This window comes from Thamnophis sirtalis, unplaced genomic scaffold (assembly GCF_051295495.1).
Source record: "Thamnophis sirtalis isolate CommonGarterSnake01/CBP01778 unplaced genomic scaffold, rThaSir2_p1.2 scaffold_3, whole genome shotgun sequence".
NCBI lineage: Eukaryota > Metazoa > Chordata > Lepidosauria > Squamata > Natricidae > Thamnophis > Thamnophis sirtalis.
Genome location: NW_028261383.1, coordinates 105557551 through 106530678, shown reverse-complemented (window position 1 = coordinate 106530678; position 973128 = coordinate 105557551). Strand labels below are relative to the sequence as shown.

The window sequence follows — 973128 nt, the reverse complement described above, 5'->3', positions numbered from 1 at the left end:
TTGCTGATTTAACACCATGTGAAAAGCTAGCTTCCTCATTTTCCAATTCTCTGTTCTGCAGTTCTTTTATGTGTGAGAATAGCAGCCCTGGGGAGAGACCAAAGAGCCTATCTGAGCCAGCATCCTGTTTCTCACCATGGCTATCCAGATGTGTCCAGATGTGTCCATATGGACAGCAGAGCATGGCAATCACAATTCCTTTTTTTTCTGGTCTAACACATATAGGCATCCTGGAATTTATCGAGACTGCACTTTGCCTTAACTTAAAGGATTCGTTCATTACAGAAAAGGATTCCCTTTTAAAGATCATGTGCCAGGGGCTATTGAAGTGCAGAGACATCAGACAGGTAGTCCTCAATTTATAACCACACAATTGAGACCAGAATTTCTGTCACTAAAGAAGGTGGCTGTTAAATGAGTCGTGCCCAATTTGCTATGAATGGAGTCCTTACGTGAATCAGGTGGTTGTTGAACAAATCCAGCTTTTCCCATGCTGAGTCACCATGCCCCTGCCATTCTTCTACCTGATTCCAAGATACTCTCCAGAATCCAATGGTGACACTAGACTAGTTGCCAGTAAATTGATCTCTTCAGCTAATCAATGTTTATTATATCCACAAAAATATTTATACCTTACCCCCCAACCCCCAAACAACATTATTTTGGTGGCTTACTCTAACACTTTCATGGCTGACAAGGAAAAGACCATTTCAGCAGTTCATTTCCTTCTTTCTTTTAAGCTCCTTACCTTCAAGCAAATATTTTTTTACCATTTCTTTCTTTTTCCCCTTCTAATCTTAAGGGAACTGGCAGAACATTCCCAGCCTCAAGATCTATTCAACATACTAACAAAGTTTAGGATGCTAAATTGAAGAAATCCATCTTCAAATTTCAATTAATTCTTCCAACCAGAGGTGGGTTGCCAAATTTTTTACTACCAGTTCGGGTACGTTGCTGCGCAGGATGTTTCTGCGCATCCGCAGAAGCATCTGGGCGGGTGGACCACCACTACTACTGGTTCAGCTGATGCATGCCAAACTGGCAGCAACCACTTCTGGGTGACTTTGGTCTAGTCAAAAGTGCCATGGTGGCACAGTGGTTAGCAATAGCAATAGCAGTTAAACTTATATACCGCTTCATAAGGCTTTCAGCACTCTCTAAGCGGTTTACAGAGTCAGCATATTGCCCCCACAGTCTGGGTCCTCATTTTACCCACCCCAGAAGGATGGAAGGCTGAGTCAACCTTGAGCCGGTGAGAATAGAATGCAGTTCTGCAGGCTAACTCACTGCTCACTCCATGAGTTTGATTCTGAGCGACTCAAGGTTGACTCAGCCTTCCATCCTTCCAAGGTCAGTAAAATGAGGACCCAAATTATTGGAAGTAATATGCTGACTCTGTAAACTGTTTACAGAGGGCTGTAAAGCATGAGATGTGGCACATAGGTCTAAGTGCTATTGGCATTACTTCTCTATTCAACCTAGCTTATACAAGATAGTTATGGGTACAAAACATGAATAACTACATATTGTATTTTGCTTTGGTTTCTGGCTAATCTAATTACCTATGAAGTTGCTCTAACAATAGTTCAAAGATGTGGAGATGTTTTGCACCTGTGACTTGTCAGGCTATTTCTTAATGCACATCTAGCATTTTCTAAAAAAGCACTAAACCTGAGTCCGGAATTAGCCTGCATGACAGATTATCACTGCACAGGAGGAGCATATGGTGAAGCGGCAGAGAGGAACTGATAACAAGCTAGCTTTGTCCTTGATGAGTGCTGAAAGGAAATGGTACCAGTGCCATGGCCATCAGCACCTAGAAATAGCCCATGGATTCGGCAAAACAGCACTCCCTCCAGATCTATAGGCAATTTAGCTATAAAATCCTGCATAATTTTGGGATAATATTACTGCTGTTGTAGAATTATCAGCCAAAGCAGTGATTTATTTTCAGTTTTCTAAGGCACAGTTAATGTCACGGTCCTTTCAGTAGTGACACCAAGGCTGTGGAATATTTTTCACCAAGTAACTTTTTGGTCACACTTTTTTTAGCTTTCCCAGAGAAGCAACTCCTGGATTTTTTTGAGGGTGTGTGTGATTTTTATGTTCTACCAAGAGGATTTAAAAAAAAAATAGTATGTGCTATATATTAGGAAAAATAGTGCAACAATAGGAGTTGTTTGATGGCAAAAGAGACTGTCTTGGGCACTGGTAGACCTTTGTTATAATTTTAAAATAGCCTATGGATGCTACGGGACTCAATTTTTTTTTTTGCATTGGCAATTCATTAGACACTAGACAACTTTAGTGATACTTTCAAGTTTACGAATATCAGATTCCAATTTTCATCAGTTTCAGTTTGTATCACCAATGATCTGAGGTGACAGGAGCTATAATAAAACAACATGTGATTGTTCATTCCTTTAGGGATATGATATTTTTATTCAATTGACATTTGGATTGAATTTTGTTTCTGCTGCTGCTACTAATAGATAGAATGTGCTTGGTTTTTGCTTTCAACTCTTTTGTAAATGATTTTGGTTTTATTATCTACACAAACTCTATGGCCAAGATATACAAAAAAGGAACACCACTCAGACCCATAGTCAGCTCCATAGGCTCACCTCTACAGAATCTTGCCAAATTCCTCGCCAAACAACTCCAACCCTACACAGAATCCATCACCTTACACGTACAAAACTCACTCCACTTCATAGAAACAATAAAGAAACAAAACCTACAACCCAGCGACCTACTTGTGAGCTTTGATGTCATATCTCTCTTCACCCAAGTTTCTATAAAAGAAGCCTTGACAGCTATCCAGAACAAACAACCCCCCCCCCCCGAAACACATCCTGGACCTGACAAACCACTGCCTAACCCACACATACTTCATTCATAATGGACAAAGATACAAACAGACAGAAGGAGCACCCATGGGATCACCCCTCTCACCCGTCATCATAAACTTATACATGGAACATTTTGAAACTAACGCCTTAGATAAATCTGAACACAAACCCAAATTCCCACAAACCCCATTTTTAAAGCTAACTTGTAAATTCCTTGGGGGAGGGGTTATAGCAAATTTGTGGAATATACTATAAAATCAATCCATATCACAACTTTTGCATAGATTGTAATGCTGACAGGAAACCAAATTCTATTCTAGAACTAAATTAGGTAATGGTAAAAAAAAATTCAACCAAAACATCCTTCAAATGAAATAAGAATAAATTAAAAAGACAAAAAAAATGCCTGGTCAGTGGGCTTTCTATTGGACACAGTAGAAGAGAAGAGAAAGAACTGGAGAAAATCACAAAAAGAAATACTTGCAAATATAGGTGGTAGACAAAGCAAAGTTTTTACTAATAGTAATTTGCATGCAATTCCAAAACATGGGGAACATCTCTTGAACATCATCAGGACTGACAAAATCACCGTCAGTCAATTTTAAAAGTCTGCTTTACTTCAAACAGCTTACACCTTGCAATGGTACCTTTATCTCTATGAAACAACAAGAACTGTGAGCACTGAGGATGCTACCTAATTTGGGTAATCAAACATTTCAATGAAAACAACTAAGCTCAAAGAGCACCAGATAGGACGCTCACAATGACATCTGCCAATTTCAGGTTCTTGGGTGGGACTTAATTGGTGGATGAAAATGTCAAACCCAGGCTAAAGGTCTCGCTGCCTGTGTGCCCAACCCAGGGGTGGGTTCCTGCCAGTTCTAACCTCTTCTATAGAAGAGGTTCCACAAATCTACCGTGCTGTTTAGAACTGGTTCCAGCTCCCTCCCCCGCCTGTTCGCACCACGCTTGCCCTGTCTGCCGCTCACTGATTGGCTGGCTCACCAATTGCCCCGCCTGCCTCTAAGAGTCCTATCTAAACCTTAAAGTCTTAAAGCTGTCAAGTTTGAACATCTCCGGGGGGTGGTGGTGGTTCTAAAGGGTTAGGGGTGCAAGAGTTTTGTAACTTGACAGCTTTAAGACTTGCGTGCTTCAAATTCCAGAGTTTCTGAGCCAACATTTTGGTTGCTAAGCAAGAGCGTTGTTAAGTGAGTTTCACCACATTTTACAAGTTGGCCATGCCCACCCAGTTACATGACTGCCAAGCCACACCCACATGGCTGGCAAGCCAATCCCACCCAGTAATATGGCCAGCAAGCCACTCCCACAAAGCAGGCCACACCTACAGAAGAAATTCTAAAAAAATTTGAAACCCACCAGTGGCCCAACCTAAATAATAATAAATGATAATCAACAATTTGTTATTTAAAGCCTCATTGAGAGATTGTACATTGGGCCACAGCCAACAATACAATATTTGGTGATGACAAGTATTACGTCCCTACATTGTGTGTGTGTGTGTGGGGGGGGAACAGGAAAATAAAATTCATAGGCACAGGATTGAATAGATCTAGATCTTGGAAGCAGCAGCAATCTACATAAGAAGTCAGTTGACCATGAACAAGCACTGTGATGCAGCAGCTAAAAAAATCCAATTTAATCTTAAACTGGCATTAATAGAAAATCTACATCTAGATTATAGGAGGCAATCATTCCATTATTCGGTGTCCCAGTTGGGCTTCACTTTACTGTTTCCAGTTTGGGGTCCAGTACTTGAGAAGAAATCCTGAGGTGGGTTTAAATGAGAGCTAAAGGGCTTGAGAAATTGAGCATTTTTACCTTGCCAAAGAGAAGATTGAGGGGAGGTAGAAGAGGATGTGTTTGTTCTCTGTTGAAACCAATGGCAAGATAAGGGTGATTGAATGGAAATTAAAGTAGATTTGAGTTTCCACTGCCACAGCAAAGGGATTTGGGATGGTGGATTTCTTACTGCCCCCATATGTCTCTTTTTGCACCAGGAAAATACAGTTTGCAGCATTCTCTGAACTCTGGCCTATTATCCTAAGAATCACAAATTGTAGCCTGGGAAACCATAGAAATCAAAACAAATAGGGGAAGAATTGAATCGGTTTTTTTTTTTAAACACTAAACTTCTTCAAATGCATTTGATAGTGATGGGAGTCTTTGCTTTGTTGCTTTGTTTTATTTTTCTTACAGGCAGTCAGGCACACAAAAGACAACTTTTGCCAGGGGTTTTGGGCAAGATCATGCTATGTTTGGTAAACAAACAGTTCTAAATTACAGTAAACAATTTTACTTTTAAACATGTGCTTAAATGCTCACCAGAGAATTCATGTATGTACATGGTTTCTTGGTAACTATATTGGGAAAGCATTGGGAATCACATTTCTTTATTCCTTACATCATTTTAACTGTCTCTTTTCCATTACAAACATCAAGGATGGGAGAAATAAGTAGCTCGGCAGAATGATGGCACGTATGAAATGAAATAGTTGATTAGAATTTCAATACATCAGGATCAAAATAGAGTAGCAAATTATTATAGCAAAACAGTGGAAAAAATATGTTTAAGTGGGAAAAAATATGGGCACAACACTTCTTTAGTGCAATTTATCTGCTTTAGGTAAAGCAGATTTAGGTAAAGCTCATCCAGTTTGATGTAGTAATTAGGGAATTGGCCTAGAAATCAGGAGACTATGAGTTCCAGTTCTGCCTTAGGCCAATCCCTTTCTTTCAGACCAACCCACCTCACAGGGTTGTTTTGTGGGGAAAGTAGGAGGGGAAAAGAGTATTAGGAATGTTTACCATCTTGAGTTACCTATAAAGTAATAAATGAAATGTAATAAATTAAATAAATTAAATAAATTAAATAAATTAAATAAATAATAAATAATAAATAATAAATAATAAATAATAAATAATAAATAATAAATAATAAATAATAAATAATGAATAATGAATAATGAATAATGAATAATGAATAATGAATAATGAATAATGAATAATGAATAATGAATAATGAATAATGAATAATGAATAATGAATAATGAATAATGAATAATGAATAATAAATAATACATAATACATAATACATACATACATACATACATACATACATACATACCAGTGGTGGGTTTCAAAAATTGTTCGAACCTACTCTGTGGGTGTGGCCTCGTTTGTGGGAGTGGCTTGCTGCCCATGTGACCAGATGGGAGTGGCTTGCTGCCCATGTGACCGGATATGAAGATGCCAACGACACTTGTCAGAACCACTTTAAATTACCTCACACACAGCACTAGCATGCATAAGAATATGATGTAAACTTGTTTTTTAAAAGGGATCTTTGGTTTGCGTTAAAACAACTTCAACACACGCACTGTTCTGATTGCACCACAAACACAGTAGTCATCCTTACCTTTCACAGAGGCACTGAGTTTTATATATATGAGCATGATAGTGTAGAATAATCATATCCAAGGACCAGTAGTGGGTTTCAAAAATTTTTGTAACCTCTTCTGTAGGTGTGGCCTGCTTTCCGGGTCCACAGGTGGAACCTCTTCTAACCGGTTCGGTAGATTTCACGAACCGGTTCTACCGAATAGGTGCGAACTGGTAGGAACCCACCTCTGATACATACATACATACATAGGTGACCTTAAACCAGTCACTGTCTGCCCTAGAAAGAGGCAATAGTAAACCACTTCTGAAAAACCCGCCCAAGAAAACTACATTTAGCCAATCAGTTGCTTAAATGGTCCAACTTCCCTGCGGAGAAGGGACATAAGAGTGTCTCAATGAAACCATGATGTGACTATAACAAGGTAAATAATGACAGATCCCCCAACAGATCATCTTGCCATTGCTCCAACAAGTACGATTTTATCTGGCAGGTGACCACCGCTTAGTTGGGCCTGAGATTATTTGGGATGGGCCCATGGTAGCCATTTGGCCTGCTTCCGAGGTCAAACTCATGGATGGCACATTTAAATCCCTCAGCATGGAGAACTCTACTGCCCGCCCTGAAATGGCCTCCAGTAGCTCAGGCAGAGAAGTTGCCATATAGCAAGGAGGGAGGCTTGTATGGTAGCAACAATCCCAACTGACCTAGTGATCCCAACTTTAGTGATGGGGTCTCACAACCAGAAATTTGGGGAGCAAGGCCCCTGAAAAATCAAACAGACTCTCAGATCACCAATGCCAGCCACCTCTCCATTGACAATTCTTGAAATAAATAATCCATCCATCATTTAAGATTTGTCTGAACTTCTTAATCATTTAAGACTAAAGGATGATATTCCTTTTACCTGCACTGAATTAGAAGAAAAATGTAAGCCTCATTTTTGGTGCTGATACACACTAGCATGCTTCAGGTTTAGCTTATCAGATCTGGACACCAAATATCACAGATTCCCAGGTAAATTTCCAGAAATGTCCAATGATTGTCAAAGTATTGTTTTATAAGATGGGTTATATCCTCAAAGCTACTAAGAAGGATTTTTTTTTCTTTAAAAAAAAAGAGCAGATCAATTCTTTCAGCAAAAAGACAACAATCAGATGCCAAAATTGAATGTCAGGCTAATATTGCAATGTGTTACTACTTTGTTCACCCCTTAGCTTTCATGAATATTTGGAAATGTGGTTTTCTTAGGATAGCAATACTATCTGGGCAACTAGTTTTAAAAAGAAGAGCAGAATTTAATTTGCAGTGAAGCATCAGAGGTTGAGAAAAAAAGGGGGAACTCTCTTTTGTCTATTGCAAACTCTCTGCACGAGCTGAATCAGTTCTTTGGACCACAGCCAATGTTTAGGGAGACTTTGACCATGTTCATGATCTCCAAGAATAGACATATGTCACTATTTTACACAGGAAGTTTCTTTATAGGAAGTGAGAACAAAATAAAGAGCAAAATGGGAAGAACTATGTCAAACTTGTGATCCATTGAAAAATTCTGGATGCAACAAAGCTACCCAGACTTGATACTATTAAGAGACATGAATTTTACAAATAAAGGTAAACTTTATCTCTCTATTGCTGTCTTCTTGGGAAAATGTTTCTTGTATGTGAAACATATTACAGATATTATTATTTGTTTGCTTTTGGCTTAGCATCATGTGAAAGATCCTGTCAAGGAAGGAAATCACTTTTAAATAGTTTACAAATAATGTGAAATATTGGATGGGTTTGCTCATCACACTAATCCCAAAACAAACAAATCATGTTGTAATTTAAGTGCAATTTATGAACTCAGTTTTCTCTTCTCTCATCCATTGGCACTGTAGCACCCTAAAAATGAAATCATGCTTTCAATGTATTCCCAAATGAACTATAAAAACCAGCAAGTCCTACCTTTCTCTACTGTTTCTAGCACTTCCTTGTTTGTCCTTCTCTATCCCCAGACTAGGTGAGCTTCCATCAAGTTCATATTGAATAAGGTTTTGCTAATAATACAGTGTAAAGCAGAATCTACCTGTTTACTTAGTGGTAGCAATTTATCTTCCTTTTGTTTAATTTCAGTGTTATAGCATTCTGAAGTCTGCAGAATCTCATGATTTGGCAAGAGAAGTAAGAATTAGAGCCAAATGAGGCTCCAGTCCTGCCAGAACAAAGGTTCGTGAACCAATTCTTAATCAGAATCGTACTAGTCAGGATAAGGATAAAGAGAAAACCAGTCTAAAACAAGTGTTATTAAACTAAATGGTGATAGTTAATGCCACTTTTCTTTGTGGGTCCATTGCATGCTCACAAAATGTGCTTTTGAGTATTTTAGGGCTGTGAACAAGATTTCAAGGTGTGCAGGCAGAAGGAAACATGCAGATGAAAAGAGAAGAAGAGAATGAGAGTACAGTAAATCAGCTGAAGTGATACAAAGCTTGTTTCAATGTTTTTCTATTTTCTTTTAATAGTTGAAATTATAGCCCAGAGGGGCCTCTGACTTAATGCATAATAAAGTCAAAGAATTAACTTCAGCCAAGTCCATTTGACAAATTCGCAAGATATTAAAGTCCAAATTGAATGGAGGAAACATCATAAAAGCCATAAATACCTGGGTTATACCTGTGATTCGATACTTTCCAGGAATAATTGACTGGACCCAGATGGGGTTGGACAATTTGGACAGAAAAACAAGGAAGCTTATGACAATGAATCATGCTTTGCACCCTAAAAGTGATCTTGACCGATTATATCTACCAAGAGCAGAGGGTGGTCGAGGACTCCTACAAGTAAAACAGACTGCGGAAGAAGAAAAACACAGCTTGAATGATTATATCCAAAAAATTGAAGAACCAATGATTAAGGAAGTAAATAAAGGAGGCCTTTTAAAGACAAGTAAGTCAAAAGCTGAATATAAGAAAGAGGTAATTGAGAAGCGAGCTGAAAATTAGAAAAACAAAGCTATGCATAGCCAATACTTGAAAAGTATTGAAGGCAAAGCTGACCAAAAGCTAACTTGGAACTGGTTAAGATCAGGAGCACTGAAAAAAGAAACAGAAGGCTTTTTTTTGGCAGCTCAAGAACAAGCCTTAGCCACAAACTACATGAAGGCAAAAATTCAACATGTTACCACCAACAGCAAATGTTGCCTCTGTAATGAGAAAGACGAGACAGTCGACTACTTCATCAGTGGGTGCAGCAAACTTTCACAAACTAACTACCTACAACGCCATGACCGTGTTGCTAAGATCATTCACTGGAAATTGTGCCAAAAGTTTGGATTTGAGTACAGCAAAAAACACTGGGACCATCGGGTTGAGAAGGTTTTTGAGAATGAGAAGGTTCATTTATTTATTTAAAGAAAGTCAAGAGCTTGTGGGACTTCAGAATCCAGAGTGACAGGCACTTGGCCCACAATACACCTGACATAACAATAGTTGAAAAGAAAAAAGTATGGTTCATTTACATTGCAATACTTGGAGATGCACGAATTGAAGATAAACAACAAGAAAAAAAATCACAAAGTACCGGGACTTGCAAATTGAAGTTGAGCAACTGTAGAAAAAGAAATTGTGTGTTGTCCTGATTGTAATTGGAGCCCTTGGAGCAATACCCAAAGGGCTACCTCGCTATTTGGAAAATTTAAATTTATCAGACTTGAACATTCTGATTCTACCAAAAAACCACCCTACTTGGAACAGCTTATATCCTTAGACGTTACCTTAACAGTTCCTAGGTCCTTGGTTAGGACTCGAGCTGTTGAGCTACCAACCAGCCCCAAAGACTGTGAATCTCACCAAAGATTAGCCACATAATAATAATAATAATAATAATAATAATAATAATAATAATAACAACAACAACAACAACAACAACAACAACAACAACAACAACTCCGCCGTTGCCGGTCCCAAGCCCGGATAAGAAAGGAGGAGGGTTGGGGTCAGGTTGGCAACTGGCCCGATAAAAAAAACCCGCCAACCCATACAATATGGTGAAAGAAATGAATAAAAATTTTATACTGCATCGGTCGTCGCGCGGGTTAACAAGGGTCGTGGCGGATGTTGGGGTCCCTGGACATCCGTCGACAAGTGGGCTACAAGTGGACCAGCCAACAAAATGACAAAAATATAGTGCAGATGAAAACCGTGCCATAATGGCCTGTTACTACAACTCAGAGCCAGAAAAAAGAGGTTATTTAAAGCGAATGTATGAATTATGGAAAGAACAATATCCAGATTCAAATGTTAGTGAACAACGACTAGCAGATCAAAGGCAATTTATTATACGGAATAAAGTGTTTAGTGAAGTTGAACTTGAGGAAATTCAGGCAAATTGCAAAACCAAAAAAACAATATCACAAGCAGAAATAACTGATATTCAAGACACAACTAAAGACATTATAGTAGAACTCCCAGAAGAAGCTCTCGGGGAGGAAATAACACCACCACCACTAGAACCAGTTATCACTGAACCAACTGATGAACTAACTCAAAAACAAAAAGAATTGAAGGATAAGATCATGGAGCATTTTCTGCTTAATGAGGAAAGGCAACGTTTACCATCACTAAAAACTGTGCCTAAGAAAATTTTGGCCCCTATCATGAAAATGGTTAATGCAGTGTTTTCAACAATTGAATCGGGATCCATCTTGGAAACGAACCAGTTAATGTACAGCGCAGCTGTAATAATCACTAATGAACTAGGCATTAAAATCAAAGTACCTAGTCACACAACAGAAAAAGCATCAAAGCCAAAGTGGAAAATCCGATTAGAACAAAAAGTCAAAAAATTAAGGGCAGATGCTAGTAACTTAAAGAACATGCATGAGCAACGACTTAAAAACAACAAAACCATAGATCGGCTAATCAGAAGATATAGATTGGATACAAGAAACATCAAGGAAGCTATAGAGATTGTAAAACAGCGGATAACAGCAACAGCTAGAAAAATTGAAAGATATGAGGCACAAATCATCCAATATAAACACAATCAGCAATTTCGATCAGACCAACAGCGTTTTTATCAAAGTCTTAATGTGAATGGTGACACCAAAAGTGAAAAACCAGAAAAGCAGGCCACACTTGAATTCTGGAAAGAATTGTGGGAAAATGCAAAGGACCCAAATAAGGAAGCAAAGTGGATACATGACTTTGAGAAAAGCATTGGCAACAAACAAATGCAAGTATTAGAGATAACAACTGAGATGGTCAAAAATCGAGTAAAAAAGGTAAAGAATTGGACATCACCTAGAAAGGACCAATTACATGGTTTCTGGCTCAAATATCTGACCAGTTTACATGCAATATTGGCCAGGCAACTGAATGAAATTTTACAAAAGGGCCAAATTGATGAATGGTTGACAACTGGAAAAATATACTTGATTCAGAAAGATGCAACTAAAGGAACAACATCTGAAAACTACAGACCAATAACATGCTTGCCAACAATCTTCAAATTACTCACAGGCATTATTGCAGATAACACGATGGATTATTTGGAAACAAACAACATCTTGCCAGTAGAACAAAAAGGCAACAAAAGAAGGAGCAGGGGCACAAAAGATCAGCTCCTAATTGATAAAATGATATTAGAAAATTGTAAGAACAGAAAAACCAACTTGAATATGGTCTGGATTGATTACAAAAAGACATTTGATTCACTGCCACATAATTGGATCATAAAATGCTTAGAAACAACTGGCATTAGCAAAAATATTACATCCTTTACTGAAAAGGCGATGAAACAATGGAGAATTGAGTTGGCAGTAGGGAATGAGATTTACGGAATGGTTAATATCAAGCGAGGAATTTTCCAGGGTGATTCACTTTCACCTCTTCTCTTCATCATTGCAATGATCCCACTATCAGTAATCTTTAAAAAAATGAAATTAGGCTATCAAACAGCCAAAGAAGCTGAAAAGATTTCGCATTTACTATATATGGCTGATTTGAAACTCTATGGAAAGTCAGAAATAGAAATCCAATCATTGACAAACACAGTCCGAGTATTCAGCACCGATATTTCAATACAGTTTGGCATGGAAAAATGCACCACTGTATCCATAAAAAGGGGCGAAATCACTGCATGTGAGGGAATTGAAATGCCCAATGGCCAACTAATTAAATGCAATGAAAATGAAGCCTACAAATACTTAGGCATTCTGCAGTTGGATAACATCAAGCATGGAGAAGTAAAAACTATTGTCAGGCGCGAGTACACCAACAGAGTTAGGAAAATTTTGAAATCTAAATTGAATGGTGGAAATACAATCAAGGCCATAATACCTGGGCAATACCAGTTATAAGATACACAGCTGGTATAGTTAACTGGACACAAGCTGATTTGGACATTTTGGACCGAAAAACCAGGAAACTAATGACAATGCACTACAGTTTACATCCACGTGGTGATATTGATAGACTATATCTGCCCCGAAAATCAGGTGGCAGAGGATTATTACAAGTGAAGCAAACAGTTGAAGAAGAAAAACATGGACTGGCTGATTATTTAAAAGAAAGTCAAGAACATCTATTAATCGAAGTAAAGAACAAAAATCTACTGAAGGCCCAACAGACGAAACAAGAATACAGAAAATATGTGATAAAATCAAGAATGGAGAGTTGGCAGAACAAAGCACTGCATGGCCAATTTCTGAAAAAATAAAAGATAAAGTGGACAGTGAACAAACTTGGTTATGGTTAACAACAGGTACATTAAAGAAAGAAACAGAGTCACTAATTCTGGCTGCGCAAGAACAAGCTATCCGCACAAATGCCATTAAGGCCAAAATCGAAAAATCCTCTGATGATACCAAATGCAGACTTTGCAAAGAAGCTGATGAAACTGTTGATCACATACTCAGCTGCTGTAAAAAAAATCACGCAGACTGATTATAAATTGCGGCACAATTCAATAGCACAAATGATCCATTGGAATTTGTGCAAAAATTATAATATTAAAACAGCAACAAACTGGTGGGAACATAAGCCTGAAAAAGTCACTGAAAATCAGATGGTCAAGATCTTGTGGGATTTCCGTATACAAATGGACAAAATACTGGCGCATAATACACCAGACATCACACTGGTTGAGAAAAATAAGGTCACAATCATAGACATCGCAATACCAGGTGATAGCAGGGTCGCCGAGAAGGAACATGAAAAAATCGCAAAATACCAAGACTTAAAAATCGAAATTCAATAACTATGGCACAAACCAGCAGTGGTAATTCCAGTGGTAATTGGCACACTGGGTGCTATTCCAAAAGCACTGGAATTACATTTAAAACAGTTAAAAATTGACAAAATCAAAATCAAAACAGTTAAAAATTGACAAAATCACCATCAGTCAAATGCAAAAAGCTGCACTGCTTGGATCTGCACGCATATTACGAAAATACGTTACGACGTCCTAGGCCCCTGGGTGGGGCCCGACTAGTAACCAATGCCAAGTCCGGCGAAACAACTGGCCGCTGTGATACAATTGTATAATAATTAACAACAACAACAACAACAACAACAACAATGGGTCACAAGGCAGATGAGTAACATCTTCAGCTCAAAATAATAAGAGGAAGTTCTATGTTACACAAGCAGAAACTGTCTCTGTAAAAGAGGAAATTATACTATCATGCAAAACACTTCCTAAAACTATGATGGGGAAAGGTTGTTGAAACTCCTAGTTTTTTTCACATTCCAAGCACTGTTTTTCTTTCAGATTTACTTGCATGAATGCATCTACAAGGGTCTTTTTCTGCTTAGAAAAAATGTATATACTGCCTTGAGTAGCAAAGTTCCCCTCCCCAAACATACATACTTCATTACACCTTGCCCAAAATGGGCTTCATTTTGTTTATTTGTTTAAAATATTTATATAGCCACCCATCTTATGCACTATAACCCTTATAGGGTTACAAACAATAATAAAAGTAATTTTAAAGAAGTTGGCTTGGAGATTTTATTTATTTATTTGAGTTATAGTCTGCCTATCATTCAGGCCAAATGTCTAGAACTTTCTCCTCCTAACAACAAGCCTGTGAGGTAGAATGAATTGAGAGTGTGTGACTGGCCCAAAGTTACCCAGTGAATGATTGTGGACAGGACAAGAACCAGAGTGTTGTGACTCCTAGTCCAACGCCATAACTGTTTCCGTGTCAACTACATAGTTGTGTTCTTGGGTTGAGAAGTTGTAGTAACCATTTAATCATTACAGTGCACCTGCCTAGATTGCCCTTTAAAAGCATTTGGATTCAGAAATCCAGATGGCCTTTTACTTATTTACTTTTTACTTATTTACTATTTCACACAGTTTTAGGGCCAAGTGATCAGGTGAACTCTGTTGCCCATTGGGCCTTTCTGCCTGGTTTTTGGTGTTGTTGATGGTTTTTTTAAAAAAAATCATGGGCATCATGGTTTATATGCAGATGTTGTAGTTATTGTTTTAATCTTGTACTGCCATTGTTATGACATGGGTGAACATACAATTTTTTAAATGAATATGAAGAGAAGAGTACTACAAAGAATATTTACAGTGAAGAAATGTTCCATCTACTTGAGAATGACTTAAGAGTGCTTCAAATTGACCTAACATACCACATGTATTCTTTGGAACACATTCTAAATAAACAACATAAGTTTGTTCTAATTCTATCACTTGGGTCACATTCATTAATGTAAGACTGTTGACATCTTCTGATCAAAATTCAGCCACACACTACCTGAAAGGCTTCAAAATTTACATGGTAGGTTTTTTTTTTAACCAGGCCACATTTTGCCAATGAGATCAGTTTATAAGGGCCGATACAAACAACTTATATAGTTAAATATAAAACTAAAGACCAAATATTGAAATAATGATTGTATTGAAAATGGTTATTTAAAATGAAGAAGAAAGGCTTACGCATAATTCTGTTAAGGGCTGTAGGAAAATTAGATCTGATTCAAATTGCAACCTTTATATTATAACTCACGTGTCTTTTCTATCTTGCTGAGAGAAACTGAGGCAGGAAGAAAACAAGAGAGAGAAAAAGTCTTGTAAGGGTTTTTCACTATTTCCCTTCATTTCACCTTTGACAGAGTTCATCATAGTTTATATAAGAATCCTTGGTCATTACTCTTCAGAGACAAACCACTTCAGATTTTGAAAATTAGCATTTGGCATACAGATTTATTAAATTTGGATAAAGAAGGTTCTTATCATTCTCCACCCCTGCAACTTATTTAATTATCAAAATCTTTAAATGTATTTGCAAGTTTTCTGGCATTTGCTTGCAAGTATATTTTTAAAAGGGATTATATCACCACTTCCCCTCCTTGTGCCAAGATTCATCTTTCCCTGATGGGCCTCTTCAAGATGCTGGAAAGGCCTGCTTATTTTCGTCTTCTTCATGCTTGCACATAGGAGAAGGCAAAAAGTTTGTCTTCAAACTCAATAGAAGACTAATTGTTCTTCTACTGGAACTGAAGATAAATACGTAAGGGAAAATATTGGCTAAGCCCTGTCTTCTCCTAGCTGTCAATTCCAAATCATATACCTTATGGGGGGCCCTCTATATGAGGACATAAAAGACTGGGCTTCACAGGGCTCAATCAATCCTGTCTTATGAATAAAAGACAAAAATAATATTTCATGTATATGTTTGATAAGTTAAACGTGACATTCTACCTCTCATTATTGTGAGGAATTACAATTAGAGCATGCAATATATAGACAATGGGCATGCAGTATGTGGACACTCTGGTTCTTGCCCTGTTTTCATTTGTAAGTGGTATGTAAGCTGGTCAGTGTTACAATGGAAAACAGCTTCCTTGACAAGTTATATTGCTCCAGGGATGAGAGACATGGAAGACAAATATCTGAATGGTTTATGATATTCAGGGTGAAAACAATGCAGGGCAATGTATAACCACATGTTTCTCCCTAACACAGATAAATACCATTTCCAACAGTAGAAATTACCAAGACCAGGGGATCCCCATGGCTGATGCCAGTAATATACATGAAGAAAATAAAGATTCCCTGGTCACGAATGCCATATAAGTCCCGTAACATTTTCCTTAAATGGTCAAGCATTCAGCAGAGTAGCCTTGAAAGTCTTCTTGTGGCAAAACAAGAAGCAATTTATCTATGACAACTTACTAACCATAGGCATGTATTAAATGTGGAACATGTGTAAGCTTCTGTGAATCAAAGTCCATATTCAGAAATCTCTGAAAAAGAGAATAGTAATTCACCAAAGCTTGTGTGATTCCATTTGCAAAGGGTTGCTGTCATAACTGCCCAGCATCTGTGCAACTGCAGCACAGTGATGGAAAGGCTGAATCAAGGATTAACTCAGTAGATAACAATGTAGAATTTTTGACTCCACTGCAGGACAGGATGGAGGGTTCTCTCACACATTCCATTTATCCCTTATTTCCTTCCAGCTGGCTACGAGAGTCAGGAACTGGTATGAGGCCAGGTTTTCAGTCAAAAAAATGTCCAACAAGCTAGAGTTATTCTTTGTCCCAGATTTATCAAATCCTCCTACCTTTATCAGATGAATCCCAATGAGATGTTACAGACCAACAGGAAGGATGCCTTCATTCTAACAGTGCCAGATCTGTGAAAATATTTATACATTTTGGGTCTCTTCCAGATTAAAAAGTCAATTTGCTCAGTGTTCATAGAACTACCAATTCTGAGATGCAGGAATCTGGAGAATTACTAGGTGGCAGCAAATATTTAGCATTCTGTACCTCTTTGCTGCCATCTGTTGGTTATTCAGAAATGCAACCTACCCTTCCCTTCCCTCAAAGACTGTTCTAAAAGTATATTTTAAGATATAATTCAAACTGGTTTTCATGTTGCAGTTGACCATATTTTGCTGAATTAAGATTGTCATAAACCACTTTTCACTGGGTTCACAAAACACAATGGTTTATAATGGCTGGAATCATTTAGTTCACCTATCAGAACTAAAGCTATTAGGGATTGATAAGATAGGTAAGGCAGACCTATATATCTGACCTGCTTGGTTGTTTCCACAGATTCAGTGCTATTTTTGGCCAAGTAATTAATTGTAGAAACAAGATTCTGGGCATTTGAATGAATTCACCGAAAACTTTGGCAAAAAAAACACCAGGTAACTTCTCTATTGCAAGTGCTTAAAAAGTAAATTACATTCTATTATTGGACTGATTCACTGCAATGAAGTCTTTAGTAGTTTGTTGTCCATAGGGTCATTTTGCTGAAGTGAATCTCCTTATCTACATATGGGGTGCTGCCCTTTACTCTCTCAGACAGCAGGAAAGAAAGTTGAAAAGAAAATCCAATGAAGCAAGAAATGGGACAAAGGAGTTCATATTTAGTTAAGAGAGTTCATAAGGATCTCAGCAATGGCAGCTTGAGTCACACACATTTTTGTCAAGAAAAATCTCCTGATGGGGCAATGCTATATGCTATGCTGCAGCGTAAGCTGCTGGTTTCCCTGCTGCTCCCTCGCGATTCTTAAATCAACTTCAGAACTCCCAATCCAGATCACAGTGGGTGGGCAATGGAGCTGGCCTGGTTCTCAGTCCAGATTATGGCCACCACACAACCTGATGGTCATTCCCCTGCTACTTGCCTTTTCCTCCATTCAGAGAAGTCTGTTTCCTGTGCTGCCTCCTGTGCAGATTGCAATGTCAATATCTGCCTTTTCGTTTTAGAGATTGTTCCCTTCTCATTAGTCTCTTGCCTTTCCTATGCTTTCCCAGATGTTTGCACATGTGGATGTCTCCATTTCTTGCTCCCCCTTTGGTCTCATTATCTCCCAACACAGATCTTTTTTTTTCTTTCTTTTTTTATGGTATTCTGATGCTATAATAATCAAAGCAAGGAACAGTTTTTTTTTCTTCCTTTTTCCTATATTCCCTTGGCAGCCCATGGAAATTTTGTAGCAAGGAAGATCTAATACTTCAAACTTTAAAGAAAGAATGTAGCAACAATCCTATATTGGAACTTAAAGGGGTTATATAAAGTGAAGGGAAGCTTTAAAATATCATGGGTAGTGGGTGGAATGCAAAGGAAAGATGCTTTCTTCAACCTGAAAGAGGGCCCATGGGAGATGTAGGGATTGAATGGGCCATGAACTACTAGGATTAAAGTTGGTTCACTGACTTAATAAGCCAATTATTAGGAAAACAGTCACTGCTCATCAGAAAAGCTGACGGCAGCATGGAGAGGTGCCAGAGAGTTCAGCCCATTCAATCTACACCTAATATTAAAAATGGAGCGAAGTGCTGGAGATCATCTGGTCTGAAGGCCTTAAGGTTGCTTGGATTGCAAACAACAGCTTTGAATCCAAGGAAAATACAGAAGCAGAGAGCATATGCAATGGGCTGCAAGTGGGAAGAAGACAAGGTTATTCGTGTCTGTACACATTGAGTGGCCTGTATGGGCAATGGACCAAGTAAGCTCTCGGGCGAAGTAGAAGATAATTGTTTCGAAGTTAAAAAGAAAAGAATGATCTTCAAAAGCTCTGCCCATATCCTTTTGGACAACAGAGATTTGGAACTTTGTTTGCATTGCTTGCGCAATCTGGTCGTTCCTTTTGACTCTGCTTCTAGGTGTCTCCATGCAAGTAACAACCACTAATGCATCAAGAGCCATGGTGGTGCAGTGGTTAGAGTGCAGTACTGCAGGCTACTTCTACTGATCACCAGCTGCCAGCAGTTTGTCAGATCGAATCTCACTAGGCTCAAGGTTGACTCCGCCTTCCACCCTTCCAAGGTGGGTAAAATGAGGACCCAGATTGTTTGGGGCAATATGTTGACTCTGTAAACTGCTTAGAGAAGGCTGTAAAGCACTGTGAAGTGGTATATAAGTGCTATTGCTATTGCTAATAAAGTCAGGACCATAAGGAGTCCAATGGCAGACATGTTGCTCTTCGCTCTCTTTCTTTCTCCCCCTCTCCCTTTTTCCCTCTTTTTCTCCTTTCTCTCCATCTCTTTCTCTCTCTCTCTGCCAAACAAAATCATTCTTGCCATAACACTAGGAGTATTGTAAATATTTTATAAAAAGAAAAAGGTACAAAAGAAAGCTTGAATTACGAGTTCCCAAGTGATAAATGGCACCTACAGCCACCAGGTTCTCCTCCTTCCTTTATATATTTCCAGCTTCCACTGCAGGACACACATGCTCTGAAGTACATCATGCTCTGCTGAAACCCCTTTTGCGTCAATAAGGATTTCATGCCCTTTCAAATTGTTAACATCTCTGTAAATACCTTGAAGGGTGCCACAATTCAAAATTGTTTCCATGCCTGGAACGTAGAACAACATAACCAGTACAGAGATTTTATCCAGAGCAATTCCAGATAATTTTTAAACTGTCTGGTTATATGACATAATAACAACTTTTTATTGGAAGTTCCAATAAAAACATCATTCATAGCCATCTTATGTCCTTCTTCTACTATTTGAGTCTCTCTCTCTTTTTTGGTCAACACCATACATTTGTTAAAGAGGGAAATACGCATTTTGCAAAATGTCTTTGGATTGTAATTTTAATAGGGCTTCTCTTTTTGGAAGCACACTCACAGACACACACAAACACTCACTCAAAGACACACAGACATACCATAACCTTCTATGTACTAGGCATTCATGCAACAACTGTCTGTTTCATATATTCACAATCTGTACATGACCACAATATCATAATTTATAATTCAGGATAAGAAGGTCTGCTGGCATTTATAAATCCTTGAACATCTGAGTGTTTCTTTGGATATGGAATCCAAAGATTGTGGGAGCTTATCAATGTGAAATTTAAGTATGGCTGCTGTTGTATGAATTTGGCTACATTTTCCTTGACTGCTATTATGTTATTTTTAACTTTTTTTTGTTGGAAGGGGAGTTATTTTATTTTGTTTCTATTGGTTTATACTGTTATATTTGGAACCCAGGGTTGCAGCTGGAAAGATAAATATAAATTGACACAATGAATAAATGAATACATAAATAATAAACTGATCATCCTACTGAATCTATCATGTAGTTTCTTCTGCCACATACCTACAAATCTTTGTGTCAATCACTTTCAGCAACTAAAGTTAGGACAGCTATATTTTCTCTTAAAAAAACAATTTTATTTGTTTTTGAACAAGGACAAACAAACATATAAATAAAAACCCCATCTTCCATTACAAATTGTAGAAAGTGTGTCAGTTGGTTACAGTATTTCCATGCATTTCTTCCATAATCACCTCCTGCTTTTCATATCAAATCACATATTTTAAATTCACCTATATTCATGTATATCATAATTATTATATCTTGACCTTAATTTGACTATAATTGTTTTTACTTCCTTTTATATATAATATTCAAAATCTAGAATAAGATTATATGATAACATTCCATTAAATCATCCTAAAATCATCCAATCACAATACACCTTTATAACATATTCTATATAAAGCTTTTAAACCTCCTCTCATAATCTCCATGTGTTGTTTATATAAAATTTCATATTATCAAACTAATATATCTATATGTATTGTTATCATTATTAATCATTATTTAACTATAATTATTGTCGCTTCATTTTATACATACTACTAGTAAACTAAATTTAGCTTAATTTTTATTATACATTTTCATTGCATCAACCTGTATCCCTCCAGCAATAGTATGGTCTTATACAGGGCTGGGTTTCAACCGGTTCGCACCGGTCCCTGCGATCCGGTTGGTCGCCGAACCCGGAAGTAAGTAACTTCCGGGAACGGCGAAGCCCCCCCCCGCGCCCGCGCGCGCCCGCACACCCGCGCCCGCTCCTTACCCGGTTTTTTTGAATTTCGCGCTTTCCACGCATGCGCAGAACGCCTGCGTGATCCTCCAGGAGCAGCTGGAGCATCGCGCAGATGCTAATACGCATGCGCGCGCCATGTGCGTGCACACGCGCGCTGCGTGCGTGCGCGAGGACGCCGCGTGCGTGCGTGCGCGAGGACGCCGCGTGCGTGTGCAAGGACGCCGCGTGCGTGCGTGACGACGCCGTGTGCATGCGCGAGGACGCCGCCGGCCTCGTTCCAACCGATCCGGTTGGAACGGGGCGAGAAACCCACCCCTGGTCTTATATCTCTTGCCATTTGTAACATTGATGTTCTAGTTACTTTCTTAATAAATCTTGTATAAACCTCCCTTGACAACATGCTGTTCCTTTCGTAACTCACAAAAGTTTGAAACCCAACATCTGCTCTTTCCATCAGCTTATCTTTGGTTATCGCTAGTGCTTCTATCAAGATTTCTCTCCTTATCGCCGTCACTTTTCCCCTCTTTTCTTCTTCTGTGCTTTGAAGTCTGGGGTAGAGTTCCAATCCATCCATCTCCCCTTTCCATATTCCGCTCTTGTCATTACCAATCATGCTCACTTTGTTGTCAGTATCCACAGTTTTCTTATTTCTTTGCTCATTTTTCTTCTGTCTTTTGAACTCTATCCTTCACTTTCTTCATTTGGTAAACATCATCAGTTTCTCCATCAGATTTTTCTGTTTTGTATTCCATATTCTCCAATCTCTTTTCAATTATCTCTGACACAACTTATAGATTTTGAATTTCAAACATAATCATTTGCAATGTTACAGTTTCTTTTTTCTGCTCAGCCATTCTTTCAATTTTGCAGACACTGCCACTATAGGGTTCAAGGCTATTTTAATAAACTTCAAACAGGTTCATTTATTATCCTTCAAGTCTAAATGTTGTCTTCCCTCCAATAGCTAGTGATAGAACTTCCAAAAGGCACCTGTCCAAACAACTTGTGCTCTTCCTACTATAACTGATAGTAAACAAACTGAAAGAACATTGAATCTCAAATGATCAAAGAGAAAGAAGAAAAAACAATATATCCAGCCTCCAGCCTCTAAGTGGCAGTTTAACTGCTTTTCCTCCTGTTGTTACAACCCTCTTTATAATCCTTCTTATTTTCTTCTTTATATTCCAAGCTTAAGAAAGAAAAAAACCCTTAAATGGAAATCAAAAACAATCCAATCAATCAAATCAAGCATTATAAATAAAAGAAGAATTTTAATCCATAGGCATAAGCAAAAGTGAAAAAAGAAGAAAGAATTAATCCATTCAGTTTAAAAAATAGGGAGCCCCTGCAAAAACTCCATCCGTGAAAAAAAGAAAAAATTACAAATTGGATAACACACTAAGTTCAATGCAGATCAATTTCGCTGCCTACAGTCTTTGGTCTTCAATCTTAACTTAATTTTTTTTCTTCGGTAGTCTCTTCCTCTAATAATAAAATTGCCTCACCAATTCGACACACTTTCTCTTTCTACTTTCTTCCTGTTCCGGAGCTGTTCCAACTTCAGCAGCTTCATTAGCTGCGTTTCTGTCATCGGAAAAAAAGGCTGTTCCTGGATCTTTCAGGGATTTTGCGGTGTCCCTGAGATCAGCAGGAGGTGCCCTTCTCAATCACCATCTCTGTGGGATGGTTTAGGTCCAAATGGACCATCCAGTGGCAGGAATTCGACTGTGATCTCGGAACCCCAAGATTGCACGTTGTGCTGTCACGACGTCAGCTCTCTTCAGGCAGGACAGCGATATTTTCAAGTGACCTCAGGGAAATGGCAAATTCTAAGCCATCCACTCCAAAATTTCTTGCTAAGTTCCAATGTTGGAATATTCTCCATAAGTGCAGGAATTGTTACACAGAATGAAAATTTTTCCTGACTGCTACTAGAATTCCTTGTCCCCATCCCTTCAGGTTACTTAACTTTCCTAAAGTAGTCTGCCACCTATTTATGAAAAAGTAATATTATTGAAGACATGACATCAGAACAAAAACCTTTCGGTTAACAACTCTTTAAACATTATTGTCAGAAAACCCAGTCTGTCGTCAATCTGTACTTGGGCAGTACAACCTTCTTGACCTGTCTTACATTTATGTCAACTAAAACAAGAGCAGGTATTATCTTCTGAAGCTTGATTATCAGCTAATTTGTATGACTTGTTTTTAAATCTATTGAAACCAGTGCAAAATATCACAGCTTAGTAGTAGCAATGTGTATTGCAGATTTATCAGCATCTCCAGTTTAAAGATCAAATGAAAAATGGTTGGAATGAGTTTTTGCTTAAATATCTCAATTCTTCCACTCTGTTGCAGCAGAAATTAACATTGCAATAGATTAAATCTGATGTTGCCATGTGTGTGCCAGTTGATGTGGCTGTGGCTGTGGGTGCCTGTGTGCACACATCTTCAGCACAACAGTCTGGTCTAGTGTAAACCAGTTTCTTCTAATGTGAGGGCACTACACTAGAAATCAGGAGACTGTTAATTCTAGACTCCCAGTAGACATGAAAGCCAGCCAGGGATCTTTGGGGCAATCATGCTTTTCAGCTTAACCCACCTCATAGGGTTGCTGTTGGGAAAATCAGAAAAGAATATTAGGCATTGTTGTGGCCCAACAGCGGCTGGCTGAGCTGTTTCTGGAATCTGACAGTGATGAACACTAGGGGACTGCCCTGGAGGCTGAGGAAGACTCTGGGTGGGTGTTCGGAGAGGCCTATTGGCCACCAGATGGCATCTAAGTTAGGGAGCAGTGAGGAAGAACAGAGGGAGGCTGTCCCTGACTTACATATGCATAGGGCTGAGAGGAAGAGGGAGCAGCTTTGGAAAAAGGCTCACAGAAGGAAATAGGAACAGGTGGCTACTGATTGGCTCCTCCCAGAGAGCTTATAGATGGGGTGACAGGAGGGGAATTTTGCAGAAAACAACAGTTTATTAATCCAGGCGTAGTGAAAGATTGGGAGAATTTCGTGAGTTCAAGCCTTGTTTTCATAGAGATAATTTTCTGGGCTCCTAGCCAAGGGGTTGCTTATCTCCCTCCTTAGTTGTGGCAGACATCCAAATCTGCGTCAGTGTATATTAGAGAATTGGGACAGAGCAGGCATGCTCATTACATTGAGTTATTTATAAACCAATAAAGGTGTGAAATAAATGAATGAAATAAATAAACAAAACAGATGTGTGTTCGGATGGTTAGATGAACAAATAATTAGATTTACTATAAGGCATCTTCCATTTTTTTTAAAAAAGTTGAATTTGTTGTATCAGACAAGTTTTGTGAGTTTTACTTCCTTTTTCCTTTTGCTCCAGGCATTTACTAAATCTCACACCCTTTCTATGTCCTATAAAAGTAAGAGTGTTAAGTTAGTCATGGGAATGCTTGGACAGTGCTCCAACTGGAACAATCCACAGCCACCATGCGCAAATGTGACAGCAATCTGCGTAAGGCAAGCACAAGGTAGGGGGAGAGACTTCCATAGAAGGAATGGAATGTTTACCAGACAGAAGTGAAGAAAAACAGATCCACAAATAAATAAATAATAATAATACAGAAAAAGGAACAGCTAAAAGGCTTTTTTTGTTCAAAGTCTGCCAAATCAGCATCCATTTTGAGGAAGCATACAATGCATAACAAAATATCTCTCCCTGTTCATATATCTCAAGTATCGACTGAATCATCCATATAAAGCCATATGCTGGACTATCTTTAAAGTATCAGATTTGGGCTAAGCCATGATTTCATTGAGTAAGCCGCAAGTTATGATCATGCCAATTCCTAACACAATGGTGGGAACCACATAACAAACTCGGCAAAACTAAACAGATTACTTTATGTCTCACTTAGCACAGTGGTGAATCCAACTGCAGAACACAAAACAGACCTAAATGCTAATAATCAGAAAATAAATCGAAGAGACCAAAGTTCTGTCACATAGTTTATGCTTTGCATGTAAAAAGATCACATTCAGTCTTTAACATCCACCAACTCCTGCAGACAGAGTAGATTACATTGAAGTCATGAGAAAAAGAAGGTGTTATGAAGGAAAGACAGACTTTGATTCTTTGTTGATTTTCCTCCAATGAAAACTCAGCAAGGACAATTCAATGACTTCCTTCCATTAAAATCTCATATGCTGCACAGAGCCAGCAAAAGTGGAGTACAGAAATTCAAACAAATTGAATTTTCATCTGAAGAGTGACGTTAAGAATCTTCTGTATTTCTAGCTACCATCTAGTGGCCATTGAAAGTTTGTAGGCAGAACTAACAGCCCTTGTGATATATAAATTGTTGGTAGGTCTTCTAAGAGATATCCAGTTAGAATACCTAGTGGTGCTCAACCATGCCAAAACTTTCATATGGTATTAAGAAGATACGATACTGTTCATTTTGCAAACATTCTTCTTTCCCCTTTAAAATAGAATTACACATTTTGCTGTAATCAAATTTGCTACATGTGAATTGTAAGTAACATCCTGGATTGTACATTCACTGTGCTCAACATTTGGGCAAGAAGTAGCAGTTTAAAAATCCAATATTAGTGTCATTGAGAAGGCTACTTTTATTGTCAGCAGAAGCATACTTGTGCTCTCCCCCCACCTCGGTTAGTGAAAATTGCTTTAAGATTTTAAGGGTGTTAACAGCTATTCAACTAAATAATAATGCTCAGCATACAAACTCTCTCAGATGGTCAAAATAGTGACAGAAATCTGCCAATATATGACACTTGGAGCGACTGGCATTCACAGATCTTCTGGAAAGTGTATACGGTTGTGCATTTAGAAACAGAAGGAAATATTAGATTGGAAGAAAACAAGGATCTGTGTTTATTGCTGAAGCCTTTTCTTCCTCCCACATTCTCTTTTGCCTAGTGTCAATTCTTAGTCATAACTTAAAACATAAGCATGCCCTCCTTTTTTCCCCCCTTTGCAATTCACAATTTAAAACATACCTACGCCCTCTTTCTGTTGCTGATGGAGTTGTCATCCATTTCATTTCTTGTAGCTTGATATTGTTCTATATTGTGGGTTTTTTTGGGGTGTTTGATAGTATCTTTTAAAATGATTTAACATACAGTTCTTGTAGTAGTGCCCCTTTTGCATTTTGATTTGATTTAATCCATTTGTGTAAGTCATATTGCTGCCCAATCTTCCACTAACTACTGTGAAAGCAAAAAAAAAAAAAAGATTGTTCCAAAACCCAGCGATATTTGCCTTTGACTACTATTGTAGAGTTGTAGTGTTGTACTGTTTTATATACTTCTCCTTCCAAAGTCCACACTTCTCTCAATTTTCTCTAAAACATTGCACTGAAAGAAGCAGTATGTGGATAGAAGAAAAAAGAGAACAGGAACAGAATCAAAACAGTGAACCACAAATGTATGACAAGTTGATAAAACTTCATCATGAAACACTCTGCTGCCATTTTACAAAAGGTACCCCCAAATTTCCTTGGTTTAAAAGAATTATCATCATTTAATATTATTACATGATGAAAATCCAAATTTCCCTTTGTAAGAATGCCAGTGTCACTGTACCAACTATTGTGCTAGTAATTTATAGGCAGAGATTTAGAAATCAGAACTTCAGAATAATGTTTAAGTCTGTAGGCATCACCCATGAATTCATCACATTAGCTAGAAGAAAAATATTTACAATATGTTGAAGACAATGGACATCTCAGTTCAACCTAGCTCACAAGCTTATGGTGAAAGTAAGATAAATAACTCCTTGTAAGTCAAACTGAGTTTCCAAGAAAAGGTAGGACATGAAGCTAACACTTTTAATTATTAAAATCTGTAGAGATTCTCAGTCATTCAGGTCATGGTTGTCCAAAAGGTGCTTTTTCAGGAGGCAGCTGTTTTTTTCTTTGAAGATGTTTTGCTTCTCATCCAAGAAACTTCTTCAACTCTGACTGGATGGTGGGGAATGAAAGGATTTATATACCTTGCAGACAGCTGGTCATTTGCATTGTTTTTTAGAAAGTTGTTAAGGCCACTTGGAGGTTTATCTGTGTCCTCAAGGTCACCTGAGTAGTGCAAATGGGAGTGGAACCTTCTTGGCTGCAAGATATTTTCTGAAAAAAAACAACAACTGAAAAATCCAATCATCTCTCACTGGATTTCCCACCATCCTGTTAGTGCTGAAGAAGCTTCTTGGATGAGAAGCAAAATGTCTTCAAAACAAAAACAGTTGCTTCCTGAAAAAGCACCTTAGGGACAACCATGACCTGGATCAGAGGTGTCAAAGTTGTGGCATCACATTGTCATCCCATGACGTATGGTGACTTTTCCCCCTTCGCTAAAACAGTGGCATGGCCACTGCGTGACGCATCTGGCCAGTGGGCCGCGAGTTTGACACTCCTGACTTGGTTGCCTGAAAATCTCCATAGACTTTTAGCTATGCACTTTGGGATGAACACCCTTTGAATGGTGCAGGAGTATGAATGGATTTCCAGAAAAAATTGTAGATTACAGGAACCATTTGCATTTCAGTTTGAGATGCAGACAACACAGACTCATCCCCCACAGCCTGCGCCTGTGCTCAATAGTGAAGAGACACAGGGCAGAAAACATCCTGCAGTCAAGAAGGCTCCACCTCCATTTGCATTACTCAGCTGACCCTGATAAACTCCCAAGTGGTCTTATCGACTTTCTAAAAGAATGCAAATGACCAGCTGACTGCAAGGAATATAAATCCTTCCATTCCCCAGCATCCAGTCAGAGCTGAAGAAGCTTCTTGGATGAGAAGTGAAATGTCTTCAAAGAAACAAGGAAGTCTAGTTGCCTCCTGAAAAAGCACCTTTTAATTATTGCATGTATTATAATTATTGCATGTATTGTAATTATTACATGTAATGAAATTTAATTTCATTAGAAGCATGTCTACGGAGTGCATAACTGAAGAAGCTGAACCTTTTAAATATCTCCTTGAACAGATCCTTCCCAGCCCAAGACTGACCTGAAGGGTTTTTGCATATGAACTGAGCAAAGTTCTTTCCATTTATGTAGCCTGAAATAACTTGAACTGAGAGTACAATTTTATTTGAAAGCTCAAATGAAAAACAGAACTGAGTATATTTTCAAATAGCAAAACAGATCAATAACTGAAGTTAGTAAATGAATCTTTATGTACCACAATGTTCATAAACATAAGAGAGGCAAAACCAGACAACATATGGTTCTCATTGAATTTTCTCCTTCCTGCCTCCACATTTTAACATCACAACACTCACCCACTGGGAATAACATCAGCCCCTGTTGTTTTATCATCAGGAAATGCTGAGAGTTAAAGTTATGGAGGGGAGAGAAAAAGTCCCACCACCCATGGTTACTTGGTTTTCTTTAAAAAAATACTTCATAATATTTACCTCTGTTTATCTAGAGGAATTGTGTAAATGATTGACACAGCATATTTTCTAGTTCTGGATACCTCACACTATTTCAGACTGGTTTCATCTAGTCCATCATTGTTTTACTATCTTTGATTGCTGCATTTTTGGAGTATTGTATAATACTGAATCAGCAGACTACCAATTATACGCACTCAAAAATTCTTAAAGAGAAATCCCGAGTAGTAGAAGAAAATCTTAAATCCATAAGCAATGGTCCACAAATTCATTTTCTGGTGTGACCTGAGTCCTAATCAAATTTTATAATCAGTAGCAAAAATGAGTGTCAAGTGGACATCTGCTAAATTTTACTTCAATAAATGCTGCATTAGTAGGAAAAAAAGGAAATTTAGGTGTACAGTATGTATAAGAGCCAAGGTGGCGCAGTGGTTAAATGCAGCACTGCAGGCTGACTGCTAGATCAGCAGTTCAGCGGTTCAAATCTCACCGGCTCAGGGTTGACTCAGCCTTCCATCCTTCCGAGGTGGGTAAAATGAGGACCCGGATTGTTGTTGGGGGCAATATGCTGACTCTGTAAACCGCTTAGAGAGGCCTGAAAGGTCTATGAAGCGGTATATAAGTCTACTGTTATTGCTATTGCTATTGCTATTGCTATTTCACAGAAAGACACGCTTAGAATTCTGCAGTATGATAAAAATAAACTAGAAACCTGTTCTACTCCAAATTGCCAATTTCTACGCTGGAGAATTGTTATGAAACTTCCTCACCATTAGGACCAAAGATTGTGGATGATGGGATATGTAGTATTTATACCTTTATATTGGTCAAAACTAAAAAAAAATACATACGTGGAGAATATATAATTCATTGGTAAAGAAAGAAAGTTTTTTTTAACTCCTTTAAGAAAAATCTACATAAAAGCATTATTGCTTGCTATGTCCCATATTATGCATTACAGTAAGCAACGTATGGCTCCTTTGGCACATGTTTTAGAAAAATAGTCCATAAATCAGTATGGTTTTTCAAATAAGAATCATAGCAGTGATAATTATTGATGTTTATGGGCTAGGGAGTAGAGGATACTATCCAATTGAGATATAATTGTTCTCATGTGTTTAATAGATATTCCATATCTATAAGAAACAAACAAACCATATGTCAGATTAACCTTAACGTTGTCTTGAAATGTTGCCATCTACAAATATATTCATATAGGGACTGGTTAAAGTTCTTCTTATCTTTTTGGTGTGCCTCTTTTGTGTATATGCCAATCTTAATGAGGTCTATCTACTTGTTTTGGGCCAGTCTCTTCAGGACCAAATCAGAAGCTATCATTCATGTATGAATACCCCAGTGTTAAAAAAAAAGAGTTTTGCATTAAAAAAAAAACACAATTAAGAGTTTAGTTTCTTACCTTTAGTGACTAGTTCATTATCATCATCACTTGCATTGTTACAATATATTTATCTGCTGTAGGTCTATCAGCAGGCAAAATATAATTTGTACTTAAGGTAGAGACAAATGCTGACTAGGGGTGCCAGTTTTGAGCTATCAAAATAAAAACCCAGTGATCACAAAATAGATACAGAAACGATTGCATCTTTCCTGCCATCTAATAATTGTTCAAATATTTGCAGCTCAACTAGCTATTTTTTGTATGCCCACGTAGCCTCAAGCTGACGCCGATGTAACCTCACTCTCTCACAGAATTATGCTCTGCACTTTTAAATAAATCTACTGCTCACCAGACATGATAGCCTTAATGTGGAATTATTTAAATTGACAGAAAAATATTACACAATATTCTTGGTAAAAGAAATTGCATTCAAAATAATAAAATAATATCCAATAAGAATCATATGAGATATATGTGTTAAATCGTGGTTTATTTGAATTATTACTTCTTGCAAAAGCCACAATGGCTAGTTTCACATAATCCAGTAAACCAAAATTAAAACAAATATATATTGTGATTTGTCATGATATGTGAATCAAGTCATTTGTGATTTGTATTTGTAATATTAAACTCCCAAATTTGTGTAAATTTCAAGTGTTAAGTGTATGCTGTTAGATTTCTATTAATAAACTTTCTCTTAGTAATGATTAGAACAGCAATAATCCTATATGTATTCCCCTGAATAAAGCAAGAGAAAACAATTGATCTCTAGTTTTGAGAGCTTAGGGCAAAAAATAGATTTATGAAACTAGAGTCAGATTAAGGACTCTAGTACAATTAAAATCACTTAGTCTTTCCAAAAAAGAGACTGCTGACCTATTGTTTTTGTCACAGTGAGAGCAAAAGCAGATGATGTTGCCATGTATTAATTCCACGCTCATAGAACATAGAATAATAGGATTGAAAGGGACCTAGTCCAACACATAGACCATTTCAGACCAATAACAGTAGTTGTCCAGTCTCTTTTTGAAAGCCTGCAGTGATGGAACATCCACAACTTCTGAAGGCAAGCTAGGTTGGTTGCTCTCATCATTATGGAATTTTCTCCTTAGCTCTAGGTTGCTTCTCTTCTTCAAATGAATGAATGAAAGAATAATGAATGAATGAATAAACAAACAAGCAAACACACACAAAAATCCCAATAAAGCCTTGTGCATTGAGTGACTGGAAAAACATTGAATGGAGAAAATCAGAAGGCTCAGTGAAATTAAAACATGTTTTCATTGGCTTTGAAAACAGCAAACTTCTTACTTATAAGGAAAAAACTATAACAGTTGTGCTATTACAACATTGCTTATAAATGAGATGCTCAAGATATAGAAAGGGAGCAGGTAGGTAAGTTTTTGTTTTTTAAAAAAGCTGCTTGTTATGCCTGCATGCAAGTGTATCATGATACTTTAACTATGTATAAAAGCAGTTTAATGTTGTATACATCTTAAATACAAACAACATGCATAAAAATATATTGATCCAGAAAGACCTGCCCACAAGAAAGAAAGCAATTAAACAATTAAAATGAATATATTGCTGAGAGTATTGTACTTATTTCAAACAATTCCAATAAAATTGGGGAAAAATACTTTGAGGAACTTAATAAAACAGTATTAAAATATATTTGGCAGGGAAAAAAAGCAAGAATTAGCTTTAAAATGTTGCAGAATTTAAGGAATAGAGGAAGCTTTGGACTACCTAACTGGGAATTGTACTACCAGGCAGTAAATTTTTTTTGTTACACAATAGAATTAGACAAATGGCAGAAATTATGGTACAGGAATTATAAGCTAACAATGTTAACTGCATATAAAGAAAATTTATATAAGATGTTTCATAGATGGCATTTTGAACCAACGAGGTTCATATAGCAATAGCAATAGTTAGGCTTATATACCGCTTCATAGGGCTTTCAGCCCTCTCTAAGCGGTTTACAGAGTCAGCATATTGCCCCCAACAACAATCTGGGTCCTCATTTTACCCACCTCGGAAGGATGGAAGGCTGAGTCAACCTTGAGCCTGGTGGGATTTGAACAGCCAAACTGCTGAACTGCAGTGCTGCATTTAACCACTGCGCCACCTCGGCTCTTGTGATGTACATATGTAGAAGCAAAAAAATATTGGACAAAAATACAAAGGTGGTTGGAAAAGATGATAAAACAGCATATTGACTTAAAACCAGAAATATTTTTGTTGGGGATTTTGCTTGAAACCTATAGTAAAAGGAATGTATATTTAATCATATAATATACTAACTGCAGCTAGAATTGTATTTCCACAAAACTGGAAGAGTAAAGAGATCCATACTGATGAGAATGCGATTAGGAAAATATTAGAACCTGCAGAAATGAATAGAGATTAACTCTGGATATACAGGAGAAAGCACAAATTGAATATTATATGACATGGGAACTATTTTATGGATGGTTAATAACAAAAACAGAAGTCAGAAATAAATGGAGATCAGTGAAATATAGAAAATATGTTAAGACAGAGATGTAAACAATATGATGTTTCTTACAAATATGACTGAAAACTATTGTGTTTAATGTTACTATTATATCCTTATTAGAAGATATGTTAAGAGGGAGAAATGAATAGGTTTATTATGATTATTATGATTATGATTATGATTATGATTATTATTATTATTATTGTTTTAAGATTAGAGAATTAATATCAATGTAATGAATACTGTAAATTCTGATTGCACAGATATATTTGTACCAGACGCTACACTGTTTAATGGAAGATGAAATGTTCAAATTAGAAAGAAAGAAAGAAAATAAGAAAGCAATTGATCATTGCTTTCCTTTCCCGAAACATCCAGAAAGGTCAGGGTGGATAGCAGCAGAGCAATTGTCCATTGGGAAGATGTGGTTTTCTAACTTTTTTGACTGCCAAAATATCTCAATTGGGACAGGATTTTCTTCTACCATCTTAGAGCCAAGCAACATGACCACATGATAATACCAGCTTAAATGGCAAATGCAGATATTCTCCCCAAATGCAGAACTAAACAAGTTAGAGAGTGAATAGACTTTGTAACCAAGTCTGTATATTTAATTGCAAACTCAGAAAGGACAACTGGTTTATTCGTTGTGGGATCAGAAAATGAGATTTCTTATAGGAACTGCATGTCTTTTCTTCTGAACTTCTTTAGATAAGCCTTCTTCTGAAGCTGAGTTAGCAATTGTGCTGCCAAGAATTCCAGCAGAAGGGCCAAAGGTCATGAAATTGTAGCTTACAAAAATGCATATTTTTCTCCATTCATTTGGGAACAGTGCCAAGGGTAAAAAGCAATCAAACCAATTAAATTCTGTCTAGGAACCATCAACACTTGCGCAACATTATGACATGACACCTTTCTGTATCCACAATTAAAGACTAGATTTTAATTTCATTTAAAGTGTTATCTTGGACTACGTTTTGGATTGTTAAAAACTGGGAAATTTATTCAGACATTGGTGCGATCATTTTATCTGTCAGATTTTCTAGATTTTAGAAATTTCCTTGGAAAATCAGCAAGCTAGTCAACGTAGCCTTCTCCTTGACAAGGCAAATTCTTATTTAAAAGATATTTTTCAGTGTCTTGCCTTATTAACAATCCAGACTTAGTCATGATTTCCTTGACCAGGGCTTAATAAACAAATTGTTCAATGCGCTATACCATAAAACATGAATTATAAACCATAATAGCTAGCTTCCTGCAACGTGTTAAGCCACAAACGAGCCACATTATGCCTGAATGTTTTGTGAAGCTTTTATAAATAAATAAATAAATAAATAGAAATAGAAATAGAAATAATAGAAATAAAATAGAAATAAAAATCATATTATTCACTTGTCTCTGTTATAACTGGTTATTACTAACAGGTTCATTTAATTTAAAAAAAATCTTATTGAGCAATTCTGATGTATTAAGTTCCAATCCAGGATGCAATTATTACTTGACAAATCATTGGCCCTTATTTTAAGTAGACATTAAGCATTCTTCATTAAATAGGCTACAGAAGAAATTTATTTTTCTTTGAATTTTGAAGAAATTCAAAAAATACTCCCCAGAAAATATCTTTGAGGGAGAAGGTTGGTTCAGAAATGTGAAAGATATAAGCGAACAAACAATTTCTGAAGATATCTGTCACAGTTCTCTTACAGATGAATACTTAATGATAGTTAAATAGATGTATTCTACAGATAGGGTAAAACAATACACATATATATGTGTGTATAAGTTTTTTTTTACTTCTATTCATCTTATACACTCAGGCAAATTTAGCATACTCCAGATGCCTTCCAATAAGCATCATCATTTGATGAGGCCTAGAAAGTATCACTTCACAGTTTTAGCACTTCTGTCATAATCTCACATAAGATTCTTGTGGCTTGCATTTGGCTCTTCTTCTAGGCCTTGGGTGAGGGGTGGTTCCTATGCATTTTATTACTTTTGCATGGTGTATTTTCCTCCAGATGTATGGGTTTTAAATTGTAATTTAGGATTGGTATTATTGTTTATTAAATTTATTATAAATAAATAAACATTGGGCAATGACAGTGTGTGGCAGCAGCCAAAAATACTAATACAATCCTTGGTTGTGTAAACAGAGGCATAGAATCAAAATCATATGAAGTATTAGTACCACTTTATAAAATCTTAGTAACATCGCACCTGAAAGTCTGCATCCAGTTTTGGTCACCAATTACAAAAAAGATGAGATTTTGGAAAAACTAAGATGATTAAATGCCTGTAGACTAAAACATATGAAGAAGGGTTGCAGGAACTGGGTATGGCTAGTCTAGAGCAGAGGTGGGTTGCTCCTGGTTTGGACTGGTTCGGGAGAACCGATAGTGGTAATTGGGTGTGGGTCACCAAACCGGTAGTGATGGCTGGCTGGCCACGCCCCCCAACCGGCTCACTCTGACACTCGCCCTGCCTTGTCTTCACCATATGCATCCATACAACTGCTTCTTAGTGCCTACACACAGGTAAGCAACATGGGCTGCTCAGGGAACCCTGAGGCTTCGCAACCTCCACCTCCTAAGTGGGATTGTGCCTCCCCATCTCTTTGATGCACGGAGGCAGGAAGTAGCAATTTCATTTGCTGCAAGCTCGGGGACAGGGGGCAGCGAGCAGCCAAGTGAGCATGCCAGGATTTGCTGGCTGCCTCTAATCTGCAGTTTACTCATGAGCAAGTTTACTCATGAGCAGGGTGTTCGGCAGCCAGCAGATTGCTGGCTTGCTCACCTGGCTGCTGCCCCCCCCCCCCCCGGAGCTCATAGGCAGCAAACAAAACCACACACTCTTTGGATCCTCCAGTTCTCCTGTGTTCAGCTCAGCGCAGCTCGTGTTGCTGCTTTCTTTGGCCTTTTTAAAAAGTTTTACAGCATGTTTTATTTCCCGTCTCCAATCTGAAACATGAATTTGTCAAGCCACACTCACAAAATAAGCCACATCCACAGAACTGGTAGTAAACATTTTTGAAACCCACCCCTTAAGGGATTAAGGGTGATAGGATAGCAGTAATCCAGAATTTGAGGGGCTGCCACAAAGAAAAGGGGGTCAACTTATTTTCCAAAGCACCAGATAGCAGGGCAAGAAACAGTGGATGAAAACTAATTGAGGACGGAAGCAACCTGGAATTAAGGAGAAACTTCCAAACAGTGAGAACAATTAAACAGTGAAATAGTTTGCTTTGAGAAGTTGTGGATGCTTCATCACTGGAAATTTTTAAGAAGAGATTGGACAGGCACTTGTATGAAATGTGAAATGGTACAGGGTCCCCTGCTTGAGCAGGGGTTGGACTAGAAGAACTCAAAAGTCCCTTCCAGCTCTATTCTGATTGATTAATTATGCAGTTAAAAGTTTTGTGGCTTTTTTCAAGCTTATATTTTTCTCAGGATTTGGTATCTGCTTATAATTACAACCAGGCTGCTTTATGTGGATAGGTCTTTTTTTTTAAGCAGAACTTTGAATGGATAGAGCCCATATTGATATAAGTACTAAACAGCTGCAAAGATTCACAGCAAACTCCAAGTTCCTGCTGCCATCAAGTTTCCATTTACATTTGGGCCACCTAAATATGGCACTCTTAGTTTTATACATACCTAGGCAAAATAGAGTTGAGATGGATGTAATGTAAGAGGCCCCTCAAATGTGGCCTTAATGTCCCACAGGTTGTATGATCTTCTCTACTGGAAAAGTAAAGTATAACTGCAATATTTCTGGATTGTCTTTACATTTGCAAACACTGAAAAAACCCAATTATCTGTGCTATAGCAATAGCAGTTAGCAGTTAGACTTATATACCGCTTCATAGGACTTTCAGCCCTCTCTAAGCGGTTCACAGAGTCAGCATATTGCCCCCAACAACAATCCGGGTCCTCATTTTACCCACCTCCGAAGGATGGAAGGCTGAGTCAACCCTGAGCCGGTGAGATTTGAACAGCCGAACTGCAGAACTGCAGTCAGCTGAAATAGCCTGCAGTGCTGCATTTAACCACTGCACCACCTCGGCGCAGTGACAGATGACAGATAATTGATGATAGGCTCCAGAAAATAATTTGGAACTCTGTATCAAGGCTTAATTTTCTTGCAGAATCCACCATTCATGGCAATCAGGCAGCCTGACTTCTCAAGGAAAGAAAAAAAGCATTTAGGTTGTATTCCTAACCCTCTTAGTAAAGATTAGAACTGCATAGGACAGTATTACCAAGTTAGCAATGTGTTTTGTTTCTATGGTGCAGCCGTCATGAATCTGGTATTTCATGAATCTGAGTGCAGATATGAGTTTATGAACTCTAGCCAACATTCTATTTTGATAGGTGATTTTTAAAAAAAATAAAATGTACCCCTACAATTTAAGTACACATGCTGGGATGGCAGGCCATAGTACTATCAACAAGGTCTGTCTAACTTGTGTTTTTGGTTCCTATAAAAAGTAGAATGTAGCTGAGATATGCTATATAAGAAAAGGAGTGGTTTAGACTGGTAATTAACTTGTAGCATAACTAGAGGGATACGGTGATCTCTGTACTCCCTCTGCTGGTTTCTTTAATACATGTTTCTGTATTATTTCTTGTCCTTTCCACGTTTCTTTGATGAAACTCACGGTAGCTTTGCTAGTGTCCCCAAGGAAAATTTCATCTAGTCAGAAAATGGAATTCATCCTGTTTAACTTAGTGATAGGTTTTACCAGCGGTGGGTTCTGGCAGCTGCTCAGAGGTGGGTTCCTACCGGTTCGGCTGAGCAGGTAGTAACTCGGCCTGCCACGCCCACAAACCGGTTCTCTCAGCAGTGCTGTAGGGGCCTCCATCTTGTTTTTTTTAGTATTGCACATGGATGCATAGTGCGCATCGCTTAGCAAACTGGCAGTAATAACAGCAGGCGTGGGTTCCAGCTGCTTCTACTGCCAGATTGCTTAGGGATGTGCTGTGCGCATGCAAAAGCTTCTGCACATGCACAGAAGCAAAAAAGAAGATCTCTGCACCTATGGCACCACCGAGAGAACCAGTTGGGGCAGGTTCAGTTACTACCTACTCGGCCGAACCAGTCGGAACTGGTAGGAACCCATCTGTGGGCTTAACCATTTATTGTCAGAGACTAACAGTTGCTTACTTGCCTCCAGAAGTTGTGGCTGCTACAACACTGGAGGATTTAAGAAGAGATTGGACAACGATTTGTCTGAAATGGTATAGGGTTTCCTGCTTGAGCAGGGGGTTGGACTAGAAGACCTCTAAGGTCCCTTCAAACTCTGTAATTCTGTTAATATTTTGTTAGATATGGTAGATGCCGAGTGATACACAGCAAACACCTCATTTGTGGATTTCCAACCCTTTATCCCAGTTACATAAATTTTAAGACATTCCTTCCATTAATAGAATTGTATCAGTCAACAATCATTTTATCATTGGTTATGGGTGGGAATGATGAAATTAACATCGTACCATTGTGATGTAGCTGTCTCCATTTTGTATTGCATGTCAAGAGATGACAAAAATGTACAGTACGTTAGAGTCAAAGCTTGCATTGTGACACTCAATCATTTGGGAAAAATTGTTGGATTCTGCGGATGTCTCTTTTTCAGGGCCCCATGTTGTTCCCATAGGCAGACTAAATAAATATAATGTGTAGTTCAATTCCTTATTTAGAAGAAAACCTACCTGACAGGATTAAAAACAAAAGTAAGGATAAATGGTTGAAAACCCTAGAAAGTCAAGGTAGTAGAACAGATTCACCAGTCTGCTATCTAATAAATAAGTGCCTGACAACTGGCTATGGTTATTACGACATACATATCTTGGTTAATATTGTGAGTCTCTGAGTCTAAATACCTGGTTGTCAAGCATTGCTAATGGCTAAAATATCATATGTTCAAAACTGCAGTACAAAACTCCCGTCTCTTATTTTACTCTTTTTTCCAAATTTGTAGGAAACTTTTATTAATGCATAACTGTGTGAAAAATATTTCAAATCCAAATACATCAGTACTGTTTCCAAAACAGGACACTTCCAAAATAAATGATGCAATATCCCAGTCTGATATTATTAGACATGCCCATTATATATATATATGTGTGTGTGTGTGTGTGTGTGTGTGTGTGTGTGTGTGTGTGTTGCAATTGTGCTGATAAATAAATAAATTATATATATGTTTTCTGAGACCTACATATATATACTACTCCTGGAAACACCAAACCTGAAGTAGTCAGCAGCAGCCTGAAGATGACGAATGTGACTTCGTCGAAACGTCGCCAAGACATCTCCAATTCTACATACATACATATATATATATATATATATATATATATATATATATATATATATATATATATATATATATATATATATATATATATATATATATATATATATATATATATGTTTTTATTTGTGCTGATAAATAAATAAATAAAGGAAGACTAGTATAGATCTATTTCAAGCTATTTAGCTCTCATCAGCTAGCCATATCCTTACTGGGATTCGAACCTGTGCTCTATTGCCTCCCAGGCAGGGAGTTAACCATTTGAGCTACAGAGAACGACTCCTTTTATCAGCCAGCCAGGGTGGGAGGTATATACTTAGAGTCACAACCCCTGGTATGCCCAAGTGTGGGAGGAAGGTCACACTTCCACTCTCTGTCATTAGGCTCGTCACAAGAGTCCATCCAGACAGAAACCCAATATTTTTACTGTTGCCTTTGTTATATTTGTGTTTTTATTTGTGCTGATAAATAAATAAATAAAGGAAGACTAGTATAGATCTATTTCAAGCTATTTAGCTCTCATCAGCTAGCTATTTAGCTCATCATCAAGCTATTTAGCTCTCATCAGCTATATATATACAGGGTTAATACAGATCTGTTTCATTTAATTCAAATATCTAAGTGATGACATGAATTGTTTTTTAAGTTTCAGTTTCAGCATTCAAATAACACATTGTAAATACCATTCATGGGAGATTTTATGTACAATTCATTTTTCTGGTCTATAATAATTCAAACATACTTCAGCCTCTTGTGTCCCTGCCTACAAAAGAATGCACTCGAAGCTAATTTGCTTTTTTTTCCTCCTACATATCAATAAGCTAAACATTTTCTTTTAAGACTCCCTTATTTGTCTCTATTGTCTTTATCATGGTGTCCTCCTTTTTGAGGCAGCGTTGACTCTTGGTGATTGCCTGAACAAGTCCCTATAGTTTTCTTGGCAAGTTTTTCAGAAGTGGTTTGCCATTGCTTCCTTCCTAGGTCTGAAAGAGAGTGACTGGCGCATGGTGACCCAGCTCACTTTATGCTAATTTGTGCCTATATTTGCCACTCCAATACAGGTTGTCCCTGACTTACGACAGTTCATTTACTGACTGTTTGAAGTTACAATGGCATTGAAAAAAGATTCCCTCAGAATCTCTCTAGTAATACAAAGGGGGGGGGGGGAGACATTCCTCTCTACTTCTTTTGGCTCTTCAGGCAAGAAGAAAAATGAATGTATATATCTGTACACGATGGACATTCAGATATTTCTACCACTCCCACCTCTCCCTATGCAAAGCATATCTTTCTTCCTTCAGCACTCTTGCTCATAGTAACCTTGTGAATATATATCTATATCTATATCTATATCTATATCTATATCTATATCTATATCTATATCTATATCTATATCTATATCTATATCTATATCTATATCTATATCTATATCTATAATCTATATCTATATGTCTATATCTATATGTCTATATCTGTCTGTCTGTCTGTCTGTCTGTCTGTCTGTCTGTCTGTCTGTCTGTCTGTCTGTCTGTCTGTCTATCTATCTATCTATCTATCTATCTATCTATCTATCTATCTATCTATCTATCTATCTATCTATCTATCTATCTATCATCTATCTATCTATCTAGTATGCCCAAATATGGGAGGAAGCTTACTGCTTCCTTTCTCTGTCTATCGGCTCGTCACAAGAGACCATCCAGACAGAAATCCAATATTTTTACTGTTGCCTTTGTTACATTTGTGTTGTATTTGTGCTGATAAATAAATAAAGGGAGACTAGTATAGATCTATTTCAAGCTATTTAGCTCTCATCAGCTAGCCATACCCTTACTGGGATTCGATCCTGGGCTGTATTACATATTAGGCAGATGTGTTAACCACTAAGCCACAAGGTTCTTCTCCTTTATCAGCTGAGCCAGGGAAATAGGTATGTATTTAGTGTCACAACCCTTGGTATGCCCAAATATGAGAGGAAGCTTACTGCTTCCTTTCTCTGTCTATCGGCTCGTCACAAGAGACGATCCAGACAGAAACCCACATCTGCCTAATATGTAATACAGCCCAGGTTCGAATCCCAGTAAGGGAAGGGCTAGCTGATGAGAGCTAAATAGCATATATATATATATATATATATATATATATATATATATATATATATATATATATATATATATGTGTGTGTGTGTGTGTGTGTGTGTGTGTGTGTGTGTGTGTGTGTGTGTGTGTGTGTGTGTGTGTGTGTGTGTGTGTGTGTGTGTGTGTGTGTGTGTGTGTGTGTGTGTACATACACACACACATACATACATATACACAAACACACACACACATACATACATGTACAACATAACAGGTATTGGTACAGACATGGATATTTTCGCATGTGATTAGTACAAATAGATGGATAAAAATAAGTATAACATGCCTGGAAATTTTTCTGCTTCCCTGCAATGTTATTTTGGGGATGGGAAGGTAGTGGAAAACACTTGACTGTGCTGATCACATTTGGAGGGAGGCTGTCACTTTGGACATTTCTAATTGTGGCAATAACAAAAGCATCTCTCCCACTGGGCTTTTTTGAGCCAGACCTGTCAAAGTTTAGCAACCTGTTCTCATTAAATACGTCTGCATGCAAATAAATGACTTCAACCCACTTGTATTCTGGGCCCAGGAAATAGCATTTGCACTCCATTCTTCTTAGTCCTGGGCTTCAGAATAGCATGTCCCCCAGCTGCAGCTCTACACGTAAACATAATCTCATCCAGTTGTTGAATCAGCACAGAGAAATTGTCAATGCTTTCAACTTCAAGAGTATTCTGTCAATATTTGAGCTAATCCAATTTCTGTGAAATCTTGGATAATTCTTGTATGTTGGTAATAGGATGGAGATCAAGAGGTACTTCCCCAAGCCCCCTCCTGAAGAATTCTCTCCAAAACTGAACCATTCCTTTAAAGTCAAATCAGGAGCAGTTTTTTTCAATTAGATGGATTTTATCAAGAGGCTTCACAAAGCCATTTACTCATGCTTTTGTCTTTTTCTTTCCATTTTATTTTTGCAAAGCCTCCTGGGAAGAAATGGGCTATATGTTACAAGTTTGGGAAGGAAATGTTTGGTTGGGCTTCTCTGGAGGTTATTAAACTAGTAAAAAAACCAAACACTGGCATTTTTCCTTATCATCATAGGCTGAAATCTATTTGAGCAAATCTATTTGTCTTCTATCCCATTTTGGATTGGTTTCTTTCAGATATGTCTATTCACTCAAATATATTCAATGAAATGGCTCATTATGTCAATCCCATGACATTAGAACACATTGTTCATTGTTTAACATTCGTGGTTAGCATATTCCAATATAAGGATAATAAAATAAAATAACTATTTTTAAACTAATGGGTTTACTTGGAGATTATAAAGCTATGATGTAACACCAGAATTATTTGAAAGATTGACATCTAGAATATGTGCTCCCTAAAAAGATTTCCACTTTTCTCCTCCCCCTCCTCTTCTTGTTCTTGTTCTTCTTGTTCTTGTTCTTCTTTTTTAAAATTAGGATAGTTTAAACAGTTATTTCATTTTTACCTGGACTGCTTTAGCAGAATTCTTTTTCAGGACCGGGAAGCCTTTTTGAAGGAATGCTGACTGCATATAAGTTATGTACATATTTTAAGTTGAAAGATTTTTCTTTGAAAGTTCCATAAACCATATCTATTTAGGCTAGTGAACCAAGATTAGATAAGTGCTTAACGTAAAAGGCATTGGATGAGATATTTGGAATCAACTTGTAATTTTTTTCATTTAAACTAAAAGATCAGCAAGTTTTGAATCTTATATCTGGAAGGGAACAGCTAGTCATTAAGTCCAAATCTTTGCATAGCATAAGAAACCAAACTGAACCATCTCTTTCCACCCACTACTTGAACATGTCTCGTAAATGTAAGCACACTACCCTATGAATAATCAATCATGACCTTCAAATGAGGGAGTGCTTCAACTTGCTCTGCTTCACTGTTTCTCCAGTACCCAAGATTAAGCGAGTACTGTCAGAAGAATCAATATTCAGTCTTCCACAAAAGTTTAGGTGGTCAATGAAAACAACATTGCTTGTCAAAGCTTTTAATGAATGTAGCAGAAAAAGTAAGCAATGAGCTAGTAGCGTTGGGGAGAAGAGAACACGTCTTCCTCTGTACTCTCTAAAGGTTTTCTGTTTTCTGAAAAATCTCACTTTAATAAAGTTATGATGAGTACAGGACCCAGGTTGATTTTTCATATCCCATTCAATACTCCAATTTCACGAAGACCCATTATTGAACAGCATTTTAATGCAGATTTTAATTTGATTATTTATCAATTTAATTATCAGGGCATCCATCCCACACTTGCTAAGGAAAATGCCATTGGGTATTTTCTCAAACAGAATATAGAATAACAGGATTGGGACCTTGGGCATCTTCTAGTCCAACCTGCTGCTCAAGCAAGAGGCCCTATACAATTGCAGACAAATGGTTGTCCAATCTCTTCATATCCAGTGAAGGAGTACCCACGAGTTCTGGAGGCAAGCTGTTCCACTCATTAATTGTCCTCACTGTCAAGAGATTTTTCCTTAATTATAAATTGGATATCTCTTTAAAAAAATAAAAAAAAATCAAATCAAAGTTAAAATATAATATGTCCAATATACTTAGAAACATAAAATGAGATATGTTTTGTCTGGCAAGACTTCTTAACAAATCCATGCCACCCTGTGGCAATTACATCTTTTTCAAGGTGCTTAGATGTATTCTCAAAGAGAATCAGCCTAGGAACTGACCTCAGAATGACTGGTCTATAAATAAATCCTTGGATTCTCTCCACTTCACTACCCCTTTTTTTGAAGATAAGGATAATATTTGTGTTCCTTCTATCATTTGGTATTTTACCTAGTCTCCAGGATTTCTCAAGAGATAATGTGTATTGACTGGTCCAGGTTCCTTTAGTATCCTAGGAAGTAATTCATCTAATTCCTTAATTGTGTTTCTGTTACTGGCTTCAATCCTATCATGTTATCTACCCCCCCCTCCGTCAAGTGCCTAATAGAAGTGGTAACTGCTCTTCCAAGAGAATGAGTAAAGATAAGACTTGCATGTCATTATTTTTCTGCTAATTTTACTACCTATTAGCATTCTGCTATCTGTGCTTTGCAGCCAGTTGTCTGGTGGCTGATAAATATGTACCACAGCACTGCTTTCGTTTCTCCCACTATTTTTATGTATATATTCTTTTCCAGATTCTTGATAAAATTCTGAGTCACTTCACTTTAAATATACAAATTTTAATGAGTGAAAAGCGATCTTGTCTTCATAACTCATGATATCACTCTAATGCCGTCACATCAGTATGGAATAAGTCTTAAGTACAAAGTGAGAAGTACTTAATGTTACCAGCCTTGTTTCTAGATTTGTAGCAACATGCTCTCTTTCTGGAATGCCTAGTGTTTCATTTCCTATTATATTAAAAGGGCTGTAAATTTAAATTGCTTTCTATTGATTAATTTTGATAATCCATTTCTGCTTAACCCATTGATCACAATTTGTATCATGAAAGTTTTCAGAAGAATGTTTGCAATTCTGCTACTGGTTTAATTTTATTTCTTGAGAAGATGTAGATATTCTTCCCAGACAATGTATTGAACCAGGATCTATTGAAGGGATTTAACTGCCTAAGGGATAAAATAAATATGATAAGATCCTTCAGAAAAATAAAAATGGTTAACAAGCAGCCATTTCTGGCAGTAAAATGAAAGTAATGATGAGGGCAACAGGTTGCAGTTGGTAACTGTACAAGTAAGCATCTTGGTATTTTTTCACTGAAAAATAAAAACAGATTCATTCTCTCAAATGATAAGAAGAATCTGAGATGCAATCTCCTATTTTATGTCATTTGTTGCTTTATCACAAATAACTTTATTTTGGTCTTGCTGACTTGTACTATTTGGACAACCGGAGACAAAAGGATTTATGGCAATACACAAAGAAGGGGCAGAGAATAGAAGGGTGATTTTCCAATATATTATATCGCAACGGAATTTAATATGCATCTTTTGAACTAGTTCCTTTTGACAGCCCCCCACCCCAAATGGATTTATTGAAAGTAGTAAACCATAATCCATATCTATGGCTTGGGCCATATGCCCACATTTGCCTTAAATCGAAATGATTTTCATGTATAGCCCAATTGCACTGGAATGGTATATAAATTTGTATAAATAAATAAACTGTACTTGAGAGACCGCCTCCTGCCAATTACTTCCCTGCGACCAATTAGATCGCATAGATTAGGCCTCCTCCGAGTTCCATCTGCCAGTCAGTGCCGACTGGCAACTACACGGAGGAGAGCCTTTTCAGTAATAGCTCCGACCCTTTGGAACGATCTCCCCATGGAGATTCGTACCCTCACCACCGTCCAGACCTTCCGCACAGCCCTTAAGACCTGGCTAGCCCGTCAGGCATGGGGATAAAGCTAATTTGTCCCCACCCGAATGATGAATGAATGTTGCTTACTATTTTACTTCTATGTATTGTTTGTGTCTATTGTCTGTACCCTCCCTTCCTTATTTTATGTAAGCCGCCCTGAGTCCCCTCAGGGAAAAGGGCGGCCTATAAATACTAATAAAATCAAAAATCAAAATCAAATCAAATATATAAAGAGACCAATCAATTTTAAAAAAAGATATTAACGAAAGGCTTCTTTCTGCCCAGTGATGTTATAGCTCAGATTGTGTGATACTTGTGATTCACCTGTATGACAACAGAAATTAATGTGAAATCTTATGTCAGGTAATAAAGTGATCAATTTTCAGGAGCCATTGTATCTCTGAAATTAGCCCAAGAGATGGCTAATAGGTTCAAAAATGTCTGGAAATGACATAGAAATGTGTCCAACTGACAGGGGGGAAAAGCAACACAAGACAAAGTACGATTATCCGTAACCCAACAATTTACTTAAATTTATTACATCACAATAGGACAACCCAGTAAAATACACAAAATTCATACTAATCCACATTGCCAATGTACAATTTTATAGGGTTCTTTGTTTATATTACTTTTAAAAAGTAGGGTACTGCATTCCCCATACAATAGCTGAGACGTACTACTGTCATTTTGACAGCTTAGAGAGATCTAATTAACACTTTTTAAACTAACTTCATAGATCTTTTGGCACTTAAAAACACAGACAAAGAAATCAGGTTCCATATAATCAATTGAAACACAACACAGCATAAACTATCTAATGGCAGCAAGCAAATAAAGTGTCTATTATTTCTTCTAAATCTTCTAATCCAAATATATATTGAGGGAAGGCGGCCAATATTACTCCACTGTGGTTAATTCTTGTTCAGTTTGGAAATTCTGTATACATTTTTGGAATTATTTCACAAAATGTTGATGGCTCTTTAATGTTGTTATTATTTTGGGTCATCTCAAATATATTACTTTGCTAACAGAAGACAATGAATTGTATAGATTGTATCTTTTTTCTGTTACTATCTTAATATTGTATTTTTCATTTCCTATTTAGGAGTATACATTCATTAGCAGCCTTTCAACTAAGATCTGCCTATTCTGGCTGAATTATGCTCTGCAACAGAGGCAGTTGCTTTTTGGGTAAGAGACGCCATGCATAAGAATAAATCATTAAGGAAAGGATGCCTTGTGCCAAAGTCTTATTCAAAGAAAAGAACGTTGCTGCATTTCTTTTTGCAAACTTTTGGTCTCTGCAGACTATGGTGCATTTCTGGGTTATAAATTCCAGCTGCTTCCAGATCACATATTGTGCTCCAAATAACAAACCCCACTCCCGTTGCAGCCTTTGACTCCCCTGCCAGCCGCTGAACTCTATTATTTCAATCACTTTTTGGCAAAGTAACTAGTGATTGTTTTATTTTACACTGATTGCAGGCTGTGTAGTACCGTTTACTCTGAAAGGCAACCATTGTATCAGTTATTTTCCACCTGCCTAAAATTATCCTGAGAATCCATTAGGAAATCTGAGCAAGTTATTGTGGCTTTCAAAAGACTGCAGTAGAATAAAGATTCTAAGATTCTTAAGACTTCTGAATTGTGAATGTTTGAAGCATGATAAGAAAACAAACATTTGTCCTTAGTAGAAGAGACACCAATATTTTGCTATTTCAAAAGCAAATGTACTAAACCAAATGAATATGGCTACAGTCTACTTATCCCAAATTTAAGATTTCTGCTAGGATTTCAAGATCTCATTGGAATGTGAAGAGGTGTCCCTCCTACTCTTCCTTTTTCCAGCCCTTCTGAAAATTATGGTGCTGAAGTACAACTTTCTTACATGTCTCCTTCTGTTAACATTCTCCTTTCCAAAAGCCCTTTTGTAAAGACTTGAAAAATGTTGAGAAGTAAATGAGTCAGCTTTTGTATCATGGTTCTCTTATGTGGTAAGTGTAACACGCACTATATTGGTATCAATAACTTCCCATGTCATAAAAAGGAATCCAGCAACAGGTGGAGACAGGGCTGATGGAAAGACTTCTACATGCTGGCAGTCAGAAGTTGTTTTAGGCAATTGCCATACATGGCTCAATTTACATCTGGAAGGGGAGGGAAATTCCTTTACAATTTGCAAAATTGCAGCCACCTCAATATATGCAGGAGTCAGTTGCAAAGAGCTGATATTCAGATAATAACACCTGAATATCACACTCTTGGATTAAGTAAAATATATCTGTGTAAATACTTTTAAAATGGATTGTCATGTTCGGGTAAGGCAGTGTTTCAGTGCATTCTTTGCCGTTCTGCTTTGCAACTAGAAGCCAAAAAACTAAATCCTCTGAAATGGCAAATGGAAAGCTCATCACCACAGGAAATTACCTTTTTATCCTTTCTTTGCTTGAGGATGCATGCAAGATGCTCTGGGTGTTGAGATATAGAGAGACTAGTTCAGAGGCTGAAGGACAAGGAAGTATGTGCCAAGGGATTGGATAATTCCCTCTGTTATTCATTATGAGTTTCACAAAATGTCCTTTCAGTTTGTTAGTCTAAACAAATTTATAAAGAATATGTTCCTCAACTTTACCATGTATGAGTGATTGTGCTAGATCCCCAACATAGGATAAATGTAATTGCTTGCCAATCAATCATATACAGAAGACAAAATACATTACTATTACCATTGCATTAATGTGTGCATAAAAACATCTGTGCATAAGGCCCAAGCTAGAACAGTGTTATCACAGTGTGTGTGTGTGTGTGTGTGTTGTGTGTCTGTCTGTGTGTGCACATGTGCTTGGCAATGGTATCAAGCCAATCACAACAGTGACAAATATAGCTTTCATTATCATGAGCGAAGGCTATTAACTGAGCAATCCTGGGCACAAATGATCATAGAATGTATCGCTCCTACTATGTATATATATCCAGACCATTTCAACACCTGTTTCATTAATTCTGTGGCAAACAGTTTGAATTCCTTTCACATCTGGCCACTGTGCAAAGCTTATCAACTATACTCTTTTTTTTTTAATCCCTGTGTTTAGGTTTGGAATATTTTTTCCATTTTTTTTACCAACTGTAAAAAAAAAATCCATAGTAAAAATAACTCATATATGATACATATACCCAGAATGGTCAGATTTTATATAATAAAAGATGAAAATAGTCACTTTTTCATAATAAAAATAACTTTTTTTTGCTTATTTTACAATATACTTAATATTCTCTTCTTCACTTAAAAGTAAATAGGTCCTGTGTTGGAAAGCAGATTTGATACAAAGGGCAAAGAGGCTGATCATAAGCTTATAAACACTTTGCACAGCCACACTCCACATGTCTCTCTAGCTCTTCTGTAAAGGAAGAGCCATCCACACACTGGAAGCCGTATTTCCGCCTTTTGCTGCGGAGAACAACACAACACTGATTGTTCCCACAAGTGCCATGACATTCCACACGAGGTACCTTCACCATGGAGACACAAGAGATGGAATCTTGTTGTTTCCGAATGAATTCACGAATAATCTCTCCTTGACAGACATTTTCTGTGAAAACAAAAGCATGGCTCAAGTTCATATTTTAAGATAATCTTTTATAATCTCTTTGATAAAAAAATCTGAAGATCAAGAGTAAAAACACGGATTCATGCCACATGATTTAAAAATATTGGCAGAATAAACTGCTATAAATGATCCTTTTCCTGGATATTTTGGTGTTAAATTACTATTAGAGAGGTACAATGTAATATTGGTGAATAATATAGTCTACGTTTGTAGAATTGCAGCATGACACGTATTTTTTGAGATGATCAGGAAGCATTCGTCTGTCTGTCTGTCTCCATTCTTCCTCTCCCTCTCTCTCTCTCTCCTACCTACTGTACCTACCTACCTATCTACCTATTATCTATCTATCTATCTATCTATCTATCTATCTATCTATCTATCTATCTATCTATCTATCTATCTATCTATCTATCTATCATCTATCTATCTATCTATCTATCTATCTATCATCTATCTATCTATCTATCTATCTATCTATCTATCTATCTATCTATCTATCTATCTATCTTCCATGTATTAATGTCTCTCTGCCTGCCTGTCTATCATCCATCCGTCCGTCCATCCATCCATCCATCCATCCATCCATCCATCCATCCAGTTTCAAGGCCAACTGACTCAAAGACTCTGAGCAGCTTAGAAATGAAAAAAACAACAACAAAAGCAGTAGTTATAAAAAAAATAACAGCCACCTACGTAAAAGAATGATACATAAAACTTGACTAATGAGGACTTTGAAACTACACTGTCACAAGGTCTGGGATAACAACCACATTTGTAGTGATCTCTGGAAACTTATTTGAGTAAGAGCTATGAAGCTATAGGGGACAGATGCTGAAAGAGATAAGATGACACTGTTTAGCATGTAAAGATTCTAATAAAGCTGTGACAGTAAATATGGAGACAGTGACATATTGGAAGTCAATTCACATACCAATACCAAAGAAAGGAGACTTAACAGAGTATGCAAACTATTGTATAGTATTCTTAATTTCGCACACTAGCAGAATAACCTAATAGAGCCCTACATGGAATGCCTTTGTCTGAAATGGCATAGGGTTTTGTACCTGAACAAGGAGTTAGACTAGAAGATTTCTAAGCTCTCTTCCAACTCTGCTATTCTGTTATTCTGGAGACAAAAATACCAGATGTTCAAACCGAATTTGGACAGAGGAACACAAAGCATTACACACAAACCTTGAGCCTGGTGAGACTCGAACTGCCAAACTGCTGGCAGCCTGCAGGCAACAGAAGTAGCCTGCAGTACTGCACTCAAATCACCACGGCTCAAGATTTATTGTTTAGCCATATGTATCCCAATACTGTCAGGTAAAAGGAAGGCAGGTCACATATGTAAGACAATATATAAATGTATGGTACACAAATAGGAATTTTCTTTGAAATGGAAAGACATCTGCAGAGCTTCTGCATTGCTTTGTAAATGGGTAAAGGGGACAGAGCAGATCATGCTATCACATATTATAAATACACCAACCTCTATCACAACGCTCTCCACTGTAGCTTGGATCACATTCGCAGTAGGGTTCCCCTTGTGCAGAGATCTTACACTGTCCGTGGTTACATTTTAAAAATCTGCACGAGCTGGAGGAATCATTTTTTCGATCACAGTGCATACCTGCATAACCTTCTATACACCTGCATGTATAAGCAGAGTTGGTGGCAATGCACTTTCCATGAAGGCACCTTATAGAAAAAAGGGAAAAAAATATCTGTTGGATTTCACATTGTATCATCCCACATTTGTCACACATTCTTTTTTATCTAAAAGGAACATTACACTGAACAAAACTTACTTGTTGCCAAGGCAGGGATCGTTAAGTTCTTGATCACACAGTGAACCTGTCCAGCCTGGATGGCACTCACAGACCACACTTGTCTTTTCAAGAGAGCGGCAAATTCCATGCTTACAGATGTTACAGGATTTGCAACCAGGAAGGACTCCTACTGACTGATGTGGTAGTTCTTTGAAATCCTGCAGCTCATTATTAATTCGGACATCATGAATGCACCCATGAAAGCCACTTGGTGTCCTCTCTGTCCCCTGCCTCAATGAAGACAGACCTGTAGATGTGGGAATTCCTGCAAAGGAAGTTACAAAATGCTTTGTGCATTATTTGAGTAACTCTATTATATTCCACTTGAAAATAACGACATAGTGGCACAAAATTAGATAAACATATTGCAGCAGTATATCAATGAACAATATACTGCATACATATTGGGTTGATATTTGTCTTTTATGACATCATTTACTACACTTTCATTTTGCACATAGCACATCAAAATGTTTGCTGAAAAAAGCAATCATTTGCACAGATTTCGAAATACATACAAGTATATTAATATACTTGTAGCTCAGGGATGAACCGAGGTGTCCTTGGTGGTCTCTGAACTGGCTTGTTTTCTTGCAGACATTTCATTTCCCTGAGTAGGTAACGTCATCATAACTATTAAGAAGTGCTGTTTGCTGTCAGTTTATATTCTGGTGTATTGCCTGTCTGTCTGGGTGGTGGCGGTCTTAGAGATTATTTGGTTTACTGATGGCTCTTTGGCAGTTTTTTGATTGGGATATTGCTTACTTGATTGTCTGAGGTTAACCATGGCATTAGTCTATGCTGATCTGGGTGCTAATTACTGGTGGAGGGGTGCTTGAGTCTTTTTCTCTTTTGGGCTGGTTGATTGTCTCTTTTACTTAGTCTACAAATGTTGTTAATGTCTATGCATCTATTGATGACTGATTTGGCAGAGAGTCAGGCTTCTAGAAATTCCCTGGCATTTTTGGACGTGGCCCAGTCTAGGATTGTCACATTTCCCCAAAAGAAACTATGGTTAAATCTGTCTAAGTGTTGTGAAATTAAAGAATTTTTGTCATGTCTTCTGACTGCCAGTTGATTTTCATGGATGTGTTGTCAGTCTTCTGCCTGTTTGTCCTACATGGTTGTTGTTGCAATTCTTACATTGTATGTTGAAGATGACTCCTGTTTTTTCTTCAACATACAATGTAACATACAATTCCTTACTAGCACTGATGATGTTACCTAGTTAGGGTAATGAAACGTCTGCAAGAAAACAAGCAACCTCAAAGAGCACCAAGGACCCCTCAAATGTATAAATTTAAAATAACAATAATAACACCAACATAATAGGTGAGGGATACCATTGCTTTTCAGGCAAAAAGATTGGAATCTTTTGCAATTATTTCATAGTACAACAAATTGTCTTTTATTGTATAGTTGTGGAGATCTTAAGATTATTATTTAGCCTGACCTTCAGCTGAAACTCTGCAGAAATTAGAACTCACCTCCAATGTAGAGTGGAGTGTCTTGACCAACCACGGGTTGCTTCTGCAGTTTGCCAAGGCTTTTGGGAATGCCTTTATCTACTACCAAATTCAAGGTCTGGTTCAACACCACCAGCTCCACACTATGGAACTGACCGTCATTTACTGTCTCCACACTTTCAGAAAAAAAAAACCAAGGGAAGGGTATTAGAAGCTATGATAAACAGCTTTTGCAATTATCTGATCTCCATAAGAAAAATAGAAATGTAAGATATTTCATATATGCAGTTAGAATAAAAGAATTAAAAAAAGGTAAGAGGAACTGCAATCATCATAAATGTGAATCAGTTAGCAAACGCCTGGATTTTTAATCACATGACCATGGGGATGCTGCAATGGACGTAAGTATGAAAAACGGTCATAAGTTCCTTTTTTCAGTGCTGTTGTAACTTCGAACAGTCACTAAGCAAACTGTTGTAAGTTGAGGGCTACCAGTATTTTAAAGATCTTTGAGAAAGTCTAGGCCTTTATTAACATTAAAATGGACAATTATTAGATTTTGTTTTCAGAAAACAATAGTTCCAATGAAACTTTTAGCAATGTAAAGTCTCTTATCCTTCCTTCCCACTTAACTCAATACCTTTCATTTTTAATTGGTAGGGAAATTGGAAGACAGAACAGGCTCACTCTTCCAAAAAGTTTTGACGACTCAGTTTATTGAATGTATTAAATTCTGAAGATGAAACTGGTTTGCATGTCCACCAAAGAACCTTCTGAAAAGGCCCGAGCTCAACTTCCTGCCTCAGGGATAAAGGGAAGATGCCCTTTATTGCACCAAATGAAGAAAGGTGCTTACTTTAAGGAAAACCCTTTTCAATTATTTCTGTCCAGACAGAAACTGTCCTGACAGGGGTAACTGTTTTGAAGGGCACTTACTTAATAAAGAATCCTAAGAGCATGCTTCAGGTGAGGGTCAGTCTCTCAGGAAATTAAACATTGATTCTTATTTGAATAAGAAAATTAGGTAAAGGTAAAGGTTCCTCTCATACATATGTGCTAGTCGTTCCCAACTTTAGGGGGCGGTGCTGATCTCGGTTTCAAAGCTGAAGAGCCAGCACTGTCCGAAGATGTCTCCGTGGCCATGTGGCCGGCATGACTAAACACCGAAGGCACACGGAACACTATTATCTTCCCCCCAAAGGTGGTTCCTGTTTTTCTACTTGCATTTTTACATGTTTTTGAATTGCTAGGTTGGCAAGTAGCTGGGACAAGTAACGGGAGCTCACTCCATTACACGGAGCTAGGGATTTGAACCGCCAAACTGCTGACCTTCCTGATCTACAAGGTCAGCATCTTTACCACAGAACCTCCATGTCTCCTTATCAGTAAGTTAAACACATGTTTATATCTCTGTGATTTCAACACATGTAACTGTATCATTGGCTGGCTTATGCATCGGTGTTTTCTAGGTGTGTTGCTTCAAGAGAAGCCTGGAATTCTGCATTTTGTTAATCAGCAACTGCTGTCCCCTCAAAAACACAACCCCTGAATTCAGGGATGGGATTTCTTTTCAAGAAGATAAATGCTCATTCATTTCATCTTAGAAGGTCTTGTTTGATGCTGTTGTGGAGGGGATCTACAACGATCAGAGACAGTCAGAGACAGTGGCTTGGCGAGAGATTAATGGAAGAAAACCACAGACACTGAACAGCACACCACAGTTGAGCCAGCAACGCAGCAAGGCTGTGATTTTGGTAAAGGAAAAGGCTATATTCTACAGCAAGGAGATTGTGTTAAAATTGGAGCTGACTCAAGTCTCCTTCAAAAACAATGCCACAGATGAAAACATTCATCTGTCAAGGCTTAATTACAAAATGTGACAATGAACCAGATAAGCACATTATTTGAAACACAGGATAATTTCTTAGCATTCCTCCCCAGCGGCAATATCATTATAGATAAAAGTTTCAGTAGTAGTTACAGATTGTTACAGCTTTATATATAAGAGATAAATATACAAGCATGGGAGAGTACAGCTAGAGAAAGGTGCAGTCTGATGCTTCATTTCTAGATGGCAGTAGAGCATCACAAAAATATAATTTTTAGACAGAAAAAGTGAAACAAAACTGTGCTGCTTGCATATTACCCAACATATTATGCACACTCACTTCAAATCAGAATGTAAACAAATAACAGAAGACTAGAAGTTAGATCAGGATAATCCACCACCCAAATTAAAGCTTTCGAAGAAGACAGCAGAATGAGTCTGATCCCTACAATTGGCAAAGTAACACCTGAATTAATTGTATATGATCTAGGATTGCAAACATACCTAACGCTCCTTTGAAAGTTATTTTGGTAAGAAATAGCAATAAGGGGATGTGCGTGTGAGAGAAAAAGAAAAATTAAAATGGGAATTGGATTGGTTCCAATTTTTGTGTTTGGATTCAAAAAGCCAAAGCTTGTCTTAACAACTGTTTGCCAACCAATTAGAAACAGTTCTCTAGTTTTCACTTTGGGCTAAATTCCAATAAACCTATTAAAATGCTGTATACTAAGTAGAATCTGCCTTGTTTAGAATCATTCCTCTGGAATTCACAATATATACTTTTTCAAACTTATTGAAATATAAACACTTTTCAAGATAGCCAGCTGCATTTCATTTGACACTTCCAGGAAAATAAAATAGCCATATTCCATCTATATTCAAAGGGAGGAAAAACGCTCATAAAAACCAAATGACAATTTATGAAAAATGGCTGTCAGCAACACTTATCAAAGACAGGACAAGAAAATACAATGCAGGTCCTATACTAAGCCACTTTGATAACCTTCACCCAGTTCTCAGAAAGAAATCAAATTAAATGGTAAATCATAATTACGATTCATGAAACTGGTATTGAGAGAACAGAACTGACTATTCAGGATAATAATAGAACAATAATAGTATTACTTATCATTGTATTATCATTATGGCTTTATTCACTCATTTTCTTATTCTTAAATTATTCTTACTTTTGTGGGTTAATTCTCCTAATAACCTCTTAATAACATATTTTCATAATAATAATATTATTAAAATGCATTCTAAAAAGACATTGTAAAAAGATCCAAGAGCAAACAATGGAAATATTTTGTCAGATAGTCTTTGTTATTCAATACAATACAATACAATAGCAGAGTTGGAAGGGACCTTGGAAGTCTTCTAGTCCAAACCCCTGCCTAGGCAGGAAACCCTATACCGTTTCAGACAAATGGCTATTCAACATCTTCTTAAAGACTTCCAGTGTTGGGGCATTCACAACTTCTGGAGGCAAGCTGTTCCACTGATTAATTGTTCTAACTATCAGGAAATTTCTCCTCAGTTCTAAGTTGCTTCTCTCCTTTGGTTTCCACCCATTGCTTCTTGGAGAATAGTTGGACTCCCTCTTCTTTGTGGCAACCCCTGAGATATTGGAACACTGATATTATGTCTCCCCTCGTCCTATTCGTATTATTTATTTCCTTTCAACAACAACAAACCTTTGTTATGCCTTTGGGTCTGAAAACACTACAGAGAAGTACATAGAACTAAAATTACTATCAGGATTAAAAAATGGGTAAAAAATGCAATAAGATTACAAAACAAAATCAGCATAAGAGAAATAATACTGATGCAAATAACACAAGTGACAATAACTAAAATTAGTGCTAATCTTCAGTCATCATAAGGGGACAAATAAAATAATTAGATGTGAAAAATTGGGCAACATGAAAAGCTACATCAGAGTCCTGTTTGGTTAGAAGAAGTGATAGATAAGCATTGTACCAGGCATTTTAAAAAATGGGATAAACAATGAAGATAGACATAGACATTATCTTGTCTCTTGTCACTTAGGGCTTAATGTGATAACATTAATCCCTAGGTGGACACAGACAAGATAATGAATAATATATAATGAAGATATGAATAATGAATAGTAAGGCTCTAATAGTAATGGATCTAATCCAACAAGTGGCAACTGAGGAGATGTACAACTAAAAAGAGCCAAAGTGTGTTCTATTTCAGAAGCTGAAGAATCACTGGAAAGTTTGGAATTGACAAGACAGCTTACACTGATGTTCCATTGTATCCAGTCTTAAAAAAACAAGCATCACTAGAATAATGTAATTTATGTGCTAAAACAGCACATTCAAGCTTGTTTTGTGCTTCATGAAATGATTTTGTTTTGTCTAAAACTAGTTTTGTTTCCTTTTTTTTAAAGCGGTGCTTCTGTTATCCTCAATAAAAGCAAGAGGGCTGCAGAGAGGTTTATGTTTCAAAAACAGAATCTAGGGAAGGCAGTTTGGATGGTTATTCTGAACAAACAAAATCAGGTTGATCTTTGTCCCAATATCTCTCTTACACTAAGTCTTGACTATGATTTAGACTGCAGGTTCACTCAGCTGCTTACCATTAAATACTACAAAACCAAAAGAAAAAAAGGAAGGAAGGAAGGACCAAAGTTTTTTGTTTGTTTACAAACTACCTAATATAAAATATCTAAGATTTTACATTCAGGATAGAAAAAAAGTACGAGCAACAAAACTAGGTCCTGTGTTTATGTTGTACTGATTAAAAATAATAGTTGTAAAACACATATTTAAAAGTCCATGCTGGGTTCAGAAAGGTATGTATCACCTTTATTCTTCTAAAAAGATTTGCAATGGTTTCAGTTTGCGTGCAGTTGCTCTATTCACAACGCCTAGAATGGAAGGTAATTAAAAATGTTCCAGCCTTGTGTAAAAGAGAGAAAACAAAACTGCTTAGCTGAAACTGAAAGCTGAACACTCTGAAAAAAAATATCCTGCTGTCTCTTTAGAAACCAGATAGCTAGCCAGGAAATTAAATTGCTTCCACTTTATTAGTTGGGTTTCAACATGTACTCATAAATTTAAAATTTCTATTCCAACTGTAAGAAATCAGGGGAAGTAAAAAGATTATCCATTTTTCTGGATATTTAGTGAGCAAAGTATATAGCAGAATAATAGAAATAATGATAACTATCAGTCCAATTTTATTGCTAGGCAGTTACACTCAACAGTCAGGTTTAGAAATAATGAAGTCTGCGGAAGTATTCCTTAAGCAATTGGAGAAAGAAAATAGAATGACTTACTTAATCCTAATCAAATATTTCCATATCCAAGCTATGCATTTCCATAGGAAAATGGTACAATGATGAATATATTAAATGGTATTTGCTGCATACATACTCTGTAGATCTCTAGAAAACTGGATCCTTCTAGCTTTGAGTTATAAGAGGAAGTTCTTGAATGACAGTTATACCAAAGATTAGGACTAGCACTAGGATCTAGGATCAATAATCCATCCCGACTTCAAGATAGGAAATAACAATCTTTTAAAGAATTATAGATTTAAGTAGTAAGAAACCTATTCTTTAATTAATAGTAGTTATGGTCATTGCACATCACATGGCAAACCCAGCTTTTTCCATCTCCAGTTAATTGAATCACCTCAATGTACCAATATCGTACAATCAAGTTTGAGTTTGATGGCCTGCAGGTTGATCCATCCTTCCATCCTTCTGAGGTTGGTACAGTAAGGATCCAGATTGTTCGAAGCAATATGCTGACATTGTAAACTACTCAGACAATGATGTAAAGATGTATGGAGTGGTATATACTGGTAGGTTTAAGTGGTGTCGCTATAGCTATTTGGGATAATAAGGTCAAGTCATTTCATATCCATTTTTAGACTTCCTAGTCACTTCAAAAGTAATTGATGAATGTCATTGCCTTTTTCAGTTAAAACAATTCTTAAAATGAAATATGTGGTAGCTTGAAGAAAGCTTGGTTCTTGTAAAGACAAAATTAGAGGAAGTTTTTTTTTTTAAAAAAAAACTTTTTACTCCATGTGGCTACACGGTGGGGTAGCGGAGAAAAAAAAAACCTAGCAGACAGGTAACTATAAAGTTCTCTTTTTTTGCAGAATCCTTTAAAGACTTCCTTTGTCTTGAAAAGCAGCAATCAATTTTGTTTGCCATTCGGATGACATACCTAGTGGGTTAATTAAGTCCCAACCAATTCTGTAATATGTGGAGATAAAGCTAATTCCTTCTGGGCTAATTGTTTGGGTTAGCATTTTGTACATGTGAATCTGTCTATGTCTCAGTTAAGAGTATAACAAAAAAAAAAGCGGCTTTTGACAGTTCCCTAGAGAAATTGTAACATGCCAGCATTGGATATGTTCAAAAGAGGCTGTCAGGATCACACAATTCGAATTCCTGATTTAGTTGTGTGGGAATGATAACTAATTAACTTGCTTTTTGTCTTGCTTTAAATATCTATCATTCAGTTAGGCTTGAAGTATTGCGTGTAATACAATTCTTAAAATTGCAAATCTTACACTCAAGCTTTCTAATATTGACCATAGACAAGGTCTTCCGGGAAATGGCAAAAGGTATTATTAAGTGCCTAAATTATATTATCTTAAATCGACAATGGATACTATTTTTCTTTTTAAAAAACTGGAGATTGTAAAGTTACATTTAAAATGTTTAACGTTCTAATAACAGTGAAGAACAAAACTATCCAGTGGGGAAAAGAAGCCCTTTCCTGCAAATGTCAGATATAATGAAAATTGTAATCCTTGCTTTTCTTACAAAGCAGAAAACTACAGGAGTATAAAATATAGTCTTCAGACATGAATAGTTAGCAGACTAAAAATGAAGTAAAAAAAGTTCTGACAGACCTGAAAAGTTCTGACAGACCAAGAAAGATGTTAACACACACATACATACACACACACACACACACATATATACACACACAGAGTTGTGGTAAAGTTTCCAATTTTAAAATTAAAAAATTCTGATGTGACAGTCCTGATTTGACTAAAGGATTTTTAGAGCTATTTTTCCACTCTTTTGAAGTCAGTGATAGAAGACAATATCTTCCATAATGTCTGACAAAAATATGAACTGACTTCCACCTGACATACCTAAATATTCAGGAAAACATTAATGCAAACTTTGATCTTTCTATTCTAGGACAGAAGGCTGAAAAAATCTGATTAAACTTGAAAAAAAAACCTCTCCCTCATATTCATTTATAAATTCAGCACAGGTTTAACAAAAATGAAAGAATATGAGCCTGTGAGGGATTCTTTTTCATTGTAGATATCATATAATTGTAATATATTTTCTATATATGTATATATTGGAGGGCAATAGCAGTGAAGAAATCCAGAAGTGGTTCATTTTGATTTTCTAAGCAAGAGACCAGAATAAACTATCTGACTAAGTAAGAATTACAAGAGAGACAAAATGGGGAAAGAGGACTGTTTGAGATTAGAGCAACAGACATTAAATTGAAATATGAAAATTCATGAGGGAGGGAGGGAGGGAGAGAGGAAGGAAGGAATGAAGGAATGAATGAATGAATGAATTAGTGTCTGGAATTATCTGCCAGGCTTTAATATTATAGTGAGAAGTAGATAAATATATTTTCTAGAATTTCTGGAACTTGCTAATGATTTGGCAAAATTTCTGTTTCATATGTAGGTTTTGTTTTTGGTTTTTTTTGCTTTTTGTTATGTGTAGTTTTAATTTGTATTGATTTAATAAGATGATGTATACGCTAATGCTTAGTGTGCAGGAATCAAGATAATAATACCCGAGATTTGGAGGAGGGGTAAGAAACCAAGGTCTGCCACATATTTTGGATTGCAACTCCTATTAGTCCTAATTAATATAGTTAACTTTTTTTTGACCCAAAAGCTGCCATTGTTCAATTGATGGCTTCTAGATAAAAGCAAAACAAAAAAAGTGTAATCAAAAGAATAAAACACATAACAGTAAGCATCATGGTGAATCTCATCAGCAACAAACTGATGGTAGTGGATCTGGGTACTTGAGAGACCGCCTCCTGCCAATTACCTCCTCACGACCGATTAGATCACACAGATTAGGCCTCCTCCGAGTTCCATCTGCCAGCCAGTGCCGACTGGCAACTACGCGGAGGAGAGCCTTTTCAGTAGTAGCTCCGACCCTTTGGAACGACCTCCCCGTGGAGATTCGTACCTTCACCACCCTCCAGACCTTCCGCACAGCCCTTACGGTCTGGCTATCCCGCCAGGCCTGGGGTTAAAGATTAGGATCTGTCCCCACCCGAATGATGAATGAATGTTGCTTCTATTTTTTAATTATGTATTGTCTGTATATGTCATTATGTGTATCCCCTCCCTATAGGTTGTAAGCCGCCCTGAGTCCCCTCAGGGAAAAGGGCGGCCAATAAATAAAAGCAATCCAATCCAATCCAATCCAACAAACATATGCACCCAACAAGGGTCTTCAATTATTCTAACCCATAGCTTGGTCTCCAGAACCTTATTCCAGAGGGCATGCTCTGTCATAGAGAAAGCATGTTTCTGGGGTCCTATGTATGACACTGATACATCAAAGCAATCCAGAATGTGCCAACCGTGTTACACGTAGGGCTTTATGTATCATAACCACCACCTTGAATTGCATCTTCATTGAATGTGCAGTGCTTGCAACTCATGAAACAATCACATTACTGCTTGTGCAGCTGCATTCTGGACATTTGAAAACTTTGAATGATTTTCAAGGGTAGCTCCACAGCAAAGTCTTTGCAGGAATTGACACATGAGTTGACCAGGACATAAGTGCTTATCTAAATCTAGGAAGTACAACTGGCACACCAGATGGAATTTCACAATGACCTTCCTGACCACATCTGCTGTATGCTTATCAAACACAAGCTGTGAATCTTGGAAGACACAGAGATGGCACTTCCCCATTCAATAGGGAACTTGGATGAAATCTCATCCAAGGTTAGCGATGGAACACATTCCTTTGGGTTCACTTAAATGGTGGGCCCATTTAAAGGCCTAACATTCACCGCCAACTGGTCTTGGTAAGACTTGGTAAATCAGAGAGTTTCCTTCCATCCAGACCCAAATAGCCTACAGATACTGAGATACCATCTCAGCAATCTCAGTTGCCTGACCTGGTACTGAAAAATGTGACTGAATATTATCAGCATACTGATGATACCAGACCTCAAATAGTGAATGATTTTATTTGGCAATTTCATGTAGATGTTGAACAGTGAACAATGAGAATGTCAAGGCCTGCCATATTCCACAAAAGAGGGACCTAGGGAGTGAGGCATTATGGAAGATAAAGTTAAAAACATCAAGAATTACTAGGTTATTTAGTGCTACCTTAGATGTATTTATATTTCTAGACCGGTGTCTCCTAACATCTCAGTCTGTTTCCAATAGTGGGACCAGCTTAGCAGAAGTGGGATTTTTAACTTACTTTGGGAAGGTGCATTAAAGGTGCATCTTATGACAGTTGCCAGTCCCAAATTCTTTGTTTTCCAACAGCACAGTTATAACCCATACTGTTTGTTTGACTAAGAGCCAAGGTGGCGCAGTGGTTAAAATGCAGCACTGCAGGCTACTGCTAGATCAGCAGGTCAGCGGTTCAAATCTCACCGGCTCAGGGTTGACTCAGCCTTCCATCCTTCCGAGGTGGGTAAAATGAGGACCCAGATTGTTGGGGGCAATATGCTGACTCTCTGTAAACCGCTTAGAGAGGCCTGGAAGGCCTATGAAGCGGTATATAAGTCTACTGCTATTGCTATTGCTATATTGCTATTGATGCCACTTTAGAGATACTTCTAAGAAAAAGAAATGTTGATTTACCAAATAGAAAGAAAATGGAATTGGACCTGTTCCCATTCTGAATCCCACTCACTAAATAGATCTAATCCACTTAAGGAGCTCCCTGTCTCCGGTCTGCCAACATTATTTGGCTGCAGTTTTTTCTCCCTGAGCACAATTTTCCCCCTTTTGAGGTTGATGCTAATCCTCATTCTGCTATAGTCCTTAAACTAATAAAAGATTAGAATGACATTTCCAAAAGGGCATCACATTAGCAGCAGCTTTCACCATTTCCACAGATCACATGGTGGAACACACCATTAGTGAACAGGCCATTAATCTTATGATAATGAAGGGTACAGGAATAATGGGGAGTCTGAATCTTAGTGCCACAGGTAACTTTGTCAGACAGGAGAAGCTGCATATAATGCTGTGATATCTAAAACAGCCCCTTGTCACTACAGCATTCTACAAGCAACAAAAGAGAACAAGCACCCACTCTGATCAGTCACTGTGTGTGTTGTCTGCAACTAATGAGCCTTCTCCTATGCTCTAATTAGTGGCATAAAACTGCTTTAACAACTCTGCCTATGCTATAATGTGGAATCAATTAGGATTAGCTGCAAAATAAAGAGTCTGTTTTTGTGGCTTTCCCACCAGGCTATAATCACTAGTGAAAGTAACCAACAAAACCCCCTGACGATGGTTAGACATACTTCCTGAGACCTAATGACAGCTCTTTCAGTTCCACTATAGAGTTTGCTGAAGACAATGTACTGCCTAATTAGTCAATACACCATCTAGTGTAGAAAACAGCCTCCTGAATTTGATTCTATTCTCTTGCAAACTCCATACAGTTCTAAAAGAAACAGATGGCAGTGCCAAACTGAGCTAATTATCCATCCTCCTGATTTCTCGTGTATTAACACTTTTCTCATGAAAGTCTGAGACTCTATAAGCAGTTTCCGGTTTCTCCCTACTTATCCTTTTAAATATTGCTATGTAGGGCAAGGGCACCTTTTAAAAAGAAGATATTTGTGCAGGCTTCTCTAGGGTATCCTAAATTGCCAGAACTTTGGATACAAAAAAGGCCAACCGGATTGGTTTGTTATCTTTCAGAGTGTCTTCATTGATTTTATGGGGTACTTTCAAATCAGATTATTATTCTGCTGTCTCCTGCTACATTCATGAAATGATTTGGGAAGGCTCTTGTCATCTTATATTCGTAGCCCAACAAAATTGTCTTGCACTTTTTGACTTTTTTCTTAGCATTTATAAAACTATGTTAAAGTGGGAAAACCAGAGTAATTGCAGGAGGCCTCTGTGGGTTAGGCACTGCTAGAAACTGTCCATCAAAATGTGTCCCTCGTGTGGCTGAGAATTTGCTGCATACTTGAGTTTCCTATAGCAAATGATTGTAAAAAGTTGGATATGACATACAGTTTTTATGATTTGCTTTTCACTGCTGATCCCTTCTCTCCTTCTATGACTGCTGTATGATATGTTATATATTTTTACTGCGGGATGAGACACTCTGGGTTTATTTTAGAGCCATAGACAGTACAGTGTGCATTTGTACCAATAGAGTTGGATATACTTATTTAAAAAAAAAACAGAAATGAAACAAACTACACACTAGTCTGAACTGGGCTTTTCTCCATTAACCTATTACAAAGAGGTTGGAGAATGTACATAACTCATTCACATGTGTATAAGCGAACAATCAATTTGAAAGAGGTTGGAGAATGTGCATAACTCGTTCACATGTGTATAGGAGAACAATCAATTTGTTTTGGTGAGTAGGAATGACCTGCACCAAGTCTTCTTCAAGAAAATATTTTTAATTATACCAAGTAATAACTTTGATACTTTTTTTTTTAAAAAAAGCATTAATTCTGGATGTAACTTGGCTTCTTTTACTACAATGTGCTCCATAGCCATCTTCGGCAGCGCACATGCTGTTTATGACAGTAGCAGCAGGCAATCTGGGGAAGAAGCCAGGTGGTAAATTCATGATTTATCAACTGTCTTGTGGCCCTAAAGGAAACACAATTCAGCTACACAATAAAAAGAAATACTAGACAATGTGATGCACAATTAAGGGTGTCATAATCATCTCCGGTTTTAAAAACGACTGACATGAACTAGTCTATTTCTCCACAGGAAATAGATTTGGATTAACTATTTGGAATAATTTCCTATAAGAACTGCCAACGGGGAGGAGGAGTGTTTGGTTGTCTCATTGTGTTATGTCTCCCTTTACTGGAGGCTGTCAAACAAACACTGGAAATGTATTTGTCCAAAGTGCTTTAACAGATCATACATCAAGTGGTGAATTGGGTTAGATGACTTCTGAGATTTTTTTTTTCAATTCTCTGATTCTTGGATTCTGTGAATTCAACTGAAAACAATTAGTTTCTAAAACTTTGTTTGAAAATGATGATGAAGAATCAAAATGTGTCCTTAGAACAAAACTGAGCTTATACAGTAATACGAGATTGGTGAAACAATTAAATGAAAGTTATTTATTTTATTTATTTTTCACTTTGATTACTGAAGATGGCATGGTGGATGGGGATTGTTTCTCTTGCTAACTTTTTACACTTCCTCTTGCTCTAGAATCTAGTAAAAGCAGATTTCCAAAGCATAAAATATATAGTCTAAAATGGTAAGTTATATTAATTTTATTAATATAATGTTGGTGGTGTTACTTTTTGACTAATCCTAAATAAGTCAGACTTACCTGTATATAGTTGTAGGTGGAGCATTCACTGTGTCATAGATAAGTCTCACATGCCCTTGATACAATTCTAAAGCCAGGGGATCATTGTCTCCTTTGTATAATAAGATGCCATTGTCTTTATCAGTTGCTACCTTTAAACAGAATAAAAGGAAAATTAATAATGATATAGAAGCAAGAAAATATGTACATTCCTCCATAGTTTTTAAGGTTAACTAACATTAATTCCAAATTTATCCCATTGTTATTTAGCAATGAGGATTGGTCTATGGCTTCCCAAAGAAATATTCTCTGTATACCACAAATATTAGGATGTAAGTTACAATTACTGTGATGCCAATTCTAACTTTTAAAGTTTCCCTTAAGTGCTCACATTAATAAATGGAATACTGACATTCCTTAGTCATGTCAGAAAGATCGTTGGAATACTGCATTATGGAGTGATGCTTCTCTCAGAAAAATACCCTCAATTCAGTTTTGAAGATTGTTAGGAGCTTGACATGTTGAGTGACTGCAGTGCAGCAGAGGCTACACTAGAAATTCTGACTTTGCTTGTTCTTAGTTTTATGATTCATCTTTTCCACCTCACTAGCTTGTGCACTAGCTAGCTGAGCTGTTGTAAAAGATGTAACTCAGATATAGTTTTCCAACACGTCTCTGGTAACTAAATAATCCCTAGTGTTACTTGTGAAAGAACTTTCTTCCCCAACTATAAGAGATTTAGAGGCAACCTAATACCTTTCTAGAGACTTTATTGACACATAGTTTCCTTATAAAAACAGCCGCCTTACTGAAAGAATTTAAAAATTGTATAGTTTATATAGTCTTCCCAAGATTTCAGAAATGGTTTGCCCTTGCTTGCTTCCTAGCGCTGAGAGAAGAGGACTGGCCCAATGTCATCCAGCTTGGGAGCCTAAGGTGAGTCTAGAACTCACTGTTTTCTGGTTTACAGCCTGATAACCATTACACCAACTGGCTCCAAGAAAGGTATTAGTAATATTTAAATAGGGTTGAGAATTCAGCAAAAAAGAAGTGATTTTTAGAAATCTTTGACACTCAATGCCATAAGGTTGAAGACACAAAATGAGAAGACTATGTCATCCATGTCTGTATAACATCAAATTTAGGAGGAATTTAACATGCCTTTCAGAGATGTTCCCATAGGATGGGTGCATTCAATTTTGAGAAGGTTGTATATATAGGAGTGAGAGAGACTGAAGGATATGAATATGACAAGTGTTGTACATGTTTTGAAAATGATGCACAAGAAATGGTTTGAGTTTGCAAGAAAACAAAACTTCTATGCTATTTTTTAATTTTCTGTGTGATCTTAAGTATAGATGCTTTTACTTTGAGGAATAAACATCCCCACTCCTTGCCCAAGCTTTATGTGGCAAAGCAAAATCCATACTCACAAAGTGGGTAAAGCGAGGATTTATATTTTATGGGGACTCTCAAGGGTTAAATCATATAGAAGAACTATTCTGCTAAATCTCTACAAAACAGAAGGCCACCATTTTGGTCCTTAATAAACCCTAAATTCCCTTCTTCCCCACAAAAGAGCTTTTCTTTTTTATTCTATTTATTCTATCCATACGAAGGACCACTAGAGTGTAAAAAGATGCTGGCATGATTCACATGACTCTAGACTACACCTTGTCCCTCCATGTTTTAAGAGTGCAAGTAACTAATTATATTAAACACACTTATTGTGTTTAAGCATTTGGATAATCTTTAAGCTTTTTTGTATAAGCCACTTACAGCCTTGTAGTTACACCCACATGCTTTTAAAGAAAGGCCTTGAAATTAAACTCAGTACTTCTACCAACAATAAATACTAGTTCCAATTATATCTGTCCTCTATATATTATGGCTATTTCAAAATAGCAAAATAATACTTATTTTATAAAATAAAATAGTTTTAATTTACAAAATTTTTCACAAAATAAGTAATATGCATGCTATATAAATGTTATAAAAATCATATTGAAAAGAAATTTTTTCCAAGCTTGTAAGCTGAAATTTATTTATTAGCTTTCCTTTCATTAGGAAAGACTTCTGAATACTGTTTCAAGAGATGCTTACTTAAAACTATTTTTTATAAGAGTGGCAATTAACTACCAGATGGAGAAGCAATGTTTTAACTGGAAAATAAGCTTTGAGAACACCATCTGTGTGAAATTCATGTAGTAAACAAGTCTGGCTTTCATATTATCATCCAAAATACATTTTTGTCAGAATTCTTTTCTGAAATAAATGTAAAATGTGAGCTATGTAAACTGTGTCCTGAGCTCATAACTCATGTGACATATTTTACTGTTTTATACATGCAGAACTAAAGAAAAGTGAAAGGAAAGGTCTTTTAAAAAAGCAAAATAAGATTGTGTGTCTTCTTCCTGAATTTTAGAGAAAAGTCTGTGATGAGGCAAAAAATAGATCTCTTACACGAAGAGTTGTAAAGGCTGCATTGCAAAATGGAAAAGATTGATTTAATAAGCTTCTAAAAATATCAGTTATTACAGGTGATTTCTCATTTTTTCCCAGCAAAGTGAAGTATGTAACTGTCCTTTGATCAAGGAATGTGTGTGTAGCTTTGAGTAGCATATCAGAGGCTGTAATTCTAAAAGTAGAACAATAAATAACTTAATCTTATGCAATTGATATGGTTATTTCCAACATATTTAATAATGTTATCTTTTGGCTACATTACAAAATATAATTCTGGAGTATTTAGGATTTGGGGGACTGTGTGTAACCCTAAGACTTTAGGTTGCATACATCTTTCTTATTAATTAATTAATTTATTTATTTGGGTTGCACACCGGGAATGAATGCAATGCTTTCATTGACCTTTGCATAATCTGTTCGCAATAACTGGGTTGATAAAGGTTTAAAAAATTATCTGAATAACTTACTTGAAGTGAGATATTTGCTTGAGGACGGATTTTGGCTGGTGGAAGCTCAACGTAGGAATCCTTCCCAACAAAATTGACGGTAATGAGCTTCTCACACTTCTGGCCAGCAAAACCTGCCAGGCAACGACAGACGGGTTCCTGCTGCACAACAATACATTGTGCTCCATTTTGGCATTCATAATAATCACAAGGACTGGTTTGGAGGAGAACCATGGGTGGTGGATTTTCACAGAAGAGTCCACTTAAAAAATAGAAAATGGTCAATGTTAATTTGAGGCGCACAAGCATTAAACAAAGTTTAATAGTATGTGCTTTATATAAATATCTTTTGCTGCTGTAGCATATCTCAAGTTGACAAATATTGGTCCAAACATTAACATTTCCAATAAACATTTCAATATTTTAGGGTAGTCTAAGAATATCTGCATATGGAATAGCTATATCACAATAGACACTACCTGATTTTGAAGTAAACATTTTGTACTAATGAAGAAATGTTCTAGGGAAAAATTATGTTTATTAATTTATTCAATTTATTTAGCCACCCATCTCAAACAATTGATTCTATGTGGTGAGAATCATATTGTGGCAATAATGCATTCATTTTATATGAAAGCACAAAAATAATAAAAAATGTATTAGGAAATTTTACATATTAATAACTTCTTATATACTAACAATCCTCCAATTTTCCTGTTTCTTGCAGTGGAAAGCTTTCCATTTGCTTATGTCTTGACCAAACCAGAAAGGACAAAAATTGGTCTTCAAAAATAATGGTTACATTAAACAATGAGTTTTGATTATTTGACTGTGAAACATTTAATTAAGATACAGTAGTCTCCATTTCTCTTCCAGATGTAATGTAACTCTTCAAACCAGCCAAACTGCCATTATTCCCACTCTATCTGGAGGGCATCAGATAAAGTAAGTTTGAATGAATGTGAGCTTTATAGGAAAAAAACAAAACAAAATTAAGTCTATGTTTCAAAACTAAACTATGTATTAAAAAATTCTTTAAAAATAAGACAGTACTGAAATAAGGTAAAATAAAAGCCTATGTGGAATATTTTATTTTTTCAATGAAAACATGCAGTTTTGTCTTATCAGTGTTTCTTAAACATGGGCTATGTGGTTACCACGCCTGTGTACTTTAGAAATATAACTCATTTTTAATTTGTTCTTTTTTGACTTTCCTATATCCATATTTTTCAAAAACTGATCAGACAATGTGAAACAGGAATCTGACACTTTTTCTCTCCCAGTAACATCTGGATTTTTTTTGTCAGTATTAACAATACTGTGCTGACAATGTTGATATTCAAGAAAAAATAGCTACAAGAAGAAGTCTGAGTTAGACTAGAAATGTTGCATGGGATGAGAGGGTCTTAAACAGTCAGTGTTGCCATCATTCCCTACATTATATTTTCAAGAGAAAAAAAGTTCTTATTTTAACTTTCAATAAAGGTATAGTATATGCATGCGTCCACTATGTTTGTATGTGTACCAGGCTGTTGAGGACTCCTGTTCTAGAGGAAACTTTATAATAATAGTTACACTTTTTCAATCTTTTTTCTGCCTTAATGCCTTATCACTTCTTTGAATTGCTTTTCCAAGTCATTCCAAGTAGTCACTGGTAGGCCAGTGGTGGATACTACAATAAAAATACACTATTGCTGGATGAAATATGTGCAAAGAGCAACTGTATTCAGTTATAAACAGATGACCTGAGTGTTTTTAGTGTAACTAATATTCTGTGCTGCTACACTCATCCAATTTTCAAATCCTCCAAATGGAACATATTAATCAGGCAATGGTAAAGTTGAAAAGAGAAAGCCTAGGTTTGTTAACAAAAGCTTTCCAAAACTAGCCAATCAATGTGCGCAGCATAATGAACAAATCATTACAGGTAGTCCTCAATTTACAATAAGTTACATAGCAACTGTTCAAAATTATGGAAGACTCCTCAGTACTTATGACTTAGAGTCAAAGTTCTGATGGCCATTTGAGGCACATAGAAACTGGCCTGCATTTACAGTTGTTTGCAATGTCCCACAATCATGTGATCATGATTTATGTTTTTTTTATGGAAAACTAGCCCATTGCAGATTGTAGGTTTGCTTAATAATACTGCACTCGCTTAATGACCATGGATTTTCTTAACAGCTGATGCAAAAAAAGTCATAAAATTGGGTCAGTCATGCGATGATCCACTTTAATGACCGGTACAATTTACGACCATAATTCCAGGCTAAGTTATCAATACAGCCTATAACTTATTCTGATCATTTGGAATAATTACAATTTTAGAATGATTAACACAATCAATGTCACACCATTTCATTTAAAAGATACAAAGCATATGTGTTTCCCGGTGAGGCATTTCATTGTGAAAAGAAAATAGGAGTGTAAACCAACTACCGGCATCAGCAACCGGGAGAAAGCAGTGTAGTAATCTAGTTATGAGGCAATACCATCATGGATAATTATGGCCAGATCTAAGTATCCTATTATATTTAATAGTGTCTCCATACTATATTATGAAACTACACTGTTGCTAATGCTGACATGCAAAATATAATCGCAACTACCAAGTTTCAAAGCTGAAGGCTTTAATCTGAAACCAGATCCACTGCAAAAGTAAATCAAATGAACAAAAGACTCCATACATTCAGTCCTATAGTATAGGCAAAGGTAGTTAAAGACAATTTGGAATAAATCCCAAGAACCCTATTACCAATTCTAGCATGTTCAATGCTCTCACAGATTGATATACTATTTTCTTCAGATCCTTCGTAAAAGCAAAATTCAAAACTATTTTTCAACACTTCTTACCTTTTGCAACTGATCTATCGTCTCTCGTATAAAACACAGTTTAACACTTTTTGAAATGCATTAGCATATTTCTTCATCTATTTCAAGTTAGTCTACATAAATGTGCTCCAAATGGTGCCCAAGACAGTTACTGCATGGAGTTCCAACGTAAAGTATAACTAATCTCACTAAGGCCTATTCCTGCCCAGGTTTTCGACAGTCAGTTTTTCAAAGCTTTATTAGCGCCAGCTTTTTAATTCATCCAGATTCTTGGAATGGAAACAATTTACAGTTTTTGATAAGAGAACTTCTGTAGTATGTAGCAAGACAACAAGTTACATTTAATGTACTGATCAAGCATTAGCTACATAAAGTGAGATCTAGAATATATGTTCTGAAAATGTAGGGCAATCTGACTCTGATTCCAAAGCTTAATACCATTAATAAAAATGCTTTTGTTTTTTAAGCAGTGACCTAATGGGTACTGCAACCTTCTCTAACTTGGTGACTACTGGATATCTTGGACTTTAACTTCTCCAGTTATGGGAAATCATCAAGTTGGGAAAAGGTAAGACAGTAAAATGCTAGAATTTTTTTTTCTACCCAGTTTGTATAGCTTGTTATATCTGCTGGAATTTATGGTGGTCAACATAGACTAATCACCTAGTTTCTTGTTAGCTAATAGAGTTCTTTGCATAAGGAGTATGCAGGAAGCAAACAGAAAACAAAGGTCAGGTTTAAGCGATCTACTCGGTTTATTTTAATATACCACTGAAAATCCTTCATTTTAAATCTTGTTACATTTTGCATCTTTATATCTATATTAAATATAACAACAAACTTGCTATTTGGTTTGTCCAACCAGGAAACGTCATTACGTACCAATCAATAGGCCTGCAATTGATTTACTATTATAATACATGCTCCTTTGAGAGCATTTTTTTCTTTTTCTCAAGCCAAAAAGGTGATTAAAATTAAAACTGAGTAAGTACTTGTTTCCCAGATGATTATAATAACCCAATCCTGAACATGTAAATTTTTTTTGGTATTTTTAATGTTAATTATTCCCTTAGATACTATATAAAGAATTGTGATTTGAACATTTATAGAGCAACTCAAAGAAACTGCTATGGATAATAACGGCCCTAGCTATGTTTTAATAACCCCACATTTCCCTTCATCAAGTCAGTCTGTGCTGTCTTATCATGATGGAGAAGGAGGTATTCCTGATGGAATGCATGAAGAACATTGAAAATGTATGCCAGGAGTATATATTCCCAGTAAAATTGATCAAAACAAAAGGTCATTCCAGCTGCCCAGTTAAAGAAAGCAGGCATCTATATTAGAGATATAAATCTGTATATAAGAAGACGCCAGAGGTGGACGATCATCTTAATGATAATGGCAAAGACATAAATTCATATTAAATGGCAGAAGCAATGGTAAGCCACCCCTGTAAGACAACCACATGGACAGAAACTATAAAATGTCTAATGACTTTTGTTGAACAATGAAGGAATAAGATCTCTGTTTGAAGGTATGAAATGCAAGGTTAACAATAAATAGAAGTATACTCTCTGGGGAAAAATAATGCTAAAGTTAACTAAATATATATTGTAGAATGAAAATAAGGCCGTTAGTTATATTAGATGAAATATTTGAGACGGTAAATATTATTTGAAGATGCAGAGGTTAAAACAATTGTAACCAAACGACATGCTGCATGTGATGATGGTTTTTTTTTCTTTTTTGTCTCCCCCCCTTTTTTTTAAACCCTAGGTTATTGTGGTGTTTATTAAATATACAACAGAGAGATACGGGATGTATAAACGTAGTAGGGATGCACCTGTGATGAAATGACATATTGTATGTGATGATGGGGGGGGTGTCTTTTTTTTCTTTCCTTTTTTCCCCTCTCCTTTTCCCATTTTTTTTTCTATTGTTATGTGATGTTGTCTATGTAATAAAAAATAAAATTATAAAAAAAATGTCTAATGACATAGTCCTGAATGAGAGGGTCCCTCAAGTCAGATGGCACTCAACATGCTACCAAGGAGAGCTGAGGATCTTTCAGAGTACTAATGGTGTTTATAACAAGTCTTGATTAAAGCTTTTAGGAGATGCTGATATTGATGTTGATGATGTTATCATACATGAAAAGAAAATCTGGAGCCACAAAAACAGAATTGCAATGGGAGCACTAACCCATAAGAAACCTGAACATAGGAAAGACTAAAACAGTGAAATATGAAATGAAATGACTACAAATTTACATCTTAGGCATCAGTGATGGACTGGAATTACACACTTTCAGAAGATCACACTGTTTATTATTCAGGAGATGAAAAAAAAGGAGCAGCATTATTAGGAATTGTAACTTAGGACGGCTATACCAAGAATAGTACTTGGCTACAGTACAATCAATGATAGAATAATATTAATTAAACTTTGCAGACAATTCTTTAATATGGTTATCATCTAGGTTTGTGCTCCAGCCATTGATACAGAAGAAAAGAGCTTGCTAGGAAATTACTAATAATTAATTAAATTATTAGTAAGTGGGAGAACAACTTATCAATTTCTACCACTCCACTGATTTCTTCATAGTTGTCTTTAAGCAACCAAATGGATACCTGTATGCATAAACATTACTAGATGGAGTACACAGAAAACAAATTTGCTATATTATTGCTTCAAGAGGGAAAGGCTCTCAGTTATGCATCAGGACAGGAATAGCCAGGTGCTAACAGTGGAAAAGATCACACACTGCTCATTTACAAATTCCAAGTTTAACTAAAGCAGCAGAAGAAAGTCAACTAGTTTCTATGACATAATACCGACCACATAGCCACTGGTTTTATGGAGATCATTATGAATCACTTTGAAGTTCTAAACTCATTAATAGAGAACTGGAGCTACCATGAAATGTACTTAAAGAATTTGTGAAGGGGGCATTTGAAACATGATTGTTAAAAATCACCCAAAAAAGAAAGCAAATTCACTGCGAGAATAAATTACAGAAATTGTCAAGAGAAGAGAAGTGAAGCCACTAAAAACAAAAATTTCAGGAAGAAACCTAATGAAGAATTTCAGAGAGATATTACAAGAGTCAAGAAGCAGTAGAACAATAACTGCAAAGACCCTAATGATGGGAACAGGCATGGAAAAACAAGGAAAGGTTTTAAAAAGATCTCTGAACTCAGAAGGCTCCATTCTCAAATTGGTATGCCAAATGGATAGATTCAGAAGTAACAGATTCACACTACATCAAATAAAGATGGAAGGAACTTACTGAAAAAGTATGATGATGAAATGTCAACATCCAAATTATTTTAGAAGATGCTCTAAGACGATGTCCCCAATTTACAATAATTTATAGTACTTACAGAAATTGAATTCACATCAGCACTCCCATTATTACTAAATTGGAAAGTTTTAAGAACTGAAGGAATATCCACAGAAATATGGCAACAGAAGAAGAGTCCGTAAGGGTTAACCAAACTGTGTAAGAAAATCTGGGCAACAACATAGTGCCCAATAGATTGGTACAGGTCAAGGTATATTTCAATATCAAAAAAAAAGAAAAAAGAGAATTTCAGAGTGCAAACTATTGTGTTATATCCATAATTTCACAAATTAGCAAACTAATGCTTAGGATCCTCCAGCCTAATGCCCTACATGGGATAGGATTGTCAGATGTTAAAGTGGATTTTACAAAAAGCTGAGGAATACAAGACATTGCATTAATGCAATTAGATAATTAAGAAAAAAAATTCAAAATTGAAGTCAGTATGTGCTTTATTGATTACATAAAGATCTTTGATTATGTTGATTCTGTCAAGCTATGGAATGTGCTTAGAAATATGAGAATCTTAAAAGATCTCATTGTTTATGTGAGAAACATATATTCAGGTCAGGAAGCCATAGTATAGGTTCGTGATGGCGAACCTATGGCACATGTGACAGAGCCCTCTCTGCTGGCATGCCCACTGTTGCCCCAGGTCAGATCTCTGTGGCATTTCTTTCATGAGCTTCTTTTCGCTGCAAACAATGAAACAGAAGCTCACAAAAGAAAAAGATCTTACCTCTTGACTCGCTGCCAATGTTGGGATGCCCCTCCTTCGGGTCTCTGCTGCACATGCCCGAGCATGCCCACATTTGTGCGTACACACATCTTTCAGTTTGGGCATGTGCGCACATGCAGCTTGGGCACTCGGCGGTAAACGTTTCACCATCATTGGTATAGACAGACCATGGAAAAACAGACTGGCTTCATGTTAGCAAAAGTAAGGCAATGGTATATATTCTGCCTTTATTTATTCATCCTATATGTTGAATATATATTAAAGAAAGCAAGGTAAAAAAAATGTGAGAATGGTTTTAAAATTGGAGGAAGAAACACAAATAACCTGTGGTATGCTGACAACTTTTTCTGATAGCTAAAAACGCTAAGGATCTCCAAGCCATAGTAAAAAAAAAAGCCAAGAAACAAAATGAAAAAAATGAGATTAAAATGAAATATAAAGAGCAAACTAATAACAATAGGTACAACAATCAAACTTAGTATTGACAATGAAGATATCAAACTGATAGCTACTGTCTGCCTTTTAAAAGTCAACTATTAACAAGTAGCCAAGAAATATGCTACAGCCCAGCATTTGTTAAAACAGCTATAAAAGCCTTGGAAAAGATATTCAGATACTGGGATTTATGTATACCCATAAAAATTATTATAGTGCAAACCGTGGTATTACCGGTGAAGGCCTATGAAAGTCAAAGTTGGACTTTGAAGAAATAGGGTAGGAAAAATCCTGATAAATTTAAAATCTGGTGTTGGAGAAGATGCCTGAGAATATCAGATAAGTCAAGAAAACAACTAGAAATATCATCAAAATGATGAATGCAGAATTTTCACTTGGGTCAAGGCTGACCCATGACCAGGCTCAAATTATCCTATTTTGGACATATTAAACAAGTCCTAACTCTCTGGAAAAAGATCCAAATTCTGGGAAAGGTGGAAAGAGAAGAGAATAAACTACTGCAAGATGGATGGACTCATCCGCTTCAAGGTGCTACTAGTCACCCATAAAGCCCTTCATGGTAGTGGATCTGCGTACTTGAGAGACCGCCTTCTGCCAATTACCTCCCTGCGACCAATTAGATCTCACAGATTGGGCCTCCTCCGAATTCCATCTGCCAGCCAGTGCCGGCTGGCAACTACAAGGAGGAGAGCCTTTTCAGTAGTAGCTCCGACCCTTTGGAACGAGCTCCCCGTGGAGATTCGTACTCTCACCACCGTCCAGGCCTTCCGCATAGCCCTTAAGACCTGGCTAGCCCGTCAGGCCTGGGGACAAAGATAACTGCCCCTCCCAAATGATGAATGAATGTTGCTCATTATTTTTACTCTATGTGTGTCTACGTTACTGTTTGTATTCCCCTCCCCTGATTTTATGTAAGCCGCCCTGAGTCCCCTCAGGGAAAAGGGCGGCCTATAAATGTTAATAAACTAAAACTAAACTAACTAAACTAAACTTATCTTTGTTCTCTCCTTTCCAAACATTTATTCTATCTGTCTCTGCGTATGCATGTGTTTAATGAACTCTTTCTGAAATTCAAGAAATCCTAGAAACTCATTTACAGTAGTGATAGTGATGAGTGCAATTTTGGAAGAGTCGAAAGATCATTTTAAGGACAATTCTTCATGGAGCAAATATATCTATGTGACCACTCATAGTCAACATGTCATCAATCAATCAGTAACCATGATGATGATATTAATCTTATCCAATGTGAAGGTAGTTTTACTTTACTTAGGTTTTATTTACAAATATCATAAAAATTTGTTAGAGGCACTTTTTGTACTTTCAACAAAAAGAATTTCAATGTGACATCTGTTGCCAGCTTGACTGGAAAGCTTATAGCTAGACTTGTGTTATAGACTATGGAATGTTCTATGTTTACTTAAATGATTGCTGCTCAGATTCCTTATTGCTCAATATCACAATGGGAAAAGTTTTGAAATAGCTCCACAAGAAAAAATAAAATATCATGAGAGTTCAGCATGTATAATGTATGGTGGGCTTTTTTTTTTTGCCAGTGACATCTATTATTGAAACAGTGGATTGCTAAAGAAAAAGGAATGGTTTCTAGGATTTCTTGAATTTCAGAAAGAGTTCATTAAACACATGCATACGCAGAGACAGATAGAATAAATGTTTGGAAAGGAGAGAACAAAGATAATAATTATTTGAAAAAGTGTCTAGATTAATAAAATAAATATTCCTAGGTTGTCTGCACAGTAGCTATCTATAACAAATGACTGTACCACTGATCTGGGAACCATAAACGGAGATCTACTAAAGCGTGATTTAAGTGAAAATATAGTAATATTTTTGCATGACAGTTCTATAAACTTCGCTCCCATTTCCTTGATCTTCATTTTTCTTTCAGCCCGGGAAATTTCCACATTGAGGATTCTCCAAGTTAGAAGGAACATGAGATGTAAGATAACAAATGCATTAGTTTGCTTTGAGCGCAGGCAAAGGGAAATTCAGACTACTTCCCCCCTGAAGTATAAGAGGGAAGGAAAGGAAAATGTGGTCAGACTTGTGTGGATCTGTTACTGTAGCCCTTCTTACTAAAATAGAGTACTAGTCTTCTTGTGGAATCTGCTTCCTGATCTATAGGGCTGACAGACATATATTGGGCAATATACCGTATTTTCACCCATATAACCCGCCCACGCAAATAACCCGCACACGCATATAACCCGCGGGTTTTCCGGATCGTGTAAAATATTTCCCGTATACCCCGCCCACGCATATAACCCGCCCACGCATATAACCCGCGACGAGTAAAAGAGAAGGGAAACAGCTGAGATGGGGGGGAAGAAACGGAGAAAGAAGCCTGCGCAAGCTGGGGAAGAGGAAAGGAACGGAGGAGAAGGAAACAGCTGAGATCGGGGTGGGGGAAGAAACGGAGAAAGAAGCCTGCGCAAGCTGGGGAAGAGGAAAGGAAAGGAGGAGAAGGAAACAGCTGAGATCGGGGTGGGGGAAGAAACGGAGAAAGAAGCCTGCGCAAGCTGGGGAAGAGGAAAGGAACGGAGGAGAAGGAAACAGCTGAGATCGGGGTGGGGGAAGAAATGGAGAAAGAAGCCTGCGCAAGCTGGGGAAGAGGAAAGGAACGGAGGAGAAGGAAACAGCTGAGATCGGGGTGGGGGAAGAAACGGAGAAAGAAGCCTGTGCAAGCCTCCGATCGTGTAAAATATTTTCCGTATACCCCGCCCACGCATATAACCCGCAGGGGGGTGCTGTGCATGCAAAAAACGCATATAACCCGCGGGTTATATGGGTGAAAATACGGTACATACCTCTCTGCTTATATGACTTGAGTGGAAAATGGGGGGAAACCAGGTTAATCATGATAATCTAATGCCAAGCTTTGTTCGGTCCACAGTTGTAGTTGTACCTATGAGCATAAGTCTTATGACAAAATATGTGTCATAATGTTACTGTATAAGGTCCAGGCTTTTAGAGATAGTAGCAACGATTCATGCAAGTATGTAATAGCAGGAGTGTGCATCACATCACAATACACTAGCTCTGTGTCCTATGGATGCCCACATCTATAAGCATTATACCTATAGAAATATACCTCTATAACTATCTCTATCTCTATATACATATAGCAATAGCGCTTAAACTTATATACTGCTTCACAGTGTTTTACAGCCTTCTCTAAGCGGTTTACAGAGTCAGCAGTCAGAGTCCCAGAGTCCCAACAATCTGGGACCTCAATTTACTGATCTCAGAAACATGGAAGGCTGAGAACACACACACACACACACACACACACACACACACACACACACACACACACACAGACTATACATAAGGTTAGAAGAAGCAATAGAGGTTTAAAGTGGGACAGATAACTAATATACTGGTGTGAACCTGAAGCTTTTTGCAGAAGATTCCATAAATTTAGAATAAATTATTACTCATGGCCAATAGACAAGAGGCTGTCATATTATTTATTGTTCCCATAACTATATTTCTTAAAAGAACAAGGAATAGCATCAATGCAGTCTACACTTGTGGCTATGGCACTAGTTTTCACTCTTGAACAGACTGACCTCTGTAGTATATCAAAAAATATGGAAACAGCAATGAGGAAATAAAAATAAACAATAATTTAAAACAGATGAACACTGTAACACGTGAGCAAACAAGGTCTGGCTATTTCTTACTAAAAATGTAACACAGAAATATCCCAGCAGAGATTACTCTGTAGTTTTTTTTTAACTAAACTAACTACCAATGATTTCAGATAATAAATACTCTGTTTCCATTCCCATGCCAACCAATCTCTTTCTTTCATTAACATCGCTACACTCTTTTACAAATGAGTTATAATTGATTTTATACATAGAGATGCCATAGAACTCAACTCTGTGCTACAAGAGGGGACAATCTGCCAGTAAAATTCAGAAGGCCAGCTTTAGGAAAATATAATTATTAGAAACATTTTATTAGTGGCATTTTAATTTTTGGTTTAAACACCAATGCCTAAAAAGTAATTAATTGCTTATTAATCACTATCTATTACTTTCCCAAGACATTTCATAACTGCATAACTAAGCTTATCCTATGATATCCTCAATGTAGCTTTTCCCTAAGCTAACTGAAGCTGAAAAACTGCAATTTGTCTAAAGGGGGACAACCTATTTGCCAAAGAACCTGGGGCAAGGACAAAAGTAATGGATGGAAACTAATCAAGGAGACAACCAACCTAGAAATAAGGAGAAATTTCCTGACAGTGAGAACAATTAATCAGTGGAACGACTTGAATTAAAAAGTTGTGGATGCTCCATCAATGAAGACTTTTAAGAAGAGATTGGACAACCATTTGTCTAGGATCTCCTCCTTGAGCAGGAGATTGGCCTAGAAGACCTCCAAGGTCACTTCCAGCTCTGTTATTCTGTTAAAGTATCCAGTGAGAAGATGCCTGTCCTGGTATATGAATTTAAATATTTTCTCGTGAATTAATATGTTAATTTGCATTTCTATTTAAGTATTTATTTATTTATTTATTTATTTATTTATTTCAATTGCAGAAGGTTTCTATGTGAATTTGGAGTCAAAGAACAAAATAGAAATGAAGCAATTTCAAAGCTTACTGAATATAAAATAATAAATACTGTACACAGGCTGAAGAGATATCAATATTCAAGCTATTTTTTTAGAATTTATAAAATTCTAAAAAAAAATTCTAAATTCTATTAAGCCTTGCTTTTTAAAAATAATAATGCCATATTTGGGCTATATTTCAGTTCTGTAGATTAAATCTAAACTAGTCTGCTCTGTTGCTTTTGTGACTGATGTATTTTGGGAGGATCATATTTCATTTCTGCATTTCTAACTCAAGAATGGCGGCAGACTATCCTAAAAACAAATGTTTACCATGCCAAAGTCCTGCTTTTGAAACATATTATGTTCCTGCTACAAGGAAACTTTGTTCTTTAAACTTCTGTTACTGGCAGATTATTTTTTAAGAATGGCACATTTTCCAGGAACAAAACAATATGCCACCAGCAAGCAGAAATTTTTAGGAACATTGGCAAGTCTCACAAATATATCTATTTTTTTTCCTTTGCAATCAGAATAAAGTCAAGAGAAAATAGAAAGAAAAAACGGAGTAGGCATGATCAATAAAGAAGTACTCATATATTTGTAGCTCAGTGTTGAAATCAGGGGTCCTAGGTTGTTTTCTTGCAGACGTTTCACGCCCCAAACTAGGTAACATCATCGGTGCTAGTGACTAGCACAAATGATATTACCTAGCTTGGTAATGAAATGTCTGTAAGAAAACAACCAAGCTGCACCAGGGACCCTTCAGAATAGACATAACAGATGAAAACTCTAGTTCTTTTCTTGTATTTTATAATTATCAAAACTTTAAAATAGTCTTATAATATTTTAAGAAACAACATTTGTTCTTCAAAATCATGTATGCTAAATACCCTAATGTGTACGAAGTTTGTCGTAAAGAACAAATGAATAGAAAAAAATCTAATAAAACATGGATTCAATTATTAAGACAAAGGTCCAAAATGCTTCTATATCTTTTTAGATATTGTAATTTTTGTTTTGCTTGCTTGCTTCCAGATGCTATTGCTCTCTTGCTGTGTGAATCTGTTCCAAATACAGAGAATACCTTCCTGAAGAAAAGCAATAACCAGGCAACGCACTTCCTGAGGCAATGATTAATGAATCCATTTGGCGGAATAGTTTATCTTTGACATTCAGGGAGATTTTCCACATAGTGAGCCGATTGGCAGCTGTCAGAGTTAAACTTCAGAGTGTTAAGTAATACCACGGTGATTGTATATATCAAAAGCAAAATATCATTATGACAACCAGACTCTCATCCAGGCTAATGAGGCAAAATCTCTCATATTGCTTATAAATTCAGCTTAAAGGTTGGAAATCTTTTCAATCTCTTAAAAGTAGTCAGCATAGAAGACACAACGACTGTTTGGAAATAAGCATATTTGAATGGTGAGTTTGATGGGCTATCCTCATCGATCGATCAATCAATCAATAGAATATCTGAAATATATATTTCTGACCTGTAGCACAAGAGGCTGAGTATATATAGGACTGATTAGAAATCCTATGATAATTATGTCCTTCCTCATCACTTTAACTTAAAAAAACATTGAATAAAGTATGCTAGGGGCTTCCAGGGGATGTAAAATAAAATGAAGATGGCTCTGTAAAAGTGGAGCTAAAAACCTCAGCAAGACCAAGGAATTAAAGTTTTTTTTTAAAAAAAAAACCATATAAAGAGAGGATGAGATATCACCCATATGTACTCTGGATGGCTGTTCCTCACAAGGATTTTTCAGCACAGTGATCTCCTGTGGGTTTAAACGCTGAGAGACAAATTGGCCAATTTTTTGCAAACATGGCAGAGACTTTTATAGGACAACTAAGTTCCCAAACTTCACTTTCTAACACTCTCAGAAATTATCTAAAGCTATTAGAGACATTTGGCATTTCAGTCTTGAAAAATCTTCATTGAGTGAGTTTATCTTTAACTCTGAAGAAAAGAAAAATTACAAGCTGAAGATCTTAAAGAATTAGAAATAAATGGCAAAAAGCCAAATAAGATATTGATCTCAAAAGTTGTAAATGAATTAAGGATCAAAATAAATTTGGAAAATTGATGTTTATTATTAGAATTAATTATTTGCTTTTTGTGGGAAACAAATTTATTTTGGTTATCCTGGCAACTGCAATTCATAAAAAAAAGATAATTGATAATTTTAGAAAATGGACACTAGAGGAGATTAAAGATTCTAAGCAGAAGAAAGAAATTAAACAGTATATAAAACTGATGTCAGTTAATACTGGGATTAATGAGCCATGGTTAGAGTGCAGTACTGCAGGTTACTTCTGCTGCCTGCTGCCTGCCTGCAATTTGGCAGTTCGAATCTCACCAGGCTTGAGGTTGACTCAACCTTCTGAGGTGGATAAAATGACCCAGATTGTTGGGTGCAATATGCTGACTCTGTAAACTACTTAGAGACGGCTGTCAAGCACTCAAATCAGTATATAAGTCTTAGTGCTATTGCTATTGCTATTACAGAATGACACAAACATTGAAACATTGGGAATATTAAAGGAGAATCTTTGAAGAATGGAGCAAGGTTAGCAACCAGAATGTTTTTTCAGTAATGATGTCTGTTTCTATGGACAGACTATGTTTAAAACAATGAAATGAAATGAATGACAAATATGTAACAATTTTTATTGATAATGTAAAGTATAAAATATGGAAATAAAAATGAAATGCAAGAAAATTATTTAGAAAAGAATGCTTTGCTGGATATACAAACTAAACCAGCTAAAGTTTTAAAAATTAAAAGGGAAATACAAATTATAAATCAAGATGACCTTATTGGATCTACAAAGGATGCTTGTTAAAGCCTAGGAAAAAAATCTGTGTAATGGAATAAAGAATTAAAAATAGATCAAATCCTACAGCAATATTGAATTAAAGATTAAGACTGTTATAAATAAAAGGAAGAAAAGATATAAATTCGAACAAGATTAAAATAAAACATTTTTTGCAATGTTCAAAAAAGCGAACCCTTTACGGACCTTTTGCTGGATTGAAAAGTGGATATTTTATGGATTTATTTATAAATAAGGGATAGGATATGGGATGAAGATATATCTATTTAATCTTATATGGATGAAGTGTTATTAAATATGTTTTTATTTGTTGTAATTAAAGTTCTTAAAATACTGATTTTTCTTATAATTTCTTTTGTTTATTATATGTTTTCTCCATTTCTTTTTTTTTTATTGTTAGACTTATATACCGCTTCATAGGGCTTTCAGCCCTCTCTAAGCAGTTTACAGAGTCAGCATATCGCCCCCACAATCTGGGTCCTCATTTTACCCACCTCGGAAGGATGGAAGGCTGAGTCAACCCTGAGCCGGTGAGATTTGAACCGCTGAACTGCTGAACTAGCAGTTAGCTGAAGTGGCCTGCAGTACTGCACTCTACCCACTGCGCCACCTCGGCTCATTTCTTAGTTTCCACACTCTTCTCTTTCTCTAAATTCATTGTGTTTTTACTATTACAATTAAAATTCTTAATAAAATTATATGTATATTAAAAAAAACATTTAACTACAACATACTCTATATAGTGTCAGGGCACGTATGGGCTTGGTAAATTTGAAGCATGAAAAAGAAATAAAATTATCATGGTTTAATAAATTCCTCTGCATATTACATATGAATGGGACCAAGGATGGGATCAGTACACGTACATCTGGCATTTGAAAAACAAAACTAGAGGGAAACTATATAGAAAGTAACCATCTGTTTGCAGTTGTTTCCTGAGGGGTAATCTTATGAATCTGCTGCAACAACAATATGAACAAAAAGCCTTATGGCATTAAAAAAAACCTAAGCCACACAGGACTTGTTTGCTTGCACCTATTTATAGCGATGTTTGTACACATTTTAAACATATTTTCAGCATAATAAAACAATACTCAATGATTAGCATTACACCTAAAAATGTGATGGCTGTCTGAATTTGAAAATTAAATATTTTCTGAATATTATTTACATAGCAAAATCTTCAAAAGCATGATTTAACCTTACATTTGTTTCTTTGCAGGATGATAGATTATAGTGGGTGTGAGAGATTCCTGAGAAATAAACTGCAACCTCACACCCTCAAATACCCCAGAATATGCATACACGCATACACGCAAGTGCACACAAACACAATTTTCAACCCTGTCCCTTCTCTGTCAGTAATGGCTTCTGATACTCTTTTAGCAGAAAGATCAGGATGGCACCCAATCTTTTAGAAGTTGCCTATTTCTTATAGAGTATTATGGATGTAGAGAGCACTTTCCAGTGGTGGGTTCCGGATCCCATTCCAACACACACATCTAGCGTGTGCATGCCTCTTAGCGCCTCCGCGAGCCTCTGTGATGCTGAGGTGCTCAGCGAAACATCTCGCAGGTGCTGTACACACCATGCACATGCACGGAAGTGCCGAAGACTTAAACGACTGGTAAGGAGCTCTGGCAGGCGGGTGCGCCCTCCGGAGCACAGTACTGGGACGGTATCCGGTGCTCTGAGCAGGCTCCGGTATGCCTGTACCGGGGCATACCGCCTGCAACCCACCACTGGCACCTTCCTAAAATGAGAATGCAAGTCTATATCTCAGGACAAAGGAGACAAAAGAAGAAAAAAAGTTGAGGTAGAGATATAAAATGGAAGAATGTACCACTTCAATAATATCTAACTATATTTCACCATCTAAATTTATTTGTGTTATATTGTGTTATAGGAAACTCAGTCATTGTTTTGGCTTAGCATACTTATTTTAATCTGTAACTCTTATCAGAAAACTAAATAATTCCATAATGAATCAGAAAAGCATTAAAAACTACACACCACAGTATGCCTTTCAAAATGCACAGTATAGCCTTGTGTTTTAAAACTTCCAGTTAGATCTGCTAAGAATTAGGATACCTTAATTTGTTTAATTGCTTATTTTGTCCCTGACCTTTTCAAGGGTCTACAAGAATAAAATAAGAAATATATCTGAAAAAAAAAACATCTCAGAAAATGATGAACTGTTAGAGACTGTCTAACCTCAAAGGGCTGCTGAAGGATGAAATCACCCTGAAGGATCATACTATGGTTTCATAAATACCTCAGAGTAGATCAAGACATTATTCTTACCTAAATCCTTGAGGACAAATGCAGGTGTATCCATTTACAGCATCTACACACATGGCACCATGGCGGCATTTGTGTCCCCTGCAGTCATCATCATCTGTTTCACAGTGCTTTCCACTGTAGCCTGGTAAGCATTCACACCTGCAATCAGACCATTAAGGATTCCATTAATACAAAGTTGCATACTAGATTGCATCTACAAAACCTTCCTACAGTATGCATGTATATGAAACAGATATCCAACCCAAAATAAAATGGCACGCTAAGTCTTCCACATCAGAGATGAAGTGCATTAACTGTTTTTTTGTTTTGTTTTCCTAATGAAAGGAAAATGCTTTCTAGTTTATGTCCAACTAGAAAGGTTTGAAAGATGGTTGATAACGTACAGAGTGGTGTCTCTCAGTCTTGTCAATTTGATATTTGGACTTCAACACCCAGAATTCCCCTGCCAGCACGTGCTCTTGGCTGAAATTTGGTTTTTAAAGTTACAGGCTAGACAGAGCAGATCTCTCTGGAAAAGTGGGCAATCTCTCAAAATCTTCAACGTGTTTTGGAATAGCCTGAATGTACAGCATAAGCCACATTTCAAGCCTCCCTGGAAAATAAAGAACATATTCAGACCAGTGCAAAAGAAATAGAGTTCATATAGTTAATATTTAACATATTTGGAAAAGGCGCTTCCATATACTTTTGGGCTGTAGTTATAACCTTTTTTCTTAAGAGTAAAAGATTGGAATAGAAAATGAAACAGAATTGCATCAAAGTTAAGTAGTAGTAGAGTTTATCTAATAAGATTATTGTGCAGCAGAGATGCAAATCAGTGGTGGGATTCAATTTTTTTTCCACTACCAGTGGGTGTGGCTTGGTGGGATGGCATGGCTTGGTGGGCATAGCTTGGTGGGCGTGGCAGGGAAGGATACTGTAAAATCTTCATTCCCACCGCACTCCAGGGGAAGGATACTGTAAAATACCAATTCCCTCCCGATCAGCTGGGACACAGGAGGCAGAGAATAGATTGGGGCGAGGCCAGTCAGAAGTGGTATTTATCAGTTCTCTGAACTACTCAAAATTTCTGCTACCAGTTCTCCAGAACTGGTCAGAATCTGCTGAATATAACCTCTGATACAAATGATTACATTTCATCAACCTGAGTGCATTATGTACATAGAAAACAACCTATAGAACCAGTTCAAGTATTACTAAAATCTAAATGGTTAAAAATGTGTGTGTGTGCATCTGAATAGACATTTTATTTAATGTATACTAGAGATACATCAAAATTCAGAGCTGACATTAGAATAAAACTCTCCAATAATCAATGCAAGACATTTTTATTTAATATAATGATATAAATGTATCCTAAAGTTAGCAAAAATTTAGTACAAATTTCTGGGTATAATAATAATTGAAAGGGTTTTTTTTATAGTTTTATAAAAGTCTTGCAAAAAAACCTTACATTTTAAAATCTCGAGACATCAGACACCAGACATTAATTTAGAGGGAAGTCAGTTTGAGAGATCAGGAACTATATGGGGAAAAAATCCTCAAAAATGTGAAGAGTCTATTTTAATGGAAGAAAAACTAATTGTACAATTGTACAATTTAGTTGATCTGAATGGAACCTAGTGATTCGAATAATAAAGAATTTAAATGGATATTGTTCCTGAAGACTAAACTGATATACAGATCTAAAAGTAGATATTATGATATCAGGAAAGATCTAGGCTGCCTAAATTGCATTACAGGTATTCCTTGACATGACCATAATTGAGTCCAAAATTTCAGTTGTTAAGTGAGATGTTTGTTAAGTGAATTTTGCCCCATTTTATGATCTTTCTTGCCACAATTAAGTGAATTACTGCAAGATAAATTAGTAACTTGTTTGTTAAGTTAATCTGGCTTCCCCTTTGACTTTGCTTGTCAGAAAGTTGCAAAAGATGATCACGTGACACTGGGACACAGCTACGGTCATAAGTATAAACCAGTTGCCAAGCATCTGAATTTTGATCAAATGATCATGGGGATGCTTCAAAGATTACAATTAAAAACGGTCATAAGTCACTTTTTCAGTGCTGTTGTAACTTTGGATTGTCACTAAATTAACTGTTGTATCTTGAGGACTACCTATACTGTAAACACAAACAAGAGGAAAGCAGAATTGGAAACAAACTATAAATCCAGGCAGGACATCACTAAGTTTAAAGGTAATTATTTACATTTTCTGAAGTTTGATATGAACAAATTTCCCTTCTACTGGGGATTTCTTTAAATAAATCACTAAAGGTAGATTTCAATTTCTTAGACAAATAAAATTTATTGTTCTACCATAATACTAAACCTATTTTTATTTCCTTATTCACTACTTTGTGACTTAAGCCCAATTAGTTTTGAAGGCATTCAGCTGAATAGGCATTCAAACCTTTGTCAATATTGCAGCTAAATTTTATTGAGGAAATCAAGTGTTCGCTTGCCTTTCAATCTAAAAGCGTCATGATCTCTGATAAGATCATTCATGATTGGTCTTCTCACTGCTATAATTCATGCACACTGGATTCTTTGCCAATCTACAAATATTCAGATCATCTCAGTTTGCATGAAATCTGTTCAAACTGAATTCCTGAATAATTGCTTCAACTGATATAGTAGTTGCCGCTATTCTATACAACATTTCATTCAGTTTCAGTTATTCCTCTATGAATTGAAAAAAGGGGGAGGTTGTCTCTTATTAAATCCAAAGATTACTGTTTTGTAAAAGTTTTGAAAAGCATAGCAACCAATTCTAGCGATGTTTCAGCCACCCTGGCAAGGAAATGGTGTTCATAATAATTTGCTACGAGAGGAAATAGCGACATTTAATCCTCTTGCTTTATTGATCCCTGTTGGCCCAAATAAAGTGATGTAATAACAAATGATACACGCATCGTTACTCAAGGCTGCCATGGATCACATTTTTGACATATATTGGTTATTGTCATAACAATATAACCACTACTTTTCTTGGACGACAGCATTAAATCAATGCTTTAACTTTTGTCAGTAATTCCATGCTACAGAATAATAAAGTTTATTTATAACTGTGCTCTAACATATCGGGCAGTTGGAACAACAGCTTCCTTCCGTGGAGAGATATATTAAATTAATGTATCTCTCTCTCTCACTGGAAGATTTCAATTGTATGGAAAAAAGTTAGTTACATTACTGAGATTCTTAAATGTTAGAGCAATAGGGAATTGTGTTAAATACTACCCCTGGTTACCTTCATTTCAGACTACTTATATTGGTTTTGGCTTCAGGTTTGTGATCCTTCAAAAAACCTCAGACCAATCAGAAAACAGTGTTACTGCAGTCAATATTTAAATTATTCCAAATACTATTTTCTTCTCTTTTTTATTTTTCATTCCAGAATTTATGTGCTCCCTCCTCCTCCAATCATTGCTGATCATGAATTTTCAGATTAATTTCCTCCCTGGAAGTTATAAATTCAGAAAGTAGCATTTCTTCCAAAGGAATAAACTGTAATGAGAGGCAGCTGATTTCATCAGGTACATAGACTAATATAGGATTTAAACTGGAAGGTCCACTTAGCTTTATAAAAACTTTATTGCTTAATTAAGATGGAGGATTTTATTAACGCTAATTCTAATATACTCTAACAGTTGCTTTATGGAATCCCCAAATTTATTAACATGGGGCATCTTTTGTATCAAACCCAAATATCAAATCAAAGAAATTAAAGGCATAAAATAAAAAAGAAAAGAAAATGTAGCTAATCTAATCTACATTAGCACCTTTTATTACACCTCTATAAACTATCCTTGTTTCCATTATTTTTGTATACCAAGTCATATAATGTCTTTTGTTCCTAATTTTTTCATCTCTTTATTCTTGAGGAATTTCTTAACTCTGTCCAACCACAACTTTGTCCTTCCCATTTCTTCATTCAAATATTTGTTTTGTGCTTTTGATTCTCATTCTCTCTACATCTGGGGCATCAAACTCGATTTCATTGAGGGCCACATCAGGGTTGTGTTTGACCTTGAGTGACTGGGGTGGGTGAATGTTTGAATGTTGTTTGAATGTTAAAGGGGGACTCAGGGCGGCTCACAACTCAAACCAGGGAAGGGGGATACAGACAAATTAACAACAACATAAAACAATACATAATTTAAAAACACGCAACAATCATACCATTCGAGATAGGGGCAACGGTTCTTTAGCCCCAGGCCTGTCGGAACAGCCAGGTTTTAAGGGCTTTGCGGAAGGCCTGGAAGGTGGTGAGGGTGCGAATCTCCACGGGGAGTTCGTTCCAGAGGGTCGGAGCAGCCACAGAGAAGGCTCTCCTCCGGGTAGTCGCCAGTCGACACTGGCCGGCGGATGGAATTCGGAGGAGGCCTAATCTGTGGGATCTAATTGGTCTGGTGGAGGTGGGTGTGGCCAGTTCGACATCATTCGTGTCAGTGGTGCCTATGGTGGCCTGAGTGTTCTGCCAGCAGAAACAGGCTCGCAAGCTCCATTTTTGGATGTGACTGCTTTGTGCAACCCTCTGCCAGCGAAAATGGAGCACACAGGCCTCTCAAGTCTGTTTTCACTGGCAGAGGCACCAATGGTTGGTCCTGTTTCCAGGGCAGCCCTGTGGGCCATATCTAAGCATCATGGGCTGGATCCGGCCTCCAGGCCTTGACTTTGATACCCCTGCTCTACATGATCAGATGTCATCAAGAAGCTTCTTTCATAATTGGTCAGTGATTTCTGAGACTAAGCAAAAATCAATGGCTGTTTCTGTTCTTCCTTAGAAAAGCTCATTTCCAACAATACTTTAGCTAATTCAACTATTTATTTGTTTCACTTTAGGAATAAAGTGTGGCTTCATCCTATTTCTTTTGATTGGAAGCAAATCAAAAGCCATAATAGATGCATTTTGGTTTCAGTAACAAATCATAAGAATAAATTGGCATAAATGAAAACACTTTGGCAACTTAATAGGGATACAAAAGGAGACCCCAAATTCGGCATCCTTTGGGCAATGGTAATGTCACCAGTTGATCCATTTACCACAGGAGTGTTTCAGTGTTTCTGACATGGAAGTATAGTATAAGAAAAACATCTCCTTCATTTCTTGTAACTGGTATTAAACTGAAATATAAGGAATCACACCTATTATTTGAACAACAAATTCAATAGCTATATTTGATGATGTACAATTAATGAAGGGATATGCAGTTCACTTTTCCACAGACTTGCTGAATTACAGTGTGCAATGGGGAGAGATAATATGTTTATTAGTTTAGTCTGAAATAAGAGGTCATTGGTGCGCTTTCTGAATTTGGTTGTTTGCTTGCATAGAAAACACCGAAATGTGGCAATTAGTTAATAAAGTAACTCATTAGGATTGTGGATTTATATACAATATTTTAACATATCAATAGTACATACTTACTTATATTCTCTATCAAGAGAAATACATTTGGATTCATGTTTGCAAGGGTTTAGTTCAGGCACGCAATGGTTGATTACTTCATCACAGAGTTCTCCTGAAATAAAATTAAGAGAGCTTTTAATATAAATTTAGTAGAAATTTAGTTGCCTGAATTATAATTAGAACTGAGGAATGAAAAAATGCTTATGAAGAAACTATTGAGGACAATGATATTACAATCCCTTTTTAAAAAAGAAGTTAATGGCATACCCATGATTAAAACTTTTATTGTGGTTTAGGATTAGTCAATGCTGCAAAAATAAATAAATACAGAGACATTGTACAAATAATGGATTGTATATGAAACATGTTGTAATACTAGAAGATTTGAGGTCTTTATGAATGTCATGAATATTAATGTTGTCCTAAAACAAAATAATTAAATAATTGTATATCATCAGGAACACATTTAGAAAGGCCTGTTTAACCCAAAACGAATGCACTTATCTTTGTTCCAAAGAGGGCAAAACCAGGAAATGTTTGCTAGAGGATGTTATAAATTGAGTGCCAAACTGTATCCAGAATTTTATCTTTGCCTTGTTAGTTTGATTGTAACTTAGTGTTACAGGGCTTGTCTTTAAAAAACCAAACCCTTACAAGGTGAGTGTATATGTAATGTTTGACTTTCAGTGAACAAAAGCCATCTCCAATTATTACAGAAACTAGCCCAGTTGGACTATACAAAAATTTCAATCAATATATGAGAATAACAATACAGATCCTACCCTCAATCTTTGTGATTCCCAGTTTCAGTCTTATATAAGCACTGGAGATATAAGTAAGGACCTGGAGAATTTATCTGAAGAATTCGGATTGATACTGTCCATTAGCAATACTGATACAGTGGTTCATTTATTGAAAACCACACTTTCATGGGAAAATGAGTTTGATGATGTGGATAATAGTCATGGAACATGTGTTATCTTTCAATGTACCCTATTTCCCCCCTACTGAGATAATTTGCATTATCTCAGTAGAGCAACCCCAATTTCGCAGTAGAATATCACATGGACACACATTCACACTTGTAGCTTGTATTCCGTCTTGTAAATGTTGCAAAGAAAACAATCAATTCATTTATCATTATTCAGAATAACACCTGCAGTATCAAAAGGCTTTGAACCATGTGTTGATTTTTTAAAAAATCCTACAATAATATAAAAATATGATTCAAAACCTTGATGCTAAGCAGATTTAAGGAACTAAGGAGGCACAGTGGTTAGAATGCAGTACTACAGGCTAATTCTGCCCACTGCCAGGAATTTGATCCTGACCACTCAAGGTTGATTCAGCTTTCCATCCATTTGAGAGGTTGGTAAAACAAGGACCCAGATTGTTCAGGCCAATACACTGACATTATAAACCCATCTAGAAAGTGTTGTAAAGCACTATGAAGTGATATATAATCTAAGTGTTATTGCTATATAACACTACATGAAGCATTTGTTTAAGGAACTAATAATTGTCTACATCCAAAAGAGTCCATCAGGACTGCATTTTTAAATAAAATGTTCTCAAGTATAGGAAACAGTGCAGCTAATTTTTGTTAAACCTTTTCAAAACCTTATTTTGTATTTCTAGTTTCTAATAATGAAGAAATGATTCACAATGATCAAAGCTACAATCTTCTGAATAATACTGTTATGATAAAATTCCTTTCATGTAATATCCTGGCTTTTTTAAAACTAATCTCTTACATTTCCTGAAGAATTTCAGCTGCATTGTAAGGTGTCATATCTAATGATTCCTGCACAGAGATTCCAAAATGCATTTGTTTGATATTTCATTTCAGTTACAATCTTGCACATGTGTGCGCACACATGTGCACACCCATATTAATAGCATCTCTTAATGGCCAAAATTACACTGTAAAATATGTTATCAGAATTTTTATTGTGTTAATTATTACCTTAGTAATAAATTAACCCCTCCAATTTACCAATTTCCAGCACCAAAATCAAGTAACAACACTTTTATTATTGCTGATTACCACTACCACTACAGTCTCAAAGTTAATTATCAATTGTAAAATATTCCCCCCAAAACTTCACCAGAAACACATGGAGTTCCTTCATAAATTATTTATGGATGCAATTTCTCTAGTATAGAAACAGTGTTAACAAATGGCCCAATGAGTATCCAAGAAGCATAGAACTGTTTGTTGCTACAATATGACCCCCAGCTACTTTCAGTTTAGTTGATAGCTTGTTGCTGAAGGCATCCCAAAGTGTTAGGTCTATCATGTATCAACCTGGGATTTTCTTATAAAGCAAAGAAAAAAAAAGTTTGAGCAGTAATGAAACTGGTATCAGTCCAGTGGATGCCTGTTCCATTTATGCAAATGTAAAGAAAGAACTTCATTTAAAAAAAAAAATAGGGACTCAGTCAAAATGGAACATTGTGGACATGGGGCTTAATAATTGTTAATTATTTCTGACAACTGAAAAAAAAATGCTGACATTTTAGATATTTTCATCAATGTATACAAATGCTAATACAAATTTTTGAAGATGTACCTTTTAGGCATATTCTGTCAAAATGTAACATAAATCACCCAATAATGGCCTTAAAATGATGCATTGTATTTTTTAATGTCCAGAATTTACATACACACCCACACACTCTAGCTAGATTCATAGACAAGCACACAATATACACACAAGTTACATATATTTACATGTACATATTTACATATTACATATGTATATAGACAAAAAACACAAGGCACATACATATACATATACATATACATATACATACACATACACACACACACACACATATATATAAACATATATACCATGTATATGTGTATGTGTGAGTTTGCTTGTTCTTTAAAATCAAGCTAGCACAATGAGGAAAAGCATCATGGCATTCATTTTCAAGTATATATTACATATACATTAAGTCAAATAACAGGATGAGATCGTGAATTTTTGTTTTTTGATGTGTTGCAATTTAAATATCACCTTCAAAAAAGGTGATATGTGTGGCTATTCTGATGTTTAGATACAGGAACCACAGCTTTAAGTGCTTCCACTCTAGGGTATAATACTTTCTTTACAAATTAATAAACCTATAATAACTGAATGCACTAAGTTAGATAGTTAAGACTATAGGAAGGTAAAGAATAAAGAATCAGAACGACTGATATATAATCCTCAACAGAAGCCACATTGCTGTAACTTTCATATGGGTTTAAAATGAAATCTAAAAATTTTTAGATTTCACATCCATTGGACACCTGTAAGAGTATCTTCAGGAAATAATTGATAGGGTCAGCTAATTACTGGAGATGTAATGCTTAAAACTAACATTGTTTCATATGATATGGCCAAATGCTATTATAGCCATAGTTTCATGTATTCATTTAGTTAATGAAGACTATATTGTGCAAGCTTGTATTTTCTTGAATTATTTACTGATTTCAATTTGAAATAGATAGTGTATGTTATGATAGAAAAATAACAATCTTACAAGAATGGAAGAATATACATTTTCTATTAATTTAGAAAACTTACAAATAATTTACAAATATTTCTTATAAATAATTTAATGTCAAGCTTTTGAAATTTGGAGTGTGTATATGAGTTTGTGTTTCATTTTTCATGTTTACATAATGTTAATAAACTTAAAGTTTGGGATTATATATATTTAAAGCAATGCTAGTTTTTTTTTTTATTACTGTATGATCTTTGTCTTGCACGCAAATTGAGATACTTTTTCTTTTTGAAATTAACTATATTTTATATTGGTCAAACTTACATTGTTTATTGTAAGTTATATTGGTGAATAGGATAAGCAAGGCCTCCTCAACCTGTTAACATTGAGATGCAGCTGACTTTGGGCCACCCCCTCTTTCACAGCCTTAGGAAGAAGGCAAATCCACTTCTTAATTTCTCAAAATATTGTAATTTGTTCTGATTTGATTTACAGGGAGGCATATGCAACAAATATCCCTGATTTATTCAGAGGATTAGGATAACTTCTTAATTTAAGAGACATTTCACTTTAACAGACATCCCACTGTCTTATGAGCCTGTTAAACAAAACTATTACTTTTAATGAAATATGACCCAGATAAGTCAGACACTATAATTATCCATGTTACACTCAAGGGCTAGTGGATACAACTACATTTTAAAGGCACTCTGATTGCATTACTGCCTTTCTTGGGGTATGTAGTTTGTCCCAAGTTCAGTAAAACATTTTTAGCAAAAGCTTGAATGCAACTTGGTATATTCACAACTTGTTAAAGATTGAGTTTGTTCAATCCAGGTTCCTATTAAATTTATTCAAGTGTTCTGGTCTGTGTCCAGTATAGGAGTCCTTAAAGTGGGAGCTAATACAGTAGATGGATCAGTATCTTCAAATTTTCACCATTTTTCAAAAATGGGAGAAATTAGCTGAAGGAAAAAGCCACATTACTAGTTTCTTCTCTCACACATTGATTATAACAGGGTATGACTCAGTCGAAAAGAATATAGGCAAGTATTTTGTATGAAACTACAGATTGAGAACCATCTAATTCTTGCTGATATCTATTTAAGCAATCAGGTCACCAGGCTTAACCCTGCGTACATCTCAATCAAATTACTATGCCAAAATTGTGAACAGCTCTGACATCTGCACTCTGTAATGCCTTACAAACTGTTGTTTTTGAAAGGGAAAACTCCAGAAAACCCCATAAAGTGAGGAGATTGTCATTGTAAATCAAGAGCAATTTATCATTGTAAATTAGGAGCAATTGAAATAGGAGGCTGCATACTACTTTATATTCATTATACCATGAAGTTAACACAAAGGTATTGTGCTTTTATTATAGGTACTTGTCAACTTACAACTAAAGTTATGATGGATTTCCCTGAGGGTACTTATGACCTGGATTTGAAGCTGTGACAGTCGGTCCCCCACTATAATCATATGACCACATTTTTGGCTCTTGGCAACTGGACTGTATGGTCATTCGCAAACCACAAACACACAATGACTTTTATGACTTTTTGCTGATAACCAGTGAACTGGAATTTCTAGCTAGGACTCTTTTTGTGATGTTACGACAACAGATCAAATAGTTACATGCATACAAGATTCAAAAAAGTATTGAATTGAGAAAGCAGTTTAGAATTATGCCTTTTTTTAAGGATATGCATCTTTTTTGAAATGGAGTGGAATGTCATTTCAGTGCCAATGGAATAACAAAATAGATATTTTATGAAAAAGAAGTGTGCTACATCATGCTTACTATATTTAGTTCATTCACTGCCCTTTTCAACTGTCCTTTGATTGTTCAAAAAGAAATATATTATGAGGTTTAATATGAGAACATTATACCTTGTGCTCTTTTAAGTAAACAGTTGTAGTCTTTTCCAAATATGTTTGTGATTATGATAAAGCAGACTTTATTTTATGGTTTTCCCAATTATTTTGAAACCAATGTAAACCTTTGTAGTTTTTTCTGGTTTTCAGTGAAACTGTGCCCATGAAAACCACTGGTTTACATAGTGACCATTGCAAAAAAGATCATAAAAGTGGATTGTGATGAGCAAGCTCTATTATGGTTATAACTCAAGCACTATCTATAGCTCAATATTCATGCTATATTGACTCCTTCGATCTCAATTGCCTTTTAGCTTGTTAGAGTGCTATTGTTCTAACCTAGGCTTCCCAAGAGCATGAAGCAGACTCCTTGTCCTGAGAAAAACCCCTTTAATTAATTTACTGTGAATTCTGCTCATTCACATCCAGCAAAGTCTTTCGAGGGAGGATTTACAGTCACAGATCCTATCTGGCTTGGAAAGCTGATAGGCCGATATCTGCAAAACTTGGCAAGGAGTCTCGGAGAGTCACGAACCAATTAGGTGAATTAATTTTATCTTGCAAACTTCCCTCCCTTTTTGCTCCTCTTTTATTTCTTCTGGGAGGGGCCATTCAACATCCATATGTGGCCTTGCTCCCAAGTCGACCCCTGTTCTTTAGCTGTTCCCTTTATCTGGTAACTTTGCACATATACACACTGGGAACAGGCTCCAGCTGGCCATCTGCCTCACTGATGTCTGACTCATAAGGCAGCTGGTAACTAGCATATGGCTCTGGCCCCCTCTCTGCCTCCAACACGGAGCCTCATCAGAGCCTTCCCCAGACTGCAGGAATGGCCCATGTTCCTCCCCAACTTCCTCACTCTCCGAATCTGCTGCCAGATCTGCTGGCCACTGGCAAGCCACAACTGCTATACTGTCTAACAATATTGACAAATTTTGATATATAGCTGGAAAAATGTGTAGGATTTTACTATGAACTAAGTAACTATATTGTTATATTTAGTTCATTTCCCTTTTAAATACTATTTTATCAATCTTCTTTAATTAAGTTAATTCTGTTATATTATGAAAGACTGCTCACTGACTAAAATAAAGTTATTTGTCTTTGAAATTACTGATGGAATGGATGTGGTGATTCACAAAATCACAATTTGCCTTTTGGTGAAGATGTCTCCATCCCTTCCTATGTCATAGAACATTCTGCTTACCTTTTTCCTTTTTTAAAAAAAAAATGGAACACATTTTATAACAGGATATCATGTTGTGATAGTTAAATTTACAAATACATTTGGGTCCTGAAAATATTTATGAAAAGATAAATGATATTAGATGCTGATTCTTTGGTAGAATACAGCTTCCACTTAAAAAAAAAAGACAGGTTAGAAGAATCATTAAATCATTAAAAAAATCAAATGAAAATCAATGTCAGGTAGAGCACATGGTGTTGCAGGTGATGAGGGAAAGATCTATTGCACGGGTGTCAAACCTGCCATGTCACATTGCCGACACGTGACGTATCATGATGTTTTTCCCCTTTGCAAATCTGGGGTGAGCGTGGCCTGCATGTGACGCATCCAGCCGACGGGATGCCAGTTTGACATCCCTGATCTATTGGATATATAGTTGTCTGCAAACACCATAGGACCTACTTCTCAATAGCTAAATCCTTCCTGCCCCTTAACTCAATGAGGAAGAAGCAATATTGTGCATTTAATTACCAAACACTAGAACACTAGAACACTTCATAAATAGTATGTATTCTGTTATGATAATTCCATTGTGGAAAGCATAATAATTAAGTGAAATCAAATACATGCAAATATTTTCTAGTCTGCTGGGCTGGCTTTTGTTTTGTAGCCATTAGAGGCCACAATGAATCAGGATTAACATATGTTCCTAGCAGATAATCCTACATGGGTTAAAGGCCTGGAGACCCTCCCATGTTTCACTTGTCAAAGAACAATGCATTTCTCACTAAGGAAAAATTGCTTTCTAAAAGTCTCTTCTGCCAAAAACACTTCCAGGCATATAAGTTATTTCAGGAATCAAAGATAGCCACAAAGAAAAGAACAGGTACACAATTATTACAGATTAAAGATTAATGCCAGTATAACCACTCACTTGATAAAAACAAAACAAAACAAAACAAAAAAATGAATTTAGTTGGCATCATTTTTGAGGAGCCATGCACTATAAATAGTAAAAGTCCTTCTTGTGTCAAAAACATACCTTGATATTTTAACAGGTTTTTATTTAATAACTAGGATAAACTTTTGACAATATCAAAAAGGAAGTATTTTTTCCAGTGTGTGTGTGTGTGTGTGTGTGTGTGTGTGTGTATGTGTGTATGTGTGTGTATGTGTGTATATATATATATGTGTGTGTGTGTGTGTGTGTGTGTGTGTGTGTGTATATATATATATATATATATATATATATATATATATAAATATAAATATAAATATAAATATAAATAAATATAAATATAAATATAATGTTTACATTTTTATTTTATCTACTCTAAGGTCACTCTTCCATGAAATGTTAGTCAAACTATTCTCCAAAGCACCTGAGGGCAGAACAAGAAGCAATGGGTGGAAACTAATCAAGGAGAGAAGCAACTTAGAACTGAGCAGAAACTTCCTGACAGTTAGAACAATTAATCAGTGGAACAGCTTGCCTCCAGAAGTTGTGAATGCCCCAACACTGAAAGTTTTTAAGAAGATGTTGGATAGCCATTTGTCTGAAATGGTATAGGGTTTCCTGCCTAGGCAGGGGGTTGGACTATAAGACCTCCAAGGTCCCTTCCAACTCTGCTACTGTATTGTTAGATACAGTTTAGGTTCTGTCTATCAAACACATACACTCCAGCAGAAATTAATAAACATCCAAGTGGATGTTATAATTGGTATAACTTAAATTGGTATCTGTATTAGTTGGGGCAGTATTTCTCATATGCTATCAGTTTTATTCCATTGGATATTTATTCTTTCCAAGAAAGAAGATTTAATAGAGTGCACAATATAATTTTACAAATTAGCTAGCAAAATAATTTATAGGGTCATCCAATACAGATTAGAGCCTTGTATGGAAAAGGAGATGGCAGGTGTTTATGCTGGTTTTAGAAAAGGTCAAAGCAAAAGATATTACTGCTGATGCATGTTGGATAACTGAGAAAATCATATAAACCCCAAAAGAAAATAGATACTTTATTGATTATAGAAAAGTTATAAATTGAATTAGGAATGTTCTTAGGAGAATGGAAACTGCAAGGGTCATCCATATGCTTGTTCAACAAAGAATCTCTCCGCAAAGAGATTCTGAAACAGTGATCTCCAGTGGATCTGAGAATTTTGAGAGGGGGGAAGGGGAATCATTTTGCCTAAACCATGTTTTGATGTCTCCAAATTGGACACTGGGTGTCCAATTCCTCTTTTAACAACTTATAAGGAAGGTGCTTATTATTAAACAAATCTACAGGACAATATTTCATGGGATTAAATATCAAGAAAGGTAACAAAGGGATTTTAAAGGACTTATCCGGTCAAGGTTTATGTATATATTGTGTTTACTGATAGCTATTATTGTGGTGTTTTCTTTTAACCAGGATTAAATGATAAGGCTTTAAAGATCAATATATAAGTGGAGAAAGATTTGATGCTTCATTTTTTAGAGAAAATGATAAATTGGAATACACATGTTTTCTCAAATAGATTCAACCTATTCTTTTCCATGCCTACCTCCATTTCCACCACTTTAATTTAGTCACTCTGATTTAGGGAAATTTTCTTTTATTGACAATACATTCTGTATCTTATGTCTAAAATTCTAAAAAAAGGCGCCTCATGTGGTTTACAATGCAGTTAAAGTCTATAAAGCAAGATTAAACAAAATTATGAATCAAAAAGTAAAAGAAGCCAAAGAAGTCAGAAATACAGAATATTAATATGAATGATTTGCCCTGCCATGTTTCAGTCATAAAATCAGTTCAACACAGCATTGAAAAGAACTTGGATTTCAATAAGATCAGTTAAACTCAAGTAGTTCCTGAGGATTTTATGACTCATATTGGAGAGAAATTTGATTTTAACATATGTTTAGGACAATATTTTACGCTTAATATATACAAAGGTGATTAAAGAAAGAATGTTCAAGGTTGCCAGGCTGCAAAATATGAACACAAGATCTAATTTCAAAGATTGCTTTACTAAAATGATAAAGTTTGGAATAAAGTGTAATTCTAAAAGGTAATAGACCTATAGTATCCTGACACTTGAAAAAAAAACAGGGAAGAAGTCCAGAAGGTATCTGCATGGTGCTCAAGAAACAACTTACATCTAAATACTAGTAAGACAAAGGAGATGGTGCTAGATTTCTGGAAGCACAAAGAGGAACCTGCCCCACTGTATATCAAGGGGAACTGTATGGAGAGGGTTTCCTCTTTTAAATTCTTGGGAGTGCTTATTAGTCAAGATCTCACCTGGAAAAAACAAAATGTCTCTGGTTATTGGAAAGGCCCAACAGAGACTTCATTTCCTTAGAGTCCTGAGAAAAAATCAGGTGGAACAACGGCTGATGATCTCTTTCTATCGGTCCACCATAGAAAGTGTCCTCACATATTGTATTACAATATGGTATGCTGGTTTAACAGCTGTGGACAGGAAGGCACTACAGAGAGTGATCAATTCAGCACAAGAAACCATTGGTTGCCCTCTGACACCACTGGATGACATCGCCAGATCTCGCTGCTTTAGCAGAGTACGGAAGATACTCAGAGATGATTCACACCCTGGTCAGTGTCTCTTTACACTTCTACCATCAGGCAGAAGACATCAAAGTATAGCAGCCAAACAAACAGGTTTAAAGATAGTTTCTATCCTTGAGCTGTGAGACTTTTAAATACAACCACAATTACTCCATGCACACGCTAGTTTTTTTCTTTTTCTTTCTTTTTTCGTTTCTGTTATCATTTTTCTCCAGTAAGATTAAAACCTATTTCGTTGTATTTAAGTACAATGACAATAAAGATTATATGTATACTTATACAGGAAGATAAATTATTCATTTTTGTAGACTGAATATTCATTTTTGTAGTAGAATAGCCCTGACTACATAAGGGCTATTTTTTAAAGGCGTGTGCTGCTTATAATTATTTTGTGGTATCCAAGATTGTTTTTGAAGAACTACTTGTGTAATTTGCCGTATTTTTCTAAGAAACATGTTTTTATTGATTATTAGATTACTCATTGAAAATTCAGCATTAAACCATTAAACAATACTTTATGTCTTATCCTTATTTAGATTTAACCATTTCTTTTAGGATAATCATTTTCTAAAATTTAGAATTTTTGGAAGCAATAAAACAATATATCTAATAAAATATATTTGGCTTAAGACAAATAATCAATACAGTAAAACAAAGAAAAAAAAAGAAAGAAAACAATACCTTATTTATTTAGTAAAATAAGCCTGCACCTTATTTTTACCTATTAAGAAAGAGCAATGACAAACATTTAAAAGCAAATATACCTTTTTTGTTCATTTCAAATTTAATTAATTTGTTAATTAATACACACTATTCATATATAAAGGATCACATTGGCTCAGAGTCTCAATTTCTAAACTCTGGGGTCAGGTTCAACCATTACAAAAAATTCTGGCAAAAATATGGCTATTTCCAGCAGTTCATTTTCAATCAGGATGGTTTTCTAAGCCAACTATTTACATAAGCATCCCAAAAGAGCCCAACAAAACATTTTAAGTTTGAGAAATTTTAGATTTTCTTACCAGCTCACTCAAACATGACACTGATTGAATCCCATGTTACGTAGCTTATAAGGGACCTTTCTCTAAGTGTCCAGAGCTCAGAGAGTAACATGGCCAGTTCACATTTTCATATTTAAAAGAACATAGAAATTTTTTCATCACGGTACTATGATTTTAACAGCTTATGATTTGGGGGCTTATATTCTTAAATTGTTGGATGAACGCAATTACGGTTTCTAAAATCATTGAGACGTGTTGAGAAAAATGAGGAGACTTCTTCAAACTTCGGAGATTTTGCATTGTGTGAATTAGGGCATGACTGCTAAAAATATTATGTGTCAGAGTAAAGGTGAAAACTAAGCAGCTGTCATTTAAGCACAGGCATATACTTCATTATTTTCTACATTGCTCTTTGTTTTCTTCTTAGGAACATTTGAACAAAATGCTTTGATGTTCCCTGTAGTTTTCAAATGCATATGGATGTTAATGTGCAGGCAATAAAATGAATAAATGCAGAGTTGCTTGCTGTAATAACTGACATGTACAGATAGATAAGATTACTTATTGAAAATCAACATTTTTGAACAGGAAACACTTTGCCAGTATTATTATATGTGAAATAGGAACCTCTATTCCCCCATCCTTAGAATAAGTGGCATCACTTCAAGGTGCGAATTTAGAACATACAAGACAAAAGAGCACCGCTGAAGGAAACTAAAGGCCCAATAAATCCTGCATAAATGCATACAGTATGTTCGTTACTATGATCAATGATCCACTCAAATCTTAAAATGGCCTAAAACAGAAGAAAAGAAGCAATTACATCCCCAGATCTTTTTCAGTATCTGCCTCTATTTGTGTTGTTGGATTAGTACAGCATAGTTACAGTGGAAATTATTGCGGTACATAAATGAAGACAGTTATGGAAACATTACAACTTATAAAAATAGGTCTATAAATATGTATGTATGTATTTATATATGCATACACATTCATATGCATGGATATGGAGCAAGCTCCATGTTTTCTATTGCTCTTATATGCTACCAACAATCTCAGGGGTCCCAGAATGCTGAGAGTGAACTACAGTAAGGCGAGAAAACTTTCAGAAGATTGCAATGATGGCAAAGCTCTAAGGCAAAGTACCCACACTTTAATGCTTTGTAGTGAAGACCATATCTCTTAAGAAATAACTAACATACCAACATTTGAGATACAGAAGTGTTCTGTCCCCCCTTCTCCGCTCGTTAACAGACGACAGGCAGACAAACGTAAAAGGAACTCACTTTATCAGTTCTCAGCTCAGACTGGCTGCGAGCCCAAAAATAAACATAAATAAAGTCTCTGACGAGATAACAGAATACCAAACAAAACTCTTACAAAGCAATGCACTTCTCCAAGTGCCCCCTTGAATCAGGGTTACAGAAAGCAAATCACTTCTCCAAGTGTCTTTCAAATAAACCACAACCGATGATCAATGAGCGTTGAATGAACGTTGACTCCTGCAACCAGGGCGTGGCACCATCTGTCCTTTTATCACCAGAAGATGCCACTAACGAGCCCCAGCTGCATTGTTAATCTTGCATCCCGAAAAGACTCACAGGAGACTTCTGCTGAGTCACAACACAGAAGTATATATATATGTATGTATGTGTGTGTGTGTGTGTGTGTGTGTGTGTGTATATGTATATATGTATATATGTATATATGTATATATGTATATATGTATATATGTATATATGTATATATGTATATATGTATATATGTATATATGTATATATGTATATATGTATATATGTATATATGTATATATGTATATATGTATATATGTATATATGTATATATGTATATATGTATATATGTATATATGTATATATGTATATATGTATATATGTATATATGTATATATGTATATATGTATATATGTATATATGTATATATGTATATATGTATATATGTATATATGTATATATGTATATATTTATTTATTTCTGGATACTTTTTTTATATCAGTGTTACAGGTCAAATGTGCATAGCACTAAGACAAGAAAATTCTCTGCCAATAAATATCATAAATATTTTCTAAATATCTGAAACCAACCATTTTTAAAAAGCGTAATCTCCAACTTTTTTTTTTTGCTAGGATAAGAATCCTCTCTTTTCTATGCTACATTGATGTCCAATCCATTTTTTCTCAATTACCCTTGGTGGAAAATATTTCTAAATTGTTTCCTTTGCTGATGCACTTTTGACATTATTTGTTGCACCTGTTTAGGTGGGGAACCACACTCCAAAAGCTTGCTGTAAGTGAAGAATAATTAAAACTATATGAATTAATGTAATGATTCTCCATGTGGTTTGCTCCCTGAAGAAAGATCCAAGCACTTCAGATTATGTCATTCTTATAAAGTCGGTCCACCTCCCCCCGCCCCAGAATAGTAGTCAAGCAAGTCCTCCTAGCATGAAAAAAGATCAGTTAAGATACACAAGACTCCATGTGTCATCTGGAGATGTTGTTTTTTTTCTAAAATCTTTCAACGTGATATGCTGACCTGTATAGTTGGGTAGGCAAAGGCAAGCGTAATTGTTTATCCCATCCATACAAGTTGAGTTGTTTTCACAATCGTTATCTTCACAATCATCTGGATTCAGTTCACATTTCTTCCCTTCAAATCCAGTAGGGCAGGAACAGCTTTTAACATAGGAATAAAGGAGATGTTTGATTATTTAATTGCTTATTTTGTATCCTATGACTATCACTAAGTATTGTATCTTCTGTTTCTTAATGAATGTAGTTTTAGGTACACTGAGAGCACATGCACCAAAGACAAATTCCTTGTGTGTCCAATTATACTTGGCCAATAAGAATTCTATTCTATTCTATTCTATTTCATTTCATTCCATTCCATTCTATATGAAATATGAACATTAACTGGGATTTTGGGCTAAAATGACTTAGAAACAGGAACTGCATATGCAAACACATATGCAAACAAGAGGGGAAGTCTCTTAAAATCAAGGGGTACTAAATTAGAAAGTTTATGCATATTCTAACTTCAGCATATAGGCAAAAGTTTCTCAGACTGAGATAATACTTCATAATTTAATATTTACATTTTATCACAGAAAATAAATCTGAGGAGCAGGACTGTAAAAAAAGGGATAAGAAGATACCATTTAAAGAAGAATAGTGGATCATTTAATTAAGACACATAGCTACATCTGGGATTGCCCAGATCTTTTCAATTCTGCCATATGATGCAGTTTAGCAATTCAATGGGCAGATGACAAGTCCGGATGCATACAGATGGCAGATCAGCTTCAGTGAATTTTGTAGTTTGTTCCAGATTCATGCTTCACAATTCTGGCAGCACACATAATTGCAGATATATTCAATTGTTTTTTTCTGGATACCCAATAAGAAGGCCAATTTATGCCTTAGCAGTAAATCTTTCCTGGATTATGTAACTTTAGGCATCAAGGTTATTTGTATGTGTTCTATTATATTTTATTGTTCTGTTACACATAGCCACACAGACACAGATGCATGCATGCGTGTGTGCGCACGCGCACGCACACAAACAGACACAAAATATCCGTAGTGTTTAGAAGTAAACATGTATGCAGTAGAAATAGCAGGAGTAGGGTTTTTTTTCTGAGTCAAAACTAAATTGGAGAATACAGCTAAAGTGTGACAAGCATGACTTGATCCAAGCCATATTCATAAATCTTAACAATCTGGCATTATTTATATAATAATGTCAGTTGTACTGAACTTTACTGATGAACTTAAAGGTAATAAATATTCTGATGATAATTACTTCTGAAAATACCAATTTCCCTGTTATAATTTTATTTTGAAAACATACTGCAAAATGAAGAAGAAATACAATACCATAAATGTAACCATGAAATATTGTAAGGCCTGGGTGGAAAACTATGTTTTAGTCCCTGTTGTACCATAACAAGAAAGGAATTTGCTTTGACTTCAGTCACCATTTCTTCCATAATATGGGATCCAACCCAGAAAAAAGAAATTAGTTATTGGCAGGTTCTGCAAAAGGTACTTGTACATACTTGTAGAGAAGGACTATGTGGAAGAGGACATATTTTAGGCCTAAGCTATATGTTAATATATATACTTGTATGTATACTGCATTGTGTATAATAAAATCCAATAAAATCTCCCAATAAAATCCACTGATATCTCCTTCCAAGGGGCACTTGATCTGGCAACCATTTGGAGTAGTCTTTGAGGTTTACCTGGTGGTCTCTTTGCCACAGCACAAACAGGACAATTAGCAATGTGTGTGCGTGTGTGTGTGTGTGTGTGTGTTTGTGTATGTTAGTATGTATGTATGTATGTATGTATGTATGTATGTATGTGTATGTATGTATGTATGTATGTATGCATACTGCATTGACCTTAGAAGACAATAAATAGTTAGTGAAACTGCTTCAACAGGGACATGTATAGGATTTTCAAGAGACATTGCCTATTTTTTGTGCAGCTCTTTCCAATTTACACAATAGCTTCAAATGCTGTTCCAAGAAAAGCATATTACAACAATACAATTCTCAGGTTTTAGCACAAAAGACAGGTCCTTTTTCCCCAGGTGGGGATGTTCCATGTTTATGAGCTGAAACTCAAAAAAGACTATTGTAGCCACTATTATATGGCTGTTCAACATTAGTGATGGGTTAGGGAAACTTCTCCCACTGAAAATGTATGACTTTATTTCTTTGTGTTCATGTTTGGGTGGTTTTTTTGGTCAAATTTCCCATCTTCATTCTTCATTTTATTTTTTCTGTTATTTTGTTTTTAATGCATTTTTATTTGTAACTACCTTGGGAGTCAGAAATCTTAGCTATTTAAATAACAACATAATACTTAAGAGAAAATTGGAACCTTATCTGTCAACTCCTAAAGTCAAGCCCCCAGCAACAGCAAAAGTCCTGCCTTCTCCATGTTTAGTTAGGATTGTTATTTCACATTTGCTACTTCACTGGTTTGGAGGCCTGGGAGATGTGCAGTCCCAGTTTCACAGAAAAGGAAAGAGAGAACATAATCAAAAATGAAAATTGGTAAGGTGAGAATCTGTGATTCCCAGCCTAGAGAGGTTATTATGCTATTATGAATCAACTACCTATGCAGGCTGCCTTGTATCCATTGATTCAAGTAGAAAATTTGAAGAACTATACATTTTAAACTTTGTATCCCAAACATAGTTACTTTTTTTTAGAGTGAAATGGCCAATGATTCATTGGTGAGGGTTCATTATTATCAGTAAATAAAGGTACTAATCTACCTGGAAGTGCATCTTCTGCCAATGAAGGGTTGACTTAGAAATCTTTGCTTTTTGAACCCTGCTTTGAGGCCTGGTAGTTTGACAGACTTTGCTATAGTCTTTACTATAGCAAGTGATCAGATGCCTAGAGATCATGAATGTAGACTCTTTAGGGATTCTACTATCAATGTAGGTGTTAATCTCTTGCTCTAGTTCTAAAACCAATCAGTGACACATATGAACTGAAACAATCTAGAGGTGGAGCTCAAAGGAGGGATTTTCTGATTCTCATTCTACTAAAAAATATTTTGTAAACAAGAAGCAAATGGCAGAAATCTTCAAGGTTGGGAAATAAGCATCCATGTAGCCACTGATTCAAATAGGAGGAAGGAAGAAGATCCATGTTTTGGAACTAAAGGGAAGGATTCCTAAATGTTGTGAAGTGAGAACTTTTAGGTATGGCTTCCTAATTCTCTGCAGTAAATCAACTTACCTAACCTTCTTGAGTCTACTTGGGAATATGGAACAGGAAACGTCTAATCATTATACGTGGGAGGCCTCGCATTTATATCCCAACATATGAGGAGATTCAATCACAATCAATAATCCCCCCTCATTACCAGTCTGCAAAAGATTCTGAAGTCATTGTGGAAGCAACTGCAACAGTTGCAATCCTCCCATACGAAGTATTTCCTTTCCTCATCAGTATGGGAATCTGACCAAATTTACTGCCTTCCTCACTCAATATGAATTGTACATCTTCCTAAGATCAAATTACTTCCTTATCAAGTGAACCACCATGGGATTTATAATTAGCTTAATGACTGAATGATGTGTAAAATGAACAACCCAGCACAATTCATATCTAGCTGGTGCAACTGGAACATTTCATGGTACACCTGAGAACTAACTTTAAAGATCTTGTCAAGCAAGTGAGTTGAGACTGTGAAAACCATTGCCTATGACAGGTGAAGCATTTAGAGAGGAAATATATTGATGAGATGGCTATTAGCTCAGGATATGAGCTAGAATGAAAGAGGCAGAACTGACTTCCAGATGAAATAGAGGACACAGTCATTTATCAAGGTGCCTAATTAACTTTGACAGCATTAATCCAGGTCTGCTTGAACATCAACAGAAAAGTAAAGAAATTGCAGCAGAATGTGAGAATATGTTAGTGGGAAGGGTAGACCTCATTATTCTCCTTCATTCCCTCTATCTCCACACAGACTTTCTCTAACCCTGAATATCAGAAAAAGGAAACGCATCATATATAAAACATCTTCCAACAAAATGGATATCATTGCTTGATCAAAAAGTGTCTGACCACTCAATCCAATATAGCACAGCCAGCAGAAGCTCTGAAGAGGATTCTTCACTGCCATACATCAAAAACATCTCAGAAATCACCAACAGATTATAACCACATGGCATCACCATATCAGACAATTAAATTTCTCCAAAACATCCTAAGTAAACCAAAAGACCCAGCAGCTTCAGAAGAAGAAGAAGAAAGCAAATAGTGTAGGAATTGCAATGTATGCACTGTAGGGCAAACTGCTGGAAAACTAGCAGAACCCATCCATGAACACCAATAGAAGACATGATGAAAGCTGCTTAATTTTACAATACATGGACAGAATTAATAATAGTGTCAACTGGGAAACTGTGGGCACCATAAACCAAGTCAAGTACAAAAGAACTAGAGAATTTTTGGAAGCCCAACACTCAGACAAATTGGCCATCAACAGGCACATAGAGATAAACATACCATTCAAAAGAGACAATTAAAAAGCCAAAAAGGAAATCAAAAGACCAAATACCTTCTCACCAGCAATAACACCCAGATAAGCAGGGATTAACCTCAAGATTAACATTAAACCAACAATCAAGAAGCAAACAATACTCCAGAAAAGAAAGTACTAGCTCAGATTTACTTGCTAAAAGTAAACAATTTCCCAATCAAGGAACCACCAATAACATTCCCACTAACATTGACCAGGTAAGCTACTAGAATAAAAAAAAATGTGAGCAAACCCCACTCCCTACTAGCACTGATGCTTGGTAATGAATCATCAACCGGAAACAATCATGTTCAAAGAGCACTAAGGATCTCACAGACTTTTCATTTTTGTTCAGTGATTATTCGGTTTTATTCTTGGGATCAAGAATAAAAAATATTACTTACTGATTGGTAATACAGAGTTAGCAGCTTAAAGCAATTTATCACAAAATGTACAAGTTACATTCCCTTTCTCCTTTCAAGCCTGTACTCCTAACATTTTTGTTAAGGTGGTGGTTTCCTATCTCCATTCTATGAATATTACCACAGAACCATGCAATCCTTAAATGTCACTACACTCAGCCCTTCATTTCTTAACTCTTAGAATGGTTGTGGAAGGCATGGATTTTTACCAAATTGGATCTCAGAGAGCTCTATAGTCCATTTTTCATGAATAAGGAACATTAATAATTAACTGCTTTTGACTCTCACTATGGGAATTCTGAATATATGGTAATGTTGTTCAAGTTGGTGTGCAATCTCTTGGTCTTTCAAAGATTTATGAATAATATTTTACATGACTTTTGGACAAGATTTTGAAGGTCTATTTAGATGAGTTGCTGATTTATTTAATGGATCCTACACAGCTCAGTTTTGCCAAATCGCCTAAAATTTAAAGCTGGCTCACTTTTGCAAGGTTAAGATAGAGAAAGATTTCTTTGATTTTCTTTTATGAGACTATTGGGACTCTATCAGCTAAGATAGGATTCATTATCTCTTGGAGTCATGCCCCCCCTCTACAGTATTTTGCCTATGGTTACCATAAATTAATTCTTAATCTTACTGCACTTTTTTCACCTAAACCTCAATGTTTCCTTTTGTGAACATGCATTCACTTCTCAAGCCAATCTGATTTGTCCCTGGGAACTGTGTTTCTCCAATCCATATCAGACTTTGAGCACAAACTCCTGGAACTGAAGGGATCAAACAAACATCTGAATAATGACCGAACCAAAATCTTCAAACTACCAATGTCCCTGAACTCAAGTAAGCCTCCTAAAGCTTTCTTAGGCTTTTGCATATGTCAGCTCATGAATTATCTTAACCAGCACTTATATTTTTAGATGGGAACTAGAAAGTAATTAACCCCAAAGTTGATTTATGCAGACCTCTGCTTTAATGTGTATTCTTATTATAAGAAGAAAATCTAACCCATTTATTGAAATAAAATGATTAACATTTGACTTCATTACTGATCATCATTTATTATAAGATTATATAAGACTGCTCTTCATATTAGGCAGAACCTTATATTCTGTCTCCAGTGCTGTTAAAATAAACTTGGCCAAAGTAGTGTGTTCTTCACTTCTGTTGGGTAATGGAGAATTTTCTCCTTCATAAAAAAATGAAGGAAGTAAATTCTCTGAATAATCAATATAACTGAATTAAAAGAGTAACAACAACTGCAAAATAAAAACAAGCAACTGTATGGAAGTTACTCCTGATACATCAGGCACATTTGATTATCTCTTATTTAGCTGACAAGGCAATCCACGTCTCACCTTAGCAAAAGGAACAAGTCATTCCTTCCTCCACCTTTTTTTAGAATAAGTTCAATGAGGTGGATAGCTGTGCAGCAGAACAAATCAGTGCTTTACTAAAGCATATTTTATTAAAGTGCCATAAAATGATGTGATAGGATTATACAGAAGAGCTGCTTGCACTATTCATCTTATAGTGATTGCTCATAAGCCATAATATTGGAAGGAATGGGGATATAACTTTAGAAAGGATGAAGGAAAACAAACTGCTTGAATCAATTCTGCTTAAAGGGCACTCAATCTGTATGAAATATTTTCTTTGCCTGTCAGCTATCTCATTAGAACCAATAAAATATGTCTTCTGTCTGACCTGGTGGTGATTCAAGAGATCACAAGAGGCAGATAGAGAAGTGAAGAAGAGCTGGCACAGCATCTTTTTTGCCAAGAAAAAAGTAAGAGGATAAAAGAACTCTAATTAAATAAAGTGATCCATTAATCATGTCTTCCATTTCCATTACAAAATCGTCTTTTTCAGGGGCTTATAAATCAGCCATAAAATTGTGTTTTACACAACAACATGGCATACAAGGTCTCTGTTTAGGAGGACAGATTATTTCGTTCAGTTTAGAAGACAAATGGGCTGACCCAGTTGGTTATTTTTATTTTCTGCTTCTGTGTGCCACCTGCCTGAACACATATAGGCAGACAATTAACAGTTTACCATTAAAAACATCGGCTATGAAGGACTGCTATTCTTCACACAATATGTGTTTTCACTGCAAATTTTCATTGTATTGATTTTAATTGCAAGCAATGACAGTACTTGTGACCAGAATTTCCGTTAAGCAATGCTAAATGTACAGTGCAATGCTATGTGATTACTGATGATAATCCTAGGATGCCTTGTTGCCATCATCAAGTTAGGAACCCAGGTTGTTAAGCAAAGGTCTCCTTGCAACTTTCTGCCAGGTATCAAGAAGCAAAGTCACTGAAGAAGCCAGCAGGAAGTTGCAAGTCCCAGCCTTGCAAGCAGGTTTGTGGGCAGGTAAGTGGCTGCTACCGTTGTGTGAAAATACAAAGGGGGCTGGTTGGTGTGTCAGCATGAGTAGGGTGGGCCTTGGAGGTGGCTGCTGCAGGGTGTTAGAGGGTGAAGGAAGCCGTCAGAGTGGTTGCACAGGTGCAGCAGGATTTGGGAATTGATGTTGCTTGATGGTATGCAAGGGTTGACATGACAATGTGAATGTGGTTGGGCTTGGGGTGGCTACTTAGGATGCTGGCAAGCCACAACAAAAGCCTGAGGATAGCTGCTGGTGTATGCGAGGGTGTGTATAGAGGTACAGTGCATATGTGACAGGGCTGAAGGTGACCACTGCAGGATATGGGAGTCTTACCAGAACAACTTCCAAACTTCCCTGTTGGCTTCCTCAATGACTGTTTTTGGAAAGCCAGCAGGGAAGGTCGTAAATGGCAATCATATGATTGTGAGACATGGCAACCACTGTAAGTGCAAGCTGGTTGCCAAGCACTTTGATCATGATTACAGGACTTTGTGGGAATGCTGGGATAGCTTAACCTGTAATTCACAGTGCCATTATAACTTTGAATGATCACTGAATGAATGATCATTAACTGAGTAACTACCTGTGTTGAACTCATCAATTCACCGAAAATTGTCCTTGGCGTTCTCTTTATTTCTCAGAGAATTCAACACATATTTAGATATTGTATATATATTCTTTTTTATGTGTTATGGATTCAGAGGTCCAAAGAGCTAGAGACTTGAAAAAAATCTGCAAAAAGTACATGAATTCTCTAATGTATTTTCATTATGGGATTGGAATTTCATAAAATGCAAAACATATTTGCTTATGTTATTTGCTTATGTACCAAGGCTTCAATAAGCAAATGTGATCAATTGAAAGGTAGATTCCCAGGCATAATGGTGTGACCCAAAATATGGAAAAACAGGGTCAAGATGTTTGGAGTTTCTGAAGATGAAAATATCTTTGGTCTTGGAGAATCATTACGATAAATGAGTTATACATTTGAAGCCACCTATACTGAATTCACCAATTCAACAAAAAACTAATAAAATTATGCCCCTCCTTCCTCCCCAATTGTGATAAAAATACAGATAGATTAAATATATTATAGATAGATAGATAGATAGATAGATAGATAGATAGATAGATAGATAGATGGATGGATGGATGGATGGATGGATGGATGGATGGATGGATGGATGGATGGATGGATGGATGGATGGATGAAAGAAACAAAAGGGAGGGAGGGAGGAAGGAAGGAAGTGGACAACAGACAGGCAAATAAATATTCTGTATATGCCTATTAGTATTATTGAACTTGGCCAAATCTATTTGGAGATTCATGTAGCTTCGCAACTTAACTATGCTCCTTTGTATTTGATCAATATCAATGCTATCACCTAAAAGACCATTTGGTCCTGCCTGTACAGTACGATAACAAATTTATATTTCTGTTTCACTCAGAAATTGCTGAGGTCAACAATCCTGTCTTATACAAGACAATAAGCTCTTGAAGAGTCAGAACTGAACCTTAGGGCACGATACTTCTCAGGATCACTTTATCTTAACTTTTTCCTACTTACACTTCACCATCTAAGTTGTTCTATTGGTTACTATCAAGTTAGAAAGAGTTTAGACTTTTATGTCTTCCTCTGCCCTTTAAATAAAAATAACATCATCAAATCAAGTCAAAATCTATATCTGGCAAAGTTTGTCTCCAAAACTTCCCGATCATTTGTCCTTTATGTCTGGCAGTTTGCTTTTGGACAGCATCACCTACAGGGTAGCAGCCACCGATAATAGTATTGTTTCATTCCTCCAGAGCATTGTCAAATTGATTCATTGGAATTTCTGAATAGGAGTGGTTACTTTTAACACAGAGAGGAACTCCTCCTCCCTTTCTCTTACTTCTATTCCTTTGAACAAATCATATCCTTCAGGTGCTCTGTTCTAATCATGGGTTTCAAAACACCAAGTGTCTATTATACATATGAAATCAAAATTTCCTTCCTATTGTAAGAGTTTTAGCACTTCTTGTTTGTTACCCATATTCTGAGCATTATTATGTAGACATTGCGAGCTAAGAATTTTATGAAGTAAAAAAAAAGTTAGGTAAGATAATAGGCCCCATAATTATTCCATTTCTTTCTGCAGTAATCATTCTTATCTAAGGTCAAAGAAAGGCATACTGTTTAAGGCTTCCACCTGATCCCATGCCTTTTACTGACACTGTTGTGGCAGCATGTTACAACAACAAATATGAAAAGCAGTATTACCTGCTGTTTGGACCATTTATGCAAGCTAAGCACAGCATGAACAGGAAGGATATCAGAATGGAGTTCCAGTCAAAACAGAGTGAATTTCCTGGTTTATGTCACCACTCTGCTATTATTTAGAAGATAATTTTTCTTGTCTGTGACTACAGAATCCTTCAAGTTAAATCACTTGGCATTTCATCTGGGAGAATGCTTTGGCTTACATTTATAAAAGCAAAGATTTGACAAGTTTGGCAGCTGAGCATGTGTATTAATATGTTTCACTGGGAGAGAGAAAGATATATAGACAAATATAATTTCTTTCACAGGCCATAACAACAGAACATTCCGAAGACGGTTTTCCTATAACATTTCATGCACATCAATGTTACTTATGGATTATCCCCCAAGATTTGATTAATTTTGAAGCACAATGGAAAAAGAAATGAACTACATGAGAAATAGAACACCAGAATTCTTTGTAATTGGATGTTGAGAATAAGACCACCCGTTGGCCCATACTGATATCGAGAGACAGAAAATATTCCTTCCAATCTCTGTTTGCCTAGCTGTTTAGCTGTTTATTTATATATGAAAAACTTCTTTCTTACAGGATCAACCACAAGATTATGTATTTCTGACTCAGGCCATCAACCTAGGATTTCTTATCTTCCTGGCTTGAAGCTTAAAATGAACTTAAAATGAATACCAAACTATGAGTTTGATATCAATACCAAAAATGTCAAATTTGAAGCTGCTTGTGGAGACTTTGGATCAAAGACAGCATGCATTTATTTTTGTCTATATAGCTTTCGGAAAAAGGCAAATTTATTTATTTATTTATAAAATTTATTGTCTTACCACAAGATAACTCTAGGCGAATGGAGAAAAATAAAGTTATTACTACTTGACCTTGTCTTTTCTAAATAGACAAGGGATATAGAAAATAGCCTGGATAATGGTGAAGTAATGTGAAAATATAGTAGGAAATATGGTGGAAGGGAGAAACCTAGATATTTCAGGAAAAGGTAAGCAGATCAATGAGTATCCTCAGTTATTTTCTGGTTGAAGCATGAACAAATAAGTCAAAGTGATAGCAATGGTGGACCTGCAATGCCAGATCCATTAGTGATAAAACACTGATTATTCTGGATGAACACATTGATTTTTCACGTACAATGGACAGATAACCACCAATGGAGAAATCTCTGGAAGAGTGAAGGACTGGTCAAATTGGCCTGAGATAGGAGTCTAATGAATCTGGATATCTCAGCAATAACTTGCCAATAAGAGGGCGCCTTTTAAAAACGAGTCCACTCTCACAGCCTTGTCTATGAGGTAATTAGAGGAGTTTCTTCTGCAATGCTCCCCTTTTTGAGTTTTGAAGTGTGTGTGTGTGTGTGTATGGTAATCTCAGTGATTAACTACAAATTTAAAATAGAGATACTAAAACCATAAAATAGCTATGACAGCAAATAGGTAAAATAACTAGAATAAATATTAACAGTTAAAGCCCTATACAATGCAATGATTTTTTTTAAAAAAGCTAATAAAATAGTTAGGCCTAATCAATTGAAGTTTCTTTATTAGATCCCAAGTATGCATTACTGTGGTCACCCTGGGAGATTACCAGTTCATGGACCATAGTTTCAAGATCATTATATTCCAGAAAGGGTAAAGTTGGCAAATCAACAAAAGGTGTTCCTTAATCATTACTTCAATCTAGGAAACCAAAGAGATATTTGTAACCAAAAGTCTTCTTCGTGGAGGATGAAATCCCATTCAGAATGGCTGATCTATCATCTCCTTTGAATTATAGACCCTTATAATAAGCTTCTTTGCCGTTTCTGGATTCAATTTCAATTTTTCTCTCATTTATCCTATTACTGTTTGCAGACAGGCATTCAGAGGAGCCACACCGGTTCCTGAAAAATAAATCTTGATGTCATCAGCTTACTGATAGAACACAACTCCAAAACTTCTGATCCCCTTCAGTGGTTCCTTGTAGATAATTAAAGTGTTGGAGATTGAATAATGGAACCATTACAAAACTATGTCTTTCTTCCAAGGCAATGATATCAAAGGAAGCTGAGAGGTCAAAAAGAACCAACAGGCTGTGCTCTCTCTGTCAATCCCAACACAGAAGTAATACATTCACCTAATCAAGGCAATCTTAATTATGCAGCCTAATTGAAGTCATTTTAAAATTGTCAAAATAATTTGCTTCCTGCAGGTCTGCCTGCAGTTGAAAAGCACTATCAGCTACCTGTCTAACCATGGCAGTTACAGACTGGCTCATAATCACCCATCTTTGAGGGATCCAGGCAGGCTTCTTATGAAGAGTACTAACAACTGATACCCTTAAACAAGGATATGTTCTGCTATTTCTTAGAGTGAGATTGTAATGGGCTGTAAAAATAATCTTGAGGAACAGAGAGAGACTCAAATCCAAGACAATGTTGAGCAAAAGAAATTTTAAGTTGAGAAGCAAGCTGAGAAAGTGTTTCAGGCAGGCTTGACCCTGTCTAGTTTTCTGAAAGATAATGGAGGAGTGCATTCAGACTTGCAAGATTCTGTTACCATAACTTCATAAAAAATGTAGTATTGGCATTCTTAACCTTGGTTTCCTAGTCTGGTCTACTTTGAAGGACAAAGATGTAAGATGTGAATTATAGCATCTTTAATATTCTACTGGCTAGAACCTATGAGCCACCTTTGAGAAATATCCAGTGGTGGACCATATTGTCCCAAGAATCTGTCCACATCCACAGATATCACATATTGAAATGTATCCTCTTTAATTGTACAAGGAGTCAGTAGATATACTCATAGTTGGCTTTTCATCAAAGGTGACATCAGGAGTGGTCATCAGAAGTATTTACCTCAAAAACCTCACATAAAATGTTACAACAATCCTCTGAGGATTTTGTGAAATAATTCTGGGACGAGGAGACAGGAGTACAAGTTAGACTGCTCACAACCCTGCATGACCTGGGGCCAGGATATATGACAAACTGTGTTTTTCCAAGTTACATCTACTTGGGCACCAGAGTGGAAAGTCTGGGTATATTATAGGTCATATCTATTAAGGTGATTCCATCCTTTTGGAACATCACTCCCCTGGAAATAAGGTTGATCTCCTCCTTGATACATTTTGGGAACACTATGAAGATATGATTTTGTCAGTGGGCTTGGGGATCCTAGGATGTTTTGGAGCTGATCAAGTGGCTTGTAAAATTGCATTTGTCACTGCCATGATATGTGTGTGTGTGTGTGTGTGTGCGCGCGCGCGTTTGTGTGTTGTGTGTGTGTGTGTGCGCGTACATTCTGAGGCTTTTATATTGTTGATTTTTAATGTGTTTGCTGCCTGAAGTCATCACGTATGAGTTAGGTGGCCCTATAAATCTATTTAATAAACAAATACATAAATTTAAAATAATTCTGTATGCGTTGAGTTTGTTGGTGCAATAAAAGCAGAGGAAAAAGCTGCAGTCTTGACTCGCATACAGCATAAGCCTGCACACATACTTAATGCTGTGCCTGATCAATTCAAGTCAGGACCTGCAGTTCTTTCATGTATTATAGGATCATCTTTGAAGTATGTTGAAAAACCAATTTAGAAAAACCTTGCCAGCCCTTCTATTCCAGATATAAAACTGAAATTGACAGAATCATTTGCAGAACCAGCCCAAACACTTCTGAGACCTCTTAGAATCCAACTGGATTCTTTGGGGCAAGCTACCCTAAAAATGCCACTTTAAACAATTACAATGAAACCAGTGAATGGTTTGAACTTGGAAGTTGTAGGGATTTAATAAGAGAAGTGGCAATAGATAAAACATATATTAACAGTTTAATATAGCACCTGTCTGAAAATCTTTCAAATCATTGCTTTGTGCTCAGAAAAGATTTGACTTACAACCTCTTGTAAAGAACTGCTACATTGCACTCTCATATGCTCCAGAGCACATCATTAGAATCAAAATGGGATGGCTGCATGCACACAATCCAACCAACATTGACCCAAATATAATTCTTTGTTTCAGATGAAGGTCTTGGTAAAGACAAAGCGAAATACTTTTAAGTCCTCAGGTTTTAAACAGGAAAGATGTAAGTGCATGTATAGCTTTCTCATTCAAAGCGGTTGGGCCAATGATTTACTTTGCCAATCTAGACCATGCTTTAGTTTAATTTCTCTGGCATGGTTTTGTACAGTAGCTTTTTATGCATCGAAGTAATGAAAACAAGTTGCTTTATCCATTGCTTTGATTTTAACCATGCTTAGTTATTGGTTACCTGAATCCATCTTGATTTGTGTCAGTAGGATGGCAAGTTCCCCCATTCTGGCATGGATTCTGAATGCAAGCATGAATAGGTGTGCTGCAATCTCGACCCTATCAGTAAAAATTAAACAGAAAACATTAGTCATTTTCTATCACTGACAGGAAAGTTCACTCTGTTTTCCTAACCTGGCCTTCATGGGCACAAAGAATATATCCTTCAGCATCAGATCATCTGTTCTTATTCAGTGAAACTATTTTTTTTCCTTATAAAAGCAGTGCAAGACAGCAAGAAGATAATAAATACATGAGTACTTGGAACTGCATGGTGAAAGACATTTTATCATCCAGTTTTTGAATATGTGGTCCATATTATGTCCTTGTAAAGTATTCAATAAAAACAATAAACATTTATATGAAAAGAGACATACAGCCACTTGCTGAGTCTTAGGCTGTTGAGTTAATCAACCCCTCAGCAAAGTATCATCAGTTAGAAAAATTGCCTCTTCAAAGTATGTTTGTAAAAAAAAACGTGCAGCACTGGCTTTTACTTTATTGTTGAGTTAAATCATCAGCATCCTTTTCCAAAGACAGTATTATTTCTTTCTAACAGAGATATCAGGATGAGCTTCTCTGCTTATAGAACATATTGTTTGCAGACTGATTCTTTGCATGTAATAGAGGAAGAGATTCTGCTAGTCAATGCTTGGAAATAGAAGTCATATTAAATGTGGTATGAAACTGCTATAAAGATGTAAAATAAAATGAAACCATTGTCTTTTATAATATTCAAATCCATTCAGGTAAAGCTTTGGTTGTTCATGTTTTTACAATTCAGACAAATACTTAAAAAATTTCCAGAAGTTTTTTTCCCTGAACAATTTAATGTATATTAAAATACAACTTTATCCATGTTAGGGTCCCCTTTAGCTAAATTGGCTTTACTCAAAAAGGACTATGCATACTATGGTATTTACAAAATAAAATTGTAGCTAAAGGTGCAAGCATGTTTACATCTCCTACTATATTTTCTTTACTTTCTTTAGCATAGAGTCCTGCTAAATTATATACTTTATTTTATAATCAATAAAGGTACATAAAAACAAGGACTATTCTTTATGAATTCTCCAATAAGCATTGTCATTGCTAAGAAGTCAATGTCTATATATCTAAAGAGCATCCTGGTTAGAGAAGACTATTTATTTATTTATTTATTTATCTAATTCATGCCCTGCCTTACATAGGTTGGTATGTTCAAGAACTCAAGGCAACATATATAACATCTCTCTTCCCATTTTCCCCACAAGAATAACTTGCTTAATAAAGTTTGATTAAGAAAGAGTGAATGATCCAAAGATAGGATAGGATAGAATAGAATAGAGTAGAATTCTTTATTGGCCAAATGTGATTAGACACACAAGTAATTTGTCTTTGGTGCATATGGTGTCAGTGTACATAAAACGAAACAATGGAAAAAGAAAAAAAATACATTCACCAAGAATCATAAGATACAACACTTAATAAGATTACTAATAAGCAATCAAATCATACTACAAACACACAGAACAATATGAATTGTAAAAATACAAGCAACATGGTTATAGCCATAAGTGGGAAGAGATATGTAATAGGAAGGATGAGAAGAATAACAGTAATTCAGTCTTAGTAAATAATTTGACAGTGTTGTAGGAATTTGTTGTTTAGCAGAGTGATAGCATTTAGGGAAAAACTGTCCTTGTGTCTACTTGTTCTGGTGTGCAGTGCCCTATAGCGTCATTTTGAGGGTAGAAGTTGAAACAATTTATGTCCCGGATGTGAGGGGTCTGTAGATATTTTCATAGCCCTCTTTTTGACTGTGCAGTATACAGGAATCAATGGAAGAAGGTTGGTAGTGATTGTTTTTTCTGCAGTTTTAAATTATCCGTTGAATTCTTTGTCTGCCTTGTTTGGTTGCAGAGCCAAACCAGACAGTTAAAGAGGTGCAGATGACAGACTCAATAATTCCTCTGTAGAACTGAATCAGCAGCTCTTTAGACAGTTTGAGCTTTCAGAGTTGGCACAGAAAGAACATTCTTTATTGTGTTTTTTTAATGAAATTTTTGATGTTAAGTGTCCATTTCAAGTCTTGAGATACAATAGAACCTAGAAACTTGAAGGTATTTACTGTTGATACTGGGTTGTATAGTAATGTAAGAGGTGGTACTATAGGAGGGTTTGTCCTAAAATCTACTACCATTTCTACTGTTTTGAGTGTGTTTAGTTCAAGATTGTTCTGATAGCACCACAAGGCTAGTTCAACCTCCCATCGATATGCAGATTTGTTGTCTTGAATGAGACCAATCACTGTTGTATCATCTGCAAACTTCAGTACTACTTAACAGAGGGATCTTTTGAGATGATGACATTGGTGTAAAGAGAGAAGTGGGGAGACCACGCAGTTCTGGGGGCTCCTGTGCTAATGGTACAGGTATCTGATGTGATTTTGCCTAGCTTCACCTGTAGCCTCCTGTCTGTTAGGAAGCTTATGATACATTAACAAGTGTGGTCGGGTACAGTTAGCTGATTTAGTTTCGTTAGAAGAATATCTATTTAGTTAGAAGAATAAGATACCTAGTCAGCAACCATTGGTGGGAACAGACTAGGATCAGGTTTCTCCCATACCAGCTCAGGCATAACAATATTCTCTAAGATATATGAAAAAAGTCAAATGAATGATTTCTAATTGAAGAGAGGATGTCCAGTTAAGGAATGGGATTGAAAGATGGAAAGTAAAAATATATATAAAGAGAGGGCATGGAGAACTGAGATATTTTAGTATCTCAGTGCACACTTGAAAATTATTTGGAAAAAGTAATTTGGATCTCACGCAAAAACAGTACTTCTTTGCTATTTTCAAAAATAGCCACACTATTTTCAGGCTTCCCAATGAGCCTGGGGGGAAAATGGTGGCGAGGAAGAAGTACAGCTTTAATAATTACATTAATTTTAAGAGTGGACTTCCTACGCACGTCTTCCAAATGTTTTTGAATCATGAACATTCCTGGCTTTATTTCCTTAGTTTTTTCTCCCTCAAGCAAATTTAAAAATTCCACCTCAAACCAATAGTTTGGTCCAGCAGTCTCCAATCTCCCAGTGGATGGGGTGGACGGGAGAAGGGAACTGGCCTATGCAAGCTGTGGGGTGGGGTGTATGTGTGGGGCTTGGGGATATCTAGTTTAGTCTACTAAAAAGAATCAGTCTGCAAATAACAAAAATTTCCTTCCTACTGAAAAAGGAAATGTTTTTGTTTTCATGTTCCACAGTTAATACATCTCTTAACTTAACTGAGTAAAGGTATATCTCAATTCTAAAGCATTCTTTTCTTACAGTTTTAAAAAGCCATTTCTGAAAAATCAGTTAATTATGGGAAATATGACATTGGAGAAAAATCAAAGAGAAAAGTGATTTTCACTATAATTTAGAAGAATTTGCATATATGTTTTTGGATATATGTTCTTTCATAATTTTTTGGGATTGTATACTTTTGAAGTTATTTTCATGTCTATGACATTTCTAATAAATAAAATCCTTACAAATGTGCAAGGGCATAAGTTATTTTAATACAGGAAGAGCGCTCGATTTCATAAAGTCTCTAGCCTCTATTTCCTAATGCTTCCAGATTTCAAGTCAAAGAGAAAATTGTCTAATCCACATTTTAATCGGCTTTCAATAAGGTTACCAAAAGTATATTCATGTAGGTTTAATGTAAATGGATGGATCAAACATTTTTAAAATCATTGCTACCATGGTGCAAGAATACTATATATATTTGCTATGTACTGCTGCTTTCTACCACTGGATCTCTATTTAAGGTTTTATGACTTTATCCAGCATATCCTATTGAATTATGTCATCTCTCTGGTTTTAATCATATCATTTCCTTTGTAGTAATGCATGTGACTGAAAACCTGCTGTGATTATCAAATTGTATGTTTCAGAAAAAGATAGAATTGCCTTGCCATTGAATATTCAATAAAACCCAGTCTTGCCCAGTCATACTTGAATTAAGGGTCCCACAACCTATTGATATAGCTGTGAACTTTTCCATAGAAAGTTTACTCCATATCTACATCAAACAAGGAATAACAATGCTGAGTGGGTATGTTTGAGATAATTTATCAAGGTAATAGATTCCAGATGAACAGCCATGTTTGAAGCTGACTGGTGAGAAGGAAGAAAGGCATTGTTAGCAAATTAGCATGATATTTTAGTGGGGAACAGCTTAGTATAAAAAGAATGCTCTTTTCATAACATTCACATCTGAACTTGTCAAAAGTCACTTTTGTTCAATAATGTAGCACAATTGTAGAGATATTTTTCAGATATTGAAGAAAGCTTACTTAGCTTCATACAATGTTCCTTGTATTTGTACTCCTGGGTTTTGAAGCTGTTTTTTTTCTTCTACTTTTCCAGCCCTTGTGATCTGTAAGCATTTCACTTCTCAATTTTATACTGTCTTCAAGCATACATTATACAAATGTAACATGCACAGACATAGGAATTACTTGTTCTGCTTTGTAAAAATCTCTACACACTTCAGAAAAAATAAGTGTTTGAGATGCAGGACCACAAATAATATCTGTGCTGCTCAAACAATACTCATTTCTCTTTAGTGCAATCTTCTCCTATGTATTATGTGATTATTGGGGACAATATGCTAACTCTGTAAACTGCTTAGAGAGGGCTGTAAACCACTAGGAAGAGGTATATAAGTCAGTGGTGGGATTCAGCTAGTTCACATCACTTCGGGAGAACCGGTTGTTAACTTTCTGAGCAGTTTGGTGAATTGGTTGCTGGAAGAAATCATTAGAGCAGAGAACTGGTTGTTAAATTATTTGAATCCTACCACTGGTTTAAGTGGTATTGCTATTGCTATTCAATACTGAATTCCATCTATTATCAGTTACCCTACCTTGTAACCAAATGGACAAGTACATCGGTAAAAATCCACGGGATCGTTGTTGCAAGTCCCATTATTTTTACAGGGAGTAGATAGGCAAGGGTTACATTTGGACACAATGCTGATGTCAACAGCTCCTGCAATAAAACAAGAATACATCTGAAAAAGTTTGACAACAATTTAAAACATTTTCAAGTGATCGCCTCATATACAAGTACATAACTCAGAGTCTTTGGTGCATGGTCCATATAAACACGTGCATAGAAATACATTAAAAAAATAAGAAATATTCTCTTGGAAGTTTAAGTGCTGCTACTATATTATGTATCAGTGACCTTAGTGCACTTCAAGTACAAACGCTGTGCTGGAACAAAGCTAACTTGTAAAAAATACTATCTTAAGAAGGATTCATTTCATCAGGCTATAAAAGCAAAATGAATGAAAGAAAGAAATGTCAGCCCTTTGAGGTAGCCTGGGTCACGAAAGACTAGAAACCCCACACTTTTCTGTTTTAAGAAAATGCTAAGGGTTAAGGTCATGTCTTACAAATAATTGCCACATTTCTTTCAAGGCCATCCCTCTACTATCTTTAGGAGCATTCTGTCAAGGTAAAAATTATTTTATCTCACAATGGGGAAAGGGGAACTATGTATATCACCATTTGCTCCTGTAATGACAGAATGACTGAATGTGTAATAGATAAACTAAAAGTTAGTCAAGCAGAGAAAATAAATCCCACACATTTCAAACATAACCACTATTGAACTTGAATGGTAAACTTTATTCACTTTGAATACATTTTTAAATCCACAATTTAAAAAAAAATTGATATAAGTTTGAGGTAAATTTCAGTAAAATACTGAGTTGAAGATATATGCTTGTCATTATCCATCACACCCAAATCTTTTCTTATGGATCAGCTGGATCCTTAATATAATTGTCACATGGGTGGCTCTGTTATGATCAGTGGGGAAGAAAATGGAACATCACAAATACTGGAAATATCCCTTAATACTGTATACAGAGAAACACTAGATTTAAAGGCAACGGAAATGCAAAATTAAAAGAAAGCATCATGTATATATCACAGTAATGTTTTTGGAAACAGAATTTTTAGGCAAAAGAGAAGTGAGCAGCTTCTGTTTAGTTTCAAGATTATGAAAGCAAATTAGGATTGACTCATGGCATGCTTTCATAACCAAGTTTTAATTCTTTGTCTTCCTCAAATTTCAATTCTTTACACTCAAAAGTAAAGCCTTTCTTAGGCTGTCTCCAATGTGTCTATGTTTTTTCCCCATTAGACGTAAAGCAATTGCCATCTTAGACATTTTTTTTTAAATCTATTTTTCTGGTATAGGGTACTATATTGGAATTTCATGATGATCTCCTCTCTAAGTGCAGAGGACCAAGAATTATACCTACCTTTGCATTGGAAATGCTGAGTTGGTGTTGTTAGCAAAAGCCTGTCTGTCATGTCATCTGGACTACTACATCGTGCAATGCCAGGCTCTTTGTAACCTGCCTTTACCCACTCTGAAAGCCAGCGCAGGCTGCAGTCGCAGTGTAAAGGGTTTGTACCGAGTGCCCTAAATTGGGTTTTAAAAAAAGAGATGGAAAAAGATATTTGCCCAATTACATCACTCCTTTCTTTATGCTGGTACAATTAGAAGAAAATTCCTTGATTTATAAATCCAGTTTTTAATACCAGTTGTTGGTCTCTGATATCTGCCAACATCTGCCAGTATTTACAGTGCCATTCTTTTTGTACCTATAGTTGTGCAAGAATAGGTGCATATACTCATCTTAATGCATGGGTATTGAAGAGGATCAGGATTATCTAAAAACGTAATTGAAGTTGGAAGTAGATAGCTACAGAATAAGGAGACCAGGCACAAGGAGGGAAGATTTTTTTTAAAGCAATCCTCAATATAGTTTCACCACTCATGGCACAAGACCTGGAACAAGATTTTTGTGCAGCTCCAGATAAAAGATGGTTAAATTTGATTTGAATGTAAGTAATGTAGAATCCCTATCTATTCCTGTAACTTTACAAACTTATCAAGCTTCTTGTCTCAAAAGCTCCAGGCAACTCTGGATCAGTATCCCATTTAATTTCTGATTGGAAGCCATTATACCTTACATAAAAAGCAAATGGTTATTTTCCCTTTGGTGAAAAGACAAATGTGTGTGTGGTGGTCTTATCATTGATTACAAAATGCAAGTAAGGATAATAAAAAAAATGATTACACACCAGAATTCTGATAATATTAATATTAGCATTATTAAAAAATTAATGTTTTTAAAGAACAAGTGTGTAATATAATGATTAGAAATATTTTTATTTATAGTGCAATATTATATAGTATTGTATTGTCCTTCTACTAAGAAATAAACCACGGTGTCACAGTGGTTAGCATGTAGTATTGCAGGCTACTTCAGCTGATCACCAACTGCCAGTAGTTTGGCAGATCGAATCTCACCAGGCTCAAGGTTGACTCCGCTTCCATCCTTCTGAGATCAGTAAAATGAGAACTCAGATTGTTGGGGGCAATAGGCTGCCTCTGTAAACCGCTTAGAGAGGGCTGTAAAGCACTGTGAAGCAGTATATAAATCTAAGTGTTATTGCTGCTATTGCTAAACACAATTGAACAATGGATGTTACTCACAAAATAATATGGAAATTCAGCTTTACAACAGGAACTTTTCAGAAGTTTCATTAAATTCAGTAGGGTTTATTTCCAGATAAATGAGTATGGAACCAAAGCATTAATACATTAAGACTTTTTATCAAGTAAATCAATCTTATCTCTATGAACTTCTTAAGATCATTGAGTTTATTCCAGCAGGTGTTGAGTACCATTGTAAAGTAATTTTTACTGTACTGAATGAGACCTGATAAAACTCAAGATTTATATCAAGACTGAGTCACAGAATTAATTGGGTGCCTTTGGCTGGGAGAAATTGAATAATCAGACCTAACTCATTGATTTGTATTTATGAGTATAAAATGATCCTTAAGAATTTTAAAAGAAAGATGTAATATAATGAAATAAGTACTAGGTATTGTATTGGATGGATTGACATATTGAACATGATGGTTTTTATGTTCCTCATTGACTCTTTAAAAAAGTTTCTAACAATAGGTAATGGTTGCAAATTTTTAGAGAAGTTAAAATATTTAAGAAATGTCCATTTAAATGGCTTTTGAACATATTTTCTAAGTCCATTTTTGTAAAGATTCTGTTTTAATATAATGTTAAAGAGTTCAGAAACCCTTAAAGTTCAAGAATAATTTTTTTGGATAATGGTCTAAAGGTTAGGTGAGACTGATTTTGACATTAAGTTTTTACTTAAAGCTTAGAAATTGTTCCTGTGGAGAAGAAAATATTAGTTGGATTCGGTCTCTAGAGAGAAAGAAATTTATTTACAAAAAGAATGATCAAAAGATAATTCTGGAGTTTGACTTTTTTTTTTACAGATAACATAAATATGTTTTAAAAAAGGAGTCGATATTAAAAATGATTTACTGAGGAAAAAAAGCAGATGGAATACTGATGGATAAAATTATAAACTAAAGTTGTTGATATAAAACCACAGACATGACTGATTAAACAAGCTTGCTCTAGACAAACTCATGCTGAGAGTTCATGAGTTGAATTACTGGCAAGAGTTCATACATTAAAATTAAATAAGAAGAACAAAGTTTCCTTAAATGGACCCAGTTTATATCTTCTCTATATTTTCACACAGATAAAGATTATTTGGATTGACTCATGCTCATGTACTTACAACATACAAGTCTATATGCTTAAATTAGTTCTAGTTTACTATACAAATTTGTTTGAACAGCTGTTTTGGACCAATAAAGATCCAATTGATAAACAATATGTTACACTAATAATCTAGTCTTCAAACATCCCCCAAAATATGGAAAGCATCAAATAAAAATAGGAATATCAGTTCCATCATTTTAATTTCATGTCCTTCCTCCCATTGCTAGCAGATGTTTTTGATTGACTGCGTGATTGCATTGTCTGCTTTGCTCTTTCACTTGTTTTAAATATATAGATTTAAATGTCATTGTTAACCAACAAGAGAATGACATTTATTGGGGTGGGGGTGTGTGGCACACAAAACTGATAATAAATTATATTTATTTTCATAGGTTCTCCCAAAGATGTCATTGGAAAGAAAAAAAGCCTAGACTTTTACCATGGATGTTACATAACACAAAGTAACATTTTAAAGGTAAGAAAGCAACCTTAAAAATAGTTGAGTAATAAAATAAAATAAATAATTGAGGAGGAAATGGAAATGAGTCATAACACAAAAAAATAATGAAGGGCAAGCCATTATTGCTTCAACACAATAATTATGCTTAGTTATTGAATGCATCTTGTACTTGTTGCAAGCTTTTTAAAATAGAATCCTAAGATGTAATTTAAAATATGTAAATATTGTTGTTGCTGGCCACTGCACACTATCTAGAGGTTGATAATGACTACAATGTTACAAATATTGTCTACATCAAAAGCTTTAATCAAAGCACACCATGATTTTGAATCCTAAATTTCAAATTGCACACTATCTGGAGGTTGATAATGACTACAATGTTACAAATATTGTCTACATCCAAAAGCTTTAATCAAAGCACACCATGATTTTGAATTCTAAATTGCAAATAAAATTGTCTAATTTAGTTCAATATTGGCATACACATATTTTTATTTTACTAATTGTTATTGCAGAATGTTAGAAGATGTTGAGGAAATTTAATTCATGTTCATCTAAGTTTATAAATTCCATGGAAGTGTTGGAGTTTTCTCCTGATCAAGAAAATTGACAGCTATAACATATCTAAAATTTGGATAGAATATATTAAATATATGGCCAGGGCTCAATGTTATTACTATATATTGAAATACAATGTAAAAGATATTTTAAAATGAACTAAATTTAAAGGACACAGATTAGGAAAAGGTAGGATGAAGTTGAGTTTATGGATCACAATCAGTCAGGTGGTGGCCTTTCAGCTCCAGTGGGCCTTGGAGGAAGCCAGCTATCTTGACTCATTCCAGTCCGGCTTCAGACCTGGCTACAGCACAGAAACCGCTTTGGTCGCATTGACCGATGACCTCTGGAGAGCCAGGGATCGAGGCCACGCCTCCATCCTGGTTCTCCTTGACCTCTCAGTGGCTTTCGATACCATCGACCATGGTATCCTTCTGCGACGACTGCGAGAGGTGGGGGTGGGAGGCACTGTTTTGCAGTGGTTCTCCTCTTACCTCTCGGACAGGTCGCAGTCGGTGTTAGCTGGGGGGCAGAGATTGAACCCTAGGCCCCTAACATATGGGGTGCCGCAGGGTTCGGTCCTGTCTCCTCTACTTTTCAACATCTACATGAAACCGCTGGGCGAGATCATTCGGCGGCACGGGATAAAATACCACCAGTATGCAGATGATACCCAGCTGTATCTGTCCGCCCCGTGCCAACTCAATGAAGTGGTGGACGTGATGAACCAGGGACTTGAAGCTGTTAGGGACTGGATGAGGGCTAACAAACTCGTGCTCAACCCGGATAAGACCGAGTGGCTGTTGTGTTTCCCTCCCACCAATTTGGCAAATATTCCATCTCTCAGGCTGGGGGGGGGGCAAACGTTATACCCCTCAGACAGGGTCCGCAACTTGGGAGTCCTCCTGGATCCACAGCTGACTTTCGAACACCATTTGTCAGCTGTGACCAGGGGGGCATTTGCCCAGGTTCGCCTGGTGCACCAGTTGCGCCCCTACCTGAACTGGGAGGCTCTCACAACAGTCACTCGTGCCCTTGTGACCTCTAGGCTGGAGTACTGCAATGTGCTCTACATGGGGCTGCCCTTGAGGAGTATTCGGCGACTTCAGCTAGTCCAGAATGCAGCTGCACGAGTGATTGTGGGTGCACCTCGCTTCACCCACGTAACACCTATTCTCCGCGAGCTGCGCTGGCTACCTGTCGATCTCCGGATACGCTTCAAGGTGCTACTTGCCACCTATAATGGTAGTGGATCTGGGTACTTGAGAGACGGCCTCCTGCCGATCACCTCCACACGACCCATTAGATCTCATCGTTTAGGCCTCCTCCGAGTTCCATCCGCTGGCCAATGCCGACTGGCCACCACGCGGAGGAGAGCCTTCTCAGTGGTAGCCCCGACCCAATGGAATGATCTCCCCGTGGAGCTTCGTACCCTCACCACCCTCCAGACCTTCCGCACAGCCCTTAGAATCTGGTTATCCCGTCAGGCCTGGGGCTAAAGACTGTAACCCGCCCGAATGGTATGAATGTTGAGTTTTAATCATGTACTGTCTTATATGTAAAAGTCTGTCTCCCCCTTCCTTTTGATTGTGAGCCGCCCTGAGTCCCCCCAGGGAAAAGGGCGGCATACAAATAAACAATCTCAATCTCTCAATATCAATCTTCAACCCCAAACTTTTTTTTAAGGATTGTAGTGTTTTTCAAACATAAATAAATACATTTGAACTGGGGGCACTTTGCCTAATTGATTGTTTCCATCTTGTAGGGTTCCAATTGATGTAGTCATCAGTATGTAAATATTACATATTAAATATCACATACTATTTTCAAAGATAAGTGGTAATAAGATAATATTCATTTCTAAGGAGATATAATATGTACTTAGCATGTCAACAAAACAATTCTAAAGCCATACATAATTTCAACCCTTATTTGTCAATTTATTCTATAAACAATATATGTGATTGCTGTTGGCAGCCAAAATAATTAATGGGCCCAGAATTTATTATTTCAGAAGAAAATACCATACTTTTACATTTACTGTATGCCGTGATGCAGAACAAATGAAGAAGGATGAATGACTGTCAAGTGGCATATTAGTGGCCGAGGTTACAGAAACCTTGTGAAAATTGGGGAGGGGGGATCTCATAAGACTAGTTCTCTTTGTTCCTGGCTTCTCTATTGGATAATTCTTTCTTTGCAGAACATTTTCGTGTATAGCTAGTAATTGCTATTGTAAGAAAAAATATTATAAACATAAAGGTAAAGTTACCTTTACCTTATTGTAATAATTATAATGAAAATTATTATATAATCCATAAATGGAGCAGTGGGCTTATTCAATAGGATTGTCCTCAAAATCCTATTTAGGGGTATATATATGTAATCAATCACATTTATTTAAGTGAATGTGAAAAATTATGTTTATTTTTAGTAGAATTTAAACTAACTGGAAATCATTTTGACTTTAATAATGTGATCAAACATGATCTTTAATAAAGCATTATCATGTTGTTTATTAGTAAGTATCATACTGCACAAATAATTTATATCTTCATTTGGAAAAATAGATACTATCTGAGCAATGAACACAAGTTTAAAAAAGAATGAAATATTTAGAAATTTAAACATGTACTTTAATTCCTTTCTATGATCACTATGGGGTTAAAAGGGAATAGATATAATATAGGCCAACACTAATTTCTTGTTCGGCTTATGTTATTTGGAAAACTATTTCAGAATGCCATTCTTCCCAAAATACCCTGATACAGCAAATGGGAAATATAGAAATTTAAATGGGGTGTGAAGAAACTATAATATAACATGGTTCATAAAGCATAATCATGATGGTATCTTTCCAGCAACTATATGTCCCTACGTGGCTTTTAACTTGTCCTTTTTTTCTATTTTCTTTCCCCACCCCTAGCAATGGCAATTCTATTCTGTTTGGAGTGAAGAAGTGGAGATTGATCCTATTTAAATAGGGAAAAATATTCTGGACAGCTAAGGACCAATAGTGCTACTACTAGGCAAATTAAGAACTAATAGCATAAGCCGACTTGATCATTTATCCATATATTTTTCACCATTTAAGTTAAAAAAAGTTTTACATATTTTGCTGAAAATTTGCTTTAGAGTCTAACTTTGATATAAGTAGACTTAACAAATGATCTATTTTCTCTTTGACAATTAAGGTTTCAAAAAGTAAGGGTTTTTTCCCACATTTGCTTAGAAAATAGAATTTATCTAAATAAAATACATATCATGATAATTGTGTCATTCAGGCAGGTAGCTATTCAAATCTCCCATAGCAATCTCCCATTTGTACAGAGTTAATAATATCTTGAGGATAACAATACTTACAGGTGGGAAAGTGACACAAGATCAATAAAAGACCCTTGAGGGACACTGGATATATCATTGCCATGAAGCGTTCTAGGAAAAACAAAAGTAATATTATCTTCAAATACTGTTACCATACAAAAAGAGTTTAAGTTAGGTTTAAAAACCTATTGACTAAATAACAAGCAATATAGTTCATGTTCTCCACTATTTTGTCCAAGAAAGATTTTAAAAGGAAGCATTGTATCGCATCGCAATGCTACCAAAGTGCTTCTAACATAAGTGCAATGTGAAGCAATCAGATGCGATGCAACCGTGGTGGTTCTGGGTTGAAAGGATTAGCTGGTAGTATCACCATTGCCTGGGAATGGCCATCTGGGAGTTCTTTTCATGTCCCTGGAAGGAGCTGGAGTGAAAGACAAGAGCTTACCCTCCCCACCCCATGGTAGCATTTGGGTTTCGAACAGAGGCTTGTTAACCTCCAACCCAGCATCATAACCATGAAAGCCACCGTGCTCCTAACATTGCATAAAAATGGAAATAAAGGAAACGGTAGTATTCCTCTTTGATATATTTCTTTAATAAGAAAGTGTAAGTGTTTTTATTTATTTATAGCTTTTTAATTTGAGTCAATGTTAATGGAAATGGTTTGCCATTACCTTGTCCTAGGGAGAGTGAGGTCACTGAACTAGTTTCATGCCTAAAGTAGGATTAGAACATACGGATACACCAATTCTATCCTAGTACCTTAATCAATAGACCAAATTGGCTCCCTTAATAAAGAGTGCCAGTGACTTTCTCAAAGAAAAACAATGAACATAATTGAATCTGAATAAGCAATTTAAAATAATTAGACATGGCAACAATTATCTTGGGAATGTTGTGACAACATTCTGGAAAGTTATTCAATCCTTGATCTAGACAAATATAAAATATTCATTTTTTTCTTTTGTTTTTTTTCTGAAACAAATGTAATAGAGAAAATTATTAGTGGCAGCATTTTGCCAATATCTACTACTCTTTCTAATAAATACAGTGCTACATTGATCAGACATTACCAAATATATTGAAATCATGTTTTCCAGAATATTTATTCAGCCAATTATCACCATGCTAAGTAGAATCTGCCCAGTTGGTGCAAAGCCCAGCTTTAGCACCTGAAAATGATACTAATAAATATTATAGTAAAAATTACAAAGCTCATTGCTTTTTGACCATATCCTTTCCTATGTGCTTATGTGATTTTGGCTCTCTAAAAGAGATTCATTTTTAAAATTTGTATGTATTGTGTCCGTATAACTGCTGGATTCAACAAAAATGGTTCCTGAGGGTTTAGAATATAAACAATACAAAACACTTTCTTACTAATATTGTATTAGCTTCCTAACTGTTGAACTGTAAGTACGCTTTGTAATTTTTATGAAATTCTAAAATAAATAGTAAAATCCTTGAAAAACTTAACTTGGAAACTGAGCTTGAACTGCTGCAAAGGGAACCCAAAAATAATCTGCAAAATACTCTCACACAGCGAATCACAGAATTTGAGTTTAACAGGGACATAGAAGCAATTTCATCATTTTTATAATTATGATTGTTTTATATGTGTTTTCTGGTAGTTCTATATCTTTTGGTATATGGTTGGAACCCCCCCTCCCCCTAATCTTTGCATGGAAAAAAATTGCCTTAAAACATGGTGTGTAAAGATAGAGAAATTAAGACTTTGAGTTACTGAAACAAGGCATATGTTATGACACCGATTATTATGTTTGGTAGCCAGAAACATATTCTGACTTATAGGATAATTTTCCTATTTAATAGCAATAGGGAAAATTTCCCAGGAAGAAAAGCAATTAGAGAAGGGGCTCATGCATAAAAGAGATCTGTTAACTGCACATCAAACCTAGACAGATTTCAAGCTATGTGTCCTTTCAAAAAAAAAGGTGCAAAAAGTTGGATACACTTTTGCTGATTATTTCTAACTGAGGTTCTCTTGGGACTTCTGATAATAAATAAATGACAGTAACAGATTGCATGCTGTCGCTTGGAAACACTTCCTCTCCCAGGAGAATTGATTTTTAATAACAACGTAGATGACATGTGGCAAGGGTTGTCGCTGACACTAGAATTTTGTAGACCATAATAAATCAAATGAAACTGGAGACTTCCAAATACACACAGCCCAGAAAGAGAGATTCTCATTCATGCGTCATTTAACTTTTGCACAGAAATATAAGAGTGGCATGTTATTTTCTCTGAGCAAACACCTATTTCAATATATTATTAAGTAGATCTAAATAAATAGAGGTAGCAAATGTTTTTTTTTAAAACGGATGTTCAGCATTATGTTTTTGCCTATAATGATGAAGCAAACATAGACTTCATCCTAAGTAATGCTTATGATTTTGCATAAAAAGTAATTATAAATGAGTCACTTGAAAGAATTATTAAATATCATTACATTCAATATTCCCCCCCCCAAAAAAAAACATTTGACTAAATGTTCACTAGAGTCACATTTGATTATAGAAAAAAACAAAAGTTCAAAAAATGGGAGAAGTATAAAATGAAATGGAAGAGATCAAACTTCTCCCAAAGGCTTGGATATGATTAAATTCACACAGAATCCCAATTAGAATTTTAGCTCAAAGTATGGAATGAATACACTAAATCCAAGAATATGTTGAAGTGATTAATGAGCAAGTTACAATCCAGAAGTCTTCCTTCAAAAATATGTCTTAGTCAAATAAGTTAGGCTATATTTAACAGCAGCCTTTAAAAAAAAAAGAATTCCAAAAGGAAAAATCATCTTAAGGCATTCAATCATTCACAAAATGTTAACATCTGAACTCACATTTATAGGCTACTTTACATCTTGATACAAATAGAAAAGTGCAAATGACTAGAAATGGCTGCAATGCAGAGAATCAAGGGAAAGCACCTACTCATTAGAAATTTTGCTGTCACTTTTTAAAATTTAACTCCAGAACAGTGAATGAGTAATACTTACAACACTCGGAGAGATTTAAGGCCATTAAATGCATGAACTGGAATACAGCGTAACCTGTTGTAGCTTAGGATCCTAGGGGAATAAAAGACCACCGTTTATATTACTTTGCAACAAGTAACTGGAGCAGGAGCAGAGTAGAATACATTAACATATAAAAAACTGAATACTTGTTCCTTAATGTAACTTATATATAATAAGTTATATATTTATAATAAATAATAATTAGAAGCCATGTCAGAATCACTGGGTACTTACAGTGTAGAAAGCTGTGTCATATTACTGAAGGTATAATTGGCCAACATGCTGATACTATTGTTGCTCAAGTCACTGAAAAAAATATACATAATATTCATTAATGCAATGAAAGAGGAACTTTTTCTTAAATTCAGAGCAATACCAAAAATCATAAACAAGTTACTTCAAAGCAAACTATCAACTAATATTATTCTTGCGGATTATAATTACTTATTTTTAAAAAATACTACTTAAGACTTACCGATTACACTAAGGCAAGCAGCTTTCAGGATAATTCATAAAAACACAAATAAAATCAGAAAGATTTTAAAAGAAAAAAAAATTAAAAAGGGAGTTTGAAATATAATAAATATCAAGCCATTTTACAATTTAGAACCAACAAGGCATAAAACCAGAAACAATTGTGGACAAGAAGCTAAAGCTGTGAGAAGTGGATACCTCCAAACTTTTCCATGGAAGGCACTAAACAATAGAAATGCTTCTTATGCTTGTAAGTAGATGATCTCTGTGGCTCATTGTACAAACTACTTGTATTTAAAGTAAACTTCTATTAATTAAGTTTGCAATAAATTCCCTCTTGTATATTGTTTATAGAAAGACACAAAAAGAATTACATGAAGGAAATGCTCTGTCTTTAGCTGGCGCACTGACTTGGGCTTGGTAGGATAACATCCCAGTTATAAAATAATAAAATGCTACCTTATAAAACATTTTAAATTAATGAGATAAATTAATATTAAACTCCTGTTTAATGACATTCATGAAATAATTTAAAGAATTTTCTTATTTTTGTAAAATTTAAACCTAAGCTGAAATTTAAGGTAAAGTAATATATACACAACACTGAACACTAGAAATAAGCAAGATCTAGCAATGATTGTTTCTACCAAAATTGAGGTATTATGCTTGCTTTCTACTTATATGTAATAAATAGAAGATTGGTACAAAAAATTGAACTGCACTCAATAATCTCAAAGTAGTAATTTACTGATTATCTCTATTAAAAGTGTGTGTGTCTTCGGGTCTGTGTATACTGCATTTCCATAAAAATATTAATATTAATATATTATTATTGCTGACATGAAATGCTGATATACTTACATTAATGTTAAGTGTCGGAACATAGAAAGTTCCTTTGGCACAGCAGATAAATGATTTCCTTCCAGGTATCTGAAAATAAGTTATATTTAATAAACTGTTAAGAATATTCATTGCTCTTTTTACACAAAGAAAAACAAAACAATCTGAATTACTAAGCTGACTTCAAACAGTTCAGAAAGATTTAATATGAATTAAATCAATAAAATGTGTAGGTGAAAAAAAGTAGACTATGCATTTAAGGGGTTAGATTAGGGTCTTCAGCCAAAGAAGTTCACAAGATCCCTTTGGGCCAATCTCCATAATTGTACACAACCTATACTTTTGTTGAAACAAATTGCAGTTTGATAGCAGAATGAATTATTGAATAGATGATAGGTTCCCAAGCTTTATGTGGTGGGGTAGAATTAAAGAAGCAAAAACTATACAGATTTCTTCAATACTTGGAAACTAATAGTCTTATTAATAGTGAGTTAATTAAGGTGGAGTCTTTTTAAATATATTAAGATGGGTTTTTTTCTCAGATTTTCCCCCCACCTGAACTGTCTTGCTATTTATACTCAACTCAACTCAACTCTTCATTACAATTAAAGATCAGCATAGCTAATTATGATATAAACTGTTCACTGACTTGCCTGATATTTCTTCCATTCCCATCCCAGGGTTGCCTCAACTTCATTCACAGATTCTCCTTCACTGTATATTGATATAAAGGCTGGACAATCTGTTGGGGGTGCTTTGATTTGGAATATGGAGCTGAATTTGATCTCCTTGCTTCCAATTATATGGTTCTTCCTATGGCCTTTTGTTAGAACTGATCACTAAACAAATTTGTTTCTCATGATTTCTCCCCATCATCTTATTCAGTGAGAATATTAAGAAGCAAAATGGAGCGTTGCAACCAGAGGTGGGTTCCTACCAGTTCGCACCTATTCGGTAGAACCTGTTCGTCAAATCTACCGAACCGGTTAGAAGAGGTTCCACCAGTGGACAAGGAAAGCAGGCCACACCTACAGAAGAGGTTCCAAATTTTTTTTGAAACCCACCACTGGTTGCAACACAAAAGAAATACAGAAATACAAAAATGTGTATGTACACACACAAACTCTCTCTCACACACACACACACACTCACACACACACACGAGAGAGATGGGGGAGAGGGAGGGAGAGAGCGAAAGGGAGAAGGAGAGGGAGGGAGAGAGAGAGAGAGGGAGAGGGAGAGATATGAACACATTAGATACTTCTTTTCCAAAGCAGGGACTTTAGACCAAATATCTTCTTGAATTTAAGAAAGACAAAACAATTAGCATCAATTTGAATTCACATTGATACAGTTTTGTGTCAGATTGATGGCATGGTCTCCTGACCCTCCTTCTGCCTGTTTTCTAAATGTATAGACTCATAGGAAAATTCTGGTGTCCTTTTGTATTGTTCTTTGTTTTAGAGAGCAGACTGTGAAGATCAGATACATCTTTTACAAAACAATTGGGAGAAAAAAAATCTTCACTCCAATAGTTCTCCCAGAGATCATATTAACAAAGAGACTGGGGAGGGGAACTCACACATGTCCTTGCTGTAAGGTTGTGCTTAATTAAAGCTACTAAAAAGAACTCCAAATGCTAATTGACCTCATTAGAATTATTCTTGCCCTCTGACTGCAAATTGCTCAGGCAAGCAATATTTCAATAACACATCAGAAGCTGACTCGGTCTAGCTGCACTAATCCATACAACCATTTACTTTAACTGCTTAGTGAAAACATAAAATGAATATGCAGCATCTGATATAACAGAGGCAGCATTATTTAAGATGTAAATGCTAAGTCAGAGCTTACCCAGGCTGTGTATTTATTCCACAAAATAAATTATCATAAAAGGTTCCCTCAAGGCTTACGGAGGAAAAGACAATTTACATTTTCATGTGACTATTCACCAGATCAACAATGTTGAATCCTCACCCTCTAACATATTTGAGAAAGGCCAAAACATGCACTTAACTATTCCACAGTTAAGCTTGTTCATGTCGATCTACTGCCTCTTCAGTCACATTTTAAAATTTGAATATGGCTTCTTTTCCTTTCATAACCACAATTAGTAATTATGGAAGCAAGAAATGATGCTTATGAGCCTCCAGGATTTGGCTCTGTGATAGCATTTCTGAGCCAATGCCCTGATTCGAAAGTTATGATCTAACTGTTAGTTATGCCAGAATGCATACTGGAAAGTACATTAATGCATATCCCATTAAGAGCACTATAATTCAGAATTGCATCCAGATATACTTTCCAACATCCCCTAATTTACTGCATGGAACTGAGAATGTTTCATTAAAAGAAAGCAGCATAGAAAAGTAGAATATAATATCTTGGGAAGTTAGGATAGGATAGAATAATAGAGTTGGAAGGACCTAAGAAGTCTTCTACTCCAACCCCCTGCTCAGGCAGGAAACTCTATACCATTTCAACAAATGATTGTTCAATCTCTTCTTTAAAAGTTCCAGTGTTGGAGCATTCACAATTTTTGGAGGCAAGGTCCCACTGATTAATTGTTCTAACTGTCAGGAAATTTCTACTTAGTTCTAGGTTGCTTCTGTTCTTGATTAGTTTCCATCCATTGCTTCTTGGCTGGCCTGCCCTGATGCTTTGGAGAATAGCTTTATTCCCTCTTCTTTGTGGCAGCCCCTGAGATATTGGAACACTGCTATCATGTCACCCCGTCCTTCTTTTCATTAAACTAGACATACCCAATTCCAGCAATCATTCTTTACGTGTTTTAGCTTCCAGTCTCTTAATAATCTTTGTTGCTCTTTGCATTCTTTCTAGAGTCTCTACATCTTATTTTTACATAATGGCAGCCAAAACTTGATGCAGTATTCCAAGAGCGGCCTTACTAAGGCATTATAAAGTTAACACTTTATTAACACTTCATGTGATCTTGATTCTATCCTGCTGTTAATGCAGCCTAGAACTGTGTTGCCTTTTTTGGCAGCTGTATCACAAATAAGTAAGTAAATATGCTTTTTCAAATGCAACTGTTTTACCAGGTGTCTGCTGGCTCATATTTTGAAAGTTTGATTTGATTATTATTGTTTTATTTCTTTTATTTTTCTTTAAATTGACTGATACCTACATTTCATGGTTAGAGGACATCTAGAGAAGGTTTTTTACTTTTAGAGGTATCTATAAAGCTTTAAAAAATGAATAGCTTATCAGGTTAAAGTAACAATGTATCTTTTTTACCTGGTAAAACAGTTGCATATTTACTTACTTATTTGTAAGACTTTTATATTACTTTGGTTCACTTTTATATTACTTTGGTTCACTTTTATATTACTTTGGTTCAAGAGGGTCCTAAGCACTGTCTAGTATTATTTATCGTTAAAGAGATTTATCTTTAAACTTTGACCAGTGCTGAATGAGTGGTACTTAGAACAATCTTCAAACTTCTATCTGTTGCAGCATCCTGTTGTCACATGATCTCCATTCATAACCATCTTTGCAGGCTTCATGTAAGCAAAGTCAATGCTGGAAAGCCAGCAGGACGTCGCAAATGACAACCATGTGACATAGCTTATCAATTGCTGCTGTTAATCAAGGACTACTTGTAGTGTGAAGGTATTGTATATAAACACACATTGCTCCCATCATTTAATAAGCAAGTCAAATAATAACAACAAAATCAGTCTTAGTTTGGGAGTCTAATTGTAGATTATTAATTTATATTAATTTAGACTAATATAGCAATAATTGGAGTAAAATGACAAATACTAATGGAATTGAAATGTTGAACAGTCAAACAATGAAGAACCATCAGGATGTAGCCTACAAATGTCTGGGCATTTTATAGTTGGATAATATTAAGCATGGACAAGTTAAAATCTGATTAGTAAAGAATACATTCAAAGAGTGAAAAAATTGCTAAATGGTGGAAACACCATCAAAACTATCCATATGTGGGCTATATAACTGGTACAAGCCAGTGCTGGAATTATTAATTGGACACATGTTGAACTGAACAATTTGGATCAAACACAAGAAAACTCTTGACTACTCACTCATGATTATTCATTACATTCCCATAGTGATATTGAAAAAGTATACTTGCCCCGCAGTAATTGAGGAAAAGGTTTTAAAAGTATGTATTGGCTGATTATGTAAAAGACAGCCAAGAATAAGCATCGATGCAAATTAAAAATTGGAACTTACTGAATATAAAGGAAACAAAGCATGAATATTGAAATAATGTAATAAAAACATGAATAGAATGCTGGCAAGGAAAAGTATTACATGGTCAATTTCTAGAAAAGATTGAAGGGAAATGGAGAAAGAAAAATGGCTTGGCTTATAACTGGAACATTAAAAAAAGAAACCAATTTTGATGCTCAAGAAAAACCTACTTAAACTAATGCAATCGAAGTCAGAATTGAAAAAATCATCAAATGATTCAAAGTGCAGGTTGTGCAAAGAAAAGGAAAAATAAATTACAGATCATATACTCAGATCTACAAGCACATCACACAAATTGGTCATAAACAACAACATAATACAGCCACCAAAATGATATACTGAAATATCTGTCAAAATTATCATGTGGCAGTAATGAAAAATCAATGGGAACATACAGTAGAACTGAAAAAGTAGTTGAAAATGAGCAAGTTAAAATACAATACAAATACAAATAAGTGTTGGCTTATAAACCACCAGATTTAACTATGGTTGAAAAGACAAAATTATGGATAATACATAAACTGGCTGTGGTGGACCCTGTGGTTATTGGCACGCTGGATACCATATCAAAAAAATCTTGGATGGCACTTAGAAAATCTGCATAGAGACAAAATTCTCAGTCAACAGCAAAGCTCTCTAATTAAAAAAAGAAGAGGAACTGAAACAAAGAATAACTAAGTATCTAGAACAGTGCAAAAAGAACAGAATAATGTTGCTTGACAACTAGACACAAGAACCGTTTTTCCCCTAACACCATCACTCTGCTAAACAAAATTCCCTCACCACTGTCAAACTATTCACTAAGGCTGCATTACTATTACTATTACTCTTCTCATTGTTCCTATCACCCATCTCCTCCCACTTATGACTGTAGGACTGTAACTTTGTTGCTTGTATACTTGCGATTTATATTGATATTGGTTGTTTACTGATTGCTTATTTGTACCCTATGACCATCATTAAGTGTTGTACCTTATGATTCTGGATGAATGTATATTGTCTTTTTATGTACACTGATATGCACCAAATATGCACCAAAGACAAATTCCTTGTATATCCAATCACACTTGGCCAATAAAGAATTCTATTCTAATGTCACAAGTATCTTGGGGTTATGGTAACAACCAGGACAACCTGGAATGTTGTAATTTAGTGATGTCACATTAAAGCATGCTTGATGATTGCAATTACTTAGCATTTCCTTTCCCAATGACCTTTGTAATTCAAGGATTACTTGTAAAAATTTAATGCAACAATTCAATATTGGACTACTGCAAAGTAAGCCACAAAGTATATTCACATCATTATCTAGTTACTAAGTGAGATGTTATTGCATTATGTGCATAAAACAATGGTGCAATGAATCCTGAATCCCTCATAATTCTGCTGAAGAATTAGTCTTGGTGCTAGTAGTCACTTGGCTTAGGAATCTGAATGGTTGGAAGTTATGGAACCAAATGGAAAGAAATTATAGTAGGAAGTAATCATGTTGTTAAAAATAAACAGTACTTTAAAACATGGAGATAAAATCTGGAGGGAACACTGTGTGAAGTGTGGATGATAAACAGGTACTAAAGTATTCTCAGGGGTCTGTTTTGTGGAAATTATATTTTTTTGTACATATTGAATTGATATTTGGGTAGAATGATGAATGTCAGTTGTTCCAGAATCAAGTTTCATAATTAGCTCATTTTAATTATGTTCTCCGTATCACTCTCTACCTCAGCTGGATTATATACTGAGCTATAAAGCCTAGAATAACAAACTGTGAGAAGATAATAGAGTAAGGAGTTACATAATAGAAGCTAATGAGAATAAGAAAAATCCTTCTTTGCCAGAGGAAAAGATAGGAAAGCTGACCTTTCCTGAAAATTTCTGAACTTTTAATGTGAAGAATGTTTTAAAGACATTACATTTAGAACAGATATGGAAAAATATCAATTTCTAAATAGCGTTAACTGATGAAAGAGAACTAAATTATTTCTGAATTTTCTTTTGCAGCACTATCCTATCTAAAACACTACATTTTGACCAATTTTATGATTCTTGCGATAGTGATTGCATGTTTATTAGACTGTGAATAGCAGCTTCAAGGATTGGCAAGTGACATAGAATTATGCAAGTAAACAGTGTGAGGAACAGGTGGATGGATATCTTTTTTGAAAATGGAAAACAAGTAAAACTGACATACCAATGAGCTGTGAACTTTTCATAAAATGGATAAATAGGTTTATTTGGAATAGTTTTCTTCCCAGACATTTATATCAAATATGGTTTTCTGGACCTTTAGTTTCTTTAATCCTCTCCTTTCTCTCTCACAGCATACCATTTTGGTAACTATCTGGTCATCGAGGTAGATTGAATTTGAAAAGAATTAAGTCAAGGAAACTAAATCTGGAATTACAGAGTATTTCCTGGTATTTGTACCAAGATTTGAGAGACTTACTTGCAAAAATAATAACTAAGTTTAAATCAGCAAATTCACCATCATTTCTATGGGGGGGGGGGGAAGGGAGGGAGAGGGAGACTTTATAATTACCAAGAAAATTATTCTAATTCCATTAGTATCACAATTCCTTGAAGTAGCTTTTTAAATCTTATTTTATTAATGGTCACTGAAAATGTGAACATGCTATTAGGCAGAATAAAGGAACAAATGCCAGGGATTTCTAATAAAATATGGGTAAACAAATGTGTGAATTCCACAGGAGCCGTATAGTAAGCATTAAATTAATTAAGATGTAATGCTGTTTGACTCTTAACTTCTGAGTTCTTTAGACTCTATATAACTCTAAGAAACAAGAAATAACTAACAACAAAAACAAATTAGGAGGTTCGAATATCATTATTCTAGATATGAAAATTGTGAGTTTCTTCCTCCAAAGGGTGGTGGGGGGGACTTATATGAATGATATATCCTTTGAGAAAATACTGAACTGGAAGATTTTCATCTATAGTGTCTTAAACAAATTGTGTTTTTGTTTAAATGAATCCCGGTTTATCTGGGATTAAGCTTTCTTATTACATTGCTTGGCTCTTTGCAGTGTTAAAGGGGAAATTCTCTCAATTTCAAATTACCAGATAGCATATAAAGAGTAAATATTACCAGGCAACAGAGGTTTTAAAAATCTACAAGCTGACTCTCCATTAAACATTCCACTTCATAATTAACACTTTAATCAGCAGCAATTATGGAATATAACAACAATGTCAGTTAGTATTCAATTTCATAGTGATTTGTAAGCATTTCAATTTTCTCATTTAAATGTGCCAAATCTAACTATTAGGATACAATAAAGATCTGGAGAACATGCTGCTGAATAAAAATTAGGGCAAAAATAATAACTATTTTTCTTTATGTGCACTGTGGCAAAATAGAAACACTGTCTGCTTTTTCTATTTCATTATGCGAAACAACTGAAGTTATTGGAATATATATTTGGTTGCAAAAAGTGTTCTGAATGCAAATCAAAAATTATATTTCTTTTTCAAGAAGCAATGAGGTTTTTTTAATTATACAGATTCTCTGAAAATTGTCACTATACATGTCAATAATGCCAGCTGTATGATTTCTCATTGGTGAAGCATCATATTGTATAGTACAGAAGATCAGTCATACAATAATACTTCAAAGCCATGGAAAAGTATTTATAAATATATTTTGGTTAGATAATATCAAATTGGATTATATTTTTGATGATTACACAAAGACTATGTTTTGTACATCTGTCCTTAATAATAATTTGTAGCAAATTATTATTAAGAATTCTAAAGATATTCTCATACATTCTTTCATCTACTTTATCTGTTTATATCTTCCTCTTTTTGTATTGTCTGATTCATCCTTTATTTGAATGAAATGCCCAAAGAATGTGAATAGCTTTTAGATCTTAACATTATCTAGTTTTAATGAGAATATAAGCCATTCCAGCTTCATTTTATTATGTTGTAAGCACCACCAGGTCATTCTTTTTTATGTATATGATTTTATTAGGGATTCTGATAACAATAAAAACCTAATATAAAGTGAATTTTAAAAAAAGAGAATAGAAAGAATGAAAAGTGCCAGAAACAAGAAAAAGAAAGAATAGAAGAAAGAAAGAAATAAAAATCTATATATATGTGCTAACCTTTATTACAACATATATAGACAAATTTAGTAACTCTTAATAACTTATAAGGTTACTAATAGTTTCTTCATATCATATCTATCAATTATCTAGAAACAAATCCATGAAACATCCATTTTTCAGTGTTGGTATCATCAAAAATTTGTACAAGGTTTTCAAAACTTTGCAAAAAAACCACAATCAAATAAATCAACTTTATATTCCTTCCTTTTACTTCAAGCAGTCTTAATCATTTAAATATTGTAGGATTTGAATTTTCTTCTTTAACCCATTACAGACTTATTCAAGTCCTTCTTATAGATCCAATAAAACATTTTCCAAGTCATTCTTTTAGTTTGCATTTGTATTTCATCTTTAATTTTTAAATTGTCAGGTTTTTTTTTTTTGCATATTCAACAAAACATCATTTCCCATGTCATTCTCTTGGCCTGTCACTTGTAATTCCACTTTCAGTATTTTCTCTGTTTTGTCAGACAAAATTTGCTCCACATCTCTCATTTGCTCATTAACATAGAGTCAGACAGACATCATTACTGACACTGTTGATATTTCTGGCTCTATTCTTCAAATATTTTCTTTAATATTTCCAGTGTTATGATATTTTATGTCATTTATATGACCAATACTAAATGACACAGACATAGGCTTGCACTTTTTTCCTTCTTCTTAGAATCTGTAGTTCCCTCTACTATCCAGTTTCTAAAATTACAAAGTTACTTATCTTTGTTATAACTTACACTAGTCAATATAGCCAAAATAAATCTGATTCCCACAAGAACCTATTTAATTTTAAGGTTATTTCTGAAGTGCAAAAATCAATATTGCAAATTTATATGGACTCCTAAACCACTTATAACTTTCTTAGATAAAAATCTTTAGCTTTTTGCTGTTCCTTTCACATTGTTTAAATTCTTAAGCTTAAAATGGTTTTTTCTTTTGATCAGAGTTGAAGCTAAACTCATTCAGTGACTTTCAAACTTATCATTATGAAGGTCTTTAATAGCTTTAAGATGGTTAATAGGCAATTTCTGAAAGTGATTAGAAACTGGAAGAATAAGAATTCGAATTAAAAATTGGAAACTTTGTGTCCTTTAAAATGTTAGGCCACAGTGGTGTACAAGATGGTTTACACATTCATCTCCTGATGCCCAAACCCAGACAGAACCACTGTTTTGTGGGCTTGTCATGAGGAACAGCCTTGTGAAACACAAATGGCTAATTTATTATCCTCTCCTTAACTGGGGAGGTTCCAGAAAGAGGTCTACTAACCAGTTCTTCGGTATTTGCTTTGGTCATTGGCTCTCCTGTTGTGGCGGCATCTTCAGTTTGCCATGCCTTCCCTGGAAGGCCACTATAAAATATTGTATTATCTCTTTTCTTTAACTTATTTATCTTACTGTCTTTATTTTTAAAAAAAGACTTTCCAGACCCTTATGAAGATCAGTAGTGCAATTTGTTCCAGTTGGGAGCAACATTCCAAACTGTATTATTAATCTATTTGCACTAGATAGAGTTAAAGTTTGTAATCAATGTTTCCTTTATAATAACTGAATTAAGAGGATCTGCCATATTGTGAATATGCCAAGTACGACAATTCAAGTTGTATTCAAATGCTTTAAATATTAAATTTATTTTTTAAAAATAAACTACAATAAACTACTTTAATCTTAAGTATTGTTTCATTCCTATTTTTATCAGTTACCATTAAGTCATCCCAGCCCTCCATGAATAAAAGTATGGTTAACTACTATGATCTATTTTTAAACTTTCCAAATATTTCTGATTAGCCACTGCTAGAAAAAGTTAAAAAAGTACTTTACTGCTGCAACGTAGAAAACAGGAGTTAAAAACATCTGGCAGTGGAACAGAGGTGGTATTCAGCAGGTTCTGACCAGTTCTGGAGAACTGGTATCAGAAATGTTGAGTTGTTCGGAGAACTGGTAAATATCATCTCTGACTGGCACCGCCCAATCTATTCTCTGCCTCTCAAGTGCCAGCTGATCGGGAGGGAATGGGGATTTTGCAGTAACCTTCCCTGAAGGGAGGGAATGGAGCAGAGGTGGGTTTCTACCGGTTTGGACCGATTTTCACGAACTGGCAGTGCTGCCTTCAAACAGAGAGTGAACTGGTTTTCTGTTTTTATAAAAGTGGGCCCGCTCGCCCCTGGATTGTACTTATTTTTATTCCTGCTTCCGAAGCTTAGCTGATCTGGGGTGGCAGCTTGAATTGCTGCTCCTCAGCTGTTTTCCTTTTTTTCTGACTGATTTTCATTCATTTGTGCATGTGTGGATACCATGGGTCTGGCCTGCATGCTCAGCAAACCAGTAGTAAACCAGTTAGGAATTCACCACTGTAATGGAGATTTTACAGTATCCTTCTCCTGGAGTGGGATGGGAATGGAGATTTTACATTATCCTTCCCCTGCCACCAAGCCACGTCACACCCACCAAACCACGCCCACAGAACCGGTAGTAAAAAAAATGAATCCCACCACTGCAGTGGACAGACGATAAACAAAAAATATATCTATGGAATTAGCAGCCAGGAGAAATAAAAGGAATAAATTAGAGATTAGTAGCAATAGCAATAGCAATAGCAGTAGACTTATATACCGCTTCATAGGCCTAAGCGGTTTACAGAGAGTCAGCATATTGCCCCCAACAATCTGGGTCCTCATTTTACCCACCTCGGAAGGATGGAAGGCTGAGTCAACCCTGAGCCGGTGAGATTTGAACCGCTGACCTGCTGATCTAGCAGTAGCCTGCAGTGCTGCATTTAACCACTGCGCCACCTTGGCTCTTATGTAATGTGGTGGTGCAGTTGGAGAGGCTGAGGGTTGAGAAATTATTGTACAATGTGAATGCAAATGGACAAAACTCCATCAAAACAAAAGGAAATGCTAATAGAAATGGCTTTGCAGGCTGTAAAATAAATATATGGCATAGGAGAGTAGAAAAAAGATACTAATATACAACATTTTTTTTTAAATTAATGGGTTGGTGACAAATCTAGTTTACTACTGAATTAATCAAAATATAAAAGTGAACCTCACAGTCCTTTCTACAGAGAATCTCTGCCATGGACAAATCATTGATATAACCAGTTGCTGGCTCCAGTGCTATATTTAAAAAATGTTGTGACAGTTCACATATTTATCTGCATTTCATCAAGTAATCTATAGGTGTATGTGAACCAGGAATTGATTATCTGTATCCAAGGTTGAGAGATAAGCATTTTTAATTCACAATTAAAAAAAGAAACATAGGAATGTGGCTAATGATGCTTAACATATTGCAATCTTTTTGGAAGAGGTGGCACACTATATGCATATCATAAATATAACACTTTGACATAAAGGTAGAATATCTTTGTCTTAAGATGTAAACTGAATCACTAACAGGATCAATATTTTGGGATAGATATGAAGTGCTCAAAGGAAAGAAAAATATAACTTCCTTAGCACACTATTGTACTGTGCTGTACTGTACTTAATACTGTACTGTTGATACAGTAATTCCAGCATATGGGTTAACTATGGTGTAGTTCATGCTAGTCTAGAAACTGATAAGACATCAAGGAACTGGGCAATAATTACTGGTACTATATAGCATCAGCTGATGGTTACAATATGCCTAATCAGCAACTGGTTTCTAGGGTGTATCATAAGCTGACATGGTGGGTCTTATCAATGCATGGAAAGTTTCTTTGTGCTCTCTAACCACAAATAACCAAAGAGTATTTTATGTCAAAAATCTGACAAAGCCTGAATCCAGAGGATGTTTAGTTTTAAGTTTTCCAGGGCCAAGTACCTGAAGCCCAGCATGCAGAAAATATTCAGCATGCAAAATGTATTGATTTGTTATCTGAAGGGCTGGATTTCCTATTTGGCTAATAAAAAAACCCTTGCTCTTCAATTGCAAGATGGAACCTTACATTATAACTCTGAGAATTACCCACAATAGATCTAGATGTATCAGAGATTCTCAAATATTCCTGTTTCACAGAGTCCTCAACATATCATTATTTTTTTCATGGCACCCCTAGAAGTTCCCAAATTGTATGATGTGTTGCAAATTCACTAACAATTTTGTTTATTAGTAAAATATGCTATGGTGCCCCTGTGAGTTCTATGTAGCATACCAGGTAACACACGGTTGTAGTCTTTCACAAGAGATTGCATTTCAAATCATGAATCCCTGATAATTATATTCACTTATAAACTCAACCAATGACCCCAAGGAAGAAGTAAATTAACATTTTTAGGATATAATTCAAGGTACAAGATATAAGATATAAAGATACAAATATAGTGAATGGGTCTTCTATACTGACTAATAGCAATAGCAATAGCAGTTAGACTTATATACCGCTTCATAGGGCTTTCAGTCCTCTCTAAGCGGTTTACAGAGTCAGCATATTGCCAACAACAATGCGGGTTCTCATTTTACCCACCTTGGAAGGATGGAAGGCTGAGTCAACCCTGAGCCAGTGAGATTTGAACAACCAAACTGCAGAACTGCAGTCAGCTGAAGTAGCCTGCAGTGCTGCATTTAACCACTGCGCCACCTCGGCTACTAATGGCACAGAAATTTATTTTCAATTGCTTATTACTGAAAGATGAGCAATATATTCAGCATTTTTCTATGCTGAAATTCTTTTCCCTTGAGAAAATTGGGAATGAAATTTTCCATATATCTGTATATCCATTTCAGGAAAACAACTCAAGAAGCTTGGGAAATTTTAAAAAATGAGATTACAAAAGCCCAGTCTAGCACAATACCAATGAAGAAGAAAAGTAACAGCTCCCTAAAGAAACCAGCATGGCTGCATAAAGAACTCTCTGACAAATTGAAAGACAAAAAAGATAAGCATAAAAAGTGGAAAGGGGGAGGCATAACTAAGACAGAATATCAGCAAATAGCCCGAGCATGTAAAGATGAAGTGAGGAAAGCTAAGGCTCACAATGAAGAAAGGCTTGCCATAAAAGTAAAAATTAATAAAAAATGCTTCTTCCAACTACAGATCTATCAGCCTGACTTCAATACCAGGAAAGATTCTAGAAAAGATAACCAAGCAACGAATTAGTGAACACCTAGAAGCAAACAAAGTAATAGCCAAAAGCCAACATGGGTTTGTCAAAAACAGATCATGCCAGACTAATCTTATTGCATTCTTTGATAATGTGACAAAATTAGTGGACCAGAGGAATGCCATCGATATAGTTTACTTAGACTTCAGTAAGGCATTTGATAAGGTAGACCATAACCTACTACTAGATAAAGTAGAAAAATGTGGGTTAGACAGCATTGGATGGATTTACCAGATGGATTTGTAACGGCTGACCAACCACACTCAACGTGTAGTCCCTAATGGAACTGCATCTTCATGGAGGGAAGTATGCAGTGGAGTACCCCAAGGCTCTGTTTTGGGCCCAGTACTCTTCAACATCTTCATCAATGTTTTGGATGAGGGAATAAATGGGGAACTCATCAAATTTGCAGATTACACCAAGCTGGCAGGAATAGCCAACACTCCAGAAGATAGGCTAAAGATACAGAAAGAACTTGACAAACTTGAACATAGGGCACTATCTAATAAAATGAAACCCAATGGTGAAAAGGTAAGGTTCTACATTTAGACAGCAAAAATGAAATGCACAGGTACAATATAGGTGGTACCTTGCTCAACAGTAGTAACTGTGAAAGGGATCTTGGAGTCCTAGTGGACAACCATTTAAATATGAGCCAGCAGGGTAAATCAGCTGCCAAAAAAGCCAACACAGTTCTAGGCTGCATAAACAGAGGGCTAGAATCAAGATCACATGAAATGTTAATACCACTTAATAATGCCTTGGTAAGGCCACACTTGGATTACTGCATTCAGTTTTGGTCACCACGATGTAGAAAAGATGTGGAGACTCTAGAAAGAGTGCAGAGAAGAGCAACAAAGATGATTAGGGGACTGGAGACTAAAACATATGAAGAACGGTTGCAGGAACTGGGTATGTCTAGTTTAATAGAAAGAAGGACTAGGGGAGACATGATAGCAGTGTTCCAATATCTCAGGGGTTGCCACAAAGAAGAGGGAGTCAAACTATTTTCCAAGGCACCTGAGGGTAGAACAAGAAGCAATGGGTGGAAACTAATCAAGGAGAGAAGCAACTTAGAACTGAGAAGAAATTTCCTGACAGTTAGAACAATTAATCAGTGGAACAGCTTGCCTTCAGAAGTTGTGAATGCCCCAACACTGGAAGTCTTTAAGAAGATGTTGGATAGCCATTTGTCTGAAACAGTATAGGGTTTTCTGCCTTGGCAGGGGGTTGGACTAGAAGACCTCCAAGGTCCCTTCCAACTCTGCTATTGTGTTGTATTGTATTATAGTGTAATGTTATTTAGGACCTCTTACAGTAAAATATTTCCTTTTATTTGGATATTTTGGAACTCTCAATAGTTCTAATTTTCTAAATTCCTGTTAGATGTATGGCAGGTTTTGTTTTCAATTAAAATGAAATCTATAAATGTGGATGATTATGGTTTAATAAAAAGCATTTTAGCTGAACTTTTTAATCACACAACGTATGTAATTTTCCCATTGAAAATTGGAATTCATAAATATAAGGTCCCATAACATTAATTAAAATGCTACTAAAGAAATCTTTCCTTTTATTACTAGAATTTTACCAGACAACAGAACAAATCAGTTAGGGAGAAAAATACATAAGATGCACAAGGAAATCTCAAGTATCATTCTCTGAGCATCTCAAGGGTTACTATGACAAATAAGATATCAGAATTGTATATTGTATATAAGACAGTAAATATTATTTGTGGAATGAAGCACAAATAACACACACAGCCCTTCATTTTGCCCTTGTTGGCAAGATTTGGTTTGAGTATTACTTGGCAATCATAACTATGTTTAGAACATGTACACAAATGACACATGATACAAATGATACTTGGATGCATTATTCTGGACAGAGAAGCCTTTAAAGAAAGCTTCCAGAAACATCACTGAAGTTGGAGCATCTCAGTCACATCAGTACTTGCATTATCTTTGGACATATCCTGTATCCACTTAAAATATTAGTATGACAACTAACTCATGCTGCAAAATGAAACACATAGCTATGAATCATGTCAACTTAATACTGCTTTCCTGAAAGCCACTCTTTGATAACTGCAACAAATACAAAAAATAGTTACATCTGATTATACAGAATCAAAAATATACAAATGTCAATTTCAACAGTATTAATTGCTACACCATTTTGAATCTGGAGAATCAAAAATTCCATCACTTCTCATGACTCCTAAATGTAGGCTGTTTCCAGAAATTATCAAAAGGACAATTATATTACAAGGAAATTATTATGTGATCATGGTGATTTCTAGTGCCAAGCAAAGGCCACTTGACAGCACCAAGAAAAATAGCCAAAAGTTAGTTTCTTAATAAATTAATCATTGTGGTATTGAAACAGAAGTGTTCCAATGCAGAAATAAATACTGAGTGTTATATGTAATATATGCATGAATCAATGAAACAAATCGTGTGTCAAGAAACAAGTTTGAATGTATTGGTTCTATGCACAACTTTTGCCATGAAGAAAAAGAAAATGGACCTGAAATTTACAGTAGGGTTCTGATTTTGGGACTCTATCTTTAGGAATCATCCAGTGCTACTCATGGAACAGGCTCAACAACCTGTAAGTTCAGTGCTCCCAAATCATCTCTAGCAAATCCTACAACCAATCAATCACTAATTACAATCCCAGGGCCATGTGAACTTGTCATTTCACTATGGTTCATTTGTAAATAGACACCATCAGATATACTCTTATATCTGATTGAGCAAATAAGTAAAGCAAGAGAACATCAATGCTCAGAGTAATAGCAACAAAAAGCCAGCACTAAAATTTATTTACAAATTAAAGGTTCAGTGGATGACAGAGAACAAAACAACACCAGATGTTAAAATCACCCACTCTTTGACTCTTTTAGGAATATCAGAATAGACCTGAGAAAAGGTATGGGGAGGATAGGATCTAAGTTATATTCTGAAGACTATGTGTTGCTCCATGAATATTTAACTGCACTTGTCCCCCTGAATTAACTATTGAAGAATATTATAATATTGCTTCATTTTCTTAACAACATTCATTGACATCAGGATATGATAGTTTTCAACATTTAGGTTCCAAAGAGAACAACAACAGGAACAACAAACTACTGTGAAACACACTACTGGTTTTGGACTTTTGTTTATATACACTCCAAAAATGATGATCAAACCAAAGCAATTGTTTTCCTCACTAGCAGATTCCCTTATTATTGAAATATTCTAGTATCAATTAGCCACAGATTACAATCTATTACCTTTTCATGTTTACACATTCACATTTATTTAATCAGAAATACTGCTTTTCACATTTCTTTTGGTTTTTGGCTTATCATTAAGATAGCCACATTCATTCATCATGCTTGGGAGCAATCTAAAATACTACTTATAGGAAGATTGGAGCAGAGATAAATATGTAATTGAGAAATAAGGTTACTTGTAAATTTAAGATGGAGGTGGAGGGATGTACCAGAGAGCTTTAGTAGGCTTTAAAAGATCTTGAGCATTGATACATAGTTTTTTAAACAGGAAAAACATTTACCAAAATCTGTGAAGACCAAAGTTACCAAGGAGAATAAAATATGAAGAAGCAAACTGACAATTATAAATGAATTACAATTAGTTTAATTGGGCATTCTTTGCATTTAGCATTTTGGTAATTTACCAAAGGAACATTTTATTAAGTGGTCTTAAAATACAATAATGAATTGACATAAGGACCTTCCATATCACTGCTTTTGTACATTATTTTTTTCTTGAGGAAACATTTCAGATTATTATAAGGCATTTTGTTCCTGTCTACCAATTAAACTAATATGGGAAATCCAATTTCTTCAATGGAGAAAGGAATAGTGGTGCTGTTTCATTTTTTCTTTTATTTTACTAATGAGAAGAAAAACTAATTTGAGATGGCTGCTGTAGCTCTGATAGTCCTTGGAATGAAATTAAAGAGGCATCTCCCACAAAACGCACAGACACAAACACACACAGCCAGACACACACACACATTCAAAAATTATATAGACTATAGATGAAATACCATTCAATATACACACATTCCACTGTGAAAATCAATTACAGTTACATATGATGAATATCAGAGCCACATTTTCAAAAGTTTCTAATGTTTTATACTACAAGTACATGATAAAGATAGATGTGACAAATTCCAACTCTTGTTGTCATCTTTACATAGAGCTTAGAAAAAATCCAAACATATAACTACATATTACCATTTAGCTAATATAAAGTTGGTGCTGGGGCAAACAGCATTCGCCAGCAACAAATTTGTCCTATTTACATGTCTTTGTTTCCATTAATGGGTTGCAGAGTTAATGAAACCCAGGTGTGACAGCCCAATCAAATGTATTTTGTATTTTCTTTGTATATAAAATAACATTAGAAACAAATGAGAAGCTATCCCTTCCTGTTGCACATAAATTCAGTTTAATCTGGTTAATATCTATTATATCAGCCCCCTTTAACTATTCCATGAAAGTAAAAAGTGTCATTGCTTTGCATATATATTTTGCATTCATAGTGGTCTTCCTAGATTGCAACCAAATAATCCATCCTTCAGTGAATGAAAGGAACGGAGAATTGTAAAGCCTGGTGAATCAAATCAAAGCCGAATCTACTCCAGCTTTCTGTTCCAACCAGATGCCAGTGGAAAACCCACATGAGTTTATTCTCACTCATCTTTTTAGTTGATAGTTATAAATGTTCTGTCATTATTCCTTAGACACAGACACATAACCCACACACAAATACTATAGTAACCTTCAAGAGCCTTATCAACCTTATAATCCTTTTTCAAATCTATTCCTGTTGTCACCATTGTCACATATGGTTGTAAATCCGAAAGTCAACTCTTCACAGTGTGAATAGCATTTCTGAACAAGCATTTGCTTTGTTAGATGGCCATGTAGTTTAATCTTTCGAAAGAAAAAAAATATTCATGTCTTGTCTTCTATAACAGTGGTCCCCAACCTTTTTATCGCCGCGGACCAGTCAGCCTTTGATAATTTTACCGTGGCCCGCTGAGCGCGTGCAGGGGTGGGGGGGCGTTGTTCGCGACGACACATTGATTGTTTATATATCAGATTGTTTTGATTAAACAACTTTTATTTTATTGTATTTAAACATGCCTTACAAAATAAAATACAATTACATAAATATAAAGTGCTTTAATATGCCCCCCCCCACCCGGACAGACTTATGTTCCTCAAAGACCATCCTGAACCCTCAACCCGGACCAACCTTTCTGCCCGCCCTCCCCCTCCCCACCACATTCGGTGGGCAAAGAACAGAGCGCGCGCGCGCGAATGCCGTGGAGAGAGAGAAAATAAATATATATATAAATATATAACTGTTTGGGAGTAAAAGCGGGGAGGCGCACCCGGCGGGGGGGGGGAGGAGGAGGAAGGAGGGTGGGAAGGAAGCTGGCAAGCGAAGAACAGAAAGTAATTAGCAAGGATTAAAACGACCTGCCGGAAAAAGGAGAGGGGAAAAAAAAACCACCAGATCTGACGGCTAGTGCAGCCTCCACCGGAGGGGCTGCAGAAACACACACCGCCAGTCCTGTCCTTCCTTTCCAACCAGTCTCTCTCCGCGCGCGCATACACACACACACACACACCACACAAACACACACCCGCCGGCAGATATGCACGCACACACACTTTTTTTTTTTGCAATTGGCAGAACTACGGTTTTCTTTCTTTTTTTAAAAAATAATTAAATGGAGGTGGGGGGTGTGTGGAGAGAAAGGGAGAGAAGCAGACACATAAAACCGAGCCGCACTCGCGAACCACAGCATGCATCTGGGTGACAAAATTGCAGGGAGAAAGCAGGAAAAGCCGAGGAGAGAGCAAAAAAAGAAAAGAGCCAGACCAAGCGCGGCAGGGCGGGAAGGAAGGCGATGATGATTGGGGGAGGTTTGAAAAAGCAGATCCAAGCGCAAAAGTTACTGAGTCATTTCAGCGGCGGCCGGAACAGTTTTCTTGACTCCCTCCCTCTCTCACTCTCTCTCTCCTCTCTCACTCTCTCACTCTCTCTTTCCCTGGCGATGGATCGGTGCGGGGGGGGGGGAGAGAGAAGGGAGGAGACGGCGAGGGAGGGAGGGAGAGAGAGCCGAGGGTGGGACCAAAGGGGGGGGAAAGAGAAATGCATTTAAGAGGAGCGGATTTAAAAGAGCGATCATGGCCCCCGGCCGCTGCGCGGCCCGGTGCCAGGTACTCCACGGCCCGGCACCGGTCCGCGGACCGGGGGTTGGGGACCACTGTTCTATAATGTTCTTTTCTCCATGAATTTAATCTTTTCCCCCCTAAGCTAAAAAGCCAGCCACTTTTATCAAATGAGGGTTAATTTTACCTATTAATCTTTTTAATTTGTCCTTTTGTGCATTTTCACTATTTTACCGTATTGTAATCTGAACTACAAACAGTATTTTTACTATGATCCTATTGTAGATATTTTTAAACTGCTTGTGATTGTATTATCACTGACATATATAATAAAAGTGTTCTGGAGATACTCACTGTGTTTGGTTAACATTGGTTTTGGGGGTTGGGATATTTTTTTTCCTATTAAATCCCCCTTCCAATTTTATGACTTATTTTTTTGAACTATATAAATTAGAACTTTGTAGGAGTTGCTACCATTTTCCTACTAAGGTGCAGAGGTGCAGAGGCAATAAAAAAGTATTAAGGCAACAGAATATCTATATGTTAACCTAAGGCATTGCTTCAGGCCCTGACTTAGTCCTGATATATTTTTCATTTGGTTCAGAATGGTGAGTCTCAGTAATTGGATTTGAAAGAAAAGCAATCTTTTGTAAACTAGTAATTGAAACTGATCACTTCTCACTTAATTCTTCTTATGTACAATTTTACAATTTGTGACAATATGACTTACAGTTCAGTCACATCTTTGGGGACCCCTTTTGGAAGGAACCTCAACCCTTTATTACTGCAGCGAACTACAGAGTCCACACAGGTGCATTGGTCGGGACAACGGGGAGAGAAATGACAGCTGTTTTCAGTGTTGCCTACAAAAAAAAGTGGACAAAGTACATGGAATTAATGTTAAATATAGATGGGATAAAATTGAGAAAGTTCATTTCTAACACAATAGCTTCCGTCATATAAATCTAGTACAACCACTATCTGCAAATCATCATTATCAGGCTACATTATTCGATTTCACTTTTTAGTAATTGGTTTGACTTCATATATGATATTCCTAGCTTGTCCTTTGTTTTAGACCATTTTAATTCCAGTGTCAGTACTGATAATATGTATTTAGTTATAAACATTTTAATTTGGAGTAAATGTAGATGGTTTGTCTGTGTGCTTATTGTTTTCAGGTCAAAAAGATTTTTTTTCTTTTGTTCAATTGTGTCTGATTCTCAGAGACTAAAGGCAGGACTAGAACTCACAGTTTCTTGGTTTCTAGCTTGTTCCCTTAATTACTACAACAAACTGGCTCTCTATATGAAAATACAATTAACTAAATTTTCCAACCATAAGAACTCTGCTTCATAAACCAGCATAAACTCTTTGTATTGCTATTTTATTTATATTATTTCTAAGGATGATTGATTTACCTCATAAGGTAAATCAGCAGTTAGCTTTCCACAAGCCTCCCAAAATTGCATCCACTGAATTCCTCTAAATTTTGTATTTAAAGAAAACCACAATATTTTTAAATTAGATCTTTAAAATCTTTAAAAATAAAATCTTTTGTGTTTCTGCATGAGATCAATTTTGGATTTGGGTCATTTTAATTTTGAATATTTACTTACTTGCATTCATGAAAGCATAGGCACAAATGCTGTCATCCTACAACTGACAGCAAAATACTATAATTGACTATGTTGGGAAAAAAATACTGTATTTAAGCTGACCAAAGACAAAATGCATTTATGATGGATCATTACTTGCTGCTGTAATTTACTGACTAATGTACAGATCTGAATTATTTTAAAACATTTGCCCTGTTTATCCTTTAAAAAAAATCTCTGAAAAAAATCCATCTGTTTCCTGACATGGTGAACAATTTATTCAACACGCCAGAGTTTCAATATTAATACAATGCATTCCTTAATTTTTTAAATCATGAGTCTTGTTGTTTTTAACAAGCATAATGAGCATCAAGCAACAAGATCAGCTATGCTTTCACCAAGAACTGGAGATCCACGTGAATGTGCATAAAAATACCTAATAGCTGAAACATGGGTGTTCATTTGTACAAACCAGATTTTATAAAACAAATTAAACCTCACAGTTGGAGAGCAAGAGAGTTCCTGCTATGAAAGTAAGCCTTTCAGTTAAGACTATTAAGTCATGGCTTTCTTCCAAAATTAGCATGTGGGTTCACAAAGCACTAGATACAGGCAAATGCTGGTATCTGAACATGCCTAGAAAATTTTTGCAGAATAATCTTTAAATGCAGTCAATTAAAAAAAAACCTTAATGTTTCACAATCTAGAGAATTATCTACCTGTCATTTGGTGCTTATTCTCAAAATCATTTTCATTGTTTCAACTGAACAGAACTGGCAATGTTATAAGGTCATTGGCTTCAGTTTTGAGCAATGACTTCAATGCTTGACTGGGTCTAATAAAATGAACAGACTATTGTCCTTTATTATGCCATTAGAACAGTAATTAAAATAAACAATGGCCAAATAATACTGCAGAAACAAAGTCTGTGTTTTGTACTCTTATGTGCAGGAGTTTGGAATGTTGATTCCATTTTTTTTTTCATTTCAAAAATGTTAAGGTTTTTCATTAGAAGATGAAGCTAGATTAACTCTCACTTCATGACCAAGCTGGAAGGCTACAGGCATGATGAAATCTGTACAAAAGTACAGTAAGCAAGAGAAAAAGAATTAGTATAGGTTCTAACTAAACTATGTCAGAAAATGTAAAGAACAATGCAACATCCAACAGATTGGAAGAGATTGTCCTAATACCAATTCCAAAGAAAGGTTTAAAATAATGTGAATACTACTGTACAAAAACATTAATATCAAAATAATGTTTAGGCTAATCCAATGTAAATTAGAATCCCTACATAGAAAGATACTAGTAAAAGAAGCTGAAGAACAAGAGATATTATTGGCTGTGCACACTGGATGTATGAAAAAAGAGCACCAAAATGAGTAAGATAAATTGATATAATCAGTGATTATACAAAGACCTCCAATTGTGTCAATCATGTCAACATTAATCAATTTTGAGCACATGTATTTAAAACCTACAGTAGCTCTTTAGTAAAGTCTAAATTTCTGGGAAATATATAAAGAAAAAGAGATGAATAATGAAGTGGGTAGATTCAATTATAGCAATAAGGGATGCAATACTGGAAGACCTAAAAAGCCCTATTTGGGGAAAGGTCATACTAGAAAAGATTTCTCAATATTGTCGCTTAGAGTATCTTGAAGGGACAAATCAATTAATCATTCTGGCTATTCCCCAAGAATGAGATTTGAATGCAAGCCAATGATTAATATAATTCCCCAAATTCTTAGTGTTTCTGATAATGTCAAGTAGAGAACTCACTTAAATCCCCGCTTCCTACTATACTTTCCTGAGGATAAGCAAAGGAGAACCTTGCTGGGACCTAGAGGAGAAAACAATTTATTTTAACCTTTATGTGGAGAAAAGCTTCATCTCTGAATATATTCATTCATATTTGGCTGAAATATCATACTTATACTACTGAAAAATCCAATATGATCTCATTATCATGTTCTAGAAATGTGCTTACCATCACATGTGAAATCCTGTGTAGCAACATCTTGAATTGGAATCTCCTTTAAGAAGAAAGGTTTCTGGCAACGTGGATTTCCACTGACAATCCTTCTCTTCCTTAACCATTTCCCCAACCATGCTAAGTGGCAGTTGCAGTTAAATGGATTAGATAGCAAATTACTAGATGAAAAATGAGGAAAAAATGCAGTCAGCTATTGAAGAAATCAAGACATAGATTTTTCAAAAGCTAATTGACATTCAAGTAGGAAACTTCTGGTAATAAATTAATTTTACAATGGTAGCTGCATGCCTAACAGGGTTTTTTGTTTTGTCAAAAACAAGAGATAAAAAATATGTGCTTGGCTAACAAATTCTGTTATCATTAGGTTTCTTATCATGTATTAGGTCAATCTGTAATATATTTTAATATGGAAATAGTTAGCTGTTGCTAAATAATCCTGTAAACAGAAGCTCTTGCTTTATGTTTCTGCTTCTGCATCATATGAAGACAGTCTGAGCAGTTTCAGAAGCTCCAAAGAATACAAGTTAATCTGATATGTGAATGTTAATGCCATATCTTTTTTTAACCATTTTATTTTTCAATAACCACAAGTGTCTCTTTATGACAAGCAACAATAGTCCAGAGTGGATTAGAAATCGATGCCCTTCAGGTGTTGCTAAATTACAATTTTGAACTGTCACAAGAACAGGATCAATGGAGAGGAATGCTGATAGCTGTAATTCAGCAACATCAGGAAAGTCATAGATTCCTTACTTCTAGTTCAGTCTTATAAATTACCCAACCAGCTTTTTGGAAGGAAAGAAGAAGGAAGGAAGGAAGGAAGGAAGGAAGGAAGGAAGGAAGGAAGAAAGAAAGGAAGAAAGGAAGAAAGGAAGGGCTGCTAGTAACATTTTTAAAATAATGTGCAGTTCAGTTTGGTTTTTTGGAAATGCATACAGTTTCTGAAATATGAACTAAAAGGAGCTGAGGCATATAACATGATATATTTTAGTCAATTTGTTCCATAGCCTCAAACAGATAACTTCAGTTAAAATAATAGCTTAAGATGAGTTGGGAATTTGGGCTGCATATAAATAAATAGTTATTGAAATTTATTGATATTAAGGCAAAGCTAAACCTGTTTTCAGAGCAAAATTATTGATGTTTGTGCTACTGGAATACCTAATAGCCAATATGATTTAAAGGAACAGAGAATAATGCATTTTATTGTGCAAAACTCAAAGATGTAGCATGACTGAAAAATATCTTGCTGTATCTAAGCATGTAGATCAAATGTTTCTCTCATAATAGTCATGGAAATATCACGGGAAGTAAAGAAATGAAGTTTTCTGAAAAGTAGCTAATTAATTGTAATTATGTTTGAGGGGAAAGGAAACCTCTCCCTCCCAAAACAGAGGTTAACTATTACAATCCAGCTGGGATGTCAAGTCCTTGGTATAAATGACATTTATATCTGTGATTAAATTTGAAAAAAGAAACCTAACATTATTCATGTCCACACTACAATTTTCAGTGACTCTTCATATGTATGGTACAAAGCACACAAACACATTTGCATATGGTTTGACATGAACAAAATGCCATGGAGATCTCAAAACCAAACCATCCCTATCCACTTTATTCTAACCAAACCAGGAAAAAAAGATTAAAGGTGTACATTTTGCCTTCTGCAATTGTCATTGTTGGGATTGTAATTACATAGCTATTTTTAATGATTGTGGCACAGGATACAAGGTCTGTCTAAAACCCAAATGAAAGGAGTAAGTTTAAAAGTCTAGAAGGGCAGGGAAAATAAATACAGGTTTTGCCAAGTTAAAAATTGGAAAGAAATGTGAGAATACTTAAGTGGCAATTAAAGTAAAGAATGATAAGGCATACAAATAGAACACTTCAAAGACTCTTAATACACACAGAAAAAGTAAATGAGAACAAAAGCCATTGGATCTGTGGTAGAGAGATTAGTAAAAGGCCTGAAGGATCTGAGTCATGAAATTAAAATTCAAATGATGCTTGTAATGGAACATTTATACTATTGCTGTGAGCCAGGAAAACTGATTTGTCCCATAAAACAATTTGGCTCAATCTATCAAGGATCAGGCCTCAGTGAATATCCCTTTTTTCAGCCACACCAAGGACCAAATGCAAAGCTCTTACAATAGGCTACAATACACTAGCCACTAGTATAAGCATCTGCTGGATTGTAACAGTAATTACAATTATATTTGTTAGGAGAAAGCATGGTGATGATCATAGGTTACTTGAGGGACCATTTCACCCCACTGGGTGACCCATAGCACTTGTGCCAGCAGAGGAGGCATGCTACAGGACCCATCAATTGTCATCCTGATTATTCCAGCTGGTGGGGTTCAGGAGTAGGGCCTTCTCTGTTGTTCCTCCTGCCCTCTGGAACATCTTGTTATCTGATGTGAGGTTTGCCCCAACCTTCCTATTTTTTCATAAGGGCCTAAAGATGTGGCTGTGCCAGTTGGCTTGGAGCCCCAGTGGGGGAACAGCACAATGGATGTGGTTGATTGAGTAATAATGATCCCACCTCCTCCACTTTTCCATGTGTCCTTGGTTTTAATATATTTTTATGTTTTAACTATATATGTAACTATGAGTGCCCCCCCCCCAGAGCTATCCTATAGTAAGATGGGAAGTCAAATAAAATAATAAACCAAACCAAACAAACCAGAACAAAATAAAACAAATACACTGTTGGATATATTTGAAAAAGAAACCTTCACAAATAGAAATGAGGGCATTTGTTCATACTTTATAAACCAGGATCCTTAATCTTAATTCCAAGAGACTATCCACCCCCCAAATGCAACAGCTGTAATAATTAATAATACCTGAACTATGAAGCCTTCACCATCTCATCCAGTTTAAACATTGCCTCTTTTAGGATACCTTTTAAAACATTTTTTTTCAAATGTCCCAAAGGTGCTTTTTCACCTTTGACCTGGATTACTGAGAATATCCATTGACAGAGTTTTTCAAACTTGACAACTTTAAGATGTCTGGACTTCAATTCCCAGAATTCATGCTGGCTAGGGATTTCTGAGAGTTGAAGGCCACACATCTCAAAGTTGCCAAGTGTGAGAAACACTGCTTCTCACAGTGCTTTAAAGATCTCTTCTCCGTATAGGCCTCGTAGCTGCAACACGAGAACAAGAATACTAATTTCCAGTTAAAATCTCCCTTTACTTTGAAAATTATTAAGGTGACATGCATGAAGCTCTGGAATGTTCTCCAGGATCATTCCATTTTTTTGGGAAGGGGAGGTTTCACATAATTAAGTGAAAGCAGTGACAAAGTAAATGCAAGATCTTAAGTGACAACAGATGACTTACATTGTAGATAAAGAAACAAGAGTATTGAAGGCTCCTGGAGTTATTGTAGTAATGCGATTGTCATACAGAGAGAGTAACCTTACTGAGCTCAGTCCTGTAAATGTGTCATTGTTTACACAATTGATCATGTTGCTCCTGAGCATCCTGAAACGATTCAAACATAAAAATAGACTTACTGAATTGATGTTGGAGAGGGAGCATGGAAAAACACACAAAGGGAATTATTATTATTATTTTTAAACAACGCAATCAAAAGAAGCATGGGCTGCTTAAGAATTGGCCAGTGTATCCAGAGCTCCTGGAAAAAGTAAAATAAGTTGACTTGGTTGACTTGTAAATGTGCAGGGGACTTCTACTTTCACTCAAATATAAAGTAGGATTCAGGAATAATTAAATTGAGAGTAATCAATACATGAATCCTTCCATTAAGTTTATCTCAACCTATCCTACATAGTTTAATGAGTCTGCAGAAGAAAATATTTCATGTGCACTATTGCATATGAATTCTGACTGGAACTGTAAGTTCCCATTTTCTCTCTGTGACGAGATGATCATCAAGGGATTGAAAACAACAAAAGTTGTCTACCTAGAATCCAGCTCACATATTAAAAAGAAAAAAAATCCTTTCTTAGTGATTTTCTTAATAGCAATATGGAAGTGATCATCCACTGCTGTCTTGTGGAATGTATGTTCACTTCCCAATCTATCCTACAGTCCTGTGATTTCTGGTGATCTCTTTTCCAAGTAAATAGAACTAAGTTTGATTTGCTTTCCAACATCAGCAAGTTTAGCTAGACGCTCCCAATTCATATATGGACATGAACTATTCTTAATATACAATCTTCATGTTAATGATATGCTTTATGTTTGGTTTTGTTGGTTTTTACTTTATTTTTTCTCCCCTTTTTTGTTGGCTACTGAAAATCACAGTGTCTGATGAGCAATCAGTTAATTAATCAATCCAAGCTAATTTATATTGAATGCATTGAGCAATTGATCCAGAGCTTTAAAAATACTTTTGAAGAAAGGACACTCTGGAAACAAATAGAGGTAGTTTCATTTTTGCTAATAGGTGATATCCAAGACTGTCAGAAATTCATCCTAGGAAATAATTACAACAGCTTTAATAACCCATTCAACTGATTTGGGGAAATTGATGATATGTAATAATGTCATCTCTATTCCCAATCATTTTCCTGACATCACGTCTATTGTTCTACATTCACAACAGGCTTTTGTCTCCTCCACAACTAAAAGAGCAAACAGACTTTATACATACAGCATCTTGAGTCCTGTGAGACCTCTAAACATTCGTCCGTGCACAGATTCCAGCTGATTCCCTGTCAACATCAGTTCCTGCACTCCTGCTGCCCCATCAAAAGTGCCTTCACGGATCTCTTTGATCTTGTTATTACTTAAATTTCTGTAAGAGGAAACAGATTCACAGGCAGCATTATTGAACACATGTTTTGTGTAAGATAAATGCAAGCATGTTTGCACTGGCAACAAAGGGGTGAACAATAGCTGAAACAAAGCTAAAAGAATGGAATCAATTTAATTTCCAGGACTATGCTGAAATCTGAATTGCAATATTTCACTTTCCTTCCAACAGTAAAGAGGCTTCTGTGATCTAGTTCTTCTTTCTCAGGGAAAGTTTTTTTTCTTTTGAGGATTTCTTTCCAATTTCTCTTGGTGGTATTTTTGAACCTCTTTTCCTGATTGAATAGCTACTGAATTTCTGCTAGGGTTAGTTACACAATTTTCTATCATTCTGCAGTTCCATGTCTGCCAACACTTCTTAATCTGAAAAGCCCCATGGGGTGAAGTGTCTTTATAAGGTCTTCTCTATGATTTAATTGAAGGGTAGAAAACAAAGCAAGGCCACACTTTGTTGAAGAAAAGATTGTAGAAGGAACAAGATGAGACATTTGGGTTGTTTAGACAGCATATTACTTCCACACATTTTGTTTGTAAGAAGGTTATATTCTACTTAAGAGAATTTCTCTGAATTTTTTTCTTTGAAAAGTACATGGTCGCTCATAAAATTGGAAAAGAATTGGTAAACCAGGAGGAAAAAAAACACTGCTGCTAAAACCGAAAAGTTGTTTGCTTTTTGGTATGGCAGTCGTATTTTCTGCTTCAAAATTGTTATTCATGTTGAATTCATGCCACACTTCTGAATACTTCATTTTTAAAAGAATAATAATCACATTACTGCCCATTCTTCCAGTGATTTCTAGCATATCACTTTCAGAACAAATGCAACATGTGGCATCACTGTGCCAGCAAAGCATCCAACTTGTTCTCATTTAAATTTCTTTAGGACATCTGCTTTTATTTTAAAATGCTATATATTTGTACCAGGAAACCAGAAATTTGATTGCAGATAGGAAACCCATAAAATCCATTAACATTTTAAACCCTAATTTTATCTGCTATTCTGTAAATGATATTTAGGATCCTTTTATTATATTTGTTTCATTTTTTGCATTCCCAGAACATTCTATTCCATTTAATAGGCTTCAAAGAAATTAGTTTGCATTACTTCATTTATCAATTACTTCATTTATGAAGTAATTCTACTCAAGAGGACATTATGTTATCATGATTAAAGGAGAGATTTACCCTGTTTAAAGATGAGTAGGCTACATCACTTACTGTGCTAATAGTTATGGACAACTAATTTATATTATTGTTTATATTTAAATCCAATGGTGTTTTTAATTTTTTTTGTTATATTGTAGACATTATGACTACCAATGCAGAAGACTCAATGGGCTAGAAATTTGATGAATTAAATAAATACATTTTCATAGCAATATTTTAAAACATTATTATTATTATTTTACAGTTAAAACAATGCACTAGAACTGGGGTGTCAAACTCGAAGCCCGTGGGGTGTTTAGATCTGGCCCCTGAGGCCACCCTGGAAACAGTGGCCCTGTGGAAGAACTGGCCTACAGTGCCTGTGCCAGCAAACATGGAGCTTGAGAGGGTCGCGTCGCAAAGGGTTGCAGGAGGCTGTCACAGACAGAAATGGAACTTGGGAGCCCGTTTTCATTGGCAGAGCACTTGGACCACCACAGGAGTTTACCCTAGCCCCCCCGAGGTCAAACACAATCCTGATGCAGACCTCAATTAAATTGAGTTGGACAGCCCTGCACTGTTCATTGTAATACAGGTAGTTCTTGACTTACAACCACAATTGAGCCCAACATTTCTGTTGCTAAGTGAGACATTTTTTAAGTACATTTCAGCCCATTTTATGACTTTTCTTGCCACGGTTGTTAAGTGAATCACTACAGTTGTTAAGTTAGTAACTCAACTGTTAAGTGAATCTGGCTTCTCCATTGACTTTGCTTGTCAGAAGATCGCAAAAGATGATTGCATGACCCCAGGACAGTGCAACCGTCATACATGTCAGTCACTTGTCAAGCATCCAAATATAAATCACATGACCATGGGGATGCTATGCTACAACGGTCATAAGTGTGTGAAAAATGGTCATAGCTCACTTTTTTCACTGCTGTTGTAACTTTGAATAGACACGAAGCAAACTGTTGTAAATAGGGGACTACCTATAGTCAGCACTGGGCAAAACTAATTTGGAAGACTGAGGTGAGGCTTGTATGAGGAACTGGTAATCTATTTTATGTTTTCTGAACAGCTGAGGCAGCCTGAATGTATAGCTTGTGACCCATCACCTTTCTTGTTGTCTGAATGGAATACAATAAAGCAGCAGTAACAATAAAGCACAAAACCACCCATAATCATGTGAGCTCTTTTAAAATGACTTCATGATTTTCATTGGTAACTGTATCAGATTTGCCTTTATGTTTAATGTCAGCAACAGCTCAGGAAAAAATCATTTGATACTGAACTATTATCCAATGAACAATGAACATAAGCATCTCTTTCTGAATCCTAAGAATATGAGAGTTGCTTTTACAATTAAGGTTACTAACCCAAAGGTTATGTTTGTCTTAGCCTTTTGAAAATACGAACAGGTTCTCTGAATCACTTTCAGAGAAAGAGATGTATGCAAGTATATAGTGTGAATTGTCACATTTACCTTAAAGGAAGATGATTCTGAATTTAAAACAACCAGTCACTACATGCAAAGCAAAATGTAGACACACACAGATACACACACACAGATACACACACACACACACACACACACACACACGCTAATCAGCTTCTATTACTAAGAGAGAAAAAGTCTTCCTTTCAGATTAAATCTGAAAGCTGGGAAATCTATTGACTGTCTAACTTCAAAATTACATCAAAATTCTTGCAACTTTGCCTCTGCAGACTACAAGGTCATTTTCTGCAAAGCTGCAAAATAAGCTGCAAAATTTATTTGCCTCTAAAAACAAACAAGAAAACAAACAACAGTTCCCAACCCCTCCTGACTTTATAACCACCTGGATTGAAAACAATCTCTCATTAGTAGACTAATCCATTTTTGTGAAGTTTTCCTTGGAAACCTTTAATCTCCTGTCTGCCAATACACTCCCCTTCAAATGCCGTTCTGTGCATTCTGTGTACTCATCTGAGGGACATTTGCAATGTTTTACCCAAGAACATATCAAACAGAAGAACACTTATCTATTGGGGTCAATTTTCCTGCCCAGTTCTCCTGATCCTGCAAGAAACCTGCCTCCAACATATAGACATATTCCATTAGAAGGAACTGTCTGAATCCGAGCCCATCTCAAGGTTTCCTTTTGACATTCTCAGACCAGTGGTGGGATTCAGCCAGTTTTCACCACTTCGGGACAACCAGTTGCTAACTTTCTGAGCAGTTTGGTGAACTGGTTGTTGGAAGAAATCATTAGGGCAGAGAACCAGTTGTTAAATTATTTGAATCCCACCACTGTCTCAGACTGTAAGACTCATGCAAAAATTTATAAATCAATCATATAAGTGTAATTGATGCCATACTGAACTGAAACTAGATCTGGGTAAACTAGAATGTCAAAAACTAATAGCAGACTGAATCTAGTAGTAATGAACCCAAAATAGATTAGTGTATTTGATGACTGCAGTAGTCTGTTATTCTTTTACTGAGAGCCTTCAATTGAGTGGCTTCGGCGTACATAGCTTAACGAGAAAACTTTCCTCCAAGCAACCACGAATAGTTTTATATCAATATATCAGTTTCAGTGTGGGTAATGTGATAATGTGCAAACTTTTAATTGGTCCTAATTGTCAATTTGTCAATATTTTGTCATCTGGAAGATTTTTGTCCCTAAGTTCATGAAATATTTCTCATATGCTAGCAGTACATTGGGAGTTCAGTAGTCCTAACTATGTGTAATTCACATTCATTATGGGCAAGTATTTAATGGCTTTTCAGTATTCATGATGAGTTATCATGTAAATTTGTCCTGAGGGACTTCTTAAAGGAGACACAATTGACCCTGAAATCAATTGTGTCAATGAATCCTTTGGTGATGCTTAAACGTCACTTATTGACCGAACAGACAAAGGCTCCAAATGAATGCTGCCTGCCAATGTATACTTAATAGTAGCATATCAAATATATTTTAAGGTGTCTTATTAGGGTGACTTGTCTCCTTTGTGTTTAATTTTCACAAACACTGGTAAGTTCATATGTTGCCATAGTAAAAAAATGAAAGGCTAATTTCATCTTAGGAACAACATTAGCATCCGTAAAACAGAGAAGTCTGTGATGGCACACATCTAACATGGCACTTCGCTCTCTGGAAATCTGAAAAAAATATGTTTCATCTCTGCTAACTGTAACAAGACAGAGGTGGGTGAATTGGCAATGCCAGCAAGCACAACTCTAACTCTCGTATAGGCAAAAAACATGAGGTAAAACCTAGGACAATCAATCTGGTAGGTGTTCTTCATCAACTACCTGCCTTGATTTTGCCTTCTAATGCCACTCAGAGTAGGACAAACATGGAAGAGCTAGCTTCATCCTGCATAAGCAGCCTTCATGCATATGGTATAAGAAGAGCTGCCAATACTTGGATGAAAGTGTTCTTTCAGGCACACACCTTCTCCTGCAGAGAAATGCATACAAGGGATGAACCATCCAGGAGCTGTCTATGGAATAGGTGAAATGTACTGTAGATTGATAAACTCTGGGCCTTATTTGGCATCTGTGCTTCTATAGATGATGTCAGCCTTTCCCTTTCTTAGACATTGATTCCTACTGTTATCTAGTTCACCAAGGCAAGTATGGAATGGAATTGGTTTCTGGACCACGTCCAGTTCCCCATTCTTTACCCACAAAATATTTAATTTTTTTACTAAAGTTTTATACCGTTTTATTTCCAAAGGATTTATGAAAGTCTTTGAAATCAGAATATTAAAATAACTCAGGAAACTTATATGATCAATCATATACAAAAATATATCAGACAAATTTAAATACATATCCAATGAGAAAATATTAACCCAAAAATGTCTTTCCCAAAAATTATATTTTTAATATATTTCTAGATGTTAGGAGTCTAGCATCATTCAGATCTCCAGTGAGAGGCAGAACGAAAAGATGGATTCTATATTTTAGACCAATTAAAGCTTAAACGTAGTCATCAGAGCAGGGGTGGGTTCCAGCAGTCACTACTGCCGGTTCGCTCATGGTCACGCCAAATGCGCTTGATGTGTGCCAAGCGTGCATGCACAGTGCAATAAAAAAATTTCTGCACATGCACAGAGACAAAAAACAAGATGGTGATGCCTACAATGGCGGTTTGGGGGCATGGCAGGCCTGGGTCGCTGCCAGTTCCAGCGACCCAGGCCACAAACCACTACCGGTTCGGCCGAACAGGTCCAAACCGGTAGGAATCCACCACTGCTTCAAAGGCTGCACCATGTAGAGCAGGGGCCCCCAATCCCTGGGTTGCAGCCTGTTCGGAACTGAGCCATGCAAACGGTGAGTGAACATGCATGCACAGCTCTATTTGTGACAAATGCTTGTTCTTGAAGCTCCATTTGCACGAGAGGCACCCATGCATCTACTGCTCACAAATAAGAGTTGCATGTGCTCATGAGCATGCCTGCCACTCACACAGAAACATCCTGTTTCCCTCACCACCACCAATCCATCAAACGGGAAAGAATGGGGACTACTGATATACAGTGTATTGCCACAACCTTGCTGGAAGGTACAGAAAAAGTAAAGTTTTCCTCTTTTCAGTTGTATCTGAGTCTAGGGACAGTGATCATTTTTATTTCTGACCCCAAAATGCCAGTTTTGTGTGAAGATATTTCTAGGGCCATGTGTCCCACATGACTATACCCCCAAGTGCACAGAACACTGTTACCTTCCCACAGAAGTGATACCTATTTATCTTACTCACATGTGCATTGTTTTGAACTGCTAGCTTGGCAGGAGCTGAGGCAAGTAACAGGAGCTCACTCTGTTGTGGGGTGCTCAGGTCTTGCACCTGAACTGTCAGCTTTCCATTTGACCAGCTCAGAGTCTTTAAATGCTGAGCCACCACATCCCCAGGATAAACAGCATAGAAGGTACAAAAGCAAGAATAATTATGGACAGGAGCTTTTTCTCCAGGAAGGGCCACAATTGATTCACTAAGTTGGGTGAAACCTTTTATAGCCATGGCCTTCATAATAGTAGCTACAAGTATAGGAGAATCTCTAAGTCACAAACCTGCTGTTTTGGGGAAGGACTATTCCATCTGGGGTATCACTGAAATAGAGTGCCAAATAATTTCTGGAGAAACATAAACTCAATCTCATTGGGATTCAACTTCAACCTGTTACCGTGTCTCCCTGAAAATAAGCACTTGGCCTTACTTTTGGGGAAGTCTTATTATTTTTGAGGTGCAGGAGGTGGCAAACATGGTCACCTCATGGCTGCTGCTATGTTGCAATATTTTTGGGTAGGGCTTATTTTCAGGGGAGGGCTTATTTTAGTGCATGTGCTCAAAAGCCTGATTGGGCTTATTATCTGAGGAGGTCTTATTTTCAGGGAAACAAGGGATATTTCATCCGGATCAGTAGATATGGAGTCAGAACATCCCTCAGAAGACTTTCCTAGCCTGGTGTAGTAATGTTCATCTGAGTATCATTCATGTTTAGTATCATTAGTGTAATAAGGGGATGTTTTCTTAAACTAGTGGATGAACTCACCCAATGGCTTTATGTAAATTTTAAACAACAGACAGGAAAGAAAAGGAACCAGCAACAACATTCCAGACCAGAGTGGTCAATGGGTGATCCTTACTACATACCCTACTGATTGAAAGTGCATACTTAGTTAAGAGCAAACACCTTTGCCAGCATCCCAAGAATATATCGCAATTAATAGTTTGGATGCTGCTAAGAGATGAGACAAGAGGAGACACATTCCCCTCCTTCAAGTCCAGTTGCTGGTCATCCAACAGTGTGACTAATGTGATTTCTGTCTGAATAAAAAGTATCCACATCTGCTTTCTTTAGGGCACAATGCAAGTGAAAGTGTACCTTCACTATTTAACCTTCTTCCAAAAGTAAGACTGGTGATTAGGTGGTATTTATCTAAAATGACTAAATCCAAGTTCTTGAGGAGAGAATATGGCACTGTCACTTTTAATATACCTAAAATAGACAAACTATGAAGATTGTCTTCTGCTACCCCATCAGTCTTCCGAAGATGCTCTCTATACTCAAAGTTATCTTTGGAGGGGAGGTATTTTCAACCTAGCAACAGCTTATCATTTTTAGTTTGGAAATGTGTTCTTGTGTGACACGTGTAAATACACATACAAATGTTCTTTTGTAAATAAAATACAATTTTTCAGGGTATTTTTTTTGCTTTAAATTAAATGTAATTTAAAATTACATCAAAGTTTAACATTTTTGAGTTAATAGATAGGATACAGATGCCCATAGTGATGTTTCTGTCTACAAGATAACTTCGGTGGCTTCAACTTTAGCTACTGAACTTGAGACACAAATCTATTCTTTTTTTTTTTTAAAAAAAACCCTCCAGTTATCTCTGTTTTGGTACCATGAGCATGATCTTATTGATATATGGAAAATAATATTTCTTTCAGTATTATAGTATTACACTGTTAGCACTATTTTAGAATGAAAGTTGTATGAGGGCTTTATGTTGCGGTAACGTGTATGGAGCTTTTTTCAATTATTTCTGTATTTTTAATTTTTAGAAAATTCTAAACTGCTTCCTAAGGATTCCATGGCAGTATATATTTAATTATAGAAATATATACAATACAATCAGGGGGGAAAAACCCCAACCCGGAGAGTCAAAACAATTCTTATTATATTCATACATACATACTTACATATGTACATCATTTCCCTTTTGGGATAAGCAACATTATGAAAAGAACATAGAAGAAATAATAAATTATAAACCAAAACCAAGAGGGATAAAATAAGAAAAGGAAAGGAAACATCTGGCTTATGCTAGTATGCTAGATGGAATGCTGTTTTGCAAGGCTAGGAAAGTATGGAAAACATAGGGAATGGTGGAAATTATCAATTATATACTGCTTCTTTGTTCTTCAAACTTCTCACCTATCACTTTCTAAAAATCACATCAACTCTTTTCAACCACAACTTTAATTCTTCCCTTTCTTCCTCTTGACCTTTTCCTTCATACATTTGTTTTGTGATTCACTTCCCATTTCTTCTTTCTGTGAACAAACCACCTGAACATACCCTTCCTACTTGCGATCACTTTTGTATCCACATTCATTCAGCACCCATTTATTTTTTTACCCACATATTTCTTGCTCAATCATTCACTTAACTTAATTCCCATGGCATCTAACTAACTCTGATGTTTCTGCTGCAATATCCAATTCAAACTTCCATAGCATGAGCAAAATTTTAATATGCAACCACTTTTGCTTCTTTTGACATTTGTTCCTTATAATTGACCACAAAGTCTATACCTTACCTTTATCACAATTTTTGCATGCCTAAATAATTTCTCTGTCCAGTTTGCCATATTTAGTAAACATTTTACTACTAAGGTACAGATGTAGAAATTGTAACTGCTTGCACCATTTTCTCTGGAAAACAATCATACTGTGATCTCTCTCTACCTCCCTCCTGCCTCTCTCTTGCACTTTTCATGGCATCTATCTAATATTTGCTAAAATAATTTGGGTTCTCAGCCTTCAATAGGGTATTCCTTGCATACAAAGTAACATGTACCTGGGTGTACTTATATAGGCAACCCACTTGTATTGCCACCATAAGCATTCTACACTGATCCATAAATGTATGAAAGAACCAAATGGCCATCTGACATTCTTTCTCTTTTCTTTAGCTTCACAGATACACCTGCTATTTTGTTTTCTTTCCTTCATGTTGATCATTCATTTCAATAGTCAAAAAACCATTTCATAGTCTTTAACCATTTACTCCTCTTATGTTCCAAGTAGCTATCTTACAGATGCAATTGTTGTCAACAAGTGAGCCCACAAATATGACTTTTGTCACCCATCAGGTATTTTGTCAATGAAGACTTTTACACAACACAAAGTAATATTCTTTTGGTCCTTTTGGAAATGAATAAAATTGGATTGAACACAGTAATATAGAGATGATATAGATTGGACACCAGCTTAGTCATATTGGTACCATATGTTGCATTCCTTAAAGAATGATAAATAAAGGACCTTTCAGTTTTGACACGTTTTGATTGATATACCACAAATGCAATCATTTTCATCTCAAACAGACTCATGCTAATCTAACCAGGAATTTGAAAACATGTAGAGTAATGAAACCCCATGACCTTTTATAAAAATAAATCAACCTGAATTCTTGAAGTTGTGCCCTCTACAATCACCAAATATTTCTCAATTTTTCCCTATATGTATGGAGCCTTTATCCCTATCTAGGAAAGGCTTATCTGTAGAGGTCCAATACTTGAAATCCATTATAAAATATGGATTATATATAAATAAATAACAGATTCACTTGGCGTTATAATTATTTCTTTCTCAAGTGAAGTGAACAACTTTTTGTTTGTGCATGACTTTTCATCCTCTGTTCATTGTGTGCTGAAAGCAACTAGACTTCAATGCTTGACTTGCATTTTTGATTAATTTTATGCTATTTCTAAGTTTTTATTTATAAGCTTGTCTGAGCACCATGACTGAAGAGAAGCTAACAATATTCCTAAATAAATAGTTCAATCAATTCCTAGTTGTTCTATTTGTATGGATTAGAAACCTCATCACTTTTTCATATATACAAGAAAGCAAAAATAAATTCAGTACATAGAACGATTTATTCAAAATATGTGTTCTACCTCCTTTGGGCCTTCAATTCCATTTCATATAAAATGGGAAGAAAATGTTGTAAATATAAAACTGATTTGTTATTGTTCAGAAAATGTAAAGAAGAAGCAAATCTGGCTTTAATACAATAGTACTAAGTATAGGATAGACTTTTAAAAATAGGATTAAATAGTATGCAAATTAAGTAGGAAATAAATAATTTCAATTATTTCAAAACATATTCTGTCATATTCTATGACAAACATATTTTTGTCATAGACTATGACAAATCTGATTCAGACAAAATTTATGATCAACACACATACCCTTAGTTCTTGCTGTTGCAGTTATTTATCTATTTACTTCAATGTAATATGTACCTGAATTTGACATGTACTCTTACATTCTCATCTTTTAAGAATTGAATAGAATATTTACAGATTCATAAAAGTTAAAGTTAAAAAAGCAAAAGAGAACATGTGTTGCATTTAGTTATTAAAAATAGCATTACTTTGTTCAACTATCCCTGCTCCTTGAAAATTGTCATCCTGAAAAGGTACCACAAAGTACTGAGCTACTAAAATCTTTTAAGAAATAAATTAATGAAATGAATCTTAATTATCCAATATATTTCCATTATTTAAAAGATTAAAAGCATAGATATGCATTCTACTTGATTCAGTTTAGTGAAATATGCAAAATAATGGAACATTGCTTTGTAAAACCTGTAATTCCATGTTCCGTATTCTTAAATTAACAATTTACATGAGCCATTGAGAATGTTTCATTACTTTGCAGATTTCACTAAATGGAATCAGATATAACAATGAGATTAGAATTTAGATAAGGGATCCAAACTAGCCTTGAAATTCAGGCCTTGTGTAGCCTGAAATTAATACTAAATACCAGATATTTAGCTATTTGTGGACACAGACCAAAAGTTGCACCAATTCATAAATATACCAGCAATATGGTTTCCTCTAAATTTAACATTGGGCAGCAGACATAGGTAATTCAATATTATTACACTATAAATTCATTTCAGATGTAAATGCAAACTAATAGACATAAGACATTAACCATTTTCTTGTGGATCTAAGTTATATCCTTAAAATGTCCACCAGATTTTGTGGAATAATATTTATTACAGGGGTACATATCTACTAGGCTACCATGAAGAGGTCTGTTAAAAGATGTCAACACCAACCATTAAGTGTTTTCCTACTCTGAAACACTGTGAATATGAGATTATGGCACATGTCATATTGCTTGGATTTGTCCTGACAAAACTGAAATAGCAGCTAAAAGAACAATAGCTAGTTAATAAGAAACCTTATACAATACTACCTTATATCAGCCTGTTCCAAAACTAACACAGTATACTGTATCCATAAAATAACCAATGCTTTCTAAAGCATAGTGGTTAGGTTAAAAAAACATAAAATGTTTTGATATGGGACTTATTTTCAGTTAAATATACATAAACATGCAGTCTGAATATTTCATATTTCAGCCAGCAGCATTCTATTAACAAATAAAAGAAATGACTTACATTTTTCGTAGACTAGGGAGCTTCTTGAATATTCCAGTAGCTTCCAGAATTGAAATATCATTATCGTGTAGACGACTTTTGAAAAATAAAAATAAAAAAATTGAAACATCTTTGGTCCCAGATGCCTCAGCACCTACACATATATTCATTGCAGAATATTGCAAAAAGGAAAGCTATATAGTTGTGATTGTGTTGAAGTAAATCAGAGAAACACAGGTTCCAATTCCCTCAATCATGAAGTTACTAATCCAGATTACAGGTTTGAGATTTTATAATACTTTCATCATATTATCCGTCCATGTATTAATCAATTTAACATCAATTTAGATTTTCAAGATTGGATAGGTTCTGTCAGTAAAAATTGTCCATTGATGTATTTGATAACATCTGGCTGGAGCCACAAAATAATTATAATTTTTATAGTGAAGCATTTTATATTTTTTCTTACAAAAATGTTACACTTACAGATCTGTGGTATATTCTGGAAGGTGGCTTGGAAGCCTAGTAAGCTTTTGGTTGGAACAGTCCACAAATGTTCCTTCACAGCGGCATTTCTCAGGACAGATGAGGTCCATAAAACACTCCCCACTGAATCTACTTCTGTAGTCCTCTGAACCTAAAAAAATGAAACATTTATAGGTAAAGATACTCATTGCAAAATACTAATAAGAGTAATATCCCAAAATGCAATTGAAAAGAACACTTCCATTTATTCTGGAACCTCACAAGAATGAATTCCTGTGATATTCCCTGCATTAATGCTCTGAAACAATCAGAAAAAGACACTTTTATGTGAATCTACAGGGAGGAGATCTGTCTTTTTCCAAAGAGACAATTTTGAAAAAAAAATGTGATATCATTATCTACTGGCAAATAATACAGTGGAATGAAGGTAGGCTAATGTCAGTCACATTAGCATAGCATAGAAGATCAGAGAGTCTGCTTTAGGAGTATAAATATTTTAACAACCTAAGAATATGTAACTGAAACTAACTGAGTTCAAGAAATTCTACTTTCTTTAAAATAGGTCACTGTATAGTTAGTAAGAACTATAACTTAGCCTGCTCTTACACTACAACTGTCATGTAAATTGTATTTGCTTAATGAAATGCTTTTCAGTTCCTTTTTCCAACCTTTTCAATGAATAAGAGCTGTAAATGGGATACTAGAGCTTATGGTTGCCAAATTATTAATGGGTATGCAATCAAAAGTTTGTCCCAACAGATGCAATCAAGGAAATACTTGCATAGTTACTTCAATGTTTATTAGATGAATTATCTTTTTGCTGAACATCCAGCAACTCTACTAAATCTTAGTTTTTCTAACTTTTTCAATAACTTCATAAATTAATTGCAGTTCCAATAAGTTAACTATAAATGCCAAATACATTTATCACAAAACACTTTTTAAAAAGGAATATGAAAAAAATGAGAAAATATAAACTAATCAATAAAAGGATACCAAAAATATTTTCAGTAGAATTTTGCTCAAGTTAATATTAGCAATAATCACTTTTGTACATACTAAACAAATTTTTTTACACACATTCCTGTAACAAAATGCCTGTGCAGAACTCTTCTTATAAATAAAATGCATTAAATGCATTTTTAAAAAGGCTGCAAATCAACAGAGGATATACGTATAATTGGGACAGGGGTGGGTTTTATTTTTTTTTACTACTGGTTCAGTGGGTGTGGCTAGATGGGGGCATGTGATTGAGTGGGTGTAACCAACTTGATTGCACACACAAACACTCAGTCACATGACTCTCCCAACCCACACCCACCGAAGCGGTGGTGAAAAGTTTTTTTTGGGGGGGGGGGGGGGGCTCCAGGCCGGGACTCTTTGCTCTCTTTTTTTGGGAGGGGGATCCCCAGAGTGCCTTTATTTTGTTCCATGTGCTCCCTCACAGGCAGCTTCTCTTTCTGGCCAACAAGCAGAGAGCAAAATTGCTACCTGGGCTCCCTTCCCTCAGTCTCTGCATCGCTACCTGCCAGCAACTCGACTCCATGCAGAGCAGGCTGCAGAGGGTGCCAAAAGCCAAGTTGATCAGGGTGACTGCTCCAAGAAAGCCAGCACTCTGAAGAGGTCCATGCAAGGCTCCGCCAGCTGCAAAGTGCAGCATGAGGGGCAGAAGTCCCCGAACCCAGTGGGGCAATGTAGGTCCAGCAGCAGCAAGGTCCAACCACCTGGGATCATGGTGGGGATGGGGTGGTGGGCATTGTGCATGGGGGTCCAATGGCAGGTCTGATCCTAGGCAGCTAGGCACTGCTGCTGCTGGACCTGCATTGCCCTGGGTTTGAGGGCTTCTGCCCCTCAAGCCATGCTTTGCAGCCGGTGGAGCCCTGCACCAATCTCTTCAGGGTGCTGGCTTTTGGTACCCTCTCCGCTCTGCGTAGTTGCTGGTGGGAAGCGATGCAGAGACTGAGGGAAGGGGGCCCAGGTAGTAATCTTGTTCTCTGCATGGGGTGGCCAGACCATGATATGCGCATCTTACCAGAGACTGGCAGCTCTGGATCTTGCGGCTTTTTCTGGATTTTCTTTTTCAAGGTTGTTCTGGAGGGGCAAGAAGAAGGCCAGTATTCTCCCCTTCCCTGTATGCCTACAGCCTTTGAGCCTGCAGAAATTCCCAGCACATGCACAACGCAATTAACAACTTGCCCTTGTGAGAAGATTTTCTTTACTATGTAAGTGCCTAGAACTGCTCTAAGGCTGCAGGAGCCCAGGGAGAGGGGAAATGCTGCTCATCTTCCCCCTCCTAAAACAATCTTGGAGACTTTCAAGCTTGTCTGGAGAGGAATTTTTTAAAAGAAAACCCTGAAAAAGCCACAAGATCCGGAGCTACCAGAGACACATGGGCCCAGGAGGAAGGCAGCCTTTTCTGAAGCATCCCCCTTCCCTCTTTGGATTGCCCTGCAGTGGGGTCTTTGCAGAACAGGGTGGGCACATGTGCAGCATCCCGGGGATGTCCACTTACCCTACCAGAGCACCGCCACCCCTCTCAGCTCCAATGCAGTAACTGCTTTTCTACCAAGGGCCACAGGGCTGGATTCCAATGTCGGAAGGCAAGAGGGTGTGGGGGACTACTAGGAAGGCCACGTGGAAGGCAGGGAAGGAGGGCAGGGCTGCGGGGAAGGGAGCAAGCAGCGTCCATACTTCCTTGCCTTCCACATGGCCTTCCACTTGCCTGCCTTCGCAAGTTGGCCATGGGGACACCGGGAAGGCCACGCGGAAGGCAAGGAAGCATGGCAGGGCCACAGGCCATGGGGAAGGGGGCAGGGGAAGCTAGCTAAGCTGTGACTCACAGGCTTACCTGGCAGACAGATCAGGGACTCAGTGCTTCAGGCAACAAGTTGCAGAGCAGAGACTGGACGGGGGGGGGCACATACACAGTACTAAAAATGTTTCTGTGCAGAAGCAAGAAATAATATGGTGGTGCCTACAGCACCGCCCACAGAACTGGTATGGTCATGTGTCTGCCAGAATTACTACCTATTCGACCAAACCATATCGTACCGGTAGGAACCCACCTCTGAATTGGGAGAACCCAGTTATGGAAATACATATTTCATAGATGGACTGTAACTAAAGGACTGAACTTGATATTCAGATAAAGTTAAAATTTTCTTATTGAAAAGTTATCAATAGAAAACTTGTTTCATAGATAATATATTTAGAACAAAAACATTAAATGTAATATACACTATTTTTCTAAGTATTTCATATATATATGATAAAAAATTCCTCTCTATAAATACAGTTTCCTGTTCTCCTGCCTCAGTGTTGTTGTACAGTCTTATTGTTAAATATTGTTTATTTTAAGTGGGAAACCCAGTGCTGAAATCCTGAAAGTACATCCATCGTTTTAGAAACATAATTAATAAAGAAGATATTTATTTATTTAATCGATTTGTTAAATTTATTTCCACTTGTCTCACCATGAAGGTACTCTAGGCAGCTTAAAACAATAAAAATGAAGAAATGAAAAGAGTATGAATAAAAGATAATATAGCAATAAAATAAACAATGAAAAAGAACACAATGAGAAATACAACTATATGATTACAAAAAAAAAGATGATTGGTACAGAGCGAAGGGGGATTACTGTATATGATATTGTGATTCCAGGCCTGTTTTCTTTTACTCTAAAGAGACAAAATAATTTTTAAAAATATGCCATTTAGGATATGGCATTTTCTTCTTCATGCTTGGTTGAAGTGAAATAGCAATAAAAGGAATCAGAAATGTTTTCTTATTAGCTACAAATATATACATACATACACATTAAAAATTTAAATGTGAATCATCAAGAGGATTGTACAATGTGATCAACATACATACCATTATCAAGTACTCTAAGTTACCCATCAGCCTACAAAATATCAGCAATCAGTTGCCAACAGAAAGAAATTTATTATTTAACCTGAGCCTCGAGATCACTTGGACAGGTGGCAGTTCTATCATGATATTCCCATTAGGGAAACTAACGTGAAAGCCAGCCATCTGGCTGCAGTTATTTGTGTCCATCCATCTCTACTTACTTTATCTTACTTTATCAGACATGCTCCCCCTGGCTTTAAATAGATAAGTTGCAGAGCAAGAGATGTAACACTAAGGTTGGCGTTTAATTATTTTTCCATTACAAAATAAAGATGGGAGAATATGGGCCTACAGTAGAAACCTGTTGAATAGCATTGAAAGCTATGGAATAGTGTTAGTTGTACTTTAAGAATGAAAAAACCTTAGAAAGGATCTTTTTAAAAAACACAAAAAATATAAGAACTACAAAATCAGTGTTAAAGTTCATATTGGTACATATCTTACATTATGTAAAAGCCATGGCGGCAGAGATGGGTTGCTGCTGGTTCGGCTGGGATCGGGTGAACTGGTAGTAGCGGTGGCGGGAGGCTCTGTCCACCTACCTGGATGCTTCTGTGCATGCGCAGAAGTGTCGCACATGCGTGTGACCCCCTCCCCCAAACCGGTAGTAAAAAAATTGGCAACCTCTGCGTGGTGGCACAGTGGTTAGAATGCAGTATCGTAAGTCAGCCAGGAATTCAATCCTGACTGGCTCAAGGTTGATGTGGCCTTCCATCCCTCTAAAGTTGGTAAAAGGAGGACCCAGATTGTTGGGATCAGTATGCTGACTCTGTAAACCTCTTCGAGAGGGCTGTTAAGCATTATGAAGTGCTGCATAATCTAAGTGCTATTGCTATTGCTATTATTTACTTCTGTATTAGCTGTTATTATTATTTTAGTCAAAATGCGTACTATGAAAACAATTCAGTTCAATTGAGAAAAAGTTATGTTCTGAAACTCAGTAAATTGGATTTAATTATTTTATTGTAATATTGTAATATACAAAGACTATTGTAATTGACTTATTACAATTACTTTTGGGGCAGGGGAATATTTTGTTTTTCATGGGGGAAAAGCTGAGAGCATGTTCAAGAAAAGCAGCTTCTTAATTCACTTTTCAGAGAGAAATGTTAAACATAAGAGATAAGCTAAGAACTGAATTATTGACAAAAAGTCACAGCAAAGTTAAATCCACTTTATTTTTTACAGCCAGAAGTAAGTATAGGACTACCAAATGACAAATTACTATGGTATAATTGGATTTCTTCAACCCCTGGGACATTGATGATATGCAATATACAGTACTATCATATTGTTGGAACAATTTTGTATATATTCCACAGTATATCAAAAATCTACAGATCAATAGAAAACAGGTACCAATTATACACACTAGAAGACTTGATCTATATTTCAAGAAATCCAGGATTCCTTGAATATGTTACAAAGGTTCAGGACAACAGTTCAGAAGTGGGACTTGCCTTGCTGTTCAGTTTCCTGTGTAAGATTTGAACTCAAGGACATTGGTTGATGGTTGGAAGTTTCCTGAATGATGTCAATTAATTGATGTCCTTGATGTGGAGCAATCAAAATAGAGATTACATAAATCCTAGCAACAAATTAATCAACATCTCCCAGAAAATCTCTAATCATCATTCAATCCTCAATCACCACACCAAATTTAATATAGATTACAAATACTGCAAGGGAATTCCCATTTTTGAGCCATGGAAGTGAGGAATCCTTGTTGGGCTGTAAGGTGAAATATCTGCAAAAAAAAATTTATAACTTGATTTCCTGAGTACTGGAGAACCCAATTACTAATTATGTAAAGCCAGATCACCTGTTCATCTTCTAACCTTCTCCCATGTTACATATCTACAGACAAGTGTGTATATTTAAAATATGATTTTATTTTGTTGTTAGCAATGGCATCGTCATTACAGGTGGTAAATGGGAAGTATGCCCTATGTTATAAAATTTTAGTAAGATTTTGTGTTGGCTCCATTATAGATGCACAGTTTATTTGGAAGATAACAGGATAGAGATAGTACCTTCAGAAGGCAAGCATTATAGAGATGAATAAGATATTTAGATGGTTACATGCATATTACAGTGAATTTTGTAACATCTATTTATTTAAGAGCTGTGATGGTGCAGTAGTAAGAATGCAGTACTGCAGGCTACTTCTGTTCACTGCCAACTGCCAGCAGTTCAATTTTCACTGGTTCAAGGTTGACTCAGCCTTCCATCCTTCCGAGGTTGGTAAAATGAGGCCCCAGACTGCTGGGGCAATATATCGATTCTGTAAACCGCTTAGAGAGAACTGTAAAGCACTGTGAAGTGGTATATAAGTCTAAGTGCTAGTGCTTCTATTATTATACTATCCAAACAGAAAGTATGGAACAACATCAAAAGTGCATTTTCATTCTTGGCCAAGAAAACAGTAGTTTTCATAGTTCTACTTACTAACTATAGTTCTTTGTATTTAGAAGGAATTATACAGTAATTTAATGTAATTTTCTGCAACACAATGACTTTTCTTAAAGCACATGGTTGTTTAAACACATATAATACTGCCCTAGAATTATTTAATAATGAGAACCATCCTGCACAATATCACATTATTGTGCCCAACTTACAATTTAAAGTAATAAATCTGACATCATGAAACCATCACTGAAGCTGGAACATAATCTAATATCTTTAGATACTCAGTTTGTACATTTAGAAGAAATAATGCCACAGTTATTTCACATGCAAGCTATTTTGAAGAGCGCTATCTGAATGCTTGACTGATCTGTGGACTTATTGTGAGATCTGTTTCAAGCTAGAAAATTGTATGAAATATTATGAAACTGTATGGTTGCAGTTCTCTTTACCATATCTCTTGTTATTATTTTTTTCTTCTTTCACAATGTGGTCATCTCTCACCTTTTGATGCTTCTGAAAACAGAAGAAGTGTTCCAGCATGCCATGCTGCAGGAAAGCATGGAGCCTTCCATGGTGCTTGACAGAACCATGTTCAATTTGTATTGTTCTACCACATGGTTAGATCAAGCACAAAGGAAAATCCCATTAACAGGCAGAGTCAGTGTTAAGCAGCCGCCAAAGAGAGAAGAGCGTTGAGAGGAAGTAGCATGGAGAAGCACAAGCTGGAGATTTCATTGTGAGCTGCTGTCCACTTCTCCCATGCATAAAGGAGCTGAGGTTCAAGAAGTCAAATTTAGTGCTACAAAGGCAAAAATAAATTTGTATCGTACAGTAAGTGTAAAAGAACAACTACTGGACACCTCTGGAGATTAGACTATTACAAATTATATTGAAAGGCTTACAGCTGACAGTTAATGATGAAGAATAAGTGCAGCTTGTAAATATGATCCGTAAAATCATTAAGCAGATTACGGTGCATATCGAGTTTTTATAGAACAGTGTTATTCTTTTAAGTGAGATTTTTGCTTTTTGCAATGCTTGGAAAACAACTTTCCTCTAATACAATCAAGGCATTTAAAATAAAGGCATAATCAGCATGTGGTAATGCTTATTCCTCTCTATCCCCATTTAAACATTTCAGCTTTTTTATAGGAACAAATACATTAGGAGTAGTTTGAAAATAGTTAAAATAGGCAGGTCTGTATGCTACCTATTTGACTGTTATAATTACAAGCTCTATGTGCTACTTCAGGGGTCTCCAAGCTTAGAAACTTCAAGACTTGTGAACTTCAACTGCTAGAATTTTCCAGCCAGCATTATTGGCTAAGTAATTCTGGGAGTTGAAGTCCACAAGTCTTAAAAATTGCAAAGTTTGGAGACCCCTGCTCTCTAGATTTAGACAGGAGTCTGCATATTCTGTTCTCTGGATTTAACAACGACATCGTCAATAAGGACAATAAAGTTCCTGTTGATTCATATTTCATTGCTATTAAAAAAATAATAATGTTGTGGTGCCTCCTCCAAACATTTGCTTTGATTTACACTGTAGCGTTAACACGGAGACTTCCACAATTAGACTGTTCTGGAATCTAATGACTGTATCCAAACACCATGGTGAAAAAGTAACATTTATTGCAGAATTACATCTCTTACTCCCTCCCAAGCTGTAACTTAAATAAGTAGTGTGTTCAATTTAGAGAAATCTCTTATTAGAAGCAGTATCAGGAAACCGTAAGAACTGTTATCTAAAGAAAGACCCAATTAATATATGTGAATTTGAACATTAGTGCTGTTTGTTTTCACTTAGAGTGTTGTAGATGGCAGAAGCTTTCTACATAAGCATGTAAAGCAAACTAAGAATGCATGCATTTGACACAAGAGCCTAACAGAGAAATATTGTAAAGCCGGTTAACTGCATGTGAACTGTAACTCTGAAACTCTAACCTATTTTCCTTATGTTGAAAAGGATCCCAAGGTGGGTGTATATTACAGGTTTTAAATTATCTTATTAGTTATTAAACCGAAAGGGTTGGTGACTGTAGCTCCTTAAAAGCAATGACAATTTAATTAGTATAAAACCAATATAATTTTTCAGAATACATATTTCCCAGACTTAAGAAATCCTGATTTTACAATGTCCCCCTCCCCCCAAAAACATAACAATATAAGACAAATGTATGTTTGGAATAAATTGCTAATTGTGTATTTTTTAAAAAAAAAACTATTATGTTTATTTATTAATTAACAGTGTTCCAAGGAGAAGGATTTATCTTTTACTGAATTTTGCATGGTAATTTTGCAAGTTTGAAAAGCTTGTAGGGAAAGAGAAAAGCACATGTGAATGTGAGTGTGTCTATGTGTGTATGGCTGCTCATGTCTCATATGAGCAGCTCGGCTGCTAACAATTAAAAACAGAATAAAAACATAGTAAAAACAAGTGTAAAAAAACCCAAGAATATATAAAATAACATAACAACAAAGAATCTCAGCATAGTTGATACCAAACAAATGGGTTCAGTCATACTATCAAGGTCTTGATGCAAAGTCAAGTTTTCAATGCTTTGTGAAGGTTAAATTTTGAGTAGAATTTGTTATACCAGAGGCTTGTTTCTTACTGTCACCTTCAATTATAGAAGAAGTTTTTATTCTGTGAAGAAGTCTGTAATAGCCTGTGTATTTGACACATTGGATCTGTAGCCTATGGTATTTGAAAATAGTAATCACCACTCTTTGAGCAAATGCTCTGAATTCAACTGGAGATGCAATATGCTGTAAAGACCTGCTCTATTTTATAAAAATATTGATGATAGTAAATTTCATAAAAGTATAATTCAAAATATAAGCATTCTCAGATTTATATCACTACTGTCTACACTGTGAATTATTGTAAAGTAGCATCTGACAAATAGATTGTTGGCAGATACATATCAGATTGTCCTTTTTCCATTGGTTGCTACATTAGTGGTGTGTTTGATAATTAAATGGAACAAGTAAACAAAAGCTGAAATACTCAGGACATAGATTTAGAACTTCAAATGAGAAATAAGTTCCTATTTTTAAAAGAAGAGAAAGGAAAGCTTCAATGACTCTGAACTTCCTTTCATAAAGCAGACAAATCACAGAAATGGACTAATCAATCATTAACCGAATGAAACAGAAAGAAAGGAAGTGAAGGAAGAAACAGTTTTCTGAAAGGCTGAAAAATCTTTATAATATTTGTGGCATCACTGTGCACCAATCAAGAAATACTTAAAATTCTATTCCAATGTGAAGTTATTGTTGGACAAGTAAACTTGCTAGATTTCTTTTGCTGATTTCTAAGGAAACAAAACTATATGGTAGATACCTTAATAAAAAGGTACCAAACACACAGGCTTGCTGAGATAATTTGGTGGTATAATAGTATTGCCATCTTGCATTAAATGATTGGCTACTATTGGACAAGTACAGTTGATGGAGAAGACGTCCATATCTTTTTATGACTCCTGTTGAAAATTGTAGAATTCTTTCCTTAACTTGAAAGTACAGACATTCAATTGAAATTCAACAGGAACATTATAGCTCCTATAAATTGCTCAAGCATAGAGACTGAAATCCATCCTACAAAACTTAATAATTTGGAGATAAAGGCAAATGAGGACAGTTTCCAACACGGCATCAGGCAATATGATCATTTCACTTCACACCGGCTGCATGTTGAAATGAGTAAATCATTAAATGTATAATCTTAAGATACTCTCGCCTGGCTAACTTCTTTCCCCAAAAATCTGCATAAACTAAAACTTTGATAACATTAATGCAATATGACGGCTAATGTATTATGTGTTTGTGTACATTTAACATTTGTGGAAGTTATGCATGAATTCTGAAAGAACAACACAGACAATTTAACCTCAAAAGTAAATTTTGGCTTGCCAATTAATGTTGGTTAGGGCAGTGTGCTCCCAGCATCAACATTTTTTTTTGCAACCAATTATGTCTGTTAAGGAGAAAACAACACTTTTCATCATAAATTATGCAAAGCTAAAATATGCTCATCTAACAAAACAGCAACATATCAGAAAATTGAATTAGCGTTTTCCCTTACCCAATTTACACTTTTACTCATCCAAATCATGAACAGCAAGGATATAAATCAGTTATTTTAAAAATTAAATTCAAAAGAGCTTTTGTTTAAAATAATGTATAGCTTCTAAACATTTACAATTTTGTTGTCAGATATTATGGTTATCTAAAGAAATGGAATGAATTCAGTATCACTAAAAGGCTTCTCTCAGCTCCAGTTGAGCTTGATATTGAAATTTTAATTTCTTTTCAATCCCGGAACTGAGAGTAGCACAAGCAAATGAATTTACAATAAATCAGCTGATTAAGATTTTTCTCAGAATACTGATTTTAGATTTAAATTTACAGAAAAACATGAATATATTCCTGTTAGTCTCTATAAAGTAAAATGTATTTCAAAGCAAAGTTTAGCAACCCACTTAGTTCCTTGGTAAATAGGTAGGAAAGCAGGATAGAATTAAAATAGTAGCAATAAGGATACAAATAGTACAATATAATATTGATGATAAAATGTTTATGTACAGACTTCACTTAAATGCAATATCCCATCAGTTTGTGCTACAGTACTTTTACCTCCTTTCCTTCCTTACAGTTTTCTATTCCATCCCCAACTACTCCCAATACTTGAAAATATCAGAACAGTTTTTGATGACACGAGTTTATAGACAAAAAAGGGAATTATCTCTCTATTAATTTGCTGCTTGAAATCTTTCTAATACTATTGAAACTGAGACTGAATATTCTAAGGGATCTTGTAGGGGCATATACAGAAATACTAGGTTTTGCCTGTCCTTAGGTTTGTATATCATCAGAAACTAAAAGTGTGCTTTTGGAAGAATGGTCCTAATTTTATTGGAGAGTTCCTAGCAACTATCACTGGAGACCAAAGAAACTTCTGTGTCCAAAAATATTTATCACCAACTTTAAATGGTATATCAATTATAGCCTTTTTGAATATTGACAATCTAGTTTAAGAATGAAAGTGAATATACATCTCCCAGGATAATGCTGTAGGATCCAATCTGGGTCAGTCACTGGGATCAGAGGTTTTGTCTTCCAAGCTTTCAGACTTGTGCTGGGGCACATCTTCAGGGAACTTCTCTCTAACAGTGCTCTTCTGTATGGTATTTATATAGTGCCTTTTGTATGTGGTTTTTTAGATGCTGATTGGTGAGTGTTGATGGCTGGCTTTTAAATCATTGGCTGTCATCTGAAACTTCTGGTCCTGGTAACCGACCCAGATTGGATCCTGCACAATTTAGTTTACTTATGGGAACTTTATCCTTAGATGAATGTTATTCAATCAATGTGCAATTACAGTTCCGCTTCATTGAGAAGCTGCAGCTGGGTTCAAAATGTAAAAGCCATGTAGCTGAGTAGATTATCTGGCCACAGAGATGTTATCACTCTCTTGAAGGAACTCCTCAGGCTACCAACTGATCTGGTTCTAGATTTTTCTTGTAAAGTATAAGGTTTTAAAACAATTCAGACCATGGTAGCTACTGTATGGTGATATGATATACAGTATGTCAGTAATTTCTTGGGAGATGTTTTCCTTGGACTGGCACATTCCCTTCTGCAAATCAAGAGGCCCCAACTATTAGCAATATTGCTGAATGAATGTTGTATTAATTGATTTTTTTTTCGTTTTGATTGTCCCTTTCCATATTCTTGGTAATATAAGTTCATACCTCTTGAATTTGTTATTTTATTGTTCTATTTTACAGTTTGCAAATTACTTAATGATTTGCAAATATAAATCTTTTTTGAGAATAATCTTAACGTATGACAGTCCATATCAGAGAAGATATATTATTAGTTAACATAGCTGATAGTGAAAATTAATTTGAAAAAAAATCCAGGTATATTTTTGCAAGTCTATCAATATATCAGGCTCAGGCTCACAACTCTTTATATATACATACATATACACATATATACATATATACATACGTATGTATGTATATATAAAGAGTTGTGAGTTTGACAAATTGATTCACTTGCAATACACACACAAACACGTAATAAAAAAGCGCAGAAAATAATTATTATTGATTATTTATTCATGCATATTCTAAAGTCCATTCCTAAAGTTCATTCTCATAATGTTGAGAAAAATCCTATGAAAAGGCAGAAGTCAGTACATAATTCCCTGTATGTTTCTTTTCAGTGCATGGGAAGCAGGTACAATGATCCTCAGTTGGATCAAAGATCTTTTCACCAACAGATTACCACTATAAACAATCCCACATGAACACTGCAACCACAGCTCTAATTTCCTGACTTATAATATATTGATAAAGGGCAATTTATGAATTATTGAGGAGAAATAGCACACAACTAATGTTCTTTTATGTAGTGACAATTTTGTCAGGAAATTTTATTGTCAGGAATGCAACACATCACAGTCCCCCCTTTTTAGGATGAAAAAAGCGACTATATTATTTAGTATTTAAGTACGTCAAGATTATACATTAATGATAGTATTTTTTTTTCTACTTAGTCCCATTGATGAATTTTCAACATCTAAAATTCAATCAATATTTTAAATTTTCTTGAACTAATATATTGGTTCACCACTAAAATTATAAATCACATATTTGACAGGACCTTAGAATATGAACAAGCCAAAATTTATAAGGAAGCAAAGTTGGATAAAACTATATTTCAGTTATAGGAACCTGGATACGATTAATATTTTGAGTCCATATAAAATGATCACACAACACAAACATTACAGTTATATACTTCTTGTTACTTGGTTACTTGTCTTTGGTTTTCTCCCCTTGTATATCCTTCACATCCTCTCAGATTTACATTAAAATATCTCCCTTGAAAGCAGATTGGTGGTGGGAGGGCGGGACATAAGGATTTTACCAATCTTATCCATTGTCAGCTTCTAGTGGAAGCACTCCAATGGATCAAACTCACAATATTTTAATCTCTCTCTCTCTTTTTCTCCCTTCCTTCTTCCTTCTCTCCCTTCTGTGTGTGTGTGTGTGTGTGTGTGTGTGTGTGTGTGTGTGTGTGTGTGTGTGTGTTTAAATATTGCATCATCTCATTCAGTTACTTTGGCAATAATAAAATTAATAGATTAAAAGTTAAGGTCAATCATACTATTTTACTGTAGTTTATCGTGTTATGGAATGGAATTATCAGACAACTGATAGAAGTATTTTTTAAACTGTCATTTTCTTCCTACACATCAAAAGAACAAAACCAGATATGTTAGTCTTTTGTTTTTCTTCTTTTTTTTCCAGACTAAAATTACATTTTAATGTATATTTCCCAATTTTAATTTATTGTTGTGATTTACTTTTATTATACTGTGAATGTTGTGAGTTCCCATTTCATCTTATATTTTTAAAATGCACACTATCACAATAATCTCCTCAGCTCTCCAAAGAGTCATATTGATCGTTGTTCAAAGTCACCCTTTGAGTGATTCATAGAAAAGCATCCCTGACTATGCTTTTATGGACAGAAGATTGAAAAAAAAAGAACTAAAAAATTCAGGTAAAACATATCTGAATTATTTTACTATTTTTTTGGGGGGTGGGGGTGGGGAGGAATTGGATACCCAGGATCTTGTACATCACCTTTCTTTGAAAGCAGCATCCAAGGCTGCATTCTTTTAAAAGAGAAACCTAGTTTTAACCAAATAGCCAAATAAACCAAAATGAAAGCTAGAGGTTTTTCTCTCGTTTAATGCACAAAGTAACTAGATTTTCTGAAGGACTAATCCAATTTCTCAAATTTAATTTTGGAAAGATGCTACATAATATCCATTATACCAAACACTGTCCCACAGATTGGATTAGTAGGCTCCCTGGACCTGCTTATTTCTGAACTCAAAGTGCAGCACAGCCTGGATAAATGAATTACCTGAGCAACGGAACTTCTTGCTCTTGATCTGGCTGATTCGTTTGTTGGCAAGACGACGCGGACTGCTGCACCGAGCTCCGCTGGTTTCTATTGGATTATCCTGCAGGTAATCAGCCAGCCACTTCAAATGGCAGTCGCACACAAATGGATTTTGAGCTAAATGCCTGCAAGAGGGATGGGATGTTTAACCAGAAATGACCTGTGACACTGTACTCCATCATTGTTTTTACAAATACACAACTGAAGAGCAGAGTAATTGAATCAGCTTCCAATACACCGGGTCTGGCAGAAGCTGGATGGAGTTAAGACTTGTGTGGGGAATATTCTGTGAGCCCTCTCTCTTTTTTTTTTTTTTTAGCTTGTTAAGTCAGCAGCAAGCCTTCTCCAGAAGGAAACACAAATTAATATAACAAAGTCGCTTTTTAAAGGGCATAGACCTATTGTCTACAAAAGCTGGTCATGATATATTGCAGTCAATTAATCTTTTTAGAAGGAACACATTTAAACTATTTTTTGGGTCACAAAATTAACACTTTCTAGAGATTGTCTTGTAAACTAGTATACCTCAGGGCACTAGGGAAAGATGTAGAAGAATCAAAGGTTTCTATCAACAAAAAATAAATAATTTTAATGTATTTCATCTCTGGATGAACTAAATCTTCAACAAATAAGGATATTGTTACTTTTGTTAGTATTATTTCATTGTTCGTTCCAGATCAAATTTCTGAATTATTTATCAATATCTTTTGAATCTATATTTTTTATATATAAACAAAACTATTTTAAGGTCATTGTTAGTTAATTGCAGGAACTCTGGAAGTGTTAGAAGAGCTAATATGGGCACTTTATAATTATTATTTTTTAAAAAATATACAATTTATAAAATTAAAATGAGAATAATTTAATGGAAAATTGTTTAAAAGTTTTATGTCTTAATTACACTGAAAATATAAATTAAGGTATTTACATATAGGGTATAGTCTGTTCTTTAAGGTAGATTTGGACAGGAAAGAAGTAGTTTATATCTACTTTATTTACTACAATAGAATTTTGAAATTCTGCCAGCATTTCCCCTTCTCTTTGTTTTATAATAAAGAGAGTTAAGTGGGACAATTCTCAATTCTTTCTCTTGCTTTCTATTTTTCCCAGGCTAAATTTATGTTTTACTAATGGTTTCACTACATAACTCCTGTGCCAGAGATATGAATTTGCCCATTATTATTCTGCTTTAGTTTACTTTATTATTTCCAAATGTGGAAAATGTCATATAATTTAAAGATGTGAAAAAGATTTTGAATTATAGACCAAATAGGAGGAATATATCACCATACAGCAAACTATAGATTTGCCATGTGTGAGATATATATATATATATATATATATATATATATATATATATATATATGGTAGCTTTTGATTAAAAAACTAACTATAAACATTTAACAATTATTTCCATTCCTCAACATGAACTTTATAATCTCCACGCTGGGGTATTTAATTATGGGGTGGAAAGACGCAATGCTATAACCCATGAGTTATTATAATAAGCTCGTACGCATACAATGGCTCATTACTTAGGCCAGGTATCATTTTGAAGAAGTTTCAAATGACACCCACTGATGCAACTATTTTGTGGGAAGGTGTTGCAAGCCTGGATGGCTTTGGATACCAATTAACAGAAGGTATCACATAAAATTTCAACAATTTAAATTGGTAAGAAGAAGAGTGGAAAGATGCAAATAATTCTAATGACCTAACCTAGCTAGATTCTTCCAGTAATATTTTACCAAAACATTCTGATGGAGCCAAGCAGCCTAGGGGTTCCCCCCCCCATTGTTTAAAAAATTTCAAACTCTTTCTGTGAATCCAAGAAACTGTCAAGAGCTGGTGCATATATCATGTAAAAATTAAACAATGTTGATCTTCTCTTAATCCTTGCATCTTGATACTATCCTTTAGGTATAAGCCGTAATGAAAATCAATATGTATCAAAATGAAAAAATAACATTTTAAGAGCTACATAATCAAAAAAAAGTATGATAATATGGTAATATAACTTGAGAAGAATATTGAAATGAAATTAGATTATCTCTGAGAAACACCATTTTTATTAGCAAATGATTCTGAGTAGTTTACTTGCACAAAGACATTGAAGAAAAAATACTAAAGAGATATAATCTAAGAGCTAATCTAAGACACAAGGAACTTGGAAATTCACTTTTGAGATGATGTGACTAGCAGGGACAAGTAATCAAGGAGAAAATGTTTGATAAGATGTAACTAATCTGGGTGTGCCTATTGCTCATTTAAGTATACTGCATAGTTATTACAATTCTCTGTGAAACTGGAATGTACTACACCTACAGCAGTATAATGCAATTAAATCTAATTAATTCAATCTACTGCAGAATCTATTTCTGTTAGTGTAATGTGGATGATGAGTCTCCTTACCACTGAATTCACTTTTGCCATGTGATATCAACATTATTGATACAAAAGAATATTTGTAGCTCAGGTCTGAAGCGTGGCGTTCTTGGTGCTCCCTGAGCTTTGTTGCTTTATTGCAGATGTTTCATTATCAAACTAGGTAACAATATTGCTAAAGGGGAGCGAAGTTTGTTTTCTGTATATACTAATGGCTTCCTTGATAGTATTGGTGTTCTTGGGGTTTCCTTGATTAGAGTGCTGTTTACTGTTAACTTGTTTGTCTGAATTGGTAATTCCTTGATTGGGTTATTTGGTTCTTGATAGTTGGTCTAGAGTTAACCTCTGCTCATCTGGGTGTTAATTGCTCATGGGGAAGTGTTTTAGTGTGTTTCCTTTTGATTATCTTTAAAAGATGATCTGTCTCTAACAACCAAGCTAAGAGAACACCAAGGACCTCACAGAACATTATCTCTATAACAAATTACTCAATTAAAGAGATTTGGGGAAGCATGCAGGAAAAACATAGGAGGAATGTTGGATTATGCCTAAATGGGAAGATGTTATTCAGTATTTTTATGCAGCTGATACAACATTGATACAACACAGAAAACTTGCTTTAGAATACTAGTTTATCAGTATCCTAGAGCAAAATAATACAGCTTAGAAAAAGCAGCACAGCAATAACATGAAGCAGATTTGTGATCATTGACAAATCCAAAAGAGAAGCAAAAATTTAATTTCATATGATGTTGTATTTTTTTAAAAAAAGCCAGGGAAAGCAAGTTTCTTGAATTCTTCCCATTCCTTTACAACCAACAGCCATAGTAGGCATTTGTATTTTCTTTTCTGTAACAACTAAAGTGAGAAATCTGTGTGGTTTGTAGTATGTGTGTATTAAGAAGTCCAGAGCAGGCAGTGTAAGGGTTATGTGACCAAGTCTGGGGGAAGGAGAAGTGTCCAAGTATGAAGCAGCCAGCAGAATTTTCAGTTGCTGCCCAACTGCCTCCCCTACATCTTCAATATTCCATTGGGTTGGAAAAAATACCAGTGGAACTCTTTTTTTTTGGATTGGGCTTCTTGGCAACTGCCAAAACATAAATCTATAAACCTGTGCTTAAGTTCTCTGATTGTCTTAAATCAAGAATGAAAGTAGCATAGAACATGATCTCTTTGTTTTTGAATTAAATAAAGAATGTAGAACCAAATGCAGAATTTGAAATAATGCCAGAAATTCTGCTTTTATTATCTTATCAGTAGTTTAATCTCTTTTTGTTATGTCATCTACCTAATTTTCTATTGTTTAGTCTTCCATAACTTGATTGTGTGTGTGTTTGTGTGTGTGTGTGTGTGTGTGTGTGTGTGTAATGGAATTATTTAAATGTTTGGTTTCTTCTTCTACTACATCAATCTATTATGTCTCAAAGTTAGCAGTTTGGGCAGGATCAAAGGTTAAGATAAGACTTTCATTTTTGGAACCATATATAGGATGCACTGCCTGGGGAAGATGGAAGAATACAGATATAATATTATTCGATACTCACAACGTTTGAATTGATTGAAGAGGAGCAAAAAGACCTTTGCTGATAGTCTGCAGTTTATTATCATAGAGAGATAACAAATTAAGATTATGCAGATCTTGAAATGTGTTTACTCTCAGGCAATTGATCTTATTTGCATTGAGGAGCCTGTAAACAAAGAAAATATTGTTTTTCAATACATACAATCTTGAAAACAAGATTTAAAGATTAGTCTTGGACAAAATGCTATACATAATATGGAATTAAAACCTTCAGTACTGCTATTTATTGATCAGATTATTAATTCATTGGTTTTCAGCATTCCATTTTTTTTCCAAAATGACTTACAAGTTAAACATATGTAACAATATTATGAACATAATAATAAACCCCCTTAAGAATAATGTTATTTATAATATGCAGTCACAGGTAAAATAGGAACTACTTTGATGTACTTAGAAAAAAAGTGCCACAATCTAAAGTCTGCCATTGAAAAACTGTTATCTTATGTTTCCATCCATTTCCCTATTCATGGTTGTAAAACATGTATTTGAAAACAAAATTTAAACTACACCTAGTATTGTATGAATACATTAATCTTGTTATATATCACATTCCCAAATCCTCAAGGGCATAACAGATTTGGTGATATGTGCAACTAGTATAAGGCTAAACTACTGTGGTAAGCACAGTATATACCAAAAAGTGATTGCACAGTTCATAGCAGAAGTAATTAAAGCACAAATCTCTAAGTTCAGATCAAAGTTCTTTAGAGATAGGCATTACTGGCCAGAGCATCCATAATGTACTTTGTCAAGAACACCTGGTCTACAAATCACCCAATTTTGAAGACAATGTCATACCATCTACAGCTGTTATTATCAGATCAAATTTTTCTATTACGGGCATCCATATCAGCAATTTTAAAAAAACCAATATTGAGCTAGGTAACTTCACCTTATTTCTTATATAGCTAAATATCAAAGTACCAAAGGATGGTCATGTCTCCAAACTGGGCATGAACTAAATGGCAAAGATATAAACAATCAGCTCCACAATCAGCCTCACTGTTTATTTACCAAGTAAAAAAGGTTCTCACAGAAGCTTTTCTAAAAAGTGAATAGAAAGTATTATTTACTTGATACAGATCCTTTGTACATTGATGGTAGTATATATATAATGCTTCCTATATTTCTTACTATAGCAGCTCTTTGAGGTGAGTTGGATTGAGTAAGTGATGCAATATCAGCCAGCCAACTTTTGTGCCTAAGAGAGGACTGGAACTCAATCAACAATCCTGCCCAATGATTTCCACCATTACAATGAAATGTCTCTCAAATGTACATTTGGTTCTGAAATCTCAAATATTCTCACTTTTAGAACCAATTTTATAATGATAGCACTTGGACTTATATACCACTTCATAATGTTTTACTGTTTTTCTAACTAGAGAGTCAGCATATTGCCCCCAACAATTTGGATCCTCATTTTACTGATCTTGGAAGAATGAAAGTTAATCGTGAGCCAGTGAGGATCGAACCCCTGCAATACTGAATTTTTAGTCACCATGGCTCAAAACATTTGTCATTAAAAAAACAAAAACAAATCCTGCTACAACTTTCTCAAGAAATATATTCTTCAGTTAAACCTTTTTCAAGACATGCCAAAGAAATAGATGAGATAATCAGCAGCCTTTCTGCATATAATTATATTCCTGGGTGATTGATTAATGTGACTATTACTTCATCTTTGCACTTCAGAAAAATGGGATAATTGAAAATATCATTAATTGATAATTAGTTCCCTAATGTAAATGATAAAAATGTGATCTGAAGGATAAAGAAACTATATTGCTATAGTTACAGTTCACTTCATTACATTCAAAGACCAGAAGAGATCCAGGATACATCTATGTTGAAAATCTATGGAGAGTCTCAGTCATTCAGGTCATAGTTGTCTCAAAGGTGCTTTTTCAAGAGACAACTGGATTTTCTGGTTTTTCTTTGACAACATTTTGCTTCTCATCCAAAAAGCTTCTTGAGAGAGCTGAAAGAAGCTTCATGGATGAGAAGCAAAATGTCTTCAAAGAAAAAACAGAAAGTCCAGGTGCCTCTTGAAAAAGCACCTTTGGGGCAATCATGTTGAACCATATTATAAACTTTAAAACTATATTAAATATAATAAGACCTACAATTACAATGAGATATAAAATTTAAGACAGAATTATAAGGCATTTATAGAGTGAGACTTTGTAGAATATAGCATCTAAGGAGTAAAGTCTACTGTAACCCCCCCCCCCCTTTAAATGTACAAAGCAAAGGCAAGATATGCATCAAATAAATAATACTGTCCACTTTTTGGAGAAGTTATTGTGAGAATCTTGTTTATTGTATTTCTACAGCATTTGCCCTCACTAACACTTCTAATCTAACATGACAAACAGTTTAAAAATAGCAGGACTAGTATCCAATGGGTACTAGATTAATCATTGCTTGGCCATAAACTCAGCCTATCCTACCTCACTGGATATTATGAGAATTACTAAGTAAGTATATATGTTGTGTTTTTGAAGGAAATGTAAAAAATGTTTAATAAAATAAACAAGCAAACTACTGAGATTAGGTATGATTTTCTTAAAAAATGATGACTTTATGTAAATGAATTCTTAAAAGAAATACATTTATAGTCCTATTTTGTGACAATAATCTTATATAATAATAGTTCTTACGCTTACTATTTTCCAACATTTGCTAATGTATTTACACTGAAAGCCCACCGTCAGGCTGAAAAATCAGTCATGCTAAAGGGTAAATGATTTCCAGTTTCTCCATCATTTTCTCATAAAAATTAGGTCAAACTAAATTTCACAGTTAGATATCTAAGTACATCATTTGGGATAAACGTCTGTGGTAGAAACAAAAATATATCAGTGTACATCTTGTTGGTTGCATTCAATGGAAAACACTACAAAGTATTTTCAAAAACATAAAGCAGCAAAGGTATATGAGGACAATCTTCAGCTAAGTCAAAATGCTTACAGGCAATTAAAAGTTATACTGGATTTGGAAAAATATATTCGATTTATCTTTACGTAAGTTTGTATTACAGTCAACACTGATTCTGTCACTTGGCAGCTTGTGAAAGCTACAATAAAGTGTAAAAATTGCAAGCAATATATAGTTGAAAGCACCAAAGGTATTTTTATCACACTAATGGAGAATAGTAATTCCTTCTCCTTTTTGTCACAATTACTTTGAGATTTTTAATGGGAAATAGTATTTAAAGGTTTTAAATAAATAAATTCCAGTTTAGAGATAAATATCTGAACAAGGTTTGACAGTAGCTGTCATGGAGTACGTACCATCATGACTAATGCAATTTACTATCATTAAGCACTATAACAGCAGTAATTATTGTACAGCGCTCAGTGTTTTAATATTACCAACTAAAAGGAAGAAAAAAAAACTATATAGGAGTACTCTGAAAAATAACTATTAAAACTATATCAATTTATTTCAAAAATAATTTGAAAAGTTTTCTGATGATGTACTACCACAGAATATATGTGTATAAATTAACATTCTTGGTAATATTCTATCATCTCCGCTATTCTTGTTCTTTACTTAAGAAATATAATTTTTGCTAGTTAACACCGCATTAGATTCAATTTTTTTTTGAAATGTTGAAAAAATTGTAAAGTAACTTCTTTATATTTTCTTTCTTTTCTTTTTTCTCCTACACTTCGGGCTCTTTCTTGACTTTCTTGACTTATTTGCTTATTCTTTACTTACTTCTTTCTGTTACTTTTTATTTTTCTTGTATAAAGTTTAATATCTTTAAAAAAAAACCTACTACTCTCTTGGAACCCTGGTTAGAAGCACTGTATTTTCCTATACCACATATTGGTTTCTCTGATGGTCTTCGGACAAAGAGAGGATATGAGAATACCCAAGCTGTACTCCATAAAATTGTTTCTCACAAGAAAACTGCAAAGTAGTGGACTATGAAGGGCGGAAGAGTGAGGGGAATAGAGAATTGCCACTTTTCCTCCAACTGAAAAACAGAGCTTTTCCAAAGGACACTAAATTTGTACTTCCTTTGCTAATCACTTTTGAAACTTGCCTCTTTACTGATTTAAAGAAGTTAGAGAACTTTTGAAATGACAAGACTGAAAATACCAGGTGAGTGTCTTTAATCCATAATATGAGAAAATGAAACTGCATCTTTAAAAGATTTAAGAATTAAAAAAAAACATTAAAAAGTAAGATAAGGTTTTGGCTACAGAAAGTTTTAAACATATTAAGGGTTCCAAAAAGATTGGAATATTGGATTGTGAATAGTGAGATTTTGAAATTAATTTTAAAGAATAAATGTACTTTTATGGGAAACAAAAACTGTTTTTAATATTGCAGACACAAGCCAAGTAATTTATAATGGCAGTCAGAAATATTTCAAAAGGACTGCACCAAGATTTTGAATCAATAATGGCAGCTATGTTGTGTCTTCATGGGAACAGTCTGTTCACAGAAGAGAATGTTATGGAAAAAGATTTGCAACAAAACCTAACAGAGATCAATATGAATGAGAGTTTCAACAATAATTTTTCATCCGATATTTTTTTAAAATTGGATGTTTTAAAATTAAGAAGTAAATAAAAAATGACAATGCCAGCCAGCAGTTGGATTTTGTCTGTGTGTGTATGTACTAGCTTTATAAAAGAGGTTGTTTAAAGGACTAAAGACATTTGAAATAAAGATCAACAATCATCTGAATGGATTAAAGCAAATAATATTCTTTACATAAAAAGAAGGAACACAAAATTGGTTTAGTTGATCAGGAGTACAGTGGAACATATTACTATTTTGGGTGGTTCTTTTTGGATTGGCTGATATTTGGACTGGAAAAATGCTGCGTATTGGATTTGCTTATGGTTAACATGGTGTTTAAGTCTTTTTCTGCACAATTTCTTTATGTAAGTGTGACAGTAGGTAAACTGCCCTTTTACTCAAAGCAAGGATTTTTTTATGAGTTTGTTCTCTTCATCATTTAAATTCCAGACTTTTGTTTTATATTAGGATATTGAAATTACTTTATTCCGACTAAATGTGAATTTGCTTACAGTTAAGCGTTGAGATACGACATGTTTATTTGAATTGGACATGTTATTTGGGGTGGTTCTCTTTGAATTTTCTGACATCTATAATGGGAACATGTTGTATCTTGGGTTTGCTTACAGTTAATATGGTGTTAAAGCTTTTGGTCCTATAATTACTTTATATATTTTAATCTGACAGCATTTAAAGTAGCTTTGTATCTAATTGACTTTCTAAACGATCTAATTGTCTTTCTAAAGGATATTTGTGAATTTGCTTTTTTTTAAAGGAGAAATTGTCCTTTTAACAATACTTGTTAAAGTATTTTTGTCCACACTAGGATATCGGGACCATTTTATGCTTTCTAAATCGACTTAGCTCTTAGCTCACAGCTAAGAGTTCAGATGTAGAATGCTTTTATATATGTTAAATAATGTTAGTATCTTAGATATCTGTTTGGACATTTGGTGACACCTGGATTAGAGAAGATTTGATTTGCCTATAGATAAGAGTTGAGTTATGGGATGGAGAGTTTTATATCTGTGAATCAAGAGGAGGGGAAGAGAGTGTGAAATTTTAATTAGTAAATCAGAAAAAAAAGTCTTTCTTTCAGATAGATACTTTCTGAGTTATACCTAAATTTTGTTTTTAGTCTGTTGATTTTATTGCATTCTTTATTTATATTCATTCTTTTTCAAATTTGTCCTTCAATTTTTTCCCAGAGAAGTTCTTATCATATTAATAAGGTATGCTCCAGAGCCTTTTGCAAGCAAATGGAATTAATTAACCTCTGGAGATCCATTGCATCAGCATTGAGGAATAGTTGCTACAAGCATAAGTCTTTTAAAAATGGTCTGATTACACGGGAATGGTAAAATCTTGAACTATCAAGACTGACATCCTCTTTCCGAGTAGAGGAAAGAAAATCCAAATATTAACCAGCTGCATGCAATGGTGTGATAACAAATTGATTTTGTTTCATGATTGTCAAAAGTGGCCATTAACTGTCAGTTGCTCCACTATGATAGACTTAATATGGAAATTGGTTTTACAGAACCTCATTCTGGAAGTTTTCAAATCAAACAGGAATCTAGACTACATAACCTGATTAATGGGTTACCTATTTTTCCATTAGAAAAACATCTAAAACAGATGATTTAAAACATTTTGCTGGATGTGTGCAGCAATAAATAGCATCTTAGAGCAAATATTTCATTTTGAGATCACAGATGAAAAATTCATATTTTCTTCCCTTAATGATATACAAAACCACTAAAATTAGCAAACTGGTAAAATTTTATAAAATTTTACAAAACTCCAAATTATTGCAAGCCAAGCTATTTTCATTGTATTGATAGGGCTAGTCCTATATTTCAATGTTGTCCATTTTTGATAAATGAAACTAAATATTTTCAAGATGCTCATGTCTGACATATTTACAAGGCTTCCCAATTCAAGATACATTTACCATTAAATATTGATTTTCAGACATAGATCATCAATTAATATAAAATCTGGTGTCACAGTTTTAATATAAATTATACTCCTATTCATATTATGTTTGTGTGTCAGTCAGTCACGTGAGCAGTGCTCACTTTTTCTTCTTCTGCCTATCATTGTAAACTGCCAATGAATCCAACAGGGAATAAGAACATAATGTACTTCAATATGTCTGTTACATTAACTATGTATCTCATAATGTTCATTTTGAAGCAAGACAAATAGATTCAAAATCACATGACAACAAAAATGTTATCTTGGACAACTATGACAAATTGGTAGGTTACTTTTTATGTAAAAGATTCAGCATGTTTTCTCTACTAGGGGAAATAAATTTATTCATGCTCTTTGGTGAAAAATGAATTCGGAGCAGATATATATGGGTTATAACAGCTGCATAAAATTATTTTGTTATTCATAGACAAAATATATTGGGGATTTAACTTGTATTTATTATAGTTAAATGGAGGAGTCTCTTTCTTTTTTTTTTTCTTTTCTTTTTTTCCAGAAGAACATCTTTTGTTAGAAGGCAAGGTAGGACCTAGACAAGGGCCTTTTCTGCTGTGGCACCAGTGGTGGGATATGACCGGTATGCCCAGGTCCTGGCGTAACGGTGCCTTCTGGGAGCACCAGGTACTGTTCTGGTACAGTGCTCTGGACAGCCCACCTGCGGCCCATCCTCCTTTCATGTATTTGTGCTGATCAGAGCTTCATACCATTGAGCTATTAAAATGTATCTTAACAATGTGAACAAGTCCAATTACACTACTTTACAATAATTATTCAAAAAAAGAGTAGTACTAAAAGAAACTAAAAGTTAGAATAGACATTCTTAGCATAAGTTAAACGAGGTGAGATGGAAAGAAGGTTCTCCAGTAATAATATACAGCCACCTTCCAATCCTACTCCAGAGCAAGCATAGATTCACTCCAAGGTTAACATCAGATCAGTAAATATGACATTTCATAGTTTGATGGCTTCACACACCAGTCTTCTCAACGAACAATAAACATATTAGTGGAGTTTCAGTGTGCAAGGTCATTTTTTAGCATTTGTATACTCTGTTTTGAAATAAAATAAACTTGGATAATACTCACAATAACTGCAAAGATACAAGCCCATCCAAAAGGCCCTTGGGAATCTCTGTGATCTTATTTCCATAAAGTACTCTGAAAAAAAAAGAAAGGACAAAATAAACAGCATTCTCAAATTTAATGCTTTTGAAGAATTGACTCTTTAGACACAAGCTCACCTCGCCACCTAAAAGTAGTATACTTCAGCAATGTAAGCAATATTAAAATAAAACTTTCAAATAAATAAGACATTATTCAAGCCTTCTGAGTTGAAAATATTATTCATAATTTACTGAGGTTTTTATGCTTCTTTTATAGTATTGCATGATAGCAATAGCAATAGCACTTAGACTTATATACCACTTTACAGTGTTTTACAGCCCTTTCTAAGTGATTTACAGAGTCATGATATACTGTATTTAAAAGTTTGAATGTGATTCAAAAAGGTCAAAATTTGTTACAGAATTGTCATGAAATTTCCAGTGAATGGAAAATAATGCATTCATTATTACAGGCTAATGGGATTGTGTTTGCTCAGGATCACCATTTGGTTTATCAACTAGATTACGTGGGACTGCTGCAAATCTCATTGATGTATCCCATCTTACTTGTCTTCAACTGTCCATCAGAGGAAATTAGGTACAGATACAGATTAATAGAGTTGGAAGGAACCTTGTGGTTATCTAGTCCAACTCCCTGACCAAACAGACCCTACACAATTTCTGACAGATGGCAGTCCTGTCTCTTCTTGAAATCTTCCACTGATAAAGTTCCCACAACTTCTGAAGGCAAGCTGTTCAATCGGTTGATTGCTCTCAAGGTAAAGTTGTGTCAGTTCATAATATATAATATAATATAAAACTGAAGGAATGCTTGCAAAGCTAGAGTATCACTTACTGTTTGGGGTTATTAAAAAAGGCACACCCTTAAAATCTGAAACCCAAAGGAATGCACACATACCACCTTCCCCTATTTTGAATCAGCACTGAAAGGAACATCTTTTCATAATTGTACCATTTCATAATAAGCAGCAGAATTATGTTTCTGTTTCATGGAGTGCCAATCCGTGGTCTGTTTATTCAGACATAATCCCAATAACTTCAGTTGGGTTTAAAATTGTGCTATTTTAGAATAGTTCCACTTTTGCCAAAACAAATATTAGGATTAAAAATTCAAGTAAAGTATAAACACTTTTGAGATACTTTCTTTTGACATTAAGAACCCAGGATGTGTCTTGTTGAAATAACATTTCCTAGCCAAGAAAGGATTGCTTGTCTTCTTTTGCATTGCACATATTTACCAGTGCACAACTAATTGGCTGGCAAAGCTATGTACTCCCCAGAACATTTAATGCATCCGAATCACAGAACAATGATTAGTGTTTGCCTGCTGTTCCATATACTGTATATGTTGACATATTTATGCATCATACCAGTTAATAGAACCTAAAATTCATCAGTTTTTCCAGATAACTTAATTTTCTTATTTGGAGGCATTTACAAATACCTTATTTAAAAGTTGGATTAGCATATCCTCAAACCATCTATTCAGGCTTTTAAAGACCCATAAATGTTATCCAAGGAAATGCAGAGGACAGTAGTAAAAGCTTGACAGGGCTGCACATTCTGAAGCTAAGCAAAAGCCTATAGGGGAATGTTGGATATTTTTAAAGTCCAATAACAAACATTATATTTATAGGATAGAAAACATGAAACAAAATCCAGCCTAGTCATTCAAGGTAACAATGATTACCGCAATAGGATATCATTACAGTTATTCAACAGCATCTAATATTCCCTCATTCATTCAGTGATAATGTAAATGGGAAAGAAACATCAAATACTAATAATTTGGGCCAACCTATTCTAGGTTTTAAAAATTGGCCAAAAGAGAACTGTTCTATAGGGTAACCAATATTTTACCTTTACACGAACAGGCTAAAATAAGGCAGAGTAGAAACTTGACCTGAAATGCTGAGATAAAATGGGTTTGCTGAGTGAAATTTCCACTAGTATTCAGTGTTTCGACCATTTACATCTTTAGGAATTGTATTACTTTAGGAATTGAAGTTGATAGGCTTCAAGATCTGTCTTCAGTGATCACAAGATTATGCAAAACAAATTTAATCATCAAGGCACAAAGAAATACCCAGTTAGATATTTTTTTCAATATAAATCTCTTGGGACTTAATGCCCTAGTTGCATCTATCTGAGCTTCCTATAAGAGTATCAATTATACTACAGAAAGTACCAATTTTCTTGGATGGTTGAGGCATATGGATAATTAGAATAATGGTCTGGAAACTAGCAATCTGCTGTAAAGGTAACTGTTCTCCAGTCTATTCTATTCTGGCAGGGCTACCAATAAGTATTGTTGTTATATGCTATTATAGTAAAATTAACTGAGATTTGAAAAGCAAATATGTCTTGTGGAGAAAAAGAAATTTGGTTATGTAATTGTGACAATTCAAGGTACTGTATTAAATATCAAGTATGTTTGAGATAAAATAAAATTTTAAATGGCTAACCACTAAAATGACATTTTTTCAAACTACAATGAGCCATGGTGGTGCAGTGGTTAGAGTGCAGTACTGCAGACTATTTCTGCTGATCACCAGCTTCCAGCAGTTTGGCAGATCAAATCTCATCAGGCTCAAAGTTGATTCAGCCTTCCATCCTTCCGAGGTGGGTAAAATGAGGACCCAGATTGTTGGGGGCAATTGGCTGACTCTGTAAACTGCTTAGAGAGGGCTGGAAAGCACTCTGAAGTGGTACACAAGTCTAAGTGCTATTGCTATTTCAGGAAAAACTCCAAAGATTTTAATAAGACATGCACACACAAGTGCATGTAAAGAAAAAAAAACTGAGTGAGACACAAATTTAATTTTGAAAGCTAAGCTCACTAACATTTTATTCTATTCTTTCTATTATCAGTTGAGTCCCTGAGAAGTTTAACAAAAAGCTTTTGAGTTTTACCACGACTGAAACATAATTTAAAAGATTGCTTTCTTACTTAATCTGCAGTCTCTCTAGCTTTCAATTCCAAATGAAATCTCAGAATATAATATCATTAGGCAATGCTCACATAGCACTTTTTCATATTAGAAACGGTGGACTTCCATGTGTAAAGAAAAATAAATAAATTCAGCCTCTGTTACTATTCTGCAATAACATAGAAGCTCATAAACACTATTAAAATATTAAATAGAATATTTATTCCTCCACTCCCACTTCTTAAAATTAAGAAGGAAAAACAGAAGCTTATTTCATGAAAAAGAAAGCTTTTTAAAAAGTTAACAGTACTAGACCCTAGCCTGGAATTAATTCACATATGCACATGCAATCTGAGGGTTGAGTTTAGGAATAAGTTTATCACATAATTTATTTTTTGACACATTAACTAAAAATGATTACACTCTTCCAGAAGAGCTTAATCTCGAGCCAAAGCATCATAACATGACTTATTGGATGCAATTCAGATATGCTACCAGGTGCTTTTATTTACTTCGGCATACAAGGAAGCCTCACTGCTAAATTGTAAAATTATGCCTTAAGATTCAAAATGTAAAAAATGGAAATGCTCTATTCATTAGAGAGGAACTATGAAAATGCAAATGAAAGGGAAAACATTCAAATGCAAATGTGGTAATCTCTAGCATACATAATAGGATTTTACAACATCAAGGTCCTTATGTTGGCTTTTCATAGACAGATGCATTGGCATAAATATTTAGGATTGGAGTGCCAATGTACTGAGTTCTAGGATTGTTGCCATATTATAATATTGTATTTATTTACAAGAAAAGTTTTGTGGCATTTAAATTAAATGTTTTTTCCCAAATAACCATAGACTAAATCTTATAATCTATTTTTTTTGCTTTCACTTGAATACATAGCAGTAGTTTAATGTTTAGAAGCTATCTTCTAAACTTCCTTTTGTTACTTGTCCAACTACTGATAATAGAACAATTACACTATGTTATAAAAAAGAAAATTGTATTACTTTACATCATCATATTACACACTATCTTTCAATAGTGTATAATAGTATAACACAAAACATAAGGATTTATAATATAAAACAATAATTTTAAAGAAATTCTTAAAAAATGAGCAAAATAAAATAGCTAGGATTCCACAGCAGAGAGAGGAAATTTTCCATTTGTTTTCAAAAGACACATAAAAAGAATATAAATAAACTAAAAAACAAAGAAGAAAAATTTTTGACACCTCTTATTTACTCCTTGCAAAGAGAAGAGTTCCATAGAAGATAGAAATTGAATAAGATCTTGTTGGATAATCTTAAAATAATAATGGACTTAAAGTTTCTTAAATAATTCATAACTGATTTTGAAATTATACTTACTACTAATTCAAGCTCAATAAATATCTTTTCTAGGTTCAGTTTGTTCGTGATCTATGGCCATTGTGGAAAGGATGACTTAGTTATAATAATCCATGCATTGAATCAGAATCAGAATTGAGCTGAAAGGAACTTGGAGGTCTTTTAGTCCAGCCCCCTGCTCAAGAAGGAAACCTATATCATTTCAGACAATTGACTGTCTCTACATCAAGTTTGGATTTCTGCAATTCACTGCATGTGGGTTTTCTACCAAGGAGTTGTGGCTAGGGCAACACGCTGCAGCTTTTTCTGAAGCAGGTAACCTTTTGCAAACAACTTACAGTCTATTCTGAAGCAGCTGCCAATTTGTGATAGAGTCAGATTCAGTGTACAAGGCTTAAATCTCAATATCTCAAAGAGTGCTTTCCTTTTAAATAAGATTGCACCAGCTAAAGAATTTCCTGCTTACCTATTCAAACTGGTTCTGTTTTAAAGATGAATTAATTTGATACAATTAAATCTTAGTTTTTAAACTTTTTATGATTTAAGTATTTTATTAGTTTAAGACTGTCTTAATTTGAATTATTTATTTTTTAATCAATACACTAAAACTGTCATTGTCATAATCTTTCACTGAACAAAACACTGCATCACAGAAGAATAATTTATTAAACCAAACTATTTCAAATAGTAATAATAGTCAAAATGTGGCCAAAATCTGGGTCCTATGACTCTCGTGGAATTGAAATTGAGCAAATGTTATAAAACATTTTTTATCATAAAATTATAATACTTTATGGCAGAATGCAACATGTCATAAAATATTTGTGTGCTTATTTTTGATTGCTCAACATGGCTATTTCAAGACAGCTACTATCTGAAGATACCCTAACTTTTCCAGTGAAGGCAGTACATTAGAAGTTCTGTGATGGCTGAAGATATTGGGGCATCTGGTAAGGAAATAGAGCCAAGGTGGCACATTGGTTAAATGCAGCACTGCAGGCTACTGCTAGATCAGCAGTTCAGTGGTTCAAATCTCACCGGCTCAGGGTTGACTCAGCCTTCCATCCTTCCGAGGTGGGTAAAATGAGGACCCAGATTGTTGGGGGCAATATGCTGACTCTCTGTAAACCGCTTAGAGAGGCCTGAAAGGCCTATGAAGCGGTATATAAGTCTACTTCTATTGCTAATAAATATCTTTGAAGAGATGACCAATAGGGTGAGAGTTGTCTAGCTGCTTATCATAACTTAACTGTTTATGTTTTCCATGCTTTTGCTTTATTTTTTTAAAACTGAAAAGTGAATTCAACATAACAAACAAACAAACAACAAATAAATACCTTGAATCTTCTCTGATATTTGCTTATGACCTTTTAAAACTAGCCTAATTATAATGCTATTTATTATGTGTAGCTAAAATATTGTTTTAAGATCCAATATTTTCTGATTGTGGTTCCATCAGAAATTATTTATTGTTAGGGCATACTGCAGCCCAATCACCTTTTTGAGAAAGCAATAATACATAGAGTGTTTTTGATGAATTAAGCATATAATTAGCAAACTATATCTCAGTTTATACCCCCCCCCAAAAAAATGAGGATTTAAGTTCCATTCAGTAACGTGCAGTAGGTTGCTGTATGTTTGGTTGTCCCTAATAATATGATCTTCAATATTCAGGCAGATAAAAATACAGACTGTGCCTGATGTTACAGTGGCCTAATAATTAACCTTCATACTGTGTTCATCTATAAAAGGAATCTAGATTTGCACAAACAATGGCACCTTCAGCTCAGATCAATTTCAATTAAACAAAGGTTAGATCTTCCTACAAGGAGAAAACTACACAAGGAAAATGAAAGCATAACAGACCAATATTTAATCCACTTATTTTTAAGAGTTTTAAAAAATCTCCCCTTGAAGGTTATTCTGTACTTACAGAGAGGTGAGTAATTTCAATCCATGAAAAGCATCTGGTGCAATATCTGATATCTGATTTTTGCTGATATCACTGCAAGAAGATATAGGAGAAGACAAGACACAGATTTTTTTTAAAAAACGCCTATTTTCTGAAAACTATTTATGCTTTTAAAAAAAAACTCTGGCACCCACTTTAGCTCTACTTAAATTGTTGTGTCTGATTGTTGATTATGTTGTTGACTGAAAGGATAATGAATTGCAGAAGGTAGTCTGGGCTCCCTTCAATGAGGCAACAATTCTTACTGAGGTAAAACGCATTTCCCTCAAAAATACTTTTTTTTTTTTGCTTCACTAGGTACAGGCCTAGTGAATAGAAGTAACATAATCACTTTCTGAAGATAGCACCACCTTACAAAAAGCCATACAATTTAGCCAACTTTTTTGTGTGGTTCTCTATTACCATTTTATGCATAAGCAATATATTTTACTGTATCAAAACATCTGAAGTCAAGCTGTATAGCTATGTATTAGCACTTATAACACCTATGGCTATTCCAATCTGAATTTCAGTCTCACATTTTTCCTCCCTTTCTAACCTAATATTATTGTTGCGGTCTCCACTTGTATTATACTGTGGACAGAAGCCCCAGCATCTCTGATCAGTCTGAGCTTCTCCTTTGGGATTTAAATTATTGAACTTTATCTCTGCTTTATAAGGAAAAGTCTTACAAGAAAGTGTTACTGTGCTGAAGGCAAAGAAAAAAAAAGAAAGAAACAGCCCTGGTTGCCTTCCACGGTTTAATTACTCAGTGTGAACTTAATAAGAACACTGAGCATCTCAAACTGATTCTCAAGGATAGCAGAATTTCTTTGATGCTGGATGTGCACAACAATATATATTGAACTTATAATAAGCAAAGTCATCTGTAAAGAATTGGGATTCTCCAAGTAAAAATTTCACACTTTGGAAGTTTGGAGAAAAGGACAGTACAAACTCAATGGTGCTTTCATTCACAGTCTTAGCAAATCTGTGGTAACAGAGTTGCAAGATATTATAAAAATAAATTTGCTTACATATACCAACAGAACATTTAATGATATGTCCAGTGCCCAGACTGGTCCAGATTTTTTTTGTATCTTCCATTCCTGAGGGCTGAGTATGAGAGCAAGACCCTTGAGTCTATCTAGCTTACCACGTTCTCTCTCGAAATCTTGGATCTTTTGAGACACATAGCCGTGGAAATGGTGAATAATTTTTTGCATAATGTAATGGAGACAGTGTATGTTCATTCTTAGACAATCACTCACTGGATTCAGAAGATTATGCCAATTACTGCTCAGCTTTAAATGTGCCTTTTTGTGACAAAATGCATAATATAAGGTGGCGCAGTGGTTAAATGCAGCACTGCAGGCTACTGCTAGATCAGCAGTCCAGCGGTTCAAATCTCACTGGCTCAGGGTTGACTCAGCCTTCTATCCTTCCGAGGTGGGTAAAATGAGGACCCAGATTGTTGGGGGCAATATGCTGACTCTCTGTAAACCGCTTAGAGAGGGCTGAAAGCCCTATGAAGCGGTATATAAGTCTACTGCTATTGCTATAATAAATCTATACAACTATACCTATTTTTGAAATGCACTAATTATTTCTATTTTTTTTCCACAACTGGCTTGTGTTATGGAAATCAGCTATAATTACCATAATAGGTGACCTGCAGCAGAGAGGCAGAGGCACTTGAATCAAGATTCTGCTCAAATTGTGAGTAGCTTTTATCTTCACCAACTTCCTTTGAGTGTTGCAGTGACCTGAGAATTAGGGAATTCTGATGCAATGGTTCTCTCTTAATTTTTGGAACAACTGCTGCTTTATTCCCAATATTGTTCACATGAAGTCACTGGGAAAGGTGTAAATACTTAGGCAGTAATACACTGGTGACGCTCAGCTTGACATGATATGCATGTTCTAAACCAGTGTTTAGCTACAGTAATGATTCATATGAGAGAAAATAAATCTAAACAAGATGGAGAGTTGGAAATTCAGGACATAAGAACTGAGTTTGTTCTCAGATGGGCTGCATTCCTTTAGGAAAAACAGTGACAGGAAGGAATGCCTATTACCAGCTCCATAAATAATGGCAGTTGTACTCTTTTATGAGACAGTTTTTCAATGTTGTTTAAGTGGATGTCCTGTATAAAATGTATGGATTAACATGTTGTCCCATGTATTCTGCCACCATATTCATTAAAGTAACTCATTTTCAAAGAAGTGACTGTGGTTTCTTCATTTAAAAAAATAAAGGATATCTCTACAATTTCTTGAATATTTTTCATGACCATGGGCTATATATTTTAGTTCCCAAATCAAATTTCAGTAGACCTGTAACAGCACTTTCATGCTTTGCTCTTTTTACGAAACTCCCTTTTTACTACCAATGTAATGTAAATTTAGAGCAATTATACTGAACTTGTTAAGTGTTTTCAACACCCACATTGACATAAATATTAAAAAGATTAGTATTTTTTTTAATTGAACTTATTTCATATCAAACTAAAGAAGAATACTACTATTGCAAGCAAACTGCACTTAAGATGATTTTTCTTTCCAAGAACAAGAAACTTACTTAAGTGACTTTAAATAAATAAATAAATACTACTTAAAACAATTTGTGGATGGTAAAGAAAGGATAGAGAAGTTGATTCTAGTGGTTTATTTGTCATGGAGTATTAGATACACTGCCTCCATAGCACTAAGAAGGCATCTCTATCTTAAATCCTGCTGGGGTAATTTATAAGCTTAAATACAAATACATTAAGTGGGTTTAATTTTTGCATGAGCAATTTTCCTTCACTTTTTGTCACGTTTGTTCTACTGTTTCCTACTAAGCATCTCTCAAAGAGTGAACTTTTGAAAATACAAGTGACACTGTCAACACACACTACTTCCCCAAGCTTGCTTCACGAGATAGAAGAAAATTGGGACAAATTTGAATAAATGCAGGCATTAAGGGGAGATCAGGAAGAGAAATCAGCCCATTTTTAATTACCTAGGAAATCAGCTTTCCTCCAGAAAGTAAAAACTACAGGAATATGTCCAAGGTGTCACATTCAAGAATTACACACACAATTTTGTATAAATATGAAACTCTGGACACCTGGTGGCAAAATTAGAACTTTGCCTACATGGCTGCCTCAAAGAATGGTAAAATATACTGAAAATATTAAGCATACCAAGACATTTAACTTACTTACATTCTTTTAAGTTTCTTGTATTGAGAGAAGGCTCCAGGAGGAATGGCTTTTATGGAATTTTGCTCTAAACGGCTGAAAATAAAATAAAAAGCATAATTGTCAAAATTGCAAAGATATATGAACAATCTTTGGTATTTCATTTTTATTATTTATATAATATATAAATAACACATCTACACATACACATACACACAGACACATACACATAAATTATATAAAGATAAATCTTTTGAAAATCATATATAAGCAAAACAGGCAAAAGTAAAAGAATAACAAAATATGGATTTAATATTATTAATAGCAGAATGAGGAATATTATAATAAGAAACAGGAGTATAATGTGTGGTAATTTGTACCATATGCTTTCTATAAATGGCAATAGTGGTATAATAGATTTTCTCAGCAAAATCCAAGGAAATGTTGTCTCTTTCTAGAGCAGATCTAAAATGAGCAATGAGTATATCAGAGGAACACAGGAAGCAAAGGTCCTGTTGCACAAAGATATTTTCACTTGTTCAGCATTACAGTTCAGATAGAAGGTTAAATAGAATTTTAGATATTTACTATATTGGACTATACGATCCCAAGGTCCTTTCAGGCCTTAAATTCTATGATTCTATCATCATTATAAAATTGAAAAGGATAGTCTTTAATATATTCCATAATACTTGTAAACAACTTGAAATAGTTTTTTTAAACAGTGAATGTACTATTGTGCATTGAAGTCTATTGTAGAGTTCTGAAAGATCACAGTTCTGTGATCTGTTTTGATATACTAAGAATCACTTTTTTTTTAACCTTTGGGAGTTTTATTTTTAAGACTTCAACAACTGTTCAGGTCAAATGACAAGAACAATTTCCTTCACTTGCTCTAATAAAATTGAAAATACTGCAGACAACACAGAGCGGCTTGACAGATTCAGAGATATTCTGAACATGATATAAGAGCAAGTCCCTTTATATTCTGGCTTTATTATTGTCTTTTAAATAACTTTTGCTATCCAGAACAGTCTTTCAACAAAGCAATAAAAAAAGCAAGAAAGCAAGAAAAAAGATGTACTGAAAGCGAATAAATGATCTTATAGCAATAAAAATCCCAATATATCCTGTACAAGTCTATTTCAAGATTCACCATTTTTTGTTATGTCTCTATGAGTACTAGAACTCTACATCAAAACAATAAGACAGTATTGTATGTGTTTATGTGTATATATGTGTAGAGGCACAGAAACGAATTCTGTCTTAAAGCCAGGCTATTAATTGTTAGTCACAGAACTGCATGTAATATACTATATGTTATTAATATGTGCATGTAATTTATATAGGAAAAATAATATAGATGGTTGACATAGAAGGTTACATAGTCATATAGAAGAAAAATATATTTCGATATACAAATAAATACATGTATGTTATAGTGTATTTAAATATGAAATTATGTTCCTTTTGGTGAACTATTCCCCAGCAAAGAGCTGGTGGTTTTAAATTTTAAACAACTTATTTAATTTCACAGAGAAGCTACTCATGAAACCACATTAACTGATAACTGCCATATCAGTGTGTGTGTGTGTGTGTGTGTGTGTGTGTGTGTGTGTGTGTGTATTTCGATTCCCAGTAAGGGTATGGCTAGCTGATGAGAGCTAAATAGCTTGAAATAGATCTATACTAGTCTCCCTTTATTTATTTATCAGCACAAATGCAACAAACAAACAAACAAACAAACAAACAAATAAATAAATAAATAAATAAATAAATAAATAAATATCATGAATGAATACAAAAATAAGTGAATATAAAGAATAAAAATTGACTTCTGGAACAATCTATATCTGATATATGAGTTTGTTTGACCAGAGATATGAAGGGTACTTTTAAAAATGATTCAGGAAATAATGTATTATATCCAAGATATGTATAAATCACCAATATCTATCAATAATTTTTTATATTTTAATAAGTTCATATTTGTATGGAATATAATTGCTTTCTAGAAGTGGTAGTTGATTTACAACAGTATCAACAGTAGAAACCTTCAAATTTCTAGGTTCTATTATAACTCAAGACCTAAAATGGACACCTAACATCAAAAACATCATCAAAAAAGCACAACAAATATATGTTCTTTTTGTGCCAACTCAGGAAGCTCAAACTGCCCAAGGAGCTGCTGATACAGTTCTACAGAGATTCTGTCATTTGCACCTCCATAACTGTCTGGTTTGTTTCTTCAACCCAATAAGACAGGGACAGACTTCAGACAATAATCAGATCTGCAGAAAAAACACCTGCTATCAAACTGCCTTCCATTGAGGACCTGTATACTGCATGAGTTAAAGAGGGCTGTGAAAATATTTACAGACCCATCACATCCTGGACATAAATTGTTTCAACTCCTACCCTGAAAACAACGCTATAGAGCACTGCACACCAAGACAACTAGACACAAGATCAGTTTTCCCCCCAAATGCCATCACTCTGCTAAACAAATAATTCCCTCACCATTGTGAGGGACCATTCACTAAGACTGCATTACTATTACTATTAGTCTTCACATCATTCATATCGTCCCACTTATGACTGCAGGATTGTAACTTTGTTGCTTGTATCCTTACTTATATTGATATTGATTGTTTCCTGATTGCTTATTTGTACCCTGTGTTTATCATTAAGTGCTGGACCTAATGATTCTTGATGAATGTATCTTTTCTTTTTATGTACACTGAGAGTATATGCACCAAAGGCAAATTCCTTGTGTGTCCAATCACACTCGAACAATAAAGAATTCTATTTTATTCTAAATAATTTACTTAATACTAGTATCAAGACTTTTCTTCTCAATGTTTAAATATTTATCAAATAACAAATAACTTGGCTTCTTACCACACTTTTATTAACTGTAAAGATATTTTGTTAATTGATTAATAATAGATGGTTGCTCAGTCAATGTTCACTAAGCTGTAAAACAAAATCAGTCTGTTGGTAGGTTGATGATGTACAGGAGCAGTAAATCCTTTCCCTGAACAACTGAATGTGTTCAGTATTCATGAATGTTGATTGTGATAGAAAAGAAAATATCTAGACTGAGGTATAGAGAATGTTTTCTTCTGAGGACCTTTTAACTTTTATTACTCAGAGGATGACATGCCTGACTGGCTGACTAGAACTTTCAGAAGCATTTTCTTTTACGTTTTGCTTAGACTTGAAAACAAGGATTGGATAAGTTCATACTTTTATCATGCTACACTGTCTAAACTGAAAAGTTATGCTTCATAATTGCATTTTATGTCTTGGTATGGTGTGTGAGCCTACCTTTTTTCACTGCAGGATTTCCAAAAGAATAAATTTAAGATTTTGTTAAAGCAGGGATCCTAAACATAGACTGTCTAGCAGTCTCACCCAAAAAGGGTGTTAAGAAAGTAGTTAGTAACGGTAATATTCTAGAGCCCTTGTATGGCTTTGTTGAATAATTTTTGGATTTGTAATTGGATAAACAGGGCAAGGCAGAAGTGAATTATATGTATAATCATATAGTACGGATGAATAAAATAATTTGCTTGTGCTTGTAAGAAGAGGGATAAGGAGTTTTTTTTTAAAAAAAAATACCTTTTAATTTTTTGGTTCTTTGTTCTTTTCTTTTCCTTTGCATTTTGTATTACCTTTTTAATATTTTTTATTCTTACTTCTAAGTTTAGTTGGCCTTATTGTTTGTGTTGCAAAAAATTTGCAAAACTTTTCACTAAAGTATTTTTTTAAATGACTGAGTTTCTGTTATATTTATACCAGAAAGATGTGCTGAGAATCATCATGAATGCCTACCCTTGAGTTCTACTATATTTGTCTAAAGTTGATAGGAATGTGTGAGGCCACAAAAAAGAAGGCAGAAGAAAAAATGTCTACTAATTTTTGAGGAATCTCTCCCTTCTTGATTGGAGATGATGGATCTTGAGAGCAAAAGACATGATGGAATCACTGGGAGCTTTCCATGGTGCTGCTTTGTCTTGTGAGGTTAATGCAGAAGAATCAAGTTGCAACTTCTTTTGGAACGTTCAAAAGTTATATTACCTGTCTATGTGTATGTATTTATATGTGTACACATTCATGAAATAGAGGTACACACTTATACTTGGCATTTCTTAATATTTTCATAAACTAAAAAGTCACTAAGCACTAATAAGGAGCTAATTAACACCACAAAAACAATAATTTTAAAAAAACCAGAGAACAGATATTTCCACTGTGGAAAAGAACAATCAAAACACATTTCTCTATGCAATCGCCTTCAGTAGATAACTGCTAGTTAGGATAATATCACTTAATATCACAGAGCCGAGGTGGCGCAGTAGTTAGGGTGCAGTACTGCAGGCCACTTCAGCTGACTGTTATCTGCAGTTCAGCGGTTCTAATCTCACCGGCTCAAGGTTGACTCAGCCTTCCATCCTTCCGAGGTGGGTGAAATGAGGACCCAGACTGTGGGGGCGATATGCTGACTCTGTAAACCACTTAGAGAGGGCTGAAAGCCCTATGAAGCGGTATATAAGTCTAACTGCTACTGCTATTGCTATTTTTTCTGGAAATAAGGCTAAATACCGAGGCAAAAAATATAAAAGTATCAAACAAAAATACACATTATGCTACATTCTTGCCAATCAAATCAGAGATACTATCCATAGGATATGAACAACTGATTCTGACAATACTTATCAAACACTGCTCTTTCAAAGAAGACATTTAACTAGTAGATTTTAAATTAACTATAAAGCAAAAATAACAAACATATCTTTTCATGTAGCTTAGTTACTTCCATATGTTGCTATACATTATAAGGAAGTTATCCTTTAGATACTGAAAAAATCAAAATACCAATAATCAATTATACCAAATGCAAACAGTATAACGTATGAAAGCAGCAATAGCTATATCTTTTTAAATGTGCCCATTGAAATAACTGGTTATAGACCTAGGGATTTCTGTTTTGAGATGTTATTCCAAATGAGAAGCAGTGCAATCACTAAAGCTTTCTATCTGGTGCCTCAGTAGACAATCCACTTTATATAAATTAATATTTTGATAATAACAAATATTGGGGGGAACCATTCTATATTCAATTTAATGTGATTGTTTGATTTCTTATTACAATGGTTAATAAGGTGGCGCAGTGGTTAAATGCAGCACTGCAGGCTACTGCTAGATCAGCAGGTCAGCGGTTCAAATCTCACCGGCTCAGGGTTGACTCAGCCTTCCATCCTTCCGAGGTGGGTAAAATGAGGACCCAGATTGTTGGGGGCAATATGCTGACTCTCTGTAAACCGCTTAGAGAGGCCTGAAAGGCCTATGAAGCGGTATATAAGTCTACTGCTATTGCTATTGCTATTTTAAAAGGACAAAATAGTTTGGAGTTAAATTGTCAACACTTCAATTTTACAAAAAAAAAATGTTTTTGACAAAGGCGTCCAAATTTTTGTGTCCTAAGAACACCTGTACTTCTATAATCTGTTAATTTGTAGGGAAAAAAAAGAGCAAAAATAAAGAATAAATGAACAAATTTCTAAACACAGAGGAAATAAAATAAAATGAAGGTTCTTTAGGGATCCCTGCTGCCAATAGTTTTTTCTGAACTTATTATCTTTGAGGAAAGTAGTGCATACGTTTGTGAATGATATTTAGGGTGGAAAGCTTTAAGAACTCTAGAACAACCTCTTTAACCTAAGTAAAAGGTTAATCAAATGGCAAAATAAGTGATAGAATAGCCTGCACAAGAGAATGGTCATTTAAAGAAAGAGAAGAAGCAGGATATAAATGGCTCCCCACAAATGCTTTACTTAATTGACGGTCTACTGTATCGATTTTTCTTTTCTTTCATTTAATTCATCAGTTCATTTCATTTAACATTTAGTTCACTTATATTTCAGGTTGCAATCTTCTATCTCCTTAATAGCCATCGGAGCTTTGGTCAATTGAGTCTTCTGCAATGGCAAATCAAGGAATTAAATTTAGGTCAAGTACCTGGAAACCTGTGATTTACTAACATGTTGAGCCAATTTCTATCATTGTTTTCTCTAATAAGTCATTCTGAATTTAATCCTTAAAAATAAGCATTATAATTGCTTTTGGGTCAACCCTAAACATTAATTAAATCACTGATTTTATTTATCAGTAAGTGATCACATATATTTATTTAACATTTTAGCATGTCAATTTGCCAAGTTTGAAAACTCACTATATAGCTAGTCACAAGAGAGATATATGAATGAATACCTGCTTTCAACTCTATATGCGACTAAATCAAAGAAACAGAATTTGACATGCATTATTCCATATTATTATAAAAGCATGCTGTGCAGTAGATGAATATAATCCAAAAAACAACTGTCTTATGTTCCAGAGAAAAACCCACAAATCTCTATTACCTTTAACATAAAAAGAATAATGAGAGGCACTGAAGTCCATATGTTTTAAGAAATGAAACACAGACACAGACACACACACAGACACAGACACACACACACACAATACAGATATTTCAATTAATTGTATTTATTTTGACAGATCCATCTCTTTGTTTTGCCTTTCTCTCAAAAAGCAGGATAATCTTGGTCGCAACGGTGTTATACTTATCACTATAGAAAAAAATCAAGAACATGAAAAGCAAGCTGAACCTAAATTCAAAGTTATATTCTTATATTCACTAATCCATGAAAATAAAATTGGGTGAAAACACTAAAGATGTATGAATTTAACTGAATTTTTAGTATTTTCACCCAAGTTCATTTTCATGGATTAGGGAATATAAGAATATAACATTGAATTTAGGTTAGATCTTCAGCTTGCTTTTCATGTTCTTGATTTTCTCTATAGTAGTAACTATGTTCCATGTAACTTCATGCATGTTGCAGGTAAATGCATGTAAATTCATTCTGAGTGTTAAAACTATTATATTTTGTTTTTTGTTTAATATCAATGCAGTTAAGCAAATAGCATAATTAGTTTCTGGATAGCAAACATTCACACAAATTTTTAACAGCTCTTTGAAACTAGCAACTGATTAAAAAAAGTACTAAAATCACTCTGAATGTTTAAATTATGAATGCTAATAATTTAACTTAGCAACTGATGTGTTATTTGTATTTCAAAGCAACATTTTTGAATAGGAAAGGAGCAGATTGTTCTTGTATGGGAATGACAGTTCTACCAAGCAACTTTTGCTGCTTTTATATGATAATGCTTGAAGACTAGAATGTAGAAAAAATACATATTAGGAATTAAATGAAAATGAAAATGTTCTCTTATTCTACTCTAAAATTTCAGCACAAAATCTTTATTTGCTTTAAAAATAAACCCTAAGTGATTGACTACAATACTGTGTAAACATTAAAGGCAGATGATAGCAAAAAGATGATTTATTAAGTTTGTTGATTTATTAAACTGGTTTATTACTGAGGGTCTTTTTTAAAATTTATGTTGACTCTATGTAGCATTAAAAGTAATATTTAAAATGAAGTATAACCTCTTGGAAATGGATACTGCCTCTACTATATAGCCTTCAAGAACATGGTGTACATGACATTTCTCTCTTGGACTGAATTACACTATCAGAGAAAAGGAAACAAAAGAAGGAGTTCCTAACTATTTTTGTAAGAGAACAATTTAAATTAAGAAAAATTTACAGGACTTTTTGCAAAATGTTGCTGATTCACAAATAGTATAAAAACATAAATACCAACTTAATAGAACATCTGGAAAAATCTACATAAATATTGCTTAACTTTGTCCTGTATCTGAATATGTGGGCATTCCCCCAGTAAGATTATGGTCTCCAGATACCTATATTGTTTATTTCATAAGGAAGCTGATGGTTTACTTCTGAAGTATTCTTGGATATTATAAATGTTGCTGAAGACTGATTTTTTTTCTTTCTTTCTTGCAAGCTTCACATTTTTATTTTGACTATTTTAATGGAAACAGGTTAAATTGGAAGCTAGCAGTATTTGGGAGGGTAGGGTTGGACTACCCTGAACTTTACATTGGGGCACTAGAATTGAGATACTTACATTTCCACAATATTTTCTGGTAGGTTGCCTGGAAGTTCAGTTAAGCCCTTTCCTCGACAGTCCACAATATTGTTACTGCAAGTGCAAGCAGATGGGCAATTGACAGAATTGGCATTGCAGGATGGTGGTTCAGCATGTGAACCTGAAATGGAAAAGAAATCAAAATTTGAAATGTAGTGGGCTTTTTTTTAACACTAAAAATGATTAGCCTGAGTGGTGTTATTGGTAGTCCTACTGATCATCACCTTTAAATGTTATGAAAAGCTATCAAAGAGAGAAGCCTGCCTTGCAAATTTATTGTCATTTAAATATTGTATGCCATTTTATGTAAATGAATTAATTACAGTTTTAAGTCCAAGCTTTATTTTATTTTCTTTCCTGCTGCTTCCTTCAATGTATTTTTTCCAGACATGCTCCTGAAGCCAATCTGGAGAAGCCTCAGTGTAGAGAAAGGAGGAAAGTATTCCACAAGTGATATGGTTCCATTATCAGAGATACTGTATATCAGTTGATACAATAGTTAGCAATGCAACCAAACAAAATCTTAAATGCATGTCTACCTCGAGAACACAGGAACCATTCTACATATTTTTAAGATTAATTTTAATAATCATCTTAGACTCCAGATTCTATTCTTCAAAATATCTTCATGTCTGTTGAGGACTGCATTGTGTATTTTAAGAAAGGAACAAAGTACTGTTTTTTAATTGATTCTGCCATAAAATTCTACTGCTGTTTGTTAATTAAAAAACCCTAAACAAATTAATCTAATATGAAAAACCAACAGTTTAACTTTTATAAAAAAATGAATTCTGAAAGCCTTTTGAAAAGTCAGTAAGGAGACCAGTTTCTTCAATTCAATAGGAAGTTTCCAAAACCAAGGCTGACATTGAAAAATCTTGATTCCAAGCTGTTCCTAGTCAGTCTCCAGATGTTTTCAAGTGATATGGAAGAGACTAATACATCAAGCATTTGATTAAATAATCTGGATCCTAGAAAAACAATGTGAAATTTATACTTCATCTGGAAATGAATTAGAATCCAATGTGGCCTATATCAATTGAAATTTGCAGACTAGATCTAAAGGCAGCCTCACATAGACAAACCTGGGGGAAGCATCAGTGTCTTAAAGTCATTTTAAGCCATGGCTTATGACTGTATCTCCTGAATTAACGCTTCCCCTTTTTCCTAGAAATACTATTCAGAAATATGAAGGTCATTAGAATATTGATAACATTAAGTTCCAAATTATTTTTTAAAATATAATCTCTTTTATTCCCTTTGTTTCAATTAGAATGTTTATATATCCCATTTCTTCATGTATGTTTAACTTTTATAAACACTATCTAAAACAATCACATTTCTAAGTAAAACACAACTATACATAACATACACCAGTCAACATATTAAATTTAAAGAAAGGATACTCTTTCTTGTAGGGTTTGCTTATCTAGTTGTTTGTTTAAAGCATTTATTTATTTATTGCTGGATAATACTTTTTTTATTGAGAAGGGTATAGTTTTATGCACAGTGCTTGAAAGTTTTCTTTTTAATTACTAAGGCAATACTGATTTACAAAACAAGCATTCATTAAACATCTCTCCCACACAAAACAGTCATTCCCCAAAAACATTGTGAATATATTATTGGAAGATAATATCATTAACAGATATCCCTGAAAAATTCTTTGAAAAAAAGCAATAATAGGTCAGATTAGAAAATATATTTCTATGTATATATGTGGTTATGAAAGCCATCAACTGAAATATAGCCTCAATTCCCTAAAGATGAAAAACCTGAAACTCTACAACCTTGCCTGATATATCAAGAGTGTATTTGTCTCTGGATAAAAGAAAAGAGAATTATTGGGATCTTTTTACTGTATGTTTCTGAAATGTCAGATTTTCCATTGAGAATTCATGGCCTTGACACTTGAGATATTGTTAGCAAAAGTGTGATTGAAAAAAGTTGTCATCTCTCTTTTGATCTTTCAACATGACTTAGGATGTATTGGAAAAGAAATGAATGCAGGCACAGAAGAATAAGCAATTCTGTTCCATCAGTTATTAAAAAAGGTTTGTTTATCAAGAACGCTATAAGAAGAGCACCACTACAGAGAAGTTCTATGATCATGTATGGGTTTTTGCACTTCCTAGAAATATCAGAATCCTATACACCAGTTTGTGTACTTTATATACATTCCGTAAGCAGCATGAAATTATTCACATTTGCATAGTAAGCTAGTCCTGAACTTTAGTATGATTTCAAAATCAGTTTAAAATAAAGATCGCAATTGTGTTGTGCAGGGATTATATTCTCCTTTCTTTTGTCACAATATGTATCCACTATGCATTAAATTGAATACCAGAACTTTACATACATTTCCTAATTTATTCCATTTGTATTCAAGTCAGACATAAAGCTCAGAAGGCATTCTCTTGAGAAATGTGATTATATTATTTGGTAATTAGCCTTTTACATTAATATCATCTGAACATTTGGGGAAAAAAACCCTAAGTATAAAATCATTAACACAGTCCAACAGTTCAGAAAGCCTAGGAACAAATCACAGTAATTTAAAATATTATTGCTCTATTTAACTGAGGCATGACTGAATTGGAATTGGCACAAAGTGACATTTAAAAGGACCAACATTACAGTAGTTTATTACAAGTTAATGTGAAGACTAGTACAAAATGAGAGAAGAATGTGAAATAATGGGGTATTACCTGTACAGACGTATTCTTTTTTCTGAACATCAGCTACATTGAACCCTCTCAGGTGAACAGGTGCCATGCAGAAGGTGAATTGTCCAACCGATCGCCTCTGGCGCAGCCAATCTGAAAGCCATGCCAGGTGACAATCGCAGTATAAATAATTGGAATGAAGCCGCCTACAAATGGATAGAGCAAAAGGAAGGTCAGGCTTGCATTCCTCCTTATCGAAAAGGAGACAATACCATTAAGAGCCTTTCAAAAAATATGCACTGCTTTTGTGAATCAAAGAAACTGACGATAGAACAACTGGAACTTGTATGGCACATAAGTAAGTTCATCATGACTGAACTCTGATAACAGGAGCTTTACTTTTGCTTCCTTGTTTAAAAAAATGGGTAAGGAAAGTTAGCAAAAAGATGACATTCTTAAAAGGTGACAAGATATTTTTTGTGTGCTGAAAACAGAAGTGAAGACAAACATTTGAATTCTTCCTTTGTCTCACACTCTACCCAATCCTTTGATTTTTTTCTCAGAGGCCTGGGAACTTTTGAATCATTACGGGAAGTGTGCAAAGAGCTGCACAAAATTATCAAAAATACCCTTGCTTATTTGTTGTTACTCACAGGACCCTAACTATATGCCATCCAGATTAAATCTTTCCCTTTTCTATGCATAATATTAAAAAGGTACAAGGATGGGTACAGGAACTGGGTATGTCTAGTTTAATGAAAAGAAGGACTAGGGGAGACATGATATATCAGGGGTTGCCACAAAGAAGAGGGAGTCAAACTATTCTTCAAAGGACTGAGGGCAGAACAAGAAGCAATGGGTGGAAACTAATCAAGGAGAGAAACAACTCAGAACTGAGAAGAAATTTCCTGACAGTTAGAACAATTAATCAGTGTAACAGCTTGCCTCCAGAAGTTGTGAATGCCCCAACACTGGAAGTCTTTAAGAAGACGTTGGATAGCCATTTATCTGATATGGTATAGGGTTTCCTGCCTAGGCAGGGGGTTGGACTAGAAGACCTCCAAGGTCCCTTCGAACTCTGCTATTGTATTGTATTGGGCCTCATGTTTTAACAACTTCTTACTTACAGAATATAAATGACATTTTGATATTGTAGCCCTTTTGTCTTGTAAAATTGCACTCAGTTTGTCACATTGTCTATAAAAAAGTTCTGTTAAAAAAAACAAAGTAGCTTGAAAGTGCAAATAAACTATCAAATATTTCATTTCTACTCTATGAGTCATGACAAGCAGGCATTAAAAGCACAGTTCCCATGACAATGCTGCCATTTCTTTTGGACAGGGTTAAACAAAGCCATCATTCTGACAGACTAACATTACATAGATCGCTGACAAACATAAAGTGCTGTAAAACATAGCCCGATCCATCCACAAAATAAATTAATCATTTCAAAGATCTTTATGCCAGGCCACTGCTGTTGAGTTCAGCAGCGGTGCCTAAACTGACAGTCTCTAGATTTGTATGTTTGCTGATGGCCTGCAGGCATATATTTTTTTCCTGGGAAGCTTCCAAAATTTATGTCCTTGCTAGGCTCAATAAAGTCTGAGGTCCTGACTGGCAAGGCAAAGTATGTCAGCTAGCTAGCTGTAAAAAAAAAATGAAGTTAGATTTTTCTTTATCTTTTCACTGTCATCTAACAGTTATCCATAATATTAAGCTCAAATAGTAGTACCACTACAGCACACCCACTATAAAAATCCTATATATCTGTTTATGAAAGACAAGACAAGCTCTGGAGAGAATGGGAAAAGACTAGTCCCTGAGATTCACATTCAAACTTAGTGGTTTTTTTTAAAAAAAAATAAAAATATTTAGCAGCTACTGAGCCAATTAACAGTACAAACTATGCATATTTACTGTAATTGATCTGCTTTAAATAATGGATTTATTACTCAGACCAGAGTTATTATACTTGTCAGTAATGAACACTGAATGCATTTATCTGGCAGTTCTCTAGTTATATAAAACTAGTATGATTTTTATTTAATTTTTTTAGCATTTTTCTTTCTCTATGCTCAGTACCCAGGCTGCATTCTTGGTTTTAAGCCATATCATTTCTGTTGGAATTCTGCAACATATTGAGTGCATTTAGAAAGTTTCCCTTGAGACCAACCAGTGGAAAACAATCTGTAAAGCTTTAACTATCTTGTAGAAATATAAAACTATAATAAGGAGCAACTGGAAAAGACTTCTCCAATATATGTGTACTAGAATTGTTTGGGTTTCTTTTAATCATCAGACGAGGACATTATAATATTTCTGCAGTCATTCATTACGGCAAATACAACAGGGAAGTCAATATTAATAAAATGAGACAAAATGAATGAAGGTTAATAAATTCTATAAATATAGCTTTCTCATGGAAATGAAAGCAGATCAATGCACAGCAATTCTTATTAGTTCTAAATGAGGATATTTAAACAAACCCATAAAACAAAACAACAACAAAATAAATTAGAAAAGCCATAGAATAATAGATTAATCATAGCAAGACACATGTATTGTGTTGCAATGTTATTATACAGTTTTCTTTAATTTCAAATGAGCTTGAAATTAAATAAAGTATTGTATCTTCCAGCCCAGCCATAATGATGTATTTCTTAAAACATGAAAGATTGAAATTGATGGTAAAATGTGACATTAAATGGAAATATTATTAGCCACATCTTTTTTGTTTGTTTGTTTTGGTTTTGGTCTGATGAACACTATAGACTGCAACAAAATAGATGAAACCTAAAATGAAAAATCTAACCTTTTTATTATCATTCAGGTCTTACAATTTTCATTAAGAGAAAGATTGCTAAGAAGCTTCATAAATTATTTGACAGCATACATGTATTCAAAGAGCCCTTTTAAAATGAATGTGACTGTATTTATAGCAAACAAAAGATGAATGAATATAGTTTGTAATTTCTAAAGGTGTATATTTAGTTACAGCCTAAATTAAATTTCTAGAATATCCCTTTGTGTCAGCATTCAAGTTTCATAAAATGTAATTGTTAACATTCAATATAAAAATTCTCTTTGAAATCCCATTAATGGTTTCCCTCTCTGTTTTCTCCTTTAATTACAGTAAAAGGGAATTAGTCAATATAAGTCTCCAGGGAACGACATACAAGGCTACCTTTTAAATTAAACTAAAAGGAAAATGGCAGAAGACCTTATCAGCTTATCACATTTACTGATCGATTTGAAACAGCCAAGATAAAGCTTAGAATATTTTTATGAAAATTCACCAAAATATAAACACCTTTTAATTAATAAAAACTCATATGATGCCCAAACCTGTACTTCTATTTCTTGAAATGTTTCTCCTTTGTAAAAAAAAAAAAAAAGTTTATTTTTTTATTTGGAGTGGAAGGGTGTTTTAGAACTTAATTTATTTCTGTAAGAAGGGTAGCGTAAACAGTGCTATTATCTCTGCTTCTCTTTTTGACAAAACTCAGTGAGAACAGCTCTCTCTAGGCAGCTTTCCTGTAAGATTTAATTCAAATAGGGATATCCATGGACCCTGAAGATCATTGACTCATTGGGTACTGCAGTATATGATCTCTTCCTCCCTCTCTTTCTCTCCCCTCTCTTTCTCCCTCCATCCCCCTCTCTCCATCTCTCTGTATCTCCCCCACCCCGCAGATTAAAAAAAAATCACATCATCTATGTGAATTTCACCAAACTAGACTTTTACCCTCTCTTAGAAGAAAAATGAAACACTGAATGATTGGGAAACAAAAAGCCCGAAGAATGTTTCTGCATGGCAGTAATTACTTCATGTACTGTCTAAAACCAAATTAAAGTCGGAGATATTATGGAAAATAAGAGCCATGATATCTCATTGATAGTACTAATGCTACGATATCTATAAGAAGATTCCACCTGCACAATTTGTAATGCTCTAAACTGGAAAGACCATTAGAAATAAAAGGGGAGGATATTCTTGCAATTTTTTCACTTAAGAGACAGGCTACAAAAAGCAGCCCCTTATTGATATTAGTGGACTGACATGTATTCTGACAGATACTATTTAACTTCAAGCTTCATAAATCTGTAATAGAAGAATTCATTATTAAATGTGTGAAGAGAAATAGTCTAAAACAAGAGTTGCTGTTAATATGTAACGGAACCACAGAGGAGATCTCAACACTGTTAAAATTAAATGGTACCAATATTTAATTCCAAATATAATTTACAAGCAATAAAAATGAAAGGCATTCAAATATGAATCGTGAATGTATTCAAGGGAATAAGAAAATAGCTTTCCCCTTGAGGCACTCTTGGCCTCTTTTACTTTATGTACTGGTATGTTCAAACAATGTTGGCAACCTTCAAAGCAGCTATGCTGTATCTTTGAAGGAGAAGATACTTAGAACAAAAGGTTCAGAGGTGCTTGTTGTTTCACAAAGCACTGCTCCAAATAGTTTGTGCAGACCTAGTTATTCTCAGCTGTGTGTTCACATTTGTGTTAAGTTGTAAAATTCACTCTATATGGCTAAAAAGAATATCTGGGAGGTGCATCTGGTGCATGAGAGGTAAAGAAAGATTTAGCGTTTCTGAGTGACAATAGGTCAGCATTTCTTTGGTTAGGATGAATTCTAATTTATTTTCCTAGACAATCATATTAAGCCATAATGTGATTTCTTTGTTTTGTGCTTAATGCTATTGATAAAGCAGCCCCCAATTTGGTACATTTCAAATAAACCATGTGTTATTGTGAACTGTGGACCGAGCCAATGCAACCACATAAACAAAATAAAAAGAAATACAGATTTAAGTGTTGATTTAGCTATGTATTTTTACCATAGTCCTCATACTTCATCATCAACATTGCAATAATATTTATATTGCAGCTATTTATAATTTATTTTTTTACTGTTTTTCTAGCATCTTCAAGTCAGTGTTGACACCTGGTAACTGCCTGGACTTTCAGATTTTAAATTTTTTTTGCCACTGCCTGTTTCCTAGATGGAAAGGGAGGGATTGGCCCTAGGTGATACAGTTTATTGTATAATTAAAGCAGGACTAGAACTCCTGGCCTTCTAGTTTCTAGCCAGATGCTTTAACCACTACATCAAAGTGGGTGTTCATATTATAGCTGGCTACATATTTATTTATTTGTTTATTTATTATTAAAATTTATATGCCGCCTAATCCCGAAGGACTCCAGGCGGCTTACAAAAGAAGGAAGAGAAGAAAAAAAATAAGAAAAAGACAGTTTAAAATCACAACACATGCATTCGTTCTAATCAGGGCTGGACCTCAACAATGAGGTCAACAGCCCCAGGCCTGCTGGAACAGCCAGGTTTTAATAGCTTTCCTGAAGGCCATGAGAGTGGGTAAGGTCCGGATTTCTGGGGGTAGCTGATTCCAAAGGATCGGAGCAGCCACAGAGAAGGCTCTCCTCCGGGGGCCCGCCAGCCGACACTGTCTGGCTGATGGCATCTGAAGAAGGCCCAATCTGTGGGATCTTACCGGCTGCTGGGAGGTATGTGGCAGTAGGCGGTCTCGCATATAAAGATTGTAAAGGGAGTTGAAAATAATGCAATGCTTCTGAGCATTGAAAACCCTGTGTTTGGGTTTTAGATTCTGAGTAGAGTTCCACTCAGGGAATACTTCATCCAGCAAGACCAGAGGGAAGGCAGAAAATTCCACCAGTCCTTACTTTACAGCTATTTGATGGTTTGAGAGTCTCCATATCGTACGTGGGCTGAAAAGATCCATGCAACCATTAGATACCAGCAAAAAGCTAGCCTTTGTGGTGATTAGATGGTTGTGCAGACTTTTGAAGCCAAGATGTAGTCCTATTTTTTAGAACAGTGGTGGTGGAAGACCTGAAGGAGGAAAAGGATGCAGAATAATTGTTGTTACCCCTTCTGCTCCTTTTTACAAACCTATCCTCTAATATTTTTCCACATGGCTTCTTCCAAACAACAGTTCATCAACTGTTGAAAATACTGGCCTTGTACAAAGCAAGTCCTCCACATTTTGACATGATGGTCTTGGCTTCTCTGGAAAAACAAAAATGTTGAGTAACATCTACCTACAATGGTAGATCCAGTTTTCTTCCACTAATCACTCCCATCTCTAGTTAGGTTTCTCCATGCAATCTATGCTTTAAAAAGGGGTAACAAAAGAACAGCATTTTTCTCTGACGCAGCTATTACATTGCCTTTGTTTTAATCAATGAATCAAGACACAAAGACCGCTGTACCCATATATGTCAGTCGAAGCTGTGAGTGATTCATGATTCAGTACTTACAAGGTTCTGATCTTTGGCATATGGTTGAAGCTGGTGAGAGGGATGCGTGAGATGTTGTTGTTATTGAGGGTACTATAAAGAAAGGAAAACAAACACAGATGGCATCAGTTGCAATATTAAGACAGTGCTATTTATGGAACCAGCCTTAATCTGTTAAAAGAAAGCAACATATGAACAACTGAAGCAGATTTAGAAAGGCATTTATCTTGTAAATAACAATAACTACATACAGATACATGCAAACAAAAAAGCTCAGAGTATCTCAAGCACAACACACAATGACTAACTTTTGATTAAAATAAAGTACTCTTCATTTGAGTGACTGTAATGCATGTAATGTAAATATAATATACTACCAATAACAAAAGTGAATTGTAAAGAAAGAAAACAGAATCAGTATATGTTCTGTTTCTAAACTCTATATACTAAGCCTATGACCAAAGGAGATGTAACTTTGGAATCTTCTCCATCCCCACCTCTGTACTGAATTGTCAGTCATAAACTAATTATTTGCTTTCCTTTATTGGGTCTGTATCTCTTGAATATCAGTGGCTGAGGAACACAAGTAGGAGGGGTGAGGATTTGCTAGTGGACTTCTCCAAGGCACTTGGTTAACCACTGTGGATAGTACTCTGTATAAAGATCTTTAACTGAATAAACAACACTCTTTTTATGTTCTTACTATACTAAGGACTACTGTAATAACAAATCAGAGAGAGATCAAGTGGAGTAGGCTAATAATTGAAGATAAACATTATAATTAAGATACAAATCATGTAGTTATCCTTGTGTAAAGGCTAAAAGACATTCTTTTGTGTTTCCAATTAGAAGTCTAGCCTCATATGAATTGCATTGCATTGCCAACAAATGTTTAATTTGTAATCCTGTAATCATTTTTTTCCAACAGTGACCAAAAGAAACAAACGTATGAGTATCCAAGATATAATATTTAGAGGCAGACTGCATCTGACTAGAAGAGTCTGTTTGAAAGTGCACTTCAACAGTATTCTGGGAGAATGTAATGTAAGTGGAACAATTAAGTGTAGTCTTCATATTTAGGAAAGCAATAAAGGAAAACGTTTAAGATAAACCATCAATTGAACAATTGTTCTGTGTTAAACATCAGATTATTTAATTAAAATATCTTTATTAACAAGAGATTTTCACTCCAATTACATTTATATAATAAATTTCCTGATAGTTGTAATGTATTCTTTGAATATCATTTTTCCTTTATTGGCTTTTGCGCAACCACATATAAATGAGTGTGAAAATATCCAAAAATGGGCATCAAAATAGAAAAGTTCCTGTTTTAATTCAATCACCTATAGAAGATTAGTAAAACCAAAGCCACCCACCTGGTATAGATTATTTAATGTTATAAGCCATCATCAATAATTTTTCATTAATAATCCTTATTTATAACTCATATACAAGAAATCAGAGAGGTTACAAGTACACACTTTAGCATTGCCAGTTAAGTAAGAGGGTTGGAAAAATATGGGAGAAGTAGAATATTTCATAGTGTTCATAATTCAATGTAAGGAAGCTTAGTATATTAATGATTCTTTGGATGTATTTTCTTGTCAATACAGATATCTTTATTTTACCAGATAATACTACTAGCAATTGCAGGTGATCTCAAAATAGCTAATAATATTGAAGATATTACCTAAATATCTGCAAGAAGACAACCAAACTCAATCAGCACTAAGAAACATTAGGGCCTTTATAAAATAAATATTATAAGGCGTTTTAAAATTGAAAGTGTTCAATAGAAACAAGAATAAGAAAATTTCAGGAGGGGAATAGAAGTTTTGAGCACTTATGAAAGATAATCTATAACAAAATTACATAAAGATTTATGAGTGCTAAACAGAACCATAATAACTGTAAGAGAATATTCATAAACTTGTATAAAACAAAGGATCCAGAGCAAGGTGAAATTCACCTTAATAAATTACTGAACCTCCATTGTTAAAGATGCCTAGAGTAAGCTTTTGAATAAATTTGAGTCAATAAAACAATAACTTTGTATTTATATTTTTATTGTATAATAGTCTGCTATTATAAAGCAAGTGCTATAAATACAACCAAGGAAGAAATTATTATTTTTATTTAAAATAGATCTTTGAAAGATTACACCTGAACAAACAATTAGGTTCCCACTTATCCTAAAAAAATAATAATACTAAATCAGTAAAAGTTGTTAAACTTCCTGGCCCTGATGTGTGGTATAAGACAGAAGTCAGTATGTGAGGTATTGCCCCAGTATTATTGGAGATCTTTTATGGTGCCCTTTAATGGTGCTCTTTCCATGAGACTTATACAGTATAACTCTGTTGTTTGCCACCCAGAGTTGTTTGTAATGAGATGGCAGCTATATAAATGTGCTAAATAAATAAATAACTGTAATTGGAAGACTGGTAACCGTACTACTGATTTTTTTGTTTGTTTTATCTCAAAACTTTCACAAACCCATGTGGCTCATATTTAGTCATCTCCTGATTGGATTATTGCAAGGCACTCTACATGGAACTGCTCTTGAAAACCTTTTGGCACCCCAAACTTGTCCATGCACATAATTCTGGGTACCTCACCATTTGCCTGAATAACAATACTATAATTCAGGCAAATGGTGAGGTACCCAGAACCTGCAACATACCCAGACCTGCAACATACCGTCAAGGATATCTGCCTGTCTCACTTGAGTAGACAAGAGCTATATTCCAAATCCATTTTCTTCAATGCTGTCATCTGATAGGACCTTGGAGGCATGCCTTCTCTCTAGTTCCACCAAACTTTTATAAAACCTTCCACTTGAGAGTCAAATTATAGTGATGAGGATCTGATTCTTACTTCAAGCATTGGGATAGGATAGGAGTTGAATCAGAAGATTAAGAGGTTGATTGGTGTGGCACCTTGTGGGATAGGTTATTTATTATTATACAATTGTATCACAGCGGCCAGTTGTTTCGCCGGATTTAGCATTGGTTACTAGTCGGGCCCCACCCAGGGGCCTAGGATTATTATTATTATTATTATTATTATTATTATTATTATTATTATTATTATTAATGTTATTGTTGTTGTTGTTATTGTTGTTGTCTTTATTGAGTGTTATGACTCACCCAGGATTGCAATGTGAAAGCTATATAATTTTTTAAAATATTATTTTTTAAAAAACCCATCCTTGGTCATTAACCCATAATTCTTCTAAGGCCATTTCAGTTATCTTCATAATCACTCCCATTTCCCTTATCTATTGTCATTCCATTCTTCTACTTCTTCCTAGTCATGTCAAGCATGATTTCCTATGCTTCTCTCAACTTTGCCAAAACTAATAAAAATATTACATCTTGGTGAGCAAATGACTAACAGTGAAAGATTGAAAGACAAGTATATTTACATAAAGTTGCCAGTGAAAACATCAGGACTGATTCCCAGGGAGTGAATAAACTGTCAAAATTGCACCACTAAATATAATTAAAAGGAACATGACAATTCCATTTCTCTTAGATGGATAAAGCAACACAAACAAGTCTAAGCCATCCAGGGGTAATATAGTTGAGTGTTACAGCTTTCTACCATAATTATAAACATGTTATGACATATTATAGTCTTTGAGAATTATTCCATGTCATGGTCAAAAATTAAATTTTTCAGCAGCAATATCAAGGAATCAAGATAAGATTATTTTCTTTGCCTATATTAAACTATGTGAGAATTGACAATAATCATACAAGATTGATATTGTGTTGAAAGAAGTTTACAATGACTTTGTAGTATCATACAAAGGTCTGTTAATAATGATTTCATATGGTTCTAATTTATGATGCAAATAGCTCTATTTCCTCTTGAAGGAATGATATGTTCAAAGCTTTTACTCAAAGGAAATGTCTCTGAATCAATAAAATATGTACAATTTACTCTTCATATACCAGTTTTGAACAGAAAGATATTTTATAACTCCTTCCTATCCAAGGAGTTGGGTAAGAGTTAAAGAAAGACTTGTTTCATGAATATAACAGAATCAAATTTTCTGTTGCATTTTATTTCTGAAGCCGATTACCCCAAACAACTAATCAAATTGACAAATGATATGGTAGATTAAATTTTTGATTAGTGCTTGTTCAGCACTAATGAGCATCTACCATAATTACCAAAGAGCTGTTATCCATTCAAGCCCCTGGATAATAAGCACTAGGACTGTATATGGCATTTGGCTCTACTACAACCATCAGCAACATTTTAATCTGTAAAGGAATACAAGCACTGGCAGAACAGAAATAATACACAGTCTATGCATCTTTATTTACTTTCGAATAAGTCATTTGTAAATGTGAGAGGGTGTGTGCACTCACTTATTACCTGTCATATTTAGAAATAAGTCTAATGCAAGCTCTTCTCTGAGGAAAAAGAAGTGATAGAACGTATTTGTTTTAGTTAGGTGAAAGGGAACATTTATGTATCATTTGTTAAAAGCTAAATAATTGGTTCAAATATGCTTGTGTTAATACAAGCTTTGTGTTTTGCTTAGAACACCAAAAAACAAACTTATCATATATTCAAGCTTAAGCAGTTTAAGATAATTTACTTTAATATGACCATATTATTTGTGTGTTCATAGATTTGACACTTTTTAAGTTTCTCTGCAGGTCTATTACCACTGACAGTGGCCAAAGAAGGAACCAATTTTTTCTCTCCTCTATATATTAAAGATACCTGAACACTTTTATTTGACAATTCACCCATTGTTTATAATATAAAAGAGTGAATGATTTAAAACAAGTTCTACTACCTACGAATCATCTTACAAGATAAATAAATCCGCAATCAATGTAACTTGATTATATTATAATTTAATTCCTTAATATGATAGGAAACTGATGATTTCACTGCTTTATCTAGTTGTAAGATTTTATTTCCTAATTATATCACAAACAGAATTTGGAGTCACACATGTGTATCTATCTATCTATCTATCTATCTATCTATCTATCTATCTATCTATCTATCTATCTCTCTCTATCTATCTATCTATCTATCTATCTATCTCTATATCTATATCTATCTATCTATCTATCTATCTATCTATCTATCTATCTATCTATCTATCTATCTATCTATCTATCTATCTATCTATCTAATTCTTTGAGATTTTGAGAACATCCTTGCTAAATTATTTCAAAGTTGTAAAATATATTATTTTATCATTCATTCCTATTAATGATGAATTTTTAAAACAAATTGCCTTCAGTTTTGATTTGATAACTATAAAATATTGGATTAAATCTGCCTTTCTAAATACATTTGGAATACAGACTGCTTCTGTATAGTTATTATAAAAACTTCAAAGCCATGCTTGTGAAGTCACAACAAACTCACTTATTACTTTTATCTCAATATTGTCATATTTCTTGAAAAACTGAACCTGAATTTAACTCCCACCCAAAAGAGTAAATAACAGTTATAAACAATGACATCCACTGCAATGTCCAGCTTTTATGTCAACTTGTGCTGAAAACCATTCCAGCTGATGTCCTTGCCCATCTATTAGATTGTAAGTATTTGTATGCATGCATGTACATTCACATATATACCTTCCAGAAATAGTCTTTGGAGATTCTCAATCATCTAGATTATGGTTGTTACAAAGGTTGTTACAAAGATGCTTTTTTTAAAAAGGTAACTCAACTTTCTTCACTTGCCTCCAGACGTTCTAAATATTTCAACACTGGAAATTTTTAAGAAGAGATTGGATAGCCATTTGTCTGAGATGGTACAGGGTTTCCTGCTTAAGCAGGTGGTTGGACTAGAAGACCTCCAAGGTCCCTTCCAATTCTGTTATTCCATTCTTGGTTGTTGTTGTTTTTTGCTTTGAAAATGTTTCACTTCTTATCCAAGAAGCTTCTTTTCAGAGGGAAAAAAACCCCAAGAAAGTCCAAAGGTCTTTTGGAAAAAGCACCTTTGGGAATTCCAGAAATACATTCCAAGGACAAAATTGACAGAAAGATAAAAAGCATGAGAGAGTTATTATTAGGAGCCTGAATTAATGAACAAAGGACTCCTCATTGAATGGTCATAATCTATCTTGTTGATCCAGCATGAGTTGGTAAATAACTATTTTTCAATGTCCACTCTAGAGATAAAAGAGAATGACCCCAGGTGGCTTCTGTATCTATGGGAGGTCTAGAACTAGGACATCATATAAATTTAATAAATAAAATATATATTTCCCTCACTCCTATTTTAACTATTTCCAATACTGGTTAACATTGTCTTTTTTTCCACACAAACAAAAAACCATGGAATACATGCTCCGATTCCCATCTCTCCTTCCAAGAAAAGAAGGAAGAAAAAAACCTGAAGAAAAATATATGCTGGTGATTGGGATAACTAAGAGAGAAAGAGGGAAGGGAGGAAACAAAATGGGAAAGAGAGTGAGCAAAAAATTAGAGAAGGGCAAGGGGAGAGGAACAGCAACAGATATGGAAGGTAAGAAAAGAAGAACAAAGTTCTCTTCAAATGTTACAGAAACAATGTATTTAACCAGGCTAATGTTCAAAGATATCCAGCAATATTGCAACACTGATGTCTGATGTCACATATTTTTCTTTGTCATTTCTTTCTTTGCAATATTTTCTTAAACTGTATCACTGAATAGGAAGTAACCTGTTCCCGTGATGATTCAGATAATTGTTTAGGGAAATGTTTTACTCTCAGTTCAAATTGTGATTTTACAACTTTGTATTGATGTTATTTTTGTCAGTTTATTTATTTATGTTATGCACACATAATGAACAAAACTATGTATAATCTTTTTCCAAAAACAAAGTGTTTTATTCCATGATTTCACCTATTACCAAAACAAGGTTGTCATTTTAGTTAGTGGAATTTGATATTAGAAACAGTAGCAATTTTTTGTATACTTCAACCAAGATAGTAATGTCGAAAAAAACAAAAGAAGTCAGGAGAACAAAATGTAAAAAAAGACCTAATCATGTGCAAAGACAAAGCTGGGAATCTAAGATGGGAATATCCAAAATATGACATAAAATTTAGGAACCAACAGACTACAGAAATGGGAAGAAATTGAAAAAAGGGAATTATCTTATTTTTACTAGTTATTATTTCATAATTCCCAAAGGAACAGACACCAAATTATATCCCAAACTGCTTAGTTGATGCCTTTTAGCTGAATTTTAATTAATTTGACATTTTAATTTAGTAGTAAAGTAGTAAATTTAATTTAGTAGTAAAGTAGCAATAGCAGGATTTTTTATCTCAACTTGTTATACCAAGTTGACAGACTATTAGTGCTCGTCTTAAATAATATTAGTATTAAAATGAATTTAAGTGTAACTTAAACCCAAAATAAAAACATTAACTTACTTTTATTGCAGTTTAACACGGTCTATCTTTCCCCAAGTTGCAACATTTTTGTTTGTAAAAATATTGCCATAATAATAACAATGATAAAAAAACCTTATCACCCATTTAGAATTAGACGAGAAAGAGGGGGAAAAAGTTGTGAAAAAAGATTCATATAGTAAGATTATTTTATAGAAAAAAACAATAATTTCAATATTTTGATAGTTTTCATTAAGATCCAAATGACTAAATGATTTTATATACAGAACTAGAACACGTTACAACAACGGTCCAAGTTTCTTTACTTGGGTCTTAAATTCATAGATTTAATGATACACATTCTTTTGAGATCATGGCACTTACTTTTTTTGGGAATATATTGCATTCATATAATAGTCATGGTAATAAAACTGCTATTAGTTGCATCCTTATAAGCAACATGCATTTCTCACATAATGTCTTCAATGAAAATGGTTCAAGCACAGCAATATTTTTCCCCACAAATATTTCACTATCAATGTCTCACATGTTTTCTTTTTATATATAACAGTATTTGTTACACTTCTTTGTTGACATAGAGGCTTTCCACTGATATATCTAATAACTTGGGTGAATTACAGTTTTATCATAATCCTTGCATTAAAAGATAGACAACACAGTAGTTCAAGTGTAATTTCTTTTTTAAATAATGCAAGTATAAACCTATATTTGATTGAGTACATGTTTTGGATCTTAATTTAATACCCTCGTAACAGGATTGAATACACGATTTTCTTTCTTGTCAGATTTTTGAGAAAAATTCAAAAATACACAAAAGGTACCTGCTTCTTTTAGATAAACATTTTCAAAGCTTCAACCAAAATAGCAATTGCTTGCTGATGATGTATGTTCTTTGATCCTTTGAGTACAATGGAAATTCCATTAAGAACAAGCTAAGTTTCCCATACAATCTGAGTGTCTTAATTTTTGAGTGTGTAAAAATACAAAAGGGTAGAGCGAGGCATGTAGACATTTTATTAACTTTTCTTTTAATAAATGAAAGTAGATTGAGAGTCATAAAACCATCTTGAAAATAGAGGTCTTCGAAGTTATAATCTTTTCAATCATAAAACTATGTGAAATTCTGTCTACCAATATTTAATGGCATCCCTTGAGAGAAACAATACGTACAATTTTACTAATTATGAAATCCTGTACAAATAAGGTTATAGTTCATCTTATGAGTCCACCTAAGTAGCACAGACTTAAAACCTAGAATGTATCTATTATCATTACTTGAAGAACGTGTATTTCCAGCCAATTAATTTTTAATGTAATCAAATTAATTGAAATTTAGAACATATTCTTTATTTCTTCAGTGCAACTTTTTTGCATCTGAAGCCCATGCCAGTATAGGAATAACAAACGTAGATCCACTAGATGTTTCAAATGCAATCTGACAGACAGGGATTGGAATTGAATATCAGGAAAGCCTAATTGAGACTACAGAATTTAAATTGTTTTAAATTCAAAAAAAGTAATTTGTAGAAGAAGAAACAATCAATCTCCTGCTGTAGAAAGCTGTCAAAGTACACTTACCTTTGACTTTTCTTAAAGTAATAGGAATTGAGGGTAATGCACAGTTATTACAGCCCAGAGTTGCTGGGATTCACCAGGGTAAAAATTTAATAAAATAAAATAAAAAGTTATTGAATAAGAAATCGAAATGGTTAAGCTATGCAAAACATATTAGTTTCTATGCAGGCTGTTAAAAGACACATTTTATAATTTTAGAAAGATCAAAACACTCATAAAATATATTTTAAGCATACTAGCTCTACCACTAATTTTCTAACCCTGCTGATAGGAAGTTGTGGAAACAAGTTGGTTCATTTTTGGCAAAAGAAAGCAAAAATGGTTTGAAGACCTATTCAGAGATCTTTTGACCACAGCAGTGAAGATATTTTCCTTCTTCCAAAGCTAGTATTGTTCTAGCTCCTATCTTAATCAAGTGTCGCATTGCGGCATATAATATACTCCTAATTTTATCTTTATAATTTGAACATGACCACTAGGGGTCTTGAATGGCAGGGAATGAAGATCTAAAGCATACGTAGTCGCTATTTAATATAATGTGAAGTCATGGAAATTACTTTTCAATCCTGTTTTTTGCTTATTACAACTATGAGAAGAAATATACTCAAGAGAGGTGCTGCAAGATGCCAGGAAACATCTAGCTCTCATTTACTTTTGCAAAGGAAGAAAGGAAATGATCTTGTTGCCCCCATAACCAAATATTTTAGAAATGACGTTTACTTCTCCAAATCCTTGCCATTTGTTAACATGAAAGGAAGAGTGAATATAATTCATACACCAGCATTTGATGCTTTTAGATTCAAAGGAGCTAAAAATGTAGATGTAGCTAGTGAGTCTCTATAAAAAAAGCTAATGATTTTAAGATAACAATATTTGCATTAAAAATATTTTTAGAAATCAAATTGACATGAGTGTCTGGAATGCATGCAAACTTCACAAATTGGTAACTAATGGTGAGTAAAACATTCCAAACATTAAAGGAGTTAACTCAAACCTATCTATATTCTCATCATTTCAGATCATTCTGCAGATTATTATTTATATAGTCTCAAAACAGTGATTCATTTAAGAAGGAAAATTATTTTCATTCCCATCACCATATATGCAGTATATCTAAAAGATTGTTCTATACCTCCAGAACAAAACATCATAAAGCTTCTTGCAAAAACTGAACCAATCAAATTACTTGAACTCAACATGGCATCTGAACATGGATCCCACATAGTCAACCTTACTCACAGTAGATTACTTTGACCCTCTTAAGAACAATAGTTTTATAATAGATTATCAAATCTACTAATACATAAAAAAAAATGTTAAAGTCAAAATGTAGTTCAGTTCTTTTCCAAAAAATGTAGTTGTTGAATTAGCTGCCTTAAGTTTTCAACCCTGGTAGAAGAAAGACTTTTCCAGATTTTTATTTTGCAATAGTTAGTCTACATTCTTAACCACTAAACAATATATCACAAAACTAAAAAAATGGAAATATAAATGTTGAATACTTACTGTGTTCCATTTGTGTTACGTTCCCAAAAAAGATTTAGAGAAAAGCATAAATAAATTAGAGTTAATCTAACAATACTGCTCCCTCTCTAGTAATACTCCAAAAACATGAAAATAAGCTAAATATGATTTATCATGGATTTGATAAACATAGTTGGTTTGGCTTTAGAATACACATTTTTAATGGCTATAATATCACTAAAGGAAGTCTGTCCCATAAACTCAAATCAAAACTGATAAGTGCCTCACCTGAGTGCTAGCAATGCCAATGCAGGAAGAGGTGGCAAGAGATGGATCTTAAGATAACACAAACCCACCTGAATTACACCAAGACGCAAATAGGCAGCTTCCGCAGTTGGTGAAGAGATAAAATAAGCTCCCCTCCTCTAACCCCGCCCAGCAGGCTGGCAAACTCATTTTGGTTTGGCAGAAGCTGAGTGGTCTTCAAAGATGGTGTCATAGGGACCGCATTGCGGCAGTACATGCTCTACCGCATGGCCAAATGCAAATATGAAACTGATTAATGCAAGTACTTTACCAAAAATGATGAAAAGCGGACCTGGTGAATAATACCATGCACACCCTAAGAGACTAGAGGGCAGGAATACCTCCAGTTGGGAACTCTAAAACATGGCGGGATAATCTTCTCTATGAAAGGTCTTTCACTGTAGTCTTGTTTCTATTTGCTTAAACACTGAATCTATATATTTTATTAATATCCCAATTAGTTTTTGAAGACAAACAAATCATCTAGATTTTTAACTTGAGTAAAGTAAAAGTGTTAAATTCTTATTATAAGTAAAACTTCAGGGCAAAATCTGAATTAAGCAATAGGCAACCTACAGAAGATAGTATTCTATGATATAAATTAATGAATGAATATGAATATGATCAGAGAAATCAGTGGCCATTTTTTGAAATATGTCCACATTCTCTAGATATTTTATTATTATCATTATTAACAATGGTGGCCTTTCCCATTTTTATTGAAATTTGGGTCATTTCATTATTAATAAAGAAAACCTCATGAGGAAGGTCTGGATTTTTGATGGGATAAGAAAATAAGATTTTCATAAAAGAATTTGGACACCCCAACATAGATGGCTGGTACTGCAGTGTATTTTTCCCTAGACACCTAAAGTTCATCTCATAATATTTCATGCAAACTACACTGTACTGCAAATTTTACAAAATATAAGAATGAAAATAATTGCCATTATACTGAGGGCACTTTACCTGACAATGTTTTTAGTTCCCAGTAGCCTAAAAATTTCACTATATCCACTATATTTCTTTACACATTGAAAAATGAATTTTTAAAAGCTTCATGGCATTTTGAAAATAGTAGCACATGTGGCTGCTGATTAAGGGTCCAACCATTAGCTCAGAAGAAGCAGACTGCCTCACTAAGGGTCAATAAATTCAATTACTTAATGTACTATTGTAGTTTAACACTTCAAATATTTAGATTTTATTGATGCATCAAAATGCATTATAAATGCTTAAATGTAATCTATATTTATTTTTTAAAATGAATGATTAATGTTTATTGGAATGGTCAAATCTCAAATCACTATACATTGACATTGTGCTCACCATCAATAAAACTGTTATATTTTGCATTGAGGGTATCTGATTGCCACAATTTACAATTTTACAATGACAATTTAGGGAAGTAGAGGAAAACATTCTATGGATAGAAATTAAAAACTAGAAATAATTCCTAACAATTTGAGGCACTTTAAAGTACATCCATACTATTATTTGTTCCATGAAAAACAGAATTTGACATATTTACCCAACTTTTTCAGTTTCTTTTTAAAGTCTTAGATTAGATTTTTTTTTTTAAATGAGAAATATGACTACCTGATCTTTAGATGAGATGCTTTGGTAAAATATGACAAAACGTTTCAGATACCTGAAACAATGCTATATAAAAGGAGTAAAAACATTGTCTCTGTCTTTCTACAATATGGGATATTGAATAATACATAAAAAATGCAGGAATGCTGTTTCCAATTAAATGCTAGAGAAAATAACATAAAAGGTGGAATGGGTTATTTAGGCATTGCAATCCGACCCTTGCCTAAATAACCTATTCCACTTTTATGGTTCTACACATAGTGTGTTTTGTCTCATTGTTTGCTGAACCTACACATGGAGTCACGTGTACATTGGTACCAGAATTTTATCAAAAGGCTCATCAGTATAATTTTGAAATGATAATAAAAAATTTTGAATGACAGTGCATACTAAATCATTCATAACATCCACTAATCAAGAAAGTTAGGGATATTTTTTTGTTGGGAGGGGTGAAGAGCAACTACCATTAGGGCCTTTGGGGATTTTTCAGATACATTAATTAAGTCTAAATTAAGCCAGCCCGTCATATCTTTTTCACTGCTGGTAGACAATATAAAATCTATCACCTTGATAGTATCTTGCAGCTGTTTTTTTTTTTTTTTTTGCTGCTTTATTACAGCATGTGCAATAGTCAGGAAATAATTTATGTAAGGAAATTCTGGTAGACAAAATAGGATCTTACTAAATAAAACATAATTCTTGGATATTTAAAAGTGTATGGGTCCTTTTACATCAGATTTCTATGTATATTTAGAGAAGCTCTTTCTTCTAAACTGATCTTCCGACATTGTGGTTTCTAATATGTCTAATCTGATTCCAAAAAAGGAAATTGAAGCTGCTAGCTGGATGTTTTTTCCAGCACATTGCTCCTTTACTACAATGATCTACAATAGGACAGGGACTGATAAGGAAAATTAGTGGGCATGTTGATGCTGCTTTCTCCTGGAACATCTCCAGATAGTTAGTGAGTTTTTTTTTTTAAAGAACTATCCATCTTTATACAAATCTCTTGGAACACGTCTTCAAAACAATCTGCCAAAACAGGTGTGACTTCTGATCTGCTTCCAAGTGGAAAAAAAATAGACTGGGAATTAGGAAAACTGATTTTTCTTAATGTGTCCTGATTTTAAATGAAACAAATCACTACTGCCACTGTAATTTATTTCCACTTCAACCATGTGAAAATTCAATATACCAAACTTAATAAAATGAATTAATTCTACATAAAATAATGCCAATTATGCATTCATGTTTCAAACATATTCCTTATTATATATGTGCTAAATATGAATTATAGCTAAACAGATTTTTTTTAAAAACAACCCCTGTATCCCATATCAATTCCAGGCAGGCTCTAAAGCCTTATATAAACAGAGAATAAGTTCTTCATTAAATATTCTGCTTTCATAGTGACAGTTATGAATGCAACTCACACAATCCACATTTAATTCTAATTGCCTAAACTGATGATACTTGTTGGCAAAATAGAATAGCAAATCACACCCTTTTGCCATTCACTGATATTCATTAAGCAATGACACTTCATTTATTTAGAATTATGTCATGATTTGAAACACCACATCTAATTAGATACAAATAAATACATAACTCACAAAACAACAGGTTGTTAAGTAAAATAATTTCAAGTCCTATTCTTGGTAATGAAGAATACAATTTTAATTAACAAATAGAAGTAACATATATTATGCCTTACAATTCAACTTACAGGTGTAAAAGTAATCTGAAAGATTGCTGTGCCAGTACTATTTCTACAAAGGAATGTCAAAGGTCACAAAATAAGAAATGGTACTTCTTAAAGAGGAACAAGCGGAGGAAATATATTACCATCTGTCACGCCAAGTCATTTCCCCTTTCTTAATTTTAATTTTAGAGTAGGGGATACTTCATGACTATCAACTAAATTTCATGTGCAGGACCTAAGGTATAAAATAAGCTATTCATGGGAACAGAACAATGCATACGTCCCTATGGATTTTCATATTGGTAACAAAATATACAAAATATGACGCTTTTCTAAGCTGCTAGCCAAAATACAGCCCAATTCAAAGAAAGGGTGTAATCACATTTTCCCCTAAATATGGCTTTTAACATATGATAATCATCCTCATTTAAATTTAATTTCCTAGGAAAGGATCAAGGGAAATCTTATTAAGGCATTATCTGGAACTGCCATAAACATGCCAATTCTCCATATTTATTCCAAATGTATTTTTTTTCAATGAAGGCAGTCCACGGAATTCCACCCATTAGGTAAGTATCCATAACTGATAAAGGCTCAGCTAATTGTATATGTATTCCAGATTCCAACTGGACTCCCAACAGTGAGAATTCAAAGAGATTTAATAATTAAAAGGAATAATTTGAGATGTGTGCGCTTTAGTGTACAAAGACGTCCACAAACACAAATAGCAAGATTCTGACTTTATTACAGGAGAAATTCCTCCTCCCATGACCTCTTTCCTGCCTCACATATTGGATAGAGCATTGCGTTCTAGACAGTGTCAGAATCTCACCATAGCAGTATAATAAAGCAAAAGGGGCTGCTACTGAAAAGAATAGTATCCTTCTATACACGCACTTGTGCGTTGAATAAATTAAAATTATTTTGTTTAATTTCACATTTTTAAATTAAAAAATTAAATTAAAATATGCAAGATTTGAATCTCTTTCCCTACTTTGGGGGCTACTGATTACTGACATCTCTATGCTCTACTTCTTCACCTGTCCCCAAAAATAGTTTGCATAAAATAATCCTAATAAAATGGGTTACAGCTTGATTTTAGTTCAGTTCCATTCCTTGGAGTATTATTAAGCTTTATTTTCTATATACTTTCTGCTTCATGAAGGAAGACACAACAGTAACAATATAAACCAGAATTATATAATGTATGAAGCAAAGACAACAAATCTATATCCGAATAATTTATGAGAAGAAGGTTAATGAATAATATAAGTTAGAAACATCGCTAAGAGAACTACTTAATTTTAGTCCAGTGCTTGATAATGGCAAATAACAGTTCCCTGAAAAAAATTGGAAATCCATATATAGATTCTATATTAATAATAAAATGGATGTTTGTCAAATATAAATGAAAGATGCAGACTGTGAAATTACTTTTTCGCCATAAATCCTAAATATTGGGGGGAAAGTATTTCATTGGTATTATGAGTGTATATTTAATAAAAGGGAAATCTTATAACTCAAATTATAGGAAGGTGATCTATCTTACACAAAGTTGTTATGTGAATTATTTATAGAGCTTAACAATCGACTTCCATAATTTTCTGATCACTGTTATCAATGGACAGTATTACATGAATGAAGAAAACATTTAGTAAGTAAAACCTCATATGTTTTCCCAGACAATTTAAGGGCAAGTAATTGAGCATTATTTAAGCAGAAATTAGGCGGCTATACATATACGCGGTGAAAGTTTTTTTGTGACCATCTTCAGGTTTTCATTTGTTTTCTCTTTTTGCCTTTTTAAGACTAATGAGTGACATTTTGTGAGCATTTTAAAACTTATCTTTCTCAAATTCTGTAATTAAATCAATTCAACATGCAAATGTCATTTTATTAAAACCAACTTTTTTAATGATATTTATTTTATTTATGCTCTTTTTATTGAGATTATTTTAATTACTGATTGGGAATTTTCAAAGTTTGATATAAGATGGGCTGCTATATAAACATTTTACATACACACAGACACACAGCGTATTTATACATATGCATATTTCCAAAGTATTACCTGTGCTTTAGAAATCAAAATCAAACCATACATTTTTATCAAGTTTTCAAACACTGAAATGATTTAAAGGAAAAATATCAAAAGAATTCAAAATTTTGTCGGTAATGAAATACATTTTTACATTAAATTTCTTGCAATTAAAAATAAAAGTATTCCCAATTAAATAGCCAAAATAAATAAATGAAACTAAAGCAGAAGAGCTGGATGGATTTTTCAACAATAGGTTAATTTATTTATGTACAAATACTAATATTTAATAAACACTGGCTGCTCTACCAGTATTAAATGCAAAAGGATTAGCATTTATTTGCTGTGCCCTCCACCAAATAAATAAATAAGACAACACATCCCTAATTCAAACTGAGGTTGTCAGCAGGTGGCAGCACTTATCTGGCTTTGTCTAGACTCAGGAGCTTAGTAAAGTCAGGCCTAGTTTTCCACTCAAAGGGAGACCGCCAAGGAATACCACAGCGTTACCCATACTGGATATGAAACCATGCCAAAAAGAAGCAAAGGCAAAGCACTTCCATATTACTGCCATGGAACTGCATGGTTGTATCTATGTTGTCATCAACAATTGATCTCAAATTGGGAAAGTCTTGCCTTTTACTTACAGTAAATAGCAACACATTATATGCCCGCCCTTGTTTCCAAAACTCATTCCCACTTTTTTCTATCAGATTCAATGGCAGAAGAAAGGAAATGGACATGACTTTCAGATAAGGGAAAGTAGAATAAATTCGTCATAAACACTTCCCGATGTTAATAGGGCACCGGTTTAAATGTGACCAATATAAAGCCAGTTTGCAAGCTAATATTACACATATCTAACATCGGCACTTTTAGGTAACTACAATGTCCATCACGTCTCTTACCTTGGTAAGGCCTAATTTCATTTACTCCTTGCTCTACTTGAAACAGCATATGTTTTAAAAGGCAAAAAAGTTTTGAAAACATTTGTTGGCATGCATAGTAAAGTTTTGTATCTTCAGAATATAACTGTTTGAGATCCTAATTCAACATATCAGAAAAGGAAAAATTTATCCCTGACATCTTAAAGCCTCTATTTTTTGCCAATTACACGCAGTACCTTTCAGCATCAAACACCTTTGGTTCATTAAAAATAATTAAGAACATGTTAGCATCAAGCCCAAACAATGTTTGCTCAAATAGCCCTTCTACAGAAAACATCTCTATCTTGTTTTTTTTTTTTTGTAATGCATTATTCCTTTTGTAAAAAGATTTTCGAAATTAAAATGTTGAACAAGCCTTTCACAAAATAGTCTTAATTTAAAACTTAGGTTTGTGACAATTCGACCTATTGCAAATAAACTATTTGAAAACACAAAGCCTCTAATTTAAACTACAGATGTTTTAACAGAGGCATGAAGTTGGTAATATGCTCATAGTGTTCACAATAGGATGTTCTCCTAGCTATTGTGCTGCACTTCTGTGCCTTTTCTATGTTGGACAATTATGCTCTCTCCTAAGTCAACTGTAAACTGCCTCCAATATTGTGCCAGTCAAACCTGTTAGCCATCCTTTGCTAAGGTTTTAGGTTTTAATGTAAAAAACACCAGGTCCTACAGAATCATTACATCCCATCTGTTCAACATAAAAAGCAGCATAGCTTTATGCTCCTTAGGACCATAAGAACCAAATCTTCTTTTATGGTTTAATTAACAATAACCTCAAACCAGTGGGTGACAAATTTATGTTTGCTGGCTGTGCACTTTAGCCAGAAGGCGAAGCGGGGGGGGGGAGGAATAATGAGGGTGACCCAGAGGAAAAAAAACACAAAAATAAAAGCATTGCAACGCATGCACACACAAACATGCATGGCTGTGCGTGTGCATGCAGGCGCACACACGTCTGCACACCCAGAGACAAGGAGAAAGTCAACTCACAGAATCTCCAAGTCACGGAGGGCTCGGAAAGCTCCATCTTCAATGCAGCTGATCTGATTGTTGTCCAGTTGCCTGCAGGAAGGAAGGAGGGAAGGAAAAGGATGAAGGCTTGCCTGGTAGCCACGCTGCCTTGGAGCACCATGTCCTCAGCTTCCCTGTCACCAAGGTGTCCCTCCACCCCTCTGCAGTCTTTGCTTGTCACCGGGCGAAAGCTTGCTGGTAGCCTGCCACGCTGCTCTGTCTCTTCTCACTGACTCTCTAAAAGAGCTGCATACTACAGCACACTGAAGCCTGTCAGGTCTCAGTAAATATTAATTGTGCTTCCCCCCCCCCCTCTAAGGCAGAAGGGAATAATTTCATTACATTAGGACATCCAATCCATTATGAGCTTTTACCGTCATGTCACTGAAACAATTTCATTAAGCTAAAGGCCTGTAAATCATTGGAGGTCACTGTGCTGCCCCCGTGACCTCCCAGAATGCTGCTTTTCTCCTTTTACTGGAAGTTGTAGTTCTCCATCCTAAGAGTACTAAATCTCAAGCCTTTATCTGCCCAGGAGGTCCCAGGGTGCACAGGGAATATACCCATTCCAAATTAGCCTCGGCTAATCTAATTGTATAGTCTTTTTATTATTACAAGCATCAAATGTCTGTGGTGGTTCAATGTTCGCTTGCATTGTTGCTGGCCCCATCTGGAAGGCCTCACTATTGACACATTTCTAACCAGCATGAGCAGGAAAGATCTAATCATCAAATCAAATGTCAGGGTAGACACACTTGGAGCTAATCAGTTACTTTGGATATAATGGAATAGACCGGTTCAAATATAAGCAAGACCAAATAAGGGAAGAAAGGAGAGCTCTCAAATCACTCCTTTCAGAATCAGACCAGGTATTTTTTTTTTTTTTGTACACAAAAGAACTCAGCGATTGGCCCTAGATTTACACCAAGCCCAGCTATTTCTGATCACAGATGTGTATTGCCCATTGAAGAATAATTAATTATTATACAGACTTTTCATGAATTGCTTTGGGACATATTTGGCTGAAAAAATAATCTTATTGAGAAGTAGCATATTTTTAAAACATTGCATTTTATTTCTATAGCCATTTTTATTGCTTTAATCTGCTTATGCCTATTTTCTTGTATGATTTATGGCATCAAAACACGATACCCCTCCCTCCCTTGGGAAATAAATGCATAAATATATTCCCAGTTACACACTTCAGGTACTGCTGAAGTTAAAAGTGCTAAATATGCTGTTTTTATAATCAGACATGCAATAAAATGTTGCAGTATGGAGTGTGGTTGCTCAAGATTGTGCCAATGATGCAATTTTTCTACGCATAGTTTTGACGATTTCTTCATGGATGCTGTCATTTTGGCTATATAAGAATTGATGCATGGAGAATGACTTCCATCCTTAGTATACTGTATGTGATTATAGTGCCGCTGGAATACTTTGAACTCATTGAAGTCAAAAAGCTTGAATAATTAGATCTTATTACCCAAATTAACTGTTTTGTATAAAATAAGGTTCTAATAACGTAAACCAGATCATAGATGATGCAAGTTGAAAAACCTAGAGTTAATTATTAAACAGTTGTAAGCTTTATATCAGAATACACCGAGTTTTCAAAATAATAGAATAGAATATGCTTAAATTTCATTCAAATCAGATCATACCATTTTTAGAAAGCACAGGCCTCTTAATGGGTTGTGAGTTAAAGACAGGTAAAAATACTTAAGAACACCTAAAAGTGACCTTTTATACATCCTTAGGAATTCTAACAAAATCAAACAACTGTTGAAGGGACAATATTGGGGGATCAGATAGTTAGAGAGATAAATTTAGACAGCTTTTAAAATACCCAAACGTTACTGCCTGCAATGGAATTCCTATCATATTTCAAATCCTGGTCAAATCATTATTTCCATTTTTCCACCTTTGATGATAAAGTTTTTGGGAATATACTATTGAGAATTAAATGAGAATAATATGACTCAGTGATGTCTGTTAATTAAATAACCTTCCTTAGACAGGAATTTTGATTTTTTTTAAACTTATATTTGTAACACAGTTTTAATCTTGCCATTGCTTGGAGCCCACTATTCACCATGTATTCACTGATAGCTCTTCTCAGCCTCATGAAGTTAAACACTTAATAACTCATGACTGATTTCACAATCCTCCTCATACAATAAAGGCAATTTAGCAATATACCTGGGAGAGTGCGAGAGCTTCTGAAATACAAAAGCAAAACCTTGGCACTTTAGTTCTGCCTGCACCTGAGCTGCTTTTGTTTTGGGGGCTGTTTTTGTTGTTTTCTTGATAAGCAATTGCTGCTCAGTGCTCATACGTTTAATAATACGGGCACGCTTTATACTTACAATATTATATCAGAATGCAATGCAGAAGAGTAGAATGTATATTTTAACATGAGGGAATGCCATAAGTTACAAGCATAATGCATAGATTTGGGAAAGCTTTTATTTACACACACCATTTTTCTACTTTATATGAAGGCACTGGACTGTATTGTGGGAGTATAATTTTTAAAATAACCAGATTATTCACACTTTCATAGTTTAACAATCATAGAAAGAAAACAAGGTGCCTAGGTAAACAAACAAATTGTTCTTCCAAACTGTGCCTATCATCAAATAAAAAGAAATGGATTTATGACCCTAAAATATCATGAGGATCTTTGGATCATTCCCACTCCCGGAATCTATGAAGACAAATATTGCAGAACTGGTTCCATAGGATTACTTTTCCTCCATTGAAAATTAACAATAATATCACTAGACTGAAATAAACATAATACAGTTACACAAGAAAATATGAATGTACAGTAATGTACCCAGATCTATATATGATAATGTCAGAAATGGTGTAGGGTCTGTTTAAGTCAGGGAATTGGACTAGATGACCTACAAGGTCCCTTCCAACTCTTGTTAATCTGTACCTCTCCACAACAACTACATCCAGATAATTATTTCTGAAGACAGGCAAAATGCTCAAAACAATAATAAATAATTTCAACAATGTACATAAGAGGAAAAATATTTATAGGAAGAATGATTTTATAATATTGGAGTATGTAACTGACAACAATATTCTTCATTACAGGAAAAAAAATCTCAATTTATTTTTAAGATTGAAGACTAAGAGATTACAAGATGATCTTGACTTTTGACATAATGTATATAAGGCTATTTAGTTAAACCTGATATTTAGCTGAACAAAAGTTCAACCCACCCAGCCGAATATATAGCTTGCGCTGGAGGATCTGTAATAGAGTATTCTCCCAGGAGAATGCTTAATGAAATTTAAGGCATGCAAGTTTAGAATTTAAGGCATACAAGTTTAGTTTTCAAATGCATTTGAAGCAAAAAAAAAAACCTACCCATACACCAGCTATTCTAAGACTATTTAAAAAAATACATGTATGATGCCATGCAGAGTTAAGTTTTTACTTTTGACTTAAGCACAGTTCTTTAAGGATATTTGTGTCACTTTGGATTCAGCTCTGAAGCTATCCTTTGTTGAGATGACAGAAGAGAAAAGAATTGCATAATTTTCTTTTTAGTGTGAGAGACCAGAAAATTGTATATATATTTTTTGAAGCACAGTAGAATTTTTGGCATTTTGTTTCCATACTGATAGAAGACTTGCCTCAACTTCCTGTAATAGTCCATTGCTTGCTCCACCCACCATACTAATACTTTTGCATTGCTCTCTAGATATTGAGATTAGTGTCCACAAAAAGAATCCACTTTCTGAAAGTCTAGGGAGTAGAAATTGAAATCCCTGCCATGCAGGGAAAATGTGAAAGGGCAGTTTGCTCAAGGACAGGAAACTAGGTTCAGCTCTTTTTCAACACAAAGGGCACAAACAACAGAGGGAAATCATTTTCTGTATGCCCTGCTTTTAAACAGATCATTTAAGCTGATTGCATTTTTCATCCAGTTCTTTTTATCTGTTCTTCATAAGAGCAGGTTCATATTATGAAAAAGAAAATGCTGGACTAAGTGGATCCCTGCTCTGAACAGCAGATATATTTCAACATTCTTCAATGATAGTTAGCTTGAAGCTGAATCACAAACAGCTGGAGATGCTCTGAGTGTTTTCTCCTTTGTTTTGCTTTATTCCATGGGTATCAAACCGGTGGCATCATGTTGCAGTCACATGATGTATCGTGACATTTTCCCCTTCAGAGCTGAGGTGGGCGTGGCCTGCATCTGACCTACGGGCCACCAGTTTGATATCCTTGCAGTTTATTCTGTTCTCATTGACTCATTCAGGATTCATCATCCTGGAGTAGTTAAACAGTGATGTAACCAAAGAATAGCTTCCAAAATGGAGTAGTATGTGCAAAAGGTCAGAATAATGGGCACAAGATTGGGATAGAAGAAGGGAGAAGGAAATTCTTTCACATCTATTTCATTCTGCTCCTTATTTTCCTTTCCAGGTTTCCTAGTACAGAGGAAACAGGTAGTAACAGAGAGAATGACAGAGACAATTAGAATTGGATAGAAAGAGGAAGAGCTGGGCTTTAGTGATAAAAAAATTCTGCTTTCTAGGAAAGTGATGTCAGATTCCTGGTCTCTTGATGTAAAGATGAGACATTGGAAAGCTGTCACCAGTCCATGGATGGACTAATATCGTACTAGCCCCATGCTTTATCAGGGTAATCATGACATCCCTTTTTAATCTTTGAAATTAGAAATAAAAATATCCGTATGTTTCCATGACTTGAGGGACAAAGGTAATGCTCGATTGCCATCAATCCTTTAGCAACTTTTGAAATTACTATCTTTAGATTCACATTATTGCAAATCAGATGCTTGGCAACTGCAGCATACCACAGTGATGGGATCATCATTTCTGATCTCCTCAGTCAACAAGCAAAATCAATGGGAAAGCTAGCAGAAGTTACAAGTTATGGTCACGTGATGTCGCCCTTGTCAACTCATAAAGCATTTGAGTTGGATTTCTTTTGAAACTTGAACTTAATTAGGGAATCTTTCGGAAACCTGGCAGCCCTTAACCTGCAATGGTTCGTTTACTGATTGCAGCTGGAACTGATAAACTGCTGTTGTAAGTAAGATGTAGTCACATTATCCCCCCCTTTGCAACTATGTTGCCTAGCAATGGAGTCACTAGTCCAATTGGTAAAGCTGTATTACCTCATTTTCCAATATGGGGTGTCATAACCTGTCAGCAATGATCCACTATGATCATCACACTGTATGCAAAATAATTCATAGCTATAAATCTGACACTTCAAATAATAATTTCCAATAAAGAGTGAGTGAGGGCATGTTAATTTCTCCATATTATCTGTCATTTATCTCAAGGTGATCATTGCTGAAAAAAAAGTGGTAGACTTGTTGAGTTAAAATTCACTAAAATATTTAATATTTAATAACGTTCATGAGAAATTAATCAAAGACCAAAGCTTTTTACAATATTATTAAAAGTATCAATGCAAGAATCTTTAGATCACATGCAACTAGTTATTCTTTGTAGTTATTCATACTCTCACTTTTTCATACAAATTCTCCCTTCCTTTCTCTCCCCCCAACCACAAATATGTTTGTATGCATATATTACTTTCTCAGCACTTGAAATAATAAATCTGATGCTTTCACAATAATAAATTTTAAAATTATTTAAACCGTAAAAAGACAGCTATTGTTACAACAGACTAAATCTGACTAAATTTTTTAACTCTTGTTAAAAAATGTTACAGATGAATTCAGTGACGTGCGGTGAGGTTTATGGCTGGTGAGGCAGCAATTTTTTTTAGACTTGTGGACTTCAACTCCCAGAATTCTACAGCCAGGCATGCTCAGTTCCGATTTAAAGTGACAGCATTTGTTTTTCTCCTTTGCTAAATAAGTTTCCTTCTTCCTTTTTCTTCTCCCTTCCCCTCCTTCCCCCTCTCTCAAACACACACACAAACGCACACACACACGAAGTTGCACCAGGAGGATGAAGTTTTAATTCCTCCCCCTCCCTCCGACCCACACGTACCTTTTCCAGCTGTTTCAGAGAGAATTTCAACTCTGCTTTTGCTGTTTTGAATGTTGTTATTCTTTTAATTACGTGCTATGTTATATGTTACTGTATGTATCCCCCTCCCATATAAGTTGTTAGCCGCCCTGAGTCCCCTCAGGGAAAAGGGCGGCCTATAAATAAACTTATTCTATTCTATTCTATTCTGTCATCATGAAAAGAAAAAAAACGTAAAAAGAAAAAGGCAAGAGCTGAGGTCAGGCTGGGGCTAGTTGCTGTCAGTGTCACCGTGGATAACTCTGCTTAACTGTTTAAAAAAGTCTCTAAAAAAGCACCCTCTACAGGAGGAGGCAGGAGAACGACGTGCCTCATCTACGTCAGGAATTTTTTGGCTTTTAACCCTTGCTTAACTCTGCTCAAGTGATCATAAAAAGGCAGACTAGATGAGGCATGACGTTCTCCTGCTACTTCCTGTAGAGGATGCTTTTTAAGAGACTTTTTTAAACAATTAAGCACTAAGCAGAGTCATCCGTGGTGACTCTGGCAGCAACTAGCTCAGCCTGACCTCAGCTCTTGCCTTTTTCCTTTTACATTATTTTTTCTTTTCACGATGACAGTGGTGAGGCTCTGCCTCCCCTGTCCCTGCAGATGATATATCTTATGTCATTAAAACTTTGAAGAAAGAAAATCTACCAGGAAGAACACAACAAAATTGAGGAGCAAAATCCCTTATGTTTGGAAATATAAACTTAAAAAAGAAGCCAAAACAAATAACACATCCAATATTTCTCAGTATTATTAATACTACCATCTTTTAAAAAACAATAACCTGTATGTCTTATCATTTATTTATTATTTTTATTATTTTCAAGAATTAGTGTGTGTGTGGTACACTGAGAAGGCTTTTTGGTGCTCAGATAATAAATAATAATAGGAGAAAGGACTTAAAATATTGATATTACTAATGCCAAGAATTGCATCAACAGTTGGCATAAATAGCCGTAATTGAAGGTGTGAAGTAGTGAGTTACCACTAATGATAATATTGATATGCCACCAGCTAATCTCTAAGTAAAACAGGTTAAATCATTCTGGTTCTGACAAATATATAGAAAAAAAAACAAAAACAGTTTCTTCCAAAATATGAAAATTATTTTATGGGAAGCTAATGTATCCTGAATATGTGTCAATACACTGCATGTGCTTGCCAATTGGTAGGATGTGGGATTGCAAGATAATGACTAAATTAGACATCTTATTTGTACAGAATAGCATGTTTATGCTTGGAATAAAATGAATTTTGCATAAGCATAAATCTTGACTACATTTGCCAGACTGGTCAAAATGTGCCAAACAATGTTCATAACTTTAGGAGTGTATGTATTTAATACTTAAGAGTATTAAATTAATTAAGGAAAGCAAAATATAGTCTGTGTAATTTAGAGGAAAAGGAAGTATCTAGTAGGATTGAATGAAGGTAAACGGATCCAGTCACAAAATGGTGAAATATTGGTGTGTACTTTGCAAAAGAATATTCATCAAATTCTTCTGTTACACTTTTACCTGCTTCTCATAAATAATATTAATCAAAATAGTTGAATTATTGATCTTTGTTCAGTTTAAATGCAAGAGTCTGGCACTACCAAATTTTACTGCTGAAATTTGGATAACCACTAGACATCTAGTGAATAAACATTAGCTGTGGGGAAAATTTGCTGTTATCCCTTTGCTCTCATCCACATTTTTGTAATGCATATATAGTAATCCAAGTAATATTGGATATGTTTGTTCAGATTGTTCACTTCACAAGAGTTTCATGTCTGACTGAAGCACCAACAAAGCTTAGGGAATCACTGATGCCTTCATTTCTGGTAAAAAAAACAGCAACAACAATAATAAAAAGCAACAATGGATGTTTGGGTGGCTCAGTGGTGGGTTTCAAATTTTTTTAGAACCTATTCTATAGGTGTGGCCTGTTTTGTGGGAGTAGCTTGGCAGTCAGGTGACTGAGTGGGAGTGGCTTGGCAGTTATATGATGAGGTGGGAGTAGCTTGGCAGCAGCTTGACTATGTGACTGGGTGGGAGTGGCCAAATCGATGTCACTGAATTCTTTGCCCCAAAGAATGACCTACAAAAAGAAGATATAAAAAAGGAAATTTATTATTTTGTGTACTTACTACTTAAATAAAAATAAAATAAGTACACAAAACAATAAAACAGCTACTTACAGAGGAAATATGGCTGTCCTTGCCGGTCTTCAACATTACTGACCACCTTACAAACACACTTCCAGCCCCTCTGCCTCTTCGCTCTTCCTGGATTCACTCAAAGTTTTAAAAACTCACAGCCTGTGCACAGCACACACTCTTCCAGCCCCTCTGCCTCTTCGCTCTTCCTGGATTCACTCAGACATCTTTAAAACTCACAGCCTGTGCACAGACAAGAGGTTTTTAAAACCAACAGCACAGCCTGTGCACAACACACACACTTCCAGCCCCTCTGCCTCTTCCATCTTCCTGGATTCATTCAGACGTTTTTAAAACTCACACCCTGTGCACATGCAACACTCTTCCACTCTTTTAAAAGCATCTGAGTGAATCCAGGAAGAGGGAAGAGGCAGAGGGACTGGAAGTGTGTGTGCTGTGCACAGGCTGTGAGTTTTTAAAACATCTTGTGTGTACACTAGCTGTGAATTTTAAAAACGTCTGAGTGAATCTAGGAAGAGGGAAGAAGCAGCGGGGCTGGAAGAATGTGTGCTATGCACAGGCTGTGGGTTTTAAAAATGTCTGAGTGAATCCAGTAAAAGGGAAGAGGCAGAGAAGCTGGAAGAGTGTGTTCCTATAGTATCTTCCAGCCCTTCTGCCTCTTCCCCAACATCCTTCCCCCCACAGCCACTCACCAGTTTTTTCTTCTGGTTCTTCTTCTGAGAACTTTTCAGCAGCATGGTGCGGATAGGCGGGACAAGTGAAAGAGCGAACGAGGGAAGTGAGCATTCTGGTACTGGGCCTCCTGACCAATGGGTACAGGAAGGAATGCTAAATTTCACCATCCGGTATGGCCGTACTGATCCGTACCAGTTGAAACCCATCCCTGGGGTGGCTCAATAAGAAGACATTGCCTCCTAGCCTGTGAGAACATTTCTTACTCAGTGAGCAGAATAGCAGACACAGGGGCCCACACACAGTTCCTATCTCCACCATTGCAGAGATACCCTTTTCGAATTTGCACAAAGGTGTCATATTAGTTACTAGTAGCCCCAATATTCCTAATGCTGTTTACCCATTCATCCATCAAACTAACAATGAACTTTTAAAAAAAGTTTGCCTTTCTAAAAACATGTCCCATTAAAAAAAGGCATGAATTAAAAACAGTAAAAATAATTTGAGTACTGTCTTGCCGAATCCATATAAAGAATTAAAATTTAAATCTGAAGTCCTAAGAGAGAAAAAGAGTATTTGCTTGGTGCCAAAAAAAATAGCAAAGTATTTTCTGTGGATTTGTGGATTCTTTCCCCTTAAGCATTTATTTCCAGTCTAATGAAAGTGAATAAAATTTAAATCTCAGTTCTTACATATTAACAACTGAACAAACTAGATTTCACCTAATTTTAATATTGAAGTTAATTAGTTTTTCACAAAGTCTTATGTTTCAGCAGTGTACAGAATTCCAACTTGTTGTCTTGTTCTGATTGAACAAATTTTTCTATGACCGCAAGTTAGGTAGTAGCTAAATAAAACTATCAAGTTCAAAAATGAAGAGTAGAATGTTTGTGCATGAGCATAGAGAGGCAGGAAAATCCTCAGATGCTCAAATGTTATTATTAAACTTTGAAACTTTGAAATAAGAATTTCTGTAAAACATTACAGAAAAACAATAATGACAAAGGACAATATCCTAGATGAGCTTTGAATCCAAATTTTACTAAGCATGTGGGGCTTACTGCTAAATAAAAAAAGCTATATATAGAACTATAACAAGCATATACTTATATGTTGTGACTCAGCAGATGTCTGCTGTAAGTTTTTTCGGGATCAAGATTCATTATGCAGCTGGGGCGGGTTGGAGGCACGTTTGGAGATAAAAGGACGGATGCTGCCATGCCCTAGTTGCTGGAGTCAACATCGTTCCTTCGTGTGTTCCTTGTTTGGTACAACATTGCTTGATTATTAATCGTGATTTATGCCTGTTACACTTGGATATGTGCTTTGGTGTTTCATGTAAACCTGATCCGTAAAGACTGTGGAAGAAGTGCAGTGCTTGTAAGAGTTTTTGTTTTTGTATTCTTGTCGGAGACTTGTATTTATGTTATTTCTGGGCTCGAAGCCAGTTTGAACTGAGAACTGATAAAGAAAGACTTCCTTTTAAGTTACCTGCCTGAGTTTGTTAACGAGCCGTGAAGGGGGGGGGGGGACAGAACACTTATATATATTAAAACATCCTCATTTTCTCTTCTTTTTCATTCTATCATTTCTTCCAAAAATTTCCCAAATCTTTCAGGACTGGATCTTGAAAGTTACAGAAGCTGGAGAATCCATCCCAATAGTGAATATTCTATATCTCAGCAATTGTATTTACCTCTTAAATTAGGGGAAGGGAGAAAAGGTATATTGTGGTATTATCACCAAAGAGAGGTTGCTATAAATTAACATATCCTTGGTTTGAATTTTGCCTCTATAAAGTATTCACGAGATAGATTTAATAAAATCATTCCCTTTCAGGCACCTTCTCTCATCTCTCAGTATGGTAATGTTCCCTACGGGATTTTTGTGTGCACAACATAATATATCAGAAATACTTTAAACATTCTAAAATGCAATATAAACCTTAAATGTTAATTTTATTGAACAGAGGAATTCATAATTAGTTTGCCACAAAAATTCCTCAGTCTTTCCCTGTTCTCACAGTCTTTATAGATTTTAAATGCAGTTTAATTTTAATTATTATTTTGGATTTAAAGAGCTTTATTAATAAATATTACGTGGTACTACTCTATAGATAAAACTATTTGACCTATACCCATTGCTGTTCCTGTTTCTTAAAAACCAGGGGCTCTTATTTCAAGAGTTATCTCTTGTCAGAATGGAAGGTAAAAATTGAGCTGTTAAGAAATATATAAATACAGTAAAAGTAGGTATTGCAGCATTAGCATCACTGATTTCAAAGAACAAATAATTTTCCAGGCTTAATAAATATATTTTAAGGAGAAAATAATCAATGGATTAGTGTTTGATTAATTGTTTAAAGTGTATATTAATTTTTGATTGTCATATTTTGATTCAGAAATGCTAACCATTTAAATAACAGTGGTGTACACTGTAATAGAATTTCAAATATTGAGGATTGCCTATTTATAAGCAACACTCAGTGAATCAAAGCGAATTGCAGACAAAAGCAGTTATTTAGCCACTACAATGTTTAAAGCTACTTGATACTGAACAAATATTTTTTTTTATACCAGTAATTATACATATAGTTGAAATTTAGGCTTTCTAGCACTAATACCTTATTGATTAACTCACTTTCAGAGAGCAAGGCTAGCCTTTTCCCTCCTACCTCATAGGTCATTTTCTTGGTAGCCTTGAAAGGCAATTAATTTGGGTTAATAACAATTCTCTCTAGCTTAAGGACTGCTAGTTCTTGCCTTAGCAACTTTATCCCTTATCTCTACTAACTTCAGAATTTTAACATGTGATAGTACCATGCTAATTTCTTGCACTGATGTATAAACTAATAATTTTATTTTCATTTCTAAGAGATTAAATACTTCTAAGAAATTAAATAAAGACATATTGCTAGATCTTTTAACCAATAAGATGTTTTCCACAAAGCTGTGGAGTAAGGATTTATGAAGCTTTATGTTACCATAAGCTTTATGTTACTCTATAAAAATCATACCAGAATTCAAATGCAATATTTTAAAACAAGGCTTCCCGATTCAGTTGATTTGTCTTTGCTTCTTCTTGTTCCACATATTTAAAAACATTGTGACATACAGAAATTACAAAAGTATCACTTTTTACCTTCATTGAGATAAAATAGTAGGTAAGATGTAGAATCTATATTAGTTGTGCTCCCTTGTGAAAATGTCCTCTTGGAAGCAAAAGTAAAAGAAAGACATAGCTACTGTTTTCTCAGCATGAAAGAAAAAACTATTTATATCTATGGATTGCTGCATTTTTTCAGAACTATTTTTCACACTATTTTTATTTATTCTCCCTTCAGGAATCTAGGTATAGTAACTTCAGTCAAGTAATTATATTATGAATAAGAACTAAGAAGAGAAACTAAACTGAATGACAAAGAGATAAATAGCTAAATTATAGCAGAAATATGAAAAAGGACTCATTAAAAAAAACCTTCAGAAAATTAAGATTAATAGAGCCAATGAATCTTCATCTCTTCCAGGTTAGCCAAGATACCCTGATAACTTGTTCTTTCAATTTCTGTCTTCTAGATTCTGGTTTGTATCCCCACATCAGCAGCAGAAGGAAGAAGTATTGGCTTTCCCTGCTAAAATTGCTCCTTTAAATCCAAAATCTTCACCCAAACAGTTTCATGTTAATTAAAGTAAAAACAAGCTGTTTTTAATTGCATTGTTGTGCCACAGGTGTCACCCCCAGTCAGAACTGTAGTTTTCCATGGCAGAGCTTAGGAGAAATAAAATCCCTGCATTAAACTGCTAGATTCACAGAAGGATTGGCTCTTTCATCTTTAAAATCTATGGGAAAGAAGGGATTTCATTAAGTACAGATGGTTACTTTCTATGTGTCCTAAAGGACTCCGGAAAAGTGGAAGCACGTGCATACTGTTTTCATGGAACTTTGCCCCAGATTGCAAGCTCAGCAGTTATGAGGAAATATTTGCAAGAATAGTAAGATGTGTGTATATTTAAATGTGAGGATCCTAACACATGGATATATGAGGAGTTCTTGGTGCTCTCTGAGCTTGGTTGGTTTTTTTGCAGACATTTCATTACCCAAACTAGGTAACATCATTGCTGGTTACACCTAATTTTGAGTAGTGAAACATCTGCAAGAAAACAACCAAGCTCAGACAGCATTAAGGACCCCTCATTTCAACCCGGGGCTGCACTATTCCCCTGTATTGGTACATACATATATTTTTTTAGTGCAAGAGTGATTTGGAATGTGAAAAAAACCTTCTTTGGAAGAATAGTTCCATATTAGTATTGAGAAAATGAATTTAAATGTTATAGTGATCTTACATTTGAAACTTTCATTCTCTATTCTTTCTTCCTCCATCCCCCAAACTTTTGATTTCTGGATTTTTTACACTGTCCTAATTTTATTGTGTTTAATATCTAATGTAATGAACATAACATGGCTATCATGGCACATAGCAATTGGTGAAAAATGAATATTTCCCTAGTCATCCTTACTTTATTTGTTGTTTTCCACTTCTAGAGAGGGGAGGAAAAAAAGAAGGGAAAAAAGACAAGATAATTTATTTGGAGAATATTCAGCAGGGCTTTTCTGAAAGTGATGTGAAGGTTTACCCACATTTTCGCCTTAGGGAGACAATTCAACAAGTTATAAATCCATTGCTGTCTATTTCCTCCCTTGTCCTGTTCTCCCTGTCTATAAATATTTAGATCTTCCGATCACTGGGATTAAGAACACAATCTTTACTTACAAAATGGCCTTTTTGCACAGCTCTGTCTATCACAAACTCACACAAACATATTCACAATAACAAGAGTGTTTTAAGAAATCAAGCTCAGTCATTGCTTAAACTGTAATAATACCCACTAACACTTTGAAATACATTTTTAAATTGGATGTCATGCTCCAAAATGTATATTATTACATGAGCTAAGTTTTAGAGAAAGTATTTCCAGTAGAGGAGAATATATGCCTCACGGGATTGAATTGTGAGTTCTTTGGTGGTGTCTAAGTTTCATTACCTGACTAGATAAGATCTTCCATGCTAGGGAATCTGGGGTTTGGGCCATTTATATACAGTAGCTTTCTCTCTATATAATATACTAACCAATCTCAATGCTTCTTCCCTCATTTCTGTCAGTCCATCCAGTCATAATTTTCTGCTACACAGCTACAAGCTTTGCAGCATCCTTTTTATCAATTTCTTGGAACATAAACTCTCAGTTCCATTGGACTAATTATCCCAGGTCGTGGGTTGGAATGGAATGGCCTGTGAATAACAACAGTCCTCAATAATGGCTTGTTTATCTGTGCAAATCCTAAATTGAGAATTAAATATCTGCATGAGTATATTGAGAGCACTGAGCTTTCTCCCAGAAATGAGTGCTGATCAAAGAAATAAAGAGAAAAGAAGTATCCAACTAACTATACAACTTTGATAGATTTTGGGGGTGGCTAGAGGTAGCTAATTTAGAGTAGTAGATGAAAGTATCAGTCTAGAATCTGGAGACCAGGATATGCACTCCTGTCTTAGGCACAAAGCCATCTGGATGACCTTGAGCCTGTTAGTCTCAGTTGCAGAAAAAAGGCAATGGCAGGCCAAAAATATTTCCAAGAAAACAGCAAGACTGACTTCAAGGCAAGTGCATTGGCACACACACACACAGACAGAGTGCATTAAAACTTTAGAGGACGGAACAGAAATCTGGGTTAAGTAAAGCAATAAAACACCTAACCTTGGCACAGGTCAGAAGTAAGATTTCCTTCCCTTAGGATACTTGAAAGCTCCACAGAGGTCAGTCAATCAATAAGATTAGCCCAAGCAATAGCAGTAGACTTATATACCGCTTCATAGGCCTTTCAGGCCTCTCTAAGCGGTTTACAGAGAGTCAGCATATTGCCCCCAACAATCTGGGTCCTCATTTTACCCACCTCGGAAGGATGGAAGGCTGAGTCAACCCTGAGCCGGTGAGATTTGAACCGCTGACCTGCTGATCTAGCAGTAGCCTGCAGTGCTGCATTTAACCACTGCGCCACCTTGGCTCAAGGGACAAGATGTAGGCTACCATACAAAACGTCATGCAGGATGAAGCCAACAATCTTCATGACACAATCCTCCATCCACTGTACACAGCTTTTTGCCTTAATAGGTATACAGAGTCTACTGAATCCTCTAAATTATTGATGGTGTTGTTGTTAGTTGTAAAGTCATGTCCTACCCATTGCGACAACATTCTTCCAGGCCTTCTTGTCCTCTACTATCCTCTGGAGTCCATTTAAGCTCACACCTACTGCTTCAGTGACTCCATCCAGCCACCTCATTCTCTGTTGTCCCCTTCTTCTTTTGCCCTCAATCTTTCCCAGCAATAGGCTGTTCTCCAGTGAGTTCTTCCTTCTCATTAGGTGGCCAAAGTATTTGAGTTTCATCTTCAGGATCTGGCATTCTAAAGAGCAGTCAGGGTTGATCTCCTCTAGGACTGACCAGTTGGATCACCTTGCAGTCCAAGGAACTCTAAATTAGTGGTCCCCAACCTTTTGTGCACCAGGGATCGATTCTGTGGACTGGAGCAGGCATGGTTTCATATGCTGTCTGCATCCCGTGGATGGGGCTTTGCTTATTAGAGCAGCCTGGTTGCTGGCATGCCATGGACCAGTGCCAGTCCACTGACAGGTTGGGGACCCCTGCTCTAAATGATATCATCATCTAGTCTCACGACTGCAAGCACCTTAAACAACAGGCACAATATCAGGGTTGGCATTGTTAACATGAAGCTGTTTTTCAGTTGCACTGTCTCCGATATAATTTTTTCCCAATGTATTTCTTTATTAAATTTATATGCCATCCATCTCATTATCAAGTGATAGCCACTCTGGATTATCAAAGTATGTCTCCATAAGGCAGATTTAACTTTTATCTTATTCTAAATTTGAAGTGATTTCATACCAATAAAATTTGAGAAAGCAGCTCAGGTGATCCATATGACAAGGAAAACTGTAAATTTAAAAATTAATGTCCTTGATGACAATTCATCTTGCTTCTGTAAGCAAAATATTTCATTACTCAGTACTTTCTTTTTAAATGAATCTAAGGCAATGTGCCAAGTAGTTAAGAACTTTCAGTTACTACAAATGGAATACTGTTAAGCTAATATTGATAAATACTTGCATTAGCCACCTGAAAATCTTAACAATTCTATACAATTTTAAATACACCATTACATTTCATTATTAATTCAAAGAAAGAGGAAGCCATATGTAATACAAATATTAATAGTTTGTTTGTTTATTGGATTTCTATGTCCCTCATGTCACTAATTCAGTGATTCTGGAGAGTTTACACTATAATAAAAGTTAAAAAGTATAAAAAAATTACAATAGAATAAAAAGTTAAAAATTAAAATTAAAAACATAGATGATAGGCAGCCTGAGAGTTAGAATCTTCTCTATCCTGTCAATCACCTTTAATGTACTGGACCCCTATCAAGGCTCCAGGCCAAGCAGCAGAGCCAAGTTTTTAGGTTCTTCTGGAAGGCCAAAAGTGTGGGGCAGATTTCATCTTTGACAGATAGTTACACCTCCCCCAATTGAAAGCAGCAAAAGTGAACTTCTGTAAGTGATTTTTTTAAATTAACTGGCTTCCCAAATACAGCGGTACCTTGATACTTAGCTGCTTTGAAACACATTGAATTATTTACTTGATGCATTTTGATGTGAAAATTTTATCCCAGTACTCATCATTTGTTTGGTACTCAAGGCAAAAGCTAGAACTTGTCAGCTGCCTTGTGACTCATTACGTTATTCTTTATGGGAAAAATCTGTTTGGTATTCATTGCGTGTCCTGGAACCAATTAACAATGAGTACTGAGGTACCACTGTACAGAACCTGCATGGATAGAAATGACTCAACCTTCAAGCATGGCAACGATACTCGTCCTCACAATCCATCCATCTCCATTAGTTATAGTCATTATTTCTGAAGCCAATATCTAATTATGGCTATAAATGCAACTCAAACTCTTTTTTAAAATGTAACAGATCATATCGTGGAGCACTGGGGAACTGCCAGAGGACTGGAAAAGAGTTGATGTGGTTCCCATCTTCAAAAATGGGAAAAAATAGATCCAGGAAACTACAGTTTCAGTTTTCAGTTTCAGTTTATTGGTATTAGTATGCCGCCCACTCCCAGAGGACTATCAGACCTATCAGCCTGACCTCAATACCAGGAAAGATTCTGGAAAAGATAATCAAGCAATGAATTAGCGAACACCTAGAAGTAAACAAAGTAACAGCCGAAAGCCAACATGGGTTTGTCAAAAACAGATCATGCCAGACTAACCTTATTGCATTCTTTGATAAAGTGACAAAATTAGTGGACCAGAGGAATGCCATCAATATAGTTTACTTGCACTTCAGTAAGGCATTTGATAAGGTAGACCATAACTACTTCTAGATAAAGTAGAAGAATGTGGGTTGGACAGCATCACCACCAGATGGATTCGTAACTGGCTGACCAACCACACTCAACATGTAGTCCTCAATGGGACTGCATCTACATGGAGGGAAGTATGCAGTGGAGTACCCCAAGGCTCTGTTTTAGGCCCAGTACTCTTCAACATCTTCATCAATGATTTGGAAGCGGGAATAAATGGGGAACTCATCAAATTTGTAGATGACACCAAGCTGGCAGGAATAGTCAACACTCCAGAAGATAGGCTTAAGATACAGAGGGATTTTGACAAACTTGAACATTGGACACTATCTAATAAAATGAAATTCAATGGTGAAAAGAGTAAGGTTCTACATTTAGGCAAGAAAATAGAAATGCACAGGTACAGTATTGGTGGTACCTTGCTCAATAGTAGTAACTGTGAGAGGGATCTTGGAGTCCTAGTAGACAACCATTTAAATATGAGCCAGCAGTGTGCAGCAGCTGCCAAAAAAGCCAACACAGTTCTAGGCTACATAAACAGAGGGATAGAATCAAGATCACATGAAGTTAATACCACTTTATAATGTCTTGATAAAGCCACACTTGGAATACTGCATTCAGTTTTGGTCACCACAATGTAGAAAAGATGTGGAGACTCTAGAAAGAGTGCAGAGAAGAGCAACAAAGATGATTAGGGGACTGGAGACTAAAACATATGAAGAAAGGTTGCAGGAACTGGGTATGTCTAGTTTAATGAAAAGAAGAACTAGGGGAGACATGATAGCAGTGTTCCAATATCTCAGGGGTTGCCACAAAGAAGAGGGAGTTAAACTATTCTCCAAGGCACCTGAGTATAGAACAAGAAGCAACGAGTGGAAACTAATCAAGGAGAGAAGCAACTTAGAACTGAGGAGAAATTTCCTGACAATTAGAACAATTAACCAGTGCAACAGCTTGCCTCCAGAAGTTCTGTTTGCCCCAACACTGGAAGTCTTTAAGAAGATGCTGGATATTGTCTGAAATGGTATAGGGTTTCCTGCCTAGCAGGGGGTTGAACTAGAAGACCTCGAAGGTCCCTTCCAGCTCTGCTATTGTATTGTATATCCAACTTTGTTGTTTTTTTCTTACAATTCATCATTTCTAAACATGTTTTATGCATTTAGCTGCCTATATGCATGTAGCTGCCTACATGATTGCCTACTCAATTACGTACTGCCTTCCTACATGACTGAGTAGCCTATTTTTTTAATAGAAAAATATGTATCTGGATATTGCATTAAAAACATAAGAAAATGGAGAGGGAAATAATTGTGTCTGTATATTTGTGTGCAGGGAAGATAGGGTTAATTAGTTACAATGTTTAGCTTCTATCAAATAAAGGCCAATTTCTAATGAAAGGAAGTTCTGTAATTGGCTCTCCTGATATTACTAAAGTTTTCCCCAACTTCTTAAACTTGCTTTAGGTTCACTTATTCAATGATGCAAAGTGTGTCTCCCAAATAGGTAATGATACAAAGGAAAAAGTCTACAGATAGTTTTGTTTTACTGATAAGATCTTGGCTTCATAAAAATGGACCAGCAGAAAAAAGTATCAAAAGTCTACCAGCTTAGGCATTTTTTCCATGAGGCAATCCTCTCTTTAAACACGAACTTAAAACATTGAGTTTTGAGATACAAAAATATCCTGGCAGATTTATGGGAGATAACATTCCATCATATATATAGTTTATTTTTTTGACTGTGGGGTCTCAAGACTAACTTCTTTTCTTCTTTGCAATAGAAGTGTTCTTCTGCATTAAATCAAAGATCATGCAGGCAATACTTATTATCTCTGTGAAGAATCATATGTATATGACTCTAGGAGAAGACGTTTACCAGAAACCAAGCACTGGATAATTCTTTCACACCTATTCCTCAGAAATGTATACAAACACAAATACATATCTTATCTAATCTCAATACCCCCCATCTCTTTTTATCTCTAAAATTAGTAGAAATAATACATGATTCTTTTCATCCAGAGTTTTGATAGTTTTATTAACTCCAGTCCTAAAGCCTTGAAAGGTGGAATTCTCTTCAGTCCAATTAAAGTAATGAATTCCATATTTTATCTGTGTGCTACATGAAGAAATACCTTTTCATCTGATATCACATTGTTTATATTTTACAATTATATTCACCTTTCTCTAACAACTGAAGGTGGTATATATGATTCTCTCCAATTTTCACCTTACAACACTTTGTGAAGTAGGGTAGGCTGAGCAATAGGGATTATTCCAGAAACATCCAGTGAACTTTATAAACTGAGTAAAAGTTGAAGCAGTTTTAATTCAAAACTTTAACACTATGCTATACTTGCTCCCATCATTACATTTCATTGGATAAATGGGATTCAAGCATGAAGTTATTAAGAGAAGCCTTTTACCATTTTTTTACTTTATGCATCTTCATCTACCATCGTCCCTATTCACATATTTTAAGAAATGATTTTATGTGATTTCAATGAGATATTACAAAAGGACTCCAATAATAATAATAAAATTTTAAGATTTTATATGATGTGGCGGGGGGGGGTATTTTTGGGAATTAGAAGAGACCTTGCTTCTGTAAGTACTGCTAGTGTACATTTACTGATTCCCCAATTTTAATACCTGTGTCTGCTAAATCAAACCATATAATTTTTGATAGTAAATTAGAAAGTAGTACTTTTCCAGTTCAAAATAATTCTCTGCCAAGTTGAAATGGGGAACATAGATCTGCTGACTGCTTATCGTATCTTTGTTTACTGTTGTGACTCAGCAGACGTCTTCTGTGAGTCTTTTCAGGATGCAAGATTAATTATCCAGCTGGGGCTTGTTAGGAGCATATTCTGGGGATAAAAGGATGGATGGTGCCACGCCCTAGTTGCAGGAGTCAACGTTCTTTGGTTCGTTCAACATTGATTGATCATCAGTCGTAGTTCATGTAAGATATACTTGGAGAAGTGCTTTGTTTTATGTAACCCTGATTCAAGGATACACTTGGAGAAGTGCATTGCGTTGTAAGAGTTTTTGTTTAGTATTCTGTTATCTCGTCAGAGACTGTATTTATGTTATTTTTGGGCTCGCAGCCAGTCTGAGCCGAGAACTGATAAAGAGAGTTCCTTTTAAGTTGTTTGCCTGTTGTCTGTTTAACGAGCGGAGAAGGGGGGACAGAACAGTTTACCATGTTGGTTTTGACATGGTGCAAATACATATGCACAGGAATACTGAGGTGCATTCACTTATCCTGTGTTAGCTTTGACAGATGTTTTTTACATATTTCTTATTGCTAGAATGGAAAAAATCAATAGTTAAATTACTATTCTTACCATACATTGATCAAAAATATATCACAAAATAAAAATATTGCTAAAATAAGTCATCTCTATAGGAAACGGGATGCTGAACCAATATTGCTGAGAAGCCTGTCTTTGCCATTTGAACAGTTCAAACTGGCATATATCTTCAACATCCTGCTAAATGATTTTAATGGCCTTTCATGATTGGTTCAGTCTCTGATAAAATTATATGTGTTGTGCTGTTTTGGCCAAGACACTACATCTTGATCCTTCCTTTGCAGTCCCCAGAGAACAGAGTAACTCACTACAAAAGGTTTGCATTAAGTGTAATGAAACAGATGACAAAATCAATAAAGTAGGATCTATGGGGCTATCATAAAAATGATGTAAACCTAGAGTTCACAATGGTTATAGAGCTATTTAAAATTGTAATTAAAACCAGCACAATTTTTTTTTCCAGGATAAAAGCTTCTCTGACAGCCCCAAATATATGCTACAGGAAATCTTCAACAAATATATTCAAAGTTAGCATGAAGTCAGCATAAATTAGTCAAGGGTAACCTCTACATATACACATTTCTATTTAAAGGAAGTTAAAAGTGAAATTGTTGACTTTACATTGGTTTCTTGAATTATACCGCCCTCAGTTTAACAATGTCACACAGGAAAGGATACTGAGCATCCGGTCCAGTCCAAATTAATGTCATCATTCATTTGAATCAACTGCTATCAGGGAGCTTTTGTTTAATATCAGTGGCAATCAATTCTGCTAATGATTTATTGTTAGCTATTCAAAGAATTTTCAAAACTAGGAGGTACTGAGCTAAGATTCATTAGTGTGGGAAAGTTGGGGACAACTAAAACAAAACAGCATGAGAAGGATCTCCTAGACCTTATGGAAATAGACTTTTACAGCATATCCTATCCATGTCAGAATTTATGACAGTGTTTTCTGCTGCTGCTGCTTTTTTGGTTCTGTTTTGTTGTTGTTAACTAGTTTTGGTGCCAAACTTGCAAGATACTGTTAATATAACCTTACAATAAAGTAGAATTAGCTCATCTGGTTGTGTTTTCTGTCTGGTCAATCTCATAAAATGGACAAAATCTTCCAGTCTCAAAGTACTTCTTTCAACCCGCACCTTTATTAGCCCCCAAAACTAGGGAGAATCTTCTTTGAACCTCTTGCCCTGCCCAAATTCCTGCTGCTGGTCAAATTGCCTTTCATTTGACTGATCCCTTAGTTGTGTCTTGCTCAGTTTCCAAGGTCATTCCCACATAACCATTGCAGCATACAATAGAACCTCTGGTCACGAACGCTTCTGACCACGACCAAATCAGGTTCCGACCAAAAAATTCACATTTTTTTGTGGCTGATTTCCCCTTCCATGCCATTTTTTTTGTAAGTGCCAAATTTCCAAAATTAGTTTTGGTTTGCGACCAAAATTATAGAAAGAATTATGGTTGTAATCAGAGGTTCTACTGTACATACAGCTGATTAAAAAGAATGTTAACATTTTCTATTGTTAATTTCTATTGTTATCCACTACAATAGATCTTCTTAGAATGTAACACTATTATTACAAGTTATCTTAATAAACATATTCTAAGAGAAATATGTTTAAATTACCTTTTTTCAAATCACCTTACTATTCAAAATTATTTCCTATCAGTCTCAGAACTATAACTTTATCTTCTGACTGTTTGCTTATAATATGGGTGAGAATAATCAGTGTGATTGATTGCCCCCAAACAGGCGTGAGGAATAAGATATCTTGGATGTGCATCACTGGTCCAGACAGCAAATTCCTTATCTAGGAAGGCTGGGCACCAATCACAGCAACCAGAAGGACATGGATGTAAATATGAAAGAGGACCCTCAAGTTTACCAAGCCAATAAACAATAAGGCAACTCATACACCCAGCTTTGAAATAAGGAAATTAAGGAAACCTAACATGCTTCTTTGCTAGCAAGCACTATGGTTAATCAGAAGAGAGGGAGAGATAGATGGGGAGATATAAAAAAGGGAGGGAAGCAGAGAAAGGGGAAACATGCATTAATTACCAGGCAAACTACTCAAAGCATGGTAGAGCATCACTCTTCAGAAGTATGCTTGCTTCAATTTGAGATACGCACAGAAAAGTAATACATAAATAATAAATGGGAAGATATTGACAATGTAGGCAAGGACATTGCTGGATGTTCAGTGTGATAATCAAATAGTCCATAAAGCAAAAGGAGAGAGATGTAGGCAGAATAAACTGCATCAACCATGAATAATATACACATGTACATTTCGGTACCATCTTGGTTTGAGACAAGAGGTGCAATTTAAGACAAAGTGGCCACTCCTGCAGCACTGTGCTGAACAAAGTAACTTCCAATGGTTAGAACCAAGATAATATGTTGAAGGCAGGCATTTCAGGACAAGAGGCATGAGATAGAGACCCTATGTAGGATGAGGCATATTAGTGTCCGAGGGGTTGAATGGTAGGACCACAGCACCACCTCCTGGACAGGGTTTGGCAAGAAGGAACTGAATTTCAGCAAACATTGTCCCTAAGGTCCAATCCTGCCACATAGTCTGATATCACTGTCAAAATAATAATAGTTATGAATAAGTATTATTGAAAGTAACTACAGGACCTTCCTGGATAACTAGAAGGACACACTTTCCCAATCATTTTCTAATAAAGATCATGCAATCAAAGCTACCCAAGTAGTCTTAATTTGATATCCCAGTTATAAGTCAACCTGAAAAGGGATTTTTTTAAACGATGCATATAATAGCTAACATTTATTTGCATTCTTATAAGATCTAGATGCTAAAAATAATTCCTAGGACAAACAAAGATTCACTATACTTTCCCCAACCATTATAATCTAAATAATAATCACATTGCCAACTAAAGCTGTTTCTGTCCTGTACTCATAATGGCTTGATTTTAAGATGCGTTAAGAAAAAAATGTCTCCTTGACAGCAGCTTATAAGGAATAGGTAGTCTTCAACTTACAACCACAATTGAGCCAAGAATTTCTGTTGCTAAAGGAGACATTTTTAAGTGAATTTTGCCCCATTCCATGACCTTTCCTGGCACAGTTGTTAAGTGAATCACTGCAGTTAAGTTAGTAACATGGTGGGAAGTGACTCTGGCTTCCCCATTGACTTTTCATGTCTGAAAGTAGCAAAGATGATCAGCTGGGACACTGCAACCATCATAAATATGAGTCAGTTGCCAAGCATCTGAATTTTGCTCATATGATCATGGAGATGTTGGAATGGTTGTAAGTGTGAAAAGCAGTCATGCAAAGCCACTTTTTTCATTGCTGCTGTAACTTTGAACAGTCACTAAATGAACTATAAGTTAAGAGCTACCTGTATTCAGGCTAGACAGCAGGCTACTACATCTAACATTGGAAAAATACCAGCTGTTGTGACCTCCAATCTTTCTTTCCAGGAATGTAATTATCAATTACACTCCTTCCTGTGGACACATGTACTCACAAAGTTACATGTATAGATATAAAATTAAATCATCAAAATATACATGCATACACATAACAATCATATTCAAAATAATATTTTCACCTGTTGAATGGACCACCCTTATCATCAAGAGAGGGAAATTAGTAAACAAGGAAGGAATCAAGGTAGCAAAATGCCATATGGAAATAACATCAAGATTCTGGATGAAGAACATCACTGCACATATCTGGGCATTCATGTTGACAACATCAAGCACACTGAAGTCAAGAAGAAGGTTGGAAGTGAACACATCAAGAGAGTGAAGAAGATCTTAAAGTCCAAACTCAGTGGAAGCAATACCATCAAGGTAATTAACACCTGGGAAATTCCAGTCATTAGATTCACAGCTGGAACTGTGGATTGGATTCAAGCTGTGTTAAAAGCCAGGAAAATGACATTGACAAACTATCTACCAAGGAGAATAGGTGGACATGGAATACTACAAGTACACCAGACTTGTATTTTATACTGCTATTCTAGGTTTATATTTTCCAGATTTCTAATTTTAATTTCTTATTGTTGTATTTGTATAGCCTGAGGAAGCCTTGTAACATATGGTCTCTCAGACAAAATTGTTTGTATATGTACTTTTATTAATTATTCTGGCATTGTCAATTGTTTTAAATATTTGAATATCAATTCTGTTATGTTATACTGGTGCTACTTACCTATATAGGTAAATAATACATCATGAAATATTACTGAATACCAGAGAGGCCAAACTGGCAACAAGAAATACCAAATAAATAAAAGAAACATGGCCAGGCAAAATATTACACAAAAATAACCAGTACAAAAAAAAAATAGCAGACAAAGCAGATAATAATAATACTAGGCAGTCACTAAGAGTTGGAAAGTTGAAAAAAGAGACAGAGGGGATAACTTTGGCTGCATAAGACCAAGTCTTAAGAACAAATGTAAACATACAAAGCCAAAATTGAGAAGACAGCAATGGACAGTAAATGTAATCTCTGTCAAGAAGCTGAAGAAACAGTGGACCACCTAGTTAGCTGCTGCAAGATGATCATGCAGACTAACTACATACAACTGTATGACTAAGTAGCAACATTGGACTATCTGCAAGAAATACATTTGCCTGCAAACAAGGACCACAACATGGATAAAGTGTTAGAAAATGAAGAAGCTAAAGTGCTCTGGTACTTTAGAATTTAAACAGACAACAAGCATCTGCTACATAACACCCCATATTTAACAATTATTGATAAAAAGACAAAAAAGTCTGGATGGTGGACATGACAGGCCCTGGTGATAGCAGAATAGAAGAGAAAGAACTGTAGGAAAATAACCAAATACAAAGATCTGCAAACAGAAGTTGAATGATTGTGGCAAAGTAAAACAAACATACAGTAATGTCAATAGTTATAGATGCCTTGAGTGCAACCCAAAAACATCTGGAGCAGCATTTGAACACATTGACGTCACATTGACATTGACAAAATCACCATCAGTCAATTCCAACTGACAGCATTACTTTGAAAACTTTCTTCCTGAAACAATATCTTTAATGCCAAAAACAACACCTGCCAATCCCAGGTTCTTGGAAAGGACTCAATTGGTGGACAAAAATGCCAAATCCAGTTTAAACATGTGGCTGAGCATGTGACCAACCATAAAAATAATAATAAAAATTCTTTCTTCCTGGTCAGCTGGATTCTAATCTCTTCTGGAGTTACTTTTGCTCCTAATCCTGTAAGACTGAAATGCCATAACATTTGCCCTGTGAACAGATGGTTGCTGGTTTAAAACCTGGTAAAACAATTTCTTTCTCTACATGTGTTTTAACTGCTGTTTGTATTTTGCCTCAGCTTAAAAAAATCCAGCAGTGCGCCGTTTCCTTATTTTTCTAGTCATTGAACTAAAATGTTTTCCTGCTCAGCAGGGTGAAATCCAGATTGGATAAAACTTTTTTTATTCAGGTGACTAATGACTGGACAAATGATGAAGCAATGCACTATTGGAAGGATTTAAAAAATAAAAAACCCCAAGGACAAATAGGTAACTCGAAGAAACAAACACAATGACAATAATTTAGAAAACCATTATTCTGCTAAGTTTTGAAGTAGCCAGCTCAATTTTACCAACCAATGTTGTAACCATTATGCTATTTTAGTACTGCTGGTAAACATCTCTGTATAAGACATTATAAACCACAGTAATCATTGAATCAATTGAAGGAGTGTTCCTGCAAAATAGTCAATGAACTGCTGAGATTAGTTTGTCACAAAAGAAATTTCAACAGCCTGTACAGACAGCAGCATTCAAAGATCCCAGCAGAAAAACACACCTGGAGATCTCATTTGCAGGGGGATGAGGTGAATGTACAGCTATATCATCCATTTCTGCTCTCCAAAAAGGATGTTAGGTTGATGACTAACATCATCAGTGTGGGGAAGTGGGCAGTGGGGAAGAGCTTAAGGTAAAGAAGATCTTTCCACAAATAATATGTAAATTGCTTAGAATGACCACCATTATTTCATTTCCCTTCCACTTCAAAATACTTTAGTGATTGTTGCAGAATGGAGATGCAATAGTTTTTTGTCAATTCATTGCAAAGGAAATAGAGGCAAAAAAATAAGCTATTCATCACTGGCTCTATTGCCATCACTGGCTCCATTGCCCCAATGAGCCTTAATCCATGCATGATCTGTTTTTGTTCCATTTCTCTCATTTGCACTTCAAATGTCATTCTGATGTTACCTGGTTCTCACTAAAACAAAAGGGAGATATTAGTTCTGAGAGAGAAAGCAGATCTCCAGAGCAAAACTGTTAATCAGCCAGGTGTGCCTTAATTCCAAAGATTAAATCCATTTGGTATCTGGTGGAAACTATTTAGCTGTTCTTCTACTATTCTCTCAAACTGCCATATAAAGTACAACTTTGTCACACAGATCATTCATATAATCAAATCACCAACTCCATGAAATGTGGAATAGTGGCTATGCAAATGCACTACTACATATTGGGGGCAACCCAGACAAGTAATGTCTGTCATGGCAGAAATGGAATTCTTGAAACACTTCTGACTGTATCAATCAGCATAGATGTAGACATTTTCAAGGAAAAGAGACCTAGAATAATCAAACTTCTTGCCTGGAAATGAGATTGCTAGGCAGCAGGATCTCTGTAATGTACTAACCAGTTAAGTGGGACAACATGAACTCAAAAGTGACAGATGGTTAGTCAGATAATCTCTTTTGTAAGATGGAATTTATGTTAGTTATCAAGAGACAAAATATGGAAGAATACAGAGAACTTCATTTAACTTGGGATCATCCATGTTTGAGCAAAAAGTTAGTTTAGAACTTTTTATTAAGTAATCAATATATGGATAGTAATCAACTTAATTGTAAAGTCATGTCAAAATGATCTATTTGTTTGCAAACATGACATAATGAAAGGAAGTTACTCCATTTTAAACCTGAACAATTGTGTGAGAAATGGGTACAAAACAGCTTGGAATACGTGAGAAAGGAGACCAAGCAATCAATAGTAAAATTGCCTATTCTTATACATTGTGCTATAAAAGACAACTATCTGAAAATAATGCTCCAGAGAACAGAATAAAAAAAATGTCCCCACTCTCCTGAAATACTTGGGCCTTTCCATTTCTCTATCTCCCAGAAGGCTTGGCCTTTCTCTCCAATAAATGCTCTACTTAGTTTTTCTTTCTGTGAAGTTGCTGACAAGTGCACCCAGCTGACAGAAGGCACAGATATTGTAAACAGCTAGCCAACACAATATTTTCCAAAGATAGAAAGAGCGTCAGAATACCATAAGAGCTGTAAGAGCTCATCTCACAATGTTTCTGAGGCTTATTCTATCCTTTGGAAACATCATGGGGGCTGGCACTCATCTTGTGATGTTCTAAGACTCTTTCTACTTTAGAAACAATGTGAGGGCTAGTAACTTGTCTTGTGGTTTTTCTGAAGGAAGAACTTCAGAACATCAAAAGACCAGTGCCATTAATTATGAAAGGTGCCAAGGGTCATTGAATATGAGGATGATATGATGATGGCTGACTGCCACAACATGATGGTGGCCCTGAACACCAGCTGTGCAGCAGTAAAGTAGCAAAATGTTTCTAAATTTCTTTTCCTTGGGAATAATAGGTCTTGGCATTCTGGCCCAAGGTCATCCATTTGGATTTGTGAATAAGATGAGACTAGAATTCATAATCTGCCAGATACTAGCTTTATCAACTAAAGAAGATGGAACTGGACTCAATTGGTACTGTCTACTATATTATAATTTTCAGATATACACCCAAACCCTGAAATATATACCTATATTTTAAATAAATGAGAATTCTGTAGAGCATTAGCCATCAATCTTTGAATGGAACTTACCCACCCAATACCAAAAGGGCAAGCTGTCAAGCTGCTCTAATGGAGGGTTCTCTGTTTCACATAAAAATGTATTTTCATCTATTAGCCTGGATTGGAATTTTTGAACCTTATTGTCAACCTTTTCAAATCTAACCTATCTGCACAAAAATGTCTTTGAAAACTTATAATGTATGTTTCATGGAAAACTCATAATGTAAAATCATATGGTTGTGAAATAACACTGCTGAGCCAACCCATCATAGCTAAAGTTCAAACATAGCAACAAATTCTAAACCAAGGTGTCCACTATTATCTGGATGATATGAAGTTCTGCAGCAGAGAAGTTAATTAAATTAAGACGTATTCAAAACTCCCTAACTTTTGTAGGTATCTCTCTGATACGTGTCAGGTTCTGTCCTCTGAGAGAGCTGCCCTGCTTAGGAAATATAATTTCACCCCCCAAAAAAGGAAAAAAGGAAAAGAATAAGCAGGAGAGATGAAACAGAGGGAATAAAAAATGCTTTGATGAAAAAACAACAATCCCCAAATCATCTAGCACAAATAACATATTTTTTGTTATATACAGTATGTATGTGTATGTTTGTGTGTGCATCCCCACAGTCATTCCTTTATCTATGGATAATAAAGAAATCATATAAAAATTAGAAAACAGTAGACAACCCTGTGCCCTGTACAAAGGATCATCCTTTAAAAGAAAGGTAGTGCAGTCTGATGTGATCAGAAGGAACATAAAATTTAAGATGACTATACTTTTTTATCCCAACGCTGGACAGTCCGATGATCATCTACCATCAAGATTATATTTCCTTAGCAGAAAAAATAATTGCAGTGGCAAACAAATTTCAATAATAAGTCAAGATGTAGAAGATGACCAGGCTCAGCCCGGGGAGGAGTCAAATGTCATGAGTCCTTGCGCACTCTCAGGTGATCTAAGTTCAGCCCACCTTGAATACCTACGTAAATCACACTTATTTCCCTTGACTGTTAGTAGCTCAGATTTTTGTAGAGAACTTACACTTGCAATAAATCTTTATACTCATTTGAACTGTGTGCATATCCTGATTTTGCCGGCACTTGACATTATTTATTTACCTAAACAGATAAACAGAATTATCATGGGTGGGTAAAACATAAACAAAAGGAAGCAGGAGTGACTTCTAACTTCTTGACTATGGGGATGTTGCAACAGCCATGATTTTGTAAAAACAACAACAACACTGGTTTAAATCTCAAGGAAATTTCAAAATTCATGACAATAGCATATAACAAAAAAAACAACCACCTTTCTAATTCTGAGATGGATTCTGAAAATGTACATAGTGAGAGTGATTATAAAATTTGGGATAATTAGAGTTTGAATTTCTTTAAGAACACATCCTTCTTTCAAAGTGAAGCTAAAACATTAAATGTAACTCTAACACTGCGCATATTTACTGGCATTGAAAAAGATGAATCACTTGGATGTGTAATTCAGTTTTTATTAGTTCAACAATACAGCCAAATAAGGAAACAAAATATCCCTTAAAACTGTGAGTTGGTCTTCATTTTAAAGAAATTATTTTGAAGCTACTCCATATTGTCCCTCTACTTTGCATAAAATGCAAACAGAAGGAATGCTGCAAACGTGGAATGTTGCTAAAACTAGAAAAGGAAATTGTGAGGTTATGTTTTATTCCCTAACAATACTATACTGTATTGTACTTTTTCCCAATCACTGGAAAATTATAGTGCATAATGTGCATTTGATATGCCAACTTTCTTCCTTACATAAAGTCTGAAATGTTTAATTCATTCCACTTAGGGACAGTATTCCATTTTAAATGTGTTTATATGAACACGTAGGAAATTTAATCAAGAATTTTCAATCATGGTCCAGAAGAATTTAAGGAGTGGTGGAAATTAGTTAATTTTATGTAGCCACTGGAATTTTGTCACAGAATTAATTTTGTTACATTTTTTAAAAAAAATGTTGCATGCTGTATTTTGTTCAGTCTTTGAAATCTTTTGGTCTGCTTCATTAATATATCTGAAAGAACTATTAAATCTAGTCATGCAACATTTAGTCATATGGATTATATTTACTTGCAGAAACTGTTCTCCTGAGCTAGAGTGACACTGTTTTGGCTTGATTCCATTACAAATATTGGACTCTAGCATGAAACAAGTATGAAACGTAAGATAAACCAGTTCAAGGCTTTCCTTGAAAAAAAATGAATATTGCTAATAATGATATGCTAGCAACAATGTATGACCTAATGAACCTTCTTTGTAATCTACAAACATTAGTTTAATATAGAGATTAATCAAAGAAACGAATAGACAGAGTTGAAAGATGCAGCAGCAGAACAGGTCAGAAGTTAGAGGAAGAGTGGATATTATAAACATGGCTTTATGTTACAATCCAATTTATACCAAACATTTAAATCTGTATATCTGTGTATTCCTCTTGGTTGCTTCATCCTAGAATGCTATTAGAAAATATTTTACAATAAGTATAAAATAACAAATACGTTTACATTTTCCATTTTGAATGTTATGAATAGGAGAAGCAGTTTGGTAGTGATTAAAGTGCTGACTGAGAAATAGGAAGAGTGTGAGTTCTAGTCCCAGTTTATGCATGAAAACTGGCCAGGTGTCTTTGGGCCACTTGTTCTCTCTCAGTCCAATCCACCTCACAGTTGTTGTGGAGAAAATAGAAGACAGGGATTGCTCCCTTAAGTTATTTATGAAATAATAAGTGTGGAATAATAATCTAATCAATGAATAGATAATTTGGGACAATATCTGAGTAAGAATTATAAAGTTTAAATATAACAAAGAAAGAGCTTAAGAGTATAAATCAGGTAATGAAACAAGGCACAAATTATGAACTAAGAAATGTCTATACCATTAGGTAAAATTTTGTTTAATTTCTATTAGATGCTGCCAGGATGAAATAATGTGGAAAGTCCCGAGATCGGACCTCCAGTAGGATAAGTTAATTGTTCAAGGATGGCAAGTAGGGCTTTTAAGTGATCCCGGATGACTGGCAAATCCTACAGCCAGAAAGGGAAAACAATTTCCTCTGCTGAACATTCCAAAGCAATCTTTTAAGTGGTGTTTTATAGATTACGCTCATTATTGCATTGCATAACTTTAATTGCAATACAGAGGCCAAAATGCAAAGGCCAGATTTCTGGCCACTACCAGTAACAGGTATTAAAATATAAATATAAATGAAAAACTCTACCTCCTCCCAGTAATTTAATCCATAAATTAAAATACATATTCCGGTTCATTCCTCTCTGGGGTGGCCCAAGATGTATTCCATACAGTTACCCTAATTAGGCCAACGGAAGTGCAACATTGTTTTTTTAATTAGAAAATCACTTGGGAAATTGCCTGCAACATAAAGCGTACAAATGTGCAGGGCTCAATCCATCAGTGTCAATTATTTCCCTGCTGTATTTTTTGCTATTCGAGCTCAGCTGCAGACAGGCCAAAGGCCACAAGTGCTGAAGCCAATCTAAGCTAGAAAATAGGTGAAGGAGACAGATAATAGGTTGAATTTAAGTCAGTCTGTATCTTCATCATGAAGCTGTAATACTTTTATAATAAGTAATGCAACATGGATCCGAAACAATTAATTCAGTGGACAGCAGAATTTCCTTATGTGTTGTTTAACAGCTGCAAACTGTTCTTGGACCCAAGATATTGCATTACTGTACAATTTCTCTTTTCATCCCGAGCACAGACTGACAACCTCCCCAATATGACATAGGCACAGTGTAGTTTGGCAACAATAGAAATGGGGACATGAAAGCAGCACAGAATGTTGTGTGCAGCAGACAACAGCAGCTGAGGCTCTCCCAACAGCCTGAACTTGGCAACATAATTTTAATAATATATTCCCAAAATTTAGCTACCAAATTTTCAAAGAAGTCAATGAGAGTCAAAGGACCATCTACTGTGAATAATATACTAGTACGAACTCCAAATTACATTTAAAAACCTAAGTGTAAAAATGTAAAAATCCCCACAAAGTCTCAGAACTGAATCCATACTTTTCTATCATGGCCACATTTGCATGCACATTTGCATATATATATTCAGACCCTTAATCTCATCTTAGTTTTTGTTGTGCTATTGCCTTCCTTTATCTGGTATGGTTCATGGACCAGTGGCATGCTTTGTCTATCAGCAAACAGCAAGCTATAATTCATTCCTACTTTTTGCTACTGTAATAATTTACTTTGGATTTATTTCAATTTTTGTCAACAGATGTTAGTTTCTTAAGAAGCCGTCACAATGTGCTTGGATGTACAAAAGCAATTTCCATGAAATGGTGACAGTGTTGGCCCAGAAAGCAGGAGAGTGTGACTTCTAGGCCTCTCTTAGGCATGAAAGCTGGTTGGGCAATTTTTGGACCAGTTATCCTTTCTCAGCCTGACCCACCTCAAAGGTTTTTGTTGTGGGGAAAATAGGAAGAAGAAATATTAGGTATTTTTGCCACCCCGAGTTACATCTAAAATGGGTGAGATAAAGTAATAATATAATACAACACAGAATATAAAATACTGATCATGATACTAAATGCTTTTGTGACTATAATAAGCTTTGAACATTAGCATGATACTAGATAAGTCTACATAGAATCAGAAATTTGATTAAAAATTGAAATTGATCCAGTAATTAAGGGGGAAAAATAATACAAAACTAGTCATTCAGACTATTCATCTGAAGCTTTTTCAATGTCTTCAGTACAATTTCAGGAAGTAACTTTCATCTACCAATACATTTGATGATGTTTTTGATTAAATCTCTACTATCCCCCCGCCCTTTGAATTCATTTAAACCTTTCGCCTGCTCATGAATACCGGTTGCTTTTTTTTCTTTCCTAAAAATGAGATTTGGTTTTCCCTAATCAAAAATAAGAAGAATAATTTTAAATAGCTATTTAAAGTTTAAGGGATTTTCATCAAGGCCTTTTACTCTAGTTCTAAGTAGTTCTAAGTAGAGAGCACTACTTAGAACTAGAGTAAAAGGCCTTGATGAAAATCCATCCAGCTCTCTCTGTAAAATGGTACTTCGGTGAACACATATAATTTTTTTTCCTTATGGAAAGAACAGCCTTTTTCAATATCTAACCTTCCCAAAATACTTCAGAACAGGTATTTCCAAGTGAAACTAATTGTTTGCTGATTGATTCTCTTTTCCCCAGGTGACTCTTTCCTCCCTCACTTCTGAAGTACAACTGAAACTAAGCAGTAGGGTTGTGCAGTGATCTGAATTTGAAAAGTCAAATGTGATTTTGAGTGTGAATGAGCACATATAGCATCTGCCAGAACCACTAAAGACCAAATGCTTTTTCCTGGGGCTCCACTTCAGCTGCAGAGGGTGGCTACACCCACCCAAGAAAAGATGAAGCTGGACAGATTGATATGAGCATTAACATCAGGTATGTAAGAAATGTAAAGAAGAATATTTATTCTCCTTCTTCAATTATTCCCTGTATAGTAACCATATGCACCAATTATTTTAGAGTTGCAACATAAAGATGCTTTTTCCAAATACTATTTTTTTAAAAGTATTTCCTACACTTTGTTTCCTCTTGTGAAGACTGATTCAATTATCTTTGTTCTATTCTTAACCTAACTGTATATGTTAATTATATCTTACTGCTAAATTTAAAGCAGGACATCTTGTGAAATCAAAATTAATGAATCCAAATTAATAGAAATGAGCACATTCACATATGTAATGGTAGTTAGCCACATAAAAAAGAAATACAACCTCAGAAAATGAATAGAGAAAAATAATTAAATGCTTGGCTCCCTTAAGGTGTGGTAGCTTTGCAATTAAAAGCATGAGGCTGAATTCTCCAGGTTAAACTTCTGTCCAATGACTCGTGAATATTGTCTGGGAAGTTTTCTTTTTCAGTTTCATCTCTATGTTTAAAATAAAATATATTGGTGCACTGGATAAGATTCCTGAAAAACTACTGATAAAATACATTACAACAGCTTTATAGTCCTGGTGGAAAGAACTACATGCAAATTGCTCTAATATTAACAGAACAAAACGTTAGTTGAACAATACAAAATTCAATTGTGATGAATGTGTAATCAGTGGTGGGTTCTGGATCCTGTCGCAACCTTACCACCCACGACGCTCCAGCTGCTTGGCGGCGTGTTGTGCAGGTGCCATATGCTTCTGTGTGCATGCACAATGGCCAGGTTGGGTCAAATACAGGTAAGGAAGGCAGGTGGGTGGTGGGCCCTCTGGAGCACTGTACTGGAAAAGTACTGGTGCTCACAGCAGGCACTGGTTCCCCCTACCGGGGCATACCAGCTGTAACCCCCACTGTGTGTAATTTGTAAAGCTTCCGCAGTCTCCACTATAGGGGGCCTAGATTTCCTTACGTATCACAGAATGTAATACCCACTACATCTTTCTTAAACTACAGAAAGAGACTTGTTGCTTGCATTGAAAATCTTTGAAGATGTGTCCACTGAGTTATATATTCACTAGAGTTATTAATAATTTGTCTTGTTTCAGTGACCATTGAAAGTTATGACAGCACAGAATGAGAGATATTTATAACCAGTTCTTAAAATTCCAGGCATCCCAGGTTCCCTGCAGTCACGTGATTGTGATCTGGGTGCTTGGCAACTTGCTTACATTATGATAGTTGCAGTGTCCTATGGTCATGAGATTGTCATTTGCAACCTTCTTTGCCTGCTTCCCACAAGCAAAATCAACGGGGAAGTGGTGGAAAAGCTTGCAAGTTGCTCTGCTAAATCACTCATAGCCTCCCCTACCCAGCAGCAAATGCACACGCACATGGTCTCTCTCTCACACACACAACCCTACTGCACACATGCTGCACTTTGTGGTACACCCAGGCATCTCCCCCCACCTGGCACCAGCCACTTACCTGCCAGCCAGCTGGCCTATTTACAAGCCACCTAGAATTTGCTTAATTACCTGCAATCATTCCATAACAATAGCAAAGGGAAGTGCTACAATTGCCATTGCTAAATAATGAAGTCATGCCATTTACAACTGCATTGGTAGCAAATGAAAATTTTGATCCCAACTCCTGTTGTTAATCAAGGACTACCTGTATAGTACAAAGCTAATTAATCAATTTCTTCCAAGTTCTCTTCAACAGACTTTGAAGACTGCAATAGAGAAAATAATATATAGAAAGAATATACATATATTTAACCAAGATGTGAATGGATGTCAAAGGTGAACATCTATTTCTAAGCAAGGAAACTATTTCTGTATAACACAAAGATGCATAACTTGTCCTGAAATACACTAAATACATAAAATAGCATATGAAAAGATTTTAGCTTCAGCTCAAATTCTATAGATAGACAATACTTACAAATTCTTTACATCAGTAATTCCTCGAAAAGCCTTCCTAGGGATGCCTTGAATCTGGTTTTCACTTAAGTCCCTAAAAATAAGAAACAAAAAAACAAATATTATGAACTCATTGAAAGTGACTGAATTTAATACAAAATATTGGCATAAAGGTGTGTTCATAACTGCAAATACCCGTGACATGAAGAGGAAGAATAATGAAAATGTTAACATACGTTTAAGAGGTTATGCACTGAAATGGTAGCTTTGCAGAACTTTATATTTTCAGAAACGACAAAAAAAAACCTTGTTGGGACTGTTAACACAGAAGATACTACTATGTACCAACTACTATTACATAAATTACTATTATTTATGCATTTTAAAATAAATACTGCACCAAATAATTCTGAAATGTTTTAAATGTACTTCTTAAAGTCTGAATTTTTAACAGTTCATTTCTTTATTATCTGAAATGTGGCAATAAATACCTAACACTGAAAATAAGAAAGAAAATAAGTAACTAAAATATAGTAGAATAAAAGAAGGAGTGATACTATTAGTATATAGATTTCAATGCAATCTCTACATATTAGTTCATAACCACTTCAGGTAGTTGCTAATAACACCATAAATGCATACTGCAGATTTATTAAAACAAGCAATTACATAAAAAATATCATACTTTATTCCATCTTTGTTGTATATTAAAGAAATAACTAAGGATCATATTTTCTTCTTCTTTTTGCTGTTTTAGCTTTTGTTATATCTATAGGAAAAAATCTCCATGAAGCTACATATTTTTACGGCATCTTTTTCAGAAGTTCTTCATTTGGTGAACTCCATTACAGAATAAAAATATAATGGAAAGTTATATTGTGGTTTGGCTGTTGTGAACTTTCAAATCAGAATGTGAACCTGACAAAATATTTCTCACCCTTACCTCCATGCAATTAATATTGTCTATGGCACAATCAATACATTCACAAATATTTAGTGTCTAATACCCATGAACAGAAGATTAAAAAGAATGTCAGTAAGTCCTAAAGTGATTAAGGATTAGTATTATATGTTCTTTCATTTAAAAATATAATATGCTTCATATTATTTTCTCTATTCTTTGTGGAATGCCATAGTCACAAGCAATAGCTTAGAAAAGCACAAAATAAGTATTCAAATATATGACAAAATGAAGAAAATTGCTTCACTATTATTAACAAGCATTGGAAATGCTCACTTTTATAAAATTGTGGAAAATCAAGGACAATACATTCTACCCAAACTTAATATGCTTTTTTAGAGATGTATACAATGTTCAGACATTCCAGATAAGTAGCATTCATTAGAATGCACTCTGAGGAATTTCTCCCCCCTTTGAAAGTGAATTCTCTATTGTGCCATGAACCTCAATCAAATTGATTTTATTGAATAATAAGCATTTTGGCTCTGAATGAGAGCACCACACAGAAAACCCACACTGACATGTTAGGTCATCTGGGTCACCAAGAGCTTTCTTCTGTTTTCCATCAGGCTGATGGTCCATTCAGCTCCCACCCCAAATGTCCTTGTCAAACTAATTCAATTTATACTAGTCATCTAGTCTACACCAATTCCTTTTGGTAGCTGTAATTGTTTTCTCAGACAGAGAGACAGGCACACAAATGGTACACATAACAATGCTTTATTGTTTTCAAAATGAGGTTTCCAAACATATGTAAGTACTTCAGGACTTCCCCTAGTTGTGAAATATTCATAGGGAAGATATTTTAACTTTCTGCTCATGTTCATCATTGGTAACACTAGAATATTAAATACTGCATGATAGGCCTTTGATCTCACTGATTCTGATCACTATCACGATCTACTGAAAGCAATGCAAAGTAGCAAAAAGTTAAGTATTACAAAAATAATGTCTGAAACATTAAAGGCTAATAACAATCAAAGTAAGCAGCAAAAGGGAACAGTTGGACTTGAAACAGGAAGACACACATCCCTCCAAAAATTAAAATTATAACTATTATTTAAATAAGTTCCTTATTGCTTCAAGTAGAGTAGAAGGGCAAAGTTTTAGAGATTCTAGCATACACTTATTATTGTCTCTCATGGATGCATTCCATCTTCCTATTTGCAAGAAAATAAACTTTTTCAATAATAAATTAATAAATCTGATTGCAATTTGTATTAGCTTTATCTTTTGTTGAAATACTGTTGTCAGATTAACAGTGAAGCCACTCCAAATCTTCAACATTTATTTCATATTTTTTTTCTCATATTCTGATAACCTGACAGTTTCAATGAGGTATTTCAACAGTATGTATTTATATCTGGCAGGTAATTCAATACAAGCTGATGATTATAAAGGATGTTGATTTTTACATGATGTTTGAAATAACTGCAAAACACATTATGGAGTGGTTTTATAAAACAAGGCAAGGTGTGTTTTGCCCATACAAATGTTTTTTGTTGTAGCTATACCAGTGCTATCACCTCTCAAAAAGGTCCATTAGGAAACTGCGTGCAATATTTATTTATGATTAAGAAGTTGTGATGATTGTGAGTTCAAACTTAAATATTCACCAATATGCAGGACACTGTATAGAAGCCACGTATTAAAACAAAATGAAAATAGATATAAGTACTGTAAAAGATGCACTAAGAATAATTTAACCTGTTTCATGATAGGAAACATCTATGCACAAAGTAGAAACTAGAAAGATTACCATATTAGTTCTATATTGGGCACAATTCTAACACCAACAAAAAATTATTTAAATACATTCACACTGTGACCTATTGCAAGCAGACTTTCTCTTTTATAGAAAACAGCCATCAGTCAATTATTCCCACTTTGATCTTTTTAATACAACATCAGAGGATTTTGTAAAATTTGCATAAAAGCTAACCATGAATTGGGGCCATTTACAGTGTTCTGTCCTGTCAAGGATCTTGAACCTGGGGAAGATAATTTTCCTCCTTTTTTGTGTGATGGGGAATGGGTGAAAGGAAGTTAAGATTATTACCATATTAGTGGCAAAACATCTCTTTATTTATTTATGGAAATCTGGGAGGGAATCTTCAGTGAATGGGAAGATTTTCAATGTTATTTTAAGTTTGAACAACAGTTCTATTAAAGGTACAGATTCCAGCCATTCTAACATTCACTGACTTAATAATTATGGCTAAATTTTCAGAGCTACGACTTCTGAACAATTGAATTCTCAATCTTGCTGGAGTCATTTGTGGATATGCTAAACATATAAACATCTTCTAAATCTGATTACACTACAGACTTTTAAAAAGACCAATTTCTGACACCGTAAATGTAAATTTCCTAGTCGTCTATCAACATACAGATTTCACTTAATGAACATCAGCTGGGTTAGCTCGCCATGATTAGTATAATATGGGAATTGTGGAGTTTATTTTATTTTATTTTTTCATATGGAACATACTATAAGTTGAACGGAACACCATTATTTTTTTGAAAATTTAGGAAATGTTGCCGTCTTTACAAAAAAAAGCAGAAAGTGATCTACTGCATTCCTAACTACGGTAAATAAATCTAAAATAAAATCTTCACTTTTCAATATTAGTAGTCCAATATTGTAACCTAATAATGTTAAAATATAAATGTTCTTGTACATTTAGAAGCTATTCCCATTGCAAATGACTCCATACACACATACAAACATTTTCTGTCAACTGTGAACTTTTTTGGCTTCTCTGTAACTTTATCATGACAAATAATTACATCACAAAATGCACAGATTGTATTACCCGTCTAAGTCTTCCCATTGCAACTGCTCTGTATAATATGAGGCAATCTACTAAAATGTCCATTCCATTGATATGAGTCCATTTCATAAAATATATTGAAGAACCGAAAATTAAACTGTTCATACATCAGAAATATTACGATTTCTTCAAAGCACAGCACTAAGATTATGAAAGCATGGAATCTCCCCTTTCCTTCCTAATTTGTTTCCTTGTTTACATATATTTTAATAGCTCATATTATTATCATCAGAAAAGCAAAATTATTTCCTTTTACTCCATGTAAAAAAAAAAGTATCACAATCTGCAATATTTTTTTCATTACTCGACTGTCATAAACACTAATAGTTTTACCTTTATAACTATGCAATACAGCAGCTGGAATAGGTCATGGAAATTATTTATGGCAACTATTCTCTTTATGCCCTGCATTCAACCTAAGGCAAGCTAATTAAAATCTAATCAGATCCTCCCAATTAGAATCTTGATATAATCTCATTCATTATCAGCAAAATGGATTCTACTTAACATATTTCTTTTTTGTAAGACAGGGGATTAACACCTGGAAATGCAAAAGAACTAGCCTATTTAATAGTGGTGAAGAAACAATAATCTACTAAAATAAAAAAATGAAATACCTTACTTGATAAGAAAAAGCAAGTCTTGATGGATATTTGGCCCTACTGCATACCACAAAGATTGTATAGTGTGATTAGATTCCGAATTTTCACTTACTGGCTGTCCCAAAAAAAGTGTGGGTGTGTTCTTGCCATTTAAAAGCATTAAAGTATCTCTTGACATTTCAAGGTTTATTCTTGCAGAAGACAAGGGCAAAACTCTGATTAATCAGCAAATGCCTTGGCTCAGCGCTCTGCAAGAATATTTATTTACATAACAGCACTTCCAAAAATTAACTAGACTCTCTTCTGAGTAGCTATCAAACATGTTATTGGATTGCAGATTGACAATGTCAGTTCACCCAATCAAATTAAGTATTAAAAAAGAAGAAACTGAGAGTTGGTAAGAGAAATGGAGACTTCACAGGGTGGTTGGGCTTATTTAAAAGTATTCATATTTAAAAGTTTACATGTTTCAATTAGTGTTTACTTACTACAAAGTAAGTATATAGTAAATTTACTCCTGTATACAGGAGAAAAATAATTCCTAAAGAAGTAATTGTTCTCACCTCTAGAAAGATTAAATTGTACCTCTAAAATTAATCTATTTGAAACCTTTTCTGAATGTCAAAGAGTTACTTACAAAGAATTAGCATTCCTAGGTAATATATCTTTTGTGAAAACTCATGTATAACATTCTTGGTTAAAGAGGAAACACTTTTTGAAATCTTGGAATATTAACCATAGAAGGAAGAAGTTTCTGGTAGGTCCTTAAGGGATATGCTGTACTTAATAAGTCTCAAAAGGAGGCAGTGACTGGCCATCATGCCTGGACATGGAAAGCAAGCAAGGTCAAGATATGATCAATCGTGTGAACTTAATTCATGTAAAAAAAGGGCAGGGTTTCAATAGCAAGAATGTGCTTTCCATCTTGAAATTTTTGATCTTCATGCCACACCATGAGCAGGCAGTATAAAATTGAAGTTTATATTTATGTAGATTGGAACGGAAGTTTGAATAATACAAGGCACATTAGATAATACATATCTATAAATTCAGGTTATGGTTAATCATGGTTTTGACCAATGTTAATCAGCTGGGATTTGCAATTAACAAGAGACCATTATGAGAAATAAAGGTTTGAAATGGTTTGTAAACTATGATTGAACTTTTATTTGCTTGATGTCTAAATTAACAAATCATAAATATGGTTTGTACGACAAATTTACATAAAATTTGTTTAACCAAGGTAGAGACAAATTTCTGAGCTTTAACAACACACTGAACCACAAAATAACTAAATTACATAATATGTAATTGGCAGGTTTGTGGTTGAGTTATATAAACCCAGTCAACAATTCTTTTTTAGGATTAGTATCATGATTTACAGTTTTACATAAGGACTTAATCTCTTGCACTGCATTAAAACATAATGTGGTTTGCTTGTTTTTGGCCTAACATTTTGTACAAATGCAACCATTGTGGTACATGCATTTGTGATTCATTTCATCTTTTTTCAATAAAGCACATCTGAATAAATCACATCTTAATGCAAGTATGATGTGGGCCAAAAGTTCTTCTCTAGATTATTATTTTTTTAATTGTTGTTTCTGGATCAACCAGAATGTACTTTTCAAACAATTCAGACAATTATTCCATTCTCTGGATTCTGGGATAAAAAAGAACAATTATCTGATGACAATTCCTAGCGTTTAGGAATAAAGTTGCTGAGATAGGAACCATCAAAAAGAGAGGCTTTTTATCGTCATATCCCAGTGGGCTCCTTTGATCTTGAAAAGAGTGGCAAATTATCTTTGCCTTGGAAGAGTGGGAAAGAACATAGACCAATCATTATAACAGCTTTAACTGCTGTATTTTGCACTAGATACTATAGACAATTTTTGTTTTAGTGACTGTTTTATACAGCAACCATTCACAGTTGTGACAATGATAAAAAATAACTTTCTAACTAATCTTTTCAGGTACATAAATGAAAGGAAAAGTGGAATAAAATCATAAGTCCTATAAGGTGCAAGTCTTGACAGCAAGATCTGCCTATCTGTATTCCCATCATTATGGAAAAAGAAGAGAACCAAAATCATATATGGCTGCAGTGAGTCTTGCATTCATTTCATGTGAATCTTCCACTCAAATTGCCATTGCTTTGTTCCATTATCTGAACCAAGTTGAAGGCTACAGTAGATGGACTAGGAAATTGAGATGACAAAGCAGCTAGTGGGTGGCAGAAAATCCCAGAACTCACAGTCATCATAGCAGTCCTGACCCAAAACCTGGCAGCCATTTCTGAAAAAACATAACAGCTTCTGTTCTTCTCTGCTGCTGAGTATCCATCTCATTGCCTGATTAAAATGATAGGAAGCCAAATACATTAACGGCCTTTCTCATTCAATGTGAACCATAGTATATTTGTGACTTGAAAAGTTTCCCAATCACCAAATCTGCGTAGAATTTATAATTGGAGTAACTAAAAAGGGAACAAGTGGGCAGCATCATTTCCAATGGGGGAAAAATGGACAAGTAATTTTATAACAAGTCATTAGGTTAACTTTAATGTCCAAATCAAGAAAGTGACTGCTAACCATGAAACCCATCATTTGCAGCATAATTAATGCTTAGTGTGGGAGTATGTTGCTGACATGGGCTGGGATGAAAGAAGCTAAAATGACAACTTTGAAGTGTATTAATTCTGAGTATTGTTAAGAGACCTCATATAATTTATTTTCATGAAACCAAGTCAGCTTGGTTATCAAAGGAAGAATGGAGGAGCAAGGGGCATCTTTGAGGATGGGAACTGAGTAAAAAAAAACAAGCAATATGGCAGCCATGAACATATTACTGAAACTCTGTGCTTTTGCTCATGCATGTAACTTCAATGTATGTACAAAGACACAGGGCTTTCATCACATAATTCCAACCACTATTTTGACTTTTTGACCCCTATACTCTACACAGCCTGCTGAGAACAGACAGGAAGAGAAGGCATCACTATTGTCTTTCATTTAATTCTCTCCCCCTTCCTCCACTACCATTGCACACAGACACACAGAGACACACTTCAGGAAATTCAGGAATTGTCCTCAAGATACACATGAACAAAAGGGGAAAAGGATTAAGTGGCTTATAGTTTCAGTCAGACTAGGAGGGAAGAGAAAAGAGAAAATTGGGAAATTGTACTTGGACTAAAGTTGGTAAGTTTGTTTGTCAAGTTTGTTTAGAGAGAATGATTAAATTAATACATTTCAATGGTCTTCCAGGGTTTAAAGAGAATACAAAATATGCACTAACTTGGAAGAATTAAAGGAAAAAAACCCATAGAATTTAAACTCTAGAACATACTGGTAGATCTTGATATACATTTTAGGTTTCAAGAAGCAATTATCTATAGTACACATTCATTCTTCTTTAAGTTTACTGAATCATGTCTGTGGGTCTTTTGTCAACAAGTTAAATCCTGAATAAGATATTAAAATTCTTGATAATCAAGATTACAAGCATGTCAGACTGATACCAATTTCATATCATTCTGATCAAGCCACTACAATAATCAGAATGGTGGCATTGGTGTTGAAAACTACAATCAATATCTACAAGGGAAACTTTCATAAATAAACAATAAAAAATAGCACTACATTAACCCCCAAAATTAAAGCGATAGAAAGAGGATGGGTTTCATTTAGTTTCAACTGTTGTGTGAACCTAGCCATTAGGATTTATAAGCTATGGTTATGATTTCAGATATTTTGCAAATGTAGTAAGTTTAACACAGCATGAAAACATAAACATTAATTTAATAAATTTCAATAAAGCTTAAATTAAATATGATTCTTTATGATTGGTTTTGAAATGAAATTTACAATCTGCATAAACACTGGTACCATATCACTGATCATCTAGTATTTATTCTTGTAGCAATAGATCCAAATCCAGGTTCCTTTTCAACAATAAAAACATTGCTAAAATTGCTTACTTTTTAAAATACTCATTAAATATTTTATTTAAACAATAAACAAATATTAGAGTAGTGTTTCACTGTATTGTGTGATGATTAAAGTATTGAACTAGACAGACCCATGTTCAAACCTACCCATCAAGTTCATTAAGTGATTTTGGGTCACTCTCTCAGCGCAACATACCTCACCTGATTGATTGATTTAATTTGCGTAGCCGGCCATCTTACATTTGTGGCTCATAGAGTTGCTGTTTGAAAAATTGGAGTAGGAAGCATACATAATGCTGCCTTGATCTCTTGAAGGCAAGCAAGATGTAAATTAATCAAATAAATAAATATGTTTGTATTTTTAACACAAAAATGCTAAATCTAAATAAGAGGTGCACACTAAAGTTAAGAATACATTACTAAAAATTAATCAGGCACACAGGACATTAAAAAAAATATCTGGAATTTGTGAACAAAATATAGTGTACCTATTAGTGGTGGGATTCAGAAATTTATACTATAGGCATAGCTTGGTGGGCGTGACATGGCTTGGTGAGCCTAGCTTGGTGGGCTTAGCAGAGGAAGGATACTATAAAATGTCCATTCCCACACCACTCCAGGGGAAGGATACTGTAAAATCCCTATTTCCTTCCAATCAGCTGGGACTCGAGAGGCAGAGAATAGATGGTGGTGGGGCCAGTCAGAGGTGGTATTTACCAGTTCTTCAAATTACTCACAATTTCTGCTACCAGTTCTGGTGTCTATGTTAAACTAGATCATGGGTCAAAGTTTAGAGTTAGTTGTATATAAGTTTTTCAACTATCTTCCTCCCATAGAACATTAATAAGAAACACACTCTTGGGAAAATGACTTTCGATGTTCTTACAAGGATAAAGAACCTCAGCATATCATTTTCCTCAGGGCAAGACTTATTTTAAACTTTTCAGATAATTGATGTCAACATTTAGGAATAAATAATGAAAAAAAGTGTCAAAGGCATAGAACAGAAAACAGGTATAACTGAACAAGTAAACCCATGCATAAAAGCCTTCTGTGACAGTGAACTCCTGCAGAACTCCACTGCATTCATCTTTGAAATGCACAAATAAAATTTCCAAGCACATACTTAATGTTCAAATGGCAAGATATATTGATCCGCTTCTCATCTCCAAGTATCTTAAGTTTACCCAGAAGACTATTTTATTTAATTAAGTGGATATATATATATATATATATATATATATATATATATATATATATATATATATATATATATATATATATATATATATATATATATATATATATATATATATATATATATATATATATATATATATCCCTCTATTGATCATAAGAGTCAAGCATACATCAGCTTCATTTAATGGACCTCCACTTAGGAGAGTGGTTGGCTCTAAATCAAGGTAAATGAAAGCAAGTACTCCTCTGGGATGGCAGACTCAGCCAAATCTATAACATTTTACAGTTTTTTTTAAAAAAAAACTTTTAAACTAGAAAGCATATGGAAATTAGATAGGAAAATGTTCTCTCCTTGCACGTTTCAATTAAGAATGTCAATACCTTAATTAAATTGCTCAATCTAATGAGATTTATACCAATGAATGTGTTTTATACTTATAATAGCTTTTTTGGCTGCTGTTCAGAATGCCGAATGAATTATGAGAACTGGGATTAAAAAGTAGAAATTGACATTTTGAACCAAAGCCAGCAATCCTTCAAGATTCATTTTTCCATTTCATTCATGTGATTTTGAAGAATTAATGAACCTTGTAATAACTTTGTGTTTTTAAAAGTCAGTTTATTTTCCAGTTCATCTGTATTATCTATTTCTCCACTAAAGTAGCACTATTACTAGAAGGTATAATAACAGGCATGTTTCTTTTTATGTCCTGTATTTTTTTCTTTTTGCAGATTTATTTCCTAATGAACAATAAACTTCACTATTTGAAACTTTCCTTTCAGACTATCGCTATTCAAGTCTTAAAAAGAAAGTAAGAATTTATTAAAGGGGAAAAACTACTTTAAAACATTTTAAACAATCTTTTTTATTTTCTTTATATTCTTACAGAGTTCTCAGATCCTTATGGTAAGAATATACTTTCCCTTACAAAGAAAGTAACACCATATTTTTTAAAGATTCATTCTCAGTAAAAAGAGAAATTACCTACAGTATTATTATCTTCCTCATTACAATGCTTACTCTTGTTACATTGTCAAGAATATTTTAATCAAAAGTCTGCATTAGAATATAATTTCATATTTTATATGCTGATTAGTCCCTTATCTTGTTATTGTCAACAATGTAAAATAATCATTGTAAAAAGAAAATTAAGAATGGCTGTTATCCATATGCTCCAGATTGTTAACATTAATTTTACTCTTTATTGTCCCAGTCTATATTCATATGATGAAATACGTTTTGTGCCATTAAAAATGGGTGGGGAAAGGAAATAGCAAAAGAGGAGAGAGCTTTATTTTTTTCAAAAAAGGGACAGATTGATGAAAATTTATTTTTCTGCCTTACATTTTTGCTACCTCTCACTCCTCAAAATACCCCCTGTGATTTTAACCCCCTATGTTAATCTCGTTACAGGACATGAGCTTCTGATGAAGGGGGTCAACCTGTCAGGCCTGGAAGCCATCTTTTACATTGAGCCTTCAGGCCTGCCACAATTAATGCTGTGGGAAAATAGGCAAGGGGGATTACATAGAGTATGGGAGATATAGTCTAAATAATGTTCCTTTCTCAGAGAGTCAAGGACATGCTGTACCTTGAGTGGTATGACTGGGAGGCATCTCCAGTTTGGACGATGCCTGATTGGACCATATGATGAACATGTGGGTGCTGGGCAGGGATTTGAACTTTCATTTGGGTGGCGAAAACCTGGAAGCTTTCAGATTCGGGTTTTCCCAGATGTGCTAATATGACATGTCTAATAAAATGGAACTTTAAGGGAACTCAACCCTCAGAGTCTTCTTTTGTTAGAGGTGTTACTTGGAACCTTGACATTTTGATAAAGACTTGTATTATTTAGTTGTAATTCAGTCATTATTTATTGTTCTGGCTTTATTAAATGACAAACTCCCCATCGTAGGCTTAGGTTCCAATGTCACTCTAGTGGAAATGAAACCATGTATAGCAATGCAGGGCCATGGCAATGTAAGGCAATGAAAGATGCCATAGCTAGGTATTGAACTACCTGCATGGTAATCTATTTCCTGCATTCCATTAAACAAACTGGAATATTTGTTTCCTGCTGTTTCACAAATGAGAAAGTAATGGGAATATGTTCACTTTATCATCTTAATTATGGTAATTCACAATACATATTTCATAGAGGACAATACAGATGAAGAAAGTCTCCAAAAAGGATAATTCATAGTTGAATAGTTCAGGACTATTCAATTTTTTTTGACATACTGTAATCCATAAATTTATAGAGCCATGCTGTTGGCTATGGTGCTGCGAAGCTTCCAATATGATAAGAGATAGAAAGTGCAATCGTACCCTACTTTGTTAATAATAAGAAACAAGCCTTTCTGAAGGAGAACAGGGTACTTAATCCCTACTCTGACTGTCAGGCTGAAAGAAATGTCAAACAGACCAAAGAGGAATCAGAAGTGTATTCCTAATGCCAGAGTGAACTGTCCTACTATGACTAGACAAGCATTCTGTAATGGGATCAATAACAGAATTGTTGGCGGTAACCATTGTGGAGATGAACTTGGAACTGAAGAAGCCACAACTGGAGGTCTCTTTTTCTCCATGCCATGATGAGATTTTGGAAGAATCATAGAAGACTTTGAGTTAAGAATACTATCATGTATTTTTATAATTTGGCACTGCTTTGGCAGCAGGTTATTTGTACTTTACATCTTTTTCTGACCACGTTCAGCAAAATTGGCAGCACTAGGAAAATACAGGCCAATTGCCTGTTTACCAAAAACTTTCACATTGTTAACTGGTGTAATAGCTGAGACAGTCCAGCAGCATCTAGTTGAAAAACAAGCTCTTTCCACTTGTGCAGAAAGGAAACTGCTCAAACAGCAGCAGAACAAAAGATCAACTCCTAAATGATAAGATGATTTTGGAAAATTACAAAAGAAAGAAGACCAATTTGAAAGAAGTTAGGATATATTACAAGGATTCGACTCCCTGCCATATAATTAAATGGATAAACAAGTGCTCAGAAATAACACGAGTCAACAAAAACATCAGTAGCTTTGTGGAAAATCAATGATGCAAAGACGAGTTGCTGGTCAACAATGATAGAATGGAGGGATTAATATCTAGAGAGAATTCTTTCAAAGAGACTCACTAGTATCACTACTGTTTCTCATTGCACTGATCTTTCTGTCAACAATACTAGACAAGTCATCCCATGGTCATCAAACATGAAAAACAACTACCAGGCTACCCCACCTTCTTTATATGGATGATCTGAAGCTGTGTGGAAAATGCCATCAGAAATATAACTGCAACTCAACACTGTGTGTATAATTATATAGGTAAGATATTGCAATCGTTTGACTAAAAAAAAAAGTGCCACTCTCACCTTCGGTGGGGAAAACTACTGAAAACTGAAGGAATCAAAATGTCCTATGGAAATAACATCAAGAAACTAGATCAAGAAGATCATTACAAACACCTGATGTCCTTTCAGGCTGACAACATCAAGCAACTGAAGTCAAAACGATTAGAAATGAATACATCATGAGAATGAAAAAGATTGAAAAGTCCAAACTCAATGGAAACACCATCAAGGCAACTATAACACATGGATAATTCCAGTCATTAGATATATAGCTGGAATAGCGAACACGAATTAAACTGAACTAAAAAAAACTCAGGAGAGAAAGACCAGAAAAATAATGACAATGTATTAATGTCCTTCATCGATGTGATGATGCTGATAGACTCTACTTACTAAGGAAAATAGGTGGGTTGGAATGTTGCATGTACACCAGATATTGAAGAAAAAAACCCAGTGGACTACCTAGTCAGCTACTGCAACAAGATCACACAGACTGACTACAAACAATGTAAATCAAAAAAGCTACAATGGAATACAGTATCTGAAAAAAAGTAGAGGTAGTCCTCAACCTATAACCATTGAGTCCAGAATTTAAGTTGGTGAGAAGGTGGTTAAGTGAATTTTGTCTCATTTTATGACTTTTCTTGCCACATTTGTTAAGTGAATCAGTGCTGCTGTTAAATTAGTCACAAAGTTGTTCAGAAAGTCAGAATTTGATTTTCCGCATTGACTTTGCTTGTCAGATGATTGCAAAAGATGATCACATGACCTTGGGATGCTGCCGACCATCATAAATACGAATCAACTGTCAAATATATCCAAATGAAAGTAATGTGACCTTGGGGATGCTGCAATGGTCATAGGTGTTTCAAAATGGTCAAAAGTCACTTTTTCCAGTGCCGTTGTAACTTTGAACAGCCTCTGAATGAATTCCAAGCAAGCATTGGTGGGAATATAAATTTGAAACCCTGACAATAGAAAATGAAGAACCTAAAATGTGCTGGATCGTTAGAAGTCAAAATGGAAAGGCACCTGCCACATAACACTCCATACTTAATAACCATCAATAAGAAAGAGAAAAAAAAGGTCTAAATTCATTATGGTGAACCTATGGCATGCAGAGCCCTCTCTGCAAGCATGTGAGCTATCGTCCCAGCTCTGCTCCACGATGCATGCATGCACACTTCATGCCAAACAACTGGTTTTTGAGTCTCTGCTGTGCATGTGTGGGGAGCGGCACGCATGCGGGAAATGTGCATGCATGCCCAGGGGGGTGGGAGCATGTGCATGGGTTGTGCATGCATGCACATAGAGTGCACATGGGGGAGCACACATGCAAATGTGGGACATGGGGGTGTCACGTGTGCATTGTATTATGGGTGTGTGCATGCACATCATGCTTTTGCGCATGTATGTGCAGTTTCGGCTAGCCATCACTAGTCTAGATCGTGAACAAGACAGCACCTGGATACAGCAAAGCAGAAGAGAAAGAACTGGAGAAAATCACAAAATAAAAGTTGTGCAAACAGAGAGTAGTAGGTGCCTACCTCCTAAGAGAAAAAAGGAACCACCATAATCTGTTACTTCCCACTCCATCAAACCAGGAAGCCACATCACAAGGATCCCATAATAATCAACCAGTTTTTTAAAAAAAAGATATTTGTGCCCAATTATTTACATCCCAATGATCTATAACCCTCCATATTATTCAGATTCATTGCAAAAAATAGTTAATGTGAAAAAGTTCTCAGCCATGCAATAGCTTTTTGCAGGAAAGTAATTCTTAGCTTATAATTATTGTATTGTTGAAGAATGAACAAAAATATTCTTGCACGAATGCTCCATCAAAATAAAGTTTCCCATTTTTCTGCATATCTCTGAATTGTGTTTCCATAAAGGGCATTTAATGATCCGGCTCTGATTATATTTTAGTTTTATAAAAATAAGCCTGCATGCACATTGATATCCCTTCTCAGTCATGCATATGAAGAAGCAATTATAAGCATCTACTTTTGAGCTATGCACAGTCCATCTTCAATCCAAATAGAGAAGACTACATTTTACTCTAGAAGCAATTAATAAATCAGTGTATATATTTTATCTCAGATTTGTTTGAACTATAAATGTATGGGTTGAAGCTGTTGAGGCAAGAGCCAGCAGTTCTCAGACTAGAGATGGCCATTATATAAACATACAAATATCTTTGGTTTCAAGGCCACCAACCACTGTAAATGATTGTTTAATTTAAAAGGGCAGAAGAACATTCAAATATAAGTGCTTGAGAATAAACAAACTCTCTGACATCTTTACACTGCAAGGGGCAATCTACTATTATATGTGGCTTTAACTGCAGTAAAAATTCCAATCTTCCCAAGCTGTTTTTGAGATAAGATTTAACCAAGTCAAGGTGAAATATTATGCTAAGCTGTGAAATGTCAAGAGACCCTTGACTCATTCCTGAGCTCATTGCAGGAATCATGAGAACAGATTCCTATTGATAAAGAGAAGAAACCCACCATCTAATGAGCAAGGATTAAAATAATGGATACTGAATTGCTAGAAACTCCAATAGTGGTTCTCCCAGTTGCCAATATCTTACTTCAGAATTTGAACTGAATAGCAACCTACTATAGGTGCATCAGTCTAGAATATGAATCACCTAGCTGTTCTAACCTAGGCTTCCCAAAAGCACGAAGCCGACTCCTTGTCCTGATAAAACCCCTTTTATTTAGGTTAAAGGGAATTTCTCTCCAGCAAAGTCCCAGCCAACAGTCTTTCAAGAGATTTTACAACTACAAACCTTTATCAGGCTTGGAGAGCTGCCAGGCAGATATCTTCCAAATGCCACTCTGCAGAAGACAATACTTGGCAAGAAGTCAGAAACAGATCTTCACTCTAATGAATTGAACTAATTGTCTCCTGCAAACTCCCCTCCCCTTTCGTTCCTCTTTATTCCCTATGGGAGGGGCCATTCACTGTCTACCTGTGGGTTTACTCCCAAGTCAACCCTTGTTCCTTAGCTGTTACCTTCTCCTGGCAGCTTTGCGCATGCACACACTGGGAATAGACTGCAACTGTTCTTCTGCCCTGACTCTAAAGGCAGCTGATAACTGTCAGACAGCCCTGGCCCCATTTCTGCCTCTAATGTAGAGCACTCGTCAGAGCCCATCCCAGACTCCAAGACTGGCTCATGTTCCTCTCCAACCTCCTCTCTGTCCAAATCTGCTGCCAGATCCGCTGACCGCTGGTGGGCCACAACACTAGCTAAGGAGATATGACATCATGAACCATAATAGATCTCCAACTGGGATGGCCCCTGATAACCATGATGTTCAATTACATCTGCTGCAGGGATCATATTTTGAATATATTCTTCTTTACCAGACGGTGATGACTGTGTAGCTTATCTTCTTTGTTTAATGCAACTGTACATCTTTATTATATCAGATTACATCCCTCCTTACCAAACTTGCATAGAACTTAATATCTGTGAGATGTATGTCAGATGTACCATCCCACAGATTAGGCCTCCTCCGAATTCCATCCGCCGGCCAATGTCGCCTGGCGACTACTCGGAGGAGAGCCTTCTCTGTGGCTGCTCCAACCCTCTGGAACGAACTCCCCATGGAGATTCGAACCCTCACCACCCTCCAGGCCTTCCGCAAAGCCCTTAAAACCTGGCTGTTCCGACAGGCCTGGGGCTAAAGAACTGCTGCCCCCGTCTCGAATTGGTATGACTGTTGTGTTTTTAATTTTGCATTGTTTTTTATGTCGTATTAAATTCTGTTTGTATCCCCTTCCCTGTTGAGCTGTGAGCCACCCTGAGTCCCCTTCGGGGGAAAAGGGCAGCATATAAATAAAATCAACATAACATAACATAACATCTCCAGTCTCCGAATGGTTTCTTTCACTATGCAGAAGAGGAAGGTTTCTATATGTTATCATATTGTCCATACCTTTCTGCTGCTGAATGTAAATAAAAAAGTTCAAGTTTGAATAATCAAAAAGCTAGTTTTGTGTATGGTTAAGACATCAGGCTATAAATCAAGAGAATTCTAGTGCTGCCCTAGGCATGAAGCCAGTTGGGTGACTTGGCCAATCACTTTTTCTCAGCCCTACAAAGGAGCCAATGGCAAAATGCTTCTGAAAAATTTGCCAAAAACCTGCAGGGACTTATCCAGGCATTCTCTGAAAATTAGACATGATTGAATGGGAAGAGGAAGGAAAGGAAGAGGAGGAGGGGAATAATCAAAGGCTAGCTCCTGGGGTCTTCCGCAATGTTATTTTCAGTGACTCTGGAAAGTTCTAGGAAGGATGGATGGATGAATGGATGGATGGATGGATTGATGATAGATAATTGTAACCAAGTCCTCTGTTCTTTTATCTCTTAATTTATATCCATGTTTCCTTTTATACTATTGAGCCAATCAACTGTTTTTGACATTTGCTGATGTTTAACAAGCAAATATCAAACTATATTTTTGATAGCTGAATTGAGTGTAGTGTACAGTAAGCATTTTCTGATCAGAGATTGACCGGGAGGGGGCTAAATGCAAATTAAACTGGAAATTGCTCACTATAATTTTCCAGCACAGTAAAATGGGCAACAACAGCCCTTCTGATTTTGAATAAACTGAATTTGAACATTTTGAATTCCATAGATTTAAATAATATTATGTTTTTTACTATATACAGTATCCCTTATAGAAAAAATTAATATTTGGTTGCATCTTAAGTTTCTATAAGAAAACTCTGTCCATAAAAAAGATACTCCCAAAGTAGCTGGAAGAGTACAAAATGTTTTTATTGCATTTTCTTTTGGGAAGACTCCCCACACCATTTGGAACCCAATTCAGGGGCTGAAAATGAAGGGTTCCTGAACATAGAATAGAAAGGGGACTGAAAATTGGTGAGTCCTCCATCTTTTCTTGCATTAACCCAAACTTCCACTGATCAAAATGATATTCTGTGGTCCTCCAATCCATCACTTGTTCATGTATGAACTGAATGTGCATAGTAAATACAAAATAAAAAAGTTAACTAGAAAGTTAAATTAAGAAGTTAAGTTAAGAAAGCTTGGAAAGCTTGAAAATGCACATTTCATGTTCCCAGGAAATCAGGCTGAGACATTTACTTAATAATTTTTGAAACGGAAGATATTGAGAGTTTAGACAAAATGCAGATTACAAAGCACTCAATTCGCAAATAATAAAAACATACTACGTGTGAACGAAATGTGCTATTTCAAAAGGCAACTGAACTTTCTTAGGGATTTTTTTCCTTCAAAACCTGTTATCCAAGTTTTTCAAAAAAACATTTCTCTTGTTATCCAAGAAGCTTCTTCAGTTCTGAAAAAAACAAAACAAGAAAGTCCAGTTGCCTTTTCAAAAGGCATCTTTGGGACAGCCATGACCTGGATGAGGGAGAATCTCCATAGACATACTAGGTGTGATTACATTGACATACAATTAACTATTCTTATCTAACTAAGAAATGAATAATGACAGTGGTGGGATTCAGCCAGTTCGCACCACTTCGGGAGAACCAGTTGTTAACTGTCTGCACAATTTGGTGAACTGGTTGTTGGAAGAAATCATTAGGGCAGAGAACCAGTTGTTAAATTATTTGAATCCCAACACTGAATAAAGGTAACTAATCCTAGTACCATAATAATAAAAAATTAGACAAGTTTGAACATACCTTGTTTTCTGAGATATTTATTAATTAGATAAATAAGAATTTAAATGCTGACACTGTCATTATCAGATATTACATTTATAAGCTAGATTTTATTTTTAAAAGGTTCAACATGACATCATAAGCTATGGTGCTTCACCATGTTCAGGTGCAGATCCAGGACAAAAGCTTTTTGGAAGTGTTTTTTGATCCCATAATGTCTCTCTGCTACCACTTTCTGCCAATCATATTTTTCAACTGTTGAATGATATAAAATATACTGGGGTGGTTCGACAAGATAGTTCTTTTTAGGAAGGAGGTTCAGAATACAATCATTGATACATGCCATTTTGAGGTCATGTTTTGTATGCATCTGCAGGAAAATGTTAAGGCTTCTTACTTAAACCCTACAATTTGATTCCCCCACTCTTAAAATGAAGTCTGGTTTTCATTTCCTTCCATGATTGAATTCTCTCATAACACTCTGGCAAAAGGAAATTGTGTATGCCATTCTTCTATAGACCCAAAGCAGGGTGATTGAATTATACACACACACACACGCACACGGTATGGATTGCTCAGACTTGAAATACATTGTATTTTAAATCTATCTTCACAGACCACTATATTGCGTGCATTTGACTTACATGACAGAAAATGAAATGCTGAAATTCAGCAAATCTGACCCTGTTCCATGAAGAAAGACAAAAAAGGACACTTAAAACTTTTGTGTTAAGCATGATGGTTTGATAAAGTTTATGTTACTTTTCATCATTCAGGTAGGCCAACGTTATATTCTCCGAAGAAAACTAAATCAAAAATAAGATCTTGGCCTCACAGGATCTTGGCTTCTGCAGAGGAGATTAATCCTACTCAGAGATTGTTTAAGGCATCTACAGTATTTCTAGAAAGAAACACAGATAGTCCTCGACTTATGACAATTGAGCCCAAAATTTCTGTTAAGTGAGACATTTTTAAGTGACATTTTTACACAATTTTATGACCTTTCTTACCACAGTTATCAAGTGAATCACTGCAGTTGATAAGTTAGTAACTTGGTTGTTAAGTGAATCTGGCTTCCCTAATCACTTTATTTGTCAGAAGTTCCCAAAAGAGGATCACATGACAATGGACACACTTTCCCCAATTTGCAGGTATGTTGGGATTGAAATTCCTCCAAAGTATGGCCTTTAACTGGAAATTGGAGTTTAGTGAAGGATTCAATGTCTTCTGCAATTAATAGGATATGCTACTTTTCTGCTTTTTTCTTTATTTTCTTTGATGGGAAACTGTCAGGCATGAGAGACCAGGGCCACACTTTTCAATTGCAATTAAACTGATTTATTGTTCATGCCTATGCACAGGAATCTTCTCAATCAATAGTCCACTAAGAGTTCATGGAATTTAAGAAGGGTTGGACTTAAGATTGCTTGTGGAAACCTAGCAACTCCAAACTGATTCCTTTTTTGACTCCTCTCCAGGGCTCTGCCACTCCTTCTTTTACAAAAAACATTGAAGTTGAAAATATATAGGAAATGTACACTCCATTTGGCCTAAAACTATTTCTTGCCTCCATTCCTGGTACTTGTGGTACTCCTTTCCATCCTTTTCATATGAATCAAGGGGACAAGGCTGTGTTTTTGATTAAGTACATAGTAAATTAATAAATATTAAAAGCGGGAAACAAAGATTGCAGAAGCTTCGGTAGTTACTGACAACTAGTTAGGAGCTGTTATGATTAACACTGAGGTTTTTTTTTCTTTCACATTCATCAATCTTTTTGTACTAAAAGTGCTGTTTCATCTCATTTTGTTGAAACAACTGATACAAATATTGTTATGCACCATCCTTGCACAGCATGGAACAGGAAATGTTCTATGATCTGGAGGTATGCATCATTTGCTGCACGCTGGGTAAGAAACCTCAACGGCTGCCCTTCATTATCTCTAATGGAATTTCAAGGTCAATGGCCAGTCATAAATGTCCACTTTAAATAAAGTATTAGATATTCCCTGTTCACTGCCTTTTTATCCTGGTTTCTAGGGAGACTAGGAAAAGGACCCCCCCCCTTTTTAAAAAAATCACCACACATTTCAGAACTGAACCAAAAATAAATAAACAAAACTTATCCACTAAGATAAGTTCATTTTACATCAAGCAATAGAATAAATTCTTGGCACAAAATTTCAAGGGCATAATACATTCATAATACAATCCCATCTAATGTAATAAAAATGCACATGCGCACATGTGTGCACGTTACACACAAACACACACACACACACACACATCCCTAATTTGATTTTTCAAGCCTGATTTTGCCTTCCATTTCAACAAACCAGTCACTAGACAAATAAAATTATCAGGGATTAGGGGCACAGACCACTTAAAAAGAGACAACTTTTTATCTAGAAAATATATTTGTCCTATTACTCTCTTCAAGCCCTGCACAAACAACATCCATACATACATGTTTTCTGGTACACCTAGGATGTGCAGCAATTTCATGGGAAAAAGAAGCTGTAGACTTTACCCATTATTCACCTAGACATCTACAATAGGGCTCATTATTACACCCAGTAATAATAGCAGTGAGTAACATTGATCTTGATTAAGATCTCTGAAATGTTAACCTCCCACTGCCAATTCCAAAGTATCTAAAAGAACTAGGAGGGGCGAGAAGATTCTGCCTTCTCTTGACAGAGAGACTGCTCTCTCTCCCTCCCTCTTTCTTCCCCCCCCCTCTCTCCATTGTTATACTAAAAGGGAAAAAAGCTCTCCTTATTGCAATGAGCAATTAGCATCAGAAAAACTGCAATATTGATCAGGATTTTTTTCAGAAGAAAAGATTCTTTAACCAGTTAATTCCCTAACAAGCTGTTGAAAGCACCGACTCCTTTCCCCAAGTTCTCTTTCTAAACCCAGCTGTAGAAACAATTTATATTGGGCTGCGGGGAGAATCAGCAATTGCCCAGATTGAATCCCAAAAGGTGGTTTTTTTTATTTTTTCAAAAGGCAACTGGACTCTCTTTGTTTTTTTCCTTGAAGACGTTTCACTTCTCATCCAATAAATTTCTTCAGTTCAGGAAAAAAGCACTTTTGAGTCAACCATGGAACCATGGAAGGACTCATTAGAGATGAGCCTAATGGTGGGAATGATTGAGGGCAAAAGAAGAAGGGAGTGGCAGAGAATGAAGTGGCTGGATGGAGTCACCAAAGCAGTAGGCATGAGCTTAAATGGACTCCAGAGGGTGATAGGAAGACCTGGAGGAACGTTGTCCATGGGGTTGTGATGGGTCGGAAACGACTTCAACAACAACAACGACCTGGATGAATAAGAATCTGCATAGACAGCCCAGATTGAAGGCATCAGAAGGTTGTATTAGGCCTCTCCTGTCCAAGCTCTTCCATGTGTGCTTGACTTGAATATGTTCTGTCTTTTCAGCAATATAGGTTCATGGCATACAATTAAGAAATCTCCTTTAGCAGCATGTTCAGAATCATGTTTATAGTCCAGCATGAAAAGTAGCCCTGTATTAATTGATGACCACTGACTGAGATCCATGTCTCCTACCTATGCAGCGACTGATCATTTCTGAATGAAATGATCAGTGAAAGCAACTCAAGGAGCTGTCACCACTTCCTCATGCTACTTTAGCTACTTTAAGTGCAGCTGCCAATCTAATAACTGGCAGCTTCCCTTGGTGGCACAACCCTATTCTAACTGAAAAAGCCCTTCATTTACAAGCATCTTGTTCCTTGTGTCATATTCCGGAGTTTCATTTACAAACATACAGAAAACTATTTAATAATAATTTACCCTGTCACACAATCTGAGAATTCTCTTTTCTTTCAGAGATAAGAGAACCACTGCTTAATGCTATGCTTTAGATATTAGATATTTACGTACCCTTCAAGCTTTGCCTGATACAGAGTGTATTAAGACCTAAATGAGTTTACAAATTAAACAAGAGTCCTTAAGTATTTATTAGCAATATCACCTACATTTGGTGAAGGACAGGAGCTTTATTTGTAGAGCTTATTTGTAGAGTTTTTTTACTTGGTCTACCTATTTTTTCCTTTCCGTTTTGTATGGATCTGTATATATTTTTTTCTTCCTAATGTTGCACTTTTGTGTATATTTAGTTTGCTAAAAATGTATTCCAATAATTAGAGGAACATCCTCAGTGTACTGTAATCATAGATAAATTGATATCTTCATTTAGGAATTCACTCCCATTATCTTCAGCTGGCATGGTCAAAGACAAACAGTTACAGGATTCATAATTCAAATCATCTTACCTGTGCCATCATTTACAGGCTCATAATAGCATATTTTTATGCTTTACTTTGGAGTATGTCTCCAGTAAAAATCACTGTGAATAATAAAAAGTCATTGTTTCTCTTTACGTAGAGAATAGGAAATAGCTTTTGATGTTTGGAGACATCATTCTAGCACAGGAGTGTCAAACTCATATTGTAAGACTGGCATCATGTGATGTATCGGGACTTTTTTCCCCTTGGCTAAACTGGGTGTGGGAGTGGGTATGGCCAGCATCCGGCCCATGGGCCGAGAGTTTGACAGCCCTGTTCTACCATATCTCAATTATTTCACTACTGCTAATGGAATGAAAATAAAGATCCTTTGGTCAACAATCAATAACACCTATGAGCTATTATTTGACTTTATCTTGATGCTCTATCACAAATAAAGTATGCTGTATTTGCATGCTAGTGAGAGATAGATGATAGATAGATGATAGATAGATAGATAGATAGATAGACAGACAGACAGACAGACAGACAGACAGACAGACGTGGGATTCACTTAGGTTTACCACCGGTTTGCAACTGTGAGCGTGGTGCTACTGGTTCAGGCAAACTGGTCTGAACTGGCTGAATACCACCTCTGTAGATAGATGATATATAGATATAGAATTAAAGTGGAAAGAAAAATGAAGGCAAAGAAAAATAATTTAACAATATATATTAGAGAGAGAAAAAACAAAAAAAATTATATGAATAGTATAAGGAAGGGGAAAATGTGACCATTTTACTCCCCAGATGAGAATCCATTGTATTAAAAAATTTCCATTATCATTAAATATGTATTTGGTCCTTCCCTCTTTGCTAAACAGTAGCTGTTCCAGTGTCCTATATGAATTCAGCATGGCCTAATGAACTTATTGTACTTTCCCTCCAGTATGGTCCTAATTCAGGCTGTGGATTTACTTTAAGATCAAATAAAGATGAAGAGATTTGAACTCCAGCAAAGAGCTACATTTTTAAATTAACCTTTAGCACCCACGTGGCTGTCATTTAGAAGCCAAAAATAAAAAAAAATTAAACCACAGTACACATGGGAAATCACAAAATTAACCTTGCATCTCCTGGGGAAAGCCATTTCTGAGAAAAATATAGGTCGATTCCCATTCATGAAATGTTAATGGAGGGCCTCAATTCCCTCACCTTAACACACCCAGTGAAGCTGAAACACAGTTTGCTCGTGAATAAAATGAATGAGATCATGCAAGTAAGACAAAATTAGAAAATAAAGCCCTTTTATTGTGAGTATATGACTATTCCTGTGATGGGAATCTTTGGAGCCAATTGAAATCTTCAACATATTCCCTTATCTGTTGCCACAAACAAACAAACAAACATTGGAATTCCATATAAGCAGAGTAGGTTACATGGCTGCAAATGTAGTAAATTCACCCTGAGTAATTTCCCACAATAGTAAACAAGATGTATACCCTTTGAAGCATTCATTTAACATTTGCTGGCTTTCACTCTGTTACAATATTTGGGTAGCAACTTAACTGCTTTAAAATGACAGGTTGTTCTGTACAATTATAGTAATTAGTAAAGCAAAATTAACGTACTTAGAGACATCTAAAATTCCCCCAAGTTAAGTAAATACAAAGTGTAATTACTGAAATGGCTATGTCAGTCCAGAACATAGCATTTTATATTTGTGTTAGTAGTTTGGCTGATTAAAGACTAGGGAAGAAAAGCAAAGTGGTAGGGTATTAGCAAATGTTTGACAATTATTCTTGCTTCAAAAGGCAACAAAAGGTTTTGTATACCAGTAGTCAGAAGATAACATTAGGAACACCATTTCAACTTAAACCTAAAACTTTTTTTTTATCTAAAGGAGTTTTAAATCAAAGTGATGCAGCATTTACACATGTCATTTCAACATGGAATGGAAGGAGGTAGCTAAGCAATAAAGTGATAGGTAAAATAAAAAGACACCCAGTCTCTGCGGCAGCTCCTCAAATAAAACACATTTTTTTGAGATGGTGTTTAATTGGGGTCTGCTGCTACTACAATTGTGTGGCCCAGTGAAAAAAGATATCTGTTGCCCAAGCAGAGAGCTGACCAAAAAGCATATTTGGTTGCTGTATTAACTAACTTTTGGAACTGAACAGAACAAAAGCCAATTGGAGATTTCCACCTTGAAATATATATTTCAATTCCCATATTTTTTTTTGTTCAAAAGAAAGAAGAGCATTGTCTAAGCTTCAAATTGTTGTTTAACCAGGCATTCTAGGAACACTGCAATTGGGGGGGGGTTGCATTTGATAGCAGTATGAGATAATAGATATATAGCCAAATAGTCAAGCTATTATTTGTCATATTAAGGAGGAGGAGGAGGAGGAGGAAGAGGAGGAGGAGGAGGGGTTAAAATAAAGTTACTTTATAAAAAATATTGTAATGTATCCATGGTTTCCAAATTAAGTCATTCCTGCAGAAATATTTTTGCTGCTTCCCTTTTAATTGAAGGAAATTAAAACAGAGTTCAATAAAATAAATTGAATTTATTTAATAAATTTAATAAATTGAAATAAAATCTATATATAAAGTTAGATCATTTTAAACTGAAAGAATACAAAGAAAATCTTAAATAGTTATTGCTATGCCTTAAGTATATTAACAGGGAATTAAATGAGTAAAGATTTCCAGAATTAAATATCAGGTTCTAAAGCAAATCAGCTTTCAGATATACCGCCATAATTTCATTCTGAAAGCAGCTTAGATTCTAAGTGACATTTTTTTTATTCCAAATTTATTTACAGCAACAATTCCAACAGATTTACAGTTTATTGAGCATCATTAAATAGGCAAAATAAATCATATTTACTTGTTATATTTACATTTTGTCTTTTCTCAAATCAAAGAACTTGGAAAACATGTATAAAATGTCAGGCAAGGATGTGGACAAATTCAATCCATCCATAAACATAAACTCGCAACTTATATTAATTTTTGCAATCGGACTACGTCAACACAAATATATATTAAAATTATGCAAACAACCGTTCATTCAATAGCGGGATAGAATGACAGCAAAGGCTTTTTACATTAATTGGATCAATATGCAGTTTTCAGCTACTTTTCTAAGGTTATTACAAATGGCACGATCTCTTCATCTATCATTATCTTCTGGAACTTATAAATGGCATCCTTTGTCTTCTCTTATTATTAATTTGCTTTTAGAATCACTCGACTTATTAGAAAAGCAAGAGATATCTTGGGCATAACAGTGAGTGAAATTGAAGACAAACTATTGTTATATGCTGTATATGTATTAGGGTTTTTTTAAAGGCTCTTTTAAATGGCTTGTTTGTTTTGTCTTTTTCTTCGTTTGTTCGTTTTTTTAAAAACATTTTTGGAGTTTTGTATTTTTTTTAATAAAATAAAACCTGAACCAAAAATAGCAGTGGGTAGTTGAGTTGATTTAGGGACCTTTTTTCACTTAGTAATGGCAAATGATCTAAAGAAATAAACAAACAATAGCAAAAAATCATCTGGAAACAGTGAAGTAGTTCTGTGGATTTTTATAGACAAGAATGTTTTGAAGCATTTAAACTAGATCGTAAAATATCTATTGCTTAGTCAAGGTCAGGAAGAAAAGTGAAAGGAAAACAATTGTTGGATATATGGAATAGCCTGCTTTTCAATAAAGAAAAGTAGTATTCAACCTAGGCCCATTGACATACAACATACTTAAAAATGGATTTTCATATACATATGAACATATGTATGATAATATAAAGGAAGAAAAAAATAAACAAAAGAAAAGCTAAAAATGCAAGAAAAAAGACAGTCAATGAAAAATAGAAGAGAAGAAAAGTGGTTTCCATTATAAATCTATTATAAATCCTCTATTCGCTAAGCTACTATTCCCTAAAATTACTTCAAGATTCTATTCTACATTGTCTATATATAATCTATGTTGTCTAATCACTAAAATTATAAACTAGCTGTCCCAGAAGAAGAGGCTTGTTATTGAGAAAGAATAAGAAATTCCAACAGGCAAGACCTTTTCTGTTGTGAAACACTTTACCACTAGAGAACTGCTCCCAAGCTTTTGGCCTTTCTGAATGGTATCCAAACTTGACTTTGTGGGTTGGCCTGGAGTGCCAAGGGACAGTGATTACCATCAAAAGGGCAGGCTAAAAAGACCTCAGGCAAAAATGACCACATCCTTGTGTCTTGATTCAGTATAGTTTTATAATCATAATCTGTGTGGTTTAAATGTTTTAGTGTTTTAATTACATTATACTTATTTTGTAATTTATAAACCACCCAGAGTCACCTTAGAGGAGAGATGAATGGCATGAAAAATTGAATAAATAAATAAATGAAAGAATAAATCCTTCATTCATTTTTCTCTGTTTAACAAAAGAAAATCCATGGTGTTTTTAATCAGCAATACATATTACCTATATTTTTTTTCTAAACAAAAGGCCATTTTTAGTGAGTCCCATAACCTTTTCTCAGATTATGGGGTTTCTGGTTTTTTTTTCTCTAGTGTTTTCCCACAAGTAAAGGGGCAATCATTTTTGGAAAACCTGAATTTAAGGGGAAAAAAACCAACAACCCCAAGGGCATAGGTACAAAATAGACACTACCTGGCTCAACAATAATAACTGTTGAGGGATCTAGATGTCTTAGTAGGCCACTACTTCAGTATGAGTCAGTAATGTGCTACAGCTGCCAAAACTCCAATGCAGTCCCAGGCTTCATCAAAAGACAGATAGCATCAAGATCATGAGAAGTGATAGTACTGCTTTATACTGGACTACTCAGATCACATTTGGAATATTGCATCCAGTTCTGGTCATCAGAGTACCAAAAAGATGATGGGATCCTAGAAAGAGTGGAGAGAAGAACCTCAAAGATGATAAAGGGTCTGGAAGCTAAATCATATGATAAACGGTTAAGGAAACTAGGTACATCCAGTCTAATGAAAAGAAGGATTAGGAGTGACATGACAATGTCTTCTCATACTCAAGGAGCTGACATAGACAAGAGTAGCTTGACTTACTCTCCAAACACCTGAGGACAGCACAAGAAACAATGGGTTGAAATTTGTTAAGGAAAGATGCAACCTGGAACTAAGGAGAAATTTTCTGACACTGAGAATAATTAATCAATAGAACAGCTCACCTGCCAGAGTTGTGGGTTCTCCATCACTGGAGGTTTTCAAAAAAAGACTGAACAATCATTTGTCTATGATAGTATAAGGTATCCTGCCTTGGGGGGGGGGGTTATACTGCAAATCCTCTAAGGTTCCTTCCAGCCTTATGATTTTATGATTCTTGGGTCAACTATTGATCCACTGGTTGCAATAGGAATTAACTGACAAGTTTGTCACCAAAATTGATGTCCTAGGCTGAGATAGAGTGAGTGACTCAAAGTCACTCAGCTGACTTTTCTACCTATGGTGGGACTGGGACTCAAAATCTCCTGGTTTTCTAGACACGTGCTTTAACCACTAGACTAGATTGGCTCTTTCTGAAATATTAATACAGGTTGATATTTTTAGCTGATAAAATATTCTAGCTAAAAGTTTCATCTGAATTTTTTAAACAATTTTTTTGTAATAATTCTTTTGTAATTTCATTCAGCTTTTGTACTATTTAACTTCCCCCCAAAAAACCCTATTTCATATAGTATTTGAATTATTGCAAACTATAATTTATATATTTTCTTTTCTCTGTATTCATTTTCTACTTACTTTTACTGATGAAATGAACCCCATTTAGTATGTTTTGCCTTGCATGGTTATGAGGAAACATGGTTATGGGGAAACAGTATGGTACAGTTATTAAACATTCATTCGACTATAGCTATTATTATATCCTTTTTATGTAAAATATTCTAAATTTAGGAAAAATTTATATTATGGCATTTACATCATCCTGAAATAACCCAATAGTATTACATCTTTATATTCTATTCTATATAGAATTATTTATCTTTTATAACAAAGCTTTTAAACATCCTCTCCATAGTCCTCACTTAGAATTTACAGGTGAAACTTGAAAAATTAGAATATCATGCAAAAGTTCATTTATTTCAGTAATGCAACTTAAAAGATGAAACTAATATATGAGATAGACTCATTATATGCAAAGCAAGATAGTTTAAGCCATGATTTGCCATAATTGTGATGATTATGGCTTACAGCTCATGAAAACCCCAAATCCACAATCTCAGAAAATTAGAATATTGTGAAAAGGTGCAATATTCTAGGCTCAAAGTGTTCCACTCTAATCAGCTAATTGAGCCATAACACCTGCAAAGGGTTCCTGAGTCTTTAAATGGTCTCTCAGTCTGCTTCAATAGAAATCGCAATCATGGGAAAGACTGCTTTTCCTGACAGTTGTGCAGAAAACCATCATTGACACCCTCCATAAGGAGGGAAAGCCTCAAAAGGTAATTGCAAAAGAAGTTGGATGTTCCCAAAGTGCTGTATCAAAACACATTAATAGAAAGTTATGTGGAAGAGGAAAATGTGGAAGAAAAAGGTGCACAAGCATCACGGATGACAGCAGGCTGGAGAGGATTGTCGGGAAAAAGCCATTCAAAAGTGTTGGGGACTTTCACAAGGAGTGGACTGAGGCTGGAGTCAGTGTATCAAGAGCCACCACACATAGACGGATCCTAGACATGGGCTTCAAATGTCGTATTCCTCTTGTCAAGCCGCTCCTGAACAACAAACAACATCAGAAGTGACTTACCTGGGCTAAAGAAAAACAGACCTGATCTGTTGCTCAGTGGTCCAAAGTCCTCTTTTCTGATGAGAGCAACTGTTGCATCTCATTTGGAAACCAAGGACCCAGAGTATGGAGGAAGAATGGAGAGACACACACTGCAAGATGCTTGAAGTCCAATGTGAAGTTTCCACAGTCTATGTAGATTTGGGGAGCCATGTCATCTGCTGGTGTTGGTCCACTGTACTTCATTAAGTCCAGGATCAACGCAGACGTTTACCAGGAGATTTTGGAGCACTTCATGCTTCCTTCCACAGACGAGCTTTATGGGAATGCTGACTTCATTTTCCAGCAGGACTTGTCACCTGCCCACATTGCCAAAAGCACCAAAACCTGGTTCAATGACCGTGGGATTACTGCACTTGATTGGCCAGCAAACTCGCCTGACCTGAACCCCATAGAGAATCTATGGGGCATTGCCAAGAGAAAGATGAGAGACATGAGACCGAACAATGCAGAAGAGCTGAAGGCTGCTTTGAAGCATCCTGGTCTTCCATAACACCTCAGCAGTGCCACAGGCTGATAGCTTCCATGCTATGCTGCATTGAGGCAGTAATTGCTGCAAAAGGGGCCCAAACCAAGTACTGAGTACATATGCATGCTTATACTTTTCAGAGGTCCGATATTGTTCTATGTACAATCCTTGTTTTATTGATTGCATGTAATATTCTAATTTTCTGAGATTTGGGGTTTTCATGAGCTGTAAGCCATAATCATCAAAATTATGACAAATCATGGCTTGAACTACCTTGCTTTGCATGTAAAGAGTCTATCTCATATATTAGTTTCACCTTTTAAGTTGCATTACTGAAATAAATGAACTTTTGCACAATATTCTAATTTTTTGAGTTTCACCTGTAGAATACATGCTATAGCAATTTACAGAGCTTTGCAAAAACATTTAGCAATATAAGTCTAACTGCTATTGCTATTTATTCTGTTTTATGCACATTAGGAGGGGAAAAAGAACAAGCTGAATATATTCAGTTTTCTAAATATAAGTTTAATTGGAGTAGGAATAGTTGAAGTATAGTGATTCCTATGTCTATCAAGGTTTGGAAACAGTTCAGCAAACACATTGCATAAGTTGTGTGTTAAAAATAAAATGTACTTCTCCATATTTGATCTAAGTGATCAAATAATCACACTATGAAAACTAAAATTATATATAAAATAACTTACATTTTAAACATGCCAGAACCACAACAAAAACACAGCAATAAAGGAATAGAAGAAAGAGAAATTGTATTTACTTTACTGATAAAGCTTAAGATAGGAAAATCCAAAAACATGCAGAATTGGAGCCAGAAAGCTCATTCAAGGCAGATAACTTCTAAATTTAGAACACCAATTTAAAAAACCCAGAAGAAACCCAGAAAGCTTTTCCATATTAACTTAAATTGTTTGACCTTCCAGTTTATTGTCTACACTGAATTGACAGCAGCTTTCCAAGATTTCAGAGGAAGGTTGGCTAAAGTGTCACATTATTCTACTAGTACTTGCAAGTAAAGAGTTTTGAAGTTCAAGCATGAGCATGTATGGATATAGAATTTCCCAGGATATACTGTATATTAACCTTATATTAAGTTTACAACCACATAAGGCAGTAACAAAGTTATTTCAAGACTTCTTTTTCATGTCTCTGTACACCTTTATTTGAAAATAATCAGGGCTATAATAAATGCTATAATGAAAGTGTTAGAGTGTGCAGAGATGGACAAATTTACAAAAGAAATAAAAGAAAAGAAGAAAACAGAATATTATATGGTATGGAATGAGTGGTACAAATGGCTAGAGGACAGGCTAGAGGACAGGTGTAAAGCTTAAGGAAAGATTAAATGAAGAAGACACAGGAGTGAGAAATTAACAATGTATAAGTAGAGATGAACAAACATATAAATGGAAAGAATGTTTGTAAATTAAGGTCTGTATGTAATAGCTTCATATGTATGGACAAAGAGAAACTGAAATAAGGGAGAGAAGGGCATTTACAATGGATATATACTGAGGTAGAAATGTTGTACAGAAAGAAATTGCAAGAAAGAAAGAAAGAAAAAGAAAGAAAGAAAGAAAGAAAGAAAGAAAGAAAGAAAGAAAGAAAGAAAATAATCATTGCAGTTATTTGGAAATAGGCAACCATTTTTATAGCAGAACTCTTTTCTAACATCTACACAGTTCAGGTTTTGTAGAACATATATTTTCTTTTAAAAATAATAAACCCGAACCTACCAACTATGGAGGTATGCCATAATTTATTCTCTCTTCTAATCCACAGTTCTTTTTACAGAAATATTACAGCAATTAGTTTGCCATAGCCCTCTAACATCTAAGCATCTTTAACAACTAACTTCAATATTTCTGTGCAATGACCTGGATTTTAAAATATTTACAAAACTTTTATCTAGTTTATGCAGGAGATCAAAAAAGTGAAGATGGTGCTCATGGCAAGAGAATCAAAGCCCCACCATTTTTGTATATGTGTCAGCTTCACATATACACAAAAATCCAGAGATGTTTTGAGCCTGATTTTGCAGATACTGAGCTTTTCAGCAAATGTTAACAGATGAGTTTTGATCAGAACAGAAATCCTACATTTTATTTCCAAGTTCTCTATCATTACATTCTTTTTAATAGGGTTTTTGCTAGTTTACACACTCTCTTTCCGTTCTGTATCTTTGTTTGAGAACATAAGTCGGGATACGATAGAAATAAATTTGATGGGGGAAGTGACTATGTAACTCTGAAGTAAATGCTAGCTAAAATACATATTAAAAATATTCATTTTAATCTGCTTGAAAGTAATTAACTAGTACTAAAGGAATGCTAATATTCTAAGAAGCTGTTGACTAAGGAATAATTTTAATCAAGGTAATATATCCTCAAGGCAAATTTTACCTATCAATTTGTATAATGAATAACTCATCTGACTATTTCCCTTTGCCCTAAAAGCTACGTGGGCTATAGTAAATCTCACATGTAACTTTAGGTCCATTTGGAAGAAATGTCTACTGCGAGAAATTATAGTAGCAAACATAATTTATAATATTAAACAAATTTGTTATGATTTTTATTGCCGTTCTTTTAAATAGTCTTTACTATAATCTTTGGTAAATCATTCAAGCCTTCCTATACTTTAGCAGACTCATTCAGTAAAGTGCTTTAAAATTGATGATTTTAGTTGTGCTAAATGTAAGTGCCACTATATATCATTAATTATAGTGCTAAAGTTATAAAACTCTGTACGACAAAAGTGCTATTACAATAAGCAAAATGGAATCATGCCTTTCCCATGAGTACAGTATATGAGTATATGAATTATTATGTTTCCAATGATTAAGATGCCTTTTAGGTAGGTAGGTAGGTAGGTAGGTAGGTAGGTAGGTAGGTAGGTAGGTAGATAGATAGATAGATAGATAGATAGATAGATAGATAGATAGACCTATATATCTATCTCTATCTCTATCTCTATCTCTATCTCTATCTCTATCTCTATCTCTATCTCTAATCTATTTATCCATCCATCCATCCATCCATCCATCCATCCATCCATCCATCCATCCATCTATCTATCTATCTATCTATCTATCTATCTATCTGGTTACCAACATTTTGGCTTTTATCTGATGCAAGAGGCAAACTAATATTTAATTTAAAAGCTGTATTTAACCAAACATGACTCTCTTAATTAACATTGGTTCCAATGTAAACATATTTATCCATATGTACAAAGCATAATTTATTATATGATGATAAACTAAACTACCTAATGGTACAACATTTTTAAAAAAGACATCACATCGTGATTTGATTTGGTATCCAGTAAGGCATGCCCTCCCTACCATAGCAGAGAACAAAAATGTTATAAAAGCAAATCTCCATAGTCCTGGCAATCAGAGGTGGATCGCTCCTGGAAGGAAGAGCTAACGTCATGACGATACGGACGTGCGGTTTCAATGCTCTGAGACCACAGCCGATACTTTTGCTGCTGGGTGGTCCAATCGGGCCTAAACTGTTCCGAAGAGATGGTGAACAGGAAGAATATATCTTGCTGACCTCAGGGACATTGCAAAGTCCCTGATCGATGCAAGAGAAGTTCTTAAATCTGGGTGACAAAAAATCCAGCCAAGACTGATGAAGTCAGGGCGGCTCCAAAACAGAAGGATACTGAAAGAGAAAGTGTTTCCAGCTGGTGAGGAACTTTTGCTGTTTTAAAAAGAGACTGCCTATAAAAAACTTAAGAATCAAGCGGTGGAATTAAATTGGGAATGGTTTTGGACAGTGGTTATCTTACTTTTTAAATGCTATCTTCATGGATGGAATTTATGCAAGCCTTTTAAAACAAATGGATTAAGTTTTCTTCTACTTTTTCTTTTATTATTCTCTGTAACTTTTTATGATCTAAAAATTTCCTCTTTAATTACTGTGGGTGTTCTACTAACCCATTTAAAAATTGGACTCTTTTTTCTAACTTGAAATACAAAAAAGATACAAAAAGAAATAAGGAAATTTGCAACAATAACACTGCTACTTGGAGGTTGGAAGGTTTGTGTATTGGAAACGGAACACTTTTTTCTTCTTCACTGATTGTTTTGGTTTGGCACTACAAGGTCTCACTGCTTGGTTATAGAGAGTGATAAGAAGGGAAGCATACAGATGTTCCTTTGAAGTATATCTTTAACCAGAGAAAAGTGAAAACAACATGTTTTTCTGAATCTATGTTTAATTTTATTAACCTTCCAAGCTAGAGCAGCTGTGTTTGTTAGCTGGAGAGAATGGCACAATTTCAAAAGCAAACAGAAATTGTAAGCTTGCAAAAGATATTTTCAGAAATACAGAAATTATCAAATACATATGCAAGAATAGGGAAGAAGCTGGAAGACTTAGAGCCAAGGTGGCGCAGTGGTTAAAATGCAGCACTGCAGGCTACTGCTAGATCAGCAGGTCAGCGGTTCAAATCTCACCGGCTCAGGGTTGACTCAGCCTTCCATCCTTCCGAGGTGGGTAAAATGAGGACCCAGATTGTTGGGGGCAATATGCTGACTCTCTGTAAACCGCTTAGAGAGGCCTGGAAGGCCTATGAAGCGGTATATAAGTCTACTGCTATTGCTATATAACAGCAAAATATGATGAAGTTGAGGATGCTTATCAAATGGAAAACGTGGTGGTTAAAATCCAAAAAATTAAAGTGGAAAATGAATATAAAGAGATTAAATTTGCTGATATTTATGGTGATTGGTTTGTCTCTGAAAATGGAAAGAGTGGAATACTGAAAGAGGAATTAAATGGAGGGGAAATTTATCCTAGAGGGCAAGATACAGAAGAAGAAAAAAACCAAAGAATCTATGGATTTAAAGAGATAAATTTTATTAGCAATAGCATTGATAACACTACTGACAATCAAAGATAAGTTGACTAAGGAAACAGAAGAAGGGCATCAAGATTGCATGAGAGATCTTATAAGCAAGGAGTTGCTAAGAGGAGTCCATACATAGTTGATCAAGGAGATGATTAGAGGACTGGCACCACAAATGGCAGAAGATATGAGATTGTTTTGTTATTGGAAAGATACAGTTGATAGATGGAAGAATCTAATTTAAAACTAGTTAAACATAGTGAAATTTATTGACAATAGATATAGTTTAAATAAATAATTGATAATGTTACTAATGTATACAATGTGTAGTGTTATGATGAGTATAATTGGATATGAATATTGAATGGTACCCATGTAAGGAAGATTAGAAATCCCCTTGGATTATATATATAAAAAAAGAACCAAGTTAGTTACAGTTAAAGTTTTGATTATTGGGGGAAAATGTTATGATACAGGATATAGTTAAATAAAGGAGAGATAAGAATAACAACATATATATAGATATGGTTATAACATAAGGGAACTGGGTGTAAATTTTAAACAGTGATTTGGAAAGGAGGATTAGAAAACTTTGTTATTAAATATTATGGATGTTTAGCTAGAATAGAACATAAAGATTTAGTGTTAGTGGAGGATTTTAGAAGTAGTAATTGAAAGGCCAGTATGTGGTTATGTATTAAATTTTTGTATATTTTATGATGAAGGACGCTTAAACAATTATAGTGAAATGAAAATGGAGATATGATGATGGTGACATGTATAAATATTTGAGTTAAAATGCTTGAGTTAATATGAATTATGTTTGTTGACTGTGGAAGAGTTGCACGAAAGTCTTTTTGTAACAAACTGATACACTTTCTACAGCATGTAAAGAAGGATGTTGTGTTCATTTTAAATTAAAAATAAAAAAAATATTTAAAAAAGAGGTGGATCGCTCCTGGTTCAGCCCAGTTCAGCCGAACTGGTAATGGTGGTGGTGGTGGTAGGCTCCGCCCCCCAATGCCTCTGTGCATGCCCAGAAGCATTGTGCACGCATGAGCTCATATGTGAGCATGAGTGAACCAGTAATAAACTGGTTAGCAACCACTACTGGAAATCCTGTGTTATAAAAAACAATGAATTTCACAAAGATGATTATGGGATGGAGACTAAAACACATGAAGAATGGTTGCAGGAATTGGGTATGTCTAGTTTAATTAAAAGAAGGATTAGAAGTGATATGATAGCAGCGTTCCAATATCTAAGGGGTTGCCACAAAGAAGAGGGAGTCAAGCTATTGTTCAAAGCACCTGAGGGTAGGACAAGAAGCAATGGATGGAAACTAATCAAGAAGAGAAGTAACCTAGAACTAAGGAGAAATTTCCTGACAGTTAGAACCATTAATCAGAAATTAACTTGCTTCCAGATGTTGGAGGTACTCCAACACTGGAGGTTTTAAAGAAGAGATTGGGCAAGTAATTGTCTGAAATGGTGTAGGGTTTCCTGCTTCAGTAGTGGTTTGGACTAGAAGACTTCCAAGGTTCCTCCCAACTCTATTATGCTATTATTCTGGTGGAAAATGATACATCAATAGAAAAACAATAGAAAATTATATCAAACTCTTGTTAAATCTACCTAACTTTAGATTTTAGGTATGAAAAAGCAACAATTTGAGATTAGAATTTTGCAGTCTTAAAAAATTATGTAGAGGAAAAAAATTGAAGAGGACCCAAGCTTGCTGCTACACAACTCCACACAAGGGAATGGCTATAGTATGGAGTAGCTAAACCATCAAGGCTATCCAAAAATTTGAGGAAGAAAAAGAATTGCTACTTTAACAAACAACAGAGGTGCTATACTCATGTGAGGTGTCACACAGTCCTTCCACATAATTTCTAGAGCATAGACTTCACTAATGAAGATTATTAACAATGGATCTATCCGTAATGAAATACGCTTTAAAATACACAATTCAGAAAGTTCAGAAAGAGAAGAGCTACGAGCAAGTAAGTGAGCTGTTTTGAGGAAGTAAGAGAAAGATTACAGTTTGTAAACTGATATTGTCAAAACGGAACCCTTTTGTAAAAGTGTGTCAATATTTTTGCATATTTGTGTGTGAGGGAGTTTATGTGTATTTATGTTTAAAACATACCGTATGTTACAGAAGTATATAAATAGGGACATAAAACAATGTGGATTTTTTCTTTATTTATAACATGTTAATCCACACAGACATCTACTCAGGTTATGCTTCTCTTACAGAAATAAAATATTTTCATATAGCGAAATTCTGATATAACATTTGCCATTTTCAAAGTATTAGTAACACCTTTTATTTATGAATATTAAATGTTACTTAGGAAGGTTTAATTAGGTGAGAAGGGATTTTGTGGATAATTGTTCCCATTTTTCTCTTATATTTTCTATTGGTATTTCTAGAAGAGATTATAAACTAATTTATGAATCACAGTCTAAAAGGTGTGATGTATTCGCAAGAAAGCCCATATATTTAATGTAGCCATCAAAATATGCTGTAGTTGTTGTAATGTCTTTGTGCACATTCATTAAAAATAGATGAAATACTATTTGAAGCTATGATAATTGATCATAGATGAATTCCTGGATTTACTACAGTATGTTAATCATGCTTCACCACTGCAAACAATGAATATGTTATTGTAAATATCAATATGTTCATGCCCCTGTATTATAATTAGAAATTTATCACTATGTATCTATGACTGAAATATCACTTTGTAGTGGTATTTACAGAAGTTTGGTCTTTTGTTATGCTCATATGGTAGCCATGCCATTCAATAAAATCTATAGTTGAATTAAGGGAAATATGACATGCCATGGAACCATTATTGATGATTTCTTAACTCAAACCCATACTTTTCTAGGACTGAGTGGATATTGCATAAACCCAGAGGAAAAATAGAAATTTTTTAAAGGATATGTCTACTTTTATAACTATAATGGCAAGTCGTGGTCTCCCATTATAGGATAACCTGTACTTCTATGCTCCACAAAGCACCATTTTGGCTACAACAGAGCACCCTCTAATTTTCATTAATTCAATTGGAGATTGTGAGTTATTTATGGCATATATTTGTGGGAATGAAGATGAAAAAACAATACACCTGAGAGCCACTTAAGGCAGGCCAGGGAGATAAAAAGAGCTGATCAGGGAAATTTTAAACTACAGAACCCACACTAATGTGAAGAATTAATTAGACAATGGGTAGGGATAGTGATTCTAAGTCTTTTAAAATATATATTTAGTATTCCATTGTGCTAGAAAGAATCAACAAAAAATTGAAAGTAATGGAAACATCAACAAGACATATGTTTATGGATATTCTCAGTCATCCAGGTCATGGTTGTCTCAAAGGTGCTTTTTTTTTGAAAGGCAACTAGATTTCGTTTTTTCTTGAAGATGTTTCACTTCTCATCCAAGAGACTTCTTCAGTTCTGACTGAATGGTGGAGGATAGAAGAATTTCATCCTGAACATCTTCTCTCAACAAGAGAGCAGCAGAGGGGGAGGAATATGATACCTAGTCATTACTTTTAAAGCCCTACATGGTATTGGACTTGGCTACCTGAGAGACAACCTCCTGCCGTTCACCTTCCAACGACCAATAAGATCACACAGGTTGGGCCTCCTCCGAGTGCTGTCGACCGGACAATGCCGGCTGGCGGCTCCCCAAAGGTGGGCCTTCTCTGTAGCTGCACCGGCCTTGTGGAACCAGCTACCCGCAGAGATCCGGACCCTCACCACTCTCCTGGCCTTCCGTAAAGCGATCAAGACCTGGCTGTTCCGGCAGGCCTGGGGCTGTTGATTAATTTCCAGCCCCACCTGATGGAATGGATGTTGCATTAATTTTAACATTGTATCTTTTATATATTTCAAATGTTTTTTACTTTGTTGTGAGCCGCCCAGAGTCCCTAGGGAGTGGGCGGCATACAAATCTTATTAAAGTAAAGTAAAGTAAACTATCTCTCCTTTACAACACAATCCTTTCCACTTTTCCAGAAAGCTTCACATCCATTTGAACTATTCAGGTGACCCTGAGGGCACAGATAAGCAAAACATCTTCAAGGAAAAAACAAAGTCCAGTTGCTTTTGAAAAAGCATCTTTGGAACAACAAGACAAAGACTTTAACATATCTATTGCACAAAGCATCTTTACCAAAATCAAATTTTCCCCAACATTTTAAAATGCAAGAGAAACATTGGTGTCTTTATCTGTAATTTACAAAAGTTTTTTAATATTAATACATATTAATAAAACAATGAACGTTTATAACTATAGTGGCAACTTGTGGTCCCCCATTACAGGATAATTCTCACCTGAATTGAAATTCTATGTGCTCTACAATTGTTTTGTTTTTTTAAATACACTTTGCTACATTGAGAGTGATTTTACTGACTATATATAGCCATCTAAAAGACATACCAATAAGCTGACAGTTTGAACTACCTGGCTAGATGACTCACATTTTTTCCTGTCTATATTAGTAGACCAGTTATAAAATGGAAGTAATCCATTTTGCTAGATGAGAGCATTTGCGGTAGAAACAAGTCCTATCATCTCATTCAGAGCATAAATAGCTTCTGAGCTGATACTCTGTTTGAAATGATTCATTTGTAAAATACCGGTGCCAGTATTTAAGTCTTTGACAAGTCATGCACTGTGACTTGAATTTTTACCCTCAATTCAAAGTTCTATGAGAGCTAATTGTGGTTACTCAAGGATCAGGGAAAGGCTCTCCATAAATGCTCTTTATATAATTGCTTTACGTCCTGCAAAAGAGAGCTTTGATGAGCTGTTGTTCAAACACAGCCTCAAGCATCCAAACTGATGAGCAAAATATGAAAATCCCATACTTCAAAATGAATATCTATAATAAAAGTCTATGACAGTTAAGGGGGGGGGGAAACCCTCACTCCGTAATTATACTCAACCAACAGATTTCATTAACTGAGCAAATGAATCAGCCATAGGGTTGCAATTGTCCTTTTGGCAAAACTCTATATTTAGTCAGAGGTATAAACACACTGAGGCTTTTTTCCCACAATGAAATTCCAACTACTGAGCAATCAGAACCTTTTACTACAGCACTAACACAATGAAAAAACACTGACATTTCTCAAAGGAACGAACAAAGAAAAATGTGTTGTGATTTCAAGAACTAAATGTATCTTGTCTGCCTTACTTTCAGAGTGACACAGACAATGGTAAAAAAAAAAAGTCTGAAAGCTTTAAAAGATTGCAAGGCAAAATCTTCTCCTGATGTGCCCAGCTTTTATTCTACACTTAATCTCTTTATAATGAACTTAATCCCATTAGTTGCAAAGAACAGCTAAATGTCAAAGTAATTGAATAAGAGCCTTACTTTTTATCATTATTTAATTATATCACTAGGCTCTCGGAACAGCAACATGCCAATTGGCTGGTATCATGCTTAAAACTGTAACTCAACTTCTGTATGATGCTACAAATCCAATACACATCAGCACAACATCAGAACAATATAAATGAATTGCTATTTCCTGAAGATCATCAAACAGTGTAGATTCTTGAATTACAGGTGCATCCCTCAACTACAATATCAGATATTGCACTATGCTTCCACTATAGTTGTTTAGCACTCACACTCTGCTGAACGTTCACTTTTGATTTGGTTTACGCAGTATTGTCTTAGCAGGTATAGTTGCTGTGTGTTATTAGCGAAAGGACTTGACTGGGAATCACCCTGAGGTCACCCTGAATTTTCTGGATGATGTTGGACCAATCATTCTTTCTCAGTTCAACCATCTTCACAGAGTTGCTTTCGAGAGAAAAATGGCAGGATGTTGGGATCTCTATGCCACCTTGCCCTCTTGAAGGTAATGTGAGATCTAAACTTAACCAATACATTTAAAAGTTAAAACATTAATACTCCAGACATACCATAGCAAGAGTATGGATAGCAACTACAGTGGCATGAAGAGATGCAGAGAGTTCCAGGTTTCTGCTGCTGTCAAGAAATTATCTGGAATTTTGCAACTCGACCTAATGTAAGATAACAGCTCAAAGTACATCTCTGTGTTATTTACCCCCCACCCAAATGATAGCAGATAGAATCTAGGAAGACAGTTGAATTGAATGCTAAATAAAAATACATCCTCTATAAAGTAGGGCTCTTCTTTCCAGTTGCAATGCAACACATTACCCCTCTCCTTCCCAAGGCTTATTACGTCACGTGTGCTCAAAGGGAACTTTGCAATCTTAAACCTTTTAAGGAATGACTGTGAGGAATTTTAAATGTTAAGCATGCATGAGACAAACACCTGGAAAAGAAAGGGAAAGAGTTCATATGCAAAATGCATGATCCAGCTAGGTGAATGCAAATTTCCTTCCTTGGTTTTTTTTTTTTTTTTTGTGGAGCAACAGTGACATCCAGGGGAAAAAGTGTATGCTCACAGGTGCTGACATTCCACTGACATCTGTGTTATCCAGCTGGACTGAAAAGAAACTTTGCTGCACATGCTGACTCCTTTTTGGTTTTCATCTATATCTCATATTGTAATAGAAAAGGCTTCTTTCTATGTCTTACAATGTGTTGTCTCTGTTTGAACAAGCCACATCCATATAATGAGGCTGCTTTTCCACATATCAGCCATGTGTAACCCAGCAAATCCCCTGTTCCACAGTGCTAATTAAAATCTAGAGATTCAAAGAAGCAGGAACCATATTGTTATACTACAAAAGCAGGGATATCTTACTTTCTGTCCTTTAAGCGGTGTGGTCCATTGATTATATTTCTTTCCACCTTTCTCATTAAAAAGTGTCTGGATTTGAATATAAAGTTTAAAGACCGAACAGAGTACATTGCAAATACTATGATTTTCTGATGGGGAAAAATATTATTGTAACTCACCACTTTTGATTTCTAAAATATTTGAAATTGCCTGCTTCATGTTTACAGAATGATCATACTATACTCATTATTTTTGTGCCATTAGTGTACATGAGAAAAATGTTTAAAAGCTTTTCTTAGATATAGTGGTGAATCACACAGACCAAAACTCTGGGCCACAAAACTCCAGATCATCACTAATTGGCAGCAATGATTTAGTAGTACCTGCATTTCTTCATTAGAGTTTAGCAGTTGCCTGGATTTAGGCTTAAACACTGTAGGTTCAGAACTAGGATACAACACATTATTTAAAATTTGGAAGGTTTCAAAGTGTCATTTGAAAAGGGGAAAAAAAAGATTGCTAATTAATCTAATTCTGTATTTGTAAAGTCTGATCACTCCAGTATCTCATAATGCATGATTCTAATACAGAAAGTTAGTCCCCCCTTTAGTTTCAGCTAAAATGTGGAAATAAATTGGGATGGCAAAGTAGATTGCAAAACTTGAATGATCAATTTGCATATCTTTTTTCCACATATCAGTCATAACAATATTACCCTTAGTAGATAACTGAAGATAATAATCTCTTGTTCAATTAAATTCCCATCCAGGATATTACCCAATGCAGTGGGTAACATCTCATGAGATGTTGAATAGCATATATCGTAAATTAGTCTCCCAAAGTTTTGACACATGTTAATTGGACCATTCATGGACCTTATCCTGGGATGCATGACAAGACCAAATCATAAGTAATATTTTGGTACTGGAAAAATGAAGAAGTAGCCTTAACTTAATAAGATCTTCTCTTCACTCTATGGTGGGCTTTCTGCCATAATTTTTAAAAATACTACCACTGCACTGTTGGGGATAAACGTCCAGTTTTACTCATCTCATAAAGAACTCTGCTGTATATCAAGCTTGATAGAAAAGTACCTTAATAAATTTATCATTCTTGTGGGAACATGGAATGCAAAAAAAAAAAAAAAGAGGGAAAGAAAAAGATTGCTCTCTATAGTCTACTGAACAATATGTCCTTGCTAAAGATTCACTTAATGCATTAAATTATTCTATATTTTTTAAAAAATATATATGTGAGGATTTTACTTTATTCCTTTTGTTCAATTTTGTACACCAATAATACACTAATTTTGGACACTAATAGTTTTAAATTGCCTGTGCAAGAGTTTTTCTTCTTTTAGTCCTTCTATTCTTGGTGCCTTCAGAATAAATTATATTATTACATAATTTAGTAGTAGTAATAGTAACTAATTAGTAGTATCAGTAGTATTACTGCTAAATTACATTGATAAGCACTTGCAGATACTGCAGATACTGAAAGCAGACTTTTAATGAAATTCTATGTTTTGATTTTGTTGATACTCTTTGTTACTAATATAATCCATGAGTTATGACCACAATGGTGCCCAGGTTAAACAGTTGTTAAGTGAATTTTGCCTCATTTTACAATCTTTGTTGTCAAAGTTGTTAAGTGAATCACTTCAGCTGTTAAGTGAACCTGGATTTTCCATTGGCTTTGTTTTTTATGGTTTTAAATAAAAGAGTAATTGTTATTTCAATTTAAATGGTTGGGGAACCATTTTCCTTAAGTAGGGAAAAGTAAGATAAAATTTGAAGAGGGAGGGAGGGAGGAAGGAAGGAAGGAAGGAAGGAAGGATGGATTTAATACATGTTGTAAAAGAAGCATTTAGGCAGAAAGACTGGAATAGGTTCTGCAACCTGGTGCCACTGGATGAGTCGGGTCTACATCACTAGAATTCTCAGTGAGTATGAACAATGTTTACAAGTGAATTCTGGGAATTGTATTCCTATCCCATTCTCTTTCTAAGGACACTCTGAAGGATGTTCCTGTAGGAAGTTTCCCAGAATAAAAACTGGGAGGAAGAGATGACTTGCTTCAACATCTGACAATGAAAAGAGCAAGAGGAAGGCTGACTTTGAGGTTCTAATTATCCGACTCATTTTTGCCCAGTCTTTGAGCTTTGAAATATTTCCTTGAAATAATTTCCTCCTCTACTTTCTTTAAAAAAACCACATTTTCTTCAACAGTGAGAATGTGTTCAGTTTATTTATGAAGTATAAAATCATTATGCATAGCCAAGTGTATAATATTCTAAGTAGATTCAATTTTTCTCATAATCCAAAGGAAAAAAAATAGCTTTTTGCAAATCGGAAAGGATCTGGTACAGCCTCACCTGACAAAGTAATTTTACTAAGATTAACATTTGAAATTGCATCTGATGAATTGAACTGTAGTTCATGAAAAGTTATACCTCTTACTAAAATTTGTTTATCAGAAAAGGCACTACTAGATTCCTGAATTTTGCTATCATGAATTAACACAGCTTTCCTCCTACAAAGTCTAGTTTTTTGTTCGTTAATAAGGATGTACCTCCCCAGATCAAAAATTAATTCTGCAACACTGATGCAACAGAATTCTGTTTTAATTGTCATTGAACAGACTTCCTGAAATATAACACTTTTGAGAAATAAAAGCATTCATCACAAGTAAAAAGCTGTGACAATGTTCACTTTGCTTGTCTTTTTTTAATTTATATTAGCTTTTTAGACAGAGAGATTGTTTAAGTTATATAGACTATTGAATACAAAGATGGAAAAGACCCAAATTTTTATATGAATCAGATTCTGATTTATTTCTAGTTAAATAATAAAAAGAGCTTCATTTTTTCTGTATGATTTTAAGTATTACAGCTGTAATAACTCTTATTACAGACTCTTTAGATGTTTACATTTTTAGCTGATTATTGGCACTGCAGGCACATCTGGTACCATTTCTCTTAACTTGCCTTATTATTTCTTTCAGCACGCTCCCCTAGTGAGCAACTTAAGGATCTCTAAAGCTTCATTTATCCTTAATCTCACCATCATTTTACATGTGTCACACTTAGATAACTTTTTGAAAAACACCTAAAAGGCCAGAGTGTTGTCCTTTTTCTCTTCCTTTCAGTCTAGGTTGAAAGATGCTGATTTTACATTTTTGCAGAATTGTCTTATGTTCCAACTGCAAACCTTTGCTTTGTTATGACATTCAAATTGGCCTCATTAACCATTTCAAACATGTAGATAATCCACATTCATTCTTATTAAGTTAACCTTTTCTTAGTTTTCCTCAGCTGAAAAACCTATTGTTTCAAATCTAGTGAAATCACAAGAACATTTTGCTTACTGTAATGAATCTAGAGATATAATCAAAACACTAATATGTTATTAATTCACTGAGATATTTACCAGTTGATCAAAATTTTCCTTCCCTTACCTCACCGTGTGCCATTTAAAATTATACATAATGTCAACGGGATTTTGATGAGTACCTGTCTATTTTGCTTGAACTATGGATGCTTATATCTGGATTTGTGAAACCCAAATTCCAAATATTATACTGTCAAATAACTTTTTCTCATGCATATTTATGGGATTATTGTTAAGAGAAAATATAACTTTAAAATTTGGAAAGAGAAAGAACAAAATCCTAATTATAATAACGAGAACACAAACGTTAGAATATGACTTTGCAGTGTTTGTTCTCAATAGTTTGCCTGAATTCAAAGGGCTGAGATAAAGAACTGAAATCTGAAGCACTGGAGGGAAAGAAAACTAGGCCTAGGACAAAACAAACCTTCACTGTAACATTCAGAATGACAAAGGATTTACTAAAGGAGGATGTTTGAGAATATAGCTACATCTATTGTTTGCTATTCATTCTTAAAACAGGATGAAAAAAGTCCTGTGCAGACCTAATTTAAAGAAGAGAATTAGTTGATTCACAGTGGCAGATCAGGAAAAGTTCCTGGTTAAAAGTGACTTTTATGTATATAACGAATATAGACATAGAGATAGAGATGCTATAGATGGTTTTAAGGGATGCCCAGAGACCTATCCTTATAGATTACAGTTTTTTCTATGTAAAATAAAGTATTTGAAATAAATTCTATAAATCCAGAGCATGCATTCAAATAGTCTTTCACAGCAAATGTTAGTCTTAGCAGTCTAATATAATATCTGGAATCCATTTTGAACATGTTCAAATAGGATGATATCATGAGCATCTTAAAATGTTCAACATATGGTAACAGTTTTCTACATTCCTCACCCAGGGTGCATGAAACTTTATGGAATCTTGATAATTTCAGTAAAGGAACTAAAGAAAGATTTAAAACGTAGATTAAGAAACTTTCGAAAATGAGCATCCATTAACTTTGGATTTATTTCCCCTCAAAGATCATTAAAGAAATGCACTAAAGATGTAGTAAAAATTTATACCTAAAAATGTTTTGAAGATAACATGCTGTTGGGTAAAAATATAGATCACGGTCCTATAATTAATCATTATAATGACAATCCTCTTTAAGCAGGCAATTAAATGGAAAAATTGGCATAAAGATTGTGTGAATGGATGCAACTAGTAAAGCGGCTGTTCCAAGTCCTTTGAGTACTTTTTCATGTTGAGGAAAATCATTTATTTGGAATAATTGGAGTGCTGCCTTCGCTCTCTACCAGTTCTCTTGAGCATCTTGAGAAATAACTCATCTTCACTTCTTTAGTACTTGGGTTGTGAGATCAGTTTATCTCATTTCTTTTACAATTCTGACACCATTTATTATAGCCCAGATGCTCTTAGCAAATTGGAGAGAAAAGTAATGCATAAAGTTCAGAGTTTTTCTCCTATCAAGTGTTTGTCATCTCTTGACACCTTTCTGATAATGTCATTGATGATTATCTGATATATTCCACATCCAATTTCAAACATCATATTCTTTTATTCCCATTTTTGGGGCTCTCAGACATAATCTCATCATTGGATACGTCTCCCTACTTAGAAATACAACATGTAGTTTAATCTTCATCTTTGGAAAGTGGGCTCTTCTTAGGTCAGGCAGTTGGGTGTATCTGGAATTTAATGGGAGATTCATTTAAACAACTCTTGACTTAACAATAGATACCGGGAGGGGGGGAACTTAACATGAAAAAACTACTGTATTTTTTGGAGTATAAGATGCACCTTTTTTCCTCAAAAAAGAGGCTGAAAATCTGGGTGCAGCATTTTTTGCCTCCCGAAACCCCAGCCCCTTCACCAAAATGGCAGTGCAGAGCCTGTAGAAGACTTTCAGAGAACTCCTGGGGGCTGAGGAGGGCAGAACTGAGTGAAAAACTGGCTTTTTTTGCTCAATTTTGCCACCCAGCCCCCAGGAGTACTCTATAAGCCTCCTAAAGGCTATGCATGCAATTTGTTTGACAAAAAACCACCTGTTTTCATGAAAAACAGGCCATTTTTTGCTCATTTGGGGGGGCACCCCTCAAGAGCACGCTGCAAGCTCCCTAAAGGCTACCTTCTTTTGGGGGGGAATGACCCATTTTCATGAAAAATGGGCTGGTTTTGGGAGGTTTGCAAAGTGCAAAAACTTTTTTTTAAATTTGCCTCTTCAAAACCTAGGTGCGTCTTATACTCCGGAGCATCTTATACTCTGAAAAATATGGTAATTATCTGCCTGAGATGTAAGTAAAACCATCTGCAACATTTCACCTCATAGTTTTAGAGAAATACTTTGCATTCCTTATCAGCTGATAAGGCATGAAAAATAATCTGCTAAATTAATTCTTGAGTAGTAACTTTTTCAACAATCCCAGATTATAAAAATAAGAGCCACAAGTTTCACATCCTCAATAGATTTTTCCATAGTATTATCTCATTCCAAAAATACTATGTATCCAAATATAGAGGGTGCATATCTGAATTGGTTTAGATTTCCTAACTGCAACCACTTTCATGTTTTTGTTAGAAATTTACCAGCTAGCATAGTTAAGAGGTTACTCAGTTCAGCAGGTTGCACATTCAAGAAGATCTGGAACAGGGTGTTCTGATTGGGATATGGGGGGGGGGGAATGCAGTAGAACCTCATAATTTTCAGCTGGAAGAGATAAGGTGTTACCTCCCCAACCCTATATGAATTTTCAAATGCTCCAGTTTGTTTCACTGGGACAAAAAGAATGTATATAGTAATCTGAGGAGACTTGATGAGAAATGGAAACAGAAGATCTATAGCAATCCTCAAGTCATTTCAGAGCTTCCACAGATAACAATTTCCAGGGATACTGGCAGCGGTAAAATGATCTCTTCACCCCGCATGGAGAAGCCATAAATTCCATCATTCCTCTTTCTCTTACTCTAATAATATAAATATTGTTAAGAATCCAGTGTACTTTTCCTGCACAGCACATCTATTTTAGCAGCTTTTACAATTGTTTGGCTAAGGGTTTCTACCTTCTGCATGTAATATGCAGTTTTGTGGCCAACATATGTACATTAGAGCCTTTATAAACATATGGTAGTAAGATACTGTATTTGTTCCAGCCAGTGAATTTTAAGAAAAAGTACTAATTCCTCACTCAGCTACACACATTCCAGAAATAAATGACATTGTGTTTTTCTATCTCCTACTTCAGACATTTCATCCAAATTATCAGAGACAATGTTGTATGTAACCTGATAGGTTTATAGTAACTCATGCTAAAGAATGAAAGTATAATTAAACAATTATTCCTATAAAACTGCCATATCTTTCTTAAGACAATGGACTTATCTGAAAGGGATCAGGAATGCAGAAAATGTAAATAAGCATCAATCATCAGACAGTGGGGCTAGAAGTAAGAGGAAATATAGACCATGAAATATTTCATAGTTACCATTAGTTACCATTTCTGTTTGTTCAATAAGTGGTCAATTATTGCAATTATCATTTGCTACGACACTAGGACCCTATAACCAGAAAAGTTCTATAGGGAAGAATTCCCCAACCTTTCTAGGTTGGTAGCCCGGAGGGGAGAGCAGGTGCCTTCACCCATGCATGCAAATGGGGCGACGAGGGTGTGCATCACACTCGCAGAGATAGTACCACCCATGTAAATGGGGTCATGCATGCATGTGCAATGCTCTTGGTGACCTAGCGCCCATGTGGTGCTCACAATGACATTAGTGCGAATGGTGAAGTGTGTGCATGTGCACACATGCACCCACTGGCCAGTGGCAAATAAGCCATGGCCCGGTAGTGGGCCATGGTTCACAGGTTGGGAACCCCTGATATAGGGCATTCAAACAATTTTAACCAAACTGATATCGAAGATAACTTCTTAGTATAATCATAAAAATAGATGTGTGCATTTCTTCACTTTTAGAAAGGTATCATTATGTGTGCCTTTTGAAAAGCAAGAAACTGTTTAACCATTTAGTAACGTTGGGCAAACATATTGTATTGCTGTTTTCAGTGATTTTCCAGGAGTAGATTAAAATTACAAGGGGGCAGATTACAATAATGATAATCTCATAATATTTTTGGATGCACATGGATAAACAAGTAAAGGATCCTTAGAATTTTGCTCCATTAAAAGGATAGTTTAATTTTTCATTAATTCGAGTTATTACATATGTCAGTTACAGTAGATTATCTCCTGTCCTTATACATTTTAACTAGAATGAAGATTTATCAAGCTGGAAAAAAGAAACAAATAATCAATTCTCCAGTTGAATCTGCTATATTAAGTATGCTAATACATAAGGACTGCAACAAGGTTAGATCTAGGATTTTTCCCTAAAGAAAGCAAACAATGAAAAATATATATGTCAAGGTTTATCCAATGAGAAGGAAAGAAGAAAAAAAAATCATATCATAGACATCTTCTACTTAGAACAAACAATCCAAGCAAGTTTACCAAAGTATACAAATTTTACACTGGTACTTCTATGATATTGTTGTACTTGCTATGAAATGGAATAGCAACCATTAGATTGATATAACAGTGCAGAAATTGACAAACTGAGAGCTGGCCCAGAAAAGCCTCTGGAATCAGTCTTAGTTTCCAAATAGTTACCAAACTTGTCATAGGAATAAAAATGAAAAATGACAATTTTGTTAGCCTGCAAAGCAGATAAAACTATAAATATTGGCTCTCTAGGCACTCAACATCTTCTTCAGGACTTGGATTACCTAACAAAAGACTCATCTATAGGGCTGAGCAATGCTTTGAAGCATGTAAGAATGAATTATGTACAGCACAGATGAACATAATGCTCCAGGGTTTAAATTCTAGACTTTTTCGTCTGATCTTTCAAAGTGATTTAATATTGGCTATTTTATGAACTTATGTTGATATCACGATTCTTTCTAACCTGAAACTGCTGGTTCCTACCTTGCCAGCTTCATTCTATACAAAATAAGCATCTTGAAAATAAAGCTACCATGTTTTCCCCAAAATACGACATGCCCAGATAATAAGGCCATGCCACATTTTTCTGGTGGGCAAAAATATAAGTCCTCCCCCGCAAATAAGCCCCTAGACAACCCCCCACCTCCAGCCAGGCAGAGCGCCACTCACCAACCTAGCGGCATCCCAAAGGTGCAAAGCCGCGGGAACCAGGGGGGAGGCAAAGGTGATCGCATTGCTTGGCGCCTTCAGGATACCGCTAGGTTGGTGAGCAGCGCTTGCCCAGCTGAAGAGGGGGGGGGTGCCGAGTGGCTGCTCTCTTGAGAGCAGGCTCCAAAAGAGCCAGGCAGAGCCTCGGGAGCTGTCAATTGTGCTCTGCATGGCTGGAGAAGGGGGTTGCATGAGCGGCTGTTCCGCTCTTGCTCACACACCCCACGATGCCCTGGCCCAGGTCTTCCCTGCAGAGGCAGGGCACCTCCGCTGCTGCCGCCGCCACCACTGCCATCAAAGCCTGGCTTTTTTTGACAGCTTCCAAACTGAGTCTTATGGCAGTGGCCGCTCTGGGCATATGCTCTATGGTTGTATGCTCTGCTGGCAGCTGGCCCACAACCATAGAGCATATGCCCAGAGCAGCCACTGCCAGAAAACTCGATTTGGAAGCCGCCGAAAAAGCCATGCTGGGATGCAGCAGTGGCAGTGGCGGCAGCAGAGGTGTTCTGGCTCTGCGGGGAGAGCTGGGCCAGGGCATCGTGAGGCTGGGAGGGGCGCGAGTGGGAGCAGAACAGCTGCTTGTGCACCCCCCCTCTCCAGCCATGCAGAGCGCCATTCACTGGCATTTTGAAGGCGCTAAGCTTCGGGAGCCGGGCAGCGGCGAACAGGCGCTCACATGGCTTGGCGATACCCTTAGGTTAGTGAATGGCACTGTGCCCGGCTGGAAAGGGGGTTTGCCGGGTGGCTGCTTGTGAGGGTGGTCGCTTCACAGCTATTGTGTTGCGCTGCTGTGACAGCACAACACAGCCATTCGCACATGAGGCTGTACCCGGCTCTTTGGGAGCCTGCTCGCAAGAGAGGCAAAACAACGAACCCTCCCGTCATAATAAGGCTCAAGCCATATTTTGTAGGTAAAAAGAAAACAAGACCCTATCTTATTTTCGGGGAAACACGGTATTAACTATATTTAATATTAATTTAAATAAAAACAGATCAAAATAAAACTTACCATTTGCCCTCACCCCATACCTTAGTGAATTAATTAAATTGTTTGAATTAATACACATCATAAGAGCCACGGTGGCTCAGTGGTTAGAACTGCAGGCTCCTTCTGCTGACTGCTGACTGCTGACTGCTTGCAATTTGGCAGTTCAAATCCCAACAGGGTTGAGGTTGACTCAGCATTTAATCTTTCTGAGGTTGGGTAAAATGAGGACCCAAATTGTTGGGGCCAATAGGCTGACTCTGTAAACTGCTTAGAGAGGGCTATAAAGCACTGTGTATAAGTATAAGTGCTATTGCTATTTCTATCATTGAGTTAGGACTTAGCTAACGAGATTTCAGGCAAATATATAGTCTGAATTCCCTGATTCTATACAAAATCACCTGAGTGCAGTGGGGTTGGGAAACAAATTTCCTGCATCTACGCTGCAGCAGACAATGACATGTGTTTGGGGGGTCTGCACGTTGCATTTTCAGCCTCCAAATGCTTGATGTTTTGGTGCCCAAAACGGCTACCCAGAACAGCTGTTACCCTTTCCCGGCTTTGCCTGCTTTAGTCACTGGAGCTCCCTCTGAGGATCAGCTGTGCTTTTGAAGCTGTTTTTCAGCCCAAATATGAGCCACACAATGATGTATTTGTATCAATTCTACTACCAGTTCACTCGTGTACATACGCAGAAGCGTCCAGGTGGATGGGCGAACCTGCTGCCACTACCGGTTCCACCAAACCAGGCCAAACTAGGAGCAACCCACCACTGGAACTAAGCGATCTTCCGTGCTTTGCCTACTTTTCTAATTGCTGCTTTGTCTGACAATCAGATGTGATTTAGAAGCACAGCCCACACCATCTCCAACTCAAAACCAGCAAGCAAACTAACGTGCTGAAGCTTGTGCCCCACTATCCCTAATCTCAAAACCAGTGGGCAAACTAATGTGCTGAAGCTGACCAGACTAAGTAATGACCAGATGAATACCTGGTAGACAGATTTTTTTCCTCCTATTTTCCTCCCCAAAAATGAAGGTGTGTCTTTCTTATACTCCAGGGCGTTTTATACTCCGAAAAATATGGTAACTTGTTATCCTTTCTGCTAAAGAGAGTCATATTTAAATAGAAATCTATACTATTGATGGAAACCATACTAAGTTGACTGATTCTCTGAGTTCCCTCCATAGTTGTATTATGTCTAGAAATGCACAATTAACACCTCAATGCCTACTAAGAGGTTCTTCACACACTTCTAGACTCTGTTTACTACCAACCACATCACCAAAGAAGTATCCCTTACAGTTTGAGGAACTCTAATCTACAGAGGTATTCCTTCAGTGAACCTGTTTGGAACTGCTTGGGACCACTTTTTTTTTAAAGCAATACTGTGAAGATCTTCCCACAATTTTAATTAAGAAATAATAGTCTCACCATCTGGATACAACAATACAACCATACCAAGGGGCTATTAAAAATGCAGGACAAGATCTTTTCGTAATTTGGATTCAACCTAGGTTTATTGATCACATTTTTATGAAGGGGCCTTGGTGACGTCTGAACTTAGTTGTTTTTTTTAAGACATTTTATTACCCAAAGTAGATAACATCAACAGTTTGGGTAATGAAACATCTGCAAAAAAACAATAACCAAGCTCAGAGCAATAGCAGTAGACTTATATACCGCTTCATAGGCCTTTCAGGCCTCTCTAAGCGGTTTACAGAGAGTCAGCATATTGCCCCCAACAATCTGGGTCCTCATTTTACCCACCTCGGAAGGATGGAAGGCTGAGTCAACCCTGAGCCGGTGAGATTTGAACCGCTGACCTGCTGATCTAGCAGTAGCCTGCAGTGCTGCATTTAACCACTGCGCCACCTTGGCTCAGAGAGCATCCAGGACCTCTCATTTCAACCATGAGCTACGAATATTCTCTTTTATTGGTATCACATTTTTACTTTGCTTTAATATTTTCATACTGCAATAGTTAAATATACAGTATGAATGCATCAGAAAACTTTTCAAAAGCATATCTAGACTGTGAAATCATTGTTGAGGCAGCTTTCTTTTCTTCAAATCAATGTTTTCCCATTTAATCAATCTTCGTTTCCATTTTTTTACATTATTTATTCTCCCAAAGCCTACCATCTATCACTGTAATCCATATAGAATGCAAATACTGAAAAATTAAACAAACAAGTAGTGAAGTGATGGTGAAATATCACATTAGTGGTAAATTATTCAAGCCTATCGTTAGAAGTAGAATACTGTTGAAGCTAATTTCAACAGATCAGCAAGCAGAGTTTTAAATCAGTGTTTTTACAAACTTGGCAACTTTTAAGATGCGTAGACTTCAACTCCTAGAAATCCCCAGCCAACATATTTTAAATGAATCAAAGAAATGGATGTTCATCAATTATGTTGCCCTCTGCTGGTATACACCGGAATATATTTTTTTAAATCACAATATGTAAATATGTTGCATTAACTGTTACACACACACACACACACACACACAAACACACACTCACACACAAGACTCCAATGGAAATGATAATGTAGAGTATGATATGACACTAACTCTCCATTTACCAAAGAGTGGATCAAAGTCTTCAAAGTTAACTGCAGGTGTTATACTTAAAAAAGACACATTGCTTTTCCATATATCAACAGTCTTTCTGATAAATGCAGTTCGTCCTCGGCTTACAACAGTTCATTTAGTGACTGTTCAAAGTTACAACAGTACTGAAAAAAGTGACCTATGATCATTTTTCACACATTACGACCATTGTGGCATCCCCATGATCATGTGGTCAAAATTCAGACATTTGGCAACTGACTCAGCTGTAGCGTCCTGGCATCATACAATTCCTTTTTGCGACCTTCTGAGAAGCAAAGTCAATGGGGAAGTCAGATTCACTTAACAGCTGTGTCACTAACTTAAGTCCAGTGATTCACTTAACAAATGTGGCAAAAAAAGTCGTAAAATGGGACAAAACTCACTTAAATGTTTTGCTTAGCAACAGAAAGTTTGCGTGCAATTGTGCTCATAAGTTGAGAACTACCTGCAAAAGCTTTTACCTTATGCAGGATTTTTCAGATCCTTCTCCATGAACGTAATAGAAAGTTCAGGATTGGATTAAAATCTGCTCTGTGTATTTTACTACAAGGTGTCTTCTGTGGTTATTTTTTCCCCAGAGCTGAATTCAGAAATATCCACTTCTATTAAACATTTCCATGAAACTATAGTCACCTCTTGGTGCAGGGTTAAGTTAGCATCATCAACATGTTGACAATACTCAGCTGCACTCTGTTCTGGCTGCCCAAGTAGTGCTATTGAGGGGATTTCCCTATGCCTGCAGACTGCATGGACTCAGATTCAATTCAACCTTGATAAGATTAAGTGCCTGGGGTTCCTAGGATCCATAACTTGCGTTTTTCTATCATTGATTCTGAATGGGGTAATAATCTGAGAGATCTCTTCTACTTACTGTTCCTACATAAAGAGCAAGTGGCAGCCATGACTTAGATGGCCTTTGCATAATTGCATCTTTTGCATTCATTGTGCCAGTTCCTACATTGGAAAGCAGTGCTCACAGTAACACACGCCTTAGTCACTTTTGGCTGGACTACTGCAATGTGCTTTACATCAATGGTCCGCAGCCTTTGAGACTTGGCGGCCTGGGTGGGTGGGTGGGAGGAGGGGAAACGGGCAGCACAAGTGGCAGGCCGGCACACATGTACGTGTGCCACAGCTCAACTTGCATGAGCGGCAAGCAGGTGTACATATGCATGCAGCTCAACTTGCACAAACTAATCTGTGTGCACATGCATGCTGATCCACCAGTCATGTAACGCAGTTCCAAATAGGCCACAGCATGGACCTGGTCCCAGGTACTGGCCATAGCCCCGGGGGTTGGGGGCCTCTGCTTTACATGCAGTTCTCCTTGAAGTGTGTTTGAAAACCTTAGCTGTATCACCATTGATTCATGTGTTGCACTGGCTCACAACAGTCTTCCGGATTTAATTCAAGATGCCGACTGTCATCTTTAAAGACCTCATAGCCAGATTACTTATGATACTGTTTTTCTCAATAGTTTCTGCTTATTTCACCATATCATAATGAAAGTGCTCCAGTCTCATAGATGAAACAAAGCAACATAGTAGATCCTCAGAAGCATGCCTTCTCTGTCATGAGTGTCCTTTTGTGGAACAGCCTAGGTGGTTGGACCCAAATGTACTTGAACTGTTGTAAGCCTATATAGTATCTTATTAAACTGTGATATTTCCTGATAATTTTTAACTGAGATTATGCCTAGTAAGAAAAGTTGTGGTTTCATTTCACATTTAAATTCCCCAAAAATCTGCATTGTATGCACTATGTATGTCTTTCCAGAAATGAGTGTGTGTGGATTACATGTCCACCTCATATCTGTTTCATGACATTTCAAACTTCTATTACTGTTTGATTTATCTTAGATGTTATTCATGGGGGTTGTATATATTTTCTGCCAATTATTCCAGATATGGCACTTTCTGTGCCAGAAGCTTTAGTCATATCTAGGCTTCAAACATTTGTTGACTCCCATATCATGCCTTCTTTTCCATGGCAGATTGCTGGATGACTAAACTCAGAATGCCTGCACAAAATGCAGTACTTTTGTGCAGCCCGTAGAAAATTATCTTGATAATGTTTAGTAATATAACAAATGAAAAAATAATTGCTTCATTTTGATTATTTAAACACTATTAATTACTAGTTGCAATATGCACAGAAATATAGCCTGGATTTCCCCCCACAAATGCACATTCAAAATAACAAGTTCCCACAGCGTATATTTGCAATGAGACTTAGATGTGTGTTATCATGTCTCATGAGATGTTTGTTATCCTATTATGTTATCATAGCAAAATGGACATATTAATCTGCTTAAATGCTATGTGATCCTTTCTGTCTCAAAGAAGTTTTGGCTTTATTCTCAACTAGAAATGAAGAAATGAAGTAAAAATGAAGTAGGCTAGAAATACCTGCACATAATATTGGCTCATAAAATATTCTCTTTTTTTAATCTCTTCAATTTAGTGACAGATTTCTTTTGAGAAGTCACATGAAAGGGGCAGGTATAACAAGAAAACTGACAGATGCTACCATCAAGATAGGTAATTCTACTGCAGTGTTAGTACTTACATTTTTATAATTATGACTGAAATGTAGAGATCAGATATCAGTTCTTCATTATATCTCAATATTCTGAGATTCTCACCTGGGACTTTCATTGTACAATAGCAATCTCTGATTAAGGATTAGTGTAGAGAGATTTAAATTAGATGCAATAAAGCACCCTGTATAATTCTTTTAAAAATTATTGTTTTTTCTGCCCATTATATATAATTTTTCTTTTATTATATCATTATGCCCCAAGTTTTTAAAACATAAACAAGCAGGAACAAAATTTCAAAATACCAACCATTTGAATCTCTTTAATCCAAGCAAAAGATTAGAAGAGCACATCAGAGCCCCTGTAACCTATCATTTTCCCAAAAGTATATGCTTTGTATACCTAAGAACATTTCTATCACTTTGTACTTAAGTGACAAAATCCTTGCTATATTTCTCAAGGCAGCCCAGGCAAGTAATCTAATTATAGGTACTAAACAAGATAAGAAATATCAACAGTTTGGGTAATGAAACATCTGCAAAAAAACAATAACCAAGCTCAGAGCAATAGCAGTAGACTTATATACCGCTTCATAGGCCTTTCAGGCCTCTCTAAGCGGTTTACAGAGAGTCAGCATATTGCCCCCAACAATCTGGGTCCTCATTTTACCCACCTCGGAAGGATGGAAGGCTGAGTCAACCCTGAGCCGGTGAGATTTGAACCGCTGACCTGCTGATCTAGCAGTAGCCTGCAGTGCTGCATTTAACCACTGCGCCACCTTGGCTCAGAGAGCATCCAGGACCTCTCATTTCAACCATGAGCTACGAATATTCTCTTTTATTGGTATCACATTTTTACTTTGCTTTAATATTTTCATACTGCAATAGTTAAATATACAGTATGAATGCATCAGAAAACTTTTCAAAAGCATATCTAGACTGTGAAATCATTGTTGAGGCAGCTTTCTTTTCTTCAAATCAATGTTTTCCCATTTAATCAATCTTCGTTTCCATTTTTTTACATTATTTATTCTCCCAAAGCCTACCATCTATCACTGTAATCCATATAGAATGCAAATACTGAAAAATTAAACAAACAAGTAGTGAAGTGATGGTGAAATATCACATTAGTGGTAAATTATTCAAGCCTATCGTTAGAAGTAGAATACTGTTGAAGCTAATTTCAACAGATCAGCAAGCAGAGTTTTAAATCAGTGTTTTTACAAACTTGGCAACTTTTAAGATGCGTAGACTTCAACTCCTAGAAATCCCCAGCCAACATATTTTAAATGAATCAAAGAAATGGATGTTCATCAATTATGTTGCCCTCTGCTGGTATACACCGGAATATATTTTTTTAAATCACAATATGTAAATATGTTGCATTAACTGTTACACACACACACACACACACACACAAACACACACTCACACACAAGACTCCAATGGAAATGATAATGTAGAGTATGATATGACACTAACTCTCCATTTACCAAAGAGTGGATCAAAGTCTTCAAAGTTAACTGCAGGTGTTATACTTAAAAAAGACACATTGCTTTTCCATATATCAACAGTCTTTCTGATAAATGCAGTTCGTCCTCGGCTTACAACAGTTCATTTAGTGACTGTTCAAAGTTACAACAGTACTGAAAAAAGTGACCTATGATCATTTTTCACACATTACGACCATTGTGGCATCCCCATGATCATGTGGTCAAAATTCAGACATTTGGCAACTGACTCAGCTGTAGCGTCCTGGCATCATACAATTCCTTTTTGCGACCTTCTGAGAAGCAAAGTCAATGGGGAAGTCAGATTCACTTAACAGCTGTGTCACTAACTTAAGTCCAGTGATTCACTTAACAAATGTGGCAAAAAAAGTCGTAAAATGGGACAAAACTCACTTAAATGTTTTGCTTAGCAACAGAAAGTTTGCGTGCAATTGTGCTCATAAGTTGAGAACTACCTGCAAAAGCTTTTACCTTATGCAGGATTTTTCAGATCCTTCTCCATGAACGTAATAGAAAGTTCAGGATTGGATTAAAATCTGCTCTGTGTATTTTACTACAAGGTGTCTTCTGTGGTTATTTTTTCCCCAGAGCTGAATTCAGAAATATCCACTTCTATTAAACATTTCCATGAAACTATAGTCACCTCTTGGTGCAGGGTTAAGTTAGCATCATCAACATGTTGACAATACTCAGCTGCACTCTGTTCTGGCTGCCCAAGTAGTGCTATTGAGGGGATTTCCCTATGCCTGCAGACTGCATGGACTCAGATTCAATTCAACCTTGATAAGATTAAGTGCCTGGGGTTCCTAGGATCCATAACTTGCGTTTTTCTATCATTGATTCTGAATGGGGTAATAATCTGAGAGATCTCTTCTACTTACTGTTCCTACATAAAGAGCAAGTGGCAGCCATGACTTAGATGGCCTTTGCATAATTGCATCTTTTGCATTCATTGTGCCAGTTCCTACATTGGAAAGCAGTGCTCACAGTAACACACGCCTTAGTCACTTTTGGCTGGACTACTGCAATGTGCTTTACATCAATGGTCCGCAGCCTTTGAGACTTGGCGGCCTGGGTGGGTGGGTGGGAGGAGGGGAAACGGGCAGCACAAGTGGCAGGCCGGCACACATGTACGTGTGCCACAGCTCAACTTGCATGAGCGGCAAGCAGGTGTACATATGCATGCAGCTCAACTTGCACAAACTAATCTGTGTGCACATGCATGCTGATCCACCAGTCATGTAACGCAGTTCCAAATAGGCCACAGCATGGACCTGGTCCCAGGTACTGGCCATAGCCCCGGGGGTTGGGGGCCTCTGCTTTACATGCAGTTCTCCTTGAAGTGTGTTTGAAAACCTTAGCTGTATCACCATTGATTCATGTGTTGCACTGGCTCACAACAGTCTTCCGGATTTAATTCAAGATGCCGACTGTCATCTTTAAAGACCTCATAGCCAGATTACTTATGATACTGTTTTTCTCAATAGTTTCTGCTTATTTCACCATATCATAATGAAAGTGCTCCAGTCTCATAGATGAAACAAAGCAACATAGTAGATCCTCAGAAGCATGCCTTCTCTGTCATGAGTGTCCTTTTGTGGAACAGCCTAGGTGGTTGGACCCAAATGTACTTGAACTGTTGTAAGCCTATATAGTATCTTATTAAACTGTGATATTTCCTGATAATTTTTAACTGAGATTATGCCTAGTAAGAAAAGTTGTGGTTTCATTTCACATTTAAATTCCCCAAAAATCTGCATTGTATGCACTATGTATGTCTTTCCAGAAATGAGTGTGTGTGGATTACATGTCCACCTCATATCTGTTTCATGACATTTCAAACTTCTATTACTGTTTGATTTATCTTAGATGTTATTCATGGGGGTTGTATATATTTTCTGCCAATTATTCCAGATATGGCACTTTCTGTGCCAGAAGCTTTAGTCATATCTAGGCTTCAAACATTTGTTGACTCCCATATCATGCCTTCTTTTCCATGGCAGATTGCTGGATGACTAAACTCAGAATGCCTGCACAAAATGCAGTACTTTTGTGCAGCCCGTAGAAAATTATCTTGATAATGTTTAGTAATATAACAAATGAAAAAATAATTGCTTCATTTTGATTATTTAAACACTATTAATTACTAGTTGCAATATGCACAGAAATATAGCCTGGATTTCCCCCCACAAATGCACATTCAAAATAACAAGTTCCCACAGCGTATATTTGCAATGAGACTTAGATGTGTGTTATCATGTCTCATGAGATGTTTGTTATCCTATTATGTTATCATAGCAAAATGGACATATTAATCTGCTTAAATGCTATGTGATCCTTTCTGTCTCAAAGAAGTTTTGGCTTTATTCTCAACTAGAAATGAAGAAATGAAGTAAAAATGAAGTAGGCTAGAAATACCTGCACATAATATTGGCTCATAAAATATTCTCTTTTTTTAATCTCTTCAATTTAGTGACAGATTTCTTTTGAGAAGTCACATGAAAGGGGCAGGTATAACAAGAAAACTGACAGATGCTACCATCAAGATAGGTAATTCTACTGCAGTGTTAGTACTTACATTTTTATAATTATGACTGAAATGTAGAGATCAGATATCAGTTCTTCATTATATCTCAATATTCTGAGATTCTCACCTGGGACTTTCATTGTACAATAGCAATCTCTGATTAAGGATTAGTGTAGAGAGATTTAAATTAGATGCAATAAAGCACCCTGTATAATTCTTTTAAAAATTATTGTTTTTTCTGCCCATTATATATAATTTTTCTTTTATTATATCATTATGCCCCAAGTTTTTAAAACATAAACAAGCAGGAACAAAATTTCAAAATACCAACCATTTGAATCTCTTTAATCCAAGCAAAAGATTAGAAGAGCACATCAGAGCCCCTGTAACCTATCATTTTCCCAAAAGTATATGCTTTGTATACCTAAGAACATTTCTATCACTTTGTACTTAAGTGACAAAATCCTTGCTATATTTCTCAAGGCAGCCCAGGCAAGTAATCTAATTATAGGTACTAAACAAGATAAGAAATAATTATCATAATTAAATTATATAGAAAACAGTCAAAGATTTAAATCCCCTGTGTTTCATTATTAGGCTGCAGATGATAGATTCATTCCAGAACACATGACGAAAAATATCATCCCAAAACAGGATATGAAATTTGGTCCCAGTGGATTATTTTCTGCTAAGTAAATTTATCATCTAATCTTTTAAATGTCTTCCTCATAGCCTTCCAAGAGTTTTCTATGTTCTTTAAACCCTTCCTGTACATAGCACTGTCTTTTGGGCCAAACATTATCAGAGCACTGATAAAGGATGAACCCAACTGAAAATAAAGAAGAAGGGCCAATGTGGGAATTGAAAAGTCACAGCTGTAATCAAGATGTTAATTAAGACAATATGTGTAGACTGTCCCAAGGGGAATAGATACAAAAAAACAAGTAGAAGAGGGCAAATTTTTGTGATGACAGAAGTATTATTAGCAACTGTTTTAGAACAGCTGAGTTGGATTAGAGCAATAAACTCTATTAACCAAGCACCATTAAAAGAGCCATTTTGCTGGTAAAATATGCAATATGTGCCATTTTTTATAAGTACCATATTTTTGGTTTACAAAGCATCACAGAGTTGTATCCAATATTACCATTGGTTCATTAGTAATTTTTTCCTGAACTGGGGGTAGGAACATAATCACACTTTTGGTTTCATAGAAGACTTGTCTCCTATAGTTTGGTTTGCATTACATGCTAAAAAAAAAGAAAAGCATTCCCAGTAAAGATGTGTTGAAGATTGTAATTTAATAATAAATTCAATATTAGTTAATTGATCCTATAATTCCTTTTAGACTGGCAACCATAGAAGTAAATCAGCCAAGTTGAGACTGCCCTCATGGACTGTATTCATCTATGCTTAGAGAAAACAATTACAAGAGAATGTCTACCTTGAATTGGAAAGTTATGGTTCTGAATTGGAAAGTTCTGGTTATAGGCCAGTCTCAAATATTCTATCCTTGGGCAAAATGATAGGGAAACTTAAGAAAAGCCCTTCTGATACCACTTAGTTTTTAACGTCGTCCAGAATTCCAACAAGAAGGAAAGTGCTTTCCAACTTAAGCATTCACCCAAATTCTAGAAAATGTGGGATTGTAAATAATTTGTTCCCTGGTAAAAGTTGGAGCAGATGGTTCTGTTGATATCCAGGTGTTAAGCCATAAAATATTTTATAGGTCAACGCTATTTCCTTAAATTGGAAGCAGATATCAATAACCAGTGCAAGGTTTGCAGAATCAATGTTAAGGGTTGCTGAGAGTTAGGAAGCATGTGGGCTTCCACATTCTGGGCTAGTTGCAGCTTCCAAGCGTTCTTTGGGACAAATCCATGTAAAGCATGTTGCAATTGTTTAGTTAAGCAACAATAAAGGCATAAGTAATCCCAATCAATTGTTTCTGCTACAGATACAGCATTGGTTGGGATTACGATTACCACACCACCAGAGCTGACCTTAGACTCTTCTGACCTCAGCTTCATTTCCTGATCAAGCGCAACAGAGGTGGGTTCCTACTCGTTCGGACTGGTTCGGCCAAACTGGTAGTGGTATAATGGCCTGGGTTGCTGGAACTGGCAGCGACTCAGGCCTGCCACTCCCCTGAACAGGTTCCCTGGTTGCCACTGTCACCATCTTGTTTTTGAATTCTGCACAGACACAGAACAATTTTAATTGAATGCACATGCACATGAAGCGTGCAAAAATTGTGCACACAAATGAATCAACAGCAAAGAATCCACACTTGAAGCGCAATCTATGAAGGGCTTCAAATCTAATAGCTACAATAGTTCTTCATGAAACTGTTAGACTCCTTGACATCCTTGAAATACAATTATAAATAAAAATATAAATCACATTTCCCACATTTGTCAAGTAACTAACCCAGATAAAAAAATCATGCAGGGCTATTGATACTAGATATAATACTAGAATAATGGGGAAGGATTAGATATGGCTTAATAGATTTCTGTGGCGGTTCCTATTTGCTTCCTTCCTTTCTGTAAAATGGCCAATATCCTTATGCATTGTGTTCCAGAGTGTGTATAACAAACAGACCCACTCTCTAAAACAGGAGGAATTCTTTCTGTAGAATGCTCTAATTCATTCTTAAAAATTATATGATATTACTATACTGTGAACAGAACCTTTGCCTGGCATTTTTTTTAAGCAGAAAGAAAACTAGCACACAAAACCAAGAAAAAAAACTACAACTGCCAACCTTTTTTTAAAGAACTGATGTGGCAGTTTATAAAACAGCTGAGATCTGTGGGGTTACCTTTAAACACGGCTTCTCCCTTTCTGGTGTCTAACCTCTGGGTAGCCTTCCTAGGATTTCTCTTTTTGCTTTGTACTTTTTTAATCTGACACTCTCAAAATTATAATTGGTGTGCTTTTTAGCCAGGGAGGGCACTGTGAATATTAAATTTAAGGGAACAATTCTCAAGGGTATGTGTCTTGTTGCTTCAGCTGGAATTCTTTTAATTCAAGTGTTTGTAACTGAAAGTTTTCCTAAAGCAGAACCTCTGCGGGATCTTTTATAGGATATAACTCAGAGGTTCAGAAGAGCTGGGCAGGACAGTTTCTTTTTATGGGAAATCTGTGTGGTCTTGCACAAGCTTATATTCCCTCTCCTTCATCCTTCACAATAGCTTAATCTTTGGGGATTTGAACAAACACTATTAACATATATTTCTAAATTTGTCCCAGCTGCATTTCCCAATTTACTTGTAGAAGAACTCATATATTTTCTGTTAGAGATTTACCCAGATTAAGAGATCATGATACAGAACCTCTCACTTAGTTTAGCTGACCGTGTCCTAGATCACCCCATATTAAAAAAAAAAAAAACCAATTCCTTCTGACCTTGATTTGATCTGACTCCATCTTACTTTAATACTGGCATTTCAAACAGTTACATCTCTAGAACATCAATGGATGGCCAGTTGGTGCCTAAGGACAGGTTCAAAAGCACCATAAATTTGGAATCCTTATTCAGCCCCAAAGAGTTAAGTCCAGCTACCCCATGAATTCCATTAATTTTTATCTAGCGCCAATTTGTCTTGACTGTTAGTAGATAAGATTCTTGTGTATAAATAGCATGTAATAAACTTTAAGTGCTTTGAACCAAACTACTGTTCCTGGTTGCTTGCGCCTGACAGGATGGGCAATATATTATAATACCTAGTAATGGTTCTTCTTCATAATGTCAACCAATGGTCTTCTGTAGTTAAATCTAAACCTTTAGTTGGAGCAAAAGATCAGTTGCTACTCACATGTCTAAGAAATGATCACATCAGTTAGTTATAGTTTTAGTTGTCTTTTTTGGGGGGGGGGGGTAAATTTGTTTTACATGTTTAAAAAAATAAATATTTCTGGATTACTTTCCTAACAAAAAGGTACATGTAAGTTTTTTAAAACAAATATTTCCTCTCTTCCTACCATCTCCCATGTGTAATTTAAAACCAGAAACTGGCAACAATTTGTTCTTATTTAGTTAAATATAAGTTACCTTTGGGTTCTGTCCAATGAAGATCAAAGATAGTGAATCTATCAAGTTCAATTTTGTTCAATTACACATTTTTTTCTCTCTTAAAGTTCAATCCACTCTATTGCTGGAATAATTCATAATTAAAAAAAATATTGCTTGAACTCCACCATTCTTTCTTTAATGCACTTTATCATTTATACATAGACACACACACACACAATACACACGTTGCATTTTCATACATTCATACTTTTCAAGAATCCTTGAATGAATGTCATTTTTCTTTCAATATGTTTGCCCAGATATACAATACATTCATGAATACTTTGGGGGGAGGGGTTTCACAAGGAGCATCATAACATCAGAACACTCAGAGAAGTGCAGATAAAGGACAAAGTTATATTTTATTTTGAAATCCCACAATTGTACAACCATGTTAGAATATGAACCCAATGAATTTATTTCTCTATCCCCATAGCTAATAAATAATAGTCTAACAAAGGTTGGTATGGCAGGAAAACACAATGTCATGGTTTAGATTCAACTGAAAGCATAAAGTTTGTGAACAAAGCTATAATTTATAAAAAAACCAATTATCTGTGGATGATACACAGATCCATCAATTTTACATTCCTATTATGGAAAGGAGAATGAGACAACTACATACAATCCACAAGGAATTAATATGTGCATATCTGCAAGGCTTATCTAAAGAATTGTTAGGAAAGGAAATCAAATCAGCTATATACAAACCTCAAGGAACCAAATAAATCTGATTTGTAAAATAACTGTATGAGGAGTATGTTTGTTGTCTTATCAGTTGTGGGAAATGGATACCAGCTGTTAGAGGATAAGCTGGGATTTAGGAAGACTACACTTAGAACAAAATACATTGCACACCACTGAGACACTAACCATTGCAACTTCACTTGGGAACATGTTTCGTTCCTCTTATGCAACACAAGATTATACTATATTATTTATGTTCTGTGATTATTTATATAAAGCTGCTATGTTCAATGAGTCTTATATTGGGCTCAGCAAAATTTATCATCAATGACCTAACAGAAATCTTAATTAATGACACAATTCTGTAAAAAAGCCTATCCTCTAAATGAAATCTACAGAGTACTATTCAGTATATCTTAGGAAATCTTAACTTTTTTGAAATATAGATGTAAACATCCCATCTTTATTTATCATATATTCTCCAAGTGGCTTACAATTTTTTTAAAAAAACTAATACAGCAATAATTGCAGGCAAGCAAGAGGGAGACCACTGAATAGAACCAGTGTTTAGCACCATTAACATACGTTTTAAAACTACGGTAACAATGATACCTAGCCAAGGAATTCGAAGGCCCATCTGCCACTATTTCCAGCTTCTGATCTTTGACTAGTTTGAAGTTCTTCAAATGATGAAATGGTTCATGTGGGTAGCAACAGCCCGTCAGAACAAATCACAGCCTTTCTAATAGGGATGTGGAATTTTTTTTCAAACTAAGGGCCACAATTGGCCTCAGAGTAGCACACCAAGTGGGACATTTATCCAAGCAGGCAAAAGCACAATTTGATTTAATATAATTATAATTACTTAAATAAAGTTAATAGACCAAATTTCTGTGTGTTTTAAAATTTTATCTTTTAATTACTTTAAGAGTTACAATATAGTGACAGATTTTGGAAAAGATCAGAGGGCTCCATCCAAGGCTTTTATGGTTGGATGGAGTGTAATTCCTGAATCTAGAATTGTCTGTTTAATTCCTGAATCTCAAATTATGCATCAGTATTATATATCCAAAATTAACCTATTTGCTCATTACAATATATTGAGTGCTCATGATATCAATGTTCCAGTGCCAACTCTTTCCCAGATATGCTTTTATCTATCTATCTATCTATCTATCTATCTATCTATCTATCTATCTATCTATCTATCTATCTATCATCTACCTACCTACCTACCTACCTACCTACCTACCTACCTACCTACCTACATACATACATACATACATACATACACACACACACACACATTTATATGGCTGTCCATTTCAGAAAAAGAGATTTGGGGTGTCTTCTGTTGAGTTATCCTCACATAGATCAGATCATATACAATAAGTCTCCATCCCAGCACGTATTTTTGTTCTATGTGTGAAGGATGTGTATGTCACATCAGCCTGAAGAAAAACTGAGGCACCCTCAGATTTCCTAATGGGTTTTGCAGAGGCTCAGAAACTAGGAGTTATATTCCTGTTTTCAAACACTTCACAAGTCAACATATCTGATACATTTTATGTCCTTCTATATAGACTCAGAAGTAGAATAGAGGAACTGCCACAATTGTAGTCCAAGATAGCCGCCCCTGTTTTAGCTGCATGGACCGGCGGTGGTGGTGGAAAGGGATGGATTTCTTTGCTCAACCTAATCAAGTACATGTGCAAATGAAGCTTCATGTGCTCACCCACGCTTGTGTGACCCAGTTCCCAATGGACTGCAGTTTGTAGCCCAGAGGTTGGGGATTCTGATCTAACAGTCTCTTTTATAAAGGCTACATTGTTATAATAAGAAAGAAAGGTATAAAGCAAATTAATACTGTAAATATTTGATGAGTATTATATTTTTCTATTCTAGCAAGTATTGGGGTAGTCAATAACATTTAAAAATGGAACATAAAAAATTAAAAATCTGGTTATGCCTCAGGGAATCACTGAAGTTCTGAATGGCTCATTGTTAATGCATGCTGTCCTCTTATACTTTAATTGTGATTTTTTTAACATTTTAAATAATAATTGCTTTTTACATATTAGCTGTTTTATAATTGTATTGTACACTGTCCAGAGTACTTTTTTCATGAGATGGGTAGACACCAACTGAATAAATAGCACTGTGTGTCATTACAGACCAAAGTCTTCCAAGTACCAAAGACTCCTAGCAGTTCCTCAACTTAAAAACCATACAGCAGGGGTATCAAACTCCTGTCATCATGTTGTGACATGATATCACAACTTTTTCCCGTTTGCTAAAATCAGAGGTGGGTTTGGCCAGCACGTGATGCATCCGGCATGCGGGCTGTGAGTTTGACACCCCTGCCATAGAGAATAAGGTGAGACTTATTTATTATTCTAAGACTCTAAGCAAGTTGTTAATGTAGGTTAAGAACCAATGTACTGCGTTGTGGTTTCCCAGCAAGACCTTCTGGGATGATACTGTAAAGACTGTGAGAGATTATGGAGAGGTTGGAAAAGAAAGAAAACACAGATGCTGACCATTGTGAGAGGGTGGAAAAAACAGTTGACAACTTCCCTCATTAAGAACAATTTAACCAGGTGGAGAAAAATCAGGGAAGAAGAGTTTCTAAGTATGCAAGAGAGATTCTACCTTAATTAACTCAGATAAAGTGGCTGAGAAATTCTTGCTATGGTTTCCAAGATTCTGAATTTACTTCAGACTAGCATTAAAGAAACTATAAACCTTTCTAGCTCTTGCTTGCTTGGTCTTGCCCAACTCTGTGAGTTTTAAAAACTAAAACACAAATCCTGTCATCTCAAGTAATGAAGAAAGGCACCACATTCAATGCTATTAAAAACTGTTAAGAAATTTGGAAGGCCTAGCAGACCTGTGATGGTTTCTCATGCAGTTTCTAGTACAGAACATTCACTAAAGTGGTCAAATGTATATTAGAATATGGGAAATTATATAATTGTCATATATAATTATGCTTTTTTCTGATTTTTAAAAAATGTTTTTTAAAAAAATCGCTAATTACTGTAGATAAATCTGTCATTCCAAGAAATCAAGGAAGCATTTATTATAATTATTAACTGGAACTTGGCTTTTGGACATTCGAAACCATCTTCTAGTTTTCTATAGATCCCAGGAATGGAAAAAGGAAGGAAGATAAAATAGAGAAATAATCCACAGTCTCCTAAAGAAATTAACTCTAGGTTGCTACAGTAATATGAGTCCTTTTGGACATTACCCATTGAGGTGATGGGCTTCATTTTTAAACAGATGATTTAATGTGAATTCTTGAACTGAGCAGCAACCCAATTAGTGCCCTAAATTACCCCCTCTCTGCCCCAAAATATATTATAAATATAAAATGATTGTGATGCTTTTTGATCCCCTGTGCTGATATAAACATTATGCAGTCTTGTCTTTAATGTGCTGCACAAAATATTCCAAATTTTCGCAGGGCCATTATTATTGCAGCCATGCATGCAGCACTAAGATGCAAAGCTAACTGACATCAGGGAATGACAGCACTGACCAGGAGATGTTGATATTAGTGGCAGCTTATCCAGGGTGTGAATGCCAGTCCCTTAATATTACAGATTTATTTAGCAGCTTTTATATAAAGGCTAGAGTGTGGCCTATTTAATCTTGATAGTTACAGTGTCTGATTTCTTATGACATTTTAAGATCTTGTAAAACAATTCGAAAACAGGATCATATTTGGTACCTTAAAATATTATATTAGAATAGGAATTAAAACAAATGAAATATGATGAAAAGAGTAGAATAATTAATGCAATAAGACAGACTGTTCCTATACAGCTGTCCTTCATTCTCGCCCAAATGTTTTCTATTAACTTGTAATAGGAAGCCTCTGATCTATAGTATCAGAGCACTGTATTCCCACATGCAGAGGACAAGCAATGTAATACTCCTAAAGAGAGCAAGGGGAGTACTGTGATTCTCTCTACAGTAGGAAGGAGGGCTCGGGGCTAGATTTACTTCTGGTCTTCTACACTTTGGGGGACATCAGCCTTTGAACTTCTTCAAGGTCCATTAAGACAAAATAAAATCAATCTGAGAAATGGGAAACAATTGGTGTGGGGGGACGACTGAAAATAACCCCATCTTGATTCTCTTTGGTATAAGACGGGACAGAAGGGAACTCTGGCAGGCTTTCAAAATTCTATTATGATATCCTACAACAATACAGTAGCATTTTTTAAATCCTTGCAACATGTTTTTCTTCATCTGGCTTATCTTGAAGGGCTGGGTTTCATAGGATATCACAACGTAATACTATTTTTTTTTCAACCTCCAGCCTCATTTTTTATACATGTTAAAGTACTGAGAGATCTTGAGTTCCTGGAAGTTCTCCAGCTTATAAATTCATTTGTAATAAATTTAAAACATTTCAAAATGAATTCAACTTGTGAAGTAATAATTGACTGGTTTTTTCAGTCAGAATTGAAGTATAGCCTCATTACTATGTATGCATGCAGGGACGTGCAGTCAGGGGAGGCAGGGGAGGCAGGGCCTCACCACTGTCATTATGAAAAGAAAAAAAAATTAAAAGGAAAAAGGCTGAGGTAGTTGCTGCCAGAGTCACAGTGGATGACTCTGCTTAGCGCTTAACTGTTTAAAAAAGTGCCCTCTGCAGGAGGAGGCGAGAGAACCACGTGCCTCATTTAGTCTATCTTTATGATCACTTGAGCAGAGTTAAGCAAGGGTTAAAAGCCGAAAAATTCCTTATGTAGATGAGGCACGTGGTTCTCTCGCCTCCTCCTGCAGAGGGCATTTTTAAAGAGGCTTTTTTTAAACAGTTAAGCAGAGTCATCCACTGGGGACTCTGGCAGCAAAAGCTGCCCTATGTCTGCCAGCGGCGGGGCTTCGGTGGGGCTTTCGGAAAACCATGCCGGGGCTTTGGGGGAGGGGGCCCAGTGCGGCTTTCCAAAAGCCCCACCAACGCCCTGCCATGCCAGGGCTTTAGGGCTTCGGTGGGGCTTTCGGAAAGCCGCGCTGGGGCTTCAGGGCTTCGCTGGGGCTTTCGGAAAGCCACGCCGGGGCTAAGCCCCCTCGAAGCCCCGGCACGGCTTTCCGAAAACCCCGCCGAAGCCCCACCACTGGCAGCCATAGGGCAGCTTTTGCCCGCTTGCCTCACTAGCCATAAACCTCACTGCACGTCACTGCATGCATGAATATGTCAAATTATATGTATTGTATCTAAGGTTCTTAAAATGACAAAATTAATTGAGGCACTTTATAACAGGTCTCAGAAATATGAATATTGTGTATATTTCAATTTTTACCAAATTTCCATGTCGCCTTCCCCCAAAGTTGACTTGAACATTTTTCAAATATGTTGTAATTCTCAGTATGATTTGGAAATCCTTCCAAGTTCTTGAAATGCGTTATAAGATACATGTTACATATCTTCAGAATTTTTTGAAGGAACGGTTCAAGCTTCCTAAGCTAATTGTTACAATGAACTTTAACTTTTGGAGGACATATTCTTGGACATTTAATGTATTGAAAAAGAAGCAGAATCACTACCTAGTCTTGAGAAGCACAGATAGAAAAGGATGCAGCATTGGGCACTTGGTTTGGGACTTTATAATAATCATTACAACCTAGAAACTATTTTTGCTAATCTCTTACTTTTCTTTTGTCTGCTCTGATTCTACTTGCAATTCTCAAATAGCCAACAGAGATTAAAATTCTGGTCAAAGAAATGTGCAACTCTTCCAAAAAGGTATGAAAGGACCTATAATGCTTGCCCACCCCAAAACAGACACAAACTGAGCTACATGATATATGCAATACAATGCAGTGTGCCATGTGCAGTACATTGGGGAAACAAAACAACCACTTCATAAATGCATGGAACAACATATGAGAACAAACCCATCAGACTAGATCAAGCAGTCCATCTGCATTTAAAAGACAAATACCACTTTTTTTAAAAAAACAGCAATGTCTACAGAGAGAATTGTTGGTTCAAAAGAGGGTTCAAAGAGGCCATCTAGGTCAAAATTGAACAGCCCTTTCTCAACAGGGGGTGGGATACGACATCATATATCTCCAGTCTACAACCCAGTCCTTTCAACAGTTCCAAAAAGGCTCCACACCAATTTCCACCACTCAGGTGACCCTGATGACACAGATAAATCTCCATGTGACTTTATCGACTCCCTAAAAGAATGCAAATGAGCAGCTATCTGCAAGGAGTATAAATCCTTCCATTCCCCACCATCCAGTCAGAGTTGAAGAAGCTTCTTGGATGAAAAGAGAAATGTCTTCAAAGAGAAACCAGAAAGTCCAGTTGCCTCTTGAAAAAGGACCTTTGGGACAACCATGACTTGGATGACTGAGAATCTCCACAGATCTATAAGGTTGAAAGGATGAATTCAAAAACCAACAGAGTAACATTATTGCAAAAATCAGAAACCAATTAGAATCCTAAGCCTCCTTACTTCATAACTTATGGAATCCAACCTTATTTGACATATCCTTATGTATAATGTTTTGGGAGATCCCTTAGGGAAGGGAAAGTCAAGTTAGAAGGCTGAACAAATATGTAATTGTTCTACTCTGTTGATATGGTAATATAATCTATGACATTAGCAACCAATTTTAAAATCCTTTTATCAAACCTCTCAAAAAACAAAAAATTGAAGGGAGAGAAGAGAGAAGCAAGGATTTAAAGTAACCATTATACTCCTTGTACAGGTTATGACACTGCAGACCACGAATCATATATTTCAAAATTCTTTTCCATATAATGTCTTCAAGGATTCATATACAACCTTACAAATATGTGTGGCAAATAATTCATTAGAAAATGTAAACCATTTTATCACACAGCAAATAATTATTTTGGAGGCTGAATAATTGACAAACCTCCATTTTTTTCATTAGTGCAAATTAAACTAGGTTGACAATAGTTATTTTAACTTAAACTAAGATCAAAATCCTTATCTTTTGATTATTCACCTGGTTAACAAGTATGAATTAATCTACACTTGATAAACGTCTGCATCATATGTATCATAAATGGAGTGCAAGAATCAGATGGTCATTAGCTATATATATATATATATATATATATATATATATATATATATATATATATATATATATATATATATATATATATATATATATACATACATACATACATACATACACACACACACACACAGATAGATATAGATATAGATATAGATATAGATATAGATATAGATATAGATATAGATATAGATATAGATATAGATATAGATATAGATATAGATATAGATATAGATATAGATATAGAAAAACTGACTCTTACCTGCCATCTATTGGTTGTCCCTATTTTTGCAACCCATATAGTAGCTATTCAAAGGATCTAGCCAAACTTTATTTGCTTAGTTTTTAATTTATACAAGAAAGAAAGGTTTAGGGAATGGGAAAAAAGCAACTTTGCTAATTCCAATTCTCCACAGCAACTGTTTAAGGATTTTGGGAGGGATGTTGATGTTAGTAGTGGCTGTGATGTTTGTTTCTTGTGGAGGTTGTTTTTTTTTTGGAAGGGAGGTACACAGATGTCTCAGTCAATGAAAGAGTGGTAGCTACAGTAGCTGTGTTCTTTAAAAAAAATAAGAGCAGAGAAGTTTATAATAAGAAGTATGAAAAGCTATTGAATGTGGTAATAAATACAAAATTTAGGTCTACATCCTAAAGATCTTTGACCACAATTGAGCTTATGTCTGGATAAAGAGGAATACGTTTGCATTTGATTTTGAGATTGTCCTTTGTAATAGATCTAGTTACACACTTGCAAAGTCTTTATCTTTTAGAAAAACAAGTGGACACTGCAAGCAATCTTAACTTCCCACCCATGCCTAATTTAATTTAATTTAATTTAATTATTTCTTACTTTAAATGAAACTTTCAACAGCTTGCATGCAGGTCTTGTTTATATTACAATGAATGTAGGGTTACTTATAGATAAAACAGAACTGTCAATAGTTTGTTATGGAAGGAATAAGAAACTAGTGGCTCCCTAGATAGTTTTAAATCAAGTCCCCATCAACTCTTACCATTAGCTACGTTAGCTGGTATTGGAGGGATTTGTAATTCAGAAGTGCTTGGAAAGCCACCAGTCTCCAAAACTTGAGTTCATGTTTATTTCTGAGTTTGTGAGGTAAGTTGGGCTGGGAGAGAATGCCTGGCCAGAATCAGCCATAAGCCTCCATGGGGTTATATTTGAATAGGGAATGTTCTAAATCTTACTCTAAGGCAAGGGTGTCAAACTGGCACCCTGTAAGCAGGATGCAACATATACAGACCACACCCATCCCAGCTCTGTGAAGGGAAAAAGTTCAAAATGTCACGTGACACCATGAGTTTGACACCTGTGCTCTAAGGCTATAACCACTGGCAGTCATCTTAAGAACACTGTGCTTCACAATTTCCCAAGTTTTCTGGTTTTGGCATATAATCAAAAGAACATGAAAATATTTTATTTCTTATATAACAAATTCTCAAAGGTTCACAGATTGATTTGCTTTATTGGATTTTCAAAGTCACTATGAACAGTATTCGGTTTATAGGATAAACTAACAGAATCCATTTTCCTCTTGTAAATAACTTTAAAAGTAGATTACCAATAATATTTTGATCTAAAATTTAAAACAGTACAGCTTAATTCAAGTTTTGAGCAGTTTCTGTAAATGTTCTTACTGCATGAAATGAGAAGAGAAACAGGTTAACCTGAAATAAATATTGTTTTCTGTTTTTTTCTTCAGAAAATGAGCCATTTAAAAACTTGTGATAGAATTCAGCAATTATGGATAATTCTATACTATAATTTGTGAATAAAAAAATAATTGTTCAAATAAAAAGGACATGGATGGGACCAGGAATTTCATGATGAAAAAAATACTTTGACCAACATTGAAAAATCTGCATCACTGTTTGCAAAGTTCTTGCTATTCAATACAGAGATTGTAGCTGCATACATACAACTATCTAAAACATGTGATCCCTTTTCCGAAGTAAATAAAAAAAACACCTCTCATTCATTAAAAAAAAAAACAAGCAACATGCATTAAAAACAGCCAAATATGTCAGGACTCAAAAGATACAATTATAAATATCTCCCATGTTTTAATTAATTAATCAATTATCCTCTGTATTTGTGTCAACTGAAAAGATGTCTCAATTCTTATTTGTTTGTTTACTTATATATTTATTTATGTATTTACTTACTTATGTCCTGCCTTTGTTATTTTTACAAATAATTCAAGGCGCTGAATATATCCAATATACCTTCCTCTATTTTCCCCATGACAACAATCCATAAGGTGTACCAAGCTGAAAGAGAGTGAATGGCCCAAGGAAAAAATAGAAATAGTTATAAAATTTGTGGGTGGTAAAGACAGTCTTAAAGAATTGTGTATTTTTCCCTTTCATTTGCAGGCAGTCACTCTTCAAACAGAAACAACTTGCTCTAACACAGGGTTATTGCCTAAAAATGTTTCTTTAAAAGCAATTATTTTCACTCATGTGAAAATATACTGATTTTAATCAACACTTTTCTTTACAATTAAGGAGATATGATATTTTTAACTGGACAGCATCCCAGTAGTTAGAAAAATGTGCATAATGTGTTTGACAGTTGCTTTATTTACAGTAATTCAATAACCCTCCATTAGCTTGTGACCCACGCAGTCACTTAGACAATGAGGTAGGTGGTATCTAAATTTAATAAATAAACAAATTAAATAATAAATTTAATCTATTTTCCACCATAACAAGATCTGCAAGAATTCACCCTTCTAGTAAAGTTTGAAATCAATACTCTCTACATGAGAAATTCTTGTACTATGCAACAAGAATAATAATCCTAAAATGGTAAACAATACAGAACAGAATACTCTATTGACCAAGTGTGAATGGAAACACAAGGAATTTGTTTCCGGTGCTTAAGCTCTCAGTGTACATACAAACATCTGTGATAAATAATAAATCCTAAGATATAATCATAAATGATATGATAGAAACAACAAAGGGATAAATCATAAGATACCAACAGGAGAAGATAATAGGAAATATGAGAAGGATAATAGCAAAACAACCCTATTATATTGGTAAATATCCTTAGGCATAAAAGGCAGTGCTGTGAGAATTATGTGTTCAGTAGAGTGATGGCATGAGTCTTTATGTCTAGTTGTTTTAGCATGCAATGCTCTATAGTGGCTTCATCAGGGGAGAAGTTGCAACAATTTATGTCCAGGATGTGAAGGGTCTGCAGCAATGGTGGGTTTCAAAAAATTTTAGAACCTCTTTTGTAGGTGTGGTCTGCTTTGTGGGAGTAGCTTGCCAGCCATGTGACCGGGTGGGAGTGGCTTGCTAGTCATGTGACTGGGTGAGCATGCCAACTTGTAAAATGTGGTGAAACTCACTTAATAACGCTCTTGCTTAGCAACCAAAATGTTGGCTCAGAAACTCTGGCATTTGAAACACGCAAGTCTTAAAGCTGTCAAGTTACAATACCTTTGCACCCCTAACCCTTTAGAAAAAAACCTCCAGGGGTGTTCAAACTTGACAGCTTTAAGACTTGTGGACTTCAACTCCCAGAATTTCTCCTCCAGTCATGTTGGCTCAGGAACTCTGGCATTGAAGTGTGCAAGTCTTAAAGCTGTCAAGTTACAAGACCCTTGCATCCCTAACCATTTAGAAAAAAAAAACCAGAGGTGTTCAAACTTGACAGCTTTAAGACTTGTGGACTTCAACTCCCAGAATTCCTTCTCTTGCTCTTCATCTTGATGATGTGCAGATGGGTGGGGAGGGAGCTGGAACCAGTTCTAAATGCACTGTAGATTTGTGGAACCCACCCCTGGTCTGTAGATATAATTTCAGCCCTCTTTCTGGCTCCTGCAGTATACATGTCCTTAATGGAACACAAGCTGGTTGCAGTTGTGTTTTCTGCAGTCCTAACTATCAGTTGAAGTCTGTATATATCCTGTTTGGTTGCTGTGCCAAATCAAACAGTTATTGAAATACAAATGGCAGACTCAATAATTCCTCTGTCGAACTATATCAGCAGCTCCTTGGGCAGTCTAAGCTTTCTGAGTTGACACAGGAAGAACATTCTTTGTGTTATCTTTTTTGATGATGGCTCTAATGTTAGGTGTCTATTTTAAGTCCAGGATTCCATTGAATAAAAGAAAATAATATAACAGCAATCAAACAATCATCTGCCTATCCCAGGTCATTGGGAAGGACTTGATACATAGCCAAATTCAGTCTAAACATCTGATTAACCGTATGAGCAGCCATAATAACTAAGAGAAGAGCAATGGTGGGTTTGAGAGATAGTTATCCCTTTATACTCACCATCTCACAAAATTCACTCCAAATCTTACTCCCCACTTTGAAATCTTGCTTTGGGCTTGTCCAGGAACGATTTTTGAGAACACTCCTGCTTTGTCTGCAGAAGCCTAATCAATTTTTAAAACAATGATGCTCCTTTCCTTTTAAACCAGTGGTGGGATTTAACCAGTTTGCACCACTTTGGGAGAACACGTTGTAAACTTTCTGAGCAATTTGGTGAACTGGTTGTTGGAAGAAATCATTAGGGCAGAGAACCGGTTGTTAAATTATTTGAATCCCACCACAGTTTTAAACTGCTTGCAACACACGTATAAGGCCACTGTGTCAATCTTCACTTGATATGGTAAAGTTACAAGACTTCATTGTTACTAAATAAAACAATTGTCATAATACTTTTAACCTGCATGTTTCAAATAGACATACCTTTTTTTAAAAAATTAATACAAGCATGTTACGACCTTTATGGAAAAAGTCTAACTCATAATGACAAACATAATACATAGCATCAACTACCTCTAGCCAGCAGGTGGCTCCATATTACACAACCTAGATTAACCATCCATATTAGGAACAATTCTTTTGGAGAAAATCAGCAAAGATCTTTATTTATTTATTTATTTTTATTTATTTATTTATTTAAGTGACAAACCAAGTCTGTTAAAGAGGTTGAAGTAAATTTTTCACCAAGCATATTGTAATGTCCCTTACTCTTCTGGTAAGTCTCTTGTGTTTATATATATAGAAATGTACTGTTAAAAGAAAGTCTCACACAGTTCAAAGTACACATTGATATAGATGATATAGTATAAACAATGAAATGATTGGGTTTTTTTCCTAAATATATCTTTTCATATAGAAACATGGAGTGTGGGCGTTAACCAAGTAATAAAATCTAAAACTACACATAGGAAAAAAACTACAGAGTCATAGATTCTTAAATGCTATCTTTATATTTCAGATATGAAGGTACTCATATAAATGACATTAATAACCAGTATGGTATAGTGACTAAAGTGCAAGGCCTTTTGAAGACTCAAATAATTATTTGAATTACTCCCACACTGCTTCCTACATCAATGTGCTATTTTCTAGGAATCTAAAATACAGAAATAACGTATTCTCATTTTAGAATTCAAATCATATAAAGAAACAGACCAATATGTCTGTTTTTCCATCTCCAGGAGATGGAGTTTGGTAGTAAATCAAGATTTGGAGTTGTCTTAGAATTGGGAAGTCCTGGATTAAAATTAAATTTAGCTATAGAAGTTCATCTAGCTATTATTGGTACAATAATTTCTTAGCTAAATTGTTCTACTATACGTCCAGGATAGCAATAACATTTTTGACTTTTACACCACTTTATAGCCCTGTCTAAGTGGTTTACAGAGTGAGCATATTGTCCCCAACAATTTGGGTCATCATTTTACCCACCTAGGAAGGATAGAAGACTGAGTCAACCTTGAGCCTGGTAAGATTTGAACTGCCAAATTGCAGGCAGCCGACAGTTAGCAGAAGTAGCCTGCAGTACTGCACTCTAACCACTGCGCCACCATGGCTCAGTCTTCTATAGGAAATACAAGATAATAATCCTGTATTCAATCAATCAATCAATCAAAACATGAGAGCTGCTTGCTTGATGACAGAATGGCTATGAGCAAAATTGTGAGAGTCCCAATTGATTGCCCTGCAGCCCCCATAAAGAGAAGAAATGAGAGAAACCATTCAATTCATGGAAATATTCATTGGGAATGAACACTTCCTTGATTTACAATAATTCTTTTTATGACCATTAGAAGTTACAATGGCCTGGAAAATGTGACTTATGGCAGTTTTTTTTTACACTTATAACTATTTTACCATACCCATGGTCATGTGATCAAAATTCAGATGCTTGGCAACTGGTTCATATTTATGATGGTTGCAGGTCCCAGGGTCATGTGATCACCTTTTGTGACTTTCTGACTAGCAAAGTCAATGGGGAAGAGTTTATTCATTTAATAACCATGTTACTAACTTAAGAACTGAACTGATTAACTTAACAACTGTGACAAGAAAGGTCATAAAATGGGGCAAAACCTGCTTGACAAATGTCTCGCTTAGCAACAGAAATTTGTGGTTTTAAGTCGAGAACTATCTGTACTTGTAACATATTATTATTACTATAACTATTATTGATCTTAAAAAGTTAATTTTTTTATACCTGTTCACTCCATCAAACTCTAGATTGTAATTGTATAAAAAGGAACAATTTATACAATTAAAATATAAAAGTTATTTTATTTATCTCCCTATTCGAAATGGTAGGATCACTTTATGAAATATAGAATGTTACTAAGTTATGAATTTGTGTAATGTACAAATTTATACAAAATAGATTCAAAATGCTTAGAACAGATCTGCTGAGGTGAAAATAATTGTTTCAATGTAACTATGATTTAATAATATATCAGATCATAAAAATACTATTGATAGTGGAAAAGCAAGGTTCCTATGTCCTGAGGTAGGTATGTATATGTCATTCTACTTAATATATCTAGAAACAGGTTTTCAGGTAATAATTAAAGGCAAAAATGTAGTGTTAGCTGCGTAACTATGAAGAGTAGTTTTTCACATTTGCCTCTTTACTTAAGGCACAAGAAATACCAATCTAAGATTGTTTGTTTATTGTTTGTTTATTGGATTTATATGCCGCCCTTCTCCCAAAGGACTCAGGGTGCTGTACAACATAAAAATACACATATTACAAAAGTTAAAAAGGAAATTAAATAAAGTATCCAAAAACAAACCCAATTAATATTAACAATAAAAATTTAAAAATTAGATTAAAATTAACAATTAAATTAATCATTTATTTTATTTTGTTCAGGCCAGGCCGGCTTGCTGGAAAAGTCAACTTTTTAGGGTGTGTCAGAAGGACCGGAGGTCGGGAATTATGTGAAGCTCTGTGGGCAGTTCATTCCAGAGGAAAGGCGCTCCCACAGAGAAGGCTCTCCCCTTGGGGTGTCACTAGCCGACACTGTCTGGCCGACAGCACTCTGAGGAGGCCAACTCTATGGGATCACACTGGATGGTGGGAGGCTACTGGTAGCAGTAGGTTGTCTCGCAGGTACCCTGGGCCTAAGCTTTAAAGGTCACAATTAGTACCTTGAATCGCACCCGGAAAACAACCGGCAACCAGTGCAGGCCATGAGCAGCTTATTTTAAATATAACCAGAATTACCACAATATAGAAATTATCTTTTAAATATTAAGTCACCTGCCATCCTGTTCGGAGAACATTCCAAAGGCCAACCAGATTCACAATAGTATTCTCATACTAACATTGACATCTTAGAATATTTATATCCTATTTGTATGCTATTGATAAAATACTGGCATATTTCACTTCCCTGGTATTGGGAGGTATTTTTAAACCTATCAACAGATCAAATCTCAACAATGCATTCCTATGTTTCTTACTCAGAAATAAAAGTTCCTGAATGATTCCTGAATTACTAATATTCCTGAATATTAGTAATTTCACATTTGCTTATATAACCCTTATTTTAGGAATCTGAAAGAATCTTGATTCATGTGTCCCAAACTTATTTGAAAGTTGGTTTTGATACTTTCTCTTGTTGGTCCACCAAATAGTTTCTAAAATATTTGTAATCAAAGAAACAACTTACAAGTGAAACTGTTATAAAGAGAAAATAAATCTAAAATAGCTAAAGAAAACAATAAAGCAAATTGTGTTCCATCACTAGCATAAAAAGCATATCCTTGTAGAGTTCTAGGAAGGAAAATCAATGCATTTAAGTATTTGTTGTTGGTTTTTTTTAAGTCCTGCTATTAATCAATTACTCTGCCCAAGTAGATGTTAATTCTCAAAACTGCTTCTGTAACAAGGTCCTTCAAAGGGTACTCTCTTGGCAATAGTTAAGAGAAGATGACTTTAATGGACTCTTAGAGATGTGTGTGCACATTCAGTTTTTTAACACTTTGGCACCAATCCACTTACCACAAACGCTTCAAAATTGGCAGCCAGGGATAACTGAAAATAATGCAGATGGACAGTTAAGGGCACGGCTGTCTTAAACACCTTAATGATACACAAGAGAATCAAGCTATATGATACGACTAAGATTTTCATTTGTAGCACAGACAAAGGAAAAAAACAGCTTCCCAAAGAAGAGGATGTCTCCAGCACTTTTCTATATTTAACATTTATTTAAAGTTACCAATTGGTTCTTAAGTGTCTCATACCATGCTGAAATATTCAGAAGAAATTGAGACCACTATAGTCTCCTTTGTAAAAAAAACCATTAGAATTTAAGGTACAGCTAGTTAGGTAGATTCACTTTCTAGATTCCATTGAATTTGACAGCCAATAAATAAATAAAAAATTAAAGTTGCACATCTTCTTTTTTTTAAAAAAAAATTCTGGAAAACATCTCGTCTTGTTCTTCACACTCTTCCCCCCAATATATTATGAGCTGGTTTCCATAGTACTTAAGATCTGCATAGTCTTATTACAAAGGTTCTCAGTTAACCAGATTTCAGCTCAGCATCTTCCACGTTATCTCATTATGTACTTGGAAAATGAACCACCAATCTGTGAAAAAGTATTTTGTCAGACTTTGAGTTTCTGAATTTTCACTAATCTAGGACTCTGAATATTATCAATCTTCATAAACACCCTACTGTTATATAAAGAGAGTGATCCTTCCCGAATAGATACTTACTTGAACTGGGAAGTCATAGCTATCATGTCTTTTGCACTTATTTCCTACAATTGCTCTACAATGGGCTAACTTTGAAAGCCTGGAAAATCTAACTGGCACATGAGGAGGCTTGTATATTAACAAATCATAGTGTCTGCAATTATGTAACACCTAATTCACAGTTGTATACATTGATTGCCAGGAGACTTCTGGGTTTAATCTAAGGAGCACTGTAGGGCTTGTTGACAAGATTATAAAGGTTAGATGAAAAATAATGCATTCAGCATTGTAACATGAAAAGGAAAATTTTAATAAATGAAATCTAATCCTTGTTAGGCATTATTCTGTTATTTGTATTTATGTCTACAAATCATCAGTGTCCGGAATATTATGTGGAAATAAGCCTATCACCTTTACAGCCCAAGAAACTAAGGAAGATAGCTTCTGAGACATTTGGCACACCAATATTTGCTTTATGAGCCATTTGCTCTTATCCGACCATTCCCCTTTTTGGGGTTCTTTTCCCTGTCTCCCAGACACATTTCCAAATACCATTACCATCTCCCAGAAAACTAAATTCATGAATTTTCATGGGAAAGCCCAAATTTTCAATTATTTTCAATAAAGAGCAGAGGTGACGCAGAGTTAGAGTGCAGTAGTATAACCACTGCAGACTACTTCAGCTGACAGCTAGCTGCAGTTCGGCAGTTCAAATCTCACCGGTTCAAGGTTGAGCCTTGCATCCTTCCAAGGTGGGTAAAATGAGGATCCAGGTTGTTGGGGAAAATATGCTGACTCTGTAAACCACTTAGAGAAGGCTGTAAAGCACTGTAGAGCGGTATATAAGCCTAAGTGCTATTGTTATAGTGCTATTGCTATGTTCAATAAATTTGTGGTGATATCCATGGATTAATACTTCATTTCTTGGTCAAGATGAGCCATGATTTCTTGGCTATGACAATATTGTGAAGAAATTCCTTATCTTCATTCTCATAGTATGCAACGATAGCTGACAAATTTAAAATATTAAAGCTTTCATCTCTGTCATCACCACCTGAAAAATCCAATCTTGAAAAAACATTCAAATATTGGAGTACATAAATAATGACCTAATGTTCAAGTGAAATAACAAGCTTGATATCAGTTTCTTTTCTGATTCTCCTTAATCTACTCAAACTTTCTCATGTGAAATTTGGCAGTTGTGTCATGGTTCAGCCAATTCATTTTGAACATACAAATGAACAAATTTCTTAAGATTTTTTTTTTTGGCTCAGCGACACACAGTACTCATGTCAACATAGTCATTACCATAAACCATCCATATTCAGCAGTGAATTTCAAGTGAAGGAAACTGTCAGCAGTTAAAAATTCAATAAAAAAATATTGCTTAGAACACACTGACAAGTTCTTAAGTGCAAGATTCCATTTCATGAATGATAGCAATGCAACCTTTTCTTACAATAAATTCCCACCAACTGAAGTGAAAGAACAGATGCTTCTAGCACATCATTACTACCATCCATTGATGATTTGTAGTCTGGAAGCATTTCTTTTCATTAAAGCTTCATATTTACAGGTATGCCTTCTCCATGTAAAAAACTTCACCCTATTGCCATCCTTCAGGTGAATAGGTCAAGCAAAAAGAGGGACTGTAATTCAGTTGTAGCCCTCATGTTGTGGAATTACTTCCCTCTGGAAATTAGATTGCTGAATATATTGTTAAATTTCCAGAAATTATAAAAGACTGAGCTGTTCCAAAGGCCTATGAAGAATAAATGGCTACTTTTGCACTTTTGCTTTGAATATTGATATTTTTATCACATACACCTCTGGGAGCTGTTTTGATGTCTGGCAATATAAAACCTCAGTAAATAAAGAAACAACACCAAAGTTAGTCTTGTCTTTAGTCTATTGGATCTTTTCATTGCCCATCAGCATTTTGTTTTTGAGCAGTATATTAATAAACACAAAGTACAGGGTGATTTTATGTTAAATTTTGATGTAAGTTTTGTTATACTAGTTTAGCTATAATGAAAGTCTATGGAACAGTGTACAGTATATAGAAAGAAACAAGTGATAATTAACCTATAGACTGAAACCAGCATAACAAGGGTCAGGTGGCAAAACTGGAATGAACAATGACAATTTCTTTTCCTGAAGCTGTCATCTTGACAAAATCAATTATCAGTATTAGCCTCAAGTCTTATACTTCTTCCCAAAAATTAATTAAAAAAGAAAACTATCAATGTGGAAAAATAGAGAACATCAATAGGTAAATTTAGATTATTTTGCCTGATAAACAAAAAGACATACTGAGCTCTCTTCTCATTTCCACTATCATAAAAACCCAACAATGAAAACCCATCAAGTTGATATCTTGCAGAACAAATCGTATTCCTACACCCACATGTTGATGGGTACATTTATTTCATTCAGCTTGAAATAAACGTACCTATCAATGGGATGAGGTAAATCAAAATCACTCACCAGGCCTCAACTTCTTGATATAGTATTTACACTCATCTTTCTCTTTCTCCCCCTCTCTTGCTAAGGTTGGGTATAGCTATCTGATTATATTAAAATAATCTCTGTTGGAAGGAGTTACCAACATGTAAACATGCTTGGAATTCTAACTATATACACTGTCTGGATTTGCAAATGAATCACTGTGGATATTTGTTTCCAAAATCGTCACATAAATTTCCCAGTTCTTTGTTAATTTCTAGTAAGTGTGCTAAGATATTTGCCTACTGGCAGGATGCTTCCTTCTTGCATTTAAGATAGACTCTGATAATGTGCTTGCAGTAAAAAATAAATATGAAATGTTTTCCTTAAAAGTACAATAGGTCCATAACAAATACAGATAACTGTTATTGTAGGATGATTACAATTCATTTTCTACTAGATTTTTCAAATTCTGAAAATAGAGTGAAAAATTGATCTAAAGATTTCAAAGAATTTAATATTGCCTTAAGCATAATCTGCACACAATGAAGGTTCATCTTAATATCCTGATGGGCTACCTAGGAATAATTTCCTCTTCTGTGTATATGTACAAATGTGAAACATAAAGAGGAGACAGAAATAAGTTAAAAAAAATCTTGATGGTGGAAATTATGGACAACTCTAAGAAAATACTTTTAATTGCAATTTATGCTCCTAACGATAAACAAGATGAATTTTATAGAAAACTACATAGGAAAATAATTGATTTGGACTATGCTGACATTTGTATGGTGGGAGATATTAATGGAATTGTAGATCAGAACATGGACTATAAAACACACACAAAAAAACAAATCTAAATAGAAAACCACTCCCAAAATTCTTTTTTAAAATGACAGATGAAATAAATCTAAAAGATGTCTGGAGAGAAAGAAATCCCACCCCCCAAAAAAAACCTTTTATTCAAATAAACATTTATCATGTTCCAGAATCGACATGAGAAGGGGTACAACGGAATTGACTTGTAATGTACAGGAAATTGAGATTGAAAAAAGTACCTGGGCAGATCATAATCCAATTACAATTAAATGGAAAGGACAAGGAAAAGATCTAGATGGACATTAAATAACACTATATTAAAAGAGACGGATTTTGTACAGAAAATGGAAAAAGAACTGGCTTTCTTCTTCAAAGAAAATAGAAAAGAGGATACATTGATTCATAACCTCACCCAGCTATGACCCAACTGACTTTTTCCAACAATCAATTGGCTGTCTAGAATAAACCAAAATCCAACATGTTTAAATTTAACACCCCTGGAATTATGAAACAAATTGTTGGAATTATTTCTGAAGGAGCATGCAATATCACTAGCTTCTAAAGACATAAACAGCTTAACTTTTAAGAATTAAAAACTTTCTCAAAAAGATGGGACTAATGGATGGACAATTAGAAAGGATGAGGGAACATTGTTTTTGCATATGTTAATTGTGGCAAGACAATTATGTGCACAAAAATTGTATGATTTTGAAATACCTACAATGTAGAAATAGTTAGTGAAGAAATAACAGACTCTGCAAAATTGTCTTTCCACTCATTGTTTCTTGTTTTACCCTCAGGTGCTTTGGAGAATAGTTTGACTCCTTCTTCTTTGTGGCAATCCCTGAGATATTGGAACACTGCTATCATGTCTCCCCTAGTCCTTCTTTTCATTAAACTAGACATACCCAGTTCCTGCAACCGTTCTTCATGTGTTTTAGCTCCAGCCCCCATATCATCTTTGTTGCTCTTCTCTGCACTCTTTCTAAAGTCTCCACATCTTTTTTTACATCGTGGAGTAAAAAAAACTGAATGCAGTATTCCAAGTTTTATAAAGTGGTATTAACACTTCACGTGATCTTGATTCTATCTCTCTGTTTATGCAACCTAGAACTGTGTTGGCTTTTTTGGCAGCTGCTGCACACTGCTGGCTCATATTTAAATGGTTGTCCACTAAGATTCCAAGATCCCTCTCACAGTTACTACTATTGAGCAAGGTACCACATATACTGTACCTGTGCGTTTTGTTTTTCTTGCCTAAATGTAGAGCCTAACTTTTTTCACCATTGAATTTCACTCATCTTTCTTTCTCTTTTCTTTCTTATTTTTTCATCTGTTCACTTTTTTCTTTATTTTCCTAAATTGTCTAGAAAATGATTCCAGAAATATACCGGCAACACTTTCTTCTGGTAAATTAAAAATATTGTGCTGCATTTCTCTAGTTCCTGGTGATGCCACAAATCAATTGAACAAAATCATCCAGGCTTTGCATTCCTCTAGAAATTCCTTTGAAATTTCATTTTATCTCAAGGGATTTCATCTGGAAAGGTGCTTAATCTAAATAAACTATAGCTAATTAATTCCCAGATAGGAATTCCTCTCCACCCACTAACTCTTGGCTCAAAGTAAACCCAGAAACCCTCCAGCAATTTGCTGCCTTCTCCAGATACTTCTAAAAGTCTGCACCGAGAACTGAAAGGCACAAAGTAAATCATCTAGAAACCAGGTTGAGCCAATTGTGGAGAGACCCAGATTGTTCTGTTTTGAAGTTAAGCTAGTGAATTATAAATTTCACAAGTCAACATCTGGCACATTTCAAGGGGAAGAAAAGATGGTTGTTGGTATTATGATTAAATAATTACTATTCAGCTATGAGGGAATAGAGAAAAAGATACATAAATTCTCACCTTTAAAGCATTGTTAATGTTGATCTTTCATATTGTTAAATCATCAACAAAATCAGTCAAATTTTCTGTCTCAACTTGGAATCAGTTGTGAACAATAATATCAACATTACAGAAAGCATTTACCCTGCTAGTTGTTTTATTTCCCATTCTCAAATATGGACAGCAGACTTTGGATTTTTTTCTAGCCAAAGGGAAGCAGAGACAGACAATCCTATGGCCTTCGGAGAATACACAATGAATCTAAATTAATCAGAAAAAATACGATTCCATAAAATTATTTGTCTAGACAAAACACAACTGTTTCAATGCATGTTTCCTTTAGTTGCGATATGTGTGTACATAATGTGTGTCATATCATATCATATAATTGCTTCTAATTGCTAAGATCTTAGCATATCAAAGTGCATTCTCAGTTTATGAAAATGAATGGGCTAACAACCAGTTCAATAAATATAAAACAAACTTCTTTATTTTCTTGGCGGTGGTACATGAAATATATAACATATAAATTCTGCCAAAAATTGTGCTAGACATTATCTAGCACTAGTATGTCATGCAAAGCTGAAATGAACAGAGCAAGAGGATGGAAGAAGATCAAACTGGGATGGGAATGATCAGATGCCCAACCGCTACACTATTTCTGTGTTACATCAATAGAAAGACTGGGAATTAATTGAGTAATATAAAATAAGTAGAATTGTAATAGCAAATAAAAAGAGATAGGAGTAAAAATAAAGAAAACCCCACCCCTTAGAATTCTTCCTCCAAGTGCTGACTCTCAAGAAAATCAGGAACAATGGGCTTCTCAATTACAACTTGTCTTCTTTAGAACAATAGAAATCCCAGAGGTTATAGCACTACCTATCCTGTTAAGGGGAATGCAGTGGCTCAGTGGCTAAGACACTGAGCTTGTCGATCAGAAAGGTCGGCAGTTTGGCGGTTTAGAGTTAAAAGTTTTAAAAGGCCATTAAAATCCAGATCTTTCAGAGAGACTTTGGGAGAGGAGCCCTAATTTGTCTTTTCTGGGAAATGTAGTGCCTACTGAATTTTGGAACTGTTAGTTTTGTACTATGTGAGGTTTTTAGTCCTGTTACTGTATATCACACAACTTTAATGACATAAAACACTCAATAAATAAGAAAAAAATGAAATCACATTCATTATGGGCCTATCCATTTGCCCAAAAGCATTACATGACAATGGAACTAAACTTTGGAATGTATTACCAAATTTTGAATTCATAATCTCAGCATTCTCTCTCCTATCTAGCACCAATCACTCTCAGGCAAACTTTAACTCAACAGAACATTGTACTCTCTTCCATTAATTTTTCGGGAAAAGTTAAATATAAATGTAAATCACTAAATTGATAATCTTTGTAAATCCTGTGGTGATAACATCTGCCATGCAAGATTGAAACATGATTGATCTTAAATTTAACTAAAGCAGATCTTTTGTCTTTTAATTCACTTAGGAGGCAATCCTAAATTTTATCGCCACAAAATAAATCTCCTTAAATACTTTATTACATGTGTGGAGATATGCATAAAGTTGTACTTTTATCCATGGAAATGTCTTATTGTCTGGATATTCTCACCCTTGCTTACTTAGGAAGGATTCACATTACAGGTATACCAATTTCATCTTACATCTCCTACCTATAGCTAGGGCTTCATTTTAATGACTTACTCCGGCTAATTACATAATTAACTTCTTTCAAGGCAGGCAATGTTACAAAATTTCTAGTGTCAGATCAAAAAGTCCAGTGAAATTTGACCACTACCCTTAGCTACTTGCAATACTTTTCAAGCATCACATAACAGTGCTCTTTTCAGAGTGGACTGTGAAGAAATGAACACACTGAGCCTTATTCCACCAGGGTACAGAGCTTTCCCTTCTTTTTTTTCTAAAAAAAAAAAGATACTATGCACAAACCTTTTCATGTGGTCTGAACAGGGAGACACTCACTACCAAAAGCATTGCAAAGCTTCATGTCTCATTACACTTAAAGTTGCTCACCTGAGATCAGAAGGCTCAACTGACTTGGGACACCCCAGGAACCCATTTCTGCAGTCTTCAGCCAAATGAGAATGTAAACATGAGGGTAAACCTGTAAGCATTCACTTGTGGGAGGCAACGTAGCAACGTACAGGAGCTCAGCGTCATGGCACAAAAGCACACATAGATTAACTGGAGTTTTGACACATTTCCCAATAGAGTCATGCTTCTCAACTGTTCCACTCGAAAAAGACTTCAGCTTGAAACTATTCCCGTAACTGTGGTTTAGGGAGCAATATTCAGTTAGCTGTGGTAGACATGACCACAATGTTGATCATTGTGGCATCTGTTCAGGAAGGGAAGCCTTAACTGGACAACCATATTAGTACTCCAGAGGCTAGCTCTCTTCCATTCAACATGCCCTGATATTTTGCCTGATTCTTTGAGCTTATTCGTTTTCCACAGAGAAATAAACTGCCAAATGCGTTCCACATTTCATGCAGTTACAACTACTGTAAATGCACTTAAAAATGTATTCCATTTGACTGCTAATCATTTTTCTCTTGCTGGAATTTTCGTTAATTTCTCCTCTCTGCAGCCCTCTGTCACCACTCACATTATTCTGAAGGATCCTCTAATCCCCTGGAGAAGGAAAAATGGAGAAAATTGTCTCTGATGGAAGCAGAATGGAAGTAGTTCAGTAGACCAGTGCTTCCAGCAGCAAAGAGATGTCAATGGATATTAATCAACTAATAAAAACATTAGACAGACATGCACAAACAAGAAAAGTAATGGTGAATATCAACATTATTTTTTATAAAGTATTTATGAAAGAAACAGATTTCAAACCAACTTTCTATGAATGTGCATTGAAAAAATGGCATGTTGATAAAATAATTAAACTTGTGATCTACACATTATCTTAATTCAGGGAAAAATTCATTTAATTTTGATTTACTAAAGCAGAATGAAGAATGAGACATATTGAAGGATATTTATGAACAATGAAATTAATCTTAAAAGTGTCAGCCATTATAGATAGACTGCATTCAGTTGTTAACAAAAAGTAATGAGTTTTATTGGAAAGGCTAAGAAAGATCTGAAAGTTGATTTAAAGGCTATAAGAACAATATGGAAAAAAGATGTTACATTGGATATACATGAGAAACATACATATGAGAAAAAAATATACAGACAGCGAACAAAAAATGGCCCATTTTTTGTGAAAACTGGGCCTTTTTTGTCGAAAAAAAATGTATGCATAGCCTTATGGAGGCTTATAGAGTGCTGCTGGGGGCTGGGGGGGATGGCCCATTTTTTGTGCATTTCTGCCCTCCCAGCCCCCAGAAGCTCTCTGTAAGCCTCCATAAGGGTATGCACGGCCATTTTGGTAAAGGGGCAGGAATTCGGAAGGCAAAAAATAATGCTGTATTCGGTGTATAAGACACACCCAGATTTTCAGCCTGTTTTTGAGGAAAAAAGGTTTGTCTCATACTCCAAAAAATATGGTATATTGGATTAAGAGATTGTTGTACTTTAAAAGAAGGCAATACTTTGCTAAAATTGTACTTGTGATGAAGGTGGAGGTCACTTTTCTATTTTATGTCTTTTTATATTTATATTTCTTTTCTTTGTTTTTGCTATGTTCTTATTTTTCTTTCTTTTCTATTTTTCTCTTTATATAAATCTCTTTTTCTGCACATTCTATTTTTTATCCTTTCATTTTTGTAGTTTGTGTTATCTTTTTATCTTTTGTTTATCTTTTTAATAAAAATATTATTTTTAAATTAAACAGAAGAAAGAAGAATGATAACAATTTATTAAATTTGGACATACCCCACTGTCAGCCAACCTGGGCTGTAATAATAGGGAGGTACTTAAAGAATAAAGCATGAAGCAGACAAGAAACAGAGAAATTCTAGAAATCAAAAATTTCTTATTGGTGTTATTAATGCACTGTTAGGAAGAGGAAGAAATCATGGCAAATAGACCAAGATTAACAAATAATATAAGAATACTGACATTAATCAGGGAGTGGGTAAATGCATTAAACATGTGATATAAAATTAAATTTGTAAGAGGAGTCATAGTGGACTTTAGTTTGAGGCAAAAATTAGCATATTTTGGACCTTGACAAAATTAGGCTTAGCACAATGAATTATTGGATTGAGTAAAAGCAAATATGTTATCACTCACTAAGAATGGTGAATGTGCCAAGTATTTTCACTCATTTGAATTAAACCTCAGAGGTAATACATCTGGGGAAAAAATCATGAAAATTTTCTCTGTATATATAGAACATTTATTTCCTTATTACTACAGACATACATATTCATAGATTGGTATTTTGAAAATATAACAATATACCTTATCTAATTCATAGGCTTCACATGCTTGACTAAAATTTATATCATTTCCACTCCAATGGTCATTGTGACTGGAAATCATGAGAAATGAAGTCTAATACACCTGGAAGATTAAGGAGTACCAGGGTACAGGAATCTATTTCAGTTTTCAGATGGTGAAGGCACACTGCACATTGCTCTAAAGCGAATCCAACTGACGAGTACAGATAGTCCTCCAATTTACAACCAGTTGATTAATAACTGTTCAAAGTTAGGACTTGAAAAATGTTATTTACTATTCTGCCTTGAAGTTATAATTTCTGCAGTCATTTGATCATATTTCAGGATTACCTACATAGAGTTGCAGCATTCTGTGGTCATGGGATCACATTTTGTGACTTTCCCCCCCATTTTATGGAAAAAACATTCTTTACGACCATGTCATTTGGTTAATCGATAATGTGAGTTGCTTAACTATTTTAGTGATTTGTTTAATCACTGCCATTAAAAATGGATGTGAAATCAAATCAGGTCATGTAAATCATAATGACCTTATGCTAAATTCCAGGCTCAATTGTGAGAGTCAACCAAAGACTACCTGTAGATGCAAGAAGAAAAATATCAAGGAGATAATTTTGGCAGATTGGTTAAAGAGTAGCAGCTTGGAAGGAGCGGTAAACTTACTTGTAAAGAAAACTATCTTCTGTAGTATTGTTCGGAATTTGTACTGACATTATCTAGAATAATAAGAATCAAAAAACAAACAAGCAGACAGATGGACAATTAAACTAATGCACTGCTTGAGGTTTAAGACAAGCACAGATGTACCAAAGTTCTGATTTTTTATTACCATAGACCTGGGGTGTCAAACTCACATTATCACAGTGTCATCACATGATGTATTGTGACTTTTTTCCCCTTTGCTAAACCAGGTGTGGGTGTGGTCAACGCATAACGATCTGGCCCTCGGGCTGCAAGTTTGACACTCCTCCCATAGACTGACATGGCTTTCTTCCTACAATGTCCAGAATCTTACAAAAACTTGAAATGGTAACCAAATCATTGGCAAGCTTCTTATATTCAACTACATTAACAAGAAGCTGTTCAAAACAATTAGACTTACTTTCAGATAATGGTGCCCCCAAAGCAGAAAATATTTAAACTGTGTAAGCTTTCTGCTTGTTACCGATTGACTTTATCCCAAAGCTGATGCTAGATACAGTACAAATGATGCTAATTCTCTGAACGGCCCTTGTTTGTATTGCTAATAAAAGATTATTTGCTTCTGCAAAACACATGTTCAGAACACTGGAGAAACTGTTTGTCAGGCAGGAGAAAGGAGAGTAGAGTTTTATTTTATGTGAGCTTTAACTATAACAATAATTTAAGATAAACCCTTCATTTCCAGAAATAAGTCTAATCTAAGATGAAAAACGAAGAGAAACATTAGGATTCCTAATCATGTGCTTATAGAATCTAGCTATGAAAGACAACAAAACAAAATTAATATAGGAGTGCTGTCCACAGTTAATCTGATTTTTTGAAAACAAAACAGATCATTTAGAACAGAACAGGGCCCTTCCATATTTTTAGAATTAATGGTTCTTTTTCTCTCTACGAAGTATACTTAAACCTTTAAAAGCCATCAACTATCTTCTATCCAAATATGAAGTTAATTACATTAGGTAATTTGTTGAAAGAAACTGGTAAAATAATATAATTCCTCTAAGTAAATTGGAAAGCTTTTGAAGTTTGCCTTATTTCTTAGCCAACATTTAGAAATGACTCTTGCTGATTTATGTTAGTTTAAAGATATGCTCTTAAAAGCTATTCTTATCTTAACAAAATAGATAAAGCTTTAAACCAAGTGCTGTTTTTGCTAAAAACAGTTTCAAATCCATCCTCCAGAAATGACCAATATTCAAGCACTTAGCATTTATTTCTTTATCCCCCCCACCCTTGCTATAGTTTTCAAAGTGTACCATTTCTGGAAACACTGCAATTCCAACCTAATGGACAGAGAAGAAGGGCCCAGTCCTTCAGATATCCTGCTCCAATCAAGTAATGTAATTTAAACTACTGGTTGTTAAATAGCTAATAGCACTAGCACTTAGTCTTACACACTGTTTCACAGAGCTTCAAAGCCCTTTCTAAGCCTTTTACAGAGTCAGCATATTGCTTCCAACAATCTGGGTCCTCATTTTACCCACCTTGGAAGAATGGAAGGCTGAGTCAACCTTGAGCCATGGATAATCAAACTGCAAGGAGCTGGCGGTCAGCAGAAGTAGCCTGCACGACTGCATTCTAACCACTGCACTTATATAACAATATATAACATAAGAAGCTGTATTGTCAATATAGCTTTTTTTGGTAACTTCAATACTAAAAGGGGGGAAGAGGGAAAGAAAGGTACTAGAAAGGAACAAAAAAGGCTGGTAATGTACACAATTGTTCTCAGCCTTTGACGACCATTCATGAATAATGACTGGCTCAGAATGTAAATATTTCTAACACCTTATACATCCATTATGGATGTTACACTGACTGCAAATTGACTTCTGGGTGCAACCAAAAAAGGGGAGGGCTGGTTGTCAAATGAGATATAGTAAATGCTGAGGGTCCCAACCCCTAGGAATAACATGATCAGGGCGAGTTTTCTCTGTGGCACCCCCTCCCCTATCCTCTGAAACAGTGAGCCCCCAAGAGATTGGGATAGCCCCACCCTTACTGCTATTCCAAAAGGAAACCAAGACATGAACTCTTCTGTAAGGCATTTGGAGATAAATTTTTAATTCATTTTTTTTAAAAAATAATTATTCAACTCTTCTTTAGTGCTGGGTTTCAGTGGTGGGTTTCAATTTATTTTACTACCAGTTTGCTCATGTGCACACACATGTGCAGAAGCGTCCAAGCGGGTGGGCAGGACGCTTCTGCGCATATGCGTCACACAAGCAAACTGGTAGTAAAATAAATTGAAAATTAAAATAAATTGAAACCCACTACTGAAACCCAGCACTAAAGAAGAGTTGAATAATTATTATTTTTTAAATTGAATTAAAAATTTATCTCCAAATTTGTCAGGAACATAATTATATAATAATTTTAATTAAATGCTAATAATAGCATAATATCCAGCAATAACTGCACTAGCTATATTTATTCATATAAATATTTACTTACATTATCAAAAGACGTATACAAAAATGAAATAATAATTTAAATTGCCTAAATGTAGCCCAGAACAAGGAAAATAAACCACACAACTCAGGGAGACAACAACATCCTTTCCCAGAGCCTACTGAAAATGCCAGCTTTCTATTGCTTTCCTGAAGCACAAAAAGGATTTGGGCCATATCTATATTTAAGATCAAGGTTCCACCAATTTCATTAGCTCTTATTAACCACATATGGTATTTGTAAATATTATCACAGCTATATTCTTAATAGCCTTGGACATACATGGCATATCATTTTTCCAGGTGCTATACATGATTCAGCCTTTTGCAATCTTGATTAATCTTGGAAATTAAGCAGAGTTGGTCCCGTTGACATTTAAAAGATGCATTATCTGAAAATTCCAGAGTTATTAGGTAATTTTGAGAATTTCTAGATGGGAGGGAGGAAGGAAACCGGATCAATAGCAACAAGCATGGACATAGTCATTGGGATCTTGACTTGAGACCATCTTAACTCTCACATATTCAGGCTTATTGTATGGATATATCGGATGAATACTCCAGATAAATGGATATACTGGATGGATTTACCACATCTGAGTTAGAAAAATCCAGAAAATCAATAAATGGCTTTATAAAAGATACAAAAACACTTAATAATCTTGTTAAGATAAATTGACATATGGTGGTTATCTCAACCACTTTTGCAGCTTGAATATGAATGATAGCACTATTTACAGCAGCTGCATCCTTTAGAAGGTTGACAAGGTTACTTCAAATACTGTGCTAATGATGCACACATATATACACATCTACACAGATGTTAAACTAGTGCTCCCAGCAGAATGATTTTTACATATGCACAAACACTTGCAGACAATTCAAGAATTCTCTAAAGCAGCTCTGGGAGCCTTGCAGAGGATATAATCTCTGTATAGTTTATGCTTAAATTATTAGAAGGATGGCTTTCTCATATACATCCCTGCCAGGACGAGAAGAATTCTTTTTCTCTGTTTGCAGAATTGAGAAAGATTTACAGTCATTCATGAAAGTTCTCTGTGTTATATCAGAGAGAAAGATAAAGCAAGACAATTTAACCTAGGTTATAAATGATAGATGTTATACAAAGTTATTTTAATTATACAATTATATTGCTATAAAGTATAAAATAAGAGGGGGGAGGTTAGGCCCAATAGGCCAATCACAGTATGTTTTATTAATCCCACAGTTACATGGGAACCACCATGAGGAGGCAAAGAAGACAGAAAATAGCACCAAAGGATCAAACATTTCCTAAAGGGCCAGCTCAGTGAGAAGAATAAGATCCTTGCCATCAACATCTATATCCTACCGGTCATCAGATATCCTGTCAGTATAGTAAGCTGGGCGAAGAAGAAAGTGAGGCTGCCCATGCAAAGTGAGGCTCCTCACACAGAAGTTTCCACCCCAAGTCCAACACCTAGAGACTGAACACCTGCCAGAAAGTGGGCAAGTGGGGGCATGGGGTTAGTGAGTATCGATAGCTGTGGTTGCTGATACTGAAAAAAATTATCAGTGGCTTGAAAAGACAGGATTAAAAGACAGCACCGAGGCACTAATCATAATAGCACAAGAATAGTACTGAGCACAAGCATAATGCTGGTCTACTGAGCACTAAGCAAAGTCCATAGAAGCTGGTCTACTACACCTGTAGCACCTGAGGCGCAAACTACGCAAAAAAGTCATGTGTTGGAGACACATGAAGATGCAAGCAGGAAGAGCATACACTGAACAGGACAACCAAGTTGCTGGCATTGTAATCAGAAACATCTACACAATCTTGATCTCCCAACTCCAGCTGGGAGATTCCATAGCAAGCAGGGGACAATAACAGAGTTAAGATCTTGTGGAACTTCCAGATCCAGACAGACAGGCAAATACTGGCCAATATCATGGTATCAGGTATGGATCAGAAGTCAGTGATGGTGTAATATGTACCAATGCCACGAGTTAGCAACATCAGGAAGAAAGGGTATGGAGATGCCTGGGAAATTGAATATATAAAATCCGGTTTTGGGAGGACTCCAGATACTTCTATTCTCAGTTTTACAGAGGACTTAAAATTCTGCTTTAGGATCTACTTCTCATCATGGTCCTGTGAATTAATTTCTAGGCTAGGAAGAAACGGTCATTATTCTTCACAAGTATTTTTATCTATGTCCAGGTTCAGAAGATAAACTTCAAAGGCAGGCAAGATCTCCACTGACTCTTTAGTTTTAATCCGAACATTTAAAGGCAGAAATGAACTGCAGATCCTTTACTGTGGAATTAAGTCGGACTGGCCTTTCCAAGCCAAAAGAAGTTTTATATTTTTTTGTGAACTGCCAAGTATTGCCTCCCCGAAAACCACACACACTTCAACATAATAAGCAGCCCCTGCACAACATCTTTTCTTTGAGACTGAATTACACACCTCACCCACTGGCAGGGTGGTCCATTTGCAAAAATGCTGAAGTCTTTTTGGCAGTGCAGTCAGTGTGGTTGAATGCCTGGTGTGTAGATAAATATTAGGAATTCAACAGCAACTCAAACCTCGAATAGCCAGAAGCTGAAAAATTTGGCTGAAAAATGAGCAAAGATAAACAAACAACCTTCCTTGCTTTCTGCTAAACATTTGTGCAGTTTCCCCACCCATACCACTGTCCGTATCTCAGTGCAGATTCATCCCCAAAAAATGTCTTATCTTAACACAAAGAGTAGATTTAGTCTAATAGCAAGAAAATCTGTATGAGACTTCCAGAGACACAGCACAAGGATCAGTTGCTTATCGGTGCTGAACCCGTTCATTAATAATTCCTGAGAGTTATGAATTTGAAATCATAAGAAGTCAAGCTAATAGAATCAGGAGAAAATTGACATCTGATAGTAAAGGTTTTCACAATAATATTTTCCTTTTTTTAAAAAACCAAGTAAAAGATAATGTTACTTGTCAGAACAAAAGTCTATCAACATTATGGCATCTTCCTCCCCCCTCCCAAAATAACTCTTCTCTGCCAATTGATATTTTATCCAATTAAGGAGATTCCATTAAAATGGCAGAACTAATACAACCAGTTCTCTGTGAAATTGTCAACTCTTTTGAGTAATCTTAAACCATAGCTATTTTCTAGAAAATGAGGCACAAGTAGTTTTCTTTGGCCAAACATTTCACAGATATTGAGTTTTACAGATATTGCCATATATTAATTGCACAATGACCACTGAAAAGGTAACTCTTCTGAATGGATTCACAGATATTGCTGTATACATTTTATTCAAAGCCATCTGACACAAAGACTGACTTGAAATAGAATAACACCATGCAAACCCACACAAAATCCATTTCAGTGCTTAAAACAGTAAAAATGTTCTTGAGCTGAGCTTGACTCATGGTAACCGCTCTAGCAATATTCTAGAATGAAACAGAAAAGATTGATATTTTTTTTGTACATCAAAATCTAGTTATCATTTTTTAAAAAATATTTGCAAGCAATCCCCAATCTAAAAATTAATTGGTTTTGTTCAATTTTCAAGAGTAGCCCAGATCAAATGTGCATTATATAAATTTAGTGAGACTGAATTCAAGCACCTATAGAATGGAAGTGTAATAATACAGGGGATAGTTTTATTTCCCCAAAATGTTATTAGCAAGTTATCTGAGGGGTTGGGAAATGGATTGGGGAGGGAGGGAACCAATACTCAACTTCTGTGCCATTTCCATAACTTTTTTTTCTGTGCTCCACAACCTGCTGAACTAAGGTTAATTGCAATAGAATAGAACAAACCAAAACAAAATGGAACCAAGGTGTTAAATAGTCTCTTTAGAAGACTAAACTCACTAAACATAGGACACTTATTAATTTGAAGACACATAATTAAAAAAATAAACACAAATGCTGTCTTTGATTTTTATGCCAGGGAAAGCTTATTAAACAGCCATCTTAGCATTATCCTGACTAGCAGAGTTTGGTACTAGCTAAGATATCAATTATGTCACACAAGGATTTGAGTTTAGCATACTTCCTTTTATTATTTTAAAAATTTACTTGGATGGCATCGATCCAGGAGAAAAGTCCTCAGCTGTCTCATCCTAGGGCTAAGAAATTGCAGGATCCAAACAAAACAACAGCAACAACAGTGTACAGAATGTCCTGCTCGTATTGTTGCTTCATTCAAACATTATTTATTAGAATCATATTACAGTAAAAAAAAAACAACAACCTCCATGCAATGTTTATGTGTGAATAAACAGGAACTCTGATCTGGAAAATATGCTAGACAACAATTTACATTGCTTTAGTTGTGAGAATAGCTTTTGCATTACATAATATACTTAAATATACATGCCCATAATCATCTTTGAATATTACATAGATAGCTGGGGTTTTCTAATGAACCATTGCAAAGTGCAAAGATTACCATTGCAAAATTGGGTATGAAAAATTGTCTATTTAGTAAAGAAGAACAAAATTACAATAATCAAAATAATTAGATTGCAAGTTGCTGAGATTAGATTTAACATTTTTGGGTGATACATTATCCTTAAATTAACAATGATAGTGCTGTTATAAAATTGCTAGGGCTATTTGAATATTTTTACAATTTGAACAAATATATTTTATAATAGGTCTATGCCAAGAAGCAGAGTCATTCTGAACAAATCACCACTGAGTTGTACTTGATCTCTTGCATTATTTTCATAATTTGCTATGACTTCTATGTCTTTTTGTGTTCCTAAATAACATGATAAATTATTTATCATGTTACATATGCAAGCTATCTTTTTTTCAGTGATCCAAGGCTTGAGTTTAATGAAAGTCTACAATTTTCAATTGGTACAGAAGAAGACTGTTACATAGCTAATTTTACCATTGTAATTACCTTCTATCTTTATTGGTTTTTAGTTTATTTTTGCCTACAATTCAAGATTTTTGGTAAATTCTCTCCAATAGTCAAAATACACATGTTATTGTTTCTAGTGAATTATTCCATAAACTATCATGTATAAATAATAGAAGCAAAAATGGAAAATTGGACCATCTTCTGACTTGTAAAAACTGCCATAATTCATTTATATTTGGGGTGGTAGCTTTATAATGTTAATGGCTCCCAATATGCTCTTCATACGAGACTGGAGTGATAAAAATAATCCAATTTTTTTAATGGAACATAAAAATGTCCTTTTAGTATCAAGTATTAATCTCTCAATTGGAATAAATAAAACATACACAATTAGACTACAAGTTACTGCTTCCCAGTTGTCATGCAAGCCTCATATGTAGTGATTGATTATAAATTTCCCCACTTATTAAGAAGAACTCATTTAACCTTCTTTTTTAGCCATTCTTACAATTAATTAGTATTGTTAAGGTCAATGTGGTTGTTGTTGTTGTAAGTACATGCAGAACATCTGTTACTATTCAGCATGCATGGTGGTAATTTTTACAAAGGCCATGATTTAAAACATTTCTATCATGTCTTGTTTAAAACCAATTAGGTTTCTACAGAAATGATTTTTTTTAAAGAAAAGCTTGGCAAGAGATTGAAGGGAGGTTTAAGTTTTAAATTGGGGGGGGGGACGTCTCCATTAAATTTTATTGTTGAAAAGGGAGCGTGAAAACAGAAGTAATTTAAGCAAAAGTAAACATCACAAAATTACTTAATTGGTTTGTATTGTGTCACAAAAGAATACACAAAGACTTTCCATTTCTCAATAAGCCAAGGGCTGATAAAATTAAATGTGAAGCACAAAAGGTTAAAGCTGTTCGCTTGCAATTAAATGCAGAGTAAGCAAATTGCATAGCTAAACTTATCACTATTCCTCTGTATTAAGGTTCTTGTAGTTAGAAGTCTTAAAACCTTCTAGTTGGAAATGCGTCTGTCTCTTGTGTTCTTACTGTTTTAGTGGTGAAATCTGTTCCTTTTAATAAAAGCAATTATGAAAAATCCTCCTTGAATGTAGGGGCCTGTGATAACTACCACCAAATCATAATTATTCCTCAGTGACAGGGTTCTTGAGAAGGGATAGCTTAATACACCAATACACTTTGGGGGGAAATTGGATCCACATTAGCTAATGCCTTATTGCACAGCTAGAACTTAAACAACTATTATTTTCTTTTAAAGAGAAGACAGCATTCTGTGGATGAATTGTATGCAAAGACATCTGGAAAGAAGGAGGCTGGGGAAGCCTGGAACACATAGGCTATACTTGTTCATATATGCAAAGAATCACCATACTATTTTGTTTGGAAAACTGGAACTACTGTGTGATAGATTGGCTTATATAGCCAAACTTCTTTTTCCATGCTTTTTCAGAAATACTCCAAGTTCAAGAAAAGGAGAAGGAGTTGATGAACATGATTATCAGGAATGTTTCATTTTGACTCAAATTCGATTGGTTTATCACACTGTATCAATAAACAGTGTTCTTCAAAATGTTCCAAAGCACTAATATGATCAATAGGGAACGTAATATTTTGAAAGTGCCATAAAAACACAGGCAGACACATTGAAATAAACAGGACATTTCTTAGGTCTTTGATCTCATCAAACACCCGAGATGCCCATAGGTGTGCATTTCCTTTGCTCTCTAAATGCCCACTTTGTTTGATAACTTCATTCCTTGCTCTCTTCAACAATCCAGGCAGATAAGTATGTAATGTGCAATATGATTGTGATTAAACTTTCAAAGGCATTCTTCATCTGGATCCCAGCTGGTACAGCATTTCACTTTCAGTTGCAACATTCCATAGGATCAATTTGGTTGTTAATTTTAATTTTTAAATTTTTATTGTAAATATCAATTGGGGTTTTTTTGGATACTTTATTTAATGTCCCTTTTAATTTTTGTAATATGTGTTTTCTTTTATGTTGTACGCCGCCCTGAGTCGTTGGGAGAAGGGCAGCATATAAATCCAATAAATTTATAAACCTATAAACCTAACTTATCAGAGTCCATCATTGATATGTTCAGGGTTAGACAAATGTGCCAGATTAAAAATCTCCAGATAGCTTTCAAATCAAATCAAGATATATATATATTTTGTAACAAAAACTCTTTGTCAAAAAAAGGGAAAACTTTATTCGGGCATTTAATGGTGTCCACAAAACAACATTGGACTTTGACATTTTATTTACATATTAGGGATTTTTGCAAGAGAAAGCCAAGATATGGTATGATGGCAAATGTCGAGCCACATCATCTACTGAGAACATGGGGCACAGTTTATTTTTTATGAAAACCTGAGTCTTATAAAGAATCTTACGAAATTGATAAATTGTTAGACACTTTAATAAACGCTAATCTAGTTGTCCAGTTCCATCTAGGAATAGAACCCAATATTGCAGGTCAAATATATGCTATCCTCAGGGGCTGCTAACAACAAGCAGGCCCCTATACTATTGGCGCACCCGATAGCACACTTGTAGCTTATTTTTACCATTTCAGCTTGCTTCACTGGTGGCAGTGGCATCACCTGTCCATATCAAAGTGCTGTCACTGGGAAACTAACAAATAAGTGCATAAGTGCATAAACATGAAGGTCCTGCAAACTAAGTCACACTGGCTCGAACTGGCTTTCCTATTAGAAACTGTTCATTAGTGAGCATGAATTTGGGAGGTTAAGTAACGGATTATGTTAGATGTATCAGTATTAATAGATCCCTTTAAAAAAACATCACTCCAGAATAATTGTAAAATTGGTCAAAAGAACCAAAAGGTGAGATTTTATGTCATAAATCAGGGTGCCTTATATCATTTAAAATCTATGCCAGGAAAAGGTAAGGTCTCTCTCAGATCAATCTCAACTCTTGGTGGCTTCCGGATACATTCATTTAGTTTTCTTGGCAGTAGTACAGGAGTGGTTTACCACTATGTTATTCTGGGATGTTTTTCTGACTGGTATTCCCCGGAATTCTCTCACAGAAGTACAAACAACAAGCTTGGCCTTACTTATTTTCCACATTCAGAAAAGATGTTCCTATAGACTGAAACTACATTTGATATTTTCAAGAGGAAACAACTAAATAACAATTCCGTAAGTGCAAATATATACAGACCTCTAAATGAACATATATATGCTCACACAAACATACCTTAACACAAGCGGGTTGTCTCAAAATGTATGCCTTTTGTGGAATAAAGGTGTTTCTAAAAAGTAAGAACTGGATCCATTGGATGAAGAGAATTGATCCTCATTATATATTTGTAAAATCTCCAAATCAATACTCCTGATGCTTTTACGGACTTTCACAGACAGATGCAGAGCGATGAATTGCTTGAGTTGCACATTCCCAGGTGAGACTCAGTATTCACTAAGTTAATCTTTGCAGCAACTTTATAAAACATAACTACTATTAATAATAAGAATCAGCTGCATAACCTGAAAGGTCTCTGTCCCACTGAGACAAATTGCTACATAGTTTAGGTGCAAGCATACTTATATACTGAGAAGGCCTTTTCTTTTACTCCTTGCTGGTAAGACTGAACAATAAATCTCATCTTCCATCAAGAGACACCATGCCAAAATGCCATTTCCATCCAATCAAAGCCACCAGCCAAGGACCAAAAAGTTGCAGTTAAGCATAAGATCCCTGAGCATTAAAAAAAGGCAGGCATCAATATTATAGGCAGAAGAAAAATCAGATCTCCCTTATCCAAGAAACCACCATTCAGTTGTTATCATTTTTTTCTTTTTTCTCCAAGGTGAGTCTTTTTCTCATTGTAAAAGAGATTTTTGAAGAAGACTGGAATAATGCCAATCAAGATGACAGCCTACTTGCATGGCTTGACTTGATGGGCTGAGATCACTTGATTCCACTCTATTTAATTGTAGAAGGCAAGCTTATATTTATGGGCATTTATGCAGCAGACATGTGGCACTGTTCATATCAGATATTTATGACTTGTTCTATTCACTGATTATTCAGCTCTTTCCTACTTCGACAAGAATGTAATAGGTTTACTGGAAACATTATTTCTAGTCTACAAGTCATTCACAACCTTTTAGCCAAAGATTGGAGGGTAATTTAAGATTGATGGGATAAATAAAGTTATATTCCTGCCATTGAGTGTAACAGTAAAATATTTTAATTACTAGGCTTATCATCAGCACTTGTGTTATCAGCATTATGTAAATATTTTCACGACCTTCCTATAAAAGCAGAGTAAGGGGCAAGTGGTGAAATCATTATAATGCCAGCTGTGTACATCTATTAATTTGAACTCCCTTGCGATATTCTTTTCCCCAATATTTCTTCCCTTAATTCCAAACATAACAAAAGAGTTGTTATTGTATTGTATTAAATCTTAACAATTATTGTCATTAACATTATACTAATAAGCCTGGGAAATATTTCACTTCACACACACACACACACACACACACACACACACTGCTGTAAGCATGGTTCCTAGAAAGATAGTAGAAGAGTTGACTTCAGAATTCTTAATACAATGTAAATATTTTTAATGAAACAATTTATGTCCAAATTTTAAATGTAATTAACCTTTTATTAATTATATTTACACTCTGCCTTTCCTTCATTAACTCTATGCTCCTTTTTCACATGTTTCTCTACAATAGCAATTCTGTGAAGAATTAAGATCAAGAGAGACTGTTTGTAGGTCATTCACAGGTGAAAGCTTTCATGGATTAGACTCTGTTTCTCCAATCCTAAACCTCTATCTTAACCATTATATTATTACACTGACTTTTACGGCTTATTGGAATAATAGTTTCATGGTCTGAAATTGCTTTATTTCCATAAATCATGATTAACAATATTTTGTGTAGGTTAGACCATCCACTTAACTGTAATTTGAAGCAAGAATCAAGCAAGTAAGGTCAAAGAAGCAAATGCTTAACAAGCCCAGGTGGCAAGTGACAAGGTGATGAACAAAGTCAGAAAGAAAGAAAAAACCAGATATTCGGAAATATACAAAATTTCTTCTTCCTTTCCTCATTACTTTATTATCACCCTAGTAGTGTTTTCTGTACAGAGCTGTTTTTAGCCATGTTTGTCTTTTGGTATAGGGAAGAAATTGCTTTCTTTGCCTTGCAAAGTGTATGTTCTCCAAGTCATTTTAGACTGGAAAATGGGTAATTGATGGGAAACCAAAATTAGATTCTCAGTCTCCTTCTAAAAAGCTCTGGTAGAGCTTTGAACGCCTTCCAACTCAGAACAGTTTATTTCTAAATCTGGTCCACATTTTAAAGTAATCACCTTATCTAGATTTCTAGAGCATTCCATATTTGTTATTCAGTCAGTTATACTTTATTGTGGATCACTGAACCAGACCTCCCACCAAGTTTCTGTAATGGCAACAATGTCATACCAGCCCTCATGTACTAAGACTTCAAATTCTCCTTGTTTGTTCCCCAAACTCTAAGCATTAGTATATATTAGTTATGGTTGACTCCTTTTGCTTACTATGTCTTCTGATTTATAGCTGAGTTCCCTTCCTTCTCATCACTCCCTTTCTCTTTGTTTGATTTATGGTCTTGCGGTTATGCTTGGGGTTTGGTCTTAAAGTTTATCTTCCCTTTCCATTTTTAGTTTAAAGCCCTTCTGATGAGCCAGAGCTAGTTGTTTTCCAAACACATCCTTGTAAGGTGCAGCCCATCTCTTGTCTGGGGATGATATAAAGACTCCTGCCTTGGACAGAGCGTTGGATTAGAAGATATATCTAAGGTCCCGTCCAGCCCTATGGGAGAGAGTGAGTGAGGGAGGGAGGGAAGGAAGGAAAGAAGGAAATGTATATAAAGTACAGTGTAACATGCATCATAAAGTAATCTGCAGTCATAAGAATGCCCTTTGTTTTCAATATTGAATAAATTCTAAATGCTGCAAATACAAATATTAGAACAGTAAAAAATTTTCCTGGGATATTTATTTGTCAAAAGAAGCTCCACATAGACTTTTTCTGTCCAAGTTGAAGATGGGTGAGGAGGTGCTGGTGGCTCATTGAAGTACAGTACAGCATGATGTGAGCCCATCATTCAGTGGCATTTACTTCTAACACTGCTAAATGGTAAGGCATTAAATTATAACAGTGTGAAAGTTTCTGAAATAATATTTGTAAATTGGGCCAGATATAATGCTGATTTAAAATCAAATATGCTTTGCCTAATTAGTCTAAGTCATATTGTGGTCATTTAGTGGTAATTCTACATCAGTTAGTGGTAATTCTATGACAATTCTTTAAGAATTCTCTTAACCCAATATTATTCCAGGTGCATCAGCATCTTACTGGAGAACCTCAATTTATGACATCTGTTATTTATGGAAGTTTTCAAGATGAATAATATTTATTTACAGGATAAGGTGTGCCAGACTCATTTTCAGCCAATACCTACAGTAAGTGCACCAGATCACCCTTAGTTTGATTGTTATAAATCCTGTCTCCAAACTAGAATAGCGTTAGGCACACATGTTACTACCTCAATAGCTTTCTTAGGAAGCCAGTTTGAATTCTCTCCAGGTTCTCATAATTGACATCTCAGTTTAAGTGTATTCCATAGAGGAACAGTGCCAGCATCTCAGCTTCAAAAAGCTTCAAAGTAGCTGGCACATAGTGAGCTCCTCTAGCGAAAAAGAAAAAAAGGATTGCTGCAGATCTCCTCTGAGCTTTCAAAGGAACTTGAGAGACATGAATAATGGAGAACAGATCTCAATGGACTTAAGTATTCTCCAAAGGTCCAGTAGAATTTTTTTGAAGCCCCTTGCAAAATGCATGACCTTTGTTTCCTCACAGTCCAGCTGTAATGAGTATCCCTACAGAAATGGCTTAGTGGTCCCCTGAATCTTCTAAGAGAAGTGTCTGCACGGTGCAACAGTATGACAGCATAACAGATATAGGTCTATCAGCTAGTTTTAGAGGGTGAAACTCTTCCTTGCTAATGTATTGCTCTGTCCTCAGCCCAACAGGGTTCAATCACAGCTACTTTGGAAATAATGACTACACCACACAGGATTTTATTCCTCAGCAGTATAAGACCAGTAAAAGAATACAAGTAGTCCTTAACTTATCACCATTCATTTAGCAATCATTAAAAGTTATAACAGCACTGAAAAAAGTGTTTTATAACCAGTTATGACGATCATAGGAGCCCCACATTCGCATGATCAAAATATGAGGACTAGGCAATTGGCATATATTTATGACAGGTGTGGTGTACCAAGATCATGTGATCACCATTTGTGATTTTTTTCCCAGCCACTTCCGACAAGCAAAGTCAAAGAGGGAAGCCAGATTCGCATAGCAATCGTATGATTCAATTAACAATGGTGGGGAAGAAAAGGTTCTAAAATTGGGTGTGACTCATTTAACAGCCATTATGCTTAGCAACAGAAATCATGATCCTAATTGTGGTTGTAAGTCGCCGATAACCTGTATTCAAGAGGTAGTCTTGAATTGCATTTAAGGATACTGAAGAATGAAATAAGCCAAATAAAGACCTTGTTCCCCAGTTAAGGCATCTCAAAGAGATCATGGCTGGTGGAGTCCTTCAAGGTCAGCAAAGATGCAGTGCCTGGCATCAAAGGTCCATCCCATCTGCACAGCCATTATTCACATTTATTTTCAATGGTGTTCATCCTATCTTCTGATTGGAGTGCTCAGAATAGTTCTGGCACTTAGGGGATATTTATTTACATCAGTCAAAAATGAGACCATTTCAAAGTTAAGGAGAATCAGTTTCCCAAGATTTTTGAACTGAAAATAAAATAGATGTCCTACCAAGGAAAGGATAAAACAAAATATAATCTAAGTGTAACACTTTAGTAGTGAAAATAAATGTTTTGTTAGTTCTCCATTACACACTCAACTACTACATCCAAATACACCCTTGTTTAGTTGTTTGCTCCAAGTTTGGGAGATTTCCAATTATAACATGCTCCAAACTCAAACAGATATTCTTATGAAGTGCATAATAGGGGGAGCAATTGTCTACCAGTTGTAGGTACTTTGAGTTTCTTCCAAAGAGTTGCTCTAGAAATGGAATCAAAGGCCTGCTTGGGATCTACAACCAAGGCAAAATTGGCTGACTTAGATGGCTGAACATATTTTTCAACCAAATTGGAAAGTTTCAGTCCTTGATGTAACATAGAGGCTGTCTGTTCCCCACCCCCATAGGTTATCTTCTTCTAGCCACTCCAGGAGTTTCCAATAAAAGTGTCTAACATAGACTTTATTAATCTATGTGTCAAAGTTCCAACTAATGAGCCTAAGCAAATCAGAACTCCAAGGCTGGAATCTTGCCGATTAGGTATATCATATTAGTACACTTAATTCTTTATTCGGTACATCATATAAGCATGCTTAAATACAAAACCAACTCTAAATATTCCCTGGGATTACAGTATAATTAAAATAGCAAATGACCACTTCCCCAAGTGTTACCAATCAAATTGTCTAATAAAGTCATTTGGCAGGCTTCTTAGGTACTCCCTTATTTTCATCCGATAACTGTGGGGATGACCTTGGTTCCCACGAGAAAGATCCGTGTTGTGTCTGGCAATGCATTCCAACGTCCTCCCTCCTTCCCATACAGTGTGGCAACTGACAAGTGTGAAAATGGCATCAGTCCAATTCGGTTTCAAGTTGATACTACGTTAGTGTGCAGTGGCAGCCAAAAAATCTCAATACAATCCTAAATTAGGAATTGAATCAAGATTACATGAGCTACTAATACTACTTTTTAAAGCCTTAGTAAGGCCACACCTAGAATACTGCAGCCAGTTTTGGTCCCCACACTATAAAAAAGATGTTGAGACTTTAGAAAGGGTGCAGAAAAGTGGGACAAAGGTGATTAGGGGACTGAAGGCTAAAACATGAAGAATGGTTATAAGAACTGGGCATGGCTAGTCTAGTGTAGAGAAGGACCAGGGGAGACATTATAGCAGTGTTCCAATATTTGAAGGACTATAACAGAGAGGAGAGGAGTCAACCTACTTTCCAAAACATCTGAAGACCAGACAAAGAATAGTGGATGGAAACTGATCAAGCACAGATTCAATCTAAAAATAAAAAGAGATTTTCTGACAGTGAGAACAATTAACCAATGGAACAGCTTGCTTTCAGAAGTTATGGGTGTTTCATCACTGAAAACTTTCAAGAAGAGACTGGACAGTCATCTGCCAGAAATGGTATAGGTCCTCCTGCTTGCACATGGGGTTGGTCTAGATCAGAGGTGAGTTTCTACCAGTTGTAAACTCTTTTATAGAAGAAGTTCCACAAATCTACAGTGCCATTTAGAACCTGTTGCAGCTCCCTCCCCCCGCCCATCTGCACATCATCAAGATGAAGAACGAGAGGAGGAATTCCGGGAGTTGAAGTCCACAAGTCCTAAAGCTGTCAAGTTTGAAAACCCCTGGGTTTTTTTCTAAAGTGTTAGGTGTGCAAGGGTCTTATAACTTGACAGCTTTAAGACTTGCGTGCTTCAAATGCCAGAGCCTCTGAGCCAACATTTTGGTTGCTAAGCAAATGCATTGTTAAGTGAGTTTCACCACATTTTACAAGTTGGCCACACCCACAGCGGCATGGCTGGCAAGCCACTCCCACCAGGTTACATGACCGGCAAGCCACTCCCAACCAGTCACATGGTCAGCAAGCCACACCCACAAAGCAGGCCACACCTATAGAAGAGGTTCTAAAAAAATTTGAAACCCGCCACTGGTCTAGATGACCTACAACCTCTCTTCCAACTCTGTTATTCTATGATCTAATCTAGCTAAGCAGGAACAGTGGCCATTAATTATCTGAATACTTATTACCTTGGAATTGTTATAGCAAATTGAAGATAATAGATAAAATTAAGTATTCATGTACCTTTTAGGAATAATGTGCTTGATGGATTGGTCAGCATTTGAGTTGGCCTTGCTTTGACCAAGGGAAGGAAGAAGACTTTGACTAATTGACTTGAATTTCCTGGAATTGTTATGTTTACAATAAAAGCTTCTAGAGCTTTAATTTTTTTAAAATATGCATTGCATATATATTTTCTATATTTTCTATTTTATACTAAGTTTATACTAAGTACTAAGTTTTTTTTAAGTACACAAAATCATTTTAACTATTTCATCTACTATTTATTTATTGATATTTCTAAACCACCCATCTCCTTCAAAGAGGAGCTTTGCAAAGTATACCATGTAATATAACTGATAAATAAAGCAACATAAAAAATTAACATTAAAATTAAATTAGAATTAAAACTTTTAAAATTAATGAATGACAATTAAAGGGGAAGAAAAAAAGTCCTAAAAAACAAAAGAGATTTAAAAAATGCTATATAAATCATATTTCTAGAGCAGCATATTGCTCTACTTTACATATGACTGGATCAAACACAGTTTAATCCTGTGACAATCTGATTAAGGGGATTCTAATACATTTACAATATATGACTATCTTTAATCATTGAATAATATTAGCTCTTTATTATGTAATAATACAAACTTCAGAATGACATGACCAGTATCAAGTTTTCAGCTATTTTTGATGTTACTCCTAATAGAAATTTTGTCATACAAGGGTTTAAAAAAATGACAGAGGAACAGGCACAAGAATCTAAAGGACTGGAAACTGGAGGCAGATGGAGATCTGTTTTCCAACAGAAAAACAAGAAATCCAAAGGCAATAAAACACTTATTCTTTGTTTCTTAACAATACTTCTTCAAGAGAAAAAGAAAAAAATCTTCATTTTGCATCAAAATTCCTATCCTCTTCAACAGTTAGAATACCATGAATACTTCAAATTACTTCTTTCGTCAACAATACTTCCTCTTTATAACTACACCCTAGATACTCTGCCTTTTGAACACAAGCCCAATTATAAAAACTGTCAGAAAGAAAGTAGCACTAAAAGCATTAAACTTTTTATATCAGAATAGAAGTACAAGTGTATTAGGAATCAACAGCATGGTGTCCCATGAGGTTTAGATTACAATTCCCATAGTCTCTTGTCATTAATTATATTGGGCAGATGAAGTCCAAAAATATTTGGGCACTAGATGCCGGCCACTATTATCAGTTATTATTACGAAGCCACATTACATAAACATTATTTTTTTTCTTTCTCATCTATCCATACCTTAAAATACTTAAATCAGTATGCCAGTTTGTTCGTTATGCATTTCCCAAGTTTCAGAAGTATCAATGCAGTTATATGTACATATTATAACTCTTTTAAGAGATAAACTTCACAAATGCATGTAAGTGGAGAATAGTTGCTCAAATCAAACTATTCTGAACATTCAATATATTCTGGAGCCCAAACAGCTGTTTTCCTATCACCTTCAAAATGGCTTCTCAACTCTTAGTAATGCAAATCATAGTTTGATATGTTCAACTGGGTTAGTGTATCTTCTACCATATTATAAATATTAATGCAATATCCATCATCAGAATAATTTTACATTTATTCAAATGTATGTTTAGCTAACTATTTCTCTTCTCTCCTTCTAACACCTCTGTTGTTCTCTCTAAATCTTCTTTGGCCAATTGACTCTTAAAGAATGAACAAATGATTACAACAGATGTCTGAATTGGCTATCCTAAGTTTATATTGTCCTAGGGCCTTAGGCTTCCTGTTTCTGAGCTAAAATACATCATCATTTCAATTTAGATTAAGGATGGCAAAAAAATATCTGTAATCTGTAAATTATATTGCTTTAAGAGCCAAGGTGGCGCAGTGGTTAAATGCAGCACTGCAGGCTACTTCAGCTGACTGCAATTCTGCAGTTCGGCGGTTCAAATCTCACCGGCTCAAGGTTGACTCAGCCTTCTATCCTTCCGAGGTGGGTAAAATGAGGACCCAGACTGTGGGGGTGATATGCTGACTCTGTAAACCGCTTAGAGAGGGCTGAAAGCCCTATGAAGCGGTATATAAATCTAACTGCTATTTATTATTTATATTATTTATTTAGTGAATGTATGTAAATAATAATATAGTAAACAAGATAAAATGTTAAATTTGGGTAAAACCATGATAAAATTACCACCATAGAATCACAATAGCATAGATGTTATTGTTTAATATCTAAACATCTAAATGATGCTTGTATGGCTGAGATGAGAATACCGGGTGCCTTGAAATTTTCTGAGGGAACATTCTCGGTCTATGTATGTGATTGTTTGTGCCACAATCACATCACAAGCTGTCAGTCATTCACCACCTAAACAGCTTTGCCTTCATTCTGGAATGGCCTATCCTGATTCTATTCAGGGGGCTCCATATTTGCATTCCTGGAAATGGTTTTGTTGGCTATAAGGGATTTATTGGTTAGGGCTATTAAAGATCACCCATTTTTCATTCAAAACTGGTTTGCATAATATATATATATATATTTACATTGCTTTCCATATAATAGAAAGCAATTCTGAATTTAAAAATACAGCAAGAGAAAACAGAAACCAAATAAATCTTTAAAGTAATACATGAATCCACTTAATATAGACATTAAAAATCATGAAATTCATAATACTTAAAACTTAACCTATCAAGTACTGTATTTTCTGAATATTTTCAATTAAATTGGTTCACATAAGAAGAGGCAAGCAATGTAGATACATGTACTGTAGATATAGGAGAGAATGAAACAATAGTACAGTATCTGTATTACTGCTTAAGATAATATATAGCTAAATCATACCAGGTTATGACATTAAGTTGAGTGCTCATAGACAAATGATAATTCACTCTCTCATCTCCTGTGTCTGGAAAATTCAGCAAAAATACCAGCCCTGTGGGAAACTAAGACATCTGTACTTTGGCTTCTCCAAGAAACTTTTCTTATTACACTTAAGTGAGTTAATCAAGGCCAAGTGTTTTAAAACCAATTGGTTGAAAGATCATAAAGTTGAAACCAAACTTAATTCCACACCTGCCTTTTTCATGATGAGCTGGCCCAATATACAGACTTTCTCTTATTTAACATTCCATTCTGAAATTGAGGAACAAAAGCAGGAGTGAAATTCAGCAGGTTCTGACAGGATCTGGAGAACCGGTAGTGGAAATTTTGAGTAGTTCAGAGAACCGGTAAATATCACCTCTGGCTGGCCCCAGAGTGAGGTGGGAATGGAAATGTTGCAATATCCTTCCCCTAGGAGTGAGAAGAGAATCAGGATTTTTCAGTATCTTTCCCCTCCCATGCCCACCAAGCCACGGCCACAGAACTGGTAGCAAAAAAATGAATTTCATGACTGCACTAAAGATAACAAAGTACTCCTATGTACTACCCTTGGTAGTAAGTGTTCTATCTTTTTTACCTGTTTTTTTAAATAAATAAAATTGGAATCCCAATTGCTACAAACAAAGGCACCAACCTCTAAGCATTGGAGTTATTTACTGGAATGCCTTGAGAGCAACTGAACTATCATTAGGAAGCCCATGAAGCTGGGTCAGGGAGAAGGGTAGTTAAATCCCACTGATAAATTTGTGTTTCATGACTTGCCATGTCTACTATGATAGGTATTTCATAAATATATAGGCCTCCTTGGCAGACATTTTGTGAGCAAGTCCATTACCTATCCTAAAATTTCAAATGCCTCTCTTGCTTCAGAAGTTGGCTACATGACACTGGGATTAACTGAAGTTGTGAAGACTTATTTTAATTATTGTATATGGTACTGTTTTATTTGCATGTACTGTACATATAAACTTGCATCAGTTTTATACTTTTGGTATGGTCAGATGGCTAAACAAAATTTCTATGCAGAAATTATCTTTTACAAAGTATGGGCCATTATTTTGCATACAACTCTGATCAATTTAATCTAGTAGTAAGCATTCTGCATTCTCTAACGTGAAGGAAAGTGACTTCCGCCACATTAAAAAAAAATGGAATTGTGTTAAATATTTACTTTACTAGCTATTCAATGATTTACACATCCTTCTGATCAAAAAGTCTATCTTACATACTGAATGTACTCTTGGCTCTTTTCCCCACATATAAATAGATCTATTTAGGACAGGTAAATCAACTTTTTTTTCTCCCTGACAAAGAATATCTATCTCTCCTTCAGTTGCTATTATTCCGCCTCCCTCCCAAATAATGGAAGGCTTGTTCACAGACTGGAAATCTAGATCTTTCATTTAAGTTTCTTGTCTGGATATATAGTAGTATGGCATATAGACAATTAACTCAAGAATCTAAGAATCTGGAAGTTCTTCTTTCAGCTATTATTTGTAGTAATTATTTTCTTCATCATATAATTGTATTTCATTTTTGTTCTGTGGTTTAAACATAATTCAGACATAGTGGGTTATTGTATATTTAACTCTATGAATATTCTAATGTAAGTTATACAATGAGGGAATACATTTCATTGAAATTGGGATTCATTTGGACTCAAGAATCATTTAATATTGTAGTTTCACATAAACATTATATTCCATGGTACATTTAGGTATGTTTGTAAATGCAAATTATGGTTGATTTATATTAAGGAAACAAAATAATAATTTGTATCCTTATTTGTTTTAAGCTGTCTTTTGGTTGAAATAAGAGAAACTAAAAAGGCGATTAAATCTATGAATAAGAATCATATTTGACGAATCCTGATCCTTAAAAAATTTCTATCATTTCTTAATACTGTAGCATGTTTTTAGTTACTGAGACAGAGAAAATATCTAGAGAAGTCTGCTGTAAAGAGTGTTGTAAAATAGTAAGCGCAATTAAAGAAAATCCATTTTTAATCCATATTATCTTGTTCACTTTGGGAAATGTTTCTTATCAGGAAAACAAGCATTTGTAATGACTTTTTTGCATTTCTTTGAAAGAATGACACTCGTGCCCTTGTGACCTCTAGGCTGGAGTACTGCAATGTGCTCTACATGGGGCTGCCCTTGAAGAGTATTCGGCGACTTCAGCTAGTCCAGAATGCGGCCGCGCGAGCGATTGTGGGTGCACCTCGCTTCACCCACATAACACCTATCCTCTGCGAGCTGCACTGGCTACCTGTCGAACTCCGGGTACGCTTCAAGGTGCTACTTGTCACCCATAAAGCCCTTCATGGTAGTGGATCTGGGTACTTGAGAGACCGCCTACTGCCGATTACCTCCACGCGACCTATTAGATCTCACCGATTAGGCCTCCTCCGAGTTCCATCTGCCGGTCAATGCCGACTGGCAACCACGTGGAGGAGAGCCTTCTCGGTGGCAGCTCCGACCCTATGGAACGATCTCCCCGTGAGATTCGTACCCTCACCACCCTCCAGACCTTCCGCACAGCCCTCAAAACCTGGCTATCCCGTCAGGCCTGGGACTAAGATTGTAACCCGCCCGAATGGTATGAATGTTGTGTTTTTCAAATTTGTATTGTTCTATATGTCTAAAGTTTGTTTTTTCCCCCTCCCCTCTTGAGTTGTGAGACGCCCTGGGTCCCCCCAGGGAAAAGGGCGGCATATAAATTTAATAAAATACAAATACAAATACAAAATACAAATTTCTTTGAAAGAATGAGAGATTTCAAGTTCTTAAGTGAACATTTCTTGTTCCTGCGTAATGTTCCTTCTGGCTTCATTTTTTTTTCCTTTATACATTTTCTTCATACATTTCATACATTTTTGTCTTTGGTTTATACTTCATTTACCTTAGATCTTGAGTTTTTATCACTTCTTCACTGGATATCTCATCTTCTGTGTATGTTTTTATGTAAATGTGTTTTGTCAAATAGGATTCTTATTCATAGATTTAATCACCTTTTTAGTTTCTCTTATTTCAACCAAAAGACAGCTTAAAACAGATAAAGATACAAATTATTCACCTTATTGTAGGATTAAAAATTGATTTTTGACACAATAAACTTCATCTTTAATCCGTTTTCTTTTAATGTCTTGTCTTTTCCTTTCCCATTTCTCTTACTGAGGCTTCATAAAACTCAGTTAGTAATTCTTATCAAAGCAGGACAAGCAAAAGCTATTTTTGCCTCTAATTTTATCATTTTTTAAAATAAAAGATCCTGCAATTCTCTGGATAGAATTATTAGAAACATTTAAGTCTCATCTTATTCAAATTTATGGCACCAATTACAGGGCATACTGTAGTATTCAAAGTCCAAGTAAAGAGGTTCTACAATCAAAATGGAAATTACTATTCAATATACATGCTTTAGGTTTTTTCCTTGGGAATGTACCACATTTGTTTTATTTCCAAGGGCTATCTCCTTGCAACAAAATTTTGCATGCATTTCAGTGTCAACGTATTTGGATTTTTTAAAAAAATTAAGTACTTAACTTTCCAACATCCTGTATCATTTTTCAAAGATGAGATACTAAATTTCTGTTTGATAATGGAAATCAATAAAATTAAGACATGACTGTCTAAGTACTAATAAAATAGAAACATCAATTGTGTCTTTATATTAACATTAAAAGATTAAATATGTGTAGTTTATAATTTTCCACATCTAATAGATCATTTTGCTGAGCACAAATAGGCTTTCAAATATGCAGATTGTACTCAATTTATGAAAAAGTAACAGCCTTCTCAAACATCAAACAATTCCAACTTAAGACAGTAATTTCTCACTTTAAAAAGTGGGGGGGGAGGACCATATGGCAATATGAAACAGCGGTAAATGTAATCCTGGCCAAAAGACTTTTGATTCCTCCTTTCCTCCCTGTGGAAAAGCAATGAATGCCAGATGTTCCAGTGAAATGTCTTCATATCTTCCACTGTAGTCGATCTGTCTCAGACAGCCACAATGCATTTTATTTATTATTGCACAGGGGTCAAAAGGTGTCCAGCAGATTTATATGAAAGCTGAAGACTTTTCAGGCTTTTCCCATTTGATTCAGAAAGGCCAATTAAACAAGCATTAAGAACTGGACCTTGTTTCTTGTTACAATCTTATACTCTGTATTCATCATGAGGAGCAAAATATTTTATTTTTTGGTTAAGTATCAGTACCTCCAAAGGAGAATACAACAAATGTCTAATATCAAGTTGTCTAATGTCTAATATCAAGTTCAGAGATATTTCACAAGAAGAGTCCTCCATTCCTCTGCTCATAACAGAATACTTTATGTCACCAGGCTTGAAATTTTGGGTTTAGACAATTTAAAAGTATGCTGCCTTCGATCTGACATAAGCGTAGTACATAAAACTATCTTCTACAATGTCCTACCTTTCAAAGACTACTTCAGCTTCAACCACAACAATAGAGCACACAATAGATACAAACTAAAGGTAAACTGCTCTAAACTTGATTGCATAAAATATGAAATAGCAACAGAGTGGTCAATCCCTGGAATGCACTACCCTACTCTGTGGTTTCTTCCCCAACACCCCCCCCCCAACTTTAATCTTAGACTGTCTACTGTTGACGTCACCCAATTCCTAAGAGGTCTCTAAGGGGCGTGCATAAGCACACTAAAATGCCTACTGTCCCTTTCCTAATGACCCCATTTATTCATATCCATTTCATGTATTCATAATCATTTTTATACTTATATCTGTTATCTTATACATAGATGGCAAATAAATAAATAAAAATAAGTTCTGAAATGAAGAAAGCCGATCAAGAATTGTGTATATGAGAAGTGCACCAGTGAGCACTCAGGGAGTGTGGGGATAGAATCTGGGTCAATAGTCAAAGGATACTATGAAATTAACTATATGCATCATAAGCATTGTTTCCTCCATGCACTAATTACCAGTGTTAATAATGATTGTGCCATGAAAGGACAGATGTTAAATGAGATTCTATTGCATCAAGAGGTTTCTCATTGGCATTATTTGACTTTCTGGGTTTTCTCCCAATGTCTTATCAACTAAATAGCATGTTATGTTATTTAAGGACAGCTAGAAGTTTTCCTTATTTAATAAATAACCAGAGCAAATTCCAAATAAATATTCTGCATCAGAAGTTTCAGAAGGTGAACAATTTAAACTTCTCTGTGCTTTAAAAGCATAGCAATTGTTTCTTTTATTCTATTAAAGCGTGTCTTTGTTCTGATTGTGAACATCTAACTGGCTTGCAAGACTATGCTATTTGCATGGCAAGCATTGCTTAATCAATTTCTGATAATCTTATCAGCGGCATTTTTTTTAAAAAAAGATTCTTTTAAAATAGCAAAAGTGTGAAACCTCATTGACCTTACATACAGTGTGTCCTAAAAATAGAAAAAATTAAAAGAGAATAGAACTGATTTGTACTTAATCTTAATTAAAATCTAGAACCTTTACTAAGTGATGAATTCTTTCACAAGAAGATTCAAGTAGGAGACTTATTTAAATACATTTTATGATAAACTGAATACCTTTATTAACTTACTATACAGTGTTGAGTTTTTCCAAGTATGTACCACACACAGTGGATTTCTGGATATTTCCCAGGAACTCCTGTTAAATATTGGCATGATTTTAAATATAAATGATGCTTGCATTGACTTCAGTACTTAATTGATTCCAGGAACAAATCAAAACTTGGAGAACATTGGTGTCTTGGCTCTGAAAGCTGTTTATTTCATGAGCTTAGTTTCATGAAGGATTGGATGGGGGATTGACAAGTAGTTGATGGATTGATTGCTTGGCAAATTGCAAAGTCTACATTCTACATAGTCAGTTTCCACAATAATGTGAGGAGAAGAATCAGTTTCTTTGGTCTTGTATTTTGGGTCATTTCATTACTTTATATTAGCTTGGAGGAGACAAGTATTAGCTATCTAAGAGCCATGGTGGCACTGTGGTTAGATTGCAGTATTGCAGGCAAACTCTGCCCACTGTCAGCAGTTCAATTCTGGCCGGTTCAAATTTGAGTCAGCCTTCCAACCTTCTGAGATTGATACAATGAGGACCCAGATTGTTGATGGCAATATGCTGACTCTGTAAAGTGCTTAGCGAGGGCTGTAAAGCACTATGAAGTGACATATAAGTCTAAGTGCTGTTGCTATTGCTATCTAGTTTTTGTCACCCATGTTTTCTTCAGGAGTTCATTGTGATAAATAACATGTTCTCTCCTTCCATTTCCCCATAATAGCAACAACAAAACAGATAGGTTAGGTTGATAACTGGCCCCAACTCACCTACTGGTCTTCTCTGGCTGAAGAACAATAAGCATTTAGATCTCCTACTCCTAAACCATCCCATTAACCAGTATACCTTAAACATTCTTCAATTTACATCTTGTTTCTTTAAGTCACAATCTGCCATTCAAAGTAATCCTGATCAAAGCAAGGAATGACACACAAAACAAACTTGGCTCCAACATTAGCAATCCTGCAGCATTGAGTTCAGAGCTTCCAATGCAGTTGTATCACACCATAAAGTGAAGTCATATGGTTTATGGGTCTATTGCTCAAAAGCTAGGCCTCGACTTATGACCACAATTGAGCTCAACATTTCTGATGCTAAGTGAGATGCTAAGAGAATTTTGCCCCATTTTATGACGTTTCCTGCCATAGTTGTTACTAGGCACTGCAGTTGTTAAGTTAGTAACATGGTTGTTAAGTGAATCTGGCTTTCCCATTGATTTTGCTTGTCAAAAGGTTGTAAAAGATTCTGGGACACTGCAAGCATCATAAATATCAACCAATTGCCAAGCATCTGAATTTTGATTACATGACCATGGAGATACTGCAATAGTCATAAGGGTGAAAAACAGTCATAAGTCACTTTTATCAGTGCTGTTTAACGTCAAATGATCATTAAAGGCACTGTTGTAAGTCAAAAACTACTGGTATTAAGTTCCATAGAGAATGGAAAGTTAAAAGGTGAGACTGTGACATCTACAGATTCTTGCTTAGTGATGATACATTTATCTTCCAAGTTTTATTTCTTCAATCATCCTTCCTATCCATCTACCCTATTTGTTATTTTTCTTCATGACTATATGTTACTTTATTTCTCTTTCTTCTAAAATTTATTTCTGAATCTTCTTTGGCTGCCTGACCTCAAACATCTCAACTGGTGACCTTTGCCTTCTTGGGAGCAAAAACTGCAGTGTAAAGAATAATTTCAGATCACAATAACGATCCCCATTTTTAATTCATAAACCAGAAGTCCTAAGATTCTTGAATAGCCTTATAGATTACAGTAACTATGACCAACTATAAATGTCTGCTACTACTAGGAATATGTTGCTAGCTTAATGCTGGCTATTTGTACACTCATCTATGTTTTCCTCTTGCTCAATGTTTACCACATTTTGTGGTAAAATAACTCTTAAGTGTTTTAATCAGCATTCTTGTTAATGACCTAATTTTCCATTTGTCTAAGCTCTGTGCACAATTTTGTAGAAAAAGCACACATCTGCAAAAGATCCCAATATTTTTTTAATGTCCTCAGGGTACACTTTTATTATTTGCATACACATGTGAATAAGTGGGATCTTTCCAACCAGCTTTTCTTATATTCTCATATAACAACAATAGGATGACCTGAACATAGCTCTAGATTCAAGAACTACAGTGACTCACTCTTTTGCTTTAAAAAATTACAAGACAGTGGATTCTGGTAAACACTTTCAATTTCTAACATTTTATATAATTCCTTTAAATTTCAAGTAGGAAATACAAAGTGTGAGGATATTGTTCCCCATATCCCCCTATTTTTATTTAACTAAAGAGGCACATTTCCTTCCAGGATCAAGGGCCATCTGAAAGTACCTAACTCAAGAACCCCAAAGGACTAATGTTGAAATAAACTTGACTCCAGAAATAGTATGAAGAGTGGGGGAGCCAAAGCAAGAGACTGCTATGGTGCTCCTTAGCCAAAACCACAGAAATTTCAGGTTTTGCATGAATAAAGACTTAAAAAAGGGGAGAAATGAAATTATTCTCAAGTTACCAAAACATTCAACCAGGTTTTTCATTTTATCATGTTTTGATATAGAAACATATATAAGAGTGTATATATAAGAAACGTATATAAGAGTGAAAATCACAGTCTTTAGCCTTGTTTAAAATTATTGTAACTGTTTAAAACTATCACTCCTCTAAACACATTTTCCCAAAATGCCTGCCTTCAAAGAGGGATGACTTTGCAATGTGTTTTAAATTTTAAGGCCCCTCTGAAAATTGATGTCAGGATCAAGTTAAGAATTTATACTCAGAGAGGTGTCTGGAATGTGCAAATCAAATTTTCTTTCTTATGTCTTCATCTTCAAGAAGATGTGACACGGTGTTGTACTTAGTGATGTTATTGAATTTGTAATTTCCTGACTTGGAATACAATCCTCACAACCTATGACTGTAACTTGAGGTGAAGTCTACAGGCAACACACATTCCTCTCTTCCACAACATCTTTTCACCAATTTTCTAATTCCATTTGGCTGTCTTATTCCTAGTCAAATGAAGCTAGTGTGCCCTTTTTATCTTCTTTCGTGAAATTGATAATATTATGACAATGACATAACCACCAGCAGCTCTTGAAAATATAGGAATTTAAGGCTCTACAGCTACAAGAGGGGGAAAAAATAAGGAGTTTTCTTTGGTTTACCTCAATGGAAAGATGTGAGTTCAAGGGAGGTTGATAGGAAGAACTCAAGTTTGACTGCACGTCAATAGTTTTACGCTAGCATCCAAGATAATATAAGAAACTGAACAAGAGGGAATTTCATTACTCGATATATTTTACTACATGGAATCTCAATTCAACTATCCTTTATTTTGTGGACTTTGTTTTGTACAGACATCACCCAGAAAAGTTGGACATGTCTTTGCATATAAAGTAGTTCAGTTGAAGTTTTTAAAACTACACCCAAATCCATTAAATGTACCTCATTTGCAACAATTCACACCATTTGCAGTATTAATATCATGATGGAAATGAAATTGTTCACATCAATTTATGTCTATCGCACAAGTCATGTAAATTGATGTGAATACCTTGAGTTGTACAAAACAAGAAGCAAAAAATATATAAATTGACACGAGGCAATTTTGCATTTAATGGACAGGTAAGAGAAACAGGCAATTCACACTAGACCAAATCTACTTAAAACTATAGTCCTATGTTCTAAGAGCACTAGGAATTTCTTTGGAGACTAGATTGCATTGAAATCATATTAGTACGGCAACATAGTATGGCACTATGTTACATAGTGTGATAATGTTTTTAAGCAAAATTACCATAAATTAATCAGGCAACATATAACAGCTCAAGAACTGCAATAATAAAACCAGCAATCTTTCTTTTAGCTTCACCATCAAATACTTTTTCTTCTGGAGACAATTATTACAAGAAAAGTATAATTACATCTGCAGATATGGTATATCCAGAGTCCAGAAATAAAGATCTATCAAGAATTATCTGGCAAAAGCTAAAATTTGTCATTTACACAATACTGGAAAAATAAAAAATAGAAAGTGACCTCAAGAAAGAAAAAGGGATTTTAAGACAGAATGTGAATCAACAAAACCACATTTTAGGACATAGATATTAATTGCTATTAAAATATAACACAGAGGCAGAACAAATAGGAGATTTCATGGTAAAGTCAATTCAAGCATTTAAAAACCGTATTTATAATAATGAGGAAATTATGGGGAAAAAAATCAATAAATGTTACACATGCTTTAATTTGAAAATTGGTACAAAATGTTTTACACATGGTACATAACTCTGTCCACAATTGTAAAAATAGATAAATCATACATTAATGAATACCGGAAATCTGCTACAGAATGAATATTCTATCATATGTGACAATAATACAAAACAATACAAAAGTACTGGAAAGAAATTCACAGCAATATTAATAAAAAAAATTTAAACCAAAAGTTGAATGGAAACCTCCATTTTTTCATATTAGGGATCTTTACAGAACGTATGTTTTTTTTTAAAAAAAAGTCACAATATTTTAAAATATGTACTGCCTGCCACAATGACAAACCTCAGCAAGGGAAAAGAAACTTTGCTTATAATATCAGACTAAAAAATTAAACTTGAGGAATATGCAGCAATGACAAAAATAACAATATATGACCCCAGAATTGAGGTTCAATTAAATTAAAGGAAGAATAATTTCCTTATATATTATATGTCACACAATAAGGCAAACTCAGATACCTAGAACAAGATTTTTAAAGAGAAAATATTTTAAGTAAAACAGTAACCTGAAGTGGTTTTAATCTTTATGAATAATTTGATATCATCACTCAGGTGCAAGGGGAAGAATTCTAGAATTTAACTATGGTTTTACCAATTGTTATTAATATGTTTTAAATATTACTAAATACTTATTAACACTATTATTAATGTTATTAATATTAATAAGATCGTGTGCATTTATTTCAGACAATAATGTTCTTAATAATGTTTATAATTGAATGGATTTAAAATTCTTTCTCAATATGATGTAATTATCTGATCAATGAATTTTCTATATTGCAACAATGCAAATTCTGTTTATTTATTGATATATATTTTTCTGCTTACTATATTCTTTCTCATTTCCTTCCTTTTTTCCTTTATGTAGTCATTATCTTTATTCTTTGAATATTTTAAAATAAAGAAATACAAAATCTAACTTTACCCCTTATTCTAAAAGTACATTTCATGATGCGAGGAACAGGAAAACTCCACTGTTTAAATAGTTCTCTCATCAATCTTCCATAGAAAGTTGCTTGACACATTCCACCGTTTTAACCAGCCCTGAGTGACTAATTGTAGGGCAATCATAAGTGTTTGGACCTTTGCAAGACCTTTCAACAAATGTTCATTTTCCAAAGAGTAACCATGATTCTTGAAAATTAAAACAAATAGGTTAATCTGAAAGCTATTAAAACTGTTTTGCTCCATGTAAAAAAATATCAAGACAGTTTTTCAAGATATTTTCCAAATTCACTTTGGTATAAAAGTTCACATTAGCAAAAGCATACAAATGAATCCAAGTCAATGAGATTGTTCAAGGGGCTCAAAAGCACTGGTGAAAACCAATGTCCTTGAATTTTGCTCTTGAATACTGCTGAACAGCAATGAATTATCATATCATGAATATAGCAAAGCAATCTTAAAAACATGTTGTTTTATCCATTTATGTAACTATACATTTTGTTCCTTTAACATCACTGGTGATGCTTGTAAAGGTCATGGTTAGTGCATATCTCATCTTATATCTTTTATGTACTGGTATAATCTTGTGTACTGATGGTTTCAGTTTATAAATATAGAAAATAATGGATTAGCAGTGATGAGATGAGATGGAAAGGATAGTATCTGTCACATTGCAATGAAAAGCTTCTGAAATATTCAAAGTAAGGCATTAAGATACACTAATTTGCCACCTTAGATTACAAATAGTCCTCAATTTACAACAATTCATTTAGTGATTGTTCAAAGTTACAAAGATACAGAAAAAAGTGACATATGACCATTTTTGAACCTTGCAGCATCCTCATGATTATGTGATCAAAATTCAAATGCTTGGCAACTAGCTCATACTTATAACCGCTGCTGTGTCCCAAGGCCATGTGGTCACCTTTTGCAATCTTCTGACCAGCAAAATCAATGGGGAAGCCAGATTTACTTAACAAACTATGTTACTAACTTATCAACTGCAAAGATTCATTTAACAACTATGGCAAGAAAAGTTGTAAATGGGGCGAAACTCACTTAACAAACATCTCACTTAAAAACATAAATGTTGGGCTTAATTGTGGTTGTAAGTCAAAGACTACTTGTCTGTCTTTCTCTCTGAGTTTTCCTTTACCTTGCAGCTTTCTTGCCTTAGACAAGGGTGAAAAGTGGAATAGTGGCAGCATAGCAGAAGGTACCATTATTTTCTGTAGCCAAAAAATATTTCCTCTGTCAACTTTTCTGTCTGAAGCCATGAGACTAGAAAATATGGAATTTCCCACAGCAGCACCCTTCCAGACTTTCTCAATGGAGACAAACCATCAAGCTGGAAAAGTCTGAGGTCTTGCTCTCAGCTTCCTTCCAGTCAAACATTTTCTATGTCACTTTCATGTTCTTTACAGCTTTGTAATTAAATGATTTGTTTGTATCACTGATGGTTAAGTGTTAGAGCAAAGTTCTCTACTTAAATGTAATAAAATAAAAATGAATACATACACACATGCACACACAAAATATTAGGCTTAATTTGATCTATTTCATAGATATCATGTAATCCCAAGAATTGTTCATTTCATTTTAAAAAAAACCAGTTTCCAGCTTTTACAGTTGCAGAACTACATCTGAAAAGCATTTACCTACTAAAGAGTTTGGTATTCTTATTTTGTAATGCCCAATCATTTTTATCAATTTTAGTGGGTGGTATTCTACAGTACTAGAATCACTGCAAAAGCCCTAGTTTGTAAATATCACAATAATCACAACATCAGTTTTTGTTTAACGTGTACCTTAAGAATTTTGTTTGGAAATCTAAATGGGTAGGCAGGCATTGGAATGTACAGGCAAATACACTGTCATGATTAAATAATTGTAGTTCAGGATATAAAATAGGGATAAAGTGTGGAGTTCTAGATTCTTCCCTCCAAAAAAGAATCCTTGCATTTCTATCAAGACTTGGTTTATGCCATTGGATCCTACAAAGAGAGCTGAAATTCATTAACCATAACAGATGAGAATGGGTAACAGCCAAGTATATGGAAAGCCATCTGAAATGTATCACATAATCCATTACCTTGGCCTTATGTTAGATGATTTAGAAATATTAGTCCTCAATATTTTATGCTTTCATAGATGGACTTTAAATTATCTAAATAATAAATAACCAGAAAAATGCAGCTGTTGTCAAAATAAATTGGCTATTTATTTCTGACTCCAAAACTAGTTAAATGACCAATTGTAGAAGAATAATAGTTGTGTGTCTGTGAAATTTAACTAAATGGTTTCCACATGCTTTAGGAGTGGACTAGGTCTCAGAATGCTTAATTGACACATTAGCTATATTTCCTGAATTATTTTTTCACAATGCTACTAACGAAAATAGTGCAAGAAAATGAATGCTTCTATTTCTTAATGAGAAGAGCTTCTTTGACTGAAAGTATTATAATAAAAAAGCAGAAATACTTTTACAAAATATTTTCATGTAATACCTATTACAGAGAAAACCTCGGAATTACCTAATACTCCACAAAACAATGGTGGATTATGAAAAAGAATACCTCTTTTTTTTCTATCTATTGAAATCACTCATCTTTAGAGTTCTGCTTTGATTATTACTATACATTTGTTATGCCAAATGTTGAAGTCTTCATTCTGTACAAAGTTCAACATTTCTCCATCATTTCATTGCAATATAAATAGCCTTCATCTTACGACAGTAATTGAGACTGGAATTGCCATTGCTAAGCAATGTAGTCATAAAGCATGATATCACATTACTTAGGATGTGGAAGTTATTAGATGAGGTTTGCATGGTTGTTTAAGCAAGAATCACAGGTGACCACGACTTCCAACGCCCTGCCGACTTCCCCATTGACTTTGTTTGTGGTAAGCCAGTGTGAAACATAAGAAAACATAAGTATCAGACCACAGCTTGTTGCAACATCATAACTGCAAGTGGAATACTGACATCACATGATGATGGGGATGCTGCAAAGGCCAGAACTTCAAGGACCAGTTTTTAAGTCCCCCCTCATTTAGCATCGTTGTAAATTTGAATGATTGCTGAAAGAATGGATATATACAGGACTACCTGTATAATATTCATTAATGGTAAATATTGACTTTCACTTATTCAGTAAATAAAAATGTATAAATTAAGAACTTTCTAAAAGCTTATATCTAATGAACAATTTTACAGTTGAATGGCTCTGAAGTCCTAGTTAGGAATTCAGAATTTACATTCTGTACATCTGTGAACTTGACAATCAATGTATCTTTTATTCCATAAATATTATCCATGGAATAGATTTTATCTGTGTGAAAATTCAGGACTGAATTTGATATCTATATTAAATAAAATTGCTAGTTATAGCTTCTGTAGCTGCAGTGAAAGTTCTATCCCTAACTGCAAGGTGTTTGCAATACGGTATTGTATTTTCATGAATAATTCAAGTGATATGTTTCTATCCAATAATGTTTGTTTTGAGACTGAGTTGGTTATATTTGTTAGACTTGTTCTAGAGGTAATTTTAAAGTTTCCTCTTTTATTATATCCCTAAATTACTTTCCTGTGCTCTAAGGTCTATTTAATAGATGATATATAAGTCCTTGGTATCTGCCTCCAATGGACTGAGAAGTATTTAATACTCTCTCACTATTTAATGTAAAATCTATTTTTAGTAAGATCAATGGACACATTTGAACATTTGACTACTTTATGTTAACACTCGTATTGTTGATGTTAATTTTTGACTTATTTTCCTTTCTAACTTCTGTCTCTTACACATTAGCTCAAATTTAAACTACTATAAATATTCTTTCTCCGTCAAACCTCAAGCCTTTCCTTTTCTTTTATCTACCCTTTTTTTCTCTTATTAATTGACCTTTGCATTGTTTAACCAGAAATGGGAAAAAAGCCATTTTAGACAATTAGAATTTCTTGGCAGGTTAGTTAAATATACAAGCATTCAGATTGGAAACTCTGTAAATGAAAAGTACCCAGGTTGGACCTATAAGAAGACTATTTCTAATTACTTCTTAGATGTGTAAATCTCAGCTGATCCGTGCTAGTCCATAATTATATAATTATATATAAATAACAGTCAGTCTAAGTAAGAAATATCTCCAATCTAAGCTACAGGTGTAATAAGGAATAGCCTTTCAAATGTCCTAATCAGTGATGGGTTTCTACCGGTTTTACTACTGGTTTGCTCGTGCACGCACATACACTCTCTCTCGTGATGCTTCTGTTCATGGGCTGAACCGGGAGCAACCCACCTCTTGTCCTAATGCACTCTTTCATGTTTTGCAGAAATATGATTGGTTGTTTTTTCAGGGCTTTCTGCTACACATATTCTGAAATTCTTTAAAACTATAACATGGTTAATCTAGAGTGGGAATCAGGGAATATTTTGTGTTAAACTAAGTATCTGCACTATGAAAAGAAGAGCAAACTCCCCACCCACCCCCAAACCAACTGAAAACTAATCACAGATGGTAAAAGTAATATTTAAGTAGTTCACAAAAATAGACTGCAAGCAATTTATAATCCAGTTGTGAGCTACTGTGAAAGAATGATACCATAGTTTAGCCAGCAAAATGTCTATCCCTGAATTTGTATTTTATCTCTTCCCAAGAAGAATGTTATGCCCAGAGGACTAGCTTCATTGTGAATCTGGAAGGCCAATTTGGAAAAGGGAAAGGGGAAACAGGAGGCCCTCGTCTCGTGTGATCAGGGTGGGTGGGCCTCTTTAAAAACAAGGATGCCTCTGAATAGAAAGCTAGCCAGCATGATGCTCAGCAAATGCCAGCCTGTACAAGGAGAAAGGCACATCCATACACCCACGTACTCCTAGTTCTTCTGCCAGAGGCATTGTTTCTCTGGCAGCCACTTAGATTCTCAAGAAACAAGACAAACACAAACAGAGGAAGATCTGCCTGCAAGAGAGCTGTGGGCCTACAACTCACTGTAAGTACAGTGTAAGCATGAGGCTAAAGTAACCATATTGGGCTGCCAAAGTCTTGCATATTTGTAAAAAGGTAATATCTCGCTCGGGTTGGTTTACCAGATTTGGGCAACTTGAGCTAGAAATCACCTTGTTATTTACATAATTAAAAGCATTTTATTACTATAGTTACAAGTGTAAAGGCTCTATGAAGTGCATCTTGAATAAATACACCTTCGTGAGATTGTATTTTTAAAAACACTTTGACCAACTTCCCAAGTTTTCACTTTATACCCACTTAGACTCAGAAAAAAAAGTAATCTAAAATATACAACAGGTTCCCTTAGCCCAAAGGAGAAAAAACTGTTGGTTTCATAAAATGGATACATAAGTCATTATTTTATCCAAATACCCTAAAAACTGAGTTCTATGTCCTGGCTCTGCCTCACATTCCTGATCTGCTCCTCTGGGATGAAGGGTAATGTCAGTCCTCTCTGCTATTTCTCATTCTTACATCTGTAAAAACCTTCTAAGCGAACCTTAAATCATTATAGGGCTTCCCCATTTCTGCTGTTCAGTCAGTGACCATGGGATCCTTCACACACTGGGGCATCCTGGGAAGCAGTTGTTTTGGATCCTTCAAAATTCTACACTTGTTTAAAAATATGGCTCTCCAATGAGTTCATGTCCTTTCACGCTATGATCTTTAACATAGGTTCATTTATTGGGTGTTTTTATGAATTTATCAGTGCTATTTTGAGCGATGTTGAAAGATGGAATGAGTTCTGTAACACACAAGTTAGAGCACAAGGTGTTTGTAGAAAATTACATATTTTAGCATGATGATGAGTTGGCAACTCCCTTCTGCATTACATGTTAGAATGCAAGATCATCCTAGGCTTTCCTTCAAACACAGAATTATATAGTTGTCCCATTTGTGTGTAGATCACTCTTTCAAATACATTCAAGAGTGTTATCTATACCCTCTAGATCAGGAGTTTCAAACTGATGGCCCATGGGCTGGATGCATCACTCACAGACCATGCCCATCCCGACTCCGCGAAGTGGAAAAATGTCACAAAATGTCACATGATGGCAATGTAACATGGCGAGTTTGACACCCATGCTCTAGATAATACTATTTAAATTCTTCTGCACAAATCAAGAAATCAAGAACAAACTGAAAATAAGATGCCTACCTCTGAAATCCACAACATATTGCAGAACAATGGATCTGACCTAACACAAACAATTAGTTGTCATGTTTCAATCAACTTCCAGAATGTGGGCTGGAATTTGCTCTATCTAGCATAAATAAATCTGAAAGTTCTGCAGCCTACTGTTCTGATTTTTACCTACCTTAAAAAGAATCTTATATCAGTGGTGGGATTCATTTTTTTTTTACTACTGATAATATGGGTGTGGCTTAGTGGGCTATAAGGATCCTATAAAATCTCCATTCCCATCCCACTCCAGGGGAAGGATACTGTAACATCTCCATTTCCTCCTGATCAGCTGGGACTCAGGAAGCAGAGAATAGATGAGGGCAGGGCCAGTCAGAGGTGGTATTTACCGGTTCTCTGAACTACTCAAAACTTCAGCTACTAGTTCTCCAGAACTGGTCAGAACCTGCTGAATACCACCTCTGTTTTATATGTTACTGTACATGCAAGTACACTAACTATATACTATGTAGTTAGCGTTCAGACTATACACACTATATCCAGAGAGATGAAATGTTATCACATCAATATGGCCATAGCATTTGACCACTTACTCCCTACTCACCAGACCCCTAATTTTATCTTACAGAAATAAACATTGTATTTATTTGCTTATTTGATAGTTATTGAACATTCCACATATTGAAATTACATTCTCAATTCAAGTCCAATGAGGGATAAGGAAGAGGAAAGGAGTGAGCATGGTGTTATATAAAAGAAAAAGAACAGATAAATTACTCAATTTAACACTTCATTTCTAACCTCTAAATTAGGCTAAAGTATTATTAATATTAAGTATAATTTAAAAATAAACACTCTAAAATATTAAAACTCGGGATCTTATTGACCAAAACACACACTCTTAGATAAACTAATTTTGTTTCCCTCTATCCTTCAAAAGTTCTATAGAAGTACACCTGAAAAATCCCAATCATAGGAATAAAGATTATTACACTACTTTCATCAGCTTCAAAGTGGGATAGATTTTTGGTTTTGGAAGGTTGTCTGTCTGTGCATTTAAGTCAGTCTTGGCTCCTGGGGAAACTAATCAAAGAGAGAAGCAACCTGGAATTAAGGAAAAACTTCCTAACAGAGATGACAATTAATCAGTGGCACAGCTTGCCTTCAGAAATTGTGGGCATTTAATCACTGGAGATTATTAAGAAAAGACTAGACAGTCACTTATCTGAAATGCAGGGGTGGGTTCCTGCCAGTTCTAACCTCTTCTATAGAAGAGGTTCCACAAATCTACCATGCCATTTAGAACTGGTTCCAGCTCCCTCCCCCCACCCATCTGCATCACGCTTGCCCCGCCCACCGCTCACTGATTGGCTGGCTTACCAATTGCCCCGCCCACCCCAAGAGTCCTATCTAAACCTTAAAGTCTTAAAGCTGTCAAATTTGAACATCCCTGGGGGGTTTTTTCTAAAGGGTTAGGGGTGCAAGGTCTTATAACTTGACAGCTTTAAGACTTGCACACTTCAATGCCAGAGTTCCTGAGCCAACATGACTGGAGGAGGAATTCTGGGAGTTGAAGTCCACAAGTCTTAAAGCTGTCAAGTTTGAACACCCCTGCGTTTTTTTCTAAAGGGTTACGAGTGCAAGGGTCTTATAACTTGACAGCTTTAAGACTTGTGTGCGTCAAATGCCAGAGTTTCTGAGCCAACATTTTGGTTGCTAAGCAAGAGCATTGTTAAGTGAGTTTCACCACATTTTACAAGTTGACCACGCCCACCTAGTCATATGACTGCCAAGCCAATCCCACTCAGTCACATGGCTGGCAGCTACTCCCACCTGGTCACATGGCCGGCAAACCACTCCCACAAAGCAGGCCACACCTACAGAAGAGGTTCTAAAAAAATTTGAAACCCACCACTGCTGAAATGGTATAGGTTTTCCTGCTTGAGCTGGACTAGAAGAGCTCCAAGGTCCCTTCCAGCTCTACTATATATCAGAAATATGGACAACTCTATGCAATTTCATTGCTTCTTCCTAGGGCTAAGAGAAAGTGTCTAGTCACCCAACTGGCTTTGTGCTTAAAGTAAGCTAGAAGTCCTGCTCTCCCACTTTTAGTCTGAAACTACACCAAACTAGCTAGCTCTTTTAGGTACTTTATTTTGAAATATTAAAGACATAAACATTAGTAATAAAGAAAATGGTCTGTAAATGTCCACTGGTGTAAAGATTAAATATAACTTCCCTACCTTATAGGAAAAGGGACTGAATCAGAATGCAGAAAACAAACTGAAAATTCATCAATTATACGGATGGATATGGTCATTTTTTTCTGAATAGCTAAAATGTTCAAAATTAAAAGCCCATAAATATAAGTATTGTAGCCCTAATATGGTGGTATGATTTGTAGCAATCATCCATTCCCCCTGTACAAATTTCTGGACATGGTGTAAATACACCACACTGTTGTGCTTATATGCATAAACTTTATCCATAGTAAATTCCACCCTAGCTTTACCATCACGTTGAAGATTTGTATTCTGCATTCAGTGTGAGATACATAGTTTTCTTCTTGTAGGACAGAAATGAATTACTCTTTCTCAATTTTATCACAGGAATGAATATATAAATTGATTTAGAAAATAAGGCACTCTGAAGGAAAAATAATGGGATCTGAGAACTGTTTTGTTAAAATTACTTACAAATATTTCACTGTAATTATTTCCATAACTAGGAAAAGAACAATTCACATGATTTATTTTTAAGCACCATCTAGCATATCTTTGAAAATACATTAACACAGCAACCTCAGACATATAAATACACCTATTCTAGCTGGCAATACTTCTTATTCTGCCAATTACCTCCAACAGACCAATTAGATCCCACAGATTAGGCCTCCTCTGAATTCCATCCACTGGCCAATGCCGATTGGCGACCACCCGGAGGAGGGCCTTCTCTGTGGCTGCTCCGGCCCTTTGGAACGAACTCCCCATGGAGATTCGGACCCTCACCACCCTCCAGGCTTTCCGCAAAGCCCTTAAAACCTGGCTGTTCTGACAGGCCTGGGGCTAATGAGTTCTTGTCCCCTCTCGAATGGTATGGTTGTTGAGTGTTTTAAATTGTGGTATTGTTTTGTCCATGTTCTTTTTTTCCCTATTTGTATCCCTCCCCCCCCTTGACTTGGTTGTGAGCCGCCCTGAGTCCCTTCTGGGAATAGGGCGGCATAGAAATATAATAAATTCAATTCAATTCATATCTTCCAGTGGATGTAACAAGAATTCTCTGTTGAGCATATGAGCTTTGCTTAGGTAATCACTTTACATTTCTATCACTTTTATCCTGTATTTTCTTTTTGTTTTTTTCCATTTTTTGAATCAGTTCTTGTTTTCCCTTTTATACACAAGGTAAGCCAGTTGTTCTTCTAAAGCAGTCGTATTTCAGAGTTATAGAAGCTACTAAACTGCTTTAGTAAATGCATGCTTCCTAGAGAACAAGGAAACAACTCTGCAAAAAAAAGGCTTGCAATAAGGACAAAATAAAAGGAAAAGAATTAGTATGCCATTCAATGCAGCATGAAAAATGCAAATAATTAACGAGAAAAGTATTTTAGCAGTCTTTTTGGAGTAGTAGAGGGTATATTTTCCACCAAGATTATTTCACAAAGTATCCAATGACACTCTTATTAGCAAGCTCATTAACTTTGGCCCATATAATGTGGCAATTTAGTAGATTCAGAGCTGATTCAAAAACTATACTCAGTGCTCATTAGAGGTTCCTGATCAAATAAGGTATTAAAGTGACTCAAAATTCAGTCACATACTTTTTGACATTTTTATTAATAACTCAAGTATTCTCTTCCACTACCTCATTATCACATAATTGAATGGGATAACTAATATGCCTTGAATCCACAGCAGCTTCTCCATTTCCTTTCTAAAGAGCAGTGCCACAAGGGTTTTCTGCTGCTGGTTTTTGTTTTTTGTTTTTGTTTTGGTCCAGCAGATGAAGTTTATCAGCAAAACTTCTTACTGTTGAATTTTTAAGAACCATCTAGCATATCTTTGAAAATACTTTTTAAAGTATTGTCCAGAATGCAGCTGCGCGAGCGATTGTGGGTGCACCTCGGTACACCTATGTTACACCTATCCTCCGCGAGCTGCACTGGCTGCCCATTGGTCTCCGGACACGCTTCAAGGTACTAGTCGCCCTACATGGTATCGGACCTGGGTTCTTGAGAGACCGCCTCCTGCCAATTACCTCCCATAGACCTATTAGATCCCACAGACTAGGCCTCCTCCGAATCCCATCTGCCGGCCATTGTCGGCTGGCAACTCCCCGGGGTAGGGCCTTCTCTGTGGCTGCTCCGGCCCTCTGGAACAATCTCCCCGTTGAGATCCAGACCCTCACCACCCTTCCGGCTTTCCGCAAAGCAATTAAGACCTGGCTGTTCCGGCAGGCCTGGGGCTGTTGAATCTCTCAGCCCCACTTGAGGGTATGACTGTTGTTGTTTTTTAAATGTGTTTGTCTTTTATTTTTTATTCTGTACCCCCTTCCCTCTTTGATTGTTAGCCGCCCTGAGTCTCTAGGGAATAGGGCAGCATACAAATTGAATAAATCCAAATCCAAATCCAATTAATGTTTTAGCCATCTGCCTCTAAGCATTCCTACTTCCTTCCACTGGATTGTGTTCTCCTTGGAGATATTATTCAGATGACTTTAAGTTATAGAATAGATTTTGGAACAACCGATTAAAAAATGAATGCAGCCACTCCTTATTTAGCAGCTACTGCATTTGTATAGCTTGCAAATATGACATTATTATTTTTTATTAAAATCATTTTCTGACCATTGCACATATTTATGACCAAATCTTTCACAGTGAAACTGATTATGATCTGGTTAGTTTCAGGCAGCAACTCCAGCATGAAAGTTCTAATCAAAGTCATAGAGCTAATTATGGTTAGAACTTTTTTAGGGATGTGCTGAAGAGAAAAGAACCTCAGGAAAAATGTGCTTACTTAAACAATATCTCCATACTGTGAGGGACAAAAATAGGAGGGCAAAGGGTGAGGCATAAAACACTATCTAAGATAACTTTTATCTAAATGAGATGCTAGCAACCAGCACATCTCTTTCTCTCCCCCCTCCCTTTCTGTCTCCCATTTTGCTTCCTATTGAAGTTGTGAAATGAGAAGCAATATTAGCAATGAATTTAAAGACATTAAAATATAAAGCAAGTGATCCAAGCTGGCTCAACAATTATTTACATGGATCTATAAAAGTGCTTGCTAAACTCAATTTTCATTCTTCTCAGTAAGTGCTCCTTCAGTTTCTCCCCAGACTACATGGAACTTGCTTCCCCTTCCTCTCTCATTTCCACAGATTGTATGCATTTTCTCCTCTTCATTCTGCTATTTTTAAGCAAAGCCTTCTAGAAGTTATATCATGTTCCTAAACAAAGAGTTGCTGGTGCAAGGAAGCTGAAAAGAGGGACATTCCAACAAATCTATTAAACCCTCTTTCAGAGGAATCATGGGCTGGTCCAAGCCTCAATGCATTGGGCAGCATTAGTACAATACTAAAAACACAGAGACCAAGACAATAAAAAGTAAAATAAGTTCAGGTAATGTTCAACTTATGACCACAATTAAGCCCCAAATTTCCATTGCTAAGCAAAACAGTTGTTGTGCCCTGTTGTATAACCATTTGCCATGGTTGTTAAGTGAATCATGCAGTCGTCAAGCAAATCTGGCTTCTCCCATCGATTTTGCTTGTCAGAAACTCCCTAGGAAGGTTGTAAAAGGCAATGCAGGTTTCCAGGATGCTGCAACTATTGTAAATGCATGCCCAATACTTGAAGTTTGATCTTATGACTGTGAGGCTGCTGTAATGATCAAAAGTATGAAAACTGGTTATAAGCCCCATTTTAGTGCTGTTGCAACTTAAACAACATTAAATGAATTGTGGTAAACTGAGGACTACCTATAAATTGTATTGAACTGAAACTGTAAAATGCAGGTAGAAAAGACATCCATCGGAGAGGGCATACAAATATAGCTAGTATAGTGAGGGTGCGACCAATGTCTCTGAAAGGAAATGTAGGCAGATGTAGGCCTATCCATACCATGGACCTCTAATAATACCTGATCTCCTATACCATGGGTGTCAAATTCAAGGCCAGCAGGCTGGATTTGGCCTGGGCGGTGCTAAAATCTGGCCTACAGGGCTGGCCTGGAAATATCAAAGGACAAGCCCATGATGTCTCTGGCAGCCCCCCTCATTCCCCATTTTGACCATCAGGGTGTGGCAGGAGACATCCATCCTGTCTCCCACCCTGGCTGTTCTGTGGAGGAGAACCACAATGCTGATCTGGCCCTCGAAGAAATCTAGTTTGACACCCCTGTCCTACACAGAGGGGAAGAAGAAGCTGAGGGAGGCAGGACACTCAGGTCCTTTGTGGGTCCTAATCAGGGGTGGGTTTCTCGCCCTGTTCCAACCGGATCGGTTGGAACGAGGCCGGTGGCGTCCTCACGCAAGCACGCGGCACGCGCGTGCACGCACGCAGCGCGCGCATGCGTACTAGCATCTGTGCGATGCTCTAGCTGCTCCTGGAGGATCACGCAGGCGTTCTGCGCATGCGTGGAAAGCGCGAAATTCAAAAAAAACGGGTAAGGAGCGGGCGCGGGTGTGCGGGCGTGTGCGGGCGTGGGAGGGGGGGCTTCGCCGTTCCCGGAAGTTACTTACTTCCGGGTTCGGTGACCAACCGGATCGCAGGGACCGGTGCGAACCGGTCGAAACCCAGCCCTGGTCCTAATCTAGAATGAGTTCCAGCCTGATCCAATGGCAACTGACAACAATCTAGACTGGATTAAAGTCATCTTCAAAAAAATCCAGGAACAACACAGAAGCAGCTTAGGCTGTCTGAGAATAATTTAGTCTAGAAACTAAATTCTGTGGAGAAATATTGAAGGAAATTGGACGGTTTAGCCCTGAGAAGAGAAAACTGAGAGAAGATATCATAGCAATTTTTCACATTCCTGGAAAAAATGTCATCCCGGGGGTGGGGGTGGGTGGTGGAATCAGTGTCTGTTCTTTGCCAACCAAAATGCATGAAGGCAGATTCACAAAGTCACTAGGAAGCATTAAATAAGAAGAACATGCTAAACAATGCAGCTAATTACAGAAAGGTAATAGCCTTCCTTTCACTGGCTGTTCTTCATCAGAGACTGGGCAGCCTTCTGCTGTAGATGCAGTAGATGCTCTTATTTAGTTTTCTGATTCTATCTTTGTTCTTCTATGATTTTCTGTTATTTTCACAAGGCAGAATATAGGCACCTACCAGTGGTAGGTTGCAGGTGGCATGCCCCCGGTACGGGCATACCGGAGCCTGCCCGGAGCACCAGGTACCCTTCCGATACAGTGCTCCAGAGGGCCCACCCGCCCGTCTGAGCTCCTTACCTGTCCTTTAAGCCTTCGGCGCTTCCGCGCATGTGCATGGCATGTACAGCGCCTGTGTGACGCTCTGCCAAGTAGCTGGAGCGTCGTGGAGGCTTGCGGAAGCGTCGCTGGGAGGTATGATGCATGCGTGTGCACTGGGCACGTTCCAACCGTACCAGTTGGAAAGGGATACGGAACCCACTACTGGCACCTACCCTAGCTTATACACACACACACACAAACACACAGAAACACAGACACACACAATTACATGTAGTAATGAACTTTGTGGCTGAAGAAATCTATGATATAATCAAGAACAAATTGTGCTGTAAAAGTCAGGAATTCAAAGAACAATAATTTTGAAACTTTACATCATGTAATAAGTGCACATAGACAGGGATAAATTAGATCTTAAATATAAGCAATATCACAACTGCTACTTTGAAATGCCATTTGTGTTCTTATTGGGGGGAGGGGTGTTCCTTTATGAACTCCTCTCGCCCCAACCTGGCACACAATCTTGGCTGCCTCGCAGCTCTAAAGTGCTGAAGCAAAATGAGCAGAGGGTGGGAAAGGAGGTGGAAATATGTAGCACTGGAAATTTTCAAAGAACAGCTTTGAAAAAGGATCATAATAATTTGGAGCTGTGTGGGCTTCAGGAATTTCAGCAATGGTGCAAAATTTATAGTATATTAGTCATGCAAGATTGGCTTTTAAACCTGATAAATCTTTCATATGCATAGTGTCTATAACTTACCATTTTTGGATCACTGACATGTAAGATCAACAAGGCAACAGAAGGGGTTTTTTTGCACTTTTCATTATTAATGCACATTTCACTCCTATTTTCAATATACATTTTAGGCAAATAAAATACCAAGATGGAAGTGAATGCTTCACCGATCTTATTGTTGAGTTAAATGTTACTTAATGCCCTCTTTTTCAGCAGTATATTTGAAATATTAGTAATTTCTCAATAACAGAAGACCTGCTCATGGGGTGATTTAGAAATGACTCAAGTGACAGTGAAAAAGTAGCATTCTATCTCTAATGCTGTGAGGTATGTAAAAAAGACTGACTCTAACTTTCTGTGCTGTATTCATTGAAGTAGTGACATTTGTATCTCACATTTTAACTGTAGGGAGATGTTCCATGTCAACTACCACCTCATGTATGTTATCACAAACTCAGATTAATATATAGAAGTTTAGTCTTTTTATTTTATTATTACTACTAGCATATTACTTTAAGATAGTATAGAAATGTTTAAAACAAACAACACCAAAGTGTCAAAGCCATAATAGAAATAATGTAGTGTAAGTAAAATGTAAACAAAAAGTCTTTTAGAGCTAGCTTTGTTAATTTCTTTTTTTTCCTTAGAGCTTCAGTCTTCCTACTGCAATGGACTAATACAACTACTTGCCTAAAAACTGTTTAAACAAAATTTCTGTGAATTCAGTAACCAAACCCTGCTTGTGCTAAAGCAGATAATCTAAGTCAGTGTTTTTCAACCACTGTGCCGCGGCACACTAGTGTGCCGTGACATAGTGTAAGGTGTGCCGTGGGAAAATTACTTTATATATAGTCAATATAGGCACAGAGTTAAATTTTTTTAACATTTTCTAATGGTGGTGTGCCTCGTGATTTTTTTCATGAAAAAAGTGTGCCTTTGCACAAAAAGGTTGAAAAACACTGATCTAAGTTATGATTCAATATAGAAACTTCCATATTGAATATAACAGCCAATGAATTTAGTAGAACATTACCCAACCACTTAGATTTAAGATTTAATTGCTAGGGTTCATTCTACATTCTGTTTTTCATATTTCATCCAAGTGCCAAAAATCACATACATGAACATTTCTATGCAGTACATATAAAGACTTTTGTGTCCAGTTATTCATAGAGGAATCCTTTGTTAAAATAGTGCATACATCAATAATTCATATTATTAGTAAGAAAAGAAGAAATTTTTTTTATGTCTTAACAACTGATTTGATTAACAAAAACAACATTTTAAATTCTACTTTCAATAGAATGCACTGATATGGGCTATTTTTCCAATTAGAATCATAGCTAGAAAGAGGTTTATTCTTGAACAACATGCACTGTTTAACGTATATGATTTTCCCCTATTATAATCTATTTTTCATTCTGGGTTTCACTTTGTAGCTAATAATCTAGCCTCAGTATTTGAATGTGTGAGTTGAAAAAAATAAATAAGCCATCTCATCCAACTCCCTCTTCAAGACAGAAGTCCACTAAATCATCCCCACCATGTGGCCACCCAATTTCTATTTGTCAATTTCTATAAAGAACAGCTCTCCTTAACAGGAAATTCTTATTATTCAGGCTGAATGTTCTTGTTCTTAATTTCATGCCATTGATTGCTCCTTATCCCACCCTAATTTTCCTGCAGTGGATACATCTGACCCCTCTTGCACCTGATAGTGCAAGTTATTTGTAGATTGTAATTATACAATGGTGAACCAAAATCCATAGTTCAATCACAGTATACTTATAAATTATATTTTTCATAGAAAATATTACTGTATTTAGAAAGGTTCAAAGGCATGCCTTAAAAGAGGCAAGAAGTGCTTAGAAAAAAATAACCAATTCAAACATTTAATGTAACTTATGTAATAATTTATTTATATGGCTGACTTGTAATACTTTTTATATGTTCTCTTCTGCAAACTAAATGCACCTAGTTCTTATTATCATTCTTCACAGGACTCAGTTTCCAGATTCCTTATGTTCCTGGTAACTTTTCTTTTAACTTTATCCAGCTTTTTGAAGACTTTGAATAAGTTCCAGTTACTGATATCATTCCTATTTCAATTTGTAAAGTCAAAATTTTTTAGGAATACTTTTTCTTAAGCTTCACTGACAACTTAACTTCACTAACAACAACACTAGCAAAGTTATGTCATTCCAAAGACCCTGCATCTATGTAAATTGATCCAGAAACAGTTTCAAAATCACAAAAATATTTTCACTATCATACACTAACATTAATTACAAAAGTCTGTTTCCATTTCACGAACACAAGATAGATTTTCCTTTTTGTTGCTGGTCTCTTATGGAGCAGTTCAACTAAAGAATCAGCTTTCAAGAAATTTTAAGTGATGGGAAAACTCTGAAATTAGGCAGTCATGACTTACAGAAGTAAATCTACTACCCTATATTTAAATCAAAGACTCAACAAGGTCTTTTCTCAATGGAAGAGATGCATTGTTGGAAATGTGATGCTCAAAATGCAAAATTGGCTAATATGAGATGTTGTCTACAATCTTTCAAAGGTACAAAACGCTATTTTACATATTAATTTTGTTCTAGAAGACGAACATTTCTTGGTAGATGTTTAATCATACAAGCCTTGAAGGAATACATCCATACTCTGTTAATTCTACAAATATAACTATAGATTGGGGGGGGGGGACTGAAATCAGCCTACAAACTAATCATAATCTATGCTATCAGAGATTATTAACTTGATGTAATGTCAGCCATTCCAGAAATATGAGACTTGAAAACCAATGCTAATGCTGCTTTTATTGCAAAGCCATAGTAAAAGAATCTTGTAAGTCTGCAGGTATTTCTTCTTTCTTTCCCTTTATTTTCATGTAAACCAGCAAGGAGCTTGTCTGAGATACTTCCTCAGATTACATTCTTGCCCCAGACTCTGGCCCCTTTTATCTGACTGTTGTCTTGGTATCAGCTCTTCCTCTTTTTCCTCAAGGCCTGTCTCTCTATCCTCTACACCTCTTTTTTGTCTGTTTGTTTCGTTAATCCTTTCAAAATCATCTTATTAGTAAGCTGGGAAGTATATAAATGGATAAATAAAAGAAATAAAAATCCATACATGTGAACAGTATCCCCAGATGTGCTAAATGGCCCAATTGCTTTAAAACATGACACAGATCTGTTGTAAAACTTGGAATCAAATGCAAGATTGACAGATCTACCCATATCAGAGAAAAAGGCTAAAACCCTGTCAAACCCAGGAAATAATATTTGCAGGTAAAAATTCAGAGGGACAATACACATCTAAAGAAGAGTTCCTCTATAGTAGAGCTTTATTCCTAAAAAGGATTTTTGTGCATGTCATGGATCAATGGCTGTCAGCTGGAACATAAATGAAATTCCAATAACACTAGTTTTAGAAGTATTTAATTCTAGTCCATCAGTGCATAGAACAAACAACTTGCCATTGGCATCTGACTTTATTGTTCTCAATGATTTATTCCTGTTGCATAGATCCAGAATCCTGATTTACATACTAGGATTAATTGCTAGTGTGCTTTAAGTTATAGCTAGTGGTAGTGGATCTGGCTATTTGAGAGACTGCCTCCTGCCAATTACCTCCCTGCGTCCCATCAGATCGCATAGAGTTGGCCTCCTCCGTATTCCATCCGCCAGTCAGTGCCGACTGGCGACTACTCGGAGGAGAGCCTTCTCTGTTGCGGCTCCAACACTATGGAACAATCTCTCCGTGGAGATTCGTACCCTCACCACCGTCCAGGCCTTCCGCACAGCCCTCAAGAACTGGCTAGCCCGTCAGGCCTGGGGATAAGTCTACTTTCGCCCCTCCCGAATGCTGAGTGAATGTTGGGTTTTACTGTTTAATTTACTTTTGTTCACATTTCTTTTTGTACTGTCCTACACCCCCTTTCCTCTGTGATTGTAAGCCGCCCTGAGTCCCCTCAGGGAAAAGGGCGGCCTATAAATGTCCAATAAATACCAAATACCAAATAGCTTTTTAGTATTCCTGATTTGATTAACATAGCAGCCATATTCAAGACAGGACTTTTAGGCTGATTATAGGTGATCAGTGCCCTTTACTGCCTATTAGCAGCATAACTTAAAGTTGTCATTTACAATCATTCTGAGAGAAAAATACAAACAAAATTAATAATTAATGTACATTTTCATCTAAAAACTTCATTTCCCACACATTCACTTGTAAACAGAACTTTGAAATTAGTGGTCTGAGGTTAGAGAATCAACTAAAATTAATAAAACTCAAAAGCATTTAAAGAAGATTGAACACTAATGTAGTGTTTTCATGCAAAAAAAAACCCCAGATATTTCATTAAAATTACAGACTGCATTCATTTTAAATTTTATGTCATGCTGTTAATTGTTTATAATTAGTGGCAGAGAAATATTCTCTCAAAGAATTTCCATAATCAAAACTTGCTTTAGTAGTAAGCACACGATATTTAAATCTAATTTTGACTGATACAATTTTTGCTGATTATGAAAAAATATAGAGACAGCTAGGTGTGGCTAGGTACATTATTTTTTAAAAAAAGGTGTTCACATTTCCTAAATATTGATGATACAGCACTAAAGACAAAAAATGTAACTTCTAAAAACCACTAATTAAAATCTAATGATGACAGATTAAATGATGTATAATTGGCCATTAATATTTCATTTTAGATTCTAAAAGAATTTGGCAAGTCTAACAGTGAATGAGGCAAATATATGTGTCCCAGAATAATATGGCAGGATCCAATGTGAGCCAACACCAGGATAAGAGGTTTAACCATTCAGACTCGCACTGGAGTCCATCCTCAGGAACTTCTCTCTCCAAAAACACACATTTTGGAAAGAGAAAAGTTCCTTGAGGATGGCCTCCAACACAAATTTAAAAGCTTGGAAGAATAAACCTGTGGTCCCATTGACTGACTCAGATTGGATACTACAATTCTAACAGTACCTATTTCTTTATAGTTTCTTTGCAGAGTGATATACCTAGTACATCATATCTAGGGGAATATATATCTGGGGGAAATATGTATCAAAATACATATATATTCCCATTGACACAAATACTAACTTGATCTGTAACACTCACGACTGTCAGATTTCTTCATCTTTTATAGTAGTTGACTCCAGCTACCACACAATGACTCCATGTTTCTCTCTCACTGGTTTCCAATACTAAAACTGGATAGTTATAAGAAAAAAAAATACACATCACTTATTCCCTTGTTCTCATGCTTTACAGCGTAACCTCAAGTCTCGTGGTGATTTTCTCTAGGTAACTGCATCTATAGCAACAATAAAATTGTAAGGAATGTCCAAGCAACATTCAGCTAACTGAAAGAAGAAAACAATTTTCTATTATTCACATTTTCTGTTGCTCTTTCTTGCAAATATCTGTTAAAAAGTAGCTTATTACTGAAAGGAATATTTTGTTCACTTGTACATTAATCCAATAAGCCAATTTTGGAATTATTATCTTAATTTGCTGATTTTCACGGAAGTATATATTAGTGCTATAATATCTGATAGATATGATATATATTATCTATTTTATTTAAATATTCTTATTTCCTCCCTATTTAAATAGCATCTTATATAAATTCTGTTCCTGGTACCATTATTACTTACACCCATCAAGACTACTAATCTGAATGATGTAAGATCATTCCAGTAAATGAATCTCATAAATTTGGAGATGTTAATTGATTTTTTTATTAGTTGGAAAAGAAGCTGACGTATCGCCACACTGCACCCTAAGATTATCCTGCCAAGATGAACAATTCAGCAGGTTATTCTCAGCCTCTCATAAAATTAAAATGAGAATGAAACAAGTTTCTGGGATATCTTGGTGTAAGTCAACATAATCTTCTGTGTAGAGCATTGAACTGGTCCTTTATGCAACATCACATTCTATATCTGTAATTCTTAAAAATTTCAAAAGCAGTTTTCATGCAGCACTTGGCAAACTATGAGAAGAATAAAATCATAAATTTTGTTGCACACCCAGAAATAGCTGTGTGATACTTCAACTCCTAATCCAATTATCTGACTGGCAATAACATTAAACCACTGTTTACTTAATCATGTTTTCTTGAATAAACCCAAATTAAATGGTTTACATAATGTGCTAAGCTATAAGAATGATTTGCAAGCCAGATTTTTAACCTTGAAAAGCTCTTGAAAACCAAGCTGTTTTATAGAGCATCTCCCAATTGAATTTGGTGTTGACATTTTTTTTACTCTGTTTGTATTGTTGTAGTGTTATTGTGTTTTTTTTCTTTATCTATTGAATATGTTTTATATGTTATTTTTTAAATATAGGACCCAGCAAAAGTCATTTTAATTGTGGTGGCCCAATAATACATTTTAAAAATTACTGCATTCACTCAATATGTTGGTTTAGTTCAGTATGAAAATCAGTTCTAAGGTAGTACATCTGAATACCTACCATATTCAGATTCACTCAGTATGTCATGTGGGTATACATCCATGTTCTTCAATTCTTATTTACGTTTGCCAAAAATACATTGAATTAGAGCTTTCCTATAATGGCTGCATGAAATCCAGATAATTACTAGATATCTTTAAATAATGCCAATGGGACCTTCAAAATGGGGTAGGTTGCAGTCCTTTATTCCATCAATGCTCTAGCCCTCAAACCAATTAAATATAATTGTATCTCAAATTATTTTTTTAATTCAACCTGTTTCACCAGTGTATTTAACAACATATTTAATTTAGATATAATAACTCTTAATTCTACTGAATTAACCTCTATGCATAAGTTTCGGTTATGGAAGACCACAGGGGACAGTGTGTGACAAAAATTATGCTGCAACATAGCTACATAAACTGACAGCTAAAACATGAAAGGCAGATCTTGCATTATGATGAAACAACGCACATATCATCATTTTGCTATCACTATATTTAATGAATGGATTCCCGCATTTCCACATATTCATATTTATTAAGAGAAAATGAATTATAAAAATGCAATATGGTAAGGTAGAGAAGAAATGTTCACAATTTTGGAAGAAACATCTGACTGCCAATTACAACAAACTAACACTTCTGTGTTGTTGTTTTGCCAAGTAAGTAGGTATGTTCACAAACAAGAGATGGTGAAGTTGGGCTCCTGTTTTTCAAGCAAACTATCCTTCTGGAAATCAGGTTTGTCTCAGAATGCCTAATTGGGAAAAACAAAAGAAAGTTTGAAGTGTCTTTTGACTTCTTCTCTGTTCTTCAGGCCAACACGCCTTTGATTTTTGTTTTTTTATATTCCATACCAAAGAGAAAGGGGGGGGGGAAGGACCCTTTTTGTTTTGACCTCTGGAAGTTGATCAAGATAAGAAACAAAACAACAGCATACGGGATTATGAAAAAAGACAGCTGGAGGTTGGTGGGGGGGAAAAGAGATGAGAAAAAGCTGTCATAGATTTTTTTGAGGGGGGGAGAAAGACTGACTTCAAGCTTTCACGAAGATTTTAAAGAGACTTAAATATAAGTACAGCAGCACTATCTATACTTTTAGCGCTGCTCTTTAATTTTTAGAAATAGGGCAACATTGCTGTGTTTTTCAATGGAATAGAGATGCTGCTTGGCTGATAGAAAGATTAACTGGGGAAATACTACTAATTCCAGATACAAGTGAAATCTTACATGACGGAAAAGGGGGAAAGAGAACAGAGAATAGTCATGTTAATGGTTTCTGGCTACCACTGAGTTTCCGTCTTATTCCCTGCTAAGTTCTTATTTTGTCCTATTTTAGCTTTTATCACTATGAAGGAACATAGGGGTGGAAAGGGGGGTGAGTGAGAGAAGAATATGCTGTTATAAAAATAAACTTTAAGGTTTTTGTTCTTGTTATTATAAGATATATTAAGTGCAAAAATGTATTTAAAAAGCAGGTGGCTATTCTATCTTGTAACATAAATAATTATTTTAAATGTGACATATCTGGCAGTATGCATGAATTGGATTCAGATGCTTCACATTTCAGATATGTATACTTAATCTATCTGTGGAGTCAAAGTAAATGTTATTATTGCCTTAAATACACAGTGGATAAATAGACTTAAAGAAAATGAAATAATTTCTCATCCTCTCTAACCTGTTCTTCGCCCATCAAAAAAAAAAAAAAACCTGTTGCAAACTGCGGGGAAAATATTAAAAATGAATAGCTCCCATCCACAGCTGAAAAGCTAACCTACTGAGCTTTAACTGACGCTAACCACAGAACAGGATATGGTTCTTGTGATCTTTTTGTCTTCAAAGTGATGGCTTCTCATATCTATTTACTGATTCAAAGTTTAATTAGTCCTCTATATGGACTCAGTCTGTGCACAGCAGGGAAGACCAAATGCTGTCACGACTGGTCTAATAGATCACACTCTAGTGGAGAACACAAAGCTTGTCTTTACTGCTTTCAGTCTTTATTGGCAGGCTGGCATTCCTGAAGCATACCACAGATAATTAGTCTCTCTGATCCAGATAGACAATCTCTCCGGACCACACCTCCATCTGTTTCCTATGGCTGCTGAAAGTGGAATGTTGTCCAAAACCAAAAAAAAAAATAAAAAAAAATAAAAACCTCTCTTTGCAAAACAGAGAACAAGGAGGATCAAGTATAATTTCTTACTAGGGCAGGTGTTCATTAATTTACCCATACAAAGCAGAATAGAGTCTATATAGAGAACCTGGCATGTAACTTCTTTCTTGCTTTCAAGAGACCAATAAATTCATCTGCCCCCGTTTTTCCCTGGCATGAATATTTCAATAGCCCAAGTCTTTCTTTTGGCTTTGAAGTTCTGCTTTTTCTGAACAGGAAGAGTAAACCTGTCGATCTGTTTACATTCAGAATAGCTCAGCGTGTCTTACTATGGCATGATTTGCACAGTGGTATAAATGAGTCTTCTGATTTATCTGTAATAGTCCTGTATACCAAATGAGTGCCAGAATTTCACGCAGAAGCAATTTTTTTATTTGGATGTAAAAAAAAGGTATTATTAACTAATAGCTAATGGACAGTAAACCAGCACTGAATTTAATTTAGGTGATCTCTTTCATCCAGAAATGCATGGAGTCAAACTACCAGTACCATAATCTAATGGGCAGTATGAGCAACAAAGTTATAGTAGTTCTAAAAGCTCCTGGATCCAAAGGAGTATAAATAAATACTTGATTTAAGGTGACTGGTACAAAGCTCTTATGGGACATACAAAAACAATTTATTTTAGCTTGTTTGGTGGCTGGCTGAATTCTTCTAAACAAACTTTCACCATCTCTGGGCTACAACAACTGTGCATGAATCCATAAGTCAAAGGTGCTTTGAGCTTTCTCAATAATGTCTGATGATCCAGCTCTATATGGCCTTAACATGGACAGAAGTAGAATTCAAGCTTCATTCTATGAGCCTACTCACTACCATATAAAGCAGCTTCTGATCCTCAATTTTGTTGGGACAATATTTGCAAGGACATATTGGCTCACATATTAGCTGCCCAGAGTCCCTAGGGAGTGGGCGGCATACAAATCTTATTAAAGTTGCAAAGTTGCAAAGTTGGCTCTGCCATTGGATTGTATATATATTTTTTTATTTTTTATTTTTTTATAAATGTGTTTTTATTTTCCATTTTCATTTCGTACAGTCACATATATACTGTGCATAACCGGGGCCATATAACATTAAACAATAAACACAGCCATTCCTCTTGTCAACAATACCCCCCAAAATAGAAACCCAATGTACCTCTTCGACCCTCCATACACCCTTTCTTTCGCCCCCCTCCAACTTTCCATCTTCCCTCCAACATTCCCCTCTATTCTACTTCCCCTCCCCTTCTGCCACTCCTCTCTCCCAGTACACTCCCTCCCTTCCTTCTCACCCTCCCTCCCGTCCTCTCTCCCACCCTCTCTTTCTTCTATCCCTCTACTCCTCCCTTCGGTGTATTTCTACTATCTATTAATATATTCAGCTTGTCCTATTTTGACAGTGAAATTAAAGAGCAACAGTATACAAGTGCAGTCACGTTACTTTAAAATCTAACACATACGATATATCCCCCTCCCCCCTCCCCCTAACACCCCACCTCCCTTCCCCCCCCGACTTCCCAGAGCCCATACACGGTATAGGTTTTTAACAAATACAGTCTAAAATATATTAAGACAAAGGAAATAAAAAAAGAAGTTAATAACATCTCTACATTAAACTCAGCTTCTTCCTGTTGCACTAACTTTAAGCAGTTTAGATTATTCCTAATCTTAAGCATAGGCTATCTGTAATTTCTTAGTCCCGTATTTGTTTTGTATATAGTCAATCCATTTTTTCCAGTCTCGTTTATATCTCTCATTTGAATGGTCTTTAAGATATACCGATATTTTAGCCATCTCGGCTAGGTTTGTAACTTTCAATGTCCATTCTTGAGTTGTAGGCAAGTCTTCCTTCTTCCAGTATTGCGCCACCAACAGTCTTGCTGCCGTTATTAAGTGCAGAACCAAATTAATCTCTACCGCTGTAAATTCAGTACATATACCTAGTAAAAATAACTGAGGAGTAAACTTTATCCTTCTTTCGGATTGTATATTTAAAACATAAAAACAAATGTATAAGTTGTTAATAATTTAAGTTGATAACTACTTACATCAAAGTTAAATAGGAAAGCATTAGAGGAAAAAGACTCAAACAAGATATCAGAAAGTTTGAGACCTGCATAGAAATGTTAACTACCTAACTCTTGAAGAGTGAGTTATTTTATGTAAATTATGTCTTCTTAAATTGTATTCTTTAAGGGAGGATTAAGTTAATTTTTCCTAATAGAATGATCTTTATTTTATGTAAACAGTAAGCACTGCAATTTGCTGCCATCTAATACACTGAATATGTTAATTGTGTGTATTTGGATAATACCTTCAATTTGCTTTGTTTGGATTGGAAGGTCAAATCAGTTCCCTTGGTGACTAAATACTAAAGCCACTAAAATTGTTCTTCCTTAACAAAACAGTATTTAAGTAACAATATTTGTATTTATGATAAAATCTTTGAATACAGCAGTTCTGGTGGTTACTATACAAGACTCACACCAAGCTACTAGGAACCAGGCATAGATTAACACTGTGAAAAAATATATTCACAGAACCAAAATTCTTTATATTTTAACCAACCATGAACAAGATTTATTTTTTATATTTAAACCAACCGCTGAACAACATGAAGTACATTGTTGTTTGTTCAAATTTTAAAAAAAGATACAATTCAAGCTTACTTACAGAACTGGATTTTTTTTGGATTTTAATAGCATTTATAGGCCGCCCTTTTCCCTGAGGGGACTCAGGGCGGCTTACAATAACAAGGAAGGGGAGTGAAGACAAAACATAAAAAGAAATGTGCAATAACTGAAAAATACTAAAAACACAACATTCTCTCAGCATTCGGGAGGGGCGGAAGAGTTTATCCCCAGGCCTGATGGGCTAGCCAGATCTTGGGGGCTGTACGGAAGGCCTGGACTGTGGTCAGGGTACAGATCTCCACGGGGAGATTGTTCCATAGCGTCGGAGCAGCAACAGAGAAGGCTCTCCTCCGGGTAGTCGCCAGTCGGCACTGACTGGCGGATGGAATACGGAGGAGGCCCGCTCTATGCGATCTGATGGGACGCAGGGAGGTTATTGGCAGAAGGCGGTCTCTCAGATAGTCAGATCCACTACCATGGAGCGCTTTATGGGTGGTAAGTAAGACCTTGAATTGCACCCGGAGATCCACAGGCAGCCAGCGCAGCTCGCGGAGGATAGGTGTTATGTGGGCGAACCGAGGTGCGCCCACAATCACTCGCGCTCCCAATAATATCCTGGAGTCTGCCCCTCAAAAGTGTATTTTTTTGCTTTTGATGACTCCATCATACAAAGAATGTGGCCTCTTTGCCTCCTAATTTGTATAGATCCACACAGCATGAATGACCAATTGCTGAAAAATATTTAACTCATCTCATAATTCACTTTTGCAAGAGGGAGGAATCTTTAAACTGGGCATTTTCATCCATGGCTCTGTCTTGCTTTCTGGCTCTGCTTTTCATTACTCTAGCTGCATTTTGTATTTTTGAGGACATCAATCCTATGGTTGAGGGAGGAAACAGAACATCTAAAGTGTGCTGCCTTCTTATATTTTGGGATTATAAATCTGGTGGCCATGAGCTACTGAAGATCTGCAGGTGGCTCTACTGCATTAAGCCCTTTGCTGCTTTTTACTGTTTTAGATGATGGAAAAATATACCAAAGAGTTTTATGAGGTAATCATAGAATTAAAGAATCTAATCTAAATTAAATTTACTCCAACATTTCTAGTGATGCAAAATCTCCCCCCACCCTCTTTCTCTCTCTCCACAATTGATAATGTGTCTGGATTATCGTAAAGCAAGCATTATATGTAACAAATTTCAACAATTTACTTCAATCAATTATATATTCTGAATTTTCTTGTCCTTTAAGGGCTGTCTGCTCCACTTCTAAAGATTAATGACAATAGAATAGTGCATACAAATCTCTGTTAAGTCAGAAAGTTAACACTTATCATGGGGGGAAATTTTCTAACAAATTTTGTTCCCACATTTAATATGATCTCAAAGGTTTTCCAGCATCATGAATCATTCTGATACAACTATGCCTCTTTGAAACCCCTATCTTGGGCCCCATTGTTATTTGGCATCTTATAATCATATCAACCAGTCATAGCTAATAATCTGGCAGCCTATTTTTAACAAATTTAGCTTTCCAAAACTCGGTTCAAATGCATTAAATTGTATTTAGGAGGTTACCAGAGCATGGATACTAGCCCCTCTCAGCTAAAATGTACTCAGTAAAATATGCTGCTATCCACCGAGATTGCCTGTGCCTTTAAAAACAGAGACTGATCCACAGCATTAAAATGAACCTTCAACTACCAACATTTCAACCAAAGGAAACTGGGTATTATCACTCAGATGTTCTCAATAACAGTGTATCCACCCTACCTAGCCTGAACCTCAATTAATCAGCTCTCATCTCATTCATTCCTGTGCTCCGGCACCAAATCAGAATATCCACAGTTTCACTTAGGTTAAGTTTGGGGAACAAAAAAATGTTCAACTAGGGTGTCATTTGCTAATGTCTCTATGGTACTATCTACATACTTACTTACTCTAGATATAATTCATTCTATGACCAAATAATTTCTGGGTGGCATACATTATCTGCAAAAAAAACCTATAATAATAAAACAAAAACTAACTCAGTATCAATATTAAACGTTCCCCCCCCCTCAAAAAACATACACAGAAAAGGGATTTAAGTTAGAAGCAAAGATGGCTGCAAGTCTAGTGGAACAAAAGGCACATTGATATAAAATAATTTTAATGTAGTTGAGGAACTGCAGTAATATCACAATCTAATAATCTCCAAAACAGCTTCTGGAAATGACTCACTAAGTCAGTGTTTCTCAACCTTGGCCACTTGAAGATGTCTGGACTTCAACTCCCAGAATTCCCCAGCCAGCATTCGCTGGCTGGGGATTTCTGGGAGTTGAAGTCCGGACATCTTCAAGTGGCCAAGGTTGAGAAACACTGCACTAAGTACTAAAATAGAGTGCACAAAGTCCATATAAATATCATGGTTGTAGTGATGAAAACTGCTGAAAGGGTTAAAAAAATTCCATAGAATCACATTCCCTGTACACTATTATTCTCTTCTCTTGTTTGTACTTTACACAGAGGAGGAACACAAAGTAGTTTTTCCACAAATCAAGCCTAAAATTGTGAAGAAACTGATCTGGAAAATAAACCTCATTCTTGAAAGTCTAGAGTTGGTTGGCAATGTTATTTTCTTAAATATCTTATCCAAGAAAATATCTTATCCAGTCACAAGTGTCGGATTTTTGCTTCTATTTTTCAGATCAATTTCATTGGGTTTTTTAGTCACATGTCAAAAACTTTCTACATACAACCTATCACTTTGCTGATGCTGCTTTCTCTCTGTCTCAGAGGGAAGGCAGAAGAGCAGGAGGTTCAAGTAAGTGATCTGTCAAATTTCATCTTCTGTTTCTAATTGTCTTGAAGCTATCTTAGTTCATTGATGCTACATATGAGATTTATCTAGATTTAAACTGAAATACAGAGCATGAATGTCTCCCGGATGTTGTTGCTAGATAATTAGGGGACTGGGGGATAAAACATATGAAGAACAGTTGCAGGAATTGTCTAGTTTAATCAAAGGAAGGACTAGGGGTGACATGACAGCAGTGTTCCAATATCTATGGAACTGCAACAAAGAAGAGGGGGGGGTCAATCTATTCTCCAAAACCCCTAGGACAAGAAGCAATGGATAGAAACAAATCAATGAGAGAAGTAACCTAGAACTATGGAGAAATTTCTTGACAGTTCGAACAATTAATCAGCGGGATGACTTGCCTCCAGAGGTTGTGAGTACTCCAACATTGGAAGTTTTAAAGAAAAGATTGCCTGAAGTGGTATAAAGTTTCCTGTCTGAACAGGGTTTTAGATTCAGAGTCCCCAACCTGGGGACCCAGGCCCACTACCGAGCCATGGCCTATTTGCAACCACGCCATGTGAGTGGTAGACCGATGCTTGCATGTGTCCATGTGCAGCTCACCTCCCACAAGCGCATCACTCGTATAATGCTCGTAATCCACTCATACGAGCAATGACTGCAAGCGCGTGCTACTCACAGAAATGAAGCTTTGTGCATGCGCACATGCTGCCCCTTGCATAAACCATCCCCTCTTCTCCCCCTCCACACCAGGCCACCAACCCAAAAGGAGTGGACTTTGTGCCACTTTCATCAATCACCTCTCCCCTGTGCTCCCTTGTGGATGTTTCTACTGCTCTAGATTTAGCCCAATTGAATAAGGAAAAGGAGAGATGCTGTAATTGTGTGTCACCATATTTCTCACCCTGTTTATCTTTCTGTGTTGTTGACTATCATTTTATTTTGGTAATACAATTCTTTACCTTTATCTACTTATTTTGTAGAGTTACTGAACATAATGCAGGTGTCAGATGAGGCCAGGAAACTCAGTTTACATTAGCATTGGATTCCTTATGGGTCAGCGATGAGATGACTCATGTGTTAAAATACACCTGGCCTGCATCATCTTCACAGAAAACATCTGGGCTTTGAAGGAGAACAAATTTCTTTTCTTACCCAGATGCAGAAGTGGGGAAGGAAAGCAACAAGATAGTAAATCAGACTTCCTTACTAATCTTTTAGGGTGAAACTCCTTGTGTCCTTATCTCTTTTACTCCACAATACCAGTTCATTCCCATTCGTTAAAAAAAAAAGTTCTACATATCCTGCTGAATGAAACTATTGGCTAATGTCCAAAGTATTAACTATGTACACATGCTCAAATTAAAATTTATAATATAACTAATACCACAAATATTCGGTACATAACTAGTATGTGGAAAAAGATTAAGATGCAACCCCTAAATTCCAACATTAAATTGTTTCCAAATGCTAGAATGTGGGCTCCCCAAATAAAAAATATCACTCCAAATCAGGTTATTACTAGGAAGTAGTAATGAAGACCAGCCATTCATATCAAGAAACAGAGTTTTATAATTTAGATTATATTTAGCAATTAGTGGTTTAGAAATGATCATTCTGATTGTAAATGTTTAACATTTTTCTTCATTAATTTCAGTTGCACCAACAAGCACAATAGAAAACACTGTAAATTCAAAGTGTTATCCTGACAGTAATTAATACACTGTGTGCAAAAAATTCATATAAAAACCTCATCTATATTACAGCTATTTACTCTCATTTCATGTCATTTTTTCATGCCTTCAAATCAGTCTTGACGCCTAGAGCCTACATGGACCATTTCTGGTCCTCCTTGCATTCTTCCTAAGACAGAAATAAAGCCATTGGGTTCCATGCCTAAAGCAGATCATTCTCCATGCTTCTACTCCAATGTCCTAATCCCTAGACCAGTGTTTCTCAACCTTGGCCACTTGAAGATGTCTGGACTTTAACTCCCAGAATTCCCCAGCCAGCATTCGCTGGCTGGGGAATTCTGGGAGTTGAAGTCCAGACATCTTCAAGTAGCCAAGGTTGAGAAACACTGCCCTAGACCAAACTGATTCTATATCATACTGAATAATGTGCCAATTAAAAAATCCCCCATCTATGCCTAAATAGAAAGAAATTATGTTGAGAGTTCTTCACATTTTCCCATCACCTGAAAAGAACATATAAAATAGCCATGCATTTTATGTTACATACATCATCTAGCCCCACCTCCTGGCATCCTTGTGAATAGCATAAATGTAAACTGAGTCCATTCTTGTAAATATTTATACAGTATTGCACAAATAGACCACAGACAAGCAGGGATAATCCACTTAATCAGAATATTTTGAACAAGACACAACTCTATGCTGTGTTCAGACGAGGAGTAGATGGTACATTTTGAATGTACTGCAATTCTTTCTAAAATAATTACTTTGGACTTCAATAAGAGTATATTAATTTTTATATATATATATATATATATGAGGTATGTTAAGGGTTAAAGGTTGTTATATGTATATATGAGGTATGTTAAGGGATATTAAGATTAAAGACTTAATGTTATATAAAGACTTTATATATATATATATAAAGACTTAAGGTTATATATATATATATATATATATATATATATATATATATATATATATATATATATATATATATATATATATATATATATATATATAACCTCTTCCCATCCTAGAGGTAACATTAAGTCTTTAATCTTAATATCCCTTAACATACCTCTGCTCCATAAATTTATTGATTCAGATTAATTCCAAATTTGGTACTGGATTTAGAAAAAGCCTGTGATTTTATCTACTAAGTGTAGCAAATAATGAGTTTTTGTATCTTCCAGTTTGCGATTTTCTGAAAGAATGGTAGCAATTTTACAGCCAAAATAGTGGTTTATTCAATACTGCTCAAATGATGTTGATAATGGTTGTCCTGACCATTCAAAATACTGATAAAATTATATATGCTTCTCCTCCTGTTAAGAATTCCTTGATTAGAAAGTCAGCAAGGATTTCATCTAAATTTCTTCCTGAAGCTGTTTTTTATGCATTACTAACTTCATAAATTGTATTTAAAGTGGTGCATTTCACATTTCATGGTTTTCGTTAGAAAGCAGAACCAAATGATTAGATTTCAATCACTATTCAATTTTGTGCTTTTAACATCAAATATTTATAAAATCCCACATGCTGAAGAAAATCTTGCATAACAGAAAAGGACCATGATGTAGCCGGAAAGTTCATAGACTAGACAGTAGATTATATTCCAATTTTTCTAATTTTGGTTAACAGAAGTAGGAAATGTATTTCAGCCTTGTGATTTTCTCTTTCTCCATCCTCTTCTCTTAGGCCTTGATTGTTTCAACCTATATCCAACTTTCAGATTACGTGTGTGTGTGTGTGTGTGTGTGTGTGTGTGTGTGTGTGTGTGTAAAAGATTCTGATGAATAAGACTGAGGTATTTTCCTCAGCAGAAAAACAATCCTTTCTTCAAGGATTTCTTAACCAAAGGACATAACCTTGACATCACATCCATTTCAGTGAATGAATTCTATAGAACTCTGTCATTCCTTTAATTTCACAAAAGTCCAAGATTACCAAATCTGATGACGCTCTTGAATAGTTTAGAAACATCTTTCAGAGACTGGTGAACATATTGTAGATTGTTAGCAGTAAAGCTACAGGGAAGAAAGAGAAGGCTATAAATAAGTCTGAATACATCTATTATGATTAGAATAGAATAGAATAGAATAGAATAGAATAGAATAGAATAGAAAACAGAGTTGGAAGGGACCTTGGAGGTCTTCTAATCCAACCCCCTGCCTAGGTAGGAAACCCTATACCATTTCAGACAATTGCTTCTTGTTCTATCCTCAGGTGCTTTGGAGAATAGTTTGATTCCCTCTTCTTTGTGGCAGAGATTGTAACAGAAGTGATTGTGTAGATGATATTTACTACAGTACTTCAAGAAATATAAAATGAGAAAGTTGCTGGCAAACATGAACATAATGTTGTTTGTGAATTATTATAGACTTTCCCTAGGCACTTGGTTGGCCATCATGGAATTCGGGATTCAAAGAGGCTTTGCCAAATACAGTAGCGTACTTCTTAAAGTCCTACAATATTATTTCACAAATTATAACAGGGTTTCCCTGTTCCATTTTATACAATCAAAATGTTATTGGGTCACAAGCCAAAAGCAGATTATTAGTTTTTCATTAACAATAAAAACCAGAAGATACTGAACGACTTGGCAGAAAATTGACAAATTTTACAGGGTAAATTATACAAATTATATTCAAATGTGGTAACATATTATTCATGACATATCCAGTCTTTGTGGTCCAGTGCATTGAACAGGTTGCCTACATTAACTAGGAAAACTACACCTGATCACAATTAGATGGCATATGGATTGGTAAACTGAATGTAATTACCCATAAAAATTATAAATGAAAGTCACATGAAGATTTCAAAGACACTATCAAAATGGATAAAGGTTACTTTGTGTCAACCCCAGTTATCTAATCCAGCTGTCAAAAATTCTTTTGTCACCTCTAATGTTTTTACAGAGAAATAAAATGCAGTTTTAATTTTAAGTGAATGAATTAATAGTTTTCACCCCTTCTTCTACCCTGCCTTCAATTCCACCCGATTCATTCTTCATTCCACAGACCAACTTTTGGATGTATTCCTGATTTGGATTAGTACTTAAATCTCACATATAATAAATAGCCACACTTTGCCTCCATGTATATTTTAAGCAACTGGGTGATATATATATTTCAGTCACCATGAAATTATATCTTTGTTGAGAAGACCAAAATATGAAGACCCACAAACAATAATTTTCAATGTTATTGACCCAGCTGCATTAAAGAGTTTGAGAACTAACAGTGCAAGAGAGAGAGGAAGGCTGCATAAAGAAAACGGACAGAAGAAATTAATGCAATCTCACCCTTAAAAAAAATAAGAACTGGTTAGTGATTTTGTTCATTAACTCACTTGTTTGTAGATCTTTTTCTCTTTAAGAGCACTTGGAACACAGCATAAGAACCTTTTATGTTGCTAATGCCTAGAACAAATCTTGGTTCATAAGTAGAGGAATGATATACAGTAGCATCTTCCTGGAGAAATTAAGTACTTCCTGGAGTAGACAAAGGAAATCGCTCAAGAAGAATTTAGACTAGAAAGAATTTGGAAAACAGGAGGAAATTACATATCATTCTTCCAAGCAGCCTTTCCTCCATTTATTTCATCTTGGCAATCAAGGAATTGGATTAGGTATTTGCCAAAATACTGTACTGTTCTGATTCCATCCTTAGAGTCATTACATTTTTTATTTTAACATAATGCCTGAAAATTACATCTATTTGACTGTCTAGACTTAGAATCTAAAACAGTTAGCCTTTGAAAAATCTAGATTTACTTTCTGTAACCCTCTGCAAAATTTCAATACACACACACACACACACACACACACACACACACACACACGTGTGTGTGTGTATCTATCTATATCTATATTTAACTATATCTAGATAGATAGATAGATAGATAGATAGATAGATAGATAGATAGATATAGTTAAATATAGATATAGATAGATACACACACACACACGTGTGTGTGTGTGTGTGTGTGTGTGTGTGTGTATTGAAATTTTGCAGAGGGTTACAGAAAGTAAATCTAGATTTTTCAAAGGCTAACTGTTTTAGATTCTAAGTCTAGACAGTCAAATAGATGTATATATATATCATCTATCTATCTATCTATCTATCTATCTATCTATCTATCTATCTATCTATCTATCTATCATCTCTCAAGGTTTTTATCATGTTATTTACTTAAATAATCATCTCTATTCTGCGATAGGCTTTTTTATTATGATCATTTTTCTAAGAACTGACTACTTTAATATTTTACACTTGAAAACTCTAAGGTCATGATGGCAAACCTATGGCATGTGTGCCAGAGATGGCAGGCAAAACCCTCTCTGTGGGCACATGTGCTGTCACCAGCTGCTCTTCTGGCTTCTGGCATGCGCATGCACATCCGCCAGCTGATCTTCGCATGTGCTGGAGCCCCAGAAACCCAAAGACCAGCTAGATGGTGTGCATATGTCCCTGACCCCCGTGAATGCACGTGTGACCCTGCGCATGAGAGTGCAACCCCATCACCACCCTACGCATGCATGTGCATCTCCCACATGTACCACCCCATGCCTGCACGACAGAGACCCCAAAACCAGCTGGCAGGCGGGAGACACGTGCACATGTACGGTGGAGCTGAGCTTGGGCAATGGCTCGCATGCCCGCAGAGAGGACTCTGTGTGCCACCTTTGGCACACGTGCCATACATTTGCCACAACGGCTCTAAGCTATGTTATATTACAATAACACAAAAGGCAAAGAATGAGCAATAATAAATTTGGACATTTCTACCACACCCTTAGATATGACTAAGCTACAATATAATTGCTCACCTCTATTCTAGATTGTTTGGTTGTATTATGTGTATATGGTTGTGTATTTACAATAGTTGCATCCTTTCCAACCAGCTTTTCAGAAGCAAAGTCAATGGGGAAAGTTGTATTTGCTTAACAATTCATTAAACAACTGCAGTGATTTGATTAATAAACATGGGAAAAAAGTCATAAAATCAGGTGTGACCCTTGCTTAACAACAGGAATTCTGGTTATAAGTCAAGAAGTAACCATACATTAATTTCAGAGTGGAGAATCTATGTTGCACATTATTTTTCAGCAAGACAGATGCACACCTACACACAAGCACACACACACACACCCACACACACAGACATACACACAGTATTGAAATCATTCTGGCTTCTACTAGAGATGAACGTGGAGGAACATTCATCTGTAGTGTTTAGTTAAATCTTTGAAGAAGAAGAAAATTCCTTCCATAGCATAAAATACAGCATACAATTTATAGTATGAATTGGGAAAACATCAAGCGCCAGTATTTTATTCCCTTTTACAAAATAGCATAATGTTACAAAGCCAAAAATTGTTGATATTTAAATCATTTTAGACCTTATCAATAATAACTATGCTGGTATAGAGATTAGAGAATTCCCTCTTCATCTGTCAGAATCTGATAATCTCCATATGTTTTGGATTTCAGTTCCTATCAATTCCCGAGAGCAAAGTCGATTCCACTTTGATGAAGAGTAGGTCAGAATGTTGTACTAAATGAAGCAATGGGCTGAAAGAATGTAAGTTAGAAAAAATGAAGAATCAGGAGCTTCAGCAACATTGGTGTATCTGTACAGGAAAATTCAAAAGGGGAACGACCAATTATAATGTCAGTTTTAAGAATGTGGTAGGCAGTGATGTTGAGAATATGGTTTTGCCTCTGCCTCACTTGCATTACTGTACCATTTGCATAATAACATGCTTTGTTCTTACTACTACAATGGCAATGATCTATTATATAAGATTCGGAGAAGTAAACATCCTTCTTAGTGTCTCCTCCTCCTCCTCCTCTTCCTCTTCTTCCTCCTCCTCCAAGATCCATATTATGATGGGGGAAAGGAAGAGAAAAATAAGCATACATTCTACATTTAATCTGTTGCTATCTCTCCAGGATGGTTGAGTTAATTCACTCTTCATTTCTTTTCTTTTATAAATTAATTTTTCTAAAGCAAATCCATTAAAGGTCAGATAACTAAATCTGCCTTTAAAAAAAACCCGTAAATTATTACAGTTTAACAGGTTGTCCCTGAGCTCACGCACCCCTGTACTGATATAAACCCAACAAAACAAGTTTTAACTTTGCATGTGGTAGCATGCGACTATCTCAAATAGTAAAAATAATATAAATCATTTTTATCATAATAAAAGTAAACTTAATAATAAATTATATCTACAGCACACAGAAACTATATGGTTGCCTTGGGTACTATTATTATATCGTTCCTATTGTGAACATAATGTATAAGCTCGTAAAAGAAATGGGTGTTCTTTTCTTTCAGTCTCTCAGGGAGGGATGTGCCAGATGTTTTGATCTAAAAATATTCTGATCTCATAACAAGCTTTTCCAGTGTTCCAACTATGGAACAAAACTCATATATCCCAAGAGGAAAGAAAAACTAGTCTGTTTCAAGCAGAGTCATTTTGGGTGCTCTGACTGATTTGAGTACTGTTCTTTATTCTTTTATTATATTATTCATTATATCCTACTTTTCTTCCAAGCATTTAAGGTGGCATTCACAGCACCAAACACGTTTTTCCCCCCAACAATAATGATCTAACATTGTTGAGTTAAGAATGAATGATTGGCCAAAGTAATCTAATTGAGTTTCCACAGCTTGAGGCAGATGTGAACCTGAGTCTCCCCATCCTGACTCAGCAGCTCAACAACTATATCAGACAGTTTCTCGATGTTTTAAGTTTTGTTCTACTGAGCTCAAATCAGATTTTCTGTTTATATCTTCAGTCTACAATACATCAAACTAGATATTTTTGTGTTTTATTTTTCAGGCTTATGTTCAACCACAAGAATATTTTTAATTAGCAGGTGCATGCACACACACACACACACACACATTTTAACTAGTGATTAGATATAAACATTTTATCTAATCACTAAGCCATTTAATGTCAACCTACTCTCAACTCTCCAAATTAATTTTTTTCAAGCTTTTGTTCACTGGATAAGTTTACATTGTCCGGTAGCATACTTTATTTGCAGACATCACAAAATACAACACTCTCACAATAAAGTTAGAATTCAAATAATAGTTTGAAGAATCAGAAATAGGACAGAATCTTAATCACTCCCTTTTCCTTGATACACATGCGTTGATAAAATGTTTTTTTCATTTCATCAAATTATTACTTTAAAAAAATATCTGAATTGGTAAATTATAATTGCCCTGAAAACCACAGTTGCAAACTTGTTCAAATTTCAGTGTGCCAAATTGGTTTGATCAAGGGAGGAAATAGTTGATTAAGCTGCACAGATGAGGAACAAAAAGGTGGGGCAGTGTAGGAAGAAAGAACTCAACCCCTTGCCTTTATCCTTGGATTTGGACACAACTTTAGCTGGAAAAGTGTGTTCATTGAACCACAAGCAATTTAATCATAGGAAACTTTCTTCCCTGTCTTTCCCATCTGACAGTATGACAGCATCTGTTGCCTTCCCACATGCTGCCTACAGTTTCAGCAAAAAGAGCGACTATGGCAAAATTATCATGGACCTGATAATGTCATCAGAAACAAAAAACAGAAGGGCTGTCTTACATAAAGCCATTCCTATTTGAACTGTCAAGGAAGTACTAGCAATAGCAAATCATTGCTGGTACCATCCAATCCAATTCATTTTGCATAAAAGGAAAGAAAATCCAGGTAAATAAGAAGGTAATGTAGTACATAATGTGCAGAAGTCTTGAAGACTTCACAGATATTTTCATGTTATTTTCTTGGCAACGCTGGGAAAGTGGTTTGCAACAGTCTCCTTGCAGAATGTTTTTTTTTCACCTTTGCAGTCTAACCTAACATCCATTCATGTCATCCATGATCTAATTTGACCCGAGTCTGCTTAGCTTTCTGAAATCAGTCAAGACTACATGCTGCAGACAGATAAAATGCATCCTCTACAAAAGAGGGTTGAATCAGGGCTTGAAAAAAGCTTCGGTATCAAAGGTTTGCTAGCATACACCTGTGAAGATAAAAAAATTATTTAAGAGGTAAACGAAGTCTGAAAGCACTTTTAGACTCTAAAATAGTATGTCCCGAATCAATTAATTATAGGAAAGAAACAAAGCAACAAGTGTTTCTAGAAAAATATGAAATAGTTTCATTTCTTCTCTCCCTGTGAGATACTTTCAATTATTTTGTTCACATAAATACATCACAGCCTGCTTTCCTTCACTCCATGCAGTCTTATTGAAATTCTAGCAAGCAGCAAGCCTGTTTCTACTTCTTCTTATAAGATAAAATGCCAGATGCTTTGAACAAGAATTATAATGGACATAGCATGATAGCATGAAAATGTGACAATGAGCTAGGTAGATATCTGAACAAATCCTACTTGCTCAATCAGAAAAGGTTGATTTTTATTTTAACTTTTGTTTAATTTTTTTAGGAATAGCATCAGATCTAAAAAATTCCCATTGTTTCTTGTAAAAGTTTGTAAGAATCAGTGTTTAGATTTTAATTCCATAGATTTTAGATGCAATACAATACCATTATAATGGCTGAATATACTATATGCCAAAACTCAAAACCTCATGCTATATTTAATGGGCATGTCTAGCTCTGTATCAAAATAGAGGGGAAAAACTTTAGACTAACAGATGAACTTTAGCAATTATAATCAAAGCAACCCAGAAATAGGTTTTTACCCCTTTCCCAGGCTTGTTGACTACACACAGTATGGGGAACAAATTACTCAAGTTTATAAGTCAAAGAATGTTCTCATGGTTTATAAGCATAAGAGGATTTTGGTTAGCCTAGCCAACTTATAAGATGAGGGGGGGAAAAACCAGTCAGAGGCCAACTTCCAGAAGGTTTAAGTCAAAGGCAGAGCAAGTGTATGTTCTAATTTGGCTCAGGAAGTAAAATATGCTGATGGAACCACCACATCATCATTTCCTGCATGTTGACAGAAGAGTGAAAAAAATTACTGGGAACTGAATGCACCTTTGCCATAAAATAAAAGCCAAAATCCACACTAATTTTTCTGATGCTATCTTAATGATACAAAAATGGTTTGGGCCTATTTAACACATGACTGATTTCTCTATTTTCCATTACTTTACACTTTATGAATAGCAACTTACAGTGAACAGATATTACTGAGAATAATGTGGCACCATAGCAAAGGCCAGATACTCTTTCCTAGACAACATAACCTGTAGGATATGCTCTCTGTTGGATTTGATGGGATGGACAGATCAAATCAGGGAAAGTCAGTCCATCAAATAAACCAGTCCATGCCATAAACGGTTTAAGGGTCAAAAGCATCATTTTGAACTGGACACAAAAACAAACTGGTAGCCAGTGCAGCTTGCAAAGCAGAAGTGTATTGTGTGTTCTACTGGAAACACTTATAACTGCTTCCACCAGTACATTTTACACAAGCTGAAGTTTTCTGATAGTCATCAAGAGCATTCCCACGTACTACATTCAGTAAGTTCAACTATAACAGTAAATTATCCAATATGTTTCATAATTCTTAGGAAAACTCATTTCTATATATCTGTGATTTTCAAACTCAACTTGTACTGCTTTATAGAACTCTAATGTAACTATTTACCTTTAGTTCCAATTTTCTTTTTCTAAATCAGTTTCAGCATAAAAAAACCTTACTATTTAATGAAATAAATTAGAAGCAGAGCTGTCTAATCATATTTATTGTATGTTTGACTATTCTTGGCTGCTATTTTCTGCTGTTTTTATTACTTATTTTTTAATCATTGGTTGTATTTTATTTTGCTCTTATTTTGTTTTGATTGTTAACTGTCCAGTATTATTTATATACGATAAGGAGCCCTGGAGGTGAAGTGGTTAATTGCAGTATTGCAGAAAAACTCTGCCCACAGCCTGGAGTTCACTCTCCTTATGGGGAGGTTGACTCAGTCTTCCATCCTTCTGAAGTCGGTAAAATGAGGACTCAGATTTTTGGGAGCAATACGCAAATAATGCTTGCATTGTAAACCACCCAGAGTGTGCTATAGAGCATATGGGACAGTATATAAGCCTAACCGCTATTGCGATCAATATGGTCGGCATACATTCAAATTGTTCTAATCTACTCTACGCCAATTCAACTTACAAAGCTCTGTTCCCAATTATATATTTTATAGCTCTGCCATAAAGCAAATGGTCACTTTAGCTTCACCCAGAAGAGGAAAAAAATAAACATTTTTGCAGTTCCCTAGAAAAAACTTCAACTATTTCCAGACTAGAGATTTTGAAAAACACTAGTAGAAAATGCATCCTAAGGGCTGTAAGTACATGTGACATGACTTACTCAGAAATATAGCCAAATAAGTTCAGTGAGGATTACAGAAGCTAATTGAATTAAAGAACCGGAGGGACATGGGTTTTAATGTCAGCAAAAAGATGAACGTGTAGGTAATCTTAAGCAAATCACATTCTTTCAGCCTCCATATTCATAATGAGACTAACAACATCTTAGGGGTGATTCCAAGGGCAAACAAGATAAGGATTGTAAAGTACTTTGCACTTAAAAAGAGCTGTATAAATGAGTAAGTACTATCCATCAAGATGCAATTTCATACAGAGGACAGTAAGCTCAAATAAATCTTTCTAAGAAGAGTTTACTGCATACAGCTGCATCCAACAAATGTGCCTAGAACTGGATGTCAAAGGATAATATAAATTAATGGTCACAGCATACTTTTTAGATTTTTAAAAGTATCAATAATGTGTAATGATAGTAACATAATGATGCCGTAAAGGCAAATTAATAGTATTTGCCTGCAAAGCTGATGTTTATGTAGAGCCAGTATAGGCTAGTAAATTTAAACAAAACAGAATCAGTTAGCATCCTTCACTATAAAGTTTTACTGATAAAATAATTCTCATAAGGTTGTCACTATGTCTCTATAATTGGGAAATAAATGATAAGTCTCTAGAAACTAGTGCAGGGGCGGGGGCAGATTCTTTTCTCTGTCACTCTGATCATATCAGCAGGATGGGCTTTGCCACTGGGAAACTGAAAATAGACAAAAACTTTAAAACCAAAAAAGAAGACAGACACAATCCTCACTTGAAGAACATACATGGCCATGTATCACCCATTTTGCCCCATTGCCTGTCTCCTTGAAACCTTTGCTGCAGGTAACTTTTTTAGCTGTTGCTTCAGAAAAGGGAATGATCCTTTGTCCAATTTAGCAACTGCACATCAAGTCAAATAACCAGTGAATTTCACATTCTGGGAACCGAGTAAAGTACAGTAGCATCAAGGACCTGTGTGAAAAACAATTCTGCTATTTTTGGTGTATGGTGAAAATATTACACCCAAATAGGATTAGTTTTATTCTTTTTATTTTGCTCTACTTGTGGATTTAATTACATTTCAATGATAGTTTATAGGCATGTAAACTATTGGATAACTAATACTTGGCAAAATATTAGATATGTTAGGCAACATATGTGCATCTTCATAGTTATTTGGAATTCTTCAAAACTTCTTTTAATATTGATTGATTGATTGATTGATTGATTGATTGATTGATTGATTAGCGTATAGGCCATATCAACATAGAGGTTCAAAAATATAGTACCAATAAAATTCTAAACAGACAATTTAAAATGAGAGTAGGGTAAAATAAAATAGTTATATAATAAATAATTGAATACATAAATATGTAAAATAGAATAAAATGACAAAATTATATTTCTGTATCACCCTTGCAATCTACCCCAATCAGGCCCACATATGCCAATTTCAGTTGGACGATTTTATTCAGAAATTGTGCTGCATTAAATGTCATTTTTAGATTCTGGCCACACATGGGGTATGCTGTTTTAATATGAGCCTCCCACTGGGATGTTTAATATGTGGAGGTAGATAAGATATTTATCTCTCCTCCCCTTATATAAACAGCAATCAAATAATATATGAGTCAGATCTTCTACCTCTTCAGCTCCATAGATACATTTGTGTTCGTTGTATGGGATAGAATGGAATCTCCCAAATCTAACCATTGTATCAAACTGTTCGAATCTTGTTTGGGTAAATGTCTCCCTGAGATGTTTTGAAAGTTCTAATTTTAAATAGTTGTCCATTTGGAAGGTGGGTGTATATTTGTTTATTATATATTTGCTTTGTGTGTGTGTGTGTGTGCGCGCGCGCACTTTTTTTAATAGTGTAAAAACATATTTTTGGTGGTGTAAAATTTGCAGTTTTCCTTGCAGGCAGGTGGGCGGGCAGAAAAACTGCACATATACTATAAAGTATGTGGAAGCGGTATCCAGAATAGTAATGTTGGCAATATCTTTTACACAAAAGAGGAGTGTACAAAACTCCCAAAACATAAGTACCCAATGAATATGTTGCCACCGTTCTGATACTATTACTTAGAATGCAGATTATTTATAAATATTTAATAAATATTAATAAAAATTATTTTAAAAAACAAATATATAAAAACAAATATTACAATAGATGATGAACCTTTTGAGAAATAGTTTGTTTTCCATCTTGGCATGCAGTTTCACATAGCAGGGAGTATGACTGATTTCCCTATATGTCATTAGGATACAGACATTATTGTTTTCCAGGAAAGGTGGAGGTGGAAGTGGATTTCAGCACATGATGCTGATTAAAAACAACTACAGATGTGAGCAGTCCTAAGAGCCGTTTAGTGAAAGAGGGGGATTTGAAAATCATAAACTTTAACTGTGCAAATGAATGCATTTACTGTTCGCACAGACTAATCCATTATGAAAGTCTTAAAAGAAACAAGATTATAGTATAGATGGCGTGAACTTCTGCTTCTTGTTAATTAATTCCTGAATGTGACAGTTCTGCTGGACGTCATCATCGCTTTTTCAAAACGGATCATTCTCTAAGGATTATTCCTTTCTTTCCATTCAGATCTAGAAAAGGTTAACTTATCTTTAGTTCTATTAGGAATTGAGTCAGTACTTCCATGGCCTTTCTGAAAGTGTTTCTAGGAATGAAGAGTAAGAAGTTAATATTAAACAAGCTGTACATATGGGTTTAAAAACCAGTTCATTTTATGGATTGGCATATGGAGAATTTCATTTAACATTCGGAATCAAACATTCTGAGGGGAGAAAACCAGTGTTCATGTTATAATACACTAAACATTACAAGACAGACCAATTTCTGTACAAAACCAGGTAATTACTGAATTCAGTGCTGGTGCTTGGATCTTATACTGTGAACATAAATGCTTAAGGCAACTTGTGATATCTAAGCCAAACCAAAGCAAAACAAAAAAAACATGCAGTGTAGATTGAGAATTTTAAAACTAGAACATAAAATGGATGTCTAATTTTGTGCTCAGATTGTATTACCCGCTTAGAATTACAAAAACATAAGGCTCAAGCCATCACCCTGCATCCTGAACTTAGACTGCCGATTTGGTTGCTCCTTCAACTATCATTATTTCAACCACTGAAATTAAAACAAGGCACTACAAGCCCAAAGGATTCTTTCTGGAGGTTTTCGGCTTTCCATCTATAAAGGGTTGGGTATACATACTCTTTTTTTTTAAGTGCCACTCATTTCTGAATGGAGGAATTTGTGCTACTACATACACTGCATAAAGTAAACATTATTTTCTTGCTAGGTCTATAAAAATATTTCCTCTATCCACATTCAGATGAAAAGAAACAAAATTATTTTACTGAGATTTGTCTTCTCTCTCTCTCTCTCTCTCACACACACACACACACACACACACACACACACACAACACAGAACTGTGCAATTGGATCTTTCAGAATCTATTTTCATCTTAAATAACAATGGAACAGTGTACTGATTGGACTTACTGACGTTGTAAAGAATGGTGAGGATTTTTTTTTAAAAAAAGAAACCATGGAAACAAACATCTATTCATGCAAGACAGGGGAGCATCAAGGTACTTTGGCTTCTCAGTAGAGAAGTGAAGCAATCTGATGGTTATCAATCTAAATCTTAGCATGTCCTTTTGAAATACACCGTTAGACATACATCTGTCTTTAATGATGTAGCACCACTTCTAGGAGTAAAGAAACAGGGCTGCTATTCAAAATCAACACTCTGATGATGATTATGCTGTCTGTTACCTGCCATCCCCTTGCAAAAGGCAACTTGACTTCCGCTGGATTTCCAGGCTGGAAATTTCTACCAGGTGCATTCCTTCCATACCAATCAATCAAGTGAAAAAAATTAAACCGGTAGACCAGGTTTTAAAATATACGGAACATAGCCAGTTTGCATTTCCAACGGGGTCCGCAGCTGAGCCAGCATCAGAAGAGATTTGAATGTTTTTGATAAACTGACTTTTTTTCCAGATTGTTGAAAGTAATTAACAAATCTGTTACTTTCACCCTAATCTCTCACCAGGGATAGGTTTGTCCTAGCCTTTGTTTGAGTTTTAATTTGAAACTTCATTATCACATGCGCTGGAGTGGCTTAAGTTGCTGCAGAAATTGCACACAGAAAAGTTAGTTTAGAGCAATTTGCTTTCTAACTTTGGTACATTCCACAAACCTATTGAAGTCTAGAAAATAGGGTAATTTTGAATGATGCTTGTCCAGCTTCAGGAATCAGGTCAGGAATTCAAGTTTAATATGACTTAAATATAATGATTAATCTTGCTTGCCTGACTATTTTTTAGCAGAATATGAAAGAAAATACATAACCAATCTCAAAATTAGTTTGTCTTTATTGTCATTGTACATCATGTATACAATGAAATTGGTTGGGCCAATGTGCCAGCAGATTCTGGTATTTTGTTATTGTTGTAAATCTGCTAAAATAATAATTCTAGTCTTCAATGTTGCACTGTATATTCAGCAAGATTGTACAGTCCAATCCTTAACATTTTCTACAAACTATACAAAATGGATTGTTTTCTCTTGTTTGCTCTTCAACAGATATATAAGAAATTTCTTGTCTTTCCTGAAAAGACTTGTCAAATACATATTTTCTGTGCAGAAATTAAGAGCCAACCCTGAATTTATTGTTTCAACTTATGTAGGGTAGGGTGGCAGAGTGGTTAAGATGTTGCACATCTCAAATATATGACTCTGGTGGCTGATTGCAATATAAAAGCATATTACAAACATACAACACCAGCCACAACTGAATTAAAAAATAAACCTGTAACAACAACCAATATAGTCACTGTACATGCACCCTGATCCCCAAGCCTGATGACAATGTCATGTCTTTAAGACCTTAAGGCTAATAAGGTCACGGCCAATTTGATCTTGGGAAGGAAGATGTTCCAAAAAGCTGGTGCCACCATAGAAGAGGCTCTCTTCCTGGACCCCACCAGAAGACATTCTGTTACAGATGAGACCTAGAGCATGCCTTTCCTTCTGAATCTAATGTGATCAGTAAATGTAACCAGGCAGAAGCAATCTCCCAAATAATCTGGTTCCACTACAAGAAAGCCTTTACAGACCATCATCAGCACTCTGAACTGAACTTGGTTGATAGCAATTGCAGCTTGTAAAGCAGAGGTGTAATATGTGCTCACTGAGGAATGCATAAAACTATCTGCAAGGTCTCATTCTGCATCAGCTATAACTTCCAGATGCCTGCAAGGGCAGTCCCATGTAGAACATATAGCAGCAATCCAATCTGGAGAATGCCAAGACATGAGACACCATTAATAGAGTCTCCTGGTTCAGAAATGAGTGCAACTGGTGAACAAAAAAAATTGCACAGTGTGTTAGGCCCAAACCCAGAGACAACACTGAATTCAACTGAATTTTATCTGCTTACTCTTAAAAGACAGACACTTGCCAAACTAAAGCTCTAATCTTCCAACTCCAGGTTGCCAAAATTCTACCCCATTGCTCTTGCAGATATACATTAAATCAGACAAAAGCCTCCCTGCCCATAGTTGTCATCTGTTCTTGCAACTGCAGCTGTGCGTCGAGAAGGACTCAAAATTAGACATAGGCTCTATCTAGAACACCATCTAGAACAAGAGATGTGAAGTTCTCATAACCAGAGGGCTTAAAATTCAAAGCCATTCAGTGTCGCTAAATCTCACTGTTCCCTGACCTCTGGTCTAGATGAAGCATAACCAACATAGGGCCATCCACTCCCAACCACCAGAGCCAAACCAGAAAAATACTATAGTTGATGGAATCAAAAACCACTATGAAATCAAGAAGACCAAAAATGGATGCACTACCCCATCCAATCCCCACCATAGGTCATCCAAAAGTACAACCAATACTATTTTGATCTCATTCCATGCTTGAATCCAGACTGAAAGGAATCCAGATAATCTTCTTCCACCTTATCAAAAACCTTCCTTATTTAAACTGCCTGCCACCTATATTATTGCAGGAATATTGCATCTGAGCATTGCTATTTTTGTAGCGGAAGATATTAGATTGTAGGTAACAGGTCATTTAGCATATTTAGACCATACAGTAAAATGTTGGAGATTCCCCAAACCCTAATTATCATCCTTCTGGATTTACATGCCTCATTTCCTGATCAAGCATACTGTGCAATGTTGATGTATGTTTTTTCTATCAATGACTTACTCACTGGCTTTTATTTAATTTAGGTTCATTAATAAATGCAAACTATAAAATAACCATAAAAAACTCAAAATAAAAAACTGTTATTAATATTTAATTAATTCCTTTTAATATATTACATATATGTGCATCATTATTGTGAGCTCATATGGAATTTGTGGTTAGCTTTAAGCAATTGGTTTTGCACATGTGCCTAGCTCTTTATTTTCTGTCTGAACACATTTTTTAATCAGGGTTAGAGAACATTGATGCCAAACCATTTCTACAGAATAATTATTGCTTATAAAACCTGATCTAATTTTCAGAGTAGCACAATTACAGATTCTTTCACTTTTGTTACTCTGCCTTTAGGACTAAAAATGTGCTTTCTGAAATTTGAAACTTCCTCTCTAGCTTTCCCTTACCTCATTTTCTAAAGCCTGATAAGAAAGTTGAAAGAACTCAGAACATTAATTTTGAAACTTTTTCCAAGTTTATGACTCATCGTTTCCCTCACATAGTTAGGAAAGCAGCATTCTGAAAACCATTGGATTATCTTAATAAATAATGTTAACTTTCCTTGACACTCTCACATTAACTTTAACCTCAGAGGCCTGAATGTTGTAGAAGAACACATACTTGTGCCATCATTTTAGATGTTGAATGCTCAATGGAATTGTACACACTAGTGGTGGTGGGGAAATGACCAGCTATCTGATGAGCAAATTTTGAGAAAACATGCCAGTCTTGAAAGTTTCTACAAAATATCCCTCCAACATTACATTCTGTACTGCAAAGACCAATTGCAGAAATGTTGCATAGACCATTATTAAGCATAAATACTGTGTGGGGTTAAATATCAAATTAAACAGTTTGATAACAATTTGTCAAAGATTTTTATTATTTTAATTCATGACACATATGCTGATGTTAACAGATCTGTATTTGCAATACTGTATTTTACTTTCTGGGAAATGAGAATCAACTTTCTCCATGACCTAGTTGCTACATTCAGTCCTCTTTTCCTCGCAGTGAAATATCTGAGAGAAGCCATTTCCGCAAGTGTAATTGTAATCCATCTCAAACTACAGCATCAAAGAACTATCGTCATGTGATCCCATACTAATCTTTTATTACAGAATGGAATGCATTTATTCAGAGCCATCAGGTAGAGGCAAAACATTTTAAGTTCACTCATAGTTGGTCTGTATTTTTTTTTTAAAAATACAGATATCAGATAATTTGTTAAAATATAAGTAATCCACTAATTATAGCTTTTGACATAGTCTATTCAACTAATATTGAAACTGTATACTTCTGGGCAGTGTAAAACAAGGTGTATATATAAAACAATCAATATAAAATCCACATTAAAAATAAATATAAAAATAATATCAAGAAACTATGTTAATGTTTACACCTTCCAAAGAAATTCTCCACTTATATCTAATTACAACCTCCTCAAGATTGCCCTAATAATTTATTATGCAATTAATAGATTAAGTTATATTGTGTATACACTCTAGATTTTTTTTAAAATGTCTTCCAGGCAATTTACAAGATGTTTACAGTTTTAAAGCAATAAACAACATGTTAATAAAGTATTCTGTATTTGTAAAAAAAAAAGGGGATTCTTATTCTCTTTGCTGATTATTTAAGAGCAATTACTCATTTCTGCTTGTGCAAAACCATGTTATTTATTAGCAAAATTAAAACAAGTAATTTCAACTTTTGGAGTTTGAAGAAGCACACTAGGATGAATATTGACTCCTTTGAACTTTGCTTGGAGAAGACTTCTGAAAATACTGAAAGTATAACCCATAAAACTGTATTTTTGACATTAATACATCAGAGCGTCCAGAGATATTTTGCAGTACTCAATTCCTCTGCTCGCAATAAAATTCCTTATACCACCAGGCTTGAAATTTTAGACCTCGATAACCTTGAACTATGCCATCTATGTCCCAACCTATGCTTAGTACTCAAGTTTATCTGCCATAACGTCCTACCTATTAGTGACTACTTTAACTTCAACTGCAATAATACAAGGGCTATCAATAGATGCAAAGTAAATGTAATCCGCTCTAATCTTGATTGCAGGAAATACGACTTCAGCAATAGAGTAGTAAATGTCTGGAACTCTCTACCTGATTCTGTTGTTAGTTCCTCTAACCCCCATTCCTTTTACCTTAAACTGTCTACCATGGACCTTACATGTTTCTTAAGAGGTCCCTAAGGGAGCGTGCATAAGTACACTAGTGTGCCTACCATCCCTGTCCTACTGTCCCCATTTATATGTACTCATTTTATGTCTTTATGGCTATGTTTTACTTACTTATATTCATTTATTTGTGCCATTTTTTCATGTGTGCGTATCTATGTCAATACTGATACTTGTTTCCTTGTACTTGTACTTGTAAACAAATAAATAAAATATATAAATAAATAAAACCAATAAATGGATCACTGAACAAATCAGTGTTCTGATTAGAAGCACAAATGACCAGTTATTCTATTTTGGACCCATTATGGGAAGATCTAGCTCTCTTCTCTAGAGGGTGTAATGCTGGGGAAGATGGAAGGAAAGAGAAGAGAATGACCAGCAGCAGGGTTGATTCACTCAGGTACAGTGGAGATGCACTCTACACTGTACACCTTTGAAGGAACATGTTACGGATAGATTGTCATGGGGAAAGGACACCAGGAGTCAAAAATGACTTGATGGTGCACAACCAACTAATCAATCAATCAATCAATCAATCAGTTTCAGCTTTGAAAGGATGAATTCAATGTCAACAAAGTCAGAAATCAGAAGGATGACCTAAATTATCCTTTCAGTTTAGAAACAAAAAGCACTTTCTGGCATCTAATGGAAGTATAAACTCCTTCCTTAATGAAAAAGATTCCTGTTTTTCTAAGGTCTATAGATGAGCCATTACCCATTCCTTATTAATGTAAGCAGAAAAAGAACAAAATAAATTAAAAGCATTAAAAGCAAATTAAACTCATTTTGAGGCCCATAGTCCTGGTTACAACTTACATCTTAACCCAATAATTCAATTTTTCAGCCAATAATATGACATGATCTACAATACATACAATAGATTTCCTATCCAATGCACCTCTAATGTTATCAGAAGCATTTCATACATTTCTTCATTTATTCTTATGTGTGTTTCATTATCTATCTATCTATCTATCTATCTATCTATCTATCTATCTATCTATCTATCTATCATGTGTGTATATATACACACATACAGTATATATCATTTTATTATATTTTAAATTCCATTCTTTCTGGTAACCACACCTTGTTCAGCTCAGATTTAATTGGAGGGCAAATTAGTTGATCCGAATAAGTTACCCATAACGTGAATATGTAATAGATATGTTAAGATAAAATGGGTGAATGTTAGCTTGATCAACTTCAGAACTTTTTTTGAAGGTTGAAAGTCAGTGCAAACAAAGTTGCAATATGATATTAACCTTGACTGAGATGTTAGAGTAAAAGTTGGTGAAAACTCCTCTTGAGATAATTCTTTTTATCATATTCCTCAAACACAAGGTTACTATCTTTGTTTTAGAGAGTGGTTCAGAAAAGAAAACTGCAATATACATTGATATGCAATTAACCAGAAATATAATCTAGAAATGCAGTTTTTGCATTATAATGTGTATCAATAGTAGATGCGGTAAATGTGTTGCTATGGTGAAAATGACAAAGCACTGTGTATGAAAACTGACAAAATCCATACCAAAAGCTCTTTCATAGAAATAATGAAAAGTCAGAAGAAAACAGGAGATATCTATTTTTTGGGGTGTTTATGTTGTTTTTTGAACCCCAAAGGCATTTTCAGAAAAACAGCCACATAAGTATGTATTAATTACAGACAAGTTGTCAAAAAAGAACACAGATGAATAATCAGAAAAAAAGCTACTTTCCCTGCTGTCATTAGAAAGAGAAAAGTATGCAATTTAACTGCAACATTTAAATGTCAAAATAATTTGTACAGTACAATTACCATTTAGTTGAAGGATTACATCAACACTAAATAATAGCTGTCTAAAATGAACTCACAAGCTGTCTCAGACTTCAGTATGGAATAGCCTTGTTCTAAGTGGTTGATGATGCTGGCTTTTTGGGTACTTTGAATAGGTATAGAACGCTGCTGGCTTAGGAAGAGAAACTGCATTGTATATTCCTATAGTTATTCAGTAAAGACACAATGAGGGAGAAAAAGCAGCTTCCCTGTGGATTCAGTTTAATAAGTTACTGTAATATTTAAACGAAGGCTCACAACTTGTACATCCCATTTCTACCTGTACCTGTATCTTTCTCAGAAAAATGACTTCCTGGAAGAATCCCATTCTCACAACTTAGTATTGCCAACAACTGCTTTTTAATATTTAGCTACTATATTGTGTTAATTTGAATATGCTAAATGTTTGCCTTGCACAAGAGATCAGTGAATCAGTTTAGCAATTCCAACATATGGAATTAATAGACTATCTTTCCAGGCTTCTTTGAAATTAACTTCAGGCACGCCAGCAAGGTTTGGAAATGACAGTCCATTAATAACATTACCTTCGGGGAAATTAGCTTTTAATTCACATTACTTTTAGCTGTAGAAGAAATGGGTCTAAATCATGTTTTAATATTTTGCTCTTAAATCCCCAATGCAGGAATAAGCACCCTTTCCTTGAAGAAACCCTACCGTATTTTTGTCTTAAAAGTATATGGGCCCTTGTGTAGATTTTGCCATAAACTAGATTACATACATTGAGATATGATAGGCGGACACGACTAATTCAAAAACAGGGACTACTGTATCTGAGTAATACTGCTACCCAGGCACAATGGCCACAGTTACTTTATTTTGTGTTCATTTTGATTGTTTTTAGATTGTTATGGAGTATTTAATTATTATGTTATACACAAAGTCACATTTGTGTGACATAGGTGACTGTATAAACAAATAAACAAATAAAATAGTTAGGTCTCTGTCATAGAACTAAGTGGAACTTATAGCATTCCCATGGTCATGAGATCACCATTTGCAACCTTCACTGCAAATCTCAAACAAAGCCAATGGGGAAGCCAAAAGACGATCGCAAATGACAATCATGTTACTGTGGACACTTCAACTATGAGGGATTCACCTAATGACAGAACTGGGACTGCTGGAATTGTTATCATGCATCAGTACAGTCGCATGATATCACACCTTATGATCGCATTTCTAGGTGACAAGAGTCCCAGTTCTACTTACCATTGGTAAGTGAGGACTACCTATATGATATATTTTATTCAGGGGTGGGCTGCTGCTGGTTTCTCTACCGGTTTGCAATCTACACACGCCAGATGGGCTCTGCGCGCGTGTGCACTGTTCAATGTAAATTGGTCTTCGTGCATGTGCAAAACAATTAACAGTGAAGTGCACATGCATAGTCACTAAAAACCAAAATGGCGACAGCAAGCAAACCAGTGAGTGAACCGGTTCAGAAGTGTGGCAGTCCTGGGTCGTTGCCGGTTCTGCGACCCAGGCTTTAATTCCACTACCATTCGGCCAAACCGGAAGCAACCCACCTTTGATTTTATTACTAATTAACATCCTCAAATGGTTTTTTGGAAATGGAAAAGTCCTGTTGGAGAAACCTTTAGCCCTTTTTGTTCATCCCAGACTATTTTTATGATACAATTATAGTCACCCTCAATTTCTCTCTGTAGAAGAGAAATTGCAGGAGTGCAAATTTGTGTGAGCAAACTGCAAGACATGTGAACTGTATGATACACAGCCTGTGGTGTCACATGTATGCGCCTGCATGCATATTTCTGCCTTTCCAAGCAAGCCATAAATCAGTAGAAAATATAAATGCAAAATCCACATATCCCATTGGCCTTAATTCTCCAGACTTCAATTATAGTAAGAATAATGTTACATGAAGATAACACTTCACTGTATAACAGCAGAAACACACAAGCAGCCATGAAGCAACTAATTTCTCTTATTCTTTTCATGGATTTTAAATTCTTTGTGCAAACACTTCACTCATTTGTCCTTCTGCCACAGCTTCTTCTTTGTGCAGGAACTTTCTCAGTACTAAATATGAATGGCAAGTGTCAAATTTCACTGGTTAGCTATTCTGTTGTGAAATAATTTGTACTAAATCAAATCTTTATAAGGTATATAAATATGTCTTTAATATTTAAAAATTATTGTGAAACAGCAAAGCTGGAAATATATAATGACCTCAAACTAATATTGATAAAGTAACAACTATATGCAACATAAGTAACTCTGTAGAGAAGTCATGCTATTCTAAATTAAAATTACCACAGTTGTGGAAAAGATAAAATGAAAGAAAGTCTTAGTATTTAAATGAAAAACAGATTTTTGTCTCATGACAACAACAGCATGATAATTCTGGCACAGTATGTGTACAGTCTGGTGTTCAAGCTAAGGGCCAATCATTTGATAAATTACAATTTTTCTGAAAAAAATAAAATATTTTCATGAAGGAAAAGTATTTTTACTGTAGTACCAGATAATATGATGTGACTATACATGAGATACCGTATTTTTTGGAGTATAAGACGTACCAGAGTATAAGGTGCACCAAGGTTTTGAAGAGGCAAATAAAAAAAAAAAAGGTTTTGCACTCTGCAAACCTTCCAAAAACGGACCATTTTTTGCAAAAACAGGCCCATTTTCCCCAAAAAAGGCATGAATAGCCTTTAGGGGGCTTGCAGAGTGCTCCAGGAGGGGGCGGGTGAGCAAAAAATCAGCCCATTTTTCATGAAAATGGGCCCAATTTTCATTTTAAAAAGGGCATGGATAGCCTTTAGGAAGCTTATAGAGTGCTCCTGGGGGCTGGGAGGGGACAAAATTGAGCGGAAAACGGCTCATTCTTTGCTCATTTCTGCCCTCCCCAGCCCCCAGAATTCTCTGAAAGTCTCCTAAAGGTTAAGTACGGCCAATTAGGTGAAGGGCCGGGTTTTTGGGAGGCAAAAAATGCTTTATTCAGTGTATAAGATGCACCCAGATTTTCAGCCTCTTTTTTGAGGGAAAAAAGTGTGTCTTATACTCCGAAAAATACGGTACATGTTTTTCTCCTACATGGAAGTACATTTTCTACTTCAAAGGTGGGCCATAGAAAATTACAACACCATTTTGTATTCTGCACAACAACTGCTTAAATATGTAATGCCATATACCATTGAATCATTCAGTCATTTGTGAGCAGGTCATCACTGGTCGTGAAGTTATTTGATAAATCAAATTTGAATTCATAGTCCAAAGTAAAATGAGATCATATGGTTGGGTCCTTAATCTACCTACTGACAACATATTTACAGATAATTCTGATAAATGGCAGCCATCATATTAGCTGAGCAAATATAATTCTTATAATTACACTGACAGACTTCAAATGACAAAAAAGTATAGTGATGATAGATGATAGATAGACAGACAGACAGACATACAGATAGATAGAGACAGATGGAGATATAACTAAATATCAACTCTCTGTGATCATCAGTTTCAGTGGTGGGTTGCCCCTGCAACTGAAGCCTGCCCGGAGCATCGAGTACCATTCCAGTACGGTGCTCCGGAGGGCCCATCCGCCCACCCGTGCTCCTTATCTGTCTTTAAAGCCTTCTGTGCTTCTATGCACGCACATGGTGCATACAGTGCCTGTACGGCACTCCGCCAAGCAGCTGGAGTTGCAGAAGTTTGAGGAGGCATCGCTGGAAGGTAAGACACACATTCATGTGGAGGACGTCAGACCCCATTGCAACCATAGTGGTTGCAATGGAATCCGGAATCCACCACTGATCAGTTTGATAAAGAAAACACTCCCTTATTTGCCTTTAATAATACTTCCAAATATTCAGATTTGTCAGAGGATTATGACATCATATAGGAATGCAGGAAAGAGTTAATTAGGACAAAAATGGTCCACTCATCAGATAGGATCAGATGGGAGAGAGCTGGCAGACAGCATAAGTGGAGAAGAATTAAAGGATTCTCAAGAATTTTATTGCCTCTCCCATCTTTCCCAATCTCACCAAAATCTTGACATGTAATAAAAAAATGCGTGCAGCTCTACACTTTTGATCTGCCTACTATTTTAAAATCCCAATGAGAGTATGATGAATGAATGTTGCTTACTATTTTACTTCTATGTATTGTTTGTGTCTATTGTCTGTATACCCCCCCCTCATTTTATGTAAGCCGCCCTGAGTCCCCTCAGGGAAAAGGGCGGCCTATAAGTATTAATAAATAAATGAAATGAAATGAATACTGTAATTCCAACTGTAGAACATCTGAAAATCGTTTCCTCTCTTGTCTCAGTCTGTTCAGTCTCCATTTGCCATACCATTCTTTGGCCTAATAATAACAGTGACCCCATCCCAACAGTGACACCCACCCAACTGTCCTCCTGGACACACATGTACCATACAATAACATGCTAATCTCTTTACCCATGGACTAAGGACAGACTAACTAGTTCAGATCCCTGCCTAGTCTGTCCCAATCTGTAGTTGATATTGCTTCTATGAGCATCTGAGCAAACATGTCCTCTTCCTAAATGAGACTTTATTTTCCCTCAAAACACAGTTTAGAGTTGGTGTTCTCTCATCCTCTTCCTGATCTGAAGAAATAATACAAAGGGATGGAATCCTTTGGCTGTTATTTCCTGTAGCAGTCTGCAGACATAATCCCATGTTTACAAAATGAACCATTTTGTTGTGGAATAATACAAAAATGTGAGTCTTACCTTGATTAAATCTCTGAAATGTTTACATCAAGGCTTTAGTTTCTTCACAGAATTCTCACATCACCTTGCTTTTCTGATGGCTACTTAGAATTCTATTCTATTTAACTTCTAATCCTCTGAGAATTGTTTTTTTAAATGTATATATTGTAGTGCAGGCATGGGTGTAGTTGACAATGTAGACATTGTTTAAAGTGTTTTTCTTGGCCACATTGATTACTTTCTTAGGAGAATGGACAAATATATATATTTTATAAAAAATACAATACAATAAACTTAAATTAGTCAAATATATTCTGATTCAAATATATTCTTAGAGAAGAGTTATATAATAAATTTATAGGATACAGTGTGTGATGCATCTGGCCCATGGGCAGCGAGTTTGACTTCTTTGCCCAACACTATTTTACAGCTTTATTGTCTAATGCTCCGTATTCTCCTGCAAAGTGTGGTGACATGATATAGATTACTCTAATGATCTGGTATTTTACCATGCTGGCTTGCAACCTTTAAAACCATTATATTACACTGTTCAACTTTTATCTTGATTTCAAATTGCATAATACTATTAATCAATAATACTGAAAAAGAGAAAACCTGTCTTGAATTGTTCTGTATCTTCTGATCTCAAGCTTTTAATCCAGATTTAAAAGTCTTCCTGGCACTCTATTTATCTTATCATCTTCACTCTGCTATAAAATTGTAAGTAATACCCAATAAACCTATCATTAAAAGAAGTAAAAGCAAGGTTACTGTTTCTTACTACCAAACAGAAATGTTGTCATTTTCTCAACGCGCTCAATTTCTGCAAATGTTTTTTTAAAGCACCTTAAATGATTGCATGCCCCTAACATCAATAAACTCTAATCAAATAGTCAACCTGCCTCTTTTTCCCCCTGTGAATGAAATATGGCAGCAATTTGACATACCAGCAGTTCTTTGCTCTCCTGAACCCTAGCAATGACCCAAGAGATTTGCACTCCACTGCTAATCAGAGAGCTAGCTAAGGCCATTTCCCACGACATAGCTGAAATTCTCCTGCTGCTTACCTTGTCTGCTTCAGTATCCAAGCCACACCAAAGCTATTTGCTCTCTGTTCCCAGACTGTCAATCACAGCACTTTTTCACTAGACACTCCCCTCTCCTGCAGTCCTGCAGTCCTCTAACACTGAAAAAAAATGTCAGGGGGAGGATATGGTTTTTTTTCTCCTAAGAGATGTCTGCATGAGGGAATACATTTCCATCCAAATATACTACTACTAACTGAAGATGAAACCTGTTACTTAAGGATGTCCACATACCACAGGTACAGTATTTGTAGTAATATCTTGCTGCCTCACCCTGCCCATCCTATATTGCAAAATCAAGACATCAAAGTTTAACTAACAGATAAAATAAAAAACAACAGAAGGTCTATATCAGATCTGATTGTGATCAAAGGAAGAAACAAAAGTAGCCACAAAAAAACCAGTCACTATTCCCTGATTCCAGTAAGTACTTCAACATTGGGCTGGCCTGTTGTTAGGGAAAAATTTCTGGACTCCACTTCTGGACCTGGCTTATAAACACATACTCCATCCACATCTCAATATGGCCAGTATCCTTGTTTAAACAGAATCAGATATCAAATCAAATCAAATTTATTACAGTCAAAGACGAGAAATAAAAACACTCAAGTTAAAAATTATAGAATAAAATAATAAATAACAGATAAATTCTATATTAAAAACAATTTAGCATCCAATCTGTCAGTTACACATGGCCTAACTATAATATCAATTCTTAAATTGTGAGGCCTGCAGTCATGAAATACAAAAAAGCAAAAGAGTAGTAATACAAAATTATAATGCTACATTAGTTGTGTAAAATAGCTATGGTGGATTAATCACTTGTTTCCGATGAATCCCCAGTACTGCTATGCAGAATCTAGCCACTGCACTGTAATCACAATCTGTTTGCCTTCAGCAGCCACTGGAAACAAGCATCGGAACGACCAGGATGCCTATCGATTATTGGGAGGATTAGTTTTTTTTTTTTAATATCTCAATAGAAAGGACACCTAGGAAGTATGTATCCAATGGTCTCCACCTCTCTTGAGCCATAGGAGCAGAATATTTCAATCAATGGTATCTTTTTATACTTGCTGTACAGGACAGCCAATGTAAGCGAATGGCATTGTGTGAGCAACAATGCTTTCCGGTGGTTTGCTGTCTCCAATTAGCTAAGATCGCTCGCAAGAGTAACAACATATCTAACAGAGTCTGGAGCCAGAAACAATGGAGCTTTCCCTAAGTCCCCTTGCCTCTCAATGTCCTCTACCCTTTGTCACAAGGTTTGTTTTGCTTGGTCTTAGTCCAACTTGAGTATTGAGGCTGGAGAGAAGCCTAGTTTGGCAAGGTTGGACTCGAAGGCCTTGATCCATGAAGGGGAGAATTTGTCTTGGAAGATTAATGGAGCAAGGCCTTCTGGAAAGAAATTAAGCTTCAGAGAATCAGGTATGGGAGCCAGTAGATCCTATTCTGGTTCTTTGCCACTTCAGAAGCAGCATCTGCATGTATATTTCATAGAAAAAAGGAAAGAGGGAGCTGAATAAAACAGTGCACAAGAATTTCAATAAATGAGTCAGAAGCAACATGACACCAATGTACAATAATGTAGCACAGCATATCATATAAACTTTTTGCATAATATGAAGAGAGTTCAAAGCGAAGCTGGTATGAAAAATTCACAATGAATGAAGCCCATTCAGTAAGACATAGTAGGTACCCCATCCTCCATGTGAAACAGTTATCACAAAAGCCAGTATTCAAATGTCTTTATATTGAGTAGAAACTTTAGACATATTTAAGGGTTTTCTGATAGTAATGATTCTAAAAGAACATTTACAATATTGCATTCATTAATCCATTGTCAAATAATTAACATAGTATGTGTTAATTAATGCCCAAACTCATTGTTTGCCATTCTCTTAACTAAAGTCAAAGAACATTGTTGGTGATCCTATTAACACTTTTTTGTTGTTATTTAGCCTTTAGATTTGCATTCCATTTCTCAATTCAAATCCCATAATCTTAACATTCAGAAAACAGAATTTCTCATTAAAATCTCAAAGTTAAAATCAGCAAATAGTAAAACTTTATAAAACCTTCCCTATATGATTATATTATCCTCTATAGTTTAACTAAAACCAGGTAAAATTTAATTTACGCCTTAGCAAAGTACTTCATTGATAAGTGTTTAAAACACAGAAACAAAACTTTTATTTTTGGATTAGTCAAATTAGGATTATCAAATCAATGTGCCTCATGAAAAGAATGCTGTCTGTTCCATTTAAGTCCACTCAGATCACATGGCAGAAATGCCGCTTCAGTTTCTGAAAAAAGTATTCTCTTACTGTAGGTTTATATAACAATTCACACATTGGTGAGATGAGATATTTCAAAAATTAAACCACATAACTCATTTATGCAGGGGGAAAACATGGTGTCCACCCCAAATACAACCATTACAAGCACATCAAGAGACAACAATATTTAGCTGGTTAGATTGTATATTAAAACAGGAGCTATTTACATATCTAATTTTTTCAACAGCTAACCAAGAGCAAATATATATGGAATTCGCAAACTCCTGCACAGAAAATACTTAATATGAAAAATCCCCTAATTCTATAATTTACTACTAAATCAGCTATAAACCTATCAGCCAGCTTTTTTGCTTTATTTCACACAACCATTTTTAATTAGTTACCCAAAGACCAATCATAGAATCATATGATAAGTATAAGTATAATCTTTATTGTCGTTGTACTTAAATTCAATGAAATTGGTTTTTGATTGATGTACTAATTCTATAATTAGAAATTTTCAGGGAAGTGCCAAGGAATTAGAGAATGAATAGTTGAGAATAATTATGTAAATCCAGCCATAGAGAGGTGCATTTATTAGGAAAGGAAGCAATAATTGGTATTTCCAGTAAATTCTGCTGCTTTCTTGTTGGAACTATATTTGCTATTTTTTCTATCTAATTATTAATGATATAAAAACCAGGATGCAACTGCTTAAATATACTGTAACAATAATCAGATTTCCTTCTTAACTTCATACCATTACTGGCTAGTTTGTATTAGTGGCAAATTAACTGTGTAGGATTCTATTTCTTCTTAGTCAAGTAGATTATGACCTGGATTTAATTCAGAAATGTGGAATTCTATTGGAAATCCAGTGAAATCATAATATTAAATATATTGCAATTTGATATAAGACTTTTGATTTAGTGAAGAAGAAATGTCCTATGCAGATATAATTTTGAATTATGGTTGTTTTACTTAAGTGTAGTTAAGAACTGTATCCTAAAACAATTAAGATATAATTCCATAATTTCAATTTGTAATTTATAATCAAGAACTGAGGAAACAGAAACATCATCAAACATAGCATTGTGTTTGTTCTGGCTTAATTAAAAAGACTGTAAAATCTCAACATTTTTATTTTATTTATTTATTTATTTGAGTAAAGAAGTTTAGTAAGCATATCAGTTTAACGTTATCTCACCTTCTAATACTATAGTATATTTGTAATAATAAGTTATTTTGTTAACCAAAGAACTGTCTATAAAACATTTGTTTTATTAAATTAGGGTTTCCCAGGTTCTGGTACACGTTATAATGGAAAGAAAATTAATCACTCATCTCTTCCTTATGAATCTTTTCTGTATCTTCAGAAATTATATCCTAAATGCTTCTGCTTTCAAGGCTTTGTTTTCTATGAAGAAATCCATCATCAAACAAGAGTGTGAGACTGTGTTTTCAGCTGGTTCAAGTCATAGTGATGGATGTGTCTATCGCATATGTTAGATTGCACTACAAAGTTCATTCACATGCCAGAGGCAATATATTGCCAATACCCTGCAAATACAGCCTTATTACATTAAATATCTCATATATTTGCATATGTGTGTGTGCATGCTGTATATGCTTAGAGAGGGCTGTAAAGCACTATGAAGCAGTACATAAGTCTAAGTGCTATATACGTACATACATATATAAACATACACGGCATATAGAAGCAGAACATTCAAAATAAAAACTCTCTTATGAAATGTCTAAAAGAAAACAACCAAGTTCAGAAAGCATCAAGAATCTCACGGTTCAACCTGAGCTGCAAGTATTCTTTTTCATCAAAACCCTAATTGTTTATCACAAACAATTGTAACAATATGGCTTCATGGATAGTATATCAGCTTTCAACAGAAGAGAATATGGTACACTGATGATACTACCTGCTTGGGTAATCAAACATCTGCAAGGAAACAGCTAAACAGTGAGCACTAAGGACTTCACAGTTACATCATTTTCTTCAGTGCGCCTACAGTAGGCTTTCAAGTTCTGCTTCTCTATCATGTATTTCGGTGGCGGGTTACGACCGTTATGCTCCGGTATGGGCATACTGGTGCCTGCTGGCTGCACCAGGTACTATTCTGGTACGGTGCTCCGGAGGGCCCACCTACCCATGCTTCTTACCGGGATTTGAGGTTTTGGGGGCTTACGGGCATGGAGCATACGGCGCCTGCACAATGCTCCACTGAGCAGCTGGAATGTCATGGGCAGTAAGTCCGCATGTGCGTGCTGCATGCATTTGCACGAGCTACTTGTATTCATGTTGTGAATGCCTAGCCCCATTGCACTGTACCAGTTGCATAAGGATATGGAACCCACCACTGACCTATTTGTAGACTATATCAGAACTAGCAATGTAGCCAATTTATTTCTTTTCTCCTCCCCTATCATACACAATACACACTAAATATTCAAATTTTTGGAAGAACCCAAGCAATAGGAATTTCATAGGATTTCAGAACAAGAAATAAATCTAAAACTGTCAATTGACACCTTTCAGGTGCCAAAAAATCTTGCTCCTATCCCCAGCTCCTTTTATTCTCATGTTTGAAGTAGAGTCATTTGACGTCAGCGAAAATGATTGGTTTGAATAAGAATAGTTCCCTGGCATAGTTTATTTTTTCACACAAATTGCACAGATGTTATCAGTGAAAAATGCAAATGTAGCCACAGGATCCTAGACACCACACAGCAATTTTTCATTTTTTTGAAGATGCTCTTGGGAATGACAGAGAGAGTGGGGTTGAGGGAGAAAGTGAGAGAAGGAGAGAGAGAGACTGACTTAAGGCTTTAAAAGTTTCCAAGTATTACTCAGAGCTACATGTTCTTTAAGCATGCTTATACAATTGATCAGAATGTATGTATCCCACTGATTTTGTGATAGTTGTAGAAACTTTATAAATGCATAATTGGAATGGAGGCATGTTTCTATCTAAATCTATTCATGGTGTTTAACACACACACACACACACAAACATACAAATCCCAAATCAATACACTTTCAGAGAGTAGAACTGGCTCTCTCAAGGAAATGTGAAGGACACCTGGTCCCAATCCTGTTCAATCCCAGAATAGGGAGGGGAAGGAACTCATCAGAGGGGGAATTTAAGCTTCTTGAACTTTTAGTATTAAAACCATTCTGTGAAAAGCTGAGTCACTAAAAAACGTTTGCCTCCTGAAACAGAGCAAGAAGTTGTTGTTTTCATGGCTGATCCTTTCTAACTTTGTAACTCTATCTGCAACTCCTGTTTCTATCTCAAGACCTCTGCAGAACTGTCTATAACCTTTTATATTATTTTTATGGAGGTGGTTGGGATTAATTTTATCTTGCGGAGCGTTGCTCTGGATGTTTCAAAGTATGTATTGTTGTTGCTATTTTTGTTGTTGTTGTTATTCTTCCACACATTTTTCAGTGCATTTGACAACTTGTAATTTAAACTATTTAGGGTCTTTACATTTCAGAGGATAGGAAGTCAACAAATAAACAAGTAAAATTAAATCAGAAAGTTCTAACTAAACAAAGCTGAATATATATTCAGGCAGGTGTTTATACTCTGGAAAACTAAGACTTACTTTTGTATTTTTTTGTAAAGTGGATGCATAAATTGTTAGAACTTTCAATAAAAGCTTCCAGAGGAGTGAGCAAAGTGAACAAAAACAGTAGAAAAAAGAAAGTCTTTTAAAAATCTGTTAAGAGAATTACAATCTTCTGTATTATAGAGGCACTTCCTCAGCAGCAAAATCTTTCCAGGAATCAGCATAAAATGATACCAAACCTACTTTTTATAATCATGCCTTTATACTTACTGCCACTTCTCTTTCTCTTCTGCTTTATTAAAAAAAAGTGGGGAAAACATCTGTACATATTAGTTTTGAGTTGCTAACTTCACACTGGGGAGACTGGAAATCCAGGACGAAACCTCAATTAATTCACTTTCTGACATCCCCTCATTTGTTTTCTGCTCAGCTCAGATAATTTGTTAATGTTCCTTTCATAAGCTGAAGAAAATAAGCAGAGCCCTTGGCCTTACACTGGAAACAGAAAGATGCCACAAGGGCTTGCAACAAGAGTCACTTTTCCAGACATGATTTTGCTCAAATTATACCATTTAGAGACAGAGCCCAGTGAAAGCAATAAAAATAACTTCAGCTTGATAAATGGTACAAGAACCTCTCAGCAGTCTCTAGCTGTCACCTCTGACCTAAAGAACATCCTTTCAAACCTGAAGTGCCCTCCGGAGACCTGACGTTCCTTGTAATTATTTACCATCTTCTGAACAGACCTGCTGGGATCTGTACACAGTAAAGCCTCAATTCCTGAATGAGCTAAAACCATAGCAACTCTCTATTTCCTTTGGACATGTTTCTTTTGCCCTCAAAGGGCTTAATAACTTGAGCTCATGTAAAAAGGTGAGTTACTAGCACCTGCTCTCAAGTGAGATGAGCCTTTTAATTTAAGGGCACATTCTGACAAGTAACTTGCCTCTCAAGATTAGCTATCATCCTCTGACTAACTGTAAAAGACATCCCAAGTAATTGGAAGACACTTTCCAAGTTCTTTAAGGCAGAGAGGCTTGGGATGAGAAGCAGTCCTATCCCACACATCCACTAAAGACATCCAAATTATAGCATGTGGGCTCTTAGTAGTAAAGGCTTTTGTAAAACCATAAGCTAAAAACATCAAAACATTACATAAAATCGGATACTACTCACTTAACAATTCCATCACTTAGCAACAGATGTTCTAATCCCAACTGCAGTTGCAAATTACTATATGTAAATTCTCATGTATATCAATAACAGACCAATAAAATAGTCACAGCGAAAGTTAAAAACTTTACTGTTTAGTGATGGTTCTTCAAACCTTAGAAGAAAGTACTTTATGGAAGAAGTCTCCCCAACTTCAGAACCTCGAGGTAGGAGAGCCCACCCATCAATATGAAGAAAACAAAAAGTGATTAAACTTATTGTAATTGATGAAAGAGGAAATATGTCTAGGGAGAAAAACACCAAACCAACTGTTTTTGCAAGGTCCATATGCTCATGGTGCAATTTTTTTCATATTTAGCAGTATTTTTCTTTTTTTTTAAATCCATGAAACATGATTTCTCTGAAACCTTGATTTGTCAAGCCTGAAAGTGTAGGGCCTTAGAGCAAACAAGCTAACTGTGAAAATGGAGCTTTGGTATCTCCATAATCAAGCCAGGGGATAAGAGGCAAGAAGTTCACTACTTTATAAGTATAAGAGAAAAATTCTGGAATTGATATACTGTATAAGGGTTGATTGCTATATTCAGCAGGAGCCTATCTTGGTTATTTAAACCTTCCATCTGCAATTGAAGCATGAACCTTTCCAAATCCTGTGCCTAACTTTTCCTCAGTAAGCTCCAGAATGCTGGTTGACTTTCCACAGAGAGATTGATGGCTATATTCTGAATGAAGTTCTGAAATTCTTCACTTGTGAAACATGAAATGCCAATTTTGGCTTGATCAGATGGATAAACATTGAACTAGTCATTTCGTATTACTTCGCCTTTTACTACTTAAATTCATTTATTGCACAAATATGAATCCAACAATGGGAATGTCTATTTTAAGACATCTAAATTCTCCAGAGACTGACTTCCAGAAAAGTTGGCCTTGTTTCTTGAAACTCTATGATTTAAGTCAAATACTTGGGATGGGAACTGAATATAAACATTATTCAAATATGTCAAACTTGTTTCTCTTTTAACATCACAGACAGGGAAGATACTGTTCTATAAATAACGTACAGCAAAGCTTCAACAAAATGACCTTGGAAGAAAATGCAAACATACAATGCATAATTTCTGGAGTTCTCCTCCTAGCAATGTATGAATCAAACTAATTTAACAGGATTCTTTGCATTCCTTTTTAAGGTTGATTTTCCTCTATATTCCCACCCATAATGTCAAACAGATGTCACCAAAGGACATGTAAATAATTATAGAAGCCTCAGACCTTTTCTATAATTGAAAGATACTGCAACTGTAATGCCCCAGTTCTTTTAACTGGTCTTTTGTTTAATTGGCCAGTTGAAGGATAAAACTGTTCTTCGTAGCTTTACAAGTATTTAAATTGCTTGTCAAGGACTTGTTTTCATTCCATTTCCCCACAAAATACAGGAAGACTTAGTTAAACTCTTATTGTCAATAAACATTATGATTGGAAATCCAGGAAAGACTATCCTAATAAAATGGCACTTTGTAATTTTCAAATCTTCATTCTTATATCACAAATACAGATTAAAAAATTTAACCGTATACTGTTGGTGAAAAAAAATATTACTGAAGGTAGTGTACATCATTAACTTTTTAAGATAAAATATTCTAATAATAACATTTGTTGCAGGTATTTTGACTGGGGGAAAAAGTGAACTTATCAACTGGAAATAGATGGAAAATATAAGGGTGTTAGCTTCATACTATTAATGTATTAATAGTCATTCATTTACTGAGATAATCAGGTTGTCAATACTGTGTGTGTGAGTGTGTGTGTGTGAGAGAGAGCGCGTACACACACACACACACACACACACACACAGAGTATCCAGGATATAACCAAGTTGTATATCAGCACAAATTATGTAGATGAACCTTTTTATGAATCAGAATAAAATACTGAAATGCAATAAGTGGCTTTTAAAACAAAAGTCTCATGGTTGCTGAGCTCATATCATTATAATTCAGAAATATTTCTTTTATATAATTTGGTATTATAATGCAAATTATAATTAGATCTTTTATTTGCTCTAGATGGGAATACAAAGTCATGACCTTGTTTACTTCAAGGACATATCAAACAAATACATCAGTAGTCATGAGAGATGATAATAATCACAGCTGTCCTATTGCTATGCAAAACCATTATTGGAATAAAAATCAGTGTCTTTATGGACATCTATTTCCTAAACTCCTACATCCAAAACTAATTTGTTTCTTCAGACTTCATCCACAAATTGTACCTTTTCACAACATGAATGAACTTACCCTCTCCAGGTACTCAATTTCTTTTTAAAAAAAAAAAAATCTTCTCCTTCCCCAGCATGTGAAAAATCAGACAACATGTGGTAGCACCTTTTCAAAGTAATTAATTTCATTAAAAGACATAAGATTTCATGGACTGTAACTCACTTCATCAGATTTTTTTGCCACTATAGACTAATATGGCTGTCCTCCTACAATGTGCCAGCATGCAAGGAAATTAAGAAACTTCATATCCAATTTTATTAATCACAGTTTGACATACAGTAATTAATTTTAAGAATGCTTTGTTTGAGGAAAGCCAACATTTGTGAAACCTATGAACCAACTTGTTCCACCAAACATTTTGAGATTAACCCCAAGTTTCATAGTGTGTTAATATAAATTGGCAGTAGAAATTTGTGATGTACTTGTAGCCATATTAGAGAAGAAAAGAGAAACAGAAACATATCCAAGACAGTTTTGACTTCACAATTAATCTACAGAGTAGTAAAAAGACAAGTAAATGTTTCCCAGCAAAAGATTTCATAGAATAAACTAAGACACATTTCAAAATCCACTTCAAGAAGGCATCATACCAAAACCTCACAGCCAAAATTGCTGACTTAAGAACCAAAGCACATATAGGATGCCAAAAATAAAAACTATACTTACAGTCTGGTTAGCTTCAGCGTGTTCTGAAAAAGCAATTCTGGAAGAACTTGCAGTTTATTTCTGTTCAGGCGTCTAAAGAAAGAAACTCAGTGTTAATAGAAGATCTGTGAACATTACCAGAAAGCAATGTGCATTAACACTATTGTTACAATAAATATTGCAGACCGTTTGCAAGAGGTTTTCTTTTGTTTAACGCAGATTGCTTTTTTCAGAAAATTGTTATAGAAATAATTGATTTTTTTAAAAAAAAATCAAATACTTAATACTCATGGCAGTTTATTTGATACTTTTCCACTGTTCTCTTCCTCCCTCCCTCCCTCCCTCACAAAAACATACATAGTTCTTGCATGCTTTATTTTTAATGAGTTGAATTATGTATGTGTGAATGTATGTGTGAATATATATATTTCTGAAAGATGATATTAAGAGTCCCATTTGGCAGATCTTAGGCAGCAGCAGGCCTTTTCTCTGGTGGCACCCACATTATGGAATCTTCTTCCCCAGAGGTGAGGTTGACCTCATAACCACTGAGTTTTGATTCCTTAAGACCTGGTTGTGTTTGCAAGCCTGGAGACTCCAAGGGATAAATGAACTTGTGAGGTAACATCCCATGTTCCTTGTTTGTTTAGCTTGTTATAGTTTTTAATGCTTTTTATAATTAATAACCATATTATTAATTATATTAACACTTTTTAAGTTTATAATTAAAACAATAATGGTTTTATGCATTTAATATTTTTAGCTTTGTTATATGATGCCCAGAATTGGTTTTGTTATGATGGACAGCCATATAAATTAGACAAAGAAATAAAAATAAATAATGATGGTTTACTATGTCATGGGAATCTATCAGGGAAATTATTCTAGAAAACTGAATTACATTGTAACACTCCCAGTAGAAATTTCAAATTCTACTTTTGCGGACAACCAGCAATGAACTTCAAATTATCAGCAGAGGTTCAATCTCCCGAGTGAAAACATTTATGGAATAAGTGGCTGGTTCTGATTTCCCTTCTTATAAACATGTTAGAAGCATTCACTTACTTTTGATTAAGAAAAATGTTGAAATCAGCCCTATATTGGCTGCAGTGGGTAAGCTGCTTTGAATAGTTTTGCACAATATTATCAGAGAGGTACTATACACTAGCTTCTTCATTAAGTTTCAATGAAGTTTCAATATAAAACTTAACCCTCCCCTCCAATGTGACAATATCACAAGAGCAGAATCTTGCAAACTTAATGCTGGTTTAAAATATGGCAAGATAAATTCTAAAGCCAGTTCTTCATATTTTTTTATGATGGAGTCAGCATTCAGCAACAAAAAACAAAGATTCTTATTCAAGCCTATAGAACACTCAGACAAAAGGAAAATAATTCAAGGTTGTAAGAACAGAACCTTGATTGTTTTGGTTATGGTGAATGCATGGGTGACACCATCTTCATTTTTCTGAAAATAACCAGAACATTGTTCTAAGGATGTTTAAGGATTGTTCTAAGGATGAAATAAATCTGAAGTACTTTTGCTCATTGTTATTCTTGGATATTCAGATCTCTTTGCAGTCTTATATGCATTGTCATGTAAGTGGGGCTACATCTGAAAACCCCAGAAACTTCAACTACAGTAGTATGTCAGAATGCTGACAAATTTTCAACTGAGAAAAGTGTCAGATCAGCAGTCTGTAAGCTGTGTTAGCTGATAACTGTTTTCAGAGTGCAAAGAGGTGTGAGGTTGAATGTAGCATCTGTCTGCAATTATTTAAAGCAGCGTTTTCCAGGGATCATGCAACTTCTTAGCAACAGCTGTACAATCCCAAGAAAAATGTGGATAAGGAATCACTACATTCATAGCCCACATGTGATGAAACACCTTTTTGCTCTATTTATTATCCTCTTTAAAGTCCAAAGTAGGATGGCTCCTGATTGTAGTTCTCATCTGAACATCATCTTTTTAAAAGCTCCTGTGCTCCCCTTATGTATGTGCACCATTGGTTTCACAACATGACCTGTAGCAACACACAAAAAGGATTTTTGCTCTTGCATGCATAGTGTACTCAGCCGCAAAACATTTAACTTTCTGCTGTCAGCTTAAAAGATTCATTTCCCAACAAGTGTTTAACTCTACTATTGAATACTCTGATTTATTGACTGCTGATTTGGGGTTGGTAACTTGCTGCTACTGTTTTTGCATTATTCTTTTTAGAAAAACATGAAAGCAAATATTCTTTTATTGTACATTGCTTTAAAAGCAACATCCTTCTCTGAAACTAAATAATGGGGATAAAACAAATCTAAAATGAATAAAAAAATCTTTTTTAGAAAAAAACAGAAAACCCTTTCAGTTTAGATTCTGTTTCAAATGAATCACTTCACCACTTCGGCTAGCCCACACTGCCAGCCCATCAAGCCCTTGCCACCTCAGAAACAAAAAGTTGCAACTTTGCTAAAGGAATAGAATTACCCAGTGGCTAAAAAGAGTTATTAGATCCAGGAATGGCTTTTGGTGGTCTGTTCTTAGCTGGAAATGAGCCTTCTGAGCATCCCCAAGAGTGTCATGTCCTGCCAGAGCTCATGAACTTTGTGGTTTGCATGTTTCCTCTACAAAAAGAAGAAATAGAAAAAAGTACCAGTCTCATCTTTGTAACCATAATTATCTGTTAGTAGCATGGGACAGTTGCTTCTGCTTTCTAATCCTATTTTATCAGTTTGCATGAGATGCTGGAGCAGAAAACGTTTGACAGGTTTAAAATATATGCTTCTTCAAGTGGTTCATCAAAATGTATTTAGTTACATTCCGATTAGCATGCACCTCTTTGTTTTTTTAAATTTTTAAAGAAGGTACAAGATTGTATTTGTATGCGGGGAGGGTATTTTTTTCTGCCATGGAAGGCAGAAGGCAGATAAAATTACCAAATCACCCTCTATTAGAGACAGCAAAAAGAATTCTTCTTGTTCTTCCTGTGCCATATTCGTCATTGGACATTGGCAATCATGTTGGCAATCCTATTTTTGTCAACAGCCGCATGAAAAAGTACTGCTAAGTTTTGTCCAAACAGTCCCTTGGGTTTTTGAAGCCATGATGTTCTTCTTCTGCCTGGACCTCATTTGCCTTCAATCTTTCCCTGGAGGATTAAGTGAAGGATGCTGTATTTTTCTGGGTGTCACATCACATGCCCAAAATATTCTAACTTTAACTTTTTAATGGCTTTGATGATTTCCCTTTACTTTCCCAGGTGGCTTATCACCTCCTCATTTGTGATTTTGTCATCCAGCTTATAAGTAACAGCTGTCTGCAAATTCATATTTCAAATGCTTCTAGTTTCGTCAAGTGTTTTTTTGTCAGAGACCAACTCTCTACTCCATAGAGCAGGATAGAAAAGATGTAACATCCGACAAGCCTGATTTTCAGTCTTAGGCTTATGTTGTGACTACGGAAGACCTTTTTCATTTTGAAGAATGCTGATCGAGATTTCTCTATCCTTGCCTTTACTTCACTGATCATGTCCCAGCTTTCATGTAAATTAAAACTGAGGTACATGATCCTTTCAACTTTTTCTAGCGGTATTCCTTACGAATTTATCAATGGTAAGTTAATAGGTTCTTTGCTGATGCCATGATCTTGGTTTTTGAGTTGTTAAGATTCAAGCCATATTTTTCAGATATTTCTGAGACTCTGTTGATGAGGAGCTGAAGGTCTTCATGCTTATTGGAAAGCAGAACTAGAATTAATAATCTTCAAACATGGGGCCCAATTATCACCTCTAGTATCCCTTGTTACTGCCTCTGCTAATGGCGCTACAGGATATATTTATTTGCTTGATTATACTCTGCCTTTCTTCCAAGAGTTTGATAGACCTTATATAGGGATTTTCTTTCACCTTATCAACCAAAAACAATTCTGTGAAGTAATCTGAATTGAGAAAGAATGGCTAGGCCCAAATCACCCCATGAGTTTCCATGGCTAGCGGGGTTTTGAGCCTGGATCACCTCATTGTAAGTCCAACCCTTGCCAGCCAAATCTCATTGGCTGCCACCCCAGAAACCTCAGGAAGGCTGTAGGTTTTTGCACCCCTATTTTCATTTGCCCTTGCCCTTAAACTTTTTAAGTTTAAGGTAAATGTGTTTCATTCCGGATAGGAAAGAATAAACTGGCAACAGAGAAGGATTCTTTTGAGCACCTAAATGACTGATTATGCATTCATCAGGAGCAGAGGGTGGGATGACAAATTGGTTTTTAAAGCAAGTGCCTGATGATGTCACCCATCTCTAACTTTCCAGTAGGCAACACTTAAACACACACACACACACACATATACACACACACACAAATATGATTGATTATCCCATACCAAGTACTGTAGATAAATGTTTCCAATTTTGAAATACCTTGCACTATTTATAGATATTTGTATCTATCCAAAAAAAATATATGGATTTGTTTTTACAGTAATATGATAATGATCTATTAGTCCAAAGACTTTTCATCCCATCTCCTTGGGGCTACAATTATACTATTGTAGTCTGGAATTAACCTGGAATGATCAATGTTCTGGCTTCTTTGGTATGTTACTAAATTTGGTAATTTTGCCTTTTCATTTTTTTTTCTAATTTAAATTTATTTTTTAAAAAATAGCATTCTACTATTTTATTGGTATGATTTAAGATTGTTATTAATTATTAACAATTTAATATTGTTATTAATTTAGAAGTCTTTATTAAATGTAAGATATAAAACTATTCAATACAAATTCCTAAAAATTTCTTGTTACTGATTTGAGTTGTATTAGATCACTGATCAAATAGCAAAATTACACCTTTCTTAAATCATCCCAAGTTTTTCCCTGCCTCGACAGTTTCAAAATATACATTTTGCATTGGTCAATTCATCTAGGATAGCATATTGGAACTGCAGCCTTTCTGTCATATGACCCAAGAAAGCAAGTTAAATTAACATCTCAGGACAAACTTTGGCACTGGAGTGTGACTGATGGAGGGTGGGCTAATGTTTACATTAATGTGTTTAAAAGTAACAAAACAAAAACAGAATATCTTGTTCTTTAGCTTCCAATCCATCTGCTTTTCAACAGAGGTGTGGAATGTAGTATTTGAGACAGCAGTGCTTTCTTTAGAAATGAAATAAATGTAACCATTGGGAACATCTGGGTGTAACTTTATTATTGTTTAGAGGGTTTGAAAAGTGACAAGAACTACCCCATAACTGCATGTTATTTATACATAACCTAATGGTTAATTATAAAATTCATTTAGTTAATTATGAAATTCATTATCTCAATATCTACAGGGTTCTTTGAAAAGCAAATGAATAACTGTCAAAATGTATTAATATGTAAAACCGAACATCAAACTCCAAGTGGTTTATACTTTAACAAGCTATTTTATATCTCTACTCGTTTCCCAGAGAAACTGTTGGAGTCCAATTAATGTTTATACAGAAAACCAATATGCCAGCCCTGACAAAGTTAATTTGTTATAATTGAAATTGTTTAAAATACTACAAAGTCTTTTAAAAGAATATTTACTGAGACAATTTGGAGCAATGAAAAATGAACATGGAGAGAGAACAGATGCTGGAAATAAACACATGTGGAACTGTGAAGCAGGATCACAGTCTATAGGGGAAGGTATATCCCAAGATTGAAATAAAAATATTGGGAGTAACTATTTATCCTCTTCCTCAATGACTGGAATGAAACAGAGTTAGGTATCCAGATGAAACTGCACATTGTAGATTTATTTTTCCTTTTCTTCTTGGTGGCTATGGAGGTGTGTCTTGATCTCTACATTTCTAGCAAGAAGTAGGGATGGCACTATATTAAATTTTAATATGTAAATTTTAGAGACAAACTGGGAATTAATTCACACATTTATGGAAATGACAAAAGGATGAAATGCATCATTTTAAAAACTATTTTCTATCTTGTCGCAAATTTATTTCTACTTATATTTCTGCTCTTACCAGGGCCCAACCACCCTAATTAAATGACTCATTCCTTGATGGTAGCATGAGCTGCAGGATTCTCTGCATAGACACTATGAGGAATATTTCAGTTGTTTGATGGATAAATTCACTTGATGAAAGGAGAGTGCTGTCAACATGCCTTGAGACAATCTTGCCACTTTAACTGGTATGGGTTTGAAGCTGTAACTTCCAGGGAAATGGACAGAGTGCTTCAGACTGGAAATCCAAGCAAATGCTTAATAGATCCATGGCTTTCCTGCTCTAAAAGTCATCTAGGTGATACGCAGCTGGGTCCATGTGTTGATGTCAGTGTCCTTGAAGAACAGGGCACATTCTGCTGATCTTATAACCTCTTCTCTATAAACAATTGCTGGACCCAATTTTCATCCAGTATCCAACCTTTTTTTTTTAGGAAAGTTTATTGAGAAAGTTATCAAGCCGCAGCTCAAAAAAGCCCTGGAGAAAAAGGACTCATTTCAATCAGATTTCAGACTAGAGCATAGAACTGAGGCAGCAGTGATCACACTTGTTCATGACTTTTGGATAGAGATGATGACTCTGCACTAATTCTCCTTGATCTCTTGGTAGTTTTCAAGTCTCAAGTTTCAAGTGGATCAATTGGTGGATTTTGTTTGGAAGGGAGGGATTTGAATCCGAGATCCCCTGTTGACCATGTTTTTAAAAGGTCAGAAAACTTTGCTTTTTCCACAGGCATTGAATTAGAATGGGGGGAGGGGATTAGCCTCTTACAGAGTTCTATGTATTAGTCTGAATGTTTGGTTTTTTTTCATCTAGACATACAGTGTTCTTTTTCTTGTTTTTCTGATTATAGATTTTTTACATCAGTCAGGCTGTTTAAGGAATTGGTCAGCTTGTTAAATTTGAAAACTAAATGGCAAATAAATAAACTGTCTATTATTCATATTGATCTTATGTCTAAATATTCATGCTTTTTATATCAGATTTATCTCATAGGAACCAGTATTGCTAGGACATCAAACTTTTAAAATGCTGCTTATCAAAGATAACATCAAAGTTCATCAAACTAACAAACCTGGCCCAATTAAATCAAAAACTAATTGACCACTAACTACAATTTTCATTTTCTGGGTGTCATATATTTAAGCCCACACTAGAATTACTAAATAGCTAAATAAATAATAAACTAAATAAAATTATTTGCAACAAGCAGTTATATAGTATGTCCAAATATTTCGGGGGCATAAAGGGATGGAGAGGGCTGTCTGGCCTTTTTCTTTGCATCTCTCCCCAAAACTTTCAGCTAGTATAAAGGGATATGTCTCATATAATAGGAATAAGAGCTTCAAAAATGTGGGGGGAGGAGAATCATGACAACAAGATAAAAATTTATATACCCCCACTTCCTGCTAGTCATGCTTTCTGGCTATGGATTATTTTTCTTGTGGTGGATTTGCATAATATCCTATACCAAAAATAAACACCTTATGGATTAGCAATAATACATAGACCAGGTTAAAATACCAGCTATTACGAGGATTGATGTAGCTACACCAGGAGAAAAAGTCTAATGTAATATTTTTTATATCTTTATTTTTAAAATAATTTCCAAATTTACCCTACTGCTTTCATCATAATCTTATGCTATATTTGAGCTACAGATATTTTGTTTTACTGTTTTAATTTATTTGATTGCTGGCTGTATTTTATGTTGTGCTAAAGGGAGAATGGCTTGTTTTACGTAGCTCAGTGCCAGAAATGTCATAAGTTATCTAAATCTACGAAACATCTAAAATTTGAGGATTATCTTTCCTTTGAATATTATTAAGTAGCCAAATAGCAAAAAACATTTAATATAGCCTTGTATCATCCTGGTTTCAGTTTATCAAATTACTCATTTTACATCTTTCCTCCATTCTGTACGTCAGAAATTATATGAGTACATTAAGCCACAAAATGTAGAACTTATTCAGTGGAAACATGATTCACCTCATGTGCAAAACTAGCTTATTACTAGTTGTGAGTGCAAAATGAGAGTTTTATACAAAACATGACTGCTTTCATCTTTTTGCTACATTTTGCTACTAACCCCTCCACTTTGCAAGTCACTGTCCTTACTTATTTCTAAAGCATTATCCATTTTTAGTATAAAATCTGAAGCTTGTTCATTTTAGACCATTTACTTTCACTTTAAAATAACGTTCAGATAAAATAGACTGAGATGACTCAGTTTTCACTTTCAACTACATGACAAATGGAACAATAATAAATTGACCAATCTATCAAATGTACAGAATTATTTTTTCAAGCTGCTTTATTAAAAATTCTACAAAAACTGTATTTTTTTTTTTCATTCAACCATTATACTCCTAAAAATCAATGACAAAATTCCAAATAGTGTCTATATGAACTGTAACTTTGAAGTTGACTTGATAAGATAGAAAAGTGTGGGTTACACAGCATTAGCATCTGACGGATTCTTAACTGTCTGATCAACTGCACTCCACATGTAGTCTTCAACGGAACTGCATCTACTTGGAGGCAAGTATTCTAAGGCTCTGTTTTAGGCCCAGTGTGCTCTTCAATATCTTCATCAATGACTTTAGATGGGAGATAGAAAAGGAACTCATCAAATTTGCAGACAACACCAAGCTGACAAGTATAGCCAACACTACATAAGATAGACTCAAGATATAGAAAGCTCTCAACAGACTAGAATTCTGTGCCCTATCTAACAAAATGCAATTCAATGGTGAGAAAATTAAGGTTCTACATTTTGGCAAGAAAAAACAATTGCAAAGGTACCAAATAAATGGTACTTGGATCAATACTAGTAACTTTGAGAGAGACTAGCAGGAGTAAAAAACAAGAGCCAACACAGATCTAGGCTGCATTAACAGAAGGATAAAATCAAGATCATATGAAGTGTTAATACCACTTTATAAGGCCTTGTTAATCCGCCTGGAATACTGCATCCAGTTTTGATCAGTTTTGATATAAAAAAGATGTTGAGATTCTTGAAAAAGTACAGAGAAGAGCAATAAAGATGATTAGGAAACTAGAGGCTAAAACATATTAAGGATGGTTACAGGAATTGGTTATGTCTAGTTTAATGAAAAGAAGGACCAGGGTAGCAGTGTTCCAATATCTAATGGGCTGCCACAGGAGAGGGCAGCCAAAGCACCTGAATGGAGGACAAGAAGCAATGGATGGAAACTAATCAAGGAGAGAACCAATCCAGAACTAAGAAGAAATTTCCTGACAGTGAGAACAATTAATCAGTGGAATGACTTGTCTCCAGAAGTTGTGGGTGCTCCAACATTGGAGGTTTTTAAGAAGAAATTGGACAACCATTTGATCGAAATGTTATAGAGTTTCCTTCTTGAGCAAGATGTTGAACTAAAAGCCTCCCTGGTCTCTTCCAAATCTGTTATTCTTTTAAATTAGACAAGTTGATTTGAGCCAGAAAGTAAAGTAAGACAAGAACAATGCCCTCTTCTTATATCCATCATTTTCTCTTCTTCTTCCCATTTATGATCTTGATCTCTCTGTCTCTCTCTCTTTCTCTCACTCTTTCTCTGTCTCTCACTCGTTCTCTCACTCTCTCACTCACTCTTTCTCTCTGTCCCTCACACTCTTTCTCTCTCTCCCTCAATCTCTCACTCTCTCTCACATACACTCTCTCTCACTCTTTCTCTCTCTCACACTCTCTCTCACTCTCTTTCTCTCTCTCTCTCTCTCTCTCACACACACACACAAACACACACACATGCGCATACACACACACTTTCAAAGTAGCCCAGGCCAAGAAACAAATATTGCAAGGATTACTGGAAGCCCCTTTATGGTTTGGGGGTATAAAAACATAAAGCCTGCTAGCTTCTTTCCACCCTTTCAAAGAGAATCAAAGCAGAGTTATTTTGAGTCTCTTTATTGTGCTTTTTCTTTTCCAGGTCTGAAATGTGGTATAACCTTACTTTTAATTGCTATTACTTCTTGTATGTATTTGCCAATTTTATCTCTTTTCTTCTCTACACGATTCATGATTGTCTGCACAATTTAAATTATGGCCTCCACTTGTACACAAAACAGATTTTGAAACCACATGTTGATCATCTACATTTTCAAATGATTGCTTTTTATAAACCAGATAACAAGAAAATGATGGCATTTGAGACAGGAAAAGATAGTGAAGAGGTACCCAAACACACTTCTTCTTTATACACAGCCTAACGATGCAAGGGTATAATATCCAGAGAAACATGGTGTGTTTCCTGACAATGCAGCTCATAACTGGGGTGAACAGGTATATCTGCATTCCATCCTACCCTTACCTGCTTAGCTACATTAATAGCTATAGAATCTAAACAGTATTGGAAGAATGGATATCTGTGAAAGGACCTAATGTTCAGAATTAATACAAATCAGCAAGTAGTTAAACCAGAATAGGCTCATTATGATGGAATTTGTCTACTTTGTACATATAGATTTTAGATATTAAGTGTTGGGAGAATGAATGAATGTACATTTTCACCTAGCAAGCAGATTAAGAAGATCACTTTTGTAATTTGAACGATTTGTTATTGTGGAGCCTAGATCCATGATGGTGAACCTATTGCACGTGTGCCAAAGGTGGCACGCAGAGCCCTCTCTGTGGGCACATGCACCATTGCCAGCTGCTCTTCTGGTTTCCGGAGGGCCAGTTGGTCTTTGTGGGCATAAGAGCACCTAAAAATGTCCCAGATAATGCCCTGAAAATGGCCCAAAAAACAGCCATGTGCATGCCATTCAGCTGGTCTTCGGGTTTCTGGTGCTCTGGTGCATGCACACATGCATGTACATGCATGTGTGTTCAGTTTGGGCACTCGGTGCCGAAAAAGTTTACCATCACTGGCCTAGATTAAGTTGCGGACATGTAGAAAGTGTATGCAAATGTCTCAGACATGACCAATTCATGCACTATAAAAGAAAGAGGAGAAGGAGCAGAATCAACCTTAAAAGATTGTTATTATAGCCAATCTATATAAATGTAGACCATGGACTTTGTTTCTGGATATAGTCTCTCTCAGAGAGCTGAACTGAATCCAATATTCTTTAAAGTTAACATGAAAATCTGTGAGAAAGTCAGGGGCTACGTTCTGAAAACTGGCTAATACTTTTTTGTTTACAAGAACAAGAAAGGGTAACTATGATTTATGGGTACAGATACTATCTGAGGTTATAGTACACTCCAGGAAAAGGAAATATCTATGCCAACATTAGTTACATCTGTAGCCGCAATTTTTTTTAATATGATGCTGTCTTAAAAACTGAGGAGCATCTCTACCCTTATACTATTTCCATAGAAGGAAAGTAACTCTGGTAAAGTATATGTAATTATGATTATCATATGAGACGTGTACAATTATTATTACTAAGAAGGGTTTGCCTTCTATGGTTGGATTATTGAGAAGCTCAGGGAGATGAGCAGCAAAAATAAGATATTTTGTCATTTTTTTTGTATCTTTGTTACAGTATCTGTAACTTCTGAAGAAGTGGATAGTGTTTTCTGTAGGTCAGCTCCAACACTACCCATTTGGAACACCACTTCTCATGGTTACTTGGGGTCTCTGTGATATAAAGTTGGATTCCTACAGTAATCAATGCTTCTTTGAATGACGTATGTTTTGCTCAAGTTCCTTCTATCTCGCTGTTGTGGGTAATTTTAGACCTATCTATAACTTACCCTTTTTAGGAAATGGTTGTGGGGAGAGAAGTAGCCTTGAAACTCCAGAGGGGATGTATACAAATTTAGGTCTGGCCCTGAGAAGGGGGTGGGAGAGGAAGATCAATTACTCAGTTCTAGGAAAGCAGAAAGCCTGAGAAACTCAGAATAGCCCTGATCAACTTTCTGGGTCTTAAAAAAATCATTGAAAGATTTGAACAGGATTCTGCCTGCCTGCCTACCTGATTTATTCATTCATTTATTTGTTTGTTTATTTGTTTATTTATTTGTTTATTTATTTAATCTTACAATTGCAAATGTATTAAGACTCTGTTGATATATGCTAAGCCATAAAATAGCATTCTTGAAGTCTACAGTCTCTGATCCTTGATCTGGCCTATCTCAGCTTGGGGAAACAGATTATTTGGACCCTTGTCAGTCAGGTTGAAGGCCAGGATATAGCATGGAAACCATGTTGGTCATGTTTGTGGATGACCCACAGAGAGCCCAGAGTGGGGGAAAGTGTGCTAGTCCTCTTTGACCTTTTGCTTTTGACCAGTAGCTTTTGATTCATTTCTGAAAGACTGGAATACATGGAATTGTTTTGCACTGGTTTTCATTTTTCCAATCAGTGATGTGAAGAAGGAATTATCTGTGTGTAGAGAAGAGTGCTTCTGTTATGTGGAATACCTCAGGGCACTCTTTTCTTGTTTTCCTACCTCTTTTTAATACTGTATTTACATGACTGCTAGGACATGTCATTTGTCAGTCCTGGGTTGATTAATATGCTAAAGATATTCAGTTATGCATCTTGGCTCTGTGATCAACAGTGAGTGAGTGATAGAGTGCTGAACTAATGCCTGGGCACTATTAGTTTCAAATAAGGAAGAAGAGATTTAGACTGAATCCTTCCAAAATGCATCAAGTCTGGATTTGGAGGCCTAACAATTCCAGAAAAATGCCATCTTTAATTCTGGTCAGTGTTGCATTTCCCCATTCCAGAGGTAGTTCATGACTTGGAGATCTTCCTAAATTCACAGCCCTTGTTTATGGCTGCTATGACTAAAAAATATTTGGACAGTTATACCTTGTGCACCAATTGTGTAGCCCAATCTCTATTTCTCCCTTACGCAGGATATTCAGGCAGCTCCACTTTTACTTGGCTTTAGGAAGGCATTAAGACCCACTGGAAAAGGAGGGGATGCTTTGACTAGTAATAGATTTGCAAGTGCACAAATGTATTTTGCTAGTTTCATTTTATGATTCTGGTTAGTCCTTTTATGTATTTTTCATCTTTCACTTCTTTTTTATTGATTTTTTAAAAACTTTTCTGGTTAGATTATTGCTGTTCAGAAGCTTTACTGTAAAATGGAATGAAATAAGCAGAATTAAAATAAATATCATAAATAAAAGTGATATCTTTTGGGTGGAATAAAATTTATGCAGATCTTCATTTACTTTATATATATATATAAATCAGCACAAATAATAACACAAATATAACAAAGGCAACAGTAAAAATATTGGGTTTCTGTCTGGATGGACTCTTGTGACGAGCCTAATGACAGAGAGTGGAAGTGTGACCTTCCTCCCACACTTGGGCATACCAGGGGTTGTGACTTTAAGTATATACCTCCCACCCTGGCTGGCTGATAAAAGGAGTCGTTCTCTGTAGCTCAAATGGTTAACTCCCTGCCTGGGGAGGCAATAGAGCACAGGTTCGAATCCCAGTAAGGATATGGCTAGCTGATGAGAGCTAAATAGCTTGAAATAGATCTATACTAGTCTTCCTTTATTTATTTATCAGCACAAATAATAACACAAATATAACAAAGGCAACAGTAAAAATATTGGGTTTCTGTCTGGATGGACTCTTGTGACGAGCCTAATGACAGAGAGTGGAAGTGTGACCTTCCTCCCACACTTGGGCATACCAGGGGTTGTGACTTTAAGTATATACCTCCCACCCTGGCTGGCTGATAAAAGGAGTCGTTCTCTGTAGCTCAAATGGTTAACTCCCTGCCTGGGGAGGCAATAGAGCACAGGTTCGAATCCCAGTAAGGATATGGCTAGCTGATGAGAGCTAAATAGCTTGAAATAGATCTATACTAGTCTTCCTTTATTTATTTATCAGCACAAATAATAACACACACACACATATATATATATATATATATATATATATATATATATATATATATATATATATATATATATATATATATATATATATATATATACACACACACATATACATATACATATACATACATACATACATACATACATACATACATACATACATACATATATATACATATACACATTCCCTTTATTTTTTAAACAATAGATAAAATGTTTATTTTACTATGGAGAAACATTATTACATTGTTTGCATGTCACTCATGTATGTCTCCATACACAGAGCCATTAATTTGCATCTAAAGAGAAATGGATTCATTTGTCATGACATTCCATATTTTCATCCAAGTGAATCATGTCTCTTGGGTATGACAACTAGCTCATGTGCACAGCTTGTACCCTTTCTCAGGCACAAGAGAGAGACTGGTTTATCAGTCGTGATAGCTGCTGTCTGTCTGATAGAAACAGCCCTATCTTTACTCTATCATCTGCTGTCAGATCAGCCTGTGTGTAGTTCCCAAAGCCACACTCACGATCCTTCACAAACTGCTGGTGATCAGGCTTAAAACAAAATGGTCTCACAAAATCTGTATCTGTCAACTTTGTTCCTTTTTATTTTTTTCACTCCTTCTGCGGCTGCCCGTTTCCTGTTTACGGGCTCTGGGAGCCTCCAGCAAAACAGATTAGGTGTAATCTTCTTTCTAGCAGTGACTTTGCTTTGTCTCAAGGCCAATTATAGCTGACCTAGCAAGAAACTTTACTTGGCATCTCCAATCTCTCCATTTCCAAATACCCATTTGTTAGGATTCTTTTTTCCACTTTCCATAAACACATCAGTGCCCTAGCAACCCCAGTTTGACTTGAAACCAGCCTCTTTAGCATTTCTTTCTCCAACTGTTGACAATCCAGCCGGTCTTGTGTAATCATTGCCTGACTTCTCAGACCCTCCTCTGCTCTATTTCAATATGTGATTGGCTGACTATTTACTAGCTATGGTTTATACTGTTCCATTTAATCACGTGCCTTATTCTTCTGCCTTACAATATCATACTTTTCCTATACGAACTAAATTAGCCCTTTACTAAAACTTGTTTCTCAATTGTCCCCAAAGCAGTCATTTCAGCCATTTGATTCTTCGGCATTTCTGTTTTTGTCCAGATAAACTGCTTGATTTGTTTATAAAGAACATGTATGCATAGTCACGGGATACATTTCTCCTGGATCAGAATACCGAATAGTTTTCAAGCTTTTGTAGCAGATATGTTACTAAATCTCTCTCCCCAAATCTTTTTCTTCCCCATAGTTTCTTTCCCTCAACTCCACCAATGTTGTCCTCCCGTTGCATCTCTAGCATCCAGAAAGCAGCCACATAATTTTGTCCCACTCTAAATTTCTCAAGCTACTGTTGTCATTGAAATCTGGCTTTACCCCTGTGAGAGAGAGCCATTATTATCAGTCTCTGCCTCAGGGGACTTTTGCTGTCTCCATGCATTCTGAAAGCTCTGGCAATAGTATTGGCCTCCTTTTCAAATTCTGAAAAGTTTCAACATCTATTACATTCCATGTATTGTTCTCTTCCTTCCCTGCTTGATATGTTTTATGCTTCCTTCCTGATTGTTGTTAATGATCTTTTCTCCACATATACTTTACTTTGGGTACTGTCTGATCTTGTTTTCAGTGAGAAGACTGTGAGATACACCACTCTCTCTCCCAGTAAAGCTGTAGACATTTCAGAACTCTAGGGAATACTCTCAAAGGATTTAACAATTGTCCCAAACCTCAATAATATAGCATGAACATGTATATTATATATGATCCTTAAAACAGAAGAGGCTGCAAACAGATAGCATTTTGAATGCACTGATACTTCATTATTATGATGGTGCCACCAAGCATTTCACAAATGCATATAGTAATCCATATTCTAAATGCAGATGTCATAGTTCTAAGCATATTTCAGGAAAAGGAAATATAAATAGGAATATACTAAAACTATGACTTCAGTCATATTATTTATGTGCTGCTTATGAACATCTTCCTTCACTATTATAATTCTTGCTTCTTTTGGAAGCAGAGGAATTGTGGTTTTAAACCCTCTGGACTGTTTAAACATGGCCTATATTTGTTTTTCCTTGAGTTCTTATGGGTCAATGACCTACTACACAAATGTTTTTTGATGAAATCAGGATGGCTTATTATTCTATTAGTTAAAATAAGCTTCTGTGCTTTTCTGGCCTGTACAGATGCACCCATGCGGACCAAAATAATTTCTTAGACTATGCCTGTGGTCTTCCTAGCTGCCCTTTTCCTGAGTTTAGTTTCCTCCTGCGAAGACCTGTTGACAGAGCTGCTAATGGCTTCCTCTGCTGAAGAGGCATCAATTTTTAAAATGTTTCGTAAGGAGCAAAGTCCACTCTCATCAACGGAGAGAGATCAAAAAGGTTGTAGCGTTGTAGTTATTGCTAGCTGAAGACAGACAGGCAATATTATGAATGGAACTCTGTATTATTGTCCTGCCAATCATATTAGCACAGTAGTAATGGCAAATAGAAAATACTGGCTAAAACGTCTGTTTCATTTCCAAACCTTAGAATCCAAACAATGGTAGCCATAAAGTTATATATTCCATTATATCCAAATTATAAGATTTCTGAGTTTAACATGCTGCCATTTGGCATTAATAAACTATTTCTACTAGTAGCTCGAACCAGCTAGAGTAAATTCTTTACAATTTAAACAAGGAAGGGGTTTCCAGATGTTGTTAAATTACAGTACCTAAATTGGAATATCTAACAGCATCTTTGGTGTAGTGTTTAAGGCATCAGACTAGAAACTGGGACCCAGTGAGTTCTAGTTCTGCCTTGGAACAAAGTCAATTGGGTGTCCTTGTCACTTCTCTTAGTCCAGTGATGGGCAACCTTTTTGGCGTGGTGTGTCAAAAATCGGCAAAAAATCGAGCATAACTCGCGTTGTGTGTCACTTCGACAAAAACATAATTTTGCGCAATTTATAGTTTAAACTACAAAAATATATAATTGCAATATAATTGTATTTAATAAACCAAAAACAAATTATTTAACATAGCTGCTTAGTAACTTCTTTGTTCATCAGTCGATTTCGTATGTTGCCCTTGATATTATTATCAGTATCACTTACCAACGGTCCTGCTTAGCAACCAAAATGTTGGCTCAGAAACTCTGGCATTGAAGCGTGCAAGTCTTAAAGCTGTCAAGTTACAAGAACCTTGCACCCCTAACCCTTTAGGAAAAAAACCCCAGGGGTCTTCAAACCTGACAGCTTTAAGCCTTGTGGACTTCAACTCTTCAACTAAAAGAGAGACTGATAAATATTAAAAAAATAAAACCAAAAAGCAGCTACTGCAGTGGCTTAGAATTTTACTCAATTACTGTTGAGCCCATGGAAAGTTCTGCAGCCCCAGGAGCAAAGGAAGGGGGACGGAGAGAGAGAGATTGGCTGTTTGGGGTGCTTGAAACCACCTGGCCCTCCCCAAAGGAAACCCTCATTTGCAGGATGAACCTCGACTGGCTCTGCCCAGCGGGGTTACCCCAAGCGCCATTGGGCAGCGACGGATGCTTATCCTTTTTCCTTCGGCTGCTTCAGCTGGGACTTCAGACACCCCAAGGGAGGGACTTTATCGGGCCTCCCCCTCCCCACCCTTTGAATGAAGGTGTGATATGGCTCCTCCATCCCTGCTCTTTAACCCAGCCAGAATTACAGGAGGGCTGCCCCCGTTCTGCTTTCCGGGGTGGATCTTAGCCGAGGGACACCAAGACCCCAGAATGGGTGGGGGGTGGGGGAAGAGCTTCTTGACGGAGGCCACGGTCGACTTTTGGAAGTTGTGTTTTCGTAAAATAAGATTAACCTTTGGATGTGTTTGTTCCGCTCGGCCAGCGGCGTTTTCTCCCACTTAATCCCGGCGGATCCTGATATCTGAGCTGGAAAACTGCAACCCCCCGGAAATGATGACGCCCCGCTGAGTAGCTGGGACTTGCAGAAAAAGGCTGCAGAGAGAGAAGCGTTCGATCCGTAATCCGTCTGTGGGGGGCGCTGGGGACAGGCCGGGCCCCTTCTTCCCACCTCTATCCCCCCCCACTCTTGAGGGACAAGCCCTTTCCCCTGTCCCAACGGTGGAATTTGAGGCTACCTCTGCTTTCCCTCTCCCTCCCTCAGTTGTGCAGCAGCGGCAGCTCTCAGCCTGGGCGGCAGCGTCACGCAGGCTGTGGAAGGAGGGGGAGGAGGAGGGAACCAAAGAGAGCTTTTACCGAGTCTGCGCCCCACAGCCAGGACCGTCCTGGCGCCTCAAGCCGCGTTTCTTCCTGCAAAGCCCTTCTGGCGTCAAGCGGAACTCTCGGGTTGCCCGAAGGGCTTTGCAGGAAGAAACGCGGCTTGAGGCGCAAGGACGATCCTGGCTGTGGGGCGCAGACCCGGTAAAAGCCTCTCTTTGGTTGGTTCCCTCCTCCTCCTCGTCCTTCCACAGCCTGTGTGACGCTGCCGCCCAGGCTGAGAGCTGCCGCTGAAACAAGTTTGGGGAGCATGTGCGTGTCACCCAAAATGGCTACGCGTGTCAGCACTGACACGCGTGTCATAGGTTCGCCATCACTGTCTTAGTCCCAGGAAGGAGGCAATGGCGATTCTGAAATATGACCGAGAAAACTTCAGGGATTTTTCCAGGTAATTAGTAGGAGTCAACACTGACTAAAAAAGTCCAAAAAGTAAAAAGAAAGAAAGAATGTTGTAGTTCAGCAATATTTGTAGAATCAGTGGTAACTCACTTCTTGATTTAAAAAATGACGAGCATCTTGGCTTCCCTTCTTTTCCTCATCAGATTTTATTTTTAAAAAATATTAATATTGCTAACATAAAATTACAACTTTATTAAGGTGCAACTACATTTAATTTTCTATTTGGGCTTTAAACTGCCTGTTTATATCTTCAGTGTATTCAGACTCCTTGCAATTGAATTCTCATTTTCTATGGTATAATAAAAGTATATAAGGTCTGGATTTCAATGGATAGCAATCCATTTTTATTCACCAGCACTCTTAGCACTACTCTTTTTATAAAAAAAGTGCATCCCAGTTCAGGATTTCTAAATAATGCTCCATGCATAGTGTAGAAATATAAGTGGACATTCAAAGCTAACAGAACTTGATTAGAAGGTGAGGATCATTATTATCAGTATCTCATGATGGCTGAACCACTCTGTTCATTCAACCCAATCTCCATAGAGGCTTTTGTTGTCTGCTGGAACAGAGAAGCCACGATGGACTTCAACAGGAGCTGAGTAGCCACCACCTGGTCACCTATCCAGGGGTGCCTCTTGTTTACTGAGAAGTAAGAAATGAAGCAAATGAAGAGATACCTAGGACACAGCACCAAGAACACAGGTAAGAACACATATTCAAGCCTATGCTGTGCTGATAATAGTGGCTGGTAAGGTTGTTGAGGTGCCTCCAGTGTCTGGAGGCTATTAGGATTTGGATGGGTGGGGCAGACATACAGTAGGCACAATCCCAGAAAGACAGTCTGATTTTGGATTCAGAAGCCATCCAATTCCAGAGAGATGTTAATTTATTAACTCAGGACAGGAGTGTACAATTTCATATTGATCTGACTCACTCCTTCACTCACTCACTCACTTATTCATTCATTCACCAACCATTTAAAGATACAAGTGACAACCAGTCCTGGCACATACAACCTCTGCAGCATCACCACAATTGCATGATCAATATTTGGGTGCTTGGCAACTGGCATGTGTTTGCAATAGTTGCAGCATTTTGAACACATGGCTGCCATTTACAATCTTGCCCAGGGACTTCCAGTAAAGTCAATGTGGGAAGCTGGATGTACTTAATGACCATGGTGATTCCCTTAAAGACTGTTGCAAAAAATGTAAATCAGTCATGACACACACTTAACAACAACCTCACTTAGCAATGGATGTTCAGGTCTTAATTGTGGTAGTAAATGGAAGACTACGTACAATCTGGGTCTCCTGCTTAATTCACAGCTTCAAGATTAATTCAGGGCAGGTTTTACCTATAGCTAGGAGGACTTTCTCATGATTTCATCATGTGTGCCAGTTACAATCTCTAATGGAGTGGAGGATTCTCATAGTTATTCAAGCTTGGACAATAGTAACATATTCTACATGGGGCTGGCTCTGAAGTCCACTAAGAAGCTAAAAAGGTCTAGGATGCAGTGGTTTGGATAATTATGGATACAAAATTACTTTAAAAATTATACTTTCTACTAGTTGACTTCTGGATAGAATTTAAGACGTTGATGATCATTCTTAAAAAGGAGCATGGTGGCTCGCATGCTTAGGATGCTGGGTTGGAGATTAACAAGCACACGTTAAAGACCCAAGTACTGCTGTGCGTGACCCGAAAAAAGCGCACCGACAAAACCGTATCGCTAAAACCGTGATGTCATCAACACGCCGACAACAGCGTGGAGACAGAAGGGTGCTTTACAACAGCACGTTGACAGAAAGCCGATTTAACTTAAGGTAAGGGTTAGGTTTAGGGTTAGGTTTAGGGTTAGGTTTAGGTTTAGGGTTAGGTTTAGGGTTAGGTTTAGGGTTAGGGTTAGGGTTAGGTTTAGGTTTAGCGTTACGTTTAGGGTTAGGATTAGCATTACATTTAGGGTTAGGGTTAGTGTTACGTTTAGAGTTAGGGTTAGGTTTAGGTTTAGGGTTAGTTTTACAGCGCGCTTCTGTCGCCGCGCTGTTGTCGGTGTGATTCAGTGCTCATTCATTGGAGCGCTTTAGAACACGCAGTTTTAGTCGGGCGCGTTTTTGCCATTTGCCCTTTTGTTGGTAAACCCTGCTGTGGGGCAGGATGAGTTCTTGTCCTTTTCTCTAGCTCCTGCCAAGGACATGAAAGGAGCCGCAACTGGGCATCCCCCAGGCAATATTGTTGTCACAGCTCATCCATTCAACCCAGAAGTGTCAATGCTTCTGATATGAATGCAAAATCATTCTTAAAGCTCCTCATGGCTCAGAATTTGGGTGTCTTCAGTACTATTCTCAAATGCAGCTGTCAATTCAATAAGGATAGGAAAAATGGATTGGGCTAATTTTTCTGAAGAAGTGTCACCAGCAGGAATCACAGAAGCAACCTTCTCAATGGCCATCTCCCATTCCTTCAGAGCTTCTATTGGCTGAATCCTACTGAAATTTAGGAAAGACATAAAAACCTGTTTCCATCAGTCTATGGAAGTTGAGTTGTTATAATGCTGTTCTTCTTGAAGTGTCTGTTTGTTTAACATGGGTTATCTTCCTTGGTATATAAGTATAGTGTTGGTGTTATTATTCTATATCTAAAAAAATCATAAATCACTCTTATTGTTTTAACTTGATTTACAGATGTATGTTGTTCAGAGTTGACAACCATTAAAATGGGATATAATCATCAGTAAAATATGTTGATAATTAATATATTTATATCAACATTGCTTAAGCTAGTACTCTCCAGAAGTTTTAAGTGTATACTTTTTTGTTGCTTTATTTTACTTTAAACTCATTAAAGAAAAAATGGGGAAAACAAACTTGTAGTGGAAAAAAATAGAAACCTAGTAAAATTAAAACAGATAGAACTATGCATATCTCATAAAGACCGGCCATCATAAACAATGTTATCTTATTAGAAAAATATTAAAGTGATAAAAGAGTGATTATTTTCAAATACAACTTGATTATGACCTAAGTGAAGATTAACATAAAACAGATGAATATTTGTTTTTCCTACTTCATCAACTCTCTTGTTAGTGACTAAATAGGAAATTATTTGCAAAGAATCTAATAACATTCCTTTCAAGGAACGAAAATACACTTTGATGCAACCCAATGACTGCTCATATTGTCAATCTTTCTCTGCTAATTGCTGTTTCCTCATTGTTGGTAAATTCTGAAAAGTTGAAACAATCAAAGCATGTTCAAAACAGCCAAGAAAGTTTGGACTGAAATATATGTAACCCATTACCTTCATTTACATCTTTTTCAGAATATCGAATGAGCATGTCTTGGTATAATGGTTTTTAAAAATTCAGGAAAGAAGTAAAAAAAAAACCCACAATGATCTTATAATATGCGCTGCCAATCTATGAACCAAGGTTATATAACGGCTTAAACAAAATCTAGGAAACCACACAATGTCTCAGGCTGCTGCCTGAATGCAGTCAATTATGATTTATTCAACAAGCCATTGCTAAATAAATTATAATTTAGTACAATGCGGAAGCCTTGTCATATGGACATTTGTCTTAACCTAGCTATTCTAATAAGGACATATTTAATAAGAGTACTGAAGTGTTCATACCTCTACTAATGTGGAGATACATCATTTAGCTCACATTCACTCTAGAGAAACCAATAGCACCCTTAGCTGAACATCAGTTTTCTATGATGGAACCATTTTCAAGACTGCATTTTATTCACACATAATAATTCAAGCACTTTTCTGTCTATTAAACTAAATCACTCCAGTATGTTTTGAAACATCCAGTTGCTTAATCTAAGTTACAGTTTTTAGGATACGTAAGGCTACAAGCAGGCTTTTGGCCCAAACACAATCTATAGGCCTGTTCATATATTAAAATTTTACATGCAGGAACCATAACAAGTCACACAGTTTTTTAAAAAAATATGTCCATATTTTTCAATTTATAGTTTTAGCTTCACTTTGAAGTGTTGGCAAGTAAAATTCCACTAAAACTACATGCATTCAGTACTTTAAGGTTTTATCCTTTTTAAATAACCACAAATGAACCAAGTATTATTTCCCGTTATGTTTTATTGCAATATTAATAACTATTTGGCTGGAGAAAGTCTAGTAGTCATAACAGAAACTTTATTAAACTGAGCTCACAATATATTTTTTTCATCTAATGTACCAAATCAAAATACAATTATATATTTTCAACAGGAGTAAAAAAGGAAATTGTGCAAATAAAATCTAGTTTGAAACTGTATTCTAACTTTCACTTTTTCATTATAAAAATGCATTAACCTAAGGAACTGCCATTCATCATATGACATATTATATCAAATTTTCCACAAGACATAGCGTTTGCAATGATTGTATATTTCTTCTTAATGCTGATTTAAGCAACTCTTTGACTCAATTTTGCCAAATGGAATCAAGCTCATATTTGCCAAAGGCCAGGCTAAGTCTTTTGGCATTTGGCTACAACTGTACATTCATATTTAAGGGCAATGAATAGTAGGTAGCGGCAGTCCTGCACAGGTAGATTGGGTTGCTTTTGGCACCACGGGCAAATTCAGCATTTACTGAAAAAGAACTACAGAACTCAAATTACAACTGGTTGTAAAAATAACCTTTAGTGATGGAGAAATCTTATAAATCACTGGAAGCATTTCAATATCAGCAGGTAGGTATAAGCTCCCTTGCTCCTCATATTTAACTTTTACTTTTACCATAATGTAGTGTCTCTATTCTCTATCCGATGAGCAAAATTCTGTCCCATCCCTTTCCCTCTCCACCTAAATTATTCCAGGCATCTCCTCTTTGATTGTCTCACCACGTCCATCCAGCATTTTTTTTGCCAACCAGGTGTACTATATTATGATCTTGCTCCTGATACTTCCTAAATACAGTATAAAAGTCATATATCTTGACCTTTTTATAGCTTCCTTTGTTTCCCCACAACTATAAAGCTCTGTCTGGTATATCTTTATTTATCTTCTTCAATTCAAATGCTTCTTTAGACCCTCACTTTTACTTCGATTCAGAAGGCAGTGTAAAAGTGCACCCCAGAATTCAAGGCTACTTCTCTTAATGTGATGAAATTTTTCCTTGTGATATTGCATAGCAATTAGATTGCCATAGTTATTGTGTCTTATTGAAATTTAGCTAGTAACTATACTACAGATTGCTTCCCTGTTTACCGCTGCCATTTCTTTCATCATCTTCTGTTCCTCTATATTCATCAAATTTTAGATTAGGGCTAAGGCCCATCCTCTGGTGCTTTGTAAAGTACTATATATTCTCATAGGAAAATAAGCAAATATTGAATAGCTATGCTTTTAACAGAACACAGTGCATATCTTTTCATATAAGGCTAACAAGAATTTGATTCTTGCCCAAGTTTCATTTTTCGAAGAATGAAATATACTTTGTCACCCACCACATTTCAAACACACATGCATAATGTTACCACCTCTTAATTAAAGAATTGGTTTAATTAAAGATAACACTTACAGTCGTTCTAGTTGCTTTAGATCTTGAAATGCTCCACGTTCTATCATGCTAATTAGATTCTCTTCCAAATGCCTATAAGAAAAAATTTCAGTAGCGTTAAAAAAATAATCAAACTTTGTAAAACATTTTCCCTTCTTAAAAGTCCATTTATCACCTCCTCTACAGAATGCAGACAAAGGCAATGTCTTTTCAGGATTCAGTTTTTCTTTTATATGTAGTCACTCACTATTCTTTCTATCATAACACTGTATGACATAATTAGACTGAAGGTTATTGAATAGGTTATTGAATATAACACCTTACTTGGAAGTAACTCTGCTATTCAAACAGAAATGTACTTATGAGTAGCATCAATGGTACAATTCAGCTGGTTCGATCTGGTTCGGGCTAACCAGTAGTGGTGGTGGTGGGAGGCTCCGCCCACCCTCCCGGATATCATCACATCCCGTTTCTGATGCTCTGCGCATGCAGGTAAGGTCCTGCATATGCGCGGAGGTGGCGTGTACGAGCGAAGCAAGCGCACATATGCGCACACTCACATTTGCCAACCAGTAGCAAAGGTAAGTTGATTTCACCCCTGAGTAGCATATATAGCTTTGTACTGCAGAGCAATAGTTATTTAGCTTGGATGTCCATACGTGGGCTCCAAAAATTCAGACAGCCACCTATTTTAGCAATAATCCAGATTTTTGCAAATTACATAATAATTTATCTGAATCTGCTACTTTAAAACAATTGAATAGGACTTCAAACACTTTATTTCAATACAAAAGCTATCTTAACAAAAACGTTATTATATTTTATTTATACAGTACATCATATTTAGAAACTCCCTCATAGAGTGACTCTTGGTGATGTACAAATAAATATTATAAAAAACACTTAAAAAGAATAAAATAATTAAAATTAAAAAGTTGGGGGAAGGGCCTTAAGGCTGCCTGCTTTTCTGGGGGCCCCTACCAAATTGTAAGAGCCATGTGTTCAAGCACTTATTTAGGCCAGAGGGTGGGCCCCACCTTTCTCGGGGGGGGGGGGAGAATGCTCCCAAGGTTGGGGGCAACAGCCGAAAAGGCTCTCTTCCTTGACTCTGCCAGTCAAAATTATTCAACTAATGGGATTTGCAAAATACCTTCCATGCCTGACTGAATGGAAGGGGGGAATGTAGTGGGTGAAGATGAACATTAATATATTTTATATCATTATTATATATACAATGTATACATTTAAAAGGAAATTTATATTTTATATCAAAATATAATTTTTTGATATTAAATATAAAATTCCTTTTAAATGTATTCAGGCAATTCATCAAGAAATGACTATAAAAATAATTCAAAGACAACCCCCTTTCAGAGGCCATTATATGAATTAATGTCTTTCTGTTGGACTGTTGGACACATTGTAATAAAATTGTTACAAATTACCATCTCTGGTGGCAATGTACATTTAATTACTCATTATGATTGAAAAGTGTTTCAGGAAACTGGAAAGGCTGCACAGCATTTTGAAAATTAATTGTGGTGTAGCCTTAGTCAATTTTTCCAGAACATATAAAATGATGCATGTAAGACGTTCATTTCATTTCTCTTGTTAGTTGCCTGATGTACTATAACAAAATACAATAGTAGAAAACTAAAGGGTAGCTTTCCTTGGATCAGTAGCTTTTAAAAATGTGGAAAATAACAATGCCTGGAAAATTAACAAAGCAGGAAAGTGCCTTGAAGAATCCTTTAATTAAAGGCTGCATAATTCAAATTTTATTTCTATTTTTATCTATATAAACAAAATTATTTTAATAATTACATAAATAAATTATTTCCATTTTTACAAATAGCTTTTTAAAGAGAAGTATTGAACAGGGAGATTTAATATTATGTACCCCTCCTTAGGTGAATCAGTAGGTGTATATGCTCCCAAACTATGTGTATGTGAGAATAGCTTTTTCACACATACAAATTATTCCTTACTGCCTGTCTGACTTTACACCTGAATTTCCAGACACTTAACTCTTAATTCTATTCTTAAATAGACTTGGCAGAAGATTCGCAGGCATGCCTCAGCTAGATTAGAATCTTTAATGCCGACAGAATGAAGACATAACACAACAGTTGATTGCTTACTATAACACAAATATTCTAAGCTTCCAACATTCATATTCTGAAGTTGCTTTGTTCAGCTTTTCTGAGTTAACCAATACTTGATAGTCTAGGACATCTGAAATACATTTGCACAATGGTCCTAGAATTTCTATTTCCTGATTTACTGAGTTCCAGTCTCTACACTGCCATGTTTGCTTAATCTGAAATTTTAAGCATATTTCTTTAACGCCCAAGTCAATCTACTGATCCAACAAAGCTTACATTAAATAAACTTACTCTGGGTAAAAATGTTTCTACATTTCCTCAGTGAACCTAGTGAAGCCACCCAGAGGTGCTATATCGGTGAGATGGGAGACATTAAACTTGAATGACTAAATAAACCTTCATCAGTCTATCAAAACATTAATACATAGTCACAGGTTACTTTTGCATATTCACAGCAGATGCTTTTCCTTTCCACAAAGTCTTGTTATAAATTGTCACTTATTGTAATGTTAAAAGTGATGGCCAGACATTTGTAATTTTAAACTTGAAAGATTCAGGTCAGCCCTCCCAGAAAACATAACTAGGTGAACCAATCCTTCTTTATTTTAAGGCTATATTAACAGGCTAAAAGTATAAACTTCCCATTTCCACTTTTAACCATTTGATCCATTAAGGTGGGCAATTCCTAAGTTTTTTTCTCTGACCAGTAAGCCACTGGGAGCTCCTTCCTCTCTTGCCTGATTGTCTCCTAGGCAGCATCTTCTCCCCTCCTTCCCTAAGGTCCTCCATGCTTTCCATTACACCTATAATTTTTTTCATAGACATTGGTATTGAGATGAAATGAATCTCTTTCTCTCACCATATCCAGGCATTATGGAAATATATCTGACCTGATACAAAATTTAGCAGGTTCGATGAGGAAAAACTCTGAATTGGATTTGCACCTCGCGTGGCCACGTCAAGACTCTCTGTTTCAATGGGTCAGAGTATCTTCCCCTGAATGTGCTCCTCAGACCCTGGATCATATGATGACCAGCTGCCTTTGAAAGGTTATACAATGGAATCCTGGGTCACAAACACTTCTAACCACAACCAAATCGGGTGCCGACCAAAAAATCCGCTAAATGTTTTTCTCTGTTCATGAACACATCCTCGGGTGGCGATCAATCACAGCCACAGCAATTTTCCCTGCCACAGTGATTTCCCCTTCCATACCTTTTTTTGTTTGTTTGCGCATGCGCAGTCAGTCTTGCTTCCAGTCATGACCAAATTGGGTGATGACCGAAGTCTTGGAACGGAGGTTCCACTGTACAGGAGATTTTCTCCAACTAACAAATACTGTCCTTATTTTGATAAATGGCCTAAATATTAATACATAGAACACTTATTCCATTCTCATAAACCAACATGCTTAAAAATGTAACCAGTTTTGTAAGGTATGAGGAATTCAAACTTTTTGAATTCCTCATACCTTACAAAACTGACTACATATTTAAATCCAGTGACATGTGAGGTTTATGGCTGGTGAGGCACTGAGGTCATCACAATCTTTTTATTAAAATGCCTTTGTAATACAGGGCGTTTTAATAAAAGGATCCATGCCGTTTCATCCCGTCCTTGCGCATTTCGAAGGGGTGGTGGGCAAGAGCGTATCGCCCGAGGACCATATGTGGTGAACACCAGTGGCCAACAACAACAAAAAAGAGATTTTTTGGGGGGGAGCAAGGAGCCGAGGAGTTCCTTGTTGTGTTTTCCACAAGGGACGACAGTCCCTCCAAGGGGGGGGGGGAGGATGAGAGAGAGAGAGGAGTGATGATGATGATGATGATGACGACGACGACGACGACAATTAAGTATCAAAAGCCTTTTGAGTTTGAGAATATAATACGTTATCCAAAATTATAAATAATCTTATTTTCAAATGCATTTTTTGCCATCTCTGTTATTTTCTATTTTAAAAAATCAGACTTTCTTCCAATTTGTGCCTTCTGGCAAACTGCAGATTTCTTGGCAAGAGATCTATCTTGCCATTGCTTTCCTCATAGATCTGAGAAAATTTGTTTGTTTCTTTCTTTCTTTCTTCCTTTCTTTTTTCTTTCTTTCTTTCCCCCAATTTGTTTCCCTCTCTACTCTCTCTCTCATTCTCTCCCTTCAGCTCTCTTTCATTTCTCTCTCCCTCTCCTTCTCTCTCTAATTTGTTTCCCTCTCTTTCCTCTCTCTCCTTCTCTCCTTCCAGCTTTCTTTCATTCCCCCCCCTCTCCCTTTTCTCTTTCATCTCTTTCTTGCACATGAAAGCAAAATACCCTTCTGGGCCAGGATCACGGCGACAGGGACAGTGACTCCTTCCGCTGCCGCCACTGAGAAGTGAGTACCTGGCTGGCCTGCGGAGAAGAGCCATGCTGTGCAGAGTCTAGCGCTGAGGAGTCTCCTGCACAGCGTGGCTCTCCTCCACAGTGCAGCCAGTTACTCACTTCTCAGTGGCAGCAGCAGAAGGAGTTGCTGTCCCGCCGCCATGATCCTGGCCCAGGAGGATATTTTGCTTGCGCATGTGCACACACAAGAGATAAGCATAAGAAAAGGGCTGGAGCTCTTCTCCTTTGACACCCGTTGACACTTTCGATCAGCGCTAAAAGCCGCCCCCGTCCTCCTTCCCTTCCTCTCCACAACCTTCCCCCAAAAGCTTTTTCCCAAATAATACCAGCAGCCATTTCATCTCCACCAAAGTAGATACATACACACATACACGCACACACACCAAACAATAAAATAAAAAATGGCACAAATGGAGAAAGAAGTGAGACCTCCAGAAAATAAAAGAAGCAGGAAGCTGGCTCATCCTTTAAAAAGGGAAATCAATGAAGAGATGAAGGTACATCTCTGTGCTCCCCCTTTATTGTCACTGTATCTCAAGCGAGAAGGGAAGAAAAGGGGAAGAGTTGAGTCACAGGAAGAATGAGCGCCCTCTACTATGAGGCAGGAGAACTGCGTGCCTCACCTACCTCAGGATTTTTTAAGCTTTTAACCCTCGCTTAACTCTGCTCGAGCGATCATAAAACGCCTAAAAAGTCAGACTAGATGAGGCACACAGTTCTCCTGCCTCATAGTACAGGGCAGTTTTTTAGAGGCTTTTTTAAACAGTTAGGCAGAGTCATCCACGGTGAGGCAGCAGCTAGCGAGCCTCACCTCAGCACTTGCCTTTTTCCTTTTACATTTTTTCTTTTCATGATGAGAGCGGTGATGCTGTGCCTCCCCTGCCTCCCCTGCCTGCACATCACTGTTTCCATCATACATATACTATAGTATTGTGTGTTCCTTTTATATATTTTACTACTGTATTCCATGCACTCTATTCCATGCACTAAATATAGGTAGTCCTTGACTTACAACCACAACTGAAGCCAAAATTTATGTTGCTAAGTGGTACAATTGTTAAGTGAATTTTGTCCCATTTTACAACCTTTCTTGCCATAGTTGTTACATTAATGAGGGCAATTGTTCAGTTAGCAACACGGTTGTTAAGTGAATCTGCCTTCCCCATTGCTTGACAGAAGATCACATGACCCCAGGCCACTGCAACTTTAATAAATAGGAGTCAGTTGTCAAGCATCCCAATTTTGATCACATGACTATATGGATGCTGCAATGGTTACAAGTGTGAATAATGGTCATAAGTTCCTTTTTTCAGTGCCGTTGTAATTTCGAATAGTCACAAAATGAGCTTATAGGACTACCTATAAATATGGAAAACTCAAGGGGTATGTATCAAAATCAGATGAAATTATGGGTAGTGTCTGAATGCACGAGTAGAAGACAGGTATAATTCAACAATTGCTGTACAGTTGGCTATGTGCTCAAGCCAAACAAATCCAAGTTACAACACAGAGAAATTGTTTTAGGGGAGTATTTCTCTTCATACTTACAGGACACGAAGATTCTTAAGTCCAGCAAAGTCCACTTTTGTAATCCTTGTAATATTGTTTCTGTCTAAGTCACTGCAAAAGAAGAAAAAAATCACAATTGATACATGTATGTACCAGGCAGTTCAATCATTTTAAAAAATATATATCATAGGAGTACCGCACAGCAACTATCCATTTTTCACAGGAAATGTGAGACAGGACTGAAGGTACTTAAGTAACATTGTAATTTACAGTAAGAGATCTTCTGGATAATTACTGAATGTTTTTTTTTACAAATTCTTTTTGTTAAAGGATTAAAATCTGATCATGAACTCCCTATTGTCCATTCTACCCTGAAGATGTTTAAGATAGAAGATGAGAGAGATCATGCTTTTCATGGAAATTATTAGACTTTTCTTATTAGTGGGAGTATCTGGAAAACATGCACATGCATACATACGGACCCTCAAATAATAGCCTTCTGCTAGCTTTTCAGAACCAAGATTTAGACTTCCACATTTCAAATATATAAAGAAGAAACCTGAAAAATAATCATGGTAAAGAGCTCTAAATACTGAATATGATCACCTGACTAAAACTCATTGTCAGACCTGAAAGCCATCGTTTACATTAGGCCTTCAGGCCTGCCACATTTTCTGCTGTGGGAAAATGGGAGAGGGTATTATATGGAGTATGGGTGATGTATAGTCCCAATAACATTCTTTTCTCAGAGAGTCAAGGACACCTTGCCCTACAGCTGTAATGGGGTGACTGAGAGGCATCTCCAGTTTTGGACGGTGCCTGATTGGATCATGTGATGGATGTGTGGGTGCTGGGCAAAGACTTGAACTTTCATTTGGGTGGGGAAAACCTGGAAACTTTCAGATTCACGTTTCCCCAGATGTGCCAATATGATATCTCTAATAAAATGAAACTTTGAGGAAACTCAAGCTTCAGAGTCTTCTTTCGTTGGGGGTGTTACTTGGAACCCTGACATTAACTATCCATTGAGTCTAACAGTTTCTATAACATATATTTTGCAACTGATTGCTAATCACATGCCACATACCTTTTTTGCTTTTACCTTTATATTTCTACAGACATTAACTTAGAAATGAAGTTATGTAAGCCAGTGTATATAAGAATGATTTTATTTGCACACAGCATTATTTGCATTTTTAAGAATCCTGGAGGAATTTTGCCCTTGCATACTTTTCAAATTTGAAGCAAGTAAATATGTAATATGGTATAAGTAGCTTTTGCTAACAAATACTGTATCCATATAAACCTTTTAACACTAATACTGCAAAGTCATATAAATCCTCTTATGAAATAGTATTCCTAATTTTCCCACAATGAGAAAGAAGAAGAAAAAATGTCAACCCTTGGGTGTTTTCCCAGATATAAGTCCAATTAAATTCATTGATGTTTATTCTAGCATTCTGGTCTTAATATACAAGATATTATCTGCAAACCTTCTATCCTAATTGGCACAATATATCATGCATGAATATGATCAAATACAGAACTTGATGACTGTACTGTATTCTAGGTCCTTTTACTTAATTCTAACTAGTTGCTTTTTAAAATCATGATGGGATAGATTTTCCCTAGAAATCACAGGATTTTTTTTTAGTACAGTCTGTTAGAGAAGTAGTTAGAACTTAGTGAGATAAGTCAGTAGCAGTTCCACAGTGTTTCCATAACACCCATCCCATAACTTAAACCATCTTTTCTTCAGCATATTATTCCCATTCATTTTTTTAAAAAAATTGTGGGAGGATGTGAGAGACGGATACCCATCAAGTATAACAAAAATAATGTGAAAGCAGATGGGAACACAAAACCGCTAGCTAAACTCGAGACTCCGAAATAGAAATTTAAGATACTGAAAAAATATGAAATAAACAAACCAATCTATATGATTACTCTTTATTTTCTATTTCAACAGGAATTGGCCTTGGGGAGCCTGGTTCTTCATGCCTAAACTTGACACTAGACAAGCCAATATGTGAAAAGCAAATCACTAGGCCTCCAATAGGAAGTTTAATTATGGAAAGTATTCCATTTTTTCACATTTTATCTTGTTTATCATGTTTCATATGGCTGAATCAAAAACATGGTGTAAGTTTTCGAGAGACTTCAGTTAGCCTTGTCCAGTCTTCTTTTACATTTTGAGAAAAAAAGAAAACCTTTCTTGTGTTGTTAGATCTTCATCAATCCAGTTACAGCTGAAGAACATTATTTAATCAGTCTTCACATCTTGCCATGTATGAGCAAAGAGCTGAACTGACTTTGATGGTGGCTGAATTAATACACTACCTCCAGGACCTCATAAGAAAAACACAAAAAGCAATGGAATAGAATTTTAACAGCCTCTGACTAGAAATCACTGTCTTGTTCCATGAGCATTTTTCTTCATCTTCTTCAATTCCAATTAAACAGAGCCTCAGATCCTGTCCATCTGCTACGTCATCACTTCTTTGCATTTAAAATCCACTTGCCACCCCCGAGGTTGTTTTTCCTTCTACCACAGAGCTTATCTTTTAGACAAAAATGATTTCCCTTAGAATTTCTTACAAACCTAGGAATCTGGCTGAGGGATACACCCCCCCCCCTCTCCAAATCTTGAGTTCCAGACTACATCTGGATGAAAGAACAATTTTAAAAGCTCCAAAGTAATCTGAAATAATTTAAATTTCTCACTTGTCCCCAAATACTTGAGAAAAAGAGATGGAGAGGAAAGCAATTGGAATGGATTAGGACCCGTTCTCTTTAGTTCACTTATTCATTCCCTCACTGAAAAAAGGTGACAACTCATTCATAGGATAAAATGAAGCCACATGAAAAAGATATCCAGCACAGCTTGATATGGTCCCTGAGTTTCAAAAACATCCTCATTTTCTATTACAAGCTGATGTTTCTAGCTTCTGCATTTAAAGGCTTGTTATCTTGGCTAACTTTAACCTGAATACAAAATGTATTTTGTCTCTCTTACATACTGGCACCCTCTCTTCAATAAGGGCCCCCCAGATCCTTAAGGCTTCAGATATTTGATTAAAATAGTCCTTTCACCTCTCCAAACTAATACCCCTTCTCTGGGACTTGGTGTACACCATCTGCATTTGGTTTCCTGACATTCCAAGCCTGGATGAAGGACCTTTGAAAGATACATATGAAAATAATCACAAGAATACCAGTGAACACACAATTCTTTTATTATGTATTTATAATTGGTTTTAATATTTGTATAGAGTTGTATCCCTTCATTTCCAAAAGGACTATGAATAATTATGTATGGCACCCTGGTTGTTCCATCTCCTGACCCAATTACCTTTCATAGTGGGTTTGAATAATATGATTTGAATGCTCCATTGATTTACAACAATCTAGAGGCTCTGTTTGATCAGATTAATGCTTCACTTGACAAAAAAATAGACCTCATACATCAACTGACATTGTATGTCACCTGATAATCATTTGTTCCAGCCTGATCAAAGAATCTGTCCAACACACCATCATGGGAGTAGAGAATGCTGAACAGTGCCCTCTGCTGGTTCATCTGTTCAAAATCATATTTTAAATGTTAAAAACTACTTGAGTTCATGAACCTGAAATAATCAACCTGAGAGTAAATGATTTGAATCAGTTGCAGTATAGTACATTTTGATTCTGCTTTTGATAAATTACTGGATTTACAGGATTAACTGGATTTTTTAATGAAAACAGTTGCTGTTGTAGGAAGTTAGTGTTTGCAGAACTGGATATTACCAAACAGATAGGATAGGATAGGATAGGATAGGATAGGATAGGACAGGACAGAGCTAGATGGGACCTTGGAGATCTTCTAGTCCAGCCCCCTGCTCAAGTAAGAGAACCATTACTATTTCAGACAAGTGACTGTCTAGTCTCTTCTTTAAAACCTCCAGTGATGGAGCACCGACAAGTTCTGAAGGCAAGCTGTTGCACTGGTTAATTGTCCTCACTGTTGGGAAGTTTCTCCTTAAATCCAGGGTGTTTCTCTCTTTGGTTAGTTTCCAACCATTGTTTCTTGTCCTTCCCTCAATTGTTTAATGACAGCAAAATTAAACTGAACTGACAGTTTCATTGACAGGTGCAATGCATTATGTCACAATGTTGACAGCTCTTTCAAAAAGTGATACCGAAACAGAATATAAATAGGTTTAAATTATAAAGAAAAGAGTTTCTTCTTGGAAGAATCAATTGTATCCCAAGACGATAATTTATATATTTATTCATTCAGTTTATCATTTGGACCTGATTCTATAGTGTCTGGATATCATAGATGACATTATTAGCATTTCCAAATGTAAACAGTTAGCAAATTGCAATTCTCTGACAGTAGTTATGCAAGATCAAGCAACAAGACTTCATTGACTTCTTATGGCTATGTTTGAGAGGAATCTGATTAACCCTACTGGGAAAATTTAACTAAATCAGTATTGTTGATGAAAGAATTATATAACATTAACTACAGACACCAGGACAAGTGGGAGGAAGAAGAGGAGGAAGAAGATGATAAGGGAACAGGCAGCTAGTTTCTGGGTGTTCCAACATTGGAACATTTACAGAAGAGATTGGACAACCATTTGTCTAACACGATGTAGGGTCTCCTGCTTGAGCAGGAGATTGAACTAGAAGACCTTCAAGGTCCCTTCCAACTCTTTTACTCTATTCTGTGCTAGTTTAATTGTGAAGGAGAATTAGCAGAGTAAAATTGTGAAGACATTGCAGAAAATTAAATTATTTTAATGGTGAATGGTGAATTATAAACCAGAAGTTTATATTGGTTATATTGTTTATCAAAAGGACAAAACAGAAAAACTGTCTATCCCAATAGAAGTTTAAAATCAGAGAATGTATGTCCCAAAGATGCTTTTTCAAGAACCAAATGGACTTTATTTCAGTTATTTTTAAGATGTTTCGCCTCTCATCCAAGAAGCTTCTTCAGTCAAGAAAGTCCAGTTGCCTCCTGAAAAAAGTATGTTTGGGACACCATGACCTGGATGACTAAGTATCTTCACAAACATTCAGGGACTTTATATTTTAAACACACAACATTAACTTTGACTTGTAGTTAGTTTTTTCCCCCGCAGTTTGCCTTGTGTATGTCTCTAAAAATATTTTAAGGACATTTTTAAGTTGTAAAGTTGTATTTTGTAACTGTTGAAAGATATAACATTATCATCAGTAATTTTAATATCATATAATTTTGCTTTATCTCTAAAGCAACCTTTCTAGTAAGATTGGATTGTTTTATTACCTTAGTCAGAAAAAAATGACAGTCTTTAATAATCAGATTCAGAATACATCATAAAACATTCTTAGTAACAGAAATATGTGGTATTTGTAAATTTGCCAGTGTATTTAAGAGAAAGTATTTGGTTTGATAATATATGGTGAAAGCTGATTAAGAAATATTAGCATCAGATGTGGATTAATTGAAGATTGGTCATGTTAATTAAGCCTTCTAGGACTGAAATTCAATTTCTAAAGGGCCCAAAGTTGCTCCCATCATTTGAATATAAAGGCTTTTTCACAAGTCAACACTGTTTTATGTATTTGTATTGTTTTCTAATTCTGATATCACAAGCAAAAGATTGGTGATATCACTTTTATTTAGCCATCTGTTCAGCATTTCTGAAATTCACAAGTGAGAATCTGTAGCCTTTATAGGCTTCTTCTAATATATGAGACAGAATTAGATAATTGATTAACATCAGTGTTTTAGAAATAAAACATTGGATAATTTAAAGTTTAAGATCCACTTTCTCAAGGAAATTTATTTTCTCTTTTTCTACTTTTACTAAACATTATACACCAAACTATAGCAATAGCAATAGCAGTAGACTTATATACCGCTTCATAGGCCTTTCAGGCCTCTCTAAGCGGTTTACAGAGAGTCAGCATATTGCCCCCAACAATCTGGGTCCTCATTTTACCCACCTCGGAAGGATGGAAGGCTGAGTCAACCCTGAGCCGGTGAGATTTGAACCGCTGACCTGCTGATCTAGCAGTAGCCTGCAGTGCTGCATTTAACCACTGCGCCACCTTGGCTCTTTGATTGTGATTAAAAGCTCTTTAAACTGTGATTAAGTTATTAATCACAGCTCTTTAAACTGTGATTAAGTTATTTGAATAGCATAGCTATGTTACTAAAACAAACAGGTATAAAAGAACACAAGCAGACATTATAAAGTAGTGATTATATTACTATTTATTTGCTGGTTCATGCATATTAAGCCGCCTTTAAGATTTTGGAAAGTCAAGCTAATTGTTGTTTATTGAACAAATCCAAAGGTTGACTGGGATATGGAGCCCCTAAGTCTTAGATATCTTCCAATGTACATTTTCTATTCTTTCAGTAACCTAAATCACACTGTTGAAATTTCATTACAGCTTTATTTCTTTAAAATAACAAATATCCCCTCATGAATTTTATTTAATGCCTTGTTTCACACCTTTTAAGGTGAGGCTGGGTTGGATTAAGTTTCTTTTACAATTTCTTTTTCTTGCATATTTGTGTGAAGATGTGATAATTTAAAAAGGCAATGATCAATTGATGACGTAACTGGTTTTCTCCAAAGTTTTTTACTTAGTATATTATCAAAGACTGCCTTTAGGTCCATAAAAACATTATATATTAGTCCATAGTTAAATTGTCAAGTCTAAACTTCTGTCTATGAACATCAACTGGGTACCAAGTTGCTCCCCGACAACATCCAATTTAACAGTTTAGAGTAGTGGTTCCCAAACTTTTTCAGTCCACCGCCCCCTTGGTGCTACAAACTGATCTTTAGTGCTCCCCCACCCAGTGGTGGAATTCAAATTTTTTTACTACTAGTTCTGTGGGCATGGCTTTGTGGGCGTGGCTGGGGGGTCATGTGACTGGGCGGTTTGTGTGATGGAAGGAAGATAGTATCAGTAAAATTCAAAACTGTAACCATTAATTGCACATTTATTCAAAATCCAATTTAAAAATCTTTTTAGTTAATGTCAATTCAACAAAATTGTTGAACATGATCCAGTGATACCAGGTTTTCAAAGTCTGATAGTCATTTATCAAGAACCTTAGTAACTAGTAACTTAGTAAACTCAATAAAATTTAGTAACTACTTCACTGTTCAGTAAATTCTTAATGTGATGGATGGGCTTGATGAAGTGATACCAGAAAAAAATGCCTTTTCAAAGGAAGTGGCAATCAGCTATTTCCCAAACTGTAGGCAGAACTCCAGGATGTGGGACCTAGAGGATCCCCGTTTTTCAAAACCTGGTTACCGGCAGAGCTCAAAACTCTGATCCTCTCTTTGTCTGCACAAGCCACAGGGGTAACTTGTGGTACCCAAAACTAGAACCCCTGATTTCTAGATTTAAACCTTAAATATTTAAATGGCCCATTTCTTCCCGACTTCCAATGAAACCATTCAATTTACTGTCACGCAAATCTCTCTTGCGGGTACAACGGATTCCTTCCCCCCATGTATTTGCCACCCACTTCCTCAGCTTCCCTGCTGTATTTATGATTGGCAGGGCGCTCTTCTCTCTGGGCTCAGGGAGCAGCCTGAGCACCAGTGGCAGGAAGGGCAGCGGCAGAAAAATCTGGGCCAGAGGTTTTGGGTGAGGTGGGGAAGACGTGGTTTTGGAGGAGAATAAAGCTCTGTCGCCATGCAAGAAGGCCTCTGCCATTGCATCACGAGGTCTCCCTGCAGCTCCCTTTGCATGCTTGCTTCCCTCAAAACCTGCCCTGCCTCGCCTTTGGCCCGCGCTTAATGAAACCAGCGGGGCCTGGGCCGAAGCAGCCAGAGGGCGTTACAGGCTTGACATGCAGTGGGCTGAGGCGGGTGTGTGGGAGAGAAACAGAGGCTTCAGCAGCAGGATGGGTGGTGCCCTCCTTCAGCACTGCCGGCTGGCAAGGGCTGCTGCTCCAGCGCAGACCGGCAGAGAAAGAGAGGCAGCCTGTCCCCTGCCTCCTCTTGCAGAGACTCAGTAGGACTCTCCTTCTCTCTCTCTCTCTCTCTCTCTCTCTCTCTCTCTCTCTCTCTCTCTCTCTCTCTCTCTCTCTCTCTCCCTCCCTCCCTCTCCCTCCCTCCCTCCTGGGCTTAGGAAACTGCTTCTGCGCTCTCCCACTTCCAGGCTGCAAAGCAGACGGGAGGCCGATACTCTCTGGCTTTGGTGCCTCAACTCGCCGAAGGAAGCTCAGCTCCTATGGCGACCCTGGATCGCTTTTTTCAATCCAGATTTTTAAAAATAAATAAATCAGGGAGGAGGGAAACAAAACGGAACAGCCAGTCAAAGCCCTTGCTTTGTGGGTAAGGATTTCGAGAGAACCTCCCAAGTGGGGAGAAGGAGCATTGGGAAAGAAACGAGTTGGCTTTTCTGCTTTGCTTTTAAATTCACCCATAGGTGTGTGTTTCTCTGTTTTCTTCCCTAGCGCTGCTATGAGGCTCTCATGGAGGATGGATGGCCTTTCTGGGGCTTGTTATTTACACACAATATACTATATCCCCTTCTGTGGTCCTGTCATTCCAAGTAGAGTCTTGGGCCCTGCGAGGGGGCCACCTTCAGCACTCCTCTGCCACCTTCCTTTCCTCTTAGCACCCCCTAAGTTATTCCACTGCCCCCCAGGGGGCGGTACTGCCCACTTTGGGAAATACTGGTTTAGAGTATTAGCATCTGGGATCTAAATATATTATATATAATTTATATATTGGAAAGTAGCAAGCGTTCCAGTTAATATCATAATTTATCAGAATGTCTGTTATCCCTATTATTTAAAAATATTATTGATTTTTCACTAAACTTGAATTTTATTCCTAATCCCTCATCTATTGTTCTGTTCCTATTTTCCTCTATAGTGAAAATTCAACTATTCGCTCCATAACCCAAGTAATCCAGTAGAGATGCCTTAAAGCATTTTCTTCTTACTGCTTTAGAGAACACCTGAGAATAATTATTTTAAAACAAAGGTCTTAATATTTTCCAATCTCTGATAGCTGGAAAATCAATGGAAGATTGACTGAGCAGGCCATAACTTTAATAGTAAGGAATTTACTTTCAGTCTTTTACTTGTACAGGAAATTCCACATAACAGCTCAAAAAGCATATTTTGCAGTTATTAGAGATACAAGTCAGCTAGGCTACAGTATATGAGAGCAGCTATGAAATTTTGTCCTGCAGGTACTGGACTAATTCCTCAGCCCTGCCCTGCAAGGGATTTTCCCCAGTTCCTTGATTAAGTAAGGAATGGGTCACCCTAAACAGGGCAGCTGGGCAGTTATCTTTGGATGCGATAAGAGTGAAAAAATGTTGCCCCTTTTATCGCCACTAAGTAGGACTTAATATGAGTTCTTACTAGTGTTCAGTCAGATTCGGACCAACTGGCCCTCCAATCACTCTCTAGGCATCTTCTCAGGAGCTTCATCTCCCGGAGCTCCCGGTAAACCAAGGAAATGGGATTGGCACCAAGTCAGAGGCCGCAAAGGCACAACACGGTCCAAGGCCCCAGTGACCACCCTATCCCAGGCTTCCACTAGGGCCTCGGTCAAGCTGTGAGCAAGGGATTTGGGAAAAGTCCCAAGCTCCATCAGGAACCTTTCAGGGTCTATCAGGCACCTGGGGCGGAACCATCTAATCGGTTCTGCCTCCCTGTGGTGGGGGGGTAGCAGTGTGGAAGTCAAGCCTGAGGAGAAAATGATCAGACCATTACAAGGGTTGAATAACAATATCCCCTAAAATTAGATCATTCATCCACTGTCCAGAGACAAAAATCAGGTTGAGCGTATATCCCCTGTTATGAGTGGGGTCTCGAATTAACTGAGTTAGGTCCATAGCCATCATGGAAGCCATGAACTCCCGAGATGAATCAGATGTCTCGCCAATGGAGGGCAGATTGAAATCCTCCAGGACCATAAGCCTGGGGAAATCAATCGCCAGCCCGGCCAACACATCCAGCAGCTCAGGCAGGGCCGTTGAAATGCAGCAGGGAGACAGGTAAGTGACAAAAAGGCCCACCTTAGCTCCAAGGCCCCACTTCACAAAAAGGGACTCACACCCACCTATCTGAGGCACAGTGACCTCCCTAGGTCCAATACTTTCCCTAATAACTACAGCTGCCACCACCACCCCTGCCATGGGATCTCAGCTGGTGGAATGCCTGGAAGCCTGGTGGCCATAATTCCATGAGGGAATCATCCCCCTCATGGCCCAACCAGGTCTCCCCTAATACACGCCAGGTCCGCTCTCCCCTCTTGTATGAGATCGTAAATAAAGGGAGCCTTGTATGAGATCGTAAATGAAGGGAGCCTTGTATGAGATCGTAAATGAAGGGAGCCCTCTTGTATGAGATCGTAAATGAAGGGACCTGGCATTAAGCAACACCAGCCGGAGACCAGGGTCCTGTAGTCCTGAGCACCCTGGGGTGGGAGAGGGCAATGAGGATCAGAACGTGTGATCGCTCTTAAACAGCGAACCCACGTCCCCGGGCATAATTTGGCCCTTGCCCCCCCCCCATATCTGTCCCTCCCACCTATTGTAGAGATGGTAAACCGCCCAATGGAATGGCTTAATGTCCTCCGCGGAATCCCAACTTTTGCCAGTACTCCTGACCCGCATCCATTGATTAGCCCTGGCCTGTGCCCTGGCAGACTCCCTCCAAGCCTGTCTGAGCCATCCAAATTGACCCCCCCCCTGCCCACCCCTTAAGATTTGATTTTAAAAACCCTGTAAAAAACACCTAAGAAGCCTCTTCTTCGCATGCCATCTCTCGGGATCCCAAGATCCGTCATTAAGGGAGACTCTTGACATACAAGAGGGCAGATATACATATACATACATACATACATGTGTGTGTGTGTTTGTGTGTGTGTGTATGCTACATAGATATAAATTTCTAACTTAGAAATTCTTCTTCTACTTCTTCTTCATCATCATTAACATCATCATCATCATCATCATTTTAGCCATTGCCTATCCACTTCAGAATGAAGGCCTAGGTTTTCTTTTGCAAATTGAGCCTGCGATATTTGCTGATGTCGTCAATCCATTTTGTTTTAGGTCTCTTTCAGGGATACTTTTTATTGGGTGGGACCCATTCTATGACTGCCTTGGTCCACCTGCCATCAGTTCTTCTTACTATGTGGCCAGCCCATTTCCATTTCAATTCTTTTATGATATTGTATACTTTTGTTTGTTCTCTAATCCATGTGCAGGTCTTTATATCTTGTCTTGGAATGCCGAGCATGGATCTTTCCATGGATCTTTGTGCCACTCATTCCTTTTGTATCAATTGTGAAGTCAATGTCCATGTTTCACTGGCATGTGTTAGAACAGGTAGCACATACTAGTTGAAAACTTTTCTCTTCAGGCATAGAAATAATTCAATCTAAATTGTTAAGTGCGATAGCTCAGATTCTTCATCGCATCCTAAAATTGAATCTCATTTATGACACATCTAAGGTTATCTATTGTTTGAGAAATGTTTTTCACCTTTCATTATCTTTACCTTTACCTTCACCTTTCACCTTTAAGAAGACAAATCAGTCTACATCTGATTCATTACAGCCTTTCTTTCTCAACACTAGTTAGTTCTCACAAACCCATGGTTAATCTTAAATAGAGGATTCGGGACCTAGATCTTCAAACAGATATTATCAGAGTTTTCAACTTGTTTTATATCTCAATTTTCATCACTCCTTGATCAATTCCCAATTGTTAGAAACTGTAATTGTCATTCTAAGCAGGAGATCATTCCTTTCTTCCTACAAAATCAAACCTCAGATGTTTCCAAAAAGGTTGCCAATTTTCTAACAATAGCTATTGCTTGTAGAAGCCACCTGGAGCTTCCTTCACACTACTAATTATTTCAGGTTTCAGGGTAACAAGTTTATTATTTTATATTTGATAGCTGATATGGTGCCATACTTTTCATTTAAAATTGATCTTGAACCATAAATAAATAAATATTTCATGCCTCGGCTTGTCCATTTCCTACAATCTACAAGAACTTGACAGTCTGCACAGACAGATGGTAACAGAATGTATATGTCCTCCAAATAAGTTTATAGTTTGCCATTTTTCCTTGATTTCAACATGCACTTAACAAATACAAAGAGATTTGTATTGCTGTAGGTAGGAAATCATTGAAGGTACAAATAATAAATGAAGGGAGTATGCAACAGTCCAGGAAATCAAAGTATCCTGATAGATTTGTGAGCCAATAGTGTAATGCAAAATAATTACATGAAATCCCAGGCTTTAGCAACAGAATTATGCAGTTACTGTCAAGAGAAGGCATTATTCCTTTCAACTCTGCATTAATCAGACCACATATAACTACTAGATTCAATTCTTGGCACCACATTTATGGGAAGATATTGACAAAATGGAACACACCCAGAAGAGGGTATCCAACATGAAAGTAAACAAAATGAGAAAAGTTGGAAGCATTGGGCATATTTAATTTAGAGAAAGAAAGACTGCAGGGAAGCAGGATGCGAGGAGAGAGTTATTCAGAGTTTTCCCAGAAGACAGGGTAAGAAACAACAGCTTTACATTACTAAGAAGTATATTTCATCTGGACATTAGGAAAACTGCCCTAGTGGTAAGAATTGCTCTGTTACAGATCATACTCTGGAAACTGTTACACTGATAGTTCAGTTGATAGGAGGAAGAAAACACCGGGAGCAGATGGTGCAACAAACAGGAGCAGATACATTTATTGAGTGGCCCAGTTCACACGTTATTGATTGACTGACTATGTGTCATTGATTCTATGTTGACTCTTAGCCACCATACAGACAGATTTCCTCCACAACAATCTGCCTCTAACCCGATATTTTGAGTTTCCAATAGTGCATTATTTGCCATTGGAACCAAGTCTATCCACATGGGTGCTGTTCATCCTCCTTGATTTCCTTCCACTTTCCTTAACATTGGAGTCTTTTTCCAGAGAACTAGGTATTCACAATATTTTGAGTGATCAATAAATAGTACAAAATACATCCAAAATTAAATATATACAGTAGAATTTGGCCAGTTTACAATAAAGCCAGGAAATGGGACCCAGAGTACATTTAATAACTCAGGTTAAGGAGCACAACCAAGTTTTTAGAGATTTACAAAAGGCTAACAGGGTTGGGACCATTCTAATTGCAAAGGAAGGATTCCATAAAACAAGTACAACTTCAGAAAAGGCCAGGTACAGACACTCGGGAAACCCAATTCCTCAGGCAGCCCAGTCGCAAGCCATGTAGGATTTTAAAAGTGACAACCAGCACCTTGAATTGGACCCAGAAACATATCACTAACTAATGCACATCAAACAGTAGTATGATACATGTGCTGTACATCTGGCATCATTTACTATCTGCTCAGTCACATTCTGCACCGGTTGAAATCTCTGAATGCTCTTCAGAAGCAGTCTCATATAGAAATTGTGTTGTAGTTGTCAATAAGACTACAAGGGTATGAGTTACTGTGAACACTTACCCTTTCCCTGTTACTTCTTAGGAGTGGAGGTTTTGGTGCTCTCTAAGCTTGGTGGTTTGGCTTGGTCAACTGGATACTATTAATATCTTAGACTAAGCTAGAAAAATGCTAGGGAATTCCTGAAAGCTTGGCATTCAGACAAATCAGCCATCAATTGACAGATAGAGATAAATCACATATGCATACATTCAAAAGAGACAATGCAAACATAGAAAGAAATAAGAAGGATTAGAACACATTCCTTCCAGATGTCAACGCTCAGATAAGCAGGGTTCATCAGCAGACAATAAATAAAACAGATAGCAATACTCTAATCAAGGCGGAAACCACAGCTCCACAAAACTGGCAGGACAAGCTACTATGTATAAACAGGCAAACCCTACATCAATCACATTGATGATGTTACCTAGTTGGGTAGTGAAATGTCTGCAAGCGAACAACCAAGCTCAGAGAGCACTAAGAACCTCACTGTTTAGTCGTAAATCCTACATATATTTTCTTCTTTTTTTAAAAAAAATATTTTTGGTACAAAGTTGGAACTACATATGCAGGAGCCACCAATGTATTAGATACACAAGTGACAACCTGAAGGAATCAACTGGTTGTATTTGCTTTATTGTACACAGAGGCACAAACATGCTAACTATATTTAAACCTAATTGTGGTATATGCCCAGCCTTTTTGTTTAATTCAGTGCAGGAGTAACCACAATAAACTGAGACTACATCAAAACGGAAAAGGCATGATGATATAATGATGCAAATCTCATTCTTTTGTTTTTATTTACCAATATCTGACACAAGCTCATTAATTGTGGGAGTTGCATCCTGGCATCATGATGCATGTTTCATCACTTTCTCACCCTTAGGCAATCTGTGATTCAGTGGGTTAATTCAGTTGGATTAACTGATATAATACAATTCAATTAATCATTGATATAAATATGTTAGGCAGACAGCCATTCTTTTCAAATTTTAGTCAAATTAATAGCTCTGGTTTTCCCACAGCCACACAAGTAGAATGATGAATAAAATGTCAGAGCATTTGCTCTCTTTTGTCCTTTCTTAAGCCAGGTGGCCACTAGTGATGTACAGTCTCTGATAGCATCACCCAACAATTTTTGTTCTGTTTAAGTTAATTTCTTACACTGATAAGAAATTTAAAAAATCAACAGATGCAGATTGCCTTCCCTTTCATTAGAGACAAACCTCTTCCGCTTCCCACCGAAAAAGCATAAGAAAAGAAAGCAGAATTTATTGTCACAAATAGGGCTTATATGACCTCTAGTTCACTAATCAGGAAATAGCCTTAACTTTAAATCGAATGCAGTGCAGTGATATCTGGCAAATCTTAAAAGCTAGAGGGTTGTTGTTTTTTTTTTTTAGAGTTTTGGCCTGTCAGACCATAATAATAATTTAAATCTGCTGTCTCTTTTTCTCTGAAGGAAATATATTTCCAGCAAACCTTTCCTACTGACTGATCTTGCAGAACCCATGTTTGTCATCTGGCTGGAGAAAGTATGAGTTTTGTCCTTCTAAAAAGAAGGTTCCTTAAAGCTATTTAGCACTTCTTAACCTTTCCATCATGGAAGGCATACACAACAGGTGGAAGAGTGAGAATGGCACATGCTCTCAAATCATAGAGTCTTTATAATAATGCAGAATTTCTTTGTCATTGTCTTTTTCCAGGATGGTAACTTCCAAGTTCAGCTGAGAGTTTTAGAATCTCTTGATGGTCTTCCACCTCAGCACTATTTTGGTCTGACCTTGCTTAGTAGATCAACTAAGGTCAACTAGGCACTACTTCACACCAGGAAAAGAAAGTCAATGGAATGCAATTATTTTAGCCAGAAACATAAACACAGAGTGACAGAGAATGTCTAAGATAAATGCCAAACGTATTACTTCAGAATTGGTCTGTGATTTTAGAGGAAATTTTGCCTATAAGTATGCGGCAAAACTCATTCATTATGAAGGATATTTAATAAAAATGTATCCTATTGTTTTTGTTTAAAATGTAGCACATTTTTTTCCAAACAGGAATGTCACAGGCATGTGAGCCAATTCTGGTGGAAAAACAGGCCTCAATCTGTTTAAGCACTCCATTCTGCTGTAAGTAATTACATCAACCAATGCCACTCACCGGAACGCAGTTGATCTTTCTCCTTTCCAACACTAGTCTTAACAAAGGCTTAACAATAGCATGGATTATTTGGGGCAAGGGTTAACGTGGCAAAATAAATTGCTTTTCAACCTTACTGATTCTGAACTATTCAAAAACTTCAAAATTAATTTTATCTCCCTCATTTCCTCCTATTGTTTAATGATTTCTCATATCAAGACGGCTGTGTTTCATCATACTTTTTTTTTTCTTTTCTCTTCTGCTGCTTTAAAATTATTTCTTGCATTCATTTCCAAATAAATATTTTCAAATACTCCCTGCTGCCTTCATTCTCCAAGAGAAAGGAAAACTTTCCCACTGTCAAATAGGGATTAACAGTTGCCAGCAATTCAGATTCCTGATTCCAGGGATCTCGTCACCTTATTTGCAGATTATTAAACTAACATAATTATCCTTCCGTATAATGAATTAATTGTAGGGTGTTTTGCCATACCTACTGTTAAAACAAGCTCTATATGCTGCTCTATTTCCTCTGAAAATGAAGCACACCCAACATACTTTGTTCTTTTAATCTTCTCCACATTAGATGTCTTGATAGTTAAGCAGAATTTGGCTATAACTTGAAAGAAAAACATTGTTGTTTTGAATTCTTCTATGCCTTGATCTGCCCATCTTTCCTCTAAGTGGACTTGTGTACCCCAGAGTTCTCAAGCAGAGCTTCTTAAATTTTATGGCTTGGTCTCTATGGAAGCCATGGAATTCTTTCAAGCACAGCTCCAGGACCTCATGTTGTTTTATAATATTTAAAACCTTGAGTACAAATTTCCAGGATATCGTAGCAATAAAAATCACTCAAATGCTGCCATGACCGCAGGTCAAAATGCATTATCTTATCCAATTTTCTTGGATCAATTTCAGGAAAATGCTTGTGATTCATTCTACTGCTTATTCTATTTTGTCTTACTAGAGCTTGCTGTGGTTAAGGAAGCTTAATAAGTTAGGTCCAGGAAATGGTGAATTTATCACTGCAGGAGAAAGAGGTCCTAATGAACAAAAGTAAACCCATTCTGAAATCAAAGGAATTATAATAACTATTATCCAACAAGCGTAATGATCCTTTTTGATCAAGATGATTGAGAGCATGGTAACAATCAGCAATTAGAATGCCTACAGCAAATGAAACGTTAGTTCAGTTTAATTTGTGGTCACTCATTTGAGGTAAATTGACAGAATTTGGAAAATAACCAAAATAGCATGACATACTATTTTAATGCTTCCTTGTTGGAAAATTTCAAGTTTGTGGAACAGCAATATATATATATATATATATATATATATATATATATATATATATATGTATGTATGTATGTATGTATGTATGTATGTATGTATGTATGTATGTATGTATGTATGTATATATATATATATATATATATATATATATATATATATATATATATATATATATATATATATATATACAGATTTTGTTTTCTAAATAGTGGTTATACTGATTAGCGAATAATTGGGATATATTTAAAGAATATGTCATAGTTAAATAATAACCTATGCCATTTGGTGAACATACCTGATTAGTAGTAAAGGAAACATTGAAGAAATAATCTGCCACAAAACAGATTAAAGAAGCATATCACACTTTCAGATTTACCAATCTGGAGCTGGATTTTATATGTCTTAAACACACACTATATTTAAAAAACAAATGAAACAGAAGGATTTCTGAGTAATTCAATTATTCTCTCAAAAGAAACTTTCTTTTAGAATTTTTCAACATACTCTCAGGTGAGCTGTATCCCTTCCTTTAGATTTATGATACTATCAATTTGACAGAAATTGGAAAGGTTCCTGGACCATATGGAATGAATATCAAATGGTATAAAAAACCCAAATAGCTACACTGAAAACATTACAAACTTCTTGTAAAAATAGCATCCTGAGAGCATCATACTTTGAAACTTATATCACGTTAGTGGTATAAATTAGTGTTAATCACTAATTTGAAAGGCTGGAAGGATCCTACCCAGAACACACAATATTGATCAAGTTATCTGTTAAATGTAGGTTAGTGCATACAAAGAGCTTCATTGGGGAGATTACAGAAGGTATTACCCGCAATAATTTGTCCTGCAAAATCTGATTTTATTAAAGGAAATCAGCAAAAGGACATCATAATATAAGAATCCTGGTCAATATAAAAACCTTATAAACTGATATCAGCGGAATAAGCATTATAGAACGCAGAAAGGTTATAATTCAGATCAAATTTTTAGTTCATGTGTTACAGAAATTTAGATTTCCTATATAATTTGCATCTTACCTTAGAATTTATTATTTTAATTTTCCCTACCAATGGGATTATTTCATCAGTTACTAGAACACAATGACGAAGTTAACAAACACATCCCTTATTGCTTTTAATTTTTAATTGATGCTGGAACCAATTCATGAAATCTAAGTATTTCTAGTTGAATTTGGTAAATGAGATACTGGGTTATATATATATATATATATATATATATATATATATATATATATATATATATATATATATATATATATATATATATATATATATATATATATATATATATATATATATATATATATATATATATATATATATATATTTCTGAGGTTTTCGCGGGTGTTAGTATGTAGATCTCTAGTTGTTCGGATTTTCTCCCACGTAGAATTGGAGATGTCTTGGCGACGTTTCGACGAAGTCACATTCGTCATCTTCAGGCTGCTTCCGACTACTTCAGGCTTGGTGTTTCCAGGAGTAGTGACTACTCCTGGAAACACCAAGCCTGAAGTAGTCGGAAGCAGCCTGAAGATGACGAATGTGACTTCGTCGAAACGTCGCCAAGACATCTCCAATTCTACGCGGGAGAAAACCCGAACAACTAGAGACCTACACACACACACACACACACACACACACACACACACACATATATATATATAAATTAGCAGAGATTGCACAGTTAAATGATAAACATTTTGGGTATCAAGTATGTTGGAATAAATTAAATATTATCTCAACTGGTAAGAAAAGGCATAGAAAAAATAGGTTTGATATGCTTTTCAGAAGTTATTAACAACATTTAAAATAGATTCCTCAGATTAAAGTGGATTGCTAAACGATGGTTGTCAATCCATTTATGTTTTGTGGATCTCAACCCACTTGGTAGACTAGTGGGTTCAAATCAACTCCACAGAAAAGTGAAAACTACTTTTTATTGAGTTTTATAATAACAACAGAATCTGAATTACTGAGGTGCTTGTCTGAAACGCTTCCAAATGTTATGTGAACATTTTGGAACAATAAAGGCTTTACATCTTGTTGTCTTAGTAATACAGCTTGTCTAGCTCCATCCAGATCATTTTCCATAGTCTCTGCAGTGGGGATGGATTGATATTGTGAATTTTGCATCAAAATTGAAAGAGACGGAGGAAAGCCAATAGTTATGTTGGTTTCACTTCAATACTTTAAATAGCTTGGTAAGTAAATTATTAAACTTTACAGGAGAAGATATTCAGGAAATATATTCAATCTTTTTAAAGATCATGGTAGTTTTAATTTTTTCAGTTTAAAACAGTGATGTAATGATTTAAACAATATAATTGGCCTCATTTGTTAACCTCAATCATATATTGGTATGGAAACATTGAATATGGCCCATTGGGAGTTCAGTCAGAGGGTTAATATCTAATACTGGTAGTCAGTAGTGGGATTCAATTTTTTTTTACTACCGGTTCTGTGGGCGTGGCTTTGTGGGCTTGGTATGACTTTGTAGATGTGGCTTTGTGGGTGTGGCAGGGGAAGGATACTGCAAAATCATGATTTCCTCTCCACTCCTGGGGGAAAGGTTACTGTAAAATCCCTTCCCTCCCCACCTCACTAACCTGCTTTCCAACTCCATTCTCCTGTTTGGGGCAACAAAAGAAGATCAGCTGGGAGGCAGCAGGGGCAGCCTATTTGCCATTTCTCTGAACTACTCAAAATTTCTGCTATTGGTTCTCCAGAACTTGTCAGAACTGGCTGAATACCACCTCTGATGATAGTCCTTGCTTAACAGCCATTTGTTCAATGACCATTCAAAAATATGATTGTGCTGAATGAAGGAACATATAAACTGTGCCCAAAGTTACAGCTGTTACAGCCCCCCTGAAGTCACAGGATCGAAGTGCAGTTGTTTGACAGCCCACCCACATTTATGACTGGTCACAACATGTCATTCCACCTGCCTATTCCTCCATCCCATTTATGCTCTTAAATACTCAGGAAGTTCCAACAGCACAGCATGAAGCAGCCACCACCCCACCATGAAAAGCTGAACATTCTGGAAGCTTCCACAGCAGGGCACAAAGCAGTGGCCCCGTGGGAAGTTCCAAACACCAAGGAGACTCTAAGGGCATGCCATAGCATAAAGCAGCCATTCCCACACAAATAAAGACCCAAATGCCTGGGAAACTCTAGTCCAGCTGCCCTCGGTCCCCTATGCTCCATCCTGCCAGATGACCTTCCTCCTATAAGGCCATCCACTGGTCCTTTTTGAAGAAGAAGAAAAATGCTAATGGCAGCTGATGACTTGCAGCATCTTAACATGCGCCTTTTTGCAAGTTCCTGGGCAAGCCTGGAGCATTGGCACTGGCTTTGTGGCTGCCCTCACTTTCCCGAAGCTACACAGAACACCTTCAGTCCCCAAGGGAAACATGTGGGCTGCCTTTAGCTGCTGCTTCTCCTTCTCCTTCTCCTTCTTCTGCTCCTTCTTCTTTTGCAAAAGACCAGGATAGACACATTTCTTAAGCTCTGTGGTTTTTAGACATTTCAGCTTGACTTTTCGGGGTTAAAACCATCAAGCACACATTCCTAGAAAAGATCCTAGAGCAATTTCACAAGGCAGTCACTAAAGGAAGACTATAACAGCCATTGCTGATCATTATTCCCCCCTGATTCAATAATCATTTAGATGTATAACATTTTTAAATTGCGAGTGTCCTGAACATGCTGAACAGTCAAGACATTTTTTTCCAAGCTCAGACAATCTGATTATGTAGTAAGGAACTACTATAGGAAGAAGATGAAAAATTATGAAAAGCTTCTTAATTAAGGTCAGCAGTTTGTTGACTTCCAAATTGCTCTAATAAGAACCAGAACTACCATTGTGGATGCCAGGAGAATATGAGGACACTTAAATTCCCACCCATCCATCCAGATGCATTCTCATGTTAATATTTTCCCATTAGCTTTTCAAAATCCCACTTGCACTGTTTTTATTATATTGCTGTTTCAACATATTTGTGCCATTAAGCAATATTAAGCGTACTGCTCTCAACCATTCTTCTTGAGGGCTTGGCACCGGGTTACACTGCATCTTTTGTTTCATATAATAGCTATTTCCTGAAACTTGCATGGTGGGCCTATGCAAGCTTCAGTCAGCATTAAAATATTCTTCAAGCATATTTAGACTTCTTTCAGAATAGGTTAGAAAACAAAGGTTTAAATGTGAATCACCACATCTGCATTAAACTCCAGTAAACAGCTTGATAAAAATAATTTATCAAGGTTAGATGCAGGTTTTCTGCATTTCAGATTTTCTAGGATGTTGATGGAGCTTTGGCTAGTGAGGACCCTGAGCTAAAAAAAAAAGTGCTTTGATTATCTCAAATGAAAGGCCCTTATAAGAAGGTTATGCTAAATCAGTAGTGGGTTTCTACTGGTTCGGCCCAGTTCAACCAAACCAGTAGTGGTTTGGCGGCCTGGGTCGCTGGAACTGGCAGCAACCCAGGCCTGCCACACACCCCAAACCGGTTGTCCGGGCAGCGCCATAGGCAGCGCCATCTTGTTTTTTGCTTCTGCACATGCACAGAACAATTTTTATTGCACTGTAGTGACTGCCAGAACCCACCCCTGTGCTAGATAAACCCACTCGAGACATTAGTATCAACATGATTAGCCAACCAAATAAATTAGAAAAGAATCATGATTTTAACCACTGACTGATAATAGTTTAGCTGGGTTTGTTTGTTTTTTTACGTTTCCCACTGCCTTGATGGAATCTCATCAGATAGCAAGCAGCAAAAGCATAAATTGCCTCATTTCACAACTCTATAACAAATTGAAACTCCAAAGGTAGTCTCTGGGCTGTCCACCTCAACACCCCATACAGTGGTTGTAAGAACAAGCCCCAAAACAACCTTTTGTTTTGGAGTTCAGAGCAGTTCTGCCTAAGATATCCAAACAGTGCATAAGTGTAACTTAGACTCCAATCCAATGTACTAATCCTTATGGTAAATTGCTTATATATAATATCAATTGGTGATTCATAGCACAGTCAGCCAGATGTTCAGAATGCACTTGACATTTTTATCTATCTCTTGAGTCCTTCCCAAGGACCTGGGATAAGCAGATATTGAGGTTTTAGAAGAATTGTCGCACCTGTTCCAGGTAAAGTATGCCTTTTGCAATTGACTGATGGTGTTTGTCAGTGCCGACATTTATTTATATGTATTATTTACATTTTTAGGAATTTGGAATTTTGGAATTTAATAAAATTTGTATGCCATCCACTCCCATTGGGACTGGCCACTACCAACTGTTCCATAACAATTTTTAAAAAAATCATGCTTTAACATCTCTAGTAAAAACTGTCATGTTCAGGGAAGAGACAGTCTGAAATGTAAATACAAAAAGTACCTTTGACAGAGATGTATATCTGTCCTAACCTAGGGCATGGGGGAAAGCCAAGATTTCAAGGCTATTTTTAAAATATATTTTATTCATTTTCACATTCCATTTGCAATCACTTATATACAGGGTATTTACTATGAAAAAAAAAAGAAATAAAACAAACAAAATAAAAAGGAACACAACTCATCATTCACAACCCCACCTAACACTTCCATCCTCCATACACCCCATCTACCTCCTCCAACTTTCCTTTCTCCCTCTAACACTCCCCTCCTACTTCCCTTTCCCCTCAAACCTTCCTTCTCCCCTTACTCCCCACACGCCCTCCTTACATTCCCCTTACTCCTTCCTTACTCCTCCCTCTTCTTTCCCTCTATCTCCCTCCTTGGTGTATGCCTTTATTCGAGTGTTGTTTAATCTGATAAAAGTAAAATAAACCAAGGGGAAAATATATATATATATATATATATATATATATATATATATATATATATATATATATATATATATATATATATATATATATATATATATATATATATATATATATATATATATATATATATATATATATATATATATATATATATATATATATATATATATATAGAAAAAAGAGAGAAAAGAAAAAAGAGAGAAAAAAAACCACTGTATATAAATACATTCTTGTTCTTATTGAAACTATTTTAACACCCCCCCACCCCACCCCCCACAAATCCCCATCCCTAATCCTCCCGACTTCCCAGGGCCCACACCTGGCACTACCTTCTGTCTAAAATATCTTGTATACATATGGATTAAAAATAAAAGTAATATGTCAAAAGAAAGAAAAACAAGAAAACAAAAAAAGAAAAGAAAAGAGAAAAGAAAAGAAAAAAGAAACCACTCTTTGTGTTGATCTCAGCCACCCATCTTTATCTATGCTTAAATAGTATAAGTCATTCTATCTATATTTTATTCTCGTTCTTACTTCTTTGTTATTTACCCCAACCTTCTGTAGACTCTCCCGTTCCTCTTCCTAAACCTTATATTCAGGTAAACATTTATACAAATTTGTGTAGGCATCAATATACAGTCTAACCAAAATTGATCCCTTCCGATAAAACTTAAGCAACGTGGTTCATGCCACATATTCAAATATTACTTTACAGAAGAATAACCAAACTTTCCCTTCTAATAAAATTTAAACAGCGTAAATAATCTTTCTTAACCTCCTTTTCAAACAATAATTCAAAATAATCTAACCAAGCTTCCCCTTCTTAGTAAAGTTTAAGCAGCGTAGATCAAGTATTACTTTACACAAAAATCAGTTTCTATCTTAAGATAATCCCAACCGACTTTCTCTTCTAATAGGATTTAAATAACGTAAATCATTCCACATGCATTTTACCCTCATCCCTTGCTTGTCTGGTATTTACCACTATCAAATTTATGCAGACATTTGTTTAAGATCTAGCTCAAAGTAATTTCAACCAACTTTCCCTTCTAATAAGAATTAAAGAGCATGGATCATTCCACATATTCAAATAATACTTTCAACAAAAGTCAGTTAACCTTCTGTTTTAAAGTAGTCCCTTCTAACAAAATTTAAACAACATAATTCATTCCGCATTCATTTTACATCTATCTTAAGATAATCCCAACCAGCTTTCCTCTTCTAATAAGCTTTAAACAACGTAAATCATTCCGCATATATTTTACCCTCATCCCTTGCTTGTCTGATGTTTACCACTATCAAATTTATGCTGACATTAGTTTAAAATCTAGCTCAAAGTAATTTCACCCAACTTTCCCTTCTAATAAGAATTAATCCGCTTTTTCTACCGGAGAGAGGTCGCAAACCCCCATTCGGTCCACAACTTTGGCAAATATTTTAAAATGTCTAAATTCTCGATCTCCGTTTTTCTGCTTCTCCGAGGGAGGAAAGGCTACCCCCTCCATCTTGCAGCGACGCGGCCTGCCGTTTGCCTTCTCCTTCCGCTTGTCTCTCCTCTCTTCCAAGTGAGTCAGGAAGTCCCGCCTTCAAAGTCCTACGATAAAAATCTCGGGCCTCCGAAACAGAGTTAAGACGAAATCTTTGATTCTCAAATGTGACCGTAATGCCGGCAGGGGCCTCCCATCTGTATCGAATCTGTTGACTCCTAAGCTCTTTAGTTAAAAAGGCGTAGTCCCTTCTTGCTCTCAACATCTGGAAAGGAATATCTTTGAAGACAATCAGGTCCTGGTCGTCAACTCGGAGACTGTTATTATGAAACTTTTGCACAATCGCATTTCTGGATTCTTTTGTGGAGAAATATATAATTATGTCCCTCGGGAGCTGTCGCTGTTCCGCTACCAATGAGTTCTGGCGATAGATTTTCCGAATCTGCCAATCAAAGTTAAGTCCCGGGCTTCCCACCGCATGGCTGAAGGCTTCAGCAAAGGTCTGTTTCAGATTCTCTTGCTCCTTTTCACGGAATCCTCTAACTCTTATTGCAAATGCCTTCCTATTAAAATTTATCATCATGAGCTGTTCTTCAGTGTCTCTAATTTTTTGTTGTAATATTTGAATATTAGTAGTCAAATTAAAATTAGCCTTCTCCAAGCTTTCCAATTTATTCTCTATTTCAGCAGAATAATCTGACAGGGCAGACACGGCTGCGAACGTATTCGCCTTCATTTGGTTAATTTTAGACTTTAAATCATCATATAGTTCCAATACAAATTCCTTAATTTCTTTTTTAAAATCATTAAACATTTTAAAGAAATATTCCTGTGTTAAAAATTCTCCAGTAGAGGGCATAGGAGACAAAGGCTGTGGTTCCAATATAAATTCTTTAGATTCTTTAGGCACATTTGTAGCAAGACGCTTCTTTGATCTGGGTGCCATAATAAATAAACAGATAAGCAGCGCTTTTGCTCCCCTCTGTTTCCAAAGAAAAAGAGTTTATTTTGTTAAGGAGCGGTCTGCAGGAAGGTAAACCGGCTAAGTACATCTACTATCAATCACCAACGGGGGGGAAATCGCCATTTTGAAGTCCATTTAGACAAAGAAGTCTCTAAGACGAATGGTGCTGGTATTTAAGATAGTAATAAAAGCATAAATCTCACAGGAGTGGGACCCGCCCGTATTAACCTAGCTTGAAAAAAACTTTGCTTTGTCCTGGGGGGGGGCTAGCCTGTCTGGGGCTGCCAAAAAAGGCAGCTGAGAAGAACTGGCTGGAGATAAAAGCTCCGCTCCCGCTGGATCTAATCTCTGTCCACAGCCAAAAAAAAAGAAAGGGCTGTGGATTACGAATAGACCCTAGCATACAGAGCTACTCCCTGCCCCTTCCTTAGCCAAAAAGGGGTGATATCTATGATCTTATTTAGATATACAGACCAGATCCCTGAGAGGAGCTCGGTTGAGCCCTCCTCGGCAACAGGCCACGCCCCCAGGAAGTCCAAGATTTCAAGGCTATTGAAGAATAGGGCCACTGCCAATTAGGAATGCTGATTCAGATGTGCTGCAATAATGAAGAAACTCTGCTTGGGTCAATTATATGGCAGTGGTTAATAGAGGGGACTTTAGATATAACAGTGCTGTTATGTTTCCTTTCCACTTATCCCAGAAGATGAAGTCATATCAAGAAGAATCTGTGTTTTATGATTATGGCTATTATATCTGTTTAGGTTTTACTCTGATCAACAAGTGCCAAAGTAGTCCTAGAGCTAACATTTATAGTAGTAAATGTTCAAATTTCATTTATCCTATTTTCCTATACTGTTATTTGCAATTTAACAATAGTCTGGCATGGCAAATAACATTTAGTAGCTTGCTCCAGGGGAGGAAAGCTATGGCAAATCTAGACAGCACACTAAAAAGCAGAAACATCACCCTGCCAACAAAAGTGCATATAGTCAAGGGTATGGTTTTCCCAGTTGCAATGTATGGCTGTGAAAGTTGGAACATAAGAAAGGCTGAGCGCCAAAGTATTGAGGCGTTTGAACTATGGTGCTGAAGAAGACTCCTGCGAGTCCCTTGGATTGCAAGACAATCAAACCACTCAGTCCTAAAGGAGATCAACACTGATTGCTCTTTAGAAGCCCAGATCCTGAAAATGAAATTTAAATATTTTGGCCACCTAATGAAGGAAGGAAGGACTCACTGGAGAAGAGCCTAATGCTGAGAAAGAATGAGAGCAAAAGAAGAAGAGTACACAAAGAATGAGGTGGCTGGATGGAGTCACCGAAGCAATAGGTGTGAGCTTAAATGGACTCCAGGGGATGGTAGAGGTCAGGAAAGCCTGGAGGAATGTTGTCCATGGGGTCGTGATGGATTGGACATGACTTCACAACTAACAACAACAAAAGTAGCATTACTCTCTTGTTTTGGCCAGGATACTTTAATAGTGGTTTGATCACAAGATTAAGCAGGACCACAGGAGGAATGGTATGATTCAATTAAGTTTGCTCAAAGTCATTGTTGTTCATTTGTTTATTTTATTTTATTTATTCAATTTGTGTATCTGTCCATCCATTAATGTCAATTGATCATGATGATGATGACGATTCCTATGCCAGACATATTTATTTTATCTAATTTTATTTCTAGTTTATTTCCGTGTTATTTTAAACTACTAAGCGACCAAAATAAAATCACTTCATTTTATTCCCGTGTTCTATGAAATCCTGTGAAGAATCCCTAATGGCTAGTAAAAGCAGGTTGAAGCATTCCCCAAGACAACAGAAGCATATTGAAGACTGGTGTAATTCCAGCAGAAGTTACTATGGAAAAAAAATTGCATAATATTTTATTTTGCATTAGCCAAAGTCCACAGAAAGAAGAGAAATGTAATCCAAAAATCTCTTCACTGAACCTGTCTGCCAGCTTGGCTATTGAAGTAGCAGAAGTGAAAATGCTAGATACTGCTGTGGTGGATCATTACAGGCAGAAGAAGGGTTTTTCAAAGTTTTAGTTGCTAAAATGAAAAAGAAAACCCACAATTATCTGCCCATCCTTCTGGTTTCTTCCTACTTGGAAGCATCTCATGCCCACAGAGGAAGTAACCCTTGGCATCCATTGTGTCAATATTTCTAGCTCTGACCAGATTTTCCTCTAAACCAATTATTTATCCTCTAAGTTAAGCAACAGCCAGATAATTGATACCATTCTCTGTAAAGACTTAATAGCATACTGGTTGAGGTTATCCATGTTTAGCTTGAGTTGTGTTTTTGCAGTAATTTATCTTCAGCAAGTTTGAATGCTGTTATCATATATTTTCAAAATAGCCTCAATAAGTTATGTTTAGGTCCAATGGTAGGGAAAAGGATAGGATTTATACATAAGAAGGACATTTCAGCAACTTCAGATTTGGAGAGGTACAAAATAGATTCTGGAAGGAAAATATAAAGACGAAAACTCTCCAAACATCTCATTAGAAAAAAGTATGCCGATTGAGGAAACAAAACAAAATTATGGAAGAGAAGCCCAAACCGCCTCACTTTCTAATGTGATACTAGCTCTGATGTAACACGTAACAAATATATGTTCTGCAGAGCTGCAGGTAAAATTAGACTTAAAATAACAAAAAGTAGTCCAACCTGTTTTATTATGGTCTGTTAATTATGGCTTACCCCAGTACTAAATTAAGATAGAGATAAGAGTAAAATGGCAACTGATCAGTTGCCATTTTACTCTTATCTCTATCTTATGGTATCAAGAAGAATATTCTTGTTTAATATTATTATTGTATTTTATTAGAAGACATGTTATGAAGGAAATGAAGAGATACACAAGGTATAATTGTTCGATGTATATAATTTGTAGAAGGATGTTCCACAGAAATATTTGTGTCCAGATGACACACTGCTTACAGAGAGATGAAATGTTTATATTTTTTTAAAATGGAAAATAAATTTAAAAAACTTTTAAAAACTAACTATTCTTCATTACCACTATTATCATCATTGTCATCCATTTCAAAAAAAAATAAAGGAATGATACTAAAGTACAAATGCAAGTTTAAAGAAATATAAAATGGATGGATGGATGGATGGACATCCACACTGAGTAAAATACAGGCAGATGGCCAGAAAATACAAAATATGACTAATATATAACAATATATAATTAAAAGCTTATAATGAACCATTTCATATCCATTTTCTAAATAAAACATGTCCTGTAAACTTTAAAGGTATTTAACACAACTGAAACCATTGAAAAACAGAGAGAGAACAAAACTTATGGATGATAATATATTAAGACATAAGGTAATACTATAAATTATATCTTAATTATAAGATAAAGTTGTTTATTTATTTATTAATCTAATTTATATAACAGAAGGAAACTCTGGGCAATGAACAATAATAAGATAAAAACAAAATAATAGAGTTCTGCCATCTATTATGACCTTGGTCAGTTGAAACTTTTAGGCAATGTTTAGAAAGATATATAACAATTTCTGACTGAAAAATCACCATCAGTCAATTGCAAAAACAGTTTTACTTGGAACAGCTTTTATGCTCTGCAACAATACCTTTCAAACATCATCTGCCTATTGCTAATCCTGGAAAAGGACTCAATAGGTGGGTAAAGATGCCAAATACTGAAGTTAATATAGTCAGTCTAAAGATTTGGCTGACTGTGCAACCAACCATAATAATAATAAAGTGTCAAGTTGTCCTTTTTTGTGAAGGGTTATGCATTTAAATAAACCAGTTGACACACTTTGTTTTGCTCCCAAGGATATAGAATCATAACTTCCTTCATAACAATTTAAGAGGAAATAGGCAGCATCAAAACTTACTGATTCAATAGTCTGTTTCTGCTACAGGCAAGAAATTGACATCCCAAACTGTCCAACCAACCAAATCTAATGAAACAAAACTTCATTAGATTTAAAAATAAATGAGTTCCAAAGCACTCTCATATTTAGGAACATTTGAGAGTCAGGAGTTTACTTCCTGCAATACTGGGCATTAATAGAATCGGAGCCACTTGCAATTCTCTCCCTGTCTTTTGATTTTCAGCAACTTATCTTACACTGTATTCTGCAGTAGCCCCTCCCCCCTTTTTTTTTACTATGCCCCTTCCAATAATCAGCTTCACAGGAAGATACCAGATTGTAATATTAGGTAGTAGGAATGAAACAACTGGAATGGACATTTAAGTATCAATTTCATCTCTTTTAAGAGCACAAGAAAAATGGACTGAGATTCCTGACAGGAGTAACCTCTGGAAAACAGTCACTGATCACTGCTTTTCTAATTTCAAGTGGCTTGATAATGTTGGATTGGGCCTTGGTAGGATGGTTGGAATAGGACTGTTAAAAGTAACCTGCCTTAAAATACCAAATCCTTGAAATGGCACAGCTAGTAAGGAATCCATATTGTTCAGTGGGATGGAAGCCCTGTTAGCATGTTGCCTACATCATATATGTCAGGGCTGTCAAACTGGTGGCCCGCAGACCAGATGCATCACGTGCAGGCCACGCCCACCCCAGCTCCGCAAAGGCAAAAAAAATGTAACGATACATCACATGATGTGAACGAGTTTGACATCCATGATGTATGTATTTGAGTTTAAACTTAGTGTCTCTTTCCACCTTTTGCTTGCAGGAAAGGAATGACAAACATAACTCTCTATACCACAGGTGTCAAAGTTGGTTTGGTTTGGTTTGGTTTGGTTTGGTTTGGTTTGGTTTGGTTTGGTTTGGTTTGGTTTGGTTTGGTTTATTGGATTTATATGCTGCCCTTCTCCCAAGGACTCAGGGCAGCATACAACATTTAAAAAACACATATTACAAAAGTTAAAAAAATTAGATAGAATATCCAAAAAAACAAACCCAATTAAAATTAACAATAACATTTTAAATTCAATTAAAATTAACAATAATCAATAATTTATTTTGTTTTGTTCAGGCCAGGTTGGCTTGCTGGAAAAGCCAACTTTTTAGGGCACGTAGGAAGGACCGGAGGTCGGGGATTATACGAAGCTCCGGGGGCAGCTCATTCCAGAGGGAAGGCGCTCCCACAGAGAAGGCTCTCCCCCTGGGGGTCGCTAGCCGACACTGTCTGACACTTGCCACATCATGTTGCTGTTGTGTGATGTTTTCCCCATTCACGAAGCTGGAGTGGATGAGACCTGCCCATGACACATCCGGCCTGTAGACCACCAGTTTGACACCTCTGTTCTATACTATTAACAAATGCCTGTGCAAGATTTCTCATTGTATAGAAGATTGCAATTCACTGATTGAACAATCAAATGAATCAAATGAACAATCTCTCTTCATTCTTGTTTCATCAATTCTGGGGAGATAAGAGGACGTAAAGTCAGGATACATATCCCATACAGTATTCCAATCATGTCTGTATAATGGTCATAGAAAAGCATGTCCATTTCTTTACACTTCATAATGTTTAAGAAGGACTTCAGTCATGGAGATTATTTGTGTCCCAAACCAAGTCTGGACATATGCATCCCAACTTATTCAGCTAAGATATGCTTGAATCTTGGGACTGCCCACTGCATTGTGTTTAAGATCCCAATTTACCAAAATCAGTATATTGATCTGGTATCTTCTGGGGCCTAATAAGTAGGATTGGTAAAATTTCTCATTGCCTTTTTTAAAAGGAAATTATTAATTAAGGAATTCTTGTTATCAACTGACCTAGTCAAAGGGTTTCTTATTGAAAAATGGGAAAACCTTTGTTGCCTGTGGAATTCTATGTGTCAGAGTTCCAATATGATAGCATTTTTCCCAGTTTGAATGCAAAAGGACAATTTAATTAATTAACCCTTCATTTGTGGTACAAGATTGCAAGAAGGAAGGACAACAGAAGAATGGCCACATTGGAACAAGGCTTTATTGTATCTTGGTTTAATAAAATGTAGATACATCTGAAGTGAATCTGTCTTGCATATTAACTTACACAATGGTTGGTAAATAACACTGAGGGAGGTTGAGAACCATGTGTGCTGCCTTCAGCTCCTTAAAGAATGGTGGGTTATAATGGTAAATAATAATCACAAATGTACCATGTACAGCCTGTTGAATTCATTGAATTTTAATGATGGAGAACAATAAAAGCCCATATGAACCCTTAAGCATCTGCAGATCTGTTCCACTACTGCAGAAAACACTCTTAAGTATATTAGAATGCCATATCTATAGTACTGATTATATCCATATGCATTTCCTATGTTTTAAAATTGTTACCAAGCCAAAGATGACTATATTCTTGCCTAACTGTCAAAATGAAAACCAGGAGTTTCCTTACATTTTTAAATAACAGCACTAAGCATTTAGAGAAGGATAACAATTTATGCAAATTAAAAAACCAAAACATTATCGAATCTCAACTAAAAAGCTGTTAGGAAACAAGAGTGTCAACTACAGTCAGAAATGAGCCACAAATGATTAACATCCACCTTCATCTGTAGCAACACTTAATTTTTAATTTGCCTAATAATAAAACATGATACTGCAACACTTTTAAATAAGCAAATTAAAAAAATCCTGCCAATTTACCACAGCAGAAACAGTTCAATTACTAATTTACCATAAGGAGACTAATGGATTTCAGCAATCAAGCAGTTTAAACAGGACATAAAGGAAAACCACTGATTGTTCAAGCACATCGTTTTTTTTATCAATTGTGATGACCTGCTTTTTAAAGTATCATGCAAAAAATTGTCCACCTTCAGCTTATTTTAGCTGACAATGCTAGGAATAGCCAATAAAATGGAGAAAAAAAAGTGATACACAGCTGTTTTACAACTACAGTATGTCTGGTTCCATTCACTATTATCTGTATATAGCAGTAGCAGTAGCACTTATACATCACTTCACAGTGCTTTACAGCCCTCTCTAAGCGGTTTACAGAATCAGCATATTTTCCCCAACAATCTGGATCATCATTTTCCCACTTCGGAACGATGGAAGGCTAAGTCAACTTTGAGCAGTGAGATTCGAACTGCCAAACTGCTGGTAGCTGGCAGTCAACAGAAGTAACCTTCAGTGCTTCACTCTAACCACTGTGCCACCATGGATTTCTAAGGATCAGTAGTGAGATTCAAAAAATTTTACTATCTGTTCTGTTAGCGTGACTTGATGGGTGTGGCATGTCTTGGTGGCCGTAGCAGGGTAAGGATACTGTAAAATCTCCATTCCTTCCCCACTCCAGGGTAAGGTTACCGCAAAAGGTTACCGCAAAATCCAAATTTCTTCCCCATCAGCTGGGACTTGGGAGGCAGAGACTAGATGGGGGCAGGGGCAGTGAGAAGTGGTATTTACTGATTCTCTGAACTACTCAAAATTTCTGCTACTGGTTCTCCAGAACTGGTCAGAACCTGCTGAATACCACCTCTGCTAAGGATCCCCCAGAAGCTTCTTTTGACTTAGAAAGCATCTCCCTACTACAGTAATTCCCACAAGTTCCCGCACCATCATTTTCAAAACCTCAGAGAAGACTTGCAGCACAAGCAAATTGATAACAAATTCTCCTGCCATGTCTATTCAGGGCTCTTTCTCATAAATAGTCCATGTAGTCCTCAACTTACAACAGTTCATTTAGTGACCATTTAAAAGATACAACAGCACTGAAAAAAATGACTTCTGATCATTTTTCTCACGTATGGCTATTGAATCATCCCCATGGTCACATGATCAAAATTCAGATGCTTAGCAATTTATAACAGTTACAGCATCCTCGGATCATGTGATCACCTTTTGTGACCTTCTAAGAAGCAAAGTCAATGGGGAAGTCAGATTCATTAACAGCTGTGTTACTAACTTAACAAATGCAATGATTCACTTAACAATTGTGTCAAGAAAAGTAATAAAATGGGGCAAACCTCACTTAACAAATGTTCCACTTAGCAACATAAAGTTTGGCTCAATTGTGGTTGTAATTCGAGTACTACCTATACAAGCTATGCATATGGGCCAACTGACCCAGAAAGCTATATATAGCAATAGTAATTAGACTTATATACTGTCCCATAGTGCTTTGCAGCACTCTCTGGGAGGTTTACAATGTCAGCATATTACCCCCAACAATCTGGGTTCTCATTTACCAAACTTGGAAGGATGGAAGTTTTAATCAATCCTGAGCTCCATCAGGATTGAACATCAGGCTGTAGGCAAAGTTTGCCTACAATACTGCATTCTAACCACTGCAACACCAGGGCTATGCCTATATATACACAGTTATGCCAAATATTTATCTTGCATCATTCATTCATTCATTCTTCTTGAATTTAATGTAAAAGAATTTGTTATGTAATTCATTTATTTATTTTTAAAGGAGAAGATATTTCTTGTGAAATTCTCATAGTTTGGATGTAGAATTGGTACCTTTAAGATAAATGCAAGATGAGCAAGGAAGAGTGGACAATGTCCCATCTTTCACTTCTCAATCCTTTCTCCAGCAATCTCCAGACTTCTTGGCTTTCCGCACTTCATTGAAATCCCAAGGAGAGACATTACGACTTCAGTCATTCATTCATTCATGAGAAAACTCTTTCCATGTGATTTCTTCAGTCTAGCAGCAAAGGCAGCCAAGCAGGCTTCACAGTGATTTTTAAAAAGACGCTTAATGTAGGGTATGTGTATGTGCACGCACACACACACATTATCAACAAACACTTCCAAGTCACAACAGTAAGACAAGCTCTAAATTTCACCTGGAGAAATTCAAAATAAATTTAAAAAGCACTCCAGGAATGGGGTAGGGGATAAAAAGGAGCCTCTGTCACAGGCAAAGAAAACTTTCAAGAAACTGGAAATATCCAATTACCTGAATATAATGATGCTGGTACAAAGAGCTATTTTATTTTTGACTAAAGTACTCTTCTGTGTCTGGCAGAACTATATCATAGCAGGAAAGTTCTCTTCACAGGAACCATCCACAGAGGCTGCATACAGGTGTCAGTGGCATATATTAGTGATTTAGCCCTCTGGGTATTTTTTTTCTTCTGCACTTAGCCCCAGATCTTACAGCACATGATTTGTTTGTTCTATACAATTGATTAAATAAATTCTCATCTTCTTCTTTCCCAATACTCCTTTAAAGGGTGTATAAATAAACGTATGTGTAACTTCATGCATCAGCTAACACTTCTCGGCAAATACACATTCAGCTCACTATCAAGCTTCTAGCCCAGCATTGTAATGAAATGAAAGAAATTGGTCTAAAACATGACATTTTCCCAGAGTCAAAAGAACTTCATTCAGTCGATCCAAGAATGCATTTCAGTATTTATGTAACCTCACACTCCAAACCACATAAAAACTTTATAGTCAGCATGCCTAAATCCAACTGTTCAAAACTTAACAAGCTCAGAATCTAAGTTGAAAGAGAGGTTCTGTAAAAATGCGGCACATGGAATAATCAGTTGAAAAGTCATTATTTATTTCCATTCTCAAGCCCACACCATTTTAAAAGAAATGTCACATATGCATCAGCGGTGAGATTCACTTACCTTCCCTACTGTTTCTCAAATGTGAGCGCACACTCTGTGTCTGTGCATGTGTATCACCTTCTGCACATGCACAGTGCTCGTGCATTGTGTCAGTAAGTGGGTGAAGCATCCCACAGCCACTGCTACCAGTTCACCCAAACTGTAGAGCAATAGCAATAGTAGTTAGACTTATATATCTCTTCATAGGGCTTTCAGCCCTCTCTAAGCGGTTTACAGAGTCAGCATATTGCCCCCACAGTCTGGGTCCTCATTTCACCCACCTCGGAAGGATGGAAGGCTGAGTCAACCTTGAGCCGGTGAGATTAGAACCACTGAACTGCAGATAACAGTCAGCTGAAGTGGCCTGCAGTACTGCACCCTAACCACTGCACCACCTCGGCTCACCTCGGAGAACCAGCTAAATACCACCTCTGGTATGCATATATTATTGACATTAGAGAATTCATACAAAAAAGCTAATGAAACCTAAATAGCTTTAAAATCTAGAAATTTCAGACAGAAATGTATCTTTATAGAATTATAAAGAACACTTTAGCATTTTGCAATATTCACTAAACTTATGCATTCCACTCTTGACTGTAATCAAATCATAATGCAGTCTGAGATCACCAACAGTTCTGAAAATTGGCAAAATGATGCCTTTATTTATTGGTCAATAGGAGTATGCAAAATGGAATAGTATTTTTAATGTCTGTCTTCTGATTCCTTTTAGGTCATCTTTTAGTACAGTAACAGACCATCACCACTTCAGGTAAGCCTGGTTAAACGTCAAGGATTGCAGACAGCTATTTTTATTTGGGAGGAATGGCATCTTCCTTAATGACATGGTGTGGAACCCATTTTCCCATGCTGGAAAGGAACACTGCTGCTGCCAATACATTTCTCTGAGAAATCCAGAGTATTCTCCTGTATCCACCACAACTTCAAAGACTGCACCAGACAGGCTGCACTACAATTCCATTTGAAGACCTAAAATCACTACAGATCAATGTTTAACAAGCCGAGACTACAGATTCATAGTGCACCAAAAGGCATGTTAACAAGAATCTATTTAATAACATAGAAAAACACATAATGGAAATTCTGTAAAAACTCTTTCTTGAAGAGTCCGTATCAAAACAGCCATATATAGTTCAGTACATCTGCTTGCTTGGGGAAACAAACATTGTTCACATTCAATCATAAATGTCCAGAATTCTGGCTGGTTGTGAAAAAGCTCCATGCTGGTTCACAAAGTCTCTTTGATTTTACTTCATTCTTCAAACAAATTGGGAAAGTTTTGTTTAGTAAGTCATCCAAAGAGTCACAATATATCAATCTCTTTATCAAGCAATTTAGAACTAAGGAGAAATTTCCTGACAGAACAATTAAACAGTGGAACAACTTGCTTCCATAAGTTGTGAATACTCCAACACCAGCAGTTTTTAAGAAGATGTTGGATAACCATTTGTCTGAAGTGGTGTAGGGTTTCCTGCCTAAGCAGGGGGTTAGACTAGAAGACCTCCAAGGTCCCTTCCACCTCTGTTATTCTATTCTATTCTTCATAAGTCAAAAGCATAATCACAGGCCCAAGAATCATTAGAGTCTGTACCAACCTAACTTATTTTTTATTCAGGTTTGTCTTTATTTAGAATCAAGAACAAACACATTAGGCTCCTACTGTCATCTTTTCTTTTCTGGAAGAATGTGAGAAATAAGATCACAAAAAGCAACAGCAATAGTACTGCATGCTGAAGTGGCAGAAATAGCAGGGGAAAACTACTTAAAACTGATGTTAAATATGAATTCTTCCACGCTTTAACAGCACAGCCTGTTTCCTTGGGGAAATGGAGGGAGAATGAACCAACAAATCCCGGATGAGCAACAGTTATGATTCACAGTCAAAAAGAAAGAGGCAATTTTATTCCCATATATTCCTAACAGCTTAATTTGCATGTGTAGAAACTCTAAATGAGCTCATTTCACAGTTATCCTATAGCTACAGTTCTGACCCTAAGTACTGCATGTGTGCAGCAGATAATACTTCATGTCTGAGGACAGAAAATAAGCCTTTCCTTAAAAGGAAGCAGTGTGACTGTTTTCCCAAGACTTTTAGAAACTTCCACAGCCCTGGAATGAAAGAAAAGCAATGAACTGATGGGCAATGCTTTGGTTTGCAGAGTTAGTGCTTGATCAAAAGGATGTTAATCTTTTGGATGCTTCTGGCATGTCCAGAAATTCTCCTTTAATCTATGTCAGCAGGAGCTGGCATGGATTATTTTTTTCTTTTTGGGTTTAAGAGAAGAAAAGGTGGCAACCCAAAATAAGGATGAACAAAAGCAACACATAATGGCATTTTTGACTTGCCATTCTGCTGTCACTGAGGCTTTGGCTTTATGAGAAACTCCCAAAATTGTAGCAGTGTGCAGTTCTAGGAAGAATTATTCTTCCAGTGCCGAAAATATGTTAGTGATAAAAAAAATATCAGTCCGATTTTTCTATCAAAGTGTGTAACAAAGTCAGATGTAATGCTGGTGTTTTCTCTCTGTTCTAATTGAAATTAGTGTTCAAAGAACAGACCTTGGCCCTTTCTATTTCAGGATTACAGTATTGAGAAAAAAAGAATAGAAAGTAAACATTGTTTTATGGCGATTGGCTGTTTCAGTTTTACCAGTACCTCACCTAACTTGCATTAGTCTATCTACAATTTTATGAGAGAAGCAAAAGTCAAGTTTACAGATAATCCTCAACTTACAACCACAACTGGTCCCAAAATATAAGTTGCTAAGTGAGACACTTGTTAAGTGAAGTTTGCCCCATTTTATGACCTTTCTTGTCATAGTTGTTAAGTGAGTTGCTTATGAAAAATATTGCCATGAAAACTGCATATAATAATGTATATATTATTATAGATGAAGTTATAATATCAGAGTAAATGAGTCCTCTGACTTCAAGAAACTTCAGCAGCTCCTGGCTAACATTGTTTGGATTTGGAAACTAAACTTGGGACTGGTTAATACTTTGATGGAAGACTATCATGGAAGGCCAGGAAGGTCTGTATACTACACTAAGAAGTTGAAACACATTCTTGAAGAAGACATTGAGAAGGCACTTCCCTAAATTCACCAAAATTTGAGATCAAATAAAAGGAAAGATTGTTTTCTATACTTCTTTATTCTTCTATTTTCTTTTTTATTAACAGCACTACCTATTTAAATTTATTTTAATAGGCTGTAGTAGCAAGCAGTTCCCCATTATTACAGATGCTTTGAAAGTTGCCACACTCTGTGCGCAGAAGTATCTAAAGCTTTTTAGCAGCACATCTTAATCCAACTAAGGAAATAAGTGCCATATATGCAGCAGTAGGCAGTAGCAGAACCTGGTCATGTGCAAGATATTTGTGAACATCCTAGGGGGTGGGAGTACAGAAAGGCCAGGAAGCTGAATTCTTTATCCATTGAAGATATTCCTTCTGACTGTTTTTCTTTTTTAGGGCTGAGAAAGAAAATATTTTTTGTGGGTTTGTGAAATGCAAAGAATAGATTCTCCCTGTGTGTTCACAATATGAATCATCATAAGGGTTTTTTCTTTCTTTCTTGTTGTTTTAAACATCATTTATGCCCTCTGTATTTAGTCTCCCCTAATGCTAGAGAGATGTATCATTGAGGAATTTCTGCATTGTTTATTTAGGCTTACGTGTGACATTGCAACTATCCCCATCCTTCTGGACAAATTATGGCCGACATTTAATGGCAAGCTTAAAGTAGGCCATGTAATGTTAGGGGGCTGAACTCTTTTATTTCTGCCAGTGATTTTGTTTTATAATAATTACTAGCAGATTTCATTCCTGGGGAACCCACACTACTTACTACATGCATGGCAAGCATTTTACATCAGCAGATTACAGTGGAGTTGATTGTCCTACATTTAGGGTAGAATATGAAGGGTATAACTAAATGAGTAAAGAAACATGATAAATGTTCTATGTTTCTTCTTCGGTCTTGTTTGTACTGAACAATGAGTAGAAGTTCGACCTGCCAGACTAAAATCTTTGCTACTCAGTAGGTGTGCCATGTTCAACTTGCCAGGACCAGCTTTGCTCACATAAGCAAACTACTGCAGATAATGAGAATGTCTAAATGATGCAGAAGAGTTGGCTTTAAAGGTGGAGGAGAATTAGACTGAATTTCAAGCCACAAAATTTCTTAGGCCAACACTTCAATTTAGAGCCGGAGATGTGAAACTCCATTGTTGTGGGAATTATCACCATACCTAATACCTATCCTTGTTTTTCCCTTCCTCCACTCCTCTATCCATGCCTGCTATACCCACTGTATATTCCAAACAAGCCAGAAAGCAGGTGAATGGACCACAAAGAACAAGAGTAAGGAGGCAATAAATAAGCGAAAACTCCAACAGCTTCTTTTCACTCACCACTGAGTTATTTAAGGGTAAGCATCTGGTGTCCAGATTGCAAGGTAGTAACCTACCCACAATTTATACAGATTTCATTTTTTATTTTGCACATAATTTCTTTGAGGCAGTTAAGCAGAATACTGCTTTGCATCTTTAGATACACTGTAATGTATGCATTCATTTGTATTCCCATTTTGCATCTTGGAAAACAGAGGTAGTCATTTGTAACCACAGAATGGTCTGCAGCTTTCTAAAAAAAACCTTTTGGAATTTGTAGATATTTTCAATAGAAGTTAGATAGTAAAATAACAAGGCATACACAAGAGAGAGAGAGAGAGAGAGAGAGAGAAAGAGAGAGAGAGAGAGAGAGAGAGAGAGAGAGAGAGAGAAATGTCACTCAAAAATAAGGTGTGAACTTGTAGTTATCATGTTACAGAATTTCAGTTAGCACTATCTAATCAAAGAAAAATTCTTTGTTTGATTTCTTGAATATTTAATTCCTTTTAGTCCAAGTATTGTTTTTTTTTCAATATGCAGCTATGTCAGTCCAAAAACATTTCATGCTATATAAGGTAAAGTAGGAAGCTGACCGAGTATTTTTCTCCTATACTGTTTTCCACAACGGTCCCAAGCTTATTTATTGAGAATCAAATTTCACTAAACCCGGTAGGCATAATACGTATTACTGAACGCAGTTTTTATCTTTCATGATTGTAAGTCACACAGAGTTACCTTGAGGTTACATGGGCAGCCTATAAATTTTATAAATAAATAAATAAATTTTCAACACGAATCAGAAATAGCCAATTTGCAACAAATCACTATGAGGGCTAATTAGGAATGAATCTTGTGTCCAGTCCAAATTTACCCAGCAAGCATTGGCAATCAATAACTGCATTTCAAAAGAGAAACTTTGGGATTCAGATTTCAAGTCTCACCTCTGACAGAAGCTTTCCAGGTCTCCTAGCATCTGTTTCTGTCCTGGGAAAATGTCAAGGAGGATCCAAGTGACAAAAACAGTGTTGGGATGAAGCCCATTCCTTTCCTATAGGGGTCCACAAGACTATATCCATATGTAAATGGGCAGAGCTTGTGGAATGATACTGCTTTCATCATTCTGAAAAAACCCACAAGAATTTGTAGATGCCACTATTTTTGCCACAATACATATTCCATAAGCAGAAAAAACCGAAAGACGAATCTTACATATTTGCAGCACTTGTAGTCCTCAACTTAGTTTGTTTAGTTACTATTCAAAGTTACTGTACAATGGCAGTGAAAAAAAGTGACTTCTGACAAAATAACCATTGCAGCAACCCCGTGTTTATGTGATCAAAATTTGGTTACTTGGCAACTGGCTCATGTTTATGGTGGTTTTAGTGTCTCGGGTCATATGATCACCTTTTGCGACCTTTGCATATCTGGGTTACTAACTTAACAACTCCTGTGATTCACTTAAAAGTTGTGGCAAGAAAGGTGGTAAAATGGGGCAAAACTCACATTAAAAGTGTCTCACTTAACAACAGAAATTTTGGACTCAAATGTGGTCATAAGTCAAGGAGTACCTGTACAAAACTTTTTGACTACAAATTGGTACAGGTACACGGTGGCTCAGTGGCTAAGACGCTGAGCTTGTCGATCAGAAAGGTCGGCAATTCAGCAGTTCAAAGCCCTAGCACTAATGGAGTGAGCTCCCGTTACTTGTTGCAGCTTCTGCCAAGCTAGCAGTTTGAAAGCGCGTAAAAGTGCAAGTAGAAAAATAGGAACCACCTTTGGTGGGAAGGTAACAGTGTCCGTGTGCTTTCAGCATTTAGTCATGCTGGCCACATGACCACGGAGACGTCTTCAGGCAGCACTGGCTCTTCGGCTTTGTAACTGAGATGAGCAGAGTCCCTGGAGTTGGGAACGACTAGCACATATGTGTGAGGGAAACCTTTACCTTTAGGTACAGGTAGTCTTTGTCATACAGCCTTAATTGGGAGTGGATTTCAGTCATTAAACAATGTGATTGTTAAGCAAAGCATCATGACCATTTTTACTGGAGTAGTTAAGTGAATCATGTAATTGTTAAGTAAAGCTAGATTCTCTTGTCACAAATTATGATCCCATGGCTGCAGGACATTGCAATCATCATAATGTGAACTGGTTGCCAACCACCCAAATCGTGATCACATGACCAAAAGGGTGGTTCAACAGTCATCACTTCAAGGACGGGTGGTAAGTCACTTTGGTAACTTCACCACTGTTGTAATATCAAACCATTGTTAAACATTTGGTCACAAGTAAAGGACTATCCATATTGGTTTCATTTTTTAAAATGATAAAGTAACCAAAAGTGAAATATTTGCATTACACAAAATTGTATAGGAGTCTAAGTAAGATTTGTACTAACCAAATTCAACAAGTAGAGCTAATGCATCTCCTAGTTTGCAAGTAGCCTGTTTAAAATGTCCCAAATACAGTCATTGTTCGGAGAGATTAAAAAAATGACAATAAAGGATCAGCTAGAATGGATACACAGTTTGTCTAACTACTAAATGGCATTTGAGAACATATTTAAGTACTTTGATGGTTATGATTTCCATAATCCTTTTGAGCTGAAATTCCTAGGCAAAGAGCATCAGTGTCACATCTAATGACCCACTCCTGCTCTCTCCAATGAATCGTTAAATGAATGTTGTTAAGTGGACTATGGGGCACTTCAGAAGTGGGTGAGACCTTTGGAGACATAGTACTGACCCAGGTCTGCTTATCCTAGCACTTCCAAGGTCTCCGGCACCCCTAAGATGCCCTGTGCTCTGCTTCCCGACCCTTGGATTCCCACAGGCCTTTTCCCACAGGTCCTCCCATGCCATAGCATGACTCCATCCCACAGTCCTTCTCACTTACCTTTTGAACAGTTCAGACACCTTCGAGAGCATTGGAATGGATTGCTTCTTTATGCAGCCATATGCCGTGGTTTCAAAAGCAATGACCATTTTGTCCTACCCACAAAATGACAGCCACATTTGCGTCACCACCGCACAACCAGGGACAAATTGCTTTGTTTTTCTGGGACATTCAGAAGTTTCTGCAGTGCTGTGTAGACCTTGTCAAGGCAGCAAATTAAACAGTTTGTCTAGAGGCTGCCATTTTGTCCCAGTCCACAGGTGGGTGGAAGAAAATGGCATGTATTTGGGTTGCTGCCGCATAGACAGATACAAACTGGTTCATTTTGCTGCCTTAATGTAGTCTGCACAACATTTTCTGCAATATTCAGATGTTTCTGCAGCACTATGCCGATCTCATTAAGGCAGCAAGGGGAAGCAGTTTGTCTGGTGGCCACCATTTTGTCCCTACAATGGACAGAGATGTTCAGGTTACCCCTGCAGACGTTAATCCAGGGGTTAGTCCAGGGACTAAACTCCTTCCCTAACATGAGGTCCAGAGAGCTTCAAGTGGTAATTTGATGGGTGTATGGGGAGCAGACCCAAGTGCTACAGGGTGTTGGCAGGGTGGTATGGGAGAGAGTCAGTGAGGTACTGCAGCATCCCTGTAGTCGGTCATAAGGGTGAATGACCATAGGGGCACGGCAGCCAACATAACTTTGAAACAAGGCCCTGTGTAATTTTGGGATGTCTATTGTAACTGAATATTCTTTAAGTGACCTGTTGTACCTCAAAGACTACCTCTACATACAATAAAAAAAACCTTGGCCTTTTGCACTATTTATTTCAAAGATAAGTTCCAGTCAGTTTAGTATAACTGATTCAAAAGTAAGCCTGAAAAAAAGATTGTAGCCTAATATAAGTTTGTTTCTAAGCAAGAATGGATTTTTTCAACCATAAGCAATATGCTAAATTGTAGGTCTCACACAATCATACATAGCACTTAACTTAGTTCAGACAAGCCTAAATCTGAAATATATTTATATTTCTTGCTTCAGTTAAGGAGAAGCAGAATCATAATGATACTTAAGAGTTTTAAATGCAATTTCCAAAACACAAACTTCTATACATTAACACAGCAGTAAAAACCTGGCTCATATTAAGTTCTTCCAATAAAAATCCTTCCCATTTTGTTAGTGAAAGCTATGGGCCATGTAAAACTTTTCACATGATGTGCTGACACGAAACATTATCGGATTTGTTTTCACATGTCTGAGACTGGTAAAATCTTGATTGCTCTTAAGTGATTGTACACAAAGGAGCCCACGGGTGACTGAAAATCTGTGGACATGATTTTTCCATTGGCAATACTTTCAGCTAGTTACAATCCAAATCTATGCATTTACTTAGAAGCAATGCACAACAGAATTTACTTCCATACATGAGTTTGTTAGATTTCCTGAGTTACGTATAATACTACAACAAAACAATTAAACTCTCATTTCAATTAGTATTTCAACTTTTGTATATAAAAGTGTATATTAAGCCATTAGACAACTCCATTATTTTTTAAAGTCTCCTTAGATCATCTAAAGTCACTCTCAATAGACAGCTTAGCATATAAGGTATGAAAGGTACAAATATTAATGGTAGTTCCATGATTTCCGATAAATTATTACTCTATAAAGGCATTAAGTTTTCTCTAGCCTCTATAATTTGAGAAGGGCATTCTTTCATTTAAGTAATCATCCAAAGCCATGAGTATGAAAACAAGACTTGTCAATACCACTGAGTTTTATTCAATCCCTAAGTAATTAATGGACTGGTAGTTTTCTCATATGAGATACAGTCTGATGTAGTGGCTACAGTACCATGCTAGAAACTGGAACATTGTGGGTTCTAGTCCTCCTTTATGCACAAAGCCAGCTGGATGACCTTGGACCAGTCACTCTTTCTCAACCATAGGAAGGATGCAATGGCAAACCACTTCCAGAAATTTTGCCAAGAAAACAGCCGGGACTACTCAAGACAGTTGCTAGGAGTCAACAAAGGCAAAAAAAAAACCCTAATATTTCCATAACCTCACAAGAAAAAAGGAGGAGGAAGAGGAGGAGGACGAGGACGAGGACTAGGACGACGAGAAGGAGGAGGAAAGACCAGTTACCTATTTTCTATTTAACTTTGGATAGAAGTTTGGAATTAAAAGTTAAAGCTCAAATGCTAAGCATTCAGAACATTTCTTATTGATCTTTCTATAAGGCAAGGAACATGCCTTAAAAAAATGCTTTCTGAAGATGTTTCTTCCTTCATATCTCAGACTATTGACCTTAATGAAAGCCGCATTAACAAAAGTCCAAGTTCTAATAGGAGAACTAATAGAGGCAGAGTGCTAAGCTAAAGTGTGTCCAGCTACTTGGTGGCCTCTGTGTTTTTGGGTGAACATAGCAAAGCATGGTTCAGATAACTATCAACACACCCATTCCCTTTATTATTTAACCTTGCAACATATATGCAAAATCTAATATTTTATAATCTAATTCAGATTTTTGAGTATGAGTACTGAGTGGACATTCATAAGTTTACAATCCACAGGGAACTATAACTTTCTATTTTAGCCATCTTTTCAACAGCATTTTGAATCTATAGAATGATGCCCTCAACTGGAGTTTAATATTGTGCACCAAAAATATCTCAAACTGAAGAAATATTTTGACTTGGATTTTAATTGTTTGAAAGCAGGGAAGGGAATTAAGGGCCCCAGTGCAATTATTATGAAATTAAACTATCTACTAGCCTTTCTTTTCTTTGGACAATACTTGGCCATTCAATATAACTTTTTAAAATCTCTGCCATTCCATGTAAATAAGACTTATTTGACTGATACTTCTGGATGCAACTGACCCTGTTAAACTCTAGGAAAGTGGTTTCAAGTACATTTCTAGCTGAAATGTGCACTGAGTTCAGTATTTTAGATTATGCGATTGGAACATGTAATTATGACCTATAATACCTGTTGTGGTAATTGAAAGCTAAGTCATAAGGACATGTATTGGAAGTAAATCCATGCAATTCCCAATGGAACTTATTTAGATGGATTAGACAAGTAAGTTACAGAATACCTTTTCTAAAATCAACCAATATTCATCATGGAAACAAGACCTCGAGCTTATCTTATAAAGGCAGATGGGTATTTTTCTGACACTACAGATTTAGTTATACTTGATTAACTTGGCAGTTAAGGTAGGAACACAAGACAGTAGAGCAATGTGTACAACATATACAAACTTCATGTTAGTGTATTAAAGACGTCAAAGGCATTCACTACATGCCGTAATATATCCTACTTCAGTGTATGGCTGAAGTATGAAGATTTACTTTCAGTCAGCAGAGTATATATAATCACACATATATAAATACAAAGGAAGACATATTTTGTAAATTGTGTATAGCCAAAATTCTAACTGCTGACCAATAAGTAAATCACAGAACTGAGTCATACTTTACAGTGTAAGTACTGTACAGTGCAAGAACTATTCATGGGATAAGTCCTTTTATAAGTAGAAATATATTTCCCTCTTTTAAAAAACTTTTGGCACTTTTTTTAAAAAAAATGTACATTGTTATGTACACTTCAAAGATCAGATAACACCTTTGACAGTCTATGCCACAAGCATATGACAAGCCTCTCTTCTGTTGACAATAACATACAGTACATTCCTAGATGAAACCAGTCGTTCTGATTTCTGATATTAACTCATTAAATCCTAAAGGAAAACTGATTCCCAATTAGATATACCTTACTTTTTTTTTTCTTCCTGAAGTATTACAGCTACAGGAAGGCTGAAGGGCACACTTTTAGCACAAGCCATCAACTACTAGCAATAACTCTCCATAGGACTTATTGTTAGGTAGGTATGCATGGATAAACCTATACACATATAGAGCAATATGGAGCTCATAAAAAAGCCACCTGTGGAGACTAGAAAGGCTGAGAGTCCCAGAGTGTTCTTGTTAATCATTCTAGCTAGCAGAAAGCAGCCTTGCTTTGATGTATCCTTTGCAATTGCTGTGGCAAACTCCTCTAGAATGGCCCTGAGAATGGGTTATCTTCCCAGCTGCAGTTTCCTGGATGTGTCTTAAGAGGTTGTGGAGCGTTGAGGTGGAAATGCACGTAAACTGGCTCCAGGATTCTAACGAGACATTCCAGGGAGCATCATGTGGGGAAAATGCCAAGCATACTTGTTGCATGTGCTCCACTGCCCCGGCTCTACTCTTTGCTTTAACATTTACCCACGACGGCTACGTGATTAAACATCAAACCCACAGATATAAATACAACAAAGGCTCTTTATCGGGCACTCTCTTCCTTGCCAGGAAGCTGATGAGCAGCCCCCATGGATCACCATCCCAGGATATATACTTCAGGGCCATTATGCCGGACAAAGCCGGGATCAAACGTAGAATCACCGCCCCCCCCCCCCCAATCTCGGGTTTCCTTCAGTTCCTACCAGCGGTGTTGTCAAATGCCCCACAGGGGAAAAAGAAAGTCCTTTCAGGCAACCTGCCGGCATTTTACCCGCCGCTTCCTCCATCCCACCTCCTCCCGGTACTCACACTCTCTCCGCATTCCTGGGAATGCCTCGGGGCACCGTTTTAAGTCCCAATCCGTGACAATCCACGCCGGATCCCGAGCAGGTACATTTACTGGGACACGCTTCCGTGCCAGGCAGCCAAAGCGCCACGCTCCAGAGAACCCAAAACAAACAGAGGCGCCCCGAACTCTCGTGGCCTGCGCCCAGCATGATCGGCGCCTCTTCGGATAGAAACGGGCAGAAGCGAATTCAAAAAAAGAAAAAGAAAAAGAAAGGAAAACTTGAATCCGATCCCGAAACCGGCGCGGGAGCCACAACAAGCAAGCTCAGCACCGCCGGGGGAAACGGGATGATGCTACGGAAGACATCCCTTTCAAACTCCCGGACGGGTCTCCGCTTTGCGCAGTCACCCTCAGGGAAAGCTCCGAGGGACGTCCCGGTCCCCCTCTTCGCAACCGAAGGCACAACCTGCCCAACTCAGCTCTGCTCTTGTCTTCCTTTGCGAGTCCAGGTAATCGGCCGGTGGGAAAAGGCGGGGGAGTTCAGCGGCCCCAGACCCTCACTCGACCGGCCAAGCCTGCCGCGCACAGCCCAGCATGGCCCCTTGAAAACCAACGGCGGCCGCAGCAGGATCCAAATCCCAAGAACAGAGCCTGCAGAGCTTGAGGAGACCCGGGGGCGCTCGCAACCGGCCGCCTCTCCATGGACTGGGCACGGCAAAACAGGCGGACCCAGGAGCCGCGGGAGCCGCCCCCTCCCCTCCCCAAAATATAACCTCTCGCCGCGGATTGGCGGCCGCCCTTATTGACGTCACGCAACTTCGGAACTTTGGCAGGGTAGGTAGGGCAAAAGTTTGAAGAGCGGCGGCGGCTGCCGAGGGGAGTGGTGATGCGCGGAGCGGAGGTGGCTGGCTTCTTCGCGAAGTGGCTGGGTTGCACCGAGGCATTGGCAGGGTTGCCTGATCGGGCTTAAAACGAGAGAAGCTAGTGGAACCTGAAAAACTAACCAGTGGGTGCTAACGTAACTCTAGCGGTTAAAAAAAATGCGCCGAGTGTGCACAAAAGTACCTTTCCCTTACTGCTGCGAGACGTAACTGTGCTCATCCTTCACATAGCTTTGGATAGCTGATTTGGGTCCTTTGATTTCTCCTTTTAGAAATAATCGGTGGTACGACGGTTCCAGATCTGGGCTGCCAAAACAATAAGTGAGCAGGAAGGAGACACAGGAAGCTTTGGCTGTCACTGGCTGTGGTTTTAGTGAAGCAGGTCTGGTAGCCCTATTCTTCTATGAGGGCTAAAATTCCTTCGTAAGGCGTTCTTACTATAATTATTGCTTACATTGAAACAGGATTCAGACACCAGGTATTTTTGGCTAAAGAACAAGTTCCCAAACTGTGACTCGAGCCTTGTCTTCTATAGGTAGTATTTACTGGATCTTTACCAGTAAACCTTGCCATTCACGTTCAAGATCATTACCATAACCAGAAGTACTGAAGCTTGTTCTGTTAGAAATTACAGTCGTTTGCCAATGAATATCCATTTTAATTTGCAGGATTAATGTCATTCATTCATTAGTTCATTCATTCATTCATTCATTCATTCATTCATTCATTCATTCATTCATTCATTCATTCTGGCAATCTCATTCAAAGGGATTTGAGCAGTTTACATCAAAGATCCTGGTTCAAAATTCAACCAAACCCTAATCTGATGTACACTTTGATTCCAATTATTTTATTTCAGAACTGATTCCCTGTACTGAAACTTCATGACCTGAAAGTTTGACCCTGGATATGTTTGAGAGTGTACTCTTAACTTTCTGCCAGGCCATGTGATATGCACACCTGTGCAGGGACACACACAAAAAAATCTTTTTACAGTCTGTTTTTTTTGCTCATCATTATCAAAACTGAACAAAGACAGTTCAAAACTGTCACCGTGTTACCTTTTGGGAAACCCTGCTAGGTAGTGACTGTTTTCACATGACGTCCTTACCCCAAGTTAAAAACATGGTTTGCTCAACTAAGTTTTCTGGATTTGTAAAATCAATGAATCATACAGGTGAAGTTTTCACAACACATTAAGCTGAAATGTAATTGGCTAGTTTGTGGTTCACAGTGTCATATCGATACACCCAAAGAATTCTACATAAAACACACTTCCAGATAGGGAGCTATAGGAATAGATCTATCCCAATGAGGTCTAGTAAGAGTTTTAACATCTGGACTAGGTTTTTTTTTTTTTTAGCTGAGCCTATGCTTTCCTAAACATTTTTTTGATAGACAAGCTGCAGTACTTCTGGCTTTGTTTTTATTTGTAATATAAATAATAATACAGTATTTATATATTGCAGAAAATAATAGGATCTATTAATCTTAATTTGAGTTTATTGATCAGAACGGTCAGCAGTTCGGTGGTAGGAATCCCTAGCGCCGCCTAACAGAATGAGTTTCTGTTGCTTGTCTCAGTTTCTGTCAACCTAGCAGTTCAAAAGCATGTAAAAATGCAAGTAGAAAAATGGGAGCCACCTTTGGTGGGAAGATAAGAGCGTTCCATGTGCCTTTGGCATTTAGTCATGCCAGCCACATGACCACGGAGACGTCTTTGGCCAGTGCTGGCTCTTTGGCTTTGAAACAGAGATGAGCACCGTCCCCTAGAGTCGACAATGACTAATATATATGTGTGAGGAGAACCTTTACCTTTTATGTAGCATTTTATGTAGCATTGGCCCTGGTTAGCTCTTGGATGGAAGATAGCCAGGAAATTTCTAGGATGTCAACTGAACCAAGAAGTTGAACAAATTCAATATTGCAGAAGAAAAAGGAGAAAATCACCTTTGTATTAATGCCAAGAAACTTTAAACTAAAACTGAATGTGGTCATCTGAAGTTGACTTCATCTCAGAGAGAATCTTATTGACAGTATTGACCTGGTGAACAAACTTAGCCTAAGAATAAACTGGGATAATATTCTTGATGTGATTTGTGGTCATAGGAAAAAGAATTATAATAGTGAGCATCATGTATCACTTCCCTCATTAAACTACAGCTTGCGTGGCCAGTAATGGAAATCATAGGAACAAAATATGAGATACAATTCATTGTCCTTCCACGAATTAGATATTTTTTTGTCTCTCTCCATATTCTTTGTTCTTTTCATTATATGTAGCACTTTCTGAGTCCAAGAGTTTGCAATATCCAAGCATTCATAATGTTCTTGGAGCAAAGTAGACAAAAATTTCAAAATCTTTCTGGAAAAAAAATGAGTTCCAAGTCTAGCACATATGATTTCGTTGGAGTGCATAAATTTAGCCCAACTTTCTCCTGTCGGGGTGCATATTTTTTCAGACACTACAAAGCTTTTCAGACACACGTTTATAGTTAACAGCACTGAGGGAAACCACCCAATATGTTAGCTTGTTCTATAAAATTCTCAGGTTTCAGAACTTTCATGAAAATCACATTTTGCTGATTTTTTCCCCACTCTTGTACTACCCTCTGGTGGTAGAAATGCTTTACATTTTTAACCAGACATAACTTTCCCAGTTGGAGTCATTTCTGCAAGACAATGACTCCCAATTCATCAAGATAATTTCCTCCTCCCCCCCCCCTCTTTTCATTGCTTGGAATTATATCAAGACAAGCTACATTTCAGATCATGCCATTCATGCCATTAGGTTTGTACTGATGGATACATTTATACAGTTTCCCTGGGAATAACTATTAATCTGGAACAGCAAAAACATTGCTGGTTTTTCACTGAAAATGATGCCCACCTACGGTGTTAAATACATAACAAGAGTGTGAAATCCTTGTTGACACGGCATATTTCCAAATAGGATGTTCAAGAAACACACTAAGTCTCAAAGTATAGTATACTATACTCTCTGGAGTATAGTTCTCCAGAGAATAAAGGGGAAATTATACAGCAACCCCTTTGAGGAAAAGTACTTCCAGTACATCGCGAAAGTTCACTTATTGAATAAAAAAAATGCAATGATGATAAGGGGAGATATCTTTAAATTCCATTATTTACAGGACTGTCTAAAAATAAAAATCTTTTTTTATCATAGAATTTACAGTGGAACCACATGAATTGGATAAAATTATTCGAAGCTCAGATAGAAAGATGATAGGGAGAATATATAAATTTCTCCTGAAGTATAAAATGGAAGAGGAAATTGTGAAAGAACAAATGATAAAATGGGCACAGAACTTTGGCTATAATATTGAATTAGACAAATGGCAAAAATTTTGGGGAACAAACTTAAAAATGACACTATCAGTTGCATACAAGGAAAACCAGTACAAAATGTTTTACAGATGGCACCTGGCACCAACAAGGTTAGCTAAAATCTTAACAAATACCACCCCAAAATGTTGGAAATGCAAATCAATACACGGAACATATTACCATTTATGATGGACCTGTGAGGAGGCTAAATTTTTTTGGAAAAGGATCAAAAATTGGCTGGAGGCAATAACGGGGGTTAAAATAGAATGGAAACCTGAAGTTTTTTTAATTAGGAATAATGTCTGCGAAATACAAAAAAAGAAATCCAGTATTTAATACTACATATAATTACAGTGGCAAGGATTGCCTTTGCCCAGAAATGGAAAAACAAATTAATTCCAAGCAAAGATGAAACAATAAGAAAGGTTATGGATTGTGCTGAAATGGACAAACTAACTAAAGAAATCCAGGGAAAAGAAGAATCAGAATTCTACCAGATATGGGATAAATGGATGGAGGAAAGAAACAAGAATCAATGAATGAATATAACAAAACTCAAAAATAATAGTTATGAGTAAAATAAGAGGGTTAAGAATGGTGAAATCCAAATGAAATATAATAGAAGGGGAAATAATATAAGGTGAGCGGTATCGATTGATAATTGCTATTAGAAAGAACAGGAAGCTCCTGTTCGTGTTGTATTGTGTAAATGTGGTGTGCGTCTAAGTTTTGTGTGTGTGTATTTTACATGTTTGTTAATAAAAAATTTTTTAAAAAAAGAATTTACAGTGGAAGATGCCACTGCTTACTGAAACCTTTCTTCAGAAATGTGCTTCCTTTCTACATAACTGCTTGCTTCAATTAGAGTTAGGAAAGGCATCTTTATGGGGACTTCAGCATTAAGGAGGCATCCCTTCCCTTTGCCATACCCTTCCCTTCATTTCCCACCTCACCCCATGAAGGCCATTTTAAGACTCTCTAATCATCTTCACTCTAGCAATTTACAGCATCTTCTACACTTATCCAATCACTGTGACAAAATATTAATAAAGGTGGACCAGCTTTACATTGCTCCAATAAAGGATGGCAATGCTATCAAGATGCTTTAAGTCACTTATAGTCCCCCATTCCACCTTTTCTTGCAGCATCTTAGAGCAATGTAATTTTTTCTCCCCTACTTTTTGTCCCTAGTCCAATTCAATACAATACAATAATACAATAGCAGAGTTGGAAGGGACCTTGGAGGTCTTCAGGTCCAACCCCCTGCCTAGGCAGGGAACCCTATAACATTTCAGACAAATGGCTATCCAACATCTTCTTAAAGACTTCCAGTGTTGGGGCATTCACAACTTCTGGAGGCAAGCTGTTCCACTGATTAATTGTTTTAACTGTCAGGAAATTTCTCCTCAGTTCTAAGTTGCTTCTCTCCTTGATTAATTTCCACCCATTGCTTCTTGTTCTACACTCAGGTGCCTTGGAGAATAGTTTGACTCCCTCTTCTTTGTTGCAACCCCTGAGATATTGGAACACTGCTATCATGTCTCCTCAAGTCCTTCTTTTCATTAAACTAGACATAGTTCCGACAACCGTTCTTCATATGTTTTAGTCTCCAATCCCCTAATCATCTTTGTTGCTCTTCTCTGCACTCTTTCTAGAGTCTCCCCATCTTTTCTACATCGTGGCAACCAAAACTCAATGCAGTATTCCAAGTGTGGCCTTACCAAGGCATTATAAAGTGGTATTAACACTTCACGTGATCTTGATTCTATCCCTCTGTTTATGTAGCATAGAACTATGTTGGCTTTTTTGGCAGCTGCTGAACAGTGCTGGCTCATATTTAAATGGTTGTCCACTAGGACTCCAAGATCCCTCTCAAAGTTACTACTATTGAGCAAGGTACCACCTATACTGTATCTGTGCATTTCATTTTTCTTGCCTAAATGTAGAACCTTACTCTTTTCACCAGTGAATTTCATTTTATTAGATAGTGCTCAATGTTCAAGTTTATCAGACCCTTCTGTATCTTAAGCCTATGTTCTGGAGGGTTGGCTATTCCTGCCAGTTTGGTGTCATCTGCAAATTTGATGAGTTCCCCATTTATTCCGTCATCCAAATCATTGATGAAGATGTTGAAAAGTACTGGGCCTAAAACAGAGCTTTGGGGTACTCCGTTACATACTTCCCTCCATGTAGATGCAGTTCCTTTGAGGACTACACGTTGAGTGCGGTTGGTCAGCGATTACGAATCCATCTGGTGGTGATGCTGTCTAACCCACATTCTTCTACTTTACCTAGTAGGTTATGGTCTACCTTATCAAATGCCTTACTGAAGTCCCAGTAAAGTATTCATTTTTGATGAAATAAATAAATAAATAAATAAATAAAAATCAATCAGGTGTATGAAGGAAAACTTGAAATAACTCTTGGCACTATATTATAATTCATAATCTTCCTGTCTTGAATGAAAAATGTGGGTTCATAGGATCCTTTCAAATGCAGCATTATGTAGTTGGATGTTACCTCTCTATATGAAGAGACTGGGCAATTGTCCATAGAACCTGTCTTTTAAAACACCATGCATGCAAATGTACATATAGGATGCTTGAGATGTGTGTTAGTGTCACTGCCATTTCTGCTCCTTTGATTTGTTTGAAAGGAAAAGTGATAAGCTTCACCTTCCAAGTTCTGCATTTCCAGGCAAGACCCAACTTTGCCCATATCAGTAAGACTGTTAAAATCAAAACCAAAGTAGGGTTGCTACATATTAACATGGCAATCCTGGCTCAGGATTTCATTTAGATAAAAGGGTATAAATAATTGATATTAATCCTGCATATAATGCTCTGCAACAAAGTGTAAACTAAAGGGGGGGGGGGTTCAGAGTTTAAATTTAAAGAGGTCTTTTCAAACTGGTGTTCTTCATAAGTGTGGAAAAACAACATCTCTCACACCCAACATGGGATTATGGAAGTTGGTGTTGGAGGAAAAAGCTAATTAGAAAAAAACACATTGGAGAAACAGGAGTAGATCAGATTAGAGTATTAGAGAGATAAGGGTAGAAAAGGAGAACAATGAGTTTCATGATGATTTTCATACAGTTAGTCCTCCACTTACAACAATTCATTGAATGACTTTTCAAAGTTGCAGCAGCACTGGAAAAAGTGACTTATGACCATTTTTTCACACTTACTACTATTGCAGCATCACCATAGTCACATGATCAAATTTCAGACGCTTGGCAATTGGTTCATATTTATGATGGTTACAGTGGCCTGAAGTCATGTGTTCACCTTTTACAAGCTTCTGACAAGCAAAGTCATTGGTGAAGTAGAGTCATTTAACAACCGTGTTATTGACTTAACAACTGCAGTAATTCACTTAACAACAGTGGCAAGAAAGATCATAAAATGGGGCAAAACTCACCTAACAAATGTCTCTTTCAATTAAGTAATATAAAATAACCCTATATTTTTTATGGTTTAAGTGGAAAATGGAGAAATGTCATTCCATAAGCAAAGTTTTGGTGAAACAAATCTAAGGCTTGACAAAAATTGGACCACAAGTACATAATATATAATTCAACATCTTCTATATATCATTGGCTGATTTTGGAAGCTAAATAAGGTTGGACCTGGTTAGTGCTTGTATGGGACATTAGGAAGTCCCAGAACTGTAGCTAGAGTGGGAAATTGATTAATCCTGGCATGAGGCCAGGTTATCTGAGGTACTGTCTCATTCCAATGGGATTAGCCTACCCCATCATGCCAGCAGAAGAGGCCTTCTCCAGACCCCATTGTCAATTTCAGCTAACAGGTCAGAGAGAGAAGAGCCCTCTCTTCCATGTGCTCCAACCCTCTGGAATAGTCTACCTCCTGAGGTGATAGTTACCTCCACCATTCTGGGCTCCTCCAAGAACCTTAAAAGTTGACTCTGCCATTTGGTTTCAGGCATTGCCTTGAGATGGGGGTGCACTATGCTGGGCATGGTTGAAGGAGTAAGAGACTATCATCTACTTCTGTACCATCCATGCTCTTGGTTTTAACCTTTTATTTATTTAATTGTTGTTAAACTTAATTTTTATTTTTTGATGCTTTTATGTCTGTGTGTTTATTGTAAACCAGGCAGACTCAATGAAATATTGAAACGGACAGCATATCAATTTAATAAATAAATAAAATTACTACTACAAGTAAGAAGGCAATGGCAAAACATTTTTATATTGTTATTTAAAAATAATATATAGAAATATTTATGTAGTCATCAAGAATTGAGTTCAGCCTGAAAGAAACTTTACCTCTAACTCTCTATATGGAACATTCAGTTCTGCTGCTTAATCCCACCCTCCATTATCTCTTGTATTCATATTATTCAAATACTGCAACTTGAATTTTGAGGTCTTTTATATAAATGTGATATTTTGTCACATGATTACTGAAATTTTCTACCCAGGACAGTGCTGTATATTACTCATAGCAAATATCAAAGTCACATCTAAGTAGAATGAACTAGACAAGTGTTACTTTAACATTTTTGAAATGCAAGTGGGAAAAATTCTTTCTGCCACATCTGAACATTTTAATTGTGACTGCATGCTGTGTTCTACATTTGTGGATCAGGTTTAAACTCATTTACTTCATTTTATTTGATCATTCAATGACATAAGGGAAAGAGGGGGGGATATAGGGTCAAAGTACATCAGAAAGCGAATGGATCAGTGACTTATGAAACTATTAAGTAACCATGCAGCTGATTGTAACCCAGTTTTGTCCAATTATATGAGCTGAGTTCAAACTGGTTAATCCCATGTAAATGGTTAGGCTCTTTGGAATGTTGAGGTTTGCTAAGTATTAGATCCAAAGCTGGTCCAGAATATAGCAACATGGATCATATTGAACATACCATGTTATACAACATTGTTACTGTATGAGATGCAGGGGAACCTTGTAGGCTCACGTCAATTCTGGAGGCTGATTGTCTCCTTTAAAGGTGCAGGACCAGGTTACTTGAGTTACTTTGGTATTGCCTAGCCCTGGTGGTTTCTTCTGCCTCACCAGATCTGGAAGAGATGCTCTGTATTCCTTGGGGAAATAATATCATATACATGGTCTTCGGAAAAATACTTTCTCTATCATGGTCCCTGACTTGCAGAGTAGCCTTCTCCAGGAAATATGGACATCACTGATCCTGTTGCTGTTTCAGAGTACTTTTAAAACGTGACTGTTTCCACCAAGCATTAAGGCCAAATTGATAATTTATTAGACTCCTGTGTGTATGTGATTCTGGAAAGGAGGTTTTGATAAGAGCCTTGACATTGTTCTTCTTCCAATAGATTGGATATCTATCACCCAGAATTCCACTGGATTGGATGGGCAGCCATATAAATCTGATTAATAAATATAATAAATAAGGCTTCATCAAATCACTGACAGAAGAAAAAGAACAATCATGTTTTCATTTCATTTCTGTTCCCCATTTCAATGCTTTTACCATCAATAAGCTTTAAATATTATGATTTTATTTCTCCAGTATTTATAATCATGAGATTGTTAGTAAGCTACTTTTGGATAATATTTATTAAACTGTGATGTAAAGTTTCTAATGCATACTTTAATACTTCATTATTCAATAAGCTAAATCAATGTTCTTCTCATATTGTAATATTCACAGCAAAAGTGTTATGCTTCTGCCATATTAGTGATTGGTCCTTGCTTTTACATTACCTATAGCTTTTTTGTTAACTATTTAATAGATATCAACTTTATAAAAAATAATAATACATATTCTGATGACTAAATTATTCCGCACAATTTTCATTCTTTATTTAAGAATGTAATATGAGCCAAGATTTAGCTATCTGCTTAAATCTTGAAAGGTGTTTATTTATATATTCATTCATTTATTTAAAAGATTTGTGTGACTGTCAAGGTCTCCCCAAAATCTCTGAAGATAGGTAAATCTCATGAGATTTCAGTGATAGGACTTTCATGTTGAGATCTGAGGTGAGAACACCAGAATTTCATGAGATCTCATTTACAGAAAGCTTGTGAGACTTGACAATATTGCTAAACATTGGCCATTTTAAATTTAACTTGGGAAGCACAGGTGCTGTTTTAGTGGAATGGCAAGTTCAGTCTCTATGCTGAGATTTAGTTTATAAATGAATATCCCATATTGACATGAAGAAAATACAGTAACATTTCCCCTTGTAGATGTATCCCTCAGGCAAGTAGCATTTGAAAATGCTGTCAGACCTGGAAGCCATACTTTATCTTTTTGATTTCAGGCCTGCCTTCTTTCATTGGGGGTGTTACTTGGAACCCTGACAAATCATTTATGTCTGTGTCATGTTTGCATTGGCCAGCGTTGGGCATTGTGAGGAAAAAGTGTGCATTAAATTTCATCTTCGAAAGCCACTTTTTCATTGATTATAATACTAGGGCAGAGTCTTTTGAAACATAACCTGTTTTTCATGAAATCAAATTTGCTGTTCCAACATGGTTTTAACTACAAAGGCTAGGCTCAGGAATTGCTCCACTTTCTTATAACATCTCCTCTGACCTTGTAAGCTTATGAATAGATCCAATATAACTGAAAATAAAAAAGAGCAGAGCCCCCAGCAGGCAGTTTGTATCAGTTAACTAATAGTGCTTGATCTCTGAAACACTGGACTTCCTTTGGACTTTTGGTATTCCCTTCCCCTTTCAGGAAAATCTAGCTTTAGACCTGGAGAGAGAATAGGTTTGGATGTTATTCCAAGTGGGTCATGGCCTCAGCCATAATAAGAAGCATTAAAGGATCAGTTAGCTGCTTTAAAAAAAAAAACCTCATTTGGAGTCGTTGTCCATTAATGGTTTTTCAAATTGAAGCATTTTCTTTTATTTGTCCCTCACAGACCTCAAGCTTCTTAATATAAGATGACCATGAGGCACATCGAACCTTATGTTCTGCAGATAGCCAAAGGCCTATGCCAGGAAATAGGTTTTTGCTTGCTTTAAAATTTAGTTGTCTTTAAGCTCACTTTAGATGCATTCACGTTTCATTTATCTAAGTGAAACCTGAGACATTTTCCGGAAGCAATTAAATTGCATTTAAGAGGTTCCATTGAATCACTCAGGGCCTTATTTGTCTTTGAGTCCAAATCTTGACCATTTATTAGTACATTTAAGATTTTTCCTGTATTTTCCTGTTCAGTTAATTGCATTTCAGTAGCTTTAAAGCTGAGGCGATGAACTGGGAAACCAAAGTTAAGCAAACACGTAAAATATTAAAGACTAATCACATCTTCCTGTTTAAATCTAACTTAAGACAGCTTTCATTTGTTTATTTAAGGATAAAGGTAATACACCTGGGTTCATCTGGTCTGCTAGTTAGATTTACATTACTTAACACTCTGGGTATACTGGAAAACAGTGAAGTACCTGTAAGTTAATAATGTGTGGTTTCAGACTCAGGATGTGATAAGCACAAGTGGTGCTTCATTTCTGAAATAATCAGGAACATTGAACTAAACACTGAACTATTTCTGTCCATCTTTCTCTGTTCAAGATCCATACATAGGAAACATTATTTTTCAGAGATGTGCAGAAAATAACATGGGGTTCTGCAAGTTATGTACAAAAAGGAACACAACAGTTTGTTTTTAAAAGAGTTACACTGTAGAAATGTTTTCTAAAAGTTTATATTAAAAATTTCTCCATGTAACAAAACATGAAGAAAAATTTGTGTTACAAAGAAGTTCTTTAGGAATTTTTCTTACAAATATTTGCATTACTTTACACACAAAAGCTTTCTATAAAAAATATCAAATGAAAATGGGGCAGTTTTTAAAACTAAATTGAAGAAAAATCATAAGAAAAGCCAGACAGGCTTTATAATATGAAAAATAATTGGAGTTACAATGATGCATGCTTTCCTAATTGTGCTCATATAAAAAAGGAAGTAAAGCATTCTTCATCCATCAAACCTTATGCATTTATGATATAATATACAAGAAGTTATATATTAAAACCCAAGTGATCCCTCATGTAAAATTTTGTGAGCCTAAGTGTGTACGTTTGTTTGTGGTTGTGGAGATAGAGAGAAGAAAGAAGAAAGGGAAGGAGGGAGGGAAAAAGGAAAATGAAAGGAAGGAAGGAAGGAAGGAAGGAAGGAAGGAAGGAAGGAAGGAAGGTAGGTAGGTAGGTAGGTAGGTAGGTAATGGCTGTGAAGATATGACTGTAAAGCAGGTAACGAAACGAAACAAAACTAAAATAAACTAAACAAAGCTAAACTAAACATAAAAGGATTTTTTTTAGATTGTTAAGAAGGTGAAGCTACCATGCTGATACTGATGGTACCATACAAGAGATGGTTTTGTTGCTATAATGTCTCAATCTGGCCACGAAGGCTTTAGATGTATGGGTATGATTCAGTAATTCTACCATCATATTCAAACTGCTGCTTTTGACTAATTTCTTGCCCTTATGTATAGCACTGCACAACAAGACCAGGCCTTAAGGCATGAGGAAACCTTGCACTTGGGTTCTGTTGTGATGTAATGTTTTCCTTCCTTTCAGTGGCTCAATAAGAAGATTGACTGGATATATTTTGGACACACATTTCTCATACTTTCCTTGACATATTTTTTTTCAAAAGACTCTTGCTTTTTCAAGATTGATTGTCAAGATACCAATTGAACCTTTCATACAATTATGTATGGCAATTCTACTCTTAATAAGTACCTTTCCTTCTTTTCCTGATAACCTCTATTGGACCCCATGTTTCTTGCACTGCTTGTCATGTCTGATTGTGTATATTTTAACCCTCGGGTATAGTTCATTCTCTCTCTCTCTCTCTCTCTCTCTCTCTCTCTCTCTCTCTCTCTCTCTCTCTCTCTCTCTCTCTCTCTCTCTCTCTCTCTCTCTCTCTCTCTCTCCCCCTCCCTCCCTCCCTCCCCCCCCCCTCTCTCTCTCTCTCTCTCTCTCTCACAGACACACACACAGCATAAGGAATAACTTTTCTGGATTGATATGGAAGAGAACATTTTCTCCCCTGAAATCATCTTTGTTTTCAGTGCATTACTTTCAATCCTTAAATCTGCAAAAGTTTTATTATGTAGAATGTTCATTTTATCATATTGGAATGGTTTTGCACATTAACTATGATTTCAAATACTGAAAGTATGCATGAATCATACTCCACAGACAATGTAGTTAGGTCAATGTTTAAAGAAGAAGCAGGACGAAATAGGCCACAGAATTTGTTTGTTAATGTTTACCTACCAAGGCACCATTGTAATTATCATCTGAGGGAAAGCTTTTCTAAAGGAAAAATTGTAGTTTTTAAAAATGCATCTGAAGAAGTATACTTGATCATTAGCAGTTAACTTGCACAAAACAAACTTACTTGGGTATTCTGTCCAGCATTTCAAGGACTTGAACATTTCATTCAAATGAAATGCAGGCCTGACTTGAGGCAAGAGACTCTTACCTTGGTTTTTAGTAGAACCACATTTGTCTCTCATTCACACTGGATATTTCTATGCTTGAAAAACTGAAAGAGATCCGATTTAAATCATTCCTGGGCTCATGGTGATGTTTGAATCTTTATTTGTACGGGGTCCCATAGATTGAGAAAATATTTTCTTTGGCCTGTAGAGCTGACCTGAGTTATACTTCTGGGTCTGCACTTTGGCTTGCTAACCTGCACTGAGTTATATTCCCCTTAAGAGAGCTGCTGCAGTGTACTCAACTGGATAAGGACTACATCCACTATCCTTTTCTGTGGGCTATTTTCTATTTAAGGGCACACGTACCTCTGTGTTTAATTTAAAATTTCTTCAAAGATAATAATTCTTCTGTGATATCACTAGCAGCAAGTTCACGTAAGCTGATGCCCTGCTTGTGAAACTGATGTTTGATTACAAAAATGTATTAATATATTAGAATTAAAATTAACCCATAATGAGTAGCGTAAACAATAATCTAGTAATGGGCAGCAGTAAAATAATGACAAAAAACGTCATTTAGAAATTATGAAAATTCCTGCCAGAATGTGAAGAGCTCAGGACTACTCCTGAAAGGCAGAACTGCTAAAGCTTAGAACAAAAAGATGGTTCCCTTGTTCATTTGATTAACTTTTTCATTGATAATAATAGTGCAATTTACTTACTTATTTATGAAATGCATATCCTACTTTTCCTCTGAACTGCTTTTCTTGCTCTGGGTTATTTTACTACAACATTTATGAAGTTCAGAGGTGATTATATTTTGCATGGCACTCTAAATCAAACTAGCTAACAACATTTTAAAGTCATGTCTTATTTATGTGGTTTAAGATTTATCATGTACCTCAAACTTTAAAAAAAACCAGGTGATTTATTTATTAAAATGTGTAGAAGGAAAGCAAAAAGGGAGAAATGAAGACAAACATAAAAATGTCCATCTTAAATAAGATGGAGTTGAACTGTTATAGAATTGAACTGACGTTTAAATTAGATAACAATAAGGAAAAAGATAGTTATGGTGTTATCTGTTACTATTGTATATGTGAGTGGAGGTTCATATTATATATGTGTTTAGATTTTGAAATGGTCTACTAACTGGGAGTAAATAAATTGATATTTACCAAATGTTCAACCAGGAAAGTTATAGGTAAACAGGTGGCCAACTCCTAATGCTATGTGGAGGTACTGACACATCTTGAGCCAGAGCCCCTTAGCTTATAATAGTAGGCAACAGCTGTAACAAAGGCAGTGTGATGTATGGGAGAGTAAGCATACTTACCTGCTGCCTGCCCAGCTTCATATTTCTCACTCCCTGGAGGTCAACAGAATGGAGCTGGCATTGTTTAGTGCCTGTACCTATTTATCAAAAACAATGTCAGGAAAGGATGCCCGAAGAAGCAAGGAGTGCAGTCTCTCACCAAACCATAGCAAATTTGGACAGCACCTCCTGATGCAAGCCAAACAGCAGAAATAAAAAGGGGTGCCTGGTTCTGTCAGTTTTACTCTGCTTGCATTTTTGCCTGTGGGACAGAACATATGTAATTAATGTTTGGTCTGTTTCCATTAAAGATAATCTGAAGTAGAGCTAAATTTGCAGGAACCGGAGCCTATTATGTGTGTCAGTGTTGACTCCTGGTGACTGTTTTAACTACAGTAATCCCTGCAGTTTTCTTTTTCAGAAGTGGTTCACCATTGCCTCTTTCCTAAAACTGGAGAGAGGTTATCCAGCTGCCTTTAAACTCTCAATCTCCTGTTTTCTAGCCTTGTGCCTTTACCACTACACAATACTGGCTCTCTGGTTTCTTATGAGAGGGTTATATGTATACCAAATTGAAGACAAAATTTGAAACCCTTTCTTCCCTTTAAAGAGAAATGGCAATACCATTTTTATTTCTTGGCAGAACTGCAAATAATTGTGAGTCACTGTTGACACTTCTGAGAGGAATAGAACTTGCCAAATTTCATATTATTAGGTGCAAGGAATTTAGGTTGTTATTCTTCTTATTTTTCTCATCTTTCAGACCTGGCTGCAAGGAATAAAAAACAAAGACTCTCTCACGAACAGAGACAAAATTATAATTTTCTGCTAAAGTAAGCATTTCTTCAGAATCAACTGTTTTCCTTGTGAATGAATGCCAGTTGGTATCACAGCAGTTTTGCAAAAAAGTTTTATTATTTAATAAATGTATGCATAATGGTGTACCATGAAAATCTTCATTTTATTCATTTTTATCTGTCTAGAGAATTAGATAATAAAGGACTTCAATGCTATCATTTTAGGGTTAATGAACTAGTCCACAAGCAGCTTTTACAACTATCTGAGTTTGGCATCCCTGTATAATTGAATGAGAATGAATGTCCTTCCAGCATTGTAGTAGCAACCACTTTGCAATTATAAGCCCATGAAATATCTGCTTTGCTTGGTCTGTTATTAATTTCTAGATCAATGATATGTAATTCAAAAGAATATGAGCATGTATAAAAACTAATTATTCATTCAGACTATTGAATAACATTTGCTTAAATGGGAAAAACGATGACACATGACCATATTAAAAACTCCTAAGAAGCACCATCTTTCTATAAATTATTTTATAGAAACCCACCAATTTCTTTTTTAAAAGAACATACCTCTAATACAAACAAAATCCTTTGTTCCTTATTGTAATTGTAAATCTATAGAAACATGCCGCATCATTCTCTATATATCATATTAATGTAAGGCAAGAAACAGAACAAGTCAAAATCTGTGCTATGGGTATGATAAAAGAAAAAATGTTAGGCAAAGGCACCAACTGGCTTGCTTATAGCAGATGTTTTTAAAAAATGTCATGCTGAGGAATTTTGGGAATTAGTCCGTACATCTCAAAGTCACTGAGGTTGATCAGCATTGCACTAGATTATCAAACCAACATTTATTTCAGCTCTTACCTTGATGTAGCCTTGATTTAGTCTTACTAAAGCTTTCTGGTGATGAATACTTACTCACTCTTATCTGAGAATGAGATTGTGTTTGGACTATCCCAAACTTTGGAATTATTGAAGGATGGGGGAGGAAAACCTTATAACCTTAATAACATCTATTTCTTCATGCCAATCCCCTTGCTGTCCATAGGTAGCATGGTATTAGTTGCCTATCTCCTATGTTGTGAGTTTAAGGCACTCTACCCATACTATGGCAGCTTACATTAACAATATTCTGTAAGGGACAGATTTGTTGATATATGAATGAAAGAATAAGAAAAGTTGAAATTAATCTCATGCTATGAAAAATATAGGCTACCAGATGAACATCCTGAAACACCAGAATATGGAAATATGCAGCCTATCCTATCTCTCATTACTATCTGAAGGATACTGTTCGCCTGGTGCGCCAGTTGCGGCCCTACCTGAATCGGGAGGCTCTCACGACAGTCACTCGAGCCCTTGTGATCTCTAAGCTGGAATACTGCAATGTGCTCTACATGGGGCTACCCTTGAAGAGCACCAGGAGACTTCAGCTAGTACAGAACGCGGCCGCGCGAGTGATTGTGGGCGCACCTCGGTTCGCCCACATAACACCTATCCTCCGCGAGCTGCGCTGGCTACCTGTAGATCTCCGGGTGCAATTCAAGGTCTTACTTACCACCCATAAAGCGCTCCATGGTAGTGGATCTGACTATCTGAGAGACCGCCTCCTGCCAATAACCTCCCTGCGTCCCATCAGATCGCATAGAGCGGGCCTCCTCCGTATTCCATCCGCCAGTCAGTGCCGACTGGCGACCACCCGGAGGAGAGCCTTCTCAGTTGCTGCTCCGACGCTATGGAACAATCTCCCCGTGGAGATCCGTACCCTGACCACAGTCCAGGCCTTCCGCACAGCGCTCAAGACCTGGCTAGCCCGTCAGGCCTGGGGATAATTCTCTTGCCCCTCCCGAATGCTGAGTGAATGTTGTGTTTTAGCACTTTTTGTTATTTCACTTTTCTTTTTGTGTATTTTGTCTTTCACTCCCCTTCCCTCATTATTGTAAGCCGCCCTGAGTCCCCTCAGGGAAAAGGGCGGCCTATAAATGTTAAATAAAATACAAAAAAAAAATAAATACAAATACTTCAGAAGGCTAACCTTTGGGGTTGGTAAGCCTACAGTCCATAGAGTACTACCTGATGTCAATAACTGAAATAGTTGAGGATTGTCTTTATATAAAGTCCTTATGAACTTGATTGAATCAATAACCTCTGCTGTTGTAATTTTTCCTTCAGGCCAAAAATTTCTGTTCCCAATTATTGTGATTCCCATTTATCTTTATCACAAGAAGATTTGTCTAATACCCATGGCAGAGATCTGGAATATATTTTCTGTCCATGACCTATCATTAAGGACAAACTGTTTTTAGAAAAACTAAAGAGACTATTTCTACTTGCCTTCTTTTAAAATGCAGTGAATAAATAGAGAAAGATCTGGTTCTTCATTTTATTAAAATTTATTTAATTCTCCTCTCACAACCTTTGTCATTTCATTCTCCTACCAATTCAAATGTTAGCATTAACACCAAGTGGATTCAATAGTCCAGTTTTCCAAAGATGATTTCTATGGCTTATTCTAATATGCCAATCATCATTCTTTAATTGTAATTTATAGTGACATGGATTATGCCTCATTATTTTCCTAGTGCAAAATTACTTTATACACTATAAAAACAATTTTACACAACTGCAAATAAATAACATTTATAGATTACTAGTCATTTTTTTGTTCCAACATTTTCTTTTTCATAAAACTCATCTATTCATGTCCTTTCATGTACATTGACAGTGTGAATAATCTGGGAATGCATTATGACAAAATGCATTAGTTTCTTAGTTTTTATTCCAGCTACACATAGTTCATAGCTGTGAATATTTCCATAGTGAAGGAATAGAGCATATCACAGTTTAAATAAGCACGCCATAAATTCTTAATTATCTTTAGAGCTATCTAAAACAACCTCAAAATACTATTTTTTTAAACATTGCCTTTGTTTTATAGCCAGTTATTCTTTTCAGATTTACTTGCCAAAAGTTCTTTATAATTTTTTTAATAAATTGGTCATTTCCAAAATGTTAAAATAAAACTATTATATCCGCCGTGAGGTATTTGATATAAAAATGCAATCCTGGTTGCTTTAGAAAACTAACAACTAAAAAAACCTCGGATTTATATATTTTTGAAATGTTTATAGTAAGTGTTTATAAAGATGTTTTTCCTTTACTGAAATATTCCCTTTCTTTTTAATATTAATGACACAATACTAAGTTAACTAGTTAAAACATTTAAAAGCTTTACTGATTTAAGAAGCAGCTAATATAAAAACTCAGTGGCCACATATTTGCTTAGATCCAGGCACAGACATTCACAAGTCTTGCTTTTTTTTGTCAAATTGGTGAAAGAGCCTCATCCCATTATGCTACAAACTCCATCCCTTTGGGACATGCATATGGTGTCACAATAGATGTACAAATGGGGCAAGGTTTGCAATGTGATGGCAGGATGCTTCTTTTATCAGAGTGATCAGTTTAACCTCCCGGCAGGCACCTGGAGGTTCAGATTAATGTAATAAAGTTATGTACTCAAACTTCTACAGATCCAAATAATTAAATGATATTAAAAAAAACTTGGAAGAAATTGTAATCATTTAAAAAAAATCATAATTTTTTTTCAAATGACTGGAATGATCAATCGCAAAGGAGATTAAAAAAACAATTTAATCATCCCCAATGTAACCAAGTACTTCACTTTTATTTTATTTTATTGGTACGTTTTCTTCTGATCAGTTTACTTGTGACTAGAGCAGATTTATTCAGCTATATTGTGAGAATACGGCCCTAGGGAGGCTAGAAGGTATCTATCGCTACAGAATTTTTATTTCCCACTGCCCACAAAGATAGATACTATTAGTTTTGCTGTCTTGAAGATAATGGCTGTATTCCACATGTTACTGCCTATCCACAGATGTCTAAAGCAGTGTTTTTCAACCACTGTGCCGCGGCACACTAGTGTGCCGTGACATAGTGTAAGGTGTGCCGTGGGAAAAACACCTGCCTATAGTCAATATTGGCACAGAGTTAAATTTTTTAACATTTTCTAATGGTGGTGTGCCTCGTGATTTTTTTCATGAAAAAAAGTGTGCCTTTGCACAAAAAAGGTTGAAAAACACTGGTCTAAAGCACCATCAATGCAACCATTTTGTTTGGCCTCAAAGTGGTACATCATCCAGAACCTAATTGTAAGTGCTTTGTGAGTTTTGAAGTAATTCTGATGTAATGGATACAAAGCAGAAAACTGAAAGTCAACCAGAAAGATTCCTATGAAACAGAGGAATGTGATGTAGTTTCCCTGATGTAGTTTATCAGATATTTTCTATTATTGTGCCTTCTTACAACTAGCCCTTGTACTTTCCTGGAAGTAGAATGAGGCATCTGGCTAGCATTATAATATGCCTTAAACCTTCTAAGCTTGCCAAAGATATTCTGCCATCCAGATTTCCTTCATTAATGCCAGTTATCCGTTTGGTGAGTGGGTGAGTACATTGTTGTTTAGAAGGAAAATTCTCCCTCCATCAACATGTTAGTCTATGAGCATAAAAAGAGATTGTGTTTTTGAGCCAATGCTAAAGCAACCTTTACTACTTCTATTAGTAAATAACCCTACTTTTATTTTTTTTAATTCACGATTTTCAGTAAAAGCCTAAAAAAATGTTAATATTTTGTTTCCTAATATGTCCATTTTTAAAGTCAACCATTCATCCTCTACTATTTTTTAAAAGCAAGAAAAGCATTGTAATCTGAAATCTGTCTGCTAAGTTTAATTGATTTTTGAAGGAGGCATGTAATCGGAAAGGAACATTGCTTCTAAACCAGCCGTCCCTCATGTGGCATCTTCTGTCCAAGGCTGGCTGAAAGATCCAGGAATTGCAACTTGAATATATATGAAAGGACAAATGGAGAGGCTGTTCCAAACTGATGGAATTACTTCACCTTCAAGATATTCTCTTTGTACACAAGGTTACAAATCTATTTGCTGAGCCCTTCTGGACACTTATGGTGGAAGCAATTCTTAAACTCTGGCTTTTTCCCCAGATGCCATATACTGCAAGATACTTGTCGTGAGGTTTATGTTAACCCAATCTCAAGTGACAGCTTGCTTTTAGAACCCAATTGTTCTCTGATGAGAAAAGAGGAATCACACATTAATTACAGCACATATACTGTGACACCACAGTATTACTTCTTATATTCAATAAAGGACAAATAGGAACAGGAATCCAAAGAATTTGTTTGCTTTGGCCTCATCCCCACATCCCCCTGACAAAGGCACCACCATTTTTACATGGCAGTAACCCATGAAGTTGTTTTCATGTTATCCTAAGCCCACATCTGTGGTAGCTTAAAGTCACTTTTAACCATTTCAATTTAAAAGCCATATACCCCCTCTTCTCCCAGTACAAGCCTTGCTTTATACGTAATCTATGATGCTTTCTCAGTGATGATGATGATGAAGCAGACAAGGCATAAAGGGAGGCCTTATTGACAACTTTAGGTGCTATTCAGACATGGCCCATTCTCCAGTCACTGGGCACTGCTCTCCATGGTTATTTCATTTGGGGCTCAAAACAATCTGCATGGTGATCTGGATGCTGAACAGAACTAGCTATTTATTGCTCAGCAATAACTTTTTGAAGTGTTTGTGAAATATCAGCATATGTTTTATCTTACATTTTAATGGGCTTAGTGCATTTTTGAAAAACAGAGAATGTGCTTGTTGTTGGGTACATGGAAGGTCTATTTAAACAGAGACAGAGAGCTAAGTTCTGACAGGGATTTGCTGTTACTTCTGCCAACAAGGCATTGCATGGCTATACATTTTACTAAATTCTGATGAGCTACTGTCTTTTACAACACCATTTTGAATATTTCACATGCTACCTTGCAGCACTATTTAAGGTTGGAACCCCTCATTATTGATTATTTATTGTCTTTCACTTCACCCTCCCTCCCTCCTCTGTGTCTATTTACTTGACAGATCATAGAGTTCACCTGAAGAGAATGTCATCCCCAAAGAACTAAGAACACCATGTGGAGGTCTTCTGAGTAGTTATGTATTGTTGTTCACTTTTAACTTTGCTAAACTTTGCTATAGAGCCGAGGTGGCGCAGTGGTTAAATGCAGCACTGCAGGCTACTTCAGCTGACTGCTAGTTCGGCAGTTCGGCTGTTCAAATCTCACCGGCTCAGGGTTGACTCAGCCTTCCATCCTTCCGAGGTGGGTAAAATGAGGACCCGGATTGTTGTTGGGGGCAATATGCTGACTCTGTAAACCGCTTAGAGAGGACTGAAAGCCCTATGAAGCGGCATATAAGTCTAACTGCTATTGCTATAAACTAAAGCAACTATCTGAATAACTATTAGATATTTTCTGTGAATTGGTTCACTCTTAGCTCCACTGTCTCTTTGCCTTCTTCTGTAAAAAAAAAAAAAAAAACTTCCTTCCTGCAACTCCTGACTGCATTCCACCACAGGAGTGGGTAAAGATGGACAATACCCCTGGCACAGAGGTGGGTTGCTCATGGTTCAGCCTGGATCAGGTGAACCAGCAGTGGCAGTGGCGAGACGCTCCGCTCACCTGCCGGACGCTTCTGAGGACCCAGATTGTTGGGGGCAATATGCTGACTCTCTGTAAACCGCTTAGAGAGACCTGAAAGGCCTATGAAGCGGTATATAAGTCTACTGCTATTGCTATTGCTATTCTGTGCATGCGCAGAAGTATTGTGCATGCACAAGCATGAACAAACCAGTAATGTTGGGATTTGCAACCCACCTCTGCCCTGGCAACTTGGCAACTTTGGGGCACAGGTTTACTCTTCTTTCATGTTAGAAATAGTTCAGTTTGTAAATCTTAGGAGATGAGCACCACACTTGCAACCAATTCACTGACAGGTAGCTAAACCCAAATTTTAAAGCACCCACATGCATCTGTATTCTGTTCTTTCCCTATTTTCTGTAAGTTTATCTATAAATCTTAAATTCTTATTAATCAGAAAAGAGTTTATTCATCTCTCTTAACAATTAAACATTGGGGGGGATTAAAAATAATTAAACTCTACCAGAAATAATGACTCTTATTTAAATATAAAAAATAATAACATATTACAAACTAATCCATTACACAGTTAAACATTTCTAAAAGAAAAGCTGTCAAAATCAGATAAATATTAAGCATAATCAGAAATAACAACTTGCTATTTAACCATAATCAAATAAAACAGTTTTATATTTTCTTTCCTCCTTTTTCCTAGCCATCCTTAACTCTCATAACAGAATTCAAATTCTTGTCTTCTTCTATTTTTCATTCTTCTCTCAATATTCTTATCATATTTATTCAAGTCCACATGTAATTTCCATGAAGTGATTCCAGCAAATCTCACAGTTCAATTTAAAAGGATAGAGCGTGTTGTACTTTTGATATATTATTTGTATGTCCTCTTTAATTTTTAAATGATCATCCAATTGCTTTTGTAAATCTAATATTTCCATCTCTTTCTTATAAATTGGTAATTTTAAATCCATCTTGAAATCCCTTTCAGTTATCTTCTGAAGAATTTGTTCCTCTTCAGTAGGAACTTTTGGTTTCAGTAAAGATTTTAAAAGCTCAAGCACTTCACAAGCCCACATATCAAACATTTCCTTTAAAGTAGCCATCTTGTGGTCTAGTAATCAACCTTCAAAGTCTTTTTTTGTGATTGATATGTAAACAAGACAGTTTTTCTCCACACGAGAGTCTCTTTCTAATTAACTTCAAAGTCTTTCTTTAAGTTAATTTCACAAAGCCTTACATTTATAAAGCTTTCCAGAAACAACTCTGAAATAATTTCTTTGCTTTATATGACAAGAAATTGAAAAAACAAAGGACCTAACAAAGCTAAAATGGCATGATTTTCTTTCTTTATAAAAAGATTGAAGAGAATTCCACCGACTGACTGGAGGAGTTACAATTCCAAAGGTTTTTCCAATGTTAAAGGAGCAGTAAGAAAAGTGGTAGAAAAGGAGGTTTGACAAACGTTGAGTCCACGAAAGACTGCATTTACAGCTCAGAACAAGATGGACTCCCAGCTGATTGCAAATGGCTACATTTTAAATTTAATTGTTTAAATTTTTAATTGTTCCTTTCACTGCCACTTTTGACTTAGAAGACTTTTGGCTTTGCACACATATTCCTCAGAATCAGTTTTAGTACCTGCTTGGATCTCTAAGAGAGCTGTTCCATTTGCAAAGCTGAAGCTGCATTTATCAAAGCTGTCCCAGCTTTGAGTCACTGGATCTTAATGTGCTGTGATCCAACTACATGGCAAGGAAGTTGCAGGATGTTGCCTTCATCTATTGTCACTGGTTTAAGAGGTCGATCAAATACCGGAGGCTTTTTAGGTTCTGAAATGTGATAACATTAAAAACGCAAGAGGAGGAAACTAGTTAGATTACCATTCATCTTAATTTGTTTTAAAAAGTACATGTCAAGGTAAGAACAATATGACGCAATGAATAAATTCCATTTTCTCAGTACAATTTTTTTTAAAAAAGAATTTTCTGTTTCGTATCATATGGAATTCTGATATTTAGTGAGCATGTTTTAAGATGATATACAAAATATTTGATATGCAATATGCACTAACTATCTTTTATGCTAAATGTAACATGAATATTGTCAAGATAAAGGTCATTTTAAAGATAGATGGATGAATACATCTAGCTGGATCATAGATGGGAGACAGTGAAATGAACGTACATTTTATTGACATACTTTTATCTATAAATACAGATGCTGGTGAGTCATAAAAATTGTATGTATGTATGTATGTATGTATGTATGTATGTATGTTTGTATGTATGTATGTATGTATGTATGTATGAATGAATGAATGAATTCTGGGAGTTGAAGTCCACAAGTCTTACAGCTGTCAAGTTTGAACACCCCTGGGGTTTTTTTTCCCTAAAGGGTTTAGGGGTGCAAGGATCTTGTAACTTGACAGCTTTAAGACTTGTGTGCTTCAAATGTCAGCATTTCTGAGCCAACATTTTAGTTGCTGAGCAAGAGCGTTGTTAAATGAGTTTCACCACATTTTGCAAGTTGGCCATGCCCACCCAGTCACATGACTGCCAAGCCACTCTCATCTGGTCACATGATCACCAAGCCACTCCCACAAAACAGACCACACCTACAGAAGATGTTCTAAATTTTTTGGAAACCCACCACTCCTGTGAACAGATGAGAAGTTGAACAGCTAGCCCTATGGCGTGTCTGGAACAATCTTGAACTGAACACACTCAAAACTGTAGAGATGATAGTAGATTTTAGGAGACTCCTTTCTATTCTACCACTTATTACAACACTAGACAACACAGTATCAGGAGAAGAGACCTTCAAATTTCAAGATTCTATAATATTTCAGGACTTAAAATGGACACCTAACATCAAAAATGTCATGAACAAAGCACCAGGAAGAATATTATTCTTGCACCAACTCAGAAAGCTTTGAATGCCCAAGAAGCTGCTGTTGCAGTTCTATGAACTGTCTGGTTTGGCATACAACCAAACAAGACAGAAACAGACCAATTGATAGTTAGAATTGCAGAAAAACCAATTCCAACCAGCCTGCCTTCCACTGAAGACCTGTGTACTGCCTGACTCAAAAAGAGGGCTGTGAAAATATCTACAGAGCCCTCACATCCTGGACATAAACCTTTTCAACCTCCCTCAAGATGACGCTATAGGGCATTGCATGCCAAAATAACTAGACACAAGCACAGTTCTCTCCCCTCCCCCCCATACCATCACTCTGTTAAACAACTAATTCCCACAACACTGTTTTATGTCCTGGGATGATAAACCACCTAGAAGGATTGTATTAATATTATCCTTCTCATCTTTCTTATTATCTATTTCTTTAGCTTCCTATGACTATAACTTTGTTATTTGCGTCTTATGCTTTATGTTGTTTGCTTATTTATCATCCTATGACTATCACTGAGTGTTGTATCTTATGATTTCTGATGATAGTATTTTATTACTTGTTGCTTGTATGTACACTGAGAACTTATGCATTGGAGACAAATTCCTTGTGTGTCCAATCACACTTGGCCAATAAAGAATTGTTCTACTCCTATTCTATTCTATTCTATTCTATTCTATTCTATTCTATTCTATTCTATTCTATTCTATTCTATTCTCTACTCTACTCTACTCTACTCTACTCTACTCTATTATATGGTTTTTATTCTATAGTATCTTTTAAACACAGTTTATCTATAAATGAGACACTCTTAAAATTTCTTCTGAAACCACTGTCCAAAAATATCCTTTAGTATGTCTAATAAATATTTCGCTTCATATTGTATTAGAAAGTCAAGTCTGAGTGCTCTTCTCCTTTAATTGTAATATTTAGTTCCTTCTAGTTCCTTTGGTGTCCAGTTTTTTAAATCTTTAAAGTCTTATCTTATTATTTAATAATACGTGTAGTCTATAATATAATACAGTATAGTATAATATAGAAGAAAATATGTTTTCTGATACTGCCAGCTTCCCATAAAGAAACTCAATGGGAAAACCAGCATGAAGTTGGAAGTCGTTCCAACTTCCACTGTTTTGCCATTCTGTTTCTCTGCTTAGGTAAGTAAATATCTATGAAATTATGACTCAATAGGACATGGGTTGTTTATATACATCTATAAACTGCAATTATGCATATTCATAATTTTTGTCTCTTCTATTGCCTAAAATAAAAGTTAATTTATGACAGGGATTGTTTTGCTTATGTTAGCAAAATGCAAGCACATGATTAATACTGTATGCATATATTTATATAGAAATATAGGGTTGCTTGGTAACAATCCCATGAATATTATTATTTTGCCACTGTTTCATTTAATTTTAGCAACATTATATTAATCCACGAATCAGAATCAAAGCTTGCTCTTCTAGAATACAGAAGACTACGTGTGACTGTCTACTGTCCAACTGCATCTGACAGAAACTAGAAGTCTTAGTTGGGAAAGGCACAAACTGTATAGTTTTAAAGTCATACGTTTGAATTCATTGGAAAGATACAGTTATATTGTCCCTAATGTGATGATTGTTCACATGTGCAAGTCAACACCATCATGTATTTCAAAGAAGGGAAGGCTAGGGTGAGAAGGGCTGAATGTGTTGCTATAACAACAACATTGCTGTCTGTGGTTCTCCTGACAACTTGGTCTCTGCGTGTTGCAGAGAAGCTCCAAAGGTTGCCAATATTTTCATTTCATTGTTTGAAGTTACTGTGCAGGAGCTCCACTTAGCTGTACAGCAATTTTCTTCACCAATTATTGCTGAGTTCTAGAAACAAACATCAGAAAGGATTTTGAATATAATTCTCAAAAGTCAAGCCTGTACAGGTAGTCCTCGACTTACAAGCACAATTGAGCCCAAAATTTATGTTGTTAAATGAGACATTTGTTAAGTGGGTTTTGCCCCATTTTATGACCTCTCTTGCCACACTTGTTAAATGAATCACTGCAGGTGTTGAGTTAGAAGCATTAAGTGGCTTCCCCTTTGACTTTGCGTATCAGAAAATCACAAAAGTGGATTGCATGACCTGGGGACATGGCAACTGTCATAAATATAAACCAATTGCCAAGGATCTGAATTTTGATCACATGACCATGGGGATTCTGCTATGGTCATAAGTGTGAAAAATGGTCATAAGTCACTTTTTTCCATGCCGTTGTAACTTTGAACGGTCACTAAATGAACTCTTGTAAGTCAAGGGCTACCTGTACTGCCAATTGCTGTTTTAACAGTGGTCATTATGCAAGATGATTCTATCTTGACGTTCTAGGTGCCTTTAATAAAATAGGGAACTTTTAAGAAAGCACAGACATAAAAATCGTGAGTTCTTTTCCTTTTACTATGGAATGAAATTATCTTGTAATGGAACTTGTAAACAAAGTACTATCATGTTTGATGGCCTTGCCTCTTTTAGTTGATAAGATGACCTAAATGAATAATCTCCAACTTCCTTTCCCAAGTTCTTTCAAATTAGAAAGTATGGCTTTATCTACCTTATCAGAGGCTTGGAACTATTTTCTGGATCAGCCCTATGACTTCCTTCTCTTAACACCTAACAGTTAAGATATTGGATCATTTTCGTCTGTAGGTAAGATTACCAGGCTGGCAAATCTTTAAGTCTGAAAGACTCAAAAATCCTGATAAAGCTTCCCTTATTATAAGTCTGGTCTTCAGCTGGACTTTTGTCAGTCTTTTAAAGCATCTGTTCTATTTAAACCAAGGCTGTACATTATTGTTCTTTTAATCACTTCAATTAATTTCATTTACAATCCAAGAGCCCCAAAGCAAGCTACAAATATAATTCAAACTTATTAATGAGTAAAACCATTTAGCAAATAAAATATTTAATGAAAATACACAATAGACCTAAAATCTCATCTCATTGATTTTTAAAGAAAAGCCTTGTTTTGATTATCATAGTTAAAAATCTGGCTGTTGCCAATGTAATTTTAGGATTTTCATCTGCAAGTAAAATTTTAAGATCTCTTTTATGTGTTCCAAGCTGTGTTCCAAATTTAGTTATTCCCTTGGAAACTGGACAATGCCCTTTGATAACAAAGCCTTGGTTAAACACTCTTAGATTTTTCTTACACCTATATGTTTTTAAAAACTAGGAAGGATTGCTTCAGGAATTCCCGATGAATCCATTGTAGATTGTGATTTAAATGCGTGATTCAAAAGATTAGCCAGATTGAAATTGATCTTGATTATTTATTCCCCAGGGGCACGTCATCAACAAATCATTGTATGAATTTAATCAATTATTTATAAATGAGATATTACAACCATAATTCATTTATTTGAGAGCTTAGTGTTTAATTCTGGAAACTCAGGGCAAGTTCAAAACTTGTTTGCCTTCTTATCATTTAAATCTTACGAATCTAGCTTTCTCATTAACCCGTAGGATATGATTAGCTCATCTAGACAACCAGGTTCCACAAATATATTTCCATTACAAAAGTACCTGCATGAAATGTTGCAAAGAAATATGCAAAAAGGATAATGCTATGTGAAATTTAAAAGCAAAAACTTATTCCTATATCAAAATTGAATTTTTGCTTATAATATAATGGAGAAATCTGGCAGTTATTCTGTTTTCCAGCAATTGTAAAACATCTATGGTTTGTGCCCAAGTCATTAGAATAGATTATGTGTAATTAAGTATGATGCTACTGGTGGCTGCTATGTTACTCATCTATGATCTAATTTATTTGGCTAAATCTACCTTTATTTGTTACTGCTGCTATGGTTTTACTGCTGCTATGATTTTTAAACAATCTATGGTTTAAAAAAATATTTTTAATTAAAATAATTCAAAATAATTAGCTATTCTTAGAGTTCTTTTGTCATATACAGTATATATAAAGTATACAAAGTATGTGTGTGTGTGTGTGTGTTGTATTTGTGCTGATAAATAAATAAAGCACAAATACAACACAAATGTAACAAAGGCAACAGTAAAAATATTGGGTTTCTGTCTGGATGGTCTCTTGTGACGAGTTGATAGATGGAGAATGGAAGCTGTAGACTTCCTCCCATATTTGGGCATACCAGCGGTTGTGACACTAAATACCTATATATATATATATATATATATATATATATATACTATGTATGTATGTATGTATGTATGTATGTATGTATGTATGTATGTATTTATGTATGTATATGATTCATACATTCATACATACATATATATATATACAAATACTGTATGTGTGTGTGCGTATATATATATATGTATGAATGTATGTATGTATATACATGCATACATACATATATATATATATATACATACATTCATATATATACACACATACAGTATACATACATACATACATACATATACACACACAAACACATACAGTACACAGCACAAATACAACACATATATTTATATACATACATACATACACACAGTGTGTGTGTGTGTGTGTGTATGTGTGTGTGTGTGTGTGTGTGTGTGTGTTTATTTGTGCTGATAAATAAATAAAGGGAGACTAGTATAGATTATATATATATAATACAGATGAAAAATACATAAAACAAATAAAATTCATATGAAAGTACATTGTAAGTCTAGCTTAATGGAAGTTGAAGATGATTATATGTAGTCTTAATGAGGGCTGTAATTCATTTATAGAATATAAATTCACATTGGGGAAGAGATCCTCCAAAGCAATCCCATAAGGTCTAATCATAATCAATCATAATCTAGCAGAAAATAATGCCAGGAAAAAGTTGTTCCCAAGAAAAATGTATGAATGTGTCCATGACATCATCACAAGTGAAACCTAACTAAAAGGAGATGCTCAAAAGTGCACCGTGGGACAAATAATTTTCAAGTAGAGAAGAAAATGAAAAAAGTGAAAGAAATTAAACTACAAGTAGGATGACTACAGGAAGAGAAAGTATGGCTTGAATGAAAAGGCATTATTAAATAGATTCCCCAAAAACATTGTATAGAAAGATGACATAATGGAAGAGAATGCCGAAGTTGTTTTGAACAGTATAAAAAGGCACCATCATGTTCCAAAGCATCATAGTAGTTTGTTGGATGCATGGTTGAAAGGTGAAGTAACAAAAGTTTGGATGAAGGAAAATTTATGGGAGTGATTCCTGAGGGTGAAAGAAAGACATTATATAATGCACTTTGAGAGACTGTAATCAGAAAAAACAAGTAAGTTTAAAGTAAGTGGATAAAAAGGACTACAAAAAAGATGCTGCCTTGAAAGTCAATGGAATTAAAAATAAAAACAATGGCATGATTTTGGTTGAAAGTCAAGTGAGGAAGTGCTAGTATTGTAAGCATTCTGCAGATTTGCAAAGGGAAGGCTAGTGAAATACTGAAGAGTAGAAATGAAATCAATGCTAGTGTTAGTGTCCCAGGGGAAAAAGAACTTATCTCCCCGGTTGAGATTGGAAGCCTCTTGTTTTAACATTGACAGAATGAATCTGTTTGGTCTCAGCAGCACCAATTCCCAAATTGTCAGCTTTAACCCTTACTAAAAGGCAAGGGCTTTAATTTCATCTATTTATTTTTGCTTGCTCTGTTTCTGTATTTTGCACAATGTTGCTTACCTTGAAAGGGAAATTGTGGTTTGTGGGTGTAAACATTGTTGATTATCAGGATGATTTCCATAAGAAATAAGTCTACTGAAAACTCTGACATGTTATAAATCTAATGTACATACTATAGGTTTATTGATTCACACAATCTTAAAAGCAATCAACACGTCAAAACATCCATCTTATCTGCTGGCTGATGCTGAGATCCCCCCACCCCTGCTCAAATTACATGATAGTCCCAGGAGGAACAGCAGGTTGCCAAAATCTTAATTTTAGAGGCTGCCAGATTTCTACTGCAAAGGTTGATGGTGAGTATTATAGAAAATCATATGAAACTTATTTAAGCAATCTGAAACTGACAATCTAAATTGTCTAACCTTAGAAGCAAGGAGGTTATTTTTCTCTTCCTGGTCCTAGTTTGCAGAGTAACAAAGAAAATGCTGGGCGTGTATTTTAACATCAGGAAGGAAGGAAGGAAGGAAGGAAGGAAGGAAGGAAGGAAGGAAGGAAGGAAGGAAGGAAGGAAGAATAGTTGGGCTATCCAGTTTGATTTGGACTTCTTGCACAGTGGACATATGTAACACCTGCAAATTTTACTTTCCAGGCTGAACAGTTTAAACCTAATAAAGTTGTGGGCAAGGACTTTGTCACAGCAGAAATTATTTGCATTAACCTAGAGTGGCAGACATCTGTGCTAGCCTTTACTTCTTCTTAATGAAATTTTATTTGAGACAGTTTTTCAGGGGGTGATGGCAGACTGAAGACATCTCCATGGAAAAGTAGAGTCAATGTTTGTAGATTTTCTAAGGATCCAGTTAGTAGATCTGCTCCTACAATTCTCTCTGGACAAAAGACAGAGGCATGGGATCACCCAAGCTATTTCTCCTTATGGTTGCCCCTTACAAAGAGACTGCAAGGTGGTAGTTTCTGAAGAAGGAAAAATTGGGAGATGATGGAATTTGCCATAATTGCTCCAGTCATACACAAAAGTTTTTAAAAGATGGTAAGTTTGTTCACTTCCCTTGCTAATTAAGTCAGGAAATTGTCTATTAAATCCTTCATAAAAGTTAGACACGTGGGGAGCAACAAGGCTGGAAGTACCAGGTGAAATATCTTCAATTCTAAATATAAGAACACGGAGATCTGGTTTTATAATCCTTAAGAACTTAAAATAAAAAGGCAATACAATGTTTTGGCTACAGAAAATTAAGGGCTCAGAAAAGGTTGAAACATTGGATTTTGAATATTAAGAGTTTGAAATTATTTTAAAAAATAAATGTATGTTTATGAAAATGAAAAATTGTTTTTGAAATTGGAGACATAACAAGACAAACAATTTATTATTAACTCAGACACATCTTTGAGTAACTGCATCAAGATCTGAATCAGAAATTTGATTCAATTACGGCAATGTTTTGTCTTCTTGAGCACAGTCTGTTGCCAGAAGATGTTATAGAACAAGATATGGATCAAAATCTACCTGAGAAAAATATGAATGAGACTCTGAATAAGAATTTATCATCAGATATAAAGAAAAACTGTATGAGGGAAAAAATTATGAGGAAATAAAAATGATTATACCAATTTGAATTATTATTATTTTTTGCTGGATTCAGAAAAGAGACTGGTTGAATTACTGAAGAAATTTGCAACAAGGATAAATTTGCAACAAGGATAAATTTGCAACAAGGATAAATTTGCAACAAGGATAAATTTGCAACAAGGATAAATTTGCAACAAGGATAAATTTGCAACAAGGATAATAGCTAACTGAATGGATAATAAAGAATGTTCAGCGTAGAGGAAACTATGATACCAAATCAATTTATTTGACCAGAGACAAATGCATATGATGTTAGTTTAGGCAGCTGTTTTTGGATTTAGTGATACCTTAACTGAAAAAATGTGATGTATTGTAGAGAAAAGTAAAGTCTTACACTTAAGCAAGAAAAATCAAAAGAACACATAGATTGGGAGAAACCAAGCTTAATAGCAGTAACTATGAGTGGGATCTTGGATTCTTAGTGGACAACCAATTAAATATGAGCCAATAGTTTGCAGCAGCAGCCAAAAAAGCCAAAGCAATCCTAAATTGAATTAACAGAGGGATTCAATTAAGATCACATGAAGTACTAATACCTCATTGTAAAGCCTTAGTAAGACCACACCTAGAATACTGCATCTAGTTTTGGTCACCACATTATAAAAAAAGATGTTGAGACTCTAGAAAGAGTGCAGAGAAGAGCAACAAAGATGATTATGGGACTGGAGGCTAAAACATATGAAGAACGGTTGTAAGAATTGGGCATGGCTAATCTAGTGAAAAGAAGGATCTGGGCTGACATGATAGCAGTGTTCCAATATTTGAAGGGCTATAACAGAGAGGAAAGGGTCAACCTATTTTTCCAAAGCACCTGAAGGCCAGACAAGGAATAATGGATAGAAACTGACCAAGGAGAGATTCAATCTAGAAATAAGGAAAAATTTTCTGACAGTGAGAACAATCAACCAATGGAACAGCTTGCCTTCAGAAGTTGTGGGAGCTTCACCACTGGAAACTTTGAAGAGACTGAATTGCCATCTGTCAGAAAAATGGTGTAGGATCTTCTGCTTAGGTGGGGGAGGTTGGGACAAGACAACCAATAAGGTCCCATCCAACTCTCTTATTCTGTTAATTAATGTTACTATTTTAGAGCTCTGTTTGAATGTTTTGCCAATTATAGGATTTGGCATTATGTAACATTTTGATTTGCCTTTTGTTTAGACATGGGTTAAGGCATGAAGAGTTCTATATTTGCTAACTAAAAGGAGATAAAAATACAGAACTGTTTATGTTTGTCATTTTCTTATGGGATACACACACACACACACACATATCTACGTGTTACAATCTATGATTATGATCTGTAAGCCATTCAGAGTCATTTTACGGAGAAGATAGGGACCATAAACATTTAATAATAAATAAATAAATTTAATAAATACACATTTGCTTTCTTGCACTTCTTTCTTTTCTCTTTTAGTTCGCATTATTTCTTATCACTCTTTTCAAAACTTTTAATATTTTTTTTGAAAAGATTATATCTTGGTCACCATTTTTATTTAATGCTTATATTATGTCATTTGCATGCACTATCCTACAGAATTGGCAAAGAGTATATTGCTATCTTATCTGTGGATGACACTTTTAGTGTACCATAACCCACTTGGCTTGAGATGAACGTTGTACCCTATGCATTTATATTGCAAAGAAAATGCTTTAGAGGTTAATAATGACAAGAGTGGGAACCTTACTTCTGACAAATATTCTAAAACATGGAAAGACCACAGATTTAAAATGTTGGGTGTAGGTGTTCAGACCTCCAGGAAGCTGAATTTTCTTACAGAATACATTCTGCAGCATGTAATGTAGAGCACATTGTGCAAAATGCCCAGAAATCAGCATCAGCCATACAATTTTACTGCTATTGTAATGAAGCTTTATTTATTCCCGTGGTGATAAACTCTTTCTTGTTAAAGCATGCAAACTTTGAAGTACGTACAGTTTTGCTGAGGTGGAGCTGGTAAAAATTAGTCTAAATCAGAAGCATTTTTCCAAGTAGTCTGATGGATCTCCAGCGTGGTTCTCTGCAGGGAATGAAAGGTAACCAAGGTGGAGACATGCTTATGAATAATCATCTTTATTATTTGATAAAGTATTTTTCCCCTTACCCCAATGGCTCATTGACATTAATTTACAGCTTTGACACAAGGTAGAAAAAACCTCTCCAATAGAAGTTGTGAAAGGCACTGAAAAGATTTAACTGACATTTAAGCAATTGACATTGAAGGACAACTAGAATCCAAAATCCAAAAATGTAACTTTAGGAACACAATCTTTAGTTTTGGACCAAGATAAGACTTAATTTAATGCATGGTGTCCAAGTATAGAAATGATTTAATACTACCTGTTTCAATATTTTATTTACAGTTGAACTAGAAGAAAGTTTCAAGAAAATTCCATATACATCAGTGCTATTCATGTGACAGAGGCATTACTGAATTAGCAGCTCATTTTTTTCTTAATATTGTGCTTTCTTCTAAGCTAAGCAGAGGTGGTATTCAGGAGGTTCTCACCAGTTCTGGAGAACTGGTAGCGGAAAATTTGAGTACTTTGGAGAACTGGTAAATACCACCTTTGAGTGGCCCCACCCCCATCTATTATCTGCCTCCCGAGTCCCAGGTAATCAGGAGGAAATGGGGATTTTGTAATAACTTTCCCCTGGAGTAGGGAGGGAATGGAGATTTTGCAGTATCCTTCCCCTGCAGTGGGGTGGGAATGGAGATTTTACAGTATCCTTCCCCTGCCACGCTCACCAAACCATTCCACGCCCACCAAGCCATGCCCACAAAACCGGTAATAAAAAAAAATGAATCCCACCACTGATCCATGCCCAATTTATAAATTTTCTCCATTAGTTTTTAGGACAAACCGATTCATTTCCCCTTCACTTCATATTATCCAAGCAGTATGATTTAATCCATTTATGGTATATTTTGTAAGATGTTGTTTGATTACATGCACACCTTATCATTTATACAATTTCATGTTGCATTTTTTTTTTTACTCTGCCTTTCTCCTACCTTTTATTGCTTTTATTATTTTATAATTTCATTAAATGTTTTATAAATCCTTTTTGGTTACGAACTATATTAAAGGTTCGGGTAAGCATTCCCATCAACATTTTATGTTGGAAATTTGGTTTTAAAAAGTCATTTTATTAGTTTCAATGCACTTTCATGGATCAGACTTTGACCAGATTGAGCAAGAGAAATATTTGGTAATTTTTGTTTAGTATAAAAAAATACAAGTTTCAAAACTAGTCTAATTTATTAGATGTTAGACTAATATACTTGTCAACTCATCTCTTCAACTAATATTTTTTCCAGTTATGTATTGTAAAGTATTTTTAAGGACTCAGCAATTCAGGTTCATAGGCAGATTATACCACAGAAATATTTGCTTCATTTATTTACCCACTAGATGGCCTTCTCCAAGTCAAAGCATAAGCTTCAACCCTGACAATGAATTCAAAGGTGGGATACTTAAATAGAACAAGTCAGGCCAAAAGGATTCCTCGGAGCAAGAAACATGTCTTAGAATTTCAGGCACCTTGTAAAACAGACAAAATATTATATGTCAAACTGAACTCTGACAGTGCCAAAAAGTTGAGATTTTATCCATGATGAGCTAAAGGAAAGTAATACACCATTTAGGAGGCACGAAAATGGTTCATGAGCTTATAGGCAAGACTACTTTTAAGCCTACATGGTTTACTCCATGCTGAGGTGTTGATATGCTCTGATGGCTTTTATACAGATTGATCATGTGTGGTTTCTAGTTATTTGGCAACAAACAAAAACCAGAACGGATGCTTTAAAGCAAAATGTTTTTCTAGAAGTTAGTTGTCACATCTGAAGCAGCGCAGAGCTGAGAATCAGGAAGGTAAATCAATTTTGAGTGATTTTCTCCACTTCTCACTTAAATTGTATGCAGAATCTTTCTAGTAAGACTGATTTTACTCCAATTTGCTGGATTCTGTTGGCATAAGTTGCCATTCATTCCATTCTCTACTGTTAAAAGAATTGTTCGATTTTTAGTCTGCTTATCATGACACCTGGAGCATTTCACTTTTATAAAACACTTTCCCCCCCCTTTTCCATCTTAATTCTCAGTTTTGTCTTCTATGGTATCGCTCCTCCTCCAATTACCTCCACTAGACCGATCAGATCCCACAGATTAGGCCTCCTCCGAATCCCATCTGCCGGCCAGTGTCGACTGGCGACTACCCGGAGGAGAGCCTTCTCTGTGGCTGCTCCGACCCTCTGGAACGAACTCCCCGTGGAGATTCGAACCCTCACCACCCTCCAGGCCTTCCGCAAAGCCCTTAAAACCTGGTTGTTCCGACAGGCCTGGGGCTAAAGAGCCGTTGCCCCCGTCTCGAATGGTATGACTGTTGTGAGTTTTAAATTATATATTGTTATGTTGTTGTTTTTTTAAATCTTTTGTCTGTATCCCCCTCCCCGGTTCGGGTTGTGAGCCGCCCTGAGTCCCCTTTGGGGGAAAAGGGCGGCATAGAAATTTAATAAACTGAACTGAACTGAACTGAACTATCGCTCTCTGCCTGAGCAGGAGGTTGGACTAGAAGACTGCCAAGGTCCCTTCCAACTCTGTTATTCTGTTATTCATGATTACAGCTGCTACATTCTTCTATTTTGCTTCTTCATTAGTTCAAATTTCATCACCAGCTTGAAATTTTATCTAAAAGAGGCAGTAACCATTTATTTATTATATTTCTATTTAACTTTTTTCAGAACAATTAAAGGCTCAGCAGACTAGCCAAGACTTACCATTTATTTAAAAGGCAGTTAGGAATTGGTTGGAGAAAAGGATCCTTGGGAATCATCAGCAGACAATGACAGGGACATGATCAGGACATCCACAATCAATTTCAGGAATAAAAAGGTTCATATATGTCAGGGATGTCCATCCTAATCCTGTGGATTATAAATAGTCCTGATATCCCTTTTGGCCGTTCCCTCAGTACCCTAAATCTCTATTCTTATCAGTTAACACATGTTGTGATGGTGTAATTTCCTGCCAATTTTTTTCCAGAACTGTAAGGGGAAAAGAGTCTCATGTCTTTGATATGGAGAAGCCCATTTATTACTAAGCTGTGTTTTGGGTTCAGTTCCAAGACGTTTTTTGGAATGCACTGAGTATAAATGTAATATTTGTCTGCAATTTTTTAGAGCAGTATTTCTTAACCTTGGCAACTTTAAGATGGGTGGACTTCAACTCCCAGAACTCCCCAGCCAGAGTTGAAATCCATTCATCTTAAATGCCAAGGTTGAGGAACATTCCTTTAAAGGGAAACTTGCAGTCTTGGGGAAATGATGCAAGCAACTTCCCCATTTTACTGTAATAATTTCACATTCTCCTGCGAGTTGCAATAAGACTGAAAATGGCAATCTTAACACACACACACACACACACACACACACACACACACACACACACAGGCTGCTTTTATATTTAGTAAATTATATAATCTTTTCTTTTTCCTCCCTTCAGCCCTTGACTACTAAAATATGCTTTTTAAATGCAGCCCCAACTACAAGAAAGGTTTTGTAAACAGTCTAACCCAAACCATTTTGGACTTTATTGAGAACTCAACAAAAACTAAAAATATGCTTAATCCTGTGTTCCCATATATGGCAAACTACCTCTAAAAGCAGAAGTGCCTTATATAGTCCAATTAAAATCAGGAGTGGGCTTCACATATTTTAGCAAGGGGGTCTCTGCCTGGTTGCTGGGTTAGCATGGCCATGGTGGTAGTCAGGTTCCTGCACCACAGCAGGAGGGGCATTTTTGCCCTCCCCAGGCTCTGGAGGCCTTCTGGAGCCGTTTCTGGCCTTCCTGAACTTCTGGTAGGCCCATTGTATGCCCTCCCCTGACCCTCATTTTAGATACAGGCATGTGTCCTGCACTTACCTGCATCCAAAACGGGCCTCGTGAGGACTCCTGGGACGGGAGGTATGGGCAGGGCCAGCCAGGAGTGGGATTTGGGAGTTCTCCTGAAGCAACCCACCCCTGATTAGAATGTAACCAGAAGAGGAACTATTGAGACCAGGTTGTTCCCTTGTCCTCTTATAGGATATATTGATGATTATCCCTGTACAAAAATATCCTCAACCTATAGCTTTTCATTCTTTGTTCCTTCTTAATATTCATCTCCCATGTATCCCAAATAACTTAACTTTCATCTTCCTACCCATTTTAACTCCTTAAATTCCTGAATTCGCCTTCAAACTCAGACCAGGTTCCATTCACATTTAGAATATGACTTTCAACATATCACATGAAACTGAGCTGACAGAAGTTGCGTGTTTCTGCTCTGAATTATCATTTGTTTAAGCAGTCATCACTGCTGGGTTTGTACATTACACTATTAGCTACCTTAGGTTTACTAGAGACAATGATTGAGCCAATATAGTACTCTATGTCAAAATCAAACCACACAATGATATGTTTGGATCCAGGCAGGCTCTGAGAATTTAGTAAAGGTCTTCAACTAATATTGCAGGATAAGAAAAGTGATGAAAAATTGTACAGAGGTGACAGGTGGACAGACTGACTGGAGAGAATCAGAGTATAGTATATAATCTTACTAGTTCCTTAATAATTACTATAACTGTTTTTCTGCAGCAATCCTTGAAAACAGCAACATGGAAAGACATGGAACTTGTTGGATGCATTGTGGCCTATTTTATTTTAGTAGGAATCATCTACCTTCATTCTGATCAATTTTCTATATCATTCCCATCATCATTCTAGCCTTTGTATATCTACAGCAGGATGTAGGCCTCTTCTGCATGCAGTCTTGAGCTTTCTTGGGCCTGCAATATTTGCTGATGTCACTGCTTCATCTTGCTCTAGGTGTCTTTTGTGGACATTTTTTAAAATCGTGGAATAGATTCTATGACTTCCTTAGTCTACCTGCCATCAGTTCTTCTTTCTATATGACCCGCCCAATTCCATTTCAATTCTTTTATTCTCTTTATGATATCATATCATCTTTGTTGTTCTTTAAAATTATGCTCAACTTGCTGAATGCCTGCCAACCACAGCCGCATTTAACATGCCATTCAATTTCGTTTATTGTATCACTTTATTTCATTGAGATCCATTGACCAAGGTATATATAATGGTCTACTATGTGTAGTTCTTCTTCAGATAATTTTATTTCTTTCTTTGGTGAATTTATTAAAAATAACGTGGCTGTTTTTCAGGTTTCCTGCTTTGTGCAACTTTTGTGTATGTCATTTTAACTCTTCTGGGTCTGGTGAGAAGAGAACAATGTCATCTGCAAATCTTAAGAGGTTTAAATAGGTGCCACTGATTTTTATTCTGCCTTTTCCCCAGTCTAGTTTGCAAAATACTTCTTCAAGGCAGGCTGAGAAAAAGATAGGTGATATTGTGTCATCTTGTCATACACTTTTGCACATATATGGTATATATGGTCCTCAAAAATATTTACCATTATTTAGCCATCTTAATATGTTAGCTATGCAGTTAAACACATAAAATAACAATGTTAGTTGAATCTTGACCAATTTTAGCCGACTGAAAGTAAACAAGTATTTATGTATGATATTTGTATTCTCTCTCCAAACGTTGCTATGGCAACTCTTCTTTTGGAATTGGATCTAAGAGGTTTCTCACTTGGATTGAATGCGCTCACATTGTGTGCATGCAACACAAACCTTGCTGAGCTTATTAAACTGTTTACTTGGGAAAAAATCCAAGGTCTCTAAATGGACTCTAAGATCTGGTATGCATCAAGAAGCTTCCATTACTTCAATGAAGTTAATGTATGTCATGAACATAAAACTTCCTTGAATAACAGCATGCAGCCCACCTAATTATCATTGTCTCTCTGATTGAATAATATAACACATACTTACACATGCTCTCACACACGCTCATCCCATAGACTTGTTTCTCCCACACACATCACTATAAAAGATGCAATACTTGTCTATTGTATACAGTATCACAGGTTATAGTTTGTGTATCATCTTGGTTTAAATTTCTTCAGGTACACATCAGGAAACTAAAAGTATAATCCTCCGGGCAGCAATCAGGGAATAAGTTCAATTTAATGCTGGAGAAGCTATTTCTGAGTTAAGGATCACGTTGCTCTTAAAAGCATGGCACTATTTATTTATACTTTGTGAAAATTATCATAAATCTTGCATGAGCAGAAGACTAATTTCACACCACAGGGCAAATGGGATTGCGTTCCTCCTCTTCAACTTTCCCTTGAGTCCAATGTCTGGGACTAATTAGCCTGAGAACTATAGCTGACTCCTGTTGTGGTTATCTGACCAATGGAAAGCAGACCAGTGGCACTTTTAAAGAACCAAAGTTGTAGTGACTATGACTACAGCGTATGAGAGAATTTTTCCTACGTACAGTCTCTCCAGGAGGACTAATTCCACTTCACCATAATTAGGGGCTGGCTAATTCAATGCAACTGTGTACAAAGGGTTGGCATCCTCTTGGTGTTTTGAAATGTGGGAGGATGTTTACTCAGGATCAGCACAGACCTGAAGCTAAACTTTTCAATGGACAAGACCCAATGAGGAACGAAGTATTTGTTCATCTTTCATACTTTGATTCATTTCCATTGGAGTAATAAAGCTTGAGCTACACAACAAGCTAAGTCAAAGTTATGAGTTCTTCTAAAGACAAAATATATTTCTATCCAACCTAGTCCCATTCCGAATGTAATGTTACCTGAAGAAAGATTCTTGTGTTCAAAGCAAAAGTATAATTGGCTTCGAAATGACAGACTCATTTAAACAATGATTTCCCACACTCCTGATTAGATGGTGATGCACAACATTGGGATGTGAACTTTCCCCAGGGAAAGATAGATAACCATCCATCTAATGAGCAAACCTACCACAAAGATCACACCCTACATCCAGGTCCAACAAAACTAAAACTGGAATAGTAATCTCATAACTACATTCCTTTATGTATTACTTTTATTTATTTTTTATTCTACTGGTTGATTGGTTCTTTCTTCTTTCTTTGGCCTGATTCAGGTGTGCAAATGAGTAATTTCCTGTTACATGAATAAGCTTTCAAAAAAATCTCAAGCATACATATTTCCTTTTGTTTCTCTTTGAAATATTGGACTTAATCAGACCCCCAAGCTTCCTTCATCAAACAAACCAAAGTTTATCATTATTTCTAAACTCACAGAATTATGATTTGTTGGAATCATCAATGGGATTTAAGATCTTAATTTATTTTGAAACCATAATTTAAATAAACAACATTCCAGAATCTAGCAAAATGGCAAACACTGCTTAACACAATGAATGAATCAAATCATTATGTATGAATCATTATTTTAAAAATCTTGTGTTGGAATCCAGACTGTTTTATATTGTTTTTGTTATCTTCCCGTTTATTTTTATTTAGTTAGTGATACAATTAACAGACTGCCCAACTTCCAACAATTCTGGGTGGCTTACAATTAAAAGTAAAAACCAAAAAGTATAAAACCAACATTTGTGGCTCTTTTACATGTTCACAGATGGTGGTCTGCCTTCTTCATGTTTTCTGAAGATCTTCAGTTGTCTTGAACTCACTACTTAAAGTGTATTTAAACTATCACTAAGAACAAGTTCATTTTCTGTTTCTACTTTGTCAATCTCTTTCTCCAGCCTTCTGAGTTTCAGTATATATATAATACTGTGTGTATGTGTGTATATATATATATATATATTTATTTATTTATTCAGTATATATATATATACCCGTCCAAATAATCAGAATCAGTTGTGAGCGAATACTTTTGGCAATATTGTGTGTGTGTGTGTGTGACTGTTAACTACATTTACATCACTCTTCACATGAGTGATGAGAAGCAGGGTGTCACATGTGCGGCCCATGGGCTGGATCCAGCCCTTGATAGGCTGAGGAGTTGGCCCACAGGCTGTCCTGGAGATGGTGAGGGACCCAGGCCTGGCCATACCCACTTAGTCACCCACCTACCAGATCACGCCCACTGTTGTAATATAGTTCCTTGTGTAGGCGTAGCGGTCATCCATGGCCTAGTTCATACTAGGGTCTGCAGAGTCACGCTGAATCACACAGGAGAAAACAAACTCCTAGAACTCCATAACATCCTGATATCCTAATAGTGCAGAACATAACATCCTGATAGTCCATAACAAAACATCCTGACCAGGATCCTGACCAGGATATGACCATATATAGACAGAACTTCCCTGAGCAGTAGATTAGAAATTGTACTTTTACAGGCTGTTTTTAATCACATGCTATTGCTCCTCCTGCCTTTGTTCTATCCCAATAAAAGGGGCTCTCAGGTTCTCATCTGGGTCGCTCCATCCCGAGAAAGGTTGTCTCCTGTCTTTTCTCAACATTGGCCTCATGGGCGACCCACGGGAACATCACATTTGGTAGCAGAGGATGGTTACTTCACAGCCCACCCTTGTCCCCCAAGAGCAAATAAAATCCCAATGTGGTTGGCAACAGGATCGAGTTTCCCACTCCTGTATTAAAATAATAGTCTACAACTTTTTCAGACTTCTTTTATTTTTTTTGGCCACTAAGATGTTCAGAAATCTGTCATCTATTTCAAAGCTAAGGCCAATCCAGCATCAACAGCAGGGTCTTTTTGTTCTAGGATTGTAACCAGACAATCCTTGTGCTATTTAAATTTGCCACTCTTCTGTTGATTTTGATGTTGTTCCTTCTGCTATTTTGATGAATTGCTTTTCCTCCCATTATAATATTCATCAAAGTGTTCTGTTGCAAAGTGTCTTTGTGGAATTTACCTTAAAAGAACCAAAATAACAACCAAAGATGCTATGGATGGCAGCTAACCAACTTTTTAAAAAAGAGAGGAAGAAAAACTTCTGTGATTTGTTTTACTTTAGGTTGAACTTTGTTACTCTGCTTGAATTTATTTTGACATGCTACCATTTCGTGTTTTATAAAATGATATATTTGCATAGTTTGTGGTTTAGATTTCTTTATTTCCACATCATAATCAGCATATTAATGCCTGAAAAGAAACATTTTGTGAAAGCATAATTGTCTCATGCAGTTGGGATGCTCTGACAGTATGTATCTATCTAGGTCAGCCACCAGATTTGGGCTGCAAAACTTTCAATGAACAATAAATGGCACCAGAGTGTTTGGATGTCGGTATTTATTTGCTATCATTTAGTGATAATGTAAACTTTTGCAGCTTAGATATCATAGCCCTAAAATATGGATTCCTTCAGAGTCATAGTTTTTAAAGCGGACTTTCATCACCAAGTATGTGAAAGAACGTAATCTGTATTCCCAGGTGGAGGGGCTGCATTCCATAGGACCAAAAAACAGCCAAGTTTAATAGTTTCGTAGGGAGAAAGAGAGTTAAGATGGCTCTTCCCTGGCAATTCTTAGAGCATATCTTCAATGATCGAAGTAGTTGCTTTAGTTTGGCAAGATTCTGTCTATAGGTGAGGAACAACATAGGAAACTACGCAGAAGTAACCTTACATGTCTTCCTTGGTGGTTGGGATCTGACAAAGGAGCAAATCATGGTAATTAATATATAAATGCAAGATTAATCATTTTATATGATAAACAGAGCCACGATACCATTAAACCCCAGAAAAGCTGCCTCTACCATGAGATAGGGAGCTGTGTGCCCTGGTCATTCATTCTAACTTCCACCTTTTGTCCATTTACCTCTTGCATGACTCATATGGCCTGTTTACCTTCTGTATATCTCATGTGACCTGTCCTGTTCTAAATGAGCTTGCTATCCCTGAATATGATAATAGCACTAGCGCTTAGACTTATATACTGCTTCATAGTGCTTTACTGCCCTCTTTAAGTGGTTTACAGAGTCAATAGATTGCAGCCAACAATCTAGGTTGTCATTTTACTGACCTTGGAAAGATGGAAGGCTGAGTCAACCTTTAACCAGTCAGACTCAAACTCCTGGCAGTGAGCAGTGAGTTGGAATGCAATACTGGCATTCTAACCACCGTGCCACCATGGCTCTAAAACATAGTAACTGCACTAAGTCTATTAATACGAAGAAGGCATTAAGCTTAGGTGGCAAAGGATTGCTGTGCTTCCAAAATTCAAAGGCTTACTACTCTATAGCATAGAGTACACAGAGGGATACATGGCCAATTCTCATCTCCTTCCAGTGTTCAGCTAAGATCCAAGCTAATAATGCAGCAGTCTTCTATACTTGAACTGGATAAAAGATTCCATCTTTTGCTAGGTCTTAATCTTGGACAAATTACTGAGCAGACAGAAAAGGGAAAAATTGAGAAAGGACTAAGTAATATTGAGGAATCCACATTACCCAGAAGTTTCTAAACTATAATCCCCAATATTTTTCAATCCGGACCATCAGTTCCATATTGTCCATACTCTTGGTTTTAATCATTACATTTATTTAACTGCTGTTAATTTTAATTTCAGTGCTTTTAATGTTTTATATTTGTGGTTTTTTACTACTGTAAGCTAAATCACTCAAGATAGTGAGACAGATGACATATATATTAATAAAAAAATAAATTTGACTACAATATGTGGAGGATCATAGGTACTTCCAAAGAGAACACACCCCTTTAGGTGAGACTAAAATATGATTACTTTTATCACTTACATTCTACAATTGCCTCACACAAACCTTTTCTTAAGTATTCAGAGAGGAAGAGATAGGTGTAAAGAAATGTGTGTTAAAGTTGATCTGGAATTCCTGCAGTGAATCAAAGAAAGGGAGATTTACTGTACTTTGCTAGATAGACACCACTCCTCTGTCCATCTTCCCCTCTTTAGGAAGCTGAAAACTGATGCCTTTTACCTGTTTCCTTAAATAATCCAGAAACAGAAGTTGGTGTGGCAGAAAAGTGGATCTTCTGATCTCAAGCTTCCATTAGAATATTCCTATATGGTTTGACAGTGAAACTATGGGTTTATCAGATCAAAAGTTAGTCATCTGAGTCTAAGAAGTCTTAATATGCACATTGCATCATTGAGACAATGAAGTACATCGAAAGTTTTAAGTGCTTGTGTTCTTCGCTATCACTACTTAACACTAATAATGACATTGCCTAAAACCCGGACACATTCAGTAGCATAAGATTGTATTAAAACACGATGCCTTGCAATAACTCGACTATGATTCATTGCTTCTTTTTAAACAGTTCCAATATGATTTGACATTAATTGTAAATAGTGTGACAGCCCATTTTCTTGTCTTCTTTCTCAGCTTCCTATAGCAAGTGGAAGAAATTTTACATTGGTATATAGATCAGAAAGAAAAGAAACAGGATTATTGCAATAGTCATAGATCATAGAATCCTAAGAAGAATTAGCCATGGAGTCCAGGCTAACTCTCCTGAACTCCACAGTGCAAGAGAAAGTATTACATTCTTACTTTAAAATAATATAAGCTGCAATTGTTGTTTTATTAAACTGCTTCTTAATTATAGTTTAGAACTGAACAACAAACTTGAAGCTTATCAACCAAGGTTTAATGGGCCTTTAGACTGCCCCATAAAATAGTATTTTCATAGCTTATAATCATAACATGTAAAGCAAAATTCAAATAGATGAAAATCATAAAATGAAAAACATGAAATCAAAGTGTCAGCTAATAAAAAGACATCTTAAAAAAGGCTGAGGTAAAACCAGCCCAGGGAGGAGATGAAATGTGCATATATAAAAAAAGCAGCATGAAGACCTAAAATCAGGCAAACTAGTTCTTCAGATGTCCACGAAAATTGAAACACCTTCTTTCCTAAAGAAATATTTGTAGGCCCCAAGTTGGTTTTTCTGGGAACGGCCATTTTACAATAATGGGATGTCACTACTGGCATTAAAGTACAGATAGTCCTTGACTTACGACCACAACTGAGCCCAAAATTTCTGTTACTAAGTGAGATAGTTGTTAAGTGACTTTTGCCTCATTTTATGGCCTTTCTTGCTGTCGTTTTTAAGGGAAACACAGCATTTGTTATGTTAGTAACACGGTGAATCTGGCTTCCCCATTGATTTTGCTTATTAGAAAGTCTCAAAATGTTCCATGATCTCGGATGCTGCAACTGTCCTAAATATGAGTCAGTTGCCAAACACCTGAATTTTGATCACGTCACCATAGAGACTCTGCAACCGTCATGGGTGTGAAAAATGGTCATAATTCACTCTTTTCAGTACCGTTGTAACTTCAAATGGTCACTAAATAAACTGTTGTGAGTCAATGACTACCTGTATCCACCTGGTCTTATTTAACCAGTGTATTTGCTTGTAAAGAAACCTAGAAAATGATCATGGAATAAAGAGAAATATGGAAAGAGACTTTCCGCTAATTTGGTCCCAAAGTATTTTACAGCTATGAAGCAGAGAGGGGCAAGTATAACAGCCTAGCATTATTGGAGACATTTAGGCCATCAAATCAGAAGTGGGTTGTTACCGGTTCACACCGGTTTGGGCGAACCAGTAGTGGAAATTGTGACTGGGCTGCCAAACTGGTAGGGGCGGCAGGCTTGCCACCCCCCTGAACCAGTTGTTTGGTCACCACGGCATGAGGTGGCGCAGTGGTTAAATGCAGCACTGCAGGCTACTTCAGCTGACTGCAGTTCTGCAGTTCGGCTGTTCAAATCTCCCTGGCTCAGGGTTGACTCAGCCTTCCATCCTTCCGAGGTGGGTAAAATGAGGACCCGGATTGTTGTTGGGGGCGATATGCTGACTCTGTAAACCTCTTAGAGAGAGCTGAAAGCCATATGAAGCGGTATATAAGTCTAACTGCTATTGCTATTGCTATGTTGTTTTGATATTTTTTATGTTCTGCGCATGCACAGACCTATTTACAGGCAATTGCACATGCACGCAGAAACCCACCCTTGCAACAAATCTACTGTTTTGCTCAGAACAGGTATCCAAATTAAAACAATCTAGTCTCTACTTGTCCAGTGAAGGGGAGTTCTATCTTCTCTGGGAATCAACTTCGCTTTCAAACTGTTTGTATTGCTGTGAAATCCCACCCCCCAAGTTGGAAACTGCTTTCCTGTAATGATTTAGCCTGTATCTTACATTTTGAATGAGAGAAAACAGATCTTGATCTTCTGTATGATCTTCTGTCAGATATTTGGAGTGCACTACCCTGGATTCTCTCAGTTGTTAGAAAATGTAACAGAAATATAAGGCAGTCAGATTCCAAGAAACACAGTGAGGAATGAACAAACATAAACGATTAACAGGATTTTATCTGGAAGTTTGATAGAGTTTCCCTAACAATATTTCCTTCTGGGTTAAAAGTATGTAAGTAGTCTGAGAAGCTGAGAAGGAATAAAAATAAAAAATGTAGAAGATGTTCTTCACCATTTAAATTCAAAAGCAGTTTTTACCAGTGTAATATAAGCTCTAATATACATTTGAATGGATTATTTCTCCAAAAGTGATTTATGATGGTTTCTAAAATCATCTAACCATAACTGGACCAAAATAACAATATATCATTTCAGTGGTGGCTGGGTGTGTTAAAAGCCAATAGTCATAATGAAAAAACAATTAAAAATTGCAATCTATGCACACACATCACCAATATCATATTGGCCTGAAATCTCAGAAAATCTTGGTTTTACCACCACATGTGACACAGCCACAGTAACCTTTCACATTTACCTAACTTTTGAGTCTTTCTACCTTCTAATAACAGCAAATGCAGCTCTGGCCACCAAAAGTTGCCCATCCTTAGTTTTATTGGAAAAAAAAACAGTGGCAACATATTATATCAGAACAGTAGATAACTCAGATTCCATTCCTGGTTTAAAAAGTCAACTTAAAAGAAGCATCACCTTGATTGTCTCTGAAAATATACTAGAGAAATCTCATTTGACTGAAAGGATATTTCCCAAATACTGTAGCCCAGCAGAGTGACAGCAACGCAATCTAAAACACAGAATAATATTGCTGGTACTATGCAGCAATATGGTTAAATACTATATTAATGACTGCATTACAGAAACTCATGATTATCACTATCCCACATAAATTAAAAATGAACATAATATTCCACATTTTTATACTGTCTAGTATACTGTACTGTACTCAGAAAAGGGTTTTTTGGGGGTAAAATATTGCATGCAACTTTAGTGTGTGTGTGTGTGTGTGTGTGTGTGTGTGTGTGTGTGTGTAAGGGAAAAGGAAAGGGAAAGGGAAAGAACATCATGAGAAACAAGTGAGAAAGAGAAAGAACATTCCCTAATATTTGTTTCCCATACTGTAGTTGTAGTAAGGCATGATATAGTTTACTTGGTATTGACGTAACACATGCCATGCCCAGAAGCCAGATAAAGATTCTTTCCCCAATGCCAAGTCAAAATGCTCCCTTCCCTTCCTTGAATTGACAGAAAACCATGGTGACAGTAGTCATAGGAACATAGCAGAAGCACACAGAAGAGCATGTGTATGTGGTGTGGTTAGGTGCAAGTTGGAACATGGCCATCATTAGGCATGAGATATAAGATTAGTAATGGGAACAACAAGAAGAAGAGTCAGGACATTTATTAATATATTTTTTATCAGATTTATAATCTCATCTACATTTTGTATAACTCAAGGTGGTGTCCATAATGCTCCTGTCTATTTTTCCCACAGCAACAAGCCTGTGAGGTGGGTTGGGCTGAGAGTGAATCACTGGCCCAAAGTCAGCACCATGGCTAAGGGAGGTATAGCACTCAGGCTCTTCTTGGTATTTCTGGAGCATCTTAATCACTATGTCAAAGTGGCTGTGGTTCATCTAAGCATACCTTTTATAAGAAGGGGATTTATAAGACATTAAAAAACTGTCACTTCTTCTGTAGGCAACCCCTTCTGCTACATCAAGATTTGATTATGTTCCACTGCAGGCCAATAATGAGATCAAATTCATCCCCAAGTTGTCCCAAAGATGTTTTTTTTTCCAAAAGGCAAGAAGATGTTTTGCTTTTTATACAAGAATCTTCTCCAGTTCTGAAGAACAGAACTGAAGAAGCTTCTTGGATGAGAAGTGAAACATCTTCAAGCCAGAAACAAAGAAAGTCCAGTTTCCTTTTTAAAAAAGCACCTTTTGGACAAACATGACTTGGATGACTGACAGTGGTGTATTAACCATTAAGCAGACTAAGCACGTGTTTAGGGCACCAGGCCCAAGGGGGCACCACAAAATTGAGAAAGAAAAAAAACACCAATGAAGATTTGTAGAGTATATACAAAGGAGGAGGACACCAAGATTTGTCAGTGGTTAGGACACCAGTGAGCCTTAATTCACCACTGATGACTGACAATCTCCATAATCAACCTCAAGTTGTTGTTTGTCTCAAATATACATGTGAAGAGCTAGTCAAGTTAAATTCTTCTCGTGATTTTAGATTACAGCATACAGAATACTTTGCCATTGACCAAACTGGTTGTGGGTTACGGGAACTGAAATTGAAAACACTTGGAGGACATCATATGCTTATTTCCATTGCAATATTAGACTATCTATGCCCATTTGGCAAGATCAACTACAAATCCCTCTTGAGCTACGTAATTTTTAGGTCAGTGTAAATATTCACTAAATTCAAACATTCTCAAAATATAAAATAATGAGATAATTTCATTAGAAGCATCAAGAAAGGGCTGGTGCCTGATCACATTGCAAATCTCTCACTGAATCCAGACCAAATAAAATTAGGTTTGGGCATAGTGCAAAGTGTGAACTCAGCCATTATCTTTCAGCCTAGCCTCTCCTATAGGGATCTTTGGGATATATAATAGAGGTTAAGTTTCGTGTAGGAAAAATGAGCCACAAATGAATAAATGGATGAAGATTCCTGAGTGACCATAACAACATCTGTAAATGGGCAAATATTTTCAGCTGAAATATGAAGTATATTTTAGAGAAACCATTATTTTTTTTCACTGTTTTTGTAAAAAAAAGAATCGAGCAATCAATTATTTCAAAGAACCATCTCAGGATCGTTGTGGTAGGTAGAACAACATAAAGTCTTGATTCAAAAATTACGTTAAAAGGTTCCTGTATATAATGGAATTTGGACAGAACGGAACAGGTTTAATTGTGATCCACTTTTAAGAAACTCAATGCTGAGAAGGGTTGCATAAGAGCTGTAGGCAAAACTAGGCAACTCGCACTGGCATGAACAAATGCACTTGGCAAACCAAGGGACTAGACAAGTTTACTTTAAAAAAATAAACAAAACCACTTTTGTTTATAGGGGGATAACACAAAACCTTAAATGAAAAGTTTTTAAAGACTTTGCTTCAGCAATTGGAAAACCACTTCCTGCTTTCAAGCTGAGAGCAAGCCAATGTAGCTATTTCTGTACTGTTTCAATCACACATAGATTGATACTGTCACAGCTGCAAGTAAAAAGTTTGCTTTGAAGAAATGTCCTTTCCTATTGAAAAACTTGCGTGCTGGAAAAAAAGTGATGGAAAACAGGAAGGGTGGATTGTAGAAATCCTTTAGGGTGTAATCGTACACTGATGCTTTGCTAGCTGTGGGAGTATAGGAATTGGCAGAAGCTTTGCTATGCTGGCCATACACCAGTTATTCCATAGCCATTACTGATAAGGTAGTGGAACACTCCAGATGCACCAGCCAAATAGTTCAATGATGAGTGGGACACAGAGGAACATCCCCATGATCCTTTAATCTAGCCTCTTTAGTCTCTTGCCATACTTCCATCTCCTGTGTACTCTAGATCTGGCTCAGTAGCTAGTGTAGTAAGTGATACACAAAGTCAGTGCAGGCTGTGCCATAAATGCCAGATAGAATCAAAGTAATAGAATAAAAGTGTTGGAAAAGAGCATTTAAATTATCAGAATTAAAGGATCCCAGCTAATATTCATCCATATTGGATTTGAACTTGTCTACCAGGCACCTTAAACTGTTCTTATTATTATCTCTGGTCCTCTCTTGAAAACATAAACTGGGCTTCCAGGTCTAGAGCCACCTCAAGTGATTATTTGCAGCTGTTTGCTCTCTAAGTAGAGTTCACATATTATACTAGGTCTTGCTGTGCATATAGGATTAGCAAAATGTGCTATGTGAATGCAAATACTAGGGGTTTAGGTAAATGCAAAAACTATGATTTATGGCTTAGCATACCATTTACTTAGTTCTTATGGTTTATTCAATATCTATGGTTAGACAACTATGGTCTCCACTGTATGACAATAGTTTCTGTGTTTGATGTTGCTTTTCGGAGACAGGTTTTCTTTTGATACAATATTTCTTCCCACTGAAGAAAACAACAGTGGACAGAACATACTCTGTTTCTCCAAAAATAAAACAGCCTCTTATTTTCTTTTGACTCCTGAAATAAGTGCTTGGCTTTATTTTTGGGGAGGTCTTATTATTTTTGAGGTACAGGAGGCGGTGAGCGTGGTCACATCATTTCAATTTCAATTTATTAGTATTTGTATGCCGTCCACTCCCATTGGGACTCTGGGCAGCTTACAGGCAAGACAAACATATATTTAAAAATTTAAGATAAAATACAAGTGTTAAAAATATCAACAACATGCATACAGTTGGAGTGGGGCTGGATACTAATCAACAGCCCTAGGCCTGCCGGAACAGCCAGGTCTTCGTGGCTTTACGGAAGGCCGGAAGAGTGGTGAAGGTCCGGATCTCTACGGGGAGATCGTTCCATAGGGCCGAAGCAGCTACAGAGAAGGCCCTTCCCCAGGGACCCGCCAACCGATGTTGACCGGCCGACGGCACCCAGAGGAGGCCCAATCTGTGTGATCTTATTGGTTGGTGGGAGGTAAATGGCTGCTGTGGTGTTGCAATATTTTTAGGGAGGGCTTATTTTCAGGGGATGTCTTATTTTAACGCATGCACTCTAAAGCCCAATTGGGCTTATTATCCGGGTAGGTCTTATTTTCAGGGAAACAGGGTATACAATGATAAAACATCTAAATAGTCAATATAAGACATTTCGCACACCTGCAAAACCATCATATACAATTTGTCCTTGTTTAGTGATTTTAGTTATGACCAACAACTCAGTCATTAAATGAAGGAGTCATTAAGTGAAATCACAACTGACCATACAATCTTACTTCAACTTTCCTTTGCTTTACAAACTTGCAAAGATCATGAAGGCCAGGACTGATTGCTAAAGGAAAATGATCTGCAAATCCATACTGAATAATAATAAGCCTACACCTCATTTGGGATTTTCCCTGTTTCAGGCCAACCCTTGAGCCACCTCAAGGCTGAACTGTTTGAACAAACTTTTCTATATTATAAACTTGAGCCTTTAACAAGGGGAGGGGGGAATGGATAAAACGAGGAAGGAAAATACTGCATTTGTAGGAATGCCATTGCTTGAGAACACATTGTCCTAAAGGGGAAAACGTGTCTGTCAACACAATACTGTGTTTTAGCAAGCAAAGTAAAATGATTGCTAAAGCTATAAATTACTCAAATGACATAATAGGCCACAGGCAGATGAGAAGAGATATTCTCAGATTAAGTAATATTCATTTTCAATAAAAGTTGTTTTGTGGTCTTTTTCTTTTTAAAGCAGGCAACCGCTCTAAGCCAAGACAATTGAAAAGCCACCATCTGCTGCTAATCCAATTAGACAGTTCAAAGCCATTTTCACAAAGCACACTGTTACTGATTTATTCCATAAACGTATTTTTCAATTAAGCAACATGGAGGTCTGAATTCCTTCTAATTATGCCTTACTCAGAAATTATAATGATCCATGGATCTAGAAATTGGAGTGCTACAAGAAACAAACAAACATAAAATGAATTTGCAGTAACATTCCCTCAGACATGCATCCAGTCACTTATCACGACATCCACCCATTGTGCCCTGTATCTTGGTAATTTATCAGCTCTACCAAGTTTTTCATAAAAAGAGAAGGTCATTCTTGAAGATATGAATGTCATTATTCTAGCCATTGTCTACCCACTCTTCTGCATGTTTCCAACCAATACAGTCTTGAACTTTCTTTTGCCAATTGGGCCCGCAATACTTGCTGATGTTGTTGCTCTATTTTGTTTTAGGTTAACCCTTGCTGGCATCCCTCTCTCCCCCCCGCCCCATGTGTGTGTGTGTGTAAGAGAGAGAGAGAGATGGAGGGAGGGAGGGAGGGAGAGGGAGAGAGGGAGAGGGAGAGAGAGATATCAGTGGTGGGATTCAAACATTTTTACTACTGGGTCTGTGGTTGGCTTAGAGGGTGTAGGGTGGCTTGATTGGTGTGGCTTGTTGGGCATGACAGGGGAAGGATACTGTAAAATCTCCATCCCCACCCCACTCCGGGGGGGAGGATGCTGTAAAATCTCCATTCCCTCCCCACTCCAGGGGAAGGGTACTGTGTGTGTGTATTACCGGGAAAAATTAACCTTTTGGAATGGGGAGAGTCAACTCACATACTAGTAGGAAAAACACAAAACATTGTGTTGCCCCCAAAATTTGTGGGATGGTAAGGCACTATGAGACTACCTCACTTTCTAGAGACCCTTTGCTCCTACACTATCCCTTAACATGAAGGAACAGAAAAGTGGAAAAAATGAATTTTCTCCTCAATCTCCATCAAATTTCATTAGTCCATAACAAACTCACGGTGCTTCACAACTACAAATGTAGCTGAAATCTCATGCAGCTCATGAAATATGGATTCTCTATGCTACATTTGCATCCTTGTTTTCAAAGTGAAGAATTATGTAAATCAAAGATCCCCAACCTTTTTAACAGAGGGTGGGAATATTTGAAAAGCATGTTGTGGGCATTCTCACGAAATGAGTGCAAGTGACCTCATCATGCAGCCATTGGCTACTGCCCATAATTGTGATATTTCTTTTCCAGAGGACAGATTTGTGGGTTGTATGCTTTCCAACTTCCTTCCTGCTTTCCTGCCTTTTTCTATTTTTCTATCATTTCAGCTTAGTGGTTTTATTTTTATGCACAAGTGGGCATTCTTCTAAACCACCCATCCTTTCCTTTCAATAGAACTGCAGTATATATGGGGGCACAGAGACATTCCGGAAATATAAAATATGTCTGACATTGATGCTTTCCCTTTATAAAATGACAGGTTGTTTCTTTTAATGGAAACATTCTTAAAACATTAATATCAGGTAATTAAGTAGTACCAAGATACCTATGTATCCATGTGTAGATTAATAAGTGCAGGTCAATGATGGTGAAACTTTTTCTTATGGCATGCCACAATTGTGTGTGTGTGCACATGCTATTGCGTACACACATGTGGTCACACCAATTCAATCCTCCCCACCCACTTGCGCATGTGCATGCCAAACCCTCCCATGCATGTGAGCACAACTTCTCCCCAAGCACTGGAGGCTTTCCTGAAGCCTGGGGAGGTAAAAAAACGGCCTGCCCCGCCTCCAGAAATCAGAAACAAATCATTTCCAAATCATTTCCAAACTTATGGTTGGCCCATTCTGCTCCCCAGGCTTCAGGAAAGCCTCCAGAGGCTGGGGAGAGCAAAAAACAGCCCCAATAGGTCAACCGGAAGTTTGGAAACAATCAATTTCCTGCTTCCGGAAGGCCTCTGGGAAGCTGGGCGAGGACATTCCCCCTGCCAGGCTTCAAGAAAGCCTCCAGAGGCTGGGGAGGGCCAAAAATAGGCCCAACCGGAAGTTCATTCCCAATGGGCCAACCGGAAGTTTGAGAACAAACTTACTGTTGGCCTGTTGGACCTGTTTTTCGCCCTCACTAGTCTCCAGAGGATTTCGCGCACCAGAGCTGATGGCTGGCATGCCAGCAAAAATGACTCCACATGCCACCTGTGGCATGCATGCCATAGATTCGCCATCATGGGTCTAGGTTATAAAATCATTCCACTGAAAATATGATACAGCACTGATCACTGCACTGGAATTTTAAGTTATTCACCATCATTATACTTAATATGCTACTGTACAGTGGTTTTGTAGGCTTCTTTAAAATGCTTTATTTCAAATATACTTCTACTTTTCTCTGGCCAGCACAGTCTATTGAATGAACCCAGCATAAAGGAAAAGCTCTGACCAGCTATGAAGCCTGTAGATCCAATTGGAGAAATCTGTTGGCAGAATTGGAGAAGACCTCTGACAATTCCTGGATCATTCTGCCATTCTCTATGACCTTCTTCTCCCCTACATCGACACATCCACTCTGATGCATTGGGATGGCCTCTATCTCTCCCATATATCTGTCAAAAATATGTGACGCAAAAGAACCCATCTTTCAAAATCTCTACAATTTAGTATCTCCTATCTAAAATCCATTCAAAAGTGTCATGTTAAAGTCTGGAGTGAATTAGCTCTTTGATTCTAACTGCTTTAATTAGTTTAACTATAAATCAGCTCAGTAGGTAAACAGAGGCTGAGGACTGTATATCAAACAGAAGCTTTCACACAATGTAACACTCCTGAATCTTTGCTTATAGACTGGAGCAGAACACAAGTTGGTTGCAGCTGATATCGTTACTTCTCTAGGAGTTCCACAGATTTCTACAGCTCAGCTCTTCTTTTTTTTACCCTTTTTTATTTTAGGCATTTATCCAAGATTGGGATCTAATTCCTTATTATCAGGGTCAGCTTCCTTCTGTGCAGAGCCTAAGCCAGTGGTTTCAGGAAGAGCCTCAGATGGTTGATAACCCATGACTAACATTCCATAAGTTCTTTCAGAGTCTGGTGAGTTTATAACACCAAGGATTGGGGGCGATAGCATGGTAGTTTCAGAGGAAGAGAGTCTGATAAGGCTGCTGAAGACCATCATCCTCTTCTATCGCTGGGACCACTGAGAATTCCACTCAGATATTTTCCTTTTGTGTGGAAAAACAGATGAGAAAAGTAGAGCTTCATCTAGGCAGATGGTTTTGCAGGCCCAGAGGAAGGACCTCACCATTTTCCATTTTCCAGGATTATGTGTATTTTTTCCAAGATTGAAGATATTTTCTCAAAACGTGGCAATCCATAAAAAAAAGTTTGGTGAGGAAAGGGTGGTCACTTTTTAAAATGAGAGGCCCCTCTGTGCCTTTGTCCACTTGTGTAAGGAGTGTGACTGATGCAGAGGAAGTATATTTTGAAGGTGCCATCAATTTCTCTAGCAGATAGAAAGATATGTTTCGTTTGCTAGCATTTTCCTCTCTGTGATTCCAGAGAGTCCCTTTTAAGCATCTGAGGGCTGTATTGTATTTTATCATGGGTATGCAGGTTTATTTATTTTTGGGATGGAAAGACTGATAGTTAATAGCTTTGTTTGTCGAATGCTCTGAGCTGAATGTGCTCTGGCTATAATCCTACAAGATGTAAGGCCTAGCAGCATATTTTCAATTACTTCCTCCAGATTGTTTTTCAGATACAGAGATCAGAAAAATAGTTTTGTTAAAGAAAAAAAAATGTCGGGATAAGATCATGTGAACAGAAATTTGTTTTATATGTCCATTAGAAACACTAATGTACTCTTAATAGAAAATGCACCCTAAATCTTGTTATTGGGAAATTAAAGGATGAGTGCTGAAAAAAGAAGAAAGTAGAGGTGATCGATGTTAACTTATATTTTTTCAGGATGAATACCAAGGGGGGGGGGAATTGCAATTCTGATAATCTAATGGGTTGTATTCTGAGCTATATACACAATTTAGCTGTAATGTTTTCAGTATAATATTTGTTTGCTCTGAGAAAGAATTTCCCTGTGGAAATGGAGGCAAACTTTATATATACTAAATGACGGTGAATAGAGCTGTCACAAGAGTGTGTAGCCTGAAGTTTAACATTCTACTAAGCGAGCTCCATTAACTTGTGCATGCGTGAGCCTGCTTAACATCAGGGAAGTGGATGAGAGAGTTCAGAAATCCTGGCTCAGAAAAGAGGAGTACAAGTTACGTTGGCAATGCTTCACATGGTATTGCATAAAAGTGTGAAAAAATTGGATCAGGCTCTTGGCATCCCAGAACAATGAAGCAACCCACAGTGACAAGAATGTGCTGTAGCATCCTGTTCCAATAAGATGCATGGATGTCTTCCAAGATCCTGTGCTTTTGATCAGAAAGGGATTTACAGAAATGATACCCAAGCAGAAGGGATAGTGAGATGAGAAAGATCGGAATAGCAGCAATGCTCTCTTGTGGCTGAGAGTTGCCAGAGCTGCCTGGATCATATGTTTACAAGTACAATATACTGAATAGAATTCCTGACCTGCCTGTTGATACTTCATCCCACATTCCCGCCCATTGTCTTGCTTTCAAGAGAGAAAGCCATAATCTATGAGTCATGAAATAATGTTCCTATTGTTCAGCCTTAAGTGCAAAAGTTTCCAAAGAATAGTGAATATCTCTGTTAATAAATGTGTCCAGAATCAAGAAAGTCTGAAAAGATCTGTCTCATTCAACAACATATTAAGCAGTACTGGCTAGTTTTTACATGACACAATAAACCAGATAATTTAAAGGTGTAACATTTTATTCAAGTCTGGAACAAGGGAGAAAAAGCAGTGAATGGTACATCTGTCTGGCCCTTTGATTTAGTCCAATGTTCTTTCCCTACAATAAGTAGAATAGGTTGAAGCATCAGAGTTGTCCATATTTTTCTGGCAAAATGCTACAGATGTGGCAACAGATCCGGGAGAACTTTTGGTAAAGTTCAATGGAGCTATTGCACACTTCTAGTAAGATTTTTTTTTTTTTAATTTGGCATATGGCAACTACAGAAGTCATGCCATCACGGATATAAAAGTATAAGTTCAAATAAAGTATCGATAGATTGATTGATTGATTGATTGATAGATAGATAGATAGATAGATAGATAGATAGATAGATAGATAGATAGATAGATAGATAGATAGATAGATAGGCAGGCAGGCAGGCAGGCAGGCAGGCAGGCAGGCTGGCTGGCAGGCAGGCTGGCTGGCTGACTGACTGAATATAGAGAATATAATATGTGAGAGAAAATATTAAATTAAGATAAAGCCATAATAAAATCAGGATAATATGGCACCTCAGAGTCATAATGGGATAGACGTTCTACTGAGATAACAGTTAGAGAATGGAGACAGCTGCAGCTTGACAATTTTCAGGTACCTCTACATCCAACAGTTCTTGGCTGATATGATCTCATAAGGTCAGTTAATTGGCGAGTCCATTTAGTTCTAGTTCTTACTAATCCATTTGAAAACAGAGCAAAGCTGGGTTCGCCACTTACTGTGTTACATCTCTGCAGTTATTGATCTCTATGATGAGTTCTTATCATTAGTTTCTTAATTCATGATAACTTTCCTTGGTGTCTGTCTGCAGGCATTATTTAGAACAGGCTGCCAAACTCGCAGCCCACAGGCCGGATGTGTCATGAGCTAGCCACACCCATGCCTGGGCGTGAAGTGGGGGGAAATCCCCATATGTCATGTGATGCCACCGTGACATGAGTTTGAACCCCTGATTTGGAATATAGCTTCATACTTATGCTTCTACCTTTGAGGAAAATATCTTGTTACCGTATTGATGCCACATTATCTTCATTATTTGTAAGAGATTTTTTTTAACTTGATAGAAGAATAGTGACTCTAAAACCAGGAAGCTATTTCAGACAATAATCAATCAGATAATATTTTTGTTGATGTTCAGGTGTAATGAAAATGGGTATGTGGGAGATGGAGCTATCAGTTTATTTTGTTCCTCTTTTTCATGGAATAATTTACTTCTTGTGGTAGGGATTTCTATTTTTTTAGAACTTCAGTAACTTTGAGCTGGCTCTGACTTTTTTTTTTGCATTGTTCTATTAGTCAGCTGGCGAGACAACACTGATGGGGTTATGATGCTCTCAGCATTTCTAAGCACAAAGGAAGATAATGAGAAGTCAGTTTTAAACTCTCCTCCTATTTTACAAGCTGCAATAAATATGAAATTTCTACATGAACAGATGTGCATATGCAAAATAAGACTCATGACACACAATATTTATTGGCAGTCTTACAATATCTGCTTAGCTTATAAAACCCAACAGGGTTAATGGGATCCTGCCACTTGCTGAGATATGATTCTATATATCCAATAAACAAGAGTAAGATTTAATTTTAGTCAAAGCAACTTCTGAATTGCCTCTGAGAAGACTGCCTCCAGTAACTTGGAGCTCAATTAAGAAAAGAAAGGCTCATAAAGACCCCACCCATAGCATTATAGTTTCTTTTATATATACATTCCTTTTTTATTAATAGAGTTGACCATCTACAACCACAAAGGCAGATACAATTTTTAATATTGCAATCCATTACTTATAAAAAATTGAACTGTAGCTGAATTTTAAAATATATAGATTTAGTACATTTTCTAATAGACAATATTGTTTTCTCTTTGGGTTTTAGAAAGGGTGAGTGGATTGATGCATACTGGTTTCTAGACTATAATATATCCTACTTTGAAGCCATTCAATCAGAGATGCACAGCCTTATGGTTGCCAGGGTACATACAGAAAGCCAAATGGGTATGGCTGGCATGGCAATACTTTTCCTGTCAGAGTTTGGTTTGGTTTGGTTTGGTTTATTGGATTTATATGCCGCCCTTCTCCCAAGGACTCAGGACGGCGTACAACATTAAAAAAACACATATTACAAAAGTTTAAAAAATTAAATAGAATATCCCAAACAAACTCAATTAGGATTAACAATAACATTTTTAAAAAAGAAAATTCAATTAAAATTAACAGTGATCAATAATTTATTTTGTTTTGTTCAGGCCAGGCTGGCTTGCTGGAAAAGCCAACTTTTTAGGGCGTGTCGGAAGGACCGGAGATCGGGGATTATACAAAACTCCAGGGGCAGCTCATTCCAGAGGGAAGGCACTCCCACAGAGAAGGTTCTCCCCCTGGGGGTCGCTAGCCGACACTGTCGGGTCGACGGCACCCTGAGGAGGCCAACTCTGTGGGATCGCGCTGGATGGTAGGAGGCTACTGGTGGCAGTAGGTGGTCTTGCAGGTATCCCGGGCCTAAGCCAGGGAGCGCTTTAAAGGTCATAATTAGTACCTTGAATCACACCTGGAAGACAACCGGCAACCAGTGCAGGCCGCCTAAAAGGAGTGCAACATGGGAGGACCTAGGTGCCCCCATGATAACCCGCGCAACCGCATTCTGGACCAGTTGAAGCCTCCAGGTGCTCTTCAAGGGCAGCCCCATGTAGAGAGTGTTACAGTAGTCCAGGTGAGTAAAGGAAAGTTTATATGTTCATCTTATTTTAAAATATAATCTCATTTTGTATGTTTCATGCTGATTAACTGACATACACTGTCAAGTTGGAAACTCTTAGCAGCCACACAGTTAACTTTTCTCCATGACAATCTCTCTCTCACCTTTCAGTTCTTCCAGTGGTGCACTTGATTGCCACTGTAATCGAGTCCATCCACCAGGCTATTGTTTGTCCTCTTCTTCTCTTTCTTTCCACCTTTCTCAGTTGGAAGCTTTTTTCTTCTCCTAAAGAGCTTAGCCTTCACATAATATGTTCCAGAGAGGATAATTTGACCCTGGTCATTGGTTCCTTGGGTGAAAATTCAGGGTTGATTTGTTTGATGATCCTTTTGTTTGTAATCTCGGCTATCCATGGTTTTCTCAGGAGTGTTCCACAATCCCAAAATTTAAAAACACCTTTCTTATTTTGCTGTCTCAAACTTTCACTTCATAGAATGTCACATGGAAAAATATGGTTTGCAAGATTACTTCTAAATAGAGGAAAATGCTGATGTTCAGTGGGCTGTAAAATGGTGGCTCAGAAGATCCATGTTACTTCTTATTTCAATAGTTCTGAAAAGTCTACAATTGGCTCACATGTTCTCCCAATTCAGCCCTCTATCTTTAAGTTTCATCCAGTTTTAAAAAAAAAACATTCTTTTTTCTAGATCTCCATATGTATGTAATATATTTCCCATAACTTCAGTTTTACAAAATCTCTGTTTTATCAAAGCTCATACTGCAGTAAATCATTTTGACTTTAAAATTCCGTACAGCTCTTTTCTCTGTTGGAATTAACAAGTTTTCAAAACATCCTTTCTGTTTTTTGATTATATAGCATAACATGCCATTTGTCAATATGTATCAGCATAAACCTTAAAATAAATTATGTACAGACAGATTTCAATATATCTCAGTTCCAAATACAATTGAAAGATTTTATTTTGTTTTGAAAAAAGAATAACACTATGCAACTAAAACCAAGAAACTGCACTCTGGAAAAATCAATTTAAAATAAACAAATCTTTGCTTCATCACAGTCTGGCCTGTGATCTGTTTCCATGCTTACATTGTAAATCACATGAGTGTTGCTGTTTGTTACCACTTTAATGATTGCTTTTGGGTCTTGATGGACCGAACACTTCCATTCTTTTGCAAGCTCTCTTTTGGCGAGCTCCAAGAATGTAGAATTGCTGCCAGGAATGTCTCTCCGCAGTTCTAAGCTTGCTTGCATAACTCACGCTTGTCACATGCAAGCACTACTCTGTGGGTGTTCATACTAGAGGGCAAAATGCTGTGTGTTCCAAAAGAATTCCTTCACTTTTTCTAAAGTAAGGCTGTAGAGCAATTGGCGATAAGGACTCACACCAAACCATTTGTGAGACCTCGGGCAAATTGGTAAATAGGTTTGCACTGGGCAGACAGTGAGACCGGAGATCCAGATTTTTGGAAGGAATCAAGGAAGCTTTCCTTCATTTTATAAAAAAACACTGGGGCAGGAAGTTGAAATTCAAGAGTGGTTGGGGAGGGATTGGGGAAACTACAATGAAAGTTTGGAGGGTCTAGTGACTACAGTAATTAAAGACATTAACTCCAGTATTTTAGTCGTATAAGTTATGGTGTCAAGAACCCATGTATATGTGGACTGAGAACTGGGAGCTTTCTGTTACACAAAGGGGCACAACAATATGTGATTATTTTTACATGGATGGCCTTTAGAGCAGTTCCTACTGCAGGAACCCAAAAGCTTCATTGATTTCAAAAGATCAGTAAGGATTTAGAAGGGTAAACTTTACCTGGATAGTAGTAAACTTATCCTGTTTAGTCCTTGTATCTCACTAATGAAAATAAATAGTTCAATACAGTTACAGCCCTTTTTAAAATGTCCTTGATTTTTTCTTCCTTCTGCGGACATATCATTTGAGCTCTTTCCCATCTTGTTGGCTAAAGGAGAAAGGATGACTACAGAAATAAGTAACTCACAGGAACCAAAGGGCTTGGCATTTTGTTGCACTGCAAAAACTTGATTTAAATGACACAAGTAGAACCTGCAGTAAAACAACGACCAACTTTTCACTTTGGGCTCAAATATGCTTAAATATGGCTTGGTAAGGGAAAGTCATTTGGCTATGTTCACATAAAAACAAGGAGTGGTGATGGAGATAGTTCAGGTCTGATATACATAAGAATTATGTATTTGCATTCATAAAACAAATTATATCCCATAGTATTGAAATATTTGATAAAAGTAACATGTTTCGTATGTTTTGAAAACTGGAGGAATAGCAAGATACCAAAGATACCAATATTCAGATAGGAAAAAGAAAAAGCTGAAATACAGCTACTAGCCATTAACTTATTCATCCATGTTTAAAAGCTATCCAAGTTGTAGTTATTAACATGCTATTGTAATAGCACATGTTAATATGAATTCCACATATTAAAACATGCTCTTTTGAAAAAGCACCTTCTATTTAAATTTCATTCCAATCATCTCTTTCCAGTCTGCTTTAACCAGCATCTCATCAGGAATACTTATCAGATTGAGGAGATTTCATCTGCTAGTACCCGGTATTAGAAGGATTTCTTTTAGGGCTTCTAGTTGGCTACTATTCTACATGAGTGAATAATGTCATGCAGTAGCCAAACAGTTACATCACCATCTTTGGAGGTTTCATTGTACTGATACTGTACTTGGGGTACTGTGTTCAGTTTTGAGCATCATGTCAGGGTTCCAAATAACACCCCCAATGAAGAAGACTACGAGGCTTCAAGTTCCTCAAAATTCCATTTTATTAGAGATGTCATATTGGCACATCTGGGAAAACCCAAATCTGAAAACTTTCAGGTTTTCCTCATCCAAAAGAAAGTCAAAGATCCATGCACACAAGTCCATCACATGGTCCAATCAATTCAGTCTCAACTGGAGCCAAATGCCATTTACTCCCAGAGAAAAGTATGTTGTTATGGCTAATCCTTCACAACTCCTTATAATCCCCCCTCCCATTTCCCCAGGCACTAAATGTGGCAGCACTGAAGCTCCAACAGAAAAGATGGCTTCCAGGGTTGATTTTAAAAGGAAGATGGAAAACAGCTTGGGTTATGAAGATGATAAAGAGCCTGGAAATCAAGCCTTGTAAGTAAAGTTTAAATCAGCTGGGCATTTCTTTTCAAGCTACAGAGCTTGAAAACTAGAAGAATGAGAGAGATCATTGTGTCTTACAAATACCTAAAAGTATTTTGAACTCATGAGATACTCATTTGAAATCTGATTTATCAGACAGGATTAAATTTGTGTCATCCTGGTGCTTTGTTTTTACGATCCATATATTTTTTTTTGTTTTAGAGCAAGGACAATAAAAGGAGATTGACTCATGGTACAGTATAAATGCAAATGGGATGTTTTAATTCAGAGATGTTAGTTGCCGAGAGAGATTAGATTATAAGAAGATAGAGAGGAATGCTTAAGGTTAAAAATTGTAGCTTAGCTGGTGTACAGAGTTTCTGATGTATGATATCTTAATAATGGATACCCTGAATGTTAATCCCTACAAAAGCACCCTAGATCTCTCTAGATTGGGCTGCATACAGGTTTAACTAAAATCCAGAACATTTTAGGATTTAAGTGACTTAGATTTCAGCAACCAATATTAACATGAATCAAGCAGATGATGGGAGAATAGATTAAAAGAGTTGGACTGATATGCAGAGTAACACAAGACACTGGGTGGATGTGAAGTTAAACAAAGGAAATTCAAACTGTATCTTAGGAGGAATTTTATGATAGTAGAATGATTAAAGATTGGAATGCACTGCATAGAAAAGTAGGAAATTCCCTCTTGCTGGAGATTTTCAAACGGGAGCTGATTTAACTGATTCTTGCAAGGGAAGGAGCAGGTTGTAACCTCCGCAGGACGTTGACCTGTACTATTTTTTTAAAAAAAAAATCATACAATTCTGATTCTGAAATTCCTACAGGCTGTATTCATACCTTGAACACCACCATAGTCTACTTTTCTTGGTTTTGCTTGGTACACTTTGTGAATCCAGCCATGGAGGGTAGTAAACTTTGTTTTATGGTGTAGTGTTCACATTCAAAGTGACAATAAAGTTATTCTAAGTCTATGTCTAGTGTTTCATGAGTCCAGTTGTCTGCAATTTAAGCAACTATGGGTTGCTACACAACATAAACACAGTGAAGGTTGTATGCCCATCCTGGCTCTTGGCAACCTTTGATACCTTTAACCATGATATTATTCTGAACTGACTTTGAGAGTTGAGAGTGGGGAACGCCAAGTTAAGGTAGTTCTTTTCCTTTTTCTGGAATCAGTTCCAGTAAAGGTGTTTTTTTTTTTGGCAGGCTGCTTCAGGATTCTGTCCTATACTCCTTCCGCATTTTTAATATCTCCATCAAACCACTGGTCATTCACTATGAAGTAAGGCATCATTCATTTATTATTTATATCCAGTGTACTTTGCATTAGGCATCCAAGTAAAGTTCTGTCCTATGTCTGCAGGCTTTGAGGGTATGGCTGGGGAAGATCACGTTATGACTGTTGGGCTGAAGAAACCGAGTTCAGTTATGACTCAACTGAGTGGCTGTAGTTTTCAGGTTCTCTGGATTTTGAGTGGTTCCATCCTTGACTCTGGGCAAGATGGCTCTCTTCAAAAGTAATGCACAACCTAGAAGTCCTCCTGGCCTCAAAAATCAGAGCTTCTTATTGCCACATCTTTGTGCTTTCTCCCCCAAACACCCAAGAACATGTTGTGAGTGTCCTCTCAAATTATCTCAATTGTAATGCTCATTGCAAGAGGCACTTCTCAATCCAACAAAACAATAAAAGAATGATACATCCAATCTGATTTCAAGATATCTATAAAAAGCAATATGCCTTTAGGGAAGAATTATATGCAGTTTTTTGGGGAGGGGGTATAAAATACATACATACATACATACATACATACATACATACATACATACATACATACATACATACATAATTATTTGTAGGCCAACTGCCATTTTTTATTTTTGTTGAAAGTAGTCCATGCAAAAAATAATTAAACATAGTAGCAATTGCATCACTTTTTGCTTTTAAAACTCATTTATAGCTGTAAAATACTTCATTTAAGAAGTTAGTGTTGTTTCATGATTTTTTTTCCTTTATGGAGAAAACAGTATTATACAGCTTATGATTACAATTGAGCCCAAAATTTATTTTGTTTATTGAGAAATTTGTTAAGTAAGTTTTGCTTCATTTTACGATTTCTCTTGCCATATTTGTTAGGTGAATCACTGCTGTTTTTAAATTAGTAACACAGTTGTTAAGTAAATCTGGTTTCCCCTTTGACTTTGTTTGTCCTAAGGGTACAAAAGGGGATCACATGACCCTGGGATGCTGCAACTGTCACAAATCTTGAGTCAGTTCTCAAGCATCTGAATGTAAATCATGTGACCACAGGGATACCGCAATGGTCATAAGGGTGAAAAATGGTCATGTTACTTTTTTCAGTGCCATTATAACTTGGAACGGTCACTAAATGAACTGTTGTAAGTCAAGGACTACCTGTACTAATGACAACAGGCTCTTAGAAGACTGTTAAGAAAAACTCATCTGCTGTAGCTACAGGATTTGCATCCTTAAATTTTAGATTCAAGTTGTATGTCAAGATAAGGAGATCAACTGCCACAAGGTGGAGCTAGTGGCATTGTGCTTGAGTAGAGGATCTTATTCAAAGATAGCATTCAAAGAAAAAGGTAATTCAATTTGGCTGTAATTCTGATATAGGGCCAGAATACACAAAACTATTTGGCAGCAAGTGCTAATGTGGAATTTACCTCATGATCAAGAAACAATTTGTTTTTTAGGCTTCACCAATAAAGGGAAAACAGTATGCAATCCTCAACTTTACTATACGCAGGATCCCATGAAAAATTGGTTGGGCAATTTAAGCATGAGTAAGAAACCAAAATCCTAAATTTGTGTAATTATATAGCACTTTCCTCAGGAACTCAAAAGCCTCTTATATGGGATATTTTTTATTACACTTTATACCCCACAACCATATGTGAGGAAACTGGGCTTAAAGAGCGTGGCTAAAGTGATGGAATGAAAATCCATGATGACACCAGCTGTGCTGAATGGCATTTGAGGGCTTAAAGGATAAACTGCTGCGATGCAAAAGCGTGGATCCTGTTAAGATTTCAAATGAAATTATATGAGCTTCCTACTTTTAAAAAATTATGAGGGATCCCCAAATACCTTTTGTTTGTAATATGTATTTACCATCTTAAACATTAAAAGTGATTCATTTGTTGATATTACCGCTACTCAATTATTTTATGGGATCTTAATATTGTGTTCTTTTTCAACATGCACTGACTTTGATGTCAGAGATTCCCCAGCTGTCCTAAGACTCACACTTTAACTAACACTGAAATAGTCAAAATACAGGCCACTTTCCTAGAAGGCTGCATTCTGTAATGTGATGATTATCTGGATCCAGATAATCAATTATAAGGATACATTTTTCATATATCTATATCTTTGTATCTATATCTATATACATTTCACTTCCCCAATTCCTTGGGCATCACTGTTTGTAATAGTCCTTTCTAAGCAGACAAATGTAATCAGTATTTTGAATGGCCATTTCAGGTGGATCCTATGAACAAATACGGGGATCTACGAATAGGATAGAATTCTTTATTGGCCAAGTGTGATTGAACACAGAAGGAATTTGTCTTTGGTGTATATGCTGTCAATCAGCGTACGTAAAAAGACAAGATATAGGACAAGATCCGACTTCTCCTTTCTTCCTTGCTGTTTGCAAAACCGACAACCGAGTCCACGGCCTTCTTACTCCCCCACTCCTTCCCCCACTTCGGAAATCCCTCATTGTCCTGGCGCCGCTCATTCTGTATACTCAATTTCCATATCATCTCTGCCTAAGGTGACCAGATTTTCAGATTGGTAAAGAGGGACACCTTTGACCCGGGGGGGGGGGGGGCTTGATTAAAAATTTTATATGGAGCAACAAAAATTTTCATACAACCCCAAATTGGCTATCACCAACAGAAAGAACGACACACCCAAATTTTACAGATTGGAACAAAATTCTAAGATACAGAAATCTAATTGACAGACAGGGAAATTTAAAAATTCATATTCACATTCAATCATATTTTTCATTTTCAAGAAGACATTCTAAGCAATTAGACTGCAATAACAAACAAGTAAGCCTTTCTTCACCCGGTACATTTTCATTTGGACCTTCAAACATTGACAAAAGAGTTGAGTAGATTGAAGACTGATTATGTTTTGAATGATTACACCACATCTCTGAAAGATTGTATGTATTCCAATATTTCTGATGAACAAAGATGAAAACAAGGCCATTCCAATTTTCTTGTGGACGCTTCCTTCTTAATGATATTTACGATTAAGCATAATAAGTCATCAGTATCATCTATGCCCATCTTCAAGTGCTTCTCACTTCAGCTGAAATTGATTTCCTAGCTTATTTTGGCCAAATTAAATGCCAATTTAGCTTCCTTCATAGACCCAATGGCCTTTGTACAGGTTTCTTTAAGATATCAAGAGATACCTACAGTATATGCATATCAACTTTCTTGCAATAGAAGGTATTCTTTACATGTCACTACCAGTTAAAACCCATTTCCATCAACTTTAATTTCCCAGTTAAGGTGGAATGACTCACATAATGCATTTAGAACCAGTTTGTTAGATGTTAATTACTGAAGTACTTAAATGCATTTCCACTCCAGGTTGCACATTTTTAAACTATAAATGCTAAGTCTTTAAGCTGAGCATAATTATCTTTATAAAAGTTTAGTTTAGGTTTTTTTTAGGTTTTTTTAGTTTATTGATTAGTCGATAAGGTAAAGGTAAAGGTTTCCCTCGGACATATGTGTTAGTTGTTCCCAACTCTAGGGGGCAGTGCTCACATTCATTTCAAAGCCGAAGAGCCAGCGCTGCCTGAAGACATCTCTATGGTCCTGTGGCCGGCATGACTAAACACCGAAGGTGCATGGAATGCTGTTACCTTCCCATCAAATGTGGTCTCTATTTTTCTATTTGCATTTGCACTTCCGAGGTGGGTAAAATGAGGACCCAGATTGTTGGGGGCAATATGCTGACTCTCTGTAAACCGCTTAGAGAGGCCTGTAAGGCCTATGAAGCGGTATATAAGTCTACTGCTATTGCTATTGCTATTTTTATGTGCTTTCGAACTGCTAGGTTGGCAGAAGCTGGGACAAGTAACAGGAGCTCACTCCATTTTGCAGCACTAGGGATTCGAACCGCCAAACTGCCGACCCTTCTGATCGAAAGGCTGAGCATCTTAGCCACTGAGCCACCAAGTCCCTGATTACTCCATAGGTTCTATCAAAATACAAAATTCCAAGTATAAATTATTAATAAAATCCTATAAAAGCAATATGAGATTGGAATAAAATACAAGAGTTTTATACATACATACATACATACATACATACATACATACATACATACATACATACAAAATAGGATGAAATTATATTTCAGTATCACCCCTACAATCTATCCCAATCAGTCCCATGTATGCTGATCTTAGCTGAACCATTTTACTCAAGTACTGTGCTGTATTAAATGTTGTTTTTAAATTCTGGCCGCACATAAGGTACATTATTTTAATATGGGGTTCCCAATGGGTTCCCCACAAAGATAAAAGAAGATAATCATTTTCTCCTCTTCTGCCAGTTCTGTAATGAACCATGCTCTTTTGAAATTTGCTTCTATAGGGTCAAGTACCATATTTTTCTGTGTATAAGACACTACTTTTTCTTTAAAATATTTACTTGAAATTTGAAGCTCATCTTATACACAGGAAGCCGTGTATGCCGGATGAGCCTCTATCTTATACCCAGCTCTATCATTCCTTTCTATTGTAGTTGTTTTCTGTATCAAATTACCACTCTAGTTTTCATCTCTATTGTTCCTGTGATGCATTTTCTGTTCTAACAAGATGGTTTCTGCACAGGGGTAGCTTATAGTGTGGCTTATACAAGAAACTTTAACCTAAGGCTCCTTTCTTAATAGATCTATAAATTCAATTCTTTTAGAATTTAGTCCTTTTGCCCCTTTGGACTAATATGTTCTTCAACTCATAAACCTATCCTCTGAGATATTAACAGATATGACAATTGAGATAATATATTCATTTTATAACTGCCACTTCATCTAACCAAGACAGTTCTGTCCACCTTTTCATTTCTTTCCATATTTCATTAATTAATAGTACCTAATCATTTTTGTTGCAAATTTCACTCCTAAATTTAGTAGTAGATAGGGTAGAGATTTTACATTTTCTGATATCTTTCCTTAGTCTTCTATTAACTGCAAACCTCTGTAGAGATACTGAGCTAGTTAAAGAGGAACTACCTCATTAGGAATAAACGTTATAAAAGTATATAAAAGCCTTGATTCATAATACATTTATAATATATAAATAATGGACACATTATAACATTTATTCCAAAATTATTAGAAGAACATTATAAAGCTTTGATATCTTTTATTACTTTTTAAAATATCTTTTTAAACAAAATATTAAATTTTTAAGTAAATCTATCCAATAGCTAAAGGTGAATGAGGCGCACTAAAAATACAAATTGAATAAAATGTATTTGATAAAATCAAACAAAATACCAAATGAAGACACTGCCTCTAGGAGCACCTCAAAAGTGAGAACTTGCTCCTTTATGGTCAATGGAGATCCACCAGGTCAAACAGCTGACAGATGGACCACTCAAAAATTATCACCCTCTTGTCCAGCTTTCAGTTTATTGGCCCTCATTGAGTCCCTTACTCTTCTGCCAAGGCATGGGTCCCTTCACTTGTGTTAGGTGATAAAGACAGTTAGGGATGGGTGTTATTGGCATATTGATGGACCAGTATGCAGTATGCAATGAAAAAATATAGAAAATAACCATGATGGTGAACAGAAGAATTTGAAGAAGTCAACAATAATAATAAAAAAAATGCTCAAGGAGACTTTGATTCCATTGGCTTTGAGGATAATTTTGAACAAAACAGGCTCTCCAAAATTATCCAACCAGACTAAAATACATAATCCAGTAGATTGGAATTGATGCTGCAACAGAGCTGCAAAAATGCTCCATAACAACCATGTAAACATTCACCACTATGATGTCCTGTATCTTTGTTTATATTGATTGATTTATTAAGTTTATACCATCTCAAGAACTACTTTAGGCAGTTTGCATGTCGTGTTCTAAATAGTGAAATGTTTTAATTCAGAAATACATTTTATATATATTTTACCGTATAACAACGAAGTAGCTCAAAAGAAAGGGAAAAAAAGTTGATATACAGCTATAATGGAATAAATTGGCTTTTTTCTCTGTAATTAGTGGAATATTAGGAGTTGTGGTAGTACACTTTTTGTAACAATTAAAATAGATTAAATTTATTTGACCTTGTTTGCAAAACATAGCTTTGCTCAAAAACATGCATATAGTCCAGCAGTATTTGGGCAATTATCAGATTTGGGGATAACGTTTTAATTGACCCTAACTTACCAGTATATATTGCTAGTATTGCTAGTATTGTGGAATTATTAAATTATGTACATATACACCAAAGCATGATAACACAGAGAGAGCCATAGTGGCACAGAGATTAGAATGTGGTTTTACAGGCAAACTCTGTCCACAGCTTGGAGTTCGAGTCTGACCAGCTCAAGGTAGACTCAGCCTTCCATCCTTCTGAGGTCAGTAAAATGAGGAGCCAGATTGTCAACAAATATGCTGACATTTGTGAACCACTCAGGAAGTGCTGTAAAACACGGCAGAGTGGTATATAATCTAAATGGTATGTATGTATGTATGTATGTATGTATGTATGTATGTATGTATGTATGTATGTATCTATCTATCTATCTATCTATCTATGTATCTATGTAATAGTTACAATCTTGTACTTATTTAATTTTATTATCATGAATTTCATTTTCAGAACATATTATATTAACAAGGGATTCAGTGTCATGATAAAGATTGGGAAGATGATGGAGTTTCCTGTTTGTCATTTCTATTGAATGGAAATCACCCATGCCTTATTTATCTTCTCATTCTTTCTTAAGGGACAATTCACCCTTATCAAAAGCTTTGCAGCCATCTAATGAGATAAAATCATAGGGATTATAAGACTCTGCCCGAAGCTAAATCGCTTGAAATCGCTTGAAAAGTCCACCTCGTCCCCCTCTCCGCCCGCCAACGCGCGTCCTCTATCGGGCATGCGCAGTGTCTTTCTAAGCCGGCGTCGTTAAATATCGCGAGATCGAATGCGCTCGGCGCGGGTTTTAAGCCTAAAATTCAAACAGGTTCTCCGGGGTTGTTGCATGTCTTAGTCAAAGGCGAAACAGGTAAGTGCAAACCTCGCAGGAGCGGCAGAAACTACAAAAGAAGAGAAGCTTTTCTTTTTGTCTTTGCTACTAGCACTCAGTACGACTGTATTAACCGTCTTTTAAAAGGCAAAACAAAACAAAACGGGGTTTGCCAGTACTTTCCTGGCTGCATGTCTTCTGGATAAAGTGCCACAGTTGGTTTACACCCTAACAATAGTTTCCTCCTAAAAGCGAAGTTAGTTACTCTTAACTTGAGTCCCTACCTGCTTCCTCTTTCCTCCGCCTCTTCCTGTTTTTCACTCAGTGGAGCTGAAAGGCATATCTTCGCCTCCATGTGTTGGACTCCATCTGCCTTTTAGGGAATAGTAAAAAGCAAATTCAGCCTGATGTGGATGAAGGGCTGGATTCAGCCTGATCTGGAGGGCTGGATGAAGAAAGAAGGAGGGAGAAAAAGTAGGGAGAGCCTTCTTTATGCTCTGGGGCAGCCTTTCCTAAATAAGATTCAGTTATTCAACCCTGCATGTAAATTATTTCATGATCCTCTTTAATGGTTTAGGGTCAGAAAAGGGTTTTACTATATTGCCTTTTTATGCTGGTATACAGTTGGAGTTAATCCCACCAATGAAACAAATGTCCACATTCTGATTAATGTTTAGTTGTAGTTTTTATATTGGATACCCATGACTCCATTCCCTATTCGATAGTTAAATTCTACTTCATATGCAAAATTCATAGCCAGCCAATTGATAAATTGAGTTACTTTTATGATTTATTCCTTTTTTATGTATGTAACCTTTTTTTAACTATTGTTTTATTTTAGTATACCTTTATATTGTACTTGTCCTATAAAGATATTTGTATTAGAAGAGCACTGGAATTTTAACAATTCCATAATTATATATTTGTTGATATATAGAACAATATGCATACAGACAAACTGAAGATCATTTGGTTTTGGACTATAACTGGAAACAATTTATTTCCTCTTGGTTTGCATAATAAAGTTTCCCACAATCCTAACTGATAATCTTTTTCACTTTTTATTCCTATCCAGGGAAATTTACATGGGTGCTACTCAAGTTTCTTTTGAATTGGATATGCAGATTTAGATTTTAATTCTTTTGAACTAAAGCATATACTCTTGAGTTTTTGCCTCTGTATTTTTTAATATTTTAAAATTTCTTAACATTGAAACTGTCAGTTGTAGACTTTCAGACATCTATTCTAGTTTTTGGAGGACAATCTATCAAAGTGCTGACCAGGAGTGGATAGAAAATTAAGGAGCACTGACTTACTTTATTTATATATTTATATTGTCCTGAGTGCTCAAGTACCAGATGGTTGAAAGGAAAAATTGTTCTTCAATCTTTTGCTAAAACAATTAGAGAAAGAGAATGGAGCCAAGGAGATTCTTTCATTGCAAAGAGTGATTAGCTTTAACCGTTTCCCCAGACTTGAACCTAGAAAGGGGTAAAAGGACATAACCAAATTGTGCTGGATTTGGTGCCTTCGTTCTTCCATCTTACAGAATATCTCTTGCTTGTTTCCTTTCTCCAAAGTTCAAATAAATGTTAAGATTGCCAAAACAATACTCCCGTGTTTGGTACTGAAGAGGCATGCAGAAAATAGCTTTAGCCATCCAAGGTTTTTAAGCCTTTCTGCAGCATAGCAGCTTTAAATGGGCCTTTCCCCTTCCGGTAAACGGTTAAGTGAGCAGGATATACACTATATTGCCAGAAATATTCACTCACCTGCCTTTACTCGCATATGAACTTACTGTAAGTGACATCCCATTCCTAATCCATAGCGTTCAATATGACGTCGGCCCACCCTTTGCAGCTATTACAGCTTCAACTCTTCTGGGAAGGCTGTCCACAAGGTTTAAGAGTGTGTTTATGGGAATTTTTGTCCATTCTTCCAGAAGTGCATTTGTGAGGTCACCCACTGATGTTGGACGAGTTTACGTGGCCTACTTCTTTGTGGCTGAGTTGCTGTCATTCCCAAACACTTCCACGTTCTTATAATACAGCTGACAATTGACTGTGGAATATTTAGGAGCGAGGAACTTTCATGACTGGATTTGTTGCACAGGTGGCATCCTATCACAGTTCCAAGCTGGAATTCACTGAGTTCCTGAAAGACCCATTTTTTTCACAACTGTTTGTAAAAACAGTTTGCATGCCTAGGTACTTGATTTTATACACCTGTGGCCATGGAAGTGATTGGAACACCTGATTCTGATTATTTGTATGGGTGAGCAAATACTTTTGGCAATATAGTGTATATAGAAAGATATTGTAAAATCTGACTTTTTCACCTGAATACTGATTTAAGCTATTCATGTACTATATGACATCTCCCTGTTGGCACGTGAAAATTCAATCTAGAATTGTACAATTGGCTATTAGGTTGTATATTTTTATTAGTTAGTCTGGACTATGACTTATAAAAAATATGACTTGACAGCCAGTGTGATATGGAGAAACATGACAATTAGAACTGTAGGTTGTTATTGGTTTCTGCTCTGTGTTTGTTGTTTTGGGTACTATCTAATAAAATGAAATTCACTGGTGAAAAGAGTAAGGTCCTACATTTAGGCAAGAAAAACGAAATGGACAAGTACAGTATAGGTCAGAGGTAGTCAGCCTTTTTATACCTACTGCCCACTTTTGCATCTCTGTTAGTAGTAAAATTTTCTAACCGCCCACCGGTTCCACAGTAATGGTGATTTATTAAGTAGGGAAGTAACTTTACTTTATAAAATTTATAAAGCAGAGTTACAGCAAACCCCTACCGCCCACCATGAAAGCTGGAACGTCCACTAGTGGGCGGTAGTGACCAGGTTGACTACCACTGGTATAGGTGGTACCTTGCTCAATAGTAGTAACTGTGAGAGGGATCTTGGCGTCCTAGTGGACAACCATTTAAATATGAGCCAGCAGTGTGCAGCAGCTGCCAAAAAAACCAACACAGTTGTAGGCTACATAAACAGAGGGATAGAATCAAGATCACATGAAATGTTAATACCACTTTATAATGCCTTGGCAAGGCCACACTTGGAATACTGCATTCAGTTTTGGTCGCCACGATGTAGAAAAGATGTGGAGACTCTGGAAATAGTGCAGAGAAGAGCAACAAAGATGATTAGAGGACTGGAGACTAAAACATATGAAGAACGGTTGCAGGAACTGGGTATGTCTAGTTTAATGAAAAGAAGGAGTAGGGGAGACATGATAGCAGTGTTCCAATATCTCAGGGATTGCCACAAAGAAGAACTATTCTCCAAGGCAACTGAGTATAGAACAAGAAGCAATGGGTGGAAACTAATCAAAGAGTGAAGCAACTTAGAACTGAGGAGAAATTTCCTGACAGAACAATTAAACAGTGCAACAGCTTGCCTCCAGAAGTTGTGAATGCCCAATACTGGAAGTCTTTAAGAAGATGTTGGATAGCCATTTGTCTGAGACAGTATAGGGTTTCCTGCTTAGGCAGGGGGTTGGACTAGAAGACTTCCAAGGTCCCTTCCAACTCTACTATTGTATTGAATATTTGTCATAATAATTTCTATAATATAAATCACGCAACTTTAAGAACCCTTACAGGATGGTCATGATACTAAGGACATATAATAAATGTGACTAGAGGAAATCATAATTTTTTACTGAAATATTTGCATTGTTTCAGGTTTGAAGGCACATTGGAAGGAGATTAGGGACTCATCTTCAAAATGGATGAAGAGAAGATGTTGCAGTCTAGGGCCAGAACAAGTTTAAATAGATTAAATTTCATAAAATGAATTTATGAAATTGTGTAAGAAATTATTAAATACAGGTGTAACTGAAATATATTCTCCCCCATTCTCATAAAAAAAAGATTTTTTAATTTGACGCTAATAATAGGAATAGCATATTTCCTTCGCCTAACTATAAAATGAAATGATTTCCAAACTATATTTATAAATCAGTTTTAAACACCTATAATTCACTAAACTCAATTAACATGAATATTATTTTCCTAGTCCTCCATCCTTACCGAAATGAAAAGAAAAGTAGTCTAAGTGGGGAAAGATTTTCCCTACGTTTCTACTATCTCAAAAGTCCCTGTGAGAGGGCTGCAGTCTTCAATTACTAAACAATCCACAATCCCAACAACCCTCCCGTGCTTTTCCAATTCATTCTAAAATGCATTTTCAATTCATGTCAAAGGAGGGATCACAGGGACTTCCCAGCAATTTTTGTCTTTCATATCCCTGCTGCTTCTATCCAAAGGCAAGGATATGAAAAAATGTGCAAGCCATTGATTTCTGCCCTCAGCCGGGTCCAAAGTACAATGGCTATGTTAGTGGGCAAGACTGGCTGACTGACTGTAATAAATATGAAGTCCAATAAACGTTAAGGAAGCTACTGCTGCTGCTTGCCTGCACAAAGTTTTGTTGCCCTTTCTACCGACTGTTCCAGGGACCCTGTATTGTTTCTCTTTTTTTCATTGTCTTTATTTGTATTTTAAACTAAGAAAAAAATATTTTTTTTAATAGCAAGAAACAAGATGATGAGATGGCTTGTAAAGTAGCAAAAGACCAAAATGGAGAGTGCTATAGTTCTAGGGTGGCTAAGTGGCTAAGACGCTGAGCTTGTCGATCAGAAAGATTGGCAGTTAGGCAGTTCAAATCCCTAGCGCCGTGTAACGGAGTGAGCTCCCATTACTTGTCCCAGCTTCTGCCAACCTAGCAGTTTGAAATCATGTAAACATGCAAATAGAAAAATATAAACCATTTTTGGTGGGAAGGTAACAGTGTTCCATGCTCCTTCAGCGTTTAGTCATGCCGGCCACATGACCATGGGATTGTCTTTGGACCGCATTGGCTCTTTGGCTATGAAACAGAGATAAGCACGCGCATGCACACACACACACACACACACACACACGAGAACAGCTAGCACCTATGTGTAAAGCTTTACCTTTATAGTTCCAGGGGAGAAAAAAAGATAACCATTTTTCAGTCCTACTGAATTGTTATTGTCCTTTCATATGTCTACCTTAGTGAGATCTTCATTCGCTTTTGGTAAATATTGTAGAAACAGCAAGAAGCAGTGGCAGTAAAGGACATCAAGAAGCTGCTTCGCTCTTATTTCAAAGTAATAAAGGTCCACAAACTGGGTTTGCCCAACTGAATAAACCCCATCTGTTACTATTTACCACTGGCATGGTGGTAGATAACTTAAGAAATGGTGGGTTTCCCAGCTAAGTAAACACATTTAGGGATGTATTTTAGTCCTGTGGCTAACGGATCTTGGGTTTTTATCAAAAAAAAATAAAAATACAGGTGAAACTTGAAAAATTAGACTATCGTGTAAAAGTTCATTTATTTCAGTAAGGCAACTTAAAAGGTGAAACTAATATATGAGATAAGACTCATTACATGCAAAGCAAGATAGTTCAAGCTGTGATTTGTCATAATTGTGATGATTATGGTGTATAGCTCATGAAAACTCCAAATCCACCATCTCAGAAAATTAGAATATTACATGCAATCAATAAAACAAGGATTGTGAATAGAACAATATTGGACCTCTGAAAAGTATAAGCATGCATATGTACTCAGTACTTGGTTTGGGCCCCTTTTGCAGCAATTACTGCCTCAATGCGGCGTGGCATAGAAGCTATCAGCCTATGGCACTGCTGAGGTGCTATGGAAGACCAGGATGCTTCAATAGCGGCCTTCAGCTCTTCTGCATTGTTCGGTCTCATGTCTCTCATCTTTCTCTTGGCAATGCCCCATAGATTCTCTATGGGGTTCAAGTCAGGCGAGTTTGCTGGCCAATCAAGCACAGTAATCCAACAGTCATTGAACCAGGTTTTGGTGCTTTTGGCAGTGTGGGCAGCTGGAAAATGAAGTCATCATCCCCATAAATCTCATCTGCAGAAGGAAGCATGAAATGCTCCAAAATTTCCTGGTAGATGGCTGCGTTGACCCTGGTCTTAATGAAACACAGTGGTCCAAAGTCCTGTTGCTCCTTGGTCCAAAGTCCTCTTTTCTGATTAGAGCAACTTTTGCATCTCATTTGGAAACCAAGGACCCAGAGTATAATGGGGAGGCGAATCAAGCACAGTAATCCCACGGTCATTGAACCAATTTTTGGTGCTTTTGGCAAAAGTTGCTCTCATCAGAAAAGAGGACTTTGGATGCAACCATGTAGAATGAAAAAATTAAAAAGCATAGAGATGAAGTGTTTTGCGAGGTGAAACAAGACTTGAAATCTCCAAAACCAGAATTTTCTGGGTTTAGTCATCCGAGCTTGATCACTCAGCATAGGTACCAATACAAATCTAACCAAAAAAATAAATAACTTGTACCCAAGAAATGATCAGCTTTTTAATTCTAGGCCTTAAAATGATTCAGTTAGGAGATGAAGATAAAGTGTTCCCCTGGTTGTCATTGTTGATCCAAGATCTGGAGCAACATAAAGCCTCATTGCGATATGTTTTGGTACCATGTACTAAATTTGAAAAAGGTCAGTAGGGAAGTCCTTTTCAGGTTTGCTTAGAAGTAAATTAAATCTCACTGGATTAAATGGTTCTTATTGTCTGATAAATGGATCTAGGATTATAGCATTAGGGTTCTTCAGCCTAGCTCTAAAATAGTCCTTAGTAAATTTCCTATGGAAATTTGATAGTTGTGATTTTCTAGTTGTGTTATGATTTTTTTATAGCCGATTTAGTGCAAAAAGTCTTGCTAGTGAACTAATGTAACAGGTTTGTTAAAACTCAGCAAAAATGACTGGAAGTTTCAGTATAATATTGCTGTCTTGATAAGTATTGGAAGAAATGAGACTGGACTCTTCGGCCTTAGTTACAGAGAAACACTGTTCTTTGGCAATCTTGTAGGGTTTGGCAACCATGGAAATAGTAAAGGAACAGATTGAAAAGGATTTGCATTTCAATTATCTCCCCTTGTGGTTGAAGAAAAGCTATTCTAAGAGCCTGCAGTGAGGGTGACAAAATCAAGGAACAATCTTCAAGATAAAAGTAAACAGATTTCCCAGTTAAAAAGGCATCATTTGGTTTAAATTTATACTTTCATAAGATGGAATGTACTTGAAGGTCAGTTTCTAGTTTTTTCTTCACAAAATGTTATTGGACTGAAAAGATTTTGTTCTTTTAGTTTTTGGCGTTCATTTGAACATAGTTTTAATGCTTTACTTTGCATGTAGCTTTCAAATATTTTCTATTTTAAGCAGTCTGCAGCAGCTAGTTCTGTTATGTCAAGTTGTAAAATGTTGTAAAAGTTTTTATTAGATATTGGAGTATTATTTAGTTTACTATGAGTATTATTTGATTTCTAGTTTAAAATGTTGACACATTGCTGAAGACTCTAAATATACTGCTTAATGTTGTTATTATGCAGACTGAAGCTTCATAGCTTAATCAGGAGAAGGAGGAAGATAAACATTCTTGCCACAAAAGCCATTAAGTACTACTAATCTTCATTGGGTTTCATTACAATAATGAACTATTGAATAATGTTGAAAATTTAAAAAAATCCAGTGTCTTGAAGTTTATAAAACCATCAATCACATTTATGATACAACTATTCATTTACAGTTTTAATGGGTAAAAATGATGGAAGATATATTCATTATTGTTAATATGGCAGGATAACTGTGATGTTTTTGTTTTAACAGCTCATGCCTCTGATGATTGATGAGTAGGTATACTCGTTTGAAATTAAGGTCTGTTGGTCAGAGTCTGATTCAAGCTGAGTCTGTTAGTTTTTAAAAAGAATTTGGTTAGGAAAACAATAAGGCTCTAGAGGATACTTGTATATTAAATATTTTAAAAGAAGAACATGAAGAATTTTCAGGAATGCTTAAACTTAGGTTTAAGTGTGGATATGTGGATGTGAGGACATGTGTTCTACTTTTGCTGTTTCTGGAAAACCAATACTACATTTCAAGATAAAAGTGATTTGTTTTCTATTAACATACTCTGGGTTTGTATTAGTTTTGCAGTTTACTTGACATTTTCTTGGAAAAGTTACTATTATAAACTTTATAAATAAGCTTTTCAAAGCTACTAGGAAGGTGTGCCTCAAATTGGTTTCAACCAGCACTACTGTTTGGGCAATTTAATTATATGGTAATCTAACCTCTATTCAAATTGTTTTTGTGTAGTTTTGTTTCCCCTTCTATTTTTCGACTATCTTTTTTAAAAAAACGTTTGATTATCTATTGGTGGTTTAGCAACTAGAGTAATCATTCTCCTTGTCTTTCATTTTGTTAAAAGGTCAAGTGTCTTTTAATATGAATTGGTGAAATGGGATTCAAATATAATCCTAAATCATAAATGTTTGGCTTTGCGTGCAATGTGAGCCAATCTGATTTTATCTAATAAACTATGGTTGAGCAAACCATGGCATTTGATATCAGCTAAGAGTACTAAGGCCACTATGTTCTTCCCACTAAGTTAATAATCCCCAAATATAAGAGATCCTTTGTCTTTCATGCTGACTGTGGAAAAACAGAAATATCCATTAATATGATACATTAATCGATTGGTTATTTGTTTGGCATAAAACTGTACATATCCTGTATTTTAAAAACCCAGTCATATCATAGCCTACCTGTGATTAAATATGGCATTGAGGGTAATGAGTTCTTTGAGGATGAGCCGTGGGAATTATTACTTGGTGAATATTAGTTTGTTTATGAAAATGTAGTTGGTCTGCGTATGAGGAGGAAAATTTTTAGATGATTGCTAATTTTTTTTGATGGCACAATAATGAGCCACAATGCCTTGAACCAATGAGTAGTGTCCACAAAGCAATGTTCTATCAGTTGAGAATGTGGCGTGATTTTTGGTCTAGGAACCTTGTAAGCCAGGGCTGTCAAACTCGTGGCCTGCGGCCCAGCTACATCACACTCTGGCCATGCCCACACCAGTTTAGCAAAGGGGTAAAAAAAGTCTTAATACGTTGTATGATGCTGCCATAATGACACAAGTTTGACATCCCTGTTCTAAGCATAGCATTTCTCCATGCGTCTATAAAAAGTGACAGACCAGCTGAATGAATTGGTAGAAATAGCCTGATGGGTAGCTTTGAAGCTGAAAATCATCTGGCTGTCATAGCGCAGCCCAAAGTTAGACGCATTTCTGCTTAACCTTTCAGGGAAGATTGTAAAGAGGGTTGTTAGACTGAAGGTTCAAAGGTCCTGGAGGAATCAGATTACCTAGACCCCTTTCAGTATAGCTTCAAACTGCGATTCAGTACTGAGGCAGCACTGGTCACATTTTTAATAAACTGAAACAATTTTGAGATGGGGAAGTGCATCTCTTCTGATTCTCAGTCTCCCAGTGGTCTTTGGTATCATCAGCCTTGGTATTATTTTGGACCAGCTCAAGGCCCAAAGTGAGTGGAAGATACGGTGTTATGGTGGTTCTCCTTTCTCCAGGGCTAGTTCCAGTCAATGTTTGGGGGGGGGGGTCTGCTTTGTAGGTCATCCACAGGATTAAGTACCATGAGTATATAATTCATGAAGGAGGGGGGGGTCTTCTAAATCCCATCAGTAATTAGATATATGGATTTTACCCATAGTAGATTGATTTTTAAAAGAGTTGTATGTCATATATAATTTCAGTGTTAAAAGAAAATGGAGGCAGACAGAGACATCATTTCACATCTTCGGTATCAACTGAAAGAAGCTGAAGAAGAAAATAGAAAAGCAGCACAGTATGGCTTAAAGATGTTGGAAAATGAAAACTTTCTGCAGAATCGGCTGGATGAACTTCAAAATGAAATGGTTACCAAAACAGAGGTGAAATTTTAATCATTGTATAAGAATGTTTTGATAGATTCTACTCGCTGACACAGAAGCATTACTGTTATTGCTGTGAAATAACATTAACATGTTAATATTAAAAAATGCAATTCTCTGTATAGTTTTCTACACCATTTTTAAAGGTTTTGCAATGGAGAGCTGTAAAGTTACAACGCCACTAAAAATGTGGTAATCAGTCCTCGCACTTAAAACTAGCACAGTATCTCCACAGTCACATGATAAAAATTTGGTTGCTTGGCATCTAGCATGTATTTACAATGGTTTCAAAGTCCTGGGGTCATGTGATCATTTACAACCTTCCCAGCTCCCTTCAAGCCAGCAAAGTCAGTGGGGAAAGCTGAATTCATTTAAAGACCACATGATTTACTTAACTACATAAATTTGCTTAACAACCATGGCAGAAACAGTTGTAAGAATAGGAGCAATTTCTTTCAAAGTTGCTTTCCTTAACAATGGAAATTCTGGTTTTGATTGTAGTCATAAGTTGAGGACTACCTTTATATAGAAAGCATCTTACTAACAGTGGGTTTTGTCTTCTTCCAATGATGGTGTGCAAATAATTACATTTACAACTAGAAGGAGGTTCTTGACTTACAATGGATATTTTGCTCCCAGTTGTGGCTGTACGTTTTTGCGGTCATAAGTTGAGTCATCACATGATTGGACATAAATCTGTGACCCTTTTTGCAATTGTGATTAAGCAAATGACATGATTGTTAAGCAATTCCAATTTCCCACAATGGCGGGAAACCAGCAAAAAATGTCACGTCATAACAGGATGCTGTAACCAGTCATAATTGTGAGCAAACTGCCAAATGCATACATTACAATTATGTACCAGTAACTGAAGGGATGGTACAATGCTTTGCAATGGTTGTAAGTGTAAAACAGTTTATAAGTGACTTTTTCCAAGGCTGTGGTAAATGAATGGTTATAAGGCAACAACTACCTTTACCATCATGAAAGAAAACATTGCTATCCTATATATAGTCTGTATCTATGGTCAGCATCTCTAAATATAAATTGTGAATGATTTCCCAACTATTAGTATAACCAACCTATTAATATGATTATTATATTAATAATTGAATATTCATTGCATTTTCCCATGAACAAGGAGGTAAAATTTAAACTTTCCCTCTGGGCTGATCCAGTACCTCATGCATCTAAATCTTCTCCTTTGATGCAGTTAAGAAATGGGCACCAAAGATATATGCAGTCTTTTAGTCTTTGCCAGGGTGAACACTTTTGCTCACCACGGTTCTTCTATAGCAGATGTCTGTCTTTGTTATAAGTCCGTGATACTTCTTTTTCAGAATTTTGAACAAGCAAAATATAGTCACCAGAGAGAAGTAGAATTGAAGAACCGAATGTTGGAGAGTTTAAATCTTGAATATGAGGCTCTTAAGCAGCAGCAAAATGTACAGCTGGATGCATTGCGCAGGAAATTGGAAGCATTACATGGGCAAGAAATAAAGGAGCTTAAAAATAAGGTGCATTATGCAAAGAATAAGATGAATATGTTGTTTATAGTAATTGCTCCCTTGTAATAATGCTAAACTGTCTTTAAAATGTTTTGGACTTAATACATCTATTGAGAAATCAATTCTGAATTGGAGTACGTTTCTGCAATGTTAAACTATGTATAGAATAGAATAGAATATTTATTGTCACTGAATGTACACTAATCATCATACATTAAAATGAAATTATATTGCATATAGCTCTCAAAGGGTCCCCACCTCTAATATAAACATAAACATGACAAGATCGATAAATAAATAACTAAATAAATATTTTGCATGTACCACCATATATTATAAGACATGGAGAAACAACACAGTCTAATTCGAATGTATACATGTACATGGTGAGAGAAACAAATCTTGCAAGCTTAGCAGACTGTATTAATTTACTATACATACTGCTATGTATTAATTTTAATTATATGCAGCTCGATAGGATAGCAAGGAAACTTTTTGGGGTAACAGCGCGTGCGTGAGTGAGAAAGAGTGAGTGACTTCATAAGTGTGTAGATAACTTATGTCTTCCATTTTTAATACTCTGCTTTAGAGCAGAAAGGAATGGGATGGAAAAGATGCTACTACAAACTACATAGTGTGTTTAAAAACCTAAAGGAGATGGGCAATCTAGAAATATGAAATGTAATAAATAAATACATTTTAAACACAAAAACCGACAATTCAACTGCATGTTTCTTCTTTCGGCCTTCTTCCTTAGGAAATGTAGTAGGAAATTCTGGCAAATACTATGTTTTTTTTTAAAAAAATATTGCTTTATTTCATAAATACAGACCAGCAAAGTTAGTAAAAAAATGTTGACCTAGTTAATGTATGGTTTTTTTAAATTTTAGAATGGAGTGAAAATGAAATATTCAGTAGAGCAATAGTTAGTGAGAATATGCTGGTAAATTTGAAGAAGAATATGTATAAAAGAAAGTTAAATGTAAAAATTATTTCCCCCTTTGGAAAACCATTGTTTTACAGGTTGAAAAATTAAAATCGGAGTTAGACGAAGCATTACTTAGTGAGAAACAACTGAAGCATAAAGTAGATCATTTGAAAGATGTCATTGCTTCAAAATCAGAAGAACTATATATAATGTCAGAACGTGTACAAGAAACTATGTCTTCAGAAATTCTCAGTCTTCAACTTGAGCTGCTATCTCTTGAGAAAGGAAAGGTATGCCTTGGGTTAATTCTGGATCTTTTTAAGTGTCCTGTATATAGATAATTTGCAGATAGCAATTCTTCCTGTTGTCTTCTGATCTATAGCTAATCACATTTAAATATCATGGAAAGTAATTGAAATTAAATGTTGTAAATCGGGCTGTGGTCTCTATAATAAATGTAACTTCCCAGTTAAATCATTCACATATTTATTAATTTGGTGACAGAGAGATTTTGAGGACCAGTTACATGAGCTGCAATACAATAAAGAACAGCTGGAACTTGGAAATAGCAATTTGACGAATCGACTGGCTCGGCTTGAAGAAGAGAAGGAAGAGAAAGAAAAAGATCTTGTTTCATTTTGCAATTCATTAGAGGTACTGAATTACTTGGTATTTATAATGACAAAAGAATCTTGTGCTATTTAGTGAAGAATTTAATAAAGAGTTGCTAAATTAAATGGAATATTTTTTCAAATTATGTTAGAAGTTTGAAAAAAAACAATAAAAATGATTAAAAAACTTAATATTTTTTTAAAAAAAACATAATATTCTCCCCTCAAGAAAGCTTACTTGTTTAAATATAATTGATTTACTGAAATTCCTTGGGCTGTGGTCTATAACATAAATATTTTTAGCAGTGAGAAGCTTTGCTGGATTTGTATCTTTTACAGATTTCAACTGAAAGGACATATGCTTACCTATTATTTATTTTGTTAGGAATATATTTGTTTGAATCGATAGCTAGGATAAATCAAGCAAATCCTCTACTTGATTTTTGTCCTTCTAGTTTGTTTTAAGCATCAAAAGCAATTGTCTACATCTACTATTCTGAACAATAACTGGACTGCCTTAAATTATCAATTTTTTTCCTAAGACTAGTCAGTAATAAAACTTGTGTTTTCTGTGATACAATGTTAGGGATGGATGGATGGATGGATGGATGGATGAAGAGACAGACAGCCGGACAGACATTGTGATCTCCTGAACTTAAAATATATTATCTATTTAGTTTTTGTTAGCCTCTGCTAACATCATTAGAATATATTCATATTCTTTCAGTTTTTTTTAAAAAAAAATATGTTTGCTAGTGTAGGATAAAGCAAAATGACAACATGGAGGATTCTCTATGGAGATTCTTAGTCATGCAGGTCATGGTTGTCGCAACTTCAGCTGAAAGTTGCATCTTCAGCTTCAGCTGAAAAAGCTTCTTGGATGAGAGGCGAAACATCTTCAAAGAAAAACCAGAAAGTCCAGTTGCCTTTTGAAAGAAAACACCTTTGGGATAACCTGGAAGATTTGCATTTCTTTTACAACATTTCTGCACCTACCCTGGTCTTGTCTTGGGAAATAAAATGATAGGCAACTACATTCCAGCACTGTCTCCTGGCTCTGAAAAAAGGATAAAATAAGTTGAAGCATAAGACAGTAGCCTGGGAAAGTATCAGAGAGCAATCTTAGCAGATTGCTAAACAGATTGCTTCTAGACATTTATCTTTAGAGCTGTGGTGTCACAATGGGTGCAATGCAGGATTACAGGCTAGTTCTGCCCACCGCAGACCAATTCTGACCAGCTCAAGGTTGACTCAGCCTTCTGAAATTGGTAAAATGAGGATCCAGATTGCTAGGGCTGACTCTAAATTGCTTAGTGAGGACTGTAAAGCACTATAAAGTGGTATATAAGTCTAAATGCTAGTGCTATTATTATTTATAATACCTTTATTATTTTTACAAATAAATCCAGGTGGTGAATATATCCAACACTTTCCTCCTCCTATTTTTCCCCACAGCAACAACCTTGTGAGATAGGTTGGGCTGAGAGTGACTGCCCAATAATCACCCAACTTGCTTTCATAGTCTCCTACTTTCTAGCCCGATGCCTTAAACACTAGATCAAACTGACCGTGGTTGATGTTTTGTGACATGTAATGCCATTATCATGTGTTTTCAAAATTTGGAATATTTACAGGATTGGAGAGTTCTGTAAATAAGATACATTTAGTTTGGGTAAATTTAAATTGAGTTTAGTTTGGGTAAATTAACAATGTTTTATGCAAATTCAGGAAGCCCGTAAAATGAATCGAGATCTTCAAGTTCAGCTTGACGATGCACTACAGCAGGCCCAGGATTTTCCCAGTCAAGGCAATTCTCTATTTGCTGAGGTACCGATTTTCATAATCATAATATATTACTTGCAACAAAGCCATTGTTAGTTTCAAAGCCTTCTTATATTGAGTCACTTCTCAGTATTACTTGCAACAAAGCCATTGTTAGTTTCAAAGCCTTCTTATATTGAGTCACTTCTCAGTATCAATTCTCTTGAATTATATTTTTCATTCAAAGCAGATGCCAAATATTCTGAAAAAGCATTTTAACCAAAGTCTTAATACATTTGTAGTAAGTTATTACATGTTTGGAAACAATATAGCACTGCTGAATCCTTTAGAACAGGGTTTCCCAACTTTGGCAACTTTAAAAAGTATGGACTGCAAATCTCAGAATTCCCAAGCCACTATGCTGGTTGGAGGATTCTGAGAGTCCATACATCTTAAAATTGCCAAGGTTGAGAAACACTTCTCTAGACTCGGTAACAAAAATTTCTCATGCCAATTATTCATTAGTAAGTTTGACTATCCTGTTTCCCTGAAAATAAGACCTCTCCAGATAATAAGGCCTATCTGGTTTTTGAGCACATGCACTAAAATAAGCCCTCCCTGAAAATATTCCAACACAGCAGCAGCTATGAGGTGACACCCCCCCCCCCCGGGGCCTTGCATTTGACACCCCTGCTTTAGGACAATATTTTATTCAAAACAATTTAGCTGAATAAATGCATGTAGCATTCAAATATATAGGAACTTAATTTTTAAGATACTAATCCATGCAGTAATAACAGTAATGATCAAGTAATCTCACAGATTCTTTCAAACTTATGGAAATAATTATGTTGGCAATGATTTTAAAATAAGTTGGTAATTATATAGAAGCTACCTGGCTTTGATTTGGTGAATAATATGGCAAAGTTATTAACTTTTATTATTTATCTTTCTAAGCAGATGGATAATTTCTCTTGTTCTGTATAGCTTTCTGAGGGACTATATAATTTGCTATAAATATTGAATGCATTAGAATGTGAACCAACTTTAAGTGGATTTTTTTTTCAATAGGTAGAGGATCGTAGAGTAGAAATGGAACGTAATCTAATTAGCATGAAGGTAAAATATCAGTCATTGCAAAAACAGCATAATTTCACCAGAGAACAGTTGCAAAGAGTCAAGGTATGTTAATTTAAAATTTATTCTAGAATTTTATTCTTTCTAATAGCTAAGCATTTCTGTTTTGTACATATATAAAATTGTTACAGAATTAAGATGAGATACAGCTATGGAATTAAGAAAGCTGTGTTTAGGTAACAAAACTATTTCATCTGTGTAATATTAATATCACTTACTATGTAAATGCTACTTTTCTAGAAACAAGTTGCCTTCTAGCGCAAATTATTTTTGAATTCTTAAAACAAACAAAAAAAGGTGAATGGTGCCTTCTTTAATCATGAACCAGCAAAATGTATCATTACCTTCCTGGCACAAATATCCACATCTTGCTTGGGGAATTCTGGGAGTTGAAGACTACATATCTTAAAGTTGCCAAGATTGAGAAATGCTTATCCATTCTATTTCTGTTGTAGAAAACAAAGTATTAGTATGAAATATTAGGAAGATTTTAGCTTTGGTTGGTGTGCTATTCTTAGTCAAAACATTTTCCAGAGTACTCATGCTTGGTATTTTCAGTTGATATTTTCAATACAAACGAATACTTACAAGAACTGGTGTTAAATCTCATAGAACTGACTTGGCTAACTACAGGTAATCCTCGACTTATGACCACAATTGAGCCCAAAGTTATGTAGTTAAATGAGAATTTTGTTAAGTGAGGTTTGCCCCATTTTATGACATTTCTTGCCACGTTAAGTGAATCACTGCAAACGTTAAGTTAGTCACATGATTGTTAAGTGAATCTGTCTTCCCCATTGACTTTGCAAAAGGGTTGCAAAATGCGATCACATTACTCTGGGACACTGCAACCATCGTAAAATCAGTTGCTGAGTCTGAATTTTGGTCATTTGACCATGGGGATGCTGCAAATGGTCATAAGTCTGAAAGTTTTTCTGTGCCGTCGTATCTTTAAATGGTCACCAAATGAAAAGTTGTAAGTCAAGGATTACCTTTACTTTTTGAACAGATACTGTATGAACCAGTGTCCAAGCATCTGAATTTTGATCATATGATAATGGGGATACTGCAAATATTGTAACTGTGAAAAACGGTCATAAGTCGCTTTTATCAGTGCAGTTATAACTTTGAACAGTCACTAAATGAACTGTTGCAAGACGAGGACTACCTGCATATTTCATATACATGTAATTAAAAAATGACCCAAATTTGGTTTGATTTGTAGCTGCAGATGGCTACACTTCTAAGAATGAAAGGTTCACAGGGAGAGCATGACCAGCTGGACCGTTTACACAACATGCTTCAACAAAAAAATGGTGAAATAGAAGAACTTCTCATGAAAGTGAAACAATTAGAAAAACCAATGGTATGTACATGACTAAATTATCAAATCCTTTATTGGCAGTTAGTGAAGGAATGATTTAGAACTAATCTGGAAAACATTACATAGTATAATCCCATGCAGCAAAAAGAATCCTGAAATAAGAGTGAGTGGCTTAACCATAAATACCTGAGATGTACAACTGAAGAAAATAGATCTCCCATAAAAGAATTTATGCAGAAAATAACATGGGGCCGATCTCTCTCTGACACACAGGGAATAGTGGAGAGTACGCCAAAAGTGAGGGATTCCCAGGCATATAGGTGATGGCAGCAAGAACTATTAAATCAAGGCAAGAGGCACAAGCAAGGTGTTTAAATGCAAAAGGTTTCAGGAAAAGAGTATGTGAGAGAGCTCCCCAATGCATCATGGATATTCAGTGGCAAAATACCGTAATTAAATTATAATCATGCAGTTTCTGTTTCTCAGTTTATAATATGGTTTTAAGAATGAAATAGGAGCAATTTGCTTTAGAGAACCCCAAAATTGGAATAAAAATGAAATGTGGCCATGCTTCTTCCAACGATTGTCAATCCTGAAGTGAATGTGGCTGAGGCCATCTTTGAAGCTTTAGGGTTGCCACAAGGAAGAAGAAGGGACAGGGACAGGGAAAATAACTAACTGGGGGCTTGTAGTCAAACCAAGAACATTCCAACATGTGGCTGGGGGAGAGGAGGAGTGGAGTAACCAAGCAACTGGCCAGCACCTCTATTGGACAATATATCTGATGACTTGGGGGAAGGGTAACTTTTTAAATTTTATAATTAAAAAGTAATTAGATGAAAACCACAGGAACTTTCAGAGTTGGTTTTTACCAGTTGTGTCAATATGATGTATCCAATAAAATGTTCTTTGAGGAATCTACTTGCCTCTGAGTTCTGCTTTCTATGGGTGCATTACTTGGAACACTGACAGATACAGAAGAATGACTTTGGGTTGTTTTTATCCTTATCCCAAGCATTGTTCATCATGATTGTAGATGATACTGAAAAACTTGAAGAACTCCATTACTGAGGAATAGTACACACAATAGTTTGCTCTGTCAATCTCAGTTTCAGGAAGTACAATAAAGAAGAGAAGTGGTGTTACAACTTTGCATTTATATAAAGACAAGCTTTAATATTCATTGAGCAAGCCATTTTGGAATAAGAACCCAAAATGTGTTTTCATGGTTGTGTTTTCTAGGCTGATTTCAAGAAGCATAAAAGCTATAAAATACCACAAATATCTATTTGGTGTGTAAGCTGTAATTTCATTAATCATTTGATAATTTTCCTCTTGAAGATAGTTGAATTTATATATTCCCTTATACATATTTTACCTCAGGCTGTAACATAATTTCATACATTGAATGGGATGATTTTCTTCAAAGATATTTTTATTTGTTGCCATACCTTTTTGCTGTGAACTGATAACTGAAATTACCAAAAGCCAATAGTGTATTAGTTTTAATTTTTTAAATAATTGTTTACCCAGAAGGTATCTGAGAACTCAAGAGAGCTGAAGCTGTGTAATGCCTCAGAAGATGCTGAATTTGAACATGACTATTATGTTGATTTGCTTCAAATGAAACTTGAAAATTCAGAGTGAGTCTTGTGAATTCTAATTGTGGAAATTGACAGCCTGAGTGAGCCATGGCATATTCGTTTAAATTAGAGTATTAGTTCCTTCTTATCTAAATGCTAAATTTTTAGATTTTCTTGATTGTTTTTTTTTTAACTTTTTTAATTTTAATTTTATTGATTAAAATACCAAGTTAACTATTAACTATTTTAGTAAAATAAGCTTTGGTTATACATTACATAATGTTAACATTTTTATTTGAAATCAAGTAATACTACAGAGTATATTGTGTGAAATCAGCCACCGTTGCTTATAAGTAGTGATTTATGGTATATCATGTGTGAATTTAGCAAGAACATAATACATAATACCTGTATTCAGCCTTAGTATCTTAGTATAAATCATCCCGGGGTCACACAGTAAGACATAGTTTGTTGAATAAGATCTAATGGCTGGGCACAATTTGTTGTTGTTTGTTGTTTATTAGTTTTGTATGCCGCCCGAAGGACTCCGGGCGGCTCACAATAAAATAGGGAAAGGGGAATAAATAAGACAATATCGGATTCCAACAAAAGAGCTGAGTTAATGTGTAGGTAGCCTTCAACTTACATTATGACAAATACTTCCCCTCCAAAAAAGTACTTATGACATGGATTCCAAGTGGTCCCAGTGATCATGTGATCACATTTTGGGTATTCAACCCACTTGCATTTATGATTTTCAGTATCGCAAAGTCACGTGACCATAATTTTTTATTTGTTGCTGGAAACCGGCATTTACTTCTGGTTTCTGGAAGAAGCTCCCATTAGGGACACTGAGTTTGATTGACACCTGTGCCACTGGCTTAATGACCATGGTGATTTGCTTAATGATTGCAGCAAAACAAATGTAGAATTAAGTCAGTTACTTTATGTTTAACAACCAGCACTTTTTAGTATTGTAATTTCAGGCTAAATTACAGTCATAAGTCATAGATTAACTGTAATATCCTAAACTAAACAAATCATATCTTACTTACCATGTTGTATATGAACCCAATATCCATGTCCAAATGTTTTACTTGGATTAGAAGACTACATATAGCATAAAATGTAATTTCTTTATCCTGCCACTGATTCAACTTCCAGAGGATGAAAAAAAAAAATAAGGAAAAAAACACACCTGCATGCAACAAGAAAGCCAGAACTTTGAATATTAGTAGATATTTTAGAAATAAAAAAACAATGCTTTTTAGAATATTAACATGAGTTCAGAATTCTGGATGTTTCTTCCCTGTTTATCTTCCTCTGCCATACACAGTAGAGCTAAGCCGAGAGGCTTACTGATTTTCCTTATCTGAAGGTGGGCCCAAGCTGATCTTTCCTGGTCTTAGTCCAATACCTTAATCATACACCACTTTCAATGTTTTAATATTACTTTATGAGCCAGATTCAATGATATTTTTCAATGATAATTGAAGTTGTTCTCTTCCTTCAATTTTTTTTTCCTTCTGTATTCTCTCCTGAAAGCGACAGATTTTCGCTGGCTAGAAAAGTCATTATTGTTCTGTACTGAGAGTGTCATAAATCTTTTTGAATGGTTTTGGCTGCTAATTTTGCTTCATATATTACACGTTTTTAATCCTAATATCTTTATATGGGGATTAAGTGAAAAAGATGGAAGGAACTGAGACCTGCGATGTGGAGGTTGACTTTATGCAATTGTATGTTTTCTAATACTTACTTTTTGTTTCCTTATTGTTAGTAAGGAGAAAGAACATTTGAAGAATGAATTATCTTTACAGCGGATGAAAGCTTTATTTGAAAGTCAGAGAGTCTTAGAGATGGAGCGAAAGCTTTTTGTAACTGAAAAGCAACTTAAAGCTTGTCAGAGTGAGAACATAAATTTGAGTGTGCTACTAGATGAACTGAAAATCAAATATGAACCAGAAGGTAATTATCCCTTTTCCCTAGTAAATCACCACTTTCATCCGTATACTGCCTTTTAGTGTGGGAACTGGCTGAGGTTCTTAAAGGCTTTTAGAGTTATACATTCACTGCATAGTCTCAACTGGGAGTTGCTTAGTATTGTTTGTGCATAGCTGAGAATTCAGAAGCCTGGGAGAGACCTTGGAACAATATAAGTTATTCATTGAGGCAAATAGACATAGAACAGGCTGCACAAACTCTTCTGTTTTCTTTCAGTGGAGAAGTGTATCTTGAAAATGTATTACTTCTTCATCTTGATTAGGGAGACTAGGAGATTCTCAGTTTAGTTCCAGTTTGTGAAGTGTTGTTGAGAGTTGTGTGCTGCCTTTTCATTCTTTTATTTTTTTCCCCTCTTTTCTTACTTTCTCTAACTTTCTCTAACAATTGGAACCCACGTGGAAGCCCTGTGTTGCAAACCCAGACTTTAGGAGATCTTTTTGAAACAGGAGGAATATTACTGTGATTCAGACCACTAGCACTTTTAGAAAGTGAAGCCCCCTGCCAGGGTAGATCTCCTTTTTCTCAGTAGCAATCACCTTCATTTGTATAGGGAATGTCATCTGTGAGTTATGCACTAGTTCAAGCTGCAGTTGGACATACTTTAAGTTCCTTGGAGTAATAGACAATACAGATCCAGGCATGAATGTTTTTACCATTATTGAGAACATTTTATTGCACCTGGATGTGGATACCATACTTGTTGCCAAACTTGTTTCATTCACTACCCCTTGTCCTTCCTGCCATCTAAAGAAGAATACACACTTGATCCATGTAGCTTGTTCTTCTAATTGTTTTTATCCATGGACCTTTGATGGACCCCAACAAAGGGCCCATTATGTAGGAGGAATAGTCAACAGGTTGTTAGCATGAGTAACTCAGATTGTAATCTTCATTTGAGGTTTTATCCTATGTTAGGAAAGAAGAAGAAATGCCAATAGCTGATAAAGCAAACCAATTTATATATGAGCCAGAGTATTGCAAAAACAGATTTCCCTAGGCAATTGAAAAGAGTTTATAAGATTTTTTCAATGCTCACACACTAAGGAAGATGTTTTTTCTTGATAACATATCATTAAAAATTATAAAGTCTGTAATGCAGAGTACTCTGACAAAGACTCTGCATACCTCAGACCAGTAATTTTCCCTTGATAAATTGAGAGGTTAACTGTTCCAGGTCCCCTTTGGAAACTGAGTTCAGAGCTATTTATTTATTTTATTAGATTTAAAGGCAGATTGACTAGAATGACTGGACAGCTCAGGCTTTTAAAAAAATTAAGAACTAAAAGTTACAAGCACTGAGGGATGCAGAATAGGCAAGAAATTCTCACTGGAAAATTTTCAGCCTTTTTGGCCAAATTCTGCGGGATTTGATGAGATTACTAAATCACAATTTTTCCATGGAGACCTTATGCAGCAGTAAGAGGCCAGCACAGAGTTCTATCATTCAGAAAGATTGTTCCTCTTCGGAGTGGCCTGTTCAGATTTAATCCTAGAGTTGCTCCTGCCTTCTTCCCAGGCCTCAGAGTAGTAGCAAAGTAGTAACTATCAGGTCCTGTAGCTGACTGCAATGATGAAGCTAATTAATCACTAAGGAGAAGGCCTCGTTTCCTTTTACTTTTGTTCTTTTTAACCTGGTTGAATGTTGGAGTCATATAAACAGGTCTCAAAGTCAATTGGTATGTCTGTCCATACAACTCTTGGAAAATAGAATGGATTGGCATTAAACCAGGGATTGGGGAAAAAGTTGGCAAAAAAAAAATCAAGCTCAAAAATGGTGTGGACCCAGTTGGGGCTGTAGAGAAAAAAAATCCTAAAATGCATTCATTGTGGGACAGACAAATTGGCAGCATCTGAAATTATTGGCAGCTCCATTCTATGCCCATCTCCCTCCTCTTTCCCAGATGGAAATTTGTATTGAGGATTGTAATGGATTCCAAAAGCTGTGCTCTGCATGCTTCCCTACTATGTTATTTTTGCTAACCCAATGAAATATTAGAAAGAAATCAGATGTGCAGTTCTTCATCCATCAGGGGGATAATGCTCTGAAAACTTAATAGACGAGGCCAAATATTGTGTTTTGTATATAAGGCAGAAAAAAAGAGATCAAGCTATAATTTCTATTAACCAGTAAACACATGAAAAATGTTAAGTTGTGAGATGCTAGTAAAAAGATAGCTGGTGGTATGTTGTAAGAAATGAATATATGTTGAAAGAAGTGAAAATGATGAAGACTATGGTTCACATTGTTATATGAAAGTGAGAATTGGGTGTTGAGAAGGAAAAAGGTTACATTCAGCAGGAGCTGTTGTTGGAGGATATGCTTTTAAATATAATCAGAGTGTTAAACGAATAAAATGTATAAGTGTCATGAGTCCACCCCACTCTGGACTCGAGTTCAACAGATAAGGGTGATTTTGAGTTGGCAGAGGAAAGCACTGGAGCCGAGTGTTGGTCAGGATCAGGCCACCAAAAGTGTTGGCCCGATGGAGCAGCCTCAGCTGGTTCGATGGCTGAGGGAGGCAAGCCACAACTGCAGCAAGTTGACCAGGAGGCTCCAGGCAAGGACCTAGAGCAGCTGCTACCCATTAGCAATGAGAGAAGGTGGAGTCCTCACCTCTTCCTGATCCCAAACAACGTATAGGAGACAGGGACAATGCCCATCTGCTAGACTATTCGCAAGGAGACGACTTTGTCTCTCAAAGGACTGTACTGGCATTGCCTACTTAATCCCACTGTGAGGATTTGAGCGATGCTAGAGCAACATGCCCAGTTTGGTGTCTTGGGTGATCGTGCCGGGTATCCTGACATGTTCAGCTTGTGGACTGCTTTCCTGAACTTTGTGTATGCCCATTGGACTTGGTTACTCAGTGACTTGCCATGCTGAGTTCAGAATCAGGACCTGTATAACAGAGGTGCTTTCAGAGGATCAGTTTAGGGCAGTGATGGCGAATATATGGCACACGTGCCCCAGGTGGCACGCGGAGCCATTTGTCAGGGCATGCGAGGCGCCCTGGCCAGCTGAGTTCACCCTTTTTTAAAGCCATTCTTTGCCCTCCCCAGACTACAGAGACTTTATAGGAGCCTGGGGAGGGAAAAAAGAGCCCCCCCCCCGGAGGCCCTCCGGAGAAGGTCATGAAGCCTCCGGAGAGCAAAAAATCGACCCTACAGCAAACCGGAAGTTTGGGAACGGACTTCCAGTTCACTCGGAGGGTCATTTTGACTGAAGGTCCCTGAAGCCTTTGGAGCGCTCAAAACGACCCTCCGAGCAAACCAGAAGTACTTCCAGTTTGCTCGGAGGGTTGTTTTGACTGCTCCAGAGGCTTCAGGGAAGCCTCCTGAAGGTCCCTGAAGCCTCCAGAGGGCTTCCAGGAGGGCGGGGAGGCTGTTTTCGCCCTCCCCAGGTTCCTATAAAGCCTCTGGAGCCTGGGGAGGGCCAAAAAAGCATGCAAACAATGGGGAGCGCCTGTAGTGTGTGCATGCGCCCTGGGAGGGTCGCACATTGCATTATGGGTGTGGAACGTCCACACATGACCCCCCCTGCGCTCCCCTCACTTATGGCACGTGAGCCAAAAAAGGTTCGCCATTGCTGGTTTAAAGAGTTTGAAGAGAGACACTGATTAAAAAAACCTTCGCTTCTACCTAAAGTACAACTTGAAGAGAGGAAAGCACAATGAAAGAGGTGAAATGGAGACTTTTAAACATTGAGATAACTAACTATAGGCCAGGTGAGGAAATTCAGTCCAGAAATAAATAGGATTGAATCACAAAATAAATGTATGAGGTTGAGGTGACTGAGAAAGTGAAGATTGGATGCAGTTAATAGGTAAGTTAACGAATGAGAAGCCACATTTCATTGTATGGGTGTGAAAATAAGGACAGTTCGCAAGACAAAAAAGACATGGTGCAGTGTAGTGAATGGAGTTCATGGAAATTATTTAACTAGATTTCTTGTTTTTAAACTTCCACCTTTAAATTCCTTTCCTTACTACTACTGCCTTTTTTTCTGCACTTTGCATAATATTACTTATCCTAAAAGAGAATAACACAATTGGTGAACAAACAAATGAATGAGCTCTTATAAATATAACCATCTTAGAGAATGCTTTAGTGAGATTAATGACTCATTGTGAGAACTACTCTAATAAGAATTCTTGTGCGCAATTGTCTCTCCCTCAGTTGTTAAGTTTGTGAAAAGGCATGTCACCAAGGAATAAATATGTATACAAACAAACACCCCTATATAAATTATGTTCTAAAGAATTACTCTGATTTAATTTTGTATTCTCTTTCATAGAATTAATGGGCCAACTGATCAGCCTCAAGAAGGATGAAAAGGATGGGTCTTCAGACAGCTTCAATATCAGTAATTCTTTGTGTGATTCTTCTCATTTGCCATTTCAAAACAAGGAACTGGCTAAAGAAACTAAGGCTGATCTCAAAACTACCCTTCAAATTAAGTCCATGAATAATGTTCCTTTTCCACCAATAGAGCAAAGAGAAAAGAAGACCGTGAAATTTGAGGAGAAAAACTTTGACAGGACAGCTATAAATAAGGAAATTGGGAATGATGCAGGATTGCTTCAGAACACCAGGTCAGTGTCTACTAATATGTATGTGCAAGGCAATCATCACAGACCTGCATCTCTGTTTTTTCGCTGCATGCATTACGCTATACATTTCTTCATCTACTTTCTCAGTATTGCATGCAGTGTGCTACCCCAGCTCCAGTTTCCTAGTCTGAAACTCTCAACATTCTTTAAAAAGTCAAAATAATAGCAAATGGAAAGGACTCGATTCTTATGGACTTCAGTATTTCTTATTGTTTTTTTAAAAAATCACCTTAATGTACTGCGCATGCTAGATTTCATTTGCATTAGCAATGGTGCCAGCCTGGCATTTCAAAGCTAATTTGTATTCTAGTTCAGGATGCAAATCTTACCCACAGTTATTTCATATTGACTTGATAGTATTAACCTTAGGGATTTTTTTTCTTTATGAATGAATGATGCATTAAGGCTGTAAACATGTATGTAATATGTGAAAGTAGAGATGCTGTTAAAGCAGTGGGTGTAACATAGCTATTGGAACGACTGGATGTATCACCTGGTAATGAGAGCTTTTGTTTGAATTGACAGACTTCTTTAGGGCTTTTAAGATTTCTTTAGGGCTTTAAAATGCTTTCAGAAGAGGTACTCTGGAAAACATTTGGCCAGTAACAAGCACTTCCTTTTTGAACTATTACATTGTGCCTCTTCCCAGATTCACATGATTATTTGTAGCTGTCCTATGAGTATGAAATCATGTCAATTTGGGAAGAGGCTAGGCCGCTTTGAAGGCTTATAAAAAGATATTTCACTTATGTTTCCTTGCATTCTAAAGTACTTACTAAGATTTGTATTACTCATAGCAACTATGAGCAATTAAGTGTATGTTCAGATGCTTTGCTGCCAGATTAGCATTATACCTACATAATCATGCAATCGATTATTGGGCAATGAGCTTTCATGGATTATGCCTCTGCTGTGATATATTTTAAAATACTTCGGAGGATTCTGCAATGTGAATGCAAGAGCTTCAAGGCAGTTACCCATTGGTTACCAGTTACCATTGCATTTTGCCATAATTCCTTGGCTCATTCCCTATAGTGTTAAGATTGTAATACAGTGGTGTTATGTTACCTTTCTGCTGCATAGTTGTCTTTAAAACTGGTCATAATAACCAGACTGCTTGCTTTGACATCATCAAGAAAATGGAGGATACTAATATTGGCCAATATTTCATTTGACTTTTTCACTTTTGGAGGAGAAAGAACTGCAAGGTTTTGAAAATACGTGAGCAGCATCTTTAGAGATATTATTGCCAACTTAGCAATGGAATTCAGCAACTCAGGCAGAGAAGCTGTTGAGAAACAGGGCTGGTAATACACCAGCAGCAATCCCTATTGTTTCCATAAACCCAACTTCAACCAGAGCACCTCTTAGCTGAGGACAAATAGGTACAGACAGCAACATAACACAGACTTACTAATCAATTGTTCTGTCGCTTATAAACCTTTTCATTTTTATATAATTTTTATTAAATATTTTTAAAATAATGCAAATTTTGAAAGAGAAGAGTAAGGGAAGTGAACAAAAAGAAGAACAAAAAATGCAAAGAAAAAATAGAGAAAAGAAAGGAAAAAACAGATAATGTTGTAAACAAATGGCTTCCAATTAACAGCAATTACAAATATATGAGCCGTGCAGTGGTTAAAGTCCAGTACTGTGGGCTACTTTTGCTGCCTGCAATTTGGCAGTTCAAATCTCAGCAGGCTCACAGTTGACTCAGCCTCCATCCTTCTGGGGTGGGTAAAATGAATACCCAGATTGTTGGGGGCAATATGTTGACTCTGTAAACCATTTAAAGATGGCTGTAAAGCACTGTAAAGTGCTATATGTCTAAGTGCTATTGCTAGTGCGATTTAGCTCTCTCTTTCTAAGACCGCAACATAACTTCCTTTTTTCCATTCTTTAGCCTTTCTTATCATCAAATCCATAAAGCACAAGTTCATTTTTTTTTAATTTTTCAACAAAAAGTCTATAAGAAGCTTCCTGCTAGTAATAAATATATTTTTGTCCTTTCTCTAATAAGACAATTTTGCTGTCTCTCTGTTAATTCTGTCATCTTTACCATTTATTTCTCCATCATACATATTTCAGAAGCTTTCCATTTTTAGCATAAAATCTTGCAGCAGCTACATATAAAAAGTCTTCCATAACTCTTTTTTAAGTGTCTGTCTATTAGTTCCAATAAGATTTCTGCTTTCAATTGAATATATTACTCTTTAAAATTCTTTCTATCACTATACATATTCTAACCCAAGATTCTCTAGCTTTTGTGCATGTCTGCCACTCATGATAAAACGACCTTTCATATTTTCCACATTTCCATCATAAATTTGCAGCATCTTTATACATTTTAGATATTTTTTCTAGAGTCATGTACCAGTGGTACATCATTTTATAAAAGTTCATAGTTACATATTTTCCCATTGTTCTCTCTATATATTGATAGAGCCAGTTTGGTCTAGTAGTCCAGAAAGCAAGGGAGTGTGAGTTCAAGTCCATAAATACCAAGTGGGTGACCTTGGGCCAGTCACTTCCAGCCCAATCCACTTCACAAGGGTTATTTTGGGGAAAATAGGAAGAGGGAGATGTGTTGGATATGTTTGCCACCTTGACTTATTTATGAAAATAATAAAGGCAGGATATAAATAAATGAATAAATAAAATAATAAATATTGTTATTTGCTCACTTTATCATACTGTTCCACTTATTCTTCCATTTTAAATTTCAACAAAAGTTTATGCATTTTATCAATTAAATGGTCCTCTTTTATACATAGTTTAGTTTCAAATACTGTTTTGTGATGCTAAATTCCAAGTATACCGTTATCTACCTTAAATATTAACTGTAAACAAAAACCATTGAAAACTAAATCAGCAGTCAATTTATCTCTTGATTTCATTTTACAATTGTTTGGTCACTTCTAAACTTTATTGAATGCCAATCTTTGACACAATTGTCTATCATTAATTGCTTCTTTGAGTTCCTTTAAAGTCATTTTGTGTCATCGCTGATGCCATCTTGTCATGTAGTTTGTTTTTTTCTTATCTCTTTTGAACTTTCCAAGTTCCAGGATATTGTCCAATGACTATAGATTCACTTTATGTGACCACAATATTTAAACTAGATTCATTATGTGTGCTTCCAGCAAGCATTCTGTTTTTACCTTATCTATCAATGAACTATTTGTTCTTCCAATCTAAGGTATTCGTAGCAATTTTCTCCAACACTACATTCAAAGGCATTGATTTTTCTTCAGCTTTTCTAATGTTCCAGTTTTCAGAGCTATTTGTTACAACTAGGGAAAAAATAGTCTTGATAATATACACCTGTGTTGCCATTATGATATCCCTGCACCTCAGTATTTTATATAACGTTATCTTAGATTTTCTTTCAAGTAACAGGCATCTTTGTTTTAATAAGTCACCATATCGGTGAATGTTTGAATCTGGAAATATGAAGACTTCAACAGCTTATCCATCTTTTTATGTATATTGGCATTACCTTTTCACATATTGGATTTTTAATAAATAGAAGAAACTTTTTTGTACCAGCTTATTTTACTTTTTAACAAGAAATTCCTTACTTTTTCCTTCTTCCAGACCCACCATTTACATATCTGAGGCAGTTGATGTTTCTTCCAACACTTTTAATTCCAGTTTCTAATTCTAGTCTATCATTTCTTTGCATATATGATAAAGAAGGCAGCAGTGTGCAAAATTAATTTTGAACAATTTAATTGCACCATATTTCACTGTAACTGTTGCTCCCTAGTAATCATGCAAATTTATGCAGTAAGAAGAAATGGCCTAGGTAAACCTATTTTATTAAGGGCTACCCTCAATGTGGCATAATTCATAAAGCAATTATAGATTTCTTGTCAATAACGTGGCTCTCTCCCTTGTCTATTGGATATTAGTAATGTGATCTTGTGTGCATATGTTTTTTTTAATCTAGTTTATACATCTAGCACTTCCTGTTCATGTGCTGTTGAAGACTAGATTGTGAAGTGTCTCTTACCAGCATTTGAGACAAGTGCAGTTTTGCAGTAATTTATTTATTTATTATTAGTTTATCAATCATGTACAGGATAGCAGGTATAAGTATGAATATGGACATGAACAAAGGAAATGAATAAAAATAAATGGGGATAGTAGGACAGGGACAGTAGGCACGCTGGTGCGCTTATGCACACCCCATTTACAGAGGAATGGGGTGAGGTCCATGGTAGACAATTTAAGGCTGAAGCTGTGAGGGTTTGAGGATGTAACAATGGAGTTGGATAGAGCATTCCAAGCATTGACCACTTTGTTGCTGAAGTCGTATTTTTTGTAATCGAGTTTGGAACAGTTTTCCTTGAGTTTGTATCGATTGTTTGCCCGTATATTATTGTGCTTGAAGCTGAAATAGGATGTTGTAGAAGACAATTCTGTGTACTATGCTTAGGTCCAACTTCAGGTGGCGCAGTTTGAGATTGTCCAAGCCCAAAATTTTGAGCCTGGTAGCGTAAGGGATTCTATTGTGAGTAGAGTGGAGAAGAGTGGAGTACACTTCTCATGAAATACCTCTGGACCCACTCGATCATATTAATGTCTGATATACAGTGTGGATTCCAGGATTCCAGGCATACAAACTGTATTTGTATGCACCAGTTAGCAGTACAATGTTGCCAGAGAAGACGTTTCGCAAAATTAGGTTAACAATTCATAATGCCTTTTTGGGCAATGCTCTTATAGTGAGCTCTGGGGCTTAGATCATTTGAGATGAGTACTGTACAGCTAGGTCCTTGACAGAGTGAGCGTCATCTACAAGGTCGTTTCCGCCCAACTTGCATTTGGTATTCTGATTTTTATTGCCCATGTGTAGGACAGAGCATTTGGAGTTGTCAATTGTGCGACCATTCTGACACATAGTCGAGGTCGTTTTGTAGGGCAGCAGCATTGTTGGTGGTGTTAAATAATTTTATGTCATCGGCAAAGAAGACACAGCTGCTTATAATATGATCGCAGATGATTTTATATTATTATTAGTTTTAACAGTAGTTTGTTATGCACCACTGAATCAAAGGCTTTGCAGAAGTCTATGTAAATTGTATCTATTGATTTACCCTGATCAAGATCTGTGGTCCAAATGCTTCTGTAGGAGTTGCAGATTTGAGCATTTTTAAGATGTGTTGTTTGATTTTTGGAATATAAATTGATGTTTGTTAGTCTCTTGGCTACTGCTGAATTTTTCCTATATTAAGAAGTAAAAGTTTAACTCCATTGTTTTGGAAAGTTTTAAACAGTATTTCTTCTATTTCATCAAACCCTGCAACTTTATTATTAGTAATAGGGTACATTTAACTTCATTAGCCAGAAACCTCTGGCTTGGGTCTGAACCAATGATTCAGACCCAAGCCAGAGGTTATATGTATCAACAAACTTAAGAAAAATTTGGCCTTGTCTTCAAAGAGTTCCTTGAGATCACTGGAAGCTTTTTGCTTCATGGAGGGCAGTGGTTGATTTTTGCCTTACTGACTCCAGGGCATTTGGTGCTTGCCAGGCAAGGCACCATCCATTGAAAACTTATTTGTTCATTGGATAATCATACACAGTTTTACTGAGGATTAAACACATTTCAATGTCCATACAATGAATTAATAAATAGCAGTAGGAAATTATTTGCTGCAATTATTCAGACACATCTAGTTTTTCTGATAATCATTTATCAGTTACTGTACATATCACTATCAAAAATATTGCTACTATATAAGCTGCAGTGGACTGTTGGTCTGCAAATAACTACAGGAAGCTGTAGTTTCCACCTATGTAAACAAGAATTCATTTGTGTAACCTGGAAACAGAGCATGATAAGTTTATCTCATAGAGCTGTACAATTTACAGTATAGCATTTATTTGCTATATTAAATATATGTGCTGTTAGATCAAAAGACCTCCAGGAACTAATCACAGGAACTAATCACAATCATACAAATATTAACTTATAATGAAACACTAAAGAATCTGCAGTAGTACATTTAAGAAAAATACCTGAAGCACTATTCATAGCATATCAGAACAGTGATTCTATCAGCCTTTAAAAGTGGTTTGTAACCACATTCAAAAGTGTTGAATGTGGTTACAAACATGGCTAATTTGTTTCTGTGACTAAAAAACATTTGCTAGCTTTAGATCTCTTTAACACTTGAGAATGAAAGATCATCAGAAATTTTTCCCAAGAGGTCAGGTTGACAGTGGTTGAAGAAAGATTCTGCAAGTTTCCAAAAGCCAATCCATAAAGAGCTTTTACAGGTTGAAACCAAGGCACCTGGAAACTTAATGGAACCAGTACAAGATTCATAAAGTTTGTGTTCTTGATCCTGAGCATCAGTCGGCAAACAGGAAGCTGTAGTTTCCACCTATGTCAGCTAGGTGATTTCCAAAGCCAATCCATGCATTGTGCATCCGTGCATTGTGATGATAAGGATGTGTGTCACACTGTTGAGTTTTTTCAATTCCTTTTAGCTATAAGTAGTATAGCAGCTGAAAATTTTTAAACAGCTGTCTTGTCTTCATATATGAATCTAGCAGTATTCATGAGTAGAGAAGAGCTTTTCTTTCAGTTTTTCTGTTTCATTGTTAACCCCCATATAGGCTGAAATGGTCTCCCAGCTAAAGCGCCAGGAATGCACTTTCTTCTGTCAAACAATTTCTGTCTTTAGAAAAATGGATCTTTTTCTAATCAATGTCTGATCAATTTTGTGTGCTAATGGTTTCAGCTTCCATAGTATTCTGCAGTATCTCAACTGCTAACCTCTTTCTTCTGTACGTTCTGTACTCTACTCCTTCTGTTTCTCAGGGTATAAATGATAAATCCCAACCGTCAAAACTACCGTATCAAATCTAACTCAATAGTATAATATACCCAACTATTTCTACCACTCCTGGTTCACAAGAAAAGGTGTATTCCTTCTAGAGGGTTCATTAAACTTGCCTTTCTTGGGAACATTTTTTGAATCTGAAGAAGTTGCTGAAATAGACTGTTTCAAGATGGTGCAATAATTTGTTGGCTGCAGAAACTGATTCAAGCTAAAGTTTCAGAATCTAACATGATTAAGAATAGGATTCAACTCATTTTTAGGTCTTTTGTATCAGCTAGATTGATTGGGGGGGGGTTGATTGCTTGAGAAAGTCACACTTGGTGTGTTGTTTTTACTACACGTTTGTGACTAGAGTATAACAAGTTAAGCTTTCTAAAAGTGTCATTGCTTAATTCTTGCGTTAAATCGAATCATGTTTAAAGCAATCCTTCACAAAATCTGTGTTGCTATGATGTTTGCTAAGCTTTACAAATCAGCATTCACAATGAACATTGAGCTTCTAATAATGAAGTGGGCACTCTAGTATGGGATGACTTAAGGCTTTATATGAGAAATCCATACTAAGCTGCCTATAATCATTAAAAGAGGCAGGTCCACAAGGACATGAAATAATATTTCACTCTGGGAATACGTAAGCATCATCCATTCATCTTTGTCACTGTTGAAAATCCAGGCTGATGACTAATGACAAACTACCTGCTCCAAAGCAGAACAAGGTGCCAATGTACTCAGTAAATCATCTGTCACTCTGCTAATAACAAGGTAGTCCAAAGATGCCAGGTGTGACATATACTATCATACCAGTGATGGTTTGGATGAGTGTTCTTCAGCATGGTAGAAAACTCTGGCTTCCAGCACTTCTCTTAATTCTTACCTCTCTGGCCTCATGATCTCCCTCTGTAGCATTTTCAATCAGGATGTGATAATCTTCCTGTATCATTAATACAGGAGGAATACTGAGCATTCAGTGAGAAGGAACTCTTATCTGACGAGTTGGAGAGAATGTAACTGGTTCTGAGTGAATTATAGAAATGTGTGTTTTTGGGCAGTCAAGTTCAGATCCATACCTGGCAGTAATTTCTCGGGGTAATATTTGTTGTTCACACCTAAAAGCTGATTTGGTGAAACTGCCAGCTGTCCTTAAAATGGGTATCCTGTTCCTTAATACTCCTTCAGAAAGGATTACTAGCTAGCCGTCGTCATTTGGCTGAAGGAGATCAGTGAATGATGTCCCTGAGACGCCATTTTATCTGAATCCTATTTAGCTATTTAGTGACTCTGTTGAGATGGCTAAGCATTGTCTTATATCCTGGGAAGATCCATTTTAAATCTGTGCAATGTATAATTTCTCCTCTCTCCCCCATGGGAAGTAGCAGAGTAACAAAATTGGAAGGGACCTTGAAGATCTTCTAGTCCAACCCCCTGCCAAGGCAGGAGACTCTACCATTCCGGACAAATGACTGTCCAATCTCTTCTTTAAAACCTCCAGTGATGGAGCACCCACAACTTCTTAAAGCAAGCTATTTTGAAGGCAAGAGATGCCTATAAGATATGCCAATGTAGGAGGACCTTTCTTGCAATTAGACACCAAGATAGTTGATGGATTAAGTACAAGAAGAGAAGAACTTGCATACTAATCAATTTTATCATCTTTAGATGTTGCAGATTCTTTAGATACCCTCCAATTCCCAATTATAAAACTATGCAGCAAGTAAACCTGAAAAGATTATGACTGACAGGAAGGAATAAAGTCACAGAATTGCAGAATTAAATAGAGCATTCTATTTTTCATTCAATGAAATGATTTTTTTTATTTAGTTAAATATAAACATATATTTCCATTTTGAGATATAACTTAAGCAATAGTTTGATATAGAAAATTCTCTTAATGTGTTGTAGAGGCACCGATTCTGTTTGGAGATCTACTTTAGAATTAACCTATATTTAAGATTATTGAATGTTTATATTACAGGACTGTAATTATGAAAAGATTTAGATGTTTTTAAAATGTAAATGCGGCCATTTTGCTAAGTGAATGGAACTGTGGGATTAAGTCAACACTATACCAAGAATCCCTTTAAAGTATATGTTGTTGTTTAAAAATGAATTGAAGCAGATGGGCAGCTGTATCCATATTAATAGTCAAAACAGGAAAAAATGACATACACATGCAATGTGACAGATTATTAATTATGACACCATTGCTTATTGCCTGTTTTGATGCCCAAACATATTATCAGGATACCATTGTGGACATTGCAGCAAGTAGATGCAGGTTCAGGGCATAAATAGAGTGTGAATTGAATGCATAGAAGTGATTTGTGAAGTGGGTATATGGGAATGGAAAGCTTGATATGTAAAACCCTCAGTGGTTAGAGAAGGCAGAAGAGATAATGGGATTACAGAGGAAGGATATTAAATTTAGAGGAGGACTATGGAATGGCATTTCATGTTTTATGGAAAAAGTTAGTCTTAAGTGTTGAGGTTGGTTTGCCTCCAAATGTGGGGTAAATCTCCCTGAAGGTGGATTAAAGTTATTTGGAAGACATGTAAGAGTTCTCACTTAGCTGCAACTCATCTTTTTTCACTACATTCCACACATGCATTCACGAATTATTAAAAATTTGCTTACATTTTTATAGTATTGTCAATGTAAATTGCAAAAATTAGTACAGAATTTAATTTATCTAAAGCTTTGCAGAAGGAATTAGACAAAAATTAAAATAGGAAAATGAATATATGAAAATGAAAAAATATAGCTATGCAGCATAACTAAAACAAAAGAACATAAAACAAAAGGGGAAAATCATTTATATCACATACTAAATGTCAGATTTCAACATTTGACCAAATTAAACTGAATAACTTTTAAACAAAAATCAATGATTCTCCAATATTTCAAAATATGTATAATGAAATTACATGTGTCAAGTGTCTGAAGTGGCTGGCTCAACACAAATAAACCTCCCAATTAATAGAAATATTGAACAACTTACATGCTTCAACATCCCAGAATAGCTTTTTCAAGAGCTTGTTTTGAACAACTAGACTCCATGGTAAGACATGTGAGGTTTAATGGAGTGTCAGTTGAAGAAAGACTGTATTTGTGGAGCATCAGCCATTGAAGACATAGGACACCTTCTTGTTGATGGCAAATTATATTCTCCAGAAAGTGCTGCTTACGTAGACCCTTATTTAAAAACTAAAAATATGTTTAAAAGACTAAAACAGTCTTACCTATTGCAGGGAACAACCCTGCATATTATCAGTAGGATTGTACTCTTCATTTCAAAAACCATCTCAAAGAGGACAGAATACGGGACCTAGATCAGTTTGGGCTTTACTGTAGGGGTGACTATAATCAATATTTTTTGTATGTATATGCATTTTTGAATACTCTTTACAGTTAGTTGCATTAATAAATTTCTCTTTTCCTCATTTTTGATTAGTGATAAATTTCCCATTTCAAAAATGAACAATTCACAGATCTAATATATCAGGAATATTACTACTTTTCCAATGATTTTTTTAGCCACATTCAGACCAATTCAACCATAACTCCTCAACAACTATCAAATTCCAAAATTTGGAGATATAATTTAACTTAATATAAATATCTTTAGCTTTAGAACAATGTCAAAACTATATCCATCTCCATAATCAAGTATTTATAGTATTATTGTATATCATTTATTCCTGCATATCCATAATTATTTAATCATATATCAATAAACTGAACCCCCTCCTCAGACAGTGATACTATTTTCCGTTTTCTGAAAGATTTTATTCCTATTTATTTAGTTCTTGTGTTAAAAGATGCATGGTTATTCAAAAAGTTCAAAAGTTTAACTTATGCAACACAGATTCTTTTGGTATCTTGTTTCAAACAGTATAATCTTTGATGCACTTTTTATACTATCTCAGTTAAAACTGATCTCAGATATGTCCATCAAATGTTAATCTGATGTGAAACATAAGCTAATAAATCTAGTATACTATTAAGCTTCCAACTATATCTGTATCTAATGTAATTTATTAGCTAAATTGTTTGCTTTGTTTTTAATATTTGTGTGTTTGCTTTTTTCTATCCACTTTTTTCTTTTTTGGGGCGTGAACTTAAAATAGCATTCAAAAGCTAAGTAATAAGGAAACTAGAAATTAATGGCATGCTTAATGTAGTTTGAAGTCAGATTAATGTTTATATTTAATGTGAAACTCGAATGGTTGCTTTAACTATAGGTTAACTTCTGACCCTGGTTTAAAGATTGAAGAAAATCATCTTGGTGCAGCTGAAGATATATCCAAGCACAAGGAGAAAACCAAAAAGAATGTTTATCCCATAACATTTGTATCTTCCAAGCAAACCCTTGAAAATCAATGCACTCAACAATGAATATTTTTGTCACTTTTGGGGGTCCTTTCAAATGTATCTGAAATAGCCTACCCAGAAGGTTCTAGATATGTGGAATCATCGTTTCTGGTCAATATGTCCAATTGTTGTATTGACTGGGCATGATAAAAGTTCTGGCCCAATTTGTCTTGGTTTCCAGATTGGGGAAAACGGGTTGCAGAATAAGTGATGATAAATGATTTTGTTCAGTGCTTTTTAATAGTATCAGCTGAACGTAATACCTGAATAGTTTGAAGTTGGTACTTCAGTTGTAAGTCTCATGTAATATATTTTGAAAACTGCAAATCTATTACAAACAAAATGAGTATGCCAGTTAACAGCAGCATATAATCCACTCTTTATGTGAAGCCCAAGTGAACATGTAAGCATAGATATAAATAAATGGATGTAATATATGGTAATGAATCTGTAACATAGTACTGTTTTTACTCTACTTGTATGTATGTATTAATTAAATAAAAACTTAAAATTGTTTTGTACATTTCTAATAAATATTAAATAAAACTTCAGAGTTTTATGCATTACATTTTCCTGATTGCTTCTCCCTTAGCAAAATTGTAGTTTACTACTAAAAGAGAATTCATATACCTTTATGTCAAATTGAAACATGTTTAATTTTATAATTATGTGAGCTGTATAATTATTTGAAGAAATAATTCATTTTGAATGAAAGTTGATTGATGCTGTAAAATCAGAGTGGAGCTCCTGCATTGCCTAATGCAGATAAGATGCAAGAGCTGAGCCTGGCAGGGCAAGAAGCAGCATCTACAAAGCCAGTCTACAGAGAATCATATAAAAAAAAACCTAGATGCCGCTTGAGGGCATCAAAAGACTAGCTAAGCATCTGTTAACTTGGAAGGATAGAGAAAGGTGAAAAGCCTAGAGATTTTAACTTAGTTGTAATCAGATAAACTTTATGCCAAGTAATGCCAAGTGCTGAATAAGGAACTGAGTGTCTTTGGAGCTGTGGAAGGAGCTGTGATTTCTTTCTAATTATTTGTATGGTTTTTGTAAACACAGTTTATACAAAATTGAGATAGCCAATCAAGGTGGAGCAACATACAGTACAGGTAAGCTTTAGGGAAGTAAAATGCATCATATCTACAAGGCAAAGGTAGCAATAGCAATAGCAGTTAGACTTATATACTGCTTCATAGGGCTTTCAGCCCTCTCTAAGCGGTTTACAGTCAGCATATTGCCCCCAACAACAATCCGGGTCCTCATTTTACCCACCTCGGAAGGATGGAAGGCTGAGTCAACCCTGAGCCGGTGAGATTTGAACAGCTGAACTGCAGAACTGCAGTCAGCTGAAGTAGCCTGCAGTGCTGCATTTAACCACTGTGCCATCTCAGCTCTAAAGGTACTCCATAATGAAGGCAGAGTGTAATCAGAAATATCCATGTAATGGAAACAATGTCAGACCCTAGTCACTTCACCATTTCTGGACTTTTTGACCCAGGTCCTCCTACCCCAGGTATTGTAATGCAGTTACAATACTGCAGATTACAATACTGCAAATTAATCACTAGAACCAAGATACTTAGCTATTTAGTAAAGAACACTGGGTTTATATTTTCTCCTTCCTTAAAACAATTATCTCGGAAGTGAGGTACACACACCTGAAAAGGTTTGCAAGGCAATCCATTGGAGTATGGGAAGAAAGTACATATATTCTGTTAACGAGTACTTGATCAGTGACCATTCAAAATTACATTGGTGCTTAACAATTGTATTTATGAATATCTCAAGTTCCAGACATACCAGCAGCCCTGTGGTCATATGATCACAATGTAGATACTTGGCAACTGGCTTGCATTTAAGACAATTGCTATGCCCACATCACGTTATTACCATTTGCAATCTTCCCTGTGGGCATTCCACAAGGTAAGTCAATGCAGAGGCAGCAAGGAAGCTCTCATGTTGCTCTGGTAAGTCAGATTTTCTGCCTGAGGTGTCTCAGTGTCCCAGCATTCCCTCCCATGGGACCCACTTGCACGTCATTCCCTAAATAGCAACACCCTGGATGTACTGTGTTTGTGTCATACTCTAACTGCCACTTAACACCCTCCCCCATTCAGTTGCACTTGTGACTTGCTCATACAGCCCTCATGTATCCAGCAACAGCTGGCTACAATAACTCTGGCCTCCTGTGTAATTATCAATCTGCTGCATCAAGAGTTATACCCTGATAACCAATTGCACACCTGTCACAATAGCCGAGTCAAAACGGGCACTTTTAACAGCATGCACCAAGGAGTATATTCGGACCTTAAGAACAACAAAAAGAACATAGCCTCCTTGGTAGCGTCCGCCGAGTCCCGCCCAGCCGCCCTGTTTAGGATAACCCGCTCCCTCCTAAATAGGAGGGAGACGGGGGACTCCTTACAGGGTAAGGCTGAGGAGTATGTCCAGTTCTTGGCGGACAAAGTTGCCCGGTTTCGAGCGGACCTGGACTCCACCCCAGTAGATCCAGCCGAGACACAAGGAGAAAACTTGGCAAACCATCTCTGGGTTGAGTTTCAGGAAGTTGCCTCTGGGGATGTGGACAAGGCTATGCGAGCTGTGAGTGCCTCCACCTGCATACTGGACCCGTGTCCCTCCTGGCTGGTTGCCAACAGCAGTGAGGTGACACGAGGCTGGATCCAGGCGGTTGTTACCGCTTCTCTTCGGGAGGGGTACTTTCCCACCGCGCTCAAGACAGCGGTGGTAAGACCCCTCCTGAAGAAGCCGTCTCTGGATCCAGCTGTTCTTAATAACTATCGTCCAGTCTCCAACCTCCCCTTTGTAGGGAAGGTTGTTGAGAAGGTGGTGGCTCTCCAGCTTCAGCGTACCTTGGAGGAAGCTAACTATCTTGACCCCTTCCAGTCTGGCTTCAGACCCGGTTACAGCACAGAAACCGCTTTGGTCGCATTGACTGATGATCTCTGGAGAGCTAGGGATGGAGGCCATGCTTCCATCCTAGTTCTCCTGGACCTCTCAGCAGCTTTCGATACCATCGACCATGGTATCCTTCTGCGACGACTGCGGGAGATAGGGGTGGGCGGCACTGTCTTGCAGTGGTTCTCCTCCTATCTCTCGGACAGGTCGCAGTCGGTGTTAGTAGGGGGGCAGAGATCGTCCCTGAGGCCCCTAACCTATGGGGTGCTGCAGGGGTCGGTCCTATCCCCCCTACTATTTAACATTTACATGAAACCGCTGGGCGAGATCATCCGAAGGCACGGGATAAAATACCACCAATATGCGGACGATACACAGTTGTATCTGTTTGCCCCGTGCCAACTCAATGAAGCGGTGGACGTGATGAACCGGGGACTGGAAGCCGTTAAAGACTGGATGAGAGCAAACAAGCTGATACTCAACCCAGACAAGACCGAGTGGCTGTTGTGTTTCCCTCCCAAAAATTTGACCAACATACCATCACTCAGGCTGGGGGGACAAAATTTATACCCCTCAGAAAGGGCCCGCAACTTGGGAGTCCTCCTGGATTCACAGCTAACTTTTGACCACCATCTCTCAGCTGTGACCAGGGGGGCATTTGCCCAGGTTCGCCTGGTGCGCCAGTTGTGGCCCTACCTGAATCGGGAGGTCCTCACAACAGTCACTCGAGCCCTTGTGATCTCTAGGCTGGAATACTGTAATGTGCTCTACATGGGGCTGCCCTTGAAGAGCATCCGAAGACTTCAGCTAGTCCAGAATGCGGCCGCGCGAGTGATCGTGGGCGCACCACGGTTCGCCCACATAACACCGATCCTCCGTGAGCTGCACTGGCTACCTGTTGGTCTCCGGGTGCACTTCAAGGTCTTACTCACCACCTATAAAGCGCTCCATGGTAGTGGATCTGGCTATTTGAGAGACCGCCTTCTGCCAATTACCTCCCTGCGTCCCATCAGATCGCATAGAGTCGGCCTCCTCCGTATTCCATCCGCCAGTCAGTGCCGACTGGCGACTACTCGGAGGAGAGCCTTCTCTGTTGCGGCTCCGACACTATGGAACAATCTCCCCGTGGAGATTCGTACCCTCACCACCGTCCAGGCCTTCCGCACAGCCCTCAAGAACTGGCTAGCCCGTCAGGCCTGGGGATAATCTTATTTTCGCCCCTCCCGAATGCTGAGTGAATGTTGAGTTTTATTGTCTAATTTACTTTGTGCACATTTCTTTTTGGTATTGTCCTACACTCCCCTTCCTTTTTTGATTGTAAGCCGCCCTGAGTCCCCTCAGGGAAAAGGGCGGCCTATAAATAAATAAATCTACAATCTACATCCATGCACATGTCACACGAGTGCAGTGGTTGCTATGCAGTAGTGCAGGCTACTGCCGGCAGTTCATTTCTCATGAGCTAAAATTTTACTCAGCCATCCTTCCAAGGTCGGTAAAATGAGGAACAGATTGTTGGGGCAATATGTTGACTCTCAACTGCTTCAAAGCACTGTGAAGATGTATATAACTCTAAGTGCTATTGCTATTACTAAGCAATTTACCTATGATGTCAGTTCATGTATTGTCCAAAACCATGTCTTGGCACGTTTCAAGACTCCTTGCTACCTATCAAAAGAATCTTAATTTCAGGGTAGATGGGTTTATATAAACCCAATTTGATTGTGGCAACAGAGTTTCTTCTTAGTTATGCTCTTTAATTATAACAACTCTTTCTGAGAGAAGGTAATTGGTAAACTGATTTTGTGCTGTAATCCATAATATTTATTTATTTATTGAGTTTATATTGCTGCCTATTTGTCCATGCAATTCAAGGCAGCTTTCATAATATAAAACCACATTTAAAATAATAAACACTAACAAAAAGAATCAAATAAATTATTATAGTACAATATAACAATCACCTCCCACCCCCCCATCGATAGCAGATCACATGAGCCATTTAATGGACTCCATCCCGCTTTGGGTTCCCTGGGCAGGTGGCAGAGCCAGGTCTTCTATGCCTTCCGGAAGAGTATTAGAGTGGTGGCCATTCTAATTTCTGGGGAATGATGTTCCAGAGAGAATGCGCCACCACAGAGAAAGCCCTTCTGGGTTCCATCATAAGATTATTTTGGTTCAGGTATATTAGTAGAAAATTAAGTCACTATGGCAACCACTTAAAGTAAAACAATCCATGCAGAATTTTTCCATAGCACTTGAAAGAAGGTGACTGTAAAATGGAGCAATGTTTCAAATATTTTGGAAAATTTAAGCTGAAGCTGTACAGTTTCCATGGAAGAGAAGCATCTTTTTGTGTGAGCATACTAGTGGTGGGTTACACCCGGTACGGGCGTACCGGTGCCTGCTGGGAGCACCGGCTACCATTCTGGTAGGGTGTTCTGGAGCGCCTGCCCCCCTGCCCGAACTCCTTACCTGTATTTGAGCTCTTTGTCGCTTCCGCACACATGCATGGAGCCTGCGTGCTGCTCCGGCGAGCAGCTAGAGCATCGTGGAGGTAAGGACACGTGTGTATGTGTGCACTTGCTGAGCACATGCATGTGGTGGATGCCGGGTCCCGTTGCACCGTACTGGTGCATCGGGATCTGGAACCCACCACTGGATCATACATTACAATCTGTATTGTTAAGTTATATCTTTAAAACATAAGATAACTGCCATAGCATGTCCTGATAGATCTGTCTTTTCCAGATAAAATTAATTTGATGACCCCAAATGATTGATTGAAGAATTGACCTCTGAGAGGTTTTGTATGTGCTATAATGCTGGTTGATTTGCTTAGACTATAACATGACTCTTCCTCCCTTGTCGTTCTGTCAAGAAAGGCATGCCTGCCTAAGTATCACTTTCATTTAGTGTAAGAACCATACACTGGGGGAGAGTGCGCAGACAAAAAGAGGAAGGAAGAAGAGGAACAGGGAAAGCCACACAGCCCAAACCTGCTGTTTTTCAGCAAACGTACCTTCTGATTCATTTGTATTAATCGGAACAGTCCATCCCAGCATCCTGAATCACGGCTTATTGCTGGACTCCCTAGAAATGACTCCTTGGCATAAAAGTGAAAAGAAGACTGGAGTGGGTATGTATCATGCAGCCTCATTTTCTGAACATGTCTTTCTGCAGAGAGGGTGGGTAACAATGCCAAAATGGCTGAAAAACATTTCTTTTTTTTAAAAAACAACAACCCAGAAGCGAGCAGGATTTTCTAACATGGGAATCCCCATATGCCCCGAATTAAAATTCTCGGAATTTTCCTTCAGAATGGCCATTGGTGGCTGAGATTTCTGTGATTGTAGTCCAAAAAGTTCCAGAAAGATGGGGAGACGTATTTTGAGCTGATTGATTCATAGTAATTAAAAATAAGCAAGTCCTCAGTTTGAGCTGTTCTTTTAGACTCACAAAATACCTTTTTGTGAAGATTATTCAGTTGTCATTAAGTGAAATTTAAGCTATCAAAATTAAATGGGGGAGTTCAGTAACTTTTTCTGACGTTTTAGCTTAATTATACAGGAAATAGAGGTGTTTTTTTTTTAAAGAAATGAGACTTCTTAAAAACTGCAATCTATTCTTCGTAGTAGATTTGACTTTACTTAACTGACAGTTATTTAGAAGATATAGACTATTTCCCACAATGTCTCCTTATCTGCTGACATTGTTTGTGCATTTTCCAGTGATAATGTAAAATTATAATCTATGCTAAACTACCAATGTGGCAGCAGCATTAAGAGGATTTGCATCTGAGAAAGCAGGAAGAGAACACATCTGTATGTTGAACTTTAAAAAAAGAATTATCCCACCTTTTATAAATAATTGACAACAGAAAACGTAATGAATATTCCTTTGTCCTCCTTTTTTCCCCACAACAACCCTGAGTGATGGATTGGTTGAGACACTGACTGTCCAAAGTCACCCACTCAGCTTTCATGCCTAAAGTACAGTAGAACTAAAACTCACAGTCTTCTGATTTCTAGTTCAAACCACTAGACCAAAATGGCTTTGTTTTGAAAACCAGCTTATTATCTGCAAGGAATCAGAATTTCATTCTCCAGCACTGCCATGTGGTATCTCTAAAGAGTTGCTGCAAGCCAGGGAACTGATTTTTGGGATAGATCTCCATGAATCAGAAATAGAGAATCATATCATTTGGACAAGACATACCTACCTATAACCCACAGTGTTCTAAGGTGGCTTTCTCACAGATAAAGCTATGGAAGTTAGATTTGAAAATAGAAAATTTCAAAACCATTGTTGGATGAGGTAATATTTTGTGGATACAACAATGATATTTTCAAATCCTTTGAAACAAATTGTCCCTCTAGTTAGATGCATCAAGTGCAGGGTAAAGTCTCAGGCTTGAGTAAAGGATCTCTTGGTCTGTGAAGCATTTTAGTCCTAGTATCTGGGTTTTTCAATCCATGCAAGCTGTACCCCAGCAACACTTTATTCTCATGGCTGAGATAACATCGAGAACATAGAGCCTCATTCCTAGAATCTGCATACTTCTGCCTTGTTCCCTAAAAACAGGAAGAGAAGAGTGTTACCTTAATATTTGTTGAGCTATCTAGTAAAGCATTAAGAAAAAGATATTTCATTCTCTACGTTGCAAGGAAACAAGGGGGTACTTTGTACTATGTAGCACTGCTTTGACTATTGCAAACTCTAAATTATATAATTCAGCTTAATTCATTACTTGGGAAAATCTTTTAGCTCTGATAAAGAAACCCTAACACTTAAAGCATGTGGATTTAAAATTAGCTGTCCTGAAAATCTTCACCTGTAGTAGGCGCAGTAATAAAAATTATTATGGTTGGTCTCAGATGGCCAGAAGTTTAAACTGAATTGGGAATTTTTATCAGCCTATCAACTTTTCTCCAAGAACCTGGGATAGGCAGATGTTGATGTTTGATGGTGTTAAAGATATTGTTGCAGGATGTAAGCTGTTGCAAGTAAAACTGTCTTTTGCAATTGATGGATGGTGATTTTGTCAATGCCAGTGGTGTTCCAGTTGTTTGGGATTGCACTCAGGTCGCCTATCATTATTGATACTAACTTTGCTTTCTTTTATCGCTGTCCTATTTCTGTTTGTAGGTCTTCATATTTTATTTTCTTCAATTCTTCCTCTCTCTCTCTCTCTCTCTCTCTCTCTCTCTCTCTCTCTCTCTCTCTCTCTCTCTCTCTCTCTCTCTCTCTCTCTCTCTCTCTCTCTCTCTCTCTCTCTCTCTCTTTCTTTTGCTCTCTTCAGCAAGGGTATTAAAGTGTCCATTATGTCCCAAAGGTGCTTTTCAAAAGGCAATTGGACTTTTTTGTTTTTCTTTGAAAACATTTCACTTCTCATCCAAGAAGCTTCTTCAATTCTGACTGAATGGTGGGGAATGGAAGGATTTATATTTCCAGTCATCTGGTTATTAGCACTTCGAAGATTGGTTGTTAGCTCTCTGAGAGTTTTTGAGGCCACTTGGTGGTTTATCTGGGTTATCAGAGTGCAAATGGGTGTGGAATCTTCTTGTGGCTCATGAAAGGACTACATTGTAGACAGGAGATAGGTGGCATTGCATCCCCCTCCCACTCTGTTGAGAGAGGACTGCTCAATTTTGACAGGGATGGCCAATTTTACTCTTTTTTTCAAAGCAATATCAATAAATAGTTATGCAGACGTTTTTGTCTTGCTTATCAACAGTTAATAAGTCCGGGCTTCTTCATTTTCTATTACGTGGTCTGGTTCTTGCTTATGGTCAAATGATAGTGTCTTGAAAATATTCCAATGCATCCATTGTTGCTACTTTGTCATGACATTGTCTGTAGTCACTCTGTGGTTTTCTTGGAGCAGTTAATTAGGTGTTTCTTCAGCTTCTTTGCAGAGGTGGCACTTTATGTCTTTTGCTGTCTTCTCAATTCTGGCTTTGTATGAATTTGTTTGAAAGGCTTCATCTTGTGCAACCAGAATTATCTCTTCTATCTCTTTCTTCAATTTTCCTGTTCTTAGCTGTTGCTAGATCTTATTGTTATCTGCTTTGTCTGCTATTTTATATGTGCTGGCCATGTAATACTTTGTCTTGCCATGTCTCTTTTCTATTATTCATTTGGTTTTTCTCTATAAGCCACTTTGGTCTCTCCAGTATTCAGTAAGCCTTCATAGTATACTTGTCTTAATGCATCTTCTTCACTGTTCTTTAGATATTCTTCCAATGCCCTTTATTGATTGTTCAACTGTCTGATTTATTTGCAACATTCAATATCCTCTTATAGGGACACAGTGGTTCAGCGGCTAAGACGCTGAGATTGTTGATCAAAAGATCTGCAGTTCAGCGGTTCGAATCCCTAGTGCCGCGTAATGGAATGAACTCCTGTTTCTTGTCCCAGCTTCTGTCAACCTAGAAGTTTGAAAGCATGTAAAAATGCAAGTAGAAAAATAGGAACCACCTTTGGTGGGAAGGTAACAGTGTTCCGTGAACATTTGGCATTTAGTTATGCCATCCGCATGACCACAGAGACGTCTTCAGACAGCGCTGGCTCTTCAGCTTTGAAATGAATATGGGCACTGCTCCCTAGAGTCGGGAACAGCTAGCACATATATGCAAGCGGGGGGGGGGGACTAATACCCTATTATTTTCCCTGGTAAATAAAGCCTATCAGTATAGTTCTGTGGATGAAGGGCATGGTGAGGATGACAATTTATGGTTCAATATACTCAGTTTTCAAAAGCCAACTTGAAAAAAAGCCAAAACTAAAATTGTGGCATCTTTGTTGCAGTCTAAGGTGGCACTGAGAACTTCAGAATGCTGATAGCTTTTCTTAAGACCTTGTCTAGTGGCTCCTCCTTCTCATTTCTAAGCAGTCAATTATCTGAACAGGCAAGAAAAGAGAAGGTTGTCTTGTAAAGAAGGCCATGTGTTCAACACAGAAAATTTATGTTGCTTCTTCACCAACTCTTTCAGTGCATCCTTATCTAAATGCATGAATTAGGGATGATATTGAATGACTCTTGGCCCTCCTGAACTCTGTTTTCATTGGCCGAGGCATTTCAGACTGATCTTTTGCTGTTTCCAGGGCGGCCCATCGGCTAGATCTAAGGATCTCACAGGCCGGATCCAGCCCCTGAGCCTTGAGTTTGACACCCCTGAATTATAACTTTGAACTGTCACTAAGTGAATGGTTGTAAGTCAAGGACTACCTGTATAATCTTAGGTTAATATATAAAACTTATTCATTTAAAAAAGCTCTGTTCTATTCGTTTAAAAAATGGGAACAGTTTGGAATTACATAAGCACAAGGAAGACATTTACTGACAAAGATTTAAATATTTGTTTTAATTTGGCCTCCTAAATTCATTCATAGGAATTCAATGTTCAAACAGACTGAATCTCTTCCCTTTTTAAAAAGAATTAGATTCGTAGTATCAAATGACGTGGCAGAACTTAGCTGCAAGTTTCCACTTGTTCAAAAACATCAAGGCGCCAAAACCACTTCCTTTGTCAGTTGTTTGGATGTCATCATGCTGAAGCCCTTTCTTAAGGTACCATCAGCAAAGAATGTTATTCTATTAAGGAAAAATTGCTAAATACTGAATATTAAGTTCTATATTGCTCTCTTCCCGGCACAAGCAAAACCAATCCAATGACTACAGAGTAGAATGTACATTTACTTCCCCATACCTGCTTCATGAAATTGTTTTCTTTAAGAACAAAAATGAAAAAGAAATAGATAAAATAAAATGAGTGCAAATAAATTGGTTAAGAATGAGACAGACTCCAATGTTGATTGGCAGACTGAATTCTATGAATTAATACTATTGTCAACCCTGAAGCAAAGCTGGCTGGGGCCATCTTTGAGGCTTCAGGGTTGCCATTAGATGGGAGGGGAAGGGAAATGGTTAACTGGGGTTTTGCAGTCAAAACAAAAAGTTTTCCTGTGGGAACCAAGGTCATTCCAACAGGTAGCTGGGAGAGGAGAAGCAAAGAAACCAAGCAGCTGTCCAGAACTTCTATTGGACAAAGACTGATGATTTGGGAAAAGGAGAAAACCTTCTCTTTTAACTGGGTGAAAACTGCAGGAACTTTTAGAGTTGATTCTCACCAGGTATGGCAATATGATGTATCCAATACATTTGTTCGAGAAATCTACCTGCCTAAGAGTTTTGCTTTCTATGGGTGCATTATTTGGAACATGGACAACTATGCAGTTATCTAGGTGTCAGTATTCTCCCTCTGGTGCCTTCCAACTATGTTAACCAGCTGATTGGAAAAATCTGTGATATATTTTCTGAAGCTGTAATGTGATCCATTCATTTAAGCATGTTCTCTTTATTTATTTTTAAGTGAGTTTACAAATGAAGTATTTATGGCTGCCTATTTAAAGGCACATTTCATTATTAAAGCATTACCAAGGGGCTTCCCTTCTGCATGTGATGGAATGTAATGAACCTCTGAAGAAGCTTTTTTGGATAAGAAGAGAAACATCTTCCAAAAAAACACAAAAACCCAGAAAGTCCAGTTGCCTCTTGAAAAAGCAATTTTGGGATAATACAATGTCTAGATGGTAGCAAAGAAAGGCAGATTAATTCTTGGCTGGCTGACTTATGGTTGTCTGGATGTTTGCAGCCCAGGTTTGATAGCCCTAGTAAAAGAGAAATAGAAACTATACACTAGAGACTGCCCTATGCAGTCACTCCAATTGAAACTATAAACCACTGTGCTGCTGATTTTCAGTGGTATGATTTTTCATTCTAATTTGCCCCATAAGACTTTTGTGCCCATTCTGGTAGTAGTGTACTAGAATGGTAGTTGATAGTGTCATCTTTGTGGCTCTTGAAATTTCATTTAAAATAAATGTATCATCTCCTTCCTGCAATAATATATTAAAGGTAAAGGTTCCCCTTGCACATATGTGCTAGTTGTTCCCCACTCTAGGGGGCAGTGCTCATCTTCTTCTCAAAGCCGAAGAGCCAGTGCTGTCCAAAGAGGTCTCTGTGGTCATGTGGCTGGCATGACTAAACGCCGAAGGCTCACATAATATAATATGTAACATAAATATAACTCAAACAGCCCCTAAACAATAGGCTTTTAGGGTGTTATTGACCTTATAATTGATTGTGTGCTGGCATAGGAAAGGCTTTTAATTAATTAATTCAGTTTGATTAATGCTACTGATTACTAGCAAGCAGGCTGTCTTTTCCCCCTCTAACAGTTAATTTTCTTTTTTTTTAAGAAACAAAAAAGAAAGATATAGGATGGTTTAAAAAAATGGAAGATGATGTTATCTGGAAAAAGATATGTAATATTATGAATGACTCAAGGCAACAGTGAAATAAAAGCCTCCTTTAAATACATGCTGATCATTAAACATTTAGTATTTTAATGTAAAAACAGTGAATGTTATTTGCATCGTGCTGTAGGAAACAGCTTGATGCAGTATGGCTGTAAATACGTTTTGGTTGGGAAGCTGATCAACAATGAGAGTCAAATCTGAGAACAAAATGTATTAACTTAATTGTTGTTACAAGGTAATTATTGTCATTGTCCTGGCTATGTCTTGAAACCGCTTTCTATGCACATTGGCTAGCATGCTGGAAAGAATGCCAAGACAAATTTTGAATGAAAGAGGAAAATTTGGAACAATCATTTAATATGTGCTTAGGATTCAAGTATTTGGATTCCTTTGGAGAACGCAGCACAAATACATTTCTTTCAGACCAGAAGCCCAATTTACACTTGGTAACGAATCTATTTCTTGTTTTTGCCCTTGGCTGGTTTAATAGAACTGGTGAAGGCATTGTTTCACAAGTGGTACAGTTATGCCCCAAACATAGTACATCATCTAAATTGTTTTGTACTAGATGAAAACACTTTTGTTAATGAAAGTTGGAGCCCTGAATTCTCACAACACATTTTTCATCATGTAAGTGCAGATTTTATTCCCTAAATAGCACAAGAGTGCCTAAACATAAAGCTCTCCAATTATATCGTTCAGAGCACCAATACTTTTGTATTTGTATGTTCCACTTAGCATGCATATTTCTTATGTTCAGGGCAGCTTCCCAAACTGCAGTACAACCAAATAATCTTGGCTTGAGAATTAATTTTTTTCATGCAGCTTTGGTTCCTTTTGATATGGAGTTGACATAATTTGACTGAAAATCAAAGCGACTTTCAAACCATTTTATCTCTCATTGGACTGTTTCGTTCCATACACTGGGATTTCATACCAGTGTCACAAGGTTCAGCGCACTCTTTTTCTCTCTGCTCTGTGGCATTAAACTAAGGTCAGGAAAAAGGGATTTCTCCCCTTCCATGGGAAGTTGAGAGATGTTATGCCAAATCCAAAATCATTCCATCATTCACCAAAATTCAAGGCATATTCATTTCTCTCATCAGGACGCGAGAGGTTTTTTCTTCTTTTTTCAGAGGGTGAAATGGTGGTAGAGGCTATGGTGATTTATCCTGCAGAGCTTCAGAGAATCTGGCTAGTTGTGATAATACCCTGTTTCCCTAAAAATAAGACCTCCTGGGATAATAAGCCCAATTGAGCTTTTGAGTGAATGTGCTAAAATAAGCCCTCCCCCGAAAACGAGCCCTCCCTGAAAATATTGCAACACAGCAGCAGCCATGAGGTGACCACGCTCGCCACCTCCTGCACCTCAAAAATAATAAGAACCCCCCCCCAAAAAATAAGGCCAAGCAATTATTTGGGGGGGTCAAAAGAAAATAAGAAAAATAAGTTTTGTTTTGGGGGTAAACATGGTAAAAGCTCCAGAGGCAAACTTTTTGTTGTTTTTAAGAGATGGTCAAAGGTTTACTCATTGACCTCTTCAAGCATTAGAGGGAATGGTTGCTAAAAGTTATAGAACTTCTGCTCACTTTGATGGCATGATCTTGGAAAATCCTTAGCAGCAAATGTCAGGTGCAGTTTGTCTACTTCTGCCTGAAGTAATTAGCTAACACTAATCACAATTCTCAGTTGGATAAAAGCAACTAAAGGGTTTGGGAAGAGAATTGAGAACTTGCAAACTCTTTGTTACAATTAATTCAGAGAAGAGTGCAAGAAAGCCCATGGCTTATTCAAGCTCTTTCTCATAATATTACACTGAATGCTGCATCTGAACATAATCCATTTAAAAGATAAAGTTGTTTAATGACATTGTGTTCTTTTTTTTTTACAGCAATATACAATTTTAAAGCTACCCAAGTGCCCCAGATATCACTACAGATTGGGGATGTGGTTCATATATTGGAAGACCATGAAGGTAAAAATATACAGTACTTTTCATATTGTTACATCTTTGCTTCATTAACTTGAGTTTGGGGCTGTATATAAGATGACATGACTTTTTCTCCTCTTCTAGTTGTTAAGTACTGTACATGTGAGGTGAATTAACATAGTCTTACTATTCTTTAAGCTAAAAGTGTGGGGTGACTCTTTGAGTGTGGAGTATAAGTAAAGCTAATTTATATAAAGACTCTTTAATGGAGATTAATAACAAACATACTGTATATGTCACTCTCAAATGATTTTGAGTAGGGTGAACTGTATTCTGGTGAAGTCTGACTAATATATCAAAGTCTATGATGAAGAATATAACTTACAGGTAATCTTTGACTTATGACCAATCATTTAGCAACTGTTCAAAATTAAGATGGTGTTGAACCAAGAGGCTTACAACTTGTCCCTGAAGTTACAACCATTGCAGGAATCCTATGGTCAAATGATAAAAATGTGGGTGCTTGGCAGCCTGCACACAATCAAACTTGCAGTGCTGCTGTAACTCTCCCTACCTACCTAGATTCCCCCATCTCTGCCACTGCTCCAGCTTACTGGTGTAAGTAAAACCCAGAGAGAATCAGTGTACAATAAGTGGAATGATTGATTGTGTGGTTGTATCATGATTGGTAGATTGGTCCTGATTGGTGCTGGCTGTGTGTCTGTTGTTGTTTCGTGTTGTAACAGCCTGGGTGGTGGTGGGGGCTCGTTTGTTGACTAGGGCTGGTAGGTGGGACAACAAGAGAATAATTATGGAAGCTATCGAAATAGAGAAACACCCCCACAACATGAATAAACCTGACAATACTTCCCACCTACCAGGCATCTGGAAACCAGCCCTAGTCAACAAAGGAGCTCCACCCACTACCCAGGCTGTTACAACATGAAACAAGAATAGAAACACAGCCAGCACCAATCAGCACCAATCTACCAATCATGATACAACAACACCACCAATCATTCCACTTACTGAAACAAAGCCAGCACTCCACACCCACCCACCAAGTTTTATAGAATGACGGGAGCTCCAACCACGCTTTAAGCCCAAAACCCAGCCTGAAGATGGCGAGTGAGGCCTCGCCAAAACGTTGCCAAGACAATCTCAATCTTACATAGGAAAAGACCCAAATACAACAAGACCAGCATACATACATATACATATACATATACATATACATATACATATACATATACATATACATATACATATACATATACATATACATATACATATACATATACATATACATATACATATACATATACATATACATATACATATACATATACATACGCCTACATACATACATACATACATACATACATACATACATACACACACATATATATATATATATATATATATATATATATATATATATATATATATATATATATATATATATATATATATATATATATATATGATAATAGATAGATTAGATAGATAGATAGATAGATAGATAGATAGATAGATAGATAGATAGATAGAATAAAGTGACTTATCTATTTTTTACCAGAAGAGGTCTCTCTTGATCTACAACATTGATGTAATGTTTTCTAAATCATTAGAAAATTAAATTCTTACAAACGTTTAGATACCATAATAAGTACAAAATAACAGTCCATAGGCAACATTACTATATCTTCATCATTACCTGTATGTCTCCCTATCCCTTGCCTGTATGTACTGTATGTGATATAGGCTGGATAAGAGCACTGATTATGCAAAAATACCATTGTCTCATCTCCTACAGAAATTATTTAAACCTGTTTTAATTTAATATTCCTTTCCTATCTTATGCAAAATCTTGCCCGGCTTCAACAATGGCAGAAGTCTCTTTAGTTTCTTGCTTTTCATGATTTTGTTTCTATTGTGATAAATGTGCATATGAGCCTCAAGGTCAAAATTAGGAAAATACGAAGAACGTATGCTGAGAACAGGTTTGAATGGGCTGAAGGCTGCAATTATCCTCAGCTATACTACAACTTCTTAACTTATGATGTTAGTCATTAATACTTGAACAATTTGAGATAACAATTATTAATGCTCCTCATTGTAACCATACAGTCACAGAGCAACTGTGCACACTCAAGTAGACTTAAGAGCTTTTATTTTAATCAGAGAAAAAGCAAAAAATATAAACTAGAAGAAAAATAACATTTTTATTTTAATCCCTTATCTCAGATGAGATTAGTTCACAATCAGTGACATGTGGTGAGGTTTATGGCTGGTGAGGCAGCATTCTTTTTACACTTGTGGACTTCAACTCCCAGAATTCCACAGCCAGGCATACTTAATTCCGATTTAAAGCGACAGCATTTGTTTTTCTCCTTTGCTAAATAAATTTCCTTCTTGCTTTTTCTTTTTCTTCTCCCTTCCCCTCTTTCCTCCCTCTCTCCCTCCCTCCCCCCTCTCTCAAACACACACACACACACACAAAGTTGCACCAGGATTCAGAAAATTTAGGTTTTCCTCCTCTCCCCATGTTAGCAATACCACTAGCAGCATTTTGGCTGGCAGATGTAAGTAGATGTAAGTAGAAGTGGAAATTCATTCTAATGTTTTTGCTTATGATTGGATAATTAAAATTTCAGAAGACCCAAAGACATAGTATTAGAGTGTTGCATTATAGTGCATAAACTAAAGAACTGTGTCAATATGCTCCCTTCCCCCTCTCTCAAACACACACACACACACACACACACACACACACACACTGCACCAGGAGGATGAAGTTTGAATTCCTCCCCCTCCCTCTGACCCACACGTACCTTTTCCAGCTGTTTCAGAGAGGATTTCAACTCTGCTCTTGCCTGCCATCATGAAAAGAAAAAAAATGTAAAAGGAAAAAGGCAAGAGCTGAGGTCAGGCTGAGCTAGTTGCTGCCAGAGTCACCGTGTGGATGACTCTGCTTAACTGTTTAAAAAAGCCTCTAAAAAAACACCCTCTACAGGAGGCAGGAGAACGATGTGCCTCATCTACATCAGGAATTTTTCGGCTTTTAACCCTTGCTTAGTTCTGCTCGAGTGATCATAAAGTCAGACTAGATGAGGCACCTCGTTCTCCTGCCACCTCCTGTAGAGGGCACTTTTTAAGAGGCTTTTTAAAACAGTTAAGCACTAAGCAGAGTCATCAATGGTGACTCTGGCAGCAACTAGCTCAGCCTGACCTCAGCTCTTGCCTTTTTCCTTTTACATTTTTTTCTTTTCATGATGACAGTGATGAGGCTCTGCCTCCCCTGCCTCCCCTGACTGCACGCCTCTGTTCTCTATTATACATGAAACTTATCAATGCATATCAAGTGTGTTATTTTTGGCTAGGGACATCAAGAAACTATGGCAGAAGCTTTAGAAATTTCATAGTTTGAAAATGTTTAGAAAGTTTTCTTTCCCTTCTTCCTGTGAAACTGAACAGTGGGAATTCAAATTATCTATAAATAAAGATGCTTGCAGCAGATAGGTGAACAATGGAATTGACATTCATGAAATGCAGCCACCACTGCAGACTTAAATCTCTTTGGAAGGTAAGAAGAGTCATGGAAGCCAGGGCTATCAGTAACTAGTGAAGAAAATATTGATGGATCAGGACATCAAATATCAGCCATACCAAGTTTCTTATTACTAGTAAAGGAGAGAGAGAATGAATTACTGTTTTCAAACTTTACATCGGTGCTTCTGCTAGGCATCTGGCTGTCCATGTAGGTTGGGAAAAAGAAAATATGCAGAATTGCATAGTTTTTTATTTGATTCAGCTTTGAAGTTCTTCTGATCATTTTATGTGTCAAGAAATCACATATCAGCATTCTGCAACTGGACACTGTCCAGATGTACTGCTTTGCAACTCCCAGAACTTCAAGAATATAGGAATCTCTGGAAGCTCCATGAAACATTTTCCAGTATTTTTGGATTATAACTCTCCATGAAATTCCATAGGTTTGGAACAAGTACAATTTAGTGTCCACATACTTGGAAAACATTGAAAAGGTTTTTCCTTGGTTTAAAAAAGCAAAAGCCAAAAAAATTAGCATGATTATTATTAGCATATGGTGTTGTTACATTAATCAGGAGACTACAGTGCTAATGCAGAATAGTAGTTTGACTCCCAATGACACATTTGCCCATAAGGATAAATGCAATAGTCCAGTTGAAGGATAACTGGGAAACATGGCTTCCACAAACACAAATCTATGCTGATTATTAAATTATTTTGAATGCCATAGGTAATATATAAACTTTATTTCTGGTTTTCAGCACCCCTGAAATATAACATCCAATCTTGGCGAATTACTACTCATTTAAATTCAGAGTAATCATACAAGCCATGTTTGTATGTAGATATAGATCATTGAAATCTTTCCCACTTTTCTGCAACTTTTCTAGGAAAGGAATGTTAGGGAAAATGTACAAGTTAAACCATTCATTTGATCCACAATGCAGTGCCATAGGCAATCATGGGGACATTTTGCCTTTTCCATGTTACATGTTGGTTCTGCGAGCTACACTGACTTTCAGTTTGTTTCTTGGTGCAATTCAAGGTCCTATTTATTACTAAGAAAGCTGTACGTAGCATGGAGCCAGAGTATTTGAAGGACAGTTTTGATCCCATTGTATCTATACATCACATAGGCTGGACCAAAGGAACATTCTTCAGTTCATCTAATAGGGATTGCCATTGAGTACTCCCTGTGGTTCAGCTTACTGCTTTGGCCTGACTGCTGTTTTTTTTAACAGGCATCATGGTTACAGGAACAATCAAGCCATGCTATTGGTATATAAGCCACTTTGTGTTGATCAGTTAATCAATTAGGAAGGGTGTATTTAATTTTTATTTAAAATATACATGCATTTATACTGTATACCTGTTAGATACCTAGAACTGGATTGGTGAGGTGAGTGGCTGAATCAAGGAAGGAAAGAATTTGCAACCATAGCAAGGAGGAATCATCAAATATTTTAATAGATAGACTAGCTTTTTTCTCAACTATATTGTGGGAATTGCTCTTTTCAATGACACTTAGTCCCACGGAATGATTGTAAAATAATTGTTATATAGCAGAAACTGTGTTGAGAGGACATAGTCTAATACAATGATATGCTTCTGTTTTGAATTATAGATTGGTACAGGGGATTCTTGGTCAGACATAAAGAAACTGAGGTGAGTTTGTCCTGTTATTTACCATCATTGTTATTATTGAAGTATTAGTGTTGCAACTTTAAAGTGACCAGATTTTAATTTACCAATTTGGGACACCATTGATGGGGGGGGGAGAAGAAATCAAAGGGGTGCCCAACATGTACCCAGCGTGCCCAGGTCCTTCTTACCTGGCCTCATCTTCACCCTGTGGGCACCTGAAGCCTTCCAGCCCGAGCACTAGCAGGAGTCGCGGGGCGGGCTGGCCAAGTGGCGTCGCGCACGCAGCTCGCTTCGCCGCCTGATGGAGGCTGCCCTGCTGCTGGCGCTGCTGCGCCTCTGCTCCGCCGCTGAAGATGCCATCGCCATCCCCTCGCCAGCTCTTCCCGCCCGGACGCTCGCCGCCCAGGAACCTTCCAGCCTGCCCGGGGCGAGTCGGCTGTGGTGCAGCCGTTGGTGGGCAGGAAAGCTTCAGCCGGCTCCTGGGCAGTGGGTGTCTGGGCGGGAAGAGCCAGCAGGGGTGGCAGTGGTATCTTTGCAGCGGAGCACAGGCACAGCAGCACCAGCAGCAGGGCAGCCTTCATTGGAAGGCGAGGCAAGCTGCATACGCGAGGCCGCTCGGCCAGCCCACCCCATGACTCCTGTTAGTGCTCGGCAGGGTGCAGCCGCCACGCATCCTCCAGCCCCGCAGGCTGCCCTCCTGGCACACAGCCACCATTATCCTGCAATTCCTTGGCAGCGGCGGTGGATGTGGCGGCCGCGAGACCTCCTCCTCCTCAGCCACTGCCATCTTGGCCCCCCTCCCTCTGAGCCCCCTCCCTCCAGCTTCCCTCAGGCCCCGCCCTGCTCTTCCCTTGCCCTCGCACAGAGGGTCCTGGCAACACTGCCAATGCCCTTTTCGTCCACTCACCCATTAAAATCGGGACTTTTTAAAAACGTCGTGGGATGCGGGACAAATTGTGAAAAATCGTGACTGTCCCACCAAAAGCGGGATGTCTGGTCACCTTATGCAACTTGCTTTTTTCTCCTTTTGTACACAGGCAAAAATTAAGGATATAATTATCTACTGTATAGAATAATTTTATATACTTATACTCTAAAACAAACCCCATTGATTTGATCCCATATAGGCATGTACAAGATTACAATCTTCATGTGTTTTGACTGGACAATGTTTAAATAAGCAATTGATTTATCTGACTTATTATTTTTAGCTTTCCTTCAGGGAGTTTATGTTTCTCAATATTAACGATATTTAATTCATTTTAACCAAGATCAACATTAATTTAGGAACTCTTTATGCCTTTCCCTGTCAAGCTATTAAGTCAGGATTTGAATGAAGTTCAGGTTGTTTAATTGACTCCTGATTACAAGAAATACATTGATTGGAAATATTATATGCTATACCTAAATACATGGTTCTCAAACTCAAACATGGCTTTTAGACATGGCTCTCAAATGACTAGGAAAGAATAAAGAAAGGCAAAGAACTTTACTTAAGCTAAATTACTCTGCGTAACATCAACAATCTTTCTAAGATCAATTTTGGATATTACATATCAATGGAAGCTGAAAAGAGTAGATTTACTTCAGACCCATGTCCATTTACATTATAATATAGCAGGCTCTTTGACTTAGTAAAAGAGGTTCATTATCGAGTGTTATTTACTATCATTGGCAGACATACCTCTTGTCATATCCTTTATCTTTTCAAAAGGAAAACATCAAAGAACACATTTGGGACGTTCAGCTTTTATTGTTGAGGAGGGACTTCTATATCATTTGGGCATAATCAAAGCTCAGTGGCAAAATAAGATAGGTGGCATGGGCAGTGCTCAGTGGGTAGTCCTCTTTTGTAAACCTGGAAAAGTATGGAATATTATAATAATAATTTCACTCAGCCTTGTAGTTCAATTACTAAAGTATCATAGCTTCACCAAAGTTGGTTTCTAAATGCCTACTTATATAGCGTTGACTTTTCAACTGTTCAAGGAAGATATATTTTGGGAAATATAACAGCTGTGTTTTCCCTTCAATTTCAACAGGGAATATTTCCAAAATCTTTTATCCACATCAAAGAAATTGCTGCTGAGAAGAAAAGGTATTATATATAACATATATTTTCTAGATACCTTATTTTGGAAAAATAATAATATCTTTTATTATTGGTATATTAGAAACACATCTCAAGAAGGAAGAACATATTGCAACCAAACTAAACCAAATGTCACTTTTTATTCCATCTGGTTAAGATCAATTCAATATACAATTTGGGATCAGATCCCAACAATCATGAACAGGAAATTGATACAAAGTAGTGAAAAAAGTTATATTTTATTTTAAAGTACTGGTCTGGTATATGAATAGCAATAGCACTTAGACTTATACTGTATATTGCTTCACAGTGCTTTGCAGCCCTGTCTAAGCAGTTTACAGAGTCAGCATATTGCCCTCAACAATATGGGTCCTCATTTTACTGACCTCGGAAGGATGGAAGGCTGAGTCAACCTTGAGCCGATGAGAATCAAACTGTCAAACTGCAGGCAGCACATTTTTACCTAATATGATGGCTTGGTTCATGCAACTTGCTAAGATGTGAAAGAATTTGATCACTATTGTCTTACTCATTGTGGTTTTTAAAACACCTTTTATAGTTTAGATTTTTGTTTGAATGGAGCCTATGTTTGCAGATCAGTAAAGAATAGACAGTCGTTTATCCATTCTGACCATGTTTGGCAGAATGGTCCATCCTGACCATGTTTGGAAGTCCAAAAAGCATAAGAAGGTATTTGAAAATCTTGTGGTTAGGTATAGGTAATCAGTAGTCAAGAATTACAATGCTTTCATTTAAAAAAGACAAATCTTTTCTACATCTTTTCTGATTTCATTCATTCCTCTCCTTCCATTACTTCTCAGCACTGCATTTACAAGCAAATATTCAGGAGATGTATGGAACATCTAGTTTAGAATGGGAACCAGAGGAGCCTGTCTGAGTGTCAATTCAGGATTGTCTGTCTCAAATATCTATCTGTGAGATGTTTAGCTATGGACCCAGCTTTCATATTGGACAGTTCCATTTCTGGTTTTTCACTTGGGTTGCTGATCACATGTATAATGTTAAATTGTATTATAACACAGTATTTGTCCTTTGGCTCAGAAATGCGGAAAATGTAATACCTGCTGAGATTCCATTGGTACAAGAGGTTACCAGCACATTATGGGAATGGGGTAGCATTTGGAAACAACTGTATGTGGTGAGTTATTCTTCCTTTCTTGCAGGGAAATTTTATGACTGCTCAAGAAGAAGCTTTAGTTGCATTAAGTGCCACGTCAGTAGGCTTGGTTATCCAGCAAGCCAATGTATTTTGTATTTAATTTTATGAATACATAACTGCTCTGAAAGTGCTGGAAGAAATCCCTTCATTGCAAGATTTAGCTTCAATTATTTAAGAGGCTGTTGTGTAATTCCACTTTTGAGTGTTATGTGATTTCAACCTTTGAATGATCTTTAATGCACCATGCACAAATGCACTGCTAGGAGAATGTGAAAGCTCTGGGTGATTTAGAACCTATGGCTTTGCTTATGCAGAAAAACTGCTCTTATGTTATTTCTAAACAGCTGACCGGCTTCTTTTTTAATGCATAACCTGTCCAATTTAAAGAAAATGAATTTTGTGCGCCCAAAGATCACACTGGTATAAAGTTTATTTTGGATAAAGGAGGGGTCATTTTAAAAAGAGAGAACACTTCTAATGTATTTGCTATTGAGTTCCCATGTTCACTATATGGATGAGAATAATGAGAATAGGTCAAAGTAAGCCACAATTAAGACACAAAGCAAAAACCTAGAATATTTTTTTTGAACTCATCCTGAAAGGGTCCGGAAAATTTGGCAATCCGTTCTGTTTCCTCAACACAAGCAACCGGATTGGTAATTGATTATGCTTCAAGAAAAGGTTCCAGAGGTAGTTGATTAATTTAAAAAGCACGGGACTAGCTTTTTAGTAGATCTCCAAGGAAGCAGAAGAGCCAGGTGGATCAGAAGGAATTATTGGAAAGCTGTCACAACTTAGAGCAGTTGCTTCATTTTCCCTGTAGTAGAGCTGGAGGCATGCAAACAATTTTTTAATTAGGAAAAAAATGTCATTGCTGTGAAAGGAAGGATATTCTAAAATGCCTAGAGATATAGGTTCCTATGTCATGTTCAGAAAACAATAATCCTTTTGCTGGATTGCTGGGTTTTGGTTTATGCCAAATTTTCTATTCTGTGATCATACTTGGGGTCTTACCTGTTTTACAATAGTCCACCCTACCTTCAGTCACAATAAAGCACTAAGCACTTTCAATATAAACTGAGGCTTGTGTTTTAAATATCTATTATATTTTGATTATGTTTTGATAAATTGTTACAACTCCTCCCTAAAACAATGCTATAAAACACTGCACACCAAGACAACCAGAAACAAGAACAGTTTCCCCCCGAACTTCATCACTCTGCTAAAGAAATAATTCCCTCACCACTGTCAAACTATTCACTAAGGCTGCATTACTATTATTATTATTAGTCTTCTCATCGTTCCTATTACCCATTTCCTCTCATGACTGCATGACTTTAACTTTGTTGCTTGTATCCTTACAATTTACATTGATATTGAATGTTTCCTGATTGCTTATTTGTACCTATGACTATCATTAATTGTTGTGCCTTATGATTCTTCATTGATGCATCCTGTCTTTTTATGTACACTGAGAGCATATGCACCAAAGACAAATTCCTTGTGTCCTTGGCTTATAAAGAATTCTATTCTATTCTATCCCCAGGGTTTTTGTAGATTGGGGAAAAATAGGATCACTTCCACTTAGAGAAAATATACTGATTCTGCTGTCATAAAGGGGTTGCTTAACCACAGTGACAAACAGCAATTGAAATTTTAAATAAGCTAAAGTTTGAATTGTTTCCTTTTTCAGGCAAGCAAGAAAGAACCCTTCCAGCAGGTACAAGCGATGATGTGCGAGTTAATGGAGTGGAGATCACAGCTCCTCTCAGGGACATTGCCCAAAGATGAATTGAAAGAACTGAAACAAAAGGTCACTTCCAAAATTGATTATGGCAACAAGTAAGTTCCGATATTGCTATCAAAGTATTTTAGAAATAGAATTAACTTGGCATATTAGAAGCTGAGATTCCTTAGGTTTGCTAACCTTAGCATTGCTTTTGAGAACACTATAATAGAATATATTATGTGCACAGTTACAGTATATGTGGTACCTTGCTCAATAGTAGTAACTGTGAGAGGGATCTTGGAGTCCTAGTGGGCAATCATTTAAATATGAGCCAGCAGTGTGCAACAGCTGCCAAAAAAGCCAACACAGTTCTGGGCTGCATAAACAGAGGGATAGAATCAAAATCACGTGAAGTGTTAATACCAACTTATAATAACTTGATAAGACCACCCTTAGAATACTGCATCCAGTTTTGGTTGCCATGATGTGAGAGATGTTGAGAATCTAGAAATACTGCAGAGCCGAGCAACAAAGATGATTAGGGGACTGGAGGTTAAAACATATGAAGAACGGTTGCAGGAACTGGGTATGTCTAGTTTAATGAAAAGAAGGACTAGGGGAGACATGATAGCAGTGTTCCAATATCTCAGGGGCTGCCACAAAGAAGAGGGAGTCAAGCTCCAAAGCACCTGAGGGTAGAATAAGAAGCAATGGGTAGACACTAATCAAGGAGAGAAGCAACTTAGAACTAAGGAGAAATTTCTTGACAGTTAGAACAATTAATCAGTGGAAAAACCTGCCCCCAGACGTTGTGAATGCTCCAATACTAGAAGTTTTTAAGAAGAGATTGGACAACTATTTGTCTGAAGTGGTGTAGGGTCTCCTGCCTAAGCAGGTGGTTAGACTTGAAGGTCCCTTCCAATTCTGTTATTCTATTCTATTCTATTCTATTTTATTCTATTTTAAGTGCTCATTAGAAAAACTGATTTGATGATTTTATGGTGCTTATATATTATATTGTCTCCTTCTCCTTACTGTTTTTAGGATACTAATACTTGTTTTGCTTTTTTGGATCTTGATCTTCTGTTACTTTTTTCTTTTTATTTCCCATCCCAAGTCACAAATTCTGTACAGGAGGTAATATGAAGATAGTAAACATATTACATCTGTTAGACTACATTCCAGAGCAACCATGGAGAAAAAGACAATGTGGCTGATAAATATTTCATATACAAAGCTTATCTATAGGAGCAGCAAAGGGAAGTGCTTGGGCTGGATGTTCTGGAATAAGATATATTGAATGGAAAGGGCATCTTAGATTTTTAATTTGCATTTCATTAAACAAAAAAAACCAGAAAACACACAACTATCCCTCTTTTATTAGGCAAAGTTGGAGTGAGTTTTCCGAAAGTATTTTAGGGCATTTTTTAAAAGTGGCTTTTGCAAAATGCAGGATATTTTTTTTACGTCTATCATTTCAGAGTTCTGCATCTCATTATTTAAGCATTGTTTAAAAGATGAAAAATGTTTGAAGCAGTAAGTCATATAAAAAGGTAGGAAGATACACAAAGTACAGGCAGATTCTTAAAGGATCTCAAAGAATGAAAGTAAGATTTTACTTCACCAAATGAAAACAGTTAATACAAATATGGAAAGGCAAAACAGCAACAACAATCCTTGATCAAAAGGAACAAGCTTACAACTTCATTAGGAAGTCCACACACAGTTTCTCTCTAGCCTAGGTCTTTACAGCAGTTCTTCTTATACCTTCTCCCTTACAGAGCATGCTATCATGTTGTCATTCCACATGTTCAGGTGCAAGGTGAAGAGTATAAACAAAGCTAAGGTAAACAAAAGGCAAAGAAATATCATCTGGACTCTCAACATACTGCCCTTAATCATGTCAGAGTGATGCCAGTTAAAATTAATATCTTAATAAAAAAATAGTTGTTTGGAGATAGAGGAGAATTTGAAGGGAAACAGTCTAGATTATTGCCTGTTTAATCTTGTTTTGTCTTAATTTCAAGGAAAACACCTATAGGCACCATAGGTGTGGCTTCTCTTCAGATGCAAATAGTAACTCCCCAGAAGTAGGAAGAGGAAGATTTATCAATCTAGTTTTGGAGTTTCCATGACACATTGCACCATAAGTACAAACATTGGCTGGGTTCACTTAAACAAAATGGGATTGGCCAATTTGTGACTCAGCATATTGTATACACTCAGCTAAAGGATTGAAAGTTCTGCATTTCATCTTTGCAAGCTACAGTTACTTGGACTCCTCAAAAATTGTTTCTTTCATTGCAAAATCATGGATGTTAATTATATTTACAGTTCATTCAGGATGCCATTCACCATTATGCATTATCCTCATTATATGATATGTTAACCCAAACTTTTTGCTATGCCTCAGACACGGTGTTTGGTTTTGGATGAATGTCTTAATTTTTAAATCACACCTCAAAGATAAACAGACAATGAGATTTCAAACAACTTGAAATGAAACGTAAGATATTTGTAGTGTGATGTCCATTTGAAACTGAAGGATGGCCTTTAATGTTGCAGATGACACTTTCCATTTATATCTACAGGATTCTAGAGCTGGACCTGATTGTTAGAGATGAAGATGGCAATATTTTGGATCCTGACAAAACCAGTGTCATCAGTCTCTTCCACGCACATACAGAAGCTACAAAAAAAATCACAGAAAGAATTAAAGAAGAAACGGTATGGGGTTTGCATTCCATCTTTCTACTTTCAAACACAGCTTTCCTTGTTTATTCCCATGAACGATTAATCTGTAAAAGCATCAGGAGCACCTTAGCAATCACTTCTCCTGCTTGATTCAGTATGTATATTAAAAATATCTCCTCACACCAAGAATTTATTCTGAATTCCCAGCTTTTTTAAAATGCCGATTTCAATCCATCAATAAACCAGTCACATAACTTAGACTTCCAATTTACACACATATTGGTGCAGACCAAAAGGACTATAGCAATTGTTTTTTTTTAAAGTCAGATATACCTTACTTGGTCTTTAAAAACAATGTGCATTGGTGAATCTTTGTAAAAAATGGGGAGACAAGATAAAATTTAGAAGGGAGGACAAGGCCTTCCTATTATCCATGTTTATAAGCTTTAAGTCAAATAATGTTTGTATGACGAAAGTGAGCATCACACCAATTCAGATTTTCTAAAAGCTAGTAACTTAAACTACATTCTTTGCAGCAAAGTAGTTTTTCTTGATGTTTGTAGATACAACTCTTTTATTCTGAATTCCTATTGAAGTCCCAGATTCCAAGGTTATCATAATGGTAATAACAATTGTGCACAGTGAGCAATGCCAGACTATCTTCAGGTATTCATGTCTGCTGGGACACGATATGTTTAAGCACACTATTTCCTGAACAGACCTTTTATTTTTTTTGTGTGAGATCTCCATGATCTAATTTCTGGCTTAGTGGGAAAAAAAGTACCTGTCTTTTCCCTGAAAATTAATGCTGAATTAACTTAAACCTAAAACCAGCAGACAATGCTACATATGATTTAAAAAATCAGTAATACCTAAAAAGTTACAATTGTAGCATTCCATAACTATTGTGTGAACAAGATCTACAGTACAAAGTAGGTATGGAGAAGAACAGTTTATACCAGAGTTTCCTTTTTGCTATCACAATCTTTATGTACATGCCTCCTAGTGGTGGGATTCAGGCAGTTCACACTTATTTGGGCGAACCGGTTGGTAACTTTCTAAGTAGTTCAGAGAACCAATAGCAATAGCAATAGCAGTTAGATTTATATACCGCTTCATGGGGCTTTCAGCCATCTCTAAGCAGTTTACAGAGTCAGCATATTGTCCCCAACAACAATCCGGGTCTTCATTTTACCCACCTCGGAAGGATGGAAGGCTGAGTCAACCCTGAGCCGGTGAGATTTGAACAGCCGAATTGCAGAATTGCAGTCAGCTGAAGTAGCCTGCAGTGCTGCATTTAACCACTGCGCCACCTTGGCTCTGATTGTTGGAAGAAATCTCCTTTTGTTTTTTTTCACTTTACAGGGCTAATCCTGTAAGGAAGGCAGGAAGAAAACATTCTGGTGTTGTTTCTAGCCTAATCTTTATTGACCTGCTTACAGAAACTGCCTTTCTGGTTAACCCTTATTACATTGTAAAGCTAAGGCGAAGCACCCATTGACCTCAGTGACCTTGAGTTGGCTACGCCCACCCAGTCACATGACCACCGAGCCCCACCTACCCAGATGGTCATTAGGGCAGAGAACCGGTTGTTAAATTATTTGAATCCCACCACTGATGCCTCCTCTAAAAATCCCCAAAAATAAAATGAACACAAATAAACAATGAAAGCAATACAATGAAAAATATATATTTGTTAATTTATTTAAAAAAAGCATCACTACTAGGTTATTCAGGTGAGGGTAATATTTTGGGAAATGTGAATTTATTGTAATAATTTAACAACTGTTAATGGTTTTTCATACTCACCCTGGACTTTGTACCAGCATAAAGAGAGACATACCTCACAGTTTGGGAAAGGCTGCCTTATACATATAAAAAGATGTTTGATTTCAGAAGTAGAGAGGTCTTTGTAGATATTTACAGCAGTTTACTTAATTTACTTAATTTTGCATCTCAGGTATTGAAAATGACCAAACATTATGGGAATTATATTTCAGCACAACTGGGCAGGAAAAGTTGGGGAAAGTGTGATAAATGTTGTGGTTTAAATGTTCCTGACCACAAAGATGTGATGTAGCATTAACATTTTTTTTTAAAAAAAAGCAAATCTGTTTATCAAGTTCTTTTGCTGTTTTTCTAATAACATCTCTTTCTCTTATTTGTTGTTGGTTCTCAGTCAAAAGATGAGCCTATATATGGAACTTTCTGCCGAAATACTTCATCCCCCACACACAGCCTTTATGTCTTTGTAAGAAATTTTGTCTGCAAAATAGGGGAAGATGCTGAACTTTTCATGTCCCTCTATGATCCCAATAAGCATACAGTGATAAGGTATGCCAGGTTTTTTTCCACTGATGCACAGTGTTCATTTTCCTAAGAAACTTAAATGTTTGTGTGAGATTGTGTGGATCAGGGGTAGGTTCAAGTAGTCACTACTACCAGTTTGGTCATGGCCATACCGCACACAAACACACACACACTGCTGGCTCCAGCAACCCAGGCTGCCAAACCACTACCGGTTCAGCTGAACTGGTCTGAACCGGTAGGAACCCACCACTGGTGTGGATTATGACAATCTCTTGAGGTTTGGATGAATTTGCGATGTGTTGAAATTAAACATACATAGTTATGAACAGACTTATTTATATTAATGAATCATTTGCTAAGACATCAGAATGACTTATAGGTAGCCCAGGTTTGCATCAAAGCCTATGTTATTTTAATAGGTTAATGGAACTGCTTGTATCTTTACATAATTATTAACCATTGTCTCAGGCTTTCCCCATTGCTCTAGGTTTAGCCAAGCATAATGACTGAAGTTGCAGGAGCTGATGAAACTTACTTGGTAGAATTTTCAATGATGCACTTAATATAATTTAAAATTTCTTGCCAATATTTTATACAGTGTTATTTCATTGTGACAATCTGAGTTTATATAATGTTTGTTTTTCCACAGTGAAAATTATTTGGTGAGATGGGGGAGCAAAGGTTTTGTAAAAGAAATTGACAATTTCAACAATCTGAAAGTGGTTTTCACTGTGAGTAAACATAATCCTTTCACTCCAACCACTCATACTACCTGTACCTTTTCTGGAAAACTTGCAGAATCAAGTATTTCTCATCTGTCCACGGGAAACAGAATTAGCAGAATTTTGCTAATTGACCTCTGAATTGACTTCACTTTATTCATTCTCTCTCTATGGCTAACTTTACATATAATACAAAGGCATTATGTGTTTTTGACTTGGGCAAACTCAGCTATTGTATCTTACGTAACTAACCATGGTTAAAAAAAGATTGCCTGACAGGTGAAAATAATATTTTTTTTTACAAAGAATTTTTTTTTTAGTTTTTTTTTTAGTAGAAACTAACTTTTTCAAATAAATTATATGGGGGACAAATATTTCCATTAAACTGAGACCTCAGCCGTAAGACTAAATCTAGTGTTTGACTAGACTCACATAATCCTGAAACACTGAGGATAGATGGTAATTGTCATCTTGGAATAACTGATCCATATCATTATGGCTTTTATCTAGCTGTATTTGAGAAACATTAATATTGTGGTACAATAAAAATTATCATATTGTACACAGATGTTATGCTAAATACAACAGATGACTAAGTCAGTAAATCAGTGAAACATATAAATTATATTCTAATTACCTGAGAACTTCTGGGGAAGAAATGCCAAACTGAAGACAACGCTAACAAAAGCAGAACTGAGTAGGATCAGGAATTTGCTGATTGACTACACTAAAAGAAGATCTGGTGATGGATCAGCAATTTGCAATTCCACAGAAAAAGGAAGACAACCAGAGATGGTCCACAAGTGCTTCAGAGAGTTGTTTCTAGCATGGATTTTTTTTTTGGGGGGGGGGAATTAAGTGCAAGTTTATAGCAATAGCAATAGCAGTTAGACTTATATACCGCTTCATAGGGCTTTCAGCCCTCTCTAAGCGGTTTACAGAGTCAGCATATTGCCCCCAACAACAATCCGGGTCCTCATTTTACCCATCTCGGAAGGATGGAAGGCTGAGTCAACCCTGAGCCGGTGAGATTTGAACAGCCGAACTGCAGAACTGCAGTCAGCTGAAGTAGCCTGCAGTGCTGCATTTAACCACTGTGCCACCTCGGCTCTTAACAGCAAAAGATTACAACTTTGGCTTGGGAAAGTTTAAAAAATGAGTTGAGAGTTCAGATGGATTGGAAATAACATTTTCAAACTAATTTTAAGGGTGAAATAATTTTGTTTTGAATTTTTTTACAACACATGTGAAACTTCATTCTGTGCTGAAGGAGGAAATCTTTATTTTTTATTTTCTTTAGTATATTCTTAGTTTTCTTTATTTTCTATTTCTATTTTTTGTTTTCTGCAGTTTCTATTTCATTCTTATTGTTTATATCAGGTGGTGCTGAAACAACATTTTCCTGTTGTTATTGTTACATTATTACAGCAGTATTAAACCAGAAAATGTTGATGTTTAGATATCACAGTTTTTTTAACTGTAAGTCTGTTTAACTGAATTTTGCTGCTATTTACCTCAGGATCTTGGAAACAAAGATCTTGGAAGAGACCGAATTTATTTGATCTGTCAAATTGTACGGTTTGGAAAAATGGAACTCAAAGATACTAACACCAAAAAATATACTCAGGGCATAAGAAGGCCTTTTGGAGTGGCAGGTAAGGCAAACAATGGATAAGATTCAAATGTCAGGGTTCCAAGTAATACATCCCGTTCCATAAGAACTCCGGGGCAGGTAAATTCCTCAAGGAACATTTTATTGGAACATATCAAATTGGCAACATTCCTGGTGGAAAACTGGCTCTAAGTCCCCACTGGATTTTCACCCAATTAAAAGTAAAACTGTCTCTTCTTCCCCTTCCCCGAATCTCCAGTCACACGGTCCAATCAGCATGCAGTCCAGTTGCTAGATGACCTCAGTCTCCACCAACATCCTTGATTCTCAGGAGAAATAATTTTATTTAGGCTACAACACTCCAGCTATCTCTATATCCCCCTCCCTGGCCTCTTTGCTCCAGGCTGTGTCAGCACTGAAGCCATGAGAAAAGAAACTTCCCTAGACAAAACTACCAAGAGAAAATAGCCACAGTTCGCCCAACTTCAGGGTTGACACCCAAAAAACCTTCACAGTTTTTAATACAATTCCATTTGTGCCTATGTCTGTTTAGCCACTCCTTGCTTATTAATGCCCCATCACCTCCCACATTACCATTGTCCTTGTATATTTAAATCCCAGTCAATGTGAGCTTATGCTACCTGATATACAGATTTACCAAGATCATGGCATTTATAACATATTCACTGCCAACAAGCATATAAGGATAAGTTTTGGCACTGGATACATAGGATTCTGCTTATATAATTGGACTTGATCTTCTGTTATTTAACCCCCAGCACTGACATTTTTTGTATACTGATATATCCATAGAGATTTATGAAGCTATATTTGTATTTAAACCTTGTAATGCTATCAATTAGATATTACCTACAGAAAATGTTGAACATGTAGCTTAGAAGTGTTCTTTTTAATGTGTGATCACAAGAGAAAGTCAAGAGATGAAAGTGACTGCCAAAGCAACAATCCCTTCTTAAATTTGTTCCAAGTGACATTACTAAGTGAGATGTTCTTTAAGATGTCATTGAAAAAAAAGATCAATGAAAAAGGTGGCTGATCAAAGAATGGTGGATTTTATTTTAAATTGGCAGCATGAAAAAAAAAACAAGACATAGTATTTCGGGCGATACAGACATTATATAATGTTTCCTTCCCAGTTCCAGATGTGCTGAATTAAAAATTTCAACCATCATAACCAGCAAGTTCTTATGATCATTCTGGTTGAGAGAGTTGAAGAAATTTGTAATCCAACTCATTTGGAAAACAGCAGGTTAAGGAAGAATGGTAGGACAAGATAAGAACTCCAAATAATCTGCTCACCTTTGCATTATCTCATTAATATTTTATATGGGGAATAAAAAATAATAATACCAGAGCGCAGGCAAGCAATATTTGAATGCTAATGCATTATTAAGCAAGCATATCAAATCAGCTGTGTCAGCTCTAGCTCTAAATTAATTGCTATTTACTTAGGGCTTTTATAGTTATCGGCAGTTTTTCACTGATGTGTAAATAAGTAATGGATGATGCCGGAAGTGGGGAGCAAATCATTGAGTTTTTCCAAATACTGTTTTCTCAGGCAGATACTAGTTTTCTAACAGGAGCAATGCTTCCTCACATACAGGCTATCCACAAAGTTTGTTGCAGTGTATTTGTGTGCCTATATTTTATTTGATCAGATTTAAAAGTTGCTTTGGAGAAAAGCAAAAGAAAGTTTGATTCTAATGCTCTTTTATATAGTTTTTGAGGTATATGATTCTAACTGGGGCAAAAGTTATACCTGTTGCCTTTTTTCAAGCCTTGAGAGCTTTTTGTTTTCTTCCCTTAGTAATGGACATCTCAGACATTATAAAAGGAAAAGCAGAAAGTGATGAAGAGAAACAATATTTCATTCCCTTTCATCCGTAAGACAATTTTGCTGTTTAATATTTTTAATGTGTAAAAAAAGTTATTCTGTCAGGATACTATTACAAATATTGTAATAGTATTTTTTACAAGTTATTATAAAGATAAATCAGAACGAACTGAATCTAAAGGTACTTTTCATATACAGGAATCTTCTGCTTACCGAAAGCACATATAATCTAAATCATCTTTTTCACAGTGTACACTAATTATTGTGCAGGTATCTGTAAATAAGCTCTAGAAGGTTTTGTCCTATATCTCAATGTTGAAGCAACAATGTGTTGTTTCCCTTTGCCATATGTGAATTACTGAATTTGCGATTGACTTCTGTTTATTAAGCTTTGAAGCATTTGTTGTTTTATGTTTAAGAAGTCTTCCCTTATCACATATTCAATAACTGTGCTTGATACTTTAAACGTACTGCTTCACATTCAAGTACTGATGAAAAAGTTGTCTCAATTGAGTTTGATTCACTATATACCTTTGGTTTGCAGTAATCTTTTTCTTTTTCTTTCAGAGTTCCAGAGAATGAGTTTTTGCACAATCTTTTAAACAAGGTTACCACATTCAAAAGTGACAGTGGCGGGCAAGGTGAAGTACATGCTTGTTTTTACTCCTGCCTCCCATATCTATATCCTTAAAGTGATAGCATGATTGGAGACCTTTAAGCCACATTGTACTAGGAATCAGCAATATTAATAAAGAGACACACACTTTCTAATATGTTTAGTTATATGAGCTTTAAATGGAGCCCCTTGTTCATACAACAAAAACTTCAGTAGTGTGGAGTTTGAGTCTACTGTGGTTGCGTGAGTTACTTGCTTACGTGAATGCGTTTTAGAATAGAACTTCTCAATTAGGCTTTGTTGTCTATATATTTTTTTAACTCTTAGTTCCCATTTCATGATAAGTCTTTTTTTTATCTTTGTATGTCATACAGGATTATGGGTAACTATGAAAATGCTTGTTGGAGACATTACTCATATTAGAAAGGACTATCCTCACCTCGTTGACAGGACAACAGTTGTTGCTAGGAAGCTTGGCTTTCCTGAAATAATCATGCCAGGTATGGTACCGATCCTTTTTGTTTTAAATTGAAAGGTCCTTTCTTCTTTCTTTCTTTCTTTCTTTCTTTCTTTCTTTCTTTCTTTCTTTCTTTCTTTCTTTCTTTCTTTCTTTCTTTCTTTCTTTCTGTCTTTCCTTCCTTCCTTCCTTCCTTCCTTCCTTCCTTCCTTCCTTCCTTCCTTCCTTCCTTCCTTCTTCCCTCCCTCCCTGACATAAAGGGAAAAGATAAAGGCATCATTACTTAGATCTATAATTTTCTTATAACTCTTCATTAAATCAAAATTAAATTGATCCCAGTATCTACATCAATTACTGTAATAAGCAAATTTTATTTCCTAAGGTCCAGATTGGATTGTGTTGAAATTAAATATGATAATATTATTCATAAAGTGATCAAACTGCAATATAACTTTTCTTTAAATATACTTAAATCCTCTACTTTATTCCCTCTGGCCATTATATTTTTATTTCTTTTTCATGCCAAATGTTTATGTGAAAAGAATAGATTTATGAGTGTTTCTCTTCAATTAATTTTTTCACCTTCAGTAGGAAATTAATGGCATCCAGATAGTCGTCTTCTTCCTCCTCCTCCTCCTCCCCCTCCCCCACTCTGTCTCTTCCTCCCTCCTCCTCTTCCTCTTCCCCCTCCCCTTCTGCTTCCCCTTCTCATTTCTCTTTTCCCCCATTATTATAAAGGCATGTTTTACTTGTATGTGTGTGTACTTTAATCTATTTGCATACTTATGTTTTTATGCTATTTGACATATAAGAGCTTACAAAACAAAGAAGTTAACATTACTGACTATTCAAAAACTGATGAAAAAGGTGCATCTTCCATAGATTCAAGACCAAGGAAGCAAAAACTTCATCTTAAAAGAAGAGGAGTTTGTCTGATTTTTATATGTTTTTAGGTGAAGATGAAAGAGGCTTGTTTTCAAGAGAAATTTGCCCTTCCCATTTTTTGTCTTCCCACCCTGTCCTCTTTTATTCACTGCAATAGCCTTCATGGCACAATGCTTTGACTTCTGTTTTATCCTTGCCACTTTCTCAGTTAGCTGATTTGACTAAAGTTCACCAGAAGGTGTCACTGCAGAATGAGGATTATCCATTGATAATGGAGCTACAATCATCCTTTTCCTGAAGGGACAATGAAGTCAGCATTAAGATTAACTTCATTTTCCTGTTGAATGTTCTAGTATAATCCAGAGTACAGAAGAAATATCTTTTAATGTGCTTTGTCACTATAGCAACTTACTTCAAACTTTTTCCGTTTCCTTCGCAGGCGATGTAAGAAATGACATCTACATTACCTTGCTATGTGGAGATTTAGATAAATTTAATAAAACTACCCAGAGAAATGTAGAAGTCAATATGTGTGTCTGCGATGAAGATGGGAAAGTGATACCCGTAAGTGCTTTCTGCTCTTAATGTATATTTTTTTAAAAACATGGTTAAAGGCTAGTGGCATTTTCCTCTGTAGAGTTTGAAACTGAATCTAGTGACTTTGGTCCAGAAATTCTGTCTGCAGAAATGTGCATTTCTAAGCTAATTTTTGCAACTTGTTTTATCCAACTCATGAAACAAAGACTGGATTCACAGATTCTAATCTTTGTAAGAAGCCATAGCATAGTTGATTTGTTTTTAGTGTAATCCAGCATCATAATTGCTACAGCCTAGTTTATGGTTTAGTGTGCTGTATGGCATATAAGAAGTATGAAGTATATATACCACCAAGGTATACCAAGTGTGAACTGAGAAGAAAGAAAGAGGAACTTTTAAACTTGAGATGTTTGTTTGATAATGGAAGACCAAGGCAAAATGCCAGCTAGTCAGATTCAGCAATTACTCCTTTAAAATGCTCAGTGTTTGTCTTTTAGTACATTTCACAGCATTTGTTTCACGCTTCAACCTGCACATTTGTTATGAGAGTGTGAGCTTATTCAATTTCCATATATAGCCACAGGTGCAAGAAATGGGAATTCAACCTGGCAATTAAAAAGTGACAAATATCAGATTTTTCTTTGTTAATTAACACTTACCAAAGAGCTTGTTGAAAATTTCAGAATCCTGGAATATTGGGAACCTAATCACAGTTAGTCCTCAGCTTATGACCACAATTGAGACCAAATTTTCTGTTGATAAATGAGACATTTAAGTGACTTCCCCCCCTTATATAAACTGTCTTGCCAGAGTTGTTAAGTGAATCACTGCAGCTGATAAGTTAATAACCTGGTATGTGTCTGTAGCTTCTCCATTGACTCTGTCAAAAGGTTGCAGAAGTTGGGACACAGCAATGGGCATAAGTATGAACCAGTTGCCAAGTTTGAATTTTGATCGCATGATCATGGGGATGCTACAAAGATTGAAACTGTGAAAAATGGTCACTTTTTTCAGTGCCGTTGTAGCTTTGAATGTTCACTAAATGAACTGTTGTAAGTTGAAGACTACCTATTTTGTTTTGTTACTAAGATAAGGGAAAGTATTAAAAATAAAATCTAAGAATGACAAATCCAAATTATCTCCAAACTAATTGGGCCAATTAAAAAAAAAACTGCCTTGTTACTATGTTTTAGTTTGTTTAACATGGGAATATGTTCTTTCTTTGTTGGGAGGGGAGAGGCCAATTAAAAGGAGCCCGTAAAATGGTATCATTACCGCCAACTGAGGCAATTATTACTGAAGCATCTGTGTCTAAATATAAAGCATTTGTAATATAGTTGTCAAGAAGGTCCCACAGATGTCTATGTCTACAAAGTGGAGGGAGGTAAATGTTAATAATAGAATATTATCAGGGCCTAAATTGGAAGAGACCATGCTGGCACATCTCTATAATAATCACATGACTATCAAATTTAAAGGGAACCTCTACAAAGCAGCTTTGAGAGAAAGTATTGTTGAAAGCTTTGTCAAAGTGTAGTACCTCTTTGAAGTTTTGCATAGGTCTAATAGTCAAAAACTTCTATGTTGGATTATTATTTTGAAAGACCTCCACATCGGATAATAATTTTCTAATCCTCCCTACATGTTAATGAAAGGAAGCTCATGCCTTCTTTTTTTCATCCTGGTGACGTGAGGACTAAGGTGACTGTTTCAGACAGCAGTTTCCATGAGAGGAAAAGTAATGAAAAATGTTGAAGGATAGAACTGTACAATCTTTTGTCCTTTTAGTTACTGGGTTAACTTTTTGTGATGTCGGAAGATTAAAATATATAAATATGTTGTAAAATTGCTTTGCTTCAGTAACAAGTACTAAAGAACATATTAAAATTATTAAAGCATAGGCAACATTGTAATATGCCTACTTATTTATTTGTATGTTTATTGAAAATATTTATATGGCTCCCTATCTACCGGAAAAAACTCTGGGTAGTCAACAAGTATAAAAACACAATGGAATGATAAAATAAGGCATTAAACAAAAACATTGAGGCCCACTTCTGCAGATCAAACATACTATGTTGATGATGTAAATTTGTCTTGAATGATTCCTTCTGAAAATCAATGAAGATTCATGACTGTATCTCAAATCCAATATTTGCTCTAAAATATGGGCTTGTCTGGGCCGCATTGAGTGAGAAGGAATCTTTTTGGGTCAGATGCAAAATATATAATATAGTTAATGTATATAAATAACAAACTAGGTGTCCAGGGCTGCATGTGGTATAATAAGATGATAAGGGTAATTTATTTATTAAATGCAATGCATTTATTTCTTCCTTTGCTTTCCCTTCAAATTAATACAAACTTACTTCATGTATTTTTGATGTGCAGTGTTGGCTCAGTTACAGATGCTTCTGATGCGATAAAAAATTAAATTAAACAGAAAATTGTAAAATGAGAAGAGGTGCAAAATAACACACATAATCAGCCAACAATTCTTTTCACAGGAAAGTTTGAAACTAATTACCTTCTTGCATTGTTAAATTTCCAGGGATTTTCCTGTGGAATGAATAGAATTGATTGAAATGGGAAGGAAGAAATTAAGAGGGCATTTAAAGAAAAGAATAGCTACATGATGAAAACATTAAAAAAAAAACCACCCAGTTTATTTATTCCAAAAGAAGATAAAGTCATGTTTAATTGATACTCTCACAAGTTATCAATATATATATATATATAAATCCTGCCCAATTGAAAGCAATTTTGGAGATTCCTGTCCCCCAAATCCATATGAATATGTTTATTTATGTATTTAGAATGTTTATTTGGTTGTCCATCTTCAACAAGAAGACACAATAAAGGGATATACATAAAATATATAATAGAATAGAATTCGTTATTGGCCAAGTGTGATGGGACACACAATGAATTTGTCTTTGGTGCATTTGATTTCAGTATACATAAAGAAAAATAAAATAAAATAGAATACAAGGATCAAAAATCATAAGATACAACACTTAGTGGTCGTCATAGGTTACCAATAAACAATCAAATTATACTGTAAAATAATACAAAACCAAAACATAAAAAATAATATAATCTAAAAATAATATGTTGGGGAAATTCTGTCTGTCTGTCTGAATGTCCATCCAGACACATATACAAACAACCGAACAAACACACAAACACACACATACACACACTTTGAAGCATTATTAAAAGAAGAGGAAGAAAGAGTAGGATGTTAATTCTGTAACTGCCAAGACCTTTACACATTATGATGTCTATTTTTTCCTATCTCCTAATATCTTTCTTATCTGCATGTCCATGAATGCTGATCCCACTCTGGCCATTTCTATTACCATTAGTTACTCTTCATAGACGGAGAAGTAGACCCACTTTACTAGTTACCACGAATAGAAGAAATAAGTTCTTTGGATTCTTTTTCTTCTGTTTATGAAATCCTCTACTACTCTAAATTGGGCTCAACAGGATTGACAACTTTTGTGAAAGGCTATTCGTTCTTTGCTTTCCCTAGATATTTTTTGTTAAACTTTGTATTTTATGTATTTATTTGCAGTGTTGGCGCTCCTGAAGCTGCCACTAATCAAACTTTCCAAATAGTTGTGCCTGTCACATTAACTTTTCAGAATTCCTGAGCACAGAAAAAAAATCAGAGAATGACAGAGTTTGGAAATATCACTTAGGCTATCCTCTTCTGCCTGTTCCATATAAAAATTCAAACTGAAGTACCATAACAGACAACTGTTTAATCTTTGCTGAAATACATCATGTGAAGGGGAACCCACCATATCCCTTACTAAATCCTTCCATTGTCAATTTAATACTTTCTTGTAGCATTAAAGCACCATCTGCCTTCTTGTAACTTGAATCTATTATTCTGAGTCCTGTCCTCTGCCAAGAAAGAACAATTCCTGGCTGTTGTCCATGTACCACCCTTTTATGTATTTGAACAGTGCTATAATCTCCCTCCAGCACCTTTTGTTCTCCAAGCTAAAGATTTCCAGGTCCTTCAATTTCTTTTCATAGGATTTAATTTCTAATGTCTAATCATCTTTATCGTCCTTCTTTGAACATGTTCCCATTGCTCTTCACCGTTCCTAAAATGACACATCTAGATCAAGATCCAATATTGAAGGAGGTGGAGAGGGCAACAGGTGGATCAGAAGTGGGATTATTTTAGAAATTGTACTTCCTATTCAGGAAGCCTAAAACCACAGCTGCATTATGCTACAGACTCATATTCATTTTATCCTCAAAACTCATTCCTCCATTCCCCCCTCCAAAGTTTTATTGCTTAGCCAGGTATTCCCCATTTTATACAGGTAGCTTTTGAATTACGACCATCACTGAGGCCAATATTTATGTTGCTAAATGAAACATTTGTTTAGTGAGTTTTGCCCCATTTTACGAACTTTCATACAATGGTTGCTAAGTGAATCATTGCAGTTAAGTTAGTAATACAGTTGTTAAGTTAAAATGGCTTCCCCGGTGATTTTGCAGAAAGTTGTAAAAGCGGCAACCATTATACACATGAATCAATTGCAAAAACATCTGAATTTTGATCATGTGATCATGGGAATGTTGCAATGGCCATAAGTGTGAAAACCAAGTCACTTTTTTAGTGCCATTGTAACTTTGAACAGTCACCAAATGCACTGTTGTAAGTCGAGGACTATTTGTAGCTGTATGCTTTGCGCCTGTCTTTTAACTGAAGAATTCTGCAATTGCCTGGCTAAATTCCAGTTTGTGATTTTCAGTCTGTTTCTCTAACTTATTGTGACAGTTTATTTCTGCCTTCTGGTGTTACCTCTCTCACCCACTGTCATGTCATTTGCCATTAATTAATTAATTAAAATGCTGAAGCACAAGAGGCAGCAGCACTGAACCATGGAGCACTCCACTCTGTATTTCCCTCCAGGATGGTGAGAAACTCTTAGGGAGTATGAATCTCCATGGACGATTCTCAAGCCAACAATGTCTCCACTTAATTGTCATGCCATCCAGTTCACACCTAATTAGCTTGCTAATCAGCATATCACGAGCCACTTCATTAAATATTTCTTGTGGAACATGTGCATTTTTATCAGAGAGAGGACTGAAACAAAATAGGAGCTGAGTTATCCTAACACTAGTTATCCTAGCTAGTGTTTATTGCCTGGTAGCAGTTTGCCATCTTCATTGGCTATCTGGCACGCCAATTCTGTTTTCTTCCTTTTCAAAAGCACCTTTTGGAAGGAATGGGGATCTGTTTTAATCCCCGAGGTGGCACATTGGTTAGAATGCAATACTGCAGACTGCTTCAGCTGACTGCTAGCTGCAGTTTGGCAGTTTAAATCTCACCAGCTCAAGGTTGACTCAGCCTTCCATCTTTCCGAGGTGGGTAAAATGAGGACCCAGATTGTTGGGGGAAATATGCTGACTCTGTAAACTGCTTAGAGAGGGCTGTAAAAGCATTATGAAGTGGTATATAAGTCTAAGTACTATTGCTATATTCTTTGCGAATCCTAATTCATTTTGAGCTCTTGTTCACACCATTGTTAAACTTCCTCCCTATCTTTGTGTATATTTGGAAGCTGTCTCTCTATCTAACTCCTGTATGGATTCTTTAATTGGGATAGCAGTAGGGGAATACCCAGTTTTATTTTACTACCTCCTACCCCCCCCCCCCCACACACACATTGCAATAGTTGTGCTTTAGTATTTTCTTTTTTAGGAAATACTTTTTTCTTATACAGACATACATAGTTGTATAATACAGGAAACCCTCAACTTACAACAATTCATTTGTGACAGTTCAGAGTTACAATGGCACTGACAAAAGTGACTTATGACTATTTTTCTCACTGTTGCATCCCCATGGTCACATGATCAAAATTTGGGTCAACTCAACTCATTCATATTTATGATAGTCATATTGTCCTGGAGTCATGTGATCACCTTTTGTGACCTTCTGACAAGCAAAGTCAATGGAGAAGCTACTGTATATTAACTTAACCAATTTACTAACTTAATAACTGCAGTGATTCAATTAGCAACTGTGGCAAGAAATGTAATTAAATGGGGCAAAACTCACTTAACAAATGTCTTACTTAGCAACAGAAGTTTTAGGCTCAATTGTGGTAGTAACTTGTGGACTACCTGTACTGTACTTGCTAAAACAAACAAATAAGTGCAAGTATGTATATTGCATAGGAATTGCTTCAGTTTTAAACAATTAGTTATGCCTCTATCAAGGATCAGAGTAGGCCAGCTTTTAGGGGATCTTCAGCACCCAATTCTATGGCCTGAAATGGGAGGAGTAATTTTAATTAGTCACCTTTTAAAACTTTCCCCTATATCTTGACACAGCATATCTACCACTAGATGACTCACAACAGAGTTACAACCACCTGCTAACAAATAAAAAGTAAACCAGAAGAACAAAGACAACTAGGTGGTCTCATAAAAGTTCATCTGGAATGGGCTCTGATTAGCTGAATAATTTTAGTTAATCTTGCCCTTTTCAGTTATCTACTCTCAAGACAAGATTTGACAACTTCCAGGTTGTGTGGACTAAGTCCTAGGATTTTCATCAATGGCCGTGCTGGCAATAGAATACTGAACTTTGAAGTCCACCTACCCAGAAGTTGTTATGGTTGGAAAATAATGTATAGATATACATGTTTAGATCTCTCCATTTCTGGAATAAGAAACTAATCTCAAGGATTATAAAAGATATGAATGGGAAAATGTATTTAAGATGAAAATGATACAATCACGTGAAGTGTTAATACCACTTTATAATGCCTTGGTAAGGCCACACTGAACTGCATTCAGTTTTGGTTGCCACGATGTAGAAAAGATGTGGAGACTCTAGAAAGAGTGCAGAGAAGAGCAACAAAGATGATTAGGGGACTGGAGACTAAAACATATGAAGAACGGTTGCAGTTTAATGAAAAGAAGGAATAGAGGAAACATGATAGCAGTGTTCCAATATCTCGGTGATTGCCACAAAGAAGAGGGAGTCAAATTATTCTCCAAGGCACCTGAGTGTAGAACAAGAAGCAATGGGTGGAAACTAATCAAGGAGAGAAGCAACTTAGAACTGAGGAGAAATTTCCTGACAGTTAGAAAAATTAATCAGTGGAAAAGCTTGCCTCCAGATGTTGTGAATGCCCCAACACTGGAAGTCTTTAAGAAGATGTTGGATAGCCATTTGTCTGAAGCAGCATAGGGTTTCCTGCCTAGGCAGGGGATTGGAGTAGAAGACCTCCAAGGTCCCTTCCAACTCTGCTATTGTATGTATGTAATCATAAGAACTAGGAAGTAGCATCTCCTTTTATTTTTGTGTTTTGGACAGAATGTGATTTGCTTAGGGGCTGGAGACAAGCCTGCGAATGAATACAAATCAGTTGTCTACTATCAAGTCAAACAACCCCGTTGGATGGAGACATTAAAGGTAAGACAAGGGGAAGAGATCTCTCTATTTAAAATCTTAAGACAAACTATTAATATTGCTGGTTTTGCTAAATGATGACCTCTGAGAAACAGAGCTAAGCTTCAAAACGTTTATGTATTCATTAAAATGACTTTTTAAAAGAACAATTGAGTTAACTTCCTTGAATCCTACAAGACTGACTACATGGAAATGAAAGCAATAATTACAATTATACAGTTTGCGATAAATATGCTTTATTTCAGTATGGCGGTACAATCTAAAAATATAAAGGCAGTATAAAAAGTTGAAGAAGTTAATAAAATGCAGAACTGATATATATCCTAATTTCAGGTGAATAAATTAGTGGCTCTTGCTGTAGTTATATATATATATATATATATATATATATATATATATATATATATATATATATATATATATATATATATATATATATATATATATATATATATATATATATATAATATAATATGCAATAAGCAAATTGTAGGGAACGTGTGGTGCAAATAATTCCATATGGCTGTAAGATATTCAGAAACCTATTTCTGTTAACGATAGGATACTTAGAGAACATATTAAAAAATATTCAAGAAGAGCCAATTCATTTCTTGTGACTTCAAGGACTTCTGGGTCCAGAATAAGAATCATTGGTAATTTCTATTATATGTAAGTGATCCCATATAATAGAAATTTAAGTCAATAACTGGGTTTTTCTTTTTTTTTCCTTTGGTAGTTGATGGTAAGATGAATTGATGTAAGTACTTAATAATACAACATGATATTGACTACGTAATAGTATACATGTGATTATAAGCTATGAAAATGGAAAATAAAAACTTTCTATGAAAAAAAAAGAAATGTAAGTTAAGTTTATAATGAAACATTTATATTTTCTTTAAATAATTTTTTGGATCATCTAGTCTGATCAAGTTTTCAGCCGATCCCAACAATGATCCTCTGGTAAAAAGAGCAGCAAATGTAACTGTTGACTGTTTCATGATCAAAGTTCAAATGCATGGCAAGCAGCAGGTTTTTATGATGATTGCATTGTCCCGGGATCATGTGATCAATAGCAATAGCAGTAGACTTATATACCGCTTCATAGGCCTTTCAGGCCTCTCTAAGCGGTTTACAGAGAATCAGCATATTGCCCCCAACAATCTGGGTCCTCATTTTACCCACCTCGGAAGGATGGAAGGCTGAGTCAACCCTGAGCCGGTGAGATTTGAACCGCTGACCTGCTGATCTAGCAGTAGCCTGCAGTGCTGCTTTTAACCACTGCGCCACCTTGGCTCTGATCACCATTTGTGACTTTCCCAGCCGGCTGCCAACAAGCAAAGTTGTGGGAGAAGCTGGATTCACTTAACAACATTGTGATTCACTTAATGAATCAGCAAAAAAAAATGAAAAATTGGGCCAACTCATTTAATGACTGACTTCCTTAACAATGGAAATCGGGTCCAAATTGTGATAACAAATTTAAGATTACATTAGTTATATCTAAGATATGAGTTCATTATAAAATGCAGTAATCCTTCCAAGCCATATTCAGATGGCTATTCAGTGATTTATACTTACTAAAAAAAATCTTAAGATATATGATAAAATACAAACCTTGAAAAATCATTGTACCCCAGAGTTTTCACTGAGAAAAATAATGGATAAATATTGACAGTCCTGTTTCAAAAGTGTAATAATTTCCTCCACCCTTCTTGCATTGATGTTATTATTTAACAGAAGTTGCCGTTTATTTCAAATGCTCTTTCTTTAAATAGGTAGCCTTACCCATTGAGGATATGCAAAGAATTCATTTGCGTTTTATGTTTAGACATAGGTCATCTCTGGAGTGTAAGTAATCTCTTTTGGTCCTTGGTTTCAACATGCAAAATTAAATAAGTTGGTAAAAACTATTAATACCACATTCTGGGTTATTCAGCTAAAGACAAAGGCGAAAAGAACTTTGCAATGGCCTATGTAAAATTAATGAAGGAGGACGGGACAACTCTGCTTGATGGCGTTCATGAACTGGTGGTTTTAAAGGTACACTCTTACTATTTTATCTTATTGCATTGATTTGGTATTGCTGAATCCAGTGGCAACTTCCTATTAGGCTATCAAAATGTCATAGTGCTCCAAGAAAAATTGCTTTGGCATAATATTCTTTGTCTGAATTTGGTTTGTTGTGTTGCACAGTGTCTAACAAATGTGCAGTTTATGAACTTATTTTTACTTCCAAAGTTCTTTAGACTTCTCTGGCTTGTATTTAGAGCACCATAATGTTCCCTTATGCAAATATTTACAAGCCTTCTCCAAAACTCAGTGGCTTACTGTGTTTTCATTTTGAATAACAGAAATGCTGAGAGCTGAAGAAACCATGGATTTAAGTCTCAGCATGTTGTACAAATCAATACACAAACCATGGTTTACCTTGAGGAAATACAGGATATTGAGAATTTTCTGTTATCTCCTGAAGATGAAGATGACCCTCATGTGGGCTACATATTTAGCTGGTTGATATACTTGGCAAAGAGAATTGATATCGAAGTATAAGAGAAAGGTTCACCTTTGCAGCTGACAGTAGATCAATTTACCTTTTTTGTCTTTTTCCTCCTCTTTTAGTGATTTCTTCCTGTTTTAATACAGCATTGCTTACATAAACAGCTTACAGAGGAAGCATATATATGAACTTTTTAAAAAATATACGTATTTTTATTGCTTAAATATAAATCTAATGAATATACAGTGTAAATGTCCTGCTATTCCATTTGCCATGAAACAAAGGTAAAAACAAAATAACATGTATACTATTTTAAACAGTGCTAGTCACTTGTGGGTTTCAATTTTTTTTAGAACCTATTCTGTAGGTGTGGCCTGTTTTGTGGGAGTGGCTTGGCAGTCATGTGACCAGGTGGGAGTGGCCAACTTGATGTCACTCACCAGGAGATGTCATGGATTGGGTAAAATGTGGTGAAGTTCACTTAACAAAGCTCTTGCTTAGCAACCAAAATTTTGGGCTCAATTGTAGTCATAAGTCAAGGGTAATCTCTGCCTTCCTCTCCATGACAGCCTTGTCCTAGTAAACTATTTCTCCTTTCTGGCAATTTTCCTCTCTGTTAGAGGCACCAAAATAATTCAGACAATGTAAGGTTTCCTGCTGCAGCAGGGGGTTAGACTAGATGACCTCCTTCTATCCTTAAATTGCTTTGCTGTTTTTCTTTCTTTCTGCTAACAAAGAAACCTTCCTGAATCTCATTCCACATGCCTGCCAGATAGAGGTAATGAGATAATGACCCTAGAGAAAGTTTGGCTCCATTCACAAGCCTTTTAGAAACACAAGGCTCATATTGCACAAACCCCAAAACTTCAAAAGTACAAAAACATATAACATATAACCATATAACCAATTTGTTCTTTCCTGCACCTTTTCAATTCAAAATTATTAAGATTTGTGGATTTCAACTCCCAGAATTCCACAGCCAGGCATGTTCAGTGCTGATTTAAAATGACAGCATTTGTTTTTCTCCTTTGCGAAAGAAGTTTCCTTCTTTCTTTTTCTTCTCCCTTCCCTTCCTCCCTCCCTCTGTCGCTCCCCCCCCTCTCTCAAACACATACACACACACATACAAACAGAAGTTGGATTGGACTATCTCTCCTACCCCCTCCCCTCTCTCACTCAGTCTCTCTCTCTCTCTCAAACAAACAAACAAACAAACAAACAAACAAAAGATTGAATATCTTTTCCAATGGCTTGAAAGCAGCTCCTCTGCCATCCCCCCCATTCCCCCGCTGCCTTCCCCAAACACCTCCCCCATTCCAAATTCAGCTTGCTGTCTGGGTGGGAAATACCTGGAATGCAATAAAGCCCACCCATTCACCTCCTGCTGGCAGGCTGGGGTGAGAGGAGAGGCAGAGAAGCTGAAGGGGAGTCGTTCAGAGCTTTCCAAAAGAAAGAGGCTGGGGGAAAGTGTGTGTGCTACAGCATGGCTCTTTGCCTGGCTTCCTGCCTCCTCCTGTGGTCTCCTCAGTGCTCACTTGTGCTCTCCCTCCTCAAGTGTAGTTTGATTGCAGGCAGAGCCACATTGCCTTTTCAAACTTGTAATCAGTGAAGCTGGGCTGGATTTTTATATAGTTTTATCCAGCTGTGTGTGTGTGTGTGGGAGAAATGGATGGGGGCCTGGGGAGGAAGCCACTTGGGGAGGGAGAGCATGAGAGCATGAGCGAGCACTGAGGAGACCACAGGAGAAGGCAGGAAGCCAGGCAAAGAGCCATATAGCACACATACTTTGCTCCAGCCCCGGAAGGATCCACTATGTAAAAATCCAGCCCAGCTTCACTGATTACAGGTTTGAAAAGGCAATGTGGCTCCACCTGCAATCAAACTACATTTGGGAGGGAGAGCACAAGCGAGCTAGGGTCTTATCTCCAGCCTTTGCCAAAGCCCCACACAGCACCAGGAAGATGAAGTTTGAATTCCTCCCCCTCCCTCCGACCCACACGTACCTTTTCCAGCTGCTTCAGAGAGTACTTCAACTCTGCTCTTGCCTTGGGTCCTCTGAAGAAGCCCTGCCCCCACTTTCTTGTCTTTGAGAAGCGCCTTGAAAATTGGCTATAAGGCAGGAGTACTGGTATGGGAGTGTGGCCACACTTCCATGGAATGGGTACACAAAAGTACGGCAAATTTCTGGAACTGGTACACCCGAAGAGGTGCAAATCAGCAGGAACCCACCTCTGGTGCTAGTGTACAGTAATTTCTGACCATCATATTCTAGTATGTTAACTTATATATCATTCACTAATTTATACATAGTATCTCTTTCCATGTCCACCTAACCTGATTCTTTCGCATTCCAACTTCTACCTCATGTTTCTAACCATTGATAGAATCTATTATATGTAGCATAGTATTCTGAATCTCCTATATCTTTTATTTCTAGCGTTAGACTGTCCATTTCCGCACAGACTAGTATCTTCCTATGCTTGCATACAGGATTTATTTAGTTATTTATAGACTATTATATGCAGAGTCCACAAAAATAAAAATCACATCATTTATTTAAAATGCTTGTTGGATACCCAACTCAAAACCAGAAATCCAGGTGGCTCATAATTATAGTATTAAAAACAACAATTATACATAAAAAGCAAAAAGAGATAAAAACAAAAATAAGAAAACACAAAAGTTGGATTGGATATCTTTTCCAATGGCTTGAAAGCAGCTCCTCTTTGATTCCTTTGATGCAACCACAACACTCTTTTTCAACTCTGGCTTCATCCTATTTCAATATTTGGGAGAAAAGGCACCTTTTTACACCTTTTTTAAACTTCCAGAAAGTTAAAATTGTAGGGATCTCAAGGGGAAAGATCTTCCACAGGGTATTCCATCAGAGACCTTAATTATAGGAATAGGAAACCTATTTTTATTTTGAAAAAAAGTAATCAGGGCAAAATAGTTTTGTTGAGTCTAAACTCTAAAGATGGGATTTAAACCACTGTCTTTGATATCTCCCTCTATGAGAAGTTAATTCAGAGTGCAAAACTTCACCCAATGGCTTGGTATGAGAGATTGAATTTGTTTCTGTAACAGGCAACCATATGCAAGGCAGGTACAAACACTGCAGCTGACATTTATTCTTGGGGGGAAAAGATCCAGCTATCCTCAACACACAACTAGCAATTAGCTCCATTTTCTGATGTTTGCATCATTTATCCTCTCACAGGAACTACAACTATCGTGCCTATGGCTTCAGTGGTTTGGCAACTGATTGCTTTCTATTGAATACTCTTGACACACCATGTAAAAAAAAAGGAAGATGTGTTTCACTTTGAGCGAAGTGTTGTCCAGTTTCTGCGTGTCACCACCAAGCTTCTAGGCTGTGCTGAATCAGCTCTTTGCTTTTGACTGACTTTTCTTTGAAGCAAAATGCCCTGCCTTGATGCTTTTAATAGAGGGCGTAAAGGCAGAACCTGCTGAGGCATTTATTTGAAGTAGCTTACTCCAGCAGCTGGAGTGGAGTCAACCATACTAAGTGAAACATTGCTGCTCCACATAGCCCTAGAGTCTATGGCAAATTATTGCCCATAAACACGCATGTAAGCAGAGTGGTTTGGCTTTGGAAATAATTTATTAATGGGCATATTCACAGTTTCCTTGGAGAGAAGGAAATTTACTTGGGGGGAAGCAGAGCCCACAACAGTGATATATCTTTTATTTAATGACCAGTTTGGATTATCGCTCTAAGCTATGGTTAAAGAGGGATCAAAAAAGAGGAACATGCTAATACTGTACTATTTACATTTTCTGCCTTTTGATTCTCTTGTCCATTTTTAAGTGTGATCCTGGCATTAAAGGCCAATTTGGGCATTTTAAAAGAAAGTGGTAACTTAGATTAATTAATTGCTTTACCTTAACCTACACAGCGTGACTTTATTTTATGATTGCTTAATCCCTTTTCTATGACAGGCTTACTTTGAGTCAAATGAAGAATAGATATGCCAGTGGAATAGTTTAATGTGTGGTCTTTCATTTAACCAGGTTGTAATGTCTTTAGGCCTTTAACAGCTAATAACCTTGCGGTTTCTCACTTTTTTCAGAGTACTTCCACTTCAATATAGCAAAACACTGAAAATCCATTACAGCAAAGCCCCTGTATCTACATACCTTGAGTAGGATAAAATGTATAGTTTTATTTATTTAAATCATTTGTATGGAGCCCGTTTCTCAACAGTGATGCTGGGCAACCTGATGTAGAGGGAATTTCAATCATCCAAATGGAATGCAATATGAGTTACCATGAGCAGATTCTCCTGATCCAGAAAGAAGCATAATTAGTGTATAAACTGAACTTGCACAAAGTGAGCCCCACCATCCCCAGCTACAGCAGCCACCTGTTCTTCAAGCAGAGCTATGAGTTGAGGAAGACAAACACACACACACACACACACAGAGAGAGAGAGAGAGAGAGAGAGAGAGAGAGAGAGAGAGAGAGAGAGATTTTGATTTGGAAAGTGCACATCCAAGAAGAATTAGGGATAGAACTATGGCAGGGGGTGGAATTAAAATCCACCGCTACCAAGTTTTGCCAGGGTTGAAACAAAGGCTACTGTTCCAATATGTGCAAGGGCTTGTCTACTTTCACTTTCTTTATCAACTGCAGACCTATGCTTGCTCCTGTCTCATTTGAGATTCTTTGACATGTGGATTAGCATGTAAAAATGTGTGGTATTGTGAAAGCAGGAGTTTGTATTGCAAGAGTACAGCAAAATCATAGAAGTTCTGCTTAATATCATCTGAAGTCGGTGAATCTAATTAATGTTTTGTTTTCAAGGGTGATAGTAAGAAAATGGAAGATGTCAACATGTACTTGAGCCTCCCTTCAACACGTAGTCAGGTAGAGCCTAAGCTCTCAACCTTAAGTCGGAGTGCAAGCATTGTCGGAGGACTCTCTATAAGCTCAAGAGATTCATTTGCCATTTCAACTCTCGTTTGCTCAACTAAGCTAACTCAGAATGGTAAAAAATAAACCCTAACTATTCTATATTATACTTCAAAGATATTATCTGTCTTTTTGTACTTGAATATATTCCTCCTCTTTTCTGTAGTGGGTTTACTGGGCCTTTTGAAGTGGCGAATGAAACCTGAGCTCTTGAAGGAAAACTTAGAAAAATTGAAGATCGTGGATGGTGAAGAAATTGTGAAGGTAGATCTTCTTTCAGCCAGGGCTTTCTATGAAAACAAATGCTATAAATCAGCAGGAAAGTTTTACAATTTTCTTTATTGTAACTTTGATTTGTAAGGGTTGTCATTTTTATGCACGACATGAAGTATTGCTCTTTTTCAAATATTATTGTATCACAGTCTGGTGAAAACTTTGAGATACTTGTGTGTATTTATTGTTTTCTGTAGGTGCAAGAACTGAATACATGATAAAGATTTTCAGAGGAGGTTTCATTGTTAGTTGAGAAAAAAAGGCTACTTCAGGCAGCAAATGTGGAATAAGTTGAATTATATGGGGGTTTCTGTCCTATCATGCCCAAGTATCCACTTTCAAGTTTAGTGGAGAAGATGCCTTTTCATCAGTATCAGATTTAAGCCATATTTTTTTATGTACCATGCATAGGATAAATATCTTAGCACTATTTCTTCTTAATCTTGTCTAAGACTAAGATAGATTATCCCACATCCCAAAATTGTTTTCAATTGCAACCAAATGCTCTTCCTTTTGTGACTGCAGTGTTGAGTCTAGGGACTGGAAAATTCTGTACCTTTTGATAGAATGGATAGAGATCTATCTATCTATCTATCTATCTATCTATCTATCTATCTATCTATCATCTATCATCTATCTATCTATCTATCTATCTATCTATCTATCTATCTATCTATCTATCTATCTATTTATGAGAGAAAGAGAAATTATGTACATTCTTCTTTGTCGTTCATGTCTTTCTTTTTCCTTGTTTTTGTCTGCCTTTTATTCTGTTTTGGGAAAGTTTTTTTAATATGTTTGTTGATTATTGAAGTAAATCTCTAGCTATAATTTTGTAGATATATCGAATGGTGCATGTGCTTGCTCTAATATAAATGTATGGATTTGTGGGAAGTATGCTGAATGCCAACTAATGTGGAAGTTACTCACAATAATTTCCCAACACATCTGAGGGAGCAAAATGCCATTACCTGGACCTAAAGATTATAAATATTATTCACAAAACACACTGGACTGGTTTGAAAAACATGGTTTATTCAATATATTGCAACAATATATTGTATACTGATTCTTACAATAAGCCTGACAATTAAATGTCAGTTATCTCATTACCACAATACACTAAGCTAAAACCAAAGAAAATATGTTGTGAAGTAACAAGTTGTATAAACCCAACCACTGTGTTGTCCCTTGCTTCTTCATTAAATAATGAAGTTACATTTCCCAAATTATTTCCAAAATTCATACAAGCAATACTAGAACTACCACTTAGAAACTGAGGTGACCATGGAGCAGTCGCTTTCTCTCAGCCCTAGAAAGGAGACAATGGCAAACCACTTCTGAGAAGACCCTTGCCAAGAAAACTGCCAGGACTTTTTTTCTGAGAATAGGACAGAATCATTGAATGGGAAAAAATGCCACCTTTCTTGTTATTTATGTATTTATATTTCATATTTCTAAACTGCCCATCTCTCTCAAAGAGGGGCTCTTACATAGCTTGGGAGAAATAGCAGTAAACAGTACGAGATGCCCCCATTCAGTGTTGGCAGGGTAGGAATTGAGAGGGAGGGGGAGGGAGGGAGAGAGAGAGAGGGGGGAATTAATTACACACTTCTATTAAGAGTGGATTCCTACTTCCCTCTTTCAAGAAAGTGTTCCTGTTTGTGTTTGGTTTAACCAGGTTTAACCATGATTAATGAATCCAACCAGTCTTTCTTTCCTTCTTTCTTTCCATTCTTGCAAACTCTGGACAGTGACATCTTTCTAACTAATTTTACTTCTGTTCTCACGAAACTTCATTTTTTCTAGGCCTTATCCATCTTTACAAATCATAGTTATAATGCGAATATAGTCAGAATTCTGAGTTTGATGTGTTTCCTTGTAATGTAATATGAAAATACTGGCCTAAAACATTTTCAAGAGAGTTTTTGAAGGTGGGAACTATATTTCAGCAAGGCCCCACAGCATCTGAAAAGGCAGCAGACCAAATTGTGAAGGGGAAAGTAATCAGTAATGCTAGAAAAGGTTCTATTAATTCCACTAGATTCTCCCACCATGCTTTCAATCAACTAAAAAAAAACAAAACCAAAAAACACTGACGAGCCATCTGCCTGCCAGCATGTGAAATTTTTCCAAAACTAGGAACAGCAAGGGGCAATTATTTAAATTACCATGTATAAATTCATAGCTATGGCATGAATATTTTTGAAAGAGTGGAGGGGTCTTATTCAATGGATAGGAAAATGGCTGTAAATATAGGCTTGCTTTTTGTGTCTGGTACCTCGAATTTATCACCTAAGACTTTAGATAAATTTGCCCTGCCTATTAACCTCTAAGGTTTTTGTTTTTTTTTACAGTTTCTAGGAGATTTTTAGTTTTAATGTTAATGCTGATTCTGTTTTTCAATATGAAGTACTTGAATCCAGGAATATTAACTTGCATTTTAACAATTGGAATTCACTGTGAATGATTATAGCTCAGAGCACTTTAGCTGTGAGTTCCTTTTAGGCTGAATAAAAAGGTGCTTAGAAATTTGGCTTTATATTATGAGAAGGTGGAAGAAAGAGAGCAGTACATCTATATTGGTTTAGGTTAAGGAATGTATGGTATTTATCATTGGACAGTAAATGAGGGATAAGACATATTTTCCCATTCTATGTTCCAATCACAATGTTCTCTTAACTCTCCCTTGCCCCCCTTCTTTTTGGTATTGTTACAGAATGTCAGATAGACCAATAAATGGATAGAGAATAAGAGACTAGTCTAACTTTTATTACCAAGATTGGATTGGCTGAGCTAGATGCAATATATTTCTCTTAACTGTTATCTGTTGGATCTTTGCAATTGATCAAATGAAATAGACATGACTTTTTCTACTGCTTGCTTTATGAAACTTCTAAAAAACTGAATTCAGTGAGTCTGGAAGAGTTACAGCACCCACCCACACAGGCATCCCAAAGGTAATAGAGTAGCATTGCAAGATCACAAGTTGGTTTAAATAAGAGCACCAACAACCCAGAACTCTATAGTATTTACCTGCTTACTCAATTTAGCATTAACCAAGACAGAACTTTTATAAAACTGCATAATCCACTGTAGATAACCTGCCTTGTAAAGTCATAGATCAGAACATTTATATCTTATGCTGGGCAATATAGCCACAACTATCCAGATACATTCTGTTGTGAGATGTATACTTTAAGAATGAATGATTCTGCAATTTTCTTACTCCAACATATATTGCTTCTCCATGCTAAGTATTGTTTCCCAATGCCTTCAGGCTGAATTAGGCCCCCCCAATTATTGCAAGTGAAACTTATGTGATTAAACTTGATTTATTAAACTGGAAAATGAGCCATACTTTACCTCAAAAGGGCCACCTGGGTGCTCCTTGTCCTCCTCATTTTAAGCACCATTTTCCCAGTAAAGAAAGTAACCATGTGCAAAATACTGTTTGGAGAAGCAGTAACACTAATGCGATAAAGCAAACATAACTCATTTTCTCTTGATCAGAAGCTTCACGTAAGTATTCTTTGGGGACATTCACCTTGATTAAAGTAGAATCAGTGAGCTGCTGCTTAAGCATTCCCCAAACTTATAAAAATGCTGGGCATGCCCATTTGTAACAATCACAGATCCCCTGATTCAAGACTTTATTCTTTAATGCATGATTAACTCATAGTAAGCACAATATCAAGGCTGGGTGGAAAGACAGCTTGCCTTTGTACAAATAAAACAAAAAAACCCAAACAAGCAGAGAAAATATTCTCATGGTTGCAAGGATAATAAAAGCCATTCAGTGATCATTCCCTTCTCTGTTACATGAATATCATAGCTTTGTTAGGAAAATATTTGAGTCAGTGGTAAAATCTGTCATTGTCATGGTTGAGTTCTTTCTATGAAATTGAAGCAAAAGTTATAATGCTGCGAAGAGTTTAAACATTCAGGCTCTTAATGGACAGTCCTTTGCAAAGAGGAGGAACTGCATGATCACCAAGGAACAGAACAAGGTGATTGATCTCTGTTTTTCTTTATGCGGTCTGCCTGATGACAACAAACTAAATTGGGCCAGATTATTCTACAATGGCTCTTATATTTGTGCACTTAAATGCTTATTTCTGACCCTACACATTAATATGTCAAACATTTAATATTTTAATGAATGTTTAGAAATATTAGGTAGTATGAGTACTTTTGTTTGGGTAGCAAGTTTGGACTTCATATATTACTCACAATGTCTTTTAAACAAACATCAATTTACCTCTTAATCATCATCATGTCTCAAGGCCTTCTTGAGCAATTAATAGGCAGTTTCCAAGGTTCATAGACTCAACAGATCATGGAGTTGAACAGGATCTTAGAGGCCACCTATTTTAATCCCCTGCTCAGTGCAGGATCCATGACAATATTTTTTGACAAATGACCATCCAGCCCCTTAAAATTTCCACAAAGGACAACTTAATTTCTTTGTGGCAGCTGTCCAAAGGACTGAAAGCTGTTTTATGCAGGAATTTTCTGCTATCACTCCTAATCATGCTTCCTTGACGTTGTAACCCATTGGTTTGGATTCTGGCCGCTCGGATAATAGAGAATAAATCAATTCATTCTTTTGTTTTCAGATATTTGGTGACTGCTTTCATATCTCCACCAGCCACATTCATCTGTTTTGTAGGCTAAACGTATCAACAGCTTTTATTGTTGCTAAGAAGTTTTGGTTTCCAGACTTCTTAATCTCTTGGTAGCCTTCCCCCAAATGTGGTTGGCTTCTCCTTTTAGAACAACCTAATTTAATTAAGTTTTAAGTAACCTCCATCTTCTATATATTGGGATGAGTCCCCAAGCTAGTGCTGACCAGATAAATATTCTGCAGTTGCCATAAATCACACAATATAGTGTAGTGTAGTGTAGCGTAGCGTAGCATAGCATAGCATAGCATAGCATAGCATAGCATAGCATAGCATAGCATAGCATAGCATAGCATAGCATAGCATAAATCTTTATTATGGTCAAAGACCAGCAATAACCACACTTCCTAGGAATTTTATAAAAAGAAAATCCTGCTAGATCAAAAACCCACTTTATCCAGCTTTCAGTGGCACAAAATGGTCGAACAGGTGCAACCAAGAAGTTCATAAGGAGAAGAATATCCTATACCCCAGTGTTCCCACCACTAATGTTTAATCTTTATTCTATAGGTAGCAAAAGGTCAACAGGATTGACAGTGACAGATTGATCGCTCATGACTTTCTCTTTTTTAAGAAGTCATTCACACTGACAGCCATTTTTTCTGAATTTGGTTCATTTGTCACTGTCCTTTATAAGGACAGTGCTATTTTTTCCAGTTATGGAATTAAAATTAACCAGTTAAGATATAAATCCAAATTATTTTCGGTTTTTCTAAACATCCTACTTATTTGGCCATTGATTTCAATGGAAAGACAAGTAACTATTCTGCTTGGAACACTCACAGCCTTTGAAAAAGGCAATGGGTATATTAAAGTTCCTAAGCAGTACAAATGACACCTGTTTTTCCCATGCAGAATATTCAAGTGGACCGACCCAGGATGTATAGTAGAATAAAACACCTGTTCCCCATCATAGATTCCCAGATATTATCAGATTTAAATTAAATCACATGCACCCATTGAGGTGGGAAACAGTGGGATAATGATGAATGGCATCAAACAAATTTGTCCCTTCCATTGAAGCTTCTTATAACCAGAAGAAGAAAACAGCTGAAGGATAAAGGGATGCTCATTTTATTTTCATTTTTCTTTCTCTATTTGGCTAGGAATATGGATAATTGTGTAGAATACAGACAGAAAGATGAGAGAATGATTTATCATTTCCTATTGTTTTGTTTCAAGGGGTATTTCCTCCCCTTCCATTCAATCACCTCTGATTCTCTGAGATTGTTTAGACAAGTCCCCGCAGTTTTCCTGCCAAAGTTTTTCAGAAACGGTTTGCTATTGTCTCTTTCTTAGAACAGAAAGAAAGTAACTGGACCAAGATTACACAGCTGGCTTCATGCCTAAGGCAGAACTAGAACTCCCAGTCGGCTATTTTCTAGCCTGATGCCTTAACCATCGCACCAAACTGACAAAATAGTTGGTTATAAAATCCATCCACTTTGGGTAGGGAACAGTATTACTGAACATTCACAGTTACTCACTGTTAAAAACAACTGCTGTGGGCTTTAGAATGTTAAGGAGACATGCTGTAGTCTCCTTTTGACAATTCACAGCTAAGATGCTAAACTTAGCATTAAATACAACATAATAATTGTGGCTGTGCTTGTTGGACTTAAATGTGTGCTCTGATGAAAATAAATCTTCAAAGACGCTGTGAAGCTCCAGGTGACAGGGCTATCAGGATGAATTCTTTGAGGTGTGAAACACTTTCCCTGGGGCTAAGTGGGATGTTTTCCGCTTAGACAAATCAAAATATTTTTCAAAGAATTTTTATCCTGTCATATTACCAAACCTATTAACATATTTGCTTGTTCTTTTCATTCTCTCTCTCCCTTTCTGTAGTTCCTCCAGGATACTTTAGATGCCCTATTTAATATCATGATGGAACATTCTCATACTGACGCATATGACATTCTTGTCTTTGATGCTTTGGTAAGGATTACTGTATCAACTCTTTCAATCAAATAAGCTCTTTTCTAGCATTCTGCATTTTTTTAAAGAAACAAGTCACAAGAGAGAATGATGCCACCAAAGTGAACATGTTGGCTTTACTTCTCATCCATGCTATAATTAGCCTCCTTGCATTGAGGGTAAACTATCCAGGAAGCCTCACTTCATTATGTGCAACTAGAAACATCAGAGTTATCTATTTCAGGAGATGGTTACTAAATAAGTCCATATTGGAGTCTCATGTGTTTATATATTAATCATCTGTTAGATAGAATCTCACATGTTCTCCATGGTCTAATTTTTCCCCATCTGAATCTGAAAAATCTACATCTTTGTTTCCAGCTTCTCCAAATATTTGGAATTTTGCAATGCAACTTTCCTCAATGTGCTTATTTTGCATACATTCCATAATATATTTTAAAGAATGAAATAAATACATGCATTTTTCTTAGTAAATTTAAACATATATGTGTTTAAACTGCAAGTACTTCTATATGACATATTGGAATGTTTGCTTCTCAAATAAAAGTTCAATTTTGGACTGATCATAGCAGGTCCATACACTTTTGTGTAAATTTTGGACTGGGAACTGAAAAAATGGCAGCATATTTAATTCATTGCAATATATAGCTTTTCCTATATCTGTGTCGGAAATTGCATTTATCCATTTCCTCTGCAGGCTGGGTGGACTTACTTTACATTCCTATCTATTGAGGTGGAGAGCCCCAACCAACATAAGTAGCTTTCCTTCTCACAATTTTCAGCTTGGTATGGTCCAAAAATCAAGATGGCAGCCACAAGAGTGTAATCAAAGCTCCATCTGCTTTTTTTATTCAGCAGAGTTCACAGTCTCTTGTTTCTTTCTTTATTTCTTGCATGAAAATATCTGCACTTATCCTTTCCAAGTGCTTTGCCAAAGCAAGCAATCTGGAATAGGAAGAATTAATTAGACACTAAATTAATTAGACTCTAAAATGTCACCAATATTCTGAATTCAGTGAAGTCCATAAAGAAGAATCCTCTCTACCCTCTTTCTTTAAAAAAACATTTCCAAGTGATATTTTACATATGAAAACTATTATTCTGTTACAGATTTATGTAATAGGACTCATTGCAGATAGAAAATTTCAGCATTTCAATACTGTACTGGAGGCTTACATACAGCAACATTTCAGTGCAACTTTAGCCTACAAGTAAGTATATAACAATCCTGATGGGGAAGTCAATATGGGAAGCCCCTAAATCACATTCTATCCTACTGTTTGATGCATGTAGAAGAGAAAGGAACAAGAGGATGGGTCTCACTTCTTCTATATTGATTGCCCATGAATTATTCTGATCCTGGCAAAAATATTCTCCGTGCAACAAAAAACTAGAAATGTATTTATAGTGGTCCTATGCAAATTGTTTGGCTCAATTAGTTCCCAACTCTATTCTGTACTTCTAACATAATATTATTCTGTGCAATAATTATGGCTGCCCTCCAGAATTATCTTGTATGAAAGATAGAAATAATAATGTTGAATAGTTGTGCTGTGGTTTTTTCCCCCTCAGAGGAAGTGTTTTAAAACCTGCATTTGAATTACAAAACAAAAAATAATCTGCCATGTTAGACAGCATGTAATATATATATTTGCCACTCACACTACTTAGAAATCTAATTTGATAAAGATGGTTTTCCATTTGTGTAACACGTTCTCCTGATTTCAGGAAATTAATGGCAGTTCTGAAGACTTATTTGGATACTTCAAGCAGAGGAGAACAGTGTGAACCTATATTAAGAACGCTTAAAGCTCTGGAATATGTATTCAAGTTCATAGTTCGGTCAAGGACTTTGTTCTCTCAGTAAGTATTTGATTTACATTTCTTCTTAGGCATAACATCTCCACTCAGGTATAGCATAATTTTCTTAAATTTGATATGTCCCAGATAGTAATTCTTAAAGTTCCAACTTGCACATTTTGTTTTGCCAATTTTGGCTGTATGAAACTGATGGCCATGGTGGCTCAGAGGTTTGGGAATTTTAGATTTTAACACTTAGAAAGTACTGGGAGAGAATGATTTTCTGCTAACAGTTTGGCTAAGTATATTATCAATGAGAATGATAGGTATGTCAGGCTCTTGAGCAGGGCTGGTATGCTGGCAACGTTATGAACCCATTGATCATTTTTTCAATTTTTCAGTGTAGCATTGGAAATTTCTCGTAGTCTCCTGTACAAATCTAGCCTATTTTTTTTAAAGATTAGCAGGTTAAGGATTATCATGCATGTGCACTGGGTGGCTGCTCTTCCGGTTTCCGGCCGTTTCGACACTCGGTGCTGAAAAGGTTGTCAACGCTGCTCTAGGCTCGATGGTGAGATTCCTTGGCAGGAAGATCTACTGGGAATTAGCTGTTATACTGAAGACTCTGGCTTGTGCAGTCAGCTGGCTAGGTCTGAATGGAGATTGGGAACCTGGACAGAGTATAATACTAGAACAGCTAGAAATGTTATGAATGATATAGTAAACTTATATGTGCAAGGTCAGTGAGCTTCTATTTTAAAAGCAGCTCTATAGGCAGATATGAGTTGGTTGTAGGTGTGATTGAAATATCACAAACCTCTTTCAGTCATGATCAGTTTGAAGCCTGTTGGAGGAACAATACAAAACAAATACATCTACTCATGCTGGTCTCTAGCACTCACTTATTAACCACTGTTTTTAGAGTTTCAGTATTCATGATGGAGATAGAAATCAACATGTGTTCAGGCGTTTTTGCTATAACCCCCTGAAACTGCATGGTAGTTTATGGCAGTTGTGATTTAACATCTTTGGAAGATACCAAATAGTTTGGTACTGTTATAGATTAATTAGTTAGAGAGCTTAGCATGTTGACTCAGAATTATGTCTCTCTGCATCCAATGATACTGGTGGCCAGGTTAGTGTCCAAATGTGCAATTTTTTACTCATTGAACTAATTTGGACCTATATTTTTTGGATTGAATTGTTACAATAAATTGGAAGATCAAATTGATCTGGTTACAACATAAATTCAAAATGATAACTATTTTTACCTACTGACATACTTTCTACTTTGCTGCTTCTGACTTCCTCCCTTTCTAAGTGTTTTATAGAGAGATATTGTCCAATTAGCTGTGTGCACTGTGCAACCATGGATCCTCTGAAATAGATGTATAGATTCTAGTAAATTACTTTAAAATTGTGATCATTGAATTGCAATATGTTAGACCAGAAAAAAGGTGCAATTGCGTATTGAACTTGCTTTGTATTTGAAACGTATTTGGTGAGAAGCATTTCTTGATATGCTGCAAAATATACGTATTTTTCTTTCAAGATTCTGTCCAGTGCTCCGATATTTAAGGTTTCTAAATCTTACATCGCTAGAAAAGTAGATGAATGTAAATGGCAAGGCAGAATGGTTCTTCTTATCAGAAAATAGTTCAAAGACCCATGAATAAAGTACAGTTATTAGCGTATGAAATTTGTCGAGCAAGATCTCATATTGATTGGAATAGTTCTAATAAAACAATATGTCTGGGAGACAGTCCATAAAGCAAGGCAAGCAGTTTGTTCAGGCAATGGGTACCATTTTGCAATTGATTTGATTTGATTTGATTTGATTTGATTTGTCTTGTATGCCGCCCACTCCCGAAGGACTCCGGGCGGCTCACAATAGACAAGGGAAAGGGGGAAAACTAGACAAAGACAATACTTTAAAAACAAAATCGCAACATTCACAATTTCCGTGGGGCTGGATATTTCACAGGCCCCCCGGCCAGCTGGAGCAGCCAGGACTTGGTGGCTTTGCGGAAGGCCGGGAGGGTACAGATCTCAACAGGGAGATCATTCCAGAGGGCTGGAGCTGCAACAGAGAAGGCTCTCCCCTGAGGGGTCGCCAGCCAACATTGGCTGGCAGATGGAATCCGGAGGAGACCTAACCTGTGAGATCTAATTGGTCTGAGGGAGGTAATCGGCAGGAGGCGGTCTCTCAGGTACCCAGGTCCGATGCCATGTAGGGCTTTATAGGTAGCGACCAGCACCATATGCAATATGATGTGATTGCATAGACAGCAAAAATAAAAATATTTTTAAATCACAAAATAGGCTCACATCTTGAAAGATCTCAATTCACCATGATCTGCCCACCCGCCCATCCGCCCATCCGCCCATCCATCCGTCCATCTGTCCGTCCATCCATCCATCCATCCATCCATCCATCCATCCATCCATCCATCCATCCATCTATCTTTCTATTTTTACTTAATGTTGGGATTCCATAGTGCCATCTTGGATGCTGCAGACATTAATTTATGGCCTTCTGATTTGTACTTTTAGATAATGAAATCAAAGGCTCCACTTCTTTCCTTAAGCACATTATTTTGACTTACACCATACTGTAAACTGCTTCTGACAATCTTCAGATCTTCAAATACCTTCAAATTCTCTCTTGATGTGAAATAAAAAAGCAAAGGGCAGCTTTCAATGTTGGCCATACAATTCTCTGATTCTGAGCCATATTAATATGAACTATTTCAGAGAACCAACCCAATTAAATGTTGAAGATGTTTTGAAATCTCTAAAGGGTGTACTATCCAGGATGAAGGTGCACTCAATATCTGATTGATTAAACAGACTAATTGGATAGATACTGCATTTACCAGGATAAATAAATTCAGTTGTTTTATACTGGAAATACTTGCAAAAGAGCAAAGACAATTTCTAACCTATATAAAAATTTGGAAGCAATATAAGTAGACATTGCGATGGTACACCAAGAGCACCACACTAAGCAGCAATTTGCTGCCTGGATGGAAGTTTTCAATCCTTATTAAAATCCACAGAGGTCCTAATAACATTTGAAAAAGAGCAAGAGAGAAATTCAGCACACCATTTTAATACCGTATAGCAATCTCTCCTTACTATAATTGTGTTCCTCTGAATGAACACATTACAGTTGTCAATGGGCCCAGAGAGGAGAAAGGAGTCTGAGAATCCAATCAAATGTGCAATCAACTTGTATATTCATTTCAAGTCCTCGCCTTTGATTTGGGATCATGGAAGCCTTTAGATATATGCTTTGTACGTAATACTTTTAAAGCAGAGATTCTTTTTTTTTGAATGTGCACTTTTATAAATAAGTCCAATGAAGTTTAGCATATAAAGCACCTTCCAACTCTACAGTGGTGATTACTACTATGAAATTGCACAATTACGTTCTCTGTCTCTGAAGAGCTGTATTTAGAGTGAAGGTTTTTGATGGGAACCCTTTTAGCTAGGCTGGGAATTCTCCATTTAGACATATTTCCAACATATCCTTCCATTTCTTTTCTCCACCATAGTGCAAAAATCTTGAAATACCTTCTCCAGAGGTTTGCATTATAATTTCTGTTTATATGTCTTTTCTTGTGGTTCCCCTCTCCCACTCTCATTGTTTTCTTTTTCTGTGTTCATTTTTTCTTCTCCTCCTGACGTATGCTTTCTGAGAAGGCAGCTTTCATTACCGTGATTGCTTCATCTGAAAAAGTTAATTATCTGACTTCTCCTCACACAGGCTTGATTTTCAACATAGCAAATTTTCATTCATAACACACACACACACACACACACACACACACACACACACACACACACACTTTCGTCATCTTCAAGCACGAAGCCTGAAGATGACGAATGAGACTTCGTCGAAATGTCACCAAGACACTTCTAATTTTACACAGGAAAAAAACCCGAATAACCAAAGACCTACATACTAACACCTGTGAAAACCTCAGAAAACACACACACACATATATATATATATACATATATATACACACACACACACACATACATACATACATATATACGTATGTATGTATGTATGTATGTATGTATGTATGTATGTATGTATGTATGTATGTATGTATTTAGTGTCACAACCCCTGGTATGCCCAAATATGGGAAGAGGCATACTGCTTCCTTTCTCTGTCTATCGGCTCATCACAAGAGACCATCCAGACAGAAAGCCAATATTTTTACTGTTGCCTTTGTTACATTTGTGTTGTATTTGTTCTGATAAATAAATAAAGGGAGACTAGTATAGATCTATTTCAAGCTATTTAGCTCTCATCAGCTAGCCATACCCTTACTGGGATTTGAACCAAACACACACACACACACACACACATGCTTTTTATCTGAACCATCTGAACTTATGCTTCTAAATCTTTTGGAATTCATCAAAGGATGTTCTACTACCACAGTGCCCATTTCTTGAGTAGCCTTATAAAACATGCTAACTGAACTAATGTAGGGCAGGAATCCCCAACCCCCGGTCCATGGACTGGCACCAGTCCACAGCATGCCAGAAACAGAAGCAAAGCTCCATCTGTGGGGTACAGTCCCCTTCCGATCCACAAAAAACCTCTCTCCATTGAACTGGTCCCTGGTGCCCAAAAGTTGAGGGCCACTGATGTAGGATAACCACAAGGGCTTTGCTTTCTGCTTTTGGCAGACATTATTTTGTCAGTCCTGTTAGGAATATAATCTAACGGTTGGGTTGGCAATATATAAATCATGTAACAATGCTATACCTGTTTCTTTAAATCATGCTGTAAATGTGATTGGTTGCTGTTTCCTCAATCAGCCATAAGATGGAGCTACAATCACTGTTAGATACTGATCTGGTCTGAGTGTTTGGAAGCTGGCTATTAGAAGTGCTGTATAGTGGTCAGCGTGAGCTATTGTAAGTTTTGCAACTGCTAGCAAACTTTGTGTACCAGACTGTTTGTATGATTATGGACTATGTTATTTGGATTATCCTAAGGGATGAAAAGAAATTGATGACTGACTGTCTTAATCGTGTATGACTTGGACTGTTTGATGGACTCTGATACTTCTATTTCCACAAAAGTAAAAGGCTATTTAAACTGCAGTGTCTCTGTATGCTGGTTTGTATGTTCTCCAACACCACTCTCACAACGCTTCTCTGAACGCACTCGCTCTCCCATCAGGGAACTTACCTAACAAGTCCTAACAAAATATCGCTTTCTGGTTAAGTATTCTTTTCTATGAGCTTCAGCAGTTTCACAAAGGGAACTAGCTTACTTTTCAGCCATATCTGAATGATTTCAAAAAGATTGCAATCATCCTTCAGATTGCAATCCTATGACTAATCATCTGTGAATTTTAAAACTACACCTCCCTCCTCTCTCAGAAAAAGATTGCTTTTTCTCTGAGTATCAGCTACTTCAGCCATCAGACCTCTTAAAAATTGGAGAAGTCTCTGGGATGTTTTTTGGGTGGCAGAAGCCAAGTAACTATCTGCAAAATTCAAAAACAAGTTCTGTGAATTATGCTGTCCCATAATTGGGTAGACCAGGTTTCTGTAATAAAAAAACACTTAAGTTCTGTGAAGGCACAGAGGAATGCAATTAGGGGTAAATAAAAAGTTCCTTATCTCTTTTTTTCAACATAGGTTTCTGTAAGTGGTGGGTTTAAAAAAAAAATCGAACCTACTCTGTGGGTGTGGCTTGCCAGCCATGTGACCTGGTGGGAGTGGCTTGCCAACCATGTATTCTCTCTCTCTCTCTCTCTCTCTCTCTCTCTCTCTGTCTTTCCTTCCTTTTGTCTCTCTGTCCCTTTTTCCTTTTTTCTTTCATCTCTCTCTCACTCTTTCTTTCTTTCTTTCTTTCTTTCTTTCTTCCTTTCTTTCTCTTTTTCTCTCTGTGTGAGTCTGTGTGTGTGTGTGTGTGTGTGTGTGTGTGTGTGTGTGTGTGTTTCAAAAATTTTTGGAACCTCTTCTGTAGGTGTGGCCTGCTTTCCGGGTCAACTGGTGGGACCTCTTCTAACCGGTTCGGTAGATTTGACGAACCGGTTCTACCGAACTGGTGCGAACTGGTAGGAACTCACCTCTGGTTTGTGTTTACAGAAAGGAGTAAAACAAGATCATTAACTCCATTGCAAACAGTGCCAATCCCTTCATATGGGCAGTACAAATTTTCTAAATAAAAACATGAATACAACCTGTCATGCAATGATCAGGCAGCATCATAAGGGACAAAGGAAACAAGATAGAATAACTGGGTATACAGATCACACTAAGCTCATATGTGTTTTATTTGGAATACAATGTGTGAACTTTCCATTGTGTTTTATAAATCATGCCTTGGTATTATGTGAATTGCTATGTCACTCTGACTGGTATATGGCTTAGGGTGATATATGAACCTGCTCTCTTGTAATTTGATAAGTAGCGAGGCTGTTTTCTTCTTGCTAACTTTTCTTAGATTATCAGATTTATTCTGCTGCTACTTTAGTATTTTCTTTTTCCTAACAAAAAATGGGGAAGGCAACCGGAGCACAGCATTTGATTTGAACAAGTGATTGTACACTCTCTTTGTCTGACAGTCATTTTGTTTTTACAAGGCTTTCTTTGCAAGACCATAGTGTATTATTCTTTTTATTATTATCATTTTCATCCAGCGTTTGGATTTATAATACATAGACACATCTATGAAAATTAAAATCATATTCCTTTGCAAAATGGGAAATCAGTTTTCAGCCCCTCTAGGGAACTTCATTTAATCTGTTACATTACTTGTGATTGAAGCCTTCTTTAGCTCTTCACACTGCCGGTCCTATCCTTAAAGCAGGGCATATGATTATCCCTGAATTTTAGGCAATAATTGCCAAGGGACATCTATGTGATATAATATATGGTTTTAGGTAATGCTTTGCAATGATTGTGACAATTATATTTAAAGCAAGGGAGCAGGACTGGAAGTGGATAGGACCAATAGGCTGGGTTCCTGGTCTTTTCCCAACCTGTTCCTCAGATAAAAAGGAATTACAAATTGCAGAAACATAATTGCATCCTTTAAGAGATGTGACGTTAGAAAGCAATTATAAAATGAATCATTACTCATATTCTTTAATTGCACAATATCTGTATGGAATCAATTCTTTGTGGCTTAAAGAAATATGCAGATATTTTTGGGTGATAGGAAATGGACCAAATAGTTAGTCCTTTGTAAATATTGTTGAAGGTTACCATCATGGGGAGCCTGCAGACATCTGCTGCTATATAACAGCATATAGTAGCAGCTGGTCATTGGTGTCTGGCTCAGAAGCAACAGTACATAAATAGTCCGAATATGGAAGATAACTGCCTTTGCACCCACAAGCCCAGCCTTCACCCTGTCCTGGTTCTTTCTTGTCCACTTTGCCTTATATAAAACAAATGAGTAACAAAGGAATATGGAAGCTGACTTTTCTTCTGATCCAACAGCTATTGTGGGAACTGCAGTCCAAAAGACTTGGAAAGCATTAGCTTTGCTATCCATAATTTAACTGGGACTTCCTGTCAGAATATTCCCTTCCTGAAAACTCTTCTATTTATTTCACTTGCTTTGTTTTATGTTCATGATATCTCATCTGCTATGTTTGGATTAGAGAGGGAGAGTAGAATCTGCAAAAATAATAATGATGGGTTGCAGATCTCAATGGCAGCCTTTTCAGCAATATCTTGCAGTACTGTTCCATCCTTCTTTGTAATCTGCCCTTTGTGGCTTTGCCAAAGAGCCCTCAAACATTTTTGTCCAGACACCAAGGCTGTATAAGACTTCATTGTGGCAATGTCATGCCCACAAAGTAGACAGGTTCGTACCTTCTAGGATAGTACCAATTTCCCCAAGGTATTGGAAATAAATTAATGTTTTGATTACATTTATTATATGACTGTGTTAGGAGAACTTCTGAGACATATTCTTGGAGGACCATAGAACTCTACACAGGCCACTGCTTGAAAGATAAGCATGCTTGGTGCTGCTCAATATTTAGACGGGAGACTGCCAAAGGGTATTAGCTCTGTAGCCTTTAAAGGGAAGCATCCTGTTAGAAAGCATTGGCTCCCATTCTGAACTGTTGCCAAAAAAAGGCATAGTTGAGTCTATAGTTGAGTGAGTAGCAAGTCCTGAACTCAGCTTAAGGATGGCTTTACCTTTGTAGCTGAAATAATCACACCCACATACACACACACACACACACACACACACACACACACACACACACACACACACAGAGACACACACACACACACACACACACCACAAACACACAGTGAATGGCTTTCCAAAACGTTACTCACATTTATTTTAATATTCTCCCCTTTCCCTGAAAAAAAAAGAAACCTTTCCCCTAAGAATCAGTTGGATTTTTCCATGAGGAAGCAGCTTCTGATTAGAATTCTCAGGATGTCTTTGAGGCAAAAAGTTTTCCTTGCTGTTTCCATCCCCACTTAGCAATCTGTGCATCACCTCCAAGAGCATCTACAATTCTTCTGTCTGAATGGGGGCCATAAGGGCCAACAAGAAGCAGGGGGAAAAATAATAAGCAATAAAATGAACATTTTTGTCCATTCAAAGCTGATGTTGCATACGTTCCAGATAGGGCACACTATTTATAACTTATGTTATTACTTCAGTTTCTCTATTGTACCATTAAAATGTGTGGAGTACTATGACATATGCCTAATTCATTATGTGAGGGTAGGTTGAATTCTTCCCCAAATAGAAGTTCTGGACAAGATAGGCCATACAATTACATATATTTCCCTCTTTTGTTTCAGTGTCCCTGAATTGTTAGATTTATTTGCTAATAAAGAAGATTAAGTCATGTTTAATGACTGTTAATAAGCTGAATATAATGAAGGCCACAATGCTATTATTATCTAATGTAGATCTGGAACAGCCTTAATATTGCTTTTAATTAGCAAGCTTTGAATGTTAATTTTTCTCTGCAAGGAAAAAAGAAAAGAAAATGAAAAAAAAAAGCAGATGACATTTGATTCAATAAAATTATGCAACTAAAGCATGTATTTTTAACATTTTGTTTTGGAAACATTGTGGAGATATAATATTTAGGGTAGTTTCTAACCCAATTCACATTTGATGTCTCTTTTGTTATTATTTGATTTTACCTAGGACGTATTCACATATCTTTTCTATCCTAGGAAGATTTGACCTCAAGAATAAAAGTGATTGGCCCTTGCTTTCTTGAAAAACAAAGGCGGGAGGGCACAGCAACTGAGGATTGCCCAAGGGAGCATATGGTAGCTTGCTGTTCCCAAGGCCTTTCAATCTGGAGAGAAGTTAGAACTAGTATGAGCACAAGACAAAAGCAGCTTAAATGGATAGATCATATGTACCATAGCATCAGTTTACTTCTCTTCTGTCATATTCTCATCATATGCTAAGAAATGTCCTTTTGGGTTCAGTTCCAAGTGGGAAAAAAGACACTGGAAACATGTAGGCCACTTGGAAAGATGGTTTTAATGGTGGACAGAACCACATGGTCTGAAGTCCTAGTGAAAAAGGTGACCACATGCTTCAAGATGTTGGGTGAAGAAGAAAAAAGGGAAGAGATGCTGAAAGTCCCAGGTTTTATGCTCTTTCTGGGCTTTGAACTTGAGCTTGTATTCTAATTGGTTGTCAGACTCCCATAGGACCATGCAGGGGCAACTCTGTAGGCTGTATTTTGAGTCCAAGTTTGGTTGAGCATTCCTTCTTCCCAGATGCCATGTGGTGAGATGCCTAGAGGGTTAATCCTACCTTTGTTATAAAGAGTAGACTGGCTCAGATCTTAATGACCCATTGACAAAGGTGGGGGCTATTAAGAGTGAGTCTGTTTCCTGCATAAAAACATGTTTCTCCATTTCTCATCCAGGGAAATATAATATTCTGCCTTTAATATTTCCTAAAATATTTCACTTTCTAGGAGAGGGGTGGGTTTTAACTTCCTATACTAAATAAATGAATGACCCTCTTAAATAATAATTTAACAAACTACAAGAGATCCAGTCATAGTAGGTACCTAAGAAATTCCTTTTTTTGTGGCAGTGTAGAAATTTCCCTATACATATAGAGAGGACATATTAATGCTACATGCTTTGATCAAATATTATATTGATAGGAAGTTTAGGAAGAAAATTGATGACTCCTTTTATTATTTATTAAATGTATTGGTCACCCACTCCAGAGGACTCTGGATAGCATATAGTTTTATTTGTATTATGCCTTTATTGTTTACAAGCTTTGACTGTAGGCGAGCAAACATGGCTTAGCCCCAATCTGACCTAAATGCCATGTTTTAAATCTTTTTAAAAATAGATTTTTGTTTTAATCTGTTTGGTATATGTGTGTGTAAAACATTAGAATGTGAGCTATAAGGCTGATAAATAGTGTAAATAATGAATTATATAAAGAAGAGTTTAAAGAATATTTAATTTAAATAAAAAACATTAACAGGGTAAAATCTAATAAGGATAAAGAAGAAACTGTGGTTACTACAGTATCTGTGGTTGGTTTTGAAGCAGGCCAATTTGAAAGTAAGGCTTTTTAACCAGGTTAACAGAATCCATGATGCCTAATTCAAATAACAAACAATTTTAGTGAGGTTAACAATAAAAGCACTCAGAAATAGAAAGAGAAGAGAGGAGAAAAGTACAATTTGTTACATTTGCTGTACAAAGCATAGGACAGTGTGACCTTACTATTACCTTTAAAGGAGAATGAAAAAGACCTTAATTAGTTATTGGAAGAATGCCCTAAATAATAAGTACTTATTTATTGAAGCAAACTACCCACTGAAGTTGTAGGATTTGTGCTGGGAATTTTTGATACAAAAATTTACCTTCTCTGGATAACTTTGGATTCTAAGTTTTAAATAACCCTTAGTCCAGTGCTTCGCAATGTGGAGCCCAGGCTCCATTGGGGGCAATTTGATTTTTAATGGGGCAAAATTTGAACCTTGTTTAAACCATGTTAATGGCCTTTTAGGCTTCCTCCAAGTGAGTAGAATTCACTTTTTCAGTAAAGTAACAATTATATGTCACTGGGGGAGGGGGGGCATCAGGATTTTAAATATGTTTAGGTGGGGCATGGCCAAAAATGGTTGGGAACCACTGCCTTACACAAAATACTTCCACTGGGTTCTGTCAGAATGTTACATCTACATTTCCAAGTAGGGTGTGTGCTCGCACGCGCGCGCGTGCACACACACACACACACATATCACAAATCTCCAGCGATAAAGCATCCATGACTCCAGGAGGCCCATAGCTTTCTCATTCAGGAAGTTTCTTCTTAGTTTGAATATGGGTGTCCCTCTGTAAAACCTCCATAGATTCTTGTCCTACCTTCAGGAGTTATGTACTATATAATAACTGTACCCTGTCTCCTGCAACTCCTCTTCAAGTACTGTGAGCTGCTATCAAATCTCCCTTAGCTCTTTCCCTTTTAGGTTAACTTTATTCAGTTTATATAACTGTTATTTGGAGGATTTAATTCCAAGCCCTTCACCATCTCTGTTCTTTTCTGCATTATTTCCATCTTTCTTGCATTGTGGTGGCCAAAACTAGACACTGTGTTCCAAATGGGTTTGACCAATGCATCATGGGGTGGAATTATCACTTGTATTTATTTGTTTAAAACAGTTATGTACATAAATATTACATTACTGTAAGTTGGCCTCCCGGGCTGATAGTGGATATGTGTTTTTTTGAGGGGTTCTCAAATGTAAGAGATTTTGATAGGAGTGATCCTGATTGGCTCATTAGTAAGTTAACAATAATTCAAGCTTTTATTACAGGATTTAATTCTTCATTAAAAATTGAATGAGTAGAAAAAAATGGAATTTGTATAAATAGGAAAGTAAGCAATAATTTTCAACTCACCTTATGTATATGCCAATTAAGAACAAAAGTATTCTTAAGTTGCATACTAAAGTAAGCAAGCCATATTTTATCTAACTTGTTTTATTCAGAAGATGCTGTCATTGATGGGGAGAGACTGATAGACAGGCAACTCAGAAGAATCCCCTCCTGGGATTTGTTTTGTCAGATGGGATTAATTTTTTAAAAAACTATCCTCTATTTGAGTATGAGTCAGATACTTGCCTACTTGACTTCATTTCAATAATGCCAGAAAAAAAAATCAGTTTGATGGTCAGAGATGAATAGCAACTTACATTTAGAGCAATAACCTTGCCACCTTTAAGATGTGTGGACTTCAACTTTCAGCTTTTACTCATTCAGCGTGCTAGAAGTTCTAGAAGTTAAAGTTTATACATCTTAAATTTGCTAGATTGAGAAACACTGATTTAGAATCAGAAACACTGATTAAGATTGAGAAACACTGATTTAAAGAGCAGTGTGCTCCAGTCAGGAAATTGCATTAGATGACTCAACTGGATGATGATGGTGAAGATGGTGGTGCTGATGCTATCCTTTCAGTTGTGTCTGACTCTTGATGATTCTATGGGCCAGGTCTCTCCACATCTTCCTTCACACTATTTTGTTGAGTTGTTCTATCCTCTGGCTGGTGTCAGCTTTGATGGTGTCCAGCCACCATATTCCTTGTTGGCCTGGTTTCCTTTTACTGCTAACTCTTCCAGACATAATTGCTTTTTTTCAGTAATCTAACTGAATTGGGATTATTGTTTAAAAGCTTTAACAGGAAATGGGGGGGGGGGGAGAGTGCTGGATCCATGGATAGACCTAGAAGGGGTTTGTTTTTTTGTTTTTGTTTAGAACACAACATGCATCTAGTATAGTAATATTCAATACATTTAATGTTTGATGGAAATTCAAGTTTGAAATGCTATTCTGTATTTTTTTCCCTCTCCTTTCAGACTATATGAAGGTAAAGAACTGACAGAATTTGAAGAAGCCATGAGGAGACTTTTTGAGTCAATCAACAATCTGATGAGAAGTCAACATAAAACAGCTATTTTATTACAGGTTTGCTTTTTTTTTTCTTCAGTGCTTTAGAGAAGTGTTTCTCAAACTTGGCAACATTAAGATGTGTGGACTTCAACACCCATAATTCTCCAGCTTTAAGATGTCCACACATCATAAAGTTGCCAAGTTGGAGAAACATTGTCTTTAACAAAAGTGTATAAAAAGTGTAAATAGGGTGGTGTTTATTAACTTCCATTCCAAAACATGAACTTTCTTCCAATTTATCCATTCTAACAAGCAACTTGTTAGTTTTGGGATATCTTGCTGCATATCCCACTTTCTCTTGAGCGACATGGACAGTTCACAGAAAGGTATTCTGTAGAACTTTTCTGTAGAATTTTCTGGTACAATACACATACCAATTAGAATTTGGTTCCTGGTCTATTCGGTTATGTTTCCCTATTTCTTTAGACTAGTGGGCATCAGAGGTGGTATTCAGCAGGTTATGACAGTTCTGGAGAACCTACCTGTCAACGACTACATCAGCTTCAACCACAACAGCACACGAGCTTACAATAGATACAAACTTATGGTAAACTGCTCCAAACCTGATTACAAAAAATACGACTTCAGTAACAGAGTTGTCAATGCCTGGGATGCACTACCTGTTACTGTGGCTTCTTTCCAAGCCCCCCAAAACTTTATCCTTAGACTGTCTACTGTTGACCTCACCACATTCCTAAGAGGTCTCTAAGGGACATGCATGAGCTCACCAGCATGCCTACTGTCCCTGTCCTAATATTCTCTTGTATTTGTATGTATTTCATGTATCTATAATCATGTCTATACTTTTATCTATTATCTAATTCATATTTTACAAAATAAATAAAATAAAAACTGGTAGCAGAAATTTTAAATAGTTAGGAGAACCAGTAAATACCACCTCTGACTGGCCCCGCTCCCATTTATTCTCTGCCTTCTTAATTCCAGCTGATCGGGAGGAAATGGGGATTTTACAGTATCCTTCCCCTGAAGTGAGGAGGGAATGGAGATTTTGCAGTATCTTTCCCCTGCCATGCGCACCAAACCAAGCCATGCTATGCCCACCAAGCCACACCCATAGAACCATTAGTAAAAAAAAAATTGAATCCCACCACTGGTGAGGCTCTAGTGAGTTAGCTAGCTCCTGGACCTTTGTTCTAAATGTTGGTTTAGAACCATATGCCACATTTGTAGTGGGAGGAGCACTGATTCAAGCCAGCAGTCCAGTCAGTTCATTATGGCTTGATCAATGTGGCTGAAGAGGGATCTCAGATTCTTAGGTGCTGACCTAGGGTAACCCATACTGATTTCCACATTATTATAATGGTAGAAGAACTGAAAAAACCTACCATTTGCTCTCCCTGAACCAAGGTAAATTTTGCCATTACAGGTAATCCTTGACTTACAACAGTTCATTTGTTCAAAGTTGCAAAAGAACTGAAGCCAATTTTCACAATCGTTGCACCATCCCCATGGTCACATGATCAAAATCCAGGCCCTTGGCAACTGACTCATATTGCAGTGTCCCAGGGTCATGTGATCATCTTTTGCGACCTTCTGGCAAGCAAAGCCAGATTCATTTAACAACTGTGTTGCTAACTTAAAAACTGCAGTGATTCACTTGACAATTGTTGCAAGAAAGGTTGCAAAATAGAGCAGAATTCACTCAACCACTGGTATTGCTTAGCAACAAAAAATTTGGGCTCAGTTGTGGTTGTAAGTCAAGGTCTGTATATGTTCTGTTTTGCTCTACAATTGCTGAAAACTAATTTTGTCTTTCATAAAGTCTACCACTTGCCCTTGAAAAAGGATTGTTTTACGTGTGTGTGTGTGTGTGTGTGTGTGTGTGTGTGAGAGAGAGAGAGAGAGAGAGAGAAAATACATGCTGAAGTCCCAAGCAGGTTAAGCAAAGATTGATTTATCTGTTTGGACATTCTGTGTGTCATTTTTGTTTTGAAGTCCTATTATGAAATCTTATAACCCAAATAATCTTGCTGCTAAGCTCTGGACAACCAAATAGCCTGCAATGTAGCACAACTAAGCACTCTAGTAAAGAAAACAACAACAACATAAATTCTGCTTTGAATCCCACCTTTCCAGTTTAGAGTTTAAGATCTGTAGATTGAAACATCTAGTATAAAACTCAAAATAATAAGGCTAAAAATGGATGAAGATGTCTCTCTTTAAAAAAAACTATTTAAGTACCAGGTAACATCGTTTGCTTTAAGCTGCAATCCAGAGACTATTGTTGACTCTAGGACAATGTTCCCTCTAATTTCTTTTCAGTGTGTGTGGAAAAGTATAGTGTTTGAGTGGCACATTTTCATGCCTGAGCACCTGATTTTTTTTTAGCCATAATTGCCATCGGAGCAGATGTTGGGGAGGGGGGCAAGGAGGAAAAGGGTCCCCTCCTTCTCCCTCAGACCCCCAGGAAGGAAGGAAGGAAGGAAGGGAAGGGAGGGTGAGAGAAAGTAAATGGGAAAGAAGAAAGGAAAAGGAAAAAGGAAAGGAAATGGAAAAGAAGGAAAGGAAAAAGGAAAGGAAATGGAAAAGAAGAAAGGAAAGGATGAAGAAGGGAGGGAAAGGGAAGGGAAAAGAAAAAAGGAAAAGGAAATAAGGAAAGGAAAAGAGAAAGGAAAGGAGAAAGGAAAGGAAATGGGAAAGAATAAAAGGAAAAGAAAAGGTAAGGAAAACAGAAAGGAAAGGAAATGGAAAAGAAGGAAAAGAGAAAGGAAAGGAGAAAGGAAAGGAAAAAGAAAAGGAAAAGGATAGAAGAAGGACGGAAAGGGAAATAAAGAGTGGAATGGATTGGTAATGCTCAAAAATCAAGTTTCAAGATCCCGTGGACCCCTTTAGCTCAGGCAGTCCAATTCCATGCTAGTTCCCTTTCTGCCCAAAGCGAAGGGATCACAGAAAGACTGTCCAGTCCAGAATGGGGCTTCAGACAACGCAATGCCTGAGAAACTCCGGATGTGCAGAGAAACGCAGGCTACAACCAGCGAATCACATTTTCCGAGGAACTGATGAAGCCCCACAGGACCAATGGGAATTCTCCCTTCTGCAGCGACATCGGACTCTGGGCAGAGTCTTCCTTGATTTCACCAATCACCAGATGGAGGAGAGAGTTCGGTGCAGAGAGAGAAGGGAGGGAGGGGGGATATTTTCAGTCACATTTAAAGAAATACTGCACTGCAGTTTGAAACTTGTGCATGGTGTTTTCTTGTTATGTGCGTGGTCGCGCAGGTGCACAGCTTAGAGGGAACACTACTCTAGGACAGAAAAAAAAAAACAGAAGGCATCTAAGGAAACTCTTTTACATAACTTTTGTCCTTATCTTTTATATCAGTGAGAGTGGAAACAGTTTTGGTTTTGCAGTGTAGTTTAGACAATAACTTATAGCTCAAACAGAGGCAATTTTAAAGGTGTAGGAATTTAGAAATCAAAGGTATCCTCAGCACGCTCTAATATAATAAATTATAGTTTGTGTGTGAATATTTAGGATTGTTGCAGTAGAATGAGAAGAGATTGAAACCACAAGGAAAGGAAATGTTTCTTTTATGTGAGCTTTCTGCAGTGGGAAAAGATAAGGTGCCAAATATATTAGAAAAGGTAGACACAAAAATGGAAATACCACAGCAGTGTGTACATGAGCTGGGTATCAATGAGATGGAAGAACTACTTCAGTCATAACATTAAGCTTAACAAATGATGCAGAATGAAACTGCAGAAATAATCTTAGTTCTGGCTCTAGGTTTAGGAGGAGAGGAGATTCCCCCACCCCCAAGAGTTTTTTTTAGAATCTTCTGCTGGTATAGAGTATTTTTGTTAAAGGGATCTAGCAGTGCTATGAAGAGTCAGTTTCAATTTCATATTCCTCTCTAAATAATTAGAATAATGTTATGTCATTGACCTGAAGAAAATGCTGTCACTGTCAGGCACTTAAAATAAAAGTAGCTCAAGGTGGAGAAAGGAGGGTAAAATTTTATATGTGTGTAACATTGTTTAAGGCATATTGTGGAAGGAGTGATGAAAATGCATATATTCATGAGCATGTCTCAAGTTCATATTCTTATCACATTGTATTAATTATTCTTGGGAAATTTGGGCTTCTGGATTCTTTAGACATTATTCTTTCTTAGAGACAGATTACACAAGATAAAAATGATTTAGATCAAGATTTTTGAAGGACTGTCTGCATCCTTATGAGCTTGTTTAAATGTAGAGATCAGCCTTGGAGGTTTATCTATAAAAACCAACTGATTGGTGGTTTTTTATGTGTTCGGGTATTCTGTTAAACTCTCTTTGCCCACATTATTTAGGTTAAATTTTGCTGAGAGAGTGATTTGATTAAATCTAATGTTCTGTATTACTACTATTTTTAAATAGTGTGCCTCCTCACTTGTGAAATAATTTAAACTTTTATTATCAATGGCTGCATTTTATTACAATATTATTTTTGCATGTTTATATTTCCAGCTGTTTTGAAGGTAAAACAAACAATCCCCAGAATTGTTGACTGCCAAAGGTTAAGATCAACATAAAAGAAGTTATGCAAGATGTCCATCACCCTAAGTTTCTTGAAAGACATATGGGATAAAAATACACAACACATTTTAATTCACCAGGTTCTTTTACTCCAGCAGTACTGTAAAAAGGACTTCTCATGTTAGCTTTCTTGATGGAATGAAGGGGCACAATACTATGCCTTAAAAATGGAACTGAAGTGGTTAGAGCATGAAGCCATGGGACGTGGCATGGAGGTCAAAGAGAGACGGTGACCATGTGTGTGGCTGGGGAAGCAATGATACCCCCTCTGCCCTATTTAAATTTGTAATATCTTAATTTTGCTCATATACTTTGGCCACCTAATGGGAAGAGAGGAGTCACTGGAAAATGATGTTCGGAAAGATTGAAGGCCAAAGGAAAAGGGGATAGCAGAGGATGAGATGGTTAGATAGTGTCATTGACACAGTGGGAATAAATTTGGGCAAACTCTGAGAGAGAGTAGAGGACAGGAGGGCCTGACACTCTATGCGCCAAAGGGTCACAAGGAGTTCAGACACAACAAAAATCTTAACTTTAACTTCCTTCTTAATTCTGTTTTAACTTTGCTGTATTTACGTATATAAATCAGTTTTATGTATTTATTGTAAACCACTCAGTCATTTAGATAGGTGCTGTAGAAATGAGATTAATAAATAAATAAATGTTAGATGCTCATAAGGAGGAGATGGATTCATAGCCCTTTGCTGCTGTCCTTTCTCTGCAACTGGTGTTCAGAAGGATCTTATACTCCTGGAAGGGAAGCTTGTCGTCAACTGCTTTTTACTGTGTATTTACTTTCCTTTGCAAATTATAGCAGTGTAATTCCTGGTGGGTCATTAACACTTCTTCATATATGTAGTCTATGGAAGGGGCAAGCAATAGTCTCATAACTCTAGTGTTTCTCTGTTGGACAGCATTATTGGACAATATATTCTTGGGGGGAAAACTTGGAAAGAACTTTTTATTTCTTTTATGCCATGGTTTCAGTTCTACTGCCACGACAGTAAAAGAGCACAAAGACTTGTTTTCTGGTTACCAAATTTGAGAAACTCTTAATTTTCATCACATATCCTCTACAGTCATAAAATTTGTTGTGATGGAACCAGCCAAAATATTAAAGTTGCAGTGTGAGTAGTCAAATACCTCCTCATACAATATTCAACAGCCATGAGCATGGCTAATATTCTGAGTGGCTTTACTTATTAGGAACATATTTTTTTTACCAGGCTAAAACATCAAAGTAGGCAGAGGCAAATACAATTGATATACTTTTATATATATACCATATTTTTCAGAGTATAAGATGCTCCGGACTATAAGATACACCTAGCTTTTTGGGAGGAAAACAACAAAAAAAATCTGCCTCTGCCTCCCACCAATTTACCTCCTTGCGGCAAACAGCAAACACTCTGGTCAGCACAGCCTGATTTAGCACGAGCAGCTGGTTGGCAGTAGAACCTACCTTCCAGAATTACACTAATCAGCTGTTCCAGACTGCGGAGATTTCTGCCACCCATCAGTGCTGTCACCGCCCATCACTACCTCCACCTATCGCTCAAACATTTTCAGCCTCCGTGCGCCCCTTTTTCAGCAATGGGCGGTGATGGGCAGTGATGGCACCAATGGCCAGCTGTGATACCCACAGCCTGGAGCAGCTGATGAGTGGTATTCCGTGAAACAGATCCAACCATCAATCAGCTGCTCGTGCTAAATCAGGCTGTGTTGCGGGCTGTTTGCTGTTTGCTGCAAGGAGGCAAAATGCTGGGAGGCAGAGGCCGAAGGTGGATAGGACATTGACAACATTTTATAAGATGCACAGACATTTCCACCCACTCCAGAGGGGAGAGTGCATCTTTTAGTCCAAAAATACGGTGTATGTATGCATGCATGCATGCATGCGTGTGTGTTTGTCTGTATGTATATATAGCACCATAGCACAAATAAAACTGTTTTTTTTTGTTTTGTTTTCTTTGCTTTTAGTTAGTTAGTTTTTAGTTTAGTTAGTTTTTTAAAAACCTTCATCAGACCATGACTGGCCAGTTCACTCTGTTAACTTCCTAGCTCTGGGAATTTAAACCCAACCAAAGGCCAACATTCAACCTGGAGTTCTGTAGGCATTTCTTGAAGGTTGAAGTAGAAGACAATACACATTAGGCTTATGTAACACATCCCTTTCCTCATATCTCAGAAAGGATGAAACATATCCATCCAACATTTATAATGCAATAATTATGTTTTGGGAAGTGGATTTGGGAGGGAATAAGAAGGCAAACAAATGCTGCTTATTATGATCAAAATTTAACATACTGTATAGTTTAAAAAGCCTCTGAAAGGCAGGAAACTTTCTCACTATTCTGTGGAATTCATTTAATGGTAAAAGTGACCTAGAGAAAGTAAGATATACTTCTTAGAAAAGTTCCTTAAGTCAGACCCCAATATGTTATTGCTTTTTAGTGGTAAACATATAGCTGCTGCACAGGTGAGAAAAAAGTTTACATACATATTTTGCTTAATCCTGCATTTCTGTTGTAAAAATGGCTTCCTAAAGCTCCTTCACATTACAGTGATCTAATTTGGCCTTCAGAAGCTAAAATTTGGGATAGTGGGGGATCTCTGCTGATTCCCAGGACCTCTGCTGATCCCATGAGCCCAGTAACTTTTTTTAGAAGGAAAAAAAAGCTACTTAAAATCGGAACCTCCCCAAAGAAAGAAAATATATGCCTATTACACGCAGTAGGAGCCAGTTCTAGAAAATCTAGATTGTTAAAGACATGTGGAAGATAATTTCACCATTAAAACAATGTCTCTAAATGACTTGACAATGGAGTTTGATAAAGTCTATATATATAATTGTTATAGGTATGAGTCAATAGAAGGAGATCTAGAGAAAAAATATAGGCTGTAATATTGGTAAATGAAAAGTTAATGGTAAGGTATTTCCCAGGAAAAGTAATCTGGAAGGTGTTGTTGGTTTCTCCATACTCTCCAGAGTCCAGTTTACTAAAGACAAGTTGATGCTTTTGGATATAGGTCCTGTTTTGGTCTTTAGTGAAACCTAGTTCTAAATTATGTAAGCTTATTTGGACTTTCGAAAAACAGAAAATATGATGAACTATTTTTCTTTCAGATGGCTGCCTTGAAGTATATTGCATCTGTTCTCCAAGATGTAGAAACAGTCTTTGATGTCAGATTGCTCAGGTGAGATGACATGTGGAATTCCAAAGCATCAGGGCATTTAAATGCCTGCAATTTTGGCATGTATCTTCAGATAGTCACATTGCAGATTGCAGTACCTTCCTGGCATAAATCTTGATTCTGCTGGTTCAGTCTTACATAATTTCAAGCATAATGTAAGCAATGCCATTTGCATAAGAAACTTGCCCAGAAACCATGAAATTCATTCAACTAGATACAGAAACTTTAATTTTTTATTCATTAAGGTTTTTTCCCAATTACCTGCTATATACACAAGGGACTCTGTATAGTTTCTTATTTGTTTAATATTACCTTTTCTCAAAATAAACCACTCCTCATACTGTTTGCATGACTGCCTTAAGTCTTAGCAATTTCCTGACCAAACATTCTGATCGATCTTATCTTTTTTTATCTACAGCCAGCTTTTACATGAATTTTTCACCTGCATTCCAGCAAAGTTGCAGAAGCAAAAAGTTCAATCAATGACAGAAATTGTACACAGCAGTCTCTTTAAAAAACAAGGTAAGTAATAGTTAGAACCACTTTAGTCTTCATAAAGTCCTCTTCAAAAGTCATAGGCATGGCTCCTTCTTCTAAAGTTGCATTAGTAAACTTAACCATCCCAAACCACTATAATTTTGGTTTTAAAAGCATTGGTTTAATATGAATAAAAATATGTACTGTACTACCTGAGTTGTAAATGGATTGCTTGTGTTTGGCATGTCAGTAACTTTCTTCTACCCAGTTCAACCTCCCAGTGGCTGCAAGTGGAATAGCTATGAGGGCATATTATGAGAATGGGTAGCGCTAAACTCATCTAAGAATTAGAGGGTCACAGGACACACTCTGTATCTTTATGAAGCAAAGCTACTTTTTTGCATTTCATTTGGGCCTTCATCTGGCAGTATTTATTATTAACTATTATGTCCAATCTACCAAGAAATAAAAAAATGGCATTAGCATTTCTCTTGTTTTGGTTTTTGCAAAGTTACCCCAATTCCAGATTATTTTTAATGGTAAGAAGGCTGAAATTTGAATGATGATAGATAGATGATGGATGGATTGATGGGAGAGGGAGAGAGAGAGAGAGAGAGAGAGAAAGAGAGAGACAGAGAGAGAGAGGAGTAGTTAGCCTAGAGGAAAACCTGGAATCATGACATTTGTTTGGACAATACATATTTTAGAGTTGGAAAAATCTACCTCCTTTAGAGGGATGGACTCCTAGTCATAATTACAAGCAGTGATCTTTCTCACTGATTCCATGCAGCCAAGAGAGGCAACCCCTTTTATTCTCTGAAATGCCTTTGGAAAGATGCCATAACTCCTTTTGGACTGTTGTCAGTGAGGAATAACAGCCAGTGGTGTTTTGTCTTACTGTAGCACATGATCCTGGTTTCTTTGTAAAAGGTGTATGTGCATGCAGCACAAGAGAAGCCAGGCAAATAAATATTATACAAGTTTTTCTAATTAGTTAGCAAATTTTAGGTACATTGAAATTTCTACAACATTACTTAGATCAAATGTAAACCTAACTGGCATCTACTTTTCCTCTGGGATTTCACTGGGGAAATCTCATCCCATTAGTTACTTTAAAAGTAAGTTATGTCAAAAACCATTAAAGGAAACCCATAACTTAATAACAATATAGAAAGGTTATTTAGAACATTCCAATGATTCATGAAAATGTTTGCAAAACAGAGCTACCACTCATTTTTTATTGTAAGGACGCCATTAATTGTGCCTGGAGGAAACCTATGTGATTGTCTCAAAGAGTTTTATAAAATATGATGAAAAGAAATCAAGAAATTCTTTTCACAACTCAATGCTATGTTTTCATCTAGATGATTTAAATCAGTCAAAATAAGATTTACTTTGTAATAATTTAAATGTTACATAAAAGTGACTTTTGAATTAATGAATATAAATATGATGCAGTGGTGGGTTGTGGATTCAGAGGTTGGGACGAGCTTGCTGGCATCCACGTAAATGTGTGCAGTGCACGTGCATATGTGAGCAGTGCATGCATGCATCTTGGTCCTTCTGTGAGCCTCCGCGATGCTCCAGCTGCTCAGTGGAGCATCACGCAGGCACTGCACGAGCTGTGCATGTGCGCGGAAGCACTGAAGATGTAAAAGGATGGTAAGAAGCAAGGGAGGGCAGGTGGGCCCTCTGGAGTACCATACTAGAATAGTATCCGGTGCTCCAGGTTCACTCTGGTACGCCCGTACCGGAGTGTACTGCCTGCAACCACCACTGATATGATGGGATCTGATGCTTTTACCCCTTCCCTCTGTTGCTTTTGGTCCTCATATCTTAAAAGCAACACAAATACATGAGTGGTAAAGTCGAAAGTTAATAATAATATTCTTTAAAAGATATTGGAGATTTTAAATTAGAATTATAGTGAGTTACATTTAGGAATGGTAACATAAATTTGAAATCTGTCTGGGATCTTTTTTAGTCAGATATCTCCATTAAAGAACCCAAATTAAACAGCAAATCTTGCTGGGGAGACATTTTTTTTCCCCTTTAAGTGACTGCCCAATTACTTGATAAATCTGTCAAGTGAACCTTTCTTACATGCCAAATAATTTATGATGGCCACCGTTTCTGCATTTTAAAAACTGCAGCTGCCAAACTCTTTAAAAAAAAATTACTGTTAGTTTTAGCAAGACAATGTGAAGCTGTTAATTCAGGTCAGTGGCTAATTCCATGAGTGAGTTCACATGAGAACACAAACCAGTCAACCACTGGTGTCATCACCAGCCAAATTGTGCAAACCTAATGCACATGTTTGGTGTAACAGTTTAGTATGCAGATCCAGAAAATGGGGGTAATTGGATAAATTATGGATCAGTACTTCATGGATATATGAACCTGTATAAACTCACTGTTACATTAAGAAAAGGCCAAAAACCTCACCACCTCAATACTTGGGATTAAGTCCCATTAATTTTTTTAGTGCTTACAACTTTTGAATAAATCTGAATAGGATTACAATGTTAGAATCTTGTTTACTCTGCCATGTGTAAAACCCTTAGCAAAAATAATAATAACCAAATGCATGGCATGATTATTAAAATAAAATAAAAACACTTTGAAAATTGCAAAAGAAAACCAGTGACATAGTGCACTTGGGAAATTATCTTGTACCCAAGCATATTGATAAGGGACTCCATGGTGACAAAAACATCTGCTGAGCTAGAGAGATGCTACAAATCTAGGTTTTTCATAAAGGGATGAAACTCTATATGGCCTAGAGCAGGGGTGTCACACTCACGTCATCACGGCAGCGTCACATGACATATCAGGACTTCCCCCCCCTTTTGCTTATCTGGGTGTGGGTGTGGGTGTGGTCAGCACATGATGTATCTGGCCCTTGGGCTGGGAGTTTGGCAGCAGTGGCCTAGAGGATAATCCAAAACATTTTGCAAAATGTACGTTGAACTATTAAATTATGGTACATACGTCTGAAAGTTACAGCAGAAGGAATTCCTGCAAATCAGGGGTGGGTTCCTGCCAGTTCTAACCTCTTCTATAGAAGAGGTTCAACAAATCTACCGTGCCATTTAGAACCGGTTCCAGCTCCCTCCCCCTGCCCGTATGCACATCATCAAGATGAAGAGCGAGAGGACGAATTCTGGGAGCTGAGGTCTACAAGTCTTAAAGCTGTCAAGTTTGAACACCCCTGGGGTTGTTTTTCCTAAAGGGTTAGGGGTACAAGGGTCTTGTAACTTGACAGCTTTAAGATTTGCGTGCTTCAAATGTCAGAGATTCTGAGCCAACATTTTGGTTGCTAAGCAAGAGCGTTGTTAAGTGAGTTTCACCTCATTTTACAAGTTGGCCACGCCCACCCAGTCATATGACTGCCAAGCCACTCCCACTCAGTCACATGGCTGGCAAGCCACTCCCACTCAGTCACATGGCTGGCAAGCCACTCCCACCCAGTCACATGGCCAGCAAGCCACTCCCACCCCATCATATGGCCGGCAAACCACTCCCACAAAGCAGGCCACATCTACAGAAGAGGTTCTATAAATTTTTGAAACCCACCACTGCTGCAAATTCATCTCTTCGGATATAGGGAGGATTTCTGGGATGGCTTTCTATCATCTAGCAAATTTTTCCCATAAGGAATAATACAGTGAGTCACAAGCTATCTAAAGTAGGTCTTCTGAAGTAAGGTTGGTAAGATACATATACTTTTTACATTTTTCAAAGGTAAATGGAAACAATGCAGTGAATTCTCTTTTCCATGATTCTCCTCTTCTCCTTTAACTCCATTTCCCAATTGTTCTTTAGAAGTGAGTTACCCCTAAGGTCAGTTAAAATAAAAATATTTCAAGGGGAAATGACAAACAAACCCATCATCACTTATGTGCTTTGTATGAGTTGCAAAGCAGCATTTCTTTTGAATAAGGTTCACTTCTTGAGACTTCTAATGAGGCTATAAGTACGTTACACAGTTCTTAAGATAAAGTAAAGGAGTGGTTTACTGTTGCTTTTTTAAGGACTTTTTTTGTTGATTTCCCTATGCCTGGTGCTCTCTATCCAAGCACAAATCAAATTTGACTTTTTTTAAGGTCTGCCCAGCTGTGTCCAAAATAGGATAATTGACATCCTTTATGAAAATGGCATGTCTTACTATAGACAAGTCTAAAGCATTCCTATAGTAAAAATTCATAATTTTGGAATTGAATAAGTACAGTAGTACTTTGGTAGTGAACGGCGTTGAAACTCATCAATTTGGGTACTCAATGCTTTTTGATGCAAACATTTTATTCTGGTAATCATCACATCTTTGGTATTCAACGCGCAAGCTAGAAGTTGTCTGTGTCAGCTGCCTTGTGACTCATCACATTATTCCTTATGGGAAAATTTTGTTTGCTATTCATCATTTTTTGTATCCATTGCTTCTCCTGGAAACAATTAAAAATGAGTACGGGATATCACTGTATGCATATTTTTAAAAGGACATCCTGTTAATTATAAGCATATTGCAACATGAAGTGTATATGCTGCAATAATCTTAGATGCAATTTCCTCATCCAAAAATTACTTAGTCAAGAAGTCTCTTGAGTTGTATAATTTGTTTTAGCCTTGAAAGCATTTCTCTATTCAAACTGCAACTAAGGTTCTGCTGTTCTGTTTTCGTAAGGTCAAAACAGGAAGATTTTTTTTTGTATTACCCAGCTGTTAAAGTTTAAAAAGTGGAAAGACTGGGAAGGTGCTCCTGGGATAAGAAAACTAGCTATGCAGTGTAGACACCAATTATATTGCATTTCAAAGTCAGCCTCAGTCTTTTTCTATAGAACAAGCCAGTCCTAAATAAAACCATCTCAGAAGAACTCAATTCAGTTGCCAAAAATTCTTTAAATGGATAGGTCTGTGTAGAGCTGAACTTCAGTTGAAATCATCTTTAATTTATTTCATGGTAGAATAATACTCTAAAATAGTAAGCAAGATACTGTATGTTTTAAATGAATTTAAAGGTACACATTTTCATAAGTATCATGAAAATTTACTTATTTTTAGTTCAAAGTTGCTTTCCCTAATTCTCACAGCAAATTTCCAGTTAACTAAGATCAGCTTGTTTTGGAAAATCACTGAGGCAGGAACAAGGTTGATCAGGAGCTTTATACAGTCTTAAGCCACTTAAAAACCTGTCTCTAAAGTTTATTTCTGTATATACATTTAAACAGTTCCTTTATATTGCAGCCGAGCTCCTTATAGTCTGTTCTGGCTAGTCACATGCAGTGGTAATTCTGAGGCATTGTAACATGTCCTGCAAGTTAAGAAATTCTACACAAGCTATTAAAGAAACAACTATCTTGTATAATCAATATAGTTTGCCACCAGTACAGGTAAAACTAATTCAGATATAACATTTTATTTTTTAGATGATGGGAAGAATTGATTGTCTACTTTATTTAAAGACATCTGAAATGGATTAGGAATAAACAGCTATATAAATTTCTATTGGCATCAATAAAAAGCCAATATAGCTAAATTAAAGGCCAGAAAGATAATGATTATGTTATCTTAATAGCAATGATTAGCATGCTAAGTTGCTTATTAGTTAATTCATGTCCATGATGAATGGAAATCTGCATAAAATAGTTTGCAATATTTCATAAATAGCAGGCAGCTCATCTTGCATGGTTAGCATATTTTTCCTATTTCATAGCAATTAGTATATATTCCAATTTTCTCTTATAGAGTACTTAGGTTTATAATAAATGCAGTAAACAGAAACATGTACGGGTTATCCATTTCTATTATATATGCACAAAGTATTGTTTTCCCACAGTAAGAGATATTTAAAATCTATCACACCTATTTTGTATCTAACTGGGTATAGATTATTATAGGATGGGGTGGTGGTGGAACAGAACCTAAATGATAGCTTGTTTTCCATTCAGAAACAGAATAAGAGATAATACTCTTCTCCGTCAATGGAAACTGACTGTGTGAGTCCTGCATAAATGAAGTCAGAGGAAATTCCACATGACTGACCATATCTACATGCTATTATTCATAGGTGGTCTCCATCCATACAGTACTTGTCTTCTACAAATCTCTGAGCATTTCAAATATGACAGGTTGTCTGCTCATAGTTTTAACAAATCTGGGGGACAAGACTTTCTTAATTATCCACTCCTGACTTCTACTGCCGAAGCACGTTCCTATCACTTTTGAATGTAGGCATTTTAATTGTCCTGTCTCAGTTAATTTACACCTGCTGTTTCAGCTCTCCTTTTCACTCAATAACTTTTTCAGCTCTATAATGACATAAGCATTTAGTGCTCTGCCTGCATAATTGTACTCAATTCATCTCCTCTTACTTTCTTTTAAGAATTGCAAGCATTAGAACAACTGAGAACTTGGATGGCTACCAAGAAATTTCTATTTATTGGGTCCTGGAATAAATGCACCTTATACATATATGCGCATGTATGTGTGTGTACATACATATATGTTCTGTCCCCCCTCCTCCGCTCGTTAAACAGACGACAGGCAAACAAACTTAAAAGGAACTCTCTTTATCAGTTCTCGACTCAGACTGGCTGTGAGCCCAAAAATAACATAAATAAAGTCTTTGACAAGATAACAGAATACCAAACAAAAACTCTTACAAACAATGCACTTCTCCAAGTGTCTTCTTGAATCAGGGTTACAGAAAACAAAGCACTTTTCCAAGTGTATCTCACATAAACCACGACTGATGATCAATCAATGTTGAATGAACCAAGGAATGTTGACTCCTGCAACTAGGGCGTGGCACCATCCGTCCTTTTATCCCCAGAATATGCCCCTAACGAGCCCCAGCTGCAGTGTTAATCTTCCATCCTGAAAAGTCTCACAGAAGACGTCTGCTGAGTCACAACACATATATACACATACAGATATATACATATACAACACACATATGTATACTGAATACATCTCCATCCCCAGAACTATTCATGAACTTTAGAGTGGTCATAATAATGTGTATTTAAAATTAAAATAAGAGATTGGAGTAAACTTGTTTTGCCAAATGCACAGTACTTCATTTATGTCAGTGACTAGGATTTATGAATAATAGATTGCATTAATACATCTTCAAAGATCTGCCATTCAGTCTGTATCAGAGATTGCCAGGGCAACTAGGTCCTCCATATTTTACCTGGAAATGTTCCCAAAGACCTTGACAACCGTGAGTTTTTATTGATGCCTTGTGATAGAGTGGGTGGAATTCCTCTGTGAGGCTTTATGTCTGCTTTCTTGTTTGGATTGTGCTCACATAGGTATGTTTTGTTCATAGAGAATATGTATTTATATGACACTAGTTATTATAATATATACTTTATTTACGGTCACAGACCAAAACACAAGTACTACAAAAGAGACATAAGAGAATTGATCATACCATCATAGCAATCAGTCACCAAAAGCTTAACTAAGGGAAGTTACAGCGTTCTCCTCTAATGGTTACAGCTCTTACGAAAAAATTGGAAACCTGAGAGATGATGTATGAGGAGACATCTCCAAGGCAATATACAAACAAATTACAGCCATTAGGTCTAGAAGGGACGATTTCAAGAAGAGACAGTAACTTAGATCTGTCTGTGTTATACGTGGGGCAAAATAGAAGGACGTGGTCTACAGTTTCAACCTTGCCTCTGTCACAAGGGCGTTAATCAGGAAACGCTTAAAATGACCGTCCAAAAGTGCTGAGGGTAAGACATTAAAGCGAGCTAGGGAAAAAGCTCTTCTATACTTGGGAATGGTTAAAGTATAGAAATAGGAAGCCATCCTCAATCCATAATTATTAAGTTGGTTGAGAGTCCGGGGGGAGCAAGTTTTGTTGGCTCTGGGTCGTAGATATTGCAAACCAATGTCCACAAGCTGTTGGACTACCCTAAATTGGGCGTCCTTAAGGCCATAGTTTCCCAGGGCATCCTCCGTAAAATCTAGCAGATGTAGTTTCTTCAGCAGCTCTTTCTCCCAGCGAGAAATATGGGAGTCTGCAAATGCCAGGGAGAGGTAGCTGCCAGGAACTGCCAGAAAAAGCACCCTAAACCACCATTTCAAGGTGTTAATCCAGGCCATACATTCCACCGATCAAATGCTCAGTTCCAGGTACATCAGGGCAAAACCAACACAAGGGGGAAGACCAGAGGTTTTCTAAGAAAAGCAACCTGGGTTTCTTTCAATGCAATCCTTGAAGCCCCGTATCCATATGGGACTACCATGACGGGTTTGGGCGACACTAGTTGTTAAGAATGACTTGATGGTTCTGAACAGTCAGAACTGAAGAAGAAGCTTCTTGGATGAGAAGGGAAACGTCTTCAAGCAAAACAAAGAAAATCCAGTTATTTCTTGAGAAAGCACCTTTGGGACAACTATGACCTGAATGACTGAGATTCTCCATAGATGACTTGATGGCACAGTCAATTACTTTGTGGTTATTTTTATACTGTTCTAATTTTATACTTTGTTGTTTTATTGTTATTCTATGATTGTGGGCTGCCCAAAGTCTCATAGAGATGGGCAGCATCCAATTTGAATAAATAAATACAATTAAAAAACAACAATGCCACAAATATCCCTTCAGTGACATCCTGGACCCTATTTCATCTAATTTCAGTAAATCCCAAACCTTCAAGAATAGACTATTTATGGGTGCAGGGACCAAACCTTGTTGGATGATTTTATTCTCTTTTTTTCATAACTTTTTCATTCCTCATAATTTTGATATATAACTTTGTTCCAATACTACATCCTTGGCAGAATTCATTCATTCATTCATTCATTCATTCATTCATTCATTCATTCATTCATTCATTCATTCATTCCTATTTTTGCTACCCAGAGAACATTTTTATATCTGTCATAGCAATGTCTTTTCACCACACACACATTCAGATGCACAAATTCATCATAATAATTCTGAACAGTGAACAAAAAGAACATATCATATAACTTGTGGTACTATCACTGTGCATGAGAAAACTGAGGAGTTCCTACTGAGGTTTTCCATTAACAAAGGAAAAATAGTTTCATTCTACTTCAGTCATAACACACTTTCAGTGGGGGAATGTTTTGTTTGTGCGCTAGTTCACATGTGAAGATTTGGAAATTATAAATTATTCGTAGGCAAGGATTTTTTTCTGTCGCATTATTTTTTCACCGAATCTTTTCATATTATTTTATATTTTCTTCTACTGTGCTGTACTGCTGACTCCATCAGAAAAGGAAATATTTAGACTAGTGATTTTTTTTTAATGTTATGTGTGGCACGTAATGAAATACAGAGAAAGGAGGGTGATAGATGGCATTTTCTTATGTGTTTTAGATGCACACTGCCATATTTTATAAAACTGAATCTCTAGCATAAATACTGAATTGATGTTACAGAGCATATTGTTTGTGCATTGTCTTTTCTACAGGCAAATACTGATTGTTGTGTGGACTTTATCTGTGGACAATATTAACTGAATATTACTGAATCAAGGCAGACTATCTCAGTTTACATTGCTAAGCATCTTTTATTGCTCCCCTTTTTAGCTGTTCATCATATTTTAAATCTTCTCCAGGGAATTATGAGAGCACATCACAAATTTTAGAATGAGGACTTTGAAAGAAGGCACACAAAGCCTGCAGCTCGTCAGTAGTTAGTGAGATGTCGCCGTAGTGTTCCTCTGATAATTCAGCAGATCTGTTTCTTTTGTATTTTATACTTTATTCACAATTAAAAATGTAAAATTTTGATGTCCTCCAATTGCAATTAAGAATGATTGTATCAGGGAGAGCTGTATTGTAAACGTTTAAAACAGTAAATACGAAAATATTTGTGGCTTGATTTCTCCTCTAAGTACCAAATTGTTTATTTTCAGAATGTAGAGATATCCTCCTCCCGGAAATTACCAAAGAACTGAAGGAATTACTGGATCCAAGTGTTGAAATGCAAATTATACCACAAGACAAAAAATATTGCATTGAATTACTCAACAGCATCCTAGAAGTTCTCAGCTGTCAAGATGCAGTGAGTACCGATAAATGTCAGGGATTATATAACGGATTCCAGTTTATCAAGTCTGTGTTGATTAAGGTGTACCAGTTATTTACAATCCAAATAATCAATCTAGATTCACATAAACCATGGTGTGGGGAACAGAGATATACTGCAGACATGCAACATCCTTTCGGCTAAAGTTAAAAATAATCTCTAGCATTGCTTACATAACAGCTGCCCTGTTTTGTTTTGTTTTTAATGTCAGTCAATGGTTGAAGTTGGCAGTGGAGGCAAATCTGAATTATAGTCATTTTCATGATTTCAGAAATGGGGAATGTGGTGCCAGAGGACTCTGCAGGAGTTCAAGAGGAGTTCGGTAAAACAGCATTGTGTCTAATGAATGCAAGCTCTTCCCTTTTATGCATGCATCTGATATTTCATGCATGTATGAAAGAGGAAGAACATGTAGCAAGCAGCATTGTTTTTGTCGTTTTGATGAAAATGCTGAATCCTATATATGTCTCCAACTATTACTTTTGTTTGTTATGATGCTAGATATAATCTGATGCATGCAACATGTATCAGATAGTAATTCATTCAGATTTCAGACTGCAGTCGCCATGGTGACACGTCAGCCATTAAAAAAAATTTCTCTTGATAATTGCAGCATGGAAACACATGCAACATCCATCCCCTGGCCAGAGATTTGAAATCACTAAAATCAGATCTTATTTTTGATTGGCATAGCAATAATTTTATTCTTTGAAAGATGATTCACATATCCTTTTCCTTTATCTTTTAAAGAGCACTTCTTTGGATATTATCTCAGCATCTTCCCTAAGATTTATTCACTTTCCTTTTTTTATGCCAAGCAGATGAATGGTTATGCTTTGGATCACTTTGAATCAAACCAGACCCTGTTAAAGGAAATGATTTATTCATTACAGATATGCTCAGTTGCAAGCCTGTAGGACTCTTGGCAGCTTTAAGGAGTTTGGAAATCATTAGAACATTTACAGTACAATAAATATAATGGAAACTATCAACTAAAAAGAATCCCAAACTGGGTGTCACTTTTTTATTTATTGCTAAATTTGATATTTTTGAAGTGACACTAAATGGAACAGTTACTTGACTGAAGTTTAAACATGGATTTAGTAATCCATTTTTCTTCAATATTAATAAACCTAGTAAACGTAGCATTCACACATAGTAGTAAACCAAAGGCTGGTATTACGCACATAAGCAAAAAGTGCCCCGAGTGAAAACTCTGATTTTAAATGACAAGTCTTTGACATGTACACACTCTTACTATTACATGGACAGAGGACGTAAACAAAGATTCAGTTACATTTTTTGCATGATTCCTGGTGTGGTGCTATATATCAAAAACTTGTCATTTAAAATAAACTTCAGTCAATTGCAAAGCAAGCCAATTTTACGCTTTGGTTTTTGAGGCTGGCTTGTTCACTTAAGTGGAATTTATTTTAAACAATGATATGGGCTCTCATGTGACCAATCCAGAAACAACAGAAGTGTAATGGAATCCTGATTTATTTCTCATACTCGTCAAGGAGAAAGGAAGGTTAAACATACTGCATGAAAAGAAAAGGAATACTTGTAGAACTGTGAACAAAAACTTCATTTTCCCAGTTTTAAATCAGATTAATCAATTCAGAGGTTTAATGCAATTAATGGTGGCAAATGTTTAACCTAATTTATGATTTCCCCTCATGCTTTAATAGAACTGCATTGTTAGTATAGTTTGATTAAATGCTTTGCCACAATTACCACCATGCATTTATAAAAAAGGACAAAGATGTCTTTCTCACAACCTACCCTGAAAAGGTTTAATTTGACAATCTCACTGTATTCCCAGAAGTTATTTCTCAAATAAGTATGAATGGATTGTAATGATTTGTTTGGGTCTTGGCCATTCAGCAAGATCACCTTTGAGAGAAATAGTAAGAATACTTGATTTTACATGGCCGTTTTTTCTTCCTACCACCCACCATAAATATCTGCAGCTGGGTTTATTATCTAGGGTTATAAATTAATCTGTTACAATAGCAGCAAACTTTATGTGAACCCCCTTGACACTCCAAGTACAGTTATTAAGGATAATTATAGAGTAAGCATGGTATAGATCCTATAATGTACTTTGATGTTTTGTCTCTTATCTGTTATATCAATTTTACTGCACAGAATTTTGACAATGCTTGTTTGCACTAACCCTTAATTGGCCACTGAAGCTCCACTTCAGTGAGGAAAAAGTCATGTTGAAGCTGACACACACACATACACGCACACATTTTTATTGTTTAAGCAGTGTGGTGAAATAGGACTTGTTTTTGTCATAAATCACATTCTAAGTTTATTTTGGGGGCTTAGAATTAAACATCTCTCTGCCACTATCTCTAAATGATGCCTTTAATATTTCTACTCCTGCAGTTATGAAGAGGTTTGATATGAATATGGAGATCTGTCTAATAGGCTGCAGACTTTTTAAAAATGTCAAAAGGAGCAACATGCACATATCATAATTGCAAATGGGGCCTCTCATGATTTTTTTATGAAGCTATGTGTGTATTGAAAAACCAATCTATTATATTTAATTATTACTAATTATTATGCTTAATGTTACATAAATCTCAGATTCCTGATTCTGAAAGCCTTTTTATCGTGATTAAAAGAGACTGCGTTTCATCTCTGCACACATATAAACAGTAATCCTTTAGACATTCTCCCAGGGAATGTATTTCCTTCTGCATGGATTATCTCTAAAGACAAAGGAGTTCATCCATTCCTTACTCTTCTCTATTCTTTGAACCATGGAATAATGCTTGTTTGTCCTAGCTCTGACTCGCACTGATGATGTTACCTAGTTTAGGTAATAAAATGTCTGCAAGAAAACAAGCTATGAGAGTACCAAAGACCCCTCATCTTAACTCTGAGCTACAGATATTCTCTTGGATCTGAAATCTATAACTTTGCTTTTATTTTGTTTAGTTTTTTTTTAAGCTGACTTGTAAATGCTTCAAACTGGGTCTCTTTTGAGAAAACACAAACTTTAACCTAATTAGCCAGCAACTACTTTGAGGAGCTCTTTTGGGAAGAGTGCGGGCATCTAATTAGAAAGCTCTCAAGAGGCCTTGGACTAGAGGTATTTGTTAGACTTATCAAGGCAGAGGGAGTGGATGGGAGGAAGGGAGGACAACCTCTTAGGAAAACTCTGTCAAAACCCAGCAGCAATACATGACATGTCCTCTGAAAATGCCAGATCTGCCAAGAGGAACTGGGAAATCTGCCAAACAGCCAGATGCTGCTTTTGGAAAACTCTGTGCCCTACTGTGGCATCTGGCATTATAACAGTTGATCAAAGAAAGAAGATGAAGTTGAGAAGGCTTAGGGAAATAATAGTAGGTGCATGGCTATTATCTGTAAGTTTTAATATTCTTAGGAAAGTGTCAAGAGTATTATGTATTTATGCTTAATTAAGTTAGGCAAAGCATTTCTTCAAGATTTTAAGTTGCACTGATGCAGGAAACCCCTATTTAATGTAGGATGGGTTAATGAAGGGTCCACAACACAAAGACCATTGGTGTCAAGGCACTGATTGTAACTTCAGCCAATGCTCTGTCAAACCCAAACATCCCCCAAAATTATATTTTTAGAAAAAATGTCTCAAATTATATAAAATAGACTGCTACTTTGTGAGATTTTATGAGATTGCTTAACGTTTATTAGATGGTGGCAATCAAGAAAAGAAATGAGGTCCCTTGCAAAATTATTGTTCCCACAGGGTAAATAGTCACTCCGCCTATACTAATCCCTGTTCCCATGATGTTAGTTTTCTGGATAGTCACCAAAGTTTAGGACATAGCAGAAGATATTATTCTGGGCAGTGTAGATTATAAACAGGTAAAATGAGCCAATGTTTAGTATCTGAGTGAGTGCAGCCAGAGGGAAGAATCATAAGCATTACTTAATTAGACATGAGTATAAATATAACCATAGTAATTAGCTTAGGAGGTGAGAGTAATAAAGTTGTGGTCATACAGTTTCAGAAACAATGGCTTAATTATAGAAACAAGAAACTGGACTGAAGTAAACTGAGCCATAAACCCCCCCAAAAACAAGCTTAGGTATTATTTTCTCCAAGACATTCAGAGTATCATATCTATTCCTTTTCATAGAAGGAAGGGAATGCCTTTTTTGGCACATCTCATCATTCTCAACACATAGGATACTTTTTTACAGCAAGACAAATACCTTTTAAGCTGCTCTAGGAGGGATACAGCATCAGCAATGAAAAATTAGGCAGGGCATTGCTCAATTTCCATAATGTGTAGAGTCCTACACAGAATCATCAATCACCTTTCCTTCCACTGTAGTTACTTATGTAACCTACTTAAAGCCACTCTAAACCAGAGTGCAATGAAAAGGGTTCCATACAGATAACACATCCTGCTGAATTATGAAGGTACTGAAATCCATAAAAGAGATCTATAAGCACAAATGCAAAAGAACCAATGGTGCATTAAATATGAATCCAACTTATAATACGATGCAGGAGAGTTATTCAGATGCCGGATATTGTAGCCATTAATAATTATTTTGATTCTATAGCTTTTTATTCTAACATTCTAGCCTTTCATCTTAATTACAGTGACTTTAATACAGATGGAGTATCCATGGAGATAGAGATGTGCTTTCACTAGGACTTTTGCCAATTCTTGAAAATAAAAATTACATGTGCTTTTGATATAACACCCAAGATGAGGACTAATATCAATCTCCCTTGGTGTGATATTTCAATCATGGCATTTCTATCAACTCCAAATCTGGGATGGCTTGAGTCATTCCTCAAATTTCCAGGGTGTCTCAGATTAGGTGTAAATTAGAATCAGTTTCTATGAGTTTTTAAAACACTGTGACATGACCAGGTTCATTGTGCCTAGTAGGTGGCAGTGAAATTTCTGAAAGCCAGTCACCATGTTCACACATTATGCCAAACCATAGCTTAGTCAGTCATGATTTGTAAAGCTATTAGCCATGCTATATCTTATCACCCTGTATGGGTTCATACCACATACAAACTACACAAATTATAACTCAGTGCAATAGGCAAACCCAGCCTAGGTTTGCTTATTTACAAAGAATAATGCACTGCCTTTCAAAACAAGATTTTTCAAGGAAAGATAAAATGAATATAATAAAAGTACTTAAAAGCCAGTATCTTAAAACTGGGAACAGCAGAATAAAATGAATCCTTAAAAAGTCAGACCAAGATATAACAAACAAAACAAAAGAAAAACAACTCATACACCTAAGTATATCCAAACAGTCATTAAGGTGACTGTCCCTAGTTAGCCGTAATTCTTGATTAGGTTTCCACTATTTTCCTACTAGGAATAGCTAAATGATTTCATCGCATTATGGGATTGAAGACTACAGAATTATCCTTTCAGGAGTCTTTAAATACTTGTGATAATGAAAGTTTTAATTTTTAACATGTGCTTTTCCCCTAACAAAAGACTGAGTTGTGAATTCTTTTTTAAAATCCCATCCTGTAGAACAAACACAGTGAGTGGCCAGCTGATGCTGAAAGTGACATTAGATGAAAAAAAATCATGAGAAAGTGTACAACCTAGTAGCATTTTGAAATTGAGATTCTTTCAAGAGATTGAAAAGTTGGCAGTTTTCTATCTACCATTCTATTGAATGGTAAAAGAAGCCAATGAGTCATTGTTTAACAGTAAAAAAAATATTACATAAAATTAAATTCCCTTATTGTACATGTAACATCTTTGTTGCCCTATGACTCAGATGGACAGTTTCCAAATTTGATGAATGAATGAATGAATGAATGAATGAATGAATGAATGAATGCAAAATCTTTGCAAGGATACTAAAAGGGCACAAGTGCAATCTTGGAGATATCTATAGTGATTCTCATTCATCCAGGTCATAGTTGATTCAAAAGTGCGTTTTTCAAGATGCAACTGGACTTTTTTTTTTTAAAGATGTTTCCCTTCTCATCCAAGAAACTTCTTCAGCTCTGACTGGATGATGGGTAATGGAAGGATTTATATTGCAGACAGCAGATCATTTACATTCTTTTAGAGAGTTGTTGGGGCCATTTGGAGGTTTGTCTGTATCCTCAGGGTCACCTAATTAATGCAATTGGTTGACCCTGCAAATGGCTAACCTGCATTACTCAGGACACAGATAAACCTCCAAGTGGCCTAAACAACTCTCTAAAACAATGCAAATAACCAGCTGTCTGAAAGGAATATAAATCCTTCCATTCCCCACCATCTAGTCAGAGCTGAAGAAGCTTCTTGGATGTGAATTGAAAAGTCTTCAAACAAAAGCAAGAAAGTCCAGTTGCGTCTTGAAAAAGCACCTCTAGGACAATCTTGGAGATAATTCTGTGGGTTTAACTATTGCCAGTATTCAATGATATGCTGTATATTGTACTTGGACTGTGCGGAGTTGATGCAGATGATATGGCAGGATGTGTTGCATCTTTGAATATTTCACTATAAGAAAAAAACCTAAACAAACCAATAAACAAAAAAAAATCCTCCTTGAAAGGAGAATATGTCAAGGACATGATTAGGTTGACACATGCTTTTGAACAATGTGAGAATGAATCTTCTGACTATCTTAAGGATCAAATAGCATTAAATAGCAGTGTAAAATATCAGTGAGTGTATGATTAGTTTCTTTCATGCTGCTAAATATTATGTTCGTATGATACGGATTAAGTTGACGCATGTATTTTATTTATAGATTATTTTTTATTATCTTGAAAAAACATTCTTTTTTACAGGCATCAACCTATCAGCACATACAAGAAATAATGATCCAGTTGCTGCGCATCATTAACAGGACTGTCATTAGAATGGGAAGAGATGACCCCTTAATCGTGAGTCATTCATTTTGTAAACCGGGGCTTGGGATCAGAGATGGGTTGCTCCCGGTTCGGCCCCGATCGGACGAACCGGTAGTAGCAGGGGTAGGAGGCTCCACCCACCCACCCAGACACTTCTGCACATGCGCAGGAGTGCGTGGGGGGAAGCATGCCCGAACCGGTAGTAAAAAAATTGGCAACCAACTACTGGTTGGGATATGATATGCACAGAAGTATCACCAATTAATGAGAGATACAAAGGAGTCAGGCAGAGAAAATGTGTCTTTCAAGGCAGGGCCCTTTAGTGGGCTTCCATCATCCATAGGAAAGAGAAGCCTGAGAAATGTCTCCTTATTTTGGCATTGGAAACTTTTCCCAATCAAATTTTTTCTCTCCAAAGCTAGCATTACTGCAGATAGATATGGTTATGAGGCGAAAGTATCTTTCATGTCCTATTTAGTCAATTGTAGTTTACAATGTGGCTTGGTTCATCTCTCTATTTGTATTTTACAAAATGAAAGAATAGCCAATGTTATTTTGATGAAGAAAGCAATTTAAATAAGTTTAACAACTCCATCTACTGGCTCAAATACCTAGATGGATCCAACTGTTTTGGATATAAGAAGCAGCTGTGGGCCAAGAATCGGCTGCTATGTCGAAAGAAGGCCACAAAATCCTGATAGAACCTCATTCTTGGTTTCTTCAGCTGTCAGAAAGCAGAAACCATTCCTAACAGCACAGTGTAGCTGACAAAGAGCCACTTGGATAAGTGTGTCATCAAGGGTTGAAAACCAATCATTTTATGGAAGAAGGAGATACAAATTTTGAAGATTGAGTAGTTTTCAGTAAGCTTGATATTTCGAAACACAAAAGTATCACTTAAGATAAAAAACATTCCAGTTTTTTCCTCTTCTGTTTTTGATGAACCATTTCTAGAGATAACAGTGTTGAGCTATTCAAGGGTAGAAAATGACCAGTCTGATAGTTTTAAAGACTGCTTTTTCAGATTGTCAGTTTGTAAATATAGACACTTTAAAATTTATTTGCTATAAACAATATCTCAGCTGATATTGACTTACCTCTGAATATTGTTTTCACAAGAGCTGTTTTATGTTCAGATTTGTTCTGAATACAATTCCATTTACATACCCCTTATATTTATTTTTGGCATCTATTGTGGCCATGGCTACCAAACTATTGCTTTTGTCTTCTGGCATCATCATGATGTCAATGTGATTCCCACTGAGTTAATGTCTACTTTTCATTGTATGTTAGATTTCAAGCAGTGCATGACATGTATTATTAATGTAATCTGTGAATGTTTTGGTAAAAAGGATCTTTGAACAGAAGCTGTCAAACCTCAGTTTTGTTTTCCTCCATTTGATTGTTAAATTGCCTTAATGTCTACATAGTTTAAAACTTTTTCATGCAAGTTAATCCCACTTCTGAACGTCAATTCAATTGGTCTCTTTAATTATGTCATTTCTCCTTTAAAAAAATACATGTGCAAATGCTACTCATACATTTTAGCCATCTGCTTATCTAAGATGTGAAACAAGGAAATAGCCACTTTTCAGAAATGAATAGTCAAAGAGTAAGGAAAACTCTTTCTGACCTTTGCATAATCTCTGACCTTGTTCCAGATGGTGGCTAAATCTTACTAAAATGCCATTTGTTTGGTTACCTATAGAGAATAAGAATTTCCTCCGAGATGCCTTGGCAGAATTCCAAATTAAAGTGGAAAATAATCTCACCTTCTTTCAAACCTTTGCTATACAGATAATTGGTGTGCAAGAGGAAAGTTAGCAAAATGATTTTTTTTTCTGAATTTACCGAAAGTTCACTAAAGTGCAGTCTTCATTAGTGACAATAATGCCCTGCTGCAAACATTTCAATATCAAGTATAAGAGCATGATTATTCAAATGTACTTTGCAAAGCACAAGCCTGCTAACTGAAGAGGCAGAGTTGGGCTTGAGTCAAGTAGCTAATATTTAGTGGGAGAATGACTCAGGAGAACTGTGAAGGTGATTTGTTGAAATCTGCCCAAAGCTATTACATCTCCTTGAATAATGTCAACAGCTGCACTTTAGAGATCTGTTTTAGGCCTCCCCTTCTTTTCAGTGGAGATGTCTGTGCTTTCATGAAATAAAAGGGGTACTATAAATAAAGGAATAAATGATGTTCATCTAAAGTGTCCAGTGGTTGCTTGAGATGGTCCAGGCAGGTTCCTTTTTCTAGGTCATGATATTCTTGGCTTAGGCTGCATTTTGCAGCTTATTCACAATTTCGAGTTGTCAGCACCACTTAGCATTCCACTGATACTAGGAAAGGTGTCATGCATAATGAACATTGTATTGGATACACTTTCCACAAATGTCATTCCTCATCTTTTGCTTATATATTCTTTTAATGGGATCTTTTCCAGCTTGGTGCCTCTGCACTAAACTCATCATTTCAAGCCAGGATAGCCCCAAATTTTTTATTACTTGTGATAATAGGAGTTGTAATTTAATGAATCTGGAGACCACTAAATCAAAGGCAACTGTCTTAAACTACCGTATTCATTAGATGTGTAACATTGTAGTTAATGTGTCTTTTAGTCATCTTTATCTCCTTTCAGTTGCTTCTGTTTTCATAATTTTTAGAATCACTGTTATATGACATCTTATCTGTGTGGCATTCAAGGCCTTCTGCTTAAATACGACCTGACAAATTGGATAATGACTCACCTTTTCCATTTATCCAAGGTGGAAATACCTAACCTAGAAAAATTGGTTCCACTTCTTTATATCACATTTATAATATGAAGATTAACTTTGATGCCTTTTTTCTGAAGCCTCATTGTCTTTGTCAGCCTCTGTTTTGCTAACTTGCTATCGGTTGCCATAGAAACGGGAGGGGGTGGGGGCATGGTATTTGGGATGGGAATAAATGGGAGTGGAGGTGATATGGTAAAGGGAGTTTTCTTCTCACCATCTTCTGCGCATGCTGATGCCCAGTGTTTCGACCTGGTCAAGGTCAACCGTCTTGCATACCAACATAATGATGCTGTCTGGAGATGCAACCCACGTGACACCTTAGAGAGTTGCAGATTGCAGACACTGGGATGGGGGTCATTGTGGGAGGGGTTTGGGAAATTGTTTGATATGTATGGGTTCGCACCTTCGGGCTCAGATCTTGCTTTACTTTCGCTGCCATCTTTTCATAACAAGTTAAAGTATTTTAATTCCACGAACAATGGAGTTAGAAGTTTTCTTTCTTAGTTATTGAGGGAGGCACAACTGACAGTCTTTGATCCACTTAATTACTTGCATGTAGGAATTATTTCTGCCTTTTAGAATGATGCATTGGGTTGTATATATCAAAACACAATAACTAACCTGTGTTTCAGAGAAATGCAAATGCTGACTAAAGATATTCTGCAGTCTAGCCCTTTGCAGACTAGACCAAACTTTTGCCATCCAGTGTTAGTACACATGTGTTTCATTGCCTCCTAATAAACGCTGCCCATGGGAAAAATCCTATGACATTCAGCATGAAGTACAATTAGAGGATAATATATATGGCACCAGGATGTATCTTAATTAATATGTTTTTGATCACATAAGAATTATGTATACATTAATTTATTATTCATGTAAACAATATAGTATTGCTGTTTGAGTAATAATAATATTAGCAATATTAGTAATTGTAAAAGGTGTGAATGTAGAATTGGGGCAGCCACTGTTAGCAGCTTAACCAATGAAGATAAGTTTGTTGTCCAGTTGGGATCATCTGTTGTTGAGCCAGAATGGCTGGGTCAAGAGCTTGCAATGCTTACTCTGAATACATTGCCATGATTGATCAGATAATTGGACTATCCCTAAAGTTGACCATGCCTAGACATATTTGGAATGATTGGGAAAAGCAAAATTCAGGGATGACAATCTTCCAGTTGTATGACTCTGCAATAAGTTGTTTTGATATGAAGCCAGTGGCTAATGGAATTCACAGAATTTGCTAAGTAAGGACATTGAAAATCTTGTTGGATTACTTTGTTGCCTTATGCCAATCTTAATTATGCTTTAGATTCTGACAGATAAATTCTGCTGAGTAATTGGCTTCCTTTTGTTTTATGCTCTGAAATGTCATGGGTTAGCCAACAATGTGCAAATTATCTAAGGAAAATAAATATATTCCACTTGCTTATCAGTTTGAGTAAAATAATGAAAGTAAAACATTTGTGGCTATACTTTTTCTGACACGTGAAGCTGGTTGGATAAGAACAGAATTATAGTTCCTTTCTTTGGTATAAGTCTGTTCACTTGCCCTTTGCATTTTATTTCTTCCAAAGAGTATTCATACTCTTCATACTTTTTAAAGTATCACTTAACATACTTGAAGATAAGTGATAACTGCTTAGGTAGAGAGGTGAATGTGTATAGTAAATGATATTTGAATGGTTTCATTAGATGCTCCTATGTAGGCAGCAGAGTTTTGGAACCTGCCTTACAAGAATTGCTATTTTAGTACACTTTGCAATTTTTAAACTGAGAGAGCATTTCCATGAAACTGTTAATTTGACAAATCATATCATATGTTAACTTTAAAGGATTTTTAAAAATCTACTTGTGTTGATAAGATGTATAGCCATGCTGCAGAAGACAAGACAATCCTAAAAATGCTGTCTTAAATGAAAGCCAACTGAATTCAATTGTATTTAATCTCAGATAAATGTTCAAATAGGGGAATATACTTGTCCGAGGTTCTACGGTGCTGCTGATCATATTCTGTTTTCTCATCTAAGTTGCCTTTTCCTTACAAAAAGCTATTTGGGCCAATTAATTAACTGTTGCTCCTTCAAGAAGAAAAAACAAAGAGAAAGAGCTAGGATTAAAAAGAAACTCTCATCACAGCTACTTGGTCCAGATGGCCACTGAACAGGCCGTGAAAGGCAGGAGGACTGACTCTTGATGCAGATCTGTAAGCAGGTGTTCAGGTCATTCTGTTCCCTGCATGGTTTTCAACATTATGGAATAAAAGGAGAATTTCTGAAAACCTTAGCTCCCTTGCACCCAAAGAATATCATTCTGAAACTGAATTTTCATCATGTCCTGTAAAAATGGTAAGGAGAAAGACTTGTTAGGAAAACAGCTGTTGAATCATTCACTCTAGTTGGAATAATTGCATTAACTTCAATCATCATAAACATAGCTCTTAAATTATTGAGTCCTGAGACAGAAGAAATTATTGAGTCCTGAGACAGAAGAAAATATGTCAATTTATTGCAAAAGAGATTATGCCAGTAAAAGAATCTAGAAATATACAAAACATTATATTTGATTAGTACAGTTCATCAGGAAAGTAATTTATATTAGAGTCTGCTGCCTATTTATCAAGAGTGTGGCTGTGAGTAAAAGGAGAAGGTATTTATCGTACTGTGGGAATAATCATTTTATTGAAGATGTGTTTCAAAGAAGACTGTTTTATTCTTCCAGTTTTATTCCTAGAAAATAATTTTCTCTGCTGAGCAAAGTAATTTCAAGTACAATAAATTCAGAATATGCAATATGTGCTATACAATATTTTACAAATGTTTCTCCTTCTTACTTTCCCCCCATGTTTTCATAGCATACCATAAGTTGAATACAACTCGTGTTATTGAAACCTATACCTGGGTAGTAGGTTTATGCAGTCCTACTATTAAGCTCTTCTGAATATGGACTGATATTAGCTATCAGCACTTTTTAAAAAGAGGAAAAATGACTACTTTTCAATATTGAGCAATAAACCTGATGTCAATAGCTCTTAAATTTATTAAAGATCTAGAGAGCCTCATCTTTCCCCTTCCTAAAATTTCTTCTTAAAACTTGCGCCTACCAATGTAGTTGCTCCGCTAGATTAAACTAGATCAGGTTTCTCCCCCCTTAAATTTTAACAGCAAGGCTAAGCAAGGTGTGAAGTGTTGGATCTGTCTCATTAATAGGTGGCTTTCTTGTCCATCTTTCTCAATGCTGATCAAAGGAACGAAAGAGGTAGACGATTCTCTTCCACTGTTAAAAGAGATTGCTGTTACAAATCCAACAAGCCACATTTTCCTTTCTTTTTTGCTCTACATACTGCTTGGCCTATAGGATAAGACTAGATCCAGCAAAGAAATTCAAATTTGGATTATATGGCTGCCTCATCTTGGTTAGGATGCCAGTATTCACCATTATGGATTGAGGGACAGACAATAGGAACTGATCATTCATGGATTGCAATTTGAAGCTGAATGCCAGTCATGATAACATAGACTGCTGAACATTATGGGGCTTCTTTCATGTGATTCCTCGGTTATTGGGATTTGGAGCTGTGAAAATAGTCCACTATTTCAATAAGTACAGCTGTTGAAACGCCTTTACTTTTACTAGAGGCACATCAATAACTTGAGTCTATGGCTGCCAGTAATTTCAGTATTTTGGAGCTTGCATTTAATGAAATTGTCTAGTCCTTTAAAAATATTTAATTTCACAGAAGTACACATAGTATTTTCATGATCAGCAGTTATAAAATAGATTAAAATTTTAAATTACTTAGCCCAACTATTTGGAAACAAGATTTTGATTTAAACTCTTGGTGTAAGCTAAGAAATATCTTTCATAAAAACCTTGGGTGCTTTTCTCTTTTTCTTTGTCTGATTTAAAATTGTTAGTATTGTTGATAATCTGCTATATTATAAATATTCAGAATTTGAATTTACCCCTTTTTGGCTTTCAGGTGGTCATATATACACTATACTGTGCCTAGTTAGTTATAATAATAAAATAAAGCTATTTTTCAATTTATATAGAACAAAGGTGTCACACTTGCAGTGAAATGTTGTCGTCACATGATTTATAGTGACTTCGCTAAACCAGGGTGACTGTGGCCACTGTGTGATGCATCTGGCCTGTGGGCTGTGAGTTTGATCCCCCCAATATACAAATCCTTTTCCTCTTCATGAAGTTTTCAAAAAAAAAACAAACTGCTTCCATGTTTCCATTTATTTAATTAGATCAAGAAAACATATATATTGTAGAAAGAACCCCTTTTCTATGAACTAGAGGTTTTTATCTCACAGATTCTTTTTCAAATGAATGAAAAGACAAGGATTCATGTTTGCCAGTTCTGTCCTCCTTCCAGATTATCATTTCTGAAGAAATCTGTCCCAGAGGAATGAAGAACTTTGCTGTGTATTTAATGAACAAATAAAATAAATCAATACTATATTATTCTGTGTTGGTTGATTTCAATTTTTGATTTCTGTTCACTTTCATGTGACTCTAATTCATGAGTTAGATCTTTTTTTCTCTTTAGAATGTAAGACTTCCTCTAAATAGGAGACAAATTGCCTCTCATATTACCTTTTCTTCTACAGTGACTGAACTTTGTTGTAAAGAAAATTACCCTAAATCAAAGAGACTGTCCCTTGAGTAAATGCTTTTGTCAAGAATCTCCCTGAAAGTTTCTTTTAGTCTGGCATGACTCTCTTAATAATACACTTTATTTTATAATCCAAACATTTTTTTTGTTTCTCCTAGTAAAATATAGTACAGGTAGTCCTTGATTTACAAAGGTGTGTTTAGTGACCATTCAAAGTTGCAACGGCACTGCAAAAAGTGACATGACCATTTTTCACACTTATGACCATTGTAGCATCCCCATGGTCATGTGATTTCATTTAGATGCTTGACAACTGACTAACAATTATCACAGTTGCACTGTCCAATGATGCCCTTGTGCGACCTTCTGACAAGCAAAGTCAATGGGGAAACCAGATTCACTTAACCATGGTGTTATTAATTTTACAATTGCAGTGATTCACTTAACCAATGTGGCAAGAAAAGTTGTAAAATGGAGCAAAACTCACCAAACTAATTTCTCACTGAACAACATAAATTTTGGGCACAATTGTTGTCATAGGTTGAGGACTACCTGTACACTAATTTTAGAGTAAGTTTTTTTTAAAACAAAATGTTTAAGTAATAATAGTTCAATGCTTTTTGTTTTAAGAGGAGTGCTATGACTTTGATGGATTTCTACAGTTATATAGGGCTTTCACCCCAAAGCTACGTTTTCTCTAATAAAATTCGGTATTTAAGCTGGAATAAAAAAAAGTTATTTCTTAACATTTTAACATATTTGCTGTCTCAACATTTTTGCTGACTGCTAGCTTTGATTATTTAAAACAAATACATTATGAAAAATATGTTAGGTGCACTTTGGTACAATCGATACAGAATTGCTATAAAGCAATTTGTCAGGGAACAAAGCTATTAAAAAATAACTATAAAGAGAAACCTGTCAGCTCCAGAAAATCCTGAATCAAGTTGGCTAAACAAGTTCCTATTTCCATCATACTCGTGTTATGTTCAGATGACAGAATTGCTTGGTAAGGAAGTTATGGAAAGAAGGACAGGTAAGGCTTCATTTTACTGGCCTGCTTGTCCTCTGTTTCAGAACAGAACAGATCTGAATACCAAGTGAGTGGTTTTGTATGAGTTTTGACTTTTTTAGATTGAGCTCAATATGGATTTAGAAAAGGCATATTTCTGACCAATATATCTACCACCACTACTACCACCACTGCCACAACCACGCAATAATGCTTTCCACTTGGCTCACACTGCATTCAAATAAATCTTTATTTTCCTGAATGGACCGCATGCTCTGATATTTCCCTTACTTCCTAGCTGACATCATTTTTGTATCCCAAAATTGGAATCATGGCAAAGCAGAATTACCGCAAATCAATAAATGAAGAAAATCAGAGCATGTGAGAAGATGAGGATCATACATGTAAAGTCTATGCACAGTGGGCCAAGAGTGATATAGACTAAATCTTAAGTTTGATACCATTTTTTAAGGTTTTCAAATCCACCAGAAGCATTTCTTTTTCTTCGCCTTTCTTCTTATTTCCTGTTTCTCAGGGACTGGATGATCAGATGGCTGTCTTTGTAGTGTTAGCAAAACAGGACTCTCTTCCACTTGATCCAATGCTTTCAAAACTTGGTGAAATCTATCTTCTTGTTGTCTGAAGTCATATTCTACACTATATAATGAAACCAGGAGAAAAAAAATGTGTGAGTTTTGAAGCTATTTTTGAAGTTAGAAAACAATTTGGTGACCGGAATACATAACTGCAATTTGTATTGTCTATAGTTCTAAACATGGAATGTTTTATACCAATCCCCTCCCAATTAATGCAAAATTGTCCTATATTCTAGTAAATCTGACAGATTAAAATGTCTGCGGTAATGAAATATTTTATAAAAATGCAAAAAGAAACACTTTAAGGTTAATCTTCTATATGTTTTATTTCATGTTAATCAGCAATATCAAGATTACTAACTTGTTTAAAGATAAAGGAAACAGTTACATAAAATGCATTTCTCTTTTAGGAGCGATGCAATTTTTTTTAGAATATATATATACATACATAATACATACATACATACATACACACACACACATACAGAACTCAGAACTGATTATTTCCCATGTTGAGATTATTTTTTTATTTTTAACAAGCACTCTCTCGAAGTATGTTATGCAGCTGTAAACAAATGGTAATGTAATCAACAGGTCTTCAACCCAATTAAAGTAATTTGAATTCATTAAACCATAATTAGTTTTGGCAGAGCAAAGTATCAAATTTATTCCTTTTAAAATATTTTTGAAGCTACATTCTTCTTTCATCAATGCCCAATGCTTACCTGTTAAGGAAGCTATTTTCTCCTGGATTAATTTTAAAAAGGATAGAATATACTTGCTTTTGTTAAGATTTTAAATGCTTGTAATTTAAAATTATTTTTTTAAATAATCAGTTTCAGAATAATTGGAAATGCCTACAGTACTCGTTGATTAATATTGCAATATGCACCTAAAAGTTATAGAACCAATGATTTGGTAGGCTTTCCCCCAGGCTAATAGTACAGAATTGTAATATTTTGACTTAACTAATCCAACACATACATTAATTAAACCTGTAGTCCTACTTATAACATCTAAAACATACAAATGCTAGAAACATTCATTTTATAGAGCAGTCTCAAAAGCAAGATACTCTTAATAGCAATTGTAGGAAATGTAACTTATGAAAACTGGAAACTCATGATCTCCTCATGAATTTTCCAAGAGAGGTATATGGAGATTTTCAATTATCCAGATCATGGTTGTCCTAAAGTTGCTTTTTCCAAAAGACTTTCTTGTGGTTTTTTTTCTCTGAAAACATTTTGCTTCTCATTCAAAAGCTTCTCCAGTTCTAACTTTGGGCTTTCCAAGAGATATTTGACTGGCTATAATAAAAACAGGATAGTGGAGTCAGGTAGATACTTCGATTTATAAACATCTTCTTGCTTTCTACAATAAATAAGCTTTGTACTTCTTCTTGGGAAAACAAAATAAAGGACAAAGTTCATATTTGGCAGACAACCATTATAAAGACGATATTTCTTTCCTAAATATTGTATTTTCAACAGGGTCCAGCAGAAAAAAAATGTTACCACAAAAGATCCCAGAAGACTGTTTTCCTTCCTTGTGACTGATAATTATGAAATTATAATGAATTTGTGTCTACTTTCTATTATTATGTTATGGGTTAGATGACAATGCACAAAATTATGTTTATACAATTGAACATCCCCTTACTCCAAAATATTACTCATAGTATTTGAAAAACTCTCCAAATGAGATGTAGAAGGAAATACTTGTGAGGGAAATGTGGGGTGCTTGGACAATGGGAACTCTGAGCATAAATCCCTTCCTTCACGTAAAGCTTAATATCAAAAAGATTTAGAGGAAAAAAGCAGAAATCTTAGCACATGTGATTAAACAATCACCTAAGCAAATAATTTAAACAGCCAGTCGACTGCAAAAGTAAGATTAATTAAAAGCTCTATTGTGGTATAAATAAATTGTTAACCTTAAAAAAACTTGAAAGATGAGAAACAACTGTGCCTCACCTCAGAAAAGCAATAAAGAACTAGCATTAATATGAGAACTGCATCCCTGAAGTTCTGTACAACATCGATTAGGTGTCCTGAGTTCTATGAGTTATTAGGAGATGTCTCTAGACAGATTGAAGATTTCTTTAGACTTCCAATTTTCCCTTCATACTCTGCTTCTAAACTTTCTAAAGTCTTTCTGTGTCCCATGATCAAAAACAAAGCATGACAATCTACCTCTGTTCTAACCCAGGTAGACTTCTTCCATAATCCTTTAAAATTGTGTCATGTGATTTACTTATTTATGAAATTTATTTGCCACCCATCTCATATCCAATGACTCTGGAGAGCTTACAAGATAAAAATAGCAAAAAACATTAAAATGTCCATCGTAAAAAACACAGCAGACAAAAAACATTAACAGATAAAATCATGGACACAAGATGGTAAAGGAGGGTTTCCGGACACACAGGGGGAGGTAGGGTTGAATTTTAATTACTCAACCACTTCCTATTGGAAGCTCTTCCATTGGGTACCCAAGCTATCTGGCGAGCCAAGTCATAAATTCTTACAAAATGGAGCTAATTTCTCTTCCAGAGCTAAGATGTTCCAGAGGGCAGGGGCCACAGCAGAGAAGGCTTTTCTCCTGGATCCCACCAGCTGAAATTTCTTGAGTGATGGGATATGCAGTATGTCCCCTCTGCCAGTGCAGGTGGAGTGGGCCAATCCCATCGGGGTGAGACAATTCCTCAGGTAGACTGGACCCATGCCCCGCAGGCCTTTAAAGGTGATGATACCTTGAATTGCAGCTGGAAGTAGACTAACAATCAGGGCAGCTGGTTATCAAATGATATATGGTACAAAGATGTTTTATACGTTTTGCTCATTATTTTTATTAAATCAAGGCTTGCTTTACAACAAAAGTTAAAACTGTTGTATTGTACAGTTTAGTTCTCCCAAGTTTTCTCTTTATCCAGTGAGTGTTCTGCTTATAAAACACTAAGTTAAAATGATGTACAACTGCAGAAATATACGTGCAAGGTTTAATTAGGAAATTAATCAGTTAATACTATAGCAAATTAACTGGTAAGGGACAGTTTTAATTGCTGAGGGCAAATTTAATCAGCAGGACTATGATTTAAAGATCCATTTGTTTATTTGGCAGGTTCTTTGGCAGTGGTAGTCTGCATTTAATAAGAAATGAAATAGAAAATAAGAAAGCTAGCCTTTCCTTGAATGAAATGGTAACATTTGTCCATTAAATTAAATCAGAAGTTGCCTCAACATCCCCAAAATCTCAGCTGCATTTATATATGCAAATATTATTGATCAGTGAATCAGTCTAAAACATATGAGCAACTAAGAATTCTTAGATCCAAGAATATGAAGTAGTTGTAATGTGCCACTTATTTTATTTATTTATTAATCATAATTACATAGCTCCCCATATCATAGTACAGCTATTCTTGGTGGATTACAATATTTGATTACATTAGGAGAGACAGTTAGATCTAGTGGTTAAGGCACCAAGCTTAAAATTGGGAGACTGGGAGTTCTAGTTATGCCTTAGCTATGAAAGTCAGCAACTGAGTCAGTTGCTCTCTCAGCCGAGCCCACCTCTCAGGTTTTGCTATGAGAAATTATAAGGAGAAAGGAGTATTACGTATGATTGAGTCCTTGAATTATTTATAAAAATAATATTTATAAATTTATAAAAATAGCATTTATGAAAAATAATAAATTGATAAAAAAAGTTTGAAAATAAGTTAGGATGATTGTTGATTCTTCTGGCCAGTTTTCTAGATGGCCCAAATGAGATATTATAAGTTTTTTTAATGGAACAGCTTTATTATTAGTTTATGGGAGATACTACATGATCAGGAGTTGTATGCCAAAGGAAAATGTTTCTTGACATAGAGAACACTGATAAAGGGATTTTGATGTGGGAAGTTAATGATAGGATTAAGGTTGGGTTTACTATTTCTCATCACTGATCTCTTCATTGTAGGTAATATAACAAAAAATAAAACATCAATTGTGTGATTAAAATACTGACAAATAACTTCATAAAATTCCCCCAACTCAAAGAACAACACAATAAGTAAACAGAATAAAACATCCTTTGTTTGCATCAAGAGCAACCAAGAAATATGCTCATCAAGGACTATTCCCCAGTCTAAATAAACCAGTGTGATAAACTTAGAATGACAGTAGTGGTGGTGGTGGAATTAGAAGGAATTCCTTAATAAGGAATTATAATGAAAAGCAAAAGCAGTGCTTTATTGATGGACAGAATACATGTAATGCTATTATTTACTATCTCATTGCCATTTTATTGTATGAAGGCAAAATAAAAATACTGCAGCTCAATGCCTTTTTAGTTCTAGCTGCCTGAATATTTTTCCTTTCTCAAGAGTAGCACTATTGAGGGCCACATTCCATTTAATGGAACAGTTTAGAACAAATATGCTTAAGATTGCAATTGGGAGGCAACAATCCTATATCTGCTGGGAATAAACCTCATTGGATCTAAGCCCCATTGAACTTAATGAGATTTACTTTTCAGCTGATATGTATAGAATTGCACTGTAAGTATATCTGAAGCCAAGGAATCTTTGCTAAAAGAAGCAGAATAATTGTAATAATGTAATGTTCAAACACATATGGTAAATGTGCTATATAGACCTGCAGACTGAATACAACTTTGCTATTAAGGGGGATTTTGCATTGGCTCTGATGCAGCTATTTGGCTTAACCATTTTTGTTGCATTTTAATCAAAAGAGGTAATGATACTCCTGCTGGCAAATTTTTCATTGTGACTTTATTGTTTATTAAATTGTATATTTCAGGATGTTCTCATTATAGACAACTATTGTATGACTTTAAAATGCAAAAATAAAAATAAAATAATTATCTGCATGAAACACTTCCATTTTAAGAGGTAGCCTTGGCACTCCTTGTGGATCAGCTTTGTCCATGTATAAAAATGTTCTCATAGTCACTGTTGTTGCTTTGTTGCTTTTATTCAATGATACATGACCTTTGATTTTGTTTTGCATATTGCCCCAGTACTGAGTAATAATAGGTGACCCAAGGCTAGATGCTGTTTATCGTTATATATGTTCACATAATAAACTATGGGACTCATTGTGTGCAACGTGTTTGGTAAAATTTAAATCGGAGTTACTAAATCTATAATATAATTAGCAACTTTGACATTTTTGCAGAAGGATCTTTAGATTATCCATTGTAAACTATCAGTGCTTCTTTTTAAAACTAGATTTTCATTGAGAATCTTTGAGCCCTAATATTTTATATGTTAGAATAACATAATCTAAGGCAGGGCTGTCAAATTTCTGGCCCGCAAGCCGGATATGTCACACACTGCCCATGCCCATTCCTGGTTTAGTAAAGAAGGAAAAAGTCCCAATATGCCACAAAGTCCCAATATGATACAAGTTTGACACCCCTGATCTAAATATACTGTCTCATAATGTTAGTCTGATATGTTGGGATGTTAGAAGAAAAAAATCCCAAATAAGAACAAGAATCAAGCCTTTCTCTTTATGAAAGAACAGTGTTGGGTGCTGAGCTTGAATGATGCAGTTGAAAATTCAAGGGACAATATTTTAGAATTCAGATTTTGAAAGCCTCCAAAAATTATTCACCAAATTCTAACTTATAATATGATAGGATATAGTCCAGCTTGTTTAATGCTCTGATGCAGAGAAAATGAAATCCTGTTTTGTTCTTAATCCTGGCACACTCGCTGCCTAATTTTTTTTATATCCCTGATATACCATCTCTATAAACTACAAAAAAGTATGTCTCTGTAAATCAACGGACTTTGTTATCCACTATGCATTAGGTGTACTGAGAAATTCATGAGACTGTTAAAGTGATAAATATGGAACTTTCTGAATATATATGAACATTGAAATTGCAATATATACTAGAATTCAGAAAGGTGAAACCCAGATTTAAAATTCATGCAGAAATGGCAAGATTAGAAAGCTACTTTGGACAAGTGTGTATATTAGGGAAAGATATGCACAAATGCCTAAAATGTCTCACCATGATAACAATAGATATATGCTCTATATGGAGTATCTGTGTAAATTTTATCAAGTTCATAAACAATGAAGCTGAATTCATTATACAGAGTGCTATATATAGTTGTATCTTTAACCAATCCTATGTTCTTACATATATATTTGGTTAGTAATGTATAAACTACAGAAATAGATCAATTTATATCTCACTTAACTAAGATAGATAATAGGCAGATAGATACAGTAGATATGGTAGGTAGGTAGGTAGGTAGATAGATGATAGATAGATAGATAGATGATAGATAGATAGATAGATAGATAGATAGATAGATAGATAGATAGATAGATAGATAGATAGATAGATAGATAGATAATAGCACTATGTTCTATAAGGCTTAGTTAGTAGCTGGAATCTTGGACCTTTTCTTTCATATACTTCAGATATTGGAGAATATATGAATATATGAATATATATATATATATATATATATATATATATATATATATATATATATATATATATATATGTGTGTGTGTGTGTGTGTGTGTGTGTGTGTGTGTGTGTGTGTGTGTGTGTGTGTGTGTGTGTGTGTGTGTATATATATATATATATATATATATATATATATATATATATATATATATATATATATATATATATATATATATAATGTACAAGAGTCTTAACAATGTTCATACATTGCTTCTGAACTACAAAGGATGAATCTTTGTTCTATTGATAAATGTTATCTCAGTGCATCTTTCTTTTTTCTTCCTCAACCATTTTAAATTGTGCTAATTGATTTGAATTCTTCAGTCAGGGTCCAGATCACAGGTCCAGAAGAAACTCTTTTTTTGGAGGGGGAATCTTCAGATTTAACACCTGGAATACAAAATGCTGCCGGCATGAGTTAAAATGGAAAACAATGAGTAGCAATGTGCATTTTTCTTATAAAAAATTGTTTGGCCAACATGGAGAACAGAACCTTGACTTTCAAAGGCCTTGAGTGTAGTGAATGATGAGTCTTATACTACTTTAAATATGCTTACATTTTATTATAGTGGTGGGTAATGTCAGAGGGCTCAGGGACCACACTTAATATAGACAAGAGGAGGACTATAGTGAGGTTGGCTTATGTTGCAAACATGGGAAATGCCAGGAATTTTGATTTTTTTTCCCCCTAGGGTTTTTGAGAACTCTTTTAGGGAGCACACATAATTTGTTTTCTTTAGTTTCTTCCTGAAAAATGACAGGATATTATACCATTAATTTTTGTCTATAGTACTCCATGAACTTCGAAAGTGGGGCTGCTGCATGTGGTTGTGGTGTTCAGGTTGCTACTACTGTTTTTCTGATAGAAAAGCAATGCAAATCCACAATTTCATTTAATACCTAGAAATCCCCAAAAAATGTGAACTAAGTTTTCACTTTGAGGTACCGTAATTAAAAACTTGTAAATTTCAGGAAAATGATCTCTTTTTGTATTTGCATTTGCTTTAATCTTAACTAATCATGCCTTCCATCTGTAAATTTATTGGGTTAATGTAATCTGAATACTGCTGGCTATTAAATATCCACAGAAACACACATAGACACACTGAGCACAATTTCTTAATTAAAAATTTGCCCAAGCCAACTTTTCTGCTCCCTTCAAATCTTACATTTAGCATTTAACAATTCTTACTTGCTGCCCCTCTGAAGCTAATTAGATGGCAAATTCTCCCTTATGTTTATAGTAAGCATAATTGTAAGTCTTAAGGGTATTTTCTTTCTCTTCCCATTAATGTGATTCAACAGAAAACTATATGCTGGTTTTGTTCCTATGGAAACATTGACCTTGTAATTTCAAAATGGTATAGAGAGAATTAAACTAGATGAATCATGTTAACATCAATCAAAAGTTAAATAATAAAGAGATAATTAATTATTTTTGTAGGATTTTGTAGGATTTGATGCCTGTTAAATAACTTTGGATGAAATCCTGAGCATGTTTACTTATTGCTAAGATCTATTGCTAAGATTGCTTCCTCATCTACAAAATTACCAGCTTAATCTACCCATTGCACATAGAAGCACAACAGTTACTTGTTCTGAAGGATTTTGTCTAGTTTTTAAAAACCTATGGGAACCAAGAAAAAGATTCCCCTTGTAGGGGAGATGGGCAGCATTAAAAATTTAATAAATAACTATTTAAAAAAATGAGTTACTTGTGAATAGTATTTAGTTTCGTATTTATTTATTGTTTCTCACTTATAGATAAAGATCTTGCCAAAGAAAAACAACTATGTGCATAATTACAGATATACTCTGAGAATCACTAGAGTGGAACAAACCCTCTTCCTCCCTACCAAACTTTTCAAGCTCTACTGCCTCGTTGCCCTCTGGAATGTAGCCTCTCCCCACTGGGAGTCCAGACTACATTTCACCCCAGGGCCTTTAGTATAGCCAGCAGTAACATTTAAAATATAGATTTTATCAATCGTGTTATAGTCTATTTTCCTTCAGTTGCCATCTTTTGGGACTACTGTCATAATTTAGTAACCAGGATTCATTATAGGGGATGTATATAATATGTGGAGAAAAAGTCAAGATGGCAACTGCGTTATGATAGTCATGCCTATTTTTATATGTATTGAACCTCAATGACTACCCTCTTTATTCTTTGACCATACACTACAGACTTCCTTGATTGATTAATCAAATAAATATATTTAAATGAAGCAGTTCTTTTTCTTAAAATATAAATATGCCATTTCACATCTTTGGCCAGTTTTGCTGTTTGATCAATTTGTTTTATGTATTGAATGAATGAGGTCACCAATGTATTTGAGAGGCTGTTCTAAGGTGGAAGAAAAAGAAAATAAAACCTCTTAAGGATTTTCCCCAAGAGAAACATCCCTTAATATGTCTTTTCTGCAACCCAAACTCAGATAATTAAGTCTGAGTTAAGATAATTAAGTTGGCTAGTCAAATGTCTTTCTCCAAAGATACATTGAGACTTAGCAATGTATCTTCATGGTACGACAGCTTGTCTAGACTTTTTTAATTAGGGTTATAGTGTTGTCAAGCACATTTTGGGTTATGTTTGTTTTTCTAACTATATTTTGTAAACAAACAAGTGTCAGTAATCAGTATTCATTCTTGATTGCTTCCTTTCAAAAACTCCCTAGTTTGGTTATTCCCTTTTTGAAGCAAAAGAGGAAAGAGTTAACAGTCTACATTTACTTATTATTTGCAGACTGCAACCTGCAGTGTCACCTTTTTGGGTTACTAAATAACTGCTGTCACAACAGAACACAAATTCCCCCAGTAATCATTAAACATATGATTTAAAATTGACCTAAATGGTACCAACTGTCTGGATGACCTGTAAGCCTAATGAGGAGAAGCAACCTAAATGGTTGGGGACAATAAAGAAGATAATTAAAATCACAGGGAGTCTCGGATGGGAAGGGACCAATCACTTTAATGAAAGTTAGTTTTGCTCTAGAATATTTGCCGTGCTATAAATGAGAGGTCAAATGAACCAGGAAAAGCCTGGGGTTAATTTTCAGGGTTGATAGATTTGAAGTAGTTCTGTTTTTTCCAGTAGAGATTTTTATTTTAAAGAGAAATAATCAAGTGAACATATAAAACTCCCCTACATGATGTTAAGTTTGTCAGAGGAAGGTAACTAAGACAAAATTGAGTGGGAATAAAATGCCAGGGCTATGGATCATAACCAAAATACTTTCCAATGCTCCAGATAGAAATATACATATTTTTAGACAGAGATATTGTGATTTATTTTCATTGTGGCTTACAAAACAATTGTGGAAGGGGGATAATAGATAACTTATAATTGTTATGAGGGTTATGGCAATCAATAGGAAAGTAAATCAAGAAAGCAAAGAATATTTTTGTGACTACCAGGAGAACAAGGAAACTTTTCCATGGAGATGTGACCTATGCATAGCAGATTTAGCAGTTTTCAATCATTTGTAAATAGCTATTTTTAAGTGATAAACAGGGAGCAATTAGCTACATTTTCACTCAAAATTACATGCGATGGGGAATTGTTAGCTCAAATAAATATTCAAATTTTAAAAACCAGATTTATTTTACCCACGTAGGCAAGGAAAAATGGTAATCCTGCTGCAGAAAAGAAGAATACTTCCGTCTATCTCTTCAGAAAAGAGAATAATATATCAATGCAATAATCATTTAAAGTTAAAAATAAAAAGTAGAGAAGTAAAATAGAAACTTTGGAAATGGGATGAATAGGTGGATGGGGGGAGATTAAGTGGACTATGGGGACAAATTTAGAGGACTTAGAACAGAGCAAGATTTATTTTAATTATCTTTTCTAAGGAAAGGGGAAAGCAGGCTTCATTTTGTAAAAAAAAATTAAAGAGATATACTTCACGGTGATTATGAATTAATATATAAATTCCTACAACCTTTATTTAGACACAGTTTAATAATATGGTGTACACTAGAAACTAGAAAGGCTATTTCAGATAGCAATTATATGCTTGATTTTCAGTGCCACTACTCCAGCAAATATATGGTTATGTGTATATGCAGAACTACTGTTCTGATAAATAATGTTTGGGAAAATTCTGGAATACTCTTTTTCAATCTGACCACTCTGATAGAGAGCCAGCAGTTTTATGAAGTTAATTCTCTGGCCTGGAAGAAATGTGTGGTGGTGATTTTGATGTTGGGACAGCTCCGCAACAGGAGGAAAGTGGAAAGAGAAAGTGTGTCCATTTGGTGAGAAAATTTGTTATAAAAGAGACTGCCCCCCCAAAAAATCAAAGCTAAATTAAACTTGCAAAGAAAAGAAAATAAGCAGTGAAATTAAGCTATATTGGACAGCGTGTTATCCTTTTTTTAAATGGATGGAAGTTTTGCAAATATTTCCTACTTTTTAAAATGAAAGTATTGGTTTTCTTCTATTTCCTTTTTTACCTATGGATTAAATATTTTTATTTTTATTTTTATAATATTGATTTGAATGGGTTTTTTTCTCTTTATTTTGCTCCATTTAAGAATTTTGTTTCTTTTAACCTGGAATAAAAGAAGATATAAAAGGAATATAAAGAGGGTAGTAATATCAGAGGGAAAAGAAGTTGCACTGCCACTTGGAGTTTGGAGTTTGAGTCCTGGAAATATTGCCTTCTCTTTTTTCTCTTTGATCATTTTAACTTTGCACTTCAAAGGCTTCATCTTGTTTACAGAAGAGATAAAGAGAAGAGCATGGGTTGTTTATTCAGGTGCTCTTTGGATACTTCTTTGGCAGCTGGAAGTGAAAACAAAACCTTGTTTTGAAACTAGAGTGGCAGTGTTTACTAGTTGGAAGAATGGCACAGCTCCAAAAAGAAACCATAACATTACAACAAATTATGTTTGAAATTCAAAAATTATTAGAAACAACAGAGAGAATTGAGAAGAGATTGGAAAATATATAGAGTGTAATGCAGTGAAATTCGATGGAAGAGTTTAAGATATCCAGCAAATGGACAAAGTGGAGGTTAGAGTCCTAAAAACCCAAGAGAGAAATGAACAAAGAGGCAAGATAATTGTGGATACTGACGGTGAACTGAGTGTGGTTGGAGATGGAAAGAGTGGAACATGGAAAGGGAAGATAGATGGAAAGGAGCTCTATCCCGGATTTCAAGGTATAGAAGAAGAGAAGAGAAGAATTGATGGATTCAAGGAGAGAAACTTTGACAAAAGCACTACTGATAACCAAAGATAAGCTGATTAAAGAAGCTGTCTGGGGGTCTAACCTAAAGATATGTAAAAAGCAACAAGTTGCAAAGAGAAGTCCACACAAATTTGATCAAGGAAATAACCAGAAGATTAATTCCACAAATGGCAAAAGACATAAGACTGCACTATTACTGGAAAGACACAGGTTGAGATATGAAAACGGATAACAAAATATTAGCAAATTTAGTTAAAATTAGAGCATTATGTTAAAAATGAAGTGATAATGGATATAGTTAGATAAATAATTGATAATGATAACTATGTATACATATGTATTGGTTTGATAAGAGGAAATTTGGTATAAATTCTAAGTGGTGATCATGAAAGGAAGTTTAAAAACTCTATTATGTATGAAAGCTTATAATATTAAAAAAAGAGTAAGTTAAATTTAGTTAAACTAAGACCAAAAATAATAATGAAATAATGATGGATATTGTTAAATAAATGATTGATAATGATAATGTAATATTGTATTGACATAATAAAAGGGAAATTGGATATAAATTGTAAACAGTGATTAAGAAAGGAGGTTTAGAAACTTTATTATTAAATATAATTAATTTTTATTTAGAAAGTGTAATAAAGATGTAATGTTGCTGGATGATATTGAAAATAGATAATGGAATGCCATTATGTGGTTTTGCTTTAAATTTTGGAATATTTTATGTAAAGGGACCTAAAAACAATTAGAGTCATATGAAGATTGAGGTATGATGATAGTAATATATATAAATATATTTGATTTAAAATATAAAACTTGATATGAATTGTAGGTGATGACTGTGGAAGGGATTCACGAAAGCTCTTTGTAACCAATTGACACACTTTTTACAATTTGTAATGGAAGATATTTTTGTGGTGTTTGTTGTGTTTTGTCTGTTTGTGTTTATTCAAAAATAAAAAAAAAAAAAGAATGCATAATAACTTCTACAATAGTCTTAGCATTTCACTCTTAAATCTGAGCAAAACCAAAGCAGGATTCTCTAACCTAAAGAGAAATAATGAACATAGATACAACTTAGGAGAGAAAAAAAATCAAGAGACCTAGAAGATTCTGAATGGATAATTAAATAGTTACAACAAATTTCATGCAGCCAAACACAAAAGTAAGTTATGGATAATCTAAATCTTGCTTGTATTTCAACTTCTGATGGATCTAAAATGTGTGTATACATACATACATACATACATACATACATACATAAATACATACATACATACATACATACATACTCTTCTAAACATGGAAACATAAGAACTCTTAATTCCTGAAGGGCTCACAATGCATATCCATATAAAAAATAAGATAAGGGTGTACTTTCACACAGATTTCATTGTGTAGAACAATGGGCCTACCTCAGTGGTGGGCTACTCCCATTTTGGCCTAGTTCGACCGAACCGGTAGTAGCAGCGGCGGGAAGCCCTGCCCAGACACTTCTGCACATGCACAGAAGCTTCTGTGCATGCACAGAAGTGTTGTGTGCATGCAGGAGTACATGCAGGAGTGTGCGTGGGAGCACGCCCAAACCAATAGTAAAAATATTTGCAACCCACAAGTGGCATTTACCCCCAACAAGAATAACAAGAATGTCCAAGAATAAGTTGGAAAAGTGTTGGAAATGTCATCAGACACTGGGTTCATATTACCATATGTGGTGGACTTGCATAGAAGCCAAAAGATACTGGACTAAAATCCACACGTGTTTGGAGAAAATGATACAAAAACATATAGACTTTAAACCAGAGGTTTTTTTTATTGGGAATTATACCAGAAATTATACCAGAAACATACAATAAAGATTTGAAATATTTGATTGTAAATGTTTTAACGGCAGCTAGAATTGTATTTGCAAAAAATTGGAAGAATGAGAAAATACCAACGCAGGAGGAAGTTATTTGAAAAATAATGGAATGTGCAGAAATGAGTAAATTGACATTTGAAATTAGAGAGCAGGAACATGAACAATTTTACAACATAGGGACTTGGTCTATCAGTGGTTAGATAAAAAAACATGGAAATGAAAATTTTTGGAGAAGGTTTTTATATTGTAGGAATAATAGAATGAGATAGGTGATATCATAAAGACATATTATTATTAAATAGATTTATAATGATGTAATGAAATATTGGTATATATATGAACTGAATATTTAGAATACTTTATTTAAAATAAAGGAATAACAACTGTAGTTGAACATATGACGTACAATGATAACATATGTATCAGAATATCTATGTATTCTTGATGGATAATTTGTGATTTTATATACAATTGAAAATGGTGATGCATAAGTAGTCTTTCATATTGTAAGAACAATAGAATGAGATAGGTGATACTATAAAGATATATTATTTCTAAATAGACTAATAATGATGCAATGGAATGTTGGTATATACATGAACCTAATCCTTAGAACGTTGGTTTAAAATGAAGGAATAACAATTGTAATTGAATATATGATTTATAATGACAATAAAGTATCTAAGTATACCTGATGGACAATCTGTGATTTTATATATAATTGAAAGCAGTGATGCACAAACGATTTGTAATCAAATGACATGTTATATGTATATGTAATTGATGATGATTTTATGTTTTATGTATTGTTTGTCCTTGTCTGTTTTAAAAATTATATATATATATATATATATATATATATATATATATATATATATATATATATATATATATATATATATATATATATATATATATATATATATATATATATATATATATATATATATATATATATATATATATATATAAATATAAATAATAAATATATAAAATATTTGCAATCCACCACCATTTATCATCAGGGTCCTTTCCCAGTGCCTGAAGTCTATGGGGATCTGAATGGGGAAAATGCTTTGGTTCAACACTGATAAAACTAAATAGCTCTGATAAATACCATATTTTTCAGAAAATAAGACACTCCAATGTATAAGCCGTACCTAGATTTTGGGGTGGAAAACAAGAAAAAATATGTGTCTGCCTCCCAGAAATGTGCCTCCTTGCAGCAAACAGCAAACAGCCAGTTTCAGTTTCAGTACAGCCTGATTAGCACAAGAAAAAAAATCTGCCTCTGCCTCCCAGCAATTTGCTCCTTCTTTTAGGGGAGAAAAAGTGTATCTTGTACTCCAAAAAATAGGGTAACTTATCCATGTTTAATTCTGCCTGGGGATGAACATCACCGGTCAAAGCTGATGTGCAATTTGGCATCATCTTGGACTCATGGCTCTTTTACTTTTTTAATCCAGTACCAATAGCTTTCGTTAGCTATTTTTTTCTTGTCTTTTTAGTATATGATTGCATAATAGATAAATAAATTCAGAGTTAATACAGTGTTTTTGATTTTATTACTTCCAGTTCACTTATCTCACTTTGGTGGTAAGTGCTTGGCTCATTTAGTAGTAATGCAAGGTTCATAACATCCTGCATTTTTATGCAACTGATTTTGATTTTCTTCCAATGTCTTGTATATTCAACCCCTGAGTTTATTATAATTACTGGTATTTGCTGCTCATTTTAACCCAACATATTTTCTTCCAAGATGTTTATGTCTCAGCATAGACATTTAATGCAGTGTTTTGATATATTTTTGTTTCACTGCATATATTTTATTTGCTTCCTAAATTTTGAGCTATTTTCTTGCAGATGGCTTGCATGACATCCATTGTTTACTTTCAACCAGGGGTTAACTGTGATAGCTTTCAACTTCAAAGCTTTCCTTTCACCTTTAGGATTATATCATTTAGGTTCAGACCATTATCAACAACCTCACTTTATCTGCGTCTTTCTATTTCAATATTTTTTTTTCTCTTAAATAAATGCCTTTCATTTTTCTTTCTCTAAAAGGTTTTATTTAGTGATGGTTCCTCTACAACAGGGGTGTCAAACTCGATTTCATTGATAGATGCATGAGTGTTTGACTTCAGAGAGCCGGGAGTGATGGTGGCTGGGGGTAGGCATGGTTATGGTGGGTGTAGCTGGGATCGGCGTGGCCATAGTGGGGCATTTAACACAGGCTCAAGATGCACTTTTTTCTCTTCTCTTCTTTCTTTGCACAGTTCTTTACTATAACCATTTTCCTATCTCTTCTACCAACTATTACTGGCAAACATTTACACTTATTCTTCATACTCCACTAAACTTTTTATTTCTAAATTTATATCTCATTGTTTAATAGTAAATTGCTTTTCCAGGCAGAAAACTTATTTATACAATTGTATTTTTATTATTCAACTAATAATAAAAATACAATAGCAGGAATAACATGATAATACAAGATCTAACAGCAGAGGTAAATTTCCAGGATAGTAAATAGAAATGGCTGTCAGTTATAGTTTGTTGATTGTAGATTAAATGGACCTAAACTGTAGTATTAGCATATGATGTTGCTTGTTTTTTTAGGAAAATCAGACACTTCCTTGAGGCCACATAATTGTAATGCAGTCGAATCCACCTGCAGCAATCTGTCAGCTCAAAATGGGGTGCACGGGCGTATCATGGGGCCTCCGCATGGCTCGTTTTGGCTGGAAGAGTTCTGCTGGAGGATGGAGAGGCCAAAAATGGGCTGCCAGGGGCCACATGACCCCCCAGTCCTTTTAGCTGGCAGAGGCACTGCAGGCTGGATCTTTGATATTTTCAGGCTGGCCCCTCAGGCCAGATTTAAGCACCCCATGGGCGAGATCCGGCCCACGGGTTTTGAGTTTTTCATTCCTGCTCTACAAGATCTGGTTTGTGAGGCATAAAGATTTATTTATAATCAGAAACAAAAGTCATTGCCAGATGAGAATAAATGATATAAAATAAATATAACATGCACATGATCTTCCTTGTCATTTCTTTTCTTACTGAGGTTCACTTTTATTTTTCATACATCTTTCACCAATTGTTTATAGTTTGTTTGCGAAAGAGTTGTTTCAATTTTTTTTTAAAAAAATCACAATTATCTCAAATCAGCTGTCATTTTCTCAATGCTACTATTATTAACTGGGTTGTTGTTTAAAGTTTTTTGCCATTATTTTTCTTTCTGGACATTTTCATATTTTTTTCCCTAATTTCTCATTACCATACATTTATCAGTGTAAGTTTTTAGAAATAAAGATTTCTACATCATTTAAGGCTGTTTTCTCACTGTTAGGTCACAGTTGCTAGTCTCCTGGTTAGATTAATATTAATTATATAATAATAATATAATTAATGTAAAGGTTGTGGTTTTTTCCATTTATGGCCATGCATAAATATCAGATTTATTATTATTCATAAACAGGTCTACATTAGTGAACCTACTATATTAAATGTAAGAATATAAAATAGAAAGTAGTAGAAAGTAGTCTACTACAAAAGTCTACTATTTTTTAAAGTAGTTTCAAAAATTATTTTAATTAATGAAACATTTATCATTAAATATGAGTCATAAAATTAATTTTATAAGCAGATACTAATTTACCTTGACTATAGACTGTAAATATGAAAGTCAGAACTGTGTAATAAATTAATGATATCATCTCTTGGATTTTAATATTGGATTTTAAAACATTCATCTTTAAAATTACTATGATGAATATTGTATAGATAAAACATTGGATATATGTTAAAACAATAGAAAGCTAAATAATGATCTAGCATTACAGAAATTAGTTTAATTTATATTTATATTCAAATAAAACTTTGTCTCTATATAGTATACTATAAGTAGAGATTTTAAGCATCTTCTGATAAGTTGAAGTAAACTACAATTTGATATTGCACCAAAAAGGACAGATTGTCTAATTTAAATTATTACAAGTCTATATAGAAATGGTTGTTCCTGATATTATTTTTCAATAAAACACAATTTAAGAGACTTCTAGGTTTTATTTAGATTTATGAAAAAAACTGTGTCCAGATTAATCCACACATCAATATATTAAAAACTCATATATAAATATGTTCCAAAGAAAGAAACAATTGGGTACTATCTTTAAGACTTGTGTTTAAAAAAAGTATTGAAACAATAAATAGGTTTAGCATTATATCAAAATCGGATCATTAAACTTAAAATTGCTATGTTATATATAATAGCATGTATATGAAATCTATCCAGATTATTTTGTTTTACATATTACAAGAAAATATTACTCATTAATAGATTATAAAAAAACTATTGCTTATTGAGGCTTGGTAGGATTAACCCTAAAAGACATATAGTGTTCTAACTGTCATATGAACTGGTTGAAAAGAATTGTTTCTATTCAATTCAGCTAATTAAGGTCAATCAAAGAAGTAAAAGAATCTTCTAGAAGTTCAGCCAAGTGGCGCAGTGGTTAGGGTGCAGTACTGCAGGCCACTTCAGCTGACTGCTATCTGCAGTTCAGCGGTTCTAATCTCACCGGCTCAAGGTTGACTCAGCTTTCCATCCTTCCGAGGTGGGTGAAATGAGGACCCAGACTGTGGGGGTGATATGCTGACTCTGTAAACCGCTTAGAGAGGGCTGAAAGCCCTATGAAGCGATATATAAGTCTAACTGCTATTGCTATTGCTATAATGTTGCTTGGATTTGCTTGGACCTAGATGCTGGGTTGGCAGGTACTAGGAAATTGATTGAAGTACAGTCTTGCTTAATTATCTGAGAAGAGTTTCAACCTGTTGGACTTTGGGAAATGGACAGGATCATTAGTGGTACTATGAGTTTTGTTCTGTGTTTTTAAATCTATATTCCTCCTGGTGGATTAATGCCTTCTAGGAGGTGCCATGTGGTTGGATCCAGTTGGATCAAGCTCTGATGAATGCTTCTTTTGTTTGAAAAAAGGAAGGCTTCACCTTGAAAGAGGCAGTGGACTGTTATTCCTGAAGGAGCCATGCCTGGATTCAATATTACTGGACAATTTTTGCCTAATCTTCCTTTTTACGTGAAGGTTTCTGAAAGGATGGATGGCTTCCAGCTTCAAAGGCACTTGAAGGAAATACTGTAGATTATTTGGACACTTTGCATTCTGGTTTTAGGTGGTTGTAGCATTGAGATAGCATTGCTTGTGGTTGTGGATAAATGTAGTATGGCCTTCCTGGAATTTTCGTTGGTATTTAATACCATTGGAAATTAGAGAATTATTGAATGCTGGTATCCTTTTGGAGCAATGTATAGGATTGGAAATTAGAGACACAGTTTTATATGTGGTTTTACTCCGTACTTGAGACCAATTCTAATTTGTGGTGTACAGGAATTGGTCTGATACTAGATTGCTGCTATGTTGGGGGAGGGGGAACAGGTGGTTTCAGGGTTTGTCTTTCTCTTCACTCCAATTTAGCAATCACACAAAGCTGCTGGGTGAAGTCATAATTGTCAGAATGAGAAATGTCACTAGTTTGCTGATATACCCATTTATACATGTTTCCCAGTAAAATAGTGCCCTTTTGTTCCACCCAAAACACATGCTTTCTTTATTGTGGTGCCTTCCCCATGATTAGTCTCCCTGTGGAAATCTGAGTGGCTCCAACTTTGTTGCTCTCTTGGAAGGCTATAAAACCGTCCAGATAAAAATAGTTTGCTTATAACGCCTGATACAGGCAAATCTTCTAGTGAGGTTAATTGGTGAAATGCTTTAGCTTTTGTATTTTGTATGCTGAATTATTGTTTATGTTTTAAATTGTATTAAGCAATGTCAATTGCTTAAGATATGTGGCCATATGAGAAAGAAAGAGAGAGACCGAGAGAAAGAAAGAAAGAAAGAAAGAAAGAGAAAATGAGAGAAAGAAAGAAAGAAAGAAAGAAAGAAAGAAAGAAAGACTTTCACATTTGACATCATACTGATCCAGAGTTTGCATCACAAATCTATATTTACATTTTGTGGCCTACTCCAAGTATTCTCAACTGAGTCACTAAAACTTTTAACTCTGCTATGACAATGTAGAAAATTCTGTAAGAACCAATCTACACTGTGTATTCCTGTACCATAGAGTGGGTGGTTTCCAATTGTTGGGGACCTTTTCCCATGTTCTCAATACTTTCTCCTCCCTTATGAAATTAAAACATCATGGTTTTTTGTCACAATTTCAGAAGATTGAACATGAACACAGAACAGCTTTTTGTGGCTGCAAACACACACAATGAGACATGTGCTGAATGCTAATATATGCACTTCCCCATTGGTCAAATCATGAATCCTTTGTGTGACAAGGATGACAACAGTGAGAACAGTTGTGTGGGCTGTATGAAAATATTTCTGAAGCCTTTGTGGGGAAATGAAACTAGTAATTGTGTGGCTACGCCATCTAAATAGATAGCAATCGGCAATTTGTATCCGTAAAGTCATATTGCGTCAATTGAGTTATAAAAGTGCTTTCATCTACCCACAAACTGGATCCTTGGGTGAAATTTTATATGCCTTAGTGACTGCAACTTATGCAACCAAAGATGATTTTGCTTCAATAGTTACTTCTGTGCTCACTGACAGTTTTACATCCACATTAAGTGCAAATGTGAGATTTTTAAAAAAATGCTTCAATATAAGCTCTCTTGAAAGACCTGGCTTCTGAGCAGGCAAAGGGTCTATTAATGCCCAAACTGATAGATGTTAACCCCACAGACATTAGTTTCTACCCCACAATATTGGCAACCATGTTATTCAAAGCCAGAAAAGTACCTTGAGCAGCTCAGTTCCCCCAGATACCTCAGGGCATTTAAACTCATCCAATTTAATATTCTTCCTTCAGGAGTAGTAAAAGTCAGATTCAAAAATATCTCTTAAAGTAATAGAAGCTGTCCTTGTGGCTCAGATGGCAATGAAACACTCCATCCTTATATTTTTTATAAAGATAATCATAACAAGATGTTGTCCCTGATTAGGAAAACTCCTGATGTCCTGAAGATATGTATATTAATACTTATGAACAACCAAGAATGAAATATTATACACAAATATTCTCCTCTGTAAGTTCATCTGGCAATTTATAGTCAGGTAGTTTATGGCTGTGCGCTTGTACTAGATATTATGCGAAGACTCCTGCTCAGGGACTCTTATTGTAAACTATATATGCCTTTCAGCTATTTCCATGAATTTTGGTTTGTAAATGTAACATTCTGTCTATTTACGGGTATGCAACTATGAATTTCTTCTATGGATACATGGAGTATCTAAATGTGAGGAAAAAATTCTATAAAATTTTTCAGCATTTATATCTATGTGTATACAACTAAAGAAAATTAGGACTTTTCTATTCTTCCTGTCAACAATGGAAGGGAATGATTTTTACTATCCTTTTCTCCCTCGTGTGTGCTCTGGGGGATAAATCTATTTTGATTCATGAATTCCTTTGCAAATTGCCTACCTGATACATTTGCATTAAAGTACAAATTAAATATATTCCATTCCTGCCTCTGTTTGGGTTATGCATTTGTCCAATTTTAGTTCATAAACATACTGCCCAACTCTTATGACAGGTAGGTCTACATTTCAAGAAGGTTATGAAAAAAAAAATCAGACTCAAAGGAATATAAAACATGCATGAGATTCTTATTCTCGTTTATTTCATTTCTATGTCGATCCTTTTCTTCTAAAGGAAATTTGAGATTATTATGAAAAGATAGAGGAAGATGTGATGCTTGCTGTCTTAGAATAGCTATAATCAGTTTCTTTCGGAAAAGGATGTGTGGTTCTAAAGAGTGAATCTGAAATACACTCCACAGCCAGTTTAAACAATTATATTTTTCTCCTTAGTAGGACATACATCAGAAACTGCAAATATATATTTGTGTTTATAAGTTCTCCAATAAAGTGACAGAGAAATCACTGACAAGTGGTTACTCTAGTCAGATATACTGTATTAATTCAAGTGGGATTCCAGAGTGAATTTCAACATTCAAGATGACTGATCTTCTTCCTTTCCTAATATATAACATTTTCTCCCAAAAAGAGGTTTCACTTATCAACCTGATTTTTGGTGATCAGTGAATTATTTGTTCAAATAGTTTGTTCTTGCATTCATATTAGCAACAATAGTAATTTGAGAATCAGGTAATTGAAGAAAATTTAGTCATATAATAATTATAGCAGTTTCACAACATGCATGCTTCCTTAATGAATTTTAATTCTTAAGATGCATCTTATTCCAATTTAAGTTTTAATTTAGACATTATAACATGCCCTCTATTGGGATGGTGTTACATTTTTTAAAATGGCCATCTGAGGGCCAAGTGAAGAAGCATCTCATGTAGAATGGCTACATTTGAAAGATAATTTATAACTCAATTCTCATAGCATCCACATGGGGGCAAAGACAGAGTCAGATTGATTAAAGCAGTCTTAATCTCACAATTTCACACTTAGAATTCAAATAAATTTATCCTATTACACTGATAGCTTCCTTATGAATATAGTATGTCAAGGCAAGGGGGATGGAGCAGGGCTACAGCATGTCCTCTTAAATGTGTAGTGCATTTTTATCATTCACAGGACATTCGTGAGAAGAACAATAAAAGTTTGACTGCGTCTCTGGTATTTCTCTGGTGTGGCCATCATTTTTTAAGCCTAGAAATATTATTTATATTTAAAGTTTATCACTTGTGCTTATGATGTAGCATCTTTCCCAAAAGGTATTTCAGGGAAAATGACAGCCTTTTGATATGCATCTACCACTAACAATCACAAATAACAGCAACAGCAACATTCTCCGGACAAATGGGATTTTAACCAGCTTCCTTCAAGGCAACTAGTATTCCTTTAAAGAAGAATTAATCATTTCCCATACCCAGCAAATCACCTAGCCTAGTGAATAAAATAACTAGGAGAATTTGGGATTAATTTCCCTTTCAAGTTTTTAAAAGTTGAGTAATTTTTGCTTTTTATTGACTTTAATCCTGTAAACCATCCAAGATACTTTGGTAAGTGGACTCTCTTAAAATCTCCTAAATAAACATGAAAGAATACCCTTTAAATTTAATTGGAGACTACAGATCAAAAGGAACCCTACATAGCACTATAAGACAACCCATTTTTTATTATGCTAAATCTGTTTGATAGTTTAATGTGCTTTGATGTACTCCAAATATGTTGGACTGGACTCCCATTCAGCCTAATTGGGGAAGGCTAGTAACTGACGTGAAAAATCTGCTGTGTTTGTAGCATCATATACCCTCAAACTGATCATACAGTTATTTTTTTGACTAGACTTTACTTTGCTTTACTTTAAACTTCCATGTAGTCTACTTTCTTTTCTACAGTGTCTAACCAGTAACTATCAATTTATAATTACTTTCTTTCTTTTCAGTTTTAACCACTTATCGATGAGTAGACTTGCCCTTTATTCCATTAATTTCCTTAACAATGTTTGAAACTTTGTGAAAGACATAGTTGGTTTGGCTTCATTAAGCCAACTGTGTCTTTTTCAAGGATTGCCAAATTGTGGAATTTCAGGAAAATAATATTTGCTCAATCATATGCTTGGGGATACTCTGAATTAATTAATATGAAGTCAATATTTTCTATTTTTTAAAGGAGGTTATTACCATGTTTCCCCACAAATAAGACCTCCTCAGATAATAAGCCCAAACGGACATTTGAGTGCATGCACTAAAATAAGCCCTCCCCCAAAATATTGCAACACAGCAGCCGCCATGAGATGACCACGCTCGCCACCTCCTACACCTCAAAAATAATAAGACCTCCCTGAAAATAAGTCCAGGTGCTTATTTTGGGGTCAAAAGAAAATAACACCCAGTCTTATTTTCGGGGAAACACATTTATACATTATATTTCTATAATTATAAACTTTGTTAGAAGAATAGTCATGCTTAAACTTCAGCTTTCCCTAATTGACTGCTGTCAGAGAGATAAAAAGCAATTTTGTGGATTCTTTTATTTGTTCAATATTGGCATGATACTGGTTAATTTGGCAATCTTATCATACAGAAATTAATATACATTACCTTTTTCTGGAATTTTTCATTTGATTTATTTAAGAACCACCATAATCCCAAAACATGCAAATAAGGCATGTTTAAGTGTGGTGGCAAAATCCAGCATTTTTAGATGCCATGATTACGGTATATGACTTGAGTCCTACATGAAGACAAGGAAAACAGCAAAGACAAGGTTCTGTCTAGTCTAAAAATATTCCAATCATACAACTTTCATCTGTGTATTTTCTGATACTAAATAGAGTGAAACAGAGGCTTTGGATACCCAAGATTTCATTTACAGAGCTTTAAATTACTAAGTAGATAGGTTCATATAGCATGAACAAAATTGGTTGGTTATGACTTAGTGCAGCCAAGCCAACTGTGCCTTCATTATCAAGCCCATAGTTAAGGAAACACGGTTTTAATAAGTCGTGTGAACCCTGTCCCTGAATTGCTAAAGAAGAGTCAAACAAGTCATTAGTGGAACTAACCTTTTCTACACTATTATTTTGTTCTAGCAATTGTAATTCAAAAAAAGATTATTGTTATGAAATGGTCTGAATGTTTCCCTTACTGTTTTAAATCAACAGCACCTTCTTAAAAATGTCTTGTAAAAAGGTTTTTTTCCCCTGTTTCTTTTTCCCCCCCTCTAAGTTTTGTCCACACTATAATTATGTGAAATCAATGGCACTTAATCATTGGCTTCAGCCACAACCAGATTGCATCATTTCCTCCCTTTAAGATTGTAGCACAATACCCGTGAAGGGAATACTTAATAATAGAGCATCTTGAAACAGATACATACAATTACCCATTGATAGGAGGTACCTGTAAATGATACATGCGGTGTTCTGGCAAGTGCTGCAGTTGTTGAGATCTTGGCCAGTGCGATAGAAGTTCCGTCTGCAATAAACAATAGCTGCTATGATTTATTTATCAAACCAGCCACTTTGCATTTATTTCCTGGGTGTCCGATGCTCATTTTCTTCTACAAATATTAAATTTATTACAATAATTTTGGTTTTAGTTTGGCTAAGATTAATTGCAAGTGTAATTTTGGGGGGGAATAAGCTCCCAAAAGTAACTGGGGTATCCTTCCAAGAAAATCTGCATTGGATTTTGTTATCATTTACCAGGGAATTGGATTCAGATGGTCACTTTCATTGACATGGAAGAAGTCTCAACCTACTCCTAAAATACATTTGATGGAGAAGAGCTAGGCATAAACCAATAATACATTATTATTTTTTATACTACAGGTAGTCCTCGACTTACAACACTTCATTTAGTGACTGTTTGAAGATACAATAGCACTGAAAAAAGTGACTTATGCCTGTTTTTCACACTTACGACCATTGCAGCATTCCCGTGGTCATGTGATCAAAATTTAGAGGCTTGTCAACTGACCCGTATTTATGATGGTTGCAGTGTCCCAAGGTCATGTGATCATCTTTTATGACCTTTTGACAACCAAAATCCATGGGGGAAAGCCATATTCAGTTTAACAACTGTGTTACTAACTTAACAACTGCAGTGATTCACTTAACCACTGTGGAAAGCTAGGTTGTAAAATGGAGCAAAATTCATGTAACAACTGTCTTGCTTAGCAACATAAATGTTGGGCTCAATTGTGGTCGTAAGTCAAGTACTACCCATAATAACTAGAATAAAGTGCGGCTAATATGCAATTGTCATGGTAACTTCTTTCGTTAGGTTTTTACAGGAACATTTGAGATGCTTCAAGCATAAATACAATTATTTACTAATTTGTCTATCATTCATTCATGCTCATCAAATGATTTAGAGTGGCTGCTTTGCTTTGAGAAGTGGCTGGTTCTCTGAAGGTATTTGTTTAGCACAACTCTCAGTAGACATTGTGACTGTGAATGTCTGCATATATGTCGGACTAAAAATAAGCTCTTGAAATTTTTATGAAGCACAAATTAATAGTGACAATTCCAAAAAAAAAACTTAGGGGGATGCTAAAAATCTATGAGTTTCTTCTGTTTATGCATTTACTGCATCCTTATCTGCATCATAATCTTCCCAATTCAGACAATTTTTATTTTGGAACATGAATAAACATCTAAAATTTTTCCAAGATGGCACATGGTCACCAAATATTTTTATTTCAGTAATATATTTGCTGCTAGTGGACCATATTATTGCAATCCAGTTCTAGTGGACATAAATTTAGGGAATAATCAAGGCTGAGCTTGGCACACATCCATCAAGATCAAGAATTATAGCAATAACAATAGTACTTAGACTTATATACCACTTCACAGTGCTTTACAGCCCTCTCTAAGTGATTTACAGAATAAGCATATTGCCTCCAACATCTGGGTCCTCATTTTACCAATCTTGGAATGATGGAAGGATGAGTCAACCTTGAGCCTGATGAGGCTCAAACTGCCAAACTGCAGGCAGCCGGCAGTCAGCAGAAGTACCTTGCAGTACCGCATTCTAACCACTGCACCACCATGGCTCATCATCACGGGAGAAAGGCAGTAACTTGGACCTCTTTACAAAGAAATGACTTCCATGTGAGACATTAGTGGGATTCTTGGCCTGAAGAATAATCATTAGCCAGAGTTGTTGACTGATTATTCAGCCTCATATGAATTCCTGACAGCTTTCTGAGGAATTCATCTTACTCTTTTTCTAATATAATGATTTTGGCTACCATAAAAGTTTTCAAGAAACTGAAGCATTGAACTTGGCTGTTTGTGATTACTGAACATGTATGCATTGTTTTCCTTTTGACAAAGCAGAGGTTGTCTGACATTGCCTTCTGAGTTTCTCCAAATTAGTGTTGTTTCCCAGACTAATTTAAGTCCTTAATGAACTCCTGTCTGTGTGCTAACTAAATTTGATCCTGCTTCATTTTTTTGTACATTGGCTAAATTCTGCTGGTCCTCTTGTAATGCTTTTGGATTACACTGCTATAACATTGTTGAAAACACTCCAAGAGGATGTCTGTGTGTCTGTGTGCGTGTGAGACAAACACATGCCTTTGAATCAATGTTGACGGCAACTGGCTGAACTAGTTTCTGTAGTTTTCTGGGCAAGATTTCAGAAATAATTTGCCACTACCTGCTTCCTAGGGCTGAGCAAGGGTCATTGGTCCAACCTTGGCCGACTGGTTTTGTAGCTAAGGCAGGCAGAACTAGAAGTCATAGTATCCTGATTTCTAGTCTCCCAGTTTCTAGTTCTACACTGAATACCTAAGGACCCAGATTGTTAGGGGCAATATGCTGATTGTAAATCACTTAGAGAGGGCTATAAAAGCACCATGAAGCAGTATGTAAATCTAATTGCTATTGCTAATTAAGGAAGCAGAAATCTATAGCATTATAAGACAAACTGTTATTTGTACTGAAGATATCTATTGTCTGCCTGCCTTCCTGCCTGCCTGCCTGCCTGCCTGCCTGCCTATCTATCTGTCTATCTGTCTATCTGTCTATCTGTCTATCTGTCTATCTGTCTATCTGTCTATCTGTCTATCTGTCTATCTGTCTATCTGTCCATCTGTCCATCTGTCCATCTGTCCATCTGTCCATCTGTCTATCTGTCTATCTGTCTATCTGTCTATCTATCTATCTGTGTATCTATCTATCTATCTATCTATCTATCTATCTATCTATCTATCATCATCATCTTCTGTTGTGGTATATTTTGGTGACTTCCCCTTGCCCTTTGTACTGTTCTATAATTATTGTGCACATGAAGGTAAACAAAACTGCATATACACATATTCAACACTAAGGGAAAATCTAATTCAGTAAATAAATGCTTCCTTTATTCATAAAACAACAGATGAGAGTTCCAAGAATACACGAGGGACAAATCATTAATTCTTAAAGAATGAGTATATTATCTATGAGACCAAGTTGGCTTTGGACTATTGTTGAACTATTTCATTTTCCTGTGAGGTTTGGCTTGTTTCTAGCCGAGTGAAATAAATATGCTAATTACTGTAGCATAAGCTTACGCTATTGTAAGCTGTTGCATTTTTTCCTCTGCAAAGGATCATTTTTACTTAAGGAATCTAAAAACTCTTAACATTATGACTGCATCAGTGAAGACTGGAGTTAGCAAACACATTTTAGAGCTATTATGGAATTTCACTAGTTGTTAAAGACCACTGAAGCATCTTTGGTCCTGAACTTATGCAATTAGAATGGCAGTAAACCTTGCCTTTCACACTAATGAATCATTTTATGGCTATTAAGTTCTTCTGATAGATACAGAAATTGGAACTGATATTGTTTGTGCATTTCAGGTTGTAATTGCTTTGGCAGTATTTTTAACATTCAGAGTAAATATCAAGCTTCCACACCTTGTGCCTCCAAATACAGTTTATCTAAATGAGATGAATTCAGAGAAATTCATATTATGAAAGGGGACCCACAGCCAAATACCTTGGGATGAATGAAATTATGTTAGACTCAAGGTAGGATTTGCACAAAAGCAAAATATAAGTTGTTTAATAATAGTAATTTTTTCCCAGTGGTTTTAAATACTTAAAACATTTCAACTTTATAAAATATTTTTAAAAAACATACTTGTAGGAAATACAAATTTAGTGCTGATTGATTAGGAAAGTAAAAAAAAATGGAACCAGTTTTGCTTCTTGTTGAATATCTAGGTCATGGTTTTTTGTTTTTTTTAATGTCCCCTTTTAATGAAGGGGTTAGCGTAAATGTTTCTGGCTGAGTGGAACAAATATGTTAATTGCAGTAGCATGACACCCAATAAGGACGAAGTAGTTTATTATAATGGAAGCAGTCTGAAAATTAGGGGTACTATGGCATTCACAGTAATTAGGGAATTTATATAATATTCCCCTACAGTGAATTAAATTCTTTCTGTTAAACATGGCTCTTGTTCTGTCTGGACAAGCAGACTATTGCCTTGTCCAAGCAGAATATCACAATTTGGCAATGAGCAGGAAGTTGGGCCTGTTGAAGAGTTACTGCTATGAAAGCTCAGCAAGTGACTCAGATTTGCTCCCTCACTCTTGAGTTTGAGATGTAAATTATTTTCATTTTTAGTTTAGACCTTTCTCTTTTATGTGATTTCATTCATATGATTTATTTCATTTTTACAATTATTAAAAAAAGTTTCTCTTCCATTTTTTGTGCCACATCAATGCTTTCCAAATTTGAGAGGTTCTTTGAAAAGAATCTTTAAAAATTGGTAATATGAGTTCCATCCATTTAAGTTGATCATTTGATTGAGTAGCTTGCTTTCTAGAAGTTCCATTTTAAAGTAAGTTTTATCATTAAAAAGCTGGTATTTTAAAGGGTTAGGTATTACTGGTCCATCAGTATGCATCAGAAAGCACCCACATATTTAATTCCATAATTCATGATTTTAGAATCAACAGCAAATAATATTATGTGTGAAAGCATATTTACATCCTGTAATAATGATATGCTAACTTCAAATGGATTTTTTGTTAGTGTACCACGTAAGTCCTAACCAAATCTAGTTATTTTTACATAAAAAGAGGTATAAAATATACTATTTTTATTGTAGCTTTGTAAGTGGACAGTAATCAAAGGATAATACTTTTTGTAAGGAAAAAAAAATTCATGGAGTTCTGTATCCTAGCATAAGAGTTTCCTACTTGTAGTTATCAGTAATTACAGCAAGTAGAATTTAATATCTTACATATCTTTCACCATGTATATACAGTAAAATGAATTTAAGTCAGAAAGGCAATGGTTATATATAAAACATCACTTCTAATTTAAATTCTTAGATTTCAGTTTGGTGTGTGTGTGTGTGTGTGTGTGTGTGTGCATGCGTGTATGTGTGTATGTGTCTGTCTGTCTGTCTAAAGAGAAGGCCTGATGCTTCAGATGCTACTACTGCTACTAAATTTACAGGATGATCTTGAGAATTCTCTTCCCCTTTTACCAGGATTCAATAGCTGAGGAAACTTAAAAAAAACCAGTGGGGGGCAGGTGGCCAATTTCAGGGTTTTTAACATGTTTTTGCCAACAAATCAGATTTGTGCTAGTCCCATGTATAATGTAACACTATTTGAATCAGAACGAAAGAGGCCAGGAGAATGAAAGCTTCTTAGGCTAGCAAAATTTTAGCATCTCAGCTTTACTTAACATTGATACGTTGCATAAAATTCATGCTGAAAAGGCATCTGAAGAGATTATTGACTAAATTTACAATGAAGAAAAAGCAGCGTAGAAATAGCATAGAAAATGTGGTTTGCTAACCGACTGTTTTCCTAAAAATATACACGAGAGTCAAATAGTTAGCTTGAATAAAGTAATTGTATTGTAATTGTAAATTGTAAATATAAGAACACAACATACCCTTCATTGAGGGCTCTGGCCTTTTCCATGTCTTGAATTACATTCAAGAGGACTTTAATCTTCTCCTGGTTTGACAGCAAAGATTCCTCCACGGACTGAAGTCTGCCTTGTAGGGCACAGAGTTCAGTGTGTGCCAAATGAATTTGATTAATTTCTTTAATCTCTTTCTTTTCCGATTTTGTTTCAGCCCCTGAAAGATAGGCATTTATGTGAAAGTCTTCTAAGCAGTTTTTATACTGTGGCACTTCGGTATTAGTGGAAATGTTTTCTGTTACAGATTGACAAGAGGGAATAAGAGGTGACACACTGTTGATAGTGAATAATGTCGTTTGGTTGTCATTCATCTGTATCTTAGAGCCAGTGTCTACTTGCAGTTGTACTGACTGCTGAGGCTCTGGGAGAGCGCAGGGTAAAGGATTGTGGTGAAACTGAGACAGTGGGAGAAAGTTTTCCTTAGCGCTAATGTCATTCTTAGATGGCAGCTCAGTGTAGCATTTCTCTTCACACAAATTCTGTCCCATTTGCACATCATTACAATTCTGACTTACACAAGTCAGGTTTTCAGACTCCACTAGCATAGAACAGATTTCCTCAGATTCCCTCTTAGTGGGAGAAGGATCAGTGGAGGTCCTTAAGTCCACTTGTATGTCTGGATAAATGGAAAAATTGTCTAGTGTAGAACCCAGGTGTGCATATTCAGGGACCTGGGTAGAAACAGTGGCTGTTTCTAATATTGCAAGTTGATCAGAACCCAAATGGACAGGGCCATTGCTTTGTGCTTTAGGTACCCTTCGGAAAAAAGTATTTGCTGTTGCTTTTGGCCCATCATTTAAATGCTGAGTGATACTCAAGTAAGAGAGACTAGACGAGATAATGTCCTGTTGAGAAAGATTGCCATTGACTTGAAAAGCATATTCAGACTCTTTTGGCATTTCAGTTAGAGACTTGCTTGTTGTAATTCTTTTCTTTTTAAACACTGGAAAATGCTTCCTGAGGCTTGGAGAAGTCTGTATGGCAATATTTTGTAATCCTTTGCAAGATGGCGGCAAACAGAGGGAATCGTTTACTAAGTTATGGGCTTGGGAGGTTTGTATTGTATCCAATACACACGGATCTTGGGTATCTCCTGCCTCCAGCTCTGATTCTACAACTGTTGGATTATCTGCTCCATCCTCTTTAAATCGGACTTGTTGTGATTTGCTCCTGCGATGGTGTGGATGTCTCCTAAAATCAACCGAATCCAGGCTGTTCCTTTTCAGCAGGACAGGCCTCACTTTGATGCCTTGCTGAGCCATTGAGTCGCAATTCAACATGTGCAGATAATAGGTTTCTTTGCGACCCATTTCATTTGGTCATTTGAACAACACTGGGCCTGAAGCCACCCAATCAAAACAGGTGTATTGTTATTGGGTCAATAATTTTTTTGCTTGATTTGATCTTAATTGTGAATGTTTCAGTTATCTGTTTCTCTGCTTCTTCTTTTTTATTACTCTTTTAGAATATTATTTATCACTTAAATAGTACACATATGTATCTGATACCTCCTATTTTGCATTTGCATAGAGTGTAAATAACAAGCATAAAAACAGTTTGTGGTATTTCCCTCCCTGATGCATAGATTTGTGAGAAAAATAGATCCATCAATAGTAAACCATTTTTTTTCCTTTAAGTTTGTTTCCCCTTTCTGTCCCATCTTCTCACTTTTACAAATAAGTTTATTCTTAAATATCTGCACAGAAGCCAGTGAGTTGAACCCTCATAAAAACAAAGCATCCAACAGGATTAACTGGAAGAAATGATTTGAAGCACTGTAGGTTCCTTGATTTGATTTATGCAGATATTAGGTTAAGTACATCTGAATAATTAAGATCCAAACAAGATATTTTTGGTCATTGAAGATCAGTTTTTATGGTGAAATGTACATATATGGTCTGGAAGAAAAAGAAGAAAAATAGTCACCACTGGAGAGTCATATAAAGAATATATGTTTTTAATTTACAGTAATTAAAAATAACATCCCATTCTTTTCCTAAATGCCCCTATGTCTCCTGTGCTGAATTTTCACTGAATATCTGTAATCAGATTTAGGGATTAAATTGTTATTGCTTTCTAGGGAAAAAGAGAATGACAGCCTTTTAATAATAAATAGTACGCTCATGTAACATTGGGGTTATCCTTTACTTTTCACAATTCACTAGATACTCAAACTGTATAAAATACACCAATCAGTGGGAAGAAGAAAGAAATTGTTTCTTATCTACATAGGTAGAGGTATGCAGTATTCTTGGAATCCATATTCACAATTAAATGGTTTTAGTTTTACTAATATTCTACATCCTCTTGAATTTTATTCTTAAGTGCATATGTGATATCAACTAAGTTACTGCCTAGATAATTATGGAATTAGTTTAATTGTGTAATGTCCAAGTGACCTCTCTATGTTATGCTAGGACAACCTCTTTTTTTTCTCTTTTCATCTCTTTTTCCTCCTTTTCTCAAAAAATGTCAGAATTCTTTTCATTTTTAGGGTATATAGCAGAAGTTGAAATCCTAACCTGAACTTAATTGAAAATTGTCTTGTAAGAAAATAAATAAATCTCATTTCTTTTCAGTCTACTTTTTTTTCTTTAGGATATGTAAATCCTGAAACATTCATGCTAACAAAAGGCTGGTGTCAAGGTTTTCTAGTAAAATTAAAATGTTTTAGAAGTAAAATAAGAAAATTATTGTTACTCCTTGAGGAACATGCACACTTCTGTCTTTTTCTCTCCATCCCTCTGCCCCTAAAAAGAATTACAACATTTGGTCATGAAACATGAAGCTATCTAAGAAAATGTTGGTATGGTCTATGAGAGGCACTAGAGAACATTGCTATCAGGAACATAACCACTCCCAACTCAATATTCTTGAAATACATTCAAAGCAAGATCACTTTGCTAAATCTTCTTAGGATGGATTATGAGCCATTTCTGGATCTGTTTTGTGCAAAGATGCATGTTTAACACAAGGAGGTTCTCATGGGTGGATGAGCTGCAATCTTGATTATTAATGGCTTTAGGTGAGATCTTCATACTTTTGCCCATTTTCCTCATTTGGCTAGGAAGGAGCTAAAGGAAGGTGCAGAGAAGAAGGTAGTGAGAAGGAGAAAGCGGGATAAATTCCTTTATGCTTTGCAAATTAAAACTGAATGTATAAATATCGTATCTTTCTTCTCTGAGAGTATTCCTCTTATCATATTTGAAATTTTCTGAATTTTCATATATTTTATTCAGTACTTTCCCTCTTGCTTTTCTTTTCCAAAATTAAAAAAGGCTCTTTGTATAAATATGTACACTGGCTATTGAATCATTGAAATATTGATGAGAGCAATGAAATGGTGTTGATCTAATAATTTCAGATTGTAGCTTATTTAAAAGCAATAATACCTGTAAAAGAAGTTATAACCTTGCCTTTCATGTAATTTTGTTACCAATTTATTTCCATACTTTTTAATCTAAAACAAACTAATAATGTAAAAAAAGATGTTTGTGCTCGCAAAACCTCTGCTTGACTGGGCACAAACAAACCATATTGATTCATTAAAGCTAGACAGGCAAAATTTATTATGTACATTTTGTGATTGCATTTTTACACCAATTAGTCTGTATCTCTCATGCTTTGTGTATATGTGTTGGTGTGCTTCTGATTGGATATTTTTCATTTTGACATTAAGTATGAATATAATAGCCTTTGGCTGCCAAGATTGTCCAAATTAATATAAACTAATACAATAGGACCTTAGAGACAAAAACAGTTTTACTCTTCAGCAGTTAATTGAGGGCATAATACTGCTAACTTCAAAAAGCATACCCAAGATTAAGGCAAAATCTTTTAATATTTTATGCCTCAAAATATTTTCTACTGTCTTAAAACTATGCAGTTTGATCATGCAATGTACAAATATATCAGTTCACAATGTTGGTTCAGAAAACCTATGTATTTTATGCTTTTTTTTTAAGTCTGTGTTCATTTAGAATTGGCCATGTAGCCAATGCCAAAAAGGCAATGATATAAACCAAAATATGTGCTTTAATGAAATACCACTGTTTACAGGTCTTCCCTGATTATGTTATTGGCATGATTAATATGCTAAAATTTTGCATGTATCCTAAAATTGTACGATTTGTATGCTAAAATTTATGATAATCAGATGTATGAGCGCCAGATACAATGAGTAGTGCAATGAACAATGCACTCAATACTGCCTCATCCTCTGTATCTGAGCATACACATATGATTGCTGTTGAGAGATAATAATATTTCTCCATTATCTCCATAATACATATCATAGTAGGTCAATGTGAGCCAAGATAAAAAAAAATCTAGTATATATGAAATTTGTAGTGCTTGGCTGGGTGGCTCAGTGGCTAAGAGGCTGAGCTTGCCAATCAGAAAGGTTGGCTGTTTGGCAGTTTGAATCCCTAGTATACGTCTCCTGCATGAGTAGGTGGTTGGACTAGATGACCTCCAAGGTACCTTCCAACTCTGTTACTGTTAAGCTGTAGTATGTAATAGAAGTAGTCAAGAATTACACACAGAGTCTACAAATTTTAGCCTTGTCATTCTTCCTAATCCAGTCCAACATCTCTCTTCTTTGTCTATATTAAAAATATATATTTGCTAACTACTGTATACATTTAACATACAGTACAGGTATAGCCAATCAGCATCTTGAAGCTACTTGTGATCTTATGGTCATCTGTCTAATTTCACTAAATTGCAGTATAATGAGTTCAAGTCTTTTGTAAAACAATAATGAGAAAGGGACAGAACAAGGCTCAAAAAAAGGGTTAGAAAGGGTTTCATAGATGGAGTATGTTTTCTCACCAACATTTGATTCCTTGTTAAACTTGTTTCAACCATTCTTAACATCTGACTGAGGTAGATTATTATCCCGAATGGAATGTAGTCTTTGACAGTCAACAAATGATGCCATTCCTTGGTATACTATGACTGAAGAAACAAAGCCAGGGAAGTTAAGAAGCCATCAGAAGCATTGCCCTCTTCCTCAAAAGAATTGGATAGGTAGAGAGATAAGGCAGGAAGGTAAGAACAGGTTCATGTTAGCATTGTACAAAACATTCAAAGACCAGTGCCAGCAGTTCAATGTCTATCTTCAGAGTCTTAAAGCAGGTGTGTCCTCCTGAACATTTGTTATGATGCTTCAGTATTTTCCCACATCATCTCCACAGCCATGCGTTGCTAGAGGTATTGTCTCATTTATTGATAAAAGCATTATTGATAAAAGCATACTATTTTTGGACTCTACTGGGGTCTGCTGCCCATCTAAATGCTGTCAAGGAGAGGACCAATTTTATTTCCCACAACATGACATGTCCTTATTGACATGCCACAGAAAGATTGCACATTTTATTGATGTCATCTTCCTAACATTTACTGCATTAGATTTACTTGACATAGTGGACTAGGTTATTTGTTGCAATAGATGGAAATATAGATAGCCATCAGTTCACTCAGCAAACCTATATGTGGCAACTTTGATAGACTGTAGAAACATCTACTTGATAACCTAGATGTACTACTTGCTCAATTTCTTCAGAATACAGCTGATCCTTCTGAAAAATCCTAGATGTGTGAGGAAAATCTTTAAAACTATCTTTTGCAGGATTGGTGAGCCACAGTTATGTTAGAATGATGAAGGCACAGCTGGGTATTTTTATTTGGAAAATATTTTAAAGCAAGGATGCTTCTACTGTGTACACAGCTAATTGTCTTCAGAACTCAGCTGTGAATGACTTTATTCTCAAATAGTTTTGTTTGTTCGTGTCATACAAATCAACCTCATATATATTTTCCCAAAGACCTCAGCAAGGTTTTAGCATTGCTTTGCTTCCCAGAAGTGGTCTTTTAATCATTGGGTTATGGTGCAATCTCTTAAACTGCAATCCTACATGCAAATTCCAGTCAAAAGTGTGAGATAGGATTTGTTTCTGACTCATAGGCTTTCACTGTAATCAATTAAGGCTGAAATAGCATTTGTGCTAACTTCTGGGAAAAGTAAAGTTGTTTTCTAATCAAGCTTGGTTTCTAGTGACCTACATGGAAATATCCATGCAGAGCTTTTTTTTTTAGACAGACACAGAAATGTTTGCCATTTTGCTATTAGAGCAATAGAGATGGGAGCAGAGGGAAGAACTGAACCTGACTGAACAATCCTTGTTTTCCTTACTGTCCCCATTCCCTCTTGCCCTTTCCTACGATTGGTGCAATGAATTGGGATGAGCAACCTTTTCCCAGGTTTGTTTGTTTCCCTGAGGGGGAAAAGTGTTCCTGTTTATTTGCATCTATCAAAGGCTTTTCATAGTAGCATAAATATGTCACAGTGAAAAGGAGTCTAAACTTTCTCAACATTATTTCAGATGAAAGGATACAGGAGAAATCCCCCAGGGATAAGCGTGTCAAGGACATTCACCAAACTACACCATTTCAGAACATCATTTTTAATAATGATAATAAAAGCTTTTATTTAAAAGTGACTGGTCAGGATTATACCATCAAAATAATGCTCGGTTCATCCATAATAACCTTCACTGCATGGATTGTGTTACATGGATTGGTGTAACATTGCAAGGAATTTGAATTATTTTTATAATTTTTTTTTACAATTTTTAATATAGAACAAAAACTAACATAAACTGATATTTAGAAAGAAAAAAGAGGAAAAAGAAAAAAAGAAAAGAATAAAGACAAAGGTGCAGAAATCAAAGCAAAAAAATATATAAAGAAGTTTCTTAGTTAACACCTTATGGATCTCACACAGCAATTTTATGATACTGACCATAGGCAGCATTTTAAGAATAGATCCTATCTGGTGAAATCACAATAGATACAGTGGCAATTGAAAGAATTTAAATCAAACTTTTATAAGGGCAAGCCATGTTTCTCTTTCTATTAAGGGTACCGAAAAATTTAGACACTTGGCAATTGGCATGTATTACAATGGCTGCAGCATCCCAGGATCATGTGACCACCATTTGAAATTGTCCTAGCTGGCTTCTGACAACAAAGTCAGTGGGGGAAGCCAGATTTAGAATAGTTTAGAATAACAGAGTTGGAAGGGATCTTGGAGGTCTTCTAGTCCAACCCCCTAGCCTAGCCAGGAAACCCCCCTAGCCTAGGCAGGAAACCCTACACCACTTCAGAAAAATGGTTATCCAGCATCTTCTTAAAAACTTCCCGTGTTGGAACATTCACAACTTATGGAAGCAAGTTGTTCCATTGGTTAATTGTTCTAACTGTCAGGAAATTTCTCCTCAGTTCTAAGTTGCTTCTCTCCATGATTAGTTTCCACCCATTGCTTCTTGTTCTACCCTCAGGTACATTGAATAATAGTTTGACTTCCTCTTCTTTGTGGTAAACCCTGAGATATTCGAACACTGCTATCATGTTTTCTGCACTCTTTCTAGAGTCTCCACATCTTTTCTATATCGTGGCAACCAAAACTGAATGCAGTATTCCAAGTGGCCTTACCAAGGCATTATAAAGTGGTATTAACACTTCACGTGATCTTGATTATATCCCTCTATTTATGTAGCCTAGGACTGTGTTGGCTTTTTTGGCAGCTGCTGCTGGCTTATATTTAAATGATTGTCCACTAGGACTCCAAGATCCCTCTCACAGTTACTACTATTGAGCAAGGTACCACCTATACTGTACTTGTTCATTTTGTGTTTTTTTTGCCTAAATATAGAACCTTACTCTTTTCACCATTGAATTTCGTTTTGTTAGATAGTGCCCAATGTTCAAGTTTACTTAACAACTGTAGTTGTTATTGGCATAGGTTATGGAAATCCCCAAATTTGAGAACAGTTATTTTTTTAAAGACATTATTAAATAATGACATTGTACATCTTGCCTTTTTAGGAAAGAAACTATCTATGACAATCCAGAAGTTGCTAACTACAACTCCCAATATACCTACAATATGGGGCTCATGGTGAGGGATGCTGGGTATTATTTTAAAGAATGTCTGTAGTGCCAGCTGCTCACGACTCTTGTTCTAGAAGCTTATTACTAGACTTACGTCTTGGTTTTTCATTCTGTCTATGTCCTCCATGGTCTTAGTTACAGGAGCTTAGCATCTGGTTCATAAACAATCCTCATGGTTTCAATAGAATTAACATTCTCTGTTGATTCTATCCTAAAATAAGCCCATCTGCAAAAACACTTAATCATTTTCTTTGGTTTTTTTCAACTTTAGAACTCTGATGTAATCTAACCTTAATTTAAATGGTATATCTGCCAGAAATAAGCAAAGTAAATCGAAGGAGGCAAAAGTTGCCACACTATAAGAAATAGTATTTTTCATCCTTGCTTTGAAGTAAAATCTGAGGCTACTAACTTAATGGCTGTTCAAATCAATACACATGAGTGTTGTACAAATTTATATTAGCTTTCTAAAAGGTAGTTAGCTATTTAATTTGTTTTCATAAATTTATGAGGTGAAGCAGTGGTTAAATGCAGCACTGCAGGCTACTTCAGCTGACTGCAGTTCTGCAGTTTGGCTGTTCAAATCTGACCGGCTCAAGGTTGATTCAGCCTTCTATCCTTCCGAGGTGGGTAAAATGAGGACTCGGATTGTTGGGGGCAATATGCTGACTCTGTAAACTGCTTAGAGAGGGCTGAAAGCCCTATGAAGCGGTATATAAGTCTAACTGCTATTGCTATTGCTATTATGTTAACACATACCTGCTATTTTGTTGGGGAAGTGAACATTGCCTCAATAAAACACACATTCACACTTTTCATGACCACTATGCTGTCTAAAAGTGGTAAAATCTTAAATAGTTATTTCCTAGATAAATATTTTATTAAGAGTTTAATGGCACTTCTCTTGATAACATATACTTTTAAATTGATTTTCTGTTATTTACATTCTGAAATAGCAAATGTTGCTGCTCATATAAATATGCAAGACAACCAGACAATTGCTTGTCAAGTACATAAATCAAAATTCTTATTTTAAAGGATTTTTTAAAAGATAAATTATATTAAAACATTATTAGTAAAGCAAGTGTCTGAGCCTTAATAATTTTTTTCAGAAATTGTGAATATTTGATAGCACTTTTGTGTCTCATATAACAATTTCTCAACTGTTAAGAAGTTAGAAATAAAGTTATCCTATTATTTATAAATTCTGTAATATTGAAATGAATTACATCTTTAATTTTCAAATCAATAGCTAGGTTTGATGTAAACATGATATGGAAAATATGATATGGACAAATGTCTGGACTTCACATAATCTTTCTTAATACCATTCCTTCCTTCCTCCATTCCTGGTGCATTAAAATTCAGCAAGTATTGCTGCTTGTTATATTCTGGATACTGAATGTAATACTAAATTATCAGACTCAAAATAGTCAGTTACTGAAATCACAGCTCAAAAGTTCTCCTTGCTTATTCAAATCCTAATAACATAGTTTTTGGTTGGAAGGGAAAGGAATAATTAATTGACTTTTGGAATGTTGAATTGTGTGATACCATGAAGGGAGAAGCAACCCACTTGGTACATAGGTTTTGGCAAGTGATTTATGCATGTCTGACCTTGAAGAATTTGGAGATTTTCCTATCCCAATACACTTTTTTAAAACATCTCTTTATTGCCTGTCTGGCGTTGTCAAGTCACAATGCTGCAATGAAAGAATAAATAACATACAGTGGAATTTCACAGCCAAGTTTGTAGAATTAGCAACTCATTCATTTAGTTATTTTAATATTTCTTTGTTTCCTACTTCATAGGAATCATTTCTTGACTTTGAGTGTTGTGAAACTTATTTAGACTTCATCCTTATTTCTTTCTTCAGAATTATTGTTAAATTGGCCTTAAGCCAACTAACCCTTTGCTTAGAATCTTCATTTTCTTTCATTCTTTCTTTTCTCTTGCTGCATCCTTCAAGTAAAGTGCAGATAAAGATGTATTGAGCACTTTCTAGTTTGATGACATTTTTGCAACTGCTTTTAGGCACAAGTAATGTTTTTTTCCTTAAATGACAGGCAATTTCAGATCTGATTTCTTTAAGATCTCTTCAGTGATTATCAACTAGATCAAGTAATCTATTTTACTCTGCAGCTAAATCACAGAATTTGAATTTCCATTATCAATATTTGACTGTTCTTCAAATTTCATCTCTAAAAAAACAATTAACAATTAAATTGGTCTCCTAACAACAAAGGTAAATATAATTTACCACCCCAATTTTCTTCCACTGTCTTACATCTAATGTGTCATTTATCTCCTTAATCAATTCCTGATGCTAAACATATATACTTATTCTGATGTATTATTTGTTAACCGTGAAGTTACTAGGAAGACATTCACTTTTTCTCTCAACTTTTTTTCTTTATATTTTCTTTGTCAAGCTTTTGATTGAGAGTGAGATCAAGGAGATTTGCTGGGACATTTGGGTGGGCTTTTTCTTATGTGGTATCATTAAGATCTATTGTTTGGACATAGCTGGTTCTTTATTTGTGAACCTCTATAACATTTCAGTACTGCAGTCTAGAATACACATTAAGTACTACTGGGTTTTACTTACTATCTATTTTACACACAATGTAAAATAAGTCAGACTAATTTGTTTGATATACTGCCAATAGCAAGATATTGATCCCCCTGATAGATATTTGCTCCTAATATTCTTTTGTTTTAAGGAGCCTGTGTTTTCTTTGTGTGAACTTGTATGTTTGCATGCATGTGCGAAAGGTGAAGGAAAGTGATTCATTGGGTTACTAAAGCATCCTTTATTTCATGGGCATTTCAGATGACGTTTCACTTCACAATATGCTTGGCTGACAGTGACCCATAGCATGAAGACTTTCACGTTTCTTCCATTTCTGTATTAAAAAAATGGTTTCACTGCAGTCCTCAGAGCTTTATGCCATCAATTCTGCTTTGATTTTCCTTGGGTGTTAATAGCACTGCTATGCTTTGAGAACCGAAGCCCATTAATATGCTAATACTGTCTTTGGTTTTCCTGCTTTAAAAAGACACTTTTGATGCTGGATTAAAATGTCCTTATGTCTTACAAACTCCTAGAAATTAAAAGAATAAAATGTATACTGTGACATTTTAAGTGAGTGTGCGTATGTGTGTGTTTAACTTTTTATATGTTTTAAGCTGGTCCCTAAAAATGATTCACTGAGGGTGGAAAAGCCCTTACTACCAAGTTGTGTTTTCAGATAACAAGTATATGCTTTAGTAGTAACTTGCAAAGCAATAACCTTCCTGTACCCAGAGGAGCTGTTTCAAGAGGGGTTTCGTTGTTTGTTTTTGCTGTTCTCAACTTTTCTTGTGCCTCAACAGCTTTAGTTCAGAGGAATACAAGTTAAGGGAAATAGAGGTTTCTTCCCCCTTTTTTTCCTTAAGTATTATGACAGTCCTATGAATTTGGTGCAGGATAGCAGAATCTGTAGCAGAAAATAGTCTCCTGGGTCCTCTCTGCTGCTCAAAGTAGGTTATCTTGTGTCCTAACACATTCCCATTACGTCCATCACACTCCACCATGTTTGCCCACTATGGATCACAACGTGATTATGTCTGGAAACAGGCTATCGTCCCCAGTAAACAAAAACTGCAGAACAGCAGAACAATAAAGCATAGAGGCAGGCCCAAACTCCTATGCTCTAATATCTGTTGGCTGCTTCTGAAAATTATGCTTCAGAGCAGTCAGTGGTAATTAACTCCCAAGTGAACTATAGAGGATTAATTCTGGTTTGCAGCTGCAGAAGCTTCAGTGTGTGTTTATGTGACCCTTGAAAAGAAAGATTCAGCAGCACACAAGACCAGTGGTGCCGGAAGACCTTCTTGATGCCTTAAAAACTGGCTAGTGTGCATCTGAGACCACATCTTTTAACTGAGTACTAAGTTCTCTACGGTGGAGTTAGGACTCCTCTTTTGTTCTTTTGGAACTTATACTATCTCCCAGTTATTCCCTGTACTGTAGTTTAAAAAAACAACAACAATAATTATCCATGCCTTCTTTGGATATCGCTTTTCAAAGGAACTTAATATAGTCTTTCTGGGAAAGGCTCTTTATAAGATGAAGAAGCCTGCAAGTGTTTTTATTTGGAGATGATAGAAGGTATCCTCTGAATCTTGGAAACTGCTTATAGTCCTTGATATGAGCTATACTGATCATTCTTCCCATTACCGACCTTTATATATAAATTAACTTTGCAGGCATGACAAGTAGCACTTGAATTGGGTTTTAGCAGTATAAAACAAATAGCAGGGAGTGAAATATTATTGTACGTTTAAGTAGCCAATCAGCTGTTTGATTAGGGCTAAATTAATTAAAGGTATATTTTTGGCCTGGCTGCAGGGAATCATTTAATTTTTGCATTAAACTACTTTTCTTTTTTTAAAGGACTGAACATGATCATTTATTTTTAATGCATATTTAAGGATCAATGTGTAAATGTTTTTCTCTCAGCTGGGCATTTCTCCAAGTACATATTTTAAAACCTCCCTCCCATAGACATTTAAAAAAAAATATTTTATATAAAAGACAAAATGGTACAAGTATTTTTAAACTTTAGAATCAAGAACTGCATCAAAGCAGTATGGGTGCTGGTCCACAATTTCCAATATAAACATTGATCAGAAAATGCAGTTTAATTACTATCAAACTATCAGGCAAGAACCACATATGTAGAGTTCAAAACAAGCTATTTTATTATTCTCTGCCTATAATACAGGAATCTCCCCAGACTAGCAGCTTTCATCTGGAAAATACTGATAAGGCTCAAGTCACAGGGGATAGGCGTGCGTGTCAGACCTTGCTCTCTTGTGTTAATATATTGAGTCTAGGCTAATTCCCTACTTTAGTCCTCCTCTCCAACAAAATATTCACAAATTTCTAATTAATGAAACAAACTATTTGCAGTAAATATTGTAATAAAGCAGGAAGGTCACATTCATTGTTTTAAAGTTAGACAAAAGTATGGGAGAGTATCAGTAATACTTGTCCAGAACTGATCTGAAGGCAGGACTAGAAGCAATGGATGGAAACTAATCAAGAAGTGAACTAATCTAGAACTAAGGAGAAATTTCCTGACAATTAAAACAATTAATCAGTGGAACCACCTGCCTCCAGAAATTCTGGGTACTCCAACATTGGAGATTTTAAAGAAGAGATTGGACAACCACATGTTTGAAATAGTATAGGGTCTCCTGCTTGAGCAGGGGATTGGACTAGAAGATTTCCAAGTTTCCTTCTAACTCTGTTATTCTGATCCAGAACATATAAAAAGCAAGTGAGCCTTCATTCAGGAATGCACAATATGGGCCAGTACTTTGAAAGGCGTGCCAGAAATTTCTGAACAGACTGCCTCAATCAGTTCCAAATCTCCAAATATTTTTTCTAGCCTAATTATTTGTAAAATTATTTGCTGCCTATCTTGCTGTGGAGCTGCTCTAGGTGGTTTATAATAATAAAAAGGAAGAAAATGAAAGGAGTGGAAACAGAAGTAAACAGGGACGTGGAGTCACTAGAGGCAGGGGAGGCCTGGCCTCACCAGTCATGAAGGAAAGGAAAGCATTTTAAAGAATTTTAAAAAAATAATTAAAGCCAAGGTAGTTGCTACCAGATTCTAAGTCACAGTGACTTGGAACAGTGCTTAGTGTTAACTATAGGAGGAGGCCAGAGAACTATGGGCTTCTTTTGCATAAGGAATTTTTCGCTTTTTAAGAGTTAACCAAGGGTTAAAAAGCAAAGAATTCCTTATGCAAATGAGGCATGTGTTCTCTCGCCTCCTGTAGAGGGCATTTTTGAGGCTTTTTAGAGTTCTCTGGGAGCAACTTGCTCAGTCTGACTCAGAGCTCTGGCCTTTCATGAAGGCAGAGCTGAAATCCTCTCTGAAACAGCTGGAAAAGGTGCGTGTGTGGGGAGGGGGGAGGAATTCAAAAAGTTTGATTGCATGCAGAACCCACGTTGCCTTTTCAAACACACACACACACACACACACACACACACACACACACACACACAGAGAGAGAGAGCTGGATAAAAGTATATAAGCCCAGCTTCACTGAAAAGGCAACGTGATTCACCTGCAATCAAAGGCTCCGATCGGAAGGGGGGGTATGGCAGAGGAGCTGCTTTCAAGCCTTTGGAAAATATATCCAATCCAACTTCTGTGTTTGTGTTTGTTTGAGAGTGAGTGAGTGAGAGAGGGATCCAAGTTCTCTGTGTGCTTGTGTCTGTTTGAGAGAGGGGGAGGGAGGGAGAGAGGGAGGAAGGAGGGGGAGGGAGAAGAAAAAGAATGGGAAAACTTATTTTGCAAGGGAGAAAAATGCTGTTGCTTTAAATCGGAACTGAGCATGCCTGGCTGTGGAATTCTGGGAGTTGAAGTCCACAAGTCTAAAAAGCTGCCTCACCAGCCATAAAACTCACCGCACGTCACTGGAAGTAAAATACTATAACCATAAACAATGAAAAAGAATACAATGAGAATACTTCAATACAATAACCAAAAAGATGGATGGGTGGAGAACAGAGCGCGAGGGTGGGATAAGGTAGAATCTGCCATCAATCCAGTGACCATCTCCAGCATGAAACAATTTCATTGGTTCCAAAGGCCACCAAGTAGAGCCAGGTCTTCAGGATCTCGCAGAAGGATAGGCAGGGGGTAGCTCATGAATTGAAAGCAACATACATTTTCCCCCAGTGTCCATCTTTTAAATAGATGCTACACAAAGACACTTTCCATAATAGGTTTGTGATAAGCTATGAAGGGACAAAGAAACACAAGACCTGTTATTCTTCATTTAAAGTTTTAGCTGGAAAAGACTATTTAACTCTGCAGAAGAGAATATAGTCAACAGTAAATATTAGTCTGTCATTCTATTCTTATATTTTAATGGTGTTAAAAGTCTGCCACTACAGAAAAATAAGTCCAATATTGTATGAATGGATTGTTCAGTGAATTCCTCTTTATCACCTATATATCTTCAGATTCCATTCCAGAAAACTGCAGAAATCATGGAGAGATCTTTTGATAACAGGGACTGAAAGGTGGACAGAAATCATTCAGTTCCTTATTCCACCAATGGATATGCAACATTGATCTATCCATAGAGTGTAATGATACATTTTATTTTGACTCATGTACTGCCTCTTAGTTCTTGGTTTACAACGGCAAAACAATATAATGTTTTCAAATTTGATACCATCAGGTACTGACTAGAAATTTGGAGGGATATTACTAGCACATGTAGAAGGATCTACATTGGGTATTGCATCAATCATTATTTTCAGAATTCCTGCAACTACAAGTATCAGAATAGTTGCCATTATTACTAATATAATAGCAATAGTAATAGCACTTAGACTAATATATGCTTTACAGCCCTCTCTAAGCAGTTTACAGAGTCAGCATATTGCCCCCAACAATCTGGGTCTTCATTTTACTGACCTCAGAAAGATGGAAAGCTGAGTTAACCGAGAGCCGGTGAGACTGCTGTCAGCCAGTAGTCAGCAGAAGTACCACTGCGCCACCACAGTTCATAAGGTATAATCTTATAATTTATATGGAATAACAATATTTAATTTCGGCATACGGATCTGTCAAATAATAGGAGCTACATTTATGTGACCAGTATTAAATTGTTTTAATTGTCAGAATTAAATTGTTCTGAAATTTAGTAATCATTGTATGTTTGCTTTTCTTGTGGAAAAGAATCAGTCTGATGCCAGGATTGAAATATATTAAAGTATTACAACTTTCAAAAGCTAGCTGAACTTGGAGAAAACTGGCAGAGCTGAACTGGAGAGAACTTGGAGAAAACTCTGTCAGTCATGTCCATGGCAGACTTTGTGGGTACATTTTGTTATCCCATAGCTGTCATTATTGAAATATGTACTGTGGATTTATTAATTGGGTGGGTGTACTTTCTAAAATACTGAGAGCTGTTTCCTCTAACTAGCCGATTAGCCAACCTGAGTTGCATTTTGCGAAAGCGCATATAGAGATTTCAAATGCCCCCAGGACTGTCAATATTTTTCTACTCAGCAGTAAGCCTTTAGGCTGCAATTCTGAAGCTGGTGATGGTACAGAAACTTTTTTTATTATAGAAACAGAGGCACCAAGTGAGAAATAACCCATAAAAATGTCACTTCTGAGATTTTATGGATTGTAGCCGAATCCTTCCTCCATCTCCTTTTTAGGACAGGCTACTCATAAGAGAAAATATAAATTAGACCAAAGACCTATTTAGTTTAATATCCCTTTTCCCCCATCATAGCAAACGAGGATCTGCTGAATATGTAATATGCAGATGTTCTTGTGTAAGTGCCCAATTTGTATTGAGCCGATGATGCACAAGGGAGGAAGATTACTTTTTCTCCTTCGGACCCTTATTTCAAAAGGTTCACCCTCTTGTATACACATTTAAAATGGAATTCATTGGTGTCAATTAAGATTATTTTAACTCCCTGCTCTCCCCTCCTACACGAGAGTTTAGTTTGTATGAAGAATGAAAAATGTAATGGCGGCTATATATTATGAATTTAACCTATGATATACTTGGAGTAGAATAGGTCACAAAGAGGACATAAAGATAATGGCACCCCTGGAGCTTTTCTCAGTGTTTGACTGTGAAGGGCATGCTAAACTGTGCACAGATTTCATACCTCACATCAGAATGTTAAAAATATAGGTTTCTAGAGAGCCCCACTATATCCTTGGAGTGAACTGTGAGGAATATATTTCTGCATTACTTTTATATTTCCCACTGTGGAGCCCAGCAGGCTTTATGTAAGGCTGATAGATCAATCTGGGGCTTGTAAAAGTATTTAAATTTAGAGCAACTCTTTTCATTTCATCAATGTATGAAGCAACAGATTCTCTGAAACACAGAATGGATGATTTGGTTTAGTTTTCTTTTATTAATAAAAACCATTCAAGATAAGCAGATTACCTATATATTATTATCGTTATATTGTAATATGTAGACATTGACTTTACATACTGAATCTGAATTAAAATATGAAACCAGTTTTATGTAAGAGCAAATCATGGTTTCAGGGGGGAAAACCCACTATTTTTCTCTTTTGCAAACATCTATGGAACTTGAAACAATCAAACTTTTATTTACAGATAGTGTCTATCCTAGTGAAAGTTCTAAGACACTACAATTATGTTTTATGAGACTCTTAATTGGTTTCCTGACAACTTCTCCTCTCACTTATTAAAGTGTTTGCTATGCTTTGTAAAAGAGATAAAAGTCTCATGGACCTTTTGAAAGATTAGACATCATCCATGGGAGAAGATATTGGACCTTTTTGGTAAATGACAATAAAGGATTATCTTAAATTCTCTTGCTAATAATAAGCAAAGTTGGATGATTAAATTAAGGGAGAAATAATAATTCTAATTAAGGGCATATTCTATGCCTGGAAAAGGAAAGACATGCAGTTTGAGAACTCTTTCCAAACCAACACAGCTTCAAAATTTTAAAGCTCTTCTGTTATGGTATTGCTCTGATAAGGTAATGCTTATCATGGTGAAAGTTCTAAGGCACCACAATGATGTTTTTCAGTCCCATAAGTAAGGCAAAGCATAGAGACAAAAGAAGACCAACTACAGTCTTCTACCAAATTCTTTCTTCTGAGTGATTCCATATGGCAAAGAGATTGTGTAATCTGGGGCCTTTGCCCCTGGAAGCCATTGACAATTTTTTAAATAAACTGTTCCTCCTTTCTTCTTTAAAAATAGTATTTCATTGTTTAAAACAATAGCAAATCCAGAAAAAATAGAAATACATACATTTTTAAGGAAATGAAAACATATAGAAAGTGCATATTAGCACTGATGATGTTACCTAGTGTGGGTAGTAAAATGTCTGCAAGAAAACAAGCAAGGACCACTCAAGGTGGTTTTTTTTAAAAAAAAGAAGTGAAAAAATACATCAAATAAAAAGGTATAATATATCAATTTAGCAATAAATGGTTACAGTTCTATGTATTCTAATGGAAATTATCCAGGTACGTATACATTTCTAATATTTATATAGAGATAATCCCCTGTGAAACATGCTATCGCTCAACAGGCTCTTTGTAAGTTGATTTTGCTCATTAAATCCAACTCAGAGGCCAATGAAGCTGATTCCATGCAGCTTCAGCAGCTGAGTGGGCCAGTGTTCTCAAGGGTCATTGGGACCCTTGTTGGAGAAGGTCCACTGACAAGGAAACTGGATACTTCTGTCCCACCTGATCCTCAGGCAGAAATGTGAGACGTACACTGGTTGATCTCAATCCTATAAGCAGTGGTTAGCAGCCCCTTGCTACCCCATTCTCCATTAGTAGGCATGTATTAGATAGATCTTTCCAGGGGGGGTGGCTCTTGGCCCTAGAGTATTGATAACCAGTCTTGTGTTGCCCCATTTTCAATATATACGCCTTCCCCTTTTTTTCTTTCTCTACTTGATGAAGTCTCCTTCTGGGTTCAGGTGGAACTATCACCCTTTCCTGTCTTCCAGTGTATGATGTACTATAAACTTTTCCTGCCTTCTTCTCCTTTCCAGGACCTACTAGGTTGCAGTTACAGATTTGTTCATTTGGGGAAAGTCTATAACTCAAATGTTCTTAAGTAGGGGACTGTCTGTAACTATCAAACTTATTTTTTAGCCTATTGAATTTTGTAAAAAACGAGTCCCACATTTGTCCATACAAAGTCTACATTGGTAGGCCATCTGATCATAGATAGAAAGTACAGTTGGGTCTTCAATCCATGGTGCATTTATCTTCCATTGCTGCAGTATTAGTTTTTAGCAATTGTAAGAGCATGGATAATTGGTTTATGTTTTCCAGTTGTCAAATTCCAAGTATGAGATATGTAGGCAAAGAGAGAGCTAGAAGGTTCAAATGGCAAGGGTCCTTCTATCTTTGAAATAACTCACCAACATTTTATCAACAGATCATGATCTACTTTCTACTGTCCCAGTGAGGCAGTCCAGTCTGTTCAGCAAAAATTTTATTCTAAATTTCACTAATAACGATAACATAGCAGATGTGCAGATTATGATAGCAATTAAGAAGGATGGTTTTATGGGTCTTGTGACCACTGGAGAAGAACTTAGAAATGGATCATAGCATTTCTTGGGTGCTGTGAAGGAATTGAGCAACTTGTTTTCCAAGCTGCAATATCTCATTTAATTGCTTCTCCCATTCATTCCCAGGGTGGTGGTTGTCCTTCACAAGGAAAATGCCATTTCTTCATCAGGCTGCATCTGGCTGAACTCATCCACTGCATCTTCTTTTTCTCAGATACCTATGAATTTCTGGTGGAAGCAGTAAAAGTTCTCAACAGTTCAAAAATGATGATTTGCTGGTGCATAATACTTTGATTTTCAGGGGTAGAAAAAGCCTTAATCCCTGTCTGGCATCCATATTTTAAACTGAGAAAGCTAAGTTTTGTTTATGGCTTTGCATCTCAGATGCAAAATTTAAGTGCTGGATTTAGGCTGAGAATAATTCCAAGACTTTGATGGCAAGGTTGATGGATGATCTGCCTTTCCAGATAGTTGGCAGCCTGCCATTTCACCTGAAAAACTTTGGAGGCTTCATGCCTGCCTTCCTGGTTTACTTGAGGAACTCAACAGGATTGTTCTTAATAACTAAAGCAACTGCTCAAATCAGTTGCAGAATGTTCTATTTTTTTAATATATGAAATTAACAAACTGACACAGAGTTGATTGCAAAAATTTAATGATAAAGGGACCTAATAAGTCCTTGGTAATTATAAGAGTCTTACCAAGTTATATAAAACTGACAAAAGCAAGGTTATCTATTATTCTATTCTATTCTATTCTATTCTATTCTATTCTATTCTATTCTATTCTATTCTATTCTATTCTGAGTTTTCTTCAGACTTTTTCTGAATCTGCACATCTATAGCTTTTAAACTGGGAAGCGAGAGTACAAATTTTGCTATACTTGCTTTCTGGAAGCACTTCTAAGAGTTGATGTGGGATAATACCACTAAGAATTCTAATTAAAACAAAGTAGCAGTGTTCCAATAAGCACTTTCCTGTAACTTCTTTTCTCTGCACCATCATCAAATTTAAGATGGAATTGATTTTTTAAAACAGAATTACCCTGGCAAGACCACCATCATTCTTGATTTTCTATTCTGCACTTCACCTGACATACTGGTAGATCCCAATAATACCCTTTTAATGATTTTTTGTTTGCATAATTGCTGAAATCTTGCACACTTGCAAGGTATATGCTTCAGATGCAAATAAGATGTTTGCAAAATAGTACTAAGTATATGGCTGTGACAAAGGCATTTGAGGAGAGTTTTTTTTTTCTTCCTTGGTTATGCACATGCTATCATAAGATTATGTTGTTTCTGAATAGTATAGCAGGTAATATTTAATACGTTTGATAAGCTGTCTGCATTATTGTTTTCTAGATGACTGTTTTCCAGTATGAAAGAAACAATGTTGCAATCCAGTAATTTTAGTAACCAAACAGTGTCATATTTTAGATTTAGACAGCCCATATTGCATTATTTGGGGTAAACCCTGTATATAAGGTGTATAAAAGTGACAGGTTGAAATGAGCACCTCTAACTATGTTTTGATTTAGATGTTTGCTTCCAAAAATAAAAGATAAACTTAGGTTTAGTTTTTAAGGCTAATGTTTGCTATTATGTCATCTCCCACTGTCTGGCTGCCTGATTATTGTCTGAGAGTGGTGGTAGCTTTTGACTTTGCTACAAAATAAAGCACCATCTGCTCTCCTAAAAAGAAGCAATTGAAACCTGGACAAACAGAAGCATTTTCTATTAGACACCCCAGATACTTCCTTTAAAGCAAATGTATTTAAGCAATATTTAAAGCTGATATATCATTTTCTACTTAATATGGAGACAATATATTTTATACTTCAAAATAAGAGTCAGTTTAGTGGAGTGGTTAAAGGTACCAGGCCAGAAGCTGGAAAACTGTGAGCTCTAAAGTCTAGTTCAATTTAGGCACTAAAATTACCTGGATGGCTTTAAGACAGTCACTGTCTCTTAGCCCTTGGAAGCAGACAATGGCAAACCACTTCCAAAAACATTGCCAAGAAAACGGTATGGACTGATCCATGCATTTGCTAAGGATCAGAACAGATTCAAAAGGACAGAACTATAAATGAAACCCCCAAATCAATACAACTACCCCATATATCTGTTTGTATATATGCACATCTGCACAGACACTCAGAAGCCAGTAATTAGGGCTGTAGTTTCTTTCTGCAAATTGAAATCCAGTAAATAATCATCCGAAGGAAAGTCTGTGCTCATGCTCCTATTAGTTTGGATTTAAAGATTGTGTGATTAATCAAGTTAAGCTTCAGTTTTAAACGGGAAAGTAAAAGATTTGCAGGGATCTGCTGTGAATGATTCAAATAAAACTGATCTACTAAAGGTTTTTCAATTCTGGTTTTTAAATTGTTTCATGATTGTTCCTTCTACATAATTCCTCCCTCCTTCTCTCTCTCAAACAACAACCAATCTCTTTCTGTTTCTTTTCTACCTAAAACACTAGCACACACAATAATATTGGAAGGATCATAATTTGCAAATGCTAGTTATTTTTACTTTTGTTTAAGTAATATTGGAGATTTCAGTCATCTAGGATATTGCTTAATTTTTATATTAGCATGGATCAGAGAAAACATCTAGATTTTTCCATAGTGTATACCGCAGAATAAAAAGAATAAGAGAGAAAATTTGGGATGGTTTCTCGCCCTTAGTCCACCCCCTCAGCCTGGAAAGAAATTCTATGTTCATGAGTAAAAGATTTGTTGGCAAAGTGCTGATAGCTAGGCTGATGGGTTTTTTTGTTCTTTCCATAAATATTTTTATTCTGTCAACACATACAAAATTCCTATTGGTGGGACCATTCTGCTACATATACACCCACAGACAAATTCCCTCCCTTGAAATAATGCTACATCATGTGTATATAGGTTTAAATTGGGGGACATGGAAATTTTAGTAGACAGCCAAGGCTACCAAGCTCATATTCAGGAATAACAGATGCTCTACTGGAACTCAAAGCAAGATATATTTTCCTAAAAATATGAACAATAACATTTTCACTAACAGGAGGAATGTTTCAACATTCCATATTGCAGGAATGAGGCTGGTTTCAAAGTAGAGAAAGTCCTCTAGGTTTTCATTATTTTTCCTTTACATCAGGAGTCCCAAAACCCTGGTCCATGGACCACCACTGCGGCCCATTGAGAATCGGGCAAAGCAATCAGCATGCAAACAAGCAAAGTTGCATTTGTGCATGCACGGGTTGCATGCATGAAACCATCCCTTCCCCCTCCCCTCCACCGCTGCCAGTCAATGGACCTGGGGGAACCATTATTTTACACACCATCACTGTCCCTACAGGTCCACAGAGCCGGAATGGTTGGGTACCCCTGCTTTACAGGCTTTCTCCTGGTTATAAAATAATTTGAAAAAGTCAAAGCAAGCAAGTCAATATGTATTTCTTCAAGACAAAGGAAATACATGGACATATCTATACATAAATATCACAGAATGCAAACATTGAAATTCAGATAAGAATATTAACATTTGCCTGTAGGACTGTAAATTACTTTATTCTTTACGGTCAATATTCTGTGATTGCCATCTGTTCTCTGGGTTCAAATTTTCTTCTAGATACAAGTTTTGACATGGAATCTTGCATTCTATATGTTTGCAAAGGGCAACCTCTATAGCAATAGCACTTAGACTTGTATACCACCTCACAGTGCTTTATAGCCCTCTCTAAGTGGAGTCAGCATATTGCCCCCAAAAAATCTGGGTCCTCATTTTACCAACCTCAGAAGTATGGATGGCTGAGTCAACCTTGAGCCGAATTGAGAATCAAATTGCCAAACTGCTGGCAGTAGGCAGTCAGCAGAATTAGCCTGCAATACTGCATTCTAACCACTGCACCACCACAGCTCTTATGTTTTTTATTCCACTTCTATGTTTGATTCATGGGACTAGTAAGTCAGGAAGGAGATAGAACTGTACAAATAGATGGTAATCACCAAGTATATTCTGAAACAAAGAGAACCACATGAAATTATAACATGACATGAAGTAAGCAACTGAACTATAAATTAAGAAGCACTTCTTTGATATTTTTTTTAAATGGAAATAAACTCAGCAAGTGACAGCATCCATCTGACCTACTCTGGCCTTAGTTGGGATAGCTCCCTCTTCAACCCTTTTTTGGTAGTCTAATGCAACCTTCTGTGTATTGTAGGCTAGATCGAATGTGAATAAATAAGTAATTACAGCCCATAACAAGACAATCGTTGTTTCCAAGAAAATGCCCGTGTTATCATGCAATCACTAGAAGCCAAACCCAACTTCAGGGAGATGTTACTTTTTTTCATGTAATTGAGACCACCTTAATAAATCTACCACAAAATTCCCATCACACATAGTTTGTTTCATAAGCAGCAGTATGATTTCCCTAATATCCTACTATAAAAGAAAAGCAAAGAAAAATGTTTGCAGCTGAGAATTAAAAACAAAAAGGCAATCCAGCCATTTGATATTAGAAATCAATAGTATACACTATATACCACAAATAGTGTAGGATGTGAGATGCAAGCATTGTAGAGTGATGATTCTTTGGGAACTCTGCAAGCAATAATGAGGGGTGTGATTCTTCAGAAGGAGCCTTGCATCACACATTCTCTGTAATGCTTTCAAATATATGTATCTTACTCTAGTTACTGGTAGCTTCAAATTTGCTTTCCTGCTGAGCAATCACCTAACAGAGAATATACTGATTCCCCTTATGAAATATTAACCCTTATTTTGACATTTTAATTATTACATATCTTGTAATGGTAGAATTAAGATCCAAGCATGGAAATGTAAAGGCCTTGAAATATGGGACATTTTCTCTGGCAGCTTTATTACCTTCCACTCTCCCCCTAGCTTCTCTATTTTCAGAATCCTGCAGCTTGATACACAGAGTTTGCTTCAGGAAAGCACTGAATTATGCTGCCTTATGTGAACGTAACGTGATTAATATATTCCATTTATGTGTGTAATTTAAAACATGGTGCAAAATGCTGAATATAACACCCTTTTGGTTGGCCCACTTTTTTAAACTTTAAAATGTTTTCACTTTATGTGCTGTTTTAAATCAATTTTTCCAGAGTATATTACTTCAGCCTGTTCTGAAGTTTACATCTCACCACAAAATCAGTACGTTTACTTGTAAATATTAGAATGATTTCCCCAAAGTATACTTGATGGACAAAACCATTCATGTTCTTCGGGAGAAAAGATAATCTGTGAACCCTGGATTTTGTTTGACATAGTGTAAATAAGTTATTATTAAATTATAAATGTGGCAATTTTTTGCCTAAAGTAAAATATTAAATTGAAAATATAGAGATTCAAGTAGCATAAAAGTTCTGAGAACTGAAGAATTGGAGGTTGTCAGAAGTAATGATAATCTTCTACTGTGTATTCATATTCAATTCAATTCAATCTTTATTATAGTCACAGATCAGCACATGTTGTATATTCAGCTTGATCTCTATAATAATTCTTTTCTCCTTGTTTTGAGCATCCAATCTTCCCCTAGAAGTCATAAAAAAAACTATGGAAACAAATTAGGTTGAAAATATTCTACTTATTTTTTTTATTGGCAAATCATCTCCTCTTTTTATTATGTTTCCTTTGATGCCAAATAGCACTGACCTGGAAAAACAGGAAGAAAGGGAAAATGTATATGCAAGAAGTTTAGTAATCTTGTTCTCCCAATATACATTTGTATATCTGAACTTGATATCTGTAATTAGTGTTGTAAAAAAATAAGCATTGATGTAATCTTCCTATCCATTATTTCTGTTGTACTTTTTTTGTGTTCTCTGTTTCATAAGGAAATGAAATAGTCAAAACTGACATCATTATTGCTACAAAATAGAGGTCATGTTTTAAAAGGACAGCCAAAGAGTGTTCTTTTCTCTTATAATCAATGCATACATCAAGCCATGGTAGGAAATACTAATAGCAACAACTTACATAACTCAGACTTTCCATCCAATCATATCAGGTCCAAATTACACACCATTGTTTATGATTGTCTTGGTCAGTTAAAGACTGTTTTGTCTTTCCAACGTGATGGTATAGAGAACAGTAACCAGCAAGGGGAGCCAACCACAGCAGGGCAGGCGAAAAGGAAGATACCCACTTCCATCTAGCATTACGAATACTTAATATGGTTTCAGAACCATGGAGAGTAACCCTGTAGCTAGAATTCAGACAAACTACTCCAGCAAGGAGTTGGAGTATGACAAATAAGGGATAGATGACAAATGCACAATATATTCTTGCTTATAATTTAAATTGCTTGTATGCTATACTGGTTCAAAAGGCACCTTTTTCTGCAGATGTTGGGTCAGTACTGGGAAAATTAGGTTATGAGTCCACCCAGTTCACTGAAGAACCAGAGGTCCACTCCTTTGAATCAGAGACAAAATAAATGTTTGGCAGTCAACTGATCCAGGTTCTGGGATTTAAAGGTGGTAGGGAATTTGGGTTAAAACCAGGGAGATTCTGTAATAAATTAGATATTTAATCCCTAAAAATCTCAGTTCTATAACTGAGGACAGAAGTTGTTTTGCCGTTGAATTACTCAGACAATTTGTGCTAATTTGGTTTAGTTATGGTTATTACCTATCTCTGATGTCACTTCACCTAATGATGGAACTGGTGATTAAGTAAAACAAAAAACAGGAAAGTTGCTCTAATCAATATTTTGCATGTAGGTTGGAATGGAAACTCAAACTTTTCTTTTAAATAATGCACTGCAAATTCAGTTTGGAATAAAATACAAAACAAGCCTAAAAGTATAAAGGTAATTTTTTTCATGCTATAAATTGCTCTTTCCAACCATCAGAAAGATGATATTTTAAATACTATTTAAATTTTGACTTCTTATCTCATTTTACTATAAATTCCAGTAAATGATAGTCCCAATTTTTCTTATGCTTGGTTGGTTTTAACAATCTACAGTGGATTATTCAATCATTCCTCTCAATGACTCTTAAAAACTCCAAGGAAACGTCTAATTTCCATGAAGAGTAATTTTATTATACTCAATAGTTTCTGAAAAATCAGGAACTAATTTTTTGAGGAATAGTTGTAATTCCTTACTCAATAAATATGTGTTACCTTTCCTAATCCAGTCCCCAAGCTCCTGGTATTTCCTTTTCAGCTTTGAAAAAAATAAACTGTACTTCTTGGAACATTTTTAACAGCCAAACATGTGCTGCTGTTATAATATTTTATCTGCAGAACATTCTTTTTTTGTAAACATTGCACAGATTTAGTGATCCTTAGAGTTTTAGTGATGCATGTAGGAACTTTTTGTGTGCATATACTAATCATATTTTAAAAATGCTTATCCATTGAAGGTTGCATGCAAAAGAGATCCAATTTAAGGACTCTTCTTCATCCCTTTCATTCTCTCCCTCAAAACGTACAAAGATAGATTTAAAAAGAATTCTCTTCCTCCCATAATATCACCAATACCTTCTCTAGTCATTGCTAAAATTAGAGGAAGTTTCTTCAGAATGGCATTTGCTGGGACATTCAAATCTGCAGTTAGACTGGGCTGTAGAATTTGTAGAAAATGCCTTGTCCAAAAACTTCTCTTATTTCCCTTGTAAATCATATCTAATGATCCCAATAATAACCTATTAATGATAACAAAGATATCATCAGATTGTGTCTATGCAGGTTGTGAATTGTTTAATCAGTTGCAATCTTTAAAGCCTTTTCATTGATTAGCAATATTTTTATACACAAATGAGTTCAGGACATGAAAATTATTAATCTAATATATGCTGATAATAAGAATCAGCAAAATTCAGATCTTGCATTCGGTCTCACAGTTCATATTGTCCTTGCTTTCCTAGCAGGACATCTGAGGTGAGGAAAACAAACTAATGTTTGATGTAACTACTCTATGCCTTAAAATGGTGGCTAGCTTCTGAGAAAATGGAGTGAACAGAGACTTTGGAGCATGGGTGAAATCTACTTACCTTCACTACCGTTTTGCAAATGTGAGCACATGCACCACCTACGCATATGCGCAGGATTTTTGAGCATATGCTCAAAAATGGATGTGATGATGTCTGGGCAGGTGGGCAGAGCCAGCTACTGAGCATGCCTGAAAGGTAAGTAGAACAGAGGGGGAGGAATCTGCTGTACCACATGATTTAGATTAGATAGAAAGCAATCATGCTACCTAATATAAATTGGGCATTACAGCTGATCATTGGAAATACCGGTTCATTCGAACCGTTAGCATTTTTTTACTATAAGTTCAGGTGAACCAGTAGCTTTTTTTACTACTACTTTGGGCAAACTGGTCTGAACCAGTAGCATTTCACCCATGCTTTTAAGGGAGGTGAAAAGGGGTGGCATTGAGGTCTGAAACATGGGAAGGAGTCATGGCCCAAAAATTTGACTTATAGACAATGATGCATCTCTTTGGTAATAATAAAATCTTGTTGTCACATGCTTGAATTATCACCTTTTAGCTCAATGGTTTTGATTCTTCAGTCTTCTTTGTAGCAGTGCTTCTTTCTTCCCCTAGTTTACGTTTTTCCCATATACATACCATACTCCATCAACATAGGACCTCCACCTTTGAAAAGTAACTTAGGATTCAGGACAGAATGAGTATTTTTTTAACTATTATTTCCAAGTTGGTGTTTGTTACTCTTATTTTGAAATATTTCTGTAGAGGAAATCCAGCACTGATTAAATTATATAATGAGGAATTAGAATGAGATCTGAAAATATCTTATGAGTAGTTCTAAGGAGGCTTTAGGGCAATTCCAGCTAAAACTCTGCCTTCCTCATTTGCCTTTTCTCTTAAAAAGAGTACCTTTGAGAAGCATGAATGAAGCTCCAAGAGAGCTAAGAAAGTAGTGTATATTTTCATATGTTCAATGAATGCAGATTTGCATTTTTTACTCATGTTCACATCCTCAGTATATTTTAATATTCAGAAGTTTGAACAATATATTGGATTCTAAAATGCTATTACATTTACTGCATTTTTCTGCACCAGGTCTTTTGAAATCCATCTCAATTGCATATAAATGAGCTTCCATTTTGAGCATTCACATTTACAATTTTGTGGCTAGAGTATATTACTATATTCAAATAATGAACAATTAAAATATAGCTTACTGTTCAATTTAATGAGTTCCTGGAAATTAAGCCATGTATTTGTCTTAGTAAAAGAACTGTCACTGTTATTATTTAGGAGTTCTCTTCCATGAGTAAGAGACTAGCAGCTTGTTTTTTTCATATAATCTTGTGTATTTAATTCTCTTTTATCTATATTAAAGAAAGCCTGATAAGGGAAAGTATAGGGAAAATAGAAAATGTAGATTAAAGAAAAGCTACAGTATTATATGGAGGTTAATGCAGGTTATTTGAATCAAGCTAAATAACTAGTTTCATTTTATTTTCCCTAATGTATCAGTGGAATTCAGTTAAAACATTGAGGAAATTAAGATGCCATTGTAGTCCAATTACCAACAGATTTTCTCTTCCTACACTGAGACTTCCCTGGTTTCTAATTTTAAGCACAGAAACTTAAATTGCTATTAAATGCACCTCATTCACTTTTTCCCATTTCCCACTTTTCCATTTAAAACTAGGATACAATTCATATTCTCCAATTTTGAGTCCAGTTTTAAAGTGGGCCATTTCTAGCAGCGCTGTATGTTCCGATTAGATTATTGTTTAAACACATCATTTGTGAAAATGTATAATGTAAGTAAAATTTCCAAGTCAAATTTAACTTGTGATGGTTTCATTGAAGAAATTTGTCATTGTGACCTAATTGTATCCCTCCCCCCACCCAGGAAGTCTTGCTTACAGCCTTCTTTGTTTATATTTTATTTAACATTTTAATTTTTAAGGCCAATCTAACTCTAATCCAATTCTTTGAAGTATACAATTAAAATGAATACAGTACTGTACTCAATACCAGAAAAATGTACACACATGTGAGGGATAGCATGTATCACTACAAAAATCAAGAAAATGAATTAAAAGGGCACACCATCAATCTATTCCAGAATTTGGGGGAAAAAACCACTAGTTTAAAGAATATTTTAAAGCACACACAGCATTATCTGAGCCTAAACAGAGATGGTATTAGAGAATAAAGGCACCACAATACAAATGCTTTTTAAGTGTCATCAAATGGCATTTATTAAGAGATGGGATTAGGGTTAGGGTTACCATTTGAAGATTAAGGCCATTGAGGATCTGGTGACCTGGCACGAGGGATGAATGCTGGGAATGAGAAGGTAAAAACAATATCAAATCTGGACTTTCTCTGTTTGTGATGAACATCCAGATTCTTACCACTTCTGCATTAGCTCATTGAAAAGACATTGGGTAATCAACTTATTGAAAGGCTATCCAAATAAAATGCAATCCCACCCCACACATTAGTTGCACTTTTTGCTTGATCCACTTACAATGGGTTTAGTAGCTGGAACATTCCTGACCTTCAATATTAAACCAATCCAGAATCTTAAACCTTTAATGTCCATTGCATAGTCTCACAAGTCATTAAGCACGCTAGCTGGATAAGCAGCTGTTGGGAAACAGTCTTTCAGGGCAGCACTAAGAGACAGGCAGCCAGGAGGCCAATTTCTGAGCAGCTTCAAGGCTCTGTTGAGTCCAACATACATATCCTGTCCAACTCATCTTCTAATACCTTGATTCTTCATTGCACAGGGACAAAAATCCCTACTTTAGAGAGATATGAAGATAGCTTTGAAGAGTCCTTCATAAATATCAACTTAGACCAGAAAGGGAGGAAGGGAATAAAAACTCCTGAGATTGCTCTTCCTTGATTGTGTTCACTATAAATTGGGAGAGAAGGAAACTCAGTCAGGCTTTCAAGATTTTGCCATTATAGCAATAAAGCTTCAAAATTTCATGTAGTGTCAGGTTCATGACCCTATCTACTGTGAAGGCCATTACTACCTGACAGAGGACCAGTCTGTCTAGAACATAAACTACCCTTGTCATATTCTGGTTGGCTGCACAGCCCTCAATGGCAAATCTTTGACTAAGACCCCATTGCTGTGACAAATCAGGTCTCTCCCTTCCTGATGTTGATGAAAACATGCCAAACATAGACAGAATGCCTAGGGGAGGAGTGGTGTCTCTGTTGCTGGAAAGTCATTCTTCTCTCTCTTCAGCCATTTACCAACCTAATTTCACCCTGCTCTGTGCTGCTTCTAAGCAAAGCCCAATCCAAACCTCCAATATGCACTGGCCTTCGAAATCCATCCAAATTGTCTCAAACAATGTTAAGCCTCCAAATCCTAACTTCTTCAGAGGCCACGCAACTACCAGCCCCACTCCCCATTACCTTCTAGATCAGGGGTGCCAAACTCATGTTGTTAGGGTGGCATCACGTGACGTATCGGGACTTTTCTGCCCTTCACTAAACTAGGCATGGGCCAGTGCATGACTCATCTGCCCCATGGGCTGGGAGTTTGACAGCCCTGTTCTAGAGGCGGGGGAGAAGATCCATTCAAATATTAACCAGACCTGATCTTGTTTAGCTTTCAAGCTCAATAAGCCATAATGCCAAATGGAAAGGATAAATCAATATTTTCCATTTGGTATTATGACTTATTGAGTAGCACAGGAAAAGCATATACTTTTTCTTCTAGCAACACATCAAAGCATGAGGAGTGATCCCAGGTAAGTTTAGCAGAAAATAATAATATATAGATAGGGAGTCCCTTTGAAGGATGTTATAATCAGGGGCCATGGACCCTTTTCATTTCTACTTTGGAACACTCTTCTGTCAAGCTTAGACCAATATTAACCTGTCAGGGTTATTTAGAAAATCTGTTCACACTTTGCTATCTCAGAAATTCTTTTGTGCTCTGATATGAAATGTGGAGTTTTATAATCTACAGTAAGCCATTGATTATGTTTCTTTGGAATGGTATTCTTTGGTCGAGTAAGATCAATTTATTTTGTTGTACTATGCCATTTTTAACTATTATTTTCTTTTAAAGTTTTTACTGAATGTGAGTGATCACTGTGTAAAGTTATTTATTATTCTATTATGTTTATAAGGCTACCCAACCCTGCAATTTTTTTGGACGGTATGCAATAAAAACCGTTGCAGAATGTACATATTAACAAATGGGAAACTCCAAAAGTCCAGAAGAAACAACCATCCTAGTTTCCAAGGTTCTTTTAAACACCTTCAAAGTAGAAGGCAGACAAATCTCAGGAAGGATAGTGTTTCAAAGGCTGTGTTGTTGCTCTGAATCAAGGGTCAGCAACTCATGGCTCTGGGGCCACATGCGGCTCTTTCATCCCTCTGCTGCAGCTCCCTGTCACTGGTCGGCTTCACAATTGATAGGGCTTTCGGTTAGGACAGGTAGAGGAAAAAGGATGCTGCATTAGGAGGAGACTCTATGGTGGAGGAACCAGACTTCTGGTCAGCTCCAGAATTGAACGGGGAGCTTCTGGTTAGAACCTTGGTGGCTCTTTGAGTGTTTAAGTTTGCCGACCCCTGCTCTATACTCATTTGCAATTGAAGCTGACAGGAAAAAGGTAGGCAAGCAGGCAGATAGACAGACAGACATCTGGGATGATGCCAACTTTCTACTGCATACATTTAAATTACAGAACACATTTTAATTCTACACCACATTTTAATTACAATAAATCCCCATTCATTGATTACCATGGGGGTAACACTAATCTGATAAATATAAATTATTATTTTTTTGTAAAAGCACTGTGCTACCAGAAGAGATGGAGGATAAAGAAATAATTATTTTTAGCATAAAGTAGGAATGTGAATGTTGTTTAGAAGGGATGAAATAAATGAAAAGCAATTTATGTTGGGGCAAAAATAGCTCTACTTGTCACTATTACACACATTGTGTTCTCTATTTTAATATTAATTGGGTAGAAAATACTTTAAAATACAAAAGGAGAAAAAGAAGATAATGCTGTAAAATAATTCTTGCATTATTGGCGTCTGATATTGCCTGAGATTGTGATCAAGACAAATGAGATGAATCAAACATCATCATTCAGTGGTATATCACATTGATTAGTGAGCTTAAATCTTACAAACAGGAAAACTAATAAACATTCAAGCTACCAGTAAAATGATTTTCACTTATCACATGTGTTACAGATTTTGGCTTTAAAAGTTGTCAAATCATGCTGCCAACACTTGCTGATTTGCATAGGTTAAAAAACCCACAGGTTTTCTAAAAATATATAGGAGTCAGCTATTTCTAACCAATATTTTATTAAAATTCAAAGTATACAGGATAGCAATTAGGAATGGCATTTGCTTAGCATTAAAAAGCAAAAGATCACTTGTCTTTTTGTGTATCATTCTATGAGCTAAACTCAAGAGACAGTAATTGTGCTTTCTGCATATTGCAATAACAGCAGTTTTATGTAGGAACTTTATTTAAATTGCATCAGTAAATAGACTTTAAAAACCCATTGTGCTTTATTTTTCATTTTATATTACCATATTCAGACGGTTGATAGAAAGCAGATTCAATTAGGTATGTCTGAATTCAAAGATTTTAGATTAATTTAGGCTAGAAATTATGAAGACATGAGAAAGCATCTCTCCTAATATATATTACAGATGCTCAAACAAGACCTTGGCATCCTATACCTGGAAGAAAGGTGTTATGTTGGGATGTAGAAGTCTTCTCAGGCATGACTCAGGACTTTGGAAGGCCAGACTGGTGTTAAGATTTTCACTACCAAGAATATTTTCACTTATATAGTCAGGTCTGACGATGCCGTATTAGTCCTTTCAAAAGCTTTGCTCTCTTCTTGTATTATAGTCACTGTTTTTAAATCTTGTATTTTTTCATTGTGTTACTTTATCTGATATGTTTGGCAGACTGCAACCATCAATAAAATCATCAATAAACATTTATCATTTATTGATTGAATTTCAACATTTATATCCTACCCTAATCAGGATGAGTCTAGTTGGTGTGCAAAAATCAAAATGTCTCAAAACAATCTATAATAATTAATATTTAATTTATCACCATCATGATGGTGATAAATAACAATAGGGCTTACATTCACCCAAGGGTCCCAAAGTCTACTGAAATAAGATGATTTTAAGGGTAGCATTTTCGAGCATGTGAAGGTCATTATCAAGAAGTTTTGCCTTCTAAGTTGAAACCCCCAGTTTTCTTTGGACTGGAATCCTTAGCAGACTGTCCAAAGACATTTGATCAGATGGACAAATCATGTCTGACAAGCCAGTCCCTGATGCATTCTCTTGCCTCACAATGGAGAATATTTTAACATTTTTTAAAAATATTTTAAACAATATATAAAATATTTTCATAAATAAATAGCAATATGCTCCAGCATGATATTTGAAAGACGAATAGATTTAGTCTGGATCTTAAATTGTGAGACATTTTGCTTTAAAAAAAATGGAACAATAGCAATAGCACTTAGAGTTATATACCACTTCAGAGTGCTTTGAAGCCCACTCTAAGCAGTTTACATATTGCCCCCAACAACCTCTGTCCTCATTTGATCAACCTCAGAAGAATGGAATATAGAATAACAGAGTTGGAATAGACCTTGGGAGGCCTTCTAGTCCAACCCCTTTCTTAGGCAGGAAACCCTACACCACTTCAGACAAATGGTTATCCAACATCTTCTTAAAAACTTCCAGTGTTGGAACATTCACAGGCTGGGTCAACCTTGAGCCTGGTGAGATTCCAACTGCCATATTGCAGGCAGCTGGCAGGCAGCAGAAGTAGCCTGCAGTACTGAATTCTAACCACTGTGCCACAATGGTTTTTCCCTCTTTCCAGTAAAGTATAAAAGAATATTCCAGGAGTGGGATAGTGAAATGACAACAGAAGTAGCTCTTTTACAGAAGAGAGAAAGAAACATTTTAGTGACAATTCATTCCTTTCGATGTTCCTTCTATTATTCAATATTGGCAAATCACTAAGATATATTGTTCTGCTTGAAAGGAGAATAATTCTCATAGAGCAAGAAGAGTTCCCTAATAAATTTTTAGTTAAAGAAAGAGGTATATGTAAAACACATGGCTATATCTCCCATTTCGTTTTCCCCCCATTTATCCTTTTACCTGTAGACATCCTACACTACTTTTTTATGAATTAAAACTAATTCATAGATTTAATATTAAATATGTGTCTGTTAATGTGTTATTTCAATTATTAGTGACAAATGGAATGCCGATAAAAAAGTGCAGAATGCAGCTGAAAAGGACAGGTCATATTAATGTACTTAGAAACTCCAGGCATATTTATTTAGAAATACATCTTACTGAAATGAATAAGACTTTTATTAACTACTATAAGGCCACAGCTTAGGTTTGGTTAAGGAGATTATAAAACACAGAAATTCAGAGAAGAACTGAAATCTATTTCTAAGGCGGAAATTACAGATTATGTTCTCTCATTCTGGCATTTCACTGTATCTATTATCATTTGAAATTTAGTGAAACTACCCCATGGCAATACTGGCCATTTCTTAAATAAAACAGAGATTGGGACAGGATAAAAGAACAAAATAAACAATGCTGTGAGCAGCTGCTACCTCAGGCCCTCCTTTGGAAGGAGGAGAAGGAAGAGGAGCTTTTAATTTGAAAGAAAGAAACTTTGTGTCAGAGCTGGAAGCCATATTTTATCTAAAGCCATCTTTTACCCTGAAATAGAACTTTGAGGAAAGTCAAGCCTCAGAGACCTCTTTCATTGGGGCATGTTACTTGGAACCCTGACACATTATTCAGTTGTTCTAAATCTTAACCGTAATTAATAATGAGGAAGAATAAGAATGGGAAAATTAGTCCACTATTATCCAAATCCATATTCAAAATAAAGCACTTAGTCCTGCATCATGTAGGTCTCCTCCATAGATTTCCACACTGCCCTTACAGAAGTTCTGCTTGGCTATAAGGAATAATAATGAGATGAGGAATTTGAATACAACATGGTTGTTTAATATTTCAATGCTACTTATTAGGACAAATTACATTTAGCCTAGCTAGAGAGTGCTATCTAATAATCTATGTTTTTTCAAGTAATCTAAAGAACAGAATTACTTTTGGTTCTAGCATTTGTTTAACTCTTTTGAAGGCATGAAGAGCTAATATTTCTCAGTAAATTTGGTTATGGTTTATATAAAAATTCATATGTTTTCCATACATGTAAACATGACTATTTATATGTATAGCTCTAATGCAAAGAGTTCAGATTAATTCTTCATTTTTTTTTCAATAAGGTTAATTCTCCAGTTTTTCAACAAAACACAGCATTGGTGTGGGTTTGAGAGAAAACTGTCTGTTACAAATTTGTATTATGTCGATTTAATTGGGCAGCAAATAAGTATAATTAGGATTGCATGTTAAAATAAGTAAAACAGAATTCATTTCATTTGTCCTTGGGATCTATTTCACTGAAGTTTGGCTGCCTTTAATCTAAGGCTTGCTTATAGTTTTATAGCAAGAGCTGAAAATGTACAAAAATTGAATGCAAGCTTTATATTGCTATTATTTCACAGAAGATCTTTTCAAACTATTAATATAAATTTATGCTGAAGAATATATGAAAGCAACTGAGAGAGAAATATTATTTTATTGACCTAATATTTCCTTTCTGATGTCAAGTGAATGAAATTTATTGAGAAAATTCCTATTGGTGAAAAAGTCACTTACCCTGTAAATCGTCCCTTTTTGTCAGAGAGTTAAGCTTTTATGCATTCTGCTAGCAGGGAAGCTTATACATAGTTCCATTTTTTTAAGAAATAAAATGCAAATTACTTCTAATGTAATTAAAACAGTGTAACTATATAGTGAGTATATAGCATTCACTGTAGCAATATAAGTGTATAGGATGCATACCTATAAGTTAAATGAAAACTGATATGCTGATATAACTGTAAAATACAGATGTGTTTTGCAGAGGGAACATTTAGATGTTTTCCTGTTACTTCTGTATATCTAATTCTGAACTTGAGTTTCAGGGGTTGTTAGAAGCTACTGTGTATCTTGATATGCTCTGTTGGATGTTATTTAATAACTTCTGCAAAAATCACAAACAGGGAGTTTTCAACCGTATTGCTTTTCCAAGCAATGACTTCATTTTATGAAATAATTATATTGTCATAAAAATCCATTTGTTCTTCTTTCTATTTGTGATGTAGCTGAACAGTTAGAATCTTCATCAAATGCCAAACCGCGGAACTATCTTTCTCAAGCAAGAGTCTAATCTCTGCTTTAAAAATCCTTTGCCCCCACTTACAAGATGGAAGCTGAATACGTTCTGTGTGGAAAATATTAATATTTTGAAGTTCTATTAAATATTGGAATATAAAAAATGCCGGTACAATTCCCAATGCAAATTTATTCATATATGTGTGCTTATTTTGGATTTATATCCTGCCTTGGTTTTCAATTATTGCTACCCTATATTGTAGTCAAAATCTGGCTCACCTAAAAGCAACGGAAGCATTTTGAAGATACAACATAAATTTATTTAAGCATGAAAACAGTTTACATCGGGAGCGGCCCTGAGCAAAAGCAGAACCACAGCTTATATACTTTGGCCTGCTACATTTCACATAAGACAGTGAAAAAAAGCAGATACGGTATAAATTATAGCATGATGTTGGAATATTTTAGATAAACCCATCTGGGTGATCTAGCTTTACTATCTTTGAGTTATGATCAGTGAATATAAATAGAATTACTGGGCCATGGTCCCTGTCTAATTTCTTCCCCTTATTGCCATTCAAGGTCAGTTTAGTTTGCTGTGAATGTTTCATTGAAAAGGCACTTTATGCAAGTCACATATATGAGAGGGTGAGCATCTCATAGGTTTGGTAGTAAATGCAGCTCACGTGTGTGTGTGTGGGGGGGGGGAGTATCTTTTACCACTACACCTGTCTTTCAGGGGAAAAATACTTTCAAAGCAGTCCAAGCAATGATATGCAACAACATTGTAAATATTATTTAAAAGATTGTTCTGATTTGTCCATAGTACAAGAATTAGATAAATCTTGCACTGCAATAGAGGCTACTAGTATTATGCACATTCATAGTCTGTCATAATAACTCCACAAATGATTTTTAACTAGACAGAGTTTACTTATTACCCTCACCCATGAATTCTTTCTTTATGACTTGTTGAGTAATTTACTCAGCTGAAATTTTCTTTGTGTGTTACAATGCACACTGAGCTGTAACAGAGTCGAAAGGGAGGTAACAAACTACTCAAATGTGTTGAGTAAGCCACAATTTCACACAGCAAGCATAGCCATTTATTCCTCTGTGGATTTATTCATTTATTTAAAAATTGTAAATTCTAGGCAGATTATTAATATTCATCTGCAATAAAAATTGTTCAAACAGTTCATGGTCTCCAAGGATCCTATCAGGCATACAAACCCTGAAATCCAACCCCTGAAATTAGCAATGGCTCTGTCACCATTAGTTTGTTCTCCCACTGCTAGTTTTTATAGTCTGGGGACATGTAACTCCGAGTTCTCAAAAAAGAGAACATTCATCTGGGAATTATCTTCTACTGGTAGCAATTAGCTTCATATCCATACACGACCCATTTAAGATGATAAGTATGAAATAATATAAAAGAGATTGGAACCTTGAGGGATTTGCCATAAAAGTTGACAAGAACTGTTCTCATACCACCAGGCTTAGCCTATAAATATTGAACAAAAACCGCTAAAAGCAAGGCCTCTCAAGCACCTCAAAAAGCAGCTCTAACAAAGCTTCAAAAAATATTGCAGTTAGGAAGAGATCCAGAAATATCGACTTATTTTCCATTTGTTTGCTTGTTTATAAAATATATCAGTCGCCCATCATAGATGAGTTGCTCCCGGTTCGGCCCGGATCAGCCAAACCAGTAGTGGTGGCAGTGGGAGGCTCTACCCATCTGCCCGGACGCTTCTGAGCATTATCTAATACATGTTAAGAAGCAATGTGCTGTACACCTTTGTGGTGTGGTAATGGTAATGCCCAATACAATTCTCCCAACAGGGATTGAAGTAAGTTATCTGCAAAGAATCATGGAAACTATTTATAATGGCTGATGTAATATAACACTTACTATAAGCAAAACATAATTTTTTATCAGAATTGGAACATCTTCTAACAAGAAAATTATGAAATCTATACATTTGAATATTACAATCCTGAAAATTAGGAACACGAGAATGTAAGAGTTAAAAGCAGATATTAACTTTATAAGCAAATAAGTCCCCGATATATCTTAAATATAACTGATGGAGAAACAGGATGAATCATCAACATGTGGACAGCATCTACTATTTCTATTAAACCATTCAATCTCTGCATGTATTCTGAATTTTCATTTTCTATATTAAATACCTCTCAGTGCTATTTATTTATATATTTTAGATGAGTTTATTTTGAATAGAACTATGGTCCAGAATTCAGCACTTCAGTGGAATTATATCACTTAGATTTATTCTCAAAACATAGGTAAGATAAATCAACTTTATGAATATCACCCATTTATGAACAGTACTGAGTAGTACCATCATTACATTGAATTTAGAAAATTACAAATTTGCTACAGTAATAAGGAGTTACTTTTTTAAAAAAAGTATTTGAATATATTGCAATCAACTCATGGAGTCGGCAAGCAGAGATTCTTGATCTGTAAATTTGTTTTCTGCACTACATAGCATCAATTCCCTTTTTGTAAAACCAGCAAGATACTTCTAATGTATACCATAATTCAAGTGAAAAAAAAATCCTTGATAGCTTTATCTTAAAAGGGCTGACGTATGCAGGGAATGTATGGCATTCATAACTATTAGTTTTCTAGCCCAGTAAATCTCAATTTCTAGGATGTCATCTGCCAAACCCTATACAAAAATGGTATACATTTTAGCTAATACCTGTGCTTTTCTAAAATTATTGTGTTGAATGTATGAGAAAATGGAAGAAAAAATGTTCTTAATTCATACATATGAAGTGAAAGTGGAGGTAGAAATATTATAATCAATAGTAATGCCTTGACTAAGTAGTTCAGATAATTACTTAATTCTAATAAATATGCTATTCATATAACGATCCTAGTAATGCTAACATGACTCAACACATTTACTAATTTGTGTATCTGCTCAACTTTCACTGTTAGTTTAGGATTTATGTGATAAATAATATAGCTTGTCTATTATAACATAATAACTTTGGTACTCATTAATGGCAGACGCTGCATATGTAAACAAGAGCATAATTGTGTATCAGGAAAAGGAAGATACACAGTGTGTCCATTTGCTACGAGGGAAAAGAGCATGTCCTCAGCATATTATTTAATTCATAATGAAAGATGAGAGGAAAGCAAGAGAAAATGATTTTCTGATAAATAACTACTTGTATGGTCTCCCTTCAGATAAAGTGGCTTTTCCAAATCTAGGTATAAAAGGTGTTCCTCTTTTTATCAGGTGGATTTCTACTTTCTAGTCCTTAGACTCTCAAAAAGTTAAGGCTATAGTTTCTCTTTAAAGAGATGCAGTAAGCAAGATGAATGGTCAGAATTTGGAGGCTATTGAAAAGGAGTATGAAATGGCACATCAGCAATATCACTTTATAAGAGCATGCATTTTAGCTGCTCTGCATGAATGCTTCACTTCTTTGTCTTTAAATCATGCTGTATATACTGTCACAACTTTGAGAAAGAAAAAGAAAATGCCATTGAAACCATTAAGCAATACTGATTATTGCTTCTGAAATCCTTATGCTGTAACCGGAATATATACTGCAATTTAACATCTTCAGGGTTCCTACTGTTCTTAGGTCAACTTTACTTGGGGAAAGTTGGCAAGTTTGGTTAGCCATAGGTGAATCACATTTCTGAATATAAAAATGGGGTGTTCAGATGAAACTCAGGGACTAAATGAAGAGCCTTTGATATATGTACCACCTTTTCTTCCATCCTACTGAAAAGCACTGGCTCAATTGCCAATTTCTTCCATCCTACTGAAAAGCAGCTAGCTCAATTGCCTAATTCTATCAACTAATAAAGGAATGGAATATTGGGAAGGAAGGTATGTGGAAAAAGACAATGGCAGTAACATAGCAACTTGGTTGCAAATTCTTTATGGAGTCAAGCATTATATTCAAATATTATAATATTATTTTGCATTCTAAAGAGGATGCTTTTTTTAGAACCATGGTTTTATAATTTGAGTGCTCTTTCAGAAATAATATCTGGCTTTACTATTCACTGTACATTTGCAATAAGCTGTTTAGCAATAGCAATAGCAATAGCAATAGCAGTAGACTTATATACCGCTTCATAGGCCTTTCAGGCCTCTCTAAGCGGTTTACAGAGAGTCAGCATATTGCCCCCAACAATCTGGACCCAGATTGTTGGGGGCAATATGCTGACTCTCTGTAAACCGCTTAGAGAGGCCTGAAAGGCCTATGAAGCGGTATATAAGTCTACTGCTATTAATCTGGGTCCTCATTTTACCCACCTCGGAAGGATGGAAGGCTGAGTCAACCCTGAGCCGGTGAGATTTGAACCGCTGAACTGCTGATCTAGCAGTAGCCTGCAGTGCTGCATTTAACCACTGCGCCACCTTGGCTCTAGTTTAAATAAGATTTATATAGTGACCCTCTTTAAAACAGTTGATTATTTTGCTATACAGTTCAGTATCCCCAGGGATATTTTTGAACTACATAATTAAGTCTTTTTGAGACAAACTCAGAATATAGTTGGAAGATTACATGAGACCATGCTGCTTCCTGATAGGCCCTTGAAAAATTAGCTGAATTACCCCATTTTATCATGAATTAATGCTTCATGTTGTATCTTTGTTTCTGTATCATGCATTAAGACCATGTACTTCCATTACTCTGCTTTTGAGGGAAGGATAGGCAATGAAATCTTAGTATTAACTAAGACATCTTTTAATTCTAGCACCATTTCTCTTGATTACCATAATGACACTATGTGTCCTATCTGAAGTAAGAAGCAGTTCAATCCTGTGGAAAGCCTAAAAGAAATGCCTCCAGTTATTCTGTCTTTGAAATCAGTATTTTAAGATCCAGGATGTGATGTTCTGTCTTTTCTGCCTTTTCAAATAAAACCTAATGATTTGTTCCCCCTTAAGGAATTAGTGTTCCACAAATGCTAGACTGGCCATTGCTATGGAGATCATAATCACCATCCATATTCATCTTGCCTCTGAAAAGCATTTTTTTTGACTAAAGCATTGAATTATGATATCTGAAGGACTATGCTATAGTTGAAACTGTACCAAATTACTTCTGAAGAATTACAATAAGCTGATTGCTTGACATAGCGAATATGTGTAAAATATTGGATAACCACACAGTAGCAAAGAAGCATGATTTCCCAATTTTGATTGTGGAATCAAAAGTAAATCAATATGAGGCTCCATGATCATAAACATTGATCATGGATTTGTGGATGGACAGGGAGTTGACTGGGTACATCTTGTATTATTCTGCATTTATTTGGTGTCTTGTTCTCTTCCTTAAAATAGGAAAAATCTTGACAAAACAAAAGCATTATGATATATATATCCCCCTTTTTAAAGGCATAAAAACCAATCCTTTGTATTTCTGGACTCCAATTCTTTTAACCCACAATGACCTGTTTGCTTTTATTATGTTATCTAATAAATGCTTATTTGTCTCTTAGGTTTTAACTCAAAGCTGAAATCTGGAGTCCCATAAAGGTCTGTTCTTGTTATAGAACAAGAGTACATATTGCAGATAGTTCTAGGTTTTGCACTACATACTACCTATGATGATGGGCAAAAATATAATCTGAGATGAATAGATGAACTATTACAGGAAATATCCTGCTTAATGATTAAAAAATAATCATCAGCAGTCAGTTTATGTAGCTTTATATTGTCTGCTCTTACATAACAAATAAATATGCAAATTATAATAAGCATTGAGTTTCATTCCTCTGTAAGTTTTATTAAACTTATGTATGCTCTAAAAGTATCATTTATTCATCACAGATTATTTTTTACGTGTAAATATACAGCACTGTTCTGAATTTTTAATGTTATAAAATTTAACTGCTATAAAGTATACTTTTCACTTCATAGACATCCTGTTCTATTTTAAATCCCTTAAATCCAATCAATGAACATTGTTTGTAGCTTGGACATTTATTTAGAAAAATTAGTTCTGACTCTGTTGCAGGACTCTGGTTAACTGACCAATTAAGCATGTTTCCCCCAACTAATAATGTTGAAAATATAATCTGACCACAAGTGCAAGAAAATTCTAGCCAGCTTTATTCAGTTTAGAAATACAATTTTGACACAAATATTCAGGCATATTTTTGATTGTCTTTTGTAATAATTCTGCTTACAAACTATCTTAGTTTCTTGAGAATAGGACCATGATTCTATTTGGCATATGCCAAATATTTCAATACCTGCACTCCATCTAAAATTCTGGAATCCCTATATGTTGAGCCATTCATCTCAACATCATGATTCTGGATGACTAATAAAAGTTAAAAGATATAATATCGCAACGTCACCACAGTAAATACAATCAGTGGCAATCAATACTTTGGCAATCAAAGTAAAAACAAAAACAAAACCAGCAGATGACATTCTTTAGACTGGATAGTATCTCTATTGCAGAATTGATTGCTCGTTAGACAATAAATAAACATATGCTTCTCTGTATCTCTGTCTCTATACAGATAAGCACACAGAAGAAGGATTTATATGTAAACTATGATGTAATCCTAGAATATGCACCCATTAGCATTACAGAATTACAGGATCTGTGTTCATAAACTCTCTTTCAAAGGTGCTATGGGAGAGCCAATCTGGTGTAGCAGTTAAGACATCAGGCTAGGAACAGAGATGTATTCTACTCTCTCCCTAGGTGCGAAGCCAGGTGAGTGACTTTGAACCCGTCACTTGTCTCAACCCTAGGAAGGGTGCAATGCAGTTGTGGGTTGCAGGCCGTACCTCCCGGTATGGGTGTACCGGTGCCTGCTGGCGTTCCGGGTACTGTTCCGGTATGATATTCCGGAGGGCCCACCCAAGCTCCTTACCTATATTTGAGCTTTTCAGCCCTTCCGTGAATGCACACGGAGAACACGTCGCCTGCATGATGCTCCACCAAGCAGCTGGAGCATCACGGATGCTCACGGAGGTGTCGCAAGAGGTATGGATGCATGCATGCACTGCATGTGCACGTGTGTGCACTGTGCACATTCATGTGATGGACGCTAGGCTCCGTTGCAACCGTATCAGTTGCAACAGGATCCGGAACCCACCACTGGTGCAATGGCCAACCACTTCTGAAATCTAGTCAATAAAACATTAGAGACTAGTCCAGGTAGTCACCAGGAGTCAACACGTGAAAGCACATACACACACACAAAGCAAAACATGCTACAATGAAATACATGAATCAAATTCCTCCTTGTTTTTCATGTTTCTATCTTAATTGTGCACGGCTGGTTTTCATAAACTTAGTTCCAGATAACAATATTGATTAGCTTGTAGTGCAGATCCAGTTTTAACAGTTATTTGATAGTGAGGTACACTACCTCTTGGCTTTTGGTACTTTCCATCCATCAAAAAAAACAATGAACTTTGTCTACTCTAATGATTTTTTTAAAACTTAAAAAGATAGACTATGACCAGTTCTATCATCTGACTTATATTTCAAAAACAACATAGAAAAATAAGTATACAGGTGGTCCTCAACTTACCACCACTATTGACCCAAAATTTCCATTGCTAATCAAGTCACAACCTTTTTTGCCATGGTGGTTAAGCAAATCATTCTGAATTTGCTTATCAGAAACTCCCTAGGAAGATTTAAGATGACATTCCTAGGATCCCAGGACACTGCAACCATCATAAATATATGCTGGTTGCCAAGGACCTGAAATCTAATCATGTGATGTGAGGATACTGCAACAATCATAAATGTGATAACTGACCATAAGTTACTTTGTTCAGTGTCATTGTAACTTTGAACAGCCATTAAATGAATGGTTCTAAGTTGAGGACCACTTGTGCCAGCTTATTCCCTGCCTCTCACATAGAATATATTCCTAAGAATGGGTTATTTGTTTTAAAAATATAATAACTGGTATGATAAATTCTAAACTTGAATTCTAAACCAGTGATAGCTGAATATTTATTTGTACACTGAATACAACCCGGGATCCAATGATGGTTGATCTTTAGCAAATTGTCCCAAACAAGATTACAAATGGAATAAGATTTTTAAACAGCAACCAATATAAAATTAGAGAAATATAGATCAAGTGCTTTTTTTGCATAAGTAATATTTGGATTTTTTTTTAAAAAAATCAATAAAATGTGGTATATTTTATCTCCTGAACAATGCCCAGAAGGTGTATGGAAATGAACTAGTACAGTAAAAAAAGAACATGCTTTTGTTTTCTTATACAGAAAAGAAATATTATAGATTTCTGTTGTACTCAAGATGATAAGGACATCAGTGAAGGGAGATGTTCTTTAAAAATGAAATTAAAATTCATGAATCACATTCATGGATTTGATCCCTGCCAAGAAAACAGTATATCATATCATTTATCCATTGGAATATACAGTTTTATCCCAATAAATGTGCTAGTCACCTGTCTGGGTTACAATCCAAGGGCACAATTGTAATATGAATCATATGACAACCAAGTAAACCTACTTTTCCAAATATTGGTACCATTTTTTAATATATTTATATGTGATTATTACAGAAAAAGTTCCAAACAATAAACCAATTTTACTTACAAGGACAGAAATATAAAAAGCCAATGTTTTCAGCTTTTGAAAATAAAGCCAGATATTAGATACTGGTATATGTATTCATTTCAATCCTTAAAAAAGTCTGGTTGGAAAAAATAAATTAAACTATTTTATTATATATTTGCACCAATAGTATCAAGGTGCAAAATAAGAAAAAGAAAATCTGCCAAAATGGTATTTAACTTTTAAAATATTATTTCTCTTGTATATAGCAGTCTAGTTGTTTAAAACAGAAGCAATATCAATAAAATTTCTAAGGATGATCCAAAAATTCGAAAAGTGCACCTTATCCAAATAAGTTGCTCTTCAGGGACAATGTACTCACCGTCATTAAAATTGGAGATAATTATACTAATTTCATCCCCTTCCCTTCCCCCTTCCTGCTCTTTTTATCTCTAGAACAGTGGTGTCAAACTTGATTTCATTGAGGCCCACATCAGGGTTGTGTTTGACTTCTTGGGGTTAGGGTGGGTATAGATAGTTCAACATCACTCATATTGGGGGTGCTTGGGAGAAACTTACATGGCCCTCCCAAGCTCCATTTCCGCTGGCAGAGGCACCGTGGGCCACTCCTTTGTTGTTTCTACGGCATCCCTGGGCCTTGAGTTTGACACCCCTGCTCTAGAAAGTGTCTTACAATTGAGAACCCTGAATTGCAGACTTAGGTAAAGAGGTAAAGGTTTTCCCTGTACAGTCATGTCTGACTCTAGGGGTAGTGCTCATCTCTGTTTGTTAGCTGAGGCAGCCAAAGTTGCTGAAGAAATGTCTGTGGTCATGTGGCCAACATGACTATATACATGGAATCTAGTTACCTGTTGTGGCCCATCATCTGCTAGCAGAGGTAGCTGCAGAGTCAGACAATGGGGAGGTTGAGGGAGAGCCTGAGCTTTGGAGCCTTTGGAAGCCTCTGATAAGGAAACAGCATTAGAAACAGAGGTGGAGGCAGAGCCAGGCCTTCTGTTCTCCCTCAGGTAGAGAGGCAGCTGTCTTCAGGGCCTGAGCTGAGTGAGGGGGAGGAAAATATAGGGCCCATCCCAGATGAGTGTATGCACAGAGAGGAAAGGAGAGGAGAGCAAAGAAAACAATAAGCCAGTTCTCAAAGAAAAGCAAACATGGATGCTAGCCAGCTCCCCCCTGGCTGGGAAATAAATATTAGGGTTTTGGGATTGGCCGGTTGTCGCAGACAACTGTTTGTTTTTAGCATACAGCAAACAATTCGGATTACTTGGCAAGGTCTGTTGGGAGTAATTATGTATGATTTTTGTTTATCCACGTGAATAAAAGACTGTTTCTAGCCTGTTTGAAAAGGGGTTCATTTTTACTCGAGGGTAAGCTGCTAATCATTACTTGCTAAGGGTGAGAACATTACCTTCTTACCAAAGTGGTAGCTATTTATTATTCGCATTTGCATGCTTTCAAATTGTTAGGTGAACAGAAGCTAGGATAAGTAACAGGAGTTCACACTATTGTGCAGAGCTCTGGTTTTGAACCTGGGCTATCAGCTTTTCAGCTGACAAGGTCAGCATCTTTAACTGCTGGCCCTCAAACCTCTTTTGCAGACTTACATTTCAGCTACATTTATTTCATCTACTTCAAAACAGCACCCAACCTCTTTTAGGACATCTGCACTCTTTTCCAGAGGTGGAAGAGATAGACATTCACACCAAAAGCAGTGCACGCAAAACAGTTTCATACAATTAGACAAGATATGGTTGACTGCTGAGATACACAGGCCAAGATTTAGTCCAGCACTGCCTTCTGTGATGAGCCAGCCTAATAATATGCGAATTACTGCAAAATTATTCCTTCTGATCTACAAATTGGCTAATCAAGAAGGGGGATACTAACTATCAGCTGAGTTCAATTATTCAGAAGCTATAAAGCAGTCTTATTTTATTAAAATAAAATGTGAATCCATGTTCAACTGAAACTCCCATTTGTTCAAAGGGAGAAGCAAAATGAAGACTTATTATGCCATGATGTGCTGCTAGTTATTCAAACACATCATGGACTATTGATGGCTGACTGCAATAGTTTGATATGGACAAAGTTGGTTAGGCTAATTTAAGATCATTTCTCTAAGTGACATTTCAATGCTATACATGGTGACTTAAAAGTAAATGGAGCTGAAATCACTGGAACTCATTTGCAAGTGTATGTTAGTTCAAATTCGAGGTTTGTTCAAGATTCTTGCAAGACCATGTAAATAGGACACAAAACTACATTCTAATTGCAATAGATAGATCTGGTTTAATCCCTCAAAGATAAAGATCCTACTAACGGAGTTTCCAGCAGACAATATATATATATATATATAAGATTAACATTAATATATTCTACCTTAATAAAACAATAAATAGCAATATTTTAAAAATCCAAAAATGAAATGTTTAGGGAGCCACATAAGGTAAGATTTTGCAGTGTTATCATCAAGGATTATCCTGTATTAACACTAATTAAATTTGAGGACAATGATCCCTTAAACTTTTCATAAATACCTTGTCTACATTCAAATACTGAATCATATCCCAAATGCATAAGCAACATGTTCTAAAGGTAACATTTTCAGTTAAAGGTAGGTTTTTTTCAGGCTTTTCACTCAATAAAGAAGTGTTGCATAACTAATTAAAAAGAATAAATTGCTGTATACTGCAGAACCTATTTAATTTTCCCACCTTTTAAATTTTTATTCATTTTCATTACAAAGAAAAAAAGATAAGCCCCACCCCAAAATAAAAAGGTATAAAATAAAAACTGCTCAGATTTTAAACATTAAACATTGACAACCAATACTGACCAGCATTAATAAAGAGTTTGCTCATAGCCAGAGAGCGAATACATATCATCAACAAAAGACTAAATCTGGATTGTCATTATCTTTGCATCATAACAGAATAATATTTGTTTGCCACACCCGGTGCACAAAAATTCCATAGTTCTTCAAATAGCGATATATTACAGATTTTTGGTATATACTTTAACAGGTACCTTTTAAACCATAATCAGCAGGTATTAGACTCCATATGTTAGCATAGGTTTATATTCCTGTAGTGTTCTATACGTTAAAATTATTTATAGCATTCAGATTATTCATCGCATAATTAATTGTAACATCGTAGGATTCTATTATGATTTAATTCCTGTTCTGTAACTTTATATTAATTTATCTTTACCTTATTTTGCTCTATCAATATGACTTTTTATGTTTATTTTGTTATTATCGTTATGCTGTTAATTCTATACTGGTTTATGATGATATAAAATTGATTAAAAAATCCATACTATTCTTCCTAAAAATTAAATTAACAGACTTTAGGTTATTAAGACAAAATGAAACTATGATAAAGAAGCCACGGTGCTTTTCATATGCGTGTGATACCTGCAAAACCTGTTAAAAGGTGGCAGAGCTTTAATGCCTGCAATTTTGATGCTGTTGACCCTTGTCCCTTTGACACACCAGAATCAAAAAGAGTTATTTATTTGCTGGAAGTATTAAAACTGAAAAGTGAGGCTCCTCATACCTGAGGAATGAGACTTTAGTACCACTCTTCTGTCTTTTTTCACCAATGTCTTTCAATCACTCTTGATTCCTGATGATTGCCTGAAAAACGGCCTGAACAAGTTTTCAGATCTGCTTTGCCATTGCCTCCTTCTTAGCTAGAGATAGAGAGAGGGGGAGTGCCCAAGAACTCCCATTTACTAGCCTGGCAACTTACCCACCACACTAAACTGACAATAGGAATGAATTACACTTGTACTTGTACTTGTACTTGACGCCTCTTCACCCATCGTGGGTATAGGCGACTTCCATGGAAATTTGGCGCCACTGTTTTCGGTCCTGGGCTAGGGTTGTCAGGTGGTGCAGCCAGTCGCTATTATATGATTTTCGGCTAAGATTGAACTACACTAGTTTTACAGATATCATAATCTGTAGAAATCTGACTAGATGGAGTTCTAAAGGGTTTTGCTACGACACACATGACCTGTGGACTGACCATAAATGTTTTTTTTTTATCATCTACCAAGAGATTTTACAATGTAAAATTTTTTGAACTGGTCCTAAGAATTATAGACTATAGAATAACAGAGTTGGAAGGGACCTTGGTAGTCTTCTAGTCCAATCCCCTGCCTATGCAGGAAACTCTACACCACTTCACACAGTTTAAAAATATTTAACATAAATATATGCTTAAAATATTTAACATAAAGCTCAGGATTAGTTAAAATCAATGTAAATTAAGCTATCATTTAGAGCAAAGCAACCTCTTTGCTTAAAAGATATAAAACTAATAGCAACTTCTGTCAAACATGCTAAAGTAATTGTTTTGCAAAAAGCATCCTCCAATACCTCAGAAAAGGAACTCAGCTCAATAAATTTAATTTAAATCCCTGTGTAATGCTTCTGTAAAGCCCAGAGAGTTTTCAAAAGATTGAAAGCAAAAGAATGCTCTGCCAATTGCATTTATGAGATGCATGTGCCACGCCAGAGTGTATGTTAGTGTTTTAAACAATGTTTTTTCTACTTTTTCTGTGTAATATTATTTTCTTCAGTCAAATTATGGTGATTTTTGTGTTTCATTACTGTACATGTCATCTGAAATAGTCTAAAATTGATAAGCTGTTTTCTCTGAGTGACAATAGCACTTAATCAAAATTTAGAAAAAATAAATATATTAGCATACATTTTGGTACAGTTACAGGTGAGATTAAGATCTGGTACAAAAACCCATAGAATAATAAAGTTGGAAGGGACCTCAGAGCTCTGCACAGGAGACTTTATAGCTGTCAGATGGTTGTCCAGTGTATAATACAGTTTGTTGTAAGTTGTGAGTCAACCACTGTTATGACGTTAGTGGATTAAGGAAACCATTGTGACTGTCAACTTCAATATCCAACACATTTAGAGCTGACTTACACATTCTATTTGCTTTTGGCTTACCTGACTTCCTCCCCATCTTTAACCGTCAATTATTGTTATTATTTATTGTTTTATCATGTTAATGTTTTAATATTTGTAAGCCATCCAGAGTTGCCTTTAGATGAGTCACCTCTAGGCAGAACTCAAATCAAATAGATACAATACACACACACACACACACACACACACACACAACACATATATATATGAGAGAGAGAGAGAGAGAGAGAGAGAGAGAGAGAGAGAGAGAGAGAGAGAGAGAGAGAGAGAGAGAGAGAGAGAGAGAGAGAGAGAGAGAGAGAGAGAGATGATAGATTTATTAGATAGATAGATAGAAAAATTAAATAAAAGTTGGTTGATTTAATAAAGTGTAAATTGACACTTTTGTAGCTTTTAAAATGTGTTTGGGGCTTCACGGTAAGTGCCAGAAACAGGAGAGCATAATTTTCATTTTCTGGTTTATTTCTAGTTCAGTATTTACTTTGAATAATTATATGAGTAAAATATATTCATTAGTTTATATACAGTTTAGGTGCATTTTTTATCTAAAATTGAACAATATACTGCTGTTCATTGGAATAAAAATGATCCTAAATATTATGAGTAAAAAGTTATGAAATTTTCCACAATTAAAATGCCCTCATACTATGAATGTCTTATCTTCAGGTATTGCCCAAAATAGAATTTCTTAACCATTATATCACATTTTGGTTGTTCCTGATGGAACAGGAATATAGTTATCAACATTCATATTGCATATATTATTTGAATCCTGAATGAAATTTAACTGGGGACTCAAGCACTTCAAAACCAGGCAGGCAATATTTGTATTTTAAGATTGTCATAATTACAAACAATTATTATAATAGTAATTGAAGTATTAAAAGCATCATGCCACTGTGTTATGTTGTTTTGCCTTGGATAAATTTATATTTCTTAGCACTAGCCAAAAGATCTGTTTCATTTGCATAATTCTGTCTTGCATTAGCATCTTGCCATCACTGCACAAATCTATAGGGACAGCTGGCGCATCAAGGGGGGGGGGGGAGTGGCAGTAATGATGTGACTAGACAGCCTCCTTTGAGCCAGGTAGAACTTTGAGTCTCCTGCTGTTGTTTGTCTGATTAAATTCAAAGCTCTCCAGCCTCTGGCTCCTGCCATCTCTCCAGAAAAACAAAACAAGGCACCATTGTTTTAAGGTCTGAAAGCCTGAATCATATGAATTGAGTCATATGACTGTATATGTGTAAGTGTTGGTGCTAGTTTATCAGAGAGATTCTAGGCAAAAAACCAAACCAAAACACACTAACAACTTCAGATTGTAATCACTGCCAGTCCTGGAACTGCAAGTTGAGCATTCCTGCCAAATCATGTTATCCCCTTCCCTTGTTTATTGTAAGCCGCCCGGAGTCCTTCGGGAGTGGGCGGCATACAAGACCAATAAACTACTACAACTACTACATTGACATCAATGCATTTGCATTTTTTTAAAAAAATTATGAGATGTCCCTCACAATGTTTAATAGCACTATTCATATAATATGTATTTTTTTAAAAAGCCCTAAAATAAATATACATAAATGATTCAGACAATAATATATTTAAAAGAAGCAATACCGAGAATGCAGATATGCATAGTTTTAAGGCCACAAAAGACCCCAGAGAATTTTGAGGATGGTTCACAAAACGCAACCAAAAGTTGTCACCATATTTAATGTTTAATATGACAGAGGAGAGAATGTGATGACATAAATGGGAATCAGATTACATTATAGGAGGTAACAACAACCATTGTAGCTGAGTTTGGCTAATCTTAAACCATCTGAAGAGAATTAAAATCCCAGTGCTTTAGTAGAAGTAATGGAGTCCCTGCAGATTTTACTCCATTAGTCATAACCGACCATAGGGTGTGATACTCATCTCTATTTCAAGGCCATTGAGCCATGCTTATCCAAAGATGTTTCCACAGTAATGTGGCTATCATGATGATATGGAGTGCCATTATCTTCCCACCAAAGTGGTACCTACTTATACTCACATTTGCATGCTTTCAAACTACTAGGTTGCCAAGAGCTGTAAACTACACTGAAAATAATTACACTCAATTACCATTTTATGTTATTAGAAAAGGAGTCATTCAATCAGATAGTCTTGTTTGGTGATGATAATTTTGTAATTGCTATCAAATTTGTAGAAATCTTTTTCCAAATGAAAGCATGTATCTTTACTTTACAGGAACACCATTGTTTTTTTTTTAAAAGACCCATGATGTATTTGCCCATTATCAGTGTTTTTTCAGTATTTTCTAGCTGATTTGTATATGCAATTTATGAGAAAATATATAGATCTTAATATTAAAATAAATAGATGGGGAAAGGAGTTTATCTTGTGATATAAATAAGCAAAGAATTATTTGACTAAGTAACAAGCAATTCTGGTTTCAATAGAAACTAGGTCCATTGACTTAATGAGGTTTTAATTATATTTATATATTTGCACTACAAGAATAATCCTATGCACACATATTTAGGATTAAGACTATAATTCTGTTTGAAGAAAGATCCAATTATACCAATGTATGCATAATTTTATATAAACTACCCATAAGTAAACATAGAGAAAAAGGCTTTTCACTTATTTTATTCTAATAGTTTTATTCTGGAAAAGAATCAATCTAGATATTACTACTGTGGTTAATGTAATAAACGAAAAGCAACAGGTCACAGAGGTTAAACAGATTTTTTGTGTTGTATATTGACTGCCTAAATGTCAACTATCGATGCCAAAGTTCACAGAAGCAGTCCTTGTAAAATCTTAAGATTCATTATATTCAGGCTGCCCACTCAAATCCTTTCAACTGTTTTCTTTCACTAGGATAAAAGTGAATTGATGATAGATGAATTTTATTGGGGCTGTTGCCATGATTTTTGTGGGGAAATGTGAAGTGACTACAGATCTCTTTTCCCAGAAAGATTTTAACTTATTAAAATGGTTATCCATGTATATTATGAAATGTTCCTGAATGTTTTTGGGTGCTTTTCCAAGTAATATGATTTCTAGATCTGATTTTGCTAAGGGATAAGAAAATGGGTAGGCTATTATTCCTGAACACCAAAGGTGGGTTTCTGCCCATTTGCCCCAGATCAGGCGAACTGGTAGAGGTAGTGATTGGAGGCTCCGCCCACCCACCTGGATTTTAATTTTAATTTGGAGATTATGCCTTTCTGGGGTACTATTTCTCTCTAAAACAAACAAAAAATGATTATTTATTCCTTCATTCATTCTTAAGAAAGGAAGCCACTGGAATCATTTTGATTACCATTTGAGACTTGAGACCAGTGTGGGATTCAACCTGTTCACACCACTTTGGGAGAACTGGTTGTTAACTTTCTGAGCAGTTTGTGAACTGGTTGTTGTAAGAAATGATTAGGGCATAGAACAGGTTGTTAAATTATTTGAATCCCATCATTGCTTGAGACCTAGTTCTAGGCTGGGGATTAAGCCAATTGCTTGATGCAGTTTTTAGGGTTTATCACTTTTTAAAAAAAACTTTTAGACCTCCATTCACAAGAGTACTTGGCTAGAAAACAAAATGGCCAAAATACTGCAGCAAATTAAAGCATATAAAAATTGCAAGTATACAATCTTTTGTTAGAATGAAATAAAATAATTATTTTGTCAACCGTACAAAAATTAGAATAAAATAGAGGAGGAGCCAATGTCGCGATGGAATGGACGTGCAGTCTTGATGCTCCAAGACTGCCGCCAATACTTTTGCCGCTGGGTGGTCCAATCAGACCTAAACTGTCCTGAAGAGATGGTGAACAGGAAGACTATATCTTGCTGATATCAGGGATGATCCAAGAGAAGGTTTACAAGCTGGCGACAAAAGGCAGCCTAGGCTGATGAAGTTGGGATGGCTCCGGAACGGAAGGAAAGTGGAAAGAGAAAGTTTGTCAATTTGGTGAGGAATTCTTTCTGTTTTGAAAAAGACTGCCCCCAAAAGTTCTCTTTTAAGCTAAATTATGTCCTTAAACAGAAGAAGAAAGCGGCTAAATTAACTGGCACTGGATTGTTTTGAATGGTATATTTTTTTTTCTTTTTCTTTTTGGTAATTATACTTGCGGATTGAAGTGCTCACAACTTTTTTTCTCTCCTCTTTTTAAAGTGAATGGACCGGTTTTTCTTCTTCTATTTTTTGTTGCTTTACTTTTTAATTTAAGGATTAAAATCTCCTTCTCTATTTCAACAAAAGTTTCTACTATTTGCTATTAAATTCCATTTAAGAACTTTGTTTCCCTTAAGCCTGAGACAACATTAGAGAGTGAAAGGAAGCAATACTGCCACTCAGAGGCTAGAGTTTCTGAAACTACGCATTTTTTCCTGTTTTTCCTTTGAGCTTACTGCTTCTGTACTTCAAAGTTCCATAATTAAAAGTGATAAGAGCCAAGGGCATGAAGTGTTTACACAGGTGTCCTTTGAGAGCTTTATCGGCACTGGGAGAGGGGGGAAAATGGAACCCCTTTTTTGTGAAGATTACAAATGATGTTGCATTTAAGTTAAATATTAAAAAAAAGTCTGGAAAGCTAGAGTGGCAGCAATTTACAATTTAGAAATATGGATCAATTTTCAGAAGAGGAAACTTTAATTTTGCAAAATATTTGGGATGGAATTCAAAATTTACTGGAGGTAACTGCGATAATTGAGAAGAATTTTTACTAAAAAAACAATGGAGATGGAGCACCAAAAATTGAAGAGAAAAATGAATACAAAGATAAGAAAACTGATGATTTGATTTGTGGAGTGAATGTGGTTGAAAGCAAAAAAATGGGAGTATGGAAAAAGGAATTTGATGAACTGGAGCTCTACCCCAAATTTCAAGGCACAGAAGAAGAAAAAGGGGGAAAGTGATGGTTTTCAGGAGAGAAACCTTACCAGAAGCACGATCGACAACCAAAGATAAATTAATTAAAGTAGCAAATGGAGGGCGCCGAGATTACCCAAGAGATGCAACAAGTAACAAGGTGTGGAGAAATGTCCATAAAAACTTTACTAAAGAAATAAACAGAAGATTAATTCCCCAAATGGCAAAAGAAATAAGACTATATGCCTATTGGGAGGACACAGGTTGATATATGAAAGTTGATAATAAAAAAGTAGCTAAGTCTGGTGATTAGTAAGTAGTAATTTAGTAATTTTTAGCTTGCTATGTTAAATAAATAATTGATACTGGCAACAAGGTACATTTTTGTGTTGGCTGGATATGAGGAAGTTGGATATAAATAGTAAATGATTTTGTTAACAAATATTAATGATAACAATAATAATGAAATGATAAGAGATATTGTTAGTGATATACATATGTACTGGTTTAACATAAGGAATTTGGATATAAATTGCAAACAGTGACTTGGAAAAAAGGCTTAGAAATTTTGTTAATTAATCCTTATTTTGAATGTGTTATAAAGGTGTAATGTTACTGGATATATGAAAGTTGATAACAAAAAATTAACTAAGTTTTATAATTAGTAAATAATAATTTAGTAATTTTTAGATTGTTATGTTAAATAAATAATTGATAATGGCAATAAGGTACACATATGTGTCGGCTTGATGAGAAGAAATTGGATATAAACAGTAAAGGATTTTTTGTTAACCAACATTAACTATAATAATAGATAATGGAATGATGATAAAGGATATAGTTAATGATATATATATGTACTACCATAACAAAAGGAACTTGGACACAAATTGTAAACAGTGACTTGAAAAAAAAAGACTTAGAAACTTTGTTAACTAATATTTATTTAGAATATGTTATAAAGGCTTAAGGTTATTGGATGATTTTTGTAATAACTAATTAAATGCCATCAGGTGGTTGTGTTTTTAACTATGGATTATTTTAGGCAAAAGGACTCTAAAAGAACTTTAGTCAAATGAGAATTATGCTATGTTGACAGTAAGATTCATAAAGAATTTTTGATATCTCATATGAATATAAGCAATGACTGTGGAAGAGATGGATGAAAGTTATTTGTAACCAATTGACACACTTTCTACAAGATGTAATGTAAGATGATTCTTTTTTGTGTTGTTTGTTTCATGAAAATAATTTTTTTTGCAAAAAAATAACATTAGAATAAAATTATTTAACAGTGTGAGTTAGACACAAAAAGATTTTAAAAGGCCACTGTGGAGGGGAGCCAATGAACTCAAAGTTTAGGAACTTACCATAAAATTATCAAGAAAATGTTTTAAGAGTAAAGCCAACCATTTGTCAGATAAAGTCATACTTTCATATCTAAAAAAGCTTCCAAAGGAAAGTTGATCAACTAGTCAAAGCAGCTTTAAATGCAAAGTTAGACCATGGTTTGTTTGCACTCATCCACACTATAAAAACCTCTTTTGAATGCTTGCCATAGGCATGTGCACCTATATAAGAGCAACCACAAATTCATATTTTAGTACAACTCAATGGTGTAATCCTCTGAAGTCTGCTACTGGTTCGGTGAGTCTGCAACCGAGCGCGCACTTTGCGCACATGCGTGCCTAAGACGCTCCTGCGCAGCGCTAAAAAAGAACATTTTTAAGCCTTCCGAGTCTGCAATGGTAAGTAGAACAGTGACGGGAGGGAATTCGCTGTGCCATGTGATTTAGATTAGCTAGAAAGAAGGACATATGATGATTCTAGCTCAGTGTTTCTCAACCTTGGCAACTTGAAGATGTCCAGACTTCAACTCCCAGAATTCCCCAGCCAGCGAATGCTGGCTGGGGAATTCTGGGAGTTGAAGTCCGGACATCTTCAAGTTGCCAAGGTTGAGAAACACTGTTCTAGCTAGTATAAATCGTGCATCACAGCTAATCGTCACCCAGCTGATCATTGGAAATATCAGTTCATCTGAACCAGTAGCATCTTTTACTACTAGTTTGGGTGAACCAGTCTGTGATAGCATTTCACCCCTGGTACAACTTCCATCTGGTAAGAATCCCTAAAGGGAGAGGGACAGGGACAGGGAACAGCCCCATTCTCATGACTTCTTTTTATCCTTGATTCACTCTTAACACTGACTGGGATCTTAGAAATATATGTGTTTTAAAATCAAGTTTTGCTGTTCCATGAAGTTGCATCATGGGAAGGCTTCAGAAAACAATGCTATCTAACAGGACCTAGTAGATGTGCCTTCTCTGCTGCTTTGCTTATTATGAACGGATCCTGTTAACCTTTTATAGAATGACAAAAATCTGGTGCATGCATTGGACCAAGACAATAGATAATTCTGTTCTGCTATCGACTATTTGCTATATTCACTCTTCAATATGCATTGATTGTACTTCATTTTTTATTTTTGTACTGTATCCTTTTACTTTGTTTTCTTTTTAAATATTGATGTATGCCACCCAGAATCTGAAATTACATTTCTATTTACAGTTTTTTTTATATTGTATGTAAGCCCTTATCCTGAAACACAAGGTATAAATATTATATTATTTTTTTAAACAAAGGCTATAACTGCTTTCTTGCTACAAGTGAAAACTCTTCTCTAACAAATACTTCTGTGACTAGTTTTTTTTTTAAAATCCATGTAGGGCAAGCAGTAGGATTAATTAATTAATTCTATTTATATCCTGCCTTTCCACTCAGAAGACATTCAAGCTGAGGAGAGAAGTAATTTATGATAAAAAATTCAAAGACCACCAAATGACTGATGGAATGAAATTCATTGTGATGAGCTAGAACTGACACCTAACAATGGGTTGCCCCTAAGACAAATAAAGATTAGAATAAGAATAACTCTCTCTGCTTTAGTTATTTTGAAAATAGATTATGCAAGAAAGAAATGCCTGCGTTGGTAATCTCTAACTTCTTTTTAAAATACAACGACTACTACTCCCTGGTCATGTTTCTTTTAAATTATATCTCACATTTTCTATTGATTAAATCTAGCAGATAGATGTTATACTCTTAAATTGTACTCAGAATAAGATGTCCCTAAATAGTACATCAAAAAATGAACCAAGAGGGAAACTGTTGGCATACAGCAATTTAGCTTTGGCATTCAGAACCTGACATGATTACTAAGAAAGCAAAAATCATGAGAACGATTCAGAAAAAGTCAATCTTTTGGCAATCTTGATTTTAAAGCGGGGCAGTGAAAATTGTGGACAGGCTTTTAAGAATCTGTTAACACAGGCAGTTCTCAACTTACAACAGTTCATTTAGTGACCGTTCAAATGAAGTCAATGGAGAAATTAGATTCACATAATAACCATGTTACTCGCTTAACAACTGCAGTAATTCACTTAATAACTGAGACAAGAAAGGTTGTAAAATGGAGCAAAACTCACTTAACAAGTGTCTAATTTAGCAACATCAATTGTCATAAGTTGAGGACTACCGATATATCCTAAGAATAAAATAATAATTCTAAAATTACTGTCTTTTTCTTCTACCTGTTTCAAAAACTAAAATTCATCAGATACATATATCTGACAACCTTGGCTACTCTTTACTCCCCTTGTAGAATTCACCCTAGCAAACTATAAAATGTTAAGGGGGTGAGAGGGAAGGGAGAGGGCGGGAGATAAGGAGAGATAATATGATTATGGAATAAATGTCACAATATAGAATAAAAATAGTTTTCTTCTTCTGTTTGTAAATCAAACATATAGCAGTTAAGATTCTGGACTAGATCAGAGAAAACCTTGACTCAGTCCAGTCAGTGTCAGGCTCTGGGAGAACTTGATTGAAAAACAAGACCCCTCATCATATCATGGATTGATTGATTAACTTTATTATAAGAACTAGGTAAGCATAGTGCAAAAACAATTGTTTGCTGCAACTAAATGAGACAAATACCACGAAGAACAAGAAGTTTTTGTTTAAAGCAATATTGATGTCTAATTGACAACATATTCTTACAGATACATTATTGAGGAATAGGATTCTCCATATTCACTGAAAAACATATTAAATGATACCCTTCAATGAATTGTGCAATAGGCTTCTAGTTATTTTGGGGGGAAAATGCATGTGACTAATTTCCAAAGGATAATTCTGAGTAGACATGTATAGAATTCTGTTAAAGGTGTCAATTTATTTTGGTTTAATAATAACAAGGATGGATGCTTAAGGGATTAATGGGTATGCATAATTGTGATGATCAATGTTGCATAAATCTATAATAAATTGGGAATTAATCCATTAACTTCCTGTTTTCAGTTTTCTTAACTCCCAAATACTGGTTCCCTTAGTTACTTAATAACCTTGGCTCAGATTTTAATAGTGTTGGGTGAGAAATACTCAGAGCTAATTTGTATAGGACTTTTTAAAGAATAAAAACTTATTATACAGCATAAATAGCAAACCAAAAAAGTTTTATTAAGTGTAATTTCAGAATTGCATGCTAAATTGAAGTTTGTTTGCTCAAGCTCTCTTAACCTTATAGCTCTTGAAACTTTAAAGGTCCTTCAAAATATGATGGTTGGTAAGAGGTAAGCTGTGGGTGGCTGATGCTGGCATCTTTCCTACCCAGGGAACTCTGCGATGGGTCTGTTTATGGGCTGTTTTGCACCAGTTAAAGTTTGTATAGAAAAAGTCCACACAACTTACCTGGCATGCCTAATTGTGGGCGGCTGCAATAAGAGGTCACTGCAGTGAACTGGGATCTGGTAATTTTAGGAGACTCAACTGTGATTATCTAAAGTACTACCAAGGGAGCAATAGAGAAAGGGTTTAATCAGAATACTGATATTGGTTATAATGTTGTTCTGAGAAGTAAGGAGGCCTCCATGCAGTGAAACAGAAAGTGTAGAGGCTTTTACATGAACACGTTCCACAGTGCTATGCAGTTAAAGGCATTAGGATTTACCAAGTGGAGTTTCTGCATGGAGTTTGATATGGTAACTGGATATATGCAAAATAGATAAAAGGCAGGATTAAAATAATGACATAGAAGTATGCCCTTCATCCATGTCTGCAATGTTGACAGGTTCTACTTGCCAAAGGAAAGTAGGTAGATGTGGAATGTTGCAAACATACTACACCATTGAAGAAATAAAAATGGACATTGAAATAATATCTGGACAGTGAAAAAGATGCACCGAAGCTTCTGTACCAGGAAAGCTTACTGAGTAATGGAGAGACCAAACTGGTGTACACAAAAGACCAAATAAAGAATAGAAAACAGACATGGCAAGACAAATTATTACATGGCCAATGCATAAAAATAGCAGGTAAAGAAGATAACAATATGACCTGGCAACGGTTATGAAAAAGAACATTGAAGAAAAAGACAGAAGGACTAATACTGGCTGCGCAAGAAAAGTCTTAAGAAAAAATGTGTACAAATCCATTATTGAGAAGACAGCAACAGACAACAAATACAAAGAAGCTGAAGAAACAGTGGACTACCTAGTTAGCTGCTGCAAACAATGACATGACATACTGTACAAAGAATGGCATGACAAAGTAGCAACAATGGTGCATTGGAAAATCTGCAAGAAATACTATTTGCCTGCAAGCAAGAATCAGTAGGACTACAAAATAGACAAAGTAGTAGAATACAAAGAATGTTCTGGGACTTTAGAATTCAAACAGATAAGACCTGCCACCTGCTAGTGTTCTTATCAACACTCTTGATAAGAAAGTAAAAAAAGTCTGGATAGTGGATGTGGCAGTATTTGGAAAAATTAAAGAAAAATAAAAGACCTGTAAATAGAAATAGAACAATTGTAGCAAAATAAAGCTAAGATACCCCCAATGGTAATAGGCACCTTGGGTGTAACTCCAAAACATCTGGAGCACCAACTGAAAGCACTGGCTTTGACAAAAATCACCATCAATCTATTGCAAAATGCAGATTGTGGATAAAAATGCCAAATTGAGTTTAAATATCTGGTTGTATGTGCAAAGAACCACAACCACAACGATAACGTTACATCACATAACACATATATTACATCACATTACATTATGATGTCTTAGGTTCTTGGGAAGAACTCAAAGTATATGAAGGCCTACACCAGCTGAAGAATTGGCAGTTGTGAACAGATAATAATAACAATAACAATACAAGAGGATACTAGAATAGAAGACAAATAATTGGAGAAGATCACAAAGTTCCCAAAGAACTTTGGGAAGTATTTGGTGCATATCTGTATATAGTCATGCTGGCCACATGATCACAAAAATGTCTTTGGACAACTTTGGCTCCCTCAGCTCAGGAACTGAAGGAGGTGAGCACTGTGTCCTAGAGTCGGACATAACTGGACAGAGAAGACCTTTACCTTTTCCTTAATCAGGATAAATGTCTTGCTCAATTGTAAGTGCTGGAGATTAGAGACATGTTTAGTGGTATTCCTCTTTCTTTAATGAATGGTTCCAAAAGGGAGAAAAGGGTACCCTTGGTAATAGTTTCCACATGGTTATCCCAAGATTAAAGATTCTGACCTGTACTTTTTCAGTGCTGATAAAATGCTCCTGGATCATCCATCAGTTCAAGATATGATATCATAAAGGTTACAGTGATACTCAGCTTTATATCACCAGTAGTGCTGCTCTGGAAAGTGCTGCTAATGTCCAAGTGCCTAAAGTCTGTAGGATTCTGTAGAGAAACATGACTAAGTTGCTTTTTATGAATCAAGGCCCCTATATAGGCTTCACTGTTGTTTCTAACAGGGAGACACTATTCCCAAGAAAGTAAGTCTGGTGCATGGTGGTCTTCCTGGACTCATGACTATTGTTGAATTAACTGGTAGAAATTGTGAATAGGAAGGCCTTTGACACAACAGCTGACATATCAATTGTGATGACAGTAATCCAGCATGGGTTGAAAAACAGCAATGAAGCTCTCTTTGAAGACTACTTAGATGGTTCGGTTTGTGCCAAATGAAATGATCCATATATTAGCAGATGTGCATGACTCACATTAGCTCCCAATTGGCTTCCAGGTCTAAGTCAAAGGCCTAATGTTGACCTGTAAAGCTCTAGACAGCTAGGTGTCTAGATATATTTGGGAACACTTACTCAACTGGAATTCATCTTTCTGACTGGATCATCTAGGAGATGCTTTGTTCCTTAGTTCTATGTGGTGGAGGGGGCTGAGATTCTGCCCTTTCTTTGGTTGTCTGAAATAGCGTATGTTGGAGATTGAACTCCTATCATTGTTAATTTCTTTCTGGAAGTCACTGAAAACCAAGTTAGTCCAAAAAAACACTTAAAAAAAATGAGTGCCATAATCTGGGTCTATTTTTAGTTTTATTTCTTTATTAGCTAATACAACAGTACTATTCAAGTCATTTCATGTACTATTCACTCCTCATATTTCTCCACTGAAACAATCCACTGAAACAATGTTCTCCACTGAAACAATGAAGTGGCTTGAACTGAGAGTGTCTGTGGGTGTGCCATACCTAAAGGAGGATTTGAACTCATAGTCTTTTGGTTTGTAATCCAGCACCTTAACTATATTATTTTTATTTTATATCATTGGTCAAATTTGCATAGTCACACATCTCACAAACATGATTCTGGGCAGCATGCAATAAAACAGCCATCGAAAAACAAATTTAAAATAACAATTTAAAACAATCGTATTATTACCATTGCATTATTTCTTCCTTTTGCTTTTAATCCTCTTTTCTTATTTTTTAATCATTATTTATTGCTAGTACATAGTATTATTACACCTCTTTCTATGGACAATTTAATGTCTATGTTTTTAAATATTTATGTTACTACTGTAAATTATCAATATTCTGGATAAGTTCATTAACATGTGAACTTCATTCACTAATGTAACACATGCTTTTCTCCCTTCTATGCTCACAATTGTTATAGAAAGTTGCTTGAAAATTTTCATAAGCAATTTCTATATGCGCAGAGACATTCTCTGCACATAGAGAAGGTCTGATCTTGCACAATACCCTTAAACAGGTCAACTGAAGAAAGCTGATTTTACACAACCTGCTAAATTTAGTTACATTAACTTTAAGTAAGCAATTAGCAGTTATTTTTCTTTGTTTACCATGCTGGATGAAGTTTGATTACTTATGATTCAGTGTATCTTGTAAATCCCAACAAGGGTTAATTCAGCCTATTACTTGGATGCAGGTATGAAGCTGAAGAAAGATAGCTATTGAATATCTGAGATTGGCTCTATTCTATATTCACAGTTGTCTGAAGTTGGATTTCCATTTTGAGAGCTACCATTGTAAATCTAGTCCCCTACTGGGAAAGTAGAACACCTTTTGCTCCCTTTCTGCTAATAAGGTAGTGAACATTGTGTGTGTAGTGGGAGGAAGCAGAAGACATCCATTGTATTTTGAGTGTCCAATTGTCTAAGAGTATCAAAGGATAAAGTAGTATCAGATGAATGATAATAAATGGCTTCACTATTCACATCCTGTTCTCTTTCTCTCTTTCTATTAGGGTTTTTTCTTTATTTATGTGGCGGTGGCTGTTATTTGAAGTTACTACGGCAACCTGTCACCATCTGGTGTTATAAAGTATGATGAGATTTTGGTTGCTAGGTGCTGAAGTTTGCCATCTCTTTTTGTAAACTGGTATTCTTCTTCTCCCACATATTAGAACCGCATATTAAATTCCAAGGAATTTCAATTTTACTGAACTCTGTATATAATCAAGCCATGCTATTCTTTTATATGGATAACTCCTTACTTCCTATATCTTATATTTTAAAATTCTAAAGGATATTATTTTTTTAGCTAATGCTTTATAATATAGGAATGTAAGGCTACTTGGCACAATATGAATATTTTTTTAAAAGACTAATCAATCATCCCATCATACTTTCTTTGCTGTCAAAGGGTTTTGAATAGTCACTGAAAGAGTATCTCATTTGTTTTTGACATGATGTTTTGACTTTTGTGTGCTGCTGACAGATATAAATTCAGTAATATCTACTTTGTCATCCCACCTGACCTTCGCTCCCTTCCCAAAAAATCTGGCAGTATCCCATATTTCCAAATAGCCAACTTAGGTAGTGGTAATTGTTTATCTTTGTGTTTATTATCGCTTCCAATGGCAAGACGTTATTGTGTATTCCATCATTATATTTATGTATAGTATTGACTGCGTCTATTGATAATAGATTCATATCATCAGAACAGATTCATATCTTCTTTCCTTAGCATTCTATTAAACATTTTCCACACCAGTCTAATGTTTCATATGGTTGTACTTATTTTTACACATGTTTGACCTAGTTTCAATCATGCCTATCTGTACTGTGATACAATCTTTAAGAAGTAAGCCTAGTTGAACTGTTATGTCAAAATTCTGCTTAAACTACTTTATTTCCTTAACTGCTAGATATTTTGGAACTGGCATCAAAGTTCTCGTTCTTATGTTACACATGTACCAGGGTGCATATTACAGTCTGTGAGTGGCTATTTAGGAAAAGTGTCTTCATCCTAGATTTTAGACATCAAATCAAAACTTAAAAAATAATTTCAAAAATAGGGAGTTGCTTTAAGGATTAGCTGGATGCTCACACACACCTTGAATCTACTACTCTTACACACTTTCATCCATTTCTTAGTGTGCTGGTTGACTACAGTTCTATACATTTGATGCTTTGACAACATTCCTGGGGAACTCCAAAACAAAGATACTTTGAAATCAGTCATGTAGCTTGATTGGATGAAAATGAGATGTAGATTACAGAACTAAGTACAAGGCAGCTAATGGCAATATTAAGGGTCAGTTGCTTATAAAGTGAAGTTACTGAATGACACTGGTATGATAAAATATTTCAGCAAGAAAATGTAGCACTAATTTTTATTTTGAACATCCAGTCATCAGTGACTCAAAACCGGATAGCAGAACCATAATTTTAACTCTACTGCCAGCTGAATTGTTTTAATAAAACAAAGCATGTCATCTGTTAGTTCACACTGTTCCCATTTGCAGTTAGTAAATCTGCACACACATGTAAGAACAACAGTGCATTTACAATGCTGCAGTACACAGATAGCCAGATTTTTTAGAATTGGCTTTTCTCACAGAGATTTACATTATAAAAATAGTTTTGATTTTGCTGAACAGTATCTTTCCAAAGATGCTGCTTAAGCCACAAGGGATTAGTGGAAATCATTTTGGGAAGGATAAGCAGGAACATTTTGAAAAGCTTTCAAACACGATCAAACAGCTCAAAAATCAAATAAAAAGAGCAATCTTAAATATATCGGATTCTGCTGTTTATACTTATGAGAGTTCCTTTTTTGTTTAAAGAGGCAATAAAATCAGTACGTTTGAATAGCAAAGCTGATCTTCAAACAATTACAATTTTTAACTCTGGTTTGGCGAGCAGTTGACATTCTAACATCTCCATACGATCCAGAAATGCCTGCCCCTTAAAAGTAAAATATAATGTTTGCCCCTTAAAAGTAAAACATAAGCTTTTCTTAAAGAGAAGAGCATTAGTAACAAAAGCTACAAAAATCCTTACCTGAAAGATATGAGATTACCTGCTGCAAATCTCTCCTTTTAGACCTCCACAGATAACCAAAGCTTTGAGTAGTGAAAAGGTAACTCCAAAAGCTGAAATAAGTTATCATTTATGTAGTAATTTGCACAGTTTATATGCCAGAACTATACTGGTCTGCTCACGTAGGAATAAATAAAAAAAGCAGCACCAACTGAATAGAAGCTACCATATGAAAGTAAAAAAGACCTCTAGTGGCTACAACCTGAAGTTAAAGAAGCTTCATTTCTAGCTTTAAATACTGTAGTAGACAAAATGGTTGTATATATTAAAGTACAATTTTCACTCATGAGTGACCTTGTATTTGTTATTAAATAATTAAAAACAATCAAAAATGTACATTTAAGGAAGGAGGGGTCAGATTTCTCAAGTTAGTTTAACATACAAATTTTCAATTAGAATGAGTAATCATTCTAAATATGAAGCTAGTCTGATGGATAGATATCTCTAATTTCAATTTTCTTGTGCACAGTAGACATGCATATGTGGTTTTGACTTTTTTAGAATTTTGGAAAAGCTTTTTTTTTTAAAAAAAAATTATGTCAGAAAGGAACTTGGCTTAGTATTAAATGCCAGCCAGTTTCTGCCTAGGAAAATTTAATATACTACCATTCATTAGATCTCAATGCTTTAAGGACAGGTATAATTCCATAAATTAGAAAAGTAAGAATATATTTGTCAGCTTGTGAGTTAATTTTTCTTAGAGCTACAGTTGAAAGAACTTCAAACATCTCAAGCAGACAGATGACACTTAAATGCATGTAATTGATAGCTGGCTATATTACAAATGCTAGTCATGTTTTGGGGTAGAATTATTAAGGTAGCTGTAAAAAATGTACTTGTGAGAAATGTATGAATCTTCTCAGGGAAGATTCCCCCCCCTTTTGTTCTAATTCTGAATCCACTTTTTGAAAGGGTGACATTTTTATCATCAATACAGCCTGACTAATTTTAAGATGGTTTTTATCTCTTCTCTTTCTCCAACCCTTTTTACACAGCTTTGTTTGCCCAGTGAAATCAACATTAGGATTCCACAAATAGAATTGCTCTCCTTTTAATGAAATGTAGACTTAACATTTTTATGGTTATTTGAACATTCTTTAACAACACAAGATTTTTTGAACAATTCTAGAAAATTTTGTGTCTTTTTAATTTTTTTAAAAATAATAATATTACATTCCTCTGTACAAATTGTGAGACTGTATCTGTGTAGCAAAATATTGCCCATTATTATGTCCAAGACTACTTACGGTATTTTGAGAAATGCAATGTTTTGAAAATTGCAGTTCACACCATATATGCAGAAATATATTTTTCTTCCATCAGGTATTTGGCTTGTGTATTTATTTTATTTTATTTTACTTTATTATTTAAATTTATTGACCAGCCATTTTACCACAGGATAACTCTGGTTGGTTTACAATATTAAAAAGATAAGATTTTACAAAATCATACACAACATGAAGTGAATAATAAAAAAAGAAAAACATTTATTGATGTTGATGTTGGTATCAAGGACATAATATAAATGTGTTATTTTATCTCATAATATATCTAGTCTGGATGTGTGCGTATACGTGTGTGTGTGTGTGTGTGTGTGTGTGTGTGTGTGTGTGTGTGTGTATGTATGTATGTATGTATGTATGTATGTATGTATTTAGTGTCACAACCCCTGGTATGTCCAAATATGGGAGGAAGCCTACTACTTCCTATCTCTGTCTATTGGCTCGTCACAAGAGACCATCCAGACAGAAACCCAATATTTTTACTGTTGCCTTTGTTACATTTGTGTTGTATTTGTGCTGATAAATAAATAAAGGGAGACTAGTATAGATCTATTTCAAGCTATTTAGCTCTCATCAGCTAGCCATACCCTTATTGGGATTAGAACCTGTGATGTATTACATTTTAGGCAGTTATGTTAACCACTAAGCCACAAGGTTCTCCTCATTTATCAGCTGAGTCAGGGAAATACGTATGTATTTAGTGTCACAATCCCTGGTATGCCCAAATATGGGAGGATACACACACACACACACGCACACACACAAACAAAAACACACACACACATGTTTCATCATGGTTAATCTGTTTTTTTTTCCCATAGAGTGATTTTGTGGCCTGTATGACAGCAATCCTGGACCAAATGAATGATCAGCATTATTCTTCATACATTGAAACTTTTCAGACAAGCTCAGAATTAGTGGTAAGTTGCCGTGGGAATCAGTCTCAAACACATTCATCTCAAAATGGGCTGGGTTTTTTTTTCTCTCTTTTTGGTATGTATAGTAATGAATATATAACAGGATTGCCTCTGAAGTTTCAGTCTTAAAAAGAAAAGTGGGAAATTATGTGGATGAATTAATATTTTAAGTGAATGTTGGATTATTTGTTTTTTAAACGAATAATACTTTTCAATTTCAGTATATTGGTTGCTTTGTTATGTCAGTGAAATTTAATGCAAAAATGGAGTGAGGTAGAGTGGTAAAAAATGGTAGCACTGATTATATTTATTTTTTATTCTGTTGCTCGATTGCTGCAGTCATTACTAGGCATTTTATATAATTGGGTCAGCAATATATACAAGTTGCATTGAAGATGGGAACAAAATTTCTTTTCTGTATTTGAGGAATGCATGATATTTAAATATAGAACATAAATATTCAAATTTTTCTCACTAGGACTTTTTGATGGAAACTTTCATAATGTTTAAAGATCTGATCGGAAAAAATGTTTACCCCTTGGATTGGATAGCAATGAGCATGGTGCAGAACAGGTAATACAAACCTATAGAGGGCTATAAGACTTGCAGCCTGCTAAACAATTTTAAACATTGGCAGCCAAGAAATATTGAAAACCCACCAAGGTTAAATAAATGTCAATTGGGAATGATAAATGAGTGTCTACATTACCTGGCAGGTAAAGCTGTACATTGTTGGCTCTTAAGTTGTGTATGCCTGCTATTAAAAATCACTAACTTGTTCATGTTAGATATACTATATTTACTATCTCCTATTAAAGTTCTTGAAACTATCCTGCAATCTTAGGAACTTGGGATTTTTAAAAAACCAGTTTTATTAATTAGAGATGTGAAGATCAGGTTAGCTCTTCCTCATTAAACAGTTAACAGAAGATGACCTCTGGGATTTTTTCCCCCCGCCATATCTTTTTAATTATGTAAATCATTAGGAAAAAGGTCAGTAGAAACTGGACCATTTAAGAATTCGAATTAGATATATATATTATGCATGGTATTACTACATGATCCTTTACAATATCTTGGTAGTCATATCTTTTCTATGGAAGACATTTCTCTGTGTGCAGCCAAATGAGGTCTCTGGTATTCGGGAGCCCCAGAATGAAGCATAGTTCATAAACCAAATTGTGACAAAATTGTTGATATTTGGTCCTATAATGTTCAGCGAAAAATGTGAAAATAAAGATCAGAAGGAGAATGTGAGGTCTGAGGTTCTGGAAGACTCTTATTAGCATTAACATAGCACTCCCCTCCAAACTTTATAGTTATGAAAAAATGGACCCATGTAATCCAAGGATCTCTTTTAATTTGTCAACCTCTTGGCCACATTTTGGCCTCTGATATATGTCACAAACAATGGATTTTGTTTGTGATTAACTTTTACGTATTTGTGACCAAAATTCTGACCCAGTGGAATGTGCAGTAGAATTCTTTTCTCTCTCTCCCTATTAGTAATGTTTTAAAATCTCTTTCTGTGAAATTCTGCCTCCTTTTTGTGTTAGTATATTATAGCTTATTTATTCAGCCATGTTGCATTTCAGATACATTTAATGTATATCTCAAATCATGTTTCATATCAGAATTGCTGCATTGCTTGAATCCACTGATATCCTTGCCAAGTTCCCGTTTGATGTATTCTGAATGGAATAGGAAAATGCATACTAAGATGAAGCTGTTTTCCATATTCCCCCTTGCATTTGGGATCAAACATAATTGCAAATAGAGAGAGCTAGTTTTGAAACAGTAAATGAAGGTTCAAGGGCTAGGGCACAAGAGATTTGCATCAGCTTTAAAAGTCTGGAACTGAAGAAAGATTTCAGGTTGGCAAAATGTCTGGATCAAATTATCAAAGGGTTATGGGCTTTTGGTTTTTTTTTCATGAGAAAGGCAAACTGAGTATGTGAGATGTGACAGTAAAAAGTTTGGACTGGTTTATGAGTTTTTTACCATGAGCCATTTGAATGCACTTGCTTCATTCCATACAATTTACAGGTAGGTGCTGTAATATATGACCATTCACTTAACAACAGATCAAAGTTACAGCGGCCTTGGAAAACATGATTTAAACCACATATACACATACTTATAGCTATCACACTATTCTTGCTGTGTTGTGATTGCAGTTTGGGTGCTTAGCAATCCGCTCACATTTACAACTGGCTGCAGCATTCTGAAGTCAGATGATCATGATTTGGGACCTTTTTTGCCAATTTCTGGCAAAAACATTAACAAAAACCCATTGGGAAATCTGGATCCACCTAACAATCTGATTTGACTTTTGTTTGCAATGATTTACAATGAAAATTCCAGTCCTAATGGGGGTTGTAAGTTGAGTTGAATCAAAAGTAACACCTCCAATCTATAAGGTACCAACAGATGTTAGAAGCTCTGATGTGTTTTTTAGTGCTGCCTGTTTAATTCAGTTGGTGGCAAGTTGCTATAAGAAAAGGTTGCATGCTCATCAGTGTGCTTTAAACAAAATGACATGACTGAATTTTTGAGTACAAATACTCATTGGCTTCTGTCCACTCATTCAGCGACTTTTCAATGCTATGGTGGCATTGACAAAATGGACATAGAACCAGTCCTCAAAGTAGCATAGAACTACTCACATGATCATGCAGTCCTGTGGTCACATGATCATAAACTGGGTTTTTGGGTGCTAGCTCACAATTACATGTGACAAGGCAATGATGGTTGCAAAGCAGATGAATGTGAGATCCAGGCCGCCGAAATACTTTCTGGACTTGTAATTCATACAGCTGACTTCTGTGAGTAGACAGGGGTAATCATCATTTCTGCAGCTGCAGCTTGCAATGAGCTAGGAGTCATGGGTTCCATCATCTCTGAGCTGTAAAAGCAGTCTTAATGGACACACACAAGCTTAAACAAACTCTTTGAATCACTTACACTTTATAATTTTAACTTCTTTAAGATTGATAAACTGTTAATCTGTTCCAAATAAAGTTCACTTGACAATGGTAATTTTGTCAATGTCGACAGTGTACAAGTGGTGCTCCAGTTGTTTTGGCATTGCACTCAAGGTGCCTATAACTACAGATCCATTTTTTTTTTTGCTTTCTTTTGCCAGTCATTCTATTTCTATTTACTTTTGTGATTTTCTCTAGTTCTTTCTCTTCTGCTCTGTTGTTTCTAGGTACTGTGAAGTCCATGATCCAGACTTTTTTTTGTCTTTCTTATGGACAGTTGTTAAGTCTGAGGTGTTATATGGTAGATTCTTGTCTGTTTGAATTCCAAGTCCCAGAGCATTTTAGCTGCTTCATTTTATGTGACATTATTTATTTTGTAGTTCCAATTATTATTGTTGCTGTTGTTATTGTTGTTGTTAAATGTTTAATTGTTAAGAGAGGGATAAGGGAGATTTAAATTAAATAGAAAGGAAGATTATATATTTGTCTTGTTAAGTATTTTTGTTAATTTTTACTGGACATTTTTTGATTGGATATGTCTAGTTTAAGAGAAAGAAGGACTAGAGGAGACATGATATCAGTGTTCCAATATCTCAGGGGTTGCCACAAAGAAGAGAGAGTCAAACTATTTTCCAAGGCACCTGAGGATAGAACAAGAAGCAATGGGTGGAAACTAATCAAGGAGAGAAGCAGCTTAGAACTGAGGAGAAATTTCCTGACAGTTAGAACAATTAATCAGTGGAACAGCTTGCCTCCAGAAGTTGTGAATGCCCCAACACTGGAAGTCTTTAAGAAGATGTTGGATAACCATCTGTCTGAAATGGTATAGGGTTTCCTGCCTAGGCAGGGAGTTGAACTAGAAGACCTCCAAAGTCCCTTCCAACTCTGCTATTGTATTGTATTGATTAATAAACTGAAGATTTAGAGATGGGTTTATTGAAAATGGGATAAGATATGGAATGAAGATTTTTGTGGTTGTAATCTAAGAGAGCATTATATTGTTAATTTTGAATATGCTTGAGGATAAAGGGGGGGATATATTTTCTTCCTGTCTTGTGAGGAAAGATTTTTTAGTTTAGTTTTATATGTTTAATATAATTCATAATAAAATTATCAAAAGGAGAAAGGCTGTAGAACTGATGGAAAACAATTTGTGGGTCAAAGATAAATTAATATTTCAATGAGAAATGTTGAACATCCTTATTGATGTTCTTCAACGTTTGAAGGTTTGTACAAGATACGTTCCTCACATGCTGACAGCAGAGATGAAAGCTTCAAGAACTATAATTTGCCATCAATTGTTGTCATGCTATGAAAATAGATATTTCTTCACAGAATTGTGACAGCCAGTGAAACATGGCCCAGGAACTAAACATCACTCCATGGCATATCATCACAAAAATTTACCTGAAAAGAAGCAGAGATTCAAAACTCATGGTTACAGTTTTTTGGAATGCAGATGGTGTTATTCCCATGAATTTCCAGGCACTGTTTTTAACTCAGAATATTATACTGCAACACTCAAAACTTTGAAACAATGATAAGGTAGAATTTGGAAACACAAAGAACATTTTGCTGCAAATTGATTACACTGGGTCTCATACTTCCTGAGCCACCCAATACTAAAGGCAATTATGATGTTGGATTACATCTTCTTATACCATACAAACCGGTTTTGGGTGTTATAAAACTTTTACTTTTTTCACAAACCTGAAGGAATACTTTAGAAAGAATCTCTCTGACTGAAATGATGAGGTTAGCAGGACCTCAGAACCTCTTTGAAAAGGAAGGACAATCAGTGGAACACTCAAAGGGAAATTGCTGTCAGGCTTGGCATTCACAGGAATATGTGGGTTACGTTATTGATGTTTTTCAATATCATAGGAGTTTGTACAACAAAAAGTCCTCACAAAGTGGAACGGTTCCAAAAGTCAGTTCTTTTACATCTGACAGCTTTAGGAACCTTATCCACTTTTGGCTGAAGTGTGATAATTATGTGAAAAAGTAAATATAGGTAACAAAAGATATAATTTAAACAATTATTTTCCTATTTCATTTATTAAAATATTTTTATTTAAACCAAAGTTATGAAGGTGGAGCATTACTTTTCATTTAGTCTCATACTTTATTATATCTCTTGACTGCTACAATACTTTAATTGTATCCACACTCATTTCTCTCTCAGTGGTCAAACCATTTTGCTTAGATTGAATTTTAGACCTTAGTACTCATTTCCTTTTGACTTTAACTTTCAGATAATTTATTTTTGAAATCAAGGTGATTTTTTTTCTTTGAATTCATCATATTGTATTATCTGAGTTTTGAAAGATTCTGGTTTACTTTGGAAAAAAATTGGTTGGGAAAAATTGATTTGTTATTTCTCTGTATTTAGTGATTTCTCTCATTTGAAATACTGCTGAAAAGTACCCATTTTGATGTGGGGCACGTTTATGCTTCTCCATGCTCATTGCACAACGATTCACAGAAAATCATTATGGCAAAATTTTGAGCAAATCTTCAGATGCTAAACTGTTCCAGGAAGTACTTGGCACAAAGAACAATAATAATTGTATTTAACCATTCCTTATATAACTAATTGCAGTTATTTTTGCCACGGAACATAACATTCTCATTGTATTCAAGATGCATCCTCATCAGTCAGCAATATAACTCTTATAGAACTTTTACAGAAAAATCATTCAAAGATGTAATTCGACAACATCCATTGAATGAAGAAAGCTATATAAACTGGAGGTTTTCTAATCCAGAAAGAGACAGGACTCGAAAAGAAGAAATAGCAAGTGCAAAAGTGGTTACAAAAAGGAAAAAAAATGTGAAAGCTTTGGTTTCAGGACTCCTAGCACATACCTGGGTGTTAGACTGAGTCAGAGAGAAACTTGAGTATACCTTCTGACCTAGAATGACTTTATATGTCTGAACCTGTGCATCACAGGATACTGAAAGGGATCACTGATGATCTGAATTTATATATATTGAATTAAAACATATGCTAAATATGCTAAAGAATGAAGTACCAGATGATTGGATTATGTCAATGTTTCCTCATTTTCAAAAAAAAAAAAGTACTTGATGACTACTGGTGAGGTATTATTTGTATGAGTGTCTGGGAAGATTTCTAGATTATATCATAAAATATCATTCTGAGCGATCATATTTTCCTCTTTAATCATGCAATTTTCATAATAGATCATGGCAATGCTATGGACAATGTATCAGGTATATCCTGATACTACCAAAACATTATTTCACTGTACATAACATGCCTGGCTTTAAAAGAGTACTCAAGTAATTCCTATAACTGGTCCAATATCAAAGCAAATTTTCATCTGAAATGCTATAGAGTTTTATCACATATTGAGCACTTTTATTAAGGACTTGGTGAAGTGGTTATAAGAATGCTAATAAAAAGGCAAAATATTCCAAAAGTACTTATATTTAGTTATTTACATAAATTTTTTAAAAATACCCCACTACCTGTAATTTACACCATTAAAATCGTGCAATCGTGTTATATTATAGAAGACAGAATTAAAATTGGAAATAATTTTAGAATAAATTTAAAAAGTGGACAGAAAATAACAGAATTAAATTTAATAGAGACAAATATGGAGTTCTTTCCTTGAGGGATATTTGATCTAGTAGTACCACCTAATATTGTTGATGACAATCTGAATATGAATCAGTGTACTGACACTGATGCTAAAAAAATGGTACTAATGTAATTTTAGATTACATAAATAGAAGTATAGTTTTCAAATGAAGCTTAAGTTACAGGAAGCCATATTCTGGTTAATGTTATGGAGAAGATTCCTAACAGAACAATTTTATATGAATATAATCAGCAAAGACTATGGTGACCTCACATAATGTATTCAAGTCAAGATATTGGGTAGCTAAGTGTCATGGATATTTCCATTCTAGTTTCTATGTTGAATAAAAAAGAAGGCCTGAACATCAATGAATCCCTTCCAACTCTGTGATTCATTTATGAACTCAACTCTTCTCTTCAAATGTGCAATGATATATGTTGAGCAACTGACAGTTTGATCCTATGCTGTCCACTTGGATTCTATGTGCAAAATACATAAGATTTGATAACCAGATAGTGATGTTGCAATGACCATTCTTAAAATTATTAACTCATGATACGTATAGGTTACATAGTTTCAAAAAAATGAATATAGTAAAGTTAATCTAGTAAAGAATATGCAAAAAGAACTGAGATTATGCTGATGTATTTCCCTGTTTCTTCAAGCAACAATCTTCCTGAATTCTTAGTTTCCTAGAAGTTAAATATTCAGGAAACTTCAACATTTATATGAATTGTTCCCATTGGCAGCTATTCAAAAAATCATTCCTTTATGGCAATCATTTATTCATTTCAATATGTATTGCACACATGTTAATGTATGGTCTTGACCTGACTTGAACAGATGACCCATGGAGTTGATATTATTGGCCTGGATTATCATTTCCTAACAGAAAAACTGCTTGGCTTTTGAAGATCTTAGCAAAATGATATGTTCATTAATTTGCAACACCTTTTCTTTCATTGTTGTTTTGTACTACAATTGGATAAGCATAGTGTAGTCCAGTAAAATGTTTTCAAACTGTAAAGTGGCTGACAGATCTTAATGAGATTTGTTATTGTTGTTTTGCTATTCCCCCTGTGATTTACACAAAGTTGATGATAAAATTGCTCCTATGTAGTCTGACAAAGACTGTTCATTGAGAACCACTTTGGGATTGTGGTTAAGGCTAAATTTGTCCAAGTTTAATGAATGACTTTCATCTTCTTTAACTTGAAGTTGGATAATTGACTTTGAAGATTAAGCAGGCTACTTGCTTTTTGGATATTTTCCCATCCTGTTTAAGCTGCACAGAGAGATGAAATCAAAAGTTTTTTCTTAAGGAAATAGGTTCATTTAAAACAAAGAAATAACTCACTTCAGGAAATATACAGACATAGATGATAGATAGATAGATGATAGATAGATAGATAGATAGATAGATAGATAGATAGATAGATAGATAGATAGATAGATAGATTTCAGGATCTCTAAATACTGAGCATGTTTGACATCTCTGTTCTAGAACAAGAGTTCAGTTCAATTCTATTCTGTTCAAGACTTTCTTGGATGATACCCATTATTTACAAACTTTCCAGAGCTGTTTCAGATCTTTTTTTTTGGTCCAGAAATAAGCAACAGGTGGCTGCTGCATCTAGGGACAGCTTGAACAAAAACTTCTGCCAATTCTACTTTTCTTGCTAATGACCTTCTGTTTAGATTTTTACAATGCACTTTGTTTAAGGATTTTTGATTGCTTAAGTGTGTTTGGAATCTGCAGTTAATACAACATATGACAACTGTATTGCTTTATAAAATCAACTGATACTCTACTATCAACTTTTAGACATTATATCTAAAAGCCTACATAATTTGAAGCTCTGCAGAGTTATTTCCTGTTCAATATATTTTCTGCAGTTCTCCCTATGAAGGGAGACTAGGTTGAGGGACAGGACTTTCTAGGTGATGTTTGGTCACAGCTATAATTTTGATGTTTTTGCCCTCAAAAATAGTTATAGAATAATCTTATATTTTTAAAGGTCTGGAAATCTGATTTAGATATCATACCTTAATTAGAATGTTTTATGACATTTATTGAAATCAAGTAATTATTATCTGGCCTTATTTAGTTGATGACCTTTATTACTTTTAAAGTTCTGGATTTGTTGGAAATAATGTAAAAGTAACCAGTAGCTTTGTTTTAAATAACTGTGTATTAGTTATTTAAACAGGTACATGTAGATTCTCAGTCATCCAGGTCAAGGAGGTCCCAAAGGTGCTCTTTCAAGAGGCAACTGGACTTTCTGTTTTCAGAAAATCCAGTTGCCTCTTGAAAAAGCACCTGCGGAATTATTTAAACAGCTTAGTGATTATTTGTATAAGCTTGAATGAGCTTGACTATTCTATTCTATTCCAAACAATAACAATTTGCTTTGAATAAAATGAAATTACTATAATCTTAAAATGAGATTAATACAGGAAAATCTCCTCTAAAGAGAATATTTCATTAAGATTGGTTGCAATAATTGGAGCTGCAACATAGATGTTGGAAAATTACCTCTTATGGTTTGGATTTGCCCTCTTGTTGCTACATTTTGAATTGAAACCAATAAGATTGTTAATATATCTTTAGATTAATTGATTAATTAACCTGTGTACATTTTATACATTTCTATGGCGGTATACCTATCCAGAATGTCAGTAATTCTGTAACTTTTATTCACAAATCAATTCTCTGCTCATTTTGTTTGAGAAATCCATTACACTCCAACTATTAGCCACTTGATTTAGGGGAAAAGTATAATAAAGAGATTTCTGGGAAGACATTTCTCTTACATGCTGATGCATTATGACAATTTGTGCAGAATGTTAATCAAATGAATGTCTCTGTGATACGTTATCACTTCACAAATCTCACTTCTGAATTACTCTGCACATCATCTCAAACATGTCAGCATCTACATTATTCATAGGTACAGTATTTCTAATTCTACAGAACAATGACAATACATTGACCCCAGCTTACGTTTTGCTCCTTTGGGAACATCTTATGTTACAAATTTATATGGGGGATGATGTTGTTTTATGTCATCATATAAAATAGTTTTATTAAACATTTCAACCTTAAAAATAGAAAAGAAAAAAAACAACAAATACAGGAAAAAAAGACAAACCTTCTATTATGGCAAGAGAGATGAATCATTTCAATATACAGTAGGTATCTATAAAGTATCTTATTGTTAAAAATTTAACAAGAGTCTTTTCAGAATATGAACATGTACAATATACTGTATATATGTATATATGTATGTGTGTGTGTATCTCTCTCTCTCTCTCTCTCTCTCTCTCTCTCTCTCTCTATCTATCTATCTATCTATCTATCTATCTATCTATCTATGTGCTGGTCTTGTTGTATTTGGGTCTTTTCCCATGTAAGTTTGATATTGTCTTGGCAACATTTCGGCGAGGTCTCACTCGCCATCTTCAGGCTGGTGGGCCCAAAACCCAGCCTGAAGATGCGAGTGACACCTTGCCAAAACGTTGCCAAGACAATATCAATCATCAATCTTACATGGGAAAAGACCCAAATACAACAAGACCAGCATACCTACATCCGTGAGAATCTATGTATATATATATATATATATATATATATATATATATATATATATATATGTATGTATGTATGTATGTATGTATGTATGTATGTATGTATGTATGTATGTATGTATGTATGTATGTATATGCATATGCATATGCATATGCATATGTGTGTAGTATCTGGATGGTCTCTTGTGACGAGCGTGTGTGTGTGTGTGTGTGTGTGTGTGTGTGTGTGTATACATACATACATACATACATACATACATACATATATATATATTCGTAGATTCTCATATATACATACATATACATACATATACATACATACATATATATATACACACACACATATATACATACATACACATACACACATATATACATATACATACATGCCTACATGCCTACATATGTATATTCATAAATATATGAATACCCTTCCTACTGTCTTAGTAGTATCTTAATGTAGTAAATCTCAGAGGTTTTGGTTTATAGCAATAGTACTAGCACGTAGACTTATATACTGCTTTACAGTGCCTTACAGCCCACTTTAAGCAGTTTGCAGAGTCAGCATCTTACCCCCAACAATCTGGGTTCTCATTTTACCAACCTTGAAAGGATGGAAGGCTGAGTCAACCTTGAACCTGGGGAGTTTCAAACTGCCCAATTGCAGGAAGTTGTCAGTCAGCAGAAGCAGCCTGCAATACTGTGGTCTAATCACTACGCCCCCAAGGCTTATGTTACATTATCACACCATGTCCTTTGTTATTCCAGTGAAGATTGGACTACTGTAACACGCTCTACATGGGGCTGCCCTTGAAGAGTATTCAGAGACTTCAGCTTCTCCAGAATGCAGTCGCGCGAGCGATTGTGGGTGCACCTCGGTACACCCACGTCACACCTATCCTCCACGAGCTGCACTGGCTGCCCATTGGTCTTCAGACACGCTTCAAGGTGTTAGTCGTTACTTTTAAAGCCCTACATGGTATCGGACCTGGGTACTTGAGAGACAGCCTCCTGCCAATTACCTCCCATAGACCTATTAGATCCCACAGACTAGGCCTCCTCCGAATTCCATCTGTCGGCCAGTGTTGGCTGGCAACTCCCCAGCGGAGGGCCTTCTCTGTGGCTGCTCCAGCCCTCTGGAACGATCTCCCCGTTGAGATCCGGACCCTCACCACCCTTCCGGCTTTCCGCAAAGCCATTAAGACCTGGCTGTTCCAGCAGGCCTGGGGTGCTGAATCTCTCAGCCCCAGTCGAGGGTATGACTGTTGTTGTTTTTTAAGATGTGTTTGTCCTTTTATCTTTATTTTGTACCCCCTCCCCTCTTCGATTGTTAGCCGCCCTGAGTCTCTCCGGAATAGGGCGGCATACAAACTGAATAAATCCAATCCAATCCAAGATTGTTCAGCATTGGTGCTAATTCCTGGCACTACTACAGCAGATAATTTTTTTCTAGCCTTTGTTTTTTATATATTATTATTTAATTTATTATTTAAACACTTTTGCTCTTCTTAATACCTAAACACCTATGAAAGAGGCTCAATTTGATCTGCAACATTTTCCAAAATGTGACACTCTCTATATCAAACTTAACTTTGTTTTGACTTTGTTAAACAAGAGTTTCTAGTTTTATTGTCTCAAAAAATGTCTTGCTGCACAAGAAACCTGAACTTTGATTGCACAAAGTTATTAAAATTAACAAAAGCTAATCTAATTAACAGTGCCTCAACATCCATATCAATTCCAAAATAAATTCCTCTAAGATCAATAAGAATGATTCTCAGTAAAGACTGTAACCTTAGGATCACTTATAAAAATAAAAACCCGATTGAATGTCTGAGAAAATATGTATAACTTATCTTCTGGATATCTACCATACTCCATTTTTAACTGTTGTGAACTATATACATTGGGGCTTCAGCATCATAACAGCCTTTCTTCTAATCTGAAAGAAAAAAAAGATTTAAACTGAATTGAAACTTTTTTTTAGTATTTTTGTTATTTTAATATAGCTACTACTTTTCTTTTATCACCTTACAATTGGAAAGCAGTTTTTTTCTCAACTAATGCATCAGCAAAGCTACTTGATTTCAGTACTAAATATTTCAGTACTGTATATTTTTTGTAAAGAAAAGCAGTGCAATATACCCCCCTAAAGCAGCAGACATTTTCTAGGAAAGCACATTCTAAAAACTCTACATTTTCTAAAGGAGTGTTTTCTTGCTCCTATAATTGGAATTCTTTCACATATAAATTGTACCAATTTTACAAATTGCTGCTAGCTTTCGGTGCAATTTGTACAGTGTGTTTCACAAAAACAGAATAGGGTTACCATATGACCTCTGTCTTGTTTTAATATTTATGTGTATTTACCTTAGAAAGGCATTGGATAATGAGAAGCAAATTATTGTAATTACCTTGTGTTGTTTATACATCTCGAAGCAAAGGATAATTTCAGCATATATTGGTCTTCTTCAGATATAAAAATAAACTGTAATTTACATTTAAAAACATGACTGTCAGTTCTTCTAAAGCCACATACAAAAATCAACAGTAATATATGTTAAGCAAGTATAATAATTGGATTGCAGTTCATTTTCTGTTCAGAATTCTAGCCTTCTCATATTTTCTTACCATCTTTCACAACATTTAGTCAGCTAATAATACAGCAGGTATTTCATATTTTCTAAAAATATGCTGATCTAATATATTATGTACTCCTGCATCTTTTCCCAAATTTGCGAATACTTCCTTCTCATGTTTGATATTACTGTTTCTGCCATTCAACCAATAACACTAATGTCGAGAATATTAGCAATAGCAGTTAGACTTATATACCGCTTCATATGGCTTTCAGCCCTCTCTAAGCGGTTCACAGAGTCAGCATATTGCCCCCAACAATCCGGGTCCTCACTTTACCCACCTCGGAAGGATGGAAGGCTGAGTCAATCCTGAGCCGGTGAGATTTGAACAGCCAAACTGCAGAACTGAAGTCAGCTGAAGTAGCCTGCAGTGCTGCATTTAACCACTGCGCCACCTCGGCTCTTAACCTTATTAAAAGAAAAGAAAAGAGATACAGAATTAAAAGTGAATGCAATTCACTTTTAAACCTGAATACAATTAATTGCTGGGAGAGTAGTCTCTTCCATGTAACCTTAAAAGGGGGAGAAAGTACACTAAAGAAGAAAGGTCCTTGCCAATATTTTGCATTCTGTGTTGTTTTTCTATTTTCAGACAGTGCTTAAATCATTTTAAATTATGATCCTCCCATCTCTTGTCTGTGAAGCAATTTATTTTTCTGACTTAGTGTGTTGTTTCTCTAGAATACAAAGTAGATCAAGTTTCATCATCTCTGATTAACATTAATTCTGGTGCTATCATACAGATACCTTTACAAAATAATTATATGAAATCTAACCCATCCCATAGGCCGATAGCTGGATTACTCAGCTGCTTCCTTCCCATTTAATTTGTAGTTACATCATCTATGGAGAAGGTAGCACTGAAGGACTGTCCATTCTGATCTCTTTGGTACCTTGAATATGGCAATTCATCCAACATCCCTGTCACTGGAACTCCTGTTCTCTTTTTATCTTAAGGTACAGTGGCGGTATCTCTGATAAATACATATATCCTCTCAGCTATTAGGAACTTGAGAAGAACAGTTCATGTCTTAAGGTTGCTTGTGTCTAGGGAGCTGGGATATTCAGTCTTGAATAGCAGTTGCGAAAAAATGTTCTTCCTCATTCTTGTTTACTGTGTTCATGACAGTTTAAGAAGAATTATATTCTCTTAGCTATGGATGCTAAGCAGTATATCCTGTGATCTGTAGAATATTATGCTGCAAGATTTGTAAACTAAACAAATATTTATTAGTCCCACTTCTCAAAGCTCATGCAACTTTCCCAGTAAATATTTGCAGAAAAGCTGTCATAAACAGCTTTTTTGGCTGTTTTCATGTCATGATCAATAGATACCAGGTGTAGCAATGCTAGACAAAGAACTTATGCACAAACATTGCCCTGATATAAAAAATATTTATGCCACAAATGTTAGCATTTTCCATACCTTTGGTGACATTAGAACAACTAAACTGATAAAGGTTGCCAGCATGGCTACAGGTTTGGGAAGATTATTTTTAGGCTCAGGAAGAAAAGCCACACAAACAAAGGCAGTCTTTGTGTTGTTTTCTGGTACATTGAAACTCAAGAGTGAAATACTGGCCAGAAATTCTCTCTCTCTCTCACACACACACACACCACCACCACCACCACCACCATCACCACCACCACCACCACCACCACCACCACCACCACCACCACCAAAGGAACAAAGGAGAAATATGTGTGCATCAATGAAGTTAGGACAGAAATGCTCTTAGCAAAAACCATCCCTTCCCTAATTAAATATTTGCACATCTTTAACTCTCAGCCACTGGTTTTCATCATGCCACTTGAAAAGAAGGAATGCTCTGAATGGACCTTCTATCTACAAGAGCATTCAGTGTAAAGATCCTTAGATGCAGTTACAAATTACCACCAAGACAATATTCATTCTGTATTTTGGGACCAGGAGTATTTGTCAATGACTCTAACCATCAATAGATGTTGTTTCTGTCTTTTCCAGTCAAAATTGGTGGTAATAAAGCATATTATTTCCATGGCAGAAACCCTTTCAGAATTGAGCCCTGCTGGCACAATAGTTATAATGCAGTATTGCAGGCAAATGTTGCCCACTGTCTGGAGTTCAATTGGGATCAAGGTTGACTCAGCCTTCTGTCCTTTGGAGCTCAGTAAAATAAGGACCCAGATAGTTGGGGGCAATATGCTGACATTGTAAATGAACCAGAAAGTACTGTAAGCACTATGGGGCAGTCTATAAGTGTAATAGGTGTATACTATTACTATTTTCTCAACTTCATTCTCTATGATTTTGATTCTCCCTAGCTTTTAATGGTTTTCAAACAGCTCTTAATATATTTTTTCTTGGTGCATTTTAAAAAGTGGTTGTTGCAAGATATTTATTGCATATCCTATTTTATAGGACCAAAAAAAGGGATGTGTAATTTTTAAAAATCTATTATTCAATATATTTTATCTACTATCTTTTATTTATCAATGAGTTACCATTTACTCTCATCCTTAGGGAATGGAGAATATTAGTAATTTATATAACTTTATTTAAGCAAATAGAATACAAAGTCTATCCTACATGCTTTATGAAATATAGAGCAAATTATTTGTAAATTATTATACTTGTAATAAATAAAAATGAAGTGAAAGTTGATAGAAATGCATTTTATGATGAAAGAACAATCTTTTAGCTTTATTGTGAGAAGAATGTTTTAATTAACATAAAAGTAATTCTTCAAAAAAAGTTTTTTTTTAAAAAAAAAGATATAACCATAAGTGTTACTGGCAATATATAAATATAAAACAAACATAACAAACTGAATACCTTGAAGATGATATATACCATAAATCTGCATTAGATTTATTTCAAAATCAAAGTGTATTTATGATCAATTCCTTGAAGTGAAAAAGGAGTGCTATAGTTTCAAAATGATACTTAAAGATTAAAAAAAAATGATGTTTCATTACAGGACAAAAATAAAACCACATACATTATTTCTCTATAGATTTGCATCTGTTCACTTAAAATAAGCTTTAATTCATTTATTTGTCCTAAATAGATCCCAAAAATAAATTTATTTCAAATTTATAAACCATTAGATTCTGTTTGTCAGTAAATGAAATTCTGAGTATAGTATGCTCAGTGTGCCCGTTTGCATGGCCAATAATTATTTCTAGCTGTTTTTTTTGCCAGTTTTGTATGCTGAAGTATTCCTTATTTTTTTGGATCAAACAGTTTCTCACCTAGTACATACTATTTATACAATTTGTCTAGGCAGGTGCTTCTGTTAAGCTATCTGGTTTCACAACATGAGTTTGTCAATAGTTATTACCAAGAAGAAGTAAAGCATGGCAGATGGTCTCAATTGGAGATTATCCATGCCAGAAAGTAACTTGAAAAAACTCTGAGTTCCCATGACAGTGAATTTTTCCATCATAATGGAATGGAATGAACTTATATGCTGACCAAAGTGACTTTTGCCAGGAAAAGTTACAACTTTGGAAAGCAAAAGTGGTGAAAAACTTGATTGCCACCAATTCACCAATTCTATACTTAAGACAAGGCCTACAAGAATAAGAGGGTGAATTCATGAAAAATGAAACATTCAGTTCCATAGGGGGAATTGATTTGGGTAGCTTTCTGAGTGGCATTGTGACTTGTGAAGAACAGGAGGACATAAGTAATTGGTCATAAGTAATAAGTAAAATAAGGACATAAGTAATTGGTCAATTAGAAATAAATTTCAGTGATATTTATTTGATACTGTGAGAAGATTCTTCATTCATCATAAACAATTTGATACTCTACCACACTTCAGGAAACAAGTCTGAAATTGTATGTTTGCTCCTGTTCTTTATGTTTTTATGGTATTTAATTCTTATTATGTTCTTTGTAATCCACCTAGAACCATTGGTTGAGCTACAGGGATTGGCTGACAAATACAACAATTGAATCAGTGGTGGGTTTCAATTTGTTTTAGAACCTCTTCTGTAGGTGTGTAGGTCTCCCTGCTTTGTGGGAGTGGCTTGCCAGCCATGTGACCAGGTGGGAATGGCTTGCCAGCCATGTGACTGGGTGGGCATGGCCAACTTGTAAAATGTGGTGAAACTCACATGACAATGCTCTTGCTTAGCAACCAAAATGTTGGCTCAGGAACTCTGGCATTGAAGTGTGCAAGTCTTAAAGCTGTCAAGTTACAAGACCCTTGCACCCCTAACCCTTTAGAAAAAAAACCCAGGGGTGTTCAAACTTGACAGCTTTAAGACTTGTGGACTTCAACTCCCAGAATTCCTCCTCTCACTCTTCATCTTGATGATGTGTAGACCGGCGGGGGGAAGGAGCTGGAACCGGTTCTAAACAGCACTGTAGATTTGTGAAACCTCTTCTATAGAAGAGGTTAGAACTGGCAGGAACCCACCCCTGAATTGAATCTACCAGTGCCCTGTTGAGCATGAGATAGTTACACATGACTGAATGTAAAGTATCCCCAAGCTAACAAACCCTGTAAAGCACTCCTTTCTAAGTCAAAAGTTGTAGTACTCAAAATAGGTTCTTGCCTACAAACTCTATCTGTCCATATTAGAAAGTGTTTTTTTGACAGAGGTGATCAACCTACAATTCCGTTTTCTTTTTGAATTAAATATTGTTCTCATTTTATTCCTGAACGAGGTCTGCATTTTCAAAGAATGCTATCTCAGGAAGAAAACAGTTAACCTATTATGCATCTGACTTTGAGGGGAAATCTGCTGATTCATTCTAAAACTCTTTTGTATTATTCCAGCAGTTTCTTTAAGGTAACAAGCTTATTGCCTTCCTTTGCACAATGCACTCTCCTGTGGCCAGTCTCTCTTTTGCTGCCTCTGGGTCTCAAGGTGAAAAATTAAAGTCAGCACTGCAAGCTCAGCATCGTCTTTAACTCATCCACTATGTTCTCCATAACAGAGCCAGTTGTAAAGGCTGGATCCTCTCGCATTTACCAAATCTGAACAAAGCCTGGGGAAGATGAAAGGAAAAAGTGTTTGTACCAGCTTGTAATCCTTTATGCTCTTATCACAGTGGATTCTTTGCCCAAAGGGGAAAAAAAGATATCCGCTCTCATATTTTGGAGGAAGGAGTAAAATGCAATGAAGAATGACAAATACTGCAATTCAGAGAAAGGGTTTGCCATATGATACACATAATCAGCTCCATTCTCCATCTCAAAAGGAATGTGTAGCCCTCTAGTTAGAAGTGTTATTTGTGGATCTGCATGATAGATAGCAGTGGCAGAATTTGAAATATCAGGGATGTAATTGTCAGGTTTCCAAGTAACACCCCAATGAAAGAAGACTCTGAGACTTGAAGTTCCTCAAAGTCCAATCAATTAACCATCCCAACTGGAGACAACCTCCAGGTGAAGGCTGAATGTCCTTGACTCCCAGAGAAAGGAATGTTGTTATGGCTAATCCTCCACCAAGTCCTTGTAATCACCACCCTAATTTTGAGTGCCCAAAGGAAATTTTAGTGGGTTATTTTTGTTGGTCATGATGGGGAGGAGGAAAGGAATGCTACTCCACCACTTTTAATGTACACTGCTCCAAAACTAAAGGAGAGATTATTAAAATTTCAACTACTATAATATAAGACTGGATCCTTTAATTCACAGCCAGTCTGGCCTACTGACTAAGGTACCAGGCTAGAAATCAGGAGGCTGTGAGTTCCAGTGCTGTGTTAGCCATGAAAACCAGCCTGGTGATCTTGGGCCAGTCATTCTTTCTCAGCCCAACTCATCACACCACATTGTTATGGGGAAAGTAAGAGGAAGAAGGGGTGTTGGATATGTTGTTCACCTTAAGTTATTTGTAAAAATAAATAAATGAAATTCTTCTATCTTTTCATTTTTTTATCTATGTACAGTAGGTGTGGGGAGAGAGGGAGGGAGAGGTGCATACACTGAGAGCATTTGCACCAAAAATAAATTCCTTGTGTGCCCAATCACACTTGCCAATAAATAATTCTCTTCTCTTCTCTTCTCTTCTCTTCTCTTCTATTCTATTCTATTCTATTCTATTCTATTCTATTCTATAACCTGATATCATTTAATTACTGGAATTTCAATTCTTATTGTATCTGGAAATTCTGAAATTTGTTGTCATTCTTGGGAAGTCAAATGGAATAGCTTAGTCTACATGCTAATTTGGAAAATATTGCAAAGATTAAAAAACAGAAGTTGAGATCCATTGCGTTGTATTAAAGAGGAATAAAAATTGATGTTTGTTAAACACTTCTTTCCCTACTATGTTGCAAATTAGCATTTGAACTGGGAAGTGAAAGTAAAATTTGGCTGGATGGGTTAACATTTATTCCTTCTCGAACCTGAGCAGATGTTGGATTTAGGAATGCATAAAGCATTCTGATGTCAAAGCATTTTGAATGCACTAAATTCGACTAAAATTCATGCCTTCCAGTAGATTTGTTTTGAAGTCAGAAGAAAGCATATTCTCACCTGAGAAAAACCTGGATATTTTGAATGATGCCATTTTAAGGGTTCTGTTAAATAAATAAAAAAACAAGTGAAAATAGGACATTCCTATCTCAAAATGGGCCTTTCCAATTGTTACAAATATAAAACAAAAATTGCAAGTTCAGACTGAAATTGGTACAAAAACACTGGAGCCACTGTGTTTTGTTTTGACATAATCCAGCCAATATTGAATTGTATTGATGCAATGTTTCAACTGAGGGATAGTTCATTTTGAGTTGAGAACAAATATTTTCCATTTTGTGCAGAATGCTATACAAAATGAGTAGCGGATGAAAAACAAAATAATTGCTCTATTTGTTGAAGAAAAACAACATATTCAAAAGTAATATGAAATATAAGGATTAATCATAAAAATATGAATTAATCTATGAAGCTGGAAGAGATAATTTTAGCTTCAAGATGTTTTTCATCCTATCCATGAACAGGAAAATACCCAGTTTCTATAGAGTTTTTTTATTGTGTTGTGTATTGTTTTGTTTAGAAAATCTTAAATAGCACACCATAAGCATTAGGACCAGGAATTGTCACTACAGATACGTATATCTAGCGTTAGTCACTGAATAAAACTTTTAAAGCTATAATAAACATAGTGTCCATAATATTAAATGTTTTTCTGATATTAAATATTAGAAGTACTGATACTGTATATTTACAGTAAAGCACAATACAGAAGTACTGATATACTGTTAAATATTACAATTGTATTGTTCTTAGCAGAAATTGAGTAGCATAGTAGACTAGAAGTGGAGCTCTCATCTCACAATCTGGAGGGTGTGAGTTTGATCCTAGGTAGTAGTAGTGGGTTGGACTAGAAGATCTCCAAGGTCTCTTCCAAGGTTCTCTTCTATTATTCTATTCTGTTCTGTTCTGTTCTGTTCCTTTCTCTGGGCGCAATGACTAATAATCTGCTGACAATTCCGTATAGGCATCAGGAAGGGCATCTGTCCAGTAAATGCTTGAATTCTGCTCAGTGGCCCTGATTACACCGTTATGCGAGAAATTACAGGGTTGTTAAAAGACAAAAATGTTCTTAGTAAAAACTACAAATATTGCATATTAGAAAAAGTTTTTTTTTTACAATGGATGTCTTGAGGTGATATGGGGACTGCATATCAGGAAGGGCCTGGTGCACCTACTTTTACAAAATTGTTTAATATGAGATGTTCATTGGATTATTATCAATAATAAGTTGCATGGAGTTGCCTCTTAGGAGATGAGCTGCATACTGATTGACTGACTGATTGACTAAAGCAAGCAAGCTTTTCAGGAGGCTTTCAGAACTAGGGAAGAAGGAATTGAAGAGTCGTATTTCTCTTCTATTGGGGAAGGATAATATTTTCCTTTTCATTTCTCACCTTAGGTAGGCATTTCAACTAAATTAAATCGATTTGGATTCTGTTTCTCATTTTGTTACTTCAAAGGACACCTAGATGGCTAGCCAAGCCATGCTAATACGTTGCAGTTTATCATCTTATCCCTGCTGAGAGTAATGAACCTGAGCATAGAATGAATCTGTCAATCAGACCACCAAACCCAAATCTAAGCTGAATAAATTTGTGAAACATGCACAATATTTATATGACATCAATTCAATACATTTTATAGAAGCTAAGGTTGCATTACAAACCTTTTAGTATGAATTTGAATATTAACATTTCATCAGAGTAGTACTAGAAAGAAGAGACTAGTGGTGGGATTCAGCCAGTTCACACCACTCTGGGAGAACCGGTTGTTAACTTTCTGAGCAGTTTGGTTAACTGGTTGTTGGAAGAAATCATTAGGGCAGGGAAATAGTTGTTAAATTATTTGAATCCCACCACTGGAGGAGACCAATCTCCTAATATTTCCTAAATACTAACCTGATTTTTTTTTTGCATGTGTTCTAATAAACAAGAAAAGGAAAAGTTGCTCATGGTTCTTATTCTCATTTGCTTTTTTGTTTAATTACAGGAGATAGTGGTACTTACTTGTTGGGTTCCTATTCCAACAGTGGTTTTATTAATTCAAATTATATCCTGTATGGCTTATAGAAAATAATTGGCAAGTAAATATAATTTAATAGCTGAAGGTTTTTATATTGCTAGGCAGTATGTAGGAGGCTAATTCTAATGAGCCGGGACTCGGTGTAAATAATTAAAGAAGTTAATATTTCTGTTTGGCTGATCAATTAAAAAAAGCCCCTTAGTCCTTTAAAAGTAAGCGTAGAACTATGTCACAGGAAACTATTGAATGTGAAAGATTTATTAGACTATATTCACACAAACAAACTGTGGTTCTGCAACACACCAAAAGACTTGCAATTTGCACTGGTGAAAACTAATTAAAATATATTTCAAATCAGAAATTGAAAGAAATATGACCTTATATAAAATGTACCATTTATTATACACTGTTGAGAGCAATTCATATTCTTACTGAGTGGTGGGTTCCAGATCCTGTTGCAACCCGTACAGTGCAACGAGGCTGGGCATCCACCACATGCACAGCATGTGCACAGCATGCGCCTCTGTACTTACCACCCGCGATGCTCCAGGCACTGTATGCTCCATGCGTGTGTGCCTAAGCCCAGTTGGCTCAAATACAGAGGGTGGGTGGGCGGATGGGACCTCCGGAGCACTGTACCAGAATGGTACCTTGTGCTCTCAGCAGGCACCAATACGCCCGTACTGGGGCATACCAGTCATATCCTACCACTGTTCTAACTCTTTGTTACATGCTGTGCCCTTTGGCATAGCATAACTCTATTAGATTTGAATGGGAGTAACCCTGTTGCCTCTTATAAAGCCTTGAAAACCTGGCTGCTCCCTGGGCATTGGGCCTGTCCTGCCATGGTTTCAAAGTGAAATATGTTGCTTGACCTCACTTATATGGCTTGGCCTCACTTATGCCATATGGTATAATTGTATGCTTTTGTCTCCTTTGTTTTCATTATTTTGTTTTTTAGTCGTTTAATACAATGTAGATCTCCCAGAGCTCATATTTCCAAGTTGGGTGGCCCTCCACATAATTTGTATAAATTAAAAAAATATCACTGCTTAGTTTGCTTTGATGCCAGTTAATGGGATAAAATTCAATATTTTTTAAAAAAGAAATCATCTTATTTTTCTTTAGGGTGTTTCTGAGAGCCATCAACAAATTTTCTGAGACTATGAATCACAAATTTCTGGAAAACATGAATTTTGAAGAACAAGTAAGTGGCTTGCTTATTTATCTATCTATCTATTTTTTAAAAACCAGAATTTACTTGTTTTGCATCAACTTCTCTCAGTATTTTCCCAAACTGTTAGGAATTATACTAATAGAGGATGAAATACATCTGAAGGACATTTAATTTGGGAGAACTGTTTTTCCCCAGGTTTGGTCTTTTGATTATTGTATAGGTCTCAGTCTGATGCTTTTACAATTTGGACACAAACTATAGAATAAATAATCATGTAATTCTGGAGCATCATACTTACATGAATTTTAATTAGAATATCAGACATTCTTGTCCAGCACAGATATCAGGAGCTCATTTTGCTTCTTCTAGAGTGGGTCTATTCTTGGAAAAACTATGAACTGAGGTTGAAGTGTGGCCAGTGGTGGGATTCAGCCAGTTTGCACCACTTTGGGAGATCCGGTTGTTAACTTTCTGGGCAGTTTGGCAAACTGGTTGTTGGAAGAAATCATTAGGGCAGAGAACAGGTCTTTAAATTACTTGATTAGTAATTTAGTAATTACTTACTGAGTGTGGCCCTTACCTTATTTTCAATGTAGGGAGTGATTTAAAACTTTTTTTTTTACCAAGCTTACTTATGTTGGTGTTTCTTAAAAGTTTTAATTGTTATCCCAAAAGTCAAAATAAATTCTCAACATTTGTAAGCTGCCTAGAACCATAGAATAAGACTGGATGACACATATATTAATTAATAATTTAAATGAAGTAATCATACAGTTATTGGGGAAATTACCTAGCATGTAGAAATGTTATTTATAGCAAGACCTCAAGAAGACAAAAGACTTAGCGTACCTATCCTTTTTTCAGATTTAATTCACACATAATTAAATATTTTAATATAGCATCAGAGCAGCAAGCAAAGTACCAAAAATGTGAATTATCAGACAGAATTTGTTACTGTCAAGTAAATGTGAGGCATGCAGTGTGAAATCAAAATTATATCTCAAAAAAAGGCCTCAGAAAGGACCTTAAGCTTCCTTTTTGTCCTACTTGTCCCATAATGTGACAAATAAAAATATGGTTTATAAAATTCATATAGTAAATGTGAATAATATTGATGTAAATGAATGCATAATGAGTAATAGCTCTTTTCAAGCCAGATCATGAAAGATAAAGCATAATTTTCTTTATTCTCTGAGATTTAACAGACTGCATGCCAATGGCATGCCAGATTTTCTTTTTTTCCTCTCAGTTCTTGCTATTTCAATTCTGAGGCTTCATGATTCCAAAGCGAGTCTGCCTGGCTTACAGATAAAAGTTAGAAAAAAACAAAATATAAGAAGAAAACAAGAAGATAGCTGATGTAACCAACCTCCCCTTCCCCAGCCAATAAGCTGCTCAACTTTCGAGTGGATAAGACAAAAATAGAAATAATGTCTAAGAAACAGTGGTATCATTTATCACATTGAGTTATCCTGCGTGAAAATATCCACCAAATGTCTCACAGCAAGTTGGCCGCAGCAAGATGGTTGTGGAAATTTGGCCATGGCAAATTGTCCCATTCCATTCTCTGTTAGTTTTCTGAGGTTGAGGTTTGTTTTATTTATATGCCGCCCTATTCCCAAAAGGGACTCAGGGCAGCGAACAACTCAAGCGGGAAAGGGAACACACAAATACAAGACAAGCATTTAAGATAGCCAACAACCACACCTGTCGAGAGGGGAAGGGAGCTCATCAACCCCAGGCCTGCCAACACAGCCAGGTTTTAACGGCTTTTCAGAAGGCCAGGAGAGAGGTGAGGGTCCAAATCTCCGCGGGGAGTTCGTTCCAAAGGGCCGGAGCTGCAACAGAGAAGGCCCTCCCTCGGGTCGTAGCCAGATGGCATTGGCTGGTAGACGGAACCCGGAGGAGGCCGACCCTGTGCGATCTAATGGGTCTTTGGGAGGTAATTGGCAGCAGGCGGTCTCTCAAGTACCCAGGTCCAATACCATGAAGGGCTTTATAAGTGATAACTAGCACCTTGAAGCATATCCGGAGACCGATTGGAAGCCAGTGCAGCTCGCGGAGGATAGGTATAACCTATCTGACCTAGACTTCACCAGAGCATGAAGCAAATTTCTTGTCCCGACAAAAAACCCTTTTATTAAGTTACTGTGAAGTCTGCTCATTTACATCCAGCAAAGTATTTCGAGGGAGGATTTATAGTCACAGACTTTATTTGGCTTGGAGAGGTGACAGGCCAATATCTGCAAAACTCGGCTCTGCTAGCCGTTGGCAGGCCACAACAGTTAGGGGTGCCCTGTAAAGTTATCTTTATTGTAAACCTACATCAGAAATTAATAATACTGTCAAAGCAATTAAACTTTTAACACTTTCCTTTGGTTTGGAACTTGCTATATGCTGATGTAAAGAGAGTTAGAGAATTGGTTGGCATAAATGTTTTGCCGATCTTACAAGAAATGCTTGTTTTGGGAGTTTTGATTCCCTTGAAACTTGCATGCAGCAGCCAATGCATATTTATTGACTTTTATTATCATTTACTTATTTATGACCTACCATTTGGGATGTTTTAAAAAATTATGAAATGTCATTCAAAGCACTTTAACTTTTTCTCTCCCCCCCCATTGACAGAGTGAAAATGCAAACATCTGTTGCACCATATTCACTGTATACCAATGGATGGATAGCATACATTCCACAGCACAGTTATATTTTTTCCCTCATGAAATAATAGGACATAGCTTTCTATGGGTTTCTATACGTGTGTATTTGAATTGTGAGGGAGTTCAGTAATGGGGACAGAATAGGGAAATTTATGACTTTGCTCTGGCCCTGAATTTAGATTGATCCTTTCTCTTTAAGAATTGCACAGAAAATGGGATTCTATCAAGTGAGATTTATTCTCCTTGTGAGGCGATAGAAAACTTCACACATCAATTTGCAGGATGGGCCATTTCTCTCCCCCAGCCTCCCTTTTATCTGTTCCCACTTGTATGTTTGTTTCTCCCCTTTTCCAGATGAAGGCTCGAACATCTCAATATGGGAAAGAAATAACTCAAAAGTTCCACTTTATTGAATAGAGTAAAAACAACATGAACCTTGAGATTCTTCCCATTCCTTCTCTAAACATCCTGTACTGACAATGTTTTAGAAAATAAATGCAATCTTTGTACATTATAGAATATATGCTAGGATAGATATTTTGGACAGTATATTGTTGTTTTTCTAACTGTGCTATTAGTGCATTTTCTAACAGGGCTATTACTACATTGAGTTAAAAGAAATCAAAATACTGTTTATTCAATAATGACCAGCAATATTTGTAACATATATAACACAAAAGAAAAATCAAATAAATGAAATAATACAAAGATAAAATAACAATGTGAAATATACCACTATAATGGTGTTCATTACCTGTGCAGGGGTTAAAAAATATTACAACCTAGGGAGTAAAATAGATATCACTTAAAACAAGATAGCGAACGCATATTAATTCTAAAGTGATGAATAAAAGGGAAGGGATTATTTCTGTGACCACAGTTATGCACTGTTTTCATTGCAAAACTGAATTTAGCTACTGCACAAGTAATAAAGGGCTTTGACTGTTTTAGAAGATAGTTCACAGAGAAATTTCCTTCCTGGAAATTTAGATATTAGGGGTTATAAGAAATCAATTTGTCCCCAAACCAGTTAGCCTTTTAGAAAACCATGAAGATGTTATTTTTCTTTGGACATTGGGTTAGATTGCTAGTTGGATCCAGCAGATAAGGGATTTTGATGGCCCTTTTTTGATAATAAATCTTTTCAATGTGCTATGTTTAAATTTTTACCATGAACTGCCTAGAGTCACTAGGTGAGATAGTGGCTAGGTAAGAATTGTAAATTATTAAGCATGCCTTTGATCTCATATTTTTATATGCTTACCTTGCACTGCCTATATATGTTTCACTTTTTAAAAACTCACTGGAGATAGTTGTTCCAGAAGTTTCAGGAGAAAAGGCAGGAGAAAATCCAGATCCTGACTGGAATGTTGTTATTTGTTTGTTTGTAATTTCATGAAGACTAGAAACAGAAAGGTAATATTGGAAAAAAGAAACTTCACTTGTTTTTCAGCTCAACAAGAATGCACCATTCTATTTTCTTATCTCTTTTCCTTTGATGAACATTTCCTCCATTTTCACAAACAAAGCTTTCTTTTAGATGAGGAGAATTTAGTACTTATAGAAACATAATGCTGACAGATGGGGATCTGGGAGGAAGGGCTTTTCAAAAAGAATATTGTGCTGTATGGCACTATGATTGTGTTGTGTGCCATTTGAACATGCTTTGCTGCCTCGGAGGTTAGTCCAACTCCCATCAAAAATTGTAGGCATGGTCTTACAAGAGCAAAAGAGAGAAGGAAAATGTTATGCTCCTCTTAAGGCTGATTTAATTGTCCAACACTGCATTTGATACAAGAATATGATTGAAAAAGCTGAAGAAAATAGCATTGGCATTGATTGAGCTGTGGAGAAACAATACCAAAAGCAACAATAATAATGATAAAAATGTGTGTTTGTGCTTTAAACTAAGAAAGAAATTATTTCAATGCATTAAAATCATTATTTTTAAAATCTAAGCATTTGAATCTGTGACATTAATTAATTGTTCATCCTAACAAATTACATAGTACATTAAGTAGCCCTTTTTGGTAGGCTGGCTTATGTTTTGATCATAATGCAAACTTATTTAATAAAGGATTTTTGGACAATGAATTTTGAACAATTTATGCTGTGGTATGATTGAGGTCTGATGTGAATACAAGGGAGACATTGCAGGGAAGGTGAATCTGCTAATTTTAAAAATGTAGAAAGAACAAATGGCACAGGCTGTAATTTGTTTGCCTTCTAGTAGGCAACATACAGTATATATGGGGAAAAAGAATAGGGGATCATCAGTGCTTGGTGGCCAGTTGGATTTCAATTGGTCCATTGCAGGACCTTTTCCTTTTACCCATCTACTGGGCTTTACTGGTCCCTCAATGGCCATTTTTCCTTTCTGAACATTGTGTGATAACTATTTTTCTTCTTAGGAAGAGCTGTAGTGAGAAGAATATTGACTTCATAGAACAGTGAATACAGATATTCCACAAGGTTAGAATAGAATAGAATAACAGAGTTGGAAGGGACCTTGGAGGTCTTCTAGTCCACCCCCCTGCCAGGCAGGAAACCCTGTATTATTAATAATACGTCTTTAGTATGATAAATAAGGTAAATATCATTATTCCAACAATTGAACAATTTATTTATTTATTTCCCACTTTTATTTTGATCAATAATTCAAGGCCACTAACATACATAATACTCCTTCCTATTACTACTTTCTCACAACAAGCCTGTGAGTTGAACTGAGAGAGATTGTACAGTCCAAAGCCATCGAGTTTTGCTTTGAGCTGAAGGTGGGACTATAACTCACAGTCACCTGGTTTCTAGCCTGGTGCCTTAACCACTACACAAAATTGACTAGATTAATTATCCTAATGCTAGAACTGGGCCTCACCTTCGACATTAGTAATAGCTGTAGATGTACTAAAGTTCATCAGCCATGGGATTCATACCTCAAAATACTTTTCATAGTCACAATGGTTAGAAAGATTTGGGTTTTAGTGCAGACTCTAGTACTACCTCACATTGTCATACATGTCGCTATGTTTCTTATAGTATTCCTCTCCGAAGCTTATTAATAGGTAGTTAACATGAATATCAGCTCTTTACACTGATGGAGATGAAATATATAAAAATAAATACCACCCACAATTAATAGTTTGCTGACATATATAAGGTATACAAATATTATGCATGAGAAAATCTCCCTTGTGTGGAAATATGAGGAATTATTTTGATCAAGGCGTTGTAGCTTTTTCTAGGTAAATTTTGCTGTAGGTAATTTTTCTATTAAAATATTGCTATACTGATATTTGAAAACTAGGGACAAAATATATTCCACATAATAGAATTATGTATTTGGTTTTCATCGTCAAGAAATGTGGTCAACATTTTAACTATTACTACAATGAAAATAAAGTTGATGAAAATTCAGAACTCTTCATAACTTTATAGTATAATTCTTGAGGTTAAAAATAATAGGTTATTTTTGGATGAATTATTCCATGTGTATTTTTTAGAATTTAATTTTGCTAACATCAATGAGCTTTCTCTCCCCCCTCCTCCATGAAGCAGTTATGAAGAACTTATGATACTATTATTGTTACCTCTAATGCTGCATTCCTTGGTTGGAGATGGAAAATTATTCTGAACCTGGTGTATTCAAAAGTTCTCAGGGTGTGTGGTAATTTTATTGTTTATAAGCTAATGAACCCCATGTGAATCTCCAGATGCTACTCAGGGAATGCAGGCCGGTGGGTATAAAAAACACACACTTGTCTTTTTATTCTAATTGCAATGTAATAATAGCACATAACTTTGCATCATATTAAATCCTTTCTGCTGGCTGCCTTCATAAATTATTTAGGTTTTACACAGCTTAATACAACCTTCCATTTCAGAAGAGATGCATTATAACAATTCAGTATTCTGTCTTCTGCTCAATTTACAGCTCTGGAACAACTATTTTCATCTTGCTGTGGCTTTTATCACCCAGGACACCTTGCAGCTAGAGCAATTCTCCCATGGTAAATGCATTAAGATCCTGAACAAGTAAGTCTTGTTTTTAATCATTGAAAAGTGATTTTTGCTTCTCATTTAAACAAGAAAGCTGGGATGGAGATAATGACTTCTGCTTTCCATTTTAGATATGGAGACATGAGACGTTTAATTGGCTTTGCTATCCGTGACATGTGGTACAAACTTGGTAAGTTAGAGTACTTGAAAGTAAAGATGGGCCTCTTATGGTTCTTACGGAGACCTTTTCTAATGAGTTGTTCCATTTTATTAAAATTGTTTTTATTACATTTATCTTGTCTTGTGAAATGCCTGCCACCTTATTTATGTGCCTGAATGTCTGGCAACACAGAAATTTCTACACATGCAACATATTATTAAGAACTGGAATAAGGAGACACTGAAAATAGTACAAAGAGGACTAAGCAAAGAGCTTTCATTTAAAGCAAGAGGGTTTGTAATCACCTTGTTGACTACTAACTTTGGTAGTTATAGAAAGTGCCCTTCACATAGGTCATTCTGGGCAAAGGGAATTACATTCCTGGATATCAGTTTTAGAGAAGTCGTCTTTTTTTTGGGGAGTGTTAGTTTAGAAAATAAGCACCTGTCCAGAGATAAAAAAATATGTGTTTCAGTTATAGTTTTAGAAATGTAGAGCTGCTTCAAGTCTTTTTCTCTCTATTAAAATGTTTATATCTTCTGTTTTATATTAATAATGCTTTTTGTTCATATGTATACAACGACCAACATTGTATTGATGAATAATATTTGGATTCTCAATTTTTAAGTAAATATATATACTACTACCTGTCCAAGCCTAGGGAATAAATGGGCACAGAGAGACAAAGAAGTAAGAGTTGAATATGCTGAACTTAGCTTGATTATTTTACTGCCAAGTCAGCAGGGATCAAACTGGAACTGGTCCATTACAGCTACATATAATAATACAGCAGGTCTGTAATTATAATTCAAGGCAAATTTGCAGCTTGAAGGGAAGCTTGTATGCAAAAAATGGAACATCCAGTCACCAAGGTTTGTCTCAGCAAGTGTTTGTTTGTTTGTTTGTTTGTTTGTTTGTTTGTTTATACATTCAGGAAGAACACTTATATAATTGCCCATCTGATCAAAAATGTGTGGTTTATAACAATTGACGGATTTTAGTATGATACACTGTTGAAAACAATGATAGTTATAGCCAAATATCTTTGGCATTTCCATCTTGAAATAAAAACATAGTCTCACCCAGCTATGATTTTTCTGAAATAAATTGACTTTTCAACCTGCCATCTTTCCATTAATTTTTATTAATATTATTAAACATATTCCAATTTAGTACCCTGAGCTAACTTTAACATGTTACAATGATACTGAAAGTTTCTCATTGGAGAAGTTATAACTTAATATTTGATAAATAAATCCAATGCCAAATGTGATTTATTGTGGAAATTCTGTACATGAGCTTGTACTATATCTAAAATTTCTTTTAATATCACATTTTAACATGAAATCATTGTATCATTTATTAAATAAAAATAGATTTAGATGCTATGAATGGCTTGCCTTTCTTTCTTATTTCTTCCTGGCTAGAGAATTATAGCTATTAATTTATCTGGACTCTTACCTAAAGGATAAATTTCTTACTTAGTAAGTAGAAGCTATTGTAATTTTTCATTTTTGTGCTGCTTATTGATACTTGCATACTAATTTGATTTGAACAATGACCTTTGGTTTTAAAATGTTACAAGATGTTTTAAGTATGTAAAATGAGAATGGATTATTCTGGAGAGTTTTACTCAACTGTTTTGGTTTTGTGATGCTGGGAAGGAAGGAAGGAAGGAAGGAAGGAAGGAAGGAAGGAAGGAAGGTTTTGAAAGGTCCATCAATTTTCTTGATGTTACATAACATGCTTCCAAGAAAATAAAGATTTTTTTGAAAGATTAGTAGCTTGGTGGCAGCTAAATTGTCTCTTCATCTATTGATCTGCAACTGAAAATATACAGCTACCCAAGTTTTAGTTATAGGGAGAGTTTAAAATGAAATTGAGTAATTACTCTTTCCACTCAATCAAAGGTGAATGCTCTAGATGAGGCCTGTCAAGTTGGCAAATTAGACTTTGCAAAAGAATGTCCAGAGTTCACCACCATGCATTTTGTTGTTTATTGGACCAAATACCTTGTCCATAATATAATGCAGGGAATCAAACCTATACCTGCTGCTGCTTTTTCATCTCTCTTGTCTGAAACATTAGACATGATTAAGTACTGCAAGAGAGAACTATAAAGGTGATCAACCAATACTTTGAACCTTATTGTAATTTTACTTTGTTTTACACACACACATAGAGGGGGGAACAGAGAAAGAGAGGGAGAGAGAAGGAAAGAGAGAGAAAGAGAGAGAATAATATTCTATCATTAAGAAATATTTCAATGTCTGGTTTTCTTGTTAGAGGTGACATTTACAAGCTTCTTTCTTCCTTTTTCATCATCTGTCATAATTGCAAATGCTTCCTAAGGCAGACTCCAGTGGCGCTCTATTTCATGTGGCTTTAAGTCATTGCGCAGCCAATCTATAATAGAGTTACCAGGACATCATTTCTATTCTGCGCTTTCTAATGGTTGGCATTATTCATCTAGGAATGAAAGCAGATGTGTGTTTTTTTTCAATTGTGAGAGAGACAAGAGAGCGTATCAGAGGCCAGTGTAATGTTTTCTCTGATAAATTGATTTTGATGGAAAGAGATGAGGAAATAAAATTATTTTCTCTTCCAAGAACATTCATTGATTAAATGTTGGGAAGGGTAACCATTAAGAGAAGATTGTGTACATGCAGTCAACTCATGTGGGTTATCTGATGTGCAATATGCTTTGCATGTAATAATAAACAGACATATTATAATGTCATCTTGAACTATGAATGAGCCATAACAATAGTAGAGACTAAAGGTCTTATAATGCAATACTGCCTTAGAAAGGACAGTAGATTTACATACCATTTAGCTGTTTCCCCTAACTTACCACATGTGAAGAATTGATTCTATCTATCTATCTATCTATCTATCTATCTATCTATCTGTCTGTCTGTCTGTCTGTCTGTCTGTCTGTCTGTCTGTCTGTCTGTCTGTCTGTCTGTCTGTTGCATATTCAATATGCAAATACCAGCTGCGACCTGATTGGTTGGTCGTTTTGACAGTTGGTCTGAGTGCTAGTATAAATACCCTGGCAGTTGCAGGGAATGTTTGAATCGCTTGTCACCTGTGTTATAATAAAGATTTGTCTTGCACATGGCTCCTGCGTGTCAATTCCCTCACAACAACAACCCACACGTTTACAATACTGGCGACGAGGATGGGATTGATATGCGATTCCCGCAGAGCCTAATAACATCAGCCAACGAGAACGCAGTGAACGCAGGAAAAAAATTTCTTTCCTACATTGAGGGCCTGTCAGGGCCGCCGCTATGGCCAGCAAGCGACATCAACAGCAATACCCACCGCCGTGGGCCTCCGGTTGTAGCCAACCTCAGTAAGCTCCCAGGCGCGGCCTCCATCCGTCCGAGGGACGGGCTTCCTACGCTTAACCTCGACTGGAGCCGCCGCCGTTACTCAGGGACGAGCTATGGACCGTGATGGCTAAACTGCGCCAGCTGTGCCTGCCTGCCTGCCTGCCACCAGCTGTTCCTACGGCATGCCTGCCACCAGCTGTTCCTACGGCACTCCAACCGCCTCGTTCCAACCGCTGCGTTCAACAACAGCCTCGTTCTCCAAGATGCGACCTAGCACCACCGGCTACGTTCTCTTAGCCTGTCTAAAGTCTCTCCAACACTAGCACACTCACAACATACCCCAGACTGTCCTCTACACCATGAGCACGTCCGCTCCTGTGCAATCCACTTGCCTCCGCTGTGCCTCCCAACGAGAGCCTTCCTAAAACCAACGAGAGCCTTCCTACAACACAACGAGAGCCTCCCTGCTGCAAAGATCCCAAAGGACCTGTTTTTTTTTCCTGGTTCTAAAATTTAGCTACGAAGGACTCACCACAGAACTGGGGGGAAGGAGAGAGATTGAATATGCAAATACCAGCTGCGACGTGATTGGCTGGTCATTTGGTCTTTAGAACTGGGGGGGAAGGAGTGTTGCATATTCAATATGCAAATACCAGCTGCGACCTGATTGGTTGGTCGTTTTGACAGTTGGTCTGAGTGCTAGTATAAATACCCTGGCAGTTGCAGGGAATGTTTGAATCGCTTGTCACCTGTGTTATAATAAAGATTTGTCTTGCACATGGCTCCTGCGTGTCAATTCCCTCACAACAACCCACACGTTTACAATACTATCTATCTATCTATCTATCTATCTATCTATCTATCTATCTATCTATCTATCTATCTATCTATCTATCTATCTATCTCTCTCTCTCTCTCTCTCTCTCTCTCTGTCTCTCTGTCTCTCTGTCTCTCTGTCTCTCTGTCTCTGTCTCTCTGTCTCTCTCTCTCTCTCTCTCTCTCTCTCTCTCTCTATCTATCTATCCATTTATCCATCAATCATCCTATCTCACTTTATTCAAATTGTTTCAAATACAGTTGATCCCTTTGCGCACAATGAAGTGGAGTAGTAGTTTACAGGTGAATAACTGGGAATAAATCATTCTGGTTGTAATTTATTAATTTAATCATAACAGAATAACTAAGTAAAACATACTGTACAAAAGAGACAATCAAGCAGCCAAAAATGGAACAGAAAGACCCAATCACCCCTCTACCAGCAGTCAACACCCAAATCAGCAAGATACTGCAGGACAAGAGTTACACTAATATCAAGTAATGATGGAATAGAATCATTAAAAAAGAAAGAAAAAGAAAGGAAGGAAGGAAGGAAGGAAGGAAGGAAGGAAGGAACAGAATGAAATGTGAATGGCAAAACTTAAAATATTGTTAAGTTGTTAAGTTGTCTCAGGGCAAGTTGGGCATAGCGAGTTCTCCTGCAGTGAGTTGGCAATGGTGAATTGGCTGCAGCAAATTGGTTGTTGCAAGTTGTTCCATTCCGCAATCAAATAAACAATACCCCAATCAAGTAACTATCAAAGAAGCCAACTGTAAACAGCTCAACCAAAGAATCCTTAAGACCACCCTCAACAAAACTGACGGGCAAGCCACTAGAATATAAACTGACAGCAAACTTCACTGCTTACTAGCACTAAATATGTTGCTAGTTTGGGTAATGAAACATCCGTAAGAAAACCAGCAAGCTAATCATTGCTTCTCCCATCGCAGAAATCATCACAAATATTTTATTAATTTGTAATTAATACAAGAGTTACAAAAATGATGTGAAAAGATATTTGTTTTTCTTTTGTAAATAGATTCTTTCCCCACTAAAAATGTTGAATCATCGATATTTTTTTTAAAAAAAATAGCCACTTTAAAATGCAGAAGGAAAGTTAAAATAAAACATTGAAACAGAAGTGTTATAATGGTATTAAAATAATGATGCACCATGGGTTGATATTGTTAATGTTCTCTTCTGTACATTGTTTGCAGGACAGAATAAAATCCGCTTTATTCCAGGAATGGTTGGACCAATCTTAGAAATGACCCTCATCCCTGAAGCTGAACTACGTAAAGCCACCATCCCAATATTCTTCGACATGATGTTATGTGAATATAAACATACTGGTGAATTCAAAAAGGTATTATAACCTTTGTGTATCATTTGGTTATTTGGTCCCTGCTATTATTCTTAAATATTATATGAATGCATACATTTTATTGTGTGATTCTTCACTAGTTCTATGCAGTGGTGGGTTCCCAATCTTTTTACTTGACTGGTTTGGGCGCAGTCCTATGCGCATGGTGTTTCTGTGCATGCGCAGAAACATCAGGAAGGTGGGTCTCCCGCAACCGCTATGACCAGTTTGCCCGATCTGGGAGCAACCCACCTCTGGTTCTATGTCAAACATAGGAAAGGAGAAGGTTTGAAGTTCTGGTGGAAACTTAGAATTTGAAGACTCACACTTAAAATGAAAAATAATTCATTTAAAATGTCATTAAAAAATCACATGGTATTAAGTTCAAATCACAGTCATTAAGCAAATCATGACAATTGTGAACCCATTCTCCAAAAATGGGTGTGTGTGGGGGGGGGTTGGCAGGAACTGACAAAAATACTGCAAAATAACAAAAAAAAAAATCACAAATTACAGTCGTGCAGACAGACACTGCAACCAGTGGTAAATATGATCCAGTTTCTAACTCATAGGGAGAGAGGGATATTTTGCAACAGACAGAAGCATTTTTATGGATTGTAAAACAACCTTTCTGATGCTGTTGTAATCGAAATACATAATTAAATGAACAGTCATAAGTTGAAGACAATTTAGTAAATACTTTAGTAAATCTATCATTAATCATCTATCACATAATCAAAAAATATAGTAGGAGTTTTGAAGTGAAACACTATATGGAAAAACACTTAATACCCCAGGAGAAAGAATACTTTTGAGTGAGCTATCATTGGTAGATTTGATAAATATCTGCCAAAAGAAAAGAAAAAGCCTGCTTGAAATCAGACTTTAGGAATAAAAATTATGAATACATTGCAATATAAATTAGAATATCATTTTTAAAAGAGTAAGAATTATTTTTCAGATATGCTTTGCTTTAGAAAGGTTTAACATATTTTAATGCATAATGCTATTTTGATCCCAGCAAACATCATGTATTTGGGTTCTCCGTTTAAATACATTTAACTTCCATTTCCACCCTGGATATAGGCAGTTTAAATATCGCTTTTTCCATCCAAGAGTTAAAATAGGAGAAAAGCATCTAAAGCAGTACTGATGCTAAATACTCATTCAAAGGATGTGGGTTTACTGTGAACTTTGCTTCTCATGTTCCACCCAAAGCGACAGGGGTGCTCTTGAAAAATGACCTACTTAAGTTATCCTTAAACTGGAATGTTATATTGAAGGCACTACCAATATCTATTTGAGAAGACAAATACTAAGCAGTTGGATGATGTTCTGAAAGAGACATGTGTCTTGCCTTTTTGACAGTATGTTTCTCACTGTCATTTTATAAATAGTTTTGGCCCAAGGGAAGAAGATGTTCGCATCTCTCCCATCACACTTTAGCTTTAATCTCTTGACTCCCATCATTTGTCAGTCTGGAGGCGGGACAAGCACAGGGAACTGCTCTGTTTTATGGCAACCTCTGGCAAGGCAGTAGTACATTACTTCAATGCCAGACAATGATGTGACAGCAGCATTGGCCCATTAGACAGAGAAGATATTCCTTCTGCTCATCTTTCTGTGGATAGAATGGATCCTGCACTGAGCTGTCATTGTGCTCAAGGGCAAAATTATGTTGCACCACATATGTTGTGACTTTCTCTTCATCTATTACACAGCTCGAGGGAAGGCACTACTAATGGAAGCCTACCATGTGCAGAAAAGAAATTTCTTTAGCCCAAGTTACAAGGCTTAATGGAAAAGTTCTCAGTGGTACTAAAGGAAACATCTGGCACAGAGGGCATGCTTGGGCCCCATCTGTTAGGTCCAAGGTGGCGAATCTTCTTTGCTATAGCACTTGCCTTATGGAATATTCACTTTCCCCACTGCAAAAAAAAAGTGAGATTAGCTTCATTCCTGCTAATGTTGTATAAGTACTTCAAGACTTGGTTTTTTCATCAAGCCTAAGGCTCCAAAGCTTTGTGAATATTCTTAGACAGGGTCTTATTTTCTTTTGACCCCCAAAATAAGCAGTTGGCCATATTTTGGGGGGAGGTCTTATTATTTTTAAGGTGCAGAAGACAGCAAGCATCGTCACCTTATGGCTGCTGCTGTGTTGCAATATTTTCAGGGAAAGCTTATTTTAGTGCATGTGCTCAAAAGCCCAATTGGGCTTATTATCTGGGGAGGTCTTTTTTTCAAGAAAACAGAGTAGTTCTTTCATTAATTGACTCTTCGTCTTGTATTTTATGACTTGCATTTTTAATAATATCTGTTTTATATTTCTTAATAATGATTGTTTTTATATATTTACTGTTTTACTTTATTGCTACATACTGGCCAAAGTCACTGAGATGGGCAGCTATGTAAATGTGCCAAATTAAAAAGAAAAATCTTCTCCAAGCCATACAGAGTTAGCCTGTGGTAAAATGGGTGGCCAATAAACTTCCTAAATAAATAAACGCAGAAGGAAGGAGAGCCATATTTGTCCATATCTCAGTTGGAGAGAGACAGAATAAACTTCCATTCCCTAAGCATTGTGATACCAGTAATAATCATCTCCAATTTACAATTAATAAATGAAAAGCCAGAAGTACAACTGAATTCTATGCATAAGTAGTTGATCCTTAAAGTTAATCAGGTAAAGATAAAGTTGTTCCAGGTAAAATAAAATGGAACCTAACAGATGTACCTGAAACAACATAGAAAAAATATGTATTCCTCATCTTTGGTGTCCTGCTTCAGAATACCTACTTTAATCTCTCTTTATAAAAGTTGTCAGGAAGCAGTGAGTGGGTTCCAAAGAAAAGATGACCAGGAAAAATAAAACTAATAAGTCATAGGTATGTACATAAACAACATATGTGTATGTACAGGAATTAGACTAGCAGATCTGAAGAATGTTGGTCTTTTGTTCCTAGAGTAAAACAAATAAAGAACATGATCAGTCAAGATGTTGCCTGAAATATTTATTATGTGGGGTGGGGGAAGTATGTGGGATTTTTTGTGAGGTGTAGAGACAGCATCATTTTTTAAGGTTGTCACCTGTAATCAAATCCAGCTAGCCTTAGCTGTTTTGTTTTCTTAAGGACACATTTTCCATATTGTTGACAAGAGGCTGACTAGGATAATTAATAACATCAAGGGTATCTGAAGAGCTGAACAGAACTTAGATATGCAATGCACCCTGTCTTGTAATTGTAAAGTCTAAGTAGCAAAGGACAAACTTGAAAGGAGAGGACAGAAAGAGAGAGAGAAAGAGTAACAGAAATCAGTGCATAGCAGCAAAAATGTTTTAATTGGAGGAAGAAATCATTTGTCTGTTCTAAAAATTAGAAAAGACAATTTTGTGGAAATGTGAGGTTGAGAGAAGATGTATAGAAGCAGATAGGGTAGAAGGGATAAAGTATCAGGGACAAAAATCAGATCTACACTTGAAGGTCTAATTAATCTGATTTATTGCTATTCATGCCTATGCACAGTAATAGGCTCAATTAAAGATTAATACTTGCTAGAAGTTAAATAAGAGTCAATGGAATTCAGGCGCTGGACTTAGTTCACTTGTGACTATGTAGAAATTCTAGACTGATACCTCTTTTAATGCTGCGCCCAGCTTCTGCCACTCCTTCCCCTATATCTAATAAGAACTGGTAGTGATAGTCAGAAAAAATGACACCAGTTCAATGTATCATAGAAAGAATCGTTAAAATTTGAAGATAAAGTAACTGGATATGAAAAAGGAAATAATTGAGAGAAAGTTCTCCATTCCATATATTGTAAAATGGAGAACATCTGGTAATGATATTCCATTGGTGACTTTGATCTTTATTAATTATTATTACAATCAGATAAACATCTCTGGCCACTCCATTTTTACTTTGTAGATGTTAGTACTGTGTCATGTCTTGACACCTGATTTAACACTAAATGCAAATGATTTGTATACTGTGCCAGAAAAAAAAAGACGACTGGTTCAGTGAGTTTGCATTTATATTTATTTATGGGATGTCCTTCAAAGCAGCAGTTTTCAAGGACAATTTACAATATGTTCAGTACAGTTATTTTAAAGTAAAAATACAAAATAAAAATAAAAGAGCAGAAAAAGCAGCTAAATTACTTTAAAAACTTTATTGCAATGTTCATATTAAAAAATTACTAAATTCTAAAAGGCTTGGGAGATTGAACTTTCTGATTTTTGCCAAGGATCAGGAACTTTTAGGTTACTCCATGGCAGTGCATTGCTGATGGTTTGGGCAATAAGAAGGAAAAAAATAGATGTTCCTGTGTAGAATTTTTTTTTGTTTAGTTCATATTTCAGTTGTATAATTGTGTAATTATTAAACCCATAGATTTCGTTCTCTTTCTGTTGTTAATAATAAGAGTTTCAAATATATATTTATAGCAATAGCAGTAGACTTATATACCGCTTCATAGGCCTTTCAGGCCTCTCTAAGCGGTTTACAGAGAGTCAGCATATTGCCCCCAACAATCTGGGTCCTCATTTTACCCACCTCGGAAGGATGGAAGGCTGAGCAACCCTGAGCCGGTGAGATTTGAACCGCTGAACTGCTGATCTAGCAGTAGCCTGCAGTGCTGCATTTAACCACTGTGCCACCTTGGCTCCTATGTATATTTGAATACATAGTTCTTTATTCTATTACAGAAATCTTTTTCTATTCAGGCAACCACATTCTTCTAATTTTCTAATAGTAAGATTTACTTTCTCCTTACTGCAGAACTAAAATTTGTTACCACTTAACCCTGTGATATACTAGATGCATCATCATAGTCCTAATCCTAATCTAAAGAAAAACAGAAATATTTTTAAATTTCTTATGAATTGGAGCTTACAGTATATTTTACTAGCGCATTAGGAAACATTTCTCTTTTAAAGTTGCTGATTTATTGCTCTGTTCATGAGTTTTTGCTTCCAGTTCTGTTTCACAAGCATTTCTTATAAACAACATTAGTTCACCACTTAAAAATATAATGCCTTTATAAATCTTGCACTCCTCCTTTGGTGGGCTTGTTCTTCTAAATTCTGTTGTTTTTACACATTTTTAATCCTGATTCATACCACTTGAGTATTCACTTTCCTGTCCTGTATTCAATTCAACCTGTGTGATACCTGTATAAGCAAATTTCTTAGTATTCTCCTAGATATTCATCTAATTTTCCCAATCCTCCAAAGCAAATTTAAGGAAGAATAAAGCTTTGTTCTATCAAATTTGTATGTTCTAATAGTGGACAAGCATCTTCAGATATAATTCCGTTCGGTGTATCTTCAAGTCAGTTTACCAAATGTACTGGATTTCTTACATTATTTTTAAAGTTCTGAAGTTATGGAAGCTTTCGTGTGGAGGACAGACCTTTGCTATTCACATATGTAGCTGCCAGATGTTTTCCAAGTAGTCTTTTCCTGAAAATAAGACCCAGTCTTAGTTTTTCTTTGCCTACGTTTAATACCTGAATATTATGAGACACACAGAGTTAGGTGGTGTCTTGTCACTCTTTGAACTTTCAAGCTTTGCTGAAATGTGATTTGTGCAAAAATTGCTGGAAGCAAAATAGTTTCACATCTACCTTACTTAGATTCATTGGTGCATCAAATGGCATTGACAGAAAGGGCAAATCTAAAAAAAAAAAACCCTATCCCAATTCATTTAATTTTTTTATCAAATTGGCTCATACAGTATAACTGTATAACAAATGTCACTCGTTGCTGGATCAATGACCTCTAAACACATAAAGTCACTAACCTTTAAAAATCAACAATTAAAGCCAATGACTCATCATCCAAGTGACGTTTGCTTAAAAAGAGCTGTACAATACTATGTTCGTTACCATTTCGTGCTTCAGACGTTTAAAGCAAAATCCTTTTTATCTTTTTGATTTACTGTGTCAATTTTTTCCCTGCTCTTCACTTTAGCGTAGTTTTTGAGATACCTATGTTCCCTTCTTCACAGGGAAGGCATGCATTTTTTTTCATTCTTATAACATCTATTTTAAATTCAGAAACTAATTTCATAATGGCAGAAGGAGGAGGTTAATTTGCAAAGAATGCTAGCATTTTCACTGAAATGTTGCTTAAGCTTCGTGTTCACCTAACATTTGTTATCAAACTTTATGCTAAATGCATTGGAATTTATCATGCTATACTGAACTCATTTTTTTCTTCTTACTTACTTGAATTCTCCTTTACACAGTATTGTTAGGGTGTCTCATTTGAGATATGAATATTATGATAAAACCAGCAAGTGTATTGGTGTCCATAGAATTGCTGGACAATAGCTAGAATATCTGACTTTTATTCTTTTACAGCTGTCCAAATCCCTAAAATTATGGTAATCAACATCAATATCACAACATTTAGCCATCATACCTTATTTTTTTATATTCCAGAAACCAGTATGTACTACCAATATGGCTTGCCCCAGAAATAACATCATTTTTAATGTTGTAAATGTGCGTGCATATAGTTTACAGTATATTTGTTTTCTGTAATGTTAAAAAGATGAGAAGGTTTTTATTCTATAAAACAATAAATCGTAGAACTGTAGAATGGGAAGTGATCGCAAGGATCATCTAATCCGACCCTCTGTAGCATGACAGATATTCATGAGAAATCTCATTTTTAAAACCTTCAAAGATGGTGAACACATAATCACCCTAAGTAAATTGTTTTGATGATATCACCAGAAAGTTTCGTTCATATTTAAATAAAACCTTGATAAGCACAACTTATATCCATTGTGTCTGGTTTTAAATTCTGCAGTCATGGGACATTATTTGCCATCTTCCCTGTATCTTCCCTTTATGACAGCTTTCCTGTTTCCCTTAAGTATTACTGAGTATCTGAAATCTGAATTCTGAAACTTCTTGGGCATGTCCACAGAGGTTAAATTCTCAATTTCCTGTATTTTCTTTTTTGCCATTCTTTAACTTGGAAATGTCGTGTCCAGGATCATGCACAATTCATCTAAGGTATGCTAAGTAAATAGCTGTAGTCACTTGACATTCCTTTACTCTACACTTGTATTTCTTCTGAAGCAGCCAAAAACTGTCAGCTCTTGTAACAGATGTCTCACATAACTGACTTGCATTCGGTTTGTTGTCAGTTTCCACTCCCAAGTCTTAGGATCTAGTTCTTCTAAGCTACGAACCCTTCAGTTTTCCAATGTATCCAGATTAGATTATGACTACAAATTCAACCACTCTCATGGTGAGCCAAAGTTCCCACCTTTCCATCATCAATCCCATCATCCAGGTTATTCATATACATTTCATTTTGAAATTAACGTCCTGCACATTTAAAAGCAGATGAAAGAAATATCAGTCTAGGCAGATATCCAAAATCTGTTTTTTAATCATCTTAGAATAATTTTATTCTGTTACCAATTCAAATACACACACAATGTATTTTAACATCATTTTGTACCTGAAATATTATGAATTTATTCTAAGATCTAATTGTGTATGTAGACATAAATTTTAGGATGTTGTTATGAAATCATATATTTCTTTTAATGTCATTACAACCCTAGTGCTAATTTGAGAAATATTCCACTTTTTTAAAAACAAAAACACGCTTACTTGATTTTTATGTGCTACACCTGGGAGATGCACATATGAGTATCATAAAAGCTATCAATTTTATAGGAATGAGTTCCAAAAAGAATGTGTGCTCTGCTTAATGATTTTGCTTTCCTCTTCTGAACAGTTTGAAAATGAAATTATTTTAAAATTGGATCACGAGGTAGAAGGAGGCCGGGGAGATGAGCAATATCTGCATTTGTTTGAGGCAATGTAAGTACAACAATGGAATATGTCCTTCAAATGTTTTATATTTTAAATTGGATATTTGTTTCTAAAGTGTGAAGTACTAATATAGAGATGACAGATAGATAGATAGATAGATAGATAGATAGATAGATAGATAGATAGATAGATAGATAGATAGATAGATAGATAGATAGATGAGGGATGCATAGATGCATGGATCTATATAGATTTTCAGTCTTCAATTACTCTATATATTATTTCTATAGTCTATCAGGATTTATTAATCACATCTTATATATACCTTAGATCTATAAGATGATCTAAACTTCTTTTAGAAATAATGGTGTATAATATTTCTCCTCTAGCATTATCATTTATCCATAATCAAACAGTAGAAAAGATAACATTTACCTGTGCTTTGCACATGAAGAGATACTAAAAGGGACCAACTAATGAAAAAAAAAGTGTGCACCTGTAAAATTACAAACATATGTAAATCTCATGTACTTCCAGATATCAACTTTCCAGAAGGAAAGTGAGGGAAAGCTCATTACAAAATTAGAACCCTGTCTCTATGGGTGGATTGCATCCTACTCTCCGGTTTATTATAATAAATCCTGTGCTTGCTACTAACAGTATCCAGAGGGCTGTCAGCTCCTACCATGGAGGCTAATCCAACTTTTGCACTGAGCAAAAATGAAAATGTGAGACAAGCTTTCCTTGAAGAAACCAAAGCTACCTCTCCTCCTGTTTCCCAATGGAAAGTCCATCCAAAAAACATAATGACATTAATGCTTGTACTTCCTAACAACTGGTAGTCAGAGATATGTCACTTCTGGAAATGTTATATAGCCATCATATTAATTGTAGCCACCGATACTCATCCTCCATGAAAATTGTTTCTTTCTCTTCGAAAGCCATTCAAATATATAGCCTTTACTGTGCAGTCTCATGGCTCCAAATTCTTTTATTTTAATTGTGTGCTATATAAAGATTACCTTGGTTTTTTTCTGAATCATTCATAGTTCAGCTAAACTATCCAGAGTTAGAGACTGGTCAATGGATAAGATCTTATTGAACAAACAACTGTGAACAGATTTTGTTTTAGAGTACACAGAATTGAGATGAAACCAAAACAGTAAAAGCTTCACCAGATCCAACAATTCCATCTGTCCAGCATTTGGGATTATATTAGTAAAATCTGCTCTTCTTTCCAAGAACTAATATTTTGGAGGGCAACATTTTGATCTCAGAGGTACATTTGGGCAGGGAAAAAACCCAATTTTTACAAAATGTATAAAGGTGCATCAACTGTCTTTTGTTTTTAAATGATTAATTGAGTGGGTATTTCCATACCAGCAATTTCCACTCCTAAAACCTGAATCCCGACTAAATTTTCTCTGCATGTTATTTTTTAATTCATAATACTAACAAGTATTACAAAATACTTTCAATTTGATGCTCACACTATACACCACTTGACAAGCAGAACATGTTTTATCCAAATATATCAATCAACCAAGAGAATTAAAAACAGGCACTGGAACAGTTTTATCGTATATCTTCCACCATAGATCTCCTCGGGAGAACTGAAGTATTTTCTGAAACAGATTTAGGATGTTTTTAAAGGAAAAGGTATGGTGTCAGAGCCAGCTATTTTATACAAATGGTTGGCTGTTTATGTAACATTAAATATAACCCAAATAGATTAAATCCAAGAGTATTAAAGTCACATAACAATTATTAGCTATCTTATTAAAATGTACTGATGTTTAATTTTTTCCCCTAAACAATGGAACTGTTGTTTCAAAACTACACTGAGTATTACAACCTACAATGTTCAAATAAAAGGAGGCATTAATACTGAGTCAAGCCTGCACAGCGGGATAATTCTTTTGAGAGGCAAAATTTTTAGACAAGATGTTAAATGCTTCTACGAAAAAATATTGCTTTGGAATATATAAAACAATGATCATCTGCACTTTCAAAATTATAGAAGGGCCTAGAAAATGCCAGTGAAAGAATTGCAGTATTTCACCTTGACACTTCTCAGTGCTGTTCAATTGAATTGTTACATGAGATGGCAGAAACTAATGAAATTCAACACATTATAGATTTTCATCTATATTTTTATATCTGATTGCTAACAGCCAGAGTGAATAATTGAGGGGAGCACTCCTGTTTCTCCCTCCCCCCCACTCAAACATCCCAGAACTAATGTGCTTTTTGAAGAGAGAACATTTTGTAACGTGGATGAAAAGTGTTAGGGTCATGTAGCAGTATGGATTCAAATGGGAAGAGGCAATTTCAACATCTTACTAATCTTCTTTAAGATCATTTTTTCTTGGTCTCACCTGACTGCGGACCTAGGCAACAGCATGTGTGATTGAAAGAAATGCCAAAAAGTACAAAATAAGTATATTGAACACACAGTATGTTCTGAGTCCCCCTTTTATTCCTTGGCTCAGATCACTGTACTGCCTTAAATAGTATCTTGTCCAGTGTTTAAACAAATATTCCAAACAAACAAAAATAATGAAGTAAGCCTTCACCATTCTTCATCGCTTTTTCCTTCATTTAGTCACAAATTTGTAATAACACATTAGGCAAAGACTCATTGTTTTCTTTTACATTTGCAGACTCACTGAGCGTTCTTCAATCTTTCCTAAGATTGCCAAGTCAGTTGAAATGTTTGTAAGCCTAATAAAAGGCCTTTTGGAAAAACTACTGGATTATCGTGCTGTAATGAATGATGAAAGCAAGGACAATCGTATGAGCTGTACTGTGAATTTATTGGTATGTGGTACCTTAAAGATTTGCATGAAGTTTTTAATTTGCAGCAGTTTACAAAGTCTACAAGCCCTTACTGCAGATGTGTCCAACCTTGGCCACTTTAAGACTTGGGGATTACAATTCCCAGCATTTCCAAGCCAGCCAATATTTTCCACACTTGGCCACTCTTGCCTTACTATAATGTAAAGATGAACAGTAGCAGTGGTGGGTTTCAAAACTTTTTAGAACCTCTTCTGTAAGTGTGGCTTGCTTTGTAGGAGTGGCTTGCCGGCCATGTGATCGGGTGGGAGTGGCTTGCTGGCTATGTGACTGGGTGGGAGTCGCTTGGCAGTCATGTGGCTGGGTGGGCATGGTCAACTTGTAAAATGTGGTGAAACTCACTTAACAATGCTCTTGCTTAGCAACCAAAATGTTGGCTCAGAAACTCTGGCATTTGAAGCACACAAGTCTTAAAGCTGTCAAGTTACAAGACCTTTGCTCCCCTAACCCTTTAGAAAAAACCCCAGGGGTGTTCAAACTTGACAGCTTTAAGACTTGTGGACTTCAACTCCCAGAATTCCTCCTCTCGCTCTTCATCTTGATGATGTGCGGATGGGCGGGGGGAGTGAGGTGGAACCGGTTCTAAACGGCACTGTAGATTTGTGGAAAGAGGTTAGAACAGGCAGGAACCCACCCCTGGACAGTAGTAACAACTATTACATGACATTATTGTAGATAATTATATGCAGGAAAGTGAACAATGCAACACATCATGTTTTCATTTATTTTGGAGGGAAACTCCAACAATACAGTCCAAATTTTGAAATTTAAACAAAAAAAAATGTTTCATCCACTAAACAACGCCATAAGTATGCAGGGTGTTCATACAGAGATGGAGCATTTGACACTACACTATAGGTGTTCTTATGTATTCTCTTATGTCACCTTTATTTTCTGGATTGCTGTTTAAAAGGCTGTTTTCTGTGTGGGGTTGCAGGCAGAAATTCAAGTAGACAGGCATATAAATAGAATTAATTAAGTAATGAAATGTACTTGACACTTTTTGAATGTTCAAACTGATCTCGCTAATTTTATTAATTTGCGACAGTTTTATAAGATAGGTGAAAATCATTGTCCTTTCATCGTGGTTGGAAGGGAAGGCAGAATACCTAGTGATTACATTAATGAACTAAGTATTTCACTGAGTAATATACTTCACAACTCACTGTTTATATACTTAGACCATCCTACACCTCCCTGGGCCATAATAATCCTTATTTAATGCAATAAGAGAAATTGACATTCCTCCAAGTCATTCTATCATTCTCAGATGACCACTATCTTCTACACCATCTTTTCTGTTACCAAGTAAACTATATAATATAGATAGTCCTTGACTTACAACAGTTCCTTTAGTAACCATTTGAAGTCACAACAGTACTAAAAAAAAGTAACTTCACTCTTATAACTGTTGCAGTATCCTCATGGTCATGTGATCAAAATTCACTCTTATGACTGTTGCAGTATCCTCATGGTCATGTGATCAAAATTCAGATGCTTGGCAGCTGTCTCATATTTATGACAGTTGCAATGTCCCCAGGGTCATTTGGTTCCCTTTTGTGACCTTCTGACAATCAAATGGAAAAGCCGAAGTCACATAATAACCATTTTACTAACCTAACATCGGAAGTGATTCACTTAACAACTGTAGCAAAAAAAGGTCAAAAAATGAGACAAACTCACTTAACAAATGTTTCATTGAACAACGGAAATTTAGGATTCAGTTGTGCTTTAAAGTCAAGGACTCCCTGAATATGATTTTAAGTGGAGATGGGAGTGTAAATCCCATACAAAAATACGTCCATTTCAAACACAGCCTGCTCAATATATTGTTGTTATATCAAGAAAAAAAATAAAGTTTCCTCTTTTCTTCATAAACAAAAACATTTTATTAACAATTGCTGTGATGAAAACCAACTTTTTTCCATAGTTTGCATTCATACAAAAAAAAGTATTTTTTTTTAAATTCTCATGACTGCTGTCAAGTAAGGTAATTTGCTACTCTATCATGTGACTTTGATGAGCATGAATTCTCTCCACACTGGTTTCAGTGGCCAGTCATGTATAAATAATGCATATTTATGTTAACATGAATTGAAAGCTTTGAGATTCTGAAAATGAAACAAAACAAAATTACTCCCTCAATAAGAAATTATGCATATTTGAATAATATTATAAAAAGAATCATCCCAATTATGTTTGAGAGTAATAAAACTTTATTCATTTTTCCTCCCAGAATTTCTACAAGGAAATTAATCGTGAAGAAATGTATATAAGGTATAGTAGTACTTGCACTGTTGATTACACTTGTCACTGAAAAGATCACTGTTGTTTTCTTTGCATAATCTTCAGGATTATATGTGGATTTATAGTAAATACCCAGATATAAGTTATTCAAATCAAATTATTATCCCAGAAATATTGTTTGTTGCTCTACAAAGGCTCAACACATTTTGTCAAAGTAGTCAGATACTTTAATTTTTTTTGGGGGGGGGGGAAGTTATGCAATTTAAATAAGGAGGATCATAATTTAAAATTGGCAGATAAAGGGCATATTGACTATGATGAATTGAATACAAGCTATCACAAATTTTGCAACAATTGTAGTCTTTGTTTTGGATTCAGATTAGAAATCAAATTTCTCTTTGTAGAAACTATATTTTTTAACTTGTTCAGTTGAATGAGATTCTATGACAAGAGTTGTTTTTCTGGTCAATATAAAGCTATTCAGATATAGAGATAGGGAATGAGAGATAAAAGCTTTTGCAGCAAAAAACCTTTAAGTGATTCGTATAAAATCACAGGCTGAGATCAGCATCTTTGATTTATGTAACAATTACAAGTTTGACTTTCCAATTTTCAATTTATATTCAACATCTTTTGAACAAGTACATTAGAAGAGGCAGATATGTTAAGGTGGATAGTAGAGTGAGACATCTTCAGAATGTCTTGCTGAACCAAATGAAGTATAGTTTTAGTTTTTATTTTCTTTCTTTTTTAATAATAAAATAATGCAAAATCTTATGATAAAAACTGTATTCTAAATTCATCTTTCTTTAAAACTCTAAGATATTAGCCTCTTAAAAAACATGTTTTTGTATGTATGCCATCTGTCTCAGTTACATACACATTCACATTTTCTTTTACGTAATATATAATACTGTATTACATTATTTACTAGAGTATATAAATGATATGTAAATGCACATTATACATATACTATACTATTTAAACTATATGTGTATGTATATTAAAGAATATATATTGTATCATGTAATTTTCATATTATCGTATCTTTTAATTGGGCAGATATCAGAATAGGGACAGTGATAGACACACACACACGTGTGTGTGTGTGTAGCTTACTTTTTAGCTGGGAACAATAAAACTTCAGCCTTTATATATGCAAAATTCTTTTTCTCATTAGACATCATATAAAGTGCTATGATTTGAAGACCCCCCCAGAATGTAAATCCTCTTTTATGAGGCAGGACAACAATTTTAGCTTGATATAATCAAGCTAAATCAAGTTTTCGAACTTACCTTCAAAATAATAGAAATTGGAAGTATAATGACTGAATCGCCAAATGCAGAACATCGTTAAGACCTATTCATGTGAATGATACTTAAATGCCTCATTGCGAAGTCATATTTAAATGTTGATAGTAGTTCACACCATTCTAGAAGAATATAGTAGTAGAGATAGATTCATATTTTATGAATTTAAAATAATGTTGACATTAAATCTCCCTCCCTCCCCCTCCTTCCCCCCTCTCTCTGCTGCATCTACTAACAGGTATCTGTATAAACTTCGGGATCTTCACTTAGATTCTGAGAACTACACAGAAGCTGCATATACCCTTCTGCTGCATGCTTCACTTCTGAAAGTAAGTTGCTTATTTGCAGTTGAGGTCAAGTATTGGAAAGTCGAGAGTTGGAGAAAATTGTCCTTACACAAAATGGTGTTGCAGGAAATAATAAGTGATTATATTGTTATGTATATATCATTGGAATAGGGTGAACCTAGATTTGTACTACACTCCTATATGCAAATAATGAACCTCCCTTTTATAACTAATGTCTATGCTATTATAAAGAGAAAAGTAGGAGGTATTCCAAATAGATCCCACACATGTGCTTACATACACTGAATCCCTAATCCAATTCTTCAGGTGTTCTTAGGAGGAGGAAAATGAGAAGCAGGGGAAGGGAAATGCAATGGAGTAATCAGAAAACAAACCTAGCTGATTGGTTGGATACTGAACAGGAACAATCACTCTTCAGTGATTGATTACACATACCAGTCTTTTCTAAGTAATCAGTGAAAAATTCCAGAGATAATGAGCCCAGTCCAGTGTTGGAATTTAACAAGATATGTCAGTATTTTAATTATAATTTTGATGCACATGTGTATAAAATATTACATGGCCATAATTTTTTTTATATCTTTGGGATGGTTAAGTAGTGATAAGCTTTCAGGAAGAATGGCCAAGGTCTAGATTTCTATCGTCTGATATTTCTGGCATCTTCAGAGGTTGAGTGAGATGTTTTGTAGAGTACCACTCAGTATTTCCCAGGCAAGAAGACAGCCTTCCTCAGAAACTATGGCAAATTTATGAAAGAGTAACAGGTTCATTTTCCCCCCAATACTTAGTTTAATCTGCCCTCTGAGAACCTGCTGCTTCATTAACTCTTCAAATTAAAATTCACATTTTTGTGCATATAAAGCTACTGACATTTCCAAACTTTTACCTGCAAATTTGGCACTGGGTGCATTTGTTTAAGCCTTAATGCTTTTAAGAGGAAAAGAAGGGGAAATCAGTTGTTGTACGCTGTAACAGCTCTATTGGCTTTCTCTACGTGTGTATTTTAAAGCTTCTTAGGTTCCTAGGTATTAGCAAGTGACCTTGACTCAGGATTTCAATTTCAATTCCATGTTGTTCTGGGGAAGTTACAGAGCTGAAAGAAGTTGGAGAGAAGCCAGGATTTAAACTCAGCAGGCACTTTCCTCAGGAATAAAGTCTTCTTTCTGGGAGTACAAGGCAGAGAGGTTTTTCTTAGCAAATAAAGCAACAAAGTGGATCAAGAAAAGTAAAGTGATGACCTGGAAGTGGGATTGAGGCACCTTTATAGAACAGAAAGTGTATAAGATTTGCACATTAAGTCAGTCTTCTTTGTGGTAGAAAATGGATTTTTGAGCACAGCATCAAGTAAGGAAAAATACAGGACACCTTTGTAAGAATTGGATAGCCAACATAATTGAGTTTTGAGCACAACTATCGCACCTTCTGTTTGCCTTTCCAAATTGTGTCCTACTTTTTTCCACTAGAAATTTAATTTAGTTTGTGTGATTTGAATTTAAGGTCCAAAAGTTTCTGTACTGTGATGGAGGTTAAGATTACAATCTTCAGGCAAAGAGCTGGATGACCACTAATTTGGCACCTATGACATATTGAAAGCTCTGTTTACTGCTCTTGTTAGATGACCAAACCTTTTGAAAGCACCAATGAATATTGGTATTGGTATTGGTATTTATTTGATTTGTAAGCCGCCCTATTCCCCGAAGGGACTCAGGGTGGCTGAACAAAAACCAGGGGAAGGGGAAAAACAAATACAGAAAGTAAGACAAACAGGACAGTGATGCAACAGTTTAAAAAAGCACAGCAAGCACAGCAAATTCGAGTGGGGAGGGAACTCAACCCCAGGCTTGCTGGGACAGCCAGGCCTTAACGGCTGTCCGGAAGGCCTGAAGGGTGGCGAGGGTCCGAATCTCCACAGGGAGCTCGTTCCAAAGGGCCAGAGCAGCCACAGAGAAGGCCCTCCTCCGGGTGGTCAACAGCCGGCATTGGCCGGCAGATGGAATTCGGAGGAGGCCTAATCTGTGGGATCTAATGGGTCTATGGGAGGTAATTGGCAGGAGGTGGTCTCTCAAGTACCCAGGTCCAATACCATGAAGGGCTTTATAAGTAATAACTAGCACCTTGAAGCGTATCCGGAGACCAATAGGCAACCAGTGCAGCTCGTGGAGGATAGATGTGACGTGGGTGTACCGTGGCGCACCCACAATCGCTCGCACAGCTGCATTCTGGACCAGCTGAAGTCTCCGAACACTCTTCAAGGGCTGCCCCATGTAGAGCACATTGCAGTAGTCCAGTCTTGAGGTCACAAGGGCATGAGTGACTGTTGTAAGATCCTCCCGGTTCAGGTAGGGACGCAATTGGTGCACCAGGCGAACCTGGGCAAATGCCCCCCTGGTCACAGCCGACAAATGGTGATCTAAGATCAGCTGTGGGTCCAGGAGGACTCCCAAATTGCGAACCCTGTCTGAGGGGCGTATAATTTCACCCCCCAGCCTGAGAGATGGAATACCTTGCCAATTTGTGGGAGGAAAAAACACAAGCCACTCGGTCTTGTCAGGATTGAGAGCCAGCTTGTTAACCCCCATCCAGACCCTCACATCCTCCAGGCACTGACACATCACGTCAACTGCTTCACTGAGATGGCACGGGGCGGACAGATACAATTGAGTATCGTCCGAAATACTGGTGGTATTTTATCCCATGCCGTCGGATGATCTCTCCCATCGGCTTCATGTAAATGTTGAACAGGAGGGGGGACAGGACTGACCCCTTCGGCACCCCATAGTTAAGGGGCCTAGGGGTCGACCTCTGTCCTCCAACCAACACCGACTGTGACCTGCCCGAGAGGTAGGAGGAGAACCACCGAAAAACGGTGCCTCCCACCCCCACCTCTCGCAACCTCCGCAGAAGGATACCATGGTCGATGGTATCGAAGGCCGCTGAGAGGTCCAGGAACACCAGAACGGAGGCCTGGTCCCCATCTCTGGCTCTCCAGAGATCATCGGTCAGTGCGACCAAAGTAGTTTCCGTGCTGTAGCCAGGCCTGAAACCAGATTGGAAGGCGTCTAGATAATCGGCTTCTTCCAAGGACCACCGGAGCTGAGAGGCCACCACTTTCTCAACAACCTTCCCAACAAAGGGGAGGTTGGAGACTGGACGGTAGTTATTTAAAACGGCTGGATCCAAGGACAGTCTTTTCAGTAGGGGTCTCACCACCGCCTCCTTTAACGGGGGGGAAAGGACCCTTCCCGGAGAGACGCGGTCACTATCGCCTGGATCCAGCCCCGTGTCACCTCCCTTCTGTTCGTGACCAGCCAGGAGGGACACGGGTCCAGTACACATGTGGAGGCACTCACTGCTCCGATGGCCTTGTCCACTTCCTCAGGAGTAAGAGACTGGAAATCTATCCAACGATGTCGCTCAAGACCCTCCCCCGGTATCTCGCCTGGCTCTGCGCAATTGGAGTCCAGGTTTGCCCAAACCCGAGCCACTTTATCCGCGAGAAATTGGACGAACTCCTCAGCCTTACCTTGTAAAGGAGTGCCCGAATCCCTCCCTTTAAGGAGGGAACGGGTTATCCTAAACAAGGCGGCTGGGCGTGACTCAGCGGAAGCTATCAGAGCAGCAATATGAGTTCTTTTTGACGTCCGAATTGCCCGGAGGTAGGCTCTGATGCAGGATTTTAATAGTGCTCGGTCTGACTTGGACTTACTGGATCTCCAGCGGCGCTCTAGGCGTCTCTTTTGGTGCTTCATCTCCCGGAGTTCCTCAGTAAACCAAGGAGCCGTCCTGGATCCACTGCCTCGGATCGGCCGTAAAGGCGCAAACCGGTTAAGGGCCCCTGCCGCCACCGAGTTCCAAGCAGCGACCAGCGTCCCAACGGAATTGCGGACGAGAGTATCAGGTATAACACCAAGTGCCGTCTGAAAGCCCGTAGGATCCATAAGGCACCTGGGGTGGAACCACCTAATCGGTTCCTCTTCCCTACAGTGGGGGATCGGCCTCCGAAAGTCAAGCCTCAGTAGGCAGTGGTCCGACCATGACAGGGGCAAGATCTCAATACCTCTCAGACCAAGATCGCAATTCCACTGCTCCAAGAGGAATACGAGGTCAAGTGTGTGACCCGCCGAGTGAGTCGGATCCTGAATTATTTGGGTCAAGCCCATGGCTGTCATAGAAGCCATGAACTCCTGCGCCCCATCAGAGTGCTCGCCGAGTGAAGGCAAGTTGAAATCCCCCAGCACCATAAGCCTGGGGAACTCAACTGCCAGCTCGGCTACTGACTCGAGGAGCGAGGGGAGAGCTGCTGCAATGCTGTTGGGAGGCGGGTACGTTAGCAGCAAGCCCACTTGACCCCCAGGGTCCAACCTCACCAGCAAGGATTCACACCCGACAAGCTCCGGAGCAGGGATCCTACGAGGAACTAAAGACTCTCGGATAACCACGGCCACTCCTCCACCCCTTCCCTGGGGTCGCGGCTGGTGAAGCACCTGAAAACCCTCTGGGCACATCTTGGTGAGGGGGACTCCTCCCTCCGGGCCCAGACAGGTTTCAGTAATACATGCCAGGTCTGCCCCCTCGTCTAAAATTATGTCCTGGATGAGGGGAGCCTTGTGAACCACAGACCTGGCATTTAGCAACAGCAGCCTGAGACCAGGGCCCTGACTACTCGCGCCATCTGGCCTTGGAGTGGGACTAATAGGGCCGGAAGGAGGGATCTCTGTAACATAGCGAACCCTCCTTCCCCAGTAATGGCTTGCCCTAAAGTCCCCGCCATATCTGCCCCTCCCAGTTAAGACCGTAATGCTCCGTAATATAACTTTTAGTCCCATGTATTTCAGGTGTCAAGGTGTTTCAAATAAATTCAACTCTTACATTTTGTGGCATTTGGGAAGAATACGACAAAATGTATATCAGGCTGCTTCATATCAATGCTGTGTGTGTGTGTGTGTGTGTGTGTGTGTGTGTGTGTGAGAGAGAGAGAGAGAGAGAGAGACAGAGAGAGGGAGAGAGAGAGGGAGAGAGAGAGAGGTCAAGAAATGAATGCCTGTATGTGTATTTAAAGAGCAGAGTCTTAATGAGACAACTGTTTATACAACTGCAAAAATAGAATTGCTATGTTTGGATCTAATTAAGGATAAATAAATGCCAGAAAGAAAAAAGTTTAAAAAGCTATCTTGCATATTTATATTGTCACTGATTTGTATTACATGCATTTTGTACCCAATTATGGCACCAATCTTTGGTAACCTTAAAAAAAAAAACCTAAGGACTTACTTACAAATTTATTATGAATTTTTTTTTCCTCCACAGTGGTCTGATGAACATTGTACTCCTCAAGTCATGCAAACAGAATTTCAAAGTTCACAAACACACCGTCATCTGAAAGAACACCTATATGAGATGATAATAGAATATTTTGACAAAGGAAAGGTAATTTTAACTTCCCAATTTCTGCTGAGTAGCTTTGTGCCATGGGTTATAATCTCATTTCAACATCCAAAGCAGTAACGCCTAATATTGAGAAAGAGATGTCTGTTCAGTAAATTGCCGAGCGGTTTTGATTCTCACTCTATTACAGCATAGAAGAATGTTATTATATGCAGTCTGTGACATTATTAAAATGTTGCTATGAATCATACGATACAGAAATGATATGGCATAATGTGCTTAATGTGTTTTCGTCTTGTATATTTTATTTTGTAAGAAGAAAGGCATGCAGTGTTTCGGATTAGACCAAAATCACCAAAATAATTTAATAACTGTTTTTAGAAAATACTTATATTTCCTAAGTAGGCACTAGCAGTAGCAGTTCTGTTTGGTACCACTGTTGTATATCCATTTAATTGTGGAAGCATGGCAAAAGGACTTGTGATTTGGTCAGGCTTCATGAATGGTTGTTCTCTAGAATGTTTATAATATATTTGTGACATGAAGCCAAGTTATATTTTAAATGATTAGCCTACAATGAACAGAAGCACAAACTTTTCAGATATTACATGACAGAAAAATAATCATAACTGATTTAGAACATAGAAGGTCTCTATCTGCTCATTACTTGGATGGTTAATCTGTAGCAAATTTCACATCTGGGAACTAGATTGACGACTGAAAAAAATACCCCAGAAAACAATATTAAATCATTTCTTCTGTTGCCAAAAAACACATTGATATGTCTGTGAGATTATCAGAGATGAGCTGAACTTGAAAAAAGACTTTAAATTAACAACCTTGTACAAGTAGTCCTTGATTTACAACAGTTCATTTAGTGACAAAAGTTACAACTGCACTGACAAAAGTAAGTTATGACTGTATGTCACACCAAAACTATTGCAGCATCCCTAAGGTCAGGGATCAAAATTCAGATCCTTGGCAGCTGACTCATATTTATGACAGTTGCAGTGTCCCAGAGTCATGTGATCACCTTTTGCAACCTTCTGACAAGCAAAGTCAATAGGGAAGCCTGATTCACTTAACAACCCTGTCACTAACTTAATAACTGCAGTGATTCGTTTAACAAATATGGCAAGAAATGTTGTAAAATGGGGCAAAATTCACTTAACAGTTGTCTCACTTAGCAACAGAAATTTTGGGCTCAATTGTGGTCGTAGGTCAAGGACTACCTGTATAAAGATAATGTAAATTAGGAGATAACTTAATTCATTGAACCTTATTCAGTATTGAGAATGCAAGTATCGGGGACAGTCATATTTCAATATATTCATATAAAATATTAGACGTGTGGGTAAATTTCTTTTGTATTAAAATTGACTGTAACAGGTTGATCTACTGTAAACTATGTAGACATCTGCAAAACTGTGTAAATATCACAAAGTAGGGCTGTGCAAAATATGCAGAAGAAGCACTTCACAATGCAAACTGGTAGAAGCAAAGCATCTGGACAGAATTTAAGTTCAGGTCTTGTAAAAAGCACCATTGTTTTCATGCTTTAAGGAGAAATGCTGTCTTCTCAGCAACATGCTTTGCGTAGTCTTTTCTCAAAGTTTGTCTGGGCATATCACCTCAAAGAGGTGTGGATGAAATAAATTGGGGTTTTTCAATTGTTCTTTCAGGAACCTAATATTGTTGCCAAAATAAATCACAAGGCTTTAAATGTATTCACTCAATGTAGATGTTACACAAATATTATTCTCCCGGAGTTCTAATGTAATATTTCAAAGCATATAACACAATGAATAAAGATTGCTCCAAGAGAGATATGGGCAAACATTTAATTTGATAAATAAAAAATTCAATAAGTTTCTCTAAAGCTATGCAATTATATATCTAAATTTCCTGTTACATTGCAGATGTGGGAAGAAGCAATAGGCTTGTGCAAAGAACTAGCAGAACAATATGAAATGGAAGTTTTTGATTATGAACTTCTAAGCCAAAACTTGGTAAGAATGGAATTCTACAAAAATGTTATGAATTTTCAGTTGTCTCTAGTTTCAAATTTATTTCACAAATCTTTCTGCAATTCAGGTCTAGATTTTTTAATAAGTAGATACAGTCTGATCAAAACAAGTTTTTGTTAAGGCTAGAAACCAGGAACCTGTGAATTCTAGTGTCTTTGACATAAAACCAGCTGGATCACCTTGGGTCTGTCATGTCTCTCAGGCTTTGGAAAGAGGAAATGGCAAATTTCTTCTGAAATTTTGCCAAGAAAACTGCAGGGACGGTTCCAGTCAATCACGAGAAGTCAATGCTGGCTCACAGCACATATCTATATATCCAGTTTATTTTTACTTCAGACAAATGAATAAATAATTTTAAAACACTGAAGATAATCAAATCCAGACCAATAAAATAGATATTTGCCTTCCTTGCCTTGACAAAAAAAATGAAGCATGTTCTGTAAGTTATGGTATTGTACATTATAGCTCTGATATAGCTAAGAATTCAGTATACAGTTGACAGGCTTAATGTCTCCGGAAGATCTGATTTCCCACACTGTAAAGGACTGTAGGGGAAATAAACTGAAACTACATTCAGGCAAGATAAACTTACTGATTCCAGGGGCCAAATGTCAGAGGATAGTCTGGAATGAGCGTTTACTCCTCTTTAAGGAAGAAACTTGCAGTCTGGATATCATCTATTGTAGATAGCCTCATAGCATCAGTGAAATCACTTATAATCAGTGTCAGCTGATAACTGAGGTGCATGCCTACTTGCTGTTTGAGACTTATGCTCGAGTAATTTAAAAGCTAGATTACTGCAATCGTTCATGGAATAACCTAGAAGACAGTCCAAAAATTGCAGCTGGCCCAGCTGTAATTGCTTTCCAACCCAATTCAAGATATTCACAATGATGTATGAAGCCTTTGAAACCATGGGCCCAAGATACTTACAGCATTACCACTCTCATCTCATATTCTTATATCATAAATAGGATTATATCTTTGGAGGTTAGAAGCTCAAAGCATACTTATTTTCCAAGATTAATTTTATTATTGTTTTTGTATTTTTTTTTACATAATTCTGTAAGTTGCCAGGAATTACTAAGGGAGTTGATTTTCTAAACACAATAAAATGTCCAAAACTAGCACCATTGAATTGAATTGGGAATTGTTTCATAATGAGTTGAACTTAGTGCTATGCTTTTCAGAAGAACAAGGAATGTTAATTCTATAAACTCCTTTATCGTTCTGAAACATAAATGTAAATAAAAATGATTTCATCTCATGAAATAAAAATCAATGCATTTCATTTTAAATTAAAGTTGCTATTCGTTTTGTAGACATAAAGTAGACTTTAGACTTTGCACATTATACTGGGTTTTAAATTCATTGCTGTTTACAAAATACAACATTGCCTCTATGTCCTAGATGGGCAGTTTAAACAATCATTTCCTATGTTTAGCTTTACATCAAGCTATAGAATTTAATATTGCAATTTAAAATTGGCTAAAGCATCATCACTTCGTATAAAATTCAAACCATAAACTCTGCCGAGTAGGTCTTGAATTGTCTACACAATAAATGTACTTTCCACTTTAGTTATTTTAACCTGACTGTAGTACCTTATCATCTCATTTGTAGCTCTAGTCCAATGACACTACATCATTGCAAATGATATAATTTAAGATTTAATTGATATTTGAGATGACTCACAATTATCTGTTAAACTGAAATGTTGCTGCAGTAATTAATTTACAAATGCTTATGAAAATGGGAAAAATCAGAATTGCACGTTTTAATTATGGGAAGGTAATGAATGAAAGCAAACATGTCCAAGGATAATCTTCCAGGATCCAATCTGGGAGGGTCAGTGGGACCAGAGATTCAATCTTCCAAGCTTTCGGACTCATGCTGGAGTCCATCCTCAAGGAATTTCTCTCTCACATACATTTTGGAGAGAGAGAAATTTCCTGTGGATGGGTTCCAGCATGAGTCATACATCTTGGAAAATTAAACCTCTGGTCTCAGTTCCTGACCCATATTGGATCCCATGGAAAAATAACCCTAGTGTCTGAGGAATTGGTTGTAATATGATCCCAGGAAGACCTATCATATCTCTTTTTCCTTTCAGATTCAGCAAGCCAAATTTTATGAAAACATCATGAAAATTCTGAGGCCTAAACCAGATTATTTTGCTGTTGGATATTATGGCCAAGGGTTCCCCACATTCCTAAGGGTAAATTACATACTCTGTGTACTTTTGTCTTTAGCAAATTTCAAATTTTAGCACCCTTATAGAATACCAATATTCTATTTGTGGAAATAGAGTTATTCACAAATGGGGGCATTTTTCTTCATGAGGTTCTGCCAGAAAGAGTTTCTGTCTTGCAGTTACCTAAAATGCCATTCGTAACAATATTGAGTGTCACATTTTCAGAAAGGAATTTTATTTATTGTGGATTTTTTCCCCTGTTGCTTTCAAGGTTAGAAGAAGGTTTATAGTGAGGGTAATGGAGTGATGAAGGAGCGTTTAGGATTCTTACAAGACAGTCATAATTAAAGGATGGTTTATAGTTGAAGAGAATTTAATGAACAATAAAACCAACAATACGAATAGCCAAGACAATGAAGCAGGAAATCTAATGAATTTTATATCTGATGTATATTCATTCTAATTGGCAGCTCACAGGTGAAATTCCATATGAAAGGCTCTCACATTTATACCTTGACAATTCTCGGAAGTATTCTTATTGTAGGTAATTTTACAATCTGGTACAAATAATCTTAATACTGTGATTTTCCTTTCTTTATCTCCAATATACGTTTGAAGGCACAATAAGAAGCAAAGAATTCTAGAATCAATTTCCCTATAGAGATGCCTTCTAGCAATCAACCAGAGTCAAGAAAATGTATAGAGGGACTAATGGCAATTTTAGCACATTTTGGTTTTGTTGTTATTTTATAAAACATCTTCCACTCTTTTTCTCCTCAGGGAGGGACCTAACAGACAATTTAGTAGGTTATTATGGTCTTGATGTATGGAATTTCATAGTTAGTCCACTTTTCCAGCTTTTAAGAAGAATAGGATAAAAAATGTTGCGATGTTTAACAATGATTTATTTTCCATAGCAAGTTCACAACCAGTATTTATCCTTTTTTTAAAAACAGAATAAAATGTTCATTTATCGAGGCAAGGAATATGAACGGAGAGAAGACTTTCAAGCACAACTGATGAGCCATTTTCCAAATGCTGAAAAAATGAATACTACTGCACCCCCTGATGAGAAACTGAGGAATGCTGCTGTTCAACGTATCCTTAGAAGTAACGGGTTTTATTAAATAAGCAAAAGCAATTTGAAGTCAAAAGTCATTATTCAAAGTTTATGTAAATATGGGAAATCCCTGTGATTTAACCCATTTCACTTGTTTCCCTTTTAAATGTGTAAACTGTTTTGCAAAATGAATGGGAACAAACACATAATTCTATTTCACAAGTGTGTCAAGAAACACGGCTTTGTTACACGCTCAGTAATCAGAAATTAACCTCTATGAAATATAGAACCTTCTACTTTGTTTATAAGACCTTCTAAATGTGTTTTACTCTGGAACATACCAGTAAAAAGGCTATATTAGCATTCTTGCTTTTTATAGTGATATAGGTAGCCCCCCGACTTTTGACCACAATTGAGCCCCAAATTTCTGTTGTTAAGTGAGAAATATGTTAATTTTGCTCCATTTTACAACCTTTCTTGTCACAATGGTTAAGTGAATCACCGCAGTCGTTAAATTAGTAACCAGGTTGTTAAGTGAATCTGGCTTCCCCATTGAATTTGCTTGTTGGGAGGTCTCAAAAAGTGATCATATGACCATGGGATATTGCAACCATCATAAATATGACCAGTTGCCAAGCATCTGAATTTTAATTATGTGACTATGGGAACATTACAACGGTCGTGGGAAAAACAGTCATAAGTCACTTTTTTTCAGCCCCAGTCATTAAACAAACTGTTGTAAATCAAGGATCACCTGTAGAGTTCTCCTTTTCAAGTGGACACTATGGCACACATGCTACCTGGTTTTTTTCATCAGTTCTTTACCTATTAAAATATTTAAGTTTGCCAACACTATAAATGTAATGCTTTCATAATATCCTAAAGAAAGTTGTGGATATCTGTATCCTGTATCATGATAGAGAAGTAATAATAAGTAGTGAAATACATATTTAATCAATTTTCCCAAGAAATCAAAACTTCAAAGAAATGCATTACTCCTACAATAACCACCAGATATGTAAAAGGCCTCTAGTTAAATCCTAAAATCACCAAGGCCCTCTGACTAAACTTTAAATCATTAAATAGCCAACTCCTCAGAGTCCGGTTTGATCATACTGGCAGCTTTTATCCCTGAATTCACAGATAAGCCTTTGTGTATCAAATATCTTTCTGGTCTATTTTTAAGCAGCACTATATAAGGGTGATACTTCAAGTATTATCTACAAGACTAATTGATGTTTTTTCTCCCTTTATGTTATAATGTTCAAGTTCACCTAAATATACTCTTGAATGTTCAGCAGATACAGAAAAAACTGCCACCAAAGTCTGATTTATACTGCTCAGTTTTTTTATTAGAAACACCAGATGTTGAATATGATTTTAAGTTTAAAACAATAGAAATCAATAAAAATATTATTCTGTTTCTCTGAAAAGAGCAACATATCATTTTAGCATGTACATTAAAACATATAGTGTGCAATTTGAAGCAGTAAATTCCCTTTCTCCTTTTTACATGCAGATACAGAATATTGTCTAAATGCAAATGTTAACAAACACACTCTGTCTCTGAATGTACATTCTGCTTCAGGAGGAAAATCCACATCAGCAACATATCATCAAATTATTCATCATCATGTATTTTGGCTTACCAGACAAGCTCAATTCAGGTAGTCCTCAACTTACATTCATTCAGTGACCATTTAAAGTTACGGCATTGAAAAAAATGACCTCTTTTTCACATTTATGACTACGGCAGCTGTGGTCATGTGATCAAATTTCAGATGTTTGGCAGCAGGTTTATATTTATGACAGTTGCGGTATCCTTGGGTCATGTGATCACCTTGTGCAACCTTCTGACAAGCAAAGTCAGCAACAAAGGGAGATTCCCTTAACAACCATGTTACTAAGTTAACAACTTCAGAGATTCACTTAACAACTATGGCAAGAGAAATCGTAAAAGGAGGCAAAACTCACTTAACTTGCTTAGTAACATAAATATTTGGTTCAATTGTGGCCGTAAGTTGAGAACTACCTGTATTAATTTTAGAATGCAGTGTCTACAAGATTAAGTTGCTAAGCCCTGGAAACTTTGGCCCAAAGTTTGGCTTTAGAACAGAGCATTTCTGCATTGCAATATACCATTGATAATCCAGAAAAGATAATTAACAGGAAAACCTGTTTTCTTAGGGTTTCCATTACTTAATTTGGGTCTCACATTTCTCAGTTTCCTCGTAAATGAATCATGGAAAGATACAGTTGATAGTTAGATAGAGACTGGCAGTGTGTAAGTCTACTGAAGATACTAAGTGGCGTTGGATTAATTTTGAGTCTCTGAGCTAAATGCTTGTCAGTTCTCTTATTGAAATTCAATAAGGCAGAAGGCATTTATTCATAACTCCCCTACAGTAATTATACATGATTATAGATCAGGTAGCAATGCTGGAGAAATGTCATAACTTTCTAAGAGATGTGAAAATGGTATGATGGTTCTGCTCTTGTTGTATATCCTCATTGCTTGAAAACATGGTTTATTCTGTTTTCAGTCTTGAGTACAGAATAAATAATAATAGTGCAGTGTTATCTATGAGTTATTGGTGGGAATGTTTACCTGATGGGCAATTCAATCAAGGTCTTCTTCATTTAGACGCATCTAAGCAGCTATTGAGAGCTCAATAAGACAAGCAGTACCATCACAGGCAGTGATTCCTGCTTTATGTACTTTTGTACTTCCTCTGAAAAGCTGCTTTTCATCTCCCACATCATAAAGGAAGGCTTCTGAAGGAATGATAAAGGGTTATTGCTTCAAAACATAAACAGGACATCTATAGATGAATCCTTTACACCGAAAACACTGCCCTCTTCTAAGGTTACATTCAACACTTCAGGGTGAATAAGACAACTGCAAATTTCTTTTCTCTATCACAACATAAACAGCTCTTGCTAATAATATATTCCTGCTCACGTCCATCTCACAGAAATATAGTATACAAACTCTACAGTGTCAGTTGAAGTCTTTGCACCATATAATTTCAGTCTGCTTCTCTGTAAATCTGCAATAGTGCTTTTGAAGAATAAGATGCCTTAAAGCAGCAGCATAAGTTTAATCACTCAGATACCACCATGGGAGGACTGTGCCCCAGGTAAAAGCCAACTTTAAGCTCTTGTGATCTCATAATAAGAGCTGAGCTTATGTATTTCCAGCTTTATTGTAATAGATTTGAAATCACACAAATCACCTTTCTTTTTGGCTACTCTGCAGTTTTGGAGGGTAGGTATATGGATAGGACAAATTTCTGTTAGCAAGAACACTTCCTAGTTCATGGAGGATTCACATGTATAACATCTTGCAAAGATGCTGTTATTTCAAAGCTCCTTAAAAATGTAACGAAGGATTAGTGCTTGGTTGGTTCTGCAGCTTCCTCTTTATAGCTCCTAAGTTCTTTTAGACATTGCTAGATACCATGCTCAAAACACGAAACAAAATCTGAATGGAATGGCATTATTCAAAAGCAGAGTTTTGCACTTTCCGGTTGATCAGCTAGATATATTATTGATGGGCTTGCTATAAGTTGCTGTGAATGTCAGTGATTGATGGTAGTGGATTGTGTGTCCACTTCAAATTACTCTTAAGGAATTGGACTGCATACCTTGGTTGGTAAACAGTCCAACCAAAGAACTACAACAACGACTCCCACCAACACTGACAGGACAAGCAGGACTAGAATGTAAAATAAGAACAAACCCTGCACTCTACTAGCACTGATGATGCTACAGCACAGCACAGAACAGAAGAGCACAGAACAGAATAGAATTCTTTATTGGCCAAGTGTGATTGGACATACAGGAATTTGTCTTCAGTACATAAGCTCTCAGTGTACTTAAAAGATAAATGCAATCATCATGAATCATAATTTGGATAATTAAACATCTGCAAGATAACAACCAAGCTCGAGAATGCCAAGGAGCCCTTTTTTCAAACCTGAACTACAAATATTTTCCTCTATCGATAATGTATTATTTATTTGGAACATGGATTTAATGTACGTTCAATTCATTGTACACTTACTTTTTAAGCCAAATCATGAATTTTACTAATATAATTATGTACTAATTTTATACAAGACTCTTCTTGAACAATTGTGAAGACTTTTTTTGTTTCCAGATGACTGTTTGTGTCCACTAATGGTATAATGTCCTTAGCTCTTATGATTTTAGATATACAATGCTTCACTGTGCAACCAGTTTTGGAGGAACAACTTCGATTCAAAAATAAGCCGGTGCCTGATCAAGTAATCAAGTAAGTCCTTACTGTCTTATCGATCATGTAAAAATTTCTATAACACAAGTTATCACAAGTCATAGGTAGCTTTCATAAAAGTTGGAAATTTAATTTGCATTATGTAATTCAAATCAAGCCCATCCTCCCTCTGGAATAACATACCTTCCAAGGTCAGGTTGATCTTACTTTACTGGCCTTTTCTGAAGATGCTGAAGACATGGATGTGCTCCAGAGCACAAAGGTCAGGAGGTTAGATGGCCTCTTATTGTTACTGTTGAGTATTTATTGGATATGTTCTCCGATATTATTGTAGGTTTTTATGTGTTCGTTGATACTTTTTAAATTGTTTTTAACGTATTAGAATACCAGAGTTGAATTTATAAGATGGGTGGCCATGTCAATCAAGTAAGTTAATAAATAAATTGGATTAGAATGATCAGATATGGGAAAACATTCTCCAGACTTGGAAATACAAATAAGATTTGTCATAGCAGTCTGCAACTCTACATGGGAAAAAGCCACATCAACCAAATAAAACTGTGACAAGGTTTCCTCTATATAAAATTTCACAGTCTCCAGATTAAAAAAAGGTATCTACTGGGTACAATCACTTACATTCTGTTTGCCATGCACATATTAAATTAGCAGGCAAGTAATGGAACAGGCTGACAGTCTTAATGAGTTAAAATATAACTTTGATGATGTTCTCAAGAATAAATTATCAAACCTGGAGGTTTCATTATGGGAACAAATGAGAGGTCTTGGAGTCTATCCACCTTGAGGGGGAAAAATTGTTTGTTGGTAGATGTTAGTCAATATTACATTGATCTATTTTATTGCAATGAGAATACTCCCTTTCTCTGGTACAGCTACAAGGACATAGGGCATTTTAACTTTCATTATTTTCTTAATCAAAGCTTAACAGATTTTATTTTACTAGGGGATGAACTGAAAGCATCTTCTTCTTTCTGCCTGCTAACATTTCCAAATAAAATGGTGTCTAAAAGACAGGATAACTGTATGTGATGAATAGAGGAGAAAGTGAGAGAAATAAGAAGGGATGATACCCTTTGACAATACTGAGGCCTCTGTGTCATGGCTTTGTTATGTAGTTCAAATATTTTATTTGGGGGCTTAATTCTTAAAAGATAAGAAATGTATTTTTTATGTACACTTAGAGCATATGCACCAAAGACAAATTCCTTGTGTGTCCAATTACACTTGGCCAATAAAGAATTCTGTTCTGTTCTATCCTGTTCTATTCTATTCTAGTTTAGTCTAGTCTAGTCTAGTCTAGTCTAGTCTAGTCTAGTCTAGTCTAGTCTATGTAAAATGGAGCAAATTTGGTCTAGTGGGAAGGCACCATGCTAGAAACCAAGAGACTGTGAATTTTAGTTTTGCCTTAGGCATAAAAGCCATTTGGGTGACTTTGGGCCACTCACTCTCTCTCAGCCCAACTCACTTCACAGAGTTGCATTTCTTGGGAAAATAGAAGGAGGAAGGAATATTAAGTATGTTTGCTGCCTTGAGTTATTTATAAAAATAATAAAGATGGGATTAAAAAATCTTTTTTTTTTGAAAGATAAAGATTTACTCAAGTTGAGCTTGATTCCTAGTCCGTTTACTTTTCTTTGACAAATAGCAATAGTACTTACTTACATACCTCTCCACAGTTCTTTACAGCACTCTCAGAGTGGCTTACAGAGTCAGTATATTACCTCCAACAATGTGGGTCCTCTTTTACCAACCTTAAGCTGGTCAGGATCAAACTTATGGCAGTGGACAGAGTCAGTCTCCATTACTGCATTCCAACCACTGCACCACCATGGCTCCTAACTAAACAGAAGTGATTTGCTCTTGTATCTTTTTATGATTTTATTTTATTTCCCAAAGTAGCTCAGATTTGCTGGCTTTCCTGGTGTTCTCTCATTTAAATGATAAACCATGCCTAACCTCTACTTGGCTCTTTCAAGATCAGCCATGGTTGGTATATCCTGTCACTTGTTGTAATTTGTAGGAAATTACAGTTGTTCTTAACAACAACATGTTTTGATTACAATCAGCTCTGATTTAAAGTTTGCTTCAAATAGAAGTTTAGATACTGGACAATCAATAAGTGACATCTTTAGTTCACCCAAGTTTTCTTTTTAATATTCTTCATCTGTAAGGAACTTTTAAAATTGGCAGCATAAAGCATTTTCCCACCTGCATCTGAAAGCTAATGAAAAGGCTCTTCTACCATGAGATGCACAAATTACCGGCCTAATAGAGGGCACCTTGAAAGCACACACTGTTCATATCTTTGTAACTGTCCTTCCATCTGTAATGTCATTACTTAAATTTATTTTTTCTCTCCATCATTAAGGAAAAACCTGTTGGTGTACCACCAATCTAACTAATGTTGCCAAATGTAGCTGATTGAAGGAAATGATAATTCAAATGTAATGCAATAGCTGTCATGTATTAGACCAAACCCTTTCAATTTAAGTTTCCACCGTCATTTGTGTGAAAATGAGAAGGTGGCAAGCCTGCCACGACATTAACTGTAGAGAAGCACTTGTTAACAATAAAGCCAGTAGGATTGAGGGATCTTTTTTCCCCCCTTCTTTGGAATAGTTCCAACCTTTTCTTTCCTTTTTGACACACTGTTGTCACTATATCATTTGGGTTCTTGTCTATTTTCTTCTTGCCATGTTATCTTGAAAAGTCATTGACCCACTCATTTCTGTCTTCTGCTACATCAAGTCTATTGCCTTCTGCAATGTCTTAAAGAGAGTTTCTTTTCTGTTGATTAGGCAATCAAGGTCAAAAGTCAATACATATCAAGACATCAAATTTAGATAAAAAAATACCCAGTATGAAAAGAATAAAGTTATATCCTTATTTCAAATATGTATGTGTGTGCATACGTATATCTGTATGTGTGTGTTTGCTTCTGTGTACGAATAGGTCAGTGTATGTACAGCTACACCCAAACAGTCTTTTCACTCCTTAATTTTTGTTCTTTAAATCATGTTGAGTATGTCATTGCATTATTACATCGTATTATACATACCCCCAATTGGACGGATGTGGGACATGCATGGGAGCTTCTAGATTAAAAATCCTGACATTATTTTCCATTAGAGTCTTTTCCAAGAATCTATTTCTTATTCTTCACAAACTACAGGCATTTTATGGCTTCATGCTTTTTTGAATCTATAGATTGCTGTACTGTAAATGGAGTTGTCACAATAACAGGTGATCTTATTAGGGCTGCAAAGTAGTTGAAATATTACACGTATTAGCAGGGAAAATATCATCTGCTTCAGGTCATTTATAGCTTTCTGTAAAACAAAGTGTTTTATGTGAGCCTATATAAAGTGAAAAGGGTGAATGTTGATAAATTAGCCACAGTAAGAAGCAGCGTCTGTAGAATTAGACTTCTATAGATTGTGATTTAGAATGCTCAGATGGGGCTCCATGTTTTTTTGACCTTTGCAAACAATGGCAGCTGCCATTGATTTTCATTAAATACCTGGATAACTATTATCCTTTATTTTTCCCATTTTAAAACTGTTAAGTCTTAAAAACAATAGCTTGATCATGCATTTGAGATAACAGGACCAATGTGCTCATTGTTCCTATTTGCTGTAAGTCTGGAAGCAATTTTCTATGTTCTGCATGTAATAGAAATATGAGATGGTAACAAAGATTAGACACATGCTCTGCAGGGAAATAGTTTCAGAGAAGTTTCATTTCTCTTTTATACTTTACTGTTCTGACCCCCCCCCCCTCCGTCCAGTGAGTCACGCCGGCAGAAGCTTACTGTTAGCCACGCTTTATTCACAGTAATAACTCACAGACAAGACGTTGGCAGCAACCCAGACTCCCACAGATAAGAGATACACACAAGAGCTTGTCCAGCTTAGTATAATGGTTGTGTCCCGCAAAAGGTCTCCTCCCAAAGTCTCTTCTTATATACTCTCTTGGGAGGAGCCAAATCACAAACACCTGGGCCTGATTATCTCCTGAGTCTGTCTCCATAATTGCTGCCTTCGCTTCTCCACCTTCCTCTGCCTGGCATCAGGGACAAACTCCCTTCGACCATCACCACTGCTCCAGTGCCTGACGTCAGGGACAGACTCCCTTCGATCTTCACCACTGCTCCATGCCTCAGGCGCCTCCTGGTGGCCAACCAGCCTTTCTGGTCCCTGCTCAGAGTCTGAACCTTGCCCAGGGTCCTCCACATCTTCCAGAGCCGACTCATAGGGTCCCTCACTATCGGAGTCTGTCGGCAGTCCAACGGCTCCTGCTGGGCCACAACACTTTACTATGCTATCTCTTTCTGGCCAACCAGTTTTTACATACAAGTAGTTTTCACTTAGTGAACACAACTGAGATGGACAACTGGGCCATTTCACTTACCAAGAAAGTTGCTAAGTGACACTGTGACTGCTTATGATCTTTCTTTCTTTTTTTACAACCCTATGAAAATTGTAATTGGAAGGATTGCTCACAAAATTACTTGTTTCATCACTGCTATAAGTGGCTAAACAGGGTGGTTGTTAAACAAGGACTACCTAGGAAGAGGGGGCACATACTTTTTACACATAGGTTTACTATTTTTTGGTGATATAATGAGGGAATTTGGGGAGAAAATACATATAATTGGAAGAGGAGAACATATTAGCCCTGAATGAAAATACATAAAATAATTTTCCTAGAAAATGAATATAAAGTGAACATAATGTAATTGGATGTTAAACTGACATCAAAGAAATAAAAATAAGTACCACAGAAGTGGGAAGCATGAAAAAGGATATTTATTGGAAAAATGACACAAAAGAGGTGTAACATCATATAAGACAGGGGTGTAAAACTGGATTTCTTTGAGGGCCAGATCAGCATTGTAGTTCTCCTCCATGGGCCGTGGGAAGGGAGAGATGGGACAGACAGGATGCTGCAGGAGGCCATCCAGGCCAAAAATGGGGCATGGGGGGGCACTCCATTTTGGTTGCCAGAAACACCATGGGCCGTTCCTTTGCTATTTCCAGGTTGGTCCTGCAGGTCAGATTTAAGCACTCTGTGGGCCTTGAGTTTGACACCCCTGATATAAGTGAATAGTTATAGTTATAGTTATAGTTGAGTTTATTTATAGGCCGCCCTTTTCCCTGAGGGGACTCAGGGCGGCTAACAACTTGTATGGGAGGGGAAGACATACAATAACATAAAAAACACAACATATAATTAAAATCAAGCAACATTCATACAACATTCGGGTGGGGGCGGATTATGGTCTTTACCCCCAGGCCTGGTGATGATGATGAAGAATGAGAGTAAAGTATGCATACTGAACAGAAGAGAAAATTGCAATGAGAATCAGGAATGTTTTCCTTAAGTGGAACCTTTCTTTTCTTCATTTTGCACACACAATGATTATTATTTTTTATATTACCAAAGGCAACTACATGTGCACTACTCTCACATTAACTAAATTTTGGCTAGCATTATATGCGACAAGGTGTATTAATTTATAATTTGCAGTTAATCAAATTGATTGGGATCTATCTGTAGTCACAATCAAATCAAACCCTATACAGGGGTGGGATTCAGCCGGTTCAGGTAAACTGGTAGCTCTGACCATCAACTGAGAGCAAACCGGTTCGCTCCCACGATCAGGTAGGCCTGTCCGCTCCTGTGCTATACTCACCTATATTCCCTTTTCTGAAGTCCAGCTGAAAGGTGTGGCAGAGCAGATTGCCACGCCTCACCTGTTTTATTCAGCAGGGCTGCAGTAGAAGGTAAGTTTTCACATGCACTGCACATGTGCTCAGCAAACCGGCTGTTATCCCACCACTTGTCCCACTGCCAAGTGTTCATAATCAACCTGTGAAAGTCAAAGATTCATTACATTATAGCTTGAAAAATATGAAAGATTATACTTATAGATTGGGTATGTTTCTCCATTTCTTGTTTATCTGTGGAACATAGAAATGTGCTGAACATGATCAAAACTAGCACCATCTCCAGATACCTATACAGGTTTCTGGTATACCACTACATTGTGATAATTTTTTTAGACTATTACATACCAAGGCTCACTTTCCAATCAGGTTTAGACATACTTACAAGATATAATGTAGTGCTTTGAGTGCAATGTAGATATTTGAATTAAAAGCGGATATGGTATGTTTAAATTACCTAAATAAAGTTAAGTTGAATTTTTGTATGGAAGTTTATGGAGAAAAAAGGTTTGTAATCTCTCTCTCTCTCTCTCTCTCTCTCTCTCTCTCTCTCTCTCTCTCTCTCTCTCTCTCTCTCTCTCTCTCTGTCTCTGTCTCTGTCTCTGTCTCTGTCTCTCAGTTTTTATAAGTCTAACTATGTGCAAAGATTCCACTATTCAAGACCAACCAGGAAAGGATCAGTTGACCCTGAAAATGAATTTGCTGTAAGTATCTTTTTATGTTTTGAACACAGCCATGTTATCTATCATTCAGCTGTGACACATGGCATTGCTCAGGCGATAATACATACTTTATTAGTAGGCAGAAAAGGTACAAAATGTCACAGAAGCATCATTGGACTGGACAAGGAGGTTGTAAAATTACTCTGAGTTTCAGCTGCTATCAACAGAATGATTTCTGTCAGGGCTGGCTCTCAGGAATTTCAGGGATGCCATATATTTGGGATACAGTTACATAATAAGTAACTGGTCACAAATGATATGTTGGTTATCAAACAACATTTTTTAAAACATTTCAGATCATCCTAGTTTAAATCAAGTTATTGGTGTTCTTTGCCATTCCATTTCCTCAGTATTTGAGTCTTGTCTCTTCTCTTCCACTGGGTTTTAGGGTTTATTGGGTGGTTGAGGAGCACAGTATTGCAGAATGTATTAAAGTATTCCAGTTTGTAAGTGAAATGATGAAATCATCTCTCTCCCCCTTTCTCTCTCTTAAATAATATTGATGCCAGGAAAATATTTCTCTGTCATTTAAATTATATTTCCAGTAAGCTCTTAACTTTCTAACAATATGATTTAACTGTTGTAATATTTCTTCTCTGGGTCTTTTAATAGTCTATGTGGATTGAGAGAACATCTTTTACTACAGCTTATAAACTCCCTGGAATCTTGCGTTGGTTTGAGGTTGTCTCCATGTCACAGGTGTGTATGAGAATTCTGATAAGTATTACACATGGTTTAACCTTCAGAAATAGAAAGAAAGAGCTGATGGTATTTTATGAGAAAAACAAAACAAAGTATTATGTTATCAGGGAATCTATTTTCTCACAAAGCAACTTGGTTCTATATGCATTTGATTTTTTGAGATTGGGGGTCACATTTCATAATGAATGAAAGATTCTCTCAGATTCCAATGCAACCAAGCTAAGCCATAACAGCAATAGCAATAAGACTTATATACTGTTTCACAGTGCTTTACAGCTCTCTCTAAGCGGTTTACAGAGTCAGCCTATTAACCCCAACAATCTGAGTCCTCATTTTACCCATCTCAGAAGGATGGAAGGCTGAGTCAACCTTGAGCCGGTGAGACCCAAACTGCCAAACTGCTGGCAGCTGTCAGTCAGCAGAAGTAGCCTGCAATACTGCATTCTAATCAGGGGTGGGCTTCAAAAATTTGAGCAATGGGGAGAGGGGGAGGGGGAGGGAGGGATATACATTAGGCTAGACATGATGTGTTAGATCTCAATGCAATGTGACTTTACATGTATACTGTTTTTCTCTAATTTTTCTTTAAAAATAGGATAAGCCAAATACATTAACATATAGTGGAAACACACCGAGGGGAGGAGGAGTAGGAAAGAAGAAAGATGGGTAGAGAGGGATGGGAGAGAGGGTGCGGGGGGGGAAGGTGAAAGGGAAGGGGGGAGCTGATCTGGAGAGAGGAGTGGTAGAGGGCGAGGGGAAGTAGGGTAGAGGGGGATGATGGAGGGAAGACAGAAAGTTGGAGGGTGGTGGAAGAAAGAGGTGTATGGAGAATGGAAGAGGTATATTGGGCTTTTATTTTCTGGGGCATTGTCGACAAGAGGAATTGATGCAATTACTGTTTAATACTGTATGGGGTATACATGTGAGTGTATGAAAATGAAAATGAAAATAAAATATACTAAACAGTATAAAAAAAATTTGAGCAATGGGTTCTCTGCCCAGTTGCTGGGTGGACGTGGCCATGGTGGGCATGGCCTAGTCAGCCTCCTGCACCACGGGGGAGGGGGCATTTTTGTCCTCCCTAGGCTCTGAAAGCTTTCCTTGAGCCTCTGGGAGGGCAAAGACTGCCTCCCCGGGCTCCAGAGGTCCTCCAGAACTTCCAGGAGGCCCTCCCAGATCATCTGTGCAGGCTCTGTACTAAACTGGCATCCTCAAACAGGCCACATAGAGACTCCTGGGATGGGTCGGGTGGGCATGGGGGGCAGGGTGGGGTGGGTGGGGCAGGGCCAGACAGGGGTGGGATTTGTGGGTTCGCTGAACTGGGCAAGTCCTTAGCTAGAGGATTGCCCGAACCCATGCAAACCCACAGCAACCCACCCCTGATTCTAACCATTGTTCCAGCACGGTTCTTAAAGTTTCAGATGGGACTGATGATGATGATCTTGTTCCTTCTTCCATAGACTACAATTAGTCCCTTGGAGAATGCCATTGAAACAATGTCCATGACAAATGAGAAGATTCTGACGATGATCAATCAGTATCAAAGTGATGAGAACCTTCACATTAACCCTCTGTCCATGCTTCTGAATGGAATTGTTGATCCAGCAGTCATGGGAGGGTTTGCTAAGTACGAAAAGGTAAGAAATTTAGTTATTGTATTTAAAATGAAATGATCATCCAGTATATTATATCTTCAGGACAAACCATGAATATCACGTTCAGATGAAAAACTGAGCAACTTCCTTTCTGCTTGCAGGCTTTCTTCACAGATGAGTATGCTAGGCATCACCCACAGGATCAGGAGAAACTAAACCGACTCAAAGACCTGATTGCTTGGCAGGTATTGAAATGCTCTGCACAATTCTCTGATTTTTTTAAAAATAAATATTATTAATTTCTCCACTTTCTTTTGCTGATTGATCTCATTTCCAGAGGGGAAGCACAATATATATAATGCATGCATATTTTCCTTCTGTTTTCCTTTGTTTGTTTGTTTGAAGAGGAATACTTGTCTGAAATGTGACTGGAAATATCACATAAAAGTATGTTGTAAAAGTTTTTCATCTACATTTAATGAGCCTCCTTTCCTGAACAAAAACATCAGGAGTCCCATGGTGATTAAGTTGAATATCTACTCTTAGAAATGCTTATGCAATGTTAAGAAGAAAGGGGAAAAAACTGACATCACAGTATTTCTGTTGCTTTCAGATAAAGAGGAACCAAGAGAAAACAATGATTTTTGCATAGGTTTTGAATGATGTTTAATTCTCTGCTATTAACAGTTTCACCAGGATAAAAACAACCTATTAACACTCTGAACTCCTGAAAATATCACTTCTATTTTTATGTTCTTGCTAAAATACCAAATGTAGCAACTTTATGAGGGATGTAGCAAAATGGTAATGCTTTATTTTTTTTTTCCAGAGACTAATCTATTTTTTGCTTCTAGTTTGTTTCTGCGTAAGTCACCCACCATTGTCAGTATCTTCCGTCTTCTACTGACATTTGAATCAGTAGAAATAGCTACTGTTTGCTGTGGAAATAGCAACTAATAATACATGCAAACAAATGTTTATTCTTTGTGTTATTAAGCAAGTCCTTCATTTACGTGTTTGGATATATTTTATATCATCTCCATTGTTGTTTTCATAAACCTCCCCATACCTTTGGTGCATAATAGCACCATGGTCTTCTGTGACATCTTCACACCCTATATCTCGATTGTATTCAGAAGACATTCCTGTTAATGGTGGTGTCCAACGTAATTTAGAATATTAGAAAGCTAGAACTTCAACTTGTTTTAATAATTCTGAGTCAAGTGCAGTCAACCTCTAAGCACAAAAATAGATCTGTTCATTAGTGTAGTCTCATTTTTCATGTACCAAGAGAGGAATTACATGAGAAACATGAAAATTCACAGTCTTTCTGGATAGAACAGGGGAAACATCAGCATTCTACCAGTTCCTTGAAAGCAGGAGACAAAGCAATTCATAATATTGGAAGGTATAAATGAGCACAGATGGAAATTCTCTGGCTTTTGTAAAATCTGGGTAATGTGTAGCTGCTTCACAATTTTAGTATGAGTATTTACTATTGCAAAATGGTGTGCCTCAAAATGATGAGAAATGCATATCACTGATTTTTGACAACTGACAAGAGCTCTAAACTCTTGTGAACTGTGTGTAGGCCTAAGACCATAGTCTATTATTACCCATGAGTTTAGAGGACATAGCTATCATTCTGATTGCTGATTGAATGATTATCAATATGCTCCACCAAGTTTCTGTTGATGCTTAGTAGTAACACAGATAAACCTGTCTCCAATCTGATTCTTCATGTCTTCCAAAGGTGCATCCATCACTGCTCTAATTAAGTCCTAGTTGTTAGAAATCTACTCCTTTCTCCCAGATTCTTCTTCCAGCATATGGATTTCTCAAGAGAACTAGGTCATTACATACTTTGTCCAAAATGTGAAAAATCTAGTTATTTTGTGCCTGGTTATTTTGTGTCTCACTTGACAAGTCTGGATTGATTCATTGTATAATTTATTTGTTTTCTTAGCTACCTATAGTATTCTCAAGAGTCATCTCTACACCAGAGCTCAAAAGTGCTAATATTCTTCCTAGCTTGTTTGTTCAAAGTACAATTTTTACTTCCCTAGAGTGCCACAGGGAAAAACATTGCCTGCACAGTTCTAATATTTGTCGGTATAGATACATAATATCTAAATACTTTTCCAAGTCTTTCACTGCTACTCTGTCAACTGAGAGTATGCAACATATTTCATGAGTGTTGTTTCCTTCATGTATTATTGTTGTTGTTAGTTGCAAAGTCATGTCAGACCCATCACAATCCCATGGACAATGTTCCTCCAAGCCTTCCTGTCCTCTACCATCCCCCAGAGTCCATTTAAGCTCATGCCAACTACTTCAGTGACTCCATCCAGCCACCTCATTCTCTGTCGTCCCCTTCTTCTTTTGCCCTCAATCTTTCCCAGCATTAGGCTCTTCTCCAGTGATTCCTTCCTTCTCATTAGGTGGCCAAAGTATTTGAGTATTGTTGTTAGCTGATTCTAAAAGGCAGAAATTATTCCCCACTTACATATTTACATTATAGATTCTAAAGTTGTTTGCTGTACCTGTTATCATTTATTTAGTCATATATATATTGAATCTTAATCCCATTTCTTCTCATTACTTCTTGACTTACATTACAAGAGCTTGCAAATCATTTGCATTTTCAACTATCAGAGTTAGTGTCATCAGCATGGTGTAGGTTATTGATGTTTCTTCCTCCAACTTTAAAAGCCTACTCATCTTCTTGCAAGCCAGCCTCTCTCAATTCAACATATAAGACATTGAATAAATAAGGGGAGAGTGTTGTTTTGAAGTCAGTCTTTCCAGCTCTAATCTAGCCATATCATAATGACTATTATTATTTTGGAAGATTCTCAGATTTTTATCTGTGACAAATTGAATGGTATCTGACATGAGGACCCTTATCTATCACTATATTACCAATCACTTATTATAATTTATGTGAGAATTTGGTAAAATACAGGAAATATACCATTAATCTTCTTTCACACAATAGTCACTAAAGATATCATCCGTCTCTAACATCTTCATATACTGCTGCTACTCAATATAGGTGATTGGTAGCATAACTGGGATGACCTTCAGATCCTGAATGATTCTTCTGGAAATATATGCTGTACTCTTGGCATACATTCATGGGGTTCTATTGTTGCCTTATAGTACATTTCACCAATCATACTAATCTGGCCTGGTCTAGATTCTGAAGACATGATGTATTTTTTGTCACTCTTCATCTCAAGAATATATGAAGCATCATAAATTATCCATCCATTTACACCTTTATTGCATATCATTATGCCCAGGAAACAAAAAAAAGTACAATCATATTTTTCCAGGAAGGTTGTACTTCACTATTCTGTAATTATTTTCTTGCAATTCATAGTAAGATGTACTGCTACCTGTTTGAAAGGAAAGAAAAAAAATGTCAGCTGGCAAATATATTACAAATCACATTTTATAACCGCAGTCGGTTCAACATGTTCTGGAGACATGGGGAATATGGAATAGCCTGACTGAATTTTTTTTATTGCTTTTTAGGTTCCATTTCTTGCAGCTGGAATTAAGATTCATGAAAGAAGAGTATCAGATAGCCTTCGTCCTTTCCATGAACGTATGGAGGAATGTTTCAGGCACTTAAAGGTTAAAGTAGAAAAACAATATGGAGTCAGAGAATTGGTAAGTTTTATTCTTTTAATTCTATAATTTTTTTAATTATATTTTATCTCAAGAAAAAAATAATGTAATTTGGCCTGTGGTGTAATAGCATTACAACTGTCTCTTTGTGATTTAAATATCACTTTACTTCTTGTTTCAAACAACAGACCAGGGATGTTAAATTCAAGGCCCGTGGGCTGACCCACAGGGTTCTTAAATCTGGCCCATGGGGCTAGCTTTGAAATATCAAAGGACCGGCCTGCTGGCCCAAAATGGGCCATGCGGGAGTCTCCACACAGCCTTTTTTTTTTTTTGGCTGGCAGAGTGCTGCAGGAGATGTCCATCTCATCTCTCCCCCCCCCCACTTCTCCCCCATCAGCCCTATAATACTAATCTGTCCTTTGAAGAAATCCAGTTTGACACCCCTGCAATAGATTTTGTCTCGTATATTGCTAAGAAACTTCCATAACTGTTCAAATGTATTTATATTCCCCATTTTATTAAGAAAGCAGAAACAAGCCTTATGAACTCATTCTCTTAAACCATTGGCCTAATTTTAATGGCTAACAGTTTTGAATAACAATGAATAACCATGAATACTCCACTCTTTTTTCCCCTGAAGAATTCCAACTGTTTGATGAATCTATTTCTGAAACAACATATAATTTAGTATAATAAAATATAAATATGATGTTAAAATAGCAGTATGCAAAATCTGCAGAGTAGAATTATCAACCCTGTGATTGTCACAGTTCTTGGAGAACATCTGGGTAAATAGCTAAATAATCAGGTGAAGTGTTTGACATCACCAAGAACCCGAAGGAAGGTTGTATATTAAGGCTTACAGGCTTCAGGATATGAAGATTGACAAAATGTTTCTAATTAGTGAACCTTAAACCTCCTTTGTGGGGGAAGGCATAGACCTAACGTCTAACAAATGCAAATTATAGACCATTATATGTACACATTGTATTAGATTATCTTTCAGTTCTGTATCTTAGGTTCTTATTTGTTATAAAAAACAAGTAATTTGCTAAGTACGTAATTGGGTTATCTATGCTGAATAGGTTATGTGCTTTTCAGTTCAGTTGAACTCATATGTGTAATCTTTGACTATGAGCTGGAATAGAGATGTCTTAAATTGGAGGTTGGCAATTGTGTTAGATCCAAGGCATCGTAGGTCAAATGCATCCTAGTCTACCTAAAATCTTGCGAGACATTTGCATTCTCATCTTAAATTCTTGTGTGGGACCATCAAATTAATTTTTAAAAATTCAAATTCAGAAGTAGATCTTTACAAGGATATTGAATTTGTGCGCAAAATTTCATGACTGTTGACCATTTAGACTTTTTTTTAGCCCTTCTGTATGATTTTAACGTGGATTTGGTCAGTTACATTATAGAGGCTGTTTTTGAAAGCATCAGATGCTATCTAGCACTTTAGGCACCACCTAAAACTTGGTATAAGTGAATCATAAGGGGATGAATATATCATACTGGAAAATTAATTTAATCTGGTCAGCCATAAACCATGGGAACATATCCAGAATCTGATAATGTATTACAGTTTGATTAAAGCAGATAGAGACCAGCAGAAGGATTTCAGTATTGTAACATGGAGAAATCATGGCTAATGTGTCTTTTTTAAATATATAGAAGTCATTTCAATTTAAGTACTTCCTAGACTCTAGCTTGGACTAAAATTTTCTATCTGTTATCATAGTACATGAATGAAAAATCATCACTTTTAGACAGATAGGAAAAAATAAATTACCTCACTTGGGAAGAAGTTTCTCATAAATTAATAAACTCTAGGGATGACAGTATTTAATGGATCAGCCGGTGCATATGAAAACCACTTAATATGACCAGTCAAATTCCTCTGGTTTTATCATTTTTCTTGGGGTCTCTGGTGTATGCCCTTCCCTGTGAAAGGCAGCTGGATTGATTTTGTCTTCCTCCTACATTTGGGATCCAAAGATTCAGAAGCAATTCCCACTGCAAATAAAATTTACATTGTATTTGAAAATAATGATGGAAACCCTGAATGACTTTCCTGCATTTCTTGCCAGGATTGAGGGCAATGAGTCAAAGTGAGAATGGAGTCTGAAGTAGGAGATTATAGGGCAATTTTCATATGAACATTGCAATAAACCTGCAATATTTTAAGGATAAATTTTCAGGTTTTAAAATAGGGAAGTGGCAGGTTTTCCAACACACACACACACACACACACACACACACACACACACACAGAGAGAGAGAGAGAGAGAGAGACAGAGACAGAGACAGAGACAGAGACAGAGACAGAGAGACAGAGAGAGACAGAGATGTTGAGAGAGCCGGGGGAAGAGGGGGTAACTTCATCCAAATATTAATACGTAAGAAAGCAGAACTTCTAGAAATAAAATTGTTAAATCGGGTGAATGAAGGCACACTCAGGCTTCAGAGAAACAAACAGCTCTTTATTAGCACAAGTCAGCTATGTACAATCCAGTGAAGGTTCAGTCTGACAGCAGCCCTTTTAAAGGGAGCTGTCAGACCCTTCGACCAATCAGATTGAATTTCTGTTCCCGCCGGAACAGAGGACCTTGGTGTAAACCATTACCAATGTTTCTGGTATCTAACAAAAATGGTTAATCTATGCTCAAATTGTAATTCAGTGATAGCTTCCCTTTTTTAAAAAAGAGAACTAATATATGTAGCATGTCAGAAAAGATAAATACTGAGTAACCCTGGAAACTTAATTTTATATCAACATCTGGCACAATTTGTACTAGCCACATTTTTTCAACCTAATGGTTAGAACGATGGAAAAATGTCTCAGCCAAATTACTTACAGTACATGTTTGTTATATACTACCAAAAAAACCGAAACAAACAAACTTGTATTTGCTATCTAATTCACTTTTCAGAAATAACAGGATTAACTAAGAACATCTCATTATGAAACAACAGTTTAGGGATGTCTTTGCTTATTTTCATATTACAGAATCACCTTGGGTTCCATGTTGTTCAGCAAATGATTTCTGTTGTTATTTTCTGTGAACACATGTATGCTTTATTTGTACTGCTATGTCTCTGATTTCTTTTTTTAAACTATTATTATCACACACAAATGCACATGTGTGCATATGCATGCACACACAAACACATTCCTTCCACTTTTCCAAAACAAGCGGGGGGAGAACAACTTATATCAATGATTCCTTTTACACCATCACACAGAAACGTCTGCTTATTCCCAGTTCTTGGGAAGGAAAATTGCCAAATCCAGTCTAAATATCTGGCTGACTGGGAAACCAACCATAACATATTGAAATGAGAGTATGTAGGCAGTGGTGGCTAGAAGAGCCTTTGAGGAATTTTGTGTTGTACACGTTGCACATTTCCCTGGAGCAGGAGTCATTGAACTCAAATACTCAAGCTCTGGCCACCTTGTGGTTGGACTATTACATTGTGTTCTACATGGGAATATCCTTGAAGAGTAATTGGAAGTTTTAGCTGGTACAGAATGCAGCCAGGTGGGCAGCTCTTGAGGTCCCTGAGGTGGCCTTTGTTACATCATTCATGTTCTGCTGCATTGATTGCCAGTTAGCTTCTGGGTCCAATTTAAAGGTAATCATCTTTAAAGCCCTTCATGGCAAGGATCCATGTTACTTGAGAAACAGTCTCACCCCAGTGGGATTAACCCACCCCCTATGCCAGTAGAACAGGCATGCTGTGGACCCTATCAGTCAAAGAATTTTGGCAAACAGGTGAAGAGCCTTTTTTGCCATGGCACCTGCCTTCCAGTTGCAATGTATGGCTGTGAAGGTTGGACCAGAAGAACAGTTGAGCGCCAAAAATTGAGGCCTTTGAATTATGGTGCTGGAGAAGACTCCTGTGAGTCCCTTGGATTGCAAGATGATCAAACCAGTCAGTCCTACAGAAGATAAACTGACTGTTCTTTAGAAGGCCAGATCCTGAAAATGAAACTCAAATACTTTGGCCACCAAATGAGAAGGAAACAACATCACTGGAGAAGAGCCTAATGCTGGGAAAGACTGAGGGAGGAAGAAGGGGGCGATAGATAATGAGCTGGCTGGATAGAAGCAGTAGGTGTGAGCTTAAATGGACTCTAGAGGATAATAGTAGAGGACAGGAAGGCCTGGAGGAATGTTGTCCATGAGGCCATGATGTGTCAGACATGATTTCACAACTAACAAAAAGCAACAACAACTTCCCTCTAGAGCATCAAGATCTATGAGGTGATATCTTCACTCACCCATTTGACTTTCCAACTGACCTGGGTCCCCAATGGATAAATGGCATCCTGGTTCATAGATTAGGCAAGCCCTACCTCTTCCTTATGCACACTTTATTTCCTTTCTCTCCATCTTGGTCAATTGAATTTTAACTGAATTTTAAATGTATGATCTTTATTTATTGTTTTAATGTTTTATATGATCTTTTTATTGAATGAGTCTAAGCGACCTAGTCATTTTGGCAAGATGGGTAGCATAGAGGTTTAATAAATAACTAAATAAAATATATCTGTTGTAGGTAGGACATGGTACCATTGCTGAAGTTTCTAATGCCATTCCTTTCATCTCAATATATATATCATATTGTATTACTATATGACAATAGTAGAAAAAAATTGAAACAGAAGAAGAATTTTTAAAGCATACTGGAATGCTTGGTTTTAATAGGAGAGGAGAAAAAAACTTCCGGGAAATTGGATGGCAGGTTTTGGCCACACATTATAGATGTCAAAACACCCTAGGTCAAACAAAAGCAAAATAAAAGTCAATGTATCTGGTTCCACCACAAAATCGCGGAGGACAAAATCGCGCTCGACGAAAGCGCGCATTTGACGTCATCACAGCGCGACGAAAACATCGCGCTGTGATCGAAAAATGTAAAAATAAAGCTAAAACCTTACCCTAACCCCCCCAAACCTAACCCTAAACCTAACGCTAAACCTAACCCTTAACCTAACCCTAAATCTAACCCTAAACCTAACCGTTAACGTAACGCTAAACCTAACGCTAACCCTTAACCTAACGCTAAACCTAACGCTAATGCTCTAAACCTAACCCTAACCCTTAACCTAACCCTAACCCTAAACCTAACCCTTACCTTTATGTGAATCAGCTTGCTTTAATTTTAATTTTATTTCAATTTTTAATTTTTTTCGTCGCGCTGTGATGACGTCACATGCGCGCTTTCGTCGAGCGCGATTTTGTCCTCCGTGCTTTTGACGGGTCACGAATGTATCTATCCCTGACTATTGCATTTTCCCCCCACCCCCAGCAAGCCAGTGAAAAGCAATAATCAGTTTTGCTGTACTCAATCTTTTTCATTTTCTCCCCCTCTCTAAGCCGGATTTTGATGACAGACGGTTAGGCCGACCAAAATCTATGCTGAGATCGTATCGTCAGATGTCCATTATTTCAATGTCCTCCATGAATTCTGAATGCGGTACACCAAACAAGACTGCTGGAGAAAGGTTAGTTATGGGCCAGCTTCCTGGCATCAGTTTTCTCCAAGATACAGACCAGGAAGAAACAGAACATATTAAATTAAGAAAACACACTGTGGTTGAACCGATATAGTAAGCATCTAATCTTATTTGGTCTATAATAAAAACTATTACAAAAGCAAATGCTGCTTTTCAAATTAGCAGTGGTGGGCTGACAGCACTGAAGATTGAAACTGCATCCAGGATTTATTCACCATCACTCCAGCATTCATGCACATGTTCATCTAAATAATATTTGGGATGATTCTGAAAGACTTCCAAAATATTGATGTCACCTGGATTATCTTTCTGCATGGTTTAACCTGATGTGTAACTTTTAGTCATTTACTAAGTTTTATAACATCATCCAGGAAAATCCCTCTGTATGATTAGCTTTGGAGCTACTCCCTAACCAATAATCACAGAACAAATAAAATGTAGAATGTCTAAATTTAAAAATGCTTTCTATTTTTTTGGGGGGGGGGATTTTGGCCTCTGAAAAGCCTTGAAGACATGACTGTGCCAAGAAGCCTGGGATCCTGTAACATTTTGGGGGTGGCTAATGGAGTAGATGAGGGACTCAGTGGCTAAGATGCTGAACTTGTCAATCAGAAAGGTCGGCAGTTCTGCAGCTCGAATCCTAGCGCCGTGTAATGGAGTGAGTTCCCGTTACTTGTCCCAGCTCCTGCCAACCCAGGAGTTCGAAAGAATGTAAAAATACAAGTAGAAAAATAAGGACCACTTTGGTGGGAAGGTAACAGTGTTCTGTGCGCCTTCGGCATTTAGCCATGCTGGCCACATGACCACGGAGACATATCCGGACAGCGCTGGCTCTTCAGCTTTGAAATGGAGATGAGCACCCCTCCCTAGAGTCAGGAACGACTAGCACATATGTGCGAGGGGAATTTTTACCGTGTGTATTTGCTTCCCTTTTTTTTCATTATTTGGTTTTATTTTAATTGAATTTTAAATTTAAGATCCTTTTTACTGTTTTAATGTTTTGTAGCAGCAGCCCCCTGACCTTTTGGATGCCAGGAACCATGGAGGGTGTTTTTCTTCCACAGATGGGGAGGCCATGGTTTTGTACTCTGCCTGAATCCCACACATGCACAGATGGGGCTTTGCTCACTGGCTGGTTGTGGCCTTGTGCTAGTCTGAGGCCCAAGGCTTGGGAACCTCTGTTTTATAGTACATTGGAGTCAATGTCTGTAAGCTACTTAGCAAGATAGGTGGCAGACAACTTTGATTTAATCAATCAATCAATCAATATTAATTTCCCTTTGTTTTCTTATTTATTCCATTCCATGCCTATTATAAACATGTCCTCAAATGAACTCTTATCTCCTTTGGTTGTCAGTTCCTGTTTTCATCAGGAATGAATGCCAGTATTAAAAAGAAAAGACTTGGTCGTTGTAATGTTTTCCCTAACTAGTTTTCCACTGCTAGGATTTCCAATTCCTTCTTTCCCTCTGGAACTGCCTTATGTCATTGGATTTGCCATATTGCAAAGAGCCTCTGCAAGGGAACAGCAGAGGCTGCTGTGGGCAGATTAATTAAGTTAATTAATTTGTTTCCATTTACATCGGCAGCTTTGAACTCGAAGTCATGTCACCCAAGGCAACCGAATCTGTGTCAGAAGAAAATAGCCGTTCCATAAGCAGGCAGCCTGAAGTGAAAATGAGGAAAGGCCGGAAGAAAGAAAAGCGAAGCAGCGTCATACTGCCAGACAAAAAATCTTCTGACCTTCCTGATATGAAATGTGTAAGTTATTGTTAACAGGGTAATTTTGGTATCTTTCATATTAGGCACATTTTAACCAATCTGTGGCCTTTAAACAAATAAATAAATCTTGTATTTATTTATTTAAGATTCCAACAGCCAATTTGGTCAGGTGACCATCTAGCATGTTGTGAAGCTGCATCACTCTGTTTAACACAGTCAGAGAATCAGCCCTGGAGTTGACATTCTCTGGGTTAATCTGTTGCCTGATATAAGGGCAGATGCTGGGTGGGAGATTGCTTAAGCAATCTGGAGGGGAGCAGCTGGCTGCACATCTATGGCCTCCAGCTCCAGCTGAGGTTCCTTCAAGATAAATAAATGCTCACTTTGTTAAAGAAACAAAATATCTTGTTACGATACCACAACTTTGCTAACTATGCCATAAACAGAGCAAAGAGATACCTCACTGGCATCTTCTTTGGTGCTATTTATCATCTGAGCACTTTGATCACGCTAATATATCATCAGCCTGAATTTATGTAACTTTCACTGCAAAATTTTATGGCAAACCTAGCAGGGGGAAATGGATTCTGAGTATTAAAAATGCAATGTCATTTTTATACAAGAGAGTATCTACATCAGTTCAGTGAAGAAGTTTCATCCAATTTTGTTTGCTGCCAAAAAAGTAGAACTACCTGAAGATCAGTTTAGATCACAGATCCTTTAGAAGAATTATAGCAAAATATGCATTACACCATCACAACAGCTGTTTATCAGAAACATTACCCTATCTATTTTTTAAGACCAGGAGTAAATTGAATCTCTTTTATGGTTGCTCAAAATATAAAAACAAAGCATTCAAAATTTTATGCTATTTTAAATTCTAGGATTAGAATTTAGGGGTTTTTTTTGTTTTTGTTTCTGAAATTATGGTGGCATGAATTGTTAATAATCAGTATGTGCTGTCCTGAAGAGTTTGAAAAGAATTAAACATGGGTCCTTATGTCACTTCTTCATTGAATTATGAAATTTAGAATTGAAAAAAAAATAGAAAAATCAACTTTTTGATATCAAAAACATATCAAGTATATTTATGAGTGCATCTTCCATAACCGCCCTCCATACTTTTCACTTATTGTCACAATGGAAGAGTTTTAGAATGACTTATATTTCATTTTAGAATCTGAACTATTTTTAAAAAAACATAAACCTAGTTATCTACCATAGTCTGGCTAAAGGTACGTAGGACAATCATAACAAATACTTCTAAAATTCTCCCCCCCCCCCTCTCTGTCTCTCTCTCTGTGTGTGTCTGTCTCTCTCCCTCCCTTCCTCTCTTTCTGTGTGTGTAGGAGAGAGAGAGAGAAACATACTTTCCTAATATTATTATTTGTTACATTTATTTGCTGCCTAATGACATTAGAAGAAGTATATTTCTTTGATTACCTGTAAACTGCCAGTTTTTAATATTATCATATCTCATAATATTTTTATATTCAAGCAGCAAGATTGAATTCATTCTGAAATGTTTTCATACCATGATCTTATGCATGTCTATTTTTTTAAAAAAATCATTTAATAGTTTTTATACCTAGCCAAGTCTAATGTAGAAATAGACCCTGATATAATAAAGTAGTAAAATTGCTAGAGTTAATTTGTGTGTGTGGGGAGGGAGGGAGGGAGGGAGGGAGGGAGGGAGGGAGGGAGGGAGGGAGAGAGAGAGAGAGAGAGAGAGAGAGAGAGAGAGAGAGAGAGAGAGAGAGAGAGAGAGAGAGAGAGAGACTGACTGACTGAGGGGCATTGGCATTCTGGTACTACCGCTATGAAGATATTTTGAACTTCAGTTTCCATGATCTCTAGCAAATGCAGTGAGTGACAGCTGATATGATCATTAGTCCAAAACAACTAGACAACTACAAATTATCTCTATCTAGTATAGATTATATTTTATTTCCTTTTTTCCCCCTCTGTACCTTTGAGCAAGTTTTATTAGCATTAAAAAAAGATGAATGGAAACTCCAAACTGATTATGCTCTTAGGGCACAATTCAAATTCTATTCATTTTTAACAGAATAATTCCAGTTAAATTTAGGGCCCTAAATGGCATCCTTAGGTCAATAACTGACAGTGACGTATGTTTACTTAATACATTACTGACTTTCCTGCATCATCCATGAACAGTTTCTTTTTGATAACTTCCAATTCAGTAGCACTCCCTTCGCACAATTGGAAAGAAATATTACTGCACAATCAGATTGTAACTATTTTATCTTATATATTAAAAAGTAACCCGTTAAAACCAAACAATTTCCTTTCTTGAATTTTACACTTTGGCTTGTTGTTGTTACGACTGTGCAGCTGTCAAGAAAATATGAATTTATGAGTGATACCAACCTTTCTGAACATCTGGATGTCCCTCAGAAAACATCTGTTCTTCTCAAGCAAATGAGTTTTGCCAGCCGTTCTATGCCAACCATACCAGGTAAGTTAATTAAGAAAGTGAAAGCTCTGCAGTTTTACGCTATCATTAATTTTTAAAAAACGATAAAATTCACTCCTGTTCATTTAAAAATAACAACAACGCTGTTATGTTATGTAATTTTGCCAGAAATTAAATAATACATGAGCAGTTTCAGCATCTTTTGAATCTAGACTATATATTCTCATGAAGGCAAAACCTACATTGCATAGTATTCAAATATTTTAAAATCCTTCTTGTCTTTGAATATAGGGGGGGTGTTTGGTGGTGGTGGGGAGAACATCAGCATGTATCTTGGGAAACGTTCTTTCTGTTTCATGTACTTAAACTCATGTTAACACTTCTGAACAATATGTAGATAGTCCTCGACTTACAACAATTCATTTAGTGACCATTTGAAGTTACAAAGCACGGAAAAAGTGAATAATGACCATTTTTCACATTATAACCTTTGTGGCATCCCCATGATCATTTGAGGAAGATTCAAATGTGTGGCAACTGGTTCATATTTATGACCATTGCAGTGTCCCAGGGTCATGTGATCTCCTTTTGCAACCTTCTGATCAGCAAAGTCAATGGGGAAGCCAGGTTCCCTTGACAACTGTGTTACTAACTTAGAGGTTGCAATGATTCGGTTAAGAACTGTGGCAAGAAAGGTCATAAAATGGGGCAAAACTCACTTAACAAATGTCTCACTTAGCCACAGAGGTTCAATTGTGATTGTAAGTCGAGGATTACCTGCACAAAGATTTGTCACTTTATTCATACAAGAAATTTTGTTCCATGAAATAGACATTTAAAACAGATAGAGAAATAAAATGTAATGTGCTTGTGGTAAAGGAGACTATTTAATCTAGTGCTGGAAAAAAAAAACCCAGAAAAGTAGGCAATGTATATTTGTCATAACCGATAAATGTCAAAATTCATCTGGATACTTGTACATCACAATTCAGCTGATGTTTTTATTATTTGTATGAGTGATCCCAGCAATTGCCTCCTAAGATTTAATCATTCATGTCTCAAATAAATGGTTCATCTAGCTGAGTTTGTGAACATGGTCTGATAGACTGGGAGAAAGTCTTATTCTTTTCCTGTTTCCAAACTCTAGATGTCTAGAGTGCCTTTGTAATAAATACTCCCATGAAATACTGACTGGTTAGCTATCTGTTAGCTATACTTCATAGCCCTCTCTAAGTGGTTTTCACTGACAGCCTATTTCCCCCAACAATCTGGGTCCTCATTTTACTCACCTTGGAAGGATGGAAGGATGAGTCAATCTTGAACCGGTGAGACTCGAACTCCAAATTACTGGCAGCCAGTAGTCAGCAGAAGTACCCTGCAGTACTGCATTCTAACCACTGCGCCACCATGATTACAGGAAATAGTTCCTATATCAGCATGTAGCTTCAAAGAAGCCTAATTGAAAAATGGTTTTCTTCAAGGCCAGAAATAGGAACTGCTTCTACATGCTGGTGCAAAAATGAAAACACTGCAGTCATATTTTGCATAACATAAAAAGATAGCAAAGATGATGGCTGCATCAGTGGAAATGCTCACTTTCTAATGCTGAAGGAGTTGCCGGTAGCAGAATGATGAAATGTATCTTATAAATTCCCACAGAATGGCTCTAACTTGATATATTAAATCTATTATTTTTGTCACTGACTTAAAGATCTCAGGGACAATGCTAAAGTAGCAGAACATTTCTCTTCATGCCCAGGCTTCTGTGAGGGATATCTTTGAAGGATATTCTATCATGTGAATATTCACATAGATTAGTACATTCTAGTCAGAGTTAACCATTTCTGTGAAAATTTAAGCTTTAGACCTATTTGTAACACACACACACACTACCAGAGAGGGAGGGAGAGAAACTGATGATGTAAATATATCTCTATCTCTCTCTATTTCTCTCTATCTCTATCTATCTATCTATCTATCTATCTATCTATCTATCTATCTATCTATCTATCTATCTATCTATCTATCTATCTATCTATCTATCTTGTTTGTGCAATTTACTGATATGGATTCCATTTTGCAATTTCATCTTGACTATTTTTCTGCACTCTTTTGAAGCTTTAACTCTATCCATATGCCCAACACTGGAAGAAACAAATGTGTCACAGAAAATCAGTCAGACAAGCATTCCACCCATCTTGGAAACAGAAAAGAAAACTCTAAAAAGGAAGAAAGTGAACCAGCTCTTCAAAACAATAGTAAGTGTCAGTGTTTCTGTTCAGTTTTTAGGCACTCAAACTTAACATTTGTAAGCAGCCTACACATTTCATGTTGGCCTACAGTATTGTATCTACTTAAAGTGATAAAAATTAGATCTTTCAAAATCTACACTGTAATACAAGTCGACTTACAACTTATGACTTCAGACTTATGACTTAGACCTATGACTACAGTTGTCCCCAAAATGTTGCTAAGCAAGACAGTTAAATGAATTTTGTCCCCTTTTATGTCCTTTCTTGCGACAGTGAACACTGCAGTTGTTAAGTTAGTAATATGGTTGTTAAGTGAATATGGGTTCCTCTTTTACTTTGCTTTTCAGAAGTTCACAAAAAGTGATCACATGAATCCAGGACAATGCAACTGTCATAAACATGAGTCAATTGCCCAGCATTTGTATTTTGATTATGTAATCATGGGGATGCTGCAGTGGTCATAAGTTTGAAAAATGGTCATAAGTCACTTTTTTCAGTAACTTCAAATGGTCACTATTGTAAATCGAGGACTATATCTGTAATACTTGACTTTGGAGGGTTTTTTGTTTATTTTATTTTCTATTGGATAGCAATGGGTTTACATGATTTTTTTAGTACAAAATATGCTTCTTAGTCCATGCCATCTGATCACAATGCTGAATATTTTGGGGCTATAGAGTGTCACATTATTTTTGACTAGGCTGTGCTTCAGTTTTCATAGATGATGACTGTATTATCATTTTAAAGCACTCCCGATAGATTGTTGCAATTATTATATCAATTATATAATATGGTAAGAAGCACTGTCAGCTGATTGATTGACACAGTTGGGGTGTTTATTTGATGCCATCATATTAACTTAACCAAAGATAATTCAGGCTACCTTGACACCTAATATATCTCTCAGCATATCGATTTGTTAAAAACATACAGATTGAACATTAACTACAAGAAATATTTTTATGTTAGTTCTCCAGAGACAGAATTTCAGTGCATCAGCATTGCATTTTGATTCCTCAAGGGTTCATTCAAAAATAAATTGCACCTAATTTAATGAAAATATATGCTAGCTTGAAACTTTGATTTCCCACCCCCCCATTGTATAATATAGGGAATAAATTAGTCCCAGCAGGAAACTGGAAGGCAAAAAGCTATTTCTCAGTTCTCCCTTGTCAATCTTGCAGACAATTTTAGACCAAGCTGAGGTGGAAATGTTGTCCTGAATATGTAGGCTTGTTCTGTTCATTCTAGAATCCAGAACCTGAGATTATTTTTGAGACTTCCCAAGTACAGAGCCTGCCATAGAGGCAAAACAATAGTTTTTAACGTGATCTGTAGCATGCATATCCTATCTGCTTCTCTGGTTATATTTACATTTTCCTATCTATCCCTCAGAGATGTGAACCAAAGCCCATCTTTGCTCCTCTTTCTAAATTTGCATTTTGCAAATGTTGTTTTATATATAGCTTCCTTTGGTGTTGCAGTAATAAATATTTTTAGGAAGGTCATCTAACTTTGCATTGTGCTTCTGTTCTGGCTGTGCTGGGGAAATAAATATTACTGCTCCTCTCTCCAGATGCTGCATTCCAAGTAAGAATCCTGATAACTAATTAGAGGGAATAAATTACTTAACGGTATCTATTAATTACTTACATCTTCCCGTCTCCAAATCCAGTAGAGAGGGCATGCTGTGGGTTCAATTATATGGGGAGCTACATTTGGCAGTGAGCTTTCTCAACTGCCACGCCTGCATTGCAGAATATCGTTCTCGCTGAGGTTAAGTTGGCTCCATTGCTCCTAATTTTCTGAAGGTCCTGTAAGACCTGATTGTACATCTAGCCTGGGGATGCTAGAAATCAGGCATTAGTGATGTGACTCTGTTATTATTAAACTCCACTCACCCATTATAGAATAGAATAGAATAGAATAGAATAGAATAGAATAGAATTCTTGATTTGCCAAGTGTGATTGGACACACAAGGAATTTGTCTCTGGTACATATACTTTCATTGTAAATAAAAAAAATACATTTATCATGATTCATAAGATACAACACATAATGATAAACATAACTTACTAATAAGCAATCAAATCATACTAGGAAAAAATAAAACAATATAAATTTTAAAGATACAAATAACAAGATTGTTGTATGTGCAATCCTTGTTTTATTGATTGCATGTAATATTCTAATTTTCTGAGATTGTGGATTTGGGATTTTCATGAGCCGTACGCCATAATCATCACAATTATGACAAATCACAGCTTGAACTATCTTGCTTTGCATGTAATGAGTCTATCTCATATATAAGTTTCACCTTTTAAGTTGCATTACTGAAATAAATGAATAAATGACTTCAGACTTATGACTTAGACCTATGACTACAGTTGTCCCCAAAATGTTGCATTACTGAAATAAATGAACTTTTGCATGATATTCTAATTTTTCGAGTTTCACCTGTATGTCCAGGATGTGAGGGGGTCTGTAAATATTTTCACAGCCCTCTTTTTGACTCATCCTCAATAGAAGGCAGGTTGACAGCAATTGTTTTTCTGCAGTTCTAATTATCCATTGAAGTCTGTGTCTGTCTTGTTTGGTTGCAGAACCAACCAGATAGTTATAGAGGTGCAGATGACAGACTCAGTAATTCCTCTGTAGAACTGAATCAGCAGCTTTTTGGACAGTTTGAGCTTTCTGAGTTGGCGGAGAAAGGACATTATTTGTTGTGCTTTTTTGATGATGTTTTTGATGTTAGGTGTTGATTTTAACTCTTGAGATATGATAGAACCTAGAAACTCAAAGGTCACTAGTGTTGATACCTTGTTGTCTTGTAAGAGGTGGTAGTATAGGAGGGTTTCTCCTAAAATCTACTATCATTCTTACGGTTTTGGGTGTATTTAGTTCAAGATTGTTCCAGTTGCACCACAAGGCTAGTTGTTCAACCTTCCGTCTGTATGCAGATTCATCATTATCTAGAATGAGACCAATAACTGTTGTATCATCTGCAAACTTCAGTACTTTAACAGATTGATCTTTTGAGATGCGGTCATTGGTGTATAGAGAGAAGTGGAGAAAGCACACAGCCCTGGAGGGCCCCTGTGCTAATTGTACAGGTATCTGGCATGATTTTGCCTGCTTCACTTGCTGCTTCCTGTCTGTTAGGAAGCTTATGATCCATTTACAAATGTGGTCAGGTACAGCTAGCTGATTTAGTTTGGTTAGAAGAATATCTGGAATGAGAGTATTTAATGCTGAACTGAAGTCTACAAAGAGGACCCCTGCATAGGTCTTTGGAGATTCAAGATGTTGTAGGATGTAGTGCAGAGTCATATTAACAGCATCACCCGTTGATCTATTTGCTCGGTAGGCAAATTGCAAGAGATCTAACAACAGATCCATGATGGTTTTCAGGTGGGCCAGCACTAGTCTTTCATAGGTTTTCATAACTACAGATGTTAGAGCAACCAATCTGAAGTCATTCAGTTTCTTGATTGAGGGTTTCTTTGCCACTGGGATGATAGTAGAGTGTTTGAAGCAAGAAGGAACATAGCACATCTCTAGTGATTTATTAAAGATGCAGGTGAATATGGGGGCCAGTTGGTCAGCACAAGCTTTTAAGCAGGAAGGAATTATCTTGTGTGGGCCTGATGCTTTTCCTGGCTTTTGTCTGTGAAATAGGCCTTGCATCTCATTTTCTGTAAAATTGTGGGCCTGATGGGATGGGGTCAGTTGTAGGATGCTTGGCTGTTGTAGGTGTGTCTGAGATGGGGATTGTGGAGATGGGTGGCAGTAGTTTTCTCTTTACCTTCAATAAAACACATTCAGGTCATCTGCCAGTTGATGATTTCCTTCAGCCTGGGAAGGTGGTTTGCTGTAATCGGTGATATTTTAAAGCGTTTTCCACATGTTTGCTGGTTCATTTGTTGATAACTAGTTCCTTAGCTTTTCGGAGTAGCTTCTTTTTGCTGCTCTGATCTTCTGTGTTAATGTTTCTGGCCTGATTGTACAGTAAATGATCTCTTTTTAGCTGTGTTTTTACAGTTTTAACATTTTTAACAAAAGCAAGACATTTATAAACTAAGTTTATCCCATTTTACGATCTTTCTTGCCACAGTTGTTAAGTGAATCATTGCAGCTGCGAAGTTAGTAACATGGTTGTTAAATGAATCTGGCTTCCCCATTGACTTTGCTTGCTTGATTACAAAAAGTGATTACACAATCCTGGGACCCTGCAATCATCATAAATATGAGTCAGTTGCCAAGCATCTGAATTTTGATCACAGGACAAGGGATGCTACGATGATCATGAGTGTGAAAAATGGTCATAAATCACTTTTTTCAATGAAGATGTAACTTTGAACGGTCACTAAACAAACTGTTATAAGTTGAGAACTACCTGTAGCTTGCAGGAAGAGGATGAACAAATCTCTCTTCTTAAATATTTCCTTAACAGGAAGAACTAACTTTAAATACACCAGTCACCTAATTAGACACGTATAATTTGAGTCCATTCAGGCTTTTTACAATAATGTAGCTCTTTCAAGAAAAGAAGCCATTGAACCTGCTGATTGCCTCCAAACCCAATGGGATTACTCTGACATTTGTTCCACTACCTTGAGGAAATTAGCAGAGTAACCAAAAGAGCCTCTTAGCTTCCTAATCCTGGTGGGATATCAGGGATGCATCTCTGAGGCAACTTTCATCAGGTCTCTAAAATTATCAAAGTATTCTTGTTTTTATCCAAAAAAAAAAGCCTCTTCTCTAGACTTCAGTGGATTTTTCTGTTAACTATGATTGCTCTGCTTTAGAAGGTATCCTTCCAAGTCTGTAATTTATTCATTGCTTTCCAAATTCTATCTGAACATAGAGCATATTATAGACCATAGAATCATAATGAAAAGAAGGATTAGGGGAGACATGGTAGCAGTGTTCCAATATCTCAGGGGATGCCACAAAGAAGAGGAAGTCAAGCTATTCGCCAAAGCACCTGAGGGTAGGACAAGAAGTAATGGGTGGAAACTAATCAAGGAGAAAAGCAACTTAGAACTGAGGAGAAATTTCTTAAGTTAGAACAATTAATCAGTGGAACAACTTGCCTCCAGAATTTGTAAATGCTCCATTACTGGAAGATGTTGGATAACCATCTGTCTGAAGTGGTGTACGATTCCTGCCTAGGCAGGGGGTTGGATTAGAAAACCTCCAGGGTCCCTTCCAACTCTGTTATTTTATAGAGCTGGAAGGGACCTCAGAAATCTTCTGCTCTAATGCCCATCTCAAATCATCCCAGTCAAATGCTTGTCTAGTCTGTTTTCGAAAACATCTATTGATGGAGCATCCACAACTGGCACCCAAGCTACTCCATTGATTAATTGTTCTCACTGTCAGAAAATTTATCCTTACCTATTGGTTGGATCTCTCATTAACCACCCATTACTTTTTGTCCTGCCCTCTTGTGTTTTGGAGAATAAATCAATTCCCTCTTCTCTGTCATAGCCCCTCAAGTACTGGAAGACAGTTATCATGTCTTCCCTAATCCCTTTCTTCCAAAAGCCAGCTATTGTGAGAAGGGTGAGAAATATTTTTTTTCTCATATAATGTTCTTACTTCACAGAAAGTAAAGTCAATCCTGAAATGATTGCTTACAATAAGGTCACAAAGAAATACAAATGTTAACATCCAATCTTTTCCTTCTCTTCTACCTAGTACAAGTCCAAGCAACCTGAAGATGGAAGGTGTACGAGTGAACGGCAATCTGATGTCTCAGAGCTGTGAATAAATTCCACTGTTTGAAAGAAAATAATTATAGGCAAATTAAAAAAAACCCAATTCTAAATTGGAAATGAAGGTTTGCTTACAATGTTGATAATGTATGTAAAATCATTTGTACTATCAATCAAAACCTAATGCTGTTGCACTCATAAATGTGTGACTTTGGTGATATGCAAGATTTGTTAATCTGTTCTTAATCTCAATATGTTGGGAATCAATGACATGAAGTGGCCATTGGAGAAAGCATTTATCTTCCACTGTGCATAGAAGATAATGTAACCCAAATAATATAACCCTGGACTTGATGTTTACAATTCTTTTGCCTTATATTTGCACTTTGTATTGTATATATATATGTGTGTGTGTGTGAGTGTGACAGCAAATATAGATTTGTGGTCATAATCTATTGCATATAATCTATTGATACCACCTATTCCAATCCTTGTATATAAACATTAGAAAATGGGTCTTAGTTGATTCCACTGGACTGAAAAATCAGTAATGAAGTTTGCTAAAATCAAAATGTTATGTGATCAACATCTTGCTTGATTCCATGGGACTTATCATTACGCATTTATCTTCCATTGCTGAAATATCTCTTATGACCTCTCTCTACTATTTTATTGCTTGTTCCTGGGGGAGGGGGGAGATGGCTAAGTGACATATTTGTTTCATATTAGGAAACAGTCTGACTTTCTTGACTTAAGTAGTTCTTTTCCAAAATGGGCCATACCAGTCTTCTTGGCATTGTACACTCATTAATTAATGAGTTGTAATAGCCTAGGCTGAGTTTGCCCATAGGTTGATAATTTTTATGTGTGAAATATTTTAGAACCATAGTATGTTTTTAAAATGTTCTGTCATAAATTGTATCATCTTTCTTTTAGGAAGTCATTTCAAGAAATATATCTTTATTGGTTCATTATGCCAACATTATGTCAAAATATTCATTAGTTTCTGTAATTTCTAGCTGAAGCACACAGTACAATTGCTTTGATCTAATAAACATATGATCAAAGGGACTTCTTTTTTTAAAAAAACCTGTTCAACTTCTTGCCTCAAGGTGCAACTGAAAGTTACTTTGGAATTGCTACGAGAATGGGGGTGTGGTATTAACTTACTCTTAATAATTGATATTCTGATGTAGTAGAATTTTAAAATAGGGGAACCCAGCATCGCTTACTTGAAATGTTCCCTAGCATAAAAAACAATCCAGCCTGAATGATAAGGCAGCTGTGGTTGGATTTTTTTTTTTTTTTTTTGAGTCTGCAGTCGCTATCTCTATAACACATAGAATATTGGAAAATATAAAGGCACCGGTTCAAGTTCTCTTTTTGGATTTATTTCCATGTCATGTGAGTCTTGTAGGACTACAGGTAGTCCTCTATTTAAGAGCTCAGTTGAGCCCAAAATTTCTGTTGCTAAGTGAAATATTTGTTAAGTGAATTTTGCCCCATTTTGCGACCTTCCTTACCACATTTGTTAAGTGAATCACTGCAGTCTTTATCTTAGTAACACAGTTGTTAAGTGAATCTGGTTTCCGCATTGACTTTGCTTGTCAAAAGATCACAAAAGGTGATTGCATGATCTTGGGACACAGCAAAGGTTATAAATATGAGTTAGTTGCCATGCATCTGAATTTTGATCACATGATACTGCAATGGTTGTATGTGTGAAAAACGGTCATAATTAACTTTTTTCAGTGCTGTTGTAACTTTGAACAGTCACTAAATGAACTGTTGCCTATTGAGGACTACCTATGCAAGCTTTCTTGGCATTTATTCCCAAAATCTGGAATTCTGAAAGTCAGAAGTCCAGAAGTTCCAAGATACAGAACTCTAGATCTGGAACTAGATCTGTCTAATTCCCTCTGTGTTATTCATTTATTTATCAAAATTTATGAAAATGTATGTGCCCACCCAACTTATTTTTAGTGACTCTGGGAAGCTTATAAAGACAACAACCCTTCCCCCTGCCCCCTCTCTCTATAATCTATATCTATATCTATATCTATATCTATATCTATATCTATATCTATATCTATATCTATATCTATATCTATATCTATATCTATATCTATATCTATATCTATATCTATATCTATATCTATATCTATATCTATATCTATATCTATATCTATCTATCTATATCTATCTATCTATCTCTATCTTTATCTCTATCTCTATCTCTATCTCTATCTATCTAATCTTTATCTCTATATCTCTATATCTATCTATCTATCTATCTATCTATCTATCTATCTATCTATCTATCTATCTATCTATCTGTTTTTGTAGATTTTCACGTGTGTAGGTAGGCTGGTCTTGTTGTATTCGGGTCTTTTCCATTGTAAGATTGAGATTGTCTTGGCAACGTTTCGGCAAGGTCTCACTCGCCATCTTCAGGCTGGTGTTTTTGGCTTAAACACATAGTGAGTGAGACCTTGCCAAAACGTTGCCAAGACAATCTCAATCTTACACGGGAAAAGACCTGAATACAACAAGACCAGAATATCTACCCCTGTGAAACTCTACGAATACACACAAACACACACACACACACACACACACACTAAAAAGCAATAACCCCTCTTCTTCCATCAAGAGCCAAAAACATTTATTTCAGCAAAAAATATTACATACATCCCATCAGAAGGAAGAACATATTTCTGCAAAAACATTGCATGCATTCTGGGTTTGCTGATAAATTGTATAAGGTGCCCAGTCATTTATTAATATTTATGTTTTGATTGTGATCTTATAAAAGTACTTCAATCCCCTCATTTAGAATGGACTGTTTCCAGTGGCTAATGTTAATAAAATAATACTTACCATAATATTTATAACCTATCTGAAGTATTGAGTTATAGATGGTCTTTAAAGTTTTCAAGTGCTCACTGTATAGCAATGAAGGGAAATAACTCTACAATCTGTGTTTCTAAATATCACTTTTCCCATTTGCATGATCTCATACTTACAGCTTAGTAGAACAGAAAATCAGATGCTGTAACACGTACAGTTTTCACACAGGGAGTGAATCATTCTGACACCATCAAGTGTTGAATGAATAAGTTATTATTTTTCTTTTTTTCCATCATCAGATCTGGAGTGCTGCTCATTGCTTAATATTAATTCTCTGATATACAGGCTTTCCCTAACATGAAGCTCTTTGTTTAGCGTACTTGTTAAAATATTTGTATAGAAACAAGGCATGTCAAGTTGAAGGGAGTTAATTTCATTTCTAATTGAAAATAGAAAATATGTTGTTCGGGCTCCCTTTCTTTCTTCTGTTGCTTGGAAATAGATGATAGTGACTCATGCTAGAAAACAGTAATATTGTATGTGACTGTGCATACTTAACTTTTAATAGAAATGTGAAAAATCTATTTGATTTTTCCTTTTAAAAAAAAGAAAACAAAACAACTCTTATTTCATTATACATTTGAAAACTCAGGTAAGTATAACTTGTGCATCAGTAAAACTAAAACTATTAAAATCAACATATATCAATAGCTATAGCACTTAGGTTATATACCACTTTACAGAGCTTTACAGCCCCCTCTAAGTGGTTTACAGAGGCAGTATCAGTGGTGGGTTATGACTGGTACGCCCCGGTACGGGCATACTGGTGCCTGCCAGGAGCACCAGGTACCATTCCGGTATGGTGCTCCAGAGGGCCCACCAGCCCTTCCGCCCTCCTTACCTGTATTTGAGCTCTTGGGCGCTTCCATGCACAAAGCATATGCCACCTGCGTGCCACACCACCGAGCAGCTGGAGCATCACAGAGACATCGTGAAGCATTGTGACAGTAAGTACACTTATGCATACTTCATGTGTGTGTGCATGCACTGCTCACATTCATGTGGTGGACGCCAGGCCCCTTTACACTGTATCAGTTGCAACGGGATCCGGAACCCCCACTGGTCAGCATATTGCTTCCAACAATCTGGGTCCTCATTTTGCCCACCTCGGAAGGATAGAAGGCTGAGTCAACCTTGAGCCTGGTGAAATTCAATCTGCCAAATTGCAGGCAGCCTGCAGTACTGCAGACCTTCCGCACAGCCCTTAAGATCTGGCTATCCCGTCAGGCCTGGGGTTAAAGATTATAATCCGCCCCCACCCGAATGATGAATGTTGTTTCTATTTTTAATTATGTATTGTTTTTATACGTCATTGTGTGTATTCCCCCTCCCCATAAGTTGTAAGCCGCCCTGAGTCCCCTCAGGGAAAAGGGCGGCCTACAAAATAAACTTATCAATATCAATACTGCATTCTAAGCAATTGGATAAGTTCCTATTGCATAGTGGCGTGTTAATGGTATAATTCCGCTCAGTTTATTAAGTAGTTCCCTCTGTATTTAAGGATCTATAGACTCCCATTTATGGATAAAGGTGATAGGAATGGCTGAAGTTTTTGAATATGTTTTCATGCAGAGATTTGTTTATTTACGTGGCACTATGTTTTTAATTCTTTTTTTAAGTTTGAATTTATGAACTGCTCTCAGTTATTTTGGAGTCAGATGGTAAAAAAACCCCAATAAATAAATGTCATAAGCAGAAGTGGTATTCAGCAGTTTCTGATTAGTTTTGGAGAACTGGTAGTGAAAATTTTGAATAGTTCAGAGAACCGGTAAATGCCACCTCTGACTGGCCCTGTCCCCATCTAGTCTCTGCTTTCCAAGTCCCAGCTGATTGCGGGCGGGGAGGGATTTTGCAGTATCCTTCCCTGCCATGCCCACCAAGCCACACCCATGGAACCAGTAGTAAAAAAAAATTGAATCTCACCACTAGTTAACTCAACATTATCTACTATAGTGACTGGCAGAGATTCTTTAGAATTTTAAACCAGGGTTTTCCACATATACTTTATAGTCGTAAGGATTTATTTTCTTGCAAAACACATAGGAATAGAAAGGAAAATCCTTGCCCAATCTTAGAATGTTCTGAAATTTCACTTAGCATCTTCAGTACACCTTATTTGAGGGGCCTGGTCTGTAATGCAGCCCTTCACTTTCCAGAAAGTGCCCAAAAGGTTCTCCAGTGACAAGGTAACTCCACTAGAACAAATGTGGATAATAGAAGAGAATATTCATAGCTCAAGGTTGAATTATGGAGTCAATTTAGGTAATGAAATATCTGTAAGAAAACAACTAAGATGAGAGAGCATCAAGGACCCCACAGAAATATAGCTGATTCTATTCTTTCTGATCAGATGTTGTAATGTGTCCTAAAAGAGATGATGAGCTGCATCTTTTCCCATTATGTATTGTTGCTTCTATGGAACAGTGAAATGTGGAAATTTGAAATAGTAAATAATATAAAAGAAAATCATGAATAATTCATATGAGTGGGATTCAGTAAGAATATATTCTATATGCATTATGTGTAGTCTCTATGTAGACTTTGAGTCTTGGGTGTTCACAAATGAACAAATGTTCTAGATGTTGACCTATTGTACTCACAGGATTGCCAAACGATTACATCAAAATTTGGGAAAAACAGCTGTGGATGATAAGCACTCCTAATTTTGTCCATGTAGTGCTTTGGTAGTACTGTATAAACTTAGTTTTCATCTACTGCCTTCGTAGTACCGTATAAACTGGTTGGATGAATGACACGTCCAAGGAAGGAACAGAGAGTGAAAATCGGATGGTCTATCTCCTGTTTGGTAGTGGAATTTGAAAGAACATTCTTAATTGCAATATGCAATAAAACAAAGGTACTGACAAATTTCTGATCCCATGTACCATACTGTGTGTCTTATTTTTAGAAGTTATAATGGAATTTTGAGGGTCAAGATTCAAGCATCCCACATATTCTTAAAGTGAAGATCTGATGAAGGTCAGATGAGGGGGTGGGAACAGAGCTGCAAAAGTATTTTGGCAACTAACCTTCTTACAACATGAAATGTCCCTAACTTCTCAGCTTTTAGGAGAAGTTGTAAGAGCTGGCTGTTCTGCAGAGCAATGAGTATTAATGGTTTGAGAACTTGTCATAAGTAAGTAAGTAGGGTTATATTAAAATTAACTCACTCATATAGACAAATAGAGAAAAGGTTCAATTCTTTTTATCAACTGATTAATCAGTTCCAGATTCTTAAGTTGGTTCCTTCAAACAGGGTGAACAAGACACATCTGTTTCCATAGCCTTCATTTCAATGTCTCAGTTCAATATAGTTTGAGCTACTATGCATCAAAGTTAGTATTCTGGTGCTACTCGAAATCTACAGAAGCCTGGTTTGTTAAATGTTCATGCATCAACTATGTTTTAATATGAATTGAGATGTATACAATATAAGAATTTCTTCACCAAACAAATCAACGAAGGAAGGAAGCATTCTCTTTGTCAATGTTTCAAGAAAGGTGGGGGAAGGGATACTTCAGGAACAATAAAGCTACTAAAATAGTGACTCCAAGTATATTACTTTATTGCAGCTGAATAATATCTTCCCTCTCTCTTGAGAAATATTTCTAGATACCTCATGTTGCATAGTCCTTTATCACCGCAGATCATAATTCATGCAACTATGGAAATGAATGCTGAAATAGTCACTCATAGTAATGTAAAGTTGGCCTCAGTGACTTTTGTCACATTTTTGTGGTTTTCTTAGTAACATTATAGCTCTAGCTTTCTGTTGTATTTTCAGTCTAGTCTGGTATTTCTGGATGGAGCCCCATCCAAAATTAACCACTGTAACCCTGTTTAATTTCAAAAGTCAGTCAGAGGTAAAGGGTATTGGTTAAACATTTCAGATTAAGTTCCTGTGACAACTCTCCAGGAAGATTACAGTGCAAACATTCATCTCAATCCTTTACTGTATTACTAGTGAATCTAAGAAAATCCTCTTTTGGGAAGCATGGTATTAAAGTCTTAGGTTTTCCTTCTAATTAATTACAGTGTATGTATTCATTTTTTAAAGTGCTTTTAATTGTTTGGTGTAATTAAAATTCACACTCTTTTTGGCAATACATTCTCTAATGATTCATGTCTGAATACGAACCAGCATTCTAAAAGAATACTTTCCCCACATTTCACCTCTATATATATATTTAGACATGGGCTGCATATGTCCTTCTTGCAAAGGAAAAAGAAAATAAGTTCTGATGTAACTTTCATAGCAATTATAATTTTTACATCTAATGTGGCTTCTTCAAGTCCATCACATTTTATCTTTGCACACAAGGGAATGATCCGGATGAATAATGGGGTTGCTCTCTTTGATTAATCAAAATTAAATTAACCTTGATTAATTAAAATTAAAAGCAGTGTTCCAGGAACAATCTGTTAGTTGGGACCCATCTACATTTTTAAAAAAATTAGAAAAACTTCTTTTTGTTCATTATGTCTGCAATTCCAGTGACAAACTGACTGATGTGTTATATGTTATTTCAGATTAAAAGATACATTCATTCCCAGAAGTATCAGTCATGAAATACTTTAAAGCATACAAATTGTTAATTTAAAAGTAGATATTTGTTCGTTCCTATAAATAGTTTAGAGTAATTTTAGGAACTTTTTATATTTCTAAAAAGGGCTACATGCCTGGAAGCAACAGAATAGAAAAGAAAGTACGGAAGAAAATCACAAAATACAAAGACCTGCAAACGGAAGTGGTACAACTACGGCAAAAGAAAACAAAGATAGTATCAATAGAAATAGGCACCTTGGGTGCAATCCCAAAACATCTGGAGTACCACTTGAACACTCTTGGCACTGAAAAAAACCCCACCATCTGTCAATTGCAAAGGCAGCCTTACTTGGAACAGCTTGCATCCCATAATAATATTTTAACACCATGAAACATCAACATCTGCCTATCCCAGATTCTGAGAAAGGACTCAACTGATGGACAAAAATGCCAAATCCAGTCTAAATATCTGGCCCACGGTACAATTAACTATAATGATAATCCAACACTAGATGGCACTGTTGAAGTGTTCTGTGTCTTCTTCTGCCATCTAGTGATGAGTTGTTGTTTTTGCACTCAGATATGGTAGCCCTGAAGATTGCATACAGTATAAGTAGCTTGTGAAGGTTTGGGTAGTAATCTTTATCATCCCTGAATATAAGAATGTATTTTTTTCCAGTGTACTTCCAGTAGCGTTCACAAGAGGGAGCTATTCATCTATAATATTCAAAACTGAACCAGTCAAGTAGCTGAACATTCTAAGTCAGCAAGTTAACTCCACATTAAGGTGTGTGTGTTGTTTAATTGTATATTAAGCTCTTTAGAAATGCATTGGAAATTTTTCGGCATTTAAAATACATGTTCAAAGAGCCCTACCTTTTAGTAGCATTTCTGTAACATTCAGCATGAAAGAATCTGTACAGCTGCAAATTTGCATCCACTTTTGGGAAATTAGTCTCATTGTACCTGGACTAACTGCTAAAAAAAAGGAGCCTGTTCTTGTCGTCTAGGAATAGTGAATGTTTTTGATTGGGGCAATGTTTGTCAGATAATATTTCTAGACATTTATAAACCTAAAGCATGTTGTTTCCACACACTAAGCAATAACATGTGTTCAAAATATTATTGTCAATGTTGCATGATACCAGGAAACAAAGAAAACCAAATTGCATTTGTGGTGAATGCGATTTAACAGTTAACATTTGTTCTCCCTAAGTTTCAAGGGCTTGCCCTGCGGTTAAGAAGTGTACTTCATTTATCAAACAAAAGTGAGACCGTTAAGCCAAAGTGATAACTTAGTGTAGCCCATGGAGAGTCAAAGTCTCATAACGTTCAATGAAATAAAAGATTCTTTATAAAGATAAGCTTTTTTGACATCTGTGGAGTACCACACACATAATAAAAAGTGTGCAATTATGGAAGCAGGTTTCAGCATGCATATGGGGGAGGGAAGCTGGCAATTATTTGTTTTCTCTTTCCCTGCTACAGTGTAAGGCAGGGGTGGGTTTCTCGCCCCGTTCCAACCGGTTCGGTTGGAACGGGGCCGGCGGCGTCCTCGTGCACGCGCGCAGTGCATGCATGCGTACTAGCGCCTGTGCGATGCTCCAGCTGCTCCTGGAGGATCGCGCAGGCGCTGTATGCATCCTGCGCATGCGTGGAAGCACAAAACTAGTCAAAACTGGGTAAGAAACGCTGGCGGGCGGGTGGACCCTTCTGCGTTCCCGGAAGTTACTTACTTCCGGGTTCGCCAATCAACCGGTTCGCAGGGACCGCCGCGAACCACCTGAAACCCACCCCTGATGTAAGGGATGCTTTGATGGACACTTCTTGAATGTCCATGCTTAAATCATTACAGTATTACCATTTCACTACAAAACCATATTGGAAATTTCCTTGTCAGTTTTAAAACAGATTATTTTTATTATTATTTGTATGAAGTCTTTTACTTATGGCCTTACATCAGCTTTCTCAAATCTAACATCTCTAGATTTAAACTCATGGCAACTTTAAATATTTCCAGCCAACATGATCATCATACTGCCCCAAAGAATCTTCTATGAGACTGTATGGAGAGTACAGCTTTTGCTTCTCCATTTCCATTGCCTTCTTCTAGTAGTGGGCTTCAAAAATTGCAGTAATGGGTTCACTGCTCCGTTGCTGGATGGTCTTGGCCATGGGGAGCGTGGCCTAGTTGGCCTCTTGCACCATGGCAAGGGGGGGGCAGTGTTTTTCACCCTATCCAGGCTCCAGCAGCTTTCCTCAAGCCTCCGGGAGGGTAAAAACTGCTTCCCCTGTGTTCCGGAGGCCCTCTGTAGGTCTGAGGACTCTTTCCGGGGCCTGGAAACAGACCCGTTTCTGGAGTTCTGGAACCTCCAGTAGGCCCATTCTCCCCCCCCCCCCAAGCCTCCATGCAAGTCCTGCACTTACCTGGCATGATGAACAGGCCACATGGAGACACCTTAGAGCGGAAGGGATGGGAGGGGTGGGAGGGGCCAGCCAGGGGTGGCATCTGGGGATTTGCCGAACTAGGCAGAATTCTAGCTAGAGGATCACCCAAACTCGTGCAAACCCCCAGCATCCCACCCCTGCCTTCTTCCCAGTTTTGGTGCCAAGAGAATGGATGGAAAACATCCTGACCTCACATCTTAAATTTGATAATAGTGACCAAAGTTTAGAAGCTATTTATGTTTGATTGCATTTGATTGAATTTTTATTTGTTTGAAAATGTGACTTTAAAAGAATTGTATTTAATAATTGGGAAGAATTGAGAACTATCAATCTCTTCATGCAGCTGCACAAATTAATGTGTTGGCCTAATGCTCCCCAAACAATTATACATTAATTCTGAATGTCCAAAGAACTACAGCCAGATTGTTCTTGAAAGTAAATGCAAATTGGAGTTAAATTGCCTAATTAATTTGAAACCTAAATAGTATGTTTTCAAAGGGTTTCAGTATTGATATCCAACTTCCTAATACGAGTTTATTCTGTATTAAGGTCCATGTACCTTCTCCACAAGCTATTGTTTACTAGGGAGACTGCAATCTGAGATAAACTAGTGCCTTTTCTCATGTCAATTCCATATAGCTTATGAAGTGAAATAATCTTACAATGTTACAGCATCTATTATAGTGGTAGGCAGCTTTTTGATTGATTTGGCTTTCCTATTTTCTGACTTCTACATTCATTTTCTATGGTAATTGTGAATTATGGGATCCATTGTCCCAAACCATGAAAATGTATATGTTTCAGCTAAGCAAGGCTGCCTTCAAATATAACATTCTTCAAGCCTAACCATTATTTTGCAAAGATACAAAGAATATTTGCCACTCTAACAAGGACACGTCAATTATTGCTTACGCCTTTGATTAAAAGAATAAGTCGTCTTTATGATCGGTGATCTTATATTGAAATATTGTTGATTTAATCTGTCCCAGTCCTATGTTCTTTCTGGATAGATTCTTTTAATTATGACTATGCAGCCTAAAATAGAATTGGAATGGAAAAAATAAATATGGATCAATATATCAATTACACAAGAATCAATTAAAATGTAATTAAATACATTGAAAAACATTGAATAGTTTCTCTTCTGATCTCAAGGAAATTATGATTTTATAGTGAGACACATTGGAAGGGACTGTATTTTAAGTGGCACTGTTTCAGCGGTTATAAGCTAAAGGAAGGTCACAGGTACAGCTCTTACACCTCGAAGAAGTTACCTTCGATGGAAAAACAGCACCTACTGCATTAGGAAGAATTATGTAATTTCCTAAATTCCAGCGCCCTCTGTAATTTTTTTATTGAACAACCACTCATAATTAGTTTCTGTGCCAGGCATAATTTTCTGTGAAACAAAGATTCTTCAACATGTATTGTCCTTTTCCTATATTAATGGAAATTGTTATATTTAAGACTCTCACATTATTCACCAGATTAAAACCTGAATTTGGGTTTAAAAAATCTGAGCAGGTTTGATGGGAAATCTATCCATTTTTTCCATGATATATTACTCTACCATGTCCTGCCATGTCAATCTTGGCTGTACTATGACATCTCCGTGCAGTTTGCATGTTCTTGCAAGGTGATCATCATTTTTGTCACCTTGTTCTGGCTAAATAACTTTTCAGATTAATCAGGGCATTGCAATATGTCTTACTGCATGTTTCAGCATACAGACATCCTTGGAAAAACCTAAAGAAATACTGCTGTCTCCTTAAATCAGAGGTGGTATTCAAGAGGTTATTATCAGTTCTGGAGAACAGGTAGCAGAAATTTTGAGTAGTTTGGAGAACCGGTAAATACCACTTCTGCCTCCCAAGTCCCAGCTGATCGGGAGGAAATGGGGATTTTGCAGTAACTTTCCTCTGGAGTGGGGAGGGAATGGAGATTTTACAGTATGCTTCCCCTGCCACGCCCACCAAGCCATACTCACCAAGCTGTGCCATGCCCACCAAGCCATACCACAGAACCGGTAGTAAAAAAAAAATTGAATCCCACCACTGCCTTAAACAGGTTGATCATGTGGCAATTTGTATTGGCTTCTTTTAAAGGTAAATCAATTGAAGAATTTGGAACAATACTTTAGGTGGAAAGGAAAGATGTGATGACTCCTGTTGAAAGATTTATATTGTGGTGAAGCCTCTGAGACACATTTATGTAAATTTGATCTTTAGGGTGATTGTACAAATTGTAAATCTCCCCTACTGGAGGGGTTACCCTGACAGATTTTTTTTTTAAATAATAAGCAACAGCATTTTATTTTCTTTCAAGATTGTCAAAGAATATTTTCACTGGGGTGAATTCATTTGTTTATCTTACATTTTGATGACCCCTCAAATGCATAGTTACTAGACTTGGGGAAAACCTATAGGAAGGCCGAAACTCAGAAAGATCCCTTATCACAGCAATACATTCTTTATACTCAGCTGAATTTGTGTGTGTTCCTCCCTGGTCAACAACACTGAATCTCAGGAACTTTCTTAAGACACACACATTCAATAAAAATCTCCTGGCTAGTTTCTTGACATTTTGTAGTGGGAAATGTGTTGACATTAAAATGGAAAGCTTAACATGGACTTAATGTGTTTAAAACAAGCACAGAAAGTCCTCCGTGAGTATGATGTAGCCAGCCCCCTTTGTGTTATTTCCTGACTCTCCTCTGGTTAAGCCTGGCCCCCATCTCTTCCTAAATATGTAATCAGTTCTAGCATCCCTTTTCTTAAGTCCCGAAAAAGTTTAGAAAAAGGTAATAGAAAGGCACTGGATATATGCTATGCATAATGCAAGACGTATGCAGAATTATAATATAGCTGCTGAATTTTTTTTTAGCGTTAACTTAGAACTTTAAATTACACATAAAATTATACATTCTGTGGATACCATTGGGTATATTAGATCCTCTAGTTCTCTGTTCCGTGTAGAAAGCTGTCTTTTTCCTTCTATGTTATGTGGCTTTCCTTATCATTTATATCTTCCTGTTGAAAAGCTCTCGAGACATTTCTGGCAGTCATGTATCTGATGAAGACGCCGGCAGTGTGCCCATTAAAAGGAAGCAACTGTAAATATGCATTAGTCTGATTTGACATTGACATTGTTTTTTAAAAGTCACTTTTCCTAAATCGTGAAAACTAGTAAATTTGAAAAGTACCTGACATGGCCTTTGTTCATTTAATCCCAAAGTAATAAACTTTATGATTTGGTCATTTCCTCTGATTGCTATGATCAGGCCAAGCTAAAAATAAAATTAACAAAAATGTGAGTTACAGTCTTGTGCATTCTTACCTGACAAGTAGTTTCCTTCAACATTGTGAGAGGCTTTTTTTCCTGAGCAAACACACCATCAGATTTGTTACTTCACAGAACAGCTTCCAGGCAAATTACACACTTGTTCCCTGGTTAATGCACAGATAATAGCTTCAGTAGTGTAAAGTTTGAGGATTCCTGAACATGGAAATAGTATTTTTTTTTAAAAAAATGTTTATCATCTGCCTTTGCAACTCTACAGTTTGAAAAAAAAATATTTAGCGTATGGTAAATACATGGATTTACAGTAGATTAAATGTTAATGTTAATTAAATGTTAATTTAAAAAATATTAAGTTCTTAAACTGCCTTTGTCTTTACTGCTGTGGTCTAACTGAATTTGAAGAACAGGATCATCAGTTTTACCTGCAAGTAATTTTCAGCTTTCTTCCTGTCAATCATACTAGTGGAAAATTCCTCCATTCATTTAAAAAAGATAAACAGTTGTAACTTTCGAATTTGGTTAATGTGACATCTATTACTGGCTTGAGCTGTCAGCATTCCAAAAAAGGGATATCACCCTGATCTCCAGCCTATCAGGATGCACGAGGCTGAGTCTTGGAAAGTAAACCTAAACATTTACAGGTGTATAAGTACTGGAGCGAGCTAGCACAGATGATGCACCTGTCTCAGGGAAAGGACTAACACAGGTGTGTTGGAACTTGGGCTACTGCCAGAGCTAGATTATGAGCTCATTTGATCCACAGATACATTCACCTCCACGCTGCAGCCCGCAATTTCCAAGCATCGGCCAGGAACCACCTGAAATGAACATCTACTATGAAAATTTCTTCCACCCACAGAACGTTCCTAGTCCACAACGGCCCACCAACTTTGAAACAGGGGACTACTCCGCGGCACCCAATCCTTACTTGTGGCTAAACGGACCTTCCATTAATTCTCCACCTTACCTGCCAGGATCCAATGGCAGTCCCTACATCCCACCAGCCTATGGAATGCAAAGGCAGCTCTTGCCCAACATGCATGGCTTGACAGCGAATGAAATGGGCTGGCTCCCTATGCCTTCTCAAGAGGAGCTGATGAAGCTGGTCAGGCCACCTTATTCCTACTCTGCCCTGATTGCCATGGCCATCCATGGGGCGCCAGACAAGAGGCTGACGCTCAGTCAGATCTACCAGTACGTGGCAGACAACTTTCCCTTCTACAATAAAAGCAAGGCTGGTTGGCAGAACTCCATTCGTCACAACCTGTCCCTCAATGACTGTTTCAAGAAGGTGCCCCGGGATGAAGATGATCCAGGTAAGAAGCTTTCTTAGTACTCACTTTGATCTTCCATTTACCATGATTTCAGCCAAAAGATCTGAGCCAGATTCTGATTCTGTCTCGCTCACAGTAAATACAAGCAGGCTTTCGGTATCTTCAAACTCATCTAATCATAATTGTGCCACAATAACAAGGATGGGCTTTAGATCAGCACAGGGAAGGCGGGTGGATGGTAAAAAAAAAGACAGGGTGGTATGGGTCACTGGGGCAAAATGGCTTGAGACCACCTAAACTGCAGAGATGCTTCCTCCTTTGCCAAATTCGCATGGCTTGATAGTCAGAAATATAATTCCCTAAGGCACACTTTGCCAGAGTTTGATTCTATCTCTCTAAAAGTTCTGTGATAAGAAGAAGTTGGCAATTGATCATTCTGTGCTCTGTGGAGCGTTGTCTGTGGAATAAAGACACTGGAGCCTTTTTCCTTTGGTCAGTTGGCTCTTTCCTTGGCTGTGAAATGAACTGTTTCTTCCTTATAATTTCTTGGCGGATAAAACAATTGCTGGGAGACACTTCCAAATCCCACTCCCCTCTTTCCTACCTGCAGTCTTGCCCAAGGTCAAACTCTGCTTTGTTTCAGTGCATTCTCCTGATGCTAATTAGGGGTCTGTGGAGTATTTTGTTGGAGAAGTAGGGATTTGTGTGTGTGTGTGTGTGTGTGTGTGTGTGATAAGCACAAACTGTTAACAGTTCAGTTTTACCTCAAGGCAACCTGGACAGGGCCAGGCCAGAGTTATTTGAATACAAGCAGCCTCTCCTCCCCATTTTTTAAAAAGGGTGTTGCCCAATCTGCTGCTTTTTCTGAATCCAAGCCAAACTAAGCCCTGAGAACCTGCTCTTTGTTGGCTTCAGTTATATTTATGTTGCTCTTCTTGCTCTTGTTCTAACAGGGAAAGGCAATTACTGGACTCTGGATCCAAACTGTGAGAAGATGTTTGACAATGGAAATTTTCGGCGAAAAAGGAAGAAGAAATCTGATTGTAGTGCCAGCACGGCGACTTTGGCTTCTGACAAATCAGAGGACAGTGCCTTAAGTGGCAGCCCCAAGGTTCCAGAACAGCAAGATATTTTGGAAAACTCATCGGGAACTGAGAGTTCACCTGAAAAGAGATCTCCACCACCATCATCCACTACTCCCTGTCTCAACAATTTTCTCTCCAGCATGACAGTTTACATGAACGGGTCCAATTCAGTGAACCGCTCGGTGCCCCTCGGACTTGTCACTGATGCTGGGGACAAAATGGGACAGAATATGGTAGGCTTCAACACATACACGCCTCTTCCCAGTCATGGGGGTGGTGAATGGTCCAATTCCATGTCCTCTGGTCATCTTGGCTATAGCAGTTCAGTGCTTAACCAGTTCAACAGCAGTTTCTACAACAGCCTGCCTGTCAATAATACTCTGTATGCAAGAGAGGGAACTGAGGTGTAAGCACATGGAGACCTTGTGACAGGAAGAGTCTTGTGAAGTCAGAATGAGGAACTATGTCAGGGAAAGGACTTCATATGAGTTACCCTCTTCCCCATTTTTCTTAGACAGACCAAAGTTTCTCTACTAGCGTGTTTCCAGGCAGTGATGTTCATAGAATCCAGTGGCTTCAAATCATACAAAGACTCATAAAAATTATAAAGAAGAGCATATCCTTTTCACTTTCACATTAGTCAATCAGAAATAATTTGTTTCAGACTTTTTGACATTAAAGCAGAACAGAGTGATCGCTTCAGACATAAATCTACCTTTCAAAAATCCACCCTCTTTTTGCTTTCTCTGCTTTCCATTCGAACACAAGCATACCATGAAGTAAAGCATGGTGATATTCACTAATTGGGTTGAATTAGTTGGACTTTCTTCTTATCTGAAAACATGGCATGATCTAGCTGATATTAAGTATGCTTTATAGCTCACTTATTGGATGGGAGAAAGCTTATGCTTCTCATCTGCTAAAAAAATACTTACATTTTTACTTTTTACTACTGAAATTTACTATTTTATCAGTGTAAAGTGACACGCAGAGAAGAAAACAAAGTGACGGAAGTGTTCTTAAATAAGAATATATATAAATAAAAACGTGACTTTTTATCATCCGATTTTTTGGTTTACAGATATCGCGTAAAAAAAACAAACCTGGAAAACTCAATTTAATTTTCAGTCAGGTGAATTTAATCAAAAGTGTCCTAATCACCAAAAGCAAGGATATGTGATGTATACAATGTTAGATGGTAGTTGAAAAACAAACTGTAGAGTTTCTGAGTTATAAAAGCCCAAGCTCTTGCTTTTAAAAACAAGGTTTAGTTTGGGTTCGGTGTAGGCAGAGAATGCTATTGTTATGAAGTATATTAGAAAAGCTCTCCTGGAAGATATAAAAGATAAGATACCACACTTCTAAACATATGTACGCATATATTTTATCAACACCTGACAACTCATGAGGAAATTGCTATTAAATCTGCCTTTTTTTCTTTTCTAAGCTCTAATCTGTGCTTGTACTTAAAAACCTATGCTTTCCTTATGCATTATATAATGTTGGCTAAAGTTAGGGTGGGAAGTCATGTTTCTATCAAGGGCTAAAATTGGATGGTGAAAATCTGTTGCAGGGAGCCCTTTGATTTTCCATAGCAAGAATCAAAACTATTTGGGTTTACTCCTTAATGCCTTCTTATGCTCTCCTTCTTCCTCTCACCCATGATGTCAGCATAGATTTTTTCCCTCCAGTGTTTGATTTTGAAGCCTTAGAAACAGTCTTATTAGATTGAAAAACATTGCACAGCCCTGTCAAAAATGTGTAGCCGTTGCATGTGACAATCCTCGTGAGGCTTCAGTGGTGCTTACATTTGATCCAGTAAAAGTCCAAAGGAGTGTAAATGTCCTCAGGTGAATGGGGCAAAAATAAAATCACCGCTCCTGGAGATTTCTTATTCTGTCTATTTTTGATTCTGATTTTGATGTCGTTATGGGGGGGGAATGCAAGGGAGACTTTTCTAATAAAATATTTGTCTACCAATGTGTATGTGTGTGTGTGTGTGTACTGAGCTGGAAGCACACCCTGGGTGCCAAACCAAATAAGATAAAAATGGATGATGGTGACATTCTTTTGACAACTGTTCCTCTTTATGATGCTTTAACTTGCAATTTTCTCCTGGGTCAAACCAGTACAACGTATTATCATTTGACAGAATGAACAATGCAATGTCTGTCTGCATGCCTGATCTTTTGACTTCAATCCCTGCAGCAACACACATGAATAACAAAACAACACTTGAAGCAATGGGACAAAAATGCCATCTGTGGCTGCTCCTGCCTGCCCACATGCTCTCCTTTGATTGCAAATGTCCTTGGAGGCTGGGTATTAAATGAGGGACAAATTATCTGATATATAAAAATCAAAAGGAACGTGGGCTGCATTTTCTGATCTGCCATGCAACATATTAAGTAGATAGATGCATCATGGCTCTGTCAATGAAATCAGGAGGATTTGGTGATCTTACTCCCAATTCCTCTTTTAAATCAAAGGATGTCAGAAGGAAATGCAATGGCTGACTATATTGTGCCAATAAGGGATTCTTGCAAAAGTTGCCTATGCTACCAAAAGCTGAGATTTACTGTAGTTCTATTTGGAGGGTAGGGTAAGGGAAATGGGGGGGGGGGGACTACAATAATATCGGAACAGCAGTGTTTCAATATCTCAGGGGCTGCCACAAAGAAGAGGGAGTCAAACTATTCTCCAAGGCACCTGAGGGTAGAACAAGAAGCAATGGGTGGAAACTAATCAAGGAGAGAAGTAACTTAGGACTGAGGATAAATTTCCTGACAGTTAGAACAATTAATCAGTGGAACAGCTTGCCTCCAGAAGTTGTAAATGCTCCAACACTGGAAGTTTTTAAGAAGATGTGGGATAACCATTTGTCTGAAATGGTGTAGGGTTTCCTGCCTAGGCAGGGGGTTGGACTAGAAGGCCTCCAAGATCCATTCCAACTATTCTATTCTATTCTATTCTACTCTACTCTACTCTTTTCTATTCTATATACAGTTGGAGGTGTGAGGGTCTAATTAAAATGTGCATTACATAATATAAGTAGGCGGGTGGATCCCTATTCATGCAGTGTAACCTTTGATATTTTTTCTCAAGTTCTTAGATAAAGATCTTGATGGTTTGGAGCTCTATAAAATATCTATTGAAAACTTTGCTACTGTAAAGGAATTCTGCCACAGATGTAGAGACCAACTCAGGAAAAGGTATTCCATCCCACTTTCATCCCCAATGACTCTTGCTCCATCTCAATAAAGTGGTCTCAATGTCTACCACCCCCTGAATAAGAACA

At 36.1% G+C, this 973128-nt stretch overlaps 5 protein-coding genes, 1 long non-coding RNA gene and 1 pseudogene across 8 annotated transcripts; 4 read left to right on the top strand and 3 right to left on the bottom strand.

Annotated features, from left to right (window-relative positions):
• The first annotated feature begins 8682 nt into the window (after window positions 1-8682).
• Window positions 8683-13723, top strand: LOC148048095 (uncharacterized; annotated as a pseudogene).
• A 31927-nt stretch (window positions 13724-45650) lies between these two features.
• Window positions 45651-547513, bottom strand: SLIT3 (slit guidance ligand 3). Of its 2 annotated transcripts, none has more exons than XM_087709668.1 (36): window positions 546896-547513; window positions 500245-500316; window positions 494241-494312; window positions 470192-470263; window positions 281105-281176; window positions 245166-245237; window positions 227171-227242; window positions 220900-221063; window positions 218171-218312; window positions 210126-210197; window positions 206899-206970; window positions 200646-200717; window positions 192980-193123; window positions 189012-189175; window positions 174735-174885; window positions 174270-174344; window positions 162751-162894; window positions 161472-161615; window positions 158110-158273; window positions 155252-155384; window positions 134865-134933; window positions 133764-133835; window positions 133509-133580; window positions 130523-130594; window positions 123791-123954; window positions 122381-122505; window positions 117446-117543; window positions 103573-103712; window positions 89895-89988; window positions 84461-84598; window positions 67365-67605; window positions 64453-64583; window positions 52061-52215; window positions 50553-50838; window positions 50234-50442; window positions 45651-48723 (listed from the first exon to the last, which is right to left on the bottom strand). In XM_087709668.1, exons 1-36 carry the CDS (start codon window positions 547081-547083, stop codon window positions 48485-48487), a joined length of 4566 nt encoding a protein of 1521 aa, XP_087565794.1. In that variant the 5' UTR covers window positions 547084-547513; the 3' UTR covers window positions 45651-48484. The 2 variants fall into 2 exon arrangements, with proteins under 2 accessions (XP_087565794.1, XP_087565795.1); XM_087709669.1 differs by having other exon boundaries at window positions 227171-227200.
• Window positions 547514-628542: 81029 nt separating this feature from the next.
• Window positions 628543-656095, top strand: SPDL1 (spindle apparatus coiled-coil protein 1). The gene is made up of 11 exons (XM_087709667.1): window positions 628543-628840; window positions 630181-630357; window positions 631372-631566; window positions 631781-631930; window positions 633616-633714; window positions 634720-634830; window positions 636011-636151; window positions 637643-637752; window positions 639473-639660; window positions 643991-644288; window positions 655403-656095. The coding sequence occupies exons 1-11, from the start codon at window positions 628676-628678 to the stop codon at window positions 655554-655556; spliced, it is 1788 nt and encodes a 595-aa protein (XP_087565793.1). The 5' UTR covers window positions 628543-628675; the 3' UTR covers window positions 655557-656095.
• Window positions 656096-661437: 5342 nt separating this feature from the next.
• On the top strand, window positions 661438-955336 carry DOCK2 (dedicator of cytokinesis 2). Its single transcript, XM_087709665.1, has 52 exons — window positions 661438-661587; window positions 669664-669747; window positions 674879-674919; window positions 676941-676996; window positions 678053-678149; window positions 679864-680012; window positions 682491-682626; window positions 684773-684927; window positions 685553-685634; window positions 687145-687280; window positions 689066-689141; window positions 689660-689733; window positions 690083-690208; window positions 691490-691614; window positions 698951-699049; window positions 700825-700897; window positions 700986-701089; window positions 706375-706558; window positions 706649-706746; window positions 713289-713378; window positions 714489-714589; window positions 715107-715241; window positions 728064-728172; window positions 735827-735897; window positions 736313-736416; window positions 746277-746425; window positions 753234-753329; window positions 859828-859926; window positions 860402-860496; window positions 882372-882450; window positions 889015-889115; window positions 889211-889269; window positions 894615-894763; window positions 902523-902608; window positions 905224-905380; window positions 907653-907693; window positions 909213-909303; window positions 914590-914709; window positions 916587-916676; window positions 918808-918912; window positions 919845-919986; window positions 924164-924245; window positions 930573-930657; window positions 931288-931374; window positions 932838-933014; window positions 933134-933217; window positions 936513-936650; window positions 941996-942123; window positions 943725-943896; window positions 946213-946336; window positions 948413-948552; window positions 954251-955336. Exons 1-52 carry the CDS (start codon window positions 661548-661550, stop codon window positions 954317-954319), a joined length of 5490 nt encoding a protein of 1829 aa, XP_087565791.1. The 5' UTR covers window positions 661438-661547; the 3' UTR covers window positions 954320-955336.
• INSYN2B (inhibitory synaptic factor family member 2B) lies at window positions 761818-857845 on the bottom strand. Its single transcript, XM_014073889.2, has 4 exons — window positions 857685-857845; window positions 792309-794239; window positions 786793-786867; window positions 761818-762370 (listed from the first exon to the last, which is right to left on the bottom strand). The coding sequence occupies exons 2-4, from the start codon at window positions 793649-793651 to the stop codon at window positions 762190-762192; spliced, it is 1599 nt and encodes a 532-aa protein (XP_013929364.2). The 5' UTR covers window positions 793652-794239; window positions 857685-857845; the 3' UTR covers window positions 761818-762189.
• On the bottom strand, window positions 950954-969692 carry LOC148048094 (uncharacterized). 2 transcript variants are annotated; one of them, XR_015695975.1, is made up of 3 exons: window positions 968812-969692; window positions 967508-967666; window positions 950954-952352 (listed from the first exon to the last, which is right to left on the bottom strand). It is a non-coding gene; the product is annotated as an uncharacterized LOC148048094 (long non-coding RNA). The 2 variants fall into 2 exon arrangements; XR_015695974.1 differs by lacking the exon at window positions 968812-969692 and adding an exon at window positions 967894-968027.
• FOXI1 (forkhead box I1) lies at window positions 968117-971893 on the top strand. Its single transcript, XM_014076571.2, has 2 exons — window positions 968117-968787; window positions 969699-971893. The coding sequence occupies exons 1-2, from the start codon at window positions 968214-968216 to the stop codon at window positions 970238-970240; spliced, it is 1116 nt and encodes a 371-aa protein (XP_013932046.1). The 5' UTR covers window positions 968117-968213; the 3' UTR covers window positions 970241-971893.
• The last annotated feature ends 1235 nt before the right edge of the window (window positions 971894-973128 follow it).

Coding starts and splice junctions, on each gene's coding strand:
- SLIT3 (XM_087709668.1), bottom strand. CDS start 547,083: ATGCTGGGCGCAGGCCACGAGAGTTCGGGGCGCCTCTGTTTGTTTTGG. Junction 221,064..227,170: donor ATGCCAAAGATCAGAACCTT/GTAAGTACTGAA, acceptor ATCCATTTGTAG/GCGGCTTCATTCCAATTATT. Junction 123,955..130,522: donor CTTGTGTCACTTTCCCACCT/GTAAGTATTGTT, acceptor AACCCAATTTAG/GGCACTCGGTACAAACCCTT.
- SPDL1 (XM_087709667.1), top strand. CDS start 628,676: ATGGAGGCAGACAGAGACATCATTTCACATCTTCGGTATCAACTGAAA. Junction 628,841..630,180: donor AAATGGTTACCAAAACAGAG/GTGAAATTTTAA, acceptor CTTCTTTTTCAG/AATTTTGAACAAGCAAAATA. Junction 630,358..631,371: donor TAAAGGAGCTTAAAAATAAG/GTGCATTATGCA, acceptor ATTGTTTTACAG/GTTGAAAAATTAAAATCGGA.
- DOCK2 (XM_087709665.1), top strand. CDS start 661,548: ATGACTCCTTGGCATAAAAGTGAAAAGAAGACTGGAGTGG. Junction 714,590..715,106: donor AGTGCAACTTTAGCCTACAA/GTAAGTATATAA, acceptor TCCTGATTTCAG/GAAATTAATGGCAGTTCTGA. Junction 919,987..924,163: donor GAGGAATGCTGCTGTTCAAC/GTATCCTTAGAA, acceptor TTATGATTTTAG/ATATACAATGCTTCACTGTG.
- INSYN2B (XM_014073889.2), bottom strand. CDS start 793,651: ATGGGTCGCAAAGAAACCTATTATCTGCACATGTTGAATTGCGACTCA. Junction 786,868..792,308: donor GCCAGAGCCCTCAATGAAGG/GTATGTTGTGTT, acceptor TGTTTATTGCAG/ACGGAACTTCTATCGCACTG. Junction 762,371..786,792: donor ACCGCATGTATCATTTACAG/GTACCTCCTATC, acceptor TTCATTATATAG/TGTAGAATATGACTTCAGAC.
- FOXI1 (XM_014076571.2), top strand. CDS start 968,214: ATGAGCTCATTTGATCCACAGATACATTCACCTCCACGCTGCAGCCCG. Junction 968,788..969,698: donor CCGGGATGAAGATGATCCAG/GTAAGAAGCTTT, acceptor TTGTTCTAACAG/GGAAAGGCAATTACTGGACT.